This window comes from Polypterus senegalus, chromosome 13 (assembly GCF_016835505.1).
Source record: "Polypterus senegalus isolate Bchr_013 chromosome 13, ASM1683550v1, whole genome shotgun sequence".
Taxonomy (NCBI): Eukaryota; Metazoa; Chordata; class Cladistia; order Polypteriformes; family Polypteridae; genus Polypterus; species Polypterus senegalus.
The window spans coordinates 31,415,024-32,568,456 of record NC_053166.1 but is presented as its reverse complement, the minus strand read 5'-3'; the positions used below and the strand labels follow the sequence as shown (position 1 = coordinate 32,568,456).

The window sequence follows — 1,153,433 nt, the reverse complement described above, 5'->3', positions numbered from 1 at the left end:
AGCACTACCACTGCACCACCATGCCGCCTCTATCTATCTATCTATCTATCTATCTATCTATCTATCTATCTATCTATCTATCTATCTATCTATCTATCTATCTATCTATCTATCTATCTATCTATCTATCTATCTATCTATCTATGTTTTCAGCTCAGACATAGTAGAACTCTGACAATTTGTCCTAATCCTTGAGCCAAGGGTTCTGAGTTTTAAACCATTTCCCTATCATTCTCAAACAAGTACATTTCAATCAAAAGATGTGTCCCCTCTTGGTATGTGTGTGTGTGTGTGTGTGTGTGTGTTTGGTTCTTCAAAGCCTCACGTCTTGTGTCCCTGCATGTTAAAGGCAACAATTTGAAATGATTCTGTTAGCTTTCTGTCATTTAAACTGTGCCTACAGCTTTTTTTATGCTTGCTTACCAGTTTCATATCCAAGGATCATTAAATAGAAATCCAAAGGCAGATCAATTTGCACATTTAGTCAGGATCAGGCTGTTAGCTGAGGTCCCATAGTGGGGGTAAAGAAAAACAGATGTTAATTTCTTGTGGATAGGAATGCGTTTTATTACTGACACCCTTGCTTGAGTTAATTTTAAAAGGGAGAATCTCCGCCTTGTGATTGCATTTATTCTACACTACAGGGTTCCGCGGCATGAAATCCGTCTGGATTTAAATAGGACATCTATCGGCACTCTCTTTGAAAGTCAGCAGTCCTGTGTAAATATTTAAGGCCTTTTGAGCAGCAGAGTATGCATTATTCTGAGGCTAAACCAGCTCAGGTAGTTTTGAGGCACCTGCTGGGACAGATTCAGTCATTTTTTTTACTATGCATCCAGTGGTGAGGGCATTCAGAAATGCTTTCTAGTCCCCAGGAAATGAAGCAACCACGTTAAAAGTTCTGCTTATTCTGTGGTTTTAAATGCAATGCAAATCAGAATGTGAGGATTCAACCGTGCGGCTATTGAACGGCTTGGAGTGAAGTGTGTTTAAGGCGTATTTTAGAGGCTGAAGATTGATCCTGAACCGGACAATGACAAGTTCAGCCGACATGGTGGCCACGGGCTTGTCTTCTGTAGACTCAGGCTTTCACTCCTGCATCCCAAAGTTAAGTTACGTGGGGAATTCCTTCATAAAAGGAGTGCAGGTATGTGAACAACCACTCTCTGCAATGGACTGACACCCCATCCAAGTGTACCTTCAGCCTGATGCAGCAGGAATGAGATAAGCATGGACTCTCCTGGATACTGAACTTGAAGCGAGCTGATGATGAATGGAATAAATGATTGCAGAAGTTAATGAAAAAGGCAAAGCTTTCGTGATATATGGGCTCATTATAATGTATTCTCAGAAATGTTAATGGCAAAAATGCAGTATCTGTTTATTTGTTATTGTTTTGTAAATCTCTCATTGCTACAGTCATATAGTGTTTATTATAATATTTTTCCAGAAATCTAATCTATCCTTTTTTTATATTCTTTGCTTGTCCAAAATCCCATACTTTAATAAACCCAAGATGACACCAGGGCTTCACAGCAGCCCATTCACCTCCATATCCTATGAACGCACTCCGCTGCTTCTGGTCACAATAGCCCTTACGTTTGATTAAGTAAATTCATTTATTTTACTAGATCAACACATAATAACATTTTCTATTGTTTACATTTTTATTCTTTTGGAGGTGACAAAATCCCAGAGGGTTTTTTATACAGAAATGTTTTGGTCCACCTCCAGTGAGAGTAAAACGAGTGGTTAGAAGATATGGCAGGCTTGGGGGGCAATACGTAGGTCCTTGATTTATTAAAAACTATCTTGCTTTATAAGCAGCACTGTGATGGCAATGTCAACAATCAGTGCACTGTTAATAGCGCAAGATATTTAATATGGAGAGAAACCATGGCAGGGCACTATAAGGCACTAGCACTATAAGTGCAGGTCCAGTGGATTTAATGAAGGGCTGCGTCAGCAAAGGGAGAAGAAAGGTTGTAGGTTGTTTCATAACTGAAGAGGAAAGATGGTAAAAGACATAATATTCTGCTGTAAAGCCTTTATCAGGTGTGTAAGTGAAAAGGAAAGAGCAAGTGACATATATATAAGAGGAGAAAGAGAGACAACGCCGCGGCAGGGAGAAAAGGGGATAGGATACAAGAAAAGATAAAGCGAAAGATTAAAGACCTGGAGAAATATGTGATCCCAGGCTGAGAATGACCTTAATTTCTTCTGTTTTTCTTTTAAAAGTGTCTTTGAAGCCCTGAGAAAGAACACAAAAATCGAGCGCTCAATGTGGCTGTGATGAATAGAGGTGAAGTGTTCTTCAATAGGCTTTGTAAGGTCTTTGACCTTAACGGATCAGACGTGCTCCCTGAAACAGTCTGCTAGCCGTCTCCATGTTTTACCTATGTAGATGGGTGGGCTCTTCCTACAAAAAAATCCAGTAAATAAATAAGATTTTTAAATTGGAAAGAGGTTAGTTGTTTAATACTGAATTCATCACAGGGACCGGATACAAGGATATTGTTGGTGACATCTTTTCAAGTGACACAGTTGCTCCTGTGACAGCTCAGAGTGCCTGGTGGTGAACGTGGCCTGTCCTCTGTTGACGGAAGTGGAGCAAGGGAGGGTTAGGAATAAAGGCTCCTGTGGAAGGATGAGTCTGCAAAATTGGGAAATTTTGTTTAATAAGTGCAGGTCATTGGATACCCCTACATTCCATCTTATCGTGGGCTACTCAGTGAGAGCCAACAGCTAGGGAGAACTAACATAAAAACAAAGAAGTATGTGTCCTCCGCACAGGTGCACAACTGCAGTGGAAAGCAAAAGACTCTCAGCCCAAAGGTTTAGTTGCAGGATCATGAGAGACAACGACAGCAACTTCAGGTTCACAGGTAGGCCAGATCTGAACCTGGGATAGGGAACTTTAAGCCATCTCACATCTGGTTCTTAATGGAGTGCAGAACTGGAAAACTCAACTGACAGGATGGGAGGCAGGTAAAGGGGCACAGTGTGGGCCACACTGCTTAATAATGAAGGAGCTGTGAGGAAGGAAGGCCCACAACAGGGCTAGGGCTGTGTTAAACATTTTGCATCCTTTTAAAGTGTTCACAAAAGGCACTTTAACATTGTAGGTTTGTTTTATATTAGTGGACAAGTTGATATTAGAACTGCCTAAATTATTAGCCTTGACTTACGTGTACACCCTGCAATTCTTACCACCCACTGAGTTCTCAACTTTCATATTGTACTTTATTCTAACACCAAAGAATATCTTAGCAGGGACAGAAGCCACTCCACTTACAAGCCACACTACTCACGTTTATGTCGGACCACCTTCACATCACTTTCCCTGAAAGGGCTAAATTTTACAATACCTTAGCAAAGGTCTACAGCCGCGTTCAAGAACTCCACTTCTGCTGGGGTTTACGGATGTGGTGCTCCGCACCCAGATAATATGTTTAAAAGAGCTTCACAAATACTCAAAAAGAAGACAGTGGCTTACTGATATGGCAGTCAGTATTCAAATCACAACCTCTGAAAGAGCTTAACTGGAATGAGCACAACTCATGATATTTACACTCATCAGACCACTGCTAAATGTCAGTAAACAACAGGACAACTTTAGAGAGGTGATAGCCAAACTTTACTTCAATAAATCATTACTTATGTTGACTTGCAGAAAAATAAATGTTACGTATGAAAAACGTACAGCCTGAATGAACACTTCAAATCACGGCAGTTGTAATATCTCTGAAAAATTCCTTCCCTTATAGGGGCCCTTTGATGGCTATTTTATGTAAGAGCTTGCATTAGCAGAAAGTGGACAACTGGTTACTTGTCAGTTAAGTTACTTTGAGCTAACCATGAGGAACATGTTGAGCTATAAAGACACAAGCTCCTGTTTCACATCTTCACACTGGTTAGTTTTTCCAAGCTTAAATATATACAGGGTGAGTCAAAATTATGTTAACACTAATGGATTATTGTTATCTCGAACGCACCTTTCCAGGTCAATGGATAAGTTGTGGTGGACCATTGCCATGGCCTCCACACTCGACTCATTTGACACCCTGTGATTTCTGGTTATGGGGTATGGTGAAGGAGTGCATGTATAGCAGGAAAGTTCGTGATTTCAATGACCTGAAGGACAGAATACAGACTGTGGTATCATCTATTCCCCGTGAAATGTGTGTCCATGCTTTAAATATTTCTGTTGCTGGTTGGTTTTTGTGTGTTGAACATAATGGCAAACAGGTTGAGGCATTCCTGTAAATCATCTTGCATATATGAAGTATGTTTTGTGAATAAATTGTTTCCGCCATTCAAATATTAACATAATTTTGACTCACTCTGTACATTCTAATAAATAATAACACTCGTAATATATATATATTTACATTTGTCTTCCCAGAATTCTTTATTCTATTTGCATTCATTTCAAATTTTTATGCTACGCTATCTTTAGAAAAAGACCTGCCTGGTTGATTCCTGTCGAAAGTAATGCTAGGCTTTAATCATTTATTCATGCAAAAGCTACATCTAAATAATCCTAAAGTAAACAATTAAAACAAAACACACAAATGAAATATTACGAGACGTATTTAGCAAACTGCACATGTTTATCCTCCTTTCAGTACATGTAATCTTACCTAATTCTTGATCTTCTGCGCCCAAGGTTGACTCAGGAGTGCCCCCATCTTGCATAGTCACTTTGAAAAATAGCATTTCTATAGGAAAAATCCATCCATCCCTCTTCAGATCCCATTTAATTTTATTTCAAGGCCATGGGAGCTGGGGCTTATCTCGGTAACATCAGCCACAAGACAAGAACCAACTGTGGACAGGATGCCAGTCCAACAGAAGGTACAACTTAAAGACACTAATTAATCAAACACAAGGATAAAAACTCAAATTGTCAAGGGAATTCCACAAAGAAAGACAACTAGGCTGGGATGTGAACCTGGAATCTGAGAAGTGGCAGCATCTGCTACAAACTGTGCATCTGTTTGTATTGAGCAAGACTGTTGAAAAGTATAAGAAGACCATGAGGAAAAAACTAAAATAAAAATGACAAGCTCAACAAATAAAAGGGAAATTAGATTTCACAATAAGCACAGGAGGAACACAACCTCTTAAAAATAATAAACCATTCCCTGCGGTGGGCTGGCGCCCTGCCCAGGGTTTGTTTCCTGTCTTGCACCCTGTATTGGCTGGAATTGGCTCCAGCAGACCCCCATGACCCTGTAGTTGGGATATAGTGGGTTAGATAATGGATAGATGGATGAAAACCATTCCTGTAGAAAACAGAAAAAGTAATTCTTGAAAGAGGAAGAAAGAACAAATGTTAAAGTACCGTCAAGTACACCACATACTCGACTTAAAGGCTGTTCCTAATCCAATGGCCAAAAATGGCAACCATTGTTAAAGTCTGTACTTATCTTTATACAACATCTATTTGTGCTCAATCTTTGTTCATTACAAGCCACCAGCTGGAACAGACACATTCCAAGTGGCTTGTGTTCTAAACTATTTTGTTTTATTGCTGTTTCACTTTAAACAAAAGTAACATATAAGGTGAGACAGGTGAAGATATCGAATACCTGAGAAAGGGAAAAAAAAAACATTCAGTACGATAAGACCTCCAGCTGAAAGGAGGTTTGGGTCACTGGTTTTCTGCAGCAGGCAATCAATCACAAATAAGCTTGAACTTTATTCATTGACGTCTGTGCCTCCTGCACTTAATGAGAAGAAGTGTGCCGATGAAGATGCTAACTCCACTCGCTAGCTGATGCACTGGTGAAAACACGTCACTGGTCACGACTGGTCACAGTCAGAACAAACAAAAGTGACATACAGTAACGTCACTCCAGTAACAGAACTCTATTAGAAAGACTGGATCTACCTGGGACTAATTCTACCAGATAATAGTGGGGTGATTACCATTAAAGTTCTTATTATTTATAGGACTTGTGGCTTCTAGAGCTGCCTTTTTGTACTTTAGTGTCTTATACGCAGACTCTAGGGCATCATGATGGCACTGTGACCATGCAGCTGAGTGTCATTCCTCCTGCTCCAGCTACTATTCATGAGGAGTTTAGATGCACTTCTTGTGTATTTGTCCCAAATTCCATTGTGGTCCAGTATGAGTAAATATGGGTGTGTGTGTTCGACCAGCAAAGGGCTTCTGTATCATCAAAGGTTTGCTCCTACTGTTTTTTTACATTAAGTATCACTTTATTAGCCAATATCACTTTACAAAACAAAAATGAAAAGCTAAAAAAACATTTTTGCTGCTTGTATGTCTTGTCACTCTGTCAATCTGTTTCTATAACACAATTACCTATTGTCACGAATGCGTGTCTGACAGACTTTTTCTAGATTCCTCCCAGGTATGTAATAGCACCACAGGCAAAGAGGGGGCACTGCCACCCACTCTGTCCTCTTCCTTTGCTTCCACAGTAATGAGAAACCACCCAATGAGGGCAACTGACTCTGCCCCTTCCAGCACCCGGACAATAAAAGCCCAACTGCCAAGAATTTCCTTTTGAAATTTTAATGCCCAGCAGTACATTATTATAAAACTTTATTTACACTGCATTTATTTGTGATTGTTTTGTAAACGTCTCATTGTCACAGATTATCTTCAATTGGACTATATCTTCACTTATCGGCTTATTGATTAAATGGTGGCCCTTTTATAATGTAACACACACATCTATCTATCTATCTATTTATCTATCTATCTATCTATCTATCTATCTATCTATCTATCTATCTATCACCTTTACAGTATCTATCTATCTATCTATCTATCTATCTATCTATCTATCTATCTATCTATCTATCTATCTATCATTTTACATACTGATTTCTAATGTATTTTTAAGGCATTGGAACCACATCTGATGTCTTGTCAAGAAAATAGTTTTTTTCAAATTCACTTTAAACTAATATGTCTGTCTAATTCTTCTGTACATCTGGCTAAACGTTCTGGTATTGCCAACTGGAAGCTCTAGCATTCATTGCACCCCACTGTCCAAACATATTTATAGGGTCAGTTGTCTATTTTATTTCTAGTACATCATAGTTTCAATGGCCCCTAGTGGTCTTTGTTTTTCCAACTATATTTTTGGTCATTCTGTACTTTCTTTCTTGCTAGGGGATTGCGCTCTGTAATGCCTGTAAACAAACTGAAAATGATGTTATTATTATTCTAAAAATATTGGCCTAGTGTTTTGAACTGTCTGCCTTGTGGAAGTATAGAGATGTGTGAGTACAACATTGCATTAGTTAATTGCACTTGAGGCAGACAGATGAAGTACCTTTCATCCATCCTAGTTACAAAGTAAGTACATTTTGTTGTATTTCTTGGTTGGAAAAAGGGTTTAGATTGGTCATTATGTCACGACTGAGGAACAGATTTGTGCCAAACAAAACAGATAAAATGCATTTGGAGTGAAAAAACTGAATATCTCTGAGTTTAAAGAGTCTGATTTCTGCACACAGAAGGGTGACTGACATTTCAGTGCATCGTGGAAAAGACTTTTTATGTGTGCAGTAGTTTTATGAGTAAATGGAAGTAGAAGATGGTTTGAGACAGAGGTTAGGAGCAGGCACTGATACAGCAGGTTGCCACACCCACAACACAAATTACCCACAATTACGACCCAAGTGCAGCCGTGCAACACCTCAGCACCACAATAGTTCAAATAGAACAGCGTGAGTTTTTTTTACAGTGGCTGGAGTGCCAGTCCTGCCACCAAACCCTTACTTCTCCTTGCAAGTTGGAGGACCTGCTTGCAGGGCTGGATTCAGGTTAATGTCATACCCAGGCTGGGGGTTAGGAGCAGGTGCTAAAACAGCGCATTGCCGCACCCACCACATGATAAACCAGCTCAGGATCCCAGATTAGGGCCCAAATGCAGCCATGCATTAGGTGACACCTCAGCACCATACTAGTTCAGATGGAGTGGAACAGTATGAGGTTTTTTATGGTGGCTGGAGTGCCAATTCTGCCACCCACCCCAGGTTTTTGCCTGCAGGTTGGAGGGCCTACATGCAGGGCTGGATGCAGATTAATGTCATTCCCAGGACAGAGCAATTGCAGGTTAAGGGTGTTGATCAAGGGCCCAACAGAGTGACATCATTTCTAGTATTTAGGGGATTTGAATCGACAACCCTTACCATTGCTTGCGCAAATCCCTAGCCTCAGAGCCACCACTCCACCTAAGATGGTTTGGAGGGGTCAAAATACAACCCAGAACTGGAAAAGTAATAATCAAATAGAGCTGAGAATGTGTAGTCAGAATCAAAGTCAATAAACAGTGTAGTGTTCGAAAGCCAAAAGGGAACAAGCAACAAGATCCAAAAAAACAACACGTAAACATCAGTATGAAGGGCAAACAAAAGAGTCCTAACCTGAAAGAAAGTACGCTAAATTTCTCATTTTGTGAATTCAGTCTTGGGCAACCAAGAAGTGTACAATGCTGCATTTTATTATGCTGAATTAATCATATCGCACATTACAAAATCCCAGCCCACAGGATTGAAAAATCAACCAAGAGATTTTCTTAATATCTTTTTCGTTTCTCCTAAACAACAATGAGATCAGAAAGAAATGCTTCTCATATTTTTCTTCAGTGAAAAAATACCCCCATAGTGTCACCAGGGTCTCCTCTTGAGCTTCAGTAGAGATCTCAACAAAGACACAAGCAGTGTCTTGACATTTTTTTTGTGCACTCAGTAAGATGTGGTGAAGTGTCTGGACAGTTGTTTGCGCTGATTACATACTTTACTATGATTGCAAACTGTGTTTCTTGCTTCTGAATAATATTATCAGTTGTTCTAATTTATATTGCTGTGCTCTGATTAGATCATACTAAATCTGAAAGAAAAAGCAGGCTATGTGGCATTGTGGTTAAGACTTTGGGCTTCAGACCCTGGGATTGTAGGTTCAGATCCCACTGCTGACACCTGTGTGACCGCAAGAAAGTCTCTTCATCTGTCTGTGGTCCAAGTGGAAAAACCAAAGAAATATAACCAATTGTATCTCATACATTTTAAGCCACCTTAAATAAAGGCACCAGTCCAATAATAAGTGAAAAATGTAAAGCTCTGAAAGATACTAAAACAAGACTAGAAAGAGATCTTCCAAAATATAATACACAGTATATCAAACCAAATACTCAGTTTTGACTCCTTTTACCTCAGTTGTATCTCATGTCTCCTTTTTGTCTAATCCTGTTTCTCCTAAGGAGCTGTGACAGAGTTGATTCTTAAATGAACCATAAACGAGAATCACTTTTAAGTCTCATGAGCCATCAAAGACCACCCTTTGAGCAGTAAAGTTTTACTATTGAAGTCGTCCAGCATGGTGACAGTATAGCAGCTGTCAACAAATCTATTCCAAAATTATGGGACAGCAGGAGACAATGAATCAGTTTTAACAATGTTATAAACACACAAAACAAAAGAATTAATAGAGCCAAAAGATTTCTTGACCTGAACCCCCAAAACTATAGTCAAACCAATTTTGTTGGAAATGGAACAGTTGGCAAAAATGAAAATCCGATACCCAGATAATGACGACAATATGTATGAACTAAATCACTTAAGAACCCTGCCTAACAGCCTGACATAATTCTCATGTTCTCTGTTCAGTTGTGTCTAAATATTCTTAAAATACTCCCATGTCTCTGAAAATGCAGTTTAAGGTTTACTCTAAGGTTCACAGGATTGTGAATGATCGAAGTGCTTGTATCGTTACTTATAAAGGAACAGAATGTGATCGCATGGGTGGGCAGCAAGCTAATGGCCCTTCTTCACCTTTTCTTCAAAAGAATATTTAAAAATGAAATGATGTGCCTGCTATCTGCCAACTGTGGCTTAATACCTAATCCTATCCCTCCATTTTTTGTTGTACTGCTTTGAGGAAAGGACCCAGATAGGCCACTGCTTGATTTATAATGACAAGTCTGCACATCTAGACATACTGATATATGACTTTAAATGTTGAGATTTTCCACAACGGGTGGCACGGTGGCGCAGTGGTAGCGCTGCTGCCTCGCAGTTAGGAGATCTGGGTTCGCTTCCCGGGTCCTCCCTGCGTGGAGTTTGCATGTTCTCCCCGTGTCTGCGTGGGTTTCCTCCCACATTCCAAAGACATGCAGGTTAGGTGGATTGGTGATTCTAAATTGGCGCTAGTGTGTGCTTGGTGTGTCCTGCGGTGGGTTGGCACCCTGCCCAGGATTGGTTCCTGCCTTGTGCCCTGTGTTGGCTGGGATTGGCTCCAGCAGACCCCCAAGACCCTGTATTCGGATTCAGCGGGTTAGCAAATGGATGGATTTTCCACAACTTTAGGGTTGTGTTTGATATTTAAAAAAGTATGCTATTTGCTTATTTACTATTGTAGACAGCCGTGAAGCTTGAAGATTTTCAGTGCCGTCAGTGTGGCCTCACAAAGAGCATCACAACTGTTTACCATCCTTAGAATTTGATAAGAGTGTGTGACTGTCCAAGTTAATGGACGACAAAAGGTGGCAACAGCTTTTAAGCGACAGTTCATTTTTAATCACAAAGGAAGGAGAAGAACTCTACAGTACATAAAAGGCTGTTCTGGGTACTCTGAGAGGAGTACATAGCCAGACGTTGAAGTGACAGCTATAAAAATAAAAGAAATTACCATTAATCATGGACTGTTTACTCCAGAGCTATTCTAAATTTTAAAATAAACATTTCATTTTAATCATTCTTTACTTCAGAAGAAAAACATATTAACCAAACACAACCAAATCAAAGAAATGAAAATAACATAGCAAGTAAAGCCATATGCTTCAAAGAAAATCTGTGAAATCTAGCAACAAACCGCACCTGACAAAGAGAGCTAAACAAGTAGAGAGCTTTGACTAAAACAGCACTGTAAATTGGGTAAAATAGTAAAATAAAATGTAAAAAATGTCAGCAGAGGTCTAGCATGTTTACTTTACAGATACATTAATGAGTTCTCACTCTCTGATCAGATTCTCAAAAGGGGGGTTTGGATTTTTCAAATTTGAAATAACATAGCACTACAGTTTTCTAGTGAATTTTATTATTCCCTCTGGGATACAAATCAGCCGACCTACCAGCTTAAGTAGAGGGTAGATTGGAGCGCCCATCCAGGGTTGCTGTCTTTCTTACATCCTATGCTGTCGGGATATGTTTTATATGTATTGTGGCTCCTGTGACAAACCTGACAGATTAAATGGATAGATAGGAATGTAATAGCTTTAAATTTAAATCTGCTATATGCTTTTGTCAGATCTAGCTTCTGTTTTCTCCTTGCAATCATTTTGTGAGTCCCTGTTCTGCTTCAGTCTGACTGCTGACTGTTCCTGATTTCAGCAAACTATATACTGGATGATAGTTCTTAGATCTCAGTCAGAAGGTGTGGAATGAGCTCTTCGGGACCATGTGAACAGCAGACATGCTAATACCTGATGGCAATTTTCAGATCTCGCTCAGAAGATGTGGAATGACCTCCTCACAACTATCTGAACAGAAAATGTGTTAATGCCACATGAAAATTCTCAGAAGATGTGGAATGAGCTCAGCAGGACCACCTGAACATCAGACATGCTAATACTGGACAATGATTCTCAATTCTCACTCAGAAGATGGCCATTTGTAAAGCTCTGCGTTGAAAGCACACCTGTGTTCAGTGTCTTGGGTTTGCTTAGACTCTACTCCTCTGATCTTTTCTTTTCAAAATGGCCCAGCTTGCTATTTTATTTTTGCTATAAATACATTTTTTGATGGACTGAAAGCCAGAAGTCTACGTGACCATCATCATCAGGTCCTTCCCATGAAAACCTTAAATACAAAGAGGACTGTTTGACTTATGTTAGGTAGATTGCCCAGAGGGGACTGGGAGGTCTCATGGTCTGGAACCCCTACAGATTTTATTTTTTTTCTCCAGCTCTTGGAGTTTTTTTGTTTTTTCTGTCCACCCTGGCCATCGGACCTTACTTATCCATCCATCCATCCATTTTCTAACCCGCTGAATCCGAATACAGGGTCACGGGGGTCTGCTGGAGCCAATCCCAGCCAACACAGGGCACAAGGCAGGAACCAATCCTGGGCAGGGTGCCAACCCACCACAGTCGGACCTTACTTATTCTATGTTAATTAATGTTGACTTATGTTTATTTTTTATTGTGTCTTCTATTTTTCTATTCATTTTGTAAAGCACTTTGAGCTACATTTTTTTGGGTCGGTGGGAGGAGTACTTCGAAGACCTCCTCAATCCCACTAACATGCCTTCCAATGAGGAAGCAGAGCCTGGGGACTCTGAGGTGGGCTCTCCCATCTCTGGGACTGAAGTCACCGAGGTGGTCAAAAAACTCCTTGGTGGCAGGGCCCCGGGGGTGGATGAGATACGCCCGGAGTTCCTTAAGGCTCTGGATGTTGTAGGACTGTCTTGGTTGACACGTCTCTGCAACATCGCATGGACATCGGGGACAGTGCCTCTGGATTGGCAGACCGGGGTGGTGGTCCCCTCTTTAAAAAGGGGGACCGGAGGGTGTGTTCCAACTATAGAGGGATCACACTCCTCAGCCTCCCTGGAAAAGTCTATTCGGGGGTTCTGGAGAGGAGGGTCCGTCGGATAGTCGAACCTCGGATTCAGGAGGAACAGTGTGGTTTTCGTCCTGGTCGCGGAACAGTGGACCAGTGGACTTGGAAAAGGCATTCGACCGTGTCCCTTGGGGAATCCTGTGGGGGGTGCTCCGGGAGTATGGGGTACCGGACCCCCTGATAAGAGCTGTTCGGTCTCTGTACAACCGGTGTCAGAGCTTGGTCCGCATTGCGGCAGTAAGTCGAGCCCGTTTCCAGTGAGAGTTGGACTCTGCCAGGGCTGCCCTTTGTCACCGATTCTGTTCATAACTTTTATGGACAGAATTTCTAGGCGCAGCCAGGGTGTTGAAGGGGTCCGGTTTGGTGGACTCAGGATTGGGTCACTGCTTTTTGCAGATGATGTTGTCCTGTTTGCTTCATCAGGCCGTGATCTTCAGCTCTCTCTGGATCGGTTCGCAGCTGAGTGTGAAGCGGCTGGGATGAGAATCAGCACCTCCAAATCCGAGAGCATGGTCCTCAGCCAGAAAAGGGTGGAGTGCCCTCTCAGGGCTGGGGGAGAGATCCTGCCCCAAGTGGAGGAGTTCAAGTATCTCGGGGTCTTGTTCACGAGTGAGGGAAGAATGGAGCGTGAGATCGACAGGCGGATCGGTGCGGCATCCGCAGTGATGCGGGCTCTGCATCGGTCTGTCGTGGTGAAAAAGGAGCTGAGCCGTAAGGCAAAGCTCTCAATTTACCAGTCGATCTACCTTCCTACCCTCACCTATGGTCATGAGCTATGGGTAGTGACCGAAAGAACAAGATCGCGAATACAAGCGGCTGAAATGAGTTTCCTCCGCAGGGTGTCTGGGCTTTCCCTTAAAGATAGGGTGAGAAGCTCAGTCATCCGGGAGGGGCTCAGAGTAGAGCCGCTGCTCCTCCGCATCGAGAGGAGTCAGATGAGGTGGCTCGGGCATCTGATCAGGATGCCTCCTGGGCGCCTCCCTGGTGAGGTGTTCCGGCACGCCCAAACGGGAGGAGGCCCCGGGGAAGACCCAGGACACGCTGGAGGGACTATGTCTCCCGGCTGGCCTGGGAACGCTTGGGATTCTCCCGGAAGAGCTGGAAGAAGTGGCCGGGGAGAGGGAAGTCTGGGCCTCTCTGCTTAAGCTGCTGCCCCCGTGACCCGACCTCGGATAAGCGGAAGAGAATGGATGGATGGATGGATTTTTTGTATGAAAATGTGCTATATAAATAAATGTTGATTGATTGATTAATTAAATGCATTGCATTGTATTATCATTATTTTTTGATTTTGCTATGTCACCTTTTTGTTTTTTCTTTATGGTCTTCCGCATGTAAAGCCTGTGTAGTCCATGAAATGATACTAGCAGAAGACATGATGTGCCACATCAGGGACGCTACACTTTATAGCCCTGTGCCACATTCAATGAGGTGTCTGAGATTATAGATTCTCATCTCAACCAATGCCAGTGTGTGAACTCTTAGTGATCAGCATCTTTTGGTCATCGACACTTTGCTACTATGTCCTGCGTTTATTTATGGTTTAACGTCATGTCACATTATTTGACTTTCCCAGCGATTTTAGCCTTCCCTTCATTTACATAATCTTAGAGAGTCAGAGGCAACCTTCAACGCACTCCCTTGAAGATGACTAATTTAGTCTGACATACCAAGCACCCACTCCAATATATCTGTGACTCACTCCGACAAAATCAAACAAACAGGTTTAAGTTTGTCTTAAGTTGTGGGGGCGGGGTCTGTGTGCATGAGAGCTGACAACCAATGAATGCTCTTCTGGCAGAACAATGCATATTGGGCAGTGATGAGAAATAAGGAGCACAAGGGCCCTGGATCTCACTAACAAAAGAGAAGCACGTCTGACTGATGTTTTATGTACCACAATAGAATGGAAAAAGGCAGAGATTGCGGCTGTGTCTGTTAATCCTTTGTGCAGCATGGGCAGGCAGCAAACTGTTGCCCAGCAATTTTAAGTCATTTAAATTGGCATTGTCCAGCATCGAGAGCAGTAACTTAGTCAGCAAGTCTACGACTAGAAGATGTGCAGTGTGACATTAGCGTTAGTGTTTAGGATTTGTTAATAGTGGTTCTCTTGGCTGTCGACATCTGACATCATTTATGGTTAAGGATTTTAAATTTGGCAATGGTTTCTCTGCTGGCATTGAGCCTGCCCTATGGTATATGGTAAGTGTAGCGTCCCTGATGTGGCACATCATGTCTTCTGCTAGTATCATTTCATGGACTACACAGGTTTTACATGCGGAAGACCATAAAGAAAAAACAAAAAGGTGACATAGCAATGGTTTCTTGAGCACCTTCACATCTCTCAGTCTAGTTTACCCAATTCTAGCAGGTGACTTCAATCCCTTTTGCTGGTGGACAATTCAGGAGGGTCTACTAGAACTGAAACAGCAGGTGGGTGTTGTCCATGCTGCAGCCCTGCAGACTCGTATTATTTTTATTATGGTTTGCTTTGTAAATCACCTTGAATTAATGCATTTACCAAATTCTGAAGAAGAAAACAAAGACAAAGATCAGAGGCAATAAAAATATTTATGGTACGCTTGTAGAAGTGGTGCTTCTGAATTTCTGTTATCCACTCGGTGTAATCTGTAGGACTATAACACGTAAACTATGGGCTATGTCTCTAGAAACACAAATAAGAGCCAAACCAAAGACCTGACATTGTTTGGTCTAACAGGGAGCATTTCATACAGCACTTGAGAATGAAGACCCCCAAAGTAGTAAACCAAAGGAGGCAGAGAGGTGGTGGGCTGACTCCTGTGGAATTTTAAGACTAGGCTTGCATTTACTTGTTGACCTCCGAGGGTAACAATCAGCAACGAAGTGCTAAAGGAGTGATGTTTAAAGACAACGGCTGATGAATTGTTGTGACTGAGGGGCTTACATGCTAAATTACAAGTTAAAACTGTATTGGAGGGCACCTTGAGAAAACAGCTCTGACAAAGTGTTTATTCACGAATAACTGAACAGCAAAGTGAAGAGTATAAAGAGTAGATATCTGCTTTTCTGTCAAATTCTTACTCAGGATTTCTCTTAACTTTTTAAATCTCAAAATTAAATATTCTAGAAATACAAAGTAAGTACATTATTGAATGCTACATGAAAATAAATAGATGAATGCTAGAGCTTCCAGTTGGCAATACCAGAACTTTTAGCCAGATGTACAGAAGAATTAGACAGACATATTAGTTTAAAGTGAATTTAAAAAAAACTGTTTTCTTGACAAGACATCAGATGTGGTTCCAATGCCTTAAAAATACATTAGAAATCAGTATGTAAAATGATAGATAGATAGATAGATAGATAGATAAGGAAAGGTTCTATATAATAGATAGATAGATAGATAGATAGATAGATAGATAGATAGATAGATAGATAGATAGATAGATAGATAGATAGATAGATAGATACTTTATTAAGCCCAAGGGGAAATTCACATACTCCAGCAGCAGCATACTGATAAAAAACAATATTATATTAGAGAGTGATAACAATTCAAGTATAACAGACAATAACTTTGTATAATGTTAACGTTTACCCCCCCGGGTGGAATTGAAGAGTCGCATAGTGTGGGGGTGGAACGATCTCCTCAGTCTGTCAGTGGAGCTGCTCCTCTATCTGGAGATGATACTGTTAGTGAAAATGAAAATGGACCTTCTCTGGAATGGTCATGTGCAATTGTAATTTCTTGAAGGACTGAAATGTGTTCATCCATCCATTGCAATTCAGGGTTATGGGGAGCAAACGCTAAAAAGAAAGAAAATACAGTAGAAGAAGTAAGGTGGCGTGCAGAGATGGCATGGTGGTGGTGCCACATAGAAGGTCTATTTTAAGTCCAGGCTGAATCTTTAAGCAGGGAAATGCACAAGGATGTGCTGAGGCTTTGTGGGTTTTCTTTATTTGTTACTTTATTGTCAGGGGTCAGCAAAGCCAGTTCTGATGGGCTATAGTGGCTGAAGATTTGTGTTCCCACCCGATTGCTTAATTAGAAAACAATAAACACACGTTTTCGGTAATACACTAATAACCCAATTGTGCTCCACTCACTTAAGAAGCTTCTATCTGTGGCACCCCTGCAAGAGAACCACCTCTTTCAACCTTCACAAACATATGTAGTTTTTAATATCTGGAAAAAATTTGGAATTAACTTGCTTAGAGATCTTTATATAGACAACGTCTTTGCATCCTATGAAAAATTACATTCCAAATTTAACATTCCAGCTACACATTTCTTTCACTATCTTCAAATCAGGAACTTTGTTAAACAGAACCTTCCAGATTTTCCTCATCTTGCACCCTCATCCACGCTGGAAAAAATATTGCTCAATCGCAAGGAATTAGACTCCACCTCTACAATATATAAAATCATTTTACAATCCCTCCCTTTCAAAGATCCAAGAGGACACTGGGAAAAAGATCTCTCAATTAATATATCAGAAAAGGAGTGGAAAGTAGCAATGCAGAGAATTCACTCGAGCTCCATATGCGCAAAGCATACAATTATACAACTTAAAATTATTTATCGAGCACATCTGTCTCGACTAAAACTCTCCAAAATGTTTCCAGGGTATGATTCAACCTGCGAACATTGCAACCAAGTCCCAGCCTCAACAGGTCACATGTTCTGGTCCTGCTCCAAATTAACATCATTCTGGACCAAAATTTTTACTTACCTTTCAGACAGCCTTGGACTCACAATCCCTCCTAACCCATTAACAGCTGTGTTTGGGGTTCTTCCAGAGGGGCTTAAAGTGGAGAAGGACAAACAAATTGTGATTGCATTCACTACACTGTTGGCACGCAGACTTATTCTGATAAACTGGAAGAACCCAAACTCTCCTCTTTTAAGTCAGTGGGAAACCGATGTGTTATATTATTTGAAATTGGAAAAAAATCAAATACTCAGTTAGAGGATCTGTACAGACTTTTTTCAAAACATGGCAGGAGCTAATCAGTAATATTTTAAAATACGTTTATAAAGCACAGAGAATTTATTAATTTAGGTATGTTTACAAGCCTTAAATTTTATGCCGTTTGGCTTGCTCTCTCTCTCAGGGGTGGGGATTGATCTGTTCTTAACTCAAATCTTCTTTTTGAAAAAACTTGATTGCTTTGTATGGATTGTAATAAAATTAAAAAAAAAAAGAAACCAATCCGGGCAAATAACAGATCCTATTTACTTTTAAGGTTTGCTTTTGCCATGTCTGGTCCTTCTTCTTTCATACATTTCTTTTTCTTTTTAAGAATATCATCCAAATGACTTGTAGTCTGAATGCAGATGCGTCATTCTCAGTCCTTCATGTTTACTCTTCAGTTTCTTTCCAAATATTTTATTAACCCAGATAGTTCATGATGTATCTAGAGAGGTGACAACAAGTTAGATGAAGAACTTCTGCTTCCTTTGTCATTTACAAGTTATTGCTAATAAGGAACACTTAAAAACAGCCAAAGCAGCTGTTTAAGACTAAAATAAGCAATTAAGGGAGGGCATTCTTAACATGAGAGACCACTAAAAATGGAAGCATCAAAATGTTGTTTGAGCAATAACTGCTTCATCACCCTTTTATTTCATTTTTTAAACCACTTTGAGCTACATTATTTGTATGAAAATGTGCTATATAAATAAATGTTGTTGTTATCTGTCACGCATGGGTGTCGAACGACTCCTCTGAGGGCTGAGGAAAGGTACACAATAAACCGCCACGACGAGAGGTGGGGCTACCGCTGACTTTGTCCTGTTGTTCTTCTTCCCTCACAGCTTCGAGAAACCGCCTGGTAAGGGCACTTAACCCCGCCCCTTCCTGAAGTAGCGCTATAAAAGACGCGCCAGCATAGAGAAAGGCGTCTTTGCTGGGAGACTGGAACGAACTGCATGGCGGAGCACGTGACTCTCGAAAGGATTCATCCAGAGAAAGAAATCCCTGATCGGGATAGTGAATTGGGCGCTATTTTCGTTGCTTTTCTTTATTTTGTTTGTTTCATCTCATGACGATTAAAAGGGACGACCCAACATTCCGACTGTTTCCAGTCTGTTCTTCCACTGCTCGACCACAATCAGTAATAACTTACTTCTCATTAAGACACCACTCTCATGACTTTGAAGACTCCTGCTCTGCTTTATATAATTCTAAGGGGGTTCACTTACATCCTGCTCATCTGAAACTAATAAAGAAGAATTACCAACCAGGAGAAATGTGCTTTAGTGTCAAAGTTGCCATTGTCCAGCATGCAGTGAAGAACAGCAGAGAGCATTTTCTTTGGCGTCTTATGGGTTCATCGTTGCCCTTGGTCTGGCGTCTCTGATGCACAAACAGACTTTACGATTTGTCAGTAGAACTGTTGGTTATTTCCTTACAGAGCCAACACAAAGCGCCATCATCAGCACTAATACACAGTTAACTTCTGGACTGATCATCAGCTCTTACTACGCTGGACTTGTGTGGGATTCTGCAAACATATGCTTGTTTATTCCAAGTTTGTCTTGGGGATATTGTAAATACTGTAAATATCTGTTGTGATTGGGCCATTATCTGGATTCAAGCATTTTTATTCTGCTGAAGTTAATTTATTTGAACAGGTTGTTGGGTGCAAGTATTTATGGTATTTTGTTAATCTTGTCCTTAGAATTCCATCCTTGTTGATTAAGTATAGTCATTTACAGTTACACAAATCTGTGGTGACCTCGGCTCTCCTAGATCTTTAGGGTTTGTTACAGCATGGCATTAAATTCTCAAATTCAGAGTTATGAAAGGACTGAGACCATCTCCGAAGCACTGGGCACAGATTAGAAACCAGCATAGGATTGAGATACCTTCCTAAAAAAAAACTGGACATGCCATGCAGGTTCACAGAGAGCCATCTACTAGCAGCCATTTGATGCCACATTGAGATCACAATGCTGTCACTTTAATTTTAAATTCCAAAATTTGCATTTTGCAGTGGGTGACATAGTGGTTTGTGTGCTGCTGATTCACTGATCCATCATCTTTGGTTCAAATTCCACACCTAGTCATACCTCTAGTGCCCATGTCGGTCTGCCCCTGTGTACTCCAGCCACATTCTCAGTGTTGTGCCAGTTGGATTTACTGGCAATTCTAGACTGGTGTGGAAGTGCCGATGTGCCTTGTGATGGGCAACTCCTGCACCATGTGATCCTGGACTGGATTAAGCCAGATTGGCAGTGTTCTTCACAAGACTGACCCAGCATGCACCGATTAGTAATTGCTTTGTGGTTCTTCATTCTGTTTCTTTGAGGCTTAGACATACAGTCAGCCCTCCAATTTGTGGGAGTTTGGTTCCAGGACTACCCATGGATGCCAAAATCTGTGAATGCTCAAGTCTCTTATAGAGGGTGTTGCAGGGAAATGGGAAATTTTGGAACTAGGTGTTGGTGACCCAGGGGCATCGGCAGTTGTTTGGGTCCAATGCGACCTCGTTTAGAACCCCTTGCCGTTAGTTATAATGGAGCAGTGGAGTGATGTGCAACGAGCATTCGCTGTGAAAGCCTTTTATAACAATGGTGATAGTGTGACTGCTGTGCAAAGGGAATTATGGCGTCATTACATGCTAGGACATCGCGATTGTTTCTTGACTGCTCATGTGATTATGATATGGGTGCATAATTTCGAAGAAACGGGTTCAGCCTAAAGAAAAAAGTCCCCAGGTGGAGCCACTTGCATACCGCTCGAGAATCGATGGCAGATATTATACGATTGTTTGAAATGCTCATCATTTCACGCAATGGTGACATTTCATGGCCTCCGAGATCCCCAGATCTCACTGCTTGTGATTTTTGTCTGTGGGGATATCTTAAAAGCTAAGTGTACCGCACACGTCCTGCAACCATTGCTGAACTAAAAAGGAGGATTGAAGAGGGAATCGCTGGCATTCTTCCTGACATGTGACATCGAGCAATGCAGAATTTCCACAAAAGGCAGTCAGAATGTACACGGTGAATTGGACAACACCTTCATGATGTTTTCTTCAAAACTGCAAATGAATATTGATCACCATCATTAATTGCATATCACGTACAATACATTTCATCATTAAAGGTATTTTCTAATGTGTTTATTCATGTATTGAATGTCAATTGAAAATTTCCTATTTCCCTGCACTACCCTGTATAAAATAAAATAAAAAGGTGTATAATCTATGCACATCTTCCTGTAGACTTTAAATCATCTCTAGACTACTTATAACACCTAATACAATGTAAATGCCATGTAAATAATCATTATACATTACTGTATTGTTTATGGAATAACAATAAGAAAAGAAACTTTGTACATACTCAGTACAGAGCCAGCCATGGGTGTGCCTCACTACATAATACACAGTAGCAGCAACATAACATTTTCTTTCTGTCAACACTTACAGATTGCGTTGTTTAATGACCTGAAAGAGAAATACAGAATGTGCAGAATATTTAAACTACAAATACATATGAAAATATAATTATAAAAAGACAGAATATACATTTATTCTTTGTCACACACACACACTGTTAAAACTCTGATTGCAGACATTGATGCTTTGGAGGACGCTCAGTAATTTCTGTAATGACCCAGAGGGGTGCGAGAGATGGAGGAATGGAATTTTCCTTTTTTCACTGATTGCTGGTGAGTGACCCTTCAGTGTTGTTTCTGCCATGCCACTCAGGTCATTAGAGGTGCCATGCGCCCCCAGCTGCTTTGTCCTTTTGTAACTTTATGCACAGCACCTGGCTTCACCTCACTCAGAGACAATCCACCATTTCTGAAGCTGGGAGATGAGATCAAGGTGCTCTCCAAGTGCTGTGTCTGTGCCTCCCCCTTATCTGCTGCTCATGGGGCTGCTTCATAGCCAGCTTTTCCATTTATTCAGTCCATGTACGCCTGACAAGCACATCTTTCACAGGTCCAGACTCTGAGGTCACTTCAGTACTAATGTCAGGATCTGTTGAGGTTGAGGATCTTTAAGGGTTGAAGGTCAAGGCTTCACCTTTGCAGATTCTTTAGTTAATATTGTTATTGCAAGACTTTTTCTTCTTTTTCTTTTCATCATCAAAAGAATGTTGTAGTGGTTGTAGGCACCTTGTTATCTCTTGGGTAGGTGGAAGGCTACAGCGGGGTAGGCCTACACATCATTTCAATCATGTCAGTTCAGTGTAGTCCTTGCCATGCGGCATCTTCAAGTTTTTCTTTTTGGGAACTTTCTGATTTTTTTTCTGAATATTTTCAATCAGTGGTTGGTTGAATCCACGGTTACGGAATCCATGGATGTGAAGTGCCAACTGTATCACATAATCTGCAAAAAAATTCTCAGTATTTTTCCTTATTGTGTGTGTACACCGCATGCTAAAGAAAGCTGACTGATACTCCAAACTTAGTGCAGATGGCCAATGCCATTGGCTCTTTCAAAGGAGCCAATTAACATCCATCCATCCATTATCCAACCCGCTATATTCTAACTACAGGGTCACGGGGGTCTGCTGGAGCCAATCCCAGGGTGCAAGGCAGGAAACAAACCCCGGGAAGGGCGCCAGCCCACCGCAGGGCACACACCCCCACACACCAACCACACACCAGGGACAATTTAGGATCGGCAATACACCTAACCTGCATGTCTTTGGACTGTGGGAAGAAACCGGAGCACCCGGAGGAAACCCACGCAGACACGGGGAGAACATGCAAACTCCATGCAGGGAGGACCCAGGGAGCGAACCCGGGCTCCTAACTGTGAGGCAACAGCACTACCAACTGTGCCACCATGCCGCCTGCCAATTAATATTTTATTTTATAATCAAATTAATAATTTATAATTTATAATGAAAAAAAATTGCTTTTATAAAAACTTTAATGCAGTGTAATCCATTTAGTTCCTGTATATGGTCAAGTGTACAGAGTAAAATTAAATTCTTATTTGTATGCTTGACCAACACTCCACAAATACCATGAATATCTTTCCAAGGTTATGTAAAATATCATATAGAATACAATTTTCCATAAGTAGCTAAGGTCCGGGCCTGAAAGCCCCCACCCACAGTCCTACAGTCCATCATACTCAGGGAGAATTTCCTACAGAAAGTGATGTGGTTGGGATTTGAATCTACTGTAGGCCCGTTAGTGCTGAGCATTGTATTGTCCACCGCGTTAATATGTTGGTTACAGGGTCATGGAGTGATTTTCAAGATTAGCCTGCCGTAATTTAATTCATAGCCCAAACAAACTTACAGTGTGAGATGACTTGTAAAGAAGGCATACTCCAAGACACTGTGATGACATTGCACGACTTCCTCAATTTGCCTCAATCTGTGTGAGTTTTGTATTCTGCATCAATGTTCTTTAATTCAGTCTGCATACAAATGGAGTGCTTGCGGCTCTGCAGGTATATATTATGTTCTCCAAAAGATGGGTGTCAGGGGAGCCTTCCAAGTCTTGCAGACATTTGAACTTTTTAGCTATTTCTTTTGATCTGGAAGCGTATCATTTGTAATGTTTTAATTTTCCACTGATCTCGAAAATGAAAGCTTTAAAGTGTTGCTTTATAGATAACGCCTACTGTTCATCTAGCAGTACATAGTAGGTGAGCTGCAAAAGTGCACTTTCAAAGAAAAGCAAAAAAGTAAAAAGGTAGAAGCGTGTTTAATAATCACATTATGGGGGGTGTCGGCTAATAAACCTGTCTCGTTAGCCTGAAAAGATTGCTTCATTACCCTTCGCAATCACACCTGCTTTATACTCTAAAATGAATTAATCCTACTAGGTAACAAGGAGGCCGGATAATTATTGAGAATAATACTTCTTCCCATGGCAATTGCAAATGAGAAACACTCTGTGGAGTAAAACTGCATAAGTACTAGATACTCATTATGTTGGGGGGATTCAGTCATGGTAATCAGCCAGATTACTAATTAATGTCCATTTAATGGCCTCACATTCTTACAGTAGGTCACTGAAGATCCGCATAGCTCCCTCATTTTGCTTGATCCCCACACCACATTCTCAGCTGGCATGTCCTCCGTGGCCAAAGTCAGGTACCACGGTGTGAATGTGTGTGAGGTTATGAATAAAAGGGCTCTCTGGTGGACAGGAATTATGGGCATATGGAGTGAAATCTCTCTATTCGTCTATCTGTTAACTCCCCCTGCTAAATCCTGTGTAGGCCTGATGCTGAAATTTGGTTTTCCTTTTGTCCTGTTCTCAGTTCTGTACTTTTTGTTTGGTGAACATCTGTCTAAGTGGTAGCTGTTAAGCTTTGCAAATTTGAGGATTGTAATTAGCTTTTCTTTTATTTTGAACTCTTTAGTTGTGGAAATCAATTCTGTCCCCTTGTCCTGTCATACTTGACTGATTTTTACTCTATTATAAGTCACTTTGGATAAAAGTGCCTGCTAAGCAAATAAATGTAAATGTAAAATGCATTTTTACTGGTTGTATCTGAACATCTTACATTTTTTACATGATGATGGTTTCATCACCACAGTGCCATGCTGGACACATAAGGCTGCTGTCACATTCCACCTATTTAAGATGGCAGCACAGTGTAGGCTACATCCATGTACTGGATTCTCTCACAAAAAAAAAATGTATTCTACAGTTTAGTTAGGGAAAAAGAGCATTGAGGGACTCTTTGGTAGTGGTGTGGAGTGGTTTGGAGTGATGATCAGAAGCAATAATGATAAAGTGATGAAATACTGTAGCTCCCTACTGGTTTGCACTGCTGATGCTGATGCTATCAAGACCTTCATGTGTCTCACTGGCATCCATATTATCACAATCTCTGCCCAGTATACAGACCCCTTCACTTCTGACACATTTTGTTATCTTAGAGCCTTGCGCTAAATCGTTTAAATTCACCTTCATCAAGAAATACCGAATACAAAGTGAAAACAAGATTTTAGACATTTTTACAGATTCATTAATAAAAAACAAACTGAAATATCATACTGACCCAAGTACTTAGACCTTTTATTCAGTACTTTGATGAAGCACCTTTGGCAGAGATTATGACCTGGAGACCTCCTGGGTTTAACATGGCCTTCTCATGACTTGACTTTAATTTAATCCTGATACTCTGTATGTTCAATTCATCATAATAACTATTCATGGTCGTTCTAAAATCCGTACTGACCCCTACTCTCTCTTCTGTTACTTTTTCCGTTTTCTTTGTGGTGGCGGCCTGCACCACCACCAACTACTCAAAGCATCATGATGCTCCAACATTGATGGACTAAAAGCCAGAAGTCTACATGACCATCATCATCAAGTCCTTCCGTGAGAACCCTAAATACAAAGACGACTGTTTCATTTATGTGAGGTAGATTGCCCAGAGGGGACTGGGCGGTCTCAAGGTCTGGAATCCCTACAGATTTTATTTTTTTCTCCAGCCGTCTGGAGTTTTTTTTTTCTGTCCACCCTGGCCATTGGACCTTACTCTTATTCTATGTTAACTAATGTTGTCTTATTTTATTTTCTTACTGTGTCTTTTATTTTTCTATTCTTCATTATGTAAAGCACTTTGAGCTACATTTTTTTGTATGAAAATGTGCTATATAAAAAAATGTTGTTGTTGTTGTTGTTGGTATGACATGACAAACTTGGCACACCTGCATTTGGGGATTTTCTGCCATTCCTCTCTGCAGATCCTCTCAAGCTCATTCAGAATGGATGGACCCTGTTGGTGAACAGTGTGAGGGATGGCCGGCAGTTTATCCCGGCCAGCACCCCCAGGCCGCTAGATGGAGTCCTCCCTGCAACATGGAGGTGCCCCAAATTCTCACAGGGCATTATGGACAATGGAGTTTGGCTGCACAGCCCTGCTGTATACTGTAGGGGCCGCCAGGGGATGCTGCAGGGAGGCACAAATGTTTCTATTATAGCCTGGAAGTACTCCCTAGTCACGGAGATGGAAAAAATGAAGTACTTCCGGGCTGAAAAAAAGAAGTTTTCATCTGACCCGGAAGTGCTATGGAATAATGGACTGAAGGACAGAAGCACTTCCAGGTCATGAACTATATAAAGGACTAACCCTAACCCTAACCCTAATTCAATTAATTTCTTATACTTTTACCTGGTGTCTGACCGTGTTGTCTGCAGGTTTCACGGGGCAACAGCTATTTTAAGAGCACTCCAAAGATGTTCAGCACTCCAAAGATGTTCAATTGGGGTCAAGAACAGGCTTTGGCTGGTCAACTCAAGGACATTCCTGTATTGTCACTTGGTCATGCCAATGTTGTTTTTGCTTTGTGCTTACGGTCATTGTGCTGTTGGAAGATGTAACTGCGACCTAGTCTGGGATCCAGAACGCTCTGGAGGAGATTATTATTAAGGAGGTCTCTGAATTTTATTTTGTTCCACCTTCCATCAACCCCTTCTAGTCTCCCAGTCTCTGCTGCTGAAAAACCACTCCACAGCATGATGCTATCACCACCATGCATCACCACTAGTATGGTGGGTAATGTGCAGTGCTTTATTTCCTCTGGAGATGAAGCTTAGAATTGAGGCCAGACATTTCAATCTTGGTTTCATCCACGCAGAGAATCTTGTTTCTCATAATCAGAGAGTCCCTTAGGTGCCTTCTCACAAAGTCCAAGCTGTCATTCATGTGTTGTCTGGCCACTCTGCCATAAGGCCCAGATTAGTGGCGTGTTGCAGTTGAGGTTGTCTTTCTGGAAGTTTTTCCCATCAAATCTGCACAATTTTAAGGAAATAAAAATACAAAAAAACCCCATTAACTAACAAATGGCACCCCATCCTGGGGTGTCTTCTGCCTTGTACCTAATAATGGTGGCATAGGCTCCGACTGTGGGCCATCCTGAAGTGGATTAAGACTTCATTGAAATAATTCATCCACGCATTTTCAAAACTCAGTTTCTTCCACGCTGCTTTGCATTACGTGGTCTTATCAAGTTGAAGCAGTCCATCCAAAATCCATCCATCCACCTGTGTGTTCATTCATTCGTTATACAGAATAAGACAGAAAAAACACAAATGTGAATGATGATCAATGAAACCCAGAGGCTGGAATCCCCATCAATGTGTACAACATGACAAAAACAATTTCCAAAGTCGAATATGAACATAGATGTTGAACTCAAAGTAGATTATCTTAGACATAAATTCAATATATAATGTATTAAGTACACTATGTGGATACAAAGGGTATGTCCAGGGAAAACAGAAGTAAAAAAAGCCCGGGGGATTCCTAGCTTACATACTTTAACACAAAATCATATGCAAACATCGATTATTGTACTGTGAATAATTGTATGTGACAAATAAAATAGAATTTGATCTGATTTTTAAAATCAATTCAGGGCATTAACAGGAAGTTTGTCATCCAAACAAAGTTCTGAAGAAAAACATATAATAAAAACTACAAGCAAAAATTGAATTGACAGGAAGTCAGAAGATGTATCTTAATTGTACGTCTGCGTAAGGCAATGTGGTAGCCTTGAACAGAATGGTATTCATAATAAAATCGATCATAATGCCAGCATGTTTCAGCCTCTTCTTCAGGGTATTACTACCATGAGAGACCACAAAAAAAAAGAAACAAAACACTCAACACATATCAGCGAATTAGAAAACAGTCAAATAATGGGCACTGTTGTGAACATCTAATTTTGTTAATATTATTTCTGGGCTGATTATTAATTGAGAATTGTTTCTTATGGGAATTGATACATCTCAATCTTGTTTTCACTATGGTGGCTGACATTTTGTGTTTCTGTTGCTACAACACATAAGACATTTGACAAAGGAGAGACGACCATTCAGTCCATCATGCTTGAACTTTTAACTAATGGCTAAACTTGTAGTGGGCACAGTGCTACTAACATTCAGACAGCTGCAAGGACAGTGATTTAGCTATTTTTTCTGTAGGGATCCCAGGAATGCACCCAACCTTGGCCTGACTTGCACCGCTCACACACAGAGACACAGAAACAAATGGATTAAACAGTAACCAACACAAATGGATTGAACAAAAATAGCAGGATATAATCCACTACACAGCAAACACAACAATACACAATGAACACAATAATCCCTCCATCAGTTCCATGCTAGCAAGCACACATATAAGAAAACCCATAAGCAACAACACACACGATAAACACAAAGTCCAAATGCAGTGTCCATATGAAATAGCAACTGATGATGTGGAAATGATGCAGAAATGATAATCCTGAGAACAGCTTGCTGTATTATTATAAAATGGTCATATCGATGGTGCTGATGCATTGAGGAGTGATGAGCTTGAGATTGAGAGTGCTCCCACCGACGAAGAACTAAAACTAATCCAACACAGTACTAACATGACGGTCAGGCACAAAGCAGTCCATACATTCATACAAATGTGGTGATCACGGACAAAGCAATAATTCAAAGGCAGATGATAATGACGGCAAAACAAATGGGTCAATACAGACACAAACTCCAGACAGGTGAACACAGACACAAACTCCAGATGGGTGAACACAAAAGCAAACTCCAGATGGGTAAACAAAGACACAAACTCCAGACAGGTGAACACAGATGCAAACTCCAGACAGGTGAACATAGACACATACTCCAGACGGGTGAACACAGATGCAAACTCCAGACAGGTGAACATAGACACAAACTCCAGAAGGGTGAACACAGACACAAACTCCAGATGGGTGAATAGAGACGCAAACTCCAGACACAAACTCCAGACGGGTGAGCACAGACACATATTCCAGATGGGTGAACACAGACGCAAACTCCAGACTTCTCAGTCTTCTTACTTTTCAAAGCTCTCGCTGGATATCCTGTCCCCAGCAGCCCCTGTGCTCTCCTCAGATGTCCAATCAGGGCCATAGCAGGGTCTGCTGGGAGTTGAAGTTCTTAAGTTACAAGCTTTCCAGTTAATGTTTAAAGCTTGTCAAAGGTTTCTACTTCAACTACATGTCTTCGTAGTTTTTTTTCCAGACTCTTGCAACTCCTTGAGTAAAGAAGTGGTGTCTGGCTTCAGTCCTACATGCTATAACAGGAGACATAACAAATTGTAACTGAAAATAATATCAACAACAACAACAACATTTATTTATATAGCACATTTTCATACAAACAGTAGCTCAAAGTGCTTTACATATTAAAGAATAGAAAAATGAAAGACATAATTATAAAACAAAATAAATCAACATCAACATCGAATAAGAGTAAGGTTCAATGGCCAGGGGGGACAGAAAAAACAAAAAAAAACTTCAGACGGCTGGAGAAAAAATAAAATCTGTAGGGATTCCAGACCATGATACCGCCCAGTCCCCTCTGGGCAAAATATATGGCTGGTTCTAGGTTATATGGTCACTTGGTAGGAAGTGGCGGGTCCAGGAGGGCGGACAACAAAAGTGATGTCAGCGGTGGAGCGGCTGCCAGTCTTCCGTTCTGCAGAGACGGCATTAGACCACAGCACTAACCCCTGGTTTGGTGGATAAGTACCATCACCAAAGTCTGTACACTGTCTCCCTTGTGCACATGGGTGTCAATACACTTCCCTTTCATTCCCACTGAGGTCCTTGAGTTCATTATTTACTGTACCATTAATTTCAAAGAATTCAGAAGGATCTAGTTTATCAATGTCTTTGAAAAGTTTGGAGACCTAGATTAGACCTCAGTGCAGTGTCTTCTGCTTTAAACTGGTTTAATTTTCTGAGTCCACCGGAGTAGGATATGTCCTTAAGTCCTCGGATGCTCTCTTCTGGGTGGTTTCTTCTGGTGTGGTTTATGGTGATGCTATCAACATGAATGATTTTATAGCCAGCAGCTCCAGCCAACTGCCATCCCAAATTTGACCCTGTAACTATTTATTCTCAGTCTTTCCAGTTCCACGATTCAAGGCTTACAATTCCATGATTTTTGTTTTGTGTTCAGGTTTTGATAAGAATGATTAAGACTGATTCTCTGGTTTTGCCCCTAGCTTCTTTATTTTCATGTTTCATCTTGTGAACCATCTTACCTTCTATAACTTCAAGGATATTACATATTACATTAATGTTTAGTATTACTTACATTTTTCATTAACATACAGTATCACACATTCTAGATAGTGTTGGAATGGCAGCCAGGTCACCCTTTTTAATCCAGGACAAAAACAAAAAGAGCACTTGGTGGCACTTAAACAGTCAGAAATCAAAGCAAAATTAAACAGAGATTTTAATTTTATCATAACAGAAGTCAAATGTGTTGTCTTCGGGAGCTCTGGGCTGATCATAAAGTAGCTCCAATCTGAGATGACATTCTCCTGGGCGTCTGTTCCCTTATAGCCCCTTGGACATTAGGGGCAAAGTCAATTGCACTTGGCAGGCATCTTCTAGTTGCTGTGGATGACAGAAGAGACAAAGATGTTAGTGACTGTGCCCCCTCTCTGCCTGGGGTCATATCGAGACCTCTGATAAACCTGGAAGATGATCCTCTGACATGCACGTGTGACCCAGTAGAACAATTTTGAGGAGAATACATGATTCATCCCAACAAAGCTAGCCAATCTTTTATGTCTTGTTTCTTCAAAATATCATCAAGTCAACATTTAAAGGTCCCTAAAGACTTATTATCCACCAAACTACTTAGCCATTTATTCCATGTGTCTGTGGTTCTCCATGTGAAGACAAACTTTATAATGTTTGTGTGAAATTTACCCCAAACAAGTCTCCATTTGTGTCCCTGTGTTCTTGAGACCTCAAAGGCCTGGAGCCACTGAACTAATTCCTTTTATAATTTTAGAAACTTTACTTCTTCATCTGTTGATGGGAGATATGTTCATTATTCAGTTCTTTGTCCATTTTTCCATCCTCTTTATTCCAATACAGGTACACAACATGGAGTGCAAGGCAAGAGCCAATCCTGGACAGAATGCCAGTGCCTCACAGGGCACACACACACACAAGGTTGTCTTAGAGTCGCCAATTAACCTAATATGGTTGTCTGCAGGAATGTGTCAGTAAACCCAAATGGACACGGCACATATTGTAGACAGTGACCAAGCTGAGATTCAAGCCCAGGTCTCTAATGCATTGAGACAACAGGACTAAAGGTGCTGTCACTGGGCCATTAAATTTTAAGACCCAGTTTGTACGCGACTAAGTGCAAACCATTCATATTAAAATAGGACCAAAGTAACAATCACATTTAATTTAAAATCAGAACGGCTCAGAAGTGGAAAATAAACGAATCTATGAAATGCACTCAATAAAGAATGAGCACATGCATTTTCTTGATTTGAGAATGGAGGAGGCTGAGTCCTCTTTGTATTAATGCTTACCTAAATGTAACATCGCTATTCCTTTGTCTGCTTTTTTTAATTAGAGCAACAATAAAATGTCACGCTAATTTACTTTTGGAGCTAATAAAAGTAACATCACTGACAGCAAAATCTGCAGTAGCCTCTTATCTGTCTGTGAATTGCTGTGTGGGTGGAAGTGAGCTACTTTATCATACGAATATTCCCGGGACTTCTATTCCCATTTAAAAGAAAGATCAACTAATAATAGGTAGCTTGTCATAATTAATGGGCAGAAGCATCCTCCCAATCTGAGGCGGCGTTTCTCACTATATTGTCAACCCTGATAAAGTGTGCTTTCAATTTTCGAAGACCCTTTTGTTTCTTACTCTTTCTGATTGCCTACAATTCATCATAAGTTTCGGTTTGATTTATTGCAAACATTTCTGAGGCTGAGCCCAGTTTTGGTGCCTTTTGAGTGATTGTTGAACATTATGCGTATTTTTGGCTCACCAGTGCTTTTGCAATACAAAATGGCAAATTTGTTTTTAATATAGTGATCTTGACCACAGTACATTTTTAAAGCACATCAGAAAACATTTAGTGCATTAAACAAATTCAGCACATTTATATAAAAATTCAGAATAGCACAGCACATTACAAAGAATTAGTTAAAGAAAAATAGCAGCATGACATAAATCCTGGTGAAAACTAAACATCTGAAGACTGTGGTGTGCCATCTAATTCATAATTCATCACATGGAGTTGTTTTGTTGTGTAGGGTCTTGTGGTGACCCTGTTTTCCCCTTTCATACTCTTTATTGTTTAAAACCTTCATAAAATGTTTTAAATCCCATACACTTGCCACTTTGTGATCAGAGGGCTGTTCCACAAAGCGAGCTAACCTCAAAATCCAGGTTTATTTCGATAATCCCGGCTTAATTTCTCGAAATTCGGTTCCACGAACGAGGCTAACCTGAAGCTCCGCTTAATTACTATGCCAACATATGCTCTTGGACAAGCCTGCTCCGTGGCAGGTTAGTTGTGAAGCTTAGCTTAGCTTGATGAATATGATTGGACAAGCCATGTGATGTCACAGCACGACATTCTGCGGGGCTGGGATTATTCTGCTGCTGTTCACTCCCTCTTTCGCACACATCGACCCTCCAATATAAAATTATTACAGATTACATGCAGGCGATTCTAATTACTTAGAAAGTATAAAATGACAAGGAGTGCATTGAAGGCTTTTACATGAATAACCATGGCGTGCCCATTTATTCATAATCCAGTTGATGAGGGAGCGAGGCTCATTCGTAGAGCTTTAAGGCAACAGGTTCCACAATTACTTCGGCCCAGGATAGATCCGTTGCATTTTGCGGATGATTATTTATCTGAGGCTATAGATTTAGTAGACACAGTATTGCATATTTGTGTCAGTTATTGGAACCTTACATTTCTAAAAACACACGTCGCTCTAAAGCCCTTACGGTTGCACAGTCTTTGTGTATCGCTTTGCGTTATTTTGCCAGTGGTTCATTTCTGTACAGTGTGGGGGATGCTGAACATTTAAGCAAAGCTACAGTGTGCCGTGAAATCAGGAAGGTTTGCGTTGCATTAAAGTCCTTTTAAATATATTCATTACCTTTCCTGGCCACCGAGGAATTCTTGCCATTAAGGAAACTTTCTTTGGAATTAATGGTGCTTAATCTTTAAACATCTACTCATTTACAGCACATAAATCATTACCTGATAAGTAACTGAATTTAATTTGTCAGGCTTTCCTAACGTCATTGGAGCCATTGACTGTACACACGTGAGGATAAAGGCTCCAGCAGGTCCAACAGAGCCTGATTACATAAACCGCAAATCATATCACAGTATTAATGTACAGGTAAGTACTGATAATATCTCACATTTATATACAAGAGGTGAAAGTGTAGTCGTCCAACATTAGCAATGTATGTCATTACCATTTCCTAAAATGTTTCAGATGGTATGCACTGCTGAACATCTAATTTCAAACATTGTGGCAAAATGGCCAGGATCAGTACATGATGCCAGAATTTTTCACGAGTCTTCACTGGCTCAAAGCCTCAGACAAGGCAAGTCAACTAAAATTCACAAATATACTATAGTTTATTATACTACAGTCTAATGTGTCTACTTTCCATTATAGGAATTTTTCCTGGTGTGCTGCTTGGTGACAGAGGATACCCATGTCTACCGTTTCTTCTCACACCATATACAGATCCTGCAACACAAGCAGAAAGACATTTCAACCATGCCCATTGTAAGACAAGGGCACGCATTGAAATGACATTTGGACAGTTAAAATCCAGGTTTAACTGCCTGCGGCATCTCAGAGTTACACCAGACAGAGCGTGTGACATTGTAGTAGCCTGTGCAGTTTTGCATAATGTGGCAATACTGCAGCAGGAGCGTATGCCAATAATGACGCATTCTTCACTTGCTGCCAGGACCTTTTCGTTCCACTCATGTTGCTCCTGAAACCAAGCATTATTAATAATTATATTAATAATTACAATTATATATCACTTTTTATCCAAGATGAACCCATATAATTAACATGCTGTCCTGTTTATCAATGTGTTAAAATAACCTTAAAGTACTTACAACTGGTAACAAAATGCATATGTAAAAGGAAATTTTAATGACTATACATTTTGAAGGCTTGAAACTGTTCTCATTTAGTTGTTAAATAGTTTGACATCCTTAACAGAAAAGTTACTAAAATCATGTTCTTACGCATTTAACTTGTCAGCTATTTTCTGCCATGCAGCCTCACGAGCTTTGATAATACAGCTCGTGTTCCCCTTTCTAGTTATAATAGCTTTGTAGTCCTCATAGGCTTGTAATAATAATTCTTGCTCCGCCTGCGAAAAAAACGCAGCTCTTTCCTTAGTTTCCATTCTTACTTATCCAGCATCGATTAACAAGGCTGCCTTTTATATCGCGTGGATGCGCACAAGCCTCGCTTATCAAGCTTGGCTTGAATTAGCGGAGATTAAATACACCTGAATTTTGTTCGTGGAACTCAATGAGCCTGAAGTGAACTGTTAGGCTAACTCAAGCGAGGCTATTACAAATAATCCTCGATTTTAAAGGCTCGCTTCGTGGAACAGCCCTCAGGTACTTTAGCACTTCCTCCTCTGTTCCCTTCTATATCTGTAACTTCTGGCAATTAGACAGAGTAAAGAAACAGGCAGGAGGTAGTGACTGATTTAATTATGTATTATTATTACTAAAATGCCCACAAAGATTAAAGAAGAAGAATATCATGTGAATATTGGCAAATCATACCATTAAAGCCTAAGTAACAGTGCACCTTGGGTCCACAGATTATCTTCAGTCTAGCTTGCTTTGCTACCACGTGGCGTTTGAATGGAGTATTGGAACAGGCCACATGCCTGTCTTAAGATGGCTGCCAAGATGGAGTTGGCTTCATCGTGGTCTCCTCCTCATGGTCAGATAGTAAGAGAGGGAGAAGTAAATGCAAGGTGACCAACTTTATACCAATCTTACCACAAAACACAAACTAATGGGGCATAATGGTACAGAATGGCCTCTGATTCAAAACTGGTCATAAATAGCCATACTTCAGACCAACAGAATTATTTTACATGTCCCTTCCTGGGCCAGTTACCAATGAAGGAGCTCAGGTTCAATTCATCCCCCAGTTGCTTTGTTTAGGCCACAGGTATTGAACTCCAGTCCTAGAGGGCCGCAGTGGCTGCAGGTTTTCATTCTAACCATCTTCTTCATTAGTGACCTGTATTTGCTGCTAATTAACTTCTTTTGTCTTAAGTTTTAATTAATTTGGCTCAGACCCCTTAGTTGTCTCTTTTTCCTTAATTAGCAGCCAAGTAATAATGAGACACAAAACAAGCCGCCATATAACTAGCTAACCTGAAAATAAAGAAAAGTGAAGGTCTCAGTCATGTTGGTCTGCTCAGGTCACCAAAACATCTTGACTGTGGTCTTAGAAAATACAGAAAATCAAGAGTCTGCTGTGGCAGAATGAGAGCAGCAGCAAGTCGGCTTTAATTAACAGCAAAAATTGGCTTCTCATTAAGAAACTGGTTGGAGTGAAATTGGCTGGAGCTTGACGCCACAATTTAGCTGGTCATCTGTTGGCTCGTTTCACATCTCATTTTTGTGTGGCTGCCATTGAATGAAGAAACGAATCAATTCAGAGAACTGAATCCTTAAAAACAAAGCTATTAAAATGAAGGGAAAATGAGTTATTTAGCAGTGAAAACTGGTCGCTGATTAGGAAAAGGGTTAGAATGAAAACCTGCAGCCACTGCAGCCCTCCAGGCCTGGAGTTCGACACTCCTGGTTTAGGCAGTTCATGGCCTTCCTGCTGAGGATAACTTATAGGCTCATGGAAGTCCAAACACAGTCGCCTTTGCCAAACCGGTCTGATGCTCCATCTCCTTCATATTAAATACCTCATCCTGAGTCAGTCCTAAAGACTGGGGGGGCGGTTGGTTAGGTAAACATCAAAGCACCATTGTTCTCATCTATGAAGTTAAAAATGCCTCCTAAAACACTATCTAATATTACATTTGGTTTGTCTAGCTTACAAATATAGACATACAAAATGTTTATAAACTTTAATGCCAGAAATATGCTCTACTACAGACGTGTATACACTCGAGATGGAAATCTATAGTGAAATACACACACTCCACTAAAATTCACACACTCTGTACATCCATCCATCCATTTTCTAACCCGCTGAATCCGAATACAGGGTCACGGGGGTCTGCTGGAGCCAATCCCAGCCAACACAGGGCACAAGGCAGGAACCAATCCTGGGCAGGGTGCCAACCCACCGCAGGACACACACAAACACACCCACACACCAAGCACACACTAGGGCCAATTTAGAATCGCCAATCCACCTAACCTGCATGTCTTTGGATTGTGGGAGGAAACCGGAGCGCCCGGAGGAAACCCGCAGACACGGGAGAACATGCAAACTCCACGCAGGGAGGACCCGGGAAGCGAACCCGGGTCCACTCTGTACAGAATACAGTAAATTATATATTCAAAATTTACATGCAATGTAATTAGAACAATCTAAATGAGAGCAGGCCGCTGAGCCCTACAAAGCTTGCCAGTCCTGTCCTTCTCTAAAATAACATCCAGTCGAGTTTTGAAAGTCCCTACTGTCTACCCCACTACTTGGTTTGAAGTTTACCCTCAACAAGATTCCAACTGAATCCCCATGTTGTTGATGAACTCATTTAAAGTCACAGTTTTGATCCACTGGACTAATTCCCTTCATAATTTTAAACACTTCAGTCATGTCTCCTCTTAATCTTCTTTTGCTTAAACTGTAAAGGCTCAGGCCTTTTAATCTTTCTTCATAGTTCATTCCCTGTATCCCTGGAATCAGCCTAGTTGCCCTTCTCTGGGTGTTTTTGCAGCCTGGAGACCAGAACTACACACTGTACTCCAGATGAGGCCTCACTAGTGTTCTATAGAGCATGAGCAGAACCTTCTTGGACTCTCCTTGGACTTGTACTCCGCACATCAGGGCGCTATATAACTGAACATTCTGTTAGCCTTCGTAATGCCTTCTGAACACTGTCTGGCAGTTGATTGTGCCAAGTCCACTATGATTCCTAAATCCTTCTCATTTAGGGGTATTTTTGATTTTCAGACCTCCCATTGTGCATGCAAACCTAACATTTTTACTTCCTATGTGTAATACTTTACATTTACTGACATTAAATTTCATCTCCTACAAATCTGCTCAAGTTTGTATGCTGCCCAATTCCCTCTTTTAAACCATGAATAAACAGGCAAAGAACCAGAATTTCTGTAACAATATATTCTGGATAGACAAGGAAAAGATAGAAAGTTATTTGACCACAATACCAAAAAGACACATTTTGTGAAAACCAAAGACAACATTTTACGAGAAGAACCTGATACCAGCTTAAAGCATACGGACCTGCTGCTTTCCCAATCTGAATTAAGTTTATAGTGTCTAGTACAGTAATTCCGATAATGTCAGGTTTATCCAGTTCCTCTGCACTTAGAGTATCTAGCTGTGGCATGCGTAATGTATCAAAAAGCGCATTAAATTGTGTCTTGTGTTCTTTAAACTGAGTCAAATATAAGGACTTATAGTAGCTCTAAATGTGTGCATTATATTTTCAAGGCCAATGATTCTATCTCGTCTGTGTTGGTGATTGCTGATATTGCATTGCGAACTTCCTGCTTATGAATTTGTTGCACTAAATTCTTATTAGCCTTGTGATCATAGTAATGATGTCATGATTTAAAAATGAGTTGTTCTGTTTCTTTTGTTATCAAGAGGTTGAGTTCTGATTGTAAGGCCTGTCTTTTCCTATAAAGTGACTCATTTGGAGACCTGGCATGTTCTTGATCGATTCTGATAATTTCACTAATTAACTCTGTTGCCTTCTTGGTTTCCGATTTATTTTTGTGGGAAAGATATGAGATAATCTGTCCCTTCAGAGTTTCCCAGAGTATTCCTACAGAAACCTCAGAGAATGTATTTGTCTCTAAAAAAAATCAGTTTGTTTGGGTATTAATTTAGTACAGTACAGTTCTCATCAACTAATGACAGGGGGTTAAGATGCCAGCTGCGAAATGAATATGTGGGGCATAGTGACGAGAGCTCCATGATCAGAGGGGCATGGTCGGAGATAACAATAGCGTCATATTTGCAAGATTTGATCATGGGCAAGAAATTGTTATCTATAAAGAAATAATCAATTCCTGAGTAACAATGATGTACTGGTGAGAAGAAGAAATATGCTCTTAAGTATTGATTTAGAAGTCTACATGGGTCTGATAAGTTATGATCAATTAAAAACTGTGTGATTATTTTTGCAGTGTTAGATGTTGTCACCCCCGTACCTGAAGACCTATCCTGGTCTGGATTTAAAACACAAATAAAGTCTCTGGCCATTCTAATTTTGTGAATGTTCAAGTTAGGAATGGATGCAAACACATTTTGGATAAAATCTCTTTTCAGTAATCCCTCCTCGATCGTGGGGGTTGCGTTCCAGACCCCCCCGCAATAGGTGAAAATCCGCGAAGTAGAAACCATATGTTTCTATGGTTATTTTTATATATTTTAAGCCCTTATAAACTCTCCCACACTGTTTATAAATATTCCCCGCAGAGTTATACAGCATAATCCCTTTGTATTCTCTTAGATATTAGGTAAGATTCATTGAAATTATATATATATATATATAAACACACTGTTTATATACAGTAAAACCTAAATATTTTAAAGATATTGAGTGTCTCCGATATCACATGTTACAGCCATTACGATAGACATGCCACCAGCAATAAATACATTTACTGTATACTATTTTTGTTGCATTGTACGTGTGTGTACAGTGACACTAAACGTACGCACATGTACTAAGTACTGTAAGTAGAAAATTAATTATGGTTACTCACCAACAATGACACGATGACTTGTCCGATAACAATGAGTTTTATTTTACTGCACAACAAAGGAGAGCGTTACAGCCCTTAAAGGAGCCACTTCAGGCGATTGTGTAGCACTGCCGTTGTTCTTCTTCTGGCAGTCTTCAATCCAAATCCCTAAAGCAGATTCCATCCAGACTACTGCCTTATTACATTCACTTACAACTTGTTTTGCACCCTGTTTAAAAGGACACTGCGGCCGTAGATCTTATATTCCTTTCCTACTTTTTAAATAAAAAGAATCGTAGCCTTCAACAAATCCAAAACGTTTACCTTTTCGCAATCGTTAACATCTTCCGTTTGCGCTTGGGCACGGCCCCTGAAGCAGTAGCAGATCGTTTTGGAGCCATAATGAAGGGCTTGACTATGCACAAAGATAAACACAAAAGAGCACAACTCTTTACACAGCGAAACACGTTGATGCTGAATGAGCGAGACGAGACTTCCTGGTTAACAGTGCATTCAGCAAGCAGGAACTTAACTGCGTGCTCTGATTGGTTAGCTTCTCAGTCATCCGCCAATAGCGTCCCTTGTATGAAATCAACTGGGCAAACCAACTGAGGAAGCATGTACAGGAAGTAAAAAGACACATTGTCTGCAGAACCCGCGAAGCAGCAAAAAATCCGCGTTATATATTTAGTTATGCTTTCATATAAAATCCGCAATAGAGCAAAACCGCGAAAGTCAAAGCGCGATATAGCGAGGGATTACTGTAACCCACATTGGGTCCATAGAAATTTATCAAAATCACTTTGTAATTAAATAAATTACCCATAACCATCACATATCGCTCTTCAGGGTCTGATACTATATCTGATACTGCAAATAAGAATGTTCTATGAATTAAGATTCCCACACCTCTAGTTTTCTTTGCATAGCTGGAGTGGAATATTTAGGCAGTCCAAAACTGATCCTTGCTTAATAAGTGGGTCTCCTGTAAAAACACTCTCTTGGCATTTAGACCTGTTAGGTGAGAGAATACTTTCTTCTTCTTTATGTTCGTGATTGAGACTTTTAACATTCCAGCTCACAAAGTTTGCTGTTTGGTCATAAAGTCATTGCTTCAGAACTGTTGTTTTCATTTTATAATCTTAAATTAAGGTTGCACATTATTATATATGATAGGTTTAATCTTAATTTCCAATAACGCAAGGAGTTATGGCTATAAAGCCTATTCTTGTGTTATCACTCACAATTGTGGGGATGAAGAGGATAAATCAGAAATAGCTTGCTCTCTTTTTCTCCTCCCCCAAAACCCCCCCATTTTGCTTCCCCAAGTCAGGCAAGACCACACTTCAGAAAGTCCCAGTCCTCTGACATGCCTAACAACTAAAAGAATTCTGCTTGGAGATGTGGGGAAAACTTTCACGCAGTTGATGTAACAGACTTGTAGAGAGCTATAGGAAATGTCCAATTGAAGGGGAAACACAAGCTATTAGACCCAAAAGGGAATTACATTTTCCCCAGATTGCATAACTGTTTGCTTTTCAAGGAATAAATTATTGTAAAATCAAACTGCATTCATTCAAACATTGCATATGGTGAGCTTACGTTTTTTTACTTTACGTAAGGGTAAACTTAAAAATATCCATATTCTGTGTTTTTATCATTCATTAAGAATATGTGGAAAACAAAATTTATTTCTGACAGCACATTTTTGTAGTAAACCCCTTGCCACGGTTCTTTCTATTTCCTCTAAGGTGGAATTATCAACCAATTTTTAGAAGTGGCGTAGCCATAAAAGTAAATGTGTAACGACCAGGGGTGGTGAAGCACATAATTGCACAATCACTGCACATCTCCGCCTTGCTGAGCAGACCTATGTGAATACATAGGGTGAGACTGATGAGGAGCACTGGGGTCATAATGACTGAAGATAATCCTGCTTGTGCTTTTATTCCTATTTATGACAGGAGTATTTATTGATTGGGTTTGTCTTCAAAACGTCTCTGTTTTTGTCAGAATATCTATTGGATTTATAACTGAATGCAGAAGCACTGCCTTTGTTTTGGACACGTCATTTGATTAAACAAAGCACTTTTCATTTGCACCCTCCTCCTTATGAGTCTTCATTGATCTGGCCATCTCGTCCATGACTTTGATGTTCAGGTTCAAGGAGGTGATTGCAGGTGCAGTCAACCCCAGACAACACCTCCGGCCAACATGTGCTTTGCTGTCTGATAGTTTATTTACCATGTCAAACAAATATGTAACAGGCTTATTTGCAATATTATGTTATATCATTTGCAGAGGGTTAAAATTGTTTGTACAGTGTATTCTTGTAACTGCAGTGAGGTACAAACTGATAGCTTAGACTATACAGAATGTTCTGAATCCTAAATTAAATTAGGGGTGTACTTCTAAAAACAGCTATAAAACCATGGTATGTGTAATTCCATATCAGAGTATAGTAAAAGCAAGACAAGCCAACAGACATTGAGCTTATTAAACCTGTGCATGTAGCCAGCACTGGCACTTACTGATTCCTGGCTTCAGCACCCAGGAGAGCTCCAAGTCTAGCAGGTCACTTCTATTAAATTTGCCTCTGGCATTTTTTGTCAAAACATTCAATAGAATCATCCTAACTAAGTAGAAGTCTTTATTCTCGATACCACAAGCATGCTGCATGCTACTTCAGACCATGAAACCTGTTGTGTTCTTCTCTCTGTTTCTGTTAGCCAGCCTAGTTTAGACATCTACCTGTAGACAGGCCTTCAGCCATCACGTTCATATCCACACATGGTCACCTGGGTCTCCTCACAGCCTCAGTCTTCATATAATACAGCTGAAGGTGTTAGGAGGGTGATGACATTGCATAATCTAACTGCAAAATATATTTTTTCACAGTTCCTGGGCCTAACGTGATACTGCCCACCCCCATGACCCTAACAACAGCAAAACAACAATCATTTAGATTGCACATTTTCATACAATGTAGCTCAAAGTGCTTTCCAAGATGAAATAAAGAGGAAGTTAAAGTATAAAACATAAACAAGATTAGTCAATAATAATGTTTAGTATGTAACAAAGATAAAGGTAAGGTCGGATGGCTAGAAGGACAGAAAAAACAAAACAAAAAAACTCTAGTTAGGCTGGAGAATAAAAAACAAAATCTACAGGGGTTCCAACACCAAAAGGAGGGTGGTCATTCTACCTAACATAGATGGTCTAAATCAGTCCTTATGCTTTTCAGGCTTCACATGGAAGAATTCGATGATGATGGTAACATGTTGAGAGTGCTATTTAATGTTTATGTTATATGAATTGTGTTTAAAAACAAGTTTTGTTTTTTTCATGTAACTGTTTTGGCATTTACTTTCATACAACTATTTATTTATGAATGTCATCTTAAGTCTCACCTACCAAAGTCAGAATCACCATTAAAATCTTTATCCAGGTCTCCTTCTCACTTGTCTTGTCCCACTCTTCCTACTTTCAGGTATGATCATTGCGGCCGAGACCCAGACAAGCAGTCCTCCAAATCCCGGCCACCACCCCTCGTAATCTTCCAGGATGTACTGAGCTCTACTCCATCTTCCCTATCCCATAGCATTTTCTGGTTCCCTAGCAGACCCAAGATCAACTCCCATCTTGGTCACTATCCCTCTGCGTCCTTTAACGTCCACTTTAACTTTATTATCCCACATAGGGTAAATCCTTTGATTTGTGCATCAACAATAAGCTTACATAGACAAAGGTTTTAAATATAAAAAGACAAGGAAGGAGAAAAATACAGTATAAGGAACCATAAATATATCTGAACACCAACATACATGCATACACTCACCTAAAGGATTATTAGGAACACCATACTAATACAGTGTTTGACCCCCTTTCGCCTTCAGAACTGCCTTAATTCTACGTGGCATTGATTCAACAAGGTTCTGAAAGCATTCTTTAGAAATGTTGGCCCATATTGATAGGATAGCATCTTGCATTTGATGGAGATTTGTGGGATGCACATCCAGGGCACAAATCTCCCGTTCCACCACATCCCAAAGATGCTCTATTGGGTTGAGATCTGGTGACTGTGGGGGCCATTTTAGTACAGTGAACTCATTGTCATGTTCAAGAAACCAATTTGAAATGATTCGAGCTGTGTGACATGGTGCATTATCCTGCTGGAAGTAGCCATCAGAGGATGGGTACATGGTGGTCATGAAGGGATGGACATGGTCAGAAACAATGCTCAGGTAGCCCGTGGCATTTAAACGATGTCCAATTGGCACTAAGGGGCCTAAAGTGTGCCAAGAAAACATCCCCCACACCATTACACCACCACCACCACCAGCCTGCACAGTGGTAACAAGGCATGATGGATCCATGTTCTCATTCTGTTTACGCCAAATTCTGACTCTATCATTTGAATGTCTCCACAGAAATCAAGACTCATCAGACCAGGCAACATTTTTCCAGTTTTCAACTGTCCAATTTTGGTGAGCTCGTGCAAATTGTAGCCTCTTTTTCCTATTTGTAGTGGAGATGAGTGGTACCCGGTGGGGTCTTCTGCTGTTGTAGCCCATCCGCCTCAAGGTTGTGCGTGTTGTGGCTTCACAAATGTTTTGCTGCATACCTCGGTTGTAACGAGTGGTTATTTCAGTCAAAGTTGCTCTTCTATTAGCTTGAATCAGTCAGCCCATTCTCCTCTGACCTATAGCATCAACAAGACATTTTTGCCCACAGGACTGCCGCATACTGGATGGTTTTCCCTTTTCACACCATTCTTTGTAAACCCTAGAAATGGTTGTGCGTGAAAATCCCAGTAACTGAGCAGATTGTGAAATACTCAGACTGGCCCGTCTGGCACCAACAACCATGCCACGCTCAAAATTGCTTAAATCACCTTTCTTTCCCATTCTGACATTCAGTTTGGAGTTCAGGAGATTGTCTTGACCAGGACCACACCCCTAAATGCATTGAAGCAACTGCCATGTGATTGGTTGATTAGATAATTGCATTAATGAGAAATTGAACAGGTGTTCCTAATAATCCTTTAGGTGAGTGTATATTATACATTATAATAAAAAACTATACATCTGTCTACACAGTGGTGCTTATGCCATGTCAGAGAGGAATGTAATAATAATAATAATAATAATACATGTTATTTATATAGCGCCTTTCCCATGCTCAAGGCACTAATGTGTATCCCAGCTACCTTTTCTCATTAAACGGCCAAATTGCTGAGGGTACAAATGATCTCTTAAATCTGAAAGTTTTGATTCAATATTGTAGGAGTCTGTTTAGTGCCACAGAGCTAAAATTAAATGTGCAATGTTGTGACTGTGTATGGTCATTGATGACTGGATGAAGCTTTTCTAAGAGCCTGGTCTTCTTGTATTGTAGTTGTTGTTGCATCGATTTCTATTCTACCCCAATGTCCCTACTCACCCTCTTAATCAGGCTCTGGAGTTTGACTTTTTCTTGGGTGCGCCTTTTGCCAAGGACGCAGATTGAGCCAAAAGAAAGACCAGATAAGTAAAACATGTGGACAATGTGGTAGTTCATGCTAAAGTCATTCAACTCACGCAAGAAACACGCCCTTTTCGGGAATTTGTTAGTTGTATCTAAAGCACTTTCATTGAACGGTACATGGTTATTAATCTCTACCCCTAAGTATTTGTTGGCTCGATGTGGCTCGTTCCACTAGTTCATCATTTATTTTTGTTAACGGCACCTCTGTCTTTATTTTCATTACATCAGTGACAATCTCTTTAGTCTTCTTTCCAATTATTACAAAGAAACATTTAGAGTGCCATTTGGTAAAGTCTTCTACGTCTCGTCACAATACTGACTGGACAGAGGGTCAGCCTTTAAGAGTCCCACCAGTGCCGTGTTGTCTGCATATTTAATAGAGTTAGATAAGGTGTAACTCTGATCTCATTAGGATAACAGCTTAAGCACTTCATCATTTGTAACTGTTTTGGTACAAATTGAAAAAGACAAGAAAGTCTGTTTACGGGGTTATTTGCAGAGCAGTCCTGCTTTCAGATGGTTTCTTTTTCTTCAGTAGGTAAACAACAACTTAGGTGATTCATTTAGAAACAGTTTGCTTTTTTGCCAAATAGTCACCTCCATATTTTATGAGAAGCCCTCATAGCATGGGTGCCAGGGTGTTCCTGATCTCATTTCTCCAGTATTCTAATAAAGGTCCAGTCACTCAGAATAGATCCTGGAAATGAGAAAGACTGCTTCTACCTGCAGGCACTGGCGATGGCTTATGCCTGTAATGATCTGTTCAGAGTCGGCTGTAAATGTATTGTTATGTGTCCACAGTAAAATGCAATTGTTACATTTGTGTCTTCCATAGACTAGTGACACTAGTGTAATCAGAACAATAGATAGATAGATAGATAGATAGATAGATAGATAGATAGATAGATAGATAGATAGATAGATAGATAGATAGATAGATAGATACTTTTTTAGGAAAATTAACACAACATGGTCGCCAGGCTTTTCTATATCCAGCACCCCTAGAAAATGTTTGACTTATGTTCACACCCCCTACAAAAATAACATCACATTTGAAGATGAAGAAGTCAAATTTCTCATTTTTGAACCACATAATCTTACTCTTAACAACTTGAACTCAAAAACTTAAGCTTTAAACTCAGTGCAGAAAATTTAAATATATACTGAGCAATTTACCTTTGTAAATTTTAATAAATTTGTAAATGTGTCCCCCATGAAGCTTAGACACGATCTGGGGATTGGGGTATCCCATGAAGGATCAAGTGCTGAAAGGAAATGAAATATGATGAACAATCGAGGGGTTTATGTGAGCCAGCAGGCTCCAGTGCGCCACTAACCATCAAAACAAAGTCGACAAGCTTTGTCCCCAGTAACACCAGCACTGCAGTTCAAAAAGAGATGCACCGCACAGTTAAAATTGCTGCACTGCTGTCAGGACCACCAGCAGGAGAGATGGACTGAGTGTAAGCAGCTGATGTTGCATCCAATTCAGTCCCTCTTGTACCCCCCCCCAGCAAAAATGTCAATCAAACCTCATAATCAGTAACGTTTCACAATCAGGGCTTGCACAGAAAATAATAATGGACCTCGTCCTTCTCTACAGATCATTACGTGGCCCAAATTCTATTCTCTTAAAAAAAGTGAATCTCCTTTATGATGGCTCAGCCTGCAGCAAGCAGCCCATGAAAACGCGCATTTCAGCGGCTCATTCACAGATGACAATTGTGCGCGTAATGCTTGATTCTCCTCATATCATAGATGACCCACAAATGACAGCACCGACTGCACCACCATAAAGTCAGACAACTCACCTCACTGAACTTTAGAGATTCGCGACACTGCCGTTGTCTTTGTTGTACCTGCCGAAATGCCATCTTGCAATCCTTTGGTTTTCAGGCAACCCATGTTACAAACACCGGGCTTAAAGCATCTTTAGGGAAGAGATTAAGTTTAAGACTTTAAGGGAAACAGGCGAGAGTCACTAAACGCAGTAGCAAATATCATTCTGTCTGTAATCATTTGAAAACAATCATAATTTGATTTGATGAAATTACTATTTATGTAAATATGCATTTTAGCTTTCTCAACGTCAGATGAACTTTTAATTCAGAGAGCTCACCCCACTAAACAACCAACAAAAAAAAATACAAAATAACAACATGAAAATATAATTGATTATGCTCAAATCTTCACAGTATGCAGCTTGGCCAATCTTTTGCCAAGAAAAGTGCCTGCCAAGCTCCACGCTTTAGGGTACCGACAAAAAGCAATGGGTCTACAACCTATGGAAGCAGCTCCCATAGGCCAGTCACTGCGGACCCCCTCCTTCTCTGGCCTGAGTTACACTAGGACGGCTCTGCCATTCAAAGCACATACCAGGGAGTTCCAGTCCTGGTCTTGGGGTTGAAATACTCTTCTTCAGTTTGTACCCCTGGGAAAGTTATTTTTTAATAAAAATTGGCCAGAAATCTGTGAATATAATATGCAAACTAGAATGTGTCCAGGAAAAACTTGCTGAAAGGACAAAAGGCACACATTTGTTTTAAAGTGTCTCCTGAACTTGGAAAACGTTTAAGCAAAACACGTGTGCTGAACTCCTCTGGTTGTAAATGCTGGAAAAACTAGATAGTGCCGCATGTGAGATTACTGAGTATGCTATTATAAGGATGTTTATCTATAAAGCTTCAAAGGCTCAAATTAAAAACATTCAAAGGAGTTTATTAAAAATGATGCATGAATAACTCTTCATGCACGCATTACTCCATCCAACTCATATTTCAAGGATCTGATGAAGCCTTTCTCTTGGTGGACTGGGACACACAGAGCTAGGCTGTGACATGCTGTAGGTGTTTGCTTAGGTGGGGCGGAACTAACTGGCACCACAAAAGAGAAGAATGGCAGTCCAGGGTGTGCCCACCTACCTGTCAGGTGTTAACTGGGATGCCATTTTGGACAGTGATCATGGCACCAACTTCAAGTATTCATTTTAGATTATCCAGGAAAAAAGTGGATGAAAAAATCAAAACAAAACAGTTGGCTAGGTTGCAAACACACTGCTTTTAAAAAATAATAGAGAATTTAAAATCTTCTTGTTTTGTACTGGTCTGGTGTGCCCAACCATTTCCTGGTAGAACAGAATGTCTTTCTTACATTTGTGGTGGCTTGCTGGGATGTTTTCCTGCTACCCTTTGTCTTATTCCAGGACTGTAAGACTTTAAATTCGGACGGTTGCTTCCAACTGTACATCACCTGTCAGGCTCAGATAAGGTAAGCAATAACCCGCCAGGACAAGAGGGGGCGCCAATGCTAACAATACCATCTCTCTTCTCCTCCTTAGCTCCAGGAAACCACTCAAGAAGGGCACCCCACTCAGAACCCCTTCCAAATAAGCTACGCCTATTCTGGTTGGGACAGCATAGATCCAAAGGGCTACATCCCACATGAGCAGGGCCCCTGACCCAGACCTGTTTGACAGAGCCAAGGGTTTAAAGAAGCCATTGAGGTTTCAGAGGCAGATTTGCATCTATCTTCTGTTGTGCCACCACACGCTCATTTCTGTTCTGAAATTGGCTGTAAACGGGGTGACCCAGTTTGGCACCCTACCTCTTTTTTGGTTCTCCGCTTACTTACTTGCCTTTCACATCGGTTAATAATTGCAATTTCATTGTGCACTCTAAATAGTCAAATTTGTGCTCTATTTTGGGAAAGTATTTGTTATTTCGGGGATTTTTTTTTTTTAAGTAGTGTTTTTTTTTTAATTTGTATAGTTATTAATACTCTTTTTATCATATTACTGATCGTCAATGTTATATCTCAGCCAAGGTGTTCAAATTCAGGTTTTTTGTTGTCTTTGTTTATCTTTGATTCTTTTGCAAGTATTTGTTTTATTTATGTTTATTTTCTATTGCTTGTGTTTATGTTTCAGGGCTTTGGTGATGTTCCATGTATGCTGTGGGTGGTTCCCCAGAGAGGCGGGCCACCTGTCAATCACCACTAGGAACTGCCATCCACCTAGAAATTCAGCGCGTCTCCCACAGTTCCTGGCAGTTCCTTGTGAATGCGCTCCAGAGTTGGTGAGTTTGTGTCTCTCATTATGCTTTATGCTTTTGTAAAATTTAGATTTTTTCCACCTTCTGTTCTGTGTTTTATCCTTGCTTTTAGAATCTGCATTGGGACTTTGTTTGCATTTGGAATTAGCATTAATGGGCATTGTACACCTTTTGTTCTCTTTGGAGCCTCACAGTATTAAAAAGCAGTTTTTATGAAAAAGAAATCTTTAATAAAGATTCTGCAACACATTTTTTTTTATCTGGCTAGGCTTTTTGATTGGGTTTCCCCCTCTAGTGGGCATTTTTGGAAATGCTTTTGGAACTTATTGGGATTTATATGCTTTGGGACTCCCAGTTATGACCATCAAGTGTTGGTCTGGGATAATCAGTGAGTGGGATAACAAGCATTGTTTGCTGAGTCCTGAACACTTTTTAAAAATTGAACGTGGGAAAACCGCTATATAAATAACATGTTGTCACATTACTCTAACTATTGTATATAATTATGTAACATGTCACACACAGCATGCATCACGTATCTAGGAATCTTGTAGCATCATATCAACAAGAAATACAAAATGACAGCATTCATGAAAACAAGAGACTCAAAATGGTGGCAACCATACAAACAATAACACAAAATGGCAGAACCAAAGAAAAGCTAACATACAAAATGTTGACTACTTGGAAAAAAAAAACAGTAAAAAATATTCTTAAATAAATAAAACAATCTTGACACACAAAATATACATACTGTTATCACTGCACTTCAGTATTAGGTTAGATTAAATCAACTTTGGCAGCAGAAACATAAAACACAAGAATATAGACTCACAGGACAAATAATACAGCAAAACAATCAATTAATAATTATATAGAAATAAACTTAGTGAGTACATCAGGGGTTGGGCAGTCTAATGGTCTGGAATCCCTACAGATTTTATTTTTTTCTCCAGCCGTCTGGAGTTTTTTTTGCTTTTTCTGTCCACCCTGGCCATTGGACCTTACTCTTATTCTATGTTAATTAATGTTGACTTATTTTATTTTTCTTACTGTGTCTTTTATTTTTCTATTCTTCATTATGTAAAGCACTTTGAGCTACTTTTTGTATGAAAATGTGTTATATAAATAAATGCTGCTGTTGTTTCGGGGGGAATGGGGGGAGCTGTGATAAGTGGTCTTTGGCGCAGTTCAGGTTTTAAATAAATAATTGCATCCTGAGAGGCTCAGAACAGGTTCAAGTGGGCGCATGATGGCGCTACTCCAGGGTTGATTGTGGCAGTTGGCTGATCGCACACTTACATGCAAAGGTGAGCAGATCAGTCAGTTGGCTCATTCATATCTTGGAATGGGCAGCGAGTCACATCTGCACCCAATCAGGCTGTATAAAGGAGCCTGCACAGCAGAGGGAAAGGAAGAGGAAAGAGTGAAAGAACAGGACAAAAAAGGAAGGAACAGAATATAAAGCAAAAGAATGAAAGAAAGAGAAAATGAGAGACAGGACTAGGAGAGCCTTAACTACAAAGGAATGGAGCCAGGTGGTAGGCAGCGAGCCTCAGGGACAGGCGCCTTGTGCTGAAGAAATGGCGTTCCTATTGAGTGTTACCGGGGAGTAGGAGTGGCCCGTTATGTGGTGTCTCCCACAGACGGCAAAGGTCTGGTGGTGGGAGATGTGTTGTGTGGTTCAATGGAGACCTGACCCTGGTATTTAGGGTTGACTGCACCTGTTGGAAGGATGCCCCCTCTGGCTGCAGGATCCCATTTGGGATAAGCGGAGCAGACATCATGTTGAAGAAGGAAGCATTGGGGTTTATGTGCTCTTAAGCAACCTCCTGTCTGTCTATCTGCTTGTCTGTCTAACCTTGATTTTATGTATTATTTATTTATTGGTTTGAATCACTGCACTATTTTCACTTTGTTTTGGATTAATTTAAGCACTGACACTTTTTGCATCAACCCCTTGCTGCACGTATGTGTCCTTATTTGCCCTGGCTTATCTCGATCAATGACTATTGACAGTTTGCATTCAAAAGGCACCAGGAAGAAACAAGAGAGTGGAGCCAGCCCAGACTGTCACAGTAGCATTGAATTGCCTGATATCAGTGGGCAGAGAAGACCTCCTGTGGTGCTTCTTAGCACACTGTGGTGGAATGAGCCTATAGCTAAGTGCTCCAAGAGATAATATTTATATACTAGATATTTCACTATTTACTATCTATTACTCTGTAAGGTTTATTCGTCCATTTAAATTTTTTACACATGCCCCTTGACTTGCAATGTCTCCTTGACATCATGACACCAAGAGAATGTCATTTAAATGCCTTCCTGAACAGATAAATGGCCGACTGCATCAATATCTATCTTTTAACCCTGGCCATCACAGAAGGACAGTCTGAAACTTATTTTTGAAGTTTTTGTGGATCAAAATCAGAGAATTTGACTTTTTTTCATTCATTTGTGATATTTTTTGTGCCCTGCTGCTTACACACAAATTGTACTTAGTCTTTTGGCCAATAATGCCGCCCCCAAAAATGTGCCGCCCAGGGCAGACCACCCTCTCCGTCCGCCCCTAGCTACACCACTGCACATAATGTCACCTGAGGTTGGATTTATTTAATTTTAGCACTTGGAGAAGACTAGATATTTGTTAGTTATAAAACTGAACCAAGGTTAACGTAATCGATCACTTGACTGTCTAGCATGGCTATGTCTAATCATAAAAATAAGAGGAGAGATCCTAAAAAGCTCAGGTTCCATAAGGGTATCTCCATTTACTGGAGCTATGAATTAGAGGTCTGATTTTTCATTCCCGTTCATGACTGCTCCTGCTATAGCTTCATCCCACTCCTGGCTGCTCCCAACAACATTCCATCCTTTTTCGACCCGCTTTCTCCAGTGCCTATAAAAGGTTCCATTCTGCTCAAACAGCATTTCCCGCTATCCCTTTTAAAGACATTTGAATCAGACATCATAAAATAGCAGAGTCTACAAGGGGGGAGAAAACATGCCACAGATGAGAGTAAATCTGTTTATGACTTTTTTGTTGGCTTTCATGTAATCAGAGTTGATCTGTTCAGGCTGACTCAAGGGTACATTGTGTCGCAAGGCAGTGTTGGCTACAATCGTCCAAAAAAGAGTCCTCCTTTTACGTCTGGTTGGATCTGTAACTGAAATTGATAAAGCGGGGGTCCGTCATGGAGAGCATGGATATGAATTGATGAGCTGGGAGAACAGAGTTCCCCTTAGAGGTCGCATATTCAATAGACAGCCAGGGCAGAAGGGGAGGACAACATGTATTTCTGAAATGGGGGCTCAAATAGGGGATGGCACACCACAGGGTATGGCGCCTCCAGGCTGATGCCTAGCTGGCCTATGTCTAAAGCCAGCCCTGGATCTACTAATATCATTTTCAAAAATTAGTAAAAATACAGAATGATGAAAAGATAAAGGGTGACCAGATGTCTCCTTTTTTCAATGATGCCCACTTTTTTGAGACTTATAAAAGCAGTCTGGCTGATATTTTTGAAATAGTCCAGGATTTTGTCTTGATCATTGTTTAGACCGTGTAAACAAACAGCAGACCTACATATTGGGCCTGTTGCATATATGGCAGGTATATGTTCTGAACCTGCAATCAGTGTAACTCACGTGCAGCGTAGACTTGGTGTAAAGAAAAGCACACTTGATAGTTTGACTCAGATGGTAGCCAGGAAGGATGAGCAGAGCCTTGTTACTGTTCAACCCCAACCTATATGGCAAGTACAAAAAGTGTGCAAAAAGGAAAGTGTACATGTACAGACAATTAAAAAACAAAAAAAAAATTAACATCCGTGTTTATGACCAGGATGTAACCAGTAAGAAGCCAAATAGACGGTTAGTAGAGCTGGCATGTTCAACTTAAAGCTCAACTGCACTCTGAACAAAGCCCAACTTTTGATCAGAGACGAAGCTCAGGAGCAGAAGTGGTAGACTGGATGGTGAGGCTGCTATCATTATGTTGTAAGATGTTCAAATATAGCTGACAATTTTTAAAACCATTGACTTATCCTATGTTATGATGCATATGGCTGTTTTCATGTCTACTTCAGATACAGTATCAAGTTATCCAATAAGTACTGGCTAGTTAATAATTTGTTTTTGTGTTTGTCCTTTTTCTCTATTATGAAAGAGAAATGGCAAACCTGCAAGTCCTTAGAAAGTTTACTAAGTAATTAAATATAAACTGAGACTGTTAAATTGAACAAATTGCTTGATTAGAAAAATTAGTAAAGGACCATTGTATATGAAGTCAGACCTAAAAGATAAACAGATACACTACAGGGTGGGCCATTTATATGGATACACCTTAATAAAATGGGAATGGTTGGTGATAATAACTTCCTGTTTGTGGCACATTAGCATATGTGAGGGGGAAAACTTTTCAAGATGGGTGGTGACCATGGTGGCCATTTTAAAGTCAGCCATTTTGGATCCAACTTTTGTTTTTTCAATAGGAAGAGGGTCATGTGACACATCAAACTTATTGGGAATTTCAGAAGAAAAACAATGGTGTGCTTGGTTTTAATGTAACTTTATTCTTTCATGAGTTATTTACAAGTTTCTGACCACTTATAAAATGTGTTCAATGTGCTGCCCATTGTGTTGGATTGTCAATGCAACCCTCTTCTCCCACTCGTCACACACTGATAGCAACACCGCAGGAGAAATGCTAGCACAGGCTTCCAGTATCCGTAGTTTCAGGTGCTGCACATCTCGTATCTTTACAGCATAGACAATTGCCTTCAGATGACCCCAAAGATAAAAGTCTAAGGGGTCAGATCGGGAGACCTTGGGGCCATTCAACTGGCCCCACGACCAATCCACTTTCCAGGAAACTGTTCATCTAGGAATGCTCGGACCTGACACCCATAATGTGGTGGTGCACCATCTTGCTGGAAAAACTCAGGGAACGTGCCAGCTTCAGTGCATAAAGAGGGAAACACATCATCATGTAGCAAATTTTGCATATCCAGTGGCCTTGAGGTTTCCATTGATGAAGAATGGCCCCACTATCTTTGTACCCCATATACCACACCATACCATCAATTTTTTGTTCCAACAGTCTTGGAGGGATCTATCCAATGTGGGTTAGTGTCAGACCAATAGCGGTGGTTTTGTTTGTTAACTTCACCATTCACATAAAAGTTTGCCTCATCACTGAACAAAATCTTCTGCGTAAACTGAGGGTCCTGTTCCAATTTTGTTTTGCCCATTCTGCAAATTCAGTGCCGATCTGGGTCATCCTCGTTGAGATGCTGCAGTAGCTGGAGTTTGTAAGGGTGCCATTTGTGAGTAGCTAATATCCGCCGAAGGGATGTTCGACTAATGCCACTCTCCAGTGACATGCGGCGAGTGCTACGCTGTGGGCTCTTGCTGAATGAAGCTAGGACAGCCACTGATGTTTCTTCATTAGTGACAGTTTTCATGCGTCCACATTTTGGCAAATCCAACACTGAACCAGTTTCACGAAACTTAGCAAGCAGTTTGCTAACTGTAGCATGGGAGATGGGTGGTCTCGTAGGGTGTCTTGCATTGAAATCTGCTGCAATGACCCGGTTACTGCGTTCACCAGACATCAACACAATTTCTATCCGCTCCTCACGTGTTAACCTCTGCGACATGTCAATGGCTGTAAACAAAGAGAAACTTGTAAATAACTCATGAAAGAATAAAGTTACGTTAAAACCAAGCACACCATTGTTTTTCATGTGAAATTCCCAATAAGTTTGATGTATTACATGACCCTCTTCCTATTGAAAAAACAAAAGTTGGATCCAAAATGGCCGACTTCAAATGGCCACCATGGTCACCACCCATCTTGAAAAGTTTTCCCCTCACATATACTAATGTGCCACAAACAGGAAGTTAATATCACCAACCATTCCCATTTTATTAAGGTGTATCTATATAAATGGCCCACCCTGTATATTGCCAAAAGTACTGGGACACCCCTCCAAATCATTGAATTCAGGTGTTCCAATCACCTCCATGGACACAGGTATATAGGCTCAAGCACCTAGGCATGCAGACATCTTCTACAAAAATTTGTGAAAGAATGGGTCGCTCTCAGGAGCTCCGAGAATTCAAGCGTGGTACCGTGGTAGGATGCCACCTGTGCAATAAGTCAGTTCGTGAAATTTCCTCACTACTAAATATTCCACGGTCAACTGTTAGTGGTATTATAACAAAGTGGAAGCAATTGGGAACAACAGCAACTCAGCCACAAAGTGGTAGGCCACATAAAATTGCAGAGCGGGGACAGCTGAGGCACACAGTGTGCCAACTTTCTACAGAGTCAATAGCTACAGACCTCCAAACTTGAGAACAGTGCATAGAGAGCTTCATGGAATGAATGGGCTTCCATGGTCGAGCAACCGCATCCAAACCTTACATCACCAAGGGCAATACAAAGCTTCGGATGCATTGGTGTAAAACACACCGTCACTGGACTCTAGAGCAGTGGAGACCTGTCCTCTTGAGTGACGAATCACGCTTCTCTGTCTGGCAATCCAATGGACTAGTCTGAGTTTGACTGTTGCCAGAAGAACGGTACTTGCCTGACTGCATTGTGCCAAGTGTATAGTTTGGTGGAGTGGGGGGAGTTGGGCTGGACCCCTTAGTTCCACTAATAGGAAGTCTTAATGCTTCAGCATACTAAGCCATTTTGGACAATTTCATGCTCCCAACTTTGTGGGAACAGTTTGTGTATGGCCCCTTCCTGTTCCAACATGACTGCACATCAGTGAATAAAGCAAGGTCTATAAAGAAATGCATGAAAGAGTTTAGTGCGGAGGAACTTGACTGGCCTGCACACAGCCCTGATCTCAACACCTTTGGGATGAATTAGAGTGGGGACTGTGAGCAAAGCCAGGCCTTCTCATCCAACATCAATGCCTGACCTCACAAATGCTCTCCTAGAAGAATGGTCAAAAATTCCTATAAACACCTCGTGAAAAGCCTTCCCAGAAGAGTTGAAGCTGTTATAGCTGCAAAGGGTGGACCAACTCCATATTAAAGCTTATGTAATAAGAATATTATTAAAGTTCATGTGTGTGTAAAAGGAAGGTATCCCAATACTTCTGGCAATATAGTGTATGTCCGCTTTGGAGTGTCTGCAACTAAAACAAGAATTTAAAACACGCCAGGCAAGATGCAAAGCTGACTACAGTGCAGTAGGACATACAGCTGACCCTGTCCACCTGAAGGTAAGTCAATACATGTGTGAAGAAAAGGATAAAAAGCCGTAGCCAAACCAGTAATCTTATTGCACTTCATTCATTTGAAAATTCAATAAAAAAAATAATAATAAAAGACTCACGCCACTGCATCATAGACATGCATAATATCATGTGTTGCTTTCTGACTGTAGGCGCTTGTCAATGTCAAATTCATGAAGCCAATTCAGGATGGGAAGAATATGTTTATTGAACTCCATGTGGGGTCACCATGGTACCAGGAAGGAGACGACGACTGAATTACAGTTACTGATTACACTTTTTATTAAATACATATTTAATCATAGGTGTACATCATTAGTGGGCATTTGTCATGTCCTTGAAAGTTAGTAGTAAACAGACTCTTGGAGTCAGAATTCTACTACACCAGATTACAGTGGTCCTTTTAGCAATACTTGACCTTGTACAAAAATAAGAGCAGGACTGGGTTACAGATCCAGAGGCTTTAATTAAAATGCTTTGTAAGAAGTGCTAGAGCTAACAAAAGCCAACAGTAAAAAAGGATACAATAATTGAATAGTGAAAATCATTTTTAACAGTAAAAATCAACTCTAACAATCCCCCTTTCGTTCTTCTGGAATAACAATAAATCATACAAATTTCCCTAAGCAATTAATTCAGGCAGGTCTATATTAGCTTAAGGCAGTTCAAGTGATAAGGCAACTTAACCAAAATAAGGAGGGCAAGCAGAAGAGTTTTCCATGATGTTGGTGACAGGTGGAATAAAGGCTTGAATAGTACATTCAAAAATACAGTAGCACAGGAGAATAATTGTTAAAGCAGCAATTTCTGCTTTTAGAAAGACATTTTGAAATCATCAGTATTCAGTACAATTGGGAGCAAAAACGGAATCAGCTGCATGGAGAATCTTATAGGTCAGGTCACATTTATTGTGAGACTAGCTGTGCCCCTCGGCTCTGACCGTGTTGTAATGAAACAGGACAAACTTTAAAAATCAATAAAAAAATAACAAAAAAAATGTAATAATTTGTAATGAGAAGAATTTTTATTGATAGCTTTTTTATCCGAGGGCCTCTTGATATACAATATTTTTGGTTTTGTTATCAGGGGCATGAATGTAGCTGTGATCGCTTTACAAAAAAATTAAAAAATTTGGCAAGGTATCTCTGGCCAAGCGGAAGGTATGTACACTCCAATGTCAAACGTTGCCACTGTATCTGATCATGTTCAGCTCTGATGGGAGAGCATCACCCACGTGGGGAGAAGAACATGTGACCGTAATGGCTCTACCAATGAGCAGCAACATACTAAAACACACGTAGCTCTGATTTCTCTCTCAAAAACCTCAAACATTACTCTTCAACAATCTGTAGCTGATAATTTCTGCTGAAAAAACAGGCATCACTAGCTAAGTGGAGGCTCCAACACGTGGCAGGAGGTAGAGTGACTTAAACAGGCTGCAGCGTGAGTGAGGAGGGCCCCACCTGGCTCCCCACTCCTGATGTCCTGCCTCTGCCTCGCCCTCTCCTCGGCCTGCAGCCTCTGTCTTGGATTAGCATGAATATATCGTTCCTGCAAGCGAACTATAATACTTAGCGCGATAAGACAAGTCGCAAAATCAAGCAAATTATAGAAAAAAACCTGATCTAAATCCGTTAAGTCGTTCCCTCGTGAAAAATGGACAGACATACATACAGTCAGGCAGAATGACAGACGTTGGATTTTATACAGATTATACATTTTATATATATTGATAATAAGTTATAATAATAATAAGATAACATGCAGGCCTCTGTGTATTAAACACTGCCGTCAGGTGCTTTAGCACTTTGTGAATCTGTGATGAAGCGGCGAGGTGCTTCCATCCGGGTTCAAGACGCCAGAGTTAGCGTCTTGCGCAGCATGGTAGGGTCACAGATCATTTTCCAGATCAGAGACATACGGACACTGAATAGGAAAGAGAAAGACGTGTCCACCTTCTGGCTCTTGGCACAACTTTTCCTTGTGTCCCATTAAATCAACCCCAGCAAACTCAGCAGGACAATTACACCCCTGGCAAAGTGTTACATGATTTTGTTACATGCAGGAAATTGTGGCAATTTATCTAATTTAGACAGCTGTATGTGTGTATATAACATGGCATGTACAGAAAACCTGCCATTTTCATGATCATTCTGAGGTGTTTTTAATAACCACGGCTTGCCTTGATTCTTTGTCCTAACCCCCTCTCTGTCTCACTTCCTGCTAAGATGACACTACATGGTTTTTAATGGATGCAATCAGGCATGTAGCAAGAGTGCAGAAGCTTGACATTTTGACAGTACAAGTGGTACTTCAAGGTATTTACCACTTTTTAACGTCTGCCGTATCATTAAAATGCAGTTCCATGACCACTTCTGGTGACCTTAGAGTAGTGTAGAAATCCCGGATCATTTGTTGCTTGCAGTTTTATGCTCCTGATGTGGCTACCACCCTTGGTAGCTTTGTAGAGAAGTTCAGCTCTCTGTAACTTTATACCCTTCTGCTTCATCATAAGATGTCAGGCCAAAAGGATCAGGAGACAAATATATAACCAGAAACAAGCAAGGGCCAATACAGAAAAGGCGAAAAACGAGCGGGCAACAAAATCCACGTCCAAGGAACCCAGCATAAAGTCATTAACCTGAAAGAATAATTAAGATTAATAATTAAGATTAAGAGTTATTTTTTTATAGAATATCCATAAAGTTGGACGTTGCTCCCAAGCATCACCAGCTCACAAAAAATGCTAAATGAGATAACATCTCCAGCAATGCCTGACTGTGTCACGGCAAGGAACCCCAAAATGGCAGCACCACCAAGAAAACAAGATGATAGTCATGTATACAAAAAATATAATTAACTTTAACTTTTTTCCAGTGGTGAAAAATAAGAATTTCTCTATTTCAATTTTCCTTTATTATGCTACTTTTTCAGTTTTACATTTCAGCTGAAATGAAAAATGCAATGCGTTTTATCAGCACATGCGACTAATCCTTGAAATGGGTATGTTGAGAATGACGTCCTGGAGCGAGTGTGTTGTGGGGAACATTGTAGGTACTGCAGACTCAGCTGCACCCTCTTGAGTTTGTTTCATTGAGATGATGCTTCTGCATTTAGATTTAATTGGTGGACTAGGAGAGCATGTTACCTAATACAAGCAAAGTATAAAATTACGATTTGTTCCATGACAGGTTTTTTGTTGTTGTTGCTGTTATTTCTCTATCATTGTGGCTTTGAGTTGGTACTGTTGGCCGAACTCCCTTTCTATAGTGCATTTGCCAGCAGTGAACCAGGCCTATTCAGCTTTGCCTGTCCACCCAAGGAAACATGGCTGTGTCTGTGGTGACATTGGTAAAGCTTTGATCTTGATCAGCCAGTTTCTGTTGTTGTATTCTAGGAGTAAAACATGGTCGCTCTGCTTTCTGTTTACGACAAAGATGAGCAGAGAGCAATGATCTGCTTTTAATGAGATGAGGGTGAACCCGGGACCAAAGTCTGTAGAAGGCTTTCTGCACTGTATAGAGTTGGCATTTTACCATGGCAGGGTCTCTACAAATGGACTGTTAAGCTCACAAATGGCCAGACAAAAGTAAAACATGAAGAAGAAGCTGGACTCCCATTCAGGACCACTACCAACAACAACAATAACACTGAGCAAGTGTGTACCGTGATGAACTGATGAGGATTTCAATGAGGACTCGTCCAAATACAGTCCCTCACCAGAAGCCATTTATTCCAAAGAAAGAGAGTAGATGGCTACAAGAGTACTGTACGTTTTGAATTCTGTAGCTTGTGGAAGATTTTAGCTCTTAACTGAGAAACATGCAAAAGGTCAAATGGAGTTTGAGAAGGCTTGGCAGAGAAGGAGGCCTTTCATGCCAGAACTATAGAACAACGGAGACAGGAACAAGACGACAGAGAGAAGGAAGAGACTGCACGGTTCTGCCAAGTGCAGGTACACGCAGCTCAGCCGCTTCACAATTTCAAGAAGGCTGAAGTGAAGTACAGCACCCTGGCCTTAACAGATCCTATTTTACCAAAGTTTTTTGATAAGTTCCATTTAGAAATTAACTATTTTGTACCACATTTATTTTTTTATTGATTTAAATTTTAATTAGAAACAGATAACATTCCATACTATTATGTCAAACTTGACAAAGCAAACAAACAAATTCAACCCCCACACAAGAGAGAGATTTTATGCCACATTTAGAAAGGATATTTGTTTTACTGATATTGTTTTCTTGGGCAGTTTCATTAAATTTCATAATAATTCATATCCTTCATTTATAGAACTTAAAATGCATTTTTCCACTTTGTTGTAATTGTTTAATAAAAATAAAAATATAAAAACAATAACAAGAGAAGATGACACGACATGTGAAGCTGTTCAGCCAACCCAAACTAAATTATTTAGAATATCAAATGTCAGGATTTTGTTGTAAGCCATTTGACTTCACAAGTATCTCCCTTGGCTGCCATTCGCACCTGAAGACATAATAATAATAATTCTTTGCATTTATATAGCGCTTTTCTCACTACTCCAAGCACTCACCAATTGCAGAAAGAGCACAACAGAGCAGAGACCCTATTGGCATTTACAGGATTCGAACCGGTAACCTTCTGATTGCCAGTGCAGATCCCTAGCCTCAGAGCCACCACTCTGCCTATAGAACAATAGTCAGACAATTATCTGACTCCCTTGCCATGAACACCTTCATGTCGAATGTATAAGAAGCCATGACAAGAGCAAGATACAGAACTGTGAAAAGATTCACCCAAATATGGTTCCACTTCATTTTGTTTCTCGTTGTAACAAACTATTTTCTTATTTAAGTATTCTGTAATTTCCTTTGTGTTTTGTAACTGTTATTTTTCACAGATCCGTTCTTTTGATTTTAGTCTTTGTCATTTTCGGTGCTTTTTTGCAATTCCCCCCCCCGTTCGATCCTTGCAAACCTGCTTTATGTTGGTTGTAATTTTGCCCTGATCCTGTGTTTAGCGCATTTAGGTGTGAACTGAAGCTCCAATTTAAGGCACCTATCGCCATTAGCCACGAGCTGTGGTATTCAGAGGCTCAGCTCTGCTCTTCTGCATCCCTTTTGTGGAGTTTTTAGGTGTTTGATTTTTTCTTCTTGATTTTGTGGACTCAATTTGTTTTTTATTGGATTGCCTTTGCTTTTGCCCTTTCATTTATATTTTGTTTTTTTATTTAGTTTTCTTATTTTTATAATACCTTTTATATTTTGATTTGTTGAGATTTTAAGTGTTTTCTGAAATTCTGAATGCTTTGCTTTTATATTTTTCTTTTACATAATAAATAAAATTTTGCTTATATGAGCCAGGGTTTTGAAAGTTTCTCTTCTCTGTCAGTATCACCTTTAAGCCAGAATCATAACATACTGTTTATCGGCTTTAAATCAGAACAAGAGTTGGTCTGAGAAGTTACAATATGCAAGCTTTAGGCAAGATGAAGAATGGGCCTGAGTTGCCTCAAAACTTGCATAGTGTAATCTTTGAAGTTAGCCAATAAAAGGTGTCATTTTGCTTGACTTCTCACTACATTCATAATGGCTAACACAGTACTACACCAGATTTCTTCTGAAAAATCAAAAATTCTCAAAACAAAATTATACAGATACAGATAAAAATACATTTTGATGTTAAATAACATACATGCATATGGCACATAAACCACTAGTGACATCCATCCATCCATTATCCAACCTGCTATATCCTAACACAGGATCACGGGGGTCTGCTGGAGCCAATCCCAGGAAAACACACGGCACAAGGCAGGAACAAATCGCAGGAACAAATCCCAGGCAGTGTGCCAGCCCACCGCAGGGCACACACACTAGGCACAAATTACCACCCTTAAATATTAGAACACTAAACAGCAGCATCTGATACATTTTTCTCAGATAGAAAGGGGTACAGCTTTAAAATATGCCCCCAATCCAGTGTGAATTGCCCTTGACCAGCACAGACATTTTTATCTACCACATATGTCTGAAGGAACACTCCGCCTAAGAATGATCATTTTAGTTATATGTTTAGCCTTTATTAATCAGAGCGTAGTTTATGCAGAGGAAATGTGTTCACATGGGAACGAGCTTTTGAACTGAAGGCAGGGCTCTTAACCAATGAAGTAAAAGCAGGGCTCTCGACCATTAAATGAGGGGAAGATGCTTAAACCAATGTGAATGTGATCCTCTATAGGCACCATTCTATTTTTAAAGAAGTATTTATTCAAAGATATTTCAATAATAAAATGCATGCTGGATGACTTGACATGAGGATTATGTGACACAATAACAGAAAACCTTCATGGATGTTTTTATATTGTTTGCTGTGATCCAGCGTTGGTCTTCACAGACCCATATTATATCAGAAAGTCTGTTATCTCTGTTTTCCATTAAAATGCAAGATTTTTTTTTTATCTCAGCCATCACTACAAACCACATGGGGTACGTAACATATAAAAATATTTTTTAGTTGGGTATTCTTTTAAAATAAGGAGTATTTGAGGCTGAAAGCAAATGATCTCCCAATAAAACACGCTGCAATGTTTCATTCTGTTTCATTTTGGCACACACACTGCAACAAATGCAAAGAGTTAAACCCACAAGCATTATATGGACTGTCAGCAAAAGATTTACATGGGAAGTGTGATGGATACTGGCAGCAAACTAGAAAACAGATTTCCCCACTTTTATGAGTCGACGGTGGGCTCTAATTGATTGACAAGTCCTTGGGTTCAGGAACGCTAACTAGAAATATGGTCTGATTAAGGTGGAAGGAAGGAATGAACAGCAGTGCATTTACAAACACTACATTTGTCACCAAGTCCTGTCTTATGAATACTGTGGCTTTTGAAACATGTGATGTCACCATCATCTGGAGATTTTGGACAGATGGCGTGGGTGAGGCAAAAAAAAAAATATTCATGTTTAACTCCATGTGTCAGCACACTTTCCTATTCCATTCAATGTTTTATTGTCGGATTCTGAAATATGCTTTGAAAAACTTTGTGAGCCCTAGGGAACGTAAAGCAATTTGCTTAATGACACATAAGTTGTTCATTTCCACAGAAAGGCAGCTCAAACTGTGGAATTAATTGAACTATAAGAACAATAATTAGTTAAAGCAAACAAATAAATTTCAATGATAGTTCTTTTGAGGCTGGCATGGTGATTTGCGCTTCTCAATTCCTCCCTGGTTGGAGTCTGCTCTTTCTTTGCTGTATCTGTGTGTATTTACTTTAGGCATTTGGGTTTCTTTCAAAGATGCGCATGTTACATTAATTATCAGTGTTACATTTATATGTGTGCATCCATAAGTGTGGTGGATTGCTTCCCTATTTAAGTGTAAAATTCTGACTTATGTTTGATATTATTGGGATAAGCTCCTCAACTCCATAATCAAGGTAAGGGAAAAGAAATTCAAAAATTACATGGATGTTGTGTTCCTTTTAGCCCACCCTACTTTTAACCAACATCTGCAATATATCAATTCAAGGGTCTCCTCTTTGTGTGGCCTGATATCAGAAGTTACCTCCATAATCTGTAGTACTTCACTTCTAACTGAGCTTTACGGAGCTGGTGTAACTAGATGTTTTCAAAATCTACTGTAGGCTGGTATGTCATGAGATTTAAAGTCTTATTATCTCTAATTAATACTTTTTTTAAATTGTTCCAGTCTGTGTTCTTCAGCTCAGCATTGTCATGAAAGGTCAATAAATGTTTCCTTGTTGCATAGCATGTGTTGGCATCCCGAGATCCCAATCTGCATACACTTTATCAATTACTAAGTAATCATAAAAGATTGTTTCCACCTGCATGCTCTGAACACGTTGGTCTTTTCATGAGCATGTCTTTCACAACCTCCACCCTCAGGTGGGATGAACTTTAGGGCAATTTTCCACTTAACTTTAACACATAATACATCCTATTCCAAAGTACACACCCTTCCTACATATTCCTTATGCAAGAGTCACAGTTGTTTTAACAGGTTGGCACATCCTATCTATCTATCTATCTATCTATCTATCTATCTATCTATCTATCTATCTATCTATCTATCTGTTATTGTGACATTTCATTCTATTTACCCTTTACCTAGGGGTAAGTGTACTCATCAGGTTCATTACCAAGTTGGTCTACTGTTGCATGCATACATACATATACACAGAAACTCAACAGTGCCCTATGAATGACACAAACACAGCTGGTTAAACTCTAGGACCTTAAACCAAACAAATGTCTTATGAATAAACACAACTTGTCACTCTTTTAGTACTTCAAGAGACTTACATACACACAGATCCTAACCACAATGGTGCCCCATGAACGACCCGCACACAGCACTTACTTATTATTAAGAGACTTACTTATTATCGGCACAAACAATATACAATGTTTAAAATATATCTCTGACCTAAATATTACTTTAGTCTATAGTAATATTGTCAAACATATAAAGGCTCAACATCCTTTATCAACTAAGAATGCCTTACTTTACGTACTGTTCTCAACTATTGGATGGAGCTCTCACCCTCAGCCCTTAATAAACCTTACAGCACGGAGCGTACAGCAAACTTCCGACTGCTCCAGGTGCTCAAAGAAATCTATCTTATTACTTCAATCACTCTAGACATGAAGACAAAGCATAGAAAGTAAAAGCAGCGTGATATTTATTACATGAATAATAATACCAAACAGAACAAAGAATAATATAAAATAAGACTGATAGTAAAGTCTGTATGTATAAGATCTTTAGAAAAAGCTTATGAAAAGTTAAAGATGGTGTGGGATATGGCCTGCCTTTCATCTCGGCCAATACCCCCAGGCCGCCAGGTGGAGCCCTGCAAGCAAAATAGAGGTGCCCTGAGTTCCAGCAGGGCATCATGGACAATGGAGTTTTTCATCACAGCCCTGCTGGATACCATGGGGACCTCCAGGGGATGCTGCAGGAAGACACAGAGACTTTGGTTTCACCTATAACCCGGAAGTACATCTTAGTCAAGGCGACAGAGGGAATGACGTGCTTCCGGGGTGAAGAAAAGGACTTTTTATCTGACCCGGAAGTGATAAGGAATCATCGACTGAAGGACTGTGGGAACACTTCCGGGTCAGGCACTATAAAAAACTTTAAGGAACACCTGAGCGTCAAGCTGAGCTGGGTGGAAGGGTGGCAACGCGTCTGGGAGAGTGGAGGAATTGTTTATTGGTTATTGATAGATAGATAGATAGATAATAAAGTATCTATCTATCTATCTATCTATCTATCTATCTATCTATCTATCTATCTATCTATCAATAACCAATAAATAATAATAATAATAATAATAGTGTATTATTGAGTATTGTGGAGAGGAGGGTGCTTTGTGCACTGCTATTAATTAATAAAGTCAACTTTTGGACTTTTATCTGGTGTCTGACGTATTGTCCGAGGGTTCAAGGGAGCGATAGCGCCCCCTATCTGTCACAATAGTAAGGCTAAATATCCCAGGGCGGCATTGGTCTTGCACTCGAAGTTGTTCACATGCTTTGCTGACGATCAAATGGAAACAACCGCACGTTACAGGTGCCCTCTTCTGATGTTGCTCTTGCCCTTTTCTTCTCTTCTGATATTGCTCTGTTCTCTTCGTTTAGTCCATCATATTTATTTTGAAATGCTACGGGTGTTTCACAAGATGTGATTGCTACATGCACCTGATTTGCTGGATGTCAATACGATGATTGAATTTGCCCAAACTTTCATCTATTTGAATACATACATTTTTTCAAGCAATAAAGTTTCTAATGTTTCAACAATCGCCTGTCTCACATTGTAATTTCCAATCCCATGGCATCTCCTTCTGTTCACAGTAAAGTAATTGGATTCAGCTTGAACCATAGCATGTCCTCCTTTTCCAAGCTATAAACCAATGTAGTCCTGGTGCCCTTCCCTTCACAGATGATAAAATCATCAATACAGCTTTAGGTTATCCTGAATTCTTGCTCAGATGAAACAAATGGTACTGGGATTCAAGAAAACAGATTGCCTTTGATGTTAATGGTCCATTTAAGTGTCCTGTATTTAAGTGTATCTGTTGTTTTGTCTTGAGCAAAATATAACGAAAATATAGACCACAATTTACAGATTTTACACACCACAACCCTATCTGTCAAAATCAAAAAAGACCGACCACCACTGGAACAGAAAGAGAATTGAGAATTGACACTGAAATACTTATCATGACCTTTCACAAAATGTGTACACTTTAATATCAAGTAGATTGGGCTCAAGTCTTTTCTTGCATCTACTGGATCTTTGGATCATGCTATGTAAGTATGGAGTGATAACACAACCCTGAGCCTTGGATGTTAAACAGGAGCCCCCTGGAAAAACACAGAGAGAATATACACACAGCTTGTAATTAAAAATAAATCTTAATAATAGCTGTGAGGCAGGAAAAATTACCAATTGTACCATAGGCTGCCTAAAAGCTTATCATTTTAGGTGGATGCAGTAGTAGCTAAACACTGGATTGTAAATCACAAAGCGGCTGATACGACTCTCATTCTATTGTGACCTTAAGTAAGTCAGTGATGTAATTGTAAAAATATGGAAATAATTTTTACATAATGATAATGATATTTGATAACAATAATGATATTTGAGCACTATGGAAAGGTGTCATTTGAAAAGTTATCTATTAATGAAGAACAAACACATAAAGCAACTGTACATTCTCAAAGCCACTAAATTTGCACCAGAGAGAAGAGCTGGTCTACTGTTCAACAGGTAGGACAGTATCCACGTTGTTCCTCCTGTATTTTTGGATTAACCATTGGCGGGGATCTTCCCTCCAGTACCCTTTCATATGCCTTACCTAGGAGGCTAAGGAGATTAAACGCTCTGCAGCTGGAACACACACTGATTACCCTTCTTAATTACGGGAATCACCAAACAGTCTGCCATTCCAAAGACGCTTTACCCACCTTCCATGCAACATGGCTTAAATGCTTTAACTTTGCTTTAACCATACGTTGCTGCCTCTTGGTAGAAGGGCATATCCACAGAGTTGCGAAGTTTTCCTAAGTGTCAGCCTCTCTCTTGGAAAAAAGTGGGGTGCTTCCTCCAGGTGAGGAGGGTTGGCTACCCTAAGTGGAGAAGTTCAGTTATTTTGAGATTTTGTAAGTGATGGAAAAAGGGAATGTAAAACAGATTTGAGTGGCAAAATATATTCTTGTTGTACCATGGCAGTGAAACGGGAATAGACTCTAAAGACAAAATTGTCAGTTTATTGGTCAATCCACATCCCTGTCCTCACAAATGGTCATGAGTTGCGGGTTATGATCACTTCATGATAGGATGAGAAGGTCAGCAGTTTGGAAGAGCCTCAGAGTAGAGTTCCTGCTCCTCCAGACCATGAAGAGCCAGGTGCGGTGGTTTAGGTATCTCTTAAGGATGTACCCCAGGCAGCTCCTCCTAGAGCTACTATAGGTATGTCCTGCTGAGCAGAGACCCAGCGGCAGACCCTGGACATGCTGGAGGGATTATATTTCTCAGCTGGAATGGGAATGCCTGAGAATTCCCATGAAGAATTGGAATCTGCTGCTGGAGACAGAAAAGTCTGGGCTGACCTGCTTGGCCTTCTGCCACCATGGCCCTCACCAGGAATAGAGGGTTTAGAAATCCTACCACTTTTATTAACCTCCTTAGCATTAGACTGGAGGTGTAAAAACAAATCTAAAAACCTCATCACTTGGGCAACTGTATAGACGCATCTCGCGTAAGCATTAGACCCGAGGATTACTCGATCTGTAGTGCCAACAGCATTGTTGCTCTGGAAATGATATAGCGACAGGCCTGAGTGTTATCCAGGCAACAGTGCAAACACGTCCTAGCCTCATAATGGCACCTTGTAAGAAACATTTTTCAGCAGCCCAAGTGTTACACGCTGTTGACAGTGATACGAGCAGTGATGACAAAGTGAGTCTGTCTTCAGGTAGTGGAATTGAAACGGAAAGTGAAATTGTAAGTGAATCTGATGAATCCAAAAGTGACTCTCGTGTCAATTACACATGTGCAGTGTGCTGTTCAAAAGCTGATCAGTCTGGAAAGAAAATCCACCCTGAATCACACTACTGTTGTCCCGATTATGATGTTAGATTGTATATTTCACCATGCTTCAAGATATACTACACAAACAACACATTTTGACAGTATACATGGTATTACCAGTATTTTTATTACAGTAATCCCTCGCTATATCGCACTTCGACTTTCGCGGCTTCACTCTATCGCGGATTTTATATGTAAGCATATCTAAATATATAATGCAGATTTTTTGCGGGTTTCTGCGGACAATTTACTTCTGGTACATGATTCCTCAGTTGGTTGCCCAGTTGATTTCATACAAGGGACGCTATTGGCGGATGGCTGAGAAACTACCCAATCAGAGCACGAAGTTAAGCTCCTGTGTGCTGATTGGCTCAGTGATGGAGCGCCAAATTCAATTCCGCTGCATTAAGTCTCGTCTCGCTCATTCAGCATCAACATGTTTCACTGTGTAAAGAGTTAACTGTTGTGTTCATCTTTGGACATAGTCAAGCCCTTTGTTATGGCTCCAAAACAATCTGCTCCTGCTACTGCTTTAGGAGGTGTGCCCAGGCGCCAACGGAAGATGCTAACGATTGCCAAAAAGTTAAAAGTTTTGGATATGTTGAAGTAATCATCAATGAGTCCACGATTCTTTTTATTTAAAAAGGAGGAAAAGAATATAAGGTCTACGGCCGTAGTGTCCTTGAACATGGGCGCAAAACGAGTTGTAAGTGGATGTAATAAGGCGGTAGTCTGGATGGAATCTGCTTTAGGGATTTGGATTGAAGACTGCCAGAAGAAGAACAATCGCGGTGCTACACAATCACCTGAAGAGTCTCCTTTAGAAGAGCTGTAACGCTGTCCTTTGTTGTGCAGTAAAATTAAACTCATCATTATCGGACAAGTCGTCGTGTCATTGTTGGCGAGTACCCATAACTAATTTTCTACGTACTTAGTACATGTACATACATTTATTGTAACTGTACACACATTTTATACAATTTTTCTTGCATTGTAGGTATTTATTGCCAGTGGCCTGTCTATCTTAATGACTGTAACGTATGTGATATCAGAGACGCTCTACAGTATCTTTAAAATAACATTTTGGTTTTATGTACAGCATTTACATGTTATAGATTTTTCAATTATTTTTATATTACCTAATCAATTACAATAGGTTTAAAACTGTATTATGTATTAAGTAAAACTCCTCAATGATATACGATACGTATGTTTGTGAGTAGTATATAAACAGTGTGTTTACATACATAATTTCAACAAATCTTACCTAATAACTAAGAGAATATGAAGGGTTTATGCTGTATAACTGTGCGGGGAATATTTATAAACAGTGTGGGAGAGTTTATAAGGGCTTAAAATATATAAAAATAACCATACAAACATATGGTTTCTACTTCGCGGATTTTCACCTATCGTGGGGGGATCTGGAACACAACTCCTGTGATCGAGGAGGGGTTACTGTATTATCATTATTATTCATTACTATTATTATTTGTATTTTTATACTTTCTACAATTTTGACTTTATACTTTTAGTGTTTTGCATGTTTTACAGTTGAAAAATTAGATTTAATAAATTTTCAAGCCAAAAAAATGCAATTCTCTTTGCATGTTTATTTTGAGAAAAAATGTAACGCTAAGAACGTTAATAAATGAACAGTCAAAGAGTACATGATCTCTCTCAGGTCAGATTGGGGAATATGCACTGGTACAGCATGTTGCTGCAGCTACCACATAACAGAACAGCTCGCGATCCTGGTTGACAAACCCTCCAGGCAGACACGCGGTCCAGTCCCACCATCCAGAAATGACCCTCTATCTACTGCAGCCAGGTGTTACGTGGGCGTCCCCTTGGCCTGGTCCAGCCAATCGGGTCTTCAACAATGAGGTTCCTGTGAGCCAGATTAGCCTCGGGGAACTACATCATGTGGCTGTAGTGCCGTAACTGACACTCCATCACAATGCAGCTAATGTGCCTTATTTGGGTCATGGTAGCTAAACCCGTCTCTTCTTTGGGGTTGCCCTAGAAAGAACATCTTTATTATTTTTGACCCATTTTCAGGGATACGTCCATATTTTATCTTATAATATCTGGGGAAGTTTGGGAGCATTGAGGATGGGATTGTCTATGTTTGACCAAACATTAGAATGGCCGAGACGTTTGAACTAAATGACAGATGGTGGTCTGATTGTCAGTGAGAGGTGTGGGGGATGCAAGATTTGAGAAATGGCTGCCCTCCTGTCATTTTCACACTGTTGAGTTTTCAGAGCCTGGTGAAATAAACTAAAATAGTGCCTATGAAAAGTATTCACGTCCTTGGAAGTTTTTGCATTTTAAGAGGTGTCTCATATTAATGTTTGAAAGAAGGTATGCTGGGAAGTAGCAAGGCAGAGTTAAAATGGGTTGTTTGAATGTGTTTACATTTGTTACTTGTGGAGTTTCAGTTTGCTTTTTTGCAAGGACTGCTGCTTAATTAAGGTCAGTCTCGGGTGAATTCAGGGGCACATCATAGATTCTTTGTTTGTGGACTAGTGGCCAGGCAAAGCTGACTGCCTGTTAAGTGGTGGCAGTTATTACTGAAGAACAAGCAGACTACTTAAGGGGCTGTAGAGAAAGTCCACTACAAAGAAAAAAAAAACAATTCCACAGTACCACCGAATCTAAATAATTGCAATACCAAAACCCTTACTCTCTTGAAAAGTCAACTACCAGCATAAAAGAAAAGTAGAGAAAATGGTTCTCATGTCCATCATCTGCAATACATGTAATATGTGGACCGTTTCTCAACATCTCACCATGCTATACTGCAAATGTAATAACTGTGTGAGAACAGCAAACCTCACCACAAAGGTTTCTGCCCTTGAAATACAGTGCCAGAGTCTCACCAATCTACACCAGACTGAAGAACAGTGCAAACCAAAGGTTTTGGATACTTCTGTTCAAATTAAGGAATCAGCAAACCTTTACAGACTACAAGAGATCAAAAGTGGACTCCAGTAGTCAAAAGGGGAACAAGCACCACAGCATCTCATCAGAAAAAATGATTCAACCAACCAACAGGTATATCTTCCTTCAAAAGTCTGAGAAAATTGTGCCTTCAAACCAAGTTAAAGTGAATGAGCAGCAGAGGAGGGAAGAACAGTGGACCCTTGACTTATGAACTCAATTCATTCGTGAGGGCTGGTTGTAACTCAAGTTGGTTGTAAGTCAAGACTATTTTTCCCATAAGAAATAATGGAAATACCCATAATGCGCTCCGAACCTCCCACAGCAACACTTCTTAACCTTTTCATAATAAAAAAGGGTTGTATAATGCGCATAATTTACCAAAACACCAATAATTTTTATAATGTACTAACCAAAAAGTTATAAAAAGTGCCTAGCCTACCAGAAACAACAATTTCATCCTGTACTCACCATTTAATTTGACATCTTTGGGCTGCAGGAAGGGAGGAGGAGGAGAATGAAACAGAAGGTGGTTATTGTTTAGAAGGAGCCTCCTTATGAAAATCTTTTCTTTGTAAAATTGTCGAGATGGTGGATTTCGACATGCTGTACATATTAGTGAGATCAGTCACGAATGCCACTCTCATATTTCCACACAGTTTCCTTCTTTGTTTCGATTGTGATCGCTGTTTCTCAAGTTAATAATGACAGTAGTCGAGCACTCAGTTCAAAGCTGGCCGTGTTGTGAACTGCTGTAATAATACACTCCAAAGCAAGTCGGTGCTGACTCAGCCTGATGACATCATCATGTGCCGCTCCAGCCCGCTAGCTAACATCCCTTAACAATCGCTTTCTTTACCTTCGTTACCTTCTCTTCCTTCCTTAGCAATTATGCCTCTTGCTTGCCATGGTCTTAGTGAATTATATATATAGATAAATCACTGCACTGACTGAAATTACATCCATTAGTCTCCGACTGACGCTTACGAACGCTCTCGGCTGTTTGTTTACAATCGCACAAGCGGATACACGTGAACGCATTCGGGTCGTAATGCAAGATGTTGGTCGTAAATCAAAACAAAAATTTTGGTCGTAAATCAAGTTGTTCGCATTTTAGGCCGGTCGTATGTCAAAAGTCAACTGTACACATTATTGGAGATTCAAAATTCTGAAATACTACCAGCTGAACATGAAGTAGAGATCGGGAGTCCACCGCAGTGTGCTGCTTCACCAGGAACGAATTTCCCACATAATGACTGGTGAGGGCAGATGAAGATCCCTTGGTTATAGTTCATATTGAAAACACAAGTGCAAATTCTCTGCAGAACAAATTTAGGGAACTTGGAAACAAGCTAAAGGCCAAATCAAAATCAGTCATTTTCTCTGAAATACTTCCAGAACCAGGAAAAAGATGACACAAGTAGAATTTAATTTTCAGCCATGGATGAAAGCATTCTGTGAACAAGAAGGTTTTACTTTTCTCAGCCACTGGAATGTTTTTCACCATTAATATTTTTTTTTGCCGACAAGATAGTCTACATCTACAAAAGAAAGTGACAATCATTCCAGGATTCTCTGTGGCTAAGGATCTGTGGTGGTATATAGAAGGCTGCTGGTTCAAATCCTGTTACTGCCAGAAGGGATGCTACCCTGTTGGGCCCTTGAGCAAGGCCTTTAACCTCAAAATTGCACTCAGACCCCCAAAAGACAATTTAACAAAGTATATATATATATATATATATATATATATATATATATATATATATATATATATATATATATATATATATATATATATATACATACACTCACCTAAAGGATTATTAGGAACACCATACTAATACGGTGTTTGACCCCCTTTCGCCTTCAGAACTGCCTTAATTCTACGTGGCATTGATTCAACAAGGTGCTGAAAGCATTCTTTAGAAATGTTGGCCCATATTGATAGGATAGCATCTTGCAGTTGATGGAGATTTGTGGGATGCACATTCAGGGCACGAAGCTCCTGTTCCACCACATCCCAAAGATGCTCTATTGGGTTGAGATCTGGTGACTGTGGGGGCCATTTTAGTACAGTGAACTCATTGTCATGTTCAAGAAACCAATTTGAAATGATTCGAGCTTTGTGACATGGTGCATTATCCTGCTGGAAGTAGCCATCAGAGGATGGGTACATGGTGGTCATGAAGGGATGGACATGGTCAGAAACAATGCTCAGGTAGCCCGTGGCATTTAAACGATGTCCAATTGGCACTAAGGGGCCTAAAGTGTGCCAAGAAAACATCCCCCACACCATTACACCACCACCACCAGCCAGCACAGTGGTAACAAGGCATGATGGATCCATGTTTTCATTCTGTTTACGCCAAATTCTGACTCTACCATTTGAATGTCTCAACAGAAATCAAGACTCATCAGACCAGGCAACATTTTTCCAGTTTTCTACTGTCCAATTTTGGTGAGCTCGTGCAAATTGTAGCCTCTTTTTCCTATTTGTAGTGGAGATGAGTGGTACCCGGTGGCGTCTTCTGCTGTTGTAGCCCATCTGCCTCAAGGTTGTGCGTGTTGTGGCTTCACAAATGCTTTGCTGCATACCTCGGTTGTAACGAGTGGTTATTTCAGTCAAAGTTGCTCTTCTATCAGCTTGAATCAGTCGGCCCATTCTCCTCTGACCTCTAGCATCAACAAGGCATTTTCCCACAGGACTGCCGCATACTGGATGTTTTTCCCTTTTCACACCATTCTTTGTAAACCCTAGAAATGGTTGTGCATGAAAATCCCAATAACTGAGCAGATTGTGAAATACTCAGACCGGCCCGTCTGGCACCAACAACCATGCCACGCTCAAAATTGCTTAAATCACCTTTCTTTCCCATTCTGACATTCAGTTTGGAGTTCAGGAGATTGTCTTGACCAGGACCACACCCCTAAATGCATTGAAGCAACTGCCATGTGATTGGTTGATTAGATAATTGCATTAATGAGAAATTGAACAGGTGTTCCTAATAATCCTTTAGGTGAGTGTATATATATAAAAAAACCACAGTCAACCCGACCTATGGAAAACTCACAATGTTTAAAACGTTTAGGGGTTTATGTTAATTTTCATCGACTGAGCAATGCACAGAAGCGATTAAAAGGGCAAATAAAATGTTAGGTTATATCATAAAAACTTTTAAGTCAAGGGACGCTATGCTCAAAATATATAACGCACTAGTAAGTTGGTATCTGGTTTACCGTGTGCAGTTAAGGTCACTGCATTATATGAAGCTGTGCAGAGGAGAGTAACCAAGCACATCCCAGGACTTAAGGACGTGTCCTACTGTGACAGACTCAGGGAATTAAACCTGTTTAGTCTCAAGCAGAGGAGACTGTGTGGGGACCTCATCCAGGTATTTAAAATGCTCAAGGGCATTGCTAACCTGAAAGAATGCTGCTGGATCGACTTTAAGTGTGAAATACATACTGAAGGACATTAGTGCACAGTAAAGGAAAGTGAATTTAAGACTGAAGCCAGGGAGCACTTCTTTATGCAAAGAGTTGTGGGACTCTGGAACAAACTACCAAGACATGGAGTTGGAGCAGAAACTGTGACAACCTTTAAGAAGAATCTGGATGAGATATTGGAAAAGCTTGTCTATTGGCTAAACAAATGGGCTTGATGGACAAGGTGGTTTCCTCTCATTTGTCAGATTTCTTATGTTCTAAAGGGGGTAATTACTTAAGAAATTCATTACTTAGTGTTTTATATTTTAATTAATTTAGACCACTTTGCAGAGGTCTCTTTTCACTTTAAGATTAAAGAGTCACTTTCTCTTGATCGGTGTCAAAAAAGACAAATTATCCCCACTGTTATTCAATGCTATATAAAACGAAAATGTAAAAACTTCCAAGGTGTGAATACTTTTTATAGACATTGTAAAACCATCCAGTGAATGGCAGTTCTGTTGGTGAACCCACAGGATTAATGACAGCAGTGAGAAGCACCAGACTTATTCAGACTGACAGGAGACCACAAGAGTGGCGTGCAGAAGGGCATTTCTCAGTCCACAACATGTCAGACCTTCTAGTGGATGGTCTACAGCTGTAGAAGGCTTCACTGGGGTGAACGTCTGTTAGGAAAATGAAAGGCATGTAATCACCCAAGTAAATCAGAAAATTCAATAGTTGGGAAGTCAGCGAGACCACCTCGTTTAATCTTCTAACAAAAAAACAAAGTGCTCATTGGCACCACATAAACAAAGACAAATTGGTTTCCAGTGGCTAATCTTTGAAAAGGTCGCTTGGGTTTAGAGTGGATCAGACTGGGAGCTCAGTCCTGTAGCAGGCTCGGGTCCAAGAATGATGCCTTCTTCTGGGGATGTCCATCTTTATAAGACTCCGATAGGCAGAGCCAGGACCTTTTCTGGGGGCATCACATGCCCTTATTCTCGAAGCTGAAGAGGAAGGAGAAAAGACCATTGCTGACAGTGCCACCTCTTGTCCTCAAGTAGTATTACATGCCTTAATGAGCCATGAAGGTGATCCTCAGCCGCACATACATGAAGGGCACAAGGATGGGCTGTCCTGGAAGTCAAAGACGTCCCATTTGGTAACAGATTGTTAGCCCTAATAAAGTAGCCACTTATTATACAGTTTGGCAAACTAACTTTCAAAGAACCATTTAAAGAAAGGAGCAATTTCATTGGTCAGGTGGGTAACTTGCTAGGTATTTTTCTTTTTGTTAAGCCTCAAGATCCTTTTTCTTTCTCTTTCTCTCCCACTCTCTCCAAAGAAGATAAAATAGTATCTACATTTTTTGCTTTACAGAAGTCCATTAAAATGTGCTCAGATTCTTTTTTTTTTTTTGATGGAGTCAGCTTTTTCATCCTTCCTATTTTCATACATTTTTTATGATTTAAAAGTTTTCCTCCACTTCATTTAATGTCAGGTCTGCTTTCTTGGGAATAAAAGTGATTAACTAGTTGGGAGCTTTATAACAGTGCATTTATTTCAAGGAAGAAAGCTTGGGGCTTCTGAAAAAATACAATTCTCAGCCAGGGTAAGCCTGTGTGGATTGGGCCACAGATGGTCTGATTCTGCCTTTGGGATAAACATTATATTTTCTTTACTGATTTATAGCATTCAAACTCAGCTCCTTGCAAGTAAATAGCTTCTTTTTAGTAATTTTGTAGGTATGGAGGCTATAAAAAGGAGCTCCCTTATAATTTTGTTTTCCCTTTGACATTATGCAGTTTTTTTTTGTTTTGATTAATGTCAACAGTATTCAGTTAAAGGTATATTAGGATTTTAACCATAAAATATGAAAAACTGCCTGGAACAGGTGAATATTTTTAATTGGCATTGTAAATCTTTTTAGGTACTAGGGGGCTCTGCCCCCTGCTCGCTTCGCTCGCCCACCCCCAGGTTTGGTTTACTGGATATACAATTTAAAGAGACTGTTATTTTCATGGGAATTGTTACATATGCATTATTTTCACTTTTATTTTAAGACTTTTGTAAAAATAATACATTATTTCCATCCCTGGGCGTGGTTACATCTCTTTCTCGCTGGACGTATAACGCTGCTCGCGTTGGAAAGGGGGTGCAGCTGAACGCACGCTAAGGAGATGCCATCAGATCATCTGATGTCTTTCTGCTGCTGGCAAGCTGCCTGTTCTGCTTGTCTCGCTGTCCAATCATTTCAAAGCCTGTACAGCAGTTGTCCTTTTGCCACCTCACATCTCTGTTGCTCGCATTGTGAATGAGGTTGGGGGGATGGTGGCGAGGGTTAGTTTGGCTGAACGCACGCTAAAGAGAAGCAATCTGATCATCTGCAGGCTTTTTGCTGCTGGCAAGCTGTGTATTTTGCTCATCTCTAGTAATTGTTTTTAGAGCTGGGAGCACATGAAGCGTGTCTGCCAACAGCAATCCAACACCTGCTAGGTTAGATGTCTGTGGACTTTAAATGATGTCTCACTGCTTTGTCTCGCGTGACGTTGTAAAAACAATACTTGTCCTTTATTTCTGGTCCCTGGTGTGGTTAAATCTCTTTCTTAGGACGTATAATGCTGCTCGCGTTGTCAAGGGGGTTGAACGCATGCTAAGGAGGTGCCGTCGGATCATCTGCCGTCTTTCTGCTGCTGTCACACTTCTGTGCTGTACTCCACCCTCCCTCAATCGGACCTAACAGTCACTTAAAACAAAAAAGGCTTCAACCTGGCTGGGACGCTACAATACTTTCGAATTTTACTGAATTTTATGAAAATATTCTTTACCTTTCTCTGCATGTGTATCGCACCATCATTTGTTTGAGCCTTTCGAATTCCACTGCTTTCATAATCTCTTATCTGCCTTTTTTTCTCTACAACACTTTTGGGTCTCTTTTCTCCTCTTTCTTCTTTGCTTAGTCATTGACGTTTCATCTAGAATGTATTGACCTTATACGCTTTATATGTGCTGAGAGCAGAGGATCTGTGTGTGCTACATGCCTTTACACAACTCAGTGTTATTTGATATTGTTTGAGTCTCGCGGGTCTTTTAAGTGTCTTCCGAGAACTTCCAAGAAGATCACATATTGTAGCCCTGCTTTTCCTTTCCAGGATTTTTTTTTATAATAGAGAGACTATATATTGACATCCATCTTCTTAAACAAATACAGGGTCACATGGAACAGGGGCCTTTCCAGTAATAAAAGGCACATGCCTGGGTGAGGCATCCGTCCATTACCGGGAACTCAGCCTGATTCTTCTTCACTCAGGGTCATTTGATTTATTATGTGTGTTTTCAAGATGTGGGAGGAAAACAAATTAAAAGACACGTTTACACGTATTTTCCTGCACAGTAATGAAATTTCTACTTTCATGTCTCCCACAAAACAGTGACAATAGTACAATGCTAACCAAAGACAAGGTATTTGCCACTATGAATGGCTATTTTAATCTGGAGATAAAAAATGTCCTTGAATGAAAGCGGTGCAATTCTAATAGTCCTCTTGTATTTATCAGAAAGGAACATTTTTTCGCTTAGTATACATCTTTATCCAAAGTTACTTATATAGAAAGTCAACATAATCAAATAAACATCAGTCTGGGGGCTGTTTTGGAACAAATGTTACAGGACAAGGTTAAAAAACTGATTGCCACACACGAAAAGCTCAAAAGACTCCCTTGGTTATAAAAACCTATCAAAGCCGTTACCAGATAGACAGAAATTCACCGAACAAGAGAGTCAAAAAGGCTTCTTAAGCGTATTGAGAGAGTCAGAAGTTCAAATGGAGGTGGGCAGCTCAGCCCACCAGCTTGGAGAAAAGAGTCTGGAGTGAAATTTAATACCATGCAGAGGTGGCATCACCAGACACTGTTCATCAGCAGACATGAGTGAGTGAGAAGGAGTGAAGGACCTGATAAGTGTCTTCATGTATAAATAGGTGCAGAGCCACTGATGCAGGCATCAGTTTCAGAATAAATATGTATCTTCAAATAAACAAGACTTATCTAGGTGGTTCGTTAGGTGGCGGGTGCAGCAGTGCACTATAAGCGCATACTCCCAACCTTGATTGGGTCGAACATTAAAAGTACTTTGTCTTTATTCTGTTTTTGTTTGAACCATGCTTATTATAGTTAATGAAAACTAAAATCAAAACTGAAACTATTAATAAAATATCATTTTTGTAAACTGAAATAAACTAATTAACAATACCGAAATTAAACTAGTACTAAAGAAAACTAATAAAGTAGCTGAAAAGACTAACTGAAATAAAATAATAATTTACTAAAAATATTTTTAGTTTTTGTAACAACTGGACTTATTTAAAGACTAACCTGAGCTTCAGGGGTCCGAAATTAATCAAAATATATTAATAAAAATTTCACATTTGGCTTTTGAATAAATATTCCTGCCATTAGTTTTTAACCCTTAAAACTTTTAACTCTTAAACAGAAAGTCATCCACAACGAGCCACCCGCACATATTTATTCTGTAAATGACGGCTGGTGATGGAGGGCGGATGTTCACATAATATTTGTGGTGACAGAGAAAGCTGAATACAGGCGTGTAAAGCATGTGATAAAGAAAGCGATTTACTGTGTCATAAAAGATTCTGGTTTAAGTGTTAGTGAAGTAAAGCGAGTTGATGGTTGATGATTGAAAGCTGCTGTTCACTGGATCTCCAGGGCAGAAGAGAGAAGTATTAGATACAGGTAACCCCTTACAGAATTTCAGTCTATTCATAGATGATGGCATGTTAGCTGTAATTCTGACTGAGCTAATGTTACAGCACGTATACAGCAATTAATACAGATTTCCAGGTTTCCTGCAATCCTGCTAAGTGAATATAGAAAATATATATACAGTGGAACCTCGGGTCACAAACGTCTTGGACCACGTACAAATCGGGTCGCCAAACTTTTGCATTTGTTCACAACCACACACTCGGGTGACGAACAAGCCAGTTTCCCTTCCGATTCGTATGCGCCGATGATTTCTGCACATGTTCAGTCTCTCCCTGTGCATTCCCTGTGCAGCAAGCGAGAGAGAGCGAGAGCGCGAGAGAGCGAGTGAGAGAGAGAGAGCACGAGAGAGCGAGTGAGAGAGAGATAGCGTGAGAAGGCAGTTAAAAATGCGCCGGGCTTGTTTTTAAAGAGACTGCAAGGTTAGTTTTCTCTGTTCAAGGTTTTCTCAGTGTTATTCAATGTTTTTACATTTAGTTTACTATTACATTGTGCATTCTATGGTATAATAAACTATTTTTGTGCTTATTTACATACAGCTCGTACAGTTCGGAACGGATTCATTGTATTTACACACAATCCTATGGGGGAAATTACTTTGGGTTGCGACCAGAGTTTTGGAACGAATTACAGTAGTGACCCGAGGTTTCACTGTATTTTCTTTGTTTCCCTTAATACAGCTAGGTGGGGTGTGCACACTGATTCAAGCCTAAGAGTCTTGTTCTTCCTAAGCTCCCATGATTTTCACGATCACACCTGTCAGAACACAGTAGGATCTATTTTCTGATTTTTGATCCTTTCAGGCCAGCAGATAGCAAAATTCTGTCTATAAATTGTAGGTGCCTGAGATGGAATTAAAGGTCAAAATGGCTGGTAAAAATAACAAAGAGCAGTATAGGAGATTTTTTAATACAGTATTGAAGGCATTAATTGTAAGCACATTGTCTTGGAGCAGGACATGTGGTATGCTGTAGATATTTAGAGTAAAAAACCCTCACACCTTAAAATTCATCTAAATTTAATCACAAATTAGCTCATTCTGGGAAAAAAAGGAAAAATGCCAACAGTCACTACACATTTGTTCAGCACAAATGATATTGAAAATATTTTTAGAATTATAAAATTGTATAACATTTTTCCTATACAGTATCTGGTTTTATCAGACAAAAAACAATACCAGATAGTAAACCATGTAGTGTAATAAACTTCCACTAACATTAAACCTGTTAAGTGTACAGTTCTGTCTAATTGTGACACAAAACTAAATCCCTTAGCAGCTCTTTAGCCATACAATAATTACTAAAACTAAAAGTGAACCTAAATATATATATATATATATATATATATATATATATATATATATATATATATATATATATATATATATATATATAAATAAAATAGAAATAACTTTGTGAAATAAAAACTAAATGAAAACTAAAAATACACGATAAAGGAAAACTAAAACTAAACTGAATTTCCAAGTAAGATCAGAAATAACAGAAATAAAAACTAACATAAAATAACTAAATTATAATAATCTTGGTTTGAACACAAATGAAAGTAAATTTACAAATTTATCCTTTTGGTTTTATTAGCATTTTCCATAACTTGTACATATGGAAATGGAAAAATTCCTATCAAGGACAAATGCTTTGCTTGGGCCTACTTCTACCACTGACAGAGAATACAGATGTGTCTGGGGATGAGCATCCTTTGACCCATGAGACTGCACTTTGTGTTGCTTTTGGGACAATTCCTCAGCCATCACTAACCAAGGAAATCTGGAGTCATTTTTCCATTTTCTGAAATTAAACAAGATGAAATGATCAAGTCTGGAGGGACCAAACAAGCCACTATCATAAGAGTAAGCTTGCTAACTGATCTTGATGGCCATGGCAGCACATTACTTAGCTCAGATACCCCAAAGCTCAAAGAGAAGAGTGTGCACGTACATGTGTTTACATCTAACCTAAGTGATACAGTAAGACTTTCAATTTTTTTATTTGTTTTAAGATTCCAAGTATTTACACTTTCACACCATTTTAGTGGAAATTCAACGCCATTCTAAACAACTACAGACATAAGCTCTATGCCATTTATGTGCTACTCTAATTTCAAACATGGCTTCTATCATACTGTTTGTGGCTTACATGAAAATTCCAGCCATGCCAGTCGCTGTGAAAAGAGAGGTGAACTCGTATGGGTCATTTCCTTAGGAAAGCTAATGGCCGGAATATGTGATAAAAATGAATTCATTTAAACTTTGCTTGATCGTCATAAACATACCTCAGAAGCACAGGCACCATGTTTTTTAAAGTCAAAACCTTTCCTGCTTTGAAGTAGATGTATTCAGTAAGTTTTAAGAATTTTGTCTGATGTTTGCCCTGGTGGCCAAAAGACCACCATTATAAGGACTTCTAATTTATAATTTACTAGCTGTGTGTGGTCTTCAGGACAAAAACACCTTGGAGAGGCGTCAGCTAACTCTTAAGAATTACCCAGTGCAGAAGACGTGGACTCACCTTTGCTTGCTACCCCACTGGCTTTTATAAGACGACACTGGTGATACCATATCTTAGCCTTATCGCTGGCCTATGAGGCCTATTATTCTTGGTCTTGAGAAACTACCTCCAGATAAATAGACAATGTTTTAGTGAAAACTTCAAGCCCTGCCCTTCGTTACTAAGGTGTTTCACATGCACATTGTTGCACACGTGATTGCTTCATCTTGTATATCTTCATCTGTGTCTTTAGCACAACGTCATAGCTGCCTGGAGGTGTTTGCTGCACACAGATCTTTTGTGGTAAGAAGTGAGGTGCATGCATTCGCCATCTGTTGGCTGTGGTTGAGCACGAACAAAACAGACTGCTCCACACACACACACACACACACACAGGTCTTTTGTCTATATATGCCTAATGCCTCACTTAACAGAACCTTGCAAGGTAAATAAATGTTTGGCACGACTGTGAAAAAGTAACTTTTACTTTGAAAATACCCAACTTATCCTTTATGTGGGCTGAGGTTGAGTTAAATTGCAACGCATTAAACCTAATTTACTGTTTAGGGGAGCACTGGTAGAATTCCACTCTCAACAAAGAGTCATTTTGCCGAGTTGTTTGTTACTGACTCATCTAAATTATACAAAGAAATTTGACACTGCAGTTTTTATCACAAATGCCTCACAACTCCAAAAGACTGCTATTTACTGTCTAAGTGGAGTTAGCAGATTTTATTCATACTTGCATGAATTTTTCTCAGGGTTTTTGTCTCCACTGTTTTCTTCCGCCATACCACATGCACTTCAGGACAGGTCATCCACCTGAAGCTAAGCATATTCAGGCCCAGCCAGTACTTGGATTGGAGACCATCTAGGAAGGAGCTTGGGTTGCTACTGGAAGAGGTGTTGGAAAGGCAGACAAGGGGCGCTTACCCTGTGGTCTGTGGGTGGATCCCAATGTCCCATTGTAGTGATGGGGACACAATGCAGTAAAAATTGGCACCATCCTTTGGATGAAACATAGAACTGAGGTCCTAACTCTCTATGGTCATAAAAGATCCCTGGGCATCCTTTGTCTCCCAATGTCCAAGCTAAATTAACCACCATGGGCTTATCATTCTGGCACCCTAATCATCCCCTGTCCATAATTTAATACAGACCCTCTCACCACCTAATAGCACTGTGGTGAATGAACTGGTACAAAAACAGCTACCGTCATGTCATCCAGGTGGATACTGGAAACCACTTTCTATGTAAAGTATTTTGAGTGGTGAGAAATGTGCTCAATAAATAGAATGTCTTCTTTTCTTTTCTTCCTCCCTGTGATAGACTTGCACCCTAACCAGGGATTGTTCTGGGGTAATACTGTCCCCACAGCTCTGAAATGAACTACACCAGCACTAAGAGAAAGAAAACTGACCTGATTACTGCTCACTTCCATCCTAATAAAGAAAAGAACAATTTCCCCATCATCTAAGACAGCTGTGTGCTCATGTACAGACCCTACTCTAAATACATTAACCCGAAGCTTGAGGCATAATAATGAGACCTTGAGGAGATAAAAACATAAAGGGACTAGATAAAAAGTGCCATGCTCCCTTTGGTGAGATAAAAATGCAAATAGTTTTGTGAAATAGGACCTGTCTTATCGTCACAATTTCCAACTGGCAAGTTGCATTTTTATGTTGTGATTCTAATTGCTTCCATAAGTTTGAAGAGAGAATAAAACTAGCTAACTAGTTGTTGCTTTCCAAACCTAGCACTTTACCGTATATGTTTTTATTTCTAAAGGCTTTGTCTATTATGCTTTACCATTTTGAACTTTCTCAATGAATAGTGAATATTAATAATAAGCTGCTGGCTTGCTGCTGATATATACAGTATGCTCACTTACTATACCTCTGGGAAGACTCCTAGATAAATATTATCTAGCTTTGACAACTTGCTTGCCATCCACGTTTCCATAGCTCTGTAGATGAAGATGTCCCTCTCTGTGGCCTCCTCATAATTTCATGGCGCACTTCATAGCTGACAGTTTGGCTGGAATCTTTTGGAGATCTCAGCCAAACAGATATTTCATGCTTTTATGTCGCCTTCTTCTTGTTTTTTTTCCCTCACACAATACTGATACCTGCAAATGATAGAATGCATCCACTGAGTGAATATTAAAGAAAAAACAACAAAAAAACAACAAAAGTAAGAGTTAATGCGAGTGTTTTTTATTCCCAGAAGTCTTAGAATTGATGCGTTGAGGTTTCAGACAACCCAGTTACTGTTTAAAATTGACCACAGATGTTGTGCTTAGTTTATTGATGTGGAACAGTTGACCTAATCAAACAATCAGCTCGCCATCCACACCAAAGAGCCCATCCCCGGAACCACACACACCCACCCGGAGTCTGAGCGAACTGTTTCTGATTAAAAACTGCTCATTGCCATTGCACTTTACCACAAGCCCCACCACCACCCACTTCTGCAGAATAATGTGCTGCCTGAAAGTCCTCAATGCTAGTGTGTCAGCAAGGGGATAAGCAGCATTGTTCGTAACTTCCATCAGTTTTGTCTTCATTCTCCCCTTCCCTACTCTCTCTCGGGGGTCAAGAATGCACCCCATAATTGATGCAGCCTTCTTCTTTTTTCATTTAGTTAGCCTCTCTTGATGTGTTTTTACTGGCCAGACACACCACCGCAGCATGGAAAATGAGTTATGAAATGTGTAACGGATTTCAGCATCCACATTAAAGGAATGCAGTGTCGTAAGAAGAAAAGTGTCTGCTCTGCCCTTTCTTATGCATCTCCTCCATGTCACCAGACTGGTGTGGCGGGTGGCCACAGCCATTAACTGGCCGGGACGCCGGCTTGATGGAAGGATTGAGGGAGAGAGCATCGGCAGGGCACTAACTACTACTACACTAGAGGGTTGCCCTCCTGAGTGGCTGTGGCACCATGGATTCCCGCAGGGCCTGCTGGGAGTTGGAGTTTGGCACAGCCCTGTCGGAGATTTCACGGGGGCTGCCAGGGGGAGCTGCAGTGCCCTACTTTGGACACTCACCACACGTAGGAGTGATTCCAGGTTTGATTAATGAGCCAGCATAAAAGGAGCCGTCTCACTCCACTTGAGAAGCCAGAGTCAGGAGGTGGAGGACAAAACTTACCAGGTGGAGAGGAGGCGGACGGAGAGGAAGAGAAGGAAAGAAGAAACGGACTGTGTATTTGTGCTGCTTAATTGTGCTGTGGGGAATGAAGGAAAAGCTCTTCCCATGGGAATAAATGTGTGCTTTGCCTGGAACTCGTGTCTCTGCCTGTCTGTGTTGGGGTTGGGGCAGCTGGAGCACCCCTTTATTACACATTGGTTAGAGCCTGTCATTGACGAGGACCCCCAAGTCCTATGATGCAGTTAGTTAAGTAGATAGCAGAATGATTGTGAACAAATAGCAAAGAAACACGGTAAGAATGTCATAAAAAGCACAAAAGATCATTCAAAAAGACTTTAAAAGAAGGAAGAAGCACTGGTGTCTACAGTGGATGCATCAATCTGTGCGTGTTTTACTAAACTGATTTAGCTTAATTAAACACACGGAGTGCACATTCATAATCAGGCTTACACTAACCTGATGTGCCTTCAGAGGTGGTTGCTCACTCAACTCAGTGCTGCAGTACTTCTTGTTTCCCATCTTCCTCTACTGATGCATGAGCCAATCCTGTCACAATATGTTACAATATAAATTTATTGACATCAAGACATAATAAAAAAAAAAACTGCAAAAGATCAAAACAACATAAAGGGAGGAAAGTAAACCTATAAAAAATACAAAAGCAAGAGCAAATGGCAAACATATAAGGCACAGGTCAAAAGCACTAAACACAACACGGTCAGAACATGGAGGAATCCGATTAGTCTCTTTTTATTTGTTTTGCTCCCTCCATCAAGTGACTGAATGTAATTGATGATGCCAGGCAACAAAATTAAAAGGGCAAGACTCAGGGGAAGCGGCACATGAAAGGAAGGGCAAGAGACAGAGCCCAAGACCAGAGTATGACAAAAGAGCTCTTCGGTGGGCAGTAGGCATCAGTGAAGCTCAATCAATATTCAGTAGGTTGCTGTGGCGGTCAGTTCAGTAAGCTACACGTATCTGGCGTACTCATACTCATTGATACTCAGGAAGTGACCCGGGTAAGAATCAAGAACATTGCTGCCAATTAAACGTCTGTGCCACCTCCAAGTCTTTGACAATGCAATCTGGCAATTAATGAAAGACTTGTAAAAAAAAAAAAGAAATAAACAAAAGTCCTGACATTCATAAACCTGCAATCTAGAAAGCAATCAGTGCTTAAGCAAGCGTCTGTGTGGATGCATTTGTTTATTTATGAAGCCGACCCAGAAATAGAATATTCTCTTGTGACTTCAGGAGGATGTCTTAAGGCTACAACTAGCAACTATCTCATTTAAAAATCAAATTTTTGATTATTTTCTTGCTTGTCGGGTTATTTGATTTCCTTTGTGAAATAATGGCAAAAACAGCCCAAAGGAAAAATGCTGATATTCTTTTGACTTCCCACACTGGACTCCATCCATCGGAGAATCCTACTGCTTCTCCTAAGCTCACCTATCCCTCGCGGGGTTTCGGCCACAATGGCACAATGCTGGACTCTTACCCAGACAAGAACACAGCTGGTTCATCACAGAGAGCACACAAACACAGCCCCCCGGCCAGCTCCCCATCCAAACGCACACACACACAGGATCTCACTGAGACACTTTGGAGGCAACATTAAACCTGAGAGCATAGCTCTGGATTGTGTAAGAAAAATAATACACCCACACACAAAGGCTGCTTTTTGGAATATTTACATTAATTATAAGGACTCTTGGTGCTGCGTCTCCTGTATCTTACAATACCTTTTGTATGATGTGCTAAAGTATAATCCTTTCAAGGTGCATCTGTACAGCCAGAAAAAAAAACAGGCCTTTCTTTTCAAATTAGGTATGCAAGGTCAGGAAAGATGTATGGAGAACACAAAGAGAAAAGGGAAGAGAAACAAAGCAAACACTTGATGCTACGCCGGAGCAAACTATCACTGTGTTGAACTCCTGCCTGTCAGTTGAGGTCAAACTATCAGTGCAACGACTCCTGCCTAGCAGCTGGGTTGGCTCAGCTACTTGACTTCTTCACCCAGAGCCACCAATAGCGCACTCATCATGAACAACTTTTATCGTTCATATCCTTCACATTAAGGAACAAACCCATCTTCCAGCTATGTCCAGTTTTGATGTTGTAAAGCAGGTGCTTCAGATAATTCTTGGTTTTAACTAATATTGTTGTGTCATTCACATAGTAAAGATTATTGATTAGTCTTCCACAATCTTTCATGCCCTGTTCTTCTTCACATAGTCCCATTTCTCTGATGACGTTTTCTGTGTATGCTTTGAACAGTATCCTGCATGCGCATTGAAAGACCTCACAGGTTTAGTCAAGTTATGTAATAACTATCCAGGATGAGAGGGGGCATTGCTGCTGCCGCTGTTATCTCCTTCTTTTCTCCCAGTGCCGAGAAGACACCCGATGAAGGCATTTAGCCATGCCCCTTCCGGTCCAGCCACCATAAAATCCCGGGCAACATTACTGGCCAGAGCAACCTGCCGAATGGAGCTCCTCTATAATGACTGCACTTCTTCGAATTCCCTGTTAATGGGATGCACTCCAACAAGTGTTATTTTGCTTGCTTTTTGTTTAATTTTCCTGTCTCTGGATAATAAAAGGGACAACCCAGTTGGTGCCCCAAAATCTCCTTGCTACATCCTGAGCTGTTATTCCCACACCAGGCCACAATGGATACAGAGACACTATGCAGCCTTGTCTTACATCTTTGCTGATTTTAATCCATTCTGTTTCCCCTACTTTAATAAACTGTTGCTTCTTGGTCCATGTAGAGGTTGTGTATGAGAATGATCGGATGTTCTGGTAACCCCCAGCTTTGTGACATGGTCCAGAGTTTCTGATGATTTACGGAATCGAATGCCTTAGTAATTGATGAAATACATAGAGATGTCCTTTTGATGTTCTATTGGCCTTGCACACATCTGCAATGATATCTCTTGCCCCCTGCCCTGTGACAAGGGACTAAAGGGGACACACACTCTACATTTGGGGAGTAACACGTTTCTTGATTTTGCTTTAGCTAAATTGCCTATGTTAATGGACTGCAAGTCACCATACAATTAATATGCTTACTCTATTTATTAATCATCAGTACCACCCCTAGCAAATCTGGGACCCTAAATGGAATATTCTTGGTGTAACATTAGTAAACTTACTGGAAATTACACAAATTACGATTTCAAAACACACTGCAAACTAGTGCAGCACTTCTTCTTCTGCACTCCTGACTGGTGTTGACTTCAAGTCAACTCTCTACTCGTTAAGAAAATTTGTCACAACACTCAGTTGTCAACGACATTATTTTGATGATTTATGAAACAGAAATGATCTGAATAGGGTCAGTCTGTGGATCTCCAGCGGTTCGCTCTGTTAAGGAGGTTGTCGCTTTGTGTTATACTATAGTGATGTTACATGATACAGTCAGTTTCACTAACATTAAGATTAGATTTTGTGGGAGAGTTATCTAACTCAAGTCAAGTAAAGCAAGTGACAAAAACATGCAATCCAATTGGCTCTCAAGTGGAGCTTCTGAATCGTGCAGGTCTTTGAACTCCCAACGGGCCCTCCCCCCTTCGGTCCACTGATCATGGGCCCTATGCACAGTGTATCTGCATATAGGAAGGATAGTGTGCAATATAATCTGTTTAAATATGTTCTGTTTATCTTCTTGATTTGATGATTCTTAAGAGCAGTGTGTGCCGGTCAGTAAGTAATGACTATGTGGTAATAAGCTATCGACCAGGGTGAGTCAGCAGTCTTTTATGCCATTCCATTTCAAAATAACTGAATTGGTAATTGAAATAACCAAAGCAGATTTAGAAGCACCAGTTACAAGACAGGATCACTCAACCAAACACAATCATTCACTCATAAGGGGAAAAACTTGGTTCACCATCCCATCCATACATTCTCCAACCCGCTGAATCCGAACACAGGGGTGTTTGCCAATCCACCTAACCTGCATGTCTTTGGACTGTGGGAGGAAACCGGAGCGCCCGGAGGAAACCCACGCAGACACGGGGAGAACATGCAAACTCCACGAAGGGAGGACCCGAGAAGCGAATCCAGGTCTCCTAACTGCGAGGCAGCAGTGCTACCACTGCGCCACCATGCCGCACTTGGTTCACCATCAAAACCTAATCTACACAAATTTCAGATTTGAGTGTGAAAATAGAATACCGTGAGAGAAATCCAAGCAAATATAAGTATTGTGTGAAAAATCAACAGAAACAGTGGCTAATTGGGATTCAAACCCAGCCTATGGCAGGTGTGAGATGCCAAATACTGCACCACCTAGAATAAAAATCAAAATCACTATAGTGACAATGGACAGTAATGGCACATTTAGAGATACAGTACTTGTCAGATGAAACAAACACAACACAAAAACAAAATAACGATATCGATACAGTAAGTAAGAAAGAAGGAATGCAATCTTCTTAAGATAATGATCATAATGAACGCCTTCAAATAATATGGCTTCCAATGAGTCAACTTGGACAACACGTGTCTAGCTTCAGACTTCTGCGATTTAGGAGCTCTGATGAACAGCCAATTGAATTCCATATCGATGTCACATGACTTACAGAGCAGCATCTGGCTGTATCCTCTAGCACTACACAAGAGTCACTACTTAACAGAGAGACTTACCACAGGACACGCACACCAATAGTTATCGTAACTACTGAAGTAGACAACCCTCCCACAGCTCTAAACTTAACCACAGTGTAAGTATGTTTTATTGAGGAAAAAGCATGAGGTATGCATGGAGATGGGTGTATTGAGAAAGATGTAAATGGCTGGAGGTATAACGCAACATCACTTACGTATAAGGCAAAGGCAACTATGCGCTGACGTATAACGAAAAGGAGTACAGCACCGGAGGTTTGCAGATAAACTATGCTGGCTTAGACAGTTCTTCCTGTGAAGATAATAACGTTTAAAGTTTTTGTAGATCAACAAATATCACCCAGACAGGCTTATTAACAAAAAAGATGCTATCACTTATTAATTAATATGGTTATAAAGAGTATAAATCAGAGACTGTTAGAATTTCAATTTTTTCTGGGCTATAGCACTTGCCAGACTATTGAGCTTTGATTCAAATTTTTGAAAGAATGACTATATAATAAATATCAACATCAACTTGAAGCAATCCAACACAGCTGTTAATGGTGTGGTATGACATCACGCATAGCTAATAGGCAAATGAATCCCTAAAGATATGAAAAATCCCATTAATGAAATCTGCAGAAAGTCCAGGAGATTTTCCTCTCGCTTTCTTACATTTGTTTTTAATGTACCTATTTTTCACTACTAAATGATCAATGTTTGCTGAGGCATGCAAAAGTAAATTAGAAAATGCTGTTCTCACAAAAGTGATGAATTGAAATTCTTGCAAGCCTTCTTATAATTGTTTTTAGACTTGCACGTTTTTAATGCTATGACAGTCTGCTGCTGCACCCACTTCCTTAGCCTTCCTAGCCAAAGAGCTTCAGAGATTTGTAATAGTATGAAAATGTAAAATATGAAATAAAAAATGCTTTTGCAGGTATGAAATACAGAGTTGTTTTGAATGTCATTCAGATTATAAGGAAATTTAAGGATAAGGTAATTCCATAATACATACTTTTCTTAAGGAGTTTTCATACTCCTGGTCTGTTTGCTTTGTTCCAAATCATTGGATATTTTCTTACAAATATGCCAAAGCAAAGCATCATGAGGCAGTAGGGAAAAAAAGTTAGTCTAAGCAGGCCACATTGTGGATTTTTATGAAACATGTGATATTATCTGCATCCTGGGATTGTATACAGTATGTATTGTAAAACAGCATATCCATGTTGCTTTAGAAAGGAAAAAGGAAAGTAAAACATGTTTGTGAGACTCTGACATTTTAAAAGCTGGCCAGCAGTGTGCTTCACCTCTCTGGTTGTCTACTGCTATGGCAACCTTTCAACCGCAGGGATGTGGGTACTTCTAGTGTGTCATTTTCACTTCAAAACTGGTGTCCAAGAATCTGTTATTGATATTATTGGATGTTCATCACTAATGTGATGAGGAAGATCTTAGACAAATCTGTAAAACTGTTGACGCTCTACTAATTTCAGTCTTGGACCATAAAAACGCATCTGTAGTAGTTGTAATAGGAGGACAACTCTCGATACAAAAATAAAAATGAATAATGCTCAGCAACAAGAGTCAAGTCAAATTCATTCTTCAAATGTTTGTGTTTTCCTTTAAAACCACTAATATTAGTTGTCCAAGTCTTCTTCTTTGAGGATTCAAGCAAGGCATGATGATGTTTGAAGGTGTGAAGCCATGGCGCTCTTTGTGCCCTTTGCATCTGGAGAGGATGTTCCATTTACTGACACTTCTAAGTTGCACAAAGAGCCCAGTCATTGGCTATATTGCAATTATGCATTTACAGTAAATTGTGCTTAAAGAGCTTTTTGGTTTGTTCATTCAGTGGCGCCATGTAAAGTAACATGCTTAGGATGTATATGTGTATAGTGTGTTTATAATTATTGTAAAGCATGATAATTTGGTGAGACATCATATGCAGTATATTATGTTTTAATATAACCGTGTGGTTATTTTAATAGTATGCATAGCTTCACAGCAATACATTGGAGTGTGAACTATAAAAAAAATCTCAAAAAGAATTTTGCAGAAAGATGGAAAAACCACAAGTATGCTTGTCAAAACTGAAAGAGGAATGAGCTGTCTTTTCTTTTAATGGCTTGTGCTGGTAAATGCTAATGACTTAGACCTATGACATTCAATAAGAGCCCCTCCAAGAACACTCAGGGGGTTGTTTCAAAACTGTGAGAGACAGACAGAGCATTAATATCAAAAGCCTCTCTCATCTGACGTCTGGAACTGTTTAGCCTGCAGTTCAATTCCGAGAAATACACTAAACGACACGGTAACTTCAAGCAGTTATCATGTCAATGCCAGTCCTCGGGTGAAGGCTCTCCTGCTAAGCGGGCTCTTATAAAGGTGGATGGAAATCCTGGTCTAGATGTCCTCTGTGCTTTGCAGCAGCCGGTTTCAATTGCTCAATCAGTCTCTATTATAGAGAATCTTTGAATAGGCAGAACTCAAACATGCTCGATTTTACAGTATGGAAGTAATGAAAATGCATTGAAATTCATATACTGTAAATTAGAATGTCAGCCAGTGAACCGAGTGGAGAGCCACGCTGCAGACTTGAGCAGACTTCAGTGACAGGGTACGCCTGAGCTGAGTAAAACAAACCTAAATTCATTCTTGGTGGCTTCTGAATAGTTACAAGTCCCACTTCAAGACATTTCTACTGACCTAAACTTTAAATCGCATATTAAGCAGACTACTAAGACTACATATGTTCATTTAAAACATTGCAAAAGTTACACCTCTTGTAATGCTGCATAATGCTAAGAAACTAATTCACACTTGTGTTTTTAGTCGACTAGATTACTGTGATGCACTCCTTACTGGTCTGCCTAAGGAAGACATTAATCAGTTGCAGTTATAGTTCACAATGCAGGAGCAAGAATGTTAAATAGAAAAAGAAAAACCGAGCACATTTCACCAGTCTTAGCATTGCTACACTGGTTACCCGTGTCCTTTAGAAATGACTTTAAAATGCTGCTGATGGTGTATAAAGCTCTAAATAATGTGCCTCTCAAGCTCAAGTCAAAAAGGCCACTTTTTAAATAAATAGTCGCCACACTCGCGGCTTAGAGAGGGGGCGTGGTATTGTGGCGGGAGCGGTTCCCGGGTGGGCAGTCCTCGGATCCGTAATTGATGCTGGGAGCTGCTAATTTCCACACCTGATTGTGGTGTTGTGGGTCCACAGCTCATGTGAAAAGGGCCACTTTTTAAATTAATAAGCAACGTGCTCACGGCTTGGTGAGGGGGCGTGGTGGTTGTGTGGCTGAAGCGGTTCTCGGGGCGATTCGCGATGTGGGCGTTTCTCACCAAAGTGCACAGCTGGGAAACTGTCCGCATCCGTGATTGTTCCTGGGGCTGCTGATTTGCCACAGCTGCCATGCACTCTTGATAAATGGAAGCGCAAGTCGGTTAGAGAAAAGGTAGGGAAGAACAGAGAAAGAGAGACAAAGACGAAGTTGCTGGAGAACAGGAAGCAGTGTGGCGAGAGAGTTGGCAGCTGGGAGGTGAGCCCACGAGGGGAATTTGTGTTTGGCCGACACTCGGTGGGACTGAAGGAAGTGGTTGCTCCAGCTGAGTGATTAAGGAGCAGGAGTGACCAGTAGTGGAAGGACGACAGGCCGCGTAAGGCCGTGAAGGCAGCGGCAGTCAGGAGGCTTGGTGGGTGAAGTCCTTAATGTGAGCATCCTGGTTGTCAAGGAAACCAAGTCTCGGTCTGGGGTGAGTGCACAACCGAAGCCAGGGATCGGGAGGCCTCCAGACCAGTCAGGGAGAAAAGGTCAGCTGCTAAGAGGGCGACTCTTCTGCTGCAGGGCCCAGACGGGAGAAGCAGGAGAGCCGCCAGTGTAAAAGAAGCACCAGGCTTTGTGTTAAGGATTGTTTCCTGCATTGTGCTTTACTCTTGTTGTTTTTAGAAGATTTTTCTAATGGATTTTATCCTCCACGTTCAGCACTTGCTTTTATGGATTGCACTGCACTTTATTTAATTTGAACATTGTTTTTGTTAATTTGAACATTGTTTTTGTTGTTCATTTTAATAAAAGCACTTTACACTTTTGCACCATAAACCCTTGCTATGTTGTTGCTTCACTGCTGAGCTCGCCAGTAACATTACCGACGGTGACGGGTTCAAGGGCTCCCAGACAGAAGATGGGAGCATGCAATGAACCCGCATTGTCACACTGATCCACTTCACCATGATAAATAATAGAAGCGTGAGGCGGCTAAGGGGGGAAAAGAAACAGAAAAAGATGAACAGAGGTTCCAGGAGTAGAAGAAGAAGAAGAAGGAAGCAGGAAGGAGAAAGCTGGTGCGTGAACGAGTGAAGGTGCAGCAGAGCAGTGAGCCCAGGTGTTTGGCCGGCACCCTGGGAGCAGTCGGCTCCCGCTGAACGATAGTGAGGAGCGGGAGTGACCGGATGGAGGATGGCTCGCAGCATAAGGCAGAGAAGGCAGTGGGGGTCGAGACCTGGGAAATGAACCCCCTCAGCATGAGCGCCCTGGTCGCTGGGTAGCCCAAGTCATGGTCAGGTGAAGCTTACTGGAGCCAGGGATCGGAACGGCGAACAGACCAGCAGTAGAAGGCAGAAAGAACATCAGGTGCAGGCAGGGTGGCTCCCCTGGTGCATAGCATGGATGGGAGAAGCAGGGGAGTCACCAGTAAAAGAAGGCACCGGGCTTTGTTCTAAAAGACTGCTTCCAGCCATTGTTTTAACCTCAGTTTTTAAAGGATTGTTTCTATTGTGTGTTTAACCTCCACCAGTTCACTTGTTTAATTGGATTATTTATTTATTTATTGAAACTTTTTGAAGCACTGCACTTTGGACACTGTTTGGTTTTGTTGATTTTTAAAATAAAAGCACTTTTGCACTTTTTGCACCATCCCCTTGCTTCATTGTTGTGCCTCACTGTCAAGCTCATCGGTGACATTACTGATGGTGTCGGGTTCAAGAGCTCCCAGAAGGAAGATGGGAGCATGGAGTGGAACCTGCATCGTCACAGCCTCCTTCCTATATCTTGGAATGGCAGTCCCCTCACGTTCCAAGTCCTTACATCTTCTAATGGTGGTCTTCTTATTATATCAACAACCAAGCATAAAAGAAGTGGAGAGGCAGGTGGTTTTGCCCTTATTTACCAAAATTCTGGAAAACTTTACCAATAGATATATGCATAGCTAACACTATTTTTATATAATAAAAACACCTCCTAAAACCCACTTTTTTAATTTGATCCTTTTGTAGCTACGTTTTAATTGTACTCTTAATAAACTAGATATGCATAGAATTATCATGCTCTTCAATTAACTTGCAATCTTTATTAATCTTTACTTTTCTCTGTTTGCTTTTCCATTTCATCTGTGATGGCGTTCCATGCCACCACCACCTGATCAAGTCCTATGCAGCAGCCTGTGAATGAAAGTGAATACCTCAACTTGCTGCATGACCCACTGCTTTGAATTCACGAAGATGAAGCCTTAAGAAAAAACAAACATCAAAGAATGGCGTAAGAACATTTATATTAGGTAGAAGGTCCAGAAGGAGCTAGGCTGTCTTTTTGTCCGGAATTCATTTTATTTTTTCTGTCCTCTGTGGTCACCTTTACAGACTTAAAAAAGCAATTCTATATTTAAGGACTATACTTCTCTTAAATAAATATATATATTAGACCAGTAACGGCGCACTGCACAATAACGTACAGTGAATACACTTGACTTGAGCATTCCTAGTATTCATCCTCTTTCTCTGTACGTTTACCCATTCATTTGCTCAGAGGTTGATGCGCTTGCTGCTTCCTGAGCAGCTCTTTCTTTTCTCCACCCTAGCGGCCCACTTCTTGTCGTCTTTCGTTGGCATCTTTTCACATTAAAACTGATTAGTCAGTGTTTGTGTTGCAATTACATTTTCCTTAATTTTTCACTTAAGCTGGCACTTAAGTCTTCAATCTGCCTCAAGAATGATTTATGGAGTTTGGCTTCACAGCCCTGCTGGGTACCTTGGGTGCCGCCAGGGGACGCTGCAGGGAGACACGGAGACTTCTGTTTCTATTATAGCCCGGAGGTACTTCCAAGTCACGAGGATGGAAGAACTGAAGTACTTCCGGGCTGAAGAAAAAGAAGAAGTTTCATCTAACCTATGGAAGCACATGGACTGAAGGACAGAAGCACTTCCGGGTCAAGGACTATAAAAAGGACTGTGGGACACCCAGCAGACTGAGCCGGAGTTGGGAGGGAGTGTGACAGAGCTGCTGGGTGGAGAGGAGGATTGAGATATTGTTATTGATTTATTGTTCATGGTGGTGGAGGTGCTTTGGGGCACTTTATTGAAGAAAATAATTAAAAATCAACTTCTGGGTGATTTTACCCTGTGTACTGCGTACTGTCTGTTGGAAAAAAAAAGGTGCACAATAGCACCACCAAGCGTCCACGTATTTACAATGTGCATTACTTTTGTATACTATTTATTATTATTTTTGTCTCATTTTAGTTAATTTTTTCTTTCTCAACATCTCGTTAAGCATTTTGAGCTACATCTTTTGTATGAACATGTGCCACAGAAATAAATGTTGTTGTTGCTGCAGCAAATTACAGTAAACAAGAGAACTGATTGTGGAGCTTTGAAGGTGAGAAGCAGAGAACACCCAGACATGTTGTTATTCCAGTCATAAAGCAGTAATGTGACTCTGTTTGAGAACAAGTGTAACAGGACAAGTTTACAAAATTGATCATCACAAGTGAATACCGTACAAAGGAGTTACAATTCCTAAATTACAAAAATCTAACCTAACAGCTGATATTAGTTCGACAGAAATTCACCAAATAAAAGAGTCTTCAAAAGCTTCTTAAACCCATTTGGGGGCAGCTCAGTCCCCCACCTTAGTGCTACCCATGTCTGGCTTTAGATTTGATATCACGCCAAGGAGGCAGTACCAGACGCTGCTCATCAGTTGACTTGAGTGGTACAGAAGGAGCACAGGACCCTCACAAGTGTCTCCATATGTACAGATCCTGGCCTATTCATTATTTTGTAGGAAGGAATCAAGGATCTGCTGCTACCAGAAGCTGATGTAGTGATTTGAAAATAGGAGTAACATGTGCCCTTCTAGGCTGCTTAAACACCAGACTTCCTGCTGCATTTTGAATCATCTGCAGTGGCTTGGATACCACATACTACACTTTTAACTTAATCCATAATCCAATATCAAATATGCACAGTTATAATACTCTGCTCTTCAGCTTAGTTGAAATACAGATCACAAACAGATCTGGCCTGTGTCATGATTTAATCTCACATGTGGCCAAGGTGGTGTGAAGCATTCAAATTCTCCCAGTTAACCAGGCCAGAATTCCACCAACTTGCCCAGAGGAAGTGCACAAAAAGGCAGTCGAGTTTCCAGTTGAGCGGCTGACTTTGGACAACACTGTGCAAAAATTCACCTCACTCTCAAAGTGTAAAAAAAGTGTCCCAAAAAGTACTCACAATGCCCCACATGGCTTGCCATCAACCTTTGGCCTGAATAGAGTAAGACCACATGACATCTTTACCAAGGAGGATTTATTGAATTAAAAGGAAAAATACAACAACAAAGTTCAAAAGAGCAAAAAAAAAAACAAATCAAAAAGGGACTTGCCTAAAAAGCAACTAAAGGCAAATCCAAAAATAAGGGAACTCCAAAAAACAGCAGCAAAAGGTCGAGAACCAGAGCAAAAATCAAAGTAAATCACAATACTTACAAGAAATACCAAACTTCACCAGAGCACATTCGGATGAACTGCATTGAATTTCAGTTCCCTGCCCGTCTGCCTTTATAGGGCTGGCGGCAGCCTCTTAACTGTGTATAGATGGGTGGCCCCGTGAGATTCACCCACAAAATACAAAGAATATGAGAGAATTGCAAGACACACATATACAGTCTACTAAATAATAACCAAATAGGATAAAGTTTAAATATAATGCACAATTAAACAAATATTACAAAAACAAGGGAAAACAATGAATGATAATAAAAAAAGAACGAAGAAGATAAAAATAAACACTTTAAAAATGGGGCCATAATAGACTGGACACACAAAATATTACTCATCTAACCTAAAAAAAAACAGAGATACAGGAAAGGGTTATAGCTGCCACCAGGGATATTTTTCCTTCCTCCACAGCCTCAGTGTTGCCAGCCCAGAAGAACTTTGACCCTCATCTAACTCCACCCACTGACACACCCTACAGATTGTTCCCAGAAGCCACTTCAAACTGTCTTCTGGCTTTATTCGTTTCTCTGATCTCTTACAATCGATGCTACAAACAATGTGCTTGCACACAACCCTATCTATCTGCAATTTCACAGCAAAAAACATGGAGTGTTTCCCAAAAGGCATCTCAGCACATTGGTATGTGTTTATTTTGACAGCTTCCAAATCAGAAAACTCACCAAAAACCAGTGACTTGAGAGAGGTATGATCTGAGCCCAAAATAACTCCAACTCTTAAGGTCTCCTTCCGCATACAGTGGTAAGTAGTATGTGAACCCTTTGGAATGACCTGTTTTTCTGCAATAACTGGTCATAAAATGTATCCGATCTTCATCTATGGCACAATAATAACACACAGACAATTGTAATCTTTTATGCCTTTATTGAACACATCCATCAAACATTCACAGTGTGCTGTTGAAAACATAAGTGAGCTTTTGCATTTAATAACTGCTTGAACCTTCATTTGCAGCAAAAACTTCAAACAAGCACTTCCAGTAGCTGGGAATCAGAACTGCACAATGTTCAGGAGGAATTCTGGACCATTCTTCATTAACTGCTTTAGCTCAGCCATATTTTTAGAATATCTGGTGTGAACGGCTCTCTTCAGGTCATTTCACACCATCTCTATTGGGTTAAGGTCTGAGCTCTAAATAGGCCACTCCAAAACACACATTGTCATTTTTGAAACCATTTTGTAGTAGGTTTACTTTGATATTTATAGTTATTGTCCTGATGGATCACTCAGCTGGTAGAGAGCTACAATGACGTTATCTTGTTGGATACCATGATTAGCTTGGGAATTCATTTTCTGTTCAATGACGGGAAGCTCTCCAGACTTTGAGGAAGACAAAGCATCTCCAATACATCATACTCCCTCCACAGTACTTCATTGCTGGGATGATATTTTCATTTTTATATGCAGTGCCCTTTTTTACGCCATATGTACTGCTGCATATTCTTCCTGAAAAAGTCAACTTTAGATTCATCAGTCCACAAAATATTTCTTCGATAGCACTCCAGGGTGCCAAGGTGGTCTTTGTCAAACTTCAAGTGCGGAGCATTTTTTTTTGGAGAGCAGCAACTTCCTCCCTCCTGGTGTCCTACCATGGATAGCATAGATGTTCAAAGATTTGTAAATGGTGGACTCATGGACAAAGTTGTTAACCTGTTCAGTAAATTCCACTAGTATTAGCTGTTACTTTGGGTTCTTTTTTTCACCTCACTGAGCATTCCTTATTGTGCCTTTTGGGTCATCTTGGCTAGGCTCTCCTTTCCAGATTACTTTGTAACCCCTTCTAACTTTATGCAAATCAGCCATTCTTGACTGTAGCTTTTCTGAGATTTCTTTTTTGCAAGGAATACTTCACACAAGCAGATGCTTCTTGCAAATACTGAACTCAGAATGCTGGGCTCTTGTCTTATATATAAACGTCGACACGTGGAAGTGTGTATGTGTCTGTCCGGCGTGGACGTGCGAGGTGGAGTCGGGATAAGGTCTCCACCTCCTAGGAAACAGAAAAATTGCTTAGCCGCTAATAACACAAGCGAGGCCAGCACGTCTGTAAAATGAAACCTCAGAAGAAAGACAAAGTCGCTTAGCCGCTAACATCGGCAAAACAGTGTCCATTTTACTTTTCCTCCCACCGCTAATACACAAGCCAGGAGAGCACGTCAGCAAAACAAAACCTCCGAAGAAAGACAAAGTTGCTTAGCGACTAACATCAGCAACACGGTATCCCTTTTACTTTTCCTCCCGCCATTAATGCACAAGTGATGCGAGCACATTGGCAAAACAAATCCTCCTAGGAGAGAGGTATCCAGAGTAGTTCCTTTCAATTACCGGACATCTCTACAAATCAGCGTTTCTCAACCTTTACATATTTGCGACCCAAGTTTTTATAACAGTTTTAATCGCGCCCCCCTAATGTTTTTTTTGAAAGGAGCCCACTAATACCAATTTGTTCTTTTTTAAATTAATGATATATCATAGACTGCGGTGGGTTGGCACCCTGCCCAGGATTGGTTCCTGCCTTGTGCCCTGTGTTGGCTGGGATTGGCTCCAGCAGACCCCGTGACCCTGTGTTCGGATTCAGCGGGTTGGGTAATGGATGGATGGATGGATGGATATATCATAGATGCATATTTTATTATACCTACTTAACTTTTATCGACATTTATCTAACTCTATATCTATTTTTCTAGTATCAGAATGTAGTTTAAGTTAATTAGTTTTGGTTTCAATAGATGTATTTTTCATATTTTTGATTCTTGTTTTCTTTTTTTCACATCTTCGCGCCCCCTTTCTGTTACTTCGCACCCCCCTAGAGGGGCCCGCCCCATAGGTTGAGAACCACTGCTCTACATTTCAGTTTTTTTTCTGACGATTTCAAGAGTTTCTAGGACCCCTGGGTTTTTACAGCATGGGCTTACACAGCTAGTATTATATATTAAAACAACTTTAAGCCTCACCTCCAATCTCATTTCTTTAATTGCACTCCAGGATTGTTGACCCCTGACTCCAGTTAACATTGTTGAAGTCACCAGCCTAAGTGTTCACATACTTTTCAAACCTACACTGTGAAAGTTTTAAGTCTTCAACAGGTACAGTACAAGAACAATACAATAATTTGTGCATTATTAGATGAAAGGGATTGTGATTGTTATTCATTAGATGAAGATCAGACCACACTTTATGACAAATTTCTACATAAATACAGACATGTTCAAAAGGTTTATGTACATTTTCTTGCCACTGTATCTCCTGGTTACAGCACACTGTTCACACAGGACACACACACTCATACAGAATGCTAAGAATCATATACACAATTTACAATTAAGCCCATTTGTTGAAATCATACATTTTACTGTTGCATACTTGGGAACATACAATGTATATCACCTATTTTATTTTTTACACATCTTATTAACAAAATAGCATAAATATTATGTTAGTATGAGGTAAAGAAACTCATTTATGATATTATGAATGATAGTTACATTTTGCTGTTGGATGGATTTGAAGGGAAGCTATAGTGGTGAAGCTACAATCGGGATCAGGTCACACTCCTCTGAGTGACTTCAAGGTTTATTTCAGATTGAGATTGAGAAAGTCTTTATCATTCTTAAATTGAAAATTCTTACAGCTCACAATACTGAACAAGTTCAAGTTTATTATCACATGTACAAAGTACAGTGTCGTCTTGGTAAGACTGACCAACATTCAACTCCTCACCACTCTCCAGAGCTATGATCAGCAAAAAAGATATGAGGTATAGTGGAATGGTGGGCAGTATCACTTCTTCCCAGTGGGTCTTAGTCAGTGCTGGAAGATCTCTGCAATCCGTTTCTACATACAGTACAATAAGGACAGGCTGACTATCACAACTTACTCTGTATGTAAGACTGCATGTATATGTAGAGAGGGATTTTTACTTCAAGAAGCATTTAATAGCTGGCCCTGCTTTCTCTTTGATGCCCAAACAATTAATTGTCAACCTGTAGGAAGAATAGGAAGTTTACTTTAACTGTAGGCCACATTCAAGTTTCTCAGTTAATTAAGCTCAAAACAAGCACAAGCCATAAATGGGAGCACACATACGGCATGCAGACTACGCAATATGGAGGTAATCTGTTGTGACAGATAGTAGCAGTAGTAGTGTACATGGAAATTCTTACTTGCATGTCTGACCATTATGCCAATCTCCGGCACCGTGACACATAAGAATATGTTAACTTACATAACTCCAATTCTATTTAATAGAAAGCACAAAGCAGCTTAGCTGATCTACACCCTGCCACTATTGCCATTCCACCGTTACTTCCAGTTCTAGAAAATGTGTGGGGAAAACCTCTGGTGTAGTTAGCTAGTCTGGGAGGCTCATTCTTTGGTATATTTAGGATGATTTAAATCATCCTAAAGAATAATGTGTACAATGCACAACTTTAAAATGAATTATATTGAAAAGAGCAAACATTCATGTAAAGAATACATTGCATCAGTTAATTCACATGTTGTTCTGTTCAAGATTGCTGTTCTGCTTTACTGTTTTTTGTTTTTTTTAATATATATATATATAGACTTGTGTTTAGTGAAAAAGGAAAATGATTATAAAAATTACAACATTTGACATGTGCTAAGAAACAATAAGATCAGATGAGTGGACAATCTCAATTTTATTGTATTCTGTACATGTCACAATATTGACCCTCTAAACCTCTAACCTCCCTAAAATGGCTGCCAATACATAAAATGCACCACATGCTCATGCCGCCCAAAAACCTCAGGCAAACATGAGTTGCAGGAAAAATAAGCATTGCAAATGAATAAAACAAAAACAAATGAGAAGTATGGGCCAAAAAAAGAGTAGCTAACACCATCCAGTGGCGGGAGAAGCTTACAGGAGATAGGCCTCTTCCCAAATGTTTGTTGATCTAGGAGTGCCATATATACAGTTTATGTGTTGTGGACGCTGGCCCGGACACACACAGACGGACATCATATTTCACCTAACACACGTTTATTTACAAATATTTGCAAGTTTTTGTGCACTCTCAAACCCCAGTGCCTCCAGCACCGATTCCCCCAATGTCCAGGCCACACAGTTCCACTGCCTTTCTCCTGGCCGCCTCTAGTCCTCCCTCCAGCTCCGTCCTCTTCCACCCGACTTCTGCCGATGACTGGAGGGAGGCGGCCCCTTAAATGGGAACCCGGATGGGCTCCAGCTGCTTCCTGGCATTCCTCCGTAGCCACGCCCCTGTGTGGCAGAAGTGCCGGCTGAGCACCCGGAAGCCGTCCGGGTGTCCCCTGTCGTCTTCCCCCCAGCACTTCCTAGTGTGGCGGAAGTGCTGGGCTCCCAGGATATTCAGGCACTGGGGCGCCGACTGGCGGTGGCCACGGGTCCCTACAGGGCTGGGCTTCCAAGCCCTTTACCCGAGGCCCCCAACATAACCAGGGTGGACGCCCCCTTGCGGTCCGGAGGAGGCACAAGCCCTCATACAAGGATACAAGGAAGTGTTACTTTGTGGGCATGTGAGTTACAGACTTGTGCAGGTAAGTCCAGTCTCTTAGCCTAAAGCCACACCGTCTTAATGATTGGCATTATTGCTACTACCAGACCTACTAGTTCTAGGCCACAAATTTCTGACAAGCAAGTATACTATAGTCATACTAAAATTATAAAGCAATATAACTTAAATGAACCTTACAATTACAAATAATGTCATCTGGTCAGAATGTAAGACTCCTTTAAAGAGGCCTGTTTCTTTATTACATAACTGAGAACATGAAATGTTTTGCACTGGCAGAGGGACAGGATTACAGGCCCTTACCATAAACTCTCCAGCCCCCACCATCCACCCCACTTTTTTTACTTTTGTCAGAAGAGAAATCCGTGCTGTTTGAAAATGAGATGAAAATAAAGCAAGCCCTAAGGAACAATCAGGAAATGACATCACGCTGTGATTCACTTGCTTTGGAAAAATGACTTTGTTCTAAGTACAGATGGAGCCTGTCACAGTGAAAAGTAAGCCAGGTGGGGGAAGGACAAAGAGGGGATACACCATAAGAATTTCCAAAACAATCATCTTACTTTACTTTATCTAACAAGATGGGATCCCAGTTTTCATTTTCCTTTGAATAAATGTTGCCCTCTTGACTTGCTCTTTCTTTCCAATATTATTTGAACACTCCCTGCCTTGCTCATCAATACACACTCATCATCTGATACTCCATTACTCATGCAACCAATTCCATATGCATGTGGATGCCATTTGTGAACATCCTCCATTGGGATTCTTTCCTTCAGAACCAATTCCGTCACCACACAAGGACATGTGATAATATTCTCACACTGAAGTGTGAAAATGTAACTGAAAGTATGTGATGACATACACTATGTAATGAATGTTTCATAGAATTAGTCATTTCTTGTTAATTCCAATACACTGATCACTTTATTATGCCACTGGAGTTGCATGTTAGCTGAACATTGTGAAATAAATAGCCTTGACACACAGAAAAAAGCATTGGGGCAGCCACCCGTATACTTGAGCCCTGGCCTCAAATGTCAAAATTGGTTGCAGAATTGAGATCAACATACAGTAGAACTGAGGCAACATAGGATGAGGTCTGGGTTTTAAGACAGGGAACCAGGAAATGACGTCATTGTGCCCGGGAACCGGAAGTGACACCATTGTGGCCGGAATCAGGCAGTAATACCCTGGTATGGTGTGCAGGGATAACAGAGGGAGAGTTAGTGCACCCCGCCACCCACTGGCCTGGCATGGAATTAACTTCATTTGGTTCTTTTAGCTGCCACCCATGTACACTTGTGTGACAACATGAAAGTAAGAACTTCCCTGTAACTTATACATGTGATAATATTAATATTACTCCTACCACTACATGTAATATAACATGAAATTCTCAGACACACTCGATCTCACTTAAGCTAAGCTTCAGTCTCACTGTCACATGTGCGGTGAAATTCTTACTTGCAACAGAACATCAGTTCCTACCGCCATCATCAGCAAGTATTATTACTCAAACGTGAAAATTAAAAGCATTCAAGGTGACTTTTGGGTCACAAGGTACTCTCGCACACACATCCATTGGATGTACTTGCTATTTTCATCCTTTCACTGAATTCAATGTGCTTTAAACAGTCATATGAAAGGAGACATAATAATCAGTTGATCTGTGAATTCATTTTGTTTTACTTAGTGTTCTGGGTGAACAGAAATGACCAGGGGCCTCAACCATAATGGCATGCGTAGAATTAACACTAAAACATGGCATATGGACAAAAGCGGAAATGTTTGTATGCACAAAACAAATCCAGATGCATAAATCTATGCGTTTGCCAACTTCCACGTTCTTCCGCTCCATAAATCCAAATACTGTAGCATATCTCAATTCTAAAACCCAGAAGATGTTCTCAAGAGAGAATTGGATCATTCTGAGGAATGGAAAAGATGATGAGACCCTTCAAATTCCCACAAGTAGCATCCTGATGGTCATCATTTGGTGGAGTCAGCAGACTGGTTGTGATTCCTGAGAGTCCCATACTGGTGGCTATCAATGAAAACAGCTGAACTTTTTCAGGTTCCTTGTGATGATAGCAGCGCGTACTCACAACATCAAGACCACCAGAGGGTCACCTGAATACATCACTTTTGATTATTCTTGTGTGACGTGTTTTGTGTTACCTTGTTATTCTGTATTATACGATGTGTAACTTATGTGTTTGCGCAGCCCTCCTTCATTGCTTCTTTATACTCATTCGTGTATTGGATTAAACTGCTTTGGAAAATGAGTGCTTCCATGAATGAATGAATAAATGAATGAATTTGTAATGAGGCTTTTGTTAGCTAAGTGAGATCATGAAGCAGTGATCTTTCAGAAATGCCAGCCAGAGATTAACCTAAAGCAAATAATAAAATGGAAAGGAGCTAAGAATACTGATGGCACTGGCTAAAAAAATGCGAGCCATGAATTACCTTTGGAGCAAAAGTGGTTGACAGTTTGTTAAATTACAGAGCTGCAGTAGGACAAACATTTCCCAAAAGCGCATTGTGAACACACAAACATTAAAGCCTTCCTTTCCAACCTGTCCATTTTTGCCAGTTCCTTAGTTTACCTTTTATTACTTTACAGTATTTGTTCATCGTTTTTCACATTACATGAACAGCGTTTTTAAAGTGACCTGTTTATTTAAGTGATGTCTCAAATAATATGTGTTCCTGTGCTAAAAATAAACTTCCAGACACTGGGTCTTTAACATACTGAAACTGAAGCTGAAGTTCTTCCTATTTACTTTAATGTATTTCTGCTTTTCATGCTGATATTTGCATATTTCTTATACGCCGGCTTATGTTCCTGTTTTCACCACGGTAGTACACAATGGCTAGTGTAAGATATCACAACCATACATCTTCAGAGAGGAGGAATGTCTGTTTTATATACAAAGCTTGTTCTATTGACTATGCTTAACAACGCCAAAAAAGAGATGAACAGTTGTACAGCCGCAGGACACAGTTGACAGAAGTATTGGGTGAGCGTTTCACAACGTTATACAGGCGCCATCTTACACACAACCAGCAACAACAAGTAACTATAAAGGCGGCCATGTAGGAGACGCAAAATCCATCAGTCAGTCAACCAACAGTCAGGCAAACCTCGGCTCATTTAACAAGCTGTAAATATTTACACTGTGGAGTAGCAGATTACACAAGCAGTCAATATTTAGTTTAATCTTTGACCTATTTAACAAGCAGTCAATTTGAATTGTGTCTTATAGAACATTGCACAATCAATACTTAAGGTAAACTTTAGCTTTCTTGACAAACATTGAATATTAACTTGGTTATGTTGCTTTGGAAAGTCAATCAATTACTACTCAGTATAAATGTTAGCCTATTAAACAAACATATAACAATTTTAGGTAATTACACAATCAATGAATAAGAATGCATTACACATTATTTAACAAAGAAACATGCTACACGTATTACAAAATCAATGAATTGTCACACACACGTGAAAAGGGGGCTTCTTCGGGGCTTTTACAATGACAGTAAATCCACCCCAAGCCACAGGTTGGCACTGTCTTTTACACTTTCCCTCTTTTGCCCACAGATCCAAAGACAAAAGGCTGGAGGAACACTGACATGACATCCACCCCAGAGATCCCACGTCTCCGGTAAGACCTGACCATACTGGAAGTTATCAGTCACTTTTTACTCGCATCTGAGCAAGATGTTTCCTAAAGACCACTGCACTGGCCATATTGATTCTTTTTTGCTTGCACTTTTGCATATCAAACTACCAATTAGTCCTGTGGTGCCTCTACTTTTATTTTTGTCATCCTCTTTTGTTACACAAACAATCAATCGATTCTTCAATATTCAGTATACAGTTTAGGTTATCTAACAGATCTTAAATATTCCTGACCCTAACTTTCTGACCCTTCTTTCAGTTTACCATCTCTGTCCACACGCTCAGAGTTATTTTGTAGTATTTGTAGTTTTGTATTTTATTTTGGTTTATTGTCTCTTATTCTGTTTCAACGCTTTGTATATCCTATAATTATCTTTATTTATTTTATGCAGATATAATTTCTACTCAGTTTTGTATATTTTATTTTATATATAAGGTGCTATATAACTAAAATTTATTATTATTATTACTCACTGAGTTAAACAGCAGATTACACATTTAATCATTCAACAAATACCCAGTAAAAAATTTTGCTAATTAAAGAAGCAGTACATAGTCCAGACTTTATAATTAATCAATCAATCGATCAATACTCAAGGTAAACTGTTTAACAAGCAGTGATGTGATTTGAATTGTGTCTCACAGAAGATAGAAGACCAGCTTTTCATTTCACTGAATGCTGTTCCTGTATAACTGCGTGTGCGACAAATAAACTCTTGAATCTTGATAACACAATCAAGCCATGAATTAATCAATTGAAATACAGAATAAACGTTATCTTGTTTAACAAACAGTAAATACTTACTTTGTTACACTATAGCCAGGACTTATGTGTTTTTTATATTACTTTTAAATCAATATTTTTCATATTTTATGTGATTTCTATTGTTTATTATTTCATTTTTATGAACTAAATGTTTAATGTCAGCTCATTCCTTGCAGTTTATGGGTGGAGCCCCCGGAGGCGGGGCCACTCTGATGTCACAGCTGCTGGCTGCTCCCTGTACCTTTATAATACAGTCAGAGAGACGTGGATCATTGAGTTTGTGTAAGGATTTCATGAGCATTGCTTGTCTGCAATTTATTTTCTGGTTTCTAGATTATTTTGCTCTGTTTTTATGGATTTCTGCCATTGGAGTGTATCTTGTTTACTTTGGATTGCCTTCTTAGGCAAATCTGTTTTGCCCTTTGTCCCTGTTTCACTATTTTTGTACGTTTCTACAATAAACTCTATTCATAAATATTTTTGCTTTGGGGTGTCTTGGCAAGCAATAGTTTTACGTTTTTGTCTCTTCCTTGTGAGACATTTGATCTGTGCAGGCCTAAGGCTCCAGGAATGTTTCATTGTGTAAGGTCCAATGGTGACCCTGTTTTCCCCTTTCATGCTCTTTATTGTGTAGACCAGTGGTTCTCAAACTAGCAGGGTGTGAAGTAACAAAAAGGGGGACGCGAAGATGTGAAAAAAAGAAAATGAATCAAAAATATGAAAAATACATCTATTGAAACCAAAATAAATTAACTTAAACTACATTCTGATACTAGAAAAGTAAATATTGAGTTAAATGTCAATAAAAGTTAAGTAGTTTATAATAAAATATGCATCTATGATACATCATTAATTAAAAAAGAATAAATTGGTATTAGTGGGCTCCTTTCAAAAAACGTTAGTGGGGCGCGATTAAAACTGTTATGAAAACTCGGGTCGCAAATACTTAAAGGTTGAGGAATTCTGGTGTAGACCTTAATAAAATAGATAAAATCCCATACACTCTGTAATCAGATAGTTTAGCACTTCCTCCCCCCTTTCCTTCTACATCTGTAACTTTGGGCAATTAGAGTAAAGAAACAGAGAGGAGTTAAGCTTTTACAAGAGATGCCCCTTCGGTCTCAGCTTTTAAATCCCGGCTGAAGGCTCACTATTTCGATTTAGCACACCCTGACTAGAGCTGCTGATTAACTGTACAGACTGCATCCCTGTTGTCAGTCATTAGCACTAAAACATAAGTAACATGATAGTTATAATCTGATACTAACCCTCACCTATTCTGTTTCTCTTCTTGGTATTCAAATGTGGCACTTGGTGCCACGGCCCACCTGCCAAGATGTTTTGCCTGCCTAAGGTAAAGTCATCCCGGATGGAGGATCGCAGAAATCATGGGAAAGAGGGGTCCTTTGATCGGATTGGCTGGACCAGCACTGTTTCAGCCATGAAATGGCCAAATGGGGAGGCAGCTTGATGGATGAGGTCTCCAGGACTCTAAAAATATCCAAATCTTATTATGTGATATCATCTACTGTTAAATTCTGCTCCGTACTTCCAGAATTTTTATTTTTATACTGTATTGAGGATTTGTTCTGTTCCGTGTATTGTATTGTATTGTATTGACCCTCTTCTTTTGACACCCACTGCATGCCCAACCTACCTGGAAAGGGGTCTCTCTTTGAACTGCCTTTCCTAAGGTTTCTTCCATTTTTCCCTACAAGGTATTTTTGGGAGGTTTTCCTTGTCTTCTTAGAGAGTCAAGGCTGGGGGTCTGTCAAGAGGCAGGGCCTGTTAAAGCCCATTGTGGCACTCCTTGTGTGATTTTCGGCTATACAAAAATAAACTGTATTGTATTGTATTGTATTAAGCAGTTTTATGTTATGTACGTACATTTACATTTTTGCCTAATGTTTTTATTCAAGGTGACTTACAATATTTATGATACAATTGGCTGCATTTCTTTTGGGTTTCCAATTGGAGCACAGGCTGGTCAAACGATCACACAGTGTCAGTAGTGGGACTTGAACCGAAAACAATAGAGTCTGAAGTCCAAAGCCTAAACCACTACATCATCACTTCCTCTCCTTTCAGACTCCTCCCCTTCCTGTCCTCCAGGTATAAAATATCCTAACACAGGAAGAATGGTGTTATTGGATTGGAAGATGCTCAAGGAAGTACAGCTTTCATGGTTTACTGTGAATGTTACCTGTGTTTGGCATTATCTTTCAATTTTTACCCCCAAGTCTTTTGTTCCTACAAGCATTTGCTGAATTAAATTGGGCATTCTAACTGAGACCCCAACACTTTATTTATACCATGTTTACTCATAATTAGCTAAAAAGAGAGGGGTCAATTAAAGGCACTGAGTTTTAATGAACAATTGATCTAAAAGGAAAACAGACACTATGTAGTAAATATTAAAAGAAAAGAATTACATCCCCCTGCTACTGAGATTTTGTGAAATTGCAGACTGACAGTAACTATATGCAGTTTAATAAAAAGGTATGACTGGCTGCCAATTAACAAGTGGTTAGAATAAAAAAGGAGAAACACACGGGTTCCTCAGGCTCGAGTTTGAAACCACAACCTTAATCTTTTCCATATTTGATTCATTTTATATTTAAAGACAAAGAGAAGAAAAAAAGAACCTTATTATTAATAGTAAAAATGCATACTTTATCCACTTCTCCGTGAAGAATCACACAGAAAAACACAAAACAGTTCTGGTGTCTACAAAAGCAGCAACATTGTGGAAGCATTCTGTGCCAGGGTGGGCATAAATGAGGACTTTGAGCTTCACGCATGGCCAGTCCAGGTAAAATTTGCTAAAGGTGGACACAGAGACTTGTAGTAATGCAAACGTTTTACAGGGTAGACCACACGTGTCCAGCAGACAGAGCTCATTTCAGTCTATCCATCTGTAGTGCACTCCTCCAGACCGAGAGCAAATGCATGCCGAGATTTGCAATAAACTAGCAACTGATGCCAGGGCGCATTTATGTGGAGACGTACATTCAGTAGCTATAAAAGCAAACAGTAATAATTTCATAAATGAAACAATAAAGATTCCTTGGTAGTGGAAAGCCAAGCAATTTTGACACTACAATTTATCATGTTATAAATGTTTCGCCGTATTCTACCCACTAATATAGACTAAAAATCAACTGAATAAAAGGTCAAGTCCACAAAACACATAAGCAATCCTATTCTTTTGTGGTTTGGGGCCGTGAAGACTCCTATATCTCTTTATCTCGCTAAATAAAAGTAACAAAATTCAAGCAGACAACTGAAGCAAGTTTCATGAGGGGGCTACAGAGTTGGAGAAAATATTAAGAATTGTTGATCACTGCAGTACACCTGTCAAAAAAATGGGAAAGAATAAAGAAATATGTATTTTTTTCAAGTGTGCTGCAGTTTCTTGAGATGTACTGTATTATGTGAGCTATATTATTATGGGGCAAATCTGCTGAAAGCATCAAAGCATTAAGAACAATCAAAAACTCCATCTTGAGATCGATCATTAATTTACGAGAGTTCCCCAAAACCCATCGGAAGTGAAGTAGCACATTAAATCCTTCATAATCTATGAGCTCCCTGTCAAACTCATTAGTTGCAAAGTGCTTCTGGCTGCCTCTCACACCAACCTTAGTGACAGACAAAGGCCGCCAGACTGAGTACATTAAATTGGCATCATGACAATTTGCTGGAAATTTATAATTCTAAGATTTATACTTTATTAGATGATAACATATTCATATTCGTGCATACCCCTGACACCAGTAACTAACTCAAAGACAGCATCAGGATGCTGCATATTAGCAAATCCACAGAATAAGAGCATGCAGTAGACGTATACAGCATGTAAAATGTGTTTGTGCTGATTTCACAATTCTTCAGGTGGCATCAGATTGTCACCTCAGCAGTGCTGCACTGTGACAGCTGTGTGGGCAACGCCACATAAGACTGCTGTTACAGTAGACACATCTCTGCGTAATAAAGACAAGCGAGACAAACAACATGGGACGGAGGTTAGAAATGTCAAGCCTCCTGTGAATTAAAAGAGTGGATGGACGAGAGCCATTTATCTCTGAAGACAGAAAAAACAGAAATGCTGCTTTTTTGTGAGATATGGTGCAGAACGTAACAATAGTCCGTAATTCTTTTGGGCGAACCGTCAGTTTTACTGAATCAGCATACAACTTAGGCATTATCTTTGACATCAGTATGTATTTTAAAAATACTTTACAAAACTATCTAAAACCTGTTTTTCTGTCTTAAAAATATTAAAAGATTGAGAAAGTTTCTAAATATGGAGCACACTGAGAAAGTAATTCATGCCTTAATTCTAGAAGGATTGACTACTGTAATGTGTTGTTGACTGTTCGTTCAAATTGTTCTTTATGCAGCTTTTACTAAATTTTAAATGTGACTGTAAGAATCATTACATGAACTAGAAAGTACAAACACATAACTGCATTTCTTAAGCTGTTGCACTGGCTTCCAGTTAAGCTTGGTGGTCATTTCAAAATTCTCCTTCTTACATATGAAGCATGGGTCTCCAACTCAGGTAAAGGAGGGCTACAGGGGCTGCTGATTTTCACAGTAACCCCTCTCCTTAGTTAGTGAGTTGTAATTGACTTTTTTTGCCTAAATGTTAATTGATTTGATCATTTAAGATGCAGCCCCCTAAATGGTTCTTTCCTTAATTAGTAGCCAAGCAATAATGAGATATAAAACAAGCCAACATATGGCCAGCTCTCGATTATCCATCATGCAATACAGTAATCCCTCCTCGATCGTGGGGGTTGCGTTCCAGACCCACCCGCGATAGGTGAAAATCCGAGAAGTAGAAACCATATGTTTGTATTGTTATTGTTATATATTTTAAGCCCTTATAAACTCTCCCACACTGTTAACATTATTAGAGCCCTCTAGACATGAAATAACACCTTTAGTCAAACGTTTAAACTGTGCTCCATTACAAGACAGAGGTGACAGTTCTTTCTCACAATTAAAAGAAAGCAAATATATCTTATCTTCAAAGGAGCGCCGTCATAAAGGAGCACCGTCAGGAGCAGAGAATGTCAGAGAGAGCGCTCGCAAAGAAAAGCAAACAATCAAAAAATCAATACGTGCTTTTAAGTATACAGAAGCACCGCGATAAAGCGGCATTTTGTAGAAGAGCGTCAGTGTCCTCTGTGCAAACAGCCCCTCTGCTCACACCCCCTCCGTCAGGCAGTGAGAGTGAGAAAGATAGAGAGAAGCAAACAAGCACCGCGCGGGAAGCATATCTTATAGCATTGAGGAGTTTTAGTTAATATGTAATACATGCTCTGATTGGGTAGCTTTTAAGCCAACTGCCAATAGCATCCCTTGTATGAAATCAACTGGGCAATCAAACTGAGGAAGCATGTAACCTAAATTAAAAGACCCATTGTCCGCAAAAGTCGGCGAACCAGCGAAAAATCCATGATATATATTTAGATATACTTACATTTAAAATCCGCGATAGAGTGAAACCGCGAAAGTCGAAGCGCGATATAGCGAGGGATTACTGTATCTGAAAATAATGTAAAGAAAGCTAAAGGCGTCAGTAAAGTTGATCTGCTCGGGTCCACAAAACACTTTGATGATGATCTTTGGAAAAAACAAAATCAACTGTGTTCAAAATGACTGCTGAGGCAGAATGAGAGCACCAACAGGCCATGGAATTAAATAATGGGTTTAATTAACGACAAGAACTGGCATATAATTAAGAAGCTGGTTTGAGTGGAATTGGTTAAAGTTTTAGGCCTTGACATAGATGATCATCTACTGACTCACTTCACATTTCATTTCTGTTTGGGTTCTATTTAATGGAAAATGAAACAATTCAAAATACTGAGTCTTAAAAAACAAGGAAATTAAAATGAAGGGAAAGAAGTCAATTAATGGTAGAAATTGCTCACTGATTAAGAAAGCGACATAGCGAAAAACCTACAGCCACAACCACTGTGGCCCTCTTGGATTGGATTTGACCACCCTGGTATAAAGCTTTAATTTTCTGAGGCCCTTCTTACCTAACTAAACTTACCATTACTTAAACACCACAACACGCATTGAGATCTCAGAAAGCTGGCCAACGTAAGATTCCAAGGATGAATAAAATAACGATGGGAGGTCGAACGTTTAGTTATAGGACCCTGAAGCTGTGGAATGATTTGTGTAAGACTCGCTGTTTTAGTCTGGCACATTAGCCTGTGCATACTACAGTACATCTTTATTTGTTAGTCATTTATACAAAAATATAAATAATATAATAATCATGAACCATTACTAACTCTCCACTGTTTCTCTTCTTGGTATTTGGTTGTGGCACTTGGTGCCACTGCTCTATGTCCAAGCTGTTTTCCTGCTCATGGAAAGACATCTGAGATAGTGGTAGCCTTGGAATGAACTGAAGAAATGATTCTGTCATCAGGCTGGATGGCCAAGCACAGACTTCACTGTAGAATGCTCAGGATGGGTTGAGCAGCCAGCTGGCCGACATCTCTAGGACAATGACTGTGTCTCACTTTGTCTGTTATAATTGTTATTGGATCTCCCAGGGGTTTATTTTCTTCAGGGATGCTGCTGACTGACATTTTTTGTTTTCCTCTCTTCTGTTATCTACTGTTCAAAGTCCATCTATTTTAACCAGTTTCTAACTACATTGTTTCATATCTGTTTAAACAAATCATTGTCCTTAATGTGTACTTATTATGTAATTAATAAATTGTAAAGTTAAATTTTATCTACCTGTGCATTTGTCACAGCTCTGTGTGCCTGCACTGTGATGAGCTCTATGTAAAAATAAACTGAATTGTATTGAATATACAAGGCCGGTGTGGAGACTAGACAGGCCATCATCACTACTGTTTTTCCTTCCTAATTTTTCTTGTTCATCAGTTTTTCATTTTTAAGGCTTTGTTTATATTTTATGTTAGCTTTATTATTTCCCATATTTCTCCTCTGGCCATATTATTTTCCAGTTAGCTCCAGTGTTAATCCCACTGCTCATCTTTTGGCAAGACTTTATGCACAACAGCACCTGAGCTGTACTTACTCTCTACACCATCTTATCCCACTTTTGTTTCTTTTTGCTGTTAGAAATGTCTGCTCTACAAAAGAGTGGCTCAACCTACAGAGTCGGGCAAACAGATAAGAAAACTGTAGGTTATGGAGATGAATAACAAGGCTTAAGTGAGAAATTAGACAGGAGGTGCAAGTAATTCAAACAATCAAGGCTGAAATGATATGGTCATAATGTGCAAAAAATGGATCAGGAAAGCAGCAGAAAGGGAAAGGACAAAGGGAAGAGGAAAACCGTGGAAGATATGGATGGAATGCATGAAGGAGGAGAGCCAAGAGACAGACCTGCGCTTACCAATAAACAGAGATCCATGGACAGAAGCCTTAAGATGACCTGACCCCTAATAAAAAAGGGAAGGAAGAAGAAAAAGGTAGAAACGCTGCCGTGGGTCCTAATAGGTAACAAAATTCTATTGTAGACATCTTAGAAACAATAAGTGTCTAATGAGTGAAGGTTGTATACTTTTGTTTCATTACTTAATTCATTATTTATTAAATTATGATGTTATATTTGCTTGTTAAATTTCACAATACTACTGTGTTAAATTTCACAACTTAATTTCAGTCTACCAAAGACCAAGAAACACAGCTCTCACGTGCAATGGAAACACCTAATAACTGCAATTTTTTTTGTAAGTTTTTTTATTTTTGAATTACAGTAGAGTCTCGCTTATCTGACCTTCGCTTATCCAACATTCTGTATTATCCGACGTCCCACCGCAAAAAAACGCATCAATCAGCAACAAGAACTGAAAGTTGTGAGCGTGAGCATAGTCTATTTTTTGTTGCTAAGTTCATTTTTTCAGTAAAATGTTTCTGTTGTTTTGTTGTAAAACATGATTACAGTGGATTATGTGGCCAGCCCTCTCTGGCGTTTGTGCGCGTCTGTGTGTCTCTCTCGCGTGTGTGTATGTCTGCGTGTCTCTCATTTTCGCGTGTGTGTGTCTGTCTGGGTCTCTCTCTCTGTCACGTTCTCTCTCGTTGCACAGGGAATGCACTGGAAGAGACTGAACACGTGCAGAAATAATCGGCGCGCACAAACCGAAAGGGAAACTGGCTTGTTCCTATACCAAGTGTGTGGTCGTGAACAGAGGCAAATGTTTGACGAACTTTTTTGTCATCACCCGATTTGTATGTGTTCAGAGACGTTCATTACGAGCCACTGTATTAGGTTCATAATATGTAAAATTATAACATAGTTTGACGTTTAATAGGCTTTTTCTTAACACCTCCCATTATCCGACATTTTCACTTATCTGATGTTCTGCTGGCCCGTTTATGTCAGATAAGTCAAGAAGACTCTACTGTACTAGGTCTTTCCAGATGTTATAAGGTAGTGGTGATGGCCAAATATGTCTTTATTGCAATCACAGCATGATGGAAGAAGCTCGTATATATACACAGTATTTTACATACTGCAAGACAAAAACCTTGCAACTTCACTGACCAGTGGGGAAAGACCGCCTACCAATGAAAACATCAGATTACAATCATGTGATTTAAATGCTGCGACTGCGTGATGTAAATGTCAGATGTTGTTTTCGTGAAAAAGAAAACATTGTCTACGTGAAGATCAGGAAAAATGAAATCTAGAGATCATTAATTATAGGGGCAACATCATTTTCTCAATTTGCCACAAACTTGAAAGATGTGACATACTAGGCTTTTCCATAGTTGGCAAGCATTGTATGATGAAAGTATTGTCAGTAGACTGGTTTTCAATCGACTTAGGATGCGTTTTCCTGAGTAATATCAGGAACGGAGTTAACAAACACTTGATAAAGTTGGATGTATGTAATATACATACATCAGAATGTTGCTTGCTAATTTCTAAGACTCATCATTTGTGAAGAACTCAATTTATTAAAGATGCACCATAAAAATCTCCATGAATAATCTGACCGAAGTCTGACTGCACGGTCATGGTATATTTTGCAGGGAGCCTACACGATCCCTAAAATGTCATTCTTTCACTTTCCAGGCTTTACTAATTTTTAAATCCTTCTACTTGTTATGTTTCACCAGCTTATTTTTTTTATTGTTATTTTTTCATCTTTTTATGTTATTTCTGTAATGTTCATTTATTACTTAGTATTTTCTGTGTCTTTAAGTCTATATAAGTTCCCTATGCTGTGTGAATTGTCTACAATGATGTCATACCGGAGGGGCTCCCCTCCACACTCAGGTTGTAATTAAGTGTTGTTTAAAGTTTATTAAATTACTTTTCTATTCATATTCTGGTTTGCACATTTTTATTTCTCTTTTTAGATTTCTGGATTGCGCATTAGGACTGGGTTGGGACTCAATCTGGTTTGCCTTTTGGGCAAATCCTTTTTGCCTTGATTTCCTATTTGCGCCTTTTTGTTTATATCTAATTAAATTATTTTATAAAGATACTCTTTGGGTTGTCTCAACAAGCCAGAGGTTTACAGTCATCCTCTACATTGTAAGGCATTTTTGATTTTGATTTATGAACATTTGAAGCCTTTGAGACTTTTAAAAGGTAGTTCCCCATTTTGGAATGCTTAGGCCAACCTGCAAGTAGTAGTTGGGGGCTGGCAGCCTGGAGCAAGGCCATTTCTGGGCAGGTTTGTGAAGGTCTAGGCCTCCTTCGTAGATCTTTTAGGGGGCCTCACATCCCTTTTGCTATGGTTGTGTGTCATTTTCACAACACCACTGAAATGTAAAAAGTAAAAAGGGTACTTAAGCTTCAAGAAAACAATAACGATTAGCTTGGCACTTATAGTTGATGTGATAACTTGTAACAACCAGCTGTTACAGGTACGAAATCGTGTGAATTGGACTTTCTGGTCAAAGGGAATTATGGGCTAATTTATTTCTAGACTATTCCTGAAAATGGTATTTTGGCGTAAATGGCATGATGTAATTTAACAAAGGAGCTCTTAGATGACAATCTGTGAGAGATAAGCATCAGAGAGCAAGAGGCTATTGGCTTTGCTCTTTACCTTATTCAAATCTTGTTTTCAAGAATTAATCAAATAAATGATACAATACTACAGATGTCTAATCTCTGTGCTTCTCTCTGTACCCAGAATGTTCTGACATATAAAAGCTCTTACTCCTTCATCTCTGTCCTAATTTTAGTTGGTCTCTGGTCGTTTCTGTTCATCAGCAGCAACAACTGAGTAATTAGTGATAATTGGAGGCCTTGCCCCTTGGGCTCATTCTTAATTTGGGAAGGGAGAAAAGAATTAATAGAATAAAAAGAACTTTAAGTTGAAGAAAACTAAAAAAAGGAAAAAGGGGTAGAGCTAGGGTGGAATTCCTGTGGATGTATTAATATGGAGATATGTTAGAAAAAGGGGATACATTGGAGAGCTTTCCAGAATAGGCCGGTGATCTGGAATGTCACCAAAGTGATGTCATTTTGTCAATGTGCATGAGTACAGATCTGAGTGTGTGGCGGGTGTGAACTGGCTGTACACCTGCATATTTGTTCTTTCTTTATCCACTTCTCTACTTCATTGTGGTGTACTGAGCTCAGTGTCACCCCAGCCAAACTGGGGCCTAAGTGGAATCTTCCCCACTCCCCTCCCTGATGCATTACATTAGTATTTTTTATACCAACGTTAATTTGAACAATAAATATATAAATAAATAAGAAACATACACAGAAGCACACATCACAAACATAACTTTTAACATCAAATACAAATACCTTTTTTTAAATAATTAAAACTTGAAAGTGACTGTTAAGAGGTTTCTTCAGTCTCTTTGTTGCAAATCACAACAGCACATGCCCACATTTACTGAAGGCAAAGTCATCTGTCAGTTCATCACATGACAGCTTCTGTGCCAGCTCTGAGGGGATGTTGATGGTAGCCAAGCTGCTTATACTGTACCTTCTTGTGCCAGGGATGATCTCAAGAATGTCTTGATGAGCTGAAATTTTGAAAAACTTTGAAGTAGAAGGAGTGCTGCAATCTAGAGGGCAAGTGAGACAGATTATTTCAGCCTGGAGAAGGAATAATGCGATTGCCCAGACATTTGCCTCTGGAAATTTATTTTGTGGATGCTTCTACCTGTGGGTGCTGAAGGCAAACAGAGAACAACAGACATGCGCAGACTACAAAATCCTTAATCCCAGGTTAAGGGTTTACATGGCCACATTTATGGAGAAATTACAGGTAAATAAACAGGTTTCTCACAGGCAAGTAACTCAAATTCTCAAACCAGAATAAAGTTTTACATAACATTTTAGAAATCAGGATTCTATGTGTTGTCATGTGAACCACTGCATATTAATGTGTAACTATACTGTATTGAGGATTTGTTCTGTTCTGTGTATTGTATTGTATTGTATTGACCCCCTTCTTTTTGACACCCACTGCACGCCCAACCTACCATGAAAGGGGTCTCTCTTTGAACTGCCTTTTCTGAGGTTTCTTCCATTTTTTCCCTACAATGGTTTTTTTGGGAGTTGTTCCTTGTCTTCTTAGAGAGTCAAGGCTGGGGGGCTGTCAAGAGGCAGGGCCTGTTAAAGCCCATTGCAACACTTCTCGTGTGATTTTGGACTATACAAAAAATAAATTGTATTGTATTGTATTGTAATGTCACAAAGATACAGCACGTTATTATTGCTAGAGCCTCTGAATATTTTTGGTAAAATGACAGACTCTAGGGCCAATCCCATTTGATGTTGTAGCTAGTTAGTTACTTTGCCATCCTCTAGTGCCACAAAGGTCATGAACCAATGTAGAGTTGTAAAGTTAATGGATGGCAGCTTTTCTCACCTGCTCTAAATAAAGGTGATATTTTGAAACATTGCGAAGCATCCTTCGCCTTCACCTTTTTTACTTTCTTGTATAGAAAGTATAGGGAAAGAATTGTAATCGTCCAAAGTTTCAATGTCAAGATCTTGATGAATCTCAACGTTTTAGACCCGTCTGACTTTCTCTTATACGAAGTAGAGGGAAAGTATTAGAATCCTCCAAAAATTCCATTTCGAGATTTTGATTAATCTTGATGTTTTAGACCTCCCTGAGTCTGAAAATACCATTTTTGGAATTATGTCTGTGCGTCTGTGTATGTAATAACCTGAGTCTGCTTTCAGTTAGGTCAACCAAATTTTGCATACAAGTATTAGGTACAAAACGTAGATTTCTATCAACTTTTGGGGTATTTCCGCTAACTGGAAGTGGTACTTTAACTTTTATTCATGCATCTGCAGAGTCTGATTTATTCAACTTTACTTTTATAATAATTTTTCAATATATTGTTAATTTGATTTGATTTGTTGTTGATGGTTCTTTATTGTACATAATATAAAGATGTAATCATTGTCTTGTGGTTTACTCTTCAAATATCCATCCCCATATCTGAGTATACGAGAAAGTCGAGGGGAGACCACTCCCGATTTTTTTTTTTTGAGTCATTCTTGCTTTTGCGCCATCACCCTTCTTTTTTCATTTACCGTTGGCGTCCACTGTAAAATGGTTTAAGCCAGTAAGGGGATTAAGTAGATGGATGGTTTCAATTTGACGTTTGTGGGGTTGTACCTCATTTTCCCCTAGAATGGATACCTGCAAGCGAAGCACTGTTATGCCACTTGGGTAGGGGCCGTCTTTTTTTGGATTTACTGAATGCATGTGAATTTCTTTATGAGAATTTGAAAGGGTGCGTCTCCCGGTGTCTTCAATGGCCACTCCACCCCGGCTGCTTTTGACTGACTCACACTTTGAATTGTTTTTTTTATTTATAGAACCTACCTGCAATGCAGGATGAAGAAATCCATGAAGGAGCTTGTGTGCTGGCTGTCTGAGCATCCCCAGCGGTCACATATGTTAAAAGTGACATTTCAGGGTCACACAGAGGGTCCAAGCCTGAGCAGGCATTTAAATGTTTAATGGGCAAAGGTCCTAGCTATTTGTCCACACTGCCCACCAAAGAAAGAAATAAACAAAGAAATATGTGGCTGTTCAAGAAAAAAAAAAGCGGTTCCCCCAAATCTCTCATCTTGGCTGCATTACAAGGCAGGCCAGGCTCCTACAGAACAGCTGTCTCCCTATCGGGCCACGGTCTCTTATTACAAATATAATGTCACTGACTCACAAGATGAATTGTCTGCAAAAGAGCACACATAATCCCTTGAACTACTTGGCAGTAAAGTGGAAGTAAACATTAAAGTGTATAAGGCGTTGTTAACATTAGACACAAAAATTAAAACATATCTATATGTGTGCTAATGGAATACTGGAGCTCCAAGGTATTTTATAGCAGATAAAAAAAGTTAATTAAATAAAGACTAAAAATGATGTCTCATCAAATCAAATCTGCTAGACTCGGATGTTACATTCTTCAGCTGCAGGGCATTGTATCATATTTCTAATAATAATTTTATATTTAAGTATTGATTTTGCAATTCTCAGCCCCACAATGCCTATTCACACTCCTAGCACATGTGAAATCTGAAGGTTTAATGGACACGTATAATGATTATGTTGCAAAACCTGCACAGCCTGCCTAAATCTCTAATGCATTATTCTCAAGGTTAGACGGTCAGATTGCGGACCGCTACAGTCATCACATTTACTTTGCTGCCAAGTGCATAATTTGCTAAAAGATGTCAACTAGAGAATAATAATAAAAAAAAAAAACAGAAAATAGAAAACAGGAACAACGCTCCTCAAACAGAAGATGCGTGTCATCTGCACAGTTTGTTCCATGTAGTTTCTGTTCTTTTTTTCACAAAGAGCCTATTTCAGCAAAAGCACATCCAACTTCCTAAATGTTTAGTGGTTTGGCGCGGGATTCGAGGCACACTAAACGAGAAGGTGGCTGCTGCAGCCCCACCCACTGACTCATCGTGTGACCCTGAGTGAGTTGCTCAACCTGCCAATGCTCATCTGTGAAGGATGTACATGTAAGAAACCACAGTGCTTGGAATAATTAAAGAGCACATTTTCAGAACTTACTGTACATAGGTCTGACATCATACCAGAGGTTTTATTTATCCCTGCAATGTTATAACTGGGCCAGATGTTCCTAAGTGTGCCTATATTCAACCTTCAAACAATACAATTTATTTTTTGTATAGCCCAAAATCACACAAGAAGTGCCGCAATGGGCTTTAACACCTTGTAGGGAAAATGGAAGAAACCTCGGGAAAGGCAGTTCAAAGAGAGACCCCTTTCCAGGTAGGTTGGGCGTGCAGTGGGTGTCAAAAAGAAGGGGGTCAATACAATACAGTACAATACACAGAACAGAACAAATCCTCAATACAGTACAAAAAATAAAAATTTTAGAAGTACAGAGTAGAATTTAACAGTAGATGATATCACATAATATGAATTGGATTTGCTTAGAGTCCTGGAGACCTCATTCATTGAGCTGCCTCCCCCATTTGGCCATTCCACAGCTGAAATAGAGCTAATCCGATGAAAGGACCCCTCTTTCCCACGATTCCTGCAGTCCTTCATCAGGAATGACTTTACCTTAGGCAGGCAAAACGACTTGGCAGGTGGGCCGTGGCACCAAGTGCCACATTTGAGTACCGAGAAGAGAAACAGAATAGGTGAGGGTTAGTATCCAATTATAACTATCATGTTACTTATGTTTTAGTGCTAATGACTGACAACAGAGATGCAGTCTGTACAGTTAATCAGCAGCTCTAGTCAGGATATGCTAAACTGAAGTAGTGAGTCTTCAGCTGGGATTTAAAAGCTGAGACCGAAGGGGCGCCTCTTATAGTAACAGGCAGACAATTCCACAGTTTAGGGGCCCTGTAACTAAAAGCTCGACCTCCCATTGCTATTTTATTAACCTTTGAAATCATAAGCAGACCGGCATCTTGAGATCTTAACGTGCGCTCTGATTTGTAAGTCATGATAAGTTCAGACAAGTAAGCCGGACCTTGGCCATTTAATGCTTTATATGTTAAAAGGAGGATTTTGAAATCTGCCCTAAACTTAACTGAAAGCCAGTGTAAGGATTTAAGAACTGGAGTGATGTGTTTGTATTTTCTTGTTCTTGTAATAATTCTTGGAGCAGCATTTTGGATTAACTGAAGGCTGTATAAAGAACAATTTGAACATCCAGTGAACACCGCATTGCAGTAGTCAATCCTACTAGAAATAAATGCATGAATTAATTTCTCAGAATCCTGTTTATTTAGAAAGCGCCTTAATTTCAAAAAACATTTTTAAGATGGAAGAAACATGATTTGGACAACTTTGTAATATACGCTTTAAATGACATGCTAGAGTCAAAGAAAACTCCTAGATTGCGGGCTGATTCAGTAAAAATAATGGTGATTCCAACTGAGGTAAATGATGACAAAATATTTTTGTGATTAGCGTCATTACCTCCAATAATTAACATCTCTGTTTTATCTGTGTTTAAACAGTGCACAAGGTCCATGATGGACGCTGACACATATCACTAAAATCCCAATAGCACACCATACAATTCTGAAACCCATTTATTGCAGTTAGGGCCACAGGGGACAAGAGGAGGAGACTCACGACAGGACACAGCTCAGAACAGGGTGGCAGGCCATCTCATCTCATCCTCTCAAACCACTTTTTATGGTGAGGTTCACAGTGACAAAACTGGCCATCTCAGACTTCCTTGTCCCCAACTACAGATTCCTGCTCTTCTTGAGAGACTCCTAGGCATTCTCAGGCCAGCTGACAAATATAATCCCTCCAGTGTGTCCTGTGTCTGCTGCAGGGTCTCCCTCCAGTTGAGTGTGCAATGTTGAAAGCAGTGGACATTGTTGGGAATGCATCGATTTAATGTCGTATGGAAGGCAGGTAAGGTACCCTTAGACTGGCAGACTGGAATGATGGTCCCTGTTTTTAAGAAAGGTGACCAGATGGTGTTTCCAGCTATAGAGGGATCAAACACCTTAGCGTCCTGGGTGATGTCTGTGTATGCTGGAGTGTGATAATCCTGTTTACTTGTGTTTTGTGAATTTGAAAAAAGCAAATGATCACATCCCTCGGCATTTGTTTTGGGAGATGCTGCAGGAATATGGGGTAGCTTTTACCTGCATTTTATCACTCTTTAATTTAATATTGTTTTTATCAGCATGCTGCTGCTGGAGTATGTGAATTTCTTCTTGGGATTAATAAAGTATCTATCTATCTATCTATCTATCTATCTATCTATCTATCTATCTATCTATCTAGTGGGGCGGCTTTTGAGTGCTGTTTGTTTCCTCTATGAACACAGTGAGCTATGTCATCAAGTCAAATTCACTCACTGTGGGTTCCTTCTCATTGCCCCTGTTTGTGGTTTCCATGTGCAGGATATCAAGAAGCTTAGGCTATGTTTGTATTTTAATACAAATGATGTTGTCCTCTTTGCCTCATCTGACTGTGACAATCGGCACAGGGAACAGTGAAATGTCAGGGATGAGGATCAGCGCCTTCAAATCTGAGGTCATGGTTCTCTCTTGGAAAATCTTGAGAGATTTTTCACAAGAGCAGGAAGAAGGGAATGTGAGATTGACAAGTAGACTAGGGTGGAGGCGGCAGCTGTTCTGTGGGTGCTGTACCAGCCCATGGTTTAAAGACAGGACTTTTCCTGTCCTCAGCTATAGTCACTAACTGTGGTAAATGACTGAAAGAATAACACTGTGAGTAGAAGCAGCAGAAATGGGGTTTGTTTGTGGGGTCAGTGGGCTAACATTCTGTTATAGGGTGCCAGTCCTTATTCAATATATCAGTAAGTTCATTCTACATCCAGTATAGGTCTATCTATTCCTAGACTCAAATTTATGAATTCTCGGGTCACAGTCATGAAGGAGAAATCTCGAAGTCTAATGTGCTGTGTTTCTAAAGCCAGCTCTGCTCAACTATTACAGTATCTGATAAAGCTGTACTCAAAATTAAATTATACGTAAATCACACAACACTTTCAAAGCCATGTAATCAAGTCCAAGGTTAACTGGAAGCACTGGACATAGAGCAGGGACCAACATGGATGGGCCTCCTCACACTCACAGGGCGATTATGGAGTTAGCTGAATATGCCTGTCTTTGGAATGGTAATCAGTGAAATCTGAGGAAAACATACACATTGCCAGAAAAACAGACATCATAAAGGTTTTGGTAGCCACCCATATATAATGTCCTGGCTGCAAAAGGTTGTTCACAATACTGAGTCCATAACAGAACTGAATAGGTGGAGGTAAGATGGCGGCTTTAAAGGCTGATGGAGGAAGTAACGTCATTGATGCCAGAACCGGAAGTGAAATCTTCAAGACCAGAAGTGACATCATCAGAGGCGTCGGAAACCAGAAGTGACGTCTTTGAGACTGGAAGTGACATCATTACAAAGTACCGGGACTGGAAGTGTTGTCATAACAAGCACCAGGACCAGAAGTAACATCTTCAGAAGTGCCAGGACCCGGCTGGATTTCCTGAGAATGGTTGGCAAGGAGGAACTGAGGTAGACAGTCAGCGCACTCCGCTGCCCTCTGGTCTGGTGTATAATTACAAATACTCAAGCCCTTTAGTTGCCTCCTACTCACACGTGCATGGCCAAATACACTGAGATGACGTGCAAAGGTAAAAAAGTGTCAAGAAAATCCAAATTAAATCTACATAATTTAATGACATTTGATTATATCATTCTGAAAATTTCTAAGGGGGTGAAAACTTTATATAGGCACAGTACGTAGGTTTGTCTCATGGTACTGCAGTGTCCCCCGCATCCCAACAATGTCTGTGTGTGTTAGATTAACCGGCCTCTGTAAACTGACCTGGAGGTAAATATCCCCCATGGAGGGCTGGTTCCATGTTTAGTTGCAATTCCTTCCTTGTGTCAGATGATGCCAGGATAATATTCAGCTCCTTAGGACTTTGACTGGGTTATCTAAACACGTTTGAAAATTGATGGCTAGTGGATGAAAGCACAGTAGCAAAAGTTAACAACCAGTAGGCCTTTTGTGCTTTTTTAATTAATAAAAATCTTTTTTTTTTTTGTAATATGTGTATTCAAAATTAATTTTCATTTTGGGCTTTCAGCCTCAAGGGCACCAGCAAGGCATTCTTTCCAGAAGTGTTAGTAAAAAGGACAGTAGAAAGCTTCAGATTTTTGTCTGCTGTGTTTGCTTCAGAAGTTTAGAAGAGAAAAGAAGTAACACCTAAAGTCATAAATGAAGGAGAAACTGCCGGGAGGCAGAATCAAAAGGCAGTAAGGCAGAAAGAATGTGAGCAAAGGAAGAATTTTGTAATAGGCTCTCTCATTGTATCAGCCAGTCTTTGCTTAAAAGCCTTAAATAGTGAATGCGATCACAATGTGCTTTACACAAAGTTCAAGAACAATACTCGGCAATCTAAAGCAGCATTTTATTAAACAGTGTGGCCAGGACACAACACAAATACTCCTTTGATTCCTTCACGTCCATTATGATTCCGTGACTCCAGTATTATAGAAATCCATTGTGAGATTGGTAGGTAAGCTGAGGAGCAGACCGTTGGGAAATTTTTATATGCATATCACAGGCATTGAAGTTGTAAGACTGGACATTTAGACCTTGAGAAATGAAACAGTTGTGTAAAAGCTGCCGTCCTCTTGCTACCATTTCAACACTTTATCTTAATGTTCTGAATTGTTCAACGACTTTTTAATGGAATGCTGATTAATAAAATTCCATTGTACTGAAAGACTTGTGCTGTACATAGCATACAAAGTCAGGTTTTAATATGCAGCTCATAATCCTGTCATTTCTATACCAATGATATGGTCAGCGTCAACATTATTTTCACATCTTGTCACTTTAAAATGAATTCTCCAGCAGGAACATTCGGACTCAGGCAGAGGTTGGTTATTTTGGTTAATTTTATTAATACCTTGTAACATTTTACATAAAAATTAGAAAGTATTCATTCATAACAATAGATACATGGAATATGTTGTCAAGCCGTATTGTAGGTAGGACCACCACGTCTGGATTTCAGTTTTATAATGGGAGCCGAATAGAAATGAATGAACTTTGTTGGAATGAACGGCTTCCTATGGTCTTACTGGTCACATAAGGATTAGTCAGTAAGTGTCTACCACCTTTAGCCTTCTAGTGTGTTTAGGAGTGCCATTATCAGCAAGTTAAGGAATGATAAACTACTTACAAATGAATGAGCATTCACAGAAGTATAAATGAAATTAGTTTTTGCTCAAAAGAATCTTCTTCTTCTTCTTTCGGCTGCTCCAGTTAGGGGTTGCCACAGTAGATCATCTTCTTCCATATCTTTCTGTTCTCTACATCTTGTTCTGTCACACCCACCACCTGCATGTCTTCTCTCACCACATCCATAAACCTTCTCTTAGGCCTTCCTCTGCTCTTCTTCCCTGGCAGCTTCCCTTAGCATCCTTCTCCCAATATACCCAGCATCCCTCCTCTGCACATGTCCAAAACAATGCAATCTCGCCTCTCTGACTTTGTCTCCCAACTGTCCAACCTGAGCTGACCCTCTAATGTCCTCATTTCTAATCCTGTCCATCCTCATCACGCCCAATGCAAATCTTAGCATCTTTTAACTCTGCCACCTCCAGCTCTGTCTCCTGCTTTCTGGTCAGTGCCACCGTCTCCAACCCATATAACATAGCTGGTCTCACTACCGTCCTGTAGACCTTCCCTCTCACTCTTGCTGATATACGTCTGACACAAATTACTTCTGACACTCTTCTCCATCCATTCCTCCCTACCTGCACTCTCTTTTTCACCTCTCTTCCACAATCCTCATTACTCTGTACTGTTGATCCCAAGTATTTAAACTCATCCACCTTCACCAACTCTATTCCTTGCATCCTCACCATTCCGCTGACCTCCCTCTCATTCACACACATGTATTCTGTCTTGTTCCTACTGACCTTCACTCCTCTCCTCTCTAGAGTATATCTCCACCTCTCCAGGGTCTCCTTGACCTGCTCCCTGCTCTCACTACAGATCACAATGTCATCAGCAAACATCAAAGTCCAAGGATAAACTGGGAACTTTGATTTAGCTCCTCCAATCTAAAGGCTGAGCAGGTTTTATACCAGTAGATGGATGGATAGATGGACTTTTAATCAACAAGAACAGCAACAACATTTATTTATATAGCAGGTTTTCACACAAATGAGGTAGCTCAAAGTGCTTTACAAGATGAAGAAAGAAACGTTTACAAAAATATAAAAATACGATTAGGCAATACTAAGTAACAAAGAATAAAGTAAGGTCTGATGGTCGGAAGGACAGAAAACAAACAAACAAAAAAAAAAACTCCAGAGGGGATGGATAAAAAGAAAAAAAGCTGCAGGGGTTCTGAGGTCAAGAGACCACCCAGCCCCAACCGGGCATTCTACCTAACATCAATGATTGAAATCAGTCCTCATGGTTTTCAGGCTTATCATGTAAGAATTACAGTAGATGAAGAATTAGATGATCAAACCTGCTTGTTTGATGAAGAGCACTTCTGTGTGTTTTGCATTTTACTGTGTCTGGCTTTTGGTGTCACTTATTACACTGGAGAAGATAACATTCTCTGCAGGAATCTATTAGTGCATTTCTATACAACTCATAGATGCTGATTTCAGCCTTGGAATGGTGGGTCTAAAATTTGGCAGTGCTAACCTTTACACCAGAGTGCAGTTTCTATAGTATACATTTTCATGCAAGGCAGTACTTTAAAAGAAAAAGTACAATACAATACAATACCATTTATTTTTGTATAGCCCAAAATCACACAAGGAGTGCCGCAATGGGCTTTAACAGGCCCTGCTTCTTGACAGTCCCCCAGCCTTGACTCTCTAAGAAGACAAGGAAAAACTCCCAAAAAAACCCTAGTAGGGAAAAAATGGAAGAAACCTCAGGAAAGGCAGGTCAAATAGAGACCCCTTTCCAGGTAGGTTGGACGTGCAGTGGGTGTCAAAAAGAAGGGGGTCAATACAACACAATACAATACAATACACAGAACAGAACAAATCCTCAATACAGTATACAAATAAAAATTTTAGACATACATAGCAGAATTTAACAGTAGATGAAGCAAGTAGCAAGGGAAAAACATAAACATAAATAAGTGTGTGCATAAATAAATGAAATACCAAAAATAGTAAATAGGAACAAATCCAAATGTATTTAAATAATACAGGTATACAAGTAGCATATATACAGATAAAGGAGAATCCCTAATTATGAATTTGTTTTTAGGATTTTCATGATTATAATGATAAGTCTGATGCTATTCTCAGGGTGCGAGAGAGGATAGGGAAAGAAAAAAAATCAAATCTGTAAGGGCTACAAGATAGATAGATACTTTATTAATCCCAAGGGGAAATTCACATAATCCAGCAGCAGTATACTGATACAAAAAACAATATTAAATTAAATAGTAATAAAAATACATGTAAAAGCAGACAATAACTTTAATTAATGTTAGCATTTACTCCCCCGGGTGGAACTGAAGAGTCGCATAGTGTGGGGGAGGAACGATCTCCTCAGTCTGTCAGTGGAGCAGGACAGTGACAAAAGTCTGTCACTGAAGCTACTCCTCTGCCTGGAGATGACACTGTTCAGTGGATGCAGTGGATTATTCATGATTGACAGGAGTTTGCTTAGTGCCCGTCGCTCTGCCACAGATGTTAAACTGTCCAACTTTACTCCTATAATAAAGCCTGCCTTCTTAACAAGTTTGTCCAGGCATGAGGCATCTTTCATCTTTATGCTGCCTTCCCCAGAGCATCAGTATTGGCAGTCCAGTCCAATTTGTCATCCAGCTGCACTTCCAGGTATTTGTAGGTCTGCACCCTCTGCACACAGTCACCTCTGATGATCACAGGGTCCATGAGGGGCCTGGGCCTCCTAAAATCCACCACCAGTTCCTTGGTCTTGCTGGTGTTAAGGTGTAAGTGGTTTGAGTCGCACCATTTAACAAAGTCTTTGATTAGCTTCTTTGCCCACTCCTGATGCAGCCCACAATAGCAGTGTCATCAGCGAACTTTTGCACGTGGCAGGACTCCGAGTCATATTGGAAGTCTGATGTATATAGATTGAACAGGACCGGAGAAAGTACAGTCCCCTGCGGCGCCCCTGTGTTGCTGACCACAATGTCAGACCTGCAGTTCCCAAGACGCACATATTGAGGTCTGTCTGTAAGATAGTCCACGATCCATGCCACCAGGTGTGAGTCTACTCCCATCTCAGTCATCTTGTCTCTAAGGAGCAGAGGTTGGATGGTGTTGAAGGCGCTAGAGAAGTCCAGAAACATAATTCTTACAGCACCACTGCCTCTGTCCAGGTGGGAGAGGGATCGGTGTAGCATATAGATGATGGCATCCTCCGCTCCCACCTTCTCCTGGTATGCGAACTGCAGAGGGTCGAGGGCGTGGCGGACCTGTGGCCTCAGGTGGTGAAGCAGCAGCCGCTCCATGGTCTTCATCAGATGTGACGTCAGAGCAACAGGCCGGAAGTCATTCAGCTCACTAGGACGTGATACCTTTGGGACAGGAGTGATACAAGATGTTTTCCAAAGCCTTGGGACTCTCCCTGTTCCAGGCTCAGGTTGAAGATGCGCTGTAGAGGACTCCCCAGTTCCAACGCACATGCCTTCAGCAGTCGTGGCGATACACCATCTGGACCCGCTGCTTTGCTGGCACGAAGTCTTCTCAGCTCTCTGCTCGCATGGGCTGCTGTAATTGTGGGTGGGGATGTCTCACCTATGCTGGTATCAGCAGAAGGATGGTTGGAGGATGCAGTACTCCAAGGTGAGAGTGGGTTAGGGTGATCAAACCTATTAAAGAAGTTGTTCATTTGGTTTGCTCTCTCCACATCTGTCTCGATGGCGGCACCCCGCTTCGAGCTGCAGCCAGTGATAACCTTCATCCCATCCCACACTTCCTTCATGCTGTTGTTCTGCAACTTCTGCTCCAGCTTTCTCCTGTACTGCTCTTTCACCGCCCTGAGCTGGACTCAGAGTTCCTTCTGCACGCACTTGAGCTCATGCTGATCACCACCTTTAAAAGCCCTTTTCTTCTGGTTCAAAAGGCCTTTGATGTCACTTGTAACCCATGGCTTGTTGTTAGCATAGCAGCATACTGTTCTTACTGGAACTACAATGTCCATACAGAAGTTGATGTAATCAGTTGTGCATTCAACAACCTCTTCAATGTTCTCACTATGTGATCCATGCAGGATATTCCAGTCCGTTGTTCCAAAGCAGTCTCTCAGAGCCTGCTCTGCCTTAGGGGACCACTTCCTGAATGAGCGTGTGGTTGTAGGTGGCGCCCTCACTCTTGGTTTGTAGTGAGGCTGAAGCAGAACCAGGTTATGATCTGCTTTCCCAAGCGCAGGCAGCGGGGTGGCGCTGTATGCGTCTTTAACGTTTGCATACAGTAGGTCGATAGTCCTATTTCTCCGGGTTTTACAATCCACATACTGGGAGAAGGCAGGTAATGTACAAGGCCACAGTATTAGCCTGGCATATCTTTATTGGTAAAATATTCCAGATTTTTCGTGTGTGGTAGCAATAACCACCTCACCACTTCTTTTATGCTTAGCTGTTGGAATAATAAGAAGACTAGAGTTGCTTATCTAAGATGACGACTGGAAATATAAGAAGGAGCATGATTATTTTATATCAATTCTAAACAACACAGGTAATCAATGTAACGATACTAAGACTGGTGAGATGTGCTCAAGTTGTATCTTTCTGGTTAAGAAGATTCTTGCTGCTGCAATCTAAACTAACTGTAACTCATTAATGTCTTTCTTAGGTAGTCCTGTTAGGAGTACGTTACAGTAATCTAGATGACTATAAACAAAAGTGTACTCAGAAAGTATTCAGACCCCTTCAATTTCTGCACTCTTTACTGTGTTGTAGATTTATGTTTTCAGACCTTTAATTCAGTACTTTCTAGAATACCCTTTGGCAGAAATTACATCTTCAAGTCTTCTTGTGTAAGTCTCCACAAGCTTCACACACCTGGATTTGGGCAGTTGATCCCATTCTTCCTGGCAGATCCTGTGAAGCTCCATTAGATTGGACTGAGAAGTGTCTTTAAGCTTCCATCTTCAGGTCTCTCCACTGATACTCTATGGGGTTTAAGTCTGAGCTTTTGCTGGGCCACTCAAGAGCAGTCAGAGACTTATTCAGAAGTAAGTCTAGCGCTGTCTTGGCTAAATGCTTTGTCTTATTGTCATGCTGAAAGTTGAATTGTTGCCTCAGTCTGAGGTCACGTACACTGTGGAGAAGGTTTTCTTCAAGGTCTTCTCTGTGTTTGGCTGAATTGATCCTTTCCTCAATTCTGACCAGTCTCCGTGTTTCTGCTGCTAAGTAGCAATCCCACATGTTGCTTCACCATGTTTCACTGTAGGGATGGTATTAGACAGGTAATGAGCGACGCCTGGTCTCCACCAGACATATTGCTTGAAGGTCTGCTCAAAGGGTTCAACTTATCTCTTCAGACCTGAGAATTTTTTCCCTCAGGCTCTCATAGTCCTTTAAACTGTCATATGCCTTTAATTCGAGAGTAGTGCCCTTCTAGCCACTCTACCAGAAACATCTGATTGATGGAGTGATGTTAAGATGGTCATCCTTCTAACAGGTTCTCCCATCTCGGCAGAAAACGTCAAATGCTGGTTGGTTAGAGTGACCAATATGTTCTTCGTCATCATTCGGACCAAGGCCTGTAGTTCACTTTGGTCAGATGGCCAACTCTAGGATGAATTCTATTTCAAAATTATTGAGACCACTGTGCTCCTGAGAACACCCAACACTTTACAAATGATTTTATTCAGTTACCCTGATCTACTGTATATCTCATCACAATTTAATCGTGGAGGTCTACAGACAGTTCCTTGGACTTCATGGCTTGGTTTGTGACCATGAATTGTGGGACCCTATTTACACAGGTGTGCACTTTTCTAAATTATGTCTAATCAATTTGGTTTGCCCCTGGTGGACTCCAATCAAGTTCTGGACACATCTCAAGGAGAATGAAAGCAAACAGGATGCACCTGAACACAGTTTGGAGTGCCAAAGCAAAAGGTCGCAATACTTCCTATACATAAATGAGAGATTTCAGTTTCTGATTTTAAATAGATTTAAAGAACTTTGTGGTAACATTTTTTAACTTTGTTATTATGGATTACTGTGTGTACATGAATGGGAAAAATAGCAAAAGTATCCATTTAAAATGAAATCCTCAAAACAGTAAAGTGTGCAGAAAGTGAAGACATCTGAATGCTTTCTGAATCCCCTGTAAGAGTATTTGCTATATCATCTTGTTTTAGAGATTCAGCTGAATATGTTTATTTTTATAAGGCATTTTATAATTTACAAACAAGCTAAATGTATCCTGCCAGGTTAATAAGTGCAACTTCATTGTATTCTGCAGAACTACATTAGCACGTTGCATAGTTTCTGGGGCATATGGCCTTGAGAAAATACAAACTTACTAATCAAACAGCTCCCCCTACTGGTCTCCTGCAGCATGCAGCACACTCAAATGGTAAAATGTATTGGAAAAACATAAAAAAGTGCTAAAAAGGTTCTCTTCACAATTAATACATGAACTCCAGAATTCATTGGTATTGTTCTTTTTTGCTGTTTTTATGGATTTGAATGTTTCCCCTCGCTTAACACTCGTTTAATTTCTTGTTAAACTTCATATAATACTGCAGTGTAACAAGACAGAATGTAGAACAATCTGACTTGCTACTAGATGTTCAAGGCTGTTGGGTCTTTTAAAAAATATAAATATAGACATATGTATTTAGAGTCCACTAAACAATGGCTGTGCTTGCGGATAATAAAAGCCAAATTATTATATACTGTGTGGTTTGTCTGAAGCAATTTTATTATTCAGTTAAAAATGCAAAAGAGAAATAAACAATTACAAATAATTTCACAGAAAAGTAGATAGAAACATACAGACTCTCCGAAGCAGCACTCACACCACCATCAAACTCTGTGATATTAAGAAGAGACAAATAAAGACAGTTCTGGATACGGGCCATAATTAAATGGCTAAAAAGCCAGCATCTCCACATCACTGGCTGTCACCCACCGAGGTTCTTCAGGGGCATCAGACACCCATCTCACTATCATTTAAACCAACTGCTGTCCGTCCAGTAGCTACTCATAAGCAAAGCTTGCCTTAAGGTCAATTAAAGGAAGCTTAGATGAATGTGTCTGCATTTAAATACAATTGCTAGACCAATAGCCCACAATGTATCATGAGCATTTTTAACTTGTTTTGTAATATTGGTCCTGAATGACCCATTAGTCCAGAGTGCTGAAAGTGTAAGAAGTGCCAGGCTATAAACAGAATCCTGATAAAGTTACAGAAGGGCTCTTAGCTTCACCTTTGTAACAATGGTACCCCAAGGCCATGAGGTGACTCTCAGCTGTAGGAGAAAGAGGACAGAGGATTAGGAGGAGAGCCATATGGATCAGCAGAAAAGATGATACAGCAGAATGAAGAGGCAGAGGGACACTATCACAACATGTGGACAAATGTGACAGGTGCTTTTAAAGAACAATGATGGCAGTATTGGGCAGTGGTGAGTCCAATTAAACAGGCAGAGTAAAAATCTGGCTATGATTTGGGTGTTTTTGGAAGAAAGACTAGTATTTTTATTTATAATTAGCTGTATATAAACTGCTCAAAAAATTAAAGGAACACTTTGAAAACACATCAGATCTCAATGAGGAAAAAACCCTGCTTGATATCTCTACTGATATGGACTGGGTAATGGGTTAGGAATGAAAGGATGCCACATCGTTTGATGGAAATGAAAATTATCAACATACAAAGGGCTGAATTCAAAGACACCCCGGAAATCAAAGTGAAAAAATTTGATGATGCAGCAGCAGAGACTAGGCCCTTTTGCCAAAATTTCATTGCTGCAACTCCAAATCATACTCAGTAGTTTGTATGGCCCTAACGTGCTTGTATGCATGCCTGACAACGTTGGGTTGATCATGCTCCTAATGAGATGATGGATGGTGTCCTGGGGGATCTCCTCCCAGATCTGGACAAGGGCATCACTGAGCTCCTGGACAGTCTGAGGTGCAACCTGGTGGCGTTGGATGGACCGAAACATAATGTCACACCCAGAGGTGTTCTATTGGATTTAGGTCAGGCGAGTGAGCGTGGGGGCCAGTCAATGGTGTCAATTCCTTCATCCTCCAAGAACTACCTGCATAATCTCACCACATGATGCCGGGCATTGTCGTGCACCAGGAGGAACCCAGGACCCACTGCACCAGCATAGGGTATGACAATGTGTTCAAGGATTTCATCCCGATACCTAATGGCAGTCAAGGTACCGTTGTCTAGCCTGTAGAGATCTGTGCGTCACTCCATGGATATGCCTCACCAGACCATCACTGACCCACCACCAAACCGGTCATGCTGAACAATGTTACAGACAGCATAACGTTCTCCATGGCTTCTCCAGACCATTTTACGTCTGTCACATGTTCTCAGGGTGAGCCTGTTCTCATCTGTGAAAAGCACAGGGCGCCAGTGGTGAACCTGCCAATTCCGGTATGCTATGGCAAATGCCAAAATAGCTCCACGGTGCCGGGCAGTGAGAACAGGGCCCACTAAAGGATGTCGGACCCTCAGGCGGCCTGCTGGAGGGCTCTGGCAGTGTTCATCCTGCTCCTCCTTGCCCAAAGGAGCAGATACCGGTCTTAATGATGGGTTAAGGACCTTCTACAGCCCTGTCCAGCTCTCCTAGAGTAACTGCCTGTCTCCTGGAATCCTTGAGACTGTGCTAGGAGACACAACAAACCTTCTGGCAATGGCTTGTATTGATGTGCCATCCTGGAGAAGTTGGACTACCTGTGCTACCTCTGTAGGGTGCAGGTATCACCTCATGCTACCAGTAGTGCCACTGACCGTAGTCAAATGCAAAACTAGTGACAAAATAGTTAGAAAAGATGAGGAGGGAGAAATGTCAGTGGCCTCCACCTGTTAAACCATTCCTGTTTTGGGGGAGGTCTCATTGTTGCCCCTCTACTGCACCAAAGCAGCTGAAACATAAACAATCTCCTCTGCTACTTAACTGACCAGATCAATAGCCCAGATGTTTCATTGAATTGATGCTATAATCTGATTAAAAAAGGTTCCTTTAATTTTTTTGAACGGTATACATATGTATGGTTTAAGATAAGAAAGCAAGTATTTATGTTGACCATTTTGTTTTTGCTTGCTGTCCCATCTGTTACCTATACACCCTCTCAATCAGTTTGCCTACTCTCATGAGTTGAGAATTTGCTGTTTTTGTGTATACATGGATCCCATATCAGGTGCAACTCCTTGCTGGGATGGAACCATGAACATCAGTAGTTTGTACTTCCTGAATTGATGTTTAATGACACATTAATAAAGTAGATGGCTTGTTGAATACCTGAATCAATTCTATGGCATGTAAGCTGGACAACAATCCGTTTTTTGTGTTGTTCCCTCTATTGTCCCCCATTCATGATGAAACTTTTGATAACCTCTGTATGTTCAGTTGGTGTAACTGTAATATATTATACTTTCCAAATTTCATGAACATCCACTTAGCTGTTTTGCAGTAATGTGTGCTTTTAGTGGTGTTTAGTGGTGTCACCTACCAGCAACTGGAGAAGTCTGGTTTTATGCCTAAGAAGTCTACCATCGACCGCATCCTGGCACTGAGGGTTGTCATGGAGCGCAAATGCAAATATTGTTTCTTTGCAGCCTTTCTTGATTTTTGTAAAATGTACGACTCAGTTGATCGAGCTGATCTGTGGGACATCCTGAGACTTTGCAGATCTCCTCGAGGTTGCTTGATATCATGGCCGACATGTGCAATGGTACTGTGAGTGCTGTGCAGGCTGGAAGCAGAACTTGTGCATTTTTACTGGTTGATTCTGGGGTTCGTCAGGGGTGTTTTCTTGCTTCTACTCTGTTCAATGCTTGCATGGACTGGGTGTTAGGCAAGGTCGTGGGGTCCAGCGGCTTTGGGGCATTTGTTGGTGAAGAAAGATGCACTGATCTTGACTGATGAAGCTATGATCTTTGCCTGGTCAAAGGAGGCTCTGGTCGGGGCTCTCAAGAGACTGAGTGAGGTGTCTGAGTGTCTGGGCTTACGAGAGTAAAAACCAAGATCCAGGCCTTTAATGACCTCTTGGCACAGCCATCAGCAGTGTGTCTGTCTGCGGAGAGAGTGTCACCCTTGTCGAGAGGTTTACTTACCTTGGTAGTGACATTCATGTCTCTAGTGACTCTTCCTATAAAGTCAGTAGACGGATTGGGAGAACATGGCGGGGTCATGAGGTCGCTGGAAATGGGTGTGTGGCACTCCTGATATCTCTGCAAAAGGACGAAGGTCCAAGTCTTTAGAGTCCTGGTGCTTCCTGTCTTGCTATATGGTTGCGGGACATGGATGCTATCCAGTGACCTGAGACGAAGACTGAACTCCTTCAGTAATGTGTCTCTTCAGAGAATCCTTGGGTACCACTGGTTTGACTTTGTGTTGCTCATGGAGTCCCGAATGAGGCACATTACCGGCATTGTGAGGGAGCGTCAGTTATGGAACTATGATCATGTGGCGCGATTCCCCAAGGGTGATCTGGCTCACAGGATCCTCATTGTTGAGGACATGAATGGCTGGATCAGGCCAAGGGGATCCTCACATAACACCTGGCTGCAGCAGATAGAAATTCATTTCAGGACTGTGGGAATGGACCGCGTGTCTGCCTGGGGGGTTGCCAATCCGGATCCCGAGTGGTTTTATCATGTGGTGGGTGCAGCAACACGCTGTACCAGTGCATGCTTCCCAACCTGACCTGACCTGACCTTCCAGATGAGATTTTTGATTTGCCATATAGCATATATATTAAGTTGGACCACCATCAACTTGTTTACAAAATTACATGAAAATCAGTCCTTTTTGTGTATTTGGTGAAGAGCCAAACAGACAAAGTGATTGGTCAACTGAAATGATGAGTCAAGTGTGCAAAACAGATAAATAACCTTAAAATAAAGTTTTATCTATCTATCTATCTATCTATCTAAAGAAAGGCAAAAAAATTGAAGACACAGACAGAGGGTTTTACGATTTTAATAATATATCAGTAGATGAAGATCAAAAAAATTAGATATCTCTGAACAATTAAGACTGTGATATGCTGCTTTACATGAGCCTATTATGGTAAGTGTTTCCCTAGGAGTGTCCTAAATAAAACTGAAAATGACAGACTGGACATGCTTTACTGTATTTCTGTCTTTGTAGTCACTTCGGAGCAGGAACTAAACTGCCATGCCCGTGTCTTTAATTTAAAACAAGTCCTACTCCTGCCCATGTGGCACTCAGGACACTTCAACGCAGCACTAGAGCTCCTGCTTTATTTTAGTGGCACGTACCCCAATATTATTATGCCCTATCCATAAGGTGACCCTCCTCTCAGTCAACAAGCCAGTTTTCCACACAGCTTGCCTGTGGGTTATCTACCTAAGATTCCCCTGGCACAATTCTGTTTCATACACACAACTTATGACTCACCAGCTGCACAGAGCTAGGAGAGCAGCGTTTTTTTGCTATTCATGTAATTAAAGTTTGTATTACCCTTCTCGTGCCCTATATATAGAATTCAATCTCCTTTACTTAAATCTGAAAGCTCATGAATAGCCTTCCAGAGAAAGAGTGAGGGATAAAGTAATGTCATATGAGTGAATGAATTGGCAAATGTGGTAGTTTTTAATGCTGAGGTTTCACCTGAGATATGATTATTATAGGAACTGTAGAAAATGTCTGCCCTATGAGATTAGCACCATCAGAACTTCTGGCCTGGCTGGTTTGACGAAATTCCTAATTTCAATGCACGTTCCATTGAGAAGACACACATTTGCAAAAGCATCTTCTGAATTATTGCGTGGATTCACTGAATGTCAAATATTTGTTAAAGTGGACGGAAATAACAGGATACAAACTCAGCACTCTGGTCGCTATGTTGTTCAGGTCTTTATGATAACTGTCAGAAAGAGAAATGCTCTCTATCTTCTATTTTCTGGTTAAATCTTCCTGACCAGTTTCTTCATGCCATGCTCTTAGCTTCTGAACTTAATCCCAGAGATAAACTGAAACGCCAGAACCCACTGTGAATCTTTAATAACACAACTGTGTCCTTGAAGTGAGGTGTGCTAACAGAATTTCACACAATGCCTCATGGGGAAAGGCAGGGCAGATTCTTTATCTCAGAACTTGAAACTGCACTGTTTATGCCATAATAATAATAATATGATATGAAATAAGATTCACTGTAGTTCCCTGAATAGAAATGACAGCAGTGCAATGGACTCATTCTGTCATGCTGAATATGCTTTGGTTCAAAAATCAAATGTGTCATAAGTTCCCTGTCTTGTTTAGGGTCTCAGACTTTCAAACCTACTTAGCATGGAGCAATAATTTAATTCTCACTTGAATATCATGACCTTCCTATGCTACCAACTTAGTCTTTTTAAAGGAATATGCACAAACAGGCCACAAAGGGTGCAAGAAATGGGCACAAGTTTACTAGCCTACCATAAAACTTCTGCTACTACTACTACTAAAACGCCATGCCTATCTACTGTGACTCCGCAGATGGCTCCACTGCGCGGTTCCCCTGCCGGTTTCCCACTTTCCTTCACAACCTTCCCACTCATTAAGGCACCTATTGTCATGATTGTATTTTATTATTTAATAGCTGTGTAAGCCCATGCTGTTAAAAGCCCAGGCTCCTAGGAACCATGGATTCTGGCACTTCAATCAATCAATAGCATTGGTTGTGCATTAGCGGCTAAGCAAGGTTCTGTTTTCTCGGTGGTTTAGTTTTGCCAATGTGCTTGCCTCCATTGTCTATCAGCGGCCAAGCGAGTTTCTCTATCCTCTGAGGTCTTGCTTTGCCGATGTGCTCAACTCGCTTGTTTGTTAGTGGCTAAGCGAGTTTCTTTTCTCTGCTGTTTCATTTTGGTGACAGAGTCGCTTTCTTTGAGTTTCACGTGTTAACTTGGGGCCACCTTACCGGCTCTTTCAGCTTTATGCTGTAGCCTTGCTCTTCCAAGCCAGACAGAGAGACACATACACTTCTACACGTACTGTAGATGTTTATATATAAGACTGCCCCCTGCTTGCTTCACTCGCCCACCCCCGGGTTTGGTTTGCTGGATATACAATTTAAAAAGATTGTTAGTTTCATGGGAATTGGTACATTATTTTCACTTTTAGTTTAAAACTTTTGTAAAAACAATACTTTATTTCTGGCCCCAGGCGTGGTTACATCTCTTTCTCGCTGGACGTATAATGCTGCTCGCGTTGTGAAGGTGGGGACGGCTGAACGCACACTAAGGAGATGCCGTCGGATCATCTGCTGTCTTTCTGCTGCTGGCGAGCTGCCTGTTCTGCTTGTCACGCTGCCTGATCATTTCATATCTGTACAGCAGCTGTCCTTTTGGCACTTCGCATCTCTGTGGCTCGCGTTGTGAATGCGGGGTGCGAGGGTTAGTTTGGCTGTGCGCACGCTAAGGAGAAGCATTGTGGTCATCTGCAGGCTTTTGCTGCTGGCAAGCTGCGTGTTTTGCTTGTCTCTTATTGTCATTTTAAGAGCTGGGAGCACATGAAACATGTCTGCAAGCAGCAATCCAACAACTGCTAAGTTAGATGTCCTTAGACTTGTTTTAAATGATGTCTCACTGCCTTGTATCGTGGCGTTGTAAAAACAATACTTGTCCTTAATTTCCGGCCCCAGGTGTGGTTAAATCTCTTTCTCAGGACGTATAGTGCTGCTCGCGTTGTCAAAGTGTTTGGGAGGGTGTGGATGAATGCATGCTAAGGAAGTGCCGTTGTGCTGCTATCAGTCTTCTGTGCTGTACTCTGCCCTCCCTCAGTCGCCTTACAGTCACTTAAAACAAAAAGGCTTCAACCTGGCTGGGACGCTACAATACTTTCAAATTTTACTGCTTTCATATTCTTTACCTTTCTCTGCATATGTATCGCGCCATCGTTTGTTTGAGCCTTTCGAATTCCACTGCTTTCATAATCTCTTATCTGCCTTTTTTCTCTCCAATGCTTTTGGGTCTCTTTTCTCTGTGCTGTTCTTTCTTCTTCTTTCGTTGACGTTTCATCGAGAACGCATTGTCCTTATACGCTTTTATATGTACTGAGAGCACAGGATCTGTGTGTGCAACATGCCTTTACGAAGAGTGTTATTTGATATTGTTTGCATCTCGCAGGTCTTTTAAGTGTCTTTCAAGAACTTACAAGAAGATCACGATATCATCACCCTGCTTTTCCTTTCCAGGATTTTTTTTTATAACTTGTTTTAATTTCGAGCTTTGATTGGTCCAAGGACAGTCAGAGATTTGTTGTAAAGCCACTCCAGCGTCATCCTGGCTAAATGCTTCTGGTCATTGTTATGCTGAAAAGTAAACTGTCACTCCAGTCTGAGGCCACATGCACTCTGGAGCAAATTTTCTTCAAGGACCTCTCTGCATTTGGCTGAATTCATCCTTCCCTCAATTCTGACCACTCTCAGTGTCCGTGCCTATGAGAGGTAACCCCATAAGAGGAGGCTGCCATCTCCATGATTCTTCACTGTATGGATGGTATTAGAGAGGTGATGAGCAAGGCCTGGTCTCCACCACACATAGTGCTTGGAGTTCTATCATAAGACTTTAATTTTTGTCTGATCAGACCAGAGTGTCTTTTCTTCCTCATGCTCTCAGAGTTCTTTAAACTGTCATATTCCTTTTACTCCAGACTGGCTTCCATCTAGACACTCTTCCAAAAGCTCCTGATTGACGGAGTGCTGCTGAGACGGTCTTCGCTTTTGACAGATTTTTCCATTTCAGCAGCAGACCTCTGAAGCTCTGTTTGACTGACCTTTGGGTTCTCAGTCACCTCCTTGACGAAAGTCCTTCCTACCCAGTTGATGAGTGTCGCGGATAGCCAAGCTCTGCTGTTTCCAAACTTCTTTCGTTTCTAAATTATTGAGGCCAGTGTGTTCCTGGGAACACTCAAAACTTGAAGAAATGGTTTTATCCTGTTGCCTTTATTTTTGTCTCACTACAATTTGATCATGGAGGTCTATACAGAGTTCCTTGGACTTTGTGGATTTGTTTTCTGTCCTGATGCACAACGTGAATTGTGGGACCTTCTATACACAGATGTGTACCTTTCTAAATGATATCCAATCCATTCAGTATGCCATGTTCTGGACACATCTCAAGTAGAATTAGAACCAACAGGATGCACAATTTGGAATGTCGGAACAAAGAGTCTGAATACTTCTACTGTATGCAGGAGATATTTCAGTTTTGATTTTTAATAAATTGGGAAACCTTGCTGAAAACATGTATTTATTTTGTCATTATGGGTTATTGACAGTAGATTGATGAGTATAAGTGGCAAATGTATCTTTTGAAATTCAATCTAAAGCATGGTAAAGTGTTCCAAAAGTGAAGGTGTCTGAATACTCTCTGAATCAACTCTAATGGTGCATTTTAATTATTTTAAACAGGTTTAGTGCCTGAAATATTTCAAAATATGAGGGTTTCAAAGAAATAAACAAAATGCAGTGGGAAAATCTTTCCTATGCATCATTTAAACTTAAATCTGAAACTAAACACTGCTCCAACTGTCCTTTTAATATTTATTTCTGAGTCCAGAGTGTCCCTATAATGTCACAGATTAATTTTTGGCAGATCCTTCACCAGCTTTTAATTTTTGATGGTAAATATAGGATGTCAATGCTAACCTTTGACAATTAGTGAAATGTGCATTAATTAAAATGGTAGGTGCAATGCACAGACTGTGTTAGGGATTAACACAGTTAAGTCTGATATTTTGCTTAGCATTTTACAGAATTATAATGATTGGGCAGAACTAGTTTTTGTGTTGGTGCATCAAACAGCCTTGTGATCTTGTGCTGTATGAAAATGTTGCATTCGCTTAATCATAGAAATAGATTAGTCATAAATTTTATTAGGGCGCACGGTGGCACAGTGATAGCGCTGCTCCCTTGCAGTTAGGAGACCCGGGTTTGCTTCCTGGGTCCTCCCTGCGTGGAGTTTGCATGTTCTCCCTGTGTCTGCGTGGGTTTCCTCCAGGCGCTCCGGTTCCTCCCACAGTCCAAAGACATGCACGGTTAGGTTTATTGGCGATTCTAAATTATCCTTGGTGTGTGTGTGTGTGTGCCCTGCGGTGGGCTGGCGCCCTGCCGGGTTTGTTTCCTGCCTTGCGCCCTGTGTTGGCTGGGATTGTCCTGTAGTTAAGATATAGCGGGTTGGATAATGGATGGATGGATACATTTAATTATTTTACTGTAACTATCATTTCACACCTGTCAAGTCCCACTCCAGGAAGACATTGGGATGTACAAGGGATAAACACTTAGCATAATTCCATGTTTTGCCTCCTTTGACTAGACAAGCCTTGGTACACGTTTGGAAAAAAAGACACTATAATATCAGTCAGTGTCTGCCATAACGTTTGGGACAAAGGCACATTTTTTCCTTGATTTACCTCTCTGCTCCAAAGTTTAAAATTACAAATCAAACAATTCAGATGTAATTAAAGTGCACATTACAGACTTTCATTTAAGGAGATTTGCATACATTTGGTCACCATCTCATGTCATGAAATGACAACACTTTCTCTACATGGTCCCCCCTTTCAGGGCACCATAGTGTTTGGGATGCAGCAATGGCAGGTCTGTTAAAGCCGTCATATTTAGGACTTTGTTCCTCACATATCCCTCACATGCAATGACTGCTTGAAGTGTGCAATTCATAGACATCAGCAGGTGCTGAGGATCTTCTCTGGTGTCACTCTGTCAAGCCTCTAATGCAGCCATCTTCAGCTCCTGCCTGTTTAGGGGCTTGCTCCTTAAATTTTCTCTTCAGCATACCAAAGACCTGCAAAATTCAATTGAAATTGGATGACTAGTTTGGCCATTCAAGGATTTTCCATTTTTAGTTTGAAAACTCCTGTGTGGCCTCAGCAGTATGTTTGGCTCACTATCTTGTTGTAGGATGAAGTGCCGTCCAATGAATTTGGAGACATTTACTGGAACTTGAACAGACCAGATGTTTCTACACACTTCAGAATTCATTGAGTGACTGCTGTCAGCAGCTTCATCATCAATGAAAATTAGTGTACCAGGACGTGTGGCAGCCATACATGCCCAAAGCATAACACCCCCAGCACCATGTTTAACAGATGAGGTGGTCCTTCTTTATCATCTCCACACTTTGCTCTTACCTTTAGAGGTTCATCTTTGTCTCGCCTGTCCACAAGACCTTTTCCCAGAATTCTCCAGGCTCTTTAAAGTCCTTTTCCATAGACTGTAACCTGGCCATCCTATTTTGTGGCTAACTAGTGGTGTGCATCTTGCAGTGTGGCATCTGTATTTCTGTTCATGAAGTCTACTGCTGATAGTTGTCTCTGACACACACAGATTTGCCCCCAGAAGACTATCTCTGATCTGCTGCACAAGTGTTGGGGGCTTTTCTTTACCATAGTGAGGATTCTTCTGTCATCAGCCTTGGAGGAGTTTGTAATTTTAAGCTGTGGAGCTGTCTGGTAAATCAAGGGAAAATGTGTCTTTGTCCCAAACATTATGGAAGGCACTCTAGATTTTATGAGATGAAATATTCAGCATTGCACAAAATCTTCTCATACAGTTCTATGTGCAGTCAAAAACTCAATTGCAGCACATTATCAAGTATGGTGAAAAAGCAACAGGCTGCCACCTTCCATCCCCTGCTATGCAACACAAATCTAATACAGAGAGTTGGACCACTAAGATTGCTGCAGGTTCCTCCCTTCAGGACCTCATTTTCAAAAACTCCCTTCTGGTAAATGTTTCAAGTTAATTGATGCTAAACTGAACAGTTTCTTTCCTGGCACCATATCCCTGCTCCACCAGCATCCCCATTGCAGATTGAAACTTTGGATTGTTTTCATTGCCAGACTATCTCATGATATCGCTCATTTTAGATAGATAGATAGATAGATAGATAGATAGATAGATACTTTATTAATCCCAAGGGAAATTCACATAATCCAGCAGCAGTATACTGATACAAAGAAACAATATTAAATTAAATAGTAATAAAAATGAAAAATGAAAAAATAAAATAAAATTAATGTTAGCATTTACTCCCGGGTGGAATTGAAGAGTCGCATAGTGTGGGGAGGAACGATCTCCTCAGTCTGTCAGTGGAGCAGGACAGTGACAAAAGTCTGTCACTGAAGCTACTCCTCTGCCTGGAGATGACACTGTTAAGTGGATGCAGTGGATTCTTCATGATTGACAGGAGTTTGCTTATGCCCGTCGCTCTGCCACAGATGTTAAACTGTCCAACTTTAATCCTACAATGGAGCCTGCCTTCTTAACAAGTTTGTCCAGGCGTGAGGCGTCTTTCATCTTTATGCTGCCACCCCAGCACACCACCGCGTAGAAGAGGGCACTCGCCACAACCGTCTGGTAGAACATCTGCAGCATCTTACTGCAGATGTTGAAGGATGCCAACCTTCTCAGAAAGTATAGTCTGCTCTGACCTTTCTTACATAGAGCATCAGTATTGGCAGTCCAGTCCAATTTGTCATCCAGCTGCACTCCCAGATATTTAAGGTCTGCACCCTCTGCACACAGTCACCTCTGATGATCACAGGGTCCATGAGGGGCCTGGGCCTCCTAAAATCCACCACCAGCTCCTTGGTCTTGCTGGTGTTAAGGTGTAAGTGGTTTGAGTCGCACCATTTAACAAAGTCTTTGATTAACTTTCTGTACTCCTCCTCCTGCCCACTCCTGATGCAGCCCACAATAGCAGTGTCATCAGCGAACTTTTGCACGTGGCAGGACTCGAGTCATATTGGAAGTCTGATGTATATAGATTGAACAGGACCGGAGAAAGTACAGTCCCCTGCGGCGCCCTGTATTTCTGACTACAATGTCAGACCTGCAGTTCCCAAGACACACATATTGAGGTCTGTCTGTAAGATAGTCCACAATCCATGCCACCAGGTGTGAGTCTACTCCCATCTCAGTCAGCTTGTCTCTAAGGAGCAGAGGTTGGATGGTGTTGAAGGCGCTAGAGAAGTCCAAAAACATAATTCTTACAGCACCACTGCCTCTGTCCAGGTGGGAGAGGGATCGTGTAGCATATAGATGATGGCATCCTCCGCTCCCACCTTCTCCTGGTATGCGAACTGCAGAGGGTCGAGGGCGCGGACCTGTGGCCTCAGGTGGTGAAGCAGCAGCCGCTCCATGGTCTTCATCAGATGTGACGTCAGAGCAACAGGCCGGAAGTCATTCAGCTCACTAGGACGTGATACCTTTGGGACAGGGTGATACAAGATGTTTTCCAAAGCCTTGGGACTCTCCCCTGTTCCAGGCTCAGGTTGAAGATGCGCTGTAGAGGACTCCCCAGTTCCAACGCACAGGCCTTCAGCAGTCGTGGCGATACACCATCTGGACCCGCTGCTTTGCTGGCACAAAGTCTTTTCAGCTCTCTGCTCACCTGGGCTGCTGTAATTGTGGGTGGGGATGTCTCACCTATGCTGGTATCAGCAGAAGGATGGTTGGAGGATGCAGTACTCGAGGTGAGAGTGGGTTACTGTGATCAAACCTATTAAAGAAGTTGTTCATTTGGTTTGCTCTCCACGTCTGTCTCGATGGCGGCACCCGCTTGAGCTGCAGCCAGTGATAATCTTCATCCCATCCCACACTTCCTTCATGCTGTTGTTCTGCAACTTCTGCTCCAGCTTTCTCCTGTACTGCTCTTTCGCCCTGAGCTGGACTCGAGTTCCTTCTGCACGCACTTGAGCTCATGCTTATCACCACCTTTAAAAGCCCTTTTCTTCTGGTTCAAAAGGCCCTTGATGTCACTTGTAACCCATGGCTTGTTGTTAGCATAGCAGCATACTGTTCTTACTGGAACTACAATGTCCATACAGAAGTTGATGTAATCAGTTGTGCATTCAACAGCCTCTTCAATGTTCTCACTATGTGACCCAAGCAATATATCCCAGTCTGTAGTTCCAAAGCAGTCTCTCAGAGCCTGCTCTGCCTCAGGGACCACTTCCTGAATGAATGTGCACTGTGTCGTCCAGACATGTGTGCTTTCAAACATGTGGTTTGCATATACTGTTACTGTAACGTCTATATGACCTGTACTGTACATCCTCCAAAAATGTGAAGGCACTTGTGACCTGTGTAAAATGTAATAAATGTCCTGTACATTGTCTATTGTGACTATGCCTGTACTGTTAATCCTCTTTAGGGTTAGGGTTACAACAGGGGTCTCAAACTCCAGTCCTGGAGGGCCACAGTAGCTGCAGGTTTTCATTCTAATTCTTTTCTTAATTTGTGACCTGCTTTTGCTGCTACTGTATTTATTGAATTATTAATTACTGAATTGCTTCATTTCTTTCCTTAAACAGAAATGAAACGTGAAGTGAGTGAGCCAACAGAAGACCAACTAAGTCAGGGCCTCAAACTTCAACTAATTTCACAATTAGATTAAATAGGCGAGTCTTGCCATTAATTAAACCCATTCTTTAATTCTATGGCTTGTTGCTCCTCTCTTTGTGTAGTAGCATACATTTTCAAAATTGCTGATTTTCTTCTTTATTTTTCTAAGAGCTCTGTTAAAATGTTTTGGGGACCTGAGCAAATCAAAATTCTTGAGACCTCCACCCTTTTTATTTTCAAACTAGGCTGACCCGCCTTTTAAGTTGACCACTTCTTAAGGCAATTCAATATGTAGATCAATTTGATATTTTATACAAACTCATTAATTTGGTTATATTGCATTTGAGCGGTATTACTTTAATACTCGTAGTTTCTGTTATTTTTGTGATGAAATTGAAACTTTTTTCTATATTGAAGTCGCCCTTTTGAACCCCCCTAATTTTTACTACTCGGTGAGGCATTTGTACTCCATCAACATTAATTATTTCCAGACACATAATTTTGTCTATTTTTTCAGTGCATTGCGCACAAAAGCAAGGGAACGATGGGAGCACCAGAACTCTGCTCACATCATGTCTCTTCGCATACGCAAGCTGCAAGTAGTAAGTCGGTGATAAGCGGAATACGCTACGCTTTCCACTCACGGACGGAAGGACAATCCCAACCGCTTTTATATAGTAAGAAAGAAGAAGAAGATATCGCACAGTCTGGAGTAGAAAATCATCTTTTACCTGGAAAACGAAACTGCAAATCCCATCGTGCAGGGCGTGTGTGAAACTTCGCACCTGCGTAGCACTCACGGATGGAAGGACAATTCCGACTGCTTTTATATAGAAGGATAATGTATGAAGGACATAGTTTGCTGTTCATGTTTTGGCTCATTTTGTATCTCATTATTGTTTGGCTGCTAATTAGGAAAAGAAACAAGGGGTATGAGTCTTCAAGAGTAAGTCAATTAAAATGAATTCAAAAGAAGGTAATTAGCAGTAAAAACAGGTCACTAATTAAGAAAATGGTTAGAATGAAAACTTGCAGCCATTGCAGTCCTCCAGCACTGGAGTTGGACACCCCTGGGTTAGAGGGTGAGATGCTCTGAGTTGAGCAGTTTCCAAATCTGACAAGACACATTCCTGCACCTGCCACAAACTGCTAATCAAGTGGTTCTGATTATGACTCAAAAGGTGGTTATGCCTTCCAATGGCCTTCCTAAATGCATACCAGGATCCAATCCATCAATGGCTTAAGTGTTAAGCTCACTTCAAGACCTTGTGCCCCATGTTTTAACATCACTTGAGCCTCTGAGTGTCCATGGTGGCAAGGACTTTTATAATGTAGAGGGCTGAAAGCCACCAAGAGTGTTGAGTAAAGGTGGATCAAAGCCAGCACACTGCCATCTCTCTGTTTATTACTAAATGTAGTTCAAGCATGAACAAACAGCCAACTCAGCCCAGAGTGGTAGGCCATTTTCAAGCACTGAAGCCCCTGACAGACATGGGAGGACTAGAGCAGCTAAGATGGTTGACTACAGGAGGACATGGCAACAAGGTCAAGTCAAGAAAGGTTCAGTAGCTTCTTCCACCTATTTGAGTCAGAAAGTGAGAGGATCAAGTGAATGTTTTTGTCAGGCGCAGTACGTTTAGTCAAGTCGCTCATCCGTTACACATTCACCTATTCTCAATGAACCATTCACATATTGTTTGCTGCTGGCTATGAAAATAGTAAGGGATTTGTATTCATTTAAATGTATCTGATTCTGTAAGAATCCTTCAATATCATTTCTGGAGCAATTCCACTCTAATATACACACATTAATTAAGCCCACCTTACCTTGCAAATAATTTTTGGAGCCAGTATATTTACTGTCTTAAATCGCTTGAGTTCATTGCCCATTAGCATCTGCTCAGTGATGATTAAGCTCTATTTTTACCCACTTTGTTAAAATAAAAAAGAAATTACTATAAAATTGACTACTGAATCATGTTCCAGCCAAGCTGAAACAATCATTATAATGACAGTCTTGGCTTACTGACACATAACAAATATATGGATAAATATATAATTAGTATGCTGTTGCTGAACTATGCCTGACTAAGTTTGTTTTTGCTCTGTGTGAAATCATAAAGAACAGAACGCTTCTATTCCTCTAATCTGCAGAAAAAAAATTAAACATTATTTATGCTACCTGTTTCCTATATCTCTGAAACAAAGGCGTGACGTGCCCATCATGCTTAATTCTAGGACAGGAGACGTGCAGGGCTAATAAAACCTAAACTGGCCATATCTGAGCAAATTCAGGTGTGTAGGTGAAGATGAAGAGGTGGCTGCTGCTTTATATCCAAAATGGCAAGACAGGCTCCAGCTCTCTAAGATGCTTGGCTTTCTATACATTAAAAAAATGAATGGATCAATAGGTGGGTTTTTACTATTATTTCTAATATTACTATTATTATTGGCCATTTTCTGGAGTCACCAGGCTGATCAAAACTATGAACTAAGAAATCAATTAATATACATTGTAGCATGCGGCCTGGGCTCTTGCCCGGCTGGGATGCCTCCACCCTGGGAGGACCGGGGGAGCAAGCATGGCCAGAGCGTTATCTCCCCTGGGATGCTAGATGGCAACACCCCTGGGTTGCAGCGGTGCCTAAGACTCCCGCAGGGCTTCATGGGAGTTGGAGTGTGGTGCAGCCCTGTTGGGATCCATGGGCACCACCAGGGGGTGCTGCAGCAGGAGCTGCTGAGCCCTTATGGGCAGTTCTTCCACCACACCCGGAAGTGCTGCCGGAAACGAGTAATCAAGTACAGTCGACCCTTGACATACAACCAGCCTGACATGCGAACAACTTGATTTATGACCAAAATTTTTGTTTTGATTAACGACCAACATCTTGCATTACGACCCGAATGCAGTCACGTGTATCCGCGTGTGCGATTGTAAACAAACAGCCGAGAGCGTTCGTAAGCGTCAGTCGGAGCCCAGATACATGTGTTTGTGGACGTAATTTCGGTCAGTGCAGTGATTTATCTATATATATAATTCACTAAGACCATGGCAAGCAAGACGCATAATTGCTAAGGAAGGAAGAGAAGGTAACAAAGGTAAAGAAAGCTGTTGTTAAGGGATGTTAGCTAGCGGCCTGGCGCGGCACATCACGATGTCATCAGGCTGAGTCAGCACCGGCTTGCTTTGGAGTGTATTATTACAGCAGTTCACAACACGACCGGCTTTGAACTGAGTGTCGACTACTGTCATTATTAACTTGAGAAACGGCGATCACAAGCGAAACAAAGAAGGAAATTGTGCGGAAATATGAGAGTGGCGTTCGTGACTTAGCTCGCTAATATGTACAGCATGTCGAAATCCACCATCTCGACAATTTTACAAAGAAAAGATTTGCATAAGGAGGCTCCTTCTAAACAATAACCACCTTCTGTTTCATTCTCCTCCTCCTCCCTTCCTGCAGCCCAAAGATGTCAAATTAAATGGTGAGTACAGGATGAAATTGTTGTTTCTGGTAGGCTAGGCACTTTTTATAACTTTTTGGTTAGTACATTAGAAAAATTATTGGGGTTTTGGTAAATTATGCACATTATACAACCCTTTTTTATTATGAAAAGTTTAAGTAAGTGTTGCTGTGGGAGGTTCGGAGCACATTATGGGTATTTCCATTATTTCTTATGGGAAAAATAGTCTTGACTTACAACCAACTTGAGTTACAACCAGCCCTCGCGAACGAATTGAGTTCGTAAGTCAAGGGTCCACTGCACCTGGAGCACTTCCGGCAGCCACTACTCGGGGAGCCAGAGTCGGGAGGAGGAGCGACGAAGCTTGACCCGAGGAGGAAAAGAGTACAGAAAGGGATTAATTGTTTGTGCTGTGCTGTGCTTGTGCCGGGACTGTGTTATACTTGTGGGGAATGGGGAAGGCGTTTCCCATAAGTAAAAAAGAAAAGAAAATCAGAGTGTGCATTGAACTTGTGTCCCATGCGTGTCTTCAGCTCTGGTATGGTGCGCCACAACATGTATTTATTTATTTAGACAGTGTTTTTACCCCAAGAAGCTTACAAAATTAGAACTCAAAGGGAGGACTTGCTAAAACAGTTCCGACTTAACACTGAAAAAGCTGTAGAGTGTAATGCGAGAACTAGCCTACTGTCGATGGGATGCCATCCAAAAGCTAAATAAATAAATGAAAACACAAAGAAACTTTTCTATCAAGCATAGCAATCAATAAAATGATTTCCATATAACATAAATGAAGTTATTCAGTCTCCTAGCAACAGGCACAATTTTCTTCAGCAGAAATCAACAGCATGTGCCTCATCTTTGAAGAATGTGGTAAACTACCATCAGCCATCATCCCACTTGTTTTTGTTCATAAAAGTCAAAGTAATTATGGCCAATGTAACAAGGTGGTGCCAGAAGCCAAAGACAGAGTGGGCCAACTGAACTGTGCAAGGGAGAAATGGAAAATCCAAGGATGGGTGAGAATGTAAAATAACAAAAGAGCTTCACAAAACAAAAATAAAGAGCATAGCTGTGGTGATAAAGTCAACATGAAACTTATTTACTTGTCAGCAGAGCCACCTTCAGCCATAACTGTGTCACAAGGAGCTGGAGCCTTTTGTAGCAACATTGACACCAGGCAGGAATGAAGTCTAAGCAAGTGGCACCGAGTCCCCAAGTGAACTGACGTTGTATTCTACCAGGACGCTCAAGCCACAGGCTCAGTGTAGTACACCAAGTTACGTGACTTGGTGACATTCACACAAAGGCTCAGTGGTACTGAGGGTGTCATCATAATAACTATTCATGGTGGCTCTAAAATCCGTACTGACCCCTACTCTCTTTTCTGTTTCTTTTTCCGGTTTCTTTGTGGTGGTGGCCTGTGCCACCTCCACCTACTCAAAGCTTCATGATGCTCCAACAATGATGGACGGATTAAAAGGCAGAAGTCTACGTGACCATCATCATCAAGTCCTTCTGTGAGAACCCTAAATCCAAAGAGGACTGTTTCATTTATGTTAGGTAGAATGCCCAGAGGGGACTGGACGGTCTCATGGTCTGGAATCCCAACAGATTTTATTTTTTTCTCCAGCCGTCTGGAGTTTTTTTTTTTTGTCCCCCCTGGCCATTGGACCTTACTCTTATTCTATGTTAATTAATGTTGACTTATTTTGTTTTCTTATTGTGTCTTTTATTTTTCTATTCTTTATTATGTAAAGCACTTTGAGCTACTGTGTGTATGAAAATGTGCTATATAAATAAATGTTGTTGTTGTTCTGCTGTTTGCCGGCTACATCCTTGCACTATATAAGCCATCGTTTATTTAATTCATGTAGTGCCTTCTGCAGTTGGTACCATTCAAATAAATAAGGATACAACATAGAGACATGTCTGATAGTCTAAGGCAAATGATATGCCCTCACACAAAGTGGCATGAAGGTGCAGCAGTGCTGCCGCTGCATCACAATAAGAAGACTAGTGTTCACGTCTCCGGTGCTCCCTGTGTGGAATCTACTTAATAATAATTAAAACTAGGGGGCTGTGCCCCCTGCTCGCTCACCTGCTCCCCCCCCAGGGCACGCCGCTCGCGTGGTGAAGGGGGCTGAACGCACGCTAAGGAGATGCAGTCAGATCAGCTGCTGGCTTGCTGCTGCCGAGCTGCGTGTTCTGCTTGTCCCTCTGCGTGTCAATCATTTAAAAGCCTGTGCAGCAGCTGTCCTTTTGTCTCATTATAGTGTCTCTCCTGGGACGTTAGTGTCTCCGAGAAAATCGTCTCCTTGCAAGGCTTCCAAGATTTTTTTTATAATAGAGAGATGCATTTTATTTATATACAGTAGCACCTTTTCCATGTTCTGTCTGTGTCCGTTTGAGTTCCCTCCCACAATCCAATGATGTTCAGGTTAGGTGTATAAACTGGCCCTACTCTGTGTGTGTTTGTATTTGCCCTGCCGCTCTGTTCAGGGATTGTTCCTGCCTTACGCCCAGTGATTGCTAGGATAGGCTCCAGCTGCCCCGTGACCCTACCCTGGATAAGCGGGTAGAAGATGGACAGATGGAAACACCTAACTAAATATACACACTGTAGTAACAGACTGCTGAAATGTCCGAGTCAGTTTTAGTACTTCAAGTTCATTTATCAGCCTGGTGGTACAGCTGTTAGCGCTACCACTGCTTGTGTCCTGCACTGAATACCATGTCTACAGATTGAGGTCGACTGAGAAAGAGTCAACCTTAATGAGGCGAGCTGCCGATTTTACAAGAAACAGCTCAGTTTCGATAGTCTTCAGTTGCAGAAAGTCAGCGATGCTCTATGATCACTGAGACTGGAAGTGAATAGAAGAGCCCATCATCCGAGTGTGCTGGCGCTCAAAACCCGTCAAGTAAAAAAGTGACAGTGCCAATCAGTCCTTCTTTATATTTTAAGGCATCTTTAATGGCAAACGCAATTTAAAGAACTTAAGCAGATACATGCTGTAACAGTGCCTGTAAAAAGTTTTCAACTCCTTGGAAGTGTTCCCATTTTATTGTTATACAACATTGAATCACAGTGGAGGATTTCATTTGGCTTTTATGACACTGATTAACAGAAAGGACTCTTTAATATCAAAGTAATCTCTTCAAAGTGGTCTAAATTAATTACAGACATAAAACACACAATTTATTCTGCCCAGGAGTGCGCATCAGTGGCTTGCTTTTGCTATTGGGAGTGCATGAAGACTGACAGTTGCATGATTTTTATATGTTGTTGAGGCAAATGGTTTTGATGCAAATTAACACAATTTGTGATTGTAGATGTATAAAAAATCCAGTGTCTCTGTCTGACTGCTACTTGCCAGCAAGGAGGTTAGATTGTTCATTTAGTGTCTAACTGCGCTCCCTTAAGAACTTAGAGGACTTCTGAATGGAGTTTCCTTATCGGTGGTAAACTGAGTTGAAGTATAGAAGTGAAAGTAAAGTAGTAAATACAGACCCAGCCAGTGAGCAGCCTGCCATAGTGGTCCCAAAGGTTAACCATGTGGGGTACAGCACTGACAGTAATACAAGTGAGAAGTTACAGGTAACAGTTACATAGCTGGATTTGACATTTCTTTCTATCTCTCATCTGAAAAGCAACCAAAGAGGTTAGTTATGTGCCTTCCATGTAGGTGATCTGACAGCATGACAAAAAAAGACACAGAGAGGTACCAGATTTGAAAGAGCCAAACTGATTTATGTACACACTGCTTTATCACGGATATCACCTGCCAAGAGACCTCAGTGAATCTTAAACTGGACACGGGAACATCCATGTAGCTATCAGCGAGGCTGTGATATGCCAAGTTCAGAGGCCGCAATTAATGCAAGTAAAGAGGCGGCCGATCGGCTTATCACGGACATTTGGAAACAAAAATGTAAATGAAATAAAGCTTTCATCTATCTGTTTTAGCGCCCCTACGCAGATTAACATGACAGCAATAGTTTGGGTGCTGGGTTGTTAAAAGGCCTGCCTGGAGGCCTACAGGTGCTCCGAGAGCAAGCAGTGGGACTCAAACTTGCCGACGCCGAAGCTCGCGTCTGAGGCCGTTTTTCGAGTGCGCTCACGATTTCTTACGGCCAAGCGCGGAGGCGCGCTTCCGTAACCGCTGGAGGGGAAAGAGCAAAAATGTAATATTTAAAATCAGAGGAACAGGTCTGAAGGACAGAAAGTTCCGTTTTAAAGTATCTGGCACAGTATTGGAGTGAACGCAGGAGAAGTTAAAATAGTACATACTTAACAGAGGCTGAAAACTCAAGTCACCAAGACAGACGGGTACGCGCATGTGCAATGTGCACGCGCGAGCGAGCGAGCGAGCGAAAACATTTAAATAGGGCGGACTGTACCTGAGCAGGTGCGGTGCTGATGAATGCTGCACGTCCCGACGTGTATGATTATTGGAAGTCCGCGGGAAACGTAAAGGTGGATTAGATGGTCAAAAGGGCTTGCAATATAAAACCGAACGCCAGAGGTCGTTTTTTGAGCAGATCTTCAAGCTGTAGTGTAGATCTGTGCTACTGATTTATTTGAGCAGTGGAGATACATACTGTTCTTGGTGTATATAGTAGGTGCTTAGTTTATTCATGTTGTTTTGATTATTTTTTTTAGTCTGTCCTTCGTAGCAGCACAACAGGGCAACGAGGGATCTTTATAAATAAAAAAGATTTACTTATTCAGATATCTCTGTAACACAAAAATATGCCCCTAGGCAGTACAAGACAACATAATACAACTTGACAGACCTCCATTCATTTGTCCATTTTCCAACCCATGTTTCCAGTTCATGTTCATGAGAGGGTGGCACAGTGGCGCAGTAGGTAGCGCTGCTGCCTCGCAGTTAGGAAACCCGGGTTTGCTTCCTGGGTCCTCCCTGCGTGGAGTCTGCATGTTCTCCCCGTGTCTGCGTGGATTTCCTCCGGGTGCTCCGGTTTCCTCCCACAGTCCAAAGACATGCAGGTTAGGTTCATTGCCGATTCTAAATTGTTCCTAGTGTGTGCTTGGTGTGTGTGTGTGTGTGTGTGTGTGTGCGCCCTGCCCAGGGTTTGTTTCCTGCCTTGCGCCCTGGCTGGGTTTGGCTCCAACAGACCCCCATGGCCCTGTAATTAGGATATAGCAGGTTGAATGATGGATGGATAAATTTTATTATTTTTACTGTAACTATCATTTCACACTGTCGAAGTCCACACTCCATGAAGACTTTGGGATGTACAAGGGATAAACACTTAGTGTTCTAATTTGTCCTTAGTGTGTGTGTGTGTGTGTGTGTGTGTGTGTCCTGCCCTGCCTGGGGTTTGTTTCCTGCCTTGCGCCCTGTGTTGGCTGGGATTGGCTCCCGTGACCCTGTAGTTAGGATATAGCGGGTTGTATAATGGATGGATGGATGGATGGATGTTCATGAGAACCCAGTGCCTATTCTAACAGAACTAAATGGGACACCAAAGCATCATGAGATAACATAACATACACAAAAGACACATAAACAGTGCCTTCAAAACAGTCAATTCCAAAAACAGACACAGTCCCAATACAACATCCAAGGATGGTCAAGAAACGGGGCAAGGGTTTAAAACCAGAGCATTCACAAAAGCAACGATTAATCTGTGAGAAACTCACCACCACTACAAGCACATTCAGAATGAACCCCTAGGGTGGGTTTTCCCAGCCTTTATAGGGCTGAGGGCAGCCTCTTGATGGGGATGAGCTAGTGGACCGGCATCTTACCCACAAAACAAACACGACATATTCATAGAAACTAAATGACCAACAATATTAACTTAAAGGAATCAAGAAGGGGAAAAAGCCAGTGGAGGAGCCCACACGAATTGTTTGTGTTTGCCCTTTCATGAATTCCTCTTTTGTTGTTGCTAGAAAAATAAACGCACTGCCTTTTGAACTGTTTTCAATATCCAATGGCAAAACCCTACAGACATATGATATGATATTGTATTGATACAGAATGAACGGGTGATAATACTAGGAACTAGTAGGGGCCAGAAGATGAAAATGAACTTCAAAAGACCAAACAAAACAAAGTAATGTGTGACAAAGCCTAGTACACGATCAAAAAGTTAAAATCTATCTGAGTAAAGATCTGAATACTGAAGGTTACAAAAGAATTGTGATTTGCAAAAAAATGTTTTGAATTATATTCACAAATTTGGACACCAATACACACTCAACACTGGCTTAAAAAATAAGTTGTGCAGTTGACATGATGTGATGAGACTTCTAAGGCTTGTAAAAGAATTCACTCGACACACTTAAAAAGGTTTGGGGCAGCCACCCGTATATTATTCCTGGCTGCAAAAGAGTCTTTGTAAAATACAGAGATGTTCTCTATAGTATATCGAGTCCAAAACAGGACTGAAGCAGGGTTGACAAGATGGCGGCTTTAAGGTATAGGACAGGAAGTGATGTAAGGGGACCGGAAGTGGTGTTTCTTCATTAGTCAACCATAACTGGAAGTGATATTCTTCTAGGCACCAGAACCGGAAGTGACGTCATCTATTTTAAATCAGACAGGTTTTCCCGCGGCTGGTCTGTAGAGATAACAAGAGAAGGTTTAGTGCACCCCGCCACCCCCTGGCCTGGCGTGGAATTACCTTTGCTTGGTCCATACAACATCTTCCTAGTCGCACGTGTGTGACAGGCTCACTCCCAAATGATGGCTTGTAACGGTTGTCTGGAATATGTGTGTGTGTCACTGTGAGTTTGCACCTTTCCCAATTCCTGATAATGGAGGGCCCAACAGATGGGTGATGTAGATGGGTGGAGAGAAAATGGAGAGAAAGAGCACAGAGCCAAGAGAGAAGCAGATGCCATAAAAGGAAAAGGCAAGAGGGAAAGAGATTGACCGCACATGGAAATCGTCAGTTAAACCCGGGTTCATTTTAGGACCAACTATTTTCCCTTTCTGGTGAAGGTATTCGGGAGAGGACCTGACGGGCCAGCACAAGGGACTGTTAATCTGCACGTTTCATGAAACAGGAGGTATGGTTTGGCGCATCATTCCCCACCACAGACTATCGATGGTCATCCCTAACAGAGAATATTTAAAGGACTCAGAATACATTAAATGTTTCTTTTTCTCTTTCTCATATGAATGTATTAGTGGCGTATGTGGGTGAGTGTTTTGTGCCGTGATTTGTGTGGGATGGGAAGCACTGCAGTGTGATAATATGTACAGTGGGTACGGAAAGTATTCAGACCCCCTTCAATTTTTCACTTTTTGTTATATTGCAGCCATTTGCTAAAATCATTTAAATTAATTTTTTCCCTAATTAATGTACACGCAGCACCCCATATTGACAGACAAATAAAAGAATTTTTGAAATTGTTGCAGATTTATTAAAAAAGAAAAACTGAAGTATCGCATGGTCCTAAGTATTCAGACCCTTTGCTCAGTATTTAGTAGAAGCACCCTTTTGAGCTAATACAGCCATGAGTCTTCTTGGGAAAGATGCAACAAGTTTTTCACACCTGGATTTGGGGATCCTCTGCCATTCCTCCTCGCAGATCCTCTCCAGTTCTGTCAGGTTGGATGGTAAACGTTGGTGGACAGCCATTGTTAGGTCTCTCCAGAGATGCTCAGTTGGGTTTAAGTCAGGGCTCCGGTTGGGCCATTCAAGAACAGTCACAGAGTTGTTTTGAAGCCACTTCTTCGTTATTTTAGCGGTGTGCTTAGGGTCATTGTCTTGTTGGAAGGTAAACCTTCAGCCCAGTCTGAGGTCCTTAGCACTCTGGAGAAGGTTTTTGTCCAGGATATCCCTGTACTTGGCCACATTCATCTTTCCCTCGATTGCAACCAGCCGTCCTGTCCCTGCAGCTGAAAAACACCCCCACAGCATGATGCTGCCACCGCCATGCTTCACTGTGGGGACTGTATTGGACAAGTGATGAGCAGTGCCTGGTTGTCTCCACACATACTGATTAGAATTAAGGCCAAAATCTTGGAGTTTGCTAAAAGACACCTGAAGGACTCTGAGATGGTGAGAAATAAGATTCTCTGGTCTGATGGCTTAATTTCTTTTTTGTCTCATCTCATGTCATTTTCTGAAACCTCTTTTCCTGATGAGGGCTGCAGTGGCAGTAGGTTAACCAGGTTAGCCCAGACTTCCTTGTCTCAAGCTACAGATTACATCTCTTCCTGGACAATTCCATGACAGCCGAGAGATATAATCCCTCTAGTGTGTCCTGGGTCTGCCACAGGGTCTCTGCCCAGTGAGATGTCCCTAGAGGATCTCTAAGGGGACGACCTGGGAGGCAACCTTATGACCTGTCCAAACCATCTCAGATGGCTCCTCTCAATCCAGAGGAGCAGTGACTCCACTCTGAGGCTCTTCAGAATCGCAGAACTCCTCACTGTATCATGGAGTCTCAGCCTAACCACCCTGCCTTTGTATTTATGTAATCTTATGACTTTTAATAATATGGTATCATGTGTTAATTATTTTGTTTCAATATGTATTAAGAATGTGTGCATTAGTGTTACTTGTCTTCTGCCCTGTCCCCTTAAGACTAAGTTTCAAGGAGAGGGGCCACTTGAGTATAACAAAATGCATGGGCATTGACCTAGAAATACAAGATTAATCTGCATCTTAAACATTGCATATACTTACGTAACCATTTTAAGCCTACTTCCCAGTAATGTACTAATTAATGATTATATTTTCCACAGTACAATGCATGGCAGTACCCTTCTGCTTTCCCTGGTGTTGACCACCCGGCCCACAACAATGTCCACTGATTTGCTGTTCATTCACCTCGCCTCACTGAGACTTTTAACACAGCAGTTGTACTTTAATGTCAGGGAGATCTTTCACCTGTATACTCTGCACTTCTTCCTTTCTTTTCATTCAGTTTAAATGAGCAGTATTTGGAGGTACTAGAAGTGGAAGCCCCTCACAAGTGTGACCGATGATCAGCTCCACTTGACGCATATCATTTTTGATTGATTCAGCGGGGCAGTTCTTGGTCTTATGTGTTTCAAACCTCTGCCGTCTCCCTTCCCTGCCTTCTCTCTGTCTGGCATGTACTGTAGCCCAGAGACGCACACAGCCTTGTCCAGCTCTCAGTGTGACATCCTGGCACTTAGCAGCACATTGGCTGATTGCCTGAATGTTATCAAGTTAAGAGCTGGCTGGCCTCCTTATACATTTATTGGAGCAGCAATGTTTCCAAGTGGAACAAATAAAATCACGGCTCCTTGAATACACTCAAAGTCTTTTCATTGTTTGACATCCCCAGCTTGGAATTACCTTTTAGACTCAATTGACAGAACTGCCTTATTTCAATTTAGGAAATACATTTCATCACTGCTGACATGCTCTCTTTCACCTGCTCCTTCCATGGCCAAATTCACCAAAGTGTTACATTGAGGATTTGGTTTAATTTCTTCTGACTTTTATAATAAGTTTTTGTCATTTCTTCTCTCATAATTCTGAAATTGAAATACCCAAATGTAATTCTCAGGCTAGTTTTTTGAGTAAATATTTATTTAAAGCTGTTATGTTGTTTTTATTTTTTTTCTGACATGATTTTGTTTTTTCATGGACTCCAGCATTGAGCGCATTTGTTACTGTGATGTGGCCACCTGTTACTATTGTGTGTGCTTTCAGAGGTCATAACTTGTGACCCATTTGTTTGAAAATTTAAAGGTCACTGCAGTTCACTGCCTGATATCCAAGATTACGGATAAACTCTTTCAAAATTCTACAATATATGTGATAATTTTTAGTTAGAATTTCCTGGTGCAGGAGCCTTATCTTCATATTTTGACTTTGATATATTTTTTGACTTATCAGTTTTGACCCTTGTCTGTTTATGTTACCTGTGTTTCATCTACTGGTCCCTTCATGTTGAAAAACCTGTCATTTCCACCTATCACCGGATACCAAAGGTGTGTGAAGCACCAGTTCAGTATTACATGTAAAATCAAGTCATTCAACACCAACTAAAAGGCCACAAATACATTTAGTAAGTTGGAGACAATGGACACAGTTTTTAGCATTATGCCCCAAACTTATTAAGAGTGATTTCTAATACATATACACTCGCTAAATAAATTATCAGAAACACGTGAACACATGCTTATCCATACAGTTATCAAATCAGCCAATCATACAACAGCATAATGCATACAGTCATGCAGGTACAGCTCAGGTGTTTCAGTTGATATTCACATCAAACCCCAGAATGGGAAAAATGTAACTTTGGTGATTTCATGAATGTTGGTGCTAAATAGCTGGTTTGAAAATATTTTGCCAACTGCTGATCTCCTGGGATTCTCACACACAACAGTCCCTAGAGTAGCGTTTCTCAACCTTTACGTATTTGTGACCCGAGTTTTCATAACAGTTTTAATCGCGCCCCCCCTAAAGTTTTTGAAAGGAGCCCACTAATACCATTTTGTTCTTTTTTAATTAATGATATATCATAGATGCATATTTTATTATACCTACTTAACTTTTATCGACATTTATCTAACTTTGTATTTATTTTTCTAGTATCGGAATGTAGTCTAAGTTAATTTGTTTTGGTTTCAATAGATGTATTTTTCATATTTTCGATTCTTGTTTTCTTTTTTTCACATCTTCGTGCCCCCCTTTTTGTTACTTCACGCTCCTCTAGGGGGGCCTGTCCTACAGTTTGAGAACCACTGCCCTAGAGTTTACTCAAAATGGTGTAAAAAACAAAACCATGCAGCGAGTGGCAGTTTTGAAGACGTAAACACCTTGTGAATGAGAGAGGTCAGAAAGAATGGCCAGAGAGTCTACAATAATCACCACTCTGTACAACTGAGGTGAGCAGAAAAGTATTGCAGAAGTATTGCACCACCTGTCGAACCTTGAGCCCACCTTGACGCAGAAGACCACATTGTGTTCCACTCCTGTCAGCCAAGAACAGAAGGCTGAGGCTATGAACTGGACATTTGAAGGCTGAAAAAACATAGTCTCATCTGCTGAATCTCGATTAGTGTGGTGGCCCACAAAAAGTATTGTTAGAATGGGTGCCAACAGCATTAATCCATGCACCAAATGGCTGCTGGTGGTGGTGGTGAGATGGTGTGGGAATGTTTTCATGGCCCAGTTTAGTCCTGGTAATTCTCCCCAATCATCACTTAAACCCTAAGGACTGCTTCAGTGTTGTTGATGTCCATGTGCATCCATTCTGTTGCCAAAAAATTTACCCACCCTCTAATGGCTACTTCCAGCATGATATTGCACTCTGACACAAAGCAAAAGTCATCTCAACCTGGTTTCATGAACATGACACTGAGTTCAATGTTCTTCATTGGCTTCCCAGTCACCAGATCTGAATCCAACCAAACACCTTTTTGGGATGTGATAGAAACAGCAGATTCAGAGCATGAATGTGCAGCTGACAAATGTGCGGAAGTTGTGTGATGCAGTCAGGCCAACATGGACCGGAATCTCAAGGGAACATGTTGTGGAATCCATGTCATGAATAACTGAGGCTGTTTTAGAGCAGTAGTTCAGTGTTTCTAATAAATTATTTGGTTAGTGTGTATTTGTCATGAATTGGAGCTCTTTATAGATTTTTCTTGGGATGAAGAATATCATTTGTTGGACTTTTAACACTTTTTCGAAATCTGAACTTCTTAGAATTTAGTTTCACTTTTGGTTTTAACTTTCGCTTTGCTTTTGCTCCTGTTATTTTATTTGAACGTCATGTTTTGTAATTCCTGTTACCCCCAGCTTGTTTTGTAGTGTGCACCATTTTTTTAAAGCATTCTTGCATATTTTTAGCGCATTTGAAGGAATTTTATTCCCTTTAATTTATCATTTATTTATTATTTTTGCATTTTAGCATGGCATTTGTAGGAAGCTCCCGATTCGTTTTTAGTGGGATGAGTCTGCTGTGAGAAATGGAGGGGTGTGTGCCAATGACGCCTGACACGCAGTGTAGTGGGCCTTAATCTCAATGAAATGGCAATTCATGAAAGGGGGTTCTACCTGATGACCTTGGTGATCTTCCTGGCTGCAGACACTTAACCAGAGACACAGTTTTGCTGAAGCTGAACACAGTAAAGGCATTTGATAGGTAATGAATATAGTAGGTACTTAAAATATATAGTAAGAGCTTAGGATGCTTAACTGAGTGCCAAGTGGGTTTATGACTGATGATTTTGCTGTGGTTTTTAAGTTATGTAAAAGTTTTCTGTTTTATTTAGTTGGCATACCTCCACACGGTCAATAGCGTCCAGTTTGGATGATGAAATATAAAGATGGGATCTTCAGTGCCATAAGTTCCACTGAATTCTAAAGGAAACGTCACTGTCTAGTATTTTGCTCAGTGAGAAAGTGAAGAAAATGATTATTCCTTTATTAAAGAAATACAATTATTAAGGATTTAAAACTGGTATAAATCATAATTGTTTAATCACAAAATGCTAACAGTAGGAGATGTTGCTTAATTTATATTGAAATTGGAATGGAAAACATAGGCTTTATTTACTTATCATTACTCACATTGTTTAGCATTACTCAAAATCTACGGTAAAGCATTTTAGTTCAGAAAATATCCCGACAAAAGGAAAAACAACAAATTAATTTGAAAAGCAGCAGGGAATTGCATGAAATGGTTAAGTTAAAGATATCGAGGCTCTAGGAAGTCAACGCTCCATGTTTGCTGTCAGGTTTGAAAGTCTTTTCTTCTGACTAGCTTGGGCTCCTCATTGCCTGTCACATTTCTAACATCTCCTGGGGATATTTCAATAGTCGGGGCTGCGTTCATGTGGTGGGAGCTTTTATAGAGACACTTACGTTCCATTTTGGTCTGATTACTCTCTCCTATCGGCATAAATCAAAACTCAGCATTCAGTTACTTTACCGAATGAAATTCAATCAGGCTAACCTGAAACATGGAGTCTCTGCATAAATGAAAGTCTTCCAGTTAAGAACTGAATCAGAAATTCTCAAAATCTAAAATGCACACGTCTGGTTTTGCAATGACTTTTAGACACTAGCTGATATTTATGCAGGTGTCGTTTTCTTCATCCTTTATAAAATTACAATAGACGTGAAGAATGGTGGCTTTGTGGGTGAAAGTAAAAGAAGTGAGAGTTCAGGTGGGTGGAGGTGGATGCAAAACTGGCTAAAACACAGGAGCAAAGGGTTATGGTGTCCCTCAGGGGTCAGTGCTGGGGCTGCCACTATTTTTAATATATATAGAAATGACCTGGACAGGAATACAATGAGAAAGCTGGTTACGTCTGCATTTGAAATGAGACAAGATGGAAGGACAAATATAAAATCGGCTAAACTGAGGATGATGAACTTGGATGGCATACAGGCTTGGGCAGATTTGTGTCAGATGAAATTTAATATCAGTAAATGTAAAGTATTAGACATATAAGGCCAAAATATTAGGTTTGAATACACAATAGGAGGTCTGAAACTTGAAAGTACCCCTTAGGAGAAGGACCTAGGAGCTGTGGTGGACCTGTCATTGTCAACTTCCAGGCAATGTAGAGAAGCCATCAATAAGGCTAATAGGGTGTTAGGTTATATAGCGCCCTGATGTGTGGAGTATAAGTCAAAGGAGGTTATGCTGAAGTTATATAAGGCACTGGTGAGGCCTCGCATGAAGTACTGTGTGCAGGCTTGGCCTCCACAGAGCAACTAGGCAGATTAGGACTGAGTGGTATGAGCTACGAGGAGAGATGGTAGGAGTTGAACCTTTTCAGAGCAAGCAAAGTGTTGTTAATTTTGAACCAGCTGGTTTTTACCTGTGTTTCAATGTGTTTCTTTCTGGTTGTTGTTTGTTGAATCACATAAAAAATATTATTTAGATAAACAATATAATAGACAGCCTATGCAAAAAAAAGAACTTTAACATGAGTACTATAATTCAGGTAATAATTCATAGACACACAGTGGCCATGGAGGAACAAAAAGAAAAATCAGAATACAAATTAACAACAAACGTGTAAATCATTTCTTAGGAAAAGAAGTTGCAAACCCTGTACCCCAGATTTAATTCAAAACAGCAGCAAAAATAGAAACCATCCCTAAGAGATGATTTTTAACACAAATATGATTATAACATTGGTTATTGCATTTTAGTGTAGTGGCCTGGGAATGGAGAGCACACAGGGGGTCATTTTAAAGTAAAATCCGGCAAAGTATGTTCAAGCAAGCCTTCCTTTACTCCACATAGGAACGAACTGACAACTGATAAAGTAGCAATTTTAAAAACAATCCATTTAATCTGCTATAATAACAGAAGTGCCACTCAAACAAATGATGTGCAAGATTTCTTATGGTTTAAAAAAATAAAAAAGAGGTGAAACAAAGAAAATGAAGTTGCTGGGATTTGCAACTAACTTGAAACAGTTTTAAACTACAAAGAGTGAGTTTATTTTCTTTTTTTTTTTAACAAGAAGGCAAATGTACCATATCATAAAATTATACATCAATACAGCTTGCTTATATTTCTTATTAGTTTGAACCATGCAAGAACAGGACAAGTGCCCAGAAGCCAGTCCAATTGACTCTGGCTTACCAGAATGATACAAAATGAAATACACTTGAAAAAACTTCAAAAAAAAAAAATATATATATATATACATGTATGTATTTCAAATGTATATTTTATGAGTTTGATGGAAATAAAAGGAAACATATATTCATCCTAATATATTGAAACACACACATTTTCAAATAGACTGGGTATAAGACATGCAATATACTGTGTCCATACTCATGGCGGATCATTTATGGCTGATCTTGTATTCTAAACACAGTCTTCCCGAAGATTCCAGTTAATTTTGGACTCCCTGTAACTCTCTAAAAGGTTCAAGGGGGCCTCTTGGCCAGCGTACAGTAAGTAGGCTTCCGTTTACTGTTTTTTTAATACTCAGTCAAGAGGTTTATAATTTGGGTTGTTTTACAGTGCAATTTGGTGTAAAATATATTTCAATATAAGGAACTCCAAGGAGACTTCTATTGGGTGATATTCTTGGTTATGGGCTAATATATTATTAGAATATACTTCAATATGCAAATATAAGAACTATAATAGTATCATTCTGGACTAATATATTATTAGAATATACTTCAATATGCAAAAATATGAACATAAAAGTATAATTCTGGACTAATATATTATTAGAATATACTTCAATATGCAAAAATATGAACTATAATAGTATCTTATAACTAGCATTTACATATACACTGGGCTGCCGTGAACCTAAACACTAATTGCGTACTAATATCTCTTTTTTTTTATTAAACTCAGATCTCTCACTCCATTTTTTGTCTCGACAGACCATATGGGTAAGCAGAACATGTCTACATGCTATTAGAAATTGCCTTTGGATCTCACATTGTTTGTAATCCCAATGCCAAAAGTGAGTGGCCATGTGGCACTCTTCACTCCCTTATTTTATTATTGACTTTTTATACGCACATCGGGCTTCATTCCATCATCTAATTTATTCTGTACTCCATCTGTTCATTGTCATTTACTTTGTATTTTTAATGAACTTCAGTAATGCCTACAAAAACTCTTGTTGAGCTGAGCTTTAGCTGTTTGAAGGGAATTACAAAGGATTCCAGTGCAAGTCTTCTAATATAAAATTTCAAAACTAAAATTAAAATACACGAACAAACAAATAAACAAATAAATAAATAAATAATTATCTTAAAATTTGCACTAGAATATATGTGCTATCCTGAATTAACAAAAGGGGGCTATGAGAAATGACTTTTGTTTATGATAAAACATTTTTACTAAATTATAATGATGTATTGTTGGACCTGGTGAGCTTGAAAGAAACTTATTCTTACATGAAATTGTTTGAAACAGGCATTTAAAAATATTCTATTAGAAACGAAATATAAAAGAAAAAGTAACACAGCTGTCCCAGAATCTTATGCAATCTTTAATTCGTTTGACTCCGCCTCCAACTGTCAAAAACTCCTCCCACAAACCAACACAAAATGAACCATTTTTAAGGTATAGAGTCTTCAGAAAGTACTCAAACCTCTTCACTTTTTACACATTTTGCAATGTTGCAGCCCTGTGTTAAAATGGTTTGAATTCATATTTTACCTCATCAATGGAATCAGAATCGTAAAATGAAAAGAAAAAGGATTTTAGGAATTTTTACAGATTTATTAAGAATAAAAAACTGAAACATCACGTTGACACAAGTACTCTGGCCCTTTACTATGACACATGAAATGTGGCTCAAGTGCATTCCATTTCATTAATCACCTAAAGTGACCTTTGTGGTCACTTGAATTGATTGGATGTGATTAGGAAAGGCACAGACCTGTCTATAGAAGGTCCCAGAGCTGAGGAGAAACCAAACCACGTGATCAAAGGTGCTGTATCAGAGATAGATAGATAGAACTTCACTTGTCCCCAGGGGGCAATATGGCTTATTACAGATGCTCTTTAAATAAATATAGTATATACAACACATTGTGGTTTGAACAAACACCATGAATAAAAAGATAAAAACTTCTGACTTGTCGCTGTCAGTCACAATGAGGCACCATAAACGTTTATTTCTGTTGGTATAAAAAAGCCCCATTCACATTTCCTAACACACTTTTACTGAATGATTCGTTGGCTGAAAGTCCTCAGTGTTATTGTGTCAGGAAAAGTATGTGCAGCGTTGTTCATAATGGCATTCAGTTTTGCTTTTATTTTCTCCGCATCTACTACTCTGCTACTACAGGGGGTCCAAAGTGCATCCTATAACTAAGCCTGTCCTTTTATTTAGCTTGTTGAGTTGGTGGGCCTCTCTAGATATCACACCATGGCCTATCCATCTGCATATCTCTGAGTTTACCCCTTAACAGGGATGCCTAACTGGCATTGAACATACTGGAGAAATTGAAAAACATAATCCTGACAGTGCTGCCGGCTTTTTCCATGTAAGAATAAGCTTTGTGGAGCAGATGGATGATTGCATTCTCCACTTCAGTGTATGTCCAACAAGCAAATTGCAGTGGGTCCAAGGTTCTACCACAAGATGACTCATAAAGTCCTGCCGAGAATACAAAATTCCAGAAATTCTAACAGTACCAAAGGTTCAAAAGACCACAGTGGCCTCCATAATTCTTAAATTCCACAACTGTTTCTACAGCTGACTATTTGGCCAAAGTGAGCAATTACAGAAAGTGACCAAAACGTGATGGTCTCTCTGGGTGTGTGGAACCTGAGTGGAGAAGAGAGAAACATAGAGAAAAACTACCATCTCTGCAGCACTCTGTCGATCTGGGCTTTATGACAGAGTGGCCTTATGAAAGCTTCTCCTCTGTAAAAAACTCAGGGAAGCAAACTTTGAGTTTGCAAAAAGACATCTAAAGGATTCTCAGTCTGTGATAAACAAGATTCTCTGGTGTGATGAAACCATTAACATTATGTTTTGGTCTACCTTTTGATCTCTTTTATTATACTTTGCCCTGTACAATGAATGCAATATGGCTGAAGAAACTCCACTTCTCTTGAGTAATGGGTTTCAGGTCAACTTGTTTGCTCTGTACTCTGTCCATCAGACCCAGAGAAGGCTATGAAAGTTTTCCAAAGCAGTGTGGAAGATATCAGGGGGCAGCATGGTGTTAAGGAGTCTGACAGCTTGGGGATATAAACTCTCCTGCAGCCTGGCAGATCTGGCTCTGATGCTTCAGTATCTTCTCTTGGATGGCAGAAGTGTGAAAAGTCCATGTGAGGGGTGTAAGGGGTCCTACACAATGCTGCAGGCCTTGCGGACACTGCATTTGTAAAATATGTCCTATAGTGAAGGGAGAGGCACCCCAATAATGTTCTCTGCTGTCTTCACTATCGTCTGCCGGCGCTTGCAGTCGGGTATGTTGCAGTTGCCATACCAGACAGTGATGCAGCTGGTCAGAACACTCTCAATGGTGCCTCTGTAGAACATGGTGAGGATGGAAGGAGGAAGACTTGCTCGCTTCAGCTGCCTCAGGAAGTGCAGTTTCTACTGGGATTTCTTGATAAGTGATGAGGTGTTATGTGTCCACGTAAGTTCCTCAGTTATGTGCACACCGAGGAATTTGGTACTCCTAACAGTCTCCACATCTAAACCATTGATGCTGAGTGGGACTTGGGCAGGATGTGATTTTCTTAAGTCCACGATTATCTCTTTTGTCTTGTCAACACTGAGAGGTAGATTGTTGTCTTTACACCATGCAGACAGATCATCTCTGTATGCTGTTTCATCATCCCTGCTTATCAGTCCCAGCACCGTCATAACATCCTCAAACTTGATGATGTGGTTGGTGTTGTGTGTGGCTGTGCAGTTGTGAGTCAGCAGGATGAAGAGCAGTGGACTAAGCACACAGCCCTGTGGTGCTCCAGTGCTCAGTGTGATGATGCTGGAAATGTTGCAGCCCATCTGAATTGACTGGGGCCTCTCTGTCAAGAAGTCCAGGATCCAATTGCAGAGGGTGGTGTTCAGGTCCAGCCTGTTCAGTTTTACAACCAGCTTTTGAGGGATGATTGTGTTGAAGGCAGAGCTAAAGTCTATGAATAGCATCCTGACATATGTGTCTTTTTTATCCAGATGTGTCAGGGAGAGGTGAAGGGCAAAGCATATGGCATCCTCAGTTGACCTGTTTGAGCGGTATGCAAACTGAAGAGGGTCAACGGAGGCAGGGAGATTAGTCTTTATGTGTGACATGACTAACCTTTCGAAGCACTTCATTATGATTGGCGTGAGTGCAACTGGTCGGTAGTCATTAATAGTGATATTAATTCTAGCTTTGTAAGATTACCATCCCATGCAATTCTACTTCCCCTTCCTACAAGGAAGACCTTGTTTTCTGTATTATTTACTGTCTGGTACATTTTGCTTATCCAGATTAATGCATTTTACACAAATTGGGAGTGCGCTCCCCTTGACTTTCTTGTATACTGAGATAGAGGAGAAGATCATCAGAACCACTTCCAGTTGCACAATATTTCTCAAATATCATATCTTTTTGTTTTTCGGCATAACTAATTGATAATATCGATACACAATCATATATATCTATAATCAAACTTTATATTAAAATGATATTTTTTCACATAGGGAGGTCGAAAATGGTGGTGGAATTTTTTCATGATTACATCTGCTTTACCTAGATTGCGTGCAAAGTAAAAAGAGTTATAGTCACCAAAAAACATAGAAAAAGTGTTATATAATATTTTTTTAAATAAATTGCTATGGGTAAAACTGCATTTAGCTACATATAATTATGATAATAATGGCGGAAATAAAAAAATATTAAATTAAATGTATTACTAGGAACACGACAGGAATGTAGCAGCTTATTGTTTCCCGTTACATCTTTATATGTACATGGCATGTTCAATGTTTACGTGTTATTGTTACACTGATGATGTATAAATTAAAATAAAATTAATAATAGTTATTGAAATATGTTTTATATTGAATACAGTTTTTAATATCATGTAAACATTTATATTTCCATGATACAGAAAGCTCTGATGGTTGTTTAAATAAAATCCTACTTTCGGTTGTGTAATGTTTCTGAAATTTCATATCTGTTTGCTTTGTATCATTATAAATATTTATAAAAAAAAATCTGAATCATCTATCTGTAATTAGAACCATAGTTTACTTGAAAATTCATGAAAGTATTTAGTTAAAGTACCACTTTCTCAAATTTCATATCTACTTTTTTTTCATCATTTCTAATATCCACATAAAATCTGAATCATATATCTTTATTTATAACTGTAGTTTACTTAAAAAAATCTGAAATGTGTTTAGGTGAAGTACCACTTCCAATCGCCGGAAGTGGCCCAAAAGTTGATGGGATTCCTTATTTTTGACTTAAAGCAGGTGTACAAAATCTCATTGACCTAGGTGAGTGTTTTCAAGTTATCATGTTTACACACAGACAGACATAATTTCAAAAATGGTATTTTCAGAATCAGGAAGCTCTAAAACGACAAGATTCATCAAAATCTCGAGGTCGGAGTTTTTCACAATTCCTCGTGTATATGTATTTGAGAAAGTAAATGCAGAGAGAAATTGGTAAGGGACACGTATGGTGTGCATAAGGACTACAGTTTTCATTTATAAAGCTTGGACATCCACAAAAAGAGGCTCAAAATATGTGTATGCAACTACCCACGCAAACGTCAGGATCTATAAAAGAATACTTGACGGGGGAACGTGTGTATATTTACAGTATGAAAGCCATAGGGACGTACAACTCCCCAAACCTGGACACAGACAGGCACAGAGACAACACACTGTTTATTTCTTTGAGGGGGCAGCTCTGTTTCCCACTCCCCACTTCTGAGCACAGTACATAGTCATCAAGCCCAGCAATACTGTTTAGTCCCTTCTCTCTCTCTTTTCTTCCTTCTCTTTATCTCTGCCTCCTCCACTCCTCTCCCAGCAAGCTTTGTCCTCCACCTCCTGACTCTGGCTCCTTGAATGGAGTGAGGCGGCATCTTTTATAGTACACCCGGAAGTGCTCCAGGTGCACCCTGACCTTCTTCTTGCAGCACTTCCAAGTGTGACGGAAGTGCTGCAGTCCAGGGCTCCGGAACTGTACAGGTGCCCCCATGTGGTTGCTATGGGCCCCAGCAGGGCTGAGCGTCTAAGCTCCAAACCTGTGGCTCTGATGTACAGTAATCCAGGGGGTTTTCCCTATTGTGTTCCGGGAGAGATATTGCCATGAATATGTTCTCTTTCCTGGTCCTTCCATCACAGGGGCGTCCCAGCTGGGCAAGGGTTCTGGTTGTCCACCACAATGGTGACACTGACCTATTTGCATGCAATATTTTGGAGAAACTGGGAAATGATGACACCCTTGATTAAGTAGGGAAATGCAGCCAAACAAGGTAAATGATGACTTGCACGCAAAATAATTCAAATCACCAAGTTATTTTCATAATGTGTGTTGACATGTCAAACGTATTAAAGCTCAAATGTGATGAATGTGATATACAGACTCTATTTAGTTCCCTTTTAAGAGGGCCAATGCTGTGTACTTACACTGAAGATCTTTTTTGTTTTTTCGGCAGTTTATCTCGGCTACTTGTTGTCACTTCTCAGAGAGCTGGCTGACAGGTCGGGAATAGCTCAGCCAAGTTTCACTCCATCTTGCCTGCTGTGCTGGAAGCCTTTAATCGACTGACAAAATGCCACATCTAGTTTCCATTTGCTGTGGGTGCACATATAGCATAATATGTATATAGCATAACAAGAGACAGTTTGCACCAGTGTCCACTACCCTAATGTAATCAGAGCACTTTAATACAAGCATTGCAATAAGGGCACCTAGTGAAAACCAAGCTGCTTTTGTTAACCGTAAGCAGTGATATTCCTTTAACGCACAAATCATCAGTGATGCCAAGATGAGACTAACGATTGTCAGGACTGCTCTGTCATAATGCCGCACCAAAAGGCATCTCCAATTACAAACGCCAGTTGCAGATTGAATTCAGAGAGTGGAGATGTGTTGTTTTCCTCCTCCCGTTACACACACACTCTGCCGGTGACTAGCGATCCACCTCGTCACCAGAGATTGGACCTTTTTTTTATGTCAGGCATGGTGTGACTGGAGCTCATGGCATTTACAGCAGCTGTAACATGTTGCCATTCAACATATTTGCACTTGTTGTGACACCCACCCTTAGGCCAACAAATAAAGATTCTTTGTGTGCCTCTAATTTAGAAACAAGAACTTCAGTCTCGCACTGCTAGATGCATCATGTGGCTGCTCTACCAGTCAATTGAGGCCTGCAGCATCAGGACTGCATAATTATGAGGTTGATTAGCATGGTCCACATACTGTATGGTTGTTTCAGGGTGGAGCCGGGTGGGGTTTGAAACACATTTACGAATGCACAATTATGAGATGATTGTGATTCAGAAGGGATAAGTTGAGTAGAAACATGTGTATGCCGAGTTTTATAAATCTTATTTAATTTTGGCATACATATTTTTTGGCGTATGTGTATTTCTACGCTCAAAATCACGCAAAGTTTTATAAATGAAGCCCCGTGGCAGGAGCTGACCTCCTTAACTGAGAAGGTAACACTGCTAGACGATTCCTATAGTTGAGTGCTGAGGGAGTGCACAATGTCCAAAAGAAGCTTCAACAACTACAATTTAAAGAGGATGATCAGAGTCCTGCATTATCCTAGTTTGAAATTTTAAAAACTGAAATAGTGCAAAGAGTGAACTTAGAATGTGTTCATGATTTACTGCAATTTGTTTCCTTGGGGAAAGTGTATCCAAAAGACATGTTTTTTGTTGTTTTTATATTAGTGGGTTTAAGGGCGGTGGCACAGTGGTAGCGCTGCTGCCTCGCAGTTAGGAGACCTGGGTTCGCTTCCCGGGTCCTCCCTGCGTGGAGTTTGCATGTTCTCCCGTGTCTGCGTGGGTTTCCTCCGGGCACTCCGGTTTCCTCCCACAATCCAAAGACATGCAGGTTAGGTGGATTGGCAATTCTAAATTGGCCCTAGTGTGTGCTTGGTGTGTTTGTGTGTGTCCTGTGGTGGGTTGGCACCCTGCCCAGGATTGGTTCCTGCCTTGTGCCCTGTGTTGGCTGGGATTGGCTCCAGCAGACCCCCGTGACCCTGTGTTCGGATTCAACGGGTTGGAAAATGGATGGATGGATGGGTTTAAGGGCACAAATGGGGATGATCACAGAGTAATAACCATCTGGGCACCTACATTAAGAAAAGCTTGAAAAGTTAGTCATTGATATGAGAGGTTAACATCATGGAACAGATTTTGTAGTTCTATATGAGTAGGTTATCTTTGATGTTTATCACAAATATTTGTTTAGCCCAGCTATTGTTTTAATAAAGGCCTTCCCTAAGATTTGCTCCCTGCTTATTTGCTTTCCTGGTGCTTTGCCCTGTGAATCTTCACTTCTGCCTGTAAACAAACAAGATCTATAAATATGGTTTGTCAGACATGAAATGAAAGTAAGAATTGTTTCTTATTTAGTACATTTTTTTATTTCAAAACATTAAATTGACTTGGTTTATTCTGATGAAGAATCACATTCAAAACTTGAGATAAAAGCAAGTAACTATATACTGTCATTCATTAACGTTTTCAAAAATGGATGTAAGAGCCAATCTAAGAAAATAATGTTTAAGGTTAAGTTAAATTCTTATTACTGTTTAGTCATAGCCATAGACAATGGCATAGCCTTTTACCCCCTGTAAGTTAATAAGAGATAGAACTTTCTTGCTATAACTAAAGTACTTTCTCCGGTCCTGTTCAGCCTATATACATCAGACTTCCAATACAACTCGGAGTCCTGCCACGTGTAAAAGTTCGCTGATGACACTGCTATCGTGGGCTGCATCAGGAGTGGGCAGGAGGAGGAGTACAGGAAGCTAATCAAGGACTTTGTTAAATGGTGCGACTCAAACCACTTACACCTGAACACCACCAAAACCAAGGAGCTGGTGGTGGATTATAGGAGGCCCAGGACCCTCATGGACCCCATGATCATCAGAGGAGACTGTGTGCAGAGGGTACAGACCTATAAATACCTGGGAGTGCAGCTGGATGATAAATTGGACTGGGCTGCCAATTATGATGCAAGAGAGGTCAGAGCTGACTATACTTCCTTAGAAGGCTGGCGTCCTTCAACATCTGCAATAAGATGCTGCAGATGTTCTACCAGACGGTTGTGGCGAGCGCCCTCTTCTACGCAGTGGTGTGCTGGGGAGGCAGCATAAAGAAGAAGGACACCTCACGCCTGGACAAACTGGTGAGGAAGGCATGCTCTATTGTAGGCATGGAGCTGGACAGTTTAACATCCGTAGCAGAGCGACGGGCGCTGAGCAGGATCCTGTCAATCATGGAGAATCCATTGCATCCACTGAAAAGGATCATCTCCAGGCAGAGGAGCAGCTCCACTGACAGACTGAGGAGATCATTTCTTCCCCACACTACGCGGCTCTTCAATTCCTCCCGGGGGGGTAAACGTTAACATTATTCAAAGTTACTGTCTGTTTTTACCTGCATTTTTATTACTCTTTAATTTAATATTGTTTTCTGTCTCAGTATGCTGCTGCTGGATTATGTGAATTTTCCCTGGGGGATTAATAAAGTATCTATCTATCTATCTATCTATCTATCTATCTATCTATCTATCTATCTATCTATCTATCTATCTATCTATCTATCTATCTATAGTACTAGGGTGTTGTACCGTGTTAGCCATTATGAATGTAGTGAGAATTATAGCAAAATGACACCTTTTACTGGCTAAATAAAAAGATTACAATATGCAAGCTTTCAAGGCAACTCAAGCCCCTTGTTCAGACAAAATATAATCCTGTAATTACAAACGCCTGAAGAAGGGGCCTGAGTTGCCTCGTAAACTTGCATATTGTAATCTTTTTATTTAGCCAGTAAAAGGTGTCATGTTGCTATAATTCTCATTGCTATAACTATAACTAAGATACACTGTGCTAATTGAGTCACTTGTTGTTTAGAATATGTTATGGAAGAAGATGATCGGCTGTGGCGATCCCTAACGGGAGCAGCCGAAAGAAGAAGAAGAAGTTGTTTAGAATATGTCCCAGTACACAGGGACTTAAAAGACTCATTTTCAACATAGAACTGTAATAGGCATACAGTTTTCTGAATGTTAAAAGTGATTTTGTAATGATTAGAAATTGAACAAGATTTAAGCTTTGAACAGAACTTCTCTTAAATAGGAACTTTTCTAATTGTTTGCTATTTCAATTTTCTCTTTTTGGTGTGAAATGTTTTACTTTGAATTTTAACTAAAGCTTTTTAAAACGAAGATATTTTGTCTGTGGACTCATTTCAATGTGTCAGGCTTTTGCTGAATCCCATTTACAAGCTGGAGCTGTAGAACTTTGGTAATTTTGGATAAACGCAGCTACAATGGGTGTTCCAAGATGGAGTTATGAAGAAACATGGACCTTTCCCAGATGACTCAATTCTAAAAGAGAAACAAACCAACCAATACAGGACACACACTGTGGAAGAAAATTATGAATACAGACACCCAACCACTGGACTGCCCTGATTTAAGCAGTAAAACACAGGCAAGAGAAAGTCAATTGTTATTCTTTACCTAAATCTCTGCAGAGGTAACAAGTGCATTACATGTTAGCCACATGCTACAAAGAAAATATGGTGTCCCTTGCGCTATATTTATACAATCCATTGATTAGGTCACTACTCAAAAAAAGGAATTCAATACATAATCAGAAAACTTTTAACATGATTGGTTATACCTAGTTGCTAGTAGGACATGGCAGATGTTAAAACCTTAAATGACTACAATTAGTCATGTTTGCTTAGGAAGTACATGACATTTTAAATTTATTATTTTTATTCTTATTTTAGGAGATGTGTGAGTTTCTCTACATACACCTTGTTTCTCACGGTTTAAAAGAAAAGAACAATGGCCTATTATATATATTATCTATACTAATAAAAGACAAAGCCCTCACTCACTCACTCACTCACTCACTCACTCACTCACTCACTCACTCACCCACTCTCATCACTAATTCTCCAACTTCCTGTGTAGGTAGAAGGCTGAAATTTGGCAGGCTCATTCCTTATAGCTTACTTACAAAAGTTAGGCAGGTTTCATTTCGAAATTCTACTTGTAATGGTCATAACTGGAAGCTATTTTTCTCCATATACTGTAATGGAGTTGAGCTCGAAAGCCGTGGGGGCTTCATCACACCTCCACGTAATCATGTGACCTGACTATCAACGCAGTACGTAGAAAACCAGGAAGACCTCCAAAAAGCGCTGAAGAAAACATGCATTATATAATTAAGAAGGCAGCGAAACAATAAGAAGTGAGCGAGTGACATATACAACCATATTCATGAGTGCTACACGTAATGGTCATAACTGGAAGCTATTTTTCTCCATATACTGTAATGGACGTTAGCTCGATGGATGTGGGGGGTGGAGCTGCGTGTGACATCATTGCCCCTCCCACGTAATCATGTGAACTGATTGTGACCGCAGTACGTGGAAAAGAAGGAAGAGCTCCCAAAGCACTGAAGAAAAACGCAGAATACTTTATTCACCAGATACAAGTTTAATGAGAAGACACGAGGTATAAATGAGACTTTAAATCACTTTGTAACGGAGTTAAAATTGCTGTAGTGAGAAACTTTTAAGTGCCGGGTCTTAGCTAACATTAAATAAAGCCATGGACATCGCAACATCACACAAGAGAGCAGCTCAATAAAACAGCGGAGAACCCGTGGATTAAATAAAAATGCAGCTTCCTTGGCAAAGCAAGGAAAGAAGATGGCTTTATATGTTGTTCGTTTATAAAACAGCGGAGAAGCTGTGTAAAGGCTGCTTCACAAAAAAACAGCGGAGCGTCTTATATGAGCAGGCAGTCAGCTAAAGAAGGGAATCAATAAATATCTAAAATCGTAATAAACAAACAAAAAATAACGTACAAACCGCAGATTAAATAAAGGAAATGGGTACCTGAACAGTACAGTAAGTCTCGAATAGCTACACAATAACTATAAGAATCGTAATAAACGAACAATAAAACAGTACAGAACCGCGAAGCAAGGAGAAACGACGGCCTTATATGGCGTTCGTTTATAAAGCAGCGGAGAAGCTGTGTGAAGGCAGCTACACAAAAAAACAGCAGAGCGCCACACTCTGAATGTATTCCTGGCATCACCGTTATACCCTCTGATCTCCCATTTCAATTGAAATGCCTCAAATTTACAGTAAGGCTCTGCTTCGCGATGACAATTAATAAGTCTCAGGGACACACCCCACAAAAGGTTGCCATTGATTTGAGGCAACATTGCTTTCCTCCTGGACAAAACTATACGTTGCATTCTCAAAAGTAATCTCAGTGCACAGCTTGATCATATTACAACCGGAGTGCTGAACTGACAACGTGGTATATGCTGGGATTTTGCTATATACAGTATATATATATGTAGATATGTATATGTATGTAAGTATGTATGTATATATACACTGTGTGCACAATTATTAGGCAAGTTGTATTTTTGAGGATTAATTTTAATATGGAACAAACACAGTGCTATCAGTCAATCCAAAATGTTAATAAACCTGAAACCTGAATGTTTCACAACGGAAATGTGAGTGTGAACATCATCAGGGGAATACATATGTGCACAATTATTAGGCAACTATTAGTGTGCAGATTTATTATGCAACTAAAGGAAAAATGAAAATTTTCCCATCTCACTTGTTTATTTTCATCTGTTATAGTGAGAATAATAAACAAACACCTCAAAATTTACAAATAAACATCTCTGACATTTCAAAAAAATCAATCAATCAATCAATGACCAATATAGCCACCCTTCTTTCCAATAACAGTCATAAGCCTTTCCATTCATGGAGTCTGTCAGTTTCTTGATCTGTTGACGATCAGCTTTTGTGGAGCAGTGACTACAGCCTCCCAGACACTCTTCAGAGAGGTGTATTGTTTTTCTCCCCGTAAATCTAGCGTTTAAGAAGTGCCCACAAGTTCTCGATAGGGTTTAGGTCAGATGAGGAAGGGGCCATGTCATTATTCCTTCATCTTTAAGGCCTTTACTGGCTGGCCACGCAGTGAGAACTTCGATGCAAGTGATGGAGCATTGGCCTGCATAAAAATCATGGTCTTTTCCTGTATCACTGTTTGAAGAAAGTGTCTTGAAAAACTGGCAGTAGGTTTGGGAGTTGATTTTGAGTTCATCTTCAATGCAAAAGGTCCAACTAGCTCATCTTTAAAAATACCAGCTCATACCAGTACCCCACCTCCACGTTGGGTGGAGCTCTGTGCCATTACTGATCCACAGGTCCATCCATCTGGTCCATCAAGAGTCACTCTCATCTCATCGGTCCATAAAACCTTTGAAAAAATCTGTCTTCAGATATTTCTTGGCCCAGTTTTGACGTTTCAACTTATGTTTCTTGTTCAGTGGTGGTTGGGTTTCAGCCCTCCTTACCTTGGCCATGTCTTTGAGCACTGAACACCTTGTACTTCTGGGCACTCCAGGTAGGTTGCAGCTCTGGAATATGAAAGTACTGGAGGATAATGGGTTCCTGGTAGCTTCACGTTTGATTCTTCTCAAATCTTTGGCAGCTAATTTGCGTCTTTTGTTCTCAACACGTTTCTTGCGACCCTGTTGACTATTTGCAACAAAATGTTTGATGGTTCTGTGATCACACACCAATATCTTAGCAATTCCAAAAGTGCTGCATCCCTCTGAAAGACTTTTACAATTTTTGACTTTTCAGAGTCAGTTAAATCTCTTTTTGGCCCATTTTGCCTGAGGAAAACTAGCTGCCTAATAATTCTGCACACCTTGATATAGGGTGTTGATCTCCTTAGGCCACACCCTCCCTCATTACACAAATACACATCACCTGACGTGCTTAAATCCAATAAGCATTCAAGTTAATACAGCTTGGAGTTGGAATATACGCATTAAAAATGATGATATGGTCAAAATACTCACTTGCCTAATAATTGTGCACACAGTGTATATATATATATATATATATATATATATATGTAGATATCCATCCATCCATTTTCTAACCCGCTGAATCCGAATACAGGGTCATGGGGGTCTGCTGGAGCCAATCCCAGCCAACACAGGGCACAAGGCAGGAACCAATCCTGGGCAGGGTGCCAACCCACCACAGGACACACAAACACACCCACACACCAAGCACACACTAGGGCCAATTTAGAATGTGGGAGGAAATGAGTGCCGGAGGAAACCCACTGAACACGGGAGAACATGCAAACTCCACACAGGGAGGCCGGAGGCGAACCTGGGTCTCCTAACTGCGAGGCAGCAGCGCCACCGTGCCGCCCTATATATATGTAGATATATATATGTGGATATGTATATATATATATATGTGTAGATCTGTACATACAGTATATGTATATATGTGTCTGTGTGTATATATGTATATGTGTGTGTGTATGTATGTATGTATATGTATGTGTATATATATGTATATATATCTAGATGTGTATATGTCTATATATATATATATAGATATGTGTATGTGTAGATATGTGTATATGTAGATATTTTTATATGTATATATGTATATGTATATATGTTTATATGTGTGTGTGTATATATATAAATATATAAATATATATATATATATATATATATATATATATATATATATATATATATTGTGGAGGATGGCCGCGTTTATCCTGCCAATACCCCAAGCCGCCAGGTGGAGCCCTCCTTGCAGCATGGAGGTCCCCAGAAGACCAGCAGGGCATCATGGACAATGTAGTTTTTATGCACAGCCCTGCTGGATGCCATGGGGGCCACAAGAGGGAGCTGCAAGGAGGACCGGACTTCTTCGTGTCCTATGACCCGGAAGTTCATCATAGGAAGAGCGACGGGCTTCCAGGTTTAAGAGAAGAGCTTTTACCTGACCGGAAGTGATTGAGAATCACATGGACTAGGGATTGGTAACACTTCCGGGTCAGGAGATATAAAAGGACTGTGGGAGCTCCCAGACGACGAGCTGAGCTGGGTGGAAGGGTGGCAAGCGTCTGGGAGCTGGAGGACTGTATTATTGTGATTTATTGTGTAGTATATGAGTATTGTGGAGGAGAGGGTGCTTTGTGCACTTTGGCGAATTAATAAAGTCAACTGTTGGACTTTTACCTGGTGTTTGGAGTCGTGGACAGTGATTTCAAGGAGTGAGAACGCCCCCTATCTACCACTATATATATATATATATATATATGACAGTAACACTCATAACAGTGACAAAACAATTACATTGACAATTACATTTATTTTAAAATGTTTACTTTTCTTTTTCATAACTTCTTTAATACACTTCTCTTTTCATTGCATTCTATTATGATCCAGCTGGGTACAAAACAAGAAACTTAGTACTATAGAAGAATGGTTATGCCATTAATATAACATATTTCTCTTAAGGGGTTATATAAAATAACAAGAAATACATTTATCATAGTGAATAACAAAATAACAGCATCAGCTTTTAAGCATAAGCTCAGAAGGATATGAGACTCAGACACATGCCAGGTGCACATTGGAGTAGGGTTCAGATTCAGCTCTAACAAAAGACATTCACAATCTGGAATGAACATTTTTTGAGGTAAAAATTAGGACCATTTATTAACTGTCCCCTTTCTAATCTACTGATCCCATTTAGTGTCTCCGGGAGATGGTACTTATTACAGTAGCATTGGGTGCAAGATGGAAATAACCTGGAAAGTCCAAAGAAAACCCAACTGTCATGGGGAGAACATGTAAACTCTACACAGACATTGCCCACAACTCTGGGACTATTAGGCAACAACCCTAAACAGACTCCACCATCAACTAAAGAAATTGCATTTCCCTAAGTACAGATGATTTTTTTGGAATGCTGTTTCCATTTTGATGCTTTTTCCAGAAGTGTAAGTATAGCTAATGCCATGTCTGGCATGCTAGTCTAATGACACATTCAAGCTGGGCAAAGCAAACACTTCCACCCACACAAAACACAATTCAGTAATTGTGATCTCAGTCATTACCATTAATTGGTCGAAAATCATCAGCATGAATCAATTGGAAAAGTTTAAACATAGTGTTTATGTGACAGACAGCTGGTAAAACATGTTATTCAATTTTTTTCCTGTTATAATATATTCAGTCTTGGAGATGTAGAGTATGTGACAGTACTAAGCCTAAAAAGCAAAATTCTTTTTGGAATATCAATCATATTTATATTCTTTAGGAAATTGGAAGCTACTTCTCTTTCTTAATCCTTCTCATTCTGGTCGGGGCATTGGGCCTCCAGTGTAAGGGTCAATCCATCTCTGTCTCGGGCTGCCCACTTTGCCTCATTATAGGAAATTCTGATGGTCTTCTCCAGGTCAGTGCTGATCTCCCTCTCTGCCTCTTTCCATTGGAATTCCATTCAAGGGCATGATGTGTAATGTTAGTCTGTTCCCTCAGCATCCACTTCCATTTCCTTCTTTGAATGATGGGCATCTGCTTTGTTTGCTTCCAGGGCTCTTGGTTTTCAGTTCTCCCTGACCATCTGATGCACAGGATTTGGTGTAAGTAGTGGTTAATAAAGACTTTCAATTTGTGGTCCAGTCTCTTAGTAGATCACCAGGGGCCTCATGTATAAATGGCGCGCATGCACAAAAATGTTGCGCACTCCCGTTTCCACACTCAAATCACGTTGTATAAAACTGAAACTTGGCGTAAAGCCACGCACATTTTAACGCTAACTCAATCCTTGGCGTATGCAAGTTCTCCACTCGGTTTTGCAGTGCTTTTGTTCCAGTGTGGTTTCCCTTTCTTTTTTAGATCCACATATCTGACGCGGCTTAATCATATACACTGAAATTAACCTCATATTGTTTATTAGTATAAGGCATCTGATTGTAATTAACTCGTAACAATATAATGGTCCACGGAATGGCCAAACTATTCTAAATACAATAGCTGCTTTAGCGTTGTTACTCTCACTGCACCGTCTTCTTCTTTTAGCTGCTTCCGTAAAAGGTTGCCACAGCGGATCATCTTTTTCCATATTACTCTCACTGCACCACTTGGAGTATTTATATCACTGTATCTGAGTGTTAATCACAGCAGCAGCTGATTGGAAAGAGAATTATCGGTATACAGCATCAAGGAAACACTACCTCAGCCATGCTGTCTATTGAACTGCTCTCATACGGCGAACGCTTCAGAGCCTTTCCTGTACTGACCTCGCGGTTCAGAAACAGTTTCATCCCAAGAACTATAAATGCACTCAATCACTCCATCAAGTGCTCCTTGTAGAACTGTTTGTACTTAAATACAATCACCTCACTGTAAACATGCAATACAATTATAATGCACAACCTGCACCACTTTATAAAGCGCTTATTTACATATGATGACAACATCATTTTTAAGATGAAATGCAGCAAAATATGTTTATTACATTATACAGATAAAATGTTAACATCATTTAAATAATCTATATTTTTAATAATTAAACATGTGAGGACATGGGGTCGCAGTGCTTGCAAGGAGCTGGTGCCCCGTTGTTCCTGCCTCGTGCTGTGTTCTTGCTGGGGCTGGCGCGGCAGGAAGGATAGACGGATAGAATAATTAAACATGTGCTACAAAGATATTTCAATGTTCCTTAAAAGTTTTGAAGAATCAGAGTTCTAAGCTTACAGTCTATTACTGAGCTGATTGTGTGGCAATTGGGTACTTGGAGAAAGAAAAGGAAGGACAGGAATTGGAGGTTAGTACGTTTGAAAGAGACAGTACTGCTGCAATAAATTATTTAATCAAAGGTCGCGCACGGCGCAGCAAGCATCTTGCATGAGGCAGAAACAATCTCTGGATGGGGCGACAGTTTGTCACTATCACTGCACCACCGTGTTCCCATGTTTAATACATGCTTTAATTGATATGATATGATTACTGAAATGATATCAAGTATACATCTCAGTATTTGAATTATTCAGAGAGCTGTAATATAATGAATGTAATGGATTTGGAGTGGCACCAGGCGCGTGCACATGCATTACTTTTCATGCTGACTGGGATTTATGGAGCGGAAGAATGCATCTGGATTTTTTTGTGCATACTCATATTTCCGCTTTTGTCCCTACGTCATGTTTTAGTGTGAATTCTACGCACGGCATTATGCATGAGGCCCCAGGTCTCTGCTCCATGCAGCAGCACAAAGTTGATATTGGTATTAAAAATTATTTTTTATCTTTTTCTAGTTTGACTATGAAGTCATTTATTGAATACAACTACATGTAGTAGCAAAACAGGATAAACTTTAAAAATCTTTAAAAAAATGTAAATTCTGTAATTCTGGCCAAGCGGAATTTAGGTTTGCTCCAACTTCAAATGTTGGCACTGTATCTGAGCGTGTTTATCTCTGACGGTAGAGCGACCCCTGCGTGAGGAGAAAAGCAAATAACTGTGATATCTCTGACAATCAGCAGCTACACTATAAAACACATGTAGCTTTCTCAAAAACATCAAACGTTACTCATTAACGTTCTCTAATTGATAATATCTGTTGAATAAACAGGTATCGCTAGGTAGCAGAAGCCAGGTATGTTCCAACATGTAGCAAGAGGTAGACCAACTCGAACGGAGGCTAACGTGTGAGTGAAGAGGGCCCCGCACCCCTCTCCTCGCCCCACAGCCACTGTCTTGGATTCGTGCAAAAAAATCAGTACCGCAAGTGAACTATGATTCTTAGTATAATGAGAGAAGTCACAAAATCAACTGGAATGTTGAAGCAAATTATAGAAAAAAACAATCCGGGCGCTCCGGTTTCCTCCCACAATCCAAAGACATGCAGGTTAGGTGGATTGGCGATTCTAAATTGGCCCTAGTGTGTGATTGGTGTGTGGGTGTGTTTGTGTGTCCTGCGGTGGGTTGGCACCCTGCCCTGGATTGGTTCCTGCCTTGTGCCCTGTGTTGGCTGGGATTGGCTCCAGCAGACCCCTGTGACCCTGTATTCGGATTCAGCGGGTTAGAAAATGGATGGATGGATGTTATATCTTTGAATAAAATTAAAAAAAATTATGATCATGGAGTGATGGCTAAGTTTCTTGTTTATCCACGTTGACTTCAAGGCGATGAAGACTTGATGTGCTTTACTGATTCTGGAATACACATCATCGTCTGACCTATCTTATTGATGATACTACTTTGGTAAATGAAGTAGTCAAAGTTTTCCATGGCCTGACCATCTGTGCTGATGGTTGAATTTATTTACAGGCTCTTGCCCTTGGATAAGGTGAGAGACTTTGTTTTTGCTTGGATGTGCTCATAACACTGTGACAGCATTTTAAACCACAATGGCAATTTTCTGGGGGGTGTTGTAATGTCTCAGGGTTCTCCAGACCACTGTCCTGTCCACTATGTCAAATACCTTCTTAATATCACTGGACTGCCACTCCAGTGACTATTCAGTGATGTTGCAGAGGTTTGCTATTTGATCTGAGCAGGATCTTGCATCTTTCAATCCTGCTTGCTCTTCTCTCAGTCAGATGTCAACAGCAGTTTTAATTCTCTCCAGAATCCTCCCAGTGATGACTTTGCTTGGGATTGGCATGAGTTGTATTTGTTCTCCAGTCACAGATATCTCCTTTCTTTAGAAGTTTCACAATCTGGCCAATGTAGTTGATTGCCCTCCACCTATGCATTTTCTAAAGCTATTTGCTTCAATCAGAGGGTTTCAAAAAGCGTAAACTGTGTAATCAGTGCTGGGAGTAATACAGAAACTGACCTGCTGTCCATTATTGGTCACACTCATGGAGACATCTTGATGTTCTCACACTACGTAAATAGAGTCTTAGCAGTTAATTTACATTTTGGGATACACAGGATCCCAGAGCGACTACAGGAAACACATTTGAAAAAGTGAGGAGCTCATTACAGACTGTAAAAAGGCCAACAGTTGAAGTCTGGTCTCCAAAGCTGTAAGGTGGCAGTGCTGATGAGTGTACCTCTATTCAGGTGACTTACACCTTCATACCTGGGCACACCATACTATACCGATGTTGCTTTTTATAGTAGAATTTACATGATTTTTGGAGCCCACTCATACCTCCAGAATACTGTTAAATTTAAAACCAAACTGTTAATTGTGTGACATAGGGGTATGGAGGGCTATGCAGTGCATTGCTAAGTAACAATTCAATATAGACATCGCCTCATTGACTGTATTTGTGGAGTGTTCAAATTTTCCCAGTATCTTTATGGATTTGTTTAGGAATACTCACGTTTCCTTCTTTGTCCCAAAAATGCATGTGTTAAGTTGACTTATGTCTCTAAATTGGCCTGGTATGTGTGAATACAATTCAAATTTCCAATAGATGTGGGCTAAATTCTTTAGGGGATCTTCTTCCTCATACCTCTGGCCTGTGCAAATTCCTTTTTCTTTCGGAAAGTTTGTTAATTCCTAAAACCAGTTAATATTCCCTTTATTTGAGCCCTCCAGATTGTTCCGTTTTCCTTCACTCTTTTCACTTCCTTTTTATAATTGCACTCTTCTTCCAGTTTACTCTAACTTCATAAAATCTTCCCTTAAACTCCACTCAGATCTTCATATATGGGAAAGGGATCTTAATTTGGCCCATGCCAGTTTAAACCCCTTATATTCCAAAATATCCCAATAATCATTTTACTTGGCTACAAATAATTCATTACCTTCACTTCACACCTAGGAAATGATTTACTTTTGGTAAATGATTTACTTTTGGGCCTGGGCTTGTGAATGTCCTGGATAAAAGCCAAGATCCAGACCTTTAAAGACCTCTTGGGCACAGCCATCAGCAGTGTTTCTGTCTGCGCAGGGAATGTCATCCTTGTCGAGAGGTTTACTTACCTCGGCAGTGACATTCATGTCTCAGGTGACTCTTTCTATGAAGTCAGTAGACGGATTGGGAGATAGTGGGGAGTCATGAGGATGCTGGAAACGAGTGTGTGGCGCTCCTGATATATCTGCAGGTCGAAGGTCCAAGTCTTTGCAGTCCTGGTGCTTTCTGTTTTGCTAGATGGTTTGTGACACATGGACGCTATCCAGTGACCTGAGACAAAGACTGGACTCCTTTGGTATTGTGTCTCTTCAGAGAATCCTTGGGTACCATTGGTTTGACTTTGTGTCAAATGAGCAGTTGCTCGCGGAGTCCCAAATGAAGCACATTACCTGCATTGTGATGGAGCGTTAGTTATGGCACTACGGCCATGTGACGCGATTTCCCGAGGGTGATCCGGCTTGCAGGAGCCTCATTTTTGAGGACCTGAGTGGCTGGGCCAGGCCAAGGGGAAACCCATGTAACAATTGGCTGTGGCAGATAGACGGTCGTTTCTGGAGGGTGGGACTGGAGTGCATGTTTGCCTGGGGGATTGGCAACAAGGATCCCAAGATGTTAATGTTACGTTGTGTGGTGGGAGCTTCAATGTGTGTACCAGTGCATGCTCCCCAACCTGAAATAGCTCCAAATCTACAATGTCCACTTGGATATTGCAGGCATGTTTTTGCTTACGATGTGGCACTGTCTTTTAGTCTACAAACTATGGTCTGACATCAGGTACTTTCATTCACCATTATTGTCTTTTTCTGTCCTTTTTAACCTCAGCTTTTCCTCCTGTTGGAGGAATGTCTATTCTTTTGTTATCTCTCTTAAGGGTTTATTCTTCACCACATCAGACAAACTTTTAAACCTCCAAGTGGAAACATCTTCACGATTTTCACCACTGGAGTTCTTCCTTTTTGAATCCATTCTTACTAGATAACTTAGCTGCAAAAATGAAAAATGTAACTATCTTAACCACATAACATATAATTTACTATGGTGACCAGACATTGTGGCGATGAAGAAAACCTCAATTTCTGGTTATGTGCCCGATAAATAATTGAGGAATATTAATATGTTTTATCAGTCTGCCATCTAATAAAACGTTGGTCAACTGAAACAAACATCCTCACAATATATTTAGAATGGCATGTACAAAACTCCAAGTCGGGAGACCCCAGTCTCACTAAAGCCAGACATACTATATACAGTATGTCTGGAGACAGAGGTTGGGAGCAGGCGCTGCTTACAGCGTGTTGCCGCACCCACCACATGGCAGACCACCAGGATTGAGATCTAAGTGCAGCCATGTAATAGGTGACACCACAGCACCACTCTGGACACAACTATGAGCGAATTGTGCTTAAACCTGGATGGAAACAATTAGACGGCTCACTGAGTGTCAAATTTTTAAACCAGTCCAATGCCACAGGAGGGCGGTGCTCAAAGTAGGGGCGGAGATTTTGAACTGCAAAGATCAGAGGTGCGTTTGTTAACCTGCTGCGAGAGACAGCAAGCTTCTGTTTATGATAACCATCTACAGTTGAGAAGTCCACTAAAAAGAAACTATTAGATATACAGTAATCCCTCGCTATATCGCGCTTCGACTTTCGTGGCTTCACTCTATCGCGGATTTTAAATGTAAGCATATCTAAATATACAGTATATCACGGATTTTTCGCTGGTTCGCGAATTTCTGCGGACAATGGGTCTTTTAATTTATGGTACATGCTTCCTCAGTTTGTTTGCCCAGTTGATTTCATACAAGGGACGCTTTTGGCAGATGACTTAGAAGCTACCCAATCAAAGCATGTATTACCTATTAACTAAAACTCCTCAATGCTATAAGATATGCTTGATTATTCTTTTGACCGCTTGATTGTTTGCTTGTCTCTGCCTCTCTCTCACCCTCTCTGACATTCTCTGCGCCTGACGGAGGGGTTGTGAGCAGAGGTGCTGTTTGCAAAGAGGCTGTTTGCTTAAAAGATACTGACGCTCCTCTAAAAAATGCCGCTTTATTGCGGTGCTCGGCATATTTAAAAGCACAAAAGCACACGTATTGATTTTTGGATTGTTGCTTTAATCTCGCTCTCTCTCTCTGACGTTCTCTGCGCCTGACGGAGGAGATGTGAGCAGAGGGGCTGTTTGCACAGAGGCTGTTTACTTAGAAGATACTGACGTTCCTCTGAAAAATGCCGCTTTATTGCGGTGCTTCGGGAAACTTAAAAGGACACGTATTGATATTTTGATTGTTTGCTCGCACTCTCTTAAATTCTTTTCTCCTGATGCAGACACTCCTTTGAAGAAAAGATATATTTACATTCTTTTAATTGTGAGAAAGAACTGTCATCTCTGTCTTGTCATGGAGCACAGTTTAAACTTTTGACTAAAGGGTGTTACTTCATGTCTAGAGGGCTCTAATAATGTTAACAGTGTGGGAGAGTTTATAAGGGCTTAAAATATATAAAAATAACTATACAAACATATGGTTTCTACTCCTACCCCAGCGATCGAGGAGGGATTACTGTATAAAAGTATGTTGCGTGTGCGGAGAGCATATTACACATTTTAAAAATAAACTTAATCTGATGAAAGCAAAAAACCTTTCTGTAACATCAGATTATACGTTGGCATTTGACGGCATCAGTGAACAAGTGGTAGACATGAACAATACTTTGTGACAGGTGCTGTGTGTGCCCTCTGTTGTTCAGTGTTATGATGATAGTGTATTAGTCATCGTAAGCTTGAAAGAATTGGCAGCTACTGTATGTTCGTGAAAATATGAACTGCAAAATATGCATTCAAAGTAAACAGATTGTCAAAAGGCCTGCCGTTAAGAAAGCTGATAAAGAAGAGCTACGGGAGATGCAGATTTCATCACTCAAAGCACAACACATCTGCCTAACACCAGTAGATGTACAGATGAGGCTGCACAACATTCACCTTCAGACTGATCAGAAATTCACGCACACCATGACAAAATAACCACAGCGCTTTAACACATTGTATATCCATAGACCACAATGCTTATCTAAACTCTATTTGCTGTTGTTATGTCACATAAGGAAGCATTAGTAAAAATGACAGAAAAATATTGTAGCAGACAGGCAATTCAGAAATGTGTGGTGCCCAGTAGCTGTTGTGGTCTATATGTGCGTGTGTTTGTCTTCACTGTTGCAGCACTCATTACAACATGCAAATTCATTATTAAGCTTCCGTTACCTTGTGCTACTGAGCCCCTAAATGGATAACAGCAATTTCAGCACTATATTTTCTCTCAATAAACAGCCTTGAAATGTCATAGAAATAATATAAATGTGGAACACACAGAAAAAAAAAAAAAGTTTCAAAATAAGAAGAAGGCTCGGCCTCCCATTGTGAAAAGTCAAAAAAAAGGGACTACAAAAATACCAGCATCAGAGAAACAGTGTGAGAGACGAGGGATATAATCCTTAGGAAAATCCAACCATAACCCTAACCCAACAAGCAGAGGAGCTCAAGCTATGGAAGGCTTTGTAAGTAAGTAAAAGAATCTTATAACTGATTTGCTGTTTAACTGCCAGCCAGTGAAGTTTGTAAAGAAAAGCTGAAATGTGATGGTTGGTAAATGTGTGGCTGCATTCCAAATCAACTGAAGTCTGTTTAGAGGCTCATTAGTAATACGAAACAAAAGGGCACTGCAATAATCTAATCTTGAAGTAATGAATTCATGAATCAATATTTCAGTCAAAGCATAAGATGAGGAGGAACCTAATCAAGAAAAACTGCAAAGATGATAAGAAACCCGAAGCACAGAATTAACCTGAAATTTAAATGAAAGGCTACTGTCAAAGCTAACACCTAAATATTAATTAAGTTTATACCATTAATTAGAATATTGCCACATTATAGAGCACATTACATACTCCTGCCTAGGTATCAGTGTTATAAGAGATAGTGAAGAGTTTGTTACACCTAGCAGTGGTTTAAAGTAATGTTCTTTGAATGGGCTTAGACCACCAAAATGGATGTTTGTTTTGGCAGGTATTCAATGCAGCTTGACCCTGAAACAACCCCGGCTTTACCCAAATGGATATGAATAAAAAAATAAGAAGTGTTTTGACAAGAGCAGAACATTCAGCTAAACACAGCTTGTCAATCCTTATGCTGCCAACCTTTGCAAAATATCTTCAAATAGTAATAAATACTCCGGGGACCTTCAGATCCTATCTTCTAGACTAGTTGATCACTTATTCCACACATATGTTACACTCAATATAAAGTAAAACTTTATAATATAAATGTGTAATTCATCATTATTCACGTTTCATCCCCTACCCAAAACCATGTAAAGTAACAGCTGTCAATAACTCCAGCAAACATCACAATCCTGACTGCCTCCATCATGTCACCTCTTAATCTCCGTTTATGTAAACCTAAAAGGTTCAACTCTGGCATTCTTTCCTGATGTCTCCCACCCGGCCAGTCTCGGTTCAACCTAGCAGCTCTTCTTGTTGAGGCTTTAAATCACAGTGTACCTTATTGGAAGAGTTTAAAAATAAATTTATTTCAAGAAGGCCACACTGTAAATTTGTCAGTGTTAAATGAACTCTTAAGTGTTAAATTTAACATTGTCTAATATAACATTTGCTCCTGTCCTACAGAGTGTCAAAAGTACTATTTGTAGAGCGTTAAATTTTCCAGTGTTGTTTTTGTTCTACTTTGTGTTAGACTCTTAACACGACACTACACTTCACCAACCGGTGTAAGAAAAATGTAATACTATCCAACACCCTGAAAGTTAAATCAAAATGACTCTGACACTACTTTAACTCCCTGACGTGTACCCAGCACAAATGTACTCTGAGATTCAACTCTGCTCTTACTCTCTGGGGTGTTATTTATTACTTTACAAGGTGCGGTTAGACTCAAGTTTACCCACCCTGGGATGTGTCTGGTACTACACACTACAGTGTTAATTTGACAGCTTCTAGGTGTTAATTCTACATAAAGTACTTTGGAGGTATACAGATTCCTCATTTTAATAATTCCAACAATATGTAATGCCTCTAAAGTCGCAAAGACGATGTGAAATAAATGGCGGATGCCAATCTGAGACTGTCAAACGTAAATGGTGAAGTTTAACATTTACACTTTCGGATGTTAATTTCCAATTGTCAATGTTCAAAAAAAAGTTTACACTATGATTTCAACACTATTATTTTGATTGTGCGTGAAAAATATTTTCTGTTGTTGGTCAATAGGAAGTAAAAGTTAAGAAAGCCCACAGTGAGTGTCTGGGCCAGAGCAGAATAAAGTGCAGTTCTACTGCCTACCAACAGCAACCACGAGACACCGTGAGATTTGTCCTCATTAGGCATGCATAGCTCAGATATCTATCTATCTATCTATCTATCTATCTATCTATCTATCTATCTATCTATCTATCTATCTATCTATTATATAGTGCCTTTCATATCTATCTATCTATCTATCTATCTATCTATCTATCTATTATATAGTGCCTTTCATATCTATCTATCTATCTATCTATCTATCTATCTATCTATCCTCCATATAAATAAAATCCTAAGCCTAAAAGTGCACACACGGGGCCGGTAATAAAAGACAAAGAACAAGACAACGGCTGTACAGGCTTTTAAATGTTTGAAATGTTGCATGAGAGGCAGATCTTGTTGAACAACAACAACAACAACAACAACAACAACAGCAACAGTATCCCTGTTTATGAGGGGGTTTCAGAGGAGCAACCACGTCTCCTTGGGTTGCATTCAGCCCCCCTCTTCACAACGCGAGTGGCAGAGATGCGAAGTGGCTGGTGCGTAGCACAGGCCAGTGGGGTCGGCGACAAAAGTGAGCAGGGTGCAAATCCCCAGCTGTTAAATGGAGATTGCTTTGGCTCCTTAACTCTTTTTCACAATGGCTTCTATTTATTTTACATTCATTTATATCAAAATGTTTCACACGTCAACTGTATATCAGCTAATATGATCAATAGAGATGTTATGCCATGTTATGGGTGTCTGACAATCTTGAATATTACTCTTCTGTCAATAAGATGCCTTCCTTAGTTTTTGTTGCAAGAATCCCACACGTGCACTGTGTTTATCCAATCTCAGATATCAGGAGGTGTATGGAGTTGACCTTTATACCCCTGAACCCTAAAGACCCTGAACACCAGCAATGTCATAACAAATGCTACGACAAATGGGCAAAAAATGGATGCCTCCAAGCTCAAACAAAATGGAGTTGAAAATAATGCTAAAAAACCCAAAGGTCAGAATTGAAGTAAATCCCAAACTAGATGTATATTTTATTCATAGCTCTTCAGGAACAAAATGTAATGAACCACATCAATCATAACATCCATTCTGTATGAGGTGAAGCTCAGTTATATGAGACATTCTGTGTTGAAATTGTGCCTATTGTGTGCACATGGTGCTGCCACTTGGTTTCTGTAGTTCTTTCTGCACCATCATCGAATATCTTTCGGGTTAACTCATTACATCTGTTAATCAGGCTGCCCAAGGAAACGAGAGCAAATAAATGGACCAAGTCTCCCTCCAGCTTGGAAGACATGCATTGCTAGCAAGGCTCCTCAACAGGTTCAGTATTTGGTGGTCCAAATGTCTGTGTTATGCAATTAACACAAGAGTCATAAACACATGCAGACAGCACAAGTGAATGTACACTCTAATGAAAGCCTGTCTCACAAAGCATTAAATAGCAGCAACAAATGAAGGATGTAAGGTCAAGAAGGCCACTTTAATCAGCAATGTAAGTGAAAAACCAGTCTGGTCTGGTAAGAAAGCACAGACTGACCTTGCAGATGGACAAAAGCCGAAACTCTTAAGAACGTTAAAAATGAAAACTACCCCACAACACCTCTGCTTGTCATAACTGTTAGGCCTTTCTACTTGCACTTTTCAGATTCAGTCCTGGGGGGCACCTATGGCTGCAGGTTTTTGATCCAACCAGCTTTACCTTGAGCAAGTCATTTTTACCTTTAATCGATCCCATAGTTTAACTACCTGTCCTTTTATGTACCTTATTTTGTATAAAGAAAAGTGTATTTAGTTATACAAAATTAAGGAATATTTCTATTTTTCACAGTATCTTTCAATAGTTAACTCTGTCATTTTCTTTTTAATTCACATTTTCTGTGGGGTTTGCTCACTTAATTCCTCCTGAATACTGACAGTTATTAACAACCATAGTAATTACCAGGGAAAGCAGTGTTGGCCATTTTACTGTTACTCATTTGTGTGCTTATCTTTATATATAATACGCTACCGTGGGTGTTCATTAGTCTGTCCAGGATTTGAAATCACCTGTAGTTCGCAAACCATTTGAACTGCTGACCGGAAATTTGGCAAACTTATACTACGTGACGTCTTCTGTCCGCTTTCAGGGTGATGATTGACCTCAAAGGTTATTCCTCCTTTTATTTTGATTTTATTTTATTGTAAAATTAACTCTCTGCAGCGGCCAGCAGGCCGGCCGTGCGACACATAGGTTCTCATCTCTGCCACCATCTCCGTCACTTCCCCTATCTGTTGATATCTTAAGTCTTCAATCTTCCTCAAGAATGATTTAAGTGCCAGCTTAACTGAAAAATGAAAGAAAACGTACTAAATAATTGCAACACAAACATTGACTTAATCAGTTTTAATGTGAAAAGATGCCAACGAAATACGACAAGAAGTGGGCCGCTAGGGTGGAGAAAAGAAGAGCTGCTCAGCAAGCAGCGAGCGCATCAACCTCTGAACAAACAAATGTGAAACGTACAGAGAAAGAAAATGAAAACTAGGAATGGTCAAGTCAAGTGGATTCAATGCACGTTATTGTGCAGTGCACTGTTACTGGTAAGTAAATAATGCCATAAATAACTAGAAGATTAAAAAATATCAAAACACCAAAAATCTAATAAAGAAAAGTTGTTTGCATCTAACTTCCTGCTTCATTGAGTTGAATAGATTATCAGTTTGTAATTGCTAAATTGATACCTAAAACACAAAGAGGGAGGTAACATCTTGCTTATTTAACGGAAGAGTCCAATTAAAAGAAGAAACTGGCTGGAATGGAAACCTGTGGTTTTGTGGGGCTTCCAGGACTGAGCCTGAGAATTGCTGCCTCACAGTGCATAAAGTAATGCATCACTCCACACCTGACTTTAGCAGCAACACTGCCTCTGAGTAGCCCCCTACAACAGCAACATTTATTTCTATACAAAACATGTAGCTCAAATAGCTCTACAAGAAGCTAAAAATATATCATTTCAAAGAACAAATATTTGTTTTTTTATTTCAGTCACACCACACACAACATGTAAATTTCCATTTTTACCCATCAAAGTTCAGAGGCGGGCTGTGTTTTATGATTAGCGAATCATGGAACTAAATCTTCAGCCATCAAAGATTATATATAAAGCAGACACCTCAGATGCAGACTCATGCTGATGAATCCACCTGAAACTTGTTTTTACTAGGAGTCCCAAGGCACGCAAGTCCTAAAAAGTTGCAAAAGCACTTCCAATAATGTCCACTAGAGGGGGATATATTGCCAAATCCCAGCTAGATTAATGGGCAAACACAGAAACTTCATAAAAAACATAAAGTAATCCAAAGCAAACACAGTCCGAGTACAGAAATCCCAAGGCAACCCGAGCACAGAGATATCAAAAAGTACAAGCACAGAAAAAAAAAAACACAAGAACTCACCAAAACTCAATAACGCATCCGAAATGAACCCCAGGGGACTGTGGGAGACCCTCCGGATTCAAAGGGCAGAGAACAGTTTCTGGCAGTGCTTGGCAGGTGGTCACACCCACAAAACACATGGAACATAAGCCAGGCAGCTTATATACATAGACACAATCAAAAACAAAGAATAATACAAACGATAAACAAAAGTAATATTGACATAAATAAAAGAAAAAGAAAATAAACAAAACAGACCTAAAACAGGAATTTGAGACCCAGCCAGAAGCGGGACCCTGGTTGAAACACAACGGAGGGAAAGTTGCTGCTCCGTGCAGTAATTCTGGACAACTTTTTCTAACAGTCATATCACTCCAACTTCCAACATCCTGTCCTTCCCTTCTCTCCAGCCAGAAGCTGTAGGAAGAGAGTTCAAACTCAGTCTACTACACTTATTTTAGCATGCTGTTTATTGTATTATTAAATCCTATTATTATTTATACTACTACTATATTTTATTGTATTATTTATACTATTTACTGTATTATATATTTATATTCTACTCTCTTGTGTGGTATTTTGAGTCAGTATCTATATATTCTGTTTTTTCTGTGGTACGCAGTTGAATTTCCCCTTGGAGATTAATAAAGTATATCTAATCGAATCTAAACCTTAGCCCATGTGCTTCACTGGCAATTCACCAATCAAAAAACAGTACTTGTTATCATTTATTTATTTTAACATTGCCCAATGCATTCATTTATTTACGTATTCATTTATTAAAGTTTGGACGGTATACTCCTCCTTACCAGAACACACTTTGACTGCGTGAAGAAGTCTTCAAAGGGTTGGCCTTAAAGAACATGTTTCAGCTAGGAAACAATTCTTATGAAAAACAACAAGAATTTTAGAGTGAATATGTCAGCCAAATAGTTGGAGGAAGTACAGCAACGCCTGTGTGCAGCCTTTTGCGAAGCACAGTGGCAGCTTTATCATAGTCGGAGGGTGCATCTCAGCCAACAGTGTAGGGCATCTGCTCACCCTTGAGGGAATGATGACTGCTGAGAACTATAAACATATTTGGATTCATTATGTTGTATCTTCAAGACAATAATTTACTGGAAAAAATGTAATTTTCAGGATGATAACAACCCCAAACATACTGCTAATAAAATTAAGACCTACCTGGAATGGAAGTTTGTAGATTAATCATTAGCAGGATTACTAGAGGGACCTCAAATTTCTTTTTTTTTAAATCGTATATTTCTCAGAACATTTCTAAAATTTCATCACCTTCAAAATACTCTCCCTGGGACCCACTACACTTGTCCCACCACTTTTTCCACAGTTCAAAACTGTTCTGAAACTCTTGCAAAGTGATAGCCTTCAGTGCCTGCGTTGTTTGCTTCTTGACCTCCATTAGATTCTGAAAATGCTTTCCTTTAAGGTCCCTCCTCATTCTTGGAAATAAGAAAAAATCGGCAGGTGTAAGGTCCGGGGAGTAGGGGGGGTGAGAAACCATTGTCATCCCGTTTTTCGTGAGAAGCTGCTGCACACTCAATGCTGTGTGAGTGGGAGTGTTGTTGTGGTGCAGACGCCACTCGCGTGATCGATACAATTTGGGTCATTTTCTCCGCACTGCATCATGCAATCACTTGAGCACTTTAAGGATGCCACTTGTACAAATGATGCAGAGGACAGTCTATCACATACACCTAGCGGCAAACATTGGAACTAACGGCCCTCCAGCTTCCAGACAAAAATTCTCATTATATTTGGGCCCCCCCTCCAATGTCTGCCACCTCAGAGCCCCAACCTCAACATACAGGGCCTATAAAAAGTATTCACCATCTTAGAAGTTTGCAGCTTTTATTGTAATACCAGTAACGGCTCACTGCATGATAACGTGCAGTAAATCAACTTGACTTGAGTATTCCTAGTTTTCATCCTCTTTCTCTGTACATTTAGCATTCGTTTGCTCAGAGGTTGATGCGCTTGCTGCTTCCTGAGCAGTTCTTCTTTTCTCCATCCTAGCAGCCCGCTTCTTCTCTTCTTTCGTCGGCATCTTTCATGTTAAAACTGATTAAGTCAGTGTTTGTGTTGCAATTACTTTGTACGTTTTCCTTAATTTTTCACTTATGCTGGCACTTAAGTCTTCAATCTGCCTCAAGAAGGATTTAAGATATGAAGAGGTAGGGGAAGTGACGGCAAAGGTGGTAGGGATGAGAACGGCACCCGTATGCAATTGCCAAACGGCCGCCCTTCTGAGTGTTGATTCTACAATAAAATAAAACAAAAATAAAAAGAGGAATAACCTTGAAGGTCAATCATCACCCTGAAAGCGGATAGTAGACGTCACGTAGTATATGTGTACCAAATTTCAGGTCAATAAGTCAAATGGTTTGCGAGCTACAGATGATTTAAAATCCTGGACAGACTAATGAACAGCCACGGTAGCGTATTATAAATAATGATAGTATTGAATCACAGTGGATTTAATTTGGGTGTTGTGACACTGATCCGCACAAATTAACTGATCAAATAAATATTCACCACCTTTAATATGACAGACCTAAATCATCGCGGGTGCAGCTATTTGGCTTTAGATGTCTCATCATTAGTTCAACGGCAGTCACCTTGGTGTAGTCCAGGGGTTTCAACTAATTGCAGTCTAAATGCACCTCCTCTGGAAAGTTCAGTTTGTGGTGAGTCAGTATACGGGCTGTAAACAAGGCGCTATATAGCGCCCGACCCGACACAGACCACGCTGAGGCACGTGTTCACACTCACAGGTATTTATTATTTTTGTCTTCAGCCATGGGCACACGTCTTCCCCGTGTCCCACCGGCCCAACACAGTCCAAAGCACAAACACACAAAGAAACCAACACAAACCCACACTTTCCTGCTCCACCACTCCTCCCAGGCAACCTCGTCCTCTTCCTCCCGATTCTGGCCTCGATTGCTGGGAGGCAGGCCCTTTTATACCCCACCCGGAAGTGATCCAGGTGCCTGACCAGCTGGTCTTAATTGCACCTCCGGGTGGGGCTGATAAACCGTCCAGTGTGGTGGCTGGCTCTCTGCAGCACCCCCTAGCGGCCACCCCATCTCCCAACTGGGCTGCTGTGGTGGACTCCATGTCCCGTGGAGCCACGGGGGAGATTGAGGAGGAATCCATTGCCAGGGAGAGTGCCCCCAAGCGCCCCGGGGAAGGTATTGCAAAGTCCATGATGGCTCCCCCGGGACGTATGCATCAGAGGCGTCCCGGCCGGGCATGGGACCTGGCTGTCCGTCACAGGGCCTAACCTACACAATCAAGACAAAACAGCACTCCGAGCAACTCCATGAAAAGGTGACTGAAGAGCACAAGATGAAAATATCCGAGTCACTGAATAGCCCTTTGGAGTCCAATTAAATCAACCATTAAGAAATGGAAAAAAACTGGCACAGCAGTAAATCTGCCAGAGCAGAACATCCATAAAAACAAATTGATCAGTGAAGAAGACAACACGTGAGGGAGGCTGCTAACAGAACTATGAGAACTTTAATAGTGTGACAAGCTACAGTGGCTAGGAATGGCGAGACTCATGCGCTCCACCAGTCGCAGCTTTATTGGAGAGTAGGAAAGAGACAACCACTGCTAAAAAAAAAACAACTCATATGACATCCAGGCTAGAGTCTGCCATACGTCACCTCATCGTGAAGCACAGTGGTCTAGGCATCACATCGAGGAGATTCCTGTCTATTGCAGGCTCTGGAAAGTTTGTGAGGGTAAAATGAGTGGAGCAAAATACAGAGAAATTCTGGAGGACATTTGTTTGCTAGTAAGAAAACAACCTCAAGCATAAAGCCAAAGCTACACAGCAATGGCTTCAAAACAGCAAAGTTAATGTCCTGGAGTGGCAAGAGACAAGATGTCAATCCAATTGAGAATTTGTGGCTGTACTTGACAAACACTGTTCAATCACCATTTGCATCACCATTTGTTTGACAGAGCAGCAAAGAAGAATGAGGAAAAATGGCAATTGTGCAGATGAGCAAAGCTGATAAAGAGAAACCTGAGCACACAAACTCAAGGCTGTCATGGTTGTCATAGGGGCATCGACCAAATACTGACTTGAATGCAATAAATTATTTTATGTTTTATATTTGTAATTCATTTAGATCATTTTGCTGCGTGATACCCACTGCCATTTTGGTCCACTTTTTTATTCTCTGTAATGACCAAGTGAAAGCGTGTTTCCAGAAAGGTTTGCAAATTGATTAAAAAATAAATGTAAGTATTGGGGGCCTTAATTCAGTATTATGTAGAAGCCCCTTGGGCAGAAATTACAGCTTTATTCTGAGTAAGCCTGTGCAAGCTTTACACATCGGGATTTAGGCAGTTTATCTAATTTTTCCTGGCAGAAACTCTCTGGATGGGAAGCGTTGGTAATCTTCCATCTTCAGGTCTCCCCAGATGTTCTATTGAGTTTAAGTCTGAGCTTTGGCTTGTCTGCTGTAAGCATCAGGCTGAAGTTACCCTCACACTGAAGGAGGGTTTCTTCCAGGACCCCTCTGTATTTGACTGTATTTATCCTTCCTCTCAATTCTGACCAGTCTTTCTGTCCCTGTTGCTGATAAGCACTCCTTGAAGCGTGATGCTGCCACCGCCATGCTTTACTGTAGAGATGGCATAAGGAGAAGAGCAGTACCAGGTCTTCATCAGACATAGTGCTTGGTGTTCTGCCCAAACAGTTCAGTTTTTGCCTCATCAAACCAGAGAATCTTTTTCCTCACACTTTGTAGCTGCTGGTAGGTAAGACAGGATCAAACACAAGTCAGATATGTACCAAAAGAAATCTCTCAGTCCAAAAGTTTATTTTAAAAGGTTTAGTGAAAATTCAAAGCAAACAGCCCACACAAGAATAAAGAAAAAGGTTGTTACACACATAAAATAGAAAGCAAAAAAATGGGAAAAATGTCTCTTTTCTAAACTTAGCCTTTTCTTGTAAAACTTCACTTGTTCTCTTTACTAGAAGATGTTTTACTTCACCTTCATTACGGAGCTGCACATTCAATAGAGCACGTTGTGTTTCATACTATTGGGCACATTAAGGCATGGTTTGAAACCCTGTGTCCTCCGTGGCTTACTGTACTTACGGCAAGGTAGGTCACAAACTAAGAGTAATCTGTAGCCAGAGGGACAAGAAACAGTCAGAATATACCAAACTAAATTGTGCTTGTAGGGGTTATAAGAACCTCTCTTAGATTATGCACTTTTTATAGGCACACATTTAACATAACTAAGCAAACATTTCTACCTACTTGACCTAACCTAAATAACTAGCAAATGGCTCTTACATGCTGTGGCATATGGCCGGCCTTTTATTCCAGCCAATACCCCCACACCGCCAGATGGAGCCCTCCCTGCGACGTGGAGAGGCCCCGAATTCCAGCAGGTCATCTTGGACCTTGGAGTCTTCTTTCACAGCCCTGCTGGATACCATGGGGGCCACCAGAGGACGCTGCAGGGAGGATCAAGAACTCATATGTTTGATATAGCCCGGAAGTACTCCGTAGTCACGAGGACGGAAGGAATAAAGTACTTCTGGGCTGAAGAAAAGAAAAGTTTTAATCTGACCCGGAAGTGATAAGAATCACATGGACTGGGGGGATTTCCAGGTCAGGGAATATAAAAGGACTATGGGAGATCGCAGCAGTTGAGCCGAGTTGAGTGGAAGGGTGACTGAGCTGCTGGGAGGTGTGGAGGATTATTATTATTGTATTGATTTGGGTTATTTATTTATTGAAGTATAGTGGAAGTGGAGGTGCTTTGTGCACATTGTTATTATAATAAATTCAATATTTGGACTTTTATCTGGTGTCTGGCATCTGATCTGAGGGTTCAAGGGGACGACAGCACCCTTATCTGTCACAATGCTTGAATGCCTTTTACTCAAGAGCGACTTCCAACGAGCCACCGTGTCACAAATGCCTGATTGATAGAGTGCTGCTAAGATGGTTGTCCTTGAGACAAGTTCTCCCATCTCATTAGAGCAGTGTTTCTCAACCTTTAAGTATTTGTGACCCGAGTCTTCATAACAGTTTTAATCGCACCCCCCCTAACATTTTTTTGAAATGTAGATGCATATTTTATTATACCTACTTAACTTTTATCGACATTTATCTAACTCTATATTTATTGTTCTAGTATCACAATGTAGTTTAAGTTAATTTGTTTTGGTTTCAACAGATGTTTTTTCATATTTTTGATTCTTGTTTTCTTTTTTTCACCTCTTTGCGCCCCCCTTTTTTGTTACTTTGCGCCCCCCTAGGGGGGCCCGCCCCACAGGTTGAGAACCACTGCATTAGAGGACTGCTGGAACTCTCCTAGAGTGACCATTGTGTTTTTCATCATCTCCCTGACCAAGGCCCTTCTTGCCAGGTTAGTCAGTTTGGCCAGACGACCAACTCTAAGAAGAATCCTGGTGGTTCCAAACCTTTTCCATTTCACAATTATTGAGGCCACTGTGCTCTGGAGAATGGTCAGAGCTTTAGAAGTGACATATCCCCTTGCCCTGATCTGTGCCTCACTTCAATTTCAATGTGGAGGTCTGCAGAGAGTTCCTTGGACTTCATGGCTTAGTGTTTCTCCTGATGTGCAGTGTAAGTTGTGGACCTCATATACATTGACGTGTGTCTTTCTAAACTGTCAATTCAGTTTGCCACAGGTGGACTAAAATCAAATTCTTGACACTTCTCGAGGAGAATTAATGCAAACAGGAAGCACCTGAGAACAATTTGGAGTGTCACAGAGACTTATATAAATGAAAGAATTTCAGTTTTTGATTTTTAATAAATTTACAAACCTTTCTGGAAACAGGTTTTTAACTTTGTCATTATGGGATATTGATTGTCGATTGACGGGCAAATTTATCCATTTGAAATTAAACCTAAATACAATAAAGTGCTGTCATGTGCATGGGTGGCAGCTAGAAGGACCAAAAGAAGGTAGTTCCATGCCAAACCAGGTGGTGGCAGGGTGCAGTAAACCCTTCTCTTTTATCCCTACAGACCAGACATGGGAAATTCTGCATGGTCCCAATAATAATAATAATAATAATAATAATTCTTTGCATTTATATAGCGCTTTTCTCACTACTCAAAGTGCTCAGCAGTGGCAGGTTAAGGGCCTTGCACAAGGGCCCAATAGAGCAGAGTCCCTTTTGGCATTTACGGTATTCGAACAGGCAACCTTTCGATCCCTAGTCTCAGAGCCACCACTCTGTCACTGATGATGTCACTTCCTCTCTGATGACCTCAATTTCCGCCCACTGACCCCATGGGGTATCGCCCCATAACCTCATTTCTGGTTCCGCCCCCCCTCCCCCTGAGGAAGTCACTTCTGGTCCATCCCCATCCAAGGAAGTCACTTCCATTTTCCGGCCCCTGAGGACATCACTTCCATTCCAGCTCCCAATGACCTCACTCCCACTGACCTGCCTTAAAAGGAAGACAACTTCCAACTTCAGTTCAGTTCTGTTTCGGACTCAAACTGTACACTTTTTTTGCTACCAAACCTTAATTTCTGCAGCCTTATTTAAGCATACGGGTGGCTGCCCCAAACCTCATTTCATGTCAAGGTCTTTCATTTTACAGTGTGCACAAAGTGAAGGGGTCTAACTGCTCTCCAAATCCACTGTACTTTATCTGTTTTTAACCAACCAAATCAGACTTGTTGTTAAATTGTAAGGGTTATTAAAGTTCATTATAAAAAATGCTCACTAAAACTGTGCATAACACTCAATTTTACGTTCAATTTTCAAGCTGATGTAGCCCAGCATTTTAAAATCCTTTTTGATGGCTGTTGGTTTGTGACAACATGTAGGCCCTGCTCCTACAGCATTTTGTTTTCCTGGAGTCTGCATCCATAACTGTAAACTTGCTGATATGAAATCTCACATAACACCTAAAATGTGCTGCTTTGTAGCTCTGTTCTATAAATCCAATCACCGTTTTGGCAGCAGACTCCACTGCATTAGACCCGACATATTTGATAATCAATAATGTGATTTTTTTTAGATTCCATAAACTTTGTGGTTTTACGCACCAAATGGACTTCATCAGCTGTTAAGTCAGTGCCAATCCGCTGTTTAACAGAAAAACTATAATATTAAACTTTAAGGTTACATAGGCCCTTAATTTCCTCAAATTTTCCACTTCAGATGCAAAATCATTTCTCCTTAATAATTTGCAGTCCACTGCTTAAACCCCAAATTAGTGTCCAGCTTAACCACTACACTTTGCTCCTTAATGATTTTGTAATGTGAGTAAAAATTCCCTGTTTAAATATGCAATTAGCTGCTATTTGTGTGGTCATGCACAATTAGCTTGGTGGGTATTTAACAAGCCATATATTTAAGTCTCTGTCATAAAGTTTCACTCACCCCTTAAATGGTAAGCTTTTTTTTCTCTCTCGCTTTTAATGAGACGCATTTCTGGAAGAAGAGAAGAAAAAGTCATCATGAGCAACCTGAAAGCAGTTATCAAAAAAGTTACTCAAGTGAAACTCTGCAGTCATTTCTAAAATAAATGACGGAACTGTTGTTGAAATGAGAAAGCATTGTGGCCTGACCTGCACAATGAAGACAAAAGGACACTCCAAGCAACTCTAGGGGGGCTCTGTCCCAGCAGCAATGGGCACCAGGCAGGAGAACAGCCTTAAACAGAGCAGCAGACCATCACAGAGCCCACTTCGACACACTCGCTCAGTCACGCGAGCTCTGGGAGTGTTTTACAGGTCTACGAAAAACAAAAAAGTATTGGGAGGCCTAAGAGTGTAACAACACCACTAACACATTCTTCTAATTTCCTTATGGTGGAGGACAAAATCCAGGAGAACGACTGAAGTCACTACCGACATTTCATCGCAAGTCCCACCCCTTCTGTCTGTCTTGGTATTTAAACTATTACCCACCAGGAGGTCGATATTCACAGTTTGGCCAGCTTCAGACCGGGACAGAACTCAGTCTCCAGCTTATCTTCAAGCAGTGTTTTGCCGATCGCCTATTTACACACATGACTAAAGAGTTCCAAAGCACTTCCAATAACGCCCACTAGAGGGGGATATCACTGTCAAACCCTGGCTAGTAGTAAGGGCAAGCACAGACTCTTTATAAAATAAAACATTTATTCTTCACAATGAAGTGCACAAAGCCAAAAAGGAATTGCCTGAAATACAACGGCTAATCCAAATCAAACAAGTCCCAAAACAAATTGCAAAGGCAAGGTCCAAAAACAAATAATTAAAAAATAATGAACAGAATTGACAATAAACACATCACTCCAAGACACATTTGAAATGAACTGGCAAGAACTGTGGGAGCAACTCTGGATTAACACTGTGGAGGGCAGTTCCTGGTGGTGATTGGCAGGTGGCCCCACCTCTTGGAGGGTACCACCCACAAAACACCTGAAACATAAACCAAATCAAAAACAAAGAATAATGCACATAATCAACAATAGTAGCATTAACATAATCAACATAATCAATCAAAGAATCAATAACGAACAAAAGAGACATAAAACATGAATCTGAACCCCAGCAACAGGAGCAACCATGGCTGAGACATGACAGTTACGTACCATATCCTTCTGTCCTTTGAAGAGTGTTATTAAATGGGGCATGCCTTGGGACCCCAGCACAGCTTTTGAATGTTGTCTTCTTTGTTTATAACACTCACATCCAGTTTAGAGCTCCCATTTTCTGTTACCTGCATATCTTCAAGATGTGGAAGGAAGACCTTTGTACTTATAGACAAAGTGAGAACATCCAAACTCGATCCAGAGAGTGACCAAACAAGGGATTCAAAGTCAGAATGCTAGATCTATGAGGCATTATTGGAATATAATTAGGATATTATTGTAAATATTATTGTTGAGTGGTTAAATACTGTAGGAAATGTGTGTAAGGTATGAAAAGAATTGATTGATTTAATGTTAATCAATTAGTTCATTATATATAAGATTTGCCTTGTCAGTAATTAATTAAATACTAGCAAAAAACCCACGTTTCGCAGTGGCGAAGTACTGCCTTAAAATTTTTATTAAGAAGAAAATTAAACCTCTTTACACTGTTGGAAAATATACCAATAATTACTTGTTAAGGATCTCTTTGTATACCATGTTGTCAGTTCGGCCCTCTGGTTGTAACATGACCAAGCTGTGCGCTGAGCTTACTCTTGAGCATGCAACGTACAGATGGCCATGTGAAAAGTAATCTTGTTTCAGATCCCACAGCTTGGATTGCTGCTGTCATAATCAGTTTGAGTTTCATGGTTTGTTTCAATTACGACAGTATTTGCAGGACTTGTGTTGAAGTGACATTCAGCATCTGTCAAGCGTTGTAAGCATACAACCAGTTTTATCGATAACTTCACATCCAGCTTTTGAGAGTTTAAACATTCATAAACATCAAAGTGTCCACTACTGAAATCGTCACCTGTGAATCTAAGATGTTTAAGAGGCATTGGCGGTTGTCGAAAGGTGTAAAATATTTGGCCATTTCGGTACACTTGAAAGCGACAACCAAACAATTCAGCGGCAGCCATCAACTCACATGCAGAACCATAGGTGAAGGGCTTAAGCATTTCACTCTTATAGTGCTCCTGTGTAGTATAATTATCTCCTGTACCGTCATCAGTCCACACCTTGAACCTGTCCCAGTCATTCAATACATAAGACACAATGTTCCTCTGGATATCAAGAGTGAGCCTGCAATATGTAACAAAGAGAATGGAAAAGGTAGGTGCCATCTCCAGGCATGGAAACCACTCGGTAAGTGACAGTTCTTTGATCGATGGTGATCACCTCGATAGACATGTTAATGCGGGTACGGTTGGAATGATAAAAGAAATGGGTACCTGAACAATGTAAAGTAAGTCTAAAATACCTACACAATAACTATAATCATAATAAATGAACAATAAAACAGCGGAGAAGCTGTGGATTAAATTTAAAGGCTATAGTTATCAGCAGGGAGACGTGAATCCCATGGCAAGGAAGGGAATGTACAGACTTGAGCGACGGACGGCCTTATATAGGCAGGCAGCCAACAACGTGACACGGTGACCGAGCTGCAGGCTATGGACGTATATATGTACATAAGTAGGATTCAGTTAGCGTTGGGAACCCGCGTACCAAATTTCTTGAAGATGGGCCCATAAGTAACAAAGGCCGTTGAAAAGTTCAATATGGCGGCCGACAGTGGCATCTTACCACTGAAATAGGTACGTACATTGGTTTCGGTTAGCGCAGGGAAGCCGCCTAACAAATTTCGTGAAGATGGGGCCATAAATAAGAAAGTTCAACATGGCGGACGTTGTCGACCGTTATGACCGTTATGCGTAGAATTTCGAAATGAAACCTGCTTAACTTAGTAGCTGTTTGCCAAATTTCAGCCTTCTACCTACACGGGAAGTTGGAGAATTAGTGATGAGTGAGTGAGTGAGTGAGTGAGTGCTTTGCCTTTTATTAGTATAGATTTGGTAAGGCTTGCACTTTATTTTTCTTTATAGGAAGGGTTTTTAGGCGTTAAACTTTGTAACCGGTGGACAGATCATGCAGGAGCCAATAGGAATGGTTGCAGTACCAGGCAGGTCACCCCATTTAATTCACAGGCTAATAAACCGAACAATTAAAACCACGCTGTGAGTGAGCAGATTTAAACAAAAACAAAGCCGTTCAGGCAACAAGCAAAAGAGGTTTCGTCAGCAGGAGTTCCGCCTCCATCGTCCTACTACCAATAAATGAGTGCCACATTCCGGTGACTGCCTGTTTTAATTGTGTCCTGACTGTAAGGGGCAGAGCCATCTCATCACTGAGGGTAGGTGGTAGCTGTCTTCCTGAGGCCATCTCTTGGAGCAGTGGGTGAGAAAATGAGACAGAGTCAGAGACAGCGCCCCCTCTGCTCGTGAGGTGGTACTGTTTACCTCAACAAAGCCAGGAAAGTGAAGCCCAGGCTTGCATGTGTGACGATTTATATCAAAGTAACTGAGATAAACTTGTATAAAGAAACAGAATAATACAATTTATTGATAAGCCCACAAATTAGAGAAATATGGTAACTGAATAAATATGGACAGATAAAAGAAAGGACACAAGACAGACAAACGTAACACATAAGAAGCTTGCTGTCTACTGGCTATTTTATCTTGGCACATATAAACAGTTTACAATACTTAGCGTTCAAGGATGATGTCTGATGCTGTGTGGAGTGGAGTATTGTTGATCCGGCTTCAAAGTGAGCACTCTTCTTGCCCTGGAGCATTGTGTTGTTCTGTCTTCTGTGTTGATATATATGCAGTTTATCATATTTGCCCTTTCTCTTTGTTACACTGTCATTTGTCTGTGGTGTAGTGGGACGTTGACTTCCATAGTTCACTGTTAAGCTCTCTGCTGTACCCTCTTTAACTTCATAATGAAAAGCATTAGTCTTTCTGGCTCAAGAGTTTAGGTACCAAAGTTCCCTTTCTTGAAGTAATTGCTGTTCATTCTTCTCAAACATGACTTGGTCACTGGCACAGAGCCTGACTTGGCAGAGCTGATCTTATTTTTTTTTTACATTTTATTGAATTTATTAAAAGAAAGTAACATTCCATACAAGCAAGTCAAACTTGACAAAACCAAGTTCAAAACAAGCAGAGCTGATCTTAGAGGTAGCTAACGTTTTTCTTTGAAAATAAGACAGGGTCTTATATTAATTTTTGCTCCAAAAGATGCACTAGGCCTTATTTTCAGAGGATATCTTATATTTATTGATGTACAACAATATACATTCATCCAAATACAGTCATGTCATCTTCTGGAATATCGTCATAACTCTCCACATTCAAACCCTGAATTTCTGAATTTCTTGCTACGCTATTAGGATCCTACAGGATTGAGGTATGCGCTTCGATGTTTGATGAATGGTTCGATGTGGTGAAGCAAAATGCTGACATACAAATGCATTCGTGATGCTTTGATATTCAAGTGTCGCATATTCCCCAAAGTAATGACACAATACGTTTTAAGAGTCTCACATCTTCTGTGCTGTCTTTTTTTTTTTTTTGCACCTTTACAATACCATAAGAATGTATGGCGGCGTATTCGAGCTACAGAGAAAAAGAAAATAAGGACATAATGTTTATTTTGTGATTAAAGTGGAAATGTCAGCTTTAAACTCGAGATGTCCACTTTAAACTCATAGTTTATTTTATCATTAAAGCAGACTGTCATAAACGTCATCTTAAAACTGACCCAGTTGTTAAATCGCCTCGTGCTTCTGGGGCTTCCTCCTGACCTGACAGCAGCGGAAAGCAGCATCGCCACACAGAACACATTACATTTATGATATTCCAGTTCTCTGCACAATTATAATTCTTAGATTTATACTTGATATCACTTTCATGATGAAATGCATTAAAATATGTATGTTACATTTTACAGATAAACGTTAACTTTGTTTAAATAATGAATACTGTTAATAGTTACACATATGGGGTGGCACGGTGGCAGAATGGTAGCACTGCTGTCTCACAGAGAGTCCCATCCCTTGTGATCCCTGCCTGAAGTTTGCATGTTTTCCTGGTGGGTTTCCACAGTGTGCTCAGTTTTCCATCCAAAGACATGAAGGTTTAGGGATTTGGTCAAGCTACAATGACGCCAACGTATGTGTGTGCTTATGTTCCCCTTGTGATGAGCTGATGCTCCATCCAGAGATTTTGTTTCCGTCTTGCGCCGATGCTACAGGAATGGGAGCATCCCTTAATTGATGTATGTAATCATTAAACGTCATTTTCAGAGATATTGTGGCAAGGTGTCCTCGAAATTTAATGGATGTTTCAGGCATACGCGTTGCATTGCGTGAAGTATAAACCTGACCTTAGGTGCCTTTCGTTTCAGCTGCCGATCTTGACTAGGGCTTATTTTTGGGGTAGGCCTTATATTACAGAGCAGCCTGAAAATCATGCTAGGACTTATTTTCAGAGTAGGTCTTATTTTCAGTAAACATGGTAGTTCAAGGCGTTCTGCTCTAAGGCCCTATAGAGTGTAGCATCCAGACCCAAGAAAGCTTGTGATCTTTCTGTTCTGCAGAGAGATGGTGGCTTCTGACCCCAAAGAAAAGGACCTGCCAGCATTTAGCTACCCACAGAGAATGGAGGAGATGAATGCAGCTAGTTCTGAAGGTAGCTGTAACTTCTAGTGATTGGATCAAAATGAATTCCAGTTACAGATCTGGTCTCTACTTATATAATAGGTGTATTATTTTGTCCATCATATCCAGAAAGAGTTCAGTTTGAGGTTACAAGCCTAAAATAAATGTCCATCAGTGCGCCTTTTTGCCTGAAGGAGTCTCTGCAGACATGTCAGCTGGACTCTGATTTACACCTTTGTTATCTGATGAAGGACAAGGCTGACCAAAATGTTGTTAGAGCTGCAGTTCAGTCGTTCACAGCACTCCCTGTTAAATCTGTTGTCTCAACAGACTCTGTGGGGCACTAAACGTCTAGCAGAGTGGGCAGTGCCCAATTTGTCCTACAATGCCTATATGTAAGAGTGAACAGGCCCTTTAAGAGTCGGTGGGTTTATGCCACTTTTCTCTTGATTAAGTCTTAGCCATTAAATCTATTTTTATTTTCGTTCGGGTAGCTTCTGTTTTAATTTAATCTTTTCTCTTTTGAAAATGTAACACATTTCATAGTAGAAAATTCATTACTCTTGTACTTTTTCTGTCGAATTTTAAAAAGCATTGCTGCCTGTGTTATTAATGTAATTTGTCAGTACAAAGGAAGCAAATGCTTATCAGTTTTCATAAAGAATAAAAATTCCACCCCAAGATATGTAAGAGAGAGCTAAAAAGAGTAGAAGGTCGGGTTTCTTCTTTGCTTTAAGCACAGCCGAGTAATTTTTACATGGCTGATCCATAGCAAAAATGTGTTGCCTATTATTGCTAAAGGGGGAGCATGAATTATGTTCCCAATCATAAATATTCAAAGCTATAATGAATTTTCACCAGCAGCTCTTATGCAATAATTTTTAAATGCTTCATTAAAAATGGACTTTATGTTATAAATGAAAATTACTTGAATATACTGAACATTTTACTAATTAACCTAACATTATTCAGATATAAACTGGCTGACAGGATGCAACCGTCCTTTTATATTAGAAGAAAGAACAAAAAATATAAAAGCAATACTTCATCCATGACCATGCTGTCTGCTTCCCAGGTTTACACCTTCTGCCATTTTCAAATATTTACAGGCTTTGAAGCCAGAAATGTGGGATGTGCTGGGACTCCGACATTCCGAAGACCCACCTGCCCACATGTGCTTGGAGTTTACTGGGATGTAATGTGAACTGACACACGGAGTCTGAGACAGTCTGATCACAGTATTTCAGATTGAGTTATTAACTGTGCTACTAAGTAAATATTTCGTATATGCATTTGTTTCGTTTTCTCAGATCATCCAGCCTTCCATTGACAGAAATCCAGTTTTATAGTTGCAGAGTAAAGGTGGTGCATGTTATAAACTTGAATTCTTACACAAAAACCTTTCTAATTCTTTTTGACAAGAGTGTTTCCTTTTTTTTTTTAATTAACGGCAAACCATGGCTATGAAATAGTCCTTGACTGATATTAGAATATAGAAAAAAAAATGTAACAAGAGCAAACCATTTAGCCCAACAAAGCTCAGCAATCCTATCTGCCGGATTTCTCCAAAATAACATTGTCGATATTTAGAGGTTCCTAAAGTTCTCCTCTTTGCCACATGATTTGTTAACTTATTCCAGGTATCTATGGTGCGCTGTGTGAAGCAAAACAAGGTTTTGTGTTAAATATTACCCATAACGTGTTTCCAGCTGTGTCCCGGTGTTCTTCCTGAATTCATTTTGAAGTAACAGCCTCGATCCACTCTACTATTTCTGTTCATAATTAAAAAAAACTTCAATCATATCTTCACCCTGATGTATAATTGTATGTAATACAATAAAATGGAGATCAAACTTAAAGTTTCAACCTTTCATTAGTAGTACTAAGTTGTTGTACCGTGTTAGCCATTATGAATGTAGAGAAAAGCCAAGCAAAATGACACCTTTTATTGACTGACTAAAAAGATTACAATATGCAAGCTTTCGAGGCAACTCAGGCCCCTTCTTCAGGCAAGATGTAAACATGATGATCACATCTAGTCTGAAGAAGGGGCCTGAGTTGCCTCGAAAGCTTGCATATTGTAATCTTTTTAGTTAGCCAATAAAAGGTGTCATTTTGCTCAACCTTTGTTAGAGAAGGCAGAATGCAAGATTGCAGGAGCCAGAAGAGACAAGCACATGCAGCGCCATGATTGTCTCCTTAAAGATGCCATTTAAATGTCAGCAGGCATTTCTATTAGCTGAACCTGGCTGAGCAATCTGCTCGCTTTCTCTTTGATGAACTCCTGCATGGCCGCACACTCCTAGTGGAGCTTGTTGGTGGAGATCTCAACCCTTAACAACAACTGCTTTATCAATCTCTCTTTTTTCTCTTGCTTTCAGAGTACTAGCAGGCAGAAGACACAATGCAGAGTTTTAATGAAGCAAATCTTTCCATGAATCATTTTGGTAACACACATTCAAGACCAGATTTTATAGAAGTATGTGATGTAGCCACCAGGGGGCACACCAACTCCCCAATACAGACTGGCAGTAGGCCCAAGTCCAGCAACACACACATCTTTATTTCTGTGGGAAACGCTTTTCCTTTTGTTTCCCACCAACACCATGCACTGTACAAAGCAGAGCAACAAACAGCACTTCTTGTCCTTCTTCCTTCTTCGCCTCCACTCCACTCCACTCTGCTCCTCCTTCAGCAAGCTTGATTCTCTTCCTCCCAACTCTGGCTCCATGAATGAAGGCAGGTGACTCCTTTAATGCTGCCACCGGTCTGGAATCACCGCCAAGTGTGGTGAAAGCCCAAAGTAGAACTCTGCAGCTCCCTGTGGTGGCTGCCATGGAACCAAACAGGGCTGTGCAAGACTCCAATGCCCATGGAGCCCTGCGGGGATCCAAGGTGCCACTGCAACCCAGGGGGCTGCCATCTAGTGATCTGGGGGAGGCAGTGCCCGGTTTACATCTCTTACGTGCAATGCAAAAACCTAGTAACTGCCATTTTTTTCAAAATTGAGTTTTTTTGTTTTGTTTGTGGCATTACTGAGTCTTTCCTGATGTTGTAAGGTAGTGGTGATGGCCAAATATGTCTTCATTCCACTCAGAGCGCGATGAAAGAAGCTAGTATGTACATAGTATTTTACATACTGCAAGAGAAAAAACTAGCAACTCCACTGACCAATGAGGAAAGACCACCTACCAATGAAAACGTCAGATTACGATCACGTGATTTAAATGCGGCGACTACATGATTTTAAATGGCAGGTGTTGTTGATTCATGAAAAAGATAATACTGTGTATGTGAAGCTCCATTCCAATGGCCTCGTGGTGAAGAATGGGCCCCAGCCATCCGTCACACTGTACACAAGCATGAATTTAACATTAAGACTCTTGTAGAGTTGTCTCTACTAATTTGAAGAATATGTGTAAGTGGGTTGTTGTTAAATTGTGTGTTAGGGGCCTGCAGAGAATTTCTGTGGTCCTTGTGTTGTCTTTGTATCGGCGCTTTATTTGGTTGAGCTAAATCACATTTATATTTATTTGCTTAGCAGACTTTAAATCCAAAGTGACTTACAAAAGAGATGAACATAAGCTAGTAAACATCAGTCTGGGGGACTGTTTGGGAACAGGTGTTACAGGGCCAAAACATAAAACATTGATCACCACAAGTGAAGAGCTCAGATCAAAATGTAAACGGGTGAAAACAACCTAACGGCTAATATGAGTTGGACAGATTCACAGAACAAGCGAACCTTGTAACACTTTGAGGGAGTCCAAATTTCAAATAGAGGTGGGCAGCTCATGCCCCTAGCTAGGAGCAACACATGAAACAATTCTGGACATGAAAAAGGTAAGTAACATGCTTTTAAGTGAACTCCTATTCTTATACAAAAGGTGACGATGGATGTCTGGTACATCTCATTTCCTACAATTTATCCAGAACCCCATACTCATCAATCTCTGCAGCACTGGACACAAGAAGAGAACCAATCCTGGACCAGGCATCATTCCATCACAGGGCACATTCAACTACACCTGAATCACCAATAACTCAAAAAGACATGTCTTCAAAATGTGGGACAATAAATAAAACGTGTGGTGAAACAATCTAATCAGACACAGAGAAAACACTCAAACCGTGAACTGAAATTCTAGAGCTTTGAAACAGCAGAACTAACCACTGTGCCACCCTGATACTGAATGCACACACAAATTAGCCCACAGCCCTGAAATTTAGGAATACATAAGAAGTGACACAGCGTTGATGGCAAGTGTGACAGCCCTCCATTGACAGCCAGACATGCTTTCCTTATTCTACCTGTGGGGTCCCCACTAGGGACACCTTTTTTTTTCTGTTCACAGTCACTAACCAACTGTGAAAAACCCAAGCTGCTAAGTGGAATCTAAGTGAAGTAATGCAGTTCATCACCAAGCTAATTATCGAAGATGCAGTGTTCAGCAACTGCGGGATCAATGACATGTTACTTAGCCATAGACAGTTACACTGAAAATAAAGGAAGCCAATAGCAAAAGTGAATCATGGAAATTAACATCCATTTGTTGCCGGTACCCTGAATTACATTTTAGTTGAGTTGATGAACTTTACATGTTGGTCCACAAAACATACAGATTAAGTGCTCTGGAGGCAGAGAAGATGGACGATTTCTAAAGCTCAGCAAGTCCAGAGAGAGCCGATAAATCAGCAGAATGCTTTTCTTCCTAGGGCACCGCATTGGGGGGTGATTTAGACAATGAAAGTCACCTTTAACATGTCGTTCTTCAGGAAAGCTAAGGGGGAGGGTCTGGCAACCTTTTTAATAATAACATTGATCCCATATGGAAACAACACCATTTCTACTGCAAGACAGGTAATTGAGGAATACATGTAGCATTTTTTATTGTAAGAAAATGCTAAAATCTCATATGCAATAAGATGTGCGATTGGCTGGGAAATGTTGTTTTTTAAATAATGGACCTTGGGTATTATTTATATGTGCATCATTGTTCATAATGGCTAACAGTTTTGTCTCCTATACTGCCTGTCCAAACTGTGTCCTATAACTGAATTTGCCTTTCTAATCAGCTTATTGATTCGGTGGGCCTCTCTTGAAATGACGTTACTGGTTCGGCACTTCACAAACAAAACAATCAGATTGGCCATCACAGAGTTATATAACACGTAAAAGATGTCAGTTACCAAATTAAAAGAACACAGTCTCCTAAGAAAAAAAGGGTTTGCTCTTCCCTTTCTTATATTGTCCCTCTGTGCTACAACACATTTCTCCAGTTTTGATGTCACTACACTGGTTACCTGTGTCATTCAGAATTGACTTTAAAATTCTGCTTATGGTTTATAAAGCCTTGAATAATCTCGCCCCATCTTATATATCGGAATGTCTGACACCTTATATTCCAAATCGTAACCTCAGATCCTCAAATGAGTGTCTCCTTAGAATTCCAAGAACAAAACTTAAAAGAAGTGGTGAGGCGGCCTTCTGCTGTTATGCACCTAAAATCTGGAATAGCCTGCCAATAGGAATTCGCCAGGCTGATACAGTAGAGCACTTTAAAACACTGCTGAAAACACATTACTTTAACATGGCCTTTTTATAACTTCATTTTAATCGTAATTTAACTTAATCCTGATACTCTGTATGTTCAATTCATCATAATAACTATTCATGGTGGCTCTAAAATCGTACTGACCCCTACTCTCTTTTCTGTTTCTTTTTCCGGTTTCTTTGTGGTGGTGGCCTGCGCCACCTCCACCTACTCAAAGCTTCATGATGCTCCAACAATGATGGACGGATTAAAAGGCAGAAGTCTACGTGACCATCATCATCATCAAGCCCTTCCGTGAGAACCCTAAATCCAAAGAGGACTGTTTCATTTATGTTAGGTAGAATGCCCAGAGGGGACTGGGCGGTCTAATGGTCTGGAATCCCTACAGATTTTATTTTTCTCCAGCCGTCTGGAGTTTTTTTTGTTTTTCTGTCCCCTGGCCATTGAACCTTACTCTTATTCGATGTTAATGTTGATTTATTTTTTATAATTATGTCTTTCATTTTTCTATTCTTTAATATGTAAAGCACTTTGAGCTACTGTTTGTATGAAAATGTGCTATATAAATAAATGTTGTTGTTATTGTTGTTACAAGACCAGTCCAGCTTGTCATTGATGTGAACCCTCAAGTGTCTGTAGCAATGCACCACATCCACTTCCACACCTTGAATAAAGAATGAACGTTGAGGCTCTTCAGCAAGGCAAAAGTCAATAAGCAGGCCGTTTTGCTGACGTTAACCCTCAAACTGCCACATAGTTGGGGGGTTAATGCACCCCTGGATACCAAATACTTTTTTTGCTGCACTTTTTAAGTAAACATCACAATTCACCAAGAAAAAGTGAAATTTTAATGGAACACATTTTTTTTTCATGCAAAGAGCAATACAATTACTGCAACACTGATCATTTTACACACTACTAATGATCTGTAAAAACTTTTGAAAAAACTACTGGAACAATATGTACAAGGTGTAACTGACGCCATTGAAATTCAGTAAATCGCTGAGCCACCTGCACTTGAACTGGCTGCACACAAGACCACAGAGGCCAACGCTGATGCTTGCAGGCCAGTCTAGTGCAGCAGCCGAATCCCAGGGACAGTGATGCCGATTCGCTAGTAGTCATGAGATGGCTACTCAACGAATGTATGGCACTGACTGATCAGCTCTGGCATGCTGGCAAATTGCATTGTATCCGACTATACCCAGTAGCGGTGGTTTAAGGGTTAAGTTGCAGACAATTCTCTTGGTACCAAAAACCAAATTTCTCCACCGGACTCCTACACTCTGTCTCATCTTCTGCAAGTGACACGACCTGGTGTTATATTTATAGTTCAAGATATGCAGGACAAATAGAGTGTTGCTCACATCTGTAACAGAGACACAGTCCTTGAGTCTCACAAACATCAGTCTTCTGAACAGCCTGTCCATTACCCAGGACACCATCGGCTCATCCACCTGCATATTTCTGAGCTCATCCCTTAACAGGGATGGCTGGATGGTAATGAAGGTAAAGTAGAAAACAAAAAAACAAAATCCTGACAACTTTGTCCAGAAGGGAATAAGCCAGAACTGTCCATTATACACATCTGTGTTCAGAATTATAGTGAGAGAGGCAAGTGTAGTGAGCCTGAAATGTAGGAAGCCCACTAAGAAAAAGAAGATGCTTCTACAGTGAGAAGCCCGACTGGTCACTAGAGAAGCTCGACTTGCTAAGATGGTTTGTACATTGCACTCTAAACCCAGCAGCACAAGTTAATTACTGAGTGGGATGTAAAACACACAGATTTTGTAACCAGTGACAAAAACTAGCACAGCAGAACCCAGGACATTGGATCTGTAAGGCAGCAGCTGCACCTGCTACACAAGAATGCTGACACATTCTTATTCTTTATATCAAATGTATATAAAAGCACTCTTTCCTAATATTCTATCAATTCAGGTCAGGTCAGGTTGGGGAGCATGCACTGGTACATTGTGTTTCCGTCCCCATCACATGCCGAAACAGCTCGGGATCCTGGTTGGTAATAGGCAGACACGCGGTCCAGTCCCACCATCCAGAAATGACCCTCTATCTGCCACAGCCAGGTTTTACGTGGGCGTCAACTTGGCCTGTTCCAGCCACTCAGGTCAACAATGAGGATCCTGCGAGTTTGATCACCCTCTGGGAATTGCGCCACATGGCCGTAGTGCCGTAACTGACTCTCCCTCCAAATGTAGATTATGTGCCTCATTTGGGACTCCGTGAGCAACACAAAGTCAAACCAGCAGTACCCAAAGATTCTCCGAAGAGAGACACAGTACTGAAGGAGTCCAGTCTTCATTTCAGGTCATTGGATAAGGGTCCATATCTCGCAACCATATAGCAGGACAAGAAGCACCAGGACTCTAAAGACTTGGACCTTCATCCTCTTGCATAGATATCAGATCGCCACACACCCCTTTCCAGTAACCTCATGACCCCCTCATGCTCTCTCAATCCGTTTACTGACTTCATAGGAAGAGTCACCAGAGACATGAATATCAGCAGGCACTTCACTTCATCCATCATCAAACCTGCTTTAAGTTTGTCTGAAGGAGCCTTGTTCTGGACAAAGTGCAAGTTTAGAATGACTGTTCATCTTTGGAAAGTAAAAGAGAAAAACTTCAGATAGACACAGACTGAACATGCAAACCTCAAACAGGCCACCCAGGACTTTATTTCCAAGAGGCAGCAGTTATAACCACTGCACTAATGAGCTGTCACCATTTTTATTTTTTACATTATGATTTTTAAGAGCACTCTTTCTTCACGCACTCAAAAATCCATCCATTATCAAACATACTTAATCCAATCAATGGTCATGTCATAGCACCACCAAGAGGTGCAATGCAGGAGATCGCTGGACTAGGCACCGGTCTACCATAGGACACAATCACTCACACAGGGCCAATCTGAAGACGCAAATATAATGCAATAAGCAGAGCAGTCAAATGAAAGCCTACTGTTATTGCTGTTTTGCTGGTGGCATCAGTGCCAGAGGGGAAATGAACAGGAGATGGATTTAGATGATAAGTCATTTTATTTGCAGGATGGATAACAAAGAATTGTATCACTGCCATAATGAAGCTAAAGCGCGATATGAGCAGCTGGAAGATTTGTGAGCAGTTTGCCGGCTGGGATGTGAGAGAGAGAGAGGGAGAGACAGAGACATGCCATGATTGTGTTTGATTAAAGTCAGAGATGGAGGTGAAGCAATCTGGTGATCAGGCAGATACCGAGTTTATGAGAGGTTCAGAATTTAATAACCTGCACAGCCTCGCTGATGGAGTGTGAGCTTGGGACTTCACTGTTTGTTCACTTGATGTTTGCAGAATTTGGTTGCTTAGAAGATATCCGCAAATCTCTCAAAATATGACACTATTTCAAACACAATTCACAGCATTTTGATAGGTTAGAATTTCATTTGGGGGTGAAATATGAAGAAAATCTTTTAATATAAAAGGAATAATTAGAATCATGGCATTTCAAAATAATTGGCAGTGATAAAAAAGGGTGGTAAGGCACTGCTTCATGTTGTCTTAGTGGCACTCCGACTGCATACCTTTGAATCATTTTTATCTGTTACTCTAATCTTATGAGCATTTCCAACAGTTAGTCTGGATAGCAAATCAAGCAGGTGAGGGTGTGGGCATTTGAATGTGTATTCCCTGAAGTGAGTTAATATCCTACTCTTAGAGGGGCTGCTTACGTGGGTGCCAGAATGATGAATGAAGGGCTGAAGATGGCACAACAGGTCATCAAATCAAACACAAAAGACAAGCTAAAATACATAAAGTACATGTGTTTGTCATATACTGTAGGTCATTCACTCAGGAGAATATTATACTTGCCTTTCCATAGCCGCTTTTGGTCTATAGGTGTGAAGCCTGATTTATACTTAATGTGTTGGCCGGTGCGCATGGAATTTTCCTTGGCTGCACAGCTATGTGAACGTGGCAGAGTACATCCAAAATGCTGAATTTCACAAAAAGGCCGGTGGCAGATGTACCAGGATTAAATGGGTGCTAGAATGATAAACGAAAGGCTGAATATTATGCAACAGGTCATCAAAGCGCAAGGAACACATGCAAAAATAGTTCAAGTGTATCTCTTCATTGCCATCCACTCAGGAGAATATCATACTTGCCCACTTTTGGTTGATGGATCTGACACTTGAGCGTCTCCTTTTCATTCATAAAGTCAGTAATAACTGGCATTGTCACTACCTGATCTGCGCTACCTGAACGCTACCTTTGACAAATTTCACTGAGCAAACATGTAAAAAAATTGAATTCCTCTCCTGTGAAATTGTAAACTATGCAACATGCAAAGAGACACAAGAGTCTGTCAGTCCATATGGCATTATGTGTAGCGCAGGCAATCTTGTCCCGGGTCACAATTGCCAATTTCTACCCATTTTTCAGTTCAACTCAAGATAGTACTCATTGGCAGTAATGTTTGACAAAACAAAAAAAGAGATAAAAGGAGGACAATGAGAAGAGAGAGTGAGAAGGGGATGTGAAAAAGATGGAGGTAAAACTAAAACGTTGCAAGGTGAAGAAGTGAAGTTAGCTAGGTTAACTTTAATTGCCAGTAATCTCACCTAACTAACATTGTCAATTTAAATGGGGAATAAACATGAAAAAGCTACTGCAAGAACTTGGGATGAAGAAAAAGGTTTAATGGAGTGAATCAGAAGTGTTCCAGCTGATGATAGTACAGCGTATTGCAAATGCTGCAAATCAGACATAAGGGCACATCACAGTGATCTGGTCTCCCATGTTGGAAGTGAGAATCATGAAAAGAATGCTGCACCATTCTCAAACGGCAGAACTCTATTTAATTCTTTCTGGGTGGATGTCGACTTTTGTCAACCTCAGGGGTTGAGGTTGGTAATCAACTTGTAAATGATGACAAAACCTGCCTTTTATGTTTTAGTTTGACTGACTTTGCTAGAATGAAAGTTTGGTTGGTTCAACCCGAGATTCCCTGTGCTCGAGTGAGTAGTGAAGAACAAAAAACGTCAAAAATGGCATCGACATCTGGTGAGAGATCGAAGCAATTGCACAAAGCAAAATACTCCACTGACAACATTTTGCTTTGTTTTTGGACTCTGACTTGTCGAATTCCGATTTTGATGCATGTGAGCTGGAGATCGAGATTGAAAATGAAAATGAGGTACCGGCATCAGCTAATCGGGGTGTTGAACACGTTTGTGTCAGTGACACACCCATGGCAATGTTCGCCTGGGAGGTCCGCCAATTACAATGAAAATAGGAAAAAACCAGATTGTGTTGCACTGCATAATGTGAAGACAGCCTGGCAGCCAGTCTGCCGTGCATTCCTGCCAGCTGTCTTGCCACCCATGAGTGGCTCTCGAGCCACAACAGATGGCAAACTGGTGGCCACAGCATCCCGTAACAGATGTTTAATGTTGATTTATGTGTGAAACCATCGCTTTGTGTGCTTTTCAGAAAACTGCGTTCGTCGGAAAAAATATTCAGCCTTCAAAGAGTTAACACAGGCAGTTCACTTACCAGAGCGAACATTATTGTGATGGAGACCGGATGGCAGCTTGTTGTTCATATTGCCTGTCATTCATGCATCATGATTCTTGATCATTTGGGATGCTTAGTGGAAGAAATGTACATTTATACAGAACAAAATGCACAAAGCTAATTATTCAGTGATAGGGCCTGTGGCACATGAAGATCTTCTAGAGGACATAGCCAAAGGGCCATATTCTCTTTTTAAAGCTGACAGCAATAATGTGAAAACCAAAAAGCAGCTATGTGTAGTCACAGCTTACTACAGCAAGAAACACTTACAAGTCATTAGCACTTTTGCTGGACTGATACACATTGCAACAGGGGATTCATTGACCATATCAAATGCATTACTCAAATTTTTGGATGGCAACAAGCTGTCAGTACAGAATTGCATTGGTCTTGTAACTGATGGCTGCAATACAATGTGTGGACCACATAATTTGGTTCTTCAGAAATTTTGATAGTTTAGTCCTGATGTTACACACCTCAAGTATTTATGCCATTCCCTTCAGTTAAGTGCATCTAAAGCAGTAAATGTTATACCCCAAAATGAAGAGTACATGGTTTTTCTGACCTACTGTTGTTTTTCAAATACCACTCAGCGTATATGCACAATTATACAAGACTATAAATATAAGTGAAAGACCCCTGTAGATAACGCACTTGTCTCACATTAGGTGGCTTCCAATCAGTGAGTGCACAAACCACATCCTTGCACAGTATGAGGAGCTAAAGCTTCATTTCCAGTTGACCAAAGACAGCAATAGAAAGTATGCAGCTGAATTGCTCTACCACACGTACAGTACCTCAGAAATCTTAAACCCATTGTGCCAGGATTAATAAAGTGTTCCAGTCTGAGACATTCAACCCTACCAAACGTCTTGAAAAAACAATCACATTCTGCGAGTCTGTTTGGCACATAGCACTGCCACAGGCACTCATAAGCTGGTATGACATCATAGAATTGACTTTGCTTGATGTACATCTTCTGCCTTTTGACACAGTATATTTCGGGGTGCAATTCTATTTTGCTTTGCATGCTTCGAGGGGGCTAAATGACCAAATGGTGAAGGACTTGAAAGTCTGCTTTAGGAATTGCATGGTGGAGTTGGTCAGAGAAATCAGAAAAAGGCTTTTAGGTAATATTAAACAACTAGGGGCTCTCAAATTTTGGTCCCCAATCCATGCCCTGTGTGCAAGTAAGCCAAAGATAGATGGTCTCCCTTTCTTTTTATTTTCTCATATACAAAGAATAGGGAAAGTATTGTAATTGTCTGAAGATTTGATGTTGAGATTTTGATGAATCTCGAGGTTTTAGATCTCCCTGACTTTCTTGTATATGAAGTATAGGGAAAGTATTAGAATTCTTCAAAAATTATATCTTGACACTTGGATGAATCTCGACGTTTTAGACTCCCTGAGTTCAAAAATACCATTTTTGAAATTATGTCTGTGTGTCTCTCTCTGTTTGTGTGTATTTGTATGTAAACATGATAACTTGTGAGTACACTTTCACTTAGGTCAACCAAATTTTGCATACAAGTATTGGGTACAAAACGCAGATTTCTATCAACTTTTGGGCCATTTCCACTAAATAGAAGTGGTACTTTACCTTTTATACATGCAGCTGCAGTTATTCAATATTACTTTTATAATAATTATTCAATATATTATTAATTTGATTTGATGTTTATGGTTCTTTAATGTACATAATATAAAAATATAATCATTGTCTTGCAGTTTACTCCTCAAATATCCATCCCCACTGAGTATATGAAAAAGTCTAGGGGATACCAATCCCGATTTTTTTTTTTTTTTAAGGAGAATAACAGTGGAGAGTCCTGCATATTCTAAATTGGAAAAATAAAGAAGACATCAAAATTGAAGACCTCTGGATAGAACTTGCCGTGCGCACAGATGCTGCAGATGATAGAGATTTTGAGGAACTTGGCAACACTCTTCTCTATCTCTTCATGCTTTGTTGTTTAGTGAAGATGCTGTTGAACGGTCATTTTCCCAAATGACCCTCTCAAAGAATAAGCTGCAAAACATGTTGGAGCAGACATCTCTGTTAAATATACTGAGGATCAGTGCTTACATGCTCAGAATCCACATCTGCTGCCATAAATTCCAACCATAGGCAAGGATGTTCTCTTTCTTTAATTGAAAAATCTACTCAGCTCCGGCTGAGAAAGATAGAACTGGTCTGTAAATGAAGAAAGCATTAAGACTGTATATAGTTCTTGATCAGAACAGAAGGGGGCAGAGTTTGCAAAGGAAATCTTTTGTAAAATCACGACTGAAGAGGACGGGACAAAAACAGTCAGCAGGCTCAACTGAATGCATGCTTGTGTTTATATATGGAGAAAAAACAGATAAGGAAGATGAGAAAGTCGGTACATACTGTACTTCATAAAACCTGAAAATTTAAATACATTTTGGGATGGAAATGCACCATAAGGTGTACCCTGCAAGGGACACTACAGAGCCCAAAAACCTAGATGAAGTCTTCCCAGACACAAGTCTCAGGTTCAAATGAGAATTTATTGTAATACAATACCTCTATGAAAGCTTCTCTGAAAGGTTTGCACAAGCACAATATAATCCTTTTCTCTTCTCTAGTTTTCTACGCTCCTCCCAAGCAAGCTTTGTCCTCTTCCACCCGACTCTAACTCCAGCAAGACCCAAGAGTATTTCCAGTGCTAGGATATTACATGTAGGAATCTCTTCAGGCAGAAACCCCAGAAAATTGGCACAGCTAATCCCGGAAGCAACCCCTGGTGGCCCCCAGCAGTGCTACCCCATGGGACTACAGCTACCACCATGCCCTGTGAGTGTGCGTATGGGTACTGCAGCCCACGGATCTACATCTAGTGTGCACCAGCAGGTTGTAAGATCTTCCCCAGACATTATACTGGCCTCCCAGCTGGGTATGGATCTTCGGTGCAGCCTGGCAAGGATGTCAGCGCACCACTTCCATACTGACATCTCTTGCCAATCCTTTGGCAGAGGCAGGGAATGCTGTGCCTTTCTTCCTGCCCATTCACTTATTTGGCCTCTCAACCAGGTAAGGAACTTGGGCCCATCACAGCAGCTCATACGAGCCATCTGTCGCAAAGCGAATTTGAAAGAGAAATTGTTAAAACACATAAAGAGGAGAACAAAACACAGACCAAAATGACAATGTGAGTAGTAAAGTGATGTCTACCCAGCATGTATATTTTACTATTATAACCTTGGTAATTTTTCATGATTAGCATCCCAATCTAGGTTACTTGTGTGAAGGGTACTTGCATTAAGTTAAAGGCCAATGAGGAGGGACAAGGACACAAGGTGTGAATACTTAAGAGGAAAGAGTAAGTACAAGTCAGTTAATCTTTTAATATTAGGTGGGGTGTTAAGTATGATGGAAACAGTATTGATTTAGTTCTTTGAAATACACTGGCATTTCAAATTTTGGCCCATTTTCAGCTCCCATTGGCCAGGTTTTAAGCAGATGTTGGGCTGAACCTGGCAACGCTGGCTTGAAATGACATCCGTCAACTCATCATGGCTGGATTGTTGAAATTATCTCAGGTTTTCCTGAGGAGGAGTGCAAGCTCATGGACGATAACCAGCATAAACACTGGGAGGACACACCAACTGCATACAGACATTGACTGGGGTGCAATTTGAACCCAGCAATACCCAAAAGCTATGAAGTGGCAGTGCCAACCACTAAGCCCCTGTGCTGTCCAAAGCCCCTAAAGTAACAAAGATAAGAAGAGCGAAACTGCACAAGGACCACCCGTCTCAGGGAGCACATACAACACCTGGACAATGGTTAAAACAGAGTGATTTTTAAGAATCATTTTATTTATTAATACCATTTACAAGATTGCAACTCAATTCATAAATACAAACTTTTTATACAGAAAGTATAATCAAGTTAAAATAGTTACCAACATATTCCAGAGCATTATTGCAATGCTTTGAATTCTCTTCAATATAATTTGCATAGAATGTGCAAGGATCTTTTTCTTACTTTTTTTTAAATTTTCACTTTCAAAAAAAAAAACAAAAACAAAAAAACAAAAACAAAACGATGAGTGTATGGCTAAGCAAAAATGTGTTAAAAGACATTGTTACAAAATTTGGCAACACTTTTAATAAAACATCCCTTACTCAGCAATTAGTTTCCTAAGTACAAGTCATTCTAAGTAGGCATTATTAAAGTGTATTTACATTACAGTGTAACTAGAATAACATTATTACAACGATAATAATACTAATGGTAGTTATGAAGGTATTACGTGTATTTAGAATGTAACTATAATAATGTTATTACTTTGTACTTACAGTGTAACAATAACAACTACTATTTTGTACTTATGGTATAATTATAGTATTATTACTAATTTAAGTAAAATGTAACTGTAATATTATTACTGTGTACTTCCAAAGTAACTCTAATAAAACTGTTAGCATGTACCTTGAGTGTAGCTTTATTAAAGTCATCACAGTACACTTACAGTGTAAAAGGAGTCCTATTATCGTCATGTACTTACATCGTAGCACTATAATTGTGTACCAGACTAACCTTTAGTGATACCTCCGAATGAACTGCGGATATCTTCAAATGCGGTTCACCTTATAAGGTCATTGAAACTCATTTACAGATATCTCAAAATAACTTTGTCTACATTTTAAGATATCTGCAAAACATTTTCAAAATACGTACCTATTTATTTCAAGATACCGTATTTCAAATATATTTTCAGATATATCCAATTAACCTTGCTTGAATTTCGAAGATATTCAAAATTCAATTTGAGATACTGTACCTTAAAATCATTTCCTGCAAAATTTCCTACTCTGTGAATTTGACATTTTGTCTATTTCACGATATCTTGAACTGCATAATTTAGTGCTTATTTCGAGATATCTTGAAATAAATTTCAGATACCTGAAGATGAACAAGATATTTTAAGATATCTATAAATGAATTTGAGATATCTAGAATGAAAGAAAATGCTAATCATATATCTTAAAATAAGTCAATAACTTTTAAGAGATAGAATAATTTCAGATATCTTGAATTACATTTTAGGATATCTGAAATGGAAAAGAGACCCAATTAAAGATATCATGAAATGAATTTGAGATATCTAACAATGTACGTTAGTTTTCTGAAACACAAGTTGATCTGAAGATATCTGTAATACATTTTAAGAGATCCAAATATCGTATGTCTATTTCCAGACATCTACAGCAAAGGCATCTAAAAAAAACATCCTGTTCATTACGAAGTATTTCTAAATGATTTAAAAACAGACAGGAAGTCCCATGGCAGAACAAGTTGAAGAAATTTTGAAAAGTATTTGAGATATCACACAATGAACAAGAAGTTATTTCAAGATATCTTGAATTGCATTTCAGACAGCATTCAATGAAGAGTGTCTTGCTTTGAGGAGTTCGTAAAATGCAGAAGATTTCTTCAAAGAAACATGTTTTCAGAAGCTGTAAATTCATTTTAAGATTTCTTAAACGCATTTCCATATATCTTAAAATTCATTTTGAGATATCTCTAAATGTTAATTTGGGATTGCCATAATGCAGAGCAGCAGAAGTAACATTATTGTTTACTGAGAACCGCATATTTACAATGTAACTATAAGTGTATTATTATTGTATAATTACAGGGTACTAATAACAATATTATTATTGTGTAATTGCAGCTAAGCTGTAGTAACATTATTACTATGTAATTAAAACATGACTGAAATAGCAATATTTAAACAGTAACATTACTGTTTACTGAGAACATAGTTGCAATTACATTATTACCGCATATTTACAATGTAACTATAAGTGTATTATTATTGTATAATTACAGGGTACTCATAACAATATTATTATTGTGTAATTGCAGCTTAGTTATAATAACATTATTATTGTGTAATTAAAACATGACTGTAATAGCATTATTCCTATGCACTTCCTGTTCTTATAAAGCTCTTCTCATTCTTACTCCCCTCTTGAAAGTGGAACTGTGTACTTAGAGTATAAATAGTGTAACATTACTGAGTACTTCGAATACATCTCAAATAACATGATATCTGTGTATTTACAGTGCAGCTCTCCTAATATTTCTTAGTTTTATTCCTGTCTTGACTGCGTACCTCCCCATACTGCTACTCGAGTTACACACTATCGTGATAATACCCAGTGACATTGTAAGTTAGGTAAGTAATTACTGCATAATTACAGTGTACGTCACTTGTGCCATGAAACACTTAATGGATCGTGTTGCCTTTCTTTGCTCCATGTCTAATCTAAACACCCAAATCGGCTTTATTCTGTTATCCTTCATTCCCCGTTTTTTCCTGCTAAATGTGAATGATTTCACTCAGGATTTTGGAAGACATTCCAAATACTTGCTCAGTCTTCACCATAACACATTTTTACTAAGCCAAAAATAAAGGTAATACAAAATAAAACAAAGTTTCCAGTCACTCATATTAAAAACAAAACATGCTTTAACAAAAATTCTGAAGAGAGTGAGTTTATTATGTTAAAAGTCTTCTATTTTTCGTAACAGCAAAATTCACACATACATATGCTAAGAGAAAACACACACACACACACACAAATAAATTATAGGCCAGAAAAGGTCAAGGGAAACAAATTCAGTTTCTTTTTGACTCACTAACTGAGGGGATTATTTTTTATACCAGAAGGATCAGGCAAGAGTTCACAAGGTTGTAGAAATGTTCTAAAGGGCTAAGTAAGTGTGCCATTTTATTACAACAACAGGAAATAACAAAAGGCTACATGTTCTTTTGAAAATTGTTCACACTGTTCAGATAAACTTTTACTAGTGTGAATAAAAAATCAAATTGAGCAAAGTCCACTTTTTACTTCAGTTGAAGCCCTATCGTAGGTTGAAGTCATGGCATATAAAAAATTGTGACAACCTATTTTGAGGTAGCATTAATTATGAAATGCACTGGCAAGCAACTGGGCATGCTGATACAATCAGAACGGTGGGGCATAATGGAGACAGACCATCATCGGGCAAAGTCTACACAGGGTGAGCTTTGTTGTCTACAAGAAGTCAGTCAGACAAATAAACAGGCCCTGCCTAAAGGCAGCAACACGACAGTGACATACATCAGTGTCCAAATCTGTTTGCAATTCAGCACTGAAAATCAAAACGGTTCATCGTCATTTGTGACTTTGTGTTTTCAGTGGCATATTGCAAAGTCCAGGATTCTCAGAAGAGTGCTGGATTACCGTCAGACAGATGAACACGCTGCTCAATTGCTAACATCTTGCATACGGACCGGAGGCGGTGTGTATTTTAAAAATAAGGCATAAACTATTTCCAAAAAAAAAAAAAGAGCAGTTGATGTTATAAAATTATGGTGGTTTAAAGAAAGAATGCAAAGCCATAGGATTTTTGTAGATCTAATTCGAAAAAAAAAGAAGATATATTGTGTTTACAAATCATTACTCGTTAAACACTTTCCATTATTTACAGCTTAGCCGAGATAAATGAGTTTTCCGCCCTCCTTTGAGAATCCTTTTGTTCTGATATGTAATTAAGTGTGGAAAACAGTGATGAATGCTAGCTGTGGACCAGAGTGTTAATTAGAATTGTTTTACCTCACCTAAATTCCCTGCTCAAGTGACCTATTATTCAAACATTCACAGGAAACAATTCAGTTCCCACAAACTTGAAAAGAGTAAAACAAAAAGAAAATTACTTTTTTTGCCACTACTAGAAGTTTCCTGTTATCTCTTTTTCATTTATTTAAGTCTCTTAACATTTACTGCTGGTGTATTTCTTTGGGTTTTTTTTATGTGACGGGGAGCAGTTAAAATACAGGGAGTTTTTTTTTAGGTTTTCCTTCTTTTAGAACTGGAAACGCCTTGTTGGCCCAGTGTTAGTGAATGCAGATGTGTGAGTGAGTGTGCCCTTCAAAGGATAGAAGCACCAAACTGTGTTGACTCCACCATTGTGCCAACTGCTATAAGGACTGGCGCCGACTTGGCTCTGAACGGGATTACCAAGTTAAGATGCTTAGGCAATTCTTCTTCAAAGTCACTGGAAAACTGGAGCTTGGTAATGAAGTAGGAAGGGACACGATGGATCACAATTTTATATACTAAGGAAGCTGCAACAACAGCATGCACACTCTTCCTGGCTCGATTTGTGTCCACAAACACTGGCCTTCAAAACTAACAAAGCCAGCCTTATGTAGAAGAAAGAAGTTGTTTTGTTTATTTATTGATGGTATTATGAGTGTTGGAGCTCGTATGACCAACGAAATCCAGACGTTTGAGAGAAATTAACTTCCTCTCAGTCAATGGTTCCAATTGAGCTTTCGTGGTCAGTGATGGCAGTGGGACGATTATCCAATGTGACTCAAAAAACTTGAAAGCTTCAGAAAATGTATTACTCAGTAAATAAGCATCATATGAACTCAGTATGAACTAAACTGTATAGTCACCCTTCATTTTCTTATGATTTTATAATGCGGGGATATGAAGGAATATGTTTTGGTTGTTTGGTTCTTGTGATTTAAAGAGATGAATTACACTACAGGACAGACCTGAGGGGGGATACAATAAGAAAAAAATGTGGTATTACGTTAACAAACTGTGTCTTCTTTTATTATTTAGTCACATTTTTGAAAATGTTTAGTTCTTTTTGAACGACCCAGTATAATATTCCTAAATGGGTTCCACCTTGCATGTCCACTGTCCTCGAGTCTCGATCAACAAACACTCTTTTTGAAATTGGCCACTGCCCCTAATGTCTGGTTTATCCCACACCAGCAGTTCTGCTTGCCAAAAGCAGCCCACTATGAATGATTTAAGTTTTAAACGTGTCACTTCCGTTTAGTTTTCCGATCCAACTGTACATATCTCTACTAAAGATGAAGGTCGAGGTTCTCTGTAACAGAGCTGGAGGATTAAAATGAGAACACAGACACATCTGCACTTAGTAGAATCATTGCTGTTCTTTATGTTACTGAGTAACCCTAATCCTAAACCTAATCCTAATAAATATATATGGGAAGTCCTTAAAATAGTAATGTTATTTCAAAACTTTCATAGTTCATGTCTTTCAGCTTCCTGTTTACTGCATTTGCTGTGATGGTTGCTACAGCAGTGAAATTTCTAATTAGAAGTTCAAGTAATTTTTTCAGTTCAGTATTGTATAACCTAAAATTAAGAACTCAGGGGTATTATAATTGGACTTCTTGAACTTCTTTGAGGACCGATGACTGATATATCTAATATTTTAATAAACATTTCAATTCAAAAAAGAAAAGTGAGATGAAGTTCTGGGTTATTGGAAAAGAATGCCATATCCATTTTCTCACAAATTTTGATCAACTTATGGGGAGAAGTAATATTTTACTGAATTGAAGTAATTGTCACCAGCAATTGATTTAGCTGGAAACAAAGGGAGCGACAATACAGTTCTGTATCAGCCACCATGAAATGCTCAACACTGGGGATTCAGGCAGAAGTTGCTGACACAGAAAGTAAAAAAAAAATATATTGACATTTCAATCCAACTATTAAAGCATTCTGTTTACTGGACTGTAAAACTGTGAAATGTTTCCATTTTTTCCGTCAACCAGGATATGAGTGGAAATCTGTTTCCAACATAATTTATTTCTGAAAGGAATCAAATTCGGCCATGAGCCGCCATGGTGATTAACACTTGCTTAACTAGCTTATTGGAAAACATTACTGATGTTGATTGAGAGGCTGTAACTTTTCAGTTTGCTTCCAATGCACTCAAACTCCTTTCTGTTAATACCATAAGATCAGGAAAATTGAAAAAGTTAAAACTAAAAAATTATTTAAGTTACAAAATGTAGGAGATCCTGGTTGTTGCTTTTGTAACACGACTCTCAGTAACATTCGTAAAACTAATAGTTCAGCCACATTTGGTTTCCACTTGACTTTCTAATATTGAAATAACTTGCAATTTTGTACATACTCCATATCTGTCAGTGCTAGATTAAAAAAAAAAACCTGTTAAAATATTAACTTGCACACTCAAGCAATATAGTTGATCGAAGCAATAAAACAAAATATAAATATTTTGCAGACATGAGTAATATTGGTTTCCTGTAAATTGACACCTGTTTTGTTGACGGCAAGCATACACTCATGCCGGTTTTTGGTCTGTGAGTCTGATGCTGTTAAGTCCCCCCCCACAAAGAAAAAAGGTTCCCCACATATCAAACACATCTGACAAATCAATTTACACACATCAGAAAAAAGGAAAGAAAGAAAGAAAGAAGGAAAACATCAGAGGAATGCAAAGATTTTTTTTTGCCTTGATCTGCATCAATCAGACTTCTGGTGTCTTTTATTGTCACAAATCTTAAGAGATTTCAAATGAGTGTAAAACTGTTTTTAATACCCAAATGGGTTTAGTTGGAAATATGATACTTATAATTTTAAAGAATGGTTATAGGATTTTTGAATTTAAAAAGCCTGTTTTTTAAATTAAAAAGGAAAGGTAGATTAAATAATTAAATGTGTTTTTTTAAGCTCTGATAGGAAAGTTATGTTATGTGTCTGTTGACAATATATAGAGTATAATATTTTATATGCACAAAAAAGGTCCACGTACAAAATATATTTATTGTAGTGGGACTGACATCCAGAGGAAATTGAGTAGCCAACTGATTCTGAAGCAAAAGAATAGCTCTTTAATTGAATGTGTGTAATCAATGTGATTGGACATAAGTTAAATGACGATGGCATAACTTTGTTCTCAGTCTAAAAGGCCTTGACGTTTGACATAGTAGGCACGATATTTCCATCCAGAGGTGCCAGGTGCACTGCAGAATATATTTTACAGAAGTATGTTATAATGTTCAATGTGAGCCACCTGTTAAAATGCAGCGAGAATACTTGCAATGTAGTCAACAGAGAGGGTAGCTACCTGCTATAACAGAAGTTTATGTTTAGGTAATCAAAGGCTACCAAGTTTAAAGTAGATGACCAAGACAGAAATTGTAAAACAAATGCAAAAAGCCAAAAAACTAAAAATCTTTTGTCTCTAAACAAGTCTGAACCCAAGAATCATAATGAAGAAATTGAAAGTAGCAGTCAAGCACTGGGAATCACATTAGGAGAAATAATCAGTAAGGAAAAAACTGTAATAAGTGGGCAAAAAATTATGGTATCACTTTAGATTAGGTGTCCCTAATTACGCTGTACTTACCATGTAATTACCTATATAATTACAGAGTAACTAGGCATTATTACCTTGTACTTACTGTGTAATACAATGTAACAGTATAATTAAGTACTTAATTACAATTGTTATTCTAATTTTTTTATAAATATGTATGCATATAAATTGTGGAATTACAATTACAATTGAGTACTTAATCATAGTGTTACATTGTATTACACAGTAAGTACAAGGTAATAACACATAGTTAGTCTAATTATATAGGTAATTACTTGGTAAGTACAGCATAATTAGAGATATCTAATCTAAAGTGATACCAAAATTACTAACAAACACAATTATAACAAAGGTGGTTAAGAGTGATCAAATGTCTGCTAGATGGTTGATAACTGTGAAGGGATCAGTCTTGGTGAGTAAACCTCTTTTTAGGAAAAATGGTTGGACATTCTTTGCTTGTGCATGAAACAATAATGCAATACTAGCTATCCAGACTATTTGGGTTAGTTTGTTCAGTTACTCGTGTGTTATGTAATACTAAATATAGGGACAATTTTATGTGGTGTGCCTTCACCTTGGTATTAATATGAATGTTTTTGCTGGAACTTTATACATATATATATATACACAGTATTATATATATATATATATACTGTATATATATATATATATATATATATATTATACATAGATATACATATATAAGTAAAAAGGGAAAACACAGGTTTGATATTTGCTGCATCGATGTCTGCTCTTTTATTAATTCAGTGGTGTACTGTTGGAGTAAGTGTGAAAACACAACAAGGGGCTACTGCTAAGTCCCAGAAGGAGGATGAATATATGGCAGGTGCTAAGAGTGACTTCTGGTTTGGTCACATGAAGGTGTTTTTCATGAAGCCCTTACAGCCTTAGATACATGTACATATACACTGGCACTACAAATGTTGCACTATTTTGTATTTTACTATCTATATAAATAAAAATGTAAGTCATTTTGGATGTTTATCTGTTTGTTCGTTAATCATACAAAAATGGCTGAAGCTATTTTTGTAAAATTTTGCATGTGCATTGCCATTGGTCTGACGTAAAATATAGGCTATATGACATATCAGCAAAGAGGGGCTATAGCTGCAAGTGGGCAACCCAAAAACAGCTTTGACGCAGGGATTACAATTCCCACCAGGCAGCTGGGATGTGTTACATAGTGTTTTTCAACTAATGATTTGCAAGTTGACATCAATGCGGCACAAGGTTTTAAGAAAATCGCACTAGAAACACCGAGTGGAACGCTTCTTCCAATATTCTATATTTTCATCATCGCAGTTATAACACCAAAGCGGAAATGAACAGCAGTGCCCCATCCCTCTCTCTTTGATACTACTATGAGAGCACTCATAACAGGATCATCATCAAACTTAAGCCCCCACCCAACCCCCTGATGTTTAATGTTGTATATACATGCCAATGCACTTAAATCCCGTAGGAGGAATGATTCCCTTATCACTTTCGATGATGTACTGACAAAACAAGCCAGCAAAAACACAGAGTACCCTATTTCATTTAAGTAAACTGTTCTTAAATGTTACAGGGGGAATACTGCCTTCAATCATCACTGGCTAAAAATATATAAAACTAGATTCAGTGGCCCAAAAGGTTGAGAACTACATACAGCTTTTTTTTTTGGTGAACTAATCTAGAGAACCATTTTGTTGTCTCACTGGATTACGGTTTTTGTCGGGAGTATGTCTTTTTGCCTCCTCCTGCATTCAGTTTAGCCATGTTGAAAAAAGAAAGTGTCTCCCAGTGTATTTTTACTGCCAATGCCGGGTACTTCAACTAGTGTGAAAATGAACCTTTCGCCCTGTAATTCTGGCACCTCTGCTTTAATGTTGGTTTCCTATGAGAGTTTTTTATTTTGAAGGTTTTAATGACCATATGAATCATTCCTGATATAGTGGCTGCCAACTTGCATTTAAACAGTTTTCATATTTGGGATTTTTTGTGCATATAAATCAACTCAACTCACACTGTATATTATTTGGCAGTAAGATCTAACTGGTTTATCATATTTTCTTTATTCTGCTGCCATTGCTTCCCAATATGTTTAACAAAGGAAATCTACAATATGATTTATTTGTATGTGAGAGAAATGCTCACACACAGCATACTTACTATTTTAGAAATAAATATGGACTGCATATTTTAAATAAAACAAAGAAAGTAAGAAAATATACAGATGAATCTTGAAAATCTTTGCATCCTTTTTTACACACAGAAGAATAAATCAAATGAAAACAAAAGATGTGCTTCTCCTTGCCATGAGTGCATTGAGTAAAGGCATAGGCACGTTACGTTTCCCCTCTTTCAACAGAGTGGGTGTATCTTCATGTCCCAGTACTAGTCTTGTTAGGGTGACCACCAGTTTACATTATATATATATATATATATATATATATATATATATATATATATATATATATATATAGGGATATAAAAACAGCACATACAAGGTATAAAACAACTACAACATTTTTCCCTCAACCCATGTAGATTAAAGCAGGCAGTTTGCACCTCCAGTGACCAAGTGACATTTCATACACTGTATTCTCAGCCTAACTATCGATTCAAAGACATATTCATCTTGAAACAGCCCATTTTTTTTTAATTTGGAAAAAATAGTTAATAAAATGTTTCTCAAGTGGGGGAACTGTTAATCCCTAAAAGGCTATAAATGTGTAATTTTGCAGTGGTGGTGGCACAACCTTAAAAAGATTTGTAATTTGTGTTGATTATGTGGACTCAAATAACAGTCCCGATTTCCAACTCATTTTTCATAGTGACATATTTATAAAGATGGACCCCTTTATGTCCCTTCTACCCATGAAGATAAATTCCATATTATTTTCCAGCACCTTGGCACAGTAGATGAGGAGATAAATATAAGGGGTACATAGAGGACTGGCAGTAGGAACGATACTGGTAAAAAGAGGAGAGTCCTGTAGCCGTTCAAGAATGATACATACAGACAGGTGCTGGAAGCTGGGCACTGCCACGCCTATTTTTGCAAATACAATGCAAATGTGGCATGAGATGTCCATCTGTGTTCTAAGCCACTTTGTCCAAATCAGACTGGTAAGGAATAACAGTCAAATATTTTCAATGAAAATTGGGAAGGGCAAGAGACCGTCCCACTCATGTGACATTAAAATCTACGTCATCCTCTGATGACACTACACAAATGAATGTGCAGATAAATTTGGATATTTGCTGAGGTAAATTTACTAAAAAGGAAATGAAATGCCACCAGACACTGCTGCAAAAATGCAAAGGGAATGTCCCAGAAGGTTGAGACTCACCACTTTAAGGGAATTTGTTTAAAAATCCCTCCAAAGATAAGCTAAAAGTAAGAAACTCACAAAATCTGTTTACAATCAATGTAAATCTATATTGTTTTTCAATATAATCTCCCATTCAATGTACACAATTTTGCCATCATACAATTATTTGTTTGCAACAATTTTTTTGAAAATCCTGTCCAAATTATGAAAAAATACATCTTTAATCTCACTGCAGTTCACAAAGTTTTATTGGGAGAAGGAGAGTGTGCAGTCCACTGGAACACTTGCCACCAGAATCTTCTTTTAGCATTCAGTTTGCGGTGTTAACTGCACAGAGAAAGGCGTGAAAAATTCAGTAATTAATTGATTTTGTAATTTGAATGAAAGAGTTCACAAAAAGGATATAAAAATTCTAGTCTTGCATTGCAAAAAATGTCTCGATCGATTAGGAAATTATGTAGAAAATTAGCGGGGCTGGCAAAATGTGGGGATTGATTAGGAGATTGTGTGGAAAATTAGCAAGGAGTGAAATTAAAAAAATTCTGTGGTTCAAATTTCAGCTTATCTACGTTAGTCTTTGTAATTAGACCTTTTGAATACCTCATGTACATTTAAAATGCTTAAGATATAAATATTCAGTTTCTTGGCATACATTCAGCAAACCGTACTGTAACTGAACATTTTCATATCTTTAGCAGGAATAAACTAAACAAAATGAATTAAAATGAACTTGACATTTTCACATAAGAAAAAAAATCAATTTCCACAGCAAGGTCATATATCCTGGCGTCCATCATTACTGAATAATTAAGTGGTATGCCATTACATTATTAAATTAGAAAATAATAATAATTTAAGATGGTCTGCCAAGTACATTTTTGCAGTTTTGTCTAGTTCACAGTCAACTTTAATTTGACAAAATGTAATGATTGCTAAAAACTCACATAACTGAGTAACTCCTTTAAAATAGTGGGTGTGGATAGCCACAGTCAATACAAGTCAATGGAGACTTTAATTGTTTTTATTAACTAATAGCTAGCATATATTTGCCTTCATTTCTGTTCTCTAAATCAGAAAAGAAGACTACTAGCATGAGCTATCGTGATTTCTTCCTTTGGTGGCCAGCAGTTACAGAAGAGAGCTTAAATTTAAAATTCTGTAACACGTCAATGGCCCTACCAGCTCACCTCCAGGCTCCCAGCTCTGCTGCACTCCATGCACTGTAAGTGCAGAGCAAGTGCTTGAAAGTGAGAAGCAGTCTGGCTGGCACCCCCCTCACCCAGACATCCTACACTGACATGTCTGCCAAGGTACTTCTTCCAGTAATTTCCTGCCAGCAAGTTGGAGGCCACTTGTGGTAAACAGCAGCAATTACACCTAATGGTGGCTGCTTCCTACTACGCTGTTAAGCACAAAGCCCCCTTATATAATATAGTTAGGAAATTTAATTAAAACTTAGAAATAAAATGTCTAGACAGTTAACAGTAAGAGCGATGTAGAAAAAGTCATTTTTTATAGAGTTCCATTTTTAAAAGGTGATCACCCTAGTTATTCTTGTACTGAAACATTCTTCAAAGCAGTGGATAAAAAGCTGTCACGCTGAACGTCTCTGAGAGACCCTTTTCATCACCTACAAAGGCTTTTTCCGCTGTCTGTCATTAAAAAAAAAGCCTTTTGGGTGCTACAAAGGCCTCTGCTCATTTGTTTGTTTTCCCTTTCAGAGACAGACGCTAGAGTTTATCTGGCAGGTGGAGCCACTGTCCGCCACCGACAAGAAGAGCCGCCCGTTTGGACAGATGCAGACCTCGTATACTTTCTGCTTTGAGCCAGAAGCTGAGTATATTCCTTTGGGCAGTCTGGGTAACTTGATTTTGTTAGCTTCTAATATGATCTAGAGAGAAGAAAAGGAAAACAAAAACACAAGAGAGATGAGAAAAACTTGGAGTGGATATTCTTATGAAGGTACAGTAGCAATCACTGCTCATTTTATAGTCCTCTTTACACCTGAAAATAAAACTGGAAGCTGCGATTTTAACAACCAGTTACTCTACTGGCTTATTCCAAATCTTATGAAGGATTCATTTTATTGCCATAAGTCGGGACATAATCCACAAATGGGACACAAGTCTATCCCTAGTCATGCATGTGCACACATCCACACCGGGTCATTTTGGTGCAGTGGTTCTCAGAGAATGGTCCTTAAACTAACTGTGGTCCACAAGTTAGGTGACAGTCATCTTAGCTAGGCAAACTTATTTTCAAATCATTTGGATGTGTTACCTCATTATGTATGCCCCTCTGTATCCATTAATTTATAACAAATTGGCCACTGTCTGACCTCCACACTAGCTCTTTATGTATGTACTTCTGTATTTGTTCATTTTTAACAATCTGGCTATTGCCTGGTCTCCATGTTAACTCACGTTTTTCAATGTTCTTAATTCATTTATACTGCCTGACTTCCATATTAGTCCATAATGTACAGACTTATATATTCATTTATTTTAGAAATCTAGCCACTGCCCCATCTCCAAGTCACTCCAGCATGTAGCACTTTTGCCGTTATTCATTTTTAACAATGTAGCTACTTCCCAACCACCACATTAGTCCATTATGTATATAATTCTCTATTCATTAATTTTTACCCAATCACCATGTTAAGTCCATTAGGTACGTAATTCTGTATTCACTCATTTTTAGCAATTTGGCTACTACCCAATCTTCATGTTAGCCCATTATGTACATACTTCTGCATTCATTTATTTTTAACAATATGGTTACTGCTTGTCCTCCACATTTTCTCATTATGAATGTACTTCAGTTTTCATTCGTTTGTTACATTCTGACTAGTGCCTGACCTCTGTGTTTCTAAATGACCTTCCCTGTGGTTACAGCCAAATGGAGCAGCTCCAAAACAGCCACCCCAGAGTGCTTTGTCTGACTTAGTTATAAATGATCATTTTTTGCATTTATTCTTCTTCAATACCTCACCTATCTGCTTGCAACAATAGTGTAGTGAAAAAGTTGGAGCCCCTTTGTAATTTGTGTTTGTGTAGATCATTCACCTAAACTCTTGTTGTCTCTCTCTCTTTCGACAGTTCTTCAAATATGCAGTCTCTGCCTCGTCTTACCACTCTTCATCACCGCGTGAGATTCCCAAATCTTTAATCAAATGAGGCCTGTCATGTACATTACTTGAGTGGCTAATGTTTTTAATGTTTTTCCAATAGGAATTTGCCAGGCTAATACAGTGGAGCACTTTAAAACACTGCTGAAAACACATTACTTTAACATGGCCTTTTTATAACTTCACTTTAACTTAATCCTGATACTCTGTATGTTCAGTTCATCATAATAACTATTCATGGTGGCTCTAAAATCCGTACTGACCCCTACTCTCTCTTCTGTTTCTTTTTCCGGTTTCTTTGTGGCCACCACCACCTACTCAAAGCATCATGATGGTCCAACAATGATGGATGGATTAAAAGGCAGAAGTCTACGTGACCATCATCATCAAGTCCTTCCGTGAGAACCCTAAATCCAAAGAGGACTGTTTCATTTATGTTAGGTAGAATGCCCAGAGGGGACTGGGCAGTCTAATGGTCTGGAATCCCTACAGATTTTTTTTTTCCTCCAGCCGTCTGGAGTTTTTTTTGTTTTTTCTGTCCATCCTGGCCATTGGACTTACTCTTATTCTATGTTAACTAATGTTGACTTATTTTGTTTTTCTTACTGTGTCTTTTACTTCTCTATTCATTATGTAAAGCACTTTGAGCTACTTTTTGTATGAAAATGTGCTATATAAATAAATGTTGTTGTTGTAACATAAACATGGTTACCATAATGTAGAATTTACAGTGAGAAGTGATTGTTTGCAATTGGGGGTCTGCTGTATCCTTTGGCAAACTGGATAACAGTCCAAAACACTTTGAGAACCACTACCTCAGGGTCAGCACTCAACGTCACTGCATGCCTTTGGGCTGTGGAAGGATATACCTGTAAATACAGAAGGTACTAGAGAACTAAAATACAGGGTCTACTATAAGAGTTTTCACTCAATTGGAAGAACTCACATTTTCTTGTTATTAAACATTAAATCACAGTGAATATAATTTGGCTTTTTTGACACTGACACGCTTTAATGCCAAAGTGATAAGCAATCTCTGCAAAACACTCTAAATTAATTAGAAGTATAAAACAAAAATAATTGGTGGCATAAATTTTCATTCCCTTTAATATGACACACCTAAATTATCACAGATGTAGCCAATTGGTGTTAGAAATCACATGAGTGGCTCAATGGCGATCACCTGTCTGGGTATCAGTTGTTGGTAGTGTAAATGTACCTTATGTGAATTTCCCCTTGGGATTAATAAAGTATCTATCTATCTATCTATCTATCTATCTATCTATCTATCTATCTATCTATCTATCTATCTATCTATCTATCTATCTATCTGGAAGGGCTGACTACATCCAAGCTACAGAATATCCCCTGGAGTCCAATTTAATCAATCATTAAGAAATGGAGTTATGGCACAGCTGTAAAACAGCTAAGAGCAGCCAGTCTACAAAAACTGTGTAAACATGCAAGAAGACGACTAGTGATGGAAGTCTCCATAAGACTGATAAGGACTGCGAAGGAATTACAACGTACAGTAGCAGATAATGGAGAGACTGTACAAACAGCAGCTGTTGCTCGGTGTGTTTCAAAAGTTGCAGCTTTACGGCAGAGTATCCAAGAGAAAGCCGCTGTTAACAAAATCTCACACGACATCTGTGGGAGATTAATTTTAGGGTTCATCTTAAGAAATTGCACAAAGGCTTAATAAATGTTAGAAACCTGTTCAAGCATATCAGGAAACCAGATAAGGGTCTAGTGAACAACAATGACAAGGATGTACCAGGAGAAGGTTGATGTAATACACCAAATGTATTACACTAAAAGATGATTAGGAGATTGTAACATGCAAGTCCCTGTCTTGCACCTCAAAACACGAGGCTGAGTCTCAGTACTTTAGCAAAACCAGCTTTATTCAACATGAAGCAGGAACAGCAAGGTTATTTATTGTAGCGAGATCTACCACTCTCCTCTACACAGACATAGCAATCAGGCTGGGTCATGGCCAGGTTAGTGACAAAGTATTCCCGTTCTCTGTATTTATAATGTTCCTTGCATCAACCATCAATGGCAAACACTTATAGCGTGTCCGCGGTTGGCTCGGATTTGCTTTCACTGCGAGCTGCTGTAGTGCTGGGAGCCTGTGGTTGCCCAGACAATGGATAAACTTTTCCACAGACGCGGTGATCGCACTTCAGGATGCTCTTCGGTGTGTCGTCCCAAAAGAGTTTAGAAACCTTACAGCATAAATTTCAAAGGTGATGGCTAAACTAAAGGTATTAGAAGAACAAGAGTATGATAAAGTAGACTTTTATTTACTAAGATATCTGGGTGTGTAAGCCACTGAACCAATCAGAGTAAATGTCAAGTGATGTGTACGCATTAACCAGCACTATTACATAAATTAAGTTGTTTATGAAATGGACCTCTGCACTTATTTCTCTGGCCATTCTGATCTTTTTTTAACAGACTGCTGTGATAAATGCTTCCTTGTCACGCATTTGCTGAGGAGTGAATAAAGGACGCAATGGACATGTTTTCTCTTGCCTGGCTTCTGACTCAAAGAAGTTTTTATTAAATCTGTCCTAGTAGAGGAAAAGTTTCTTTTTTTAATTAATATGTTTATTTCTACCACACATCCTAGATAGAGTTTGCCACGAGGCACACAGGAGACTCTGAAGAGAGCTACGAGAAGGTTCTATTGTTTGATGAAACCATAGCTTAGCTTTTATTCATCAGACTAAGTGCCATGTGTCGTGTAAGCTAAATGCTAAATATGTAGTCTGCAAGAAACCTGCGCCTTGGGAGAAGATTAGTTTTCTAGTAAGACAACAACTCCAACCATAAAGCCAAAGCTACATAGGAATGGCTTTAAAACACCAAATGTTAATATCCTAGAGTGTCTGAGTCAGAGTCCAGATCTCAATTCAATCGAGAATTTGTGTCTAGACTTCAAGAAGAACCTTTGCTCAGATTCCCCATACAGCCTAGAAGAGTTTGGGCAGGTTTGGCAGAAAAATGGCAGTGTGCTTATTTGCAAAGCTGATAAAGAGAGACCTGTGCACACAGACTCAAGGCTGTCATTGGTGCCATGTATGCATCTATGAAATACTGAATTAAAGGAGGTGACTAATTATATGAATAGTTATTTTGCCTTTTACATTTCTAATTACCTTAGACCACTTTGATGAGATCTCTTGCCACTTTGATACTAAACTGCCTTTTTCTGTTGATCAGTGTCAAAAAAGCCATATTAAATCCACTGTGACTCAGTACTGTAGAACAATAAAGTATGAAAACTTCCATGAGTACTTTTTTAAGCACTGTAAGTGGGTGAAAGTAGTACAGGCTTAGATTATTGCATTTCTTAACCTACATAATGAACATTCATTCTTTTCAAAGTACTTGCACAATCCCTTATGTCATCACAAAATGCTGGATGATGGCGGTGGGTAGGAGACAACCTTGACCAGTGTGATCGCTAGGGCACACTCATGCATACACCCACTTTCACTCACGTTGGCTGAATTTAGAATGTCATTGAGACAGTGTTATAGCTTGTTTGTGAACTCTTTGTGATTTTATATATCCTGCATTTCTCTTCAAAAATAACCTCCTTACCGCTGCACAGGACTGATCAGCTACTACAGGAAGTGTTTTGGCTGAGGTTAGAGCAGCAAATGGAGGTTCCAAAGGTACTAAGAGTCGATTAACTTTTCCATGCTTGACTTTGAATATTTAAACAATATGTTCAAAAATTAGGTGACAATGTACAAATTGTGGGCTATTTGCTTAATCATTCTGTCTCTATTCTAGTATCTCACAAGTTCATCTCATCACATTTCAGAAGCCATTCACAGAAGATTATGAACATTCTGAAGAGCATTTTGTTACAATTGCATAAGAAAATAAATACTAGATTTAAAAGAGGTTTTAGTAAATATTTTATGTAAAATAAATGGATCTTTAAAAATTATACTTCATCTTTAATTTTTATAATACACCAAATATTATATTTAACTATGCCAAAAATTTCTAAAATAATACTTGGCTGAAATAATGCATCAGAGCAAAAGTAAATTGGGAAATTAACCATTCATGGGTATTGTAACATGACCATCCAGTTTAGGATTATGAATAACTGTTGCCTATCTCAGCGCCAATGGGTAGAACATGAGAGCCAACCCTGTGTGGACACTAGCCCATCAAAGGGCACACTACCCAATTCTGAGTTGACAGTTAACTTAGAATGAAAATGGATATTTAAGTCATCAAGAACCAAGAGACTTGGACAAAGGGAACAAACAGATGCTAACATAATCAGAAAAACAGGAAAGATGTTTTTCATATTTGCTTTGCACCCTCCCCCACCATATCCTATCAAAAATTTTGATCTATGGTTGTTGACAGATCTCGATGTTTTAGGGTCCCCTGATATCGAAAACATTGATATCTCGATGATGGGTGTGTGTCTGTCTGTGAGTGTGTGTCTGTGTGTCAAAGCTTCTTGAGGACGGTCTAGAGGTAAAAAGACTGGATGGAAAAATACAAAACTTGAAACGTTAGCCTGTTACAAGATGACAATGTGTTGATTAGTTTTTGAGCCAAATCGTACAAGAAAAAGAGGCTCTCAAGAAGAAAAGTCAAATGCTGTAATTCTGCAATTAATCATAAATTCTTCTTGTCAATTGCTATTGTAATAACCTATTTTATGAACAGAAAGAGTGGTAAATAATAACTGAAATGTTATAGAATAGATCGGGTAACTTGGTTCTTAGGGTGCAAAGCCTACTGATGCTTATGTCCGAAATTTTTTAAACCAATGCTTGAATAAATTCCAAAATGAAATAGTACATTTCCACATAAATCAATGCTCACTACTTTCTACAATAATTTTATAAAACAGTTCTTCATTATTTTCAGAATGAAATTCTCATTGTAAACTCCCTTGAATGCCAGGTTTCATAAAATTTTATTTTTATTGTGTGGAATAAGATCAAGTCTGTAACTTATTTTAATTTTTCACAAATCACCTATATCCATGTATGCACTCTGAGAAATTTGGATACGGCAATCTTGCCTTTAAAAAAGATAGCCGAGTATCATGCGCTTTAAATTTTGTTGGTTGGAAAATGTACAATAATATATGATAAAATACACGTGACATTCATTCTCATGATTTTATGAGGGCTAAAAAAAATGATGTGCCTAAAGGTCTGCTCATCTCTTTATTATATATTTCATAAGTGGTAACAGAAATTGAGATCACAAAAATATGGCAGTTTATTTAATGTTCCTTTGAGATTGCTGTGTCCTTAATGTAGTATTTTTGTGTCATGTGTAATAAATTTTGTGCTTTAAAAATATGGTGAGAGGTGCTGCTTCATGAATGCAGCCTTCTGGTGTTGATGCCTGTCTCATTCACTTTCTTTGTGGCATCTCTATGCTCTATGATTTCCTTGTATATCACAAAGACAAATTTTCTAACAGAAAATAAGTAATCATTTAATAAACATCGGTTCTCATAAATTGTATTTTAATTAATGAATTATAAGTCAGTAAGGTATATCATTTTCAAATGCAACACAGCATTGTTTCTCCCATCTATCTTAAGATCAAAGAAATGAGGTTTAATTTGAAATTCTGAAGTTAGCAGAGGTGCAGCATGTTTAATTAATTAAGTCCAACATAAGTTAACATTTGCCAAATGATATAGAAGTTTTAGAGAGTATCTTATAAAGTGAATGCATTTTTGTTTTCTAATTTTAAACAAAATTGGACAGCCTTCTCCCACACTTTTATGGTAGGTGGTTTTGTCTTTTTCCAGTTGAGTATAAGACACCGTGCCACCAGTGTATCTTAATACACCACAAGGGATTATTCATTCATCACTGAAGCTCCAAAACAGAGCCGCTAGAGGATTAGGAATAGTTTTGAATCAAATGAAAGTTTTAATCCACCCCAGTCAGGGTGTAGGACAATACCCAAAATGTGTGATCCAGTGAAGGCAGTGCATGAAACCAGCATTCACAGTCTTACTGGATACATTTAGGGTAATCTGAACTGTAAGAAATTATTGATTCTAACTGGGGTCACTGTGAGTATGAGCTTGGGAGTGTGTTAATGAGCAGGCCTGACAATTGACTTGTACTCCATCCAAACTCGGTTCAGGCCTTGGGCCTCTGTGTGCCAATGTTGGATTATTCAAGATCTGCTATGTTGTCTTATATTATTTCAGATTTTTATTTATTTAAACTTGTCAATGAGATACTTCTGAAGATGTGTAACATGTGTCCCCTTTAACCTGACCAGGCAAATAGGCCATGCATTCCATGAAATGAATGTAAAGTCCACAGATTGAATACATAAGACTGCAATGCTTGTTGAAAGAGCCCTAAGCAGTTAATCTTAAGCCCCACTGACCACTGATGACACTGGATTGATAACAGTTATTACACATTTGTAATTAACTCCAAGTCCCTGAGCCACAGATTCATCAGTGCTTGGAAATTGTATTTTATCACACTAGACAACGAAGACTTTGCTTCCTGAACACCGTTAGGTGTATCTTAGAGATTTTAAACTGCGGACCACAAAAATCTCCTTTAAATGTACCTATCATCTACCGTTTGATTGAACTTTGCCCATTTGTGTGATTTCCTCTCATAAGTATACGAACATATACAGTACAACTGTAACTGGAACATCTGTGGTGATCTAACAGTAGTGGTACTGCTTGCCGGAATGCAGCTTGGATATCCCATGTCCTGTCATTTCATTTGCAAATGAGATAACCATTATTAAGAGTCTCATTGCATTAATAAGAACTCACTGCTATGTTAAGTATTTGGCTCTAGAGCATAAAAGTGAGGCAAATAAACCACTTGTCTGCCCAACAAAGATATTTCTGACTCATTTTATATAAAACTTTGGAAACAATGGAAACTTTTGTGAACATGATGAGCAAGCAAGGTGAAGGATTTTGATACTGGAGACCGATGTTTCTATGAAAAACTGATGTCAAGATTAAGGAAGGTATTTTTGTTGGTCCACAAATCAGACACGTCATCAATGACAAGAAGTTTGAATATCTGTAACTGGGGCTGGAGGAAATTGCAAAGAAGGCATTCAGAGTGTTGTTGAAAATTTTGTTGGCAGCTACAGAGCACCAAACTACATCCAGCTGACTGACAACATGCTTCATTCACACAAGTACTTATTCTCTGTTAATCTTAGTGCAGCTGGTGACAAACATGGTGACTTCAGGACTTTGCAACAATGGAAAAGCAGTATTCGAGCAAATGGAAATCCATCAATGCTGACCGACTGTTGTTGAACACTGAAATGAGAAACATCATATGCGGAGTACAAGTGAAAATCAGCAGCAAAATGTGTTCAGTTCAATTGAACTAATGTAATGTGTCAGCATCATTAAGCAATTAAACATGCTAAATCTAATTAATGGCAATTTCTTAGTTCTCTGAATTCCTATGAATACTCAATCTGAAATTATATTTGTGTTCAGCTTGAAATTGTCTACCATAATTACCAAACGTTTTTCAGAAAGCAAAACATTTCAGTGTCCTTTTTGGACCCGCACAAGCGCTTTTTGTTCACTTTGGAAAATGAGGAGATACTACTTGAGAGTTTTCAAAGGGGAAACACAACTGCCATTCACTGCACTACATTTACCAGTTGTCAAGAATGAGCAATATAAACTGTATGAGAGTGTTAAGAATTATTGTTTTAATAAACTATCAAGTGATGATTTGGGTTAAAGAGCATACTTCCAATACACTGCAAATAGATCATTGGGAAAAACCTAAATCCACATTACGAGTTCAAAGAAAAGTAAAAAAAAGTTCTATCCTTTTACATTGTTATCTTGCACATTTCTAAGTATTCCAAAGATTTCAGAAGTAGAGGAAAATATTTTTGAAACAAAATTGTGCATGTAAATAGTTGGAAGTACAACAGAACAATGAGTGCACTTTAGTTTTTTTTTAAAAAACACAATCAGTTAACTGCATTTCAACATATTAACTGGATTGCTGTAATTTACCTCGCCATCTTTCGACTCAAGTCTCATTTCATTTCTGCATGTAGCCTGTATATTCCCAGCTTCTGCTAAGATTTCAATACCTTTTGGAGCCTCCATGAACAAAGAACGAGTTGGGGATTCCATCCTGCAACATAAAAAATACGAGTAAGTATTTGAAAAAAATACAATGTATATGAATTCACTTTCTGCATACGTATTGTGTTGTAGCCTTAATTTAAATGGAAAAATATGCAAATTTTGCCCATCAATTTACACTCAATAAACCGTGAGAAAATGTTTTCAGGAAGGTTTGCAAATTTATTAAAAATCAAAAACTGAAATCTCCCATTCATATAAGTATTGAGACCCTAAATTCAGAACTTCACACAAGCCTCTTTGGTTGTAATTGCAGTTTCAAGTCTTCATGGGTAAGTCTTGACAAGTTTTGCACACCTGGATTTGGGTAGTGTATCCCATTCCTCATGGCAGATCCTCCAAAGCTCTGTTTGACTGGATGGGAAGCGACTGTAAACTGTCATCTTCAGGTCTCCCCATATATGTTCTGAGGGGTTTAAGTCTGGACTTTGGTTGGGCCACTTAAGGATAGTCAGAAACTTGTCACTCCAGCCTTGTCTTGGCTGTCTGTTTCAGGAAATTGTCGGTGAATTGTGAATGCACAATTTGGGTCATTGTCAATGAATTGTAATTGAATGGTGAATTGTGGCTCCAGTCTGAGCGTGCATGTGATCTGGAGAGTTTTCTTCAAGAACTTCCCTGTATTTGGCTGCATTCTTCCATCCCTCTCTTTTGACCAGTCTTCCTTTCCCCTGCAGCTGTGAAGCATCCTCATAGTTTGATGATGCTAACAGCATACTTCTCAAGTGATGAGAAATGCCTAGTTGTCACAAGTCAAAGTGCTTCAACTTTTGACTCATCAGACCAGACAGTCTTTTTTTACAAGATCTAAGACTATTTAAATGCAGTTTAGCAAACGCCAAGTGGGAGTCAGTCACTCTAAAATAAACACCTGATTAATTGAGTGCTGCTGAGATGGTTGTTCTTCCAACAGGTTCTCTCATTTTAGCAGAGGATGTATGAAGCTCTGTTAGAGAGAGACCATGAGGTTCTCAGTCACCTTACTGACCAACGTCCTTTTGCCTGGTTCCTCAGTTTGGGTGGACAGCCAACTCTAGGTGATGAGCAAGTTTAGTGGTTCAAGTCTTGTTCCATCTCACAATCATTGAGGCTACTGCGCTCCTAGGAACACTCAAAGATGACTCAGCAAATTTGATTGTGGAGGTCTACAGTGAAATCCTTAGACTTCATTTCTTGTTTTTTGCCATGACATGCAGTGTGAATTGTGGGACCTCTCATGTACACTTCTTTTTTAAACAAGGCGAAATCAGTTCAGTTTGCCACAGATGGACTCCAATCAAATTTTCGACATATCTCAAGGAGAATTAAAACAAACAAGATGCACTTGAGCCCAATTTGGAATGTCACAGCAAGGGGTCTGAATACTTATATAAATGAGAAATTTCAGTGTTTGATTTTTCATAAATGTGCAATCCTTTCTACCAAACATGTTTGCAGTATTGGTTATTGAGTGTAGATTGATGGGTAAATGTATCCACTTAGAATTATATTTACAACACAATAAAAGTGTGCAGAATGGAAGGTGTCTGAATACCTTCTGAATCCAATTTAAACCCAGGAACAATGAAGGCTTAGATACTGTCTGCTCTCCATTATACTGTATATGGCAGTTTTTGAAGTTTTGAAAAGAAGGGAGCATTCTGCTGCTATTTAAGGATTAGAAAGAACCCATTTGGCCTTCTGCTCATCCCCCATGACCTCTGTCTGTCTTCAATATCCACAGAGTAATTAATGAATAAGATTATCACTTAAGTTTAATTTTGTAACTTTACTCCCTGTGCATGATAGCATGCTGTCTTTATTGACTAGCCTGGGTGCCTGGTGTAATTGATTTTAATGGAAAGCATACATACATTTTGTTTTGTGGTATATTTATTACACATCACAACCCTAAGATGAAAATGTAAGGAAAACTGGTGAATCTAATTTGTCTTGAGACGGGTGAGTGCGGGGATGTGGCCATCAGTGTAATCATGTTCAAAGATGCTTTTTACTTTGTGCCATAGGCCTCAGCTTCCCATGACTCCCATGGTAGGAGATAAAAAGTACAGATAAGGGGAGAATGCTCCATGTGGGGTAAGATCATCATTGGAGTCCCTGAGAGATATCTCTCCTTGGACCACTACTTTTTCTAATTTATTTTAATGACATTGATTCCAGAAAATTCAAAAAGGTTTGGACAATTTTCTGAAATGAGCAAACAGTTAGAAAATGCAGTTTAACATAGAAAAATGGAAAGTGCTACATTAGGGCAAAATTAATGTAATTTATAAATATAACATTGGAGAGAAATGTGCTGGAATGATTAAATATGCTATGTTACATTGTAAAAACTGATTAATATAAACAAAGGGATATTACGCTTAGACTATATCATGCATTTGTGAAACTGCATCTGGAATACTGCATGCACTTCTGCATGAGATCAGCCAGGAGAATCCCATGACTTGAGGATATGGCCTACTGGGACAGACTCAGGGAATTAAGGATGTTCAGTCTCATGTACTAGAAACTGTGTGGAGACCTAATCTATGTCTTCAAAATTCTGAAAGCATCGATAAAGAAGACTCAGCTAAATAGAGAATTGTATACTCAAAGTTACCAGCGGAAATCAAAGGGAAGTCAATTTAAGAATGAAGCTGGAAAACACTTCTTTACTTAAAGAGTTGTGGTAATCTAGAACAAACTATTGAGTCATGTAATTGAAGCAGAAACCTTGACAACCTTTAAGAAGTATCTAGATCTGGATGCGATATTAGGACAGCTTAGCAATTAACTAAACAAACAAGCTTGATGGACTGAATAGTCTCCTCTCTATTGTCGTGTATTTTGTTAATTATTCCTTATGTTCATATGACTCTAAGTGGACATAGAAAACCAAGTAGTACTTCCAAAACTCTCATGAACAGCAATATATAAAAATAATAAAGTATATTTAGCTTAATTATAATATAATTATATTATGCTTTAGCTTTCAATACCAAAAAGGTTCAGTTAACATTGTTGGATTCAATATTAAGAGTCAGCACTAATCAAATGAGGCTAACATCAGGTTAACTTCACAGAATAAAATGAAAATCAAAGGGGGTACTGTAAAGATGGTAAATGACAAAATCCAGGCTCAGTTCACCCAAACTTCACAGACTGAATTCACTGATAATTTATGAAACTTTGACAATGTGGAAACAAAAAAATAATATGCATATAAACAATAAATACCAAAGTTACAAGGAAATTATCTCAAGTATGAAAGTGTTATTTGGAAGGCAAAACCCAGAAGGCTACTCTCAAGAAGTCACTCCAATGATAGAAACATAGAGAAGGTATAATCAGGTTAGGTCCAGAATACAGGGCTAGATATCAGAAACTTTATAATTAAAAAAATGAATAATTGATCCAGGATTTCATTTGCAGAAATATATGCTTTGTAATCTGGTTTTGTTTTCTGTTATCATCTCTATCATGTCTACTAAAGGTCACCTCTCTCACAGGATAATATTGCTGCACTTTCCAGCTTCCTGGCTTTAGAGGATCAATATCAGACCAGCCAGGTTAAATTATGTGCTCCTTTTTATTAATTTTTATTACTTTTTTTAATTATTCAATTTAAGCTAAAGCAGTGAGAGTTAAGTATGACAGACGGATAACTGCAGGATGGAAAGGCCATCAGCATCCATTTTCTTAACTGCTTATTCCTTTTCCATTTTAAGTTGCGTTGGGACTGGATTCAAGCCATTTCTCAAATGAAAGAGAAAGACACACACACACATGCTCACCTTATGACGTAAATTAGTAATTTATTTTGTGGTTCCAAAACACAAACATATGAAAGGGATGTAAACCTGTTCCTATCCATACCCAAAAAATTAAATGATACATATACTGTATAATTATATACATGCATACATAAGTTTGCACCAATTCTACACCACCTTGCCAGATGTATGTACATGTGTAAGTTCTGGCACTGATGAATACATGAGATCCACAAAAAGGTATATAATGGTGTACAAGCAGGGGTCAGGCAGGCTGTGGGACCATTTTAGTAACCCTAACTGGCCTGCTAATTTTAAGTGTGGAAAGGCAAATTAGTCATATAAGGAATGATTAAGTTAGGATATTAAATTAGCTTTTTTTTATTTGAAAAGTTATAGATAACTGGTAGAGGTCACAAATAGAACCTACCAGAAAGACAGAGTACATTAGAACACTCTAGACGAGAACAGGCCATTCAGCCCAACAAAGCTTGCCAGTTCTATCCACTTATTTCTTCCGAAAAAACATCAAGTCGAGTTTTGAAAGACCCTAAAATCTTACTGTCTACCACACTACTTGGTAGGTTATTCCAAGTGTCTATCGTTCTTTGTGTAAAGAAAAGCTTCCTAATGTTTGTGAGAAATTTACCCTTAACAAGTTTCCAACTGTGTCCCTGTGTTGTTGATGAACTCATTTTAAAATAACCGTCTCGATCCACTGGACTACTTCACTTCATAATTTTAAACACTTCAATCATGTCACCTCTTAATCTTCTTTTGCTTAAACTGTTTTGGCTCATCTCTTTTAATCTTTCCTCATAACTCATTCCCTGTAATCCTGGAATCAGCCTAGTCGCTCTTCTCTGGACCTTTTCTAGCGCTGCTATGTCCTTTATGTAGCCTGGAGACCAAAACTGCACATAGCACTCAAGATGAGGCCTCACCAGTGCATTATAAAGGTTGAGCAGAACCTCCTTGGACTTGTACTCCACACATTGTGTTATATAACCTAACGTTCTGTTAGCCTTCTTAATGGCTTCTGAACACTGTCGGGAAGTCGATAGCTTAAGAGTCCACTATGACTCCTAAATCCTTCTCATAAGGTGTACTCTCGATTTTCTGACCGCCCGTTGTGTATTCAAACCTAACATTTTTACTTCCTTTGTGTAATACTTTACATTTACTGACATTAAATTTCATCTGCCACAAATCTGCTCAAGCCTGTATGCTATCCAAGTCCTTCTGTAATGATATAAAGGATTCCAAATTATCTGCTAATCCGCCTATCTTGGTATCATCTGCAAACCTAACCAGCTTGTTACTTATATTCCTATCTAAATCATTTATATATATTAAAAATAGCAGCGGCCCTAGCACTGACCCCTGTGGAACACCACTCTTAACATCGGCCAGTTCTGATGAGGTTCCTCGCACCATCACCCTCTGCTTCCTGTGTCTGAGCCAATTCTGTACCCATCTACAAACATCACCCTGAACTCCCACTTTTTTAATTTAATGCCCAACCTCTCATGTGGCACCTTATCAAATGCTTTCTGAAAGTCCAGATAAATAATGTTATATGCTTCACTTTGATCGTATCCTTTTGTTGCCTCCTCATAGAATTCCAGCATGTTAGTAAAAAACGACCTCCCTCTTCTGAACCCATGCTGACTGTTCAGTAAAACTCCTGTCCTTGCCAGGTGTTGCTCAATCTTATCCTTAATAATTCCTTCCATTAACTTTCCTGTGATGCATGTTAAGCTTACTGGCCTATAGTTGTTTGGATCTGCCCTGTCACCCTTTTTATATAATGAGATGATATTTGCCATTTTCCAGACCTTCAGAATCTCTCCATTGCGCAGTGACTTCCTAAAAATATGTGTCACGGCTTTATATATGTACACACTAGCCTTCTTAAGAACTTGAGGATAAATATTATCTGGTCCTGGTGATTTGTTTTAAGAGTAGTGTTGTCATCAGAATACAATTCATAGATTCCGTACTAATGGCGCCCTTACATTTCTATTGCTCTAAGTCAGAGTTTCTTAAACTTTTTTTGTTGGGATCCATTCCTTGTTGAATGTCTGGATGATCATCAGTGCAGGAGGGGTGGAGGTCCTCCTGATCGTGTTGGGTTTGTCCCTCTTGGATAATCATAGATATTCATCAGAGCCTTCCCAATGAGAATACTGTCCGATCGTCAGAGAAGGGGGAGGGAGTAATTGGGGACAATCGTCCAAGCTATGCTGATTGTTTTTCCAAACCCACAATGACCCACTTTGCAAACCATCTTCGACCCATTACCATAAATACAACAGTATCCCAACCCAACGGTGGCAATCCACAATATATTTTGGGACAGAGCCCATAGTTTATGAAACCCTCCTCTAAGTGATCAATGCTGTAGATCATCTGATTTATTTCATTATTTAAAAGCAGACATTAATTTTTCTGACTCAGTTATTTTACAAAACTAGAATATTAATAAACAACAATGTACAAAAGAACCAAAATAACACAACATTCCTAAATTTGCTTAATTCATTTCATGGATGTCATGAAGCTTTCCTGGCAGCTTTAGATGCAAATTTAGTGTTGCCAGTTGGCCTAACCGTCACATCTTTAGCTTGTGAAAGAAATAAAAACATACAGAAAGAAGGAGACACCACACACAGAAACATCTGGCACAAAATGCATGCCCAGGACACTGGTGTAATGCCCAGGTGCCCACAGCTTAGCATTTTCTTAAACCCAGGACATTGAGTGTTAAGGAAATGAGGACAAAATAAAAAACAAGAATGGTGCATCAAATTGCATAACACAGTTTTATTTATATAGTGTTCGACAAATAAATGTACAATTCAATAAAACAGTGGCCTTGTCAAGGTTTAGAACACAGTCAAGATTCTTTCAAAACTCGAGCCCCAGTGTGTCCTTCCTCAAACCTGTCACCCATAAGGTCTACTCAGCCAACGAAGAAATACACAGGCAAGCACGGTCAATCATCTTCAGTTTGTGCTCCCACCACCATCCCTCCGTGTCCGTGGGGACCCTGCAAGCCCTGCTTCCTTGTCTCATCACCATCTTTTGCCTTCTGTGGAACATTTTACTGGAACAACCCTCAGCAGGTGCAGCCCTCCCTTTGGAGTATTGTTTCTCCCACTCCACATAAGGCTTCTTCCCTGACCACCCAGTCTTCTTTTCTCTGCACTTTTCTTGCTCTGAACATGACATTTTCTCTCTGTCTCTCATTGTCTTCCACTTAATTTAACTTCTGTTGCTGATCTTGACCTCATTTCTCTCACTTTCAGACCAATTTTATCCCCAATGGGTACAAATGTGCCAAACACCTGTCAATGACAGTTATGTGCAGTTAGCAACTTCCCTTCATCAAGATCCCCGCATTGCACGGCTTTCCTCCTGAACACCTACACTCAGGGGTCTGCGCTGCCTTACATTTTTAAAAACTCTTGCACCATCACGGACCCCTAACACACTTTACCACAACTGCATCCTGGGGTCAGAAGTACTACCCACTGTGTCAGGCTTCCACCTGGATTTTAATAGCTGAAAAAATAAAGAGCAACACAACAAATAAGTTCTTGACTGCAGTAGTGTGGAAGAAGCCCACAGCGGAGATGACTTATTTGATTGCCCACAGTGACACTGGAAAACTATACCCATTCTGTTACTGAAACTCTGCTCCCAAGTGTTGGCTTTCACTGCCGGTTTGACGTTCCTTTCTTTTTATTATGTTTGCCTTACTCACCTCTGCTGAACTTCATTAAATTTGATCTCAGTTTGTAAATTTTGTTCTGTCCCTTTGTATATTTCCTTTTAGGTTTTAAACCTTGCTGAATTTAGTTTTGCTTTTGTTTTGTTGTTACATTTAGTTTTTGAACATATATTTTTATTTATTGTGACAGCATCTTGTTTTGTTGTGGGTGCCGCCATTGTCAAGGCACAACCATCCTTTCATAGTAATAACAATAATAATAATAATAATGCATTTTATTTATATATTTCCATGCCTTTGTTGCAAACATGGACTTGCAGATCACGAAATGTGACATTATCACCTGCAGACTATTTAAGATGGTGGGACAGTATTTAAAGCATCCAAACTTCTGGATAACTTCTGCTAAAAAATTAGCTGTTTGTTTGCCCTGTCTTTTGTTTTGTTTTCACAGGGATATTTTTGATAGTTTAGTTTTCAAAACACTTGCTTTGCGTTTTCTGACTAATTTTGTCCTGCACTTTTATTTTAGTGCCAGATAGTTCTGCCTATCAGGTCTTTCCTTTGGCCTGTCCTAGTGACCACAGCATTTCCCAACTCTTAACAAGTTAAGAAACAATATGTTTCACTTCCAGATCCACTATTTTCCAGTAAGCAGTCCCTTGCAGACTCTTTATAACAATATGTCAAATCAGGTAGACTTTCACACCATACCCAACATACATTGTCACTCTTCCATCAATGAGAATGATGTCCCCAGCTTCTTTCAAATTTTCATTAGCAGACCTGAGTGCTTGGCAGCCATCACCCTTGTTTGACCATTTTGAACAGACCCATCCATTTATATACATTTTGCCACAGTAACAAGTCTTTATGCTAACCGCGTTCCTCTGTAACGATTCAACTGCATTCCTTTGTTGGTTTGTTTGTCCAATTGAACTTTTAGTAGGCACAGTTGTTTTGGCTTTGTGCTGCTAACTTGCTCATTGTTCTTGTTTCTTTCTGCTTTTGTGCTCACAGGAGCTAGTAAATATCAGGTAGGTACTCACAAGTACCTTTCATAGAGACAGGTGACTGAAGTAAGTTCTGGTGACCTTTCAAATAAGGCTAATGAACTCTATTATTTTTTTAGACTAGTGTTTAACATGACATGGATTCACGAACATCTCCCTGTTCTGACTGGGAAGCTTAAATGGCATGCCACATGATTGCAGCAAGCCTTAGTATGAGGATTCTTCAAAATGTTTCCATAATTCAGTTTACTTTTTTTTGTCAAACTTATTTGTGTTACAGACACTTCAGGTTTGTTACTTTCTCATACAACACTACTTTTCACATTATGCAAGCTGTCTACAAGCTTCTGAATGCCATTTGAAAGAAGTGTATGGTTAAATGCTTAGCCAGTTATGAACGGCTTCTTGCCAAAGCCCTCTGAGTTGTAAAGGCATTTCTGCTAAGTTTACTCTTTCGTCGGTTAGTGTCATCATTATTGTTGATGGCCAACCCAAGAACTCTGTATTCGTCATACCTGTCTAAATATTTTGAACAGCTCTAACTATTTACAGTATATACAGCACCAATTCCCCGGTACTGAGCACATAAATGAGTGTTAAGTGACATGTATCTTACTTTAAGATGATAAAAGTGCTGAGCTTGTGTGATCTACTTTGGGGACTCCTGATAGAAATGCATCCATGTTCACACACTTTGATAGCAAAGTCAGCAGCAGCAGGGTACTGGGCCAAGTGTTACAAACTGGCAAAGTCTTACTTAGCAAGCTACCTCACAAAAATGTCTTAAAAAGGAAATATGTCAGAAACTTGACTTTCTTCTAGCTGATTCTTAACACCTCAATTTGGTAATAATTGAAGGCTCAAAATGTGAATCAAATAAACAAATCTGTGCCCATTATGGCAATATTCAATGAGTGCCATGCTGGGATACAATCTATGCTGGAGCCTACCCTGGTTGTCTGTATTCCTACCAGATATTAAAAATCTTATATATAAAAGAAAAGGTTTAGTTGCTTTCCACAGCTTGCTTCTCGTTATAATTGTTCTTCCATTTGTATTTTGTATGCTCTGTCATTGATGATCCTATAGAAGTGTATGTAATATTATTATTAGACTAATAGGAGTGTGTCACCTGCTTCACTGAAATCCTACTCAGTATGCAAGTCTATGGCAGCCAAAGGCTTGACAACGTAGTGTGAAAAGGACGGCATGCTTTGCTCATATGTGTGGCAATGTGCTATTCGTGTCCCATAATTTATGTGAGAGCTCTAAAGAATCAGTAAGAAATATAACTTCACATAACACTGTCAGATCCACTTAATCCAATTGAATGTCACGGGAAGGGGGTCAGAACACAGCTTAGCAGCACTGCGCTCTACATGGGAATCAATCCTGAATGGCATGGCGTTCCGTCATGGGGCCTATCTATAGTTATTGATGTTAAAAGTGGTGTCAATCAGGGGTCAGAGCTGGGAACACAAATGTTTTTAAATATATAGATGATCTGAATAGAAATTGAAATAACAAGCTGGTTAAGTTTGTAGATGGTATTGAACCGGGTGGAATGGCAGATAATGCAGAATCAGTCAAATCAATAAAAATGAACTTGGACAGAATACAGGTTTGGGCAGATTTGTTGGAAGATTAAATTTAATGTAAGTAAATGTACTGTATTACACATAGGAAGCAGAAATGTTAGATTTGAATACAAAATGGGAGGTCTGAAAGGTAAAAGTGCCCCTTATGAGAAAGACCTAGGAGTAATAGTGGACTTGTCACTATCTACATTCGGAGAGTGTCCGGAAGAATTTAAGAAGGCTAAAAGGTTATCAGGTTATATAGCACGATGTGTAGAGAACAAAGTCAAAGCAGGTTATGCACAGGCTTTATAACTCACTAGTGAGGCCTCACCTGGAGTACTGCATACAGTTGTGGTCTCCAGGCTACAAAAGCGACATAGCAGCGCTAGAAAAGGTCCAGAGAAGAGCGACTAGGCTGCTTCCTGGGCTACAGGAGATGAATTATGAGGAAAGATTAATGGAGTTGGACCTTTTCAGTTTAAACAAGCACAAATTAAAAGGACATGAACTTTTTTAAATCATGAAAGGAATAAGTACAGTGGATTGAGACTGTTACTTTAAAATGACAACACAAGGGCACAGTTGAAAACTTGAAGCTTAAAAGCAAATATTACACAAACATTAGGAAGTTTTTCTTCACACAGAGAACCACAAACACATGGAATAAATAAGCAAGTAGTGAGTGCGGTGGAGAGTAAGTAGTATATTTGGAGGTTGTGCACTGCTACAAACACATGGGGGACCACACCAATGACAGGCTGGACTGGTCTCATAACACAGAGAAACTGTATAACAAAGGGCAGAGCAGGTTCTTTTTTACTTAGGAGACTGCCTTTTTAAAATGTGGATAGTAACGTTAAATGTTCTACAACTCTGTGATGACCAGCGTGATTTTCTACACTGTGGTGTGCTGGGCTGGTAACATCATTTCCAGAGAGGCCCACAGAATCGACAACTTAACTAAAAGGATGGACTCAGTTATGGGACACACTCTCGTAACAAAAGACAGAATGAAAGCAAAACTGAGTGCCATTATGAACAATGCTGCACATCCTCTCACTGTCACACCAACACTGAGGACTTTCAGGCAACGGATTATTCAGCAGAAGTGTGTCAAGATATGTTACTGTGACTTCTTTATACAAACAGCAACATGCCTGCATAATGCCTCACTGAGACTATGATTGCTCTTTTTATCTTCAGCCAAGTCAGAAGTTAGGGGTTGTAGTCTGTCTGTCTGACTGTCTATCTAGCTATCTAATTGATTTAGAGACCTACCAAACTCAACAATATGTTATTTTGGAGAATTAAGTGGATAGGATTGGCTTCAATGTCCTATTCTCTTTAAAAATTTTAATGTTGTATTGTACTCTTGTACTAGGTTGCTATCTCCAGTTAACGTAACATACCCATCGTTGGTATGAAAACTGGAAAGCTAAAGCAGGTTTGGGGAGAACATGTGAACAGCAATCATCCTGTGATTTGAACTTGAAGCTCTAGAGCTGTGATTTTGCAGCGTTAGACACTGTGCCACATTTTCATAAACAGGTTAATGGCATTTTAGGGTTGAGGTTCATTACAATGCCTAATCTTGTACACATCCAAACATTCTAATCCAGTTCAGTGTCACATGTCAAACTAACAAGGGATTGTGCTAAGAATGTAAGGTACTATAGAGGAGAAGCAATATTTTAAAATAACTGTATCTTATTCCAGATATGCTGCAGTATAAAACAAAAGGTTGTTGATAGTGTGACTCTTTATATGTGCTTTTGTTTTGGTGTACAGACCAAATTTAAGTGTCCAGTTTCAGAGATTTAAAATGTAAGAATATTCACTTTCTGCATTGACCAAAATTATACCATCCCTTATTCATAAGTAAGATCTGCCTATCTGCATGTTAAAGAGAAAGAGCATATTATTAAAGGTAGTGTAAAATAACAGTGAAAAAACCAATACAACTTATTTATAATAAAAAACTGGGCTTGTTCACATTAATTCAGACAAAGGGACAGTCCATCAAATCATTAAATTAGCCGAGTGTCAGGTTCAGCAATATGAAGGGATGAATGCAACAGTGCAAAGGGTGTGAAGGATAACAATACCAAGAAATAAAATACTTTAGACATCATCCACCACACAAAAAGTACCAGCGGTCTCACATAAAGCTTTAAAAAAAAACAAACTTAAAAACAAAACCTCACTTGATTGTTCTACAAATAAGAAAAGACAGAGCTGAAGATGAACAGGGCTTCATCTTCGCTGGAAATGAGCTGGTAGTGAAGTCGCTGGTGTGTGTGTGAGATGACTGCATAGTGGATTATCATATCTGAAGGTGAAATCCAGCCAGGCATGCTGCCAAACAAAATGGATATAAACCTTGCAAGAGACTAATTAAATACCAATGAATTGTCAGACACAGTAGCATAACAAATTTGACTCTACAAGTATGCATGCTGAAATGTAATTGTGACAAAGCAAGCTAAGGGAAAAAAACTGCTCAAACAAAGAAGGGCTTAAGCAGTGTGGCGGACAGCCGGGGCCCTTACCCGGCTAGGACGTCCTGACCATGGAAGGACCTGGGGAGAGAGTGTTTTCTCCTCTGGACCGACAGAGGGCAGCCTCCTTGGCTATCAGTGGGGCCACGGGTTATAAGCATGGAAGCTCAACCCTGCTGGGGCCTGTGGCCACCGCCAGGGGACACCTGGGCGCTTGTACAGCCCTATTTGGCAGCACTTCTGCTGCGAGAAGAAGCTTGTTGGGCACCTTTACCACCATGGACCGGTACAGCATCTGCTTCTCGATCTTAAGTTCTCTTTTTCCATCACTCATTAACAAGACCCCAAGATACTTGAACTTCACCACTAAGGGCAGTTGTTCCTCCCTCACCTGCAAGATGAAGGGCGAAGATCAGGTGCGATGCCAGTTTAGTGGAAGGCACAGATGAGTAAAACCTAGATGGACTAGACCCTAGCAGTGGGGGACTGGCTTTGGGAACGTGGAACATTATTCTGTATACTGGAATAGTATAAAGCACTTTGAGCTCCATTATTTGTATGAAAATCTGCTATATAAATAATTGTTGTTGTTGTATTCTGAACATGGTGACACCATGGTTATCACTTCATTCTCATCGTCCATTGTGCTGGGTTAGAATCCTGTGCCCATTTCTTAGATAGATTCAATTTCCATTTACTCTGTTTTTCCCACCTCTCCAAGAATGTGTTGAGGCCTGCAAAGGGCGCTCCTGCTGACCAAACCTGACACAGACAGACAGACAGACGCAGAGGCACAAGTGCAAGCACACACGTTTTTATTTTTCCTCATGGGAACGCCTTTCCCCGTTACCCAAAAGCACAACACCGTCACCAAGCACAGCCTGATACAAAAGTCTTTTCTTCTTCTCTTTCCTCCTCCACTCCTCAGGACAAACTTTGTCTACTCCCACTCGACTCTGACTCCCTGAGTAGTGGTTGCTGGCTCCTTTTATATGGCACCTGGAAATGCTCCACGTGCTTCTTGACCCACTTCCGGCTGTGGTGGAAAAGCTGCCCATAAGGGCTCAGCAGCAACTGCAGATCCCCCTGGCGGTGCCCATGAAACCCAACAGGGCTGTATCACACTCCAACTCCCATGGAGCCTTGCAGGAGACCAAGGCACCGCTGCCACCCAGTAGAGGTAATATTCTGGATATGCTCCCTCCAGTGCGGAGGCGACCCGGCCATACGCACAGTGTGTATTTGGTTAAATAGTGCCTCTGTATTGACCCAGTGTGTCTGTGTATGCCCTCACATGCTCGGTTCCTGTCTTATTTCCAATGCTGCCAAGACAGTCTTCAAGCCCCCACAACAGTGAACTGGATTATGTGTGTGTGAGGATGTTAAGTTATTCAGACTTAAACTGCCAATATTACCAGTAACCTTCTATTTAGCATTTTACTGGCAACCTGCAGATGTCGATTGCTTAAACATCTGTGCTCTAAAGGTTACTTAAAGGAATCTTAATGGCTGTTTCGATCACACACTGAGACACTTGTACAAAAAGGGGATTATCGCATGCAACATTATTTCAAAACCAAAGAGCACACTCCAAATGGCACACAACAGACCAATCTGTCAGATACAGAATCCAATTGATCTCTACATGGGTGTGCAGAGAATAACAGGATGAACTAGAACATGATCTGCATCCATTATGAGCAGCACAGTTTCTGTTCTCTGCTCTCATCTTTATGGCCGACGAGAGCAATGCAGTTAGTGCAGTTGCCTCCCACTTGGGAGTTAAAATGGCGGCGCTGCTTGGGGTGATCTCATTAAACTCCAAAGTGTGCGCGTGATAGAAGAGGTCTTTTGTACCTCAGATTAATAACGCACCTGACCTCCAAGTGTGCAAACAGTCAGCTATTATGAGTAATTAAAATTGATCATAGCACAAGGAAGCCAGTTGGGCCCATGATTTTTGATTGATATATAATGGAAATAGACATCAAATCTTTCTACTGAAAAAAGGATTACAAACAAAAATGTTAAAAATATGCCAGGTTATAGAACAAACTATTACAGAGATGACACTAAAGGAAAGAAATCTCTCCAAATATTCAATTAATAAACTAATCATCTATCCATCCATTTTCTGAATTATTTTATTACACAATAAAGTTATGAGACAGCATAGGTTATTCTAGCAGGACTGCATGAATGCACAAACATTCCAACCATCATTTATTTCCTAAACTTTTTGACAGAATTCTCTAAACCCATTAATGCAATTCAGTCTTTCAAGAGGAGCTGAGCCCATTCCAACAACATAACCTGTGAGGCAGAAACAAATCCTAAATGGAGCGCCAGGCCATGGAAGAGACCACTCAATCAATCACCAATGAAAATAACATGCACATTTCTGGAATGGAAGTAAAAAAACTGAAAACCCAGAGGTTCTCCTCTGTGCTCTGAGAGTTGGGGAAAGGCAGAAGGTGCCCGTGTCTGAGCGGGCAGCCACTATCACCTGGCACATACAGTATAATAACATTATTGCTGCTACAATGAATAGTGTGGGCATATGAAACACTGAAGGTTCAGTCAGTTACTTTACCAACAAGCCAGCCATCACATACAGCAGCATCAGCAAGTTGTCTGATCAATGCTACACGCCACGCCCTCGACCCTCTGCAGTTCGCATACCAGGAGAAGGTGGGAGCGGAGGATGCCATCATCTATATGCTACACTGATCATTCTCCCACAGAGGCAGTAGTGTTGTAAGAATTATATTTCTGGACTTCTCTAGCGCCTTCAACACCATCCCACCTCTGCTCCTTAGGGACAAGCTGACAGAGATGGGAGTAGATTCATACCTGGTGGCATGGATCGTGGACTATCTTACAGACAGACCTCAGTATGTGCGTCTTGGGAACTGCAGGTCTGACACGGTGGTCAGCAACACAGGAGCGCTGCAGGGGACAGTACTTTCTCCGGTCCTGTTCAGCCTATATACATCAGACTTCCAATACGATTCGGAGTCCTGCCATGTGCAAAAGTTCGCTGACGACACTGCTATCGTGGGCTGCATCAGGAGTGGGCAGGAAGAGGAGTGCAGGAAGCTAATCAAAGACTTTGTTAAATGGTGCGACTCAAACCACTTACACCTGAACACCAGCAAGACCAAGGAACTTGTGGTGGATTTTAGGAGGCCCAGGCCCCTCGTGGACCCCGTGATCATCAGAGGAGACTGTGTGCAGAGGGTACAGACCTATAAATACCTGGGAGTGCAGCTGGATGACAAATTGGACTGGACTGCCAATACTGATACTCTGTGTAAGAAAGGACTGAGCTGACTATACTTTCTTAGAAGGTTGGCATCCTTCAACATCTGCAATAAGATGCTGCAGATGTTCTACCAGATGGTTGTGGCGAGTGCCCTCTTCTGCGGTGTGCTGGGGAGGCAGCATAAAGATGAAGGACGCCTCACGCCGGGACAAACTTGTTAAGAAGGCAGGCTCTATTGTAGGAGTAAAGCTGGACAGTTTAACATCTGCAGCAGAGCGACGGGCACTAAGCAAACTCCTGTCAATCATGAAGAATCCACTGCATCCACTTAAAAGTGTCATTTCCAGGCAGAGGAGTAGCTTCAGTGACAGACTTTTGTCACTGTCCTGCTCCACTGACAGACTGAGGAGATCGTTCCTCCCCCACACTATGCGACTCTTCAGTTCCACCAGGGGGAATAAATCCTAACATTACTCAAAGTTATTGTCTGCTTTTACATGCATTTTTGTTACTATTTAATTTAATATTATTTTTTGTATCAGTATACTGCTGCTGGATTATGTGAATTTCCCCTTGAGATTAATAAAGTATCTATCTATCTGTCTATCTATCTATCTATCTACACTACCTCAAAATGAATCAATTAAAGGTTAACCAGGCCACTGAGCTACAATGTTTATTAGTTTCATCTTGGCATCACAGAGGACTTGTGTGTTAATAGAATGTCATTACTTATGATTAACATAAGCAGCATCACTCTCGCTAGGTGCCCTTATTATAATACGAATGGAGTTGATGGCCCTGATTATCTTAGGACAGTGTTTCTCAAACTTTAAGTATTTGCAACCCGAGTTTTCATAACAGTTTTAATTGCACCCCCCTAACATTTTTTTGAAATGTAGATGCATATTTTATTATACCTACTTAACTTTTATCGACATTTATCTAACTGTATATTTATTGGTCTAGTATCATAATGTAGTTTAAGTTAATTTGTTTTAGTTTCAACAGATGTTTTTTTCATATTTTTGATTCTTATTTTCTTTTATTCACATCTTTGTGCCCCCCTTTTTGTTACTTCGCACCCCCCTAAGGGGGCCTGCCCCACAGGTTGAGAACCACTGTCTTAGGATAACCATACGCTACCAAAGATCGCCTATTAATGTTGACCTGAACAAACAAACCATATGGAAACTGAATGTAGCACCTCATCAGTAAGTTTATGGATTCCAGAATAGTAGGCATGATGGGGATCAAGAGTGGCGTTTGGGGGTGGCAAGTGGGGCGACCACCCCAGACCCCGCACCTAAGGGGGCCTCGCTTTTGAGGTCTGTGTGTCCCATTCGAGCGGATTTGTCAAGTTATATTCTCCAGTATATATATATATATATATATATATATATATATATATATATATATATATATATATATATATATATATTTGAGATGCTTCTAAGAGGAACCCTTTTAAAATCCCTCTGTAACGTCAAATTTCGTACATGTACATCTTTGAAAACATTCCTTAGTCCACCTTCATCACCCAAAAAGGATCGCCAGTATAATCCCTTCCTAAAATAGGTATAGCCCATTAGTCGCGGGGTTGGCTTCTGTTTTGACATGGGAACAACTGATGGCTTGTCGCTTATGACTCATTTGTGTCCAGAGAGACCTACCATCGTTTCTTAGTTGAGTCTTTGGTTCAATTTGCTACAGTAGGCCTAGTTGAAACAGTGCAGGAAGTGTTTGGTAGTGGAACGTGCAGCAACGTTTTATTACTGGTTTAGCCGTATCGCTGTTGACGCCATGAGTGGAAGAGATCGTGGCACACTTTTTTAATAGATTATATCTTTATATTAAGATAAAGTCTGCATGTTATCTTGCAAAAATTTACTGTAATAAGAAAATATGGTGTATATTAACATTATTGTTATTAAATTCGCACACAAGTTTTTACAGTCCACACATAAATGTAAACAGAGTTTGACGTAACCGGCCACGTAACACGTGGTGTTGTGTCTGCCCTAAGCCCCGCCCACTCCTAAGGCCACCTCTGAAGAGGCTGAAGCTTTGCTGAGATATTCCTGGTCCATCAGCCAGTCCTCTCTAGTCGATGGCTATTTCCAAGAAACCAACTGTTGTCAATACCTAAATATGAACTGGTGTTGCCCGATTTCGGTCAATCTGTCTTTCTAATGTTGGGTCCAGCTCAGCACATATTTCCAGAAGAAAGGCTTTTGAAAGTCTGAATCAGGGGTGGTGAACTCTGGGCCTGGAGGGCCGCAGTGTCTGCAGGTTTTCATTCTAACTCGTTTCCTAATCATTGACTAGGATTCACTGCTAATTCACTTACTTTCACTTCATTTGAATGGCCCTGTTTTTAAGGATTCAGACCTCTGAATTGATTTGTTTCTTTATTAAATGACAGCCAAACAGAAATGAGATGTGAAACGAGCCAAAAGATGACGAGCTAAACTGAAACGTCAAACTCCAACCAATTTCACTCCAACCAGTTTCTTAATGAGAAGCCAATTCTTGCTTTTCATTAAACTCGTTATTTAATTCCACAGCTTATTGCTGCTCTCATTCTACCACAGCAGACATTTCCAAAACTGTTGATTTTCTTTTTTTTTTTCTAAGAACACCGTTAAAATGTTTGGGTGACCTCAGAGATCAACATTACTGAGACCTCCACCTTTCTTTATTTTCACATATTGTGTGATGGACACAGGTGAGCTGGTCATGTGGAGGCTTATATCATGTCTCATTATTGTTTGGCTGCTAATTAAGGAAAAAGAGACAACAAAGGGGCCTGAGTGAAGTTAATTAAAACTAAAGAAAAAGAAGTTAACTAGCAGCCAAAAATGGTGACTAATGAAGAAGATGGTCAGAATGAAAACCTGCAGCCACTGTGGCCCTCCAGTACAGGAGTTTGTCACCCGTGGTCTAAATCATCTAAACCAGTCATCATCATAGGCAAAAAATCCTGCTGCACCCTAATCACTCATTCCCTTCATAGATGACCATTTACATAATCTTCAAGTAGCCCCAAACAAGCTGTGTTGTGTCAAACCATTAGACTACGAAGTGGCTTTAGAACAGGAGATTCACAGCTTTCTGTACACAGGGAGTGAATTAAGCCTACGCTGTTACCTAATGCGATTTTTGACAATAAGCGAATGCATTGGTTTCTAATCCTGAGAACTGACAACAGGTAGCTGATTAAAACTAACCAAAAAGTAAAAAAATTCTTCAGTGTAAATACGCAGCATTAGCCCACTTAGAGAGAACAAAATTAGAGTCTGTACATCATATTCATTACAATTAGTGTTTAATATGTTTGACACGTCAACGTATATCGTAATAACGGCTTGATGACTTGAATTATTATGTGCATGAGCCGTCATTTAGCTGGTTTGGCCACATTTCCCTACTCGATCAAGAGGGTGGTCATTTCCCAATTTCTCTGAAATGTTGCCTATGGATGGATGACAGTTGCTGTAAATATATGCAAAATCTCCCATCAAATTTTTCTTTAATAAATTCAAACTTTTCACAGCACAATTCAGGCATATTTTCGAGCATACGCAAGTTTTATAAATCTGACCCCTGGAGAGAAAAGTGGTGAGTGTAACAAGGCTGAGAGAGAGAGATCTCTGTTGTGTAAGACAGTTAGAAACTTGACTGACTATTGGGCCTCCATTAGCACAATTAGTTAAGCCTCTCTGTATGAGGATGTGAAACGAAAAGGACTGGGGCGATGAGTATTTTTTTGCTGGTGATAGGGGCAAACAGGATTTTATGTATTTACTAGCTGAAAGCTAGCTTTGCCCGGGAGGAAAAAAAAGTTTTTTTTTAATTGTTTGAGAAAAACATAAAACAACTTTAAAAATAAATGAATAAACAATAAACCTGGGTTCGCTTCCTGAGTCTTCCCTGCGTGGAGTTTGCATGTTCTCACCATGTCTGTGTGGGTTTTCTGCGGTGGGCTGGCGCCCTGCCCGGGGTTTGTTTCCTGCCTTGTGCCCTGTGTTGGCTGGGATTGGCTCCAGCAGACCCCTGTGGCCCTGTAGTTAGGATATAGGATGGATGGATAAAGACTCACTAATGTGCTTGTCTTGCGGTCTTGTATGTATGTTATCATCCAGTTGACCCTCAGAACCGGCCAACTGTATTTAATTTGAAAAGCAACAGGGGTGCGGTACTGCTCAAACACAAAGAATGCTGGCCGTCACCTGCAGTTCCCCCTCGTGTTTTTTTTTAATTGTTTGAGAAAATCATAATTAAAAAAACACAACATTAAAAATAAGAATAAATTAAGAAAGACTCACTAATGTCCTTGTCTTGTGGTCTTGTATGTATGTTATCATCTAGTTGACGCTTGGAACTGGCCAACTCTATTTAATGTCAAAAGCAACAGGCGTGTGGTGCTGCTCAAAAATAAAGAATGCTGGAAGTCGCCTGGTATATACTAACTGTGTAAGCCCGTGCTGTTAAAAGCTCGGGATCCTAGAAAGTATTTAAATCGTCAGAACTACTTTGGGCATCTCTCATCTAGAAGGATTCATGTTGCCAAAGTGCTCGCATCATTTGTGCATTAGCAGCTAAGCGACTGTCTTTCTTAGAAGGTTTCCTTTTGCCGGTGTACTGGCCTTGCTTGCGTATCCTTCGGAGCTGGAACCCTCACCGCGACTCTACGTCTCACTTCCGGGTCGTACAGACACACACACTTCCAAGTGTAAAACTCTATTTAATTTCAAAAGCAACAGGGGCGCGCGGTGGTGGCGCTCAGAGATAAAGAATGTTGGCAGTCGCCTCCAGTTTGCCCTCTGGTGGGCGTTCCGAGTGTCAACTGGATGATAACATGCATACAAGACTGCAAAATTGCCCCCCACCCTACCTAGAAGAGGGTGAGTTATGGCTGATTTCACCCTACAGTATTTTTAGTCGACCAATGAGGAACATGTGTACCAAGTTTCATGAAAATCGCTCCAGCCGTTCGGATGTGATGCTGGAACATACATACACACATTGACTTTTATATACTGTATATAGATTAGTAGGTTCCTTGCAATTACATTTTGAGTTATTTAATTCATTTTTGTTTTTTATAATAACCTACACAGTGCAAATTGATGTATCAATCTGAACTCTCCTGACTGAGAAGTCTAATTGATGTGAGGAAGCATAGCATTCATTGACCAAACAAATTAGTGAGATGAGGAAAATGTGAGACGCATACAGTGCCTATAAAAAGTATTCACTCCCTTGGCTGTTTTCATGTTTTATTGTTATACAACATCAAAGCACAGTAGATTACATTTTTTTACATTGATTAGCAGATAAATAATATTTTATTTGTCAAAGTGAAAAACAGATCTTAGAAAAGTTGTCTAAATGTAATACAAATATAGAGCACAAAATAATAGAAGAATTCACTCCCTTTAAGTTGGTAATTACATGCACCTTCAGCAGAAAAAACTTTTGATGGGCACTGTAGACATACCAAATAAGTACCTGCTTGGCAGAGTGATTGGAGCAGTGGTACACCATTTAAAAGTCTTGCTTTTTTCTTTTTAATGCTCGAGTGCTGAACATTCTCAGCTTACACCCCTGCTGTTAATCTGCTAACACTCCACAGCAGTGTTATTCACACTTAAGAGCTTCATTTCTACTGAAGTAATTTCATTGATTGGTAACATCACACCTCTGATAACACAAGAGTGCTACTTTAATGACACAAAGGTGATACTAAGATCATCATCAACAGCAATCTCAGGTTGTGTCCTCTTTCTACTAGCTCAAGCAATCATGCTTGTTTTTGAGAACAAGTTCATTCAGTAAATTGGGTTTTTTTCCATAAATCTGACCAGTTAGTAAGAAAATCTACAATGAAAAAATAAAAATGGTCTTCGTTGATGGATGCAAAATTAATGACAAGTGAAATAAAATAAGTTGGTGCTATATTGTACAATAGATGGGAATAAACAGGGTCCATTTCAATGAAAAAGGAGGGAATGGGTGCAGAGAGGTTAGAGCTGCTGCTCATGGATCCTGCATCATGCTTGCTCTCTCTGTGGTGCTTGCATATTCTGTGAGGATCTTCGTCATTCAAACTTCTTGGCCAACCCTACAGCTTTCCTGTGTGCCTTTGACCTGGCTTGCTGCATTAGCCAAGGTCAATCAAATGTTATGTGTTCTAATACAGAATTAGATGCAGGAAGTTAGAGGAAGTGACAGCTAGTAAATGCAGCTTTAAGCATTAATACTTTGTTTTTACAGGTTTATTTTCATTCTTTTGTGATCTTTGTATTTTTCTGATGTATTATTTCTCATGTGCTTTTTTTGATTATGTAAATTTTATTAATATTGTTCTGTTTTTTTATATATTATCTTTATACCAGTAATGATGCACTGCACGATACACTTGACTTGAGCATTCCTAGTTTTCATCCCCTTTCTCTGTCTCTGTTTAGCATTTGTTTGCTCAGAGGTTGATGCGCTTGCTCCTTCCTGAGCAGTTCTTCTTTTCTCCACCCTAGCGGCCCGCTTCTTCTCTTCTTTTGTCGGCATCATTTTGCGTTAAAACTGCTTAAGTCAGTGTTTATGTTGCAATTACTTAGTACGTTTTCCTTAATTTTTCACTTAAGCTGGCACTTAAGTCTTCAATCTGCCTCACAAAGTTGAAGGTGAAGGTAGTACGGCTGGGAACAGCGCCCGTACGTATGCACCGCATGGCTGCCCTGCTGCGAGCTGCCGGGAGTTGATTCTACAATAAAATCAAATAAAAATAAAAAGAGGAATAATCTTGGAGGTCAATCATCACCCCGAAAGCAGATAGTAGATGTCACATAGTATATATGTACCAAAAGTCAGGTCGATACGGGTGATTTAAAATCCTGGACAGACAAACAGACAGCCACGGTAGCGTATTATATATAAAGATGATGAGTATCCTTATGTTTGTGGGTGGAACAGCCTGACAATGCTGCTAAAGGACCACCCTCATCCTATATATTTGAGTCCGAGGTGTAAGACCACTGCGGTGGGCTGGCGCCCTGCCTGGGGTTTGTTCCTGCCTTGCGCCCTGTGTTGGCTGTGATTGACTCCAGCAGACCCCTGTGACCCTGTAGTTAGGATATAGCAGGCTGGATAATGGATGGATGGATGTAAGACCATCAGTGGCTCATTGTGGTTATTAGTCTTGCAAAGAGTTCTTTCCTGTGAGTGTTACAGTTCTGAATTTTTGCTTCTGTCTTTGTTTTATGATTATTGAATTACAGATTAGGATTTATTGCTGTGGGATGCCTTTTCAGGTAAATGTTTTTGCCTTGATATGTTTTGCCTTTTTTCTGTTTTTAGATTACCTTTAACTTTGTCCTGTTTGTTAAAAAAAGAAAAGAAAAACAGACTTGTTCCTCAAGTCAAAGGTTTAACAGTTTTCTTTTTACTTGAGAGGCATGTTTGTATATTTTGGGATATTTAAGGAATTAGTGAATGTAAAACATCTTTTCCCTATTTTTTGAGGCTGGGACAGTTTGAAGCCTGCCTTTAGAGTTTGGGGTCTGGCTGCCTACGGTGAGGTCTATTTCTGTTTTCTGGAGTCTGCTTCTTGGATTAGGATTTGGAATTTATTATCATTAGGTTGACTTTTTAAACAAATCCTTTTTGTATCATTTTGTGTTTTGCTACATTTTTGTGCTTTTGTTTATTACAAATAAAAATCTTATTTAAAAAGATTTGGTATTGGACTTGTCCTTAGGTCAAAGATTTGTTTGTTTTTACATTACCCTTTCATTTAAAATGTAAATTTTGACCTTTAAAAGCCACTTCTGCTTTTTGGTCATGTGTAGGCCATAGCCAACCTGTGGAGTTTATGGGTCAGGCTGCATGGGGTGAGACCTATTCTAGCCATGCACAAAGTCTAAATCACTAAATAACAAAAACAGCCAAACCTTTACTGAATGAACTTTAATGAATGGTAAGACTATCTTTAAATTATTTCCCAAAATATTATTAGTAATGAATAAATTCATTATACTGTTCTACAAGTGCACAATAACATTTTTAGCTGGTCACACTTGGGCAGACTCATTCAAGGAGTGGCCAGCACAGACTTCTTACTTGTGTAGCAAATTCAGATGAACCCTTACAAGAGTGGGTGACACATTTCTTATTTAATTAGAAATAAATAGGTTTCTGTCAGATTAAATGGCAGTAAAAAAGACAAACAGTCAAACCTAACAATAAAATGTTAAATAATGGTTTGATACTTTTTAGCCATTTAAATAACCACACTAAGTCTGTATAAAAATAGATTTACTGATAACAAACATGTAATAATCTTCATGATTAAGGATTTCTGGAAACTCAAGCAACAAGCCAATTATTTGTATAAGGATGGATACAATTGCAATAAAATATAATTTAACGAAAGGGAATAGGACTCTTCAACTTCACCACCTTGTGAGATCAATATGAATGAGAACAAGTGTTTGCACAAGTCTACAGCACCATGGGAGCTGATAACATGTAAAACATTGGGGCCGAATCATAATATCACAGTGTTTTCTGAGGTAAGTGACACAGAAGATCCGTCTTCAGGATAGTGAATTCAAACAGCACTAGGCACAAAGATCCTAACTGTAAAGCTCTTAAGATATTTGCAGCTTCCTGTGTCAGGCAAATCTTTTCTAATGTGCACTGAAAAGGCAGCTTGAGTCATGAATCTATCTGTATGTGGTAATCTGGAAAAATGATCCGCTTTTGGTTGCCGTTTCTGGGGATTTAGAAACGTAGGTAATCACTGATTCCTCAAAGGGAGAATAATCACAGCACAAAGCACCACACGCCAAAGTTCTTTAGCCCTTTTTAATATTTTTATTTTATTCCTGTGCTAAGGTTATATAGGATCACTAGAGCAAAAAATAGAAGGAATGAAGTTTAATTTCACAAAATAAAATGTGATCAATATGTAGAAGCCCATAAAATTGATACTGAGAGCAACATCAAAATAAAAGGGCTTGCAAATGAAAGAAAGGTGAAGTATAAAGTATTTTATTAATCTGTCATAAGACTAAAAAAAAATGTAACAACAAAGAATACAAATAATAAGAAAGGCCCAAATAAAATAGTGTAGCTGCCTTACCCCCAAAACTAGGTGGGTGATAGATGTGATATATGTTATATGTTGTCAAGCATGTGGGCTCCAGAGCATTTTCGAGGCTCAAATAAGGTTGAAAAATAGCACCCCAAGTAGAAAGGGTCTCTGACATTAACCCCATCTCCTTTTCTGTCCACAGCTCAGAAACTCACCAGCTGGACGACAAAGAACACAGTTACCACTTGGGCGGTGAATTCCTGTCCTGGTGATATAAAAAACTTCAAGCTAAGGGAAGTAGGCGTGAGTGCATTTTTCTTTGTTTTTTTTTTCTCTTTTTAATTTTTTTTATTCATAGAAATTAAAAAGGGACTACCAGCTGGTACCCCAACCCTTTTTCTGCCTAGCGACTGTTTAGTACAAGTGGGACAGTTGGCAGGACTCATCTGGGATGGAACAACAACCCGAACTGGACACATCTCTGAATTATATATATATACTGTAAATATATACAGACAATATACTGTATACACCGTACACATACACACACACACACACACACACTCATATATATATTGCAGAGGACAGCCAGCGCACTTGCCTGGCCCCGGCCGCAACGCCTTCTTAATAAAAGGACCAAGGGAGAAAGTGTGTTTAGGGCATTATCTCCAGATGATCACTTGATGGCTGTCCACCTGGGTTGTTACAGCACTCCAGATTCCCACACAGTAGCTTGGGACTTGGAATTTGGTGGCTCATCCCTGTTGGGTTCCATGCCTTGAGCATGGGAAAGTTACTATATAAATACAATGTATTATTATTATTATTATTATTAAGGGTGCCACCAGGGGATGCTGCAGAGACTGCAGAGCCCTGCTTCATCAGGCACTCACCTTTTCAAGACCAAGCCTACAGGACCCCGGAAGTACTCCCAGGTATTTCATAAAAGTAGTCAGCGGCCACTACTCCAGGAGCCACAGCTGTGCTTTGTGCTTATGGTTGTATTGTGCTGTGGGAAATGATTGGGAAGCATTTCCCAATGTAATAAAACTCTGTGTACTTTACAAAAACATGTGCCTGTGTTTGTCTGTGTCGGGTCTGAGGAGCTGGAGTGCTCACCTCAGGCCACTATATATATACTGTATATATATTTATATATATACTCAGCAAAAAAAGAAACGTCCCTTTTTCAGGACTGTCTATTTCAACAATAATGTTTTAAAAATCCAAATAACTTTACAGATCTTCATTGTAAAGGGTTTAAAAAATGTTTTCCATGCATGTTCAATTAACCATAATCAATTAATTAACATGCACCTGTGGAATGGTCGTTAAGACCTTAACAGCTTACAGAAAGTAGGCATTTAAGGTGACAGTTCTAAAAACGCAGGACACTAAAGAGACTTGTCTACCGACTGTGAAAAACACCCAAAGAAAGATGCCCAGGGTCCCTGCTCATCTGCGTGAACGTGCATTAGGCATGCTGCAGGGAGGCATGAGGACTGCTGATGTGGCTAGGGCAATAAATTGCCATGTCCGCACTGTGAGACGCCTAAGACAGCGCGACAGGGAGACAGGAAGGACAGCTGATCATCCTCGCAGTGGAAGAGCCCGGATCTCAATCCCATTGAGCACGTCTGGGACCTGTTGGATCGCAGGGTGAGGGCTAGGGCCATTCCCCCCAGAAATGTCCAGGAACTTGCAGGTGCCTTGGTGGAAGAGTGGGGTAACATCTCACAGCAAGAACTGACAAATCTGGTCCAGTCCATGAGGAGGAGATGCACTGCAGTACTTCAAGCAGCTGGTGGCCACACCAGATACTGACTGGTACTTTTGATTTTGAGCCTCCCTTCATTCAGGGACACATTGAGAAACATTTTTAGTTTATGTCTTATGGTGTTGACTCTTTTAGTTTTCATACAAATATTTACAGATTAAGTTTACTGAAAGGAAAAACAGTTGAAAGTCAGAGGACGTTTCTTTTTTTGCTGAGTATATATATATATATGTGTGTGTGTGTGTGTGTGTGTGTGTGTATGTTAGTGCTTCTGTATCACATATGTCATTTTAAATCCTGTGTCTGGTTATTTTTAATAAAAAGTTTGCATGTTTTACCCATTGTCATTGTGCGGTGCCGCCAACGTTCTTGTCATTTTTAATAACAATTCCAAAATGCTCCTGTTTGAATTTGAGTCTCTGCAGACGTCTGCCCTGTGATGTACTGGAATTCAGTTCAAGGCTTGTTCCTGCTATGCCCCTTATGCTGCTGTGACAGGTTTCACAAGCCTGAACTGATTTAAGTTTGCATGGGAATATTATGCTATGTCCCATTCTAGAAAAAGGGATTATCGAAAAGGTAAAATATTCCATAATTATAATTTTATCAGGAAAACATGCAAATGAAAGTATTTTGTAAAGATCCTCCTGCTGACTCCAGGAGGACTGCTTCTGTCTTGCAGGTGGCTGCAGGTGGCTTGATATTTTCCTTTGGCTGCTACTTAACACTTTGCCCCATTACCCTTTTCTTTGCTTAATCTTTAACTCAGATAGCCTTGGAAGAGATTGTTAATTTATTGCCTGACATTATACCCAGAGACAATACTCAGATGACAGAATAGCTCACAATCTGCAAGGGCAGTCTGCTGGTGGTCTCAGAATTAAATCTATCCTTGAACTTTATCAGTATTTAAAGGAGCAGAAAACGTTATCTAGTTTGGTATGAATAAGAAGACTTCATTTTCCTTCTGTAGTACCCACTGCCCAAATATAACCTGCCTGTTTCTGGCAGCTCCTGTCTACTCATGCAGAACCTGTTGCTCTATGAGGAGGTTCAGAGCAACTCCAGCAGAGCTGAATAACTAGTGCAGACTGTACTCAGAGAAACGATTGCAAATAAAAGTCATCTCACTGATGTCAGAAAAAGAGGAGCACTGAGTGTCTTAATTCTGAACAGGTGGACTCATGTACCAGACCGTTTTGCTCCAGTTAAGCTCCTGCCTTAACCGTAAATGAAGGCAACAGAAATACTGTAGCACCTCACTACATGTCAGTTCAAATAAATGAAGAAATGCCCAGCGCTGCTTGCATGTAGTCTGTGGAAGTTGAACATTAAGTACTAGTATTTTGTCACCACCTGAAAGAACAGCAGACTCTCCATTAGGAATTAATTTACCAGATTTAAGTGCTGGGACAACTGCAAAGTGTTTAAAAAAAAAAAAAAAACAAGATTCATTGCTAGAGACATATTAATACCACAAGACATTTACTTTTCCACTCCATTTGAAATATAGTAAAAGGATTGTAGGTACATAAAACGTCCTTTGCTTAAATTTAAAAAAAAATGCGTGTATCATTTTGCCACAGTGCTTGGCACTGATGTCTCACAAATCTAGAACAGTGGTTCTTAAAGCATGATCCGCAAACCAACAATGGCCCTAAATTTGTGTGAAGTGGTCCACAAAGCATCTGTCATTTGGGTAAAGTGACGGTTAAATTCCTCAGACACATTAACCTGTTATATACTAACTTAAGAATTTATTTGTAACAATTAAGGCTGCTAGTTAAAACTGGCGGTACTAAATTGGCATATATGAGAAATGGCTCTAAAACTTCCAACAAAAAGCCCACTGTATAACCTTTTTTGCAGACAGTTACATCTTTTGCTATAATTCTACACCTCTCTGCTCTTCTCCAATATCCTTGTGATTTTTTTTTTGGCTAAAGGGGTTATTATGGATCACTGACTGAAATCTGGGACTTTTTAACACAAATTCAGCAATGCTGGACCTTAGTATTTTTCACATAAATACACTTTCCGAAATATAAGCAAAAGTTGATTTAGAGGTGACATGATTAAAAATTATGAAGGGAATTAGCACAGTGGATTGAGACTGTGACATTAAAATAAGCTCATCAAGAACACGGGGACACAGTTGGAAACGTGTTAAGGGTAAATTTCACACAAACATTAGGACATTTTGTTAACCTAATAAGTTGTCAAGTATTGTGGTAGATAATAGGACTTTAAAGGACCCTACCCCTAACCCTTCAAAACTAGACTTGATGTTATTTTTGGAGTAAGTAATTCAGTACATAGGCCGGGCAAGCTTTGTTGGGCTGAAAAGTCTGCTCTCATCTAAATGTTTCTGATGTTTTAATTTATCTTACAAAAGGTAAGAATTACTCCCATAGTTGACTGCCAGGTTCAGGTTTTCCACTGTTGTATTTGATTTTAGCAAAGTGCATCTATAGGCACAGATTCAAAACCAGACAGTTACCTTCTGGAATTTGCATGTTGCTTCTGGGTTCCATCTTTAAATGTTATTGAAATATTGTGTACTATAAGCAATAAGATAAGATTAAAGGAGCTGAATCCTTCCAGTTTAAGCAGGTGGTGGTGAAGAGATTATAGAAGTTACAGAAGTATTCAGAATTATGGAGAAAATTAGTAAGGTGGATGTCTAAAATGAGTTCTTCAGTGAGAAAATGGGAGTACAGGTAGCAGTAGGTTAAGAGAAAATTTTACACACGCATTACATTTGTCTTCACAGAGAGAACCAACTGATACATGGAATATATTACCAAGTAGTCCAGGAGATATCAGGTCTTGGGGGGCACTGAAAAAGAAGTTAGGCTAATACAAATTGGCAAGCTTTGTGGGGCTGAATGGCTTATTGTTGTCAATATTGTTCCTATTGTTTTCTATCTCAGTTTGAGAGGCTATGAAGAAAGCAATTATTATTTCACACAATATACTAATTCATATCCACCAATTTTTTAAATTGCAAAAAAGCTGAATGTGCAGGATATGATGTGCTGAACACAAAACTATCAAATAAAAGGTTAAAGGAAACACCATCTGCAAAGCAGAAAACAATTCCGTACAGTGTGCAATTCCTTTATGAGGCCTACTCACACACATATACCTGTACAATTTAAAATCATCACTAAACCCTAATACACACTACTATGGGAATGTGGGGAAAAACCTAGTCTAGTTAAAGAAAATGCCATGCAGACAAGATAAAACTATGAGATTGAGAGCAACACAGCAAGTTAATACTTCTCCACTTCTGCCTGCAGCCAGGATGAGTCTGACGATCTAGACAAATCATGAAGCCTCGGCAACCCATCTCTTGTCTGGTAACCAATCCATCTCGTGTCTCATGACTTCCACTCACTGTGCTATTTAAATCGTATAAGAGAGGGACTATTAATGTAGCTGTGACCAGCCAGGGAAGCAAGACATGTGCATCAGAAAGGCAGAGTATTTCAAAGCCAATTGAACTGAACGACAATAGACGGGCTGGAGCCACTTTGTATCAACATTAATCATTTGTTTTCCTCTGCTGTTGAACGTTGCAGTCTGTGATTTCCCAACACTCCCTGGCACTTTAACTTGTTTAATATTTTAAAGCCTCACAACGCACATTCTGCACACACACCAACGGACTGAAATTCAAACCCAGGATATCTGTACGGCACCTTAAAGAAGCACAGTCAGGAATATATGTTTGACTTCTCAACATTATAAACTGTATACACTCACGTTTGAGTTCTCCAGCGGATAAGTCAGGGCTTGATTTTACTGTATAATTTCCAGTATTTTACAATGTTGGTCATATAAGTCGCATGTTGAAAACTCATGCTATTTGTCCAAGAGATTATGATATGCTAACGCCCACCTGAGAGAGTAACCACAGAGCACACCGCCTTTTATTCTATGCATTGTGTCTGCGTGACCACACGGTAATACCCAAACTATTCTGAAGCGACGTTTGCACTGATTTGTGTTTTTTGTATCTCACACCCTCATACACCTTCATCGTAAGAGCATCCCTTATCTGAGATGGAGCATTCGATAAGAAGAAAATATGAAGCTGGTTTTAAATCAAAAGTCATTGATGTGGTGAAAGAAATTGGTAACTGCGCTGCTGCAACAAAATTTAATGTGTCTGAGAAACTGGTGCGAGATTAGAGGACGCAAGAAAATGTAAAATAAATTAAGTGTCTTATTTTTAAATGGGCGTATAAGTCGGGGTCTGATTTTATGATAGATTTTTTGGGTTTCAAGACCAAACTTATACGTGAGTATATATACGGTAAATAATTTTTCTAAAATCAAAGTTACAAACATGTGAGAGTAAATTTTAACATTTCATGTTACAGACATACATACAAATTGGCATTTTAGTACATTTTGCACATTTCCACCTATACACAATCAAAAGCAAATTAGCTGAAATAACAATAAAAAAAAAATGTCACCATGGATAGATAGATAGATAGATAGATAGATAGATAGATGAAAGGCACTATATAAAGTATCTATCTATCTATCTATCTATCTATCTATCTATCTATCTATCTATCTATCTATCTATCTATCTAATAGATAGATAGATTGATAACAAGTTCTTAGGCAAAATGCACACATGGGAATGTGATCTTATTATAGTTTGTTATATTTCTTGTACTTCAAAGAGTTAAGAAGGACTATAGATATTTTTTTCTTGAGTTATAAATGTTTGTAGGTTCTTTTTACTTGATACTTTCACAGAGACGAAACGTTCTACCAAAAGAAAGAGGAAGTGTTAGTAGAGACAGCAAACCGAAGGCTAAACTAGCAGAAATGAAATCCATCACTCCAAAAAGGGCAGACAGGCAAGATGAAACATCAGAATGTTACGTGATTAAATGGTCATTTTCTGGACTTTCTACAACCATAAAAGGGACACCCTTGAACCACTGGATGTCTCTGTGAATGCACCCCTTGTGAATATATGCTGATATGGCCTGCCAATGAGCTTGAACAGAGTGGGAATAGTGATGCTCTCCATGGCCCTGACAAACTTTACAATGGGTAGCAGCTTAAACTGGAAGTACTGAGGAGAGAGAGAGACCCAGGAAGGAGGAGAAGATGGAAGAACACAGCCACCAGGAAGTCCCACACCATGTGATGCAGCAGTGTAACCTTAAGAGACTAAATGGCATACATGTTGGAAATATAGGCCAGCATCGTCTATGCCAGCTCCTGAAATGTCCAAGTTGTATTATTGGTGATTTTCCACATCCATTTACTTTTATTTGATAAAAATATAAAAAAATGTTAAAGACTATAATGACTGAATAAATGTTTATTGCCTGCTCCCCTTGTTGCTCTTTCATGCCGTCAGGGGTAAATAGAAAAGAGGAGACATCTTATAACAGAAGAAGTGAAGCACAGCAGCAGTCGGTCCTGGGTGCACATAGTCTGTAGTCCCAGTGGCAAGTGCATTGTGTCTGTGGGCTGCGTCTGCTTCAGGTCAGGTGAGTGCAAGGATAAGAGAGCAAGATTTGGGTGGATGTATGAAACAAAGAATCTGGATTTGTGAATAAAAGTATCTACGTTTTAGGATAGGGTCACTCCAAAACTGTTCCATGATATACTGTAACAATGCATTATAACTTTGAGCAAGGATAACTGAGCACTTTCATGACTGATCATCAGCATGCATTTATTGGGTAAACAATCAAGAAATGATCAATGAAACAAAAGGAGAAGGGACTGAAATACACCACCAGTCTCTTTACAGTCTGTGTGCTGTTTTTAGCTTCAGCCTTATATCAGAACATTAGTTGCAGGATAATGAGTGCTTCCCTTCACCCAGGAGGCTAACAGTAATTTCGTTCATAGGACTTCCCTTTTCTCACTGCACTGCTTTGGAGCGCTATGTATTTCTGCATAATTCTAAAGTAATAATATAAATTACGTAGTAACAGTTTGCTTCATTTATTTTCTAAAGCAGTCCAACAGTCCATTGCTGGACCCACTTAATCAAATTCAGGGTCACAGGGACCCTGAATCAGCCCTGCCTGTGGTGCTAGCCCACTACTGGGCACACTCATGCAAACACCCACTCTTGTTCATATGATGACAATTTAAGGTTACCAGTTAGCTTAACACACAGCAATTCATAGTCATAGATGCCAATATATAATAATACAGTATTCAGCTATTTCTCTAAAGAAGGCTACAACAGAACATTGATAACTGTGGACTGAAAAGAAAGCTGGTGTTAACATTTGCATATTTATATGGCTCATTCACAGAGCCATTGAAGTTCTGTGAAATGACTTACAGTGATTGCATGAATTAAAGTCAAGGTGTTTTCAGATCGAAAACAAAAGGGAGTTAAACAAAACAGTTGTTTAATGAGGCCATTATGTGAATTTATGTCATATTTGAAATTCATTTCATTTTTTTCATAATAAGATCAATTTCACTTAACGTATGCATGTTGTACAATACTTATAAACATAAAATTGGTTTAAAAATGCAAAATCAATATTAAACAAACTGTCGAGAAGTAATCTTATACAAACAAAAATTATTTTATTCTTTTTAGTTTAGAGTCTGCATTGCAAAGCTGGGTATACTAAGAATTATCGTGAGAATTTAAGTATAACCAGGGGATGCTTAACAAAGATGGACACATGGTTATGTAAAACAAAAGATCAAAACCGCAAAATCAAAGATAAAACCAACAAAACGAGGATAAAAAAGACAAGACATAAATCTGAAGTCACAAAACAAAATGAACTCAAGAAGCTCAAACCTAGCATAATGAAAAGAAACTACACATGAGACGAGACTATTTGCACGTTGGGGTAATGGCATTGGTCACTCTGTACTTCTAACCTGTGTTGTGTTAACAAAGAAAAAGAAGATACGAACAAAAATAAACATGGTAAAAGCACAACAGAATAAGAAATAAACCTCAGAAACAGAATTGAAACATTGAATACACAAAAACGTACGTGTTAATATAACATGTTGGGTTGGCTGTTCATAATATGGATAAATTAAATTTGTCATTAACTGTCAAACCCTTCTCTTTTTCTTTTGTCCTCCTGGTATCCTGCTGTGGCACTGTTTACCACTATATACAGGGTGAATCAAAATTATGTTAACATTTGAATGGCAGAAACACTTTATTCACAAAACATACTTCATATGTGCAAGATGATTTACAGAAATGTCTCAACCTGTTCGCCATCATGTCGCGATCATATGTGGCACGTAAATTGTCCACAAAAATTGTATATAAATATATACATAGCAGTACCATTAGTGTTAACATAATTTTGACTCACCCTGTATTTATCAAAAGCTTTCAGCAATCTTTTGGAACGGGTTGTGCTTGGAAAACAGCACTTCTACAGTGACATCACTATTATCAAATCCCAGACAGTAAATGAAGAACGCTCAGTCAGTGGCTGAGTGCCCACTTCAGAAAGGTCAACAAAATTTTGTATTCTTGAACTACTGATGGCTATGGCCACCTGTGTCAGAAACGTACTTTTCTTTTATACAAGGATTATTTTTTTTTTTAAATTTGACAAGTATTCAGATGTGTGATTTTTTACCTATCCGCTACCTGTTAAAGATTATGGTGCACATTAGCAGTGTCCAAGTTTCAGGATTCTTTCTTTAACAAAATAAAAAAAAAAATGTTAGGCATTGTTAGGATTTCTGGCTTTGTAGTTTTGACTTGTTTTTTGTTTTGCATTTTGAAATATTGTATTTTGGACTACGGTATTTTAAGTCCGTTGTTCTATTTTGATTCCTTTCCTTCTTCGATAACATCTTATATTTCTTAGTACATTGTGCCACAGATTAAATTCATTACACCCTTAACTTACTGCTACCTGTACACCCAAAGGATTATACCTTTTCTTTTTTTCATTTTTAGTTGGTTTAGTTATTTTCCCCCACTTCGTAGCTTGTACTGTAGTTAGTTTTGATTTGATTTTGTATTTTTAATTTATTCTTGATCCTGTACCCTTTCTATACATTCTTCTGTACAGTCTCTGAAACTTATATTTGAATTAATGTCCTCAGTTGTTTCCTCAAGGTGTACTTACAGAGGGCTTAGAATTTAGTAAAACAGAACACAGAGGACCGGCAAATGAATCAAAGTGGAAAGATTGAAAAAAGGGTCATAACCAAGAAATCAAAAAGTAAATGTTCACCAAAACACCCAAAAGTGAAGTGAAAAAGAAGCAAAGCTTCATAGTTAGAAACACTAAGAAAGACATCCACCTAGGTTTTTTTAGCTTGTTGTTATCCAAATCATAGATGATGAGTGAAGTATTGTCCCAGTATTGAAAATGGTCATCTTTCATGTTGTAAAGGACAGAACTGTGCCCTCAGCAGCTACTAACAGTGTCCTGGTAAAGGAACCTATGAAATGGCAGTGCCCATGAAAAAACAAAATGGCCTCCGTGGATGGAAATGAACATTAAAATTAAAAATTGTGACTCTTTTAAAAATGCATGCATAATAGAGAAAAAGGGCCAAATTAGTGCATCCCTAAATCAGGATGTTCACAAGAAATGTAATGATTTACTTCATGAGGTAGAAGTACATAATAAACAAAAATATGTACTTTAATAGGTGGCACCATGGCGCAGTGGTAGCGCTGCTGCCTTGCAGTTAGGAGACCCGGGTTTGCCTTCCGGGTCCTCCCTGCGTGGAGTTTGCATGTTCTTCCCGTGTCTGCGTGGGTTTCCTCCGGGCACTCTGGTTTCCTCCCACAGTCCAAAGACATACAGGTTAGGTGGGTTGCCGATTGTAAATTGTCCCTAGTGTGTGCTTGGTGTGTGTGTGCAGGCCCTGCCCAGGGTTTGTTTCCTGCCTTGCGCCCTGTGTTGGCTGCGAGTGGCTCCAGCAGACCCCCGTGACCCTGTAGTTAGGATATTGCGGGTTGGATAATGGATGGATGGTGTACAAAGTCTAAATATTCTTGATTGTCACAGAAATTTGTAGTTTTTCACCCTCTGATAGAGGTCCATAGAGGACTAGATCCTTAAGTGAAGTTCATAAAATCTAAAATAACGCCATATTTGTATGTTCTGACCTTGGAATAGTCTACAACAATACCCCACCTGCCTATGTTTACCATTGGCCATTTATTCCTTATCTGAGAATGTTAAAGAACACAGTTTCAAAAATATTATCATATTCATGACCATCAACATCATAAAAGTATAAAATGACACTCCACATGTGTATATTACCAATCCTCATTATTATTAAGTTTTGTTAAAAGGAGTAATTTGACCCCTCATATCCCACTAGGGGATGTGCCCCTGGGGTCAGTTGATGTGACATGCACAACTTTAAGTCCTTTTGATTATTTTTGCTGAAGACACCTATTAGATTGCTCTGTATCACAAAGGTATCATTTCCTGCACAAAATACTGTATGGTCCAAGAAATGGTCTTTTTTTGGGGTCTAGAGGGCCAAAAATAGGGAGGAACCCCAAAAAGCTCAGTGTTTTGTATAATGAAGTATCAAGACAAATTGAACAACATATCATACATGGGTTTTTGGTTTTATTGTATCGGTGAGTCAGGAAGCGTCAGAGAAAAAACCTGAAATGATCCCAAAGTGTTCATAAGTAATTCTTATGCATACAAAAATGGCTAGAAATGTTCATTAAACATTTTTTAAATCATACAAATGGCTTAACACAGGAAATACATTTTTAAGGTAGAGACTCATAAAAGAAGGCTATGTATTGACACCTGTGGCCACAGCCTCTTAATGTGACATTAGTTGCATTGGAACTGTGCTACTCAACTCTCTTTGGGCTTCTTTCTTGTTAAGTCAGCCTTGTTTAAGGATTATTTGAGTTATGCATTTTTTATTTGTACATTTTTAATTTCTGTTTTGATTTATTCATTTATTATTACATTTAATTTTTTAAATTTTGCAGACATATTTAAGAACTAACAAATTACATTAATTAAAAGTATTGCATGGGATGCGTGTTTTGGTGGTGGTGGGTACATCATAATAAAGAGGTTTATTTTCTCCAGGAAGATTCCACTACTATGTGGCCATCTGCACGGGGCTAAAATAATAATAATAATAATAATAATAATAATTCATTACATTTATATAGCGCTTTTCTCACTTCACACAGGGAGGACCCGGGACATGAACCGTTGATCTCTAGCGCTACCATTGTGCCACCTGGGTGGTACTGGGGGTCTAATTATAAAATAATAAACAAATGACACAGGTAACAGTCTTGGCAACTTCTACATTTTTGATATTATATTTCAACAGCATCTTACTAGTATCTGTATCCGTTTTTATCTTGATACATCATTTTTAAAAGTTATTTGACTTTTTTCTCATATTGGATTGTGGGAAGTGGGTTTGAGAATGTTATTAAACAAACATGCACATGTTTTATTGATATATCCTGTTTATCTAAAATGTAAGTGAGACATTCGCCATGTATAATGCAAATTTGACATATCACTGTGAAATTTACCAATTAAGATGGATGTTTGTCATGTAAATGATATATTTGCCATGTAAGCTGAATATTTTACATTTAAGTTGCATATTTGACGTGTAAGTGAGAGATTTTCCAAATAAGATGGATATTTTCCATTTACACTGAACACTTCACGTACATTTTCTCACAAAATACACCTGAACTAGCTCTTTGTAAAATCTAAATTGTCATAAATAATTAATTTTGTTTAATTCAGTTTTAATGTGATACTGTTCAGAGTGCACACCCTTCTTACACCGAAGGATCAGCACAGTACATGTTTTGGATTAGTTAATTCCTTGTTTGCCTTCTCACTGGTTATATTTAAGACACTCTGATTCCTCTTGCCTTGGGGAACTGGGGGAGCTTTTTAGGCAGGTCCGACCAAATTCCTGCCGTATTTTGCCTGTTTGTATTATTACTGCAGATTTCCAGTAATGGAAAATGGCTTAGCAGGAAAACCTTGTTATATATAAAGACATACTACTGCTCAGTTGCAGGTTAATGAGAAGGGAGTTATTAATATAGAAGGATCTGCAGTAATTAGGATTTCTTTCAGGTTTTTGTTATTGCAGTGTTCTTCCATATATGAATATGAGGAAGGATTTTATAAGCTAATTCATACTGGTGAGACAAAGCCAAGGATAATCCTTTAACATCATACAAGTTACAAGTACTGGCGAACACATCATGAATAAAAAGACTTTTAAATATGTATGATCTGTGGGGGGTTATTAATATTTACTTGTTTGTTTGCTTGTTTATGTATGATGTATTTCACAAGTACTGTGCAATATAATTAAATTATGTTCGTTTTGTAAGTTTCTTGTGCAAAGAGATGCAAATGACTTAGCGGTGTGCTTATGTGAATGATATCTAGTGGGACTGTGAAAGTAAGTCAGTAGCTACTGAGTGATCATTGGCCTTGTGTTCAGATCCCAGTCGGCGTTTGTTCCAGCTTCAAAAGGCTCATTGACAGGAACAAAGAAAATATATTAGTCTCTAAAACCAAAGTTTTGGCAACAAGATTCCATTTACACTGAACTGTTGTCATACATTCTCTCAACACTCTGATAACTAAGGAGGCTTCTGACAAATTGGAGTGCCATCCTTTTTGCTGCTCATGAAAAAAATGACCGCTGAAGCTGAAATATTTTACCATGCTTTCCTATGCGGTGCCTCCAGCAGTGTGTTCAAAAATGTTTAATGAAGTTGATTTAGCAGAAGAGGGATGGCCAGTGCAAGACTACAGTGCTTAGCACAAAAGTCATTGTTGCATGGACAAAATGGCAGTGGAGGGAAGGAGAATAAAAAGTCAAGAAAGAAGGTAGTTTAGAAACAAAGCCTCTGCACTACGTACAGCAAAGGGCATAGTAAATTAGAAAGGCAAGGGTCAGAAGGCAAAGGTCCTAAAAATTAAAGAGGTAAATGAATCAACGCTAGTGACGACAAGGTAATTTGACTCAGTGCTGGCAGACACTCAGAGGCCTGCCTGAGTGATACAGATAATTGCACATAAATGGCCTCAAGTGATTGCCAAGTAATTAACAGTTAACACGACATGGGACAATGAGCATAGTGTGACATAACTCATTCTATCTGTTACTCTCATTCAACCACCTCACAACTACTTACTCTGTCCTATCCCAATACTTTCAGGGCAACTGCTACATCTAAAGGGCTATCACACTTAGAAATCAGAAAAAATACATAAACAGGTGATGTGTTCTTTAATGACAATCTGACTGAGGAGTTATTCATTCTGGAGGAGTTCTTTCCATGTTGAGGATGCTATTCACCAATAAGTGCTCTAGATTCTACCTACCTTATTATAATATTTATGTTTTTATGAGCTTTTAGATAGTCTTAATTTTTCCTTGGGACAAATAAAGTTCTATCTATCTATCTATCTATTGTAGATGCCACATGGGCTGGACGGACATCCCGGCCAGGAAAGGAAGCAGACCCAGAAGGAAGAGATGGACGGACAGCCCCTATAAAAGTAGAGATATCACTAAGGAACTGTTATTCCCCCAGCACACTAGATGGCAGTAGTCCCGGATATCCACACCCAGTGGGAAGCCACAGGGTGCCACAAGAGGGCATTCCAGGGAAAAAGCTCCCTACTCTAATAATGGACTTCCATGTGACCCGGAAGTACTTCCATCTGGCAATTGTCCTGGCACCGGAAGTACTCCCTGGTCTATAATAAAAGGGACTGCACTCCCTTATTCAGGCGAGTCAGAGCTGGGTGGTAGAGAGGCAACACTCGACTGGAGGAGGACAGTGCGGGGATGAGAGAGAGTATATTGTGGAGAGAGAGAGAAAGACAAGTGTTTTGTGCTTTGTGTAAATACTTTTTTGGAGGTATTTAAAATAACACCTTCATTTGTTTTGATAAAGGACTTTGCTTTTGTGATCATGTCGGGGTTTGGGCAGGTTGATCTATCTATCTATCTATCTATCTATCTATCTATCTATCTATCTATCTATCTATCTATCTATCTATCTATCTATCTATCTATCTATTGTCAAGCTTGGGTTACAAAGTTGTATAGGAGAGCACAGAAGGGTTTCCAAGGAGCAGATGCTTTATTTAAGTTCTGGCAGATAAAAATACAAGACCCTTTCATAAGCAGTCCGGCCAGACTAGGAACAGCTGTCAAACATAATGCCTCAGCCCTGACTCCTGGTCAAAAGAACACAAAGTCTTCCTCTTCATGGGGGAACAGCGGCTCGGAAGCAGTGACCAGAGCAGAGGGAGTCTGAGGGAAGACAAGACAGGACAATGAGACCTTAGGATGGCCGCGGTTCTGTCTTTTAAATGTTCGAGGCCCAACGTGAGCAGCACGTCGTGTGGCAAGCCTACAAACCTGCAGCTGATCCCGCAAAGAGGAGGTGTAAGATGAGTGTTTGTTTGCCATTGAAATATTGTTTAAGAGGGGGTTTCTGTCTATATCTATATCTATTTTAGTCTACAGCAGTCCAATATCTATTGGCAGATCAGGCCATGGAAATAACTTAATCCAACATCAAATCCAGTTTAGGGTTTCAGGGGATTAGAGCCTATCCTGGAAGCACTGGATGTAAGACAGTAACCAGACCTGGAGGGGACCCCAGCACAAAGTCATGAGGTGACCATAGCCTATCCAACCAGGACATAGAAACAGCCCTGGATTAAATTGCATTGGAGAACACATTCTCTCTCTCACACACACACACACACACACACACCTCTGGTCATTCATAGTGGTCCATTTTGGAATCATGAATTGAACTCAACTACACATCTTTTAGTGAAACCACAGGACCAAAACATTATAGAAACAGGGAGAATGTAGAAATGCCACAATATAAATGAGTACCCAGGATATTAAAATCAGAATTGTCGAGCTATGAAGCAGCAACTGTAACTGCTGTGCCAACATGCTATCCTCCACAACCACATATCAGGTACAAGATATCAAATCCTGTTTCACTGGTCCTTTCCAATTTGTGGCTTATGTACCATGAGGTAGAAGAGTAGAAGAGAAAAACCTTTCAAGTATACATTTTCTGCTTGTGCTATGATCAATTTTCATGGCAAGTGCAATCTGATCTATTTTAATACTGGTGAACAGTTCTGTGGAGAAAGCACTTTAAATTCATACATACAAATTTGTTTTCTTTTCACCCGCACCATACAGATGGAGAAGCCTTGAGCATTTCCAGAATGGAACTTTTTTTCTTTCTTTTTCTTTTCTTTACAGCCTGAAAATTCAATCCCAAACAAGTCTATGGAATATTTGATTACCACGGAGTGCCATTACACTATAAGCTCAATTTCAGTGTTATTAAATTGGCTTTACACATTCCTTTTTCCTACTGACTTTCTGCTTTAAAGGTGCAGCATTCTTTTTCTTTGAACTTCAAAGATTTCAGTTAACCTTCTTTGTCTGGTGGAATAATTAACACATAATTTAACTGCTTATATGGCAGTTTGTCATGGAGGCAGGTAAAACATTACATTTAAATTTCTGGCCTTGTGATGAATATCCAAAAGCACTGTAGCCAGACAATCCCTGCACGTTATTTATTGCTAATTATTTCTGCCTCAGTTTGCACTGGAGTGTCACGTACAGCAAGCTCACCACCGTGCTTTTCATTGTCATATTGGCAGGGCTCTTTACATGTTTGTTTGAATTAATGAGAATTCACGTTAAGTAGTTTTTGATGAGCACTTGGACACAGAACAACAAATAGAGTGTCCCAGGGAACATTCAGCGAGAAATGTGTTACTGGTCCAATTGGTCATTTATTTCATTCTTAATCTGTATAAAAGGGTCTGTACAAGATAAGCTCTGAAAAGCGCTGGCAAAAAGACAAAACAATAGTGACCAACATAGTCAGCACACTTTAGACTAACTGGTCAAAAAAAGTCAAGATAATATTTGGTATTATTTCATGAGAAGTTGTCCATTGGTGGACAACTATTTTCAGGTCTTTCAGAAGATGTTCAATTCGGTTCAAGTCTGGGATTTGGCTGGGCAACTCAAGAACATTCACAAAGTTGTCCCTAAGCCACTCTGGTGTTGTCTTTGTTTTGTGCTTAGGGTCATTGTCCTTTTGGAATCGGTCCAGAGTGGTCTGGTGCAGGTTTCGTCAAAAATATCTCCATACTTTGCTCCTTTAAGTTTTCCTTCAACCCTGTTTAGTCTCCCAGTCTCCAACTCACAGCATGATGCTTCAACCACCATGATTCACTATGTGAATGGTATCATGCAGGTGATAAGCAGCGCCTGGCTTCCTCCAGAGATGACACTTAGAACTATAGCCGAACAGTTCAATCTTGGTTTCATCAGAGCAGAGAATCATATTTTTCACAGTCTGAGAGTCCTCTTGGTGCCATTTGGCAAACTCTAATCAGGTTTGCATGTGTGTTTTACTGAGGAAAGTCCTCTATCTGGCCACTCTGTCATAAAGCCCAGACTGTTGGAACGTTGTAGTGGTGGTCCGTCTGGAAGTTTCCCCCATTCACAGGCAGCTTCTCTGGAGGCTCAGCTAGAGTGACCATCAGGTTCTTGGTCATCTCTCTCACCATGACCCATCTCCTCCAATTGTATGGCCAGCTCCAGTAAGAGTCATGTTTCTTTTTTAAACTTTTTCCATTAAGAATTATGAAGGCAGCAGTACTCTTAGAAATATTCAATAATGCAGGATTTTTTTTGTCGTAGTTTTCTCTATATATGTGCTAAGGATAGAGCTGCCAGGCAAGAGGAGAAGAATAAGGATGCGGATGTGGTGAGAGAGGACATAAAGGTGATGGGTGTGATTGAACAATATACAGAGGACAGGAAGATATGGAATAAGATAATCCGCTGTGGCAACCCCTAACGGGAGCAGCCGACAGACAAAGAAGAAGTCTTCTCTAGATATGTGCCTTGATACAATCCTGCCTATAAGCTCAGCAGGCAATTCCTTCAAACCTTTTGACTTGTATTTTTCTCTGATACACATCGTCAGCTGTGAAGCCTTCTCTAGACAGGCATGTGTCTACCCTCATCATGTCCAGTCAATTGAATTGACCACAGGTGGACACCAAACAAGGTGTAGAAACATCTCAGCGATGAGCAATAGTATGGGACGCATCGGAGAGGAATTTCAAGTGTCATAGCAAAGGTTCTCAATACTTGCGTCAATGTCAGTCAGTCATTCATTACCCAACCCGCTATTTCCTAACACTGGATCACGGGGGTCTGCTGGAGCCAATCCCAGACAACACAGGGCGCAAGGCAGGAACAAACCCTGGGCAGGGTGCCAGCCCACTGTAGGGCACACACACACACACCAACCACACACTAGGGACAATTCAGGATCGCCAATGCACCTAACCTGCATGTCTTTGGACTGTGGGAGGAAACCAGAACACCCGGAGGAAACCCACACAGACACGGGGAGAACGTGCAAACCCTACGCAGGGACGACCTGGGAAGCGAACCCTGCGGCAATGTGATATTTCATTTTTTATTTTTAATAAATTTGTAAAAATTTCTAAAATCCTGTTTTTACTTTCTAATTCTGGGTCATTAAGTGCTTGATGAGAGAAACAAGAACAAGTTAAATATCTTCAGCATAAGGTTGCAATGTAAAAATAAATGTTAAAAGTGAAGGGGTCTGAATACTTGGATGTGCTGTTTGCCCTGGAAGAGCACTAAAAGGAGGGCCAAGAAGACAGGAGAGAGGCAGATTGGGTAGAAGCAACCAGTTCTCCCTCAGCATGACAGAGTGGAGACATTTGAGCATTTAGCTGAGCATTCAATAAAAAAACAGGAGGCACTCAAGGACACAAAACCAGAGGTGGTAATCTGCTGGAAGCCACTTGACCTTAAAAGCATATGGGAAAGTGTTGTCCCTGTAACCGAGCAAGTAGCTTTGTAGATGCTTTGAAGACAAAGCAACCAGAGGCAGCCTTAGGGGTGGGCGGGTCCTAGGGCTGAACAACCCCGCCGGGGTCCGGTTACGTCAAATGCGGTTACTGGTATGTGTGGACTATATAAACTTGCGAGTGAATTTAATAAAAATAATGTTAACATACACCAGATTTTCTCATTGCGGTATTCAGCTAAATTTTTGCAAGATAACATACAGACTTTATCAAAATATAATTATATAATCTATTTAAAAAGTGCAATTCATAATTCATGACAATACCACGACAGTGCGAAATGCGATGTGGTGTCATGCGGAAATTAGCAGGGCCTCTTCTAGAAAAGCACCCAAATTGCAAGTATACTCTGAGTCTCGATATGCAGGATGTCATAGTCATAACTCACGTTGATGTCATGTCCGCCGGTTATCATTAGGGATTCATGTTTTTGTACATTAATATTCAGACTATGGAATGTTTTCAAAGACATGCATGGAAGGAATTTGACCTTGAAGAGGGATTTTAAAAGGGTTCCTCTTAGAAGCATCTCAAATATATAGTATATACTGGGGAATATAACTTGACAAATCCGCTTGAACGGGACACGCAGACCTCAAAAGCGGGGCCCCCTTAGGCCACTCATGAAAGCAACTAAATGTTTATGGGCACAAGGAGGCCAAGAAACTCTGAAAGTGACTCTGACACAGAGATACTGGCACAGAGAAACGACCAAGGAATGGGATTTCAAACAGCTCATTTAATCCAAAATAATGAGGAAAGTGGAAAAAGAGGGACTGCCAAGAGAATGAGAAAGAAAGAGGATGGGATTTCTGTTTCTTATTGTAGTGGGCAGGTGTGCAAGCCACCCAGTCAGACCAACTGGGGATAGAAACCAGAAGAGTCTGGTCCTAAGGGGAAGAACAGTTTGGTTTAAACCTCCTGAGTGAAGGACACTCAAAGCATACTGGAGTGCAAAATATGCAAAGGACAATCAAAAGTGGTCAGTTTAGCAGTAAAAAGACAGAAACAACAAACTAATATTCACATGCAAAGGAGCTGAACTTTCTGAGCTGCGACAAATGCTGCTAAGTTTCAAGGTACAATGGACATAAATCAGGTGCCTCACGCTTGCTTTGAAATGCTTTTTTAATGCTCCCCAGGCAAGCCAAATAATGTTTCAGAGAAACAAGATGTGAACGTGTTAGTATTAAGCAAGAAACAGCAGCGAAGTGTGTTGTCCTTGTGTGTTAAATCACTTGTCCCTTTGCAGATACAGCTAGTCAGTATTATATTCCAGATAGGCCGCATTCCCTGGCTTAGGTTTATTTAACTTTTTTCTTCTTTGTTTATTCTAATGTGTTATTTTTTATGCATCTACTGTAACTGTGTAAATGTTGCTCATATTACTCTAATTATTTTTATTACAGTAATCCCTCCTCGATCACGGGAGTTGCATTCCAGAACCCCCCGCGAAAGGTGAAAATCCGCAAAGTAAAAACCATACGTTTATATTGTCACGCTTGGGTCACAGATTTGCACAGAAACACAGGAGGTTGTAGAGGCAGGGACTTTAAAACACTGCAAACAAAAATTTGTCTCTTTTTCAAAAGTTTAAACTGTGCTCCATGACAAGACAGAGATGACAGTTCCGTCTCACAATTAAAAGAATGCAAACATATCTTCCTCTTCAAAGGAGTGCATGTCAGGAGCAGAGAATGTCAGAGAGAGAGAGACAGAGAAAAGCAAACAATCAAAAATCAATACATGCTTTTAAGTATGCGAAGCACCGCCCCAGCAAAGCAGCCGCAAGGAAGGGAGTAATGTGAAGGTAGTCTTTCAGCATTTTTTAGAGGAGCGATCGTATCCTTTAGGCCAGTGTGCGAACAGCCTATCTCCTCACACCCCCTTCGTCAGGAGCAGAGAATATCAAAGAGAGTGAGAGAGACAGAGAAAAGCAAACAATCAAAAATCAATACGTGCTGTTCGGGCTTTGAGTATGCGAAGCACCGCGCGGGAAGCATATTGTATATCATTGAGGAGTTTTATTTAATACATAATACGTGCTCTGATTGGGTAGCTTCTCAGCCATCCGCCAATAGCATTCCTTGTATGAAATCCACTGGGCAAACCAACTGAGGAAGCATGTACCAGAAATTAAAAGACCCATTGTCCGCAGAAATCCACGAACCAGCGGAAAATCCATGATATATATATTTAGATATGCTTATATATAAAATCCGCGATGGAGTGAAGCCGCGAAAGTCAAAGCGCGATATAGCGAGGGATCACTGTATTATTATTTACTATGCATGTAAGACATGTTCTCTTATGTTCCTCATGTTTTGTGAGAGGCAGGGCCACTCTGGGGTCACTGCTGAAGAACCGCTCTCAGCCTGCATATCTTAGCATCTCAGGCTTGCAGGTAAGAGCTCTCTGTCGGCAAAACCTTCCATGCTCTGGAAAAGAACACATATTCCTGTGATTCTGCACATGGACAAAAGAGATGAAAACATATATGGTAATGGTACACATGGTGAAACACAATTTGTTTAGTGAACAGTGTCTTTTTCAAAACACTGCAAATTCAATTTCACATAAATGGCTTTGCTCATTAATACCCAAAATAAATACCTAAAAGCAAACCAACAGAGTTTAAATTGTGAAACTATCAGAGCCTTTCCAAATTCAAGGCATTTAAGGAACATTCTTTTTGTTATTTTTCTACTTTCCGTCACATAACTACCCAGTAACTGGTGTTATCTTTATGAATGCTGCACTTAAATGAAGGGATCAATTAAATTTCTGACTAAATGGGGGATGGTGTCATGGGCAGGTTGAGGTCGTCTCCTGAACTGGGAATCTTTTGGTTGAACTTTTCATTCTCAGTTTGGTATATGAGTGATCATCAGACGTCAGTCCATTCATCATGGCTAAAACAGCAAATGAGGCCAATATAAATGGCCCACTTAATAATGCTGAAGTAAACTTACCTAAGTTCTTTAAAGGGGTCCGCTCTGACTTGAGGCGTTTCGACTGAGTTGCTAAACACAGCTCCTTCAGCTCCTGAAATTAAAACAAATATTAACAGATGAAAAACGACAATAATTCTGCTTATAAATGAAACAAAACAAACTCATAATAACATTTTCATCTGAGTTGGCTGTTATTATTATTTCTCATTTCAAACTGATTGGGGTGAATTTTATCTTTCAAGATGTATTGGAACATGGGAGCAGAGGAGACGCTACAATAGTTACGGCTTTACTTATTATTATTATTTTTTTTTATTTATTACTTGTGGGAGATGACCTGGACACAGACAGGCGGACACCGAAGGTTCAAACACCCACACACGTTTATTATACATAGTCCCTATTTACAAGTGCACACAACCCCCAAACTCTCCAAATGTCCAGGCCTCTTCTTCCTTCCGGCCGCCTCCACTCCTCTCCACTAAGACCTCATCTCTCGTCCTCCTGACTCCAGCCCTCGAATGGAGGGAGGTGGCCCCTTTTATCCCCACCCAGACGTGCTCCAGGTGCCTCCCGATAATCTTCCGCCGGCACTCCCCAGTGTGGCAGAAGTACTGGCTGCGCACCCGGAAGCACTCCGGGTGTCCCTGGTCTTCTTCCCCCCAGCACTTCCTCAGGCATTGGGGCACCCCCTGGCAGTGACCACGGGCCCCTATAGGGCTGAGCTTCCAAGCTCTGTTCCCGTGGTAATGAAAGCTACCAGAGTGGTCGCCCCCTCGTGGTTTGGAGGAGGTGCAAAAAAAAAAAAACATGTCTGCTGTCTTCTCAGCCATAACCCAGAAGAGGATGCTTGGCCGCTACCCTGACTTTGGTTACATGATATGGAGGATTTTTGCATCTTTCTTGAGTTATTGTAATCTAGAACCAGAGATGAATCTACGATGGTTATTATTTATTCTTATTCCTGTATCTTGAATGCACATAGACTGATGTACGAGGAGTAATTAAAATGATTTGAGTCTGACCTGTCGAAAGAAACTTCAGTAAATCAAGTTTTATTTTTTAATATAATCCCCTTAAATACTAATACTTGTGATGACTGTTGTAAACTTAGTTTTGGAATGTCTTCCTGTTAAGCTTACTGTACTATTTTAAACTGATACTATTTTACATTTTGTTTTCTTTGTAATTTGTAATTGTTGTCAAATGATCAGAGCACCTTTCTTGTAAGTGATACTTTTGTGAGTAAATTTGTAGCCATGGCCATATTGTTTGCTAGCCAAAGTACACAGTATTTTTCTGTAATGGGTTAAGATTAGAAAGCAAATATGTATTTTTTTTTTACATGTTGACCCTTTGTCAATGCTGTCCAAAATGCAAATGTTGCATCAGTTATCTACACATGCATTTAATTCCATAATAGAATGAATTCCTTTTTAGGATAGAACCATGAGCATTACTTCTTTGGATTTCGTTTTTTTTTTTGGGGGGGGGGGTTTACGAATAGATGTTTAATCCCACATCAATAAACTAAATTGAATCCATGAACCATAGAAAGCATCTACAGTAGGTGGGCTGGAGGGGTTTGTGGTTCATAAACATCACTGGAGGTCTCCATATTATTACAGGAGACAGCACCAATGGTGATATTTGATAACTGATTAGAAATTCCTGCAAACCACAACAATGTATTGGCACCAACCCTAAAATTAGAACTGCTATAAAATGGACTTGAAAAAATGTCTGCTTTTAATAAACAAACAAACAAAAAGAAATTATTTACTAACACTCTCCTTAGTTGCTCTTTTATACCATATTCTCAGCAGAGACTGAGTATGCGCTAAAAAATCACATTTCGTTCTGTTTCATCGTAGCTTATCTCTTATCACACTTAGTAACAATATGTAGGTGTACAAGAGTATTGACCTTTTCAAAAATGCAATGTTTTGCTTTAATAAATAAATGTAATTTCATCAGAGTTACTGTCATTTGTGTATAGAGTGCAATTAAATTCCTGTCCGCATGTTTGACCACGGGCAGCATGGTGGCTCAGTGGATAGCACTACTGTAAGGTGACCCAGGTTTGCTTCCCGGGTTCTCCCTGCATGGAGTTTGCATCTTCTCCCACAGTCCAAAGACATGCAGGTTAGGTGCATTGGTGATTCTCAATTGTCCCTAGTGTGTGTTTGGTGTGTGGGTGTGTGTGTGTGCGTGCACCCTGCCTAGGGCTTGTTTCCTGCCTTGCGCCCTGTGTTGGCTGGGATTGGCTGCAGCAGACCCCCGTGACCCTGTAGTTAGGATATAGCGGGTTGGATAATGGATGAATGGATGTTTGACCACATGCAAACTCAAATAGCAGCACATTTGACACATTGGTTCTTGCAGCAATATGTTGATGACATCAACTACATAACTTCCAGGACTGCACAGTATAGCAACCATTGCTGTGTCCTGATGACCACAACAACAAATGGCAGTCCACACGAAAAAGCAACATATCAAAGAAAAGGCAGCAAAATAATTTCTTAAACTGATAACAATTTCTAAGATTAGAATAAAAGCAAAATTCATAATCAGTGCCTCAAAGAATCCATAATGGGAAGTAACCATAAAAAAGGCTACAAAAACATACCGATTTACAGAATTATATCAATATCAGGCCTGTTTAGGGTAAGCAACTAAATTATAATTAACACCTTTACAGGTTGCTGAAACCAGAACATCTAAAGAAAATTCTAGCGTCTATGTAGATTGTATTCTAGCTTCTCCCTGCTTTTATTAAGTTAAATGGATGGGTGCACAAGTGAGGCTCAGCAATGGACCAGCATCCTATGTAAAGTGGTGCCTTCTGTGCACCAGTTGTTGCTGTGATAGGCTCACTTTCCCTGCAACTCTGCAAACTGGATTAAAGATGAATACAAATCAGCTTATAACGACCTTTCAAACCTGCTTAATCCAAATGTGAGATGATGGTGAACTAAAATCTCACTGCGGCATTGGGTATAGGACAACAAACAACCCTTGCATCTGTCCATCATGGGCATATTGAACTACCACATGGAATATGCGACCATAGCACAATACATAAAAATGGTGCTTTAAAACAAGTCAGATAATCCAATTCCGTTTACTTTCAGAATGATTACATTTTCTTCAATAAAGCTAGTCTTTTATGAAGCATTTAATGCAGAATGAAGCATCCTACCATTTCTGGTTTTAAAAAGTCTTGACTTGCAATATCGACCTGACAGTACATTGTATATGTCCAACACTGCGAACAGAGTCTGATCTACTGTGTCATGAAGGAATTCATTACCAGTACATCTTCAAAACTGAGTAAACAATGTACTGTATGAATGAAATAATATGGCTTGTATTGCAGTGGGTTCCAAAAGGATGCTGAGTTAATGAAGCCTTCTTTAAAATAGAAGGGAAAATAAAAAGAGGAGTACAAGCCCCGTGGTTTAAAATCTAAGGATTCAGACTGGAAGCCACAAAACTGCAAACACGGTTGTACTTTTCTTGGTGATGCATTTCCCATTGTTGAATATGTATCTATTGTATGAAATTAATCCTTTATAATTAAACAAGAAATTATTACATACATTTTATTTCTACAGTATAGTTAAAGTGTTACACAGATATTCAAAGTAATACAACAGATATAAAAACAAAGGTGACATTAATAGCAAAGGATAATTAGTATTATAGCAACCATTCTGGATTCTGCTGCAATGGTTGCTACTACCTAGTGTAGTGTTACAACACTTATTTGGGTAGCAGGGGAAGAATAAAAATGTCATATAAGGTTTCTTAGGTTTCATTTCTTTTTTTTTAATTATTTCAAATTGTCTGCTATGGTGCCCATTATTTGTAATGAGCCAACAATTCTAGTGAAATTTAATTTGCAGCGAAACTATGCCATTTTCATTCATGCAAGGAAGAAATGTGGTCTGGAGGATGTGCAAGCCCTCCTCCGGTCTTCTTGGGGGTCCCGTCTGGGTACCACCCCAAGCTCCATGCCATATATATATATATATATATATGGTGCCCAGGAGCGGTAGTGAAAAGCTTGAGGCACCAACCAGGCAGCCCTTTTATTGTCCACAGAAAACAATATGGAAAAAGTGAAACAGAAATAATGCTGTGTGATGTGTGTCTCATAAACAGGGCTTTGATAAACAAGGATTGTAAGGCAGTCACTTCTTGCAGAGCCCTGTCTAGCAGTTCGCTCTAGCCAGTCAATGACACTTCCTTCTGGGATGCCCAGGGGTTTATGGAGGCTGGACCAGAAGGGGCAGTGTCAAAGGCCTTCAGCAGGTAGCTTCTCTGTGCTGTTTGTGCAGAAGCAGAAGACAAAATTAGCAAAAACACTCCCTCTCATCTCAGACAAGTACTACATAACTACAATGAGCCTGTGAGGATGTCCTCCAACGCGCATGTTTGACTATATATATATGTGCCTTTAAGAGTTACAACACTAATTGATCTATACTTTGTACCATTTTCACTTGGAGTGTGCCTTTAGATGTTAAATGTGCTGCTGGTAGAAGCTCTACCCATCCATCCATTCATCCATCTATTTTCTACCTCTTATCCACTTGTCCTAGGGTCAGTACCATAAGCAAACCTTCTCAGACATTTTTCCCAGCCTCCTCCTCAAACTCTGCTGGGGGGATAAATAAGTCTCTCTATTAAATAAAAAAAATCTTGGGACAAGACAAGACTTTTTCAGATAGACAAGACGAGACATTTTCAAAGAGATAATTTCACATTCCGTGAGACGAGACTTTGTGCCAAGAGATGAATTGAAAACCTAACGGGTCCAAGCGGGGGCAGAAATAAAAGACAAGCAGTAGAAGAAGAAAAGACAAAGAGTAGAAGACAAGGTCGAACACTGTAAAGAGGTTCAAATACGTTGGCCCGATACACATGCAGAGCAGGTTAGAGATTATGAAAGTACTAAAATTCGAAAGTCTCAAAAAACTCATAGTAAAGATCACATTAGCGCAAACAAATGAAAATTATTACTCTGTGAAATAACGGAACAGCGAAAAGATATGGAATATATGGACACAGGTGATATGACAGAACTACTGCAAGTTTAATTTCAAAGAAACTACAATTCAGTCAGGTTTATATTTATGATCTGGAAGGAGTGATGCAACATAGAATCGAAAGAGTTAAACGATCGGACGTATTAGAAATTCTACAACCAATAATGGATGCAAATCCATACGTCCAAAAGTATCACACTTTACAAAAAATGTATCTGAAAAATACGGACCAAGATGTTTTCTTGGATTTCTGTATGAATCCGAAAGATCACGCACGCATATGTAATAAACCAACATGTCACGAATTGTCAGTGATAATAGTTTCGAAAGACGGTGATATCAAAGACAGAGTTGATATTCGTGTTTATCCAAAAGCACAGCACGATTTGTCGCAAGTGGCAGATCCAGAAAACGACTAGCGCTTAGGGCCCACACGGGGGTTGATGAGCAAAGCGAGCAGGGGGCAGACCCTATACGGAGTTGATTATGCACATTTTGGGCCTCTTTTTGAAACGCCCGGTCATTCTTTGTCCAATGAGAGTATTTGTAATTTGAGATGATCCTACTCAGGATGCACACAGTACTTACACAAATTAAGCTAACTGCAGTGTGGTTTGATATTGGTGTGTGCTTTGTAATCATAGGACTAGAGACTGATCCTTCTGGTGATTAAACACATTGTATTGATGTATGGCACGACAGGATCCAAGTGTAACAATATGTGCATAGTGCAATGTAAGCATCTGTTACTTCTATGAGAAATGAGTCACATCTAAAACATTGAACAAATCCAAAGTTTTACTGTGACATGTCTAGTCACCCTCTGTATAACATCGCCACACTCATTATTATGGAGGCTGCACTTAGTGTCCATATCTATGGCAGAAGTGCACCAGGTCTTAGTTTCTTAGTGATACAGTTTGATACTTCTTCATGGTTGTTGTCAAACATAAGCATTCTGGACCTTTGCACGTTTAACGGAAGTCAGTGGTGATTCTCCAGCCACAAAAATCTCTGTTTACATCTGATGTCAGTAAAACTGTCTGGGGCCTACCTTGTTTGGCTGACTATATTTTATTATCTGTCCATAAGCACAGTATTATGAATATGATTGTCTGTGTCGCCTACTCACATTTATTTACACATTAAAAAGCCTCAATGTATGTCTTGCACCACTTCAACGGAGGCTCTCTTTGACATTCTGTAATGTACCAGCAGTAAATGTTCATAAACAGATTGAGTGAAAAATCTATAAAGCCATTTTAGTTTTATTTTAAGTTCCTCCTAATGTCCCTCAGAAATGATTTCATCAATGTGTTTCCATTATGCACTCCTCGGACCAATACCTTTATTCCCACCAATCAATCAGAAACTTATGAAGCATGCGACGGGATATATCAGAAGTGTTTTGAAGCATCGTAAAGCTTCAGCTAATAGCTTTCTTCCCGTGTGGATCGAGGCAAGGAAAAGAGAAAGTCCATCATCAAATCAAATCGAGCTGCCGCGATGGAGGTTACACTGCTTATCTATGCGGCGCATTTATTAAGAAAGGACTAAAGACAACCGCACACCAGGGAGATAAAGCATTTATGCAAAGGCGTTTGACAGCGAATAAGGTCACTTGCTGCTCTCAAGTATGAAGCAGCAGCTCCTGTCTGCATGTGCCCGCCTGCAGGTGACAGAATGCCGCATATAAATTAAATGGAGTGCTCCACTTCTCCATTTTCATGTCACACTGATCATTTGCTGTCAGCGTCCACCCACACACTACTGTCCCTGGACAACCCTGATATTAACACTCGTGAACTTGTCAGGGCAAGCCATCATATCAGCCGCCCTTCACAAAGCGTCAGGCAAGACACACATGTAAGAGACTTCCAGTCACTCGATATGATTAAGGACTTAACGGTAATTGCATCAGAGGTGATGATTAAATGTATACCCATCCTTAGGCCATCCTGGCAGTCCCAGAATAACTGTGTGAGATGGCTATGGCATGAAATAAATTAGGTGCTCACTGTCTTTTTAAAATATTCTGCTTCTCTGGGAAGAAAGACACGATTTAGGCCTCACTTTTGGTTTGTTAACACCAGTGGCCACTTGAATGGCATGCTTATAGGGTTATTTGTTTAGAATATGAAATAGTCAATGACAAGCGGAAACCTTGTGCATGAGCAGCCTCACTAGTCATTCTATCAGGTTAGTTTTATCATTGATTAATCCACTCAAGTTTAGTAGAATTAGTACCTACAATAAAAAAGAAAAAATGCAGAGCCACTATGGTATTACTTTTGAGGTGCAGAGACCATCTGTTATAAAGTTGTCCACAAAACTGATCACTGACTGCTTCTGGAATCAAGTGGCTAACGTGTGCTTTGCAAATACTAGAGGCTGTTGAAGGTTTTTGGTCTGTTCTATGGTGTGAGATTTAAATAAAAAAATAAATTTTTCTCTTAAAAACTTGGGTTTTGGTTGCCGCTAAGGAACCGTGTGGGAATTTTTAAAGCTTTATTCCCTTTAGAATTTTTTTTTTTGCTTTTTTTTCGCCCGCACAAGAGCAAAAATAGCTGTGTGTTTGGAGGTGCGCTTGGAAAAGTTATTTGTACTTGTACCTGTACTTGTGCTTGTTATATGTATTTGAATTAGCATCCAGGAGGTAGGGTAGAAAGCAGCAGTAACTGATATCGGCATTTGTAAGCAAATAACCGCGTCGTAACAGTAATTTGTTAGTTTAAAGGAAAAGAAAAAAAGGCCATGGCTGACTTCAAAGCAGTAAAAGGGAAAGGTTAGCAGTGCGCAAGTAAGCGGCCAGCGTTAAGACGCCAATCAGGCACAAGGGGCTGTAGGAGCAAATAAGGTAGTAAGGTTTTATTTATTTGTTTATTTTAAATTAAACAGTCCTTAGCGGTCCAGAGGTAGAACAATTAAGAACTGCAAATTTTAATAATGAGGCCAGTGCAATGCAAGTCCTGTTGGATGTTGGACTTTTTAGATGATGGTTTGGAAGAGCCAGATGTCTATGAGGGCTACATCTGCAAGAGATGCCAGCTGATCCAACACCTCGAGCTCAGAGTCGCTGAACTGGAGGAGGAGTTGGCTGCCCTGCGTTGTAATAAAAGAATTGGCGGACTTGGCCCAGGTGTCCTTTAGAGAGATAGTGTGCTCCCCCAAGGTGGCACGGGAGGAGATTCCAGACCAGACAGGTAGAAATAGGTGGGTCACGGTCACAAGGCGTAAGGTAAAGGATGCACACTGTCCGGGGCATCAATCCCAGTATTAGAAGTGTCAAACCGTTATCATGTCCTTGCCGAGCTGGATGGTGTCTCTGATAATCCTGAGGTGGTAGACAGGGATGAGGAGCCCCAACAGGTCACCTCAAAACCAGTTCCCAAAAAGAGAGAGGTAGTGATAGTTTGGGACTCAATCATTAGGGGGATTGAAGCGCAGGTGTGCTCCAGAGAGAGAGAGAGTCTCGCACAGTGTGTTGCCTTCTGGGAGCAGAGGTGGGAGACCTCCCTAGAAGGGTGGATAGGCTCTTGGCCAGAGTGGGGGTGGATCCAGTTGTCATTTTCCATGTTGGAACAAATGACATACATAAGGGTAGTCTGTCAGTTCTGTGATCCAAATTCAAAGAGTCAGGTACCAAACTGAGGAGCTGCGGTCTTCTCTGAAGTTCTGCCTGTGCCACGCACCAGTCCAGGTAAGACTGAGGAGATTAGAAGGCTTAACGCGTGGCTCAAATCTTGGTACAGGGTAGAAGTTTATAGGTTTATGGGGCATTGGGACTCATTTTGGAACTGATGGGACCTGTTCTTCCGTGATGGGTTACATCTGAACTGGAGGGGCACCAATGTATTGGGGAGGCGTATGTGTAGGCTAGTTGAGGATTGTTTAAACTAGGGAATGGGTTTAGGGAGTTTAGGACAGGCCAGGTTTAGATCTATACACGGAAGAACAAACAATGGTGTAGAAATAAAAATGCATAGTAATGTAAATTCTAAGCAAACATTTAAATGTAGAAGGAGTAACACATTAAAAATAGCTTGCCTTAATGCTAGAAGTATCAAAAATAAGTTGGAGTTGTATGTAGCAAAACATAATTATGATATTTTAGCAATAACAGAAACCTGGCTAAATAACAAAGATGGGGATGAGTGTAACATAGAGGGATACACATTTTTTAGGAAGGGTAGTGTGGAAAAATAAAAATCAGTTATTGATCAAATCTGGTGTACGTGACAAGGGCCACGAAAAGTCTGTCTTGCGACAAGTGCAGCTTCTGTTTCCTCTAACAAACAAGAAGTTACAAGTGCCCAACTGATGACCTTTAAAATTGTGTAACTGCTGATCCAAACAAAATTATTGTAAAGATGTAATGTCTTGAAATTCTTGTGCAACTAAAGTCATAAGGTCAAATTTTGCTTAGCCTTATAAAGATTTAGGACACCGACTTCTCGGCGCAGATGAAGGGCAGGTGTCCTAGGACTGTGCTTCTCTGTCATTCTTACCTTTGCCTGGTGTGTATTAATAAAAGATTTTTTACTAACTTTAATTATATCTCTCTGTCTTCAGTCACAAGAAATGACACTAGAGAAAAAGTGTCCACAGTAGACAGAACAGAAAAGGAGGTGGGTTGTTGTTTATGCCAAACAGGGTTTAAATGTAAGTCCTCTTCAGTTGGATGATGAGCCCCATCTTAGTGAGGACATGTGGCTTCGCCTGGAAAATATTAGGGAAAAAGGTCTCATTTTAGGAGTGTGTTATAGACCACCCAATTCAGACAGTAATTTCAACACACATCTTTTTGTAATATCAAAAAGGCAAGTTTACAGGGGATATTATAGTCATGGGGGACTTTAATTATCCAAATATTAACTGGGATAACCTTGCAGATGGAGGAGCACAAGAGCAGGAGTTTTTAGAAGTAATCAGTGACTGTTTTTTAACACAGCATGTTAATGCACCAACTCGGGGTGAAGCCTGTCTGGATTTAGTATTCTGTAATAATCAGGATAGAATTGAGGGTGTAGAGGTGATTGAACCACTAGGGTCAAGTGACCATAATGTAATACAATTCTCAGTATTTTGTAAGAGTACAGATGCAAAGACTAAAATTGTTAAGTTGAACTTTGTTAGGGCAAATTTTGAGCAGATGACAAAGTCTAAGTAGGATAGACTGGGATAAGCTTTTAAATGTGGAGACAGTCGAGGAGCAGTGGAACAGGTTTAAAAATGTTTTACATGTAATGCAGGACAGATACATACCTAAATTTGGAATTAATAGGAAACTAAAAAAAACTCCACGGTGGATTAATAAAGATTTTAAAAAAGAAGTTGCAAAGGAAAAACTGCTGTATAAGGCATACAAGACTAATGACTGCAAAGTGAATGCAGAGCATATGAGAACATGAGGGCAACCATTAAGAAGGATATCAGGAGGCTAAAAGACAGTTGGAGAGGAATATAGCAGATAAGGCGAAAGAAGACCCCAAGAGATTCTTTCAGTATTTTAGTAGTAAAAGAACAGTTAAGGAGGAGGTCAAGTTCATCAGGAATAGTAAAGGGAATTAAAAGATACAGACAATGAAATAGCAGATGCCCTAAACTTACATTTTTCTGAGGTGTTTACAAGTGAGCAAGTGGATAACCTCCAGAGGTAAACGCAACTACTAAGGAGGTACTGAGGGATTTGGAAATTGTAGAGGAGAAGTGCTGCTCAGATTAAATAAGATGAAATCAAACAAATCACCAGGCCCAGATAATATTTATCCTCGTGTTCTTAAGGAGGCTAGTGAGTACATATATAAACCCTTGACACATATTTTTAGGAAGTCACTGTGCACTGGAGAGATTCCAAGGACTGGAAAATGGCAAATATCATCCCATTATATAAAAAGGGTGACAGGGCAGATCCAAGCAACTATAGGCCAGTAAGCTTAACATGCATCACAGGAAAATTAATGGAAGGAATTATTAAGGATAAGATTGAGCAACACATGGCAAGGACAGGAGTTATTCTGAACAGTCAGCATGGGTTCAGAAGAGGGAGGTTGTGTTTTACTAACATGTTGGAATTCTATGAGGAGGCAACAAAAGGATACGATCAAAGTGGAGCTTATGATATTATTTATCTGGACTTTCAGAAAGCATTTGATAAGGTGCCACATGAGAGGTTGGGCATCAAGTTAAAAGAAGTGGGAGTTCAGGGTGATGTTTTTAGATGGGTGCAGAATTGGCTCAGACACAGGAAGCAGAGGGTGATGGTGTGAGGAACCTCATCAGAACTGGCAGATGTTAAGAGTGGTGTTCCACAGGGGTCAGTGCTAGGGCGCTGCTATTTTTAATATATATAAATGATTTAGATAGGAATATAAGTAACAAGCTGGTTAAGTTTGCAGATGATACCAAGATAGGTGGATTAGCAGATAATTTGGAATCTGTTATATCATTACAGAAGGACTTGGATAGCATACAGGCTTGGGCAGATTTGTGGCAGATGAAATTTAATGTCAGTAAATGTAAAGTATTACACAAAGGAAGTAGAAATGTTAGGTTTGAATACACAATGGGAGGTTGGAAAATCGAGAGTACACCTTATGAGAAGGATTTAGGAGTCATAGTGGACTCCAAGCTATCAACTTCCTGACAGTGTTCAGAAGCCACTAAGAAGGCTAACAGATTGTTAGGTTATATAGCACGATCTGTGGAGTACAAGTCCAAGGAGGTTCTGCTCAACCTTTATAATGCACTGGTGAGGCCTCATCTTGAGTACTGTGTGCAGTTTTGGTCTCAGGCTACAAAAGGACATAGCAGCACTAGAAAAGGTCCAGAGAAGAGCGACTAGGCTGATTCCAGGTCTACAGGGGATGAATTATGAGAAAAGATTAAAAGAGCTGAGCCTTTACAGTTTAAGCAAAAGAAGATCAAGAGGTGACATGATTGAAGTTTTTAAAATTCTGAAGGGAAATATTACAGTGGAAATTTGTTAAGGGTAAATTTCGCACAAACATTAGGAAATTTTTTTTTACACAAAGAACGATAGACACTTGGAATTAGCTACCAAGTAGTGTGGTAGACAGTAAGACTTTAGGGACTTTCAAAACGCGACTTGATATTTTTTTTGGAAGAAATAAGTGGATAGAACTGGCAAGCTTTGTTGGGCTGAATGGCCTGTTCTCATCTTGAGTGTTCTAATGTTCTAGACACAGTGAAAAAATGTGCAAGACTCAAAACAACCAAAATCAGACCACTGTGTGTATTTATCAAGCATCTCAGAATTACTCCTGGGAATTGTACTAAATGTCTGTCTAGGATAAGAATATGTCCTAGCCCAGAGTAGGATATAAGAAGCATTTGTGAACTGTCCTACACCCATGACCTCAGACGAGTAGGAGTTCACATCTGAGAATGAATAACGTTTCTATGACACCCTGAGCCACAAAATGTCACTCATGAAGAAGTTTTGTAGTTTTCCGATACTAATGCTAAGGCTTCACTACAATAATAATAATTTTCAACGTAGTAGAAGAAGTGGTAGGGTATTGCGCTAAGCTACATGTAATTGTTGCCATTTTGTAACGAGCACCAAAATGGAAAGACCAAGACACACTCTCTAGATGAGCGTAAAGTCAAATAACGAGCACATTTACAGAATTTAACAATGAATGATCCACAGTCATACTTTCAGAGGAACTGCCCTCCTACTGTTATGCCCTCAGGAAGTGCCATGTGAAGTAAAGTCCCAGTGTTCCCAATCACCTTCCTGAGTTGAGTGCTGTGCCACACTCTGTGATCCCCATAATCTTCTGCGAGGCTCTTTATCCGATTTTCTGTGAGTCTCTGCCTGAGTAGTCTCCTGCGAATGTTCCTGGGGTTGGTTCACGGAATGGAGAGGTCAGTGTACCTGTGTGACATTTCACTGTCAATCACCCCTCCAGCCCCCCTATTTTAAGGGTAATATGATGTTTATTACAATACAAGTTGCATTCATGACCACCTGTGTGTTAATACAGTGATATTGTTTGTGATCCACACTTGGTGCAATGATCTTTATGTGTGTCCCATCAATCACACCAAAACTCCAAAAAAAAAGTGATTTGCAGAATGCAGCTTGCTTTAACATAACCTCACGTTGAAAGGTGGATAAATGTATAAATCTGCATATTATTTCACATGTTGTGAAAGCGTTTAAAGATTTGTCCAAAAATCAATAAATGGTTGGTTGTGACATATCCCAATCATTGCTATTGCAAAGCTACATTTATCTGTGGCCAAAAAACTATAGCATTACCAACACTTTTATTTCAGGTGACAGCGCTCGGCTTCTCCGTGTAGAGGGATTGATCACGCAATATAAATGATTCGTTACTAATATTATTCCATCTCTGTCAGACTGATACCTTTTCATGAGTTCATTGCTGTCTTGCATCTCCAAAACATTCTCCTTTCCTGAGATGTGAGTGCTGCTCTCTGCCTGAACACCATCTTCTTGGTCTTAATGAATTACAACATCTCGCAAGCTCTCCTAAATCCTCATAAAGTTGAGGAGTATTTTCCAAAATGAATAAAACTGATAAATGCTATTACTCCTACTCCTAAGAACAGAACCAACTTTAGCGTCACTCTGAGATTCTTGAGCCACTTAGGACTGTTTTCCTACTCTGAGGCTTCACCTCAGGCAACCCTACTGCAAACTCAGCAGGATGTTGCAGCCTACAAAGGCCCAAAATGTGAAACAGACTTTTAAAGTTTAAAAAATATACTTTAGTGTTTTAAATCCACACAATTCACTAAATGACCCACAAGGGAGAGGAAACCATCACATCTTGGCTTAGAAGGACAAACAAAATATGAGTAAAATTACGAAAAAAATGAAAAAGGGTTTGCTAGGAGAAAAGCAACTCATAGCAAGCAAATCCAATCCACAATCCAATCTTTAGTCAAAAATGTAGCGAAAATATTAAAAAAGATAAAATCAATTACAACACTCGAAAGAATTTCACTGTGCTAACTCACAATGCTGATCTGGGGAATTACTTGCCTTACTTAAATAAGCACATGGTGGCCCCACACAAGAATGTATTACCACTACAATAAACCTAATATATATTGTACATAACAATCATTTAAAAAATACTGAAAACATAACACTAAAGGGGATTAAACATGTTAGCAATAACTGTTATGTTTTAGCCGAGTCTCCTTCCCTGGTTTATATCTAAATTTCTTTTTTTAGGTCTTTCGTTCATTCTTTACTCTGTTAGTACTATACTTTATGTTAATATTGTTATTTTTTGTCTAATTATGTATTCAATGTCAATTGTCCACAAGAAGGAGAGGGGTTACGGTTGGAGTTTAGACTATATTTTGTGAAGATTACTTATATTTCTAGAGGAACTGGCTACTGCAATGCAGTGTTCACTAGCTGCTTGAATTGTTCTTTTTACAGCTTTCAGTTAATTCAAACTGCTTAATGGGCAGCTCTAATCAGGGTATGCTAAACTACATTAGAATTACATGAGAACATAAGAAATTTGACAAATAAGGGGAGACCATTCAGTCCATCAAGCCTGTTTGTGTAGCTAGTTGCTAAGCTGTCCCAATATCTCATCCAGGATTTTCTTAAAGGTTCTCAAGGTTTCTGCTTCAACCACATGTCTTGGTAGTTTTTTCCAGAATCTCACAATTTTTTGTGTAAAGAAGTGCTTCCTGGCTTCAGTTTTAAATGCATTTCTCTTTAATTTCCTTTGATGTCCTTGAATATGTGATTCTCCCTTAAGCCAAAGGAATGTGCCTGGATAGACTTTATCAGTGCCTCTGAGGATTTTAAATACCTGACTTAGGTCCTCCATTTAGGCTGTTCTGAGTACCAAATGAGGACCGAACTTGCAGTTAGGCCAGTGAACATAATAAAGTGGTTACTCAGTGTAGATAAAATGTTCTGTAACTGCCATGTCATGATGGTTGGAACACTTTGTGCTGGCAGAAGACAACAGGGTCATGAACCCATGAAACAGGCTATTTGTCATAGCACTGGTAGAAACAAAATGGCACTGAAATATTAGATCAAAAGATGGCATGAACTGGCAGTTTACTAAATCTGGGTCATAGGGTTCAGGCTCCAGCTTTGCTGTTGGTGTAATTCTATTAGGTAACTGTCAATGAATTGATAGCACCTGTTACATTGACAAAGGGTCTCTGTATGGCCTCTCCCAATACAAGTGCACTGCGACCAGCATCTTTGGCCTGTGTCTGTGTCCCTGTGGTTGAGGGATGGTCAAGCCCAATGCTAGTTGTTCTTTGTGTGGCCTGTTTGAAGCACACCATCCCCGGCCTGCCCTGCGTGGCTTGTTTGAGCAGTAAAGTGTAGGGTTCAGCGGGACTGTCTACTTGCTGCAGAGTCCTGGGTTCAAATCTCAGATACAGACAATTTCCGTGGATTGTCTACATGTTCTCTCTGCGTCCAAATTCACTCCATATGAGCATGGTCTGTGTAAAAGTGTGTATTAGTAGTATATATTTTAATTACATTACATATATTTTATTACATATATCATATACAACTACATATTTTTTAATACCATTTACAATATCAGGTGGCTAAAATTTCTGTCAATGACAGCAGATGTCAAGTGATGAAAAATTCATGTGCTCTTGTTAGATGTTGGATGTGGAGGGTCTCTGGCTAATTGTAGTTCAGATTTCTTAAATATAAAGTTTTTCAAATAAGTACCCAATGAAGAATTTAAATCTGTGCTGAAGTCTCAAGTGAACAGTGTTGGCTATATACAAATATCACAGAAAGTGAATCATTGTGGCATTTTACAGGTTGAATCATTCTAATCTTTACATTATACAGCCATGAGGTTATTTTTGTCTTTGTTTGTCCGTACTGACCCCCTACTCTCTCTTCTGTTTCTTTTTCCGGTTTCTTTGTGGTGGCGGCCTGCGCCACCTCCACCAACTCAAAGCATCATGATGCACCAACATTGATGGACTGAAAGCCAGAAGTCTACGTGACCATCATCATCAAGTCCTTCCATGAAAACCCTAAATACAAAGAGGACTGTTTGACTTATGTTAGGTAGATTGCCCAGAGGGGACTGGGCGGTCTCGTGGTCTGGAATCCCTACAGGTTTTATTTTTTTTCTCCAGCCTTTGGAGGTTTTTTTTGTTTTTTCTGTCCACCCTGGCCATCGGACCTTACTCTTATTCTATGTTAATTAATGTTGACTTATGTTTATTTTTTATTGTGTCTTCTATTTTTCTATTCTTCATTTTGTAAAGCACTTTGAGCTACATTTTTTTTGTATGAAAATGTGCTATATAAATAAATGTTGTTGTTGTTGTTTTTAGTGCTACAGACATACTGATTAAACGTTTAGTTACTTTGCTAAAAGTGAGCCATCTTTTATATTTTTCTAAATAAATTCCTTGCATTATTACATGAACATTTTGTCATTTACCTGTCTTGAGTTCAAGGACCAGGAGAAGTGAGCCACTGTGACTGAGGTTAGCACCAGGAGGGCCGGCAACTGCAGTGATGAGTATGTGATGGAGAAGAAGCAGAAGTCTGACTGTTAGCATATTACAACACCTGTCCCTGCATTCTGATACAGTAAGGGATGTGGCCAGACGCTGGTGGACACCTGACCATCACACCTGTATGAGCATGTTTAATAACCATTTCCAAAATCATGGCCATTAATTTGGAGTTGACCTCCCCCCGCCTTGCAGCTTTGACAGCTTCCAGCCTTTATTTGTGCCCATTCATTTGTGAGGTCAGGTACTGATGTTGAAGAAGAAGACCTGGCTCATAATCGCCAGTCCAATTCATCTCAAAGTTGTTCAGTAGGGTTGTGGTAAGGGCTCTGGGCAAGCTACTCAAGTTCCTCTATGTCTCTATAGACTTGACTTTGTGCATATGAATACAGACTTGTTGGAACACAAAAGGGCCTTCCCCAAATCATTGCCACAAAGTTGGAACCACACAATTGTCTAAAATGTCTTTGTTTGCTGACCATCTATCACTTGAACTAATAGGCCTAGTGCAACCCCTTCACCAAATTTTACAGCAGGCACTATGCAGGTGAGAATGTGGTGTTCTGCTGGCATTAAATTCAGATTCATCAGAACAACAGATAGTGAAGCGTGATTCATCACTCAAGAGAACACATTTTTACTTCTCCAAAGTCCAATGGCAAAGTGCTTTACACTACTCCAGCAGACCCATGGCATTGCATATAGTGATCATAGGCTTGTGTGTAGCTGCTTGACCATGGAAACCCATTTGATGAAGCTTTCAACACAAAGTTCTCGTGCTGATGTTGCTTCCAGTGGCAGTTCTTAAAACAGAAAGCAGGTGATTTTTACGCATTATGCCCCTTCAGCACTAGGTAGCCCTGCTCTTTGAATCTACATGGTCTACCACTCTGTGGCTGAGCTGTTGTTGCTTCTTGACACTTCACAATAATAGTAATTAGAGTGTGGCAAAGGTGGCATCCTATTACAATACTACATTTAAAGCCACTAAGCTCTTCAACATGACACATTCTACTGCCAATGTTTGTCATTGAGTTTGCATGGTCATAAGCTTCATTTTAACAATGTGTGCAGCTAAAAAACCTGAACCCAATAATTTTAAGGGATGATCACATACTTTTGGCAATATAGTGTACCTACTGTGTAAACAGTATCATTACTATTATACTGAATAAATGAAAAATCTTATTAGTAAATTGAATAAATAAACACTTTGCATCCTACCTTCCTTATATAGTAATACTCCATCTAACCCCACCCATCTCTGACCCCACCTAGCATCCTACCTTCCGTATATGGTAATAATCCATCTAACCACACCCATTTCTGACCCCACCCCATCATGTGTCCTGCAGAGAGGTTTGTTTGACTCAGCACACATGACTGCAGGTTTTTCATCAGGTGTTGATACCAAACAAGTCTTCTTCTTTCAGCTGCTCCCGTTAGGGGTTGCAACAGTGGATCATCTTCTTCCATATCTTTCTATCCTCTGCATCTTGTTGATGCCAAACAGGTAAAAAAAAACACACACACAAAAAGACCAGCTTGACAGATAAACCTTAAATTCAACAAGAATAATGCCGAGCCATTCTCAGCCATTAATTAACAAACAAGCTATATGGGTGTTTACTAATCTAGAGTGACTGTGTTTTGTGCATTTCTAGGAGGTGTAAAGCTGTGCACCAGTAAATGTAAGAGTATAAGTTAAAGTGATTGCCACAGCATGCTGGTCTACAGGGTCATTATTGTCATGTGTAGTGTTGTATTTGTTCCAAGGACTGAGAGCTTTATCTCTAAGTAAGAAAATACTTTATGTTATAACAAGTCTTTTGCACTACAAACTCAAATTCAAACTTTTTTTATACAGTTGTCCATTGGACATTTGTGACTTGTTTTTTAATTTATTTTTTCCACTGTCACACATTCATGCATGGGAGGCAGTCTAAGGGCTTAACTGAGAGTAAGCTACGGAGTGAGGGGTTGATGAATCCCACTAATGCCTTTTCTCCCTCTTCCGCAGACCTCCAAAAGGGAAGACCAATTAAAATTCCACCTACTTCCAGTTACAGACCACACCCCTCTGCCGACCTCACTTCTGCCCATATCCCACCTCTTTCTGCTGAGCATGGTATAAAGCCCAAGACCTCCACTCACCAAATCAGTCAGGTTCAGACTCAGTCTTTAATGACTACTCTTTTAGATTATATCTGTTGTAATAATAAACTGGGTGGATCCCTAAAACTTGTTCTATGTTCTTGTCTTTTCACACCACATAAGACAGAAAAACAGCTAAGCTTGGAAAAATGGAAGGCTTTGAGATTTAAAGGTGGCATCTCTAGTGCTTGCACATATTGAAGATTAAGAATTGTACAGTGCTCCAAAAGGTGACGAACAGAGGAAGCGAGAAAGATGAATCCAGCATTCCAGGACAGCCAGCCTGTAAAGCCTGTTTTGCCAAGAAAATTAGCCTTTTGGCACCCTGCCCCGAGCTGGTTCCTGTTTTAAAAATGACGTAGCCAGAATAGGCTGAAGCTCCCCATTGTTAAGCCAGTTGCTTGGCTGGACTTGGTTCTGCTGCTTTTTTAGATCCAGCTGATCTTTCTGAATTACCAGTTGGCAATATAGTCTGTGTTAACTGGTGAAATTCACTGAAGCGTTTTTTGCAGCAATTTGCTGGGTTTGCCAACAGTGACCATGCTTGCTGACTTTTTTCCTGAAAATTTTCCATGCAGCCAGCTTAGGTAAACTTTTCTCCCAGCATTCCATGATGGTTTGTGAGGCCAGCGTGACATCACATAGCTGCATCAGTGATGTCACTACCTGATGTGTACCATCTGCCAGATTTGTGTTGTGTAAGCACTTGAAATTTCACACATGCATACTGCAAGCATACTCCTCCTCACACTTTATGGTGGGGCATAATCTGCTTTGCGTATGCATGAATAATTTACGGCATATACATTCATGCATGACATCACTACCTGATTGATACTCCAGCCAGTTGTGTACTCCACATTCACTTTAAAAAATGAATGAATAAATAAGTAAGTAACTAAATTAAACTTAAAATGAATGAATGAATAAATAACTAAAGGACTTGTGGTATTGTATGAGGAAGTCGGGAGTGGCAGAAAAGTATGAAAGAGTGGTGCAGGATATGTACGAGAGAAGTGTAACAGTGGTGATGTCTGTGGTAGGAGTGATGGATGAAGTAGATTTGGTGATGGGCTTACATCAGGGATCGGCTCTGAGCCCTTTCTTATTTGCAATGGTGATGGGCAGGTTGACAGATGAGATTAGACAGGAGTCTCCTTGGACTATGATGTTTGCTGATGACATTGTGATCTGTAGCGAGAGTAGAGAGCAGGTCGAGGAGACCCTGGAGTGGTGGAGATATGATCTAGAGAGGTGAGGAATGAAGGTCAGTAGGAATAAGATAGAATACATGTGTGTAAATGAGAGGGAGGTCAGTGGAATGGTGAGGATGCAAGGAGTAGAGCTGGCGAAGGTGGATGAGTTTAAATACTTGGGATCAACAGTACAGAGTCATGGGGATTGTGGAAGAGAGTGCATGCAGGGTGGAATGGGAGGAGAAGAGTTTCAGGAATGATTTGTGATAGACGAGTATCAGCAAGAGTGAAAGGGAAGGTCTACAGAATGGTAGTGAGACCAGCTATGTTATATGGGTTGGAGAGGGTGGCACTGACCAGAAAGCAGGAGACAGAAATGAAGGTGGCAGAGTTAAAGATGCTAAGATTTGTGTTTGGTGTGATGAGGATGGACAGGATTAGAAATGAGGATATTAGAGGGTCAGCTCAGGTTGGATGGTTTGGAGACAAAGTCAAACAGGCAAGATTGCGTTGGTTTGGACATGTGCAGAGGACAGATGCTGAGTATATTGAGAGAAGGATGTTAAGAATAGAGCTGGGAGGCAAGTGGAACAGAGGAAGTCCTAAGAGAAGGTTTATGGATGTGGTGAGAGAGGACATGCAGGTGATGGGTGTACCAGAGCAAGATGAAGAGGACAGAAAGATTTGGAAAAAGATGATCTGCTGTGGCAACCCCTAACGGAAGCAACTAAAAGAAGAAGAAGAAGAATCTGTTGTTCTGCATTGATTTATTGTACATTGTGTCTTCACTGTTGGATTAAATATGTTACATTCCTCTCTATGTACCCCAGATCGAGTAGTAACAGGGACAGCCCCTGAATATATATCGGTGATCCATTGCATCACTGGCTCTGTAAGTGGTAGTTAGCTGCAATGATAGGAGCTCAGTAGAGACAGGGACAGAGATACAGTACTTGAAATATTGAGGACTCGGAATATAATTTTACCTGAGGGATGCACAGTGGCTAGCACTGCTGCCTCACAGCTCAGGCCACACTTTGGTCACAGGAATCAGCCCTGCATAGTTGGTAGACTTTTCCCTAGCCTTCAGGGAAACTTTAAAGACCATTGCAAAATTATAATCCATTCATATTAAGTTCAGTTTCTCCTTACTCATCTTCAACAAACTTGAGGTCAAGTGAATTCAATGGGGTTCACTTGTCAAAAATTGTGAGCAACCGCACAGTTGTGTTAAAGCAGACAGGAAGATGATTGCGTGTTTGAGAAACTGCATTGAAAGTCAGTATCTAAAAGTTCAGAAATATTGTCATCAAAAACTAGAGGGTTAAACTGTAAACAAAGTCAAAGCAAGAATTGCCAGGAGTTGTTAACAAAAGAACAAGAGCCAGGATGCTAAAACATTTCTGCATAAGGGGAGCTGTCTCAGGCACTGGCTGATGAACACATTGTTTAATGCTTTTTTCAGCCACTCCTCTTCCTTTAAAATTACAAATTACACAACACAGAGGCATAATCAAGATTGGCTGGATGCAATTTCATTTTCTTGCCTTTGAAAGAAGAGAAAAAAATATTCACTGAGGAAAAAGGTCACTTCCAGTTTATTTCACTCAGTTAATGATATATTTATTCCTCTTTTTCTGAAGTGTTTCCTTCAGGCAGCATTTGATTCAGATGTAAATATAACAAGTACGATGAGCACCTGGGTTCTGTTTGCTAAGCAAAAAAAAACAAACAAAATACCAAGATAAAGTGAGATCAACATGTCGGAGAAAGTTGCAAGCCAGTGAAGGTACGTGATGAGATCCAGGCAGACAGATGTTAGGATATATGAAGAAAAAAAAAAAAGAAAAAAAGGTGCTTTGAAGGGAAATTACAGTATGAGGAGGGATAATGAGGGGCAAACAGTATAATGAGAATGAACCTCTCAGGGTTAGCAAAGCACATTTCACATCAGCAGTGCTGAATGATTATTACAGATTATGGTTAATCCATCTTGCAATCTGACATTTCAACGAGTAAAGAAATAAAAAGACCAAAATGAAAATGCCTTCCATTGTGCAAAACAATTTCAAAAACAAAAACTGTGGTATAAGATTAAATCTACAAAACAATGAAATGCAACATTCTAAGACTAATGTGCAAATTAATAGGGGGGCACAGCAGTCAACGCTGCCCTCTTGACAGGCTTAGATCCTGGATCAGTTCTCCGCTGCTGATGTTTCTATGTGGAACTGTCGTGATTTCTCCACGTATGTGTAGTTTGTTTGGTATCCCATTGTTGGCCGAATCCCACCAAGACAGGTATTGCCTCTTCATAGACAGCGTGTCCTAGTGGTTAAGACATTAATCTAAACTAGAATGACACTCTTTCTGTGGCTTGACCTGAGTGCGTCACTTAATCTGCATAGGATTCAACTGCACATGCCACTCTCTCTCCCTCCCTTACTGTATGTGTATGCTGTGTGTGTTTGTATACAGGGTGATTAAAAAAAAATCATCCGATTTTAAAATGGTTTATTTCCCTTGCAAATCATTACAGAACAATGCAGTAAATTGTAACTGGTTTAGGTGAGTATAAAGTTTATTATGTAATTGTACAAGTGCTCATATGACTTCCTCCAGCTGTATGGTTAACATCAACGTGATAGTCAAATTCATTCCATACTCGACTGGGCATGTCGGGTGTCACTGTTTCCCCAGCTCATTCAATGCGATTTCAGAAATCATCCAGTGTTGTTGGTAGTGGTGGCACATAAACAGAATCCTTAACATAACCAAAAAAAAAGTCACACGGCATGAGATCTGGTGACCTTGGAGGCCAGAAGTGGAATGCCAAATTGTTCATTGTTCATTGTTGAGAAATCCACAGACTGAAGTGAGCCATCTTCTGGTGACAGTCAGAAACTCTATGACCCCCTCTTTCAATTGGTATGGGATAGGTTCCTAGGCACCTCATGGTTGTGAAAATATGGTACTTTGAAATCAGATGAATCTGTTTGAATCACCTATATTTATATATCTATACTAATAAAAGGCAAAGCCCTCACTGACTCACTCACTCACTGACTCATCACTAATTCTCCAACTTCCCGTGTAGGTAGAAGGCTGAAATTTGGCAGGCTCATTCCTTACAGCTTACTTACAAAAGTTGGGCAGGTTTCATTTCGAAATTCTACGCGTAATGGTCATAACTGGAACCTATTTTTCTCCATATACTGTAATGGACGTTAGCTCGATGGATGTGGGGGGGCGGAGCTGCGTGTGACATCATCACCCCTCCCACGTAATCACGTGAACTGACTGTGACCGCAGTACGTAGAAAAGAAGGAAGAGCTCCCAAAGAGCGCTGAAGAAAAACGCCGAATACTTTATTCGTGAGATACAAGTTTAATGAGAAGACACAAGGTATAAACGAGACTTTGGATCACTTTGTAACGGAGTTAAAATTGCTGTAGCAAGAAACTTTTAAGTGTCGGGTCTTAGCTAATATTAAATAAAGCCGTGGAAATCGCAACATCACACAAGAGAGCAGCTCACGTGAACTGACTGACCGCAGTACAAGTGATCACTTCCATGCATCAAACCTGTTCAAAAAACGCATTACACAATTGACAAGGTGATGGCTTTATATGTCGTTCGTTTATAAAACAGCGGAGAAGCTGTGTAAAGGCTGTTTCACAAAAAACCAGCGGAGCGTCTTATATGAGCAGGCAGTCAGCTAAAGAAGGGAATCAATAAATATCTAAAATCGTAATAAACAAACAAAAAATAACATACAAGCCGCAGATTAAATAAAGGAAACGGGTACCTGAACAGTAAAGTAAGTCTCGAATAGCTACACAATAACTATAAGAATCATATTAAACGAACAATAAAACAGTACAGAACCGCAAAGCAAGGAGAAACGATGGCCTTATATGGTGTTCGTTTATAAAGCAGCGGAGAGGCTGTGTGAAGGCAGCTACACAAAAAAACAGCAGAGCGCCACACTCTGAAAGCTTCTTTGGGGTATCCTTCTACATCTTTATCCAGGGAGTGCGGAGCGGTGTTCCGTTTCCTTGTCTCTCGGCGTTCTCTGGATCCTGTCGACGCCTGGCTGGTACCTGTCATCGGTCTGGATGGGACGTTCCAGGCCCGCAGGCCCTGCTCTCCTTGTCCCCGCTGTCGTGGGGTGAATCTACGGAACCTGCGGCCTCTGTGTCGGGCTTCCAGGATGCCTAACGACGTGAATGCTCCACTTCCTGCCAGGATTGGCCTGGTTAATGCTCGATCCTTGGCAAATAAAACTTTTGTCCTGAAGGATTTTTTCTCGTCCCGAGGACTGGATTTTCTCTGTGTGTGTGAGACGTGGCTGAGCGATGGTGAGTCCAGCATCTTTTCAGAACTGCTACCGGATGATTGCTATTATTTTAATTCCCCGCGGACGTCGGGCCGAGGAGGAGGGACAGCGATGATTTTTAAAAGTCACTTTAAATGTAAGCAGCTGTCACCATCGTCGGCATTCACCAGTTTTGAAGTGAGTGTGTTTGAGTTGGGCTGCTCTCACGCAGTGTTGTGTGCGGTGCTTTATCGCCCCCCAAAATACAACAAGGACTTTGTGAACGACTTTGCTGACTTCTTGGCTGAATATTTGCAAATATGATCGTGTTCTTATTGTTGGAGATTTTAATATTCATGTCTGTTGCCCTGGTATGCTGATGGTAAAGGGCTTTTTAAACCTTATTGATTCTTTTAATCTTGTGCAGTATGTGGCTGGTCCCACACATGAACGTGGACATACACTTGACCTTGTCTTATCACATGGTTTGCCTGTTTTTAACTTAGAGATTTGTGACACTGTGTTTTCTGATCATATGCCTGTGATATTTGAAGTTTCTCTTGCCTGGACCACGGTTAAACCTCGCACTGCTGCTCGGAGCTGTCATGTTTTTAATTCTTCCACTGCTGAGCAGTTTTCAACAGCTTTTAAGCAGAACTGTATCATTCCAGAGTTTTCATGCTGCCAGACTGAGGAGCTCAGCTCATGGTTTTATTCCACCTGTCGGACTGCATTGGACATTGTTGCTCCATTGAAAACCAGGCAACCTAAAACTAAATCTGAGCCCTGGTTAAATGAGGTGACTCGTGCTGCTAGACCCGAGTGCCGTCGAGCAGAGCACAAGTGGAAAAAAGACAGACTGCAAGTGTCACTTCAGATGTTAAAGGACTGTTGGCGTAATTATCAAACAACTGTAAAAGATGCAAAAAGAAAACACTTCTCTGACATTATTGTGTCAAATTGTCACAGTCCCCGTGTTTTGTTTAAGACCATTGACTCTGTTCTTAATGTACCACACTGACTGACTGTATCGAGCCCTCTCTTACTGCCTGTGAAAATTTTCTACACTTTTTACTGAGAAGGTTTCCTCTACTAGGGCTCAGATCTCTCCTTTTGCTCATGACCCCTTAGTCCGTGTCCCCTGCTCTGCTGTCTTTGACAGGTTTGAGCCTGTGACATTGTCATTTTTACAGGAGATTGTTGGTCATTTAAAACCTGCAGGGTCCCCAAACGATGGTGTCCCGCCTCGACTCTTTAAAGAGGTTTTATCTACAATTGGACCGCTGGTTCTTGAACTGGTAAATCATAGTTTGTCATCAGGTGTGGTCCCTAAGGATTTTAAACAGGCAGTGGTTCAACCTCTGATTAAAAAACCGGCTCTAGATCCTTTAGCTCTTGCAAGTTATAGGCCTATCTCCAAACTACCCTTTCTTTCTAAAATCCTTGAAAAGAAAGTTCACAACCAATTGATGGCCTTTCTGGAAAAACAAAATATTTTAGAGGTTTTCCAATCTGGTTTTAAACACTTACATAGCACAGAACCAGCTCTTTTAAAAGTTTTTAATGATATATTTTTAGCTACTGACTCTGGCGACTGTGTTGTTCTTGTGCTTTTAGATTTGACAGCTGCGTTTGATACAGTGGACCATGCCATTTTACTCTTTCGTTTGGAGCAGTGGGTGGGCATCCAGGGTATAGCACTAGAGTGGTTCAGGTCCTACTAGGCTGAGCGAACCTTTTGTGTCAGTCTTGGTGACTATGTGTCCTCTTCCACTCCTCTCTTGTGTGGTGTCCCACAAGGCTCAGTTGTAGGCCCCCTCCTTTTTTCTTTGTATTTGCTTGGTTTTATACTTAGAAAACATGGTGTTGGGTTCCACTTTTATGCGGATGACTGTCAGATCTATGTTCCTCTAAAGAGACAAGTCACATTTTCTGTACAGCTATTACTTCAGTGCCTTGATGATGTTAATGCCTGGATGGCTTTTCATTTCTTAAAATTCAATGAAAAAAAGACTGAGATGATCGTTTTTGGTTGCCCCACTGAGACCCCTAAAGTGTATTTAAGTTCCTTGGCCCAGTACAATAAGCCAATTGTCACAAATCTTGGGGTCAAGGTGGATGCTGATCTTAAGTTTGATAGCCAGATTAAGTCGGTCATTAAATCAAGCTTTTTCCAGTTGAGGCAGTAGGCTAAAATAAAGCCAATTCTTTCCCAGCACCATTTTGAAACAGTAATCCATGCCTTTGTTACTACTTGACTGGACTACTGTAATGCACTTTATGTAGGAGTCAGTGCCTCATTGATTACTCATCTCCAGAGGGTCCAAAATGCTGCTGCTCGTCTTTTAACTGGCACTCGGAAATTTGAGCACATTTCCCCTGTTTTAGTTACACTTCACTGGTTGCCCGTTTCTTTTAGGATCCATTTTAAAATTCTTTTATTTGCTTTTAAAGCTCTTCATGGCCTTGCCCCACCCTATCTCTCTGAGCTCCTACAGCCTTATTCACCCACTCGCTCTCTCAGGTCAGCTGATCAGCTGCTCCTGAATGTACCAAGGATTAAGCGTAAACTTAGAGGAGACCACCATGCTTTTGCTGTAGCAGCTCCCAAGCTATGGAATGATTTGCCTCTAGAGATTAGACAGGCCTCTTCTCTGTCTGTTTTTAAATCTCTTTTAAAAACCCATCTCTTTACCCTGGCCTTTGACACCTTGTGAGAAGTTCGTTTTAGCTCATTTTACTTTTGTTGTTTTTAGCTGATTTTATCCCATTTTATATTGTTTTATTGTAGGGCTGTTTTATTTATGTATTATACCATTTTTATTCTATTCTTATTTATGTGCAAGAATGTTGTGTTGTTTTACCTATCAACTATTTATTGTACAGCACTTTGGTCCTGTGCTAGTTGTTTTAAAGTGCTTTATAAATAAAATTGGATTGGATTGGATTGGATGTATTCCTGGCATCACCGTTATACCCCCTAATCTCCCATTTCAATTCAAATGCCTCAAATTTCCAGTAAGGCTCTGCTTCTCGATGACAATTAATAAGTCTCAGGGACACACCCCACAAAAGGTTGCCATTGATTTGAGGCAACATTGCTTTCCTCCTGGACAAAACTATACGTTGCATTCTCAAAAGTAATCTCAGTGCACAGCTTGGTCATATTACAACCGGACTGCTGAAATGACAACGTGGTGTACAAAGAGATCCTTAACAGATAGTTATTGGTATATTTTCCATCAGTTTAAAAAGGTTTTCTTTTCTTCTTAATAAAAATTTAAAAGCAGTTCTTCGTCGCTGCGAACTGTAGATCTGTACATATATGTATATATGTGTCTGTGTATATATATATATATATATATATATATATATATATATATATATATATGTGTGTGTGTGTGTGTATGTATGTATGTGTGTATATGTATGTGTGTATATATATGTAGATGTGTATATGTATATATATATATATATATATATATAGATATGTGTATGTGTAGATATGTGTATATGTAGTGTGAAAGCTGGCCCGGACACACACAGACGGACATCATATTGTTCACCCCCACACCGTTTATTGTACAATATTTACAATGTTTTGTGCTCACGTGCACCCCCAGTGCCTCTTGCACCGATTCCCCCAAAGTCCAGGGCTCAAAGTCCTTGTGCCTTTGCCTCTGGCCGCCTCCAGTCCTCTCTCCAGCTCTGCCAACTACCTCCCAACATCCACCAATGACTGGAGGGAGGCGGCCCCTCTTATGGGAACCCGGATGGGCTCCAGCTGCTTCCTGGCAATTAGACTTGGCCACACCCCTGTGTGGCAGAAGTGCCAGCTGCGCACCCGGAAGCCGTCCGGGTGTCCCCTGTCGGCTCCGGGGATGATAAGGCACTTGGGCGCTGCCTGGCGGTGGCCACGGGTCCCTGCAGGGCTGGGCTTCCAAGCCCCCTACCCGAGGTCTCCTGCATAACCAGGACGGACGCCCCCTCTCGGTCTGGAGGAGGCACACGCCCTCCTCTGGTCCTCCAAGGCGTCCCGGCCAAGCTCCCGCCCCGGCCGAGGACCACACGGGATAAACCGGCATCGGGGCGCCGCCTGGCGGTGGCCACGGGTCCCTACAGGCCTGGGCTTCCAAGCCCTCTACTCGAGGCCCCCAACATAACCAGGACGGACGCCCCTCGTGGTCTGGAGGAGGCACAAGCCCTCCTCTCGTCCTCCTGGGCGTCCCGACCGGGCTCCAGCCCCGGCCGGGGACCACAGTAGATATGTTTATATGTATATATGTATATGTATATATGTTTATGTGTGTGTGTCTGTATATATATATATATATATATATATATATATATATATATATATATATATATGACAGCAACACTCATAACAGTGACAAACAATTACATTGACAATTATGTTACGTTATTTTTAAAATGTTTCCTTTTCTTTTCATAACTTCTTTAACACACTACTTCTCTGCTGCGAAGCGCAGGAATTTTGCTAGTATATATATATATATATATATATGGAAGATATCTGATCTGTGATACAGCTTGCATATTTGCAGCTGGAGATCCACAAAGGGAGAAAAAATGAATCACGTATCATAAAGTAGTTTTTATTCCTGAAGTGCCAGAGAGCTGGACGAATCTTGGCTAGCAAATGATAACGCCATCAACAGACACTTGGACATAAATCCAGCATATGCAAAGTTCTTATCCATAATTAACAAAACTTTACACCCAATAAGCCCCCCTCCCTGATCACACTGACGTAGCCACCTCCCTGCCCCAGGTAATTTTTGCTATATATTGCCTTTGATTCTTGTAAGTCTAAGTGTTATCCTCTGATGAAGACCCCTGGCAGGGTTTGAAACCTCAGGAATAAAAATTACTTTATGATACGTCATTTATTTTTTCTCCCTTTGTGGATCTCCAGCTGCAAATATTATATATATATAATAATATATATACTGTATACTAGGAGGCTTCACTCGCCCAACCCCGGGTTTGGTTAACCGGATATACAATTTAAAGAGATTGTTTTTGTGATATATTGCCCAGTATTAGTTCATGCCAGGAGATGGTGCTGTTTAATTCATGTATAATTCCAATAGGCAATTGGCTGATCTTTTGGTTGTTTGGTTTGCTGAAGTTAATTATACATTGCATTTGCTAAACACACCATATTTTGCCAGTCTGTCAGCTAAACACACTTTTTTTTAAGTAAAATACTAGCAGTTCTACTTGTCTAAGATGAGATCAAATTTAAATATTCAACACAGACCTGAAGGGATACACATGTCTCTTCTATATGCCATTTGGTATGGAACACTTAAAAGCAGTGTTAATGATTTTGATGTGACATTTTTTTGGAATTACAAATGCAATACATTTTATTACTAAACATGTTTCTCATGTGCCATCTTTTGGAATGACAATGACATAGCAAGCAGACAGACACTTACTCTTTTATTAAGATGGACAATATTCAAAAACATTTTTGTATTGTCTCTTTTAGCATAACTACAGACAGGTGTCTGAAATTTGTTGCTAAAGAACAACACGAGTGCACTGTTTAATATCATATGGCCGCATACATTCGGATAACTAGCAATCATCGGACGTAAGGCAGGAACACTACCTGGACTGGGCATCGACCCATCACAGAGGGACAAACACACACACACACTTAATTTAGCCACACCAATTTACCTGACCTACAAATCTTTGGACTGTGGGAGGAAATCGAAGCACCCTGCGGAAACCCATGAGTACACTGGGAGAACATGCAAACTTCACGCAAGGAAAGCCTGGGAACCACTGCACCACAATGCCACCCGCTTGTTTCCATTTTCTCTAAAGCTGGAGCAGTAAAGAGGTGAAGTGATTCGCAGGCACTGAATGCAATGCAAGGAAAATACCTGAAGCCTTGTGGTTTTTCAGGACATGCTTTAACTTGAATGTATTGAAAGAAAAGCCGTCCATCCATCCACTTCCAATCCCAGTTAATTGAATTCAATGTTGTACAACTAAGCTCAATTACAAGGGGAGACAGAAGATTCTTTTCTTTTACAGATTGACTAATTTATTTTGTGTTCTGCCAAAAGGAGGAGGAATCTGTTAAACTCGCAGAGCCAAAATTTGCTTTGCCCTGCACAATGTCAGGACAAGAGATTCTGATTGGCTTTTTTTGTGGAGCAGGTGTATCACATTAGGAAACCACCAGAAAAGGAGCAGGTGAGACTGCTATTTGCCAAATCTGCCTCCTTGATGATCTCATAACATTAACTTCAGGCTGCCCAGAAATCCTCTTTTTAAAGTAAATAAATAAAACAGCTTCACTATTTTAATTATCACTTTCTGATATAAAATAAATTGGCCTGAGAAGTATCATCTTCCCTATTCTTGCTTGCCAAAACTAAAAATGTGTTTAGTCACAACACTTAGATCTCTATTTATCTTCCATGTTATTAAGGAGGAACACTGAATTCTTTGTGAAAATGGTCTTAAAAATGCCTATTCTGCAGTTATGTACCACAGTAATCAAATTTGTGCTTTCATCCAAGACTATTATTTTTACAGGTTTGCTCAAAGGAAACACCACAGTAATCACTGCTAATCTTTGGCTTCAGCTTCCCCAAGTGCTTCATTGCCCTGCAATTGCCAAGCACACTTTGAATTACTTTCAATTTCTCCTTAGATGCATATTTGAATCACATTTTCAGGAACAACTGCATTTAATAATAAATTGTACTCATCTCATCACATTGGATAAAAAAAAAAAATAATGTAAAGCTGAAACGGCTACTCCTGCTTGGTAATTCTGGCTGAGAAAAGTGCATTTAATTTGAATATTCAGCAGTTTCTCCAAGTTATCCGTTTTATGTACAGTACTAGCATGGGCAGGAGAGTGGTAAAGTTGATAGTCCTCTGAGCCTGGGTTTGAATCTAATGTAGAGCTTTGGCTGCATAGGATTTTCTTCCCAATACCCTAGCATGCGTAGTTTAGGTTAATTAGCAATTCCAAAGTGGCCCAAAATGAGTCTGAATCTGTCATTTTCCTGCTTTGAAAACCAGTGCTGCAAGGATGGGCAGTCTGTCCATCATGACTGTAAGCCGGGCTAAGTGAGTTTGAGATTTTTACATTAAATTCTAGCATATTCAGATACAAGTCATTTATGTGGAATTGTACTGAAACTTAAAACAACATAAAAACTGATGTGTATTGTGTTATAGTAATACTGAGCTGAAGTCATGTTAAAAGGAGTTTATGCTCAATACTCAGTTACTATTTTCCAAATAGCTGGTCACAAAATTTGTCTAGATACATTATCTTGGCTTTAATGACATTTAAGATTAGTAAAATGCAAGTGATGAGAGAATACCACAGAATTCACTTCACTGTGATTTTGTCAACATTTTAGAAATGTTTGGGAACTTTGCTGAAATTGGAAAATGCATCAAAGTCAATAAGGAAGGAAGAACTGAACTGATAAAGTGCCACATGAGAGGTTGGGCATCAAACTAAAAGAAGTGACAGTTCAGTGTGATGTTTGTAGGTGGGTGCAGAATTGGCTCAGACACAGGAAGCAGAGGGTGATGGTGCGAGGAACCTCATCAGAACTGGCCGATGTTAAGAGTGGTGATCCACAGGGGTCAGTGCTAGGGCCGCTGCTATTTTTAATACATATAAATAATTTAGATAGGAATATAAGTAAGAAGCTGGTTAAGTTTGTAGATGATACCAAGATAGGTGGATTAGCAGATAATTTGGAATCCGTTATATCATTACAGAAGGACTTGGATAGCATACAGGATTGGGCAGATTTGTGGCAGATGAAATTTAATGTCAGTAAATGTAAAGTATTACACATAAGAAGTAAAAATATTAGGTTTGAATACACAATGGGTTATGGGTAAATTTTGCACAAACATAAGGAAGTTTTTCTTTACAAAATGACAAACAGAACAATAGACATTGGAATAAGCTACCAGGTAGTGTGGTAGACAGTAAGACTTTAAGGAGTTTCAAAACTCAGCTTGATGTTTTTTTGGAAGAAATAAGTGGATAGGACTAGTGAGCTTTGGTGCGCTGAATGACCTGTGCTTGTCTAAATTTTTCTAATGTTATAATATTTGAGTGGCTTATAATGGTGCAGTGGTCTTTTTAGTGCCCCTGAAGGTTAGAGAAGCATCTGCCAACTATGCTGGAACGATTTTTTTGCAGCCACAATTCGTGGCCTGAGTTGTAAGGCAGCAGTGTTAATCATTGTGTCACCTTACCTCAAACAACAAAAGACACAAATGGAACAACAGTCCCAAACAAATAAAGAAAATGACCACAAACTAGCAATATATATATATATATATATATATATATATATATATATATATATATATATATATATATATATATATAATTTCTCTCATAGAGTTCCAATCTTTGGGGCACACACTGGCCATGCCATAAAGCAATAGTGTGAGATTGTCTCCTTCAGTTGTTTGCAATTGGGGACCATCTTGTTTGTTTCTAATCTATTCTAATCTATCTGTGCAGATGCTTTGCACTTTTTCCTTCATTAAAGAAGACACAAACCCCTTGTAAATATAATGATAAATCTTTAGTTATTTCATGGGGTCTCATGTGCTTTCTGACTCGGGAGGTGTTGACCTCCTTTAAGGGTTTTTAGACTAATAGCTGTGGTGAGTGGCTAACTATGCATACAATCAACTGGTATACAAAATGAACCATGTGGCAGAGCAGAAGGTGACTGAGTTTACAGGAATCAGTGTTATATATTTGGCAGTAGTACTGATAATATTCTCAGTGTGGTCTGCTAACGCAACCCTTAAATGAAAATACTGCAAGTATCAGGCAGCGAAATCAAACGTGAAGTGGACTACGCGTGTATGAAAATTCTACACATGGATGCTACAGCTCTATGATGTCATGCTGGCCTCACAAAGCATCATGGGGCCCTGGGAAAAATGTTCTTCTAAGCTGGCCACCTGACAAATTTCCAGGAAAATATTCTGGATACCAGGTTACTGGCGAGCACAACGAATTTGCTGCAAAAAACACTGAGGAAAATTTCACCAAATAATACTAGTAAACACATTCACATCACTTCTAGGAATAATGAAGCCCTTAAAATGATATATATTGCTTCCTTGAGAGATAAATATAATTATTTATCCTTCCAATTTTAAATCCACTTTTCTACTACAAGGTAGAGCTAGTGCTTATCCAAGCAGCAATGCAGAAATTAACCCAGGATGAGGTAACACAAACTCCTTGGCCCACTCCTGCAAATGCTACCTCTCAGCTACTGGAGTTTAAAGACTCCACATTTAGACGGTGGGGGTGCCTCGTTACTTTCCTTAAAGCCTAATAATGCAGGTTAGGTTGGATTCCACTCCTGGATATTATTATTTTAGGCTTCAAAAGCTAAATAAATTCCTGAATAACACAAAGAAGGAATAAGGCGTACAAAATCTTAACTGTTAAGATTCAGCCAAGGTTATTGCTCAGGCTTAAGTTTATTTTTGGTATATTTATGGTATTTCCTTTTATTTAAGTTTCCATGTTGCATTATTTGTAAGTCATATTTGTAAATATTCCTTTGTTTAGTTTGTTTCTTCAAGCAAAAGGTGTTTTTATGCTTTCCTTTGCCTTGGTAGACATCAAAGATTGGTTAAAGTAGTTTTGAACTTTAAAGCTAGATTCCCCATTGTTGGCGGGATTGGGGTAAGGTTTGTTGATCTGGTGCTTATTTGAAAGGCTCACCTCTTTTTCAATATGGTCCTGACTCCATTGCATAACATTAACAAGTTAGAAAATATGTGCATGGTGTAACATTCAGGTATGTTCAGGGACAAAGTTTCCTTTGAATGTTGATGCATTTTACATTTTTTAGTCAAAAAGTTACTTATCACATTTTTGTTTATTAATATTTTTGTAACAATAAGTTAAATCATATAATACATGTATAATCAAATTACATGTGTTAGTAGACTACTTTAAATACTTGCTTTTTAAAAGCAGCTTACAATGTCATGTACATGTAAAAAATGTAGCCTAAATAGGCTTGTGGAGGCTCAACTGCTTTTATAGGAGAGTCCAATTCACATGATATAAAAATGACATTGAATGATGTGTTATTGTTAATGGTGGAGGGTCTGTGACTAACTGTAGTTCAAATTTATTAAACATAATATTTTAAAAGAAGTACCTGTTAGAGAGTTAAAATCTCTATTTAGGCTTCTGACTAGGATGAGGAGCAGGTTGGAGCTTTGCTAATAAATTGTAATGAAATTGCCCTTCATGAACTAGGTAGCATCCCAACAATTATAATGGTAGATCGAGCTCAAAGACACGCCTCATATCATTCCATATTTGCTTTTAACTTCCCAGTAATTCAACAGGATTTTTAAATAAAATCTAATTCTCATTATGTTTATTATTCAATTGCTAATATCTTTAAGTATAGTTACAGAATAAAGCATACATATACTGGAACACAGAAACCCCACAAAAGCACACAAGTCAGACTGCTAAGCAAGTGAATCTGAAAAACTGAATCATGAAGTCACAGTGCGTATTAACTTTGAAAGACCAGTTTGCTCCGCTGCATCTTTCAGAAAGTCTATCAATGCAAACACCTCTGTTGTCAACTCCTTTGTATAAAAACGGCTTCTCCACAAAACCTCTTGAGTGAACTTTTTCCACCATGCTCCCTCACGCAGTAATAAATGGCAGCTGCAAGTGCCTGCACAAATCCATCTTGACAGGTCAGCTGGGAGCTAACCGTCAGATGATTTAGGCATTAAGCACAAGTAAAACTTACTCAATTCTCTCTAACCTTAAAGAAGTCCGCCACAAAAACTAAATAAATAAACTAAATAGAATGAGGGCAAACCTCAGGTAACAACACAGTATGTCTCCCTTAATGAAGATGCATGTTGAAAGGGCTCAGCACAGCTGGAGTGTTATCATTAAAGGCAAATGAAATGCGACCCACGCATCGACTCATCATTTGCCCCATATATAGTAACTGGAGCTAGTCATCTTACTGGGGACATTTGGCACAGGCTATTAAGAGAATGAAAGGAAAAGATAAAAAGGGCCACAATATGATAATAAATATGCACATGTTGGAATTAATTTGCTATGGAAACACCAGATAAGCCAGATAAACAATAAGCAAATGAACATGAAAGTAAAATAGCTTAAATTAAATTAAAAGTTTTCACATATATTTTAGAAAAAAAATGGAAAAATCAAATAAAACACACAACTCTACAGTACTGGCAGCAGCAGGTTGAGTGTATGTTCTCCTCCAGGGATGCTAAAAAATGAAGCCATCGTGCCTTTGTTCAGCCATGCATACTGTAAATTCATTTTGCTTAAAGACACCCATTATGTAAAGCAAACTTGCTCCATACAAACGAGTTCAATTGACCAGAAAGAGAAAAGCCTGTGCAGCAGTGAAGGGTCTTGCAGATACAGATTTATTACAGGAGACACCCTGAATTGTACTTTTACATTTCTTTTTTTTAATTAACACTATGTCCCATCCAGACCTGGCTTCAGACTTGAATTTAATTCTGTTGGGGTAGGCAGCAGCTCTCCATCCTGAAGACTGAAAACATGCTCCATCTTTATATATAATACGCTACTGTGGCTGTTCATATGTCTGTCCAGGATTTTAAATCACCTGTTTGAACTATTGACCTGAAAATTTGTACACATATACTACGTGACGTCTACTATCTGCTTTTGGGGTGATGATTGACCTACAAGGTTATTCCTTAATTTTATTTTTATTTGATTTTATTGCAGAATCAACTCTTAGCAGCAGCCAGCAGGGTGCTATTCTCATCCCTACCACCTTCGCCTTCACTTCCCTTACCTCTTCGTATCTTAAATCATTCTTGAGGCAGATGGAAGACTTGAGTGCCAGCTTAAGTGAAAACTGAAATAAAATGTACTAAGTAATTGCTACACTAACACTGACTTAATCAGTTTTAATGCAAAAAGATGCTGACAAAAGAAGACAAGCAGCGGGCTGCTAGGGTGGAGAAAAGAAGAGCTGCTCAGGAAGCTGCAAGCGCATCAACCTCTGAGGAAATGGATGCTAAGTGTACAGATAAAGAGGATGAAAACTAGGAATGCTCAAGTCAAGTGTATTCACTGCACATTATCGTGCAGTGCACCATTACTGGTTTCTAAATATTACAGAAAAATATCTTTCAACGGTATATGAACACACACATTTTATATATTAATATTTTGCAAAAACAACACAGTGCCTATAAAAAGTATTTACTCCCTTGGAAGTCTTCACACTTTACTGTTATACAACATTAAATCACAGTAGATTTGACGTTTTTGATACTGATCAGCAGAAAAATATTATTGAATTTCAAAGTGAAAACAGATGTCTGCAAATTGGTCTAAATTAATTACAAATATGAAACACAAAATCACTGTATTCACCCCTATAATATAACACACCTAAATCATTACTGGTGCAGCCAGTTGGTTTTAGAAGTCACAGAATTTGTTTAATGGACATCACATGTCAGGGGTTTCAGTTGATTGTAGTCTAAATTAAATAGTCTTCCTTAGAATTCCAAGAACAAAACTTAAAAGAAGTGGTGAGGCGGCCTTCTGCTGCTATGCACCTAAAATCTGGAATAGCCTGCCAATAGGAATTCGCCAGGCTGATACAGTAGAGCACTTTAAAACACTGCTGAAAACACATTACTTTAACATGGCCTTTTTATAACTTCAATCTAACTTAATTTAACTTAATCCCGATACTCTATATGTTCAATTTCCTCATAATAACTATTCATGGTGGCTCTAAAATCGGTACTGACCCCTACTTTCTTTTCTGTTTCTTTTTCCGGTTTCTTTGTGGTGGTGGCCTGCACCACCTCCACCTACTCAAAGCTTCATGATGCTCCAACAATGATGGACGGATTAAAAGGCAGAAGTCTACGTGACCATCATCATCATCAAGCCCTTCCGTGAGAACCCTAAATCCAAAGAGGACTGTTTCATTTATGTTAGGTAGAATGCCCAGAGGGGACTGGGTGGTCTCATGGTCTGGAATCCCTACAGATTTTATTTTTTTCTCCAGCCTTCTGAAGTTATTTTTGTGTTTTTCTGTCCCCCCGGCCATTGGACCTTACTCTTATTCAATGTTAATTAATGTTGATTTATTTTTGTTTTCTTATTGTGTCTTTTATTTTTCTATTCTTTATTATGTAAAGCACTTTGAGCTACTGTTTGTATGAAAATGTGCTATATAAATAAATGTTGTTGTTGTAAATGTTCCTTATCTGGATGATCCAGTTTGTAGTGAGTCAGTATATTGGCCTCACAATAAAGACAGAAGTATGCTCTAAGCACCTCCATGAAAAGGTGATGGAAAAGCACAAGTCAGAGGATGGATACCAGAAAATATCTGTGTTACTGAATATCCCTTGGTGTCCAGTTAAATCAGTCATTAATAAATTGAAAGAGCAGCTGGAAATCTGCAGGCCGTCCACCAAAATTAAATGATCATGAAAGAAGAAGACTAGTGAGGGAGGCCGACAAGAAACTGAGGAGAACCCTGAATGAGCCACAAGCTACAAAGGATGAGACTGACAAGATCTGCTCCAGGTGCATCACCAGTCACAGCTTAATGGAAGAGTGGCAAATAGATTCAACATACATGACATCTCAGCAAAGTCTGCCAGAAGGTACATGGGAGATACTAAAGTTAGTTAGAAGAAGGTTCTATGTTCTGATGAGACCAAAATTGAGCTTTTTAACCATCAGACTAAATGATACGTTTAAACACTGCACATTATCAAAAAACACGCACCACCGTGAAGCATGGTGGCGGTAGCATCATGCTATGGGGATGCTCCTCTGTAACTGGCCCTGGAAGGCATGTGAGAACAACATGAATGCAGCAAAATACAAGGACATCCTGATGGAAAATCAGGTGTAGTCTGCCAGAAACCTGCACCTTGGGAGAAGATCTGTTTTCCAGCAAGATGACAACCCCAAAACAGAAACCCAAAGCTGCACATGAAAAACAATGTGAATATCCTGAAGTGGCTGAGTCAGAGTCCAGATTTCAATCTATCTGAGAATTTGTGGCTGGGCGTGATAAAGGCTGTTCACTCACAATCCATATGTTACCTGACACAGCTTGAGTTTTGCCAGGAAAAATAGCAGCATCCAGATGTGCAACACTATAAAAAAGAGACCTGTGCCCACAGATTCAAGTCGGTGATGGATGTCTAAGACCGACTTGAATTTAGTTGTGTTTTATTTCTAATTAATGTAGACCATTTTACAGAGGTCTGCTTTCATTTTGACATTAAAGAGACTTTTTCTGTTGATCAACATCAAAAAAGCCAATTTAAATCCTGAATGTTTTCAATATATACTGTATAAAATGTTAAGGTTTGTGTTTGCCTGTCACGCGATAACATGTGAACCACTGGGGGTAGAACCTTGATCTTGGTCTTAATCGAAAATATATGACTTGCTACATGATGGTGAAGCAAACAGTCTGGCTAGTGGCAACATCCACTAAGTTATAGGGGTTTGTGTCCTTTTTATGGCAAACTGCTTGAGAGAGTGACATGACAGTAAAGAAAACAGTGTCAACATATGCTGAGCATTAAACTCATTGCTGAGGCCACTAATAAGAAGAAGAAGAAGAAAGCAGTGCAATCTGCTGATTATCAAGTCAAGGGATACAAAATACGTGTGACAAAGAGAAACACCTGTGCAAACTGACTTGTGCTCCTGTCCTCCTATCAAACTGATCATTATGATCACAAAATACAGTACTACACACTGTGATAGTGTGACATTTCCTGAGCATCAAGTCAAACACAGGAGGTTCTTGAGTGATGAACAACAAGCGTGAATATAGAGTCCTTGGGAAGCTGGCTAATGCTATGGCTCATTGACATACCACACATATTGTACAACACAGAATGCAAGAGCAACACCAATGGAGAAATGTAGGCCAAAAACCAAGGACATCATCATCAAATACTCACAACGTCCACCCTAATGCAAACATTGCGTGTACATCAATATTTTGTTGAAGAGCACTACGTTCAAAAGTTACAGTACATCTGTGGTGTGTTCACTGTAGGACAGTATATTTTCTTACTGAAAACAAATACAATTTTGGCTTAAATGTAAATGTTCAGCTTGTTCTATATGAACCACCTTTATCTGAGGACTGGAGGTGTGTTTCCTAGTATAATAATAAAATGTAAAACATACAAGGGAGTGAATACTTTTCTAGGTGCTGCAGGTAGCACAGCGATGATCATGGAAGTCTGTGTTTGAACCTTCAGCATTTAGCAACTTTGGAGTGGCTAGTGGATCTGAGAGCCTTCTCTGTGCATATGATGATTTAAAACAATTACTTGATGATACTCTCATTCAGGTCCTCCCTACGTGGAGTTTGCACGTTCTCCCCGTGTCTGCGTGGGTTTCCTCCGGGTGATCCGGTTTCCTCCCACAGTCCAAAGACATGCAGGTTAGGTGCACTGGTGATTCTAAATTGTTTCCTGGTGTGTGTGTGTGCCCTGCGGTGGGTTGACACCCTGCCCATGGTTGTTTCCTGCCTTGCGCCCTGTGCTGGCTGGAATTGGCTCCAGCAGACCCCCGTGACCCTGTAGTTAGGATATAGCGGGTTGGATAATGGATGGATGGATGGATACTCTCACTCACGTATCCATTATGTGCATATTGCACATTTCTTTGGTAGCTGCCTCTGTGTGTAGTATTAGTCTACAAGAAAAACTTAATCCTGAAAAAGAAAAGAAAAGGTTTCGTATGGTGATTTTCAAAACTCTGGTATTCTTCCTTCTTTTTTTGTCAAGTTAAGCTCTTCACTTAATTGTAAACAATGCAACACCATAGGCTGACATTCATTTTCTGCTTTATCCACAGAAAACAATTAGATAATGCCAAAGTATTGTGGCGGGCGGCCGGATCCCATGCCCGGCCGGGACGCCCCTTCTACTTATATTCCGGGGGAGCAGCCAGGGACTCCTCAGTACCTCCCCTAGGACACCTTGGTGGCAGCCTCCCTGGCTCATGATGGTGCCTTAGTTTCCCGCAGGGTTTCATGGGAGTTGGAGTGTTCCCCAACCCTGTGGGGATCTGGGGTGGCCAGCAGGGAGGGCTGCAGGGATCTCGGAGCCAACTTGGACACCTCTACAGCCCTGCCCAGAGGTGCAATTAGCACCAGCTGATCCAGCACCTGGAGCACTTCCAGGAGGACTATAAAAAGGACCTGCCTCCTTTCAAAGGCAGCCAGAATCGGGAGGAAGAGGACGAGGTTGCCTGGGAGGAGTGGTGGTGTAAGAGGAAGCATTGGTTTTGTGGTAAAGTGCTTTGGGATTGTGTTGTGGCTGGAGGGATTACGGTGCCCTCCAGCTGAAGAAAAATAAAAAAGTCTTGATTTGAAACGTGCCTCTGCGTCAGTCTGTGCCGGGTCGAGCGCAATATAGCGCCATATTCACAGTATATATCTTGTAAACATAATTAATACTTGTACTGTAATGATATCACAAAATGAGTTTCTGTCAGCACCAGCTTAAATTATCTTTCTCATACTTGAGTACATGTTACAATCTCAACATGTCCATCTACTGTGGATTCCATTCCAACGTTTAAAACTGAATGTGTGTTTGTGTGATTGTTTGTAATGTCAATCCACACCATTAACTCCAACTCTGCCAAATTTTGCACAGATTCCCCATTTCCACAGGCAACATATCTACGTATGTTTCATTTCCAAAGTTCATTTGGTGCCTTCACCCCAGTGATCACCAGGTATCCATGCTTGTGTTTGTCCAGAATGCAAATCCACACTATTACTCATTAATGTTTTATTTTTTTCCCAGATCCCCCATTTGGACAGGGGCAGACCTCACACTATATTTCATTCAAAACATCCCCTGGGGGTACTTTATTAAGTTGCCAGGCCTCCACTATATTAGGGAAGTGACACTTGAAGGTATTTTTGGAACTTGGTATACAAACTTGTTCCCCCGCGTGGGCTTAGTCAATGACATTTTGATTTGTAATTAATAAAACAATACTAGGAGGCCAAGCCTTTAGCGACAAAGCTGGGAAATTATCTGCCTGAACAGCTAATGTCTCAGCATTTAAAACCAAGATGACAAAAACATTACTTTAGTTGAGGATCCCCATAATTTAAGTCAGTTTGTCATTTATTTACAGATAAATACTAGCAAAGCAACCATTATGAACGGTTACTGACCCTTCTCTTTTCCTTGTCTCTTCTTGGTATCCTGTTTTGGCACTTGGTGCCAACTGCTATACTGCCAACTGCTACTCCTACCCCATGGGAAAAATGCCAGGCATACTGTGTGAGCCTTGGAATCCTAGGATGAAAGGATTTAATCTTCTTACTAGACCGCCAGGCACATGCTTATAATATTTAAAAGTGCAAAGTTAGGGAGTGGGTGGCCAGGCAACGTGGGGCAACAGAGCAGCGACTCTGTCTGTTAAAATCAATCGAGAGGCACCTGCAGGTTTATTGTCTCTAAGAATGCTGACTTGACTTTTGGTTTTCCTCTCCTCTACTGCCAACTGGACATTTTTTAATATTAATGTTCATGAATTTATATTGTCATGTCTTGCTTGTGCTAGTCAAATTTAAATTACTCTTGAGTGGGTGGTCTACCTAATTTGTGTGCTTATGTACAGTATGGAAATGATGTATAGTTTAATTATTTCTGCTCCTGCATTATAGCTGGAAACATGTGCAAGCACTATTCCTATGAACTGAATTACTTGAACCTTCTCTTTCCTGAAACATGTAAATAAGATGAGCTGAATTGTAACCCCAAATCTTTAGAGCATTCTGGAATTGAAACAGGTGCACATTTTTACACGGTAACATATTCCCCCAATGACCTTGCATTGGTAAAGGTTGGTTTAGTGCATGAACAAATGAATTAATTAATCACTGAAGGATTTAATAAATTAAGTAATTACATTCATTCTTAAATTCTGTGGGTGGTAAACATAATGCAAAAAATTAATTACATTTATTACCAGCTGTCTGTCCAGAATATTTGCTGGTGTTTCATTGCTGTTATGAGACCATCTGTCTTCTGTCTTCAACTTCCTAATCCAGTTAGGGGTTTTGGAGGTGGGGTTCATGCTGGCAGCATTTGGTGCCATGTAGAAGCCAACCCTGAATTGGGCAGCAGTGTACTGTGGGGCACGAGAGGCGTCACTATGTGGCATATGCCGTCTTGTGTATTTAGAATATCATCAAATGGTTTTCAGACCCTTTCACTTATTTCCCTTTTTGTTAGTAGATACAATCACTTGAATTAATTGTTTCTCTCATCAAGCAACACTCAATATTCCAGAATGACAAAACAGAAACAAGATAATAGAAATATCTGCAAATTTATTACAAATAAAAAACTGTAATATCACGCTGACTCATTCAGGGCATTTCCTCAGTACGTAGAACATTTGCCAGTAATTCCATCCCGGAGTCTTCTTGAGTTTGTCACAAGAACCTTTAAAATTGCAGATTTTTTACCAGATCCTCACAAGCTCTGTCAGGATGGATAAAGACTGTTGGTGGGCACATGTTTTCAAGTTTCAAGAGATGTTTGATTTGGGTGTTAAAGCATAACATGAGCTACCACAGCTATGCTGACGACACACAACTGTATTTATCAATAGCGCCTGATGACCCAGACTCTCTTGGTTCACTGACCCAATCTCTTACTTGTGTTTCTTAGTGGATGAGTAGTAATTTTATCAAACTAAATAAGGAGAAAACAGAAATCTTAGTGATTGGCAAAAATAGATATAATGAAGATATTAGAAATAAACTTGATCCATTAGACTTAAAAGTCAAAACAGAGGTAAAGAATTAAAGGGGTAATTATTGACTCTGACCTAAATTTTAAATCACATATTAATCAGATTACCAGGACAGCATTTTTTAACTTAAGAAATATAGCAATAATTAGATCCCTTATAACTCTGCAAGATGTTGAAAAATTAGTTCACGCTTTTGTATTTAGCAAACTAGATCACTGCAATGCACTCCTCTCTGGACCACCCAAAAAAGACATCAATCGCTTACAATGAGTGCAGAATGCAGCTGTCAGAATCTTAACCAGGAAAAGAAAATCTGAGCACATCTTTCCAGTGGTTACCTGTGCCATTTAGAATTGACTTTAAAATACTGCTTATGGTTTACAAGGCCTTAAATAATCTCGTTCCATCCTATATCTCGGAATGTCTCTCACTTTACACTCCAAATCGTAACCTCGGGTCTTCAAATGAGTGTCTGCTTAGAATTCCAAGAACTAAACTTAAAAGAAGTGGTGAGGCGGCCTTCTGCTGTTATGCACCTAAAATTTGGAATAGCTTACTGATAGAAATTTTCCAGGCTAATAGGGTGGAGCACTTTAAAAAACGGCTAAAAACACATTATTTGAACGTGGCTTCTCAGAGCTACATTTTAGTGTAACCCCTATATTCTGTATATGCATTTCATTATCATTTTTATCATGACTCTGCAATCCATCCTAACTCCTACTTTCTCTGCTGTTCTTTTTCTGTTTTTTGGAGGCAATCTGCGCCACAACCCCTTGATCAAGGCACCGTGCACTCACTGCATTGATGGATTGAAGGCCAGATGTCCACATGACCATAATGATCAAATTCTTACATGTGCAGCCTGACAACCATGAGGACTGATTGAAATCATTTATGTTAGGTAGAATGCCCAGTGAGGGCTGGGAGGTCTTTTGGCCTTGGAACCCCTGCAGATTTTGTTTTATTTTTTGTTTTTTTTCTGCCCTGTTGGCCATCAGACCATCCTTTATTCTTTGTTACTTATTACTGCCTAATCTTATGTTTATATTTTTCTTTTTTCTGTCTTCATCTTGAAAAGCACTTTGAGCTACAACATTTGTATAAAAACGTGCCATAAAAATAAATGTTGTTGTTGTTATTGTTGTTGGTTGTGGGGTCTGTCTGTCCACAGAATTGACCCTAAGCCACTGCAGTGTTGTCTTTGTGTTGTGCTGAGGGTCATTGTCATGCTGAAAGGTTAAACTTCTCCACAGTCTGTGGTTTTCAGTACTTCAGCTTTAGCTTTCCCTCAACCCTGACTAGCCTCCCAGTCATCGCCACTGAAAAACAAGCACATAGCATGATGCTGCTGCCGCCATGCTTCACCATTTAAATGGCAGTGCACAGGTGACGAGCAGTGCTTGGATTCCTCTAGAAATGACACTTAGACTTGAGGCCTAACAATTCAGACTTGGGCTTCATGAGATCAAAGAATATATTTCTTTTCATAGCCGGAGAATATTTTAGATGCCTTTTTTGCAAACTCCAGGTGGGCTTTCATGTGTTGTCTTGGCCACTTGACCAAAAACAACAGCGTGTTCTGGTGATGGTTGTCCTTCTGGAAGTTTCTCCCAACTCCACACAGGTTTTCTGCAGCACAGCTGAGTTCTTTATCAAGGCTCTTCTTCCTGGATTGATCATTTTCTCCAGGTTTCCATCCCATGATTGTTTCCAGTCCTTTTCCATTTAAGAATAATTGAGGTTACTATGCTCTTGGGAACCTTCAATGCTACAGAGGTGTTTTGGTAGCCTTCCCAAAAATGTATGATTTGACACAATCCTGTCTCTAAGCTGGTCTGTGGTCTAGTGCACGTTGTCAACTGCAAGACCCCCTGTAGACAGGCATCTTTCTTTACTACTCATGTCCAATCATTTTAATTGGACCCCAAACATGCTGTCTCAATGAAGAGCAACAGAATGGGGTACATCTGAGCTAAAATTGATGTGAAATAGCAGTTAGGTATGAATACTTGTGTCCAAGTGATATCTCAGTTTTTTTTATTTTTAATAAATTTGTAAAAATGTCTAAAATCCCGTTTTCACTTTGTCATTCTGGGAAAAAAATAATTCAAATGATTGAAGCATAAGGCTGCGACATAACAAAATGTGGAAAAGGTGAAGGGGTTTCAATACTCTTTCAAGTCCATAAACTGTTTTATCAGGGACTTCAACCAGCTGAGATGATTTGCACTCTGTTTGAAATTTAGGACGGAAGCACTAAAGAACATTCACAGAGAACTGCGTTATGGAATTGACAGAAGAATGCAGCTACAAGGCAGGAGGCTGGCAGATACAATTAAATAAAGGGAAAAAGAAACTCTGCCTGTGAGTTCAATTTGAATAAGATCTCTCTTGTAAGAGGCACAACCTTTTAGTCAGGAGCTTTAGCATCATATTGCATTGAGCCTGGTTGATTTTGAACTTAACAAAAGTTTGTCCAGCAGGTGGCAAGCTCAAAGAATAAAGTACAGCAGCAGGTCAAGCTCACATTGTGCTCAGCAAGTTAAAACCAGTTCTTCACAGTGGGCTCTGACATTTTACTAAAACGCTGTAAAAAAAAAAAAACAAAACTCATTGAAATGAGCACACAGGTGAGACCTGTTATTGAGGAGTAAAAACAAAACAAATTTACACGGCGAGGCTACAGATTAACTGTTTGTGACCCTTATGTCCTCATAAAGTAACGAAAAAAACCGGATACCTACAAAAGAACTTTTAGAAGATGTGAGGAAATCAAGCACACTTAACTCAATAAAACAGCATGTTGTGTTGAGGAGATGGGAAGAAGATACATCTGAATGGTCCGGCAAGCACAATGAGACTGGAGGTAGAATTAATAATTCAGAAGAAATGAGCCCCACCGCTGGGCTCGTTATTAAATAGCCGGGGTGAAAGTACGGGATAGCACCATTAGGAGAGTCCTTCATCTTGTACTCCTAACAACGCTTGCTATAAAACACTGGCCTTTCATTTTACAAAAGTTAGTCTCTTATAATATTAATACTATAATTTGTACACTGTAGTGATATTTCTTCAAAATAAACACCAAATACAATTTTAGTTGCACTTTTCGGAGGAGCAGAAGGCATAGTGGCACAACAGTTTGCACTACTGTCTCATCGATCCAGTGAATGAGATTCAGATCTCGCACCCAGTCACTGTCTCTACAGGGCCTATAAAAAGTACTCACCCGCTTGAAAATTTTCACGTTTTATTATTATGCAACACTGTATCATAGCAGATTTAATTTGCCTTTTTGACACTGAAAAAAAAAAAATTATGGTCAAACCTGCTAAGTGATCACAATTAATTACAAGTATAAAACACAAAATAATTGATGGCAAAAGTATTCCCCAATATTTAGTAAACTGCCTTGAGTCTGTGATTACAAGTCTTTCTCTTTATGAGGTTTGTATATCTGAATTTGACCGTTTTTCCCATTCTTCTTTGCAAACTGCTCATGTTGTGTCAGGTTGCACGGAGGTGGTGAGTGAACAGCCTTTATCAAGTACAGCCACAAATTCTCAGTTGGGCTGAGATTAGTGGCCTCATGTATAAAACTTGCTCATGCTCGGAATCATGCATTAGCCATTTCTTAACCAAAACTTGGGATTTATAAAACATGAACGAGTGTGAAAGTGGGCTTAACGTTACAGCAACTTTCAACCATCTTTAGTCCAACACATAACTTTTAATGTTGGCATTTTGCAACACCAGGAGGCATGACAATGAAATGAACAGAAAATTTTGTTTCATTACACAATTCAATTTCACATTCTGAAGTTCTTGAACTAATTAAATGACACATTCTGTCACTACAGCTGTCTTCAATATTGGTAATAATGTCAAGTGCATATGCTTAATATTAATTCCTTTTGTATGCTGCTTATCTATTTTGCCTTTAAAAAGGGAGGGCTGTGTATTGTAGGACAGAACTGGCAAAGGCAACATTAGCTCTTTTGGAGGATATTGCCAATGGCATGCTATCAGGGATAATGATGATGATTTTTGGCTCATGATGATGACTGGGTTAAGCAGCTGATTTAGACTTCCTAGAGCTGTCCTTTTGGAGTGGTATATCATAGAGACCATATCATATATAATATCATTATCCAACCTGCTATATCCTAACACAGGGTCATGGGGGTCTGCTGGAGCCAATCCCAGCCAGCACAGGGCGCCAGCCCACCACAGGGCATACACACCCACACACCAAGCACACACACGGGACAATTTAGGGCCACCAATGCACCTAACCTGTATGTCTTTGGACTGTGGGAGGAAACCGGAGCACCCGGAGGAAAATCACACAGACACGGGTAGAACATGCAAATCCACGCAGGGAGGACCAGGGAAGTGAACCCAGGTCTCCTTACTGTGAAGCAGCAGTGCTACGACTGCACCACCGTGCTGCCCTATGATATATTTCATAATTTATTTTGTAAGTTGTCTCAGATAAAGGTGTCTGCTAAATAAATAAATAATACTACTACTACTAGTAATAATTATTATATAATGGGCAAATGGTACCTTAAAAGATAGATGGCGGTGTTTAGATCAGGTTTTCCTCCAGGGTGTCCCTGTATTTTGCCACATTCATTTTCCCCTTACAAACCTTCCAGGGCGTGCCACCATCATGCTTCATAATGGGGATGCTGCATTTTTGATAATGTACAGCGTTCAAACACAGTCGGATGGCCAACAAGTTCAATTCTGGTTTAATGGGACAATCGAACCTTCCTCCAGCTGACTACAGAGTCTCCCTTGTGCTTTCTTTCAAACTCTAACTGAGATATCATGTGCATTTTATTCTTTTTGCTACCCTCCCATAAATTTGTGATTTGCAAAGTAGCTGGGCACAGTTGTTGTCTGCATAACTTCTCCAGTCTCTATCATTGTAGTGTGTCTCTCCTTCAGATTTGTCACAGGTCTCTTGGTGGCCTCCCTAACTAGTCTTCTTCTTGTTACATTTTTATAGACAGCCTGCTCTAGGCAGAGTTACAGTTATGCCATGCTCTGTTTTTCTAATAACTGATTTAACTGGACTTCAAGCATATTTAGTAACCTGGATATTTTCTTGTCTCCGTTCCCAACTTGTGCTTTTCAATCATCTTTTGACAGAGTTGGCGTATCATGATATGGACTCACTATAAGTGGGACCTTCCAGATCCCGGAGTGTTTAAACTACAATAAAATGAAAACCCTGGGCGACAAACAGGTGGTCTGGATTGAGCTGATTATGTGACTTCTGCCATGGACGAACGCTACGGGCTCATGTGGAAGGCTCAGACCACGTGGCAAACTGGAGAACAGATGACAATGAGACAAAGCTATTAACTTCATGTCCTCTTTCAGTTTTAGAGTGGAGGAGAAGCCCACTGAAGACACATGACATTGCATCTGAGTTGCCTCGGAAATCCCGTTCCTTTCTATTCAACCAGCTACAAAGGAAGTGACGGACCCAGGAGCCAGAATTCATACCACAGATGGCAAATGCCTGATTGCCTGCAGAATCACCTTTAAATGAGCATTAGAAATAAGTGAATGTTTTCTCTTCTGTTCATTCTATATTAACAGTGTCACTACTAAACAGGGTTCTCGGTGGGGACCCCTTGCCCTTTTCTTCTCACACTTCTAAAACTACTTGGCTGCTCCAGTGATGATTTTGGTGTGTCATATTAATGGGGGTAAATATTTATGACATCAATTATTTTGTGTTTTTATATTTGTAATTCTGCGGTGGGTTGGCACCCTGCCCAGGATTGGTTCCTGCCTTGTGCCCTGTGTTGGCTGGGATTGGCTCCAGCAGACCCCCCGTGAACCCTGTATTTGGATTCAGCGGGTTATAAAATGGATGGATGGATGGATATTTGTAATTAATTTAGCCCACTTTGCAGACATCCGTTTCACTTTCACATTGAAGTCTTTTTTTGCCGATCACTGTCAACAAAAGCCGAATTAAACCCCCCATGATCCAATTTTGCATAGCTATAAAATGTGAAAACTTCCAAGAGGGTGAATATTTTTAATAGACTTTATAAACGTACATTTTTGCTGTTCTGTATAGACTGGTCTATTTGAAATGCGTTTGATATTTGTGCAGTGTTGTTTGGTGGTTTAATGTTACTAATTTTTATTTTTAATTTGTGAAATGTGTTATCGTGTTTGTGTCTCTATCTCTATGTTTTTTTTTCTGGGCAAAACCTTATTTGACACAGTAACATTTGCTGCCAGTCACATGCATCAGGGGCTATAAAAGAGGGCTGCATGCTTACAGAAGCATCTGAACATGAAGGCCTTTGATTTTGTTGAAGACACGAAGCCCTTTCTTTCTTTCCTCTGGGGGTAGTGCTGTAGCTAACATTTACTGTACATTGAACAGCTCCTGAGAAACTAGACTAAAATTACAAGTATGGAGATACTAGTTTTTCCAAAGAAATATATGTAAAGAATCTGCAAAATTCTGAATATTCAAATATGACAACAGTGCAGTGATCTATTGTATTTCAAGTCTGATTCTGAACTCATTGCATACATTACTTGTTTTTTTTTTCCTTATTTCTTTTTAAGATTACAATTACCCAGCGGTATACATTTTTCCACAAACTCAAAGGGTCTCTATTGTTTTCTTTGATTACATGATTACAATCCATCCACTCAAGCAGCAGCTGATTCTTGCTTGGAACCCTTTAGGAGTCGGGAAGCGGTCAGTTTGTAATGATGAGTGGCAGGTGAGAATGACAACGTGATTACTGCTCCTAAGAAGGGGATGCTGCCATTTGCACTTGGGTCTATTTGACATCATGATTTACTTTTTTTGACAGAGAAAATAGTCACCAGCCTCGAATGTAAGAAGCTAAATCCAGTCCTGTGATATAAAATGTTAGAAATCAATACGGATCAGTGCTAATATTCCATAAAAGAGGAAAAGTCACACTGCCACTGATTAAGAGTTTGGAAGTAAATAAAAAAACCTGCAGGCACTGCAGCCAACTAGGAACAAAATCGTTCATCTCTGATTTAGACTTAACTCAGCCACTGAAAATGACTTTTTTTAGTTTCTGCTAAAATCTTTAACAGTTCTTAACACTAAAACAGAAAAACCTTTAATGGTACTTTGGCTTGAAATTGAAACGAAAACTCAAACCTCACTCATAATTTATCTGTACATTTCAAGAACATAAGAAATTTGGGAAATTGAAACAGACCATTCAGTTCATTGTGCTTGTTCAGTTGAACGGTGGGAAATATATATTAATATCTTAAATATTTATCATTTAAGTATGGCTAAAAACCACCTGGTTTGAATGGTGGCACAGTTGTGACACAAGTCCAGTGCCCAGGATTCAGATTCCAGTTCTGATGTCTCTGGGAAGTTTGTACATTCTCCTTATGTCTCTGGAAGTTCTTCTGTGGATAACTCTTAATTGGCCCTTTGTAAAGGAGGGTGCCCTGTAACGAAGAGTTGCTAGGTGCTGTTGGAGTATATTGAAAAGTATTGATTGCTTTATTATTATTATTATTATACCTGCTAATAACAATAATAAGAAGACAAATAATATAAATACATAATACAATAATAAATAATACAAAAATAAACTCTGTGTTTCACGTACTCACAACTGTAAACCTATTTGCCCACCCACCATTACATACACACATATATATATATATATAATCTATTGAAATCATCAGAAAAAAACTGAAATGTAGAGATGTCAGGTAATTGAAGGGAATTACTCTAGGCATCTCTCTCCTAGGAGGTTTCATTTTGTCGAAATGCTTGTACTACTTGTTCATTAGCGCCTAAGCAACTGTCTCATTCTTCGGAGGTTTCATTTTACCGACGTGCTCGCTTCGCTTGTGTTTTAGTGGCAGGAGGAAAAGTAAAAGGGATACCATTTTGCCGATGTGCTCATCTCGCTTGTGTATTAGCGGGTAAGCGAGTGTCACTTTCTTCGGAGATTTCGTTTTGCCGACATGCTGGCCTCGCTTGTGTTTTTAGTGGCTAAGCGAGTTTCTGTTTCCTCAGAGGTGGAGTCCTCGGAGGTGGAGCCCTTACCCCGAACTGCACCTCTCACTTCTGGGCCAGACAGACAGACACACACACTTCCACACGTAGACGTTTATACTGTATATAAGATATATGTATTATTTTATAATGTGGACACAACAAGCTGGATTTGCTCTAATTGAATGTCAATGCCTTTAAATATAAACCTGTAGTTCAATTAGGTTCATCTCACATCCTAATCCCACCTGCAATTTTTACTATTATATATATATATATATATATATATATATATATATATATATATATATATATATATATATATATATATATATAGTATATATATAAATAATATTGTTTTATTGAGATTCTGTATAGTTTTATATTCCCCTTGGGGTCAAATAAAGTACATCTATCTATCTGTCTACCTTTAGCTGCCTCCCATGCGCACGTGTATGACACTATCTATCTTTCTATCTATCTATTTATCTAAAAGTTGTTTGACTGACACGGCACTGTCATGGTACAAAAGCCAATTTCTCTGGACGTTTTTTCTGATGCTTTACCAAATACATCTAAGTAGTTCAATGTAATGTTACTGTCCATAGAGAATAAACTCTTTATGAACAAGTCCATCAATGTCGAAAAAGTGCAATCATCATCGTCTCTTAAAAATTTGCCATGTTGGTTTGGAAAACAAAATCGCCTCAGTCAAGTGAAAAATTGTAGAATAAAAGCTAGAAATATGCATTTGAATAACTCTGCATGATGAGGACTGATTAACCAGACTGTAGGTATACAATAGCTAGCAGCATATTCCAGTACACTATTCAATATTCAACTATACCCTACTCCTGTGCTATTATTCTAGGAATTTTTAGGACCCTTCTCATATGTATATAACAAGAAAATCTTCTTAAACTTGCTTAATTTAAGTCATGGTCAAGGTGGTTGAGGACCCACTCATGTTGGGGCAAAATTTAAAACTGCCAATTAATCTGATCTGCACATGTTTAGGGATATTAGAGGAAAGCTGGAGTACCTTGACGCCAACTCACATAGACACAAGGAGAATGTTCAGTTAGTAGTATAACTAAGACAAGGCAATGGTGTTTAAGAAAAAAGCTTGCAGCAAGAAAAATCACAGCTATTAATTTCCTCCTTCCATATCAAATATACATGTGGAGAAAAGAGCAGAAATTTAATTTCGTGGTCACTTGCATGACAAAAAGTCTGCTGGTACATTAAAATATTATCCTCTTGTGAAGACAGGCCTAAGATACTTTGACTCCTGAAGTAGAGGTGTCTGAATATAAGTAAGGCCGAGCATAAACTTCACCGGAATCATTTAATACTGTTGCACAAACAGATAACACTCTTAGAATTTTTTGAACAATTGCACCTAATAAGATGTAATAAATTGCACAGTATAGTTACCTGTTTATTTACACAGATTTGTGTTTTCACACATTTCTCTTCGTGTTTTGACACATTTTCATTTGTACTATTTTTATTAAAAAAATCTTTACAGTAAATCTAAGTATCTTTTCAGTGGTAAATTTATAATTGTTGAGAGGCTTATATAAAGTGATTGAAATTATATTTATAGGAGTACTGAATACATAATAAAGAACACTACCAATTGTACCTTAGTGTAAGGATTCAGAATTTTTAAAAGGAAAGGACAAGAAGATGAGACATTAACTTTAAAGTTTGTTAATAGAATATCAGTGCTATCTTTTATCTAAATCAAATCAATAAACAAAAATCATAGTCAAAAAGTTGTTGCCAGAGATCACTAAACCTATGAAATGTATTCACTATTAATCAAAACTCAGTTGACCTGAAAGTGCATCACACTGATCTTTAAATAACCAGAAGAGCTGGTCTACTGTTCCCATGACCAGGACCAGTTACCTTTGGCTCAACCATCGGGAAGAGTCATCCCTCCAGAGACAGAATTTAGTCATGGCAGTATTTTTTTAATTTGAAAAATGTGAGTATTTCTTTTTTCATTCTCTTCTTATTCTTTGTTTACATGATGCAGCAGGATGTATCACATGACCACAATTGTCACATCAAATGTATCAATGGATGTAATGATATAAATATAGTAGTGGTTCTGTGGGACTTCATCCTTGAGCTGAATAAAATCCTTAAACTTGTTAGTAATGACAGCTTGAAACTAAGTAGGCCCTAATATCAGGTTCGTTTCAAGTTATCAAACTCTTTTCTGTCAATTGTGTCTTTTCCTCACACTCTGGTTGCTTTTGGTTTCTCCTGTTTGATGACATCCTCGACTTGCTCTCTTACTACTTCTCTTTTTTCATGTTAACCATTTCCTGGTTAATACTTTTTTTCTCACAATAATCCTTGGCCTTTCTGTCTCATTCTGTATACTCAGATGAGAGACTTTGACTGTCACTTTCAACTAAACTTTATAGGTTTTCAGATCATTACCCCAAGGACTAGGCATGCTCAGAATAAGTCCTTGCAAATAATCTTGAAAGGGTGCTAATAAGCTTTTCAAATAATTTCCTGCTTTTCTGTAGAACAAAGAACATGTTTAAAATACAAGTCGTTCTAGTAAGCAGGAACTGTCAATTAGTTTTCATGTTAGTGGAAAGACTATTGATTACTTAGAGCCTGGGAATATTTAATCTGCATGTTCATTGTTCCAATGGGATAAAAGTCAATGGCAGGTTAACTCCACAGTGTTGTTTTTTTCCTGCCACTGGGCTTCTGCATTCCCTGACCATGTGAGTCAGTTAAGTGCCTTCTGACCTGAACTGCTAATCACAGGGAAGTTCATTTCTTCTACACTGCCTCATGCTGAAGGGATAGGCTGTAGTCCCTTGAGGCCTTGCATTGTAATTAAAATGTTCAGAATACTATTGAATGTATACCCATAGGGTGGCAGGGAGACACATTAGTACTGCTGATGTCTCTTAGCTTCTTGAACCAGGTTTCAATTGTTGGTCTGTGTACTGTCTTTTTGCAAATTTTACACATTAGTCATATGTTTTCTGTAAATGAAATCAGGCTCTACGCAGAAACATTCCCAATTTTAGCCTCCAAACCAATTCTCTAAATTAGATAATAGTACAAAGTGTCAGCAATGCTTTCTAGTAATTATAAAGACTGATTTCACTTGTGTCTTTTACAGGAAAAGGTGAACCAAGGTTGAGAAATGTCTCATCCAAATAGGAATCAGATTCTACGTTTATCACCTCTCACTCTCTTACAAAATAAAAGGTTTCATTTTTCACACCAAATTGAACCAGGCTGTAATTAATTGTAGCATTCAATTTAAATTAGCTCCTGCAATACACTAATGGGTTATAACTGCGACTAATTAAGGTGTCTTAATTATGAACATTGTAAAGAGGAAAAAAAAATGCATCAGGTAATTTTATTACTCCACGTCCAGGGGATGTAAATTTTAATGGTTTCAAATGGTAAAAGGAGTAATTAACGCATCTTCTCTCTTTATGTACATACAATATTTTCGTGTTGCACTTATTCAGCTCGCTTCCCTCTCAGACAGCTGCTTTATGTTTCAGCACATGCTTAGTGAAAGCAGTGAAACAACACGGAGCAGCGCAGTTCTTGTTTCTGTAAATTCACATGGGTCAATCGAGACTGGGTGGCCATCGGGCAGATTTGCAGGTGACTGCAGACTCTCAGACTGAATACTTGGGTGACTTATACTGAGTCGGTCTGCAGGCTGAACTATTGTTTAAGAGTATGATTGAGAAATAAAAATGCATTGATTGAATATAATAATTATAGTACCATGTAGAAATCTGGAATTAAAAATTAAGTTATGATGCCGAGCAACTGTGCTTCAACTATACAAAAAAAACATAATTTGAATTTGGGATTACTACATTGATTTTGTTGAATCTTATAAATTAGGGCTATTTGGGCTCTCTAAAGGAAGTGACAAGAGCATGCAATTGCACCAAGCATTGTATTTTTAAAAATATTTTGGCCATTGACAGTATGGACTATACTGCCAAACTCAAAAATTATATTTCCAAAACATAGTATTTAAAACACTTTTTGAATGAACAAGTTCTCAACAGATGATTGCCTTACCTACATCAGTTTGATTTGCTTTTTGTTTTTTTCTCTGACACAAGACATAAGATAATAAATTATACTAGCTGTGTAAACCCGTGCTGTAAAAAGCCCAGGGTCCTATAAAACAATTGAAATCGTCAGAAAAAACAATTGAAATGTGGAGATGTCAGGTAATTGAAAGGAACTACTCTGGGTGTCCCTCTCCTTGGTTTCGTTTTTCTTACATGCTCACCTTACTTGTGTATTAGCGGCAGGAGGAAAAGTAAAAGGGCTACCGTTTTGCTGATGTGCTCGTCTTGCTTGCGTAAGAGAAGAGCCAGTCTTAGAATGTTTAATATTAATGTTAGAATTGCTTAATTTCAATAATAGAATATCAGCTTCTTATATCCACATAGAATACTAAATCGGGGGAATTTTTCCCTCTGTAAGTTAACATGAAATAGAACTTCCTTTGCTATATGTGTAAAGCTGTGTGCTAATTAAGCCAGTTAAAAAATAGTCTTATTGCTAGCATGGACTGTAAGATAAGCTTGCAAATAGCAGATCGCAATACTATTTTCTGACCGTTTTAATATGAACATTAGAAAATACGACTGTATGACCAAATTTAGAGGAGCCTTAAACAGAACTTCTTAAACAAGAACTTTTCCTTTCTTTAATATCAATGTTTTCTGTCCTATGAAGTAAACTTAACGCTGCCGAACTTTGGTAACTTAGTATAAACACAGCTACAGGATGTCACAATAGCTTTAAAATCTATTTCGATATGGAAACCTGCCTTTACTAAGTAAATAAAAATAATAAAGAGTGTATCTGAATTTTAGGAGAAAACCAATATGATTCCTGCCACACACAAGTGGAATGCAATCCTAGAAAAAACTAGACATAGACTGTATAAAGGTCTGGGTCCACTGAATAGGCCTCAACACAGGCAGCCTATCCATAAACTCAAATGGCAGGCTTCCTCTTTACATAATACAACATTAAAATACATAATATAACATTAAAAAAATAACTAATAAAAAAAATATTACATGAATAAAATGCATAAAAAGTGAAAATAAAAACATAGTCAATAACACAATACGCAAAATGAAGGGATACAAAATTAAATGAATTGAATTAACAAAGAACCAGCTTGAGCCAGGGAAAGGACCATGGCTAAAATATTACAGCTACTATTTTTTTAATTTCATAAATTCTATAAGCCCCCTTAGCCATCTTCAAGGACATGTTAGATGAAAAATGAATAAAAAAAAACTGACCTTGACCAAACCGTGCGCAGTACGGCAATGCAGTAGTTACTGATGCTGCCTGACACTTCCAGGAGATTTGGTCCAAATCCTGACTCTACTCATGAGAAGTCAGTTTAAGTTTCTCTCCTGATACTACGGTTTTCCTCCCATACCCCCAAAATTGTGACTTTAGACCAATTGGCAACTTCATATTGGCCCATAATGTATGTCCGGTAATTGACTGGCACCCCATCCAGGGTTGGCTCCCAAATTGTGCCCATTTCTGATGAGATAGGCTCAGTTTTCTGGTGATACTGAATTAGAGCAAATACATTTCTAATATGGGTGGATGACATAATTTACCTTGAATATCGGGGATATCACATTCCTTGGTGGAAACCCAAAGTGACAGCAGAAAAAGTCAGCAATATATGAACTCCATCTAACTGGAGTGATGCATGTTGCATGGGAGTGCTTCCCTTTGCAAGTCTCATTCACAGTTTAACTGAAGTAAGTTACTTTCTCCATTACTGGGTAACAAGAGCTTACAACGATTCTACTAATACAAAACCAGTCAAGACTTTAGTCCAATGTCCAATCCATTTAGGACATGCTCACATATATGATGTTAATTTAGATGTGTGTCTTTGGAATGTGGGAAGGAAGTAAAGGGGCCTGAGAAAACTCAAAATGACATGATGAGAATGTATAAAGCACATCAAAACAGTAATCTGGATGAAAATTGAATCTGGAGCCCTGGTGCTGTGAGGTACAAACATTAACCAATGTGCTAGTCTGGAACACTTTCCTGTAAAGAACATGGATTCTAGTACAATTTTGTGAGACTTCATAGTCTTCACTGAGTACACAGTAATTGACTTTGTAATAATTTTCCCGCATTATCTTTGGAACCAATTTGACCTTGTTAGCTAGAAAAGAGAGTATTTAAGTTTTTTTTTTCTCACTTTCATCCGGTATGATTTAGAAATTATCAGATGATGAATATGAAGTCTCTAAGTGCTTGCTCAGTCACCACAGAAGGTTTTTAAATTAGGCAGCTACAGTGCGAGAAGGTGGCAGTTTTTGCTACTTCATGTATGGCAAGTTGCAGTCCTTAGCGCCATTTAAAGCCCTAAAGTGCATCTGTGTTATCATATAAGTTGTGCCATATAAACATTTACTCAGTACATTTCTAAATTTCCATGAAAATTGCTTTAGTTCCCCATGGGATCATCTAAAGGACAAAGCCAAGCAAAGGGAAGGAGAATTAAGCAGGGCAAATAAACGGCATTCTGTCTGTCACCTAAAGCTCACCTGACATCTCTCATGAAATTAGAGATTTACACTTTATAATGATTTACAATGCAAACAAAACATAACAATATGAAAGGACAGCACCACAGATAGTTGTAATATTTAAAGGAATACTCCACCGAAGAATATTTTTACATGTTACTTACCCCATGTAATTTGTAGTGATGGCCAAGGAATTTATTTAATCTTATGTTTTTATGCAGAATGGAGATCACACATTTTCTTATCGAACAAGAATTTGTGATGTCCAATGGTGAGCAAAGGCAAATACTATCAAACGTCCATGAAAAAAGTCTCATGTTACTAGTCTTGCATAATCCACATAAAGTTATCCAGTCATATGCTCACAACTGCCCAAACACGTGTATCTTTACTTAAACATCTGCAGAAAATGCTCTTATGAGTTAAAACAGGATGCACTCAAACATGAATAAGTATTTGAAATGAAGCCCTGCCTCCACCTCTCATTCATTGGTTTGCGAGTCCTGCCTAACAACAATTTTCTCATTGGCTAAATTTGTGCAGCACGGGATATCAACATGGATAACAACATTACAAAGTTTAGTAAGAGACATGTGCATCTAAAAATTAATAGTTAAAGAAAAGTGAGTGAAAACATCATTAGGAAAACAAAAGGCTTTGCACAGATAGATAGATAGATAGATAGATAGATAGATAGATAGATAGATAGATAGATAGATAGATAGATAGATAGATAGATAGATCAAGTTGAGTATTAATGCCTTTCCTTCACTCACTCCGGAAAAGAAGAACACATAAAACAATCACTTCCGCCTGATCCTGACCTTACTTCCGGCACCCACCCTCAGATGACCTCACATTACTTCCTTCCTACCAACATGCCCTTCCTCTTCCTTCACTATAAAAGCCTGCTGTCTTCATTTCCCCTCAGTCCAAATTTTGGAACTCGAAAACATCAGTCTTTTGAGACAACTTGCATTTCTCTCAATATATGGGGTAGATCCCCAAATCTTTTTGATTTGTCGTGTGCTTTCTTACAATACACACACATACACAACATTTAAAAGAAAATAAACTTCTGATATGGCAGTCCTAGTCCCAGTCCCAGTGAGGCATTATGCAAGCATATTGCTGTAGGTATAATGGAGTCCCAGTAGTGTTCTCCTGACATACTTCTGCTGAATGATTCGTTGGCTGATAGTCCTCACTGCTAATGTGACAGAGATTGTGCAGCATTGTTCATCAAGGCACTCGGTTTGTTTTCATCCTCGCCATTATGGCTTGCAGGGGTTCCAGAGTGTGTCCTATAACTGAGCCTGCTCTTTTAATTAACTTGTTAATTCAGTGGGCCTCTATTAAAGTGATGTTACCAGCCCAGCAGAACACAGTGTAGAAAATCTCATTGGCCATCACAGATTAGTGGAAGATGTGAAAGATGTCACTACCCACTTTAAAGGAACACAGTTTCTTAAGAAAAAAAAAGTCTGCCTTGCCCTTTCTTATATAGTGCCACGAGATATCCAAACTGCTTCAACAGGTAGAAGGTCAATTCACTTGTGCAGTTTCACAGACTGGAGCTAAATAATCCCAAGGTATACCACTTGTGAATAAGAATATAAATGTTAACGACAGGAGGCGAGTATTAAATTCAAATGCTCTTGAATGTCTGATTGTGTTTCATTTTCTTTTACAAGAGCGTTTTCTGGAAGTAAGTTTATCTAGAAATATTTTAGCAAATAGCAAGTATCTGGAATCTTGTGAGCATGCCTAATGTGTGGATTATGTGACACAAGTAACATGAAACATTTTCATCATTGGCAGTTTTGATATTGTTTGCTGTTGCCCAGTGTTGGTTACCATAGATGCCTACTTAATCAGAAATTCTGTTATCTGTATTGTGTATGACAACATGGGCTTTTTTCCTCATCTCACTTCTTTGAATTTGATCACTAACATTTCATGTGGTATCAAAAACCTTCTGAAAACCAAGATAATAAATATCATATATACCTCTCCTATTGTATAACTTCATTGCTTCCTCATAGGATTCTTACATATTAGAAATACTTGACCTTCCCCGTCTTAACCCGTGTTGACTATTTGCTAACACTCTTTTCCTAAACGTGTGCTGCTCGATCTTTTCCTTAATAGTTGCTTCCACTAATTATCCTGTGATACGCTTTAAGTTTAATAGCCCATAGTTATTTAGATCTGCCCAGTCTCTCTTTTTATACAACAGGATATTTGTTAGCCTGCAGTTTTTAGGAATTTCACCAATATGGAGAAATTTTCAAGAAACGCGCTTTAGATTTTTATCTGTATTCAAGGATGAATGTTATCTGGTCCAGGTGATTTCTTAAATTTCAGTCTATTTAATCAAAGCAGCACTTCTCCCAACAGCATTTCCAAGCTACGTAACTCCTTAGTAGCCCCTGTTACTGCAGGGAAGTTATAGACTTCTTCACACAGAAACACACACACAAGGGCAAGTTTGAAACCTCTAATGAACCCGACTGGCATGTGTTCAGTCTGTGGAAGGAAAACCTTCATAACCATGGGGAGAATAGACAAACACCTCATGGATTTGAACTGGCAATGCTAAATGTGTGAGGTAGCAGCAGTAACCATTCCACCCTTCATGTTATATAGTGCTAATACCATTAACAGCATAAACAAGAATATCATGCAAGGACTGATTAATAATTAAGACATTTTGAACTTTTATGATCAAATTATGTGAAAGCCTCCACCCCCTGTTTATCAGAAGCATTTTTAATTGCATATTGTTTTTTTCCCCCAATTTAGTTTTTTATATGCTTTTTTTATTATTAAAAACATGATACACGCCTGCTTTGTCTGAAAAAATTAAAGGCTATACAATGAATTTCATTTCTCATCAGGCTGCTTGCTTCTTGCTGATGTAACAAACTGATCAGGGCATCATTTATTAGCGGAATGACACCAGGCAGTACAGCAATGGCAGGGAACAGATGATAAAAATGACTGCCCAGATTCATAAAACAAATTAAACAACATTATGAAAAATATTACAGACTGAGTCTGCCTGCTTATTCTTTGTACCTCCAAAACCATAACAGCAAAAGCAAACAAATGCTCTGGCCTTATTTTATATATTAAAAAATAATATTTTAGACTAAAGGAGTTAAATAAAAAAAAAAACCCTTTAAGGACCATATTTAAATGAAGCAGCAACAAATGATTAAAATGCTACTTCATTTGGTTATGTATACAGATATATGAACATTTTTTGAAGGCATCATTGTGACACTATATATACAGTACATATATGCCACTTGTGGTGGATGGCTGGCACCCTTGCCCAGCCGGGACGTCTCCATGTTGAAGGGACTGGGGTAGCAAGCGTGGCCACAGCGTTACCTCCCCCGGAGTGCTACATGGCAGTCCCCTGGGTTCCAGCCGTGCCTATGACTCCCGCAGGGCTTCATGGGAGTTGGAGTTTGTTACAGCCCAGTTGGGATCCGTGGCTGCCGCTGAGTCCTTATGAGCGGTTTTTCCACCACACCTGGAAATACATCACCAAACACCTGGAGCACTTCCAGGGGTGTTATAAAAGGGGCCAGCGGACACTACTCGGGGAGCCAGAGTCAGGAGGAGGGAGACGAAGGTGGCCGAGGAGGAGTGGAAGAGAAAGAAGAGAGTATTGTGTTTAGGTGTTGGGCTTGTGCTTTGGGACTGTGTTGTGGCTTCTGAGAATGGGGAAGACGTGGCCCACAAGTGAAAGAAAAAAATAAAAAGCATGTGTTTTTATAAGTGTGCCTCCAGCGTCTGTCTGTGTTAGGCTGGGTGGCTGGCACGCCCCCAGAGCTTGTCACACACTATATATACATATACAGTATATAAAATTGAATTTATGTCTGTCTGATTGTTTAAACACAATGTAAAATTCACTGCAAATATCTTTACAAAACTTTGCAGTTATTTCCAGTGCAGTCTAACTACTATATAAAATTCTCTCAGAGCTGACACAATCCAAAAAGGAAGTGTGAGACAAATGCAGGGGAGTAAGGGAGTAGGAGGCACTCTGAGAGTTGCTTTCAAAGATGAGGTGTTTAAAAGTGGACAGGAGGTGAGCGAGACATCTTAACCCTTAAACTGACACATACTTGGAGGTTAATTCACCCCTGGATGCCAAATACTTTTTTGCTGCATTTTTAAGTAAACGTCACAATTCACAAAGAAAATGTGAAATTTTAATGGAACACATTTTTTTTTCATGCAAAGAGCATCACAATTACTGCAACACACTGGCAATGAACTGTAAAAACTATAAAAAAAACTACTGCAACAATCTATTATTACTGTATATGTACATGGTTCAACTGACGCCATTGATGAAATTCAGTAAATCACCGAACCAACGGCGCATGAACTGGCTGCACGCAAACACACAGAGGCCAACACTGATGCCTGCAGGCTAATATAGTGCAGCGGCCGAATCCCAGGGACAGTGATGCTAATTTGCTGCAGTGGTCATGAGCTGGCTACTCATCGAATATATGGCACTGACTGATCAGCTCCGGCATGCTGGCAAATTGGTCTGGGAAGCAACTATAGCCAGTTGCAGCATTCAATGAATATACTCTGCTCCGGCGTGCTGGAAAATTGCACTGGAAAACAACTTTAGCCGGTTGCGGAGTTCAATGAATGTATATCACCAAATGTATGTCACCGAATATACTTGGCTCTGGCGCTCTTCCAAATTGCACTGGAAGCCGACTTTAGCCGGGTATGGTGTTCAACGAATGTACTTTGCTGAATATACTCGGCTCCGGAGTGCTGGCAAATTGCATTGGGAACCGACTATAGCTGGTTCCAGTGGTTTAAGGGTTAAAATGACAGAGTCTGAGAAGAAGGCATTACAGGAATGACCTCGAGAAAGTGAGCACTGGTCAAGGGAGGTTCAGACACATGAGGATACCGAGGAAAGGGGCTGAAGGTATATGTAGGGCAAGAGATATCAAATATTTATATACAAATTTATTCTATTATCTGTCTTTGACAGGTAACGTGACTAGTAGACTAATAAAATGTAACTTTTTCTAGGTATAAATATCTAGAAGAAAAAAAATAACTGAGACAACCTCACTAAAAGTTGCAATTTTCCCTGGACCTTTGTACCTTATAACTTCAATATCTCCTGAACACAACATGACATCGACATGGTTTCACTTCAAAAGAATTCCCTCCCACATTCAGTTTATTTTTGCATCAAACTCTTTACTGAGTATACAGAGTTCTATGACATTACACAGTTACATAATGAGTACATAAAGACATACACATTTACAATGACATGCAGGTTTAATGTAACTAGCTATTCCAATTTGTTCAAGTGTATGTATGTATGTATATATATATATATATGTATATATATATATATATATATTTATATATATATATATATATATACTCAGCAAAAAAGAAACGTCCCTTTTTCAGGACTGTGTATTTCAACAATAATGTTTTAAAAATCCAAATAACTTTACAGATCTTCATTGTAAAGGGTTTAAAAATGTTTTCCATGCATGTTCAATTAACCATAATCAATTAATTAACATGCACGTGTGGAATGGTCGTTAAGACCTTAACAGCTTACAGAAAGTAGGCATTTAAGGACACAGTTCTAAAAACGCAGGACACTAAAGAGACTTGTCTACCGACTGTGAAAAACACCCAAAGAAAGATTCCCAGGGTCCCTGCTCATCTGCGTGAACGTGCATTAGGCATGCTGCAGGGAGGCATGAGGACTGCTGATGTGGCTAGGGCAATAAATTGCCATGTCCGCACTGTGAGACGCCTAAGACAGTGCCACAGGGAGACAGGAAGGACAGCTGATCATCCTCGCAGTGGAAGACCACGTGTCACAACACCTGCACAGGATCGGTACATCCGAATATCACACCTGTGTGACAGGTACAGGATGGCCACAACAACTGCCCGAGTCACACCAGGAACACACAATCCCTCCATCAGTGCTCAGACTGTCCGCAATAGGCTGAGAGAGGCTGGACTGAGGGCTTGTAGGCCTGTTGTAAGGCAGGTCCTTACCAGACATCACCAGCAACAACGCCGCCTATGGGCACAAACCCACCTTCGCTGGACCAGACAGGAGTGGCAAAAAGTGCTCTTCACTGATGAGTCACGGTTTTGTCTCACCAGGGGTGATGGACGGATTTGTGTTTATCGTCGAAGGAATTGAGCATGTCTGGGACCTGTTGGATTGCAGGGTGAGGGCTAGGGCCATTCCCCCCAGAAATGTCCAGAAACTTGCAGGTGCCTTGGTGGAAGAGTGGGGTAACATCTCACAGCAAGAACTGACAAATCTGGTCCAGTCCATGAGGAGGAGATGCACTGCAGTACTTCAAGCAGCTGGTGGCCACACCAGATACTGACTGGTGCTTTTGATTTTGAGCCTCCCTTCATTCAGGGACACATTGTGAAACATTTTTAGTTTATGTCTTATGGTGTTGACTCTTTTAGTGTTCATACAAATATTTACACATTAAGTTTACTGAAAGGAAAAACAGTTGAAAGTCAGAGGACGTTTCTTTCTTTGCTGAATATATATATATATATATCAGATGCTGCTGGGATAGGCTCCATCCTTTCTGTGATTCTAAATTGGATTAAGCAGTTAGGAGGATGTGAGGTTATGATATAATGAGGTTTTCGAGGTCTGGGTAAAAACAATGGCAGATGGGTAATAATCATTATTTGCAGTAGTATTACTAATCACATATGCTACTTTCTGATTAATTTAATGTGTTAAATTAACATGGTCACTTTTTTTTTGTTTTTAACACACATCTGCTCTGGAATATATTGATGGGATCACCTCTTATTTTATTAAGGGACCAGTCCTTAGTTAAGGAAATGGAGCAGCTGCTCTAATGTTGTTTTAAAAGCAACTGCATAAATGGCTGGCTCTATGGATGGACAGACAGACATCAGAACTTAGTAATCAATGGACGTGTGCCTTGTGTCCTTTTATTGCTATTAATAGTTTGCCATCTAGTGGTTAGCTAATGCCAGCAGTAGTACTTTTGTACTTGATCAGATGCCGACAATGTGAGGCCATTGGAGTCATTTCCTCAATGGTAGCGGCTTTATCCCTTGTGGTAAACGGGCTCAACCTGTTAGTATTTGTTAATTTTGTGCCTTTGAAAGCTGTGTTTTCTTCACACTTGCCACAGTAAATGAGAAAGATCAGATGTTCATTCTGTTCTGAAAGTTAGTTAGGAGAAGCATTTGGCTTTTTGTCAAGCTGTGGAGCTGCATGTTCAGTAAGGATGCAATCATTTACAGTCTCAAGAGTAGAATTTTGTCTTGTTTTTTATTGCCAGTATTAGCAAAGATCTGAATGGACGTTGAGCTTGAAAGGCAAATGTATTTGATCACATGCTTTAAAACTGAATAACAAAATAATAGCAGGCAAAAGAAACTGAACGTTTGTGGTAGAACAAAAAAACAGATTCACTAAAATGCTATATACTTTAAAGTTCTTCAGACCTTTCACAATTTTATATTCTAATTGCTAATAATATAAATGAGGTTTCATAATATGATTCTCAGACCAAGTCAGTGTCACTGGAGTCTGGAGCTTATTTTGGTAGCACTGGGCAGCATTAGGATTAAGAGTCTCAAACATAACAAAAATGACTATGAGGACTCCTAACAGGATCATAGAGGCAGGAACATAACCTAACAAGCCTGCTCTTTCACCCCAAATCCAGCTAGCCTCCATTTCCAGCCTGGCAGAATCTTAACAAAGGCAAGCTGGCACAATAATTAGAAATAAGGCCAAAAATATGATAAAAGCCCCACAAGAGAAAAGATGGCCATAAACCCTCGGCTTATGTAAAAAAATTACAATAAAAAGTACAATAATAATCTGTATAAATAAAGGATTTCTTGACAAAACAAAAAAATACAAAATACAAAACTAAAAAGAGCAAAAATAGGCAAAAAGAATTCCTTAAAAGGCAATCCAAGTACAAATCCAGAAGATGTAATCCTTAAACAGAAGTAAGAAAGTCACAAAAAACAGTGAGTCCAACAAAAATAGCAATACTTATCTGAACTTACTCTGCTCTGGCCTTAAATAGCCAAACGGAGTCCTCAAGAGGAGTGATGTCAGGATGATTTTCATGTCTTATTTTGATTTACTGTACATCTCACAAATTTTGACTGTGGTTATGTGTGCCCTTTACAGGCATATGACTTAATGCTCTATTCTCTGACCCCTCTGTATTGGGGATACTTTAACCTTTTCAAATGACAGATATCAGGTAAACTGTCAAGACCTGTAAGTCTTGTCAAGCTGGGCAGGAGTAAAGTGTATTCTGGGAAAGCAGGACCTTAGAATGTCTTGCAGAGCCAAGTTCTCAATTGGTGGTAAACTGGGTTGAAGTAAAGGTTAGGAGGATGAGCTGTACATTGAGACCTGAGTGCAACGGGTGACACCTCATCACCACACTGAGGAAGGAGTGACAATAATAGACAGCCTCAGTCAGCGAGTTGTCTTCAGTGCCTACATTTAAAAACATGGGCTTCAATAAGCACAGTCGGACAGGTAAGAGGTTAAAGGTAACAAGGTTGGTTTGCACATTTCTTCCAATCCCTCATTAAGAAAAGAACATAAGTGGTTATTTTAGTACATTTCATGTTAGGTGTATGTCACACATAACAAGATAAAGCACCACAATTCTGGCTTCACATCCTGAGCTTTGTTATTTAATTGTAATCTTCACTGTTATGACCCCTACCTGAATCCTGACTTCTCTGTGTCATCCCCTAATTCCATTTTTACTCAAAACTAGCATTACCTTGCACAAGCAGCTCAAATTATTGTCTTTAAATTTACTCTGTGTACAAGTGTACATGAGTGTGATCAATTAATATCTTATCCAGGACAGGCTCCTGTTTTACTGGCACAGACTCCAGCACCATGTCACTCTGATCTGGATTAAGTAGGTACAGACAGTGGATGAATAGATTTAAAAATATGTCAGAAATGAGAAAAGCATAAAAAAAAAAAATAACTGTTAATATACTGTACAGGAAATTGCAATAATTGAATTTTTCTTGACAAAGAAATGCCATTTTCTTTTGCAGCCTTTGAAAAAGTAAAATGTATTTCCTGTCTTTTGTTAATAAAATTCTTTCCTTGTTTCAGCTGGGTGACCTTAGAGTTGCTGTTGCTGTGTCTCAGGCTTACATTTCAGCCACTTCCTTACCTCTGTCAGAACTGCATGTTCCCCTTGTGTCAGGGTGCATTTTCTTTAGATTTCTCTCCCATCTTTTAAGGATCTATACCATAAGTCAGGCTGACGTACAGCTCCAAATATTCACTGTGTGAGCGCAGTCACATTAGCTGCTATTTAGACATTCAGTTCTCCTGCCCTGGCTTTATTCTCTTCTTACCCTCCTATATACGGTACGTTACCTGCTGTTTCCTTTCTAGTTGCACACCTGATGAAGGCTAAACTGCTGTATCTTTAACCTTCTTTCCTTTTCAGCATGGACATAGCCTTTAACTCTGTATTGTCCTTTGCAGATGCACACTGATGCAGCCCTTCACTAACTCCATTTATACAGTGAATGTGTCGTATTCTGAATTGGTGTTTTGTCCTGGGAGGGCTACTATCCAGCATTTCCATAATTAAGCTCTGATACCCCTTAAGTTTATTTACAAAGGTGGGTTCAGTTATTCAGAGGTCCTTTTCATGTCATAAAAGATATGTTAAAAATAGAAATTTACATCATTTATCTAAATGTCACAGCAATTAATTTCATGCTCAAGACAATGTAGCCTACTCTTGCATGTGCCGCCTTTCATCTGCATGGGCACATTTCTCATCTTAAATGTACTGCACTGAAGTAATGATCATAATCAGCGAACCTCTGCATAGCACAGTGAGATTCTAATTGAGACAATCAGAATCATCCTTACTGGAAATGAAAGCAAGTGTTATTCCCAAAAAACACTTTCTGGTTCCATGATCACCCTATTAAGAGAAACAGAGAGTTCTGTAGTACACATATCATTATTGTAAAAAAATCTATTTACTTTCCACACTCTGTGTCATTTCTCAAGCCCGTTTATCTCACATGAGCACATAAATATAAGACACAAGAGAGCGAATTATTTTAATGTGCATAACAATGTGCTGAATTTTCTGTGATCAATGCTGATAATTATGATGTTTGGCACTGCCAACATAACTTTGCCGCGAATAAGCCTGGTCCGTACTGCTTCTTCTGCATTAGTGTGAGTGCAGTGATTATTCACTTCAGTGGAAAGCAGGTTGAATGAGATGTAATTTTATTTAAAGTAAAATCATACATAATCAATGATTAAGTAATCATAGACTAAGATGAAAAGCATATTAGTGTCAGCCATGATTAGGTATAGTATACTTACTGAGCTCCCTAGAGTGACTGTCACATATTGAAATTCTTGCAGATGCTCTAAAATATTCTTCCTGTGAAATGTTATATGTTTATATGCTGAGGGTGAGCAAAAGTTTTGAGCCTGGCCATAATTCAAGATAGTTCTGGGCTCCGTTTATGTTAAGCTACTTTTATGTCCTTATGTACTCATTATGTAATTAATAAAGTTTGTATTTGAATTTTACCTGAAAAATTGTCAAAGCACTCTGCACCTGCACTCAGTGAAGAGTGCTAAACAAAACTAAATTGAAATGAATTGAAATACATTTGGGAAAATAAGAAATTCTATTTTTTTTATTTTATAGTGTATGTTTCTTGGTTAAGAATAAATTCAACATGGATGCTGAAAAACATCAAGTGCTATCCTTGGATTTTTAACGCTAGAGAACAATGAATTTTCATACACTCAGTCTTGGCTAGTTGACGTATACCAGGACCAGATCCCTTCAGGTGGGCCACGAAATTTGTATTGGCAGGACATCTCCTGAAGTTGACACAAGGTCTGTCCAGCCTTTGACACTTCATTACTCCCGCAAGTACAGTCTTCCCGTCGTGCGTTCGCCACATCGTAAACACATATTTTAACAAAAATATTGTGAAATAAGTCCATCCATCCATCCATTATCCAACCCGCTATATCCTAACTACAGGGTCACGGGGGTCTGCTGGAGCCAATCCCAGCCAACACAGGGCGCAAGGCAGGAAACAAACCCCGGGCAGGGCGCCATCCCACCCCAGGTTAAATAAGTCACTTCTGCAAAACACTCTTATGAACTGAAATGGAACGCATTAAGACATGACCAAGCATTTGAATTGCAGACATGCCTTCTGTCATTACATTTATTTTCATATCCACAAATGAAGTACCTCAAGATTACTCAGCATCTCAGACTGGCACAAGTATGAGGCATAATCTCTTTCTGTTAAAGATTTCAGTATCTTTTCTTTAATTATAGTTTCAAAATTATACTTATATTTATTGTCTTTTGTCGTACAGGTCACTTGGTGAAGTTTTCACTGTCGATATTGATGAAACAAAATGTTAGCTAATGAATGAGCGGTTACTGGGCTGGTCTCTTTATTATTGAATGGGAAGGAAGTGGGACTTCAGTTCAAATACTCAGGCGTATCTAAACACATTCCATTTTACTTCACAAGGGCATTTTCTGTAAGTCACTATTTTAACAATATTTTAATAAAAAAATGCCTGTGTTTGGGATGTTGTGAGTAAACATCTGGATGATCTGACATGTGGATTTGACATTTCCAGCGTATCCAACGTTTGAACTTTCTGTTCTATCAAAAAATTTTTTGTCTCTGTTCTGCATGAAATTACAACATACAAACTACAAGGAGAAGGTAATACATAAAAAACCATCATTTTTGGGTAAAGTATTCCTTTAAGGCTAAGATATAAATATATAGATATATAAATATATATATAAACACCAAAAATAAACAAGACAGAGCCAAAACTTAAAAAGTTTTATTACAAAGTGTGGCATAAGCCTGGAGCCCTTGCCCGGCCGGGAAGCCTCTACGTTGGAAGGACCAGGGGAGGAAGCGTATCCAGAGCTAAGTGGCAGCCCCTGGGTTGCAGTGGTGCCTTGGACTCCCACAGGGCTCCATGGGAGTTGGAGTTTGGTGAAGCCCTGTTGAGGTCCGCCAGGGGGTGCTGCAGCTACTGTTGAGCACTTTGTGCTGCCGGAAGTAGGTCAAACAAGAACCTGGATCACTTCCGGGTGCCTTATAAAAGGAGCTGGCAACCACTGCTCCAGGAGCCAGTCACAAGCAGGTGGACAAAGGTTGCTGGGAGAGGAGTGTAGACACAGAAGAAGAAGCAGGAAAGACTTTTGTCTTGGATTGTGCTTAATGTGACTATTTACAAGGTGGGAAACAAGAGAAAGTGTTTGCCATGTAGAAATATAAACGTGTGTTGTATCCTGGACTTGTGTCTCTGCCTGTCTGTGTTGGGTTGGGGCGGCTGTACATCCCTGGTGTCCACAAAAGCAATTTTCAAAATTGACATAAACAAAGCCAAATCTTAGAAATATGTCTAATTTACTTTCACTGTCCTAAATCTGCCAAAATTATGTTAGTTCTGATATTTATCCAAAATCTTGGTTGCAGATTAACTCTTTCGGGGCTGATGTCGACTTTTGTCAAAAGGAGGAGTTGACGATGGTAATCGGCTGTCAACTGTAACAAAACCAACTATTATCTTTTAGTTGGACTCTCATTGCTAAAAGGAAAGTAGATTCATTGGTTTGACTGAGATTTCCTGGGCTTGCATGAATAGCAAGGCACAAACAACAGCAAAAATGGGACTGACATCTGGCAAGAGATCAAAGCAAATGCGTAATGCGAAATACTCCACGGGCGACGTTTTGCCTATTCTCTCTGAACTGGATTATGACTTGTTGGACTCCGATTTTGATACAAGTGATCGAAAATGAAGGTGAGGTTCCAGCTTCAGCTGATTGGTCCCCAGTTAATTGTGGTACTGACAGTGTTCACCAGGTAGGACTGCCACTTAACAATAATAAGAAGTAGAAACCAGATTGCAATGCACTGCGACCGTGATCATTGCTGCTGCTTCTGCCCCAGCCATGCATACTGGCAGCCATAACATGCAGCAACAGATATTTTATGATGATTTCTGTGTGAAACCATCACTTTTCAGAAACTATCTTTTGGAAAAGATATTCAGCCCTGAAAGGGTTAAACAGATACTTCAGGAAAAATGGGCGCTAATCATAAACAGGAAATACATTCACAAAACAATGAGCTTTTGAAATGAAGACAGAAGTCTTGACCAATAAATGAGGGTGAGAGGTAGTCCCTTGACCAATGAATGAGGAAAAGTTGGTGGACCTACAAGTCAAAAGCTCAGCATTATGTAGATAAGTTTCCTGTTTATGATGTGCATCTGTATCTGTTGAACAATGTTTTTAGTAAAAAATGCACATTTTGCATGTTGCGAGCAAGCAACTAGTTAACTAACACGTGTGTAATGTTACACGAGTAAGGTTGAGAATTTGTTTTTGTAGACATTTTTATATTGTTTGCCATTGAACATCACTGATCACCATCGACTTGTAATATATCAAAAACTCCTTGTTTTCTAAGTAAATGTGAGATAAACAAATGTTTTTGGTCAGCACTACAAAACATATGAGGTAAGTAACGTACAAAACTGCCATTGTTGGGTGAAGTATTCCTTTAATAAAAACTTAATAACAAGAATGAGCAAAATTGACTCAGACAACCACAAAAATAATATTCTTGCGAGTAATCCACAGAAAAGTAGTTGCAAATGCAAGACAAAGTATATTACAGAAAAGGTGGCATAGAAAGGCTTTTCTACATTATATCAAGTTCATTAGCGTTTATTAGGGTTAGTATGCTGAAAAATAAAATGCACTTGTTTATACTGTGGTTTCTCTTACTAGGTCAGGCTTGAAACCTTTTTACATACAGTCGCCACTTCAACTTATTGACTTTATGAACCACTTTCTGCACAGCCATCTATCTCTTAATGTAGCAGTAGCCCAGCTTTTCTAGAGACATCATGACACTGAGTACACTGAACTAAGGATATTTGTTTTACTAGAAACTCAGCAGCTGTCCCAGTTACTTTTTATAAGGCTTGTTAAAACTCTGTTCTTTCTTCAAAGCTTTGCTCCTACTGCTGTAATGAAATTGACTTTCCACACTGAAGTCCTCAGGACACAAAGGCTTTAAATTATTAGAGGATATCCTCCCCGTATCATTGGCACAGCCCTTAGCCAAATGAAGCATATTGTATTCATTCAAACAGAAAGACCAGAAATACAAACTCCTTCCAATTAACCTCCCCTTCTACCCTTCCTCTTCCTTCTTCCTTAATTCATCAAACATACTTATTTTATATTTCCTCTGTTACAGTATTTCACCTCTGGAAGGCAGCTGCTCCAGAGGTAAAGTTGACCTTACTGTACAACTGGCCTAATTGGCAGATGCTGCAGGGATGTGAACAATTAGGATTAATTAAGGTCACCGTGAACCCAGGTGGCCACGGTGAATTTATAAAGAGGCAGCAGAAGCACGTGAAGACCTTGGACAAGTGACTCTGGCAATTAAGGGGAGAGATAAGGGGCCCATGTCAGTCCAGAGGGATGCTCTTTAAAAAAAAAAAAAAAAAGAACTATCTTTATTTATAGGTTTATAGAGTATTTATTATCAGGAGCATATTGTGCAGTGAAGTTCTTACCTTCATAAGCTAATCAACATGCTCATAGATTGGGAGAACACAGAAGGGAAAACTTTGCATTTTCCTCTATCCTCAAGTTTATTTGCACTGCAGAAGCGAAGGTTCCATTTTTTGATAGAAAGATCCCTTAATGGAAACAATTTTTGGATTCTCTATTATATCACACTAGCTTTATAAACCTGTGCTGTAAAAGGCCATGGATTCTGTCACTTCAATCAATCAATCACCTCCATTGTCTTTTAGTGGCTAAGCATGGTTCTCGTTCCTCGTGGTTTCGTTTTGCCAATGTGCTCGCCTCGCTTGTGTATTAGCAGCTAAGGGAGTTCCTCTCTTTTCTCTGCGGTTTCACTTTGGCAACAGAGTCACTTTCTTTGAGCTTCATACTGTATCCTCGCACTTCTGGGCCGGACAGAGAGACACACACACTTCCATGCGTAGACTTTTATATATAAGATTAATGAAGCGATTGTCTAGAAAATATGTGTGTACAATTTCCTTTACCATCCAGGACAATCTGTTACCATTCTGAATGACCAAATTATTAAGTGAATGGCCAAATTAGAGATAAAAATAAGAATTTTACTACATTGTGTACATGTAACAATACTACAACTACTACCATAAGATGTACTTTTTACTTTGGGAGTAAAGGCACTTTAAGTGGCTTCCTTAGGGGCATACACATGACAATACTAACTATGCACTACTACTACAATGCCTCCATTTGACTACATTTTTAAGAGCCGGTAGGATCCACTGGGGTAAAACAACAGAAACTGGGATTGATCAGACCTGATGACACTTAAGTTCTGAGTAGGCAAGGACAGCCAAAGGTAATAAAGTGGATGTTCAGTGTGTCTCACAGGTAAATGCATTGACTTCTGCAATACTCAGACGTCCCCAGAATTACTCAGTACTCTATTGTGGAAGAATATGTGCTGAATTTGTATGTGCCTCTTCAGGGTTTGTATTCGATCCTATTACTAGGAAAATGTATGTAGTTGTTTAACAATAAGTAATGAACTGGGTTTCATATATGTTAAATAGTTACATACTAGTTATTTTCTTTAAGTGCTGGCCAAATCTGTATCTTTGTAGGTACTTATCAAGTATAGCATACTTAGGCAGACATTACAGTTATGTGAAGGCAATGTTTTGTTCTTGTGAAAGAAACTGTAGCTGCGTTTTTCCAAAATTACCAAAGTTCAGCAGCTCTAACTTAAAAAATGCGATTCAACAAAAGCCTGACATGCTGAAATGATTCCACAGACAAGATATCTTCGTTTTTAAAAGTTTTAGTTAAATTTCAAAGTAAAACAGTTCACACAAAAAAGAAAATCAAAATAGCAAAAAAAGAAAGTTCTTGTTAAGAAAGATGAAGTCTTGTTACATTTCAAATCATTACAAATCACTTCAAAAAACGTTTCTGAACCATTTCAAAATGACGACGGTCAGAAAACTGTATGCCTATGCCATTTCTGGGCTGAAAATGGGTCTTTCAAGTCCCTGTTTACTGGGACCACCTATTCTAAACAACAACTGACTCAATTATGACACTGTATCTCAGTTAGAGCAAGAAAGTTCTATCTCTTACTAACTTATAGGGGGAAAAGACTATACCATTGTCTATGACTATGGAAGAAATTTATATTCTATTCAAATTAAGCAAACACTAATATGAGGTTAACTCAAAACTTTAACTTTCTAAGATTGGCTCTTACAGGATTAGAGTCCAGACAGTTACTGATAAGACAATTAATGAGCTCTGTAAGCAATAAATAAAACTGATAAATGTTTGCTAACTAAGGGTCACCAGACATGACCTAACTCTTGTTGGTATGAAGTTAGCAGGTTGACATTGCTTGATGGAATGGCAAGAGTTGGGGGGAAGATATTTAAGCTATACAACTGCAAACTGCTTTAACGATGGTATTCAGAACTTAAACTTCTCGATCAACATTAACGCTGTTAAAGGTCTCCTTTTGTTAAATTCAAATATTGGGGCTTATTTTCTTCCACACTATGAACAAAATGAGTCACAAATTATTAAGTTGTATTAGGAACATAATACACATCTACAGGTGCAGCTCAGCTTCAAAGCTTGATCTTGACATTACACTTGTCAAAGCAGTTCTCAGGATGAAGGGTGAGCCTGTATTTTAGGTGTGGAGCCTGCAGTACAGAAAAAGTAATGACTGAATTTACAGTTGCTTATTAATAGTTTCTTAAATACACAGTTAATTACAGCTGTATGTGACTTCCTCCCGCTAACTTTCACCATCCTTGTGATTCCCTGGTAAATGAGACCCTGAGGAGCCTGGCACGTGTTAACTGAGCTGTGCGCAGGGCCAAGCAAGGCCAAAGATTAAAGCTTGAATGGAATGGTTGCTTCTAGTGAAAGTATATAGTTCACAAATCCCCCCTTTTTGTTCTCTAGATTGACAACAATTATTACCTCAAGCAACAAATTCAGGCAACTCTGCATCTATTTAAGGAAGTTCTAAGTGGCAGAGTAATATCACCAAAGTCAGAAGGGGGAGTGGAGGTGGTCACCATTGAATTAGTGACAGGAGGCAAAGACCACATTTAAAAATAAAATAGCATAACAAGATAATAAAAATGGTATTAAAACAACAAATACTGGTTTTAGCCAGTAAAGGTAAAAAGAAAAGAGACCAGAAAACCAGTCAGTATTTAGTCCTGATGTCCAATCTTCTGAATCAGCTGAATGAAATGTTTTATAGGCCAGAATGAGGATGTTACAGATCTGGAATGTAGCAGCAACATTTTCATCTGTCACACACATGTGCATGCGAGGCAGCTAGAGGGCTCAAGAAATGATAAATCCACGCAGGACCAGGGGATGGCAGAGAACACTAATCCTTACTCTTTATCCTCTCCAGACCGAATACAGGAAATTCCGCCTGGGCTCGATGACATCAATTCCAGTTCTAGGCCCAATAATATCACCTCCGGTCCCTGCCCAAACAACATCACTTCTGGTCCCTGTCTGGATGACGTCACTTCCTCTTTCCTACCCAGATGATGTCATTTCCCTGCGCGGCTTTAAAACCACCATGTTTTTGTCTACCTGCCAATTCTGTTTTGGATTGATGCCTGTAAAGACTTGTAAAACCAAACCTTCTCCTTTTTGACAGCCAATTTCAAGTATACAGGTGGCTGCCCCCAAATCTTTTTGCTGTGTTGTCTGCGTCCTTTTACACGTCCTATTAGTTTGCAATTCTTCCTGTGGTGTAGCGGGCCCACAGCTCAAGTCAAATAGCCCACTTTTTAAATAAATAGTCACCATGTTCGCGGCTTAGTGAGGGGGCGTGGTAGTGTGGCCAGAGCAGGTTCCCGGGTGTCTCGCGGTGCGGGCGGTCTTCGCTTAAGTGCACAGGTGAGGAGTCATCCACATCAGTAATTGATCCCGGGAGCTGCTAATTGCCACCCCTGATCCACGTCCCCATGATAAATAATAGAAGCGCGAGGCGGCTAAGAAAAAGAGAAAGAAAAAGATGAACAGAGGTTGCAGGAGAAGAAGAAGGCAGGAAGCAGGGAGGAGAAAGCCGGTGCGTGAGCAAACGAATGTGCTCTCTGTAAAGAGAAAAAGGCAGCTGGACAGTAAGCCCTCGTGGGGTGTTTGGCCGGCACCCTGGGAGCAGTCTGTAGTGGTCGCCTTGTTGAGCGTTAGTGAGGAGCGAGAGTGACCGGAAGGAGGATGGCTCACCGCATAAGGCTGAGAAGGCAGGGGAAGTCAGGACTTGGGAAGTGAAAGCCCCAGCGTGAGTGCCCTAGTCACTGGGGAGCCCAAGTCACGGTCTGATGATGCCCAACGGAGCCAGGGGTCGGAAATACGAACAGACCAGCAGTAGAAGGCAGAAAAAAGGTCAGCTGCAGGTAGGGTGGCTCTTCCGGTGCATAGCCTGGACGGGAGAAGCAGGGGAGTCAGCAGTAGAAAGGCACCGGAATCTGTTTTTAAAAGGACAGCTTCCAGCCATTATTTTAACCTTGAGTCTTTAAAGGATTTTTTTCTATTGTGTTTTTAACCTACACTGTTCACTCATTTTTCTTGGAGTATTTATTTACTAGACATTAAGCCCGTTACAATAACGGGCGCTAGAACAGTAGTGCATAAACATTAGTAGGAACAGTCGATATTAAATGGCATGGGACCTTGTATGTGGCTGTAATATGCGTCACTGTATTGTGTGCCTTTCATTTTCTCTCTCAGTAATACTGGTTTGTATTTCCGTGAAATGCCTGTAATTTTGTCTGACAGTAATACAGTGGAACCTCGGTTCACAACCATAATTCGTTCCAAAACTCTGGTTGTAACCCGATTTGGTCGTGAACTGAAGTAATTTCCCCCATAGGATTGTATGTAAATACAATTAATCCATTCCAGACCGTACGAACTGTATGTAAATACATATTTAAGTTTTTAAACACAAATATAGTTAATTATACCATTGAATGCACAGCGTAATAGTAAACTAAATGAAAAACATTGAATAACACTAAGAAAACCTTGAACAACAGAGAAAAGTAACACTGCAGGAGTTTGCGCTATAGCCTTATGAACCGTTCGCTACAAACACTTTTTTAATGAGTTTTAAGCACAGGTAAAAAACAGAACATTTGAAAAATTCATAATTTAATAAACAACCAAAAAAAGTACCATTGCAAAAATGCATGCGCACGCCTGTGTGTGTGTGTCTCTCTCTCTCGCGGGCCTGCGTGTGTCTGTCTGTCTCGCGTGAGCCTGTGTGTGTGTTTGTCTCGTGCGCGCCCGTGTGTATGTGTCTGTCTCGCTTTTGCCTGTGTGTGTGTGTGTGTCTGTCTCGCTCACGTGTGTGTGTCTGTCTTGCGCACGCCTGTGTGTGTGTGTGTGTCTGTCTCGCTCACGTTTGTGTGTGTGTGTGTGTGTCTGTCTCGCGTGTGTGTGCGTGTGTGTGTGTGTGTGTGTGTGTGTGTGTGTGTGTGTCTGTCTTGCACGCGCCTGTGTGTGCGTGTGTCTCTCGTGCCTGCACCTGTGTGTGTCTCCCTCTCTGCACAGGGAATGCACAAGAAGAGACTGAACACCTGCCGTGTGGCCCAGAGCATGTGCACTTCACCAGAAGACACACACGGACACCTGGACACGCACACAGGGGTTTTATTAAAGAGGATTAACTTTGAAGGACTTCACTATTTATTTAGACACTTTGATTTTTGTTGTTTTTAATAAAAGCACTTTTGCACTTTTTGCACCATTCCCTTGCTTTGTTGTGCCTCACTGTCCAGCTCATCGGTGACATTACCGACAGTGTCGGGTTCAGAGCTCGCAGAAGCAAGAAGGGGGCATGGAGCGGAACCTGCATCGTCACACTTCCCTATGTTGCCAACAGCATATCCAGGGCCATGTAATCTCGCAAAGTTACCATTCTGGTGGCAAGTGTTTCTGTCAAGAGTTCTTGGAGGACCTCAAATGTAAGATTACCTACATGTTACGATGCATAGGCCAGTTCATTAATATGTGCACCTACTGTAGGTGCAAACACGTGGAGCTACAAGATTGATCCATCACAAATAGGAGTTGCGTGAGGAAGTGGGATGGAAGGACTGGATTTTGAAGCAAGCACTAATTCATCTGTAATAAGAGGTACTACTCCTTAAGATGCCTTAGTAAACCACTTAACTGAAGTGCTGAAGCTTTTACACTTTACTTATTGCTGTACAGACAGACATTACTGTCTTTGGGAAATGCATGTTATTAGAGGAAAGTATATGCTTCCTTTAATATGAACTATATGTTTGCTTTCATTTTTGAGGTTAACTGCAAAAAAAATAATGAAGTTCTATTTGTGACAAGCAGAAGTAAAGCAACTACCTTACCACTAAGTAAAATGAACATATTCTGAGGGTCATCAAGTGCAGGGCAGCTGTGAATTGGGCACCATTTAAATAGCTAATGAATACCGTGAACCGTACCCTGGGGCACCTATCTGTACTTATAATTTACAGTAGGTTTTCCATTAGCAATAATGTGTTATATGAGCCTTTAAACAAAGTAGGCAGTCATTATGTACCACCTGTATTATTTTTTGGTTTTATTTTAAACAAGAGTGTTGTTATTTCAAGTAAGTTAAGGGTCACAAAGGACTTATTTTTACAAATAATGTTAGATATCTGGGTACCTTTAATTCAGTTCTCGACAGTCTGCAAAATGTAGTTATTGCTGTGCTGATATTTTCTAATTATTCTTTACCTTCAGTAGAGTGACAGCCTGTTTTGTTTGTGTAGCTGATGAAAACAGCTGCATCTGCATGAGTAATTGTCAAAAGTTATTATATCTCTGATAAGCCACATTTCATAAACTTTGAGATGCAATTGACTTTAATTAGGCACCATTTCATTTTGGAAGAAACTTATCTGAGATATTAAGAATTGCTGGCAATTAGGAGAAAGGGACATCTGCTCACTATGACAATGTTTTTATTTTATTTGCTACGGAATTTGGTTCATTACATGTATGCTGTAAGTGCCATACAACCCTTTTTGTTTTAGTTTTTAGCGAAACTTATGCAGAAGTTTATCAGCTACAACTTAGGAAATGGAACGATTGCCAGACTTGTCTATTTAAACAAAGAATGACCAAAAGAGCAAAGAAAGGGAAACCCAGCCTTTTGTTTTTCAGTCATTACTGTCAGAATAAATGCCAAATGAGATAATACACATTGGCAATAAAAAGTATTAACCCCCAATGTAAGTTTTTAAATGCTATTATTATACAGCATTGAATCACAGTGGATGTAATTTGGGTTGTTTGACATTGGTCAACAGAAAATGACTGTTTAATGTCAAAGTGAAAAAAGATCTTTGGAAGTGATCTAAATGAATTACATATATAAAGTACAAACTAATTGATCACGTCTATTCACCCCCCTCAAGTCCATATTTGGTAGATGAACGTTTGGCAGCCATGACAGCCTTGACAGTCTGTGTGCACAGGTCTCTATCAACTTTGTACATCTAATCCCTACCAGTTTTCCACATTCTTCTTATACAACTGCTGTACAACTGTGAGTTGGCCACTCCAGGACATTAATATTGTTGTTTTGAAGCCATTCCTGGGTAGCTGTGGCTTTATGCTTGGGTAGTGAAAAAACAAATCTTCTTCTAAGGCGCAGTTTACTCGATGACTGCATCAAGTTTTCCTCACCGGTTTCCCCGTATTCTGATGCATTCTGTTTCACCCTCACAAGCATTCCAGGGCCTGCTGTATATAACCATCCTCATCGCATCAGGCTGCCACCACCACACTTCACAGTGGAGATGGTGTGTTTTTGATAGCGTGCAGAGTTTGGTTCATGACAGACATGGCATTTAATCTGAACTTTCTTCCAGCTGACGTCAGAGTCTGCCATGTGTATTATATTATACTAGACATTAAGCCTGTTACAATAACGGGTGCTAGAACAGTATTACATAAACATTAGCAGGAACAGTCTATATTAAATGGCAAGGGACCTTGACCTCATTCTGTTTGTTGTCTTAATTTTTTTTGTTAAAAATATTTTTGTAAGAAGCCTAAAGTAAAATAATATTAAAAATAAAATAGAAATGTATATGACAATACAGTATAAGTATAATTAGTATTGCCTTAGTGTAAAACTTTGTAACAATCTGTGATACACAATATCTGAAGAAGATATTTAGGAAAAAGTTTTTATTTTTTTACCTCATAAAATTTTTCAATAAAATTTCATTATAGACAACATTTTTTGTAAATACTCTGTCTGAGTTTGGCAACAGTTTGCCTTGTTCAGGACCATCTACAACGCTGACAACAACATCTGTAAAACTTCTAACTGATAATGCAACATATAACTGACCGTGGCTGAATACTGGTTCTGACAAGTAAATGCCAACTTTTTCTAAGATTTGCCCTTGAGCTTTATTAATTGTTATGGCAAAGGCTAATGTAACTGGAAATTGTCGCTTTCTTAAGGTAAAGGGTAAATTGGTAGAGGATAGAGCCAAATCAATACGGGGAATAGTCTGAAGCTCATTTTCTTTTTCTTCAATCAATCTATTTGCTTGGATTTTTCTTTGTCTTTCAGCCTTTCTTTTGTTGATGTTTACTTGCTGAGCTGACCGTTCTTCCAGGAGATGTTGCTTATATACGATTTGAGTGTCTGTGTCTTTTGTCCTACTTGACGTGTCCTTTTTTTTGGGTGGCATGTTGTTAGTAGATAGTTAGTAAACATGCGTCCCCAGCAACAGATTTTATGTGCGCGGCCACGACTACCCAATCAGCACTCTCCCCAGCAATGCTGTCCTTTATTTGCTTATCATGCGTGGCCGCGGCTATGCCATTCACTGTGTGCCCAGCTTCCAGTGTGTGTGCGTCCACAGTGCCGTGCGCATCACACCGAGCCCCGCGCATGCGCACTTCACCAGAAGACACACACACATGGACACTTGGACGCACACAGGGGTTTTATTAAAGAGGATTATATAGTTTAAAGATGGCTTTCTCATAGCTACATTTTAGCATTCCCCGGAAAAACTATACATGCATTTAATTATCATTTTCTTCACATCTCCACAATCTGTACTAATCTTTACTTTTTTCTGCTGTTCTTTTTTGGTTTTTCTGCCACCACCACCACCAGTCCCTACATTGATGGATTGAAGGCCAGATATCCACATAACCATCATCATCAAATTCTTTCACATGAAGCCTGAAAAACACAAGGAGTGATTGAGATCATTTATGTCAGGTAGAGTGCCTAATGGAGGCTGGGTGGTCTTGTGGCCTTGGAACCCCTGCAGATTTTTTTTTTGGTGCTTTTTCAATCTTCCCAACAATTGGACCTTATTTTATTCTTTGTTACTTAGTATTGCCTAATCTTATTTTTGTTTTTTTGAAAACTTTTCTTTCTTCATCTTGCAAAGCACTTTGAGCTACATTTTTATGAAAATGTGCTATATAAATAAATGTTGTTGTTGTGCAGGTTAGGCCACCACACTGACTCGCCAAAACTTCCTGAGAAGATGCATTTATACTACAAACACCTGGAGCCCCAGACAGTTGATCTTCATTGAACTAATTCTGTGACTTCTAACATCAGTTGGCTACCCCAGAGATGATTTAGGTGTGTCATATTGAAGGGGTGAATACTTATATGATGAATTATTTTTGAAGGGGGTGAAAACTTTTTATACGCATTGTACACTGTACATCTATATATGACAGTAACTGCAGTTTGAGAAATTCGACCACATTATAAATGTGTTTGTGTTCTGTTGTGTTTATGCAGACTTGGTATATGTTGTATCAGGTTTACATGGTGTAAGTAACTACAGCATAAAGCAGTACTCGTGTACAACTCTTCAATCCTACTGCATATAACTGCCACAGCTTGTTTCTATTTCTATATTAGGTGTTCAGTTGCACTGAACGCAATTGTTGAATGCTTCAGATTTGCTTCATTTTACGAAGTCTTCATTCAGCACTGCACCACTAGAGATGCTGCTGTGCAACACCACAAGATGTCAACTTTCTGTTGAATTACACAGAGTAGCTTTTCCCTTTCTGAACATGGAGCCCCATTATGTTTTGGTTCTACCCTTTTAACAGGAGATGCTTATCAGCAAGTGGAGTTTTAATTCTCAAAGCACCTTCTGATTCACAAACCATACTAAATGACATGACAGTCTGCAGGCAGTGTCAGGGGCAGTACAACACTAAACTTCTAGTACATATCACTTTTAACAAACTGTGACCATCATTACCTCATTTTGGACCTTGAACTTTGGCAAACAGTATTTTCTTTCTACTCTACTACATTCTGCCTTACCCTGTTCTCCAAATTTCTTGTTGTTTATGCTATAGGTACAGGAAAGGAGAAAGTGCTCCATCCCATATGTAATCCGTTACAGATTTTACAACCCTTGAAGAAGGCGATCGACAGGCTAGAGCAGACGGCCGAGGCACCTCTGAAAGCGCCAATGAGTGGCTGAGGTGACACGGTGCAGGACTATCCAAACGACTGCACACGGTGGTACAAGTAAGTGACACCTGTATCATAAAAGAAAAAAGGATGCAGAGTGAAATGACCCTGCATTAAATCAGTACCGGGTGCCAACCTTGAGTCCTACAGTGGATACGGGGGTGATGACTGATTGTGCTGTAGAGGTGGAAAGAGCAGGCATGCATGAATGGGGCCGGGTTATTGATGCCACTGCTCGGAGCGCCCTGCCTCATATACCGACAATGGTCACCCTTAAAACAAAGGGAGCGCAGACAGAGCAGGGTCTCACTTATAACCCTAGGGAGACCCAGACTGTCGCTGCACCCAAAAATAGAAGGAAGACTCGGAAAAGACGGGCCAGGTCTCCGAACAATGCAGCACAAGAGCAAGGGAGCTCATGTGTGACAGAGGATCGCTCTCCACAAGGGTGGAGAGACAAACCAACCTCAGATGAGCATAAAATTGTATGGAGCTTCCCACCCTACTTTCTTTTTCACAGGGCATGAATGCAAGGAGGAGAGAAAAAGTGTTATGAATGTTATGGGCTGGGAGATGGTTGGAGGTGCTGTCCCAACAGAACTGCCAAGAGACGTCAGCTAGTGACATCGGCGCAGTGACTCTCTGTCCTTTTATTGTCATTGCATTTCAGGACAGAGCCGTAGACCAGACTATATGGACTCCACCTCCTGAAGAATGTTAGCCTTCATTGGACAGGACGCCTCGCCCCACGGTGCTCAGCTGAGGGAGGGGCATTGTGACGGAAGGCCAGGACCATTACCCGGCCAGAACGGCATCAGGGTGGCAGGACAGAACCACTTTAGGACAGTATCCTCACCGAGACACTAGGGGGCAGCCCCACTAGGTTGCTACTACACCACGGGTCCCCGCAGGGCATGTTGAGAGTTGTAGTTTGGAACAGCCCTTTTGGGGTCCGTGGATGCTGCTAAGGGGTGTTGCAGCTACAGCTGAACCCTTTGGGGCACCACTTCCACCACACCCAGAAGTGCAGCCTGAAGAAGGTTTAACATCTACGTCAAAAATGAATAGATCTTCCGTCCACTTAATTCTTAAAACCTAAGGTTTCAACCGAGATCTCCCAACTGATTCTCTGACATTCTCTGACATCTTATGATAGAGGACTAAAACTCATCTTAAACTCAACATCTCCATATCTGCAATCTTGTATTTGCCTTCTGTTCTTCAATTCACAGGCCTTTCTTTAAGCAATGACTTTCATTATATTATTGTGATATAGCAGGTCTGCAGCTCGAAAGGAAAGACCAGTTTTTAAATAAATAATCGGCACACTCGCAGTTTAAAGAGGTGTTGTGGTAGTGTTGCCAAAATGGTTCCCAGGCGTGATATGGGCATGGGCGCTTCTGCACTGAAGTGCACAGGTGTGGGATCACCTGTGTCCGTAATTAATGCTGGGAGCTGCTAATTGCCACACCTGTGCCACATCCCCATTATAAATAGGAGTAGCGCGAGTGTGGAGGGGAGATCTAAAAAGAGAAGGACAGAGGTTAAGGGAGAAGGCTGGAGAAGGAGAGCCGGTGCGAGTGAGTGAGCGATAGCAGGCTTGCTGGTGGTTGCAGGAAGCTGGAAGAAGAGCCCCTCAGCGAGGGTGTTTTAATGGATCAGTTATTTATTGACGTTTTGAGCACTGCACTGTATTTGGACACTGTTTTGGTTTTGATTTTTGTAATAAAAGCACTTTTTTACCTTTAAGCACCATCCCCTTGTTTCGTTTGGTGTCCAGCTCATCCAGTTACATTACCAACGGTGTTGGGTTCAAGAGGCTCGCAGAAGAGTGGTAGAAGCATGGAGCAGGACCCGCTTCGTCACAATCATCCTATTGGCAATAGCTACTGGCAGTAAGCTTCATATGATTTGCTTTCATCTTATGCAATCAACAAATTCATTCAACGACATAATGTGTCTTTCTTCATAGAATTCACACAATCGTTTCTCCCATGTCTCTAAAACTCATTGAAACTCTGGCCAGTGGTTCTCAACCTGTGGGGCGCGAAGTAACAAAAAGGGGGGTGCGAAGATGTGAAAAAAAGAAATCAAGAATCAAATATATGAAAAAAACATCTGTTGAAACCAAAACAAATTAACTTAAACTACATTCTGATACTAGAACAATAAATATAGAGTTAGATAAATGTTGATAAAAGTTAAGTAGGTATAATAAAATATGCATCTACATTTCAAAAAAATGTTAGGGGGGAGCACTGTTATGAAAACTCGGGTTGCAAATACTTAAAGGTTGAGAAATGCTGACTTAGGCTGTTGTTCTCTCTCTTGGCTTGACTATTCACAGTCTGGAAGGGCTTACAGTATCTGTAACCCATACCCATACAATAATGTTCTAGAAATTGCCAAAATCAGATGCAGTGCCGAATTTTTCATCATTATTATTGTTTCACAATATTGTTTCTGACTCTTGGAGCACCCTTTAAGGTTTGTATTGATCGATGCTGCTCCACATGGCTAATCCATTCAGCCTGCAGTGCCTTCCCTTACACTAGTCTAGTGTTTCTCGACCTTTATGGACCCACAAACCGGTTTTGCCTTTTTAAAATCACTGATGACCCACTAGCATCTACTGAAAACTGCCCACTTGGTGAAACAAGCACAACTGGGGGTCCACCTTGGTGAAACAAGCTCACATAGAATTGGGGAAACTCATCACACAATGCGGCCGACTGTTTAAACGACCCACCCGCGAACTAATGACGGCCACCCACAACCCACCAGCAGCACAACCTGGTGGTTGAGAAACACTGCCTTCCACGGCCCTGCATGCTGACGGCGATTATTGATTTGTTCTACTCCTTCCCAGCAGATAAAGTATGCCTACTGGTGACCCATAATAGACATATAGACCCACAACTGCAATGGTCAGCACACCTGTCCCAAATGGAGCAATACAGTAGGTCGGCACATGACTGTATTTTATAATCAAGAACTTTAGACTTGCCAAGGGTTTTGCTGAAAACCCCGTTGTCAATGGCTTGCCTGCTGTGGTTAATCTATTCTACATGTTGCAGTGTTTCTTTTTGTGCTGAGTCATCTTACTTTGGGTTTCATTGGATTGGATAAATATAAGGAGCACATAGAGAATTGTCAATTTTGTGTTTCTCAGCACAATTTTAACTACTCTTTATGACAGATCTCTTGCTACCTCTTTAAATAAATAAGTGGCAGCTTTTGGAATTCCATGACAGTGCTTAAATGAGGATGATTATAAATGTACCTTTTATCTTAAATTCTAATTCAGGCCTCTGAAGAGCTTTCATCTTGACACTTGTGCCAAATGAAGTATGAGTTTCATCCTTAAAACACAGGTAGCATTACGAAAATGCAACTCAGGGAAACTGTTTTACAAGAATATTTTTTGTGTGATTTCATTTTACATACTCAATGTGTCCATCTAACTTCAGGTAGCTAAGTCATCAGGGACAGCAAGTTAATAACGTAAGCCCAATATTACACATTACCAACATAACCTACATGCAAATATGTGCAAGGTTAAAGAAACGAGGCGGGATAACTTTAACACCAACCGTTACTGAGCATAATCAAACCGACCAACATATTGCCAACACAAAGTCAAAATTTAAAAGCAAATAATTTAGCTGCATGTAGCAGAAAAATAACTAAGATGAAAATATTGTTGCTTGTTTCCTAAACTACTGAATCATTCTAGTGCATGCTCCTCTGGACCACTTCCATTTCAACATCCATTTTCTTGTATGTCCAGAAAGGCGTCCTCATCAATACTGCGTATCTACTATAAATGAAAGAAAAGCTGAGCAGTGCAGACAGAACATACCTCCTCCTATCTGAAAATCTCTAATAATGACCCATAAAATGTACACTAAATGACCAGTGCTACCTGCCCTTGCCTGTTCTTACAATTTACAATCTTCTTTATTTTTCCTGGGGTTTTCCTTAGAGATAAAAGTCAAAAAATTTTCTTTTAAGATTTTTTCAACATAAGGTATGCAATTCTGCTATTTTGTGATTTTCTACTTTACATAAAAGTTAATCATTTTTACCATCATTTATGAATCCATGTTGTTTTATTATTGATCGACAGCATTTTGAGAAGTTAGCATGCTCCATTACTATGGTAATTACCCATAATCCTTTGGGATTGTGACAATATAAACATTGCCATAAGACTTTCTTTTCATATGAAATCTGAATAACAACATAGTGATTATGTACAACGTACTTTTTTACTTTGTTTCTGACACTTGTTTTACTCTTTAACTTTGTTTCTTGAGGTTAATGTTTAGTTTGGACAATTTTTTTTATCTTCCAGAATTTTCCTGACTATGATTTTCTTCTGGTCCTTTAACAAAAAAATATTCTGACTTTTCCTGTAATTAGCACACAGACACTCATGACTGGAAAATTACCCGGCTTGATGAATCCCAGTATCTGCTACTTCACAATGATGCCTAAACTTCATGGTGACTGTGTACCCAACTCTAAATGGTGTAACAATGCTGCATAACTTAAAAATAGGGAGGTTTTGGAATGATACCAGTAGCATGACAGTTAATTCATGTTAATGCCGTAGCCATCTGTGAGGTGTGTTTGTGTCATGAAAGGTGGTCTGTTTGAGGCTAGTTAGAAGTACAGGGGGTATGGCTTTTATTCTGGAGATTGTGTTTCCATGTACAGTATGATGCAATATGGTAGCAACCATAGAACCAAAGAAAGATGTCAGTGTTCAGCTAGCAATGAACCACCAAAGTGATAACTATTACCACGAGTATTTTGCATACTGTGCAAAGCACAATTCCATTCAACATGGCATACCTTCACTTTTTCATTCTCAAACAGTTTCTCAATAGCTGCAGTCTCCCCCTACTCTTGATTACACCCAAGATGCTATCCAACATTTTACACCATATATCACTGAGGAAGTTTAAAAAAAAAAAGTTTTGCATTTCACACATCATTAATGATATTTTTCAAGTTTTTCTAGTTTATAAATTTCTGTTACTTGGGAAACAAATGGATGAATTAATAGATGAATACAAGTTAAAATATTAGATAGGGGTTATCCAATGTGGCGAGTCGCTGGGGCTACGACCCGGCCGGGACGCCTGGAGGGACTGGAAAGTGGCACATATGTCCTCCAGGCCACGAGGGGGCAACCGCCCTAGAACAGAGGAGGACCACAGGAGAGGAACAAGGAGGCTTAGACCTATTTTAACCTGTGGCCACCGCCAGGGGGCGCCCCGAGTCTTAGGAGGCCTGGGATGGATTTACTTCCGCCACACCTGGGAAGATGGAGGAGAATCCTTCCAGGGTCGCCCGGAGTGCTTCCGAGTGCTCTTCTGCCACACCAGGAAGTGATGTCAGAGGGAGCACCTGGAGCACATCCGGGGGAGAATAAAAGGGCCCGCTTTCCTACAATTGGGGAGCTAGAGTCGGGAGTTGGAGTAGGACGAGGCAAGGCGGTCCAAGGGACAGAGTGAGAGAGGCCCAGTATTAAGGTGATTGGGGCAAGAAGGCCCAGTGGACTGTGCAGGACTGAGTTGTGTATGATGGAGGAAAAAATAAAAGAACTCTTCATAAAGATGCGTTGTCTGTCTGATGGTGTCCGGGCATGTCTCACACCAAGTATAATGACTAGCTTGTACTCAGTCAGTGAAAACACAGAATGATATATTTTGCTGTTAAAACAGATTTTCTTTGGTTACCTAAAACTCGTAGCCTGTCAGCACCAACCACCACCTCACGATCAGCAGCAGAAAACAATGTTTTTCCTGTGTTAGATTTCACTTCAAAAACCTTCCCAAAAGCTTCCACTCCTTTGGATCCTGTAATCAAAATACAAAAAAAAAAAAACAAACAAACAGGTTAAATGTTATTCATGTATAAGGGTCACCTTAACTACAAAAGAATTAGATGGAGTAGAACAAGACTTCTGTATATCTCACTATCTCCCCAAGTTGGTATTGATACTCCAACTTCCCAAACACATCCACATTAGATTAATTAATCGGACAGAAGTATTATTTGTCTTCATTCTAAATTGCAAGAAAGTATTAAGAAATGAGGGAAAAGGATGTTAAGGATAGAAGTTATGGATGTGGTGAGAGAGGACATGCAGGTGATTGGTGTGACAGAGCAAGATGTAGAAATCTGGATGATATGGGAGAAGATGCTCTGCTGTGGTGACCCCTAACGGGAGCAGCCAAACAAAGAAGAAGACTGATGAGCTTTTTTCTATTTGTGAGGTTCAAAGCAGCTGTGTTCCTTATTCCTTTTCACTACATAATAATAATAATAATAATAATACATTTTATTTATATATGCATTGCACTTCTGGATGAGCACTCATTGATTATCATACACACAGAGACATCCCCTATGACTAAAGAATAAGTTAAATCTTTTTGATTTTGTCAAAGTGAGTCATAGAATAGTTTCTGGGGATGTCACATTACGTGACTGGTCTTCATTGGCATATGCCGACAACATGCTAAGATTATGTAAATGAAAGCTGAAAACGTTGTCTGATGGGGAACTGGACTTAATGTGATAGGGCCTGAAGAATATGTTGAGATGGACTGGTGTTTCTTACGATACTGAAAAGTCAGAAAATGAATGGTTGCTTTGTATCGGAGCCCTTGCCTTAAACCTGTTGGCCCTGGAATATGCTTTGAATTCAACAGGTTCAATAATACATAAATGGATATTAAATTGTGCATATTGTGTGCTTGGTGTGTGTGTGTGTGTGTGTATGGGTGTGTGTGCCTTGCGGTGGGCTGGCGCCCTGCCCGGGGTTTGTTTCCTGCCTTGCGCCCTGTGTTGGCTGGGATTGGCTCCAGCAGACCCCGTGACCCTGATATTATAAGGTGTTTTGTAATTGTATATTTCATGCCTTCACCACTCTTTTTAGTGCACTTATTGCTATATTTTATTATATCTTTCCTTCCGTGCACTGTGCCATAGGACAGCCTTTTACAGAAACTCTCTCTCTCTCTTTTTTTTAAACAATTTTTTCTTTTCAATTATTGATGTTTTAATGTAATCAATTAGTAATGTTAAGATATGGCCTCTGACTTGTTACTATGAATTTTTCAATGAATTCTTACAATTAAACTGAGGAGATGTTGCTGTCAATTCAGACTTAAGTGCCAGTCCTCCTCAACTACCAATTGGACAAGCTGTCAACTTGAGAAATTTCACACGGCAAGTGTGGCATTGTGGGTACTCGGAGAACCCATCTTAAACCTCTTATTTTTTATGCTGTTTTAATGCTGGACAGGTTTCATCAAACAGTGGGAAAAAAGCAGAGGAGGGCTGGATATTTATGTGAATTAGCAATGATGAGAAAGGGTGCACATTACAATTAAAACTAAATGTATGATCCAGACTTTGAAATGTGAACTGAATTAATTCTAATTACTGCCCAGGGACATAAGTTACATCATTCTGGCTGACTCAGCAACTGGATTGATGCACTCTGTACTAATGTCTTAATGATGAATCATTACAAATGTTTCAAACAAGGAAACAAATGTTCTGTTTTTGGACACTACAAGCTGGGCCTCTTCTTTTCAAAAGTTCATGAATTAAAATGTAAACCTGTGGTTCAATTGGAGAAGGTATGATCTCATTTTACTGTAACCTACAACCCTTGGGCACAAATGAAAAATACTAATCTAATCTAATCTACAGTATATGAAAAGACCAAGTGTGGCATGAATGGATGTGCATTAGGATAGATCTCCCCTCTGTTTTCCTACACATTTCTGCTCAAACTCCAATGCAATGTTCTGTCACATGATATTCCTGTGATGTACTGTAACTGTGTAGGAGATGCTACACTGAGATATCCACTCTAGGAAAGAAAACATGTTACTTCGAGAAGGCCACTGATGAGGATGCTGGTAAATGTAATATGGCCATTTTCTCTGGGAATTAAAGTTTGTAGCTGAGCAGCTTATCCCCAATGGCCTGCTTGTTCACCTTTTTGGAAGCATCTAACTCACATTATCTAGTGTAATTTTTTTTTATTTTGAGCTAGAGATGGCACATTTTAACAGTAGCAGAAGCATTGTTACATGAGAAGAGTAAAGCAAAATTCTTACTTGCTTGTCCAACCAACATGCAATATGTTGCCACTCCTAACACCATCATAATTATGTAAGCTGAATATGAATAAGCAGTCTATTATAATTGCTCTATGACCACATTTATTAAAAGCTGTAAAAATAATTAAATTATAAACGCATATGTTGAACACAGAGATGGGTCAAGACTGGTAGTGAACATTTGTTAATTTATGACTATTTATTCATTGGTTCATTTTATCCCTGTATTAAGCTATTTATTAAAGAAAGTATTTTTTGTCCCAGTTTTTAGAATGATGGAAAAGCTACTTGGCTACATCTTCCAAAAATACTTAACACTATTAGTGAAAAGTTTGAACACAGACAAAAATCTTTATGTTTTGATAGAAATTGACACCTTTATATCCAGAAACAAATAAATTGAATTAAAAATACATGAAAGTCATGTTTCTAATGGCTATTATTGCTTGAAAGAACTGATTTTTAATTTATTATTCACAAATGACTGCAAAGCCTCATTTCAGCGTCTTTATCGTCAACTACCTTAGCTCATCCATAATTAGTCATTTTAAATGTTAATTGGTTGCTAGAGAAACCTTTGTAATTGCACTATAAGGGCGGAGTGGTGGCTCTGAGGCTAAGGATCTGTGCTGGTATCCAGAAGGTTGTTGGTTCGAATCCCCATCACTGCCAAAATAAATCTTACTCTGCTGGACCCTTGAGCAAGGCCCTTAACCTTCTGTTGCTCCAGGGGCGCAGTACAATGGCTGAACCCGCGCTCTGACCCCAATGGGTATGCGAAAACTAACAAATTCCTAAAACAAGAAATTGTATAAGGCAAAATAAAGAACAAAAACAAAATAAATAGATAAAATATCTGCAGAAACCTGTCATTCTGGTCACCTGGGCTGCAAAGTACTTGCATTCCTAAAGTTCAGGTCTGGGTTCAAAAAATGGCCAAAATAAAATGGCTTTACAAGAAATATCTCAGTCTATTGTATGTTTGTTTTTTTGAAGGTTCTTGCATAAAACATATTGCCAAAAAACTAAAGATTTCATACAGATGTGTCTGTTAATATCTTGAAAGAAGACTGGAAAAGGTGCAGGTGGACAACTGTACAAGAGGAGAAGACCACCAGAGTCTTTAATGTGAGAAACAAACAACTTACAGGTCCCCAGTTGACTGCTCTCTTAAATATACCAAATGCAAGTGTCGTCTACAACAGAAAAAAACGTGACTCTACGCTAACCACAAAAATGCTTTTCCAGTCATCTTCCCTCCAATGTCTGTGTCCTTTTGTTTATTCTAAACTTTTCTTTCTATTTGCCAGTTTCACCTATGACTTTTCATTTGAACCTTTCTTCATAGGCCAGTCTGTCAGACTCTTTCATATGCCTTTCCCTTCCAGGGACATTTTGAAATTATATTTATTTATTTATTTATAGATAGATAGATAGATAGATAGATAGATAGATAGATAGATAGATAGATAGATAGATAGATAGATAGATAGATAGATAGATAGATAGATAGATAGATTGTGGAAACTTGTCCCATAGGTAAGGACCAAAGGAACAGAAACAACCATTGCTCATAGTGCGCAGTTTACTTAGTTCATTCAGATTCGAGAACCTATAGTTATATGTCGTGAGTAGATCTTAGAGGTAGACAGAGGCAGTGCCATTGTGCATGAACTGCAAACAGAGTTACAATAATCAAGCTGGGATATATGAATATATACAATACTGGCTAGTCAAGGATTTAGTGAAGTGGTCCTCAACGTTTTAAAATAAATCATTCCGCAAAGGCAAAGCCGTGGAAAATGGCCAAGGGCTAAAGTCTCAAAAACATTAGAAAGCGTTTCTTCACACAAAGAAACATAAATATGTGAAATAAGGTCTGAAGTAGTGTGGTAGACAGCAGTACCTTGGGGATCTTTGAGTCTCTGAGTGATTTTTTTACCTAAGTTAGTGAACGGTCTTGGCCAAAATGGCCTGTTCTTATCTAAATTTAAATTCTTATGTTCTTACGACTTTGCATTTCATGTGGGGAACAGAGCATTTGAGACCTGCATTGCAAAAAAGATGATCTGAAAAAAAAGAGGTGAATTCATGAATGAATACAAAAAATGCAGGCGGTACCCTACGAAAAGAATTCAATTCTAAATCACTGCACTTGTACCTGTAGCTTGAGTTTATTTCGGAAGGAAAAGAAGCGCCTTTTGTCATGCAACATTACGCTACATTTATTCTTTCAAACTAAAGCTTCAGGCACTGTCACAATTGACAAAAACATGAGGAGTAAATTCAATAAACATAAGACAAAGTGCTCTTGAAACTATAATAAAGCACTCAAAGGCTTCTTATTATACATTATTCAAAAATATTCTAGCTGCTTATTATTTGTAAACAATTTATCTGAATAAATCAGTACATTTTATTATCAGTAAAACTCACTCAAAACACATTTTGAAAAATGTAGACAAAAAAGCCCATTTGAAAGGTTTGGTCATCACTAGGGATAGAAAATAAAGCAATTTAAGGTTTCAACTGACACAGTATGTTCCTTCCAGAAGTGTAAAGTAGGACTGTCAGAAGCGATTAATTGCAGAGTGGATTTAATTTGGGAGATACCATCTCAGTAAATATGCTTTAGAGTGTTTGTGCAACTAAAGTAAATTTAAAATTAAAATTGAGGAAACACTGAACCAGTGACTCTCTCGGGTTATCAAGTAGAAAACATTAAGAGTCAACACATGAAGTCTTACGAGAAGGGCTTTGTTTAAGAGTATGTCAGACTGAGACGCAATAGCTTGCCACTTTGTTTAGCTTAGACGAATTCAACACACAGAGTCAAAGTCAAGGTTAAAATCAATAAAGATTAATGAAAAGGAATCAATTTTGTTAAAAGTAAAAAAACGGTTTTATAGTTGGCAATGTATTCATATATCTGTACATACAGTGGATTCAGACCCCTTTACTTATTTTCTCTAATTTTGATGTGCTGCAGCCTTGTACTAAAATCATTTAAATTCATTTTTCCTCACATCAAACAGCTCAAAGTGTAAACAGAATGTTTGTAATTTCATTAAAATTAAATAACTGAAATATCGCATTGGCACAAGTATTCAGACCCTTTGCTATGACACTTGAAATGTATTTCAGGTACATCCCATTCTATTGATAATCATTGACCACCTGAGGTCAGCTGAATCGATTGATTGATTGACACGATAAGAAGGCACACACCTGTCTACAGAAGGATCCACAGTTGACAATGTGTATCAGAGTAAAATCCTGGTCATGAGGTTGAAGGAATTGCCTGCAGAGCTTAGAGACAGGATTGTGTTAATACACAGATCTGGGGAAGGCTATGTAAAATTCTTGCAGCATTGAACATTTCAAGAGCAGAGTGGCCTACATAGTTCTTAAATGGAAGAAGTTTCCAACAACCACAACCCATCCTTGAGCTAGCCACTCAGCTTAACTGAGAAATCGGGAGAGAATGACCATGGTAACAGAGGTAACCAAAAACTTGATGGTCACTGTAGTTGAACTCCAGAGAACCTGTGTGAAGATGGGAGGAACTTCCAGAAGGACAACCATGGCTGCAACACTCCACCGATAGGAATGGGCAGACAGGGGCCTCTCCTCAGTTAATGACACATGGAGGCCCACTTGGAGTTTGCAAAAAGACACCTGAAGGACTCTCAGATTGTGGAAAACAAGGTTCTTTGGTCTGATGAAACCACGATCAGTGTAATGTCTGGTGGAACACAGGCACTACTCATTACCTGTGTAATACTATACCAATGATGAACCATGGTATTAGCAGCATCATGTATGGGATTGCTTGTCCATGGAAGAGACTGATAAACCAGTCAGGGAAGGCTGAACAGAGCAAAGTATGGAGATATCCATAATGAAAACCTGCTGCAGAGTGCTGTGAACATCAGACTGGGCTGAAGGTTTACTTTCCATTAGAACAATAACCTAAACATAAAACAAGGACAATGCAGGAATAGTTTAGGGATATCTCTGGGAATGTCCTTGACTTTGCTCAGCTAGAGCCTGGACTTCAACCCAATTGAACATCTCTTCAGACCTGAAAATAGATGTCCACTGGCAGCCTTCATCCTACCTGAGAGAGCTTAAACGGTTCTGAAAAAACTCAATGGCAGAAAATCCCCCAATCCAGGTGTGCGAAGCTTGTTGCATCATAACGAAAATGACGGCCTTGTAATTGCTGCCAATGGTGCTTCAACTAAGTACTGAGTAAAGGGTCCGAATATGTATATCAATATTATATTTCAGGTTTCATTTTTTAAAGAAATTGAAAAAAATCCTAAATTAATACTGTATAGGGATACAATTGAGTCAGCCTGTGGCATAGCAATGGATTGTGCAAAGCACAAGACCCTATGAGTTTGGGGGGCCCACTCAGGGTCATATAGATTTAAAAAGAAAAATGAATAACTTATATCACTTGCACAGTTCATTGTGTTAATAATTCACAGTTTCAGTGACATGTTTGCACCATCACCAGGTAAGTCCAGTCCAATCCGTGATGATATTACATATTTGGCAGGCCTACAGTTTACAATAACTTAGACTTCGGGAGTTCAAAGACTCAGAGTCTAATCGGAGGCACAACATGTCCTAGTCCGCCTCACAGAGAAGTGCATATTCCCAAATCTGGCGACCTTTGGCATGCCATAGCGGAAGTGAATAGAAGAAGTTTTGAAGGATGTCATATGAATAGTGTAAATATACATTATTATCGTAAATAATTGTTACTTTTGCACTTTAATTTGATTTTAAAAGTTTTTCAAAATTTAGACTTGTAAACGGTAAATCATAGCAATTCTGTTGTTAAGTTATGGTCCTTATTAGTTGGCAAACACCAAATATTTGAACAATTTGACGCTTTTTATACTCTTGCCAGACAACCCCATGCCGGCCAGTAGCAGTGGATCCAGCAAACATTATAAGAGTGATCCTGCTAAATGTAAGGGATGCCTGCAACAGAAATTGAAAAACACTAAGCTTACCAAGATTTCTTCTTCTTCTTTTGGCTGCTCCCGTTAGGGGTTGCCACAGTGGATAATCTTCTTCCATATCTTTCTGTCCTCTGCATCTTGTTCTGTTACACCCATCACCTGCATGTCCTCTCTCACCACATCCCTAAACTTTCGCTTAGGCCTTCCTCTTTTTCTCTTCCCTGGCAGCTCTATCCTTAGCATCCTTCTCCCAATATACCCAGCATCTCTGCTCTGCACATGTCCAAACCAATGCAATCTCGTCTCTCTGACTTTGTCTCCTAACTGTCCAACCTGAGCTGACCCTCTAATGTACTTATTTCTAATCCTATCCATCTTCGTCACCCCCAACGCAAATCTTAGCATCTTTAACTCTGCCATCTTCAGCTCTTTCTCTTGCTTTCTGGCCAGTGCCACCGTCTCCAACTCATATAACATAGCTGGTCTCACTACTGTCCTGTACACCTTCCCTTTCACTCTTTCTGGTACATTTTGTGACAGATATGTACCAGAAAGAGTGAAAGGGAAGGTACAGGACTGTCACAAATCACTCCTGACAGTCTTCTCCACCCATTCCACCCTTCCTGCACTCTCTTTTTCACCTCTCTTCCACAATCCCCATTACTCTGTAGTGTTGATCCCAAGTATTTAAGCTCATCCACCTTCGCCAACTCTACTCCCTGCTTCCTCACCATTCCATTGACCTCCCTCTCATTTACATACATGTATTCTGTCTTGTTCCTACTGATCTTCATTCATCTCCTCTCCAGAGCATATCACCACCTCTCCAGGGTCTCCTCAACCTGTTCCCAACTCTTGCAACAAATCACAATGTCATCAGCAAACATTATAATCCACGGGGACTCCTGTCTAATCTCATCTGTCAACCTGTCCATCACCATTGCAAATAAAAAAGGGCTCAGAGCCAATCCCCGATGTAATCCCACCTCCAACTTGATCCCAACTCCTACCACAGACCTCACCCCTGTCATACTTCCCTCGTACATATCCTGTACAGCTCTTACAAACTTCTATGCCACTCCCGACTTCCTCATACAATACCAAAGCTTCTCTCGAAGTACCCTGTCATATGCTTTCTCCAGGTCCACAAAGACGCAATGCAACTCCTTCTGGCCTTCTCTATACTTCTCCATCAGCATCCTCAGAGCAAACATTGCATCTGTGGTGCTCTTTCTTGACATGAAACCATACTGCTGCTCACTAATCATCACCTCACTTCTTAACCTAGCTTCCACTACTCTTTCCCATAACTTCATGCTGTGGCTCATCAGTTTTATTCCCCTGTAGTTACTGTAGTCTTGCACATCACCCTTATTCTTAAATATTGGTACCAGTACACTTCTTCTGCACTCCTCAGGCATCCTCTCACTTTCCAAGATTCCATTAAATAATCTGGTTAAAAACTCCACTGCCATCTCTCCTAGACACCTCCATGCTTCCATAGGTATGTCATCTGGACCAACGGCCTTTCCATTCTTCATCCTCTTCATAGCTTTCCTTACTTCCTCCTTGCTAATCCATTGCACTTCCTGATTCACTACCTCCACATCATCCAACCTCTTCTCTCTCTTGTTCTCTTCATTCACCAGCCTCTAAAAGCACTCATTCCATCTGCTCAACACACTCTCATCACTTGTGACGTTTCCATCTTAATCCTTTATCACCCTAACCTGCTGCACATCTTTCCCAGCTCGGTCCCTCTGTCTAGCCAATCGGTACAGGTTATTTTTTCCCTCCTTACTGTGCAACCTCTCATACAACTCATCATACACCTTCTCTTTAGCCTTCGCCACCTCTCTCTTCACCTTGAGCCTCCTCTCCTTGTACACTTGTCTACTTTCTGCCTCTCTCTGACTATCCCTCTTCTTCTTTGCCACCCTCTTCTTCTGTATACTCTCCTGTATTTCTTCATTCCACCACCAGGTTTCATTTTCCTCCTTCCTCTTTCCAGATGTCACGTCAAGCACCCTTCTTTCTGTCACCCTTACTACATCTGCTGTAGTTTCCCAGCTGTCTGGTAACTCTTCATTGCCACGCAGTGCCTGTCTCACCTCCTCCCTAAACTCAACCTTGCAGTCTTCCTTTTTCACTATTGGATCCTTGGCTCGTCCCTCACTCTCCTCCTCTTCTTGATCTGCAATGTCATCCTACAGACCACCATCCTATGCTGCTTAACTACACTTTCCCCTGCCACCACTTTGCAGTCTTCAATCTCCTTCAGACCGACTCTTCTGCATAGGATGTAATCTACCAAGATTTCTACTCTTCTCAAAACTGAGCAAGGGCCAGCAGTGGTAACTGAGAATGCTGATGCTGGTGAATCATCGCAACGGTCACAAGCAGGTTATGCAGACAATGCAGTGAGTGAAATGGTTGCAACTATCGAGTCTGGAAGTAGCAATACAAAGGCTTCATATCAGGTGCTATCTGCTAAAACCGTTAAAAATGGAGAAACCACTGAAGACAAACACGCAATATATATAACAAAGCAATCTCCCACCAACAAGGCAAATTTCTTGGAACCATTGACACCTCACTTTATGATGTCCATTTTCTCAAAACTTGTGTAAAGCATGTCGATTGTGTAATAATATCCTGTCAGCCGGTGTTGTCATTTTAATTTGTTGCAAATTGAAATTGCTTCATTTTATAGCACAGGACAGTTTCTACTTTCTAGTTTACATTTTAATCATCTTCCTTCAAAAAGTTGCTTTGGAAAAGCAAGCAGGTCCGCATCTTACATCTATTTATGTACTACTACTACTATTACTACCCCCACCTTCCACATTCCATTCCCACAATTTGCTTTTTTTTGCTAACTTACAGCAGCTGTAATAAAGTGATTAAAACGTTATTACAAATTCCATTTAGAGAGCCGGTTTGTTTGTCACCAGCGTGTGATCTGTTAGTGTTGCAGACACCACTGCCCAGCCAGCCCCTAGGATCTAGTTGTGAATAATTTACTAACAGTTATGGCAGACAGGAGGGGCCCACCTCAGGGCGCCACACAGGGGCCTTCAGCCAGCTAGCTATGCACAAGGCTGCAACATAATCGGGTAAAAAAAAACTAAAAGGATCTGAATACTTTCTAAATCCACTGTTAAATGAACCTCTTTGCTCCTATGATCTTCTATGTTCTCAACTGAAACGGTGGACACATGACCTAGTAACATATTCATCAGCTTAAACACAACAAAAAAAAACCCATTTGCCAGACTACAAAATGATCCTCCCAAATACTTTTCAGTCCTTAATTAGTGCTGTGATACCAGTGTTTCAATCCATTCATCCATTATCCAACCCACTATATCCTAACTACAGGGTCACAGGGGTCTGCTGGAGCCAATCCCAGCTAACTAAGGGCGCAAGGCAGGAAACAAACCCCGGGCAGGACGCCAGCCCACCACAGGGCATGAACACACACACACACATACACACACACCAAGCACACACTTGGGACAATTTAGGATAGCCAGTCCACCTAACCTGCATGTCTTTTGATAGAGGGAGAAAACCTCAGCACCCGGTGGAAACACACGCAGACATGGGGAGAACATGCAAACTCCATGCAGGGAGGACCCGGGAACCAATGTTTTAATTGTGAATTTAAATTATTTATTGCTGTTATGTCCATTCCATTTATAACATTCTTCATGTCTAACGATCACAATGAAAGGGACTATACAATACAGAAAATACAAATGGAAGATTATTTGAAACAAATGAATTCCACCCCATGGAGCCTCTTTTTCTCTGCATTTTTCGCTCAAACATTACATCTGGAAGTCTCCCCTCTTCCTTCCTTCTCCTCCTAGTATTTCTAATAATGTCAGCCCTCATCCTCTGATGTATAACAGGGTCACTCTTGGAGTCAGTGTCTGATGTCAGCATGAAACATTAAAGCCAAATACAGTCTGTCCCTCGAGGTCCAGCACTGAGGACTGTTACATGAAAGGGTAAAAAAACGGAATAAAAAAAAAAATAGCCCCACTATATAAAAGTAAATAATTGACAACACTGAGTCGGCTCTAGCTGTAAACAACCCTGCAGTCTATATGCTGTCAGGGATGCCAGGGGCAACGACCCAGCCGGGATGCCGTGAGGGACTGGAAGAGGGTCAAAGCCCACTCTGGATTACGTGGGGGCCGCCTTCCTGGTTGTTCTGGGGGCCACGGGTACAGGGCATGGAAGCTCCACTCTGTAGGGGCCCGTGGTCACTGCCAGGAGGCGCCCCAATGCCTTGGGGACCTGTTACCCCAGCACTTCCGCCACACCAGGAAGTGCTGCGGGGAAGATTTAGGACGGCACCTGGAGAGCTGCCGGAAAGACAGCCGGCACTTCCGCCACGCTGGGGCGTGGCCAAGGGAGGAATGCCGGGAACACCTGGGGCTCATCCGGGAACTGGATAAAAGGGGCCGTCTGCCTTCATTCGAGGCTAGAGTCGGGTGGAAGAAGGACAAGGCAAGAAAGGAGAGTGGAGGCGGCCCGTGAAGAAGGCATTTGTGGCCAGGACTGTAATTGTTGGGGTTTGTGCACTTTATTCTGGGTCTGAGTGACCAAATTAATTGTAAATAATGTATATAATAAACGTGTGGTGGTGAAAAACAACATGTCCGCCTGTTTGTGTCCGGGTTGGCTCCACAATGCTTACATTTTGTGGGAACAGTTTCAGGGTATCCTTTAGGATCACCAGTGGCTTATATTATATGCAATATCACGTTAATACAAATTATATGGTTTTCTTGAAATAATCACTTTAAATTTCACTTTCTGTTTGCTTTTTCACTTTACAAATGAAGTTGCTTAACAAAGTAAGGAAAAAACACAATATGTAACAATCGCATTTTCATAGGTGTGGGATGCATCCTACAATTCTGGCAGCTTACAACACTCACTGAATGTTTTTATTTTACCACCAAATCAAAACTACATACCTAAAAAATTACCTTCTAAATGAGTTCATCATCTGATAAAACTCACTTGTTGTGTCAGGGAATCACTGCTGTGAACCTGACTTGCTTATATGACATACAGTATATTGTGGGCTGCCCAGCTCAAAAGGAAAATTAATTTGCATGGAGCAAAATTTACATACGTATATGCAGTGCCTAAGAGAAGTATTCATCCCATTAACAATTTCCGTATTTTGTTGTGGGACAACATTGAATCACGGTGGATTTAATTTGGCTATTTTGACACTGATCAACAGAAAAGGTCATTTTAATATCAAAGTAAAAATAGGACCTCTGTAAAGTGATCTGCAATAATTACAAATACAAAACCCAAAACAATCTATCCCATAACTATTCATGTCTTAGCATGTTGCACCTAAATCCTTACTGGTGCAGCCAATAGGTTTAGGTTTCAGTATGGTGGACTAACTGACACAATGAAGACAAAACAACACTCCAAAACACTATTTGAAAAGGTGATTGACAAGCAAAAGTCAGGGGATGGGGATACGAACATATCCAAGTCACTGAATATCCCTTCGAATTCAGTTACATCAACTATTATGAAATTGAAAGAATATGGCACAGACGTAAATTTGCCTACAGTTGGCTGTCCACAAAAACAGAGTGATTGTGCCAGAAGAAGACTAGTGAGGTTGGCCACCGAGATACCTCTGAGAACTCTGAAGGAGTCATAGGCTACAGCTGATCAAATTGGAGAGACTGTGCAGAAAACAACAGTGCCTGTCACAGCTTTATGGAAGAGTGGCAAAGAGAAACCCACAGTTAAATAAAAACACACAAGATCTTGGCCAGATTTTGTCACACGACACATGAGCTGATAGAAGGTTCTATGGTGTAATAAGACCAAAATTGAGCTTTTTGGCCCTAAACAACACATTTAGCATAAGCCACACAAACATACCATCCCCATTGTGAAGCATGGTCAAGGCAGCGTCATTCAGCAGGAATGCTTTCTGCAGCAGACCCTGGAAGGCTTATGAGGGAATGCAGCAAAATAAGGGAAATCTTAGAGGAAAACCTGCAACAGTCTGCAAGAAACCTGCAACTTGGGAAAAGATTTAATTCCTAGCAAGACAATGGCCCCATGCAGAAAACCAAACCTACACAAGAATGGCTTTTAAACAACAAGAGTGGCTGTGTCAGAGTCCAGATCTCTTAGTGGCTAGACTTGACAAAGGCTGTTCAATCACGATCACCATGTGACCTGACAGAGCCTGAGCAGTTTATTAAAGAATGTGTAAAAATGCCAGTGTGTCCAGATGTGCAAAGCTGACAGAAAGAGAGAGACCCTTGCACACAGATTTAAGGTGGTCTTTGCTTCCAAGGATCCATCTACTAAACACATCCATGAATCGGTAAAGCCTACAGCATTGTGGAGGACCTCTCCCAACTGTCCTGCGGTCTCCTGGTCCCACATCCATCTGGCAGAAGGTACTGTAGCATTGACACCCGTTCTGCCAGGTTCTGCGAAAGCTTTTACCCTTTGACTGTCCAGACTCTGAACTCTGTGCTGTCCTCCTGCCCTCACATTTACTCTTAGTAGTTTATTTATATGCAGTACATTTGTTACATTTGCTACTACTGCTTTTATATTATTAGCTGTTGTTTTTATTCATTTGTTACTATCAATTTTAGTTATTTGCGATCTACTCATTTACCTATCATTTATTCATTTATTTATCTTTTTATAGTATATCATAGAATTGTTCTTTACATGTCTTACACTTGTCCTGTGTTTATGTATAAGTTGCACTGCATCCTGGGATACGGTATGTACCTCAGCATGCTACAATACAGCGTATGAATGTGCAAGTCACTTGCCTTGACTTAAGCGATTTATTTATTTATTTTTTTAAATTGTCATGAATTAAATCATATTGCAGAGATCTGCCTTTCATTTTAACATTAAAGAGTTTTCTGTTAAATTAAATTGTATGTGATTCATGTTGTATAACAATAAATGTAAAAACCTCCAAGAGAGTAAATACTTTTAACAGGCTCTGCAAAGACAAATATGATATATACTGTACTACAAATATGTAGTTACAAAAGAAGGAAACTTTTCTTATAACTGTAATGACATCCCTATGTGTTATACTTATATTTATCACATTTAGAATCAAAGACATTATCAAAGCATTCTGAAGTAATGTGCTTTATTATTAATAATAAATCCATTCACTTTGTCACCATCTTATGTGAAAGTTTAATTAGACTGCTTTCCTATTTGAGACCCATTGGTCAGGTGGGCTGCTCAGTCCTTCCCAATGTGCAAATATTGTACAAAGTCGTATTAAATTATGTGAATTTCCCCTTGGGATTAATAAAGTATCTATCTATCTATCTATCTATCTATCTATCTATCTATCTATCTATCTATCTATCTATCTATCTATCTATCTATCTATCTATCTATCTATCTATCTATCTATCTATCTATCTATCTATCTATCTATCTATCTATCTATCTATCTATCTATCTATCTAAATATATTTTTTGCTTTTTTACACCTGAATGAAGCAACTCATGTGTGTTTTTTTTTCTTTAGCATGCCTAAAGACCCCTGTCTGTTAACCAGACGAGACATTTAAACTAAATACCATTAACATTCGTTCTTACACTTATAGTAATATAACACAGGAGATTGAAACATGTTATAATTACAAAAAAATCAATTCATTGATTCCTCTTGTTCCAGTATGATACACAATATCTGTGCTGTCTCAAAATGCAATACAAGAGAGTGTTATAGTCATATTATTTGCAGTCTTGTCCTCTGGGTTGCACCCTGAATGTGCCCTAGCTAACAGCAAAACAAACGTCTTGGCCTTCTTACCTGCGACTACCCTCGTAGCAGCCTTGTTTTGACCATTAAGAATGTTGATAGTTATGTTTTTGGATGACTGAAGGAGAAGTGGACTACCCTGTGGGGAAAAAAAGACCAAAAATAAAAGTATCAGAAAAAATGTTGAGGCAAAACCAGCAATTGTTTACACACAGCATATGAATGCTTACAAACACAAAAATCAATTATTGTGCTATCACAGAATTGCTCACAGTAGCCAACTAGTTGTATTAGTAGTGTGTGTTGTATTGTCATGCATTCAGAATACTGTGAAATTTTATGCCCAACCTTGTGAGGAAACACATTACCTTGTATTGCTATTTAAAATGAACATGTATGTGGTCAATGGCCAATTTACACTCCTGTCAATGTTAATGTGTACAGTAAAAAATTTACAACAAAGTCCACCATGTTCTTTTGAGTTTATAAAGAGCCAGCAGTTGCAAAGTTGATTAGTTTCTAGTATGTGACAGCACACAATATTTGTTCCCTGGGTTATTATATAAGAACATAAGAAATTTGACAAATGAGAGGAGGCTGTTTAGTACATCAGGCTTATTTGTTTAGCTAATAACCAAGCTGTTCCACTATTTTATCCAGGCATTTCTTAAAGGTTGTCAAGGTTTCTGCTTCAACTGCATTTCTTGGTAGCTTGTTCCAGATATGCACAACTCTTTGCATAAAGAAGTCATTCTTGGCTTTTGTCCTAAATGCACTTTTCCCTTAATTTCCACTGCAGCCCTAGAGTATATTATTCACTGTTAAATTGAAAGAATTCTGCCAGATCTACTTTATCGATGCCTTGAGAATTGTTAAGTCTAAGATTAGGCCCCCACAGAGTCTCCTCAGCTCGGGCCTACGCAAATTTAATTCTCAGAGTCTAGTGGAGTCCTTAAGTCCTGGGATACGCTTGGTTGGCCTCCTCTGCACAGCGTCATGCGCTGCTATGTCTTTCTAGTAGTGACCAGAATTGCACACAATACTCCAGATGTTGAAATGCACTTGGAGATTCGTTCTCGCCCAGTCAACGTGTATCAGAAGCAAGCCACTGTAATACAGCCCAGTGATGGAAACTTGTAATTTAGGAAAAGATTGAGCAATACATAGCAAGGACAGGAGCTTTACTGAACAAGCAGCATGGCTTCAGATTAGTGTGGTTGTGTTTTACTAACGTGCTGGAATTGTATGAGAAAGCAACAAAAGGATATAATCAGAGTGGTGCATATGATATTATTTATCTTGACTTTCAGAAAGCATTTGATAAATCACCACATATGAGGTTGTGCATCAAACTAAAAGAAGCGGGAATTCAGGGTGTTGTGTGCTGAAGGGTGAAAAAGTGGCTTAGACACAGGGAGCTGAGGGTTATGGTGCAAGGAACCTCATCAGAAAATTGCTGATATTAAGAGTGCTGTCCCTCAAGGGTCACTTCTAGGGCTGCTGCTATTTTTAATATATTGTTACACTTGTGTCACAGAGGTGCACAGGAGCCTGGAAAAGGGATCAGATTTCCAAGGTACAAAATCTTTATTGCTGAACTGGCAGGTACAGACACAAGACTTTATTCAGAAGGTGATAGTCAACAGCAGAAAAGCACACAGGTTGCAACTGTCAAACATGGTAGTCCAGCTCCCCTCTCCAGGTCAAAAAAACACAAAGTCTTCTTCATCAATCAGATTCAGCGGCTCGGAAGCAGTGACTGGGGCAGACGCAATCTGACGAAGAGAGGACAGGAGAGTGAGCCGTTAGGTTGACCGGAGCTCATTTTTTTCATTTTTCTAAACCTCTTGTGAAAAGCATGTTGCACGGTAAGCCTGCAAACCTGCAGCTGTTCCCACAAAGGGGACAGGTAAGAGTGTGTTTGGTTCTTATTGAAATACTGTTTAAGATGGAGCTTCTGAAGGGCAGCTGTGTTTCTTTGCCATAGGTTTACTGTTTAACAGAGAGACAATTCACACTTAAGAACATAAGAGCGTGCAGCTGCGGGGCCATGAGGGAGGAAAAAACTAAACTGCACATGAGCGGTCGCCGATATTGACAAATAACTGGCAGCAGCACTAGTCACAATATATTAATAATTTGGGTAGGAATATAAATAACAAGCTGGTTAAGTTTCCAGATGATGCCAGGCCAAGTGAACTGGCAGACAATCTAGAATTCATTGACTCAATTTTAAGGACTTGGACAGCATACAGGCTTGGGTAGATTTGTGGCAGATGAAATTTAATGTAAGTAAATGTAAAATATTACACATAGAAAGCAAAAATATTAGATTTGAATACACAACGGGAGGTCTGAAAATTGAAAGAACACCTAATGAGAAGGGTTTAGGAGTCCTGGTGGACTTGTCACTATCAACTTCCAGACAGTGTTCAGGAGCCATTAAGAAGGCAAACAGAATGTCAGGTTACAATAGTCCACTGGTGTGTGGAGTACAAGTGCTGAAGTGCTATAATGCACTTGTCAGGCCTCATCTGGATTACTGCCCACAGTTTTGGTCTCCAGGCTACAAAAAAGACTTAGAAGTGCTAGAAAAAGTCCAGAGAAGTGCGACTCGTTTGATTCCAGGACTACAGGGGCTGAGTTAATAGGAAAGATTTAAAGAGCAGAGATTTTTCAGTTTAAACAAATGAAGATGAAGAGGAAAGATGATTGCAGTGTCTTAAATTATGAAGGGAATTAGTCCAGTGGATCGAGACTCTTATTTTAAAATGAGTTCAACAAGAACACAGGGACACAGTTGGAAAGTTGTTAAGGGTAAATTTCCCACACACATTAAGAAGTTTATTTTCACACAGAGAACCACAGACGAATGGAGTAAATTACCAAGTAGTGTGCTAGACAGTAGAACTTTAGAGGCCTTCAAAACACAAGTTGATGTTATTTTGGACGAATTATGTGGATAGTACTGACAAGCTTTGCTGGCCTGATTGGCCGTCTTTGTTTAGATTGTTCTAACGTTCTAAATCACCAAAACAAAGACTCTTCCCCATCACGCAGCAGCCCATTTTGCTTGCACCGTGGACACCCTATTAGACACATATTTAGTTTTAATACCCATAAATACTGTAGAGACACATCCATTTAAGAAAATGTAGTCCTTTACAGCGACAGCAGATTTTATTGCAAAGACACTAGCATCTTATTCGGATTGATTTTCCTGTTTTCTGTTAGAAGGAATCATTGCACATTAAATATAATTTATACTGCGCTAAATACAAAATACATGCATGCCATGTATCATTGGAAAATAAATGAAGATATCCCTTTGAAAATAAATGTTCTGTGTTACCACAGTGGACTCATTCATTAATGGAGTTCTTTCAGAGGAAACTATGCTTTATAGCAGGTCATACCTTTCCCTGAGTGATAAAATAAAAACTGCATTACAGCATTTATGTAAAATAAGTGCTTTCATCTCAGCATCACGGCATTCATCAGGTTTTTCTTGTACTACTTGTACTGAGAACTCATGTGCAGCCCCTTTTATTTTAATGAAAGCATGGTAAAATTCCATCCATTCATCTTGGCTATGAGGGCCAGAAAGGGTACGTGCATATATATACTCACACATCCACTTGACCAATTAATATACAGGTGTTCCCTGGAGTGAGATTCCGATCCAAGGCTTTGGGACTGATGAGGCAGCACTGTAAATCTGTGTTGCCCTATACAGTATTTATTATAAGTCTACTATTAATGATATTAAACTTTACAGCTATAAGTTCAATAAAAGAAACATATGCATACTGCAGTAATTCTGATGCTCCAATGGCATGTAAAGAGACCCGTAAGTGTTCAAAAGTCCTTTAACATAACATTGATCTATCTGATCTACCTGTAATATTTTACACTCACCGGCCACTTTATTAGGTACACCTGTTCAGCTCCTTGTTAAAGGAAATATCTAATCAGCCAATCACATGGCAGCAACTCAATGCATTTCGGCATGTAGATATTGTCAAGTCAACCTGCTGAAGTTTAAACCAGGCAACAGAATGGGGAAGAAAAGTGGTTTGAGTGACATTAAATGTGGTATGGTTGTTGGTGCCAGAAAGGCTGGTCTGAGTATTTCAGAAACTGCTAAACTACTGGGATATGCATGCAAAACCATCTTTAGGGTTTACAGAGAATGGTCCAAAAAAGGGAAAATATCCAGTGAGTGGCACCTCCCTGGGCAAAAATGCCTTGTTGATGCCAGACGTCAGAGGAGAATGGCCTTATTGGTTTGAGCTGACAAAAAGGGAATAGTAACTCAAATATCCACTCGCTACAACCGAGGTATGCAGAAGAGTATCTCTTAATGCACAACATGTCAAACCTTGGAACAGATTGTCTAGAGCAGCAGGAGACCACACCGGGTGCCATTCCTGTCAGCTAAAAACACGGAAATTAGACAAGTTCTCTATTTCTGCTGTGACATTTGGATGGTAGTGTCAGAATTTGGCATCAACAGCATGAAAGCAAAGATCCATCCTGCCTTGTATCAACGTTTCAGGGTGCTGGTTTTGATGGCGTAATACTGTGGGGGATATTTTCTTGGCATATTTTGGTTCCCTTCATAGCAATTTACCATCGTTTAAACGCAACATTCCACCTAAGTAAGTATACCCATTTTCTGATGGCTCCTTCCAGCAGGATAACGCCCCATGTCACAAAGCTAAAATCATCTGAAACTGGTTTCTTAAACATGACAATGAGTTTTCTGCAGTCAAACGGCCTCCACAGTCACCAGATCTCAATCCAACAGAGCAACTTTGGGATATGGTGGAATGGGAGATTTGCATCATGGATGTGCAGCTGACAAATCTGTAGCAACTGCATGATGCTATCATGTCAATATCGACCAAAATCCCTGAGCAATGTTTCCAGCACCTTGTTGACTCTGTGCCACAAAGAATTATGGTAGTTCTGAAGGCAAAAGGAGATCCAACCCGGTACTAGCAAGGCTTGCGTAATAAAGTGACCAGTGAGTGTATATATGAATGACTGTAATACACAGTAATGACAAACATTCATGGACACCTGACCTTCACACCTATATGAGCTTGCTGGGCAGCCCATTCCAAAACTGTTTGGAGTTGCCTTTATTTGTTGATATAATAGCCTTCACTCTTCTGTGAAGTCTGTTTGTCTATGGGAATTAGTTTCCATTCAGTCAAAAGAGCATTTGTAATGTCGGGTACTGATGTAAGATAAGAAGCACTGACTCGCAAACTGTGTTCCAATTCATCCCAAATGTGTTCAATAAGGTGGAGGCCAGGACTCTGAGCAGGGTACTCGAGTTTCTCCATGTCCTTATGGTCCTGGCTTTGTGCACAGGGGCCCAATCCTGCTGAAACAGGAGCTGTTGCCAGAAAACTGGAAGCATACAATTGTCTAAAATGTCTTTGTATGCTGCAACATTAACAGTACCCTTCACTAGGACCGAGGAGTCTAGAGTACACTTTGAAAACCAGCCCCAGACCATTATCCTTCCTTCATCAAGCTTTACAGTAGACACTATGCAGTCCAGAAGGCTTGCCAAGCTCAGATTCTTTGATCAGACTGCCAGATAGTGAAGTGTGATTCATCATCCAGAGAACACATTTTCACTGCTCCACAGTCCAATGGTGGTGTACTTAACACCATTCCAACCAACACTTGGCACTGCACTTAGTGATGTTAGGCTTGTGTGCAGCTGATCAGTCATGAAAATCCATTTCATAAAGCTCATGAACTTGATCCAGTGGCAGTTTGGATCTCGGTTGTGAGCGGTACCACAGAATATAAGCACTTTTCACAGGATATGAATTTCCTAATTCAGCAGGCCCCCTGAGTGTTTACATTGTGTATCACTTAATGGCTGAGCTGTTGTTGGTCCTAGACTCTTACATGTCACAATGATCACACTTACAGTTGACCGAGGCAGATCTAGCAGAGGAGTAATTTCATATGCTGACTTGTGGCTAAGGTGGAATCCTATGCCATATTTAAAATCACTGAACTCCTCAGTACAATCCATTCTACTGCCCATGTTTGTTGCCCATGGGAAGTGTGTGGCTATGTGCTTCGATTTATGCACCTGTTAACAATGAAAGACGTGAACTCGGTCATTTCCACATTTTTGTGACCGTATCGTAAATATTGATACTTAAACACATTTGCTGTGGTCTTTCATGTTATCATTTTTTGCTAATCTGTTGCACCTCCCTATATGTGTACTTTTCTATGTCAGAGATACTTAACTCTTTCAGGGCTGATGCCCTATTGTTAAAAGGAAGAGTTGACGATGGTAATCAACTGTACACTGTAAAAAAAACAACTGTTATGTTTTAGTTGGACTCTCGTTGCTAGAAGGAAAGTTAGCTTCATTGGTGTGACCAAGATTTCCTGTGGTTGTGTGAGTAGCAAGGCATAAATAGCAGCAAAAATGGCACTGACATCTGGTGAGAGATCAAAGTGATTGCATAAAGCAAACTACTGCGTGGATGACATTTTGCCTATTATCTCTGAACTGAACTATGATTTGTCAGGCTCTGATTTTGATACAAGTGATCCAAAATGAATGTGAGGTTCCAGCTTCAGTTGACTGGTCCCCAGCTTATCACGGTGCTAATCAGGTTCATGTAGCTGATACACCTATGGCAATGTTCGCCATGGAGGAGTGCCATTTAACAATGATAAGAGGTAGAAACTAGATTGCAATGCACTGCAACCGTGATCACTGCTTCTGCCCCAGCCACGTGAAGACAGCTTGGCAGCAAGCCTGCCACACATTCTTGTCAAAGTGACTGCAGCATCCAGCAACAGACGTTTTATCTTGATTTCTGTGTGAAACCATTGATTTTCAGCTGTTTTTTGAAAAAATATTCAGCCTTCAAAGAGTTAAAGAGCGGACAATTGGATAGCAGAAAACTAAAGTACATAATCATTTCCGAAGGCCTTCTTAGGAATTAGATTTCAGTGAAAGGTGTTGAACTGGATGGGATGGAGTGTCCTGAAACATTCTATCCTCTGAAGGAGAGCTACTGTATACTGTTAACATGTCAGGAATGGACTGGATCTTCTAGTCCAACATATCTGTGGCTATTGCAAAGCAGTACCTTTATGTTACAAGATGGAGGGGCAGGGGACAAACATTGAGGAAGCACAGATTGCACTTTGCTCGAGTAAAGATCACCCCTTATTAAGTGTATTGTGCTTTCTTAGTAGTATCTTTTGACCTTGTTCTTTATTTTTGGATTGCAGTTTGATTTCAGTTTATAATTTCATTCCAGGTTTTTAACTCTTTCAGGTATAAGTACTTTTTTTTTTTCTTTTTGTCCCAAGGCTGAATATTTTTCCAAAAGGCTCCATTTTCTAAAAAGCACATAAAAGCAGTAGTTTCACACATAAATCAACATAAAATACTTATTTATGACAAATGCTTTATATTCCATGAGCCTCTACAGTATGTAAATTCACATACTTATTATATACCTGTTTGTCTCGTCACTCATAAGCTAAAAGGCACTTTCTGGAAAAAAAACAGTTTGAAGTAGTCAAATAGCTGGTAAACCGTAGTGCCCACTAGCAGGACATGTCGTTTGATGAACTCCAGTAGCCAGCTGACCTCCCACGGATCTATGTCTGTAGTCCTGTAGTAATCCCAGGCGAACGCTGCCCTAGGCATGTCAGCCACACGAACGTGTTAAGCACTATGATCAGCTGGGGGCTGATCAGCTGATGCAGGCACCTGTCTTTTGTTTTTGATTTCCATATTGCTTGCATCAAAATCAGAGTCTGATAAGTGTCTGTGTAGTCCTCCCAGGCAAACGCTGCTGGCATCAGCATCATGATCTGCTGGGGACCGATCAGTTGGTGAAGGTACCTGTCTTCCTTTTTTGATCTCCAGATTACTTGCATCAAAATCGAAGTTCAATATGTCAGAGTCTGATTCAGCAATATAATGCAAAAAATAAGTAAATAATACATAAGGAGTACACTACTTACATGCACGCAGGGATTAGATTTCAAGTCAATGAGTCTAACATTACTCTTAGCAAAAAGTCTACCTATAACGTAATGTTTGTTTTGTCAGCGTTTACAGCTGATTGTCGTCCTCTACCCCTGATGTCGACTTTTACCAACATCAGCCCTCAGGGTTACATGTCGACAAACATCGGCAATTGCCCTAAAAGAGTTAAACTATGGTTCTTTTAATTTGGCCATATACGTTTTTTGCTATCTTGTCTATGATTGCCAGTCTGTCTCTGTTTAGATTATGAATGTCTGTAGTTAAACTATGATAACCTTACCAACATGCTTCTTCAGTTGTTTGCTCTGACCCTCAATTTAAAATCGGTGTCCTTGGTCATGTGCTTTGTATGTAGCACATGTCATGTAGTCATCTCCAGAACCTATCTTACCTCTAGAAGACTTGGAGTCAGAGAGAATATTTTGTGTCCCCTCTCTCCTCTGTTTGTTCAATCTCAGAATGAGACAAGTAAGGATTTTAATGATAAAGGATTGGAAATCAGAGCAAGATGCAGAAGACAGGACGATATGGAAGAAGATGATCCGCTGTGGCAACCCATAATGGGAGCAGCCAAAAGAAGAAGAAGATTGGAAGATAAGACATAGTCAATATTGAGTCAAAGTTGTTGCTGAGAAAAGTCCAACTGATTTGCTTTTAAGTTTAAAAGCGCTTACCAAAAACCAAACTTCCTAACACACAAAGCTTAGTTACAACATTGGAATAGCTGCATACTAAAGATTTGCACACCAACACTATAGTTATCCTTAGCAACTGCCGACACGGCCACTCTAAAATGGCAGCCCCTCCTAACAAAACAAAATGGTGCTGTGGAGTAAATGCTAAATAAATGTAAAATTTTCAAGTCCATTTCTAGAAAAGAAAATGAATGTCAGATTCAAATTCCTTTGGTTAACAAAATGTATATAATTCCAAGAACAACCCTAGGAATGCAAAACAAAAATAAAGAAAAATGTTAATCATAATAATGTTGGTGTAACCAGTTGGCAAATACCTAACATAAAAGGCTTTAGCAGATCAAGTCACCAAGACATATGATTTTGACATATTGGGTTGATTGCATAGTATATGGGTTGTGAGAGATGGTCGGCAGCTCAGCCTGGGACTGGGAGTTCGGTTTCTCAGCCCTGTTGGGTGCCACCAGGGGGAGCTGAGAAAGGACCTGAGTCATGCTTCCCTTGTAACCTGGAAGTATTAATGGATTATGACAACGGAACCTCCAAAGTATTTCTGGGCTGATTAAAACCTAAATTCTCCGTCTGACCTGGAAGTGCTGGGAAATCACGTGGGAGGAGGAGCAGAAGCACTTTGGCGTCGAGAAGTATATAAAGGATGGCTGAAGACCCAGAAAACGAGCCAGAGTCAGGTGGAGGAGGACAAAGCTTGCTGGGAGGTGTGGAGGAGAGAATTGAGAGTATTATGGTGACTTGTGAATTACTTGCCTGTGTTATTGTGGATGTGGTGCTTTGTGGGCACTATTATTGAGAAGAAAGTAATTAAATATCTTCTTAGTGCTTTTACTTTGTGCCCTGAGCGTCTATCTGCTGGGGTAAAAGGAGCAACAACGAACCCTAGCATCTTACAGGGTCAAATAATATTATGTCTCCTACGTGAATACATAGAAAAAAAAATATGAAGTCATAAAATGTTCCACTCTGTTGCCAGTTTTCAATTGTAACATGGACACACAGTACAAAAGCAGCACACTGAATAAACATTCTTAGTAGACATACAAAGCTGATCTAGAAAAAGACGCAAACACACAGCTTCCCTACTTATTCAGAGGTGAGTGCATGCCTATGCAACTAGCAACTAACAAACACAGCACCATCACCATACTAAAAAATCTAAATGCTCTGTTGGTGAAACTACAGTATACTGTATATTCATGATGGAAAAGCAGACTTAATCTCCAGACTTCTAGGGAATAAGACCTTTTAATTAGAATATCATCTAATTACCAGAAAACAGCCATCCACAAGATATATACACGCACATTATATTGTGAAAAAATCTTTCCTAATTTGTTAAGCAGTTTTGGAATCACAATTATTTCAGATTCTCTAAAGGCATTTTTCAGAGTAACATTATCCACTCATTCTTTATTTTAATCAGTTAGACGGACCCTAATCCAACCTGCATACCTCTGTGGAAAAATGATGTCTTATTTTAATGAAAATTAGAAAGCTAATCACATTTCTACAAAATGTGACAGGAATTTATTAGTATTGTTCTGAAATAAACAAGCCGGTCTCTGTAAAGCTCTCAGTACTTAAAAGGGTCTACTTCATTCTGACTCCTCTAATCACTTAGCTGTCCAAATTGGGTAAATGATGGCTGTAATAGAACTGATATGCAATATACTGCAAATGTATAGAATGTGTGTTGATTGTATGCTTATTTAGTGCTGATTGCATGCTTGACTGCTTTATGTCTTTTTCACTGAAATGTAAATTACAAAATCAATAAAATAAAAAATTGACATGTTCCAAATGTCATAAGAAACAGTTAATAAATTACAAATGGCAAAATAGAGTCTGATTTCCAAAATTTAATGACAAGAACTGACAACCTTTGTGACAACCCAGACTGAAACAGTAAAATTGGCTGTTGTTGTGCAACACTTGGACTTAGTGGCTATTCCTACCATCATGCAACATTAATGCATCACGTTAATGTTAAGTGTACTGACTAAAGGTGAGAAATTATACATTTATAACTGTGCGACTGCAATAAAACCAGAGTGTTGGTCAAGACAAGGAGCTAAGAATATCTATCACCAAAACCCATCAAAATGAATCCATAAATCAATTGTCTTAAACTCAAGCAAAAATCATAGTCAGAAGTTGCAAAGAATGAAGCATGTAATCTCAAATCTCAAAAAATGAAGCATGTAATTTATATGATTTCGGATAAATTGGGATAGTGCAAGGTGACCTTTATATGGTCAGGCCGATGATGTCAATGCCACACAATCCCAGTGCATCACAGGATGCATTACCATGATAACAGGCTACGTGAAACCCTCAAAATGGCAGCTCCCATCCTATAACAAACTGCTATCAAAAAGGATATGAAAAATAAACAACTTTTAACCTAATTCTCCAAACCAAACAGAATATGATAAATGGATTCTCTGAGCAAGAAAAGCCAGCAAAAGGTGCATAAGTGTGTATTTCCTTTCAGCTAAAGAAAAGCCCAACAAATTAAATAAAAACATCAGACATAACAGCTGGACACCTAAGCCTCATGTATTAACAGAGCGTATGCACAACAATGTTGTGTACACCTGTTTTCACACTCACGTCATAATGTATAAAAAACTAAACTTGGTGTAAAGCCACACACATTCTAATGCCAGTTCTAAGCTTACTGATGGCTTGACTTTTATTAAAGAGCTGATTGTGTGGTGATTGGTTACTCGGAAAACGAAAAGGAAGGAGGAATTGGGGGTTAGTATGTTTGAAAGAGACAATACTGCTGCAATAAATTATCTCATCGAAGGTCGCGCACAGTGCAGCAAGTATCTTGCGGGTGGCAGGAACAATTTCTGGACTGGGCACCAGCTCATCACTACCCTTATGCCACTGTTGCCCTATGTTAAATATATGCTTCATTTAATCATGAAAATGATTTGAAGCATACATCTTAGTATTTAAATTGTTCAGATAGCTGTAATATCATGCATGTAATGTATTCTGCGTCCTGTCGGCATAACAGAAAGCCCGTTTAAGAAGCAAGTAGTGATTCACACACGTACAGCACATAGAAGAACACACAGAATACGAAGCATTTATCGTGCTACTTTTGTTACAATGGGATTTAAGAAACTACTAAATCAAAAAATTTTAAGATGAAGTTTATGACATTCTATTTTAATGACAAAATAAACTACGTGATTAAAGTGGAAATTTCAAGATTAAAATGGACATTTCAAGCTTTTTTTCCACTGTGTCCCTATTTTTTTTTTCTTTTCTCTGTACCCTAATAATCTTCCATATAACTCAGACGGTGGGCTACGACTTGCCTTTTCACGGCGACTTTGATATCTGACAACTTCTTTTTTATTTCAGGCACTGTGTGACTTTCTGAACTTAAACTTTTGATCAGCTTCCTTTTGTTGTTTATACAACTGCTTAAACCAACAAACAGTATGCTTTTCATTACCTCCACTTGGCATTTGCTGAAATTCTTCTTTTGTTCTATGCTTTTGACACTGTCTTTTCAAAGAATGTTGTACTTGAGGGAATATTTATATTGATTTGCATATTCAAAGAGGCATAATTCTGGGAGGAGACGGGGTGGGGCGGCAGGCGCGTGCACAAGCATTATATTTCACGCTGACCAGGATTTATGGAGCGGAAGAACGTGGCAGTTGGCTTATGCACGGTTTTGAGCATCTGAATTTTTTTGTGCGTATGCACATTTTGACTTTTGTTCGTACGCCATGTTTTAGTGTGAATTCTATGCACAGTGTTATGCGTAAGGCCCCTGGAAGTACAACAGGTCATAAGAAAAAAAATTAGGAGAATTTAACTGACTCCATGCAAGTTCATCACCATGTTTCACTTACTTCAGTGAAAAAGTGGGCTTACTGATCGCTGCCGCTCCCTACCTACACACACTGACACTTGGAGGGGTTTTCCATTCACCTGTGTGGGTGTCTCTTTTTATATATGGCCTGTTCCTTGACACATTCTATGCTTCATCCTATGCACATTTCATTTTTTGCCCAATTAAAGTCTGTGAATTTTGCCAAAGTTCAAAACGAATTAACCACCAACATATAATAAAGCAGGGATTACAATATAAAGCATGTATGCCTCTTGGATATGAATTGAACCTCTGGAGTACACAAGCAATGTAAAATGCTGAATAAGTTATTTGCATGTTCATTCTAACCCGATACTTGAGTCTGAGTTTGAAGTAGATGCTTCTGAAGTTGAGGTGAGCCAACATTCATATTATTTTGCTTTTTTCTTTAAAGCTGTTACTTATGGTGGAATGTTTTGGACAAAATTAAAATAAATACATACAAAAATACTGTGTGTTGAATGCTGAATAGTCTATAGAGGGTGCACTTACAGTCGCAACTTTGCACATGTCTATAAGAAAAGAATTCCCAAGGCAAGCAAAGCGTCTGCTCAAAGTTGTGATTGTATGTGTCCATGGACGATGAGTTCCAAAAACGATGGCCAGAATTTCTGCATGAAGCGACTACTTTTTTTCTTGAATCCCTAAATTCATCCTCCTCTCAGAAGTCTGCATCTGACATGGGGGGTGTCTCTGCCCATGAATGTCAGAGATGTACGTGCATTCTACTGATGATTCTTCATTTAAAAAACATTTCTTGTTAGAACCTACCATATCACCTTTGACAAGTAAAAATGGCAATTTTCATTTCATTACGTGCAATGTCACTAAAATAAATAAATGAAGGAATAATTAAACAAACACATAAATAAATAAGCAACAGAAACAAATTTCACACATTTCACTATTTATGCTCACATATCATTGCGTTTTTATTTTTTTGCATATTTATTTATTTAGTTTTGCTCAAAATATTCCTCCAAATATTCACTAGTTTAGAAAATTTTAAGCAATTAATTTAATGATACAGGAATGCCATTCTGGTGTACGTTCAGACCACAGTGTTGTCTTATCTAGCTATTCAAGGTGATTCACATCCATTTGTGATATTAAGATATGATATAAAATCTGAAACACTCGCAGACAGTAGAAAAGCCAAATCGTATACGGGCTAGATGGGCTCTCTTTGTTAATAATAATAATAATAACTATTTAAATTTTCTTGCAGCACAAACCACTTCAGTGAGTGGGGCGCCATTTCATCCACTACCAATGGGCAGCATCCACCTGGATGATGGGACAGCAGCCATTTTTGCAGCAGTACACCCACCACACATTAGCTGTTAGGTGTTGAAGTGGTGAGAAAGATAGCTAGCCAATTGGAGATGCAAGATGATTAGGAGGGCCAGATACCCAAGCCATGATGGGTAATTTAGCCAGGACATTGGGAGACACGCTACCCTTCTCGAATGATGACCAGGGATGTTTAATGACCAGAGGGAGTTAGGATATCAGTTTTATTGTAAATTAAAGACAGGAGATGATTAGGGGGACTGAATGACTAGGCCATGGAGGGCAACTTAGCCTAAACATCAAGAAACATCTTGCTTGACCTTTCATTTTAATGACAACAGCAGCCACAAGTGGACTGATTCTTATGGTCTGAATTATTACATTGAAAGAAGGGATTAAAAACCTGCCATATATTGATTGAATTTGAGTCTGAAATGAAAAGGATAACATTGATAGTGAAAAGGCCCAAGAAATTGGTCAGAGGTGAGAAGGAGAGTAAGCAGTGAATGTTTCAAGGGCTGTGGTACACCCCAAAGAGTGTTAACTCCACTCCAACATCTTTACATGCTCTTCTTTATTGAGACACTGATGTCCCTTTTAAAACTCACAGTTAATAAATAACATTCCTTCAGCCTTAGAAATAACACTGTTGTAGATTCCTCTTCTAGATTGGCACACCAACACATCACACGTAGTACAAAAAAAATCTCAATTTCATTAACCTCTGCTTGGCTCAAGTTCAATGGCTCCCTGGCTGGTACAGGATCAATTTCATGTCGGAAAATTACAGATGACCAGTGTCCCTGACTTGCTGATTTATTACACTGATGTGAAAGCTGGGAATGTCAGATGCCGGCCTCTTAATCTTTCAGCCCAAGGGTGCTTGTCTGATTCAGCCTTGTGATGCCAATTCTATCATTTCTCTTCTGATATGTCTTTGAAGCTCTCTTTTTTGCCTCTTATCAGAGCCCAGAAGAAGACACGTTTCCATATTGCCTATGGTGAACCTTCTCTTGAGGAGCTTCACATTTTTTTGGAATGCTTAAAAATGTTTCTTTACAGAGGGCAGCTTTCCCAAGATTCTTCTGTAGCATCCGCTGATTGGTGATTTCTAATATTTGCTACCATTTACTGCATTCTTACTCTTACTCAGCTCATTTGTGATGGCACATTACTCAACTTCAGAACAGTTTATAGCATTTTGCTGATATAATGTTATTTGCAACCTGCATTTTTATAATCTGGTTTTTTGTAGATCATAAATGATTAAAGTGAAAAATGGCATGTAAAGCATTTTTTCTGTCATTTAAAATTAGAGTTAGTACATTGTGCACTTTCCTCTAAATTATTAAAATACTATAAAAATGCATCATTGTACTTTTAAAAGATATGTTTAATGTAGCATCTTTTACAGCAGACACAATCATATGCAGCATCTTTAACAACATGCTGCAATAATTTACATTTTTATGAGAGAATAGCAAATGGAAAATGTCAATGAATCCATTCTTTTTTATCCCAAATATCAAATTCTGAATCATAAGAAAGTGAGACCTATTAAAAGAACATAATATTCTCAAGCTTGCTTTACCCAATGTGGCATGTCCCTGGACAGGGTGCGCATCCATAGCAGAGCCCAATCACACCCACACCCACACTCATACTCAGACATGAAGAGGAATCTGTTGCTTCAAATAATGATGGATGGACGTGTGTCTTCTTTCTAATGATTGGGAGGATTAACTGCTGTCATCACAGGAACAAGTTGATGGCTACCATGCCCCTTTCTGAAGTGCCCAGTTTGTGTTTTTCTCATTTTTGTGTCTGAGGTAGGAGGGAGGAGAGACAATTTGGTGGAGGTCGGAGGCAGGAAAGAAGATGATGTTTTGTTGGAAGCTGGAGGACAGATGCAGGTTTGAAAGAAGTTAGGAAGAAGGATGGAGTTTTAGAAGAGGAAGGATGGCGTATTGTTGCAGGAAGGAGGATGACATAAAATGGACACCATAGTTCATCCATTTAAATGTCATACAATTACATTCATAAACTGGTAGCACCTCATAATAACATCTTTCAATCGATCAAATTTTTATTTAGTACATTTTTACAGAGATCTAACATGTCAGTGACAATGAAGGTAGTGAACACCTGAAATTCGTAGTCCAGAACCGGATAATTAATGAGCAAAATCAAGTTGTCTACATTATTAACACAGATTAAAATAATATGATTAAAAAAAAGAGAGAAAGTTCAAACAGGCGTGTAGATTTCATTGTGAATCCTAAAGATTTACTTATGGGCTTGATTAAAATAAAAAAGCTCACCAGACAAAAAATGAGTCTCTGCCTGTGTAATAGATGATACACAGTTCAAACATCAACAGAGGGCATCCCAGTATGAATACTGCCTCGCAAATACTGACTCATGTCCCACAGCGTTCATAGAGAAACAAAGAGCAGTGGTGTGCAGCAAATGTTTAGGTTGAAACTAAACTGGTTGCACGACAGACATGGATGTGAATAATTAGCAAAACGAGGTTACTGCTTTTGGCTATGCCAAAAATCATAGTGTAGAGAAAAATGCCAACTTTGCGGGTATGTCAAAGCATACTGATCAATGGGTCTTCCAGCAGTAGCATACATCTCAGTCAACCGCTAACCATCGCCAGAACTGCAGTTGAAAAGCATTGCTTTATAGGTAAGTTCCATCGCCATGTCTTACATATTGTGATAGCAAACAATTCCTACAAGTGGCCCAACTTTTTTTGATTACTTAAAAACTCACTAATTGTGAAAAAGAAGTGTTAAAACAAACTGTATTATCTTTTGTGCTTATCTCCTGTGTGAACACAAAATGGCAACCCCAGTCTTCCAAGACGACAACTGTCATTTGCACAGGGTTGGAACTGTGTGTGATTGGCAAGAACATCCTAAAGCATTCTCCCATCTTGACAGGCTTGCACACTCTTCAGATTTAAATCCCATAGAAAATCTGTGAAATATGGGGCAAAGACATCTGACCAATCTGGCTGAAATGCTGGACAAAATTGGTGTTGTCTACAAACTGATAGATGGTATCCATGCCATACAGAATTTCATCTGCCTCTCGGTCTCATGGAGGAGTTACATGCTATTAAGATAATATTTAGCCGGGCTGACTCATTTTTTGTCCAACAAGCATGTGTTCTTAGCTTAGACTTGAATACTGAATGAGCATCTGAATCTTGTAACTCTCTGGAAAAGCTAAATGTGAATTTCTTTATCCAAGGGACTCCAAGATATCCTGCTGCTTGAGACTGAAGTAACCCGGACGAATTATAGAGAATTACAAGATTGTTGAAATATTGAAGTTCAAAACTATGCAAAGCTTCATACATGAGCAGCAATATCTTCATAATAATAATAATAATAATAAATATAGAATTGGGCAGCACGGTGGCACAGTGGTAGCGCTGCTGCCTCGCAGTTAGGAGACCCGGGTTCGCTTCCCGGGTCCTCCCGCGTGGAGTTTGCATGTTCTCCCCGTGTCTGCGTGGGTTTCCTCCGGGCGCTCCGGTTTCCTCCCGCAATCCAAAGACATGCAGGTTAGGTGGACTGGCAATTCTAAATTGGCCCTAGTGTGTGCTTGGTGTGTGGGTGTGTTTGTGTGTGTCCTGTGGTGGGTTGGCACCCTGCCCAGGATTGGTTCCTGCCTTGTGCCCTGTGTTGGCTGGGATTGGCTCCAGCAGACCCCCGTGACCCTGTATTCAGATTCAGCGGGTTAGAAGATGGATGGATGGAATACAGAATTTTACAGGAAGCCCGTGTAAAGATAACAAAATGGGGTAATAACAATATGAACACATTTTCTGATTCTTGTCAACACACTAGGCACTACATTTTAAACAAAGTGAGTTCTATTAAATGACACGGACATGCAGCCAGAAGGCAAACCACTGCAGTAATCCAATCTAGAAGTAATAAATGCATGGATACTTTTTTTCAGCATCATGGAATGTTAGTAACTTGTAGGGTTTTGCGATATTTCTGTGAAAGAAGGCTGTTCCATAAATATTTCTAATATGGGTTTCAAGTGAAAGATAATAATCTACAGTGATGCCCAAGTTGCTAAATACTGTACCACCAAACAAGATGCATTCAGATTGCCAGTTTTTAGCAGCTTTAGAACTGAACACCAGCACTTCTGTTTTGCTAGAACTGAACAAAGAAAGTTGCAAGCCAACAACCTAATGCATCATTAACAAAATTTAAAAATTGTTTACATCTTCTAACTCGTTTTTATCTGTAGAGGTACTGTACTGCGCTATATAAATGCAAAGAATGAATATTATTATTATTATTAACCTAATCTAAAACTAAAACAATCCACCCATTTTAAAAGTTTAAAACCATTGAAGAAATGAAGCAGTTATAATGTTTTATGGCACTTTCCTATATATGAATACCATACCATGGTCTTTTACTGTTCCAGAGATACAGTAATTGTCTGCATGCATTTTTTACAATAGGAGAACAGGCCGGTTACTGTATATACTGACGTATAAGTTAGGTCTTGAAGCCTGAAAAACATCATAAAATGTGACACTTAATTTTTACATCTTCTTGCCTCCTCCAATCTCACATCAGTTTCTCAGACACATCGAATTTTGTTGCAGCAGTGCAGTTACCAATTTCTTTCACCACTTCAACGACTTTTAATTTAAAACCAGCTTCATATTTTCTTCTGATCGAACGCTCCATCGTAGATAAGGGATGCTCTTACATTAAAGGTGTATGAGGGTGTGGGACACAAAAAACACAAATCAGTGCAAATGTTGCTTCGGAATAGTTTGGGTATTAACGTGTGGTCACGTAGGCACAATACATAGGAAAAAAAGGCTGTGTGCTCCGTGGTTACTGTCTCAGGTGGGTGTTAGCATATCATGATCTCTTGGACCAATAGTGCGAGTTTTCCGCATTCGACTTTTATGACCAACATTATAAAATACCAGACATTATATGGTATAATCAAGCCCTGACTTATCCGTGGGAGAACTTATCCATGAGTATATACGGTAAATGATTTTCTCAGGGTAACACAGTGAGTCTGTAGTGCAAGTCGGTGGTCTAAGGTCTGATGCCATGAGGCCACACTGCCTGCTGGGTACCTCAATGTGCCAAGTTGTATTAATGTAACAATCACATGTTTTCTCCCAGACTTTATTGCCTTATCAAAGGAATGTCAATCCCTTTACTTACTAAATAGTGCACACAATATTTTCCTACTTGGGCATTGTTATAATTGTTATTTGAAAGTAGAATAATAAATTGTTGGTCTAACAATAAGCTATGACTAAAAGCCTTTTATTCTATTTCTCTCCAGAGTTGTAGATTCTGTGTCTATACTATATAATGATTGAAAGGTCTATCTGGAAGTCTCACGATGTTTCAAAGTACCACTCTATCCTGTGTTATCTGTTACTTTTATCGCTAGTCAAGATGAGTGTAGTGGCAACTTTAAAATAATAAACGTTATCTGCAAAACCAAAGTGGAAACAGGATAACTGCTTGAGACCATTTTCTTTGTTCTGAAAGAATTCACCAGGTCTCAGCTTTTATTTGATTGGTAGTCTATCAGCTCTGTTAAAGGAAAAAGAAAGAAGCTTTAAAATAAAGTCATTTAAAACCGCAATAAAAATGTAACTGGCATAAATACACCGTAATAGTTATGTTCTATCAATTTTTAGCCTGTGTTAGGCTTTGATTTATCACACACCAGATGTTTCCCACAGTTGTCGTCAATAAATTATTGCTATTTTACTAAGACAATTTCATTTAGAAAACAATGCAGGTCCACATCCCATCTGAGCACAGAGATGACCCTTTAAATTTTTAAATAAATTTCATAACTTATGTACTGAAACTGAAATGTAAATCAGGACTAATGCATCTTTCTGTCTTACAAATCACTTTAACTTCCTAAGGTAATCTTTCATACTCCAATTAAGTTCTTAATTAGAGATTTCGGAGAGCTTTTGTTTTACGATGGCAGCAGTGGAGATACTGCTTGGCATGCAAATTACTGTATAAGCCATGATGAACCCCATACTTAATTATTTATTCAGAAAAGTTGATAAACAGGGAGAGCTGTCAGCTTCTGTCCAGTTGTCAGCACCCATGTAATATACAGTAGTATTAGACTTTACAGTATATACATCTACAGCAACCTGTTACAACAACCTTCCTGAATGTGCAATATAGGAGTCGCTTGTTTAAAGTGAGTCCAAAGGTGCCAACTGGTATTTGTTTCTGATGTCATAATGAAAACAGTGCTCTTCTACCACCTGTTTTCTTGGTCAAGGGGGCACCTCCAAAATAATAAAACAAGTCCATCTTCAACTTGTGTGCCCCTCGCCAACCCATCACTAATTTTCTCTGTTTGCTGTTTAAATGTGCGCCTCTTCTCTTCCACTCTAAAACTATTCATATTGTTTTGGTGCTTAAGCACCCCATCATTTAGCCTTCTCTCTCAAGGCAAGTGTCTCAGTCCCTTCCAAGAAATGGGCTTTACCCCAGCACTGCCTCCTACTTCCCATAGACAGTACAATATTTTTGATTAAAAATATGGCAAACCCGTTATTTGAATCTGGTGCATTTTAGTTCCGGGGGGTATTACCACATAATAATACATTTTATTTATATAGCGCCTTTCCCATGCTCAAGGCACATGATAAGAAGGCTAATTGGTGAGCCTGACTAAGCCTCTCTAGACACCTGTTTGGGTACAAGTTGACATATGTACAGTATGTAAAACCAGATACCTAAATGAAAGAGGCCTCATGCTGGATGATTTCACTGTGAAATGTAGACTGGAGTGGCCCTTGCCCAATTCAGTATTTTCATTGCTCAGACCAGTCAGAAAAAATACTTAGCTTCTGAACTCACTTAATCATAATGTAGAATGACAGTAAATCAAAGACTGTGTGTTATGATTTATGTTTGTATTAAATTAATTTCTCATCTTTTGCAGCTCTCCTTATGGAATTATATTTTGTTTTTGTGTTATATTTTGAATATTAACTATTATGGAGTTGCTATACAATGAGACTCAAAGGTTATTGCTGCGACAGGTCAGCACAGAGAATTTTCTGGTCATCCGAGATTATGGATAAATCAAAAGGAATCTGTGTGTGTGTATTTGTTAGTATTCTTTGTTAATGTTTCACACCCCTCTTCTGGCCTTGACTTTGATTTTTGGATTACTGATTTAGATTACATGAAAGATAAGACAGATTTTCAGTATCCACTCTTTTTCTGGTTTTCTTATGTTTCTCTTCCTTTTGTCACACACGTGTGTTTAGGAGACAACTAAAGGGCTTGAATACATGTGATTCCGTGCCAGACCAGGGGGTGGCGAAGTGCACTAATTTTCCCTCTCGATCTTTTGCAGACCATTCTAGGGAAATGCCGCCCAGGTCTGGGGCAGCCAATGACGCCACAATTTTTAGTTCCGGTATTGATGACATCACTTCCTTTACTGGCCTTTAAAGCCGCCATCTTGTCTCCAGAAGAGCAGTTCTGTTTTGGACTCAGTTAAATGAACATGTGTTTGTTTATGAATCAGTTTTGCAGCCGGGCACAATTATACGGGTGGCTGCCCCAAACCTTCTCAATGTTTGATAGTCATTTTTTTGACGCTGTTCATTCTGCCCTATTTTCTGTACTGATGGCACAGGGCACAATACTGGAAATAACCCAAGATGGGGCAGAAAGCCATTTTGGGGCACACTATTATAACCGCAAGTGGGAAGAATATTAGAATATCTGAAGAAAAATTGGGAGAACACGCAAACTCCACAAATCCAATGATCTGGCCAGGATTCAAATGCAGTCTTCGTTTGCAATGTGGTGATCATACATGAACAATTTGCTTATTTGGCAGCTAAACTAGGGCACACCTTACTTTGCAAGCACTTTGGCTGGCCCAGTCTGACCTATGAACCTCAGAAGGATATTGTAAAAAAGATGGCAGTGACAAAACGTCCATTTTTCAAGGTTTGAGGATTTAAGGCAAAGCATTAGTTAAATATAGGCACTCACCTCAGTTCAGTTTATGGTTGTTAAACACACACTTATGAGATCAACAAATACAGTTAACATTTAGTTATTACTACTATAGTTAGTATCCTTACAAATAGAATATTAAAAATAATTACATATAACAAGACTTATCAATATATCAGAAGGGAATTTACCAGCACTGAGCAAATTATTAGGAACACCTGTACACCTGCTTATCCATCCATCCATCCATTATCTAATCAGCCAATCATGTGATTGATTTAAACCATAGCAAATTATTGGTCCCAGGTGGGCTTATTTAAATATTCCTGTAACTGCTGATCTCCTGGGATTTCCTACACAACAGTCTCAAAGTGGTGTGCAAAACAAAAACCAATAATCAGTGCACAGAAACTCCTTGATAATGAGGGAGGTAAAAGGAGAACTGTCAGACTGGTTTAAGCTGGCAGAAAGGCTACAGCAACTCAGAGAACCCCTGTGTACTACTGTGGTGAGCAGAAAGGCATCTCAAAATGCACAACTCGCTGAACCCTGCAGCCAACAGGCTACAACAGCACAAGACTTCGTTGGGCTCCACTCCTGTTAGCCATGGACAGAAAGCTAAGCAAAGGCTCACCAAAACTGGACAACTGAAGACTGGGATGATGTAGTTTGGTCTGAAGAATCTCGATTCTGGTGTATAACATGAATCTATTCTCCCAGCCTGCCTTGTGTCAACAGTTCAGGCTGGGGATGGTGGGGTAATAGTATGGAGAATGTTGTCTTGGCACACTTTGGGCCTGTTAATACCAATTAATCATCACTTGAATGTCACGGCCTATCTGAGTATTGTTGCTGACCATGTACTATATTCCTTTATAGCCACCGTATAGCCATCTTCTAATGACTACTTCAGCATGATAATGTACCAAGTCACAAAGTAAACTTTGTCTCAAACTGGTTTCATGAACATGACAATGAGTTCAGTGTTCTTTAGTGGTTTTCCTAGCCACCAGATCTGAACATCTTTGGGATATGGTAGAACTGGAGACTGGTAGAGTGAATGTACAACTGACAAATCTGCAGAAATTGTGTGATGCAATCATGGCAACATGGACCAGAATCTCAAAGAAGGAAAGTTTTCAAAATCTTCTGCAATCCATGCTATGAAGAATTAAGGCTGTTTTGAGAGCAAAAGAAGGCCCTACCTAGTATTAATGTAGTGTTCCTAAGAATTTGCTAAAAGAGTGTACATAGAAATATGTATTATTCATTCCTTTTTAACAGACTGATACTTTGTACTTACTGGTCTGGACTGAATTTCTTTGGCGTAAAGAGGTTTAAGGAATTCTGAATCCCCTTCTAGTGTCAGACCTTTCTCTGTAATTCTCAGGTGACCCATGCCATCCTGCAAAGTAAAATAAAAAAAAGTAAATAAAAACAAATATAGAGCTAATTAAAATATGAGTAATCCTTAAACCAAGGCAGGGCAACAGAAAGTGGGCACAGTCTTATAAATGAGATGACAGAGATTTACAGTAACTTTTATTTATTTTTTACTCTGTTTCATTCTTTCTGTGTGCTCTCAAAAAGGTTAGAAAAGATATGCATAGTGAAACATTCAAGTCTGTTTGAGAATTTGGTTACTTTTTTTCAAACTTGAGAATTTTTTCTTTTTTCTATATTTACTTAATTAAAGACCCATATCATGAACTAACCTCACTCAAGGTAAATGTAAAACAAATTCTGAAACACAATTTGAATTATTCACTATTCAGTATTGCACAGAATGCTACTTTGTTTTAGTTTTGTGAAAAAACAAAGGGGTGAGGTTTCCAAAATAACCCACAGCACAAATCGTACCTCAAGGCAAGCCTGACCCCAAGAAAACAGGGGGCTTCAGGCTTGCCTAAGTCTAAGGAGGGAGTTCAGGCTTCTAAATTCAAAACACTAGCAAAGAGTCATAAAAAACCTTGAAGTATGTCTCACCAGAGGGAGAACCATGAAAACTCTGGATGGAGTAGAGACAAGTCTACAAATAATCTTTATAAAGTAAATGTTTATAGAATGCTTATTCTATAGGCAAGTCTACTAGAACAATCCAAGTAAGAGAACAAAATAAATCGAACACAAGGGCCAAAGTCCACGAAAACACAATATTAGCAAGAACCACCAAAATTCATTAATGGTCAAGCCCGAATATACAGGCAGGTGGTCGTCCCCACCTCTTGGGGATCCACTCACAAAATATAAGGAACATAGCAGAGCAAAGCTACACACATAGCAGCTAAATAAAATAATACAGATTTATAATACAAACCAAGAGAAATAATAAAACAAATAACAATATATAAACAAAAGTAATTAAAGCATCAAAAATAAACAAGAAAGACATAAAAAGAAACTAAAGCAAAACAAGAGGAGGACCCTTGGCTTAAATGATACCCTTTGCACGAAGAGAACCAAGAGTTGAAATGTAGTCTAAAACCAGAAGTGAGTCGAAACCTTAAAGATTAAACTCTTTTGCACTGAAGCCTAATTATTAACCAGAAATCAAAAGCAGAGATAAAAACAATAAGATAGGGGAACCAGAAATTCGAGAAGGAATTACATGCCACGTTTGATAGTGCATTTATTTAAATAATAGATACAGAGCGAATCTTTGTACTAGAAAGGGTTGCGCTAATGTTGAAACCGAGGGCAGCATGTCGGCAACGGGGATAACAACATGACGGCATCTAAATGCAGAACAAAACTACGTTGTGGCACCACAAATGAATTAATGATTATATTTCAGTAACATTTTAACCATACAGAGAAGTACCTGTCACATACATACGCATGGGAAGCAGTCTAAGGGCTTAAGTGGGAGTAAAACGCAGAGTCTGGGGTTAATTCCTTGTACTAATGCCTCTTCTCCCTCTCCTGCAGACCTCCAGGAGACACACCTGCCTAAATCTCCTCTCACATCCTGCAGCATTTTACAACCTTATTGACCTCACTTCCACCTGAAGACAGTCCTCTTCCTTTCCCTCAACTATAAAGCTGGAGCCCTTTATTTAATTTTCAGTCTATGTTATGACTCAGTGCTTTATTACTACTCGCTGTTTGAGGTTTTTTTTTGTGCAAAACAGGGTGGAATCCCCTAACTTTCATATTGTCTCTTATTACAACCCATATTTCCGGATACATTTCCATTCTAAAAAATCTCTTTCAAAAGAAAAAATCTGAATGTGAGCAAATCATATCAAACATGACAAACAGATGGTAGAAACTTCACTAATGTTTTAAAATGGGAGGATTTCAAATTTCAAAACTTTTGTGAAATGTGTTTTATTTGAAATATTACATTGAAAATTGAACTTTCACAACAAAATTATTTTTGAAGAAGAAGTGCACAACATTTGAACAAAATTGGTCTACTGGGACTGAAGTTGTTTCATGCGGACAGACAGACAGACAGACAGTAGGTTAGCATTTTATGGAAACACACTTCACATTATGTGCTCCCTACTACAAGGTAGTTACAATGCAGTTACTAAATAAAGTGTAACAAGACTTTATTACTCAAGTCCAGCATTGATAAGTGTACAATCAGGTATGCAGGAACAATTTGAAATGTTTATTTTAAGTTGTGTGGAGAATAGGGTGAAATTCTAACTTGAATGGCTGACCCACATGTAACATATCGGTGTATGCTATGGTGACATCAGATAGTTATACTAATGAAACAAAAAAAGGATTCACGTTTAGTTAGAGTAATACAGTTAAACAAAAGTACACTGCAGAAAGGCATGTAATCACTATATAATACAGCACTACTATACTGTTATATTAAACACTCAGCGTGAAGTTTTGTAAAAAAAAAAAAATGAATACAGAGCTCTACTGGCTAAACAGTTCTTACTTATTGCTTCTTATTAAGTGGAGATGTTCTTAGATGTACAGCCAGGTGTGCCCTTTATCAGCTAATTGCCAGTAACTCAGGAAAAAAACACTTTTATTTATGCAATCAATTAGTCAATTGCCACATCAACTGGACACGTTTGAAAATACTCAAAGAGAATATTTCAACTTGATGGTATTTCATCACAATTGTGCTATTTATTAATTTTCCATATAAAGCTGTGTTCTAAAGGGAAACAGTTTTTATAAATTTTACAAAACACTAAGCCTCTTATTGCATTTTAAGAATTTAACTCAACAGGCCCTGATCCAAACGTGAAAACAAAATCCTTAAAAGTGAGAGGATCAGTCCACTTTGATGCTGCAAATTTCTTGATTAATATGCCATCCATTTTTCTGCTGCCATTTTTGTGACAACAAAATAAACTGGAACCCAATACATTTTATCACAGATTATTGGTACTATTTTTCTTGTTTGCTCACAGCTGCCATCATAGGTGTAGCTTTGACATTTTCCACAGGTTCATCACCAATCAGTCATTGCCCTAAGCCTCACCGTAACTTCAGATTTCATATTTGCCTCCATTTTTCTCTTTAATTCTGTTTCATTAAAGGTTATATTCTGTTATGGCTTGTAACAAAAACTACTCTGTATAATATGTGTATCGAGGGTCTGATACAGAAACAAGGCCATCAGTATACTGTGAAATCACCTGATTTTTATAGCGCCTTCCACCAAACTATTCTGACTGCATGTGCCAGAGGAGGGAGAGCATGTATAGTGAATTTTTTTTTTTTTTCTTATACCATGTCTACTAAAAGTAATTTTCCTTATGCCATGTGTATTTTAAAATAATTTCTTTAGTTGCTAGCACACATACAGTATTCAATCACATACAGACACAGTGGTTTAATTGCTAATGCACACTCCAATCATACCAAGATTAACGTTATATATTGTAGGCACATTAATGCTGTGGGCTAAACTATATAACTATAAATATATTAAGAATGAATGTGCAGTTTTTAAATTGACAGAATAATAGAATATTTAAACAAATTTTTGCCCAGCACGATAGTAGCATGTTATGAAAAACCCGAGATATCGTCTCTATTTGGAAGCATAGAATAGCAGATTTATTTACCGTATGTACTTACATATAAGTTGGGTCTTGAAACCTGAAAAATCGATCATAAAATCAAACCTCGACACATACGCATGTTAAAAAATGCGACATTTAATTTTTTTTTTTTTTTCCATCTTTTTGCCTCCTCCAATCTTTCACCAGTTTCTTAGATGCAGCAGCACAGTTACCAGTTTCTTTCACTACTTCAACGATGTTTAATTTCAAAACCAGCTTCATATTTTCTTCTGATTGAATGATCCATCATAGATAAGGGATGCTCTTACAATAAAGGTGTATGAGGGTGTGAGATACAAAAATCACAAATCAGTGCAAACGTTGCTTCGGAATAGTTTGTGTATTACTGTGTGGTCACGTAGGCACAAAAGAGAGAGAGAGAGGTTAGGAGTATATGCTGATACAGCGCATTGCCGCACCCGCATAAAAAGAAAGACTGTGTGTTCAGTGGTTACTCTTTCAGGTGGGCGTTAGCATATCATAATCTCTTGGACCAATAGCGTGAGTTTTCAGCATTCTACTTATATGGCCGACATTACAAAATATCAAAAATTACACAATAAAATCAAGTCCTGACTTATCTGCAGGAGAACTTAAACGTGAGTATATACGGTAACTTGTTAAGGATAGATTAATTTTAAAATAGATTAAACATTTTTTTTTATTTTAAGTGCAAAATCTATACATTTACATGTCTGCAGCATTCATCCAAATAGGTTTAGCATTCTGTATATTAGTATTTTTTACAAAAAGGTGAAAATGAAAGAAGCACACAAGATTGCATGAGGGTTACATTCCTAAGCATCGAGTATAGTGAATATTCGCCAATTGTGAAATGTCCTAAAAATAACTGCAAACATAGTTTAACCTGGACCAATTAATGTCTACATTATGTACTGTCTGTGGTGGGCTGGTGCCCTGCCAGGGGTTTGTTTCCTGCCTTGAGCCCTGTGTTGGCTGGGATTGGCTCCAGCAGACCCCCATGACCCTGTGGTTGGGAGGTAGCGGGTTGGATAATGGATGGATGGATTATGTACTGTACATACATCAGTTGCTCCACATGTAAATGTGCATTAGTAATTTTAAATGCAATGTGCTCAATTTCACCAATCCTACTGTAGCAGTGACTCAGGCTCCATGAAGGAAGCCAGAAATGAAGCAGACACAGCATCATGTTTAGTTCAATACAGCCACATTTAAAACAGATCATTGTTTTACAAAAATTAAAGTCAGTCTGTTTACCTCTAGATACAAGAAGATACGAGCAAAGAATAAGACAGAGCAATTCTGCATGCCTCTTTGGGTGAAAATACAAGATGGCTGCCGCTTGCTCTTTCTCACACTATGATGTGAAAGGGTGACAGAGTATGAGCGATGGAGACAAAGAGAGTTTCATGAACATAACTGCCATGTTCACACACCACGGCAAGCCAGGTTAAGCGAGACAGTGCAAAAGTATACAGAGGAGTGTGTTTCTCTTTCTGTCCTCCTATTGTGGATGAGACTGACTGATCATACAGTAGGATGTCTTAACTCTTTCTCACACTTATGCAACAGGGAAAACGTCTCCATCATTCTCGTGCCACTGCCTGCTACCACTAGTGAATCATAGCAAGAGTATGTGGGATTCTTCAGGCATTGGTGTGGATAAGCGGGTGTAGGAGTCCCCTCTTTCTAACAATGCCACCTGAAATCACAAGAGTAAATTAGACTGTCATGCTGCATTGAATGAGACAGATCAATAGAATGACAGACTCCTCTTACATTGTACAGGGAAAAAATTATGCCACCCTATGCATCCCCAAGTTTAATTTTTGCACTGTTCTCTTTCTATTTTAGTTTGATATTCTGATGCCAATTGCTGTAAAGTTGAATTTACATAAGGAGAAGTTTTATTGTACTTTATGAAAGTCCATTCAAGCTGGAAGATACCTTACAGAATGTTAAATGCTGAACAATAGTCTTTCTCCTTCCATCTATTCATCTGCTAAATCTATGTAATCTATTGCACAGTTTAATTCTTTAATGGATTCAAACCAGGCCTGGACAGGACATCACTCCAGTGTACACCTCACTTGTATGCAAGTGTGCAGGGCCAGTTAGGGTAATCGGTTAACCTGTCATATAAATCTATGAAAGGAATGTAGAACCCGCCAAAAAAAAAAATAAACATGTCAAAAACGTGAAAACTTCATGCTTACACCAGACCACTTCTCAAAGCCTCATACAATACCAGAGACTTTGAAGTTAAAGATGTTAACTTCCATCTGAGGAGGCATACACGCTTACTGTCATTTTCTTTTCCTTTCCCTCACCACTGTTATTTTATTTCTGCAAAAGATGAATCCGATTTACAGGACTGGGCAATTTTTACTTTGGGAAATACTTATCATATGTTCATTCTGTCACCTCGGGGTTAGTGGACCAGCAGGTTTCAACCAAAAATTGAAAGACCCGAGAACCTGGCAGCAAATTGTATTCTAGTGAGTAGCAGCTACTGAAAACAACATTGTCAACCTTATGAAAAAAAATTTCAAAAGAATTTCTACAGCACTGCTGATTGCATTACAAGGAAAAGAAAATTACATGATAGCCGTGCTGATCCTTGAAGTACAGGGGATTAAGGGAAAACATTATTTATTTTATTCTGGCAATGAAAGTTTCCTATAACAGAACAATAGATATCATGCTTTGCCTACCTGGGAGTCTACCAGTCCTAGAAAGGGCATTTTGCCAAATTCAAGCTTATAGACTCAAACTAGCAATTTCAAATATAACACATTTTCCTTTTTACTCAGCTAAACCTACTATTGATGCACTTACAGCCATAAATAAACTAACAATACTATTAACTTTTACTTTTTACAGTGTACTTATATAGTAAGTAGTATTTACCTACCCAACTACCCTGTAAATAGGAATTAGGTCCATATGTGGTCCATATGAATATGTGGTGTAGGTACATTTTTCCAAAACTTCCAAGGTTCTGCAGCTTTAGCTTACTTCATAGAACAACTCAGGTAATAGTGTGATGGATGTCCATATAATTCCAAAGTCCAACTATCTTCGTTTTAAAAGATTTAGTAAAATTCAAAGCAAAGCATTCACAGAAAAATGCAGAGGAAAAAACTGGCATTACAAAGAAAGGAAAATTTCTTGCTTAAAGACAGTTCTGTTTAAGGCTTACCTATCTTGTTTATTAATTTCTCTGTACATATGATCATAAAGGCATACTTCCAATTGTTATCAAACATTTCTAAAATGGTCATAAAACAGTATGTCAGTGTTCTACCTGTAAGCTAATCTAACAGTCCATGCTTCCAGCAGGGAGATTGTTTCTTAACTGGCGCAATTAACACTCTGTTTTTACTGGTTGTGAAGCCCAAGTTTCATACAGCCACTCTAACCCCCGACACAGACAGGTGGAGACACAAGTGCAGCACACATCACACTTTTATTCTTCTGTGGGGAAGTGCTATTCTTTGCTCCCCAGAGCACAACACAGTAACAGAGCACAATTCACAGTCCTTCCACCTCCACTCCTCCCTTGCAAGATTTGTCGTTCTTTCTTCCGACTCTGGCCCCTCGAATGGAGTGAGGCGGCTCCTTTTATTCTGTTCCTGGTAGCAGTCCAGGTGGCTCCTCAGTATTACCTGGACTCAATCCCAGGTGTGGTGGAAGTCCATTGTAGGGCTCTGCAGCTCCCCCTGGTGGACCACACAGAACCCAACAGGGCTGTACCAAACTCCAGGACACAGTATGTCTTGTGGGAATCTGTGGTGCCCACAGGCACACAGGAGGGCTACCCTCTAGCGTCCCAGGGGAGGTAGTGCTTCGGAGATGCTCTCTCCCCAGGTCTTTCTAACCAGCTGGTGTTGAAGCCGGGCAATGGCCGAGGCCATCCGTCACAAGGTACAGCTGATAATGTTCTACTACATTCTAGTTTACAGGTGGTAAACATTATACCATAATCTAAGTAACTATATGAAGCGATGTTCTATTCAATTTAAGCAAACACTTACTGTATATACTCACGTATAAGTATAAATCGATCATAAAATCAGACCCCGACTTATACGCCCGTTCAAAAATGCGACACTTAATCTTCTTGCCTCCTCCAATCTTGCACCAGTTTCTCAGACGCATTGAATTTTCTTGCAGCAGCTCAGTTACCAATTTCTTTCACTACTTCAACAATGTTTAATTTAAAACCAGCTTCATATTTTCTTCTGATTGAATGCTCCATCGTAGATAAGAGATGCTCTTACGATAAAGGGGTATAAGAGTGTAAGATACAAAAAACACAAATAAGTGCAAACTTTGCTTCGGAATAGTTCAGGTATTACCGTGTGGTCCCATAGGCACAAAAGATAGAGAGAGAGAGAGATTAGGAGCATGTGCTGATACAGCGCATTGCCGCACCCAGGTAGAAAAAAAAGGCCGTGTGCTCCGGGGTTACTCTCTCAGGTGGGTGTAAGCATAGCATAATCTCTGGTAACAATAGTGTGAGTTTTCTGCATTCATCTTATACGACCGACATTACAAAATATCAGAAATTATACTGTAAAATCAAGTCCCGACTTATACGTGGGAGAACTTATCCGCGAGCATATACAGTATGTGAATTTAACATGAACTTTCTAAAACTGACTCTTATGTGTATTATATGTAACCACAAAATCAACTATTGAATAAGCACGATAAATGTAACCCAAGTAAATGTTACCCAAAATATTACACCTTTTCACCTTTATACTAACTAATCCCAGCTGCCCTAGTACAAGCCAACACCTTTCAGAAGCATAGAAAAGATGAGAACCTTCTCGAAATAGCTATCATATGAGTTCATAATTGGGAATTGAGAAAAAAGGTATTACACACACTCTAGTATTGCTTTATCTCTAAGGATTCTTTCAGATTCTCCAGCACCAGTTCATAGGCCTTCCAATAAGCCCAGGGCTAGAGGGAAAACATTGTGAATTCCAGTATAGATTCATTATAATTTCCATTTAAATTCCAAGATGACCTACAACACTTTAAGTCATCCTCATCCTGGAACCTTGGTGTTGTGCTTAAAGATGAAAACAAAAATGTATGTTGCTCATACTCACTTAAGAGCAGACTGATTTTTTTACTTTTTTATCTTGTCTAACAAGTTCATTTGGTTTGAATGAAAGATCACATACAGGAAATTATCTTGGCATCTCAGATGTCTTTCACCAGTAGTATCAACTGAAGTTCAGCATCGAATCAGCTTTGGTAAAAAATATGCTCACAGATCTCCTGAAGTATTATCAGGAAAGAGTTTGGACAATAAACCCTCCACATTTATGCAAAATGTAGGATGGCTGTCCACATCCTAGAACTGTTACCTTGGTCTCAAATATATCAAACAACTGTGTCAAGCACATGCGCTTAGAGGTTGTTTTCAGGGCTCCTGGCAGGTAAGCAACTCCATCTTGAGCTGAGAGGTTGCGATCTTCCTTTGCATCTACAATTCAGAGAGACACCAGCCAGAAGATGAGTGATCTCACTTCCTGTGTTGCCCAGGAAGTCCCACCAAGTCTGAGAGCCTGCTTTAAAGCTTTGCAAGCCACCAGTAGTAGGTGCTCACTTTAGGACCCCAACTGAGGAAGATGTAGCTTCAATTCAGTAGTGCTTTTTGTTTTTTCTTTGACCACCATAATTATGCACCCTTGCATGCTATTTATTTTCAATGAGTTATAAAAACTACCAAAGAAAGGGGTTACCTGGCTGGTACCCACACTCTTTGGCTGACCCGCTCTCCTCCATTTTTACACCTGTTATTTGATATCTTAAGGAACCTTACATACAGCTATGACCACAGATTTTTATCTGTGAAGAGAAGAGGCTTTGTTTGGTTAATGCACTAGACGTCCATGTTAGGTTAACTTGTGACTTTAAACTTGTGCAGTTTGGGTGACTGTGGATGCACATGTTTGACTGTACACTTTTAAATGACCATCGTTCTGTCCAAATTTGGTGTCTGTGCAAAGTTGCCAGAAAAGACTCTGACTTCCCACTATCCTAATATATATAGGGAAGTGATCCTGGTTGAAACATAGCCCAGTCCCTACTCCTAAACCTTAACTAAATTTGAGCCTGATAAATGGTGGTGGAAATGGTTTAAAATAAGATTACATGATAGCATGAATCTGAGTAGAAATACAGATTTCTTGACCAAAAATTAAAAAAAAAATAAATAAAAAAGAGTTTCCATTCATACAATTTCATCCAATTAAAGGAGCCAAAAATGATCAAAACTAATATTCATTTTTCAACAAAACAGAGTGGGCTTCAGATGAAGTAAAAGTATGAATTGTGGTGGAAGGTGATAACAGCATTCAGTGTGACTTGGAATCTTCAATTTGAAATGAAGCGTGTGATATAAGAGAATCTTGCACAGTATAAAACTTCTTAAAAAAGAAAAAACATAAGAGTTTAAAAAGCAGCAACGGTGAAATTAACTCATTCATGTTCAATGATATCTTGTATGTGTATAATTGTGGAGGATTTCTTTGTATCATTACACTAGTAACATCTTTTTAAGCTTGTATGCTAGTAATGGAAAAATGGAGATTCCTGTTGTTAGATGCCCCTCATGGTCGATTATATCTAAACTTATTCCATACCATAATAATTTAATTATTGTCTCTAGTCTGCTGGCTTCTGCCTTTTATCACAACCAGTAATTTTGGCTATGGAAAAGGGCAGAACTAACTCTATCATTTTCTGTCGATTATGTGTTTTGAGCACTGGACTGACCCTGTTATGAGATATGCTGTATAAAAATAAACTGAATTTGCACATCTGTCATCTTTTGACACTCCTAATTTGAAACCAGCCTTCTAATGACTAAATGTCTTTCATGAGCCCTTTTTATATGATGTCCCCCTTTAAGTAAGTAGGCTGGCACAATTATGACTGGGATTTTATTGACAGCTGTTCTAAATGTTGCTCTATTTTCAAAAGATATTTGACACCAAATGCCCTCTTGAGTGAAACCAAGTGGAGTTTTCTTATAAAGATTCCATCAATTGAAATTTTGTTTTGTTGGCACGCCTTCCAGCACCTTTTTAATATCTACAGCAGAATTACACTACATATATTGCTCTCAAAGCAGACAGCTTTAATATTCCACTCCTGTTTTATTCATATCCACTTTTAAAGGAGGATTAAATTAAAGTCTTAAAGAACAATTTGGAGCTTCGTCTTTAAATTTCATTTAATTCTTCAAAGTTGGAGAAAAGCACTAATTTTGTTCTTTTTTAAAGCATCACATAATACATGACCATGTCTACTAGTAAAAACAACTTTGCCTCCCATTCAATTAGCATGAAACACTTACACAGCAGCTTCTCCTCATATCTGCTGACCCAAATATAAGAAGGGCTCTGTTGCTTCTCTTTGGTGCATTTTCGTTACTAATCACTGTCAGCAATTAGAGTTAGAATTATCTGAACATTAGAGTGAACAACAGAAAATCCTCCCAGCATCCAATGAAGATGCAGGATTAAACACCTTTCCTGTGCAATGATTGATTTCTATGAAGTCTGTCCAATCCATCAGTGTACATAATTCCCTTTATTTCCATGTTCATAATTGATTGCTTGCATAGAAAATCGAAAGTGGGTGATTAGCATTGTAAAACATTATAATCATTTGAACTAATTGTGACAAATCTTTTTGAATGTGCAAGCCCTCAGACTTTTGACTTGTTTGATTAGAAGATAAATAAAATGGCCCTTAAGTTCTGCAAGCCAGTCTGAATGGTGTAACATTATCCTTGCTGTTGACCTTCTATGTTTCTTCATTAAGGGTATACTGTGAAGGAAAAGTATGGGGAGAATAAGGATGCAGAGCAAACATACTACCTTTATGAAAAAAGTTTTATTCAATACCTTGCCATGAAAAAATGAGTGATTTATAAAAGACTACAAAAACAAACCTGGATGTGATGAAGGCTGAGTCACTTGGACTTTCATATTAGGGTTGTCAAACACCTTGTTACTTGCTGATGGAGCCCTTTTAATCCTTATGAATACTTGAGTTTTTATGCCAAAGAAAATGTTTTGCAGCATGGTAAAGGGTCTACAATTTTCGCAAAAATAAGGATATTTGTATAGGCAAACAGATATAGTTCCTATAAAAAATATTCACTCCTTGAAAATGTTCACATTTTATCAATACACAAAATTGAATCGCAGTGGATTTAATTTAGCTTTTTTGACACTGATCAGAAGAAAAAGTCCTTAAGGTCAAAGTGAAAACAGATTTCTGCAAAGAGTTCTAATCAAATTAGAGATATAAAACACAAAATAATTGATCGCATAAGTATTCAAGTCAGCATTTAGTAGATGCAGCTTCGGTAGCCATGACAAGCCTTGAGTCTGTGTGCGCAGGTCTCTCTCTATCAGATTTGCACATCTGGACACTGCATCTTCTCCCCATTCTTCTTTATAAAACTGCTCAAGCTCTGTCAAGTCAAATGGGAATTGTGAACGAACAGCCTTTGTTAAGTCCAGCCACAAATTCTCAACTCTACTCAGATCTGTACTCTGATTTGGCCACTCCAGGACATTAACATTTGCTGATTTAAAGCCATTCCCGTGTAGCTTTGTATTTATGCTTGGGGTCGTTATCCTGTTGGAAAACAAATCTTTTCCCAAGGCACAGATTTCTTGCAGAATACATCAGTTTCCTCTCCAACTTTTCCCTGCTTCACTACATGTCTACAAAAACAGAACAGGCCTCATCACATAAGGCAGCCTGGCCTTAATTTCAAGAGGCAGGTTTATGGCCTGGTTGCGCTGGGCTGGTAACAGTCCCTCAAGAGAGGCCCTCTCAATCACCAAGCTAATTAAAAGGGCAGGCTCAGTTATGGGATGCATTCTGAACCCCATAGAGGTGATAGTGAAGGAGAGATTTAAAACAAAACCGAGCGCCAAAAAAACTAAATAAGGTTCCTTTTTTTCAATATTTCTTGAGTGAATTCTAAAACGATTGCACAAAAAGTGAAGGCATGCACAGGAAAAGGGAAACTAAATAAGTTGCCTAAAGGGAGATGCCCCCTGAGGCTTCACATAAAGAAGACAGGGCAGAAAACACAGAAAACTAACACATGTATTAATACTGTACAAAAAAAAGCACAATAAATAACATCAATCCAACCCGCTGTATTCCAACTACAGGGTCACAGGGGTCTGCTGGAGCCAATCCAAGCCCACACAGGGTGCAAGGCAGGAAACAAACCCCAGGCAGGGTTCCAGCCCACTACAGATAAATAAGATAATGTTAGAAAAAATTAAACACAGAAAGGACAAAAACCATAATCAATAAAACAATATATGATTTTAAAAAAGTCAACAAAAAGGTTAAATAGAACGAAAATGTACTTGAGCCTGGGATGAGATCCTGACTGACACGTAACACTGTGATGGCCTGATGACTTGCTTCAGCCCGACTCTTGTTCTTAGCCTGCCGGATGTATCTTTGTATTTTTAAGTCCTTTTGACTCTTGAAGTTGACCAATAGGTTTTGTGAAGGTTTATAGTGAGCCATTTAATAATGCGAGAGGAATTAATGTGGAAATAAAAACATAACAGGTTGTAGCAGCCATAGTTTCGTTAGCCAGATGGTTCCACTTATTTAAGCAGGCACTAAAGTGACTGGTTATTTTAGTCAGTTCATTCCAAATAGTGGGGCAAAGATTTTGCATTATATTTTAACTTGGACTTGTGAAATCTTCTATTTTAGTCAGCAGTTGCCATGGCACGACAGTATGTTTTCATTATGGTCCTTTGAGATCTCCAGGGCTTGAACTTTGAAGTGATGGCGAGAAATAAGTATAGTTGTGAAAATAATAAGAAGTAATTTATCCCAGAGACCCCTTTTTCACTAATCTCTTTTTTCTTATTAAAGTGAAGAAAGAAACCAGCACTTTAATAATAAAAAAAGAGATTAGTGGAAAGGGGGTCTCTGGAATAAATTACTTCTTATTAAAGTGAAGAAAGAAAGCAGCACACCTCCTCAAACCGTCACCTTATCGTGGTGGAGGGATTTACGTGTTCCAATGATCCTAGGAGCTCTGTTGTCCGGGGCTTTATGCCCCTGGTAGGACCACCCAAGGCAAACTGGTCCTGGGTGAGGGATGAGACAAAGAGCGGTTCAACAGATCTTCTATGACGAATAAAAAATTTGGACGACGTTTTCCCTTGCCCGGATGCGGGTCACCAGGGTCCCCCTCTGGAGCGAGGCCTGGAGGTGGGGCTCGATGGCAAGCACCTGGTGACCGGGCCTGCACTCATGGGGCTTGGCCGGGCACAGCCCGAAGAGGCAACGTGGGTCCCTCTTCTCATGGGCTCACCATCTATGGGAGGGGCCAAGGAGGTTGGGTGCAGTGTGAGCTGGGTGGTGGCCGAAGTGACCTTGACAGTCCGATCCTCGGCTACAGAAGCTGGCTTTTGGGACATGGAATGTCACCTCTCTGAAGGGGAAGGAGCCTGAGCTAGTGCGCGAGGTGAGAGGTTCGGCTAGATAAAGTCGGGCTCACCTTGACGCACAGCTTGGACTCTGGAACCAATCTCCTTGACATAGGCTGGACTCTTTACCACTCTGGAGTTGCCACCGGTGAGAGGTGCCAAGCAGGTGTGGACATACTTATTGCCCCCCAACGTGGAGCCTATACATTGGGGTTTACCCTGGTAGACGAGAGGGTAGCCTCCCTCCGCCGGGTGGGGAAGGGTCCTGACTGTTGTTGGTGCATATGCGCTGAACAGCAGTTTGGAGTACCCACCCTTTTTGGAGTCCCTGGAAGGGGTGCTAGAGGGCATACCTTCTGGGGATTCCCTCGTTTTGCTGGGAGACTTCAATGCTCCGTGGGCAATGACAGTGAGACCTGGAAGGGCGTGATGGGGAGGAACGGCCCCCCTGATCTGAACCCGAGTGGTGTTTTGTTATCGGACTTCTGTGCTTGTCACAGATTGTCCATAACAACACCATGTTCAAGCATAAGGGTGTTCATATGTGCATTTGGCACCAGGACACCTAGGCCTCAGGTCGATGATCGACTTGGTGGTCGTGTCGTCGGACTTGCGGCCATATGTCTTGGACACTTTCGGGTGAAGAGAGGGGCAGAGCTGTCAACTGATCACCACCTGGTGGTGAGTTGGCCGATGGTGGGGAAGATGCGGTCAGACCTGGTAGGCCCAAGCGTGTTGTGAGGGTCTGCTGGGAGCGGCTGGCAGAGTCCCCTGTCAGAAGTAGCTTCAACTCCCACCTCCGGCAGAACTTCAACCCGTCCCGAGGGAGGTGGGGGCATTGAGTCGAATGGGCCATGTTCCGTGCCTCTATTGTTGAGGCGGCTGACGGAGCTGTGGCCGTAAGGTGGTGGTGCCTGTGTGGCGGCAATCCCGAACCCGTTGGTGGACACGGTGGTGAGGGATGCCGTCAAGCTGAAGAAGGAGTCCTATAGGACTTTTTGTCCTGTGGGTCTCTGGAGGCAGCTGATAGGTACCGGCAGGCCAAGCAGAAGCGGCCGGTTGTTGCTGAGGCAAAACTTGGGCATGGGAGGAGTTTGGGAGGCCATGGAGAATGACTTTGGACGGCCGAGGAGATTCTGGTCCACCGTCCGGCGTCTCAGGAGGGAAGCAGTGCAGTGTCAACACCGTATATGGTGGGGATGGTGCGCTGCTGACCTCGACTTCGGGCGTTGTGGGTGGTTGGGGAGTACTTGAAGACCTCCTCAATCCCACTAACATGCCTTCCAATGAGGAAGCAGAGCCTGGGGACTCTGAGGTGGGCTCTCCCATCTCTGGGACTGAAGTCACCGAGGTGGTCAAAAAACTCCTTGGTGGCAGGGCCCCAGGGGTGGATGAGATCGCCGGAGTTCCTTAAGGCTCTGGATGTTGTAGGACTGTCTTGGTTGACCGTCTCTGCAACATCGCATGGACATCGAGGACAGTCCCTCTGGATTGGCAGACCGGGGTGGTGGTCCCCCTCTTTAAAAAGGGGACGGCCAGAGTGTGTGTTCCAACTACAGAGGGATCACACTCCTCAGCCTCCCTGGAAAAGTCTATTCGGGGTTCTGGAGAGGAGGGTCCGTCGGATAGTCAACCTCGGATTCAGGAGGAACAGTGTGGTTTTAGTCCTGGTGCGGAACAGTGGACCAGCTCTTCACCCTTAGCAGAGTCCTGGAGGGTGCATGGGAGTTTGCCAACCAGTCTACATGTGTTTTGTGGACTTGGAAAAGGCATTGACCGTGTCCCTCGGGGAATCCTGTGGGGGTGCTCGGGAGTATGGGGTACGGACCCCTGATAAGAGCTGTTAGGTCTCTGTACAACGGTGTCAGAGCTTGGTCCACATTGCCGGCAGTAAGTCGAGCCCGTTTCCAGTGAGAGTTGGACTCCGCCAGGGCTGCCCTTTGTCACCGATTCTGTTCATAACTTTTATGGACAGAATTTCTAGGTGCAGCCAGGGTGTTGAAGGGGTCGGTTTGGTGGACTCAGGATTGGGTCACTGCTTTTGCAGATGATGTTGTCCTGTTTGCTTCTTCAGGCCGTGATCTTCAGCTCTCTCTGGATCGTTTTGCAGCCGAGTGTGAAGCGGCTGGAATGGGGATCAGCACCTCCAAATCGAGACATGGTCCTCAGCGGAAAAGGGTGGAGTGCCCTCTCAGGGTTGGGGAGAGATCCTGCCCCAAGTGGAGGAGTTCAAGTATCTGGGGTCTTGTTCACGAGTGAGGGAAGAATGGAGCGTGAGATCGACAGGCGGATCAGTGCGGCATCTTCAGTGATGCGGGCTCTGCATCAGTCTGTCGTGGTGAAAAAGGAGCTGAGCTGTAAGGCAAAGCTCTCAATTTACCAGTCAATCTACGCTCCTACCCTCACCTATGGTCATGAGCTATGGGTAATGACCCAAAGAACGAGATCGCGAATACAAGCAGCTGAAATGGGTTTCCTCCACAGGGTGTCTTGGCTTTCCCTTAAAGATAGGGTGAGAAGCTCAGTCATCCAGGAGGGGCTGAGAGTAGAGCCGCTGCTCCTCCGCATCGAGAGGAGTCAGATGAGGTGGTTCGGGCATCTGATCAGGATGTCTCCTGGATGCCTCCCTGGTGAGGTGGTCCGAGCACATCCAACTGGGAGGAGGCCCCGGGGAAGACCCAGGACACACTGGAGGGTCTATGTCTCCTGGCTGGCTTGGGAACACCTTGGGATTCTCCCGGAAGAGCTAGAAGAATTGGCCGGGGAGTGGGAAGTCTGGGCTTCTCTGCTTAAGCTGCTACCCCCGCGACCCGACCTCGGATAAGCGGAAGAGGATAGATGGATGGAAGAAAGCAGCATTTCCTTTAAGTGGTACAGCAACAGAAAACAAGCTTTTATTACTTTGGCTTTTATCTGAGCTAAACAATGAACCTTATCAGCTGCTGTTTTGTTTCAGTTACAAGCTTAGATGTAGTTTTGTGATAACATCTGTGCTAGAATTAATATCAAAGAGGATTTTACTTAGGAAAGAAATTTGATTTGTCACAGTAGTAACAATAGCTAACAGTTGTGCAGTGCTGTTGTTTCCTGATTGCATCAGCCTCGGTTTACAAGGACTAATGAGATAAGTATGGATCTGGACATTGTTGTTCCTCCATCCCATAATTAATAAAACATCAGCTGTACATGTAAAAGACATAGAGAACCTGAAGCAGAAAAAGCCTTCTGTAGTTTGAGGAAAAATGAAAGACATATTAATGCTCCGATGAGTCAATATGACATAATGAAAAAGACACAAAGTCTGCCACATTATAACAAAGTGCATTTTACTATAAGATTGAAAGTGAAATGTGTCAAAGTAGGGAGCTAATGCTAAATTTTTCATGTAATAAATTGTATTTAACAATACAGAACTACTTTAAGAATAAGTATCCTCAAAGACAGAACTCAAGACATAAGACTTAAGCTCACAGTTCAGCCATCTGTAGTATTCACGTGTCTATACATGTATCTCTGAGCTATTTTGTTTCTTTTTTATATATACAGAATTTAATTCTATTATTAGAATCATTTTTGAGTTGAAATTAAAAAGTACATCGTTATTACCGTCTTGATTTTTGTTATTTGCGTGACGCATCTTATTGATCACATTACCACATCATTCATGCCAGTGACGTATAAATACTGCCCCTTTTTCATTTTCAGTTACCCCTCAGTGGATGTAAAATCTCCAGTTGTCTTTAATGATAGTTAATTCAAGCAGGCCCTAGCATCAGGTTTATTACTCTGCTTTCGACCATCACAATCTTTTTAATTACGTTTGTTTGTTTTGCCCTCTTGATCTGGTTACACATTGCTATTTAATGCTGATTCTCTGCTTGTTAATTGTCTCCTGGTCCTTTTCATTCCCAACAATTCTTGGGCAGTTCCATGTCCTTAACAGCATCTATTTATTTTCTAACCTGCTTATCCAGTTCAGGGATTGGGGAACAAGTACTTACAGTATCTCAGTGACGATGATTAAAGTACAGGTAATACGACAGCTAAGCACCAACTTTGATAGGTTGTATGTTTTAGAATCATCCTAAACTAATTCTGCTTTGAGGAAGAATGTTCACATATCTCTCAGATACTATTGGGTTCACAGTTATTCCAGATGTAGCATTATATTATGATTTCTTACACAACAATTCTGTTCAATTGGAATGATCCTAAAACACCCTCTATATTTTAGAGAGAAAGCCATGTACCATATCATCTAAAAACTAGGAAAAATCAGTGTTTTTTTGCAAGGAACGTACAAAACCTTTCCAAAATTTAGGAGCAATTAATTAATTTCAACCTAAACTAAGCTTGGTGGGCAAATGTATCTGCTCTGTTTGTCTTTAAATGTTTTAATATATGTGAGGCAAGATTTTACAATGGACGTTTTGTTCACCTAATTTAAAGTGGATGTTACTGAAAAGTCGGTGTCCGTTGCAAATAAAATTACACAAATATGTTGATTTATAATAAAGCTTGCTTGCAATTAAGATGACTGCATACCAACTCAAGCTGTAAATCCCAGCAGGATAGAAACAGATTAACAAGACTGTTGCTGTTTAACACATTTTTCTTGACAGCAACTCTTAAGCTTCACTAAAAATCATAATTTAAATTGGACTGATGCGGCCAAATGTGCAAATGTATAACAAGGCAGTATACTGGACGACAAAACTCTCATAAACATGGAGTCTTCAGAGTCATTCATTTACTTCCATCTCACTATCCAGAATAAAACACTTTCTGAGTTTAGTATGCCACAATAGCAGAGAAATTATGTTTTCTGTGTGAAAAACTAAATGTATATCAAAATGAAATAAATGCAATATTAAAATAAAAAAACACAGTACTTTTGTTGTTCCTGACAGTATCAATCACATTTTCTATTCACGTCTTCTGTTTTAAACATTAAAGCCATGCCCACCAAAACTGTTTGAAATATTTACATTTATAACTCATTATATCACAGAATGCTTACCAAGCAATTTATATCAAAACTGCAGTAAAATATTCATAATTATTTCTGTGCTGAAAGAAAAAAATGGTCATTTCCTATTACACGACTTATGTTCATTACATACACCCTAAAGTGTACGAGGTGTGGCAGAAAAGTAATGAGACTGGCAACACTGCAAGCGATCTGTAGCGCTGCTGTTGTCCTTGATAGAGCACGTGTATCAGTACCCTCCCATAGCTCAGTGCGAGTTTCATCTCCTTCCGTTAACTACGTGATTTTTGTGACTGCTATTAGCGAAATTGTGGTTTTGGTTGTGCGTCACGCAAAATGGAACAGCGGAATTTGGAGCAACGTTGTGCCAGTAAATTTTGTGTTAAGCTTGGAGAATCGGCAAGTGTGACATTTGAAAAGTTAAAACAGGCCTATGGGGAACATTCTTTATCCCGAGCTCAAGTTTTTCAGGGAGGCCTTCAATTTCAAAAACCAATGAAAACATCGAACGTGTGAATACTCTTGTGAGATCAGACCGTCGTTTAACATTAAGAATGTCGAGTGAACAATTAAATTTGAACAGATTTACCGTTCATCAAATTTTGACTGAACATTTGCACATGCGAAAGGTCTGTGCCAAAATGGTGCCGAAAAACCTCACAATTGAGCAGAAGGACAATCAAAAAAACGCATTCCTGTGGTTCCCCAGCCCCCTTATTCACCTGACCTCAGTCAGTGTGACTTTCCTTTTCCTAAACTGAAAAATGTCCTCAAGGGCGTCATTTAGGGACTTTAGAAAACATCCAAAAGAGTGTAACGGACATGCTGAGGACCATACCAGTAGAAGACTTCCAGCGCTGCTACCAACAGTGGAAACAACGTCTCCATCGGTATGTAGCTGGCCAAGGGAACTACTTTGAAGGGGATAACATTGATGTTTGAAAAAAATAAAAATTTTGGTAAATAAAAAATCAGTCTCATTACTTTTCTGCCACACCTCGTATAGTAATAAAAATATATGATGCAAAATAAAGAATAAGAAACATGAGCCAAATTTAGTTCATATCATCTATTCACATTGTGAGAGGGACTGGTCCCACATCTTTAAAATATGCATGTAAATTATACATATTTCTGTTTTGTGTAATAAATGATCACTTACTACTGATGTATAGACTTGTGATGGTATCATATATCATATTTGTGATATTAACCTTAAGTGATATCTATGGATGTAACACCAGGAAAATATTTTAGCAGCAACAGCAACACTGAATGTCAATAAAGTTCAAGTTCACATGTCAAATGTAGACTGCTCCCATCTTCCACATGGCTGCTTCGTGACTTATGCATATTAATTTAAATATTAATATTGTGACATCCCGTCGAATAAGACACACTCCGGAGTCCTCCAAATGCCGACTGTTTTTTTTATTTAATATGCCACGATATAAACGGTGCCCTACTGCCGCCCGTTTTCTGGGTCACAGGGACACCTCCAAAATATTAAAAACAAGTCGCCTTCATCCTGTCTACCTCTTGCCTGACCTTTAACTGTTCGCTCCCTTCTCAACCTGATGCTATCTTCCTCTCACTCCAACAACAACTACTGCCCCCTCCCTTAATTAACGCAGATCCCTGTCACTTAGCTGTCTCTCTAGGGGGAGCCCCGAGACCTTACAAAGTGTGTTCCCCCAAGACTCCTCTCCAACACTGCTTCCTCTCCCTACAGACACAATAAATACCAATAATACACAACAAACTACAACTGTGGGGTTTTGCAACATATATACTGTATATATATATATTTTTATTGATACATCTTTTGACATTTTATGCAGTTCCATTTATCATTTTTTTTCAATTCTGCTAAATGTTCATCAAGGCCAGAGTAATGCAATTTTTCGTAGCACTGTTGTACTTTAAGTCCAAAGTACTTTTTCTGGTAAAATTGTAATATTGTGAAGCATTTCCTATTTCCTTATCTTAAAATAGGTATTTGTCGCTTCAGCAAAATGTCTTTTAATATGAGAATTTAAAAGTTGTGCAGTGACACGTCTTGAACTCGGAATTCCATCCGTCAGCTCCTTCATCTTTTGGGGTAGCATTTCAATAATTGTTAGAGTCCCCTGTTCCTGTAAACACAGATGGCTGCTATTTCTAACAGAAACAATCCATTGTGTGATATCAGGAAATCAGGACCAAACAATAACATACTTAATGTGATTGAGTATTCATTTTTTGGCATATTAACACATTCATGAGTAACAATATAAACAACCTTCACTCGGTATTATTTCTTGATGGCTCTCCAGTGTATACAGTTAATTGTTAAGAAAAGACTGATGCCTCAGTTTTGTCAAAAGCTGCCTGAAATTGTTATCTTTGTAGTAAATGGATTATTCTTTCAGTAATTGTTTGCTGAAGGTGCTCAGATGGAAATTTGTTGAATTAATTAATTGACAGTTTGTCTTTATTTGAACTCTGTGGCCATCTTTACCTTTTAGAACAGAATTTACCTTAGGCACATTTATGTTTGTGCTCACCAATTGACTGATTGTGAATTTCTGCATTATCAATTTGCCCGTTTCTCTGAAAAACTGCTTAAAAGTAGTGTTTTGTTTAATATAATTATTAATCTATTTATTGTTGAAAATTTTATTTTCCTTGGGACAAAGAATATAATCTTATCTATCTATCTATCTATTGTGGCAGATTGCCGGCGTCATTACCTGGCCGGGATGCCTGGAGGGACCGGAAAGGGACAATAATAGCTTCCGGGTCACGAGAGAGCAACTGCCCTGGACTAGTAAAGGACCACGGGAAAGGAGAAAAAGGGTTTTGGCCTGTTGGACCCGTGGCCACTGCCAGGCTCAAGGTTCATCGGACCTGGAGAATTGTCACTTCCGCCACACCAGGCAAGATGGCGGATGAACCTGCCATGGACGCCCGGAGAGCTTCTGGGGCAAAGGGCAGCACTTCCACCACACCAGGAAGTGCTGCCAGAAGATCGTTTCCAGCCACCTGGAATGCATCCGGGAGGGAATAAAAGGCGCCGCCTCCTAACAGTCAATAAGCCAGAGTCGGGAATGGGAGTAGGACGAAGCTCCCAGGAGGAGAATAGAGGCGGCAAAGGACTGAGAGAAAGACAAGTTCTGGGAATTATTGCTAAGTGCTCTGTGTGTTGTTTGGGACTGGTCCTGTGTTTATTTGGGGAAAAATAAACGTGTGTGTTTATAAAGATGTGGTCTCCGACTGGTGGTGTTATCTATCTATCTATCTATCTATCTATCTATCTATCTATCTATCTATCTATCTATCTATCTATCTATCACATAGTGCTTTTCATATCCATCAATCAACCAATCAATCATCTGGTGCTCCATAACCCTTCCATTCAACTTTCTCTCCTGGTGTCCATTCATACTCTTGTCCATATATCTGAAGATATCTCTATTTGGAAAAAATGCTAACAGCTAATTAAATGTTGCGGACAAATAATGTACATATAGGTAGCACAGCCTCAGTCAGCTGCCCAGTCCTACCATTTCTTTCGAACTTTGTTTGAGAGGCACGTTTACTTCTCTCTCTCTCTTGAACATCCTCTTTATAATAGCTCCACAATCAAGGACAATAAAGTTATCTTTCAAATAGCTGACCTTTTCTTTGGGGCCCAAGCTTATGAATGGATTTTTAGTCCCAGATCTGGTCAGTGATTATAAATATTAGTGATTACAAAAACAAGTACACACTGGAGCAGCACTACTAGCAATCAAAAACAAAAGGAAAAAAAACTTAATCTGAAGTCAGTTTAACTCTACAACTCCTTTATTAATGTCTTAATGTTCCAATTTATATTAAAAAACCAGTCAGATGTACTTGGTTGCTAGGGATGAAACTATCATTTGATGTGTTTAAAAATTGACCTGAGACTGACGTAAATCATGCAGTAGCATTTAAGCAGGCCCAAATACAGTACTATCAGTACCTATAAAAAAGTATTCCACCCCTTAGCATTTTATTGTTATACAACATTTAATTCATAGTGAATTTAATTTGGCTTTTTGATACTGATATATAGAAAAAGATTATTTGATGTCAAAGTGAGAACAGATTTATAAGTGGTCTAAATTAATTATAAATATAAAACACAAATAAGTGCTCTCTCAAGTACTTTAACATGACACACCTAATCATCAGTGGAGCAGCCAGTTGGTTTTAGAAGTTCAATGGAGATCACCTGACTGGGCCTTTAATTGATTGCAGTCTAAATGCGCCTTATCTTCAAGGGTCACCTTGCGGGCGGTCAGTCAGTATGGTGGCCTAACCTTCACAATGAAAATAAAAAGGACACTCCAAGCAAAGGTGACTGAAGACTACAAGGATCGTAACAAGAAATATCCAAGTCACTGAATCTCTTTTGCTGTCCAATTAAATCAATAATTAAGAAATGGAGAGTATGGCAAAGGTGTAAATCTTATCAGAGCAGGTCATCCTGAAAAAATGAGGGATTGTGCAAGAAGATGACTAGCGAGGGAGGCCACCAAGAGACCTAATAGAATTCTGAAGGTTACAGTGGATGGAACTGGAGAGACTATGCAGACAACAACGGTGCCCAAGTGCTTCACCAGTCACAGCTTTATGGGAGAGTGGCAAGGAGAAAGCTACTGCTAAAGAAATGTATATGACGTTATGAGAAGGCACATGGAAGACGTTGAATATAGTTAGAAGAATGTTCAGTAGTCTGATAAGACAAAATATGCAGCATTTCCTGTAGGAAAACCTGATGGAGTTTGCAAGAAACCTGTGCCTTGAGAGCAGATTTCTTTTCTAGTAAGACAATATAACCCCAAGCATAAAGTGAACCGCTACACAGGAATGGCAGAGTCCAGCTCTCAATCCAATTGAGAGTTTGCAGCTGGAAATGACAAAGGCTGTTCACTCACGATCCCAATACAACATGACCAAGCTTAAGAAGTTTTTCAAAGAAGAACTGGGGGGGAAAACGGCAGTGTGCAGATCTGCAAAGCTGATAAAGAGAGAGACCTGTGAACACAGACTCAAGGCTGTCATGGCTGCCAAAGCTGCATCTACTAAACAATGATTTAATGGGGGGGTGATGTAGGTCTTGTTCAAAAAGCGGATGCCATCTACGGTTCTATAGACTGTCTTCCCCTCGCTCAAACACTAAACTTAAAGTTAGTAAAAAGGGTCCCTGATGTTAAGTCAGTGGTTTGGGCTATAAGTAATTTTAATGGACATTTTAAATCCTATTCATATAAAATACAGAGAATTCCAACAAAAAACAACTGGCATCCGCTTGCTTTTAAAACAAGTGGTGTCCGCTTTTTGAGCAACACTTGGATATGCAATCAATTACTTTGTGTTTTATATTTGTAATTAACTTTGACCACTTTGCAAAGATCTGTTTTCACTTTGACATAAAACAGTCTTTTACTGTTGATCAGTGCCAAATTAAACCCAGTATGATTCAATGCTGTATAACAATAAAATTTGAAAATTTCCAAGGGAGTGAATACTTTTACTAGGCACTATGTAATGGAAAACAGAGAACCCAGAGGTCAATCTGGATGTTGGGCCATTTTATACTCTGACTCGGACTATGGTACACATGCTGGAACCCAACATCTTTTGCAAAGTAAATTTTGCATGAAATTAAATATCAAGCAGGACTGACGTTGCAATGTGATTATTGAAACTTATACTGTCTATTGCATTGGGACAAGGCCTGTGGTTGAAGCATCCAGACCCAGCATTCTTGGCAGGAATCCTTCACCTTGTCATTGGCCATGTGAAACTGTCACATTGTCGCGTATCTGACAAGGTTCTACTTCAGGTATTACTGTTTCGCCAAAAGCCCATAAAGAGTAGGTGCTAGATTTGTTGGCTTTTACCAAATTCGACCTGAGTCAGTGAGGCCTGCAAAGGACTGGCACCTTGTCCAGGGCTGATTTCAGTATTGCACCCAGTGTTGCTGGCCTACACTCTGGCCCTCCGTGACTCTTACTTGGGAATACAGTTTTCAAATATGCTCTTGGTGTTCACTTTCTAGTCTTGATGGATCCCAGACTGAGCACAGTCTTATCTTTCTTATCTATTATATTTTCTCTATTTATATTTTCTGGTGTTTTTTTTTCAGCTTGTTTGCACTCTTACGTCTCTACTTGATGAATGATGAAGAGCTTACCTTACTGCTTTGCTAGCTACTACCACTATATTGTGCCCAAATTTTAAAAGCCAATTTAGTCACAGTCAGTCACATGCTCAATGTAGCCCCAGTGTAGTTTAAAATGCTGTGATGGAATTAAAAAAACAAAAACGGTAAAAGTGCTGCATGGCTCGTAGTCTGAACCTTAATAATTACTGCACCACTCTTGTAATGAAGATTAATATTTAATATTTCAATATTTATTTAATTGTTAATTGTCATTTAAGAATGAACTGAATATTTAAAGGAAAAAGGACAGTTTTCTGACAGAGTATAAAAAAGAGGCTTTGTTTTGAGGAAGGGAAACTTTACTGATAAGAACCAATAAGCATTTAGATGTTACATTTACTTAAGGCCATGTCATGATAGGTGACTTTTCCAGTGAAAATCAGTTGTAGCTCTTATTTACAAATCTTAGTTAGCCAGAGGCAGTTGGTGGCGTGACATGCCCAGCGACTCACTCCAACCACTCTGCGACTTGCTCTGATAAAAGTCAAACAAAATTGATTTTGTCTTTAGTTGCAGAGGTGGGTTTGTGTGCATGAGAGCTGACAACCAATACATGCTCATCCAGTAGCACATAAACTGCAGAGAGAAGGAATAAGGAGCATTGGGCTTTAGAAATCACAAGCAAAGAACAAGCTCGACTGCCTGATGTCTTGTGTTTTACATACCATGACAGAATGGGGAGAAAAAGGCAGAGATTGTGGCTGAACACACCATACCTTCATACAGCACAGGCTCCATCAGGCATCATCACACTATTGGCTGTCATGAAAAGGGCGAGCACACAACCAGTAAACATGAAGTAGGCAAGTGATATTCAGTCTTTTAAACTGACACAGAGAGGTGACAAGATCAATGGCTATGACTGGAAAATCTGACATACCACGCGACTTGAAGTTCTACGTGATTTCGTTTTTTATCTTCCCCCTGAGTCTTTAGGGAATTGTGTTTAGTGCTGATTTAGGATGTACAATGTAACTGATTGCGGAAGAATGCATAATTATAAAAGACACTGTGTCTGGTGTAGCTTACAAGTGACTTGTTGAATGCAAAGATGGCACTTCAACATTATGTCTGTAATGTCAGAATCATAAATTTAGTTTGTATGAGTTTTAAATATCAAGGACTGGGGCACTTTGCATTCTATGAACCACCCTTCCCTCAGCTAGAAAGCTTAGACTGGAAGACATGTTGGAGAAGGCAATTAACACATTAATTACCTGCGTATCATTTCTTCCTTGTTTGCCTGAAACTACATTTGTGCATCCTTTGAAACTGGAGAAAAATCTGACAGGAACAAAGCATGAGCTGAACTGGGGGGAGCTGAGTCTGCCTAAGCAGTTTCATTGGTGAATGCTGCCTTCATACTGGTACAGGAAGCGTGTCAGGGGCTATAGAGCCGTAACAAGTGGAGCCTTGCATGCACCTCTCTTTTTCTGCCATTTTCATCCTCAGAATGGAAGGACACGGTCATGCTGATTGTTTCTGCCACTCCATTTGAAGGCCAAGCTGGAGCAAAGACCAAGTTGGACCTGAAACTAATCCACATAAGACAGAGAACCACCTGGTAGTAAGCATATGGACAAATGATAAACTGATACTTAGGTTATAATTGTTTTGTGTTTTCTGCTATCATATTATATACAGTTTGGGCATAACTAGAAACCTTAAGTTAATTTATACATGAACAAAAGTGTAACTTTCTGCCTGTTTTAGTGCATCAAATTGTTGTGTAAGTTCACAGATCCAAAAGGTAGTGTAACATATCAGAGCTATAGCAGGGATTTGTTCAAGACCACTTTATAAAAAGTATAAAGGGGGGAGTGAGATCATCCTAGGACTCTACCATGAAAAAATAGTGCTATCCTCTGTACTTCTGCATCATTTTTACTTGCTTTTCAGTTTATCATGGTGAGTGATCCTTGCTATATACAGAATCTCCAGGACATGTAATAATTTTAGAAAAACATAAGGCTACAGTATGTTCATTACACACAATTACAACCCTTCTAGAAAAGTGTGGATAACAAAAACGCACAAACTGAATTAGACCTTTTCAGATCAGATTTAGACCATTTGTGTATGTGGTTTTAAACTTGTTACAGACATTTGTGACTTGAATGTCACCTGCCTTTCAACAAATGAATTGCCTGGAAATTTACAGTCTAAACCTAATTTTAGGTCACTGTTTGTGGCACTTTCATCATTTTTCTGCATTTAAAATCCCCATAAATGCTAGCATCATCTCAGAGTGCCAACGGAAAGAAACTAAGGTAGTGGACTTATTAAGAATTTCATCTGACTGTTGTAAGCCGATACTTCCCAAATGCTATGTGTTTTCTGACAGAGATGTTCGGCCTCATGCACAGATTTTTCTAAGAGAATTTTGCAGACAATTCTTGACAATGCAGTCAAACGCTCCCCTCAATATTCTGAAACTGTCATAGTACTTGTTTTGCATCAAAACCCTCCACATGTTGCAATCACCAGTCCAGGCTCTGCTTTCATTTCCACAGGTTTCTCCATATAGATATGGTAGTGATACCTTAACTCAAAGCAGCACCTAAAAACTGCTGCATTCTCTTTCTCTTACACATAGGAAGTAAAAATGTTAGGTTTGAAAACACAATGGGAGGTCTGAAAATCGAGAGTACAACTTATGAGAAGGATTTAGGAGTCGTAGTGGACTCTAAGCTTTTGAATTCCTGACAATGTTCAGAAGCTATTAGGATGGTTAACAGAATGTCAGGTTATATAGCGCCTTGATGTGTGGCGTACAAGTCCAATGAGGTTATGCTGAAGCTTTATAACACACTGGTGAGACCTCATCTGGAGTACTGTGTGTAGTTTTGGTCTCCAGGCTACAAAAAGGACATAACAGCGCTAGAAAAGGTCCAGAGAAGAGAAACAAGGCTGATTCCAGAGCTACAGGGGATGAGTTATGAGGAAAGATTATAAGAGCGGAGCCTATACAGTTTAAGCAAAAGAAGATTAAGAGGTGACATGACTGAAGTGTTTAAAATTATGAATTAATTAATAGATTGGATCTAGACTGATATTTTAAAATGAGCTCATCAAGAAGAAGAGGACTCAGTTGGAAACTTATTAGGGGTAAATTTCACACAAACATTAGGAGGTTTTCCTTTGCACACAGAACCACAGTCATTCGGAATAAGCTACAAAGTAGTGTGGTAGACAGTAAAACTTTAGAGACTTTCAAAATTCGACTGGATGTTTTTTTTGGAAGAAATAAGTGGATAGCACTGGCGAGATTTGTTAGGCTGAATGGCCTTTTCTCATCTAGAGTGTTCTAATGTTCTTCCTTGCCATCATGAGAGGGCAAATTCCCAGTAATCCTACAGTGAAAACAAGGCTAAGCAGCACCAAGCATTTTGTTGGCATTCATGGTGGGGTAGAGATAGTGTCTCCAGAAATCATTGTGAGAAGTGAGGAAACCAGGAGATGTCATGTCAGGCAGACTCGGAATGAGGAATAATCGAAGATCATAATGAAAAGATTGTAAATAATCAGCAAACAAACACAGACGAAGTCAAAAACTGAAATGAAACCTAATGCTAGGCCTACTTAATAAAGAAACTAAACTATTCTAGAAAGTTTTTTGATTCAAGCTACATTGGGAAGCTGGTTAAGTTATACCAGAAGGCCTTGTAAGGTATCAAAGAATTGCTAATAGTTATGTGTCATATAAAAAAGATGGTGACAACAAAATAAAAACTTAAAAAGTAGTTTAAAACCTCACAAAATGGATCCTCCATAATAACAAATGATCATCCAGGAATAACGCAAAATAAATAATGTTTATTTCTAACAGGTGGTCTGTCAGAAAAATTTATTTTTCTATAATTTTGTACATTCTTGTCACATTCAGTATACCTGTATGTACACACTCATCAGATTTGAATCATTTAAAAAATTAATCTGAACATACAAAAAATGATGAATCAAAAATTGGAATTGAGTAGCTTTTAGCTACAGAGTGAACATGACCTAATTGCACGCACTGCTTTGACTAAGTAAGAACAGTCATTGGCCGTACAACCAAATTCAATTTTATATGCTTATTTGTGTGATCAGACATCATATATGAAAAAGGGACAAGCCTCATGTATAGATTTCAGTCAGTTTTATGCTTGTTTCGTAAATAAACTCAATGTGTGTTGCGCCTGTAGCTAATACATACCAATTATCTGGCTAAATACTACTTCAATTAACAAGAGAAAAAAGCTGCTGTTTAAGCAGCCAAATTTAAATTAGAGGTGTGGAGTATCAGCTAATTTAACTGCCACTCATAAAATGAAAACTGCTAATTACAGTATGGTGGTTGAGAAATTGCAACATTACATGGCATTTAGAAGGAAAAGACAAAGATTTCTAATGGTTAGTGTTTGAATCAGTTTTTATCATTTCACCTGTATGATAAAATATCAAGAACAAGACATAAACAAATGATTTAACAATTAACATCAACTTAATTGATATTACACTCACTGCTAGTCCTCTCATTCTTCTGTAGCTCATTTGTAATAAAAATTTTAGTTAACATTTAGACTGCTGGGAATAAACCTCATATGGACAGCGTTATCCACACATACACAATAGTCTAGTGTCCTGGGTTTGAAATCCCTCACGCTGTCCTTATCGGTGTTGACTTTGCATATTCTCCCTCTGTCCACACATATTTTTCACTGGTTATTCCAGTTCCCCCTACTAAATCCTAAAAATGTGAAAATTAGCTTAGCTGGCAATTCCAAATCGAGTTGTGTGAGTGTGGATGTGTGTGACAGTAGGCCCCATAACGTTCATACCTTGTGCCTGATGCTGAGCTCAGGATCCCCATGACCCTGAATTGGATTAAGAAGACTTTTGAACGTCATGTTAGTGAATCAAAAATGACAGGAGACACAGTGGCGTCTGAGGGTTGGAGTCGTATCCTAGTCACTGCTTCTGTGTAGTTTGTATGCTATCCCCAATGGTTTGTCTGTTTTCCTCCAAATATCTTAACATTCTGATCCTCAAACAGTTAACAGGTAGGATTTAAGGCCGGGATCAGAAGAAGAAATGTCAGAAGATGCGCTAAAGTGGTTTACTAGAAACACAGTCCAATTTAACATCTAACGAAAGAGATAACCCTAAACTCATAATTGTTAATCAGCGTAATGCCTTTAATAGGAATACACTACACACATGACTGTAAAGCTTTTATTTGAGGTTTCTCATCTGAATCTTAGATAACCCAGAAACGAATGTCATGATCTTTCACAATGTCATCAGGCAGCAACATGGTAGCAACCGTATTAGAAAAATTATACCTGCACTTAAAATAGAATACAAGATTTGATTGAATTAAGATGCCACTAATTTTCAATGTTAAAAAACAATTATAAAGTAAAAAAAAAAAAAACCAACAATTGGAATCAGTGGCCCCAATATTTTAACCATTGATTCCACTTAGACTAGGCTGTTTAAACTTAAGAAAAAATATAAAATGAAAATAATTATTAATACTTTCCTTCTGTTTCTCAAAAATGAGCATGTCTTGGAATCTCCAAATGTATCTGGTGTGGCCACAAAACATTCCTGATATGTGTCTTATGCAGAGGCCATATGTTCTGATTCACTAAGACTTTATAACTACATTAAGTCGATTGATGGCCTAAAATATTTTTTATATTTATTCCCCTACCCTGCTCCCTGCTAGTCCGCTTAAAGATGGCGGCTGTCAGTATTTGTATAATTCAGAAGCCTTTGTGAGATGTAAGATATCTCCTGGCCTAATAAAAATATTTCAATAATTCAAAAAAGTTTTTTCTCAGCATAAACAGAGGATTCTTTTTCACTTACCATATGCTAGAAAATCAAATATATTCTTTTCTTTATAACCCTTAAAAAATTTATGACTGGATATTGATTTAAACTAACTTTGTGATTTTTTCTGAGCAGAACAGAAAAGGTAGATTAAAATACCGTATTCATACTGTAGGGAACTCTTTACATGAAAAACATAAAAAAATTGAAAACCTGAAAATAGTTACGCCTTTCATGGGTTCCCACCCCTCCAAAGTTGAGAAAAATCAAAGTTCTGCAACTTTTCAGGTCTTATATCTCTGGTGGTACAAGACACACTTTTTGTAACAATGAAAGGTTATATAATGATAAAAGCAACAAAAAAGAAAGAAAGCAAGAGAGTTTGTGTGTAATGTGAAAAACAATGCTTAAGGCATGAACAGTTAAAAAAAAAATGATAGTAGTCGATATTTACACCAGGAAAGCTGACGCACACCTTCTAGAGTTGGCATGTCGTTTTCTTAATTCTTCAGTGACTGGTTTAACATGCTTCAAAGTGGCATGTCTCCACTGCAGTATGCAAAATAGGCTTTTAATGATGTTTTAAACTACCCCTTTGAATATAATTACACTTGTTAGCATTATTTCAGACTGCAGTCTTGAACAATAATTCAGTATTTTTCCTTGTTTTAAAATTCACTGACTTGTTCATGCAGAAAGAAATAGCAAAGGACGCACGACTCATTTGGAATCAAATCCTGCCAATTACTCTTGCTTGACAACTGATATGACTGAACATCACTTTGCAGTCACCTATGAAAAGAATAAATATGTGCCAGACTTCATATTGTACCTTGCAATAACAGGCAGAACCAACAGTTTTACAAGCAAAATAAGAATTGCAAATAGTGTGACTTACCAGTGCGTGTAATTATTTGCTTTTAATGGTAACATATGGTTCAAAATTATCATGTATACAGTTGTGGCCAACATTTTTGAGAATGACACAACTATTGGTTTTCACAAAGTTTGCTGCTTCAGTGTTTTTAGATCTTTTTGTCAGATGTTTCTATGGTGTACTGAAGTAGAATTACAAGAACTTCATAGTTTCAAAGGCTTATATAGATAGATAGATAGATAGATAGATAGATAGATAGATAGATAGATAGATAGATAGATAGATAGATAGATAGATAGATAACTTTACTTTCCCAAGGGGAAATTCACAATTATTGAAAATTACATTACATTTATGCAAAGAGTTCATATTTCCAATGTTGGTCCTTCTTTTTCAAGACCTGTGCAATTCACCCTGGCATGAGGTCAATCAACTTCCTGGTCAAATCCTCACTGATGGCAGCCCATTCTTGCATATTCAATACTTGGACCTTGACAGAATTTGTGGGTTTTTGTTTGTCCACCCACTTCTTGAGGATTGACCACAAGTTCACAATGGAATTGAGGTCTGGGGAGTTTCCCTGGCCATGGACCCAAAATTTTGATGTTTTGTTCCCCAAGCCACTTAGCTATCACTTTTGTCTTATGGCATGGTGCTCAATCATGCTGGAAAAGGCATTGTTGGTCACCAAACTGTTCTTGGATGGTTGGGAGAAGTTGCTCTTGGAGGATGCTTTGGTCCCATTCTTTTTTCATGGCTACGTTCTTAGCCAAAATTCTGAGTGAGTCCACTGCCTTGGCCGAAGCTTTACTGTTGGCATGACACGGGACTTTCTTTTATCTGGATGCTCCAAACAATTGGAATGAGGATTCATCAAAGAAGATTACTTCACTCCAGCAGTCCTCAGCAATCCAATCCTTGTACCTTTTACAGTGTATCAGTCTATCCCCGCTGTTTTTCTTGGCTTCTTTGCTGCCCTTTTTGACATCAGGCCATCCTCCAAAAGTCTTCGCCTCACTGTGTGTGCAGTTGCACTCACACCTGCCTGTTGCCATTCCAGAGCACGGGTGGTGCCCCGATCCTGCAGCTGAATCAACTTTAGGAGACTTTCCTGGCACTTACTGTAATTTCTTGGGCTCCCTGAAGCCTTCTTCACAACAGCAGTGGAGATGGGTTTTGGATGGTTAGGAGACGTTGTTCTCGGAATATGTTTTGGTAGCAACCAATTAATCATACATCATGATTGTCCCGTTGAAGGAAGCTTGAGGACATGGATGTAGAGATGGGTAGGAGAGGATGCCAGCATGGAAGGAGGCCTTGACTTCACTCCCCACCACCACAATCCTGCATGGTGGTACAGCAGAGTTTTCCGTAAGTCAGCCAGTCAGTTTAGCCTTGTGCGTCACAGGTGTAATAGAAACAGAATAACGTGTGTATATTTCTGAATATAGTGATCAAACATAAATTTTAGGAAGTCATTTATTTGTTTTATTGTTGTAAAATTTAAAAAGATATTGTTTTGATTTAATTATTTATTTCTTCAAATTGAGAGAAACATAATGTACACCTGAAGTAACATTGTGGAATTTGTTTTTCGTGTCCACTGTATATTATCATGTGTGCACCAGACACTTTAAGGTTGCACCAGTTAATATTACATGCGCACCACATATCTTCTGATGAGCACCAAACACTATCACGTGTGCTTATACATCATTTTCTGTATAAAGTTTAATAGTCTGATGTGTGAAAGATTCATCCCGGACACAGACTGACACAGACTGTGACTGTTCCAAAACAAACATTTATTGCACAGTTCTTCATCTGCACAACACACAGTGCACAAACCACCAATAATAATGCTCGCAGTCCTTTCTTCTCTCTCTATAGCCACCTCTACTCCACTCCTTGCAAGCTCTGCCCTCTTCCACCCGACTCCGGCTCCTTTAATGGAATGAGGCGGCCCCTTTTATAGTTGTGTTTCAGGTGCTCCCTGATGGCCTTCAGGCAGCACTTCCGCCACACCCAGAAGCAATCTGAGTGTACCTGGTTTCTGTTCCAGAATCCCTTCCTGGTGTGGCAGAATTGCTGCCGTCCATGGCTCTGGAACCATCCAGGTGCCCCCTGGTGGTGGCCACAGCTCCCCACAGGGTTGAGCTTCCAAGCTCCGTGGCCCCCATGCAGTCCAGGGAGTCTGCCCTCTTGCGTTCCAGGGAAGATACTGCCCCACTCCTGGTCCTTCCCTTCGTCTATCACAGATGTTATATTCGCAGTTATACTTTACAGAAATGGATATTGGCAGGTGTATATAAGTATACATTCAAACCTAAGTGTTTGGATCCACAAAGTAGTGCTAACCACTGCACTGTTGTGTAGTAAAGGGTAAAGTTAGCTAACTACTTGTAGCTACTTATTCGCTCACAGCCAGCTTCTTATTCGCACAAATAATGAGAGCTATTCATATTCCACATTTTGATTGCAAGTGAATTTTGCCAAGTCTAATGTGGGTACACTAATTCATTTCTCTGGCAATCTTAGGGCACTCACCTATTTCTACCAATTGGCAGAGATCAATTGACTGTGGTATTTAACATACAGTGTAAAGAGTGAAATCGCTTAGGGTCACTGCAATTATCATTGTTTTTGCCAGGCTAAACTTAAATATCCTAGGCAAATCCACTGGCAAACCTGGCACACTGGGCCATCCACTGCACTGTGCTGAACAAACTACAACATTTAAAGTGCACAGCTCAGAGTTAAACCATATTGTAACAGATTTTAATACTAGGTTTTTCACTAGATGGATTTCTAACTTAAATTGCAGGTGATATATACTTAGCCCAAACATACGTACACTGTTGAAATTCAATGGCAAACCTTCCAGTTTCTCATGTTTGCAGTGATGCAAGAAAAAAAAGACACTTTCTTAACAGTCATATTAATCATTATTTGAAAACCAAAAATAAGGCGTCTTTTATTGAGCAAATCATGAAAAGAAAATCTGACATGGCGAAAAGGGACATGTATATACATTAATATTCTAAGGAATTTTGTAATCTGTTGTAAAAATAAAAAAAATGTGGTTACAAAACTGGTTATGTCTCAGTTTTTTAAGATCAATATCCTGAAATAGGCTGATCAACAGCCTATTATCACTACAAAGCACATAGACTAAGTACAGTAGGGTCTCTTGGTAGCTCTACCTGACTAGTATCCTGCTAGGCAAGGTTTGCACAACTTCGTGTCTTACTTTGATTATCAATTATGCAATATTTTCTGCATTTATTTACAATGACTTCAACTGCATTTCACGTTTTCTTTGAATGTTCTTTTGTCTTCATGGTGTGCTTTTTGTTAGGAGCTTTCCATTTTGCTGTGAACTTTCCCAAAGATCACTGTATTCGAAACGAACTTGTGCAATGCACTTAATTCAATTCAAAAGACAGCTGCTAGCACTTGAACATGTCATATCAAATGAGAGGAACACTTAACAGCGTGGAACCGTTACTTTTTCTTTTAAGTGTATAATTCATTTAAAATTGTGTTTTCCTCTTGACATTAATTTTTTTTTGTTCTGATAGATGGCAAAAAGCCTAACCCCCGATTTAAATAGAATAATTGCCCATCTAAATTAAATGTGAAAGTTGAGGCGTATTAATGATCTTTATAGCTCCTACATCTACAGATGGTGTCTGGAGTGTCTGTATCCTTATACCTTCTGGTTGGCAACCACTACTGGCTGGTGCTGGCCTTGTGTGTATACTGGAATATTAGTATTGGGCATGGTACGCTTATATTTTTATAGTGAAGAAGCACTTATTATGATGGACAAACAATCCATGCATGAAACAAAACAAGCTATCAAAGACTATGAGGTTTGTAGAGAATGAATGTTCTGCACCTGTCATGTCTCAGCTAGGGCTCCAAATTCATGTTTTATGTCTATTTTGTTCATTTTTCATACTATTTATGTTGATTATGTGCATCTTTTCGTATTTTTGGTTTTGTCAATATATATAAGCTGCCTTTGTTGCCAGTCTCCTCCAGGAACTGTCCTCCGACTTACAAATCTAGTGGGTCTTCCACAGTGCCTGCCAGTTCATTATGAATACTCTCTGGAGTTGCTGAGTTATTTGTGCTTTACTTCGCTTATGCCTTTTGTATATTTTGACCATTTTTCTTTTTTTTCTTCCACCACTCTATTTGGATTCTGTAACGGGACTTTGTTTGACGTGGATTGCCTATGTGCTCCATGGAGCTCCATTGTGATTGGAAAACTTTCTGTGAAGAATAATTCTTTCATTTTTATAAAAATTCAGTGCTTGCCCTTATTACTAGTCCAGGTTTGTCGATGATATCCCCCTCTAGTAAGCATTATTGGAAGTGCTTTGGAACTCTTTAGTGCTTGGGACTCTTTCACGGCAGCACCATTAAACTCAGACGTCTTTAAAAGTTCTGTGTGCAAGAATTTAAATGACTAGCATAAAATACCTCATTTTATTTTGATTTTACTTTTTAAATTGACTTCCTGCTGGTGGAAAAATTGCAGTCTACAGTTTAAAGAGAGGCATGCCTAATAAACTTTTTTCCCTAATAAACAGGAGCATTGGTGGTTTAACCTTATCGATCCCACAAAAAAAACAACTCTAAGCGGCGACAAAGAGAATAAATAATCAATCAGTACATGTTGAAAAACTTACATCAGCTAATTGATTGGTCAATGCACCTTATAAATCACAAGTGGCAATCAACAATTGAATACTGTAAGACAATCCGACATAGCAATCGCACCCCAGTGGCCAGAGAGGCGAACCAGAGGCATTCAGCTGTGTCAAACCAACTGATGTTAGATAGGATTAAAAAACAACAGAGATTAGATTAGCAGGTGTCCTATTCTGCCAGGGTTAACCTCCCGTGACCAAGTTACATTTTCCTCTTGCAAGAAATGATTTCCAAGCTAGCATGCACTTGTAAAGTGTTGCGAGATGAACTAAACCATTTACAACAGGCAAAAAAATACAAGTATCAGCTGAAATATTTAATATTTTAGACAAAAGAAGCCTGCAATGAATCTCTGCCTTTGTTACACAATATTTTTTTAGTCCTGTAATTGCCATATACAATTTCTTATATTAGGAATTTGTAATTTTTCACATACTCCAGCTTTATCTCCAGAGAGTTTTGGGGTCAGAGCACAGGGTCAGCTCTTTGTACAGTGCTCCTGGAGCAAATGAAAGTTTAGGGCCTTGCTCACGGGCCAAACAGAGTAGCATTCCTTCTGTCGCTGCCAGGATTCAGACTGGGAACCTTCAAGTGCAAGCCCAGATCCTTTAGCTGAAGAGCCACCATTCTGCAAGAATTATATTTAATTGACACTATAATAGTCATTCATTTACAAACCCATTTTAGGTTTTTAGGAAGAACAGAGCCTAACCTGGAATTACTGGGCAGGTCATCACAGAGCCCACTTTCATTTACAGCTGGTCGAATCTGGAATTGCCAATGAACCTAACCAGCACATGTTTGTGGGTGCAGGCTTAAAGCTGGAGTACAGAGAGAAAAGTCCACATAAATGCAAAAATAATATGTAGACTTCACAAGCATGAATTTGAACACAGGATGCTGGATCTGTGAAGCAGCAGTGCTAACCACTGTGGTACCGTGCCACCCTCTCTTACACTTAGTAATTAAAAACAAAGGCACTATTTGCTTCTTTAAAAGAAGCTACTGGAGCTTAATAAAAGGATGCAGATCAGAATCAGGAAAGCACTGAGCGCAAGGCATTACGCTGATCAGAACGGGGAGAGGAATCTTGATATGCCCCCACTCCTCAATTTGGGAAAAAGGTACACTAATCCCTCCTTGATCAGATAGCGTTCCAGAACCCCCCGCGATAGGTGAAAATCCACGAAGTAGAAACCATATGTTTGTATGGTTATTTTTATATATTTTAAGCCCTTGGAAACTCTCCCACACTGTTAACATTATTAGAGCCCTCTAGACATGAAATAACACCCTTTAGTCAAAAGTTTAAACTGTGCTCCATGACAAGACAGAGATGACAGTTCTTTCTCACAATTAAAAGAATGCAAATAGATCTTCTCTTCAAAGGAGTGTCTGCATCAGGAGCAGAGAATTTCAGAAAGAGAGCGCTCGCAAAGAAAAGCAAACAATCAAAAAATCAATAAGTGTGCTTTTGTGCTTTTAAGTATGCGGAAGCACCTCGATAAAGTGGCATTTCTTAGAGGAGCGTCAGTATCCACTAGGCAAACAGCTTCTGTGCAAACAGCCCCTCTGCTCACACCCCCTCCGTCAGGCGCAGAGAACGTCAGAGAGAGAGAGAGAGGCAGAGACAAACAAACAATCAAGCACCGCGCGGGAAGCATATCTTATATCATTGAGGAGTTTTAGTTAATACATAATACATGCTCTGATTGGGTAGCTTCTCAGCCATCCGCCAATAGTGTCCCTTGTATGAAATCAACTGGGCAAACAAACTGAGGAAGCATGTACCATAAATTAAAAGACCCATTGTTCGAAAGAAATCCGTGAACCAGAGAAAAATCTGTGATATATATTTAGATATGCTTACATTTAAAATCCGCGATAGAGTGAAGCCGCGAAAGTTGAAGCGTGATATAGCGAGGGATTACTGTATTGGAAAGAGAAAGAACAGGAAATGAGACATGGAAAGCAAAAGATCAAAAAAACAGAAAATCAAATCCTAATTTCATTACCGTATATACTCACAGATAAGTTGGGACTTGATTTTACCGTATTATTTCTGGTATTTTATAATGTTGGTCGTGTAAGTCGAATGAGGAAAACTCACGCTATTGGTCCAAAAGATTATGATATGCCTACGCCCACCTAAATGAGTAGCCACTGCCTTTTTTTTTCTATGTATTGTGTCTACGTGACCACACGATAATACCCGAACTATTCTGAAGCAACATTTGCACTGATTTGTTTTTTTTATATCTCATACCCTCATACACCTTTATCGTAAGAGCATCCCTTATCTACGTTGGAGTGTTCAATCAAAATATGAAGTTGGTTTTAAATTAAATGTCATTGAAGTAGCCAAAGAAATTGGTAACTGCACTGCTGCAACAAAATTTGATGCATCTGAGAAACTGATGTGAGACTGGAGGAGGCAAAAAAAAATGTAAGTGTCCATTTTTGAATGGTTTCGTAAGTCAGGGTCTGATTTTATGATCGATTTTTCGGGTTTCAAGACCAGATTTATATGTGAATATATATAGTGAGTGAAAACAAAACCCAAGATCAAAGTAAAAAATGCAGTACAAAGGTTTATTACCCAGAAATGTCAAAGAAATAACAAGGAGAGATTTTAGAGAGTATTATCCTCAGACTCAGATACAAAATGGCTATTGAGATAACCTTTTAACCCCTCAGCCTAATTGAAGCTTCGAGTTGTGACCTCAGAAGCCATGCCCCTGGCACCTGGGAATCGCATCAGGATGACAGGATCCACAAAATGGTGCCACCCACGGAGAAACAGAATGGCATTTTGCCATTTTTAATCAAGTCAAAATAAACCCTACAGACTGAATCCCCATAATCCAAAACCTCTAAATTGTCACAAAAAGAGGAGAAAAAACACTAAATTGGTGGTATAAAATTTTCAAAACAGATTCATAGCATCATGCTGATGACCTTTTTTAGTTATCGTCACACCTTACATCCATAAACATTTCTCACCACTATGGAGCTGACACAAACATTAACAGATGGTGTGTCAAAATGTAAGACTGAGGAGCTGCATTAATTATTCACTGGAACTTTACTAAAAGAAAAACTATTTTATGAAGAAGAAAAAAAGCATAGAAGTTTTTATTTAGGAATTACATGTCCATACTTTAGCTCCCTTGACTATGATTTTCGTGTTTGCTCTATTACAAACATCTGTGCAATCAAAAGATGGGTTAGTATTACGATTACAACTTCAAGTGGTTCTCCTTAAGCCTCACATATCTGTCAAGGAAAACAAATAAAATAACCACTGATTGTCTCTTTTATTGAAGGACAATAACATCGCCATTCTGCAGTTCAAAGAGCAAACAATACCATTAAATTTGGTGTAAAAATATTTCTTTGTGTAGCACATAGATCATGAAGAAATGGTATGAAAAGTTCTATGGACATTGACACATGAGAAAAAAGAGGAACGAGGCAATATGCAAAACAGGAAGACAAAATACAAGATCAACAGGCAAAATTCACCTTCTGATGTAAAGAAGGGTACTCGTCTGCTTTCTGTAATGATTCTGTCATTGTTTGTTATGATACACATTATTTTGTGTTTATATTTCATCTTCTTTATTATTTATGTATCGTGATTGACTAATCATGTGACCGTGATTCGCCATGTCTATGACATCACCAGATGGCGGCAGTGCTTTGTAGAAAGTATCCCTCACTTGAATAAAGTAGGCCTAGTGTTAGGTTTGTTTTGGTTTTGTGATCAGTTTTTGACTTTGAATTTTAGTTTGCCCCAATATATTTTTAATCTTCAAGATGTAATATTTCTCACCGGGTACTTATTGCATCATTTTCTCCTAAACTTTCTCTTTTTCTCCCAATTCACAATAATCTCGGAGGCTCCATTTCATATCTATGCTGAATTGCATACACCGGTTTCTGTGGGTTCTTTTCATTTTAACACTTTTCTTACATTTTTTCACATTATTTCCATGATACCTCCATGTCTTTTTGTTTTTATATTTTGATTGCAGGTACTGCCATTTTGTGTGTGTTTTGGTGTCTATGTGTGTGCGTGTGTGTGTATGGGCTCAGATACTGCAAATGTTGAAATCCTGTTGCCACCAGGAGATCATGAAGCACACTCTGTATTCATGATGGCAGCCTTGATTGTCGTGGTGTCCAGGCTTTTGGATTTATGATGAAACACTGTTGGTGTGTTTATCTAGTGAAAAAACTTTTTGGGAGTCAGGACTTCAAGTGTTTTGACTTCACTTCTGGTCTAAGCTGGGCTTTGGTTACCTTGGTTAGTGTGTTCCTGCTTGCTTGACTAAGTCTGTCTCTTTACTTTCTGTATGACATCAGGTTGTATCTTTAGCAGTTACCACATAATTTTCAAATTGCCATTACTTTTTGATTTACCCTCGAGCAATCCACATAACATTGCGAAATTCCAAAGGCAGCTATGTTAATATACTGCTCAAAAAAATGAAAGGAACACTTTTTAATCAAAGTATAGCATCAAGTCAATGAAACTTCTGGGCTATTGATCTGGTCAGTTAAGTAGCAGAGGGGCTTGTTAATCAGTTTCAGCTGTTGATGAATTTAACAACAGGTGCACTAGAGGTGCTGATCATTAGCGTAATGAATAAGGGGTATGGATGGACAGAAATTAAGAAGCAGGCATGACTGCAGGGTAAGCACCTACTTATTATTAGCCCCTTCCACATTTTGTCTACATTGTACACTTGTTTCATTCCCCTAGTATAACTTCATTTACTTCTGGCAGGGCCCTGTTTTGGATTTACTTCTAAAATAACTCTTATCTGAGCTCCATCACTGCATAATAGTACTTAATTTCCGTCTCCAGTCTACCGAAATATCTGAGAATATCAGTAATCCTTCACTTTATTCAGGAGTCTGACAACAAGGAAAGCAGAAAGGGAAATACGGATTAAAAAGAGAAAGAGAGAATTAAAGAGAGAATAAAAGAGAGAAGGAGAGGATGCCTGTTACGTACAGTTTTTGACAATACTGACATACCATACTTTCCGGGACATTTTTTTTTCTCCTCTTTTTCCTACTTGTGGGTGGAGTGCCAGCTCTGTGGTTAGGGATTTTCAGTGGTAAACGCTGCCAGTGCGAATCCTGTAAATGCCAAAAGTGACTCTGCTCTGTTGGGCCCATGAGCAAGGCCCTTAACCTGGAATTGCTCGGTCCTGGGTATGACGTTACTCTGTATCCAGCCCTGCATGTAGGCCCTCCAACCTGCAGGGAAAAACTTTGGGGTTGGTGGCAGAATTGGCACTCCGGCCACCATAAAAAACCTCACACTGGTTCCACTCCATCTGAACTAGTGTGGTGCTGAGGTGTCACCCGTTGCATGGCTGCACTCAGGTCCTAATCTGGATCCTGAGTTGCTTTGTCATGTGGTGGATGCGGCAATGTGCTGTATCAGTGCGTGCTCCTAACCTCTCCCTTTCCTACTTATACTCCATTTCATATGGATCTCATGTAGGCCTTCACATTTTCTTTTTTATATAACTTTATCACCTTATTCTATAATAGACATATAACAACCGCCTGAAGTTTTGCTTTGGTGTAGTGGCCAATTACATTTTCGGTCCATTTTTATTTTCAGCAAAACAGATTTATGAAAGCACAGTAATGGCTGGAAGAACACACTGGCAGCTTTTTGTTGCAAGCTACAATTCATGGAGGCATTTTTACAGAGACAAGCTGACAGCCACTTCCTCCTATAATTGTATCTACAGTATATGTGTTTGCATGAACACTTTCAGTCACTCATGTCTCATCAGTGATGATTCACAGATACCACATTTGTGCAACTTTGTATGTGTATAAACTCGTGGCCAGGCACTAAATTTAAAAAAAAATCAGTCACTGTTAGTGAAAGGTAGTTCAGTATTTTTACTTAGGATTGCAATTGAAATAGATTGCCACTCCTCTTTCCATTAAACTAGCTGGTGATTTCTTTATGTATTTGCTCACAGCTGAACTGTCAGCCTGCTTCTTGTTTTCCTAGTGAGCCGTATGACTCAAGTCCTTTCTAAAGCTTTTACTGTTCTTATCTCTTAGGTGTACAAAGTCAAGTGGCTGTATTGTCATACAGCAGTGCACTAAATATTTACTGAAAATTTGAAAATACATTTAAACATAAAACGCACACGTAGAAGGAAATTGGAAACGTGTTTGTGTATGAATTAAAGATAACGTCGTTTTGTAAGGACTTATATGTGACTTGTATGTAATAATGAGCCTACCTCTTAAACAGTATTACCCAAAGTTCTGTGCAGTTGTTGCAGACAGCAAGAAGTGATTGGTGCTTTAGTGTTGTGTTTATTTGGGAGCACCGACAGTGAAAGAGCAAAACTGTCAGGGGAACAAAAAAACACTGCACTTATTGTTTGAAAGGGTGCCTGGTGTTGAATCTGTGGGGGGGCAAACCTTAGTAAATTCATGCTAACTCTCTGCCACCGTCTTCAAGACTGTTCTGTTATATATTCTATTATTCTTTTCTCACAGTGGTTCAGTAGTAATCACTGCTGTCACATAGCTCAAGTCACATTTTTGGCCGCAATAATCATTTCAACATAGTGGAGATACACTTCATCAGCTCCCAGTGACACTTAAAACACCGTTGCACCATTATAATCCATTCAAAACTAGTTCTGCTTTTAATTCCCTACTAGGGGGCTTACCCCCCGCTCGCTTTGCTCGTCAACCCCCCAGGCCTGCGCTACGCACCAGCCACTTCACGTCTCTGCCACTCGCATTGTGAAGAGGGGGGCTGAACACAGCCCAAGGAGACGCGGTCGCTCCTCTGAAACGCCATCTTAAATGGTGATACGATGGGAAATAAATACAGGTTTTTTTTACCTCTTCTTTGCTCGATCAGCTGCTGGCTTGTTGCTGCCGCCATGCCGCATGATCTACATCTCGCACGGCGCTTCGAACATTTAAAAGCCTGTACAGTAGCTGTCTTTGTCATCTACTCTTTGTCTTTTATTTCCGGCCCTGGATGTGGTTAAATGTCTTGGCACAAAATCTTGTCTTGCGGGAGGAGAGTTCTTGATATTTTTTAGTTTATAAGTTAAAAAAGGAATAAGAATCCGAAAATCTAACAACATCACAGTAAAGTTCGATAAATTCTGAAAAGAATGATACCAAACATATGTGTAGGTTCTAAAATAAGCCCGATTTAAAGCATGAGAAAAATGTGACATAAAAAGTCACATAAAATCGTTGCACAAAATCATTGCACTCTTAGGCGCTGGATTTTATATATAGAGAGTAGATTAACTTCAATGCATTTCACTGACTTCAGCGAAGTTCCTGAAACTCTTCCACAATTTATACTGAACTCAAAGCGAAGTGAATTCAATTTGCTAATCACTACTCTTCATTTAATTTCTAGAAATTGCTTTTCTTGCCTGAATTATTTACATTTATGGTTAAGAAGATCATTTAACTTCCCTGGTATGACTACAAGCACCAGGAGAAGTGAGTGGCATTGGCAGAGGTTCACAGAAGCAGCTGAAAAGACGTGCACGTTCCCATCTGCACACGTGAGTCACCTCAATATCTTATATCAAGAATCAGTTTAACCAATTTATTTATTTTTTTGTTGTTTACTTTTGGTTCTGATCCCATCCTCTGTGTTTTGTATTTTGGTTTGGGGCCTTGTCTAAACTTATTTGCTCAATTTACTGAGCTCTTCAATGAGATTCAGCTTTTCTTCCCAAATGGCATCAATTAAAGAGTCAGTTGCATAATAGGTGGGGGTCTGACCTATTATAATTATTTTGTTATGTTTGGTTTAATTTTGTTTAATTAAGCCTTGCATTGTTTTATTAAACCTTATATTTAAAATATTCTTTGGTTGTACATTAGAATTTCACTTTTTGCTTTTCTTTTATTTTTTAGTGTTTTGTCTTCTTTTTTTTTCTTGCAACAACCAATTTATAAATAATTAATAAATTTCAATGGAATTAGTTTTGGCTTTCCAGTTGCTCTCAATTAATGTCAGGTTAATTTGTCAAGTTGGACCCTGCTGAGGTGCCTGTGTTTAAGTGTGGGATATGAACTTCATCCGTTTTTAGTGGTAAGAGACCATCAGAGCATAGAAATATGAAATTTATTAGGTTCCAAAAATGAATGGGGCTTTTCTCTTGGGTTGAGTTTGGACTCCCATTTAGTATTCCATTACTTAAGCCAGTTTTGTTTTGAGGCTCAGGAAAAAAAAAATCTCTGCTGTGAATGTCATTTGCTGAGTCAGAATTGTTAAGTGAGAAATGCACAGGGGTGGCCTCTGACAGTATGACAGTGACGCTGTTCTTAAAGTTATCGCACTATTAATGTATATGAGTGTTGTGGAACCACAGATTCTGTGTTTTGCATGTAGGCCAATTTGTTCCAATTGACCGATCGGGTTTCATTATGGTTTGCCCTTTCTAAGCTAATATTCTCGTAATTCTATCTTCATATTCTGAAACTGACAAATTCTCTGCCTCGGCTGAGGCGTTGTGCTACATGTACTGTTTGAATTTACCTTGCTTTTCATTTCCAAATGGAGTGTGTGTTCTGTGGCCCTCTTATCATTAAGAGGGAAGGTCAGACATGAACACAGAAAAGCTTGTGATTTGATTCTTAAGCACAACCTGTTATACTACACAGTATATTAACAACAGCCCCCTACCTAGAAATGGACACTCATTATGATGGAGATAAATGCTCCGACTAAGCAAACTAGACAAGCTTAGCCTGAAAGTAAATTCTACTCTTTTTTTTTTTTGGCTTGGTTAACTTCTTTTGAAGAGAATGACATTTGTCCTCCAAATCCATTCTTCAAGTCTTGTTCTTCATGCTCACTGACCACATGCAGTATGGTTGTGACTGTTTTTTTCAGTCCACTGACATTAAATAAGAATAAGAAGGGCTTGCGTTCTGGGACAGGTGGGATATCACAGGAGCATTTCTCTTTGATTTGGCCTGTTCATTCAGTAACTCTAAATACCAAACTACATGTGCTACTAATTAGATTTGCCATGTGCTTTTTGACACAAATGCAGAGTAAAACAAGCTCCATTTCTAACAGGAGAAAATAAAGTTACATTTTTAGTTTAGTTATTTTTAGTTGTTAACTTACTTGTTTATTTTTTTCTCAGTATGTTGAGAATTATAAAGGAGATATATTTCCATTAATTAACTAGTAAGCATGAATGCACAAATGTATGGCATTGTTGCTCTTAAATGAAGTCTGCTCTCTATGGTGATCTAGCCAGAGTCCACGGTCATAGCATCATTTTCTCTGAATTGACCATCTGTAATGTGCACATACCATCCTTACATGCATACATACTGTGATGGAAAGCAGGGGCGTCAGTGGCCCCAAAACCCCAACACGAACACACACAGAGTCTCGCATTCAAATAAGGATGGTTTATTCAGCCACATTCCTTCTCACAATGCGTCGAAGTAGCACAAGTGATCCCTCTCTCTCTCTACAATCCACAATTCCTCTCTCCACAATACTCTTACCACTGCACTGCCGTCCTCCAGTCGAGTGTTGCTCTGTTTCCTCCCAGCTCTGGCTCACCTGGACAAGGGAGTGCAGTCCCTTTTATTGAGGACCCAGGAGTACTTCCGGTGCCAGGGTGACTGCCCGATGGAAGTACTTCCAGTTCTATTGTAGGGAGTGCATCTCCCTGCAATGCCCTCTTGCGGCACCCTGGGACCCCAACAGAGCTGTATTGCGGGACTACACTTCCCAGCATGCCGTACTGGTTCCATACTGGGCACTGATATCCAGGGCCGCTGCCATCTAGCTTCCCGGGGGAATAAAAAGTCCCCAACGACATCTTCTTCTGGTGGGCTGTCCATCCATCTTCTCCAGCCATCACTTCCGGGTGTGGCTCCTTCCTCTCTCCTGGTTGGGATGCCCATCTGCCAATTCAGAGACTAGTATCTGGGTAAAGAACCATCCCCTTCTCTGGTCGGTCTGGTTTTTGTGTTTCAAACGAGGGGAAATGTCACTTGATCTTGCTCTGTGCGATTTTTTCTTGATGCCGGATATGAAAAAAGAACTCCAAGGAAAGTATTTTTGTACCTCTGAATAAGGGGCAAAAGAAAAAAATGGAGGCGAAGGATGGTGGAAGCCACTCCCTAATAAAATCTCTTTTTTGTGTGAACAGTTTTACTTTGAATTTTAACTAAACTTTTAAAAATGAAGATATTTTGTCTGTGGAATCATTTCTGCACGTCAGGCTTTTGTTGAATCCCATTTTTTGAGTTAGAGCTGCTGGACTTGGGTAATTTTGGAGAAACGCAGCTACAGTAACTATTAGAAATGTATCCGACCATCTATTTTCCACTTTTTCTATCCAAAAATGAAATTCATAAAAATCAATTTACTGAATAATTTTAACAAGCATAATTGATCTCCTTAGCTTAAACAATAGTTACATGGGATCTGGAAAAAAAACAAACTTTTTCTTGCAACCTCAAGATTAAGTTCAACAGTCAAAAACATATTCTGCAGTCGGACAGACTTTTTTCTCATTACATCTCCCTAGACTTCTTTCTGAGCAAGAACAGTCCTTTAAAATGTAAGTAAAATGCCTAATTTTGTATTCAGAAAGATGATTATTAGCAGTGGGATGAATGAAGAAATTGCTCATTGGTCAGACTGTATCAGGTCTTATCTGTCTCCGTTAATAATGAAAGGAAACACAAATACAGCTGTAATAAGAAAATATTGGTCACATTACATTAGGGTATCTCTTTCTAAGGGTTACACAGGGTGTTTAGGTTGGTCCACCTGCAAAAACTGATCAGTATACACATTTTTTTTTTTTTTACTACTGGGGGTAACAATCTGAGCAGAAATGAAATCATCAAATATGTTTTTATGGCTTGCTATATGCCTAAAGCCAATACCACAGATACAGAGCATTATCATTATAATTATAAGCAAGCGGACAATGACTCTAATGCCATTAAACTGATTGTCCGCCTGCTTTCTTGCAAATGAGGAGACAACGATTGTGTGCATTGATCTGAAGCAGGAGAGCCTGGCAAGTGCATAAAGAAATACATCATCGCCTATTCACAGTACGATAAAAAAACTGCCCCTCTCTGCAAGTTAATGGTGTTTCTCTTGTTGTAAATGTCGTGTCCTGACATCTCATTCCCCCCACTCCTAACAATTGGGTTAACTAAGACCCTCCAAGTTTTTGGCAGCCGTTGCCTTGCTCTCCGAAAGAATGATTGAATACTCTGTTTGGACTGATCAAGTAATGCATTAATATTTTAGAGCTTGGCTCAGACTGACTGGCAGTAATTACTGCTCCGTTTGCGCTCTGTCTGGTCATCCATTACTCTCTCTACAGCCTTTCTGAAGGAGCTTCATTCTCTAACCAGTCAAGCGACTTACATGTGCAGAGCAGGTCATTCAGCCTTTCTTTCTTTTTGTTTTTTTGTTTGGCGTTTGCTGCCAGTGAGACATCAAAAAGAGAATCGCTAGATCCCCTTTTATTAATTACCACAGCTCTTTTTGTTTATCGCACACCTTGTCGAAAAATGCTTTCTGTGTTCAGTGACCTATAGCTGAATTAATGAGCCTGGTAAACTATGGAGAGTCTGTATTTTTTAGCTGAACTAATACCAGAAGATACAAAACAAACATCAGCTTAATTATGTCATTATACAAACATGATTAATTTGTGAGATATGTCTTTAAATTATATTTAAAGGCATCCAATGTAGAGGACTATCTAACATGAAGAGGCAGGGAGTTCTATAATCTGGACACTTGATCTTCCAATGACTTGCATTTAGTGTGCAAAACAAGAAATTCAACATTGGATGACCATAAATTTCAACAGGGTGTTGTGGTCCCCGGCCGGCCCAGGAGGACCAGAGGAGGGCTTGTGCCTCCTTCAGACCGCGAGGGGGCGTCCGTCCTGGTTATGTTGGGGCCTCGGGTACAGGGCTTGAAGCCCAGCCTTGTAGGGACCCGTGGCCACCGCCAGGCGGCGCCCCGATGCCAGAATATCCCGTGTGGTCCCCGGCTGGGGCAGGAGCCCGGCCAGGATGCCCAGGAGGACCAGAGGAGGGCTTGTGCCTCCTCTAAACCGCGAGGGGGCGTCCGTCCTGGTTATGTGGGGGGCCACGGATAGAGGGCTTGGAAGCCCAACCCTGTAGGGGCCCGTGGCCACCGCCAGGCGGCGCCCAGGTGCCTGAGGAACCCTGAAGCCCAGCACTTCCGCCACACCAGGAAGTGCTGGGGGGAAGACGACAGGGGACACCCGGATGGCTTCCGGGTGCACAGCCGGCACTTCCGCCACACTGGGGTGTGGCTAAGACAGATTGCCGGGAAGCAGCTGGAGCCCATCCGGGTTCCTATAAGAGGGGCTGCCTCCCTCCAGTCATGGGCGAGAGTCGGGAGGAAGGAAGGCAAAGCTGGAGAGAGGACAGGAGGCGGCCAGGAAAAGGACTGTGTGGCCTGGACTTTGGGAGATCGGTGCAAGAGGCACTGGGATTGGACTGCACGATAAACTTGTAAATAGTAGTGTGTAAATAAACGGTGTGTGGTGGAAATTATGATGTCCGTCTGTCTGTGTCCGGGCCAGCATTCACAGTGTGTAGTATGGTAACATGTTTGAGATACAGATAGGGCCATTGCCATTAACAGCTTCATGAATTAGAAAAAGAAAATAATTTGAGAGGTTTGATATTTAAAAGACAACCAATATAAGGAAATAAGTGGAGTGGATACATACTAAAATTCTGACTGCACAATTCTGTAAAAGATGTAATCTGTGGTGGCACGGTGGCGCAGTGGTAGCGCTGCTGCCTCGCAGTTAGGAGACCCGGGTTTGCTTCCCAGGTCCTCCCTGCGTGGAGTTTGCATGTTCTCCCCATGTCGGCGTGGGTTTCCTCCGGGCACCCCGGTTTCCTCCCACAGTCCAAAGACATGCAGGTTAGGTGCATTGGCAATTCTAAATTGTCCCTAGTGTGTGCTTGGTGTGTGCACCCTGTGGTGGGCTGACGCCCTGTCCGGGGTTTGTTTCATGCCTTGCGCCCTGTGTTGGCTGGGATTGGCTCCGGCAGACCCCAGTGACCCTGTAGTTAGGATATAGTGGGTTGGATAATGGATGGATGTAATTTGTAACTTGCTTTTGCAGTTCTTGGTTGTGGGAAGCTTGTGCCTCTTTTGGCACCAAAATGGAATCCGATCACAGGGACACCTTAGCATATGTACTTTATACACTTAGAGTGATTTAGAGTCACCAATGATCCTAACCAATGTATCTTCTGGATTTGTGAGAAAGTGAAATCTTCCCATGGGCAATAACCTGACCTTGCTTCTAAAAGTAATTAAAAGTTTGGGATACTTGCACGTCATCATTTCAGGAGGACACACTCTTAGAAGTAGTACTATTGTGCTCTACTCTTTAAAATAAATACAGGGCAGGACTTTTAGACTGGCAGCCACTTATTTCGTTGAGTGGGTCTGTTGACGACTGAAACTTCCAACAGATGGCAGCTGATGACAAATACAATAAGATAATTAGTAATGTCTCTAAAAATGTGTATATCCACAAAATCAATTAATATTTTTGCATTTAATTTTTACTTTTGTGTTAAACTTTCTAATCCAGGCCAAGTTAATAATAATTGAAAATAGACGTGTTGACTGACTTTGTCTTAAATTCAGCATCTTACGGTGTAATAGGTAGCAAAGCCTACAAAAAAGCTGATCATCGTGAAAAAAGGTTTTGTCAGCAATAAAAGATGGGTTTCATGATTAATGTACCAAGGGCACCCGCGGCCCCATATGTAAGCAGCTAAGTAAGCAATTAGAGTTTATCTTTTCTTTTTCTTCTCGATAACCATTTAATTGTGCTCTGCTGGGATAAACACAGTAGAGACCTCATATCATATCATCTGATGCCATTGGCTGGCTTCTAAAATAAAGAAGAACTCCATAAAGTTTGGAACATGTTTGACAGATTCGTTTATTGCATTGTGTTGGTTTCTTAGACTGATTCTTTTAATAATAATCATAAATCACATGTTATTAAAGGTTAAATTAATGCATCAAACTTAAATTACTATTAAATTTGATTTCTCTCTCTCTCTGTGAAGTGTGAGTTCTAAAAGACATATTATAGCTCTTTGTGCAATTTACATCTAAATAAATATTTTGTTTGAATGCAAGGCATTCTAGCTATGAGCTCCAAAACTATTACACTACTAATGCAACAATTTATTCCTCCATTTTCTGTAAGAATCATTATTCTGACCATATTGTTTCATTAAGAATAAAATGAGAATACTCAGGTTTCTGAATGGAAAAGAAGGCAACACCATGGCAGCAACATCCACTTATACTATAAATTAGAGCTGTATCTATATTCACATAACCAGAGTTTAACAAATACTTGGTATGCTGTATTGTGTATTCGAAATCATACACATACAAATTCATGTATACATTTTTATTGTCCCTAATTTCTTTAAAATGGTCGTCTTTGACCTTAAGTGAATAAATCACAATTAGTTTCAAATGTTCATAAAAATGATTGACAGATTTCAATTGTACTGTTGTTGTTTTTTAAAAAAGCGACAGCAAGTCATTTGGACAACAGGAAGGATTATAGGCCTGAAACAACATTTTATAGAGGATGTGTATACGTCATGCGTCAGAAAAGATGATCAGAGTACATACTGTACTCACACAGGTGACCATCTCTTTCAGTTAGTACTGTTACAGAAATATTACCTATCATAAAAAACAAGGACAACTCTGGACTTAAATTATTTCTTTCCAACTGCAGTATCTCTGTCTCAACCCAGATACATCTCTTGTCTCTTCTTGAGTTCCTAACACCTCAATCCAACCTAAATTATGTTTGTTAGGCAAGCCGCTTCAGTCGCCACATTCAAATCTCGCCTAAAAACGCACTTCTTCACATTGGCTTTTAATTCTTAACCTGTTTCATTTTCCACTTGTCTTTTGCTATTTTCTCTATTTTATTTGGTCCCTTGACCTGTTTTTAGTATCTCTGTTTTAATTCTCTCTTAATGTTTATTTTTAATATTTTGCTTTTAGTCCTGCTTGTTGTAACTGTACAGCGCTTTGGTCAGTTGTAATGCTGTGTTTTTAAACGCTCAACAAATAAATATGGTATGGTATGGTATGGTATGTTTTATAGAGATCTACAGGGCATGAGTGCAATTGTACATTGTCAAATTGTTTTTGCATAATATACAATACTAGCTGTGTAAGCCCGTGCTGTGAAAAGCCCAAGCTGCTAGAAACTATTGAAATCTTCAGAAAAAAAATTGAAATGCAGTCGGTGGTTTCGTTTTGTGGATGTGCTCGCCCCCCTTGTCTATAAGCTAATTTGTCTTTCCTTAGTGATTTCCCTTTGGCGATGGAGTCGCTTTCTTTCAGCTTCATGCTGTAGCCTCGTACTTCTTTCTACTTCTTCCGACTCGCTAACATGGGGCTGCCTTGCCGTCTCTTTGAGCTTCATGCTGTAGCATCGCACTTCCAGGGTGGACAGACTCACACACACACTTCCATGCGTAGACATTTAAATATAAGATTATTATTCACTACTGTAATATATAATGCTGTGATTGTGTCAACTATTGTGCTGTATATAATGCTGTAAATTGTATTTACTTTCGTTATGTCTATAGGTGCAACACCATCAGAAACTACCACCAACTACATTGCCTAACAGCAAAGATCAAGTTCATGTTCACGTTAATGAGAATTTTCGGTTTGTCTTTCATCTTTTCACAACCTAGGAAAATCCTTAACTTGTCTTATTGGAGTATTAGAATGTTCTAAAATTCTTCAATAGAATTTACAGAGCAAAACAGCTTTTATGTTTAAGTGCAGCCTTTGATAAAACTGACCACACCATTCTACTACTCTACTTTCTCAACATATGTTTTCATATACTGTATAAGATGTCATAATATTCTCAGACCCTAGTAATCCAATTCAGGGTAATTGGAGACCAGAGCATATACAATAATAGCAGCTTCAAACACAAGGCAGGAAAGGGGACTGGTCCATGACAGGGTCCACTTACACACACCTACTTTCACATGGAGCCAAGTTATAGTTGCCTGTTATCCTAACACACAGACATTTGGAAACACTATACTGTATTAAAGGATTAGTTCGGCATTTTTCAAGTCAAATTTTTTTCTTCACAAACATGGTATATATGCATTTGCCTTACAAAACTGGGTTAAAGTTAAGCATTTTCTACAATTTTTTTAAAATACAGAGCCTGTCCTGGCATTTTATAATACAAGTCATGGGGCATGGAGCACAACCAGAAAACAAAAGCCTAAAAACTTAACGAATAAGTCCACTTAGACTTCCTTTGTCTAAGATAGATATTTATGTGTCAAGTACACTAAAATCATGATCAAGGATTTGTTTAGAGACAAGAAATAATAAAGAGATGACATGCAAATTGAAAAAATGTGGTCAGGATCAAATTAAAGGTGAAAAAAAAAGAAAAATGATAAAGACAAAAAGTCAAGATCCAAAAACCAGCTAATGCAAGAACCTACTCGGCTTAGAAGCTAACATTCCCTAAGGATTTAGAAAACAAGAATACCCACCGAAGGATGCAGAACACACCACACAGTGCCATATTTATACTAGTAGTACCGATGAAGTCACTGGCCCGGGTCCCATAAGAATGAGAATGGGAACATAATGAAAATAAATCAAATAAGTCTACTCTCTATACAGTATATAAAATCCTAAGCCTAAAAGTGCAACGACGACGTTTTTAATGTCACATTTTTGTCACGCTTTAAATCGGCCTTATTTTAAAACCTACATATATATGTTTGGTATCATTCTTCTCAGAATTCATTGAACATTAATGTGATGTTGTTAGATTTTTAGATTATTATTCTGTTTTTAAACTATAAACTAAAAAATATAAAGAACTCATGTCTCACGAGACAGGACTTTGTGCCAAAAGATTTAACCACTGGAAGTAAAACACAAAGAGTAGGACAGCTGCAGTACAGGCTTTTAAATGTTCAAAGTGCCGCATGGCACTAGCAGCAAGCCAGCAGCTCATCGAGCAAAGAGGAGGTAAAAAAAACTGTATTTGTTTCCCATTGTATCACTATTTAAGACGGGGTGTCGGAGGAGTGACCGCGTCTCCTTGGGGTGCGTTCAGCCCCCCTCTTCACAACGCGAGCGGCAGAGACGTGAAGTGTCTGGCGAGCAAAGCGAGCAAGGGGGAACCTCCTAGTACAGGGGTCCTCAATCACGGTCCTGGAGAGCCGCAGTGGCTGCAGGTTTTTGCTCCAACCCAGTTGCTTAATAAAAAGCACTTATTGCTAAAGTAACACTTCTGCTTCACTTTAGTGATTTTGAGCCCTTATTGCTTAATTTTATCTTAAACAGCTATTTTAATTGCTCCTTATTATCAATAACATGCAAATGACAAGAGAGAGCAGCATTTCTCCATTTAGCTTATTTACATTTACACCTGTGTGTATTTATCTGCACTATTGGGTTTAATTAAATACTTGGAAGAAAAATGAAGAGAAAAAAGTGAAGGACTGAGAATTACTCATCCATTTTAGCCTTCAAATAATTTGCATGATTGAAAGGGAAAGAAAATCTAGGATATGAGAATGACCTGACATAGCAGAGTTAATTTAATTTCATAGCTTGTTAGTGCTTTATTGGCAAGAATTGCTTTCTAATTAAGCAACCAGGTCAGAACAAAAACCTGCAGCCACTGCGGCTCTCCAGGACTGGGATTGAGGACCCCGTCCTAGTAAGAAAAATAGACAGAAACAAAAATCGACACCTTTAAAACAAAGACTAAACTGAAAAAAAAGGTCAAATGCAATGTCTACATAAAAAACCACAAGCTATTCAAAACTTGGGCAGTGTATTGGTAAGAATCTTGAAATACAATACGTATCATGATACAGGGGTTACGATTCAATATATTGCAATACTGCAGGCAAGGCGATTTTTTTTTTAAGTCTAATTTTAAGAAATGTGCCATAGTATAAAGAACACCACCATATGCATAAAATCACATACAATGGGAACAGTGGGATCTGAAACTGCATTTACCACTGTCCCTGTAACTTCAAACATCATACCAGTCTTTTTTGTGCAGTCTGATCAAAGGAATTAACATGTGCCTGTATCAGTATAAAAAATAAAAGTGCTTTTATATCCTGTTTTAAAGGTTCACAGTATGCCAAAGTATTTCTCAGCATTTCTCTCTCCTGGATTCAGCCATCAGTGGTAATGTTACTAGTCAGCTAGGTTTGCTAATGTTAAGGTTAATTGTGTGTCCTTACGCTATTTCCTGGCTCAGTTTATATTGTTACGTTTGCTGCTATCTAGCATTTGGGGGTTTAAACACAACACAAAATGAACCAATGTGTGTCATGAATCTTTGCATGTAAACTAGTAATTAATAGTCGATACAATGTCTTTGAGAATCAATACGCTATCACAAAACATAATATTGCAATACTCAAGTGTATCAATATTTTTTGACAACCTTATTCAGAAACATGTGTATAAAGTTGTTCGACTGCATTTTATTTATATAGCATTTTTCAAGAACAAATGTCACAACATGCTTTAAAACCAGTCATCACAGGCCCTCACAGAAATGTGAGTTGACTAATTGACACCAAAAATAAAAGGCATAAACATACACAATAAAACATAGTAAGTAACAGACAAAAACAAGCTTAAACAATGCAAAATCAGGACAAATGTGTAGACATACACAGTAGAACACAGTAAAGTTACCCAAAGGCAAGCTTGAATAAACAGGTGTTAAGAGTCTTTTTAATGGGTACCCATGGATTCCATGATCTCAAGTCTACAGTAAAAGAGTTCTATAATTTAGAGGCCAACCATCCATCCATCAATCCATTATCCACCGCTTATTCGAGATCGGGTTGCAGGGGCAGCAGCCTAAGCAGGGAAGCCCAGACCTTCCTCTCCCTGGCCACCTCCTCCAGCTCCTCTGGGAGGACCCCGAGGCATTCCCAGGCCAGCCGGGAGATATAATCCCTCCAGCGTGTCCTGGGTCTGCCCCATGGCCTTCTCCCAGTGGGACATGCCCGGAACACAACCCCCCCCCCAGGGAGGCGTCCAGGGGGCATCCTGACCAGATGCCCAAACCACCTCAAATGACTCCTCTCAATGCGGAGGAGAGGCAACTATACTCCGAGTCTCTCCCGGATAACTGAACTCCTCACCCTATCTCTAAGGGAAAGTCCAGCCACCCTGTGGAGAAAACTTATTTCAGCCGCTTGTATCTGCTATCTTGCTCTTTCTGTCACTACCCAAAGCTCATGGCCATATGTGAGGGTAGGAACATAGATCGACTGGTAAATCGACAGCCTCGCCTTTTGGCTCAGCTCTCTCTTCACCACAATGGACCGTTGCAGAGCCCTCATTACTGTGGATGCCGCACCGATCCATCTGTCAACCACCCGCTCCATTCTTCCCTCACTCGTGAACAAGACCACGAGATACTTGAACTCCTCCACTCGAGGCAGTAATGTGTTCCAAACCCTGAGAGAGCATTCCACCCTTTTCTGGCTGAAAACCATGGCCTCGGATTTAGAGGTGCTGACTCTCATCCCCGCCACTTCACACTCGGCTGCGAACCGCTCCAGTGAGAGCTGGAGGTCACTGTCCAATGAAGCCAATAGAACCACGTCATCCACAAATAGCAGCCTCAACAGGAAACGAGTTTGACTTATTACCGGCAATGCGAACCAAGCTCCTGCTCCTCCTGTTCAGGGACTGAATGGCTCGTAACAACGAGCCTTGTACCCTGTACTCTTGGAGCACACCCAACAGGATGCTTCTAGGGACACGGTCTAATGCCTTCTCCAAATCCACAAAACACATGTGGACTGGTTGGGCTGTAGCCTTAAATGCACAATACCCTTTAGTTCTTAGTCTGGTACACTGGGCAGTTAACAAACCCTGATCAGAAGACCTCAAAGACTAACAAGTGATGTAAGTCTGCACTACCTCACTAATATGACCACACAGGGCTCTAAAGGTAAGAACCAGTATTTTAAAATGAAAATAAAGTTCATGAGAAGCTAGTGCAAAGAAATCAAAATAGGAGTAATATGAGATCTTTTAGATGATCTAGTTAAAGACCTTGCAGCAGCATTCTGGACCAGCAATAGGCGATCCAGTGGGGCCGAATTCAAGCACGTGATCAGAGAGTTACAGTAGTCAATATTAGAACATTAGAACATTGTTTCAATATGAGGTGAAACAAACACATGCATGATCATCTGTGACTCTGTTTGGAAAACAATTTGCCCGAGTTTGGCAGTTTTTCTGAAGTGAAATAATACTCAGAGATAAACTTACCCAGACAGCAGTTGTGAAAAATCTACACTGACAAAGACTGGGCCACAATTTGAACCCAGGTTTCCCCAAACTACTGTGTCACCCTTACAGTCAGGTCAGGTCAGGTTGGGAAGCATGCACTGGTACAGCACATTGATGCACTCACCACACAATGAAACAGCTCGGGAGCCTGGTTGGCAACCCAACTCCTAGGCAGACATGCATTCCAGTCCCACCCTCCAGAAATGATCATCTATCTGCCACACCCAGGTGTTACATGGGCATCTGCTTGGCCTGGTCCTCAACAATGAGGATCCTGCGAGCCAAATCATCCTTGTGGAATCACGCCACATGGCCGTAATGCCGTAACTGACACTACCTCCCAATGTAGGTAATGAGCCTCATTTGGGACTCCATGAGCAACACAAAGTCAAACCAGCAGTACCCAAGGATACTCTGAAGAGACACAGTACCAGAGGGGTCCAGTCTTCATCTCAGGTTGCTGGATAGTGTCCATGTCTCACAACCATACAGCAAAACAGGAAGCACCAGGACTCTAAAGACTTGGACCTTTGTCCTCTTGCAAAGATATATTTTAAAATATCCTTACAGTATTATCTTCTTATACTATTAACATTTAGAAGTATTAAGAACTTAACTAAAAATTAAGGCTGGTTATAATAAAGATTTCCTAGATAGATAGATAGATAGATAGATAGATAGATAGATAGATAGATAGATAGATAGATAGATAGATAGATAGATAGATAGATAGATAGATAGATAATGTATTAATCTCTTTGGGGAAATTCAGGTGTCCAGTAGCTCAAACACATCAGCTAAAATTGTTAAAAAATATTATAAAAATCAAGGAGAAAATAAATAAATAGTAAAAAGTAGAAATGCATCAGTTTTTACAGTGTTGGAAGGTAGAGCGGTGACCAGGTCTTGAATCACTTGTATTAACAACAGTGTTATAAAATCTCACAGCAGTAGGAACAAATGATCTTCTAAAGCAGAAAAGAGCAATATAAATGTAAAGGTTAATAATAATAACTAGCCGACCTGCGGCGTAGTATACACCGCATAATTATTTATTGATGGGTGAACACTTCCTGAAAGACACAGATAACCAAATGGGATGGGTTTTAGGATATGACTAAGAGTGAATAAGAAGATGGAACTCTGGAGAGAGCAACATACAATTGTTTGTGACTGAAAACTGGTTTTGGCAGATACAAGCATATTTTTTTGAAAGTTTGGCCCTGTGCCTTATTAATTGTCATTGCAAAGGCTAATCTAACAGCAAATTGTCTGTGTGTAAGTAAAAGGCAAATTTGAATCTGATGGGGTCAGGGAAATCCGGGGAATAAGGACAGTTTGTGAGGTAGCAGTTGTGATAGTTTTACACTCCAGTACATTGCAGTGAATGCTGGTAACAGAAAGTGTAGTGCCATTACAGAGACCTTTTGCTGGCATGAGGTTTCTGAGAAGCATGACGACTGAACCAATTTTAATTTTGAGTTTATGTGGTGGCATGCCAGTGGAAGTAAGAATGTTAATAAATTCTTCAGGAAATGAAAGTTGATCTGTGGGATCGTTTGTGACGATGGAGTCAATGCTGGTGAAAGTTACTTCATCGGTAGGGATAAGTTTCAGTACTTGTTCATTAAGGTGTAGCGAGTCTTCGTTGGTGACACTTAATATAGCTTGTGTACGGAGTTGTTCCAGAGTGACAGTTGAGAAGTTGATGCCTCGAGAGCAAGGGTGGACGCGGGAGGAGGGTTAGAGTTGGTGGGCAGGGCTCTGTCGTGCATACCCCATGATGCGGGAGAAGGTATAGAGTTGGCGGGCAGGGCTCTGTCATGCGTACCCCATGGTCGGGCGACTTGGTCGATTTATATATAGAAAAGCAGCTGGAACTGAAAAGAACAATGAAAAGTCAACGTGGCTCAGAGGTGCATGTGGACTGTAGCAGAGACCAAAGCGACTAAGGCTTTGTTTGGTGAGGTGTTGCGTGCAGGCACATGAGCAGGCAGTGTGCATGCCTCAAGAGCGAGGGTGGACGCGGGAGGAGGGTTAGAGTTGGTGGGCGGGGCTCTGTCGTGCGTATCCCATGGTCTTAGAGTTGGTGGGCGTGGCTTTGTTGTGCATATCCCATGGTCTCTGTCGTGTATACCCCATGGTCAGGTGACTAAGTTAATTATATATATAGATAATAATAATAATAATAAAAAAAAAGCATTCTGTTCAACAGTGCAGTGAGAGAAGATGACTGCTATGTTTACTTCTCTGACCTGCCACAGTGTTGTGGAGAGGGTGACTGCTATTGTGCATGGCATCTTCTTCCCCACACACTTTTCCACACAATTCCCAGTGAGCTGAAAAGTCCTACCCAGCACCGAGCCGGACTTCTTCATCAACTTGTCCAGCTTCTATTGTTCTTATCTGTCATACTGCCTCCATAACACACGGCAGCAAAAAAGAGGACACTGGCAACAACTGTCTGGTAGAACAAAGACAACATTTCACTACATATGCTGAATGATCTGAGTTGTTTGGGCAAGAAGAGCCTGCTCTGCCCCTTACTGTAGAGGACATCTGTGTTCACAGACTAGTCCAATCTGTCATCAAGATGGACACCTAGACATTTATAAGTCTGCACCACCGTAATGTCCTCCCCATGGATATTAATAGGCTGAAGGGGGAGCTTAGACCTGTCGAAATCCACAGTCATCTCCTTGTCTTCATTGTGTTCAGAGCCAGGCAGTTCTTACGGCTCCAGTCACTGAAAGCTCTCAATTAGATCCCTATATGCCCCTTCCTGCCCATTCCTAATGTATGCCACAATAGCTGTATCATCAGAGTACTTAAGTCTGACTTATATTTAAAGTTTGCTGTGCATAACGTGAACAGGAATGGGGCCAGAACAGTTCATGTGGGCCTCTAACATTGCTCACTGCTATCCCAGAGACACAGTTCCCCAGTTTGACAAATTGCAGTCTTCCAGTCAGGTAGTTATGAATCTAGCAGGTGAATGTGGAAACCCCACATATCATCTCCAGTTTATCTTTAAGAATGGAGGATTTGATGGTTTTGAATGCACTTGAAAAACATGCAGGCAGTCAGACATGTCACTGACTAACTAAACTCATTCATTCAGAAATCATGCTAAAAAACGTGTTAATTTTTCTATAGTCATCCAGCTATTTTAATTGACAGATATCCATTTCATTTTCCGTGGCAATAGCATAAAAGAAATATGAAAAAGTGGCTGTCTAGAAGAATGAAAATGGAGATTGGGATATTCACTGCAAGCGCTTACTGGCAAAGTGAAACTGACTCCAGCAAGGTGAGTAATTACTCTTTCCATCTCCATCCTAACTCTATCAGCGCTCTGTATCAGTATACATTCCCAAGGGCAGTAACTTTGATAAATGCTCTCGTATCGCCTTTTGAGGGAACTGATAAAGAAAAGAAGTATCTGAGGTGAAAAGTAAAGGACCCTAACTGGCTTGTGGTGGAAAGGCATCAGTTGGAAACATAATATTATGAGATAAGAAAACACAGAAGTACATTGAAACTTTAAAATGGATTTTACCAAAAGTTTCTAATTCATGACACTAAATATAACTAAAATCTTTACATTTTGCTCTATTGCTTTTCATGTCCCTATCAAGAGACTTTGTAAACACACTGATTTGCTCTGTGAAACAAAAGATGTTACATTTATGCCTTTAAATGGTGTATTGCATTTTAATTATTTTTCTAAGGTGGTCACAGCTACTGCCTCACTGATCCAGTATCCTAGGTTTGAAATCAACACCCAGCTGTTGCCTTTATGGAATCTGCATATTTTTTATTTGTTCAGTGGGGGTTTGTTTTCTACAGATACTCTATTTTAAATCCCGGAAATGTGTTGTGGGATAAGAACGGGCATCCCGGCCATGGCAGGGCATGGAGGTTATTACCTGGATGGGAGGCCAAAGAGGAATGTTATACAGATTATCCGGCTGAGCGGAAAGACAACTCTGTGCCCAGCTGGTAAAAAGTAATGGGTGGATCAGTGGAAGACGGAACTTGGGAGTGGTACCATCCCCCATGCACTAGGTGGCAGTGGTCCTTGTAGGAGAACCCAGTCAGAATATCTGCAGGGGTATTAGTGAAATGGAGTCCGGAAGTGTCTTGGGATCACTAGAAGGTGCTGTTGGGGAAAGACCACTCTACTGTGTCTTAAAATTTTTATTATGCTGTCTTAAGGAATTGTTCTGTTGTGTATATTGTATTGTATTGACCCCTACTTTTGACACCTACTGCACGCCCAACCTACCTGGAAAGGGGTCTCTCTTTGAACTGCCTTTCCGAGGTTTCTTCCATTTTCCTACAAGGTTTTATTGGGAGTTTTTCCTTGTCTTCTCAGAGAGTCAAGGCTGGGGGCTGTCAAAGGCAGGGCCTGTTAAAGCCCATTGCGGCACTTCCTGTGTGATTTTGGGCTATACAAAATAAACTGTATGTTCTACTGTGTCTATGGCCCAGAAGTGCTTCCTAGACGAGACAGAATGGCACTGGAAGCATCCCTGAGTCCGGCATAAAAGGAAGCGGAGGTGAAAAAGAAGGAAGAACTGTTGGTTATTGATCATTTATTGTGAATTTGTGGCTTATAGTTGGAAGCTGATTGTGGAAAGTGCCTAGGAGAAGAATAAAAATCCTTTTTTTTTATTCTATTAACATGTGGTGTATTGCTGGGTCTGTGGTTCATTGCTCTCTATGCCTCCCATCCAGGTAATAACATGTGCTCCTCCCTGGCTGGGATGCCTGTTCTTATCCCACAATGTTGGTTTGTTTAATCGATAATTGGTAAGTCAGCCTCATTTGGATATACAAGAGGCTCCTTGTCTTGGGTTGGGTTGGTTGCTAGCATAGGCTTCCATGACCATGAGCTTAACTAAGTGGATTTGGAAATGTTAGTTATTTTAAGAGATTATAACTTAGTGGAGAGAGAAATCTTTAACCTTTCCTTAGCAGTAAAACATTTTAGGCCATTCATTATTCCTTTGTTGTTAGCTAAAATTCCCAAGAATGTAAGTCCCAAGAAATCCCAAAATTGCCAGCTAGAGGGGGAGATATCATCATACCCCAGCTAGTTACAAAACAGGGCAACAATGAATCTTTATGAATAAAAAGGTTTATTTTTACAAGAAACTCTGTTGAATATAAAGAATCTCAGACAAACACAAGGCAAATGCAAAGAAGATAAAGACTTCAAAATTGGCAATCTCAATAGCAAATACAGCCCCTATATGAAATGCAAGAATGGCTAAAAAAATCAGAGCACACTGCTCAATAATCCAGTAATTCACAAAAAGAACAAGTACCACAAGTGCATTCACAATGAACCATGAGAGAATGTGTGTTTTCCTCTCCCTTTACAGGGCTGGCTGGGCACAGTTCCTAATTCTTGGGGGACCACCCATAAAACACATGGAACACAAAAGAAGATAAACAGATACATAGAAACTAAATGACCAGCAATATTAACACACAGAAAAGAATCAAAAATGAACAAGAAAGACATAAAAAGTCATTTGAGCCCCAGCTTCAGGCCTGCATAGCCCAAAAATGGATGAGAGGGAAATCCAAAAAACTCTCTTGTTCAAAGGACAAACAAACAAAGTTTCTTCATAATTTAAAGAATTTATTCAAAGGATTACACAAAAGAGCACAAGAAAGGCAAGGCAGGGCAAAAAACACAAATCCAATAAGTATTCAACCACAAAAGACAAGAATCGAAACAGAAACACAATGCAGTAGCTTCGTCTTTTATATAGTTAGGGCAGCCCAACCAGTGGCAACATCAGGTGGCCCCGCCTCTTTGGGCCTCACATACAGGCAACGGGGAAATAGCAAAAAACACAAAGTACATAAAACGTAGCAGCATTAATAAACACCATATGAATAAAAATCATTATATTACAGGAATATAAAAGCAAAACAAAACCAAGAAGCAGAATTAATCACATAATATGAAAACAAATGTTGTGATAATAAAAAGATTAAATAAACAACAAATAACACTGTTATATATCAGTTTCCTCAAGAGCTTTATGACAATAAGAACCAAGAGCAAGTATTCCATTCTTGTACCAGTCTAAACCCCTCATATCCTTCTATATAAAAGAGGTCGGGATTGTCCTTCTGTCCCGTGAGTGCGAAGTTTCACACACGCCCCGTCCATTTTGCAATGCACGATGAGATTTGTAGTTTCATTTTTCCAGGTAAAGATGATTTTCTACTCCAGACTGTGCGATATCTTCTTCTTCTTTCTTACTATATAAAAGTGGTCGGGATTGTCCTTCCGTCCCGTGAGTGGAAAGTGTAGCAGTATTCCGATAATCACAGACTTACTACTTGCAGCTTGCGGTACGAAGCGACATGATGTGAGCAGAGTTCTGCTGCTCCCATCATTCCCTTGCTTTTGTGTGTGATGCGCTGGAAAAATAGACAAAATTATGTCTCTGGAAATAATTAATGTTGATGGAGTACAAATGCCTCACCGCGTAGTAAATATCAGGGGGGTTCAAAAGGGCGACCTCAATATAGAAAAAAAGTTTAAATTTCATCACAAAAATAACAGAAACTACGAGTATTAAAGTAATACCGCTCAAATGCAACATAACCAAATTAATGAGTTTGTATAAAATATCAAATTGATCTACATATTGAATTGCCTTAAGAAGTGGTCAACTTAAAAGTCGGTCGCCTTCAAATGCGGGTCAGCCTAGTAAAGGATAAGTTTGGTGTTTTTCAAATTAAAGTTATTTCTTCACAATTGTAGTATATATTCAATTGCCACATGAAATTGTGTTATAAAGTAAAGCTTACTTTAAACATTAAAAAAGTAACTACTTCCCTATTGCCTTTTCTAAAGGAGATGAAGGGTACCAGAGTCTCACCATTAAGAAAAGTTTTAAAATGTACTGAATAAGTTGGCTTTTCCAAGCCAAAGAAAGTTATTGTGTATTGATCCAGGTCTTGAGATTACACACATATTGCAAAACAGTGTATCTACTGGCTGTGCACTTTACTCCACCACTCGTCTTCCTCCGTGGTGACCATTCAGTCCGAGGGCTGAAGATTCGCCACAGAAAGTCATCGCCATGAGTCGTTATTGACACTATTGAATGTTGATGCTGAGATGGCAATTGCTATACCTGTTCTGTAGCTAACTAGACAATAATAAATGAAAAAGTCACATCTTATGACCACTTACTGTATATATTCATAATATACTGTGTATATTTCTTTAACTATGCACGCTCCCAGTTGCGTAGTCCTTTTCTTCATACCTTCAAGCCACCCGGCTCTGCCTCACTCCACTCACCCAGGGTCAGAGGCAATCCATATGACACTCCTTCATCTGTCTAAATGAGTTGAACAGTCTAGAGTCCAAAGCTGAGACTCACTGTCAGTAGGACTCTAGCAGCCGAGAGAGGCATCCAAAGTAGTATGGAAATGAATAACTTTGACTTGAAAAATACCAAACTTATCCTTTGAAGCCACTTTTTCAATAATCTCGTTATCACCTACAATGTTTTCCCCCACCCTGGTGGCATCTTGCAGGGCACCAAATGCATGAAAATATTTTTTCAAACTTGCAATAAAAGCCCATTTTGTTTAAAGGCACATCATTGCGTGGCACCATTTTGAGGGTCAGCTGTGCACTATAGAAAGCAGTAGACTGGTCTGGAGCTGTTTCATAGCAAGAGGGCATATCATATTAACCACAAAATAAGTTGAAGTTGTTTCTTGTTAATTTTGTTTACAGCAAAAAGTTTTAGGCAACCCTAGTGTGTATATTTTTTATATACATGTTTTTAATTAATTACAGAATTTAAATGCAAACTGTCCAATTTCCGTTTGAAGTAAATCAAACAAAAAAGGAAATTTTAGAGATATGACAAAACCAAAATGATCACCTGGTCATCAGTGAGAACAACCACTACTCATGCAACCTACAGATTTTTAAGTATCCATAGACAATCCACTGATAAGCCCCACTAGCATGGCTACTTAATTTGCTTCGCCTGGAGTTCAGCGAGGGCAGGGAAGTGTTCTGGAATTGCAGCAAACTCATTGATGTGAATTGAACTCAATAAAGGAATAGAAACGTATCTAGTTTTGAAAGGATTATAAAGGTGAAATGGTCTTTTAAGTGTTACTGGGGGCTAGGGAAGCATCTGCCAACTATGCTGGACTGATTACTGTGCCACCATGCCTCTCTGAGATGAAAGCATACTCCGAATTCACAATACTATGAGTCCTTTATATCTCTCTTCGTCTGCTGAACTCCTATAACTACAAATACCTAACACCCACAGAGCTTGTGATGCATTATATACTCTTGCACTGTTCCTGTCACTACCAGATCTGCACTACATTTTCATAATATTCTCATTAGGGCTAGCTAATGTTCACCTCAAATTAAAATACAGTGAATTTTTTTTAATATTATGTCGGCTAATCAGGTAGCAAGCTTATGAATGTGTGCATACACCATAAATTATTCCTGTGGAGAAGACTGAGCAGCACTGCAAAGTGTGAGGTGGAGTACACTTGTACTACACATGTGTGAAAGTTCTGCACATGAGTGATGCAAATCGTGCATGCAGCATACAGCCAGTAGTGATACCCCCATCCAACATTAATGCTACACATCTGTGATATGACGCTAGCTTGTGAGGTGCCATGGAACACTGATAAAAAAAAAAAAGTTAATTTAAGCTGGCCAAAAATGTTCAGGATAAAATTTGGTGAACAAGGCCAGCAAATTCTCCATGAAAAACACTTTGATGAATTTCACCAATCAACACTTTTGTTAGTAGAAGGCTTATTAGGTTGTCTATAACTATTGTTGTTTACTTCTTAAATTTCCCACAACCCAATATATTACATTAGTAAAGGTACAGTCTTCATGAGGCAAGAATCATTATGTGGTTTCAGTGCAAGTGTGACATTCAGTAAGTCACCCCATGTCACCTTTTTATCTCAGTTTGTGCTTCTTGTACTGTATCTGTGTTCTGATGTTTGAAGCACAACCCTACAAGTAAATGTCTGCCTCTGTGCATTTAGATGATTTCTTTAGAAAGAAAAATCGGATTCTTCTACGTGGAACGTACTGTTTTGGAATTTCAAAATGTCTGCCATAGAAATACATTTTAAACTTAAAAGATGTTCTTCAAGTGTTCATTGCATTCTTCAGTCAAGACATTCACATACTGTGATTTCAAAAGCATTATACCTGTATTTGAAATGCAAAGCAAAAAAAACAAAATGCAAACTAGTCAACAAAATGAACTTTTTATGCTACTTTCTAATGGTATATTTTGCAGTATTGGAAGAGCGTGCAATAATAGATGAAGCACAAAATGTGAATAAATATAGTATGCTACATAACACTCAAAAATGTGACCTAGAAGGATTAACTTGGCTCCAAGAATTTAATTATGTCGTTTATCATTACTTGAACTTACATAAAATGGTTTCTTAATGGGTTTAGCCCAAACAATAGAATGGCAGTCTTTGATGGATTAAAACCTTGTGCTCCTCATATTGGTTAATTGAGCCACCTTAGCAGATATTTATGTGTTTCATGTTTATCTTTTTCAATGCAACTGTAAATAGGATTATTTGGTGTGTTTTATTCTAATTATTTATGTATGGAAAAGCCAGTAATATTGAATAAATAACCACAACCTCTGCGATATTTGTTCTCTAAATTAAATTTCCTGACAACTTACAGGGTTGCTAATTGCCTTAATCGTGGGTAGCAGAACAAACTCTCTTTAACACATGCTATTTTGTAATAAAATCAGCACTTATAATAATCCAAAGCATCTAGTGTACTAAATATCAATAAACAAGCACAAAACCAAAATAAATGGGTAGCACAGTCTATTGGGATGCTTCACAGCTCCAGGAGACTAGGTCTGAACGTTGGCCCGCTCGCTGCATCTGAAGGGTCTCCACATTCTTCCAGTGTCTGTGTCGGCTTTTCTCTGGGTGTCCCAGGGGGGCACTTTGTCTATTATGATGTCTAAATGATCACCCTGTATTTTATTCCAAGAACTTTTGTATTAAAATTCTGGCCTCGTCACAGAGTCTGTAGACTATGCACAGTTACTCTGTGTTTGGGTATTTTTTCTTTTTGCTATTCTGACGAGGATGGACAGGATTAGAAATGAGTACATCAGTGGGTCAGTTCAGGTTGGATGGCTGGGAGACAAAGTCAAAGAGGCGAGATTGCATTGGTTTGGACATGTGCAGAGGAGAGATGCTGAGTATATTGGGAGAAGGGTGCTAAGGACAGAACTGCCAGGCAAGAGGAGAAGAGGACGGCCTAAGAGAAGGTTTAGGGATGTGGTGAGAGAGGACATGCAGGTGATGGGTGTGACAGAGCAAGATGCAGAGGACAGGAAAATATGGAACAAGGTGATCCGCTGTGGCAACCCCTAACGGGAGCAGCCAAAAGAAGAAGAAGAAAATATTCTGGTTTTTCAAACCCTGCCCAGTCAGTTGTCTCTGTAGAGTTTGTAATGCCAAGGCAGAAAAGCTGGGGAAAAATGTAATGTAAGGATAAGAAGGCAAAAGTGCAAACTTGCAGTGAAAAAAACGAACAGGGATCCAGGGCTCTGTAGTTGGAGTCTGAAGCAATTATTGGGTTACTGGAATCAAAGTAAGTAAAAATGTTATAAATGTAATTTTAATATAATGTGTTAAAATTTACAATTTCACATATATTGAGTCGATTAAAATATTTTTTCTTTTAGAATTATGATAAATATATAGCCTCTTTTTTAATTTTGTAATTTAAGTCCTATGTTTAATGTTGCTCAGTATTAGTAAGACACAAAAGCATTGCTAGAGTCCTTAACAGGTTAGGATGCTAAACAACAGCCTGATGATTCACACTGGCAATGATAAAATGTCTTGTTTCTTGTATGAAGTGTGTTTTCAGTCAACATAGTGTGCACCACAGAAACTGTTCAACACAGTGCAGTCCTTGTAATCTCTGATCTTCTGCATGTACACAAGCTGCAGTTCTCTTTCTATCCCCATGTTATTTTGATATCACTTAGGCTACACTGAAGACAGAATGAAATCTAATTAAGCAATGTAGACCTCATAGTTTTTATTTGATATATGGGTTGTCCACTTTGATTTGTTTCCTGCCTTGCGCCCTGTGTTGCCTGGGATTGTCTCCAGCAGACCCCTGTGACCCTGTATTTAGGATATAGCGATATAGCGGATTGAATAATGGATGGATGGGTTGTCCATTTGGTTTGGTCCAATAATACACCCGTGGTCTTTTTCCCTCACAGCAGCCTGTTTAGCTTCGGATACGGCCGCTGATTTACGACTGATTGTACGTTGAACTGACCATTCTTACAGTTGAAGTGCTTTGGTTAACAGTTGCATAACAGTTGCTAGATTAAACAGTGCTGGGACCACATTTTATTCCTCTCCTTCTCTCATTCTCTAGTAAACCTCATGCCTTGTCCTTTAGCTTCATCTAATGCCATAAGTACAAAATACAACACCATAGCATAGGATGGACATATAGACACAAGTACGTCCGGGATGCCTCCAAACTGGAAGGACTGGGGGAGCAAGTGTGGCCAGAGTGTTACCTCCCCCAGAGTGCTAGATTGCAGCCCCCCTCGGTTGCAGTGGTTCCTAGGGCTCCTGCTGTCCTCCATAGCAGTTGGAATTTGGTACAGCCCTGTTTGGACCCATGGGCGCCGCCAGGAGGTGCTGCAGCAACCGCTGAGCCCTTATAGGCAGTTCTTCTGCCACACCCTTAAGTGCTGCTGGAAATACATCATCAAGCACCTGGAGCACTTCCCAGAGGTGTTATAAAAGGGGCCAGCAGACACGAGTCAGGAGGAGGGAGATGAAACTTACCTAGGAGGAGTGGAGGAGAAAGAGAGAAAGAAGAAGAGAAGAAAAATATTGTGTGGTGCTTGTGCTTAGTGGAACTGTGTTGTGCCTGTGGGAAATGGAGAAGGCATTTCCCACAAGGTGAAGAAAAATAAAAAGCATTTCTGTTTTTATAAGTGCCTCCTGTGTCTGTCTGTGTCGGGCTGACTGGCTCCTATGCCCTCTACACTTGTCATAACAGGCACACACAGACACTTGTTCTTTTATTAAGTTATCCCCTGGCTATCCCACCCATCTAATAGGGGTTAAAATTTAATTTTGCAGTGACCATTTATTGGAGTGTATTTATAGTAATACAATTCATTGTGTTTTCCTTTCAACGGGTGACGCATCACAAACATTAGCACTGCTTTAACAAATCCCATACCAAATGGCAAATAACAGAGACACAGCAACTGGACAGACACACAGATGCACTTACAGACCTTATATATAGACATGGTAAGCACACTGTTGAAGGACATTCAAAAGGTTTGAATTCTGAGTTCACTTCCCTTTATTATTTATACAAATAAATCAGAAAGGGAATAATATTAGGTCCCCTTTTGTTTGTTGTTGCCTTTATTCTGGGTGGGAATTTCTCACTACCACTTTCTACTGATCACATTTAAGTGTTGCATTTTTCAAAACAACATTTGAAAGATAAACTAGGCTCTGACTTTTTGAGTGCTTATATATATATATATATATACAAAAATGTGCACCATAAATAACTCAAAGTTTGGCTGAGCAAGACCAGAAAATAAGATGCTGCAAAGAATGATAATGTGAAGGGAGACAGCCATGTGCTCAACAGAGGGTGAAAATGAAATGCATTGAGTGTGCAGGGTCCACTGCTTGATCTAAAGTGTCCAGTGTCCCACACCATACATTACTCCCATGCGGGCAGTGATCCACAACGCAAAGCTATCAACCTATTCTGCAAATCTGGCATCCTTTACTTCCAGAAGCTCTTAGGTTTACCCTTTAGACCCTGCACTCTTTGATTTTTTTTTTCTCTCCAAGTATGTGTTTCTGGCAGCAAGAACTGAAAAACTGTCTTTATTTCACTAATACCTTCACCATTATAATACGCAGAAAAAACATAAGAAATTCATAATACTGAAAAAGCAACCAAAGATAATCAAAAAAGGATTTTAGTGTAGCTGTTTTATAAAAGGCATGTTCAAAACTGTGCTGCCACTCATTCACAGATTCACAGGAAGGAGTGATGGGCAGTGCGCACAAGTCACGTAAAGGACCGTTAACAAGAGTTTACCACAGGGCCTTTAAGGGCTTTCTGTACCACATGTGATACGTCTTGCTTCATGACATTAAGTGACTAATATTTACACTACAGCAAGCCCTTAAAATGTTGTCTTTTGTGCTTTGTACATTTTATGAACCCCAAATAAAACATTTGTAAAGGTCTTGTTACAGAGTAGTAATTGGCAAATAGATGGAAGCCCCATTTTGAAATGTTCTTGTAAGTATGTTATAAATAGTAAAATGAATTCAGGTAGCAACCAAGGATGAAACTACCCTGGGGGCTCTACTAGACTACGTGAGGGCCGTGCAATGCCCTGATATATTATAAAGGATGGCAGTGGCAAATTTACAATATAATACTTGAAGTCTCCAAAGTCACGATGATATCCCTTCACAATATTCCTCGTTTTGAAATGTGCAATATTTATATCCAATCATTTTTAGTCCATATTTTTCCAATATAAGGGTCTGGGAAGCTACAAACTATACAGACAGGAAACAAATCTAGACAGAACTTTTGGACGTTACACAGCCCACTTGTGAATACAATTCCCTGTCACTCACATCCGGCCAATTGAGAGACACCATTGAACTTGATGGTAAGCCTTTGGACTTTACAAGTGTTAGGATCTACAGCGGGCAGACAGGCGGGCGAACTACAGCCTGGGTGCAAGTGGTCTGTGGACTACTCGAAGAAATGTTGCATTTTCCAGCCATCGCTACAGTTTTTGGGTGTTTGCGTACTTGCCATTCAGTGTCTTCCTAAAAATAATGAAATAAAAGAAGCTTTTACCTTTTGAATAGGAACACTTTTTTTTGTGATGCTAAACAGAAAGGGTATGTATATTTTCTGCAGCTTGCTTGCCTTGGTCTTGCGTGTGTGTGTTTTTTTTAAGAATATGCTGGTTTTATCAGCAAGGAATTTTGTTGGCAGCAGAACTTTGGAAGTGACTCCGGGTCTGTGCCCAAAAATAGCACAAAAAGCGCCATCAAATGACTGAATGATGTAAAGAGGTGAAAGGTTTTCTGGTAGTGGATAGAACCAAAATGGACTATTCCTGTTCTTCAACCAGTTTGCTCGATGAGTCGAGAAGTAAAAGGCAAAAGAGCATCTCGATCCATGTCTTTGAGCACTTGAACATCAAGTTTTGGTCTGTTATGAGTCATTTTAGTGCAGTGCATTACTCAGTAATAACAAGAGGTTTGTTTTAACGTACCACGGCCTGCACTGAACACATGGTTTCCATTTACATGTGAGTCACATACGCAAAACGTAGGTGAGGGTGTGAAAGCGTGCGCTGTAATTAAAATATAATTCTTTACTATATTTCAATGCAATCAGAGTGCCATTGAAAATCGTTCCGTGTGCCGTAGGTTGCCGACCCATTATATAATGAATCTAAAACACTAAATAATGACTTGTTTAACATTTCATAGACTCAGTATTGCGTATGTTTAGCTGCAGTGCAAAAGTTAACATAACGATTTTATTCCACTTTTGGGACCAATTGTTTCTTTCTACACTGAAACAGGCATGTGCTGTGAAATAAATAAATATTTAAAACATAATAAACAGATATAATGCTTAGAAAAATAATCAATGCAACTTTAAAATAACGGTTATTTACTGACCTGAAAACTGAACTGTGTTTGGGTGGTGACAGAAGGGGACATTGAAAGCGTAGCAAACTCTCCTTGTTCACTTTCTTAATAAACCTTTTTCATTTAATAATGAACATTCTTTTTTTGTAATAATTTAGGCAATAATTTAATAATGAGACAAAAAAAAATAACAAAAAAATCAAAAACACTTTTCGGGAATGGTGGACAATTGAAACATTATGCTGGCACATGCGATTTTTAATTTTTTTTGGATGCAGATTAAGAGTATGAGGGTTTAGATATGGATAGTGAATGTCATTTTTGGACAAAATGATTACAAATACAAAGGGATTCAAGTACAGTTAAGTAGTTGGAGCTTGCAATGCAAAGAAAAAGCTGAAAGCTCAGTATGATTCATGCTTTTGCAATGGTAATTCCATTTTAACTCCAATAACACGAAGGCAGCCATACTGAAAAAAAATCATTTGGCTCTCCCCCACAATGGACGCCCACACTGGCAACTCTAAAATTGACCTGCTGTGTGAGTGAGTGTGGGAGTATGGGAGATTATTCGTGCCAAAGTTAAATGCAATCCTAAGTGTTAACAATGTTGAAATGTAATACAGGTGCTTGTGCACTTTAAAAACATTGCTTACGTGATCAATTACTTTTCATTATGACACACAATTTTCGTGGCAGTTTTAAAATGAAACACAAAAACGTACTGTATTTTAATGCATGTTTATAGGTAGCATGTCATGTCAAAAAGAAAAGCAGACTAATTACATTTTGTTTAGTGGCAGCTCGCCGTGTACTGCATTTCGGTTCGAGACGCTTTAATCGTGCTAAAACAAAAAGTAATGAAATGACCAGATAGCATCAAAAGGCGCATTAAAAGTTGAAAAGAGGCGCTTCAGTCACCAATGTGTTGAACTTGTAAAGAAGGTGCACAGAGTTGTTGATAAGACAGGAGATCGGCCGTCTCATTGAATAGGCAGGAAGCTGGTGATCTAAATAATGATTCAATTCTCTTGCGTGTTGAAAGAAGGGAAAACTATATGATATCTGCTTATCACAGAGGATGAATAAAATGCTACGAATAAACCCGGTTCAGTGACTCTAACAAATGTTTCACTATTTTCAGCATTTAGTTAAAATCTCGTAACAACCCATACCTGGAAAATGTAACCGCACTGCTTAATTGAACATGATATATAAAAAAAAAAAGAATTTTAGACAACTTAACATAAGTGTAAACTTTTTCAGTGAGATCTAAAAACACATCATTTTGTGGTTTCAGTTAGCCACCCCACAGCTCATATCGACTAAACTTACGATGCAACTGTTGACGCCCTTTGCCCCAGCTTTTGGCACGATTGGTCATTTGATTACTTTAAGTTTTAGCATAGCTTGGAGTCAAAAAGAAATATGCATGGAGCTACCGGTATGCGAAATGCAAGACGTCAACTTGTCATCCCATGCTATGAACATGAATTAACATGCAATGCGCTTTGTACTGCATTTTAAACTAATACAAAAATTGCATTCCGTAGTGAAAAGCAATCGATCATTTGGTTATGTTTTTAATTATGACATGATAAAAACATGCCAAAATTAAATAGCCCACTCGCATACAGTATGTATTGCATTTCAATGTAGTTAACACGTTGGATTGGATTTAATTTTGGCACAAATAATATTTCAAATGGGAGTGTGTGTGCTGCCAGATCTTAGGCACTTCCACTTTCCTCATTGGCCCACCCTCTATGTTTTTTAAAAAAAACATTTCTTCAGATTAGAATTAGCTTTTACTGAATACATGCATTGTAAAACGCATCTTCCTTGATTAAAATATTAGTTGATTATAAACTTAAAGTGCAAAAATCACCAGTGTTAACTTTATCACTAGGAAAGTTCATTTAACTCATGAAAAGGTATTTGGAAAGCACGTATATAGATGGCCAATATTCAGTGCACGTCTGCATAAAGTTTAGAAAATAAGATTGACTTTAAATGTTGCCATTCACAGCTACTCAAAACACATTACCTTAACAGGAGGATATTAACCCGCTGAAGTTACTTAGCACGACTGTTGCCAGGTCTGTGGTTTTGTCGCCCAACTGGGCTATTTTTAATCGTCATTTGTGAGAAAAAAAATGGGCTTTCGTGGGTTGCATTTTTGGGCTACTTTTTTTTAAAAAACAACGCAGTATTTTGGGCTATTTTTCAACTCCACCCCCATCAAATTTTTACCATGTTTGTCATCCACCTGGTACCTTTTCCCCTGCTATTCGCACTCGCTGATGTTCTTTACCGCTGTAAAATCTCCAAGGAGGACCACCTTGGTAAGTGATGGTATATACCCATTCTATCACTCTTAAATATCTCAGTGGGTGGTATGTCCCTAACGCTCTCGCTTTGATACCGCCCCCCGCTTTCAAGTGTATAGTTTTGTCTAGCTTAGGCATTGGCCTATTTTTAAGCTGTTCTTGGGCTATACATTTTTTTATTATCCTAATGACCCAGCTTAGCACTCCTGCTGAGCTCCACCATTGAATCGATTTGTATGATTCAGTGAAAGAAGTTGATTTAAAAGAACAAATCTACTGTCACTAGTTATGCCCCATAGGTGGGAAGTGTTAATGAACTCTCAACAAACAGCCATTTTACGTTAGTTAAAGGAAACAAAGAGATGTACAAAAGGTGCCAGAGTCTGATGTTGGCACTAAAAATTTCAGAAATGCTCCAATAGCGAGTGAAAACCCTCTGCTAGCTCTGTTCATTTTGCAGATTGGTGTGCTACTAACACTAGTACTGAGTACACTAGAAAATCTACAACGACCAGCTGCCAAATGATGAAGGAATGGCCAGGTCATGGATTTGTATGATATCCATGAACCACCAACTCAATCAGTAATAAAGTTTATATATATATATATATATATATATATATATATATATATATATATATATATATATATATATATATATATATATATATATATATCAGGGCTGAGCAAGTTAATGCATTATTATCGCGTTAATGCATTAATTAATTAATGCTGACAATTATTTTATCGTGCGTTAGCACATTTTTGATATTATTATCATTATTTTGAAAGCTTCAGTTTTGCTAGCTATTGTTAGTGATCATTGATCTTCTTTTTACAGCGCTTTTGGGTACACTTTTGCTAGAAGGAAAGTTAGCATTGTTGATTTGACCTCAATTCCCTGCACGTTTATGAGTAGCAAAGAGCAAACAGCTTCGAAAATGGCATGTGGAGAGATACCAAAGTGAATGCTCAAAGCAAAACTTTTCTCGTATTATCGCTGAATCGGTCTCTGATTTGCCAGACTCCGATTTTGATACAAGTGATCTGGAGCTGTAGATCGAAAACAAAAGTGAGGTGCCAGCATTAGCTGACCGGTCCCCTGCTGATCGTCGTGGCAACATTTGCCAGGCAGGACAGACATTTACGATGACAGGAGGTCTCACTTCAACTCCCACCCCCGCACACCCATCTCACAAAGACAGGCATGGCAGCCAGCCCACCATATATTCTTGCTGGCCTTCGAGCGGGTGAACACTGCAAACAGGCAGCGACAGCAGGCAGCAACAGCAACATGTTGATTTATGTGTGAAACCATTGCTTTGTGCGCTTTTCAGAAAACTGAATTTTTTGGAAAAAATATTAGCCCTCAAAGAGTTACTACTGAAAATAGTCTGTTTATGCTGCTCCCTGATAAAAGAAAATGCTTCTGCTGGTATCTGTTCAGATAAAAAAGAAAACAGAATTAGAAATGTTAACTTGCTGTTTCTCAGAAGGCGCCTGTTATAATGTTGTGATTGTGGCTCTGGACTCTGAGGGTAACTTGTTTTTCTATAACAAACTACATATAACGTTAATCCCCTGGCAGTGGCAAATAGTCTTGGTCTTATATTTGATTTGATTACATTAATGTTTACAAGAAATATTTTAACTGCTAATATGTAAAGGGAAAACTGCTGTAAAAAAGTACCTTATTTGTTTAAAGTGTTTGCAAATCAAATACACGCAATACACTATTTTTGATTTTATGATTGAATTTTGCACATAACATGATTGTTGTGATTGTCAGCGATTAATCGCAGTAAAAGTAAAAGATGCTTTCAGCAAAAAGGGTTTCACTGGGGAGGAGGTACAGGACGAAGCTGTATAGAGGAGGTTGATTAGGCACATCGAGCCAACACAGAAGTAGGAAAAGATGAAGAGGAAGAAAAAGAAAACAGGTGGCGGTATTTTGACAGTACAGGATCAGCTGCTCTCCTCCTCGAACTGCCACCATACCGTGGTGGAGGGGTTTGCGTGTCCCAATGATCCTTGGAGCTCTGTTGTCCAGGGCTTTATGCCCCTGGTAGAGTCACCCAAGGCAAACTGGTCCTAGGTGAGGGATGAGACAAAGAGCAGTTCAACAGACCTTCTATGATGAATAAAAAATTTGGACGGCGTTTCCCCTCGCCCGGACGTGGGTCACCGGGGCCCCCCTCTGGAGCCAGGCCTGGGGTTGGGGCTCGATGGCGAGCGCCTGGTGGCCGGGCCCGTACCCATGGGGCTCGGCCGGGCACAGCCCGAAGAGGCAACATGGGTCCCCCGTCTCATGGGCTCACCACCTATGGGAGGGGCCAAGGAGGTCGGGTGCAGTGTGAGTCGGGTGGCGGCCGAAGGCGGGGACCTTGGTGGTCCAATCCTCAGCTACAGAAGCTGGCTCTTGGGACGTGGAATGTCACCTCTCTGAGGGGGAAGAAGCCTGAGCTAGTGAGCGAGGTCGAGAGGTTCCGGCTAGATATAGTTGGGCTCACTTCGAGGCACAGCTTGGACTTTGGAACCAATCTCCTTAAGAGGGGCTGGACTCTCTACCACTCTGCAGTTGCCACCGGTGAGAGGCGCCAAGCGGGTGTGGGCATACTTATTGCCCCCCAACTTGAAGCCTGTACATTGGGGTTTACCCCAGTGGACGAGAGGGTAGCTTCCCTCCGCCTTCGGGTGGGGTGACAGGTCCTAACTGTTGTTTGTGCGTATGCCTGCCCCAAGTGGAGGAGTTCAAGTATCTCGGGGACTTGTTCACGAGTGAGGGAAGAATGGAGCGTGAGATCAACAGGCGGATCAGTGCGGCGGCCACAGTGATGCGTCTCTGCATCGGTCTGTCGTGGTGAAAAAGGAGCTGAGCCGTAAGGCAAAGCTCTCAATTTACCAGTCGATCTATGTTCCTACCCTCACCTTTGGTCATGAGCTATGGGTAGTGACTGAAAGAATGAGATCGCGAATACAAGCGGCTGAAATGAGTTTCCTCCTGTGAGGGATTGCCGGCCGTGTATCCCGGCCAACAACCCCAAACGGCCAGATGGAACCATCCCTGCAACATGGAAGGGCCCCGAATTCCAGTAGGGCATCATGGAACTTGAAATTTTTCACCACAGCCTTGCTGGATATCATGGGGGCCACCGGAGGATGCTGCAGGGAGGCCCAGGAATTTATACTTTCCTTATAGCCCGAAAGTAATTCACGATTGTAGAAACGGAAGAAATGATATACTTCCGGGCTGAAGAAAAAAATAAGTTTTTTCCTGACCCGGAAGTGTTGGATAAACACATGGACTGAGGACTCAGAAACACTTCCAGGTCAAGGACTATAAAGGACTGTGGGAGATCCCAGACGGACGAGCTGAGTTGGGAGGCAGGGTGGCTAAGCGTCTGGGATAGGAGGATTGTTATTGTGATTGGTTTATTGTTTATTGGAGAATTGTGAAGAGGAGCATGCTTTGTGCACATTATTAAAATTAATTAATAATTATTTGGACTTTTACCTGGTGTCTGACGTGTGGTCTGAGGGTACAAGGAAGCGAGAAAACCCTAATCTGTCACACTCTGCAGGGTGTCTGGGCTTTCCCTTAAAGACAGGGTGAGAAGCTCAGTCATCCGGGAGGGGCTCAAAGTAGAGCCGCTGCTCCTCCGCATCGAGAGGAGTCAGATCAGGTGGCTCGGGCATCTGGACGCCTCCCTGGTGAGGTGTTCCAGGCACGTCCAACCGAGAGGAGGCCACGGGGAAGACCAAGGACACGCCGGAGGGACTATGTCTTACAGCTGGCCTGGGAATGCCTTGGGATTCTCCTGGAAGAGCTTGAAGAAGTGGCTGGGGAGAGGGAAGTCTGGGACTCTCTGCTCAAGCTGCTGCCCCCGGACCCGACCTTGGATAAGCGGAAGAGGATGGATGGATAAAGGATCAGCTGCTAGCAGAAACCTATCAAGCTCAACAACCTACTGTATGATTGCTTCACTACCCAGCTATGTTTTCTATCTTGTAGATTTTTCATAGATCCCAATAGAGTTTACAGAGATGCCTGTAAATTCTTTTAAATTCCAGGAAGAGACAACTGGAGGAAAATGAGTGAAGTTTGTCGTGTTTGCAGTCTGTCAGATTCAAGAATAAAGTATGTTTAAAGGACATTTTGGGGGCATTTTCTGTTCAACTCTGAGCCTGAAACACAACAATATATGTGTATATAATTCTATACAATGTATAATACATGTATTAGCAAGTGTTATTTTTGTACACTTTTATGTTGCAATATTTCTTCTCATGATGTCCTGTTAAGCAAACTTTCAGCCTGTGAATAGAAAATGTCCCTGAACCTACTGATCCAAATACCATTGGTCTTGCACTGTGGAGAAAAGCCGAGGTCTTTAATTATTTTGTGTGCCTGTCTAAGGCAGCAATTGTTGTGTATGTCCTGCAAAAAGACAGCTGATAATATTCTGTGCCACCTTCAACACCCCCTGCAGTGCTTTACATTTTTGAACCAAGTAGATGCCACACCATGATGTGATGAAGCCACTGATTATTAACTCCACTGTACGCCTGCACAAGTTCATGAGAACTGATGGAAAAACTTGAGCCGTCCTTGGCCATCTGAGGAAGTAGAGGCAACAACAACAACATTTTATTTCTTGTATAGCCTAAAAATCACACTGGGAATGCCTCAGTGGGATTTAACAGGCCCATTTTGACAGCCCCCCATCCTTGACTCTCAAAGAAGACAATAAAAAAAACTAAAAAAAAAATACCTTGTAGGGAAAAAATGGAATAAATCTTGGGAAGGACAATTCAGGGAAAGACTACCTTCCAGGTAAGTTTGGGAATACAATGGGTGTCAAAAAATGGGGTAAATATAACGTACAAAACAGAATTCAAATAATCCTCTTCACAGAGCTAGATGGCCAATCTATCATGGCCACCTCAGAAATACAATAGAATAGCACAAAGTATTTTGTTCTTGAATAGTGCTACTCACCAATTGCAGATACAGAGCACTGCTGGTGAGAAATGTAAGGCTTCTCACTCTTTGAACTTCATCCTCTCCAATGTAGATGTCAGTGTGGACAGCTTTCTGAAATCTCTTCCTAACTCCTTGTTTTGCTGACAGTGAGGGTATAGATTGTTGTCCTGGCACCACTTTATCAGCAGGAAGACCACTTCTGTGAAAGCCATCTCATCATTGTTGGTGATCAGGCCTATGATGGTGGTGTCATGAGCAAATGTAATGATGAAGTTGGAGCAGTCTTGGACCACACAGTGAGAGCTGAACAAGAAGTACAGAAAGGGACTCAGGACATGATGCCAATCCACTCATGCTGTAGTCTGTGAGAAAGATCCAATAGCAAAGGGTGGCACTAAGTGCAAAACCTAGATTTTTGATGGTCAGTTACAAATGCCGACGTGTAGTCCATAATTAGGACTTCGGTATAACAGTTTTCATTGTTCAGATGTGCTAGGGTGGCATGCAGTGCAAGGGATATGGCATCCTCTGAGGAGCGATTGTGTTGTTATGCCAACTAGAAGGTGATTACCACTATCTGGAATATTCAGTTTAATGCCAGTCTTGCTGGATTTGGCATGCTTTCTCAATTCAGTTTTCATAATATTTATTACTTAAATATCCTCTAAAACCTTTTTGTTTGATTTTCTCTTAGTTTAACTTTAGAATTCTATTGTAAAACTGCTGAGTTACATTTTATCAGGGACACAGATCTTTAAGTTGTGCTTAAATTGGTGACTTTATTAAGATTACCTTTTGGTGTTCTCTTTTCCATAAATTAATAACCAACTGAAAAATATTAAAATTAAAGATGCAGGCATTGTATTCCTTCAGTAACAATAAATTAAAATATATAACATCTGACTGACTTTTAATTTGATATTTTTGACAGCTTACACAAGTGCTGACAGGGCATGTTGAAATGAGAAACTGAAGCACAACCTAGAATTTGAAATGGCCAACATGGCAATGCATTGTGGTAAGGAGTGTATCAGGTAAGCTGGTCTGAATTGTCTATTAAATAAAATGAAGTTTTGTATTTCAATGCATTCTTGTTTATGCTGGTACTGGAGTGTTGAGATGCGTTGAGATCTCTGTTGGACATGCAAGTAAGAATTTCATTGTACACTATAAACGTGCCAATACTACTAATGTGGCTAATACATAAACTGCCCTGGTTGCTGTATTCCTAAATTCCTTTAGGTGGCAACACTGCATAGCTGGACTGTAAATTTTTGTCCTTTAAACAACACAATTCGTTTGTCATTTGCAGAGACTGAACTCCATCTAGAACAAGGAGTTAAAAGTTAAGTGTTGTTTATGTACAAGAGGCATGAAATGAAAATCATGATTTTTGTTTTTTTTTAACTTTGGTAGCACTTATACAACAAAGAAAGATCTGCTTTCATTTTACTATCTGCACTCTGAGGCAAACAAATAATATTCTGAAGGTTTTTCAACAAATCAATATGTTTCTAATACAGTGCTTGCATTTGAAGGTTTGAAGCTTTAGCTTTCCCTCTGGGACCCTGCTCAATGACTCCAAGAGAGAGAGACCTTCTTTATGGGAACAGATCTTGAAATATGTGGCTTACCAGGGATAGAAAGAAAGTTTAAGTGCTGAATTAATGGCATGGAAAACAGAGAGGCACCCATGCACTTCAGCTTCATGCATCCTGTAGATTTACTACATGTCATCCCTGGATTGTGCAAAATAGCAGTTGTGTTTTATGATGCACTAAAACCTGTGATAAGGCTGGAATCTCTTGATTCTTGTTAAGTAGAAGAAGAACTTAAGAATGTGAGATACTCTGTGTGCACCAAAAATGAAAATGGGTGAAATAGGCCATACTTTTCACCCTATGTGCAATATATTTTGAAATCAAGTTCTGATTTATCTTTTACTTTAATATTCTTCATTGCTCAGTGAAGTGCTTCATCATATTGGTTCCAATAAAACATACAGGAGCCAAGTAAAGAACTGTTAAATGTAAAGGTTGTGTTCGATATATAGAAAGATCTGACGATGCTGACAATGAATGTTTATCTTTAAATGTCATTATAATTCATGTGTGTTCTGTGATGGACTGGGGGTCTCTGCCTTGTGCTCACTGATACTGAGATAAGAGCAGGCCCCCAAAACCATGTACTGAATTAAGCAGCCTTGACAATGTTACATTAACACTTTTACAACATCATGTGTGCCCTGTGACTGTCCCAAGCCCCACCCAAGGTTTCTTACTGCCCTGGAATATCTTACCAAAACAGGTAATGGCTCCTCACAATCCTGAAGTGGATAAGCAGGCTGGAAAAATGATATAAAAGTGACCAGGGGAAACAATTTGTACAAAACTGAATTCACAATAAAACACAATTTTTCACTTAAACCTCACAAAACAAATAGTGTTTTACCAAAAGTGAAATTCACACCCTTAGCACACATATTTTCATCTCATCTGCAATTTTGTTTTTTAATGTGCAAAAGCATGGACATATTTATTCTGGTGCAGAGTGTGAAAAGGAGTGTCCAGCCAGACAGCACTATCAAGCTAACATTTCAAAGGTGTTTCTCTGCTGCCAAAAACCATAGGCCTGGGTATGTGCCTGCCAGTGCACCTCCAGAAGGGTCCAGGCTTTGATCCACTAATGGAAATGGAGAAACCGAGTGCAGATGGTGTTACTTCTGAACCCACACGTGTGGTATAGGGGAGAATTTTTGTGAGTTTTGTTTTACAATTGCATATGACATTCTGGTGTTTTGCTCATCAATAATAATGACACCCAAGATGAGGGTCCAGACAGTTGATTAAGTCAAGTCAAGTTGGGGAGCATGCACTGGTACAGTGCATTGCCACGCCCACCACACGATGAAACAGCTTGGGATCCCAGCTGGCAACCCCCAAGGCAGACACGCCGTTTCTAGTCCCACCCTCCGGAAATGACCCTCTATCTGCCACAGCAGGTGTTTTGTGGGTGTCCCCTTGGCCTGGTCCAGCCACTCAGGTCCCCAACATTGAGTATCCTACGAGCTGGATCACCCTCTGGGAAACGCGCCACATGGCCATCGTGCCGGAGTTATGATGCAGGTAATGTGCCTCATCTGGAACTCCATGAGCAACCGCTCAATCGACACAAAGTCAAACCAGCGGTAACCAAGGATTCTCCAAAGAGACACAGTACCAAAGGTGTCCAGTCTTCGTCTTAGATCACTGGATAGCGTCCATCCGGGTAGGTGCATAGAACGTTTGATTAAGAGTGGGTGAAAAAGGAATAAATGGTTATAAATAAATTTATAATAAATAAATTGTTTATAAAATGACAAAGTCTTTGCTAATAATTAATTTCTCTTTTTTACGATTAGTTTTATTAAGCTTACAATAAGCAAAACATGATTGAATCAAAAGTCCTACTCAAAAAAGCAGAGGCCTGGCAACATTTTCTAAAATTTATCAAAACTTGGTGTTTTCTAGTTTTAAAGAACACATTGCTTTTGTATAGAGTTACAGAGATGGGATTATGTCCTTTCAATTATGCAAGATAAGTTGGTGCACGAGCAATGTAGTATAGCAGACAATTTATTTATCATGGTAGAATCTTATGCCATTTGGTTTGGACATGTTCAGAGGAGAGATGCTGGGTATATGGAGAAAATGATGTTAAAGATAGAGCTGCAAGGCAAGAGGACAAGAGGAAGGCCTAAGAAAAGGTTTATGGATGTGGTGAGAGAGGACATGCAGGTGATGGGTGTGACAGAATAAGATACAGAGGACAGGAAGACATGGAAGAAGATAATCTGCTGTGGGAGCAGCCGAAAGAAGAATCTTATGCCAGGTGCTATTACTACAGATAATGCTGCAATGAAAATATGAGTAAGTCTGAGTCCAACACTATCTGACAAACAAGAAAATATTTTCCCTGAAAATCATTATAGTGTACAACATTTCCAAAACATATGACCTAATAAGGTTGGCTCTTGAAGATGTGGTTTGCAGTTACGATTTTGGGCTGGTTCTTCTAAAGCCTCACATCAGTGAGAAGAAGCTTCCAGTAACGAGAAGAGCTGTTGAGACTCTCACTAGCTTTTCTGAAAAGTGTGACACATGTGCTTGTGCATAAGAATCAGTTGTGTAGTTGAATCTACACAATTCTCATTATATTGACAGACAGAAAATTGCCATTTGTCCCTGATCATTTTTTTTATAATTTTTAGTTTTTTAAATTTTTTTATTTTAATCAAATCTTGATCTGATGAAGGCTGCATGTTATTTATAGCAGAATTACAGGGAGTAAAAGCTTGTATTAGCAAAATATTGGATAATACAAAGTAAGTAAGACCGAGTCATGCAGAGTATCTCTCTCTCTCTCTTATATATACAAAGTATATATATATATATATATATATATATATATAATCCAACATCTATCTGTCTGTCTATATGTATGTCCACTTTTCATGAGAAAACTACTTAGCGGATTTAGATCAGGTCTTTTTCTATAATTTGCTTGAAAATTCCATTTGATTTTGTGACTTCTCCCATTGTACTAAGAATCATAGTTTGCTTGCATGAGCGATTTATTCGTGCTAATCCGAGACAGAGGCTTTGGGCCGAGGGGACTGGGAACCTGGGCAGGGGCATCCTCACTCGCGCGCCAGCTCCATTCGAATCGCTCTACCTATGGCCACGTGTTAGAGTGGACCTTGCCTCTGCTTAGTTAGCGATATCTGTTTGTTTATTGATTGTAAAAGTTTTTCCTGTTTCACTACTACATGGGTGAAGCCACGGGGGACGACTAGTAAATTATACTTTTCCCCCTTTACCAAAGTATAAATGTCCTAGTCCAAGAAAAATGTTATATATGACAAAAAGAAATTACATTCCTTTTCAATCCAAATTCACAGATTGGTGTGCAAGCTGCTAGCTCTGGGATTCCCGTATTCCACCTGCATATGGATTAAAGACTTCCTGACAGACCGCACACATAGGGTTAGGGTGGGCCCTCACATCTCCTCGGCCATCAGCATCAGCACCGGCTCTCCTCAGGGATGTGTGCTGAGCTCCCTGCTCTTCACTCTGTACACATATGACTGCACCCCTGCATACCACAGCAACACCATCGTCAAATTTGCAGACGACACCACTGTGGTGGGGCTCATCTCTGGGGAGGACGAGTCCGCCTACAGGGACGAAGTGGAGCGGCTGACAACATGGTGCACTGACAACAACCTGCTCCCAAACACAGTTAAGATCAAGGAGCTCATTGTGGGCTTCAGGAAAAAGAAAACAGACATCAACCCACTCTACATCAGAGGGCACTGTGTGGAGAGGGTGTCAGACTTCCACTTCCTGGGAGTCCACATCATGAAAGACCTGTCCTGGGGTGTGAACACAGCTGGGCTGGCAAAGAAGGCTCAGCAGAGACTTTATTTCCTGAGAGTCCTCAGGAAAAATAACATCCCCAAAAACTGCTGGTGTCCTTCTATCACTGCTATATTGAGAGTATCCTGTGCTACGGCCTCTGCATGTGGTTTTCCAGCTGCACAACAGCGCAGAGGAAAACACTTCAGCGGATATTAAAGACTGCCCAGCAGATCATCAGCTGCTCTTTACCCTCTCTGGATGAACTGCACAGCTCTTGCTGCCTCAGGAAAGCAGAAAACATCTTGAAAGACTCCTCACACCCCGCTCATGACATGTTCCAACTGTTGCCATCAGGCAAAAGATGTAGGAGCATCAAAATAAAGACAAATAGACTGAATAAGTTTCTACCCTGTTGCTATTAGAGCACTGAATGCCATCTAATCACCTCCAATGCAGCAGTGCAATAGATGACATCTTGTGCAATAGTGTTCATGTGCAATTAAGGTCTTATGTTGAATGTGTGTGTTCTACCTTATTTCTTCTTATCCTTTTGTAATTATATTTATTTATATTTTGACACTGCAGGGACTGCACCTAATTTCGTTGTATTTGTTACAATGACAGTAAAGATATTCTGATTCTGAAAAATCGCTCTCTATTATTCTCCATCAAAGTTTGTTTTAATTTTCAGAGCCAATGTATACATTCATGTCTGGTTTAATATGCAGTCAATTTGCTTATGTTTAGAAAATTAAAAGCCAAATGATAAAAGGAACAGGATGACTTACTAAAATGCTATCTAAACAACACTTTGTTGGACGGTAAAGATACACCTTTTCTTTCTTAAAAATTCACAACATGATGTCAGTCTCCCTGCCCATAAACTCAATTTTCATTCTAGGGCATGTGCAGGATTACAGTTTCTCTTCCAGTGTATTTCAGGTGTAATCAGGGCCACTAGAGCCATGATCAGCTACAAAGAGGATTGTTAAGTTCCACTCATGGACCCAAGGGAAATATCTCAGGCTTCCCCGTTTTTGAGTGGGTCTGAAAGTCACAAATGAAAAAAAAAAGAATGCTTCAAGAGCTTGACATCTGTAATAGAAGAAAGGAACTACAGATAAAAATTCTGAAAGTTGCCTTTGCTGGCTTAATAGTAAATGAAAAGAGGGTTATTGATAATCATCCATTAATGTTTTAAACCACATGCACTTATCTTGGCAGTGCTGGGTTCAAGGTAAGAACCAAAACTGGAAAGGGCACCAGTCCATCACAGAGCGTGTGTTCATACACATACATGTGGGCGCAGTTTAGCGTTACCAATCAACCTAACTCATACACTGGAAGCTAACGTTCTTGTAGCAGTGTCTCTTTAGTGCACATGCTAAATGATTTGCATCTGGAACTTTTTAAAAACAGCTGCCATGTGATCACATGCACACACATGCACAAACACACCCAAAACAATGCACGTGTCGCCTGAATTTTTGGATCCCTTGAACACACTGGGTCAGCTGAAGTGTACCTGAGATAACACCGAACTATCAGCAGATCTTGACGAGACTAAATAGTGTTCAACTAAGAGGTAATGATCCTCAAGTCTAAGGGCTGTCTCAGTGAACAGTGGAACAATACAAATACAGAGTTTAACTAATTTGCAGCCAGTCATGTTTTGGCTTTGTGTTTCTCCTTGGTTTGCTCAGGTGGCCATCTGATTGAGATTTAATAGCGGCACAGCGGCCATTAACGTCTGGCCCTCTCTCAATTAATGGTGCTGCTATTCATTCTTCTCGATTTAAAGGAACAAATCACATGGAAAACGTATGTCCTCATGTAATCTTAAAACATAATTGCAATGATTAAGCTATAGTATATTACATCGACTGTCATTATTGTAAACATTATTCACTTCAAGCATATGAAAAGGCCTTGAAATCCATAGATGGAAAGTAATGATGATGAGCGGTACAGTACATGTTTAGCTGAAGCATAATTGTTTCTCTGTAACTGATGGGCAAATTTACCATCAGGGTGACTGAGGTGTACGCCCTAGAGCCCTGGTTGTAAAGCGTCTTTGGCATACGCAAGTAAGAAGGTAATGGTATCGTTCTTCTGTTTCTGACATTCCTTGCAATGTTCCACAAAATCCACATACTGTACGTTGTTACTCTCACAGTATAAACGAAGTAAAGTATGAATCGAACCTCCAGGGGGACCACCCCCACACTCATTTCATTTTTATATGTAATGTTCATAGAATGTTAAGTATATGAATGTGATATCCTGGGACTAGCAGAGTTCTTCATCTGGTCTTGCTGCAACTCATTTCCAAATGACATAGATAATACAGAAGAGTTGATACTTGTCACTCATTATACGCCCAACTTTTCCTAACTACCAAAAATCCAGCAGTTATCAAAGAATATAAAATACCTAGTCAGAGACGGTACAATTCTTGTAAAGAATGTCTCATTGCAGCCCCAACTTCACAGTAGAGCACATCATTCATTGCTGCCACTGCACCTCCATGCCCCCACATGTTTAATACATGCTTTAATGCATTTCATCATGAAAATGATATCAACTATACACCTTAACACTCGAAAATGTTCAGATAGCTGTAATATCATGAATGTAATGTATTCTGTGAGGAGATCGGTGCCTGTGCGCTCCTGTCTATGAAAGAGAAAGCCTGTTTAAGAAGCACATAGTGATTAATGACATATTAACATATAGAATCCAAAAACATTTCAACTGCTACTTTAGTTATGATGGGATTTGAGAAACACTAGTAAATTAAACATCGATTTTAAGATGAAGTTTACGACATTCTACTTTAATGACAAAATAAACTATGGGATTAAAGTGGAAATTTCGAGATTAAAGTTGATATTTCGACCTTTTTTTTTCTTCACTGTGTCCCTAACTTTTTCTTTTCTCGGTGCCCTAATACGCTTCCATATAACACTCTGACGGTGGGCTACGACTCTCCTTTTTACCTCGACTTTGACATCTCACCACTTCTTTTTTATTTCAGGCACTGTGCGACTTTCTGAACTTGAACCTTTGAGTACCACTCCATCAATTTCCTTTTATCACTTATACCACTGCCTAAGCCACCAAAAGATACAGTACATTTTTCTTTTCCTCCACTTCACTGAGTAGGACCTCCACTTCACATTCCATGAAGTTTTTTTTCCCCATGCTTTTGTCATTGTCTTTTCACAAAATGCATTTTTCCACTTTTGTCTGTATGCCATGTTTTAGTGTGAATTCTATACGCACGTCGTTATACATGAGTGTATTTATTATTTGTTTTTTCTACTAGTTGGACTATTTTTTCATTTTGCTGGTAATAACATATCAGTTCCATCTTACGTTTACAATTTACAAGGTCAGAACAAAATGTAAGCTAGATATACTTCCTTAGTTACAAGAACCTAACAAAGCCATTATCAATTCAATAGAAACTCACAGAACAAGAGTAACGTCAAACGCTTCTTAAACAAGCAAGTAAAATTATAAAAAGGAAGGGGGGCAGCTCATCCAGTCAGCTAGGAGCTACAAATAAAAAGAGTCTGGATTGAGACTTGATGCAAACCTAGACCTGAGTGTTCGATAGGGAGCATAGGACCTCACAAGTGTCTCCATATATATTTGTACTGACCTGTTGACTACTCTGCAGGCAGACATCAAGGATTTAAACTTAATACGTACTGCTATAGTAAGCCAAAGTAGTGATCTGAAAAGTGGACACAAGATATGCTGCTGCATTTTGATTCATCTACAGTGGCTTGGTGACACATGCCGGTATTCCTGATAACAGAGAGTTGCAGTAGTCTAGATGTGACAAAACCATAGCCTGGACCAGAGGTTTTGATGCATACTGTGTGAGATATGGTCTGAAGTTGTGGATGTTGTTTACAGTGTATCTGCCACACAAAGAGATCATTACTACATGGTCAGGGAAGATTGTCAATTACTACACCAAAGCTGAAATGACAATGAGCTGAGCTGAACAGAGATGGGCTGCTGAATAGACAGGTGAGCAGGCAAGGTCTGTAGGTGTGAGGTTGAGCTCGTGATGGTGTTCCTTCCTCCTGGTTGTAATATCAGTGAGACATGCTGAGATTTTAGCTGATACCATGTAGTCATCTGGAAGGAATGATGGGCACAGCTGTGCATCATTAGCATACCACTGGAACAGCATCTCGTTTATCTACAGCAGGGGTGTCGAACTCCAGGCTTGTAGGGCCGCAGTGGCTGCATGGTTTCATTGTAACCCTTTTCCGAATCAGTGACCAATTTTCACTGTTAACTTCTTTTCCCTTCATTTTAATAGCCCTGTTTTTAAGTTTTCAGTCCTCTGAATTTATTCCTTTTTTATTAAATGACAGCCAAACAGAAATGAGATGTGAAACGAGCCAACAGATGACCAGCTAAACTGAGATTTCAAACTCCAACCAGTCTCTTCATGAGAAGCCCATTCTCGCTGTTAATTAAACCTGTTAAGTAATTCTATGGCTTGTCACAGCAGTCATTTGAAAACTGTTGATTTTTTTGTTTTTTCTAAGAACACCGTCAAAATGTTTTGGTGACCCACGACATCAACCTTACAGATACCTTCACCTTTACTTTTAGATATTGCTTGATGGACACAGATAAACTGATCCTGTGGCAGCTTGTTTTGTGTCTCGTTATTGTTTGGCTGCTAATTAAGGAAAAAGAAACAACTAAGGGGCCTGAGTCAAGTTAATTAAAAGTGAAGGCAAAAGAAGTTAATTAGCAGCACTAATGGTGACTGGTCACTAATAAAGAAGATGGTTAGAATGACAACCTGCAGCCACTGCGGCCCTCCAGGACCGGAGTTCAACACCCATGATCTACAGGATCTACCATTTTGCATGCACTTTATGCGGCTGTGACCATGATGCTGTTAGTTGCTCAACTCCCTTGCCAGGCACGTGACTGCTCTCTTTACGACGTGTGACATCGGCATGCATTTACTATTTGAAGATAGCAGTATGTATTCACATATATTAGCTTATTAGATTCAAGACCCTTTCAAGTGAAGTGTATTAATGTTGTAGTCTGTATTTTGGCCCTTACACCTTAGATCAAGTCTTGCTCAGTTTTTGACCTTCTATTTCATTATAAATTGATTACTTTTTATCTACTAATCATTTCTTTCCATTGACAGCATGTCATGATAACAAGAGGAAGAAAAAACAGTGCTGTTGGTTATATCACCAATGGAATTCCTAAAAATAGTAAAAAATAAACAAAAATAAAGCAGCAAAATTACAACTCTTGACACCTGAGTATGGGAGATAACAGAAGCCAAAGTCTAAATTGACAGCGGACAAGCTGAGATTTAAACCTAGTTTTAAGGTTAACCAACCTGCTGCTGCTTACCAATAACCAAGAGTTGCTATAAGCTTAGTATTTCATAATGTTTTTACTATTATTATAAATATATTTAAAAAAGGGCAAGTCCTCTTAGTAAGAGCTATGAATGTAGCAAATTGATCTATTATCACTTCATACTGTTTGCCTCACTCACTGCTTGCCACGGGTGCCTTCAATGACCAGTTAATTCCATTAAGCAGTTTGGTGTCACTGAATGCAGAGAGCCATTACTTCAGGGAGAATTAATGGGTGCCCGGAGAGGCCTTTCTCTGGGCACGTGATCAGAGCAGGTGGAAAGGAATCCCTGGAGACTAAAACAAGAGCAAAACAATTATGTAAAGATGCAGATGATTACACTGCCTGCCAGATTGATTTCTAAATGGATTTCTTTAAAGTCACATCAACAGGAATTACCTACAGTTTTGGAAATTCTATGTCCAAGGTAGCAAATTACTTTTAAGATTATACACATAAACAGCCATCCCCAGGCACAAAACATTACATGTATCTCTTCCAAGAAAAATTCCTGTTGTGAATAAGAAAACAAGGGTTTTATCTTTTCTGTGAATGGTGGATTTTTGTACACTATTTTAACAGTCCCCGCTTTGGGATGTTAGACCTTCATATTTAAAGCTAATTAGTTAAATATGGACAACAACCCAGGAACAACCACTTTCAGGTTCAACCCAGCTTTTGGGTAAAGTTTGTTTTTGTGTAGTGGTTTGTACAGAGTGCTGTGACTAATCCATACATCCCATATTACTAATTACATAAAACATTTTCCCACTGCTGGAACTTTGTTTTCAGGAGCCAGTGAGTTCATGTACGATGTAGGCCATGGGCCACTTGTAGTCACCACATACCATCATGTGGAATTGTAACCTTTATGCAACATATGTGACGTGCAAAGACAAGTGATGTGGTGCAAAGTGAAGCGCATTTCGGCGTTCATGGGGGTCCACATCCCCCACATACAGTACTTATTGCTGCTTCGATACAGTCCATGGAGTGACACACTAAGGAGGCAACTATTCCTCAAATATGGAATATGGTGTAACACACCACAGATGAGGCTATGAATAGGATGCTGTGCAATGTGCAGTGCGATCAAGAGATCAAGGAGGGGCTTATTGCTTTGATGCGGTGCATAGAGAAGCACACCACGGAGGAGGGATGTGATGCAAATTGCGGTGCAATTGAGAGTTCATGGAACTCCTATTTCTTCGATGAGTGTCGGTGGCTCAATACACCACGATGCACCGTGCATGATACACCATGAAGGCTGGTTTGAATGATGTGGTGCAAATTGCAGTTCACAAGGGACTTATTGCTTTGATGTGGTGCACACCACAAAAGCGACTAGGAAGAGAGATGCAGTGTGCTGTCTAGCATGATCGGGAGTTCACGGGGGAGATTACATCTTCAATGCTGCACGTGGCACAGTTCTCCATCTTCTTCGATAACTCTCCAAAGTCCAAGCTACTAACATATTTATAAAAAGGTGCCAGTGATTGTGGTCAACCAATCAACACAATTCATTGCCCAGATCCAAACCACGAAAGTTCCTGGTTGAACAAAAAGTACATCCTACTCTCAAGTAGGACCTGAAAAAGTACCAGGAACTACAAATGGCCCGAGTTGCTGCAGTGAGAAAGCTACAAAAGTCCCTGGTTCCTGAAAAAATTCCTACAGTGGTAAAGTACCTGTAACAAGTACACATAAAGACACAGATTTGTTTAAATAGACAGGAAAACAAGGGGCTTTACATAAATATAGCTCAGTAATAGCTGCTCATTAATAACTTGTTAAACTAATAGCTAGTTGACAATGGAGGAGAGGAAAACAAAAACATCCCTGGGGGATCTATGGTCAGTTATAACAGACAAAGTCAGACACTGACACGGTAACAGAAATCTTGGCCAACTTGCTGCCCACCCACTGTTCGCCAAAAGCTTTGATGAGATTTCATAAAGCTGAGGAAATCAGATTGAAGGTATCATAGATCATACTTTTAAATAAAGGTGCTCTCAGAGAACTTTGATACTCAAATTACTGAGAATGGTTTATGGTGAGCACCAAATAACTTATATAAGCAGTGTAAATTCTGCAAAATATAATACTTCTGGAATGATCACTTTGAAGATAGACTATTTAAAAAATTAGTAGCATTACCCTCCTGTGGGTTCACCACCTGCAGGAAGAATAGGGGCAGGATGCGATGTGGGTGGCAATTAAAGGCAGAGGCATTTGTGGACTGGAACCCAGACACATAAGTTGGTGGGTGAGGCGGAGAGCTACTACTTAAATATCGCTCGTTTCTGGAATCAAACCCCTCATAAAAGGCTGGACTCTCCTTTATTCTGGAGTTGCTTATGCACAAAATGTCAGTTTAGAGTACCAGGCCTTCTTGGAGGCACTGGTGGGGATTCTGGAAATCCTAGGGATCCTCCATAGTCCTGCTGGGAGACTTCAATCCTCATGTGGGTAATGATGGAGACACCTAGAGAGGCATGATTGGGAGGAACAGCCTCCCTGATCTAAAGTTGAGCAGTGTTTTGTTATTAGTCTTCTGTGCTAGGCATGGTTTGTCAATAACGAACACCATGTTCGAACATAAGATGTCTCATAAATGTGCTTGGTACCAGAGCACCTTAGGCCAAAGTTCTATGTTCGATTTCATAATCATTTCATCAGACTAGTGGCCGTATGTTCTGGATACTTGGGTGAAGAGAGGGGTAGTGCTGCTAACTGATCACCACCAGATGGTGAGTTGGGCCAGATGGTGAGGGAGATGTCCGGACAGACTTGGAAAGCCCAAGTGAGCAGTGAAGGTGGACTGGAACCTTCTGGGGGAGGGCCCTGTCCAGAAGACCTTCAAATCCCACCTCACAAAAGAGCTTTTCGCACTGATGCCGAGAACAAAAAGTCTGAATGTGCCTTGTTCAAAACCTCCATTGTGGAAACAGCTGCAAAGAGCTGTGGCTTAAAGCAAATTAAGTGCCTCTTGAGGTGGCAACCCAAGGACCCAATGGAAGACACCAGAGGATGCCATAGGGCTAAAAATGAATCCATTATGTATATAGTTAGCACAGGAGATGCCAGAAGCAGCAGAGAGGTGTCGACAGGCCAAAGTGGCTGTAGCCTTGGCGGTAAGGAAAGCAAAAACCCAGGTGTGGGAGTGTGGGAGGAGTTCAGAGAGAGCATGGAAAGCGAATAACGAATGGGCTCAAAGTGGTTTTGACAAACCATCAGGCGACTCAGAAAGGGAAGGCAGGGATTTACCCAGGCTGTTCTCAACAAGGATGGAGAAGTGTTGACTCGGACTGAAGATGTTGTCTGGTGGTGAAAGGAACACTTTCAGGAGCTCATGAACCCAATGAAACGCCGTCCATTGACTGTGTTCCTCGAGGGATTCTGTAGGGGATGCTGGGAGTATATGCGTTTCCGGGGTCCCTAATAAGGGCTATTCATTCTCTTTAAAATCTCAGTGAGAGCTGTGGATGCATACTCAGAAAAATATCAGCACCATTTCCAGTGGTTGTGGGACTTCACCAGGGCTGTGCTTTGTCTCCTGTCCTGTTTGTGATTTTCATGGACAGGATATCAGGGCACAACTGGGGAGGGGAGAGGGTCCCGTTTGGTGGTCTTAGAATTGTGTAACTGCTTTATGCAGATGATGTGGTCCTGCTGGCTTCATTGAGCTATGAATTCCTGCAGGCATTGGAACAGTTTGTGACCGAGTGTGAAGCAGCAGGTATGAGGATCTTGACCTCCAAATCTGAGGTTATGGTCCTCACTAGGAAAAAGGTTGACAGTCCTCTCTGAGTGCAAGGTGAGTTACTGCCTCAGGTGAAGGAGTTTAAGTACCTTGCCATCTTGTTCACAAGTGAGAGGAAAAGGGATGGTGAGATCGACAGATGGATTGGGGCGGCAAGCACAGATATGTGGTTGCTATACTTATCTGTAATGGTGAATAGGGAGCTGAGTCTGAAAGTGGAGCTATCAATCTACCGTCGATCTCTGCCCCTACCCACACCTACAGTCATGAGCATTGGGTAATGACAGAAAGAATGAGATTGGGGGTAAATGTGACTGAAATGAGCTATCTCCGTAAGGTGGCTTGTCTCTCCCTTAGAGAAGAGCAGACATTTGGGAGAAGCTAAGAGTAGACCCTCCACATCAAGAGGAGCCAATTCTGGTAGTACAGGCATTTGATATGGATGCCTCCAGTACACCTTCCTGTGAAGGTTTAATGGGCATAACCAAATGAGTAGTGACCCCGAGGAGGACACAGGGCTCACTTGGAGGATTATATCTCCCAGATGGCCTAGGAACACCTTGGGATCCTGCAGTATGAGTTGGCAAGAGTGGCTGCAGAAAAGGACATATGGGTCTCACTGGTAGGACTGTTGCTCCCACGACCCAGTCATGGCAAATGAATGAGTGAAGCATGAATGAATGAGTAGCATCAGCAAATTATGGGAATGACTTATTGTTTGTCAACACACATAGTGTAGAGTACTGGAATCAGGATCTGTCAACTACTATTTCCACGAAAATTATGCACTCTGAAGTATAAAGAGCATTGAATCTCATTGAAAAGGCTATAATAGCACAACTCAAGGCCAGTTCACACTAAAATATAATACACAATGAAAATCCAATATGCAGTATAAATCATCACAAGGCCATAACTCACAGGGAAATAAACAACATATATTTAACACAGTGAGCAGAGAGTTTGGCCAATCAACAGTCCTTCTATAATCTTTTTGAAAATTAACTGGCAAGTAAAGCCCTGGAGGTAGCAAATGTATCTGAGGATAAGAAACACATTTGAGCACCAATAGACTGCCTTGTACCTACATAGCATGGCTTCCCCTGTAATAACTACTTATTCAGAAACTTACATATAAAATATGGCAATTTCTGTGCAAAGCTCCTGTTTAACATACTGTAGCTTCCAATGCCTGCCCATTGCTATCCCCAGGGCCAGTGTGCTTTCAATTTTTCCCCCAGCATGAGAACACGGTGTGCAGCAGCTTTATGACTCTGATGGTCTGCAGGGTTCTGGCTCTTAAGGCGGAAAAGAATTGAAAATTTTATAATATCTAATATAATTAGCTTAGAAGAAATAAAATCATTTACAAATGTTTTAAAAAATTGGTAATATAATTAGAGAATAAACCTGTAGTGAAATTATGAGCTACTGTATGCCATACTGCACATTCAGCTGTATTAGTTTTTAGAATGTTAAACACCGCAAAGCAGCAACAAAAAGATTTTTAATAGCGTAGAGACATTCTTTTACTCCCAAATTCCTTGTATCAGAGAGCTTTAGCCAATATTCTTTAGCAAACTGCTAAGCAAAGTCCAAAAATTCATGTCTTAAAAGCTGTGTGAGATCTCACCAAAATACCAGTGACATGCTACCAGACAGGCTCCGATTCCACGTGATTATGAAAGCAGCACCAGATGAAGAAATGCAAATAAGGGGTCGCACATTGGGTCGTTGTCCCAAGCTTACCATGGTGGATGAAAGTACAGAACTGTGTTTTTTCGTGGTGGATATCGCGGCAGACAAAATTACATCAGTCTTTTTTCAAAGTTGGATGGCCATAAGTACCCCACTAACCTAGGTACAATGTTACAGTGCCCAAAAACATTTTTTGCATACCTACTTTGAAACAGCTTGTTGTGCCCCCGTGACCTGACGCTTCCAGGAAACATGGCCTCACATCTCCATACTGTCTTGTGTGTTTCCTTCAGGCATTCTCTCACATTTCTGAGTTGAAATTTGACTTTTTTAACAGTTGGGAGATGAACTTCTAGTTAGAAAGCGTTGTCACCTTCTATGTGAAGCCACAATGGCTTTCTCCAGTCTGCTCATCAGGCGTTTCAGGTGTTACAATTTTTGGAGAGTTTTCAATTTTTTTTTTTAAATTTTGTCAGTATGGGAATTTTTTGATATTATTTATTACTGTCGTATTATTTCATTATTTTATTTATAACTTTGGACAGCATTTTGTTTATTGTACACTGATTTTGGATTTGGCGGCCATTTTGTGGATAGGAACACATCCCCATTGCCATCATATGATGCCAGCAAGTTGCACATTATGGCATCACTTCCAGGAAATCAATAAGGATAATTTGTGTTCCTCTTAGCTTGCAAAACTTTATATTTCCAAAACAAACAAATGTTTGTGGCATTAGTTGTTAGTTTAATCAGAGACTGTTCGGGGCAAATGACATTTTGCATGTTCTTTTCTACTTTGAGTTTTGATTTGTGTATTGGGCTTAGTTAACTTTCAGTTTTGTTTTGATTTATAGTTTTGACCCCAGCTATTCCTCTGACTTCTGTTTTGACCTTACCATCTCCTAGTCCTTCCTAAAAAGAAGCCAAATGTATTTATTAATTTCCAACTAAGCAGAACATCAAGTTTTGTTGATAGGTGACTCTGATATAGCCCAGTTTAAATGTGTGTGAATGAATTTAAAGTGGGCCACTGTAATAAGGATGGAATCTTAGACTTGAGGATGAACTTTTGGACAACTGTTTATTATATTTTCTATCATATTTAAAAGGCTGATTTACTGATATTCTAACTAGTACGAGGCAGTAACAGAAAAAAAAATATATACTGGCTGGGAGATGCGGCAGTCAAAGCCTAACAGATCTTCTGTTGAAGTCAATGAAACCACCTACTCCATTGGGCTCTTGAGCATAACTCTTAACGAGAAAAGTGCTCCAGGGATGCTGTATAACAGCTGACCCTGCACTCTGACCCCCAGAAATCTGGTGAAAAGATCATTTCCCCTTGGAGAGTAATAAAGTATATCAAATCAAACCAAAACCAACATTAAAAATTCAGCATCAAAAAACAAGAGCAAAAGATTTGTTCTGTTTTTTATTGTTCAGTTGCAATCTTAGAGTAATCTGTCAAGGTTGGATACACAAGAATTACCAAGGATGATCTTTAAACCATCTCCCAGATGACGTCACAAATGAGTGCACCCCAGGGAATTCTGGGAAGGATTTCCATGATGATGGTCACAACAATAGCCTTAAATGGTGATGTCCATTGCAATAAAACATAAACAAATTATGATCTTTTTAACAAAGTAGGATACAGCAAAAATCCAGGTTCTTCATGTATCAAAACCCCATTTTCCTACATAATTCATTAAAATGACCCTTAGGAGCCTTTCTAAAAATGCCTAATTTCCAAAGATCATAACAGTTCTAGCTAGAGTGTGCTCCGTGGCTTCTATTTATTTAGCTAATTTGTGTGTTCTTTTTATATTTTAGTGTATTATTTTTCATGTGTTTATTTTAATTTCATATTTTATGTTAATTTTAAAAAATTATTTACTACTTATGTGTAATGAGTTGTTCTCTCATGTACACTGTATTTTGTGGGTGAAACCCCAAGAGGCAGGGACACCCTGATATCACCCCTGAAGGACCACCCTCTGCCCATATAATATGGAGCTGAAGAGTGGACCCTCCAGTGGTTCATTGTCGTGTCATTTAATACACTTTGTCATAAGAATTGATTTTTCTCATTTCTGAATTTTTGCTTGTGTTTTGTGGATGCGGTCATTTGAATTGCATATTGGGACTTGTTTGCTCTGGGCTGCCTTTTATACAAACTTTTTTTTTTTTGCATTTTTGTTTACATTTTTTGCCACCTTTTGTGCTTCTTGCATTTATACAATAAATATCTTCATTTATAAATATTCTACTCTGCGACCAGTTCTTCCCAGCCAAATATTTTATGGCCCCTTTTCGTAGAACACTAAGAAGATTGCTTGGAACTCTGAAGGCCATTTCCTCATTTTGGGGCTGAGTAAGCTGAAACCACCCTATGGAGGTGGAAGGTCAGATTCCCTGGGGTGAGGCCTACTCAAGGCAGGCTGGGGAGGCCTGGCCTGGCCTGGCCTGGGTGGTGGAGCTTTTAGGATCCCTCACACCCTTTTCACTATTAAAAGGCACTCAGTATCAAAATATAGAAAAAGCATGTACTAGAGAAAAACTTTAAGGTTTAGACAAAAAAACTTTGCACTATAACTTTTAGTTAATCTACAGTTAGGACTTTCTTGCTTGCTTTGATTACAACATAACAGGTCAAAACCAGAAAAAAGAAGAACTTGATGTTATCTGATTAGTGACATTAACCACATGTTTGAGTGTGCAAAGATAAATTATATGTGAGAAGAACACTGATTGGTAGAAGGTTCAAATACATATGTTGTGCCTAGCTAGAATTTGTTAAGGGAATAAGGCCTGCACATGCTAAACTATGACATCGCATTGGGACAAGGGGTACAAGTAAGAAAGGACAAATATAGGACTCTCCAGCTGCCCTCTGTCTCTCTTTTTCCATCAGTTCCATCCAAAGATTTGCTGCTATCCATCTAGGTTAGTTGCCTCACAAATTTTGCTTTGTTTTTCCTTAAGACATATTAAGAATCTTACTTTAGAAAATGTTATCCTATGTTGAGTGAATAAAAGTTTGAAATTTGATAACTGCTTTTCTTCTTACTTTGAACTCTTTCTAATAAACTTCCTGGGGTCTAGATGTAAAATAAGGGAGCAATTTCTAACCACAGACACAGTCAACCCTAGCTAATGCTGATGGTGAACAAAAGTGGAGCTGTAGACTGCAGCTGCATTTCCATGATATGCTGGTAATTGTGACTTTAATAGAATGAGAGTCCAAAGTTTAAAGTCTACATAAAACAATACAAAGGCAAGGATAGGACCACTACCAGGCCATCCCATGATTAAATAGCCACACAATGTGCTATTGTCCCATCCAGGGCTGATTCTTCCTTTACACCTAATGTGGCTCAGCTATACACTGGTATCCCCTAAACCTTGCATGCATTAAGAAAATTTCTGGTTGAATTTACTGAGAAGAAGAGTATACAGACTCAAATACTAGTGGTGGTTACCATGTATAGTACTTTAGGTCTTTAGTACTGCAATATTTTGACAAAACGCAAAGTTGGTTTAACAAGCAGTAGTTTTAACGTGTTTTAAGTATTACTTACGATTGTGAAATTCATGACCTTTAGGATCCAGATTGTCAAAGCAAGGTTGACCAGGATTAGGACCATCAGCAGAAGGACAAAAAAGTAGAGACAGCGTTTCCGCCAGCCATAAATTCCCACTTTATATACGTGCGGTGCTTCAGAACTTTGGACATTGTTTCTATGTGTGTATTGTTCCTGGGTCATCTATGGAAACAAAACAAAAAACAATGAACTTCAAAGCATACACAAGCGTACAAAAATTAAAGAAATACAAAATATTGAAAATTGTAATAATTGTAATAATTAAATGTAGAAAGCAATCCCTAAGCACTAATGTCAGATGAAGACACCAATTTGTTTTAAAATTGGCTGTGTCTAAAATTGTTGTAGGGGTCATTTTATCACAGAAATATTCCAATGAGAACCTTAGACATTGACGTGCATTCTTTTCAAAGAAACCATTCCCTACTGAAAGCAATAATGATGTAGGGATTTTTTGAACTTTTCTTTACATAAAACTGACATTAGCTGAACGAAAACATTGATTTGTGGGAGCAAAATGTCCTTTTGTAATTTATATGGAACAAAATGTTCTTTTTTAAAGTTTGCTAAATGAATAAACACTTAAGCTAGACAGTCACTTTTCTCTAGCAGATTTAATTTTGTAATTTCTTATTGTTCAGGAAAAAACAATGGTAAGGCTGATGCAAACTGGACAATATTGAAATAGATCCTGGACCCATTATCTCCCACGATAATTCCTTGGTTCACAAATTTTACTCCTCCTTGTTTCGAAGATCATTTTCGGGCAGCTCAGTCTTCTAAACCTGTCACTCTTAAGTTATCTGAGGGTACGTATTATGTTCCTCAGAACCTGAGAGGTCCAGTGTTGGAGCTCCTCAGTCTAAAATGTTTGCCCGTTGGTATATTGCAACCTATCTCGTGTCTCTATCAACCGTGGGAATCAATTTCAATATTTGGTCTTCCCTTATTTTGGCTTAATTCATTTTTCATTTTCTTTTTGATTGATTATATATAGATTTTTTATTCATACAAAATTTCATTGTCCTTGTCCTTCCAAGCCAGAGATGTTATTATTTTCCTTCATTTTTGCATTTTGTAGGACATTGACAGGTAACTTTTGGCCATTATGGCCCCACGCAGGCCTGAAAGTCGATGCATGAGTTTGGAGTGTGGCTGCCTGGGGTGAGGCCTGTTTCTGAGGCTGACCCTGTCATGCTTTCACTTATTTTCAGGTCTGGGTACCCCTTTTCACCACTTGGTGTTACTGTGCATTACAACTGAATAAACGGCAATAGCCAGTTCCAGAACTGATGCCTATAAAAACAGGGCCGATATATAATTGCCAAGTAATCTAACCTGCACATATTTGGAAAGTTGAGGAAAATATAAACGAACATGTCAGTTCCCCTGAGACAGTAACCAAACATGTGATTGTAAAGCAAGACCATTGATCCTTAAGACAGCAGCACTATGTTGTCTTAAAGATTTGTTACACCCTATACATGTTACAAAAAACTTGAACTTATACTCTGCAACACCCCAATGGTCTTTTGTTGCAGGCAATGTTGCCATTACTAGTGCACTTACCAGCAGGACATCAATCAGCCCAACTCCTCTGCTGCAGGATAAGGTCACTGCCACAATATGCCAAAGCACACACACAATGAAGTGAAAACCTTAAGTACTTTTTTTCATCATTTATTGCAGTGAAGGTGTCGTACATCTGTACCATTTTTCTACAAAATCTCCATGGCATTTGATACACAGTGCATGGATTTCTTTAGAAATAAAATATTTTGGTCATGTGTGCAGCCACTCATGCACCACCTGCTGCACCTCTTCATCTGACATGAAAGTCTTTCCTCCCATCGCCTCTGAGTGGTCCAGTGTTATGGTAATCACGAGGGGCAAGGTCTGATGAGGATGGTGCATGTGGAAAGCACTCGAAGACCAGGAACTTGATGATTGCAGCTGTTGCACAGGTAGTATGGAAGCTGTCATCTTCTGTTTCAAAGCACCATGGAAGTTGTTGACAGGCACCAACAAACTGCTGTTTCAACGCTTCGGTGTGTCTGATCTGGTCGAGAAGAGTCTGTCACAGAACTCATGCTGTTTCAGAGCTTCCTACTCCAGTCATACAGTGGCTGGAGTGATGGACACACATTGCTATGCTGAACCTACAATGGCTGATTAACATTTTCACTGTTTATACTGCAGATAACAGAACGTTGCTCCTCTTTGGTGCAAGATTCCAATGGGGCAGCCAACTTTATGCTGCACTATGCTGTCAGGTAGCTTGTCTGCATCGCACTTTAACCTGCTGGACACTCCTAAAATCACTGCTAACAATATTGCCAACTTAGATAACAATGGTACGGTGTTTAGAATTTCATTGGACTCCCCATCCTATATGCAGTACATGTAATTTTTAGGGCTGACCAGACATCCCGTTTTCTGGGTCAGTCCTGTTTTATGCATCGTGTCCCAGAATTCAACAAAATGTCACATGTTGTCCCATTTTTAGCTGGTCGAAATGCAAAGGCAGAAGGCGTGTCGATTTTATGTACATTTTTACAAAGCTCACTGACATACCAGGGGGACAATAGCCCACACCCCTTCCCGTTCTTTCATTTTATGTACATTATTACAAATCACACACAACTCCATGGGAGAAAGCTTTAACTTGCATTTAGCACACTAATTGGATTAATGAGTTGTGTCCTGTTTTGGAACCATGAACATTTGGTAAGCCTAATTATTTTCCTTTTTTAAACTTCATTCACAGATGGAACTGAGAATATATAATGTATAAAAATGGAAAATATTGGAAATCAATGATATGATATATAATTTTTACCGGCTTGTTACCCAAAAAGCTTAATAAAAAGGTGTAAATTATAGAAGTGTGGTGGCTAACAGCTAATCAGACAGTTCACTCTTGTATTGCAATTAAATATTTTATATACAGTATTTGAAAAACACAAATGTCAAGTATTTAAATGCTGAGTCTGTGTTTTGCAAGCACATTTTTTTTTTTTCAGGAAAGGTCATTCTGTTAATACGTAAGCCAGTGTTCTCCACAGAAGCCTCTTTGTCTGTCGACCATCTTGTCACAGTCCAGCTCTTAATTCCCGGCTCATTAGGCCTCCTGTTTTCTTCACATATGAAAGCAATTTTATGACTAAAATAGACTGTAAGTCTGCTAGTTTGGATTTCAAACAATGAAATTTCATATATTACAGAATCCCATATCCCAAAATGCTGTGACGCCTAGCACTATAGTATATCGAAAACGGTTTAAGTGATTCAGGACACGCGTCTACTCAATTTGCTGGCTCTGTCACTAACTTGACAAGCTATATAAAAAAAGACATCTACCTAGCGCTTTATTATGAACTAGTCGGTATAGCAGGGCTTTGTTCATTTTGCAAGGCAGATTATTGTCACCGATATAAAATTGAGCATGTTGCATAACCTGGAATTATAAAGTAGCAATTCATTATCCTAGCAGCCTAAATGGATAATTGGTGCTCCGCAGCTAGCAATGTAATCATAACAAAAGCACTGGAAGGAAAAAGCAGTTCTGGAATAAAAGCCCGTCCACAGGAGCCACCGCCGGTCAGTTGCTTACGTATTACCCATTATGGGTTTGTTTTAAGTATATTATTGTCCCTAGAATGGATCCATGCTATTTTTTAACAATAGTAAATCCATGAAAGAAAAAAGTGGCTCTTATCTGCCAGTTTCTAGTGAGAGAATATAATAAGAATTCTTATGAGTTGTGCCCATCAAATGAAGAAGAATTTCTATGTGTAAGCTTTAACATTAAATTGGACACAAGAACAGATGAGAAAGTCAAAGCAGTTAGCAAGATATATATATATATATATATATATATATATATATATATATATATATATATATATATATATATATATATAAAAGAATAACAATAATGGCCAATCTTAGACCAGTATCTCACACATACAGATTGTCTAGCTGTGTCAGTAAATTCATAGGACCATTTTACTAATGCTGGTTAGGGCCTCCATATGCTCTCAAAACATTCTTCCTGGCATGGATGCCACAAGATGTAGGAAACATTACCTTGATTCTGGTCCATACAAGTTTTTCAAGTTTGTCAGCTGTAAATTCATGTTGTGAATTTCCCAATTTACCACATCCCAAAGGTGTTCTATTAGATTCATAACTGGTGCCTGGAAAGGCCACCGAAGAATACTGAACTCATTGTCATGTTCATGAAGCTAATTTGAGATGACTTGTGCCTTGTGACATGGGGTATCATCACACTGCAAGTAGTCATTAGGAGATGGGCAAATTATGGCCAAGAAGGGATGCACATGGTGATCAATAATACTAAATAATTTTATTTTTTTCCTCCAGCTCTTGGAGTTTTTTTTTTTGTTTTTTCTGTCCACCCTGGCCATCGGACCTTACTTATTCTATGTTAATTAATGTTGACTTATGTTTATTTTTCATTGTGTCTTCTATTTTTCTATTCATTTTGTAAAGCACTTTGAGCTACATTTTTTTGTATGAAAATGTGCTATATGAATAAATGTTGATTGATTGATTGATTGATTGAATAGGCTGTGGCATTCAAGTGAAGATTGACTGGTATCAATGGGCTCAAACTGTACCAACAACTATTTCCCCACACCATTACACCACCATCGGCAGCCTGGGCTGTTGTCATAATGCATGTTGGGTACATGGATTCATGCTGTTGGTACCAAATTCTGCACATTCCATCTGTGTGCCACAGCTGAAATTGAGATTCATCAGACTAGGCTACAATTTATATGTTTCACCAACTGGTTTTGGTGCACCTCTGCCTACTGCAAACTCAGCTTTCTGTACTTGGCTGACAGGACTGGAACTCAAGGTGGTCTTCTGTAATTGTAGCCCATTGGCCTCAATGTTCAGTGTGTTATGTATTCTGAGATGCTTCTCCGTTTACTACAGTTGTACAGAGTGGCTATCTGAGTTACTGCAGACTTTCTACTTGCTTGAACCAGTCTGGCCATTCCCCTGTGATCTATCGCATCAACAAGGTTTTTGAGATGTACAAAATCTATAAATTTTGGTTTATATTTTCATTTTGTTTTGTTCAAGACAAAACAATGGATGAACTGAAATACAGGTCACATGCATGGACAGTTAACATCAAAGGTAAACCGTTTTCCTGAATTGTACTAATATCTGTACCATCTTTTTGAACTGAGTAGGAAATAAGGAGACGCATCAAGCTGCATTGACGATTTTATCACCTGTGAAGGGAAAGGCACCAGGACTAAATTGGTTTACAGCTTGGGAAAGGAAGACATGCTATGGCTCAAGATGTATCTGATTATTTTACAACCTGTGAATAGAAGGGGATGCCATAGGACTAGAAATTATAGCTTGAGACAGGAGATTGTTAAAACATTAGAAACTTTATTGCCTTAAAGCATCTGAGCAAATTCCTCTATCTTATTGACAGCCAGCCAATCGGAATATCTACCAGTCACGTGTTGTCGAAACCCAGGTAGACTTTTATAATAAATAAGCCTTGTCTAAAAGCGACGTCAGAAGAGAAAACAAAGACACGTGACCAGTTTTCATCCGATTGTCAGTGAATGGCATTTCATTAACATCAATTGCTAAATCAACGCCACCCTGGGACTTTCATCTTTGACATCTCTAATCTAACCTGCGCTTCGCAGCGGTGAAGTACTGCCTTAAAATTTTTATTAAGAAGAAAATTAAACCTTTTTAAACTGAGGGAAAACATACCAATAATTATTTGTTAAGGATCTCTTTGTTTACCACATTGTCAGTTCGGCCCTCCGGTTGTAACATGACCAAGCTGTGCGCTGAGCTTACTCTTGAGCATGCAACGTACAGTTGGCCATGTGAACAGTAATCTTGTTTCAAATCTCACAGCTTGGATTGCTGCTGTCATAATCGGTTTGAGTTTCATGGCTTGTTTCAATTATGACAGTATTTGTAGGACTTGTGTTGAAGTGACATTCGGCATCTGTCAAGCGTTGTAAGCACACAACCGGTTTCATCGATAACTTCACATCCAGCTTTTGAGAGTTTAAACATTCATAAACATCAAAGTGTCCACTACTGAAATTGTCACCTGTCAATCTAAGATGTTTAAGAGGCATTGGCGGTTGTCAAAAGGTGTAAAATATTTGGCCATTTCGGTACACTTGAAAGCGACAACCTAACAATTCATCGGCAGCCATCAACTCACATGCAGAACCATAGGTGAAGAGCTTAAGCATTTCAGTCTTATAGTGTAGTATAATTATCTCCTGTACCGTCATCAGTCCACACCTTGAACCTGTCCCAGTCATTCAATACATAAGACACAATGTTCCTCCGGATATCAAGAGTGAGCCTGATATGGCCGTGCAATATGTAACAAAGAGAATGGAAAAGGCAGGTGCCATCTCCGGACATGGAAATCACTCGGTAAGTGACAGTTCTTTGATCGATGGTGATCACCTCGATAGACATGTTAATGGGGGTACGGTTGGAACGATAAAGGAAATGGGTACCTGAACAATGTAAAGTAAGTCTAACATACCTACACAATAAATATAATCGTAATAAACGAACAATAAAACAGTGGAGAAGCCGTGGATTAAATTAAAAGGCTGTAGTTATCAGCAGGGAGACGTGAATCCTGCGGCGAAGCAAGGAAGGGAATGTAGAGACCAGAGCGACGGATGGCCTTATATAGGCAAGTAGCCAACAACGTGGGAGGCGTTGGGATGGAGGACCCAACGCCGCCTCACACGGTGACCGAGCTGCAGGCTAAGGACGTATATATGTACGTAAGTAGGATTCAGTTAGTGTTGGGAACCCCCACGCCTAATTTCTTAAAGATGGGCCCATAAGTAACAAAGACCATTGGAAAGTTCAATATGGCGGCCGACAGTGGAGTCATAGCACCGAAATGAGTACGTACATTGGTTTCAGTTAGCGCAGGGAAGCCGCCTACCAAATTTCATGAAGATGGGGCCATAAATAAGAAAGTTCAACATGCCGGACGTTGTCAACCGTTATGACCATTACGCATAGAATTTCGCAATGAAACCTGCTTAACTTTTGTAAGTAAGCTGTAAGGAATGAGCTTGCCAAATTTCAGCCTTCTACCTACACGGGAAGTTGGAGAATTAGTGATGTTGGAAAGTTCAATATGGCAGCTGACTGTGGCGTCATACCACCGAAATAAGTACGTACGTCGGTTTCGGTTAGAGCAGGGAAGCAGCCTACTAAATTTTGTGAAGATGGGGCCATAAATAAGAAAGTTCAACATGGCGGACGTTGTCGACCGTTATGACCGTTACGTGTAGAAATTCGAAATGAAACCTGCTTAACTTTTGTAAGTAAGCTGTAAGGAATAAGCCTGCCAAATTTCAGCCTTCTACCTACATGGGAAGTTGGAGAATTAGTGATGAGTCAGTCAGTCAGTGAGGGCTTTGACTTTTATTAGTATAGATTACTTATTATTGTTTTTACCTTTCTATACATTGTCTTTATAAGTAGAGTGATTGAAGTAATAAAGTAGATATTTTTTAACAAGCACCTGGAACAGCCTAGTGTTTTTGTGAAATTTACTCTTAATAGTTTCCAACTGTGTCTCATGTTCTTATTGAAGTCATTTTAAACTCCAAGCCTGGATCCACTGTATTAATTATCATCATAATTTTACACACTCCAGTCATGTCGCTTCTTAATCTCCTTTTGCTTAAACTGAAAATGTTCAGCTTCTTCTGTCTTTCATCATACCTTATGCATCTCCATTCCAGAGTCAGCTCATGCTCTTCTGTGGAATTTTTTCTAGTTCTTTATTTTTGTTGTCCAAAGACCAAAACTACACACAGCACCCCAGATGAGTCTTAACCAGTGTGTTATGAAGCTTAAGCATAACCTCCTTTGATTTGTACTCTACTCATCATGGTATATAACCTGACATTTTATTAGTATTCTTAATGGTATCAGAACACTACCTGGAAGGTGATAGTGACGAGTCCACTTTGATTCCCAGGTTCTTCTCATAAGCAGTACTTTCAATTTTCAGACCTTCCATTGTGTATTCAGGTTTAATATTTCTACTACTTATTTATAATACCTTACATTTACTTACAATAAATTGTATCTGCCATCAATCTGCCCAAGCCTGTATGTAGCCTGTAAATCCCACAGTAGTGATTCTACGGATGGATGGATGATTCTACGGGTTATAGATTATCTGTTAATCCACCTACCTTGACAATTAATCTTGCTTTAATCTTTGTAATGTTTTTGGATCGTTTTTGACACCATTTTGGTTATTTATGAGTGCTGCTGTTTTGTGTCTTTTGTTGTTAGGACAGTGATTTTTGTTGTTAGGGTCGTGTCCTCAGAGATTGTGACCTTCCGGTAACAGCGCAACAGGTTTAAAGGTCATCTTTCAAGGTACTTTCCCATCTGAATTTGTGGATAACAAAACACTTTTAGTTTTTTCTGGCTTTGATGTGTGCTTAGTTTTTGTCTATAATATCTGGGTCAGCAAATCAAAATAAACAAGTGCATGATGGGGCAAACAAGAACAAAAAAGAACAATAAGCAGGCTGTAGAGCCTCAGAAACAGGGTAGAATACTCTGTAGAGTGGTCAAGTTAATATAGGAGCTGTATTCGGCGATGCTACCTTCTGGGAGCAGCTCTGTCTTATAGTCCTTGGACCAGAAGGGGTGGAGTCAGTTGCCCTCATTGGGCATCTTCTTGGAGCTATGGGTGGAAAAAGAGATTGTGTCATCAGCCACAGCGCCCCCTCATGTCCTGGAGGAGCGGAAGGTGACCATCTGACACACAAATATGATAATGTATTTTGATTGACTGTTTACTTTTATTTTTTAGAGGAATTCCTGATTTTTTTATGATGCAGTACATGACTAGTCTGGAGCTTTTCTGCCCAAAGAAATTCAAATATGACAGCAGTTTTTTTTTTATTTAAGAATTTTTCTATATGCAGGTTTAAATATTTTTGAGTCTTATAGCAATACCATTGGGCACTGTTCTTTGTGTCAGTATATTCCCTGGAGAACTTATCCAGAGGTGTTTGGGTGCACACCACTTGTTACATCATCAAAAATGATGGCATAAAGGTCGACCCATCTAATTACACATTATCTAAGATTTAGATAAAACTGTGTGATCGTGAACTACTTTGAGTGGGGTATCCGCATCTGACTTCTTCCGACAAACACCTTTCTATTTTGATTACTGTTTTGAGCTTGACAAAATATTTAGGCTAGACTTTAGGTTGTGAACTTGGTGTGTTATTTGACTACCTGTCATTCTCCCAAACCTTACTCTTAAAACCTTACTGTTTCTTTGAGTCAGTCGATGACAGAATAATATGCGAGTCCTTGCAACATTCCTTGTGTTTTATGGGTGGATCCCCAACAGACAGATCACTGTGACTTCACTGTTGAGGGGCCTCCCTCAGTCTTTATATTCAGATCGAGGAGATGGTTCCTCAGAATGTCATTGTGTGTTGTTGGTAATAGATTGCAAGTTATCTCTAAGTACTTTTCTTGGATGTTTCTGGTTGTGGATTTTTGCGTAGTGTAGACTTTTGTCTCTTTTCCATTTTTGTATCCTATCTATTGGCTTCATTTATTTCTGAATAATGCTTCTAGTTCTGATTTTGATTTATATATATATATATATATATATATATATATATATATATATATATATATATACAATAATCCCTCCTCGATCGCGGGGGTTGCGTTCCAGACACGCAAATAGGTGAAAATCCGCGAAGTAGAAACCATATGTTTGTATGGTTATTTTTATATATTTTAAGCCCTTATAAACTCTCCCACACTGTTAACATTATTAAAGCCCTCTAGACATGAAATAACACCCTTTAGTCAAAAGTTTAAACTGTGCTCCATGACAAGACTGAGATGGCAGTTCTTTCTCACAATTAAAAGAATGCAAGCATACCTTCTCTTCAAATGAGCGCCGTCAGGAGCAGAGAATGTCAGAGAGAGCGCTTGTTAAGAAAAGCAAACAATCAAAAAATCAATACGTGCTTTTAAGTATGCAGAAGCACCGCGATAAAGCGGCATTTTGTAGAGGAGCGTCCGTATCTTCTAGGCAAACAGCCTCTGTGCAAACAGCCCCTCTGCTCACACCCCCTCTGTCAGGCAGAGAGAGTGAGAGAGACATAGAAAAGCAAAAAAATCAAGCACCGCACGGGAAGCATATCTTATATAATTGAGGAGTTTTAGTTAATATGTAATACATGCTCTGATTGGGTAGCTTCTAAGCCAACCGCCAATAGCGTCCCTTGTATGAAATCAACTGGGCAAACAAACTGAGGAAGCATGTACCATAAATTAAAAGACCCATTGTCCGCAGAAAGCCGCGAACCAGCAAAAAAAATATATATTTATATATATATATATATATATATATATATATAGATATATATATATATAGATATATATAGATATATATTTAGATGTGCTTACATTTAAAATCTGCGATAGAGTGAAGCCGAAAGTCGAGCGATATAGCAAGGGATTACTGTATATATGTATATATATATATATATATATATATATATATATATATATATATATATATATATATTTCATCACAACCTTTTTTATGACACATTCCTGTTACCAAGACAGTCCTGGAGTGGGTGTGTTCTTTGATCTTGTGGCACTGTCAATCACAATGCAACAGGAAAAAGGTCATTAAAGGATATACTTCCTTGTCTGGATACACAGATTCCAGAACTCTTTAAACCTGTTAAAAAATATTGTTTTGTTTTTATAGTTTTTAAGTTCTCTGCAATAATTAGCTTTGGTTACTAATAGTGGTTCACCTGGTTTTGACTGCATTCTTTTCTTCCAGTCACCCTCTGAGATCTTCTGCTCGATGGGCAAAACAGCCTTTGGCTGCTCTTTACTGTATCCTAGATTGGACTTGTTAGCTTTGGGTTGCCATTTAGGTAAACCCTCTTTTGCTTAATTGTTTAACTTGTTTTTCCATTGTGTTGCCATTTTGTTTTTCTTTTGTTAATGCAATGATTTCTTTGAATTTTAAGAAGATTATGTTGTCTTTTGTTCTTTTAAGCCAGACGTTTTTGGTTATCCTCTCCCTTCAAGAGTATTTTTTTTTTTTTTGCTCATTTAAAGTATTTTGGGCCTATATTTTGAATTTGGTGCCAGGCTGCCTGTGGTGAGGTGAAGATGAGGCTTTAGACCAGCAAAGTCCAGATCTGGGTTTTTGGGTAATTTTGATAGGTATTCATTACTGTTTTCTTTTCTGGTGCGACTGTAGACAGCTTGGACACTGCTCTTTTACAACAACTAAAGAGCTGCTCTTTAAGAGAATCTATGTGGAGGTCTAGCCTGTCATCAATGCAACAAAAGTAAGACAGCTTCAGACTCTGGCAGAGCTTTAACGAATAACTCACAATTAGGATCCCGAGTCTATAGTTGGAAGTGAATTACAATAAGGGCTCTCCTGACAAGAAAAAAAGAACTTGTGGTTGAGAGAGCGAAAGAATGGAGATGAGTGAAGGAGTGCTTTGCTGTTCCTTTGAGGTGCGCAAGTAGCAAAAACAATTCAGACAAGACAGATGACTTCTCAGCAACCACTGAGATAGGTCCAAAGAGGCTGCCAGGCTTTGTCTATACTTTGTTTTCCATTTTACTTTATGTTCTGTCTGTGATTATCCCTTCCTTTACAATTAATACTTGAAGCTATATATATATATATATATATATATATATATATATAATTGATTACTTCCATTAACATTTCTTAAGTGGCATGTTAGGCTGATTGGTCATTTTTAACTGACTTGAGTGTAATTGTGGGTGAGTGTATGAGTGAGCTGCCCTGTGAAGGACAGGCACTTTGTCTTGTGCCCAATACTGCTGGCATAGGCTATGACTTCTGGTAAAACTGAATTGGATTAAGTTGGCTTGAGAGTCTATATATTTAAGTATGCATATTCAATTGTGAATTAACAGTTGCAATTTTGCTTATTTTGTTAATGACTCACCATCTTGTTGTAAACGTCTTATTAGGGGTTCAGAGAGTTGCCACAAAAATAGCTCTTTAAGTGAAAGGTCTCAGTTGGCCCGTCAGCTCGTTTATGGCATTACTGTACATATCAGCATAGTGCCACACTACTGCCCAGATTCCCAGAAGTCATTTTCTAAAGAGATGCTTTCTTCCTGCACAGACTGACATCACCTTCTGCTATGCTAGCCGCCCTCTGTGGTTCTCTACATGAGAATAATCTAAAACAATTTAAATGTTCTTCTCATTTATTTAATTGGCAGAATTACATGGGTGACTAAAATCCTTCTTGTAATTAAAAGTGGAAGACACCGTGGGCTGTGTATAAAAGACTTTAGAGGCATTGGCCTACTGCAAATTGGACTATTTCATTTCAAAGTGGTGGATGCTTGGAACATTCAAAACGTTGAATATTTGCCATCTCAATGCTTCTGATTTAATGAACTTAGGTTTAAAAATAATATATACTACATCATTTTTAAAATACATTTCCAGAAAATTTAGAGACATTTGGGTTTTATAGATCTGAATATTTTTCCTCCTATGTCTTAAATTCCTTGTCTGAATCAGTAATGCTTCTAATGAGGGATGAGCTTTATTCTAATTGAGGAGAGCATCTATTGTCCAATTCCCCTTGCCTGAAATGGCAAATTTCAGGCAAAGCAGCAATGATAAGGTATAAGAATACCATCCCTTGAGGGCCAGGCTTAGACCCGTCTGGCACACAGCACTGCAGAGCTGAGGTTTTATCTTTTTTATTGTGAATATCCATCCACTTACTTAACTGTTCAGTGCGGACAAGGTACACATGGGACGGCGGCCTAATGTGCACACAAGACATAAGGATGTAGAACTTTATGAGGACCTGAAAATTAAAGACTTGGGTTTTAAACAAAAGAAATACAAGAAGAGCGACTAGATCATTAAGGAAGATCAGGTGCACACTGACATTTCTCCTTTAACACCTGTGCCGGAAAAGATCATCATTTTTGCACTTCCTGGTATACATGTTTTTAATAACTATCACTTTTCTACACACTGAGTATATTTATCCATCCATCCATCCATTATCCAACCCGCTATATCCTACCTACAGGGTCACAGGGGTCTGCTGGAGCCAATCCCAGCCAACAAAGGGCGCAAGGTAGGAAACAAACCCTGGGCAGGGCGCCAGCCCACCACAGTGTGTATATTTATTTATTTCATTTTTTATCTTTCTATTAGATAATTCTATGTTGGTTTTTCTTGGTGCTTATTAAATGTGTTCTGCGATTTTTGTGATGGGTGATTGTAAAGAACAGCGAGTCTGCATTCAATTTTGTTTTCTTTTAGGGAAAACAGCTGCTGGAGCTGTAGTGATGCTTGAAACTACTTTTAAAAAGGAAGCTTTAAGTAAAAAACAGGTATACAAGTGGGTTGCGCCTTTCAAACGAGGGGAAATGTCACTTGAAGACCAACCAAGATCTGGCCAACCTTCCACAATTAGGAATGACGAAAATCATGAAAAAGTTCGAAATGCAATTTACGAAGATCATCGTCGGACTATTGACAAGATGTGTCTTGTGTGTCTTGGAGATCTTGGTACCCTTACTACACGTCGGATCTTTCTCCGTGTGACTTTTTCTGGTTCCCATATATGAAAAAATAACTCAAAGGAAAGTATTTTTGTACCGTGGAGGAAGTTAAAGAAAAATCGCTGCAGGCATTGGACAACGTTCCTCTTCAGCGATTCCAAAAATGTTTCCACCAGTGGGAAAACCATTGCGACAAGTGCATTCATTCACATGAAGAGTACTTTGAAGGAGACTAAACTGTCAGTAAGTAAAAATTATTAAAACTATTTTTTTTTCAATTCTGGTTATTTTTGGGTACCCCCTCGTGAAAACTTCCAATTGGTGAATACTTTTTATAGATACTGTAGATATGGCAGACAGATAAAAAGACACAAAGTTTAAGACACATCACTCCATCACCGCCTGAGCACACATCAACACACACCGTGGATACCGCATAATGTGTGTAAAGCACTTTGTGAAAGTTATCACCAAGTGGAGTCCAATTAAATTTGTGCCATGTGTGAAGTTCTTTGGGTTTTTATGCTTACCTTGCTAGTTAAATTAACATATGATTGTCTGCTTAAAAAATGTTGCGCACATTTTAGCAGAAATTGTGAGTCTGGCATTTCTAGAAGCGAATGGATAACCAGTAATGCACGGTTGCTAGATGCAAAATGTAGAGACTGTGCCCACGGGTAGCGTGATCTCTGCAACAAATTTATAATCACATTAAAAATGGCACATGCTTTTGCTGTTCATAATGTTAATGGCTAGAAAAATGTAATTATCCTTCAGACAGAAGCCTAATGTGTGATTGAGCTTTTCTGTGCTGTAAAAGGTTTCACTGAAGCTGTAAGGCAAAAGAATTAAATCACCATTCAGAGACCTGACGCAACTAAGGGAGTTAGGAATGATAGAGTAATTAGAAAGAATTCACTTTAGGTAAAGGCTGAATAAAGGATGATTTGAAAAGCCGGTTGAAGTATTCTGAGATGTTTGAGTGAAAGGAGCAATTTGAAAGAATTGTGTGCAGGGTCTTATTCTCTTCATAAACCACCCATTATAAAAAAAAAGCACTTTTCAGCAAGGTCATTATCATCCGGAATCCATAGAGACACATAATAGTCAAAATCTGGGCTCCTTTTAACATACAGAATGTGAAAAAGTAACGACACCCCATGTAATTTGTTGGTTATTTGAACATGTTTGAACAGATAAACATTAGATCTGCATGCAAGCAGTGTTCATTCTCATAAGAAAAGTGTTGGGCTGTCACATGGAAAAAGCAAGTCTGCCACTACATTTATCACCACTTCAAATCCATAAAACTGGAATCAAGTGTTCCAGATTAGGTGTCAATGATTAGAACCACCTTGGGGAGAATGCCAGTGGACCCGACTGTCTTATTTAAACTGCAGATATTGAGGGTCTGGTGTTCTCTTTGCTATTGATGTATGTGGCGTCATCATGCCAAGATCAAAAGGCCCTTAGAATGAAGGCTGTGGATGCCTATGAGTCTGGCAAAGGATTTGAAAAGATCACCAAATTATCTGAAATCAATCACTTTATTATAAGGAAAATTATCTACAAGTGTTATAGTTTTCAAACAACTGCTAATTCAGCCTGAGAGCTTGCAATCTGGTGTGAAGTCTCCAGGAAGTCCACAACTTAATCACAGGGATCTTCAGGTAATTCCTGCAAAAGTTGGTGTCAAAGTGTAGACATTTAGAACCAGAAAGGGATTTCACAATTTTGACCAGCAGTAAAAGTCTCCCAGGGAAAAGCATTTGTTGTCCAGAAAACAACATTAGAACAAGACTGCAGTGTGCCATTGAACATCTAGGCAAAGACCAGGCCTTCTGGAACAATCTGTTCTGGACAGATGAATCAAACCTAGAGCTGTTTGCCCACAGCAACAGGATACAGGTTTGGCACAAACTGAAGAAGGCATTTCAGGAGGTGGTAGAAATGTTCTCTGCTACTTCAGGGCCTGGACAGCTTTGAGTCTTCAAGTCATTTATGAATTCTGCATCATATCAAAGTGTGCTTGAGGAAAATGTGAGGTCATCTGTATGAAAGTTAAAGTTGAACCAGAAATGGACATTTCAATAGCCATGGTTCTGCCAACAAACTGAGCAGAGAGAACAACGAGAACATCCAACAGGGGGAAAATGAAAAAGAGCCATGGCCAGAATACACAAAAGGGGTCAAAACAGTAAGTCAAAGGGATTGCTACACCAGAGGACAAAATAAAGTATCTATCTATCTATGACCTGAAAACTGTAGATAAGAAGAATAATAAATCGTAACCTGGAACACCAATAAAGATAGGCATGTTAAAGAGTTTATTTTTTATTTGAATACTGCATTACTGTGGTGTAGTGGGTCTGCGGCTCCGAAAGAATGGCAGTTTTTAAAATAATCCATTTGGCCGTGTCAGTCTCCATGGGCGCACTCGTGCAGCCATGGGGAGTTGATGAGGTAATTGGGGAGAGTCGCTCCTGCACGTGAGGGTGTGATCGTTCTCAATTGCTTAATAGGCTTCCTGCAGTGCACGAATGAGCCGCTGCACCCACAGAGCCATATAAGTATGGGCCAGCACAGGAGAGACGAAAACGGAAACAAAAGGAAGAGAAAAGGAAAAGGGGAGGAAAGGCATAGAAAACAAGAGTTTGGCATTGGGGCAGTGAAAGAGAGTGGACGAGCCGGCCAGCTGAAAGAGAGTGGTCAGCGTGGTCAGAGGGTCCCATGTGGAACAAAGGATCACGCCCACTGACTAAGTGGAGGAGGAGTGGGTTAGATCGAGGTGAAGTCCTCCCTAGGGATCCAAGGGACAATTGCATGTGTGAGAAGGAGGACAACCAACCCCGAGCGATCTGGCAGACGTCGGCGGAGGTAGCCAAGATGGGGGTCGGTAGCGTGGACAGCAGTGGCTGAAGTCTCTCCAGCTGAGCAAGCCATGGGTAAGCTGGAGAAAAATGGAAGGAGCTGTGCTTGGCTGATTTGCCCTAATGTCTGCTGCAGGCTTTTATTCTCGTGTTTTAGCCTTGTTTTAAACATTTGGATTTTTTTACCTTTTTTATGCATTATTTATTTATGGATGTTTTTGAGCACTGCACTTTAGTTGAACACTGTTTTATTTTATTTTGGTTAGTTAATAAAAACACTTGCACCTTTTCCACCATCCCCTTCCTCTGAGTGTGATTTTTCCCCATTTGCCAAGCTCATCCGGTTACATTGCTGACGGTGTTGGGTTGAGAGGCTCCAAGAAGGGAAGTGGTAGCATGGAGCAGGAACTGCATCGTCACAGGTACGTGTCAAACCAGTATAAATAACGTTGCATAACTGACGTAAAGTGTCAGGTCATATAAACCCTGTTCCCCTGGCAACTAAGAAAATCGCCCTAGAAGAAATGGCAGTGCCCATACAATAAACCACACAGCACCATGAAACAGTAAAAAATATAATACTAAACTAAGCTTAAAATAAATAATAAAGCATATACAAAATGTTCCAAAAGGAATAACACAAAATGAATCATACTAAACCCTCACTAGAGGATGGAAGAAAAGCAGTAAACAACTATTAAGGGCAGAAATTCATAACACCCACCAACAAAGTGCCTTCATCTCCTGATCTCTTATCCAATCTCCTGACTCTTAGCTCTACAGATCTTGCATTATGAAGTGGCTTTTGTCTATTTTTGCTCCCTTCCTCCTACAAGGACACCAAACTTTGAACTTTTTGCCTATTAAGAGCCAGGTCATCTATCAGCCTCCAGACACATTCTCCTAAAGGGATATGTTATATTGCCTTCTTGTACTGGCCTTGTTAAAGTTTCATCTGATATCTCCTCTGAATGAGCACCCTGCTCCACCATCCCCAGCTGGTGACCTGTTGGCCAGAAGGTTGTATGGATTCTTGTCAGCCTTCCCAGGCCCGTGTCTCTTTCTTTCTCTATTGGACTGGTGCCTGTGGTCCAATACAATTTTCTTTAATGTATTATGGGCCTTCAGTGAGTGTTTAAAATAAAGCATACATCTTTCCAGGTTTTTATAACCCAAAATGTGATGTTTCTTTTATTATTTGCTAGAATATTGCCTTTACAAGTTCTTGTTTGATGTCATTTTGTTTGAACTTGAGTGCCACCATTTTACAGCGGTAGCATTGTCTGTTGCTATGGCAATATTACCCATGAGCCTCTAGGAATGCATGCCATGTGACATCATCTCCAGTACTGTATAAGGGTCAATGCATTCCTGGATTATATAAGATTTAGATATGCCATCTGTTTAACTGCAATTGTTTCTTTAACTCCTGTTTTTAGTACTTTGCTTTCAATTCAGGAACTTTGATTTTTTGCTTAGTGATTCTGGTTAGGTAAAAGATATGACAGATTTCTCAGATAAACTTGTCTCACATTTGACCACATCCTCTCTCCCCATCACTTTCTTATGACATATGTCTGTCTTTTTTAGTCAGTACAACACTTAGCTTGTGCACATTTCCTTCTAAACTGGCATGCTGACTTATATTGCCACTGCCAGTGTGTGTCTTTGCAGATAAACTGCTGGGGGTTGAAACTTGATCTTGGCCTTGATTGAAAGCTTATGACCTGATACATCCTGATACTTCAAAAAACTAGAGGTATTGGCAGCTACTGCAAACTGACCTGTGCCTGTGGGCATCTTGTGGTGAAGTAATGGGCAAGCAAAGGTGGAACAAAAAAGAAGACCAGCAACATCTGCTGAGATTCAAGGAAATCAGAAAGGCTACTGATGTGATGAGGAACAACATAATAGAAAGAAAAAGAGAAAACAGAAAAAGAACACCAGCGACATCAACTGAGCATCAAGTGTGGGATACACAATGAATGAAAGAGAAGGATGGGGAAATTCATGTGACTGGGGGTTTGCGTGTAACTGTTGGGGCCATCATCTTGATCTTGATCAAAAGCTTATGACTAATTCAATTCTGAAAATCAAAAAACATTGAGGTGGTGACAACCTCAGCAAACTGGCCTGTGCTCGTGGGTTTATTACGGCAAAGTGACATGATGGAACAAAAAAGAAGACATCTGCTAAGCATCATGCAAATCTCAACAGCTGCTTACGTTACTCTAAACAGTGTAACAGGAACAATAATAACAGTTGGCACCATCATCTAAGCACCATGCATGTCCCACAGGGCGATACAGTGATGAAGACCTAACAAGAACAGGCAGACAAGATGCTGACACATGAACCAAGAAATAGTCTTAAATAGAACCTGATATGTTGTACAAAATTCAAAAATATTTAGTTCTCAACAATCGACTTTATTGTAATAAAAGCATAGCCCTAGCAAGCCCATCTATTGATAAGCCACCAGGACACAGTAAATACTTCTCCAAAATTCAGAATCAAGTGTAAGTGCTGTGTTTATTGATCATCGAAAGTGACAAAGAACTCTGTAATAGGAAGGAGGAAAAAGAAGACTGGCAACATCTGCTGACCATCAAGCACATCACAAGAATGACCAATTCAGCAGCAGGCACACACAAAGGTTCTTAGGCATGCAAAACAAAATTCAGGATACAGAATACAAGAATGAGAACAACAAAGAAATGCATGCCAACAAATGAGCGCTGAGCGCGTCTCATCTCCAATGTGAAACTCAGATATTTCATAGTGAAAACAGAATGTGCTACTAAAATGAAAAATGTAACTTGTTGTGTTGTTTGCATGCCTTACTTTTCCCACCTTCTACTCATTGCAGTGGTCTTCCTCTCTATACCATTGATTCAGCAGATGTGATCATTGCCACAACATAGAACACCCACACAGCCTTCAGTGTTCCTTCTTTCAAATCATCAATCTGGCCAAAGCTGCCCTTCCCAGTCTTTCAATTTCCAATGCCTCTCCATCCATCAATTGCTAACCTCCTCTTGATTCAAAAACACATTCCTCTTCCTTTTTGCCCCACAGCACAAACCTGCACCCTTTTACATGGCCGAACCCCCAGCTGGTTGCGTGCTGATTGCTGTGCCGCAGCTCAACCAGTAATTATCTAATTAATTCACATGTAGACTTTGTGCCAGCGCAAGATAAAATAACGAGTTGCACTAAAAATAAATTAATCAATTACTACACTCTCCTGGACTCACTCACCACACTTTCTCTATATCAACCACCTTTATTTTAAGACCGTAGGTCAGTATATTTCACCAATCACTTATAACATTTTATCAAAGGAATATAATACAAGTTTAAATACTACAATATGCAATGCAGGCACTGTACACTTCTGGTTGGCATAGGCTGGGCAATCCTGAATTGGCACTAGTCATCTCATGTGGATTCCACCTAAAGCCTGGTTTATACTTAACTTGTGAAGCTGGTGCCACATGGTGAGCAACCAAAACGCATTTATACTTGTTGCAGCCTGTTTGATCAGCATGTCTCCTAGTAAATAAGTGACAGTGACTGGTGAGTGTTGAATAGCTAAAAATGTCACAGCAGAGGTATTCCTGCTTTTACTGACTTTAAGAAGAAGAAAAGGGGAAGGTAGAGTGTCAGACCTGTTGACGAAAAGAGATGACAGAAAAGTGAGTGTAATATTCTCATGAGTAGAGAAAATGCATGAAGAGCAGATGCTTTTCAAATATTTTTACAGGTTTTGATGACCTGTTGTGTTATATTCAGCCCTTTGTTCATCATTCTGGCACGCTTCTCATTTAAATTCACCATTTTGGATACATGGCCACCGTGTCCGCCGTGGGGTGTAGCTGGAAAAATGTCCAAATCTGACATCATTTTCAGCAAGTGACCCTCATGCCCAGTGTGGATACATCAAGTATAAACTAGGCTTATTAGAACATTAGAACAACTTAGACACGAACAGGCCATTCAGCACAACAAAGCTCGCCAGTCCTATCCACCTATTTCTTCCAAAAAATCATCAAGTCGAGTTTATAAAGTCCCTAAAGTCTTACTATCTACCACACTACTTGGTATCTTATTCCAAGTGTCTATCATTCTTTGTGTAAAGAAAAACTTCCTAATGTTTGTGCGAAATTTACCCTTAACAAGTTTCCAACTATGTCCCCGTGTTCTTGATGAACTCATTTTAAAATACAAGTCTCAATCCACTGTACTAACTCCCTTCAGAATTTTATGCACTTCAATCATGTCACCTCTTAATCTTCTTTTGCTTAAACTGTAAAGGCTCAGCTCTTTAAATGTTTCCTCATAATTCAACCCCTGTAGCCCTGGAATCAGCCAGGTTGCTCTTCTCTGGACCTTTTCTTGTGCTGCTGTGTCAGTTTTGTAGCCTGGAGACCAAAACTACACACAGTACTCAAGATGAGGCCTCACCAGTGTGTTATAAAGGTTGAGCAGAACCTCCACACATCAAGGCGCTATATAATCTCACATTCTGTTAGCCATCCTAATGGCTTCTGAACACTGTCGGGAATTTGACAATTTAGGGTCCACTATGACTCCTAAATCCTTCTCATAAGGTGTGCTCTCAGTTTTCCGACTGCCCATTGTGTATTCAAACCTAACATTTTTACTTCCTATGTGTAATACATTACATTTACTAACATTAAATTTCATCTGCCACAAATCTGCCCAAGCCTGTATGCTATCCAAGTCCTTCTGTAATGATATAACGGATTCCAGATTATCTGATAATCCACCTATCTTGGAATCATCTGCAAATGTAACCAGCTTGTTACTTCTATTCCTACCTAAACATTTATATATATATTAAAAATAGCAGCGGCCCCAGCACTGACCCCTGTGTGACACCACTCTTAACATCGGCCAATTCTGATTAGTTTCCACCCACTCCCTGCTTCCTGTGTCTGAGCCAATTCTGCACCCATCTATTAAAAAACATCACTCTGAACTCCCACTTCTTTTAATTTGATTCCCAACCTCTCATGTGGCACCTTATCAAATGCTTTCTTATCACAGTACAATGGGTACAGAAAGCAAAATTCAAAAAGGACCCAAAGAGTGAAAGGTTTCAACAGCTCCATTTAAAGCTGATATTACATAGAGTAAATACACTAGAATGTATTGACCTCCAGGACCCCCAACATATAGGCTCAAATGACCACAGCATATGGACCACTAATCTAATCAGTATTCTTTAAACACTCTTAACATCCTACACATGGCACAGTTCAAGGCTACACTATTCAACTAAGTGGGTGTTGTGAATACACAGATGCAGAGAAATAACTTCATAGTAGCAGTAATAAACCAGGTGGAGTGGTCCATACTTACTACTGCAGAGGTTATGGTCTACTGCACAGTGCATCATCTGTCTACAGTGTACTGTATAATTTCCCATAAAAATATACAGCAAGTACATTATACTTTTATCAATACTGTGTTCAGTTACAGAGACTAACCAGCCAAGCACTTTTCAGCAGACCAGCTTCTGATGTGGGTGTATCCAGAAGGCAAGGAGGCCATTGTGCTGCAGACAAACACCAGTCAGAGTGCTGAAAAAGGTTTTTGCACCATATAATCAGAGTCCTCCTCTTTGAAACAAAAGGGAACAGAATGCAGAAAAAAGGAAGATGTTTTGTCTTTAAGCTGTAACTAAAATGCTGTCAAACTTCAGCTTTTTGTTGAATTGTGAACCATCATGAACAGATAAGAGATAGAAAAATGAAGCAGGAAAATTAAAAATGCTGCATGTTATTCTTTTTTGTAAGATAAACATGGTACAACTTCTAGGATTCAATAATGTAATGCAAAGATTTTCTGGGTGCAGAATCCCATCCAGTGCAATGCATGTAGAACCATTTAATGGAAGACTGTTAAATTTATTACAACCGATACAACAACGACATTTATTTCTATAGCACACTTTCATACGAACAATGTAGCTCAAAGAGCTTTACATGATGAAGAAAGAGAAAAAGGACAAAATAAATAAGAAAATAGAATCAGGGAACACTAATTAACATAGAATAAAAGTAAGGTCCGATGACCAGAGAGGACAGTTAAAACAAACAAAAAAAAAAACTCCAGACGGCTTGAGAAAAAAATAATATCTGCAAGGGTTTCAAGGCCACGAGACCACCCAGCCCTCTCTAGGCATTCTACCTAACATAAATGACCTCAATCAGTCCTCATTGTATTCAGGGTTCTCATAGAAGAATTTGATGATGACGGTACAGGGACTTATATAGTAAAGCACCATGCTTCATGACTCTCAAGAAGATACAATTGGTCTCAAAATGTGTAGGCTGTTCAGCTATAATGGTTGCCATCTTGCCATGCTCCATAAGTTTAAGACCTCTGAAACATCAGTTTGCTATGTGATGAGTGACTAGTTCAAATTATAGTTCGTCAAGAATAGCTGCTGGACTGAGATGGACTACTTTAGTTCTCTTTTGATTCTTTCCTTGGCGATTGATACAAACATTTGGAACTGCTGTGTGCACTTTAAAGACTTTAAAGACTATTATCAATACACTAATAATCCAATTGTCCATTAGTCACTCAGAATATGGAAGATTTTCACCTCAATGTGATAATCACCTTTATCTACCTTCTCAGGCATACACAGTGTTTAACCTTTGGAAAGCATTTGGGTTTAAAACACTTATAGATCTGTATATAGATAATGTCTTTGCATCTTATGAACAATTACGCTTCAAATGTAACTTCCCATCAACACAATTTTTCCACTATATTCAAATCAGAAACTTTTTTTGCTAAAAAGAACCTGCCTAATGTTCCTCACCTCCCACTCATTTCTATTCCAGAAGAAATACCAATCAGTTTTGCAGACAGCATCTCAATAATATATAAAAAAATTGTGCAAAAAAAGTGCTTTCCTTTCAAAGATCCCGGGGTATGTTAGGGAAAGGACCTTTCACGTAATATGTCAGAAAAGGAGTGGAAGGCAGCCATGCACAGAATACACTCTTGCTCCATACGTGCAAAGCATTCAGTCATTCAGAAAATCAAAATTGTCCAAACTGTATCCAGGCCAAGATTCAATCTGTGCACATTGCAGTCGAGCTCCAGCCTCACTGGGCCACATATTTTGGATTTGCACCAAATTAATAATTCTGGACATAATTCTGTGAATGCCTTGGTGTCACGGACAGGTCCGTTTGGTGGACTCCCAGATGGGCTTAAAGTGGAAAAGGACAAATTGATTGTATTTGCTTATACCACACTAGTATCACGTAGACTTATCATACATAACTGAAAGAATCTCACCCCACCTGTTATAAGTCAGTGAGTAATTGATGTTCCACACTGTTTGAAATTGGAAAAAATTTAATTCTTACTTAGAGGATCTATTCAAAATTTTTTTAAAATATGGCAAGATTTAATTAGTACAATTTTAAAATAAGCATTTATATCGGGGAAAAGGACAATCACCCTTCTTTATTATTTTTAAAGGTTTGCCCATTCTCTTGACTCTGTTTTGTTTAGTTTGACTGTAATGCTTTCATTATGTAAGTTAGAGTTGACCATATGGAATGTTTTTCGTTCTTCAAATAAAACCAATAAAAATAAAAAAAAGACTTTCTACTATTTTCAGATATGCCTGACTGATTGCTTGTTCAAAATTGTTACAGTTCTTAGTATGTTCATTGTATTTTTTTTAATATTTATTAGTTAATTAGTTCAACTTTATTGTCCACAAATGGAAATCTGCTTTTATCAGCAACCTACAAGGGCACATTCCTGCATACAATACACACAATAAAATACAAATTAATGCCATACTTATATAAATTGAAAAAACAACAGAATTCTAGAACATTTGCTTATTTCAACAAAATTGAATTATTATGAACATCTACTCTCATCACATAGCCAGCCTGGTAGCCAGTAAAGTGATCAAGTTCTATTCTTTGAAATGAGATGAACATGAGTAGCCTGAGTGGAACATTAAAATGATCTACAATATGAACAAATTAATCCGGATGCATTAACGTTTCATTGGGTTTGACTTTCTGTGTCTTCTGTAGTTTTAAAGCACTTGGGGTCAAGTAAATTAAATTTTCTCATGTACACTCTATTTATGGCTTTATTTTATGATTCTACAGGTACTTCAACATGGTTTCATTTGTATTATAGAAATTATAAAGCTGTCAATTGCAGCTAATAAAACATATTTTCTCTAAAATGATCTCACTCGATCAAATGATCAAATATTAAATCACTACATGACTGAATCACAAGGTCACTTCCACAGGTGACATAAGGTGTCACCCTCAGCAAGCCATTTGACTTGACAAAGCCCCATCTGTGGAAAGACAGAAGCTGCTGACTTGTGATTTGCCAGTCACTTTGGATCACACCAGTTAAGATGTCGGAAAGAAGCCAGGAAACTTGAATTTCGAGGCAAAGACGATCAGAGGAATATTTAGAATGACAGAAAGAAAAAGGAAAGTATAGTGGGTGTCAAATAGTAAAAGAGATATTGTGATTGAAAGCATGGGTCAAGAATATTTACATGAAATAAACCAAGAAGTTGTTGTTTGAGAAGAAGAAATGGAATAATATTGCTGGTTCTGAAACAAATGGAAGAAACTTGATGCAGGTTCTCTAAATATGAAAGATATAAGCACGAGGCCCAAATGAGTGTTGTCAAGAACAGGGAAACAGTCTTGGATAGAAATGGCCAACAGAACTGTGTCACTAAGTTGTAAGGGAAGGTAGAGTTCCCAAAATTTATTAAATAAAAGTGAAGCTTTAGACACACTCTTTGATCCGTCTCCTAGGTTTTGACCACATTTGACCCTCTTCCCCATGCCTGCTGACCGTCATCTCTTAATTACTCTTTCAGGTTTTTTAAGGAGTCGCAGTGTGCTTGGCAGCAATAAAGACATAACACAGGGTTCATTTAGAAAGAACTCAAAGAGGAAAGATCACCAAAAATGACTGAATGGGGAGAAGAGAGACACAGGGGCAAGTGAAATATCAGTGAGGATGCAATAAATCATGTGGGGAGGAGAAAGAGACTGAGGTGAAACAGGGATGGTGGACAAACAGGAAAAATTATTCTAAACACAGCTGAAAAACCCGATGGCTGACAACATTATAAGCTGTTGTTAAGTACCATAGACAGGTTTTGGTTTCCTGTCTATTTGTTTGTGCACTGGCATGATCTTCTTTAATCATTGTTCACCTCAATATGTCCATCTGTGTATAAAACCATGGAAAGATTAAATGCACCGCATGCATATATACATTTCATTCTAATCTTATTACCAAGTTGTATTTAATTTTGGCGCGAATAATCACTCATTCAATGTGCTTTTGCTTCCTAGGCAAAGTTCAGTTTCAGAGAACACACACTTTCATGCAAACATTAGTAAGAGATGTGGGAGCAGCTGAATGTTGGCTGCCTTAACATACAATTCTCACATCTCATGGTAATAAAAGTCTATGAAAGTGTTTGTCTCACTAATGCAATTACCCTTCAGAGCTGGCAGACCAACCCCTCTCCAGGAGAAAAGCTCTGAAGAAGAAGACCCTTTTGAATTTTGATAATTTCAGCAAGACAAAAAAGGAGTTAAGTTTTATTGGATTTGTTTGCTTGGCTTTCCTGTTTTTACTTGTTATTGAAAGACTCCAATGTTTGTTCCTGTAAATTCAAGGATGAAGTGTGCTCTAGAGAAGTGTTATAAGTTTTATTTATTTATTTTTTATTTGCTGACACTCCCCTGCACCTACTATATGTCATTATGTATAAATCAAGAAAATAAACACCAGTGCTATATATTGACATGTGGTGTATCATTGTGGAACATGTAATACGAAATGTTAAATCTTTAAATGAAAATTATATTTCATAACATTTTTAAAGATAGTATACAAATACTTTACTGGGTATGTATGTAATTCTTTAGGTGCCCACTTAACTTTTTCATATTATTGTTTTGCAATGGTAAAAAAATAAATGACATGAAAATGCTACCCTGTCCAAAGCACTGCCTGGTGCCTTTGCTTCGTTGCCAGCCTGGGATGCGACAATATTTTTTAATGTGTTAAACAGACCACATTAATCACAAAAATGAACACATTAATATTCCCAGGCCTAAAAAATACCTAAGGGTCTAAAAATAAGAAAATTGTTCTTATAGGCCTACTCAGTTGTTTGATGTAATACACTGGCAGTGACGCTTTAGCACCTGCTTGGACCACGTGAATGATGTTTATAGCTGTAATACTTGTAAGAGCCAATCTAAGAAAGTTAAAACTTTGAGTAAAACTCATACTAGTGTTTGCTTAATTTCAATAGAATATAAATTTCTTTCATAGTCATAGACAATGGTGTAGTCTTTCCCCCTGTAAGTTAGTATGAGATAGAAGATTCTTGCTTTAATTAAGATACAGTGTGTTCATTGAGCCAGTTGTTGTTTCGAATAGATGGTCCCAGTACTTAAAAGTCTCATTTTCAACATAGAAATGGCCAGTTTCCTGACCGTTTTCAAATAGTTCAGAAATGTTCTGAAGTGATTTGTAACGATTAGAAATGTAACAAAACTCTTAAACAAGAACTTTTCTAATTTTTGCTATTTTCTTTTTTGTGTGAACTGTTTTACTTTGAATTTTAACTAAAACTTTTAAAAACGAAGATCTTTTGTCTGTGGAATCATTTCAACATGTCAGGCTTTTGTTGAATCCCATTTTTTATGCTAGAGCTGCTGAACTTTGGTCATTTTGGGAAAACGCAGCTACAATGCTAATGACTGATAACTCCGAATGGTGGGCAATGGATGAGTGAAAAGAACAGAAAACTAAAGCCCCAACATGACTTAGCTAGAATTGCTAAACCTGGCCCACCAGGCAGTACTAACCATTGCCACCATGTCAAAAGGTAACACTTTCACTGAGCGCCACCAAGAGGAAGAAGTGAAAACGGGCAGCTATACAGTATGTGAAGAGGAAAAGGCCACCGTGAAGGAAGTGGATTGGGTGTGTATTATTATCCCAGACCAAATGGGCAACCAATGTATCGAATAAAAAATATGAGGTCTACGTTGTCTTGACGGATAGCACAGCTAGTAAATGCATAAACATTTAAATAATTGAACGGATAAATGAATACAGAAGACAGGTGTACAGTAAATATAGAAAGAAAATTCCCACCAGCACATCAACATACGCTTCAGTTGATTGTTACACTATATAAATATAACTTCAGAAATTTTTTGGCTTTTTCACACAGAAGAAAAGATTATTTCCCAAAATCACAGGACACTCAGTGAATCAGTTCAATGACACACTGAAGCTACTAATGTGCAAAGATTTCTTCACAGTCATATTCAGACCACATGTGGCAAATCAATACAAAAAGCAGCACGGATCCCAACAGCACTGTTTACTATGGCTGTCTGATTACACACTAAAGAAAGAAAGAAAAAAAAAAAAAAATCAGCCTTCCAGAAGTTTTATATACTTTGGCAGAGTAACTACAAGCGCTAACAAAAGCAGCTTTGGCAAAGGAGCCTGTACAGTAAAGGAAACGTGGATCTAAGCCAAGGCGTTCAGGCCTTCTAATTAAAGCAGCATGGCTCAATAGCCAGATTAAGACAAGTATATATTTTAATGCCTGTTATTACTAAAAATTAGTAATGATTGATTTGAAAACATCATTATATAGTTAAACCAGTAATTTATGTATCATAGTAATACTAAAAGTATGGAAAAGCAGTGGGTGTCCAGTGCACGTGGCAGATGACTATATGTCCACCCAGGCTAAAATTAAAAGTAACCATACGACACTGAAGATAAACTAATATTAAGGGATGGTTTTATGGATTTAAATCATAAGGAAGTAAAAGTGACTAAATGACTGCAATTAATATGGTTATTTGTCAACTGCAAATTGGCCCGGTGTGATCATGAGCATAGGTGTGGGAACAACCGTCCTGCTTTCTGCCTAGCACACAATGCTGCTGGGTTCCTAGGACCCCAAACTGGATTAAGCAGGTTTGGAAATATTATGTGTTATATTAATAGAACAGTATATTTCTGTATTAGGGTAGAAGTAGCTTTGCTGTAAGAAGACAAAAGTTCCATTTCCATGTCCTCCTTGCATGGAACTTGCATGTTTGTTTGGGTTTCCTCTGTGTGCTTCACTTTCCTCCTGCTGTCCTAAGGCAATCAGGTGAGCTGAACTGGCCCTAGAGTGTGTTTGGTGTGTGTCTATGTGTGTGTTCACCCTGTGATGGACTGGCACCATGTCCAGGGTTTATTCCAGCCATGTGCCCTATGCTAGCTAGGAAAGGCTCCAGCCCCCCATTTTAACTCCCACCCTTCCAAAAAAACACTGGAATAAGTGGTTTATAAAATGACATTACATTTCTGTATTGGCTATTTTTGTAACATTTTAATGTTCCTCCTTTATTCATACAAATTGTTCATGTTCACATGTGGAACTATTCGGCCTCTGAAACCACTTCATCCAGCACAGATTGGGTGAAGCCAGAAGCTACTCCACAGAATCTGAACCATCTGTGGACAAGACATCAGTGAACCACAGGGCACAAACAGTCATTTGCCAAAACTCCATTATAAATAACTTCAGTTGCTGATTCACCTAATGTGCACATTTCACTTTTTACTACCCAGAATAAACCCACAAAGACACAGGGAGAGTAGATAGACTTTACAATTGACTTCTCTTTATATATATCTATATATCTACTGTATCTATCTATATCTATTTATATATATATATATATATATATATATATATATATATATATATATATATATATATATATATATATATATATATATATATATAGGTCAGGTCAAGGAGCATGCACTGCAGCATTGCGTTATCGCACCCATAACACGTTAAAATAGCTCAGGATTATCCAGGTTGGCAACGCCCCAGGCAGATGGAGGGTCCAGTCCCACAGCCCGGAAATGACCATCTATCTGCAGATATAGATAAATGTGCTTTCTCAGTTTATTTATTTTTAATAAATTTGCAAAAATCTCAAGTAAACGTTTTTTCATGTTGTCATTATGGGGTGTTGTGTGTAGAATTCTGAGGAAAAAAATGAATTTAATCCATTTTGAAATAAGGCTGTAACATAACAAAATGTGGAAAAAGTGATGCGCTGTGAATACTTTCCGATGCACTGAGATGAAGCCTGTGATGTTGTTGCACTATAGCGGCTGGTTCACTTACTTAATAGGGTGAAGATCAGAGTGTTACATTAATAGGTCTGAATTGCAATCTGATTATTTAGATGGTTACCTACCAGGTAACCATCCAAATAATACTGTGTATATATATATATATATATATATATATATATATACAGTATACACTAGCAAAATACCCACGCTTCGCAGCAGCGAAGTACTGCCTTAAAATTTTTATTAAGAAGAAAATTAAACCTTTTTAAACTGAGGGAAAATACACCAAAAATTATTTGTTAAGGATCTCTTTGTATACCACATTGTGAGTTCGGCCCTCCGTTTTTAATATAACCAAGCTGTGCGCTGAGCTTACTCTTGAGCATGCAACGTACAGTTGGCCATGTGAAAAGTAATCTTGTTTCAAATCTCACAGCTTGGATTGCCACTGTCATAATCGGTTTGGGTTTCATGGTTTGTTTCAATTACGACAGTATTTGCAGGACTTGTGTTGAAGTGACATTCGCCATCTTCTTGAAGATGGGCCCATAAGTAACAAAGACCGTTGAAAAGTTCAATATGGCGGGCGACAGTGGCATCATACCACCGAAATAAGTACCAAATTTCAGCCTTCTACCTACACGGGAAGTTGGAGAATTAGTGACGTTGGAAAGTTCAATATGGCGGCCGACAGTTGCATAATACCACCGAAATAAGTACGTAAATCAGTTTCGGTTAGCACAGGGAAGCCGCCTACCAAATTTCGGGAAGATAGGATCATAAAACAAGAAAGTTCAACATGACAGACGTTGTCGATCGTTATGACAGTCACACGTAGAATTTCGAAATGAAACCTGCTTAACTTTTGTAAGTAAGCTGTAAGGAATGAGCCTGTCAAATTTCAGCCTTCTACCTACACGGGAAGTTGGAGAATTAGTGACGTTGGAAAGCTGAATATGGCGGCCGACAGTGGCATCATACCACCGAAATAAGTACGTACATTTGTTTCGGTAAGCGCAGGGAAGCCGCCTACCAAATTTCGTGAAGATAGGGCCATAAATAAGACAGTTCAACATGCCGGACCTTGTCGATCGTTATTACCGTTACGTGTAGAATTTCGAAATGAAACCTGCTTAACTTTTGTAAGTAAGCTGTAAGGACTGAGCCTGCCAAATTTCAGCCTTCTACCTACATGGGAAGTTGGAGAATTAGTGATGAGTGAGTGAGTGAGTGAGGGCTTTGCCTTTTATTAGTATAGATGCCTATATATATATATATATGCGCAGACAAATGCATATGCAAATATCCTCTACAAATGTATAAATAAAACCCACTGGCAAACTTAAAATCTACGGAAATGAAATGAATTTGTTATTTTTCCACCAAATTACTCTTTCTTTTAGATGAAGCAGGGCTAATGCTTACTTCAAGAACCTGAAAAAGCAGAGAGCAGCTAATTAAGTTCTCCTGGCTCCTTTTGCATCAGTAAATACAATTTGATGTAGCTGTCAGTGCTGCTGCCTGTTAATTCCAGGACAGTGGGTTCAAATCCCAGCCTGGTCTTTGGCTGTGTGGAGTTTGCATGCTCTCCCAGTTTCCTTATTGGCTTTTAAGTTCTTCATTTTTCCACCTATCAAAAACACGTCACCATGAACATATGAATGTACTCTGTAATGATTCAGCTTCCCAATACAAATCAAAGATTTTGACAAAGGATGGAATGTTTGAAAGGGGATGGATTCAAAGTTTTGTCTTTAAGTATTATCTTTTGATATTATAATGTCTGTATCCTTGAGTTAATTATAGGCAATCATAAAACATAAATTTAAATAATGGTTTAAATAAAATTACAGCATTAAAACAATTATAAAAGAATATGATACAGCACCATAAAAAAAATATGTAACCTGGCGATTACAGTTTTTTGCAACTTAGCTCCACTTTCTTCCAGCTCATTAGCAAAACTTCTATGCCTGTCTTGTTGCCTTACAAAATTCCTTAAAAACAGTAAACTTTGTTTGGGGCAAGAAAAGTCATATTGGCACTAGCCCTCCTGGTACCTGATTATTTGAGAACAACTGCCAGTAGTAAATAAAAGAAATCAGGATCAGATGGGCGTAAGGGCTGAACAAGACACACAAAGTAAAACACGAGCTTTAAAAACAAGTCCCTTGTGTTCTGTTTCGATTTTGGAAGAACTTGGCTTTTGTCCCTAGTGAAGTGAGCTGTCTGCAGATCTGCTAGACAGACTTTAGCTTCAGGACGTCATTCTCACTGTGTAGTTAAAACCGTAACCTTCAGATCTCAGGAGCACCTAAAACTTTGGGGTAGTCTCCGTCTACTCTACTTCAAGTTAACGCTCCCTTGCAACTTAAACTCCCGACTCCACACTTTTCCTTCTTCTATTTCACAGCTGAATGTTTTGAATATTTTTTCCACCCTATCAGCTTGAAAAGAATCTAAAGATAAAACCTGTTCATTTAACTCTAAGCAGCCCCCTAGTAACATCTCGAGCCCTGCAAAACCCATTTCAAGCGAGAATTTAAAGGATGATTAAGCCTGAAACGATAAAAGCACAAGCCCCTCAAATGTCTTACCTCGTGCTCTTTGGTAGAAACTCAGGGTGAGTCGGGAAGATGAAAGAAGATTGAGTGCTTCTTAAAAAGTGCATGAGGCCTAGCCTGACAGACTCCCGGCTGCCCCCCTGTCAGATTTTCCAATTGCAGCCTCTCCGCCAAGTCCCTGCCCAGGCTGAAGGAATTTCCTGGACAGTTTTACCGTCCCTTTTTTTCCAGCAGCTTTAACTGAAACAGCTCAGAGAGTGAATACTGCACTACTCATCTGGCTTGAATTAGGACATTTTGGTCAACATCCAATCTAAGAACAAAAACATGTGTGCCATGTTAAAGAGGCAGACTCCTTTTTTTTTTCTAGCTAATACTATTCTGAACATTAGTGTGTCTATTTAAGGCACTTCACATCTTAAGGTTTTACTTGCATCAAGCCTAACTGTGTTGACCAAGAATAGTTTATTATCGTGGGAGGCCATCGAGCTGTTCAAAGCCACTATTCTGATGCTTGTAGTTTCAGGGAAAATGGAGGTCATTGTTCCTTGAGGGCTGACATGGAATTCAGAGTGGGCAGCAAAGGACTGCAACATTGAAATGTTTAGTGGTCATCTAAACTGAGATTCTCAGCAAGTCTTAAAGCGGGAGGCAGCACCATATATTCAGTATGTAAAAGTCAAGTCGTGATGTTATCTGCTTTTTTGAAATGGTGAGAAATCTTCAAAAAGCCAATGTCACATTATATGACTTCTAATCAGTGGGTGGGGGGTGTCAAACATGATGATCACGTCGCCCGAGTATTAACATGACTAGTAAATATTGGGGATGTTAGAAGATGGGACTGTGTGATGACCATTTCATATTTCCAAGCTATCGTGAGCTCACTCCTTTCTCTGACAATAATGTCTTCCTGATTTAACCAGTGCCTGTGTGCAAAGGATTTACAGCTACGGCAAGTTCAGCAGCAATTCTGTTTGTCCATTTCTTATGTGTAAAATCTGGCACTTTTGACCAACACTTCAGTTCTGGTCACTTTCACTTTCTTTTCACAGCTTTCCCATTGATAGCAGAATATTTTTCCAACAACTTTTGGTTTGCTGTACCATTTAAATATTTATCCCACCACCATTATCACCTATATGTGCACTTATATTTTTTCTTCCCCTGTTCTCATTCTCAATTATCCTTTAACTATAGCATTTGCTCTGCAATTCTGTTTTTCACTCTATGTACAATATCTTGTTTTGTTATTTCTTTCTGACACTTAGTTATTTTATTCCATACCCATCTCTGACGCCCCGGGTAAGGACTCTGTTGTACTATTCCTGACTTGGGGTGTCAGTAGACGAGACCGAGCAACCAGGGGATGGAGTAAGAGACACTCAGGCTGAAAAAGACTATTCAATAACAGCAATCTGTTAATTCCAGCAGTGTCCATACTATTTTACAAACAAATGTCTTGCAAAAAAATATTTACAAAGCTAAATGCAAAGACACTTCCAAAAAGAAAAATCAGTGCAGGTGTTACTTATAATATTTACAGTGACTCCAAAATAAATAAGTGAAGAAAAGAACAAAACAAAACAAAAAAAACTCTTCCACCTCCTTCGTCCAGCTACAAAATGGATCATGAAGGACAGGCTGAAAAGAAATAATCAAAACACAATGAAAAACTAAGTACCTAATATACAGTATACACAAAAGACAGTATGTATCTTCACTACTCGGTTAAATAAATCAGTAGCACAGATCTACGTTAAAGCCTGGTCAAAAGTCGACCTCCGGCGATCGGGCCCTGGTTTTATATCACAAGCCCTTTTGACCATCCAATCCGCAGACTTCCAATAAACAGTCACGTTGGGATGTGCACCATTCAACAACACCTGCTTAGGCACAGTAAACCCTATTCAAATGTTCTTGCTCTCTCTTGCACGCGCGCATGTACCGGTCAGTCTTGGTGACTTGAGGGCTCCCCGTTCAGCCTCTGGGAAGTGAGTACTGTTTTACTTTTCACTTTACAACAATCAAGACGAGAACAGGCTATTCAGCCCAACAAAGCTCGCCAGTCCTATCCACTTATTTCTTCCAATAAACATCAAATCTACTTTTGAAGGTCCCTAAAGTCTTACTGTCTGCCACACTAATTGGTAGCTTATTCCAAGTATCTATCATTCTTTGCATAAAGAAAAACTTACTAATGTTTGTGTGAAATTTACCCTTAACAAGTTTCCAACTGTGTCCCCGTGTTCTTGATGCTTTGCCACACGTGTCAATCCCCTTTGCCAGCTACTTTAAAACTGAGCTTTCCATTCTTCTGACTTGTTTCTCTGACTTTAAATATTACACTTTCACCCTCTCTTCTCCAGTGGTTATGGGAGTGTGCTTCCGCACTTGGCCAGGAGAAACCGTGAGTGTGTTTGAAAATCGGCCTTAGTCACGTGCCTCAACGTCGGCAAGTTTGAGCCTCATGGCTTGCTCACAGTGCACCTGTAGGCCTCCAGGCAGCCCTTCGAGCTTCCCAGCACTGAAACCGCCGGTAAAACTTTGTGCCGCTGTCGTGTTAGTCTGTATTGAGGTGCTAAAACAGGTAAATGAAAACTTTATTTCTTTTACATTTTTTTTCCAAATGTCTGTGACAAGCCAAGTGGCTGCCTCTTTATTTGCATTGTCTACAGCCACGGAACTTGGCTTAGCACACCACCACAGAACCTCAAGGACCTCCTTCCCAATAATTACAGTCGTCTCTTTTAACATTTTCACTCTGTACATCACCATCTCTTTAACTTTTGGTTCTCAAAAATGTATTTTTGTTATTTTAATTTTATTTTTCTTTCATTCCATTGTGGTACAAAAAACATGTGACATCAAACAGGTGAGCCTCTTCTGTTTGCAAGGTCCAGGTTGCATGTTCCTTATTCCTCGTCATTGCATTAAATGCCCTATACATCTGGGCATGTGGTTGTTGTCACCTCTAATACACACACAGTCCACTCCTGTGACTTAAGACAAAGTCAAACCTGTTTGATTTTGCTAGGGCAAGCCACAGACTAGTTGGACCGAGTGTTCAGACTCATTATGTCAGCATCCTGGCAGTTTAGTGTTTGTGATTAAAATATTATTTTTTGCATTTCCTTTTCCTGTTAGAACATTTTACAACATTTGGATAATTGTGATAAGAACAGGCCATCCAGCCCAACAAGCTTATCCATTCTATTCACCTTGATGGTCCAAAATAACATTAAGTCAGGAATCGAATGTTCTTGAAGTTCTTCTCTCTATCACAAATCACAAGTATCTACCAGGATTGTGTAAGGTAACACCTCTGTCACAATCCCTTGAGAATGTGTGTCTACCAATATGTCATCCACAGATAGGAAGATGAGTCCCAAGACAAGCTTTGATGTCACTACCGGTTTTCACCAAAAGGTCCTATCACTTCCACTCAGGGACCCATTTAATGAACGATGGCGCCAGGAGACATTAACAGAAGAGCCTACTTCTGATAAAGACAGAGCTTCTACGGTAGACATTCAAGAAAAGGATAGAAGTTGGAAGACCCAGCAAGGCTATCCATCCCAGGACAATAGATGTCTGATTGTTTTCTTTGAGTTTTACATTCGATTTTCTTATTTTTGTTAATGTTTTCTTTACATTGAACAGGGTACCGGGATGGACCTTTTAGATGGTGCTGTGATTTCATTTTCCCTTGTTATTTTACACATACTACTTGGTAATTTATTCCCTACTAGCCGTCCCTTGCAGCTCTGCCCACGTAGTAGTGAAACAGGACAGTGAAGAGGGCCCTGCCCGCTTCCCCCTCCCCTCAGCCTGCAGCCTCTGTCTCAGTTTAGCATTAATATTTTGCTCCTGCAAGTAAACTATGATTCTTAGCACAACGTTAGAAGTTGCAAAATTAACCAGAATGTTCATGCAAATTATAGAAAAAAACCTGATCGAAATCCATTAAGTGGTTCTCTCATTCACTAGCTAAGCGGAGGTAAGATATGCCCTGAGGTTGGCACATAAGTAAGGAGGGCTCCACCTCCACTTGGCCCGCTACGTGTCTCTTGAATTTGTGTAAATAAATTGGTACTGCAAGTGAACTATGATACATAGCGCAATGAGAGAAGTCGCAAAACCAACCGAAGTGTTCAAGCAAATTATAGAAAAAAACAGATCGAAATCCATTAAGTAGTTCCCTCATGAAAAGTGGACAGACAGACGGACAGTCAGATGTTGGATTTTATATACATCTATACTAATAAAAGGCAAAGCCCTCACTGATTCACTCACTCACTCACTGACTCACTCATCACTAATTCTCCAACTTCCCGTGTAGGTAGAAGGCTGAAATTTGGCAGACTGATTCCTTACAGCTTACTTACAAAAGTTGGGCAGGTTTCATTTCGAAATTCTACGCGTAATGGTCATAACTGGAACCTATTGTTTGTCCATATACTGTAATAGACTGCAGCTCGATGGCCGTGGGAGGCGGAGTTGCGTCATCATGCCTCCTACATAATCACGTGAACTGACTGTGAACGCAGTATGTAGAAAACAAAGAGGAGCTCCAAAGAGCCCTGAAGAAAACATGCATTATGCAATTGAGAAGGCAGTGAAACAATAAGAAGCGAGCGAGTGACACATACAAGCATATTCATAAGTGCAGCTACTTCGGAAACAAAGCACGGTGTAAACCTAAAGCTTAAATTAAGTTCATAGACAGGCTGTCGCTGGCGTTTGTCATGCCCACGATTAATACGATATTTGCGGGATACAAGTTTAATGAGAGGACGCAGGGTATAAACGAGAGTTTTGATCACTTTGTAACTAAGTTAAAATTGCTGGTGAAGGACTGTGCTTATGCAAATTCCGAGAGACTGTGTTTGTGGGGGGATTGACAGTTAAGGCGGGGGGTGATGTCATCATCTCCCCTTCCATTCACCTCATTTTATTCACTTCATTTTGCTCTGAGCTGAGCTCCGCAGCTAACACAGTCTTACGGAAGCAACTTTGTGACGCTGCCACCAAATACAAATACAGAAAAATCCACAAGTAAATACACACGCTGTCTCTAGGGTTTCTCCACACTCTGAATTCTCCAGGTACTACTGAGCATAATCTAATTTTGAGGGATGGGACACCAATAATATTACTGAACACCTTACAGCCACTGAGACTTTGTAAGGCACGAGACTTCTCAAAGAACCTAATTGAGGCAACTATTTTTACTGGCGGTTGCTCAGGGGAGAGATTTTGTATTCCTCGCATCCCCGTTATACTCTCTGATCTCCCATTTCAATTCAAATGCCTCCAACTTCCAGTAAGGCTCTGCTTCGCGATGACAATTAATAAGTCTCAGGGACAGACCCTACAAAAGGTTACATTGAAAATCATGTTACGTTATTTTTAAAATGTTTCCTTTTCTTAGCACAAGCACAGCTGAGAAGCTTCGATCCATGTGCTCCATAACGCGTTAAAAAAATAACACATTTAATCACTCTTTGCATTCCAAGCAAAGGGGAACTTTTGTAAATGCATGATTTCCTGGTACATCAATTACTTTGATGCACACATCAGAGCTACAAAAATGGAAGAGTCTGAAGAAAGCGCGTTGCTAGGACTGATTGGAGGCAAATTTCATTTCAAAAGACTACCCGATGGAAGCCTTGATAAAAGCGTGGTTTTGTGCAAACTGTGCAAAAAGGAGTTCGCATACCACAGAAGCACTTCAACTTTACGGTACCATCTAAATTTAAAACATGTTACAGCAAGCACAAAAACTGTGTATGCTGTTAGCACTAGCAGTACGAGTTCGAGTACCAACAAAAGGTGTCGGCAGCCCAAACCTGATGAAATGACTGGCTTCAGGACCAAAATTAATAAGTCAACATCGGTCAAACTTACAAATTCTCTCGCAAACTGGATTGCTTTGGACTGTAGACCACTAACAGTGGTGGAAGATAAGGGGTTAGAAAATGTGCTACAGTTAGCGTCAGGTGATCCAACTTTCCAACTACCGTGCCGAGAGACTATTTCAAGTAAAATTCAACAGCTTTATGACACTGAAAAGCAAGCAAAATTAGATGCATTACAGAAATCGGACTTTGCGGCTCTTACTGGAGATCATTGGACTTCCGTGACCATTAGTAATTCTAATTACATCTAATTACAAAATGTTCAATGATCACACTGTTTTAGCCTAATGTACAAAATAATTTTGGCTAAGGTTACTCAGAGTTTAAAGGTGAAGCTGGTCAAATTTCCTTTAATGTTTCTGCCTTATTTTTTTAAGAAGAAAAACTGCACTTTATGTTGAAATTTTTCTTATTATTTAAAGACAATACCATTCTGAACATGTACTTAAAGTACTTAGAATACCACATTATTTTTAAGTCTGCCTAATTTTAGCCAGGGATGATATTTTTGTTTTTGTTTTGAATTGAAATGCAGTTTAATTGCATTTTTTTTTCAGAAATTAAAAGAGCTTGAGTTTACAATATTCATGTCCATGTCTATTATTTGATTCTGTCGCCCACTAAAACCCTTTTACATTAAAAAACAACATTTGCGCTTTGGGGCAAATTTACTTGTGCGATTACATGCGAATAATCAAGATTCATTAATTACAAAGCCTCTAATTAGTTAGATTAATTTTTTTAAGCGAGTCCCACCCCTAATATATATATATATATATATATATATATATATATATATATATATATATATATATATATGGAGATATGTATATATATTTATATACAGTACAGGCCAAAAGTTTGGACACACCTCCTCATTCAATGTGTTTTCTTTATTTTCATGACCATTTCCAGCACTCAATCGCTCTCCTTCTTGGTCAAATAGCCCTTACACAGCCTGGAGGTGTGTTTGGGGTCATTGTCCTGATGAAAAATAAATGATCGTCCAACTAACCTGACTTCTGCACAACACAACTGCTGGTCCCAACCCCATTGATAAAGCAAGAAATTCCATTAAATAACCCAGATAAGGCACACCTGTGAAGTGAAACCCATTTCAGGTGACTACCTGTTGAAGCTCATCGAGAGAATGCCAAGAGTGTGTAAAGCAGTAATCAGAGCAAAGGGTGGCTATTTTGAAGAAACTAGAATATAAAACATGTTTTCAGTTATTTCACCTTTTTTTGTTAAGTACATAACTCCACATGTGTTCATTCATAGTTTTGATGCCTTCAGTGAGAATCTCCCAATGTAAATGGTCATGAAAATAAAGAAAACACATTGAATGAGGAGGTGTGTCCAAACTTTTGGCCTGTACTGTATATATATGTATATATATGTGTGTGTGAGTGTGTGTGTGTGTGTGTATACAAGTATATATATATATATATATATATATATATATATATATATATATATATATATATATATACATATGCCAGCAACACTCATGACAATGACAAAACAATTACTTTGTCAATCATGTTACGTTATTATTAAAATGTTTCGTTTTCTTTTTCATTACTTCTTTAACACACTACTTCTCCGCTTCGAAGCGCCAGTATTTTGCTAGTAGAGATATATATGGCTCGTTCTGTGAAGAAAATCTTTCTAACATTTGCACAGAATCTGCCATTAATAAGTTTCCAACCGTGTCTCCATGTTCTTTATTTGGAAGGAACGGCTGAGATCCATTGTACTAATACCCTTCGTAATTTTAAATACTGAAATCATACCCCTCTTGATTTCCATTTGCTTAAACTGAAAAGTTTCACATTCATCAGTCTCTCCTCATAGCTCACACCTCTAAGTCTTGGAATCAGCTGAGCTCCTCACATTTTTTAATGGGTACCGTCATGTTGTTATTATTAACTGGACAGGCAGAAGCAAGACAAGATTGCATAACCAAGATCTGATTCTTTAACCAGGAGGTCATCCTATCTTTTGCCAAAACCAAACAAAAATTAAATTCAGGGAACAAAGCAAGAATTCTGTGAAACCAGAAAATCAAACAAGAAACCATACACACCAGCAAGTAATAGTTTTATATCTAATCTTGGATGCTACAAAGTTTATGGACTGGCCTTTTCATACATTTGAACCCTAATGACACATACAGAATGATCCCATGGAACCGTTAAGGCAAAACTTCACAAAATAGAGGCACCCAGGAGAAAAAAAAATGCTGTCATAAGAAAAGCATTAAAACCTTAAAACAACTGAATCCCAAACAGCTCTAGAAATTAACTCAACAAATAACAGAATTCTTAACAGAAAAAGAAAAATTGAAGTGAAAATAAAGCAAGAAAAAATGAATTAGGAAACCAGATCACGAGAGCTGTGTACGCCAGTTGAACATGTTGCTAAATGTGTGGGCAGGTGGGCTTGCCACTACACTGATGGTATAAAGACGGTGGTGCGCATCATCTCATTTGTGAATTTACGGTCAAAGACTTATTGAAATAATATGAAGAGTAGTCTATATACGGAAAGGATAAGAGAGAGGGTATGGTATGCAATGGTTTGGTTTCTAATATACAGAATATGTTTCTAGCTTATGTTGATTTTAGAATAGATTCAGACCTCTATGTAGCATACCCTTGCCTGTTAAAAGTCCTGCCCCCAAATGAATAACATTACCTTAGTTACTATACTAGTTTCAAAATGATCAGAGCATATTGAGCCTAAACTGACTAAGACTATTTGTGATACGTAACCAAACTGTTATAGTCACATTCTCAGTGCTAGTCCAGAAGTAACCAGCTGGTAGTGCTGAATTGTATATTTCTGTGTGCTGTGTGAAGGGACATTCAGCTGAAAAGCAGTTGTCAGGGGCAGAGGTGACACTAAACTGGTACAAAGGGTACATCAGCCACCATACAGACACTTGCAGTTTCACAATGTCAAAAAAGTATTTTTGTACATGCAGTCTTACTTCAGGATAGTAGGTTCTGTTGATGGAAGTTGTACTGAAAAAAAAGAAAATCATACAGAAATCCCCTAGAGGGACAGAGGTCATGCTAAGGGTGCATGACCTTCCTAAAGAATGAAACCCAAGATGACAACAGGGAAAATGGCTCAAGAAGGAGGGCAGGCAGCTCATAATTCACCTTATGGACTTGTCTTTTTAAAGGCTGCTCAAGGTTTTAAATTTTTGCTCTCCCTGGGATGTTCCTACCCTTATCTATTTTGTTGGAATAAATACATTTAATATTGTTGCCTTTGCTGGGCATTGCACCAGGTGTGGAAAAATGCCAGTGTGACCACTCCTGTTCTAGCATGTTAGAGTAGTTATAGACACAAAATCAATTGTGATGATGTTATCATGTTATTTTCAAGAATGTCACCATGTCTGATTGAATATTATCAGTTATGGCCATAGCAACTTTGTTGAAACTATAGGCAGCAGAAGACCACAGCAGGCCAAATAACTCATCTCTCTTTCATTAGCTGTGGTAAAGCAGAACAGGCAATTACCTGCAGGGGATGCTATAAGGAATGAATGCCATGATGAAGTAATTTGACTATCCGAAGTTTATGATTTTATTGTTAACCAAGAGTCAAAGTTATTACTTTTAAATATTGGCTGAATCTGGAGTTCTTTTTAGATGTTATTTCATAAATATTGCTTCTGTTCAATCAACATATGTCAGATTATTGACTTATTTGTTTCAATACTGTATTTTAAGTGATTTTGTTTTGTTTGCTTAAATTTTCCTAACTGATGTCACTGGATTGCAAGCTGAGGTGTCTTCTCAATGGCACATGCCCTTAAACTAATGGGTCGCACATTGTCTGAATTTAGGTCGTCGTAACTGCCTTTTGCAAGATTCCTTCCATTTTTTTCCCCTGCAAGGGTTTCTTTACTTTTTGGGAGTTTTTGTCTTGTCTTCTTAGGGAGTCAAGGCTGTTTGGGCTGTCAAAAAACAATGCCCGTTAAAGCCAGTTGATGCATTCCTTGTGTGACTTTAGGCTATACAAGAATAAAACTGTTGTTGTTGGATGTGCAGAGTCATGATTTACAATGGCACTCAATGAGAATGAGTGGCATATGGTGTGCAGAAACACAGCATGGTTTCTATTTCTGGTGGAATGGAAGAGAAGGGACTGGAAGTTGTCACTGCACCAGAAATCACTATTCATTCCTGAACCTGCTCTGAAAGAGAACAGAGAAGGAGGAACATACTTTTTGGAAGCTGATGCCAAAACCTGACAGAGAACATCTCTTCCATCATTGTTTCTCGATTTTTCCATCTGAATGTTAAAAGGGGTGTCCGCTGGAGCCCCAACTCTTTACCTCTGCGCTCTGCATTTTTTACAGTATCAAAACTATAAGTAATGTAGGATCTCTCCCTGTTTTAAATATATTCAAAAATATATTTAAAGAATATAAAATAGAATATAAAATATATAGATATAGAATATAGAATATAAAATATATTTTAAGAATATAAAATAATTCTGGTTACCTTCTTTTTGTGTTTGAGTAATGTAACAGTCACAAACGTATGTGCCAAGTAACTGCAACTTAGCAGTGACATTCAGAGTGAGAGGACATCTTAATGAGTGCACCATAGTTTAATTCTGAACAAAGGAAAAAAAAAACTATGCAAGAAAGCAAAATGTAAATAGTACACTTCTTGTCTGCAATTCAGTTAGCGTCTATGAGAAGAGCTTTGTCTTTCTCTCTTTCCTGGGTCTAAATGACGACCATGATCTGTAATCACCCTGTTTATATCTGCCTACACCCTGCAGGGTGGCAGCTCCACTGCTTAGTGGTGGTGGGGTCAGGTGTCGTTTCCTGGTGACACCTACATGCTGTAGAGGCAACCAGAGATTATGATTAGCGGCAGTGCCCCATCCTGTCCAGCAACAGCAACACTGGGGTTACCTGAGCCCTTCGGGAGATCCACAAGTGTGTATACCAGTATATGCCATGTTGTAAAGAAATAACTTGAAAAATACCTAACTTATCCTTTAAGAAACAGTTGGAATAGAATTAGAATATAATAAAATGTTGTGATTCTTGCCTCAAGAACTCATAAGGCGTTCCTTTCATTCAAATGTTTCTGTGCATCTTCTGAGTCTTATTTCTCATTTTGTGGAATATAATTCTGTCTTGTTCTCAGCTAACAAACTGACTTTCATGGAGGTGGCCATCTTTTTTTCCCTGCTGTTAGAAAATCACACAAAGCAACTTCAGAGTTTACAGTACAGGCTGGCAAGTGTCCAATCTGAGTTTCAACATTTACTCTTTCCTCTAAATTACTAGCAAATCTGTTATTCTTCTTAACTGAACATTCCTTACCAGGACACTCTCCAACATCAGAAACGGACTCTCTGACATGTCTCTCCAACTGCTTCTAGCTCCTTAACAAACTTTTCTGTGCATTTTCAATGGATCTTTATCTTTCTTCCAAATACGATGTTAAGTCATGCAGAAAACTGGAAAGACAGCCAGGCCTTTTGCCTTTGATTGGCAATCTGACTGCAATAACAATGGGAAATCCGGGAATTACTCCAAGCATTAGTTCATATGTATAAAATCTGGTGGCTACAGTTTAGAACAACTGCAGGCTCGTGTAAAAGGTTTTGCAAAATTATGCTACTGGTTCTTCAGAGTACTTAGCATACCCAAGGGAGTTGATTTAATAATAATAATAATACATTTTATTGATACAAGGCACCTTTCTGAGAGCTTAAGGACACCTAACAAACAATAAATAAATAAACGACACAATTATAAACAACTAAAAACATCAGAAAATATAAAAATTAAAGCCAAACAAAATCACTGTAATCATAAGAGAAAAAGCCATTTTAAACAGATGTGTTTAAAGTTTACATTTCAAGGATGAATATGATTTGATATTTCTAAGCTCAAATGCTCTGCTCCCCATGGTGGTTAGACAGGCGAGAACGACAGTCAGATGGATGGAGGAAGAGGATCTAAGGTTACGGGAGGGAATGGCAACATGAAGAAGGACAGACATATATGGAGGGGCGAGGTTATGAATGACCTTAAATGTTAATAGCAGAATCTTAAAATCAATTTAAAAGTTAATCGGGAGCCAATGAAGTTGCTTCAAGACTGGAGTAATATGGTGAATAGATGAGGTTCGAGTAATAATGCATGCTGCAGAATTCTGGACCAGCTGAAGGAGAGTGGTATGACAAATGGTATCAAAGGCCACACTCAGATCAAGGAGGATGAGAATAGTAATTAGACTGGAGTCAGCACCCATAAGAAGGTCACTGGTACTTTTAACAAGTGCCGTTTCTGTACTGTGAAGAGGTGAAAACCAGACTGGAACTTGTCATATAGATTATTATGAAATAACTGGAAGTGGAGTTGGACAGCTACTATTTTTTCAAGAATGTTGGAGATAAAGGGCATATTAGAAATAGGGCGAAAATTATTGAAGTTAGTAGGATCAGCACCATGTTTTTTCAGTATTAGGGTAGCAGCAATTTAAAAAGATGAGGGAATAATACCAATAGTAAGAGAAGAGTGAATAATGGCAGAAATGAGAGGGACCAAAGAGGGGAGGCAGGCTTTAACCAGAACTGTAGGGAGGAGGTCCAGCTGACAAGTATATGACTTGGATTTGCAGATGAGATCTGAGAAGTGGGAAGCTGGAAAGTAGAAAAAGAGTGAATAGGATTTCCTATAAGGTAAGGACTATTTCTTACTTTGCCAGGGGCTGCTATTACATAAAGTTTCTTAAAATTGTACTCCTGTTCAACATGCAATATTACAGGGAACCAACAGTGTGGTAGAGGCTGTTCCCAAAGATACTGTATTTTGCAACAGTACTAGCCTTATGGTCTTGCATTGGTATTTTATATAATACTCCATGATCCCTTTCTGTTTGGGTTGTTTGGTTCTAGAGACAAGAAATCCATTAGTGTTTTGGTGATTTGAATTATTATTAAAGCTGTGACTTTCCCTGAAATGGTTTTACATCTGATAATTATGAACACCTTCATTCCCCTCTTCCTGCCCTGTAAGGCCAATATAAAATGGTTCAGACCAAATCAACAGTACACTCAACCCTCAGATGTTCCATTTCATCATGTAGACACTTGAGTAGAGTGAGTCTTAAGTTTTTCTGGTAGTAAAAGCTGATAAACAGAAGAAGTCTTAAAGAAGACAATACACAATCTAATGCATTTCTGGATACATTACAGATACCACAAATAGACACTTTTAGTGCGGAGGAACTTGATACACCTCTGGCATTATCAGAATTACTAGATGCTATAAAGTCACTTCAAGGTGGGAAAGCAGCAGGCCCTGATGGCTACCCTGCAGAATTTTATAAGAAATTCTCCGCTCAGCTAGCTCCCTCCTATTAGCAACATTTACAGAAGCCAGAGACAACCAAACTCTTCCTCAAACTTTTCACCAAGCACTAAGCACCGTTTTTCGAAAACAAAATAAGGACTTATTACAATGTGCATCATACAGACCAATTTCACTTCTGAATAATGACGTTAAAATACTCTCCAAAATCATAGCTAGAAGGATGGGGAAAGTGCTCCCCTCAGTAATATCACAAGATCAAACTGGATTTATAAGGGGCCGACACTTATCTTCAAATCTTCTATGCCTGTTTAATGTAATATACTCACCAACTAAATCAAACACCCCAGAAATAATATTATCATTGGATGCAGAAAAAGCATTTGACATGATTGAATGGAAATACCTTTTTACTACATTGGATAAATTTGGGTTTGGCCCGAACATTTGTGCATGGATCAAATTACTGTATACCAATTCAGAAGCTTCAGTTTGTATCAACAACATTTGTTCAGACTAATATAAACTAGAACGTGGTACTAGACAAGGATGCCCCTTGTCACTGCTACTGTTTGCAATCGCCATTGAACCACTGGCAATACACTGTCGAAATATTGATCAGATAAAAGGGGATTATCAGAGAAGGACTGGAACAGAAAATTTCACTATATGCAGATGATATGGTACTGTATATATCTGACCCACAAAATTCTGTGCCTGCAGTCTTAACAGCACTTACAGAATTCTGGTCTCAGAATTAATCTGAATAAAAATTTACTCTTTCCAGTGAATTCTCAAGCATTTAATATTAGATTAGATACTCTACCTTTTATCATTGCAGAACAGTTTAAATACCTAGGGGTAAACATCACAAGTAAACATAAAGCTCTTTATCAACAAAATTTCGCCATCTGCATGGAAAAAATTAGGCAAGACTTGCATAGATGGTCAACCCTTCATCTCACTCTAGCTGGAAGAATTAACACTGTTAAGATGAATATTCTTCCTAAGCTCCTTTTTTATTTCAAAACATCCCAATATACATCAATAAATCATTTTTTAAGCAATTAGATTCAACAATAACCTAATTTATTTGGAACTCAAAACATCCACGTATACAAAGAGTGACCCTACAAAGACAAAAGGCAGAAGGCGGCATGGCTCTACCTAACTTCCAGTTTTATTACTGGGCAGCAAATATACAAGCGATAAAAACCTGGACACAAATAGAAGAACATACACAGGCTTGGTCCACAATAGAAGTAAAATCCTGCAGTACTTCTTTATATTCCCTGCTCTGTGCCCCAATAAACGCAAGTTATCGGCAATATACTAATAACCCAATTGTGCTTCACTCACTTAGAATATGGAACCAATGTAGAAAGCATTTTAAGACGGAGAAGCTTCTATCTGTGGCACCTCTGCAAGAGAAACACCTCTTTCGACCTTTGCGAACATATGCAGTTTTTAATATCTGGAAAAAATCTGGGATTAACTTGCTTAGAGATCTTTATATAGACAACGTCTTTGCATTCTATGAACAATTACATTCCAAATGTAACATTCCAGCTACACATTTCTTTCACTATCTTCAAATTAGGAATTTTGTTAAACAGAACCTTCCCGATTTTCTTCACCTTGCATGTGCAAAGCATACAATTATACAACTCAAAATTATATATCGAGCACATCTGTCTCGTCTAAAACTCTCCAAAATGTTTCCAGGGCATGATTCAACCTGCAAACCCTGCAATCAAGTACCAGCCTCACTGGGTCACATGTTCTGGGCCTGCACCAAATTAACATCATTCTGGACCAAAATTTTTAATTACCTTTCAGACAGCCTTGGTCTCACAATCCCTCCTAACCCATTAACAGCTGTGTCTGGGGTTCTTCCAGATGGGTTTAAAGTGGAGAAAGACAAACAAACTGTGATTGCATTCACTACACTTTTGGCACGCAGACTTATTCTGCTAAACTGGAAGAACCCAAACTCTCCTCTTTTAAGTCAGTGGGAAACCGAAGTTTTATACTATTTGAAACTGGAAAAAATCAAATACTCAGTTAGAGGATCTATACAGACTTTTTTCAAAACAAGGCAGGATCTAATCAGTAATATTTTAAAATAAGCTCTTAAAGCACAGAGGAAGCAATAATTTCTGTATTTCTTTGTCTTCTGCATTCATCTCTATTGGCTTATCTGCTCACTGCACAGGAAGAGACTGAACATGTACAAACTGAAAGGGAAACTGGCTTGTTCGTATACCGAGTGTGTGGTTGTGAACAGAGGCAAAAGTTTGGCGAACTTTTTGGTCGTAAACCGATTTGTACGTGAACTGAGACATTCTTGAACCGAGGTTCAACTGTATCTTTAAACTCATAAAACATTTATTAAAAAAGAGCTTTGTGTTCTAGAGGAAATTTCCACTGTAACAATTCAGTTAATTGAAACTGTTTTCTTTACTTGCCCATGACCATCCAGAACCAGTTAAAAAAGGAAGTTGAGGTCAGCTGACTTGATACCTTTGTCACCTTACCACTTTAACCACAGGTTAGGATTTGCAAAAAGACAAATTTTGCCCTAGCTCGCAACCATGAGTAGATCACCGATTGGTAGATGGTTAGAGAATATAGGACCCACATGATCTAGATTAACTGAAAGGCATGAGCCATGCAGAGCTGGCTTCTAAACCACAACATTTCAATGGTCCAAGTGGCAGAGTAAGGAAGCATAGGAACAACATAAATATTGAACCCGCCAGCAGCTCAGGGTTTCGGCCTCCTCACCAATCATGTCCATCTGGAGACCACAATGGATCAAAGACTGACCAAGAGTTAACTGTTCTAGCAAGAAGAACTGCCATCCATCCAGGTTGTACAGGGTGTTTGACATGGCCACCTCACTTTGCTTTTGTTCTAAGCATATTTAATATTGAAGTCTATAAATAAAAGTAAATCACATCAGGAAAGCCTGCTCCATCACACTGCTAACCCTGGACACACGGGAAGCTGTTGTGGAAAAGTGGATGGTGGCAAAAATTGAAAACCATCATGAAAAATCCCTTCCATGCTTTCCAGGAGGCGCTCTTTGGAGCTCTTTTAGCCACAGGCTCATTTCACCACGGTGTGCTAAGAAGCATCTCTAGGGGGCTTTTTTGCATGCTGCTATCAGGCAATTCAATACTTCCTCCTATTTCCCCAAACTAAATGCTGATACTCTTTAAGGTAAGTTCATTTTACAGTTTCTACACAGTAAATGTATTTGATTGAATAATGGTATTATTTGTTCTATTAGTCTGTATCCTTGTTTTTTATGATTCTGCTGCTGTATGCATCTAAACATCCCCTTGAGATTAAAAAACGTTTATCTAATCTAATCTACCCTCTGAGTTTGGGTGAGAAGCTCAGACATCCGTAGAGGCTCGGACTATAGTTGCTGACCTTCCTCATCGAGAGGAGCCAGTTAAGGTGGTTCAAGTATCTACACTGGATGTCTTCTGGACGCCTCCCTGTGGATGTTTTACGAGCACAAGCAGCTGGAAGAAAACACCAGGGAAGACCTAGGATTTGATGGGAGGATCATATCTCTCAGGTGGCCTGGGAATGCCTTGGGATCTCACAGAATGAGTTGGCAGGTGTTGGAGGGAAAAGGAACGGATATGCCTTACTGCTAAGACTGTTGGATAAGAAAATTAAAAAATTAATAAACAATCTAATCTAAATAGAAGTTTCAACATGCTACTCTGCTTGCTTTGTATTCTGTCATGCTACCTGGGAATTAAAGGATGAAAGGAAAAAAAGAAGTTATCAGCATAGTCAGGTCTAACTCACTCTTGACAGTGGGCCCAAGTGTAGCTGCAGACTGCACTTGCTATGGTGAGAATAGCCTCACCACCAGACCCTTCTAAGACAAAAGTTAAATGGGAGTTGGGAAACAGAGCTAATTTTCCTCAGGCATTCCTGTTCATAGAAACAATTCATAGCCCTGGCCGATGGCTTAAAAGACCTTTCCATCCACAAGACAGATGAGAATAGAGTTACGAAGTAGCTACTGGCAGGAGGAGGAAAGGTTAGAAGATTGGCAAAATAGTGGGATTGCTTATGAAGGAGAGGAGAAGAGTGTACAACAGTGGGTAGGTGGAACAGCCACCCCATTAGGCAGACATGATCCCTTTTTGGACAGAATTTCTAGGCGCAGCCAGGGTGTTGAGGGGGTCTGGTTTGGTAGACTTAGGATCAGCTTTTTGCAGATGATGTTGTCCAATTTGCTTCATCAGGCCGTGATCTTCAGCTCCCTCTAAATCGGTTCGCTGCTGAGAGTGAAGTGGTTGGGATGAGAATCAACACCTCCAAATCCGAGACCATGGTCCTCAGCCGGAAAAGGGTGGAGTGCCCTCTCAGGGTTGGAGGCGAGATCCTGCCCCAAGTGGAGGAGTTCAAGTATCTCAGGGTCTTGTTCACGAGTGAGGGAAGGTCATGGTGAAAAAGGAGCTGAGCCTTAAGGCAAAGCTCTCAATTTGCCAGCCAATCTACGTTCCTACCCTCACCTATGGGCATGAGCTATGGGTAGTGACTGAAATAATGAGATCGTGAATACAAGCGGCTGAAATGTGTTTCCTCTGCAGGGCGTTTGGGCTTTCCCTTAAAGATAGGGTGAGAAGCTCAGTCATCCGGGAGGGGCTCAGAGTAGAGCCGCTGCTCCTCCGCATCGAGAGGAGTCAGACGAGGTGGCTCGGGCATCTGATCAGGATGCCTCCTGGACGCCTCCCTGGTGAGGTGTTCCGGGCACGTCCAACAGGGAGGAAGCCCCAGGGAAGACCCAGGACAAGCTGGAGGGACTATGTCTCCCGGCTGGCCTGGGAACACCTTGGGATTGTCCCGGAAGAGCTCGAAGAATTGGCCGGGGAGAGGGAAGTCTGGGCCTCTCTGCTCTAGCTGCTGCCCCCGCGACCCGACATTGGATAAGCGGAAGAAGATGGATGGATCCCTTCTTGGTGGTTCAGTTAGGTCTAGAGGCAATGTTTTGTTGTTTAAAGCTTATGCTTATAAATAAATATACATAAAAACAAATGCAATGAACAGATTAATAACATGCCAATAAATTATTAGTGATGCATTCCAGACACCGATGGACATTTATGCGGTCAGTAAAGGTTATGGGAACTCCACAACCGAGTGACCAACCCGCGAGTTCCCTGCGATATTATCTCCGTCTCTCTTATGAGGCCAAGCCATCTTCAGGTCACCTGTCCTTTACAAAGCATGTAACTGAATGGGCATCAGTGCTGCCACCTCTCAGTGTGGGGGACTCCTGGAACTTGTGATCATTTCCAGTAGCCCCTGATTTACAAAATGTCTGTGTCCCGGTATTAATCAGCTCTGTGAGTATAAGTATTGTGTTGGATCATAGCAGCCTCTGCTAGTGGTGGTTGTGTCAGCTGTAAAATAATCATACAGTCCACTCTGGTCCTGCACTACTTCATTTTACTTATATATTTGCAAGGAGTACAAATGTCACTCAAAAGCACAGCAGATAATCTGATCATGCATGAGAGGGCAACATTAAAAATGTACTTATTTGTAGCTTTGATCGAAATTTGCTAAATCATTTTTCATTGCAAATTTGCTGGGTTTGCCACTGAATCCGTTTCCCGGGTAATCTGATGAGGGGATGATGATGATGAATTCTTTTTTTCCGAAATTGCCTTGTGATGCCAGCAGAATTCCTTGAGCTCTAGTAGCCAGTGTTGGATGGGACAGCTCATCCCCCTGTGTACAGTATATAATGCTGATGTCTTGCATCGAAGGCTGTTTGGGTGTTAGTTAGTCATAGCGATAGGACCTCAGGATACACAGAGAAGGGTAAAGAACTCGGAGTACTGTGCTGTGTTATTGTGATTTCGTTTTTTGAATATGTTGTTGCTGTTGTATGATATTTTTTTTACATAACACTGGTTTGTGGCCATTTGTTGAATTTTGTTCATTATCATTTTGTGTGTGTCTGTTGTTTTCCTCAGGGAGGCATGGTGCCGCCATGATTAGCACTGCTGCTTCACAACTCAGGTCACATTTTTGGCCTCAGTAATTGGTCCAGCACAGTGGTCAAACACTTTCCTAGCCCTTAGGAGCACTTAAAAGACCATTGCAACATTATAATGTGCTCAAAACTAGTTCTGTTTCTCCTTCGCCATTGACTGTAATGCTTTTAGAGTGTTCGACAAAATTCCCAAACTTTGAAATTTTACTGAACTGAAGGTAAAGTGAATTCACTCATCACTACTCAATTTTAGTTTCTTAGCACCATAAAAAAATTCAAATCGAGATCATATAATTTGTTATATTTACTACATCAAGTTCTAACTTAGCTGTTATAAATGCAAAATAGAACTTGCAATCTGAAAAATATAAATTTAGAAATAAGTAATTATCTTTAATGAAAGGAAAGCATTTTTCTGAAACAGTACATTCTTTGCACCTGTTATTTACACCTTCATTTTCGTAGGTTTGATTCGGCTTCATTTGAGGGAAATATAACAAATTTTTTCTTCAAGAATGTAATACATTATTTTTAAAATAAAATTAGATGATCATTAGTAACATTTGTATGTTCACAAAATAAAACAAAAACCTCTGCTTCCGAACTCCCCTTACAAGAATTGTAAATGAATAGAAAAGAAAATGGCCACACAAGTGACTGCCTGTGTACCCACTGCATCCTCTAAAAAGGCTTTAGGGCATAAATGTCCTCTTTAGAGGCACTTCACGTATGAATCAAAACTTTATTGTTTGCTTCGTTCTGTTGCATGATGCATCTACATAATATTCAAACCTGTTTTATATTATGTGCTTCAGTCTTTGATTTCAGATATTGCTAATAAAATTGCTTGAATGTGAAGGTCTCTATAATGAATTAATACTTTGCCTACTCCACTGTGACAGCCCTGACTCCTTTCTTTGAGTCAGGGTGGTTTAATACAGAAGCCAAGGGAAGACATTAAAGAATACATTTTTCACTCCATAGATCTATTTTCTGTTATCAACAATAATTATCTTGTGCACACATCTTGATGTTTTCTCATTGTAAATTCACTGAAACGGTCTAGTGGACTGTCTTATAAACCACTACTGGGGTTACAAGTCTGGTGGACAAGGTATAGTCAAGGTCAAAACCTAGCAACTTGCCTGTCTATTCATCCCATTTTTTTGATGAACATTCCTTCCACAGTTAGTCCTCTTCCCTTACCTTTCTCCCATAGATAATGTCTGATAAAATCTACAAGAGCTTCTCTAGGATAAAGACTATTTATGATAAAACTGTATAATCACAAGCAAGTTTCAGTAGAGTGCACATCTTAATCGGTACATTTCCTTAATTTCCACCTCAAATGATTGTGAACGCATACTGCAGGATGTCCCATGAGCTGCTGGGGTTCGCACTTTTCTAGTTGAGGAAAAGCAGCACCGCATCTCCAGTCAGTCTATTTGTTTTTAACATTAGGGGGCCATTAAAAATTCTTACGATTGTATGTTATAGTATCTCACAGTTTTTGTGAGAGATTATCATCAGTAACAAAATTCAATCACATTACATAGGTGTAATCTTTTCAAAAAGACCAAATCAGAGCTCTACAATTTTACACATAGTTTGTTAGACTAATAGTTAGCAATTGTCCAACAGATTTGCACTGAACTCGTGAATTATTGCAAACAGGAGGGCTTTTTTGCATTATTTTCTGTACCTGAATATATGTCATATGATGCATTATTAAAATAAAAGTTTAATGAGTATCATTTACAAAACAACACTGTATTATGCACTCTCCCTGAAAAATAGTTTCTTTCATACTGCAGCTTATTTCTAACCTGAAAACACAAACCTCAAAGAAGGTGGCAGAGGTCAATTCAATCAAGTATGAGAGAAAAAAACTCCAAAATTCACATAAATGAAATCATTTACAGTATTTGGGCTCATTTACATGGCATTTGAACTCACACATGCCCTCTGCTGGTCTCTGCAATGTTAGTAACTGGAGTTTAGATGAGGCTGATCCTTTACCTCATGGATTATTCATTACGCTATAAATCTGTAGGTGAGGTTATTTATCCACGGGGGAAAAATACTTTTTACAAAATCTCTTTAAATTAATAAATAAATACATACAATAATAGAAAAATAAATATATACTGTATGTATATGTGTGTGTGTGGGTGTATATATAAAATATGTGTCCAGTTGTAGGAATGGACCTCCTCTACATCCACTCCCTTTATGTGATGTTATCAGCCCAGATGCGAATAATATCACTACCCACATTAAAGGAATGTGGTCTCCTAAGGAAGAAGAATTTGCTCCTTTTCTTATATAGCTCCTCCGTGTTATGAGACCACTCAAACCTGTTATTAACCTGGGACTCCCAACTAGTTGTAGGAATGGGGTATTTACAAGACACAGAGGCTCTTTGGTGCAGAAATATCAAAAACCAGTTACTTGGTTTTACTGATGTTAAGGTGCAGACAATTGTCTTCACACTTAACTCCTCTCCTCCGTCTCATCCCCCTTATCATTACACCCCATAAGTGCAGAATCATTTGAAAATTTCTGCAAATAAAATGATCTGGGGCTATATTTATAGTTGGAGGTGTACAGAGTGAGCAGAAAAGGAAGACAGGACTGTTTCTTGTGGTGTTATGGGTCCACAGCTCACTCCGCAACGGCCGTTTTTTTAAAATAAATAATCACCGCACTTACAGCGGCTTAGTGAGGGGGGCGTGGTGGCCATAGCAAGCCACGGGGCCATCTGCAGTGTGGACGTTTCTCACCTAGTGCACAGGTGAGGAACTGCCCACATCCGTGATTGTTCCCGTGGCTAATGTGCTGCAGCTGCTATGGCCCCTCACAATATAAAAAGAAGTGCGAGTCGGTTGGGAGAGATCAGAAAGATCAGAAAAACGAAAAGAGTAGGAGACGGAGGTTACAGGAAGCGAGAGAGCAAGTTGGTGGAGCAGGAAGCGAGCGATTGCTTGTAGGCAGCTGAGCAGACAGCCTGGGTGTTAGGCCGACACCCAGGGCATAGTAGTTGTTGTCGCTCCCGTAGGATTTGTTGTAGGAAGTACGGGAGTGACTGGGAGACGGGTGACTCCGCATGGGGCCGCGGATGGCAGCGGGAGTCAGGATTTGGGATGTGGTGTCCTCCACGTGAGAGCCTTGGCCATGAGAGGAATTCCCAAGTCGCGGTCTGGAGGGAGCGGAACCGAAACCAGGGATCGGGACGCTTCCAGATCAGTGGAAAGAAGGTCAGCTGCAGAAAGAGTGGCCCCCCTGTTGCAAAGCCTGGACAGGGAGTTAGCAGAGGAGTCACCAGTTAAAAGAAGGCACCAGGCTTGTTGTTGGTTTTAAAATCTGCTTCCTGTTGAACGTTTTAACCTCGTTTTAAAGGATTGTTTTTTCTATTGTTTTCAACCGCCATGTTTTCTTATGGATTATTTATTAAATGAAGATTATTTTATGGAACTTTTGAATGAACTGCACTGCACTTTATTTGAACACTGTTTTTGTTGATTTGATTTTTAATAAAAGCACTTTGCACTTTTTGAACCATCCCCTTGCTATCTTGTTGCCTCCACTGTCTAGCTCATCGGTGACATTACCGACGGTGTTGGGTTTAAGGCCTCCCGAACAGCCGATGGGAGCAAGAAGCTGAACCCACATCGTCACATTCCTTGCTCTAATGTTGCCCACACAGTCCTCGAGCCTCCTAAATTGCAGTCTACTCTACAGATAGTCCACTATCCAGGACACCATAAGAACATCCACCTGCATCCCAGAAATAACTCCTTAATAGGGATGAATTGTATTGAAGGCACTGGAGACATTAAAAATATCATTAACACTGGAATAAACTGGGTAAATGACTGGTGGAGTGAGGGGCTAATTTGTTTTCGATACATTGGACAATGCTTTGTAAAAATAGTGAGAAGGTAAACTTAGCATCACTAGTAAAAATGCACAAAAATAATCAATCCATTCACTACACCATCTTTATATGCTTATAGACTAGCTAGTGCTACTGGTGAGCCTACCTGGGAGCCAGAATGTGGAATGGTGTAACGGCCAGACTTCTGCACAGCCTGATCTGGACTTTAACTCCTGGGCCCCTTTGCCAAAAAAAGGCCCCAAAATCGACAAAAAACATATGAAAAAATACTCGTTCTTTGTTTTTTAAAGAAATACTCTTGCTTGTAGACTGGCAGATCGAATCCAGTTAAGTCTTAAGATAACTTGTCCACTGTTAATAGCATGCACTGCATCGACCCTAAGTTTCCTCATCCAGGTAGCGACTGAGGCTGGCATTTGATGCAGCTGGAGATCCAAATACGGGCTGTCAGAATATAAAGTGCATGAAGACTAAAGTAGTTTGTCGCATTATAATAATGACAGTGTCACTGACCATGGATTCTCGTTTTAGTGATAGTGAAGCATACGAAGGAGATGACTTTGCACAAACAATAAACTACAATGCCACTTCAGAAAGTGACTCATGTGATTCAGTGTAGCAGGTGTGCTGTTTACTGATCTTCACGGCACAAGAAAATGTATAAGGTACAGATGTTCCCTCACACAACTTCAATCTGTCCATAAATGATGGCATGTAAGATGTAACTGTGACTGAGCCCAAATGGCTGGTGCAACGGTACAAAGTGAAACGGAATTCTCATGTAGCCTGATGTCAGTTATGACGAGCTGCTAGCTTTCTCTGTACTTTTTGTATATAAACTTATAATTCAAAAGCCCAAAGTTGAAATTTGCTAGTCAACAAAACTTTATTTGAAACTTTTTATGGACAGCATATCGCGAGTGAAAAACATTTCACCTTACACCTCAGGTTTTATTACCTGTCACTTCACGCAGAAGTTAGAAATTCTTTTTTGACCCTTTCAGGCATTGATAAAGAGATTCACTTACATCTACATCCCTAAACAGAATGTTGTTGATAAATCACTTATGGTTTTGGAAAGGTAATTTGAAAATAAAGCGAATAAGTGATATGAACATCATACAATTAATGAGTCGGCAGAATCTCTTTGAACAGGTAAAGTTTATTGGTAGCCTGACAAAAATGCCTCTAATCTGTAAATTGGCAAAAATCTAAACCTGCTGAAGTGTTTTTTTTAATTTTTATTCTTATCTTAACAGCTGAAAACACCTGATATTGTGAACATTACTAGTTGCCAACTCTCTCGCTCTCTATAGTCTATGCAGATGATGTGAAAAGGAGATATGACCAATAGTGACAGGGCCCCCTTTTGTGCCTACACAAAGTTTGAGTGCCTACCTCAGGTGACCCCAGAATGTGGTCCTCTGACATGCTTGTATGACATTATCTGTCTATCTCCCATATAATTCATTTTCTATCTATCTATCTATCTATCTATCTATCTATCTATCTATCTATCTATCTATCTATCTATCTATCTATCTATCTATCTATCTATCTATCTATCTATCTATCTATCTATCTATCTATCTATCTATCTATCTATCTGAGGCTGTTTATATGTTTTGTTGGGCCTATCCATACAAATCTCACTCTACCTACTGTACCTATTTAACAGCTTTGACATTGCATACTAGTTTCTCTGTGTTTCCCTCAGAACAGATAGGCATGGCCCAAATAATGGTTCAAGGCCAGTGGCCTCTCTCCCCTAAGACCAACCCTGTATGGTAGTAGCTGAAGGTGTCGCCGCAAGTGTAAGGGCTAAACAGGGTCCATGATGAGTCTGAAAGTGATTCAGAGCAGGTAACAAAAGAGGAGCAAGGCTCAACTGTACATTTTCTGAATTTTTCAAGACCTCATTTACATGAGCTAGGTGCTCCTCCAAACATTATGAACATCTTCAAATGAAGTTTTAAACAACACGTTTTTTCAAATTGATGGGACAAACAAAAAGTTGTCATCTTGTTGTGTGCCCTCTTTTGCTCTGTATGTTAGAAGATTAGATCAGTTGTGACAAGAACGGGCCATTCAGCCCAACAAGCTCTTCCATCCTATTAACCTCAATTGTCGAAAATAACAACAAGCTGAAATTTGAAGCTCCTTTTATCCTACTCTCCTCTACTATGCTTAACACTTTCTCAGTTTGAAAATGGTGGCCTACGTTTTGTGGTCAAGCAAGTGAGCCCTAAAGGTACTGGGATGCAAGGGATTAGAGATAGGAGGGGATGACTCTAAGGCTACATGTACTCTTGAATGTGCTGCAGGAGACCACAAGACCTTTCTAGAGTTAACTGTCACTTTGACGTTGATAAAGAAGAGACTACCTATATTAATCTCAATAAAGAGTCTTTTGACTCTCAACAAAGGCTTCATGATCAAAAAGCTCATAAAGAAAAGTGATCTACGAAACCTTTTAACTTTTTAATGCTGCATGCTTCCTGTTTTCAGATCAGTTTGGGAATTCAGAGTGCATCATAACATGATGGGAGATAATAAAATAAAACATATGAATGGACTCAGATCAAATTTCAATGATTTAGTGTAAATAAAAATGCAGAAGGTGTTAAAAAGAATTTAAAATGCAAAACTGTAAATGTAAATTAAATCACAAATCTTGTGTAGCAATTGTTATTAATGTACTAGTGCTTTATAGATGGTACACCGAGGACTGGGGTAAAGTAAAAAAAAGAAACACACAGATGAGTTTTTTAATAATGGAGAAAAATCTAAAAATATTAATTAAATAATATGTCTGTTAATGTCAAATATGTTCTGAGACTTTTAGGTAAGGAAGACAGAAATTTTCAGGTAAGGTAGTTCTACTCCCTACTCGTGGCACCACACAGTGTGACATGTTGCATGTTGATTAATAATTTCACCATACTCTGTACATGTGACAATAAGGAGTCTATAAACCTCAAAACTTATAATGGCAAGGCAGATTTTTGTCATGTCAATGTGTGGCCTTATGACTACTGGAATTGTTGGAGTTGCGTTTTGCCTTCAGCCCCCTTTGTGAAAGCACGTAGAGCTGTATATTATGCGACTACGCGCGCAGTAGCAGTTATTTACTAGAATGAAGAGATGCTTATTGTAATGCCATGGCAGACATAGTTTGTTTTTGATTCTTGTATTGTTTTGTTGTAAGGAGTATGGCTGAAACTTACCTCTTCCATATTATGCTACACTGCATACACAATCTCTTTTTATAGTATTTGGTTGTTTCTGTATGTTTTCCTTGTTAACCCTGTGGACTGTCTGCATGTTTCAAAACACAGAGACAAATCTGATCAATTTAATTTCCTGTTTCAATTTCTCATGTCAACGTGCCACCATATCTGTAGCAGATGTGAAAACAGCAAGCTTAGTCTATTGTGTGCTCAAGGCAATAAACTTGCATTTGAACTGAACAAATCTTGAGTTTTTCAGTGCAAATCCCTGTCATACTCCTATAATATTGCTTTACCCTAAGAGAAGAGAATGCTTTTAAAATTAAAAAGAATTTTTACCTGACAGTGTATTGCATACATATTTAACATTTCTGTGTTGGGGTATTTGCATATACAAATAGGTGTATGTGTAATATATAAAAATGTAATGAAAATATGCCTCAAAACCCATGAACTAGTGGTAGAAAAAATGTCAAATTGCTTTTTAATGAAGCATACTAAGGAAGTACTGACTATGAAATTTATATATGGAGAGTAATAGTCAGTTTCATAGGATCAGACATATAAAATAATATATTAGCTTAAATACATTTTCATTCTATGTATAAAGCTAAATGATCCTGATTGGCTCGCTGACTAACAAACATGGCTATCTACAGACAACCTAAGGAAAAATAGTTTTCACTAGTAGATCAATCTCATGGCCCTGAGGCTCAGAGAAATTCCGCTTCACCAAAAATGTAATTTAATCATGAAAAAATAAGAGAAAACTCCTGTGATGTTTTGCGTTAAATAGCTGGAAGGAGTGATCTTATTTCTGGTCTACAGCAGATGCAGAATGTAACTTATTCTCAGTGGCAAAATGGTTGGTACCTTTTTTTTTTTGTTACTTTTACCACACATGTGCACCTAGGGACCACCTTCCCAGCTCTTGCAAGGTAGACAGTTCCACCCTGGGATAAGAGAAGTTTCATCAGTTTCCCCAGAAGCATCAATAGACCACCCAAAGAAAATGCCTAGCTTAGTCCCACACCTCTGGGAAGACTCTTGACAGTATAAAAGCCAGATAACCTGGCAGATGCTGACCAGCAAAAGGTGAGAACAGAGATTTCAAATTCCAAGGCACAACACTACTCAAGGAAGTAAAGCTAATCGGGGCCAATTTTTTTGTTTTCATTTTGCTGCTGTGTGGATGTATTTCTGTTAATATTAAACACGGTGATCCGGCTGGCACCCTGACTTTTAGCCAGCCTATGATAGTCTGTTCCTCGCCATGTTACAATGTATAAACACTCCCATCTTGAGCTTTACCACTCAAGGGAAGACAGTGCAGGTAGCAATGAACTACACAAAATCCAAAAAAAGTAAAGGAGATGTGGATCCAGAAATATTTCAAGCTGAGCAAAATGTTGTTCCAGGGGATGTTTTGCTCTTAACTTATTATCTTCTCTGGGTGAAGACACTTCATTTGAAAAAGCCTCCTAAGAAAACTACACCACCTCATCGAAAGAAACTAACAGACTTGCACCCCTACATGGAAAAGAACCTTAGCGAAGATACCTCTGTTTTAAAGAAGCAGGCACTGTCTAGCAAAAGCTTGGCTGCTGTCACGCACATCAGCACTGGAGGCAGCAAAAGGACCTGAATGAGTGTAATTCCATGCCAGACCAGGGGGTGGCGAAGTGTAATGACTCTTTCTTTCTTTCCACTGCAGACTGATTACGGGAAATTCCACCTGGGTCCAATGACATCACTTCTGTTTCTAAGCCTGATGACTTCACTTCCGGCCCTGATGACCTAACTTCCTCCGCTCTCTCTTTAGTACTAGGATTATGTACCGTGCTAGCCATTATGGATGTAGATAGAGACAGACAGATACTTTATTAATTAAGGGGAAATTCACATACTCCAGCAGCAGCATACTGATAAAAAACAAAATTAAATTAAAGAGTGATAAAAATGTAGTAGTGAGAAGTCAAGCAAAATGACACATTTTATTTGTTAAACTATACATCTTGCCTGAAGAAGGGGCCTGAGTTGCCTCGAAAGCTTGCATATTGTAATCTTTTTAGTTAGCTAATAAAAAGTGTCATTTTGCTTGGCTTTTCTCTATAATCACTAGGACAGAGACAGCATTAGAAAACCTTTAAGTGAGATATCTTAAATGTAAAAAATTAATTCTCTGGCAGAGAGAAGGTCAATGTGGGAGAAACTGGACAGACATTACACCAGAGAATGAATTTATACAGGTTCCACATCAAGCATGCTAACACAGATGTTCTTGTAGTAGCTTAATTCAATAGCCATGGACACCATGCAAGGGACTTTAAAGTCACAGTGCTTATGGGCAACTTCAGAACACAGCAAGAGAGAAAAGAACAGGAAGTTAAACTCATGATAAAATGTAACACATTACAACATGGTTTGAATAGAGACAAGAGTTTTATGGCCAGATATGAGGATTGTTTGCATCTCTCGGACTGACACAGACAGCCTGTCTACAGACCCACATTGTATTGAAAAACTCATCAGAAACTTCAAAAGACTTCATTGGACAGTTATCTTATTCAAAGATCTTGCCAATACATTGTTCTCCTCTCTTGCTTAATGAATCTTAGCCTGGAGAGGTCTATTAATTTTTTACATTTAAGATGTCTCATTTAAAGGTTTTCCAATGCACAAGGAAGTGCTGGGGGGAAGAAGACTGGGGACACCCAGCAGCTGAAGCCCATCCGGGTTGGGATAAAAGGGGCCGCCTCCCTCCGTTCATGAGCAATAGTCGGGTGGAAGAGGACGGAGCTCGAGGAGAGGAGTGGAGGCGGCCAGAAAAGCAATTTGTGACTGTGAGACCTGGACTTTGGGGGATCGGTGCTGGAGGCAGTGGGTTTATGCACTATTGACTCTCTGTAAATATTGTATATAATAAACGTGTGTTGGGTGAACTAGCAATGTCCGTCTGTCTGTGTCCGGGGCCAGTTCCACACTCCTTAAATCAGTTCTGTTTTGGACTCGTATCTGTACACAATGTACTCATAATTTAACTTTTTTGCAGCCAGCAAAATTCATACAGGTGGCTGCCCCAAACCTTTTTGCGACTCTATTATCTCATCCTTGACACTGCACAGCAATTTGCGCCACTCCCAACTGCCTCAGAGTGCTGAGCTTTAACGATTTCAGCGCATGCCCTTAGCAGGTTCATTACATGTTACTTTGGTTTGTCGTTTCATAATTAAATCAGATTTATTGGTGTACTGTATTATCAATTTAGGCAGCTCACAGCCAATGTTTTCACATAGGCCACGAGTGGCTATGAGACTCCCAGTTTATGCAACATTTAAAACTCTATTACTGTATTTGTCTAGGCGATAATACTGGAAATGGCTTTAATGATCAAAAGCAAAATGAGACAGATCAGTTACCTTCAGGTGTTGAAGCTCAGAATTAATATCAATTGTTCAATTTTTGAGTACACTACTCCTCTGTGCTGAGGGCTACCAGACCCACCTGTAACATGGAAGTCTAGTGGGGCAGCAGAGACATGCCACTTGCCAGATCAACTTTGAAGAACAATGCCTGCTCAATGCTTTCATTAATATGGCAGAAAATACCCACACTTACTCAAAGAAGAAAATCTTTACCTTCCACAAAATCACTTTAGTGTGGCTGCATGACATTCCCTGGCCAGAAATACAGTAGCACCCCACCTTTAAGCGCCCAATGGCTGCACTAGCACAGTGTGGAATGGTTTGTGTGTTTACCAAGCTAGGTTGTACCTCGGCTTTCCAAAACACAAAATACATGGCATTTACTGGGTAGAGGAAAATATGACCCCCCCTACCACTGTGGGAGTGCTGGTATTCTTTGTAATTTTTCATTGTCTTACTGTCCATGCTGTAGGATGATAAAAGTAGTTACAAATATCTCCTGCTAAGAAGCAAGGATGCCTGTATATGCAAAAGAATCATTATCAACACTATGTAATTAAGGGAAAAAATAAAACATTATTTTCAATGCAATCCCCTCCCAGGTAAGAGGGAGAACCCTCACTAACTGTATTATTCCGTTCATTTCCAGCACTGCTGAGAAGCCACCCCGTGAGGGCAACTAAGCCCCGATCTGAGGCTCCGCCCTTTCTGGTCCCGTGTCACAAATATCGACATCCCATGGCGTCAGACCAGGAGCAGTGTCCCTGCATGTCAGATGTCCCCAAACCTGTTGTGAGTATTTAGGGAAGCTGAATAGGCTAATAAGGCAGTGTGCATACTGTTTCTGTTGTGGCGCCAACAGTTCTCTTTTTTGGGCCTTAACATTAAATGGAGTGGCCTGGTTGGTCTCCTAACTTTTTCTGAGGGCTCCTCTGCTCTTTAATATGTTCACAATATATGTCCTCCAATACTCTTAAATTATGTATCAATTAAAACTATGCTTTTTAACATTGTCTTGGATAAAAAGGGCAATGAACATTGTGCAGCTCATTAGAATATTGCATTTTTAAAGAACTGCCATTATGAAAACATTATTCAATACTGAAACATAACATTTCATGCCATGTCCATAATAACTTAAGAGGCTGTACTTACTTTATTTTAATGTCTGCAAGGATATAACATCTTTTTATTTATTTTAAATTTGCCAATATTGTTGCATGTACTGTATAATTTAAACTGAGTACATTACTGATTTACAGTTTTGTTGTTTATTAGTTCACATGTCTGACTTTTTCCTGCACAATAATTTTCCTGGGAGTTTAAAAGTATTACAATAATTCATAAGTACGCTATCTATAAATTTCTTTGTTCCTATATGTACTATCATGATAACTGTGTTCTCCGTTCCTTGAGAAAAAATGGCTTGAAGAATGCAAGCATTAATTGCTACTAGTATACTACAAACAGGTAGCCCTGAGATATAAAGGTCTGAGCTACACATGTTTGTGTTTATGTGGAGTTAAATCTAATACTGTTTCTCAAGTTAGAAGAAACAACATGATATTTTCTGCCCAATATTATAGACAGCTAAGATGTGTACAATCCAGCAAGGATGTGTGCAGAACTCGGCAGCTCTTACTCTTCATGTTGTTCTTCTCCATCACCTTCTCATTTATTGTCACCATCACCAGCCAGCCGACATCAATAAGGTCATGACTACCACTCCTCTATTTGTTCTCAGTTTGTTCAGAAGTGTGATATTGATTATATTATTTTCTTGTCTTTACAGTTACTTTTTACTTTTTTTTAATCAAAGGACAGATACTGTGCAGATAAACAATAAGTATCAGGAGTTTGCATTGTTTGCAAATGTGAGTGATTACTGCATAATGCAGCAACCATAGACAAGCTTAATGAAAACCAGTAAGCAGCTGCATTACTGAGCCATTAATGCCTCTTTTGATTTTATTTTGATAATTACTATTAACTGTTGAAGTGATTATGTACTTTGTAATGATATTTGGTGTTATTTTATGGAGAAATGGATGTCAATTTTGGCACTAAGGAAGACATACCTATTTCCAGATTGAAATGAATGCTAATTATGTTTTCAAGGAGTTTTTCAGGAATGCAGTATTTTTGTAAAAGGTAAAAACTATACATTTAATACAGCATATATAGTTGTGCTCATAATTTTACATACCGTGGCAGAATTTGTAAAATATTAGCCATTGTTTTGAAAATATATGTAATCATCCATTTAATTAGGGAGTGTGGTCAGGTGAGGCAATTTATTATCACATAATTGTGTGCGCCCCCTTTACAAATCATAATGATAACTGAAATCATCAAAAATGGCCCTGATCAGAAGTTTACACATCCTTGAAACTTGGGCTTGGTAACATACACACAACTTGACACACACAGGTTCAAATAAAGGTATTTAATGGAGAGCATCCACACCTGTAACTTTTTTAATTGTAATCAGTGTCTGTGTATAAAAGGTCAATTTAAATTCATGCAGAGCTGCACTGACTTTGCTGGATACCAGGCCATGAGGGAAGCAAAAGAACTGTTAAAGGACCCGCGAGAAAAGTTTGTTGATTTGTATAAATCAGTAAAAGGATGTAAAAAGTTATCCAGAGGTCTGAAAATGCCTGTCTGTAGCGTTCAGACTGATAAAAAAGTGGAAAGTTAGGGGTTCTCTTGTTACCAAGCCACGATCAGATAGACCAACCAAGATTTCAGCCTCAACTGCCAGGATCATTTGTCAAGCTGCCAAGAAAAAGCCCACAAGCCACTTCAGCTGAAATACAGACTTCTCTGCAAACAAGTGGTGTTGCTGTTTCAAGATACACAACAGGGAGGTGCTTGAACAAAAATTTGCCACTCGGTCAAGTTGGAAGAAAACAAACCCTTTACTGTGTCAAGGCCACAAACAGCCAACTTACAATATGCCAAACAGCAAAATTGAACTTTATAGTCACAGGCATGAATGCTATGTTTGCAGAGGATGCAATAAGGCCAATGATGAAAAGTACACCATCTCTACTGTGAATCATGGAGGTGGATCTCAGATGTTCTGGGGGTATGTGAGCTAAAGTAGAGGAAAATATGACCCCCCTACCACTGTGGGAGTGCTGGTATTCTTTGTAATTTTTCATTGTCTTACTGTCCATGCTGTAGGATGATAAAAGTAGTTACAAATATCTCTTGCTAAGAAGCAGGGATGCCTGTATACGCAAATGAATCATTATCAACACTATGTAATTAAGGGAAAAAATAAAACATTATTTTCAATGCAATCCACTCCCAGGTAAGAGGGAGAACCCTCACTAACTGTATTATTCCTTTCATTTCCAGCACAGCTGAGAAGCCACCCCGTGAGGGCAACTAAGCCCCGATCTGAGGCTCCGCCCTTTCTGGTCCCGTGTCACAAATATCGACATCCCATGGCGTCAGACCAGGAGCAGTGTCCCTGCATGTCAGATGTCCCCAAACCTGTTGTGAGTATTTAGGGAAGCTGAATAGGCTAATAAGGCAGTGTGCATACTGTTTCTGTTGTGGCGCCAACAGTTCTCTTTTTTGGGCCTTAACATTAAATGGAGTGGCCTGGTTGGTCCCCTAACTTTTTCTGAGGGCTCCTCTGCTCTTTAATATGTTCACAATGTCCTCCAATACTCTTAAAATTGTGTATCAATTAAAACTATGCTTTTTAACATTGTCTTGGATAAAAAGGGCAATGAACATTATGCAGCTCATTAGAATATTGCATTTTTAAATGTGAGCTAAAGTGGCACAGGTAACTTAGTGAAAATTGATGGCAAGAGGAATGCAGCATGTTACCAGAAAATACTGGAGGACAACTTGCATTCATCAGTCCAGAAACTGCGCATGGGATGCACTTGGATATTCCAGCATGTCAATGATCCAAAACACAAGGCCACAGTGATCCCTTGGTGGCTACAGCAGAAAAAAGTGAAGTTTCTGGAATGGCCATCAGAGTTTCTTGACCTCAATTTCATTGAGCCACTTTGGGGAGATCTCAAACAAGCAATTCATGCAAGACAACCCAAGAATTTATGAGACCTGGAGGCTTTTTGCCAAGAAGAATGGGCAGCTATGCCACCTGAGAAAATTAAGGGCCTCATCAACAACTATCACAAAAGACTGCATGCCATCATTAATGCTAATGTAGGCATTAAACAGTATTAAGAACTACGGGTATACAAACTTTTAAACAGGGACCATCTCATTATTTTCCTTACTATGTTTTGCTTAATGGTAGTGCTATTCTGTGATGCCTTATAGTTTAATTTGGATTCCGCTAAAAGTAAATGAAATGCCTTTTGTCTGATTATTCATCTGTTAATTAAAGTATGGTGCACATCTTACATATTCTGCCAGGGTATGTAAAGTTATGAGCACAACTGTGAGTACTATCAGTTTAACACACTGATCCCAAAATACTACAGTCTAGAAATGACAGTGATACAATAAAATGTCCAAGGTGACTAGCGATCAGGAAGAATGAAACACAATGGAAAGCAATTAATAACACTTGAAGAATCGGAAGGCATTACCACGAATCAAGATTGACATTCCAGCATTCGAGCTGACTCCCTTATGTGACTGTGAATGGACAATCAACTTGGGAAAGTACAAAAGTTGAGATTTATTTAACCTTCCTACATTGGCATTTGGTGCAGTGGTAGCGCTGCTGTGTCGCAGTAAGGAGACCAAGGTTTACGTCCTGGGTCCTCCCAGTGTGGAGTTTGCATGTTCTCCCCCCATGTCTGTATGGGTTTCTTCCCACTGTCCAAAGACATGCAAGTTAGGCCAAATCAGTCCTAGTTTGTGTAGTGTGTGTTTGCTGTGTGTGTGTGTTCACTCTGTGATGGACTGGTGCCTGATCTGTTGTTTGTTCCTGCCTTGTACCCTATGCTAGCTAGGATTGGCTCCAGCACCCCTACCATGACCCTGGTCTGTTATAAACTGATATGACTAAAATCCTTTACATTCAGACTTCACCGTTACTATAACTGAAGAACAAAAGGCATTTCTGGGCACAGATGTAAAATGGTTTGTTTTCTTGACTGAAGCCCACAGCATTTGCTCTAGCAGTGTCCCTCTCCTTGCAGATCACCCTTCATTTCTTATTAGACACTGTGATATTTGCTCACATTAGCAAATGCATTCAATGGCAATTTCAAATAACTACCCTGGCTTTACCGGTGAATATATTTCTATTTTCTATTCTTTCAAATATTCTGACACAATAAGACACTACCTTAATCAGTAAAATGTCTACTAACTGCATGTTAAACTGAATGCTCTCTGTACCCTTAGACCTTTCATCAGGGTTTTACTGTTAAAATGTGCAGACTTGCCCCGCTGCATAAGTGGGAGAGGCTCTTTTTAACATTATGCTGTACCTTGTGGCGTGATATTTCACTTCCATTTTCATGAGTTCATTACACAGCCCAAAGGCCTTTAATATGAGCAACTTCAAAGGAGCCAGGTGTGGTCTAGAATTAAAATTGCAGAATTTTAAATTCTATTCACGATTCTGATAAAAAACTACTCCTTTCTTGTTTTTCTTTTGCAAATACAGCTATAGTCATTTGATTTAATTAACCGCACTTGTCCTTGATTAAATAAACTTAACAGTAGTTACTTTGGAGAGTGTGCATTGTGCATTTTATATAGTTACATATAAAAGAACCTTTTATGCAACAAATATAGCTAATATAAAGTACAAGAAAATATACTATAACAAAACTAAAGAAGTGAGGCACATGTTCATGTTCTCATTACTTGTCTTAGATTATCAGATTAGTTCATTTATCCAATCTCTACACTACTTGCTCCGTCTTAGAAATGACGGGACCCAACCTTCTCCACACAACAGACCTTCACAAGTCACACTTGCGCACAAACCACTCTCGGTCATAGCTGGCCATTTTAGAGTCACCATTTAGCCTAACACTCAAGTGTTCAGGATGTGGAGGAGCCCGGAGGATGTCCAGGAGACAACCATACAAAGACAGAGAGCTGTGATTTGAATCTTGGACTCACAGCTGAACTGTGCACCCAACCGCCACTCCAAGATTCATTATGCTTTATCAGATTAGATTGGTGGTCCCCAAAGTTTATACGCCCCACACTCCTAGAAAATGTTAGATTTATGTTTGCATTTAAAGGTGAAGAAGTCAGATTTCTCATTTTTGAACCAGAAATTGAACCACTTACAGTAAGGGTGAACAAATTGATTTTTAAAAAAGAAGCTTTAAATTCAGTGCAGATTTAAACATAATTTGAGCAATTTACCCTCATAAATCTCAATAATGTTAAAATGTGTCTCCAGTGAAGCTTAGACACTCAGTTGATGATCTGGAGGTTGGGGTATCCCACAAAGTATCTAGTACAGCGAGGAACTGACAAAATCAACAATCAATGGGATTAGAGTGCCCTGTAGAGGAATGAGTGCCAGCATGATGCTAAGCAATGAAACACAGTCGACGAGCTTTGCCCCCCAATAAACAACCTGCAATGCAGTTCAAAAATAAATGCAGCACACAGTTTAAATTGCTGCACCACTGCCAGGATTGCCAGCAGGAGAGATGGGCTGAGTGTAAGCAGCAGGTGTTGCATCCAATTCAGTCCCCCTTGTCCCTCCTGGGCAAAAATGTCCACCAGACCTCAAAATCCGTGACGCTTCATGATCAGGGCTTGCACAGAAATCAGTACCAGACCTCATTCTTCTCTATGGATCATTGTATGGTCCAAATTCAATTAAATTCCATTATTCCATTATAAAGGCTTCACTGCAGCAAGGAACCTGCACATTTCAGTTGCTCATTCACAGGTGACAATTGCATGCATAATGCTTGATTCTTCTCATATAAAGAACAGAAGCACTAGTTAATAACTGACCTACAAATGACGGTAAACTGCAAGACACCGACTGCACCACCATAAAGTCGGACAACACACATTGCTCATTTCTGGCAAATCATAAAGCAGCCTTCCTCTTTGTCACACCCCCCGAAATGCCGTCTTGCACCCCTTGGGGTTGTGGGCACCTCAGGTCGGGAACCCCTGAATTAGATTATATTTGATAAAATAGAACTGAACCCCATGAAAATTGATAGTATTAGTTTACAAATAACATTACTTATCAAAACAAATCATAATAAGGCACTGACCTTCATTAAATAATGTGTAAAAAAGTGCTTTACCCAGACTTTATCACTTTTTGTTTCACATTCAAGGCAATGACATTTCGGGTTGTCTTAGGTTGTTTCAACTAATTTACTATCTGTTTTGGAGTAATTTGAGATGAGCAAACGACAGCACATAAATGCACAACACACACCTCATTACAGCCTGAGGATCAGCTCTACCCTGTTCAGCACACTACCTGGAGGACAGCATCAACACCAGCTGTAGAAATAATTCAGACTCTGATAGGCCTTCTCCAACATCCTGCCCAGCCCCAAACATCCAGCCCCATCTTGTGGGCTGTGGCGAGGTGAACTTAAACTGACTGAATAGATCAGGTGTTATCTATCATATAGTGCCTTTCTATCTATCTATCTATCTATCTATCTATCTATCTATCTATCTATCTATCTATCTATCTATCTATCTATCTATCTATCTATCTATCTATCTATCTATCTATCTTAATTAGACCAGCCTCCCAAAGATAATCACAAACAGAACTTCATAGAACTAAACCAGTAACATTCTGGCTAATTATAGATAGATGTAAACTGATATCAATCACAGAAAACTCACAAAGATATCGAAATATTAATCAATCTCCACACAGATTCCACCTGATGATTCTGGACCCTTGTGGTGGCTCAGATGCATGTATAAATAAATTTTATGTTGTAATTTTCTTCTTCTTTTTCTTCCCCGTCATCTTTTCTCACTTCTATGTGAGTCAATGTGTCTGATCAAACTTCTCCATACATCTCAGTCATGCACCTCCTCACCAGTCACTCCCTTTTCCTTCAGATCCTCATTTACTTTATCCATCTACTTCTGATTTGGCCTCCATCACAGTCTCTTCCCCTGTACTCATATGTCCTATTTTTGCCTACATATTCATTGTCTCTCCTCATCACATGTCCATACCAGTTCCACCTACACTCCATTCGAACAAGTGTGGTACTAAGGTGTCACCCATTGCACAAGTGCACTTGGGCCCTACCTTGGGATCCTGCAGTGGGTTGTTGTGTGGTGGGTGTGACAATGCGCTATTTCAGTGCAGTTACTGTACTTCCTTAGACATTTCTCCCACTTTACTTGTACCTCTGTCTCTTTTCTTATTCTATCCTTATTTGGAACTCCACTCATCCATCTCAACATTCTCATTTCTACCACATCTAACTTCTCCTACTCTCCCTTTACTGCCCATGTCTCAGCTCCACACATCACTGCTGTTCTTGGCACTTAAAAACCTCACCTTTAATCTTCACCTTAATTTTTTGATCACACAATACTCCTGATAAATTCTTCCAATTGTTCCATTCACACTGCACTGCATGGGTTATCTCTGCATCTAATTCTCTGTCTTAGGCTACCACTGATATTTAAACATAATTACTCTTTTCAGTGGCTCACCCTGCAGACTAAATATCTGAATTCTGATCCCCATTAAACCTTATACAGTATATTCTGTCTTCTTCCTATTTATCTTTAATCCTCTATTCTCCAAAGTCTTTCTCCAGTTTTCCAACTTCCTGTACCCTTTCTCCTTTCTGGTGCTACACAACACAATGGCATCAGCAGAAAGCCTGCAACATGGGGACTGGTCTTTAATCACATGACTCAACACATCCATAACCAAAGCAAAGAAATAAGGACTTTAAGAAGACCCCGGGTGCAGACCTATTCTAACTGGGGTCTTGTCTGTTACTCCAACACTGTTCTCACTCCCTCATTCATGTCCTTGACTGTCCTCACATACGTCTCTGGTACTCCATTCTCTCTGATGTACCTCCAGACCTCTTGACGTGGCACTCGATCATAAGCCTTCTCTAAATGAATAAACACCACATGCAAACCTTTCTGTTTTTCTAAGTGCTTCTCTATCAGCTTTCTCAACTTCATCAGTTGTTCCTGTCAAAGGGATAAAACCAAAGCGCTTCTCCCTTATGGTGGTCCCTTCCCTATGCCTTCGTTCTATAACCTGTTCCCAAACTTTACTGTATAATTCTAATCGTACATGATTACAGTTTATGGTCATTTTAATAAAAAGTCACTGTAAAGTTCTGTTTAATGACTTGGACATCACAGTTGGTCCCATTTATGTACATATTTTCCAATGAGAAGGTTAACTACGTATGTCTATATGGCACAGTATACTTCAATTGGTTTGTTTTTCTCTGCTTGTGAAGCAATCTTCTAATAGTACTGTGAAATGAAAGGCTGCACACAATAAAGTATTCTGTTAGCCACCTGGCCTTTTATAACCTGCCTTCATATCACATTCAAGTCATAGTGCTAAGAAGAAAACCTCGGGACAGAAGGCCTTGCCAAAGCAGTCAATTGGTCAGTCTACTCCTATTACTCACTGCATTTTCTCACAATTACCTGTTTCAAGTGATTCCATTACTCTTCCACTGTTCGGCAGTTTTGAATGCAGCCTTTCTCCCTGACAGCTGCTAGCCCTTTTGTTGGAACTCTGTCCATGCTTTAATCTCAAAAGCCAAGGACAGTTGTGCTTTTTTTCTTTTAGCATATAATTTGAAAAAAAGATATTGTCCATTTACAAAATCTACCCACCGTCGACAGTTATCCTCAGCTCAACCTCACAGATCTTCACAGTTTACCGTTGTGTACTGTTCAGTAGAATGGCATTCTAATGCTTTGAAAATAATTTCTCCTTATTCCACTTTTAGTTGGGCTCGTTAAATTAACATACAGTAAATAAAGTGGTGCTGTTCTACCCATCCATCTGTTCTGCCAGGAAGAGGAAAAACTTTGGGACAGAATAGGGGATGGGTACAGTGGGGTCCTAGCTTTAAAGGAAGAATGGACACTGGTGATAGACGAGCTACCTTATGCTGATGTGGGCTAATGAGGGATGATAAGCTCTGTTTGCTAAAATGAAGTCTACAAAGTAGTTACTAGCAGAAGTCAAATTGACGAAGAGGACACAAGAAATGGAGAAACATCAGGAGAAGTGCCAAAGATTAAAGGATGTCAACACGTATGAGTGGAACCCTCTTACACAGTATGGAGGTATATAACTTTGGAGTTACTCATGCTGCCTGTCCCTTTAACCAAAAACAGGGCTGCCATATGTAAACTTATATTTTAGATAATTGGTATTCTGGCCAGATCAACAAGCAGATTGGCAGTGTGCTGTTCTGTGAATACTGTACCAGTCTGTGGAGGTGAAACTAAAGACAAAACTCTCAGTTTACTGGTTGATCTGCATCTCTGTCCTCATCAATGGTCCTGAGCTGTGTTTAATGACCGAAACAGTGAGATCAGGAGTACTAATGACAGAAGTGAGGCTTCTTCACAGGGGTGATGGACTTAGGCCGGACGCTCCTGCTACGCAAGCGTTGTAGTGTTCATAAATATGCGCGTTCTTTACGTAAATCTGGAGGAGTCCACCAGGTGGCAGTGTGAGATATTATCACAGTGAGAACATGTGCGGCTTCTCTGTGTTGTGAATTGCCTAGAACACTCATTAAATTCTGATGACACCTTACCGCAATATCTCTGAAAATAATGTTTATTGATTAAATCCATCAATCCAGGGATGTGTACATTCCAGCAAGCATTGGGCACGATGAGAAACAATCCCTGGACGAGGCCTCAGCTCATTGCAAAGTAAATACAGGCACACACATACACTGGCGTCACTTTAGCGGCACCAAATCCCCAAATCTGCATATCTTTGGAAGGAAACCGGAGCACAGTGTGGAATACAAGCAGGAAATACCAGCAACATAACTCCCTGCGAGACAGCAATGCTATCACTCCACCACCATGATACCCCCATGTGTGTAATTATTCCCCCCATGTGTGTAATTATTAACAGTATTCATTATTTAAACTAAATTATATGTAAAATGTAACATACACACTTTAATGCATTTCATCATGAAAGTGATATCAAGTACAAATCTAAAGATTCTAAATGTGCAGAGAGTTGGAATATCATACATTTAATATATTCTGTGTGGTGATCTATTGTTGCTTGCCGCTGCTGTCAGGTCCAAGAAGCTTGTAGCGATTAAAAACTGGGATGACGTTTACGACAGTCTGCTTTAATGATAAAGTAAACTACGAGGTTAAAGTGGACATTTTGAGATTAAAGCCGAAATTTCCACTTTTATCACAAAATACACATTTTCACCGTGTCCTTTATTTTTTTCTCAGTGGCTCAAATACAGTGCTATACATTATGTTGCTGTTGTTAAGTTGCAAAAAAAAAAAAGACAGCACAAAAGATGGTATGTGAGACTTTTGAAATGTATTGTGTCATTACGATGGGGAATATGCGACGCTTGAATATAACAGCACCACGACTGCATCTGTATGTCGGCATTTTGCTTCACCACATCGAAGCATTCATCTCGTAGGATCTGCATAGAGGCTTTCTGTCACATGTAGATAGTAAACAGAGACACTGACGTCACGTTCCAACTTTTAGCACGCTGCTCCCTCCGACTTTTTGCTGGTACTGCAACTTGCGCACGTGTCGCGCTAATTTCTGAGGACCTGCTCAGAGGACGCGTGAAATGAATGCTGGGAATGCGTGGCAACCATGATGCGGGCGCGTACGCGTTCTGAGCGTGAAGTATAAATGAGCCCTTACACTCCATGATATGATGCTAAGCAATTCAGGAGACCCCCAAAGTCGAGTCACTCCAGGAAGTGAAGGATCCAGAGGAGACACTAAAGGTGGTTTGGGCCTGTCATAAGAAAGTCCTCCTGGTGGCTTCTCATCTCACTGGGCAGAGCCCCTGCAGCAGACCCAGGACACAATGGAGGGATTGGGAATGCCAGGAAATTGCTTAAGAAGAAATTGAATCCATAGCTGTAGATCGCGAAGACTTGGTCTGTTGCTGTTTTGATTCTCACCAGGAAAACCCATTTGACAAGATGAGATGAAATTAACTAGTACAAACGTCATTACCTATATACAAACATTTACAAACACTAATTCATCCAAATGAACACTAAAGTCGATCCTGGCAGCAAAGTGCAGAAGGCAGGAAACATTCTGAACTGGGTGCCAGTCCATCACAGGGCACATACACACTCAGTGACATGGAAACCACTTTGGAGTTACTAATCCACCTACTATGCATAATTCAAATTTTGATTAGTAAAAATTTAATTAGAATCAATTGATTGAGAGCTCCATAGAATTCAATGGAAAAGCTCCTCAAAACAGAAGTACAGAATATCTGCAAGTTGAATCTTAATTAGTCATAATGCAGTTACAGCTATCAATGGGAATTTTGACTTGTCGAGATGTCATTGTAGGCATCATTAAAAGGAATTAGACCTTTTAAAATAGTTTTCCATATCTCTATGGAAGTCAAGGTAAAACGTCTCACAATTATGTGTATCTAAACACACTGAGGATTTATTTATGTAACTTGCATGCTGACAAGTCACTAACTGAGTTGGAGAAATCACTATTTATGATTTGGACTAAACACAAGTTAATTTCGCATATCTCAAATTCAAATTTAACTAATCAAAATTATATTTGCAATGGTGTCTAAAATGTAATTTTAACTTGTCGGGAAGTTATTGATTAGTCAAAGTAATATGTTAAAATGTTTGCCATATTTCATATAGAATCATTCAGACCCTTCACTTTTTTCACATTTTGTCATGTTGCAGTCTTGTGCTAAAATCATTTAAATTCATTTTCCCTCATCAAGCAACACTCAATACCCCAGAATGATTAAGTAAAGAGAGGATTTTAAAAATTGTTGCAAGTTTATTACAAATATGAAACCAATATATCCCATTAATACAAATATTTAGACACTTTCTTCACTACTTGGTTGAAGCCCCTTTGGCAGTGATTATAGCCTGGGGTCTTCTTGGGCCTGATTTGCTAAGTTTCATACACCTGGATTTTGGAATTTTCTATCATTCTTCTCTGCTGATCCTCTCAAGGTCTATTAGGTTGGAAGTGAACAGCAGTGGACAGCAATTTCCAGGTCTGTCCAGAAATGTTTGATTGGTTTTAAGCCTGGACTCTGAATGGGCCATTCAAGGACATTCTACAGAGTTGTTGTTCCTTAGTTGCTTCTTTGTTGTCTTTGGGCTTAGGGTCATTGTCCTATTGGAAGGTGACCATTTCACACTGGGGTTCTGACAGCAGGTTTTCATTAAGGATATCTCTGTACATTGCTCTGTTCAACTTTCCCTAAACCCTGCCTGCAGTTTGATGCTGCCACCACCAGCATCAGTATTGGAATGATATTGATGCCTGGTTTCCTTCAGACGTGATGACAATCTTAGTTTTATCAGACCAGAGAATCTTATTTGTCACAGTCTGATAATCTGTTAGGTGCCTTCTAACAAACTCTAGATGGGCTTTCATGTGTCATCTGGCCACAACGTCATAACTACCAGATCGGTGGAGTGTTGCAGTGAAGGTTGTCCTTCTGGAATTCTCTCCTATCTCCACAGTGGTTCTCCAGAGCTCAACCAGAGTGACCAACAGGTTCTTAATCACCTTTCTTAACATTGCCTTTTTTCCACAATTGCTTAGTTTGGCCAGAAAGACTTGTTTTTCTTCCAAGCTTTAAGAATTATGACGACCACAGTGCTCTTAGTAACCTTCTATGCTGCAGGCATTTTTGGTGTAGCCTTCCCCAGTACTGTGGATCAACACAATCCTATTTCTAAGCTCTGCAGGCAATTCTTTTGACCTCATGGCTTGGCTTTTGGTCAGCTGTGGGACCTTCTATAGATGTGTGTGTCTTTCCTAATCAATACAAATAATTGTACTGACCACCTTATCCATACAAGGAGAACAAACATCTCAATGTTGATCAATTAATTTCAAGTGTCATATGTCACATGCATGCACATAGCAGACAGCTTAAGGGATATGGTGAATGTGATTCCTCACCACTCCGAGTGTTGGCACTGTGTCCTAATGCCTTTTATTTTCCTCCCTCTGCAGACCAGAAGATTGACAGCTGTAACACCTTTGATGTCACTTCCGGTGTCTTACTGCCTGGACCCACCATTCCTGCCAACTATACCACTGTGAGAGATTAGACCAGCAAGGATAAAGAGTTGGGGCATCACCCAGGAGACCCATATAATTGAAGTGCAGCAAACATACACAAAAATAAAAATAATATACAATAATTGTGAGAACATCTTTTCAGTTCCCAATTGAACTTAAGTCCTTCCAGAAGAAGAGGGTCCAGACACCTAGAAGTGACATCAGAGGTGTTACAACTATCAGTCTTCCAGTGTGAAGAGGGAGTAAAAGAAAAGGCATTAGGACGCAGCGAAAACCCCAGGAGTGGAGGGGAATTGCAATCACCAGATCCCTTAAGCTGTTCCCTGTGTGTACACGTGTGACAAAGGGTCTGAATACTTCTGCTAATCTGATAATTACATTTTTTACTTTAAACAAATTTGCAAAAATTTCCAAAATCCTATTTTTAATTAATTATTCTGGGGTATTGAGCTTTCTTTGATATAGAAAAAAATACATTTAAATAATTTTAGCACAAGGCTGCAACTAATTAAATTGCCGTCAAAAGTTACATTATTAATAAAATAATATCATTGTTTTATATTCTCCTAGTGAATGAGGTGTCATTATTTCTAAAAACAGTCCATTTACTGCAAATTGCATTAGTCCAACAGTAAACTACAATCTACTTTTAAATAAGGTTATGTAATGTGCACTTCAGTATTAAAGATTAACCATCGCTTGAGATACATTTTCACTTCATGTGAGTTCAAATGAAGAAAACCCCAAGAGAAAAGGAAAATCGTTTAAAGAATTGTTCAAAATGTCTCCAGCCTAGATTTTTTTAAGCTTTTAATTTCCTGTCCCTGGTGTTAAAACATATTTTGTGGTATGAATTTGCAACGTTCAAGTTCGCTTTTAGATTAAACATGCACATAAAAAAGTCATAATTCCAGTATATATAATGCTGCACTAGGAAAAATGCAAAAAGCCAGTAAGCTCTTTTGACAGCTTGGTATGAGTCACGGAGCTTTAAAGCGTTTTGTATTGAATTACGCACAAGCTATGCCGGGTGGTACAAAGAAATTCTATGTCTAATTCGTAGACAGGATTGGCATTACTACACTCTAATTGCTGCCATGTTTTATAATTCTTAATTCATTTACTTTGATAAATGCCAATGCAAATTATTTTTTCAGTATTAATTTTTAAATGAATATTGATTAAAAAATGTCAGGGTTGAAAAGTGTCCATTTTCTATTAAGTGCTTATGCCTCAGTCTCTCTTATTTTTATGAATTAATATAACCTATGGCCCCGAATATATTAATCCAAATTTAAAAAGCATAATCCAAAATGGAAGACCCAACGAGTTAAAAGAAACATAACATGCCATGATATTCTTAAACCTGTTTAATCCAATATATGGTCAAAACATGCTGAAGCCAATCAAAATTATTAACATCACATTGAAAATTCATTGTCAACCATGGACTTAGCCACTTTAAGAACTCTGCACCTCCTAATCCATTCACTTCTTTTTAGAAACACTTCATCAAACCAAAGCGAAGTGAGGGGCTACAGTAATCCCGGCAGCAAACTGTGAACTCATTTTGAGTGCCGTTAATATACTCTATATACTATAGAATTTGAACGACTCTATTTATCATAACTATATATATCTTTCTTATGTATGTGTATGTTATCTATTGTCACGCACGAGCATCTGAGCGTCTCCGGCCAAGTTGTTCCCAGGTATGAAATACCACACTGGACTTAGATGGGGCGCTGCTGCTAACAGCCTTGCCATTTTCTCCTTCACAGCCATGAGAGACCACCCAGTGAGGGCAACTGATCCCATCCCTTCGACGACTTTGAGAGAGGAACTCCAAGCTAAAGAATAATCTAACAGCAGAACGAAACAAATGGAGGCCACTTGGCTCTGTGGCATTTATTTTGAACATCATTTTCATGCCATCAAGCCTTGTTTTTTTCTTTTGAACTAGTTACTAAACGGGGAGGGCTGTGTTGACACCCCAAGCTACTCCTGTTTTCCTTCTTCCTTCAACCACCACACTATCTATCTTTTTTCATTGCTATTTGTTTGTAAATTAAAATTTGCATGTAAGTACAGTCTGATCCATACATGTTTGGACAGTGACACAATTTTCATAATTTTGGCTCTGTACACCACCACAATGGATTATAAATAAAGCAACTATTAAGTGATTGAAGTATAGACTTCCAGCTTTAATTTAAAGGGTTTACCAAAAATATCATATGAGCCATTCAGGAATGACAAGTAGTTTTCTTTTTAACCCACCAACCACCCCCAACCATTTCCAGGGGCTCAAGGGTATTTGGACATTTGACTAACAAGTTGTTTTATAGCCAGGAGGAAGCAGTCCCCTCCGTATTTCATTAATTATTAATCAGGTAAAAGGTTTGGAATTGATTCCAAATATGGAATTTGTGTTTGGAAGCTGTCATTGTGATCTCTCAATATGAGGTCCAAAGAACTCTCCATGCAAGTAAAAACAGGCCATCATTAGGCAGAGAACACAAAACAGACCCTTTAGAAAGATAGCAGAAACACAGGAAATGGTCACATCAACCATCTGGTACATTCTTAAAGAGAAGGAACTCACCGGTGAACTCAGCAACACCAGAAGGGCTGGAAAACCACAGAAGACAACTGTGCTGGATGATTGCAGACATAAACAGATGGCATCTATTATATTCTCTCTTCTACAAATTCTTCAATAGGAAAACGAAATGCTGCTTCCACAAAAAATTCAATCATTGCTGTTTCCTTTTTTGTATGCTTGTTTTATGTTTATTATGTTTTTATTTATCTTTTTCCTTATTTAGCTTGTTTTCTTATGTTTAGCCCAAGGGGACAGGGCCACCTGCTACTGCTGCTGGGCAATTGCATCCCAGTGCTATTTAAAGACCAGCAACACATGAAAGATTTTCCTTCAGCACAGTGTAGGTTAGAAAGTTAGGTGGAATGGCAATACTAAATTGGCCCTAGTGTGTTGGTGAAGCGTGTGTGTGTGTGTGTACGTTCACCCTGTGATGGACTGGCACCCTGCCCAAGGTTTATTCCTGCCTTGTGCTCTGTTCCATTTGGGATAGGCTCCAGCACCACCTGCAACCCTGTTCAGGACAAAGCGAGTTAGACAATGACTGACTAACTGGCTGATGGTGTAATTCTCCTGTCCGTTGGTTCTCAAGTTTGCAGATATTTCGATTCTTGCCCTTTCACCTCTGGCTTTGGTTAAGGGTTCTGCATTTGGATTCTGTCTTAGTTTTTGATCACTTCAGCTTTGCAAAACTTTGTTTCCTTTTTCTTGCCTGTACGCTCCTTTATATTTTTCTGGATTTGATTTTTTGGGAGGGTCACAGGTTTTACATTTTTTTTCTCCCTCTCACTTAAAAGATTTTCTTAAACTCTAAAGCCTTCACCCCGCTTTTTAGCCTGTGCAGGCTGGAAGCCTGCCTCTTAAGTTATAGGCCAGGCTGCTAATCTTTTGGTGAAGACTTGAGTTGGAACAAAGATCTGGGTTTGTGTTCTGTTGAGGCCTGTCACCATCTTTTATGAGTATTTAAATTGGCAGGACCATGATAAAACTGATGTGTAAATTTAGTTAGCGTCACAGAATTCATGTTTCAGTTTAAAGAAGATTCAATAGGACTGACATAATTCAAGCAAACAAGGAAAAAAGAAACTAATAACCAAAATCAAGGAGTAATCAAGTGTGATATGAATATTTTGGTCTACTTTGGGGTTTTAACATTTGAGGATTCCATTTTTGGACATGTATTTCATTAGTGGAATTGAATTAACAAAGATGTTTCTTGTTGTCATCATTTCTCTTTGTTTACACAATGTCATTTGGAATTTGTCTTGTAACTTCTTTTATTGTTTAGATGATGTCATCATTTAAATGATATGCATATGATGGCAATCACACGGTGTGTTGTCCCTAGGTAGATCAGAAAAATCTTTAAGAGTCAGTTAGCTTATTTCTCAGGTAAGTACTAGCAGTAGAATTGTGATTTAGTTCTATCCTATCAGCCATGTAAAATACAAATATTGAATAATTTCTTCAAGGAATAATTTAGCTACGCAACTCAGTTTATTGAATTATTAAATGAAAACTGGGGTGTGCTTAACAAATTGCAACCTTTTTAAGAAGAATGTATTGTTAATGGTGGCATTCATTTGAAAAGACAAGATAAATACATTTCAGCAATAACTTTCTATTTTGAATGCTTATATATTGAGTTATTTTCTTTATCTATATCAATATAACTCTGATATCGTCAAGGAGAAACAGGAAACATATTGCCACTGTCCAAGTTAAGTAACTAAGTGACCACCATGCTATTTTTCCAAAAATCATCACATTCTCACATCACACTCATTATAAAAAGAACTTACTTCTCTTTGATTTATTAAACCTTAACAATAAGCATTTGTACTGGCAGTGATAAACATCAGGAATCTATTCCGGGTTTTGAATAATTATTGCTTTATTAATAATAGGTTTGGTTCCCACTGTTCTCTTTTTGTAATATTCACGTGAGAAATATGCTTGAATGGAAACAAAATGTATGAATCTCGGGAGCAGTGTTGGGGTATTGCGTTAAAACTAGCGTTCCTTGTGTAGTTCAATTATGATTTAAAGTAACGAGTAATATAATGCAATACTTATTTTATTGAAATAAAAATACCTACGTTATTATTATTCCAGCAGCACACGTTCCAGTATGCCACTCTTTTGCAGAGCTCAATCACAGAGGCAAGCAGAAAAGAGTGAGCTGCATACAATTTGGTAAATAAAATGTCTGTTTAGTTTTAATCGAGTTATCTGCTATAGATTTGTTGAAATGGTGTGATTGGGTGGCACAGCGGCCAGCGTTCATACCACAAGTTGTCGAGGGCTCAGGTCAAGGATGTAAAAAGAAGATGGATATTATTTACTTCATAGCACACTAAGGACTAAATGTATTTATGAAACACAAGCAAATTATCATATTTGGCTATGTTTCCAGTCAGCTTCATGAAGGTTTATACAGTAAATGAGCTTAGGGTTTAAAAACAAATGCTGGCCAGTCAAATGTGCAGTTTTATTGTGCAAAAGAAGAAAAAGTAATGCAAAAGTAACACACTGTTTGTATCGTATTGCATTTTATAATAATTAAATGTGTAACATATATTATTTTTTTTTTTTTGTAAGTAATAAGTAATGAACTAAATTACATTTAAAAGTAATATTCCCTACACGCCTCAGGAGACACAGGCTCCACCATTGCTTCTGGATTCATGGCAGGCGTTGATGACATTTAATCTTTTATTTTACCTCATTTTTATAATATCTGAACATTTTGCCAAAGGAAGACTCCATAAGTGGACTTGTGCATGTAGGGCTTTTAAGACACCGGTTTCTATCTTAACTGGGTTATACACCTTATTTCATATTTGTGTGTGTATGAAAACTCACTCAATGACAATAGATTATATATATTATATTATATATATATATATATATATAGATAGAGAGAGAGAGAGAGAGAGGCTTGCAAACACAAATGGGTACAAAATTTGTAATGGCAAGCAATAGAAGTGCTAAATAAGGATAATGATTACATGAATGAAAAACACATATACCATGCTGAAACTCAATCGTCTTAGGGGGGCTGGAGTCTACCCTGGTCGCAGTGTGCAGTAGGTTTGAATAAGTCTGTGACAGGGCCCACTCACACATGGGCAATGTCATGCACGTGGGCATGGGAGGCAGCTAAAAGGACCAAAGGAAAGCAATTCCATGCCCAGCCAGGGGGTGGCGGGGTACAGTAAACCTCTTTCTTTTATTCATGCAGACCAAACATGGGAAATTCTGCCTGGACCCGATGACGTAGTTTCCTGTTCCACCCCTGATGAAGTCACTTCCGGTTCTGGCCATGATCGCATCACCTCTGCTGACCTGCCTTAAATACCAGTCAACCTCTGCTTGTGAACTCAGTTCTGTTTTGGACTCAACCTGTACACAACTGTACTACAAGTTTCCACTTCATTGCAGCCTTATTCAAGTATACGTGTGGCTGCCCCAAACACGGACACTGACACTGGATTCATGAGGCAGCATCAATAAATGCTACACCACTATGCCGTCCTAAATAAACAGAACATCATAATAATAATAATGTTGTCATTGATAAATGTGGGGGTATGTATAGTGTCGTATGGAAGATAAATCATAGAGTTGGACTATTTGTACCTTTACCCAGGGTACACCCCTCCAGGATATTAAACACTCACAGAGGGAACAACAACTTGAATACAAGACAGACAGAAAGCAGTTCAGTTATTTCAAGTTTTCATTTTACTTGCAGCTTTTTAGAACAGCAAATAACTGTGCGACTGGACTGTCTCTAGTGTGGCATTTTTCCTGGAGCTTAGAATCTGTTCCAATAAATGTAAATCTCATTTAGATATTCAGAGCAAGACACTTATACAATGCGGCTCCTTTTGACCTGTAACCTTCCTGTTAGAAATTCAAGGTTTTTATTATTTGGTAGACAAGCATGCTATAGACATGAGAGCGGCAAATTAACACACTTTGATACACTCACTTGAAAAAAAAAATAAAAAGATACTTCTACTGTGGCGTCTTTACTCCACGCTGATTTTACATTCAATTTTCAAGAAGTCACACTGGCGAGCATTCATGGCATAGCCTGCAGTTGCAGAATTAGTAATACTTGAAATGCAAATGTAGGAGATCTCTGCATTTGGAAGCATCATTTTCAGTAAATGAGGTTTTTAGTTCATAGCTGTCTTTTATTGCTAGAAGGAGTCTTGTTCCTCTTCAGCTGAAACTTAAACATTATTTTGTGGGGCTATAAAAATCTACCTTTTCCAGGCATGAAACAAGTTCGAAAATATATGCATGGCATAACATTCAGGTGCATTTGGGAACGAAGTTCACTGATATGAAAGGTGAAGTAGTTTACTTCTTTTGGTTACTTCATGAAATATTCAGTTATCACATTTTTGCTTATTTAATATTTTTGTAACAAATGGCCACACTCAAAAATAACAGTGATAATAGAATGCAATCACATGTTAGTAGACCCCATTAAATACCGTACCTGCCTTTTAATGGCACTTTGCAATCTCAAATAGTTAAAAACAGAACAGATATGGGCCAATAGCTATGGAATGTCTGTGACTAATTGCAGTTTTTGTATTTTTTTTAATAATAAAACAGATCATAAAAAGATAAAACTCCAATAATGTCCCAACAGGTATTTAGTGCACTAAATATAATCCACTCTTTATCACCCTTAATAATACCATAGCATTCAGTTAAACAAACTAAAGGTCAACACACTTCGATAATGAAGAACAAAAATAACTATAAAGTCACAATCGATATTACACTATGAAAGAGGAAAAACACCCAAAATAAGTTCCCCATCTTCTGCCTGTACATAAACTGCAGTTTACTTTAGAACCCCATGCTATTTATATGTCACTTCTGGGAGCTGCTCCTTCAGGTTCAGGTCAGGTTGGGGAGCATGCATTGCTACAGCACGTTTCTGCACCCGCCACATGAGGAAACAGTTTGGGATCCTGGTTGGCAGCCTCCCTGGCAGACACTCAGTCCAGTTCCACCCTCTGGAAATGACCATCTATCTGCTGCAGTCAGGTGTTACACGGGCGTCTCCCTGGCCTGGGCCAGCCACTTGGGTCCTCAGCAATGGGGATCCTGCAAGCCAGATCACCGTTGGGGAATCACACCACATGGCAGTAGTGCCGTAACTGAGGCTCCCTCACAATGCAGGTAATGTGCCTCATTCGGGACTCCATGAGCAACCACCCATTCGACACAAAATCAAACCAGTGGATTCTCCGAAGTGACCCAGTACTGAAGGAGCCCAGTCTTCATCTCAGGTCACTGGATGCATCCATGTCTCACAACCATATAGCAGGACAGGAAGCACCAGGACTCTAAGGACTTGGACCTTCATCCTTTTGTAGAGATATTGGGAGCACCACACATCCCTTTTCATTGACGTCATGACCTCCCATGCACTCTCAATCCGTCTACTGACTTCATAGTAAGAGGCACTAGAGACATGAATGCCACTGCCGAGGTAAGTAAACCTCTCGATGAGGTCGATACTCTTTCCGCAGACAGACACACTGCTGACAGCTGTGCCCAAGAGGTCATTAAAGGCCTTTAACTTGTTTTTTATCCAGGACACTCACAAGCCCAGACACTCAGACTCCTCACTCAGTCTCTCGAGAACCCCAATCCGAGCCTCCATTGACTCTGTGAAGTCAAGATCAGTGAATCTTTCTTCACCAACAGATGCCCCATAGCTGCTGGATCCAACAACCTTGCCCAGCACCCAGTCCATGCAAGCATTGAACAGAGTAGGAGAAAGAACACAGTCCTGACAAACCCCAGAATCATCTGGGAAAAATGCAAAGGTTCAGCCTCCACTCTGCACAGCACTCACAGTACTAGTGTACAGGTCGGCCATGATATCTAGCAACCTTGATGGGATCCCGAAAAGTCTCAGGATGTCAAATTCTTTATGAAAGTCGACATAGGCTGCAAAGAAACTCTAATGATATTCATGTTTATGGTCCATGAGAATCCTCAGTGCCAGGATGCGGTTGATGGTAGACTTCTTAGGCATAAAACCAGACTGCTCCGGTCACTGTAAGGTGAGCAAGTGATAATGGATCCTATTGAGGAAAACCCTAGCAAGGACCTTACCAGGCAACAAGGGCAGTGTTATCTGCCTGTAGTTGCCGCAATCCAGGCAATCACCCTTCCCTTTCCATATAGGGACCACAAGTCTTGTTTTCAAGTCAGTTGGGATGACGCCCGTCTCCCAAATGGAAGCAAAGATTGCTTGCAATGCCAGAAGGACAGCATTACCACCATCTGGAGAGAAGTTCACCCCAGATACCACAGATCCCTGCAGCCTTCCCTACCCTCAGTCTGTTCACCACCTGTGGTTCACAGCTAATAGGAGGATCAGCCTCAAAAACCTGCACATTCATGTCTGATTATTTGAGCTACAGGTTGATTATGTTCATTCTTTACAATAATAATGAGCTGATAATGCAGCCATCAGGTAGTTTACATGGTAACTTAAATACAGAGGACATGTTAGTTCAGAGTGTAGCTAACAGTATCTCCTCTTCCATTCATTTTGAGGTGCATGACTTTTTTGTGTGTCTGTTTCTGTACGAATGGCTTAAATGTGCACCTTACTCCGAGTTTTTGACAAATTTTTACATTTTTTATATTTATTTACATTTAGTCCTAAGGTTCCAAATGGCCGTCTAGATGAGTAAACTAAATAACTACAAAAATGTACAAGAATGTTTCTCTGTGTTAAGATGAGCAATTCCATAAATTCGCCATGGCCCCTCAATGAGACATTTTAAAACTTTCAAAAACTTTGTGCTGGATGATTTGTGTGAGATACCGTCAATGAAAATTGAAGGGTCTACACACATTTCTTTGAAGGATGCTGCAAGTGTACCACACTTGAACACAATAAGTCGCATGGTGGCTGAGTTGGTTTTTTGCAGACAGACACACAGGGTTGTCACAACAGAAAATTCACTATTACTGTATATTTTTTTCCTCCACTTCCAGATGCCATTATGCGTTCAATGAGCTTTAAGAAACCAATGACTTCTGAGTGTTTGTTTGTATTGATATAAATTATGTATGTTGAGCATTTTGCTGCTCTCTGAACCTATGGAAGTTTCTACATAAAACTACCTTCAATAAACTTAGGCTTAATATTATATTCACATTTTTAACTGGATTTGTTTTTTAAATAAACCTTCAATTGTTTTAACAATATGACTGTTGTCAGGTAAAGTAATTTGTGTACCTTACAGCATCATCAGTTCCCAGTTTACAGACCAGCGTCTTAGTCAGTCAGCCTTATGGGACATTTAATGTTTGTGAGTTTAAAGAAAAAATGTTTTTAAAATTTAGATGGTGTTCATATGAATAAGAAGAAACCTTACCTGAAAGTAATTAAACAGCAACATGCCATCATATTAACCATCGGTAAAGGTACTGACTACCAATATGCAAGGAAGTTTATAACATGGCAGAAAGATACTAAATAAAAGATTGACAGAGTGCTGAAAATGTTATATTGAATGCATCTTTAAAACAGACAGAAACCAAGACATGCCTGCAGCAAGCACTTGAAGACAGCCATGAAAGGTGCTATATAATAGTGATAGATGAAAGCTGCCAAGCTGCTTTTTTTATGCTTCTGAATACACATTGTACGTCAAGATGAAATGCTGTTGTGAGCTCTGATAAAAAGGTTACAACGTGTACACTGACAAGACATGACAACAGACGGCATGACATTTATGTAAACATTGAGCTTCAGGATTCAGCCAGCCTTAAAATGCAGCATGTCACTCTTGTCAAGCTCTATTGTAGTAAAGGCTCATCCTACACATTCTACCCTTGTCTTACCCTGCAATTGTCTTTTTTTTTTTAATTTAGTGCAGGCTAGCATTCTGGTGAAAAAATATACAGTGCTGTGTTGTGTGTGTGTGAATATATATATATATATATATATATATATATATATATATATATATATATATATATATATATCTATAGATATATAGATATATATATATATATATATATATATATATATATATATATACACACATGCATACAGAATATATATATAAATATATTTATATATATAATGCATATATAAAAGCCAAACACAACTGGCTCACTAATTACGAAATCTCCTGAACCATGAGGACTTGGGACTTTACATTTTGAATGTAGTTTACCCTTGGACCATAGGTGCTCAATAAGAAACGGTTTTATAAATTTCGTGATCCAAGCGCAAAATTTCTTATAGTTTTTTAGACCCATTTGTATGTCTGTCCGCTTTTCACAAAAGAACTACTTAACAGATTTAGATCTTTTTTTTTCTATAATTTGCTTGAACATTCCGTTGATTTTGCGACTTTCTCATCACGCTAAGTATCATACTTCGCTTGCAGTACCGATTTGTTAGCACAAATCCGGGAGAGACTCATTGGGCAGCGGGGACGGGGGTGGGGCCCTCCTCACTCATGCATCTGCCCGGGGTGTAACCTTAACTCCGCTTAGTTAGCGAACGAGAGAACTACTTGACGGATTTGCGACTTCTCTTATTGCGCTAAGAATCATACTTTGCTTGCAGGAGCAATGTATTCACGCTAATCCGAGACAGAGTCTGTGGGCCAAGGGGAGGAGGAAGAGTGACATCAGGAGTAGAGAGCTGGGCCAGGCCCTCCTCACTGTCCTGTTTAACTAATACGCGGGCAAAGCCACAGGGGATGGCTAGTATACTGTATATACATATATACAGGGTGGTCCAGATCTAATTATGCAGATCCACATCATCTGGATGACTTTGATTTATGCGGGGACAATTCCAGTTCAGTGCGAAGACGATTCTTCATGTCGTCAGTTCACACACTTCTCAATGGTCCGGGATTTTTCGGGTGATTTTCTATGTAATAAACTTAATAAGTTATGGTGTAATGAAAATTGCATAATTAGATCTGGACCACCATATATATATATATATATATATATATATATATATATAAAAGTCAATGTGTGTGTGTGTGTATGTATGTATGCTCCAGCATCACTTCTGAATGGCTGGAGCGATCTTCATGAAACTTGGTATACATAGGCGCTTTTCCACTGCATAGTACGGCACAGCACGGTTCAGTACAGCTCACCTTGGGCTCAGTTCGCTCGGTTTGCGTTTGACTGCAGTTTAGTACCGCTTTAGAGTGGGTGGGATTATTCACGTGTCGTTATAGTTGCGCCGCCTCTACTGCCGTGACACCGTGGAACTTTTACAACAACACGCAGACAACGACAACACTTTAGCTCGACGACGCAAAGGTAAGCATCTAAAAAGCACATCACTAGCTAACTTTTATCACTGTTGCAAAGCATAAAATGAACTTAACTGCCAGTGTAACATTAAAATGCTGATTCTGTATATTATAGATCTTCCACATTTTGCAAAAAAGTCACCACAACAGACCATCTGTTTGGACATTTAACCGTGCTTCATAGTGGTGGGATGTGATTGTTCCCGGTTTTACAAACACTCAGTGGCTGGAGAACTTTAATGTCTGAAGAAACATTCATCCACTTATGCAACAAACTGCGTCCAGCAATGGAGAGACGGGACACAAACTTCCGCGTGTGTGTACCTTTAAAGAAAAGAATAGCCGGTGACGCAGTAATGACGATTTTCTCCGGCCAATCAGTGACCAGCAGAGTTTACCGCCACGCTTTTGGTAACGGTTCGGCGCGCTTGGAACCTCGGCTGAGGTGGTACTAAAAAAAGGACCAGGTACCAGGTACTGTTCCCAGTGGAAAACCCAGCAAAAGTGAGCTGAACTGAACCGTGTCGTGCCGTACTATGCAGTGGAAAAGCGCCAAAAGTTTCTCATTGGTCAACTAAAAATACTGTAGGGTAAAATCAACCCTAACCCACCCCCTTCTGGGTATGGTGGGGGGTGATCTTGCAGTCGTGTATGCATGTTATCATCTAGTTGACACTCGTAACAACCACCAGAAGGCGAACTGGAGGTGACTGCCAACATTCTTAATGTTTGAGTACCACTGTTCCCCTGCTGCTTTTGAAATTAAATAGAGTTGTCTGGTTCCGAGTGTCAACTGGATGATAACATACATACAAGACCACAAGACAAGCACAATAGTGAGTCTTCATTGTTAGTTAATTTATTTTTATTTTTAAAGTTGTGGGGTTTTTTTGAAATTATATTTTTCACAAATAATTAAAAAAAAACACTTTATTTTCCTCCCGGACAATGCTGGGTATTTCAGATAGTATATATATATGTGTATACACACACACACAGTCACACACACACACAGAGTATATATCAGTTTTACTTACTATCCCTTTCTTCTCTTGTTTCTATAAGGAAATCTGTTAATTAGAAGATGCTTTGATTTTTGGCCACATGCTTTATTGGCAGCAAATTCTCTTTTAAAATATTTATGACCTGGGATGTATAATGTATTTTAATGTCTCAGTGAAGAAAACTAATTAAAGTAATTATGGTGAAGCTCAAACTGGCCACAGAATTTTTTATGTGTTTTTGTAAGACGCAGCTGATTTACACTATAATTGGTTTTAATAAAAATAAACACTTTATAACAATTTGAAATTGCAGAAATGCCCATTTTCTTTTAGAAGTCTCATTTAGTAGTTCACACAGTTCATTTTATTGTTGCCTGTGGCTTGTTTCCGTATTTTGAACTGTTAGTTCATTCCGGGGGGGATTTGGGTTGACACTTAAGAGTTTTTTTTTTCCAATGTCCTTATTCCTTTTTCAGTCAAGATATTGAGAGTGAAATTCTTAAATCAGCACAGTTAACTAGAACCAATGGGAGGACACTAAAATACAGTAGAAATTGTCTTTTTGCGTTTTTTTATGTGGCATGAAGAAAACATTTTGTCCAGGTTGTGCAAAATGAGCAACAGCATTACTTTTTTCATCTTCAGCTGCTGCTACTATGCAAAATAATGGAGTCTATCAATACCGTTAAATACATTTTTAAAAAGATTTGGCTAAAGACTAAACAGCAGAGAAGAAGAATCTGCTATTAGGATGTTCCTGCAGGCATATATATGTATATGTGTATATATAGTACATATACATACTGTATATACGAGGTGTGACAATTTAATTCCCAGAATTGCTGTGTAGTGTTACCCGTGATTTATCAAAATCACATGAGTATTCGTGTTTGAACATGGTTGAACTAATACGTGCATAAATTGCAAGCTGATAGAGCCAGTTGTTAGTTAGCTATTGAGAAGGTACTAGATATCTGTATGTACACTTTGGCGTAAATATGGGTGATCGAAATTTAGAGCAATGTACAAGTATTAATATCAAATTTTGCATGAAAATCAGCATATGCACTAATGAAACATTACAACTGTTCAAGTGGCATATAGGTTAAGATGCTATGAAAAAGTCAAGTGTGTTTGAATGGCATAAGAGGTTCAAAGATGGACGAGAAGATGTGACGGATGACCCCAGGAATCGGACAGCCAAAAACAACAACAACAAAGACGGATGTTAATATTGAAAATGAGTTCCAGGCCTGCTACCAGAAATTGGAACCCTGTTTAAGTCAGTGTATAGATGTACAAGGGGAATACTTTGAAGGCAATAGTAGCTACTAGTGTACAGGTCCACATGTATATTTTTTAATGGTGCGTTCCAGGAATTAAGTTGTCACACCTTGTATATATACAGGGCTATTCAAAATGAAAGAGCAGATTTCAAACATTTATTTTACACAAACTGTATAAGACAGAAACACATTGCACACATCATTGCATAGAGGAAAGTTCAACATTTGGTCCTATGGTCCTTGAGGTTTCATGCACTCAACATGAGCACCTTGCATAGTCGTTGAACATGAAAGAGACTCATCGAAGGTAAATGTTTTGTGCCATTTCAGCAGGCAAAATTTATAGACCTTTCTATTTTGCAGAGCAAACTGTGACTGGATTTTCATACCTGGACATGCTACAAAACTGGTTGTTTCCCCAAATTCACGAAGAATAGAATGACTTCATTTTCATGCAAGATGGTGCCCTCCCTCATTTCCACTTGTAAGTGTGGCATTACCTGAACGACACCATTCCAGGATGATGGATTGGAAGAGGTGGACAAAAAGATCTTGCTCATCGTCTATGGCCTCCCAGGTCTCCAGACCTTACCCCTTTATCTATGGGGTACATTAAAGAAAGAGTGTTTCTTCCACATATGCCCGGTAATCTTTAAGATTTGCGACATCAAATTGAGGAAGCTGTGAATTCAGTAACTAGGGACCAGCTGACTTGTGTGTGGCAAGAAATGCTCTACCGTTTTGATGTTTATCGCGTTACACATGGTCCTCATGTTGAGTGCATGCAACCTCAAGGAACATGGGACAGTGATGTGCATTATCTTAGGCAGTTTGTTTGAAATAAATTTTTGAAATCTGCTCTTTCATTTTGAATAGTCCTGTATTTTGTATACTTTATACTACTTTATGATACGTGATTCATTTTTCTCCCTTTGTGGATCTCCAGCTGCAAATATTATATATACATATATACATACATATATATATATATATATATATATATATATATATATATATATATATATATATATATATATATATATATATATATATATATATATATATATATATATATATATATATATATACTATTTGATCCTGGGGGTCTTCAGTATTTTCAGCTAATCTATTTTGTATTGCTTGATCTCTTTGTGTGTTCAATTTCATTTCCAAAAAAAAAAAAAACAAATTTGCTTCTGTGGATCGAAAAATCTCCTTGTCCTTTCTGCTGCTTCACTGTCTTTCCAGCCCCCTGTAATTCTTCAACATCCAAACCTGTCTTGCACTCTAATGCGGCAGTAACAATATCTTTATTCTTCTATCATAATTGTAAGTTAGTTATTCATCTTAATCTTCCCAGAGGACAAAACGGGCTGGCTGTTTGAACACAGACCAGGGTAGTTTAGCTATTTAACAGTCAAAAATTGTTGTCAAGGCAGATAGGCCTCGCAGTTGCAATTAACGCAGAATAAAGGGCTTAATTAAAAAAGCAGTATAACCAAAGAGGGTAAAAGAAATGAGTTTACAATATTCCTCCAGTTTGACATTGAACCACTTTAACTGATGTTACCATTTCTGTATGAAAAGAATAGCTGGGGAGCGCCATACAACTAAGATGGTGTTTTTATATACGCTATATTCTCTTCCCATTGTCTATTCCTTATTGTGTTCCTGATTAAAAGAATAAAGTGCATTATGAATGTACTCAGCTCTTGAATGCAACCAATTTTGGGATGCATAAATGAAAACCTTGACTCTGTAATATTAACATTCTGAAAGGTCTTGCAGAGACCAATCTTGCTTTATCACGCTGTTATGAGATGTGATCCTCTGAATACCAAAAGAAAAGGCAAAAATGCAGAAGATGAACAGAGGGATACTAAAATATTCCATAAAGAATGACAGTAAAGAAGAAGATATTGCAAAAAATGTGCCAGTACAATAACATTATTTACATAGCAGATTTCATGCAATAAATTCAGCTTAATGGGGTACACAAGTAACACTACCGGAAATAGTAAGAAATGAAAACGAAATTATAAATGTGTTACTAATAAAACAAAAATTGCACATTAAATATATTGACATAACTGCTTTATAATCATGCAGTTTATTAATAATCAGAAATATATTTCCTAATCAAAAAGGGCAAAGTTTATCTTGCAGCATTCTTCTTCTTAGGAATGATTTGGCCGCTGCCAGTCTAACAATTTGTACTGGTATTTTTGTGTATAATTTTAAGCATTTTGTTCTCGATTTAACCACTTTTATCATTCCTGTTTATTTTTTGCTGTATGATGAACCCTCTCATATTGCATCACAACCTTCACTACTTGCATGTGCCAGTATGTGCTGTCATTCTTTAATATTTAAGGCGTAACTTGCTGAACTTTGACAAGAGCTTTCTTTAGCTGTTCTGTCTTCATTTCAGGTACTCTGCCTTTGAAAAACTAGTCACTCTGAGATTATTATGATGAGTTTTGGTCACACTTATTTTTGCCTGATGAAATTATTTATATGATCTCCCTAACTCCTAAATAAAAAAATACATACAACGATAGACTTCTACTTTTATTGGGCAGATCCATCCAGGCCTGACAGCCATGAACTAAATCTTAAGATTTTAAAAATCTAGGACCACATTTAAATTTCTTTTCTACGTTAATGTTGGACTCTGTCAAGGCTGTGTATTTTCCTCAATCCTGTTTGCTGTTTTCATGGACAGGACATCAAGGTGCAGGCAAGAATATGAGGGGATCCAGTTGTCGATGGCTTTATGCAGATGATGTTGTCCTCTTTGATTCATCCTTTGGCATGCACTTAAGTGATTCGCTGACAAGTGTGAAGTGACAGAGGTAAAGATCAGCACCACCATGTTTAAGGTCGTGGGTCTCTCTTGGAAAAGAGTGGATGGTTTCCTCTAGGTTGGTTGGGGACAACTGCCCCCAGGGTAGGAGTTGAAGTATCTCAGGATTTTATTCACAAGTGATGGAAGAAGAGAATATGAGATTGATAAGTGGACTGGTGTGGAGGCAGCTGTTCTGTGGGTGCTGTACTGGTCTGTGATGGTGGAGCAGGAGCTGAGTCTAAAGGTAAAGCTCTTGGTTTACTGGTCGATCTACATATCACCTCTGGGCATGGGTTTGTGAGCAACGACTTACAAAAATTACATTGCAAATACAAAGGATAGAAATTAGATTTCCGTGCAGGGCCACTGGGCTGACACTCCATAATGTGGTGAGAAGTTCAGTAATTCAGGACTTCAGGACGGCCTCAGAGGACAGTTGAGGTGGTTTGGGTATATAGTAAGGATGCCCCTGGGTGACTCACTCTGGAGCAAATCCCACGGGGCAGAGACCCTGTGATAGGCCCAGGACACACTGGAGGGATTATATTTCTTGATAGGCTTGTAAATAGATGGGAAATGCCCAAGAGAAAATCTGGAATCTGTAGCTGGGGACGAGGAAGTTGCATCCAGCAGGAGGCTAACACTCTCTAGGAATATGTTTGACTCCAGCAGCTCTTGTTAAAGCATGATGCGATTGATTTGTTTCTGTAGTTTGCTCTGACCACTTTGAAAGTGCAGGGGGCACTTTTCCTAGGTATAGTCAGGAGCAATGCCTTCCATCCCTCCATAGATGAGCTCTAATGTTTATTGTAGCTGCCTGAGCTTTATCCTTTTTCAGGTTCCAAAATAAGAACATGCATTTTCCAAGCATGGATACATACACAGGTAAACTCTAAATAGCAGACAGCAGCCCCTGGCCATATATTGATCATCATCAAACAGGGAACCTATCAGCACTTTTAAATAACCTGAGTTGTCTTCTACTTGTTTCTTCCCATCTCCCTGTCAGGGTCTCCCTTTTAGATGGTTTACGTGGATTCAGCTGTATTTATTTACAGCCTCAATTACCTGCTTTACATAAAATAATGTGTATGGAATAAACCTCACAGATCTCAGTGGCACACTTCAAACCTTCGGCTACAGAAGTCTAACCTACTTGACTCACTGCCACCAAGACTCTCACCAGGAAAACCAGTTTAAGCAGATGAGATAAGATTTAACTATAAATATCATTAAATCCCTGTGGTGGGCTGACATCTTGCCCAGGCTGAGGATTTCATTAATCTGAACTGAATTATGCAAGGTAAGTAACCAAATGAATTTATGGATAGATATCTATGAGGGGCCAAACAGGCCATAAATCATATATTTCTGTGTGTAATCTATTGGTTTATGTGTGAACACTATTGGTTTATGAATATTTACTATCGGTTTGCATGCATACATAATTGGTTTGCCTGCACACAATACTGGTTTCATTCATATGAACTATTTTGGTTCGTGTCCGTATATTATCCGTTTGTATGTGCATATCACTGATTTGCATATGAACTATATTGATTTGCGTGTGTATATCACTGGTTCCAGTACATTTGTTATTGGTTTGTGAGTGAACTGCATTGGTTTACGCTTGCATGTTATCGGTTTGCATATGAATTATATTCACTTGCGTCCTGTGACAGTCTAACAATGGATTTGCGTAGGCACTACAGTAGTCCCTCCTCGATCGCGATAGATTAAAATCCGCGAAGTAGAAACCATATGTTTGTATGGTTTTTTTTATATATTTTAAGCCCTTATACACTCTCCCACACTGTTAACATTATTAAAGCCCTCTAGACATGAAATAACACCCTTTAGTCAAAAGTTTAAACTGTGCTCCATGACAAGACAGAGATGACAGTTCTTTCTCACAATTAAAAGAATGCAAATATATATTTTCTTCAAAGGAGTGTCTGCATCAGGAAAAGAGAATTTAAGAGAGAGCGCGAGCGCTCACAAAGAAAAGCAAACAATCAAAAAATCAATACGCGTCCTTTTAAGTTTGCCGAAGCACCGCAAAAAAGCGGCATTTTTCAGAGGAGCGCGTCAGTATCTTCTAAGCAAATAGCCTCTGTGCAAACAGCCCCTCTACTCACATCTCCTCCATCAGGCGCAGAGAACGTCAGAGAGAGAGCGAGATTAAAGCAACAATCAAAAAATCAATACGTGTGCTTTTGTGCTTTTAAATATGACGAGCACCGCAATAAAGCAGCATTTTTTAGAGGAGCGTCAGTATCTTTTAAGCAAACAGCCTCTTTGCAAACAGCACCTCTGCTCACAACCCCTCCGTCAGGCGCAGAGAATGTCAGAGAGGGTGAGAGAGAGGCAGAGACAAGCAAACAATCAAGCGGTCAAAAGAATAATCAAGCATATCTTATAAGCATTGAGGAGTTTTAGTTAATATGTAATACATGCTCTGATTGGGTAGCTTCTAAGCCATCTGCCAATAGTGTCCCTTGTATGAAATCAACTGGGCAAACAAACTGAAGAAGCATGTACCATAAATTAAAAGACACAGAAATCCGCGAACCAGCGAAAAATCCGTGATATATATTTAGATATGCTTACATTTAAAATCCGCGATAGAGTGAAGCCGCGAAAGTCGAAGCGCGATATAGCGAGGGATTACTGTATATTGCTTTCATGTGGGTAACCTGTCGATTTTGCGCTTGAACTCTATTGGTTGTATGTGTGCACTATGTCGGTTTTGCGTATGGAACATATTGGTTATGCGTGCGCACCCGATCGCAATTCTGTGTATGGACTATATCGGTTCTGCGTGTGAACTACAGTATATTGGTTGTGATCTTCAGAGGAAATGGGCGGGGCAAGAAACAGGAACTCAAGGGTCGGAAGAGTCATGGAGTGTAAAGAGAAGTGTCTAGGAGATGCATCTGTGTTTAAACGGCACTATATATTTTTTCCGCACCATACGTTTGCGAAAGGACTTGGTGGTAATTATTACTATTTAACAGAATCTACCCTTGAGTCAGTAATGAACTCAAGGGTTAAGTTAGGTATGTATTCGGCCGTCTTCTTATTCAGTCTCATCTACATGCTTGCTTGCAACCCGCACCTATACTTGTCCACACAGTATTTGCAAAACAGTTACTTATTCTAAAGGCAAAATATTCAACATTTACGATTGACGTCTTTATGGAACATGACATTTAGTTACTACTAGTTAGATTTATTATGCCCGGCGACCCCGCACCGCGCCTAACTGACAGGTGAAGTGACTTGTTCAGGGTCACACAGTGTCAGTCTCAGGACTTGAAACCACGAACAAAGGGTTGAAAGTGCAAAGCCCTAACCGCAATGCTTGCACATCTATAACGTGTATATTAATTGACTAAACGTGTCCATTCTTTGAAAAGCTAAACATTTAACATTTAGGACCTGCATGGGTCAGTTACATCATATTGGGCCACCTTACCTTTCACAAATGCGTTTTTTTAAGATGCAGCAGAGTTTTGCTCTGCCCAGTGCGAGTATCAGGATGAAACTGACAATGTATTCCCACGTCAATATCAGATAAATGGGATTTACTTTGATATTTAATGGGCACTGTAAAGTGTTAAATGACGCTGGGCCACCTTAATTTTCATAGTTTTGTGACAATGACATATATAAACTTGTCCAGGACAGATTCATTTGTTAAATTAGAGTTTAACAATTTTGACCCGTTCAGGACCAAAATGTGGAATATGTATTTTTTCAAATAATGGATCAGTCTGCCGATTAATGTACACACTGTAGAATATTTTGCCTTGCTGTTATAATAGAATAAGAAGCCACTTTGCAAAAGCTGTGTGAATAAGTAGCTGACTGCAAGCTTATACTGGGAGTAGCTGGGAGTGAATAAAATGCCAGGCGAATGCGTACCTAACCAGCCCTGTGATCATTTCAGAATTAAGAGAAAAAGAATCACCAGCAAGACCTTTCACAAACATACAGTGACATGCAAAAGTATTCAATCCCTTTAAAAGTCATCCTAATTTTCTGCATGACAAAAGATTTGTCCACATATTTATCCATTTGGTATTTTTAATGTGAAATTCTTGTGCTGTAACAAAACGTTATCAAACTCCAAATAACTAAAGAAAAACTCCAAAGTGATTGTTTGCCTAAGTATTCAAGCCCAACATATTCATACTTTCTCGAGAACCTTTTTGCTGCAGTAACAGCCTTCATCCTTTTGGGGTATGTAAATACATCCCAGTTCTGCACATTGCTCAGGTGTGATTCTTCCCTATTCTTCTTGGCATGATTTCTAGGTACCCTCTATGTTGGTGGGATGGTATCTCTGAACAGCAGTTTTCAAACAGTTCCCCAGATTCTCAACAGGGTTAAGATCAGGGCTTTGACTTGGCCATTCCAAAACATTCACCTGTCTGTTTTTGAGCCACCCCAGTGTCACTTTGGTCAATGCTTAGGGTCATTGTCATCTTGAAAGATGAATCTTCTCCCAAGCTTTAAATTCATAGCAGACTGGAACGAGTTCTCTTGCAATATTGTGTGGTATTTGTGCCCATCTATTGTCCCTTCAACTCTGACAAGATTCTCAGTCCCAGCACATGAAAAACATCCCCATAGCAAGATGCTGCCACCACCATATTCCACAGTAGGTCTGGTGTTTCTTGTGGCATGGCCAGTGTTTGTTTTACACCACACATTCTGTACCTCTTTGAAGTCTGAGAAAAAAGTTCTATTTTGGTTTCATTTCACCATAAACCCTTCTCCCCACATTTAACTGGAAAAACACCATATGTGTTTTTATGTGGACCATCTTAAGGAATGGCTTCTTTCTTGCCACCCTCCTGTAGAGGCCTGTTTAATGGAGAGCTCTTGAAATTGTGGACCCCTGCACCTTCACTCCAGTTTCAGCCAAAAAGCACTGCAAACATCTGAGAGTGACGGTTGGATTTCTAGTCTCCTCTCTCTCCAGTTGATGTCTAACTCTGATGTTCAGTCTTGAGGGACGGCCTGTTCTAGTAAGAGTCTGGGTGCTGTGATGAACCTTCCACTTTCTGATGATGGATCCAGCAGTGCGCAATGGGACATTCAAACTCTTGAGATTTTTATAGTTGTTTCCTGCTACCTTGTGCATTTCAATAACTTTGTTTCTCACATCAGCAGAATGCTCCTCTCCATTTTTTCAGTGACTGTCCACCAAAGACTACGGCCCCCACGAAGGGGTCTTTTTATATGCAGAGAGAAAGTAGCACCTCATTATGTTTAATATGACTGTCAAATGTCTGCCACCTTTGTAATTAATTTGTCATTGGTGTAAACCTGGAGCTTCCAAAGCACAGAGGTTTAAACACTTATGTAAACACTAACTTTGGAGATTTTCTTCTTCAATTAAATGTCTACATAAAATAGTTTATTTTGACTTTGGAAATGTTTTGTTACAGCATAAGAAAAAATACTGAATGAATAAATATATGTAAAAATATTTTGTCTTGCATAAAATTATGACAACTTTCAAGGGGATTGAATACTTTTGCACGATATCGTATGTGAAAGGGTTTGGTGATAATTATTTTTAAGTTAGGTGCACATTTAGCTGCCTTTTTATTCACTTCTAACTACATTAAGTATAAGCTTGCAGTCAGCTACTTATTCACAAACCAGCTTCTTCTTCTATATTAACAGCAAGGCAAAATATTCTACAGTGTGTACATTAATCTGCAAACTGATCCATTATTTAAAAAAATAAATATTCCAGATTTTCAACCAAAACTTGAATGGGTTAAAAATGTTAAACTCAACTTTAACAATGGAATCTGTCCTGGACAAGTTTATATTATGCCAATTAATATACAATTTATAGATGTGCAACCATTGTGGCGTAGTATCTAAGACCGCACTTTTAAACTGAGTTTGTGGGTTCAAGTCCTGATAATGACACTATGTGACCAGAAACAAGTCACTTCACCTGTCTGTGCGGCGCGGGGGGCACTGGGCAAATGTAACCAGTAGTATCTAAATGTTGTATGTTGCGTAAAGGCGTTAGTAAATGTAAAATATTTTGCCTTCAGAATGAATAACTGGTTTCAAAAGTTGTGTGAAAAAGTACTGTGGCCGGGTGCGAGCAAACATGATCCTGGAATCAAATAAGAAGACGGCCCAATATGTACCTAACTTCAGCTTTGTGTTCATTACAGACTCAAGGGTAGATTCTGTTAAATAGTAATAATTACCACCAAGTCCTTTCGCAAACGTATTGTACAGAAAAAAATATGTAGTGCCGTTCAAACGCAGATACGTCTTCTAGCCACTTGTCTTTACACTCCATGACTCTACCGGCCCTTGAGTTTCTGTTTCTTGCCCCGCCCATTTCCACTAAAGATCACGTGAACAACCATTATAGTTCACATGCAGAACCGATATGGTTCATACACAGAGTTGCGATCGGGTGCGCACGCATAACCAATATGTTTCATACGCGAAACCGACATAGTGCATGCATACAACCAATAGAGTTCAAGCACAAAATCGACAGGTTACCCACATGAAACCAGTATAAGACGTTCATGAAACCAATATGGTGCATACACAAATCCATTGTTAGACCGACACAGAATACAAGCCAGTATAGTTCATACGCAAACCGATAACATGCAAGCGTAAACCAATGCAGTTCACTCACAAACCAATAACAAATCGTACTGGAACCAATGATATACACATGCAAATCAATATAGTTCATATGCAAACCAGTGGTATGCACGTACAAACGGATATAGTTCACGCACAAACCAATAATATACGTTCACGAACCAATATACTGTAGTTCATATGAGCGAAACCAGTATTGTACGCACGCAAACCAATTAAAGTATGCATGCAAACCGATAGTAAATATTCATAAACCAATAGTGTTCACATGTAAACCAATAGATTACACACAGAAATATATGATTTATGGCCTGTTTGGCCTCTCATAGATATCCACCATTCCCGCATCATTCATCCCAGTCTAGTCAGAGACTCCTGCTGTGTCAGCCTTACTACATGCACTCTCATTATTAACAACAGTTACATTTGAAATAATATGTCAGCATGGTACAAGTTGTATGTGACTAGCAGACGTGTTTCTTAAAAAATAAGTAATATTCACTGTCTTCAGGGTCAGATAACAGGTTTGGAAGCATATGTGGGTATTAGAAACATTGAATAGTGGAAAGTTAAATAATTCCCATTTTTGTGTAATACAAACCAGAAAAGTTACAAAGTGAAATTTTATTTTTACCTTTAAAAACCATAAAGAGTCTTCCTTTTATTATGAATATATATATATATATATATATATATATATATATATATATATATATATATATATATATATATATATATATATATATATAGATAGATAGATAGATAGATAGATAGATAGATATTATGAAGATGACGAGAAACTGCAAGCTATCACCATAAAGTAATGGGCGCTAACATAACATGTACAAAATGGACCTAAAATGGAAGCTGACATTTTGAAAATAATATAATAATGTGACAGAAAATAACATAAATAAATGCAATCTTAAGAAAAGTACTGAGAAATATAGTAAAATATTACAATACCTTTTTAAAACATACTTAAGACAACCCAGTACAGCATGGATAAGATAAAGGAGAATTCGAAAACATAAAACTATAAATCTAAGATGGGCTAAGTAAGATAACAACGTGAATTGCTTAATTAAGATTTGAAACCAGCTTAATCAGCAAGAGAGAAAATATTAAAGATTTTTCCAGAAACTAAACAAATGAAAGAATATTCATTGTAGCCTCTTAAGTTTGTAAGGCCAATACTCTCATATTCTGTGTTTAATGAAGAATTAATTTTTTTGTACCAGCCTGGTACAGCCTTTTTCCTCCATGGTGACATTCTTGCACACTGAAGTTCTAGTAATAGTATTGAAAGTCTCACATATATTTGTATTAATGCAGATCAAAGCTAATTCATATTTCATTATTTTTCAATAAACTACAACATAAATACAAATATCTCATGACAACTTTAATTAGTCAAGGTATAGCACCTTAAAAAAGTTGAAAAGATCAATGTGACTTTTGATTACAATGGAATATTTAGCCACTGATGGGCCATCTCCATTTCACAGACTTGATCATAATCTCCCTGCACAATAAGGTGAATACCCCAATGAGATGAGAGGCAGAGAACTCTTATTGTTGTCATGAACATACCAAGGCTTCATGACTGTTTTTTTCATTTTGTTATTTTTTTCTTAAATAGATACTCCACCCAATTTTTTTTAATATACATATTACTTACCTCATACGTTTTGTAGTGGCAGCTGAGAAAAAATGTTTTTATAAAGATTGAAGGTTAAATGGTTTCTTATATAATTTAAGTCAACAGTGACCAACACTGTACAATGACAAACAATGCAAAAAAAAAAAAAACAAAAAACAAAATTCTCACTCTACTTGTGTCACATAATTAACGTCATCAATCCAGTCGTTTTCTCCCAACATGCACAATGCCTGTATTTTTTTGCTAAGATAAAAAATGCTTTCCCATAATACTGAACTTTTTAATGGAAGACCCACCTCTCCCCCCATTTCCCCCATTTATTCGTCAAGAGTCCTGTTAATTGCCTTCATTTGATAGTTTGTTTTGTTGTTTTTATAATTACTTATAATTACTTTGTAATTGACATGTATGTTAATTCTGTTCATATTTATATTATTTTGTATATTGAGCCTTAGGGGGCAGGGCCTCCTGATGTAATATTTGAAGGCTTAGCATGTCATAGACAAACCGCTGAGTCATTTGATTCCAACTTTTCTGTCCTTGGTACTTTAGGTTTGTAACTTTTGGTTTGTGATTTTGTATTCATTGGCTTTTTAACCCTTTGCTTTTGTTTGTTGGATTATTTATATTGGACTTTCAAACACTTGTAAATGACATTTTGCTCTTTCTTTCCATCTTTGAAATTTTATTTCTGAATGTGTTACTCTTTTTGGAAACGTTGGTAGAATTATTACACAAACAGTAGAAGAATCTATATATATAATTCACTAAGGCAAGACAAGTAAGACACCTATGGCGCACGCAAGAAGGAGCCACGCCGGAGGTGAATCGCCATATGCAGCGTGTAAAACGGTTTGCGAGGGGTATCCCATGGGATCCTTAAAACAATCCTTTACAACTGAGGTTAAAACACAATGAAGTAGGCAGTCTTTAAAAACCGAGTTTTCGGTTACGACGCATGACCGCGTGCACCATAGCAAACTGTTTTACGCTACATGCAGCAATTCGCATCCGCGACAAACATGCATCTTCTTAGATGCTCCTGCAGGAACACGGAAAGTCTACGTGAGTCACAGGTGCATCTGGACTGTGCAAAGACGACAACGACTCAAGTGACGAGTTGGAGGTGGGCACATGAGTGATGGCGGTCCACCAGTTTTCAGTCACGCACGATTGTGTGTTGGTTCGTTCCGTGCATTGTTACATTGTTGCTTTTCTTGCTGATTTATTACATTACCGATTTTTCAAATGTTAATTTTCTCCATGTGCTTAAAAATCATTAAAAAACTGACCTGATTATGCGGTGTATGGTATGCCGCGGGTTGGCTAGTAATTAATAATAGAATAGAATAATTACTAGAGTGCAAACATGGGACTGGCAACACAAGGAAAACCCTGTACATACTCTCAAAGCATTAGGGTCTTGGGACTTTAATAAAGCCAGGGGTCACCAGTAGGAGCTCTATATCAAAGACTGCATAACTTTCTTAGGGTTTGGGGGCACCTCTGATCCAGGATGTTATTGTGGTTTTACTTTACATTTTGGTTTCTGGTTTTCTTTAATTTTTTGCATTATTTTTCTGTATCTCCTAGTCAGGTCTTTCAGTTGGGTTTTGGGATGATTTACCAAACTTGGTTTTTGCCCTCAGGCGCTGTAATTAGATCAAGCTACAGCACTTGAGGACTAACAGTTCGAAAAACAAAGTTTGAGCAAAGTGGCATTAGTAAGCTTACAGTTCACTGGGTCTCTGCTCCTTTTTCACTATTTTCTATTTGGATTAATTTGTATTATTCAACTTTAAATAACAAATTTGTATTATTATCTTTGACTTTTGGCTTCATTATTAGTTTTTTAGAATTTAGGATTTTTGGACTGACTGTGTTATTTCTGAATTCTTGCTTTTTTAACCCTTTAATATCTTGTTATGTTTCTTTATATTTTTCCTTTTTTGGATGTTTTTGTATTTTCTTTGATATTTTTCTGCTTTTCTCTCATTTTCCTATTCTTGATTCTTTGCTTTTAATTAATTTATTCTTTTTACCTTGGCTGATTTTTTCTTTAATTAAGTATAATAATTGAGTTATTGCCAGTTATTTTTCTTTCTGAGTGGCAAACATAAGTATGTAGATTTTTATATTATTTTTCGGTATTTTGTGGGGATATTGAGTGTGTGTCTGTGTTTTCCATTAATGTTTATTACGATATATTCTAGAAGTAGTTTATTTTAAAACTAGCCATAGTATCTGATGAATAGAGCTAATAGCATACTTCCCCTATGTGTTCCTTCAGCACCATTCCTCTGTATTTGCATGTGCATAAAGTATTGGTAAATTGATGTTTTCAGTCGACTAGATTACTGCAACGCACTCCTCTCAGGACTACCCAAAAAAGATATAAATCGTTTGCAACGAGTGCAGAATGCAGCTGCTAGAATCCTAACTAGGAAAAGAAAATCAGAACACATCACACCAGTCTTAGCGTCACTACACTGGTTACCTGTGTCATTCAGAATTGACTTTAAAATTCTGCTTATGGTTTATAAAGCCTTAAATAATCTCGCCCCATCTTATATATCGGAATGTCTGACACCTTATATTCCAAATCGTAACCTCAGATCCTCAAATGAGGGTCTCCTTAGAATTCCAAGAACAAAACTTAAAAGAAGTGGTGAGGCCTTCTGCTGCTATGCACCTAAAATCTGGAATAGCCTGCCAGTAGGAATTCGCCAGGCTGATACAGTAGAGCACTTTAAAACACTGCTGAAAACACATTACTTTAACATGGCCTTTTTATAACTTCATTTTAATCGTAATTTAACTTAATCCTGATACTCTATATGTTCAATTTCCTCAAAATAACTATTCATGGTGGCTCCCAAATCGCTACTGACCCCTACTCTCTTTTCTGTTTCTTTTTCCGTTTTCTCTGTGGTGGTGGCCTGCGCCACCTCCACCTACTCAAAGCTTCATGATGCTCCAACAATGATGGACGGATTAAAAGGCAGAAGTCTACGTGACCATCATCATCATCAAGCCCTTCCGTGAGAATCCTAAATCCAAAGAGGACTGTTTCATTTATGTTAGGTAGAATGCCCAGAGGGGACTGGGCGGTCTCATGGTCTGGAATCCCTACAGATTTTATTTTTTCTCCAGCCGTCTGGATTTTTTTTGTTTTTTCTGTCCCCCCTGGCCATTGAACCTTACTCTTATTCGATGTTAATTAATTTTGATTTATTTTGTTTTATAATTGTGTCTTTCATTTTTCTATTCTTTAATATGTAAAGCACTTTGAGCTACTGTTTGTATGAAAATGTGCTATATAAATAAATGTTGTTGTTGTTGTTGTTGTTGTGTGAACGATTCTTCACCAACGTTCCCTCTCTTGAGCACATTCCCATAAAGCCTGCTTCTCAGTGTCTGACAGTATTTCAAAGGCTCTTTCTCACCTTCTGTCCTGCTTTATGCTTGCCATCTTTGAAGGAAACTCTCTGAGCATGCACTTCTCCTTGTGTGTCTCACATTGGCACTTCCTCTTTCGTCACAGCTCCAAAGACAAACTGACCAATCTCATCAAAGGCAAACTGACCAATCAGATTGCTCTGTTGGAGTGCACATACAGACCTTAGTGTTTTATTATTCAGTTGATATTTTAGTAAAAATGCATACATTTAAAATGTTGTGAACAAACAACTTGATGGCTTCACATGCGGATTATTTGACACGAGTAACATGAGATTTTTTCTGGGTCTTGTCCAGCATTGGTCACCATAGATACGTGTGGCACGCCGCTGGGGGTGGTACCCAGCCAGAACGCCCAGGAGGACTGGACTCTGTAGGGGCCCATGGTCACCGCCAGGGGGCACCCCGATGCCTTGGAAGCCCTGGACCTCAGCACTTCCGCCGCACCAGGAAGTGCTGGGGGGAAGAGGAGCAGGGACACCCGGAGTGCTTCCAGGGATGCAGCTGGCAATTCTGCCACAGGGGGTGTGTCTGTGGATGATTGCTGGAACCCACCTGGAGCACATCCGGGTGACTATGAAAGGGGCCGCCTCCCTTCATTCTGAGTGAGAGTCGGGTGGAAGTGGACGGAGCTCGGAGGAGAGAAGTGAAGGCGGTCTGAAGACTGAAAAAGGCATACTGTTGTGCGGCCAGGACTTAAAGGGGTGATTGGTGCTGAGGCACTGGGTTTGTGTACTTTATTGTATATAATTGTAAATAAACGTGTGTGTGGTGAAACCAACATGTCTACCTGTCTGTGTCCGGGCTGTACACCACATGTGTTATATCAGAAACTCCATTCAGTATGAAAACATGAGATTTATTTTTTTTCTTTGCCTTCACTACAAACTACAAAGGGTAAGTAACTTATAAAAATATAATTTTTGGAAAAAAGTATTCCTTAAGTGGGTAGATAAGATGGATTGTTTGAGTCAAGCCAGTCATACAATGTAACCAGGATTCCTTCCACTTGTAGATTGTATATTTAACTTATGTCATTTTACTTTATAAATTTAATCACCAACACCACTTTTATTTCAAAATTGTTCACACCCCTATGCTTGCAATTCCAAATTACAATTTACATTGTAGGCAAAGCTTACACTTGTCTGAGGGAAAGAAAATAAAGAAACCTCAAAGCTTTTCAAAACTATTAGTTCATATGAAGTTGTAAGAGAAAGGCAAGTCTGATATCTTGTGAATACACTTTATAAGGCCCGACCCGAGATGTGTAACATTTTAGAGACAGAACTCCATTGTATATTATAAAAGGATGTTGTCTGTTAGTTAAACATTCTTTATGCAAAATTATAGACATCTCAGTTGCATAAACTTTTCTCCAAAAGCCCCTCCTGAGCAGTGTTTTAACAGATATGCAGGAAAATGGTTCATAAAATTTTGTAACATTTTCTCAGATAAATCATCAAATATTTAGCAAACAAGTGAGTTAATAATAGTAATAATAATTAAAAAAAACAAAAAAAAACTTACTTTGTTATTTTAGCTACCAAGTCTCTTAGTATGCCAGGCTCTAACAGCATCCCCTTGGCCCTAAGAAACACATTACAAAATAATTATTAGGATTTCACTTCAAACGCAGTACTTAATTGTAATCATGCTATTCTGTTTATATACTTCAAAAGACTTTTACCCCCTAAGGTAATTAATTAAGGCATGCACTTCTGAAAATCCATCATGCCCCACATAAAATACAATAAATCCATGTCTATGCCTTACACAATTATTTTTATACTTTAAATTGTTCTAATTAGGGATTGATCAATATAACAATTGATTTCAGAGTGCACATGCAAGCTTAAGAACACTTTTTGTGAAATGGCATTATGCTCATGTTATTTACACCACGTAATTAACTACACAAAGTGCAAATCATTTCCTTTTAATATTTATGAACGTTGTCAAAATACTAACATAACAATTTCCAGATTGCAAATTAGATGAATGGAATCTCTTTTCTGTATTTTACAAAGGTTATCCATTTCCAGAGGAGTCTGTAAAGAGTTTTTTTTTCTTTCATGTTTTTGCTTTTATGTCAAAATCTGCAAAAAAAATTCTCCATTCCCTTCACAAAACAGAACTCCCACCAAATGTGACCCACGTGGACTCTCACAAGTAAACATTGACTTTAAAGTCAAGCATAATAGAATAAGAATATGGCTGTAAATGTTAACACATTAAAATATCAAATGGCTTATAATAAATCTCCAGGAAGATCAAAGGATATCAATGGTCCATTCCTATGGAACTGATGAACTCTGACACTGTCCATTCAATGGAATAAAAATAAGTCAATCTAGCACATCATACAAAGTAATAAATATAACATTTTATCTCTTTTCCCCTGCAGCACAGATGAAATCTAAAGGGATTAAAAGAAGAAGCATGTGCTTGTAATTGTGAATTTTAACAAACTATTTTGCCAAAACAAAAACTAAATCCTAAATTGTAGTCAATGTTCTTGTCAGAAATTGTCTCTATACTAGGAAATTACTAAAGACATTACTATTGAAAAGGAACTCTTATGTTCAGTCTCCTTCTTCTTAAATCTTGGAAATATCTATGAAGTAACTACTGCATCAGGACCTCTTTTAAAAGAAGTAGGCAATTACCATAAACTGGGACATTGGCTTGTTCAAATTGTCGGATCATTCTTTGGATTAAATAAATGAAGTCGAAACATCTCGGGTGGCCTATTTTTATAACAAAGTGGTTGTTTCAGATTAACCTCTCCACTAACTATGCATAAAGTATTGGTAAATTGATGTACATATATAGACATTCGTGCACATACATATTTTAGATATATTGATTTTATTTGTATATGACCTTACTATCCATCCATCCATTTTCCAACCTGCTGAATCCGAACACAGGGTCACGGGGGTCTGCTGGAGCCAATCCCAGCCAACACAGGAAGCAATCCTGGGCAGGGTGCCAACCCACTGCAGGACACACACAAACACCAAACACACACTAGGGCCAATTTACAATCGCCAATCCACCTAACCTGCATGTCTTTGGACTGTGGGAGGAAACCAGAACGCCCGGAGGAAACTCACGCAGACACGGAGAGAACATGCAAACTCCACACAGGGAGGACCCGGGAAGCGAACCCAGGTCTCCTAACTACGAGGCAGCAGTGCTACCACTGTGCCACCGTGCTGCCCTGACCATACTATATTAATATATTTACACACCTACATGTCATGTATATACATGTGCACATGTATCTCTTGTCATACACATGCGCATGGGAGTCGGCTAAAGGGCTTGAAGGAGAAGTGCACTAACCCTTTTTCTCTTTCCTCTGCAGACCAATTATGATAAATAACTCCTAACCCCATTGACATCACGTCCGGTTTCTCCTTTTGTGGGTGTTTTTTCTTTAGCCCGATTACATCATTTCAGGTTCTGGGGTGACAGATGACATCACTTCTGGTCCCAGCCCTGATGATGTCACTTCCTCTGCCGCTCCATAAAACCGCCATTTTGCCTTATGAAAGACACTTCTGTTTTGAACTCCAGACAAATTTGCTTTCTTTTGCTGTTACAGCGATTTACAACATACGGGGCGGTTACACCAAACCTTTTTTGGCTTCTGTTGATTTTGTTGGAGTGACACTCTTTAAATATACACACATGCATACGTGTAAATACACACACACACACATATACTATATGCCGTGTATAGTCATTTTAAAATCTTGTTGCTAGTTTTTAAATCTTTACAATGGGCTTGTTCCTGCCTATTTATCCGAATTGTGTGTTTTACACCAGCCATTCAGAGTGCTTAGATCTTCTGGTCAGTTGTCTCTTGTTGTCCCTCGTACTAAGTGTAAAACTAAGGGGGACAGACACGGCTTGTGCTGCTGCTGCTGCTCCTTGCCTGTGGAACTCTTTACCTCATCACATAAAGGAGTCGTCTACAATTGAACTGTTCAAAACGAGATTAAAGACTCGTTTCTTTTCACTTGCATTCCGTGACCTTAAGAAATACTGATGGTTTCCTCATTGTGATTATGCAACATTATTTCTATTTATTATTTATTTTATTTCTATTTATGTTATTCATGTTAATTGTAAGTTTTTCTTTAATTCTATTATTGTAAACCAATTTGGCCACAGCATTCCTATGTTGTTTTAAATGTGCTATAGAAACAAAGTTGACATTGACATTGACATGCCTGTGCGAATGGGCAGCAACTTGATTTGGTACTTTCTTTCTGATTATTTTCCTGTTTTTTTTTTTCTGCAGACTGGGTGATTAATGGCCATTCTATCACTGACATCATCTCCAGGGTCTGTCCTCCTGAACCGGACCCTTTCTACCATCTTTCTTCATATCCCAGAAATCTAGCTACCTGCTTCAGTTCTGTTTTGGGCTCGAGTCTGCAAAGACATCTCCACAACTATTTGCATGTTTATTTCCACAGCTCTGAAAAGACCCCCAGTGACAGCAACTGACCCCATCCCTTCCAGGCCAAGTCCTACAAAGCCGGGCATCGACAGAAGTAGATGTCTCACTTCGGTTCGAGCCAGACTGGAAGACGGAAATCCTCAGGGCCAGACGCCGCTCAACTGAAAAGCATTTATAAACCGAGAAAAGGCTACAGGCCACACAGTATTTCTGTTGTTTGATGCCACCATGTGTTTGTTTTGTTTTCAGTTTTTTTTTGTTCACTTAAATGTGCTAACCTGGCTGGGTTCCCAATAGTGATAATCATAACAGTTTTGTTTTGCATGCGTTTTGCAAATTTGACATTAAAATTCATTTCACATGTGATTTTGAAATTGTGAAACATGAAATTCACGAAAAAAAATTGTAGTGATAAAATAATTGCCTAGAAAAATTTGAGGCAAAAAATAATCACTGTAAGCAAAATACATAGCAAAACTATGGATATGGCAATGATTGGTATTCATAAGTGCAAGCTTCTGTCATCTCTAAATCTGCAAAGGAAAACAATGTTTTCACCCTTAACAGAGCTGTTTGGGTCTTTATAGTACTGCGGGCACAGAGTGGGCACAACCGACACAGTAGACACGGTAAACCACAGCACAGCACAATACACTCTGTGCCTACAAAAAGAGCTACACATTAGGGAACACTAGCAAGAGAATGTGACATCACCTTGAAAACGTGGTGGTCATATCCACCTGAGCCCCACTGACTGGCTTTTAGCAGAGGCTGCTTGCGAGAGAGTCCATCTTTACACTTACACTCCACTCGTACATACTGCATAATTAAACATACAGCTTAACTATCTGTTTTCATACGTTAGGTGAGAGAAGATGTCACTTTTTAATTGTTTTCTCAACATAACAGAATATTTTTTTTGAGATCTGAAGAAAACAAAGCCTTATTTTCTTGAGATTAATGGAATGATTTTCTCAGGATCTTGAGAAAACAGAATGTTTCCCAAAGATAACATATAACCTAATGATTAGCTTACTGGTTACTGTATGATGACCGGATAGCAATCTTGGGCATGAAGTACAACTATCTATGAATCCAGAGGGCATTTTGGATTCTGAACATGGGGACCATATTACCAATATATACTCACACTGTTTGACATGGGAGTAAATGGGTGCATCAATGGCTTCTCCTTCCATACAGTTTAGATGCATGTGAACTTCACCAACCCTAAAGTTGTTGCAGCTTAGTGCTGTTATTGAGCAGGGTTGAAAGGGGCAGCCCAAAAATGATCAGATTGCATCTCAGTACTGACAATGTGTCTATACATGTTGCAGTTTGTCACAAAACAAAGCAGATATGCAACAAATCATCCAACATGATTACACCTCTAGAAGAAATGCCTGATGCAAATACACTGATGTAAATACGCTTACATTTGTGTACGTAGTGCATGAATATTGATCACTTGCTATCATTATGGTTATGAGTTATCATGTGTTAGCAAAATGTTACGTTTCATTCCTTGAAATTTCCACCAAATTATTTCATTACCTCAAGAAAAAAAAGGTTAAAAAATCTAATGATATTGCACTTCCTCAAGAAAATGATTCTGTTATCTTGAGAAAACAATATAACCCTAATGATGCAGCACATCCTCATTTGGCTTTAATATAAAGTACAGTCGTGGCCCAAATTGTTCAGAATGACACAAGTATTGGCTTTCACAAAGTTTGCTGCTTCAGTGTTTTTAGATCTTTTTGTCAGATGTTTCTATAGTATACTGAAGTATAATCACAAGAATTTCTTAAGTTTCTAAGGCTTTTATTACAATTTCAATTACATTAAGTTTATACAGTGTTGGCCCAAGACCTCTGTAGTTCGCCCTGGCATGCTGTCAATCAACTTCTGAGCCAGATCCTGACTGATGGCAGCCCATTTTTGCATATTCAATGCTTGAAGTTCGTCAGATTTTGTGGGTTTTTGTTTGTCCACCTGCCTCTTGAGGATTGACCACAAGTTCTCAATGGGATTAAGGTCTGGGGAGTTTTGTGGCCATGGACACACAATTTCAATGTTTTGTTCCCTGAGTCACTTAGTTATCACTTTTGCCTTATGTCATGGTCCTCCATCATGCTGGAAAAGGCATTGTTCATCACTAAACTGTTTTTGTAATGGTTGGGAGAATTTGTTCTCGGAGGATGTTTTGTTAGCATTCTTTAATCATGGCTGTGTTCTTAGGTAAAATTGTGAGTGAGCTCACTCTCTTGGCTGAGAGGCAACCCCACACATGAACGGTCTCAGAATACTTTGTGTGTTGGCATGACACAGGACTGATGGTAGCGCTCACCTTTTCTTCTCTGAAAAATCTTCCAAACAATCCAAACAATCGGAAAGGGGATTCATCAGAGAAAATGACTTGACACCAGCAGTCCAGTCCCCGCACCTTTTGCAGAATATTAATCTGTCCTGAATTTTTTTCTTGGAGAGGTTTGGTTTCTTTGCTGCCCTTCTTGACACCAGGCCATCCTCTAAAAGTCTTCGCCTAACTGAGCGTGCAGATGCACTCACACCTGCCTGCTGCCATTCCTGAGCTCTGCACTGGTGGTGCCCACAGCTGAATCAACTTTAGGAGGCAGTCCTGGTGCTTGCTAGACTTTCTTGGGTGCCCTGAAGCCTTCTTCACAACAGCAGTGGGTTTTTTGGGATTAAGTTTATTTTAATGACAAAGAGGGACTTTGCAATTAATTGCAATTCGTCTGATCACTCTTCATACCACTCTGGAGTAGATGCAAATTGTCATCATAAAAACTGAGACAGAAGACTTTGTGAAATGAATATTTGTGTCATTCTCAAAAATTTTGGCCACGACTGTACTATATTTCACTTCTACTGAATTAATATTTGTAAATGTGTCCAGTAATCTGAGATTGTCAATTAACCGTATACTCGTCCATCCTTCTACCAGGTGCATGGTCATGCATCCCGGCAAGCACTGTGCACAACGCAGGAACAACAGGGCACCAGCAGATTGGAGGGTGAAAACACACACACATACATCAGAGGCCAGTCCTTCATCCGTCCACCTAACTTGCATATCTTTGGACTGCAGCAGGAAACCGGAGCAACCGAAAGAAACCCAATGGGACACATAGAGAATATGCAAACTCCATGCGGGGAGCACCCTAGACTGGAACCTTGTTGAGAGGCAGCAGCACTACATTTGCTGCCAATGATAAGTACCATATCTTTATATATAATGTACCACCCATGGATATTCGTTTGTCTGTCCAGGATTTTAAATCACCTGTAGCTCGCAAACTGTTTGAACTATTGACCTAAAATTTGGTACACATATACTACTTGATGTCTAATATTCGCTTTCAGGGTGATGATTGACCTCCAAGGTTATTCCTCTTTTAATTTTTATTTCATTGTAGAGTCAACTCTCGGCAGCAGGCAGCTGTGCAGCGCATGTGTACAGGCGGGATCTTATTCTCTACCACCTTCATTGTCATTTTCCTTACCTCTTAAGTGCCAGCTTAAATGAAAAATTAAAGAAAATGTACTCAGACACGGACTTAATCAGTTTTAAAGTGAAAAGATGCCGACGAAAGAAGAGAAGAAGCGGGCCGCTAGGGTGGGGAAAAGAAGAGCTGCTCAGGAAGCAGCAAGCACATCAGCCTCTGAGCAAACGAATGCTAAACATACAGAGAAAGAAGATGAAAACTAGGAATGTTCAAGTCGAATGGATTCACTGCACGTTATCATTCAGTGTGCCGTTACTGGTATAGTATATTTTGTATATACTGTAAATACAAAAGAGAAATTAACATTTATATACAGTATATCAAAAATGAAGTTTATAATCTTGCTTCAATTTTGTATTTTTGTATGTTTTAATGTAAGCTGATTTAATGCTAGTAAAGTTAGCAGCTTATAGTACTTCCTAGCCACACATCCAAAGAGTTTGAAAACTGCGTAAATTATCCATTTGCAAGTTATACCACATCATTAAAAAAAAAAAAACCTCAGAATCACATCTAACCACCACTCACAATATTCTGAAGGTCCATAGTAATTATGTTCCCATTTGCAATGCAAGAATGCCCTCATTTGCACATGGTCGCGGCACTCACCAGTTAAAACTCTCCACCTTTTTCTTTCTCTTTTCTTTTTCTCTTTTCTGTCAGTTAGTTTATAAAGAGATCCTATTAGTAACAAACGAGCAAATGAGGACATCACTATTTATAGAGCTGGTACATTTCTGAGTAGCCTTGCCTATCTCTGCCAGCAGGCTTCTTGGCAAAGAATGTACAACAGATTTATAGATAAAGGGTTCCAAGCACTGGATCAGCTACCTTTGAGTTAAGATTGAATTTTCTTTTTTTCTTTTTAAGTGACACATTCCTTAAAAGGTGCTGTATATATTTGAATATTAGTATGAAAATTGAGAAGCCACAGACACAGCTTTTGAATATTACATGGCTTTGCATTATCCCTGCAATATATAAAATAGACATAAACAAATCATTTGAAAGGTAGCTTTTGCTTATTTTATTGTAGGACAGCAAAATAGCTAGCAAATAAATAAAAAGCCCACTGAGGACCAATTCCGGGAAGTCAATCATTGCACGGTCTTAGGTTCTAATGACTAGAGCTGGAGTGTCAGCAGATCTGAATTGCCCTCCACTAAAACTCGCGGCTTGACACGTCGTGTGCTCGACTGGTCTCTTGTGGCCTCATTAGCAGCTCTGACACGGGGCCTGCTCTGCTGCACTACGCATGTGGATTTTTTTATGCTTAACATATTTACCGTAGCATTTTTGGTTGAGTTGGCTAAATGAGTCAACATGTTACCTTTAAAAAAGACAGTTTGATTTTTTTAAGGCAGACAAAGTGAATAAATGTAAAGCAAAACAACAATCCTAATAAGAAGGGAAAGGTGTTCTTTAGAGTCTTGAACTTAAAAAATCCCACAATGGTTATGATGAGCCAGTAGTCTCATTCATTTTTGTCTTACTCAGCCTAACACACTTAGTGCTGCTGTTATTTCCAGTTTTTACACTAAATGACTTCTCAATTCATGATTATTTTTCCCTCTTGTTTGAGCTCATAGAGTGCTTCAGAGCAGAATGGGCAGATGAACCCAAATCCATGGAGCTACAGGCAGCAGGGATGACAGTTAAGCCTCTCTTTCTTATTACTATTCATGCAATACAGTATTGCTCCTAAACCTGCTTTCAAATCTTGCCTGATCATAGTCTGGATTTTACAAGTCCAAAGTGTTGAATTTTCTCTGGATTTTCTGGCCCTGTCCAAAGATTAAAGATGTGCAGGTTTTGATGGATGGCTACTTTTGGTTAACCTAGTAAGGGTGTGCGTTGATGGACCGGTGTCCTGTGTCAAAATAAAAAAATAAGGAAAAAATAACTTGAAGGGTAGGTTTGGAATCTGGACTGATAAAGGACAATTTTAATAAAGCATTTGGGAACTGTGATCTAAATAGTTTCAACGTAGGTCAACACAAAAGAAAACAGTATCAGTAATGTAACCAAAGAGATACAAAGAAAAAAATGAGCAAAATAATCTATATAAATAAATTAGTAAACCATTTGGATGTCTCGGTCTGTTATTTTTGTTGGTTCACTAATCATGCAAAAACGACTGAGTTGATTTTCACGACGTTTTAATTGTGCCTTGCCATTGGTAGACTGCAATTCCCATCAGGCGTGCACTGCAGCTAATTGAGGATATTGGCATTAGTACACGTAAAGTTTTCAATTGGCCAAAGCTGATTTCAAAGATGACAGGTATACACTGCGCTTTCTTCTCTGTTCTTAACTAGCCTGGGCCACAGTTGGATTGTCATGCTGGAACATGTAAGAGTAAACTTTTTGTCTCATCGTTCGTTGGCTTTTTAGCCAGGTTGAATTTCTAAATCAATATTTTTCACCATTTAATTATCCTGGCAATGCCAGGTATAGAGCCCCTTAAGAGACATGAGCAAAAAAAAAAAAATCTTATTTCTCATGCGTTCAAGAAAATTTCACATGCTCATACATGCATCCCAGAAAGACTATCATGTGTGTACACAAAAAGATCTTGTGAGCACAGGATAGATAGAATTTATTTTTTTCTTAGTTTATTTTAAGAGCTGGTATTATGAATAAGATGTGGTGCCAGAATAATGTTGTTAAATATTTTCTCTCCCTCTCTGTCTCTCTCAAAAGATACAGCTGTAGGATCAGATTTTCTTTGTTTTTACTATTAGGCATATCATAATGTGCTCTGATGGCTATCATGTATACAGTAATTTAAACCTTTGACATTGAATACTCTCTCTCTCTCTCTCTAAATATATATATTTATAAAACAGTGTTTCTCAACCCATAGGTCATGATCTAAATGGATTGCTGCATGTTCGAGATGGCTTGTCAGCCTAAGTAAAATGTATTAGGGTGTTACTGATTACAGTTTTTAGTACCTACACCCAGTCAAAGGGACATTTTGCTCCTGCATACTGCAGAACTGAAATGACTGACGTATGTCCAGTTAAGAGCAGATGACCACCTGTTATACATCACACTCTTCAATAATGATAATGTGTCAGTTAATCCAGTTAATGTGGACAAGATGCCCTGTAGCATCATCTACTCTGAACTCTCAAGGTTCTTTTCAAAAACCTGAACTAAACAGGAATGTTAGTAGAACATACACCCCAGAACTTCTGCAGTATAGATTTACTTTTACAGTGAAGTTTGGTGATTCACCAAAGCATTTTTACAGTGGACATGCTGTGTATTACAGTGACCTTGTTTGATGGCTATTTTCTTGGAAAATTGCCTTGTGGGCAGCTTAGGCAAACATTATTTTTGTTTCCCAGCGGCCCATGATGTTTTGCAATGAGCTTGAGATTACAGAGCTGTAGCCGTTATGCTCAGACTTTCCAAACGTGACTACTGTAAAACTGTTGCTAAAATGCTTTATTCATGTGTGATATCACAACCTGATCAGTACTCCAGTCATATTTTTCATCTCTGTTGTTTTTTTAAATAAATAAACACAGGCAATATTTACTTTTGAATACACCAGCAGACTGGATATATAACATGATCCCTGTGCATTGGCAGCGCAGCACCACAGCATTTAATGTCAGAATGACACCCTTTTATATAATATTTACAAGGCATTTCTTCTGTATGAAAGAAAAAAGTATGAAGCATCTTCATAGATACATGAGAAACAAATAAGATGCTCCAGCTGCCCCCAGAGTACCATCTTCAAACGAAGGAACGAGTCAGTGTCACGCCGCTACTTCTTGACTTGTCCAACATATGCCCCAAGATTGGAACTCTGTCAGTGCAATGATCTATATTTGATTTACTTCATGCTACTTTGAGGCCATTTTTTTGCCTTTTGTTTATGGTTAATTTTTCGGGCTTTAAAGGCAGGAGACAAGAAGGGGCAGAGTCAATTGCCCTCACTGAGCGACTTCTCAGTGCAGCAGAGGGAAAACAACAGGAGACATTTAATGTGAATGCCCCCTCTTGGCTTGGGATGGTAATACCTGCTTCAGACACGCATGTGTGACAGATCAAAAGGAATCACTATGGAATAAATGTCATATTAATTAACATAAGTAGAGAGGAAAAAATGTCTGAAATGCATCTGAAAATTGGGCATATAATATTTACTTTGAAATGAAACTGTATCATCGAAAATGTAATTCGTCATGTTAAAATTACATAAGTAAAAGGGAAAAAATAAGTTAATAGGTGTTCAGCTGTCATTGACTTTGACCACTTAATTACAAACAAGACTTAAGCATGTCCATCCATTTTTTTTTAACCCACATAATCCAATTTTTCTTCAGGAGGGAGCTAAAGATTGTGATGAATGCATGAGGTAGAAATTAAAAAGCAACCATGGATGAGGTGCCAGTTTATCATAGTACACAAAATCAAGAGACACTAATTAAAGGAATCTGCAAGTTTTTGTTATGGTGGAAGAAAAGTGACAAACCCCAGTAAGGACGTGTTTCTATAAAAGAACTCCAGAGCAAATGAGACTGTTGGGGGAACAGTGACCTTCAAATTAGTGATGCTGTAGGGTTGCTACTCAGCTGTATTATTAATACTTTTCACATAACATTTTTGCTATTATTATTTTGATTTACTATCCACAAACTACAGTGCAGCCTCCGATTAAAAATACCCCCCTCGAAAGACACCGGTAAGCTTCATGAACAGAACGCATTCATTTGTACTCATTTGTTATTATTGGTCCTCTATGAATCATGCAGACATCGCAATGCTTTTCAAACTGTGATCAGCATAGTTAGCCTTTAATTACATTGTTGCAATATAATTCCAAGTTATGAGGCAACATGCTGGTAATAATTCATATGTTGCACACAAGATGCTGAATCCTCATATGCATAATATGTTGCCTTGAAAGTGCACTTTGTAAGCTTATTGTTTTCGTACACAATAATGATGTATCCTATGTGCAAAGCTTATGAGAAAGACACAATATTGATTAAATACTTGATATGGCAGCCTGTTGGTATGGTGTGTGCACAAAATCCATGTCCTGGGTTCAAATGTAGCACCTGATCTCTGTCGGCTTAGAGTTTGAACATGCTTGGCTATCCCTCCACAATCCAGAGGCTTGCTGCTTACGTCGATTGGTATTTGTGTGTTGACCGTGTGCCTTCAAAGTGAAGGGCTTGCAATGGTGCATATTGGAAACATTTCTTAAAAGAAGAGTGAAGTCAGAATATTAAGCAATAACCATAAGTGTAAACCCTGTTGGAGTAAACTGGCAGCGGCAACTGGAGTCCTTTTCGAATGCTTAAATACAAGGAGCACACCTAACTTGCAAGTAAAGGTACTTACTCAGCTGTAGTGTGATTATTGTATGTGATGAAGCCTAAAGGGAAGAGAATAAAGGGCAGGAATGTAGAAATTCAAACACAGAAGCAGGGCCCATGCTGACGATTATGACTACATATCTGCCATGCTGTCTACACACAAATTTTAAAACCTGCTGTCTTATTTTGCAGCTGATCGGAAAATGTATGGCGAGTGCTGTGACAAAGAAGACTGAAAGAAATGAGGCAAAAGACGAGAGGAAGTACAAAAAACAGCAAGAGATCAAAGGGTAGGTCTGTCATTTAATGCTGGATCGATCCAATGGGACGTCCAGCAGAAGATGGCGGAGTACCCTTTTAATGTCTTCATAACATTCTGCAGTGGCTGCTTTTCGCACCATTCATCCTTCACTTGTTTGATCTCCACCATCTACCGTTCCCTCCTATATTTGTTACCTATTTTTCTTTTCAGTCACACAATTTAAAAGGCTATGTAGCCATAATGTTGTGACTCTAAACTCCTTTCTTATTTTTTTTTAAATTTTTTGCTTTCACAGATGCATCTTGAAGCAGGCCTTCACTAACTCTATTTATATATTATATGGACTGTGCACACACAAAACAGGTACATCAAACATGGCTATTCTTCAGACCAGTTACACACATTTGAAAAACACTGTTTATTGACTTTATTTCAGCCTTTAACTGCATGAAGCCTGTTATAGCAAACCTCAGGAGTTGCAGGTGGACTCCTGTCTTACGATACGGATTATGGATTTTCTCCTTCACAGGGATCAGCTTGTTAAGGTTGATAATTATATGACTACAGTCCATTATACATCAATAGGAACCCCAAAGGCACTGTGATTGTCCCTATAATCTTTTCTGTTTATACTTATAGCTTAATGGGATCTGATAGCAATTATTTAGCTGTCAAGACTGCAGACAATACAGCATTGAATGACACCTCTAACTATGTGGCACAATTGAGGAAGAGGCCAAGAGGAAGCAGGAGTGGTGCATGGAGCAAAGCCTTCCAATTAAATGTGAGAAAGACAAAAGAGCGGCTCATTGATTTTAGGAAGAATGCTGAACCAGTGCAGCCACTGGTCCTCAATGGAGAACATGTTGAGGAAGTTAGATGCTTTTAGTACTTGGGAATAGCTTGAATTTAACTGAAAACACATAATATTTTTACAAAAAATGGTAACAATGCAGCCCTTTTTTAAAGAGGCAGAGGAAAATTAACATTTCAACTAGAATTCACTTATCCATTAAATAAATCGATAATTGATTAATTACATTCATATTGCATTATATATTTTCTTGCTACTCAAAGTGCTTTACATAGACAAAGGAGAACCACTTCATCAGTTGCCAATGTGTAGCACCCATCTGGATGATGCAACCATCATCATCATCATCGGCTGGCTGAGCAACTGGCTGTCTATTAAGTGGCAGACTTTGTGCAGTGACGGCAGCCATAATTGTGCCAGCAAGCTCAACACACATTAGCTATTAGTTGGTGAAGGGGTGAGAGAGATAGCCAATTAGAGACCGGGGATGATTGAGGGACGGAATGGACGTGGCCATGATGGGCATTTTAGCCTGGACACTGGGATAAACCCTACTCTTTTTAAAAGATACCTATGTGTTATTCCCATTCTCTTTAAAAGATACCTATGTGTTATTCCCATTTTCCTCCTGGTCAATCTTCTTGCCCTCACAGCAATAAAAAATATTTATTCACTTCACAGGAGTTTAAGCAATATACCCTATGATGATTTTCTTTTATTTTTGTTAAGTGTTGTTGATTATTTACCAACTCACCTACTTACCTACTTTACCTACTTGTCCCGTGGCCTGGAACCCCTCCAGATTTTATTTTTTTTCTCCAGCCCTCTGGAGTTTTTTTTTCTGTTTTTTCTGTCCACCCTGGCCATTGGACCTTACTCCTTTTCTATGTTAACTAATGTTGTCTTATTTTAATTTCTTATTTTGTCTTTTATTTTTCTTTTCTTCAGTATGTAAAGCACTTTGAGCTACGTTTTTATGAAAATGTGCTATAGAAATAAATGTTGTTGTTGTTGTTGTACTCTTTTTAAAAGATACCTATGTGTTATTCCCATTTTCCTCCTGATCGATCTTATAAATATGTATTCACTTCACAGGAGTTTAAGCAATATACACTATGATTATTATCTTTTATTTTTGTTTAAGTGTCATTGATTATTTAATGCATTGCGTGCTAATGAGCAAATACATGAAAAAACACTGAAGTGGCTCCTAATCTTTGGGATTTGTTATCATTGGTTAATTGTCAGTTCATTTAATTTTTTGTTTGACTGGCTTTACTTTTTGAAACACTCTTCAATGTGTGTGTTGTATTTATGTCAAATATTTTAATACAAAGGTGTTTCTTTACTGTACAATCTGCCCCCCTTCAGTGTATTCAGATAGTGGCCATTAACAAAGAGCAGCCATGGGTTAAATGACAATGAATACTGTGGAGGGCAAACTTTTGGTTTCTTCCTCCCACTTGTGTGACTGTTACCAAGCAATGACTTAAATAACTAATGCCTTACAGAATAACTGCGAGGAAAAACTTAAAGTCATAATTATTAGATTGCAATAAAAATGAATGAACACTGATGAGTATTTTTTGCATTAACATGATCTGGTTATGAATGCTGAAATAACAGCTTGTTCCATTTATGAAAATGAAAATCCATATCAAAACAGGAATGTCTGCTGCCTCCTAAACTCTCCTGGACTTGGGCTAACAAAAAAGATCAACATATTAGGAGCTTCCCAAATCAAGCTGCCTTTGGATTGATCCATAAACCCATCCACCTTCTGATCCTCCTATCCAGGGGAGCTAATGCCAGTCCTGACTGCACTGGGTGTAAGGAAGGCATGAGCCCTGGATGGGGTGCCAGTTTATCTGATGGCACACTCACTTAAACAATTCCTGTTCAGCTGTGTTACTGTTATACGAGGGGGTGTCAAGCTAAAGTTAGAAAATGGAATTTATTAGAAAATGGGATGAACCTTAACAAAACTGATAATCTCATTTCTCAATGTCGTCTCCAGCCTTCTCAATGCACTGGCACCACCTGCCTGGAAGTGCCTGGATTCCAGCAGAATAAAAAGTTCTGCATTGTCCTTGCAACCACACGTGCACCCGAGTTATTGTCGAACACTACATGTCAAGGGGTACTACAGTCACTAGTGCAAGTTACTGTGACTTGTTGGAGACCAATGTGAAGCCTGCTATTCAATCCAATCGGCGGGGACTGCTCTCTCAAGGAGTCCTTTTACTGTAAGACAATGACACACTGCTGAGAACACCAAGGCTTGTCTGGAGAAACTGAGGTTTGAGGTATTGCCACATCCTCCTTATTCGCCAGATTTAGCACCGCGTGATTTCCACCGCTAAAAAAACATCTGGGTGGTTGTCAAAGAAGTCAAGTCAAGTCTGCCTGGGGGGTTGCAAACCGGCATCCCGGGTTGTTTCGTCGTTTAGTGGGTGCGGCAACGCACTTTACCAGTGCATTCTCCCCAACTTGACTTGACTTGTGGTTGTCGATTCAAGACAGATGACGCCGTAAAAAAAGTGGTGCACGAGTGGTTGCGAGGACGAGACAAAACCTTTTATTCTGCTGGAATCCAGGCACTTCCAGGCAGGGGGTGCAAGTGCTTTGAGAAGGGTGGAGACTACATTGAGACATGGCATTATTAGTTTTGTTAAGGTTCATTCCATTTTCTGATAAATCTCATTTTCTAACTTTAGCTTAAGTCCCCCTTGTATTTTTAGATGGTGCCGCCACAATAATTAACTCAGTTTCTTCATGTTGCTTCTTCACAGTCTACACGGCACCAAGCTCTCAGGTTTGGCTTGCATGTCAGCCATTGGAAGTCATTCCTTCCTGACAGCTGCACTTGTTTTCTGTGAGTCAGGAGACCTCTTACTGTAGGGAATTTATGTGAGGTAGTCGTGAGGTGTTATAAACTGGCATTTCTTCATGTTTGGCCTGAAAATCAAAAAGCCTGGGAATTGAAAAGCTACAGCGAATTATTTATTTAATATCACACAACAAGCAGAACAGGAAAAGCCCTGCTAGTGGGGCGAATTCTCCCATCTGAACTAAAAACACCAACATATTTTTAACAATTGCTCAAAAAGCAAGATAAATGAACACAAAGGTGAAGTCTAAGCACCAGTAATTAAGCAGTTTACAGCACTGTGTAGTATTGACAATTAAAGAGTCATTTTGTGTATCAATCTTCATATGTCTGCCCTGATCTCGTGTGCACCTGCTAATTTAATGTATAAAAGCGTCTGAATTTCTCATGTTAATGACTGATATGCTAAAACATCAGTACTTTTAGGAACCTTAGTAATAATGTAACATTCTAAGACTTCCTTAATCTAATTTAGAGCATCTTGGCATCTCCTGGCACAAGGCATGATGGGGTGCTAGTCCATGCCAGTAAGCATCCAAACTCCACACAGACAAAATCTGGGCATGAAACTTGGATCCTGGATGTTGAAACTGTGAGGCATAAATGGTAGCCACATGTAGCCCTTGAGTACTGCAGTGAATATTCAGACCCCTTCACTTTCTGCACACTTTATTGTGTTGTAGATTTGGATAATTTTGTTGTTTTTGTCAATAACACTCAACAACCTAAAATGACAAACTGAAAACATGTCTTCAGAAATGTTGGCAAATTTATTACAAATCAAAACATCTCATTTATGTCAGTATTTAGGCCCTTTGCTCTGTCACTCCAGATTATGGTCTGGTGCATCCTGTTTGCTTTAACTCTCCTTGAGATGTGCCCAGAGCTTGACTGGAATCCACCTCAGGCAAACTGAATTTACTGGACAGTTTAAAAAGACACATACCTGTGTTGAGCAGCCGGCCCTTTGGTGTAGTCATAACAGTCTGGAACTAAACGCTCTCAAAACCGTGGAGACGACAGTGGATTTTAGGGGAGGTCTCACAATATTATCCCCTCTCTCCATACTTTATACTACTATGAAAGTTGTGGAAACCTTCACAATTCTGGGATGTATAATATCCCTTGAAACTTGAAATTGAAATTGGAGACCAAAGTAGGATCCATCATAAAAAAAGGCACAACAGCGAATATACTTTCTGCAATAGCTGAAGAAGTTCAACCTTCCACAGGAGCTGTCGATTCAGTTTTACTTTGAGTCATTCTCAGCTCATCCATAACATGGATGGTTCGGATCAGTGACTAAACATGACAAAAACAGGCTACACCGAATAATCGGGTCTGACAAAAATATCATTGGTGCCAGTCTGCCCACCTCACAGGACCTATATTATGAGTCATGAAATGGGCTAGGAAAATCATTACTGACCCTTCACACCCAGGCCACATCCTTTTTGAATTTCTTCCAGGCATTTCGGCCAGGCATTACAGATTATATATGCCACAACAAATAGACATAAGAACATTTTTTTTTCCCACTGGCCATCAAGCTCACAAATGGTTAGTTTCAATTTTTGTCTTTGTTTTTTTCCTAATGCTGTCAGAGTCCTTTAAATGCCATTATATGTGTTTACTCAAGAATGGCTTCCATCTTGCAACTCTACTATAAATGCCTGACTGATGGAATGCTACTGAGACCAAAGTCTAAACTTAAACTGCACAGAACGTTGGGGAGACCTGACAATGGCAGTTTACAGATGCTTCACATTCAATCTAAATGCTCGAAAAGATCTGCCAGGAAGAATGGGGTAAACTGCCCAAATCCAGGTGTGCAAAGCTTTTAGGGACTTACTAAAGACGACTGTAACTGCTGCCAAAGGGGCTTCTACAAGGAACTGAATTAAGGGTCTGAAAACTTACCTAAATGGGAGATTTAATAGATAGAGATAGAATCCTAACTGGGAAAAGAAAATCCGAGCACATTTCTCCAGTTTTGATGTCACTACACTGGTTGCCTGTGTCATTCAGGATTGACTTTAAAATTCTGTTTATGGTTTATAAAGCCTTAAATAATCTCACTCCATCTTATATATCGGAATGCCTGACACCTTATATTCCAAATCGTAACCTCAGATCCTCAAATGAGTGTCTCCTTATAATTCCAAAAGCTAAACTTAAAAGAAGTGGTGAGGCGGCCTTCTGCTGTTAGGCACCTAAAATCTGGAATAGCCTGCCAATAGGAATTCGCCAGGCTGATACAGAAGAGCAGTTTAAAACACTGCTGAAAACACATTACTTTAACATGGCCTTCTCATAACTTCACTTTAACTTAATCCTGATACTCTGTATATTCAATTCATCATAATAACTATTCATAGTGGCTCCAAAATCCGTACTGACCCCAACTCTCTCTTCTGTTTCTTTTTCCGGTTTCTTTGTGGTGGCAGCCTGCGCCACCACCACCTACTCAAAGCATCATGATGCACCAACATTGATGGACTGAAAGCCAGAAGTCTACGTGACCATCATCATCAGGTCCTTCCATGAAAACCCTAAATACAAAGAGGACTGTTTGATTTATGTTAGGTAGATTGCCCAGAGGGGACTGGGCGGTCTTGTGGTCTGGAGCGCCTACAGATTTTATTTTTTTCTCCAGCCTTTGGAGTTTTTTTTTGTTTTTTCTGTCCACCCTGGCCATCGGACCTTACTCTTATTCTATGTTAATTAATGTTGACTTATGTTTATTTTTTATTGTGTCTTCTATTTTTCTATTCATTTTGTAAAGCACTTTGAGCTACATTTTTTTGTATGAATATGTGCTATATAAATAAATGTTGATTGATTGATTTCAGTTGTTGATTTTTAATAAATGTTTCCGCAAATATCATCATGTACCTAATCATGTGGCATCCATTGTTTGCCATCCATCCACTTACAGAACCCCTTAAAACCAGTTTTAGAGACCCAGACAGCTGGAGCTGTCCCCTCATCATCAGGTGCAAGGCAGTTCACTGCAGTGTTCAGTGGTATTCACGTTCATGCTGAGCCCATTTTCACAATCAATCAATACAGAGAAGTATTTGTTCTATAATTCAGCACAATTACTAGGATAAAGCCAAACCAAAAAAGAAAGCAAAACTATGAATTATGTTTAGTTACTTGATCACACTCAGCACAGTGCTGTGAAAATGTATTTGCCCCCAATTCTATTTTTGTTTATTCATAGCACTTAATTGTTTCTGATCTCCAAAGAAATTTACGTACAACCATACCAGTTCATTGATTGATTCATTGACAAAAGGGGCAATTACCTTTTCATAATATACGTGTTGGTGAACTTCAATAAATCAAATGATAATTTAAAAACTGGGTTGTGTTTATTCAGGTTGTCTTTTGTACTATACTAAATTTGTATTGAGATACAAGATTTACAGATGAGATGTAGCTGTAGTTCAGACACTGTAAAATGCGTGCCCCCATCTTTTAATTCATGGCCGATATGTCTTCAAGGTGTTACAATTTATTTTTCAAACAGGGAGGTCAAAGCTGTAAATTCCAAACATACTCAAAGAAAGGCAGAAACAATACTAATTAGTTTAAGATAAACTAAACAATTAAACAACAAATGAATTCTCCAGTTAATTAAATCCATCCATCCATTATCCAACCCGCTATATCCTAACTACAGGGTCACGGGGGTCTGCTAGAGCCAATCCCAGCCAATACAGGGCACAAGGCAGGAAACAAACCCCGGGCAGGGTGCCAGCCCACTGCAGCAGTTAATTAAATAAACATCAAAAAGAAACCAAATAAATATTTAAACAAACAGAAAAAGCACAACAGAAGAATAAAGGAAGAACTGACAATAAAAAAACACTTCTAAATAGTAAAGCCAATATGCGACGTTAAATGGGAAAAATCATAAAAATGAAAAAAAATTTAAAAACACAGAAAAGTAATAAATTCTAAACTCTTACCATTAATCATAAGCAATTTATCAAATCAAAAGACCAAACCAGACAATCAACAAGCATTTAAATTTACTAAGGAATCTACAGTACTTATAAAGTAGGGCCAAAACATAGCAGCTATGGCGACTACAGTCTGAAATATTTCTCTTCAGGTGACTGACTTATCCCTGTAGCAGCCCATCCCTGACAACATTCGGAGTTAAGGAATCAGGGGAAAATAAGAGACACTTAAGAAAAACTTAAAGAGGGAAAGTGGAAAACTCCAGTGCTGACACACGGGTCACAAAACAAGTTCAACTTGCCTTCAGCAACCATGCAGCATTATAGCGGCCAAAAGCTTTAACAGGGTGGTGCAAAAATGTATAAAATTAATTATTAGTTAATGGAGTCAAAGTCATGAAGTGAGAATAAAATATTTACTCTTTTACTGATTGGAGTATTCCTGTTAAACTGAGGTCCACTGTGCTCGATGAGTATTTATAAGAGACTAAATAAACGATCCATTCATTCTAACTGACATTCTTATAGATATAAAAACTTTATTTAAAAACTCACATGAAAACTAAAGTGGTATGCAATGGGTCATCGTAACTCGACCTTCAGCTAACTAAATCACCTAAATACAAACATTGGTGTTATGAATAGGTCATTTTTTTTTAATAGTTTGTTCCTGTTAAAGAAAGTTTACTCAATCGAAAATAAAAACCACAACTTTCTTTATAATAATAAACTACAACTTTCTTGATATTTTAGTTTATAACTTAAAAATGAAATAAGAATCTGGAAATCTAACAACATCACATTAAAGTACAATAAATTCTGAAAAGAATGATACCAAACCTATATATGTAGGTTTAAAAATAAGACGGATTTAAAGTGCGACATAAAAACGTGACATAAAATCGTTGCACTTTCAGGATTAGGATTTTATATATAAAGAGCAGATATATAAGTAATAGGAAATGTAACAAACAAATTAATAATGTGCCATACATTAATGATGCATTCTGAAGAAGTACACAAAATAGCAACACGTAGCAATGTCAATAACGCTAAAATATATAAACAAATGTAAATAAATATCAGTAACGCATAGAAACAAAAGCAAGTATCCATCCATCCATTTTCTAACCCGTTGAATCCGAACACAGGGTCACGGGTGTCTGCTGGAGCCAATCCCAGCCAACACAGGGTGCAAGGCAGGAACTAATCCTGGGCAGGGCGCCAACCCACCGCAGGACACACACAAACACACCCATACACCAAGCACACACTAGGGACAATTTAGCATCGCCAATCCACCTAACCTGCACGTCTTTGGACTGTGGGAGGAAACCGGAGTACCCGGAGGAAACCCATGCAGACACGGGGAGAACATGCAAACTCCACGCAGGGAGGCAGCAGCCCAAGTATAAGAAGTATACTTATACTTCAAGTATAAGAAACAAATTAATAATGTGCTAGAAATTAACTAATGACATGTTTTGAAGAGATATCATCTATGCTGAATATTCACAGACAGGCCTTGCGTTAAGCAGATGATAATAATATGTAATCAAAGATCAACATGGTTTGATTTTCTTAAGTATTTCTTATTCTTTATTTATCAGTCTTTATCATTTTGTGTCAAGTGATGAAGGCATTAATTCATCCGACATTTTAAGTTTTCCTACTGTGATGCTGTAGGGGTGAGTCGACATGTACATGGGTATAGTTGATGACATGGCAGCCAACAAAATTTAGAGCAGCTCTGTGCTCATTCACTGTGTGAACTTTGTTCGAAAAGAAAGATCTTTAGTTTAGATTGAGATGATTCGGTTCTCTGGACATTTCTTTTTAAGAAACGTTGACTTTTAGCTTTGACTTTGTTTTGCTTACCACTTCTAACTTGCCTAGTCTGTGTATGTTGACTGCTGATTCCAGAGGCCTTTGTGTATTAACTCTTTTTCAGAGTACTCCTCTGGATTTGATGATTAAAAAATATATGCCTTGTTCTGGTAAAATACTAACATTTTGGGTTCACTTTTTATCAGAAGATTGAATCAGTCACAAAAAAAAAGCACTGAATAATACTGCTAATACCGCAGAAGAATTGGGAAACAAGGCAGACAAGGAATGGATAATCATTTTCACTGTGCCTGCTGCCTATATACCACTGTACATGGACAATAACAGATGCTATAAACCATCCTGTGTATTAAATATTTCAGTAGAGATTGCAGACTGTCAGTATAAGCACCTCTTTAAATATCAGCAGCAGCCTGATATCATGATTCTCTCTTTATTTTAAGGCTATGTAAGTTTATATAGTACTGTATTTGCAACAGCTATTTAATTTCAAATAGCATAAAAATAGCCCAATAAATCATAGTGTAATTTTAGTGAAATATATCTTGCAGCCGCTGCATTTAACTCAACAGTTAAGCCCAGACATACAAAAGTAAAAATAGATACCAGAAGAAACGTTCATTGGTTTCTAGTAAGGGTTGTAATGATCTGTGGGAAATATTTAAAGGAATACTCTACCCAAAGGTGATCCTTTTTGCTTTGTGTTCACCTCTACCATAACTTATCGTCTCGGGGAGGAGCAAAAGCTTTAGATTCGTCAAAAAATTTAAATCGGTTCCCTGATAACGAAAATATATTTTGATGATGGGTGTATGTCTGTCTTTGTGTCTGTGTGTCACAGTTTCTTGAGGATGGTCTAGAGTTAAAACGGCAGGATGGAAAAATACCAAACTTGAAACGTAAGTCAGTTATGAGATGACGATGTGCTGAGTAGTTTTTGATCCAAATCATGAAAGAGAAAGAGGCACAAGAGAGGAACCCTCAAATACTGTAATTCTGCAATTAATTATGAATTCTTCACGTCAATTGCTATCTTAATTACCTATTTATAGTATTCTGCTGCTGGAGTATGTGAATTTCCCCTATCTATCTATCTATCTATCTATCTATCTATCTATCTATCTATCTATCTATCTATCTATCTATCTATCTATCTATCTATCTATCTATCTATCTATCATCAGAAAGATCAGCATCAGAGCGGTAAATAATTACTGAAATGTTTTTGAATAGTTTAGGTAACTTGGTTCCCAGGGCGCAAAGCCTACTGACACTCACGTCTGAAGTTTTTATATGTTACTTACTCCATGAAGTTTGTAGAGATGATCAAGAAAAGCATGTTTTCATGCAGAACAGAGATAGCAAAATTTCTGATAGAATAGACAGCTATGGCAATCAAGACTGAATGACAGCAAACAACATCAATATATTACTAATGCCACATAATCCACATGTGAAATTATTAGTGTTTGCTCATAATATCCCAAATATATGTATTTTTATTAAAGGATTTTAAAAGAAACCACTTCTATAAAAAAGCTGCCATGAATGAAAATGGAGCACACCCAGAAGCAACTGGGCATTTGAATTGAAGACCAGCCTCCTATGCTCATTCAGTGGTCAGGAGTCCAGCCCAGCATCAGCTCATTCATTAACTAACAATGCACTTCACATGGCAAAGTTCATGGAGACACGTATGCAACTAAAGATTAAAAATGAACAAAATCCAAGTGAAATGAGAATATACCTTGTACTTGTGCACATCTGAGATCCTTCAAAAAGTAGAAGGTAAATTCAACTGTGCAGTTTCTAAATACTCCTGAGGTTCCATTGCTGTGGATATGAATATACAATAAGTGTAACAACGGGAGGTTGGGACTACAGTTCAAATGCTGGTTCACGTCTCAACACATTCCATTTTTGTTCATGAGAGTGTTTTCGTAAGGTGGATTATGTGTTTGAAATGAACATACAACTGAATGATTTGATATGGATCATGCAAGAAAATTAATGTGAGATTCTTCGATGGACATTTTTAATACTGGGCTGGACTCCTGACCACTAAAGGGGTAGAGGAAACCATTTTAAATTCAAACACTGGGTTGCTTCTGGGTGCATTCCATTATTGCTGATGACAGGATTTTCCAGAAGTGGTTTATTTAACAATTCCTTTATAAAAATACATGTGTTTGGGATGTTATGAGCAAACAATTGAAAAATCTGACATGTGAATTGTGCAACACAAGTAATGTTAAGGGCGGCATGGTGGCGCAGTGGTAGCGCTGCTGCCTGGCAATAAGGAGACCTGAGTTCACTTCTCGGGTCCAACCTGCCGGGAGTTTACATGTGCTCCCCATGTCTGCGTGGGTTTCCACCAGGTGCTCCGGTTTCCTCCCAAAGTCCAGGCTAGGTGCATCGGTGATCCTAAATTATCCCTAGTGTGTGTGTGCCCTGTGGTGGTTTGGCACCCTGCCTGGGATTTGTTCCTGCCTTGTGCCCTGTGTTGGCTGGGATTGGCTCCAGCAGGATCCTGTGTTAGATTATAGTGGGTTGGACGTTGACTGACTGAAGTAATGTTACATTGACGTTTTTGATTTTGTTTGCTATTCTCTAGTGTTGGTCACCATAGATGCCTATGCTATCAGAAACTGCTATCTTCATTGTGCATTGAATAAAGTTTTTCCTCAGCCATCACTGACAAATTGCATGGGCTAAGTAATGAATAACAAATATAATTTTTTGAGGGGAGTGTTGCCTTTAAATTACCATTGGAATGGCAGTGGTATTGTCTACTCATCAAACATTCTTGTAAAAGTAGAAAATAACAACTCAATTCTTTCTTTCTTTCTTTCTTTCTTTCTTTCTTTCTTTCTTTCTTTCTTTCTTGACAACACTGTGAATTGCATGGATTCTTCCTTTCTATGAATAGCATAACCGTTTTCCGTTTTGTCCCTACGGTAATCTGATAACTTTCTGCATGACGAGTAAGACTCTGCTTTTTAAACGTGTCTCTAAGGACGTTCTGTTATTCAATCCGGAGAGCTTTTAGAGATCCAATTGCACGGCCCCTCCTGAGAGTGTATAACAGGCTCTGCAGTTTTCCCTATCTACAGAACTTTAAATTTTACAACGTCATCAGGCTAGCACAATGCAAAGCTAGGGATACATACTTAAACGTGAGGTGGTTTGCACATTTTGAAACAAGCAAGACAAATCATTTTTTGTAACAATGTAGTATAAACTGCATAGTGGAACAATGCATCAAATACAAAAGCGAAGGATACTGAAGCTTTCATGATTTGATGTTAATTTCCATGAAAGCCTTGCTTTTTATTTCGTATATTACTTCACATTGACAGTGCAGTTGCATATAGTGCTTAAAACATATTTTATAAATAAAGTTAGATATTTTAGAGACAGAATCGGATGATTGTTGCTCTATTTGGCTCTCATGTGGCCTCATTAGCCACTCTTCTAGTAGCAGAGCTCTAGTGTCCCAGTTTCCCACAGTCAGATGTTGACAGCTAAAGCACATCCAATCCCGGCAAGATCAAAAACTCAGCATTCCCTCAAATCTCATAATAACTCCTCAGCATTGTAGCCTGTATGTAGGAATCTGGAAACAAATTACAGCCCTCTAAACACATAAAGCTCCTCCATAAGGTTTAACCTCTGAAGCTTATTGGTCTCTTGCACATGCTGTTGTGCTTTAATGTTCTTCTCATGTCTGTGCGTTACTTTGTTCTTTTAGGGTTTGTGATAACCCCTGTTAGTGGGGCAAGACCATTGCACAGGTTATGTATTATACACACACTGCATCAGGAAATTAGGATAAACACATCCACCTTGTATAATGTAAGCAGCAGTACCTTAAGTCATTTTTAAAATACCAATAAATTTGGCATACCCACAATGCACAGATCTTTTTAAATTTAATATGTCAAAGCTTAGAAAAAATATTGTGTTCTTTGCTGCTTAGACTAAAACATAAATAAACCTTTCACCAACATTATTATTTTTTACAATATAGGAAAAGATGTACAGGCTCTGTTAGTGTTATGTGCTGTGAATACTGGACATTTCCTTTTGAGTCGCAAAACCTGAAAGTATACCCGAAACATGTATGTGTGGGGTCAGTTATATATGAAAAGTAAGACATTAGTAAATAATATTTCAGTTATTGAACACAGAACAATAATATACTGTAAACATGTTATGTATCAGATTGAATTTAGTTGTATCTTTTCTGTTATTGTTGCTTTAAATTTTGAGTTATTATTTTCTGTTTTTATGCTTTCTCTGTTTGTTCTGTTTATAATTCTATAATCATGTTCTGCTGTTCTTTATTCTTTGTGAGACGGGCCCACCTTGAGATCACTACTCCTGAGCCCTCACTCTGGCTATATGCAGGGTGAGCCAAAACGAAGTGCCACATTTAAAATGTTTACTCTACAAAAACGCAAGATAAAATACATTTTATTACGACACAAAAAAGGAAATACAAAATAGATTTTTCTGACTGTTTTAAAAAAAAAAAAATATATATATATATATATATATATATATATATATATATATATATATATATATATATATATATATATATATATATATATATATATATAGATATAGATATTAACTACATATATTTTACATTATATTGAAAGATATATCCACAGGAACTGTGACCCAAAGCAGCCATATTTCAATATACTATAAAAGAAATATTTTTCCCAGTATAAGAAATCTGAATTAGTGTAAGGCAGCAGTCCTACCATCGTGGCACTCAGTTCAAATGTTAAAAGTCTTAAAATTCTCAGTTGTAATAGAAATTTGTAATTTTTCACCCTCTTATAAAGGTCTGTAGTGGGCTAGAAATAAAACATTTGTTTTTTGGCAACTTTGAAATACATGTAGTCTAAAATGATACCCCACATGCTTAAGTCATTTTAACCACTGGTAAAGGATCATATATCAAACATATTATCATATTCATGATCAATAACCTCAGAATAGCATAAAATGATCCTCTACATGCTGATATTACCAATCTGCATTTTTTTGAAGATTTATGAAAAAAATTAACTTTGACTTATTGTATACCATTGGGAGTGAACACCCAGGCTTGATTGATGTGGCCTGCACAACTAACTTCAAGTCCATCTGATCACTTTTACTGAAGATACCTATTGGTTCACTGTTTATCATAAGGTGTCAAAATTACCTAAAATTGAGTCTAGAGGACCAAAGATAACAAGATGAACTATTTATCATATGTGGCTGTTTTCTCATATCAGTGAGTTAGGAGGCACCAGACAAAAAACTAAAGTGATTTCAAAGCGTTAATAAATGAAAAATTACATTGCACATATGATGGAAAAATTGATGAAGAAGACAAATTTGAAGGTTTCTATAAATATTTTAATTAAAAATGAAACTACTTAGGGAAGCGTATTACTTGTTTTGCCCAACAGCGACATCTGGTGAGCATCTGGTGGGGTCCCACTGGCCCTTAATGCAGAAATGCCACTGGAAATGGCACAAATGTAAGTCCGTATCAATTACAGAGATACTCAAGTACTCCATGTAGTAAAATGGAAAAGTGCACAGAATACATCAATGCAGAAGAAATTAAAATATGAAACTAGGGAAAAAGAGTTACATCTAGGATAGACCAACCCAAATAGATCTGTTTTGTATTTCGACTTAAAGGTAATAAACTATTGTAACAAATGGATATCATGAAGAAGCACATTATAAAGCAGATTTACAGCATAGCACCATGAATGATGGCCCAAAGTATGCTACAGATACAATGTATGAAAAATGATACCTCCCCAAGGCTTAAAATGCATTAAAATCCTAGCACTAAAGTCCCACAAATATGGTCCTGCATTGTAGCCAATTTCCTCACAGATGCTTCACAGAAGACAACATTAAAATGCTCATTCAGTGCATGTAAATGAGAAGTAGCAGAGGCACTGATTCAGGCTTCACCATCCCTGTCACTTAAAGTCAGTCTAATTCCAGAGATACTCTCAAGAGGAAACAAGAAAAGTTCTGGTAAGGTTTTTAGAATGGGAGTTAAAACAGAACGCAAAATCACATTTAAGATGTCAAACTACTGTACATAGCAAACTGTAAACCCAGCTATTGTTAGATGAAAAGGCAAATGTTGTTTTTTTTTTTGCTGAGTGTGATTGAGAGGCAAACTGCCTTAAAGTATTAACCGTGTTTTGTCACCACAGTGATTTTCAAAAACCGATTGACATGCCAGTTTTTATATTGTGGAGAAAAAAATTGGCAGATCAGCTTATAGTTTTGCTTCACAAGTGTATAGCAGTGGAACTTTAAACCTTAGAATTGTAAAATGTAAATGAAACAGGCAGATGGTAATCAGAAGGGTCTGCTATGGCAGCCCATGAGGGAAAGGTGCTGAAGTTGATTTAAAGTCCCCCGGCCTTATAAATGTCTATCTGATTAAGGTGGTGCTAGGTGTACCCTGCACAGTTTTTAATCTGTCAAAAATATGGCATGATAGACTACTAAGGAAAGGCCTAAACAAGATCATGTTCAACTTTATTGACCTCAGGTACTAGTTTATTGGAATTCTTTCACAGAATAGCTCTGATGAGAACAATAGGCACAACAATGGGTTGGCATGAGGGGTTTGGAGGTATATCCTGGAGAGAACAGGGTAGACAGCTGAGGCATCAGAAAATGTCCAATTCAATTGCTCAGTTCTATATCTGTTGTCAGTGACTTTTTATCTTATATAGTACCGTTGACATCTTACATCATCACAAGGTGCTCAACAAGTTAAAAAGAGGACCATACAGAATCAAATTAGAAACTCAACACAAGAAAAAACACAGCAAATAAAAAATCCATCAATGACTGGCAACAAGAGGATTTGAAAGCACTCGTGACAGGTTTTAAGTATGCAGATGGTGTATGAAGTGATGAGATGAAGTGGTAGCTCAGTCCTCAGGCTAAGATTTTGATTACCCAGAAAGTCTTCTTATCCTCACCTCACGAAATAAAACCCTGAGAAGAAGTGGCTAAAAAGTGATGACTTCACTGGGCTGTACGAGCTGTTTGTGAAGTGTGAGGAGCTCAGTTATACAAGGACTTCTGATCAGAAACGCTCCTGATCCAGATATAAAAGGTACCAGATAGTGGGTGTACTCATACTCTAAGAAGATCCATGGACAGAATAAAGTCATACTAGAAGGATTATGTGTCTTGACTGGCCCAGGAGTGTGTGGAGGCACCACACGAAGGGCTAGTAAAGGTTGTTAATGATACAGTGGAAAATGGAACTAAAAATTAAATAAGATGAAATCTCAAAAGGACCAATTCTAATCCACAAAGCTTACGTATAAAACATCAGACCCAGGAGAAAAAACCATATTGGCTAAATGATAAACTCTGGGTAGAGCTTTCAACGCTATCTAAATTAATTAAATGAATACTCCACCCAAAAATTATATATATTTTAATTGGCTACTTACCCCATATGGTTTGTAGTGACAGGCAAGAAAAATTTTTAATTGTATGTTTTCATTAAGAATGGAGATAATGTTTCTGATAGAATGGTAGTCTATTGCAACTAACACTGGACCGTGCACAGCAAACAATATCCATGAAAAAAATCTCAAATTACTCGTGTTATGCGTTGCATAATGCATGTGTCATTTGTTGCTCACAATGTGGAAAGTGAATACATTTTTTGACAAAATATTTTTAAATAAGTTTATCCAGAGAGTGAATGTAGCAACCAAACAAAAGGATTGCACTTTTGAATTGAAGTTCTGCACCCGCCCCTCCAATTCATTGGTCCAGAGCCCTGTCTTTAATGCCAGTGAGTAACCTGTTACTACTCTGAACCAATAAGTAAGGAGAAGGCAGGACTTCAATTCATTGATTGGTTGTTTCTAAGTATGTTCTTTTTTGCTTAATGGGAATGTATTCCAGAAGTGGTTTGTTTTACAGCCTTTTAGTAAAAATAAATGAATTTGGAACAATATGAGCATACGACTGGATCACTTGACATGTGGATTAGGCAACATGAGTAACGTGAGATTTTTTATGAGTGTTTTTATACTGTTTGCTGTGGTCCAGCACCTATTCTATTGGAAACATTGCTATTTTCAATTGTGCATGAACACATAAGGTTGAAATTTTTTCATTGCCACCACTACAAACTGTAGCATAGAACGAAAAAAGTAGGATGGAAAAAATATATGTTTTTGGTTGAAGTATTCTGTTAATATCTGTCACGACGGTTTAAATGTCTCATTCACCAGATATGATCTTCCTGATGAGTGTATAATGAGTGGCAGAAACAACTTGACGTGAAAATGTTCTTCACTTTACACTAAAGAATCAAAGACAACTTCCATAACTAAAAAGGCAAAACCGGTAATTGTGTTAAATAAAGTTGATCAAGAAATATCTTTATTTTTGTAAGGAAGTCTGTCATTTAATTTTCACGCAAAGCTCAGACAATCTGTCTGCTAGATGGCTCACCAAGAGGTCGGATGGCTGCCATGATTTTGCATGCCACTCTTTTTTTGAAGCATGCACCGGAAACAGTGAGGTGTCTTGATAACAACAGAGTAGAATAAATTGCCTGTGACGTCAAAGGCAAGCTTCCATCAACAATATAATGAAACATCCATCCATTCATTTCCAAAAACCTTTATCTAGAGCATGGTCGCAGAAAGAGGGTACCTGTCCCAGAAGTATCGGGCACATGGCAAAGAAAATCTCTGGACAGGTCATTAGCCTTTTGCAGACAATAGAAACATAGTGACATTAAAATTCATTTTTACATAACAAATGATCAGAAAAAGATAACAAAACAATTTTATTTACATTAAGATCCTGACAATTTTGTACTTTGTGGAAGTGACTGCACATTTATATTGAAGAGCAGTAACCCTGAATGGCTATAAATGATGGGAGAGCAATCAAAACCCTAGAGAGAACAATTGGGTGTACAATCTGGATTTGAATAACGAGACATATGGGGCCTCACCAACAGGCGTAGGAAAAAAGTTCCTGAGAAAAAAAAGAGCCACAATGCTAAAATAACATGCACCAGAAGTTTCAAAATGGAGTTTTCAAGCCATAAAAAGGCTCACATCAGAACATCTCAACTGGCCGGTAGAGTTAAATGGTGCAAACAGAAGTAAGTGTTTTGTAGTCTGGAATCAACCCAATTTTTTAATCAGTAACAGAATTTGGAAGATGATTCAATTTTTGATAAGAAGTCAGCATAGAAGAGGGGTAATGGGGTCATAACATTTTATTCAGGTCGTGACTCTGTTAGCAGCTTTCTGAACCTGTTGTAACCTGTAGATACTTCTTGCAGGAAGCCTATTAAAAAGAGAATTGTAGTAGTTCAAGCATGAAATGATAAAAAAAAAAATGAAACAGCAGTTCAGCATCCGATCTAGAGAGGTAGGGTCAGACCTGGGTGATGTTTTGCAGATGATAAAATGAATTTTTGACTGCAGTGGAAATGTATGATTCAAAGGTCAAGCAAATGCGCAGCATTACACCAAATCTAGTCACAAAGGAAGAGAGGATTATTTTGAAAGATTCAAAGTTTAATGAGTAGGTGTCAAGTGTCTTAAGTTGTCCAGGTGATCCAACCAGAAGTTCACTGTTGTGTGAGTTGAGATGGACCCATCTAATCACTAAGGGTGTAGAGGCAGGCAGTCAGCTTTTCCGAGTTGGATGGTATATCTACTAGTTCTGTGCTGCCAGCATAACAATGAACTACAAGTTCAGGATGGAAAAATAACTTTGTTAGAGATGTTAGAGAAATCATAAAAGCATAGAACATGGAGTGGCATTACAGGAGAGGGACTTCTAGGAGGAGGAGGAATGAGATTCAAGACAGCAGACTGCATACAGCCGCACAGGTAAGATAACTTATGAGTTTGACTCTAAATTGCACCCTTCTGATAAGGTTTTGTTTGTCACACATGAAGACGTCTGAGCAGACAATGATTGGGGTGACAGGAGGGTCCTTCAGAAATGATGTCTGATGCAAAGCCTTTAATAGATGACAAGTCTAATTTTCTTTGCTGTAAGACATTTCTTTGAATGATTTTACAGTTATGGACTAATGTGTTGCCATTCTGAAATCCACTGTGTTCACAAACCATATTCTCAATAGTAACAGTGGAAAATGAAATGAAATGAAATAAGCATGTTGACATTTATATTAGAAATGCGGAGTAGAGACCCATCCAATCAATCATTTCTTGTCCAATAGACGATCACAACGAGGCACGACTTAGCCTAGCACTTTTTTAACTTCAACTTTATTGTTATATGTACTCAGTACAATGAAAGTCTTATTCTGCGAATCTTCCAGAAATAAACAAGAGTACACAGCAACAGACAAGAATACACATCTGTAAACAAAAACAAAAAAATGCAAAAAACAAGCGCAAATAAATAAATGATTTGGCGAAAGCTCTGCAGGTACAGTATACGGTCTCAAGAAGGCCTTCCATCCTCCAGACACAAGCTAGCCTGCAGTGCTGATGGGAGGGGCAGTGGGTGGGTTTTATTTACATAAGGGAGAAAACTGTCGTTCGGCCTTGTTGTTCTAGCTGCTATGCTCTTGTAGCATCTCCCTGAAGTTAGCAGTATGAACAGTTCATATTGTGGGTGGGTTGTGTCCTTAAGTAATGTTATGGGTCCTCCTGAGAACTCTGGTGTTATGATGTCATCCAATGCTGGGAGTTCTGTTCCAATGATATTTTGCACCAATTTTACCATCCGCTGTAGATAGGTAGATAGATAGATAGATAGATAGATAGATAGATAGATAGATAGATAGATAGATAGATAGATAGATAGATAGATAGATAGATAGATAGATAGATAGATAGATAGATAGATAGATAGATAGATACTTTATTAATCTCAAGGGGAAATTCACATAATCCAGCAGCAGTATACTGATACAAAGAAACAATATTAAATTAAATAGTAATAAAAATGAAAACAACTAAAATAAAATTAATGTTAGCATTTACTCCCCCGGGTGGAAATGAAGAGTCGCATAGTGTGGGGGAGGAACGATCTCCTCAGTCTGTCAGTGGAGCAGGACAGTGACAAAAGTCTGTCACTGAAGCTACTCCTCTGCCTGGAGATGACACTGTTCAGTGGATGCAGTGGATTCTTCATGATTGACAGGAGTTTGCTTAGTGCCCGTCGCTCTGCCACAGATGTTAAACTGTCCAACTTTACTGTTAGAACCTTGTAGTCCCATGCTGTACTGTTTCCAAACCAGATTGCGATGGAGTAGGTGAGGATACTCTCAATCGTGCATCTGTAGAAGCTGCTAAGGATAGTGCGTGGCATGCCATACTTCCTCATTTTCATTTTGCTGGTGTTAAGAAAGAGATCTTCAAACTCACACTGTACAAATTCATGGGCAACAATCAACCAAATCAAGTGTGTCTATGAAATATAGGAAAAAATGAGCTTAACTAGTGTAACAGGGGAAACACGAGAAAACCCCTCAGTATCCAGACAGAAAACTTACGCAGATACAAAAATAACTATGTCTGGTTTGAAACTTACTACTAAACCACAAATATAATGGATTAAATGAAAGCAAAACTAAGAAGCCTTAAAATGACCATAACTAGCGATGTACGACTAGACCTCAAATCCAATAGTCCTCATGATGATGTGGAATTCAAGGAATTTTCCCATCTAGTTCACTTAGAGCATTTTTTCAGACTCTGGAGCGATTTCCTCCATAGTAAAGTTCATTTAAGTAGATGAAAACACAACAATTACATTCTGGTACAGATCAAGCCCTTTAGAAATGGTGGTTTCAGTGTGGTCACGAGCAAACCCTGGAGCAGTTTGCAAGAGGTACGAATGTGATCCAACACAAGATATCCATCCATCCATTATCCAACCCGCTATATCCAAACTACAGGGTCACGGGGATCTGCTGGAGCCAATCCCAGCCAACACATGGTGCAAAGCAGGAAATAAACCCTAGGAAGGGCGCCAGCCCACCGCAACACAAGCTAGATCTAACTAAAGAAAAAACTGTATTATGTGGAACATTACTAGTAAGGAGGCAATCTCAGCATAAGAATAAATCTACACATGCATACAAGTTTGTTTAGGACACGTCACACAGGTACCAGCCAATCAGATCAATCCTACCACTCCATTTAGTCCCAGGGCTCAAAGTTGGCAACATTGAGAAAAAAAAAAGACTTGTGACCAGATGTATCCATCCATCCATTATCCAACCCGCTATATCCTAACTATCCTAACTACAGGGTCACTGGAGTTTGCTGGAGCCAATCCCAGCCAACACAGGACGCAAGGCAGGAAACAAACCCCAGGCAGAGTGCCAGCCCACCACAGGGCACACACACCAAGCACACACTAGGGACAATCGCCAATGCACCTAACCAGCATGTCTTTGGACTGTGGGAGGAAACCGGAGTACCCGTAGAAAACCCATGCAGACACGGGGATAACATGCAAACTCCACGCAGGGAGGACCCGGTAAGCGAACCCAGGTCTCCTTACTGCGAGGCAACCAGGTGTATCAAACTACATAAAAAGTTGGAGAGAAACAAATGTACTGTGCAACCAATGATTAAACTCTGCAATCTGCATCTGAGTGATGTGTGGGTTAGCTTCCTCTTAATACGATTGCATGTTGGGTACGATGTGGACACTGAAGACACGTTGATTTAGATGCTATGTAGTAAATGTCACTCAAACATTTCAAACTGCACATTGCTAACACCTGTTTACTTATTAGACCAACTAAACATAGGTGACGTTCATATAGTAGGCTACTGGAGCTAAAATGCTCAACATCATACAATAAAATTAAATTTACCTGATATGCTGCCTGTCTAAATGAACTTGAAGCAAATCACTGTATGCCCACATCAGAGCTTACCATCTTTTGTACAGTCACATAGAGGACTGTATAGTATACAAAGTAAGTAATTTTTCATGCCCTTTTCTAGTTATCAGACGATTGGCATTTTGTTGACAAAGCTGTATTTGGTAAAACAAATAACATCATTACTAGAAATGTGGTGGTGTACAAACGTAGCTCTTGTAGACCCTTCAAGATAATCTATCCCAGGAGGAAAAACACTGTTTCTGCCCAATGAAACAAGTCCAAATAACATTTGCTGGGTGTTTATTGGTTCGCTTAATTTACTATATGAACCACAACTAAACAAACTGGAGAGTGAAATAAAGTAACTGACCATCTGCATAAATGGGTGGTACATGAACTATACAGCTACAGATAGAAAAGCTCTTCAGAGATTGATACTGAAAATAACTGGACACAATCTGCCCACACTAAAAGACATTTTTATATCATAATGCCTTTGCAAAGCCGGCAGCATTGTTAAAGACATTACTCACCCTTTCCATAATCTATTTACCCTGGGAGACAATATACCTTTTTAAGACTTTTATTTTTTACTAGCCACTTTACGTGCCAAAGACGGGTATAGAGTACATTTTAAAATACTTGATATCTTTTGCCCTATGTGTACCTTCCGGTCCTTTCCTCTCAACTGGCGTTCCCTCTATTAAGTGCATTCCCATAAAGCCTGCCACTCAGATTTTGTCATTTTGAGGGACCTTGCTCACCTCCTGTCCCTTTGTTTGCCTGCTGTCTTTGAAGGCGACTCTCAGTGTGCCTCCTACACCTTTGCTCCTCCTTGTGTCTCTCACCCTTCCTCTTTCCATCTTGTTACAAAAGCCAAAATGATCAATCACCGAAAAAAAAACAAAAACTGACCAGTCAGATTGCTCTGAGGGACCGGACACACAGACCTTAGCATTTTATTACATAGTAGATATGTATATTTATTATGCATTTATATTTTATTTGTGAGCGTTCTTATAGTATTTCAGCAGTGCCAACCATTCCAGCAAGCCATCTCAGTAAGCCATTAGTCAAGATCCAAGAAGACCCTATGACACCTTCTGCATTTAAATTTTTGTCTCTGCTTATACATATCATCCAACTATCTGGAAAGTATCCTCAAATATTTATTTGCTCTTGATAATTAAGCGTAAAATGTGGCATAGTTTGCAAGAATTGTAATGCTTGGTTCGATCAAATTCATCAAGATCAGAGTTTAATAATAAGATTCATTACTCTGTCTTGGGTATTGTGAGAGGTCCATTCATTGTAATCATGGGGTCACTCGCGTTAAGGGTTCAGAGAGATGTGACTGTGTGTGTGCTTACACGATAAAGAGGAGAAGAAACTCTGAGATAAAGGGTAGCTCTTGGGAGAGAAAGACAGAGAGAAAACCACTGCTATGATTTAGCACAAAAATTAAAAGAACAAATTGTGAACCACTACAGTTGTAATTAAGGAAAAAGTGGAAAATGGGTCTTAATTATTTAAATTCTCCAAAACCAAAACAGGCTTTTGTTAGATGTAATGTAAGTCTCCAGCAGCTACACTCTCAGTGATGTCCACAGAAGATCTTCTCTTCCTCATCTCTTATTCCCTTTTAGAAACAAGTGTTCTAAGTGTGCGGACAAGTACAGCACAGGATCATTTTGAAGATCAGATTTGATTTTTTTCACTTAGTTAGCTACAGTGCCAATAAAAATTTTTCAACCTCTCTGAACTTTTTATATTTTATTGTTATACAAGTTTGAATCAGAATGGATTTGATTTGATTCTTTAATGACAAAGTGAAAACAGGACTCTGCAAAGTGGTCTCAAATAAATAATTTTTTTTAAAAAATTGATTGCATAAGTATTAATATAACGCACCTTAAGCATCAGTGGTGATGGCAGTTGGTTTTAGAAGTCACAGAATCATAGTAGTTTAAAGGAGATCACCTGCCTGTAGTCAAGGAGTTTCAAGTTATGGTTATATACATGCGTGTAATCTGGAAGATCCAACTTGTGGTGAGCCAGGAAAGGTGATTGAAAAGCACAAGTCAAGGGATGGAGACAAGAGTCAATGGGGTCAATTTATGATTTCATCACACCTCCTGGCCATTGTTTATTTGAATCTCATCTTCCCAGTTTCGATCTTGACTTGTTAATCACTATTATATTCTGCATCCTGATGCCATACTAGTTAAAAGTGATGCAACCCTGTGCAGTCATTACACTTGAGGCCCTGGGTCTCAGTTTTATTTACCTTGTCCCCTATCACCACATGACTTCATCCCAATTCACAATGAATGGAGCCAGAGAAAATAGGAAAGAAAAGACAAATTATAAACGACAAGTCCAATCAGAGACAAAAGATGGAGCTAAGTGTTGAGTTGAAATACGTAAATAACCAGGAGATCATATCTGAAGATAATAAATTCTGCATTTAGCAATTAGTATAATCTATACTTGTATTTTAACTGAGAATTGTTCACAGTGTTCTGCTTCTGCACTCATTAAAAAAGGTTTACTGTATTATAAAACAAAAACTTGATAGCCAAGTATCAAAAATCAGTTGAAAGGAGAGACAAACTTCATTACCCAACTTTAAAGAAAACACATCAAAATACACCAAAAGAATTAAAGGTTGTTATCCGTAATCTTGGATTGAGATGCCAGCTAATAAATGACTTTTTATCCAATCACATCAATGACATCAGTTGTCACTCAGGAAACCTATAAAAAAATGGTGAGGAGCACCAGTAAATAAAACAGTGACAAAAAGTTAAAAATAAAAATACACATATCTTGCTGTGTCAAAACCAAAAACCAGTGAAAAAAGTTGAATTCTTATGATTAAAAAGTATAATTAGGGACAGAAATATCCAGGAGAAAGGCCAGAATAAATTAAAAATGAAACACCAAAATAAAACTAAGGGGCAGAGCTAGAGCTTCTTCTAACAAATAGCACAAAGTCTGAATGTCAAAAATGCATGCATATTTGCAAAATACAAGTGCTCAATAAAAGAGTAGCAAGGCCTTTGTCAAGTCATCACTATATACTGCAAACGGTGAGGAGCAGCAACAGATCATGGGAGGCGGTGCTCAGGTCAGGCCATAGTTGTGGAAGTAACCAATGGCAGACAGAAGGATATGGCTTAAGGCACACAAGTGGGCGTGGCAATAGGCAGGGCTAAGCACCTCTCTTTTGGACAGCATGCATGTCTCCATACCTTGTGGATGGCTTATGCATTTTTCTCAATGTAGTTAATACTTTAGTTAATCTATGTAGTCAATGAAGTTAATGCTGATTAAAAACACAGGTAAGGATGCTAGTAAATAAAGAATATATGCTCCTCCCAGCTGACCAAAATTTGTTTGAGGTCTGAATTTTTAATTATAAATTGAGCAAAATCTGAAACAAGTTAACAAAGAAAACAGGTCTCACCAAATTACATTTGAGCCATATGGGGCCATCAGGCAGCCATTAGGAAACAGTTAAAGATGCAGCAGCTGTTTTAATGACCCCATAAAACTGTTTAACAAAGATGCTGTGTTACCATTTTTGAGGCCTAAATGAAAATGAATGGTCCCTAGCTGGTGCTTGTACACTCCCTTATTAACATGAAATTCCACGGCTGCCTTCCAAGACACAACTATTGTATACATCTGGCAAGTGTGAGGTCCTCTTTTCACATTTGCATGCTTTCCTGCTCCACAGCTCCCCAATCAATATTCACAAATGAGCTTTGCGTTTCATTATTATTATTTTTTTCAATCCTGATCACTCAGCAGGTGTCAGTTTACATGGGGTGTCTGAAACGTGCATAGAATCTGAAACTAATCGTTTAGAATTCAACTAGTATATAAGTGACAAGGACCATTCATGTCTATTCTATAATCGCAACAAAGCAATAAATTTGAAAAAATATATTAAAGTATCCAATTACATACAGTACTTATACCAGTCACCTATCCATTTTTTCACTACACTTAACCAATTCAGGGTTGTGGTGGCCAGAGCTTTCCTGGCAGCACTAAACACAAGCTGTAGAAAAGGTAAGACACACTCAGATTACTTACAATGGGTCTGTTTAAAGATGTCACCTAACCTAACACACATATGTCTAATATTTGTGAGGAAATATTACAGCATGTGAAACAAAACACATACAGTCTAGGGAGGACATAAAAACTGCAAATGGACAGTGATCAAAATTCAACTCCTAGACTCTGGAACTGTGAAGTAGTAAGGCTAACCAATATGGTATATATTTTTTAATTAGTATATAAGAAATTTTAAAAACAAGAGGAGACCATTCAGTCCATCAGGATTGTTTGTTTAACTGATAGCTAAGATTCTTCTTAAAGGTTGTCAAGGTTTCTGCTTCAACTCCATGTCTCGGTAGTTTGTTTCACATTCACACAACTCTTTGAGTAAAGAAGTGTGCTTCCAGGCTTCCCCTTAATGTCCACTGATGCTCTCTAGTACGTGATTCACCCTTAAGCTGAAAGAACTCTGCTGAACAAATTTAATTAAAGCAGTTAAGAATTTGGAAAACGTGGATTGCATCTTCATGCTGTCTCCTCTACTTGAGACTAAACAGGTTTAATTCATTGGGTCTGTCACAGTAGGACGTGTCCTTCAGTCCTGGGGTGCTCCTGGTTGCTTTTCTCTGCACAGCTTCAAGTTCCTCTATGACTTTCTTGTACCGTGGCGACCAGAACTGCACATAATACTCCAGATATGGTCTCACTAGTGCATTATATAGTTTGAGCATAACATTCCTTGACTTATATTTAACAGTTTTTGTGATATAACCTAACAATATTTGCCTTCTTAATCACTTCTGCATATGGCTTAGTCAATGAAAAGGTTGTGTCAACATAAACCTCTAAAATCCTTTTCAGAGATTTCTTCCTGTATGACAGTGTCTGTCATCTTGTATTTATAATTGATGTTCCTTTTGCTCACATGCAGCGCTTTACACTTGTCTTCATTAAATTGCATTTTCGCCCAGTTCTGAAGGTTGTCTAAGTCTTTCTGAATGTTTTTTTTCTGCCTCCTCAGTGTCTGCTGTTCCTCCAATTTTAGTGTCATCTGCAAATTTTTCAAGTTAATTAACTATACTGGAGTCAATGTTATTAAGGTAAATCAGAGAAACTAATGGTCCAAGGACAGACCCCCAAGGGACCCCATTAATGTTCTTGTTCCACATGGCATATTCTCCTCTTTTCTGTACCTGTTGTCTCCTGCTGGTTAACCAACTTGAGATCCAGTTTTGTAGACTGCCTCTGATGCCCCCAACGTCTAGTTGGGTGATTAATCCTTCTGATTTTTTATATTTCTCATAATGCTTGTTATATCAGAAACTTTGCTGTCTCTGTTCTGTATGAAAACAGGAGATTAAACATCTTCTCCACCATCACTATAAAACTACCTGGGATAAGTTACATATTATAAAGTATTATTTTTTGAGGGAGTTTTCCTTTTACTGATGACCCTACATTTTACGGTACAACAGATAATATTTAGGTGTTTTTTATGATTTGTAAACAAGCAAACTACCCTAAATGGAGAGTAAAGAGCACTAAAGTTTATGGTGGGTTAAAACTGACCCAAAGGACATGGAAATGTTCAAAATGTAAAGCAGATGTACAAAAATGTGACCTTTGGGAATCTTTTTCCGAATTTTGTAAAGTCATGGAACTTTACAAAAAGCCTCCAAATTTCTGAGCTAAAAAGATGAAATTTATGAGTTATGAGCAAACGTGTTACCCTAAATGCAGTGGGAAATCCATTAAACTCAAAGGTGCTTCCCAAACGATACACAAGAAATGGCAATGTCATATTTTTAGGATCTGCACAAATAATGCGATGTTTAATTTTTTTTTAATTGTTAATTGAGGCAAATGTAGGAAATGTCATAAAGGTTCAATTTTGTGGGTGTCATTTACAATACTTTTACTGATTTCAGACACAAAATCGGGTAAGATTTGTCCTTTGTAAGAATTGTAGTGTTAATGTTGTTAACTTTAATCCACTTCAGAGTTGTCTATCCTGGCCTCAATGGGTGCAAAGCAGAAACCACCCTGAACTGGATTAAGGATAATGGAGCATTTTTGTAGTCTGCACCTATTTTTTATGCCTTTAGTGAAAATGGACAGAGTGCTAGCCGAGCTCCAAACATTAGAACACTCTAGATGAGAACAGGCCATGCAGGCCAACAAAGCTCGCCAGTCCTATCCACTTAATTCTTTCAAAATAACATCAAGTTGAGTTCTGAAGGACCCTAAAGGCCTACTGTTTACCACATCGCTAGGTAGCTTATTCCATGTGGTTCTCTGTGTAAAGAAAAACTTCCAATGTTTATGCAAAATTTACCTTTAACAAGTTTCCAACTGTGTCCCTGTGTTCTTGATGAACTCATTTTAAAATAACAGTCTCTATCCACTGTACTAATTCCCTTCTTAATTTTAAACTCTTCAATCATGTCACCTCTTAATCTTCCTTTGCTTAAACTGTAAAGGCTCAGCTCTTTTAATCTTTCCTCATAACTCATCCCCTGTAGCACTGGAATCAGCCTAGTCGCTCTTCTCTGGAACTTTTCTAGTGCTGCTATGTCCTTTTTGTAGCCTGGAGATCAAAACTGCACACAGGACTCCAGATGAGGCCTCACCAGTGCATTATAAAGCTTCAGCATACCCTCCTGTGACTTGTACTCCACACCCCAGGGCACTATATAACTGAACATTCTGTTAGCCTTTTTAATGGCTTCTAAACACTGTCTGGATGTTGACAATGACAAGTTCACCACCACTCCTGAATTCTTCTTATTCGATGTATTTTCTGTTTTCATACCTCCAATTGTGTATTCAAAGCTAACATTTCTACATCCTACATGTAATTATTTACATTTAAAGACATTAAATTTCATCTGCCACAAATCTGCCCAAGCCTGTATGCTGCCCAAGTCCCTCTTGTAATGATTTAATGGATTCTGCCAATCCACCTGGCTTTGTACCATCTGCAAACTTAACAGGCTTCTAACTTATATTCCTATCCAAATCATTTATATATATTAAAAATAGCTGCACCCCTAGCACTGACCCCCATGGAACACCAGAGCAAAATTCACCAGACACCCGCTATTATAGTATACAGTATGAGCAAGTGTTAACAAATTTACGCATACTGATGATGAGAAGTAAAATGTTATTCATTCTTTATTGAGCTTGAAAGAGTGTCTTCAATAAGGCATTTGAGTATTAATAGGTGTTTTGTGCAGAATCATTGAGGCCAAAATGGGAAAATCATTTTAACTGGAATTTCAGGCATCTGCAGCATTTCAAACAAATTCATTTTCAATACTATTAGGATGTCTCAAAATAACCGCTAAATCGAAGTCAATGGTTTCATTGATAGCTTGCGTGGCTATTGTGACTTTCATTAATTATCGCTTTATTCAATGTCTGTTCTCCAGCCACATTACATTTCTTCGGATCCAAGTGCAGAATGCTATGAGCAGTGTACAATTCATTCAGAATTGCTGCCTCTTCAATAAACTTTGCCTAGAAAATTTAGTTCATATTTTTATTGTAATATAAATGCTTTTATGGACTTTGCAGATCTACACTATTGTAACATATTTTTGAAAAGTCTCCAGTGTATTTGCACAAAATTGGAAGCGTCTTGTCAAGGAACAAATCCTAAAACAAAAAAAGTGACTGTTACATAAAAAGAGAAGAAAAGACCTTCCCTGGAGTAAGTCGAGTGAAATCAACTGTTTTAAAAGGGAACAAACTGCCAGTTCTTACGCTCCAGCGTGTCTTGTGCTGGCATCCCTGCCTGTGCCTCGACTGCTTTCCTCCTGCGTGTGACAGACGCTGAGGTGTCCAGCCACTTCCAGCCAATTACTTAGGCACTTGGGGGACTGTGAGCTTCCAGGGCTCGTATGCTTGCCAGGACGTTACTTCACTAAGCCATTGCAATATATTCTCTGTTAGTAAATCAAAGAGGCGATGTCTTTCATGAAATCAGAGTATCTCCCATTGAAGTAATTTTGTCTTTATCTAATTTGTATGCACCACTCAACTTACATTTCAATAAATTGGAAGGGAGTTTTATATAAAATTAGGTAGCTGCCCTGTCATTGAAGACAATAAAAGAAGAATTAAATCGAAAACGGTAAGCAGTTTGGTATCATTGATGGGACCAGAGATGCCAAAAGGGATTGCAGGGCATTGTGTGCAGAAATTTATTGTTTTGTAGCAGTGCCATCAGAAACAATATTGGGTGGAGTGTTGGTGAGAGCTGTGTGGGGCTACAGAAGGCGGGAATGCCTAATACCTTGAACTGAGAGGGCCAGCAGGCAAATCCACTCGGTACGTTTAGTGCCCACCTTAGCTGGATTCTATAGGGTGGTCCAGATCTAATTATGCACTTTTCATTACGCTATAACTTATTAAGTTTATTAAATATACATCGAGAAGTGTGTGAACTGACAACATGAAGAATCATCTTCGCAGTGAACTGGAATCGTCCCCGCATAAATCAAAGTCATCCAGACAATCTGCATCTGCATAATTAGATCTGGACCACCCTGTACAATGGCTGTCTGAAAGATCATTTTGAAGACAGTAGTCTGAAATCTACAATGGATTAAGAAAGTATTTAGACCCTTTCACTTTCTGCAAACTTAAGGTGTGGTTGATTTATTTGTAAATGTACAAATTTGCCATTTTTTTCCATCAATCTACACTCAATAACCCATAATGGCAAAGTGAAAACATGTTTTCAGAAATGTTTGCAAATTTATTAAAAATCAAATTTTAAATTAATCAAATAAAATTAATTACCAATGTAAAACACAAAGTAATTGACCTCATACAGTAAGCATTTAACCCCTCAAGTCAGCGTTTAGTAGATGGCACTTTGAGCTACATCATTTGCATGAAAATATGCTATATAAATAAATATTGTTGTTGTTGTTGATGGTAGCTATGATGACCATGAATCTGTGTGCATAGGTCACTTTTTATCAGCTTTACACATCTGCACACTGCCATTTGTTCCCAGTTGTCTTTACTACTTTACTACTCTGTCCAAGCTCTGTCAGGCTGCATGGGGGTCGTGAATGAACAGTCTTTTTCAAGTTCAGCCACAAATTGTCAGTTGGACTGAGATCTGGACTTGGTCATTCCAGAACATTTAAGCCATTCCTGTCTAACTTTAGCTTTCTGCTGAAGGTTGTTCTCTTCCTGAAAATCAAATCATCAGCCAAGGTGCAGGTTTCATGCAGACTGCATCAGGTTTTCTCCAGGATTTCTCTGCATTTTGCTGCATTTGCTTTACACTCACAGAGCTTCCAGAGCTTGCTGCAGAGAAGCATCCTAATAGCATGGTGCTGCCACCACCATGCTTCATGGTGAGGATGGTGTGGTCTTGACAATATACAATGTTTTGTGTTTTCTCTGATTGTAAAAAAAAAAACCTCAGTTTTGCTCTCACCAGACTGTGAAGTTCCAGTTGACTTCACAGTCTTCCATGTTCCCTGTGAAAAACTCTAACATAGATGTCTTGTGATTTTTGAAATGTGGCTTTCTCTTTGCTACCTACCCCTAAAGCTTCAACTGGGGATGCAGCCAGGCAACAGCTATAGTCTGCACAGTCTCTCTTGGTGGCCCTCTCCACTAGTGGTCTTCTTGCCAATGTAAGAGTTGAATCTGAACCCTGGTCCAATGTGAACCTAGCACATGTCTGAGTCTCATATCCTTCTGAGCTTATACTTAAAAGCTGATGGTGTTATTTTATTATTTACTATGATAAATGCATCTTATGTCATTATTATATGAAAACTAAGAGAAAATGATATATTTTAAGGTATAATCATTGTTCAATTTTAATGCTTAGTACTAAGTTTCCCGTTGATGTACCTAGCTGGAATATAAATTAGACCATAGTTTTGACAAACCATGAGAAACAGGATGAACGTGCAAAAAATCTCAAGCTCGTTAACACATCTCTTAAAATTTAAATATTAATATTAATACATATGAAGAGTCACGTACATCCTAAGCTAACAGAACTATCAATCAACCTAGTGGATGGGGTTAAATTGTGGTCATTTAAGGTATCGACATTTGTCATGTCCCATTAGCAACTAAATGTAACCAATCATGTTAAAAGTTTTCTGATTATGTAATGCTTTCCTTTTTGAGTAGTGATCTAATCAACAAATTGTATAAATATACTGTAGTGCAGAGGACACTCTTTTCTTTGCAGCACTTGCTAATAAGATATGCTGTTGCAAGATTTAGATAAAGAATAAAGATTGACGCTTTCTCCTGCCTGTGTTTTATTGCTTAAACCGGGGCATTCCAGTGGGTGGTGTCTCTTTAAAAATTTTCTTCCACAACGATCTCTCCGTTTTTTTGGATGGCATACTCTGGACAGATTCTCAGCTGTGCCACACTCTTTCCCTTTCTTAATGATTGACTTAACTGGACTACAAGGGCTACTCAGTGACTTGGATATTTTCTTGTCTCCATCCCCTGGCTTGGGCTTTTTAATTACCTTTTTATGAAGTTGCTTGGAGTGTTCTGGTATCTTCATTGAGTAAGGTAGGCCATCATCCTGACTTACCACAAGTAGGACCTTCAAGATACTGGAGCATTTATACTGCAAACAACTGAGACCACTTGACTACAAATAGGTGATCCCCATTTACAGTATATACTCGTGGATAAGTTCTCCCACGGATAAGACTTGATTTTACTGTATAATTTCTGGTATTTTATAATATCTGTCATATAAATCGATTGCGGAAAACTCACGCTATTGGTCCAAGAGAATATGATATGCTAGCACCCACCTGAGAGTGTAACCATGGGGCACACAGCCTTTTTTTTCTATGTATTTTGCCTACGTGACCACATGGTAATACCCAAACTGTTCTGAAGCAACATTTGCACTGATTTGTGTTTTTTGTATCTCACACCCTCATACACCTTTATCGTAAGAGCATCCCTTATCTGAGATGGAGCATTCGATAAGAAGAAAATATAAAGCTGGTTTTAAATTAAAGGTCATTGAAGTAGTGAAAGAAATTGGTAACTGTGCTGCTGCAACAAAATTCGATGCGTCTGAGAAACTGATGCGAGATTGGAGGAGGCAAGAAAAAAATGTAAGTGTTGCATTTTTGAATGGGTGTATAAGCCAGGGTCTGATTTTATGATCAATTTTTCGGGTTTCAAGATCCGATTTATACATGAGTATATACGGTAACTAATTTTGTGAAATAGCCTGCACCAGTGATGGGGCATCATATTAAAAGAGATGAATACTTATGCAATCAGTTATTGTGTTTTATTATAATTTTAGATCATTTTGCAGAGATCTACTTTCACTTTGACATTAAAGAGTCTGTTTCCCTTGGGATTAATAAAGTATCTATCTATCTATCTATCTATCTATCTATCTATCTATCTATCTATCTATCTATCTATCTATCTATCTATCTATCTATCTGCAAATAAGTGTCATAAAAGCCAAATGAAATCCTCAGGGATTCAATATTGTGCAATAGTAAAATGTGAAAACTTCCAAGGTGGAGAATACTTTTTATATGTACTGTATTTTTGCTTGAGTGCTTAATTGTGTTTCACAGATCCAGTGCTCTAGATTAAAGTCTTCGGCCAGTCAGAGTCTGTGTGCCATTTGCATGCCGTCTTCTGGTTTCTGTGGTTTCTTATACATGTACTCTGGTTTGCCTCCAAAAGAAATGTGAATGGTAGCCCTAAATTTACCATCCCTAAAATACAGTAAATTCATGCATAAAAGGACCTTCCAATATACTGGTGTATCCTCCAGTGTTTGTTCCTGCATTGCATGCTCTCTGATGCTGTGAGGTTATTCTTCAGCCCCCAATTCACTGAATTGGAATATTATGTCATATTTTCAGTTTTACACATGTGTTTTATGAATGTAGCAACATTTCTTATCTGATTTCTATACACATTCAGTCATTTTCCTTAGCTGATAGACTTCAGAATGGCAGCTACATCATCTAAATACCTAAATAAATCAAAGTAAAGACATCTTAGATAAAAGTGTAATCCTTAATGCTGACATTACAGCGTGAAGAATGCTCTGGCAATAGAGATGTGACAAGAACCTGGATTAGGGATCGACTCCATTCTGGACTGAACAGATAGTCATGCCAGACACAGAAATTGGCAAAAGACTCCTCTGTAAAAAATTGGAGTGAATGCTGCTGAAATCAGACATCTTAACCGACTGAGTAGGCCCTCACGTTGTTATTGATCAATGGCTCTAATTAATAAGTAAAAACTCAGGTGGGAAAAAGCCAGAACACTAGGTCCAGAGTTTAAAATATAATTGGTTCTTAATCATTAGCTATGCGAGGTTGGAATATCCAGTTGAGCTTGGGGTCATTTGATTTTGAAGCTCGGGTTAACACACTGTTGAGTTTTAAGTCAGTGTTTCACTTATTTATTATTTATGAGCTCAATACATTTAAGTTTAAAGGAGAATGAACCGCATGCTTGAGAAGTAAACACACATGATGGAATGTAAGGCATTATGCAAAGCTGCCTGCCTAGCAATTCTTTCATCTTATTCAGAATCACACTGGCACTAAAAGCAGGGCCAGGCTGTATAACTGGTGTTTGGAAAATAAAAATTCAAGAGTACCTAAATTAGAGAGGAACATTTTTGAGCTGTACAGAAAAATCGAGCAAAGTCCTCCAGGATATTAGAAGTTAAGTATTATTAAAAGGCATACAAGACCATGACTCTGCACACTAAAACAGAAAGGACCACTTAGCTTGTTTAAAAGCCAGCTTAACTCTGGGTGGCAGTAAATGTTTAGTCTTCTCAGAGGTGTCCCTTCGAAGCCATGGGCTGATGGAACGCTGCTAATTACCACCAGATTATCTTTGAAAAGAAGGAATAATGCCACCCATTTTAAAAGCTGGGTATCCAGAAGTACCTGGAGCCAAACACAGTGCTAGTTTGGTGTCCCTGTAACAAAACGAGAGAATTATCCCTTAATGCAAAAGTTATTCTTGAGTCTGGCATGGTTATGACGGAAGAGTTTGAAAGCTGTCAAACAGTCTGGATTTGGGTTTAGGGGAGATTGTGGAGCAAAGTAAAAGAGGGGACTGGGCGGTCTCTTGGTCTGGAACCCCTACAGATTTTATTTTTTTCTCCAGCCTTTGGAGTTTTTTGTTTTTCTGTCCACCCTGGCCATCGGACCTTACTCTTATTCTATGTTAATTAATGTTGACTTATGTTTATTTTTTATTGTGTCTTCTATTTCTCTATTCATTTTGTAAAGCACTTTGAGCTACATTTTTTTTGTATGAAAATGTGCTATATAAATAAATGTTGATTGATTGATTGACTGATTGAAGTAAAAGAAACTTGGAAGGTAGGCAAATGTGTGGATCACCACACGTTATTGACGGGCTTTAGCTAGTAAAGAAAAGTCTAAAAGTGTAACAAAGTTAATTTTGCTTTTGTCATTTTGTCCTTTTACTTGGCTACATTGACTTCTCTCTTTGTTTATCATTTCCATTTATCTACCGTATATTTTAAATGTAATATTTGCCTGTCTGCTTGTTTGAGCATAACATGAAAATATCAAAGGGTTTACAAAGTGTCCTCAAACGTTCAGAAGCAGTGTCTCTCTGACTAAACACTGAACTTCAAAAGCTGGAATGTCAAAGGTCTCATTTGTGATCTAAAGAGAAAAATGTATTCTCCCACCTAACAGGCCTAAATACTAAGATAGTATTTTTACGCTAGACTTATTTAACAAGTAAGGACCAGTTTTGATTTTAAAGAGTTTGGATCAGCCAACTGTTTCACTCTAGCTATACAAAGAAAACCAGAGATGTGTGAATCTTAATACATAAAAAATCTCATTTGAAGCATAGTGGTGAAGGGTAATTTATTAAAATCTAAAGTAATTTTGATAAATATTTATACACCTAATGAGGAGGATAGAGATTTTATTCAAAATGTATCTGCATTTGTTCCCAAAATAAGCACTCATAAATTAATAATTGGTTGTGGGAATCTGAAATAAACTACTGAGACATTTAGTTAAAACAGAAACCTTGATAATCTATAAAAAATATCTGGATGAGATATTGGCGCAGCTAAGCTATTAGATAAACAAACAACCTTGATGGACTGAACGGTCTTCTCTTCGTCTGTCAAATTTCTTATGTTCTTATGAAAAGCACTGCACCTGTTTCTATAAGACATTGTCCAGTATAGTATAAATTTGAATATAGACAAATTAAAATTTAGATTTTCTTCAAATACATATCTTGAAAAAGACATGATTTTCACTTCCAAATAATTACACACAGTCACATGACAAAACAGTGACAATTTCAAGTGTTTAATTACTAAGAATTTTCAAACATTTAAACATGTTAAAAAAGGACAACATGTTTATGTTTGCAGCTCAATAAATCTTTACCGGTCAATTGCATCAAAATTTTATACCACTTTTCTGAATATTCATTTTATGACAAGGAAACTAAGGTAGCATTTAATGATTGTGTATGTCAAATAAGAAGCGGGCAAATTACCCTATTATAAGAAGAGGCAGACACCTCATGTGAAAATGCCAGGGGCACTGTTATGTATTGCACTCACTCTACATTTCAGTTTTATTACTTAATTATTATGGTAACTATTATTATTGTTCTACAAATGGTTCTTTACTACAAAATTACTTCTGTTTCTTTCGATCCTTTACTTATCTTCACAATAAAATTTCACAATCTTGATCTCTTAGAAAAAGGGTTTAGTAAGTTCAAAAGTAATAGATACTTAATACTATGAAAAAAATGTCTTTTTACTGCAAGGAGGTCATAAGTCTCAGATATGTTATTTGCTAATTTTACACATGAAATGTACATTTTATCACTCTTCACGGTGAAACCAAGTAAGAACACCTATTATAGAGTATTTATATTTGTATACTAGGGGGCTTCGCCCCCTGCTTGCTTCACTTGCCACCCCCTCCCAGCCTGTGTTACGCGCCAGCCACTTCGCGTTTCTGTCGCTTGCGTATGTGCATTTCACTTTCACCAAACAAAAAACCATATAATTCTCGCGGATATGCCTCTTCATTGGGAAGAAACAATACTTTTCCCTGATGGCAACATGAATTAGATGTCTCCGACTTAAAGTTCAAATCCAAACAATATATTCAATCTTTTTTCGCTGTTCCGTTATTTCACCGAGTAATAATTTCCGTTTGTTATCGCTAATGCGATCTTTACTCAAATTTTTTTGAGACTTACAAATTTTAGTATTTTTATTATCTCTAACCAGCTCTGCATGTGTATCGCACTAAAGTTTTTGAATTCTTTATGATGTACTTTGTCATCTATTCTTTGTTTTTTATTTCCGGCCCCGGGTGTGGTTAAATCTCTTGGCACAAAGTCTCATCTTGTGGGATGTGAAAGAATCTCTCTTTGAAAAATTCACGTCTCATCCCAGGCTAAAAAGTCTTGTCTCGTCCCAGAATTTTTTTATTATAATAGAGAGATATGTATATACATACAGAGCATAGGACAACTGTCAAACAGTAATGCAACACCCTGCCTGGTGACTCTTGCCCTGCCCCTTCCATCCTGGACCTCTATAAGGAGAGACGAAAACAAAAGGCAGCTGCCATTGTGGATCTGCTCTCAGAGAAGATGGTACAGTTGATGGACGAGCAGAATAGTGAAGAGCACAAAGAACGGACCGTTGGTTTATCCTTTTGCTTATTTAAGTGCCTGTGTGGATTGATTTCTGCTCTTTCTTAAACAGGGTACAGCCAAACACTCCAAAAGGGCAGACAGTGTTTTTGATTGTCTTGTACTCTTTATATATATATATATATATATATATGTTTTGTACTCTTCATATATATATATATATATATATATATATATATTGTGATAGACAGCCAGGAACCCTGCCCCGCTGGGACAGCTGGAGGAAGGAGGGACTGCGGGAGCGGCACTTCTCTTCCCTGGGTACCTGGACGGTCCTTGATCCCTGGGGGACAGCGCTTCCGGAACACCAGGAAGTGCTGACAGACCAGGGGTGGTGTACGCCCGGAGTGCAAGGGCAGCACTTCTGCCACACTGGGGAGTGCTGCCAGAAGTTGATCATCAGGCACCTGGAGTACATCCGAGGCATTATAAAAGGGGCCACCTCACTCCATTCGGGGAGCCGGAGTCATGTGGAAGAGGACGGAGCTTGCGAGGCGGGAGTGGAGGTGGCCCAAGGACTGAGTGAATATTGTAAATAGTTTGTACATGACATTGCGATGTTGTGTTTGTCTGTGGCCAGGCTAGCTCTTACAATATACGGTATATCCCCATGCAGACGTTGGGAGAACATGCAAACTCAATGCAGGAAGGACCCGGGAAGCGAACCTAGGTCTCCTTACTGTGAGGCAGCAGCGCTACCACTGAGCCACCGCGTTGCCCTGCTGTATTTAACTATTATGCTATATATATCTATACTAATAAAAGGCAAAGACCTCACTGACTGACTGACTGACTGACTGACTGACTGACTGACTGACTCACTCACTCACTCACTCACTCACTCACTCACTGACTCATCACTAATTCTCCAAGTTCCCGTAGGTAGAAGGCTGAAATTTGGCAGGCTCATTCCTTACAGCTTACTTACAAAAGTTGGGCAGGTTTCATTTCGAAATTCTACGTGTAATGGTCATAACTGGAAGCTATTTTTCTCCAGTTACTGTAATGGAGTTGAGCTCGAAAGCCGTGGGGGGCGGAGTTTCGTGTGACATCATCACGCCTCCCACGTAATCACGTGAACTGACTGTCAACGCAGTGCGTAGAAAACCAGGAAGAGCTCCAAAAAGCATTGAAGAAAACATGCATTATATAATTGAGAAGGCAGCGAAACAATAAGAAGCGAGCGAGTGACATATACAACCATATTCATGACTGCTGCTACTTCGGAAACAAAGTACGGTGTAAACCTAAAGTTTAAATTAAGTTCATAGACACGCTGCCGCTGTCGTTTGTCATGCCGACAGGTAATGCGGGATAAAAGTTTAATGAGAGGACGCAGGATATAAACAAGAATTTTGATCACTTTGTAACTAAGTTAAAATTGCAGGTGAAGGGCTGTGCTTATGCAAATTCCGAGACTGTGTTTGTGGGGATTGACAGTTAAGGCGGGTGGGGGAGTCACGTCATCATCTCCCCTCCCATTCACCTCATTTCGCTCTGAGCTGAGCTCCGCAGCTAACGCAGTAGTGATGGGAAGTTCAGATTATTTTACCGACTCGGACCTTTGAGTCTCCTTCAGCAAAATGAATGAATCTTTTTTCGAGTCAATTCGTTCAATTCTCTTTCCGGCTCAGACTGCATAGGTTAAGCTTATGGGGCTGTCATGTAATGATCGAACGACTCAAACCCGAAGACTCGAGCGATGAACTAATCAATTCTGTTTCCGGCTCAGACTGAGTTGGTTAAACTTATGAAGCTTTCACGTGATGAACGAACGACTCGAAAAACCCGAAGACTCGAGACAGGTGAATCAATTCCAATACAGAAACTATAGGAAGTTGTGCAAATGCGCAAGCGCGACTGAACGAATCACTCCCATGAGACGACTCGTTCTTCCCGAGTCACATTAAAGATTCGTTCAAAATGAACGATCCATCACTATAACGCAGTGTTATGGAAGCGACTTTGTGACGCTGCCACCAAATACTCACAGAAAAATCCACAAGTTAATACACACGCTGTCTCTGCAGTTTCTCCACACTGAATCCTCCAGACACTAATTACAAAAGGTTACATTGACAATCGTGTTACGTTATTTTTAAAATGTTTCCTTTTCTTAGCACAAGCACAGCTGAGAAGCTTCGATCATGTGCTCCATAACGCGTTAAAAAATCACGCATTTAATCACACTTTGCAATACAAGCAAAGGGGAACTTCTGTCAATGCATCATTTCCTGGTACACCGATTACATTGATCAGCGCTTCCTGATTCATTTTACCCTCGCACCCCCTTGGTTTGAGAAGAAGTATGAAAAAATATGAGGTTAACACAGAAAAACAGATCACCAATTGAAGCTTTATGAATAATCGATTCGCCATCTATAATTGTTTTGGTAAAGCCATACTCAGTGTAATCCTCTTTCTATTTTATAATTAATTTAATTTTATAGAATGGTAAAAAAGTAAGAGCGAAGCGAGGGTGACTTATTCAGGCAGGCAGGCGACAGCTCAATAGCTCGAATTTGGATATAAGTAGGTTCTATTTAGTCACCAGAAATATCTTTGTTAAGAATGGAGGTTGAATTTAGTCTTTAAATTTCTATGGTAAAGAAAAAGTTATGCGATGATAACTAAATTTAACTATATAAAATCAAAACTTTTATATATAAAGTCATTCCCAAATATATAAAGTCAAACCTTGATTATATAAAGTCAGCGCTGGAATATATAAAGTCAAAACTTGAATATATAAAGTCATTCCCAAATATATAAAGTCAAAACCTGAGTATATAAAGACGGCGTTGGAATATTTCTGAATATATAAAGTAAGCGCTGAAATATATAAAGTCAAAACTTAAATATATAAAGTCAGCGTCGGAATATATAAAGTCATCGCTGGAATATCCATCCATTTCCCAACCCGTTGAATCCGACCACAGAGTCACAGGGGTCTGCTGGAGCCAATCCCAGCCAACACTGGGCACAAGGCAGGAACCAATCCTGGGCAGGGCACATGCATCATTTTCAAAGCATTAACTGAACAGTGTTCTTTTAATTTATTTTTCTGAATACGTTTTTGTTAACTTAGTTCAGTTCAGAGTCGTTTCAATCAATAGATTTTGACTTTCACTGAGTTTATATACTCCGATGTTGACTTTATATAATCAGGAATGACTTTATAAATTCCGACGCTGACTTTATATATTCAGGTTTTCACTTTATATATTCGGAAATGACTTTATACATTCAAGTTTTGACTTTATATATTCCAGCGCTGACTTTATAAATATATATATATATATATATATATATATATATATATATATATATATATCGTATATATATATATGAGAACAACACTCATATCAATGACAAAACAATTACATTAACAATCATGCTACGTTATTTTTTAAATTTTTCCTTTTCTTTTTCATAACTTCTTTAACACACTACTTCTCCGCTGCGAAGCGTGGGTATTCTGCTAGTATATATATATATATACACACACACCTTGTGCTACATGAAAAAGCAGCCCACAAATCATGCAGTACACACTGACATGACCTTTGTGACATACCTTTCTGTTATGGCAATTAATGTGTCTACTTATGGAGACTTACAATCTATAATGTCAATGACAACCTGTGGGGTATGGATGGAATTCTTTTTTGGTTTTGTAGTACTGCTAACAGAACTAATAGATGTACTCGCAATGGGATATTGTTCCATGAATTATTGACATAAGAAATTTGACAAATGAGAAGACCCTTCAGTGCATCAAGCTCATTTGTTAAGCTAAAACTTATGTTTGTAAACATATAACTCGACAAATAAAATAGGCTATTCTAGTGAATATGGTAAGTCTACTCTTCAGCAAGTGCACAATTAGCAGAAATAACAAAATGTGTACTTGGTCTTCCCACTAGTTTCACCTAACAGTGTTTGCTACTGCTAAAACCTGGACAGGGATTCTTATCATATGCTTGGTTATTAATTCATGCCCTACCAGTCCACTGCAGTCCTCCATTATACACAGACTTAGAGTCGATGTCACTGGACAAACCTAAGTAACTTTGTTTATTCCTGTATTGTGTATTAAACCATAAATAAAAAAGATTTCCTGGGATTTACTCTGGGTGTGGAGAAATGACAAGTAAGGAATTTCACCATTTACAATATATAGCAGAAATAGAGAGTGTGATGATGTTGTTAAATAAGACTGAAGCTTCTATAATTTATGAACTGATGTTGTGCAGTACATGGGGTCAGGTCTAAGCTTGTCTATGTGAAGTGTGTGTGGTCTCCCCATCCACACTAACGTCTAATCCTAAAAAAGCACAAAAAAGTCCTGAGCAAAACAACTAGGAAAATTCCAGGTCTGCAGGGGATACGTTGTGAGAAAAGATTAAAGGAGCTGAGCCTTTTCAGTTTAGGCAGAGATTCAGAGGTATCATGACTGAAGTGTTTAAAATTATGAATTAGTACAGTGGATTGAGAAAGTTACTTTAAAATAAACTCTTGAACAACTGCATGCAAGACAGTTGGAAACTTGTTAAAGGTAAATTTCAAACAAATGGAATAAGTTACCAAGTAGAGTTATTGACCGTAAAAGTTTATAGACCTTCAAAACTTGACTTGATGTTATTTTGGAAGCATCAAGTGGATTTTTTCTGTGGGCCACAGTGATTTTTTTTCAGATGTTCAAATGTTGTGAAGTGTGGTGGACTGGTAGCAGGAACCAATGCATAAACATATCCACAAGTTATATTTTATGAGCTCCACAAGTGTTGAGCTTACAAAATGACATTTTTAGTTTTAATGTTTTCTTGTTCTCTACGTTACCCTGGCAGCATTGAATGCTAGAAAAAAACAGCCCTGGATGGGATGCCAGCCTGTTGTAAGGTCATATACTGAAAATTTAGCATAGCGAATCAGCTAAATCGAAGATGTGGTAACATGAAAAAATTTACACAGATTGGAGGAGAACGTTTAAACCTATAGTGAGGCCCTAGACCACTGCTTTTATTCAGTGACACTTTTATGAGGTTGTTCCTTCATGCACCCTTCTAGTCAATTTATAATTACTACGATATACAGTAGAGATTGTCACCATCTCATTGATAAATTTTAAGAAATTATTTCAGATAGTTCAACATAACTTAACAGTTTTGAACACAGAAGTAAGGGGGAAATACAAGGCAGGCATACCAAGCAAATAGTTAAATAAAGGCACATGCCATATTTCTTTTTTAATTAAAGCTTAGCTCTAGCCACCAATATCTTGTTAGCTTGAGGAACCGAGATGGAGGAGAATGATAGATAAGAGACAGCCCAAGAATGGAAGAGGGGGAACACCTGCAAGCTCAAGGCCGACCTTAAAATAAGTGAAGCACAAAAGTGAAGGCCAATAACAGAAAATAAAAATGCTGGTGGTTCTCATAAAAAGTTGACAGGGCACCTGCAGAAGGGGGGTCAGAATTAAAAGTGAATGAGCTGGTTTGAGCGAGGTCAGGATGATAAGAAATGATTATATAAACTGTGATTTTGGGCCTGTTTGGGGCTCAGCTCAGTTTGGCCTAATTGGGTTGAGTCCGTGTTATTGTTTATTGCAATAAATCTAATTACTCTGTTTGCCTGTCCTTTGACTCCTTTAGCCTTCATTTAAAGTGAGAATCTTCAGCGTATTTTTTGCTTCCACAACTGTCACCCAGAGGCATTTGTTCCCCCAGTCTGACAGATGGCAGTGGCTCGTTGGTGGGTCTACCATATATACACCCGCCGGGCTTTATGGGAATTGGAGTTCCAATGGGTGGGAGCCACCAGAGGGAGCTGTGGAAAGGAGGTTACCTCATTTTAGGGAGATTCCATCTAACCTGGAAGTGCTTCTTTGATGAATTGTGGTAGGACCAGAAGTACTTCTAGTCTGATATAAAGGAAGCCACTCCTCACAGGGGGGTTAGAGTCGGGGGGGAGTGGATGAAGCTCACTGAGAAGGAGTGGAATAGGGAGTGAAGGAAAGAAGAGAGAAAGAGTGAAGAAAACAGTTTATTGAAGCCTATATAAAAGAGATATTTGTACAATAAATCATTTGGTTGCACCCGGGACTTGTGTTTGTATTGTTGTGTCTGGGATTTGGGGTACTGGTATGCCCCCTATAGGTCACACTGGCCAGCTATAAGTTTTCAATTAATCTAAAGCAGTGCTTCTCAAAGTTTGGTCCTTGGACCTACTGGTATTCTGTAAGAATACGCCAGGTGGTGTGTGGGCTGACCTTGTCACATTTCCTGCTGTTAAGACCACATGAAACAGCTCTAAGACACCAGCTACAGAGAACCCTGTCTGGCGTTCTTACAGATGATTGTGTTATAGCAGGTCTGTGGCTAAGAAATTAGTGGTCAGTTATTAAATAAATAATCTTGCCCTAAGAAGGTGCAGGTGACAACTCATTGCGGGTGTGCCAGAATGCATTTCACTCCACATTTAATTAAGGAGCTGGATGGCTGTGCTAAATACATGGGTGGCGGTGAGCAGATCAGTCATAATGGCTCTTGGCACTAGCACTCAATTAAATAGGCTGCACGGAACAAAAAGGAGAGGGAAATCAAGATAAAAAAAGAATGATGCGCGGGGCAGAAGAAGAGAAGGCCACTCCAGTTGAGTGACCAGGGAGCTGGAGTGACCCGGAGGGCAGCGGGTGTTAGGGAGGCTCAGATTGGGAACCCAGTGGGACCATTGATGGCAGTTAGCAGACCTGGGCCTAGGAAATTAGGTTCAGATTGGAAGCCCTGCTGGAAGCAATGGGTCAACATCAACCCAAACCTGTAGGAGATGGTTGGCTGTGACTGTTGGTTGGGCATCTCCTCTCTCTGCAAGGTGGGGGGACATCAGGATAAAAGTGATAGACCATGGCTCGGAGATTTTAAACGATAGTTTCCTGCTTGTTTTAACCTCGCTTTTATGGAACATTTATTTCAGAGTGTTTTTAGCCTCCAAATGCATAAGGATGATTTTATGGATTATTTATTTATGGACATTTATGCTCTGCACTATTTGGACACTGTTTTTTGAATGTTTATAATAAAAGCACTGTTACACTTTTGCACCTACCCCTTGCTATTTGTGAGTGTTCTCATTTGCCAGGCTCATCCCTTGGCTATGTTGTTGGCAGTGGTGGGTTCAAAAGGCTCCTGGTAGTGATCAATAGTGTGGATCCAACCTGTACTGTCAGAATGATATCATCTTTTACTTCGACATCTCACCTTTTCGTTCTAATCCTGTAATGTTGTTGTGACTGCCTCAATCTCCTTTTCAACATTTCTTCAAACTGTTAATCTTTCCTTTCCAACTTAACTCCTTCACTATGTAGGACTCTTTTTTTTTTCTAAATCTACCAACCCTTGTTAACAACAATCACTTAATTCCAATGAACCCTGACACACTCTGCTTCTGATGTATTCTTTTTCTAAATCTATGAGCTGTAACACCATTTTCAAGGCTTTATTATGGATTATTGCGTAATATTTGGGACTTTGAAACAGCAATGTTAGTTTTGTAATGTAGACTTGACATTCAGGTGGGAAGAGCTGTGCACCTTGTTGACAAAGACATTTAAGTAGGTAGAAATGCATGCAACCCACACCAAATGGAAGACACCATGAGGCAACCTGCAGGTAAATCCAATAAAAAGGAGCCAGCATGGTGGCTCATAGAGCAACGGTAGGAGAACTAGGGGGTAACATTGTAAGAAACTGAGGAGCAGTGTGAGTCTGACAGAGCTCCATTTGTGCTGGATTTATCTGTCTTTCTTAGGGCACATTTCAAACAACAGACGTAGTACAGCATCATGTACAGTAGTACATTTAAATTTATGCGGTGCTTTGCAATAAACAGCCCTGTTCAGTCTACCAATTCAGTATGTGGGGAAAAAAATGCTATAATCGTAATGTGGAAATTATAGTAATGAGTGACTGCCAACCATAGGTGGTCTTCCATACCTTTGACTTTGTCAAAGTGGTCCAAAACACTTTAGGATATAAAGCACACAATGCAAGTGTCAATTTCTGGATTAGCGCATACAGATAAGAAGTTCACTATACTCAGTAGATGCTACAGTAATGAATCCATTTTACAGAATTGCAAAACATACTTCTCTATTTTAAAGATGTTGTACTTTAAAGTTACAAAGGGTTAGCTTGGAGTTTTCATAAAAGGCAGAATTTTTAGGCATTCCTTTAAGTACAAGGAGAAGCATTTAAGTAAATTGCTTTTTTACACATGGGAAATGATATCCTGCTGGACTGTCCAAAAGCAGTAATGGCTTTCACCTGCACTGCTCTTACAGCCTATGTACTGTATACAGTATGTTTGTACGGGCAGTCGAGTTTTAGCAGACTTTATAGATTCTTGCAAATATTCACCCACTTAGTAATTAACATTTTGCTAACGGCAAGAAGACCTCCCCTGTATATTTCATCCTTCCATCGTTTTAAATCAAACAGAGAGCCTTACAAGCAAGTGAACTCATTTGGAAAGCTTCAGCTCTCCCAGTGTTGTAGAAGGTGTTGAGTCATCAGCTTCACATACAATGCAGTGACGCTGAAAATATGCTGGGAGTTATGGAGCAGTCCACTTGCAAAGAGAAGATAAACTGACAAGACTTCCAAATAGTCCTTAGGATTTACACTGATAATATGCCAAAAATGGCAATTTATTGTGCCTAGCGGGCTTACAGCTCTGCAGTTAGAAAAAAAGAAGAAAAAAAAAATCAGCACAATAAGAATCTGAAGTGTGCAGTAAGCAGATTTTATTTTACAACTGCGATAAATTTACTGAGATCCCAATTATATTCAGGAACTCCCCTCATTTAACAAAAGCAAAAATTGGAACAATAAAAAATAAACAATGGCTAGGCAAATAGACATATGCATATGGAGGCATATTGTGTCAACATCTGAAAACCAGATACAGTAGACTGACTCGTGATATAGCAGGATACCCCCAAAAACAAATTATTTTACTACAATATATTAAGCTTTCTTCTTTACAGCATATGATTTATCAGTCCTTACTGTCATGTTTTTCTCTACAGTGTCATGGCAGATTGGAGTGCAGGCATCATACAGAGTAGATCAGCATTATTTTAAACTTACAGCTAGCAGTAAAAATGTCCTCATCAATGGTATGCTAAACATATTCTCCCGTTAGCCGTGATTCAATGCTTTTCTTTCATGCAGCCTGTGAATCAGAGTTTCAGGGCTCTGGGCTTTAAAGTGTTGAGGAAGACAACAGACTTTCATCTGGTGGATACTGAACTTTACTTAACATAGCTTAATACAGCCAGTTCAGTTTTCAGAATCACCTGGGGAGGCCATTTGACCCCAAATTCCTCCCCCTATCAATTTCTAGCATGCGTATCAGCATCTGCAAGCTTCATTTTCTTCATATCTGTTTTCACCTCCATCAATCCAATGATTCTTCAGCCTACCTCTAGCCTCTTACCACCCCCTGACAATTTAAGACTTCTCTTTACCCAGTCATCATCATCCTTTTGCATCACATGCCCATATCAGCTAAGGCGCCGCCTCTGCAAGGCACTTATGGGTTTAACATTCGCTCTGCTATGTAGATCACCATTCTTCAATGTCTTTCAGTGACAGATCACACATCCATCTTGATATACACATCTCAGTTCTCTTTAACTTCCTCAGGTCTTCAGATTTTAACATCCAGGCCTTGCAACTTGCAGATACGCACACAGGTCGAACAGAAACTCACTTTCGTTTTAAATTAAATTGCCTTGGTCTCTAGCTGTGGTAGTACTTCTATAAACTTTTGTCAACCACACCTCAATCTGGTAGTTTCTGCCAAATATGCCCCACCAGTTGAGCTAAGTAAATCCCCAAGATGACAATACTTATTGACCCACTCTAATTTTGTATCACCTTGAGTCCCAAAGTCTGTCTGTGAGGTTCCACCACTGCATCGTCTGCACACAAAGGAGATGCAGACCTTTGTTACCTTCCCCTTTATGTCACTGCACTTTCCATGAACTCATTTCTTACATTCTGTACACTTGACAGAGGTTAAACCTATGACTTTACCATGTATACACTATATGGCGACCATCCCTCTTCTTCACCATCACTTTAGTTTTGTCCAGGTTTTGTTTTAAATCCCATCTGTTTTTCCATTTAAGAAACATTTTTCTTAATTCTTTGTCACTATTGCCAATTAAAACAAAATCATTTCTGTATAGAAGTTCCATTGGTAATCCTTGTTTAATTTCTTTTATTACTTCTTCCATTATTATGTCAAACAGTAAAGGGCTTAGGACCAAACCTTGATGCATTCCCTCTTTTACGCTAAAACTCTTGCTGTCTGTCTTTTGTCTCAGCACCATTGTACGTGGCCTTGACAACTTTCACAAGCCATTCCTCCACTCCCATATACTGCAGGTAAAACAGCCTAATAAAGAAATTAAATAAATTAACATACCTAATGTTCAGAATGATGCAAGCATTTTCTCAGAAGATGGTAAAATAACTTTGTGAACCTCAATAGGCATAGCAAAGAGAAAAGAATGTGTGCCTCCTAGTTCCAGAAGCCAGGGTTCAAATCCCTACAAACACGGTCTGTGTATAGTTTGCCCGTTCTCTCTGTATGTGATGAATAGACTTCCAGTGCTATTACAATAGAATTTTAAGTCCACGGCACGTATGGGTAATACTTTAATATCTGTCTTAGAAGACAAGTCGTGCACAAACCATAACACTAACTCTGAACAAACAATGTATTTGCCAACTAAGGCAGTAAGTTTTGTAAAATAAAGCAATTATTTTTTAATATTCTTTTAAAGTTTAATAGTATGAACTGTATAACTGTAGATTTCCGACTATATCCTTTAACTTTTAACTTAATGTGGTCAACACCCCAGAGTTACAGCACACTTGATACAATATGATAGAATATTGAAAAGATTTTTTCTTTTTTTTTACGTTATTTACTCCATGTGGTTTGTAGTGAAAGCTGAGGAAATTTTTAAAATCTTATGTTTTCATGCAGTACAGAAATATGAAAGTTTCAAATAAAATGTGAGTTTATGATGACCAATGTTGGACAATAGCAAACACTATTAAAATCTTTCATGAAAAAAATCTCAAGCCATTCGTGTCTCATAATCCACATGAGAAGTTATCCAGGGTTGTGCTCACAACTCATCAAACACATTCCAATCTTTTGCCAAAGTTCAATCAGATACCGAAAGTGCATTCGAGAACTCTAAAGCGAGAAGTCTGTATTTCAAAAACTGAAAACGAGTATAAAGCAAAGCACTCCACACATAAAGTGTTTTTAATTAAATGTCAGATAATCATGAAGTGGATGACTGCTATACCCTCTAGTCAGTGACAACGCAGGGTGTCCAGCAACTGTACATAACCTAAGTCCAAAATGACAGCACCCACAAGAAACAAAAAGGTATTTTGATAACACGTTTCATATATATTTCAAATCAGATTCAGCACATAAGAAAACCTTTACATCAAAAAATAATAGCAAAAAAGATGTGTAATAAACCAGAAAAAAATTTAAAAGAAAGCCATATCATAATGTTATGATTAGTATTTTTATTTTTTTTTTTTCTGCGTTTCCTTGGTGTCATTGCGTTTTTTTTACTCAAAAACATTATCCTCGGTTCTTTTATTAACATATCATGTATGTATCATTTACACATTGGTTTGTGCTGCTTGCTCTGCTCTCATCATTTTCCAAGTAATTTTTTATCATTTGTGCACATGAAAGTTCAGGTGGCTTGGCTCTTTCAAAAATATAAGTTTATTTAAAAATACATTGTACTGTAATCAGTTCAGTTCAAATTTATTGCTATTGATGAAAAGTACAACAAATCTTAAATGTGCTCTTTATCATCACACTTTCACTCACTTTGAATTTTGCTCCATAAGCTATGTAATAAAAAAAAAAAATATATATATATATATATATATATATATATATATATATATATATATATATATATATACTGAGGTGGGCTGGCATCCTGCCCGGGGTTTATTTCCTGCCTTGCGCCCTGTGTTGGCTGGGATTGGCTCCAGCAGACCCTCATGACCCTGTAGTTAGGATATAGTGGGTTGGGTAATGGATGGCTGGATGGATATATATATATAGTCACACACATGCACATGGGAGGAAGCTGAATGGACCAAATGAAGGTAATTCCACATCAAGTCAGGGGGTGGCGGGGTGCACTAAACCTTCCTTTGTTATCTCTGCAGACCAAATACGGGACATTCTGCTGGATCTGGCCAAAAGAATAACATCATTTCCAGTTCCGGTTTCAAGAACATCACGTCCAGTTCCGGTCCTCAATGACATCACTTCTGGCTACCTGCTTTAAAAGACCAGACTACTTGAATGTACCTCAGTTCAGTCTTGGACTCCAATCTATGCACTTCAGTATGACTTTGCATACCCATTTGCAGCCAGGTATAATAAACAGGTGGCTACCATAAACCTTTTTGTGTGTGTTGAAGCTGATTATTTCACTATATATATATATATATATATATATATATATAGCATGTAATGGCAGAAAATTAAACTCTGTTTACAGTAAAATATAATTTGAGTGCTAATCTGTCTGTTATTACAAACCATGGCAGAACCTAACTGCTGAAGCGATGTTAGAGAATTAATTTCTTTGTTTGACTTTTAGTGTACTTATCTTGGGCTTCAACTGTTGACATCATATTTTGATTTCCTTTTGGGTTTAGGTGAAAGAGGTAAAGGACCTCAATGGTTTAGAATTTACTCTTGATTTCTGATGACATTTCATCCACTGGTCTCGTACATTTCCACCTGCCACCTGGTTCTTTCTGGGCTGGAGAAATTAGGAGCATTCAGAGTTTAGACTTGACATTTTAGTTGCTTCCATGATTATTTATCTTTTCATTTATTTCCTATCACGGTCATTGCGCCCTGGCTTTTTGGGATTTATAGTTGTTATATTATTTCATTCCTTCCTATTACTAAGTCTGTAATTTGCCAGTACAAATTGCAGCATATTCGAGACCAGTGAGTTTAACAAATGGCAGCTGCTTTCTGCCTCACTGAGCAAAAACACAAAGTCTGGTCCTGTGAGCAAAGAGCATGTAAGCACAGTAACAAGAAAGAAGAGCAAATCTGAAACAACACGTCCAACAAAAACTTATCAAGGGAAAACAACCCGTGAAAGGGGTCTGCAGGGAGACTAGAGGCATAGGTTAGCGTCCACTTGAAAAATGGCTGCCTTAGCAACAGATGTATGTTATTCTCATGAACAGCCAAAAGCAGGTTTTTAATTATTTTGCTATACCTACACTTTATTTTTTTTCTTACACCCTCCAAGCCCTGCACTGGATTAGGCAAGTTTGATAATAAATGAAAAGCTGGATACAATTGTCAAATAATTAATATAGTGAGATTTTAAAGCATAACTGAAATTCGAATGTTAACTGAAGTCAGCTTGACATGCACTGTTGTGTATTAAATAAACAGATGGGAAAGCAGTTCAACAAATTGGCAAGACATAGACAGCAAACCTTCAAAGATTTTACAACCAAAAAGGTAAAAAAAAAATAGAAAATAAGATTTTCTGTTGAGAGATCAATTTGCCAGGCTAGTGTAAAAGTGTAGCCTGATTAAAGTCAGACTGACTATAATCCTTTGGAGACGAAAGATCTGCACATAAGGTGTCTAGTGATTAATTATAAGAAAGCTGTGACATATGCATATGATTAAGGGATTCCAAAAGCAAGCAGGAAAAATGAAGATAGGTTAAATACTTTAGATAGAGCAAAAGTGGGAAATGCTCCGTTGAAAGTAGGCACTTCAGTGTCCCAGTTAAGTGCAGCACCTTTACAGTGGTGCATATAGTCAGACATGATCACAACAGGCAATAAAAAAATATGACCATATGTTAAAAGCAATGTATCGTAACATTACATAGCCTAAAATTCGTAAAGTTGTTTTTCTGAATCCAGGGTCACTGGGGCCAGGGCCCTTCTTGACCACTATGGGTGGAAGGCAGGAAGTAGTCCTGGACTAGTCCATCAGTTCATCACATCAATCCAGTCTACTACACGGTCAACAAACATAGATATAGAACCAATTTAGAAAGGCTAATTACCCAAACACAGACAACTTTGGGATATGGGAGGAAAACTGGAGCACCCAGAGGAAAATCTACATAGACAAAGGATATTCCTCATTATTCCTATGGCAATGACATCCAGCTATATTGTTCTTTTTAAAGCCAACAACTATACAAGTCTGCATTTCTTGTCGATTGTCTGACGGAGATTAATAAATGGCTCTTAGCCAACAACTTAAAGCTAAACTCTCAGAACACAGAGCTTCTAATTTTTGCCCCTCCTGACTAATACATGGCAATTAGCCGAAAGCTTTCATCACTTTCTAGCTTCTCTCAGGTCACTCTACACAACTTAGGTGTTGTTTTCAATCAATCCCTGAATTTTGATGGCCATGTGAGGTCCCTTAGTCACTCTTGCTTTTTTCAAATAGGAGTCTTATCCAAATTAAGGACCGTTGCAGAGATGGAAATGCTTTTTCATGCTTTCAACTCATCACGCATTGACTTTTATAGCTCTCTTTATACCTGTATAAGCAAATCTGGTTTAACTTGTCTTCAGACCATTCAAAATGCAACTGTCAGGCTTTTATCACACTCTCACAAGTAGGCTCAAATTACTTATTCTCTTTGCATTGGCTTCCAGTAGAATTCAGGATGCAATATAAAATTCGCATACTCACTTATAGAGCCCTGCATGGTCAGGCTCCCCAATGCATTGTGGATCTCCTGCACTATTACACCACTAGTCGAGCCCTGAGATCCAGCCAGCAAGGCCTTCTTTCTGTGCCCCACTCCAGGCTGAAGACATGTGGGGATCGAGCATTTCAATCTGTTGCTCCCGGACTGTCGAACAGTCTTCCTCCTGCACTGAGATCGGCACAATCGGTTGAACAGTTTAAAGCTTAGCTTAAGACTTACTTTTTCAGACAAGCTTTTGGGTAGTTTTTGTTAGTATATTTTTACTTTATTTTATTTTGATATAATGTCTTTGTTCTTTTCTTTTATCGTACTTTGTGACACCTGTCTGAGAAAAGCGCCTTATAAATAAATTTTACTTATTTACTACATAGTGGGGAACATAGAAACACCACACAGACAGCGACCTAAAGCCAGCAGTTTGACACTCTAAGACTGTGACATTGTGCTGCAGCAACTCTAACCACTTTCCTAATTAAACTTGTGCCTTGTAATGACATGTCTGATGCTTTTGGAGAGCTTTTGGACACCAACCTGCCTGAGCTAGGGATGTTTAAATAGGAGTGGTTGATCTGGAATAGCGAAGGAAAATACTTTGTGCAATATGGATTTTGAAAAAAAAATGATATAATAAAAATTAGTAGAAAACTTGTGAAAACACTTAAAAGTAAAAAATGTTCAATCACTGGAATAGAGAATGGGTATATAGAATAGAGAATGGGTATATACAGTATACATACACCGTAAAACAAACCCCAATGGATGGTTCATTTTCTGTATAAAAGAAATATCAAACAGATGCATGTCATATACTTCCTGAGTTAACAATACACAGACAAGCATGCTTAAGTTCATGTTTAATCCTGTAATGGCACTGACAGGTTGCATCAGTTTGGGGTTTGTATCAGCAGCTACTCACCAACTGTATGAGTTGGCATTCCATCATACAAATGAGCAGTTTGAGAACTAGCTGCAGGGGATCCTAAAAAAATGACAACCCTGCCAGAGTCACACGTGTTGTAATTGTGCTTCATTTTTCATGGGCTTTCTGCAAGTGTTTAAAATAAAGTATGCACCATTTGATGTTTTAACCAAACAAATTACTTTATGGTTGTTAGAAGGTCTTTTTCAGAAGTTGTTTATTTTTATCATTATTGTTTGATGCCATTTGACTCTGGTGTGGTAAGTGGCAGTGCTGATTTTTATAAAAACAGTGCGCCTTAGGCACAGTAGCTGTCGGGGTTCACCATTGCAAAGCTGTGTGGCGACGGGGTGTTCAATGGGGCTGAAATCATACAAATCACCAGGACCAGATAATATTTACCCTCGAGTTCTTAAGGAGGCTAGTAAGTACAAATATAAACCCATGACACATATTTTTAGAAAGATCACTGTGCACTGGAGTGATTCAAAAGGACTGGAAAATAGCAAACATCATCCCGTCATATAAAAAGGGTGACAGGGCAGATCCAAGCAACTATAGGCCAGTAAGCTAAGTATGCATCGCAGGAAAATTAATTGAAGGAATTATTAAGGATACGATTGAGCTGTAAATTGGATAATACTTCTTATGTGATGATTGGCCCCACTGCTAAGGAAAGTTGTTTAAGAAAGTATTAACATATATACCAGAAAACCAGAAAGAAAGAAAAAGTCAAAGAGAGTATAATGATAAAGTACAGAAAGTGGTGATTTACTTTCCAATACAAACATTTCCTCTGCTTTGTTTTGTTTTGCTTGTTCCAGAATCAAGATTAAGAGAAGAATCACAGCACATATATCGTAGCCAGTCACACAAAGGCCACTGAATGCTGAAAGGCTGAATAGAAGACCCTGCTTCATTTTAATTAAAGGAATATATGTAACAAGCTGGTTAAGTTTGCAGATGATACCAAGGTAAGTGGATTAGCAGATCATTTGAAGTTCGTTATATCATTACAGAAGGACTTGGATAGCATACAGGCTATTTAAAAATTTAATGTCAGTAAATGTAAAGAAATTTAATGTCACTAAATGTAAAGTATTGCACATAGGAAGTAAAAATGTGAGGTCTGAATACACAACAAGAGGTCTGAAAATCAAAAATACACCTTATGAGAAGGATTTAGGAATCATAGTGGTCTTCCCGACAGTGTTCAGAAGCCATTAAGAAGACAAACAGAATGTCAGGTTATATAGCGCCCTGCTGTGTGGAGTACCAGTCCAAGGAGGTTCTGCTCAACTTTTATAATGCACTGGTGAGGTCTCATCTGGAGTACTGGGTGCAGTTTTGGTCTCCAGGGTACGAAAAGGACATAGCAGCACTAGAAAAGGTCCAGAGAAGAGTGACTAGGCTAATTCCAGGGGTACAGGGGTTGAATTATTAAAAGATTATTATTATTAATTAATTAATTTATTTATTATTATTATTATTATTGAAAGATTAAAAGAGCTGAGCCTTCTCAGTTTAAGCAAAAGAAGATTAAGAGGTGACATGATTGAAGTGTTTAAAATTATGAAGGGAATTAGTCCAGTGGGCCGAGACTGTTATTTTAAAATGAGTTCATCAAGAACACAGGGACACAGTTGGAAACATGTTAAGAGTAAATTTCTCACAAACATTAGGAAGTTTTTCTTTACACAAAGAACGATAAACACTTGGAATAACCTACCAAGTAGTGTGGTAGACAGTAAGACGTTAGGGACTTTCAAAACTCGACTTGATGTTTTTCTGGAAGAAATAAGTGGATAGGACTGGCGAGCTTTGTTGGGCTGAATGGCCTGTTCTCGTCTAGAGTGTTCTAATGTTCTAATGATTGTTTGTGATGTGCAGGTGTGGTCTGCCCAGCTGCTCTTGGCTGATGCTCTGCAAGTCATTAAGCAAACCTCCTGTATCCACCTCTATATACATAAAATTCAGCGTCTGTCTGTCCACTTTTCACAAGAGAACTACTAAATGGATTTGGAACGGGTTTTTTAGTATATTTTGCTTGAATATTCCAGTTGCTTTTGCAACTTCTGTCATTGCGCTGAGTATCATAGGTCGCTTGCAGGAATGATATATTTGCGCAAATCCGAGAGGAAAGATGCGGGTCGAGAGGAGGGGGAAGCGTAACGTGAGGAGTGGGAAGCCGGGCAGAGCCCTTCTCACTCACATGCCACCTCCGTTTGAATCGGTCTACCTGTCACCATGTTTTGGAGTGCACCTTGCCTCCACTTAGCTAGCGATAACTGTTTGTTTTTTGATTTTTAAAGTTTGTTCTGTTTCACTACTACGTGGGCAGAGCCACAGGGGACAACTAATAACGTATAAAAGGAGCCTGGAAGAGAAATAAAGGGAGAACGAAAAGAAATTGATGAAGTAAGAACAATGAAAGGGGTGGTAAAATCCAGTGCAGTGAGAAAGGGGAGAGGTGTCTGGGGAAGCCAGATACCATCGTATAAAGGTCAATGCTGTCATGAATGATTTTGTTGTATTTTATTTTCCCTGGGTCTCCTTTTTGTCCCAAAAATCAATTTTGCACCTTTTCTATTTTTGTTTGGGCACTGATAGAATTCATTTCTTATATTTCCTTTATGTTCAAAGCCTTAGTTTAAAAGTTTTTCACTTCTTTGTAAATACCATTTTGTTTGGTAAGGGATGCCGCCATTTTGAGGGGTCCATATTGCTTGTTGAGGAACTGGATAGTTGTGTGACGATGATGTCATCAATGTGACAGTATATAAGGGCCATCTTATGCAGCCCCAGTTACTACAGGTTGATAATATTGACTCTTTGCACTAATAATCCGCAGATAATATTGTACAATCAATTCAGTCTTATACTGTATTTGCTAACATATTTGCTTTCCCGTTCCATTCATTTCCAGAGAAGTGACTTTTTTGGCTCTGTTAGTTAACTTATCTAAAGCAGTAGGAGAAGGTGCTGCTGGGTGAGTGGTTTACTCATGTGTGCTCTACCCAGCATTTGACTCACTTGCTCCGAGCATCCAAACAACTTTAATACAAGTAAAAGAGGAAAATATACAAAATATACAAGTTCAAGCAACCACTTTCAAGGTAAAATCGAAACAGTAAACTAATTCCAAGTTGATGTTACACAGAACTCCGTTTTCTATGCTTTAAGATGGACGAGTTCATAAATTCACCAATGCTTTTCAAAGAGAAATGTTGAAATCTGAAAACGTCATGCAGAGAGATCTGGTCCAGATATCTGAATGAAAATTGAACTGTCTAGACAAATTTCTTTGAAGAATTATTGTGCCACATCTAAACAGAAGTGGTTCAAAATGGGGGCCAAGTTGATTCATGTAGACAGACAGACGGACAGACAAAGGTTTTTGCAATAGGAGCTTTGTGCATTATATGTGAACACAGCTAAAAACTGTTAATCCTTTCATTAGAGGTGGTTTTAACTTTTTAGGTAAAATTCCGACAATAATTTACAGCAACCTTTCGCTTTTAAGTAACATGGTGTCTAGCGTGTTATGAAATTGACACATCTACCCCAGCAGCATTGCTCTGGGAGCGCATCCATACCTACCAACATTGGATGACATTGTGAAATTATGAAATACATATAAAATACAATACAAAATACAACACAAGGTATCCAAAAACACTCCTAAAATAATGGTAAGTGACTGGAGGTCAAGACATGAACAACTGTAAATTGGATAATACTTCTTATGTAATGATTGGCCCTACTACTAAGGAAAGCTGTTTAAGAAATTATTAAAGTATATGCAGTGGAAGCTCGGGTCACAAACGTCTCGGAACATGTACAAATCGGGTTAGGACCATAAAGTTTGCAAAACTTTTGCATCTGTTCACGACCACACACTCGGATGACGAACAAGCCAGTTTCCCTTCCGGTTTGTACGCACGATGATTTCCGCACGTGTTCAGTCTCTCCCTGTAGATTGTTCTCGGTCAGACGTGCGTGCATTCACTGTGAACTCTTTGTACTCTATTTCATGTGCTTTTGTATTAATTAACCATGCCCTCTAAGCAAGTGGAGAGTGGTAGAGTTGGTGAGAAGAAAGGTTAGAAGAAAATTGAAAACGAATTAAAGAAAGAAATTATTGAAGAGTATGAGCGTGGCGTTCACATTACTGATCTTGCCGCCGAGTACAAAAAGTTAAAATCTAAGATTTTGACTATTCTAAAGCAGAAAGAGGCCATTAAAGCAGCTGATGTTGCAAAAGGAGTTACAGTGTTAACCAAGCAGAGGCCTCAAGTGTTTAAGGAGGTGGAAAAACTGTTGCTAGTGTGGTTGAACGAGAAGCAACTTGCAGGGGATAGCGTAAGCAAGGCAATGTTATGCGAGAAAGCCAGGAAGATTCATGGCGATTTGCAGCAAAACTATCCTTCTACAAGTGGCTAGTTCTTCCTCCTCACTTCCTTCATGCCAGAACTCGACTCATGCAAGGTTAGTTTTCTTGGTTGTTTATGGTTAGTTTTTGCATAAATTAAGGATTTTTCAAATTTTCATTTTTTTTCCCTGTGCTTAAAATTCATTAAAAAAAAGTGTTTACAACAAGTGGTTTGTAAGGCTGTAGTGTGAACTCTTGCAATGTTAGTTTTCTCTGTTGTTCAAGGTTTTCTCAGTGTCATTCAATGTTTTTACATTTAGTTTACTATTACACTGTGCATTCTATGGTATAATTAACTATTTTTGTGCTTAATAATCTTTAAAAAAAATATATATTTACATACAGTTTGTATGGTCTGGAACGGATTAATTGTATTTACATACAATCCTATAGGGGAAATTAGTTTGGGTCACGACGAAATCGGGTTGCGACCAGAGTTTTAGAACAAATTATGGTCGTGACCTGAGGTTCCACTGTAACAGAAAATCAAAAAGAAAGAAAAAGTCAAAGAGAGTATAATGATAAAGTACAGAAAGTGGTGATTTACTTTCCAATACAAATATTTCCTGTGCTGTGTTTTGTTTTGCTTGTTCCAAACTCAAAATTAAGAGAAGAATCACAGCACATATATCATAGCCAATATAAGGAACCACTCCATAGTGGCCTGTTTTGATATTTAACTAAAGACCACTTGGCCAGATACAAAGAGTGCCTCAATTTTCACAACTTTCTCTAAGGTCACACAAAGGCCACTGAATGCTGAAAGGCTGAATAGAAGACTCTAATTAAACAGGTAGGCTGGCTGATGGAAGAGCTATTGTAAAGAGAAATGGAAGCCATTCAACAAGAAGGCCATTAAATTCCTGCTGCACCTTTTATCCCAGACACGTGGCTTGTCAGGTCCAGATATTGCTGTTTCACAGATCTGTAACTTTCTAAATCTTAAAGAAAAACTCAACAGGAAGGTCCCTAAAGTGTATAGAAAGTACTTCTACAAATGGTACAGCCAGCCATTCTTTGCCTCTGTACCGTACATAATAGACGAGAACTATAATTTTAGCCTTTCAACAATAAAATAGACATCTTTTTAAAAAAATGACATGAAAAAGAAGTCTTTATATTTTCAAGGTGTCCTTCATTTTCTTTCCATTACAGCTTTTTGGGTTGTTAATAAAACATACAGGAGAAAATGCATGAATTCACCCTCATGGCCTGTGGGGCACCATTTCTGTTATTGGCGACAAAGCAGTCAAATGGAATGGTGGACAAAACAGATGTAAAAACCTCAGGTAATGAATTTCTCTTCTGCTGCATGCAAAGTGAACTGAAATGTAAAATATTTATTATCAGTGAAGCTGATGTATGCTGCGGTTTTATAGTTCTAGAAGCCTGGATTCAAATATCTGCCCAGATAATATCTACTGTATGTGGCAATGGCATGTTCCCCTGTTGTTTTATTATAGATTGTTGGCGTGAATTAAGTGGTTTTAGAAGGGTGTGTGTCGGTGCCATGTTATGGACAAGAGTCTCAGTGCTTGTGATTGAGGCTCCAGCACTCTGCATACCGGTAATCAAACAAAAAAGTTTAGAAAGTTCAGTCATGTGGTAAAGTAAGTACACCCCTTTGGAAATTGTTAAGTTTTTCAAAATATTTTAAAGGGCAAACATTAGATCTTCATGCAAACAGTGCCTACAGATAAAGGTGATATATCTAAACAAAGGACGCAGAAAACTGACATGGTATATTCTGTCTCATAACCTAAATTAACAAAAATGCAGATTTGATATATGGAAAAATCTATAAAACTGGAATGAAGTATTTCAGATTAGGGTCCAATGATTACAGCCTCCTTAGTGAGTATGCAGGTGGACCCTGTCTTATTTAAACTGAGGGTCTGGTGTTCTTTTTCTCTTTTGACCGGTATGGTGTCATCATGACAAAATCAAAAGAGCTTTCTTAGGCCCTCAGAAAGAAGGCTGTGGATGCCGATGAGTCTGCCAAGGGATTTAAAAAGATCAATAAATTATTTCAAAAATTCCACTGGAAGCAAAAACATCTACAATTGTCGTAGATTTCAAACAAATGCTAATTTGTCCAGGCCCATTTGAAACTATCAGAAGCGTCCAAGAACTCCAACATTTCATCATGGGATCTGCAGTCAACACTTGCAACAGTTGGTGTCAAAGTGCCTGCATTTACAATAAGAATCCTGACATGCATACAATGACAGCACTTCAGGAAAAGAACCTCATACCTGCTGAGAAGCATGGTGGTGGAAATGTTACAGTTTGGAATTTGAATCAACTATGAACTCTTCACGATATCAAAGTGTGCTTAAGGAAATACAAGGCCCTAAAGTTGAAGCTGAACTGGAAAGGGACCCATCAACATGGTAATGATTTGAAGCACATCAGTAAAGAGATCAAGGAATGTCTCAAAAAAGAAATAGAGGGTGATGGACTGACTGGTCTAGTCAGTACCCTAAACTGGATCCAATTGAAATGTTGTTGGGGGGGGATTTGAAATGGGCAATAAATGCAAGAAAACCCAGAAATATTTTGCAACTGAAGGAATGTTGCATGGAGGAGTGGTCCAAAATTTCACCTAGTTGATGTCAGAGACTGGTGGGCAGTTATGCAAAATGCCTACAAAAAGTCATTTCTGCTAAAGGGGCCAGAACCAGCTTCTGAGGCCAAGGATGTGCCTACTATTTCCCCACCTATACCATTACATCTATTGATATTTTTTTTGAGTAAATAATAGCATTTATTAATCCGCAGGCACTGTTTACATGAAGATCAAGTGTTTGCCTGTTCAGATATGTTGAAAAAGATCAATGCTTTCCATGGGGGTGTACTTACTTTTTCACATGACTGAATTCTCTAAACTTTGTGTTCGGTTACTGGGATGCAGAGAGGGAAAATTCTTTCACATATGACTCTAAACGGATGAAAATAATTTTTCTGAAGTTTATAGATCATGGTGTTTTATTTATTAGAGTGGCATGTAATAAAGAATGGTCTTATACAACTGCAGGCATTGCTTACTATAAACTGTGCCAAAACAATATGCTATTCTGATGGCTACCAAGTAGTCAGACTGGCACAGATATGGAGTGCAGAAGTTTAAGGGATGGGACGGGATCTCTGTGCACAAAATGATCGAATTAATCAACTTTGATCAAATATTTTGAAAAATCAAAGAAGCAGTCTTAAAAGTATTTCATATATTTACTGTTAATAAGTGAGATGTAAATAAAGAAAATACTCTTTAAATAATACACTACCGTGGCTGTCCGTTTGTCTGTCCAGGATTTTAAATTACCTGTAGCTCTCAAACTGTTTGACCTATTGACCTGAAATTTGGTACACATATGCTATGTGACGTCTGCTTTTGGAGTGATGATTGACCTCCAAGGTTATCTCTTTTTTTTTTTTATTTTATTTTATTGTAGAACCAACTCTCGGCAGTGGCCAGCAGGGCGGCCATTCAGCCCATGTGTACGGGCGCCATTCTCATCCCTACCACCTTCGCTGTCACTTCCCCTACCTCTTCATATCTTAAATCATTCCTGAGGCAGATTGAAGACTTAAGTGCCAGCTTAAGTGAAAAATTGAGGAAAACGTACTAAATAATTGCAACACAAACACTGACTTAATCAGTTTTAACGCTTAAAGATGCCGATGGAAGAAGAGAAGAAGCGGACCGCTTGGGTGGAGAAAAGAAGAGCTGCCCTGGAAGCAACAAGTGCATCAACCTCTGAGCAAACGAATGCTAAACGTACAGAGAAAGGGGATGAAAAATATGAATGCTCAAGAAAAGTGGATCCACTGCACATTATCATGCAGTGCTCCGTTACTGGTTGCACATATAATACTTGTTTACACTACTTACATGCAGTTTTTTGCACTGTTTGTGTAATGTGTACCAAATTTCAGGTCAATAGGTCAAATGGTTTGTGAGCTGCAGGTGATTTAAAATCCTGGACAGACATATGGACAGCCATAGTAGCGTATTATATAAGAAGATCATTTTCATTACTATTTTGTTACTCCTGCATGTGGCACCATCACTTTATTCAACTGTCATCAAAATCTGACAACAGTTGCAACAGGATGTGTTCCCACAGGTTGTACAATTACCATCATCAAAGTGTTGCTATAATGATCAATGCGTTAGATGCATCAACATCTGAGATTTGTGGATTACTAAATAAAAAACACTTTAAGTGTGTATAGTGGGCAGCATGGTGGCTCAGTTGTAGCACTGCTGCCTCACAGTAAAGGGACAAGGGTTTGTATCTCAGGCCCTCCCTCCATGGAGTACCTGCAGGTTAGATGATTGGTGCTAGCGTGTGTTTAGTATGTGTGTGTTCAGTGGACTGCCACCATCTCCAGGGTTTGTTCCTGCCTTGCGCCTATTCTAGCTGAGATGGGCTCCACAACCCAACCACCACCCACAATCCTGCTCTGGATTAAGCGAATTAGATAATGACAAATATGTATAGTAGTGCTACTAGATTTCCCAGTTCTTGACTTTTACTTTCCATTTCTTACTTTGATTCTTAGCTTATGATTTTTGATCAAATAAAAAATAGTCTTGATTCTTGGTAATGAATTCCGCCATACTTAATGTTTCCTCCTCTGAGATCTCATTTATAAAGCTTTGTATGGATTTGAGCCTGAAAGTATGTGCATGCCAATAAACAGGAAAATGCGTATGGCAAAAAAAATCCACCTTGCATATGCACATTTATACAAATGTACCTTTATAAATCACAATCGGCTTGTAAATGTGTGTACATGAATGCACCTGGAACCCAGCCCAGTTGTCACCCTGAACCAATCATATACAGAGCATGCTAATCAAATTCATACATATGCAGTCACAATGCTGCAGAGCTTCATTGGTGGGTAAAGCAACCTTCCCTCTGAGGCATCCCATGGTATGAGACAGGGATTCTCGTCACCAAATTATTGAAACAACCGATATTTGGTGGCCTAAGCATGGGTGTCACCAGCAAGTGCAAAAATATTACATGCTAACATATTACTAAAGATTTGAAAAATGTCCAATTTCAGATGACAAAATGAATTGCTTATCACTAGCAGAGTGTGTGCGCGATGGAATAAAAATAATGTTAAAATAGCATGTTGATGTAAATGTCCTTGTGCGAGAAAAAGTAACATCTAACATAGACATTGCGGTGTCTGTTTGCTCAACAAGACACCAAGAAGAAATGATTGAGCTGTGCTTGTGTGTCTGCTTTTATTCCATCAGCGATAAATTTTGCAAGTACCATAAATTTACACAGGATGTTACAGACTCACATCAAATGTCTGCTTTTATTATGTGATAATAATAATAGCTGCTCACTACTCTAAGCGCTAAATACAAGGACGACGACGAGATTCAAACTTTTGACTCACTGTGCCATCTGCATAACTCAAAAACAAAACAGCGCTATAACTGTGACAACTGGTTGAAAATGAAACACGCAAACACACACGTAGGTGATGTATGAGGTGTAGCCCGATCTCAGGCAGACCAACTCAACACATAGATCTATGGGAATGGCCCTTGGAGGCCTAAATCATCTCATAAGGCCAGTCATCCTCATCGGCTGAAAAAAACTCCCTAAAAGCTTGTTCTGTTCATATATCACCATTTACATCAAATAGCACCAAACAAGACTTGTTGTGTCAAAACATTTGGCTATGAATTGGCTTTAGGACATGAGATCTAAGAGCCTTCTACATGAAGGGAGTGAATCATGCCAACGTTTTTACTCAATACAATTATTGACAAGCGATTGCTTTGGTTTCTAATCCTGAAAAGTGACAACAGGTAATCAATATATACTGACGAAAAACCAAAGTTATGTACTTTAGTACAAATATACAGCATTGGCATTGACTACAATCGAGTCTGTGCATCATATTCATCACTTTTGAGATTTAAAATGTTTGTCATGTCAATACACGTTATGGTAATAGCTCAGCAATATCAATAATTCAAAACATGAGTCATTATTGGTTTGACTGCATTTCCCTACTTGATCAAGGATTCGTCACTTCCCAGTTTCTTCTAAATGTTGCGTACAGATGGGTTAGAGTTGCTGTAAATGTGCACAAGTTGTTCTGTCAAGTTTTCTTTTATAAATACCAACTTTTCCATGGAAAGATGCTTACTCACATTTTAGGCCTCAGTTTTAGAAATCTGACCCCCGGTCAGCTCTTTTTATTCTGTTTGCCTTTCCTAGTGTGAGGCCTAGCAAATGGCAAGATCTCATGGCAGATAGAGGACATCACATGGTTCCTAGCTAGGTAAGTTAAATCTATAAAGTGCCATTTTAAGAGTGAGACCAGAGAGTATTTGTAGGCCTCTACTCTCCTGACCAACCACGGGAGAACAACAGATAATCCCTACCTGGGATGAATGGGACCATGTTGCCTCTTTCCAATATGCAGTTGTTTTGGAGAACTGTTCCCTTTGAGAGTTATACTGGGCCCAGTGTTTCAGGAAGGAACTTTAGACTAGTGTACTTGTAGCCAAAATGGACACCCCGACCTGTAAATTGGATGAGGTTTAAGCCTAATGAATCTGAGGTTAGAACGGGAGATTAAAGCAGAGAGAAGGAGAGAGACAGAGATGCAGGATGAAAAGGAAGAATGTTTTGGTGACATTTCAGACAGCAAGTGGATAAGCCACCCCATCAGAAAGACAAGGTGTAACTCCTGTAATGGAAGGCCAAAAAAAACAGCAAGCTGGCCTCTTTTGTCTTCAATTCTTCCTTTTGTTTTCCATCCCGTCATTATTTTACTTTTCAAATGCACCCATTTTCAGTTATTTTGATTGCTTGGCATCTCTGTGAGTGTAAAGAGATTAAAAGCTTCAAGGAAGCCCTAGAACATGTCTAAGATGAATAAACATAGCTCTGAATACTGCAGTGGAGAAGGATATTGCTAATAATGCAAAAGCCATGCCTTTGAGGTTTTGTCGGCATATTACTAGTCGAAGGATAGTGGAGGAGCAGGTGTATTATAAAGGACAAGAGAGAAATCTAATGTGCAGGAAAGGACATGGTGAACACTTTTAATTCAGTTTTTGTTGGAGTTTGTCCCAAGTGAATAGATCAGCCTTAGCTATGGGAAATTAGAAAATTAGAACAATTGAGACGAGAACAGGCCATTCAGCCCAACAAAGCTTGCCAGTCCTATCCACTTAATTCTTCTAAAAAAAACATTGTCTAGTTTTAAAGTCCCTAAAGTCTTAGGAATATTAAAGAAACACAGCGGCATAGCTAAATGGCAACGTAATGCTAAGGTTAAAATAAATCATCAGGGATAAATGACAATGTCATGACTTGCTATAAATCACCCATCCATTTATTTTTGATCTAGTAGATGGTCGAAAAATCTATTTTGCAAGCATCAGACATAATGCAAGAACCACCCCTGGATGGCATGCCAGTTTTTTATTACATTTAAAAATCATTAAGTTACATTTGCATAAATCTTTACAAACTCAACCCTATGGACCGGCATTCCAAAAGATCAGAAATTAATGTGTTTTCACGAGAGAGGAAAATATGATCAACTTGATGAAAGTTATTTAAATGGAGTCCCAGAACTTTGGAGAAGGCGAGAGGTTATCATCACATTGCAAGAGACCGGGCTTTAGGGAGCCATGATCCAATGAGTGGGGTCCTCCAAGGTGTCTTCTTTTAGGAGTCATAAATAGTTTAAATCAAAATGAACTAATGAATTAATTAAATCTGCCCTTGACACTAAACTAAAGGTTGTCAATATCACTATAGGAGAACATGAAAAATATTCAGATTTAAGAAGATATGCAGTCAGTAAGAATTGAGGTATACGCTGCAAATGTGTTGCCTAACACAAGTTGGGTTCTGGAGCTTGAAATTAAGTGAATCAACCTCACAGTCTGCAGAATATTTAAAAAGTCTGATAGCATGTTGTGTTGTGCAGTTCCAACAGTGTGAGGAGAAAACGTCACGAGAAGTGATGCTTAAGTTTTATAAAATACTACTGATGTCAAATCTAGAATGCTGGGTGTAGTTTTAGTCTCCACATTAGGACGGTCAGAGTATTATGAAACAGTTAGGGTCTCATATTATTTTGTAAATTCTGTTCATGTTTTCTTTTTATTAATATGTTAATATTTTTCTATGACTAATGTTTTACTGATATATTATCTTTTGCTACTCTATTATATTAACTGTTTATGAGTATTTATCATCCAGGTAGCCATACCCCAAACTCAAAATGCAGTCATCAAGGCCTACACAGGCCCAAAGTTGCCTTTCAAGAACGAGGATAAACCATAACGATTCTAGCTTGAAAAGGCAAAGTAAACCATCCAATAATTTTTCAAACCTGCATATTAAGTGCATGGTGGTCATATGGAGGCATTGGGCATAAAGCGGGAACAATCCATGGACAGGGCAGCCGTCAAACTAACACAACCTACCTTGGATATGAAGAATTTATTACGCTAATAAAAAACAAAACAAAAAAAAAACACAAAGCAAGGCAAAAATGACACAAGAAGGATACTCCTGAAAACAGCATCCAAGGAAAACAAATCCAAATCATAATTCAATAATCAATTCCAAAGGCAAAGCAAAAATCAAAATTACCAGAAAACCCAAGAAGTATTTATAGCAAAATCTGAGCTCCAAAACAACCAAAGAACCTTTGAGAGGCCGACACTCCACTCTGATTATAAAGGCCCTCAGCAATGACATAAGAGCAGCCCCGCATCTTGAGGTTCCTGTCACAGAAAACAAGGAACATAAGCAAACAGCGAAAAAGATATAAACTATAAACCACAAACAAACATAAAATTGTGAATATAAATTATTTAATAACAAAAACCTCATGAAAAATAATAACTCAAAACCAGCAAAAACGAGGAAAGTATACTTAAGCGAGGGAATAAATCCTGACTGAAACATAACGCCTGCAATTCCTGCCGTGTTTTCATCTGTGTTTGTGGATATTTCCCTAAAAAGATCAAGATTTATGGGCATTCACAGCAACGTTTATAATCCCTAACGAGTCAAGTACTGAACAGCTAATCAAGCACAAACAACATGTCTAACAAAGACAGGGAACAACCTTCATGCCAGCAGAGTGCGAGCTTCCATTCAGCCAAATGAACTGTTATTCAACACAGAAGTAATATCCTTGCCTTATTTCATTACAGGACCCCAAATTGAAACTGTAATTAATAAGCAGCTAGATGTATGATATGGTATTTATGGAAAAAGTCAGTGAACAGGGGCGTTTCTTTAAAAGGAGAGGGACTCCACAGGAAGGATAAATGTGGGAAGCTTGTTCCACCAGCGAGTCTACTATCGTTATTAGTGTTCAGAAATGCTGCAGATGTTCAGATGTGATTGTCCTGCTTGCGACTTTGTGGATTTGCTCTGTGATGGTGATTATTTATTTCTGTATTGGAAAAACAGCCCGTGTATTTGTGTGCAGTTACTGTTTTAAAGTTGGAAACAGTTTTGTGACCGCTATGTCATGTGGCATCTCCAATGTTATGGCCAATCACACACTTAACATCTCATGTTTTAAAGTTAATCAGATATATTAACGTCTCAGATGTTAAATTGTATAATTCATGCAGACACTTCTCTGGGCATGCCACAATGTCTGACTGGAGTCGAATTACACTAAAAAGGTATTGTTCTTCTGTGCCAATTATTCATTCAGGAAGGGGCACCACATTTTCAACATTTTGTTGATCAGCCTTTCTGATGGGACATTTATCATATTTCATCTTATGACTGGATGTGCTGCTCCTTAATTCTTTGCGCTGCAAAGCGTTAATCCTTTATAATAAACTTGCTGTTCTGGTTGACCCGGTAACTGAGCTGGAATTTGTCAAATCCTCTTTCTGGGCCCTTTTTAAAAGAAGGATTAGAAAGTTATCCACAATTTCAGCCTCACAGATCAAATAATTCTGGCTTAATCTGTTCCAAAAATGCAGGTTTGGCTAAATCCAATGTTTTCAGGAACAGAATCAGTCCAATTTCTGTAAATTCTGATTTACCTTAGCTGGTTTTCATGCTAATCTTCCTTTCTGAAGCATACTCCTGGTTTGGCAAAACTGTAATACAACTGTGGCGCACAGGAAGATCCCTTACCCGGACAAGAAGCCCACAGGGAGCATAAAGTCATCCTGGCCAAGAGATGGAAGGATAATGCACCCGGACAAGGCTGCCCAAATAGATGGATGGACATCCCAGCCAGAAGAGATGGTTCCTCACCTGGGCGGGAAGCCCCAAGCAAATGGACAGGAATTTATGACCTTCCCTGGCTGGGATAAAAGAAGAGGACTGGGAAGGACAGTCTCAGAGAGATATTTAATTCCCTGAGTTGCTAGATGGCAGCAACCGTCCATATCGGCACCCATTCAGGAATCAACAGGGAATGCTGGAAGTTGTAGTCCAACAACACAGTCCTGCTGAGGTCCATGGGTGCCACAAAAGGGTGCTGCAGGCAGATGTGATCTCCAATATATGGGACTTCTGTATGACTCGGAAGTACTTCCATCAAGCAGTAGCCCTGACACTGAAAGTACTCCCGAGTCGTCAGTAAAAGGGACCACACTCTGTTTTTCAGGTGAGTCAGAGCTGGGAAGACGTAGAGCACAACTGGAGGAGGGCAGTGCAGTGGTGAGAGGAGAGGAATTGTGAGGTATTGCACTTGTACTTTTGAAGTATTTTGGAAAATAAACATCATTTATTTGAACCTCTGACTGCATTTGTGTGATCATGTTTGGGGCTCGCAGACCTGCTTCTATCACATAGTAAATATATTAAGTACAAAAAAAAAAAAAACAAACAATGTGAAAATCCTAAAAATCACTCATTTCAAAACACAAAATCAAAACTAAGGAAAGAGAAGGAAAAGAACCATATTAATAAAAACCCAAAATACTAACACAAAATTTAAGATTTAAAAATACAGTGCCTGAAGTAGGGTAATACTCACTGGTACACAGTACTGACACCTCTTCCAATTTCATCAGAGTACCATCACCTTTTCACAAAACTTCATGGGGGACCCTCACTCTTCAATCGAATGTCACCGTATTGCGGTGATTGAAGTTTCACTGTACCGACACTTTTTCTTAGCTTCACACATCTTCACTGATTAGCCTCCCCAACACTTCGATCAATTGTAACTATATCGCCATAAATAGAGTACCAGCAATAAATTGGTTCCAAGCACTGCATAAATACAAAAGTCAAAACTGACAAAATGCAAAAATCCTAAAACAGAATTAATTACTTAAAGTTGCAGAACTGGAAACAACAAACCAATTATTACGGGACACAAATATCCAAAATCCAACTTAAACCATCTAAAATACCAAGTCAAAATTCGGAAACCTGAAAAAGCCAAACTGAAATGATCAAAAGACCACTAAACCCGCAAACAGAAAGAAACTCAAAAGCAAGAAGAGAACAGCATTAGAGAAACTAATGCCACTGCAAAGCAGCAGAGGATGCTGACTGTTTAAACAGCCCTTGGGTACTGTAGCCAAATTAAGTCTTGTGGGTGCCCAGTCAGAGGTCCAGTACAGTATAGAGGGGAACTAATTAACACAAACAGATGATTCAAAGTAATGGACAAATAGAAAACAATAAAAACAACTAGAAAAGGATAAGAAGGTTTACAAAACAGAAACCAGGGAAATCCTGATACTTATGGGCATATTCATTGGTGATAATGCATTCTATGACACCTCCCTGGATGTCTTATTGTGTTGGCTTTATTGTCATCATTGATAGAACAGTTTAATGTACTGTTGGGTTATCTTTACATAGTAAAACACAATAGAGTAAGCTGTTGAAGTACTCGGCATGAAAAGGAAAAAGTAATTAATTGATTGTTTAGTCCTCTTCCAGCTACTATGTTTTCACACATTAAGTATCTTTTATTGAGACCTGAATGTATGCCACTTTTATTCTTTCAGAATAGCATGTATTGCATTATGTAGTTTTCGTTGGCGTTTTAAAGAAATTTTGGTAACACTTAGCTAATCCGGTGTAACAAAACCTTAGATTACTAATAATGAGACATAAAAAGCACCAATGACAACAAAACACTTCAAAGGAGGGTCTTCTATAGAAAAATACTTTAACTAAGGATTTGTTTGCTTATAACCAGACTAACAAAGAAGCAATTACTACAATGGGGATAATGTATATGGTGTGTGTTGGGGATTTTATTAGTCACTTTCAATCATCTGATAAGATCCTAAAAATGCTCAGCTTCTATTACAGGGCATTAAGTTACTGAGGGATGCACTATAGCAAGCACCTGTTCTAAAGGGTTAACAAAATTTCTTTTAATCCATATGCAAACCAAAAAAAAAAAATAGAAAATAAACATTGATTCATACTTAGCACAAAGTGTTTGGATGTCACATTGGAAAAGAAATAAACATTCCATTCTTTACGAAGTAGAATACATGAAATGTCTGTTTGAATTTTTCACCTTGACTAGATGTGTCATATGTTATTTTTCATAAACCCAAATAACACAGTTACTATTATACTTCGGCATATTTTACTGCCTAAAGCAATGTTAGGTGAACTTTTAAATGCTACTGCTACCTTCAAGGAGGAAAAGAATATTATGAACACCACTTCTATTTCCTCTTCTTCGTGAAAAGTAGTGCAGCGCTTTAAGGAGTTGAACATTTGCAATAAAAGGCCTGCTCTCATCTGACACTCACATGTTCAGGGAAAACACCATAAGTGATGTAAATCTATCACATCCACAGCACGGTTTATTCACATATCTGAAAGTTAGAATTTGTATAATTTTGTTTATTAATTGTCTGGTGGACAAACTTAAATTACATTAAATATGATGGGCTTCTGGGGGTCAATGTAAATCAAGTTATGTAAAATGTCAAAAGCATTCCTATTCCGATATTACTTTTAGCCAGTTTATGTATTACATCTTCTCCCGATATTTGCATGAATTTTCTGCAGGTCTTCCAGGTTTTCTTCTACATCTTAAAGACTTGCAGGTAAGGTTAAAGATTGTATCTAAATTGGCCCCCTGTATAGATTTGCACATTAGTGAATCCTGTGATGGGCTGATAGCTCATTCAAGAATGGTTCCTGTCTTGTATCCAATGCTTCTAGAACAGACTTGGGCTCGCCGTGACCCTAAATTGGATTAAGCAGGATTGTGAATGTAATTTTATGCTACAATCCGGTCCATAAGTATTTGGACAGTGACAAAATTTTCATTACTTTGGCTCTGTACGCCACCATAATGGATGTGAAAATAAGCAATCATTATGTGATTGAAGTGTGAACGTTTAGCTTTAATTTAAGGAGTTTACCAAAAATATTGTATGAGCCATTAGGGAGTGACAGACATTTTTATACATGATCCCCCTACTTTCAGGGGCTCAAAAGTATTTGGACAAACTAACATAATCATAAATATAATAATCATTTTCAATATTTGGTTGAAATTTGTTTATAGTCAATGACAGCCTGAAGTCTGGAACCCATGGCCATTTCCAAGTGCTGGGTTTCCACTTTAGTGATGCTTTGCCAGGCCTTCAGGTGCTGCTTGTTCATTGGACTTTCTGCCATCAGTTGTATCTTCAGCAAGTGAAATGCATTGCGGTCAGTTGATTGACTTGGCCTTTGAAGGATATTCCACTACTTTGTCTTGAAAAGCACTTGGCTTTCTTCCATACATTGGTTTGCTTTCAGTATTTCAGTATGTTTTGGCTCATTGTCAATTTGCACCGTGAAGCGTTGTCCTATCAGTTTTGCAGCATTTGCCTCAATCGGAGCAGATAGTTGTCACCCTGTACACTTCAGAATTCATCCTGCCAATTCTGCCATAAGTCCAATAATCAATAAATACTAGTGATTTCCTGCGGTGGGTTGGCACCCTGCCTGGGATTGGTTCCTGCCTTGTGCCCTGTGTTGGCTGGGATTGGCTCCAGCAAACCCCCGTGACCCTGTGTTCAGATTCAGCGGGTTGGAAAATGGATGGATTGACTTCCACTGGCAGTCACACATGCCCATGCCACAACACTGCCTCCACCATGTTTCACAGATGGTGTGGTATTCGTCATATCATTAGCCATTTCTTCTCTTTACCATAGTTTTCTCTTTCCATCATTCTGGTTTATATTGATCCAAAGAAAACTGTTCCAGAACTGGACAGGCTTTTAAAAATGTTTTCTGTCAAAGTTCAATCTGTCCTTCCTATGCTTGAAGTTTACCAATGGTTTGCACTTTCTGATAAACGCTCCATATTTACTCTCAGGAAGTTTTCTCTTGATCGTAGACTGAGCGACAGTCATGAAGCACACACATAGCTGTAGCCACAGCCCTTAGTGAGGTGTACTGTCACAGTAACTAAAATGCAAAACAGTGCAATGATCATCACGGAATGCCCGCATGGTAAAGTAAAACCTAAATAACATTAAAATTAGAAAAGTAAAAAAAATGGTATGATTTGCATTCCAATCACGGCACCTTGTGATTATTTTTATTTTTGTATCTTTTGCCTCCTTGGTGTATCACTCAGTACAGGGGTTTGTTGGAGGTGGCCCACATTAAACCACCCTGAACGAATGTGGAACAAGCAAACATGGCTGTTTCTCTAGAAGGGAGCAGCCTAAAAGCCCACACACCTAGTTGGACCTTCTATGATCATTTCCCCAAAACACTGACCATTAAATGTCAAGTTTTATGGAACAGACTGAGAGAGGTTAAAGTTGTAAAGAAGAAATGAATACCTATTAGGTATAAGATTTCCTCAAGACTTTTGTTGTTTTCTCTTCCATGTGTTAAGGAGTCTGTGGTGGTTTGTTTCCTGCCTTGCGCCCTGTGTTGGCTGGGATTGGCTCCAGCAGACCCCTGTGACCCTGTAGTTAGAATATAGCGAATTGGATAATGGATGGATGGATGTGTTAAGGAGTTCTTTAAACAGCTTTATGTCAATGCCATACCAATGAAGGAGTCGCTGCAGACCTGAGTATTATCCAATTACCAGCTCTTGTGTTGCTTCACAGAGCATTTTGCAAGGCCACTTCTTTATTCCTTCCCTGCTTGTTAAAATCTTTATCATTCTTGTTACTTTAAAGGTCAAATGAGAAAGGTTAAGCTCCACTCTACAGAACAGCCTTGTCTGACATAGTTGTGGTGGTAAATGAAACTGGAGTCACTCAGAAGACTAAGCTAAAGGTGTTTAAAACGCAGACTGTCAATTTGTTTTAGCGGCCTAGGGCTGCTCCCACCGTCATTACTTTTCCTCTTTGAATTTCAAGCGTATTCAGTATGATGGCCTCAGTAAAACTAGCATCCATAACCCAGGGTATCAACTATAACGTCTTCATTTCCGACAACTTGACACCCTTGTAACGCTATATGTAGACAGATGTAGCAGTTCAAAATTAGAAATACTTTATTTTTAATGCAAAAAAAGTATTCAGCAAGAACTTTGTGTTTTGAAATAGCACAAGAAATAGAATACTTCTGATCTTAAAGTAGACCAATTACTATACGAGTGTGCAATTCAAGACAGATATTCTCTTGGCAGTGTTTCACACTGATGGAAGGACATCTTATTAACCATTAAAGCAGATAAACCTTCTGCAGCAGTGGTCCTGTCAGACACACCAGTGGTTCTCAAAGTGTTTTGGACAGAGGACCACTTTGTCAAACTAAAAGATATGGATGACCACCTATTGCCGACTACCACTTATTACTTTAAATTTCATGTAACAATTATGACATTCTTTTTCTACAGGTACACGTGTGGAAAATACTGTAATGAAAAATCAGGCAGAACAGGACAGTTGTATCAATTTAGAAAAACTTAATTTAAGTGTGTGCACTGCTCCTGCTGTTGACTCTTGTGGAAGATCAGTCTCGACACAGACAGACATGCAGACTCAGAAGTCCCAAAACACACACATTTGTTATTTTTCTCAGTCCTCAGCACACCATAATGCACAATGCTTAGCCCTTTCTCTTCTTCTTTCTTTCTTTACTGCCGCCTCCACTCCTCTCTCGCAGGCTCTGTCCTCTGCCTCCCGACTCCGGCTCCTTGATTGGAGTGAGGCGGCCTCTTTTATACTACACCCAGAAGTGCTCCAGGTGCTCCCCGATCATTTTCCAGCAGCACTTCCAGGTGTGGTGGAAGTGCTGCATGGGAACCCAGATCCTCTTCTGGAAGTGCTGCAGACCAAGGGTCCGTAGCTGTCCAGGCACTATCAGTGGCAATCGGGTTCAGCAGGGTTGAGCTTATAAGCTCCAAGCCTGTGGCCCTGATGCAAACCAGGGTGGCTGCTCTCTCTTGTGCCAGGGGAGGTATTGCTGTTGACATGTCCTAACCCCCGGTCCTCTCCTCAGACGGGCGTCCTGACTGGATAAGACTTCCGGCCGTCTGCCACACTCTTTCAAAGGTGCCCTCAGAAAAACAACACAAATCCAGCAAAAATGGAACTTTGTCAAACTCACACGGTCTCTCTCTTTATATGTTGTAGGTTGATTGTCATACTGTTACCCTATGAACTACCATGTTGGCTTATTTTTGTTGGTTTTACCAGCAGGTCTCCACCTCTCACCTGGTGTCATCTCTCAGGTCTGGATGGCGTACACTGTGCACTTATTTGAGTCTCTTGCCTACCAGGTGCTCAACCCTGCCCACCTGCAAAGAAAGTGCACATTAGGTGCACAGGTGTGTTTCATTGCTACATAAGATACCTGGGTTTGCTTCTACTCTTTGGAGTCTGTAGTTATCATTGTTAAACACAAGGACAAGACCTGTGCCAATGAAAGTCAAAGAAACCATTATGAGGCTGAAAAACAAGAATAAAAACATTTGAGACATTGGTAAAACCTTAGCATGACCTAAATCAACTGCCTGGTGTTATCATTAAGAAGAAAGAACGCACTGGTGAGCTCAATAATCGCAAAGGGACTGGTAGGCCAAAGAAGACCCCCACTGCTGATGACGGAAGAATCCTCTCTATGGTAAAGAAAAACCACCAAACACCCATCTGACAGATCAGAGACAGTCTTCAAGGGGCAGATGTGGAGGTGTCTGAGATGACTATTAGCAGAAGACGTCATGAACAGAAATACAGAGGCCACACTGCAAGATGTAAACCACTAGATAACCATAAAAACAGGATGGCCAGATTACAGTTTGTGAAAAAGGACTTAAAAGAGCCTGCAGAATTCTGGAAAAAGGTCTTCAGGACAGAGGAGACAAAGATGAACCTGAATCAGCTGATGGCAAGAGCAAAGAGTGGAGATGAACAGGAACTGCCCAAGATCCAAAGTAGACCATCTCAAACATGTTATGGCTTTGGCATGTATGGCTGCCACAGGTCCTGGCACACTTCTCTCTTCAATGATGATGGAACTGTTGACGTCAGTTGCACAATGTTATTTTGAGGGATATAGAAACATCTTATCATGTTCCAGTAAATGCCACCAAACTCACTGGATGATGCTTCATTCTAAAACAAGATAATGATCCAAAAATACTGCTGAGGCAACACAAAGGAGTTTTTCAAGGCTAAAAAATTGAAAATTCTTGAATTGCCAAGCCAGTCATCTGATTTATATCCAATTGAGCAGGCCATCCATATGTTGAAGAGAAAACTTAGATGGATAAGCACCTGAAAAAATCAGGAGCAGAAGATGGCTGCATTAGAGGCTTAAAGAGCATCACCAGAGAAGATCCTCAGCACCTGCACTTCAAGCAGTGATTGCATGTGAGGGATATGCGACAAAGTACTAAATATGATGGCTATAATAGACCTGCCATTGCTGTGTGCCAAACCTTATGGTACCCTGAAATGGAGAGATCATGCAAAAAAATGTTTTTATTTCTGCAGTGTGCACTTTAATCACAATGTCTGAATTGTTTGATTTGTAATTTTAAACGGTGGAGCAGAGGGATTAATCAAGGAAAACGTGTCTCTGTCCTAAACATTATGCAGGGCACTGTTTTAAATGAATACACATTGCGTCCATATGGAATTAAGGGAATTATGTTGTCAAGCAGTTGGCTTTAGAGGTTGGAAGGGAGAGAGACTGTGATTTTCAAGAAATGTCAAACAAGAGAAGAGGAGGAAGCAATTAGTAGGAGCCGGAAGAGACATGCTTAGCTTCGGGTGGGTTACCTGTTCTGAAGTGCATGTGGTATCTCAGTTGGCAGATGGGATACATCATATATCTGGCTGATGCATGACCTGCATAACACGCCTCAATTTACTTAGCATCAACCTTCCATTACAAAGAGATTTTCCAACTGGTTCCGCAAATCTTCTGTTTTTGGGTTCAATTAAGACATTATCTCATTAAAGCTGATTGTACAAGAGACAGTTTATTTTTTCAATTATCATTAGTCTTTAAGTTTTTGCCCTAAAATGCTGTCATAATTTTTCATTTTGGATGAAAGGGTTAACATCAGAATGTTAAAAGCAATATCAAAAATAAAACAAAAAGCAACCAAAATTATATTTCTAACAAGGTAATTAGTAATAATTTGTAATGCGCTAATTTTAACTGATATACACTCACTCTTTGAACCAGGATGAAAGTGTAACATGACTCATTAAATCCTCCAATCAGAATGCATTGCAGGCACGTGCTGGGTGCCAGCTGAGCTGCAATTTGTTTAATTGTACGAATTAAAAGCAATAGGCATTTTTACTCATCAGTGATTTTGTAAGCCCTTCTTAAACTGAAGTGCCCCCAGATGATCATAATGATTATGGAATTTAAAGAAAGAAATGCCTAAATGTTTTTTCAACTATACTTAAAAAGTGTGATTATAAAACTGCTTTCAAATGGTAAGAAGACAAAAAAGTCTTTGAGTTGTTGTTTTCTTTATGTAATGCCTGTAGTACTAGGGTGTTGTACCGTGTTAGCCATTATGAATGTAGAGAAGAGCCAAGCAGAATGACACATTTTATTGGCTAACTAAAAAGATTACAATATGCAAACTTTCGGGCACCTCAGGCCTTCTTCAGGCAAGATGTAAATGATTACATCTTGCCTGAAGAAGGGGCCTGAGTTGCCTCGAAAGCTTGCATATTGTAATCTTTTTAGTTAGCCAATAAAAGGTGTCATTTTGCTTGGCTCTTCTTTATGTAATGCCCTATTTTTTTAAATATCACCTCTTATAATTTTCTCATAATATGTTGTGGCCAGCAGCAGGATCCTGAACTCCAGACACAACTGCACAGACACAAGTCCCGATTCGATTAAAAAGTTTGTTTTAACCAGTACCTTACAAAACGTTTCCCAATATGGATTGCACAACTACAATTCTCTCTTCTTTCTCTTTTGTTTCCTTCACTCCTTACAGACAAGCTTTGTTCATCCTCCACACCCAACTCCAATCATCTCCTTTATACCGAACCCAGAAGTACTTCTGATGCTACCACCTGCATCAAGGAAGCACTTCCTGGTGAGGTGGAACCTCCCTAAACTGGAGACAGGTTCTCCCTCCAGTTCCTCCTGGTGGATCCCACACAACATAGCAAGGCTGCCAATTGGAACTACAACAACCAGGCAGCCCTGCGGCTGTGCACACAGAAGAACCACCAGAGAGTTGTGCCACCTAGTTGTGCTGGAGAACACATGGCTCTGGGAGGCAAACTCATATCACCCATCCTTTATTGAGAACCACTGGCCAGGTAAGGATCCATTGATGCCAGCTAACCGATGTCTTCTACAAAGTGTGGCATGGTGGCTGAGGTGAATAGAGCTGCTTTGTCATACATGTCAAATTTGGTCAGTGTGTAAAAGGTGATCATAGGTTCTCCTGTGAATATGTGTTTTTCCTCCAGATCCTCCAGTTTTCAATCTACATCTGAAAGACCTGCCTGGTAAATGGATTGTGGTATTAAATGAAGCTCCACTGCGACAAATACATTTCATCTGCATGTGAGGTAAGGTGGGAAGTGATTAGTGCTGCTGCCTGACAGCTCTCGGAGGCCAGGTTCAAACAGTAGCCTAGACACCATTTGTGAGGAGTTTGCTCGTTCTAATTTTGTCTGTCAGGTTTATTTTCATATTCTCCATATTTAACCATACATTCTACAGATGTAAATGGATTGGTGCAGTATTTGGTCCTGATAAGGTTAACATTCACTTCTATAAAAATACAGTCATGTGTTGATTTACAGTCAAAAAACTTGAGGCCACAAAGGCTGTACACCTTTTGTTTATCTCAAACTTATGACATCCCTGCCACCCACAGCAGTGAGAGAAGTGGTGATGGAGCTGCAGAGGTAGCAGCCTCTTGGTTTCCTTCCTTCCTGTACTTATGGTGCATTCAACAAATAGCCACAAACTAACAATACATTAAAAATAAATAAATAAATGGGCTCAAAAAGTTCAAATCGTTGGGCCACTGATTGGCTGTGCCACTCTGAAGTTGCACTTCATGCAGTTGGCATGTCTTTTCTGATCTGTTTCTGATCTGTGTTGATGGTTCACATTTTTCTGTTCCATTACGAAGACAGAAACACTTTGTAAATTGTAATAATTCTTTCATTACTATTATTATTTCATATTTTCTTCTATGTTTTCTGACTATTGGAGGGCCCTGTAAGGTTTGTTTTGATCGGCGCTGCTTTACATGGCTGATTCTAACGCATTTAGCCCACACTGCCTTCACTCAAATGGACTCAATGTGTGGCTGCTGAGACTCGAAGACTGGGTTTATGCTGTTCTGTCCTGGCAGTTAAATTGTGCGTACCAGTGATCTACACCAGCCCCCTAGATCCCTCAACGGCAATGACCTGTGCACTTTTGTGATGGTATGGGTTGGCTCCATGCTCCCTCTTTCATTTTCAGAGCCTTTTCAATCCACCACCCCTAATTCCGAGGGATGAGCCAAGCAGATGAGGACAAACACACACCAAGCAAAGGGATGGTGATAAAGTGCTGTAGTGCTTTTAATAAAAAACTCAAAAATCTAAACAGTGTTCATTAAAGTGCAGTGCTCCAAAATTCATCAATAAATAAATAATCCATGAAACAGTGGAAACCCGTGAGATAAAAACAAGACTTAAAAGAAGCGTAAAACCAATGCCATAGTCAGTGGGTCATTATTCCTTCTGGACTCGGATGAACCCAACACAATTCCCTCTTTGTTTTCCCAGCTCACCCATAGCTCACTCAGATGGTGGAGACACTAGCAGCTGCGGTCCTCTCCTCCCGACCCCCATCTTAGATGCATTGAGCGGCATCAGCCAGATCGCTCGGGGTCGGTTGTCCTTCTGTCTTCCTTCACACTCCAGTAGTCATCCCTTGGATTCCTGGGAAGGACTCCACCTTGATCATACCCACTCCTCAAGGACAGTCAGCAGGCACCATCTGCCTCTAGAGCACTAAACCTTTCGTCCTACGTGGGGCAAACGACTGCGCTGCCTTTCCACACACTAGCTGGCAGGCTCAACAGCCTCTCTACCCGCTGCTCTTCTTACGGCTCTTCTACTCTTCGTTCTCTGACTCCTCCTGTTTCTCTCTTGCGCTCCTCTTTTATATGCTGAGGAGCGGTTGCAGGTGTGATCGCCTGATGCTCACCCTGGGCTGATCAGACCAGACCACCCTCACGTGCAGGCAAGGCAATGCACGGACAGCTAACTGCATCATACCAACCCGGAGACAAGCCGTCTTCTCCGCAGATCGCTCGCACCCACTCCACTCTCCAGGGAGAGCACACACAATTATTTATTTAAACAGCCACTTTTTCTGAGCAGCAGACCTGCTGTACCACAACTTTGTAACAGACATATGGCCAAATGGCCAACACCAAATGAAGTTGGTGCATGACTGTACTACATCTGTCTGCAAAGCATGGAGGTGCACTGATTAATGCTGCTGCCCCATAATTCCAGGAAATTTGGGTCAAATCTCACTCTCTCTGTGTTTTTCTTCCCTCTGCAAAAGGTATCCATTTTAGGGTTTGATGGTTCTCATTTCAGTATCCAACAATAGACCGTTAGCATTGATGAATTTTACTTGTCCTAACTCAACTTTTCCTTCATTGTAATGTCTTAATGCAGCGTTTCTCAACCTTTAAGTATTTGAGACCCGGGTTTTCATAACAGTTTTATTCGCGCCACCTTAACATTTTTTTGAAATGTAGATGCATATTTTATTATACCTACTTAACTTTTATCGACATTTATCTAACTCTATATTTATTGTTCTAGCATCAGAATGTAGTTTAAGTTAATTTGTTTTGGTTTTAACAAATGTTTTTTTCATATTTTTGATTCTTGTTTTCTTTTTTTCACATCTTTACGCCCCCCTTTTTGTTACTTCTTGCCCCCGTAGGGGGGCCCGCCCCAAAGGTTGAGAACCACTGACTTAGAGAAACTAAGACAACTAAACCAACAGAAGCAGGGAATAAGACCAAGTGTCAATGCAGGAAATGAATCTTTAGCAACATGTTGCACTTCATAGTTTTGAATGCTTAAAGAATGTTGTCAACCAGCTGGATGTAGTGTGGTGCTGCGTAGAGTAGTTATCAAGTAAGTTCTCAACAAAATCCAGGAATGCTATTTCTTCTGGCCCCAATACCAGATATTCAAACCAGTTGTCATTTATGATGTGCCTGATATGTGGACCAACAAAGAAGACTAATCGTGTCATCAGTTATGTCTCTGTCAAGTATCGAAATCATTCACCTTCCTTTTGTAATGTAACAAGACTCTTTAGCACGGCCTTCCAAACAGGCCTTGGGATGTCCAAGCTACATTCCTAGTGTCAGTGCCACTACTTTCAGATCACCAAAGATGTTCCAGCTGTAGTTATTGTACTGTATTTGTGTACTTACTGTATAATATAAGAAGGCATCAAAAAAATAGGCAATTGTAATAACATGGAACATAATACAAAGTTTATAGGTGATTTTTGTTAGTATTATGCCAAAATTCATGGGATACACTCAAAAGTGCGTAGAAAAACAAAAACTCTTTTTTGATTGTCCAATCTGTAAGACACTCTCTCTGTCTATCAGTGCCATTCTTCCTAGTCTGTGAAGTTCACCAAGGTCATCTTCCTTTCTTTTCCCTTAAAGCTTCACATGATCCTGTCCCTGTCCTCTACCACCTCTGCCTGCATGCCATCCCCCTTGTTTAGGTGATAGCCATCCCATCATATCACATACTGTATGTACAGAAATACTTGACCTGCATTTTACAGCTGAATAATTCAAGTGTCGCCCACTAGGTAATCTGGCACAGGTAAGATTGAGGCACACACCATATGCCTCAGCAGGAGAGCATTTTGCCTCAAATGTAAAGCGTGTAAATGCAATAGAAATATTTGATCTCATTAGAATATCTTTCTCAAAATGACATTTCATACCAGAGTAATGCATGCAAATGCCAATGTAATAATTAGCACCAGGAAGCCTTAATCACAACAGTTTTTAACAATTCTTTATCCTCAAGGTTCAGAATTTTTCCCAGCACTTATATGCTATAAATTCTTAAGGAAATGATAAAATCGCAGTCAGAGGCTCGCTCAGTTTATAAAGTAAATACATACTAATACATATTAAAAGGGTAGTGCAGTGGTCAGCACTGCCCCCTCATGAATACAAAGTCCTGCATGGCCACCCTGTGTAGACTCCCCATATCTGCATAGGTTTTCCCTTTGGGTGCACTAGTTTTTCTGCCATATCCCCCAGTTTGCCTGTGTTAGGTTAACTGGTGATTTTAAATTGGGTGAGCATGGGTGTGTGAGCAAGTGGCTATCTACTCTAGAGCTGATTCCTACTCTCTGCACTATGTTGCTGACAGAAGCTCCATCCCCAGCCCTCAAGTGCTTTAATTGTGATTGGGAATAAATATGGCAAATACAATGCAACAGAGTTAGTATTAACATAAATATTGCTCTTGTCACTGATTCAAACTTGCAAACTTATTGCATCTGTCACTGTTAATTTTTTATATGTCACTTTCCTTAGTAGACTCTACCTACTGTACATTTACTTCAGTTTAATAAAGCACCTCCTTTTGATAAAGAAACATATCATATTTATACAATCTGAGCACTGTGGGTTAACTGTCTTGCTCAGGACAACATGGAAAATAATTCTTTGAATGGAACATTACCATTTCTCATTTATTTCCTTGTCAACACAATTGACATCTAGTATATGATCCTGAGATGAATGTCTTGGGAGAAAAGTATAAGTTGTGTTAGCGTAACCTGATAGATCAATATATAAAAAAGTGATCTGTAGATTGATATAGGTAGAAGTTTTTAGTGGCAGAGATTAAGTAATAGTTTGACAAAAAGACCCCATTTCATTTCTAGTACAATCATGTGTGGATGGTACAATGGTCGGTACAGTTTCTTTCAAACACTTCAATGGATTATTGTCTAGTACATGCACAGTCAGCACACACGGGTACACAAAGGACTGTACAGACACAGTCCATGGTTGTGGACATACAGAAAACTGCACTGACACACAAATCTGGAGTCACATTGTTGCGAATACACAGAGAACCACATTGACATAAAAATTTGGAGGTACACAGTAACAGATGCACATAGGATCATGCAGACAACAAAAAAGTTGGAGATACACAGTAGCAGACACACATGAGACTACACAGACACAGAAACCTGGAGGTGCACTCACAGACGTGTGTCTGCAAGACTGCGGATTAAATTTACTTCATATGGACCTTTACAGCTATGCAGATTTGTAAAGTATTAACAGGCCTTTAGATGTCAAGTTAGATAACACAACATAAACTTGGCCCAAAGATGATTCCTGAATCAAGAAATGTTCACAATCACAACTTGCAGATACCTGTTGATAGCAATTGATAAAAATCGGGAGGGTCTCCGCTAGATTTTCTCGTATACTCAAATATGGGGATGGATATTTAAGGAGTAAACCAAAAGACAATGATTATATTTTTATATTATGTACATTAAAGAACCATCAACAACAAATCAAATTAAATGAATTATATATTGAACAATTATTATAAAAGTAAAGTTGAATAAATCGGACTCTGCAGCTGCATGAATAAAAGATAAAGTACCACTTTTGGTTAACGAAAATAGCAAAGGTTGATAGAAATCTACGTTTTGTACCTAATACTTGTATGCAAAATTTGGTTGACCTAAGTGAAGCGTTTTCAAGTTGTCGCGTTTACATACACACGCACACGCACACAGACACACAGACACATGGTATTTTCAGATTAAAACATCGAGATTCATTAAAATCTCGAAATCGAATTTAAAACAATTCAAATACTTTCGCTATACTTTGTATATGAGAAAGTAAGAAGGGAACATGAGGCTATCTTTCCTGCAGTGGGTTGGCACCCTGCCCAGGATTGGTTCCTGCCTTGTGCCCTGTGTTGGCTGGGATTGGCTCCAGCAGACCCCCGTGACCCTGTATTCGGATTCAGCGGGTTAGCGAATGGATGGATGGATGGAGGCTATCTTTGGCAAGTTGGAAGTTGTGCTCATGCTGCACTCCACAGCTGGTGTGCCTTAGTTTGGCAATCCTGTCAAAGGAATGTCTTTCAGACTCTCCCCAGTAACACGTAGCCCTTTGTTCTGTTTAAAGTCGAGAATAACATCTTCAGATTCATATTCTGACTAACCCTTGAGTACAAAATGGCATTCTTTTGAGGTCAGTATTACTGTTTTGAAACTTTCCTTTTTCATTTTTTTATGAAAACCCTTCAGAAAATGATGCCTTCTATTTGATACAATAAATACCCATAAGTGTAGTTAGTACCCATTAGTATAAGAACAAGGCACGAACTAAGTCTGAATGTGGACACCAGCCTGTTGCAGGATACACTTACATACAGACTAATACAATATGATACAATACAATTTATTTTTGTATAGCCCAAAATCACACAAGAAGTGCTGTAATGGGCTTTAACAGGCCCTGCCTCTTGACAGCCCCCCAGCCTTGACTCTCTAAGAAGACAAAAAAAAAACTCCCAAAAAACCCTTGTAGGGAAAAAGTACTGTATCTATCTATCTATCTATCTATCTATCTATCTATCTATCTATCTATCTATCTATCTATCTATCTATCTATCTATCTATCTATCTATCTATCTATCTAAATAGAAGAAACCTTGGGAAAGGCAATTCAAAGAGAGACCCCTTTCCAGGTAGGATGGGCATGCAGTGGGTGTCAAAAAGAAGGGGGTCAATACAATACAATACACAGAACAAAACAAATCCTCAATAAAGTATAAAAAATAAAAATTTATTCTACGGAGTAGAATTTAACAGTAGATTATATCACATAATATGATTTGGTTGAACCAGGACAATTTACATGCAAACATACATACTTTCTTAAAGCTACTTAATTTGACTGGCAGCATTAGGCATAAAGCAAGAAGCAATCTGGAACTGAGCACCAGTCTATCACAGAGCACACACACACACACACACACATCCACACTCTGGTGTCAATTTGGAGTCACCAGTGAACTAATCTGACACAGAGCTGCTTCCTGCCTTGGCAAAATAGACTGCGTTTTCCAACTACCCTGAAGTGGAATAAGTGAGTTCAGAGAGAAGAAATGATCACACAAGTATGTATTTGATTGGCAACGGAAGGAAGATCTTATCTGAAGTTTATTCATAGACTTCATTCAGTGCCTTACTACATGATGCAGAAAATCCCTTCATTCTGGATGAATCACATTATTCTGTATCTTTTTTTATGACACAAGAGACATCCTCCAGGCTTCATTTCACACATTTCCCTGTTAAGGTATCTCTTCTACACAGATACACTAACACATTGAGAACGCCTCCTCAACACACCTTGTGCCAGTGTTAATTACCAGCTGAGGGATTATTTTTTTTTTAAATGTAGAGATGTGTGTGTGGGGTTGCCCATTGAAACAATTGAATATTTATATGCCCTTCTCACCTTCTAAAAAATTTCCATTCTTCTCTCATTTTGCATCTTCTCTGTCTGCCTTTACTAGACTGGTGCAGTGTAATGGGGATCAAAAATGTACTTTTTAAAGTCTGTTAAATATGACTCATAGTGTTTAATCTGACATAACAAATTCTGGGAATTATGCAATTACATCAATTGATACTATGCAATGTAGAAGTACATACAAAAAGAGTGCTCTTATTTTATTTATGTAATAAACTAACCAGTCTATATATCTATATATATAAAATTCTTTTCGCTTTTGAAACAGAAATTACGTATGACCACAGAACATATTATAATACAGGAACTAATCACTTCGTTTGTGGACCCCATTTTTATATCGTCTTTATGAATTGTTATTATTTGTGTGTGTTACTTTACTGATATTGAAAAGAAGTAAACACAAACACGCCAATCTATCCCATAGAAGTGCGCTCCGCGTCGCCCTCTCCCAGCCCTCCTCTCTGGACTCCAGCGCTGAGCCGTTCGCCGCCTGCCGCGTTCTGATACAGAGGTTTTATTTATTCGTCCACGTGACTGTCGCGGAAACTGCCACATTATAACTTTTTTTTAAATTGGCAGTACTTGATAGTAGAAGAGATGAGGAAAACATCTTTGCATCTTTCTGCTTTGTAACTGCACCGAGCTGTAAACAATGTGAAGACGACACCGCCTTCAGCGGCGAGGGGTCGTGAGAACAAAGTGGACGCTCGGAGGCGCGGAATGTCGGGCTGCTCCGCCGGGTCGAGAGCTTCGCAGTTTCGGGCGGCGTCCTCTCTTCTCACACTGTTTGTGACACTTCGAGTGCCCAGTCGGCTCCTGGGAGAGTGGAAATCTTTGCGAATGAGTGAGATCGGTGCCATCGAAGCAAAACTCTCTTTGTAAATTGCGCTGCACAACTACTTACTGTCCCTTAAGGTGAGTTCAGGTCACTAAAACCCCACAACATTCAAGGTTGCTTTTGTGATGAATTCTTTTAAGAAGATGGAGGGTTTACATCTAAGAAGATGTACCAACCTCTTCATGTTAAGTTTTGGACTTGGGAATTGTTTGGTCCTTCTGCCTGTTAAGCACGGAAGGGCAGCATCCACATTTCTTAGAATAATTTTTCTCTTAAATCACAGACGCGTAGTGCAAGGTTGTCAGGCAGAAATTTGCAGGATCACATAGAAAATGTCATTTCTATACCACAGCAGTCGTGTACTGCCATTCACAAGGGATCTGCTACTGAGAGATGATCCAAATACATTTAAGCTACTGTTAGTGCTACTTACCTGTTGTGTTAAGTCAAGACGGAGGTAAAAAACTTAGGGGTGATTGTTGACTGTAATCTGAATTTTAAATCGCATATTAATCAGATCATTAGGACAGCATTTTTTCACTTAAGAAACATAAGTAAAGTTAGACCGCTTATATCACTGAAAGATGCTGAGAAATTAGTTCACGCGTTTGTTTTCAGTCGACTAGATTACTGTAACGCACTCCTCTCAGGACTACCCAAAAAAGATATAAATCGTTTGCAACGAGTGCAGAATGCAGCTGCTAGAATCCTAACTAGGAAAAGAAAATCCGAACACATTTCTCCAGTTTTAATGTCACTACACTGGTTACCTGTGTCATTCAGGATTGACTTTAAAATTCTGCTTATGGTTTATAAAGCCTTAAATAATCTCGCCCCATCTTATATATCGGAATGTCTGACACCTTATATTCCAAATCCTAACCTCAGATCCTCAAATGAGGGTCTCCTTAGAATTCCAAGAACAAAACTTAAAAGAAGTGGTGAGGCGGCCTTCTGCTGCTATGCACCTAAAATCTGGAATAGCCTGCCAATAGGAATTCGCCAGGCTGATACAGTAGAGCACTTTAAAACACTGCTGAAAACACATTACTTTAACATGGCCTTTCTATAACTTCACTTTAACTTAATCCTGATACTCTGTATGTTCAATTCTTCATAATAACTATTCACAGTGGCTCTAAAATCCGTACTGACCCCAACTCTCTCTTCTGTTTCTTTTTCCGGTTTCTTTGTGGTGGTGGCCTGCGCCACCTCCACCTACTCAAAGCTTCATGATGCTCCAACAATGATGGACGGATTAAAAGGCAGAAGTCTACGTGACCATCATCATCATCAAGCCCTTCCGTGAGAATCCTAAATCCAAAGAGGACTGTTTCATTTATGTTAGGTAGAATGCCCAGAGGGACTGGGCGGTCTCATGGTCTGGAATCCCTACAGATTTTATTTTTTCTCCAGCCGTCTGGAGTTTTTGTTTTTCTGTCCCCCCTGGCCATTGAACCTTACTCTTATTCGATGTTAATTAATGTTGATTTATTTTGTTTTATAATTGTGTCTTTCATTTTTCTATTCTTTAATATGTAAAGCACTTTAAGCTACTGTTTGTATGAAAATGTGCTATATAAATAAAATGTTGTTGTTGTTGTGTTATAGTGCCTTTAAAATGTACTTTACCCGAAAGCACTCCAGTACTGCTCAATGTATCTGTACTTCTTACATGTTAATATTTTACTGTTTAATAATTTATATACTACATTTTATTTTTTTCGCTTGCACTCAGTGAGCGAAGCCACTGGGTAATCAGCTAGTATGGTTATAAGATGTGAAATAGGGGCTTTGACTTTACCATGTCATATTTGGTTAAAAGTAATTTAACTGACAAGTAAATAAGACTAAACTATCAGTTGTCATATTTAGGCGGATGTAACTAAATCTTGCATAATATGTCAAGATCCTGTATTAACACTAGAATCCCTGAAGCCTGAACAAGTGCGCTTATATTCGAGAATGAAACCAAAGAAAAATAAATCTTGTTTTGTTATACATACATAAAGACAATGTAAATAACATTTATTGGTCATTCATGTGCTGAATACAGTTTATAGTAAATATTCTAAATACGGCAATTAAATAACAATGTTTAAAAGTTTTATGAATTGTGCAGAAATAAACATTTTAATGACCCTTATTTGGGCAGTGAAGGTAGTTGGACTGGGCCATCACAACACCAGCATAGTCTTATTCATAAAAGAGAATGAATAACATTTTATGAGCAAAGACAGGGGTGAACTTTTTTTGTTAGCTTCCGAGTAAGAAATATGCACTGGCTGCGTTGCATTCAATTCTGAATCCTATTATTTAAGTGAAATCGTTCCCATAAGTGTGTTTGATTCCTTTCCTCTCCCCACTACTTGAAGGTGAATGATGTACTCAAGCAGTATTTGAGCCATCTTTGTTAATTGCTGCTGCCACACTTGCCTGCTTGTTGATTCTTAAGCCATCAAAAGTCACCATTACTTAAGGTGACAACATAAACTGATAAAGAGTAAAGACTATCAGGAGATTTTAAAAAAAAAATAAAGGATGTTTCAACCTTTTCTTGTATACACAGAAGGCATGCATATTTCAGCCATTCATTTATTTTCTTAATCTGATTGATCCATTTCTTGGTTTTCATAAGGCAGACCTATAATGGCACACAAGTGTATCATCTCATACATTGGTAATTATTCAAAGTGAGTAATCTTTAGGATAAGAGAAAACCCATCTGAAGAAAATCTATCTAGATTCAGAAAGAACTTGTGCACAGATGTTGGGAATCAAACCCTGGAGCCAAGATCTTCTTCATAAATATCTGCTGCTGTTTCCATATTACTTTAAAAGTGATTCCTTATCAAATGCCAGCTGTTGGCAGCATAGCTTAGCAGTTCAGGTACTTCATTGCAAATCACAAAATCTCCATTTGGACAACAGTGGCCACAGAAGAGCACACACAAGAGGTTCCATAGTTAAAGGTTTCAAACTATGCTGGTTATTGGAGAGCCCCTCTTAGTACAGATTGAAGCTGTTTTTCCTATTCTAGCTAAAGAAACTCGGCATTTATCAGTCTATTCTAATTAAATATTATGCAGCAAAGTGTTCTAAGTGTTTCTGTCACTGTCTGACTCCCTTCCGCCTCTTCCCTGACGAAGACCAGGCTACGGTGGGTGATTCCATCTGCTGAGAAGATGACTGTCAGCTTCCATCAATTAATGACTTATTCATTTCCATGAATAATAACAGAGCAAGGAAGATTTCACCTCAACCTAACAGGCATTTAATTCACCAGATTACTCTACCGGAGAAGACAGAGGTTCATTTCTGTTCAAGACTATGTGCCATCTAACTATGTGGAATGGTAGATAATCTAGAAACATTCAAATCATTACAGAGGGACATGAAGTGAATGCAAGCTGGCCAGATTTGTGGCAGATGAAATTTAATGAAAGTAAATGTAGCATATTACATGTGGGAAGTAAAGATGTTTGATGTAAATACACAATAGGAGGTGTGGAACTTGAAGATAGCCCTTATGAAAAAGACTTAGGAGTCACAGTGAACTCATCACTATCAACATCATGACAGCAAACAGAGCCATTAAGAAGGCTAACAGAATGTCAGGTTATCTATCACAATGTGTAGATTACAAGTCCATGGGGGTTATGCTTAAGCTTTATAACACACTGGTAAGGCTTCGCCTGGTGTAATGTGTTAGTTTTGGTCCAACAAAAAACATAGCAGCAGTTGAGAAAGTCCAGAGAAGTGAGACTAGGCTCATTCTGGGACAAAGAGGTACAATATGTGGAGAGATCGAATGAGTGGAACCTTTTCAGTTTAAGGAAATCGAGGCTAAGAGGTGACATGATCAATGTTCCCTCTAAGCAGTGGCCTGGTGCCTGCAATTTTATTTTGTGTCAGCAACAAGTTCAAAACACCAACACTTTTTGAGCGCCAGTATTAGCAATGCATCCATCCATCCATTATCCAACCCATTATATCCTAACTACAGGGTTATGGGGGTCTGCTGGAGCCTGTCCCAGCCAACACGGGGCGCAAGGCAGGAAACAAACCCTGGGCAGGGCACAAGCCCACCGCAGTATTAGCAATGCATTTCTGTATATAGCACAAAATCCATTACACATACTGTATGACAATTTGCTTTACTGCATATCTGGTGTTAACCTCTGAAAAATTAACTGACCTGATACAACATTTATTTAAATAAAGCTTTATTTCTACTCAAATAATGTTAGGGACAGATTTTGGCACTAACAGCAGGAATCCATGCACCCAAACTGAGTTGTGTCAACATTCTAGGTTGGTAGTGGTGGTGTAATGGTGTGGGGAATGTTTCCATGCCACACTTTTAGCCTGTTAATACCAATCGATTATCTCTTGAATGCCATGACCTATTTAAATACTGTTGTTGACCATGTGCATTCCTGACATAATGCACCATGTCACAAAGCAAAAGTCGTCTCAAGCTGGTTTCATGAACGTGACAATGTCTTCAGTATTTTTCACTGGCCATCCGAGACGCCGGATTCTGAATCTAAATAAAACACCCTTGGGATGTGGTAGAGCAGGAGAGTTGCAACAAAAATGTGCAGCTGCCAAACCTGCTGAAATTGTATGATGTAATCACATAGCAATGGACTTAAATCTCAAATCTCAATATTTCCAATACCTTGTGGAATCCATGTCATGACAGACTGAAACAAATTTAAGAGTAAAAGGAGGCCCAGTGTTAGTACAATGTGCCTAATAACTTGCCAAGTGAGCGGATGTAGTGAAATGTAACATAGAGTGATTTCTGGATATATGAATTCAAAGTTGGATATTCAGTACATAGTAAAATCAATTTTAAATATAAAAAATCAAACTAGAAACACAGCTTGGATTTGATAGATAGATAGATAGATAGATAGATAGATAGATAGATAGATACTTTATTAATCCCAAGGGGAAATTCACATAATCCAGCAGCAGTATACTGATACAAAGAAACAATATTAGATTAAATAGTAATAAAAATGAAAAAAATTAAAATAAAATTAATGTTAGCATTTACTCCCCCGGGTGGAACTGAAGAGTCGCATAGTGTGGGGGAGGAACGATCTCCTCAGTCTGTCAGTGGAGCAGGACAGTGACAAAAGTCTGTCACTGAAGCTACTCCTCTGCCTGGAGATGACACTGTTAAGTGGATGCAGTGGATTCTTCATTATTGACAGGAGTTTGCTTAGTGCCCGTCGCTCTGCCACAGATGTTAAACTGTCCAACTTTAATCCTACAATAGAGCCTGCCTTCTTAACAAGTTTGTCCAGGCGTGAGGCGTCTTTCATCTTTATGCTGAAACCCCAGAACACCACCGCGTAGAAGAGGGCACTCACCACAACCGTCTGGTAGAACATCTGCAGCATCTTACTGCAGATGTTGAAGGATGCCAACCTTCTCAGAAAATATAGTCGACTCTGACCTTTCTTACATAGAGCATCAGTATTGGCAGTCCAGTCCAATTTGTCATCCAGCTGCACTCCCAGATATTTAAAGGTCTGCACCCTCTGCACACAGTCACCTCTGATGATCACAGGGTCCATGAGGGGCCTATGCCTCCTAAAATCCACCACCAGCTCCTTGGTCTTGTTGGTGTTAAGGTGTAAGTGGTTTGAGTCGCACCATTTAACAAAGTCTTTGATTAACTTTCTGCACTCCTCCTCCTGCCCACACCTGATGTACAGTATGCCGCAACGTAATTATTGTGTCATACCGGGTCTGGCCATTTTGTGGTATTTTTCTGTATGGTTAGTATAGTGTTGCTATACAGTAGTAACCGGAAGTGTGTGGCATGTGACCTCACAGTTGTAGCGGTCCTGGATATCTGAGATTTCAGAGATAAACATTAGAATGTGGCGAGCATGTTGTCATTTTGATTTGACTTTCTAATAACTGATTTCTGTGCAATGACATTTTAGTTATTGTTCTTGAACTTGGTGAATGATAGGAAAAATTTCAGTATTAAACTAAGCTTGGAAAATGGTTATGTCTTACCTTCTGGAACCTGACAATATGAGCTACTTCATTTAGATAAGCATTGTGTTTTGGAGAGTTGGGATCCTTTTTCCCCTTTAAGTTCCCTTTCAATGCTCTCTCAATGTTTGGGAAAGTTACGTCTCGTAACTCTAGTTTCCTCCCACTATCCAAAAACAAGCTGGCAATTTTTATCTGACTTTTTGCTTTGTGCCAACACCCCCACCACCATAACCTATTGTCTCTGGGGGAGGAATGAAAGCTTTATATTTGTCAAAAATTTCAAGCTCTGGTATTTGACGGATTGCGATGTTTTAGAAAACCCTGATACTGAAAATATTGATATCTCGATGATGGGTGTGTGTCTATCTGTGTGGGTACGTTCTTAAGGATTATCTAGAGCTAAAATGGCTGGACAGAAAAATACCAAACTTGAACCTTAAGCCTGTTAAGAGAAGATGATGTGCTGATTAGCTTTTGAGCTAAATCATACAAGAGAAAGAGGTACTCTAGAGGAACCCTCAAATGATTTTTTTATAATATCTCGAAATTATGGCAAATACTGTAATTCTACAATTAAATAGGAATTCTTCTTGTCAATTGATATTGTGCTGACCTATTTCATCATAGAAAGATAAACATCAGGGCGGTAAATAATTACTGAAATGTTACAGAATAGTTCGGGAGACTTGGCTCCTAGGGCACAAAGCCTACTGATGCTCATGTCCTAATTTTTTGTTATTAGAACATTAGAACAATCTAGGCGAGAACAGGCCATTCGGCCTAGCAAAACTCACCAGTCCTATCTGCTTAATTGTTCACAAATAACATCAAGTCATGTATGAAGGGTCCCTAAGGTTCTACTGTCTACCACACTATTTGGTAACTTTTTCAATTTTAATGACCTCTTATGCTAGTTTCAATGTTTCTCCTACTATAGCTGCTATCCCAACCAGAGTGAGTCCCTTTCTTGGATTCAGCACTGTCTGGTTAAAATCTACCTCCCCGTAATCAGGGTAAGTAGCATAGAAAAAGAAAATGAATGAATCTAAAATGCACTAATTGGTCCCAAAATGATTCAAAGGATAAAAAGTAGTTTGATGTGCTCTAAGAGAATTCTGATTAAAATAAAAAAAGAGCATCCCCCCAGTGTAAATAGTGATACAGAAATCTAAAGCAAAGTACAACACAATTGCAACCTACTGAACCTTATCAAATCGCAAACCACATATTACCAGTAAATTAGTTATTTCTTTCTACTTATTAAGCATAGAGTGGCTTGGCCCTCCAGGACCACGAATGGACACACTTGGCTTCTTCTGACAGGTTATTTAAAATTAAATGCAGGCTAATTATAGCTGTTTCTGAAGCCAGCTGTTGCATTTTAACATTGTTTGCCTGAGACTTGATTATGACACGGAGTTCAGAGAATGAAATGAAATTGGCCGATACAGACTGCTTAACGAAAAAAGTTATCTGCAGTCTTACAACCAATTATAGAAGTTTATAATTAAAACTCTTTTTTGTGAAAAAAGGCAAGAACCAAATCTGGACAAGGATTTCAGCTTATTGTGTGGGCTGCTTATGCACCTACTCATACTCAGTTATATTGAGACAGAGTAAAAGCACAAATTAACTTAAAGAACACATCTTTGGGATACATACTTGAAGAAAATCTCACACAGTCAAAGAGAGAATATGCAAACTCCACTACGACCAAGACTGGATTTAAACCATGTCACTATACAATCAATCAATCAATAAATAAGAAAACGCACATTAATGTCTTAACAACAATATGCAAGGAAGTAAAATTGTCTGCCAAGTTCATTTGAGGTCCTGCAAGCAAGCAATAGCTTTAAGAGCAGGGGTTATTAACTCTGGGCCTGGAGGACCGCAGGGGCTGCAGGTTTTCATTGTAACCCTTTTCTTAATGAGCGACATGTTTTTGCTGCTAATTAACTTCTTTTGAATTCATTTTCATTGACTTGCTCTTGAAGACTCAGACCCCTTAATTGTTTCCTTATCCTTAATTAACAGCCAAACAATAATGAGATACAAAATGAGCCAAAACAACTGGTGTCCATCATACAATATCTGAAAATCAACAAAGATGAAGGTCTCAGGAATGTCAATCTGCTCAGCTACACAAAACATTTTAACAGTGTGCTCTTAGAAAAGAGAAAATCAACAGTTTCAGAAATGTGCACAATGAGAGCAGCAACAAGCCAGAGAAGTAAAGAACAAGTTTAATTAACAACAAGAATCTGTGTCTCATTAAGCAGCTGGGTGGAGTGAAATTGGTTGGTTTTTAAGGCCCTGACTTAGTTGGTCTTCTCTTGGCTACCTCACTTCACATTCCATTTCTGTTTGGGTGCCATTTAAAGAAAGAAATGCAGCAATTTAGAGGAACAATGAAGAAATTAAGGGGAACAACCCTTAAAAGAGAAGTCAATTAAAATGAATTCACAAGAAGTTAATTAGCAGCACAAACAGGGCACTCATTAACAAAAAACCTGCTGCCACGGTGGTCCTCCAGGACTGGAGTTGGCGACCCCTGCTCTAGAACAGTAGTTCTCAAAGTATGATCAATGAACAAGCATCAGGTAATCCTATGGGCTGACCTAGTCATCTTTTTAGAAGAACTTTCTTGCTGATCAAGTCACACAAAATGCCTTCAAGTCACTGAACATGGAGCACCTTGTCCGACTACCTTGCAGGCATATCATATCTGTTACTTCTACAGCATTTCTTCCCATTCCAATCCTGTATTTTCATTATGACTGATCTCATCTCTTTTTCAAAGTAGCAGTCTCCTTCTCTCTCCTATCCACCCTAGCTCTTTCAGTACATGGACTCTTTTTTCTAAATCCACCTTGACGTCAACTGATAGTAATTCCTTAACTCCACTTTCAAGTCTTTATATGGACCATCGGCTAAATTCTGGGTCTTCATATCAAAAACCAGCAAGGCTTGAATGTTAGCCTTGTAATGCAGATCCTCCACCCTGGTCTTCAGGATCAAATGCCTTGTTGGCAAGTGATTCAAATAGGGGTAGTGTATGTAACCCACACCTGAGAGAAGACACCAGGTGAGAGGTAGAGACCTGCAGGTAAAACTAAAACTGAAAAAACAGGCAGCTTGGTAACTCATTGAGTAGCAGTAGGAGAAGCAGTTTGCAATGTAGAAAGCAATGGAGGAGCATTACAAGTATGACCAGAGTTTTGTATGTGCTGGGTTTCTGTTGTTGTTCATAGGGTACCTTTCAAAGGCATAAAACGTGGAGCAGTACAGGTGTTTAAATTAAGGAGTTACTTTCCAATAAATAGCCCTGTTCTGGCCTACAAATTTACTATTTAATTCAGTGTGCCAGCTCTTCTTCTCTACTCCTGTTTTTCTTGAGTACATATAATAAAAACATGTAATGTAAATTTTATGGTAATTTTTGACTGCTGGCTATAGGTGGTCCTTCATATCTTTGACTTTGACATAGCGACTCTTGTTCCAAAACACTATCAGAACTACTGTTCTGTGAGACTAGGGATTTAGGATATATAACTATACACACTTGTGTAGGTTTAATTCTATGTTGGACTGGCACTCTGACCTTGGCTGGCTTCTTGTGACCAGTACCACCAGGAAAAACAGGTATGATTTTGTCTGAAATCATCTTGTGGGTATATGAGTGCTCACAATTGAGTACTTGCTTATAAATATAACACATAATGCAGCAACTAGGAATTAGGAACATGGGGGTCTTGGACCTCACAAACAGAGGAGAAGCTATCTGCCGACCTGTGTTTTACATACCACAACAAAATGTAAAAAAGTAAAAAGAAAGGGATGAGATTACGGCTGAACATACCATGCCTGGAAAGTATTCATACAGCACCAACATAAGAACATAAATTTGATAAACTAGCAGACATCATTCAATCCATCAAGCCCATTTGCTTATTTAGCTAAGCTGTCCCAATATCTCATTCCGATTCTTCTTAAAGATTGTCAAGGTTTATGCTTCATCTCCATGTCTTTGTAGTTTGTTTGACACTCCCACAACTCTTAGCTTAAAGAAGTGCTTCTGGGCATCAATCTTAAATGCACTTCCCCTTAATTTCCACTGATGTTCTTGAGTACGTGACTCACCCTAAAGTTGACAGAATGTTGCTGGATTTACTTTATCAGAGCATTTGAGAATTTTAAATACCTGGATTAGTTCCCCATACAGTCTTCTCTGTTCAAGACAAAACAGTTTTAATTTTCCTAATCTGTCACAGTCCTTAAGTCTTGAGTGGACTTGGTTGCTCCCATCTGCATAGGTTCAAGTTCTTCAACACTCGTACATAGCCAATGGCCATTAAACCTTTGCAGTCTTTGGGGATGTGGGACAAAAAAAAACTGAGTAAATAGAAGAAAATCCACACAGACATGGGGAGCGAATGCAGACTCCAAATAAACAGTGACTACTCATGGGATTGAAGTCCAGGTATTAGATCCATGAGGTAGCAGCACTAAATTCTGCACTGCCATGTGGCCTGTTAAAAGCCATGTCATACCAAAAGACTTTCCCTGTGATTTTTATTCATTGGCTTCATTTACATTATCTTAGCGAGTAGTGAGGAGATACTTTATTTTATATAAACACTTTCAATAGAGTACATCACTGCAATGTTACAGTACTTTACAATTTCAACTGTACAGTACGAATGCTGATGGGTTTAAAGTCCAGCATCCTCAGCCACCATATGGATGTCTTCTTTTTCCTGTATCTCTATCTGTAAGATATGCTGTGAGTTTGCAATGGTCACTGTATGTTATTGTATCCCTTTGAAAATCAAGTACTTAGATTTTTTTTAAATTTATTTTCAAATATATTTTGCATTCTTCTTAGATAATATTGCATTTTGTATCCATATTGGAGTTGGCAAGGTATTTCAATGGATCTATTCTGCATTAAAAGAACAAATCCAGAGAATCATGGCAGAAGATCAAAACAAACCTTCAAGGACTTCCATTGGAGCATTCCAGTTTGAACTTCTTTGGAACAATCAAGAAATTATCATGTGTCTCAGAGTCATCTTCAAACTATACAGTACAAGCAGATTTTTTCATCAAGACGGTGCATGCCACTCTGTGAGATGCAGTCCCTGGCAGACACACAGTACTAGGCTTCAAGCTTCAAACTTCTTGGCACTTGACACAACTGGCAGCATTTGTTGCTTCTATGAAGGAGTTTTCATTGAAAGCTACTCTTACTGAATCAACAGAAAGGATCCAGGGAGGCATGGCTAAGGAGTGAAATGAACTTCCAATGTCTTTCAGGGGAGCATTGATGCATAGCAGCAGAATCTATTGTAACACATGAATAGATTATCAGGGAGGCTGCTGAATGGAAGGATATCCGAAAATTCACAGTACATTTTTGATTGCTTTAATCCTGCATTATTATATATTTAACTCAATATGTATAATGCACAAGCATTGGGGACAGTAGACCTCAATCTCCACACTCAAGAAAAAGTTTTCTCTTTTGCACATCTACTGCACGCTAATGTAACTCCAAATATTGTGTTCTCTGGCTTTACGTACAGTAGCTGATTCAAACAATAGGTTGGCTGTTACATGTACACATTTAATTCATTCCTATAAAAAGGAGGATAAGATGCTCTGGGGAATGTTACCATTGGTTCATATACCTTAAATAAATTTTCTGGTTTCCCATTACGCAGTTGTATTAATTTGATTAACATATTCTTAAATGGATATACTGTACATGACAACTATGCCCACCTGGTTGCAGGGGATGAAGTTTTTTCCTCCAGTGGTGTGGTCCACTTAAAAAAGTTAAATTTAATTGGATGTATGGCTTCTATGTTCTTTGAAGACTTTCCTTATGTTTTGTGGATGAAACCTCCTAAGAGTTGGGGCCACCCTAATGTCACTGCTGAAGGACCACCCTAAGCCTTTATATTCTGAAACAGGAAGCAGATTCTCCACTGGCCAATGATGGTAATTGAGTGTGTATAATTGAAATTATTGGTTTATTTTATTTGTTTTCATCTGCTCTTGATTTTTGTTTATTGGATTGTCATTTGGAATTTATTTGCTCTGGGTTGTGTTTTAGGCAAACCCTTTTGTCTAATTCTTGCCATATTTGCTATTTTATTTTTTGTGTTATCTAAATAAATAATTTCTTTTATAGAGATAATTTATTGGCTTTGTCTTTCCTACCCAGAGGAGTTAGGATTGTCGGTTATATTACATTTTTTGTCCGGGTTCCCCATGGACTTAAAAACTTAACTTGGTGTCTTTGATACCCAGGGAATCAATTCTTGTCATTAGTTTGGTGATAGGCACTTTGGTTTAACACTAGAATCCCTGAATCCTACGAAAAAACATGCAATCCCTGCCTATCTTAAATAATGACTTCATGTCATTATTAGTATAACATTTAAAAAGTTTCTGACTTAGATATGTGTTCAGAATTTCTTGCCTTGCGTTTCCTTTCATCCTACACTTATCCAGATCTTTGTAGACATGACACACACATGAAATGCATGCAATCCAAATAATGATGCAAATACTGCATTATTTACCCTATACAACTCCAGGCACAGCACACTCGGAAAAGGAGCCTTGGCTTGAGCTGGGAGAACTTTTTGCCCGAGTTGAGCTCAGTTATGGCAGGGGATGGGATAGCAGGCTGCTTGTGCCGATCGACGCATTTACAAAACAAAAGACGCTGATGCAGAGGTGCAAAGGGATTTAAGGTGGGCAAGGATTATGTGTTTTTTCATAGGCTTTAGGGATCGTAGTGTTAAAAGATGATCATTATTTCACTTTTATTTCCAATGCCAGTTTTGTTTTGGTTATGCCAGCCGCCATTTATGAGAATTTACTTTGCTCGTTTCCATGGTGATTACTCGTTCTAAAACTATGCTCTGCTCCCTGATTCTGATTTTTGATTTGTGATTTCATTTTTAACATCTCCCTTTTTGACTTTTTGGTTTGACTTTTACTTGCATTTGACTCCGTTCGTTCTTAGGAACCTTGCTCAATTGTTTTTTCTGATCTGACTGCATTTTTAGTCAGAACAAGAGGTTTTTTATGGTTCTTCGCCCTAGAAAATCATTTTTGTTTATTCTTGGTATAGTTTCCAGCATAATAGTGATATAGTGAAATCTAAAATCTAGGGCCCATGCACTTGTTTCATGACAGACGTGTCAAAGACCACATCATCTCCACTCTAATCCTCTTCCTGCTGCTGAACAACGACTATGCTGAAGTTTTACTCCCATTGATCCCTACATATTCCTGCAGGGCTGTGAAGAAATGAAGTGCTATTGAGTAACTCTGCCACAGGTTAATGGCAATAACAAGCTTGTCCTTATATAGACAGAACATCCTGAAAATAAATTTTGCCATGCAATTAAACAAGAATGTTTTCTTCACTACCCTAACCTAGTATTTTTTTGTGCTGCTGATTGGCTAGTGAAAATTGCATAAAGTTAATGAATCAGAATAATTTTTGAATTTACTGCAACATGTTGAAACCAAACAATCTTTATTTCAATATGGTGTTAAAGATATAGTGGTGCAATTATTTTTATTGTTCTACTTACTTCAATGACAGATACATTTCTTCTGATCAGCTGGACACTGGTGCACTAAGTCTACAGATAGCATGCAATCCTTGAGTGTGGATTCATTACAAACATATCATTAAACGATAAATTGAAATAATATGAATGTATTTACAGTATTTTATAAAATAAGTTTTTATTTTCAAGTAAGTTGATGACTCCTATTTTTTGCTAGTAAAAAGAAGTGGGCAAAATGGCCATGGGACTGTGCATGAATTGGCAAAATATTACTCAGAATTTAGGGAATTGCTCAGAAATTGAAAGACTCTTAGAGCGCTCTGGGTTTTATGTGGTTGTGAAAGCTGATTTGTAATTATTTGATTTCACAAATCCTACACCACAAAAGCTACTTTCCTTTCTTCACCTCAAGACAAAATGAATGCTAATCTTGATTTACAATTTAATTGTAACCAATGCAATGGGAAAGTTTTCACCTAATATAGTAATCTGTAAAATGTTAAATATTCTTAAACAAAAAGCAGAAGTTGCATATTCTTAATTCATTTGGTTGATTTAGTTGTATTATTGTTAAATATACACAGTACGGTGAAATCCCTACTTGCATGTCTGACCAACATGGAACACATGGCCACAATCAAATACCAGGATAAATAAGCATTTATTAAAACTTACAAGTCAGTTTTATTTAATAGAATATATTAGTTTGCTGGTGGTAGTGTGACCACAGAAGAATGATTGTTAGTTTTGTTTAAATACTTTTTAGTGTTAATCGTGCCCAATGTAACTGGACATGCTAAATTAAGTAACAAATAATTGCCATAGGTTTAATGTTACTGTCTCTGTTAGAATTACTAAACTCATATAAGTGAAACGTGGGTTAAGTAATTTTAATATGTTATTTTTTTAAGTACATCCCTTATATAGTCTAAATTAATTCACCAGCCAGGGCTTGGACTGCATAAAAATAATGTGCTTATTATGGAGAATTGTAACTTCCTTCTGTTAAGACATAATTTATAATATCACACGCTAACAATAAAATAATAAAAAAAATAAAGAGTGAAAGAAATCAGATTATAAAAAATAAACAGAGGTTTGAGTGATGGTGGAAAGCTTGGCACTGTGTTCATATTTTTGCACAGTTTGTATGCTCGCCCAAACCTGGTAAGGTGAAGGAGTACAGCATTGTCCAGCTGGTCAGAAGAAATATCACTGAACTAAGTAGAACAGCAGAAATAATTCCATCACTGTACAGTATGTTTAACACCTAAAGATTTTTCAAGTTTAAAATGACAGAGTGGATTCTGAATGGATCTTATTTTTTTGTTTTATGTATTTCTGTGCTTTATCTTATTTCTTTATTGTTTGGTCAGCTCAGCTGTCAAACGTTTAAACTCCAGCCTGGTTGTTGCCTGTGGAAGGTTAATTTAATTACTATAGTGCAGCTACACTTAACAATTAATACAAATATCTATTGTGGTATATGGCCATTCATCCCGACCAATACCCCCAGGCTGCCAGATGGAGCCCTCTCTGCAGCATGGAGGTGTCCGGAATGCCAGACAATGGAGTGTTTATTCCCAGCCCTGCTGGATACCATGGGGGCCACCAGAGGACGCTGCAGGGAAGATCAAGGACTATTTTCCCTACAGCCCGGAAATACGTCCCAGTCACATGGTTGAAGAAAAGAGGTTTTTATCTGACACGGAAGTTTTGCCAGTCACATGGACAGAGAGAGAGAAACACTTCCGGGTCGAGGACAATAAAGGATTGTGAGAGATCCCAGATGGGCGAGCTGAGTTGGGAGGATGGGAACAATGCGTCTGGGTGTGAAGGATTGATTATTGTTATTATTATTGTATTTGTTTATGAGTATTGTGGAGTGGAGGGTGCTTTGTGCACTGTATTGTCCAAATAAATTTAATTATTGGACTTTTACCTGGTGTCTGGCATCTTATCAGAGGGTTCAAGGGGACGACAGCATCCCCTATTTGTCACACTATCTGTTGCTGTGACGATGCGGGTTCCACACCATGCTCCTGTCTGGCTTCTGGGTGCTCTTGAACCCAACACCGTCAGTAACGTCACCGATGAGCTAGGCAGTGAGGCATAACAATAAAGTAAGGGGATGGTGCAAAAAGTGTAAAGTATTTTAATTTTAAATATCAACAAAACAAAACAGTGTTCAAATAAATAGTGCAGTGCTTTGAAAGTCTTCAAATAAATAATCCAATAAAAACAAGTGAACTCGTGGAGGTTAAAAACACAATAGAAAAAATCCTTTAAAAACCGAGGTTAAAACAATGGCTGTAACCAGTCTTTTAAAACAAAGCCCGGTGTCTTCTTATACTGGTGACTCCCCTGCTTCTTCTATTCAGGCTATGCCAGCAGGGGAGTCACCCTGCATGCAGCTGACCTTCTTTTCTGTACTGGTCTGGTGGCCTTTCTGATCCCTGGCTCTGGTTCTGCTCGCCTAGACCGAGACTTAAGCTCCCCAGCGACCAGGACACTCACGCTGGGGCTTCAACTTCCCAAGTTCCCTGACTCCCGCTGCCTTCGCTGCAGCAAGCCAACCTTCTCCCGGTCACTCCTCTTCTAAACAAGCACTCAGCAAGGGCGACCACTACCGTCGGCCCTCGGGTGCCGGCCAAGCACCCCACTCAGGCTCACCTCTCCCAGCTGCCTGCAATCAGTACGAGCCTGCACTCACTCGCTTGTTTGTTCATTCGATCTCCCTCACCAGCTTTTCCCATCCTGCTTCCTGCCGTCTTCTTCACCCTTAACCTCCCTTCACGTTCTTTTTTTTTCTTTTTCCCCCCTAGCCGCCTCACGCTTCTATTATTTATCACAGGGATGTGGATTAGGTGTGGCAATCAGCAGCTCCCGGCAACAATTACGGATGCAGATGACTCTTCACCTGTGCACTTAAGCGAGGACCAGCTGCATCACGAATCACCCCAGAAATCGCCCCGGCCACACTACTACTCCCCCTTTCTAAGCCGCGAGTGCGGCGACTATTTATTTAAAAAGTGGCCTTTTTGACTTGAGCTGTGGACCCCGTTATACCGCAGTTCCACAAGGGTTATCCTCACCTGCCCAATGTTGATAGCACTGTGAGAATTATGTTTTATGATTTCTCCAGTACCTTCAGTACCATGCAGTCATCCCTGTTAAAGGTTAAACTAAGAGATATGCAAGTGGATGAGCCTATGGTGTCCTGGAAAATGGACTATCTGTCGGGCAGACCACAGTTTGTGAGGCTGAAGGACTGTGTGGGCAAAGCAACACTGGAGCAGCACAAGGAATAGTCCTGTCTCCTTTGCTTTTTACTCTGTACACCTTGGACTATAAATATAACAGCAGGTCATGTCACTCAAAGATGATTCCATACTTGTTGGGGTATATTTATAACAGGGTGGAGACGGAGAATAGGAGTCTGGTGCATAACTTTGTTTCTTGGTGCAAAGAGAATTGTCTGCATCTTAATATCAGCAAAACCAAGAAATTTCTATTGACTTTTACCTCAAGAAAGATGTGACCAATGTCCAGTTACTATTCAATGACTGGATGTAGGGGTTGTCCACTCCTACAAATACTTAGGGGTCCACATTAATGACAGGTTGGACTGGTCTCAGAACACAGAGGAACTGTGTTCTTCCTTAGGAGACTGTGTTCCTTTAATGTGAGTAGCAACATCCTTCACATCTACTGTACTACAATTCTGTGATATCCAGTACAATTTTCTACAGTGCACTGCACTGGGCTGGTAACTTCAAGTGAGGCCCAACAAATCAACAAGCTAATTAAAAGGGCAGGCTCAGTTATGGGACACACTCTGGACTCCCTGGAGGAAGCAGCAAGGGAGAAAATTAAAACAAAACTGAGTGCCATTATGAACAATGCTGAACATTCTCTCTCTGAAAAACTAACACTTTCAGCCAACAAATTATTCAACAGAAGTGTGTCCGGAAACGCTACTGGGGCTCCTTTATTCCAACAGCAATATGGCTGTATAATTCCTCACTGTAACTAGACTGCCAAGTCAGAAGTTTTTCTATTTTTTTTTAATTTTCTTCCATTTTAGTCATTCTGGTGTGTGTGTACAAATATCTATGTATCTGTCTATCTGTTTATTTATTTATTTAAAGAGCTTCTGTAAAAAACAAAATTCTTCCTTGGGGCAAACACAGTTCTATCTATCTATCTATCTATCTATCTATCTATCTATCTATCTATCTATCTATCTCCTTTACAGTATCCATCTATCTATCTATCTATCTATCTATCTATCTATCTATCTATCCCATTATGAACAGCTGAGCCCGTGACTTGTATACATCCAAGGTTGGTTGCAGTCTTGGGACTCAACTGATGCTCCCAACTCTGGAGTAAACACGTTTAACAATGGATGGATGGATCAATAAAATAAAGAGACAATTTGGTTCTGCTTTAAAATGTAAGCAATTTTAATTGTATAATTTAAACACTCTTTATTTTATATAGTACCTTTCTACAGTGATTACCACTCAAGACAATTAAGTAAGAACCTGCTTTTTATAAAAAATATGATACTGTGCAGGTTCTTTTTAATATTACATTTGCTTATTTTTCTATGAGTATATTTGTGCACTTCAACCGCTTCTACTATTGTGATTTTTTGTAAAGTATTTTGGACTTTATTCTTTGTACGTACTCCATCGATTTTGACTGTGGGAGGAAACCGAGGCACCAGTAGGAAGCCAATATGGACATGGGGAGAACCTGCAAAACGTAAGTAGGGGGCACCTGGGGCAGAACCCGAATCTCCTTGTTATGAGGCAGCTGCACTGCCACCGTGCCACCCCTCTGTGTATGACATGTACTGTAAAATGTAAAGAAACATGAGAAGTGCAGAGTTTTAGTTCCTATGTTTGTCTACATTTTTCACATTTGAATTGATGGGCAGGTTGAAGGACTTGCTCAAACTTGCACAGTGAGGTAGAAGAGGGAAACAAATGTCATTGCTGCTGTCACGAGTCTACATCCAGGTAACCAAACCCTCCATTTGAATTTTTAATCTAACTTGTCCAGCATGGGATTGTGGAGCTTGAGTCTTTTCTATTAGCAAGAGCCACAAGCTGCCCTGGATGGGATGCCAATTCAACGCATGACACACTCATACACATATTGCTAATTCAGAGATGACATCCACCCTAACACACACATGTCTGGAATATGAAGGACAAATGGCGAAGGTAGCCCATGTAAACAACTCCTAAACTTCATTATCAACCAAATGACCTGTATCTTTTATAGTGCAGGCACTACGCCAAGATATTTTACATATCTGATTATATCTGATTTCTGTATGCAATTTTGCAGTGTCAGTGGCAGCTCCAGCGACTTGCTCACAGACTACTGTGACTTTCAAATCTAATTATGCCAAACAAGTTGCTGCTGCATGTCATAAAGCATTTTGGATGGTCAAACTAAGCCTTTGTAGGGATAATAGTATACTAGAACAGTTTGTAAACTCATTTGTTTTCCTGCACCAGTGTAACTAAAACTCTTTGTATCATAATGGTGATATGGTAGGCTACCAGTCTATTGTGTGGCACACAAAAACATAAGAAACAAAAGAAATGAGAGGAGACCATTCAGTCCATTGGGCTTGTTTGTTAAGTAAAGTTGTCCCATAGCTATCACATAATGTACATGAGTAACATAATGTAGGCTTCCCAGGAATACAAGTGGCTAACCTGCTTAGACAGACAAATGGGAGAGTGAGTATGGGGACATGGGGGGTCATTTGCCTCAGGACACAACCTAATGGGGGCCTAAACAACATTCTGATACATCCTAATATAAAGCCTCCTATAAACAATATATATATTAAAGTATGCAGTTTTGAAATTTAAAAAGGGCACATGCTGAGTGTGCCATACCACATCACGATACTGTAAGACTTTCTGACTAGAAAAAGGGTAAGCACATGAGAAAGAGCTCTCTTTATGTCAGCTTTAATGCCACTCACACACGTCTTTGTTTCAAGTCAACTTACAACAACACTTGGTCAAAGCTGGAATGAAAAAGTGCACAAAGAAGAGCAAAGTGAGGAGGGGAGAGAGACGGATCTCCGATGGAGAATGTGACGGCCCAAATATAAGTCAACACTGCTGTAAACTAATGCAAATGGAAACTGTAACAACAAGAGGGAGATGAACAGGCAGCGAGTGATGAAAACGACAGTCTCGGGGGTCCATCACAATTTACCAGTATTGACAATGCAAACTAGCACACGCATTCAGGCTTAACACTCAAGAAAGCAACACCACTGACTTGCACAGGTCCTAAAAATCACACACTCGTCCTGATGTTATAACTGCTCTTATCAATCAAATGCTACATCATTGAAATTTGTGTGTATTAAGATGGCAGGAGGTGGTTGCTGCCTTACGAGAGTCCACTGATGAGCCTGACCTCCACTTCAAAAGCCTTGCTCCACCACTGAGGGGGATATATGGCATGTCGTGCCCTGATTGTTTTCTTTATGATTTGATTTCAGAAGAAAAGTACTGTATATATACTGTAGATCTGTGTTTTTCAACCACTGTGGGTCAACCAAAAGTGGGGCAGAGGCTGCTGCCAGTGGGCCATGAGTGGCTATTGTTTGTAATGGCAGTGGGTCGTACACCGGGTCACAATGGGTCGCCACTCCAATGGCTGCAGTCGTTCCCCCTCTGCTCTGATGATTGCACTTGATTCACCAAGAGGGACCATAGACACTACCATAGAAAAAAGTGTGTTGCAACATCAGAAAGGTCGAGAAACACTGCTATAAATAATGTGTATTACGATTTAAGACACTATATGTGTTTTTGACACATGACATACGTTTGTGGTTGTAAAAAATGAATACTAATGAAAATTTCAAGAGTAAGTTTTTCTAGATAGATAGATATTAGTTATTTATCCAGGAAAATCTGGCTGTTTACAAAAGTTTAATAATAAATACATTTATTATATTATGACAAAAAATAAACCCCTCAATAAAAAAAAAAAGCACAACAACATTTGATTTTACAAGGTGACCAATATCTCAATGGTTTGTAAACTGTACATGATATTCAAAGAGTCTGTTGAAATTATAGAGTATTATATATTTATATTGGGAAATAAACCCCTCATATATCGGCCTAGTTTCCTTATGATTAAATTTTATATAGGGTGAGTCAAAATTATGTTAACACTAATTATGTATTATTATGTATCTACAGTAGATTGCATAATACAATACATTGCATCAATCTTGTCTTTGCACAATTTCTTGTCTTGTTTGTTTTTTAATTTTTATTTAAAATTTTAATTTTATCCATTTTTCAACCCGCTGAATCCAAACACAAGGTCTGCTGGAGCCAATCCCAGCCAACACAGGGAGCAAGGCAGGAATCAATCCCGGGCAAGGCGCCAACCCAACGCAGGACACACAAACACAGCCACACACCAAGCACACACTAGGGACAATTTAGAATCGCCAATCCACCTAACCTGCATGTCTTTGGACTGTGGGAGGAAACCCACGCAGACACGGGAAGAACAGGCAAAGTCCACGCAGGGAGGACCTGGGAAGCGAACCCAAGTCTCCTTACTGCGAGGCAGCAGCACTACCACTGCACCACCGTGCCGCCTATTTTAATTTAATTTTTTATTTAATTTTTATTTTTTTATTTGCACTTCATGTTGTTACGCTCTGGACCCTGAGCTTCGCAATTTTGTCTATCTGTATACTGTACTTGTATATGGTTGAGATGACAATAAAGGTCGCTTTCACTAATGGTACAGCTATCTCCTCTCTATATATAAAATCCTAAGCCTAGAAGGGCAACAATTTTGTGCAACAATTTTATCTGATGTTTTTATGTCAGGTTTATTGCCACACTTTAAATCTGGCTTATTTTAAAACCTACATATATATGTTTGGTATCATTCCATTCAGAATTTATCGAACGTTAGTGTGATTTTGTTACATTTTCAGATTCTTATTCCGTTTTTAAATTCTAAACTAAAAAATATCAAGAACTCATGTCCTGCAAGACAAGACTTAACCAGGAGTGCCAAGAGATTTAACCATGCCTACAAAGAGTAGGGCAGCTGCTATACAGGCTTTTAAATGTTAAAATCGCTGCGCAAGATACAGATCACACGGCACGGCAGCAGCAGCAGCATTAAGCCAGCAGCTGATCGAGTAAAGATAAAAAAAAAGTATTTGTTTCCCATTGTATCACCATTTAAGAGGGGGTTTTGGAGGAGCAACTGTATATATTTTAGTGGACAATTTATGTGCCACATATGGTACATGTGGTGAACATGATGGTGAACAGGTTGAGACATTTATGTAAATCATCTTGCACATATGAAGTATGTTTTGTGAATAAATTGTTTCCGCCATTCAAATGTTAATATAATTTCTCATCCTGTATATGAATAGTGAGTGTTACTGTTGTTATACTCTCAAACAGATCCGTTTACTTACAGCTAATAACACCCTGTAATATCCTCAAGCCTAATTGAGGACTGCAGGGGGCTGAAGCCTATCCCGACACACTGCAGGCATGGCAGGGGCATGTCGTAGGCAGAGTTCCAGTCCAATGCAGAGTCCACTCATAGTGCCCACAGTGAGACCAACTATCCTAAACTGCACATTGTTTGGAATATGAGGACATTTCAGCTGGCAGGATACCTGTTTAGCCAACCTGTTTTTGCCATCATCTGTTATTACACACAATTACTCCAATCTGGGGTCATGTTGGCATTGGAGCTAATTCTGGTAAGACTGAGAGCAATGTAGTAGCTGCATACTGTATATTGGGGTCAGTCTATTGTCAGGCACATTCAAACATAAAGGCCACATGTACAGTTACAACATTTTGGGATGTGTTTGGGAAAGAGGAACCTGGAGAACATCCCTACATTGGCACAGAAAGAACAAAAAGACGGCACATAATAACACAGACAGGATTTGGACTTGGTCCCCAGCAGCTGTGAGGCATTTCTATGCTACCATATCACCTCTGTTTATACATAATATATGTAAAATGTCTATAAAAAGAAAGATACAGTAATTAAATATTGGCAGTTCCTTTGGTATTCAGAAATTGAGCATTAAAAGCCTGGACCCTGGAAAATAATTTTTTATACTAATGATGTGCTTGCTTCAAACAATTAAATTTCAGAGTGCATGTGGCAGCTGTCAGGCAATTTAATTAAAAAAAAAATTAATTGATGAACTCTGAATTTTATTAAATAAACATAAGCACGATCAGTTATGTAATGACTTTTAAAATTCAATCTCACAGCACACCAGCTTCAGACTAGGAGATGAGATTCCAGAATTTTGTCTGTTTTTATTGTTTTACTTATTTTAACCAAGATGAGAACATAATGTCCACAAGTCATTCTAAGTCTAAATAGTGATTTATTAAATTATTAATTAATTAATTTTAATGATTAAATCATTGAATGATGCCACTTACTGAGCAGTGAAGGAAAATGTGACTCTTCATTTCATCCATCTGTTTTCTTAACCGTCATTCTCCATTATTGTGTTACAGCAAGCCAGAACTTCAAACGCACGTCCATTTTTTTTTTTTACTCAGTCTGGTGGTTTTCTTGCTCCATGTGCTCCAAAACCCCTTGGTTTCTGATGAACTAACACCACTTCCTGAGATTTTGTGTTTCTACTTCTTAGAATTTAGAAAAACCATTGGTAAGGGCTGCCGTGCCATGGCTCCATTGTTCTAGGTTTAAATCTTAGCCTGGGTACTGCATGTTCTCCTACTATTTGAACAGATTTTCCTCTGGATATTCCACTTTCCTGCTTTTTCTGTGTTATGGGAATTGGTCACTCTAAACTGTCTTTGAGTGAGTGAGTATGAATGAGTGAATGAGTGCACACCGCTGATGAATTGGCTCCCCGTCTCAAGGGGATGATTTCCATCTCGATTGCAATAATCCTTTAATGGCTGGCTCCCCATCCCACTGAACTACATAAGTGTGTTATTTCATTAATAGATTTCTCTATCTATCCACATATGCACATCGTTTTGCCTTGGTGTCAGTTCTGGTAGTGTTGGACCCACCCTGGATGGGACCCCAGTTTGTACCAAGACACACTCACAAGCACTTTCACACTCAGCCAACTGCAAGCTGACAGTTAACCTAACACGTGTGTTTTAGGTGCTTATTTTTGAAGAGATGGACTCTATGCCAGCAGCATGGTTTGAGTGTATTTATCCATCCATCCATTATCCAACCCGCTATATCCTAACTACAGGGTCACAGGGGTCTGCTGGAGCCAATCCCAGCCAGCACGGGGCACAAGACAGGAAACAAACCCTGGGCAGGGCGCCAGTCCACCAAAGGGCACACACACACACACACCAAGCACACACTGGGGACAATTTAGAATCGCCAATCCACCCAGTCTGCATGTCTTTGGGCTGATGGAGGAAACCGGATTACCCAGAGGAAACCCACGCAGACACGGGGAGAACATGCAAACTCTACGCAGGGAGGACCCGGGAAGCGAACCCAGGTCGAGTGTATTTATGATTGGAATAATTTTTGATATATTGTTTAAATTAACGTATGTTTGAATGTTATATATGATATTAAAATCTAACTAACAAAGAAAGACAAGGAATATTCTCATTAATCCCTATCTGGCCAATTTAGAATCACAATCTGCATGCTAGCAACAACAACCCAGTCCATGGAGCTGTGCTAACCACTGCACCACCACACCACCCAATTTCTATACCTTCTGTTGGAGAATTTTAGACAATGTATTTGTCACTATTAGCATCTTTATTCTAAGACATGTACAGCTAAATCCCACCAGATAGCAGATAAATGTTCTTTGTTCTAAAGAGGCTTAGTGATATTTCACCACAGGACATTCTCCTTGCCGTCACTTTTTGCAGCAGACCAAATTAAAATAAGATTTTTGCAGGAAAGACCTGTCAGACACATTTTCATTGTTGATTGACTTCAATATTAAAACCAGAGGAAAGGGTTATTAGTTTTTTTTTTTATTAAGTGAGGGAGAAGAAAAAGGAACTCGAGTAACTCCATCTGTTCTGCTCACACTTGACAGGCACATTAGAGTCATTCAGTTGATTAACTCACTAGAGCCACTAATGGTGAATGAGCCTTCTGAAGACTACACACACACACACACATATAGGCAGATACTGTAGACAGTGTGTAGAAGACATAGGGCCTAAAATCAACCTTCTTAGTTAATGGAGCCATATATGATACATTATTTTAACATACTTTTTTCTTTGAAAATACAGATGGCAGCTGTTACTCCCTGTTATTTTCACCGCCACAGTTTTGTAGCAATTTTGCAATTTCTAATGAAATAGGAAGGTTGGAAAAATCACCCTTGGAACTATTTCTTTAGCTGAAATGTCACAGTGTCTTGGAAGGAAGAAGACAATGACAGGTAGATTTGTCACCAGTCTTTGTGTCCCAAGCATTAACAATGATGTCTGTGGGGCCCGAGCTCTAGTGGCAATTTGGGGACAGAAAGCCAAGCAGGTTTGAGCATTGGAGGAACACACAATCTCTGAAGGTCCTGTTAACTCTGTATGAGCACAAGGCACCTTCCTCTTTGGGTTGTAAATGGATGTGTAGTTTAAGTCATTCTAGCTCAATGGATGAAAGTGTGTTTCTAAAGATTATCAAAACCTCCAAATACTGGGGTTATTATGAAGGGTTGAAGAGTGCAGTGAGATTTGACTGCAGCATCTTGGTTTGCCTTGCCTTTGTCTTTTATGAATATGGTTAGCCATGGGCCAAGGCCTCTCAGATGAACTTTGGTTGAGACAGACATGGCATTGGTGACTTAAACATCAAAGAAAATCCACACATTTTACAACACAAGTCATTAAAAGTTCAGATTATTCAGAATGTTGTTTGTAGCTTTTAGGCATTCTCTTCATTTACATTTCACTCTTGCTACTTGGACACATTTCTAGTCATTGTTACTTACCGTATATACTCGCGGATAAGTTCTACCGCGAATAAGTCGGGACTTGATTTTACAGTATCATTTCTGGTATTTTATAATGTTGCTCATATAAGTCAAACGCAGAAAACTCACGCTATTGGTACAAGGAATTATGATATGCTAACGCCCACCCGAGAGAGTAACCACGGAGCACACTGCCTTTTTTTCTATATGGGTGCAGCAATGTGGTGTATCAGCGTGTGCTCCTAACCTCTCTCTCCCTCTATTGTGCCTACGTGACCACACGGTAATACCCAGACTATTCTGAAGCCATGTTTGCACTGATTTGTGTTTGTTGTCTCACACTCTCATACACCTTCATTGTAAGAGCATCTCTTATCTAAGATGGAGTGTTCGATCAGAAGAAAATATGAAGCTGGATTTAAATTAAACGTCGTTCAAGTAGCGAAAGAAATTGATAACTGCGCTGCTGCAAAAAAATTCAATGCATCTGAGAAACCGATGTGAGATTGGAGGAGGCAAGATGTTAAAAAAAAAAATTAAGTGTTGCATTTTTGAACAAACGTATAAGTCAGGGTCTGATTTTATGATGGATTTTTGGGTTTCAAAACCCGACTTATATGTGAGTACTGAATATACGGTAAATAATGTAAAACAAATTGATGTAAAATGACCCTTAAGTCTAACTTCCATCTCTTCGTCAAGATCTTAACTTGGCCATGACTTCTTATTTGTCAGTGTTTCAAATCACATATTATTCAGATTACCAAGACAACATTTTTTCTCTTAAGAAATATAGCAAATTTTAGACCCCTTATAACTTTGCAAGATGCTGAAAAATTAGTCCACGCTTTTGGTTTTTAGTCGACTAGATTACTGTAACGCACTCCTCTCAGGACTACCCAAGAAAAGACAACAATCAGTTACAACGAGTGCAGAATGCAGCTATCAGAATCTTAACTAGGAAAAGAAAATCCGAGCACACATGGTGAAATCATTTATAAAGTAGAATGCCTAGTGTGGGCTGGGTGGTCTCATGGCCTTGGAACCCCTGCTGATTTTGTTTTTTTTTCTCCAGCCCTGTGGAGTTTTTTTTTTTTTCCGTCCTGTCTGGCCATCAGACCTTACTTTGTTAATTAGTATTGCCTAATTTTTATGTTTTTTTCTTTTTTTTTCTTCATCTTGTAAAGCATTTTGAACTACATCATTTGTATGAAAACGTGCTATACAAATAAATGTTATTGTTAAATAAGAAATTCATTATAATATTCTATTGTCTTTAGTTTGTGTTTTGACATAATAGACTGATAAAACTATAATGCTGACCATTTACATTGGATTCATAAAGTTTTCAGACCCCTTCCCTTTTTTCACATTTTTTTATGTTGCAGCCTTATGCTAAAATCTTTCTGTTTAATGTTTTTTTCATCAAGCACCATTCAATACCCAAAGATGACAAAGTGAAAACAGGGCTTTAGACATTTTTACAAATTAATTAAAAATAAACAACTGAAATCTCACATTGACACAAGTATTCAGACCTTTTGCTGTGACACTTGAAACCTGACTCGGGTATATCCCATTCTATCGGTCGTTATTCAGATGTGTCTACACCTTGCTTGGAGTCCACCTGTGTGGTCAGTTCATTTGACTGGACATGATTAGAAAAGGCACACAACTGTCTATGGAATGTCCCACAGTTGAACAAAAACCAAGTCACGAGGTTGAAAGAACTGCCTGCTGAGCTTAGAGGCAGGATTCTGTCGAAGCATAGACCTGGGGAAGGCTACAAAAATACCTGCGGCATTGAAGGTTCTCAAGAGCACAGTGGCCTTCACTATTCTGAAATGGAAGGAGTTTGGAACAACCACAACTCTTGCTGAAGCTGACCTGACCAAACTGAGCAATCATGGGAGAAGATCCATGGTAGTTGAGGAGACCAAGAACCACATGGTCTGGAAATTCCAAAAGGACAACCATCACTAAAACACTCTACAAATCAGGGCTTTATGATAGAATGGCCAAACAGAAGTCTTTCCTCAGTAAAAAAAAAAAACACATCAAATCCCAATTGGACTTTGCAAAAAGGCACCTAAAGAACTCAGACTGTGAGGAACAAGATTCTGTGGTCAGGTGAAACCAAGACTGAACTGTTTTTCCTCAGTTCTAAGAGCCATGTCTGGCGGAAAACAGGCACCACTTAATAGCTGTGTAATACCAACACATGGAAGCATGGTGGTGGTAGCATCATGCTCAGGGGTTGTTTTTTATCAACAAGGACTGGGAGACTAGTCAGGGTTAAGAGAAACCTGAATGGAGCATAATACAGTGATATCCTTAATGAAAACCTCATCCAGAGTGCTCTGAACCTCAGACTGGGCCAAAGGTTCACCTTAGAACAGGACAATGGCCTTAAGTAAGGAGCAAAGACATCACAGAAGTGGCTAAAGGACAGACTTTGGACTTGAACCCAATCAAACATCTCTAGAGAGACATGATCTTAGCTGTCCACTGACAATCTCCATTCAACCTGACAGCCTGAGAGGATCTGCAGTGACAAATGTCAGAAAATCCCCAAATCCAGGTGTGTGAAGCTTGTCATGTCAAACCCAAGATGATGCCAGGCTGCAATCCCTGGGAAAGTTGCTTCAAGTAAGTACTGAATAAAGGATCTAAACAGTCTGCCAATATATTTCTGTTTTTAATACATTTACAAAAAAAATCTAAAATCCTATTTTTGATTTGTCAGTTTGGGGTACTGAGTGTTGTTTGATATGGCATAAAAATATTTTTAGAACAAGAGAACAAGATCTTCATAATCTTCTATTTTTATGAACTGTTTGCTTAGCATTTGAATTGAAGATGCTGCCACTCAAAACCAATCCCTTTGATCTAAAGATCACTACTGTTTATGGATCGATCTGTTAGCTAATGACACCATTTATTTTCTTAACAGCTCACACTCATAAGCATCTGACAGGACCACATCAATTTCTGTTAATCAAGTATTCCCAAAATAGCATTGAAATATGGCTGTTTGTTGATTGATACTTCGATAATAATAGATTTATTTTCAGTTCCTATTACGAGGGGGAGTCGAGCTAAAAGTTAGAAAAAGGGAATTATCAGAAAATGGAATGAATCTTAACAAAACTGATAATGTCATTTCTCAATGTAATCACCACCCTTCTCAATGCACTAGCGCCACCTACTTGGATTCCAGCAGAATAACAGGTTTTGTCTTGTCCTTGCAACCACTTGTGCTTTACTTTCTTCACATCATCATCTTGACCACCAAGATGTTTTTTTAGTGGTCCAAAAAGGTGGAAATCACACGGTGCCAAATCTGGTGAAAGAAGGATGATGTTGCAATACCTTAAACTTCAGTTTCTCCAGACAAGGCTTGGTGTTCTTAGCAGTGTGTCATTGTCTTGCAGCAAAAGGACTCCTTGAAAGAGCAGTCCCCACCGCTTGAATCAAATAGCAGGCTTCACATCGGTCTCCAGCAAGTCACAGGAACTTGCACTAATGACTGTAGTACCCCTCAGCATGTAGTGTTCGACAATAACTCAGGTGCACAAGTTGGGGTGAGGACAAGACAAAACCTTTTATTTTGCTGGAATCCATGCACTTTCAGGCAGGTGGCGCAAGTGCATTGAGAAAACTCCATTATCCGTTTTGTTAAAGCTCATTCCATTTTCTAATAAATTCCCTCGTATTTTAAATGATTTGAATAATGTGCTGTAATATTATCAAATATTAACATTCAACATAATATTATCACGGTTTTGTTGGGTCTTTGTACCTGGCTTCATCGTTTTTACTTTTCTTCTTAAGTCTCTGTTTCCTTGTGTAAATGTTTGTTAATTGTTTTTTATTTATCATGGGACGAATTGGGCAGGGCTTTCAAGCAAGTAAAAAAAAAATAACTGGACAGATGTTATAAGTATTTGTTTAATCTTTCAAGTGCTGAAGGGTAAATGTAATCAGCCCAATTCAGAGTCACAGGGAGCCAGCAATTATCAAAACATCACTGGATATAAGGCAAGAAGCAACTGTGATGGACAGTACATCTCTTATTTGGAGGGCTTGAGTCTGCCTTTTGGGACTTTTAGGAGGATTCCCAGAAGTTTTTAGAGAGAGAAAGAGATACAGGGAATCAGGGGATTCACAGTTAAGATGTAGGGTTAGTTTTGCAGCAATTGTACTAAGACAAAATAACCCCTGCTGGATAAATGTAAGGAAAGAATAGATAGGTCCAGAAAATGAACTGTATAAAGCCAAAATTATTCATATTAATAGAGAACATAGTATACAAGCAGCTAGAAGTAGCTGAAGAAAAAGCATTGGACCCAAATATATGAAGAAACATGCCAAGGGCATTCAAGGAACTCAAGTGACCAATGGAATCAGCTACCAAATGTATAGCATTAAGTTTGACAAGTGTATGTTATAGGTGATGTATGAATTGAAGCATGCCGACAATTTGAAGAGACATGGGACATTCCAATTACTGAGTTCCAGGTTCTGAGTCTGGAGTCATCATAAATGTCATCCAGTGTTTTCATATTTTAATTTGGCCAGTGTAGAAAATAGATGGGATTGCTACTGACATAAAAAGCAATATAATGGAGATGGGAATGTTCTGCCAAATTGGAAACAAGCCAAGATTCTTCTCAGTTTTCTGCCAAATTAGAAGAATATATGAAACTATAGGGTGTTTGAGGTCAAAGGACATGACTTTAATTTCAAGGAAGTAAACAGAAGAACAGAGAGAAATCTGTTGGAGACAATAGGAAGCTAGAACTAACCAGGTTCATACTGATTGAAGGGTAAATGCCTAATGATGTAATTCTAAATCAGCCTAAGACATTCCCCTTTGACACAGCACAGGTCTGAATGGAGTGCTTAATAGACGGTCTCTCACAATTCCAAAGTACGCAGTGTGACAGATAGGGGGCGCTCTCATCCCCTTGAACCCTCAGCCTAGACGCCAGACACCAGATTAAAGTCCAAATACTTGTTTTATTCAGACAAATAAGTGCACAAAGCACCCTCCATTTCACAATACTCATATATCAATAACAAATCCACAATAATAAACAATCCTCCACTCTCCCAGATGCGTTGCCACCCTTCCTCACAACTCAGCTCAAACCTGGGATCTCCCACAATCCTTTATATAGTCCTTGACCCAGAAGTGCTTCTGAACTCTCAGTCCATGTGAATTCCTAGCACTTCCGGGTCAGATCAAAACTCTTCTTTTCATCCCGGAAGTACGTCATTTCTTCTGTCTCTGTGACTAAAACGTACTTCTGGGTTAGAGGTAAAATAGAAGTCTCTGAACCTCCCTGCAGCGTCCCCTGGCGGCCCTGACGTTATCCAACAGGGCTATACAGGAAAACTCCAATGTCCATGATGCCCTGCTGGAATTCGGGGCATCTCCATGTCGCTGGGATGGCTCCATCTGGCGGCCTGAGGGTATTGGCCGGGATGAATGTCCGGCCATAGTCCACAGCAGAGAGAAGAGATTTTATTTAGATCAGTATTTTACTGGTGGGGAGAGGAGAGCATGGTACTAGCAAAATTAAATGCAGGAATATGTTTCTTTTAATAACTGCCAATCTGAAAAGAAATGAAGTTGGTCTAGGGACAATCAGGAAAGCAATTCCTTCACATTGTTAAAAATACAACAGTACTTAAATGTTACAATGTCCTGCTAATACCTAAATATCTAAACAACCTGGTTAAAGGAATGCATTATGGGAAAACAGCCTAATGGTATGGGGAATTTAATGGAAGGAAGGCACATTTCAACCAATTCATTTTATAGCCAGACTGGGTCTCAGAAGAACTAAGCAAAATTTGCGACAGGGGTCAGAAGGTAAATTACTGAGAAAAAGCATAATCATTCACATATATAGAAATGTTATGATAGGAGCCAGGAATCGAAAGGCATAATCAAGTCAAAATTGTGAAGAACAAAAGCAAGGGGCTCAAAGGAGATATTGAAAAGTAAAAGGGATAAAGGACATGTCTTGTCTGGAGTGAGGTTGTCAGGATGGCTGTGTTATGTTTTATTGTTGCTGCATTTTCTGTATATTTCAATTTATTATATTTTGATGTAGGTCCAACAAAAATGGCAACAACAAATACACACTAAATTCAGAGAATGCATATTAATAAAAAAGAGTCATTAGCAGAGCTGAATGTGGAGTTAACCAATGCTAACATTAGGATTACCAAAGCTATTATAAAATACCCTATATTGTTTTACCTTATACAGCCAAATGTGAATTAAAGAGAACAAAATCCATTATAAATTTCCACTTGATAGATAAAAGACAGCTGGGAAGTAATTAATGCAGATGAACCCACGAAAATCAATGCATAATAAAACAAATGAACAAAGAGAAAAGTACACAACTCCCTGTCACAAACGGTGTTCATATTTGCACAGTTGCTGGCAAAACATTTTTTTTTTTAAATAAAAGGGTGCTCATTTATACAAGAAGTAAACAACAATTAAATTAAAACACCCTTTGTAAAGTAACAAGATATAAGGTGAATGGATTGTGGACACCGTAGGTTAATCATGTTACTTAATTGCTATGTAATCGTCCTTTCGTGATTAGATTATGCAAAATATATGTACCACCTCTCCCTTGGAAGTCACCTATATATTCAGTATAATATCAAGATAAGAAAATGTCATTTGGAAGTAATAGAGTGCTGTCAGAAATAGTGTGCCACATCACTCACCACTCACCATATAGACATTATGATCTAGATCCTAAATAAAAGCTTTGCCATTAACAAGAAAATTCAGTACAACACATTACCACTCGTGCAAAATCCACTTAGCATTAGTTGAATATTTCATAGTTGGCAGCCTTTGCAATGCACCTCTGGGAATAGGTCATATTTATTTATTTAGCTTCAAAATGACTTCCTGCTGGTGCTATTTAATTAGGTTGAATATATTATCCTCCCTTTCTATTATTACCTAGCTGGTTCATGGCTGGATGGAGATGAAAGAATGTAGAGTTTTCTCAAAATAATTAATATCTTTTAACAAGGATGGCTGGTCCATAGTAATGAACACCCTCAAAGTTTTGCACTTTGCCCTCTTTAAATATGTTCCATGCATCGTCTGCCAATGTTGACATCAGTCAGAAGGTCAGCTATAATGAAGTCATTTTATCACATCAGTTGAGGAAAGAAGACTTTGAAATACCATGAAAAACTTTTAGACACCATACCATAAATCTATATTTGAAAAAGTCCAATTAATATAAATGAATAAAATGTATAATGGTATTTTTCACTGATCTCTGTGGCACATACAAAGTTGTTGAACTGCAAATTACATTTTACTGGTAACGGTTTTTACAATATCTGTTTATGGCCTGTTGATGTAAGCAGTCCTTGTTCTTTAAGTTCAAAGTGCTTGCTTATGTAAACACTTCCATTGTGAAAGATTTAAATATAATTTATATACAATCCTAAATATGTATGTGGATGGATCATAGTAAGAGTCCTTCATATAATTTGCTGGAAAAATCTCCCTCTCCTCAAAACCAAAATCCAAGCTTTGATTCACTTAGATGTTTAGCTATGTTGTCTACCAGGCTACAATTATTTGTCACAGGACCTAGTGATATTAAGTCATGAGTGAAGAAAAGTATAGACAGAATGTACAATGAACTGTTCTACCACAGCTAAGAAAACTGGGGCTGAGAAAACTGCCACAAAGAACAGGAAATGAGAGAAAAAGATACTCAAGTCTAAAACAGGATAGCGTCAAAACCATAAAAATGAGGGCCAAAATACCAAATCTCAATAAGCAAACCAAAAAACAAAACTGATAACCATGCAAAATCCTGAGTCTCTAAAATGACATGAAAATGACAAAACTAATGAAAGATTTGCTTGCATTCACAGACTTGTTTCCACCATCTTAAATAGTAGCATCCTAATGTTGTCTTCCAAAAACCTACAATGTAGCAACAGAGACCTATTAGCAACAAAAGCAAACTCAGAGTAATAAAAAATACAGAATAGTGTAAAAATATAAATAAAGGAGCAATAAAAGTGAATCATAACCTAGACTTAAAAGAAAACTCTCAAAAAAAATGTGCAAAATGACAGTTTACTCAGCCCCGTTCATAACCTCAAAATCAGTAGTGGCTAGTTCTTCTGTCGTATGTGTTGTCCAACATCCCTTCATGAAAGCATGTTAGGTATCCCCTCCTGATTCTAAACTGATCTCAGGTGAGTGTGTTTGAGTGGGCCCTGTGATGCACCTGACCCCTCCAGGCTTTGGTTCCTGCCCAAATGCTATGGGGATAGGATATAACCCTGAGACCGTGAATTGGATTAAATGGATTTAAGACTGTTATGGTTCAAGACAGCACATTCATGGATGATCAACTTCAACGAGGAGTAAACATCACTATAAAATAATTAAAGCAATTCACACTTGGCATGTGATGAAGTGTTTGTTTTATCTGAGATAATGTCAGCAAGTGAGGTGGCATCTGTTGGAATACCATTGGTGTTTAACAGTAAAATAAAAGTAGATATTCAGTGTCACACACATGCACATGGGAGGCATTCAAAGGGCTTAACTGAATGTTGTATGCCAAGGCAGGGGTTGACTGGATGCAATAATGCTCTTTCTCTTTCCCCTATAGATCCCCAGAAGGGAAACTGCTCTAATCCTCGTCTTGTTCCTCCACAGACTACACTTCCTCCTCTGACATCACTTCCTTCAACCTCCAAAGACACACCTCTTCCTCCCTCCTCTTTATAAAAGCCCAGCAGATCCCTCTCCCTGATTGTCCCAATTGGACACAGTCCCAAAAGATTTCTCTTTGCCTTTGTTACTTTGTTAATTTTAAGTATACAGAGTGGAAGCCCAAACCTTTGCACACCTCTCTTGTCTTCTCTTTTACACCAGTTAAGTGTGAAGCTAGGGCCTAATCATGTGAGAAAGATAATCTAGTGCGGAGCTGCATCTCTAAAATGCTGTCTTAGCCTTATGCATATTAAATAGCTTCAGTATGAGGAAATAAATATGGTGTCTTACTTTAAATTGCAGTAATGCACACGCCAAGGAACCTAAGTCATGTCAGGGAGCATTCACTGGTACAGTGCATTGCCGCACCCACTACACGATGAAACAATTCAATATCCCGGTTTGCAACACCCCAGGCAGATGCACGGTCCAGTCCCACCCTCCAGAAATGACCTTCTATCTGCCGCAGCCAGGTGTTACGTGGGCAACCCTTTGGCCTGGTCCAGCCACTCGGGTCCCCAACAAGGAGGATCTTATAAGCCAGATCACCCTCGGGGAAACGTGCCACATGGCCGTGGTGCCGTAACTGAGGCTCCCTCACAATGCAGGTAATGTGCCGCATTCGGGACTCCATGAGCAACCGCTCATTCAACACAAAGTCAAACCAATGGCACCCAAGGATTTCCCGAAGAGACACAGTACCAAAGGAGTCCAGTCTTCATCTCAGGTCACTGTATAGCGTCCATGTCTCGCAACCATATAGCAAGACAGGAAGCACCAGGATTGCAATAATGGATACAATGAGGCTATTAGAAATAAACTGGATACATTAGAATTAAAAGTCAAGACGGAGGTAAAAAGCTTAGGGGTAATTGTTGACTGTAATCTGAATTTTAAATCGTATATTAATCAGATCACCAGGACAGCATTTTTTTACTTAAAAAACATAAGTAAAGTTAGACCTCTTATATCACTGAAAGATGCTGAGAAATTAGTTCACGCGTTTGTTTTCAGTCGACTAGATTACTGTAATGCACTCCTCTCAGGACTACCCAAAAAAGATATAAATCACTTGCAACAAGGGCAGAATGCAGCTGCTAGAATCCTAACTAAGAAAAGAAAATCCAAGCACATTTCTCCAGTTTTGATGTCACTACACTGGTTACCTGTGTCATTCAGGATTGACTTTAAAATACTGCTTATGGTTTATAAAGCCTTAAATAATCTCGCCCCATCTTATATATCGGAATGTCTGACACCTTATATTCCAAATTGTAACCTTAGATCCTCAAATGAGTGTCTCCTTAGAATTCCAAGAACAAAACTTAAAAGAAGTGGTGAGGTGGCCTTCTGCTGCTATGCACCTAAAATCTGGAATAGCCTGCCAATGGGAATTCACCAGGCAAATACAGTGGAGCAGTTTAAAACACTGCTGAAAACATATTACTTTAACATGGCCTTTTTATAACTTCACTTTAACTTAATCCTGATACTCTGTATGTTCAATTCATCATAATAACTATTCATAGTGGCTCTAAAATCTGTACTGACCCCTACTCTCTCTTCTGTTTCTTTTTCCGGTTTCTCTGTACTCAAAGCATCATGATGCTCCAACAATGATGGATGGATTAAAAGGCAGAACTCTACGTGACCATCATCATCAAGTCCTTCCGTGAGAACCCTAAATCCAAAGTGGACTGTTTCATTTATGTTAGGTAGAATGCCCAGAGGGGACTGGGCAGTCTAATGGTCTGGAATCCCTACAGATTTTATTTTTTTCTCCAGCCGTCTGGAGTTTTTTTTTTGTTTTTTGTTCGGACCTTACTCTTATTCTATGTTAATTAATGTTGACTTATTTTATTTTCTTACTGTGTCTTTTATTTTTCTATTCTTCAATATGTAAAGCACTTTGAGCTACTTTTTGTATGAAAATGTGCTATATAAATAAATGTTGCTGTTGTTGTAAAGACTTGGACCTTCGTCCTTTTGCATAGATATCGGGAGCACCACACACGCCTTTCCAGCGACCTCATGACCCCTCATGCTCTCCTAATCTGTCTACTGACTTCATAGGAAGAGTCATCAGAGACATGAATGTCACTGCCAAGGTAAGTAAACCCCTCAACAAGGTCAACACTCTGTCCACAAACAGACACACTGCTGATGGCTGTGCCCAAACAGTCATTAAAGGCCTGGATCTTGGTTTTTATCCAGGACACTCGCAAGCCCAGACACTCAGACTTCTCACTCAGTCTCTCAAGCACCACGATCACAGCCTCCATTGACTCCGCGAGGATCACAGCATCGTCAGCAAAGTCAAGATCCGTGAATCTTTCTTCACCAACAGATGCCACACAGCCACTGGACCCCACGACCTTGCCCAACACCCAGTCCATACAAGCATTGAACAGAGTAGGAGCAGAAACACACCCCTGACGAACCCCAGAATCAACCGGGAAAACGCAGTAGTCCTGCGTCCACTCTGCACAGCACTCACAAAGTCGAACACTTTGCGAAAATCGACAAAGGCTGCAAAGAAACTCTGCCAATATTCGTGTTTGCGCTGCATGAGAACCCTCAGTGCCAGGATGGTAGACTTCTTAGGCGTAAAACCAGACTGTTCCGGTTGCTGGTAGGTGAGCAAGTGATCACGGATCCTATTGAGGATCACCCTAGATAGGACCTTGCCCAGCACCGAGAGCAGTGTTATCCCCCTGTAGTTGCTACAATCCAGGCATAAGGTCATAAGGTCGTAAGAACATAAGGTCCTCAAAAATTGTGTTGAGTAAAGGTCATTTGGCTCAAAATACCTTGTCAAAGTTTTTGCACATTTTGAAGTGCTATCACCTACTGCCTTATTTGGCACCTTATTCCATGTATTTATGCTTCATTAGGTGAAAAACCCTAACCATTTTCCCAAGATTTTGTCTTAACCAATCTTTAGCTGTGCCCCAGATGCATCTACCATACTAGTTCTCTTTATGATGGACGAGTAACTTTCTACCAGTTGTCTGTGAATGTATGCATAAGATCTTCTTTACAATGGAGTCATATGCTGAGCCTGTAAGAATCAGTATTGTTTTATGAAAGCTCCTTTATCTGTGTAGTGGTTTAATAACAGCATCTCTTTTGTAGACAAAGGTATAATACTGGGAAACCCAAGGATACTGAATAAAATCTGTAATTTGTAAGTAATGAAATAAGTGATTTAGCGGCAAGCTGAGTTCCTCACTGAGCTGTTTGAAACATGCAAACATATTATCTAAATATTACTCATCTGTCTAAAGATCACAGTGATATGCTTATTCAGAAACTGAATACAGAATATTTTAAAAGAAAAATCCACAAACTCTCACAGTTATAGAAATAATCTTCTGGTTCAAAATATAAAGCTTTGTTATAAATCAAGAGTAATTTGACTCTTGTGAAAACTAACTTTAATCAATTTACATTTGGCAATTAACCTAACACACACTCACACATGTTTTTAGGTGTCTCTTGTTAGGGGAAAGCATGAAAACTGGAGTGCCCAGAGAAACACAGGAACCCGGAGATGGCAGGTGGAGTGAAAGCTCTTCTGCTGCAGATTACTCATTTTTACACTAAACTACGCAGAAATGTTGAAGAAGTTTGCCAATGTTCCAATAACAGGAAAAACATTTTGCTATACATACTGGTGCAGCACAAAATTAGTGAGCCCCCTGTAATAGCAGAGGTTACCTTGCCTTTTCTTTTCTTATATATTCTTGCCTTGTCTTATCCCAGGGAAATCTTGTGCAGACACGAACACAACATTCTCCATACCTCTCTTATCCTTATCTTATTTTATCTAACCATGTGATCCTATCTTATGCTGTCTTATCTTCTCTAGGCTCATTTTTACTTTAGTAATTTTTACTGATGTTTATCTTATCTTATGTTATCAATTTATTTTATTCTGTCTTGTCTTCTCTAATCATGTCTTGATTCTATTTTGTTGCATCTCATCTTTTCTTGTCCTATGCTACCAAGAGCCTGGAACAGGGGAGAGTCCCAAGGCTTTGGAAAACATCTTGCATCACCCCAGTCCCAAAGGGATCATGTCCTAGTGAGCTAAATGACTTCTGGCCTGTCGCTCTGATGTCACATGTGATGAAGACCATGGAGCTGCTGCTTCAACACCTGAGGCCACAGGTCCTCCACACCCTCGACCCTCTGCAGTTCGCATACCAGGTGAAGGTGGGAGCGGAGGATGCCATCATCTATATGCTACACCGATCCCTCTCCCACTTGGACAGAGGCAGTGGTGCTGTAAGAATTATGTTTCTGGACTTCTCTAGCGTCTTCAACACCATCCAACCTCTGCTCCTTAGGGACAAGCTGAAAGAGATGGGAGTATATGGCGTTATTTCAGTGCCACTATTCTGAGCGCACGTAAAAAAATATTGCAAGTGCAAGTGTTGCATTTTGAGGAGAAATTTATTTTGAGCGTACAAAAGCTGAATTTGAGTGAACAAAATTCATTGCTGCGTGCAAAAAATGTATTTCAGTGTTTGCACTTATCCATATACACACACACAATAGCACCCCTCTCGCTCAGTTTTTCATTTGCTTGCTGCAATGTGTTGCTAGCTCACAACATTCTCTGCTGCAAGCTCAACTCTCTGTACACCGTTATAAGTGTGCCACAAAACCAACCAATCACAGACTTGGTTTCAAAAATTCTGATTGGCTCTTACGGTCTCCAATCAGCTCGCTAGCTGCTGCATTCCGGAAACAGTCCGAAATGTAGCTAAATCAACTAAACTCAATTAAACCCCAATTTGCGGATAATATCTTTAATTATTTTATTTTAAAATATATTATTTGTTAAGACTATCGTTGGTGTAGTATAATGTAGTTGCATTATACAACCATGCCAACTGACTCTCCAAATTATATTTGAGTAGCTCTCTTTTATGTCGTCGAATACTGAACAGCAGCACGAAAACAACATGTCCCGGCCACATGTAAGTAATATAAAATCATTTGCCATCTCTTCTTTGGCTGCAGAGTAAATCAAAACTCCCTCTATCTGCAAGAAGCGAGGCTGAGTGGACAGTGTTTCCGGTGTCCGGAATGCAGCAGCTAGCGAGCTGATTGGAGACCGTAAGAGCCAATCAGAATTTTTGAAACCAAGTCTGTGATTGGTTGGTTTTGTGCACACTTATAACGGTGTACAGAGAGTTGGCGCTTGCAGCAGAGAATGTTGTGGCGCAAGCAACACATTGCGAGCAAGCGCAAATGAAAAAACTGAGCGAGAGGGGGTGCTATTGTGTGTGTGTATATGGATAAGTGCAAACACTGAAATACATTTTTTGCACGCAGCAATGAATTTTGTTCACTCAAATTCAGCTTTTGTACGCTCAAAATAAATTTCTCCTCAAAATGCAACACTTGCACTTGCAATATTTTTTTACGTGCGCTCAGAATAGTGGCACTGAAATAACGCCATAGGAGTAGATTCACACCTGGTGGCATGGATCGTGGACTATCTTACAGACAGACCTCAGTATGTGCGTCTCGGGAACTGCAGGTCTGACATTGTGGTGAGCAACACAGGAGCGCCGCAGGGGACTGTAATTTCACCGGTCCTGTTCAGCCTATATATGTCGGACTTCCAATACAACTGGGAGTACTGCCATGTGCAAAAATTCGAGAGTGGACAGGAGGTGGAATATAGGAATCTAATCAAGGACTTTGTTAAATGGTGCGACTCAAACCAATTACAACTGAACACCAGCAAAAACAAGGAGATGGTGGTAGATTTTAGGAGAACCAGGCCCCTCATGGACCCTGTGATCATCAGAGGTGACTGTGTGCAGAGGGTGCAGACCTATAAATACCTGGGAGTGCAGCTGGATGACAAATTGGACTGGACTGCCAATACTGATGTTCTGTGCAAGAGAAGACAGAGTTGACTATACTTCCTTAGAAGGCTGGCGTCCTTCAACATCTGCAATAAGATTCTGCAGATGTTCTATCAGACAGTTGTGGTGAGCACCTCCTTCTATGCGGTGGTGTGCTGGGGAGGCAGCATAAAGAAGAGGGACGCCTCACACCTGGACAAACTGGTGAGGAAGCAGGCTCTATTGTAGGTACGGAGCTAGATAGTTTGACATCCGTGGCAGAGCAACGGGCGCTGAGCAGGCTCCTGTCAATCATGGATAATTTACTGCATCCACTGAACACTGTCATCTCCAGACAGACGAGCAGCATCAGCGACAGACTGCTGTCACCGTCCTGCTCCACTAACAGACTGAGGAGATCGTTCCTAGCCCACACTATGTGACTCTTCAATTCCACCCCTCGGTTGTAAATGTTAACATTATACAAAGTTATTGTCTGTTTTACCTGCATTTTTATCACTCTTTAATTTAATATTGTTTTTTATCAGTATGCTGCTGCTGGAGTATGTGAATATCCCCTTGGGATTAATAAAGTAGCTATCTATTTATCTAGAGCCATGCCTTTAATGACCACTTAGGCACAGCCAACAGCAGTACGTCTGTCTGTGTTGACCTTGTCAAGCGGTTTACTTACCTTGGTAGTGGAAGTTGTGTCTGCCCGGGAGGGTTGCTAACCAGGATCCCAAGTTGTTTTGTCGTGTGGTGGGTGCGGCAACGTGCTGTAACAGTACATGGACCCCAACCTGACCTGACCTGACCTGTTAGGACTGAAGGTTTGCCTTTTCTCAACATATTCTGACTTCTCTTATGGCATGGAACATCATTTCTTCTAAAATTTGTATGTTACCTAGTATTATACATCATTTAATTTCTGCATATATCACATATAATTTAACTTTCTGTCTGTCCTTTTATGTTTACCTCACTTTTGTATCCAGAATTGAAGAGGGCCAGAATAATCCTGGATGGATGAAAACACATTGCAGAGACATTTAGACTTTACCACACTTATCTATACTGAGCGCTGCATTTTAAGTCAAACTGGCATGTACAGTTCATCTTTCTAATGTGGGAAGAAACTGAACTAGCTGGATAAAACCTACAGGGGGATAGGGATGATTTGCAAAGTGTCACCAAGACAGGTACAAAACCACAAATCGAATGAAGGTCATGGAGTTTGTTGGAGGTAAGGGCATAAACCAGTACACCTCCCTTGGAAATGGATTGATTTTGATGATTTATACTTGATGGGGAATACATAAATTTAAGCTAACACTCTGTGCATCCTCTGACTGATTGTTTTTGGACAACTGGGTATTAATGTTGTCTTACTACTGTGGTGAATGCTTGGTGTTATTTAATTTTTAATAATTTTTTGTGGAGCATTTCTAATGGAATTTATTTGATATTATGGTCTTTTGGATCGTTGAATCCAATTATGACATTCGCTTTTTGACATCATATCATAATTTTTGTCTGTTTTCAACATTATGCTGTTTTTCATGATGCCGTTGTTTCATGGTGCAGTAGCTGCAGCGTTGTTAGAGGAAACTATTTAGACGTGCATGCGTACTGTGTGATGTTATAAAAGGTTGTCACGATGCATTTCCAGGTCATTTAACCTGCGAGTTTGGTGGCATGTTTTGTGTTCTAGTAAAAGAATCTATTATAACTTGTTGATTAAAAGTCTGAGGTTTTGTTTTTGGGCTTCAGCTTAGAGTTACATTTGCTTTTCCTGGTTCCAGTTTTTCAGAAATTCAATCTGCTATTATTTAGCAGAAAAACTGCACAACAAGATTCCTTCACGGATTATTTTATAATTTTGCAGATAATGTACCTTAAGAAACAAACAGTGAAATTTGTCACATACTCTATACTTGTCTTTGTAGGATTTTTAATGATATGAGAGTCTTACAAGTTTAGATATTTTTGAATTGCATAATTAGATTAATCCTGCTGGACCTTTCCACTCTGTATCTGTATATGGAATGATCGGTGGAAAGTTGGGTGTGTTTAGTCAAATTCATTGCACATTACAATGGAGGGATGCATCATCTCTAGGATTGTAAGCGACTAGTCACATTGAGTTAACAGTATTGTAGACAAACTGCTGTAAGAACTTGGCAGCATAGAAGATTGTGTAGAAAAATGAGAATAGAAATCTGTACCAGAAACTTAATCAGCATAGAATAAAATAGCATTCTCAAGCCTGCTTAAATCAGCTCAGGGCCATCAGAAACCAGTGCCTATCCCAGCAGCATTGGGTGTAGGACCAGAACCAGACCTGGAAGGGTTGCCAATCCATTACTGGGCCTAGTCAGACACACATAAACCCACGTTCCCATTCCCAATCTGTTAAATTAATAAAACAAAGACTTATTTCACTGATGAAAGCAGTATTGATCCCAGGGCTTTAAAGTATTATTGTATACTTGTTATATGTCTTTATCCAAGGTAAATTACAATGTCAGAACACAACACAGTTCTATACACATAATTTTTTGCATTTGGGGCACTGGTACGTTAACAGATTTGTCCAGGCTCACATGACAAGTCTGAAGTAGGAACTGGTTCAGAGTCCGAGGTAGGAACCAGCAACTTTGTAGTTTAAACTCCACATTAGCCCATACTGTCAAAAAGTAAGGATATATGTCTAAGATTATATATAAAAAAAACTATAAAGTAGTAAAGAAATTCTTTGAGGTACAATGTCAGATTCCTATGGAATTTGTTTCTCTTCATCTATTTTTTTCCTGCCGACTACAATCTCCCCAATTTGCTGACCACGGCATAATCAACTTGACCTTCAATTACTACTCTCTTTCAACACACGTCTCATAGAAATTCTTACTGAGAATCATGGCTGATTCAGAAAGAAAATCGATGAAATTATCATGAAAGCAGTTATTTAAATAAATGAACTATGTAATTCAAGTGGGCCACATGGAGTCTTGGAGCCTTAATGTTGCTTTTTTCACTCTGAAGGTAATAGAGGTGTATGCTCCTAGCATGGTGAACTTCTTCAGTACTGAAAAGAGACTCTCAGCCCAGTACGACATTGAGAATTAAAAAGCATTTGCCCATTGGAGCATTTAGGGGGGATATAATCTGTGTGAACATAACATACTGTATATGTAAATGCGGTTGGATAAGTGCGGGTGCTGACTTTTAGTTTACAGATGCAGGAGCCCTAAATGCTTGACTGCTAGGAAGGTCAGTTACAATATATAAGGGGGTTTCTGAGGGTCAACTGTTATAGCTCAGTTTGGGACCCATCCCTGGGTCAAGTGTGTTCTTCGTTTATTTGACTTTTATTTTGTACATTGTGTTATTGATAATGTTTCAATTTTTAATTTAATACTGTTGTACTACCTCAGAAGAGACAGTAAAAGAAAAAATGAAAGATGACCTGAAAAATCATAGTCAATGAGAAAGCAAAAAGTCAAAACTGGGAATCAACACAACTGAAGCAAGGAAAAAAAAAATGAGCAAAGATTCAGTAACTGAGAAAAGCAAATTAAGTATTCTTAATCTTGACAAATTCAGAGTTTATCCATCAACCTTGGATACTCCAGCACTGCCAAGAATGACATTTAAACTGTCACCAGAAATGAGTGAGTTGCAGTGTATTCCGGGAAATGTTGCCAAAGAAATATCAAATACTAAAGGTTTTAAAATAGCGTTAACCATCAGGAAAATAAAATGGTGTAGAGGCCAAATGTAGACAAAACATATAGCTCTAAAAATAAGCTGACTACGCCAGTTCTGACCATATATTTGAAATCTGTGTATTCCATATATAAGTATCCAAAAATATAATCAGAAAAGATGTAGTAACTTTATGAATGTTAGAGATCACAGGCATTGTGTTTATTAATTATTGGGTAATGTATTATGTAAAGGCTATAAGCATTAGTTTTCTTTGTCCTGACTCCTGCATGTGGAGCCTAAGGAGGAGGTACCCCCTAATTATACAGCAGGGGTACATGTCCAGCAGTAGTTAGGTCAAGACTACTGATGAAATACGAACTTCAATGTTGTGTTTAATTGGATTCTTGTTTTTTTGTGATTTTATTCTTTTTTGGATTTAATGGTATCAACCTTTGCTTGTCTATAAAAAATACTATTTGTGCTTTATGGTTTATTCGATTTATTTTCTTAGGATTTGGCCTTTAAGGCAAAACCAATTTTTTCCTTTTCTTCCTGCATTGCCTTTTACTTCAGTGTTTTTTTTTTTTAATCTTTAAAATAAAAATGGGGTGAAAGTCCCATGTTTTAGGCTAATGATGGCCACTGTAAATACTCAATAGTAAGCCTTGAGAAAATGTACTCTACAAACATTTAAATGTGTTAAGTTTTTACATTCATGCCGGGTTAAATGAAAAATACAGATAAACTGGACTAACATATCTGTCTACATTCAGAACCTCTAAAATTACTCGAAAATCTCAGTTGTAAAGTAGTTTTGGGCCGGAGTCTACACTGTTAGCATTCGTCACAGAGCAGGTATCTGACTGACGTGACATTCACACACAATCACCCAGCCTTCCTCAAACCAAACTAGCTCAATTGCATGAAATGAATGTCTTTGGGGGAGTGTAAGAGGAAAACTGAGTCTCCTGGGAAAAACTCATAGAGACACAAGGAGAATGTGCAGGCTCCCTGTAGGCAGTGAGCAGGTTAAGATTCACTTTTAAATGATGAGAATTATGTAAAATATAATCAACAAAGACGGCTAGGTGAAGTGAGTTTTAAAAGTTTGCCTTTCACTTGTCATTGAATTATGTTTAATGTTGAATACTTTTGTGTATCCTTCCTCGTCATTGAGAAAAAAATGTGTCTTATCTTCAAAAGAACACACACAGGTTTTATATTAACTCATCAGAATGCACAATATATCTTATTTTCATAACTAGACTAATTTATAATTGAGTTGGAATTAAAATAAATATGGAAGTGGTTACTTCAAATTGGACAAAATATTGTGCAACTAACCAGCACAGGCAAACATATAGCAGATGGGATGTTATTTTTATAAGCATATTTTAAAATGCATTGTATATTAAAGAATTTTATTTTAATGCTATTTCATGTTCTGGTCATTTTCCTAAACCATCGATTTGCATTAACAATAATAATAATAGCAAAATACACACACATCCTTAAACGTACAAAACTTGGGCAGAACCAGGGTTGGAATCTCAGCTCAGATACTATTAGCGTGGACACTTTCTCTTCATAATCTTTTCTCCTTTAGATTGTCCACTGGAAAACTGTTAGAAACGTTATAGTTTTCATGGTGGCTAGCTGGAAAAAGGGCACTTTCCCCATATAGAGGTGTTATTAAAAAATTAAAAAAAAGTATTAAGGGACAAAGCATAACACTGGTCAAAATAACATGTAGGGGTTATTACAACAGAAATTTCTGTAAACAAACAATTATCTCACTAGTCGCTTTTGCTCATTTCAAGGCAAACACTTGTGCAATGTCAATTGCATGCCACCATCTTAAACAGGGGCCATCTTTTTGTTACTTTGGTGACTGGTTTTGTCATAAGTTTGGTTGGTTTTGTTTTTCTTTCCTGTTATATGTATTGATGAATATTTTATTAATTATTTTTAAGTTTACTTATAAGGTTAGATTTGTTGTGTGTAGTTCTTTTAATAGACATTCTTTGTTTTCTAGTAGTGGAGCTTATCAGGGTGCAGTCACCTGATGTTGCAGGTGGAGGACCGCCAAAGGGCTATTTAGGAATTAATGCACATGAAGCAGCAGCTTCATCATTTAAACATTAGTGAACACAGCACAGAGGCAAACCAGAAATCAAAGTCAAATTCAGGAGATCAAAAACTGACACGAAACATAGCACTTGATCTACTTGCAACCTATCACAAAAGAACCACCGCCATGTTTATATCATTTATGTTACAAAACAATAGAACAAAAACAGTATGACTAGAAAGGCAACCAAGATGAAATCAGCAAACTGTTATAAGAATCGAAGGTACAGAACAAAAAATCCCAAAAACCAGAATATCAAAAGAAAACTAAAACTCACAGAAGAGAACTAGTAGAATAATCAATGGCAACCCAAAGAAAGCTTTCTCATCCACCAGAATATAAAAGGTGGAGGGCAGTCCCTCATTTGTGACTCCACCACCCATAGAACACAAAGAAAACAGAACAATTAAAGGTATAGTACATACTGTACATATTAAATCACAATCAAATATAACAGAAATTCTATAAAAAATTTGACAATAATTCAGAAAATATCCACATTGACACACCCCAGGCTGCAGTGTGGGCCTGTTTGAAATACAAATAAAGGGCCCTGTGACACAGGACATCCAGTCAAGTCTGAGTGTAATTAGGGACCGGGGGGACTGCTCTATGAAAAATTTTGTTTCTAGAAGCCAATCACTTGTTAACATCAGCCTTCCTTTTTACTGTAGTGGGTTAGGACTCAGGTCTGATTGATCATTCTGTCTCTCCCTTCAGAATCCTGCTGTGGCAGGTGGTGCCACTGCTGTTTTGACCAAAGTACTGCTAATGGAATAAGTTATTTGAGATGATGCAGACCCTTGCGGTTTTATTTTACTTCAGTTTATATTATTTTGAATTTCAGTATGTGTTTATAATATTTCTGAATGCCCAGGGGGTGAGAGTGGCCAGTTGGTCTAGGTTAGGGATGGGCCTGTGGGCCACTCGTGGGAATCTATATATTTCTGGCACTCATGCAGTGCTTTTAAAAAGGTGATGCTACAGTTACCTGGTGTATGTATAGTTGCCATGCAGTGTCATCCAAAAAATAATTTAACAAAGAAGAAGATAATAAGAATAGGCACAGTCTGTGTTGTTGCCACATACAGATGTCAGTTGGTGCGCCTTTAGCGGTTTGCTTACCTTTCTTTGTTTTGTGTATGCTTTCTCTCTATTATATTAAAAAAGATTTCTGTCATGTCTGCATTATTCAGCCTTGACCACTCCCCTCCACACCGCTCACCCAATGATTACTCCTGCTGTGTAGATCCTCTCTCTGTACCACCCTTTGACACTCTCAGTGCTAGCTCACCTTTCAATGCAGTTGGTTGTAATGGCAAGGCAAGAATGTCAAATTTTAGATTGTGATAGAAAAAAAGCGACAAGAATTGACAATGAATGTCAAAAAAAAAAAAGAAAATGAACAAAAAACAGTTGCATACAGTATAATAAAAATCAACAACAAAGAAAAAAGAGAAAAAATATCCCAAAAAATGTGAACAGAAATGCAAAAAAGTAAAATTTACAGAATGTAGGTTAGAGGATAAAGTAATTCATAATATTGTTTTTGATGAGGAGTTAATGTAATTTGATTTTTTAATAACTTTTTCTTATGTTTTATTACTTTCTAGTTTTTACTTCTTCTTTTACTTTTTACTATGTTTTATTGTTCATTAGTATTTAAAATATACAGTAATCCCTCGCTATATCGCGCTTCGACTTTCGCGGCTTCACTCTATCGCGGATTTTAAATGTAAGCACATCTAAATATATATCACAGATTTTTCGCTGGTTCGCCGCTTTCTGAGGACAATGTGTCTTTTAATTTATGCTACATGCTTCCTCAGTTTGTTAGCCCAGTTGATTTCATACAAGAGACGCTATTGGTGGATGGCTTAGAAGCTACCCAATCAGAGCATGTATTACATATTAACTAAAACTCCTCAATGCTAAAAGATATGCTTCCCGCGTGGCGCTTGTTTTGTTTGCTTCTCTCTGTCTCTCTGTCTCTCTGCCTGACGGAGGGGGTGTGAGCACAGGGGGATGTTTACACAGTGGCTGTTTGCCTAGAAGATAGGACGCTCCTCTACAAAATGCCACTTTATCGCGGTGCTTCTCTATACTTAAAAGTACGTATTGATTTTTTGATTGTGCTCCTTTGAAGATAAGATATGTTTGCATTCTTTTAATTGTGAGAAAGAACTACCATCTCTGTCTTGTAATGAAGCACAGTTTAAACATTTGACTAAAGGGTGTTATTTCATGTCTAGAGGGCTCTAATAATGTTAACAGTGTGGGAGAGTTTATAAGGGCTTAAAATATATAAAAATAACCATACAAACATATGGTTTCTACTTCGCGGAAATTCAGAGTCTGGAACGGATTAACCGTGATAAACGAGGGTTGACTGTACATTTGTAGCGAAATGCTCAAGTAACTAATTTTCTGTCTGTAATAATTTAGGACCAAACCGTCTTTCCCACACCCTGCATACTCTTCTATCGCAAATGGCGATATGTTCTAAATTACTTACAGTTCTGGAGCTGTCAAAGGGTTTAAGTCAGTTGACGATATTAGTCCTGGAAAGTACGCCCCACCAAACCAACATTCCAAAAACCAACCGAACTTACTGTTTTCTGCTCAAACCAACACCGACTTGCTATACTCAACCATCCAGAGGCATCACTGAAGCATTCAAACATTCTTAGCCAATCATGCAATACTGCATCCGCATTTGCCACGTTATGTTCTAACGACAGAGTCCCATTGCATGGTTCTAACTTGTATTGAGTCGAGGTATTGACGCTAACACCATACATATGGGGTGTTGATGCGAACACCATACATACAGATAGTACCAAATTATATATAAAGATATTTTCGTAAGCCTCTTGAGCCTAAACACAGTGAAGAATGCAACATTGAATTGAATTTTTATGTCACAGAGTAATTGTTGCTAATTAGTGTAAATGAGTGCAATTCACCAAAGTGTTTTTTGCAGCAAACTTGCTGTGTTCAGTAGTGACATTGTTTGTCAAATTTTTCTTTGAAAATTCACTGGGAGGCTGGCTTACGCAAGCTTTTTTTTTCCAAGCACCCCATGATGCTTTGTATGACATCACAGAGCTCTAGCAGCATATGTTGGACGGAGATGTCACTACCCGCTGTCTGCCCAATATGCGTTGCGTATGTGTAGAACTTTCACACATATACACTGTAAGTGTACTCCACCTCACAATATAGTGCGCTGCCCGATCAACTCTGCACATGCGTGAATAATTTGTAGCATATACACAAATGTATGATGTCACTACCTGATCAGTAATCCATCTGGATTTGCATCCTACATACATTAAAAAACAAACAAAAAAAAAAAAAACAGTTCACTCAGCATTACAATTTGGCTCCATCTGAACTGCACACAACTCACAGAATTTTCATTTGAAGGGTAAGTTTGCTGACCGTAAGGAGAATATTCTGCAAATACTTCAAATCATTCATTGCACATTACATGTTCACTGCTGGATTAAGCATGTTATGCTCTTTGCTACGTAGCACAGATTGGGTATTGACAGGGACAGCCACCTGAGTATATTACGCTGATGCATCACAGGACAGGCCCTATGGGTGTTAGTCATAGTGACAGATGCTTGGAAGATGCAGAGAAAGATGAAGGACTTGGAGTATTTTGCACTATTTTAGCTGTAAGCACTGTTACCTCACTACTCAGGTTACATTCTTGGCCACAACAATTGATCCAGCATAGCTGAAAGATGCTTCCCTTGCCATCAGGGGCACTTAAAAGACCGTCACACCATTATAATCCACTCAAAATTAGTTCAGTTTCTCCTTCCCCATTGATTTGTATTTCATAGAGGTTGCCAAAATTCCTGAACCTTTCTTCATTTTTGGTGTTCTCAAGGTGAAGCAAATTCAGCTGGATTCACGTATCTCTACTGATGAAACACAAAGCAATTTATAAATACATTTTTAAAATTTTATACAGTGTAAGTATTTAACGTATTGTAAAGTCTCCAGCCCAAACGTTTATTACACATGCTATGAATTGCAAATACAGGTTATGGCTGTGGTGACATTTCACTATCAATGCATTCTTATTTCCCTTAACCTGCTCAGTTTGACTGTAGAAGGCGCACAGGAATGGCTGTGCAGTGTAACTGGGATAACGGCCAGTGCAGCTGACTTCTTTGCCAAAAGGGATGAATTTTGTCTTCAGTGTGTGATGTGAACTCAACCGTTAAAAGTGCCTGTTCAAGTTGAAGGGAACATAATGCAAAGAATCATCAGCTTCTCCCACAAAAATAAGTTTTAATAGCTGCATTGATTAAACACATTATGTAATAAAATATAAAATGTTTGGAAAAGTTAAAATAATGAAAATGATTAAAATTACCTGAAGCCTTTGTTTTAAAGTAAACAATGAAAATGCATTTGAGACAAAGAAAATACCAAGGGGTGTTCTATTAAGAATTCTCATATGAACTGTTATAGAATTTATAATAATGCCACAATTATAATTTTCATTCCATTTTTACTTTACCAAAAATTCTCTACAGTGTTCCTGAAGTTATCAACAGTAATCTGTAATTTGTACCGATTACAGCAAATTAATGTTACATAATTGAGTGAGCACAATACAATACCAGCAGATGATTTACATTACAAAAGCAGTGCATTATAATCCTAAATACTGCTGCCAAACATCTCAAATTTCAGACAAGAATATCTGCTTTACAATAAAAGTAAATGACATGATCAGACAGGCCATGATGTAGTATAGGAATTAATGTCTACAACATGTTCAATAGTTGAAGTGCTCTGTTCCAGCAATCTGCTGCTAGGCCTGTCCATCATGCTACATGACTGTAGGCAGATACCACAGTACACTTTTAAATGAAGTCTGTAACATAACATTCTCAACCCCATTTCATCCAGTTCAAGGCTGCAAGGGCACAGAGCCTATCTGGGCAACTTCAGGGTTAAGGCAGGAAGCAATCCTGGTGCAAGTCCACCACAGGGCCTATACATACATACACTTCCACCAGGGCCAAATTAAAGCCTCCATCATGCCTCCTAAGAAGAAAAAACTGGAATACCTACATTAGACCATAAGAAATATGACAAATGAAAAGAGACCAATCAGTCCGTCAAGCTATTTTGTTTAGCTAATTGCTAAGCTGTCTATCTCATCAAGAAACTTCTTAAAGGATGTCAAGGTTTCTGCTCCAACTACAAGTCCTGGCAGTTTGTTTCAGATTCCCACAACTCTTTATGCGAAGAACTTCTTCCTGACTTTCACCAGGTTAAGTAAATGTATGATGCACCTGATTACTCTCCTTTGCACAGCTTCTAGTGCTACTATGTCTTTCTTGTAGTGTAGGGGCTGGAATGGAACACAGTACTAAACAAGTGGTCTCACTAGTGCATCTTATATACTGAGCATAACATCCCTCGATTTTATATCCTGTACAAAAACAAATGGGTGTGCTTGAAAGCCATAACACGTGACCTCTTAAGTAACAGCACTGAGCTTTGTGCCAGGAATATAGGAGGATGATGAAGTAACATGGCTTGTGAAAGCTGGAAATCTACATTTAGGTTCAAACAACCACCCCACGAATTTCACCAAAGTAAAGAATCATCTTAAATCCAAAGCAACAAGTTGGGGAGATTCACATTTAACATTTTGTTTCTTGATAGTCTCTCTAAACGCAGCCTTTATCAGGTTATAGCTCCATGGCTTTCAGCCCTTGTTTGGATTTTCTATCAACAGGTTTTAAATTCCTCAAAGTTTCCTATTATAATTATTATATATAATTATTGATATATCAGTATATTTGTAGTGACTGATCATAAGTGAGAAGGCCGTGACCAACAAAACACCTCACCAAGCACTACTCCTTAACTGTTTACCGATTTATTAATTACATGAATTACTCCATATTCAAAATAATAATACATTTTATTTATATAGCAAATTAATAATGAATTAATTCTCAAAACTGAAAGGAAAAGAACTAAACTTAATTTTGAAACAATAACCAAAATTAAGTACAATGCAAGGGTCCATCCATCCATTTTGCAAACTTGCTTATTCTAAGCAGGGTTGGGAGAATTTAGAGTCTCTCCCAGCAAGCATCGAATACAAGGCAGGAACCATCCCTGCATGGCTGAACACACAAACACACACTATGCCATGATTCTGCAATCCAAATTCAAATTCCGAATATTCAGCCAAATGCTGCAATAAACTCAAAAGCAAATTAAGTTAAAGACCACAAAATGTATGAGAACAGAAAGCACAAAAAAGGACTTGAAGAACACAGCTGAAAACAACTAATGCCACAGCAAAGGGGCCGTGGCAACAGCCATCTTTAAATAGCCCACAGGTAACTGCAGCCATAAAGACCACAATCTGTGGTCAACCACTGTGGCTCTCCAGGACCGTGATTGAGGACCCCTAATCTAAGTTCATTAAACATTTTTTAGGACTCTGTTACTCTTTTTGCTTCGCTACCCATATCGGAGAATTTGTTTCTTATACATTTTGTTTTTGTGTCTTGCTGCAGCAACATTCTATTTTCTAAGTAGGATGGCCATTTTGTTGTCCCTTTCTGATGGGATAAAGGTCAACAACATGCACTTCCTTTATGTCTCAGATTATGGATAAGTGAAATCAAACAATTCTTGCGTGCTTTCATAATTGCTTTCTGGCTGTTTGCTCTAGATTGCTGACAACAACTTAGCTTAATATTTTGGTTTTATTGACTTGGTTTACTAAACACTTGGGTTTTGACTTTTCACCTATTTCTTGACCATGATACACCTTTTGGTCCCTTGTCTGGCACATTTTCCACCTTAGGCAAAATACACTGAAGGCATTCATTTATTTGGGACTATGTCGGGGTTACTGAGCCAGGATGTACTTGTACCTGATGTACCTAAGATGTAAATTTGACCCCTTAGTAGCTCATGTACAAAGGGTGGGCCAATGGTGACTGAGTGGCATGAGAATCAAGTTTAAAGAATGCAAAGTGTGCATTTACTTTAAACAAAGTGCCAAAGTGCAGAACAAATTACCCTCCATAAATAAATAGTTCATAAAAGCAATGCATGTAAAATAAACAAAAAACAGAGCAATACATTTATAAAATCCATAAAAATAATTGAGAGGTTCACATTTACATTCATAGACCATTGACATGCCTCATCACATACTTCGTCCTTTCACCAACAAAGTGACTCTGTGCTTTCAATGCCAACTTCGTCATCATGCATTTGCTCACCTTTACATGTTTCTCTTCTTTAGATGATCCCCACGTACAAGTTGTCATCACTGAAGCCCTTCATCTAGGAAATTAGCATCCAGACTGTTCTTCTGCCACCTTACCTTGGTGTCTTGCTGAATAAAACCAAGTCCAAAATGTCTCTCCTGCCCCTTGCTGCAGTAAGACTAGTTCGACCCTGCACCCTACAAGGACTCACTCTTCACAAAGGAGACTACCACACACCTAGCGCCATCATCTTCCCTTCGGTCTCCTCTCATTTTCATTTCACAAGCCGGCTAGCCATCTTTCGGTCTCTTTACAATTCCAATTTCCCCATCATGAACTCCTGATCTTTTGCCATCTTCTTTTGTCTCGTAAACTAAAAAGCTGACACCACACAACCTTTGTACTGCTCTTTTTCCTCCATAATGAATGTGCCGCATTAACCTGACATGCTTTTCCACTACATTAGGAAGGTATCCTAGATCACTAATCTGCATGTGCTTACATAACTTCCTATTCCCCCATTAGTGCTGCGCCCACTCGGCTTTAATGCTCACCCCTGCCTTCAAGCAAAGCACTACTGTTTTTAAACTGAGCTTTCTTCATTCTGCCTTGGAACCCTAGCCACACCGTGCCACAGGCTATTTCTCTACAAACACTACATTTAAAGTACAGCAAACTGGAAGGAAATCAAAAAACTCAAAATAAATGTAAAGAATACAAATGCAAGGGCCAAGGTATAGCAAACAAAAAGCAATCCTAACAAAATAATACTATTATGTCAAGTGAATTATTTCAAAAGCTATATAGTACTTCAAACGCAAAATGACAATAGCTCATATATTTTTAGTGACATATAAGTACCATGGATGTGTGTCAGAGGACCTCCTCGCAGGCTCAGTGAAGGTATGTAGTAACCTGCCAAGACAATGGAGGGTGCTGCCACCAACTTCCTGAGAAGCTGCCTGATTAAGGCATTTGACCCCACCCCTTCCAGTCAGGTCGCCATAAAACCGCAGGCATCAAGAAATGAGGTGTCATTAGTGTCTTGAGCGACCTGCCAGATGGAGCTCCGCTAGCAGTGACTGCAACCCTGCGACTCTACAATTGTTGAATTCCCATGCCAAAGAGCTTTATTTTCTTTTTGTTTTTTTTTTCATTTGTCCATGGACAATAAAAGTGACAATCCGGTCAGCACCCCAAAATTTCTTTTTGCTGTCTGGAAACCAGTCATTCCCACACCTGGCCACAAAGGTATGAAATGTATTTGCCTGCAGTCTTAATGAGATATTTGTCTGATTTTTGTTATGCTGGTAGTTTATAACAAAAGTGTTCTGAGATGTTTTTCAGATACGGAAGACCAAAGTTTTGAGGTAAGGTAGTTTCATAAGGTAATGAAGATAAAACATATTGATGTGAGGTAGTTATACTCACAGATTGGTGACATGCTGCATGTTAATTTACATTGTAAGAATTTCCTACATTTATATATTAGGAATATCATTACCGTATATACTTACGTATAAGTCAGGTCTTGAAACCCGAAAAATCGATCATAAAATCAGACCCCAACTTATATGCCCGTTGAAAAATATGATACTTAATTTTTTTTTTTTTACTTCTTCTTGCTTCCTCCAATCTTGCACCAGTTTCTCAGACACACTGAATTTTGTTCCAGCAGCGCAGTTACCAATTTAATTTAAAACCCGCTTCATATTTTCTTCTGATCGAACGCTCCATCGTAGATAAGGGATGCTCTTACAATAAAGGTGAGATACAAAAAACACAAAACAGTGCAAACATTGCTTTGGAATAGTTCAAGTATTACTGTGTGGTCATGTAGGTACAATACATAGAAAAAAAAGGCTGTGTGCTCCGTGGTTACTCTCTCAGGTGGGAGTTAGCATATCATAATCTCTTGGACCAATAGCGTGAGTTTTCCACATTTGACTTATACGACCGACATTATAAAATACCGGAAATTATGCGGTAAAATTATGCCCCAACTTATCCGTGGGAGAACTTAAACGCTATTTGTAAATTTGGGTCCATAAATTTACTAAACCTGTTTATTCCAGTTCAGAATTCATCCCAGAAGCCATAGATGCAAGGAAAGAACTAGAGCTGTAGAGATTGTCAGATCATCAGCTCATTCTGTAAAAACGCTCTTCACTAAACACAGACTCAGAGTGCCTGCCTAAGTTTAAGGTTGTAAAGCAAAGGCACTAGCTAAACCAAACATCATTTAAATACATGAGCCCCCAAAGTAATACAACAAATTTCAATAGGATTAACCTAAAATGAAGACAATACAAGTCCATTAACAATAAAATTGAGTAATGGTCAGCTTACAGATAAGGAGAAGGCAATCGGCCACTCAAGGCAGACACACCTAGACTAACAGTGGATAAAATGAACTGAAAGTCATCAAAATATACGATTGCAGACTGAAGAAGGAAACCAAAATCATCAATTTGGACTGACACAATCAGGGTGAGAAAAATAAAAACTGCGCATAACAGAGGCTGGGCAGGCACTCAAGTTGCATTCCAAGTGCTAGGCAGTGCCTGTCAAACCTTTAGAAAGCCAAATGTTTGAAATATCAGAATGCATGTTTTCAAGCATCCTTAATCCATTTTAGGGATAGAGAGCAGCAGTGCAAGGCAGAAACCAACCCTCGACTGGGCTCTAGTCCATCACATGACACAGTCACATACATTTTCACACACATGGAACTATTTACCTGCCGCACACAAACATCTTTGGGGCAAATTAGATATGCGGAGAACTCTTTACAGCAAGGTTAAAATTTAAGGTGCTGGATGAATGAGGCCACATTACTAATTTCTGCAAGTACAAAAAAAATGAAATCGCATTGCATTAAATTTTGAACCTTTTCATACGAGTTCAACATGTTCGAGTCCAGAATATCACTCACCTGACTGTTTTTATGTACATTTGCTATTGCAGTGAATGAAGTCTTTTTAGGTGTGTTCACATATAATGTGAAAAGCACCTGTTGCGATAGCCCATGTCCGTCTGTCTGCATGAAACAACACAGGCCCCAGTGGACCACTTTTGTTGAAAAGTAGCACAGGTATGCTTCAAGGAAATTTGTCAAGACAGTTGTCAGTGATGTCAGGGGCCATGACCCAGCCGGGACGCCATGAGGGACCGGATGTGGGTCTGCGCCCACCCTGGATCACGTGGGGGTCGCCTTCCTGGTTGCTTTGGGGGCTACGGGTACAGGGCATGGAAGCTCCACACTGTAGGGGCCCGTGGTCACCGCCAGAAGGCGCCCCAATGCCTTGGGGACCTGTTATCCCAGCACTTCCGCCACACCAGGAAGTGCTGGGGGGAAGAATTAGGACGGCGCCTGGAGAGCTGCCGGGAGGACAGCCGGGCGGGGGCGTGGCTAGAGGAGGAATGCCGGGAACACCTGGGGCATATATAAAAATGGCCGTCTCCCTTCATTCGAGGCTGGAGTCTGGAGGAGGAAGGACGAAGCTCAGGAGAGCTGTGGAGGCGGCCCGAAGAAAGGCATTGTGGCCAGGACTGTGACTTTGGGGTTTGTGTGCACTATTTTGGACTGGGTCTGAGTGACCAATTGTTGTAAATACTTGTAAATAAATGTGTTTGTGGGTGACATGAACGTGTCTGCCTGTCTGTGTCTGGGTCAACTTCCACACAGTTCAATTTTTGTTCAGGTATTTAAAAGAGATCATGCTGTACAAACATTTTAAACTTCAAAATCTCCCATTGAAAAGCATTGGCGAATCTATGAACAGTCTTAAAACGGAGAAACATAATGTGCGGCTTAAACTACAAATGAATTTACTGTTTCAATTTTACCTTGACAACTGTTACACCAACTTGTATATTTTGCCTATTTTACCTTTTTTTTTTACCACCATATTTGCTACTAACGACAAACAGATCCCCAATCCAAGTTAATGAAAGGCCAGCAGACTGAGAGTGCAGGTAGATAGTTACTCACTGTCATTTGCTGTTTGGACTGGCAATCAATCTGGCATCTGCAAGCCCAGCTGAGTGCGGAAAGAAACCTTTCAATAAGCATGTTGTTTTGTGCTTTTTACATCTTCCCTGCAGCTTGATCAAACGGAGGAGAATCAGTGCCATCAGCATTTCACACCTCCTAATGCTTTAAGCCAGTGTTTCCCATAGACTGGTACCGGTCCATAGACATGTTTTGCCGGTCCACAAAAAAGCAGGCATGGTAAGTATATTAACTCCGCTATCACATCCTGTCTTTATGTGAAAAGCTAGCTATGAACTGTCGCCAGTCCACAGAGCCCTGCTGCTATTAAATACATCCCATTCTTCTTTCTATTATTAGTTGATCGAGTCACTCAAAACGCTATGGGGAACCCCTCGTCCAGGAAGAGATTCTTTAAGTAAAAATATTCCGCTTGTCAAAAAAGTTGAAAACCACTGTAACTTAAATGATCTTCCTAACAATAACTTAAATGATCTTCCTAACAAATAAAATTACAGAATGCAAGCAAGGAAAATAAAATTATCTACACGTACCTTGTGGCCTGACTATTACACTGGCACTATAATTTAATAGATTTAATAGGGTGACCAGACGTGCTGGTGACAGGGACAGTCCCAATTTCAGGCTATATGTCCCAAGAAATAACTGAAGAATAAGGCTGCCCATCTAATAGTAATAGTTTTTCAGTCTTGCATACATTGCTTCAGTGAAAAAACATCACAGGACAGCATGCATGAAATTCTAAGAGTGAACCCTGCTTAATTAACAAGTTGTGTCATATTTAAACAGCATCGTAATGAGGAACAAGAAACAGACAAAAAAACAGAGTACAGGTATTTGTTTACGCTTTAAGCACTGCTTGCTATTATATGTGTTCATTTGTAAAAGTTTTTTTTTTTTCCTTTGCCCCATTCCCTCTCTGATGACAATGCCAGTTATTAAACAGATGATGAGGATGGGCTTTATGCTGGACATTCATGCTACTCGTGTCCCACTTCTGGTGACCCTATGATTTACCATCAGAGGGCCATATTCAACTGATATCTGCCTTTCACTTCTGTTATTCCCTAAGAATTGTCATAACTGAACAGTTTTGAGCTCCCAATTTGTGAGAGCTACTATGGCCAGACATGATCACACATAGAAAGAGTTACAAATATTTTTTTATCTATCTATTTGTTTAGGTTATTTGAATTAGCACTTGCAAATTGTCATTGTATATTTATATAGGGGGTGTATGTGTGTTTATGTGCATGTGTGAGTGAGAGTGGACCCTGCGATAAACTAAAATCCTATCCAGGCCTGTGTTCAGCCTTTTGGCTAGTTCTGGTGTGATAGTATGTGTCCCCCACAAAAAGGATTGAGAAGGTTCTGGAACCGGCCTACTAAACTCAGTCCATTGAGGGCTACAGGGCCTGTGCAGTCCTCCAGCACTCCTGCACATTACACCATGCATACATTTTCTAACTTGTTTATCACTGATATCTGCTGCTGTAATTTTCATTAAAGACTGAAAGATTTGAATACATGCCGTTGCTATATTAATCCAGAAGACTGCTACATTTTCCTCAGCTAACTCCTTAGACCATTACATATCTTTAGCAAATTGTTCATTGAATGTAGCAGCAGTTAGGGTGATAAAGAGGTTAATACACACTAGAGCAATTAGCCAGCCAGCTACGAGCAGGGCTTGGCATCCCCTTCGAAGTGTCACTAATTTTGTAACGTTAATTCATTTTTCCACAAACCATAGCTGTCAGGAAGCTCGTTAATCCCTTCTCAACCAAACAACAGTTTTTTTTAAGGAATTCTCCGTAACAGATGGCTTTAGAATTTAAGAACTTATTGTTACAAACTTATATTTATGTGAATAAAACTACTGACACAGAAGACAAATTGAAGCCAAGCTATTTGCCTGATCATTTCCTTCATGAGAACAAGTATTTTCAGTCTTTATCCAGTAGAAGCCGCACTGGAACTGTGTTTGTATTTATTATGCTCATTATTATTTCATTACTCTTACTAATCCCTTAAACAGCGTAAATGCAATATGCATTAAGATAAACTAATGATATTTGCTAGGAGGTTGTGTGGCTAGGGTACGAAATGAAAAGCTAATTCATGTAGTATGCAGGTTGAAAAGGTGTGTTACAATTCCATTAACATTTCAAGTTCAAGACTGGAAATTCATTGGTAGAAGGTGGCACTGCAGCCTCACAGATCAACACCCAGAGTCTGAATGTGTCCAGACATTGTCTGTGAGAGGTTTCTTCCTGTGTGGCTCAGGTTTTCATCCAGATGCTCTAGGTTTGCTCTCAATGACATGCAGGTTATCTTAAGTGAGGATTCTAAGTGGTTTCTGATGGTTGTGTGGGTACCCTGCAATGGCACCTTGGCCAAGTGTGATGATGCGGGTTCGCTCCATGCTCCCATCCGACTCCTGGGAGCTCTTGAACCTGACACCATTGGTAATGTCACCAATGAACTAGACAGTGAGGCACAACAAAGCAAGGGGATGGTGCAAAAAGTGCAAAGTGCTTTTATTTTATTTAAAAAGTGGCCTTTTTGACTTGCGCTGTGGACCCGCTACACCACACCAGGACTAACTCTTCCCTTGCATCCAATGTTGTTAGGAAAGGCTTGGCAAATGATATATTTTATATATATATATATATATATATATATATATATATATATATATATATAGATAGATAGATAGATAGATAGATAGATAGATAGATAGATAGATAGATAGATAGATAGATAGATAGATAGATAGACTACCAGTATTTACAGCTCAGTGTTTCCAGTTTTTCTTCAGATTTAACCAGCTGAAATGCAATGAATGAACTATAATGGTGAAAAGGTATACAGTAAGCTGTTAGGAATTTAAATTTAAAGTTAAGGTTAGCAAAAACTGAAATGGCCTTCTTCAGGGAACAACTAATTGGTTACAACCTACAGATGTTCTGCAGCAATTAAAGGAAATTAAGCAAGTTGAAGCTAACAATTTGCACAGGTGTCCCAACTTCTGCTGATTACTTAAAACTCTTTGTCTGTCTTAAAGCAGAGTTAGAACAGACTGTGCTACTACACCCTCCAGGTCAGATATTATTTGGTTAATCTTTGTTGAGACGGCAACACATTCACTAGCACAATGGTATCATTTGCCAAACGTCAGACTAGAACAGGAAACATCTTGCCCTTCTTTCTGCCCTCTCATTACTGTGGCCTCGGGGTCAGGTAAGGGACCAGGACCCATCGTGTCCATTAAAATGAATTCACCTTGTCGTTATGTGTCATTGAGTACAGATTGAGGGGCAAAAACAGCAAATTTATCCATTTTAAAATCAAATCTACAATACAATAAAATATGCAGAATGTGAAGGGGTCTAAATACTTTCTGAATCCACTGAATACAGTGCTGTATACACACAGTGGACATCCTTATTGAAAGGATATTAATGTAAAGGTTAAAAAAATGTAAGTGAAAAACATTATTTTTGATTAGTATTCAAGTTCAATAACAATGTTGACATTCTATAGTTCAATTAATATTTCAGATATACCAGTCAATTTTATTCTGCTCATTTAATCTTCTTAATATGACCGCTCTGAATTGTTTTAGGGTGTACTTCAACCAGATTCTATATTTGGTCAGAAGAGGTTTACAATTGCCAACTTCATAACTTCCTTCTTATCGTCACACTTGTAAGTTCGTATTTTCTATGCCACTGGTATCATTAGTATCGAATTCCTCTGTCCGCCAAAACACATCCTATAATTCGATTCTCACCTATGACTTACTGATCCTGTTGAATTTCTTGTGGGAATTTAGCAGGTTTTAATATCACTATCAGAAATAACTTGGAGTGCCCTGAAGCAAAATCACAGAAATGCTGAAAACACCCAGCAAACGTAACTTTGCCTAACATTTCACAATACATTATTGTATAAACTTAATAGAGATTGTAATGATGTGCTTTCTCGGGACTGGGAGTACAAGCTAAAGGAAGACTTAGAGAATTGGAGCAGAGCTATAAGAGGTCAAACAATAAGGGGAGAAGTAACACAAGTCACTATGCCAAAAGATTACAGGGAATGCTGCCTGGGCAGTAGGCTATGAATATTAAGGAAATGTCCTAGAAGCCGTTCCTCCAGGTGCACAGAATGAAGAGAACAGCAATGGGAGACGATAAGACAGGAGACCTCCATTATGAAAGGTTGCAGCGAGGAAGTATTTTACAAGGTGTAAGGGTCTGTGCTGTGTGTGTAATGGGGAACAGATTCCCAAAATGAAAAATGAACACCTCTTACACAACACAGCAGGAGTCTTTCGTGTATTCTGCTATCCATTTGTCTACACAAATTCTACATTACTGAGTTACTGAGAACAGGAAACAGCTTGTTTAATAAGTGACAGCAGCGGCCATTACAGATGCATTTAGAGTTGTGCACAAGCACAGCCACCAATATAACCGAGTGATTCAATGAATGTGCAAAGTGAACACAAATATTGTAGCCCTGCTGTCCGGCATGGTAAGATGTGATTGATACCTGGCACACCACCTGTTTAGAAGCCATTAGGAACATTTGGAAGAAAAAGGAGATTACTGCTAGTTTAAAATTGAACTTATGCTTTACTTAAGAAAGGTTGTGAAGTTAGAAAAGGTATAGATGGCATAACATTCAGATGGGTTCAAGCGCTGTGCAGGCACTGAAGTCCTCAATGGACCTTCTCAATTGATTTCAGGGTTGCCAGAACCAAAGTCTTTCTCACCAGAATTGGCTGAAAACAGGACTGGACAGCACTCTAGTCTATCACTGGGACCACTCTAACTCACATGCACATAAACACACACAGCAACACACTATATTCATGCACAGTGGCAGTTTACAGTATAAAAAATAGCATTCTGAAGCCTTAAGAGACAATGGCTACAATTCATCTGGTGTTAAAAATGGACATGTCGGACAAAAAATACATTTGTTTCAACAAATTCTTTTTTAACCTAGTTTGCATAAACCAACTGTAAATGTATTTAATTATATGCTCAGTTATGCAGATTTCTACCTAATGTCCCCAGGGTGATGGGTATAAGTGAAAGAAAGGATGAATGGATAAATATAGTATTTATTCATTTCATCTATGATGAGAAAACCGACAGTATAAGATCTTTAGATCTCAGCGTCACCTCGTAAACTAAACACTACATTTGTAAACCCTGTCTCGCTTTGCATGTGACGCTTTTTTTTTGATTTAGTAACAGAATAGGAAGTCATAATTTTAATTTCTAAAAAGAAAACCTGCTACGGTACTTGTTCCTTAGATCTAGTCCCAGCTATACAAATAAAAAGCTCAATAGATGTTGTTGCAGCGCCCATTCTTGGCATTACAAATACAGTAGTCCATTACTGTGTGTTTAAAACAAATCTGTATCTTTATATCTAGTAATTCCGTATTTAGTAATTAGTACAATGTATACATGTGTTTTTAATGAGGATTTGTTCACAGTGCTCTGCACCTGCGCTCAGTGAATAACGCTATACAAAAATAGGTTGTATTGTATTGTATTTGGGGAGGAGCAGTTTGGATTTACGCCAGGGAGCAGAACAACTGATGCAATCTTTGCACTGAGACAGCTGACAGAGAAGTATCAAGAAAAACTGAAAGGTTTACATGTGGTGTTTATTGATTTGGAGAAGGTTTACACATCAAGTGCCACATCAAGAAGTCCGGAGGTGCATGAGAGAGAAAGGAGTACCAGATATATTTGAAGATTGCCCAGGATATGAATGAGGGTGTGAAAAGCAGTGTTGGGGTAAGAGACAAGACCCCAGCTCGAATTAATTCCTTAAGTTCCTACCTCTTTCTTCTGGTTATGGATGTATGGAGTCATGGGATAAAAGACCAACCTCCTGTTACAGGCCTTTAGCTGATATTGTGTTGTGTACAGCAGCACCAGAAATGAGGAAGTTGGAAGAATGGAGAAAAGCTTTAGAAGATAGAGAGTTGAAGATAAATACGAAGGAGACAGAATATATGAGGATTAATGATGATCAGGGTTCAGAAGTTAGCTTGCATTGAGAGCTATTGAAATAGCTGAATATTAGACTAAATATATTTAAATTCTAGGATCAGTGGTAGCCCATAACTTCCCTTAATGGGTGCCAATGAGGGATGGCTGCCCTGATCACTCTCACAACTTGTGAATGAGTAATCAGCCCATTTCCACATTATGCACATCATAGCTGCACATCCCCGTGTCTGCGTGGGTTTCCTCCGGGCACTCCGGTTTCCTCCCACAATCCAAAGACATGCAGGTTAGGTGGTTGGCGATTCTAAATTGGCCCTAGTGTGTGCTTGGTGTGTGGGTGTGTTTGTGTGTGTCCTGCGGTGGGTTGGCACCCTGCCCAGGATTGGTTCCTGTCTTGTGCCCTGTGTTGGGTGGGATTGGCTCCAGCAGACCCCCATGACCCTGTATTCGGATTCAGCGGGTTAGATAATGGATGGATGGATAGCTGCACATTTTTCCTGTGCCTGTCCAAGTCATGGAATCTGAGCCACACTATTTATCAAACCTGTACCCCACCATTCTGCCACAGACCTAATGCCTTGCACACATTTTACATTCTCAATTCTACGCTATATACATGAGGAGGTGGGTTCATAATTATAGGTGCAGCTGTATAAAATGCAAAACAACCTATTGTCATCATGTCTGTCAGTCTGCCTGAAACAACTCTACTTCTAATAGACCAATTGTGTTAAAATTTGGTACACTTATTGTATACTTAAAAGAAATTTGTCAAAAAAGGCACATTTTTGTTGGTCTCAAATAAAATACACCATACTAATTTTTGAAAAGTATCTCTCTATCCCCCCTCAATTATTGATTAATTTATGTTGACAGAGGTTATTTCAACTTGTATATTTTCCTGATTAAGGAACGAGTTACTGAAACACTGGCAGAGTTGTTCACATGGCTGGGAACTTACCCATCATATCACGCTGCTTGTGCACAGGTAGGCTTCTATTTAGATTTTAACTCACCATTGGGCACTTGTCTTTCAGAAACTTTATTCTTGAGAAATCTGAACTATACTATGACCTATAACTAATTTAGTTGTGGTGGTCCTTCACACGAGGTCTTCTTTTTTTTTTTTTTGCTGTAAGCCCTTGTAAAACAGACAAGCAGAAGACGAGAATATTAGCCTTTACAATGACTACAGTGCAGAAATAAATTGAGAAAAAGGAATTGGAGAAGCTGTCCTGTGCAATTTGACAAACAGAACTAAAATCTATTTTTTTTTCTCCACGTTTTCATAAACTCATGTTGACATCCCAAGTTAGCTGTGTCACACACATGCTCCTTGGAAACAGCTTAAAAGCTCCAGAGGTGGTCATTTTCACCAATCCACAGGGTGGCACTGTATTCTAATGCCTCTTCTCTTCCTCCCTCTACAGACCGGGTGATTGACAACCTAACCGCCTCTGATGTCACTTCTAGTGTCCGTCCCCCTGGACCCACCTCTTCCTGCCTGGCTGGCATTTAAGCAGAAGTGTCACCATCTTGGGGTGTCTGATCTGAGACCTGCTTCCTTGGTGACATTTCTTTTTTGCTGTAAAGCTGCATTTATTTTGCCATATAATATATGGGGTTGCGGTGTCACTCCAACTATTTTATCTTTGTCCTCTTTTAAAACAGGAATAGATTCGATCAGGCCAGCTTTAATGCATGCCACTGTCTTTGTCAAAATGTCTCTGTTTATGTCTCCCAAAACACAACCTGTCCCATGTACTATCCTATTTGGCATTTTGTATTTAGCTAGGCATTATTTCCCTGGATTAGCAATACCAGCTTGTATATTAAACCAAGAACTTTATATAGAATCTTTAAACCACTAGGAGATTTGGATCAATATCCTGATTAGCAGAGGAAGAAGATAACATAATAAAAGGAGCCATTAGCAAAAGTAATTTCATCTATAATGAGTCAGCCATCATTACCCAAAAAAATTAAATGCGTACATACAATTACATACAAATCAGCCATCTTCTGTTTAGTTCACAAATAATATAATCATTTAGACACACATGCAATACACGGCTGCTTTATAAGAATTACAGAGACATGCTGTAAGTCATGGAAAAAACATTAGTTTCATAATTTATAGATCTCTCTTGACTAAATTAGATTTTTCTCTTCATATCTCAGTGAAAGCGAGAGGAAAACATTTTAAATCAATGACAGTATATCATATCTTCCCCAGTAATGGTTTTAAGGCAATAATGTTATGTAGCCAGTATGTTTAATTAGGCAGTTGAGAGAGCTGAAACTGAAGTAATAAGTTTAAGAAACTTAAAGTGTTTCTTATACCAGAGCATTGAAAAAAATGGTGGTGGGAGTGATGCCACTGGTCAAAGACCAGGAGGCACAAAAGAAAAAAATATTTATATGGACAAAATATGCTACTGAGTTGGCAGATATTCAAATCTGAAACAGCAGACCTCAACAAAACTCACTTCACCTATGGTATGGAAATCCATCCGTATTAACTAACCGCTAACGAGTGTGACGAATCCACGTTTTGCCACCTCTTTGTCGGTGTCATACTACACAGCTTTGAGCTACAGAGCATTACTGCTGAGGATGTTAGATTACATAGCTAGGAATCAAAGGAGCTCTTGTGAGGTTCTTTGCTCCTTCTTGCCTACTCAGGTCTGCTGATGAATGGCGTCTGGTGATGCCACCTCTGTATGAAATCAAATCTCAATCCAGACTCTTTTCATATATAATATTTAACTGGTGGAATGAGCTGCCCACCTCCATTCAAAAATTCTGACTCCCTCAATGTGTTTAAGAAGTGTTGTAAGACTGTCTTGTTCTGTGAATTTCTGCCTATCTTTTATTAGCTCTTTGTTTTTTGTAACCTAGGAATGATAATTTGCTTGTATTTTGTCCAGAGCTCATCACTTGTGGTGATGAATTTTGTACCCTTGTCTTGTATTTCTTGTTTCTAAACAGATGTTTACTTGATTACGTTGACTTCTTTTGTAAGTCGCCTTGGATAATAGCATCTGCTAAGCAAATAAATGTAAACGTAAAAAAGAGATTTAAAGAAAAACTGAAGGGAATGGTCAGAAGAAACCAACAAAGTACAGTGTTGCCTCGGTTTGCGAGTATAATTCTTTCCGGAAATGTGCTTGTAATATCAAAGCAAATTTCCCAATAAGATAAATAATGGAAACTCAGATGATTCGTTCTACAACCCAAAAATATTCATATAAAAATGATTAATACAAAATAAAAAGCAAAAATGCATAAAACAAATTAACTTGCACTTTAGCTTTAAAAAGAATTGTGGCTGGTGTGAGGGAGTCGAGAGAGAGGAGAGGATGTGCAGGGTTATTGTGTAGGATGACTTTCACTATAACTAACAGAATCACTGCTATCTGCTGGCTCACTGGAATCATTTTGGTTTTTTTGCAACTTTAACAAGGAACCTATCCAATGACAGCTGCTTTTGCCTGAAGAGTCACAACACTTGGTCACAAAATAAAAAAAATGCTTTACGCACTGTAAGGTTTCCAAACTCTTTTGGGATTCCCCCCAGTGGGACGATACGCGGAAGAGTATCCGAAGCAACCGCAGACTCCCAGCGCTGCAGTAGTTCGCTGCAAAAGCAAATCCAAAAAGATCGCTGTCGTGCTATAAGCTACTGCTGTCGATGGGTAATACAAAGAACATTATAAATGCAAGGGCACAGTATTCCTTGGCCCCCCAACCCTGCCTGATTGCTATGTCTCTGTATAGGAGAGCGGTAGATCCCGCTACAATAAATAACCGTGCTGTTCCCGTTTCAAGCTGAATAAAAGCTGGTTTTGCTAAAGTACTGAGATTCAGCCTCGTGTTTTGGGGTGCAAGACAGGGACTCATATGTTACAACACACACACGTGGTTACAATGCTATAGTAAACAGTATACGCTCGTATTGATGTTGACTATATGAGTGAGGAACGCCGACTGAGACCAAGCATGGGAGACGATTACCCACAATCCCACAGTGTGAGAGAGAAAGAGAGAACCACCATGGGCTCAGTTCTGATCACATGACACTCAGCAGACAAACCGTATATGTACTACTCATATTGCAAGACCTCACTTGTTTAAAAAGTTCAAATTTATTAAAAATTTTAGCTTGGCTTTCAAAACACTCACAGACCAAGTTACTTGCAATCCAAGGTTTTACTGTAATTCAGTTTCAAAGTCACTAAACAATAAACCAAAAACTATTTGTTTCAGTTAATTGCTTAGCAAGGTAAAAAAACTGAGTAGCATTTCTATTTTTACACAAAGTTGGAACATATTCCAAAATGTGGCTTGAAAAAATTGCCATCATGATGTCACTTGTCACGCCATTCATCAAGCTGTCACACACGTGTGCATGGGAGGCAGCTGAAAGGCTTAGAAAATACTGATTATACATCTGCCCGGGCGGGTACGCTGACACTCTTTCCGAGTTCTCTGCAGGTCTTACCCGGGAAATCCCACCAGGAGCCGCCATTTCCAGGAAGGACGCATCACTTCCGGTTCCGGCCCCAAGGATGAGGTCACTTCCGGTTCCGGCCCCAAGGATGATGTCACTTCCAGTTCCGGCCCAGAGGACGACATCACTTCCGCCCTCTGTACTATAAAGCCCACTGCCTTTGCTCTGGCAGGCAGTTCTGTTTTGGACTCTGTTGTATAACTTGATTTACAATGCCTCAAATACTTTTGCAGCCAGGAAACCGCATTAAACGGGTGGCTGCCCCAAACCTTTCCACGCCTCTCGTCTCTACTTATTACAAAGCATAATATAGCATTACGGTGACCATCTCACAAAATAGTGTGTATATCACATGATGGATTATTTATATAATATGGTACAAAAAAAATAAATAAAAACAAATTGTACAGTATAATACCCTCTTAAATTCAATACTCTTGAAAAATCTTCCATGAGATAGAGTGAGAAAACTGGTTGGGAATCGATCCATAGAGCTATGAAGGAGTAGTGCTACTTGTTGCACCACCATGCTACCAGGGCTAAAAATAGGCCATGAAACATTAAAATAAAATAAACTATTAAGCCCGACATCAAGAATAGGCACCTAGTATATTGTTTCAGAAAGGAAAAACTGTACGCTGGGATGGCACAATAGTAGGTGGGCGTAAAAAGGGTTGGAGTGACTGTGTTGGCCCAATGCCTCTTGGGAGAGAGGAGACATAAAAAAGAGGGGCTTGACCATTCTGCAGAGCCCTTGTGTGTTTGAGTGCTGAGATTTACGCATTACCTGAGCACAATATATGCCGTTCAAAAGCATACAGTTCATATAACTAGGATCATTAAAGTCACGCTTGTTAATTTCCATTTACATCATCCCCGACAAGCTTCTGTCTCTCAGTAACAGTATGTTTTTATTAACATTTTTGAAGCACTGTATATTGCATGCAATACCAATAAAGCACTGTGAAATTAGAAATTATGCCATATTGATGTGGGATAGTATTGCCTAACCATAACTAACGAGAAAAGGAACATCCTTTGAGCTTGGCTTTTGTTAAATATAGCATAAATTTGCACCTTAATGAAGTTAACTTCAGTACTGCCATTAGCAACATTCAAGAAATTTCTTTGATGTGACAAAATGCATCATTGTGTTTGTAGATGCAAGACTTTTCAATTTGAGTTAATTTTCGTTTCCTTTCTTTCCTGCATCTCTAAGGTGGTATTGACACTCTTGAGTTGAAAACCGCTCAAAAGTGCAGAACCCTGTCAATTACTAGCTAATGGCCCATTATCATGTCATAAAAAGACCACTCCATTCCTGAAGCCTGTCTTAAAATCATGCAATCATATTTAACTGATCATTTTAAAATATGTTTTTTTCACAAAAAGGTTCACATGACAGATTATTTGTTGACTGCTCTGCTGGAACAGTTTTTTCTTTGCTGGTTTAACCATATATAACCATGAAGGCAGAGAGGTGGCTTTATGGCTAAGGATCTGCACTGGCATCTAGAAGGTTGACAGTTCAAATCCTGTTACTGCCAGAAGGGATTCTATTCTGCTGGGTGATTGAGCAAAAAACTTAACCTGGAAATTGCTCCAGAGGCGCTCTGCAATGGCTGATCCTGCAGTCTGACCCCCAAAGATCATATGAAAAGACAATTTCCCCTCGGGGATTAACAAAGTATATCAAAAAAAAAAAAAAAATAGTAAAGGCAGATTAGAATGTTCTTATAAAACAGAGCAAGAGCAGCAGTCTAGTCTTATTATTTTTGGGACTATCAAGTCAGTGTCACTTCAAACAATGGTTTCTTGTATTGTGCCTCATCTTGTTTAATGTGTTGACAGTTAAAAGCATTTGTCCAGCGTGATTTGGGACATTTCCTGGGTCTTTCACATGTACCCTGCTCAGTACGCCATCCCTGTTGAGCTGAAGTTATTGTGGCCGCACTCCGAGGTGAGCCAAAATGATAAAACTCTTCACCCTATCACACAGCGTTGTGATGCCCCATGCCTAGCAATTCGTGGAATGGTTATTTTTATGGAAGACACCTATTGGATTGCACTTTGTCATAAAGGTGTGATTACCTGCACAAAGTAAGGTCCAAAGATGAACTAAAATTTTGCTTTTTTGGGGTCTAGAGTGTTACAAATATAGGAGAAGCCTCAAAAAGCTAAAGTCTTGCATAACTAGACATCAAGTTAAGTGAAATAGCATATCATATGCCTCATACCGGTAAGTCAGGGAGCAATGGACAAAAAAAGACTGAAATGATTTCAAAGAGCTCATAGCTAATTCATAAGTACAAAGTCCTAGTGACATTCTTTAAACAATTAAAAACAACAAGAAAAGTATTTACAAACCTGAGTTCTTTTCTTTCCCTTACTTCCCATCAACATAAAGAAAAAGAAAAAGGTCAAACTATTTACAAAGTGCTGAATAACTCCACTAGTAAGATCTAGGGCTTTTCTCAGTCACATACAATTTGCTCTCTTCTGGCATTTCCAGCTAGCAGGCTTAAACAGTGTTGTGGTGTAAAATTTTGTATATAAGTTGATTACTATTTTGTAAGTCTTTATTTGTAACTTAGATATTAGTTTTATATCATTGATATAAGAACAGCAATGGTTTGATGGTTAAGAATCCTAACCCTCCTTTTTAGGACTGAGTCTGTAATTTTACGACAGGGTTCGGGGAAGTGCCTAAAACCAGTTTGGCAAGTGATTCTCTTAGTGATTCTCCCCGCATGTAGGCCAATTACCTAGCTGGCAAGCTTCACTTTAACAAATGGTATTGGGGGCAGCAGAGAAACCATTGTGTCACACCAGAATTCTATTGGTCTAAAGTTGACTGAAGCCATTACATACCATTACGCAGTATTAGCTGTAGGGTTTGGACAGAGAATCTATAAATTTACTTGCTTTACCCCTCCCTATCTTTCTCTTCTACCATCTGATGAAGGAGCATCTCACACACCATGAACTGAAAAGACCACAACTGAAAAGGCCATATTGAGACAGGTATGTGGTCTGTTCTGAAGAAAGTGGACTAATAATGATGCCTTAACTGGAGTCATTTTGAGTAACTAACAAGTCTGTGTGCCGCCTGAACTACACATCAGCATTTATCAGGTTTTATGGTTGCCAATATTCACTTGTACTTTTCTTACTGTTATTATTTATGAATACTATCAATAATACATCATTTAAAGTTGTAACTTAACTCCTGCTTGTCTTTTACTACACCTAATTGCCTGAGGTTATAAATGTAGAAGGGAAAGTGGGGAGAAGATATAAAGTACAATACCTTATAAACAGTGGTGAGTCTGTAAGATCTGAGGCATTCTGGCAAAGGCTACACATTAATAATACAAAAGGGGAAAGCAGAGTAGTATATTACTCTAGCAAGTCAAAACAAACAGAAAGACTTCGACTGGTATTAAACAACCCTGATTTATTTAAACAACCGTAATTAATACAGCTGTAAGACTACTGTGGCCAATCCCAACTATCGCCACTCCTCTTCCCTCTACTGAGGGCACTTGATATATTTCTGGCCACTTGTCAAGTCACTTCCTCACAGAAATCTCTTCCTAAACATAAGAACATAACAAATATGACAACTGAGATGAATCCATTCAGGTCATCACACTTTATGGTTTTGTTAGTAGCTAAGCTATCCCAATATCTCATCCAGGTACTTAACACTAAGCAGTCAGGATCAAACCGGAGGACTCTTGATTACAAATCAGCAATTCTTACCACTGTGCCATGGAAGCTGTTGTGCTATCCTTGTACTTTTTGTGAAAATGTTTATTTGATCTTTGGACTTCAGGCTTCACACATTATACAGTTTATGTCTACATTTTGTCATTTATTACTAAAATATGAAAAATGTTTCTGTTTTAACGATGTGTTTACATAGATTGTTGTAGAAACGGAACACACATGAAATGCATGTGTTCCAAATAATGATCTATTATTTCCCTATACATCTCTAGGTACCTGACTCCCAGGTAATCAAGGCTTGAGTTGGGAGAACTTTGTGCATATTCTGCATCAGTGGGAGGATGGAATAGTAGACTGCTTGTCTTGATCGGCACATTTATAAGATGCTGACGGAGAGGTGCGAATGGATTTAACACTAGAACTACCAGAGCCTACGAAAAAACTCGTAGATCCGTCCCACCTTAAATCGCTTCTTAAAACCGTTCTCACCTCTACGCCAGCCTCCTTTGTCCTGTAAATGTGGCAATAAAAACAAACTGCAAGCAGCCGGCTATTCCATCCCCCCACTGAACATGCACAAACTTCTCCGATCTCATGCATTGATTATCTGGGAGTGAAGTGGAGTTTTAGAGTGGAAATAATAGATTGTTATTTGGAACACACGCATTTCATGTGTGTTCCGTTTCTGTTAAAAAAGAAACTTTTTCATAATTTAGTAATAAATGTTACAAAATGTAGACATAAACTATAAAATGTGTGAAGCCGGACAGCCAAAGAGAAAATAAACACTTTCATAAAAGGTTCAAGACTTTTACAACAGCTTCTGTAGCGTACTGGTAAGATTTTGTCACTTACAGCACGGCAGACTTGTTGTACTTCTAGAGATCCAAGTTCAATTCCCTGCTGGAGAAAAAATTTATTTATTTTTAACCTTCGCCGTTCTGCCTGCCTGAACTCCCTGTCTATCTATATAGTATTAACAGTAATTTTATTATTATATAGGAGCTTCCCTGTCTGCCTATCATATAGTGCATTTCCTTCCTACCTATCTATATATCTATCCCCTTAGCTGTTTTTTATATATCTATTATACAGTGCCTTCCCTGTTTATTTATATATCTAGTGCCTTCTCTGCCTGTCTGTCTGTCTGATTGCATATAGCGCTGAACTTACTGCTCTGTACTATTCTGTCTTCTGCATGTCCTGGAGTACAAAAGAAACACCACCATACAGCAACATGTGCAAACTGGCAAGATCGGGGAAAAAACACGCGGTCACTGATTACAAACCGCAAGATGAATGAAAGAGACAATATATGTAAAAACATCATCGCACTAATGCAATATTATTTGAAAACGAACAGCATCAGATCGGGTTTGAATATGCGCCTGATTTGACGCTGTTCGTTTTCAAATAATATTGCATGTACTAAACTATTTTAGAATAAAAACATACATTTGATTTCAGTCAGTCTGTAAGAGCCAATGTAAATGCATGATAATTGTAAAGGTTAGCTTTTTTTTTAATTCAGTTCAATTCTCTCAGTCGCGTTAACGACCCCCATCTGACAATGCTGTTTTCACATAAAGACGCGCTATAACTCAAATGTGATTTATTTGGAGACGCGCTATACTCGACAAGTACAATGTCAGGTGCTCATTCAGTGTAATAGGAACCATAGCACAGAGAGCTGTGTACACTGCAACAAGTACACATGTCGTGAATGTAGGAAGGGTGTGTGGGAATTGTTAATATTTGAATGTGATGATTTTATATAGCACGGATCGGAAATCAGAAGTTCTTAGCATTGCACCACACAAGCTGTCATATCAACCGCCTACTGTAACTTGCTTTATTTTTTCTTCACTTATAGTCTAGAATAAAAGTGCACTTGTTTTGTTATACTTGTACACCAACATATGTTCCTGTGTTTGAGCGACATGGGCATGCTCAAAAAATAGACGTGTAATGCCACGAAAAGTGCACGCAGGCACTTCAGTTCGCAAGCATTGGTACGAGAATGCAGTCACAAGTACGCTGCAGAGCTGTAGCGCATCTTTATGTGAAAACAGCATTCTCAGATGGCTTAGGGAAGGATCCTGAACACGACAGAAAGAATGAAATGTGAATAAAAAAAAAACTAACCTTTACAAGTATCATAAATTACACCGGCTGTTACACACTGAAATCAAATGTATGTTTTTATTCTAAAGTAGTAAGAATAAGAGCAGTTTACTTCTCAAAACTGAACCGTGCGGGATCGAACTCATGACCTTTTGAATATTAGTCGGCGGTTGATACCATTACACTACCATGGCAGATGTAGTATGTATGCGTCAATGTGGCATGCTAAGGCGGCTTTTTTCTGCAGTTATATTTTTGAATAAAAGCATATTTATTTTGTTATATTTGTACCTTTTGTGAAAGTGTTTGATATTTGGACTTGAGGCTTCATACATTATATAGTTTATGCTTACATTTTGTCATTTACTACTACATTGATGAAAAACGTTTCTGTTTTAAAAATGTGTTTACACGGATTACTGTAGAAACGGAACACATGTGCAATGCGTGTACAGTATTCCAAATAATGATCTATTATTTCCACTCTAAAACTCCACTTCACTCCCAGATAATCAATCAAGGCATGAGCTGGGAGAAGATTGTGCACGTTCTAAGTCAGTGGGAAGATGGAATAGCCGGCTACTTGCAGCTTTTCTTTTATCAGCACATTTAGATTAACAAAAGACGCTGGCGGAGAGGTGAGAACGGTTTTAAGAAGCGATTTAAGGTGGGACGGACCTATGAGTTTTTTTGTAGGCTCTGGTAATTCTAGTGTTAAGGTGGGCCGGGTTCCAAGTTTTTTCATAGGCTTTGGTAATTCTAGTTTTAAAGGTTGTCAGGGTTTTATTTTCAACTACATGTCTCGATAGTTTGCTACAGATTCCCAAAGTTCTTCTTGGAAAGAAGTGCTTCCTGGCTTCTGTCCTAGCTTCAGTCCAACTGTGATCTGTGCTATGTGCCACTGCAAGCCACTATTTTCTATGTGGGAACAGTAATTTTAAATTTGCAGGATTACATCTCAGCTATGTCAATTCTGGCTGTAGACTGCTTCATGATACACCAAAGACAACATTTCACTTACTCTAAATGAACAGCATGATCTACAAATGAGCTTTGCATAAAAACAAAAAATGAAAAGTGTTCATTTGAAACCGTCTGTTGAATTATTCATTCCTATTGTTGATGTGTCTGTTTTTCATTGATGTTATGTGTCTTTATGTATTGTTTGCATAACTAATATTACATCCATCTTCACTGGTTTCTGAACATCTTGATCTTCTGCAGTTTGCCAATCCCTCATAGGTGTGGAGAATACTCTGGTCTACTGTACATGCTGCACAGGGCCAACTCCCAACTGGACATTGCCGACACCATGTTCACAATAATGTTCTTTGATTTTTCCAGTGCCTTTAACACCATTCTGCTTCAACTTGGGAAATAGCTCAAGGTTTTGCATCTTCTTGTCCCCACAATCTCCTGAACTACCGTTCCAATAGACAGTAGTTTGTGAGGCTGAGGGACTGTGTGTCAGAATTGGTGGTGTACAATACTGGAACACCTCAGGGAACTGTCCTGTCTCCCTTTCGGTTTACTCTCCACACTATAGATTTTCAGTACAATACCAACACTTGCCAACTACATAAATTTTAAGATGACTCCTCCATGATAGGCTCCATTAATAATGGAGACAAATAGGAGTACACAGAGGTTGTGGAGGACTTTGTCTTGTGATTCAGGGAGGACCACCTGCAATTCAACATAAGCAAGTCAAAAAGCTGGAGGTATGCCAAAGAGCCTCCGAGACCAGTCACTGTCCAAGGGGAGGACGTGGAAGTGGTGCAGAGCTACAAATACCTGGGGGTTCACATAAACAATAAATTAGTCTGGTCTGACAACATGGTGCCACTGTACAAGTAGGGCCAGAGCAGACTTTGCTGAGACAAAAGGTCTTTTGAAGTGTGCAGCAAGCTGCTGAAAATGTTCTTCTAGTCCATAGTAGCCAGTGTATTGTTGTAGGCTGTGGTGTCCAGGGAATGCAACCTGAGCTCAAAAGACACCCAAACTTATTTGGAAAGCCTGCTCCATCACTGGGCCAACCATGGACACATTGGAAGTTGTTATGAAAAAGAGGATCTTGGAGCCACAGGCTCATTTCTCCACCACTGTGTGCTAAGAAGCATCTCTGGGGGACTTTCCCGTTTGCTGCTATCAGGGAATTTAATGCTTCTTTCCGATGTTCCAAAATAAAGGTTTTTTTTTTTATTTCTGCACAATACAGTATTTATTGATTTATTGATTTGTCTTCTGAATCTGTATCCTTGTATTTTATGTTTCTGCTGCTGTATGCATCTAAATTTGGTCCTTGGGATTAATCAAGTTTGTCTAATCTAATCTAATCTAAAAGTATCAATTTTCTGAACCCTTTTTTTTGGATAGGACTGGCAAGCTTTGTTGGGCTGAATGGCCTGTTCTCCTCTAAATTGTTCTAATGTTCAGAGTCATGAAGATGATATTTCATCCATCCTTCCATCCATCCAGCTGTTAAATCTTTATTTAATGTTAATCACATTTTCAGTTTCAGAAGTCTACCACAAAATTCTGGATGAAGTCTCCTTCACAGAATTGATTAATTTATTTAAATCAAACTACAAGCTTTACTGTCTTTTGCATTATGCATCGTAATCTACCTTAATAAAGGCATAGTAACACATCTTGGATAGCACAGTTGATGCCAGGCCTGTTTTTAACTACTGTACATGATCTTGCACTATTAATTCATTGCTTATTGCCAACTACAAGCAGGTAAATGTAGGAGCCCTTTAAATGCCAAATGAGGAGGAGGAGGATTTTGAGAGTGCCCTGTGCTGCACAATTAAGCAGTCTAAATGAAGTGAAGAAACTCAATATCCTTTGTCAGCCATTGAAAATAATTATGAAGTATGTGTGACTAGGGATGAAAACTGGCAAAAGGTAAAGAAATGTTGAATGAATTATTTGTCTGGATTTCATTAATACTTAAAAAAGGGTGTGTGTTGAAGTGCAAAAGTTTAACAATGCTTCAAACTCAATTGAAGCTTTATGCTGTGCAATGAGAAGATCTTAAATATGCATGTTGGTCAGATATCACTGTTATACATCTGTTAATAATGCATGCCTTCAGAAAACTGGAGGCCAGCACTGCAGTGATAAAGAGCTTCTGCAAGGGAGCACATCTTTCTTAACATAAACATGGAGAAGCACAGTGTAATATATTTACAATTTTACCTTATCAATTCCAAGATGTGCTCTACCATCATAAATATTTGAAGCAAAATTTATTATGACATTTGCATAAAAATAATAACTCCTGGCCCCAAGAAAAACATTGTCTTTTTCTGTACACTGAGGTTATATGTAAGATTCAGACTGACTATTCATCAGAGAAGAAATTCTGATTTTAAATACTATATATAGAGATATAAAATAGTAAAAGATGAGAATAATTTGAAGAGTTCATGCTGCTGATTTCCATAATGTTTTCCTCCAGTCCAATTTACATTTGTAATATATCACATTTGGTCACTATAGCTGCCTCACAGCTCAAGGAACCTGGCTTTCTTTGCCAATCTGGTCACTGTCTGTGAGGTATGCATACATTTTCTTCAAGAACTATCAGAATCCACATTATCCCGAAGCCAAGCATGTTTGGTCAAATGGCTGCTCTAAACTGGCCACTGTGTGTGTATTGGTGTACCCAAGTCTGACACTCTCAGTCTCGATTCCTTCTAAATTATGTCAAAGGCAAAGGCTAAAAAAAGAACAATAGCTGTTCCTGTGAAGTGGAGTACAGTACTAACAAAGAAATTCAGCACCATGAACAGCAACATCAAAATTAAAAGAAATAAACATTTGAAATACATCAGTCTGTGTGTCATGAATGAATCTAATATCCAAGTTTCACTTTTTGAATGGAATTACTGAAATAAATCAACTTTGTCATGATATTCTAATTTTATGACCGGCACCTGTATATACTGTAAAAGTGCTAAGAAGTGTTTGTCTATCACATGATTACTCGCAAACTACTGGGGCCAGAACTTTGATTGTGGGCTTGATCGAAATCTTATGACCGGGGTGGGTCGCCCTCGGGTCCCGGGCTGCTGGGTTCCGGGCCCGGCCGACTCGGGGGAGAGCGGCTGCGGCGGGCCTGAGGGCTTGCCGTTGATATCTCCGGGACTCTGCCGGCTGCTGGTTGTGACCCCCGGGGTGATCCTCTGCGCCTCTCGGGTGGGGGTTGGGGCTTCTCTGGTGACGGCCTCCCTGGGGTCTCCGCGCTCTGGGGTGACCTCTGGATCTCTGGGCTTGGAACTTCCTCCATCTTCCGCACGTTTTTGGGGGCAGGTCTGTGGCCCTTCACACTCACTATTGGATGCTCCTATAGAGAAACCTTACACATACAAGCGTGCGTACACACACAGGTGCTCACATGGTGATTTCATAAGTATGACTTGGACATCTTCAGCACATGATCTAAGGTTGTGGTGGCCTTAAATGCCTCAGTAATAATTACTGTATGATTGTCAGCAAACATTTTTATATATCTTCATGTAGCTGATGCAGCAATGTTTTTGTCTTGTGGTTTGTTTGTTTCCCCTCTTTCTGCAGGTCTAGAAGCGGATTCTGGTTCATTTATTGTTTATTCTATACGAAACCCCCCCTCCCCCTTTACCTCCATCTCTTCCTTCTCTCTCTTCTTTTTCTTTCACTTTTGTCTCCGTGTCCGGTTCGAATCTTAAAAACATCTAAAAATATTTTTAATAAAGTTTTGGTATCAGGCGTGACGTCAGCAGAAGCTGTAACGCTCCACCTGAGAGAAAAACTGTAAGGCTAGTCGCCAGCATTCAGACATCAATTCTGATTGCTTCACAGCCGAACAGGACACGGTAAAAAAAAAAAGAAATCTTATGACCTGATATGCACTGGTGAATCAACAAAGTTGAGGTAGCATCAACGTCAGCAAACCAAGTTGGGTTTGTTTGTGTCTTAAAGGTAAACTGATTGAGAAGGTTATGTGGCAGAAAGAAAAGTAACATCTGCTAAGCGTGAAGCAAATTGAAGAAGCTGATTGCATGGTAGAAAGAAGAAGAATGGCAGCTGCAGCATCCACTGAGCTTCAAGCACTTACAGTAGTAGCACAACTACTGGTACTCATGAACTACCGGTGCTAGAACCTTGACCTTGCTCCTAATCTAATAAATTAAGAAAGGCCTACAGAATCATCAAACTGATTGAGAAGTCAAGTTAGGTAATGGACACACTTTCAGCCAGTTGACATGAAGACAAAGCTAATGGCTATTATGAACAATGTTTCAGATACTCTGTCTAACACACAATTCCTGAGTACTTTCAGCCAACAAATGATTCAGCAGAAGTGGGACAAGAAGCACCTCTGGGGCTCCTTTACACCTACAGCAATATGTATTTAGAATACCTCACTGGGACTGCTCACTTATCGCTAGCCAAGTTAGGACTTTTTTTCGTCTTTTTTTGCAATTTTTGTTATATTTCTTGAGCTTCTTCAGACAGCTGCATTTCTCTTTGGAAATCTGTCTATCTACAGTATATATCTATTATAGAGTGGCTTTCTAATCTAATATATAATACATTTTCTATCTATCTATCTATCTATCTATCTGTACTTTTCCTAACTATTATATAATACATTTTCTAACTATCTATTAGTTACATAATACCTTTCATATCTATCTGCCTATCTATCTATATATTATATAATACATTTTCTATCTATCTATCTATTAGTTCCATAGTATCTATCTATCTATCTATCTATCTATCATATCATATCATGTTAGTCAGTCATGCATTGGCCATATTTGTTTAAAGCATACATTCAATTTACAAATTTGGCCCTTAATCAGGGTACTAGAATATAAGTAACTTTGGTCTGCTCAAATCTTAGCACGAGTATCAGACATCCTCAGAAAGTAAGTATCCTGAGTGTTCTACAAGGTAATAATAATAATTTAAAGTTATCTATCTATCTATCTATCTATCTATTATACCGTGCCTTTCATATCTTTTCATATCATATCTATCTCAACAATGATGGATGGATTAAAAGGCAGAAGTCTACGTGACCATCATCATCAAGTCCTTCCGTGAGAACCCTAAATCCAAAGAGGACTGTTTCATTTATGTTAGGTAGAATGCCCCGAGGGGACTTGGCGGTCTCATGGTCTGGAATCCGTGCAGATTTTATTTTTTTCTCCAGCTGTCTGGAGTTTTTTTGTTTTTTCTGTCCCCCCTGGCCATTGAACCTTACTCTTATTCGATGTTAATTATTGTTGATTTATTTTGTTTTTCTTATTGTGTCTTTTATTTTTCTATTCTTTATTATGTAAAGCACTTTGAGCTACTGTTTGTATGAAAATGTGCTATATAAATAAATGTTGTTGTTGTTGATATCTATCTATCTATCTATCGTTGTACTGCTCATGCCAGTCTTACTATACTGACATACCGAATTGTTTTCAGTTTTCTCTTAGCCAGCATGGCTTTCCTTCTTTTCAAAAATCCCATGTCTGTATCTTCCACTCCTATTACCAGCAAGGCAATCCCATATACAACAAATAAAAAATAAATGCTTCTTGTTTTATAGACTGCCGGCAGGTTAAGCAATTCTCAACATGAGTCATGTGTGAGGACAATGCTTTCTAAATTTGCCTAAATATTAGATACTTTACTCAAAATATTATTGTGTTTTTGCTATATTGGTGGCTTGCTGAATTGCGGAAAAGCCTTATGCAGGGAAAACAAAAGGAAAACATTTACTGCCTAAATGTGCCTAGGAGGTAGTCTGAGTTTTTCTTACCTGTTGGAATCATTTCCTTTTCCTTTCATTTCCTTTGCCTTTCTTACATTCAAAGTACATGGCATGGAAGTAACGTATAACACTTCCCTCCAGTTCTGCTACTACAGTACAGGATAAATAAGGCAGTTAAACACCTGAGATCTACTGACGCTGGCCTTCTGGCAATCCCAAAGCCCCGCTACATCTCTCACAGTGAATGCTCATTCATCTCTGTAACTCATGCTCAGTGGAACACTTATGATCTACAATACAGTACCTTGCCATCTTGTGCTGCTTTGAACTGTATTCTTGATTGCTTTGAAAAACAGTTGTGATGCTGTCACCATGAAGGATACATCTTTTTCAAACTGCTAATGCAAGTGGGATTCTGCCTTAAGACTGGAAGCTGACCAGCACTGGATATATTGGTATTATATGTAGACAGTGTGCTGACAAAGCACTGAACTTTAAAATGGCTCAGTTACTGCTTTTAGGAGACACATTTGTTTAAGTAGTCAGGTAAAAAATAAATAAATGGAATCCAACAATATCTGTTCATTAATTAGTTGTTGAACTATACAAATTTGGCACAGTTTCTTAACTCTAATGAGTATGGCAGATACACACATTTATAATTTACCTTCACATGCTTGAAAATGAATGTTAGCATTCAATGTGTTTATTACGATACCAATTGGCAGACCTCCGAAGGTGTGGATTGGCAGCCTCACATCCTCCACAGGAAACCCCTCAGGGTGACATGCAGAGCCACCTGCCTTACTTTTTGTTCACCCCTGACTGTGTGGCCGGACGCAGCTCCAGTTCCATTATGAAATTTGCTGATGACACCAGTATAACAGGCCTGATCACCAACAATGATGAGACAGATTACAGCCTAGAGATCTAATACGCACAATCTTACCCTTAAGACCACGGAGATGGTCATAGACTTAAGGAAGCAAATCCACTACCAGGAAAAAGTTTGGACACAACAAGAAATTTGCATTGTGTTGTACAGAAATTGAATATTTTTTTTTCTTTATCAACACATCATTCAATTGATTTAAAAACACAGGGCAAAGGAGAGAGCCTTCCGAACGATGATTTAGGGACCCTCATACACCTGGAGACTTGTTAACGTAGCATGGAGCAAAAAATCTGTGCCCCCACCATGCCCATTTCCCTTACATATGTTTCCATGAAACACACCGGAAACATTTATAGTGTTGCTAATGGCTATTATTGCTTGACATAACCAATATCCACGTATGGCTGCAAAACCCCATTTTCAGCAGCAATTCCTTCAGTGTTCTAATGCAGCGCTTCCCAAACTGTGGTACCACTGGTGGTACGAGGAGCCTTTTCAGGTGGTACGCATCGCGGTCTCTGAAATTTAATTTATCTGTGCAAAACCCTTTATGACAAGCCTGTTGTGAGCAAAAACCAATGAAACTGTTTAAATACAATAAAATGTGGATTCCCAAATTTAGTGTGGTGTGAACTTTCGTCATCTGGATAAATAAAACCTATTATTTGAATCAGTATTTAGTTCATTTAACGCTACCATAATTCCGTTTCGCAGAAGTCAACTTCTACTTCTTCACTGTTTGAGCTTTTGGTCGCTAGATGAAAGCACAACGCTAACACTATTTGGTCTTCGGTAACTCTGCCTCACAGAAACCGCTCGCGTTTGTTGTTATACGTGCACTGCTGCGGTATCACACTGTAGTCACTAGATCTAAGCACAAAGCCGATACCATTTCGTCTTCGGTAAGTGCGTCACATACAGGCCAAAGGCAGGATTTAGTTTTGGGGTGGAATTTATCAATTTATGTACATTTTTCATTAACTTTATGCATAATTTCTTCCAGTTCTTTAACTTTTATTCAGATTTCGGGACGGTTTAGACCTGAACTCGCCCCCTTACGGCTCTCCCTCCCTTTCAACAAGGGGCAGGTGGTACGCAACGCAACTCACTTAACCTCAGGTGGTACTTGACGTCCAAAAGTTTGGAAACCCCTGTTCTAATGATCAGCTTCCGTATTTATCCTTAATTAGTCATATTCACATGCTAATTTGGTTATTAGAGAAACCTTTGCAATTGCACTAGATCTGCTGAAACCTGTTATTTTGTTCATTTGTGTTGCAAAGTACTGCCATTCCTAAAGTTTAGGTTTGGGTTCAGAAATGGACAAAATAAAACTGCTTTCTCAAGAAACATCTCAGTCTATTTTTTTTTTTTTTTTTTGGGCACCACAAAGGTTATTCCATGCGACAGATCACCAAGAAACTGAAAATTTCATACAAAGGTGCCTATTACTGTCTTGAAAGAAAAGGACAAACTGGATCTAACCATGACAGAAAACGAAGGACAAGGTCCAGATGAAAAACTGAATAAGAGGGTAAGGACATCAGAGTTTGTAGTTGTGAAACTGACATTTTACAGGTCCTCAGTTAGATTTTTTTCTTAAATATGCCAAATACCAGTGTCATCTGCCACAGAGAAAAGACAATTTCAGCATGTTGGCCTAAGAGGTAGAGTTTCAAAGAAATGGCCAGGAAAGATTAAAATGGACAAAAGAACATAGACATTGGATGGAAGATAAATGTTAAAGTGGATTATGGTCATATTATCTTTTGCAGATGACCCTGGAATTTGATGTGTATTTAAGGAAGTAGCCAACTAAGATGTCTGTTTCTCAAACTGCAGCCTCTGATGTCCTTATCCTCCTATGCAGTTGTCCCTCTGGACCTTTCCTTTCTTTTTCTATTGTAGCAGTAGAGGTTCTGATCCACCTCTTGAACCCTCAGTTACCACTCCAAACACCAAGTAAAAGTCCAAGACTCTTTTATTTTCTTGTAACACAGTGCACCAAGCACCTTCCCCTCTACACAATTCATACAGTAATTAAGCAATAATCAAACAATCCTCCTCTCCCAGACAATTAGCCACCCTTCCTCCCAGCTCAGCTCCGTGTCTGGGCTTTCCCAGAGTCTTTTATATCCCTTAACCCAGAGGTGTTCCAGCCCCACAGTCCACAAGTCCTTATCCCTTACGAGTCAGGGTAAATAGTCCGTATCCTCACCCCGGAAGCACGTTGTTTCTTCCTGTCATGGGATTATGACGCACTTCCAGGTTATAGGGTATATATGAGTCCACGAGCCTCCCTACAGCGACTCCTTGTGGTCCCCAAGGTATCCAGCAGGGCTGTATATAAAAACTACAAAGTCCATGAGGCCCTGCTGGAACTCAGGGCACGTCCATGCTGTCGGGAGAGCTCCTCCTGGCAGCCTGGGGGTGAGGGCTGGAAACTCTTGCCGGACATCCATCTCACTATCCAAGTTATATCCAATGTGCCCTCTTCTCTGGAGTCACTAATTGACCCCTTTCCATTAAATTGTCAGTATCTTGGCGATCTGTCACATGGAAAAAACAAATAGACTGACATGGGTCTGGAGAAAGCTTTTTCATTTTGGCCATTTTAAAACCAAGAGCTGAACTTTAGCAATGTCAGTACCTTGCAACAGAGTACAGAGTAACAGATTTCAGTGGTGCTAATATAATTACAAAGCTTTTTCTAATAACAAAACCAGCATTTAATGAGACTAAGCAAGGATGAGCTAAGGGAGTTTGTCATTAGGACAGTGAAGGAATAGCTGCTGCTTTGAAGTCATTTGTGAATAATACATTTTAAATCAGTCCAAGCAGTGGTGGCCATTAGTAGCACTGGTAATGTCTTGGCTGTATTTTTAGGTTATTGTAATGATAATCCTGATAAAAAAGGGTAACAATTTATGTTTAAAACATGAACATTTTTTCTGGGTGTGTCCAGAATTTTGACTGGTAGTGTTCATCGGAGAGGATGCGGTCAAAAAGGGTGAGCAGCTTTTAATATTTTTGGAGTGACAATCATTGTTGTTCTTAAAAGAAGTGGGCTCGACATATTTAAGGTCTTGTCAAAAAGGCCCTCCAGTACCTTAAACTTCCTCAGACGCCTAATGAAAGTCATCTGTGCCCCATCTATGCTCACCAGTGTCTACAGGTGCACATCCTCACTGGCTCCACAACATCCTGACACAGATCCTGTTCAGCTGAGGACCGCACAGGGTGGTCAAATCAGTTCACAGGGTCAGTGGCACCTTCAGCTCAGGACACTGATAACACAAAGGCTTAAAAAGGCAAACAGCATTGCTAAAGACATGAGCCATCCTGCACGGCTACTATTCTCACTCCTCTCTTCTGGGCCATTCTCACTTGCACCAGTAGATCACAACTTTAACTAACATACTTTTTAATTTTGTAAAATACAAGGCAAAATGAACTTGATTTACAAAAATGCAGGTACACGTGCAAGAAGAAATTAATCTCCTTTTAAGTGACTTTAGAAAATGAAAAGGCCTGCTTTTCTTTTTTTTCCATTTTATCCTAAATTTACTTCTAGATGAATTGAATTTGGTTAATTTAAAATTAATCACATGTGAAAAAGCCTTTAAGGCAAATGTTCCCTATTTGTGAAAAACTGTCAAAGGAAAAGAAGAAAAAGGAGAAATCAATATACAATTAATCTGATGCCTACTGCACCCCAAGCATCACTGGGTGGTTCAGGTGGTGATCTGTATGAAATGGGTAACATAGTGTATTTTATTGTATGAAGAGGAAAAGCATCTCTTAATCTGTCTAAAAAACCTTTATTAGTGTCAGTTTTTAGATTAAGTTGAATATTGATGAGATATTTCAGTAACTTAGAATCACATGGTGTTGAAACCCTCCTTGGCAGCACTGCACACTAGATAGGAACCTTGGGTTAATTCAGAGTCACCATGATACGTACCCTACATGCCCTTGAAATGTGGAGCATTGAAACAATTGTGACGAGAACAGGCCATTCAGCCCAACACGCTCATCAATCCAATTCTCATAGACTCTCCAAAACAACATCAAGTTGAGTTTTGAACTTCTCTAAAGTCATACTGTCAACCACAATACTTGGTAACTTGTGTCTGTCACACTTTATGTGAAGAAAAACATTCCAATATTTGTGCAAAATCTGACCTTAACAAGTTTCCAATTATTGTTGCAGAATTTCTTTTAAAGAACAGCTGGGATCCACTGCACTAATTCCTGTAACTTTGGTCATGTCATCTCTTAACCTCTGTTTTCTTAAACTGAAAAGGTTCAGCTCCTTCAATCACTTCTCATGGTTCATACCTCTTTGTCCCAGAATCAGCCTAGTCACTTTTCTATGTCCGTTCTCAGACCAGTGTCTTATAAATCTTAATATTAACCTCATTTGACTTGTACTCTACACATTGTGTTACATAACTTAACATCCTATTAGCCTTCTTGATCACTTCTGTACACTGTCTGGATGTTGATAGTGAAAAGCCCACTACAAGTCCTAGATCCTTCTCTTAAGGGATACTTTCACCTTTCAGACCTCACATTGTGTACTCAAACAAGCGGAGGAAACTGAACTACCATAAAGTAACAGGGAGAACATGCAACTGCCATCCAGTCAGTGTCCAGCCTGGAATTCAAATCCACTCTACTGGTGTTGTGAGACAGCGGCACTAACCCCTGGACCACCATACTACACTCACTGTGAGCGTTAGCCACCCTTTAAACAGTAATAAGACTGCTATTTTTTCACACCCTATTTACTAAGTAAGGGGAACATAATCTCCATTGACTTGTGGGCTTCTGGTGGACAGCCATATTGCAAGAAAAAGATTTTAGGTGCTGTGTAGCATGAGATTTGTGTTTCAACTTTGCTATTTCCAAACAGCTTAGATTTAATTAAGGCCAGTAAATTTTTAAATCTATTTAGAAGTGCTCACTGAAAAGATAAGTGATCTTCTACAGAGGAGAACGGATCAGACTTTTTGGCAGTGAGTACAATAGGATTAATTTTTGCATTTTAATATGACATAGTTAGTCCCTTTTCTAATAGTCACTTTTCTATTAATTTCTAAATGTACTAAAATGTAGCATAATGATTAATTTTCAATACTTTTCACTTTGCTGCATACACTAACTGTACTTCTACGAAAAAAATATGGCTGCCCTGTGACTTTTCTACATTAAGATGAGATTTTATTATTAAATTATTGCAGCAGACGTGCACAAAAAATGCAAAATCATTATCTTTGCAAAGCAAAACCTACTCAGTAAAATAAGCAGTGTAAAAAATGCAGTGTTAAATGTTATTAATTCTAAAAGAGTTAAATTGATACCAACAGTGATAATAAATGTTCTTTTGTAGTGTAGTTGCAGTGGTGCTGCATGGTGTAATTACATTTTTACACTTGAAGTGTAAAAATCCGCCAAATTATCTTTGCCCCTCCCCTTTTAACAATCGTGAAGACGAAAACGCCATTTTATCCACATGCCAGCTGCAAGGTGAGGTCTTTATCTTTCTATACTTAAATTAAAATATATATATTTTAAGTACTCACTAAATACTTTGTTAGGAGTGAAGATGCTTGTCAAAGTTAAGTTCAGAAGTGAACAGAAGTATGTGAAAGTTTCTCACAGCGATTTGAAACTTTCCGATTTTCTGGATGAAGGTAATTGCATTTGTAATTATATAAAAAAATAAGCATTAAGCTGACAATGTCGGTGGCGTTTGCCACTCAATTGAATCTTATTTCGGTTCGTTTACAGCAGTGAAGTTCGCATCAGTGTCTCTAATAGGCTCGAGGCCAGGCTTTACGATGAGTCTGGCACTGAAATAGACGAAGACGTCTTTGAGGACATTCTGAAGCAACCAAATTTGGGTGTTTTCCAGATACTATTGCCAGATTCTTCAAATGGTAATGTATATCGTCAAAATGTACGTAGTTGAGCATTGGCAAGTGACGTGGTTGTTTGTGCTTTGCAAATGGCCGGGGAGCATCAAAATATCATGCCTTAAGGCTTAATTAAACCTAATTAAAATGTATTTGCATATTGACTGTGATTGGGAAGTCAAACATTAAGTTTATTTTGAAAATTAATTTGTATAAAGGATGAGCTGCACTGCTTTTCCATCATTTGTGTCACGGGGCGGTGCGGAACGTGATGGATCCAAACGCGGGAAGATGGCAGCAGAGTTGGAGGGAGCGTGGTCGGAGAGCGGAAGCGAGGTCGGCGCTCAAATGTCAGGCGGTTCAGAGCAAAAACAAAGGCGGAAGACGTAGTCAAAAGGGAGAACGGAGATTCGAAAACCGGAGATCAAAGAGCGAGGCGTTAAATCCGAGAAAACGAGAAACAAAGCGAGCTTGGCAACGTGAAATCAGAAGGAAAAAACAAATGTAAAAAAATCGAGGCACGAAACACACAATAATCCAGCAGTTAGAGCCACGCACAGCGTGTGCTTAAATGCTGGATTAATCACGGGGAAATGAGAAACCGGTGAGCAGACGGGGCGGAAACGGAGGCGTGGAAAATGCGCATGACGAGCTAGGGAAAACATGAGCACGTGAGGAGAAGTGACAGCGTGGGGAAAAAGACGGCAGACAGGGCGTGAATCATGACAATTTATTTATTAAGCACGCGCATCTAGTGTCTTTTGCGTGAGCGCTGGACCAAAGCCACTTGATGGGATTAGCACAACGGCTAATGCTAATGGCATGACTTGACAGGGAATTAAATAGCTCAAGATGCACCAAATGAACGGCCAAAAATCGCAATCGGCCGATTTTTCGACCTGCCTCATATCTTGTCGATACTTGTTGACAGGCATGCAATCCGCTTGTTAAGTGTGACTTAATATACAACTTTTTACCACCGCGTCTGGGTCTAAGATCACACCCACGCACACATTTACAGCCATGTGTAAACATGTTTTTTAGGAAACACAATTCATATAACATTGCGATCGCAAACGGGTATTTAATTTTGTAAATTTAAAAAAGTTTGTTAGCGGTACCAGTGTTTGACAGTTTGTCAAATTAACAGTCAAATTAACTCAACTAAAACTAATTTTAGGTTTTTAATTCTTGGTCAACAGAATTGACCCATGTTCCTCCAGTGCCAAGTGAAGAAAGCTCAGCTGAGATTTCAAGCAATGAATCTGATGACACCATTCTTCTAAGTGATGACAGCCCTACAAGAAAGAGGAGAGCTGAAGATGAAGCAGGAATTGTGAGTGTGTGTCTGTGCCTTGGATGTTATTCAGTAAGAATTTAGAATTTAGTCACTTATTTTTTAATTATGTTTTAAAGAAATTAACATTTTGAAGAAAGTGCCTTTCTGATTTCTGACAATATCACACTGTGTCATTTGTGTTAATGCGTGAAACTAAAGTGCAAAAGTTAAGTCGAGTTTACCAAATTCATGTGTTGGAGATTTGATCCAGGTGCAGAATCACAATGTGACTACACAATCATGTTCACAGAATGTTTTCTGACATGGGTTGTTTATTGTGCTTTGTAACTTTGCAGATGGTCAAAAAAATTCTGCAGACTAAACCTGGTGGGGATGGAATCATCAGAGAGTACAACAAAACCAAATGCTTGTCTGACAGCAACAGGAGAAAGATGGTCAATATTCTTACTGCAGATATGACTGAAAAGCACAGGTAACTTGTATTTTAAGTATTCTTTATTCCAGTGGTCATGATTTCCTAGCCCAAAGCAAAATTTGTTAAAGGACATGATTTTTAAAAGATCATTGAGGCCATTAAAAGGTTAATTCAGTGAAAATGCTAATTTTTCATTAATTACTCAACTCTGTGTCATTCCACAGAGTAAGATCTTTCTCATGTTCAGAAAACAAATTAACATATTTGTAATAAAGTCCCCTCATAGAAAGGAAAAACAACTGCCACTTCAAGGCCAAGAATGTTAGTAAAACGTCTTTGAAATAGTCCTTGTGACTATAATGGTTCTTATAGAGCAAGAAAAGTAGTTTGTGCAAAAAATAACAATATTAATAGTCTGTTTTTACACACACTAAGGATTTAAAGTTTCATGAAGTTTAGGTTGAACCACTATAGCCACATGGAATATTATCACAATGGTTATACTACATTACATGGGTCATGCAAGACACGGATCTTGAAAGTTGTAGTCATGTTTCTGTTTATAGGGGTTTAGAAAGCTCTTGGATGCAATCAAAAATTTATAAAGATCTTCCAGGTGTGGAAAAATACAAAACTGAATTTTTGGTGAATGAGCACTTTTACAAAGGTGTCAGGACAAAATTTAATGTGACATTTCTTCTGTAGCAAATGCCTGTGACACTCAAATTCTCATCTTGTTGATGCAATTTTATAAAGTGTAATGTGTTAACTGCTGGGAAAAGTGAATTTTAAAAGTTAATAACATTTAATTATTTACATTTCAATTCATATATGATTGTTTCTCTATAATATTACAGCTCATCTCCACCCAAACAAGTAAGAGAACTGTATGCTCAAGGAATCATTGCCCTGTTTCCATATCTTAGGGATCCATATGCAAAGCTTGGATATGTAAGTCAATTAATTAAATTAGTTAAATAATTATGTGGTAGATGGATGTCTTGTTTTACTTTAAACATTTTTTTAAGGAACATTATTATGACCCTCAAAGTGGACAAGGGTACTTGTCATGGAAAATTAAGAACATTCAGAGGAACAGTGCACCATTAGAGACCCGTAGATGTGTCCCCCAGTCTTTTAGTGGTGGCCCATCTGCGCAGAGAGAAGCTTCATCCAGCACAGAAGTTATCCTAACTGAAGAACAGTATAGGGAAGCTGTTTCTCTTATGAAGCATACTTCAGAGGAGGCGACAGTAAAGGTCAAGATGAGGGAGACATTTCAGTATCGTCGCAAGATAATTCATGACCCAAGCAGATGCACTGATGTGCTAACTGAATTTCCACGTTATTTGGATATCAAAGGCCTGGTAAGAACATTTGAGTTATTAATGTGATTTAGATTATTTTTCTGTGAAATAAGGACAATAGAGGATATCTGTGGGGATTTAAAGTTTGACTATTTATTGTAAAGATAATAAATTTGCACTTAGTTGCTTTTTTTCTGCTTTGGTGGGTTTTACAGATTGAGTTGGATTTTGCTTGTCTTTTGGTAAAAAGACAGCAGCTAAATTTTTAGAGAGGTGGCCAACTACATTTATGCAGAAAGTCATTCAGCAGAGCAAGGGGCTTAACTCCTCCCAAGAACTTCAGGACCTGATTCACTGTGCAGAATCAGCTGTGGACACTGAATCAGATGAAGATGGTAAGCTGTTTTTTAACAAGTTAATAACATATTTATGTACCTTACTAATTATGTTTTTCCCCCCTAAAATAACCATATCTCTTAGGATGGGGTAGCGGTCTTGCTTCGATTCTTCTTTTACTTCACCTAATTCCACCATCAGCACAAGGTCGCAAGAGACCTGGGAAAATGTCGGCATCTCAAGCTGAGAAACACATTGTGATCTTCAAAAAGGTAAATTTGGCATTTTCTGTATGACCTGTCTGCTTCAACTTCAACCCAGTTGTATTCATTGTAAAACTAATGTAGAAACAAGCAATTGGAGCGTTGTTAAGGATTGTCTTTTGTTTTATTTTTAGGCAGGGACTAACATACAGGAACATCTTGATTCAATTAAGGAGAGCACCCAGCCCTACCTGCTTGCTGTCGGGACAAAGAAAAGCAGCATTCATGGATACTACATCATCCTCGACAAAAAAGCCATACCATGCAAGTCAGTGAGGGGTCTTGCTGCCTTTGATGAACTGTTCAAAGCCCACTTTGTGTTTGGTGCCTTGTACAATAAGGTGCTTCACAACATGTACACCTTCATACAAACAACCATTTTTGAGATTGACATTGGCAAAGTGAAAGAGAGTCCAAGGGTTGCTGAGCTCCGAGCCAGATTCATGCATTAGAGGTGATTGCCAACTAAAATGATTTGTTTTGTTTGCTCCTGCTGCCTGGAGAACACAAATTTGCTTGTTCGACATCTAAAATTAATACATGGTCTGTTTTCTGGCAAATCACTTCGTCTAAAATGTGGACAAGCAGGATGCTGTTTAGAATTTGGAACATATTCTGGGTTCCGCAAACATTTAAATAGAGTTCATGAAGCAAGTAATGTAGTTCCATTACATGTTCAAGATAGTGCTGTTAATGAAGCAGATGTTGGGCAATCTGGTAGTATTGATGTGGCTACATCTTCAAATGTCAGTTCCCTGCCAATATCCAGTAAAACACCACGGATATGTGTGCATCAGCAATAGCACAACTGCAAGCTGCAGGTGTAAGTCAGACTACTATTAATACGTTTGTTATATCTATGGAAGAAGTAGTTCAGGACATCCAGGACCAAGTAAAAGAGACAGCTCTTCGTTGCTTATCCTCACAGAACACAGACATTAAAGGTGAAGTTGAACAGTCATTTGAGACAATTGAAAACCCTTTTACCTCACTTAATTCCATGTCCAAACGAAACTCATATTTTTCAAGGAAATGGGGAATTGTCCAGCCTGTTCAGAAAGTACTTGGTGTCAGATTTGACAATAGAAAAAACAAGTCTACTGGATTATATGAGCAAGTTACAGTGACTGACAAATATGCCTATGTCCCAATTCTTCAAACCTTACAGAGCATTTTAATGCACCCAAAGACCTCATTCAGGTTTAAGTCAGGTGTACCTAACAAAGATGGTATTTACTGTGATATTGAAGATGGACTATACATAAAGAGCCACCCCTGTTTTCCACTGAAAAAATGCACTTCAGATTCAAATGTTTTACGATGATTTTGAATGTGCCAATCCATTAGGGTCAAAAAGACATCCACAAATTGGGAGGTATATATTTTACGTTAAGAAATTTTCCACCACAATTTAATTCCTCTTTAGCCAACATACACTTATGTGCACTTTTTCATTCCCAAGACATAAAAACATATGGATTTGATTCAATTTTAGAACCTATTGTCAATGACATAAAAGTTCTTGAGTCCACAGGAATAGAAGGACCCTCTGGTTTTGTGCGTGGCAGTATTGTCCAAATAACAGGAGATAATCTTGGTTTGCACTGCCTTTTTGGATTTGTTGAATCTTTTCGAGCTCGGAATAGCTGTAGGTTTTGCCTTACCGAAAGGGAAGATTATCAAACTGTGTTCTGTGAAGATGAGTCAAATGTTATTTTTCGCACTAAAGAGACACACTTGCGACACTGTGAAGCTATACAAGCAGACCCAACACTACCTCATGTTTATGGTGTAAAGCGCACATGTTCGCTGAACTCTCTGCAGTACTTTAATATATCAGACAATTTTTCTGTAGATGTAATGCATGATGTTTTAGAAGGCATTGCACAGTGTGAATTAAAACGTGTTTTTGTTATGTACAAGCTCATTTTTGACAGCAAAAGAGTTTGATGGAAGATTGCATTCATTTAATTATGGGTACATGGAGAGGAGAAATCGGCCTCCTGCTGTAAAACTTGATGATGAGAGCAATGATTTGTAAACGCAATACAGTGTTGGTGTCTACTCCGTAATGTGCCACTCATTTTTGGTGACATTGTGCCCCAAGATGATGAACACTGGCAGCTACTATTACTGTTACTACAAATTGTAAACATTGTATTTTCTCCTGTTTTAACTGAGGGCCTTACTGTGTATTTGAAACACTTAATTGCTGAGCATCACAGGCTTTTCAAGTGCTTGTTTCCAGACAGAAACCTCCTGCCTAAGCATCACCTAATGATGCATTACCCCGTGTATACGCAATATTGGGCCCATTGTTCACATGTGGTCAATGCGCTTTGAGTCAAAGCATAATTTTTTAAGACACAGCAAAAGTGTTTTAAAAACATTACTCTGACTCTTGCAAAAAAACACCAGAATAGCATGTCATATACATGGGAAACCTTCAATCATGACAGAATAGTGCTTGGACCAGGAAAGACGGTTTCTCTCTGTGACTTAAGTGAAAATGACCAAATTGCGTCCAAGTTGAATATTCCTCCTCAAACAGATGTTCTCTCAGTTAAATGGGTGAAGCATAATGGAACTGAATACCGTTCTGGTTTAATTATTTGTGGTGAAGTAGACATTGATTTGCCAGTGTTTTATAAAATCAAAGATATTGTTGTTAGAAATGAATTTGTGGTACTGGTTGCATCACCGCTCAAAACTGTTTGCTTTGATGATCATCGTTATGCCTACAGAATTGAACCAAGACACTGTGAATCCTTGAAAGTGTTCAATGTCACTGAACTAATTTATTACAAACCTTTTGATATGCAAATGTCTTATGGGTCTGATAATTTATTTTGGTTTGTTGTACCTTACTGCAGTCTTGTTAACACTTAGCTGTCAATGCAGGTTTTATTTCAAAATTTATGTTTTATATTTTATCATTTTATATGTAATTTTATGACATGTGGAACTGTACATGTTTTAAATTAGCCACTTTGCCCATTTTGTAAATAAACATTTGAATGTTTACATCTGTGTAAAGAATTTTTTAAATATTTGAATGTATTTTTAATACATATTTTGCACCAAATAAGAACACTATGAATAACACTTAACAGAGTAATCTAAGTAAAAAAATAACACCAGAGGTGTTACGTGCCCCACAGTGTTAAACTTATAGTACAATAACAAGTGTAAATAAATACTCTCTCAGTGTTGTTTTTTAACACTTTATGGTGCTTTATTTACACTATAAGTTCTACACTACAGTCAGTGTTATTTTTACTCTCGATAGATTGGGACCATATGTGCTCCAAAGAAGTGTTAAAACAACTCTTTAAGTGTTATGTTAACACTGGAGGATTTTTCTCAGAATGAATAGCCATCTAGCACTTTAAGATACCAGTAAGTGAGCCAGGATTCATTCAGACACAGTGATTGGTTTGAGTTATTGTATCTGCAAAAAAAAAACTAGGGAGCCATGTCAGCACAACCAAAGAATTGGCTATGGACTTCAGGAAGGAGAAGGCAGACTAGTCTCCCATCAACAACTGTGGAGACCATTGCAGGAAGTCATCAGTTTTAAAGTTCTTTGAGTCACTAATGAGCCACAGAGGGCACCACACATTTGGACTATCGTCAAGAAGGCTCACCTGAGACATCTAAAGAAAGCCCTGATATCTTACTCTAAGTTCACAAATGTCTACAGGTTCACAAATAGCATCCTACTGCAGTTATATTCTGCACAGAAGGTGACAAATCTGTGCCAGAATATTTCTAGAACACAGCTATTATACTCATTATACAGAATGTATTACTCTCAGATTAACTAAAGCTTAAATTAAGCACTTACACTGTGTTACACAAGTGTGCAGGGAGACAGTTTATGGGCTTGAACCCTCATCCTAAAGCCACTTCTGCTCCTCAATAGACAGCCAACATCATTTCCTCTTCTGAACCTCAAGATTCCACCTCCTTCTGATGTCATTTCTGGATCCAGAAGGGCATTCTCCTATTACATTACTTCCTGTCTATAAACTGTAAATGGCAGCCATTTTCTTTTTCCTTCAATTCTGTTTTGAGCTCATGTCTGTAAAGACCAACCTAAGCAACCTCTGCCCAAGTATATGGGGTGGATTCCCATTCCTTTCATTTTGTTATGTGTGTTCTTTTACAAATGGTAGTAATATACAGTGGAACCTCGGTTCATGAATTTCTCAGAACATGTACAAATCGGTTTACGACCAAAAAGTTTGCCAAACTTTTGCATCTGTTCACGACCACACACTCGGTATATAAACAAGCCAGTTTCCCTTTCAGTTTGTGTGCGCCAATGATTTCTGCACATGTTCAGTCTCTCCCTGTGTATTCCCAGTGCAGCGAATGAGAGAGAGAGACAGACACACATACACGCGCGCAAGCAAGCGAGAGAGAGACGGCTGGATGCAAAAGGCCGAGAAGGCAGTTAAAGAATGCACCGGGCTTGTTTTTAAAGAGACAGATCCGAGCATTGTTTTAACCTCATTGTATTTAATGAAGACTTTTTTCTATTGATTTTAACCTCCACTTCACTTCTGTTTACAGCGATCGGTTCGTAGCGTGCATTGTTGCAATGTTACTTTTCTTGGTGGTTTATAAAATGACAGATTTTTCAAATGTTCATTTTTTCCCTGTGTTTAAAACTCATTAAAAAAAGTGTTTTTAGCGAGCGGTTCGTAGCGCTATAGCGCAAACTCTTGCAGTGTTAGTTTTCTCTGTTGTTCAAGGTTTTCTCAGTGCTAGTCAATGTTTTTACATTTAGTTTACTATTACGCTGTGCATTCTATGGTATAATTAACTATATTTGTGCTTAAAAATCTTTTAAAAAAAATATGTTTACATACAGTTAGTACAGTCTGGAACGGATTAATTGTATTTACATACAATCTTATGGGGGGAAATTACTTCGGTTCACGACCAAATCGGTTTACGACCAGAGTTTTGGAACGAGTTATGGTCGTGAACCGAGGTTCCACTGTATCTCAAAAATCTATTCCCTTTTTTGAATGATAATTATTACTTTATTAACACTAGAACCCCTGAAGCCTACGAAAAAAAACTTGTAATTCTGGGCCACCTTAAATTCTTTTGCACCTCTCCTCATCAGTTTTTTTTTGTTTTGCAAAAGTGTTGATCAGCACAAGCAGCAAGCAGCCTGCTATCCCATCTCAGAAGTCAGTCGCAAAGTGCTCTTAGCTCAAGTCTCTTTATCGTGGAGTGAGGTGCCTGGAGCTGTACAGGGTAAATAATACAGTATATTGTTATTAGGAACACATGCATTTCATGTGTGTTCCGTGTCAACAAAGATCTGTGTAAGTGTAGGATGACATGAAATGTGAGGCAAAAAATGCTGAACACGTACCTAAAGCAGAAACTTTTTCCTTTTTATACTAATAATGACGTGAAGTGTATAATGTGTGAAGACTTTAGTCCAAATATCAAATAAACACGTGTGCATTTATTCAAGAATATAACCAGAGAAAAAAAAATCATTCAATTTACATGTTGCTGTCAATGAGTTAAAAACCCAAGCTCAATTGTCAATCGACAGAAAATTGATATGTCTTCATGGATGGTGCAAGGGTAAGACCTGCTGCATTATAACCAAAAGGTTCCAGGTTCGAGTCTGGGCGCTCTGTGTTTTGAGTAGTCAGCAGCTATTATTATTACTATAATATAATAAAAACATTCATTTGATTTGAGTCTCTAACATCCGGTATCAATTTTGGCTACTTGTAAAAGTAAGCGTTTTTTATCATTCAGTTTTATTCTGTCAGTGATGTTCCGTGGTACAATGAACTTGCATCTCCCTGTCTGAGTTGATGGTTTTATCTCCATTCTTTTTACAAGAGCAGTGATGACCACAGTTAGTACTGTGGTTTATGCCTGCTCAGAACTATTTGCTATACTGGTAATCAAAGACATGATGTCTTGTGACCGCTATCAGATTGGACAAAGGCAGAACTGTAACAACAGACATATACAGCTTCGTCTTCTACATAATAAAAATAAGAAAACACGTCACCCTCTCTACAAGTGCCACCTGTCTGATAGATGTTGGTGCTCTTTTCCCTTCTTCTTAGTCTACAGAGTAGGACACAAATATTTGAAAATATTGCAATGGCTTAAAGCTTTGTTTTTTAAGACTTAATTCACATAGAACTAGCATCCGTCCTGGCAAAACTGAGTACAAGGTGGGAACAATCCTGAGAAGGCCACCAGTGCATTGTCACTCATACACTCATCGCAAACCATGCAATTAACCAAACCTGCAAATCTTTGGGATTTAGAAGGAGATAAACCCTCACACCCAAAAACGATGCATAGTGAGAGCAAGCAAAGCACACATGGACAACGACCAGGAGCAGGATCTGAATCTAGATATCTGGAGCTCCAAGGTCACAGCCTGCACTTTTGTGCTATTCCTAGTAGAAATGAGGTGCACAAGTATTATTAATAACATTTTTTAAACAGATTGATAAGAATTGTAACAAACTGAGGAGGATTGTGACTATTTTAGCATTATTTTGACACGAGTATGCATCATCTGTTCCTTTAGCATCAAAAAGTGCAAAAAAAACCTGTTTATTTTGCTTTGATACACAATGTTTTTACTGTAAAAATGTGCATTTATAAAAAGTTTGAATGTTTGGCATTTCATTCAATAAGGATGTATTATTATTTCTGTGTATATAATAATTAAAAGCAAGATGTGTTCTTAATAGCAACATACATTAGATTTAGACATTTTAATTTAACAAAACATAGTGTAATTGTGTGACAGAGGACAAAGACCACTCTGAATTAAGTTGTGGCACCAATGTGGTGAAAACCCTGCTTAATTGTGCTTAAATGACAAAAAACTAACATGTGCATGAGTTTACAAAATAAACTCTGGCTACATTTGCTTAATTTAGCTGCTCTAAATGAAAAGAATTAGCTTTACACAGGAGCTCTGTCACAGTGTAAATCCAAGTCTCATAAGGTCTTTTTCCGGTTGGTTGTCCAGATATGCAGTATAATGCAGGCCCCAGAAAGGGGTGGGGTTTACTCCAGAAGCTGCATCCTCATTGGGTGGTTTCTCCTAACTGTAGACAGGTTGTAAGCATGAGCGCCCCCCTCTTATCCCAGAGTGGCATTGCTTACCTCACTTGAGCCCTGAAGATCATCTCCAGGTGCACATGTGTGACAGTGGTTTATATAATTTAATCATTTTCAAATCCCCCTTATAATTCTAACTGATTTTTCAAGATCATTTAATACTTCTGGTAATTTCAAATACAGAAAACCATATAGCTATTAGCTGTGATGCACTTTAACAGGTCCTGATTAATACAAGTTTTAATGTCTCAGATGACTTTGAAATAATGATGATCTATATTGTTGAAGGAAAAAGAAATCTCTTCACTATTCTTCCTTGAGGCATGTTCAGGTAGATAATAGGAAAACATTTGAATATTTCACCTTCTGCCCTTTGAATAGGAGCAAGTAATGGGTTTATATTTAAACTGTTTTCTTATACAAAACATTTTAGTCTGGCAGTCTTATAAGTAAAAGACTGCCTGGGTGTTTCTGTTGCATCACTAACATGTAAATGGAAAAAAACTTGTAATATTCTCAAATTCACTTAAGCCAAGTTAGTGCTGGCTAGAGGATATCTAGGCTGTGATGGACAGTGGGTCTGAAGCATCTTTCGATGGAGTGCCAGTTCATGCCAGGCCTCACTCACACACAACCACATGGAGCCAAGTGCGAATCACCAGTTAACCTACCGTAAAATGCACAACTTCATTTTGTGGGAGGAAAACTGGAGACATGTCAATGAAGACACTGGAAGGACACAGAAAGTCCACACAGACAATGACAGAAAATGAGCAATTCTTATTTATAATCCATCCATCCGTTATCCAACCCGCTATATTCTAACTACAGGGTTACGGGGGTCTGCTGGAGCCAATACCAGCCAACACAGGGCACAAGGAAGGAAACAAACCCCAGGCAGGGCACCAGCCCACCACAGGGCGCACACACACACACACACACACACCCCCCAAGCACACACTAGTGACAATTTAGAATCGCCAGTCCACCTAACCTGCATGTCTTTGGACTGTGGGAGGAAACTGGAGTACCGGGAGAAAACCCATGCAGACACAGGGAGAACCTGGGAAGTGAACCCAGGTCTCCTTACTGCGAAGTAGCAGCGCTATCCACTGCGCCACCATGCCGTCCTCTTATTTATAATTTTGAATAATATTCAGGGAGACTGTGGGCAGTACAGTATTTATCTTAAGATCGGTAAAGTCTCTTAAAAATGTACTAAAAGAGAATTGCCAGCAGCACAGCATTCCAGTTTTCTTCAAAAATAATATGTTGAGACATGACGTGTGCACACAGAGCAGAGAAACAGCTTGACTAACTCACAAGGGCATATCCATACAGGCGTATCTCATGATGGTGGGTCCAAAACATTGACAGAGGTGGATTGTCAGAGGAAAGGCAATTCAATGTTCTTCACAGTTACATTTTAGGACATGGCTATGAAAATTTTAATTTGGGACTGAATCATATTTCAATTTCTTCTGTGCCATTCAGATGATGGAGGCACATCCACAGGAGACACCTGTATGATAGATGGTAGTGCTCCTCTGCTATGGCTTTGGTTTAGATATCCACATCGCTACATGGGAAGTATAGCCCCATTCGGTTCCTAGGGGACTGCTTTCGGGAGAGAACTCCCTTGTTTTGTGGTGATTTCATCTGTCCTGGAAGTGCTCCCTAGAAACAATGTTATGGCACTGGGAGTAATCCCAGGTCTGGTATCAAAGCTGCCACTGCGCCTTAATCAGGGGAGTGAGAGCAAGGAGTTGAATAATGTGAACCTCACCTGGATTAGAGTCAAAAGAAGGAAAGTGAGAAAGGAGAAAAAAGATCATTAAAAATGAGGAGATGTGTGTTTAAGTCCATTATATTATACTGTGGTAAAGAAGCCTGATTAAAGAAAGAAAAAGAAGAATAAAAGGATTATTTAAACCTGGGTCTGTGTCTGGGGTTTGGAAATCAAAGATGTCCCCCAGAGGCAACAACCCAGAACTATACAGTATACCCAGAGTACATTTAAAATTGAAAAGTTTTGTCATGATATAAGGTGGCCTTGTTCAGTCGGCAGTGCTAGTTGGCATGTTGAAGTGTAATGAGGTGTTGGACTGAGGTGCTTCAGCACAATAAAACATACAGAAGGTGGTGTTGTATAAGTCATGGTGGGTGCAACATTTTGCTGTGACTCCCTTTTCTGCAATTTCTTCCAGCGTACCTAAGGATAGTCCTGTAACACAACAGTGTTATGAACGGATTCTGAAACGCATGCATGTTGGAGGATTGCCTTCCAGGCTTATCAGAGGTATGCAACAGCACTCCAGGACAAGACTGGGCACTGTCACTGACAATATCAACTCGTTTTCCCTTCATGGCACAGAGAAGATGCCCAGTGTGGGCAACTGTCCCCACACCTTCTGGTCTGAGCCCTATCAATACTGGGCATCCCCAAAAGGAGGTATCTCATTTGGAATTGATCAGACTGCAGGACAGAGTCCCCCTCCAAGACAGACCTGTTCAACCAAACCTACTTAAGGCAAACCAGGAAGACTACACCCATTTGTTTATTTTGATTTTCTGCACCATCATGGGCCTGTTTGTTTGATCTCCACAATTTAAAATAAACAGGGCAACCCAGTTAACACCCCAGCATTTCTTTTGGACTCGCAGTTTATTAATTGGCATGCGGTATGATGTGGTTGAGCACTTTTGTGGGTTTCTTGAGTCCTAGATTCAAAATTTTCCATTAGTTTTTAAATTTAAGATATACTTTGGTTGTTAGCCTGCGGTGGGTTGGCGCCCTGCCCGGGGTTTCTTTCTTGCCTTGTGCCCTGTGTTGGCTGGGATTGGCTCCAGCAGACCCTCGTGATCCTGTAGTTAGGATATAGCGGGCTGGATAATGGATGGATGGATGGTTGTTAGCAATTATTTTGCAATGTTTTCACACCATTTTGGTTATTTATTTTGTCTTCCTGCTGTTTGGGCAGCTCATGTGTTGTTAGTCGTGTGCTCTCTGAAGTCAAAAACCACGTTAACGATGCGATGGGTTCAAATGGTAACCAATGAGATCAATTCTCAATGAGTTTATGAATTCCAAAAACCCTTCTTGAGGCTCTATTTTCTAATAATTATACTCTCTGCTTAGTTTCAGTAACACTTTGGTTTAGATGCTACAAGAATGCATCTATTAGTCATTTACTCTTATGTAATATGTTTGCTGTTTTTAACACTTACCCTATATCAGTATAGTGGTTATTCATCAGTGCAACTCTGGAACAGTCAAAAGTGGTCTTGAATAAGACATATCATCCTTTATATTGCATACTTGAGTATACTTGACCTGTGAATCCTTCATATTCATAATTCATTTGACCAGAATATCCAAGTCTCTTAATATACCACACTGTACAGAGATGAATAACCGACCTGATGCTTTACAAGAGTAATTAAGGCCAAAACAAGGCTTTGTTAAGGTCTTGTTGCATACGAGTAATGACTAATAGATGCATTTTTGTACCATTTAAACTTTTTAAAGCTTCTATTTGGTTTTGACTCTTGTCTGTGATTTTCCAACTTGATTTTTACTGCTAATTTTGGTTTTGACAGTGTATGGGAGATCTTAGAGTTCTGACCCTGACTATGGCTCTTCTTCCAGTTTTCCTATAGTAAAACCTGTCCTTCCCAATCAGTTCATTTAATTGTTTGGCATCTCCTGAGTTGATCTTACTCCTCCATCAGACTAGAGCATTAAACAGTGTCAATCTGAATCATTAGAGACACAAGAACGGTTTTCCTCAGGATTATATGCTAGGACATAATAAGTTCAGATAGCTGTATCCAAAGTTAACTGAAATCACTTGGACATTGAAGATGAATCCTTAGAGGTAAAGCATTAAGATTTTCTTTAGAGTTTCAAGAGTGTAGCTCAGAAAGATGATGTCCAAAGAGCAAGGACAGTACAGAAGGAGCTTATTCTGAAGATCCTTAAAGGTGAATTATCTGAGGCAGAGCACTTCTTTGCTCTCTGCTAGGACTTGACAAGTTCTAGGGGCTCTACATGTATACAGTATAAAGACATACATAGCGTATGCTAATAGAAACACTACTATATAAAAATATATGACCAATGAGAGATATGTTTTCTAGCAGTCTATAAAATATATATGTACAGTATATAGCTTGAATTATTGTGTTTGTAATGCATAATTTCTGGGTGAAGGCCAATGTTTAATGTTTATTAGCCTGCAAGCCCATATAAAAGTCACTCAAAGCTTGATTGATTTCTAGTAAGCAACCATGTCGCAACACTCTGAAGGTATCTTATTTTCTTTATGCTAGGATAGAGGATTCATAAGACAGCATGGGGCTTACACTGAAATATGCTTTGTGTGTTGTAATTTTGCAAATTTGCGGAGATTCTGAGGCAGTACAGACTTGGCTGTGACTGTAAAGGCAATGTAAAAAAAACTTCCATCTACTTTAGATTTTGTTTATTTTTGTCTGGAAATATTTACAACAGACATGCATCAAAGGCTAAAAACAAGGACAGACATTAAGGTTTTATTCAAAGTTTATTTATTTCTGGAAATGTATTTATAACCTCTTTATATTTCTTCACTGTGACAATACATTTTACATGCAGTGTATTCAGAAAGCATTCAGACCCCTTCACTTTTCACACATTTTGCTGCGTTACAGCCTGGTGCTAAAAACTTAAAAAAAAAAAATTCCCCTCATCAAGCAACACTCAGTGCCACAAAATGAAAAATGAAAACAGAATTTAACAATTTTTTAGACCATTCCTCAGTACATAGTCAACTCCCCAGCAACAGCAATTACAGCCTGGAGTTTTCTTGTATCGGACATGACAAGCTTCACACACCGGGATTTGGGGATTTTCTGCAATTTTTCTCTGCAGCGCCTCTCAAGCTCTGTCACGTTGGAAGGACACCATCAGTGAACAGCAGTTTTTAGGTATCTCCAGAGATGTTCAATTAGGTTGAAGTTTGGGCTCTGGCTGGGCAAATCAAGGGCATGGTAAGAGTTTCCCATATGTCAGTTGTCCTTGCCTCGTGCTTAGGGTCATTGTCCTGTTGGAAAATAAACATTTAGCCCTGCCTGAGGCCCAGAATCCTCTGGAGCAGATTTTCATTAAGGATAAATCTGTACTTGGCTCCATTCAGCTTTCTCTCAACCCGGTCTGGTCCCCGAGTCCTTCCCATAGAAAAACAATCCCACAGCTTGCTGCTACCACCATACCTCATCACTGGAATGGTATGGTGTAGATGATGAGCGTGCCTGGCTTCATCCAGACAGGACACTACTATTGGTTTCATCAGACTACAAAATCTTTTTTTTTACTGTTTGACAGTTCTGTATGTGCCTTTTTGAAAACTCTTAGTGGGCTTTTATGTATCGTTTATTGAAGAGAGGCTTCTGTCTGGTCACTCTTTCATGATGCCTAGATCGGTGGAATGTTGCAGTGATGGGTATCCTTCTGGAAGTTTTTTCCAGCTCCCCACAGGCTGATTGGACTTCAGCCAAAGTGACCACCAATTCTTCGTCACATCTCTTACCAAGACCCCTTCTCCCATGACTGATAAGCTTGGCCAAGTGGCCAGCTCTAGGAAAAGTGGTTGTTCCAGACGTTCTGCCAGTTATGGAGGCCACTGTGCTCCTGGGAACCTTCAATTTTGCAGAAATATTTCTATCCTGTAGTTAGGATATAGCGGGCTGGATAATGGATGGATGGATGGTTGTTAGCAATTATTTTGCAATGTTTTCACACCATTTTGGTTATTTATTTTGTCTTCCTGCTGTTTGGGCAGCTCATGTGTTGTTAGTCGTGTGCTCTCTGAAGTCAAAAACCACGTTAACGATGCGATGGGTTCAAATGGTAACCAATGAGATCAATTCTCAATGAGTTTATGAATTCCAAAACCCTTCTTGAGGCTCTATTTTCTAATAATTATACTCTCTGCTTAGTTTCAGTAACACTTTGGTTTAGATGCTACAAGAATGCATCTATTAGTCATTTACTCTTATGTAATATGTTTGCTGTTTTTAACACTTACCCTATATCAGTATAGTGGTTATTCATCAGTGCAACTCTGGAACAGTCAAAAGTGGTCTTGAATAAGACATATCATCCTTTATATTGCATATTTGAGTATACTTGACCTGTGAATCCTTCATATTCATAATTCATTTGACCAGAATATCCAAGTCTCTTAATATACCACACTGTACAGAGATGAATAACCGACCTGATGCTTTACAAGAGTAATTAAGGCCAAAACAAGGCTTTGTTAAGGTCTTGTTGCATACGAGTAATGACTAATAGATGCATTTTTGTACCATTTAAACTTTTTAAAGCTTCTATTTGGTTTTGACTCTTGTCTGTGATTTTCCAACTTGATTTTTACTGCTAATTTTGGTTTTGACAGTGTATGGGAGATCTTAGAGTTCTGACCCTGACTATGGCTCTTCTTCCAGTTTTCCTATAGTAAAACCTGTCCTTCCCAATCAGTTCATTTAATTGTTTGGCATCTCCTGAGTTGATCTTACTCCTCCATCAGACTAGAGCATTAAACAGTGTCAATCTGAATCATTAGAGACACAAGAACGGTTTTCCTCAGGATTATATGCTAGGACATAATAAGTTCAGATAGCTGTATCCAAAGTTAACTGAAATCACTTGGACATTGAAGATGAATCCTTAGAGGTAAAGCATTAAGATTTTCTTTAGAGTTTCAAGAGTGTAGCTCAGAAAGATGATGTCCAAAGAGCAAGGACAGTACAGAAGGAGCTTATTCTGAAGATCCTTAAAGGTGAATTATCTGAGGCAGAGCACTTCTTTGCTCTCTGCTAGGACTTGACAAGTTCTAGGGGCTCTACATGTATACAGTATAAAGACATACATAGCGTATGCTAACAGAAACACTACTATATAAAAATATATGACCAATGAGAGATATGTTTTCTAGCAGTCTATAAAATATATATGTACAGTATATAGCTTGAATTATTGTGTTTGTAATGCATAATTTCTGGGTGAAGGCCAATGTTTAATGTTTATTAGCCTGCAAGCCCATATAAAAGTCACTCAAAGCTTGATTGATTTCTAGTAAGCAACCATGTCGCAACACTCTGAAGGTATCTTATTTTCTTTATGCTAGGATAGAGGATTCATAAGACAGCATGGGGCTTACACTGAAATATGCTTTGTGTGTTGTAATTTTGCAAATTTGCGGAGATTCTGAGGCAGTACAGACTTGGCTGTGACTGTAAAGGCAATGTAAAAAAAACTTCCATCTACTTTAGATTTTGTTTATTTTTGTCTGGAAATATTTACAACAGACATGCATCAAAGGCTAAAAACAAGGACAGACATTAAGGTTTTATTCAAAGTTTATTTATTTCTGGAAATGTATTTATAACCTCTTTATATTTCTTCACTGTGACAATACATTTTACATGCAGTGTATTCAGAAAGCATTCAGACCCCTTCACTTTTCACACATTTTGCTGCGTTACAGCCTGGTGCTAAAAACTTAAAAAAAAAAAATTCCCCTCATCAAGCAACACTCAGTGCCACAAAATGAAAAAATGAAAACAGAATTTAACAATTTTTTTAGACCATTCCTCAGTACATAGTCAACTCCCCAGCAACAGCAATTACAGCCTGGAGTTTTCTTGTATCGGACATGACAAGCTTCACACACCGGGATTTGGGGATTTTCTGCAATTTTTCTCTGCAGCGCCTCTCAAGCTCTGTCACGTTGGAAGGACACCATCAGTGAACAGCAGTTTTTAGGTATCTCCAGAGATGTTCAATTAGGTTGAAGTTTGGGCTCTGGCTGGGCAAATCAAGGGCATGGTAAGAGTTTCCCATATGTCAGTTGTCCTTGCCTCGTGCTTAGGGTCATTGTCCTGTTGGAAAATAAACATTTAGCCCTGCCTGAGGCCCAGAATCCTCTGGAGCAGATTTTCATTAAGGATAAATCTGTACTTGGCTCCATTCAGCTTTCTCTCAACCCGGTCTGGTCCCCGAGTCCTTGCTATAGAAAAACAATCCCACAGCTTCTTGCTGCCACCACCATACCTCATCACTGGAATGGTATTGTGTAGATGATGAGCTTCATCCAGACAGGACACTACTATTGGTTTCATCAGACTACAAAATCTTTTTTTTTACTGTTTGACAGTTCTGTATGTGCCTTTTTGAAAACTCTTAGTGGGCTTTTATGTATCGTTTATTGAAGAGAGGCTTCTGTCTGGTCACTCTTTCATGATGCCTAGATCGGTGGAATGTTGCAGTGATGGGTATCCTTCTGGAAGTTTTTTCCAGCTCCCCACAGGCTGATTGGACTTCAGCCAAAGTGACCACCGAGTTCTTCGTCACATCTCTTACCAAGACCCCTTCTCCCATGACTGATAAGCTTGGCCAAGTGGCCAGCTCTAGGAAAAGTGGTTGTTCCAGACGTTCTGCCAGTTATGGAGGCCACTGTGCTCCTGGGAACCTTCAATTTTGCAGAAATATTTCTGTAGCCTTCACCAGATCTGTTGCTTGATACAATCCGTCTTTAAGCTCTGCAGTCAATTCCTTCAACCTCATGTCTTTAGTTTTGCTCTGACAGCCATTGTCAACTACGGGGACCTTTTATGGGCAGGTGTGTCCTTTGCCTAATTGAATTGATCACAGACGGACTCCAAACAAGGTGCAGGAGCATCTCAACAATGATCGATAGAATGGGACGCACCTGAGCCAAATTTCAAGTGTCATAGCAAAAGGTCTGAATACTTGTATCAATGTGAGATGTCAGTTTTTTATTTTCAATAAATTTGCAAACATTTCTAGAATCCTGTTTATACTTTGTCATTCTGAGGTATTGGAAGTTATGCAGGGTAAAAATGAATTTAGATGGTTTCATCACAACAGAGCAAAATGTAAAAAAGTGAAGGGGTCGGTGCCCGACTTATTTTGTCGTTAAAATATTTATATGGTGAAAAACCAATTGACTGGCACTATGCCACAGTATAACAGATAAAGCCAAGGAGCAGTCTGACTTTTAGTCTGTTAAATATAGAACTTTTATTATCAGCAACCTACAGTCAGCACAACTGGCATGACTCAACAGGGAAACGCTGGACAAAGAGATCTAACAAATGGGGCCAAAGTGTAGGCCACCAGGTGAGCACAAAGCACCCGGACAGCTGACCTCCTCTGACCAGCATTTTTCTGGCAAATGTTAAGCCACTGGATTACAAATTAGACAAGACTGGCATCACAAAGGGGCATCAAAAGCTGCCGTTTTCTTCTTTTGTGCAGAAACATTTTGATCTGCCAAAATGAAGGATTCTCAGAGGAAGATCACACTTTGCCAAGTAATGGATGAGACAAAAACCGAAGTCAAATGTTCGGGGACCTTTCAGCACAATATTTGTCCCTCTACTCCCCATCATAATGGACATAAGTTTGTTCCTCTGAAATATGCAGTAGGTTTGAGAATGTTACATTTTATGTAAACTAGGAGCTTTTGCGCTCCCTTTCCACCCTACACAGTAACCCAAGATTTTATTTTACAAATAACAAGTAGCAATATTGCAGCTTTTTGTAAGAGCACCAAGTCACAGTTCACTACACTGTATGTGCTCACTTGTTGTATTCCTTTCCTTTCATATTTTTAAAAGCCTTTTAAAGAATTTTTATAAAGCACTTATTATAAAGGGTGTTGTACAAAAAAGACATTAACTATCTAAATCACTAACTTGCAGGATAAAAGGTCACCTAAAATGGAGTCTGCATGGCTTCCTGCTGTCATTTTTCCACAATTCAAAGAAATGCTGTCAAACCGATGGGCCGTGCTGTTTAGCTTTGATTTAGGTGAGTACTCTTAAGTAACATTCAGGGCCACAGGGGACTAGAGGCTGTGTCACATTCAGCCCTGATTCAGGCACCAGTCCATTGCAGAGCTTCGCTCATAGATGACCAACTTGGAATCTCCAAATAATTTAAAATGGACATCTTCGGATTAAAAAAAAAACATCTGTAGATTCCCCACTCAGAGATGATGCAAACTCCACAGATAGTTATTAAAGCTTGTAGGGACTGTGAGGGGACCTAATCCAGGTCATCAAAATCCTCACAAACATTGATAAAGAAGAATTCTTTTAACCTAAAGGTGAATTACATAGTCGAGGTCACCAATGGAAATTAAGGGGATGTACATTTAGGACTGAAGACAGAAAGCACTTCTTTGCAAAGATTTGGGAGTTTGGAACAAACTACCATGCAATGTAGTTGAAGCAGCAACCTTAAAAATCTTTAAGAAGTATCTGGATTAGATATTGGGACAGCGTAGCTATTAGCTAAACAAATGTGCTTGATGTATTGAAGAATCCCCTCTTGTTTGTCAAATTTATTATGATCTTATGTTCAAATGAGTTGAAGACCAGACGCTTGATCCATAACCTCTAACCACTGCTCCACACATTCCTGCCTTATCACATTGCAAAAATAACACAATGAAATAATCATTACACTTGAGGTGTCACCTAAATTTATTTCTAAATATAAATTGTTCTCAGATTATCAGACGAACTTTAAAGTATTCTTAAATATAAATGAAAAGAATATAACCATGCTTGCATGATACAATATGTACCAGTATATTTTATAGAAAGAGGGATAACAAGAGGACATCGGAGATGGAAAAAAAAGTGAAGTCGATAATTTAAAACTCCACTTCTTTCCATAGTTTGTAAGAATAATGAGCAGAAGTGTGATCTCCAGAGGACAGATATGACTTACAAGCTGAAAGGAACAGCCTGAATGAATCAGCAAATCTTATATGCATGAAAGCTGTACAAATTAAATACAACATAAAACACCGGGCTGTAGAAGAAAGGAAGCATTAAGGGGCTTTTAAAAATATAAAGTAGTGGATCAAAAGAAAATATAAAATATAGCAGGCAAATCCCAAGATGATCAATAAAGAAAGCCTTGGAAAATAAAATATCACTTCACACTTGCCAGAATTCATCTAGTTTTGTTTTAAGGGTGCTGTAGGGAGGAAGAAAGCTAAATAATGGCAACCTTACCGGTAATTCTGTTCTATAGGGGATACTGTACATCCGGTATCCAGGGTTTGAATCCCACTCCACGGTCTGGGAGGCATTTGCTTTTTCAAATGGGTTTCCTTTTGGGTAGTTAGCAATGAGAAATCAAGCAAAATGACCCCTTTTATTGGCTGACTAAAAAGATTACAATATAGTAATGTAGTCTTTTGTAATTTACAAACTGCCTGAAGAAGGGGCCTGAGCTGGTGCTAAAGCTTCATATTGTAATCTTTTTAGATAGCCAATAAAGTGGGTCAGTTTGCTTGATTTCTCATTGCATCCATTATGGCTAACATGATACAACACTCTACTACTTTTAGGTAGCTTGAATTTCCTTCCACGGATTAGCTGGCAAAATCAGGTTAACTGGCAATTCAAATTTGACACGGAGTGTGTGTGCAAATGGGTCCTGAGATGGACTGGCAACTGTGGCTTGTCCAGGAAAAGAACAGGCAACAGGTGATGCAATTAGTTTGACTGGGAAAAGAAAACTTTTAAAACAGAAAGGCAACAATTGATGTAAAACATTCAGGGTTCAAAAAAAAAATAAGAATGATCAGTCCACAGTGTAATATTTCCATGACTCCTAAGGCAAAAAAATACTAGACAGAAAAAGGTTATGTCTTCAAGCCAATACACAGACACCAGGAACTGTGTACCGCCATCTTTTATAGGTGCGACACGGTGATATAAGGTTCCTATTGACCTCTATATCACATGGCTGACAAATGATAGATACAATGTGTTGAAATGTGCTGAAGTGTTTTTCAACCTTTTTTATAAATTCTCTCCTTGCCAGAGGGCTTTCAAGGATGTGTATTACAAGGTTGTGTATTACTATGACTGGCACTCGATGTTAAATACTCCCTTCATAATTTTGAAACTATTTTGAATCCCCCTCAAACTCACTTTGTTTTGATTGAAAAAAAAAAAACAACTTTATATTACCTGAGACCCCACAGTTCTTGAAACAATCTATTAGATCTTCTTTTAACTTCCTCTTCACTCCACGCATGCTATTCTGTATGTGTCCTGTCCGGTGTAATGTGCGAATTATGTAGAACCTTTGATGTATACAGTATATATTTACAACTGTTATTTCTGTGCCTAAGAAAACAAAAATGAACTACATTAAAGATTACAAACCAGTGGACACTTACTCAGTTTATTATGAAACACAAGATGTTGAGAATTATTGTGAGCTAAAGGACTGGGAGATGATATAAAAGGATTGGGAGTCTCAGACATGTCAAAATGGAATCTGGTCTACAAAATACACCACAAAGCAGGCCAGGAAGTTCACAAGCTTGTTTATAAAAGGATCACTCCTAATTAATGAGATTTAATGAGGCTGATTGAGAGAAAAGACATGGTCAGGACATAGCAATAGGCCAGAAACCAGGCGACTGTTAATAATGGCAACAAAACCAAGATGTTAAGCAAAAATCATAAATATAAGTCAACACCAGAACTAAAAATGGGGTGCAGGCTTTAAAAGTTCAAAATAAACAAAAATTCCATGTGAGAAAGAACTGTTAAAACCTCTGGCTTGATAACACATACCCACAGGCAAATCTTCATGAACAAACATATTTTTAAGATAAATGAAAAAGAAAAACAAAACTGACACCAAGCCAAAAAAGAGGCAAAAAGGATTTACCTAAAAAGCCTTTCCATAGAAACAAAATCCCAATGCACAATTCAAACACATAAGAAGAACAAACATATCCAAAAACCAGAAAGTAAATCAAAGACCAGCGATTTTCATGATAATCTCCTACACAAACGCAATGATCCACTGCTGGCTTCCTCTCTCTGACCAAATATAAGGGCAGAGGGAGGACCCAGCAGCAGAGAAGTCAGTGGCCCTGCCTCCTTTGGCTCTATCCACATGGTACTGAGGAAGGAGTCACCGTTAAAAACACAGTATATACAGTAAATATGAAATAATAAACCACTTACAAATGACATAAATGTCTGAAAATTAAAGAAAGAGTTGCAAAAACATGAAAAACAGAACATAAAGACAATACAGGCAAAAATACCTTGACTATAACACAACAGCTAAACAAAACCAAACAAACAGAAGCAAAACTTGAAAGTTTAAGAGTAAAGTGTTAAAAACTGGAAGATCAAAACCATATAATACTGTTTGATATTGATAATGAGAGGATTTCTATTCAATGAAGGATAACCTGAATGCACATTAATTATAATATTTATATGTTGTCATGCATGATGTCACAAGTGCAAACACACGTTCACAGAGAGTAAAAAAAAAGAAATTCAAAACAGTAAAGATTTTGACTTCATTCATCTCAAATCAAAAATTTAAAACATTAGAATTATGTTCAATATGTGAAGAAACCCTCTTAATGCATAGTAATTTGTGAACGTTATGCAGATGTGAAGCACTTTGAAGTTCTGGTGCTGGGACACGTTCAACAGAATATTCCAGATAGTCTGAGCTTCCTCCAGTTTGTGTATCTTCACAACTGCTCCGCAGAGGATGTAAATGAGATGAACTGAATAAATCAATTTGTAATTATTTTCAGTATCTGACCATTACAATGCCCTGGTTTCATTACAGTTTTACTTTGTAATAAAACCTGGGCACTATTTCTAATTATTTTTTCAAAAAACAATCCACTTGATTTTGAGTTTAACATGGTGGGCAACAAGATCTTTAAGATTTGAAGGTGATTTTTCTTGATTACAGCCTTGATGTGAACAATGGAAGAAATTTCCATCAGGGTGTATATCCATGGCCAAAGAGAAATTTTTATTACTGATAAAAATTTGATAAACGCTTTTATCCAAGGTGACTTACAAAATCATAACACAAAACACACAGCTGGAGCACAGGCAGGAAATTTGGGTCAAACTAAGGGGCAGGAATGACCTATTGAACCAGCATCCTTGTGATTTAAAGTGCAAATGTCTTGGCCAGTACAATATTGTGTCAAAAAATAGCTAAAAAATTGTCTTCCAACAACAGAGATGCAGAGCAATCTGGGAAAAAAGAGGAACAACATTGAAAATAACACATCAGCTCACTGCCATCATCTCCCTCCTTTCACCCAAGTAGCTGCACTTCAGGGCTTTAGGGAGATGCCACTAATTTGTATCACTTCTATGACTGTCTAAATCCCATTTAATACAATTGTGACTGCTAGAATGGAAGCTCCTGGACCCCAATTTCCTTTTTCTGCAGGACAATTACAACTAATTAAAAACATTACAAACACAAGGACATTTAAAGGCACTATGTGCCAGGATTTCAAAAGACTCTGACCACAGTTCAGTATTTTATTTGCTAAGCTAAAGCTCTGTAAAGATTAAAATTAAAATTAACTCAATCAAGTTATCAGACGCAAAACTGCTGCTTTACCATTACAGCTAAAAAATAAATACATTGAAAGAAATCTGTCAGGTAAATGGCACAGGTACACAAAAAAAAATGTATATACAGTACTGTAAATTGTGCGGGTCATGTGCAAAACTGAGAGGACTGCCCCCAAGCTTTACATCCATCCATTTTCTAACCCGGCTTTGGGTCATAGCTGACCCCAACATCTTTGGGGTCAAACCAGTAGCTAAATCTGGACAGGACGCTGGTCCATCACAAGGCTCATTCATACCCACACCCACATTTAATGCCCATCATTTTTAGAATCTATGAGGAAAGCACAAAATATATGGAAAATGCCAAGGAATAATTTGAACAAATAAGTTCTATACAGGCAGTTGTATTTAAACCCAAAACTCTGGTGTAATCCACCACTAATATTAATTTAAGTATTAGTGATAGCAATAGGGGCAGCATGACGGTGCAGAGGTAGTGCGGCTGCCTTGCAGTAAGGAGTTTGCATCACGATTCCTCCCTGTGTGGATTCTGACAGCTATTCAGAACATCTGACGTTACAGGAAGCTACCAGCTATTAACTTCCTGAATTTACTAGCAGTGCAGATAGGTCAAGGTCAAGAAAAGCATGAACAATGCTTCAATAAACAAATTTTTTAAGATAAGCAAAAAAAAAAAAAAAATTAACAGAACAGGAAAACGGTCCAGAGTCTGATGTTGGCAATAAAGATTTTGGTGAGGCTCCAATAGCAAGTGCAAACCCCTTGCGGTAACTTTTGAGTGGGTTTTCCACCAACGTCACTAGTGAGGTTGGAAGCATGCGCTGATTACAGAGTGTTACCACAACCACAACACGACAAACCACTGCTGAGTATACTGGAAAATGTACAACGACTTCACCACCAAATGTCAACAGATTGGTCAAAGTCACATATTTGTCTGATTTTAATTCAATTGTGACTAAAGTTTTGTTACAGCTTTGCAGTTCATTTGTACAGCAAATGCAGTACATGGCTGGAACATGGGATACTGAAAAATGTGATAACTAAGAAAATAATGATAATTGAGGAAAGATTCACTCATACATTCAGTGACTAGAAACACACCGTGCGTAGAACTCGCACTATAACATGACACAAGCACAAAAGCCGAAATGTGCTTATGCACAAAAAATTCCAGATGCAGGAATCTGTGTGTTCGCCAACTTCCACGTTCTTCTGCTCCATAAATCCCGGTCAGTGTGAAAAGTAACACTTGTGCACGCGCCTGCTGTCCCGCCCCAACTCCTCCCAGAATTACACCTCTTTGAATATGCAAATCAATATAAATTGCCCTTAAGCTCAGCGTTCTGTGAAAAGACAATGGAAAAAGCACGGGGGAAAATATAAGAATTTTAGCGAATACCAAGTGGAGGCAAAGCAAAATGTACTATTTGTTGGTTTCAAGTTCACAAAGTCGCACAGTGCCTGAAATAAAAAAAGAAGTTGTCAGATATCAAAGTCGCCGTGAAAAGGCGAGTCGTAGCCCACCGTCTGAATGTCACATGAAAGCTTATTAGGGTACAGAGAAAAAAAAAGGCACACAGTAGGAAAAAAGCACAAAATGTAAACTTTAATCTCAAAATTTCCACTTTAATCACGTAGTTTATTTTGTCATTAAAGTAGATCATCATAAACTTCATCTTAAAATTGATTAATTTATTAGTTTCTCAAATCCCATCGTAACTAAAGCAGCACGTTAAATGCTTTGTTTTGTATTTGATCTTCTATGTGCTCTATGTGTGAATCACTACGTGCTTCCAGGCTTTCTCTTCCTCCGACAGGACACAGAATCCATTACATTCGTGATACTACAGCTCTCTGAATAATTAAAATACTGAGATGTATACGTGATATCATTTTCATGATGATAGGGGTTAAAGCACATTATTAAACATGGGAACATGGTGGAGCAGTGATTGTGTGCGACCTTCGATTAAATAATTGATTGCAGCAGTATGTACTAACCTCCAATTCCTGTCCTTCCTTTTCTTTCTCCAAATACCCAATCGCCACACAATCAGCTCTGTAATAGACGTTAAGCCATCCGTAAGCTTATAATGGCACTTGTTCAAAACTTTTAAGGAATACTGAAATATCTTCGTAGTACATGTTTAATTATTTTATTCTTCACTCTAGTCTAGTGCGAGGCTGGAATAATCCGTGAACGGACCGCCAGATACTTGCTAGAGTAGCGACACCTTGTCCTTTAATTATTAACAATATAGATTATTTAAATGAAGTTAAAGTTTTATCTGTATAATATAATAAACATTTTGCTGCATTTCACCTTAAAAATGATATCGTCATCATGTGTAAATATGCGCTTTATAAAGTAGCTCAGGTTGTGCAATATTATAACTGTATCGCAAGTTTACAGTGAGGTAATTGTACTTATAAGTACAAACAGTTCTACAAGGAGCAGTTGATAGACTGATAGAGTGTGTTTAGAGCTCTTGGGATGAAACTGTTTCTGAACCATGAGGTCCTTACAGTAAAGGTTTGAAGGGTTTGCCGTGTGAGAAGCAGTTCAAATAGGAAGCATGGCTGAGGCAGCGTGTGCTTGATGCTGTATACTGATAATTCTCTTTCTGATCAGCTGCTCCAAGTGGTGCAGTGAGAGTAATATGGAAAAAGATGATCCGCTGTGGCAACCCCTAACGGGAGCAGCTGAAAGAAGAAGAAGAAGGTGCAGTGAGAGTAACAATGCTAAAGCAGCTATGGTATTTAGAATAGTTTGACCATTCTGTGGACCATTATATTGTTATAGGTTAATTACAATAAGATGCATTAAACTAATAAACAATATGTAGTTAATTTCAGTGTATTTATAAGGAATGATAAACCACACAGGAACAGTAGCACTGCTTTGACGCTGGGTGCCGCCAGTCTGCAAAACCGAGTGGAGAACTTGCGTAAGACAGGGTATGAGGTACCGTGGAAATGTGCGTAGCTTTAAGCCAAGTTTAGGCTTTCATATATCGCGATTTGAACGTGGAAATGTTCTTACGCAACTTTTCTGTGCGTACGCACCTTTTACACATGAGGCTCCAGGCCTGTTCAAAACTTTAGTCCAGTAAAATGCTTAGTAAATACACAAATTACAAGGAATGCCAAGAACAGTAATGGGTATACTGTATTTGCTGTTTTATAATACTACTGGTCAAAATAACAAGCCATCACACGTGAAGGGCTCAGGACAAAATACAATTTATTTAGTCATTTGTACATTGTAATGGGCTGTTATCTCGTACGTTTCATCCAAAAGTAGGCAGTTAGTTTTTTTAAGCATTTTTAAGTGGATTTAAATTACTGTGAACTGTAAAATGACATTAGGCTCACTCATGACCAACTTAGGCTCAAACTTTTATGACATGATGGTGCTGCTACTGTGCTGCAGAAACATTGGAATTAAAAAAAAAATCTTGTGATGGGTGTTACTGAAAAATGGATACCAAAGTGTCAAACAGCTTTAAGCTGATGCGTCCAAAATGAATGAAATAAAGCCAACAGAGGCTTAACATCTGATCCTAATGCCACATCCCAGAAACTTAAAAACATATCCCGCCTTAATGTAACTGCTATAATGCATTTTTTTTCATTTATAGTTTAGAATTCAATGCAATGATCATGCCCTAGAGTCTGTTACTGCATGAGGTGGTATGAGGTAAACAAAATAAGCTAAAGATAATAGATTATTTTACACAACAATGAGGAGAAAATATAAAGAGGCATGAAGGAGAGCAAAAAAAAGCTATTATCAATACAAATCTAGATAATATACCTTGAAATCTAAAAAAACAGCAGTGCATAGGTTTTATGTGCTGCCTGAGGAAACACTTTTTCATTTCTTTTTCCCTGATTTCCTTCAGCTAAGAAACACAATATGAATTACATTGAATTGTCAAAAGCTGGGTGCAAGGCAGAAACCAGTTGGGATGGCACAGCTGTCCATCGTGAGACACACTCCTGTACACATGCTCAGGCCATTTCAATCGCTTTGGCAAATTAGATGATTTACTGTATATTTCATTGTGAACAACCCAAACTGGTTTTCTATCCATCAACTGGACTATCTTCTGAAGCTTTCCACATTTGCACTGCATGATTATAAACTGATTTAAGTCATCAGAGTCCTAAATGATGAATACTATAGTAGCTCCATTTCAGTTCATTTTATACAGTCTTTTATAGTGGGCAGTATGGTAGTTCTGTCTGGTTGAAGTCTGAGCACTCTGTTTGTATGTGGGGGATTTCCTCCCTCCTCCCCATAACATTCATGGTAAGTAAATTGGTTCTTTGTCATGTTAGGGTCCTAGGGTGACCAAAACAGAATGACTTAAGTCTCATACTCTTACCATACTGTCAAGGCTGACTGCTACTGCAGTTCAATGCTTTCTCCATTTTTTAACGTCTTAAACCTAGATAAGTAGATGGAGCACCAGAACAGGTAGGAGAGAAAGTTAGAAATGTAATAGAGAATCCTAACTCTCCTGTTTTAAGTCAGTGGGTAACTGATGTTATATACTATTAGAAACTGGAAAAAATCTAATTCTCACTTAGAGGATCTGTGCAAAACTTTTTTAAAACCTGCCAGTATCTGTTCAATAACATTTTAGAATAAGGATTTTATTCCCTTTTTTATTTTTTTTCCTACTCTTATGTTGGTCTAGCTCTCTTTCTCATGGGGGGAATCGGGGGTTGATTTGAAGTGAACTTAGTTTTGTCAAGTTTGACTTGCTTATATAGAATGCTACTTGCGTTTAATTAATTCAATAAAATAAAAAAATGAAATATAATAGATATACAAATTGTAAGTGTTAGTAAAAATATACAACCTGATAATAGATTACCAGGTGGCTGTCTTTCATATAATGTTGATTGTTCTGTAATCTGGCTTAGTAATTACTATGACATTAGAACAATTTAGACAAAAAACTGGCAATTCTACCAAACAAAGCTTGCCAGTCCTATTCAATTAATTTGTCCAAAATAACATCGAGTCGAAGTTTGAAAGTCCCAAAAGACCTACTGTGTACCACGCTACTTGGTAACTTATTTCTTGTGTTTATTGTTTTGTGTGTAAAGAAAAAAAATCCTTATGTGTGTGAGAAATTTACCCTTAACAAGTTTCAAACTATGTCCCTGTGTTCTTGATAAACACATTTTAAAGTAACAGTCTCGAGCCACTGAACAAATTTCTTTTCATAATTTTAAATACTTCAATAATGTCTCCTCCTTATTTTCTTTTGCTTAAACTGAAAAGGCTCAGCTCTTTTCACCTTTCCTCATAATTCATCCACTGTAGCCCGGGAATCAGGCGAGTTGCTCCTTTCATTGCTCCCACTTAACCTGTGAATGGAGACAGCAATGGCCTGGCCTCCTTCCTAGATAGAAAATGGCAGGAGGAGAGTAAGCGTCTGTATCAGCCTTAAAATATATATATATATATATATATATATATATATATATATATATATATACTAGGGGGCTTCGTCCCCTGCTAGCTTTGCTCGCCAACTCCCCCCCTGCCTAGCCCTCACTACACACTAGCCACTTCACGTGTCTGCTGCTTGCGTTGTGAAGATGGGGGCTGAACGCACCTCAAGGAGACATGGTCGCTCCTCCGACAGCCCCTCTTAAACGGTGATACAATGGGAAATACAAGCAATTTTTTTTTACCTCCTCTTTGCTCGATCAGCTGCTAGCTTGCTGCTGCTGCAATGCCATGTGATCTGCATCTCATGCAGCGCACTTCTGTCATATCACCTATATCCATATATTTAATCTCTTTTTGCTTTTACCTTTTCAATAGTATTGCAATGAATTTTGATTCCATGTTTGGAAGTATATCGTGACAACGCAATGTATAACTGCCCGTGAGTAAATATCGTTTCTTTCTCTCTACAAGAAATGTGTCTGACGATAGCATTCACACAACTGAGAAATGTTTGAACCGTGTGTGTGGTTATGTAGGCAGGACTTTTCCAAATCTCTGAATAAGCTCTTGCCTCATGGGGCAGGCGTGGTTACATCACTTGGCATGAAGTCTCGTCTCCTGGGATGTGAAAATGTCTCTCTGAGAAAATCACGTCTGGTCTCCTTCCAAGATTTTTTTTATAATAGAGATATATATATATTTGTGTGTGTGTATAAAACTTTTACTATAGGGTTTCTCTATCATTTTCACTAATTTCACAAATTATTTCAGTTAATGTTAATAATAAAGTAATCAGTAAACCTGCACTGTTCCTGTCAACATTGCAGGGCTGAAGGCAGTACTTGAAAGGGTGGCTTGTGGATGTATGCAAACAACCGCATCCAGAAACTTAGAGGGGTGGAAGCCTCCATGAGAGACTGCTTAGAAAGGGGTGGGCATCGTGAAGCAGGCTGTCTCTGGGAAGAATGATGCTGTAGAGAACAGATCGGTAGAGGACACTCATTGTGGAGTGGTAGAAAGCAGCAAGATTCATAAATTAGGTAGATGTATGTTACTGTACTCTGGGATCAAAACACCAAAGCGGGGTGTGAAGATATTTGTGCCATACTCTGGGGCCAGAACACTAGAGCAGGTTATACAGAGAGGTGATAGAGCTTCTGAGAGAAAAGTAACGTTCCTCCTCCTAATGGAAGGCAGTAACTAGAAGTAAATAGGTCACTGCTTGTTCCAATTTTTTGGTGTTTTGATTTGAAATACGTGGGTATTTGCCTTAAATTGTTATTATCTCCTTACCCAGCTATTGCAGTTCATTATAAAGCAGGCATTATATCAACAGTAGTAAATGAGCAACTCAAGAAATGTGAAGGATGTATGCTGACCAGATCAGCAATTAGGCAAAAATCCAGACTTGTAGTATTTTTGTTCCTCATATGGTTATGACTCATTATAGGCACATAAATAATCTTTCTAAAACCTATATAATGTGCTTAAAAAGATAAAGGAAAAAATGGAAAGAGGAAATATGTATGCATTCAAAATCTGCATCAACCCAATGTTGAGATAAGGATGCAATATAAAATAAAGAAGAAACCTGAAGAAAATAAAGAAATGAGGATGTTTATCATAAAGAGAGCATCTGCGTAAGCTGAGTACAGTGTTCTACTGTTAAACAATAAATATGTCCAGCTGTCCAAAGTCTCAAACCTGCACGTCCTGCATGTTCTCAGTGTTTGTGCCTGTCTGCTCATTACAATAGTGTACTGTATGGTTAAAGGGAGTTGGGCAGTTGTATTAAGTCCAAATGTTTGTAAGTTGGGGTCCTTATGATTTAAAAAAATTCACCTCCTCCACTAATTTTGCCATCCTAGGTGGCTGCCTATTTTGCCTAAATTGTAGAGCTGGCCCTGGTTACTCTGCTCCCTCCATGTCACTCCAGTTTCCCTCCCAGACCCCAGGCTTATGCATGTTAGTTTACCTCTCAATTCTAGACTGGGCCTGCATCAGTGGGCTTTGTGGTTGACTGGCGCTTCACCCAGGGCTGCTTCCTGTCTTGCTACCTAGATATGGTCTACCTAACCATGACCCTACACTACATGAAGTGAGTTTAAGAAGGTATTTTAAGTTTTTAAATAATACACTCCAGTAATATTGGAAACATATAAAGAAAAACGCTAAATAGGTATTTTTTAACCTGAACTGAATAAGCAGGATAAAAAAAATTAATGCATGGGCCATTTTGGATCCTATCATAATTATATGCGTTTCACCTAAAACACTATATAGATTTCAAAAGTAATATATAACCAGAAAAGATTCTTTATTTTCTCTTGTTATTATTATTATTGCTCTTTCTGTCTGTGAGAAAAGTTGTGTTTGATTAATGAACCATTGGGGTTTTATGGTAATCAATAGCCAAGTCATTCCTTAGGAATTATTTATGCAATCAATTTTAATTCCCACAGAAAGCACAAATAAACTCAGAATAAAGAACGTGAAAGGCATTATGGATTTTTTTTCTTAAGGTATGCCAACAGAGCGTTTATATTGCTTGCTGATAGAAATCATTTTAAATATCTATTCCAGTTTTCCCCCTGGAGCTGAAATCTATTTACCCTCTAAAGCATGATAATATGAAAATATAATAAAATACAGCTTACAACAATTAAAGTACTTTTTAAAAATTGTCTAAACAGTAAATAAGAATGGAATAAATGTATAAATCAAAGAACTTTGGTCCCATGAGCTCGATGGTTCACTACAGTCTGAGTTGTCCCAGTGTCTCCTCCAGATGTGTTTTAAAAGCCTTAAGAATTTCTGCCTCAACCATATCACTTGTTTGTTCCCATGACACTTGGGCAGAAGAGCATGCTAATTTCAGTCTTGAATAAACTTGACCTAAATTTGTAGACAATATTAAAACTTTACATTTTAATAAGCGCATCCAAAAAACAGAAGCAAACGTTTGATATCTTATATAAGGGGCTGACAAATAAATGGATGTCAAAAATGATAGAAAAATAATTATGTCAAGATGACATGAGCCATGAACCATCTCAGTTTGCAGAGCTGCACTGTCGTAACTGCCGGTCGCTAGCCAAAAACCTTTAACGTCTGGAATACAACAGCTCTCTGAAGTGTCTTGCTTACGGGGACTACTCAGGTTTGGCCGAGCAGATGCTGTTCCTGAACGCTGCGAGACGAGCACTAACTATTGAAGTCAACACTCTCTCTCACTCTACCTGAGTTACAATAGTGAGACACACATAAGGGACGTGGAATGGGGTATAAAAAGTAACAGGCAGGGCACAGCCTGAGAAATCAGTAAGTGAAACTCAATATCGAACTTACAAGTGTTATGATTTGGTAGTTTCAGTAATTTGTTGTAGTGTTAACGGATTCCTTTTTAGCAATGTATATATCTGGTTTGCTTTTTTTTTTCTACCCAAGGAATTAGTTTTTTGTTCCAGAAGGACCCTGCAAAAAGTTATAATTTCATATTATTAATTTATGATGCCTGTAATATTTAATTGTGGGTGCTGTCATTTTCTGCACATTTTCCTTGTTAATTTTACACTGATGGCCTTGGGGTTGCATTGCATGTAACATCGTTATAGAAACTATATTAATGTTGGCATATACATCCTTTTAGTTTTCAAGATTTGGATAAACATACTGCAAATTAAGGCCATGTCACATTAGACAACTTTTTCAGCAATGTTTGTTCAGCAAAGTCAAAGGTAGTTGTTGTTAGGATGCATAACGTCAGTCTCGCAATTTGACATAGCCCACCAGTCAGGGTGTATTCACTCTGTGTGCATGAAAGCTGGCAGCCAAAGAGTGCTCACCTGCAGGTACTACAAAAATAATGCAGCGATAAAGAATAAGGAATGTGGATGTTTTGAACCTCCACATTTGAAGAGAATTTTGTCTGTCTGATGTCCCGTGGTTTTATGTACAATAACAGAATGAAAAAAAATAAATTATTGGCTGTAAGAATAAGGGACGAGCATGACTGTCACACAGTTGCTAATATTAGCATACCCAGTGATTTTCGGTTGTTTAAATCGACGTTAGCCAGCAATGTCATCAGCAACACAAGTCTGACATACCCAATGACTAGAACTCGCATAAGGTGACATCAGCTTTAGCGATCCATGGTGATTTTTTTTATTTGGTGCATTTAAATATTTATTTGGCGTAGCAACTTTGATTCTTAGTTTACATTTTGGCACTTCTGAAAAATAGGCTTGGTTTCTTAGTACAGAACCTTTGCATGACTTTTTGCCTGTCCTAACTTATAAAACTACTTTCTGTCTCCTCAGAAGTCAGGACAACTAGAACCTTCTTATTTGCCTAACCTTTCAGTGCCTATCTTCTCCAACCATCTCCCAGTGAAGTGTACAACTGGACACAACAATACCCAATGTTACATGCTGACAGAGTGACCACACCTGCTGAGTTATGTGGCCATGCCCTTGTGACAATGAGACCCAACCCTGCACAGAAGCAGAACAATGTTACGGTTTGACCAGGGTTTTGTCTCTGGTGCAGGTAAAGTTTTCTTTAATTTATCATTTTTATCGTCTTTTGAATATTATGTTATATATTTTGATAGTGGGGTTTTAACTTCTGTCATGTTTCATGTTCCAGTTTTATTTATCTACCTATCCTGCTTCCTTAAAATGGTGGTCATTGCAATTGTGATTGGTTTTTCTTGTTTTTGTGATTTTTTTTTTCTGTTTTCTGTAGATTTAATTGGTATTAACCCCTGCTTATCCCAAATCATTCAAGGTACTGCTATTGGATATGTGTTCTTATATTTTATTTAACTTTACGTTTTTACATAACAATCAAAAGATATATTTTTCTTCTTTGTTGCTGCTTGACCTTGTTTTTCGGTAAAATAAATTATTTTATGATAAAGAAAAAATGTTCTGTTATTACGGACCTGAGGTTTGATGGTGTTTCTCCTGCCTTTCTCAATATCTTTTAATTGTGTCCCATTTTGGGCCTGTGTAGCCTGAACCCTGCCTATTGAATTTGGGGTTAGACTGCCTAAGGTGAGGACAACGCCCAGACCATAATCTGGACTGGATTAGTTTTGTCTTTTTTTGTGTGGGTCCTTGGAAGCCTGTATTCATTTCTGTGCATCTTTGTGGCAGAAATCATAAACTGATTCTTACCCTGTGAGCTGAGCATGAATGCTCCAGTGCAGTGATAGGGCAACATGCTCTACACATTGGCTCTGTCCTTCAGATGAGACATAAAACTAAGATCCTGACTTTCTTAGGTCATAAAAGATACCTGAGCATCCTTCATAAAGAGTAGGGTGTATTCCAATGTCCTGCCTAAATTGTCCACCACAGCCTAGTCATTCTGGAACCCAAATCATCCCCTGTCTCTAATTGTCTCTCTCTCTCCCCTTCCTCTCCTGATAGCTTATGTGTGGTGGACATACTGGCACAAAAATGGCTGCCTTTGCATCATCCAAGTGGCTGGTGGACATTAGTAATGTTTGAAGTGGCTCTGCACTTATTGTGTAAAGTGCTTTGAGGATTAAGAAAAGCACTATTTTAATGGAAAGAATCATCTTTATTAATATTTTATTTTTTTAACTTTGTTCATTAAAGTCATTCTTGGCTTTCCCCACTCTAAGTTTAGTTTAACCTGCAGTGCTTATTATTTTTAAATACACTAGCACTAGTCCTGACAAACCATGCTCCACTACCCATCTATAGGCCTTCACTGTCTTACGCCAGTCTCTGAAAAATCCATTTGTTTCCAGTACAATAGGATTTACATCTGTCCAAGTGATAGTGAGTTGCCTGTGTCTTGTTCACAGCCACTCATTTTGCTTTGGAGTCCTGTATTATAAATGACATCCTTGACAGACAACATATCCAAATATCTGACAGACTTCAATATACAGTATCAGCCCACATGCTGCAGGTTTTTCTGTAGAAATTCAGTATTCACGCAAATAAAATCTTAGATAGAATGCCTCCAAAACTGCTTGGAGGCATTCCATCTACAGTATGTACACACATTTTTGATTTTAATATCACACACAGATATACCATAGAAAACGTAAAATGTGCATTATGTAGCACTGGTGTTCACCACTAGGTGCCTGTAACAAGTTTAAAAAGAAAGAGGCCATCTATCATTAAATATCTGAACAGCTACCTCAAAACTGTGCTTTTGCCAAAAGAAATTAGGAGAAAGGGAAGTGTGGAGTATCCATCCCGATCTCTGGATTTGAAGATACAGTATGTTGAAGAATTCATGGGCTGTGCTAGATTTGAGGCACAATACTAAAATTGCCATTGCCCCTTTTCTTTTAGCAACAAAATAATGTTGTTTTGTTGTACAGTGAGCTGGTGCTTGTAACATTTTCAGTATTTGAAACTAGGTAATATATAACATAACAGACCATTCACAAACATGCTTTAATTTAATTCAGGGGCATGAGGCTGAACATATCTTGGTAGCATTAGGAGTCAAGGTTGAAGTTCAGTTAGGGCACCAGTCTATTAAGGCCGACTCATACTCACCCTCACTTACAACTATAAGGGGTCAATTAGTCATCAACAATTAACTCAGCCTGCATGTGTTTGGACATGGAGGAAAACAAAAATGCCCCCAATGAACTTGGGGAGAAGATGCAAACTCCACACGTATAGTGGTATGTCATGCAATTTGAGCACAGAATGCTGGATTTGTAAAGCAGTGGCACTAACCACTTCATATATATGTATATATATTGTGGCAGACGGCTGGTGCCCTTACCGGTTCAGGATGCCTCTGTAATGGAAGGACCTGGGGAGAATGTCTGCTGAGGTCCTTATCTCCAATGGATCACCAGATGGCAGCCCCCCTAGAGTGGTTACACTACCACAGATTCCCACAGGGCATTCTGGGAGTTGGAGTTAGGTGGCTCAGCCCTGTTGGGTTCTGGGGGTGGCCCCAGGGGTTGCTGCTGCAGGCACTGCTAAACCCCACTTTGTCAGGTTCCCACCTCACCTAGAAATGCTTTCAGGCCACGCTTACTCTCCTGGGTGTAACATAAAAGAAGCCAGCTACTACTGCTCCAGAAACCAGAGTTGGGTGGAAGAAAACCATGCTTGTGAGGAGTAGTGGAGGAAGAGAGAGCCAGCAGACAAAGTATTGCTGAGGGCTGGTTTGTACTTTGTTTTATTTGTATTGCTGCAGTAGGAAACGCTTAGTGAAAAGTTTCTCACAAATAAAAACCTTGCAGGCCGTATGTGTACATTTATTGGCACAATCCATATTCAGCACGCTTTAAGCTTTGTCACAGTTTGTCCTGCCTCGACCATCATCAGATGTGTAGTAATACTCCTAATGCCAAAGCGGTGTCCTCACTTCTTGTTCCATGCTACATATAGTCTAGAGAAAGTTCCTTGGGGTTCATGGCTTGCTTTTGTATTCCTATACAGTGGGAATAGTGAGACCTTTCCAACCACTTCAGTTTGCCACTCCTTTCTAGAGTTCTAGACATGTCATAAAGTGAATTAAAGCAAAAAACATGACCATTGCCACAATTTGGAGTGTCATAGTAAAGGGTCTGAACACCTACAGATTTCAGTTTTTGATTTTTCATAAATCGTTCTGAAAACATGTTTTTATTTTATCATTATGGATTATTGAGTTCAGAATGATGGCAAATTTATCCATTTAAAAATAAATCTACAACCTAAAAAGTGTTCAGAAAGTGAAGAAGTCTAAATATTTTCTGAATTTATTGTAGATTTTTGGAAGACATGAAGAACTAGAAGACATGAAGAAAGAAATTGAAAATATGAGACAAAAAGGACTAAAAATTTAAATTTACTGTGAAATAAAAGTAAATTTATTAGATTAACCCGGTTGGGTTGGGTGTAGGGGGAGCAGTAGTGTCTGGTTGTCCTTTAGATAGCTAGATCAATAGATAGTTCATGTAGTGTCTTTCACATCTACAGTATCTTAGATAGATAGATGTGAAAGGCACTATATAATAGATAGACCTTGTGTCATCTGAGAAAGGACAAGCTGATTAATGAGAATGAATACCATCCAGAACATATTGTACGATTTTTATTAGTGGCGGTAAAAATATTTCTCAGTGTTTGACTTTAAGGATACATTTGCCTTTCTTAATAGTATAACTGTTTTTAAATAATATAAAAGTGATTATCTTTTTCATTCAATAGTTTGAATGCAGTGGGCCATAACTATAGATGCACAAAGCTAAGACTGATTGTAATGCTGTCTGTTGCAGCTCCCTTTAATTTTGTCACTGTTGCATGACACTATCAAATCAGATTGCAAAAAATGAGAGCAGAAACCATAATTTAAATCAATAATTGTAACACACAAATAGGGATCTTTATAAAAAATGTGAACACATTTACACACAAATAGAAGAGACTGCTGAACAGAAGGAAAAATATGCCTTATCATAAATTGTTTCCTAATATGCCTCAATGCCTAAAGATAACTAGCAAAACAAAAGTATAATAAAATGCGGCTGAATAGCATTGATATATCATAAGTCTTGTAACTGCACAGAGGAAGGTGGATGGCGCTATTACCTTTGTTCAGATTCCACACCCAGATATTGACCATGTGCAGTTTGCATGTTCTCCACTTGTCTTCATGGGTCTTCTTTCTACATCCCCAAAAACTTGCACACTAGGTTGACTGGACATTTCAAACTGACCAAATTGTGAGTGTGTGAGAGAGGACGTTGAATGGTTATTTCCTGCCTCAAGCCCAGTATTTCCAGGACAAGCTCTGACCCAGAATGCTGGAATGGAAAAAGCTGATTCTGAGAATTTTACATCTATACTAATAAAAGGCAAAGCCCTCACTGACTGACTGACTGACTGACTCATCACTAATTCTCCAATTTCTCGTGTAGGTGGAAGGCTGAAATTTGGCAGGCTCATTCCTTACAGCTTACTTACAAAAGTTAAGCAGGTTTCATTTCGAAATTCTACGCGTAACGGTCATAACTGGAACCTACTTTCAACCATATATATGGCCATAGCCGGTGGCTCGGTCGCCGTGTGAGGCGGAGTTACGTGGGAGGCGTGATGATGCGGGACGCAAGTACGTAGAGAACAAGGAAGAGCTCCAAAGAGCGCTGAACAAAAAAACGCATTACACAATTGAGAAGGCAGCAAAAGAATATGAAGCAAATGATGCATACAAGCATATTCATGAGTGCAGCTACTTCCGAAACAAAGCATGGTGTTAACCTAAAGTTTAAATTAAGTTCATAGACAGGCTGCTGCTGTTGTTTGTCATGTCCATGACGCATACCATATTCGCGAGATACAAGTTTAATGAGAAGACACAGGGTTTAAACGAGACTTCTGATCACTTTGTAACAGAGTTTAAATTGCTGGTATGCCAGGTCTGAGCTAACATTAAATAAGGTCATGGACATCGCAAGATCACCCGAGATAGCACAAGCACAGCTGAGAGGCTTCGATGCATGTACTTCGAGCGGCTAATGTGAACTGACTTTGCAGGACTGGGAAAGGTTAAATTAAGTTCATACATACGCTACTGCTAAATATTCGCAGACAAATCCAGAGCTTAATACCAGGAATGCCTGTTAAACATCTTAGATTCACGAGTACTGATTTGGGTAGTGAACACTTCGATTAATGAAACCTGTTATCTTTACGACGGTTGACAAACACAGAATATAACTTGAACACAACTCATCCTCCAAATACTAACCTGATTGAAAGAAATAATGATAATCAATTCCTTGCTGACAGCAACACTCATAACAGTGACAAAACTATTACATTGGTATATATATATATATTAGTGGTGGGAATTTAACGTGTTAATTGCGACTAATTAATTAAAAAAAAAATTACGTGTTAAAAAAATAACGCATTTAATCACACTTTGCATTCCAAGCAAAGGGGAACTTTTGTCAATACATGATTTCCTGGTACACATCATTAGATTGATGCACACATCAGACGTACAAAAATGCAATATTTGGAAGAAAGCGCGTTGCTAAGACTGATCGGAGGCAAATTTCATTTCAAAAGAATACCCAACGGAAGCCTTAATAAAAGCGTCGTTTTGTGGAAACTGTGCAAAAAGGAGTTTGCATACCACCGAAGCACTTCAACCTTACGGTTCCATCTAAATGCAAAACGTTTTGCAGCGAGCATGTGCCGAAAGCCTATTTAAAGTAAAATTCAACAGCTTTATGACACTGAAAAGCAAGTAAAATTAGATGCATTACAGAAATCGGACTTTGTGGCTCTTACTGTGGATCATTGGATTTCCGTGACCGTTAGTAATTCTAATTACATCTAATTACAAAATGTTCAATGATCACACTGTTTTAGCCTAATGTACAACATAATTTTGGCTAAGGTTACTCACAGTTTAAAGGTGAAGCTGGTCAAATTACCTTTTATGTTTCTGCCTTATTTTTTTAAGAAGAAAAACTGCACTTTATGTTGAAATTTTTCTTATTATTTAAAGACAATACCATTCTGAACATGTACTTAAAGTACTTAGAATACCACTTTATTTTTAAGTCTGCCCAATTTTAGCCAGGGATGATATTTTGTTTCTGTTTTGAATTGAAATGCAGTTTAAATGCATTTTTTTTTTTAGAAATTAAAACAGCTTGAGTTTACAATATTCATGTCCATGTCTATTATTTGATTCTGTCGCCCACTAAAACCCTTTTAAATTAACTGTGTGTGTATATATATATATATATATATATATATATATATATATATATATATATATATGTGTGTGTGTGTGTGTGTGTGTGTATATATATATATACTGTATAAATATGTGTGTGTGTATATATATATATATATATATATATATATATATATATATATATATATATATATATATACTATATATACACACATATATGTATATATAATGAAAGCTGTTATCTTTACAACGGTTGACAAACACGGAATGTAACTTGAACACATCATGTCCTCCAAATACGAACCTGATTGAAAGAAATAATGATAATCAAATCCTTGATGACAGCAACACTCATAACAGTCACAAAACAATTACATTGACAATCATGTTACGTTATTTTTAAAATGTTTCCTTTTCTTTTTCAAAACTTCTTTAACACAGTACTTCTCTGCTGCGAAGCACGGGTATTTTGCTATATATATATACAGTATGTATGTATATTAGAACATTAGAACAATCTAGACGAGAACAGGCCATTCAGCCCAACAAAGCTCGCCAGTCCTATCCACTTGTTTCCTTCAAGAAAACATCAAGTCGAGTTTTGAAAGTCCCTAACGTCTTACAGTCTACCACACTACTTGGTAGCTTATTCCAAGTGTCTATAGTTCTTTGTGTAAAGAAAAACTTCCTAATGTTTGTGCGAAATTTACTCTTAACAAGTTTCCAACTATGTCCCCGTGTTCTTGATGAACTCATTTTAAAATAACAGTCTCGATCCACTGTACTAATTCCCTTCAGAATTTTAAACACTTCAGTCATGTCACCTCTTAATCTTCTTTTGCTTAAACTGTAAAGGCTCAGCTCTTTTAATCTTTCCTCATAATTCAACCCCTGTAGACCTGGAATCAGCCTAGTCGCTCTTCTCTGGACCTTTTCTAGTGCTGCTATGTCCTTTTTGTAGCCTGGAGACCAAAACTGCACACAGTACTCAAGATGAGGCCTCACCAGTGCATTATAAAGGTTGAGCAGAACCTCCTTGGACTTGTACTCCACAGATCGTGCTATATAACCTAACATTCTGTTAGCCTTCTTAATGGCTTCTGAACACTGTTGGAAAGTCGATAGCTTAGAGTCCACTATGACTCCTAAATCCTTCTCATAAGGTGTACTCTCAAATTTCCGACCGCCCATTGTGTATTCAAACCTAATATTCTTACTTCCTATGTGTAATACTTTACATTTACTGACATTAAATTTCATCTGCCACAAATCTACCTAAGCCTGTATGCTGCCCAAGTCCTTCTGTAATGATATAACGGATTCCAAATTATCTGCTAATCTACCTATCTTGGTATCATCTGCAAACTTAACCAGTTTGTTACTTATATTCCTATCTAAATCATTTATATATATTAAAAATAGCAGCGGCCCTAGCACTGACCCCTGTGGAACACCACTCTTAACATCGGCCAGTTCTGATGAAGTTCCTCGCACCATCACCCTCTGCTTCCTGTGTCTGAGCCAATTCTGCACCCATCTAAAAACATCACCCTGAACTCCCACTTCTTTTAACTTGATGCCCAACCTCTCATGTGGCACCTTATCAAATGCTTTCTGAAAGTCCAGATAAATAATATATGCTCCAGCACCTGATCGTATGCTTTTGTTGCAACCTCACAGAATTCCAACATGTTAGTAAAACATGACCTCCCTCTTCTGAACCCATGCTGACTGTTCAGAATAACTCCTGTCCTTGCCATGTGTTGCTCAATCTTATCCTTAATAATTCCTTCCATGAATTTTCCTGTGATGCATGTTAAGCTTACTGGCCTATAGTTGCTTGGATCTGCCCTGTCACCCTTTTTATATAATGGGATGATATTTGCCATTTTCCAGTCCTTTGGAATCTCTCTAGTGCACAGTGACTTCCTAAAAATATGTGTCAAGGGTTTATATATGTACTCACTAGCCTCCTTAAGAACACGAGGATAAATATTATCTGTGTGTGTGTGTATGTATATATATATATGTCTGTGTTTATATATATTTATATGTGTGTATATGTCTGTGTGTATATATGTAGATATGTGTATATATGTGGATGTATGTGTGTGTGTGTCTGTGTGTATATATATATATATATATATATATATATATATATATATATATATATATATATATATATATATGACAGCAACAGTGATTACTGCTGCTGCCTAAAATGCCAATGTTGCACAAAGTAATTTTGCCACACCCATTTAATTTTATTTGCTTTTCATTTTGGCAAATTAAGAGTGTTTAAGAGTGTTAAAGACTATAATGACTGAATAAACGTTTATCGCCTGCTCCACTTACATGTTAGCCTTGTTGCTCTATCCTAGCATTTGTGTAAAGGGAAAAGAGGAGACATCTACTAATAGGTGAAGTATAGCAGAGTAGCATGAAATCGTAGGTGCAGTTGGTCCATAGTCCAAGCAAGCATAAGAGAACAAGAGTTGAGGTGAAGGATATAGGCGTGGGTCTACGTAACAAAGAATCTCAATGTAAAATAAATAATAATAATAATGTAGAATAAAATAGTCTATGTTTTAGGATAGGGTCACGACAAAACTTTTCCACGATAAATATGTGCCTTCTTTATGAATTTGTTTTCTTTTTATTGCGGTTGAATTATATCAGCATTTTCCAATCTGAATTAACCTGAAATAAATGCACACTGTGAAGTGGAATGGCATTGTTTCCAGGATGTGGTTTCCTCCAGGTAAGTGCCATGTTAGCTTTGATGTACTCACACCGAGAAACGCATTAGATATTTCCAAAACTGATGTTTGGGTAAATTGCCATCAATGTGACATTAAGGTTCCTGCCTTACATTTAATGCTGCCATGAATAGTCACTGGCTACACAATGACCCCAAAAAATAAATGAAATGTGAATTTAAGGAATGGATAAACAGATGAATAACATTTTAAGCAGTACATGAAGACTATACCATTCTGAATAATAATAAATGCTCCATATACATTTTGACATTCCACTAATAGCAACAATGATAGAGCAATTATAATAACAACCTGCATTATCTTTTCTAAAGAGACACTTATAAATATAAAAGGCACTCTACCTAGAGCTCCAGAACTTAAATTGTAAAAATCAAATCATTTTGTTTCCATCAATTTGTGTGCAAAGATTTTAACAAAATTACCTGAAATTTAAGACAAAAACAAACAACGGAAAAAGCCACTTTCACTTTGCCATCTCTCCGAAAATTATAGGCTTCAAAGAAGAAATGCTCTAGCATCCATTGCAACAGCGCAATCTAACAACATTTATAATAGCAAAAAGTAAATCTCATAACCTATAATTCCATGCAAGGGCAGGAAAATAAAAGCTTTTTTATAACTTGCTGTTGTATGCGTGCACCTCAAGAAAGGCAGATTTGAAAGAGCTGCTGATATCATGCTTCCCTCTCCCCCCACTATATGCATGTTTTTTGTTTTTTTTTTAACTTTTACTCCACATTAGCTTAGACAAGAAGAAAAAGGTCCAGCTAAAGGCATTTTGGAGAAGTGACCTAGGGAATATTTTAGATTGTATAATAAGGCATCTTACATCTCTAGAGGGACAGATTCAAATCTCGCACTTAGTTTACACAGTCCTCCACCCATATCCCAAAGAAGCGTCTGTTAGGTTAATAGGTCCCCTGTGCATGATGGTGAGAGCATGTGTGCCCTATAATGGAATGGTACTACATCCAGATATGGTTCCTGGCCTGTGTCCAATATGCCTGGAATGGGCACTGACTTCCTGCCACCCTGAAATGGTTGAGCAGGTTAGGAAAAATAAAAATGGAGATTTACACTGTTGCTTCAAAGCATTTACACTCCAGTTCAGGCCCCTTTTGAATTAGTTAGGCATGTTCTCCTTGTGCTCATGTCCAAATACTGAATAATAACAATAATAATATAACTTTACTGTATATAGCGCTTTTCTAACCTACTGAAAGCACTTTATAAAGACAGGGGGGAATCACTTCAACCTCCACCAATGTGTAGCATACACCTAGATCATAGGTGGGCAACGTCGGTCCTGGAGAGCCGCAGTGGCTACAGGTTTTCATTCCAACCCAATTGCTTAACTAGAAAGCAATCCTTGCCAATCTCAATTAATGCTGTAATGTAACGTTCTTATATCATAGATTTTTTTCCTTTCCAAAATTATTATCCAAATGATTTGAAGCCTCAGACGTATCATTTTCAGTCTGTCACATTTTTCTATTAGGTTTTCTATTAAATCAAACAGTGATGAACACACATAGGTGTAAATGTAAACAAGTTAGATGGAGAGCTGCTGGCTTCTTTGTCGTTTGCATGTTATTGTTAACAAGGAGCCATTAAAACACTGAATGTATCTATTTAAGACTGAAATAAGCAATTAAGGATGTGGAACCTTAACAAGCAAGACCACTAAAATGAAGCATCAAAATGTCACTTAACACAAGAATTACCAGAGCCTACGAAAAAACTCGTAGATCCGTCCCACCTTAAAACACTTCACACCTTTCCATCACGTCCTTTGTCTTCTAAATTTGTGGCTAAGCAGCATGCAGCCTACAATCACATCCCCCACCGGCGCACAGTTTTCTCAGCTGAAGTCTGTTTACCTGCGTGTCAGTTGCTTGGAGTTGTATAGAGTGAGAAGCCAAGCAAAATGACACCTTTTATAAATACTACTTGCAAAATACCCACGCTTCGCAGCGGCGAAGCACTGCCTTAAAATTTTTATTAAGAAGAAAATTAAACCTTTTTAAACTGAGGGAAAATATGCCAATAATTATTTGTTAAGGATCTCTTTGTATACCACATTGTGAGTTCGGCCCTCCGGTTGTAACATGACCAAGCTGTGCTGAGCTTACTCTTAAGGATGCAACGTACAGATAGCCATATGAACAGTAATCTTGTTTCAAATCTCACAGCTTGGATTGCTGCTGTCATAATCGGTTTGAGTTTCATGGTTTGTTTCAATTACGACAGTATTTGTAGGACTTGTGTTGAAGAGACATTCAGCATCTGTCAAGCGTTGTAAGCACACAACCGGTTTCATCGATAACTTCACATCCAGCTTTTGAGAGTTTAAACATTCATAAACATCAATATGTCCACTACTGAAATGGTCACCTGTCAATCTAAGATGTTTAAGAGGCATTGGCGGCTGTTAAAATGTGTAAAATATTTGGCCATTATGGTACACTTGAAAGCGACAACTGAACAATTCACCGGCAGCCATCAACTCACATGCAGATGCATAGGTGAAGGGTTTAAGCATTTCACTCTTCTAGTGCTCCTGTGTAGTATAATTATCTCCTGTACCGTCATCAGTCCACACCTTGAACCTGTCCCAGTCATTCAATACATAAGACACAATGTTCCTCCGGATATCAAGAGTGAGCCTGATATGGCTGTGCAATATGTAACAAAGAGAATGGAAAAGGTAGGTGCCATCTCCGGGCATGGAAACCACTCAGTAAGTGACAGTTCTTTGATCGATGGTGATCACCTCGATAGACATGTTAATGGGGGTATGGTTGGAATGATAAAGGAAATGGGTACCTGAACAATGTAAAGTAAGTCTAAAATACCTACACAATAACTATAATCGTAATAAATGAACAATAAAACAGCGGAGAAGCCGTGGATTAAATAAAAAGGCTGTAGTTATCAGCAGGGAGACGTGAATCCCATGGCGAAGCAAGGAAGGGAATGTAGAGACTAAAGCGACGGACGGCCTTATATAGGCAGGCAGCCAACAACGTGGGAGGCATTGGGATGGGGGACCCAACGCCGCCTCACACGGTGACTGAGCTGCAGGCTATGGACATATATATGTACGTAAGTAGGATTCAGTTAGCGTTGGGAACCCGCGTACCAAATTTCTTGAAGATGGGCCCATAAGTAACAAAGACCTTTGAAAAGTTCAATATGGCAGCCGACAGTGGCATCATACCACCAAAATAAGTACCAAATTTCAGCCTTCTACCTACACGGGAAGTTGGAGAAGTAGTGACATTGGAAACTTCAATATGGCAGCCGAAAGTGGCATCATACCACTGAAATAAGTACGTACATCGATTTTGGTTAGCGCAGGGAAGCCACCTACCAAATTTCTTGAAGGAAGGGCTATAAATAAGAAAGTTCAACATGGCGAACGTTGTCAACCCTTATGACCGTTACACGTAGAATTTTGAAATGAAACCTCCATAACTTTTGTAAGTAAGCTGTAAGGAATGAGCCTGCCAAATTTCAGCCTTCTACCTACATGGGAAGTTTGAGAATTAGTGATGTTAGAAAGTTCAATATGGTGGCTGACAGTGGCGTCATACCACCGAAATAAGTACGTACATTGGTTTCGGTTAGCGCAGGGGAGCCGCCTACCAAATTTCGTGAAGATGGGGCCATAAATAAGAACGTTCAACATGGCGGACGTTGTCGACCGTTATGACCGTTACACGTAGAATTTCGAAATGAAACCTGCTTAACTTTTGTAAGTAAGCTGTAAGGAATGAGCCTGCCAAATTTTAGCCTTCTAACTACACGGGGAGTTGGAGAATTAGTGACGTTGGAAAGTTCAATATGGCGGCCGACAGTGGCGTCATACAACCGAAATAAGTATGTACACCGGTTTTGGTTAGCACAGGGAAGCCACCTACCAAATTTCGTGAAGATGGGGTCAGCCTTCTACCTACATGAGAAGTTGGAAAATTAGTGACGTTAGAAAGTTCAATATGGCAGCCGACAGTGGCATCATACCATCGAAATAAGTACGTACATCGGTTTCGGTTAGCACAGGGAAGCCGCCTACCAAATTTCGTGAAGATGGGGCTATAAATAAGAAAGTTCAACATGGCAGACGTTGTCGACCGTTATTAACCGTTATGACCGTTATGTGTAGCATTTCAAAATGAAACCTGCTTAACTTTTGTAAGTAAGCTGTAAGGAATGGGCCTGCCAAATTTCAGCCTTCTACCTACACGGGAAGTTGGAGAATTAGTGATGAGTGAGTGAGTGAGTGAGTGAGTGAGTGAGTGAGTGAGGGCTTTGCCTTTTAATAGTATAGATATCGTTATTTGGAACACTTGCATTTCATGTGTGTTCCGTGTCTACATAGACCTATGTACACACATCGTTAAAAAAGAAACGTTTTCATATTTTAGTAATAATTGACAAAATGTAGACATGAAGTTTATAATGTGTGAAGCCTGAAGTCCAAATATCAAAGAAACAGTTTCACAAAAAGTACAAATATAATAGAACAAGTGTGGTTTTATTCAAAAATATAACTACAGAAAAACAACCCGCATTTTATACAATTTACTACTAAAATATGAAAAAGTGTCTGTTTTAACAATGTGTTTACACAGATTACTGTAGAAACAGAACACACATGAAATGAGTGTGTTCCAAATAACGATCTATTATTTCCACTCTAAAACTCCACTTCACTCCCAGATAATCAATCAAGACAGGAGCTGGGAGAAGTTCGTGCACGTTCTAAGTCGGTGGGGGGATGGAATTGCCAGCTGCTTGCAGCTTGTGTTTATCAGCACATTTAGATGAACAAAAGACGCTGGCAGAGCAGTGAGAATGGTTTTAAGAAGTGATTTAAGGTGGGACAGATCTACAAGTTTTTTCATAAGCTCTGGTAATTCTAGTGTTAAGCAATAAGTGCCTCATCAGCAATAACTGACTTCTCATTAAGAAACTGGGTTGGAACAAAAACCTGCTGCCACTGTGGCCCTCCAGCACCTACACTGCTCACCCCTGACCTAGATGATACAATGGCAGCCATTATTGCACCAGTACACACAACACACATTCACCATTAAGTGGTAAAGGGGTGGGAGAGAAAGTTAGCCACCAATTTACAGGAGATTATTAGGGGCCGGAACATACAAAGCCATGGTGGGGAATGCTCTACTCTTTTCAAAAGATGATCTTTTGTGAACTCAGAGAGTTAGGATCACAGTTTTTTTCAACACAGTATCCCAGTCACTGCACTGGGGTATTAGGATCCACACACAGAGCACAGGGTGAGTGTTCCCTGATGACGCCACTAACAACTCTTTGAGCAGCAAGCTTTTCCAAGCTGGTTTCCCATCCAAGTACTAGCCATGCTTAGCTTCAGGTGGATTGCCTATTCTGAAGTGCAGGTGGTATGGCCACTCGTCACCAACACGCTTCTCTAAATCAATAAATTCCACCCTGGGATGGAATCGGTTGTTGTTCCTGCCACCAGGGCTGGCTCCAAATGCCTATATTGAAGAAATGGGTTGTGAAAATGGAGGAATAATGAACTCGTGTCATAAAATGTAAGGATATCACAACACCCTGCCAAACCCATAAAGATCTCCGTGAGCAGCAAAAATGCAAAAGGAGAGACGACCATTCTCACTCACTGCTGGCCTCCAGCAAGCACCTCTTCTTGTAAGGCCAATTATTTATTGAAAAGGATATAAATTTCATTATTTCCAGTCTCACTCACGCTGGATTATTGATGACTAAGTCTTCGCAATACCATTTTTGACATGGTCTCCTTTTTTTTTTTTTGCGCTCAAAAATAAAATTTTAATTTGATGATCAACTGAATCCAGAATCTGCAGAGCTGCCTGGGCAGTAGGAGCACTTCACAGACACTGTTTCTTCATCCATTTCTTTGAAGCAAATTAAGAGTAATTTATTATTATCAGCAAACTGAACAACAATGGTCATATGTTCTCTTTTGTTTTGCTGGGTGCTTTCAGGTAGGAAGTTTTGCCAAAGCTTTTAAACATAAGCCTGGCAATTAGAAATGCTTTTAGGAAGATTTCGAGATAATTTGTTTTTATGTATAAGCTCAAGAGGTGTTTAAATGAAAGCTAATGATATTTAACAGATGAACTGATTCTCTCTGGTTTTCCAGTAATATGTTACTAATGGTGTGAAATTCAACTGTGCGCAATGATTAAAAAAAAAAAGACGAAGAAGAAAGAAAGAAAAAAACATAAGCAATGGTTAAAAATGAAAAGAATGAAGGAAAGGAAAGGTCATGCAAGCCATTAAATCAGATTAATTGCCTCTAAGTTATTCCAAGCACAAAGTTATCCCTGCGGCTATTTTCACTTTTATCTTATGAGGTTCCCGAGATTGAACCGACACAACTTCAACCACAAAGCCACAGCACGCTCTCATTATTCGTCGAGAAAAGAAGCTCAATTTATCTTTATTCTACATATGTTTTCAAATGTAGGGTTCAAGTCTTCTTTAATGTTGATTTTAATATGCAGTGCCAATAAAAAAAAGTTTTCACAGTTTATTGTTATACAATTTTAAATCGCAGTGGATTTAATTTGATGTTTTTGATCAACAGAAATAGACTCTTTAATGTCAGAGTGAAATCAGATCTCTTTTTATAAATTACAAATATAAAACAAGAATAATTGATGGCATATGTTAATGACACCCCTAAATCCTCATTGGGGCAGCCAAATGGCTTTAGAAGTCTTATTAATAGTTCAATGGAGATCACCTGTCTGGGATTTCAAATGACGTGTACTATAAATGCAGCATATTTGGATGTGCAGCTTATGGCGAGCCAGTACGGTGGACTAATTTCTTCATCTTCTTTTGGCTGCTCCCTTTAGGGGTCACCACAACGGATCATCTTCTTCCATATTTTTCTGTCCTCTGCATCTTGTTCTGTCACACCCATCACCTGCATGTCCTCTCTCACCACATCCATAACTCTTCTCTTAGGCCTTCCTCTTTTTCTTTTGCCTGGCAGCTCTATCCTTAGCATCCTTCTCCCAATATACCCAGCATCTCTCCTCTGCACATGTCCAAACCAGCACAATCTCGCCTCTCTGACTTTGTCTCCCAACTGTCTAACTTGAGCTGACCCTCAAATGTACTCATTTCTAATCATGTCCATCCTCGTCACACCCAGTGCAAATCTCAACATCTTTAACTCTGCTACCTCCAGCTCTGTCTCCTGCTTTCTGGTCAGTGCCATTGTCTCCAACCCATATAACACAGCTGGTCTCACTACCGTTCCTGTAGACCTTTCCTTTCACTCTTGCTGATATTTGTCACAAATCACTCCTGACACTCTTCTCCACCCATTCCACCCTGCCTGCACTCTCTTTTTCACCTCTCTTCCACAATCCCCATTACTCTGTACTGTTTATTCTAAGTATTTAAACTCTTCCACCTTCGCCAACTCTACTCCCTGCATCCTTACCATTCCACTGACCTCCCTCTCATTTACACACATGTATTCTGTCTTGTTCTTACTGACCTTCATTCCTCTCCTCTCTAGAGCATATCTCCACCTCCCCAGGGTCTCCTCAACCTGCTTTTGGGTCATACAAGGAATAAATAAATAGTTATTGTTGTTCAAGTTACAGTAGCACCTTTTGCCTGGATACTTCACAAGTTGAAGCTTTATAAGCGAAAAAACCCACATGGCATCACAGTTAGAGTTTTCCAGAAGGCACATGTGAAACCGTGAGTCAGCTGGAAGGAAGCTCTGATGAGACCAACAATGAGCTCTTTAACCATCTTTTTAAATGTCATATTTGATGTAAGGCGGGCACTGCACATTATCAAAAACACACTGTGAAGCATGGTAGTGGCAGCTTCATCGGGTGGTGATGCTTTTCTGCAGCAGGGTCTGGAAGGCTTGTGAGGATAAATGAAAGCAGCTAAATACAGTCTGCAAGAAATCTGACTGCTGGGAGAAGATCTGTTTTCCAGCAGCCTCAAGTATAAAACTATACAGGAATGGCTTTAAAACCCAAATAGTAATGTCCAGTAGTAGACATGACAGAGTCCAGATCTCAGTCCAAGAAGAAGGGAGAAAAATGGCGAGTGCCCAGATGTGCAAAGCTGATAGAGAGACCAGAGCACACAACTCAAGGTTGTCATCGCTGTCAACGGTGCATCTACTGAATACTAACTTGAAAGGGGTGAATAGTAATGCCACCAAATATTTAGTTATTATATTTCTACTAATTAAGTCCCACCTTTGACATTAAGGAGCCTTTTCCTACTGATCAGAGTCAAAAAAGACAAATTAAATCCACTGCCATTCATTGTTGTATGAGAATAAAATGTGAACATTTCCAAGGGGGTTAATTAGCTGTTTAGACACTGTACATAATGTGACAGGGACTAGAACAGCCGCCTCACAGCTCGAAGAGACCCCAATTCAATTCTCATTCCAGTTTCTTTTGAGTCATCCCCCAATTATCCCTGTGGGGATTTCTGTTCCTCTATCATTTCCAAAATGTGCAAATTAGACAGTGGAGCAAATTAAAGTCACCGCAGTGTGGGAGTGTCAGGGTGTAAACTGGGCCTCCTGTAAGGTCCCTAGCACTTGTGCTTTCATAATTAGCCTTGGCATTAAAGTCATTTTGAAATCCAGACAATATTGAATTTGTCACTAAGATTAAATGTTTGTTGTTAGCTCGGCAGTATATTTTTTTTTTTTATGTGACTGCTCAGACTTGTGTTGATTGCCAATTAATATTCAGTACTTTATGTTGTTAGTAATAATTACTTTTTTACTCATTTGAGTAAGATACAGGTTTAGCAATCTGGCTTGACCTTATTTAATATTGAGCTTCTAATAAATTGCCATCAAATCACTTGTTACCAGTTCTCATCCCACTTTGCACTTTATGTACACTCGTTTTGTTTGATTGAAGTCTTTAGTGCTTTTTTCTGTCCCGCACATCTTAGAACCCAGGCAAATGCTGCAAGGCAGAGGTTCTCAACCTTTTGTCTTATTGTACCAATTCCACGTATTTAAATGTTCCAAAGCACCTCCATTTTTTTTCTTTACCCTTATTAGGTAAAACTAAAGGTCATATTTTTTATCCATCCAAAATTATTGCATTCGGGAGTTTTAACAAGATGTAGCTATCGGTTGGTTATTGAGAGGCGTAGGCTCATCTAGAGACAGGAGTAATAGAGGTAAGACCGGCAAGTGAGGCGAGTGCTCTAAGCAGAACCTTTGGAAAGACAAAGGAAAGTGGGTAGAGTCCAATGCCAAGCACAGATAAGTGGGATCTAGCATGGAAACGTAATGATTCTTCTGAGCAAGCTGAAGTATGTAGGAGTGGACCACTCTGCAGTTATGACATTGCTATTATGAACTATTTAGTTTAGCAGGCATTTTCTGTGATCTAAACAGCAGGAAGGTTTAACAATTTCTTACTGTCTTGTCAGTCAATTTGAGTTTATCTGTGTTGGTGTGTGGGTGTCTCATTGCTGTTATCCCAGTGCTTGCTACAAAAGCATTACGGATAGCTTTTCTGCCTGTTTGTGTTTACATTTTGTCTTATGTACAACTTATGCTAGGGCTGATTTCAAACTCCTCCTTTTAACATATAAACTCTTAAATAGCCAAGGTCCTTTTAACCAATCAGAATCTACCATTACTTACAAACCAAAGTATACATTAAGAACTCAAGATGCTGGCTACTTCAAATCCCAAAGATTAATAAAATAACAGTGGCCCCATCAGTCTCATCTTTTAAATCCAGGCTGAAGACTCACTACTTTAGGCTAGTATACCCTGACTAGAGCTGCTGATTAGTGGTACATAACTCATCTCTGATTGTTGATCATTTGTATAAACATAAAAGCCCTATGATAATTATAAACTGTTACTGTTCTCTGTATCTTGATGTGGCACTTGGGTTTATGCCAAAGTTGTTCTCCAGCCTATGGAAAAGTCATCTGAGATACTGGGAGCATTGAAAATATGTGATGGAAAAATTCTGCCTTCAAATTAGTTGGCACAGCACAGACTCTACTATTGAAGAAGTTTGCCACCTAGATACAGCTGACACACATTTCCATTCTATCTGTGCAGATGCTTCTCAATTTTTTCTTCCATCAAAAGGATAGGAACACCTTTTAAATAGTAATAAATCTTTTATCATTATCATCATCATCATTAATATTATTATTTCACAGGGTCTCATGTGTTTTCTGATTTGGGGAAAAGAAGGAGGAGGGCTACTTTAAGGTTTGTTTTGTGTAGGTGCCGCACCACATGGCTAATTACATATGCATTCGGCCTGTATCCACCCTCTTCCCTTATATGGATGCCAAGACCCAAAGATAATGTATGCATAGAGGTACATAGCAGCACACCCAGAGAGCATGTGATGTGAGGTATCAGCATTATATACTCTGGGGGCCGTTGTGCCTATCACTGTTCTACACGCAGAGCAGCAAATCTTGTTTAATCCAACAATGAAGGCACAAAATATGATGCATCCATGCAGTACTATAAAGAATTTCATAATAGTCTCATTATGGTCAGTTAATGTACCCCTCTGATGAATGTAGTGTCATTTTTTTTTTTACTTGTGAGGTGTTTTATATGCAGACTGGAATACCAATCAGGTAGTTACATGTGGGAAGCAAGTCTGGCAGCAATCTATAAAACTTGAGAGTTATTACTCTTATGGTACGCATGTGTGAAAATTCTGGGCATGGCTGCTACAGCTCTGTGATGTCATGCTTTTTTCTCCGGCTGCACAGTAAATTTCCTGGAAAATACTCTGTGAACAAGGTCACCAAAGAACACATCTTATTCACTGTGAAAAACACTTTAGTGAATTTTGCTGATCATGGAGGACAGGGAGAATAATTTAGGGTGATTCTGGGGCTATGATTCCTGAACTATGAGAAAACACTGAAGGAATGAAATGCTTTTAGCTTAAGCAAAGAAAGTTTAAGAGGTAGCATGATTGTGTTCAAATTATGAATGGAAATTAGTTCTTCAACAAGAGCACAAAGATACAGGGAGAAATATTTTAAGAGTCAATTTTGTACAAACATTAGAATGTTTGTTCTTTTTCAACATAGAAGCCTATAATCACATGGAATAGACTATCAACTAGTGCGACAGACAGTAAGACTTTAGGGATCATTAATGCTTGACTTGATGTTATTTTGGAAAATTAGGTAACTAGAATGGGTGAGATTTGTTGTATGGAATTGCCTGTTTTGGACAAAATTGTTTTTAATACATTCTAACTGTAAAGAATATATGTGGAAATGATAATGTATCCCGATCCTTTAAGCCTCAATAGGTAAACAAATAAGTAGTAAAATGTTTCTTTTTGGTGAATGAGAGCTGTCCCTTAATTATACATTTTCTAAACTGCAAGGTCATCTCTGAAGTATGGAAATTACAGAGAGGAACTAGTTTTCCTGCATAATAAGGTTTGCTTGCAAGTACTTCATGGATGCATTAGTGACCCCTTTATTACATTATGAAGTAAAAGTCTATCTTCTATTAATTATGTGTACCATACTGATAAAGAAAATTATAAATGTCCTCATTTTATCAATAATACATTTTGTGGCATCTAAAAATGTTGATCCATTATGAGAAATCATGAGCAGACACGTTGCACTCTAGATTAAATGGAAAGTGCTAAAGAAAAATCGAAGGTCATAGTGGGTTTCACACACACAGTTTCATTACAAAGACCTATTAATCATTTTGTTTTATCTCATTTTTAGTATAAGCAAGTTATACATTGAACAAAGTTTTCTTGGAAATCTACATTGTTGTTCCATTCTGTTATATCAGAACGTGTATAATCATTAACAACTTTATTAACATCAGTTACCGCAACAATACTTCTGTTTCCTTTTTGGTTTAAACATACAACTCCCACATATCCACTTCTGGCCAGACACCACATTTCCCCTCTTCCTTTCTAAAATTAAAGCCTAGCTGGCAACATAGTCCTTAAGCCAGGATGGAGTTCTTCAAGGACTAATTGAATGTGAAACCCCAGAGGAAGCCTGCTATAGTGATTGAGGACCAGCCATTCCATTTCTAACCACTGTTTGGGGCTCCCATGCCATCAGGCTATGCATATTTGGCCCATGATGAATCTGACTTGGTGGTGTGACTTTTTTCAGGCTATTTGTGTGACGTCTAGAACCATCTTGCAGAAGAAAAGTAGCTGGTCCAAGCCACTTAGTAATTTGCAATGGATTTGACCAATTGGGTCTTATCTTATGATTCGGTGAAGAAGCCACACACATACTCAGTCTTGTTCCTCTAGCAAAGTCAATTTTATTTTCCTGACCTGACTGAATTACTACTATATACGCTGCTGTTGATAGGTAACATGTGACTGTGTCTGTCAGTGTGTTGACAGAGGCAATGAAAGGCCATCCAATGGGAGGGTCAGCTCTCTGCCTAACATCAAGGAAGCAGGAGATACCCCTGTTGTGGTACGTTTTGTAGCTCGAAAATCTAACAGGGTCTGGAGGAGAGGTGCCTCAAACTGCCAACCTTCTTTTATATATGCCTGGATTCCATTTTTTATTGTGTGGTTGAGGTATTCAATCCCACCATTCAATGTGTTGTTTAATGTGTTTAATGGCCTCATCTTACAAGTATATATGAAATTCACCTGAAATGAACTGGGGTCCATTATCAGTAGTTATCATGTCTGGCAGGCCGCACAATATAAAAAGGTAATCCAGACCTCTAATGATGGATTCGGTGGTCACAGTTGCAAGAGTTAGGACTTCAGGCCATTTGGAATGCAGGTCATATACTGTACCATCAGAAGATAGCAAGCATGGTGTGGAGCAACAAGGAATTCACCACAAATACCAACCTGAATGTGCTTTCAGGGAAGTAAGGGGAGCTGATGGACTAGGTGGAAATTTGCCACTGAGGAGACAGGTCGTACAGGTCTTTACCAGTATGTCAACATTAAGATCTATATTAGGCCACCACACAATATCCCTGCGACACTGTTTCAGCTATACAATGCCCAAATGGCCTTTATGTACTATTCGCAAAACTTGTGATCATTGCATTACTGGTATGAGGGTACAATAGCCTCGGGCAATACAGACGTCTTCCCAAAAGAATACAGTAAATCATAATTAACTCTATAGTATGGAACCATTTCCTGTTCTGTCGTGGTGGGCCATCCTTCAATAATAAAATGGTGAAGTTTAGAAAAAATGAGATCATCTGTAGATGTTTGGCACTGCTGGTTCAAAGAGATAAAAGAAGAGAGTGGAGTATGCAGCATAAACACCTGGTCTGGCTCCATGTCACAAATCTGCTGGCACAATTGCTGAGGATAAAAGGTCTACTACTGCATTGTGCCTACCAGGTGTGAATTCAAGAATAAAATTGTACTGTTGCAGACGATCTGTCTACCGAAGCAACCTGAGGGGCTTGTGACCAGACCCATTTGTGTTTAACAGGGCTGTGAGGGCCTGGTGATCAATACGGAGTCTTAAAGATCTGCCATACAAGTAGAAGTGTCAGCATTCACAAGCCCACATATACAGGCCAAAGAATACTTTTGTTCAGTGGGAGAAAGTGCCCATGAAGCATATGTGACAGGTCTTTCTATGCCATTGCACATTTGGGAAAGGACTGCTCCACTCCCAGTGTTACAACAGAGGCATCACATGTCACAATAGTTGGAGCTGTAAGACTAAAGTGAGCTAAAGTAGGAGAACTGGTAAGCTGATGCTTAAGGGTCCCCACTGCCTGCTAAACAGTATCTTCTTGTTTGTCAAAATTTCTGTTCTTTCATGTTGATGGAAACTTTTCCTTTGTGTTTCAAACTTTAGAAGAAGTTTAACTGGTAAGAAATTTGACATTTCACACCAGCTGCAAAAGGACGTCCTTGAGTGACGTGCACATTTATCAAAACATGTATCAGAAGGGAGAAAAATACACCAACAAGCTAGACAACTGCCCTGAGAATAATGCCGTATTATGTTTGATTTATTTACTTCACACTTTGTGACACTTATTGATCTGTCCTTAAACACAATGATTGAATTGTATTTGTCAACTGGTCTAGGTTTTGGTCAACCAGAGTTTATCAATGAGAAAAGAATGGAAATAGATTGAAGATTACATTGAAATGTGAATATCTGAAACATTTACAGGAGTGTAACTTAAAAAAATATCTTTAAACAAAGTTTCTTTTTGTGCAAAAGCACACATTGTATCAGTTGCCAAGTGAACTTTAGATCTTCCTGCTTATCCCTTTAATACAGAATATAACAGAATACATCAAAATGCAACAAAATGCCAGTTCTTTTGCCTTGCTGAATGGTATGCCTTTATTTGTGCGTAATTGAAAAAGGCCCGCGGTTGTTAAAAAAAAAAAACACCCTTTTTATTCAATATAAAGATTCAAAACGTAAGCTTTTTAGATGGGTGATGTGTTTTGCAATAGCTTAAACAAGAAGAAAGGTTGAAAAGGTATTTTCATCCACTGCAATTTTGTTGTCAGTGTAGTCATATAAACAGTAAATAATAAAATAAAAAAAAATCTTTGTGAGAGAAAAAAAAGAACTGTATTTACACAGTGTAAAAAATATATATCTTCAGACTTATGATGTGTGGCGTCTGAGTCCATACACCTCTCACTCAGGGAGGAAACATCATTTCAAGCTTGAGTGAATTCTTTAGTGTCTTGTTTCTGGCTCACAAATAGAGAAAACACCAGCAGAATTCTAATCTATTGACCTTTTTCAATATGCTGTTGTACATTTGCAAGCTATTAGACCCTCATTGCTGTTTTGTGTGAGGCTATAAAACAGACTCGAATTATGAGAGACTTCCTTTTAGCTTGCCTCAAAAATATACCTGAATTGAACCATGCAAAATCAAATATAGATATTTGTAATATCTCACACCTGGGCAGCTTACATAAATTTACTGTACAAGTTTAAAAGGAAGATACATACGTACATATTAAAATGATTTGCCATAATAATGTTCTGAAACCCTCTTAATGCCAGTCCAAGTGGGATTGTGTGTAACATAGGAACCAGTCCTGGCAGGGATACCAGTCGATCGCAGGGGCCACTCACGCCCTAGTCCTTCTTAACATTAATTTGGAAGCATCAACCTAACATGGGTGGCACGGCAGCTGCCTCACAGTAAGGAGACCTGGGTTCACCTCCTGGGTCCTCCCTGCATGGAGTTTGCATATTCTTCCCGTGTCTACGTGGATTTCCTCCGGGTGCTCCGGTTTCTTCCCACAATCCAAAAACATGCAGGTTAGGTGCATTGGCGATCCTAAACCCTAGTGTGTGCCCTGCGGTGGTTTGTTCCTGCCTTGCACCCTGTGTTGGCTGGGATTGGCTCCAGCAGACCCCCGTGACCCTGTGAGGATATAGTGGGTTGGACAATGACTGACTGACTGACAATTAACCTAACATACATATGTATTGTAAAGAAGAAAAGAAAAGCAGAATACTAGAAGAAGAACCCACAGAGATACAGGGAGAAAGTGCAAACTACACAGACAACAATCACCAAAAATGGCATTGAGTAACATGGCAATGGAGCCATGAAACAGGGGCTCTAACCACTGAGTCAGTCTGATAACACATGTTTTATTAAGAAAAAATATGTATATTATTATTGTCTTACAAAGTTTTTTTTAATATAATTTACTAAATATAATGGCAGTCTTAAATGTAGTATTGCTTTAGAATAGGTTATGTTACAGAATGAGAGATTCTCCATGAAACAGTGGGAATCAACTGGAAGGTTTTCAGTTATTTATACAATAAATATCATTGTGTTAATTGTCTGTAGTTTTGTTAGTATTAGAATACACACTCACAATTTACCCTTTGTTTAAGAAACATTTCATGCAAAAACGATATTTCCTATTTACTTACACTATACAGTCTGTAGTGATGGCCAAGAATGATATTTATTGTCAGATTCTCTTGAATTTTAATTTTTTTTTTTTTCCATTGAACGGCCCCTTCCTCTCATTCACTTTTGAAGACTCCGGTCTTCAATTTGAAAGCTTGTTTCAATGTGAATACACTTCCTCTGCAGGCTCCGCTCCAATTTTCCGGATTTATTTGACAATATTTTAGCAGAAATGCACGTGTTTTGCACTTTGTGAGCATACAAGTGGAAGACTTGATGCATGGATTATGCAACACAAGTAATGTGACATTTTCACAGATGTAGTCTGACATTAGTCTCCACCAAATCCTCATTGTATCAGTGTGTTATCTCCATTCTCCATGAAAACATAAAATAATTTTTTTCTTAGCCATCACTACAAACTACATGGGAAAAGTAATGTGTAAAAAAATAATTACAATTTTTGTATGAAGTATTCATTTAGTGTTGCTTACACATACACTGACAGTTGAAGTTTTAGAACACCTCAGTTTTTATGGAAATGCACGCAGTTTAATATCTTAATATTTAATGAAATCAAGGCATAGAACAAATAAACAATGGCAAATAAAAAAATAAATCAATGAATCATTAAGTGTAAAAAATGTTATTCAAATTTTGGATTCATCAAAGTAGCCATCTTTTCTGATATAGCAGCCGAACTGTGGTAGCCCTTTTTATTCAGAATGACAGTCACCAACTCTGCCTCTACACTTCCATCTCCATGTTTGACAATTGGTGTCACACACTGAGGAACCATCCTTTCACCAACTCGATTTCATACAAACACTCTAAGTGATGAACCAAAGAATTCAAATTTTGATTTCATCTTTCTTCCATCCTGCAGTAATCCACAGCCCTATATTGTTAATTTACAGATGTCTTTCTTACTGCCACTTACCCTATCAAACCTGCAGCACAAAGTCTTCCCTTCACAGTAGAAACTGAGTCTTGCTTTTTTCAACCATTGTTAACCTGTGCTTGAAGCTGTTGTACTCTGAGGCGCCTTTCACACAAGCTGGTGACCCTCAGAAATGTGTCTTCTGATTGGACTGTGACTTTGGGTCTACCAAATCTCTACCTATCAGAGTTGCTTCCAGTGTCCACTTGCCTTTGGATTATGTAGCACACCACTGTACTCACTGATACTTTTTTTAAAAATAATTTCTCCAAATGAAAGGCCTACACTTCTAAGGGCAATAATGCCCTATCTTATGTCATTTGTTAATTGCAGTTTTCTTGCCATTGTCACTGGAATATTATCTAAGTAGTACTTCTGAGGGTGTAGTAACCCAGTCTGTTCCAACTCTGCTTTAAGACACACGGAGGCTTTTTAAGTAATCAACAGAAGTTGGGACACCTGTGCAAATTGCTTGCTTCAACGTACAAGGCTTAATTTACTCTCATTTTTATAGAACATCTAAAAGTTGTAACCTATTAGTTGCTCCCTGAAGAAGTCCCAATTTTATTATTGTGAAATTTCCTTTTATCAGTTTTTGATGACCTAAACTTTAAATTTAAATGCATGGCAGTTTACTCCTTACGTTTTCAAAACTTTAGATAATTCATTGCATTTCAGCTGATTACATTTGAAGAAAAACTGAGGTGTTGTAAAAGTTGTGATGGATGGTAGTGTATGACCTCTCCAGGAGGAGAACCTACAAGGCCACCTAAATCAGATACAGTAGGCTACAGCAAACATTGTGTGGTGCATGACTAACTAGCAATGATCACAAAAACAGAACTACCTTAAAGGAAACAAATGACTAAAATCAAACGTAAAACTTTATGATAAACCCACCTACTGTATATTTGACAGAAACACTGGTAGCACTGTAATTTTTAAAATCATGTTCTTTCTTTTTTATCTGAAAGTTCTGGATGAGTCGTTCCTTGCCTAAAAGCTGGATTTATTGCTTCAAGTTATTATGAGTCTGAGTTGTTTATCGTTACGATTCATATTTGCATCACTGAGTCCAGCAAGAACTCCTATTAAAAACATTTTCCTTGGGAAAGGTGTGAGGCCATCTGACCAACAGCTAAATCATGGGTGAAATTGTATCAAGCAACAAGGCAGTGATCCTAATGATGTGAGTTTCTGAGTTGAAAATCCCATGTGTATGACCTACAGGCTTGGCTACAAGTTGGGCAATTCAGGAAAAAACAAAGCTACACAAATTCTCTAAATTATGATATAACACTGACCTTTCACCTGGGTCAATTGTATAAAATAAAAAAATATAACCTGGTCAGGCAGGAATGCCATTTTTGGTCAAGCCAGAAATGCCATTTTTGGTCAAACTGCAAAGTACTACACATTTAACATTTTTATTTTCTTCTTTATTTCTACAAAAAGAATCCAGATATTGTTAATTTTCTTTACAGACCAAGCAACAAATCAAAAGCAATATCACATTTCTCCAAATCATACGACCAGTAACCCACGCTGGAAGGCGAAACAACTCGGAGCTCCAAATAGTTCAACAGCATGTGAATGCACCATATCAGTAACTGAATTACTGAAAAAGACGTTGAATGGCAGCCACAGTCCAGGATGTCATCCCCATTGTCCTGATATGAAAAACCATAACCAGGGTGTACTTCAACACAAGGCTGTATGTGCTAAGCTAAATACTGGAAACTGGAACGAAAAGCCTGCATCCTTTTCATTTTTCAGTTTTGACAATCTAATCACTGAAACATGTGCAATATCTGAAAGTCTGCACATCCGTGACATATTGGGCCAATGTGGGAATTTTATTTAGCTAATGATACATTGCATTAAATGTGTGGGCCTTTAAAAAAATGGAAAGTTTGAACCAAATTCATCTTCACTTCTATATGATATTTTCAACATTGCATTGAGTAGCCGTAATGTGAATAACTCCAGAAATAATAATGTCTGTCAAGAAGACAACTATAATTAGAGCTTGAAATCAATCTGCCTAAGAAGTGATTTGATACCAGGGAGTAGAAGCTGATTTAAAGAGCTCTTCAAGCTCACAGGCTTGGAATTGCTTTGTCACACTCCTCGTATTGCAGCAGGCAACAATAGGCATATTAACACATGCCCTAGTGACTGTTTTAAATAACACTACCGACAAAAACTATCAGAAAGAGGTTAAATGTAATCCTGAAAGGGGCTTTTTTATATTCAGAGAGTTGGCAATTGGAGAAAAATCCAGAACAATATGCAATTGTAGCTAGTAATGTTCTTGTTTGTTTCTACGGTTTGCTTTTCTGTTTATTTAAGGCTTCTTCAAAGAATTTTCCCTAATTACTGAATCTCTTCAAGAATCAGAAAATGAAAGACTCTATATTATTAATTTTTCTTCTGGCATTCATTAAAACATCATCAATCTATTTGAAGCTGAGATTATCCATTTTAAATCTGCTTAATCCAATTAAGGAAAATTTTGAGAAGCAGGTTAGCTGCCTCTTTATTTACCCAACATCTAGAAAGAAAAGACAGAACAGGCCTGCTGCTTTAGCTGGTTTTGCTCACAATATTTGTGTGGGATTCTCTTTTACTTCCTTTATTCCTTACCAAGCCTATTACTGTAATAACAGTTTTAAAGAATATTACTTATACAAACATACATACTGTAAGACAGGAGCAATTAGAGGACAACTGCAAGGCTACATTAAGAAGGGTAAGCATGACGAGCTGTGGGCAACAACTTCTCTTTTGCCTACAGGACAGACCCCTCATAAGATTACTGTTGTCACAACCTATGCCATTGAACCTGAGGTTCTGTGCCTTCTATGATATAAGGAAAATTTATTTTAAGTTTATTATAAAACCTGAAATGTGAACTGTATAGCCAACATTTCTTTTTGTACTTTTCTAGATTTATTTTACTCCTCATTATGCGTGGTTTACCTTAGAACTACCCCAGCCACCTCTTGTATGCTTGCTTGTACTTTTTTTATAATACATAAAAAAATACATAAATATACTATATAAAATTTATATAGTCATGTACAGTATAATATTATTAGCTTTAGTTATTTTTAGTATATATATATATTGTCACACACGCGCATGGGAGGCAGCTAAAGGGCTTGAGTAAGGGCAGTTCCAGTTGTGACAGAGTGCACTAACTTTTTTTCTCCCTTGCCTTCAGACCATTCATGAGAGATTCCACCTGGTCATCTTGAACATCAGTGCGTCCCTTGCAGCAAGGAAACCAATTATACGGGACCGAGCCTATGGAAGGAGAGTTGCTTCAATGCATTAAGGGGTGTGGTCCTGGTCAAGACAATCTCCTGAACCCCAAACTGAATGTCAGAATGGGAAAAATGGGTGATTTAAGCAATTTTGAGCGTGGCATGGTTGTTGGTGCCAGACGGGCCGGTCTGAGTATTTCACAATCTGCTCAGTTACTGGGATTTTCACGCACAACCATTTCTAGGGTTTACAAAGAATGGTGTGAAAAGGGAAAAACATCCAGTATGCGGCATTCCTGTGGGCGAAAATGCCTTGTTGATGCTAGAGGTCAGAGGAGAATGGGCCGACTGTATTCAAGCTGATAGAAGAGCAACTTTGACTGAAATAACCACTCGTTACAACCGAGGTATGCAGCAAAGCATTTGTGAAGCCACAACATGCACAACCTTGAGGCGGATGGGCTACAACAGCAGAAGACCCCACTGGGTACCACTCATCTCCACTACAAATAGGAAAAAGAGGCTACAATTTGCACGAGCTCACCAAAATTGGACAGTTGAAGACTGGAAAAATGTTGCCTGGTCTGATGAGTCTCAATTTCTGTGGAGACATTCAAAAGGTAGAGTCAGAATTTGGCGTAAACAGAATGAGAACATGGATCCATCATGCCTTGTTACCACCGTGCAGGCTGGTGGTGGTGGTGTAATGGTGTGGGGGATGTTTTCTTGGCACACTTTAGGCCCCTTAGTGCCAATTGGGCATCGTTTAAATGCCACGGGCTACCTGAGCATTGTTTCTGACCATGTCCATCCCTTCATGACCACCATGTACTCATCCTCTGATGGCTACTTCCAGCTAACTAAAAGGATTACAATGCAAGCTTTCAAGGCAACTCAGGCCCCTTCTTCAGGCAAGATATAATCATAAAAACTGTTTAATTTAAGTCAAGGGATGTTATGTTTAAACTATATAATGCACTTGTAAGACCACATCTGGAGTATTGTATCCAGGGCCGGATTTTCCTATAGGCTAACTAGGCTTCAGCCTAGGGCATCAAGATCAAGAGGGGCCTACATTCAAATTGTTAGCAAAATTAAAATTACACTATTCTAAAAACAGTGAACACTAAAAAACTGAACCAAAAATAAGGAGAAATTCTATGCATATGACTAATAAACAAACATAAAAATGTATTGGTTAAGATCAACGTGTTCGGCTCATTGGGTCTGTTCGTTTGTATATACTAGATTGCACCAAAGTATAGTTCATACGTTCACTGATTGCTAATATTGACGTGCCTTACGCTACTAAGCTCTGGTTTGTTCTTGCATAAATAAAGTGCAGATTGGTGTAGATTGGAACAGACAAACGAACAGACCTATTGATATCCCCGTTCGTTATATTCGTGTTACTTCGATAATATGAAACACATGTTAATGTTATTAGAAAAGATTCTTATTTTAGGATTGCGTACACGATCATTTGAGTCTCGCCTTTTGAGTTCAGTAGGTTCAATACTTTAGTGAAGTGTTTATAGACTATTGAAAAGTTTTTTGTGACAATATCTAGGAATTCTAGGTAAGTTCTTAACATATGTTTTAATTTGTATATTTTAAAATGTATATTACGTGTTTTTTTTATATTTTCATGATTATATATATATATATATAATTCATTATTCATAATTGCTATTTTTTTCAATGAGACAAAATAACAGTTCCATACAATCTTGATTGAAAAATAATAATTTAGTTTCATTACTGAATTAAAGATATTTTGGAAATATTTTTTAAATTGATTAGTGTTTGAAATTCAGAAATTTTGAAATTAACATTTATTATTTTATAAACAATGACTATTATAAGAGACGCGCTATTCACGGAAATTCATACTTAAACTTTAAATGCGAATTATTATGAAATAAATTTATCTGAATTGAATTTGGTTTAATCTTCAATGTATTGAATATATTTAATTTAATTTGATAGAAAATATGATAATTTTTATTGCGTATTTTATTTTTGTAGTCAAAGATTTTCATTATTTGAATTTTGTTTCTTTGTAAATGTTGTGTGTTATGTTTGATTAGTTATTGTTACAAGTACTATATATGGTGCTGAGAATAAATGTCCAAATAAGTGTTCTCGACTTTTTTTTATTTATTATCCGTGCCACATTTTTTATAAAGGTTAGTACCAATCACAACATGTTTCATTTAACATATTGATATATATCACAGTAATGATGTATTTTATCCTGATATGAAAAACCATAACCAGGGTGTACTTCAACACAAGGCTGTATGTGCTAAGCTAAATACTGGAAACTGGAACGAAAAGCCTGCATCCTTTTCATTTTTCAGTTTTGACAATCTAATCACTGAAACATGTGCAATATCTGAAAGTCTGCACATCCGTGACATATTGGGCCAATGTGGGAATTTTATTTAGCTAATGATACATTGCATTAAATGTGTGGGCCTTTAAAAAAATGGAAAGTTTGAACCAAATTCATCTTCACTTCTATATGATATTTTCAACATTGCATTGAGTAGCCGTAATGTGAATAACTCCAGAAATAATAATGTCTGTCAAGAAGACAACTATAATTAGAGCTTGAAATCAATCTGCCTAAGAAGTGATTTGATACCAGGGAGTAGAAGCTGATTTAAAGAGCTCTTCAAGCTCACAGGCTTGGAATTGCTTTGTCACACTCCTCGTATTGCAGCAGGCAACAATAGGCATATTAACACATGCCCTAGTGACTGTTTTAAATAACACTACCGACAAAACTATCAGAAGAGGTTAAATGTAATCCTGAAAGGGGCTTTTTTATATTCAGAGAGTTGGCAATTGGAGAAAAATCCAGAACAATATGCAATTGTAGCTAGTAATGTTCTTGTTTGTTTCTACGGTTTGCTTTTCTGTTTATTTAAGGCTTCTTCAAAGAATTTTCCCTAATTACTGAATCTCTTCAAGAATCAGAAAATGAAAGACTCTATATTATTAATTTTTCTTCTGGCATTCATTAAAACATCATCAATCTATTTGAAGCTGAGATTATCCATTTTAAATCTGCTTAATCCAATTAAGGAAAATTTTGAGAAGCAGGTTAGCTGCCTCTTTATTTACCCAACATCTAGAAAGAAAAGACAGAACAGGCCTGCTGCTTTAGCTGGTTTTGCTCACAATATTTGTGTGGGATTCTCTTTTACTTCCTTTATTCCTTACCAAGCCTATTACTGTAATAACAGTTTTAAAGAATATTACTTATACAAACATACATACTGTAAGACAGGAGCAATTAGAGGACAACTGCAAGGCTACATTAAGAAGGGTAAGCATGACGAGCTGTGGGCAACAACTTCTCTTTTGCCTACAGGACAGACCCCTCATAAGATTACTGTTGTCACAACCTATGCCATTGAACCTGAGGTTCTGTGCCTTCTATGATATAAGGAAAATTTATTTTAAGTTTATTATAAAACCTGAAATGTGAACTGTATAGCCAACATTTCTTTTTGTACTTTTCTAGATTTATTTTACTCCTCATTATGCGTGGTTTACCTTAGAACTACCCCAGCCACCTCTTGTATGCTTGCTTGTACTTTTTTTATAATACATAAAAAAATACATAAATATACTATATAAAATTTATATAGTCATGTACAGTATAATATTATTAGCTTTAGTTATTTTTAGTATATATATATATTGTCACACACGTGCGCATGGGAGGCAGCTAAAGGGCTTGAGTAAGGGCAGTTCCAGTTGTGACAGAGTGCACTAACTTTTTTTCTCCCTTGCCTTCAGACCATTCATGAGAGATTCCACCTGGTCATCTTGACGTCCCTTCCGGGACCGAGCCTATGGAAGGAGAGTTGCTTCAATGCATTAAGGTTGTGACTATATATATATATATATATATATATATATATATATATACAGGGTGTGGTCCTGGTTCAAGACAATCTCCTGAACCCCAAACTGAATGTCAGAATGGGAAAAATGGGTGATTTAAGCAATTTTGAGCGTGGCATGGTTGTTGGTGCCAGACGGGCCGGTCTGAGTATTTCACAATCTGCTCAGTTACTGGGATTTTCACGCACAACCATTTCTAGGGTTTACAAAGAATGGTGTGAAAAGGGAAAAACATCCAGTATGCGGCATTCCTGTGGGCGAAAATGCCTTGTTGATGCTAGAGGTCAGAGGAGAATGGGCCGACTGTATTCAAGCTGATAGAAGAGCAACTTTGACTGAAATAACCACTCGTTACAACCGAGGTATGCAGCAAAGCATTTGTGAAGCCACAACATGCACAACCTTGAGGCGGATGGGCTACAACAGCAGAAGACCCCACCGGTACCACTCATCTCCACTACAAATAGGAAAAAGAGGCTACAATTTGCACGAGCTCACCAAAATTGGACAGTTGAAGACTGGAAAAATGTTGCCTGGTCTGATGAGTCTCAATTTCTGTGGAGACATTCAAAAGGTAGAGTCAGAATTTGGCGTAAACAGAATGAGAACATGGATCCATCATGCCTTGTTACCACCGTGCAGGCTGGTGGTGGTGGTGTAATGGTGTGGGGGATGTTTTCTTGGCACACTTTAGGCCCCTTAGTGCCAATTGGGCATCGTTTAAATGCCACGGGCTACCTGAGCATTGTTTCTGACCATGTCCATCCCTTCATGACCACCATGTACTCATCCTCTGATGGCTACTTCCAGCTAACTAAAAGGATTACAATGCAAGCTTTCAAGGCAACTCAGGCCCCTTCTTCAGGCAAGATATAATCATAAAAACTGTTTAATTTAAGTCAAGGGATATTATGTTTAAACTATATAATGCACTTGTAAGACCACATCTGGAGTATTGTATCCAGGGCCGGATTTTCCTATAGGCTATCTAGGCTTCAGCCTAGGGCCTCAAGATCAAGAGGGGCCTACATTCAAATTGTTAGCAAAATTAAAATTACACTATTCTAAAACAGTGAACACTAAAAACTGAACCAAAAATAAGGAGAAATTCTATGCATATGACAAATAAACAAACATAAAATGTATTGGTTAAGATCAACGTGTTCGGCTCATTGGGTCTGTTCGTTTGTATATACTAGACTGCACCAAAGTATAGTTCATATGTTCACTGATTGCTAATATTGACGTGCCTTAAGCTACTAAGCTCTGGTTTGTTCTTGCATAAATAAAGTGCAGATTGGTGTAGCTTGGAACAGACAAACGAACAGACCTATTGATATCCCGACGTTATATTCGTGTTACTTCGATAATATGAAACACATGTTAATGTTATTAGAAAAGATTCTTATTTTAGGATTGCATACACGATCATTTGAGTCTCGCCTTTTGAGTTCAGTAGGTTCAATACTTTAGTGAAGTGTTTATAGACTATTGAAAAGTTTTTTGTGACAATATCTAGGAATTCTAGGTAAGTTCTTAACATATGTTTTAATTTGTATATTTTAAAATGTATATTACGTGCTTTTTTTATATTTTCATGATTATATATATATATATATAATTCATTATTCATAATTGCTATTTTTTTCAATGAGACAAAATAACAGTTCCATACAATCTTGACTGAAAAATAATAATTTAGTTTCATTACTGAATTAAAGATATTTTGGAAATATTTTTTAAATTGATTAGTGTTTGAAATTCAGAAATTTTGAAATTAACATTTATTATTTTATAAACAATGACTATTATAAGAGACGCTATTCACGGAAATTCATACTTAAACTTTAAATGCGAATTATTATGAAATAAATTTATCTGAATTGAATTTGGTTTAATCTTCAATGTATTGAATATATTTAATTTAATTTGATAGAAAATATGATAATTTTATTATGTATTTTATTTTGTAGTCAAAGATTTTCATTATTTGAATTTTGTTTCTTTGTAAATGTTGTGTGTTATGTTTAATTAGTTATTGTTACAAGTACTATATATGGTGCTGAGAATAAATGTCCAAATAAGTGTTCTCGACTTTTTTTTATTTATTATCCGTGCCACATTTTTTATAAAGGTTAGTACCAATCACAACATGTTTCATTTAACATATTGATATATATCACAGTAATGATGTATTTTATTATCTCTCATGTAATTTACAAACTTAAAAATGGGAGGTGAAAGGGCCTCATAAGTGGAATAGCCTAGGGCTTCTTTTCATCTAAATCCGGCCCTGATTGTATCTAATTCTGGTCGCTATGGTACAAAAAAGACATAGCAGCATCTGAAGCTATGCAGAGGAGTGCAAACAGGTGCATCCCAGGACTCAAGGACATGTCCTACTTTAACAGACTCAGAGAAATAAACCTGTTTAGTTTTGAGCAGAGGAGACTGACTACGTGGGAACCTAATCCAGGCATTTAAAATACTCAAAGGCATTGATAAAGTCGATCCAGTAACATCCTTTTTCAACCCAGTGGTGAATCATGTACTGGAGATTACCAGTGGAAATTAAGGTGAAATGCATTTAAAACTGAAGCCAAGAAGCTCTTGTTTATGCAAAGAGTTGTGGGACTCTGGAACAAACTACCAAGACAAGCAGCTGAAGCAGAAAAATTGATAACCTTTAAGAAAATTCTGGATGAGATATTGGGACGGCTTAGCTATTAGCTAAACAAATAGGCTTGATGGATTGAATAATTTCCTCTCGTTTGTCAAATTTCTAATGTTCTCACAGGTTTGTGGGAGAGTTCCTTACTGTCCAAATCCTAAAAACAGGTGACTTTGACTTGGCATATCATGAATAAATGTACTTTAAGTGTGTTGTGGGTAAGCGAAAATTAGCCTGAAAATGGATTAAGGAATTTTGTTACATAGATGGAGTCTGCTGTACTCCAAATATGAATTATATCTCTTAATTAGCCTAGTTGAGTTGTGCATCAGACTGCAGTGCTGCCTCACGTAGGTCTGGCACTTGTCATGCATGCAATGCTGATGGGATACATTGTGAGTCCCTTAATAAACTATCTAGAGTATGGATTGTTACATTCTGTGATATAATCATTCTTCCTCTTGTAGCACTATGACTTACTTAGGTGTTTTATCTATCTATCTATCTATCTATCTATCTATCTATCTATCTATCTATCTATCTATCTATCTATCTATCTATCTATCTATCTATCTAACTTTGTATTTTTCCTTTGAAAGTAATTTTGGAATAATTCAACATTAAATGATTGTATTGGGTCCACAATAATGTATCCGAATGAGCAGATTCTAAAAATGAATAAATGACAAATTTAAATTGGGGTGGCACAGCGGCACATCTGAGTGTATTCATCTAGAACACCAAGATACCTGGTCATTTTCCAAGCTGCAATGTGGATTATGCGTATTCTGCATGTGTTAATGTGAAATACAATGTGGTAGCAAGAAATGGGCCATATTTAATTTAGGTGAGTTTTTGTGTAAGTGGGTATTGCTATGGTTGTTTTCATGACTTGTACCCAATGCTGCCAAGGGTTGATGTTGTTTTCACACACACTATTTAATGTATAATTTATTTGTAGTGAAATTAAATTCACATGAAAAGCTAAATGAAAATCATGCTGATCTAAAAGAATTCTGTGTTTTTTATGATTTAATTTTTTACTAAACTTAGACATTTTTCATATCAGTAAGTAAGCCAGTATTTCTCTGAGGCTCTGGTTCAGGACAGATTGCACACACTCAGTGCTTACCAGCATATTAGTTTCCTTGCCTGGAGCCATATTACCCATCAGAGGACTCATCAGCACTAAAGCAGGTCTGTGAGTACACAATCAGGAACAGGAATCATTTCTTTCAATACAGAAGAGGGTTGGCTATGCTATGCAAAGTGCTATGATGATATCCTTTCTATGCTTGTTTGCTTCACAAGCACAGATTTAAAAAATCTGTGGCCAACAACCTTGATTCATTCATCATCATGACACAGCAAGTACTTTATTCTCTAAGTTATTCATGCAAGTAGCTGCCTTGCACTTTAACATTGTCTGTTGTACTACAATAAAACATTTTAATAATGTCCTAAAATTTGTCCCCTGATAAAATACCTTGTGCCAGCATTTGTCAATGTTGCCTCATGAAAATGATTGTATATCACACTGAGCACCTGCACAAGGTAAACATTTGTACCTTTTGGAAGGAGAAGTTTAAACAAAATAAAGAGCCACCCCAAAAAACGCATAGCCTTTATCAAGTGCTGCCCCCTGCTGTGTCCAAGTGACTCTAGTCAAGGACTCGAGGATTCACAAATGATCTTGTAATATAACTTTTATTCTTCTATATGATTTCCATATCTTTAAACAAAAAAACTCACAACATGAAGACAAAAGAAGTAAGTGTGCACATCATTTCTGCTTTCCTTGTCCTTTAACTTCTAAAAACTGGGTCACTCCTTACATACTGGCAGATAAAGAAAATGTATTCGATCTACATTTCAAAATCACTTGCATCAAAACCAGAGTCCGATTCAGTGATAATATGAAAAAAGTCATCTACTATATATATATATATATGTATATATATATATATTGTAACAGAATAAGATGCTTTTCGCACCCTTGTACCCTCAGACTATACGTCAGACACCAGGTAAAAGTCCAAAGATGATATTTATTATAATAAGTGCACAAAGCACGCTCCTCTCCACAATTCACAATAACAATAAACCACAATAATAAACAATCCTCCACTCCCAGACGCTTAGCCACCCTGCCTCCCAACTCAGCTCATCGTCTGGGAGCCCCACAGTCCTTTTATATTCCCTGACCGGAGGTGTTCCTTCCCAACAGTCCACAAGTCCTTATTCCTTCCGGGTCAGGGTAAATAATGTTTCTCACCCCGGAAGCCCGTCGCTCTTCCTATGACGAACTTCCGGGTCATAGGGCATGAAGAATTCTTCGGTCCTCCTGCAGCTCCCTCTCGTATGGCATCCAGCAGGGCGGTGCACAAAAACTACATGGTCCATAATGCCCTGCTGGTCTTCTGGGGACCTCCATGCTGCAAGGAGGGCTCCACCTGGCGGCTTGGGGTATTGGCGGGTACATGGCCGGCCATATCTTACAGTACTCCCCCAGCGCGAATTATAAAGAGCCTGCCCCGAGAGGGAAGTCTTCCTCCAAGAGGACGCGTCATCCGGGATCTGACTGCGTTGCCCCTGTCCTCGAGCAAACCTTGGGGACGGTGTACCTCCTGTCTCCCGGGACATTGCGCCACTCGTGACCCGGTCGCTGGCAATTGTAGCACCGACGCAGTCCTCCTGGTTGGCTCTTTTCCCGATACCTGAAACATCTCGGGAACTCGGTCAGCTCCACCCTTTCCCCCGCCAAGGAGGGTTTTCTGGCCGCCTCGCTGCTCTCCGCCCTTTTTCCCACCTTGTCAGGAGACCCTTCTTTATTCTAAGGATCTCCAGTTTACTCTGGGGCTTGTCCACAGTTTGGGTCTCTATTAATGAAAGAGAGCCCTTTTACTGTCTGCACGCCCTTTGATTTATAAACAACATGGGTCGGGTCTTTAGGATCGAATCGCTCCAAGAGACAGCACCAACCAGCTGCTCTGGCTCGAGTTCCCCGCCGGAACCTCTTGTAGGGCACACATCCATTTGGCACCGCTATGGATTAAAAGATCACACTGCGTCCCTATTACATTATATAACCGACATTACCTGTCTGTACCGCCAAATCACATAACACGGGAGGCTCTCGGTCCAATCGCCGCAGGTACTACTCTTCTTAAAGGCGCGCCGCCGCTCCCAGATCTCCAACGATCTTCTTAATCGCCTCTAAAGTCTGCAAAATACTCCGCACGGGCTCGATTAATTTTTGAGTTCCCGCACGCCAAAATAATTCGGGTTTGGCTTACTTCCTGGTTTGCCATACCGTCCGGCCGGGAGCCAATGAACTCGCCGCTGTCGGAACACGGGTTTCTGGGAATTGGAGTTCATCTACAGACGAGGACCGGGCCGCCATCTTTGGTCGACTGCGACCTGCCTTTATTAATTTGTCGGCAGATCGACCAGCCATTTCCCGGCCCTCCTTACCTTCTTTTGGGTTGAGCAGTGCTTCGCCACCACCCCTTTCTCCTTCGGAAAAATCAAGTCCGTCTTTTCTGTCATAAACAGCTGGACACACGTCACCTTTCTGGAATTCGTGGTACTTCCCGTGTCCCTGTAATGCGGAAGTCCTTTTCGTTGTCCGTCTGCCCGCATAAAGCGCCACACTATCTTGGAGATTCTCCTGCATCCCGCAGAACCTCCGGTGATCTTTTCGAGGTATGTGCATGGTACGAAATGAGAAATTTTAAATAAATTATCTACGTTTGCAGCACATACCTCGTTGTAGGTTTCTTCGTCCGGAGTCCTCTCCCGATCCGTGTAGGCCCTGTCGCTCATCCCGAAAGTGTCGGCCATGACTAACATGGAACTTCCGCTGGTGTTGTTGCCCTGTTTTGTCTTCTTTTTCCCATTATAGACTTGAAAAAGGTGAGGTTTCTGGCGATTTTCCTGTGTGTGTTGTGACGCTGTCTTCCCGGGGTATTCTGTCCACAGTAAAAATTTTTTAAATACAGGTCCTCTGCCAAACTGACGGCCAGAGAATCCTGCCGACTACGCCAACTGTAACAGAATAAGATGCTTCTCGCACCCTTGTAACACGTCAGACACCAGGTAAAAGTCCAAAGATGATATTTATTATAATAAGTGCACAAAGCACGCTCCTCTCCACAATTCACAATAACAATAAACCACAATAATAAACAATCCTCCACTCCCAGACGCTTAGCCACCCTGCCTCCCAACTCAGCTCATCGTCTGGGAGCCCCCACAGTCCTTTTATATTCCCTGACCCGGAGGTGTTCCTTCCCAACAGTCCACAAGTCCTTATTCCTTCCGGGTCAGGGTAAATAATGTTTCTCCACCCGAAGCCCGTCGCTCTTCCTATGACGAACTTCCGGGTCATAGGGCATGAAGAATTCTTCGGTCCTCCCTGCAGCTCCCTCTCGTGGCCCCATCATCCAGCAGGCGGTGCACAAAACTACATGGTCCATAATGCCCTGCTGGTCTTCTGGGGAATGCTTGGGGGTATTGGCGGGTACATGGCGGCCATATCTTACTGTCATATGAAAAGTTTGGGAACCCCTCTCAGCCCAGCCTGCATAATAATTTACTCTATTTTCAACAAAAAAGATAACAGTGGTGTCTTTCATTTCCTAGGAACATCTGAGTACTGGGGTATTTTCCGAACAAAGATTTTTAGTGAAACAGTATTTAGTTGTATGAAATTAAATCAAATGTAAAAGACTGGCTGTGCAAAAATTTGGGCCCCTTGCAGTTTGGCTGATTTGAATGCATGTAACTGCTCAATACTGATTACTGGCAACACCAAATTTGTTGGATTAGCTTGTTAAGCCTTGAACTTCATAGCCAGGTATGTCCAATCATGGTACCTGAAAAGGTATTTAAGGTGGTCAATTGCAAGTTGTGCTTCCCTTTGACTCTCCTCTGAAGAGTGACAGACAGCATGGGATCCTCAAAGCAACTCTCAAAAGATCTGAAAACAAAGATTGTTTAGGGGAAGGCTACAGAAAGCTATCTCAGAGGTTTAAACTGTCAGTTTCAACTGTAAGGAATGGAATCAGGAAATGGAAGGCCACAGGAACATTTGCTGTTAAACCCAGCAGGTCTGGCAGGCCAAGAAAAATACAGGAGCGGCATATGAGCATGATTGTGAGAATGGTTACAGACAAGCCACAGATCACCCCCAAAGACCTACAAGAACATCTTGCTGCAGATGGTGTATCTGTACATTGTTCTGCAATATAGCACAATTTGCACAAAGAACATCTGTATGGCAGGGTGATGATAAAGAAGCCCTTTCTGCACTCACGCCACAAACAGAGTCGCTTGTTGTATGCCAATGCTCATTTAGACAAGCCAGGTTCATTATGGAACAAAGTGTTTTGGACTGATGAGATAAAAATTGAGTTATTTGGTCATAACAAAAAGCGCTTTGCATGGCAGAAGAAGAACACCGCATTCCAAGAAAAACACCTGCTACCAACTGTCAAATTTGGTGGAGGTTCCATCATGCTGTGGGGCTGTGTGGCTAGTTCAGGGACTGGGGCCCTTGTTAAAGTCGAGGGTCAGATGAATTCAATCCAATATCAACAAATTCTTCAGGATAATGTTCAAGCATCAGTCACAAAGTTGAAGTTACACAGGGGTTGGATATTCCAACAAGACGATGACCCAAAACACAGTTTGAAATCTACAAAGGCATTCAGTGTTCTGGAATGGCCCTCACAGTCTCCTGACTTGAATATCATCGAAAATCAATGGGATGATTTGAAGCAGGCTGTCCATGCTCGGCAGTCATCAAATTTAACTGAACTGGAGAGATTTTGTATGGAAGAATGGTCAAAATACCTCCATCCAGAATCCAGACACTCATCAAAGGGAATAGGAGGCGTCTAGAGGCTGTTATATTTGCAAAAGGAGACTCAACTAAGTATTGATGTAATATCTCTGTTGGGATGCCCAAATTTATGCACCTATCTAATTTTTTTATGATGCATATTGCATGTTTTCTGTTAATTCAATAAACTTAATGTCACTGTAGAAATACTACTGTTTCCATAAGGTATGTCATCTATTAAAAGGAAGTTGCTACTTTGAAAGCTCAGCCAATGATAAACAAAAATCCAAAGAATTAAGAGGGGTTCCCAAACTTGTTCATATGGCTATATATATATATATATATATATATATATATATATATATATATATATATATATATATATACTGTATATATATATAGTAGTTTCGCCGCACATTAGTCAGATAATGAAAGGCATTATATTACATATATTAGAAGGTGCTATACATGTGTAAATAAATAAAATGTTTTTCCTCACAATTGCTCCCTTTTTGTTTTTTTACAACAACCACAATTATAGTTCTAAGACACTAGGGGTTGGCAAGATGTAGGCTTACAGGAAGTAAAAAGGAAGGAAAGAGGATGGCTGAAGATCAAACCCCCCTAAACCAATGGCCAGAAAGTCTGTACTGCTGCTTTGTATTGGATCTTTTAGTTTTTTTTCTGTCATAGTAGTATAAGAAAAAAACTCAAAGAGAAGCTACTGTATAATTGATTTTTTCCCATATTAAGTAAAACATCATTTAGAATAGCTCAGGCAGCGTGGACTTGAATGAAAGCTTTTGTCTATAATTGTTTTTAAAAAAACTTCCAATATATGTAACAAATGAACTGTTTTTTCTTGATGTTGTGACTTTTGCTTGATCTGCCTTTTTAGACTAGTATAGTCAGGAATAGTCTGGGGCCCTGCTCCTGGTCCTCCCTATGTTGTTCTATAACCTTGGTACCTCTCACTTGAGTCTCTGGCTTACCAACTGCTTTTAATACACTTCTAGTATATTTATTATTTAAACTGAAAGTTTTGAACCTCAATAATCATTTCGTATAATTATTTTGGTCGTATTAAATATTTGGAACTATGCAATTATCTATCTATTGTCACACACGTGCACATGGGAGGCAGCTGAAGGGCTTGAGTGAAGGCGGTTCTGAGGCATGCCTGGATGTGGCAGAGTGCACTGACTCTTTTTCTCCCTTTCCTGTAGACCATTCCCGGGAGATTCCACCTGGCTCTCTTGACGTCACTTCCGGGACCGAGCCAATGGAAGTAGACCTTACCGACTCTGGCCCCTGTGATGTCACGTCCGGGCTCGAACCAATGATTGAAAAACATGGGCCTGATCCTTATGACCTCACTTCCTGTCTTCCCCTTTAAAAGCTTGCCCGTTTTCCCTTTTCCCTCAGTCTTGTTCTGGACTCAGTTGTATGCACATCAGTGCTGTTTATTTGATAAAATATGACTTTGCAGCCAGGATACCATATTATACGGGTGGCTGCCCCAAACCTTTATCTGTTTATGTCTCATTTTTGTGACATTATCTATCTATGTTTAAATTTTATCATTGTCATTTTGTGAAGCTGTTACAGTGTTTGATTTGGTCAGTTGTAAGGAGTGTGGTCCTAAAAGTCGAATGGAATAACATCATCAGTGTGATGCTTTAAATAGCTGATGCATCTAATATTGTGGATAAACTAAACAGAGCTGTGTGTTATATTGGGAATTCTGGTCTTAAAAACTTTCATGATTCTTCTTTGGTTAGCATTTGAACTTTGACAGCAATTAATTTAACATCCTAGTTAATAAATTTCGACTTACTGTTCATTGCCTGATCCTTTAAAGATTCTGAAACTGCTTGGCTCTTAATATGAGGCAATATGTGGCGGATGAGCAGGGGACATTAAAATAGGGTCTTAGAAAGCGGATTGCTTGATCTTTAGCAAACTTGTCTTTCTAATAACCACTGTCTAGAGCTCCTTTGGTTTGTGTTTTTTTTTGTGTTCTCTTTAATTTTAACTCTTACCTTTGCTTTTAATTTTTATTTGTGGTTAGATTTCTCTTTCTTGTGCTTTTTGCTGGTGTTGTACTCTGTCAGTTATCTTTCTAAATTGGCTACCATTTTGATCTGCTTACAGACTGAAGTAACATAAAGTAGTCCAAGTAGAATTTTGTTTCATGATCCAAATACATGGCTGCAAACTGAAGTATACCACCATTTTTCATAAGTGGAACACGATAATACAACTTGTCATGTCACTTGCATGTCCTGTGTATAGAGACTAGGGCACTGTAAACAGCATGTTAGCAACTATAATATTAATTCAACCAAATGGCAGCACCTGGTAAACAAAGAAAATGCTATTGCACAAGACCTAAATAAATATTTCATGAAAAAATGTTCAAAATCTCAAAAACTTATGACATGTGAGGCATCCTCTGCTCAAAGATGCTCAAATTTTGTGAACTTAAAGAAAAACTTGCTTTTAGTCTGGTGTGGCATATATTTCACTTTAGAAAGAGGCTATATAAAATATATCTTACTTATTCTACAAGCCAAAGTAACACATCATTAATGCTTGTTATGAGTCTCTGCCCTTTAAGAATAGAATTTAGTAACTATTAATTTTTGTGTTATGCCTTATGGGACATTGCTAGCATTGCGGATTCACTATTTTTTAAAGTTCTGCTTAGCATTATAATTTTTACCATCACACAACATCATGTTTATTCTGTGCACTCTGCAATTTTGCAAACTTTTTTGCTAGGATGTTGTTCCTAGATGCCAGGAGGTAGGCCACGTAGGACATGACATTTGACATTAATTATGCTACAGTATTTATACCAGTGTGACGCGTTACTTGGTGTGTGATTTGGGTTTGAAAGAAAAAAAAAAATCCCTTTGTAACATGCCTGTCTTTATTGGTGTTGCTGGTTACGATTCTTACTGACCTCTTTTCTATAGTATTATAGTATTCAGTTAATGTTTTGTCCTCTGGTGTAGCAATATCTTTGAGTTAAGGTTTCAACACCTTTTGTGAAATTTGACCACATCTTTTTTTACATTTCCTAGTCCTGGGTGCTCCAGTTTTTCTCTCTACTCAGTTCATTGACAGAATAAGGTTTTGAGCATATTTAAACAGCGTGTTTTTTAGGAAATTAACATATTTTAATTAAATTGGAAAAAAAAGTGTATGCACTAATTTTAGTGCCATATAATGGAAGTTTGGTGATGGGGTCAAACATTCGCTATCGAGTTAAGATCAGATTCTGATTCTATGATGTTCAAAATGTCGAGAAAAGTGAATTTTAGCATTGTGTCTCTATGTGTACCTAAGGAAACATGGACAATGCTAGATTGATTTTTTCAGAAGTTATCTTTTTCAAACAACTTTCATTGCATTTTTCTCGTCACGGGTTCCAGGCCTATTGCTTTGGTCCAGTACTTACCTCAATATCTTTCAAAAGCCATTTGACTTATTCCCATTGATAATGGCTGTGACACTGTTTAACTTTAACAGGATTTTTTCAGTCTGCTCCAATTAGCCTTAGGCTCAGGTGCCTCATTTATAAACCTTGCGAATGCACAAAAAAAGGCCTAAAATGTGTGTAAACAAATTTCCATGCAAACATTGGAATTTATAAAAAGAAACCGTGATGGGGGAACTTGTATATATATTTACGCCAACTCTGACCCATGCATACGCAACATTTCAGAGAAACTGGTAAATGATGACACCCTTGATAAAGTAGGGAAATGCAGCTAAACCAACTAAATCATGACTCCCATGCATTATTATAAATTATAATACAGTAATCCCTCCTCGATCGCGGGGGTTACGTTCCAGACCCCCCCGCAATAGGTGAAAATCCGCGAAGTAGAAACCATATGTTTGTATGGTTATTTTTATATATTTTAAGCCCTTATAAACTCTCCCACACTGTTAACATTATTAAAGCCCTCTAGACATGAAATAACACCCTTTAGTCAAAAGTTTAAATTGTGCTCCATGACAAGACAGAGATGGCAGTTCTTTCTCACAATTAAAAGAATGCAAACATATCTTCTCTTCAAATGTGCGCCGTCAGGAGCAGAGAATGTCAGAGAGAGCGCTCGCTAAGAAAAGCAAACAATCAAAAAATCAATACGTGCTTTTAAGTATGTCGAAGCACCGCGATAAAGCGTCCGTATCCTCTAGGCAAACAGCCTCTGTGCAAACAGTCCCTCTGCTCACACCCCCTCCGTCAGGCAGAGAGAGTGAGAAAGACAGAGAGAAGCAAACAATCAAGCACTGCGCGGGAAGCATATCTTATATCATTGTGGAGTTTTAGTTAATATGTAATACATGCTCTGATTGGGTAGCTTCTAAGCCATCCGCCAATAGCGTCCCTTGTATGAAATCAACTGGGCAAACAAACTGAGGAAGCACGTACCATAAATTAAAAGACCCACTGTCCGCAGAAAGCCATGAACCAGCGAAAAATCCGTGATATATATTTAGATGTGCTTACATTTAAAATCTGCGATAGAGTGAAGCCGCGAAAGTCGAAGCGCGATATAGCGAGGGATTACTGTATACTAGCTGGGTAAGCCCATGCTGTATAAAGCTTGGGTTCCTAGAAGCTATTGAAATAGTCAGAAAAAAAATTTAAATGCAGAGTCGGCAGTTTCGTTTTGCAGACGTGCTCGTCCCCTTGTCTGTAGGAGGCTAAGTGAGTTTCTCTCTCGCTTGTCTTTCCTCGGCGGTTTTACTTTGGTGATGGAGTCGCTCTCTTCCGTGCTGTTGCCTCACACTTCTTTCTTCTTCCAAATCCTTAACTTGGGGGGCTGCCTTGCCGGTTCTTTGAGCTTCATGCTGTAGCCTCGCACTTTTAGGCCGGACAGACAGACACACACACTTCCACTCGTTGACGTTTATATATAAGATTATAATAACAGCTCAGTGATATGAATTATAATAAATTATATCCATCCATCCACCCGTTATCCAACCTGCTATATCCTAACTACAGGGTCATGGGGGTCTGCTGAAGCCAATCCCAGCCAACACAGGGTGCAAGGCAGGAAACAAACCCCGGGCAGGGCGCCAGCCCAACACAGAATAAATTATATCATCGAGCCATTATTATTGTGTGTTAAAATGACAAATATATTAAACCTCAGAAGTGTTGAATATGATGTACAGATTCTATTACAGTTTCCTTTTTAGATGGCCAGTGCTGCGCATTTTCACAGAAGAATTTTGCTGCTTGTCAGTTTATATCTTCTACCTATTGTCACTTCTCAGAGAGCCGGCCGTAGGTCAGTAATATCTCAAACGAGCTTTACTCCATCATACCCGCTGTGCTGAAAGCAATTAGCAGGCCGAGGAGGCACTACATCCATTTTTCATATAGTTTGGATGTACATACATAACATAGAACATATTTTAGCTCTCCTAATTTTATTGGACCACTTTACTCCCCTGTATTGTAATAAGGGAATCCAATAAGAATGAAACTTCTTTTGCAAGCTGTTATATTCAATTACCGCACAACTCATATGTGTTGCCAAGATGAGTCTGACAAACATCCCATCTCTGTGGCCAGGTTCAACTAGTGATTAATTTATTTTGAGGCAAACTAGGTTTGACAGATCTCAGTTTTTCATATGTTCTATACTATTTGTTGTATCAGCAATTATGTAATTACATGTGCCAGGTATTAGCAGCTACCAGCTCCTGACACTGGCACGCATGATCTTGTGAGCTCACTTGAGGAGCACACGCAGGTGATCTTGAATGCAGGAGGTGGTGTGTCAACACGTCAGGAGGAAGGATGCTCTACCAGCCAAAGAACGCCTGTACCATTGTGATTGCATATAGTTGAAGTTGATTAGCATCAAGGCATGACCACAAATGCATATTTACAAGGTGACAGTGATCTATAAAGGGTAACTTGCATAGAAATATGCATACACTGGGTTTTCTTAATCTGATTATTTTTCAACATACTGTACATACTTTGCTGTTTTTTGCCGTGTGCATATTTTCAGGCTCAGATCCACACACAGTTTTATAAATGAGGCCCCTGGCCTATTGATTTGCAAAATCTTTGCAGAGAAGTCCTTGAATTATGTTATGTATTTAAAGATGTGCACATGACGGCGCACCCAAGAGCGCACGCTTATGCACACATGCACTTGCACTCACACACTCTGTGTAATTTGTAAGTGAAGATAGCTGACAGCTTGTTTGCCCTATCAGAGCACATACTGGTTGATGAAGAGAAAGAAATTGACACACACACACACACACACACACACACACACACACCACAACTGATCTCTAAAGGTTATCGTGGAGAGGTTCATTAAGCCACCCTTATACTAATCTGTCTATGCAGCTTGATTACTTCATTTGACCAAATGTGTTCAGCTTTACATTAAATATTATTCAGGTTGTTCACGTCATTCAGTTTCCTGTTCAATTTAACTCTATATTTATTTGTTTTCGAAATAAATATTATATAAGTTAATGTACTTGATTCTATTTTCTTGTACAATACTATCATTTGTATTATATTGTAAAATCTTCAGATTTTCTGCAGTATCACTAAAGTGAATTTGACATGCAAGTATTGAATGGACCATTTAATATTAATGTTTTAGTGATATGCTTGATTTTCTTCATCTAACAAAGATTAATTATGATAAACATACATGTTAAATATATCTTACATATTTTGAATATGAATATTTTCATTTTGGCTGTGTTGATGTGAAGCTAAAAGTAGTTTTTTTTTTTTTTTCGTTTTTAATCAGTTTCATTTTCTCATCAAATCTTAAACTGCAATCTTAACATTATAATTCGAGGAACAATTTCCTGGTACACGATATGGCACAGCTGAAACATTTAGGTTATTAAAAAACTTAATTGAAAAGACATTTCTTACACTATAGCAACTGAATAACTTAGGTTAAACAAAAGCTAAACTGAAAGACATTTTGTACAATGTTCTTATGTTAAAGGTTTTAACATACTTTTAATAAAACTTCAGAGGATGTCTCTCAGGAAATTTCAAAACTTAACAATCCTCACATGAATGAAGGAAGGCCACTTAGATCATCAAAGATTTAAGAGGTGAAATGTGCAAATATAGATCCAAACGAAGGACAAAAAGAGATATTTTAAAGCTGTGTCACTTGATACATTCAGTTATAGTTAAACCATGTTTCTCTAAAGGATGTTGGCAAAGAAATTTTTTTTTGCTTCTTTTCTTTTTCTTTGTATCAAATATTGTCAAATCTTTTCGATACCTGAAATAACCTATGTTATACATTTTAAAAGTTTAACAAGTTTTGATGTGTATTATTATATTTTGAGTATATATTGAATTTCAGGATGCATCAGTAGAGATGTGAGTGCAGACCACTGAGCCTTGCAATGATGCATAACATTGGCTTCATGTATGTGGGGCTCTTCCTGCTATGCCACATCCTGAATTCATGAAGCTAAATTGGCCCTTTATGGGTGACTTTAGCTGTGATTGTACAGATGATCTATAATGCACTGATTGCCTTTCCAATGTTGGTTCCTGTCTTGTACCCTGTTGGGATGAAGCAGGCTCAGAAAATACAAAAAACCCATGAATGTATACATTGTTATGGTGTGCTCTGTTTGCTCCTGTTACATTCTCTAGGAGGACAATGAAAACGACTTGGAGCTTCAATGGTCTTAATGTTCATTTGTCCCTCTCTTCAGAAATTAAACTGAATACATTTTGCCTGAAGAAGGAGCCTGAGTTGCCGCGAAAGCTTGCATATTATAATCTTTCTAGTTAGCCAATAAAAGGTGGCATTTTGCTTAACTTCTCACTACATTCAGAAATTAAATAAAACCAGACTTCTAGAAGTCCAAAGAGATTAACCAAAGCTAGAAAGGTTAAGACTGTTGTGAACTGGAGACATAAACATAGCAACAGGGTTATGAGGCCCTCCCAAAAGAGGGAAAAAAACAGGCAAGGTCCTTCAGCTGTTTGGCCAAATAAGGCTACATCTCAGGCACAGAACCCAACTACTACCGGCAGGAGCAATTGTAAAATCTTTGGATATAAGAGACGATTTATAAAACAAAGTATCTATATAAATGAAGAATTTATTGAAAATCAGCAAAAAAATAAATGGGGTCAAGAGAAGAGAAAAGACAGTTGATACTGGAACTTATGGAGAACTTCCACCAGAAACATATCCATGAACTTTGTAACTAAAAAATGAACTATAGCTAAAAATTATTACATATTTTCTTATTGAGGCAATACGTATTAGTGTTAGATTCCAGCCAGGGCTTCTTTCCTTGAATTGTATTTGCTCATTATTTTATTTTTGTTTATTCATGTTATTTCTGTTAGTTTCAATTGCCATTTGTTATTTGTGTTCTGTCTCTTTAAGTGCTGCAATATGTGGCACTTTGTGGGTTGAGCCCCAGGAGGCAGGGCCACCCTGACAGCACTGCTGCTGGACTGTCCCTCTGGATATTTAAGTCTCCCTGACAATTGATTCAGTAGCAGTTTATTGTGGTTGTACTGTAGGTTTTGGTTAAGTATTGATTTTTCAATTGCTCATGTTGGTTTCTGGATTTTTTAACCTTGTTTTTTTTTTTGGATTAATGTTTGATTTGCATATTGGGACTTGTACACCTTGAGTTGTATCTTTTCAGCATTTTGCTGTTTTTTTTTTTTTTCTAGGTTTTGCGAATAAACTCTTCCTTTATAAGGATTTATTGCTACCTTTTGCTCATATGCCGGAGTTGTGGTTCATCCCTCTTGTGAAGAGTATTTTGATATTTTGAACTCTAAATACCAGTTTCTATATTTCCGGGCCTATCTGGACCAAAAACATGCTGTTTTAGCAGTTGGAGTAAGCTGGACTGGGTGAGTCTCCTCTGGGCTGGTCAGTAAAGGTCCTCACCTGATTTTATGGACCTTTTAGGAGACCTCATACAATTTTCACCATGTTGGTAACTTCATCTCCTGTATACAGCAATTGGATTTCTAAGCATTATCTAGCAGTCACAGGATACTGTAGATAGACAGATAGATAAATTGCATAGTCCCAGATGTTTAATATGACCAAAATAGTTATGCCAAATGATTTCTGATGTTCAAAACTTTCAGTTTTAATAATAAACATACTAGAAAAATGTATTTAAAGCAGTTGGTGAGCCAGAAACTAAACACTAGTCTACTAAAGATTATAACGATTAACAAGACAGCAGTTGGAGTCGAGATTTTAGCAATAGGGCTTCAGAGCTAAGGAGTGGTCTTCCTTTTTATATGTGAGATGCACTAATGCTTGTAGTCTTTCAATCCGGGCTGAACTCTCACTGCTTTAGTTTTGCATAACATGATTGGAGCTGACTGGCTATGCAAACTTCCTCTCTGTTTTTTGATTATTTGCACAGAAATATAAATATTAGAATAATTATGAACTGTTATACCCCATTTCTGTTCTGTTTCTCTTATCTGTATGCAGCTATGGCAATTGGTGCTACTCTTCTACTTCCAAGCTGATCTGATGCCCATGGGAAAGACTGCAGAGAAAGTCATAGCACAATCTTATATATAGGGTGGTCCAGATCTAATTATGCAATTTTCATTACGCTATAACTTATTAAGTTTATTACATAGAAAATCATTTGGAAAAATCCCGGACCATCGAAAAGTGTGCAAACTGACGACATGAAGAATCGTCTTCGTGCCGAACTGGAATTGTCTCCCCATAAATCAAAGTCATCCAGACGATCTGGATCTGCATAATTAGTCTGGACCACCCTGTACTGTAATACTGTAGAATGCTTAGAAGGAGATGGCTGGACAGTTGCAAGAGGCCTCCAGGACTGTCACTCTTTGACTTTATTTGTTATAACTGTCCATGGACCTACAAGAGATTTACTTTCATCAGGGATACTACTAAATGGAGTTATTATTTTTTTCCCCTTTTTCTTAAAGGTCATATACAGTTAGGTCCATAGGTATCGGGACCTTGAGGCAATTTTTGTCATTTTCTTTCCATACACCAATACAATGTATTTGAAATTAAGAAATCAAGGTGTGACAGAAGTATAGACTTTCAATTTTAATTTAAGGGGTTTTACAAAGGTACTGCATTGAGCTTTCAGAAATTACAACTATTTTTCATAGAGTCCCTCCATTTTCAAAGGCTCAAAAGGAACTGGACAAAGTAATATATTATAAAGTATATGTATTGTTTGAATACTTGGATGAAAATCCTTTGCAGTCAATGATTGCCTGAAGTTTGGAACCCATGAACATCACCAAATAATGAATTACACCCCTTGAGCTGCTTTGCCAAGCATTTACTGCTGCCGTCTTCAGTTGCTGCTTGTTTGTTGTTGTCTTTCTATCTTTAGTTTTTGTCTTTGGCTTGATTGGGTTGAGATCAGGTGATTGACTTGGCCATTGAAGAATATCCCATTTCTTTACCTTGCAAAACTCTTTGGTAGAGTTCTCAGTAAGTTTTGGGGTCATTATCAATCAAATTATCCAATCAGTTGTGCAGCATTTAGCTGAATCTGAGCAGACAGTATAGCCCTATACACTTCAGAATTCATCCTAGTACTTGGGTCAGCAGTCACATCATCAATAAACACCAGTGACCCAGTTCTATTGGCAGCCATACATGCCCATGCCATAACACTGCTTCCACCATGTTTGACAGACGATGTGGTAGACTTCGGATCATGAGCTGTCCCTTTCTTTCTCCATACTTTTCTCTTCCCATCATTCTGGTGCAAGTTGATCTTGGTTTCATCTGTGCAAAGAACCTTATTCCAGAACTGGGCAGGCTTTTTAAGATGTTTTCTGGCAAAGTTTAACCTGGCCTTCCTGCTCTTCAGTGTTACCAGTGGTTTGCATCTACTGGTAAACCCTCTGTATTTACATTCAATAAAGTGTCTCTTGATTGTAGACTTTGACAGTGATACGCTGACCTGCTCAAGAGTCCTCTTGACATGACTAGATGTTGTGAAGGGGTTTTTGTTCACCAAGAAAAGAATTCTGTGATCATCCACTTTAGTTCTTTTCCGTGGGTTCCCAGGCTTTGTGGTGTACATTCCCTTTTTTAAGAATGGAACAAATTGTTGACTTGGGGACTGCTAAAGTTTTAGCTATCTGTCTAATAGGCTTATTCTATTTTTTCAGCCAAATGATGGCCTCCTTCACTTGCACGGACAGCTCTTTGGAGCTCATGCTGACTTCCATTGAACAAGAACCAAATGCAATCTCAGTGCTTTGAATCAACTCCAGACCTTTGCTCTAATTAATTTGACACGGAATAATGAGGGAACAGGCCACAACTATCCCTGAAAATGCTTGTCAGTCACATGTCCAATTTACTCTGTGAAGAATAACTAATTTCTGAAAGCTTAATGAGATACCTGTGTTAAGCCTGGTAAATTAAAACTGAAAGTTTATACTTCCGTCACATCTTGAGTGCTTAATTTCAAATCCATTGCGGTGGTATACTGAGAGAAAAATTACAAAAATTGCATTAATCCAAATACCTATGGACCTAACTTGTTAGGATCTATTTATGTTCATTAGTCTAAAATTGTTTTCTTTTTTAGCGTGTTTAGTTCTAATCTGTATTTTAATATGTGCACATGATGTATAATGAAAAATATGTGATTTATTTTTTACCAGTGAACTTGCTACATGATTCTGCATCTATACTTAGGAAAGTGTAGTACAGAGAAATAAACTGAAGGTTAATTGAATTTTATATAGCTATAGATATAGATAACTTAAAGGAATAATTCTGAAGGAACTTTCCATACTTTGAAAAGCTATATACTATAAATATATTTATTTTGTCTTGCATGCCATGATTGGAGCTGATTAGCTATGCAAACTTCACCTCTATTTTTTAATCATTTGTACAAAAATATAAATATTAGAATAATTATGAACCATTGTGAACCTTTTCAGTACAAAGATACAGGGAGCTGGAACTGTCTCCCTCAGCAGTAAACGTACACTATCTGGGCAGAAGGACATGGGTAGCCCTCTAAAGTACTGAGTTCAGGTGTTTTACTGCTAACACACTTTTAACATAAAAGAAAACACACAGCTGTGCAATCTTCTTTAAAACATTGGCAGTAGAGTGGGACACATGGAAAAGCTCAGTGACATTACACCTGGCACTGTCATCAGATGCCATCTTTGCCACAAGTCAGTATGTGATATTTCTGTCTGGCTAGATTTGCTCCGGTTCTGTTATTGTCAAGTAGAAGCACTCAGGAGAAGCAACAGCTCAGTCACGAAGTGTTAGATCGTGCAAACTCACAGAGTGGGGCTGGCGAGTGCTAAAGCATACAGCGTGTAAAAATGGCCTATCCTCCATGGCATCCCTCACAACAGAGTTCAAGTCTGCCTCTTGAAGCAAAAGCAGCAAAATGATTGTGCATTGAAAGCTTCATGAAATGGATTTCCGTCTCCGAGCAGCAGAACACAAACCTAAGAACACTAAGCACCACGCCAAACGTCGGCTGGAGTAGTGTGTAGCACACCGCCACTGGACTCTGGAGCAATGGAAACACATTCTCTGGAGTGATGAATCATGCTTCATGATCTGACAGTTTTATGGACAAATATGGTTTGGGCAAATGCCATGAGAATGCTACCTTCTGGACTGCACAGGGCCTACTGTAAAGTTTGGCAGAAGAGAGGGGATGGGCTTGGGCTGTTTACAGCAATATTGTAGACAATTGTGTCTTTCTAACTTTGTAGCATCAGTTTAGGAAGAACCCTTTTCTGTTCCAGAATGACAATGTCCCAGTGCACAAAAGTAACTCCATGAAGGCATCCAGGAGCTTGAGTAGCAGGCACAGAGCCCTGTCTTCAGCTCAGCTGCACCTCTTTGGAATGAACTGGAATGCCGATTATGAGCCCGGTCTTCTTGTCCAACATCAGTAACTGATTTAACAAATACTCTTTTGCCTGAATGGACACAAATTCCCTGAGATACACTCGGGTGTTGTACCGTGTTAGCCATTATGGATGTAATGTGAAGTCAAGAAATATGGCACCTTGTATTGCCTAACTAAAAGGATTACAATATGCAAACTTTCGGGGCAACTCAGGCCCCTTGTTCAAGCAAGATGAAGAATGGGCCTGAGTTGCCACAATAGCTTGCATATCGTAATATCTTTAATTAGCCAATACAAGGTTTCATTTTGCTAGACTTCTCATTACTGAGATACACTCCAAAATCTTGTGTAAAGTCTTCTCAGAAAAGTGCTTGTTGTTATAGCTGCAAAAGGGGAATGGGCTTGGGGCAACCCCATATTAATGTCCATGGTTTTGGAATGGGATGTCAATGTGATGGTCAGGTGTCCACAAACATTTGACTATATAGTGTAAGGCAGGGTCCAAGCCCTGTAACTGAGGCACTCATACACACACACACACACATATAGTATTGATCGTCAACCTAACAGCATATTTACACATGAGTCTGAGCAAACTCCAAGGAAGGAGACAATACCACCTGCTTTACCACCCACTGCGCTGCCCGACTCAGAACACGTGATGCTACACAGCCCATTCACCATGCAGCACCCAACTGTTTTCAGAAACAGATTTTTTCACTGCTGGATTGAAGATTGTAAGCATCCCCAATGGAAACAAGTCCATTTTTGGACACTCATTCAATGCTAAATAAGATTCACCAATTGCCCTGACATGCACATCTTTAGTTAATCAGAATAAATGTAAAGTCTGGAGGTGACTGGTGCAGACAAGGCAAGGAAAATCAGCAAACTCAACACAGACAATGGCAGTGCTGGGGATTGAAACTAGATCCAAGAATCTGTGAGACATCTGCACTAATTATCGTATCCATACACATTTATTATTAATTTGTGTGTCATAAGATTTTTTTTTTAAATGACATATTAAAAATAAAATGATTTTTTTCAGCTTTATCATCTTTATTTAAAAGCAAGAAGAATAAAAATAGGCCTGATCAGTAAGTCCTCTCTTTGTCACTGACCTTAATTCCCATCATTCATCTCTGGTGTAAATTCTTAATAATAATATTAATAATGTGATAGAAAGAGTTGCATAGAACAATTGGTTGAATATCTATGTATTGAATGCACACTTTGTTTGAAACACGTTAAATACATGTAGCTACGTTATAAAAACAGGCAAAATCAGAAAGACAACCTGGAGCCACAGTAGTCTGCCTATTGGACAAAGATTGCAATGGAGGATGCAATTATCTCTCTGCTTCACAAGGATTATTCTCACATGGACAAAGATGGCAGCACTGTAATGATTATGTTTTTCAATTTGTCCAGCGCCTTTAATGCCATCCAGTCATCCCTGTTAAGGGGTAAACTCAGAGATATGCAGGTGGATGAGCCTATTCTGGTACAGAACACTGGAGCACCACAAGGGACAGTCCTGTCTTCTTTTCTCCTCACTCTGTACACTTCAGACTATTTAATATAACAGCAGGTTGTGTCACTTGCAGAAATTCTCAGATGTTTCTGTACTTATGGAGTGTATTGATAATTTAACATCAGAAAAACCAAGGAACTGGTGATTGACTTTCACTGCACCAAAGATCCTCTTTGTCTGGTCACCATTCAAGCAGTGGATTTAGAGGTGGGGTACTTGGTACTTGGTGGGGTCCACATTAATGACAGTTTGGAATAGTCTCAGAACACAACTATATAACTATATAAGAAAGGGCAGAGCAGATTATTTTTCTTTAGGAGACCGTGCTCCTTAAATGTGGGACGTGACTTCCTTCACATCTTCTACGACTCTGATTGCAAGAGCGTTTTTTTCAACACTGTGGTGTTCTCAGCTGGTAACATCACTTCAAGAGAGGTCCACCAGATCAACACGCTAATTATAAGGGCAAGCCTGGTTATTGGACACACTCTGGAACCCGTGGAGGTCAATGAATTATTCAGCAGAAGTGTGTCAAGAAACACTATAAGGGGGCTCCTTTATTCTAACAGTAATATGCCTGCATTATGCCTCACTGGCATTGGGAGTACCAAGTAAAAATAGTTTATTTTCTTGATTTTCTTGCTTTGAATTAATTCTGGTGTGTCTGTTTGTCTATCTATCATATAGTGACTTTCATTACTATCTATCTATCTATCTATCTATCTATCTATCTATCTATCTATCTATCTATCTATCTATCTATCTATCTATCTATCTATCTATAATATAGTGACTTTCATTTCTATCTATCTATATCTATCTATCTATCTATCTATCTATCTATCTATCTATCTATCTATCTATCTATCTATCTATCTATCTATCTATCATATAGTGACTTTTTTATTCCTGTCTATCTATCTATCTATCATATAGTGACTTTCATTTCTATTTATCTATCTATCATATACATTTCTATTTATCTATCTATCATATAGTGCCTTTCATTTCTATCTATCTATCTATTATATAGTGCCTTTCATTCCTATCTATCTATCTACAGCACAACTTTACCTATTTTGCTGAATACTCACTTAAGAAACATTAAGTAAAAGTGTAAGTATTCCCTTCTGATGCCCACCCATACTGATTAAAGTCAGGAGGCCTCTCATAGAGTGACAGATGACAGCATGGACGTGCAGTAATCCCTTCTCAGTGGCCCTGTCAGCAACTCTGAGTGATTTGTGAAACTGACAGATTGTACCCTGGCAACATTATCAGCCCTGGAAGTGCAGGCAGATTCTTACGCTGTCTCTTGCATAAATATTGGTACATGCATGAAATATATATGACCAGGCATTTTATCATGACATACATATTTCAGCAGCTGATCACCTACCTCCCTCTCCTGAGTCACAAGGGCTTTAGTCTATTTCTGGAACTTGGAATAATATCATTACGTTGATATCAATGTCTGAACTATAGGTTTTGTGCAAAATGTTGGAACAGGATTAGTAAACAATTTCAATTTTCATAAAAGAAATACAATAAAATTCCTGAATAGATTTTGAATAAATATTCTGTTAAAAAATAGCTGAATTAATTATAAAAATGCAACATTCATATCACTTTTTAAATTCGTAAAACGCTCAATCTTACAAGCTAACCCCATCCAATACCTGGATGGTGGACCACTATAGACCACACTCACACTCACAACGAACAAATGAGGTACGTCAATTTCACACCCCCAGCAGGAACTTCTAGCTTCACCACGTGAATGTCAAGATCAAAGACGAGAATATGGAAACAAGCAAGAAAATGTCTGCCTGGTGTGGAATATGGCCGGTCTTTCATCCCAGCCAGTACCTCCAGGCTGCCAGATGGAGCCCTCCCTGCAGCATGGAGGTTCCCCCGAAGGCCAGCAGGGAATCCAGGACAATGGAGTTTTTATCCACAGCCCTGCTGGATACCATGGGGGCCGCTAGAGGACGCTGCAGGGAGGAACAAGGAATATTTTCCATACAACCCAGTAGTACGTCACAGTCACATGGACAGAGGAAGTGACATGCTTCCGGGTTGAAGAAGAAGAGTTTTTACCTGACCCGGAAGTGCTGGATAATCACGTGGACTGGGGGCTCAGAAGCACTTCCAGGTCATGGACTATAAAGGACTCTGGGAAATCTCAGACGGGCAAGCTGAGTTGTGAGGAAGGGAACAACACGTCTGGGAGTGGAGGATTGTGTATTATTGTATTTGTTTATTATTTCTGAGTATAGTGGAATGGAGGGTGTTTTATGCACTGTTGTGTTCAAATAAAAATTATTATTGAACTTTTACCTGGTGTCTGGCGTCTGGTCTGAGGGTTCAAGGGGACAACAGCGCCCCCTGTCTCTCACACTGGCATAACTCTCAAGTGCGTTTCGAGACTTGGTTAGCTGGTTTGAAAGTTGGAGCATTTTTAAATTTTCCAGGCACTCCATCAAATTTTGTTTATTCTGTATTTTTGTAACAGTGAGTCATATTCAAAAATAACAGTGATAATTGAATATAATTACATGCATTAGTAGTGTACATAAAATATGCTTTTAATGCCATTTTAGAATATCATGGCTGAAAATACTTTCATGGAAAGCAGATTTCAACTCAAGTGGCGCAAAGATTCATGTGCTTCTTTTAGTTGTTGCTGGATGTTGAGGGTCTGTGGCTAATTGTAGTTCAAATTCCTAAAACATAATTATATTCAAAAAGGTACCTGATGGAAATTTTAAATCAATGCTCAAGTCACAAGCTGAAATTGTTGGCCGCATACAAACGTGACTGATAATTAATCACTGTGTTGTTTTTTTGTTAGAGTAATGAACACACGTTTAGTCGTTGTAGCATAAGGTATCACCATCTTTCATGCATTTCTACATAAGTTTAGTTGCTTTTGTTGTTGACGTGAACAAACGTGAACATCAGTGTCGTGGATTCTTCATTGTTATGTGTTTTATGGAGCACCATGGTCCTGGAGGAATGTTGTTTCGTTTCACTGTATGCTGTACTACTGTATATGGATAAAATTACAATAAATACTCATGAATCTTGAATCATGTCACCTATCCGGTTTGATTTCAAAGAGCAGGAGAAGTGAGCCGTTATGACTGAGGTTCATGTGAGACCCCCTGCATAGTTGACAATCAGTGTGACCAAAAGGTAAAGGAATTCATGAACCTCCTGGACTCTTTTGATTTGAGGCAGCTCGTAAATCAGCCTACACATAAAGCAGGTCATACGTTAGACTTAGTGATTACTAAAGGACTTAAAGTTGATATAAAGCAGGTCACTGATATCGGTCTATCAGACCATTTCCTTCTACTATTTAATATAGAAATAAAGATAGAAAACGCTCATGAGAAGCATTTTGTTAAAAACGCTTCTTTGACTCATCAGCAGCTTTAAAGCTTACAACTATTCTAAGCAATCAGTCCGTTTATAATGCCAGCTATAATAGCGAGGATAATGTAAATAGTAAAGTGGAAAACTTTAATTCTAAAGTAAGAACTGCTGTTGACATAGTTGCACCTGAAAAGACAGTTAAAAATCCTCTAGTACTGTTATTCCATGGAAGACCCAAAGAGTGTCTGATTTAAAAAGAACATGTCGTAGAGCTGAGCGTAAATGGAGGAAAACTAAACTAACTATCCACTATGAAATATTAAAAGTTAAAATAACAGAATACAATAACACTGTCCGTCTTGAGAGGCTGCTATTTCTCTAATATTATAAATAACAATGCTAGTAATCCCAGAGTCTTATTTTCAACAATTGACCGTCTGTTAAACCCAGGTAACACAAAGGAATGCCCCAGAATACTTCCAGTGAAACCTGTGAGAACATTGCTGTATTTTTCACTCAAAAAATTAATGATATTAGAGATAACATAGTATATCTCCCCAACACTGCAGAACCTCCAAAGCCCCGGTACTCCGTTATAAACAAATTAAATGCTTTCACCAGGATAGATTTACCTGAATTACATAGTATAATCTCTCAACTGAAACCCTCCACCTGCGTCCTTGACCCAATACCAACCAGGTTTTTCAAAGAAATATCAGGCGTCTAATTGACAATATTCTGGACATAGTAAATTGTCATTAGATACGGGGTCTTTCCAGACTGTCTTAAGACTGCTGTAGTTAAACCCCTTCTTAAGAAACATAATCTTGACCCCTCTGCCTTTGAAAATTTTAGACCCATTTCTAACCTGCCCTTCTTAAGTAAAATTCTAGAGAAGGCAGTCATTATGCAGTTAAATGACCACCTCAATAAACATGCTATTCTTGATACTTTTCAGTCAGGCTTCAGAACAAATCACAGTACAGAAACTGCACTTGTTAAAGTAGTAAATGACTTTGGTAAATGCAGACAGAGGCCATTTATCTGTTCTCATCCTCTTAGATCTGAGTGCTGCATTTGACACCATTGATCATAATATTCTTAGAAATCGCCTTAGTCAATGGGTGGGCCTCTCTGGCAGTGTCTTAAATTGGTTTGAATCCTACCTGGCAGGGAGAAAATTCTTTGTGAGTTGTGGTAATCAAATCTCAAAGACACATGATATCCGATATGGTGTTCCACAAGGCTCTATCCTGGGTCCGCTGTTATTCTCAATCTATATGCTTCCGTTAGGTCAGATTATCTCAGGTTACAACGTGAGCTACCACAGCTATGCTGATGACACACAGCTGTACTTATCTATAGCACCTGATGACTCCGACTCTTCGATACACTAACACAATGTCTTACTGGTATTTCTGAATGGATGAATAGTAATTTTCTCAAACTAAATAAAGAGAAAACTGAAATTTTGGTAATTGGCAATAATGGATTCAGCGAGGTTATCAGAAATAAACTTAATGCACTAGGATTAAAAGTTAAGACGGAAGTAAAAACTTAGGGGTAACGTTGACTGTAATCTGAATTTTAAATCGCATATTCATCAGACCACTAGGACAGCATTTTTTCACTTAAGAAACATAGCTAAAGTTAGACCTCTTATATCATTGAAAGATGCTGAGAAATTAATTCACGCTTTTGTTTTCAGTAGACTAGATTACTGTAACGCACTCCTCTCAGGACTACCCAAAAAAGACATAAATCATTTGCAACGAGTGCAGAATGCAGCTGCTAGAATCCTAACTGGGAAAAGAAAATCCGAACACATTTCTCCAGTTTTGATGTCACTACACTGGTTGCCTGTGTCATTCAGGATTGACTTTAAAATACTGCTTATGGTTTATAAAGCCTTAAATAATCTGCTCCATCTTATATATCGGAATGCCTGACACGTTATATTCCAAATCGTAACCTTAGATCTTCAAATGAGTGTCTCCTTATAATTCCAAAAGCTAAACTTAAAAGAAGTGGTGAGGCGGCCTTCTGCTGTTATGCACCTAAAATCTGGAATAGCCTGCCAATAGGAATTCGCCAGGCAAATACAGTAGAGCACTTTAAAACACTGCTGAAAACACATTACTTTAACATGGCCATTTTATAACTTCACTTTAACTTAATCCTGATACTCTGTATGTTCAATTCTTCATAATAACTATTCATGGTGGCTCTAAAATCCATACTGAACCCTACTCTCTTCTGTTTCTTTTCCGGTTTCTTTGTGGTGGCGGCCTGCGCCACCACCACCTACTCAAAGCATCATGATGCACCAACATTGATGGACTGAAAGCCAGAAGTCTACGTGACCATCATCATCAGGTCCTTCCATGAAAACCTAAATACAAAGAGGACTGTTTGATTTATGTTAGGTAGATTGCCCAGAGGGGACTGGGCGGTCTCTTGGTCTGGAACCCCTACAGATTTTATTTTTTCTCCAGCCTTTGGAGTTTTTTGTTTTTCTGTCCACCCTGGCCATCGGACCTTACTCTTATTCTATGTTAATTAATGTTGACTTATGTTTATCTTTTATTGTGTCTTCTATTTCTCTATTCATTTTGTAAAGCACTTTGAGCTACATTTTTTGTATGAATATGTGCTATATAAATAAATGTTGATTGATTGATTGAGAAGTAAGTGCGGGAAGCAGACTGTTAATGTATAATGGGACCTGCCACTGCATTCTGGTACAGTAGGAATGGTATTTACCTTTTATGGTGATGAATAAATAAACAATATCCATCCATTCATTATCCAACCTGCTATATCCTAACTACAGGGTCACGGGGGTCTGCTGGAGCCAATCCCAGCCAACACAGGGTGCAAGGCAGGGAACAAACCCTGGGCAGGGGGCCAGCCCACCGCAGGACACACACACAACACAACAAGCACACACTAGGGACAATCTATGATTGCCAATACACCTAACTTACATTTCTTTGGACTGTGGGAGGAAACCGAAGCACCTGGAGGAAACCCATGCAGACACGAGGAGTACATGCAAGCTCCATGCAGAGAGGACCCGGGAAGCGAACCCAGGTCTCCTTACTGCGAGGCAGCAACACTACCACTGCGCCACCGTGTTGCCCCAATATAATTATTATCGTATCAAATGAACAAAGAATATCATTATTAGTGAATTATGATGTCAAACCTTTCTTATATTGTAATACTCGCCCATTAAGGTTTGCCTACATCAGACCTGCCCAAAACTGTTTCTTGCACCTTGGCATACTTGGTCCAACAAGCACAACAATAGGGGTTTCATCAGTTTTGTGTTGGAACAGATGTGTCACCATTTCCTTTTCCATTTTTGTGAACATTTTAACACCTTCATTATTTGCGAGCCTCAGTCTCTTTTTGAGCCTGCCTGGTGAGTTTGGGGCCTGGCTTGGCTGGAGACAGGCCTATTTTACAGGTGATTTAGAGAAGTCCTGGACTGACTGGCTTATTTGAAAGCCTACGTGTGCTTTTTGTGCTTTGTGTAGAAGAATTTTCACAACAATTAGCAGCAATGGCAATCCCAGATGCAATGTATTTCATGTCACTGTCCCATGTACTAGGAAGGCTAATTGCAAAGGAGTGACAAGACAAAAGAATAAGGTAACACTTTAGGTAAGGCAAAAAGGCATCTATTACTCATTTAGTCTTATGTACCAAAACCTTAACAAATGCTTCTTTTGATCTTCATAACACTTATAAAAGCATCTGTAAAGTGTTTGTTCATCTCTGGACTGTGACCTATTAACAAAACCTCACTTTGGAGTGCTCTGAGGTGGTTTAACTGAGACACGTTCTTCTCGATATTACAAATTTAGTGTAAGACCTGCAAACCCTTCATATTAACAAGTAATTTTACCATCATATCAAGATGTCACTCAGCACAGAGATGAACAACCCATCTGCTGATGTTTTATAAGTCACCAAAAGATGACTTTGTTAAGGTCTTCTTACATAAGCATAAATGAGTAGTAGATGCTTATGTGCAGTACTTAAACTAAAGAGTTCCCAACAATAACTTGTGAAAGTGAACTGGGAAAAAATGCTGAGCAATATAGTAAGGCTCTGATGGTGTGGGAGAGTGGATTGTAAAGCACTCTGTATATCAAAATGTATCATTTGTAATGCCTGAATGAAACAGAAAGATTTTTGAAAAAGACCAGAACAGAAAGCATAGTCAGTTTGTTAAACAAAAGGCAGTCTTCTCTTTCATCAAAGCAATCCATTCCAGCAGAGCACAAAACACACATTATACAAACACAATCTCTATCTATCTATACACACATATACATATATATTAATATATATACATATACATATATAGTATACTGTATATATATATATATATATATATATATATATATATATATATATATATATATATATATATATATATAATATATATAGTATATACATATATATACAGCCTGTAGATCGGAGTAATTATATTCATTGCATTCGTAGTCTGAGACCCGACCTGATTGTATAGGTGGTTACCTACCAGGTAACGCATGTGGTTGGTCTGCCATTCGGATCTACAGGCTGTCAAATAAACGAACCACATGCCGTGGTACAGCGTAAAGGGACTTCTTCTCTGATGCTGACATCCGAGGTTCGATCCCTGCAAGGGGTGCAATGGAGTGTGTACGCCTGATGAGCCCAAATAAGGGTGAAACACGTGTTGTGTACTCTTTGCATTATTTGACAGTAAACTATGCAACATTCCATGATCTGCTTCTTGCAACTGAAAGAGGGCCCCGTGGTGGATGTTTGCCGAATGGCAGACCAACCACATGCGTTAACTGGTCAGTAACCACCCATACAATCAGGTCGGGATTCAGACTATGAATGCAATGAATACACATATATATATATATACTAATAAAAGGCAAAGCCCTCACTCACTGACTGACTCACTCATCACTAATTCTCCAACTTCCTGTGTAGGTAGAAGGCTGAAATTTGGCAGGCTCATTCCTTACAGGTTACTTACAAAAGTTAAGCAGGTTTCATTTCGAAATTCTACGCGTAACGGTCATAGCTGAATCCTACTTATGTACATATATACGGCCATAGCCTGCAGCTCGGTCGCTCTGTGAGGCGGAGTTGCGTCCCCCATCACCACGCCTCCCACGTAATTGACTGCCTGCCCATATAAGGCCATCCATCAGCAGCAATCCAAGCTGTGAGAAAACAGTAAAAAAGAGGCGTGTCAGACGTTGTGGTACATTTTCTGATGCAGCTAGACGGAAACAACTTCATGACGCTACCACCAAATACTCGCTGAAAAATCAACAAGTTAATAGACACGCTGTCGCTAAATTCTCACAGAAAAATCCACAAGTTAATAGACACGCTGCCGCTAAATACTCGCGGGCAAATACACAAGTTCATAGAGACTGTAGCGAGTTCTTCTTAAGTTGAATGAGGAGCCCAGCACACACAAAAATCTTCTACCCTCAGGAAAATTAATTCCATTAGGAACAGAAACTGACAGAACCTTAGCCCCAATTTGATATCCTCAGTTGTAGTTGGATTTTGTGAATTTATAGGAGAAAAGGAAATACTCACCCCAACAATTCTTTAAACAATCAAAAAAAAATATATATATATTATAAATCAAACAAAACAACACCCTTTAAACAATCCTTAACTAATTAGTTTGCTCAGAGGTTGATGCGCTTGCTGCTCCTGAACAGCTCTTCTTTTCTCCACCCTAGCGACCTGCTTCTTCTCTTCTTTCATTGACATCTTTTCACGTTTAAACTGATTAAGTCAGTGATTGTGTTGCGATTACTTAGTACATTTTCTTTAATTTTTCACTTAAGCTGGCACTTAAATCTTCAATCTGCCCCAAGAATGATGTAAGATGTGAAGAGGTAAGGGAAGAGACATCGAAGGTGGTAGGGATGAGAACGGCGTCCGTATACATGCGCCATACGGCCACCCTGCTGGCTGCTGCCGAGAGCTAATTGTACAATAAAATAAAAATAAAAAGAGGAATAACCTTGTAGGTCAATCATCACCTGAAAGCAGATAGCTGATGTCACGTAGTATATTTGTACCAAATTTCAGGTCAATAGTTCAAACGGTTTGCGAGCCGCAGGTGGTTTAAAATCCTGGACAGGCAAACGAACAGCCACGGTAGCGCATTATATATAAAGGTGTTTGTGATATGCCATCTGTTGGAATAACAAATGCAATGTTTTTAATTACTGCATGCATCACCAAACACACTCCAATAGACGGTACGCTACAAATGTTAATGCTGAGGTTTATGTTGATACTTAAATTTTAACCCATCTTAGACGGGTATCACAGCTAGCACTTATATGAATAGGAGATTTCAATTTTTGATTTTTATTAAATTTACCAACCTTTCTGTTTTTATTTGGTTATTATGCATTTTTGAGTGCAGAGTGGCAAATTTATATATTTAAAATTAAATCTACAACACAATAAACAGTGAAGAAAAAGTGAAGAAGTCTGAAAACCTTCTGTAAATTCACAGTTACAAAGCTGTAGCCCAGTTCTTCTAACTGTAAATCCTCAGATAATACCAAAATTCAGTAAGAAACGTCGGCGCTCAATAGAAACTTTCTCTCTCCATCAAAATGCAAATTACCACTGTCACCGTGGAGCACATTTTCAAATATGAGCACCTCAAATTAAATTATTCAATAAAAAATATATTGGCTGTATTTTAAAAATTAATTATCCAGAAACGAATAAGAACAAGCCTGTAATTTTATTAGAATCTTTGATATGTTTCTTTTTACTGTAGTAATACATTTAGATTAAGACCAGGGAAAAGCCTGGCAGTGCTTCTGGAATTAAATGAGCATGATTTAGTACTAAAAAAAATACCATGCAATGTCCAACAACAACTTAAATTAATGAATTATTTGTTAGCTGGAAGTAATGTTAAGTCATAGAATTTGAACATGCCCACCTCTGTACACTTATTGGCAAAAAGGGTCAGGTTTTACAGCACCCAAATGAATTTATCTAAAAGTAAGAAGTTGTCAGACTACTTCATTTGAGGCAGCACTACGTCGATATCTGCTACAAAGACCTGGAGTAAGTTTTAAACATTTATCTTTTAAACTTGCAGACTTAATTACATTACACATTGAGCCAGACTGGCAGCTCAATCAATGGCAGTGCCAATCAAACTAGCACTTTATAAAAAACCCGGCTGCATCCCTTGGCCTTTTTACATGCTTTTTCATTCTGGGGCCATACGTTAGATCAAGGCAGCTATTTTACACGAGTCGCCTGGGTTAAGACTGCTGTGTCACATCTTTGGTTTTATTGCTACTGATGGTGAGACTGAACAGATAAGTTATTGTCTTACCCTGGACTGAAAACAATGCAAATTTAAAACTATATCTTGATTCTTCTTTTAATGCAGTTTATGGAATCATTTGAGACTTAAGAATTTAAAGGACTGGCAGATTTGGAGTTAGCTGTTTCCTATAAAGGGCAGCATGGTGGCACAGTGGTAGCACTGCTGCCTCGCAGTAAGGAGACCTGGGTTCACTTCCTGGGTCCTCCATCCGTGGAATTGCATATTCTTCTGTGTCTGCGTGGGTTTCCTCTGTGTGCTCCGGTTTCCTTCCACAGTCTAAAGACATGCAAGTCAGGTGGATTGGCGATCCTGAATTGACCCAATGCAGCACTCTCGCTCTGCAAGCCTCTCTTCTGTTTTTCTTTTTTGTTTCCTTCTCTCTGTTTTTTATTTTTCCCCCTTCTCCTTTTATAATGGGGGGCATGGCACAGGTGTGGTGATTAGCAGCTCCCGGCATCAATTATGGCCATGGGCGACCCCACACATGTGCACTTAAGAGTGGAAATGCCTGCACTGCATTGTACTGAGGAACTGATCCTGCCACACTACCATGCCCCCGTGTGATTATTTATTTAAAAACTGGCCATCCGTTTAGAGCTGCGGACCCACTATATCACAATCTGACTCTGGTCTTTGTTATATTATTTACAAAGTTCCACATCACAATCTATTTTTTTTTTGAGTTTTTAATAATTTGGGATGTTAAGGTCAGTCAGAACCTATTGCAGTGGTTTCTAATCTCAGTTCTGGGGGACCTCCATGGCTTCAGGTTTTTGTTTGGAATTGTGATGGCATGTTGCACGTTGATTGGCACAAACATGTACTAATATAATATTATAAAGCGAGAACCCAATAAATCAGCATCGCCATCAGTGAGTCATTTTTACCTCTCATTTATGAGCTGGTCTTTTTTCTGTTATTCTGCATTTAGAAATGGGCAGTAGCAAAGGATTTACATTCATAAGGAACCGTGTTGTGCAAACCTTGTAGAGTTTGTGTCAATGCAAGTTCAACAAAATCACAGAAATGTTAGGCTACTTCACCTAACACAGCAAAGTGAATCAGTTTAGAGAGGATTATAATAGTACAATGGTCCTTTAAGTGTCCCTGAGGGTTAGGGAAGGGTCTTCCAACTAAGCTGGGTCAAAAAAAATGTGACCTGAGTTGTGAGGCAGCAGTGCTAACCACTGTGCCTCAAACAAGAAAAGGCAGAACAATAACCACAAACTAAATATAACAAATGGCAATAAACAAGCAACATGTAAAAAAAAATTATATTCAGTATATATATATACGTATATACTGTGTATATATATATATATATATCTCATTGGGCTAACGGCGTTGGCCATGCTGCACCGCATTTATTTTTTGAAGTTGCAGATCTGCTGGTATTAAGCACGTAGCATGGCGTCCACACAGCTGGCATATCTTTTTGCTTCTGAAACATCTGTGCTGATGCTTCACACTTTTTTTTATCCATCAAGAAGATAGAAACACCTTGTAAACAGTAATAAATCTTGAGTTATTATTATTATTATTTCATAGCATCTCATATTTTCAAGGGGGGTTTGTTTTGCTGGCCATGTGCCTAATTGTGTGTGCATTCAGCCAGAATACAAAATTAGCCACGTGGCTCAGCAGAACTAATATTAAATATTCTGGGACATTACTCATGATATTCTTATTATGGTCAGCTAATGTACCCCTCAAATCAAAATGCAATTTTTTTTTCTTTTTCCTTGGGATACGTGCCGTTGGAGCAGTAAATATGGCATTTATTTGCCCACCTCATCATTTAAACTAGAGCTCTTATTTTTATTGACTTTACTTTAATGTTCATTCTTCTCTCTGTCACCAGCATAACCTAAAAGCTGAACATACTTCTTCATTTCACACCTCCGTTGCACTGCTGGACACTTGCCCAGACAGTCTAGTTCATGTACCGGTGGTCTAAGCTGAACAGCCAGGTGGTTTATATTTTTTTTTAAAACTGTCCTTAAAAAAAAATGACTGAGCTCACTGGGTTTATAACATTTTTCTCCAGAATTCACAGTAAGGAAGTTTTGCAATCTATTGTATGTTCTGTGTTTTGATTCATGGGTGGTGCAGTGGTGCCTCACAGATCCATCATCTAGGGTTCAAATCCTGGTTGCTGTAAGTGTACAACTTGCATGTTCTCATATTTTTGTAAGCTTCTCCACAGGTGTTCTGGTTTTTCTCCTGAATCCTTAAAGACAAATCAGCACTATGATGGACTGGTGTCCCTTCCAGGCACCCAAATCTCCTGGATCAGCACTTGTTCAATGACACCCTAGATTGGATTAATAAATTTATTTTTAACTGCTTTGGCTAACCTTCTAAAATGGGTTGAAATCTAAATAACCAATGTAGATCTTTTTTGATTGTTGGATTTTCCTTTTGGTTGTCTGGCATAATATTCAATTTTCCCTCATGGCGGCCTTTAAGTCCTATTTTGGCCGCTTCCTCTTGGTGTCACTTGTCAAACTGCAAACACTTATAGTTAAAGTGTTGTGCTAGAAAAATGTGGTGGTGGTCACTACTGTATTGGCCTGGTTTGGCAACTCTATCCTGGTTATGTCAAGGTTTTGGATTCCCAACATACACCTCTATTTATTGTTATTTTCACTAATCAAATTCAAAGTTATCGGTTTTAAGCATTTCAGCTATAAACCTCATTCAAATGGCCTGAATGAGTCCAAGAGAGTTGCTACCATGTACTCCTGTCAGCATTTAACATCAAAAAACAGCATAGGCTGATAAGACCACTTTTCATCTTTTGATCATTATTTCAGATTTTTATTATCATTATTTTATTTCTTTTACCATTCTTCTACGTTTTGCCTATTTTAATTTTTTTTCCTAACTCTAGGAACCTGAACGACATAAAGATACACAAACACACACATAAAATGCTAGTTCTTTTATTAAGGTGGATAAGCCAATTTCTGTCCGTCCAGCAGTCAGTGTCTGTTAGACGTATTCATCATTAACATTTGCAGTGCACCAGCTATAGGAATGTATTTTGTAATGAAGTACTAAAAAGCATTGCATTTTTCTTTCCAACAGACGGTACATCATAAACATTACCACCGCTTTTAGGAATCCCATACCAAACAGTATATAATAGAGATAGAAACTAGATGGACACAAAGATACAAAGACACTCATGCAGATCCTTGTCTTATTATTAAGGTGGATTATATTTTGATTTATTGTTTTACTGTTGAGTGCCCTAAACTGTATTGATGTATATACACATAAATTGCTCTTATTGCTTGACAGTTAAAATGCTTTTACGTCCATATTGCTAGGACAGCCCTAAATTGGATAAGCAGATTAGGAAAAAGGATGAATGTTCAGTGCATTATACACTTAAAAAATGATTTATTAGAAAGGTGAACAATCTGGGGATCACCCATAATCACTGCTTCACAACTGATGGCTTTTGTCCGTTATGGAGTTAGCCATTTTTTAAAAATGTCATTTTGGGGAGGTCACCTAAAAGTGAACTCTTGTCTATCCCAATTCTCTCTAATAATTGCTAATGCTAGAGAAGCAAAAACATGACATCAATTACAAATGATTTCCTTAGGGAGAAGCTAGGGGTTGGATTTATAACATGACAAGGGCTCTGTACTGTCACTTGACTGTCAGGGAACCCTAATTTAGTTGTCACTTAGAGGTCATAGAATATGAAAGTGCATGAAGAGAATACGTAGTCTCCACGTGGAAAGACTGAGAGCCCGAACTCAAACTGGCAGCCCAGGCCACACAACGTTTGAAAAATATGTAAGATTTTAGAGTATTACAAGATGTATGAATAAATATATTTAAAGCTATGCCAAAGTTTTTTCTTTCCTCATGAAGTGGCCTTTATAAATACTGCCCCATAAAAATGTAATGCTTTTAAAGTAAAGAAATAAAAGAAAAGATGTCAGGCAAAATGAGCTCCTGTGAGGCTTCAAATGGGGGATTAAAAAGCTCTTATGGCAAGACTGCCAACATCCACAAGCTTGTAATTAAGGTTTAATGGTCACAGCAGGAGGCATGATATACAGTATATGGAAAATTAGAATACTGTATCATTTACAGTAATAATATTTGTAGATGATAATGTGATAGTGTTGGAGGTGCAGGAAAATTAAATTCACCAAACTGAAGCAAAAAAGAAAGAGTAGAACTCAGCCAGAGTGAGAATCTATCAGGAGCATCTTCTATTGTGGGTCACCCAAAATTACCCAGAAGCAAAAACAGTACACAGTTGTTTAAATAATTTCAAATTATTATAGATACCACTGCAGCCTGGAAAATGAACTGGCATCCAGGTATTCTAGATGAACACGCTCTGTGCTGTGCCACTCCTGTTGAAATTGGCCATTAATTCATTTTTAGAATCCAATACAGGATTGTGGATGCCAAATTATACCAACACTATATTCAAAAGGAGAAAAGAAAAGCAGAATAGATGGCAAGATGTGAAAGATGCTGTATCTGAAAAGACAGAAAGAAAGAAAGAAAGAAAGAAAGAAAGAAAGAAAGAAAGAAAATGTAAAAAGGGAGAAAAAAAAAACATGAGAGGTTTGTGGGTACCACTGGGTATCTCCATATAATCAAAAAAAGCACACAATAAATGCAAAGAAGTCTTTTCAGGCAGGGCTTCTAATCAAACTCCCCAAGATAGTCGAAATTTGTATGTCATAGTGCTGCAACAGGAAGGAAAGTTTATAGAAAGGATTATATTGTGGAATATAACAATACATAGTGTAGATAGCTCATTAAAGGACTCACAGTGTTCTCCATCAGCACTGCATTTAGGACAGGTGCCAGTCCAACATGAGGCAGCACTTCACTCTGACGCACAGCCCAACAAAAACAGTTTACAGACACAATTAATCTTTGAGTGCTGCAGACTCCATCCATTTAACTAAAATCCTTAATTCATTTTCAGACTCATGTTCACTCACCTACAGCACATTCACTCATGACAGAGAGAGTGTGGGGTTGGGAGCATAGGACCTGATAGCACGTTGCCACACCCACCACACAATGGACCACTTGAATTGGGACCTGAGTGCAGCGAGTCACACCTCAGCACCACACTAGAACAGTGTGAAGTTTTTTTTTATGGTGGCTGGAGGGCCAATCCTGTCACCAACCTCCAAGATATCCAATTTGGAGGACCTGCCTACAGGGCTGGGTGCAGATTAATGTCATATCCAGGACAGGAGCAATTGCAGGTTATAGGCCTTGCTTAAGGGCTCAGGGGAGTAGATTCACTTATAGAGTTTGTGGGATTCAAACCAGCAACCTTCCAATTGCTGCCTCAGATCCCTATCCTCAGAGCCACCATTCCTGACAGGCAAATTAAAAAAAACACACATCTTTAGGATTTGGACAGAAAGCAAGAGTCCTCAGAGAGAAAACATAGACCCCAGGCTTGGAATTACAAGTCAGTAGTTACTGTAGAATCACTGTGCCATTACACACAAATACTTACAGTGCCTAAAAATGCATTCACCCAAGTGCGTATTTACATATGATGATGATATCATTTTTAAGATGAAATGCAGCAAAATATGTTGATTATATTATACAGATAAAACTTTAACTTCATTTAAATAATCTGTATTGTTAATAATTGAACATGTGAGGACACGGTGCCGCAGCATTTGCAAGTTCACGTATTGTTCCTGCCTTGCGTGCTATATATTTGCTGAGGCTGGCGCAACACTGGAAGGATAGATGGATAGAATAATTAAACACATACTATGAAGATATTTCAATATTCCTTAAAAGTTTTGAAGAATCGTCATTGTAAGCTTACAGATGGCTTAACGTCTATTACAGAGCTGATTGTGTGGCGATTGGGTATTTGGGGAAAGAAAAGTAACGACAGGAATTGGAGGTTAGTACGTTTGAAAGAGACAGTACTGCTACAATAAATTATTTTATCGAAAGTCGCGCATGGCGCAACAGCATCTTGTGTGAGACATGAACAATCACTGCACCATCATGTTCCCATGTTTAATAACATGCTTTCATTCCAATCATCATGAAAATGATATCACGTATACATATCAGTATTTTAATTATTCAGAGAGCTGTAATATCACGAATGTAATGGATTCTGTGTCCTGTCAGAGAAAGAGAAAGAATGGAAGCACACAGTGATTCACACATATAGAGCACATTGAAGATCAAATACAAAACAAAGCATTTAACGTGCTACTTTAGTTACGAAGGGATTTGAGAAACTAGTAAATTAAATGATTTTAAGATGAAGTTTATGATGTTCTACTTTAATGACAAAATAAACTACGTGATTAAAGTGGAAATTTCGAGATTAAAGTTGACATTTTGTGCTTTTTTTCCACTGTGTGCCTATTATTTTTTGTCTGTACCCTAATAAGCTCAGACGGTGGGCTACAACTTGCCTTTTCACCGCAACTTTGATATGTGACTTCTTTTTTATTTTGGCACAGTGTGACTTTGTGAACTTGAGCTTTCGAGTTTCTCCAACACGCTATGTCACTCGATCAACTTCATTTTGTTGATTATACCACGGTTTATTTGAACAAATAGTATGTTTTTCTTTGCCTCCACTTGGTATTCGCAGAAATTCTTATATTTTCCCCCATGCTTTTCCCATTATCTTTTCACAGAACGCTGAGCTTAAGGCCTATTTATATTGATTTGCATATTCAAAGAGGCATAATTCTGGGAGGAGTTGAGGCGTTACAAAAAGCGCGTGCACGCACGTTACTTTTCATGCTGTCCGGGATTTATGTAGCGGAACAATGCGGAAGTTAGAGTATGCACAGATTCCTACATCTGGATTTTTCTGTGCGTAAGCACATTTCGGCTTTTGTGCTTATGTCATGTTATAGTGCGAATTCTATGCACGGCGTTACACATGAGGCCCCTGCAGTGGCCAAAATAGATACCAGCTCTGAATCCAATTAAAAAGTTTGAAAAAGATCATTTACACATGATCTCCATGCAACCTGACAGAGCCTGAGCAATTTGGTTAAGAAGAATGTTGACAAATGTCAGTGTCCAGATGTGCTAAGCTGGCAGAGAGAGGCATGTGCACACAGACACAAAGCTGTCATGGCTGCCAAAGGTACATTTAAAAAATACCAACTAACTGAGTTGTTTTTTGCATTTTTTTAAAACATTAGCTTTCTTTTCCACTATCCCATTAAGCTGTGGCTAGAGAAGCACACGATCGACGCTTGTCACTCTTTTAGATTTCTCAGAGGTCTCATGGTGGCCTCCCTCACTTGTCTTCTTCTTGCACAAATTCTCAGTTTTTATGGAGAGCCTGCTCTAGGCAGATTTACTCCTGTGCCATACTCTTTACATTTTTTTGTGACTGATTTAACTGGACTCCAAGAGATATTCAGTGACTTGTATATTTTCTTGCCTCCATCTCCTGACTTGACTTTCTTTTTGTCTTCATTGTGTAGTTTAGGCTCACTTGCCACAGGCCGGTCCTTCCAGATTAGATGCATTTATCCTAAAATCAACTAAAACCACAGACCGGTGATCTTCACTGAACTAATTCTGTGACTGCTAAAGTGACTTCTAAAGTGATGTTTTAGGTGTGTCATATTACTGATGCAATCATTTATTTTTGGGTTTTATATTTGTGATTAATTTAGACCACTTTCCAGTGCTCTGTTTTCACTTTGACATTAAAGAGTCTTTCTCTGTTGCTCAGTGTCAAAATGGACAAATTAAATCCACTGTGATTCAAAATTGTGTAACAATAAAATGTGAAAGCTTCCCACGGGGCAAATTCATTTTATATGCACTGTGTTGGGCCTCAATCCACAAAGCTGCTGAATGCAAAGCAAGTCACTTCACCTGCCTTTAAAATGTTTGTAACCAGCTGTATCCAAGTCATCTTTAATAAAAGCGTCGATTCCTGTCTTTTACACGTTGCTGCCGTTATTGTCTATAATGTGGGTTTGATTACAGATGAATATTTCACTGAGTGCTCTGCCACAAAGGCAATTCAAAATTTCAAATATCAAATGTGAATGGCTATAGATTAAAAGGCCTAAAACACTTTGCTTTGGAGGACTATGAAAAAACATCAGAAACTGTCGCTTTATAGGCATTGTTAGAGTTTCAGGTCATGGGCAAATCCAGGAGGTCAGACTGACCTGTGCAAAGGTAGAATTTCATTTTCTATCCTGAACAACAAATGCATCTTTTCTTTTCTCCTTTTACTACAGAGGTGTCTTAAAATGTGATTTGATGTGATGCCAGCCTGGCAAGAACTTACCATAAGCAAGGGCACTGGCAGAATGGCACAGGTGAGGGCTAAGTCACACAGCAGACCACTGTGACAGAAGGTGAGCCACTCTGGCAGAGGTCCTGAGTATGCCAGTATAGAAGCACAAGGGGTTGGATTGTGGCGGGCACTCCCCATATGTCTGATGTGTACCCTGAAAGGGCATTAAACCTCACAGGAGACAGGGAGCTGAATCTTTGATGTAAGAATGCAGCAAAGGTCAAGGATGCCTGGTCTTCCGATAAAAGACAGAAGACCACCAAGGTGAAAATGTTAGAAGTGGCAACACCTTCTGGTTACCAGAAGGGCAGACATTGAGACATTTTTAAAGCTGTCATTCAGATCTCAATTTAGCTTGGCATCCCTTGCAAGTCTTAAAGTAATTTCTGATTATCTATCTATCTATCTATCTATCTATCTATCTATCTATCTATCTATCTATCTATCTATCTATCTATCTATCTATCTATCTATCTATCTATCTATCTATCTATCTATCTATCTATCTATCTATCTATCTATCTATCAATTGTTGAACACGCTTAATTCATTTCAGTTTTTATGGGATCCATTATCAGACCAGATCATGCAATCTTGAGGCTGCAGCTTACATTTATTTATTACAGAGCGGGAGGTAGCAGAGTTAAAGATGCTAAGATTTGAATTAGGTGTGACGAGGATGGACAGGATTAGAAATGAGAACATTAGAGGGTCAGCTCAAGTTGGACGGTTGGGAGACAAAGTCAGAGAGGTGAGATTGCGTTGGTTTGGACATGTGCAGAGGAGAGATGCTGGGTATATTGAGAGAAGAATGTCAAAGATAGAGCTGTCAGGGAAGAGGAAAAGAGGAAGGCTTAAGAGAAGGTCTATGGATGTGGTGAGAGAGGACATGCAGGTGATGGGTGTGACAGAGCAAGATGCAGAGGACAGAAAGATATGGAAGAAGATGATCCGCTGTGGTGACCCCTACCAGGAGCAGCCGAAAGAAGAAGATTTCTTTTTTTTTCACTGTTATTGTTCCAGGACACTCATCCATTTTCAACTAATCAGCGTTAAACTCTGACATCATAAACCTTGGAATAGCACAAAACATAGTAACTGCCCCTGTTTAAATTAATAAAAAATCCAGATTCCTCCAACAAACATGTATGTAAACTCTGTGTCATCTGTTACATTTCTAGTGTAACTAAGATCTACATTAGTCTGAATCCACTGTACATAAATGCTGGCTGATTCTGACATTTTGTGTTTCTGCTTCATCTTTGTTCTGCGCTGTGATGAGTGCTAAATGAATATAGTGAAAATTCACTTCTATACACTTTGCTGAAATAAAATGTCATGCTGTTAGCCTTCTGTGGAATTCTCCTGGCCTTCCACTTTGGGCTCAGAAAGAATCAAACGCTGCATACTGGAATACGTGAGAAATGACATGGTGACTAATGGCGACAGACGCCTGAACACTTAAGGCAAAAAAGTGGCACTTGAGTGGATTTAAGTTTGCCATTTTTGAAAAGTGAAATTCTGATATGTGCTTGTTCTTAAAGCAGGATATAAATGAACATGTTTTAATTTTAATAATATTAAAATTCAGTGTTACCAGCTGCATAGCATAGAGTAAAAATGCAACTGTACTGGCACATCCCTGCAATTTTTCATTTTCCATTTGCAGATGAGGCAACTTCATTATTCTGTACAATAAGCGTATAACGGCACCATTCAAATAGGATTTCTAATGATTCTAGATTCACTTGGTATCAAGAGACAAATAAAAAAAATGATACTGTCTGAAAAATGTCACTTTTCAAACAGCAAGATGAAAAGCATACCTTCTGTAAAGATGAAAATTCTAATTGGGTTTGGCTTCAGGTACATTTTATCAGTCTTAAGCACCAGGTCAGTGGCTTCTATTATAAACACATCAATTGAATTAGACGGGGATTAATCAGAACAGGTTAATGGGGCTGTATGGGACAAAGAGACTCCTCTCAATTTTATGTTCCTTATGCTCTTATTTACTGAACTACTTAATAGAGGCACAATGGAATTACACTCTAACACAAGCCCTCTGTGAGATCCCAATCCATCAGATGTTCAGGCCCATTTAGAAGCATCTGAATGTTTGGTTAAAATAAAACCATAATAAAACAGAAAAAGGGTACTAAAAAGATAGAAAGTGCATTCAGCTCTTATTGGGTGCTTATGCTTCAGAGTTATACTCTTATGTATATAAAATAAAATCGCAAATGAAATTTACTTAAATACGACAGACTTCCACTGTACATTATTCCAGATAGATATTGTGATAGACTACCAGGAGAAGGGCAATGTCTTCACTGGAACGCAAGAGGGCAGCCTCCCTGGATTGCATGGGGGCCAAGGAGCTTGGAAGCTCAACCCTCTGGGGGGATGTGGCCACCACAAGTGGGTGCCAGGACAGCTCCGGAGTCTGGGCATACAGTACTTTCACTACACCCACAAGTGCTGCCAGAAGAGGAGCTGAACTCGCAGGCACCACTTCCACCACACCCAGAAGTGCTGCCGGATGTTAACTGGGGAGCACCTGGAGCACTTCTGGGTGCTGTGTAAAAGAGGCCGCTTCACTCCACTTGGAGAGCCGGAGTCGGGTGGCAGTGGACAGAGCTTGCAGGAGGGGAGTGGAGGTGGCAAAAGGAAAGAAGGACTGAGTTTTGTGCTGGTTTGTGCACTGTGTTTGTGTAGTTTTGGACATCGTGAGCCTCAGTGTCTGTCTGTGTCCAGGCAGATCTTTCACAATATATAGATAGGACTTTATAGGTATCTAATGGGAAATGTATTTGTACCAATAGCAACATCTCACCTAATCTTATCTCAACTTATTTTCTGAAGCTGCATTTCATGGTGAGGGTCACAGTGGCCACGGTCCAAGCTGGTCAGCTAAGACTTCCCTGTTCCCAGCTACATATTTAACTCTCCCTGTACAATTCCCAGGCATTCACAAGCCAGCCACAGGGTCTGCCACAGAGTCTCCATCTAGTAGGATGACCCCAGTGCAGCTCTAGAGGGAGCCGCACAGGGGGACATCATAACGACATGTCCAAACCACCTCAACTGGCTCCTCTCGATCTGGGGGCTCTAATGAATCTCTGAGCTTTTCAACCTATGAAGAGTTAGCCCAGCCACCCTAAGAAGAAACCTCATTTCTGCCCCTTGTACTCATGATCTCATTCTTTCAGTCATTACCCACAGCTCATGACCATAGGTGAGGACACGGATGTATACCGAGCAGTAAACTGAGAGTTTTGTCTTTAGACTCACCAACACGTACCGATACAGTGACCACAGAACAGCTGGCGCTGCTCCAACAAAAATAATTTATTTCTTGTAAAGCCCAAAACCACACAATAAATGCGTCAATGGGTTTTAACAGACCCATTTTTGAACTGTTGTAAAATTGTATTTACCCCTTTTTTGATACACACTGCATGCTCAACCTACCTGGAAAGGGTTCTCTCTTCAAATTGTCTTTTCTGAGATTTCTTCCATTGTTTTCCCTAAATAAAATTATAACAAAATATTGTCCCTGTGCCAATGTCTCTGTTTTTAATGGTTGGGTTGGGCTCACTACTTGGTAACTTATTTCATGTGTCTGTGGCTCTCTATGTAAAAAACAACTTGTTTGTGCAAAATTTACCCGTAACAAGTATTCCCGATGTTCCCGCGTTCTTGATAAACTCAATTTAAAGTAGCAGTCTTGATCCACTGTACTAATTCCCTTCATAATTTTAAACAGTCATGTCTCCTCTTAATCTTCATTTGCTTAAACTAAAAAGGCTCAACTCTTTTAATCTTTCTTCATAATTCATCCCTTCTTTCCCATGAATCAGCCTAGATGCTTTTGACTGGACTTTTTCTACTACTGCTATGTCTTTTTTAAAGTCTGGAGACCAAACCTGCACCCGGTACTCCAGATGAGGCATCGCCCGTGCATTATAAAGGCTGAGCAGAATTGGACTTGTACTCTAAACATCAGGGTGCTATATAACCTGACATTCTCTTAGCCTTTCTAATGGTGTCTGAACACTGTCTGGAAGTTGACACAATTCCACCATGACTCCTTCTCCTAAGGTGTACTTTAGATTTTCAGACCTCCCATTGTTTATTCAACCCTAACATTTTACTACATTAAATTTCATTGGGCACATATCTGTCCAAGCCTGCATGCTGTCCAAGTCCCCCTGTAATGACTCAATGGTTTCTTAATTATTTGCCAATTCACTTAGTTTGGTGTCATCTACAAACTTAACTAGGTTATATTCCTATCCTTATCATTGATATATATTAAACATAGCAGCGGCCCCAGCACTGACCCCTGCTGGACCCCACTCTTAATGTCAGCCAATTGTGATAAAGTTCCTCACACCATATGCCTCTTTTTCCAGTGTTTAGCCAGTTTTACACTCACCTTCTCACATCACCCTCAACTCCAACTTCTTTTACTTTGATGCCCGGCCTCTCATGTGGCACGTTATCAAATGCTTTCTGAAAGTCAAGATAAATAATATCATTTGCTCAACTTTCAGCACATACTTTTGTTGCTTCTTCATAAAATTAGTAGTAAAAACACAACCTCCCTCTTTTGAACCCATTCTGACTGTTCAATAAATCTTAAATTCTTTCCATGTGTCACTCAATCTTTTGCTTAATAGCTCCTTCAGTATGTTTACCAGTGATGCACATTAAGCTTACTGGCCTATAGTTGATTGGATCTTCTGGATTACTCTACACAACATGCTGCAATTTTCAGTCCTGGCCTTCATTTACAAATCCTTAGCAAGTCATGAACAATGGTGGCAAGCGTCCGTGACATCCCCATTGACTCAGTCATACTGCTCTCTGAGTAGTCACAAAAAGTCCAAACATGTTTGATTTTGTCACAAGTTATTAATGGCAGGCTATCATGTGTTAGACCGATAAGTACCTACTCAGAAGAAAAATGCAAAGCCCACTAAAAGAGAATCAAGCAATCAAAACCTTCAAAAAAAAGAAGAACAGAGATGAGCAATGGTGGCCCCAAGAGACAAAAGGTCTGTGCAAACAGAGAAGAGTCTTGTTGAATTTTGGAGCTAGAACAAATGTCTATTCAGCACCTTGTCTTTCGAGTACCATGAGAGACTGGAGCAAGAAAAAAAAGACTGCATGTTGAGTGGCTGCCAAAATGTGCTACCCTCACAATACACAATACGTTTACAGTGCAAAAGGACGTTTGAAACCGAGCTGAGAAGATGAGAGAAGCACAACACTTGAATGAAATGCACTGCGGAAGAACTGAAACAACTGAAAATGTTTCAAATAATTTCCATTCATCCTTCAATTATTGACTTAACTGGTTTGACTGGTTGCACGTTTTGCCAGACCTTTTTTATTAAAGTGTGCTGCTCATAGTTAACCAGACCTCAGAGTAACTGTTCATGTATGGTGCCAACAAATGAGTACAGAGTCACAAGAAACATGACCTCTCTTCACAGTCTTTCAGGGAAGCACTTTAACAGATATTTTAAAATAATTACTGCTATCCTGTTTGAGGTCAATGACACTTACAAATGCAGGGGCAATTCGCCAAAAAAGATCAATTTCTTCTTCTTTTGGCTGCTCCTGTTAGGGGCTGCCAAAGCGAATCATCTTCCATATCTTTCTGTCCTCTGCATCTTGCTCTATCACACCCACCTCTTGAATGTCATCTCTCACAACATCCATAGACCCTCTAATATATTCATTTCTAATCCTGTAAATCCTCGTCATACCCAATGCAAACCTCTTTAAATCTTTAACTCTGCTACCTCCAGCTCTGTCTCCTTTTTTCTGGTCAGTGCCACCGTCTCCAGCTCATATAACATAGCTGGTCTCACTACCGTCCTATAGACCTTCCCTTTCACTCTTGCTGATACTCGTCTATCACAAATCACTCCTGACACTCTTCTCCTCCCATTCCACCCTGCATGCACTCTCTTCCACAATCCCCATTACTCTATACTGTTGATCACAAGTATTTAAATTCATCCACCTTCGCCAACTCTACTCCTTGCATCCTCACCATTCCACTGACCTCCCTCTCATTTACACACATGTATTCTGTCTTGTTCCTACTGATCTTCATTCCTCTCCCCTCGAGAGCATATCTCCACCTCTCAAGGGTCTCCTCAACCTGCACCCTACTATCTCCTACAGATCACAATGTCATCAGCAAACATCACAGTCCACGAGGACTGCTGTCTAATCTCGTCTGTCAACCTGTACATCACCTTTACAATTAAGAAAGGGCTCAGAGCTAATCTCCGATGTAATCTCACCTCCATGTTGAATGCACCCGTCACTTCTACCACAGACCTCACCACTGTCACACTTTCCTCATACATATCCTGGACAACTCTTACATACTTCTCTGCCAAAACAAACCAGTTTGACCATTCTGAAGTTTTGCCTCATGGTTCAACAAATGAAGGAATAGATCTGCACTAAAGATGGCGCTCACCGCAGAATTAAAAGCTGGTCAGATATGGAATCATCATCCATGGTTAAGAGGATATCAGGACCAAAAGTCATTAGATTTTAAAATACATCTCAACGTTTGGAGCTAAATGTTTGAGAATATGTGACCAAATTAGTTATTCAGGAATTAAGTATTTAATAGCCAAAAACGATGTTTTTTTTTTTCTTCTGTGACTGTTGTCACATGGGAGGCAGCTAAGGGCTTGAGTAAGGGCAGTTCCGAATCATACCGGGATGTGGCAGAGTGCACTGCCTTTTTTTCTCCTTTTCCTGCAGATCATTCACGGGAGATTCCTCCTGGTCATCTTGATGTCACTTCCGGGACCGAGCATATGGAAGGAGACCTTGCCGGCTCCAGCCCCTGTGATGTCACATCCGGCCTTGAGCCTATGGCTGAAGACCTTCATGAGCCCAACCCCTTCATGAGCCCAACCCCTTTGATCTCACTTCCTGTCTTCCCTTTTAAAAGCCTCCGCCTTTTCCCTATTCCCTCAGTTCTGTTTTGGACTCGGTTTTGTGCACATCAGTGCAGTATTCATTTTGCAGCCAGGATACCAATTATACGGGTGGCTGCCCCAAACCTTGCTATGACTCTGTGTGGAGTTTGTGACACTGTGTACCAAAAAATTCTCTATTTATAAAATCCACATCATCTCAGCCAGTCAATTAATTACTGCAGATGGCATTTAGATTAATAGTCATGAGCAGTATAGTATACGGCGTGCCAATTTAAACAAAGATTGAGTCATTTGGTTGTGAAAGCAGGGGATGAGTAAATATATTTAAACTGTCATCTGAATCAAATAAACAGAATATTTTTAGTAGAAAGTAAAAGGGTCCTGCTGTGAATGGTCAGAGTTCTGAACAGGGTTAGCTCCTGCTTTGTACCCAGTGCTGCCAAGAAAGTGTGGCTCTCGTAGGGAAGGGAATGCATGGATGATGAAGTATTCTGGAATTTCATTTCATTCTTATTAACTGTTATCTCTCCTGCTAGTTAATTAACCCATGCAATGCAAAGCCACTTTTAATTCATCAACTCAAAACTAAAAATAACCAGGCAGAGAAGGATGGTGACTCATCTATTTGTGCGTTTAATAACATATCCTTTTGTTTTGAGTATTGTGGTACCTGACACAACACTGCGACTTTTACCTGGAAATACACAAATTTGTAACCCAGTTTTGTTCAAAAATTAAATTACCAAAAAGTCCTCATTGTCAACTCCATTCAATGGACTAAGCATATGGCAATGCCATGTTTGTCTTCACTAAGTGGTGGTGACAGAAATGAGAGGGCTTATTTAGTTCTCCTTATTTTACATAATATTCTACAAATCTTAACAGTTTTTCTCTGCTCACAAAACAGACAGGAATTTGAAGCTCCAGGGGGGAACACATTAAACGGCATAAAAAAGTTGTGGCTATAGCAGGGGTCTCCAACCTTTTTTCCCCTGAGAGCTACTTTTATAAAATGAAAATGGTCGAGAGCTACTCATGTGTTCTATTGTTTATTCTCATAGCTTATTTCAACCCAAATAAACTGAATAAGCTTGTTTTGCCTGAACATTTACAAAATATTGGTGTCCACAACTCACATTTTGCATTAAAACATCACAAAAATATTTAGTTCACCTGCAAGTTAATTGTGTATGTCTGTATGTGTTTTCTAGTGTATCTCACACTATTGAATTAAAACATGAATGCTGTCAAAACAAAACAATGCAATTACAAATACACAGACATTACTTATTTATTTGTCATTTTGTTCCATGTCACTGTGTCACTTTATTCGTGTCCAGATGTGTTTTTCAGTTAGTCAGATGACTGGCACTGCATGGAGTCAACAAGAGAGGCAGGTGTATGGTGGAGTGGAGCCACTTAGGTTGACTCTTATGGAGTCATTTCAATGTTCATCTGTCAGTCTTGATCTAAACTTTGATTTCATGACATTCATGTCAGATTCACAGAGTTATGGAGACCCAAACAGACATTTTCTGAGCTGCTTGGTGAAGATTTGTATAGTTATCTGGCTCTACTAAGCTCCAGAAATGCTGAGAATGCTGTTGAGACTTTAACTGCACATTATTTTGAAGGTTTACTAATATATAATATATAAAATCCAATGTCTGTCCGTATGTTTGTCCGCTTTTTTAACGAGAGAACTTTAGAGGATTTAGATCGGGTTTTTTCTATAATTTGCTTGAACATTCTGGTTGAATTTGCGACTTCTCTCATTTTGCTATGTATCATAGTTCGTTTGCGGTACCGATGTACCGGGTGGAGGGGCCTTCCTCACTCAGTCCCCAGCTTCGGGGCGTGTCCCTTAACTTCGCTTAGCTAGCGGACGAGAGAACAATTGAATTGAACTTTACTTAATATTTAAAATAAAATGTTACTTAGGTCTTGATGAGTTTGAGTCCAGATATTCTCTTAAGTGTATGCCACATTGAAAAGATTGCAGTTCAGATTGTGGATTGTGATTTTGTGTTAAAAAAGATTGTGATGTGATTTTTTGGAAAAATCGCCCACCCCTAATTTGACTAATCAAGTTTTCAAATTTATGTAGGATTCATTAACCCATGGTGAGCTACTTGGAAAGGGGTTGCGAGTGATGTGTTGGAGACCCCTGGACTAGAGCATCGTGAACAATCTTCGACTGGAATTCACCAAGACGTTTCTACAAAGGCATTTTGTCAAATGGTCTTCATGCTGAACTTCTGCACATACCAGGTGTGGCGTACGGCGAGGGCCCTTGTCTGGCTGGGATGCATTTTTAGTGGAAGGACCTGGGGAGAGATAGCATATTCAGGGCATTGCTTTTCCCAGAGCACTGTGGGTTCAAATAGCTTCTTTATGGAACAGTACCTTTCATCAGGCTCTTTTCTTCATAATCAGAAAGCCTCCACTCAAGTAATCCCATAAAAAGCACCCTTGGACCCCAACAGGGCTGGCCTTCAGAACTGCAAATCCTATGCACCCCAGTGGGTGTCCAGATGGGAGCTGTGCCAGAGGGATGCTGCTGCTCAGCGGTCTGAGTGAGCACATATCCCTAACAGGCAGGAAAATGAATGTTAACCATTCTAGGGTAGATTCCCATTCATTTATGTTGTCCATTCATTAAGATGGACTCCCAGCCAGATGAGGAAATACCATCAGTTCCAGCTGAACCAGTCCATCCATGCCTTACATTACAATACTTTTGTCATCCTCGCAACCACTCGTGCACCACTTTCTTCACGTCATCATCAGTCTTTAATCGACGACCATCCAGATGTTTTTTTAGCAGTCCATAAATGGTGGAAACCACATGGTGTCTAATCTAGCAAATAAGAAGGATGTGGCAATACCTTCTCCAGACAAGCCCTGGTGTTCTTAGCAGTGTGTCATTATCTTACAACAAATGGACTCCTTGAGACAGCAGTCTTTGCCGCTTGCAAAGAATAACAGGCTTTGCATTGGTCTCCAGCAAGTCACAGTAACTAGTGACTGTAGTACCCCTTGGCATGTAGTGTTTGACAATAACGGAGGTGCACAAGTGGATGTGAGAACAAGACAAAACCTTTTATTCTGCTGGAATTCAGGCAGGTGGCGTAAGTGCATTGAGAAGGGTGGAGACTAAATTGAGAAATGACATTACCAGTTGCATTATGGTTCGTTCCATTTTCTAATTTTAGCTTGACTCCCCATCGTATTTCTGTCTCCACTGTGGTGCTTAGTCCATGGATGGCTCTTACATTGCGGCCTCCTGAATAGGCTGTAGCCTACCATAAGAAAGTGGGAGCTGTCTTTGATGGGCCAGCATTTAGTGTCGGATCAACCTTTATAAAGAAGAAATGTATGCAATGGCTCTGCAGATGAAGTGTGCTTGAATTTTACAATTTAAACCTGTGGATCCTGTGGAGTGAAAGGCCAGTACGTTCGCATAATTAAATGCATGCTGAACACTTGGGCCCTTTGAACTTCTCCTCTTTTACAGTCCTGCCAATTATTTTAGCACTTGGCTATACTGACCCTACAAAACCTTGTGGTGTATTTTCGGTTCTTTTGCCCATACTGCATACTAATTCTGCTTTGCATATTTCCTTTCATATTGAAAGCATTGATTTTTCCAAAGAATACAACACATATTAAGAGTTTCTTTTAGAGATGCAAGGGGCAATTTGGTTTAATGAGCATTGCACAGTAAATCCTGAAAAGGGAACAAATAATACACACCATAGTTAGTACTCAGAATTTTCAAATCCTGGGCTAGCTTCTGCGTCTATGAAGACTGCATGTTCTCCTTGTGCTGGTGTGTGTGTTTATTTCTAGGTATTCCAATTTTCAACCCACACTCTAAACACAGACATGCACTAGACTGGCTGAGTGTCAGTATGTAATTTTGTCCGCCCTGTCCAGGTTTGGCATTTCCAGTTCAGATGACACTAAACTAAGCTACTGGAAAAAAAAAAAAAAACGGGGTGGTGTGTGGTTTCAGTGCTGGGCACTGTGTTGTGGCTGGAGAATTTAAGGGGAAGATGTGCCCTCCAGCTGAAGAAAAATAAAGTCTTTCATTTTATATGTGCCTCTGTGTTCATCTGTGTCGGGTCAGGCGCCTATATAGTGTCTTTTTATTACAATATATACATATATATTTATAAATACTTTTTAAAAACCAAGCTTATATTAAGTTAAAAAATGTACTAAAAAGTAAAAAATAAGACTCTCATACATCATTCGCCAAATAAAAGCATGGGCACTTTTTGAATGTTGATTGATGAAAAGCACTCACGCTTTTATTTTGTGAATGATGTATAATAGACTTATTTTTTACTTTTTAGTACACCTTTTAACTTAATATAAGTGTGGTTTTTAAAAAGTATATACATATATATATATATATATTATTTTCAACTTTTTAGTCTTGAATATTTTTCATATATTCTCGAATGAAATGTTCTAACCGATACTAATGGCATCTATTGGTGAAATCTTGACCTATTCTTCATATGAAAATTTCATTTCTTAATTAACATAGATTAATTGATCAATCAGTGAAACTGATTGTTGATTCATGTATTGTCATCGGAAGTGAGTAAGTGTGCAAAATTTCAAGTCATTTGGACAATAGGAAGTGGGTTAAATATCGATTACAAGATTTATACCAGACAACAAACAGAAGAAGTTAATATACGTGTGGTAATAATAAAAAAAAAAAAAATAAGAATAATAAATAGCCAATTGTGCAATTTACACATGACAATAAACTTGAACTTAAATGTGTTCACAGAATATTTAAATGTCTTGATAAAGCTGGAAAGTGCTAGAAATAAACACCTGAGAAATCGTTGGTGGATAAAATTTGAAATGTGCTATGGGAGACAGACAGAAAATGTACTTACCGAATATATTAAGTAAAATGCCTTCCTCCTTCTTTGAACTGCTCTGGCCTGTACAATGTGTACAACAATCTTTTTAGAATGAAACTCGAGAAGAGAGCCGCTTGCTACTTATCAGAGTACAGAATTTAAATGATCAGTTTATGCAAGCTTTTCATATGGCCTTGAAATTCTGATTCTTTACCTCTTTTTTTTATTCTTGACGCTATGCTTGCTTGCAGAACTTCATTTTTTCTATCATTACTCTGGAAGGGACTCCTTCACAATTTTAATTTATTTTGGAAAAATGTTCTAGCCTGACTAGGTAAAGGAAAGAGACATCTGCCATTGCTGAAATGCAGACTGTATATGGATGTTATTTTTATATGAGGCTCCCATCTTGGTCAGCCCTTTTAAAACTGCATTTCAAACAGCAAAATAAAAGAAAATAGAAAATACACACTACAGGAATATGCCACAAATCCCAAGGCAGTGTAAGAGTATCTCTCTAGGGAGTCGGTAGCGTTTAGCAAAATTCAAATTCTTACATATTTTGAAAAAACTTTACAACAATTAATATTTCAAACAAAAATATAATGAACACTTCAATAAAAAGTATATTATTTTATATGTTACTTACCACATGTGATTTATAGTGATGTGTATTTATGGATCTTGTGTTTTCATGGAAAATTAAAATAAAATAGTTTATGATGTAATATATGCCTATGGTGAACAATGCTGTACATCAAGTGAAACATCAGTAACGGCACACTGCATGATAACGTGCAGTGACTACACTTGACTTGAGCAATCCTAGTTTTCATCCTCTTTCTCTGAACATTTAGCATTCGTTTGCTCAGAGGTTGATGCGCTTGCTGCTTCCTGAGCAGCTCTTCTTTTCTCCACCCTAGCGACCCACTTCTTCTCTGTCGGCATCTTTTCGCATTAAAACTGATTAAGTCAGTATTTGTGATTCAATTACTTAGTAAGTTTTTCTTAATTTTTCACACAGGCTGGCACTTAAGTCTTCAATCTGCCTCAAGAATGATTTAAGATATAAAGAGGTAGGGGAAGTGACGGCGAAGGTGGTTGGGATGAGAACGGCATCCATACTCATGCGCCACATGGCCACCTTGCTGGTTGCTGCAGAGAGTTGATTCTACAAAATAATAAAATAAAAAGAGGAATAACCTTGGAGGTCAATCATCACCCTGAAAGCGAATAGTAGACATCACGTAGTATATGTGTACCACATTTCAGGTCAATAGGTCAAACGGTTTGCGAGCTACAGGTGATTTAAAATCCTGGCCAGACAAACAAACAGCCGCGGTAGCATATTATATATAAAAATGTCAAAAAAAAAACTCTCACATTACTCATGTATAATCCTCATGTCAATCATCCACTTCTTTCCTTCAACATACAAACCACATGCATTTTGCATTTTTGTTAAATAAATGCTTCTGGAAAAATGAGCGCTCAATACCAACAAGAAGCGCAAGTGTTATGGGGCTAACGTTTTGAATTTAAGACAGATCTTTTGACCAATCAATGAGGAGGACAAGCAGACCTTCAATCAATGAATGAGGAGGACAGGCAGACCTTCAATTCAAAAACTCAGTCCTATCTGATGTGAACAGATATGAACATGAAAAATGACGGCTCCTATAACAAAACAAAATGGTGAAAATATAGAGTGGTAAATTCTGAAGTTTTTACAGACACCTTCTAGGGCAAAATAAATGTTACCATCAAAATCCTTGGTTCAGAAAAACACCAATTGGCTTTATACCCTTACTAATTGTTAAACAGTAAAGTTTAAATCACTCATATTATAGCAATAGGAACTCATTCATGGTGAATTGCAACGTCGACAACATTGACTATCACTTTCAGGTTGAAGCTAAATATTTTCTAATAACCCTTCATAAATGTGGTATTGGTAGATCCTATTCTGGAGTGTTCCTACAAATGCTTTATAAGTCTTATGATGACCATACAAAGATATCTTAAAATCATTTTACACAACAGTGTGTGCCCTGCGGTGGGCTGGCGCCCTGCCCGGGGTTTGTTTCCTAGCTTGCGCCCTGTGTTGGCTGGGATTGACTCCAGCAGACCCCAGTGACCCCGTAGTTAGGATATAGCGGGTTGGATAATGGATGGATGGATGGATTTTACACAACATTAACTGATTAATAAATGCACCAAGGTTGCCCCGTTCTAAAGTGTTATCATGTTCTTTTTTTCTTTGGTTAAAAACGGAATATATATTTGAATTCTTCAGCACAGTCTTCTTGAATTGCAACAAAAATGTCTCCTCTCTGTTCTAGCTTGTATGTTGTCTCCTTTTTTTTCTAGAGGTCTTTTCACTCAGCTTAGTCTTTTTCTGTTGAGTCTAAGGTGACAAAGAGGACATTTCCTCTTGATTCATGACCAATAATGAAATGTGGGTTATTCATTTTCATCCTAGAGGAAGCCATTAATCAAAGTGGTGGAAACAGCCATTACTGGCATAGTAGGTTAACCATGGAAAGTAATTTCTCCAACAGGGAATATCTAAGCCAGATCAGCAATGGACTGCTACTGTTTAGTAACTGTAGTTCTATGCTGGAAATATCTTAGATGCTAGTCCAGGTAAGTTATTAACTTCATAGTCATGTATCCATCCATACATTATCAAACCTAATTAATCTCATTGATGTCTATGGCCTTTCACATTAGTATAATGCTTAAGATGGTAACCTGCTCTTATGTATTTTGTATGAACTACATACTGTATGTAATAACATGTTCCCTAATGGAAGTCTGTTTCATCTTACAAACTTAAAATGAAATGTAACTTTAATTACTGGGTGTACTACAGATATGGGATGTGACCGCTGAAATGCTGCACAACTAAGATACGTTATACCTTAAGGCCATGTCTCAATCTTCGTTTTTTCCACCAATTTTCATTTGTAGCCTTCTGTAGCGTGTGGCCGGGGCCCTTGCCCGACTGGGACGTCCCCATGCTAGAAGGACCAGGAGAGGAAGCATGTCCAGAACGTTGTCTGCATGCATCTCACATGAAGAGAAATGGGTTCTGTGTGTGTGTGTGTGTGTGTAACTTGATCCTATAATGGAGTGGTGAACTTTCCATGGCTGTGGCCAACTCACTGTAACCCCCCATTAACCGCAACTAGATTAAGTAGGTTTGAGAATTATAATGTTATGTTTTATAAAAATCTGTAAAATATTAATGCATAAATCACTGCAAGGATCACATCATACTAATAGTAGGGTTACTTTCTAATTCGAATTATTTGAAGTACACTTTTTTAACTAGCTGTGTGTTTGAATTCCCTTAAAGGACTGGATGCAACATAACACTCTAAAGCTTGCTTAACGCAATTTACGGTCACAGGAGGTCAGAGCCTATTGCTGCAGAAATAGGCACATGGTACCAGCCCATAACAAAGCCCTCTCATGTATACATCCACACTGGGGCAGTTTGGAATTTCCAATTAACCAGTATAGCACATCTTTGGATTTAGGGGAGTAAAACCCATGGAGAAACAGGGAGAACATTCAGACCCCATGCAGACAAAAACTACAGTAGGCATTAGATTTGAGTCAAGTATGCTTGATCAATGAGGTTAACACTACTACAGTCCACTCCACATGGGTGGGATATGCTTTTCAAAATAACGTGTTTACGCACATTTAGCTCGGTTTCTGACTGCTGCTCTTCATGTCCAAGTCTTTTTTGCCCATAACACAAAAGCAGGCTGGTGAAATGGTGACTCAGCTTCTATGAATTTACTTGGTGATGCAGACATCACTTTGTGTTCATAAGAATGATTGAAAAACACTTTGAAAACACTGCTTTCACATCATCATCACATGAAGTGTCGGGAACAAACGTCTAAGCGCTAGAGCTTATGCTTCTCTATCAGTTGCTTAGGCACCCACCTGGCACACATTTTACTGAACTTAAGGCATACACAGATCCAACACTCACATTTAGCTCTCCTGCAGCCTGTTGAACTGTTATTCTTCTGTTTTTGCAAATCAGTTCCAGGGTTCTTTCTTCATTCCTTGTGGTCGTGGCTGTAGCTAGAGTCCAGAGTGCTCTGCATCCATCACACTAGTATGGCCATTTTTGACCATTTCAATCCACTCATAGATGACTCTACGAGAGAGAATGTTGTCCCCATACTGAGCACATATGTGGATATGAATTTGTGCTCCTAGCACACCTTCTGCCCACAAAGAGCGTATGACAGAACGCTGTTCCTCTTTGGTGCAATTTATAAGTTTGGCAGTCATCTTCACCACAGGGCAACAATGCTTATACTAAACTTCAAGGGAAGACAGAACTAGTCACATGAAACTCTCAGACATGACCGATTACTACTCCTGCCTTCACCGCTTCGAACGAAAATATAAAAGTGCGGAAACTTTTTGAACATCCGTCATACGATGTACTGTTTAAATCGTCCTAATGTCGTGTTATACAAAAGTCAAGCTTTATGGGGTTCCCCCTTATTTTTAGCCCACTAGACCCGAAAAGCTCTAATTTTAGACCTTTATTGGACCATATTTTATTCAGGAAAGTACAAACTTATGATAAAGAGTAAACCAATAGGTGTCTTAACAAAAATTATCAGAAAGACTTGAAGGTGTGCATTCCACATCAACTGACCCCAGGAGTTCACTCCTTAATGGTGTATGAGGGGTCAAAGTTACTCTTTTTCATAAAACTTCGAAAAAATGGGGATCGGTAATATACTGTAGGCCTGTGGAGTGTCACTTTATACTATTTATATTATTGCTTATCATGAATATGATCCTGCTTTTGGCATGTGATTCTTTTCTGGTGGTTCTAACCCTCTAAGAAGAATTCCCAGAAGGTTATAAATGAAACATTTTAAACATAAACATGTGGGGTATTGTTTTAGACTATTTCAAGGCCAGTGATTATTAATATATTATGATTTTTTTTCAATCAAAAAATTAATGATATTAGAAATAACATAGTATATCCCTCCAACACTAAGGATCCTCCTAAACCCCAGCATCCTGTTATAAACAAATTAAACTCTTTCACTAGGATAGATTTACCTGATTTACAAGAAATAATCTCTAAATTAAAACCCTCCACCTGCATCATTGATTCAATACCAACAAGGTTTTTCAAAGAAGTATCAGGCGTGCTAATTGATAATGTTCTGGACATAGTAAATTCGTCATTAGATACGGGGGTCTTCCCAGGACTGTCTTAAGACTGCTGTAGTTAAACCCCTTCTTAAGAAACATAATCTCGACCCTCAGCTCTTGAAAATTTTAGACCCATCTCTAACCTGCCTTTCTTAAGTAAAGTTCTGGAGAAGGCAGTCATTATGCAGTTAAATGACCACCTCAATAAACCTGCTATTCTTGATACATTTCAGTAGGGTTTTAGAACAAATCACAGCACAGAAACTGCACTCGTTAAAGTAGTAAATGACTTGCGGGTGAATGCAGACAGAGGCCATTTATCTGTTCTCATCCTCTTAGATCTGAGTGCTGCATTTGACACCATTGATCATAATATTCTTAGAAATCGCCTTAGTCAATGGGTGGGCCTCTCTGGCAGTGTCTTAAATTGGTTTGAATCCTACCTGACAGGGAGAAAATTTTTGTTAGTTGTGGTAATTACAACTCAAAGACACATGATATCCAATATGGTGTTCCACAAGGCTCTATCCTGGGTCCGCTGTTATTCTCAATCTACATGCTTCCGTTAGGTCAGATTATCTCAGAGCACAACGTGAGCTACCACAGCTATGCTGAGGACACACAGCTGTACTTATCAATAGCACCTGATGACCACAATTATATTGATTCACTAACACAATGTCTGAGTTGTATCTCAGAATGGATGAATAGTAACTTTCTCAAGTTAAATAAAGAGAAAACTGAAATCTTAGTGATTAGCAATAATGGATACAATGAGGCTATTAGAAATAAACTGGATACATTAGGATTAAAAGTCAAGACGGAGGTAAAAAGCTTAGGGGTAATTGTTCACTGTAAAATCGCATATTAATCAGATCACTAGGACAGCATTTTTTCACTTAAGAAACATAGCTAAAGTTATACCTCTTATATCACTGAAAGATGCTGAGAAATTAGTTCACGTGTTTGTTTTCAGTCGACTAGATTACTGTAACGCACTCCTCTCAGGACTACCCAAAAAAGACATAAATCATTTGCAACAAGTGCAGAATGCAGCTGCTAGAATACTAGGAAAAGAAAATCCGAACACATTTCTCCAGTTTTGATGTAACTACACTGGTTACCTGTGTCATTCAGGATTGACTTTAAAATTCTGCTTATGGTTTATAAAGCCTTAAATAATCTCGCCCCATCTTATATATCAGAATGTCTGACACCTTATATTCCAAATTGTAACCTTAGATCCTCAAATGAGTGTCTCCTTAGAATTCCAAGAACAAAACTTAAAAGAAGTGGTGAGGCGGCCTTCTGCTGCTATGCACCTAAAATCTGGAATAGCCTGCCAATAGGAATTCGCCAGGCTGATACAGTAGAGCACTTTAAAACACTGCTGAAAACACATTACTTTAACATGGCCTTTTTATAACTTCAATTTAACTTAATTTAACTTAATCCTGATACTCTATATGTTCACTTTCCTTATAATAACTACTCATGGTGGCTCTAAAATCTCTACTGACCCCTACTCTCTTTTCTGTTTCTTTTTTCCTGCGCCACCACCACCTACTCAAAGCATCATGATGCTCCAACAATGATGGATGGATTAAAAGGCAGAAGTCTACGTGACCATCATCATCATCAAGCCCTTCCGTGAGAACCCTAAATCCAAAGAGGACTGTTTCATTTATATTAGGTAGAATGCCCAGAGGGGACTGGGTGGTCTCATGGTCTGGAATCCCTACAGATTTTATTTTTTCTCCAGCCGTCTGGAGTTTTTTTGTTTTTTCTGTCCCCCTGGTCATTGAACCTTACTCTTATTCTATGTTAATTAATGTTGACTTATTTTGTTTTCTTATCGTGTCTTTTATTTTTCTATTCTCTATTATGTAAAGCACTTTGAGCTACTGTTTGTATGAAAATGTGCTATATAAATAAATTTTGTTGTTGTTGATGTTTGATTATTCATCCTTTAATAAGGGATGTGTTATGCAGCTGGGATGCATTATGGGTTTCTGTGACTCTTTAAAAGAAGAAGTGTGTCGGGAAAGTTAAAACATGAATGGTTTTATGGAAACATTTTTTCATCCAATTACCAAAGCCACTTTTCATGAGTAGTGGAGAGCTGAAGCAGGCAATTGTAGAATCAGAGAAAAGGCAGGAATTAGCATTGGATGGAATCACACGTGCACACACTCACACACACACGCAAGCACATATATAGACCAGGCTAATTCAGAGTCTAAAAATGAGACATGCAGTGATGTCCAGTGGATACAGGACCTCAAGACAGATGGCAACCTTGCACAGCATCGGCCCCAAATCACTGGAGCTATGAGGAAGTGGCCACAAGTCCATTGTTCTTTACAAAAATGTGTACTTAAAGAAATGATAAAAAATAGTAGTGATAACTGGCCCAAACATAAATGTCTACTCTCCCACCTCAGCAATTTTCATTAGTGACATCCCTCCAACAGCGACATGTCTCACTTCAGCACAGCACATTTTCTTCTTTTAAGGCTCATCCATATTGGCCTTGGACTGATAATACATACATTGAATAGCTACAAATGTCTCTCTTTAAATACTTCACCTGAAAGAACTAAAATGTAAAATAATTTATTGTGATGTAGATAATGTGCTGAGTTTAGCAATGATAAGCAAAGTGCGCTATTCAAATATTCATTATTACTTCAATAATGTAAAGGCGAATTGAATGGAAATATGTTGCTCTGTTTAGTGAGACTTTCATGTTAAGATTAATGAGTTTGGGCATCCGGAGCAATGAGACATGATTTTATTCTGTAGCATGATCTATAGGTTTGCTGCACTCACATACAGACAAGCCTATCTAGGCTCATTATGAAGAATAAGGCAATTTATTCCATTAGCAATATTTAAAGAAAAATCCTACAAAATATTATACACCTCTGCTAATTTTATATAACCATGCACTAAGTAGAAGTACTAATTGTGCAATATGTGCATAATAAAAATTAAGAAGGAAATCATGGAGATGTTTGCATAATGGACAGTTAAAACTAAATGGTATAGGTCAGGGGTCCTGGAGAGCCGCAGTGGCTGCAGGTTTTTGCTCCAACCCAGTTGCTTAATAAAAAGCACTTATTGCTAAAGTAACACTTCTGCTTCACTTTAGTGATTTTGAGCCCTTATTGCTTAATTTTGTCTTAAACAGCTATTTTAATTGCTCCTTATTATCAATAACATGCAAATGACAAGAGAGAGCAGCATTTCTCCATTTAGCTTATTTACATTTACACCTGTGTGTATTTATCTGCACTATTGGGTTTAATTAAATACTTGGAAGAAAAATGAAGAGAAAAAAGTGAAGGACTGAGAATTACTCGTCCATTTTAGCCTTCAAATCATTTGCATGATAGAAAGGGAAAGAAAATCTAGGATATGAGAATGACCTGACATAGCAGAGTTAATTTAATTTCATAGCTTGTTAGTGCTTTATTGGCAAGAATTGCTTTCTAATTAAGCAACCAGGTCAGAACAAAAACCTGCAGCCACTGCGGCTCTCCAGGACTGGGATTGAGGACCCCTGGTATAGGTGGCTTCTGTCCACTCTGAAAAAGAGCTCTGAGAATTTCTACTCCAGAGAACGGTGAATATAAATAATACAAGTCTTAATTCTTAATCAATGTAATAAAGGCTACAAAATAACTAGCAGACCAGGACGTAACCTTTCGCCTACTGGACATTTCTTTAGCCCTTATAACTAGGTCTTGTTTTATCAACACTTCAATCCCATGTGATCATACAGGACATCAGATGCTGCATAGTAAGTCATGTAAAAAAGATAGAAAGTCATCTGTATGATAATGTATGGAAGTGTGAAGTAGTGAGATAATATGTACATCTTGTACATAAAGATAGGGAAGATTCACAGATTGTGACAGGAAAGTGTGTGGAAAAGATGAGAGACTATTGAAACAAGGGAAAAAGAGTGCATAAAGTAGACAGGCAAACAGCAGTGAAATGGGGAAAAGATGGTAAAGGTCTAGACAAGACTGTAACTTGTGGAAATTCAATGATTCTTCTCTGTCTTACATTCTCATGTGACAAGTGTTTTCACAGTCCATTACTCCAAGTATATTTTTAATTAATTAGGGCATGTATTATCTTAATATAAAACTAACTGTACCACCTATCTAAAATGGGTTGAAGTCCAAGTAATCAATGTTGACCTCAGTGTATTGAACATTAATCTTTGCAGTGCACCATCTACTAGAATGTACTATTTTGTAACACATTGCATTTTCATTTCAACAGTTGGTGCATCATTAATGTTTTTAGCATTAAAATGCACTGCTTTTTTTCCCCAACAAACATCACACGTGAAGCGGATGGACACACAAACACATAGATACCTGTCCATTTACTAAGGTGCACAACAGAATTGCTCTAATTGATCTTACTAAGCCATCACACATTCGCTGATTTTGTGATGATGAGACTGGTATACTGAAAAAAAACAAAACAAATGTGTATAGTGGGCATGCAGAATTCAAACCTGGTTTGAGGTAGCACTACTGACCAGGGTGCCACCCTGTGAGTGAAATTTTCACTTATTATTTGCTAAGTCAGAACTAAGTAGTCCGAGTCCCTGCAACAGGTGAGGTCATCACCATGGAGACTGGGTGATGCTTCTGCTGTCACCATCACTTCCAAATGCAGCTGTACTCTTCGGACTCAGCAGTCAAGTTTGTCACCAGATCAGCCTTAATTAATATTGCCTTCTGATTGGAAGTAAATATAAAATTCTACCTAAAGTGATATTTACAGATATATTCAGGGCAGGGAGCCATTCCATCATAGTGCACAAACACATTCACATCTTGCCACTCTGAAATCCGCAATTAACCAAACAGACACATCTTTGGGATATGGGCAAAAGTGACCAGTCGCAGGATTTGAACCTTGTCTGTTGGACCTGTGAGATAGCATTGGTAATAACTGAACCCCATTAGTAGTTTGCTATTATTTTGTTGACTTTGCCACCGAGATTGTCATTGAATTAGGAGCTGTCATCTTATTTGTTGATGGTGCATTCCTATGTTATTGTGCAGAAAACCCAACAATTTCAACCAGCCCTCTCGTACATCAGGTTTAGCAGATGCCACCTTTACCATCCTGATGAGGAGCTTTCTTAAAATAGAAAGCAAGCAAATTGTGTTGAAATGTATGGTTTTAAACACTGAAACTAATTAATAAAGAAAGGGGAGACCTGGTTGCTGGACCCGAATGTATCCTTCAGCTGATATCAGTCATTCTTCCCAGTGTTAAAACTTTCAGCTTTAAAATTTAATAAACAAACAAAACATCATTACTGACCTTAAAGGTATTGTTATTCTCATTTGTTAGAAACCAGTAATGTTGAAGAGAATAACATCTTTATGAGCAGCATGCTCTTTCTTTTTGAATATCTTGGTTTTTAGTCATTCTGATGAATGCTTAGACCATAATGTGTGTATCAATTTACAATTAGTTATTTTGTTACCTCTTCACGTACTTATTTATTTAAAGAGCTTTTGTAAAAAGCCAAATTTACCCTTGAGACAAATAAATAAATTGTGACAAGCAGCTACGGCCATTACCAAGCCGGGACGCCAGCTGGATGGATGGACTGGGGGAGAGAAAATTTGCAAGGCACTACCTCCTCCGGGAAGCTAGAGGGCAGCCCTCCTGGGTGGCTGTGGCACTATGGATTCCCACAGGTACATGCTGGGAGTTGGACTTTAGAACAGCCCTTTTGGTTTCTGTCAGGGCCGTCGGGGCAGCTGCAGAACCCGACTTTGGGCTTTCACAATACCTGGGAGTGATTACAGGTCTGATAAATGACCCACCTGGAACACTCCCTCGGCCTGCTTAAAAGGAGAAGCCTCACTCCATTCTTCGGGTGGAAGAGGACTAAGCTTGCCAGAGGAGAGGAGAGGAGAAAGGAAGAAGAAGGAAGGATATATTTGGTTCATGGTGTAGTGTGCTTTTAAGGGGAGTAAGGGAGATGGGCTTCCCGTGGGAAATAAACGTGCGTTGTGTGGGAAATTGTGTCTCTGCCTATCTGTGTTGGGGTTGGGGCAGCTGCAGCATCCCTGGTTTCCACACTGTCTATCTATCTGTCTGTCTATCTGTCTATGCTAGTGTAATGTTAAACATTGCTGCAGAATCCTGGGTTTGACATTCTTTGTCAGCATTGAGTTGTATATTCTCTCCATGTTCTATGATTATTTTTTGCAGGTAGTCTGGTTTCCCTGTCATATTCCAAGCACACACTGACAATATCTACAGAGACAATCCTGGAGTGATGCTACAGAAAAGAATCAATGCTAAAAATCAGTTGAAATGTCCATTCCTGAAGTTTTAGAGTCACAGGAATACTACAGTGAGACCACAATCATAATCTTACAAAAGCAGCTACATAAACATACAGTGCCTTGAGAAAGTATCTAGGCCCCTTCACTTTTTACACATTGTTATGTTGCTGTCTTATACTAAACCATTTAAATTATTTTTTTCCTTCAGCAAACAATGCTAAATACCTCAGAAATACAAAGATAAAATGTTGCATATACACATTGTCACACACACGCACTTAGAAGGCAGTCTAAGGGATTAACTGGGAGTAAGACACAGAGACTGGGGTTGTTAAATGGTGCTAATAACTTTTCTCCTTCTTCCAAAGACCAGCAGAAGAAAAGCCTTCCTAAGACTCCACCTACTTCCACTGCAACACACCCTCCTATGAGACCTCACTTCCTGCCGTGATGCCAGCCTTCCTGCCTCCTCTCTATATAACCAGAAACTTTAATTCTCTTATTTAGTCTTGTTGTGACTCAGTCTTGAATCACTACTTTGTTTTGCAGTTTCCACAGTATTTGGGGTGGACTCTCCAAATCTTTATATATGTTCTTTGTGGGTTTTTTGTCACAACTTGTATTCAGACCCTTTGCTCAGACACTTCAAATTTGGCTCAGGTGCATTCCATTCTATTGATCATCAAGAAGATGTTTTCTCATCTCTTTTGGGATTCAACTGTGGACAATTTAGATGATTGTACATGATTAGGAAAGGTATACACCTGTCTATAGAAGGTCCCACAGTTGACAGTGTGTATCAGAGCAAAATCCAAGCCTTGAGCTTAGAGGAATTGCCTGCAGAACTTAAAGACGGGATTGTGTTGAGGCACAGATCTGGGGAAGGCTACAAAAAAAATCTGCACCACTGAAGTTTCCCAAGAGCACAATCATCTCAATAATTCTTAAATGGAAGAAGTCTGGAACAACCGTGACTCTCCCTAGAACTGATGGCCCAGCCAAACTAAACAATCAGGGGAGTAAAGCCATGGTAAGAGAGGTGAAAAAGAATTTGATGGTCTCTCTGCCTGAGCTCCAGAGAACCTGTATGGAGAGAAATATCACTGCCACATTCCACTAATCGGGGCTTAATGGCAGTGTGGCCTGACAACACATGAAAGCCTGAGTGGAGTTTGCAAAAAGGTACCTTAAATGACTCTCAGTCTAGCAGAAACAAGATTTTCTGGTCTAATGAAAGCAAGATTGGAATGTTTGCCCTCAATTTGAAGAGTTACATCTGGAGGAAACCAGGAACCGCTCATCACCTGTGAATTATCCTCACAGCTGTGAAGTATGGTAGTGATTGCATCAATATGTGGAGTTGTTTTTCAAATGCCAGGGAACTTAAAGACAGGACAGGGGTGAGCTAAAGCTGAGATATTACAATAAAATGCCTGCTTCTGGGTGCTCTGGACCTCAGACTGTGCTGAAACTTCACCTTCCAATGGAACAATGGCCCTAAGCAAAAAGCAATGACAAAACATGAGTGGCTTAGCATTAACACCATGAATGTTCTAGAGTGGTCCAACCAAAGTCTGGACTCTGGATTGACCTAAAAATAGCTGTCCACTGACAGTCACCATCCAGCTTGACAGAGCTTGAGAGGATCTGCATTGAAAAAAGACAGAAAATCCCCAAATCCAGGTGGGTGACGCTTGTCTTGTCATACCGAAGAAGACTGGAGGCTATAATCAGTGCCAAAGGTGCCCCAACAATGTACTAAGTAAATTGTCTGAATACATACTGTATGTTAATGGGATATTTCATTTTTTATTTTTATTTTTATGTTTTCGCATTGTCATTCTAGCATATTAAGTATTGTTTGGATGAGGGGAAAACATGAATTGAAATGATTTTAACATAAGGATGCAACATTCTGAAGGCACTGTATACACTTAATATAGGTCCCTGAACAAAACTGATTAACCCAATATAATCACAAAATTCAGTGAAATTGACGAATAACAATCATCTTTAAAAAGTGACCCATCATTCCTGTTTACTATGTTCATGCTTATGTATGCCAAGAATGCAATAACACCCTCTAATCGAAGCAAAATGTCCGAAGATCTTTCAGATGAGTAACTGACTATAAAGAACTTTTTAGCGAGCCAAAGGTGAATGAGAGGAGCGCCAACAATTAAGTCCAAAATGGATAATGTTTGTTAAGTTTTGAAACAAGTTTTAGTTTCAGCCCATTTGGCAGCTGCCAATACCTTGAATTAAAGTCAAAGCCCAGAGTCACAATCCTCTTGTCATGCTGACTATTTAGTTTTATTTTGCTACATCTGTGTTACCTGTGCCATCCAGTTGGAGAATTATTATTATTTTTGTTGATATTATTTCACAATCGATGAAGCACCCTAACCTTAAAGAAAGAATTTACATCAGTCTTGTTGTTACTCCAAACAGAATGAAATAAATCGAAAACAGAAAAAAAATCACCAAATTGACCTACAATTACATTCAACCAGTATTCAAAATCTCCTCTCTGTCGAGCATTCAAATTCAGGCACCTGAAACATGTTAGAATTTTTAAGGCTTTTCTCAAATTAAGGCAACACTTAGGTCCTCTACTGCTTAGTTTTTTAATAAAAATGATCAACCCCTGAACAAAAGAAATGTGACAAACGAGAGGAGACCATTCAGTCCATCAAGCCTGTTTGTTTAGCTAAGCTCTCCCAATATCTCATCCAGATTCTTCCTAAATGTTGTCCAGGTTTTGGCTACAATTCCATGTCTTGGTAGTTTGTTCCAGATTCCCACAACTCTCTACGCAAAGAAGTGCTTCCTGGCTTCAGTCTTAAATGCTCTTCCCACTGTTGTCTTTGAGTGTCGGATTCACTATTCAGTCTAAAGAATTCAGCTCGATCAACTTTAGAGATGCCTTTGTGAATTTTGAAGACCTAAATTAGGGTCCACACAGCATCCTCTACTTGAGACTAAAGAGGCTTAATTCTCAGTCTTTTACAGTAGGACATGTTGTTAAGTCCTTAGATGCACTTGGTTGCTCTTGTTTGCACAGCTTCAAGTGTAGCTATGTCTTTCTTGTAGAATGGTGACCAGAACTGTATGCAGTACTCCAGATGTGGATAGTATAGAATGCAGCCAAATGCTACCATTTTTGTTATAACAAATGATTTTTTTGCACCCCAATTTTTATAACAAGCCAGCACCCATACAACGACATGCAAGTTTAAGTGAATGGTGAGGCTAAATAACTATTTGTGCCCTTCGATTGACTGGTGTTCAAAATAGGCCTGGTTCCTGCCTTGTGTGTAACATTTTCTGATAAACAGATATCAGCATATTGTCAGAGGTGTGAGCATGAGGCCATGCTTACATGGATGAACTTAAGAGACATAGGAAGTTTTGATTGTGGATGTTTGTAGAATGATGTACTTCTCTGTTCACTCAACAGTCCAGAATTCATCAACCTGAAAGATGTACAGCGACCCCAACATAAATCCACCTACTAATCCGTAGCCTCATTTGGTGCTAATCTCCATACCAGTGCATTAGACCCGGTTTATACAGAGCATGAGGCCGGCATGCAGACCACACAGCAAAAAGTGGGAGCGTGGTGAGCAACCAAAGCACATTTATACTTGTTGCGGCTCATTGTTCATGGCATTGATAGTCTCCTACTCAATAAGTGACAGTGTTTGGTCCATGTCACATAGCTAATAATGTCATAGCAGAGGATGTGAGACTCCGCAGATACCGTGCCTGCTATTACTGACTTTAACAGAAACAAAAGGAGAAGGTGGCATGACAGACCTATTGACCAAAAGCAGTAAAGAAAGGACAAGCGTGATATTCTCGTTAGTGTGCGAAACTTCATGATGAGCAGGTGCATTTCAAATGTTTTTCCATGTCTTCCTTGCATTTTGATGACCTGTTCCATCATATCTAGGGTGAGTTCATCATTCTTTCATCATTCTGGCACTAATGTAATCAGTCCCTCCTTGAAATTCAACATTTTGGACACATGTCCACCATGTTGCATGGTTAGGAAAACACTGTGCCACGCACAGACGAGTGCCACCAAATCTAATGTCATTTTTGCCTTGTGGCCCTTGCACTCACCAGAGATGTGCTAACATATGCCAGTGTTTCTCACACAAAGAACATTCAGTGGTCTTCTGCCACAAAATTGATGACAACCACTTGGCTCTTTACAAGATTCATGCTATGAACACTGCGTGTGAGTGGACAGTCATCTGATTATTAGAAAGTTTAGATGGCATTTTTAAACAGAATTTTATTTCATTGTTTCATCTTAATATTTCTCCAATAGCATCCACTAAATATCGGAAATGTATTTATTGTACAAGTACTTAACATGACACATGTTTCTAACAAGAAAGAAAAAAAAAAACCACTGCCACGTATTACTACAGTATTTTTATCAAACTGACAGTTTAGCTTCAGATTTTCAATATGCTGCACCATGAGCAGACACGCCTGCTGTGTTCACATTACACAGGTATTGGTTTCATTAAAATAAAAGTTTAGAAAGTAAAATTTGGGTTTGCAAATCTGCTCACTGGCAAAGAACGAATACGTTTTGAATGTGAAGCTGCATTTAGCTTACTTGTGCGTCATCAGAGCTACAGTTTTATAGTGCTTCATGAGAGATAAAATTAGAGAAATCATACAATACGCCTGAACAACTTCAGATTTGATTTCTAAGCTGGGTAAACATCAGCAGCAAAATACTTTTTCTATGTCATAGTTTGAAGTTTTATATAAAACAAAAAGTGCATCACCGTGAACTTATGTAAAAGTGTGTATCATCTATTTGTCTTAGACGGGCAGCACAGCTAGTATAACAAAGATGGTCACATGACCAAAACAGTGACATTTTCCAAGGGGACCAACCCCTCTACCAAAATGGGTGAGAGGACTGCTATGAACAATTTCTATAGGAAAAAACACCAATATCCACAACTTTAATCTTCTATCCTTTGCAATATGGAAATCAGTTTCTACTTTAGAGCTCAAAGAATCTCATATTCTGAGAGAGAAGTTTCCAAACTATGTATACAATTGTAATTATCACTGAGAGCAAACTTTTATTAATTCCAAAAACTAAACTATCGTATTAATTCAAAGATGGACCATGCATTATTTTCAGATGCATTCCTTTGGAGAATAATCCTCAATACTTTTGTCCGTATCTCCCGAGGGCCACACCACCCAGCGCAGAGCAAACTACCTTCTTTTTGAAAGGAAATTAATGTTCAGCTCTGATGACAATATTATTAGAAACAGAAAGAGGAGGGTAGCAACGGAACAGCGAGCTCATTTGAGTTCTAAATGATCCTGAGGCTCACCCACTCATGGAAATCCATTTTTCACAATCACTGGTAAAGATTACGGCCAGAGCACCAGACCTGCTCGCTACTGCCTAATGCATTGACATCATTTCTGAGGAGGACACACTTCAGCTCTTTCAGCCTGATCGCAATCTATAACCCTAATTTTCTCAAACTGGATTTCTGGTACTTGGTAATGGAGTTTTTGTTTCAGGAATGTATCCTGTGTTCATTTACTGTATAGATTTTCTTTCATTTCTTTGAATTAGCCTTGCAGCAGGTCGGAATCTTATTTTCGTTTCTCTGCCCATCCATCCATTATATAAAACCAATTGTCCTCCAGTATGGCCAGAGCCTTTACAGGTAAACATTTGTCTTCAACCAAGAGATGGTATACCATTAAGATTCAGTGTGTCAAATATTTCAGCCTTGTTAATTTGAATGCATCAGTTGACTCATATGTTTGCATGTTAGCACAGAGGTTTCTGTTGTTGCCATGTAGCTTCAGAATAGTCATTTTGAATCTTGAGCTCGACCACCGCTTGTGTGCTGATTGCACATTTTCTCTGTTCTGCAGTTTAATTACATACTAGATGTACTGGTAACACCAAGTCAGTCCATGTAGGAGTGAAGGTGTTTGTATGTGTGTGGCACCCAATAAATTTTTAAAACCACAACCATAACTAAATGGGTTTAAGTACAGATGGACTGATGGATAAAGTAACATCCTAACAGATTTTTATTTTTTAAATTTCGTGTTGCCTCTCTGTGTCCTCGGCCATACAGTGCAGCAAATACAAAAAATAATGGAATTGTGGTATACTAAGGCTCTTGAATAGCCATAATATTCACAACTTTACAATGACCAGGGAAAACTGTCTACTGTGGCTTGGTAAAACATCTGCAAGGGAATAAAGAAAATGTGCTGAGTGCCAAACACATGGGGTTTTGTGAGTGTCTTAAGGGGACCGCTTTAACAAGACACTAGGGGGACTGCAGAAGGGGTTACATCATGTTTAACTCTTTGATCCTTTCCTCTTCTCTCAACAGAGCAGATCCCACCAGCAGGCAGACATCCTCTCTGGCCTCACCAAGCTCCACCTCTTTTGCCCTACACTGTATGACCGGATTATTGGCATGTCAACCACAGCAGCAATAGAAATATAATCCTGCAGGACTTCTTAATATTCCTTGCTATTTACCACTGTAAATAAAAGTTATTGCCAGTATACCAGAATATGAAACCAATGTTGGAAGCACTTCAAAACAGAGAAGCTAGAATCTGTGGCACCTCTGCACGAGAACCACTTTTTTGCACCCTCTCAAATGTACACAGTGTTTAATGTTTGGAAGACATATGGGATTAAATCACTTAGAGATTTGTACATAGATAACGTCTTCACATCCTACGAACAATTACACTCCAAATTTAACTTTCCATCAACACAATTCTTTCACTACCTCCAAATTAGAAACTTTGCTAAACAAAATCTACCCAGTTTACCTCACCTCCCACCTACTTCTATTCCGGAAGAAATATTGATTGGTTTTAAGGACTCAGGCAGCATTTCTGTAGTATATAAAAACATTTTAAAGGCCCTTCCATTTAAAGATTTCAAAGTACAGTGGGAAAAGGATCACTTTCAGAAAAGAAGCTCCATATGCGCAAAGAATTAAATTATTCAGCCTCCAATCTTTTATCGAGCACATCTGTCTCATTTAAAATTGTCCAAAATGTTTCCAGGGTAAGATCCAACTTGCGAACATTGCAATCGAGCTCCAACCTTATTGGGCATGCACCAAATTAACATCATTTTGGATCAAAATCTTTTAACGCCTTTCAGACAGCCTTGGTGTCACAATCCCTCCTAATCCACTAACAGCTGTGTTTGGTGGACTCCAAGATGGGCTTAAAGTGGAGAAGGACAAACAAAATGTAATCACCTTTACTTCACTATTGGCATGTAGACTTGTCTTGCTCAACTGGAAGAACCTGTTGCCACTGTATCTGGTCGTGTTCAGCACTGACAGGAGAGCGTCCCCCATGTGGGGAGAAAAAGCTTGTGGCCATGATATCTCTGGCGGTCAGCAGCTATCCTCTAAAACACACGTAGCTCTGATTTCTCTCTCAAAAGCGTTACATACACATATATATATATATATATATATATACTAGCAAAATACCCGCGCTTCGCAGTGGAGAAGTAGTGTGTTAAGTAATGAAAAAGAAAAGGAAACATTTTAATAATAACGTAACATGATTGACAATGTAATTGTGTTGTCATTGTCATAAGTGTTGCTGCATATATATATATATATATATATATATATATATATATATATATATATATATATATATATATATATATATATATATATATATATATATATATATATATATATATATATATATATATATATATATATATACACACACACATACATATATATATACATGTGTAATAATTAATCCTGATTAATCGTATGTAATCACACATGAAAATTTGCCCCAAATCGCAAATGTTTTTTTTTAATTTAAAAGGGTTTTAGTGGGCGACAGAATCAAATAATAGACATGGACATGAATATTGTAAACTCAAGCTCTTTTAATTTCTGATAAAAAAAAAAATGCTTTTAAACTGTATTTCAATTCAAAACAGAAACAAAAATATCCTCCCTGGCTAAAATTGGCAGACTTAAAAAAAAAAGTGGTATTTTAAGTACTTTAAGTACATTTTCAGAATGGTAAGTAAGCTGTAAGGAATGAGCCTGCCAAATTTCAGCCTTTTACCCACACTTGAACTTGGAGAATTAGTGATGAGTCAGTGAGTGAGTGAGTGAGTGAGTCAGTCAGTCAGTCAGTCAGTCAGTGAGGGCTTTGCCTTTTATTAGTATAGATACTGTAAAGGTGACTGACAGACTGACTAAATGACTCACTCACTCTCTCATTTACAAAAACAATATTTCCTACTTAATTAAAATGCTGAAATTTTGGCTAGAATTTATATCTAGGGCAGTATGTACCCACTTAGAACTGACATTTCAATATATCAATATTTATTGGTTAAATCCCCTCCTTCACAATCAAAAAACTAAATTCTCCAAAATCTCCAAAACACTTTGACTGATTTGATTAAAATTTGGTGACATTATAGAAAAAAGAAAATGAGTTAACCTGTTTGTTATTTGTGAAGATAATTTATTGTTGATATCTATACTAATAAAAGGCAAAGCCCTCACTGACTGACAGACTGACTGACTGACTCACTCACTGACTCGCTCATCACTAATTCTCCAACTTCCCGTGTAGGTAGAAGGCTGAAATTTGGCAGGCTTATTCCTTACAGCTTACTTACAAAAGTTAAGCAGGCTTCATTTCGTAATTCTGCATGTAACAGTCATAATGGTCGACAACGTCCGCCATGTTGAACTTTCTTATTTATGGCCCCATCTTCACGGAATTTGGTAGGCAGCTTCCCTGCGCTAACGGAAACCAATGTACATACTTATTTCGGTGGTATGATGCCACTGTCGCCCGCCATATTGAACTTTCCAATGGTCTTTGTTACTTATGGGCCCATCTTCAAAAAATATGGTATGCGGGTTCCCAACACTAACTGAATCCTACTTACGTACATATATACGTCCATAGCCTGCAACTCGGTTACCGTGTGAGGCGGTGTTGGGTTCCCCATCCCAATGCCTCCCACGTTGTTGGCTGCCTGCCTATATAAGGCCGTCCGTCGCTCCGGTCTCTACATTCCCTTCCTTGCTTCGCCACGGGATTCACGTCTCCCTGCTGATAACTACAGCCTTTTTATTTAATCCCTGGCTTCTCCGCTGTTTTATTGTTCATTTATTACGATTATAGTTATCGTGTAGGTATTTTAGAAATTTACATTGTTCAGGTACCCATTTCCTTTATCATTCCAACCGTAACTCCATTAACATGTCTATTGAGGTGATCACCATCGATCAAAGAACTGTCACTTACTGAGTGGTTTCCATGCCCGTAGATGGCACCTGCCTTTTCCATTCTCTTTGTTACATATTGCACGGCCATATCAAGCTCACTCTTGATATCTAGAGGAACATTGAGTCTTATGTATTAAATGACTGGGACAGATTCAAGGTGTGGACTGATGACGGTACAGGAGATAATTATACTACACAGGAGCACTATAAGAGTGAAATGCTTAAGCCCTTCACCTATGGTTCTGTATGTGAGTTGATGGCTGCCTCTGAATTGTTCGGTTTTCGCTTTCAAGTGTACCGAAATGGCCAAATATTTTACACCTTTCAACAACCGCTAATGCCTCTTAAACATCTTAGATGCACACTTGACAATTTCAGTAGTGGACACGTTGATGTGAAAAAGCTGGATGTGAAGTTATCGATGAAACCGGTTGTGTGCTTACAACACTTGACAGATGCCGAATGTCACTTCAACACAAGTCCTGCAAATACTGTTGTAATTGAAACAAACTATGAAACTCATTATGACAGCAGCAATTCAAGCTGTGAGATTTGAGACAAGATTACTTTTCACATGGCCAACTGTACGTTGCATGCTCAAGAGTAAGCTCAGCACACAGTTTGGTCATGTTACAACCAATAATTATTGTTATATTTTCCCTCAGTTTAAAAAGGTGTCATTTTCTTCTTAATAAAAATTTTAAGGCAGTACTTCGCCACTGCATAGCGCGGGTATTTTGTTAGTTTATTAATATTATGGAGTCAGGAGATGTGTTGTGGCTTCAGAGACTTAACCTCCGCTCTATTGCACTTAGTCCCTCGATATATATAATTGATCAACAGTGGTATGCCCCCTGATCCTTTATGTCCATTGTATAAATATAGCCACTGATCAATGTTATGCCATTACATGAATGTGCACAAAAGCCCAATTTTATATTCATATAAGACTGTGCATGACAATCACAGATGGGGCTAAGACCCTGATACCTGCAACTCTCCACCCCACACAACTCTCTCCAATTCTTTACATTTGCTGACTTTAAAAGGAGACTAAATACAACTGATGAAAAACACAAAAAGAATTGCTTGACTGGAGAACGAAAACAAAAGAAAATCATAAACATCTAATAATGATAATAATACAATATATACTCAAATTTCTCATTATCCCTACTGATTACCTGTTTCAATTCAAAAGAAGTAATTTTCCTGTAAAATTGTGCTTTGCAATGAGCATCAACAAAAACCCAAGGTCAGTCAGTCACTATGAAAAGCAGGAATGGATCTAACACAGGAGGTTTTACTCATGGAAAATGTTCAAGCGTAAGCAGCTCCAGTCACCTAATAATTTTATTATTACTCGTTATTTAACTGATGCTTTTATTCTAGCCAATGTATGACATGTGAGATACAGTTGGTTACATTTCCTTTGTTTTTCTTATTGAAGTACAGGCAAGTGAGGTGACATTCTTGAGGTCATACAGTGTCAGCAGCAGCAATTGAACTCCCAACCACAGGATCTGAAAGCCTAGATCCAAAGCCTCAGCCAATTGACCACACTGCCTGCCAATAATATTAGTCCTTAGTTAAATAAAAAAAAAACTACAAATATTGTGTACAGAAAAGCACATAGCTATTTACAAAGTACTTATGATATCACCGATTAACTGATGGACATGCACCCTGTATAGGATTTGTTCCTTGCGCCCTTTGCTAGCTGGGATAGGCTACAGCACCCTCCATGGCCCTGTTCAGGAAGAAGTGGGTTAGAAAATGACTGACTGATTGACAATAATTGATGACCACTGCTTTACAAAATTTCCTAGGCAAAGCCAAGTAATACAGCTTTTTTAAAATAAAAAAAAATATATATATATATATATATACTGTACTGTATATATACATTTTTTAAGGATATAACATCTTTTTTCAATTCCTGTAAAACATGTCCAAAGAATAAATTAACATGTAGTTTCCAAACAAATTATAAAAATTCAGTTAAAGCATTGTTTCAAATAAAGAAAAAATATTATATGATTAAAAAGAAGGATTCCAGTGGTGATAATGGAGGTAAGGAGAGCTGCAGGAGAGTACTGGAAGCCGATTGCTGCCCATTGCCCTTCTCTCCAAGCTCACATTTTAACAGCACCGGCTCAAGTCTCAGATTTATATGGAGTTTTGCCAAGTGCATTTCCACCAGCCTGGTGGACTTTGATTGCTCAGACTGATCTTATTAATCTGCTGGCTGGCCAAGTGCCTGTTGCCTTTACTGGCATTGAGCTCAGTTATATTTGGCAACAAATTCTCTAAAATATCCAATAAAGCCTGACCCAAATTATTCCACTTGTTGAGTTTTCTATTGCAACCTTTCACCGCATCCTGTGGATGTGTACCACAGGAAACGTACAATTCAATTACACATTTTCTGTAAGTGGCATCCATCCTTTGTCATGACAGAGGCTGACAAAGCAGATGTTCTGATTACTTGTCCCAGGTGCACTTGCGCTTGCTAGCTAAATCAGACAATAGGATTCTGTAGACTTTCTAAAACACAGGAATCAACCATATAGAACTGTAACAGTTTAAGAAGGAAGTAACAAAATGTACAAACTAAAGGAAAAGAACAAAAGTGACACAGTCTACATATCAACCTGGCCTGTAGTAAAGCGGTGAACATCTAAAAATACTGAACATAAAGTGAAGATCAGTAAATGCTGAACTTAAAACAGCAGACATTAAAATATATTAACCACAGGATTGCTAATTCAGTACCCGCCACTGACTCACTTTGTGACCTTGGCCAGGTCATTTATTCTATCTGTGCTTTATTTGTAAAAATAATTAATTGATTGCGGTGGGTTGGCGCCCTGCCCAGGGTTTGTTTCCTGCCTTGCAACCCTGTGTTAGCTGGGATTGGCTCCAGCAGACTGCCGTGACCCTGTAGTTAGGATGTAGCGGGTTGGATAATGGATGGATGAATAATTAATTGATGTGTGCAAGTAATTTTGAGTCACTTTTGAATATAAATTATATCTTTTTCTTCTTTTTGCTGTTCCCTTTTAAGGGTTGCCACAGCAGGTCATCTGTCTCCATCTATCCCTGTCTTTTCCATCATTTTCTGCCACATCGACTGCCTTCATGCCCTCCCTCACCGCATCCATAAATGTCCTCTTTGCTTTTCTCTTTTCCTCTGGGTTTCATTCTCAACATTCTTTTCCCGATGTATGTTCGTCCCCAAACCATCTCAATCTAGCCTCTCTCACTTGGTCACCAAACTTTTGTACCTGTGTTGTCCCTCTAATATAGTCATTCCTAATCCTGTCTACCCTTGTTACTCTGAGAAAAAATCACAGCATCTTCAGCACTATCAGTTCCAGCTCTGTCTTCTGTCTTTTTGTCAGTGCCACCATCTCTAAATCATACAGTATGGCTGGTCTCACTACCTGTTTATGGACCTTCCCTTTCACTCTTGCAAGTACTCTTCTATCACATATAACTCCTGCCACTCTTCTCCACCTAGTGCACCCTGCCTGCACTCTCATCTTTATCTCTCTGCCGCACTGTCTATTGTTTTGGCCTGTTGAACCCAAGTATTTACATTCATCTACCTTCACTGCTCTTTTCCTTACAGTTCCACTCTTCCACCAGCTTCCCACTGATGCATGCACATGACTTTCAATCCCCTTCTCTCCAGTGTGTACCTCCACCTCTCCAGGTTCATCTCAACCTGCTGTCTACCCTTACTACAGATCAAAATGTCATCTGTGAACATCATAGTCCACGGAGACTCCTGTCTGACCTAATCTGTCTACCTGTCCATCGCCATTGCAAACAGGATGTAATCCCACTCTCACTCTCACCTGGAACCAGGCTGTCGTTCCTACCTCACCACATTCACACTGTCCTTATAAATATCATCCACAATCCTCACATACTTTTCTGCTACTCGCAACTTCCTCATACAGTACCATAACTCCTCTCTTAGCACCCTGTCGTATGCTTTTCCTAAGTCAACAAACATGCAATGCAACTCTTTCTAACCTTTTCTGTACTTCTCCATCAACATTCTTAAAGCAAACATTGCATCTGTAGTACTCTTTCCTGGCATGAAACCATATTGCTGTTCACAGATCACCACTTCTCCGCTCAGCCGAGTATCCATCATTCTTTCCCATATCTTCATGGTGCGGCTGATCAACTTTATACCACTGTAGTTACTGCAGCTCTGCACATCTCCCTTATTCATAAAAATTCCACTCCCCAGGCATCTTCATGCTTTTCAAGATTTTGTTAAACAGTCTAGTTGGAAACTCTACTGACATCTCACCTAAATATCTCCATGCCTCCACTGGTACGTATATCATCTGGAACAACTGCTTTTCCACTTTTCATCCTCCTCGTAGCTTCCCTCATTTCAGCCTTGCTAATCCCTGATACTTTGTGATTTAATCCACTTCATACAACCTACACTCTCTCTCATTTTCTATATTCATACATTCTTGAATGTACTCCTTCCACCTTTTCAACACACTCTCCCTACTTGTCAGCAAATTTCCATCTACATCCTTTATCACCTTGACCTGCAGCACGTCCTTCTCTGATCAGTCTCTTTGGCCAATTGGTATAAGTGCTTTTCTCCTTCCTTTGTATCCAGCTTCTCATATAGCTCGACATATAACTTTTCCTTAGCCTTCACCAACTCTCTCATCACTGTGCACTACATCTCTTTGTGTCTCTGCTTTCATCATCTGGTTATCCCAATTCTTTTTTGCAAGACAATTAATAAGCATATAGAAAATGGTAGGGGTTACAAGGTTAAAAAAAGAAAGTTGATGAAGTTCCTTGTGTGCATTCTGGTCTTCCAGTGAGAGCGAGTGCTGGTTCCAGCAGGTTTGAAATGTGTGCTTGGTGGTTGAAAGGGCTGGGCTGGATTCAAAGTCAGCGGTTATCATTCTGGTACATGCTGTGAAATCACAAAATTCTTCCTCAGTGTAACCTTAAAATTCTTTCCAGAAAGAAACTAATTTTCCTGAAATTATATATTGTATTGTACATATACATACACTCTCTCTCAAAATTGCAAATGACGTAATACCAGATATGTATTATGTAACAGGTTTGTTGTGTTCACAATGACAAGACTGAAGTACGTACAGCTACAACACACCAGAGGGCATAAAAAGTTGTAGAAAAAAATCACAAATCAAAAATCTCATCTCTCCTGCTGTTCTTCGTGCTCTCACACCACAAACTAAGGTGACCCAACTCTTCAAAATGAATGGCCTATGGCAGTTAACAAAAAAGCAACAGACAGCTTGAGCAAACCCAGCAATTTTTACGAACATTTAGCAACAACGTCAGAATACATTTTTTCCTTGGGTATGTTGTGGTAGTACTTTGATTTACTAAAATGTCTGAAGCAAAAGTGTCAAACAGGATGACAACACAGTGATCAGGGGCACTAAGCCAGGCAAATCTTCTCAAGTTCACATGGGTTTTCTCTAGTCTATTAGGTTTCTAGCCACAGACTGGGATGTAAAATGGTCTCCCTAAATTCTCCTGGAATAAGAAAGTCTGGTTGTGTCCTTTGTTAGAATACTTCATCCAGTGTTAATTCTTGTCTGGTGCCAGCTGCACAAATAAACCATGATTTGGATTAAGTGGATTTATAAAAAGTGAATACTAATAATAATAATAATAATAATAAACATATACACAGCAGATAAACTATAAGTCCAAAAAATCTACATGAAATGCATTTTTATCAGTTTACTTAAACACATGTCTTTATTGGTAATGTTCATTACACTCTTTAAACTCAACAGATTATAAAGCGATCAGTATAGTTTGGATTATAAATTTTGTGAATGACCATTTATTGCATATCAATAGAACTATCTATCCTGAAGAAAACTGGACAAGAAATGAAACTATAACTGTACTAGTTAAGAATGGTAGCCTGATTATATTTTTTATTAATAATACAATAAGCATTTTGTAAGATGATCATTAGTTTGCAGTTTTTTTCCTACCAGAACCGGAACCTCATTAATAAATGTTTTCTTTTTTTATTTAACAGTCTTGTCTGGAAGCACTCTTAAGAGATAGATAGATAGATAGATAGATAGATAGATAGATAGATAGATAGATAGATAGATAGATAGATAGATAGATAGATAGACATGAAAGGCACTATATTATAGCAATTGATAGATAGAAAGCAGGCAGCACTTTTCTGTCTTCTATTTTGTGTCTTCTATGTAAGCCTTTACAGCTCCCGTAAGCAGCTTTTTAATTTGCATCCTATTTAAATGTACTGGCAGACAGAGCATTTATCATCGAAATGAAAGAAGATGTTCATGTCTCCTTTGAACTCAGGATGAGTTATTCCAGTCTTCTTCGCTTCCTAAATTGAATGTAAGGAATAATGTGGTAAGTCTGTGTATGCCAGGATCTCATCTTTAAGTCTGCAATGACGAACATTAAAAAGACCTTCTTTTCCACTTACTACTGGTAAAATAGACCCTGGAAGCATTCCAAAATTTAAATACTATTAAATGCATAGTTTTGAATAACAATTTCATAGAATGATGCCCAGAATATACAAAAATCTCGTAAATAGATGTGAAGGGGATTATCCCAAATCAAAATAAATACCCATTAAATGATAATACGGTGCTACAGTTCTAATGGGCCTCATTGCTGATGAATTATTTACCAAATATTGTATTAATATTGTTACGTATGCCCATTGAAGGACTTCCTCACAGGCTGAGAGGGGGGTATGTGGTAACCTACTGAGATAAGAGGGGGTGCTGCTGCTAACTTTGTCTTCTCCTTCTTCCCTCTCAGCACAGAGAAGCTGCCCACCAAAGGCATTATACCCCATTCCTTCTGGACCTGCTGCCCTAAAACCCTGGGCATCCTTAAAAGAGGTGTCTTTCACTGGTTACAGTGAACCGCTGGATGGAGCTTCGCCAGGAATGACTGCCTTACAACCTCTTTATCGAAGCTTACTTACAGGATACATGCCATAGACCGTTATTTTGGTGTTCATCTTCGTTGCCTGCAGACAATAAAAGGGACAACCTAGTTGGCATCCCAAACTTTTCTTGGCTCTCTGAAAACCCTGTCATTATCGTTCCCAGCCACAATATGTTCCTCATGAGGTAATGCTGAATTTCAGTTTTGGATTCATGCTAACAGGAAAGAAAGGCAATAGTCTATGAAAAGAACTTACAGCTCAGGTTTGTTTTCCTTGTCATACAGTAGCCGAAGGCATTTTCCTTTCCTTAAGACATGGGGTCACACCAATGTGGCAGTAAATAATTAATTAAAACACATATTTTCAGAAGGATCTGGATAGGCAGAATAATTTTGTTTTTCCTTAGATTGTTTTCAGTTATTTTATATTTATGGAATGATCCTGAAAAAAGCACTATCCACAGGTCTACAGATCACTTTGAAATAATAGTATAAAATAATTTACAGCTGAACAGATTCGTGTAGGTAGGCGACCGTAACATAGCACATTTATTTTAGGACTTAAAAGACTGACTTCTTTATCTAAACCATATGGATGACATTACTATTAAAAACATATTTTATATGCCACCTTTCTTTCTTACTTTCCATAAAAACTTGAAATTGTTAGATAAAGATATACTGAACATTTTATATATATATATATATAGATGTACAGTATTCAGCATTTAATCATTTATTAATATCTTTATTGAATATCGTACACATCTATACAGTATACACTGTGCATATATATATATATTGTCACGCACGCGAGAGTGGGAGACCGCGGAAGGATTTTAACACACCTGGTAAGACATTCGCTGGCAGGGAATGGCGGGGTACTAACTTTCTCCCTCTGCTTTCTCATAGGAAAAAAGACGCTCCGCCACCATAAGCCGGGTTTGCCCGCACTGCGTTACTTCCGCCCTTCCTCCTCCATCTTTTCCTGACGTCATTGATCCCATCCTTCCTTACGGTTCCTTCCCAGCATTCCTCCACTTCCGGCTCCTCCTCCATAAAATGGCCGCCGACTCCATGATTCGGCGTCGCGCTTATGAACTGTTTTGTTTATAATTTTGACCAGTTTTTTCATTTATTATTGTGTATCGTCTACAATATACGGGGCCGGACAACCCCAAACCTTTATGCTGTCTCCTCCTCAGTCTTTTACAGTGGCGTAGTCGGCAGGATAGTAGATCCTTAGAGATGACCGAGGGACAGGACCTGAATACCGTGCTGCAGGGGATGAATGCCCAACTCCAAGCCCTGCAGCAAGCGCAAGCCGCTACCACCCGGGAGTTGGAGGCTACGAAGGCCAGGCTGGCAGAGGCCCAAAGAGCAAGACCAGACCCGCCCAGACCGAAGCCTCCGCCTCTGGTACCTATGACCGCCGCGGATGACATCGAGTCTTATTTGGGCATATTTGAAAGCACGGCCACCCGGAACAAATGGCAGCGGTCCGAGTGGGCATCAATTCTGGCGCCTTACCTGAAGGGACCCGCGCAGCGGGCCTATTATGACCTCCCAGAGGAGGAGGCTGCGAACTACGACCTCCTCAAACCGGAGATCCTGGCCCACTACAGCATCACGCCGGGCCAGCAGGCGGCAGAGTGGAGGAACTGGCAGTTCGACCCAGAAAAACCTGCCCGTGCCCAGGCCTTCGAGTTCTGGGGCAAGATGGGGCGCTGGCTACGCCAGAGGGACCCCAGACCCGGAGAGTAGTAGAGCAGGTGGCCTGTGAGGGCCTCGTGAATGCCATGCCCAGTTCCCTCGCCCAGCAGGTCCGGTGGCATCCATATAAGGACATGCCGGGTCTCCTGGAAGTCCTCGAGCGTCAGCTCGTGGTTCTCCGAGTCGGGGGATCAGAAAGGTCAGCTCGTGGGAACCGACAGGAATGGGCGGCCACCCCTGAGCCCCCTCGACGCGCTGCGGAAGCGCCGTCAAGGCCTAAAGAAAAACCGGCCTCTCCAAGCTGTTACAAGTGTGGCGAGACCGGCCATCTGCTGCCAACCTGCCCCCTGAACATCATCGCGGAACCAATGGACTGCACCTGGGCATCAACGGAGAGGTACTGTACCCCGTCGCATCCCTTGGCGAGTCCAAACACGGAAATGGTGTTATTAAATGGCCACGTGGTGGTGGCTTTGTTTGATTCCGGCAGCAACATAACCATTGTGGCTCGCCGTTATGTGTTACCACGACAGTGGCTGAAGCGACACCTACAAGTCACTTGTGTGCATGGAGGGACCAAGTCGTATCGTTCTGCACAATATTATATCACTTGGAAGGGGGAATTAACTAAGTTGATGGTCGCTGTGTTGCCCGAACCCCCCTATCCGGTGATTTTGGGACATGACTGGTCGAAAACAAATTGCGGTAAGATACACACCGCTCCCGGGGCCTCGTTGGATCTGGTTATGAGGGGGCAATGCAACCCTCCTGTGGTCTCCACGCCGTGCTCTAGGGCAGGCCCGAGTGGCGCTGGCACCTCGGGGAACACTTCCTCGGCAACGGACCCCGACCCGGAAGAATCCGCCGGGGAAGGGACAAGCCAGGGAATTCTCCCGTGTCCAGGTCACAAGACCCTCTAGGAAGCTTGGATCACCAATTTCGGTCCACGCCGGCTTCATATAAGAGGGAGCAGTGGAACGATGATTCCCTGCGGTTTGCCCGGAATGCGGTGGTTCTGCCTAATAGCTCACAAGCCGATGGTTCCACACCACGCGAGCGCTTTTTTGTGTTGGAAAATGATCTGCTGTATCGGGTGACGACCCAGGAGGGCGAGGTGCAGAAGTTGCTGCTAGTTCCGCGTACCTTTTGGCGGGAGATATGCGAATTAGCTCACGCTCACCTCCTTGGCACCCACCTCGGGGCCGAAAAGACCTTGGAAAGGATTAAGCTCCGTTTTTACTGGCCTGGGATTAATGAGGAGGTCCGGCGCTTCTGCCAGTCCTGTCCGGAGTGTCAGACCCGCCAGATTCCTAGAAGGGGCCGTGCTCCTCTCATCCCTATACCCCTGATCGACGTCCCCTTCGACAGAATAGGGGTCGACTTAGTAGGACCCTTGGAGCCCTCAACCCGTGGCCATAAATACATATTGGTTATGGTGAATTACGCCACCCGATACCCAGAGGCGGTTCCCCTGCGCTCCGCTAACAAAAAAGCCATCGCACGGGAATTAGTTAACTTGTTTTCCAGAGTGGGTATACCCAAAGAAGTCCTCACGGACCAGGGTACACCCTTTACCTCGGATACGTTCAGGGAGGTGGCCAAATTACTCAGAATAAAGCACCTGAAAGCATCGGTCTATCACCCTCAGACAGACGGGTTGGTAGAAAGATTTAACCAGACGCTTAAGCAGATGCTTCGCAAAGTAGTCAGTGCGGATGGTAGGAACTGGGACCAGCTCCTCCCGCTCGTGCTTTTTGCCTACCGGGAGGTACCTCAGGCCTCTATGGGCTTCTCCCTTTTCGAGTTGTTGTATGGGCGACAACCACGAGGCATTTTGGATATACTAAAAGAGTGCTGGGAAGCTAGGGCCCTTCCCTCCTCTAACATATTGGAGTATGTCGTGCAACTGCGTGACAGGCTCACAAAAATCAGGCCCCTCCTAAAGGACCACGTGACTCGTGTGCAGGCAGCGCAGGCCCGGTGTTACAACCGCAACTCCGTCCTTCGGTAGTTCCGCCCGGGGGACCGAGTTATGGTGCTCGTTCCTACCTCCCACTCAAGTTGCTCGCTCACTGGCAAGGGCCGTACAAGGTTAAGGAGAGAAAAGGTCTGGTCGACTTCTTGGTGAAACAACCCAATTGTCGCCCAAGTGAGAGGATCTATCATGTAAACTTATTGAAACCCTGGAAAAATCGGGAGGAGCTTCCTGACTCCCATAGGTGCCTCTCCCTCTTCTCATGCGCGACTTCCCTTAACCTTGGTGATGAGCTAACACCCAAACAGCGGCAGGAGTTAACGCATGTGATCCGAGCCATCCCCGAAGTAGTGAGCGAGTTGCCCGGCCGGACCTCGCTAATTGCACATGATATAGTCACAGACCCCGGTGTGATCGTCCGGGAGAGACCCTATATACTCCCGGAGGCAAAACGTGCTGAAGTGGAATTATAGGTACAACGAATGTTGGATATGGACATTATAGAGGAGGCCAAGTATTTAGGCTACCTCGTGGGACGGGGACAGGTGAGACCACAGTGTTCAAAAGTTAAAGACATCTTGGAATGGCCCCGTCCGAATACCAAGAGGCAGGTACAAGCTTTCTTAGTTAGCGGGTACTACCGCTGGTTCGTACCCCGTTTCTCCGAAAGGGCCGCACCCTTGACTAATTTAACAAAGAAGGGTGCTCCCTTAAACGTGGTGTGGAATGACAAGGCGGAACACGCATTCAGTGACCTAAATAAGGCCCTAACGTCGGCACCTGTATTGAGGACGCCCGATTTTGGGCTCCCTTTTATTCTCCAGACCGACGCTTCGGACACAGGCCTGGGCGCCGTGTTGAGCCAAAGCGTCGATGGTGTCGAACACCCCGTAATGTACTTAAGCCGGAAACTGATGGACCGGGAGACCCGGTATGCGGCGGTGGAGAGGGAGGCCTTGGCCATTAAGTGGGCGGTGACCCATCTCCGTTATTACCTGCTGGGTCGCGAATTCACTCTGGTGACTGATCACGCTGCACTTCAGTGGATGTCCCTACATAAGGAGTCGAATCCGCGGGTCACCAGGTGGTTTCTGGATTTACAACCATATAAATTCACCGTCACTTATCGTCGGGGCACCCTTCAGGCCAACGCTGATGCCCTCTCTCGTATCCACGACCTCTCGGTTAGGTCCGCCCGACCTGACGGTCTTGGGCTAAGGGGGGATCTTAACGCACCTGGGGAGACATTCGCTGGCAGGAAATGGCGGGGTACTAACTTTCTCCTTATGCTTTCTCATAGGAAAAAAGACGCTCTGCCACCATAAGCCGGGGTTGCCCGCACTGCGTTACTTCCGCCCTTCCTCCTCCATCTTTTCCTGATGTCATCGATCCCATCCTCCCTTACGGTTCCTTCCCAGCATTCCTCCACTTCCAGCCCCTCCTCCATAAAATGGCCGCCGACGCCATGATTCGCCGTCGCGCTTATGAACTGTTTTGTTTATAATTTTGACCAGTTTTTTCATTTATTATTGTGTATCATCTACAATATACGGGGCCGGAAAACCCCAAACCTTTTTGCTGTCTTCTCCTCAGTCTTTTACTATATATATATATATATATATATATATATATATATATATATATATATATATATATATATATATATATATAGCTGGAAAACCACAAAGGGAGAAGATGAATCACGTATCTCAAAATATTTTTTTATTCCTAAGCTTTCAGCTCCTATCTGGAATTATCATCAGAGGAAAATGATTAGACAAGGCAATATACAGTAAATAAGGAGGGAGAGGGTAGGTGAGTGTGGGGAAGGGGTGGAGGTTTGATGAGGTGGGGTTCAGAAGGTGTTGGTCATAAAGTCTTATTTATTACATGCATGTTATTCTTTTCAAACCTGCATATGCTGGATTCATGGCCAAAAGTCTGTTAATTGGAAAGTTCTCTGGCACTTTTAGCATTAGCTAAAGTGTCCCATTTAAATGCGTGTCCAGTCGAACTTGTATGTGTGTAAATCAGAGACCTTGGGTCATTTCTTCTGACCACATTGTGATATTCCTGTATATGTGTGGTGAGTGTTTTTGATGTTTGCTCCACATATACAGCTAGGCATGAATCACATGGTATGCTGTAAACCACGTTCTGTGTCTCTGCTGCCAATTTCTTGCTTTTATCATTAAAAAAGACTGTGTGCAGAGTGTTTGTAGGCGTGTGTGCTATTTTGATGCCTGATCTGGACAGGATACATGCTTTACCTTCTGATACCTCCTAATAATAAGGAAGTGCGTGCCAAATGGGTTGGTGGGGTCATGTTGGAGTCGATTGATTGCTGGGGTCTCTGCCGTCTCCTATGTAAGCACTGTCTGATGAATGTCTTTGGGTAGCCATTTGATGTGAACAGTTGGACAAGAAAGTGCCTTTAATTCTTTTTAATCTTTTTGGTATTACAATGGGTTTGAACTCTTCTGAATAGTGTCTTAACATAGCTTAAAGGTCTGGCTGCCCAGAAGGAAGCATTATGACTTGAAAGAAGCTTTGATGGACAGTATCCTTATTAGTTTGTACTCATGCCATCAAGTGCTGTTTAATTTTTTTTCTCAAGTAAATAGGGAAAGGTTGGCTGGCACTCCAACATTTATCTTCCCTTTCAACCCATCATTTCCTTGGACAACCACTATATATATATATATATATATATATATATATATATAATACATACATACAAATATACATATATATATATAAAATGGATGAGAATCAATTAAAAGAACTAATTAATTGCATAAATGTTTGAAAGTAATTGTAATTAATAGCACCTAACACTTAAAAATAGAATTATAAAATACACACTAAAACATACATGTAATGTAGAATGAACATGAAGGATTTTAAAAAAAATTAATGACATAGTTTAAACTTAAACAATGACCTTAAACCTGAACTATTTTGAAAATACTACTTGAGCAACTACAACCTAAATTTGACTACCTTCCTAAAAGGCAAGTTGAAAAGAAGGCAATAAGAGAACGTGGCCAAAGTATTCATTTTCAATTTGGTGTGGCATGTGAGACACAAATGTGTCAAAATAAAAAAACGATCAAAGCGACTGTTGACTTTGAATGCACTGCTGAGCACTGATTTAATTGTCCCACCCCTTTGGACAGCTAAGCACATGTATAGATTTAATGTTTTTGTGGTTGTTAGTATCTTGGTGTGCCTTGGGATTTTCCGGGTTACAAAAGTGTGCCGAAACAGATGCTCTACCTATACCTTTGCTCTTGGCACGCTAAAAAAAAAAGATCTTGGATGGTTATGCTGTTTTCCTTGTATAAATTAGCAAAGATACTGTAAACTTGAATCATGGGTAGGAATAAGATGAGAGAACTTATTTAGCACTTATGTGATATGACATTGCTTTGCTCTTCTGTACAGAAACATGAAAAGAGAGCATAAATTTTACCTTTGCAACGTTTCTCTAGCATTACACCAGAACTGCTATAAACCCACCCCCTGTCCTGATACTCCCCTGCACCTCTGTTCAAAAAAAAAAAAAAAAGCATGAAAGTGCTGCCCTGACCAAAGCACTGCCTGAGGCATTTGCTTCGTTGCTGGCCTTGGATGCAACAAAGACACGTTAAACAGGCCACATTAATTGCAAACATTAACGCGTTAATTTTCCCTGGCCTAATATATACACACATACACACACACACACACACACACACATATATATATATATATATATATATATATATATATATATATATATATACACAGTATGCATATATAAACATATAGTAGACACATAGAAAGATATGCAAGATACATATGTATATATACAGTATACTGTATTATAAATTGATGGGATAAGATGAACAAAATAAAGCAAAATTCACTGAAATATTTTTAAGAGCAAGGCTTAAAATAAGATAAAGAGCAATGGAGTATAGGATTTCTTTAAACATACATATTAGCAGGAAATGTTTTAGAAATGTATTGTTCAAAATGTAGAACACATTTATCCTCAAAGCCAGAGCATTGAAATCTAACAACAATGGCCTAAATGGTTTAATGGATCAATTTAGGAAACTATTAAGAGAAATTGAATCCTTTATAACAAGCATGCAAAGACGAACAAGATCAAATAAAACAAGGAGTCTAGTGAACTCCAAGTGTAGGTCAAAAAATCTGTTTGTAGAAGATGAAAGGGAAATGGAAAACACACTGAATGAATATTTTATACTCGCTTTCACTTTGGAAGAAAGTAGCATGTACCGATTAATGCTGGTATCTTTGTCCTGAATGATTTCAGAGCAATGAAATCAGAATTGTAACTTAAATGAAGAATTAACAAACATGATATTTTAAAATATTGTAGCGTCCCAGCCTGGTTGAAGCCTTTTTTTTTTGACTTATTGTCCGATCCGATTGAGGGAGGGCGGAGTACAGCACGGAAGACTGACAGCGGGGTATTGATTGAGGCAGTAAGGGGGTTTGGAGAGGGTGCTTTTAAAGGGGGGTGTGTTTGGGGTTATGAGTTCGGCGTTCTTTTTCTTGATTGTTTAAGTAAAAACGTTTTGGTGAGACTTTACTACGTCTGTTTTTTTTACTTCTTCTCTTTTCGAGCCTGACGGGGAGGTTGCAACAATGCTACAATATATTTTATATACAATGCAAACACATATTGTTTGAGCACACACATGCTCCCAAAAGGAGCCATTCTAACTACAGGCCTCAACCACCTTAGCTGGCTCTTTTCAATCTGGAGAGGGCCTTCCCTATTGCTAAACTGCTCACCAAATCACAGAGAAAGGACAATCCATTGATTACCCTCATGATAGCTTTAACTGAATCATAGAGAACCTCATTCACAGGAGTCAGATAGAAGAGATACCGTGCCTCACTGCGTGACCTAGGAGTGGAATTGTCCTAAAAGCACTCTGTGGCTGGGTGAAAAGTCCCATTAAGCCACAACATGGGATTAACACTTGTAAGGTGAAAGAAGAGGCTCAATCGGATAACCATGTGCTAAATACATAAAACAAAACTATTAGAAAGAGACAAATCATAGTTTATCATGGCACAGATAGTCTCATTGTATAGGAAACATATGTACTTTAAAGAAACGTGTCCGTCCAGGTCCCACTGTATCCAATCCATGGCCGAAATCAACAGCATCATTTCAGCCACAGGATGAACGGGTAACAGTGAGATTGGAGTCGAAGAAATTAAAATGTAGTCCCTCAACACCCTGGTAACCAATTTAAATCCAGAAGTGATACTTGGCACTCAGTGGTTATGTCTGTCAGGACTGAGAACAAGAAAGTGATTAACAAGAAAGTCATTAAAACTGCTGCTTCCATAGCATGGAATGTTAGACTTCCAAACTGCCACAACCAAGCAGTTAAATTAAAATTGGGCAAAGGTATTCGGCATTAACAAAAAATTGGAGTTCATGGCCAGTAATGAAGCATACACCTTATTGTTACATGATAACACTCATAATATTGCTTTAAAGAAATCTGAGGTATTATACACATATATACTTTTTATGTGCATGAAAGGTAAAAGGAAATGTTGGGTCTAAATAGTGACTGGTTCTTAACCGAGACTATAAATGTGGTCTACAGAGGATTGTGTTTCCATCACTACTAGTCAGAGACCATTTCTGCAAATAAAAGCCTATCATTTGTTAATAATTAGGATGACATATGGGAAATGGTTGGATTTTTCAAGATGGATACATCTGTCCTCTAGTGAAGATGTTTTATTGTAACTGGAATTATGGCAGAAACATTGTTTGGCAGACTAATTAGTGCACCATCTAGGCTGTAGCCTTGTAATCTTAAATTACAGGCTACTTTTTATCCCACCTGCTATTACTCATTGTTGCAACTCAGAATCCCTACAGTATGGCTTCTTATAAATTTTGTCATGAAAGAGAAAATCTAAATAATGTAATAACCAGAGGATAAACACAATAATTAGACAAAGAGAATCTTATCCACTACCAGTGGCACCTGTTAAAAAAATAAAATTTGTAATACCAGCTCAAAAAATCTGTGAAGTTTAAAATTTTGTTTGCTAAACATTTGCTGTTTTAGAAATAAAGCTGCTTTAATAAATCGTATTAAGTAGAAAATCTGATTTGTGTCCTCTTACTGAAATATATCTTAGTAAGTCTGACACTATTCCTTTGGTTGAGGCAATACCAAATGATTATACTATCCTTTATAAATTAAGAGATACTGGTTGAAGAGGTGGATTCTGTATGATGAACTGTTAACAGGTTCTAAAATTGTAGGTGAATTTACATCCCTTGAGGAACTCATAATATATATGGTAATTTGGCAGCCTTTTATCTGATTTACAGTGGTGTGAAAAACTATTTGCCCCCTTCCTGATTTCTTATTCTTTTGCATATTTGTCACACAAAATGTTTCTGATCATCAAACACATTTAACCATTTGTCAAATATAACACAAGAAAACACAAAATGCAGTTTTTAAATGATGGTTTTTATTATTTAGGGAGAAAAAAAAATCCAAACCTACATGGCCCTGTGTGAAAAAGTAACTGCCCCCTGAACCTAATAACTGGTTGGGCCACCCTTAGCAGCAATAACTGTAATCAAGCGTTTGCGATAACTTGCAATGAGTCTTTTACAGCGCTCTGGAGGAATTTTGGCAAACTCATCTTTGCAGAATTGTTGTAATTCAGCTTTATTTGAGAGTTTTCTAGCATGAACCGCCTTTTTAAGGTCATGCCATAGCATCTCAATTGGATTCAGGTCAGGACTAGGCCACTCCAAAGTCTTCATTTTATTTTTCTTCAGCCATTCAGAGGTGGATTTGCTGGTGTGTTTTGGGTCATTGTCCTGTTGCAGCACCCAAGATCGCTTCAGCTTGAGTTGACGAACAGATGGCCGGACATTCTCCTTCAGGATTTTTTGGTAGACAGTAGAATTCATGGTTCCATCTATCACAGCAAGCCTTCCAGGTCCTGAAGCAGCAAAACAACCCCAGACCATCACACTACCACCACCATATTTTACTGTTGGTATGATGTTCTTTTCTGAAATGCTGTGTTCCTTTTACGCCAGATGTAACGGGACATTTGCCTTCCAAAAAGTTCAACTTTTGTCTCATCAGTCCACAAGATATTTTCCCAAAAGTCTTGGCAATCATTAAGATGTTTCTTAGCAAAATTGAGACGAGCCCTAATGTTCTTTTTGCTTAACAGTGGTTTTGCGTCTTGGAAATCTGCCATGCAGGCTGTTTTGCCCAGTCTCTTTCTTATGGTGGAGTCGTGAACACTGACCTTAATTGAGGCAAGTGAGGCCTGTAGTTCTTTAGATGTTGTCCTGGGGTCTTTTGTGACCTCTTGGATGAGTCGTCTCTGCGCTCTTGGGGTAATTTTGGTCGGCCGGCCACTCCTGGGAAGGTTCACCACTGTTCCATGTTTTTGCCTTTTGTGGATAATGGCTCTCACTGTGGTTCGCTGGAGTCCCAAAGCTTTAGAAATGGCTTTATAACCTTTACCAGACTGATAGATCTCAATTACTTCTGTTCTCATTTGTTCCTGAATTTCTTTGGATCTTGGCATGATGTCTAGCTTTTGAGGTGCTTTTGGTCAACTTCTCTGTGTCAGGCAGCTCCTATTTAAGTGATGTCTTGATTGAAACAGGTGTGGCAGTAATCAGGCCTGGGGGTGGCTACGGAAATTGAACTCAGGTGTGATACACCACAGTTAGGTTATTTTTGAACAAGGGGCAATTACTTTTTCACACAGGGCCATGTAGGTTTGGATTTTTTTTCTCCCTAAATAATAAAAACCATCATTGAAAAATTGCATTTTGTGTTTACTTGTGTTATATTTGACTAATGGTTAAATGTGTTTGATGATCAGAAACATTTTGTGTGACAAATATGCAAAAGAATAAGAAATCAGGAAGGGGGAAAATAGTTTTTCACACCACTGTAGCTATAAGTTATGATTACATAGTTTTAATGGGGGGCTTATAATGTCCAGATAGATGTGGAAACTGACAATTTTATGAAATGTTTTACTCATCTTTTAAAAACAGCAGTGTTCTGCCAGATTTCCAGTGGCCCAACTCATTGTCATAATCACACATTAGATCTAATTACTACTTGAAAACATAAAATTCATATTACCCAGCTAGTTTTCACTGATCTCTACTTAATTTGTTTTTTTTTCGTCACCAATATAGCTTAAGAAAGAACAATGTGACATCTACTCAAACATAATTATATTAGATTAACTGACATCTAATTATAATTTGACTTTGAAAGAGGCCTTGGATACAGTAGCTTCCCAAAAACAATTGTGATGAGAGAACATTGAAACTCACCCGGCTTTAATGTGAGTACACAAGCTCTTAAAGTACAGTGCAGAAAACTGGTGTGTAGATATAGAATAACAAAGACACAGACCTTCCATAAACAGTGGAATAAACAGCGTTAAAAAGTATAAAAAAAGCTCTCTTTACAGCCTGCTCAGACTACCATCTTAGAATAATAAATGACAACAGAAGTAATATTTGTGTACTGTTTAGTTGCTAATCTAACAAATGGGAGTTCTAATTGCAATGTAAATTGCCAACAGATATTAGCAGTGGAGATTTTATCAACTTATTTCATGATAACATTCACAACATAAGATCTCACATTTCACCTTGCAGACTAAATATTGCAGTGTTAAACACTGTCTCTCTTTGCATATACTGGTTTAGTAATTTTAACTTTAGTGACGAAAAGGTTATAACTTTACTTTCTATAATAAACCTACTATATATCCCTTGTACTCAGTCCCAATAAACTATTTATTAGCACCTTTTCCTAACTATTATCATTACTATTACTAACTGGTATTGTTCCTAATGCACTAAAAGTGTCACTTATGAGATTGTTACTAAAAAATCTGAACTAGACCCATATAATTTAATAATTATAGTCCTATTTCAAATATATCTTTTCTTTCTAAGATTCTTGAAAAAGTACTTACCATGCAGATTCAGTCTCACCTTACAAATCACAGAAATTCCAGCCTGTGTAGTAACGGCACTAACCCAAGTTGCAAATAAAATTCTAAAATTCTCTGAAGGTGGAAATTTCACACTACTTATATTGTAAGATTTAAGTGCAGCCTTTGACATCATTGACCACTCTATTCTGTTACATTATCTATAAAATTACTATCGGATCTCATGCAATTTTTTTGTTATAATGTAGCTTATATTTATCAATTCAGTTTCAGTATGTACTAAAATATGATAACAGTATTCTATCTTTAAATAAAGAAAGTTAAACATGGTGTCCTGCAGGGCACAACACTCAGCCTTTATTTTAGGCCAAACAGTGTCCTTAATTAATTATGTGAGTGAAACCAGAGCTGAAAAATAACTGTGAAAAATAATCATATTTAGCATACATGCACTTCTGACTAAAGACAGCAGAAATATATTTTCAGGAGGTTGTAACAATCTAAGGGCTGTACTTTAAGGTTAATGTGTGGAGCATGTACATTGTTCCAGTGTTGCAGTAGGCAGGATTATGTTAGAAAGCCTAATCCGCACATAGCATTGGCCAGTATACAGTAAAAAAAAAGCCTGCCTGGTGAATGTGCTAAATTAGACCCTAATCCTTCATAGTATTGATCAGTGGAAAGTGGGGGTATTAAAGCCTCTCAAAAAGCCTCAAAATCAGAAGCCCTGTCAGCACAGATGTGAAGTCAACACTGTGCCAAAAAATGCCTCCATGATCCACCGAAAGTTGGTAATGCAATTGTCAAGGACAAAACTAAAGAACTGTAAAACAACTGTATTGCTACAACAATTTCTGTCTTTGGCTGTATGTATATTTTAAAAATGATTATACTGCAATGTATGTTGAAAGTGAAAGCTGCATTTTAAACCAGGTTAAATAGATCTTTTCTTTTGTACCATATTTCTCTTGTCTTCACGTCTCCCCAAGGTCACTGGAAAAGGATTTACAGGGCTATTCAAAATGAAAGAGCAGATTTCAAAAATGTATTTCAAACAAACTGTATAAGACAGAAATACATTCCACAACATCAGGAAAGTTCAAAGTTTAAAAGCCTGCCTAAAAGCACCAGTGAATGCCACCGAACGCTGTTTCTTGTTTATAGTAAAATGGTGACAATACCACAAGAGAAATCATTTTGTGTGCTGCAGTTTGCAAAGTGTGAGTCCATTGTTCAAGTACATGTGAATTCCGCCAATGGTTCAACAACCCGCAGCCTCGTCATAAGCAAATTTATGAGTGGCATAAAAAAATTCCCCAACTTTAAGAAGATTCGAATGACTTAATTTTCATGCAAGATGGTGCCCTGCCTCATTTCCACTTGGAGGTCCGGCGTTACCTGAACGACACCATTCCAGGACGATGGATTGGAAGAGGTGGGCAACAAGATCTTGCTCATCGTCTATGGCCTCCCAGGTCTCCAGACCTTACCCCCTGCAATTGTTATCTATGGGGTTACATTAAAGAAAGAGTGTTGGTTCCACCTATGCTCGGTAATCTTTAAGATTAGCGACATCAAATTGAGGAAGCTGTGAATTCAGTAGCTAGGGACCAGTTGACTCATGTGTGGCAAGAAATGGTCTACCGTTTTGATGTTTGTCGCACTACACATGGTGCTCATGTTGAGTGCATGCAACCTCAAGGACCATAGGACCAAACTTTGAACTTTCTTCTATCCAGAGATGTGCGGAATGTGTTTCTGTCTTATACAGTTTGTTTGAAATAATTTTTTTAAATCTTCTCTTTCATTATGAATAGCCCAGTATATGGAGACAAAGTATAGTTAAAATTCTAAAGAGAACACAGTCCCAGGGAGCATGTCCTCCTGTTGGGTATAGATAGTGAGTTAAATGAATAAATTGTCTCTGAATACAGAAAAAACATAAATGTTAACTAACGTTGTAAACTGGCCATAGTTCAACAGTAATGGTAATGGACCATTGTTATGCTGCAGTTATGTTAAACAGTTTGGAACTGCTTTGTCTTACTGTGTGTTTAAACAAATCTGCTTATTTATGTGTGCTCATTTTCTAATTAGTCACTTGTAAAGTTTATAATTGCATTTTACCTGCGAACCTTTTACAATGCTCTCAGTCTGACTCAGTGAAGAATGCTATACAAAAAAAACAAAAACAATAGAATAACAGTGATCTTCTCGATTGTTTATTTAAAACAGCATTTTTTTTTTATTTTTGTCTTAATACAATCATAGACATGAAGTTCACCTTATTAACAAAGATCAGAAATACTATATCGGGCAGCGTGATGTCTTAGAGATTAACACTGCTGCTTCAGATAACCCTCAGTTTGAAGTCTAGCAAAGACCCTGCTTGTACAGAATTGGCATATTCTGCCTCAGTTGCTATGTTTTCTTTTCCGTGTCTACTCTTCTTTCAGTCCCACCTCTCAAAGATGTGTCTGTTTACTTATTTGGCAACTCTAAACTGACCCAGTTTAAGTGACTGTGCGTGTGTATGTGAGTGATGAACCTGTGCTTCTTACAAAATTACTGTCAGAAAAGGCACTTGCTCCCTGTGACTCTGAAGCATATACTGTAAGTTTATTAGAAAATGGATGAATATAATAGTGTAACTTGTTTTCTTTCCTAAATGTTCTTTTCTGAAGTTGGATATTTCAAGCTCTGATTGACTCTTCTATTTTAACTCTGAATAGCACAAACCATGGTCTTGTTTTGATCTTGGATGAAATACAGCTTATGTCCTGCAGTCATATTCTACATAAGAAAATCTATTCAGGCAGAAAAGCAAATTCATTGTGAAAGGTTATAATTGACTCTTATTTAAAAATGTCAGCTGCACTTTACATGATGTGAAGATGATGGCTCGATAATGAATTTCCCTCATTCTCAAATCACACCAATGTTCTAATGATTATTTTTAGTTTTGGGTTTGAGTATTCATTTTTTAAACAACTCTGCTGCATAACAGTGAAATTAAACAGTTCAATAGCTTTTTGTCTATCATACATGAGTATTAATTGCAAATACCATTAACAAATGACAGCAGGTTTCACACTAATCCATTAAGGTATATTAGGCTGCTGGACTAATTTCCATAGGCAATGGCACACAAAAGGGTGATAAATTGAGTGCCCCATAGTTGATCACTCCAGATGCTTATTTGTAGTTGGGTGGCCAGGGAATAGCGTGAAAGTGTGTCCAATAGCAAAGACGAATGGCCATCCCTTGGGATGGGAGGCTGACACCCGCTACACCAGTGAAGAATGTGGAAACTCCCCAGTGTAAGTAATCCATAAGTCTGACTCTCTCCTCAAGCTAAAAGAGGGCTGATTTATTACTATAGACTTTTTAGCTTTAGAATAGACATTTATACAGCAAGTGATTTATTTAATCTGATATATATTTGCAAACATATGTTTTCAATGTTTCAGCTATATGGCTACTTTAATCAAAATGTATAGTGGTATTCACATATATAAGATATAGCAAAATACCCGCGCTTTGCAGCGGCGAAGTACTGCCTTAAAATTTTTATTAAGAAGAAAATTAAACCTTTTTAAACTGAGGGAAAATATACCAATAATTATTTGTTAAGGATCTCTTTGTATACCACATTGTGAGTTCGGCCCTCTGGTTGTAACATGACCAAGCTGTGCGCTGAGCTTACTCTTGAGCATGCAATGTACAGTTGGCCAAGTGAACAGTAATCTTGTTTCAAATCTCACAGATTGGATAGCTGCTGTCATAATCGGTTTGAGTTTCATGGTTTGTTTCCATTAAGACAGTATTTGGAGGACTTGTGTTGAAGAGACATTCGGCATCTGTCAAGCGTTGTAAGCATACAACCAGTTTCATCGATAACTTCACATCCAGCTTCTGAGAGTTTAAACATTCATAAACAGCAAAGTGTCCACTACTGAAATCGTCACCTGTAAATCTAAGATGTTTGAGTGGCATTGGCGGTTGTCAAAAGGTGTAAAATATTTGGCCATTTCGGTACACTTGAAAGCGACAACCGAACAATTCAGCAGCAGCCATCAACTCACATGCAGAACCATAGGTGAAGGGCTTAAGCATTTCACTCTTATAGTGCTCCTGTGTAGTATAATTATCTCCTGTACCGTCATCAGTCCACACCTTGAACCTGTCCCAGTCATTCAATACATAAGACACAATGTTCCTCTGGATATCAAGAGTGAGCCTGATATGGCCGTGCAATATGTAACAAAGAGAATGGAAAAGGGAGGTGCCATCTCCGGGCATGGAAACCACTCGGTAAGTGACAGTTCTTTGATCAATGGTGATCACCTCGATAGACATGTTAATGGGGGTACGATTGGAATGATAAAGGAAATGGGTACCTGAACAATGTAAAGTAAGTCTAAAATACCTACACAATAACTATAATCGTAATAAACAAACAATAAAACAGCGGAGAAGCCGTGGATTAAATAAAAAGGCTGTAGTTATCAGCAGGGAGACGTGAATCCTGTGGTGAAGCAAGGAAGAGAATGTAGAGACCGGAGTGACGGATGGCCTTATATAGGCAGGCAGCCAACAACGTGGGAGGCGTTGGGATGAGGGACCTAACGCTGCCTCACATGGTGACTGAGCTGCAGGCTATGAATGTATATATGTACGTAAGTAGGATTCAGTTAGCGTTGGGAACCCGCCTACCAAATTTCTTGAAGATGGGCCCATAAGTAACAAAGACCGTTGAAAAGTTCAATATGGCGGCCAACAGTGGCATCATACCACCGAAATAAATACGTACATTGGTTTCAGTTAGCGCAGGGAAGCCACCTACCAAATTTCGTTAAGATGGGGCCATAAATAAGAAAGTTCAACATGGTGGACGTTGTTGACCGTTATGACCGTTACGCATATGATTTCAAAATGAAACCTGATTAACTTTTGTAAGTAAGCTGTATGGGATGATCCTGCCAAATTTCAGCCTTCTACCTACACGGGAAGTTGGAGAATTAGTGGTGTTGGAAAGTTCAATATGGCGGCCGACAGTGGCGTCATACCACCAAAATAAGTACGTACATCGGTTTCGGTTAGTGCAGGGAAGCCGCCTACCAAAATTCGTGAAGATGGGGTCAGCCTTCTACCTACACGGGAAGTTGGAGAATTAGTGACGTTGGAAAGTTCAATTTGGCGGCTGACAGTGGCATCATACCACCGAAATAAGTACGTACATCGGTTTCGGTTAGCGCAAGGAAGCCACCTACCAAATTTCGTGAAGATGGGGCCATAAATAAGAAAGTTCAACATGGCGGACGTTGTCGACCGTTATCGACCGTTACGTGTAGAATTTCGAAATGAAACCTGCTTAACTTTTGTAAGTAAGCTGTAAGGAATAAGCCTGCCAAATTTCAGCCTTCTACCTATACGGGAAGTTGGAGAATTAGTGATGTGTGAATGAGTGAGTCAGTGAGTGAGTGAGTGAGTGAGTCAGTCAGTCAGTCAGTCAGTCAGTGAGGGCTTTGCCTTTTATTAGTATAGATAAATATATATATTGACATAGATATAGATATATAAAGTACCTTTAAGTTTTCACATTGTATTGTTTTACAATATTGAATCACAGAGAAGTTAATCTAGCTATTTTGAAACAGATTAATACTGTAGAGAAATGTTAAAGTGAAAACAGACATTATAAATGTAAAACACAAAATAGTCTTCATCCAAGACAGTATTTATTATTATTACTTACTAGTTGGCTGAAACTTTAATCCAAGGCAACTTAGAACATTAGAGATACATTTGGTTACAGTTCTTTTATTTTTTCCAATTGGGGCACAGAAAGGAGAAGTGAGTTGCTCGTAGCCACACAGCATCAATCATAGGATCTGAGCCTACAATCTCAGCGGTTAAGATATAAAGCAGCTTAATATTTAAAACATTAACAATCAATTATGAGACTTTGTTGTGGTTCCTCACTGTCATTCGGAGTTGCAGATTCACTTTTTACTCATTTCTTTCCATCTTCTGATTTCTACATTGTGCTTGCTATTGACACCTCTGCTTTCATTGGCAAGTGCATATTCTTTTTTGCCATTTTACAACAGTATAAGAACAAAAAATAAAGAACAATTAGAATAAACCAATTTTTTAAAACTAATATAATAGAATAACATTGTAAAAATTAAAATGAATTCAGATGATTACATAATTGAAGTCTTATTTCTGCATTTAGTTTTTACTAAACTTCACTCTAGTAAATACAGGAGCTGAAAAATGACTCACAAAAGTAAATATTAATGATTTAGAAATTTCAAAGTCAAAACACTAACTGAGCAGCTCAAATGTCATAGTCAGCTTTAATTTTTTATTCATATTATACCATCTTGCATTAATGTTAGCTTTATTTATAATACCTCTCCGTTCTTGTAGCTGGTATAAATCATATGCATCAATATGGGGCAAATACACTACATTTGATTTTCAGTTTATGGATTAGATTAACATAAGACCATTAGAACAATCTCATCGAGAACAGGCCATTCAGCCCAACAAAGCTCACTTAATCTTCTAAAAAAACATCAAGTCGAGTCTTGAAATTCCCTAAAGTCCTACTGTCTACCACACTACTTGGTAGCTTATTCCAAATGTCTATGGTTCTCTAAGTAAAGAAAAATGTCTTCCAACTGTGTCCCCGTGTTTTTGATGAACTCATTTTAAAGTCACAGTCTCAATCCACTGGACTAATTCCGTTAAAAATTTTAAACACTTCAATCATGCCTCCTTTAAATCGTTTAACCTTTCCTTATAATTCATCCCCTGTAGTCCTGGAATCAGCCTAGTCGCTCTTTAATGGACCTTTTCTAGTGCTGCTATGTCCTTTTTGTAGCCTGGATATCACAACTGCACACAGTACTCCAGATGAGGCCTCACCAGTGCGTTATAAAGCTTGAGCAGAACCTCCATGGACTTGTACTCCACACATCATGGCGCTATATGCCCTAAGATTCTGTTTGCCTTCTTAATAGCTTCTGAATAGTCTGACAGTCGATAGTGCAGAGTCCACTACGACTCCTGAGTCCTTCATGACTGAACACCTTTTGAGTTACTGCCATTTTAAATTCCTGCAGAGGGACAGTATCCTAACAGGATGTACCTACAACAACAAAAAAAATGTCTTGCCTTGAGTTTTGAAGATGATATTGAAGAAAGAAAATTTTTCTTTTTATTTGTCAATATCTGTTGGTATTAATGTTGAAGTGAGTGGAGTATTCTGTAAGCACCACATTCTTTTTCCGTCTCATTACCGAGAAATGGGCCTTGCAGTTCATGCAAACGAACACCACCAGCACAACAGCACCAATGCCCTGGGTGAGGAGGTAATCCCATAGAGAAATGGGGCTGCAGTTTAATGCAAATAGTCACCACTAGCAGAAGTGAAATGGAAGAAAGTTTGGCAAAGCTGTTAGAAGATGTGTTTATCATTGGGTACACACAGAAACCCCAAAATGCATACAAATTCAAGTGGGATTGGATTGTTCAGCATGCTTATATGCATATTCTTCAAACAACGATGTCAGGGAATGATGGGCCCTTTGTGGCAAAATATAAGCAATACTGTGGAGAACTGAGGTGTCCCTTTGGATGTCAGAAGGTAATGTACTGCTACACCCTGGTCCATAAAGCAGAAACAGTAAAGTGCTGCTATGATTACCTGCCCAATTCAAGCCCTGGGTACAACTCAAGCCAGCACGGATAGCTTGTCTTAGTAAATTTAAACATTTGTGCAACTCAGCAAAGGGATCCCCCATTGAAAGAAAATACACAAGATGGACATTGTACATGGTTCATAATATTACTTCTTTTCACCCATTTTATTCTGTACGATGCTTAAAACATTCAGTTCATTACATGGGCCACATAAACATGCAGCCTGTAAATGTCAATGCTGTAAGTAACAATAAGTTAAATTAAACCATGATTCAGTGTATATTACTTTTGATCAAAACCACTCCAAAACTTTGGAAAGTACAAGATCAAAGTGTTGCATTCAGATCTGACTAAAGTTGCCATTTTTACAGGATGTCATACAGAGTGAAATTATATTTATACTCAAAAGTCCCATTATTCCTATAAATGGCCTGCTTCAGTTCAAAAGAATACAGTCTCCTGTAAAATGTTTTCCAATGGCCATCCACAAAAGCCGAAATTAGTATTGTTCTATGGCACTAATGTTTTACTGATGGGCGATTGTATGTAGCATATTCAAGAGTAAGGAGATCCACTAAGATAATATTAGCCCCTGGTGAAAAAAGCAACAAATACCATATACAGAAAGTACTCAGTTAGTTACATTGTACTTCTGATACACCCGCTTAATTGATGGCACTATAACCAAGGCCCATTCTCTTAAGAAAGTTTCCAGGCAAAGCTTGGTAACAAAGCTAGTATCTCTCATTATTTATGCTAGGCACAAATACACCATAAGAGGAAACCAGGAAAGTATTTAACTGTTTTTTACATGCTTTTTAATCCTGATACTCTATATGTTCAATTCATCATAATTATTCATGGTGGCTCTAAAATCCGTACTAACCCCTACTCTCTTTTCTGTTTCTTTTTCCGGTTTCTTTGTGGTGGTGGCCTGCGCCACCTCCACCTACTCAAAGCTTCATGATGCTCCAACAATGATGGATGGATTAAAAGGCAGAAGTCTACGTGACCATCTTCATCAAGTCCTTCCATGAGAACCCTAAATCCAAAGAGGACTGTTTCATTTATGTTAGGTAGCATGCCCAGAGGGGACTGGGTGGTCTCATGGTCTGGAATCCCTACAGATTTTATTTTTTCTCCAGCCGTCTGGAGTTTTTTTGTTTTTTCTGTCCCCCCTGGCCATTGAACCTTACTCTTATTCGATGTTAATTATTGTTGATTTATTTTGTTTTCTTATTGTGTCTTTTATTTTTCTATTCTTTATTATGTAAAGCACTTTGAGCTACTGTTTGTATGAAAATGTGCTATATAAATAAATGTTGTTGTTGTTGTTGTTGTTATATAGGGGCTTCACACAACTCCTCACTCCCTGTTGGACAATTTGAGTATTATTAGCCTTGACCTCTGGTCTGGTGTTTATCAGAACATATTGCATGACCATGCTGACGTCATGGGTCACATGACCCAGGCATCACATACCTAGTAATCAGATAATAGCACAGTGACAGAAAATGGTGGTGAACATGAAAACAAGCTAAAGTAAAGACAGAATGATGACACCAACATAAAGATGAAAACAGAATCCAATATTAAAAAAATAATAATATATTAAAAGCAAAAATATATTAATAGCACATACCTGACATTCCAGAGCATTTCATAAGTTAGTGAATGCTACATCAAAAATCACTAGATGCACAGCGGCATCATCACAATGAAAATGCGTTCTTAGAAACCACAGCAATGTCTACATGAATGAAAACACCAAAGATACAAAAAAATCATCTTCATCCTTTGCCTACTCCCGTTAGGGGTCACCACAGTGTATCATCTTGTTCCATATCTTCTGGTCTTCAACATCTTGCTCTGTCACACACATCACCTGCATGTCCTCTCTCACCACATCCATAAACCTTTTCTTAGGCCTTCCTCTTTTCCTTTTCCCTGGCAGCTCTATCTTGAGCATCCCTCTCCCAATATACCTAGCATCTCTCCTCTGCACATGTCCAAACCAACACAATCTCGCCTTTCTGACTTTGTCTTCCAACCATCCAACTTGAGCTGGCCCTCAAATGTCCTCATTTCTAATCCTGTCCATCCTTGTCACACCCAGTGCAAATCTTCGCATCTTTAAATCTGCCAGCTCCCCTGTCTCTTGCTTTCTGGTCAGTGCCACCGTCTCTAACCCATATAACATAGCTGATCTCACTATCGTCCTGTAGACCTTACCTTTCACTCCGTCTGTCACAAATTACTCCTGACACTCTTCTCCACCCATTCCACCCTGCCTGCACTCTCTTTATCACCTCTCTTCCACAATCGCCATTACTCTGTACTGTTGATCCCAAGTATTTAAACTCATCCACCTTTGCCAACTCTACTCTCGGCACCCTCACCATTCCACTGACCTCCCTCTCATTTACACACCTGCATTCTGTCTTGGTGTTCCTACTGACCTTCACTCCTCTCCTCTCTGGAGCATACAGTATCTCCACCCCTCCAAGGTTTTCTCAATGATGCAAAAAAATAAAAAGAATTAATTTTAAATAATTCAAACATTAAAACAAAAATTCCAAAAATACTAAAATGGTTTGAAGCACCTGACAACAGGGTATTAAAGTTGACTTGGAAAGACACAGACGCCCCACCTAATATAAATGGATATCCTGTGCTCGCTGGACCTCAGAAAATTTGCTTCTTTTGTCTTTATTTTGCAGTTTGAGTTTCCCCTGTGCTGATCCCTCCATTTGTATGTTTTCTTAGTTAAAATAAAGGCACTCTGACTCCTTGGCATACTTATGGGTGGGGAGGGATGCCCAGTAGGGCGCTGCCCTGTTCCACGTATTTTGATAAGAACTGTATTACCCTCAGCCTCTGGGAAAATGTTAGCTTACTACTTATGGCATTGTTTGGTTCCAGAAGGCTTGTTTTTCATGAAATTACTTCCATTGTGTTATTTCCCTGTCAATATCCACAAGCCTTCACCAACTCTGTTTTGAATCAGTCTTGAATAAAATTGAGGGGAATGATTGTTAAAGTAATTCTCCGGTAAGTGTACCTCTGTGTAAAGTCTACAATTCATTATCCCAAAATCTCCCCGGAGGGGGAAAAAATCAGCAATCGTGGCAATCTCTTTATAGCCTGCCAATGTGGTTTATTCTCCTGAGAAATCACACTACCTCTGACAGGAACATCTGATAGCTTTATTTATACAGGTGCTGAGTGTGAGGACGGGAGCCGGAGTTCCTACTTAGATGATTATTTTTAATTTCTAAAGGGCTGTGAAAAAGGTTGCCACAGCTCCCTGATTTTAATTTTCCCTAAACAGAAGCACAAGGTAGCAAAATTCATGATTCTAATAATCCCTCAAGAAATCTGAATACAGGAAAATGATTTTATACCCAAAATACATCCAACATAGCAATGTGAAATGTGGCTTCCTACCTAAAGATTTCTGACGAAAAAAAATTATTATGGTATCTTGCTCTCTGAGAAATCAGTCCCTTTGATCTGGATTCTTTCCTGTTTTCCTACCTTAACAAAGACCTGCTATTTGTAGTTGTTAAATCTAACAATATTTGGAATTTCTGTAAAATTTACATGAACAAAATCCCTTTGATTTTTCCATCATTCAATGCAAGTGCACATCTCAAAGCTTGTGGAATAAGCAATGGCAACTGCTTTTGAACCAAGCCACATTTACTACCCATCATTATTTCTGCACCCTTGTACATCAAACTAAAGTAGTGTTTCAACAGTATTTTTATAGATCTGCCAAGCCATACATTTTCTCCAGAAAAATCAATCTTTCAGCAACAAAGCTACTTAGGAAGAGCTCAGTCACTTTCTATCTGCCAGGAACTCTAGGGGTTATGGTTTGGAGGGAAAAAAAGAAAACATTTTATAATATATAAAAGAAAAAAAGGCCTGATAGACTATTACAGGGAAAATTCAATACATTAGAAAGTGCACCACAGTCTCTGTTAGCTGAATTTCCTATGACTAAAAATGTTTCGGCATCTGGGCATGGCTACTGCTTTCAAAAGAGTAATTTTGCAGTCAGGGACAAGTGCAATGTCAATTAGGAGCATATTTACCAATAACTAATGTATGCCGACAGTTTTTAATATGTCATAACAATCTCATGTCTTCTGTGAATAAGCCAGACAGAAGTGCTGGTGTCCTAGCCAGGAATCGCCATTTAAATGTATAAAATGGAGACTTAGAAGGATATTGTTCGTGATCAAATAATTGAAGGGGAATGTTTTCCACAGTTTGAAAAGCATCAGATTATGGCAGCTGTGCTTCCTTCGGGTCAAATGACAAGTGATGTCCTGTATGGAATAAATGTATAGTCCATGGATCCAAATGAAGATGTGAGAAGTATTGCTAATGATAAATTTGTTTTGCTTAGGCCATACAAATATGAGCTTCGTCAGCTAATATATTTTAAGATTTTGTAAGGTGTGCATTGACCACTTGATTGTTTTTATGACACTAGGCAACACAGATTTTACTTCCTGAACACATGTAGGTCTGTTATATGGATTTTGGACTTCTAATCGTTTTATTGCAATTACATATTTTTGGGATTTCCTCTCATATTATAAGTATACATACATAGAACAACAACTTCAACTGGAACATCTGTGGTGATCTAACAGTAGTGGCACTGAGACTAGGAATGCTACTTGAAAATTCCAAGTAATGTTGGGACAGCTGTGCTATAGAACCCCACTATATTAAAAAAAAAAACTGTCCACTCCATAAGCATTTGGTTCCAGTGTAAAAAGATGTGGCCCATAAACCACATGTTGACCCAGCAAAGATATTTTTGTCTCCTCCTCATATATAAAACATGAAGTGATGAAAACATTTGTGAAATGATAAACCAGGAAGGTGAACAATTTTGATGTTAGAAACAGATATTTCCATAAATAACTGATGCCAAGATTAAGGAAGGTATTTTTCCCGGTCCATAAATCAGACACGTCATCAATGGTTCAAAGATCTGCTAATAACCTGTATGATATCGCATGGAAGGCATTCAAGAATACTGTTGAGAATTTTCTTGGCAACTACAGAACATCAAACTATGTCCAACTGGTTAAAAAAAGTTCTTCAAGCATATTAATCTAAGACATGCAGAATGTTGCTAAAATGTTATTTTATGCGTTCAAACTTGGACTTCTTTTATGCTAATCTAGGTATAGTCAGAAAAGAACAGGATAAAAGGTTTCACCAGGACAATGCATGATGGAAAAGGGAAACAAGGGCAAATACAATCCATCAATTCTGGCTGACTACTGTTGAACACCGGAATAAGAAGCAGCAGATGCCAAATACAAATGAAAATCATCAGCAAAACATTTTAGGTCAGTTGAACCTATGCACTGTGTCAGCAACATTAAGTGATTAAACACACTAGATACAATTCAAGTTTATTTCATGTTTGTTCAAATTGATATGTAATACAGTCAATCTGAAATTTTACTTGTGTTCAGCTTGAAAATGTCTATCATAATCGTCAAAAATGTTTTCAGGAAGCAGAACATTTGAAAAATTTGGTTGCCCAGATAAGAACTGGATAGAGAGACTTTTTAAGGGTAGACAACAGATCAGAGCATAAGTTGTATTGCTGAAATGGAGCAGCCACCCAGACATCTCCATGCTGTGAAAAATCTACTACAGATGTGTGAGCCACTTGAACCCAGTCTCCTAAGACTTTGCTGTTGCATCAGTATATACTCTGTTGTGTCTTTTATGTTGTAGACAGTACAGTATGTCAACACTCCTTAAAATTTCAAATAAAAAGCAAAATTGTTCATAGTAATGTTTTGAACCAGCAACCACTTGGTTTACAGCCCATATCACACTACTTAAGACAAGCCTGAAAGTGAATGAACACGCAAAAGAACCTGAGTTCAGAATAACAGTAAGTAAGCAACAAGGTTCTGTATGGACTGCTCATCAGCTTTATCTTTTACCTCTAGTAATAAACTGTCACTCACATGCAAGTGAAAATCAGCATTCAATGAAAAAGTTTAAATCAGAGAAGCAAGGCGACAACAACAACATGTGACTTTATCAGCCTCATTGGAGGTGTAATATGTCAGAATGCAGGATGCAGCCACTGGACTGTCATCTTCATCGCGGAGCACTTCTGTTATTGACTAAAAGATCATTATAACCCCTACCGCGAGATCAACTCCTGTTTTTCAATACGCAGTTAATAAAAGAAGACTTGCAAAAACACCCAGCTTCTTCAGTAAACCAATAAATAACCTTTCATTGTTTTTCCATGATATAGTACAGCATAATCACAAGCATCAAAGTAAAGCCAGTGCCATCTCAGAGCTTTGAATCTGGGTAAAGTTCAATAGGAAGTATTTTATTGGAGTTTAAGAGAAGTCTGTATGAATCTGTAAACTGCCTCAACATTAAACTGCCTGCTTAAACAAGATGTCCTGTAACAATTGTACCCAGCACACAGTCATAATTAAACATTTTATTTCATTCTTATAATTTACAAATAAGAAGTTTCTTGTTAGATATAAAAATGTCTGAATTAGCATAATCTACCCTAATTCAGGATGTTCATAAGAAATGTAATGATTGACTTAATGAGAAGTACAAATATTTGAAATATTACTGTGTGTGCTTCAATTAGATTTTTAAAAATCTAAATATTGGTAATTTTAAAAAAACATTGACATGTTTTACCATCTCATGGAAGTCCACAGAGGGTTAGATCCCTGGTAAAGGATCAAAAATTAAAAATAACATTATATTCATAATCACAGACCTTGAAGTAGTCTACCCCACAAGGTTAGGTTTAAAAATTTGTCATTTTTAACCTTCTAGGAATGGCTCTTAGAGGGATAGGACCACCAGTACAGAATACCAAAATATCATATTTGTGATCAACAACCTCAAAATAGCATAAAATGACAACTATATTACCGATCCCCAGGTTTTGGAAGTATTGTAAAGTTAAGTAACTTTGACCCATTACAGGGAGAATCCCTGGGGTCAGTTGATGTGGCATACACAGCTTTAAGTCCTTCTGATTATTTTAATTGAAGACATCTTCAGGTTTATTCTTTATCATAAGGGAGCAATTTCAAGCACAAAATATGGCCCAAAAATGGCCAAAACTATGGGGGAAACCCCAACGAGCTTGACGTCTTGAATAAGTAGACATCAAGATGAGCTAAACGGTACAGTCATATGTGGGGGTTTTCTCATAATGGTGAGTCAGCAGGTGCCAGACAAGACAAAAAACTGAAGTAACTGTGAAGTGTTCATAAGTAATTCTTAGTGAACACAAAATGTGCCAAATAGTTTTAATCTGTTTAACTATTTGGAGACCTTTACATAATATTAAGAGAATTGTGTGTTAACGTTTATACCATTTATCTGTATGCTGATTTGTGGACAGTGATGTGCTTCTTGACCCTGTTATGCAAATGAACCTAGCTTATTTCACATTGTTAGTTTGTAATATTCTCCAGTCTTGTTGTAGAGATCTCTGTTATTATGGCAAGGCTTCCAGAAGCTTGTTGTTAATAAAAGACTCCAGCAATGGAGATATTTGTAATGCTGATCCCAACTTTACATTATTTAAAATACTAATGTCTCTGACATTGGGTTAAGTGAACTTCGCGAACTCTTGCACAGGTGCTCGTTGGTAGCGATCACACTCTCTGTTCTCTCCCTCACACTCTTATTGTGTGATCACCACATTCCTATAGGAATGTTACGACTTTACTGCTTGAGGTGTTTGTGTTTATCACAAAGTAAGTTAAACGCATTATAAAGACAAATACAAGTATGAAAATACCGAATGGAGCAGTGGAGCATTGAACAGTGCCCACATCTACAGTATCTAACCACAAGATAATGTTAAGCAGATGACATGTGAACATGGCCTTACTCTGTACAGCAGGCATGAGCCATATTTGATCAATTTATTTAACAAGTTGCGGTAAAAAAAATCTTAAGGATTGTTTAAACATGCAGGAGATGATTTGGTGGACTAATTCTATATGCATGCCAACATCACAACAGGCGGATAAGTGACATGTTCATCTATTATACTGTGAGGTGGGCAAGTTTAGAGAGGGTGCATGGAAACTACTACATAATATGACCACAGGCTTAATACGAATGAATCTGAAGGGTAGATAAAAAATACACATACAACGCAGTAGTGCAATGATTTAACATTCTCACAGATGCAGAACACTGGGATCAAACCCAAGCCTGGTCACTGCGTGCTTCAAGAGAAGATGGGTACAACATGAAAGAGTTAGGGCGCCAGTCTGGTAATGACAGACTCTGACCACTTTGTAGAGATCTGTTGTCACTTTGACATTAAAGAGTCTTTATTTGCTGAACAGTGTCAAAAAGCCAGTTTAAATCCACTGTGATTCAATATAGTATAACAATAACATGTGAAAAATTCCAGGGACTGAATACTTTTTTACAGGCACTGTATACTGTAGTAGAATTGCTTTGGGGTATCTTGTACAATTAGAACACAGACAGGTTGAGTGAGTTACACAAAGTTTGAAACCAGCAGCAATGAAATTAACAGCCAATACATCATATTGCCCTCAAGAGCAGAGAGGTGCAAAACACAACATACTATAAAGTTATTCAGATCTAATTGATCCAGCAGCATTGGCCACAAGGCAGATTCTAGAAGGGTGCACCATTTCATTGCTACTCCCCAGTCACTTATTTATGTACTGCTGATTCAGAATTGCCAATTCACCTAAGATGCATGAAGGAGGAGAAATGGACAATGGAAAAAATGCATGGAGATATATGGAGAATGTGCAAACGCCAAATTGTAAGAAACTGTGTGTGTGATTTGAACCAAAAACACAGCCTCCACAAGGCATCACCTCTAAGAACTGTGCAACTCAATGTGGGGGGAATCATGAAACAGAGTCTGGAATATTTTGGAATATACTGTACACAATTCCTGTTATTGCATAACAATACAAGAGCAGGATGACAAAGCACGCATTAAACAATCGACAACGGGCTGGATGGCCTGTTATAATCAGGAAGTTTTTAATGCAGTTACAGTAAGTGTGAAAAGCACAAAGCACATTATGACCTACATCTGTTTAGTCTTATGTATGCTAAGGCGACTCACCAAAGCTGGCAAATTATGAGAGCAGATAATCAATTTCAGGATAAATCTCCCAGCAAAATGCAGGTCTAAAAAGGTACATCTTCTGCAATCGGGACAATGTAAATTTAATCTATAAAAACAATTTAATTCATAAGTGTCCAACTCCCCAACCCTTAGACTATATTAAAGGCAAACGTGATTAATGAATTAAAATTAGCTAGAACTAAACATAACTCACCGTTTAATGGCAACTTTTCTTTTAACTCCAAACAACCAATCTTGCTGTATTAAATATATTCAAGCCTTTCGGTCTCCATGTCTCAGAGAGTTTACATGAAACATCTATCAGGGAACACAGATTGTTCACCCCAGGCAAACAATTAAAAGAAAAACAAATCAGGCCATATATTTAATATCTCAATCAATACACCAATATCATTCTATACAGCATATTTCAAAGTGAGCACCATGACAGGGCACTTTACACTGTAGCAAAGAATTATAAGGTTCATCCATACTGCATTGCAATAGCCACTTAGCTAAATGCAGATCACTTATCAGCAACTCTTTACATTTCTTAGTAAAACCTTTTCAAGATGCACTTCAAGTGGCAGCATTTTCTTGAAAACAGAAGGGTGATCAAAACATTTTGAGTCTGAACCTTTCATTCATTCATTTTCCTTCGATTATCCAAAACCAGGTAGTGGGGGCAACAGTTTTAGCAGTGAGGCCCATATGTCCCTTTCCCCAACCGCACTTGCTAACTCATACTATGGGATCCCAAAGGTTTTTACTCCATGTGGAAGATATAATCCTCCTAGCAAGCCCTGGGTCTTCCACAGGGTCTTCTCCCAGCTGGTCATGCCCCGTAAAACCTCAGGGTGGTGTCCAGAAGGCATCCATATTACATGCTCGAAACACCTCAAATGACTCTTCTTGATGTGGAGGGTCAGCGGCTCTACTCTGAGCCTCTCCCAGATGTCTATGCTTCTTACCCTGTCTCTAAGAGAGTGACCAGCCATCTTGCAGAGAAAGCTAATTCTTTTTGCCATTACCCTAAGCTCTTGACCATAAGGATTGAGACGTAGATTGACTGGTATATCAAGAGCTTTGCCTTTTGACTCAGCTCCTTCTTCACCACTACAGATCAGCATATCTATGCAATCTCACCGTCCTTTTTGCCCTCACTCATGAACAGGACCCAGAGGTACTTAAACTCCTCCACTTGAGACTGTAATCACCTCCCACTCTGAGAAGACAGTCGACTTTTTTCCTACTGAGGACCATGGCTTCAAATTTGGAGGTGTTGATCCTCATTCCTGTCACATTCAGTTGCAAACCATCCAAAAGTGTTCTGGAGTCCACAGCCCAATAAAGCCAACAAGCTCACATCATCTACAAAAAGCAGTGACACAATTCTAAGGCCACCAAACTGGGCCCCCTTCCCTCCCTGGCTGTGCCTTGATAATCTGTCCAAGAAAATAACAAACAGGACAAGAGACAGGAGTCTGAACCTGCAAGTGGCATTTTACAGTGACTAAAGATAAACTCCTTGCCACTAAAATAAATGATATGGCCAAAAGTTTGTGGAAACCCAACCATCACACCTATAAGAGCTTGTTGGACATCCCATTCCAAAACCATGGGCATTAATATGGTGTTGCAGCTATAACAGCTTCCACTCTTTTGGGAAGGTTTTTAAAAAAATTCTGGAGTATGTACTGGGAATTTGTGCCAAGCACTAAACACTTTGCACTAACCCTTGCTGTGTGTGTTTCCTCATTGCCCAGTCCATCCTCGGTTTATGTCTATCGATGACCCGGGTACAAGGCCAAGCAAGCCAAATGCGGGCAACCTGGTCTTCACAGTCAGGCTCAAAGCTTTTCCTTGTATGCATGTTAGGAATGCTCTGGTCAATCCGCCACCAATCTAAATCAGCTGATTTTCAATAAAAAAAGAAAGGCCGATCACAAAAAACTGATATTTTCAGCCCCTGCTTTTTCAAGCTTTGCAGTAATTTAGTTGCTGTGCTCCTTTATGTAAGGTATTATAGTACCTGAGCCAGCGCATATCTTGCTTTATCAGTGAGTAAGAGGCGATTATAGTTTATAGCAGACTCAATTTCTTGAGATTAGGTCACATTATAAAAGCATTAGCCACAGGACACATGCATTTTATAAGTTTTGCAAATGTTCTGCTGTTACAAATGTATTAAATTTTTTTAATTTTATTTCTAAAACATTTTTCCTCTGTTTTACACTTCTTTTCTCTGGCTCGTCTAAGACCAACAAGAATTTATCTAAGCAAACAGACTTCTAGGTAGCTGGTACTGAAAGAATCCACACACAAAACATAAAAGTCCAAATACACCAGCATAGTAGTTAAGCATTCCTCCCATAGGCAAAGCAAGTGAACATTGGAGGGGGACAGAAAGCTCACTAAAAGAAGAAAAAGAAGAAGGAGCTCTAATAATAATAAAAATGGAGGCAGCACAGTAATGCATACATTAGCAGCACCACCTCATAAGTCCAGGACTGTATACTCTGGCTGGATCTTGTCCATTTTCTTATTTCTCCATGGTATTCTCACCCAAGGCAGTGTGGTGTAGCGGTTCAGGTGTGGACCCCAAACCCTGAGGTTGCACGCTCAAATCCCTCTGCTGACACATCACCTGCCTGTATGCCTGACATTTGGAAAGGCAAAAGAAATGAAACCAATTACTGTATATGCCAAATGTAAGTCACCTTGGATAAAGGCTATATAATAAAACACTAATCACTGTATGGTCTCTCTCAGCAATCTGATTGGTCAGTTTTCCTTAGGAGTAATTGGTAAGTTTAGCTTTGGTGATGCAACAAAAATGGAAGTGCGAGTGTGAGATGCACATGGAGGAGTAATGGCGTACAAGAGCATTACCTTCAAAGCCAGCAGATATTAAACTGGACTGGAGGCAAGAAAGGCACCTCGAAAATAATGAGAGTCTGCAAATCAGGCTTTACAGGAATGCTCTTGAGAGAGAGAGCGTCGGTGAGGAGACGTTCACACACACATGCAAATGGATAGATAGATAGATAGATAGATAGATAGATAGATAGATAGATAGATAGATAGATAGATAGATAGATAGATAGATAGATAGATAGATAGATAGATAGATAGATAGATAGATAGATAGATAGATAGATAGATACTTTATTAATCCTAAGGGGAAATTCACATACTCCAGCAGCAGCATACTGATAAAGAACAATCCTTCTATATAAAAGCGGTCGGGATTGTCCTTCCGTCCCGTGAGTGCGAAGTTTCACACACGCCCCGTCCATTTTGCAATGCACAATGGAATTTGTAGTTTTGTTTTTCCAGGTAAAAGATGATTTTCTACTCCAGACTGTGCGATATCTTCTTCTTCTTTCTTACTTACTATATAAAAGCGGTTGGGATTGTCCTTCCGTCCCGTTAGTGGAAAGCGTAGCGGTATTCCACTTATCACAGACTTACTACTTGCAGCTTGCGGTACGAAGCGACATGATGTGAGCAGAGTTCTGGTGCTCCAATCGTTCCCTTTCTTTTGTGCACGATTCGCTGGAAAAATAGACAAAATTATGTCTCTGGAAATAATTAATGTTGATGGAGTACAAATGCCTCACCGCGTAGTAAATATCAGGGGGGGTTCAAAAGGGCGACCTCAATATAGAAAAAAAGTTTAAATTTCATCACAAAAATAACAGAAACTACGAGTATTAAAGTAATACCGCTCAAATGCAATATAACCAAATTAATTAGTTTGTATAAAATATCAAATTGATCTACATATTGAACTGCCTTAAGAAGTGGTCAACTTAAAAGTCGGTCGCCTTAAAAGGCGGGTCAGCCTAGTATTAAATTAAAGAGTGATAACAATGAAAGTATAACAGACAGACAATAATTTTGTATAATATTAACGTTTACCCCCAGGTGGAATTGAAGAGTCGCACAGTGTGGGGGAGGAACGATCTCCTCAGTCTGTCAGTGGAGCAGGACGGTGACAGCAGTCTGTCGCTGAAGCTGCTCCTCTTTCTGGAGATGATACTGTTCAGTGGATGCAGTGGATTTTCCATTATTGACATAAGCCTGCTCAGCGCTCGTTGCTCTGCCACGGATGTCAAACTGTCCAGCTCCGTGCCTACAATAGAGCCTGCCTTTCGTACCAGTTTGTCGTTGACAAATACTGTGACTAATAAGTAATAAAGTGTCAAAGGTTTGCATGTGTGCTTAACTGGAAGTTATTAACTCTCCTAGTTTGTGTGTAAATGTGTGTCACTGTGTCCTTTAAGCTAGTGGTTCTCAGTCTTTATGCCCTCGAGACCCAGTTTTACCTATTGATGTTTATTAATGACCTTCAGGGCAAAATCGAACAGCTTCCTGTTGGTGAACCGAGCGTAAATTAAAATGGGAAATAATATAAGATTAAATGGCATGCCCCCCTTGGTAAAACAAGTGTAATTAAAAACAGGAAAATGTATTGCAGAAAGCTGTCGATCCCATTGGTGTATCGTGGCTGAAGGGGAGTTATAGAATGAAGAAGACGGCCATTGTAACAACTTTATTTATTTATTTTCCATGTGCTTGCAACCCAGAGAAAGCAACTTGTGAATGAAAAGTGGATTGCTACCGTATGGTTGAGAAACACTGCTTTAATGGACTGGTTCATGCCTCGTACCTGTTGACAAAACAGGCTCTAGCTTCTCACGTCCCTCTATCAGAAAAAAACAATGTCAGACAATGAATGGGTGGTTCTGAAGTGTACCACGTGATGGACTATGGTTACCTCAAGTCTTGCTCCTGTTTGTTGCCCAGCCCATTTTTAGATAGACAGTTACATTTACACTATGCATTTCTAAACACGCAAACAGTGGGAAGCTACTTCAATCACCACCAATGTGTAGCATCCATTTGGGTGATGCAATGACAGATATTTGTGCTCGCAACACAAAAGTTATTAGGTGGTGAAGGGGTGAGAGAAATAGTTAGTTAATTAGATACAGAGAATGATTAGGGGGCCAGAATGGACAATGCTGTGGTACACAATTTAGCTAGCATGTACACCCTACTGTTTTCTATACACTAGGAATATTTACATGCCCAGAGATTTTTTATGGCCAGAGGAGTGTCAGAAAAATGACCAGTAGACATCATAAAGGTTTGGGGCAGCCACCCGTATAATATGCCTTGGCTGCAAAAAGGTTGAAATTGAACGGGGTTGTTCTCAAGACTGAGTCTAAAACAGAACTGAACATGTGGAGGTAAGATGGCGGCTTTAAAGGCCGGTGGAGGATGTGAAGTCATGGGGACCGGAAGTGGCACCATCTTATGCACCAGAATCGGAAGTGACATCGTCAGAGGCACTGGAACCGGAAAGTGACGTCCTCAGAGGCGCCGGAACCCAGTGGGATTTCCAGAGGATGGTCTGAAAGGAACTGAGAGAGACAGTCAGCGCATCCCGCCGCCTCCTGGTCTGGCGTCGAATTACAATTACTCAGGCCCTTTAGCTGCCTCCTAATCACACGTGTGTGACAGGAGTCAGACCCTCAGTTTAACATCTGATCTGAAGGACAGTGCAATTTTTACAGCACAGCGTCCCTGTCACTGCAGTGGGGCTTTGGGATCCACACACAGACCACTGAGCAAGCGCTTACCATGCACTCCCCCCATAACCCCTGTCCTCACCTACACCACTCCAGCAGCAACCCAAGCTTTTCAGGTTGATCTCCCACCCAAGTACTGGGTGGGTCCAAAAAATGCTTAGCTTCTGGTGCCGGTGATATGGGCAGCTGAGCCTCAATCAACACTCTTCATCTATATACTGACAGCCAGGTCTTGTAAAATGTAGACAGATAGGCAGAGTGCCACTGAATGTAATTCCAAATAATTTGTAGATGAATAATCTGCATATTGTGTTTATCTTACCATTCAATTGAAGCACTGGAGATTTGGCAAAGGCTGAATATTAAAGTCAATTTCACACCAAAACTGTTAACAATATGTTGCCAGAAGTGCTCAGTACACCATCCTTCACACAGTAAAGCAGTGCTGGCAGACACACTTCACATTAATAATTTCACACTAAACTTGAGCATGCTGGTGCACTCTCTGAATATAGGTTTATTCATAATAAATTATTATTAGAGTTTGTGAAGTAATCCTGCAGTGTTTAAATACAGAAATTTCAAATTTTAATTCAACCAATCCAATTATCTATAAAGGTACCACCAAAGTACATTTTACTGTTCATTGTGAAAAACTCTGATGTCACAGTGAATCAAAAAAGCACAACTTGTGACAAATTTGAAAACACTTGTGGACAGAGCTGGAGAATTTGGTATATAATGAATAGTAAGACAGTAATGGAAACTTGAATGGGTGGGCTGGTCAGGCACTGGTACTCAAGCACCCTCTGTCATTGTAGATGCATTTTATTCTTTGTGTTTCGACACATGTCACAGCCATTAGAGATATCTTAGCTTCTCGCCTACATACTCTGCTAAATTTCCTGTCAATGAAACTGAGTTGAAAGAATATACTATTGTGAGTAAACTTTCCCATTAAAAGCAGGACCTTCCAGCCAAACATCCTAATATTTGTCACACACGTACACATAAGAGGCAGCTAAAGTGCTCGAATGAGGGAAATTCCATGTCGGACCAAAGGAGGGCAGAGTGCATTAACCCTTTCTCTTTGTCTCCTTCACACCACTTCTGGGAAATCCCGTCTGGCCCCGATGACGTCACTTCCAGTTCCGGCCCAGAAGAAATAATTTTCTCTGCCTCGCTTTAAAACACCATTTTTCCGCTTATGCACCAGTTCCATTTTTAAACTTGTTACTTTGCATTGTTTGCAACCCACTTCAATATATGGGGTGGCTACCCAAAACCTTTTCATGACTCTTTTTGTCTTATTACTGTGACACATTTTTAAATTGAAATTATATAATTAATTCCAAGTACCAGTGAGTCAAAAAACTCTAAATCATTTAATGCAAATATGTCTTAGTGTTTAGATTTATGTGTGTGTCCTGCGGTGGGTTGGCACCCTGCCCAGGATTGGTTCCTGCCTTGTGCCCTGTGTTGGCTGGGATTGGCTCCAGCAGACCCCCGTGACCCTGTATTTGGATTCAGTGGGTTGGACAATGGATGGATGGATGGTTGTTTAGATTTACTAATGTAACTGCTTGCGGGTGTAGTCAAACTTTAAATTGCATTTAATTGAGCTAAAAGAAGATAAAGAGGAAAAGCCAGAGATTCATGAAAATTTGTAAGAACACAGTATCACAGAGACTTCATGATCTATTGAAAAGTGTTGGCTTGTAGGCATGTGTGAAGCCATACACTGATCCCCTTTGCTTTTCCATGAGGACCACAGAATGTTTAAAGGAACTGACAATAATGTAAGCCACAGACCCAAAGAGGATTATTGATTGGCTGTTCTGCACCTCCTCCTTAGTCAAGCCCTTTTTCTTCAGTTCTTCTTTTACTTTATCCATTCACCTCCGCCTTGGTCTCCCACTATTTCTCTTCCCTGTACTTCCATTTCCATCACTCATTTGCCCACATATTCACTGTCTCCCCTAATATTCATACCTTTTCATCTTAATTTCCTGTACTTTCTTAAATATTTCTCTCCCACTTTTGTTGAACTTCTGATTGTCTCAATTCTTATTTCGTCCTTTTTTGCAACTCCACACATCCATCCCAAATTTCTCATTTCTGCCACATCTAACCTTCTCCTCCTGTGTTCCCTTTACTGCCCATGCCTCAGCGTCACACATCATTGTTGTCCTGAAAACCTTACCTTAACGTTCGCCTTAATTGTTTGACCACACCATACTCTTCATTCCTTCTTCCAATTGTTCCATTCACAATGCACTCTAGAATTTATTTCTGTATCTAATTTTCCATCTTGGGCTACCACTGATTTTTTGAATTTAAACTTATTCAAAGTCCAAAGGCATACAGGTTAGGTGCACCGGCGATCCTAAAGTGTCCCTAGTGTGTGCTTGGTGTGTGGGTGTGTGTGTGTGTGTGTCCTGCGGTGGGCTGGTGCCTTGCCCAGGGATTTGTTCCTGCCTTGTGCCCTGTGTTGGATGGGGTTGGCTCCAGCAGACCCCTGTGACCCTGTGTTAGGATTTAGCGGGTTGGAAAATGACTGACTGACTGACTTATTCACTCTTTTCAATATCTCTCCCTGCAAGCTAACTTCTGAATCCTGATTATTATTGAACCTCATATAGTCTGTCCAGCTTACTGTTTATCTTCAGTCCTCTATTATTATCCTCTGTTAGGCGGAGTGGTGGCTCTGAGGCTAGGGATTTACACTGGCAATCAGAAGGTTGCCACTTCAAATCCCGTAAGTGACTCTACTTCATTGGGCCATTGGGCAAGGCCCTTAACCTGCAATTGCTCCGTCCTGGGTATGACATTAATCTGCATCCAGCCCTGCATGTAAGCCCTCCAACCTGCAGAGAAAAACCTGGGGGTTGGTGGCAGAATTGGCACTCCAGCCACCATAAAAAAACCTCACATTGGTTCCACTTCATCTGAACTAGTGTGGTGCTGAAGTGTCATCCATTGCATTTGGATCCTATTCTGGGATCCGGAATTGTTTTGTCATGTGGTGGGTGCAGCAATGCATTGTAACAGCGTGTGCTCCTAACCTCTCTCTCTATTATCCAAAGCCCTTCTCCATTCTTACAATGTTCTCTCCACCTCCACCTGCAAGCTCAGTTATAGGATACACTCTGGACCCCCTGGGGGTCGTAGCAAAGGAGAGAGTTAAAACAAAACTGAGTGACATTATGAACAATGCTGCACATCCTCTCTCTGACAAACTAACACTGAGGACTTTTGGCCAACAAATCATTCAGTGGAAGTGTGTCAGGAAACGTGACTAGGACTCTTTTACACCAACAGCAATACGCTTCTATAATGCCTCACAGAGACTGGGACAGCCAAGTCAAAAGTTTCCTTTCTTTTAATTTTATTCCTTTTTAGTTTTTCTGGTGTACTGTATGTTCAGACTATATATATGTGTATTTGTTTATTTAAAGAGGTTCTGTAAAAAGCCAAATTTCCCCATTGACAAAGAAAGAAAGAAAGATAGATATGTTAATTCTATCACAGATAGATAGATAGATCCTTTTATCTATCTATCTATCATCAACCAAAAACACTACACATATACAGGGTGAGGCAGAAAGAACGGACATCTTTGAAATGGCTTAGAACTCACTACTAGGTGAAGTGACAGATGTGCGGTAGGTGGCGTTAGGTTCACCAAGTCTTTTTAGTTGAAGCCATGGAGCCGTGGACGATAGAACACCACGTTTTTGCGTACGACTATTTTGTCAAGAACAACCCAAATCTATTACCGAAGTTCAGCGTGAGTTTCGTTGCCATTTCAATATCCACAGAAATAAAGCTGTTTCCGCTCGTAACGCTATCCTAGGTTGGGTTAAAGCACTTCATACACGAGGTACACTAATGAACAAAAGACCACTCGGGGCTACACGAACGGCACGCACCCTGAAAATGTGGAAAGTGTACGACTAACCCTGCTGTGCAGTCCAAGTCGATCTGCATTCTTCTGAACTTGGCCTCAGTAATCGTTCGGTAAGGCGTATTTTGCATTTAGACCTGCATTTCCATCCCTACAAATTGTCAAATGCTATTTCAATATGAACTCAAATCTTTCAATAAATTTCTTTGTAAGAAAAAATTTATTTTGTGATTTTGTAAAAAACATCCGTCCTTTCTGCCTCACTCTGTATTTGCTGATTACTAAGCAAACTATTAAGCTACTTATTTTTAGGCATTAACTGAATTTTTGTTTCTTTCTCGTCTTGCTTTGCATCGTGTAACTTCCAACTATGTACCATTCTCTGTGAAGAACTTGTTGTGCCCGCATGCTATTTTAGAAAATTAGTAAACAAGTAGTAGTGGTTTCAGGAAAACCATTCAGAAACTAGGATGGTGCCTGTAGAGGGCACAGCAGCCTACAACTGAAAATGCTAAAAGGGTCATTGGGAGGTTTAAATAAAGTTAAACTCACATCTTTGCAGTAAGCAACAGATTTGTGAAGTGTCATTACTGTTTTGCACTAAGAGATAATTTTGCAATTAATTAACATGTTAAATTTCCTTGGAAGATAGTGAGCAGGAGTTCTTGTTCTCAATGGTTCACAAATTTAAACTGACTAGATTGTTTTTATTCATTTGTCACATTATAAGGCATAGCACGCAAGCCTTTTGCTTGAGATACGTGGGCTAAAGGGTAACACTTAATTAAACTCTGGGCCTAACGTTAACAATATCTGCAGTTTTCCGAGTGCTTATCATAAAAGTCCACAGTGGAATGAAATGATGTGATATGTTATTCAGCAGTTAATAACATGCCAGTGCCTCTTGTTTACAGATTGATAGTGAGGAAATTTTTGTGCCTTGGTTCATGGTAAATTTTGCACTATTGTTAGAAATTATTTTTCACACAGAGTGAAAAACAGACTTATGGGATAAGTTAACATGTAGAATCTTTGACTTTAATTTTTTTGACAGAGTTAGATGAATTGCATTGCTTGGGCTTATCAATATTTTTAAATAGTAGCTGTACATCAAATAAGCTGCATATGGTTAATGATTTTTTTTTATCTGTGCAGCTTGATGAAATAAGAGACATTTACATTACTTCCTTTAAAATCGTCTGTAGATCATAAGAAGGGACCATTCAGTCTGGTTTGTTTAGCTAATAATCTGCTTTGTAAAGTATATTATTTGTGCATTCACATCCCAGGTCATCCCTGCATGGTGTCTATTAATTTTATTTAACAATTATTCATTTTTAATTAATGGAAAAAAAATACTTGTTACTGATTACCAAGTCTTATTTGACTCTAAAGCATAATGACACAACTCAGACATGACTCTGCAGTAGGTAGTCGGTTTTACTGTTTTATTTAACATAACACTGCATTTCAGGGCGTTTCATTTGTAAGATTCACCATTAGTTTGAAAATTTTGTCAAGGCGATGGACAGAAACAGCAATGCGTTTCAGCATTTAAGAAATAAGTTTGGTCTTGAAGGTGTTTTTGTTGGACCTGAAATCCGTGAACTGATGCTTGACGATGAGTTCAAAAGGAAACTGAAGTCAACTGAATCAGCAGCATGGGAAGCCAACGTGCAGGTTGTTCAGAATTTTGTAGTCAGTCACAGCAGAGAGGATTATGCCGACCTTGTGGAGAACATGATGAAAGCATATCAGTTTATGGGAGCCAGAATGTCGCTGAACATTCTCATCTCGACTTTTTTCCACCAAATCTGGGCGATATCAGAGATGAGCATGGGGAAAGGTGATGGAAAACTGATATCAGGGAAAATTCAAACCGAGCATGATGGGTGACTACTGACTACTGACGGATGTGTAGTACAAGCGCAAAAGCCAAATGTCTCAAACATTTTTGAGCACACTGACCTCGCTTTTATATTGAGGTAAATTGACATAAACGTGTCTCTGGTATCGTCTTTTGGTTTGTTTTCAGAATAAACACATCAAAACAATTTTGGTGAGTCCAAACTACAGATATTGTGTTGATATATTATATTGATATCCAAAAGTGTTAAAACGTCAATGATATGTATATCAAAAACCTGATGTGCTAGCTTAATTCCGATTTCATATATGAAATCAGTGCAAAAAAACTTAATAAAGAGCTGGTCTGAAGTTCCCGGTAGCAAACAAAAAATATTTTTTTGTAGACCAGTATAATACAAAAGAGGAAAAAAGCAAAGTTTATCTTGGCAGGATTGTTAGGATGGAAGCTGGAATAAAAACAGCCAACTCAAGGATTTCTAATAAAAGGTAGCACTAGTGCTGTCAAACATTACAATTCTCTATTGACCACTAAACAATAACCAACTTTTCACAAGATCCTACATTACCTGAACAGCTTTACAGAAGGACCTACATACTAATAAAAAATGTTGTGAACAAAATCCAAATTACTTGGCTATATACTCAGATGTAACTCTGAGTCTGAAAGTCAGTAAACCAAGAGATCAGATGAAAAAACATATAAGTCAGAAGTGACAAAAGGGCACAATGAAATGGCCGATAGTTGCAGGGCATCTACTATTATAATCTCAAAGCCCTTGGCTAGTAGCAGCACCTGAGCAGAACACATCAAACGGAGGCCACGTTCACTAAGACTGACATCACTCTACATGAGTTCAAGTAGAAGACCACATCCCACTTAATGGCTGCAGCTGGTATATCTCCTTGCTGTTAGGATGTCGGATTATAATAGGCATTGCAAATGCTTGAGAGAGCAATGTTGGGGGTACCACACCGGTAACCCTGTTTGATTGGAACAAAAAGTCCATAGAAAAATAAAATAACAAAGAAGTGTGAACAAGGCACAGCACAAAAGATGCTGAAATCACATCCGCCAGGTATCGATTCTTTGTCTTTTCTTATTCTATCAGTCACATCATGATCAGTCTGAAGACACCACCTTCCTGTATTGCCACTTTTTATGGAGAAATGACTAGAAGGGGTGAAACCTGTTTGGGACGGCAAAGCCAGTTGCATGTGTCCTCACTGGGTGTCTATTCTGGGCTGTGTTAAAAAAAGAGGACATAGGTAGTGCTTACCTCAGTCTTGATTGTCAGAAGACCCCTGGGCAGACACACCATAAACACTTCTCTGCAACGTTTCCTTCTTTTTTCAGCTCAAAACCCCATAACTAGTAGACGCACCTTAGCTGAAAAACAGCAATTGGAGGCCATGTCCTCTAAGACTGCAAGTTGAAGAGCAAATCACATTTAATGACGTGCTAGATCTCTTTGACATTAGGGTATCAGAGTATATGAATGGAAGTTGTAAGGGGTGACAAATGACACAACTTCCTAACGACATCTCTGCAGGGTTTCAGTTTCCTATTGTGGAGGCAGTACTGCGCAGAGCAGTGGGAGATAAGACAGAGTTCAGCTGATGTTACCAGTATGTGCTCCACTTTGTTTCGCTTAGTCAGTACCTGCACAAACAACCAGGAGTTCTCCTTTAGTGTAGTTAATCCGTGACACATGAAATTGTTAAATTAAAGCAAAATCAAGCCAAGAACTGTCCTGGAGTTTGAAGCACACCAGAAATGAAGTTAAAGCAGTATTTATAAATGGCAACAGATGTAGGGATTTGGAAAAACAAAATGTAAACATTTAGCTTATTTGATGCTGAAGAACATTTAAAAAAAAGAAAAAAAAAAGTTGACACCAAAACCCCACCCTTATCCCCAATCACAGTGTGCTTTATGGAGAAAACAAGATTTTGCCAAAGTCTCCTTGACAAATTGCAGGTTGATTATAAATCAAAAATGCACAAGTGAATCAAATCAAGTGTAATGCAAAAGTAACTACTGATTGTTCCAGTTAAAACAGGTTTTGAAACCCTTCCTCGCCAATTCCCATATTGTGCACTCCAAGAGCAAAACTTAAAAGAAGTGGCGAGGCAGCCTTCTGCTATTATGCACCAAAAATCTGGATTAGCTAACCATAAGAAATTCGCCAGGCTAATGCAGTGGAACACTTTATAAAATTGCTAAAAACCCATTATTGTAACATGGCTTTCTCATAGCTTCATTTTAGTTTAATCCTGATATTCTGTATATGCATTTAATTATCATTATCAGTTTTGGTGGCTCCGAAATCCGTACTAACCACTACTTTCTCTGCTGTTCTTTTTCTGGTTTTCTGTGGTGGCGATCTGTGCCACCACCACCACTGCCTGATCAGGGGACCATGCAGTCCCTACATTGATGGATTGAAGGCCACAGGTCCACATGACCATCGTCATCAAGTTCCTCCATGTGAAGCCTGAAAACCATGAGGGCTGATTGAGGTCATTTATGTTAGGTAGAATGCCTAGATGGGGCTGGGTGTTCTCATGGTCTTGGAACCCCTGCAGATTTTGTTTTTTTTTTCTCCAGTCGTTTGGAGTTTTTTTTATTTTTTCCTGTCATCCCTGGCCATCAGACCTTAATTTTATTTTATGTTAATTATTATTGCCCAGTTTTATTTTTATATATATATATTTTTTTCTTTTTTCTCTTTGAGCTACAACTTTTTATGAAAATGTGCTATACAGGGTGAGGCAGAAAGGACGGACGTCTTTGAAATGGCTAGATCTCACCACTAGGTGGAGTGACAGATGTGCGGTAGGTGGCGTTAGGTTCGCCAAGTCTTAGCATTTTTTTATTTTCTTTTTAGTTGAAGCCATGGAGCTGTGGACGATAGAACACTGCGTTTTTGCGTAAGACTGTTTTGTCAAGAACAACCAATCTATTACCGCAGTTCAGCGTAAGTTTCGTTGCCATTTCAATATCCACAGAAATAAAGCTGTTCCTGCTCATAACACTATCCTAAGTTTTGTTAAAGCACTTCATACACGAGGTACACTAATGAACAAAAGGCCGCTGGGGACTACACGAACGGCACGTACCCCTGAAAATGTGGAAAGCATACGACTAGCCCTGCTGCACAGTCCAAGTCGATCTGCTCGGAAGCATTCTTCTGAACTTGGCCTCAGTAATCGTTCGGTAAGGCGTATTTTGCATTTAGACCTGCATTTCCATCCCTACAAATTGTCAAATGCTATTTCAATATGAACTCAAATCTTTCAATAAATGTCTTTGTAAGAAAAAATTAACAATTTTGTGATTTTGTAAAAAATGTCTGTCCTTTCTGCCTCACCCTGTATAAATAAATGTTGTTGTTGTTAATGATGCAGGTGATCAGAACTTATAAATACATAAAAGTGTTCCCACATTGGCAGTTACACTTATATTAACATTGGCATAGAAGCAACAGTGAGGTTTCAGTCAAGCAGTAAACAAAGAAAGTGGAGAGAAAGCGTACTTTAATGGGGCTGAGATACTGGAGTGAGTAGTATGGGCGCACTAAGAGAAGGTCTGTCAGATCATTCTCAAATGAGGGACACAATATTGTGTGCACAATAAGGAATGTTTACCGTCATATATCACAGCTGTCGACTGCAGGGATCACTTAGTTCTTGGCGTTTGCTGTACGGGAGGTGAGCACACGTGAGAGATAACGATCATATGTGTGTTGCATAATAGGTCTTATCTCCAAAGTTTACCATGTGCACTCCTCAAAATCATCTTTTGCTTTCTTCCCTTTCTTGCACATTAAATGAATTGCCTAAAACAAACAAACAGAAACAGGCAGAATCAAGTGCTTTATAACTCACTTTGCATCTGCTGTGGCATGGAATGTGCAAGAAAGAGAGTGAGCACAGCAAGAGGACAAAAATGGGGAGACAAAGAAAGGCATCCTATTAACAAACATGAGAATGTATAAGGCACTTTTGAAACGGCACCTTTGAACATCTAAGCACTAGCCACCTACATAAACATAAAACATGGAATTAATTGCTGAGACTTTCTGTCATGTCAGCAGATATTCTAGAAGCATTATGTTGATCTTCCAGTAAACAGCATAATAATAATAATACACATACAACAAAAATAAGCTGAATATTCAATCTACCAATGTTGAGTTTCTGTAATCCAGCCACAAGGGATGCACAAACCAGTGTGTTTCTTCGTGCTGTTCCCAAGCCCGGATAAATGGTGTAGAATTATGCCAAATCAATATGCGGACAAAGATGATCCACTGTGGCGACCCCTAATGGGAGCAGCCGAAAGGAGAAGAATGTTGAGTTTCTGTAATTTGACACTAAATTTGCACTTGTGTGTAAAAGTTTACACATGGCTAATTTGTTAAACAAAATGTCTACCTAATTCTTGGACATTAACATCACTAGATGGATGCAATATGAATCAGTCATTTAAGATACAAGTACAACAGCAACCATGATCATTAAAACTGATAACATGTCTTTAATCCCAAATAGTGTTTCATCCTAACGATAAACTGAATGTCAAATTGTAAATTCTATTTTGCTTAAACATACTATATAAGCATCTATTTGACGGCTCCATTCTGCTCAATGTGTTCTCTTTTCAAACACTTGTTTGTCAAAAACTTTTAAATGGCTTTATCGGTCTCACACTGAGACTTGGGAGAAAACGAAACGACACTCCCACTCTCTTTTTTAGAGCCTTGTGGATTATTTCCTGCACTTCTGATTAGAGGTGGGCAGAGACGCTTGCCGTGTGTTTCATGTGATTGAGAGTTAGTGTGTGAGATTTGGCAAGCAGATATTTACCAGGTGCAACACTACATACTATTTAATTTAGCTAAGCTATATATTACAAGCGTGACGCCTGTCTTACAAGCTTTTCAAAAGTATTGTAAAGTATTATGAAGTGCTCCACTCCAATATGACTCTTCAGGTAAAAGAATAACAAAATTGCTTTCATCATCCCCGGAGGGTTGATTAGCCAATTCAGTCCAGTGCAGGTGTCATAAAAGCGCAGTAGAAGTAAAAACATAAAATCAGCAGTAAAAGCATTTGCCCTTCATTATTACAGAAATACCAGCTGCATGGACCAACCGCTAAATAAAAATTCATTTATAGCATAGCACGGCTCAACAATTAAAATGTTTTTTTTTGTCTAATGCAATTAAATACCCAATTTTCTATAAAAAGTGCAATCCTATAAAGTATTTATAAAGTTAAGAATTAAGAGGGCAATTAAACTCATTATGGAATTGCTGCTTTCAGGAAGGGTGCATATAATCATGTAATCTGACAAGCCTCCTGCATCCGAAATTTCATCAAAGAAAGCTTTGTGCGTGCAGGTTTGTGTTAGATTTCTATGGTTTATAAGTTATGAAAAATAAAATGTAGTAATTATAAAAATAAATGTTTTAAATAAATTTTATACTGACAAAGTCTATACTATTTAAATAGTAAATTACACAGTATTTAGAAATATACTCAAGCATTTTTTCATTTTTCAAAAGTTAGACCTCTTATAACATTGCAATATGCTGAAAAATTAGTTCACGCTTTTGTTTTCAGTTGACTAGATTACTGTAACGCTCTCCTCTCAGGACTACCCAAAAAAGACATCAATCGACTGCGACGAGTTCAGAATGCAGCTGCCATAATCCTAACTAGGAAAAGAAAATCTGAGCACATCTCTCCAGTTTTGATGTCACTACACTGGTTACCTGTGTCTTTTAGAATTGACTTTAAAATACTGCTTATGGTTTACAAAGCCTTAAATAATCTCACTTCATCCTATATTTCAGAATGTCTCTCACCTTACACTCCAAATCATAACCTTAGATCTTCAAATGAGTGTCTACTTAGAATTCCAAGAGCTAAACTTAAAAGAGGTGGTGAGGCGGCCTTCTGCTGTTATGCACCTCAAATCTGGAATAGTTTATGATAGAAATTTGCCAGGCTAATATGGTGAAGCACTTTAAAACACTGCTGAAAGCTCATTATTTTAACATGGCTTTCTCATAGCTTCATCTTAGTTACTATAAATCCTTATACTCTGTATATTCAATTATTTATCATTATTATTCATGGTGGCTCCAAAATCCGTGCTAACCACTACTTTCTCTTCTGCTCTTTTCCCAATTTTCTGTGGTGACGATCTACGCCACCACCACCTGATCAAAGCACCATGATGTCCCTACATTGATGGCTTAAAGGCCAGAAGTCCACATGACTGTCATCATCAAATTTTTCCTGAATACCACGAGGACTGATTATATTAGGTAGAATGCCTAGAGGGGGCTGGGTGGTCTTGTGGCCTGGAACCCCCGCAGATTTTATTTTTTTCTCCAGCCATCTGGAGTTTTTATTGTTTTTTCTGTCCTCCCTGGCCATCGTACCTTACTTTTCCTCTATGTTAATTTGTGTTCCTTAATTTAAATTCTTATTTATTTTGTCTTTTTTTTCTTTCTTCATCATGTAAAGCATTTTGAGCTACATTGTTTGTAAGAAAATGTGCTATATAAATAAATGTTGTTGAATTAAAACATTTACATGTGGGTTTAGAAGACATTTTCGAGGCTTCTGTGAGTTAAGCAAATCCACTCCAGGACATGAGAGGGCATTGCCACTAACCTCCTCTTCTTATCCATCTGCAGCTCCAAAGGCACAGAAGCACAGAAGATGCATCAGCTCTCTTCCAGCACTTTCCAGGAAAATATAAAAAGACCATTCATAGGATGTGGCCATTCATTGTAGGACTTACTGGACATGCAAGAGAGGCAGAAATCTTATAACTCTAAAGAATGAGGCACTGCCTCACCCATGTTAAATTTCTTTCATTTGTTGCAGGATTAAACTGGGTTTATCTGGGAGGTACCCCATCCCTTAAACAGTTGCCCTTCCACTTTATCATACAGTATACTTAACTTTTAGTAAATTTCTTATCTCAGTATGAAGGGCTAAGAGCTCTTTACAGTATATAATGTGTATTGTAATAGGTTTCCAGGCTGGTATGTTGGTGCCAGGGATAGAAGAAGCATAGAATGGAAACGCGAGAGCAGCAGGGCCAAACAAGGTCCATATGGCGAGAAGAACATTAGAACAGTCTAGACGAGAACAGGCCGTTCAGCCCAACAAAGCTCACCAGACAATAGCCACTTAATTCTTCTAAAACAACATAAGGCCTAGTTTTGAAAGTCCCTAAAGTGTTTCTGTCTACCACACTACTTGGTAGCTTATTCCAAGTGTCTATGACCCTACTCTGGTAACTGGAGCTCAGTGTAGTAGGCAGTGAACCCTACATGCTTAAAAAGGGCATTCGAAATAATTAGTCTATGGGCTCTCGGAGGTTCTGGAGCCTGGACAGTTACATAAACTATATGGTAGCAGCCACATATCCCTAACATGGTACAAGTGTTGCTTGTTTATTATGGAGGACAGGTATCAAGACTGCATTAGCATTGTACCTGTTTTCAAGAATACAGGAAATACCCAAAGAAGTTCCTGTGGGAAAGAGCAGGCATTCTTCACTCCAGCAGTAGATATGGGGCTGCTCCAGAAGTAATGGAAAAATATAGTGAGAAGTCAAGCATAATGACTCCTTTTATTGACTAACTAAAAAGATTACAATATGCAAATTTTTGAGGCAACTCAGACCCCTTCTACATCTTGCCTGAGGAAAGGGCCTGAGTTGCCTTGAAAGCTTGCATACCATTTTAGTTAGCCAATAAAAGGTGTCATTTTACTTGACTTCTCACTACATCCATAAAGGCTGACATGGTACAACACCCTAGTATTATGAAAAAAATATAAAAATTCATAAAGTAAAAATCTCCTCATGTGACAGCTGAGTGTCATATGTTGTTTTTTTGTCTTTTTGAACTGGGTTTCCCTATTTTGGTTGCTGTGCTTAAGTTATGTCAAACATGCACACCAGAGGAGCACCTTTCAGGGTCATCAGGGATATGTCATACCCACCCAGGATCAGACGGGGTGCTTTCACTAACTATGCCATCTCCCTTTCCTTCCACAGCTCCAAGAAGACACCCTGAGATGGAAACTGACTCTGCCCCTTCCAGATGGAGCGCTACAAGATCCAGGCTTCCCAGCATCTATTGTTAGACTGTCCTAACCAAAACATGGAGCTCCCCCCTGACCAAGATGTACAATGTACACCAAAGGACAGCTAACCTTGTTGAAGGAGATCAGGCACAGGTACCCTCAGCCCCAAAGAAGACACAGGACAGGCAGCAGAATCGAGCTTTATTATGTGATGCACACCTGGACCCTGTTCAGATGAACTGAGTGCCCATACTTTGATTACAATTCTTATCATAAACCCCATTACTTATCCTCTTCTGGCTCCCAATCATCTTGCAGCCTTGGACCTGTCTCCAATTAGGTCCATCAATTTTTCCCAGCCTAATAAGAATAGTGCTTTGTCCTGCTCATCACACCACACTTGGCAGGTCTTCACCATTACCTAATGCCCATCACCTGATCCTACGTTCATCAGCTGACTAAAACTTTCCAACATGACTCCTTCCCCCGTGTAGCTGTCTGAGACCTGTTTATCAATCGATTCCTACCAGAAAGTTGGAAACAGGCGGACCCACACATAAGTTACTGGGCCGCTCAAATGAATAGTTGCACACACGGCTACAGGTCCAGGCAGCTGCATCTCTAAGACAATGACGCTGTTTGTTATAAAACACACTTTCCTTGGCTTGTCATCACCTCATGTTAGTGTTCTTGACTAAAGTTTTTAAGCTTAGCAGCAAGATATTGGTGCTTTGTAGCTGTAAAGAGAAAAATAATTAAATATGCAGGTGCAGGCTTTTTATGATTTAACCCTTACTATACTAGCATGCACTAAGGCACTTTGAATATATGCAAATTATCAACATTGATAACTAAATCTATCTAGACTGCTTTCTTTTCATTTAATGCATGTTTAGTGGATGCTTCAGATAATCTTTGAAATTGGTAAAATATTTAAAGTATTATTGTGACGCCATTTATGTTTCTTGTGGGAGCTTACAATTTTGGACTTAGCTTGCAAGGTCGCATTACTATACAGAACAACTGGAGGTCACCGCCCATGACATCAGTGACTCCAGGGTATAAGGGTCTGGAGTCATACACTTCCTGTTTCACCTGACCCCACTAACTATGTATCTATACGTAGTTGTATAGACACCTAAAAACTTTAATAATGTTTGTATTAGTTATAGTCTCCTTCATTTCAGAATGTGTGCAATGGTATTTTGACTATGTCTTTGTTTAAGGATTTAGCTGTGATGACAGAAAGGAAACGCTCACAGTTTTGACCTCAGTTCATTTTATGACTTATCTCCCAATCTTATAACACAATTTAAAAAATAACTCTGCCTCTTTTCCTAAGGCATTGCAGACTGTATATACTGTACTACATATACTATTTCAGAACACATACATCAGGTATGTTCATGCAGTTAATTTAAAAAAACTATTGGGGCATGGAGTAGGGAGAAGAGCAAATGTGAAGGATGGTGGAGGTCTTTAATAATAGTAGTTCCCTCCCTATTGACACCAAGTGTTATTTGTATAAATAAAATTGTAAGCCATTTGTATGCCTGTTTGTTTTTTTGTTTTGTTTGCCACACAAAAACAGCTAAACTGATTTTTCTTCTCAAAATTTAACATGTGTACTGCCATTGGTCCAAGGGGCTATAGGTAATATCAGGAAGAGGGGTTATAATCAGAGGGGACAAGTAAAAAAATACCAGTACTGACACAGGGATTACAATTCTCATCAGGCAGAAGGAGTGCACTGGACCAAGACAAGGATGCCATCATTGGCATGTAAAAAGTTTCAAGTATAACCCAAATCTCAATCTCATCTAAGACAATGGGTAAAAACAGCATTTTCTTCTTGAATCTTTTGGCTAACAATTCCACTTTCACATTGGGTTGCAGCTTTTGTCAAAGTGTATGTCTTTTAATCTTATCATGGGTTGTGTTTAACCATGTTAAATTTTTAAAAGGCACTTTTTTCCCCAATTTATTTATACCGAGGGAATGCCAGGTACTTTGGATATCTATCTATATATATAAAATCCAACATCTGGCTGTTTGTATGTCTGTCCCCTTTTCACAAAAGAACTACTTAACGGATTTAGATCAGGTTTTTTTCTATAATTTGCTTGAACATTCCTGTTGATTTTGAGACTTCTCTCATTGCACCAAGAATCGTAGTTCACTTGCAGGAGCAATATATTCACGCTAATCTGAGACAGAGGCTGCAGGCCGAGGGGAGGAGGAAGTGTCATGTCAGAAGTAGGGAGCTGGACGGAGAGGGGCTCTCCTCACTGTCCTGTTTCACTACTACGTGGACGGAGCCACAGGGGACGCCTAGTATACTAATAAAAAGAAGGATCTGTTTTTTGGATGGCTTTGGTGCTCCATTGAAATTAACAGGAGATTAAGCACCCAGTGAGGATGGACTCCACTGTGCTCCTGTAGATGTTAGCATACATGGATACATGGAGAATTCTCTGAACAACAACCCATCCATCCATCCAATATCCAAGCCACTATATCCTAACTACAGGGTCACGGGGGGTCTGCTGGAGCCAATTCCAGCCAATACAGGGCGCAAAGCAGGAAACAAACCCTGGGCAGGGCTCCAGCCCACCACAGCTGAACAACAACATTTATTTCTATAGCACATTGTCATACAACAATAGAACTCAAAGTGCTTTACAAGATGACAAAGAGAAAGTTACGAGAAAAGGAAAACCAACAAAAATATTAAAGAAAAAACAATAACAAAACAAGGTAAAGTCAGATGACCAGGAGGACAGAAAAAAGAAACAAACAGAAAACCCTCCAGTAAGTCTAGAGAAAAAAAACAAAATCTGCAGGGGTTCCAAGACCAAAAGGCCACTCAGCCCCCCAGGGGTTATTCTACCTAACGTGAATGTTCTTAAATCAAACCTTTTAGATTTCATGCTTCACATGATAGGATTTGATGAAGCCAAAATATCAATAAATAATATTATATATAACACTATGCATGTTTACACATACAATATATGCTACCTTGAACTTTATTTGCATTCATAGTCTCTTATTCTTTTAGTATGAAAGGAAAATCAAAATAAAATATAAGGAATAGCAGCAGCAAAAAACACAGCACGCATCAATCTTTATTCAAAATTTCAATAAGTAACATCTTTTCAGGAAAAATATACAGATGATCTAGTTGTTTGAAAACAAATATACAAGCCTTCTTTATAAGGTTTAATAGAAGAAAGGCCGATCTATATTGCACTGTCCCAGAGTGAACAATAGAAGAATACACCGTGACTGCCAAGATGGGAAGTCAAGGCCTATTGATTCCTGCTATCATGTATAATTACAAAAGCCTCTGATCATGTTTAGCAAGCTCTGTGTTAGTGCTTCTTAAAATGTGGTTTTGTTTGCACCAAGTGCTATACAAGACCACAATAAAACTGCACAAATGAACTAAAAGTAGTGGGGATAATAAAGTCTGCCTGTATTTCAAACATTTAAAGTCAGCGTATGGATGATAAACCAGACCAGAAATAGCGACACAGTGGTGGCTTAATGCTGTTCCTGGACTACAAGCTCATGCACGCTGAGTGGCTGCTTTGAGCCCACTTGCTCTTCCTGTGTAATTGACTGCTTAATCTGTGGCCTCATTACATATGCAGTCATCTTATGATGTGAAAGGGCACCACTTTATAAAATGAAAACTTGAATTCTATGAAAATTAAAAAGGATAACTCAAAAAAATGTACTGAATTAAGATGAAGTTACTTGTGTTCTATCAAGTTGTATCACTAGTTTGGCCAACTACAGTGGATATGTTAGAAAAGAAACACTGGAATTTGACCCCAGGCAGGACCAAGGATAAAGCAGAATGATTTATCATATCTTGGTTGGCCAGAGATGGAAATGGGGACCATGATTAGTGTAACGGGTCTGGGTTGTCACACTGAGCTTTTCAATACGAAGATGTTCACCATTTCACATCGATTGAGACAGATGGGGTTTATTTTTCATGAATGAATACTTATGCAAGCATTAATAAGCCTATTAGTTTACAGATTTCTTCACACTTTTTAAAAATAGTTCAACTCCTTATAGGAATCAGAAGGTTGACTTTGTTTTATATTTGAGTTTCTGGTATTAGATAGCAGAGTTTCATACCAATATCTTAACCCAGCTGTATGTTCCCTCCCTAGGTAATCCAAAGCTCAGGTTTTATAAGAAACCCAATGTGAAAGGTAGGGCAACATAGAAGACCCCAGATAAGAGATGGAGACTTCAGAGTTAGAGGAAATGAGCTCAAGTTTAGAGAGTCAGAGTTTTGATTTTGGTCATACAATGGTCAGAAAGATGATGAATTTTATAATTGAAACTGGATTTGTTGTAACTAAGTCTTTGAAAAAATGGAAGATTTAGCTATACTAATAAAAGGCAAAACCTTCACTGACTGACTGACTGACTGTCTCACTGACTCACTGATCACTCATCACTAATTCTCCAACTTCCCATGTAGGTAGAAGGCTGAAATTTGGCAGGCTTATTCCTTACAGCTTACTTACAAAAGTTAAGCAGGTTTCATTTCGAAATTCTACGCGTAACGGTCATAACGGTCGACAACGTCCGCCATGTTGAACATTCTTATTTATGGCCCCATCTTCACAAAATTTGGTAGGCGGCTTCCCTGCGCTAACCGAAACCAATGTACATACTTATTTCGGTGGTATGACGCCACTGCCGACCGCCATATTGAACTTTCCAATGGTCTTTGTTACTTATGGGCCCATCTTTAAGAAATTTGGTTCCCAACGCTAACTGAATCCTACTTACGTACATATATACGTACATAGCCTGCAGCTCGGTCACCATGTGAGGTGGCGTTGGGTCCCCCATCCCAACGCCTCCCACGTTGTTGGCTGCCTGACTATACTGTATAAGGCCATCCGTTGCTCCGGTCTCTACATTCCCTTCCTTGCTTCGCCACGGGATTCACATCTCCCTGCTGATAACTGCAGCCTTTTTATTTAATCCATGGCTTCTCCGCTGTTTTATTGTTTGTTTATTACGATTATAGTTATTGTGTAGGTATTTTAGACTTACTTTACATTGTTCAGGTACCCATTTCCTTTATCGTTCCAACCGTACCCCCATTAACATGTCTATCGAGGTGATCACCATCGATCAAAGAACTGTCACTTACCGAGTGATTTCCAAGCCCGGAGATGGCACCTGCCTTTTCCATTCTCTGTGTTACATATTGCACGGCCATATCAGGCTCACTCTTGATATCCGGAGGAACATTGTGTCTTATGTATTGAATGACTGGGACAGGTTCAAGGTGTGGACTGATGACGGTACAGGAGATAATTATACTACACAGGAGCACTAGAAGAGTGAAATGCTTAAGCCCTTCACCTATGGTTCTGCATGTGAGTTGATGGCTGCTGCTGAATTGTTTGGTTGTCGCTTTCAAGTGTACTGAAATGGCCAAATATTTTACACTTTTCGACAACCACCAATGCCTCTTAAACATCTTAGATTGACAGGTGACAATTTCAGTAGTGGACACTTTGATGTTTATGAATGTTTAAACTCTCAAAAGCTGGATGTGAAGTTATCGATGAAACCGGCTGTATGCTTACAACGCTTGAAAGATGCCGAATGTCACTTCAACACAAGTCCTACAAATACTGTCGTAATTGAAACAAACCATGAAACTCAAACCGATTATGACAGCAACAATCCAAGCTGTGAGATTTGAAACAAGATTACTGTTCAAATGGCCAACTGTACGTTGCATGCTCAAGAGTAAGCTCAGCGCACAGCTTGGTCATATTACAACCGGAGGGCCGAACTGACAATGTGGTGTACAAAGAGATCCTTAACAAATAATTATTGGTATATTTTCCCTCAGTTTAAAAAGGTTTAATTTTCTTCTTAATAAAAATGTTAAGGCAGTACCTCACCGCTGCGAAGTGCGGGTATTTTGCTAGTCTCAAATATTTGCTTATTTTTCCATTATACTTCCATAAAGACCTCCTACTGTACCAAAGAGTTCCTATCTGTGACTATTAAATGACCTTGTACCCATTATTGCCCTTGGCAGTCGCACGATGTTTAGCCACGTTATGGCATTAGACATATAGGGTAGCACCATGGCCTTAGTAACTTCTCCCCAGCATTTTTCTGTGCACATATAAAGTATAATAAAGGTGAGGATTGTCAGTTTAAATCAATGTATACCACATGGCTGAATGTCTAAGGTAATAGAACCAGCAGAACAGGATTGTTTAAATTAAACTGAACTGTATTTTCATATTTAATCTCCAAAAACTAGGGACAGAAAAATCACCTGAGGTTTGATGTAGCCTTTTTATTTCCAGTGTTTGTTTAACTTAACTCATGCTGTTGCTTTTTAATTGCACTACAATTATCAGTTTGTTAGTGTGGGTGGCAGTTTCATCTGATATATTTTTAAATTTAAAAAGCTGGTGCCATGAGCACACAGAAAAATGATTGCATCATTATACATTTTTATGCTTATTGAACACCTGGTCCTCCTGATTCCATTGCCTCCAAGCAAGGTATGGTTACTGGAAATACCTTTAATTGTTTAGAGAAAATAATCTGGCATGCGTGTCAAGTATTGAATTGCAAAACTAATATACTGTTTGACAACCAATCAGAATAAATGAAAGGACAGGGCAAGGTGATGATTCTCCATTGAGAAATACAGAAGAACATCTCCTTATTCAAAATGAACACTGTATTGTTACAGCCATGGGTTTTCCCCTGAATAGATAGATAGATAGATAGATAGATAGATAGATAGATAGATAGATAGATAGATAGATAGATAGATAGATAGATAGATAGATAGATAGATAGATAGATAGATAGATAGATAGATCTTTACAGAAGGTCAACAAAAATATAAATATTATAACAAACCACAACCTCACCAAACACACACCAGAACTTCTAGCTTGGAAAGTAAGAGAGCTACTGCTGTCTGATAACAGGCATGTAGGTGGTGGTAAGATGTAGTCAGATCTTCCCAGTTGTGCCACAGGTATACTTTTAAAGGCTTTAAAATATTGATAGAGAAGGTCTAGATTTTTGTGTCTACAAATGGAACATTCTGATAGATATTTGTTTCTTCCAAAGTTTTCTGGTTGAAGTCAAGAGCATTCTAAGCTCAGAATGATTCACCAATAGAGTTTTGGAAACCGAGTGAATCATTTCTTTTGCTAAAGAAAAAAAACACTAACCATCATCTCCCTAGGCAGTAGCTTGGGCTAATTCAGTCAGCATTTTAATGTCTGAATTGATAAACATTTTAGTTTTAATTATAATGTGTCCTCTTCTTTACCATTGTTCATTCACATAGATATCCAGTCTCCACTCCTGCCTTTTTCATACAGTATCAGATGAAACCCACCCAGCATTAAACAACATCTGAAATAAGTACCCAAAATGTCACAGTACCTGAACTCATCATGAGATATGACAGCTCAAATGTTATTTTAAAGCAATCAAACAAGAGTTTTGTATACAATTTGTTATTGTATATTATTGTTATGTTGTTTAACTATGCTGACATTTTTTGAATTTTCTGCCCCCAGGAAGTGGGCCACCCTAATGTCACTGGTGCTGAGTCCTCCTTCTGGTTTTATCTTCTGAGTCAGAAGCAAGACTTACCAGTTTGGCATTAAGCTCAGTTTAGTGCAGTTTACTATGAGCATTTCTTGATTTTTCTGATTTATTAGGATTGTTTCCCACTTTGTTTTGTGGATTTGTTCCTGGATTTGTGTTTTGGGTCTCAGATTACCTTTTTAGGCAAGTCTTTTTTTGCCCTTCTGTGCCTTTTTGCTCATAGGGTTGTAATCTCTCCAACATGTCTTAGGTCTGATACATTCAAAATATGGTAAAGTAGTCTGACTGAGAATTAAAGAATTAATGAATAATTTATTCTACAGTACAGTAAGACCAAAGACATGCTGGTTAGATAGACTGGCATTGCTAAACTGGTCCTAGTGTGTTTTTGTGTGCGAGTGTGTTCACTCTGCCAAGTGCTGGAACCCTGACCTGGGGTTCCTGCCTTGTGCCCAGTGCTTGCTATAATGGGCTCCAGCTGCCCCACAACCCTGATCAGGATAAGTGAGTTTGAAAATGGATGAATGAATGATTTCATTTCTAGGTGCCCCTGTTTCCTTTTTCAGACCAAACAGATTGGCAATGTCCCTGATGTGTGTGCATGGGTGTGTGTTCACCCTGTGATGGACTGGAGCTCTCTCCAGGTGTTGTTCTTGCCTTGCACCTGATGATTACTGGAATGGATGGATGGATGAATGGATGGATGGATGACTAATTTAGTAGAAATTACTTGACAGTAAAATTAGGACATGTAACAAAATATTGGTTAACAATTGTTTCAATGCATTGTAAACATACATAAAATCAACAAGCTATGTAGAAATCCACAGAGCAACTAGAATTCCTCATAAAACGATGAAAGGTCTATTACATTGGCTTGAAGAAACGGAGGTAGATTAGCAGCAATGTTTTAAAACAACTAGATTCTTCTTCAGGGGAAACTTCCACTTCATTAACTCTAATTAAATGAGAATTTTTTACAACCACCATGTTATCAAACAAAAGAGTCTTAATTATGCCATTGTGTTCTGTGCTAAGCTTCACTTTAGCTTTTGGACCTGTGCATAATGTTATGGAAGAGTCTTTATTCATTTTACTTTGCTTTGAGCAGCTTTATCATTTCAAAGTGACAGTGTCTTAAAAGAAAGGAAGACAATAATTTTGAACTAACTTTAAAATACAATACCATATGTTGGACATTTGATGTAAAATTGTCAATTAAAAATGGAGTAATAGAAGGAAGAGGTTGTGAAGCAACAAACACACTCTTTTTGGTCAAAAATTCTTTGAGTTTGAGCAGGCGTGCTGTTGTAATGTAAAATTCAGGTTTGGGGATGCCACCACTCTGCATGTTTTAATCCTGATGCTTTGCATTGATGCCTCAACAGGTTCAATATAATGTCGCCAACTAATGGATCATCCATAGCAAACAAACTCTTTATGAACAAGTCCATCAATGTTGAAAAATGCAAATATCTTTTGAACATCTACCATGGTGCTTTGGACAAAAAAAATCACCCAAGTCACCTGTATGATTATAGGATAAATAGCAGAAATACATACTTGATCAACTCAGCGTGATGCCATTTGGCAACCTGATTTTTCAGACTGTAGGCAGACGATGCCTGGCTGCATATTCGATAAGTAAACCCTACACCTTGCTACTGCCCAATAAGTTATTTAAAATTGGTTAAGAAATTGTCAGAACCTTTAAGGCTGTTGGCCCATGCTGCAAAGAGAGTTTCAGAAACAACCTATACATGTCTAGATGGTGTACAGCATTTACAGTTGACTCTAATTGTAAAAACAACAGTGTATTTTTGCATAATGTTCTTCACATGACTATATGGCTCAATGTGTTAAACACACTAACACAAAGCAGTCAGTTAGTTTAAAATGTCAAATACAGCAACTTATAAGTTGTAGGTTAAAATAATACAGAGCATTAAAAATCAAAACAGAAGGCATACTTTCTCATACCCATTTGATCTAATTTTCGGTCATGGGTGCCACAGCCTATCCCAGGAGTACTGTGCGTAAGGTGTGAACCACCCTGGACAGGGCCAAGGCCTGCTCCTGTAGTTTTGGTGCCCTTGGCTAAGCTGTAAATAGCGCTGCCCAGTTGTGTGCCCCTTTCTATGACATGAGTCTCATAAATGTAAGAGTTTTTCTATTTTATCCTTAGATATGCTATAATATATCCTATATAACATTTGGTTTGTAATTAGGTTCTTTGAATGGATTATGATCTGTATATTCATTTTATGTCGACTATAGGTATATATTGCTTTAATGAATTGCACAGTTCTTGGTACACGATAGTGATGGGAAGTTCGGATCATTTTATCGACTCGGACCTTTGAGTCTCGTTCAGCAAAATGAACGAATCATTTTTTGAGTCATTTCGTTTAATTCTCTTTCTGGCTCAGACTGCGTAGGTTAAGCTTATGGGGCTGTCACGTGATGAACGAATGACTCGAAAAACCCGAAAACTCGAAACAGGTGAATCAATTCCAATATAGAAACTATAGAAAGTTGCGCAACTGAACGAATCACTCCCACGGGATAACTCGTTCTTCCCGAGTCACATTAAAGATTCGTTCAAAATGAACGAATCGTTCAAGAACGACCCATCACTAGTACACGACGGCAAATAAAACTAGTAGTTTAATATAGGTATTAAGGTAGTATTTTATTTCTGAGTATTTTTTTTATAAAATGTGTAAATACAAATATAATAATATATACAGTGAAAATATAATAATATACTGTAACATAACAATACAAAGGTTCATAGTATTGATGTTACTCTCACTTTACAAACAAAATATGTGTTTTATAAAGTACATGATAAGACAACATGTTATTAAAGTTCTTTGTAATTATAAATTTTTTTTTCTTGACTTCTCCTTTGCAAACTTAGAAAAAATATCTTTTAAATCCATTGTTTGGGGTAGTCCTTCAGTGTTTAGGTTGCTGAGAATTATATGAATCATAAAGACACATAATTTCACAAATTATTCACATTATTATTATTAATACTACCACTACTACTACTACTACTAAACACTGCACAACAATTTTTTTGAAAAGTCTTGCTTCAGGAAAAGTTTTTTCAGATTGTGACAGGTACCTACTGGGTATACACAAATATAGTTTTGGTTGTACTGCATTACGTAGAAACTCTGAGAAATAGACATTTATATGTTTACTGACAATAACGTATTTACTCACGTTTATGTTTCGCACAAGCTATTAAATTCAACAGAATTAAAAGTGTTTTACTCCTGATTTTCTTTTGTATTCAATGTCTGTTGCATCACGTTGCAGTGTCCAACAGTAGTCAGCAAGCATTGATGGATTCCAATTGCCCTGGTATCGTTTCTCCATCGTAGCAATGTCCTGGTGAAACCTTTCACCGTGTTTGTCACTGTCAGCACCGAGATTTGCAGGTAAGAAGTCCAAGTGTGAGTGGAGGAAATGAATCTTGAGTGACATGTTGCAGTTCATTGTTGTCTACCAGCTGAATGTAGTTTGGGGCTCTGTAATTGCCCAGAAAATTGTCAACAAAGTTTTTGAAGGCTTTTCCAGGAAATTTTTTCCAGCCCAACTAACAGATCTTCAAACCGCTTGTCACTCATAACATGTTTGATCTGGGGGACAACAAAAATGCCCTCTTTGATCTTGGCATCAGTTATTCTTGGGAACATCTGTCTTAAATAACGAAAACATTCACCTTCCTTGTTCAGTGCTTTCATGAAATTCTTCATGAGTCCCAGTTTTATGTGAAGAGGAGGCAAAAATGTTCTTAAATTAAATAGTGACAAAACTGAGGTTCTCCTCATTGGTACAAAATCAACATTATCCAAAACTGATCATTTTTCATTTGTTATTGATAATTCCTCTGTCTCCTGTTCCCCACAGGTTAAGAGTCATCCTTGACAGTACATTATCCTTTCAGTCCCACATAAATAACATGTCCCGGTCTGCGTATTTCCACTTGTGTGACATTAATTGTATTCACCCCTACTTCACTTCCCTCATCACTGCTATCCTTGTTCATAGCCTTGTCACTTCTCGTCTGGATTATTGCAATTCCCTTTTCTTCGGTCTTTCTCGCAAATTTCTTTATAAGCTTCAACTACTCCAGAATTCAGCTGCCCGCATCATTACTAGAACCCCCTCTATTCACCATATCACTCCCATTTTGCAGCAGCTTCACTGGCTTCCAGTTCAGTTCCGAATTCAATTCAAATTTCTCCTACTATCTTTTAAGGCTATCCACAACCTTACCCCTCCATATCTGTCTGACCTCCTCCATGTTGCCATTCCCTCCCGTACCCTTAGATCCTCTTCCTCCATCCACTTGACTGTCCCCTTCATCTGTCTTACCACTATGGGAAACACAGCATTCAGTTGCTCTGCTCCCCAGGTTTGGATCTCATTACCACATGAGCTCAGAAATATTGAATCGTTTTCACTTTTCAAATCTAAACTTAAAACTCATTTGTTTAAGACTGCTTTTTCTTTTTGATTACAATTGCTGTCTGATTTTAACTTTTGTATTTTACTTTTGTTTATAATCTGTGTTTCGTCTATTGTTTGGTGTCCTTGAGTGTTTAGAAAGGTGCCTACAAATAAATAAAATGTATTATTATTATAATTAAAAATATCTTTGCCGGGTTGACAAGCAATTCATGTGCCACATTTTTCTGTCCTGGAACTAACTATTTATGGAGTGGCCAGTTCTGTCAAGAATAATGTGACTCTTTGTCACAGCTGTCCCATTCACAGATGAAACAACAGTACTTTGTATAGCCAAGCTGCAGAGCAACGACTTTAAGATCTCCGCAGATATTCTAGTTGTACCTGCTATACTGGACGTGCTTCAGCAACAGTTCCATATTCTCATATGTTTCTTTCATGTCTGCTGCATAGCCAACAGGTACTGAAGGATAAACGTTGCCATTGTGTAGCAGAACAGCTTTCATGCTTAAAATTGACGAATCAACGAAGAGACGCCACTCTTCAGGGTTGTGATCGCAACCCGAGGCCGAGAACAATCCTTCAATGTCACAACAGAAGCAGAGACTGTCGACTTGTGCAAAAAATTTGGTTATATCATGATGTCGGCCTCAAAACACAGAAATTTTCGTACCTGGTGACAGCAAACACCATTCCTGCAGTCTCGAACCCAGCAGCTCGGCTTTTGTTTTGACAGACCCAAATCTCTGACCAAATCGTTCAATTCAGACTGTTTTATCAGATGTGGATCGCCTGATGAGCATGGTTCAAAATCTGTCAGCAAGCTGTGTTGCAGTTTCTTCATCTGGTTCGTCTAAGGTCCAATCCTCTGGTGTTTTCACATTTGGAAGACTATCGTCATGTGGCACGGATCTCATTGCTGAAGGCAGATTAAGATATTCAATTGACTTCTTGTTTGTGGCAGAGAAACCAGACACATTAGTCAAGCAGAAGTAACGGTCCGTCACATTGTCTTTCAATTCTCGCCATATCATCAGAACAGCAAATGGCATCGTCTTTTGAGTGCCAGGCTCTCAGACTGACAGCACATGTCGCACAGCAAATGTGAGGCGCCCATTCCTTGTCTTGATCACCAACTTTGCAGCCAAAATACAGATAATAAGTTATCTCCACAAGAGCAGTCATCCAAAGTCTCTGAGGCGCAAGTGTATATTCGCCACAGATATACTGTAGCAGAATGTATCTCAGCTGTTACAACATTGATTCTCGGTATCATGGACAACCCCTCTCACCCCATGCATGCCTCCTTGATGGGTCATCAGAGCATGCATAGCAAAAGACTCATTGCCTCCAAGTGTAGAACCGAACGCCACAGGAAATCTTTTCTACCTGTGGCAATAAGACTGTATAATTCTTCCTCATTCTGTAGGTGATCCTTCCCATCATCACATACACCACTTGCACTAATAATCTGTAATTTATTATATCTGTTATAGTTTTTTGTTATATTTGTTTGTTGCTTTGCATAAAAGGAGTTATATAGTTATAATACAAACTATTAGTTATAGTTATAGTTATTTGATATTTTGTTGAGAGTTATGTTGTTACTCTGTTTATTTAGTTATTCTGTTTGCACTAGTACTACTGATCTTCTTAACTCTTTATTACCTTATCTTTATTCCTCTTGTTGGCACTGAGCATGTATATGACAAAAGAATTTCCCTCGGGATAAATAAAGTTCTTATCTATCTATCTATCTATCTATCTATTGACGAGACATATCGCCCAACACCAAAACATCTAGAGCATCAAGCTTACTTAGTTATATTGCTGCAGATACTATACTTTACTATACTGATACTATACATATACACTGACTATCTATAATAACCAAATGAGCAGGATCGGTGTATGCAAGCCACATTTCATAGCATGCTGAGACAGCGTCAAGCTCGTACAGACCTTCCCAGGCATTCCCAGGATGTCAACTTCCACAGAACAGCTTTCAACCTGGCCTGATTCAATACCTGGTCATGCCCAGGCTGCACAAACCGTTGTTGATAAGACACGGGAGCGAAAATGTTTGGATACAAATATAAGAAAAAATCATGTCAAAACTGAAGATGTCTCTGAAACGGTACGTGATGGGTAAATTTTGATGTGATATTATGGATCAGCACCCAAAAATCTATAAGAAACACCCAACAGTGTTCAAGAAGCAAAAGCTTTGTTGTGCATAGTAATAACAATAATAATGGAATTTAAGAAATGACAAGGTGGTAAGGTGTGTGCGGAGCAGATCAGCAAATAGACAGAAATCCAGTTGTGGAGTATTTTTGTTCCTCATCAGGTGTGGTTAGATATTGTCACCCACATAATAATTCTTCTGAAACTGCTTGCAATTGCAATGTACTGTACTTACAAAATATAGGCTGAAACAGAAAGAAAATATATATGTATGTATTTAAAATCTGCATCAACCCAATGTCAGATTAAAGATGCAAAATAAGATAAAGAACACATTTGCTGGTAAGGAAACACTACAAAAGAAAAAGTAAAAATTGAACCTGATAAAAATAAAGACACAAGGACATTCAGCATAAAGAGAGCTATTGTGAAGCCAAGTATGGTGCATCCTGAGACTTAGAAGAAAATCCAAATAAGACCAAACATTAAGCTGGACACTTAATAGCAAAAAACAAAGAGCAACAGACCTGCATTGTTAATCTCTCCTCATACACACCAAACGAAGCAGAGATTTCAGTACTCACAAAGGGACTTTCATATTGTCCTGCAAAGCCCATTGACAACATCAGACTCGGCAGTGATATGGAAGAATTCTTTAGAAAACTCAGACTAAAAGAATTTTTCCACAAGAAAGAAAACGGTAACACACAGTAACCAACAACAAGCAGTTACAACAACCCAACCAATAAATCCACATGGACACCAGAAGCTGGCAGAAACTCCACCATGGATAATTATATAGATTGCTTCCGACAGAGAGTGAAAACAGGGATCTTAAACAAGCAGCAAAATCGGATAGAAAACATTACTGGGGATGAGTGGAGAGCCATACATTCACTAAGGGAAAATACAGAAATCATTATCAAACCAGCAGACAAAGGGGGTGCTTTAGTCATCATGAACACATCAGATTATATATAGGAGGTACAAAGACAATTGTCCAATACTATGCATTATTACAAACTTCAAGAAGACCCAACAGATCTCTACAAAAAGGAACTAAAAAAGATAGTAAGTAGCTTTCCTATTGACATCAGGGATCATGTAAACAGTTTAATTCCTGAGAACCCCGAAATGGGTTACTTCTACATGCTTCCTAAAATCCACAAAGAAGGGAACCCAGGAAGGCCTGTCATCTCAGGTATTGGCTCCCTTACGGAAAAGGTTTCAGGTTGGGTGGAACACATTCTTAAACCCCTCGCCCGCAACACAACCAACTACATCCAGGAGACCACTGACTTCTTAAAAAAACTGTCTGCTTTAGGCCCCTTACCTGAGGGAACCTTACTGGCCACAATGGATGTTGAGGCCCTGTACATAAACATCCGCCATGATGATGGCATATTGGCATGTGAAACGTACCTCAGACAACATGATTTACCCACAAAGTCAGTAATAGAAATGATAAAATTCACTCTGACATATAATTTATTCTCTTTTGGACAAGATTGCTACTTGCAACAAATGGGGACTGCAATGGGCTGACAGTTGGCACCTCACTATGCAAACCTATTTATGGCAAAATTGGAGGAAGATTTCACGTCAATGTGCATCTTAAAACCAATGTTGTATCTCCATTACATAGATGACATCTTCATAATCTGGACTGCCAGTGAGAAGGACCTCCTCCATTTTCATAATGAATATAATTCCTTTCACCCCAACATAAAGCTGAAGCTGAATTACTCAAAAACAGAAGTCAGCTTCCTTGACATCACCGTTCAACTGAAAAACAACACCCTTGTAACTTCTGTTTTTCACAAACCAACAGACAGACGGACCTACCTAAGAAGTGACAGCTTACACCCCAAGCATATAAGGCGCTCCATTATTTTTAGCCAAGCAATATGGTACAATCGTATTTGCTCAGACCCGACAGACCGGGATCAACAACTGCAGGAGCTCAAGACAAGATTTCATCAGACAAGGTTATACCCCCAAAACAACAGACACTGAAATAAGAAGAGCTACTGCCATACCCAGAGACAACCTTCTGGAATATAAAAACAAAGACAACAAGAACCGCATCCCCCTTGTTGTCACCTACAACCCACATCTTGAAACACTTCAAAAAATTATAAAAGAACATCAGCCAATGCTAAACAACAACCAAACACTGAAAAATGTATTTCTTGAACCTCCCCTCATGCCTGGCATACAGACAACCACCAAACCTACAGCAACTAATTTTCCAAAGTGCCCTAAATGGACCGAAAGAAAATGGCACATCTCCCTGCCTACAGAAAAGATGTAAAATGTGTGCCCACATCTACAATACAGACCGTATAGTTATACCACACTGCCGACTTGAACATCACATAAAGGGATCATTTTCCTGCAGATCATCTAATGTTGTCTACCTAATTCTCTGCATGAAATGTCCTGACACTACACTCTATGTGGGAGAAACTGGACAAAGACTCCGCCAGAGAATGAATTTACACAGATTCCACATTAAACGTGGCAACACAGATGTTCCTGTAGCAGCCCACTTCAACAGCCATGGGCACTGTGAGAGGGACTTTAAAGTCACAGTGCTTATGGGCAACTTCAAAATACAGCAAGAGAGAAAATAATGGGAAGTTAAACTCATGTTAAAATTTAATACATTACAACATGGCTTGAATAGAGACAAGAGTTTTATAGCCAGGTATGAGGACTGTTTGCATCTCTCAGACTGACACAGACAGCCTGTCAACAGAGACATATTGTTTTGAAAAACTCATCAGAAACTTCAAAGGACTTTGTTGGACAGTTATCTTATCCAAAGATCTTGACCATACATTGTTCTTCTCTCTCTTGTTAAATTAATCTTAGCCTGAATGAACCTGAATGAACCTATTAATTTTTTACATTTAAGATTTTTCATGAGGGCGGCACGGTGGCGCAGTGGTAGCGCTGCTGCCTCGCAGTTAGGAGACCCGGGTTTGCTTCCTCCCTGCGTGGAGTTTGCATGTTCTCCCCGTGTCTGCGTGGGTTTCCTCCGGGCGCTCCGGTTTCCTCCCACAATCCAAAGACATGCAGGTTAGGTGGATTGGCGATTCTAAATTGGCCCTAGTGTGTGCTTGATGTGTGGGTGTGTTTGTGTGTGTCCTGCGGTGGGTTGGCACCCTGCCCAGGATTGGTTCCTGCCTTGTGCCCTGTGTTGGCTGGGATTGGCTCCAGCAGACCCCCGTGACCCTGTATTCGGATTCAGCGGGTTAGAAAATGGATGGATGGATGGATTTTTCATTTAAAGATTTAACAATGTTGTTTCTTGTCCTAGTGTGTGGATATAAACACAGGGAACTTCAATTTCTGTATTACATCTTGCCTGAAGAAGGGGCCTGAGTTACCTCAAAAGCTTGCATATTGTAATCTTTTTAGTTAGCCAATAAAAAGTGTCATTTTGCTTGGCTTTTCTCTAGTACTTGAAAGTAATATAAAACAATATAACAGAGTTAATAGGAGTGAGAGAGTTGTACTGAGTCGGATTGTTCATAAAGTTGAGTCTGTGGTGCTTAAAACATGCTACCCTTTGCCTGCATTAACTTTTGCCACCCTAGGTAACCGCCACATTTGCCTAAAGGGTCAAGCCAGCCCTGTACAGGACATAAAAAGGCTCACAATGGGGTCAGTTTGCCATAGCAGTAAACGTAACCAGCATGTCTTTGGGAATTGAGTACCTGTTAAGAAACTGCAAAGTTGTCACAGAAACTGACAAGCATGGGGTTCAAACCTGCTCAAAGCTGCACAAATCCCTGCATCATAAAATATAACACATAGCTGTAATAAAACAAGTAACACTAAAGAAAAAAAAGTTTTATATTTATATGTTTCCATGCTACACACTCAAAAATACTATTTTTAAAAAAAATGAATTCATGTTTAACATATAATGTCAGGAATTCACTAAATATTTGCCAAAATCCAATTCAGTGATATAGGTTTGCTAATGAAGTATTTTGGTTAATCATAATAAAATACACATTTTTAGCAGACACTTGCATGAGTGAGCAACATTGATGGCAGGTCTCTTTTTCCAACAGAGTGCATGAAAATGCAACTCAACTGTCACTGTCTGCAGGGCTTCCAAGCTGACTGGGATATTAACAATAATATGTAAAACACTATGTAAGAAACGTTTAACTCCAACTGTCCATTACAGCAATGATTCCAAGGCTTCTGGTGATATATAATTTGCAATGTGTGTGAAGGAAAGATAGAGTTTGGAAGCAGGCATCATTGTCTGTTTATAATTTAACACCGCAAGAAATGACATTATCCTATAAACAGCTTACTGCTCCTAGCACACACATGAAACAGATGAATTCACAAAAAGGGAGCTGCTCACAGATGTTTGAGCACTAAGATGCAGAACTGGAAATCTCCAGTTGTAGCCAAACACCAATAGCAAAAGCAAGAAGGGAGAATTACAACATCTGCATAACACATTTGATGCTACAAGCACATACTCGGTCTGACTCAATAGCTCAGAACTTTCTTTGAAAAACCAATCAACCAACTAAGAAATACATCATTTATTGTAAAACACTGAAGATATTTTAAATAAATCCATTGGCATGTAATACAAGACAGTGACCAAAGTGTGCAAACTCCCTATGCTGTGAAACAAGTAATTTATAAAAAATAGAAAAAATCGGGAATGGTCTCCCCTTGACTTTCTCGTATACTCAGATATAGAGATGGATATTTGAGGAGTAAACTGCAAGACAATGATTATATTTTTAAATTATGTACATTAAAGAACCATCAACAACTAATCAAAAAAATGAATAATATATTGAACAATTATTGTAAAAGTAAAGAATAAATCAGATTCTGCAGCTGCATGAATAAAAGGTAACATAACATTTCCAGTAAGTTGATAGAAATCTACATTTTGTACCTAATACTTGCATTCAAAATTTGGTTGACCTAAGCATACTAAGTTATCATGTTTACATACACACACACACAGTCAGACACACAGAATTAACTCCAAAAATGGTATTTCCGGATTCAGGGAGGTCTAAACATTGAGATTCATCAAACTCTCGAAATCAAATTTTTGGATGATTACAATACTTTCCATACGAAAAAGTAAATCGGACTTAGGGAGGTCTAAAACATCAAGATTCATCAAAATCTCGAGTTTGACTTTTTGGACGATTAAAATACTTTCCCTATACTTATACGAGAAAGTAAAAATGAATAGGAATCAGCACTGCAAAATATGTCAAAACAAGGCTTTAGCATGTTTCATTCACCAAATTTCATGCTTCAATATATGTTTGTCTGAATTAAGATACAGATCAAATAGGAAGAATAAATAAAAAGGAGTCAAAACAATATACAAGCAATAGGGACCAGTACCTTTGGTGACAGGTCTATAATAAACTTTATATATACAGCACTTGTCAAAGGCTAAGTGGCAGTTGTTATGCCTTTGAAGGAGGCAAATATTTTAAATCAGAAAAGACCAAAAGATGAAACATAGTTAAGTCACTACCCAAAAAATAGTCAAGCTGTTTAGCAAAATCCAGACAGTTCTCAAAAACTGAAGTCATTTAATCTAACAATGTCCTTAAAGTCAAATAAGTCACAAGGCATACACCAAAGAGTGCATTTCATCCACAATCTTGGATAATCTGTCGCCTTAATGAAATCACACACTGCTCGCTCCCAGTCAGCCCTCAGTAGCGACTGTAGGTTATGATTATGTATGTTGGTAAATTTTTTGCTCACTTGTTAAGCCATTTTCCCCACTGTTTATTACCTATGACATTTTTTCTGAGGTCCTGAATATGAACTGTTCAGTTTGTAATGAAAATGGTTTTCAGTTATTAGATAATATTTTGCATCGTTTCGTTGTCATTTTGTTTTATCAGGGGCACCGCCATTTGTGTTGCTGTCGTCATGATGTGCTGATAGTGCTACGGAAGGCAGTTCTGGACGTTATGTGATTGATGTCATCAGCTTGTCACTTTAAGATTCAGCAAGTCAGATGTGTCAATATCTAAGTCTAAGGACATCTAAAGGATAACTGCTGTTCTTTAAGGTAAAGCATGAAAGATTTTAATAGGCAACCTGGATAAAGGACATGGACAAAAGACATAAACGGGTCAAATACCAGGAGATATAAAAAAAACAACGAAAATCAAAACAAAAATCCATCCATCCATCCATTTTCTAACCCACTGAATCCGAATACAGGGTCACGGGGGTCTGCTGGAGCCAATCCCAACCAACACAGGGCACAAGGCAGGAACCAATCCTGGGCAGGGTGCCAACCCACTGCAGGACACACACAAACACAATTTAGAATCGCCAATCCACCTAACCTGCATGTCTTTGGATTGTGGGAGGAAACCGGAGCGCCCGGAGGAAACCCACACAGACACGGGGAGAACATGCAAACTCCACGCAGGGAGGAAAACAAAAATCACAATAAAAAAATTGAAAACAAAGGTATTTAGCTGGTCGATCATTAACAAAGGGAATAACAAGAGTTTGCTTATTGAATCCACATATAACTTTTAGGTGATCCTGTTACGTCATGATTGATGGTTCACAACCTCAGAGGACATAATGGAGCTCAAAAAATCGTGATGAAAATGTCCAAAGTATTTCATAAAATCAAAATTAAGTCCTAAACCGAAAAACAAATGTCATCACCAAAATCCCAAGGGTAGAAAACCCCCAACTGAAATGGAAATTCGTACCAAAAGAGCCAGGGAATGTTGCAAAAATGACCTTTGACAAAACACCCAACAGCAACAACCTTTATGCATGAGTTATTTTTGCTATTTAAACTTCCTGGTGCTTGATTTTTACTTTTGATTTTCTTCTATTATTTTTGGATTTAGATTTGTGTATAGATAAAAGAAAGAACCTATGTTTGGAATTTGATGCTTGGCCTATTTTACACTACCCGTTCTGGTCATCACCTTTAAATGTGCTAGCTTTTCTTAGTACAAGGCTAACATAAACTCTGATTATTAAAAAAAATGAACAACATAGATAATAATAACACCATAAACAAAAGTTCAAAAATAGCAGGGGCCAAAAAATATAATAATGTCAGTGAGTGTAGATAGAAATAAAATATATAAGCTTAAACACATAAAATATTTTAACATTCGTAAATATTTTTAGGAGTTTGTTTTTTTTTTTTGTTTTTTTTTTTATTTATTAATTTTATTATAATCAATACATAGTAATCAAGTTTTTACAAAAAAAAGAATTATGCTAAGAACAGATCGATCCCCACCCTTGAGAGAGAGAGCAAGCCAAATGGTGTAAAATTTAAGGCTTGTAAAAAATACCTAAATCAACAAATTCTCTGTGCTTTATAAACTCATTTCAAAATATTACTGATTAGATCCTGCCATGTTTTGAAAAAGTCTGCACAGATCCTCTAACTGAGTATTTGATTTTTCCAATTTCAAATAATATAACACATCAGTTTCCCACTGACTTAAAAGAGGAGAGTTTGGGTTCTTCCAGTTTATCAGAATAAGTCTGCGTGCCAACAGTGTAGTGAATGCAATCACAATTTGTTTGTCTTTCTCCACCTTAAGACCCTCTGGAAGAACCCCAAACACAGCTGTTAATGGGTTAGGAGGGATTGTGAGTCCAAGACTGTCTGAGAGGTAATTAAAATTTTTGTCCAGAATAATGTTAATTTGGTGCAGGCCCAGAACATGTGACCTAGTGAGGCTGGGGCTTGGTTGCAACGTTCGCAGGTTGGATCATGCCCTGGAAACATTTTGGAGAGTTTTAGTCGAGACAGATGTGCTCGATATATAATTTTGAGTTGTATAATTGTATGCTTTGCGCATATGGAGCTTGAGTGAATTCTCTGCATTGCTACTTTCCACTCCTTTTCTGATATATTAATTGAGAGGTCATTTTCCCAGTGTCCTCTTGGATCTTTGAAAGGAAGGGATTGTAAAAGGATTTTATATATTGTAGAGATGGAGTCTAACTCCTTGAAATTGAGCAATACTTTTTCCAGCGTGGATGAGGGTGCAAGATGAGGAAAATCTGGAAGGTTCTGTTTAACAAAGTTCCTGATTTGAAGATAGTGAAAGAAATTTGTAGCTGGAATGTTAAATTTGGACTGTAATTGTTCATAGGATGCAAAGGCGTTGTCTATATAAAGATCTCTAACAAGTTAAGTCCAAATTTTTCCAGATATTAAAAACTGCATATGTTTGTGAGGGTTGAAAGAGGTGGTTCTTTTGCAGGGTGCCACAGAAAGAAGCTTCTCCGTCTTAAAATGCTTTCTACATTGGTTCCAGATTCTAAGTGAGTGGAGCACAATTGGGTTATTAGTGTATTGCCGATAACGTGTGTTTATTGGAGCAGAGCAGGAATACAAAGAAGTACTGCAGGATTTTACTTCTATTGCGGTCCATGCCTGTGTATGTTCTTCTATTTGTGTCCAGGTTCTTATCGCCTGTATATTTGCTGCCCAGTAATAAAACTGGAAGTTAGGTAGAGCCATGCCACCTTCTGCCTTTTGTCTTTGTAGGGTCGCTCTTTTGATGCGTGGATGTTTAGAATTCCAAATAAATGAGGTTATTGTTGAATCTAATTGCTTAAAGAACGATTTATTAATGTATATTGGTATGTTTTGAAATAAAAAAAGGAGCTTAGGAAGAATATTCATCTTAACAGTGTTAATTCTTCCAGCTAGTGTGAGATGAAGGGTTGACCATCTATGCAAGTCTTGTTTAATTTTTTCCATGCAGACACGAAATTTTGTTGATATAGAACTTTATGTTTACTTGTGATGTTTACCCGAGGTATTTAAACTGTTCTGCAATGATAAAAGGAAGGGTGTCTAATCTAATATTATATGCTTGAATTCACGGAAAGAGTACACTTTTATTCAGATTAATTCTGAGACCAGAGAGCTTTTGAAATTCTGTGAGTGCTGCTAAGACTGCAGGCAGAGAATTTTCTGGGTCCGATATATACAGTACCATGTCATCTGCATATAATGAGATTTTCTGTTCCAGTCCTTCTCTGCTAATCCCCTTTATCTGATCAGTATTTCGACAATGTATTGCCAGTGGTTCAATGGCAATTGCAAACAGCAGTGGTGACAAAGGGCATCCTTGTCTTGTGCCACGTTCTAGTTTAAAGTAGTCTGAGCAAATGTTATTGATGCAAACTGAAGCTTCTGGGTTAGTATACAGTAATTTAATCCATGCACAAATGTTCGGGCCAAACCCAAACTTCTCCAAAATAGTAAAAAGGTATTTCCATTCAATCATGTCGAAAGCTTTTTCTGCATCCAATGATAATAATATTTCTGGGGTGTTTGATTTAGTTGGTGAGTATATTACATTAAACAGGCGTCGAAGATTTGAAGATAACATTCTTAAATATTATTCTAATAAAAATGTAAAACATACACTCCACAATTTTCAGAATCCCAAAATAGAAGAAAAAGGAACTGAAAAGTTGCAGAACAAAATTCAATCCAAATTATAACTGCGGTAAGGCAGCAGGCAGCATGACATGCATCACACAGGCTTACAATTCCTTACATGAAGAATTTGTCAAATGTCAGCTAGAAACTCATACTGTTCAATCAACTCAGTTCAACTCATTCTTTTTAGCACTCTTTATTGCTATCATTTATTTAAAGCAAACTGGTAAACCATACAATATTGAAATTCATTGGCATGCAAATTATATTAAACACACAGAAAAACAGAGCATGAAAATATTCGGCTCATTAACATTATAATTACAACATGTGTGTTTGGCACCAGAGGAGAGGAAAGAGAAAATCTCCAGTCAGGAGTATTAACAGAGCAACACTCTTGACTAGTGATGAGCAAACCCCGCTGAATTTGCTTTGCCATGAAATTGTGGAAATGTTCAGGAGCTTTGTTGAACTCCGTGAAGTACACTGAATTCATATTGGAAGGAGAAACTGAGTGGATTATAATTGTGTAGGAATCTTTTAAGTGTCCCTGAGGGCTAGGGAAATGTCTGCCAGCTATTCTGGACTGATTATGGTGGCCAAATAGTGAGCTGAGTTAATAGTGAGGCAGCCCTGCTAATTACTGTGCCACTATGTCTCCCTGAGATAAAATTAATAGAGTTAAATATAAAAACTGTAAAATTTCTTGTTGACAGCGGCAGAAAGGAAGCATGAATTCATTGAGGTTTGCCCCCATAGATTCCCCACATAGCAGGTACTCACCTCTCCTGAATCCAAAATTCAAGGGTGAAATACAAATTTTCTGATACACATCATTGTTATTTATAGAACAACACTGAAGTTTGTTCTTTAGTCCTTTCTGTTCGCATCAACTACACAGCACTATGGGTAATACCATTAAAGGGGTACCATTAAATACAGGTCACATACAAGTCCCTACAAAGACATTACCTTTAAGACACAAATATACCAATACATTTCCAGTTTCATTTTACATGCACATTTTGTGTTTACATGTATTTGCAAGTTTATTTGATCATTTTTAGCAAACCAGTAAAACAGTTCTTATTAAATCTATTCCGCAAGGATAATTTCAATCAATATAGCAGTGAATCCAGCATAACGCACACTACCAGGTTCACTGTTATACATTCGCAGGGCTGTCCCATTCAACATTGGCTGCTTCAGCTCTGTGATGTCACACTAGCCTCGCAAAGCATCATGGAATGATGGAAAAGATTGTCTAAGCTGAGTGTATGGTGAATTATCAGGAGAATAATCGGCAAACAAGCTTACTGCCAAACAAAGTAAATTCTCTGCACTACTCTTGAAAAAATCACAGGTAAAGTCATGAAGTTCGGCATCTAATGACCTCGGCTAATTGACCACACTGATTCCTCTGGGTATTTCATATTACCTACATGCTAAACAGAGTAACAAGAAACAAGTAGAATCTTAGAGTTTCTCTTTTGTTACTTCAGCAGAAATAGTAGCCTGTCAATATATCAGTGGCATGAACTACCACAGTACCGAAAAAAAAACACAGTACAGAGGAGAGTCAGTTACAGTCCAAGATGAATGTCAGGCTTGTATTTCTGTGCAAATGGCTAACAAACAATATGAACAGCGGACCAGTAGCTCCAGTCATGATATGCTAGAATAAAGTATGGAGTCTATGGAAACCAGCAAAATCACAGACACCAATTGACCACCTCTCCTACAAACAAGCACATCACTCAAAAACTTTGGAGCCTCGTTGCCAAATGCTCTGCGCCCCATTGCAGTTTTACTTATTTTTTGACCTCTAAGAAGGCCAGCAGCTTGAGATCATCATGTATGCTCCAACCTGCGTATTCTAACAAAGCATAAATAGACGTATGCCTAGAGGGGTTTTAAGACTCTGATGAAGACATGTGAACCCTTGTATTTCATTTAAGCATAAAGATGTTGCTTTTCCTGTCTGCTATGGGTAATCATCAGGGTTGTTTTCACCAATCATTTTCATTTTAAAGAAGTGATTTACTTACAGCAGGGTCACACACCTGTTCCTGCACCATTAGAAGCACACTCTACTACTGTCCTCTGTGCTAATGTCATATTTCTTTGTGCTCACATCTCCACCTGCAGTATATTTTTAGAAATGCTTCTGCTATCCTTTTGTTCACGTGATCTTTGGAATTTTCCTTTTACATTTGCATTTACATTTATCTGCTTAGATCTGCCATCTTGCTCCAGTTCAATTCTCAGCTCCCATCTGGAAAGATGTGATCTGCAACTTGTTGCATATTTTGTTGTTTTCAACCTTTGTAATTATATGGGGTCACCAAGATGGTTCCCCAACTCTTGAACATAATTGTATCTCCTCTTTTACACTAGATTACACAAAAACCTGGCAATCAATTAGGCAAAAATTCACCACACAAGAGAGTCTTCAAACGTTTCTTAAACATATTCCTATAGTGTGACTTTCAAATGGAGGGGGGCAGATTATTCCACCAGCTAGGAGCTACACAAGGATAAAAAAAGAAAGTTGAAGTAACCGCTCACAAGGTAAAGGTGAAACAGTAAACTAATGGTTATCTGTTTTATAGATTTAATTCACCAATGCTTCCAATGAGAGATTTTGAATTTCATTAGAACGAGCTGGACAAGAACAGGCCATTCAGCCCAACAAAGCTCACCAGTCCTAGCCACTTAATTCTACCAAAATAACATCAAGTCAAGGTTTGAAGGTCTCTAAAGTCTTACGGTCTACCACACTACTTGGTCATTTATTCCAAGTGTCCATGGGTCCCTGTATAAAAAAAAAAAACTTCCTAACGTTTGTGCAAAATGTACCCTTAACAAGTTTCCAGCTGTGTTCCCATGCTCTTGATGAGCTCATTTTAAAGTTAATAGTCTCGACCCACACTTGTATCATGTCTCCTCTTAATTTTCTTTTCCTTAAACTGAAAAGGCTTACCTCTTTTAATCTTTCCTCATAATTCATCCTCTGTAGCCCTGAAATCAGCCTAGTCGTTCTTCTCTGGACATTTTCCAACACTGCTATGTCCTTTTTGTAGCCTAAATGTGTTCAGTGTGCCACTGTATATCTCAATGAAAACTGAACTGTCCGAACAAATTTTTTGGAAGAATACGTTTGCCAGATTTTAATCATTTTTTTCATGTGGATAGTCACTAAGACATGGCACAATATATGGCGAAGTAATAGGTAAAGCGGCAATATTTAAAAAGGATAAAAACAATTCAGATTCCAAAAACAGGCAATTAGTCAAAATGTAGAAGTCCGAAAGAAAAAACAAAAACACACCTGGCCGTCTCAACTGCTAAAACTCAAATGCTTGGACAACGCCACATAATAAATGTTGTGGACTAATAGATGCAGCCAACCCATTTCTGACTGCGTCCCTATCTGTAATTACTGAATCTAGTAAACATTAGTCTTTCTTAGCCCTTTTAAGAAACTGTGTGTTATTTATTTAAACACACCCATCCGTATACATTTAAGTATTTTAAGTCATTTTTTGATGTTTTCTCAGGTAAAGCAGCATTGCCTAGTTACTCACTACTTAAACTCTTAATTTCTTAATGCTAAGAGCTTATGATAGACAAACTTTCATTGTTTTTTCTGCATCTGTCTTACTCAGTCACTAATGGCTAAATTAAAATAAATAAACCTGTATACCTTTGTCAATGAGATGATTAATAAAGGAGTGAAACTCCACATCAAATTATGCAGAGCGCATAACAATGATAAAACACAAGCCTTGGCAGTAGTTCTGGGCTCAGACTCGACAGTCTTTTATCCTCTTTCATGATTTTCATGAGGTTAATATTACAGTGCCAAGCTATCCAGCTGGGTCTGACAGAATGAACCCAACCCAATCAAAGGTAAGAGTTTGGGAAAAATGCAGGAGACATCATGGATGTATCTGCTTCTGCTTCAGCACGGAAAGCTCAAGCCTGGATGAAGGCAGTTCAGTCTAGAGAGCTTTACCTTTTTCACTAGCTACGAGTTTGCTGCATTGACCAACACATTTCTATTCTTTCAGGTGTTTTCCTACAGCAGGCATAGAGACTGTTATTTGCTTTTTCTTTCTGAAAATATCCATGCAATTCCATGTAATTAGATTTAGCTTATTCAGGTTAATCTTAGCTTTCTTCTTGTCTTTTTACAGTATTGGACATGTCACACCCTTTTCTTTCAGTCAGTTTTTATCTTTTCACATGTGCCATGTCACACGTGCACAACTGGAAGACAACTTTAGGGTTTTCTAGCTCGTAATTCTGCCTTGGTTTGTTAGCGCTGTCACTTACTGCCTCTCCTTTCTGTTTAATGTCAGACCAGAAGATTGATGGAGTAAGGAACAGTGACATCACTTCTGCTTTCCAAATACTAGAAATATTCGACCCTTCCTCTGGGGCAGCTTTAAAACTTTGAAGGTGAGGTACAAGTGAAGCCATATTTCATTGAGCCTGTCTAAGTGTGACGTACGATATAACTCGTATGTCAGCATACTGCCACTATAGATGCAGTTGTCGAGCTAGTGGATCTAGTGGATACTCACAGAATTCTTTTTTATTTTTAGGCACAACAGCTTGAGGAAATTAGTGTTATAAATATACATCCCATAGTTATGTCATCGCAAAAAAGGTATAAAGCTAGTGATGTTTAGATGCAATTAGATTTGTTGCATTATTAATATTTTGATGATAATTGAAATAGTGACAATCAACTGGAAGAACTGGAACTTGTAATAATAATTATAATAATACATTTTATTTATTTGTAGGCACCTTTCCAAACACTCAAGGACACCGAACAATAGATAAAACACACATTATAAACTAAACTAAAATACAAAAATTTAAATCAGACAGAGCAATTGTAATCAAACAGAAAAAGCAGTCTTAACCAAGTGGGTTTTAAGTTTAGATTTGAAAAGTGAGAATGAATCAGTGTTTCTAAGCTCAGATGGTAGTGAGTACCAGAGCTGGGGAGCAGAGCATTCAGTCAAGTGAATGGAGGAAGAGGATCTAAGGGTACGGGAAGGAATGGCAACATGGAGGAGGTCAAACAGATATGGAGGGGTAAGGTTGTAGAAAGCCTTAAAAGTTATCAAAGGAATTTTGAATTGGATGCAGAACTGAACTGGAAGCCAGTGAAGCTGCTACAAGACGGGAGTGATATGGTGAATAGAGGGGTTACTAGTAATAATGCGGGCAGCTGAATTCTGGACCAGTTGAAGTTTATAAAGAGATTTGAGAGAAAAGACCAAAGAAAAGGGAATTATCCAATAATCCAGACGAGAAGTGACAAGGCTATGAACAAGGATAGCAGTGGTGTGGGGAGTGAGGGAGGGGTGAACACGATAAATGTTATGCAGGTGGAAATATGCAGACCAGGCTATGGTAATGATGCAGATAGCTGTCCAAAAGGTGTTTCTTCATCACAAGGCATCTGACTTATCACGACTTTCAAGACAGTGCTACATATACCGTGCCGACTATACTTCCTTAGAAGGCTGGCGTCCTTCAACATCTGCAATAAGCTGCTGCAGATGTTCTACCAAGCGGTTGTGGCGAGTGCCCTCTTCTACATAGTGGTCTGCTGGGGAGGCAGCATAAAGAAGGGGGATGCCTCACACCTGGACAAACTTATGAGGAAGGCAGGCTGTATTGTAGGCACAGAGCTGGACAGTTTGAAATCCGTGGCAGAGCGACGGGCGCTGAGCAGGCTCCTGTCAATCATGGAGAATCCACTGCATCCACTGAACAGTGTCATCTCCAGACCGAAGAGCAGCTTCAGCAACAGACTGCTGTCACCGTCCTGCTCCACTGACAGACTGAGGAGATCATTCCTCCCCCACACTATGCGACTCTTCAATTCCACCCGGGGGATTAAACATTAACATTATTTAAAGTTATTGTCTGTTTATACCTGCATTTTTATTACTCTTTAATTACATTTTTTTTTTGTATCAGTATGCTGCTGCTGGATTATGTGAATTTCCCCTTGGGAATAATAAAGTATCTATCTATCTATCTATCTATCTATCTATCTATCTATCTATCTATCTATCTATCTATCTATCTATCTATCTACATGGACATTCTGCCGCCCGCCGAGCGCAGACATTCACCAGCTATGAAATGTTGTCATATGCAAATTTATATTATTATAAATTGTATTACGGCACCCTGTGTGGTGTCATGTTTCAAGGACTCTCATTCAATTGAAGACTTGTAGTCGTGTGGCTGGTCAAAAGTATTTATGAGTTTCTTTACATTTCTGACAATTACTGTTAATAATAAAATCATTGCCTTCTTATACATTTCTTTATATTTTTAACAAGGCTTGACAGAGTGCATTATTTATCATATAGGCAGAGACCAGTACTGCAGGGTCCTGGTAATAAATAGTCCAGTAGTCAATGTGTTAAATAAGATATGACCACCCTAACAAAACAAAGTCTGTGAAGACGTTACATCACAGCACTCACTCTTTTTGCTTCTTCAATCATCCAGTAACACAGGGAGGCCCCAATACTTTGTTGTTGTATGCCTTTTTGTCTTACAGTTTAGTTTTAGTTTTCACTCAATGCCTACTGATACAATGACAGCAGCGAGCAAGCAGCATAGGCAGAAAAGCACACATTTAGATGTGGCTTAGAGCAATAGTGGGCATCAAACAGTGAGACTGCATGTCACAGCTAATAGATTCTTTAACATAAGATGTCCAAGATTTAGCAAAGAATAAAAATAAATGTTTTCAAATTAACTAGGATATTAAACTCCCTTCACTGCTGTTCATTTTTGATCCACTTTTTCTGATGAGGGCTGCACTGGCAAAACCCTGAGCAGGAAAAACCAGACCACCATATATGAAAAAAGCATCAAAAAATAACCTGCTATACATCAAAAAATCTTTCCTGAATCAAAAACAGGCATGTTTACATGGAGTCTTTGACATTTTATACAGGAAAGTTTTTTGTATTATTATTTTTGACACTGATATGATTGTATTTACAGTTTACAGAGATACACAGACTGTAAAAAGGTGTTTGTGACTTCAGAATTTCAGCATTATAGCAACAGCATTAACCACTTTGCCTCTGCTTCCAGCCAACAAGTATAAAATACATTTAAAATGCTAATTATAATGGATTCCTTTGATCATTCCGGGGCAATTCAATTCTGTATTTTGTATCCCTGTTGCTTTAAATTATGAATTTCTGTCCTGTTATCCATTAACAGGTTGTTGTACACTTTTTCCAACCCATTGGTTTCTTAAGCAACATGCAAGTGAACTGAATGTGACATATACTGTCTGCTCTCTAGCTGCACTGCACTGCACAAGCACTTTGGAACAGACAAGCAGAAAAATAAGATGCTATTTTTTTGAACAGAAGTCTCTTTGGCTTCCAAGCAGTCACAATGAGATTTTGACAGAGCTAAAAAGAAAGCAAATCTGGTGTCATCTGTATTCATACAGCATCATGAGGCGTCTGGGCCAGAGGGCGAGTTTATGGATGCCTAGAGGAAGACTAGAAAAGGAAAATGCAAAATGACAAGCCAGGCTGGTAAAAGATTGTTGGAAGGGCTGGGTCACCCAAGGGCATGATCCATTATGGAAAGAGAGGGTGGCTATGTTTATCTGGCTGGAGGGGAAAGCTTCCGCAGACAGGATGACTGATGGACCTTAGCCTTTTCTATGTAGTAGGTGGAGATCATGGGTGCAATGTTCTAAGCTGTGTGGTAGCCACAGTGACCCTGACCCAGGAAGACAAATTTAGTTACAGTAGGTGCAGCAATTTTGCAGCCGGTTGAAAAATGGCCTAGCAAAATACAAAACGTCAATGTCAGAGAGGGGAAACTTTGAGAAGTGTTTGAACTTTAGAAAGCAGAGAAGCCATTATTGTCTTACTAGCTGTGCTATCACTCTAAAATATGTTGAAATCTAAGTTTTGGAATGGAATGTAAAACATGTAGTAATAAAATACATAGCATGTTTAGTTCCAGCAGATGGTGCATCACAAATATTAGCACTGCTTTTGCGAATCCCATATCAAATGGCCTATAACAGAGACGTAGCAACTGAACGGACACATATATAAACACTTGTCAAATTGCCTGTGACATGCCCCTAACGTGAAAGTTACCAGTTAACTTCTTTCCTAATTAGGGATAGGAGAAATGTCAAAGCTATACAACTGTTACCTCTTATCTGTCTCACTATCTGTATTGTACCTCCATATTCAACCCATGGATCTCTGTGGCAGGCTGCTGTCTGACTGGGCCTATCTTTACTTCAACCCAGTCTTACCACCAAAAAGCATCATACCATAGTTTGTCAAGAAAAGGACAATTTAGCTTCTTGCCTCACTAGTAGCCATCAGACCAAGCTTTCACTTAAAAATTATTTTATTTGCATCAAACCCAACAGCAAAATTATACATCCAATGGTGGGTTAATTTCAGCAAGACACTGCAGTTTGTCAGTTACAAATTATATATCCATAATCGAAAAAAGAAAAGAAAGATTTCTGTGCTAAAGACAGAGCTTCTTGGCAGGTTTTCAGCAACTAAGAGACATAACACCATTTAAGTATCCATTTGATTTTGTAAATGTTTCATTTTTCCACCAGGCTACAACTGAGCTCTTTGCACAAGAATCACAAAGGCGGCACCTGAACCGAGAAAACGTCTTGGAAAAAAGTCTAATAAAAGGCAACTACTCTACCTCCCATCTTGCCCAAAATGAGCACACATGTAAATAAAACATCTGTCTTTTCCATTAGCAATGAATGTACAACTTCTCAAAACACATAAAATGTTACTAAACCATTATGAGTTAAGGTCAGGGTCAATTACCATGGGAATTAAAGTCCACGTGAAGCTGAAAACAGACTGGCTATACAAAACATTCTACACTTCTGCTTCAATTGCTAACCATGTAAAATACCCTGAATCCTGTTTTACCTGTCAGCTTACCCAGAATACACTCTACTCCTGTATAACTTGACAAGACTTTCAGGCTTAAGGTCTATCACTTGAAATTTGGCAGCTGAAAAAGGGTAAAGTATTTCCACGCACACACGAAGTTGGGCAGAGTGGTGCTCTGAGGCTAGGGATCTGCACTGGCAATTGGTAGTTTGCCGGTTCAAATCCCGTAAATGCCAATAGGGACTCTGCTCTATTGGGCCCTTGAGCAAGGCCCTTAACCTGCCATTGCTGAGCGCTTTAAGTAGTGAGAAAAGCGCCATATAAATGTAAAGGATTATTATTATTAGAATTATAATTTAAGCAAATAATATTTTCTAATCATAGTTCTTCTAAACAATAACTAATGAGCCATAATGCTCAGTGCCGGTCAAAGCCCATTTGATAGATAGATAGATAGATAGATAGATAGATAGATAGATAGATAGATAGATAGATAGATAGATAGATACGAGGTGTGGCAGAAAAGTAATGAGACTGGCAACACTGCAAGCGATCTGGCAACGCTGCGCTGTTGTCCTTGATAGAGCACGTGTATCAGTACCCTCCCAAAGCTCAGTGTGAGTTTCAACTCCTTCCGTTAACTACGTGATTTTTGTGACTGCTATTAGCGAAGTTGTGTTTTTGGTTGTGCGTCACGCAAAATGGAACAGTGGAATTTGGAGCAACGTTGTGCCATTAAACGGCAAGTGTGACGTTTGAAAAGTTAAAACAGGCCTATGGGGAACATTCTTTATCCCGAGCTCAAGTTTTTCGCTGGCACAAATCATTTTTGGAAGGCAGAAAACACGTTGAAGATGAACACCGTTGAGGGAGGACTTCGACTTCGAAAACCAATGAAAACATCGAACGTGTGAACACTCTTGTGAGATCAGACCGTCGTTTAACATTAAGAATGTCGAGTGAACAATTAAATTTGAACAGATTTACCGTTCATCAAATTTTGACTGAACATTTGCACATGCGAAAGGTCTGTGCCAAAGTGGTGCCGAAAAACTGCCCTCTCCATAACAGAATTTTTTACCTCAAAAGTCATTCCTGTGGTTCCCCAGCCCCCTTATTCACCTGACCTCAGTCCGTGTGACTTTTTCCTTTTTCCTAAATGTCCTCAAAGGATGTCATTTCGGGACTTTAGAAAACATCCAAAAGAGTGTAACGGACATGCTGAAGACCATACTGGTTGAAGACTTCCAGCGCTGCTACCAACAGTGGGAACAACGTCTCCATCGGTGTGTAGCTGCCCAAGGGAAATACTTTGAAGGGGATAACATTGATGTTTGAAAAAAATAAAAACTTTGGTAAATAAAAAATCAGTCTCATTACTTTTCTGCCACACCTCATAGATAGATAGATAGATAGATAGATAGATAGATAGATAGATAGATAGATACTTTATTAATCCCAAGTGGAAATTCACATTTGGAACCCTAGGCAGGATTGATGAATGTCGCCCCTCGTTGTCCATAGTGGATAGTCAGACTTCGAAGACCTGTTGGGTCCCCCTGGGTGTCTGGAGCACTCGCCCCTTCAATAGCACTAACGGCCCCCAAGCTTTAAGGAGAAAATTGATTTTTAATGTCATCTATTCAGTATCAATTGAGTTTGATGACCCTGGGTGCCACTTTCAGTGTTCGGAACATGCACCCCGTAACTTTCATAAATTGTGCCCCACAGATGACACCACCCTAGCCGGCTGTGTGTCGCCTAATGGGTTGACTGGCTCTGATAAGGCTGGTGCTAATGGTTCAAAAATGTAATACACCATTTTAGTATATGCACAAAACAGACCATTGTGCCACATATCCTCCCTCTTGGCTTGGTCAGCTATACCCATCTTGAGATAAAAAATTTAAAGAGGGGGCCCAGTGCGAACAATTGTCAGACAAGTGGCTGATTTGCCATGCATTGACTGTTTTAAATGATTATTTGGAAACAGTCAGAGTCCAGCAGACCTGAGATGCTGTCAAAATAGAGAATTGTCAAAGCCAAAATGTAAACCAAAAAAAGAAATCAAAAAGCAGAGCTTGTTTCAAAACTAGTAATTAAAATATACAACAGAAAATTTAGTGTGAACTGGGTCCAACCTCAGATACTTGGGGAATGTTTAAACTGACGGACCTGATGATGTCATAAGTCAGTGAAAGGCAACCTTTTTCGAGTTGCGGCGCAATAAGTCCAAAAATTTTCTTTCGTGGCGCACCTGAGGTACTGCCTATAAATAAAGTCGTGATGACACAATCTATGGACAATCGCCAATAAAAACAGTTAATTTTACAAGTTTGAAAGACATTTTATTAATAAAGGAATCAAAGGATAAATCTTAAATTTAATTAATGTGAACGTTGAGATTGTTTTTCAGCACATATGAGATTGATGTGAGGATCAATTTTCGAAAGACAGATGCGCATTTCCTTGTCGATCATTTGAAGTCTCTCGCATTTCTTAGACTTCATTTCAGTAAGTGGTCCGTTATCTGTTTTTCCAACATAAAATATATTTTTTTAAACATTATCTTTTTAATCAACCAAAAGTTCAAAAACACTAGCAATTTAAAATATTTTACAAAAGTTTTCGCAGCGCCCCTAGAAAATTGCACGACAATGTCATAAGTGATGAATCACGGGAAAATTTCCTTAGAGATGGGAGACACCAACTTTGCAAAACTGCGACACCTATCAGCAAAACAAAACTGAACAGGAAAAAATCGTATGCAAAAAAATAAACTTCATAATGAAACCTTTGATTAAAATTCTACTTATAGAATTATATTTTTCGGTGTTAAACCCCCAAAATGACATCAAAATTATGTTTTTAGCTACAGTTAAGTCAAGGAGAAATTTAAAACCATTACCAGTCATAACAGTCAGTCATTCTCCAACTAGCTATATCCTAACACAGGGTCACAGAGGTCTGCTGGAGCCAATCCCAGCCAGCACAGGGCGCAAGGCAGGAACAAATCTACAGGCAGAGTGTCAGCCTACCGCAGGGCACACACACACACACACACACACACACACACACACACACACACACACTAGGGACAATTTAGGAATGCCAATGCACTTAACCTGCATGTCTTTGGACTGTGGGAGGAAACCGGAGTACCAGGAGGAAACCCACAGAGACACGGGGAGAACATGCAAACTCCACACAGGGAGGACCTGGGAAGCGAACCAGGGTCTCCTTACTGCGAGGCAGCAGCGCCACCTTGCTGCCCTCAATCATAACAGTGATGTAAAATAGACTCAACACAAGATTTATTAAAAAAATAATGACATAATCTTCTGCGGTGAGCTGGCACCCTACCCAGGGTTTGTTTCCTGCCTTGCGCCCTATGTTGGCTGGGCTTGGCTCAAGCAGACCCCCCGTAACCCTGTAGTTAGGATATAGCGGGTTGGATAATGGATGGATGGATGGACATAATCTTAGAATTCAAGTTAAAGAGACAAAACTCTGAGGCTGAAGAGGGGCTGCCGTCTCTATTCGTAGATCAATTCTGTGTTTTGATTAAAAGCCTTTGATTGTTCACAAGAAACTCTGACCTTTAAACAGTCACTGCTACTGCTCTTTAAAGATAATTTCATTTACTCACACAGGACCAGTTTTGAGGTAGCAAGCAACCTAAATTGTTCCTGTTTGGGATGTGGGGGGAAAGCTTTAAACTCCTGAGTGGTCAGACTGGGATTCCAACCTGGCTTTTTTTTTTAACTCGGTGCCAATCACTGTATCACCACATGTTTGGCACATGGCATGTTATATGTAAAGTATTGTGTTAAATATTCTATTAAAGCTTTCTGAATATTCAGATGTTTAAAAGTCTGCTCTTTTGTGATTTTGATTTTTTTCCTCTTCTATGAATTCAGCTTGAATGTATTTATTCTTATTAATAAACCGTGTCACGCTTGTCAGATGTTAAATAAAAGTAATTGACCTATTGCCTAGAAGAGCAAAGTCAACTCATTCCGTTGTCTTACCCTTCAGTTCATTATTTGCAAGGAATAAATTAAAGCAGAAAAGATTAGCACATGTTTAGAGACATTTGGCACTGGAGGAAGATAGGGTTTGCTTTTTCTTTCTTTTCTGCTTAGTAGCAGAAGGTCTGCAGCATCTAGGACGACAAGGAACAAAGACGTGCATCCTGGCTGTTGGGAAAAGATAACCAATGGTGTTATTCCGCTGCATGTGAGAAGAGCCAATTAAATTAAATATGCACAGGGCAATGACTGCCACAAAAAAAAGTGCAGAGCAGGAAAAAATGAATGTAATGAATTTAAAAGAATATCCATCAGTTTAACAGTGACATTTAGCATTTGCAGTCAGACGACAATGACACTATAATTAATCATAAAGTGATGTACTTTTTGGATAAGGCACCACGCAGTGGTGCAAACCTTTTCAATCTTTTAAGTAATTTCATTGCATTTCAGCTTTATAACATTTAATGAACAAATAGGCTCCAGCTCCCTATGATTTCAGACTGGATTAAAAGGTTTCAATAGTGAATTGATGGACGGATATGAAAATTTTCACTTTTAATATTTTGGCAAGCTTGATATTTAAAGAATAATACGGCAGTGTTTGGAATGTCTTTTTCAACCCACCTGAATAAAACCAGAGTACTACTAAAGCATTACTAAGTATGGCAGGGTTTGTCAGAAATGGCTGTTTAAGGCATAATAAATCATTTTTACAGCAGTTGCCAATTCTGAGTAATATTATGAATGGGGATCAACAGTAAAAAATGATGAATAAGTGCCTCTGTGCCCGATGCCATAAGCCCCACTGGGAAGGATCTCACCCCCCTCCCTGAGACATCATGTCAGCATACTGCAGTTAGGTGTGACATCTTCTCAGGTCTTGTCTGCTATCTTTGTTGACATAAAAGATCCCCTGACATTTACAGAAGAAAATCTGTGATACTAACCCTACTATCATGGCTGAAACACAATCCCCCAATGACACATGGAAGAAATTTATATACCAAGTGTTGTGATTTCTCAAGAGCAGTTTTTCGTGAGGTGTTGATGCATGTCAAGGAATGCCCTGAAACGAATGTCATTTTCAGTGCTTAATGGGCGAACATTTCACAAGAGTTATAGCAACATTATTTCTCTGTATATTGTGATTTAAAACTGTGTTATTAAGATACTGAATGTAGCAATATCCGATTGCTTGTATTTGTCTTCTATATGCAATATTAACATTCATGGTAAGACATAAACTTCAGTCAGGGTTAGTCAATATGCAGTCCAGGTACACCTTCAAAGTGAAGTGACACTGCACGTTATCTTTCTTCAGTCTTTGATATTTGCACATCACAGTGCAAGTTCCTTTGTGACTTTAAACTGGCCCTGCAGGAGTGAATGTGGAAGGGGGAATGAGGGAGGCCTTTGCTGCACTGGCACTCCATCCAGCATGGGTTCCTGCTCTCAGAATCAGCTAAAACCCCAAACTCAGCACATCCACATAATGAATGTGGCCTCTTGTTGACTCGCATCCTATCCATAGTGCTGGCCTTATGGCTAATGCTGCCAGGAGAGTCTCCAGCACAGCCACAGCCTGCTTAGCTTTTTGTTCAATATGTATGTAGTACTTGGGTGTTGTACCGTGTTAGCCATTATGAATGTAATGACAAGTCAAGCAAAATTACCCCTTTTATTGGCTAACTAAAAAGATTACCATATGCAAGCTTTCGAGGCAACTCAGGCCCCTTCTTCAGGCAAGATGTAATAGAGAAACTGGACTGATACAGACAGCCTGTCTACAGACCCACATTGTATTAAAAAACGGCATCAGAAACTTTAAAAGACTTGGACAGTTGGACAAAGATCTTGACCATACATTGTTCTCCTCTCTCACTTAATGAACCGTAGCCTGAAGAGGTCTATTAATTTTTTACATTTAAGATGTCTCACTTAAAGGTTTTCCAATGCTATCTCTTTCCTAGTGACTATATAAACACAGAGAACTCCAGTTTCTCTATTACATCTTGCCTGAAGAAGGGGCCTAAGTTGCCTCGAAAGCTTCCATATTGTAATCTTTTTAGTTAACCAATAAAAGGGGTCATTTTGCTTGACTGTTCATTATGTAGAAATTTGGGTGAGCAGTTGAACCCAACCATCACAGGACAACTCCTTGTGCATTTCAGCAGTATGCTTGCACAAATGCCTTTTCCCCTTTCAGATTTCTTTCATTTATAAACATCAATCTAATTTTTTCATATGCCTTTCAGTTGACTCTACTGGGGCAGGACAGTGGCATATTACTTAGCACAACTGCCTCACAGCTCCACAATTTCGCATCCAAATTTTAATAATAATAATAATAATAATAATACATTTTATTTATATAGCGCCTTTCCCATGCTCAAGGCACTTACAGAATATAAGAAAGAATGGCAGGGTATACAGTATATAGCATTGTACAAACCAAATAAATAAATAAAGAAGATTAAGACAGTAAATTCAGAGAAAGCCTAACAGACAACATAATTGATGGTCCAGCACACACACACACAGGTTACATGAGCAGCTTGACAGAGAGGTAAACTGAGAGAAGGATAGTAAAGTCAGGTAGAGTTAAAAGCCTTCCTGAACAGATGAGTTTTAAGTTGTCTTTTAAAAGAATTCATGGAGTCAGCTGACCTGATTAATTTTGGTAGGTCATTCCAGAGTCTGGGCACTATACAGCTGAAGAAGGCCTTGTCACCCATGGAGTGTAGATTAGTGTGGAGCACAACAAGATTGCCAGAATCAGAGGACCTTAGTAAGCGGGCAGGCACATAGTGATGGAGAAGGTCACTGATGTAGTTTGGCGCGAGGTTATTTAAGGCTTTGTAGCTTATTAGTAGGGTTTTATATTCGATTCTGTAAGACACAGGGAGCCAGTGAAGACGGAGCAGGATGGGTGTGATGTGCTTGCTGCTGCTGGTTCGAGTAAGGACTCTTGCAGCTGAGTTTTGAATAAGCTGGAGCTGAGATATAAGATTAGAAGGGGCACCTGGCAGCAGCGAGTTACAATAATCTATGTAGGATGTGATTAAAGCAGTGACAAGTTTCTCAGCATTAGAAAAGGAGAGGAAGGAGCGAACACGTGATATGTTACGGAGGTGAAAGTAAGAAAGTTTCTTAATGTGATTTATGTGGGCGGAGTAAGAAAGGGAGGAATCAAAAATGACACAGAGATTCTTTGCAGTAGAGGCAGGTCTGATGAGATCACCGCCAAGATGGACTGGGAAGGAGATCATTTTATTAAGTTGCATTTTAGTCCCAATTTGCAGGAGTTCAGTTTTGTTGCAGTTTAATTTTAAAGAGTTCTGCTCCATCCAGGTTTTAATTTCACTAAGGCAGGTTGTGAGCTGAGAAAGGTCTGATGAAGTGCCACTTTTAACATTGAAGTAGAGCTGAGTATCATCTGCATAAAAATGATTGCCCAGTCCATAGCTACGAATAATATGGCCAAGGGGAAGCATAGAAATACCGAAGCAAACAGGGCCGAGGACAGAGCCCTGAGGAACTCCTTGTGTGCATTCAAATGTTGCCTTAGTGCAGTATGCAGTTTCCTGTATGCCAGCATGGGTTTCCCACCAGGTATTGCACCTTTCCTCCCACATCCTGATAGATGTGCATGTTAGGATAATTGGCAATTCTAGAATGTACATGAGTGTAGGAGTCTGTGTGAATGTTCCCTCTGATGGGAGGACTAGGCCCTGCCTCTCAGTGAATAATGGATAAGTTCTAGCAACCATGACTCTAAAGTGGAGTATTTGAGTTAGACTACTCATAAATGGATGTATTTATATTTATGGATATATTATATCTATTTGCTTAGCAAAGGCTTTTATCCAAAGTGACTTACAATAGTTTTCAACATAATCTAAGTAACTACCAGTCTAGACGAGCTTACAAAATCCATCATCAGAACAAAATGCACAAAGTTACAATTCCTTAGTTACAACACCTAGCAAAGCCATTACCAGTTAGACATTGTGGCATATGGCCAGGGCCCTTGCCCGGCCAGGACGCCTATATACTGTAGTAGAAGGACCAGAGGAGATAGCATATTCAGGGCATTACCTTCCCTGGAGCACTAGAGGGCAGCTCACCCAGGTTGCAGCACTGCCTCGAACTCCCACAGAGTTCCTTGGGAATTGGAGTTTGGAGCAGTCCTGCCGGGTTCCATGGGTGCAGCCAGGTGGCGTTGCAAGAACGGCTGAGCCCTTTGGTGCAGCACTTCCGCCACACCAGGAAGTGCTGTCGGAAGAAGGTCACTGGACACCTAGAGCACTTCCGGGTACCCTATAAAAGGAACCAGCTGCCACTACTCCGGGAGCCAGAGTCGGGAGGTGGAGGACAAAGCTTGCCGGGAAGAGTGGAGGCAGGAGGAAAAAGAGAGAGAGAGTGACGCATGAAAGAAAGAAGAAAAGTGTGTTGTGTTCTTGTGTTTATTGTGCTTTGCCTGGGAAATGAGAGAAAGCTTTTCCCACAAAGAAAAAATAAAAGCGTTTGTGTTGAACTTATGTCCTGCGTCTGTCTGTGTCAGGTTTGGGTGGCAGGAGTGCCTTCTGCAGACCACAACAGAAATTAATCAATTCAAACACTTCTGAAGCATAATGAGGGAGTCAGTGGTTTGAATGGAAGTGGGCAGCTTGTTCCACCAGCTAGAAGCTACAAATGAAAGCTCAGAGGTGGCATCACCAGACAGCAGTCATCAGTGTGGGAGTGAAGGACCATGGAACCTCCATATACATAGGTGCTGACCCATTCACTACTCTGTAGTCAGACATCAAGCATTTAAACTTAATATGTGCCAAAAAGAGGAGTGACGTGTCCTCCTTGGCTGGTTGAATACCAGATGTGCCCTTACATTTTGAATCATCTGCAACAGTTTAGTGACACATGCCAGTACTCCTGCCAGCAAACAGTTGAAGTAGTCCAGATGTGATCAGACCAAAACCTGGACCAGGAATTGTGCTACGTACTCCATCAGTTGCAGCCTGGTTTTGCAGATGTTGTATAGAAATTTGCAAGATTAACAGACAGTTGTAGCATGGTCAAAGGACCACTCCAGTCACCATTCCAAGGTTGCTTACTGACTTGGTGGGCATTAGCAATAGTGAGCCAAGCTGAATAGAGATAGGTGCTGAATAGATGGATGAGCTGGAATAATAAGGAGGATGGTCTTTGCCAGGTTGAGCTGAAGATGGTGATCTTTCAACCAGGGTACAATATCACTGAGACATGCAGAAATTTTAAGCCATATGTGGTGGTCCTCTGGAAGGGACAACAGGGTACTGCTGTGTATCATCAGCACATCACTGATATGAGGACGATGGAGTCTAGCGAATCAGAGAGAGTAGAGCACTGATCCTTGGGGCAACCTCATGCTTGCCTGATACACCTGTGACATCTCTCAGAGAGGGTGGCAAGAAGGATCTGAAGGACAGCATGTTGAACATGGAAGAGAGATCTAGAATGATGAGGACAGATGACATGTTGATAGCTCTAGCCAGCATCGACATGTTGACAACAGTGAGAAGAGCCATATCAGTAGAATGTCCCTTTTTGAAGCTTAACAGATTGGCTTAGATTATGATAAATATTGTCTAGTCTGTATTTGAAACTGTCATCCTCTAGTATTACAAAGTAATACAGCACTATTTGCAGGAAATCATTTGAAGGCATTATTGGTTTGTTCTTACACTTATCACACATTAGTTTACACAATCAATAAAACTATTTCAATTTAAGGTGCTTCATCTAGACCACCATGGAATATTTCAGATGGCTTTGGCGGTTTTATCTCTCTGATTAACATTTAATGAGGTTAAAAATGATTAAATTATCACAGGTGCTGCCATTTTGTGGTACCTTTGTCATAGTTAGGGTCATGGTGGTCAAGTCATTAGTGGTGTTAAATTACAACTTTGCCTAATGTTTTGATTTTGGGTTACCTAAGAAGTAGTTTGAACAGTTTTGACCCACACATGTCTTCTCATATCTTCCTCCCGGTCTTCTCTTTTTATTTTGCCTTGTGTCTGAACACTCAAGGTCTTGGGTTTACAAAATAGCTATTCTGAACTCCTTTACTCATTTAGTACAGTGAAAGAAGAGCCTGCTCTGTTATTGAAGGTCCCACCACTACTGTTGTCTCACAGAGGATGTGCGTCTGAGTGGGATACATTACCCTGTGTGAATACCTGAGCAGAGTCACAGCCATTTCTATTGGCAATAGCTTGAGAGTAGGTGGCATGAATCATCTGATGTTGTATTTAACATATGCTTCCTTAAATAGCCATTCGCTACCAGCAACCATTAAACATTTGGCAAGTGCTTGTGGGTATTTGATTCTATGAGACTGCTATTGATTTGGTAAATTGGAATGGCACAATATTCTAGAGAATGCAGATAAAGAAGCCAACAATCCATTAGATTGATTTGCTCTTGTTCCACTTCAAATGGAGCCCATATCATAAAAAAGAATGCATATTTAAAAAGTGGGTTAAAAAACATTTAACAAAAATCACGTAACAAGCACCAAGAAATACCTTAGAATGGTGTTAAAATTAAACTCATTTTTTACAAAGCATCTTTTATAGCAAACTCAGTCCCAAGATACTTTAAAAGTTCAGATTCCTAGTAAACCCCTGGTGTGATGTTTTGTTTGACATTTTCAGCATTAGCAGAATAAGTGATTTGCTCAGGGTTATCATTACAGCAGGATCTGAACTAGCGCCTTTATGACCTAAGTCCATTTCCTCACCTACTATTCCACCATTATTTCAAAGTGAACACTAAGCATTTAGAATTAGTGAGATATGCTGCAGCACAGTTCCTACTTCATTGCTCTACATTTCGCTTAAAGAGCTCAGGGAACCAAATTGGTGGAGTGTGAACTGTTGTTTAAGTCTTCCCCCTTTCAGCTATCATGATTTTTTTCCTGGAAGAGATGATTCTTGGAAATAAAAGTGACTGGCACATCAGACCTTATGTACAGTTATAAATCACTGCACAGATTCTTTAACTTCAAATGAATGAGTCCTGATTTAGCATCTTCTGGGTCAAGGGTTCCTAAACAATACAACGTGGTCTGTATGGGCAGAAGGAGCCATGGCTATGCTTGCTGCCAAAAGCGAACTCAAAGATAATAGGAAAACAAAACAACTCTTGTGGATTGATGCCCTTTGCTTGTTTCCTTGTTGTCTAGCTATCTGCACAACAGCTTTTCTGGCAGAACATTCATAATATTAAAAAACAGACTATAAAACATAAACAATAGCAGGGTTTTAATATGCAAACATGTACACCATTCAGCAAATACGTTTCCAATTAAACAGTCTTATTAAAGATAGGCTTTGGTGTATTTGCGTCTGTTGTACTTCATAAAGCCTTGTGCTGATGCTCATTTTGCAGAAAGATGGCCTGTCATTCATGTATTCGGTAATCAGCATATTTCCTTCAAACCATCAGGCAGATAATGCACTGGGTCTCAATTTGTGCCTATCCAGGGAAGTAATAACTCACAGATGCACAATATGTGGATTTTTGTCTTGTGTATGTGTGTTAAGAGTGTTGGCTTCTAATAAATAAATCAAACAGTTCTGAAAACCCAGAATGATACTTCCCTGGAATGAAATTAGCTATTAAAATATTCCTTTTCTGCCTAATAGATATATGCTTGTCCGGAAGACTGGCTCACTTTCATTATATAAGGTACAGGGTGAACCATTGATGTTCTTTTCCATCCATCCATCCATTATGCAACCCACTATATCCTAACTGCAGGGTCACAGGGCGCAAGGCAGGAAACAAACCTCGGGCAGGGCGCCAGCTCACCACAGGGCACTCACACACCAAACACACACTAGGGACATTTCAGGATCGCCAATGCACCTAGCCTGCATGTCTTTGGACTGTGGGAGGAAACTGGAGCACCCAGAGAAAACAATGTTCTTTTCAAAGCATTAAATAAATAAATACATACACACAAACACACGCACACACACAAACACACACATGCACACTCCACAGTCAAACATACATACTTACAGTGCATATAAAAAAGTATTCATGCCCTAGGAAGCTTTCACATTTTATTATTTTTATACAACATTGTATCACAGTGGATTTAATTTGGCTTTTCTGACACTGATCACCACAAATGTCACAGTGAAAACAGATCTGTTTACTGCAGTGCTACCAGATAGTCACTAGATATCCATCATGAATAGACAGACAGGCCATCACAGGGCACCCTCACTCATAGAAGGCCAAGCCATCATCTACAATAAATCAGACCTGCATGTGGGAATGTAGGAGGGAAACCACAGTACCTTGAGCAAAGGCCCACACATACACAAGGAGAACATGCAGACTGTACAATGGAGCTGCAAAGCAGCAGTGTTAGCCGCTGTGTCTAAGTACTACCCATATTTATACTGTAATTACATAATATTAACAGTAAATGAAAATATAATGATGTTAACCTTAGTCCATGTCAATAAAGAACAAAGAATTTATGATGCCATCTATCCATTCATGGAATTTTTGAAGCTGACTTTTTAAGTATCGTGAGACAAACCACAGCACCAATTCTTTCTCACGCTGGCATTAATGGTCAAAAGGTACCCTTCAAATGTGCGTACTAGAAATGACAAAGCTCCTGTGGGCAAAATCTGATTGGCTGCAGTGATCGAGCGGCCCCTAATTATGGCTAAGCCACTCCCACTAATGTTCAACCAGTGACAAACAAATATGGGAGACACTCACTGGTTCTAACATCAAAGGTGGAGAGTGAAATATGGGGGTTTAGTAAATTGCCAGTCCTCTTGCCACCTTTTTGGAAGATAAACAATTAGCTTTTAACGTAATTTGGCTGTGGTTCCTAAATATCAAATACCCAGGAGAAGTCTTGCAACACCGCTGCCTGTTGAGCTAAGATTCAGCACATTTTTTTAAACAATGATGACTATTTTGAAACCCAGGATACTTTTTTATTCCTCTTTATTGTTATGGATGGAGAGCAAGATGAATTCCAGTAACCCCCATCTGTATCAGATCTGTGTGTCTCTGCATTCTAAAAAAAATCAACCAACAGTGAACTGCCCTCGAGAGGAATTAATTGGTAATGTAATCACTTTCACTTCTGGTCTTTGTTCAAATCTTTGAAAGAAAGAGGAACACATCAGGAACCAATATGAGTGATTCAATGTGGCCTTCCCTAAATATCTTTTACCCACTGAACAACTTTACAGCAAAACTGAAAAAAAAAAGATTTTAAAGCAAAGTACTGTAACTTAACATAACAGATCATACCATTCTCAAATTCACCTAATCCTAATGAACAGTCACAGTAGGGGGAGCAGAGCCTATGCCAGCAGCACTGAGCACAAAGCTGAAGACAGCTCTGGACAGGGCACCAAAACCCACCTCTGCACAAATCCACAAAGAGCCAAACTGGATTCACTGGTTATCCAAATTCACATAGACATGTCTGAGGAAAAGTGGGGTATTTGGAGGATAGCCCATGCAGATATGGGAAGAACCATTAAAATCCACATCGACAAAGAATGAGCATAGTAAAATAAGACTATTTTTGAATTCTTATACTCCCGTGTAAATTGGCTGCATCTTTAGCGTATCAGAATTTTTTATTATTTTCAATGAGTGAAAATATAAATCGAAAATCTCCAAAAGTGAAAGTATCAGCGTAATGTCTATCGTGTCCAAAGGCTGCTAAACCAAGAAGGTCACTGAAATGCAGTGTACCCCGCTGTATCGTGGTTCAGCTATCACGGAAAAATTCAATAAGTACGTCCTACCTGTAGTGTACTTTGCACCTAATTCCTAACAAAGCATACGGTTTCCAGCAGACACTACGATAGACAAAGAGTTTCATGTTACAGTACCCAGACGATTTCTTACAAGGCCCGTTATTGGCTGAAAGAGGAGACTCAACCAGTCAGAGCGAGATTTTCATTCTCTTGGGCTCTGATTGGCTGCTGCTAATGTGGTGTAATCTCGCAAGAACAGCGAGTGTGGGTTCCCGGCGCATCTCAGTTTTCTGCGTATCATGTACCTTGCTTGTGAACCGATAGTTGTGAGCAAACTTTTTGTGAACTTTTCGTTTTGTTTTATGCCCTACGATGGCTCCCAAGCATCCCGCGTCTTCTAAGAAGTGAAGGAAATTGTTACACGGACGTCGCTTGCCATTACAGCTTGAATGAATCGACGGTACGCTACATTATTATCATTATATGATTATTATTATTATGTTACTCGTAGCAAGTGGGTAGCAAATGGAAGCAGCCAATGATGATAAGAAACTTTGTATGGTGGAATCTAATTCTGTACCTTTTACTTGTGTGTAAAAAAGATGTCATCCAGCAGAAAAGGTGTGCATCTTGTTACAGATTGCTGTGTGCGTCTAGTTACAGCGTCCTGTAATAGAACTTTCGAACAGAATAAATGGTTATGATTTAAACTTCCTCCTGCCTATTTTCTCTTAGAGGTTCTAAGTCACCCAGGGGGTGACAGTCGTGTCTTCCACACTTATGTAGGTTTCATCCACATACTTTTGGTTCAAAATACAAATCCTCAAGACATGCACTACAATTTAATTGGTTACTCTAAGATGACCGTAATATAAGTATATACTGTACATTAATTGTGCTTTATGATGAACAGTTCACTACTTTGTGCCCAGCTACCCTCAACCCTGTAATCAGCACTTCATATTCAAAATATGGATAGTTAGATAGTGAAAGGACTTGGATAATCAGACACTGGACAAAGTATAAACGTCCTGGAGATTTTCCTGACCTGCACTTCTCATAGTAAATGAGGTGAGTTGGACAACCAGCCAGGTGAACTCAACCAGACGCTTAAGGGAGAGTGTCTGCGGATTCAACATGGAGCTACTGTATCACCTTCCAGAGCTCTCTGCATTTCATGGGAAATAAAGACATACAACATATCAGCCAAGAGCAAGAGCGGTAAAGTGAATGTGAGGTGGCACAAGTCAAACAGGCAAAAGTCAAGAATGGTTATAAATATATCCCAAAAAATGGGAAGGACAAAACAGCTAAAAATAAAAACCTTTGAACCCAAACAATTAATGTAACAAAGAAAGAATGCAAACTCCAAGATTCAAAAATACCAAAATCAGAAAAAAAAAAAAATTATACAGTACTAATTAATGACACTGTGCTGACTACACAGGGCAGTGGTTATTTTGAACAGATAAGGATTGTAAAAACTAACTAGCCAAGCCCAAATCTGGAAAGACAGGACATGTAAGATGAATCATAAGCAACAAGAATGTCAAAAATCAGAACAGCGTATAAAGAACACAATTTCAGAGGTAAATCTTAGTTAGTCAGACAGAAAACAGCTCAAAACCAGCGATTCTTTTTAAACGCTCAAACAATAACGCTAGACATTAGGAAACATCCACAAACCTGGTTGATCAGCATTCAGTGCTGCCAGTTTACAAGTTGTTGTGCTGATGATATCACTCAATGTGACTTCTGCGAGATGTCACCTGGCAACCCATCAATATGTCCCTAGCTAGAAGTGCTCAAAATTGTGATGCCCACAATGAAAACAAGATGGTACCACGGGAAAATGTATTTAATTTTTAACACTATTAAAAGCACTCATAAAACAATGGGATGACTGATGCCACAAAGTCTCGTTTATTTTTAGGGGACAAGGAGAAGCTATAAAATTTAAAAATAAAAGCCAGATCATGACAAAATAAATTTCTAAATATTTAATTTCAATAACAGAAATGAAACAAATATATCAAAATAATAATAAACAAAAAGAACTACTACTAAAGACAGAAGCTAAATAATTAACAAATATAAAACAAAAAAGAATACAAAGGAAGCAAAAGCAATAGCAAATTTTGATAACTAATGCCACAGCCATTAGCATGTGCCCAGTTGGTGTCTTTAATTGACCTCTCAGGTGACCAATGACTGCAGCATCTGAGAGTTGAAATTCAATCAGAGGCTCCGCCCTCCGACCACAGATAACAATAACACTTAAACAACTGGGGAAAAATGAAGAACACAAAATAAAATGTAGACTAAACAAAGGTAAGATAGTGGGGAAAAATGATAAATACCAAAAAATGCAACAAGAGGAAGGCTCAGGTGTAAAAACAAAAGCAGACTTCATTTGACTTGTATCAGGATTTCCTCACTGGGCAGAAAGCTACTGTTATATTTAAGCCAGAGTTCCTCCCCTGGCGGGGGCTCAAATGCCATTTTTGATTCTCTTGTACATGTTAACAGTGTTGGTGATTTAGTTTCTATGTATCAACTGTATGCATTTTGTTTTATGGTCTGTGTGTTCTGTGGGTGGTCAGGTGGTCACCTGTCCTTCACCATCAAGGGACCATCCTCAGCTCTATAAAGGCTGAGGACAAACCACAGTACCTTGCTGTTCATTGTGAATGCGCTCACGGAGGTGGTGAGTTCTCTTGGGAGTGTTGTTATTGTGCTTTTTCTGATTTGCTAGATTTTTTTAATCAGTGCTCTATCTTTGACTTCACCTCTTGGATTTCACATCATGACTTTATTCACTTTTGGGATTGTCTTTCCAAGGCATTGCCTTCTGTGCCTCTGTGCTGCTCAGAGCTTATTTTTGTTCTACACAGCTTTTGTTAAAATAAATCTTTCATTTATAAGGACCCTTTATTGCCTTTTTTGTTTGTATCCGAGATTTGACAGGAATTCCCCCAATAGTGAGCATTGTGAGTATTTTTGGGACTTACATGCTTACAGTTACTAGGGTAACTTCTTGGAGTGGCACAGCTATGGCAGTCAATTGCTGCATTGGAGAGTTAGCTACAGTATGACGGGTTCACCATAGAAGTGTGGTGTGATTCTTGGTGCAAGCAGGCACCTCAGATTATTAATTGGTCATCATAAAGTAATGGCTGAAATAAAAGGCAGGCAAGGTGAAGTCCACCCATTTCCACCATAGAAGGCAAATGTAGTGTACAACAAATATAACCAATAATTAGTTGATTAATTTGATTTTTACTTTTAAGTGGTTATGCAGATACATGCAATTAATTGATATGTGTGCATACTGTGGCTTGCATTGGTCCACACATCAATAGTATTTTAGATGGTACTTGGAATAAAAATACAATATGAGTTTTAAAGCAAGTTCATTTTTAAAGGACAAACAAAATTGGATTTGAAGGTCAGGAAGCCACCATCACAATGTGTTAACTGCCTGTCCATTGTAGGGCAAATGAAGAAACAGTGTGGGGATCCCCCCCATGGTAGTAGCAGTGCTCTTGTCTTACTAAGGAACGCACTGGATCACTTGCAGTGTGTATGAATACTTCAGAAAAAGGCTTCAATTAAAACGAAATCTCCAATCAGTTCAACAAAGCTCTTGATGTGCTTGCTTGCTCATCATCATTATATTTCAACTCATGTCTCACTTTTATTAATTCTACTGTACTAAAATCAGCACAATACCTGTCTGGTGGTAAGGCAGCCAAGATGACATAACCTTAAAAACTGCCTGGTTGCTTGAGGTTAATTTAGTCTATTAACAGTCAAGGACTCATCTTCAAAAGTATATTTAAAAGGAAGCTGTGTTATAAACAGTAGATGTTATTAGAACTGTGTACTGCTAAAGCCAGTCACTAACTGCTTATCAAATTTAAGTCAAAAACTTGTTATATTCAGAATGCAAAGACGGCATATTGTGCAAAACTTAAAAGTTACTAAAAATCTCCCACTGTGTGCTGGGATCATCTACATTAATCTCATGCCATTTTATTTTTTACTAAATACTGAACCATAAAAAAAAAACAGAATTTGCTGAATTTTTCATTTCACTCAAATAATATTCACCTTTGGGGTGGTGTTGATAATAACTAAATGAACAAAACCATATGGCCAGGTTTCACACATATAGTGACTATAAAATGTTTTCACCCCTCTTTGGATGTTTTCACATGTTATTGTTATACAGCATTGTGGATTTAATTTGGCTCTTCTGACACTGATCAGGGCGGCACGGTGGCGCAGTGGTAGCGCTGCTGCCTCGCAGTTAGGAGACCCGGGTTCGCTTCCCGGGTCCTCCCTGTGTGGAGTTTGCATGTTCTCCCGTGTCTGCGTGGGTTTCCTCCGGGAGCTCCGGTTTCCTCCCACAATCCAAAGACATGCAGGTTAAGTGGATTGGTGATTCTAAATTGGCCCGTGGGTGTGTTTGTGTGTGGTTTGGCACCCTGCCCAGGATTGGTTCCTGCCTTGTGTCGGCTGGGATTGGCTCCAGCAGACCCCCGTGACCCTGTATTCGGATTCAGCGGGTTGGAAAATGGATGGATGGATGACACTGAATGGATGACACTGATCAACAGTAAAAAGACTATTTAATGTGACAGTGATGGATCTCTGCACATTGGTCATTATAAATTAACTAGCTGTGTACGCCCGTGCTGTAAAAAGCCTATTGAAATCGTCAGGAAAAAAAACTTGAAACGTAGAGATGTCAGGTAATTGAAAGGAACTACTCTGGGCATCTCTCTCTTAGGAGGAATCATTTTGCCGACGTGCTCGCATCGCTTGTGCATTAGCAGCTAAGCGACTGTCTTTCTTCGGAGGTTTGTTTTGCCGATGTACTCGCCTCGTTTGTGTATTAGCGCCGGGAGGAAAAGTAAAAGGAATACCGTTTTGCCGATGTGCTCGCCATGCTCCTGTAATAGCGGATAAGCGAGTGGCTCTCTCTTTGGATGTTCTGCTTTGCCGACGTGCTGGCCTCACTTGCGTATCCTCGGAGGTGGAGCCCTTACCCCGACTCCACCTCTCACTTCCAGGCCAGACAGACACACACACTTCCACGCGTAGACGTTTATATATAAGATTACAAATATAAAACACAAAATAATTGATTGCATAAGTATTAATCCTCCATTAATATGATGATTATTATTATTACATCTAAATCATCACTGGTGCAGCCAAGTGCTTTTAGAAATCACAGAATTAGTTCAATGGCGATCATCTTTCTTGGGTTTCTATTGATTGCGGTATAAATGTACCTGCATGTGGAAGGGTTGACTTGGTATGATTACCTAACCTACATGTACACAATAAAGACAAACAAACACAACTAAGCAACTTCATGGAAAGGTGATAGAAAAGAAAAGGTCAGGAGGTGGAGGAAAGAACTGATTATCCCTTGGAGTCCAGTTAAATCAGTCATTAATAAATAGAAAGAGTATAGTACAGCTGGAAATCTGCCCAAAACAGACTGTCCATAAAAACTGAGTGATTGTGCGAGAAGAAGACTAGTGAAGGAGGCCACCAAGAGACCTAGAAGAACTCAAACAGAGTGACAGGATACAGTGACTGAGACTGAAGAAACTGTTCAGACAACTACTGTCACCCTGGTACTTCACTGGTCACAGCTTTATGCAAAAAAAAAAAAAACACACATGACATCTTAGTTATAGTTTGCCAGAAGGCACGTAAGAGACCCTGAAGTCAGCTGGAAGAAGGCTTCATGATCTGATGATACCAAAATTGAGCTTTTTGGCCATTAGACTAAACATCATGTCGTGTTATCAGAAAAAACACCACATGCATCTTTTCAGTCGATTCTGGAAGGCGTGTGAGGGTAGCAGGAAAAACAAACGGAGTGAAATCCAGACGGGAAACTTGATGCAGACCACAAGGAAGAAACCTGCAGCTTGGGAGATGATATATGTTCCAGCAAAGCGCAAAAACAAATGTCCGGAGAAGTCAAGTCAGAGTCCAGATCTTAGTCCAACTGAGAATTTGTAGCTGGGCTAGACAAAGGCTGTTGACTCACGATCTCCGTGCAACTTGAGAGTGTTTGAGCAGTTTTGCATGAGTCCAGATGTGCAAAGCTGATAGAGAGACCTGAGCACACAAACTTGAGGCTGTCATGGCCTAGTAAATACTGACTTGAAGGGGAGGAATACTTTATGATCAATTATTTTGTGTTTTACATTTGTAATTAATGTAGACCACTATGCAGAGATCAGTTTTCACTTTGACATTAAAAAGTCTTTTTCTGCTGATCAGTTTAAACAAAAGCCAAATTAAATCCCTTAAAATGTAATGTTGTATAATAATAAAAAGTGAAAACTTCCAAGGTGGTTGAATACCTACAACACCCACTGTATATCAGAAGTAACCAAACATCTACCCAGTCATCCATTTCAGGGTCTGTGCAACATGAGGCCCAAGACAGGAACCAAGCCCATGAAGTAGGGACTAGCTTATCAGTAACACACACCCACAAACATGCAGACAGCTTAGAGTCAACTATTAACCCAACATGCTCATCTTAACAAGAAACATGTAAAAACTCACATGGGCGCAGGAAGAACACAGAATCTCTACATGAGAAGTGATTAATGAGCTAGTAAATCTTCCCACAAGCATCTTTTAGTTCCACAGCATCACAAAGAGCAAACAAAAAGCAAAAATATCACACTGAAAGCTTTGCATAAAAGTTGGCATTAAATATAAAGCAATTCTGTATGTCAAAGTGCATACTTCATTTAGAATAATTATTGCTGTTTGCAGGAGGAGCAATAACACTTAGTAGCATTTGCTAAATTGAATGGAGACAATTTACAGCACAAGTGATTCTTCCTTCCCACATTTAATATAGAAAACCAACGTATGCACTAAAAATTGCATTAAGTTTTGTATGCAAGCCTATCTATGGCATCAAGGTTTTCTAACGACAGTCAAGCATAGCTTTCAAAAAAATAAATAAATAAATAAAAGAAAAAAATTTGCATTTCCTGATGCTAAATATAAATTAAACTGAGTTTGTGCACAAATCTAAATACCATATTAAACTTTTTTATTAAAAAGGTAGGTGAGAGCTTCAGTGGGCTGGCACCTCATGCAGAGTTAAATCCTGCCTTGTGCCTGATATTGCTGGGATAAGTCACAGTCACCTATGACCCTGAATAGGATTAGGTGAATTTGAATATTTGATTTGATATCATTATTATGGGCGGCACGGTGGCGCAGTGGTAAGGAGCAGTAAGGAGACCTGGGTTCGCTTCCCAGGTCCTCCTTGCGTGGATTTGCATGTTCTCCCTGTGTCTGCGTGGGTTTCCTCCGGGTGCTCCAGTTTCCTCCCACAATCCAAAGATATGTAGGTTAGGTGCATTGGCGATCCTGAATTGTCCCTAATGTGTGTGCCCTGCCCAGGATTTGTTCCGGGATTGGCTGCAGCAAACTCCCGTGACCATGTGTTAGGGTATAGCAGGTTGGATAATGACTGACATTATTATTATTATTACAGGATGGCTTTGTTAAGAGTTTTTGAAGTTGTGGATCAAACTGTTATATATATCTATGTGTATGGAATTAAAGAGAAAGCAATGATACAATTTAAGTTGTATAAACTTTTGCATTCTAGTTACACTTTTTGTAAGATACACAAGATAGAAACAGTTGGTATTTTTTTATATTTGGTGGGTGGCACAATGGTTGGTGCTGCTTCTTCATAGCTCTGAGAGACTGTTATTAACTTCTGGCCCATACAATGGAGGTTGGACATTGTTTTGTGTGTGTCTGCATGGGCTTTGTTTTGAATGTCCCTGTTTTTGTTAATTAAAAATTAAAGGCTGTGATTTAGTCGTATTTACATGAATAAACAGAAACTTTGACTTCTCAGTTGAACCCAAACAGATAAAAACAAAGAGCACACAGAGGCAATAGGTTGAAAGTTTAATTTAAAATTTGAGAAATATTTACAGAATTTAAAAACAATACTTTGATAACTACCCATAATAGTTTGACAGGTATTTTTAACTTAAACATATGCAAATATTTTTTCAGCATCACAAGCTTGGTGACTCTTAAGTGACCTTTTGTGCATGAGTATAGACTGGACCCTTATCCTTCATCCTGATAAGTCTGGAAGGCTCCAGGCACACAGAAACCATTGAGTTATATGATTACCACTTAGGAAAATTGATTATTATTATTGTAATGATGGTGGTGGATGGGTAGTATTGCAGGGCTTTGAAGTGGCAAACTTTACTTACAGTCTCTTTGTGTCTGTAATAAGCCAGAAGCCAATTATATGATTCATGTCTGTCAAACTTCTCTACCGTAGCTATTCTTTTTATCAGATATTGTAAAACACAAAGAATGCATAAGGTAAGCATGAATCCAATTTGGAAGAGTTCGTTTTTTTTCACGTTTGTTTTTTGGGTAAATGGTCAGTAGTGCTGCACTTGAAGCCTGTTCGATTGCTGATTATGTCGAGCTTGTTTGTTCTCCTCATGTATCATTGTGAGTTTTTCCTCCAGTTATCCCAGTCCTTCTGCTACAGAAGTTAGGTTGCTTGTTGTCTCTGAAAAGGCTCTTCATGTATGTGAGTACACCTTATGATGGACTCTTGCCCCATCCTTGCTGGACTTTCTCTCCACCCAATACTGCCAAGTTCTGACCGCTCACAACCCTGAGTGGTTTGGGAAGTGGATGGACGGATTGATTTGTATTTTTAGTAAATATTCATCCATCTATCCATTTTCCTAACCTGGGTCACTGGGCAGCTGGAGCCTATCCCAGCAATCATCTGGCACAATGCAGGAAAAAACACTCGGGCAGGATGCCAGCTATTAAGTATCTGTTATGTAAAAATGAAAGAAAAAGATGAGAAAATGAAACAATATGTTGACTGTATACATTCTTTATAAAAAAAAATAATACATGCTAGCAGATTGTTAAAAGCTGTTGGTGTCAGTGATGATGATCTATAAATAAGCCTGGTATTAAAGTCAAGCAGTATTAAAAATGCTAAGACGGTGCCAAGACGGCTTCTCCTTAATATTTTCAAAGCAGAATTATCCTGGCTAAATCTAAATTCAGACACTGTACTGTGCAATACTAGAAAAGCCATGAACAACCTGAGCTGACGCTACTGAACGCAAAGCATTCTGTCTCCTACTGTGCTGAATTTGCTTTCCCTTATTTTAAGTTAATTATTGATTGTTAATATTAATATTTTGGTTAAATGGCATTTGGGATATTAAATATTCAATGACAGACACACACATACTTATTCCACGTGAGCGCACACATATTGTATACACGTTAATTAGGTTTCACCACGCACTTAATCTACTAGGCTCAATGCCAACAAGGTAAAAATCTGATTTTTTTTAATACTTCTTTATGATTAAAGTAATTATTAGAATAAAAAAATGTTAAGTATTTTGATAAATGTAATTATCTAAAATCACAGGCAGGCCAACAGTTACTTCACTAGAGGTAATTTACATCCATGTACTGTAACTTTGTAAGAAGTTGCACAATTTACATAGACATTTAAAAGGCTAATCATATCAGTCAACTGGCTGTAAGAAGTGTCACAAAACAATTTAAAAAGGAAATCTGTTTATAAAGGAAAACTATGAAATGAAAAATAGAAAGCTCCATAAACACTGTTGCTGAGACTGACATCTTACTTATATACTGTACAAAAATAAAATCTGAATGCTCCCTCTGTTATTTGAAAAAGCTAACATTATTTGTACTATAAACATACTTAAGAAGGATTAAAATACAAATTCTGGCTTTTTGTGGCCACATTTGTAAAATAAGATAAATGAAGTGTAGTCAGTAAAAGAATAGCATTTCAAAGGTTTCAAATGATCCAAAAATCTAAGAGGAAGCAATAACAAGCACATTAGAGTCTTTAGTTCTTAGGGTATAACTTGCCTGCTCCAAAATAAAGTGCAAAAAGAAGCACCCATCACTTGCCTGTTAAAAAAAAAAATACATCACCAACTGCTTGAGCCCAGCAAACTCCCTCTTTAACTCGAGCAATCGCCGTCCTGTTCTCATTAACAAAAATTGCAAGAGAAGAGAAAATATCCTACCTCTTTTTTCAGATGCCCAGAAAGAAAAGACAAAAAAGAAATCACTGCTGCAGGCAACTTAAAAAAAAACCCAAACACATAAAGTATGTTACAAATAATCAGTTTTCCCTTTTTTATATTTATAAAAACTACAAAGACTGAAATCCACAGGCAGGTTGCATTCCATGGGGCCACATCAGCTAGGGCATCATGCCTCCAGTGGCTAGAAAGTGCGCCTTAGACTGATCTCTTTAACACTAATAAAGTGCATTAGTCCTTTCCTTGGATTCAACAAGAAAGAAGAACGACTTTAGCATCCTTTAGGCTTAAAAATCCACTGTGTGTGTTTCTTTATCCACAGATGTGAAAATCGTGCAAGAGATAGGATAGGAACAGAACACAAACATTGTACTGCTCCCCCACCAAAGGCTGCAAACCTTTTCTTTCCTTCTCCCTCCCTCTCTCTTTCTTTTTATGTATTTGGAACTAGAGCTCAGGAAGAGGAAAAGCTAGCCCTGTCACTGTTAGACTACATTAGCATCTCAGAGCTTGGAGGAGGTGGAGTTTTCTTTGCAGCAGAAAGGAGCATGATTTGAAATCCAAAGGAGAGAGAAAATAGAGAGAGAGAGAGAGAGAGTGAGAGAGAGAGAGAGAGAGAGAGAGTGAGTGAGTGAGTGAGCAAGCGAGAGGGAGGGAGGGAGGGCAAAGAGAATTAGTAGAGAGCGTCTACAGCTGCCTTGAAGTTGGCAAATTGACAGGTTCAGTCCCACAAGAGGTTGTAAACATTGATTGAAATTATTTAAAGACATAGAACTCCTTTATTCTTATAAAAGGGTGAAGAGCTGCCTATGTGTGTGTGTATATACTGCAAATATTGTGTGCAATAAATAAAAACTGCATATAAAATACATGTATGTCAAAGTATTATGTAAATATGATATATATGGAATGTGAACACACACACATATATATATATATATATATATATATATATATATATATAAATTATATATGTATATATATATATATATATATATATATATATATATATATATATATATACATACAGTGTATATAATGTAAAGTGTATAAGTTCACCCATATATTCTTTCCTATTCTAATCCCATTGACTCAAAGTGCTAATGTTTTGCTATCATTATCAGATGTCAGGCAGTAATCAAATGGCAAAAGTATGCATGTGTGTTATGTATAATTATCATCTATCTATCTATCTATCTATCTATCTATCTATCTATCTATCTATCTATCTATCTATCTATCTATCACCAAGACTTTTCTGATACTCAAAACATCTATATGATTAGCTTAATGTCAACTGTAAATTAATGTAGCATGAAAGTAAGTGTGCCCTTTACTGGCATCCAGAATTAAGCTGGTTCCCTGGGCCCTGTGTTCTTATAGGCTTTGGCATGTCCATTCACCACTGAATTGAAATTAAAGCAAAGCGTTCAAATATGTATGTATGTATGTAACTATATATAGCATACAGTGGTGTGAAAAACTATTTGCCCCCTTCCTGATTTCTTATTCTTTTGCATGTTTGTCACACAAAATGTTTCTGATCATCAAACACATTTAACCATTAGTCAAATATAACACAAGTAAATACAAAATGCAGTTTTTAAATGATGGTTTTATTATTTAGGAGAAAAAATCCAAACCTACATGGCCCTGTGTGAAAAAGTAATTGCCCCTTGTTAAAAATAACCTAACTGTGGTGTATCACACCTGAGTTCAATTTCCGTAGCCACCCCAGGCCTGATTACTGCCACACCTGTTTCAATCAAGAAATCACTTCAATAGGAGCTGCCTGACACAGAGAAGTAGACCAAAAGCACCTCAAAAGCTAGACATCATGCCAAGATCCAAAGAAATTCAGGAACAAATGAGAACAGAAGTAATTGAGATCTATCAGTCTGGTAAAGGTTATAAAGCCATTTCTAAAGCTTTGGGACTCCAGCAACCACAGTGAGAGCCATTATCCACAAATGGCAAAAACATGGAACAGTGGTGAACCTTCCCAGGAATGGCCGGCCGACCAAAATTACCCCAAGAGCGCAGAGACGACTCATCCGAGAGGTCACAAAGACCCCAGGACAACGTCTAAAGAACTGCAGGCCTCACTTGCCTCAATTAAGGTCAGTGTTCACGACTCCACCATAAGAAAGAGACTGGGCAAAAACGGCCTGCATGGCAGATTTCCAAGACGAAACCACTGTTAAGCAAAAGAACATTAGGGCTCGTCTCAATTTTGCTAAGAAACATCTCAATGATTGCCAAGACTTTTGGGAAAATACCTTGTGGACTGATGAGACAAAAGTTGAACTTTTGGAAGGCAAATGTCCCGTTACATCTGGCGTAAAAGGAACACAGCATTTCAGAAAAAGAACATCATACCAACAGTAAAATATGGTGGTGGTAGTGTGATGGTCTGGGGTTGTTTTGCTGCTTCAGGACCTGGAAGGCTTGCTGTGATAGATGGAACCATGAATTCTACTGTCTACCAAAAATCCTGAAGGAGAATGTCCGGCCATCTGTTCGTCAACTCAAGCTGAAGCGATCTTGGGTGCTGCAACAGGACAATGACCCAAAACACACCAGCAAATCCACCTCTGAATGGCTGAAGAAAAACAAAATGAAGACTTTGGAGTGGCCTAGTCAAAGTCCTGACCTGAATCCAATTGAGATGCTATGGCATGACCTTAAAAGGCGGTTCATGCTAGAAAACCCTCAAATAAAGCTGAATTACAACAATTCTGCAAAGATGAGTGGGCCTAAATTCCTCCACAGCGCTGTGAAAGACTCATTGCAAGTTATCGCAAACGCTTGATTGCAGTTATTGCTGTTAAGGGTGGCCCAACCAGTTATTAGGTTCAGGGGGCAATTACTTTTTCACACAGGGCCATGTAGGTTTGGATTTTTTCTCCCTAAATAATAAAAACCATCATTTAAAAACTGCATTTTGTGTTTACTTGTGTTAAATTTGACTAATGGTTAAATGTGTTTGATGATCAGAAACATTTTGTGTGACAAACATGCAAAAGAATAAGAAATCAGGAAGGGGGCAAATAGTTTTTCACACCACTGTATACTGTATTGTCACACCTGCATGCCTGTGGATTGCCTTCCAAGCTCCTCTAAGGTATGTGGTACCACCCCAGGATGAGAGCTGGTTAATAATCTTGTAGCCTTTTATCCCTCACAGCCTCAAGAAACCACCCCATGATTGCATCCGAGGCAAAGAAGCTCTGCCTATTCGGGTCTGTCTGGTATAAAAGTAAGATGCCCTCATTTGGACTTGACCTCACTGGACAGACATACTTTTATATCTTTCTTCAAAGGCTATTTTTTTTTTAGTGTTTTGAAGTTTTTCTTTTTCTCTGAATTAAATGGGGTTTTATGTGGTTGGCACCCTAACTATTCTTGGATTCGCTCTGCTTCATACACACATACATATATATACACAGCATATATCATAAATATATATATATACTGACATAAAGTCAGTTAAGCTTCAGAGATATCAGTCTGTCCAGTTGTGTAGCACAAGCGATTGTGAATCAATTTCACCTGCTTTGGTACAAATGAAAGTGACAACAGGTGCACTGGAGAGGCAACAGCAAGACAACCCCCAAAAAGGGAATGGTTTTGCAGGCAAGATGGCACATCCAAATTTACTGTCACAACAAGTTTTGCTTTGTTTCCCAGCACAGTTTCAAAATCATGGAGGAGATACCAGGAGACAGGCTGTTACACAAGGACAGCTGGACAGGAAAGTAGAAGGGCATCAACCCAGCAGCAGGACGGGTATCTGCTCCTTTGTGTGAGAAGGAAACAGGAGGAGCACTGCCAGAACCCTACAGAATTACCTCCAGCTGGCTGCTGGTGTGCATCTTTCTGACCAAGCTGTCAGAAACAGACTTCATAAGGACAACATGAGGGCCAGACATCCTCTGTTGGAACCTGTGCTAACTGCTCAGATCTCGATTGGGATCAGACAGAGAATCCCACAATTGGTAGCTCTGCTATTGACGCCCACTTCTTTTCGCAGATGAGAGCAGGTTCAAACTGAGCACATGTGACAGATGTGAAAGAGTCTGGAGCTGACATGATGAATGTTATGCAGCCTGCAACATTGTCCACCATGACCGGTGAAACCAAAACAAATTAACTTAAACTACATTCTGATCCTAGAACAATAAATATAGAGTTAGATAAATGTTGATAAAAGTTAAGTAGGTATAATAAAATTCATCTACATTTCAAAAAAATGTTAGGGGGGCACGATTAAAACTGTTATGAAAACTCAGGTCACAAATACTTAAAGGCTGAGAAACGCTGGATTACTCAATGTCTATATATTTACAATAACTTATGGGCACAATAGCTGGAGCCAAAAAAGCAGCATTTGACACAAGTGTACAAATCATAGCTGAAGGTTTGCAGATGCATATTATAATATCTACACATATCACACACACACATATATATATATATATATATATATATATATATATATATATATATATATATATATATATATATATATATATATATATATATATATATATAGTGGCGAGTGGCTGGAGGTGGTACCCAGCCTAGACGCCCAGGGGGACCGGAGGAGGGTTTGCGCCACCTCCAGACTATGAGAGGGTGACCTCCCTGGTGGGCTTGGGGACCACGGGAACGGAGCTTGGAAGCTCAACCCTATAGAGGCCCGTGGTCTCCGCCAGGGGGCGCCCCAATGCCTGAGGAGCCCTGGCCCTCAGCACTTCTGCCACACCCTGGGGAGTGCCGGCGGAAGATTATAGGGAGGCACCTGGAGTACATCCGGACGACTTTAAAAGGGGCCGCCTCCCTCCGTTCAGGCCTGGACTTTGGGTTAGTTTTGGGGTTGTGTGTGGCACTTGTAAATATGGACTGTGTTAATAAACGTGTGCTGGGTGAACCATCGTTGTCCACCTGTCTGTGTCCAGGCCGGCCTCCACAATATATATATATATATATATATATATATATATATATATATATATATATATATATATATATATCTTATATATTATATATCTATCTATATATTGTATACAGTATACAAAATCCAACATTTTTTCTGTCTGTCTGTCTGTCCCCTTTTCACGAGAGAACTACTTAATGGATTTAAATTGTTTTTTTTCTATAATTTGCTTGAACATTCTGGTTGATTTTGTGACTTCTTTCATCGCGCTGAGAATCACAGTTCGCTTGCAGGAGCGATATATTTGTGCTAATCCAAGACAGAGGCTGTGGGCCAAAGGGAAGGGGAAGCGTAACGTCAAGAGTAGGGAGCCGGGTGGAGGCCTCCTCACTGTCCTGTTTCACTACTACGTGGGCGGAACCGGGGGAGGGGCGGCCAGTAAATACACATATGCATATGTATATGCATATATATACAAATATTAAAAAAAAGTAAAGGAGCAAAAGTCAGTAGGCCCAGAAATAGGTTAAAACACAATGTTTCAGCTACAAAGCTTTATTTTTGATTCTTTAAAAATGCATGGTGATGTATCCCTACATTAATGCCATGTACATACTGTACATACGCAGGTATAGGCTGAAAAAGTGGACACATTTTTTCTGCATGATGAACAGAATGGGAATTAAAAACAAGTATAGTTCATGAGTTAGTGAAACAAGATGGAAAAATGTTCAGCAGCGTTGCCGTTTGTTAATAGCTGTCATGTCCTTTCAACCATTTGAACTTCTGCCATCCCTTTAAATATATCTTTGTCTTTTAGACATAAACTTCATGGTTTCTCTTGAGACTTTTCAGGTCCAGTAACACCCATACTCAGACAAGGAAGTCTCAGAAGCCATGAAAAATGATAAATCAAATCCATATCATAGTTGAGCCAGTCCTACTCCATGTGGAACGGCTGAAAACTCTGGCCTCACAGGTAGACCTTTCACCACAATGGTGACAATTGTAAGGACCTCATGTCTCATGTGATGTACTTTTAGTTTTGCTGTAATAATTGGATAGAGGGCATGTCAGAAGTCTACGTGACCATCATCATCATCAAGCCCTTCCGTGAGAACCCTAAATCCAAAGAGGACTGTTTCATTTATGTTAGGTAGAATGCCCAGAGGGGACTGGGCGGTCTCATGGTCTGGAATCCCTACAGATTTTATTTTTTCTCCAGCCGTCTGGAGTTTTCTTGTTTTTTCTGTCCCCCCTGGCCATTGAACCTTACTCTTATTCGATGTTAATTAATGTTGATTTATTTTGTTTTATAATTGTGTCTTTCATTTTTCTATTCTTTAATATGTAAAGCACTTTGAGCTACTGTTTGTATGAAAATGTGCTATATAAATAAATGTTGTTGTTGTTGTTGTTGTATGTCTTCAGTACATACCAGAACTTGGACACACTGTAAAGCACCAACTAACTATATACAGTACGTAGTTTTGAATGACCGTTGCATTCTTACTTGTACAGAATGCAAAAAATAAAACCCTTTAGCAGCATAAAGCTGAATATACAATAAAAATGTCTGAATGAAAAATATGGACAAGGCTGGAGCACAGATGGGTCAGAACAAGAATCAAAAAGGGAAAAAAGAGATTTGAATGTCAGAAAAGAGGCTAGAATGCAATAGCCCATAACTAAGATTGTCACCAAAACTTGAACTCAGTAAGAGCCTTCAAAGCTCAGCTAAATCTGGTGCTCAAACACTCTCTGAAACAGAAACTCCTCTGAAGAACAAGTATTACGTGACAAAGAGTGTTGCTAGGCAACAGCATGCAACAAACATCAGAGCATGGATGCGTTATTTGGAGGAGCATGCACTTTTCCATTGATGGTCAGTAGGAGAACTCTCCATGGAATCCCTAAAAGGGGGTTTAGCTTAACAAATGACAAAATTAAGAGATTAAAAGATATATGGCAAATTTTATGTTCCTTAAATGCACAAATTATAGATGAACAAGTAGAAAACTGCAATTTAATAAAAAAACAACTAAGCAAAGCCCTGTCTGCCCTTCTGTGACCAGCTGTTATAGATTTGTTTTCATCAATAAGATGCAGTAGCTTTCCCACTTTTTCACCTAAAGTGAAGCAGTCCTGCTCACCTTCTCTTTCTCTCAGACTCTTATTTGTTCTTATAAGGAGACATCCTTCGATCCCTTGCCTTTAAACTTCATCCTTAGGTCACTTCAAGGGTCATAATAAACCTTTGTGGCTACAAGGCAAGTAAAACTATCTCTAGAAGCCACTGGGTCTCTGGAAACTAAGCCAGGTTTGGCCTCAAAATGCCTAAAGAGCTACTTGCTCTATTAAATAGATAATATTGTTCCCTCCTTCCCACAGTGCTGTCTCCTAGTGGACTGAGGAATTTTGTCCGCTTTCCTACTAGTTCTCCCTAATGTCCTTAAAGCTTTCACTTCTGAGTCATTATTCACAGTGACAGGCAGTGCTGCCCTCTAGTGGCTGGCCAGCAGATTTATGCTCTGACTAGCATAAATGTGTGAACATCTCTGTCATGCAGAGGTATTTGTTATGCCTTCTCCCCTATGTCACCTTAATAATATATTTACTTTTATAGGTACCCCCTACCCTGCCATGTAACCAGTGCCACTGTTATGGTGTGGCCACCTGGTCAACTGCAAATATTGTTTAAAATGAGAATTTGCAATTTTCATCAAGAACAACCCACTGACAGCACTGCATGGAAATGTAAAATAGTGGGCTCCACTGCCCAAGTCCATCCTGACACCCAGCAATGGACATCAGAAGATAAAATGGTGCAAAGAGGGCAACAAGCTCCCAAGAACTGGAGAAATATAGTATGCTCAAATGGATCAGCCATTATCATGTTCAAAACAGACATGCTGTTCATTAATGTGGAAAACCAGAAGCCAACAGGCCTGAGCCTGACACCAACAGTGAAGGGAATCTGACCTTTCAGTAAAAGAGAAGACATGTTTTTCTTTTTTCTTTGGGTACAATCAATTAGTAATTATTTAATGTTCTTTCACATTGTGGAGCATTTCCTTCCTGCATCTTATCTAAAATAATCCACAGGCCACTTTGATTCAACCAACGGTTTAATAAGTATGATGAAAAAATGTGTATGTGCAGAAGCCTTTTCAGTCAGTTGCACACATTTATGTGAGATCCTGGAAGGTGGTCTGAGAAAATACAAGACGGGACTCAAAAATTCCCAGAACCGGTAAACTGCACAGGAGCAGGGTGTAGTTATCAAATATGCCGATAGGAATTGAATGCCTGCAGTCTGGTTAATCATTCCACGCAGCGGCATCATCCCGAGTTGATTGAGTGTGTATTTTTGCCATTTATTTTACAATTGTGCAGAAGACTTGGGTGATTTTTTTTTTCTCCATGCCACCATGGCAGTATTTCAAGTGACAATGATGATCATGTTTTTCAACACTGACTAGTTAATAAAGAATTTGTTCCCCGTGGACAGGATGTCAATCAGTAGCATTACATTGAACTACTGAGGCGTATACAGTAAAGCATCAGGAAAAAAATGTTCGGACTAGTGACACTCCTAGCACTGAGTTTTGTACCACGACAACACACAGACATACACCTTGTTGACAGTCAAAGAGAATTTGACCAAAAGCAATGTGGTTGTTGCTTTGCAGACCTCGCACCCTGCGACTTCCCTTTATTCCCAAATTTCAAGTTCAAACTTAAGGAAATAAGATTTACTATTATGGAAGAATCTAAAAAAATGCAGGACGCTACAGACACAGTAACAGAAGAGGAGTACATGAAATGTTCACAGGAATGGGAATTTTGAAGGTGTTTAAAAGGGAACTGCTTTAAGATTTATTATAAAGGGTTTTTAACAATACTGGAAATATTGCCCCACTTCACCCCCTTGTATTTCCATCTACATTAGCAAAGTATTATCTAATGGAAAAATGGCCATTTACATTTGTCCTGCACCCCTCCAGGCAAAACCTGTTTCTGTGCCATTGGACGTTAAAGCCATGCTAGCCAACCAGTGCTCAGTAACTTCATATTAAGAATCTATCTATCTTATTGTGCCTTACACATCTATCTATCTATCTATCTATCTATCTATCTATCTATCTATCTATCTATCTATCTATCTATCTATCTATCTATCTATCTATCTATCTATCTAGCTATCTATCTAGCTATCCTCCAAATAACAAGTTCTCATAGTATGGAACCAGTGATAATCTGGTAGCTGCTTTGGTGGGTTTGACATGTCATACGGATGCCTCAGTCCTGTCTCTTTTTTATCATTCTGTATGGAAAATTGGAATCTGGCCACTGGAGACCTGGAGGTTTCAAAGATTATATAGAGAAATCCTTAAAATTATATAACATCTACAGAAGAAGTGGAGAAACCTGCAGCAGATTGTAAAATCTGGAAAACTATCTGCAAAACTGGCATAATATATTTTGAAGCCAGGAGAAAAATCGCCAAAGAATTTACTAGCAACAACTTAATCTTTTGATGAACCCAACTTTTCAGTATCCCAATTATCTAAAAAGTTGTTTCAGTAATATCCACTTATTCAACTACATGTGCTCATGTCATAGAAGAATGGATAGACAACATCGGAATTGTATTGTTAATGGACCACCATAAGCAAAGTAAGTTTCTATGCCATGGGATATAAAAGCCTTACTGGCTAGCTAGTGCTTAGTAACTTCATGTTAGTTCATATTAAGTATCTGTCCACCCACCTATCTATCTAACAAACTTCAACTGTTGCGTCAGACGTTTTATGCCATCAAGAACTACATTACATCTGTAAACATGGGTATCACCTGGTTTAGTAATTGGCATACATTTAGTGCAATAAAATACATGCATGCATACATGCAAATTAAGCATGTTCAAAGTAGCAAAGGTCTATCTGTCCAGTTATTTTTCTACCCATCCTCTGCACCCACCTGGTCCTAGTTGGGGGACACAGCAAGTGTCAAACTGTCCCAGGAGAATCAACCTTGGCCTGGGAAGCACTCATCATAGAGCACAATCACACACAAACTGGGCCATTTTAATGTTGTGAGTTAATTCAATATACGTGTTCCTCCAAGATGTAAGAAAACTGGAGATTAATGGAAAAAGTCATGCAGACATGGAAGAAACCTGATGACTTCAAGCAGACTGTCACCGGGCCAACATTAACTGCTGGGCTCGTTTAATTCTATAATTCTAATATCCAAAAGTTTTGAATGTGCATCACCATATGAGCCCGGATTGCAACATCAAAAAGAAATAATTCAGGCCATTACCCACTACCTATGTAAACACATGCTGCTGTCCTTATCAATAAACTTGATAAACGATACCAGATTCCATCCCATATTTATTTTTCCTAAATCACAGATGTATGAGCTGTATGAGATGATCAGTTTATCGTTCATCGCAATTTTGCCCAATATCATGCAGCCTTACTTCCTAAACACATTTGAGTGCATTGTATGATTATGACCTGCTAATCACAAAAATCATCTTTACATTTATTTATCATGCACAATTTTATTGCAATCGCCTATTTTTGTGGTCTCCTCTCAATTTCTAAGTATACATATACAATAAAACCAACCACAACTGGTACATCCGTGGTGATCTAAAAGTAGTATCACTTCTCCTAGGTATGCAGCTCAAATATAGCAAGTACAGCATGGGGCTGAGGTGCTGAAAAGTCTAATTAAATTAAAAAGAACTGCTCACTCCGTAAGGGCAGAAAAGTGTAGCACATAAACTACTTATCAACCCAACAAAGATATTTCTGCCTCCTCTTAATGTAAAACTTGGATTGATGAAAACAGTGAAAGTGATACCAAAATTTAAAAAAGACAAGGTAGGTAATTTTTTTTTTTGTTCCACAAATCAGACACGTCATTATTGACAAATGGCTTGAAGATCTGCTAGAGGACCAGAGGAAATAGCATGGAAGGCACTCAAGGAGGTTGCTGAAATAACCACAGTGCACCAAACTATGTTCAGTTGGTCGATAAACGCTTCTAGCATACTAACCATGAATTCCTACATGTTACTAAAGATTCACTTTTGGACTTCTTCCCTGCTAATCCTGGTGCAGTGAGTGACAAACATGGAGTAACGCTTCACCAGGAAATTGCAATAATGGAAAAGCGCTTTCAGGAACAAATGGAATCCATCAATGCTGGCTTACTATTGTTGGACACTAAAACAAGACATATAGTACAAACGAAAATCAGTAGCACAACATAAGCTTGAGTAACTAATACAATAGGTCAACATAATGAAGTGATTAAGCACACTAAATTCAATTAAAGTTAATTTCATGTTTCTCCAAATTTCTACATTAATATAATCTAAAATTATATTTGTGTTTAGCTTCAAACTGTCAGATTCGCCAAAGTGTTTTCAAAAAACAAACAAACAAAAAAAAAAAAAGTCAAATTAATTTGATATTGTTAATAATGTCCAATTTAGGCTATTAATTATATTGTGCAACAACTAAACAAAATTCTGTACTAGAAAAGCGCCTTAGCTTGGAGTTCATATTAGAAAGTGTCTATATAAAGTTTGCTGTTGTTTGTAAGGACTCATTTAGGGTTTTGCCTACTGATGTACAGTATTCATACTATAGCAACACTTTCTATACAGCAGAGGTCCCCAACTCCGGTCCTGGAGGACCACAGTGGCTCCAGGTTTTCATTCTAACCCTTTTCTTAATTAGTGAAATGTTTTTGCTGATAATTAACTTCTTTCCTTTCCTTTCTTAAACTGAGAGGATTCAGTGAATTCCATATTTCCCCATAGGTCATAATAGCAATTTTGAAATCAGTCTGATCGCTCTGCTTTAGTATTATATTAATGCTGATATATATCTTATATATAAACGTCTACACGTGGAAGTGTGTGTGTCTGTCTGTCTGGCCCGGACGTGTTAGGCTACAGCATGAGGCTCAAAGAAAGCCACTCTGTTGCCAAAGTGAAACCACCGAGGAAAGAGAGAAACTCGCTTAGCTGCTAATACACAAGCGAGACAAGCACATTGTCAAAACAGTATCCCTTTTACTTTTCCTCCCGCTGCTAATACTCAAGTGAGGCGAGCACATCAGCAAAATGAATCCTCCTGGGAGAGAGATGCCCAGAGTAGTTGCTTTCAATTACCTGACATCTCTACATTTCAGTTTTATTCTGACAATTTCAATAATTTTTAGGACCCCAGGCTTTTTACAGTATGGGTTTACACTATATATATATCCATCCATCCATTTTCTAACCCGCTGAATCCAAATAGGGTCACGGGGGTCTGCTGGAGCCAATCCCAGCCAACACAGGGCACAAGGCAGGAACCAATCCTGGGCAGGGTGCCAACCCACCCCAGTATATATATATATATATATATATATATGTGAGGCGAATGACAATTGGGGTGCTAACCCTGAAAAGCCCTGTTTAATTCAATTAGATCAATCACTTGGCATTCAAAAAGACTCTCTCTCCAGGAAGGTCAGGTTTAAATGAGACGCCACTTTCAAGGAGTGTCATCCTTTTATACTGGACAGATCAGAAGGGATGGCATTACTTTGACTCCGTTGCCCTCAAAAGGCAATTTCTCAAGGCTGTGAGGGAAAAAGGAGACAAGACTGTTAGTGACAGCGTCCCCTCTCGCCCAGGTTGGTACCACATACCTTAGGTGAGCCAGGAAAGAGATCCTCCGGTACGCATGCGTGATAATATATCATTTTTTGCATTACTGTGATCAAATCTGCACACAATACCCCAGATGAGGCTTGTGCTGCACAGCTTGGAAGTCAGCCTTTCTTGATTTGTACCTCACAGAGCATGCTGTGGAACTACACATCCTATGGGTATCCTCAAAGTTTATAATCATGGACAGTTAGAGGTCCACTACAGATCTTTAGATGTGTGCCACTTTGTAATCAAATTTGATATTTTTCCATCTGACATGTAACATGTTACATTTATTTGCATTAAGTCTCATCTTTCTCATGCTAGCCCAAATCTGAATTTTGTTCACATCCATCTGTAATAATTCTTCTGAATCGAGAGTATCCACTACCCTCCTTTTGGTTAGTCTGATCAGGAAATTTTCACAGGTTGTTAGTTTACTCTACATCAAGTCAAGTCAAATCAAGTTGGAGAGCATGCACTGGTACAGTGCGTTGCCGCACCCACTACATGACGAAACAACTGGGGATCCCGGTTGGCAACCCCCCAGGCAGACACGTAGTCCAGTCCCACCCTCTGGAAATGACCCTGTATCTGCCGCAGCCAGGTTCTATGTGGGTGTCCCCTTGGCCTGGTCCAGCCACTCGGGTCCTCAACAATGAGGATCACCTTCGGGTAATCGCACCACATGGCCATAGTGCCATAACTGACGCTCCCTCACAATGCAGGTAATGAGCCTCATTTGGGACTCCATGAGGAACCGCTCATTCGACACAAAGTCAAACCAACGGTACCTAAGGATTTTCCGGAGAGACACGGTACCATCATTGGTATAAATTAAAAAGAATAGCGGCTCCAGCACTGATCCCTGATGAACACCACAAACAAAGTTCTTCATGCCATAACCGTTTGTGTCCTGTGTTTACACGGGGCAACACACAGGCTAAGGTATCGGTTTACAGGCTCTGATAATGAAATACCCAGGGGAAAACTGATGAAATGATGGAGTCAGTAATGTCATTTCCTGATTTGCCGCCAACAAATACTGAAGGCACTTATGCCTGCTTTCCAGAAACCCTGTCACTTCTGGTTAAATATTGTGAAGGACAGCCGGGTCCCATGCCTGGCAGGAACGCCCCAGCTGCTTATGTTCCGGGGGAGCCACCATAGGCACTCCAGTACCTCCCCCGGGACGCTTGGTGGCAGCCTCCATGGCTGACAGTGATTCCCCAACCACCCGCAGGGATCCATGGGAGATGGAGTCCTCCACAGCCTGGTTGGGGGCTCAGATGGCCGCTAGGGGAGCTGCATGGACTCAGCAGCCTGGCTGGACGAATCTTCAGCCCCATCCGGGGGTGCAATTAGGACCAGGTGGTCAAGCACCTGGAACATTTCCGGGTGGGTTATAAAAAGGGCCAGCCACCACCAGTCGAGGAGCCAGGGTCGGGAGGAGGAGGACTACGCTTGTGGAGGAGTGGTGATAAAGGAAGAGAAGTGTGTTGTGCTTTGGAACTGTGTTTGGGCTGTGTGGCACGGGGAAGATGTGTCCCACAGTTGAAGAGAAAAATAAAATCTTTGTGTTTTTAAAACGTGCCTCCGTGTCTTTCTGTGTCGGGTCAGGCGCCTATATAGCACCTTTGTTACAATATATTAACAACCGGAAGTCAATGTTGATTCATGGACGGACTCATATAAAGACAGAACACCCCGTTTTTGAAGCGTGTATTGTGATTTGGCTGTTGCAGATTGACAGGCAGGCTTAAAGCTGCACTGCATTTCATTAACTTGTTCCTTTCTTTACTAAACTGTCAAGATTAACAATCCTTTTTACAATGCAAATTTTACACCCATCTACAAACTGTGCTTTGAGCTCCCACTTTTAAAAAATTAATCCCTAACCTAATGTACTATCTTGTCAAAATCACCTTTTTAAAATCCAGGTTAATAATGTCATAAACAGCAAATATCTGATTACATGCATTTGCTGTTTTCACTTAGAAATACACCATATTAATGAAACAGGATTTTCCCTTTCAACATAATAGTAAAGATTACGTTGTCACTGTACAACAGCACAACAAAACTGAGATGCCATCCTCAGTGATGCTGGTAAACACAATAAATATTAATAAATAAAGAAAGCAATAGCACTAGGAGAAAAAAAATCATAATAATGCAGTTAAGGATAAAATAATGCAGCTTTCTTAACCCATGTCAGCTGTTCACTAAAATGCCTGTGGTTGACTGGGCTTCTAAGTGGCATATTGTAGCTTGCTTGGTATTGACAAACTAAACATTAGGACTTTAGAAAAAAAAATGTAATGAGAACAGGCCATTTAGCTTAACAAATGTCACCAATTCTATCCACTTCATTCCTCCAAAAATCACATCAAGTTGAGATTTAAAGATTCCTTGCTGCTTACCATCCTACTTGGTAAGTTATTCCATATGTCCATAGCTCTGCCTGTGAAGAAAACATAAATTCTCATATCTGTGAGTAATTTACCCTTATCAAGTTTCCAACCGCTTTCCCATATTTTTATTGAACTTATGTTAAAGTAACAGCAGGTATCCACTGCACTAATTCCTTTTGTAATTTTAAACGCTTCAATCATGTCACATCTCCTTTTGTTTAAACTAAATTGGTTCAACTCCTTCAGTCTCTTCTCATATCTCATACCTCTCAGTCCTGGAATCAGCCTAGTCGCTCTTCTCTGGACCTTTTCTAGTGTTGTTATGTCCTTTTTGTAGAATGGAGACCAAAACTGCACACAGGACTCCAGATGAGGCCTCACCAGTGTGTTATAAAGCTTCAGCAGAACCTCCTTGGACTTGTACTCCACACATCAGGGCGCTATATAACCTGACATTCTGTTAGCCTTCTTAATGGCTCCTGAACACTGTCCGGAACTTTATAGTGATAAGTCCACTACGACACCTAAATCCTTCTCATAAGATGTACTTTCTATTTATTTTCAGACCTCCTATGGTTATTCCAATCTAACATTTTTCATTCCTATTTGTAATATTGTACATTTACTTACATTAAACTGCATCTGCCACAAATCCGTCCAAGCCTGTATGCTGTCCAAGTCCCTCCGTAATGACACAACGGATTCTTGATTATCTGCCAATCCACCTGGCTTGGTATCATCTGCAAACTTAACCAGCTTGTTATGTACTGTATATTCCTATCCAAATCATTTATATATATTAAACAGAACAGTGGCCTCAGCACTTGACCCCTGTAGGACACAACTCTCAACATCACCCAGTGCTGATAAGGTTCCTCACACTATACCCTTCTGCTTCATGTGTTTTACACTGCATGTTAAATTCTTACTGCCACATAAAGACACAGTGCCAGCTTTCTAATTAATGCTGTACCACCTTTCTAACAGAGGTAAGATATTCAGCCTGTTCAGCCATCACAACAGTGTAATTGTCTAATTGTCAGTCAGTCAGTCATTTTCCAACCCGCTATATCCTAACACAGGGTCACGGGGGTCTGCTGGAGCCAATCCCAGCCAACACAGCGTGCAAGGTAGGAACAAATCCCGGGCAGGGTGCAAGCCCACTGTAGCAGTGCAATTGTGATTCCAAAAAGACCTGGTCACAAACTGATAATGTTTTTTGTAAGACATTGAAAAAAGTGACTTCCCTTCAATCTAACTAAAGTCTATTAATTAAGCAACTGGTTGAATACCAGAAAAAGAGCATAAATCACAGTGGCTCACAATTAGACATTTGGACAAATAATAAATCAAATTCTAATTTATGAACAATAAAAACACTGTCTTATGGAAATCTGCTTTATATAATACTGTGCAGAAGAAGTGATTTGAAGGAAAGAGCAAACATGTAGGGCAATGAATACAGAATAAAAGGTAGGAGTCTGATTAAAAAATACAAACACACACAGCTAATTTGACACCATTACTGAAAGCATTTATTAACAAATAAGCAGATACCTTGTGATTGTAGTGCAGGTGTGGACTAACAAATTCACTTTCAGCCCCCTGTACTGACAAGGGCCTGTGATCACAGCTGAACAATGAGCACATGGCTGTTGAAACACAGAAGCTCCCACGCTCTGTGTTTACAAAATAAAATGTCAGTTTTCAGCTTCTTTTCTGCCCCCTTCAGGCCAATAGAAGAACCACTTCTATAGATTCTTCATTCTTTGGCTTTTTTACAATGATTGAATAAACCTGCTATAGCAGGATTCCGGACTAAGTGAAATCCATTCCACTGGTTTTCATTGATATTAAAACTACTACTGCTAATAATGATATTATATTGCTATGCTATTTAAGATCATCTTAGTTGAGATTTTTCTATTAAGGTACACAGAAGTTATGAGGTAAGGCAGACATACTCACTAAGTATGGGAACATGTTGCATGTTTATTAGAACATGCAAATAAAAATATTACTCTTCCCTGCACATGTGACAATATTGACCCTATAGTAGTAATAATTTAGGATCTGTTTGACTGCAAGATGAATTCTAAGGTCCCTTTACCTGAATGTAAGCTCATTTCCATCCAAATTGTTTCTTTTTCTTAAATTATTGAAATGAGAGGGAGGTCAGTGGAATGGTGAGGATGCAGAGAGTAGAGCTGGCGAAGGTGGATGAGTTTAAATACTTGGGATTAACAGTACAGAGTAATGGGGATTGTGTAAGAGAGGTGAAAAAGAGAGTGCAGGCAGGATGGAATGGGTGGAGAAGAGTGTCAGGAGTAATTTGTGACAGACGGATATCAGCAAGAGAGTCTACAGGATGGTAGTGAGACCAGCTATGTTATATGGGCTGGAGACGGTGGTACTGACCAGAAAGCAGGAGACAGAGCTGGAGGTGGCAGAGTTAAAGATGTTAAGGTTTGCTTTGGGTGTGACAAGGATGGACAGGATTAGAAATTAGTACATTAGAGGGTCAGCTCCTGTTGGATGGTTGGGAGACAAAGTCAGAGGGGCGAGATTGCGTTGGTTTGGACATGTGCAGAGGAGAGATGCTGGGTATATTGAGAGAAGGATGCTAAGGATAGAGCTGCCAGGGAAGAGGAAAAGAGGAAGGCCTAAGCAAAGGTTTATGGATGTGGTGAGAGAGGACATGCAAGTGATGGGTGTGACAGAGCAAGATGAAGAGGACATAAAGAAATGGAAGAAGATGATCCGCTGTGGCAACCCTTAAGGGGAACAGCCGAAAGAAGAAGAAGAAAAAGATTGAAATGATTTTTGTTTTTGTAGCTTTGTCACTTAGAGTTCACAGCTTCTGACTCATAATCTATATATATAATTCACTAAGGCAAGACAATCATGGAAAGCACGCCGGAAGGGGCGTGGATTCACTAAGCCGCCGACAAGTAAGACACCTATGGCGCAGGCAGGAAGGAGCCACGCCCACCAACTCCAAGACCATTGGATACGACAACAACTTGCAGAGCCACGCCCACCAACTCGGACGCGACAACACAGTAAAAACGGCGTCATTTATATTCGTCTGTCGTAGAGGCCACATGAACCTCCGAGCCACGTTGACTGTTCATAGAGGCATGTTTCTTGCGGAGGTGAATCGCCATATGCAGCGTGTAAAACGGTTTGCGAGGGGTATCCCATGGGATCCTTAAAACAATCCTTTACAACTGAGGTTAAAACACAATGAAGTAAGCAGTCTTTAAAAACTGAGTTTTCGGTTACGACGCATGACCGTGTGCACCATAGCAAACTGTTTTACACGCTACATACAGCAATTCGCATCCGCGACAAACATGCGTCTTCTTCACTCACGGACAATTATATGTTGCTCTCTCCAGAGTTCCATCTTTTCATTAATTTTCTGTTGTATCCTCAAACCCTCCCTTCTTAGACAACAGTGTCTTTCCAGAAGTGTTCAACCATCAATAAATAATTTGTTATGCTGCAGGTTCACAATTGTATTGTATTTAGCTCTCTCCAGAGTTCCATTTTTTCATTCACTTACTGTTGTATTCTCACACCAACCCGATTTAGACAACCGTGTCTTTCCAGAAGTGTTAAGCATTCAATTAATAATTATGCATGAGATTGAGCGTGTGTCTACCCGGCGCAGAGAGCCGTGGGTAAGCCATTGAACCCCATTCAGGCTGCAAACAGTGGAATTCCCACTAAGTGCGACTCATACGCTCCCACTGGTTACGTCCCTACCCTTTGTACACACCCCCCTCCCACCTCGCTACTACCGTGGTCGGGTGTTTTGGTGGAATATATATAGAATATAGAAAAGCAGCCAAAACCGCACAAAGCAATGAAAAGTCTACGTGAGTCACAGGTGCATCTGGACTGTGTAAAGACGACAACGGCTCCAGTGACGAGTTGCAGGTGGGCACATGAGCAGGCAGTGTATACTGGATGAGAAATCAGCAGACTAGCATGACGGAGGGAGCGGAATGAATGTCCTTCTCCTCTCCTCCCATTCCACCCTCTGCGCCTGAGCGCCGTGAACCCCCATCCCTCCGTCTGGCAGGAGAAGGCGCGATGGCGGTCCGCCAGTTTTCAGTCATGGACGATTGTGTGTTGGTTCGTTCTGTGCATTGTTACAATGTTGCTTTTCTTGCTGATTTATTACATTACCGATATTTCAAATGTTCATTTTCTTCCTGTGCTTAAAAATCATTAAAAAACTGGCCTGATTATGCGGCGTATGGTACGTCGCGGGTTGGCTAGTAACTGATACAACACGATGCCAAAAAAAAAATCAACACTTCTGACGTGGACAATATATTTCTTTATTAAATAATATAATGACAAAATGAACTTTTATGCACTTAAACTGCTTCCTGTCTGCGTCCCTAAGGACAATTTGTGCTTTAGCTTTTCATAATTTCTGAATGTACTGTTTATCTGCCCTGTATAAATAAAGTCAGCCATCCATTATGAAACCTGCTTAACTGAATTCAGGGTCAGGTGTAGCTTAACATTACGCGGCCAGATGTGCTTCTAAAAATGAGAATCCACGTCAGAGGACAACTTGCTTAAAAGTTTGTAGTGAATACAAGTGAAATCCCTCACTGACAAGGCTACAGCCAAAGTTTTTCTTCACTTCCAACTCACTTCCAGTTTCCTTCAGTCCATGCACTTTAAATGTTCGGGTTGCAGTATCACATTTCTACTTATGTATTAGAAAAATATGTAAAATAACTATAAAAAAACAGGGAGAGAGAAGAAAAAACTGAAAAAAGTTGAAACTAGCAGAAAATAAATAGGTAAGATTGTCGTTAACAATTCAGGATCTCAGTAGCACAAGGTACCTGAAGCTTAATGATTAATTTGTATATTGTAGTGAGTGTTGTGACAGGAGAGACAGACACACAGACACCTGAACTGTGAAGCACCGTGCTTCCCTGAAACAATTAAAGATCAGAACAGTAACATTTCTTGCAGGCAGTGGAAGACGGGAGGCATGAATCCCCTAAGGCTTGCCCCCAACAGATTTGATAGCAAGTGTTGTACTCACCTTTCTTGAAAAGAAAAGCACAGTTTTAGATTTTTTTTTCCCTGATGCTCATTTACCATTGCTGCTAGCAAATAAGTGAAACACTAAATTCATGGAATCTTTATTCCTTCCTGTTTCCATCAACTGCACAGCACTGTGAGTAATCTATTAAAGTGGCAGGTGCATGTATTACACACGGGTCACTTACAAGTCCATACAAAATGACACAAACACACCAGCACATCTTCAGTTTTCTCCTGCTTGTGTGTTTTGTGTTGAAATGTATTTTCATGTTTTCCACTAATTATTAGGATTATATACTCTGGGCTGTACCATCCAACATTTCCTGCTGCAGCTCTATGATGTCACGTTGGCTTTGCAAAGCATCATGGGCCACTGGGGGAAAAAAGTTCCTCTAAGCGAATTTCCATGAAAATATTTGGCAAACAAGATCATCAGAAAACACAGCATATTCGCACTGAAAAAAACGTTGCTGATCAATGATAGTCAAGACCCATAGAAAAACTCAGAGAAATGAAAATGTTACACAAAAAAAGGAAATGAATTAAAGTATAACATGGCAAGACAAATACCTAGTGAAAAAACAGGGACATGCCCCACAACATCTTACGAGAATAACCTACACACAATTGCCTCATGTTTATCCTTTTTTTCCTTGATTTATATATATATATATATATATATATATATATATATATATATATATATATATATATATATATATATATACACAGTGCATCCGAAAGTATTCACAGCGCATCACTTTTTCCACATTTTGTTATGTTACAGCCTTATTTCAATTCCATTTTTTTCCTCATAATTCTACACACAACACCCCGTAGTGACAATGTGAAAAAAGTTTACTTGAGGTTTTTGCAAATTTATTAAAAATGAAAAAACTGAGGATAAACATGAGGCAGTTGTGTGGTCAAATAAGAGCAGTGTGTAGGTTATTCTCGTAAGATGTTGTTGGTAAGGTAACTGGATGAATCTGAAGTTTTTCATACAGCCTTATTCACTGTAACACTTCTACATGTAGCAGGTGAATGCCATGAGGACTCCTTAGATGCAGGCAAGATGCATGTGGCAGTGTTGCAATACAACAGATGAGAAGATGCCTTACCAGTCAATGAAGTTCTGCAGCATTGTCATTGCATAAGTACGGAGTTCATTAGCATAGTCCATATATGGTTGTTTCAGGATGGCAGCCAGGACTGGTTCGAGCCAAGATCACGTAAACACATTTACAAGATGATTCTGAATTATAAAGTGTGGCGGACCGCCGGGGCCCTTACACGGCTGGGACACCTTCGGAACAGAAGGACCGGGGGAGAGGGCTTATTCCGGATACTGTCGCCCCCAGATAGGGCAGCCCCCTTGACTTACAGCAGGGACATCAGCCACCGCCAAAGGGCTCCTTGACATTTACTGGGCCCTTTTTGGCAGCACTTCCTCTACACCAGGGAGTGCTTCTGGAAGAAGGTCAGTGGACACCTGGAGCCCTTCTGGTTGTCCTATAAAAGGGGGCCAGTTGCCACTACAAGGGCCAGAGTTGGGAGGAAGAAGGAAAAAGTCTGTGAGGAGGAGTGGAGGGGTAAAGGACTGTGCTGTTTGCTCTGGACATTGTGATCCTGTGGAGAGCGAAGGAAGCGATTCCCACATGTAAATAAAGGTGTGCCATGTGGGAATTGGTGTCTCAGCCTGTCTGTATCAAGGTTAGGGCGACGGCATGCACCCTGGTGTTCACAAAAGGGTAATTGTGTAGAAATGTACTTATGTTCGGTTTTATCAATCAGATTTATTTTGGAATACGCATTTTCCCATTTGGACTACAGGTATTTTCATGCTCAAATCTATGCAGAGTTTTATAATGTGGGACCCCATTTACCTGGAGCTATGTAGCTGCAGCACTATCCAGGTGACTCTATACAGTATATACTGTAAAACAAAATAAAAAAAGAAAACATAATATAAAAAACCCTACATTTGTAAAATATCATATTCTGTAAGTACTATATAGGCTGATCCACAATTTCCATCCAATTCTTGTGAAAGCGTAGTGTGCTCTATTAAGAAAGTTCAAAATAACACCTATTTCTCTTTTGATGGCAAGCTTTTGTATAAGATTTTATTCAGCATGCTGAAAGTAAATGAGCTCCTGCTAGGTTGGTACATGGCAGCCACTAGCCATTAAAAACACAGGCAGTCCACTGTTTAAAAATTGCAGGAGTCAGTAATGTAATTACATGTACAATGTGTCGCCATGCAGCACTGGCAGTTGTGCTTATGCCTTAGACACAAAATAAAATTTTATTATTCGCAATTACTTATGTACACTTAAAAACCAGTATATGGATGAGGGAATGGCTGAAGCGTAGAAAGAAAAGAACTCAGTAAATAATTAGCTGCCAAGCTAATGAATACAGTGCTCAGTGTTGTCTGGCCTGGGGACCCCTTGTCTTTTGTCATGGATGATCTACTGAGCAGAAGAGTGCAAAAAGCTCATAAAACAAAGTACTGACAATGCCCGCTCAAGTGACAGAATACCAGATTATCACAATTTGTAAATTAACTCGGCTTTACTGAGCAAACTGATAACCGATTAAAGCCTAGAGCTAAAAGATAAAACGATGGATTAAAAAGATGGATTTTATATTTTACTTGTGCGCTGGAGCTTAATAACCAAAGTGAACTTAACAGTGCAGAACATTAACAATGTTCCACTGGAAGATACACTATCTTAGTAATTATCCTACTAACACAAAACATATCTGCAACCAATATATCACATACTTTATGATGCACAAATGTTGACATAGCTTACTAAATAAAAATGGCCACTAAAAAAACGAGTTTCCAAACACAGCATGTTACCTTAGTTTGTTGCTTCTCAACCTTTATGGTGTTGCAACCCAGTTTTTCCTCTGTAAGAGAATATACTACCCCCAAGGTGAAACAAGTGTGAATATTAAAGAGCGGAAAAGTGAACATGGGTGAAGTAAACACAAACATCAGGAAGGGGGTGGTAGGAGCGCACATATCAAACCCCACCTTGGTGAGACAACTGCCAATATACTGTATATAGGGATAAATACCACAAAACGTTGTCTATCACTTAGGTGACCTGCCAAGACCAACTGCAACCAGCACTGGCAACTTGCCAACTACTGTTCATGAGCTGGTGCTGGTGGGTCACAAGTTGCTGTTATTGGTTGCAGCAGTTGTTTCAAGGTGTGTTGTAGACATGGTTGAGAAACACTACCTTAGTTCATTGATAAGCAATTGCATGACGTCTGCCCACACTCCCTGCGAATTGTTCTCTGTATATCTTGGATTTCCTCCACATTCCAAAAATGAATTGATGACTTCCATTTATTACCTGTCATGGCCCACACTTTAGAACATTAGAACACTCTAGACGAGAACAGGCCATTCAGCCTAACAAAGCTTGCCAGTCCTATCCACTTATTTCTTCCAGAAAAACATCAAGTCGAGTTTTGAAAGTTCCTAATGTCCTACTGCCTACCACACTACTTGGTAGCTTATTCCAAGTGTCTATCATTCTTTGTGTAAAGAAAAACTTCCTAATGTTTGTGCAAAATGCCCCCGTGATCTTAATGAACTTGTTTTAAAATAACCGTCTCAATCCACTGGACTAATTCCCTTCATAATTTTAAACACTTCAATCATGTCACCTCTTAATCTTCTTTTGCTTAAACTGTAAAAACTCAGCACTTTGAATCTTTCCTCATAATTCATCCCCTGTAGCCCTGGAATCAGCCTAGTCGCTCTTCTCTGGACCTTTTCTTGTGCTGTTATGTCTTTTTGTAGCCTGGAGACCAAAACTGCACACAGGACTCCAGATGAGGCCTCACCAGTGTGTTATAAAGGTTGAGCAGACCCTCCTGGGACGTACTCCACACATCAAGGTGCTATATAACCTGACGTTCTGTTAGCCTTCTTAATGGCTTCTGAACACTGTCTGGAAGTTGATAGCTTAGAGTCCAGTATGACTCCTAAATCCTCATAAGGTGTATTCTCGATTTTCTGGCCACCCATTGTGTATTCAAACCTCACATTTTTACTTCCTATGTGTAATACTTTACATTTATTGACATTAAATACCACAAATCTGCCCAAGCCTGTATGTTATTCAAGTCCTTCTGTAATGATATAACGGACTCCAAATTATCTGCTAATCCACCTATCTTGGTATCATCTGCAAACTTAACCAGCTTGTTACTTATATTCCTATCTAAATCATTTACAGTATATATATATTAAAAATAGCAGTGGCCCTGGCAGTGACCCCTGTGGAACACCACTCTTAACATCTTAAGTAGACCTGGCCCACCACGAACCTCAATTAACTTAGATAAAATTGTAACCCAGGCACCGCTTTTTCCTATGGATCATAGCAAAGTCACCTGCCTTGTTTTGTCTCATCATTTTTACCTGCAGTGCCAAACAATAACAACAACAGTGGAATAAAAGTTAGAGTAGTGTTCAGAGCTGGACCCCCAGGGCATTCCAGAATTTACAGAAGTAGCTGAGTCTCTAAGACAAATAGTCCAGTTACTACACTGCATCAAGGATTAAAGGCTCATTTTTACTTTAAAACAACCCATAAATTGTTCAGGACTCTCCGGCCTTTTGATTTACTGAGTCTGTATACACACTCGGCCTGCTAGCTGACATGTAAATAGCACAATGGCTTTTTCCAGATTTACCTATTAAAAATGTATCAGTTCAACGTGTTTCTTTATGTTAAAACAACATTGTACAGTATTAAAGTGCATAGCCAGCTGTGCAGCAGAATGGGACAAAGTGTAAGGGACTTTTAAAGAGAAAATGACTAACCAGCTGACAATCTCAAATCAAAGGTACTGTTCAAAACAATTTCATACATGTTTACATATATATTTTGTGTCTATATATCTATCTGTCTATAATACATACATGTTAATGCTATTTGTATAAAGTACGTACATTTTCATCAGACAGCATTCAGACCCCTTCACTTTTTACACATTATGTTATGCTGTAGCCTTAAGCTAAATCACTTTAATTAGGTTTCTTTACTCATCAAACAAAACTCAGTACCCTAGAATGGCAAATTTATAAAAAATAAAAACTGAAATATGCCACTGACACAAGTATTCAGATCCTTTATTTGATACTTAGTTGAAGCAGCGATTACAGCCTGGAGTCTACTTGTACAACATGACAAACTTCACATATCCTGGATTTCTGCCATTCTCCTCTGCAGATCTTCTCAAGCTCTGTCAGGAGACCTTCAGTAAACATTTATTTTCAGGTCTTAACAGAGATGTTCAATTGGATTCAAGTCTGCACTTTGGCTGGACATTCACAGAGTTGTCCTTAAGGCACTATTGTGTTGGCTTTGCTTTGTGCTTAATGTCATTGTTCTCTTTGAAGGTGAACTTTTTGCCAATGTGAGATACAGAGCACTTTCTTTAATGGATTCTCTACTTTGCTCAATTCAGCTTTCCCTCAACCCTAACTAGTCTCCCAGTCCCTGCCACAGATAAACAATCCCACACTATGATGCTCTCGTTGGACTGATATTGTAGATAGATAGATAGATAGATAGATAGATAGATAGATAGATAGATAGATAGATAGATAGATAGATAGATACTTTATTAATCCCAAGGGGAAATTCACATAATCCAGCAGCAGTATACTGATACAAAGAAACAATATTAAATTAAATAGTAATAAAAATGAAAAGAATTAAAATAAAATTAATGTTCGCATTTACTCCCCTGGGTGGAATTGAAGAGTCGCATAGTGTGGGGGAGGAACGATCTCCTCAGTCTGTCAGTGGAGCAGGACAGTGACAAAAGTCTGTCACTGAAGCTACTCCTCTGTCTGGAGATGACACTGTTCAGTGGATGCAGTGGATTCTTCATGATTGACAGGAGTTTGCTTAATGCCCGTCGCTCTGCCACAGATGTTAAACTGTCCAACTTTAATCCTACAATGGAGCCTGCCTTCTTAACAAGTTTTTTCAGGCGTGAGGCGTCTTTCATCTTTATGCTGCCACCCCAGCACACCACCGCGTAGAAGAGGGCACTCGCCACAACCGTCTGGTAGAACATCTGCAGCATCTTACTGCAGATGTTGAAGGATGCCAACCTTCTCAGAAAGTATATTCTGCTCTGAGCTTTCTTACATAGAGCATCAGTATTGGCAGTCTAGTCCAATTGTACAAGTGCTGAGTGGTGCCTAGTTTCCTCCAGACAAGATGGATTGAATTACAGCAAAACAGTTCAATCTTGGTTTCAGCAGGCCAGAGGATATTGCTTAATAATAATTCATTACACTTATATAGCGCTTTTCTCAGTATTCAAAGCACTATCCACACAGAGTGGAACCAGGAAGTGAACCCACAATCTTCCACAGTCTCCTTACTGCAAAGCAGCAGCACTACCATTGCACCACCTGTGAGGACACTTGTCATAGTCTGAGTCCTTCAGAGGCCTTTTTGCAAACTTCAAGCGAGCTTTCATGCCTCATCTGTCTACACTGCCATAAAACCCATACTAGTGGAATTCTGCAATGGTGGTTGACATTCTGGAAGCTCCTCCCATCTCCACAATGGTACCCTGGAGCTCAGTCAGACTGTCCACAGAATTCTTGGTCACTTCACTTACCATGGCACTTCCCTGATTGCCCAGACTGGACAGACTGCCAGAGGTGGGAAATGTCGTGGTTGTTTCAAACCTATTCCATTTAATAGTTATGAAGGCAACTGTGCTCTGGGGAATGTTCAATTCCACAGTAAATGTTTTTTAAGCCTTCCACAGATGTCTGCCTCCATACGATCCTGTCTCTGAGCTTAGATGAAGGTATAAAATGAATTTAAATGATTTTAGAATAAGTTGCAACATAAAATGTGTAAAAGTGAGGGGGTCTGAATACTTTTTAGAGGCGCTGTATATGTAATCTATGTATCTATTATATAGTGTCTTTCAGTTCTTTCTATCTATCTATTCAAATCCCAGCCCCAGCACTGCCTGTGTAGATATTTCACATTCTCCTCGTTTCTTTGTGTTTTTTTCCCAGTTTTCTTCCCACATCTCTCAGTGGTGCAGTTGATTAGTTTAACCAGCACATGCTATCTATCTATCTATCTATCTATCTATCTATCTATCTATTTAGTGCCTTTCAGATCTATCTATCTATCTATCTATCTATCTATCTATCTATCTATCTATCTATCATAGAGTGTGGTTTATATCTATCTATCTATTTATATCACATAGTGCCTTTTACATCTATCTATATTATATAGTGCCTTTACATCTATCTAATACATAGTGCCTTTTACATGTATCTGTCTAAGTACTGTAGTTTATAGGTATGTGTATTGATTAAATTTAGAGGCTTTATTTTTTTTTTACTTATGTTACAGACCTCGCAAATGTATTACAACTCAATATATTCTTTCTGTTTTCAAATGTATACCAGATGCTAACAAGCTTCTGAATGCCTTAAGAAATACATTTTTACCTTGAGAGTAACTCAACTGTAGTAATGCACCTCTTCTTCCACTTCATTATCATCCACAAATTAATAACTGGTCAGTTTATCCTTAACGAGCCCTTACCTATGAATCAATGAAAATGACATGGCACTAGATTTGGACAACGGGATTGGGAAACATCCCTTTTTTATTTTTAAAAGAATGTTTTTTGTGTGGGCAACCATTTGAGAAAGCACATTATTCAACCAAAGAATGTCCTCTTAAACTTCTTCTTCTCTGTTTGGTTTGGACAGCTGGCCCTATTTCAGTTTATAATACTATATTACATCTTTAGTCCATTAAAAAAGCACCTTTCTGTTAATTTTAACATATATTTTTTAAATAATCATGCTTCTTTACACTCTGCACATAAACAGTCTGAGGAAGACCTTCCACAATCACAAAATAATTGCTACTGCCCTACCCAACCATCTCCTGCCCAATGAGATCTCACCTGGTTTCTTGTGCGCCGACTAACATAGAATCAGAAGCATTACTTTTGCTTATTGTTTTTTTTTTTTACGTATGATTCCTGTAAGAGCCATTTTCCTAGTTTTATAAAATGTATGAATATTTACTAGATGATAATGCATAAAATATGGGAGGTTCCTAAAACCCCCGTGAATAGAATTGAGTTGGTATTTTCCTGTCATTTCTTAACAGTGTTTGAGTAAACAATGTCCTTTAGTAAGTGTTTAGCCTTGCCTTGTGTAAGGTACAGAGGCATACGGTTTTTTTAACCGTGTCCTTGAAAGAATTCTTTTTTGTGCTCTCGTTCGTGCTTATGCACGTCACTGAGCCTGGCGCATATCTAAGTGCCAACGGCCTAAGGGTCTTTTGAATGAGAAGTAACTCGTAATTAAAAGATCTAAGTTTTGAACCGTATGTTTAAAGCATACAGAAGAAAAAATAAATAACCTTTAAGTACAGAAGTAACCAAAGCTTCATAAGAAAAACTAAATTTATAGAAGATACTTTTTTCCCTTTTTTTGCCTTTATTCTATAACTATTCTATAACTGTAACTATTTTTCCTTTTATTCTTGTATGGATTATTTGCCTTTAACTTTCACTAAATATTTTTAAAACGAACTTTTGGACTGAGAGATTTCTTTGACACGCGTCTTACCCGTGCCTGACTTCGCCTTATACATCGGCGGCTACAATTCCTTTGGGTTATTAATCCATGTGAAATATACTGTACACATTTCTTAACCCTGATCCCTTGCATCACAGGCTCTGTTGTTGTTAGTTAGTCATAGTGATAGAAGCTTTAAGATGCAGAGACATGTAAAGAACACAGAAGAGGTGGAATATAATTTTATCTCAGGGAGGCACAGTAGTTAGCACTGCTGCTTCACATCTCAGGTCAAATTAATGGCCACAATAAACGGTCTAGCATAGTTGGCAGATGCTTGCCTAGCCCTCAGGGACACTTAAAAGACCATTGGGCCATTATAATCAACTCAAAACTAGTTTAGTTCCCTTTTCCCCATTGACCTCAATGCATTTCACAGAGTTTGCCAAAAATCCTATACCTATCCCAATTTCAATGAGGTTTGCTCTTCACCAGTAATAATATGCCATGCTATGATATTTTCTAACCAACTTAATCCAGAGCAGGGTCACGGTTGGGAGCTGAAGTCTACCCCAGTTAGCACAGAGTACAAGGCAGAAACATACCCTGGAGAGAGCACGAGTCCATCACAGGGTGAACACACACATACTTGTAAAGACTACATAATGAGGACACATGAGTGAAACATGTTTTGTGGGGACATACACACATACACACACACACACACACACACACCAGGGCCAACCTATCATCGCCAAGTCACCTAATCTGCATTTTTGGACTGTGGGAGGAAACCCTTGCAGACATTGCTAGACACAAACCCTGGTCTCCTTACTGCAGGCAGTAGCACTACCATTGCACCAGTGTGCTGCCCCAGTATTAATATATTATTACTTTTATTATTATTATTATAGCATTAATTATGTTTTTGACTACCATTCTTATTCAAGGTGACCCATAATATGAAGTGAGATGCCCGTTCAGTCTAGTAATCTGTAAAAATCCATTATAAAATCTTATAATGTCCATTATTATTATTGTTACCTACTGTTTTCATGTCCATTTTATGGAGCTTTTTGTTGTCAAAAGTAACCTTTACTACACCCTTCATAGACTTTGGGTGGTTTGGCTGGCTCGTGACAGATAACGCAACATGCACAGAGCGTGTGGCTGGGGTGACAGTCACTCTGTCAAATTTATAAAGCGGTAAAGGGTTTTGCATGACTGCCACAATCCAATTCTCCATTAGCATGCGTCAGCAAGAGCTCCCTGTAACGTATTCACGATCAGCACCTAGACACTTAGAATATTCAGGACTTGTAATTAGTGACGTAAGCATGCTATTAACATCAATTTGAAAGAAGCAGATGCTTTATTATTTATTTATTTATTTTTTAAACACTGAGCAGCCTAGGCTGCACACAACGCCTGCTTCATTGAGCAGGCGACAAAAAGAAATTTACAAGGCATTAAAAGCTTCTAAATGAACTCTTTCAGCCCATGGCTAGGCTTTTTTTCTCTTCAGTGCCGTGAATGCTAGTTGCTTCGGCTTCAGGATCCTGCAAGCTGAATATTGAAATGGAAATACTTTATGCGCTCTGTTGATCTGTTTTACTACAATTCTCTTCGCTACAATGGACTCGGTTTCATCTGAATGGACAGCAGTATTATAAATGTGCAGTAATACTCTCTTTCATCACATTCCAACTACATAAACTGGGTCAATTAGCCTTGTGCAAATTGAGTAGAATGTGGGCATCATTATCTTTAATATTCTTGCTTTTTACCAGCACTGAATAATTACTGTGAGGCAATGCAGTGATGGTCTTTGGCTTTTTCTACCTGCATCCTCTAGAAATAATGTGGTTTTTGACAAACAAGGAGCATGAGCTTAAGCTTCACATGGTGCAAGGGAGGAATCAGCTTTGAATGACATGCCAGTCCCGATGCAGGGCACAATCACTCACTAACCCACACTCACTTATCTCAATTTGGTGTCATCACATACCCTGACATTTTGTGATAAGGGGAATGAAAGTACCTGTATGAAACTTACACTGATTCAGGAACAAAGTGCAAACTCCAGATCTGGTGTGACCAGGCCAGGAAGGCAACTGATGTGAACTGTGTAGCAGCAAAGTTACTTGTATTACAAAAAGAAATACCACAAATGTACACGTGTCTGACATTCTTTAGAAATGGCTAGACATATGAGCTCAGAAAACAGGTGCACAAATGAAGGGCAGGAAAGGTCTGACTGAACATGGTGTTTCCATTTTACACTTATGTAGTAAAGCATTCTCACAGATGAAGCTGCCTAGGTCACAGTCTCATTGGTTCTGAAATCATCAGACAATACAACAGTGGCTCTCACTGCACCTGTCTACATACACCCCAGTCAGAAGAGACACATATAAACTATTACATCGGGAGTTCAGCTCCGGGTCCTCCACTTGTGCAAATTAACTTCTCATCAGGGATCAATAAAGTAATCATCTATCTACAGTGCTTTTACACATATGTATTATATAGTGCCTTTCCTTATCTATCTATCTATCTATCTATCTATCTATCTATCTATCTATCTATCTATCTATCTATCTATCTAGTATATAGTGCTAGCTATAATATAGTGCCTTTCCTTATCTATCAGTGTTTTTATAGATTCCCATCTAATATATAGTATTATAGTATAATATATGTGGCGAGTGCCCTCTTCTACGCGGTGGTGTGCTAGGGAGGCAGCATAAAGATGAAGGACGTCTCACGCCTGGACAAACTTGTTAAGAAGGCAGGCTCCATTGTAGGATTAAAGTTGGACAGTTTAACATCTGTGGCAGAGCGACGGGCACTAAGCAAACTCCTGTCAATCATGAATAATCCACTGCATCCACTGACCAGTGTCATCTCCAGGCAGAGGAGTAGCTTCAGTGACAGACTTTTGTCACTGTCCTGCTCCACTGACAGACTGAGGAGATCGTTCCTCCCCCACACTATGCGACTCTTCAATTCCACCCGGGGGAGTAAATGCGAACATTAATTTTATTTTAATTTTTTTCATTTTTATTACTATTTAATTTAATATTGTTTCTTTGTATCAGTATACTGCTGCTGGATTATGTGAATTTCCCCTTGGGATTAATAAAGTATCTATCTATCTATCTATCTATCTATCTATCTATCTATCTATCTCTCTCTATCTATCTATCTAAATATCCATTTAAATATATAGTACAATTTTTAAATATTTATTTATGTATCAAATTAACAATGTGTCACAGGAAAATTCTGACTTATATAGTGCTGGCTGTTATATAGTGCATTTCCTTATCTATCCATCTATTATATAGTGCTAGCTATTATATAGTGCCTTTCATTATATATGCCTATTACATAATCCCTTTCCTTATCTATTTATTATATAGTGCTGGCTATTATATAGTGCCTTTCCTTATCTATTAAATAGAGTCTTTCATTATCTATCTATTTATCTATCTAGTATATAGTTCTAGCTACTATATAGTGCCTTTCCATATCTAGTTCTCTTATATAGTGCCTTTCCTTATCTATTTAGTATATAGTTCTAGCTATTATGTAGTGCCTTTCCTTATCTATCAGTGTTTTTATAGATACCCATCTAATATATAGAGTCTTTATCTATGTAATATGTAGTACATTTTCTAAATATTTATCTATGTATCAGATTAACAATGGGTCACAGGAAAATTCTTGACTTGAGGTTTCACAATAGATTTGTTAAGTATAACTTTTGTTTTTTATAGGGTTTCCTTACTTTTAAATGAAAAAAAAATTCAAATAAACCACATGGTGCTGCAGAAAAGAAGCAAGCTTGCATATCAGTTTCACATTTCTTTTCTTCTACTGGCAAGTAAACAAAGACATGTGTGGTTTCTTATGTGGCAAAAACAGTTCATTTCTTGGTTATCATCCTAACCCATGATGATAGCTTAACAATTGTTTAATAGTGTAAAAGTATGTTGACTTATATAAAAGTAATTCATAACAAAATTCAAAATAACATCCAAATACTGTGACTCATATAAAGTTGTGACTTTATTTATATAAGCATAAGTAAATATAAGCATAGTGTATATGTTTCTCAAAATAGACAGATAATGAAAATCATTGTATAACATAAAAGTAAGGTGCCATGCATAATTAGATAAGATGTTTGCTCTCATAGTTCCTACCATGCCTTAACTTTCTAACTATTTATCTGTCTACCTAATATATGGTGTCTTTAAAAATATCTATCTAGTATATAGAGCCTTTCCTAAATAGCTATCTATGTAATTCTCAGTATGAGTAAATAGGTCTGCTTTCTCATTCCCTGGGGCTTAATTCATATTTAATTATGGCATTGTGCATCCAGGAAAATCTATAGATCTCCATGGTCCTAATTTGAAAGAAACGGTTTCAAGAAATTAATATACAAAATTGTGTTAATGAACTGAGCTTGGTGTTAGTGTTTAGCTCTGCTGCCTTACAGCTTCAGCACCCAGGATTCCAATCCCAGCCCCAGCACTGTCCATGTTGTGACTGCAGATTCTCTCTGTTTCTTTGTGTGTTTTTCCCTTCCACATCTCAGAGTTGGACTAACCAATAATAGCTCTAAACTGGCATGTGGGTGTCCTGCAAATTGCTGGTGCCCCATCCATGACTGGCGCCTGCCTCTGTGCCTATTGCTGTCAGAACAGGCAGTGCCTCTATGCCCACTGAACTGGATAAATGTGTTTGTTCTAAATTAAACTTATTTCATTTATTTTCCAGTCTTCAGAAATTGTAGATTTTATTATGCTGTATCATATGACTTAAAGATTTAATGGAAAAAAAATATTTTACAAATTCATTATAACCACCATCCAGGTACAGTATGCGCAAATGAAAAAAAATGCAAAGAGTGGAAGAAGCTTTCATTAACCTGAAAACAAGCTATGTATTTAAGAATTGTAAAATGAAATGCATACACAGGATTTCTAATACATAAATAAACAGCTAAAGGCAACTAAGTACACTTTAAAATGTAAGAATGGTTGGAAGAAAGGAACAAGTATTCAAAATATGCCTTCTAATCAACGGTGTTGTCTTCTTTGTGCAGACTTCACCTCCTTTGGGTCTCAGCATTCAAAGCTTTATCTGTAGTCCATGACTCAAGATGAAAAAACGATAGACAAACATCAAATGAAACATGACATTTATTACTAATGTATGATATCCAAGCAGCAATAAAATATGTAATACACTGGAGTGCCATACAGCATTTTGAAGCAGAATGGATGGCAGACAAGTTCGTGTTTAGAAGAGGTGTTGAGACTGAGGCTGTTTCCGTCTTTTTAAGAGTCAACAGAATAAATATCTTTTAAAGCTCTTAGTTGTTATAACACAGAAGAACCTTCATGTACCATTTGTGCAAACAATTTGCTTAAAATACCGTTAACTAGACTAGGGAGTAGCAGTCCTATTTTCTATACACTGTTTCAAGACATCTTTGCTTTTATCTCATGGATTCTCAACTTTTGAGTCTTTACCTGAAATCCCTGGGGTCTTTGAGTGTAGCTCCCCTTATACTTATGATTTGGATCAGAAGACTCTCCATGATGTTCAAGACTGCAAGGCAAACTTAAAATTGTTCCACAATGGGGTAGCACGCTAAACTCCCTTACACCAAATATTAGACATCTTCACCCCTCAAAGAACACCCAAAAGTTACCCTTAGTGCAAATTAACTTCTCATCAGGGATCAATAAAGTAATCATCTATCTACAGTGCTTTTACAGATATTTATTATATAATGCCTTTCCTTATATATCTATAATATAGTGCCTTTCCTTATCTATCTATCTAGTATATAGTGCTAGCTATAATATAGTGCCTTTCCTTATCTATCATTGTATTTATAGATGCCCATCTAATATATAGTGTCTTTCTAAATACCAATTAATATATAGTACAATTTTTAAATATTTATTTATGTATCAAATTAACAATGTGTCACAGGAAAATTCTGACTTATATAGTGCTGGGCATTATATAGTGCATTTCCTTATCTATCCATCTATTATATAGTGCTAGCTATTATATAGTGTACAGATGTTTAAGGATTTTCTTGGGTAGTACAAGAGATGCCCCTGCACCAGGGCACGTCAGACTTTATGTATCAAAAACATTTAGATTTCTATTTTAAAATCCTTTTAACACATGGCTTGTTGTTAACTTGGTCTCACATCATCCACTTAGTTCTTTTGTGCATTAACATCATTAACATTTGTATTTAGTTCATTTTCATTTAGCTTCCAGCCCATTTTAAATGTTTTATGCTATTTTAAACGGAGTGCTAGAACATTTGCTTTGTTTTTCCATTACAATTTCTCCCTTGAACAGTATATTACTACTATCTATCTCTATTTATAATTTCTTGGTTTGTATTTACTTTAAGTTTCCGTCAATGTAATCTTTACAAGTGTTATATTTCAGAATTATGTTTTTGCATTTTGTTTCATTTTGTTTTGGAAATATATTTATTGTGTAGACTAAAATAGAGTTCCCAGAAATGACAGGAGACTAACATTTACAGAACAATTACTTTTGTTTACACATTAGAGACTACTTAAGTATGTTTTAAGTCCTTTCTGCATTATTTTTTGGTAACTTCTAGCCAATTTTAGTTTATTTATATGGTGAATCTATTAAGCATTAATATATTTGTGGTGCATGAAGCAGGTTTACCAAAATTATATCACATCCTATGGGACAGTCTTAAAGTCAGCATTTACATACTTCCTGTTATCTGAGATTGCGGATATTACAAAGAGAAATATATGGCGTTTGTGCATGTAATTTCATGAAAGTCTCTTTGGTATTCAACCTCTTCCTACTTTTCTCAAATTAGAAAGTGGTTAGCTTTATGAAACTTACATGAAAGTAGGGCAGATATTCTGGCAATAAGTTTTTGCTTTGTTTAATATCTATCCCCTGGTCACTATTATTAATATGATCATCTGCCTCACTTGCAGTGGCATATCGCTTAGTTTAGGGACTATGACAATATCTTAATAAAGACTTTACTTGGTCTTGAAAAGAGCTACAAAAGCATCCATCCATCCATCCATTATCCAACCCGATATATCCTAACTACAGGGTCACGGGGGTCTGCTGGAGCCAATCCCAGTCAACACAGGGCACAAGGCAGGAAACAAACCCCGGGCAGGGCACCAGCCCACCGCAGGCATGCACACAGACACACACTAGGAACAATTTAGGATGGCCAATGTACCTAACCTGTATGTCTTCGGACTGTGGGAGGAAACCGGAGCACCCAGAGGAAACCCACGCAGACATGGGGAGAACATGCCAACTCCACGCAGGGAGGACACGGGAAGCAAACCCAGGTCTCCTTGCTGTGAGGCAGCAGCACTACCACTGCACCACCATGCCGCCCCTACATAAGCATTTATTTACAGTAGATATATATATCTTGTCAAGCACATGCGCATGGGAGGCAGCTAAAGGGCTTGAGTAAGGGCAGTTCCGAGTCATACCGGGATGTGGGAGAGTGCATTGATTCTTTTTCTCCCTTTCCTGTAGACCATTCATGGGAGATTCCACCTGGCCCTCTTGACGTCACTTCCGGGACCGAGCCTATGGAAGGAGACCTTGTCTGCTCCGGCCCCTGTGATGTCACTCAAACCTATGGCTGAAGACTTTCATGAGCCCAACCCCTTTGATCTCATTTCCTGTCTTCCTCTTTAAAGCCTCCACCTGTTCCTTATTACCTCAGTCCTGTTTTGGACTCGGTTTTGTGCACAGCAGTGCTATCATTTAAACGATGATTTGCAGCCAGGAAACCAAATATACGGGTGGCTGCCCCAAACCTTGCTATGGCTATTTGTGGCTTTTGTGACAATTTATATATTATTCACACACGTGCGATTGGGAGGCAGTCTACAGGACTTGAATAATAGTGGTACCATGCCAGACCAGGCGGTGGTGAGCTCCACTGACTCTCTCAATCCTCTGCAAACTGTCCATGGGAAATCCTGCAAGGTTCTGGTGCCACTGATGACATCACTTCCGGTCCTGAAGACATCACTTCCAGTTACGATGCCATTCATGATGTCACTTCCAGTCCTGAAGACATCACTTCCAGTTCTGGTCCTGATGACGTCACTTTCCGTCCCGACCTTTAACACCACCATATTCTCATTCTCTAATCAGTTCGGTTCTGAACTTAAACTGAATATAACTCATCATAAAACAACCTTTTGCAGCTGGGGCATAATATATAGGTGGCTGCCCCAAATCTTTTTGATGTCTTTGTGTTATTCTTATATATATATATATATATATATATATATATATATATATATATATATATATATACAGTACAGGCCAAAAGTTTGGACACACCTCCTCATTCAATGTGTTTTCTTTATTTTCATGACCATTTACATTGGGAGATTCTCACTGAAGGCATCAAAACTATGAATGAACACATGTGGAGTCATGTACTTAACAAAAAAAGGTGAAATAACTGAAAACATGTTTTATATTCTAGTTTCTTCAAAATAGCCACCCTTTGCTCTGATTACTGCTTTACACACTCTTGGCATTCTCTCGATGAGCTTCAACAGGTAGTCACCTGAAATGGTTTTCACTTCACAGGTGTGCCTTATCTGGGTTATTTAATGGAATTTCTTGCTTTATCAATGGGGTTGGGACCAGCAGTTGTGTTGTGCAGAAGTCAGGTTAGTTGGACGATCATTTATTTTTCATCAGGACAATGACCCCAAACACACCTCCAGGCTGTGTAAGGGCTATTTGACCAAGAAGGAGAGCGATTGAGTGCTGTAAATGGTCATGAAAATAAAGAAAACACATTGAATGAGGAGGTGTGTCCAAACTTTTGGCCTGTACTGTATATACACACACACACACACAGTTACACCCATACACAAATATATTTATGTAGAAATACAGTTGGTTCAAAAGTATTCACACTCAATAATAACCCATAATGACAAGTGAAAATTATGTTTTCAGGATGGTGGCCTAATATAATAAAAGTTAATAACTGCAATCTTCATTCATAGAAGTATTCATATTCAAACGCAGTACTTTGTAAATGCCCCTTTGGTATCAGTTACAGCTCTGAGTCTTCTTGACGCCTGATTAATGGAGTGCTGTTGAGATGATCATCCTTCCGACAACTTCTCCCAATGCCACAGAGGACTTCTGAAGTTCTCAGTCTCCTCCTTCACCAATGCCCTTCTTGCCTGGTTACTCAGTTTGGCAGGATGGTTAACTCTAGGCAGAGTCCAGGTGGCTTTAAAATTCTTCCATTTCACAATTATTGAGGTCACTGTGTTCCTGGGAACATTCAAAATCTTTAGAAATGGTTTTATCACCTTGTCCTGATCTATGCCTTATCACAGTTTCATCATGGAGGTCTACAGAGAGTTCTATGGACTTCATGTTGTGGCTTTTGTCCTGAAATGGAGTGTAAACTGTGGGGCCTTATATACACACACGCAGTGGCAGATCTACCTTCAAGGTATTCTGCTTGTGTGTCAAGTTGCTCGTGATAGCAACAGTTCTTTTTACCCAAACCTCTCTGTATCTCTGAATCCAGTATCCACACACTGAAATAACCAAGGGGGACCGGGGGAATCCCCCTGATTAAGTGGGAGTGATGAAGTGATCGATTCTAGCTCAGAAAACATGAGTGATTAATACAGCGTGCTGCATTTTTAAAACTATGATCAATTCTCTAATTCACCCAGTGGCCTGTGTGGGTTTTAATTTGGCCTTGTAATACACAGGTACGTGTGCCTTTGCAAATAATGTCTAATCAATTCAATTTATCACAGGTGGACTCCAGTCAAGCTCTAACATTAAAGCATTCCCAAAAAGTTAAAGAATTCTCAAAGAGAATTAAGGCAAACAGGATGCACCTGACCACAATTTGGAGTGCCACAGCAAAGGGTCTCAACATTTATATGACTGAGTAATTTCAGTTTTTGATTTTTTTTTAATCTTCAGACCTTTCCAAAAACAGCAGTATTAGTCTGCATGTTCTCCCCACACGTTTGTGGGGTTCCTCTGGCATTTGCAAGTGAGTTACGTGGCATACATAAATTTTCTACATGCAAGCATTCATGTGACTGCATTAATGTCGCAAGAGCATAAGAAATTTGACAGATGAGAGGAGACCATTCAGTCCATCAAGCTAGTTTGGTTAGCTGATAGGTAACATGTCCCAATATCCCATCTAAATTCTTCTTAAAGGCTCTCCAGGTGCCATGAAAGATCTTCTGTTTAGTAGAGGGTTGACTTCTTCCCTGTTGTAGGCCTAGCTTCCCAAGACCCTGGTCAAGATAAGTGGTGTTAGGTGAGGTCTGAGCTCATCTCACAGGTTTGGGGAGCCTAATAATGAGGGAAGGATCTAGATGGGACACTGCCAATAAAGTAATTTCCTGTTTCTTTAGAGTAGAAGAGAATTATCCAGAGGACCAACGATATCACTCCCATCTTGGACATTCACACCTTCTGCTTCCACTTCCTTATATAAGCCACCTGACCCAGGAGGTTTTCGTCAATCTGGACTTTGCTTCTGTGCAGAATGGATCTCCGTAAAGAAAGCTAACTACCCATGTCAATGCTGACCGCTCAATCTTTGACATTTATTCCTTCAGTGTCAGCTTAGACATTAAACAGGGTCACCCCACTTCTTATGATTCTGTTCTCTTATTTTACACTGGGTAAAAACTGAACAAATGCATTTGAATTTTTCCTCAGTTACAGAAAAAAAGTACCCAGTGTAAAACATGGCTGTTGTAAAGGTTGATTCATTAATGCCATTTTCCTGTCCTTAAGAATATCTGCTCTTCGAAAACAGAGTTGCAGGAATTTTTCTAACGGTGCAAAGAAATGAGACTGCACATGCATCGGACTGATCAATAATGCATCTTTCACCTTTCCTGAAATGTAAATATAACATATTGATTGGCTGAATACATGTTTCTCTCTTGCTTTTAGCTGGCAGGAGCTGGGGACTACAAGGCTGTGGCAGGTCCCATCGCTGGGGACATTCAGCTGTACTACCAGTGGAGCACAAGGCTGATCACAATGTATTTAACATATACTGTTATTTACCACTAAATTCAACATAAAGATAAAAAAAAGAAATGTGAAAGTTATATTGTGCGTGATTGTCCACATTTCCTAGCTTTAAATGTCCAACTTCCTGATTGAAGCATAATGTTGGTCCACAGAATATTTGTATTTCTAATTCTGAATAACATGTCATCTTCAAACCTGTCTAGGAAGGCCTGAGACAATCCTGGCAGCACTGGGTGCAAGGCAGGAACCAACAATGGATGCGGTGCCACGTCAATGAAAGGGCCCGTTCACAATCACCAGGGGACTCACCAATTAACCTAAACTGCACACATTCAAGATGTGGGAGGAAAATTGACAAAGCTGTGAAAAACAATGCATATGTCACAATTAAAAGGTGTCTTAAGACTTGCTGCTGAAGCCATCAAACCAAATTTTATTACTCAACAAATCATCAATTATAACTGGTCTGATAGTGCCTTCCTCTGCTTCTCAGTCCATAACACGTCTGTATTTTAATGATAAATATTCCAATATCATATGGCAGCTCAAAGCATATTAAATGCATCATATGGCAGCTCTAGCATATTAAATGATTATATTTAACAGATTTCATGTTGGATTTTGTGGTGGGCAAAATTACCATCCCAATAATGGCCTCTTCTCTGTGCTGTCAACAAAACACCAACCACTACCTGAAAACCAGTTCAAGGAGACTGAGGGGGAACTTTTTTCCAAAGTCCGCCTGCATCTTGAATGAGGAAAATGTCTAGAAACTACATGATGCCCTATTGTTAACTCTCTTACATTAAGTTATTTGACTGGATCTTTTTTAAAGCATGTTAGAATGACAGACTAAGGTTAAGGAGAGATTAAATATTATCATGAACACTGATGCAAGCTCTTCAGCACTGATCTTAAAAAAACATCCTGGAATTCCATCCAGATCTCCTGCCTTCCCGATTTTCTCTTTCCTGAAAGTTCTTATTACATCATGTTCCAGCAAAGTGAGTGCTGTTTGCCCATTGAGTGATTCTCCCATTACAGATTGTTGTACCTCTGCCTGGCATTAATGACATTCCCATTGAAGCAGGCATAGAAATTATTAATGTAATAATAATAATTTGCTCAGTGAGTTTGTATGCATATGCAATATAATTTAGACATGCAATGTATTGAAAGTATGATTTTTGTGACCAAATTTTTCTTATTTATAATAAACAATGAAAATAATTAGAATCTGTTTAAAAAATATGTATGAAGGACGCTCGAAAGGTTTCCACACTTTTATATTTTCATTGGAAATGGCTGAGTGTCATGTGACTGTGAAAATTGCATCGCAAAAGAAGGTGACTATGTAGAAAAGTGATGTAATTTGTTTTTGAAATTCTCAATAAATACAGTTAAAAAAAGTGTGGAAACTTTTTGAACGACCCTCACAGATAAGAAAATAATGACTATCCTCACCAGCGACCCACCGTCCCAACCGTGTGAGAAAATAAAAGTAAAATGACTATAAAAGGACCAAAGTGACTATTAGAGAGTGCAGTAACCAACAAACCACACTTGGTAAAAATACAAAGGTTAGTCAAAAATGATCCTCACTCCGGTTATATTAAAACTTCAGCTGGCAGCACAGTCTTATCAGCGCTTTCTGTACCAGGTCCCTGTCTCCCTAGTCACTGCTTTGCAGGTGTGAACATGTCATGTCAGATCATTTGTAACTAACAATGGCTGTCCCACTTGTGATATACATGAAAGAAGAGAAACACGCAGTGATTCATTTTTTGTGGTCTGAGAGTGTGCATGGTGTTGATATTTATCGAAGACTTTGTACACAGTATGGAGAAAGTGTTTTATCGTGAAGAAGTGTGTATGAATAGATAGAGACATTGGAGGAAGGTTGCACAAGCGTCAGCCACGAGTGTCAGTAGATGATGTGGCAAATCATTTGCAAATCAGTCATGGCTCTGCCTATGCAATAATTCATGACAGACTTGGGTTTTGAAAGAAGCCCTACGAGGATGAAGATTCACATCTGATAAAGAGGTGAAGACAGTGGTGCATTCATGGCTCGCAGTTCAGCCTAAAACATTTTTTAATGAAGGAATACGAAAGCTTGTTGACAGATGAACAAAGTGTATTGAAAAGGAGGGAGATTGTGTTAAAAAATGATGTATTTGTTTTTTTCTGAAAGTTGGTTAAAATGAATTCTACAGCTGGTGTGCATATAATTTTTGAGTCATGCTTGTATAAATGTAAGGAAATTTAGCTCCCATCATTATCGACCACATGCCATCAGGCTACCCACATGCTTAGTAACACATACCAAATTTATTGATGACCTATTAATCTGTAACCCCGAGACCTCAGGAAGAAGAATAAAATTATGCAAAGAGGATATCCAAGAGTTAATTCAAATCGACGTAGGAGTGTTCCAGCAGGAGACCTGTACCAACCTGGTGGCATTCTAACCCAGCAAAAATATCTTCTACTGGTCTGGAGTTTGATAAAGTAATGAAAGGTATATTGATAGGAAAGTAAAGGACAAGGGAGCAAAAAGGCTCAAAAATTAGTTACAGAAGAACAACTCCAAAGCAAACATGTGGACAAAAGTTCTGGAGACATTTGTGGGGAGCAGTCATGAGAAAAAGAATTAGTGGGTGAACCCATTGCATAACAATTATGAGGGTTAAGATATAAATGATGAACAAAATTAAACTGAGCATGCTGTTTATTAGGGTTCTTGGAGAGACAGAATGCTATTCTCCAAAGTGGTATTCCAGGTGGATGGATTTTGAAAAATTGTTTAGTGATTGAGTTTTCATACTTTAATAGGTGATTTTATTCATTTACATACAGTAATAAAGTATGTACTAGAGAAAAACATTAAGGCTTAAAAGAAAAACTTTGCATTGTGACTATTTAGTCAATATAGCATACAATAAGAAGTTCTTGCTTGCTCTGCTCACCACCTAACAAGGTGGAAGCAGTTAAGCAGTGAGGAAGTTGGAGTCATCTAAAGTCACACATTAAACATAGGTTGGGGACTGCAAGACATTAAGAAATTAACTCTACCCCGTGACCAGAGGTGGAACTCTTATTGGTAGAAGATTTGAGAACAATGGTTTTGACTAGCCAAAATTGGTCTAGAGGTGTGAGGCCAGAACACGGGAAAGGAGTTACCACCTGTACTAGAATTGTCCATTGTTCAAAGGGCACAGCAAAGAAGAACATGGCCACCAGAAATAAGGGGCACTGCAGTAGTTGGTGGTCTCTTGATCCAATATCCCTCCAAAGACCACACTAGATCAGTAGTCTATCAGCTCAGAACATAAGATTGAAAGAGAAACCTGATATCTAGGCACATTGAGTGCTTGGACGTCTACCAAGAAGATCTGCTCTCCATCCATGTTGTACTGCTATGAGTTGTCACATCCATTTTTCTTTGCTTCTGCTTTAGACACCTAAACCACCTTGATCCTGCTTGCTTTGAACTCTTTCTAATAAACTGCCTTGGCTCTATAATTCAGATAATGGTGGAAGTATTTTAACCATAGATACAGGTCAACCCTGGATCATCATGATGGTGAGCACACGTGGAGCTGCAGAGTGCAGCTGCATCTTTGCAAATGGTTGGTAAGTGTGACTTAATAAAAAAAGACTCAAAGGTTATGGATACTCAAGTCTACATATAAAGTCCTAAGGTAAGGAGATGGTCCCCTTCAGACTGATTCCATGACAAAACACCAGGATAAAGTAACAGAGAATGGGAGATTGGGTTTCTACTTTTAAAGTATATGTTAAAGACTTCTGTAGTAAGCATACCAAGTGGCAAATGATGTTTTATATTGGAGGAGGCAATAAAAAAATGGAGAGGGTAGTGACAAACCACGAATAACTGATCTCAGCTGAAGATAAACAAGAAGGATGAAGTTAAAGATTCAAAGTTATGTTTCTTTCCTTCCATCAGTTGTCAGTATTATACTACTGTCACTAGGTCTGTGGAAGACAGGCAAGCACAAACTTCATTGTTTTGTGTACACAGGACAATATGCTTGAACTTGAATTTAAACAAAAAACGAAATGATTTTAATGCAACCAGAAGGTAATTTCTCTAAATAAACAAATGATGACAAAGTTGGAGGCCAGTTTAGCAAATGATTAATGACATGGCAGCAGTCTTTTTCAGTGTGCATGTTCGTGTATTAGGGTGAGGGGAGCTTATTCTAAGCAAAGCAACTCTGAATGATTCATCAGGATGGACCAGATCAATAAATTTATAAATTACATCTAAAAGATTTCAAGTTCAGAATTAAAACCGAAATGAATCATCTCTCATCTCACATCCCAGCAATTCACCTTTAAAAATGAACTATAAAAATATATTTTGTGCAAAACTTTCTCTACTGTCAGAACATTTGTTGATAGGCAAAAACAGAATTATAGTCACATTTGGCAACAGCTACCTAAACTGCTGGACAATAAATCTTTCAAAGCAAGGTACATTATATCAAAATGGATTGCTAAATGTCCGCTGCTCCTACTGACACATGAACTGCTTTTTTTGTTCTAACCAAGCTCTATATCACCAAGGACATTCCTTCTTTCAAATAATAAGGATTCATTAAAAACACATTCAAAGCACATGCCCAAAAACGTTACAATTAAATTAATCTCTCTTCAAAATTGATTACTGCTAACTTTTCTGAATTCTCATTATTCAGCCTAAGTAGGTCTATTTTAGCTTAATAAATTCCAATTTGTTAGCTGCAGTGGTGAAATCAGAAGACTTTAATTAGCATTACACTAAAGGGGATGGAGAAAGATTACAGTTCTCAAAATTTAAAGAATAATCCCTCACATGTCTGCATTTTGTTAGCAAGATTTGACGAAAATACATGCAAAATTGCTTTCATATCATATATGAGAAAGTTTTAATAAAAAGATTTTCATACCTCTTTACTTTCTGCACAATTTAAAATTAAATCTACAGCACAATAAAGTGGATGAATTGGATTTTGCCCATCAATTGTCACTAAGTTATCCATACCAACAAAGTGAAAACATCTGTTCAGAAAGGTTTGCAGATTTACTAAAAATTAAAAAGTGAAATCTGACATTCATAAAAGTTATTCAGTTCGTGACTTGTGCGCTTTGTAAGAAGCAATTAAAGCTTTAAGTCATCCTGGAAAAGTCTCTTCAAACTGCACACTTTACAGTTTGTTCCATTCTTCCAGGTAGATCCTCTCAACCTTCATTAAACTGGATGGGAAACATCTGTAAACTGCCATCTTCAGCTCCCTCCACAGATGTTCTATGTGGTTTAAGTCTGGGCTTTAGCAGTGCCTACTCAAGAACATTCAGAGACTTGACCCTAAGCCACTCCAGCATTGTCTAGTCTGTACGCTTCAGCTCACTGAAGTGCTGAAAGGTGAACTGTCACCCTAATCTGAGATTGTTTGCACTCTGGAGTAAGTTTTCTTCAAGGACTTTAATTTATCTGGCAGCATTCATTCTTCCCTCAGTTCGCACTAAGAAGCACCCACATAGCATGATGCTGCCACCACTATGCATCACTGTTGGGATGGTATTAGGCAGGTAACGAGCAGTATCTGTTCTTTGTTAGACCTATTTCTTGGAGGTCTGCCCAAAGGTATTCAGCCCTGTTAAAGTGACCGTTGGATTCAGTTTGTGTTCTGCTTTATATGTTCTTGATCCTACTCTGTTCAGTGCTTGCATGAACTGGATGTTGGGCAGGGTTGCAGGGTCCAGTGGCTGTGGGGCATCTGTTCACTGATCTTGATTTTGCTGGTGATGCTGTCGCAGAGTCAATGGAGGCGCTGATTGGGGCTCTTGAGAGACAGAGCGAGGAGTTTGGGCTTGCAAGTGTCCTGGATGAAAACTGAAGATCCAGGCCTTCAATGGCCTCTTGGGCACAGCCATCAGCAGTGTGTCTGTCTGCGGAGAGAGTATCGACCTTGTCAAGAAGATTACTTACCTTGGCAGTGACATTCATGTCTCAGGTGACTATTCCTATGAAGTCAGTAGACAGATTGGGAGAGCATGGGGGGTCAGGAGTTTGCTGGAAAGGGGTGTGTGAAGCTCCCGATATCTCTGAAAAAGGACAAAGGTCCAAAATTTTTAGAGTCCTGGCGCTTCCTCTTTTGCTATATGGTTGCTAGATATGGACGCTATCCAGTGATTTAGGAAGAAGACTGGACTCCTTTGGTACTGTGTCCCTTTGGAGAATCCCTGGGTACCACTGGTTTGACTTTGTGTTGCTCATGGAATCCCGAATGAGGCACATTACCTGCATTGTGAGGGAGTGTCAGTTATGGCACTATGGCCATGCTGCACAATTTGCCAAGGGTGATCAGACTTGCGGGATCCTCATTGTTGTGGACCTGAGTAGCTGGACCAGACCAAGGGGACACCTACGTAACACCTGGATGTGGCAGACAGATGGTCATTTCCAGAGGTTAGGACTGGACTGCATTTCTACCTGGAGGGTTGCCAACCAGGATCCAAAGTTGTTTCGTTGTGTGGTGGGTGCGGCAACACGCTGTGCCAGTGCATGTTCCCCAACCTGGGTTCTATTCATGTCTCTGACCAAGGCCCTTCTTTCTTGCCCAGCTACTGAGTTTAGCTTGATGGACAAGTCTAGGAAGAGCCCAAACTTCTTCCATTTCACACTTATTGAGTTCACTGTGCTCTGGGGAATGCTATGCCTCAACATAATTTAATTGCAGAGGTCTACAGAGAGTTCATTGGACTTTATGGCTTGGTTTTTATCTTGACATGCAGTATGAATTGTGGGAACTCAAATACAGTGGTATGCTCTAAATGATGTCTTATCAATTCAATTTGCCACAGGTAGACTGCAATCAAGTGCTAGGCACATACACTATATTGCCAAAAGTATTGGGATGTCTGCCTTTACACATATATGAACTTTAATGAAATTCCATTCTTAATACTTAGGCTTTATAATGGAGTTCACCCACCCTATGAGGCTATAACAGCTTCAACTCTGGGAAGGCTTTCCACAAGGTGTAGGTGTGTGTTTATGGGAATTTTTTACCATTCTTCCAGGAGAGCATTTGTGAGGTCAGGCACTGATGTTCGCTCACAGTCCCCAATCTAATTCATCCCAAAGGTGTTGAGATCAGGGCTCTGTGCAGGTCAGTCAAATTCATCCACATCAAACTCCATCCATCCATCTTCCAACCCGCTGAATCCAAACACAGGGTCACGGGGGTCTGCTGGAGCCAATCCCAGCCAACACAGGGCACAAGGCAGGAACCAATCCTGGGCAGGGTGCCAAACCACCGCAGGACACACACAAACACACCCACGCACCAAGCACACACTAGGGCCAATTTAGAATCACCAATCCACCTAACCAGCATGTCTTTGAACTGTGGGAGGAAACCGGAGCGCCCGAAGGAAACCCATGCAGACTCGGGGAGAACATGCAAACTCCACGCAGGGAGGACCCAGGAAGCGAACCCGGGTCTCCTAACTGCGAGGCAGCAGTGCTACTACTACCACTGCGCCACCATGCCGCCCCACATCAAACTCGCTCTTCCATTTCTTTATAGACCTTGCTTTGTGCACTGATGTACAGTCATGTTGAAACTGGAAGGGTCCATCCCCAAACTGTTCCCACAAAGTTGGGAGCATGAAATTTTCTAAAATGGCTTTGTATGCTGAAGCATTAAGAGTTCCTTCCACTGGAATTAAGGGGTCAAGCCCAACTCCTGAAAAACAACCCCACACCATAATCCCCCCTCCATCAAACTTTACACTTGGCACAAGGCTGTGGAGGACTCCATCTCCCATGGAGCGCTGCGGGTGGTTGGGGAATCACCGTCAGCCATGGAGGCTGCCACCAAGCGTCCCGGGGGAGGTACTGGAGTGCCCATTGTGGCTCCCCCAGAACATAAGCAGCATGGGCGTCCCTGCCGGGCATGGGACCCGGCTGTCCTTCACAGTTCATTCATATATATATATATATATATATATATATATATATATATATATATATATATATGTCATTTTGAAACCAGCTTAACCCAGACCTATCCCAGGAAGCAATGGGCTCCCAGCCTTGGACAGGGTGCCAGCCCATTGCAGGTTGAACACACAAACACCAAACAGACACTAGGGCCAGTTTAGCATTGACAACTCACCTGACTGGCATGTTTTGGACTGTAAGAAGAAACCGGAGCACCCAAAGAAAACACAGGGAGAACATGCTAACTCCAAGCAGGAAGGACCCATGACACAAACCCTGATCTCCTTGCTATGAAGCAGTAGCACCACTATCACTGTGCCAGCCCATACACGTGTATAAATATTGTGACCATCAGGGTACTTCAGCCACCCCAAACACCGCACAAGTACTGCACACGTGTTTATTTCAGTGGTGAATTGCTTTCCCCCCCGCTCCTCACAGCTGCACAGTACAAGCACTAAGCACAATTCAACACAGTCCTTTCTTCTCTTCTCACTCTTTTTCTCCTTCCCGTCTCCACTCCTCCACTGGCAAGCTTCGCCCATCTGGCTCCCCAAGTGAAGCGAGGCAGCTCCTTTTACGCTGCCCCTGGGAGTGCTCTAGGTGGCTCATTAGCCAGGTCTGGAATCACTCCCAGGTGTGGTGGAAGCCCAATATAGGGCTCTGCAGCTCCCCCTTGGTGGCCCCCACGAAACCCAACAGGGCTATACTGAACTCAAACTCCCATGAACCCCTGCAGGAATCCGTGGAGCCACAGCAACCCAGGGGGGCTACCCCCCTAGCGCTTCAGGGTTTGGCAGCATCCTCTGCACATCTGCTCTCAAATTCCTTCTGGTATACTGGCCTCCTGGCTGGCAAGGCCATAGCAATCCTTCACAAGATATACTTGAAAAAGTATTCAGTCCGTTGAACAATGATGTCACATGTCACACTCATATCAGGCTGTTTGGAGTGCTGCCTGTGTAAGCCTAGAGGTTGATTGCTGGCTGATTCAAATATAAACATTTAGAGAAAAGTGAAATCAAAGTGTGATTTTAGTTCTACAGTTTTAACCAAGTCTGAGAGCTGTGGACATCTTTGGTCGTAAATAAAGAACAGATGGGACTGTAAAGTAAGTAAAAAAAAATCATCACTTTCTTGGTCTATAGATTAAGCTGAAAGTGTTCCTGTATAAAAATAACAGAGTGTGTTTCACTGATTTACTAATTAATTAATCAGACATTATTTAATTGTGTACCGCCAGTTACGAGGTGCTTTACGGAAAAATAAGTGGCACATAACATAGCAGAATCCTTCTGATATGATAATTTCCAATTTTTATCAATATGTCCAGCTGTAGCAGCCAGAAATGAGCAAATGTCCATCACTGTCACATTGAATATCAGAACCAGAACCTGATGAATGTGTTTAAATAGAATGTAGTCTTAACAGCAAACTAAGCAAAATCAAAGCATATAGTAGAACCCTAAAAAAGTTAAAAAATTCTAATATTTAAACTGCTCAAGAGAAAATGTCATAAACTGAGTATCAAGGGAGGCTGAAGTCAAGACATGCTATGTTTTAACCATTTAAGTGGCATTGATAACACCATGAAGGCATAAAATATAAAATTCTGATGAAAATACTGCTCATAAAATTCAAGGTCACATAGAGTAGGAGTTCATCTGGGCAGATCTGGGCACAAGGATGGAATAAATATTATCTTTCCAGTGACAGACAGTGACAAAGTGCAGGATTTAAACTCAGGATGCCAGCTCTGTGAGGCGGCCGGGCTAACCACGGCACCACCATGCTACCCTTGCGATATACAACAACAGAACAACTATAAAGAACAATTATATACACAACAGAACAACTGTGCAGAAAGCAATATAAAATCACGTCAAATTAAATATTGTCACATTCAAGTGCATCTTTATCATTGGTTTGAATTTTCAGATAAAGATTTTTATGAATACTGTAAGCTCCTTTGAAAAAGCAGGGTGCCAAGAATAGTAAAGGCTCAACTGTATTGCATATTAACACAAGGATAAACAGAACAATGGTTCTGCTGTGGAAATTAATTTAAAGATTTTAATAAGAGAAAAAGTATTTCAAATATCCTTAAAAGTTGTATAATGCAGCCTTTTGATTGTTGTGTTTGATCCAAACAGAAAATCTAGCAATAGCAGTTTGAACCTTTTGTAATATGTTAAGACTTCATCCAGGATGACTGTTTAAGACAATTTTCTGTGGTCAAGCCAAGAAGAATCGATTAATTCATTTTGCACCTGAGATGAAGCAAAAGAGGAAAAAGTCAGGTGATGATTTGAAGAAGACTGAATTAAGAAATGAGTGCAGACAAGAAGCATCATACAAAGTTCACACGCAGGTTATGGTAACACCAATGCTGATCACAGCTTGATGGAGTAAGCTGGCAGTAATGCTCTGAAGAAAATGTTTCCTTTGTAAATCCTCCTTGCCCAATGACTCTAAATCAGCATTTGGAATGTTAATCATCATTTTTACTTTTTGCTCTGAGATAGTGTCTTGAAAAAAAAGCCATATAAAATAAGTATGGATTAATATACTTTATAAAGCAAGATTATTATCTCACATGTAGTTGCATTCTGCTGAGTGAGGAGGTTAGTGGCAGGTGAAAAACAATGTGGCCAGGTTTATTGCTTTTTTTCTGGTCCCACTATGGTGTGACCTGTCAGCTGACACTAGAATATTTTATTATTACTCTCACATATATTTAATCTAATGATACATTTTTTAGACTATCCTGTTCTCTCAAATTGTGTTTCCCTCTTTATGTTTTTCAGTACATTACAGGGTCGTGGGGAGCTCTATCTTGTCCTGAAAGGTTGTGACCAGCTATGGACCAGCACACTCACCCTGGATCATGATTACCCAATAAAATGAGCACATGGAAATGTGCAAACTATAAACACTGCTATAGCCTTCCAAGTTGTTATCTTTCCTTGCCTCATACCGACTTATCAGACACCAAAGATCTTCTGAAACCAGCATTGCTACTGTTCCAAAACACCATTGCATGCTCTTGGTGGATTCTCATTTAGAGGTAAGAGTAACATTGTGACCTTGTCCACCTTGATGACCCTTTTGTAGAGGCAGACCAGGTAGTGGTGTTCTTGTTGAGCACCTGGTTGTTGTTAAGCCATAGCAAGGTTCAGGTTCTGCCTATGGTAATTCGCCTACCAGGCATTACCACTTTAATGGGGAAAAGTCCTTCGAATAGCGTAAAGTCTATTTTTGCGGAATAAAAAAAGTTAAAGCACATCCCTGTTTAAATCGTTGAAGTGTGGGACGCGCTTTCGCAATCATTTTTAACTTTGGCATCGGCGGGTTCACGGAGTGGGACACTGGCGACAGGTCGAGCGCGCCTCCATGTCAGGTCTGCGCGTACCCCGTCATAAAGGCGAGCGTCTCTATAGCCCCGCCGTTAGCAAAGAGAAAGATGCGGAGCGTGTAGTTAGTTCATGCATTAGTGTAAAAAGGGAATCCCCAAGAAAAATGTAACTTACTTTTGTAGCACGTCGGGATGCACGTACTCATCTGCTCGCGCGCACACGAGGCTGCAAGCCCCAGTTAAAACATGCCTTGCGAGGACTGAGGGGAGCACCTGTGCAGAAGGCACCTGCGTCAGTCGCGATTGATAAGGGAGCAGCGCGTCGCAGGATTAGCTGAAGGTTTGTTTCACGACTATAAGAGACACTTCCTGTCTCAAGGCCTTGTCTTTAGAATCGATGGGGTGTACAACAAGTTTATTTAGTATACCAAACAGCGGCGTGTGCCTATATTTGTAAATATCTTTATATAGATATCTTCTATATTGTTCTGGTGAAGGTATCTTTATAGTTTGGGTTTGTGGTGCACTTCTTGTTTTCCTTGTAAATATATTTTTTGTGAATTCTTTGGTCTTTGTTGTGTGTTGTTTCTTCCTGCTTGTTTTTTTTTTTTTTTCTTGTTTAGAAATACTACAATCTTATATATAAATGTCTTACGTGTGTGTCTCTCCGTCTGAAAAGAGACAAACTCGCTTAGCTGCTAGTACACAAGCGAGACGAGCACATCAGCAAAACGAAACCTCCTAGGAGAGAGATTTTGTATGTGGATTTTTGTCTTTATTTTTCATTTTTGGGACTGACAACTTCACTGTATATATAATTCATTGCTTTTGGAGTCTGTATTTTCTCCCCGTGTCTGCATGGGTTTCCTCCCACAATCCAAAGACATGCAAGTTAGGTGCGCTGGCGATCCTAAGTTGTCCCAGGTGTGTGTGTGTGTGTGTGCCCTGCGGTGGGCTGGCACCCTGCCCAGAGTTTGTTCCTGCCTTGTGCCCTGCACTGGCTGGGATTGGCTCCAGCAGACCCCCATGACCCTGTGTTAGGATATAGCGGGCTGGAAAATAACTGGCTGACTGACATTAATTTTGTGGTTTTTGTGCACCTGTAAATTTAACTCACTTTTGTTTTGGCAATGACCAACTATTTGTGTCTGTATCTCCATTTCTGACTTCTCTCAAGTCTGATTTGAGTCGGTCCCGAACTACAAGACACCCACTGTGTAGTCTGGTGCCAACCTTGGCACTACACGGGGTGTCACACTGCCATGCAGGTTCAACACACATCAATAAGTGTGGGGTAAATTTAATGCTATTTGAGTGACAGTGAACACAAGGACCCGGGTTCGTGGAATTTGCATGTTCTCCCTGTGTCTGCATGGTTTTCCTCCGGGCGCTCCAGTTTCCTTCCACAGTCCAAAGACATGCCGAATAGGTGGATTGGCGATTCTAAATTGGCCCTAGTGTGTGCTTGGTGTGTGGGTGTATTTGTGTGTGTCCTGCGGTGGGTTGGCACCCTGCCCAGGATTGGTTCCTGCCTTGTGCCCAGTGTTGGCTGGGATTGGCTCCAGCAGACCCCTGTGACCCTGTGTTTGGATTCAGCGGGTTGGAAAATGGATGGATGGATGAAAACAAGGAAAAGTCCCTGGTTTTGATTCCATAACCAGTTTGGTGGCCTGTGGTGAGGGCTTTGGACTTCAAATCCTGAGGTTGTGGGTTCATATCCCATGACTGACACTGTGTGACCATGAGCAAGTTACTTGACCTGCATGTACTCCAATTGGAAAACCAATAGGAATGTAAGCAATTGTATCATAAACATTGTAAGATACTTTGGATAAAGGCATCAGCCAAGTAAGTAAATACCTATAAATACGTAAATGTTATTAAAAAAACAGTGTCTCTTTGAGGCACTCCTTGTATGATTTTGGGCTATACAAGAAATTAATTGTTGTTCTAGTTCATGAGTTATTAGTGGGCTTGAGAATGCAAAATACAATGGATTCAGAAAGGATCAGCTGGATAAAACTACGGCTCATCAACATTCCAGGCACACACCATGATACAAGAGTGACAATAATGGAGAAATGTATGAGAAAAAACTTCTGCCCATACGATGATTACTTTTACATCCTTACATCAAGATTTGCTTGAAGACTACTACTAACAAAAGTTAGATCAGTGATGTGCTCACCATGGGGTGGCATTATTTCATACTGAAAACAAAAGAATGAGAGGTAAAAATTGAAATTTTAAGCTTTCTCTATATAAACCACCTTTATTTGAGGGCCGTAAATTTCTAGTTAGAATATTTTTGTTAAAATTAATTATATATTTTAATAGTATTTTGTTTATTTCACCAATGCATGGTGCCATTTTGTGTGCTGAGATGTTTATGGTAACATTTGTTGGCCATTGCTAGGACCGATTTTTCATCACACTTTTGCTTTAAAAGATGGCACTACTCACAGCTGAGCCAATATACTTTACCAAAACCTTTACCAAAAATTGAAAAGAGACTTTAAAATAATCTAGTAATCTTCTTGGAAATATTGTAAACTTTAGGGATTAGATATTTTTTTTGTGTCTGAATTTGGCTTCTGGGTTTTGTTTTTGGTTTGAGTGGCTAACGTTATTCTGCGTACCAACCCGGCAACTGTTGAGTGTTCGTCTGGCTAAACCTTCTCACTAGACAGCATCTGTGCCACTCAGGAATAACTCATAATAAAGCTCAGATACAGAGGCTAGCTTTACACAAAAGAGAAGTAAAATAGACAAAAACAGGTGACTGAAACAACAGCTTTAAGTTTATAACAAAGAAATAATCCATCAACCAAGACGAAGAATACCTAAAATATGTAAATAAAAACTTGAAAGTGCTTGAAAACACTGTCTTTTATTGGACAACCCACACCAATTTAAATTTCATTACAACAAACCTCAACCTACATGTGTGTGAGGCAAGAAGGAGGCAACTCATATATATGGCATCAATTAGGCTTTGTCTCAATGGCTTAATAAATGTCAATCATGCACATTTGGGAAATGTTTTCTGGGTTCTGTGAAGGTAGGAAATGGAGGCATTGAAAGTGATATGACACAGTTGTTTACATTCTTTCCCTCTTTGCTGCTAGAATGAAGGAGTACCCCGCTCAGACCACAGAAGTCCCACTCCTTTCATCCCATCGGCTATTTAAGAGAAGGTCAGATCGGAATTCACAATTTATTAGCGAACCTGGCTGTGAAGGAGACAGAACCTCACCATCAGGAGCTCACACATCCCGTTATGCACCATACAGTGCTTGCTTGTATTTTTTATTGTTTGCATTGCACAATTGTCATAAAATGGAGAGTCCTACAACTCACCCCAACACTTCATCTGTTTCTCTCCAATTTCATTATATACGCCAAAGGATAAAATAATCAGGCACAGTGTCCAAGCAAAATTTAAAGAAAGAAAAGGCAGTATAAATGTATGCACATACAGTAAATGAACCCATACAAAATACTTAAAAATGCTACTACCTATTTAGTAGATATTGTTGGGAGTCTCTGAAAAACATCAACATCACCTCAGTGGGCACTCTGTTACAAGGCTCAAGGATTGACATAAAGTGCCCATATGAGACTATTGTCAACTGTTGGTAGACCCGTCAGGTCAGAAACCTGCTGACATGCTTTGCTGAAAATACATCCATTTTTTTATTAAGCATTCAGAAAAAAAGACACAGCCAAAGGACAAAAATTCAGATGTGAGCATCAGTAGGCTTTGTGCCCTTGGAACCAAGTTACCGATCTATTCCATAACATTTCAGTAATTATTTACCGCTCTGGTGCTGGTCTTTCTAATCATAAAACAGGTCACTGGGATAGCAAATGATGAGAAGTATTAATAATTAATTACAGAATTACAGTATTTGAGGGTTCCTCTAGAGTGCCTCTTTCTCTTGCACGATTTGGCTGAAAAACTAATCAGTACATCATCATCTCATAACAGGCTTAAGCTTTGAGTTTGGTATTTTTCTGTGCAGCCATTTTAGCTCTAGACTGACCTCAAGAAACTGTGACACACAGACACACATACCCATCATCGAGATATCGATGTTTACGGTATCAGGGGACCTGAAAACATCGAGATGCATCAAAAAACCTTAGATCGAAATTTGTGACGAATCTAAAGTTTTTGCTCCTCCCCATAAACGATAGGTTATGATGGGGTAGGGCACAAAGCAAAAAAGGTTGAATAGAAGATCAAAAGCACAGCAACCAAAACCAAAACGTGAGGCAAGAATCAAAATGTTTTGAAGCAAAAGGTTGACACTGACAGAGAACCAACCTACAAAAGAGGTTTTCAAGGGGAAGTAAGCAAAAGGCAAATTTTGTATCTCATCGTATTGCAAGCAATGTGTCATGACTTTTGAGGTCAAAGTGGGAGCAGTCCTAATGACAGGAGAACAAAATGGCACCACTTGGTAATAAACAAATATGCCTGTCAAAACAGCCCAAATAAATTATGAAATCAAAATATTAAACATAATGAAAATATGGATTTCGTCAATCGAGAAACCCCGAAAATGAGTGCTATTATCTGGAAACCAGTAACAGCGCACTGCAAGATCACGTGTAGTGAATACACTTGACTTGACCATTCCTAGTTTTCATCCTCTTTCTCTGTACGTTTACCATTCGTTTGCTCAGAGGTTGACGCTTGCTGCTTCCTGAGCAGCTCTTCTTTTCTCCATGCTAGCGCCCCGCTTCTTCTCCTCTTTCGTCGGCATCTTTTCACGTTAAAACTGATTAAGTCAGTGTTTGTGTTGCAATTACTTAGTATGTTTTCTTTATTTTTTCACTTAAGCTGGCACTTAAGTCTTCAATCTGCCTCAAGAATGATTTAAGATATGAAGAGGTAGGGGAAGTGATGGCGAAAGTGGTACGGATGAGAACGGCGCCCGTACACATGTGCCGCCCTGCTGGAGTTGATTCTACAATAAAATAAAATAAAAATAGGAATACACTTGGAGGTCAATCATCACCCCAAAAGTGGATAGTAGTCCACGTAATACATGTGTACCAAATTTCAGGTCAATTGGTCAAATGGTTTACGAGCTACAGGTGATTTAAAATCCTGGACAAACAAATGGACAGCCATGGTAGCATAATATATATAGAACTTTAGAAAATTTAAAAAGACTAAAATTCCCAACACTGGTGTACTCATTGGACTGATCTGAGTGGCACCTCTTGCAGCACTACACTACTCAAGCATGTCACCCAGAACCTCCTGTCCCATTCCTATATCCTCTACCTCACCCCATGCTTTCTCTGGCTGGAATCCCAGCTCTTTGGTTCTGAACTTGAAACCCCATGACAATACAAATATAACTCACATTGTTTAAAGCACTAAAATAACTTAAGTCTGGAGAACAGATCAAGCTTTGCATACCACTAAAAAATTACAGCCATGTTCCTATTTAGACTTCATTTCCCACAGAGAGAGATAGCTTATATCTGTATAAAAGTATTTGAAAATAGAAAGAAAAGGGCTTCAATGCATTGTGTTTCCTTTCAGAAAGTTATTGTTCTAATAAATAAATAAATACAAATTAGAAGCTTGTTTGTTCCAAAACGATGTCTCAGAAGTAAATGAGGTACTATCCTTAGCTGGAAGCCATATGGATAGGAACATGTAATTCTGTTTTTGAGCTATGAGTTGATCCCAATGGAAGCCTTTCATGGTTTAGCAGGGAAAGATTAGTGAGGGCAGTGAAATTAGCTAAACCTCAGCGGTAATTAGTCGTTAAACAACTGACTTTGAAAATTGATCTGTACTCATTATTCTTTAAAAAAAACGAATGAAAAATAAAAATGGCTAAAATGTTAATGCTGGCAGCGACTGACTAGAAAGATTTTACCAGTACAGTACAATACAGGTCACTTGTTAAAGGGATATATCCTATAGAGTGTTATATTATATATACCATAATTATTTTTCCCTGCTTTTCAGTACGGAGGAGTATGTCACAAGGCCTGACCTACACGTACATTCACTGGAGGCACAATAACATAACAAAATTACATGCACAAAATTATTATGCAGTAGCTTTCAGTTATAATTAATAAAGAGAGCTCATTTGCTTGCATAGGTAAGAATTTTAACACAGTGGTAAGATAAGCAATGGTGTATGGAGCTGAGACATGGGCAGTAAAGGGGGCACAGGAGAAGAAGTTGGATGTGGCAGAAATGTTGAGTTCGATATGTGGAATTTATTAAAAATGGTAGAATAAGAAATGAGAGAATTAGAGGGTGCAACAAAAGTGGGAGAGAATTCTAAAAAAGTACAGGGAAGAAGGTTTAAGTGGTATGGGCATGTGAGGAGAGACAATGAATATGTGGGCAAAAGATTGATGGGAATGGAATTACAGGGGAAGAGAAAGTGGACGTGAATGGATAAAGTAAAAAGAGGTCTGAAGGAAAAAGGCTTGACTGGTGAAGAGGTGCAGAAAAAAGCTGTATGGAGAAGGATGATCAGACACATCGACTTACATTGAAATGGGAAAAGATGAAGAGGAGGAAGGAAGGAAGGTTTCTTTGCTTACGCCACTGAGTTACCACTTACTCTTTGCGCCATTTGCTTTCACGTGTTACCAAATCCAAACACGGTTCACAAGTATCACTAGTGCTAGAAGGGATAAACATTACATCTGTATTACCTAAACCAACCCTAAGTCTCTACTTCCAGCATGTAAGGACGAAGCCTACATGATAATCATATTAAATTCTCACCATAACATTCTCAAAGCAGGCTAAACCAATTCAGGATCTCTTAGAATTAGTGTTGATCAGCAAAATTTGCCAAAGTGTTTTTCACAAACAATTTGTTAGATTTGTCAGTGACCTTGTCTGCCAAATCTTTACCCAAAAATTTGTGGCAAAACATTTTTTCACAGTGCCCCATGATACAATGTGAGGCCAGAGTGACATCACAAAGCTGTAGCAGCTAATGTTGGATGGGGTTGTCACTATCCACCCTGTAATACCTGCTCAGCTTGCATCACCCATGCGAAGAGCTTTCACATGTACCTACTGCAAGTTTATACTACCTCACACTTAATGGCACTCTTCGATCTGCTTTGTGCATGCATGAATATCGTACACCGTATACATGCATGAACCATTATGAGCCATTCAAAACTCATAGTGTTTCTCCTTCCTCACTGATTTCAATGCATTTCACTGAGTTCACAGAAAGTCCAAATATTTTTGCATTTTCACCAAACTCAATGAGAAGCTACTTCAACAGGGTTCACTTATCATTATTCAGGAATACTGTATGCCCAAGATTGTTCAGCTCCATTGGAAACTGGGCAGGAAACAACCCTGACCAATCTTTCACACACATAATCACCCACTCTCTGACCAATTCAGAGCCACCAGTTAACTTAATGTTGATATGCTTTTAGTAGTAAAGGGAGAAATATTTTTAAATAGGGATCAGAAGATAAAATGTAAGTCATAACCTAAAATCTTATCTTTTACCAAAGCCCAGTAAGAGCCCAAATAGCGTAGTAAAGAGAACTAAGGCAAGAAGTCTGGAAAGTCAAAAGGGGCATAAAGCAAAGTACACCACGTGTAAAGTACTTTTAGCCAATCTAGGATAATCAGGAAGAGTATGACCCCTGACCTTTATACTGTTCAGTGACATCTGCCAGTTATTCTACCTAGCAATATAGTTAGCAGCTATACACAAATTAAATCCAAAATGACGGTGCTCACAAGAAACAAAATGCTGTTTTAATTATAAATTAAAATAAACAAACATCTACAATGGTATTTCAAGTAATTTTTTTAACAGTAGAATCAGAGTCATGTCATGGCAAACCCTTACAGCAAGAAATAAATGTAAAAAAGGTGCATATTAAATAAGGAAAAATTTAAAAAAAGATTACAAACATAGCTGTGTTCCGTCTACTTTTCCTAAAGTAGACAGCTACACAAATAGCAAAGGTTGAAGCATGGAGTATAATATAAAGAAGAAATGTCACAATCCGAAAAACTTCATTTCAAACACAGAAAATTTCGACGCAAAAGAGATGAAACCAAAAATAAAGGGGAAATTTCACACACCAAAAAACAGGCAATTTCATATTAGAATTACAGTTTTAGGGTTCTGTAGCCATGTTACATTCTACGTTTCACAAGTCAGGCTATTCACTATACGCTGTGCTACTACACTCAGAAAGCGGTATGACTTTCTCAAACAAATGGGGCCTATTTCATTATTGTACTGAACTAGCGGACTGTTACATTCTGTTTTCATATTAGCTTGGAGGTGGGCTACATTACTCAATCAATTATAACGATTAATTCTTATCTGTTTAACTACATAGTCCAGACTAAAACTGTTATTTCAGAAATAACCAAACTAATAACTAATGGATATATACATTTGCATGAAAATTAGGGATTTACTAAAAATGAACAAAGTATTGTTTCTGAGTATAGTTTCTTTTTATCTGCTAGCTGAGGTTTAAGAGCTGTAATGTATATGTTTAAGGCACATGGTGGACATTACAACTTTACTGACAGACATACAGATATGCAGAATTATTTTTTTTTTAATTTGAGAGATAAACAGGACAAAGGATGTGACTAACAAACATGATGAGATTGTTACTAGAAGATCAAAAAATCATTTGAGACAACCCAATACACAAAACAAAAATAATTAAAGTTCTTAAATGAAAAGCAAAGATCAAAAGCTGTGTGTTTCGCAAAGGTTTGTAAGAAGTCATTCAGAAAATCAGATGACTTGAGAATGCATGCAACTAACTTACTGCTATGGAAATGACTGTATAGTGACACCCATAGAAAAACAAAGATGTCGTGCATTAAAAATGTTTACATTGCCATGACACCAAAAACTAATGTTAAATTCAAACATATTGGGTTTCAAATCCCTCTAATAGATGCAAAATTCGAAAATATTCACTCAGAAAAGCTAAAAAAATGACTAAAGCCCATGACCATAACATATGACTCTTCATGTAACAAATGTGTGAGGCCACTTCAGGAATACTGCATGCAGGTGATGTTATCAATATAAGGCACCGCAAGTGAAGAGGGAAACTGACCCCCACAAAAATGCAGTCAATTGATTTTTATTTAAAGAAATACAAATGCAAAGGTATTGGAAAATGTGCATCAAAAGAAAAATGAGAAACCCTCAAAAATCAAAAGCAAAGGAAAATAAAATCAAATCCTAAAATAACAAAGAAATGCACAAAGAAACCAACGGGAAATGTCCAAGACAGCAAAGTCAAAACCAAAGTCTAAAACCAAGAAGCTTGGTCCAAATTTAAAGTACAGTAAACCCTCGTTTATCGCGGTTAATCTGTTCCAGAAAATGAATTTCCGTGAAGTAGGATTCTTTATTTATAAATCAAATATTTTCGCAGTTAGAGCATAGAAAACCTGTTTATGACCTTCTAAATAATTTTTTTAACATTATTAGAGCCCTCTAGACATGAAATAACGCCCTTTAGTCAAAAGTTTAAACTGTGCTCCATGACAAGACAGAGATGACAGTTCCGTCTCGCAATTAAAAGAATGCAAACATATCTTCCTCTTCAAAGGAGTGCGCGTCAGGAGCAGAGAATGTCAGAGAGAGAGAGAAAGAGAGAGAGAAAGGCAAACAATCAAAAATCAATAGGCCTGTTTGGGCTTTTAATTTTACAAAGCACCACTGGACAAAGCAGCAGCAAGGAAGGCAGCAATGTGAAGGTAGTCTTTCAGCATTTTTTAGAGGCGCGTCCGTATCCTTTAGGCCAGTGTGCGAAAAGCCCCTATGGTCACACCCCCTCCATCAGGAGCAGAAAATGTCAGAGAGAGAGAAAGAGAGAGACAGACAGAGAAAAGCAAACATTCAGAAATCAATATGTGCTGTTTGGGCATTCAAGTATGCGAAGCACCACACGGGAAGCATATCGTATATCATCGAGGAGTTTTATTTAATATGTAATACGTGCTCTGATTGGGTAGCTTCTCAGCCATCTGCCAATAGCGTCCCTTGTATGAAATCAACTGGGCAAACCAACTGAGGAAGCATGTACCATAAATTAAAAGACCCATTGTCCGCAAAAATCCGCGAACCAGCGAAAAATCTGTGATATATATTTATATATGCTTACATTTAAAATCCGCGATGGAGTGAAGCCGCGAAAGTCGAAGCACAATTAGTGAGGGATCACTGTATCAAAATTGAACATTTGTTTTCTAAGTGCAAAACATGACAACAATTTTGAAGACACACAGCTCAAGTGAAACAAGACCTTCCCTTTGAAAGATGGGCTAAATGTGTATTTAAAATAATAAAAAACAAACTAAAGCATCGGGGGCATGTAATTGTATTATTAGTCTTGTCCCACTAGCACAAAAATATTAACTCATTTTCCACTGCTTAGCAGTGAGGCCCATACTTTCCTTTCACAAGCCACACTTGCCAAGAAATACTGTAGGAACTCATTTGAGAGGTCTTATCCTCCCAGCGAATCCTGGATCTTCCCAGAGGTCCTTTTCAAGCTGATCATGCCCTTAAAACCTCCATAGCGAGGAATCCATGAGGCATCCATAGCAGATGCTCAAACCACCTTAATTGGCTCCTCTCGATGCAAAGGGTCAGCAGCTCTTCTCCCTGCCTCTGCGCTTCTTATCCTATCTCTACCATCAAAAATAATGAAACAATGAATAACATAATTAATAAAAAACTAAGGTAACTTATTAAAACTAGCAGAAGGAACTAAATGAAGACAATTAAAAATATTAGACCGAGTACAGGGAGCGGAACCATCTGTTAGTCACAATGAAGAACTGCCAGCAGGTCTCCCATAGTTCCTAGGGGTTCATTGTGAATGTGTTCTGGGAGTTTGGTGAGTTTGGAGTGTTGTGTTAATTTTTAGATATTGAGCTTCATGCGCTGTTCTTGACTACATTTCTGGATTACTGTATTGGGATTGTGTCTGCCTTTCATTGCAGCTCTATTTTGCCATTATGCTGTACATTATGTGACAGAGCGTTTTTGTGAAGAATAAAACATTTAAATTTTAATGAAGTTTCTGTGTTTGCCTGTTTCTCTAGCCATGGTTTGGTGGTATATCTCCCTCTAGTGGGCATTATTGGAAGTGCTGTAGCAACTTTTTGGGTACTTGTGTATCTTGAGACTTCTTGTAACAACAGCAAGGTGGTGATGTTGATAATGTCTTCTCATGCCTTTAGACACGAGGAAATCCAGCTGGAAGACTGACTCCACTTCTACCTCCCTCCTCCAAGCTCCGCCCCCTCTGCCACAACTCGTACATAAAATGTTGCAATGCCAGAAGTCAGTTGTTATTGGACCAGCAACTGTGAGCGACACAGATTGCGCATGGACCCAATGACTGAAAAAGTCACCATTGTTTCTTTTCTTTATATTTGATTTATTTGTGCTGGCAGGCCCCACAGTTTATAAGAACTGTTAACAATTAACAGATTTTGCTGCAAGGTCTTTATCTTGTCCTTTTCTTTCATAGTACAATGAAATCTATAACATTTAAATTTTATTTATTTTTGTTTTGTTTGTGTTTAGGTGTGTCGAATCATAATCTCAGGTTGTTTTAATTTGGTTGTTATGATGTGGTGGGGGACATGATGCATCTACATGAAACAGCAAATGACAGCATGCCATCATCTTTATTTATTTGAGCCATGCATTTACAGTTTGTCTGATTTTTGTGGTAAATAAAGACTTATTTGCTAGGGAAAGCTAGTTCCTTAAGAAAATGAAATTCTTATTAAAAGTTTTTTGTTTTTCTCTTGTGTAGTAGTCATGAGTTTTGCATCAACTTCTTGTTTTAGTTGCTAAACATCTGCCCAGTGTGTAATTTCTGCTACATCTGACTGCTCTATTGCTGCAATAAAACCTTGTGCTCTGCCACTCCTTAATCACATTCATTATTAAATGTAAAAGATCTAAATGGACAAAACAACAGGGAAGCTCTTCTGTGCCACCACTTAAATACAAAACGCTGCCTATGGTGTGGCATATCAATGCGTTTGTGCTCAACCACAAGCACCTGATCTAATGCTGGGCTCCTCTGATGAAATCATCAGCATGCAACACTCTCAGAATTATAAATGTAGATAGACATCAAAATGAGTAAAAAGAAAAAGCTGAAGCTTAACAAGTAATCAAGATAGCACGAAACAGTGCTTAAAGGCTTCCAGATCATAAAACAAGGTTGGGCTGTCACAATAAGTATAGTAGATCCCCACTGAAAACCTTTTTTTTTTTTCTTTTGCCACACCAAAGAGTCTCTATGACCAATCACTGTTTAGGGAGTGGATGTAGGGGTAATATGTTCTTACAATTACTTTGGACTGGTCTCATAACAAAAGTTAGCTATATAAGAAAGCTAGGAGCAGGCTATTTTAGCTAGAGGGCTGTGTTCTTTTAATGTGGATGGTGACATCCTTCACATCTTTTCATATCTCTTTCACATCTTCTACAACTCTGTGATGGCAAGTGACATTTCATAAGCTCTGGTGTACTGGGCTGGTAACATCACTTCAAGAGAGGCCCAGTAAATCAACAAGTTAATTAAAATGGCAGGCTCAGTAATCTGACACACACTGCACACCCTGGAGGTTGTAGCACAGTTGAGAACTAAAACAAAACCATAGTGTGCCATAATGAACAATGTTGCACATCCTCTTTCTGACACACCAACACGGATAATTTTGTGTGTCAAGAAATGCTACTGGGGTCCTTCAAACCAACAGTAGTATGCCTGTATAGTACCTTACTGCGACTGTGACCACCAAGTTAGAAGTTTTCTTTCTTCTTAATTGGTTACCACTGGTTTGAAGCACATAACCTGCCCTGTGAGGGAGCAGCAGCCATGTGGTGCGATTCCCTGAGAGTGATCTGGCTTGCAGGATCCTCAATGTTGAGGGCCCAAGTGGTTGGACCATACCAAGGGGATGCCCACATAACACCTGGCTGCGGTAGATAGAGGGTCATTTCTAAAAGGTAGGACTGGACCACGTGTATACCTGGGGCGTTGCCAACCAGGATCCCGAGCTGTGGTTGGTGCGGCAATGTGCTATACCAGTGCATGCTCCCCAACATGAACCTAACCCGTTCACACCAGTGCGTGTAGATTTATTTAATTATTTATTTATTTACCTGCCTATTTATGTTTTTATTTATTTAAGGAGTTCTGTAAAAAGCCCAATTTCCCCCAGGGAATATAGTTCTATCTACAGTATCTATCTATCTATCTATCTATCTATCTATCTATCTATCTATCTATCTATCTATCTATCTATCTATCTATCTTGATGTCTTCTGTAAGTCACATTGGATGAAAGTAAATAAATGTAAATGCAAATGTAAAAGGAAAATTTCACAGTTCACGTGAACAAATGGATCTATCTACAGTATTGGAAAGCAAGTTTGAAACCTTATAACTGCCTGACAACAAAAGTGCAGCAGGCATTTCTCACCTTGGTGTGAAAGGATTTAAAATGCATACCGCTGGAGCCTGTAAAGTCATATATGAGATGCTGACCTTTATCATGTACATAATAACAATCCAGTCATATTCCAAGTAAAATGTCGAGTGACCCAATCATCATGACACCTGAACACAAGCATAAGTAAGAATCCGAATTTAGTTAAGCCAGAAATACCACCTAGCAGTAATCCACTAAATACAGCACATTTAGCACCAGTCAGACTCAAATGCCGGATGTGTGCCATATAAATGCCATAAGGGACAACTCCCAGGTTTCAGCATCATATGACAGGCCTCCCTTGATGTGCTTACAGCTGCACATTTTCAAGTGAGCACCATCTGCTTCCCTTCAAACTTACTATCCAAGGAATCCCATTTTAAAAATCTCTTACAAAAGATACATGACGTGTGAAATCAGAGTATAAACATTTGACAAGAGCAAGAAAAAGTAGGAGGACGATGAAATAAGATGCATTATGACTAAATTGCTGGCTGAGCAACTCACCGGTATTTGTCAACAGTGCTGTTTTTTTTATTTTTTGCTGTTAAAAATTGCCTTTCAAGAATCATGCAGCCAATTTAATTTTTTTCTCCTGTGCCACATATGGTGCCAAAAGCATTGAAATCACCTTTACTGTACTTCAATTGTGTCAAAAATACAACCTAATCAAAAAATAAAAATTCATGGAATTGTAGAAACAATAATCACAGACAAGCACTTATTTGCTCCATGCCCTTTAGCTACTAAAACTGTGTCCAATATGAAAGTTCTAGCTTTAGGGTTCCTGGCTCAGCTCTATTGCCAGTCACTATTTGTGTGGATTCTTCACATTATCTTTCTGTTTATATGGATTTTCTCTCAATACACTGATGTCTAACATCCTGCAGATGGTCCTTGATTTGATGCAATGAACAAGTAGCAAGTAAGAAAAATCACATCTCCCTCCAATTAACAGGTCTGTGTCTGACCACAGCTGTTTTGAGAAGGACTCTATCAAAAGTCAATCCACAAAAGGCCACCGAACCAGGCAGTTTACCCGGTTGTGTGCTGGAGGAATGCATCAAAGAACTGGTTGATGTCCTCACAGACTTAGATATGGATCACCACCATTACACAGCCCTTTGACTTAGTGGGATTGTAAGTGTTTTCTTAATGATTTTCTAGCAATACATTTTCTCTCAACAAATCTTTTACGGAAGAATTCCGATTATTCAGTTTTATCTGTGGCCTATCTTATGCGATCATTCCAACTCCTAATACACTGCCATCTTTGCTTGGGTTCCTTTACTTTGTCCCTGTTACAGATCTGACTAGTAAGATGATCTAACTGTGGCAATGACTTAAGCCAGCCATGTGAGAAGTGGGAACTCTGCAATACGTGCAATTATTTTGTGGCCAATAAATTTAATTTTTTTCATTTTAGCTTAGCGGTGGTGGTTAAACACATTTCATTTCACAGACGTATAGTTCATCTTCAAATGCCTAAACATTTCAATAAGGGTGGGTGAAGCACATAACACTCAAGATATCTTTGACGAGATTCACTAGCAGCAGTGAATGCTGTCATCTGAAGAATTACAAATACGATATTCTCAGATTACTTTGTTCTTTCTCCAGTAGAGGGATATAGCCATTAGAGTAAGGCATTTATAATATTTCATTTACTGAGATGGCAACTCACCAATAAAGTAACACAGGCAACTAAGGATTAATCCAGTTGCAGGTTACAGGTCAGCCTCAGCCTCTTGACAGTTGATAGTTCAACCTTGGATCTTTCAATTATTGAAATTAATTCTGCTGCAACAAATCCCATTTTCATTAAAGTTCAGTAAGAGATTTGCACAAATGGTGGTGCAGCTTCCTGCTGCTGAGATTGATGATATGTCCAGCCTCCTCTTTTAGATACTCAGCCTTCAGATTGGATTATGCTTCCCATATGAAAGAAACTGGCTCATGAGCTTCTAATAACAGAGGGAGTGATTCATGGCAGGCAGATTTAGAGCGCCAATGACAAAGCTGAACTTTATAGCACAGACAGCTTCAGATACCAGAGGGTTTCATCGTGAAATATTGGAAGTAATTCAAATGGCATTTTACTAAGAAATGTTCATAGACGTCAACTACACAAGTACATTAGCTATATCAGCAACCCTTTAAAACAAAACTAAAAGTTTAAAGAACATTACACTAATGTGACATGTTGCACCATAACCATTTATTTATTTACGTGTTACCTATTTATTTATCATTGTTATTTTCAAGTGGCAAGTAGTGTTACCTCCACTCGCCACTTGATCCTAGGCTGAGGTACATGAAGTTAGCATGCTCTCTCCATTTTTCAATTTACTCCCATGATCCAAAGGCAAAGTGAAAAATAACCAAATGACCAAACTAAACTAGTAAAGAAGCCATTTAAAATTCACAGTTTAAGGTAGACAACTCAGCCTTGTGTATCAGTCTGTAAAGATAGATGCCGTCGGATTAGGGTCATGGTGATATGTTAGACCTCCTACACATGCAACTTTGTGCATGAACAAGTTTAATATCTTTGCACACCAACTTCCTCTTAGTTGCTCTTCATTAGCATGACAAAGAGAAACTGATAGCACATAATCTAAATGATGCCCATACCCACTTTTGTTTCTTTACACTGTTTATTGATGAATACCCTGACGTTCTGAACTGATGAGGACCCAAAGCTCTTCAATCATGGTCACTGGTGGATTTTTCTTCCTAATGCCAACTATTGCAGCCATCCTTAGAATTATTAACAGTATCATTTATGCATTAACACCCAGTAGGGCATAGCCCCTCTAGATGTTGTGCAAAATAAGTAATACGTGTTCCTCAGTAATTCAACTTATTATTGAAATAGTTATAACAGCTTTGGGTTGTTAAACAAATTCTTTTTCCAATTTTCCATCATATGCACAATGTCATTTCTTACCTCTTTTAATAGTATGTGAAATTTTTTTGATGCTGTGTGCTCCAAGCCTTTTTCTGAATAATGGAGCTAGGTCTATTGTCACTGTAGTGTTCTCGATGCCCTTGAATGTGCAGCGTGAGCATTCCAGTTTAGTGGTAGCTCTTGAAGACTACAGCCTATCCACATGGGGTGTGCATGTTCTCGCTGTGTTTGCACAGGTGCCTTCACAAATCCCACAAAGGCATGAAGGTTATGTTGATTCCAACTTGGCCCCAGTATGAGTGCCAGTGTGACTGGGTAGGTGTGTGTGTGAACCCTGCGATGGACTGGCCCCCTGAACAAGACTGTTTCCTGCTTTGTGCCCAGAACTTCTTGAACAGACTGTGCCCCGTGCAAGCTGCCTTGGATGAAGTGGGAGTGGGAATGACTGACTAATACAAATGATTCACATGATATTAAACTAGATTTGACTCTTACCCTAAGGGTCAAAAAATGTGATTGTTCTATTAAAACCTGTTCTATAATCAAAACATTAATTTTAAAATGCTGAAAAGCTCTGTTGATTACTTTCTTATATTCCTTTTTTAATTATCCTAGTAATTGTTCTTATTGGTCATTAAAATGCCTTTCCCATTTTCTTTGTGTTCTTAGCACTTGCTCTGCCTTGGAGTGGATCTGTCACCATTAGATGATGGAGTGATCCATTTTAGACTGTGGCTGGTCTAAGCTGTACAAGTCTAGTTTTCTATCCATTCTGCATATACTGTGTATTTTGTCTAGATACTGTACAGAAGTATGTTTTTGTATACATTGCTTGAGTTTTCACTGAGCATGTGGCTTGAGTTTTTCATAATTCAGTATTATTTTCTGTGTTGTAGGAGGCATAACTGAACCCCAAACCCCTGACACAACCACACAGACTCAGTTCCAGGTTCAAATAACCATTTATTTTTAAAGAAATTAGGGGGCTTTGCCCCTTGCTCACTTCACTCACCAACCACCAGGCCGGCGCTATGTGCTAGCCACTTTGCTGTTCAGCCGCTCACATATGGGGATGCGGATGTACAATTTAAACAGATTGTTATTTTCATGGGAATTGTTACATATGCATAATGGAACTAACTATTTTACATTACAGTGAGTAATTAACCATATTAAAAAAATAGTAAAACATAATAATTTGAAAGTAAATTATGTTTCATGTTGGTTAGTGTTATTCGTTGCATTATATGATTTCGTTCTGTTTGGATTTGGAATTAACACTGAAATAGTTTTTAAACTTACACTTTTACTGTAAAACTTGAAAAACTATTTTTTTTAATTAAATTTTCATCAATATAGAATTTTGATTCTGTGTTTGGACTTTCATCGTGACAACACAACGTATAACTGCCCATGATTGAATTTTGTTTCTTTCTTTCTATTAAATACAATGACTTTTTCGAATGTTTGTCCCTGTGATTTCTTAATTGTCTTTGCAAAAGCTATTCTATTTTATTACGAATGGCATATCAAGATCTCCTTTGTTGTGTAATGTTATCCGCAGGAGATGTACTACATTACCTTTCTTGAATACATCCTTCTTTCAACAGTAATTCGGGTGGTGGAAGACCATACAGTGTTAACGGTTGTAGAAATTCTTCGGGATATTGTTACGTTGATGATTTCATCTTCCGCACAATCACCATCGTTTCAGTGTAGTCTATTGATACGCATTTAACCAATTTGTCATGTAACCGATCAACAATTTTCACATTAAATTGTTTGACTTCATCATTTCTCAGTGCTAGGATTGCCCGTGTACTCATTTCATCTGTTGATAACCCTTCAGGATGAAATTCTTCAATAAGATTTGGACATAATAAGTCTTCTTTTATTGGGAACTTAAAGTGAGGAAAATGTAAAAATTTATAAGAGCTTAGAGAGCAAGAACTGTGTCTGACAAAAGCATTCACGCGAATGAGAGGTGAGAGGGCAGTGTGCGTGGTTGAATATGGTTGAGAGGAGGGCGTGACTTGAAAAAATCTCAGGACCAAAGTCTTGTCTAGCGGGACTTGATAATATCTCTTTCAAAAAGTCTCATCTCAGGATTTCCTTTTATAATAGAGAGATATACCTTATACAGTCTTCTTTTCCCAAAGTCAACACAATTACAATTCCTTCTTCTCCTCATCCACTCCTCCCACACATGACCTCCCAATTCTAATTTGCTGGGGTGAGGCAGAGAGCTCCTTTTAACCTGCTACGAGCACATTTATTTTGTCAGTTTTAATACCACTAGTTGTCTCACAAATAGGATGTTTTTCTGTTGTTGGTGATGCAGATGTCTTGAGCACAAAATGTTTCTGTTTGCATTGGCTGTAGTTTCTGAGGACAGATGTGTTAATGTTACAGTTAGATACAGGTCACTTGTTCTTATGAATGTGAACTGTCAAGATCTTAACAAAAATTCGGAATTGAGCAGGGAAGTTTGTAAAGTGAACATATAGCCGTAAAACATGTGACATCAGACAAACAAGCCTTTCTTCTGTTTGCAAGGTCCAAAACATCTGCATTTTGTATTCCTCGTAGCTGCATTATGTAATTCTGGGCAAGCACTAATTAGTTGTCTCATGCAGGCAGAGCCCTACCCTGTGGGGCGAGTTACAGACAACTTGGACTGAATCACTAAGGATGTCACACTATATCCTATACTAGGCTGACCTGCCTTTTAAGGCGACCGACTTTTAAGTTGACCACTTCTTAAGGCAATTCAATATGTAGATCAATTTGATATTTTATACAAACTCATTAATTTGGTTATATTGCATTTGAGCGGTATTACTTTAATACTCGTAGTTTCTGTTATTTTTGTGATGAAATTGAAACTTTTTTTCTATATTGAGGTCGCCCTTTTGAACCCCCCTGATATTTACTATGCGGTGAGGCATTTGTACTCCATCAACATTAATTATTTCCAGAGACATAATTTTGTCTATTTTTCCAACGCATCATGCACAAAAGCAAGGAAACGATTGGAGCACCAGAGCTCTTCTCACATCATGTCGCTTCATACCGCAAGCTGCAAGTAGTAAGTCTGTGATTATCGGAATACCGCTACACTTTCCACTCACGGGACGGAAGGACAATCCCGACCACTTTTATATAGTAAGAAAGAAGAAGAAGATATCGCACAGTCTGGAGTAGAAAATCATCTTTTACCTGGAAAAACGAAACTACAAATCTCATTGTGCATTGCAAAATGGACGGGGCGTGTGTGAAACTCCGCGCCTGCATAGCACTCATGGGATGGAAGGACAATCCGACCACTTTTATATAGAAGGATGGACTATATGTCCAGAGTCACGAGAACACCCCTGTGACTGCCCCTGACTCACCAAGATAATGTAGCTGAAGGCTATGACTTAAAATCACTGGAAAAGTTATGTAATGTGACATGGCTTTTACTCTGCTGTAGCCTAACCTGTCCCAAGTTTCATTGTACAGATGGTTAGTGGAACGAGACCCTGGAAGGTTAAGAGTATGTGATCGCCAGATCAACCTGCAGTAGGCTGAAGAAGATTCCAAACAGTGCAACTTGAATGAAACAATAACTTTCCCTACCAATAAAGTCCATCCTTCAATACATTTAAGGTCTTGGGTGATTGAGCCTAACATGAATAGATTAAGTGGAAGGCAGACCCTAAAATCTAAAAACCCTAAAAATCACAACACGCGCACTTACACACAGCACTATATTATTCAAGGCTTCCAATCATTGTAATTTGTGGAGAGCTAATAAGCTTTCATTTTATTGATTTACATCTTGTTCTCAGCAGGATAGAACTTCATAGATGAATTACTTTTCAGATCTTGTGTAGGTGGCTAGATTGCATACAGTTACAAAACAACTTCCATCTGTCCGTGTTCTGAACGAGCTGGGAGCTATAGCCCAAATCAATATCATTTAGCAGAACCAGTCCCGGATGGAATACCAGTCCCTCACAAAGACACTAATACAAACACTATGCCAGTTCAGTGTGGACATGCAGATTTCCCATAGTGAAAGAATTTGAATGCAATAATAGAGGATAGGAGTCAGTGCATAAGAAGCCTTGGAGGTACTGTAAGGGCACTGGCAAAGCTAACATTTCCAGTGACACAAGACCTCTGCTAATACAGGGCATCATGCCACAAAATAATACTAAGAGATAAGGACACAAATTTGTTGGGGGGTGATATTAAATGTCATTCATGTAGATAGGTGACAGTAAGGAGGCTCAACTCTGTGGCCACCTGGTACTTTACATGATGGACAGGTGGCCCTTTAAAAAAGAATTGGGAACCGGAGCCTATGTCAGCAATCATTGGGCATAAGCCATGAAGAACACCTAGGCAGTGTGCCAGTCCACCTCAGGGTGAGCATAAACACAGAGATCAAGGCCAATTCAGCATAACACTAATTCACCTAAACTTTAGGAAAAAATTGGTGCACCAGAGAGAACCCACACAAACATGAGGAGAACATGCAAACTCCACACAGGTAGCATCCGGGATATGAACCCCAGTCTCCTTATTATGAGGCAGCAGCGCTATCTGTGTGCTACCATGCCATCCATGGCTTAACATCTGAAGTCGAAATGAAGAGTGCTACATGCTTTATAACCTAGAATGTGTCCTTGGTTTTAAAAATGATCAGTTTTATAGGAACATTCTGAAACATAATGAAACCAACTCCACCTGTCACTTTAGCTGATGATCTCTCTTTGTTTTCGTTGCATACTAGCCGAAAACTTTTTTTTTTGTCTGTCATTTTTTGAGCACCTTTTGTATTCATAATTTGGTGTTGAACAGTAATGTAGGTTTGTCCAATCCTCCTGGCTATCACCAGGGTAAAACTGCTATGCACGCTTATCTTTAAAAGCTACACCGCAAGGAACTTAAGCCATTGGCACTTTCAAAACATCTACCTGACATGCATGGATCAGAGCAAATATGTAGGCCTCTTGAAATTTTACACAGTCTATCCAACAATAAGGACAAAAACACAACAATATTAGTCAGACTGCTACTTTAGGTCTCAAAAAGAGGACAACCCTAGGAAAAACAGCAAGTCTTGTCACCTTATAGCTGTTTGTTTATTATTTTTTGAAAACAATATCAAAAGATCAACTCATAAACAGGTTTACTGTCATCTATGTGAAGTTTTTTTCCCCTTATAGATTTGCCATTTTAAGAACCCACTTATGCTATGTGCCCAATTCATATGCCCTTTAAGGGAAAAGGTGGAATGTAGTTTGGAGAGGAATGGAACCTTTCATGGGTGGGCACAGACAGAAACAGGAAGGATTTTTTGTCAGGAATTGCCCGGAACAGGATGAAACTTTGACAGCTGCAGGACCAAAAAAATGAGTAATGTACAGACCTCTACTTTAGATCTTTCTTCCTTATTAAACCTCTCTTTGTATGCAGAACTTCTGCACCTTTCTATAATTTATTACTTTCTTCTGTAATAAACTCAATTGCTATCCACACAGTGACCTCAAAGTGTCAGTTTTACAGATCTAAAAGACTAATATATAAATGAATTCAAAATACCAATGCTCACAACAATGCAAGATAAACTATGTACTTGAATTGGTGGTATTTTGTTGCAACTCAGTAATACTTGTCTCTGGATGTACTTAGAGTCATTAGTTAACTGGCACTAAATCATTAGTATTTTAATTCTGCAGGAATTGAGACTATTTACAGGTTTTCTATCTTCAAATGTTACAACATCTCCAAGAGCTGGCCAATTGTGAACTTCCTTAAACATCAGAGAAAGACTGAACTAACTTATAGACTCCATTCACTGAAAACTGTTCACTTGTCATAAGTAAATAAATCACTGCCTGCATGAAAGATTACTAAACAGCCTGTGAGATTTCAGTCTTCCTTCAAAATGCTCTGCAGTCATCACAGACTTCTTTTCTGTCTAATCTGCATAGAGCATTATGTCTTGAGTAGAGCTTCAGATCTATAACCAGAAATGTCTACTACACATCCCAAAAAGCTGAAATACTGGCAAAAAAAAAATATCACACAGCTCTTATAACCCTCTGTCTTGTCTGACAAAACGCATAGCTTCTTCCCTAAAATTATAAAAGTGTGGCATTGTGTCTTACCGTTGGCCGTTTTCCGGATTTATAATCCAAGAGCTCCCCTCAAATTCAGGCCACCACTTGGATCTCTCTGCCACAAAGTATTTTTAGCTTAGTTTCCCATCCCATATAAGGAGACACCCCTTCTACCATTCCTAATTCACTTTAGATAACAGAGGGCACATGGCAGCTGTTTAAAATTATCACAAGTCACTAAGTGGCAGCTGCACGACTTTAAGTGACTGAGGCTGCACCAACTTTACAATGTGAAATAAACACATTCCTGAAAGCCTCTTCCTATTCGACTAACTTGTTTAAAGTTGTGTGTCCTGTGCAGGTGTTTAAATAAAGCAAATAATGTATTTAACCTCCCACTGCTCAATAATCCGTCCGCACATTTTTGAAAGACTTTTATCAACAAAGTACAAAAAGACTTCAAACAATCTTTGAAATTCATTTTCTCCTAAATAAATAAACTATAAATCAAAAACTCACTGCGGCTGAAATTTAGCAGCCATGCAGTTTTAAATTTAAGCTTCATCAATCCGAGCATTCATTCATTTTCTGAACCTGCCTAATCCAACTGGTGGGTCAGAGGGAGCAGACTCTATTCTGGTCAGCATAGAAACAAAGGCGGGAGTGGATGTGGCAAATTCATGGACACAACAAACATTTGGTCTTTTCAGGGGCAATGATTAGCATAACACAACCATCACTGAAATGTGAGTGGAAAAATCAAGTAGACGAAGGGAAAATATACAAACTCAATGCCTGAGGCAGGAGTCATCTGTATCTGTGAGGCAGCAGAGTCTATACACTGAACTTAAAACCCTGGCTTGAGTTGGCTATAAGGCCCAGTCCAGAGTTAATTAAAACCAAGATTTAAATCCGAGGTTGAGGCAGACTTTCTTATGCTACAGGAACATTAGGCTAGAACTCGCTCTAGTGCCCAATCCTTTAAGGTTATGTCCTGTATTGTCCACTAGAGGATATATGGGGGAGTACTGGCTTCCAGCCGTTCCAGTCTTTCTTTAGAAATTGGACATTATATAATACCAGTAACGGCTCACTGCATGATAACGTGCAGTGAATCCACTTGACTTGACCATTCCTAGTTTTCATCCCCTTTCTCTGTACGTTTACCATTCGTTTGGTCAGAGGTTGATGCGCTTGCTGCTTCCTGAGCAGCTCTTCTTTTTTCCATCCTAGCAGCCCGTTTCTTCTCTTCTTTTGCCGGCATCTTTTCACGTTAAAACTGATTAAGTCAGTTTTTGTGTTGCAATTATTTAGTACGTTTTCTTTAATTTTTCACTTAAGCTGTCACTTAATTCAATCTGCCTCAAGAACGATTTAAGGTATGAAGAGGTAGGGGAAGTGACAACTTAGGTGGTAGGGATGAGAACGGCGCCCATACACATGTGCCGCATGGTCACCCTGCTGGCTGCTGTAATAACCTTGGAGGTTAATCATCACCCTGAAATTGGACAGTAGACGCCACGTAGTATATGTGTACCAAATTTCAGGTCAATTGGTCAAATGTTTTGTGAGCTGCAGGTGACTTAAAATCCTAGACAGACAAACGAACAGCCATGGTAGCGTATCATATATATACACTAGCTTTGTAAGCCCATGCTGTAAAGAGCCTGGGGTCCTAGAAACTATTGAAATCGTCAGAAAAAAATTTGAAATGTAGAGATGTCAGGTAAGTGAAAAGAACTACTCTGGGCATCTCTCTCCTAGGAGGATTCGTTTTGCCGACGTGCTCGCATCACTGCCATTAGCGACAGGAGGAAAAGTAAAAGGGATACTGTTTTGCCGATGTTAGCAGCTAAGTGACTTTGTCTTTCTCTGAAGGTTTCATTTTTCTGACATGCTGGCCTCGCTTGTGTTATTAGCGGCTAAGCGAGTTTTCTGTTTCCTCGGAGGCGGAGCCCTTACCTCAACTCCGGGCCGGACAGACACACACACACATTCCACACGTAGACATTTATATATAAGATATTCCTTTTCAAGTTGGAAATATTTTACTGTGTTTACATTACCACTTCATTGTAACAAGCTTCCAATATCTCCAAATTTTTGACACAGACTGGAATTTCTAGTGAAGACTTCACAAAACCACAGCGTGTCCTATTTTGTTTAAGACTGAATACAGGCAATTAAAGTCTTTTTCCGTTGATCACTATCTAAAAAAACAAACTAAATCCACTATGATTCAATGTTGTGTAACAATAAAATGTATGTAAAGGAGGCTGCTGACACACAGGTATCCCAGCCAGGTTGGACAGTGTTACCTTTCCCAGCTGGGAAGCCATCAGAGCAGAAGGACAGAGGGAGATTACCTTCCGGAGCCATGAGTTCCCCCAATATGGTATGGCTCCTGTTTAGATACCTACAGGGCTAAATGAGAGTTGTGACCACTAGGAGGTGTCACACTGCTCCAAAACCTTGACACAACTTCAAAGACACAGTTCCAGGGGCAAATAAATGTTATTATTTTCACAAATACCTTATACAGGTCTCTTCCTTCCAGCAATTCACAACTCAAACAAGTAACATTCCTCCTCCACTCCTTCCAGATGAGCTTTGCCCGACTCTTGTCCCAACTCTGACTCTCCTTGGGGAGGCAGACCCGATCCTTTTCAAGCGCTTCTGGCACAACAAGATTGACACCTGGAAGCTCTTCAAGGCCAGGCAGAGCCTCTCGCTGACAGGGGAGCCTATCCCCAACAACTCCTTCTAGCGGCATGCCAACCAGTCTGACCAGAACTACAACATCCATGCAGCCTTGTAGATGTCCAAATGACAACCATACCAGTGGGATCTTGCCACCGAGTGTATTAGGGAAAACACATGGTCCTGGAAGGCAGTCTCCCTCTGTCCTTCTGCTATGATGGCTTCCTAACTCAGGTAAGAGACCACTAACTAATCTGGTTGGGGTGCACATCCATGTGAATCCCCCTTTACATGTTAGAAATTCCCAAGGGGTGAGTACTTTTTATATTCACTGTATGTATAGCATCTTCAGCAGGTTAAACATAATTTATCCCCATTCTGGCAAGTTTTCAATGTGTTCTTTCTTCAAGAATTAAATTCATCATTTACTTTTATTTTTGACATCATCATGCTCTTTATGTCACATTTTATTCAAGCACCAGAGTTAGCAGAACTTTGAGTTTACTTTTTGCAGACATAAAAGGAATTCTCTCTCAAACTAAAAGTTTAACAGGACATTTTAATGGTAAGAAACTTCTGGTATTAATGTTGTGCTTCCTTGACAACAATTTCAGGTTCTGGCTTCCCCCTTTATAATAAAGTTTGCCCGATCAATCAACTCTTGCCTGTTTTATGATTCAAAGTTCAGTGTTTGCTTTCTAACCTCTGCCATCTGTGAAATAAAATTAATAAAGCCGCCAGGGACAAGCTCATTTTTTATGGAACAATGTCCTTTTTGGTCACATTTAAGCATGTATAAAGGCATTAATAGTTCTTCTTTGTACTTTTTCTGGTTATTAAAACTCTTAATGATGCTAAATTAAAATGTCTACTTTTTAAAATTAGACAAGAAAATTGCTTTTTATTTTTTTACAAATATTTTAAACTTTTTTTGAGTGTTTTGTAACTTATTTAGCTTAAGTCCCTGATGAAATTTTTAAATCAATGTTTTCAACACTTCACTGTGAAAGATAACAAACTGCTGTCAAAAAAAGACTTACTTGCTTTTAAAAAAAGAGTTCCTTGGCAATAATAAGTTGCGTTACCCCCCCCACTGGTGCCATTTAGTTTATTACGGAAGTAACATACCATATGTGCTATTGATAAGACCCTGAGCCAAGCTACTATATCTGGTGCAATAAAAAAGGAAAGTAATTCAAAACTTTTTAGCGAATATGGTGTCACAGCAGTTAATTCTTCTGCCTGGATTAGATTTTCTTGTCAGGTCGCTGCACGAGTTCAGTTTACTTCCTTCTAATGTTAATTTTCTTCTTCTTCCCAACTCCAAGACATGCATGGTGGGTTAATTGTTCTAGTGAATATAACTGCAAGTGGCTGTTTAAGTGAAAGTCCTCTTGTCTGGGACTGCTTCCTCCTTTGTGTCTTCTGCTGAGAGAATACACTCTGACTCTCCATGATCACACTCTAAACCCTTATGACCCTATAATAAACTAACAAATTCCAACAAATGAGTGTAATGATTGATTAATGGCTTCCTAGGTCAGGTTACTTCACAGGAGTTTGTCTGATGCCAGGCTAGAAATCACTGTCTTTCTCTAGTTTCACAATCACCCCATGTTTATGTAGCTTTTCTCAGATTTCACTACCTCATCTTAACGTGTGTCTGTTAACATGCCATACTAAGTCAGTGTAGTAAAAATAAGTGTTTTCACAATTTAGAACTGTTGTGTTCAGAGATGGCTCATAGTTAATTTTTTCCTTCCCTCCATCCATCTGTCATACCTATAATGCTCAATTTCCATTAACTTAAGGATATTCTAGAGTGCTGCAGTCCATCTACTGTATTTACTGGCTTTAAAATTCTGGTGGCGACTAACATTAGCATTAACGTATCAAATTATTAATGTCTGGCCCTTTTGAAATGCCTAGAGAATGACTTTTACTAATGACTAGAGAGACATGCAAGTTCTTGTACTGTTTGCATCACAGAAAATCAATCAATAAATTGGCTGCTGGTGCCACATCTGTCTCAACTGGCATCAGATGATTGAGATACCGTTTGACATTACAAAATACAGCCATGTTGATTTAAATAAATACAGTGAGAGTCTCGCAACTGACTGATGCTGAAGAAAATATATTGCAAAGTTGAAACAGCAAAACTTTGAGTTTACAACTGGACAGATGTGAAGAACTTCTGGATGGATGGATAAGTTGGTCAGAATCGTTGGTGATACCTTTCCTAGCAGGGATACTAGTACAATGGTTGGTTAGTGGGTGACTAACTGTTTGGGTAATATGCTTCCCCAGTACGCTGCTGGGTAGGCTTTCCATCATTCATCATTAAAGTGGCGCTAAGCCACAGTCACAGACCTGAAAAGAGCAACTCTCATAGTCTTGCGAGAACTTGACGGCATACATTTAATGCCGGAGCAACAGATAATTCCGAATATTTTTGTTTACAACCGCATAAAGATGACTTTCCACGATTAGGGTTTGTTACTTTCTTCTAATTTATTATCGCAGGTGCAAGGTGGTGGTTTTACTTGCACAGCTGTCCCAGCTCTCCACTACAATGCTGTTAAGTTTAAAGGCTGACAATGCTGTGCACCATTAAACTCATTCATTCAATAAATCTCAACTAGTGTGGAGTGGCTTGAAACCGTAAGAAGCAAACTAAGAAAGACTGAGTTATGATCAAAGTCAACATGCACTGCTTGAGCACAGCATTACAGGTACCATTCGTGTCACGGCATCATACAAAATAGCACAGCTACTACATCAATATTTATTATAGATTTTTTTGTGGGATTAATAGCAATAATTATGATCGATCGATCCATCCGTCCATTATCCAACCTGCTATATCCTACCTACAGGGTCACGGGAGTCTGCTAGAGCCAATCCCAGCCAACACAGGGCGCAAGGCAGAAAACAAACCCCGGGCAGGGTGCCAGCCCACCACAGATTATGATAGAGCATATAGTCTTTTCGTTTGCCATATTAAACAGCCTACCTAACTTTAACAAAGCGAGTTGCTTATTACTGGTTTTCTCTGTTTCTTACAATGAAAAGACTATGTGCCCTTGTACTCAGGTCCTGTCAAGAGGTATGGGTACTTGGGACAATCAAGGGAATTGGGTAAGGGCTTCAAACAGGGCAAATGAATTAGATCAAATGTGGTGCTCTTTCTTGGCATGAAACCATATTGCTGCTCACTAATCATCACCTCACTTCTTAACCTAGCTTCCACTATTCTTTCCCATAGCTTCATGCTGTGGCTCATCAAATTTATCCTCCTGTAGTTACTACAGTTCTGCACATTCCCTTTATTCTTAAATATCGGCAACAGTACACTTCTTCTCCACTCCTCAGGCATCCTCTCACTTTCCAAGATTCCATTAAATAATCTGATTAAAAACTCCACTGCCATCTCTCCTAAACACCTCCATGCTTCCATAGGTATGTCATCTAAACCAACGGCCTTTCCATTTTTCATCCTCTTCATAGATGTCCTTACTTCCTCCTTGCTAATCCATTGCACTTCCTGATTCTCCACATCATCCAACCTCTTCTCTCTCTCGTTTTCTTCATTCGTTAGGCTCTCAAAGTACTCTTTCCATCTGCTTAACACACTCTCCTCGCTTGTGAGTACGTTTCCATCTTTATCCTTTATCACTCTAACTTGCTGCACATCTTTCCCAGCTTGGTCCGTCTGTCTAGCCAATCGTAACAGGTCCTTTTCTCTCTCCTTAGTGTCCAACCTCTCATACAAGTCATCATGCGCCTATTATTTAGCCTTCGCCACCCCTCTCTTCACCTTATCTCCTTGTACTCTTGTCTACTTTCTGCATCTCTCTGACTATCCCACTTCTTCTTCGCCATCCTCTTCCTCTGTATACTCTCGTGTACTTCCCCATTCCACCACCAGGTTTCCTTTTCCTCCTTCCCCTGTCCATATATCACACCAAGCACCCTTCTTGCTGTCACCCTTACTACATCTGCTGTAGTTTCCCAACTGTCTGGTAACTCTTCACTACCACCCAGTGCCTGTCTCACCTTCTCTCTAAACTCAACCTTGCAGTCTTCCTTTTTCAACTTCCACCATTTGATCCTTTGCTCTGCCCTCACTCTCTTCCTGTTCTTGATCTTCAATATCAACCTACAGACCACCATCCTATGCTGCTTAACTACACTTTCCCCTGCCCCAACTTTGCAGTCTTCAATCTCCTTCAGATTGACTCTTCTTCATAGGATGTACTCTATCTGTGTGCATCTTTCACCACTCTTGTATGTAACCCTATGTTCCTCCCTCTTCTTAAAATACGTATTCACCACAGCCTGTGACAATGCGGGTTCGAGTCCATGCTCCCATCTGCTATTTGTGAGCCCTTAAACCCATCACCGTCAATAGTTATAACCAAGATGAGCTAAGCACTGAGGCAACAATATAGCAAGAGGATGGTGAAAAAGTGCAAAGTGCTTTTATTTAAACAGAACAAAACAGTGTTCAAATTAAATCAAGTGCAATGTCTTAAAAACAGTCTTCAATAAATAAATAATCCATAAAAATCAAGTGAAACACGTGGAGGTTTAAAAAAACAATAGATAAACAATCCATAAGAACAAGGTTAAAAACAATGCTGGAAGCAGTCCTTTAAAATACAATTCAGAGCCCGGTGCTTTTACCTTAGTGTCTCTCCTGCTTCTCCCATTTGGGCCCTGCAGCAGGCAAGACTCTCTCTCTCTGCAGCTGACCTTCACTCCTCTCGACCAGTCTGGAGGCCTCCCGATCCTGGCTTTGGTCGTACACTCATCCCAGGCCCGAGACTTGGTATCCTTGATTACCAGGACGCTCACATCAAGGACTTCACACCAAGCCTCCTGACTCCCACTGCCTTCCCAGCCTTATGCGGCCAGTCGTCCTACTTCACTGGTCACTCCGGCTACATGATCACTCAGCGGGAGCGACCACTACTACTACTCCCGGGTGTCAGCCCAACACCCAGGCTTCCCATACAGTGGCAATGCGAGCCTGCACTCGCTCGCTCGCTCTCCCGCACCGGCTCTCTCTCTTTCTCCACTGCTTCATGCTCTCCAGCAACCTACGTCTTTCTTTTTCTTCTCTTTTTTCTCCCTAACTGACTCGTGCTTCTATATATGAAGGACATGGCAGCTGCAGCAAATTAGCAGCCCCAGGAACAATCATGGATGCGGGCAGTCTCTCACCTGTGCACTAAGGGGAGAAACACCCACATCACAAATCGCCCTGAGAACTGTTTTAGCCACACAACCACCATGCCCCCTTGAGCGGTGATTATTTATTTTACAAATTGGCCTTTGCTGAGAGCTCTGGACCCGCTATACTACACAGCCATGTCCATCCTTTTGGCAAAATCCACTATCATCTGACCTTCATTCCTCTCCTGGACACCATACCTACCCATCACCTCCTCATCTCCTCTGTTCCCTTCACCAACATGTCCATTGTAATTCGCTCCAATCACCACTTTCTTTCCCTTGGGTACACTGTTCATCACTTCATCCAACTCACTCCAAAAATCTTCTGTCTCACCCATTGCACACCCAACTTGCGGGGCATATGCACTAACAACATTCATTATCACGCCTCCAATTTCCTGCTTCATAATCATTACTCTGTCTGACACTCTTTTCACCTCCAAAAAACTCTTGACTTACTGTTCCTTCAGAATAACCCTTACTCCATTTCTCCTCCCATCCACACCATGATAGAACAATTTGAATCCACCTCTGATCCACCTGGCCTTACTCCCTTTCCATTTAGTCTCTTGCACACACAATATCTCAAACTTCCTTCTCTCCATCACATCTGCTAACTTTCTCCCCTTACCAGTCATACTGCCAACATTTAAAGTTCCTACCAACAGTTCCACTCTCTTTACCTTCCTTGTCTCCTCCTGCCTCCGGACACGTCTCCCCCGTCTTCTTCTCCTTCTTTTTCTTCTTCTTCGGCCAACAGCAGCCCAATTTCCGCCAACACCCTGTTGGCTAACCGTATTGGTGGTGGTCGTTGTTAACCCGGGGCTTGACCGATCCGGTATGGAAATTTGTATTGTTGTCCGCATATTGATCTGGCCAAATTTTACATAGGATGCCCTTCCTGATGTAACCCTCCCCTTTTATCTGGGCTTGGGACTGGCATGAAGAAACACACTGGTTTGTGCATCCCCTGTGGCTGGGTTATTGACAATAAAGTCCAAATATTATAAACCTGGAATATAATCTGAAACAGTCCCGAAAAAATAAACCCAGGGAATGATGTTAAACAGTACCCATGGATAAGCAGAAACGTACAATCCTAATACAATAAACCAATGGTAAAATGTTAAACAGTCCCCTTTGGGGAGAAAAAAATATATATAATTGTAATTAAAATGTAAAAATAGCTGAGAATGAGATAGAATATAAAATTGAGGCAAAAATCTCATTGCAAATGGACCAAATTGCAGATAAAATCTTCTTTGCCTTGCTTAATACACAATTTGATTCACAATCACATTTCAAAAAATGTTGGGGTCAATTTTCTTAGCTCATTTTCTGCTTCATCCATAGAACTAAAAATGTAGAGTTTGCCTTGAATATCCACTTTCAATTCAGCAGGATAGAAGAGGCTGTATCTGATTTTGGCTTGCCATAAGTGCTGTTTAATGCTGTAAAATGTGGCACGTTCAACAGCCGTTGAAGGTGAGAAATCAGGGAAAAATATGAATTAGGTTATTTTCAAATATAATCTCTGGTTTCAGTCTGAGAAGTGACATAAAATTTAATGTAGATTGCAATTTAGGTTTTGAGGCTTTCGATCTACATGTGCAGTAAGCTGCTGATATCTTGGTATCTGATTTGAAGTCCTCTCCAATTATTATAAAGAATAGTTCAGCTATGAATTTCACTGGGTTTATACTTTCATGGTTTTCTGGGAGACCTTCGATTCTGATTTTACTCCTTCTGTATCCATCTTCCTGTGAAGCTAGTCTATCTTCAAGCACTTTGCATTCACCATTTGCAGCCATTGCTTTTTAGTCAATGGTAGATGCCAATTGTTCAACTATTTCAATATGAGTCGTGAACATTTGCTTATCGTCTTCAAGCTGCACACTAAATGCTCTAAATTTATTCTCAATGCAATTACTTAAACGTGTCCTGGTCTTTAATATCCTAAAGCAGCTTCTTGTTTGTCATGTTTATATCCTTTATATCTTTCCTTATATCATTTATATCATTTTTAACCTTTTTTATATTATTCTTTACCTACTTTATGACCCCCTCTAAAGCAGTAGTTATTGCCGCAATCACTGCGGTAATTGTTACCTTCAGCTTGAACTGTTCGTTTTGGTTTTCGCCATGCTCCACATTCGGAGTAGCAAGCCCAGGTGGAGATGGTGCTGCTGACTTGCGGAGGGTAGTTGACAGCAAGATTAGTAAGGTCACGCAAAGTTCCAATGAACCTTCTAGAATCAACAAGTTCTCCTGGCCCGACTCACTTGCAGTTTCACTTCCACTTTTGCTTTAGGCTGGAGGCAATGCTGCAGCGCCAAGTCACCGGTGATCTATTCTTTTGCCTATCTGTTCCAGGTCAGTCTCTGGTAGGATGTACCTTGAATTTGAGGCCTGTTTAGACTTAGATGAAGCTTTATCTGTCTTTTCCGTTTCTTTCTCAGCCCTTTTTCTGATACTCTTGCTTGTATAAACTTGCATTTACTTTAATTAAAGATCCTTGGGCCCAGTAAATACAGGATACCTCAGTATGATGGTAAAAATAGTAAAATAACACTACTGCTAACAGAGTTCCATCACAGGTGTCCATCCTCCGAAACAGGCAAGACCACAATACTACTGACCTAAAGTCTCACATGCTGCATTTTTTTAATGATTACACCATACTTTCATGATTAAACAGACTTTTTGGTGAGCCTGGATTTTTCTGGACCTCCGGTCTCTGCGATCGATCAATTAGAGAACACTATTTTGCATAGGTTCTGCAAATAATCAAGAATTTCCTAGTCAGACATTCCGACAGTGGAAATAACACTTGCTTCTTGAATTAAAGGAGTAAACAAGAGTATTTAAAAAAGATGACCAAAAGATCCCTGGTGACATCAGACCATACCAGAGAGCTTCTTTGTTCAAGTGAGCCATCAGTCTAATAAAGAAGGCCCCTTCAAACATAGTTAAGTGATATAGCAGTTTCAAGGATTCTCTTCAAAGAGAAGTGGCCGTTTATTAAATGCTCTGAATCACATTGAATACAATTGCTGTGATTTCTGAAGCACTTATTTAAATTTAAATTTTTTTTTTATTTTTGGTGTCAAAAGAAATGTGGCCAAAAAAATGTGTTTCATTCTCTCAATCCATTATTTCCACTAGTATAGACTCGTCAGTGGCCAATAGCTTATGCTGGTAAAATCAGAAGCAAAATAGAAAGCATCCGTGGGCAGCACTACCAGACCATCATGAGGAACAATCATATTCAGTCGAACTGGACCACTACAACATCAAAAAATAGGGTAGCATACATATCTTGGGCTTATGGGAGAAAACGAGAGTATCCATAGAAAACCTTCAAAGGGCATAGGGAATGTTCAAGATAAACAGTGACTGGATCTAAAGCAGAAATCAAACCCACATCTCCGGCACTGTAAGTTAGGAACCACTGCACCAACACATTTGCTAAGGAAATATTTTTACTAGAAGAAACCTATGTTGCACTTAGAAAGTATCCAAGCAATATACACTGCTAATCTTGATATAACATAAGGTCTGCTACTAAAAGTGATGAGTATACCTAATGTGTGTTTCTAATTTAAAGACTAACGTTGGTGTTTGCCATGTGAAAATGTTGCTTTTTTTACACTTATAGAATATGGGAATTTGCCCACATGAAATTGTGTTTTAAAGAAGTTTTTCCAACCACTTATCTAGAGGCCAGTACTAGTCTGTTAAACATATTTTCCCATCTGTAAAAATCAACAAATTCCCAGGTCATGTTTTTCATGTCGAACATAAAAATGACATCATATTGTGAGTGTACGTCATGACACACTCTTCCTCCAACTCTCCGATTTTATTTTAGCAAACCTGGGCACGTGAAACTCAAAGGACGACCCAAATCTTCCGGTGTACTGATGGCAAATCTTCACACCCTGAACACCAGGGGGCACCTTCCCCAACTCATGCGCACTTTCTGATTTATGTTAGTAGTTCTGAATGATCGAAAGTTGAAGGAGGACCTGCACCTCTGATCTAATGTTGGCAAGTCTTGATGCTCTGAACACCAAGGGGCGCCATCCTAAGCCTACCAACACTCTCTGAATTATGTTAGTAAATGTGGTTGATTGAAAGTTGAGGAAGACCCGTGCCTTGATCCAATGTTAGTAATTCTGGACGCTTGAAACTCCCAGAAGGAACCACCCTGCTCCCCAATCTAATTTTAGTAAATCTAGACAGTAAAATCTTTGATCAGTTAAGAATTCAAACTGTCATATATGTACTTTCACTTGAGGCACTGGTTAGATAAATTATGATACAGAATAAATATGTTTATTATATTTTCAACCTTCCTGGTCTGCAAAGATTTTTTGCAGTCTTCTGCTGGTCCAAAAATCATAAAGGTAAATAATTGCTGTTCTAAACTGAAACAAATTTTATACATTTAAAAAATACTTAGCCTGTTCTTACACTTTAAAATAAAACTGACAGGACCAAAACATTAAAATAAAGCCTTTACACTTGCCGAATACATAGCTTTTGCAAACCAAAAGTGTTATTATGTAGTGATCGGTGTCTTGAGATTGCAAACATATTGCAAAACAGTGTATCCATGTCATTTAAGGAAAAAAAGCAAAAAGTAAAATGATTTTAGATGATTCAGCCATTGTAAAAGTAGACCAGCTGTGTGCTTCACCTCACCAGTGAACCTCTTATGTGCACACTTCACTGTAGGCTATGTAAAATAATAGCAAATAAATGTTATGTTACTGTCTGAATTTGTGTATTTTATGTTGTGTTATTTATATTTGTTGTATCTGTTATTTCTGCCATATTTGTGATTATGCAGTGTAACTTTACAGTATTGTGTGCCTACATGTCATGTACTTTGTGGATGGAGCCCCAGGAGGCAGGGAACCTTGACATCAACATCCCTGAGCCCTCCCTCTGCTATTTAAGTCAAGTCAAGAGCAAGCTCTGGTTAGCAGTTCATTGAGTTTACATTTGGAGTTGTGTGAGTATTGCAGTTTCGTTGGATTTTTCGATGTTGTGATTTATTTTGCTCAGCATTCTTGAATTTTGGCCATTCATTTTGTGTTTTGCGATTTGTTTGCTGTGGATTGCCCTTTTAAGAAAATCCATTTTT

At 39.1% G+C, this 1,153,433-nt stretch overlaps 1 protein-coding gene and 1 long non-coding RNA gene across 6 annotated transcripts; one reads left to right on the top strand and one right to left on the bottom strand.

Annotated features, from left to right (window-relative positions):
- Positions 1-234,986: 234,986 nt before the first annotated feature.
- Positions 234,987-1,140,456, bottom strand: sgcd (sarcoglycan, delta (dystrophin-associated glycoprotein)). 5 transcript variants are annotated; one of them, XM_039775688.1, is made up of 9 exons: positions 1,140,389-1,140,456; positions 624,621-624,680; positions 517,693-517,878; positions 418,324-418,425; positions 395,070-395,157; positions 379,815-379,934; positions 291,484-291,556; positions 244,674-244,797; positions 234,987-235,381 (listed from the first exon to the last, which is right to left on the bottom strand). In XM_039775688.1, the coding sequence occupies exons 3-9, from the start codon at positions 517,876-517,878 to the stop codon at positions 235,208-235,210; spliced, it is 867 nt and encodes a 288-aa protein (XP_039631622.1). In that variant the 5' UTR covers positions 624,621-624,680; positions 1,140,389-1,140,456; the 3' UTR covers positions 234,987-235,207. The 5 variants fall into 5 exon arrangements, with proteins under 5 accessions (XP_039631622.1, XP_039631623.1, XP_039631626.1 ...); XM_039775689.1 differs by lacking the exon at positions 1,140,389-1,140,456 and adding an exon at positions 1,066,455-1,066,994; XM_039775692.1 differs by lacking the exon at positions 1,140,389-1,140,456 and adding an exon at positions 925,317-925,347.
- LOC120542937 lies at positions 813,798-814,359 on the top strand. Its single transcript, XR_005636261.1, has 3 exons — positions 813,798-813,895; positions 814,038-814,108; positions 814,234-814,359. It is a non-coding gene; the product is annotated as an uncharacterized LOC120542937 (long non-coding RNA).
- Positions 1,140,457-1,153,433: the final 12,977 nt, after the last annotated feature.

Bases quoted from the DNA above. Each gene is read 5' to 3' on its own strand.
- sgcd (XM_039775688.1), bottom strand. From the start codon at position 517,878: ATGACCCAGGAACAATACACACATAGAAACAATGTCCAAAGTTCTGAA. The intron at 395,158-418,323 runs GTAAGTACAAAG...TTTTCCCCACAG, and splicing joins AAGAAATTCAGTCCAGACCA to GGTAGTCCACTTCTCCTTCA. The intron at 235,382-244,673 runs GTAAATTACAGC...TCTTCTCTCTAG, and splicing joins TTGAGTCGAAAGATGGCGAG to ATCATATTAGAAGCTAACAA.